We start from the raw sequence: 1,152,660 nt of genomic DNA, 5'->3' as shown, positions 1-1,152,660 counted from the left end.
GAGATGGAAAAGTGATGTAAGCCAGATGAAACACATAACAAGAAAGATTACTGGAAAAGATTTTGTCATGTTGGACTCAATATCAAATCTGATTCTTCCTGATAAATATTGTAAAATTGTGGAAGTAGTTGCATTTTTCAATTATAATTAGGGAGTCCTATATTCAGCTGAAATGAAACAGTGCATATAGAACAATTCTGCTTATAAAACATGTTTTAGTAGTAAAAATGGATTGCTAAAAACAGACAGTAACATGCAATGGATGTTACATTTCTGTTCTAAATTATGACTAAAGTCCAAGAAGTTAGTGACAGCTGTTCATTAGCCTACACTCCTCTCTCAATCTCATTTCTTAGTGGACAGGCACCCATTTCAGAATCATCAGTCTTGGTAAGGAACTGTTTCTGCATCAGCCTGAAGACTAAACTATCCTCCCATAAACAGGGAAAGCCCTTTAGCATCAGCACTGCCACTGTATTTCATGTTGTGCCTGTGCAGATAAAGAAATTATGTCTGTCTCTTTTGCTGTCATATCTGCTTTCATTCACAAGCACTAAGCTTGTCTGAGCACAAGAATAATACAATGAAAAAGCTAAATCTTCCAAAAATATTTCTTTTATTGTTTAGCTTGAGTAGACCAAAGTCCATTCAGTCACTGTAGGATATGGGATTCCTTACTAAGCATCTATCCCGTGTTTTGGTATAACCACCATTCAGAATCTCTTCTGAACTCTTCAGCCTGATTAAATCCCATGTGCGCTTACAGCTTTGGCACTGGTCTCATACACATCAGCACTGACAGAGCCAAAGAAATGGCAATGCAATTACAAAATGGAAAAAAACCCAACAGGTTTCCCCTATCTCTCACTCTAGTGATGGTTTGTCCCTACAGAACACAACAAAGTGAAATAATGCCTTTTTAATTAGTAGTTGAACAGCTATACATGAGAGTCTGAATCACCATCTCCTTTGGCTTATATCCACTAGGCTCTGGGACATTTACAGGTGGAGGTCTTTTGATTCCTCCATAGCTTAGGCTGTTCTGTTTTGTCAAATTAAATCCTGAAAGCATGTGAAAGCAAGGGATCAAAAGGATCTCTAAGAATCCAGTGCAATCATGGTGCCCTGAGGCAGATATAACTACATCCAACATACCATATGTATATATATATATATATATATATATATATAAAGATATATTTATCTAACCTGTTTTTAAAAAGTTGTAATGAAGGATAGTCCCTTTATGTAACAGATCTTTGTACATCATTACTCTTATGAAAATACACAATATAAATCCTGTTTCCCTTTCCCCTGCAGATGATGGGAGCTATCTTGTTCATAAGAGGCTTTTAAGTTGTGAAGTCTGTTGTATCTGCCCTCAGTCTGTTCCAGACTCAACAAACATTGTTCCTTCAACCCTTCCTCAAAGTTCATGTTTTCTAAACTTATTGTTCCTCTTTGTACTCTAATTTGTCAACATCTTTCTTGTGTTTTATTGTTCCTAAACTGGATATGGTTCTTCATTCAAGGTCTCACCGGACAGAGAATAAATTTCTCTGTATATTCTCCATGACACTTTACTGATTTGAAGTTTGCCATTTTTGCACTGTAGCCAAAATGTTTATTCACGTCTGACTTGTCATCCATTACAGTCCTTCATCTTCTTTTGTTCCCCAGTTGGCTATTCCTCATTCCACATTTATTTTTCATAACACAGGTCTTTAACACAGGTTTCCTTTCTCAAAGATATTTGAATTCTGATCCTACCCTCAGCAGTGCATTTAGCCCCTTTCAATTTGCCATTGTGAGCAAATTATAAACATCCAGATTTCTTCAAAACATGAAAACAGGCCCAAAATTATCTCTCTGATGGCTGCTGTTTGAAATCCTTTCCGTTTTGACAGTATGAAGTCTCAATAACTTATTTTCAAATTTTTAGTAAATCACATGTTGACAGCATGTATTCTTATATAAGAGACTGGATGATGTGACACTTCACATAATTTGTCATTTATTACTTCACCTTCATCCACTGTCCCATTAAAGTCCTTATCCTGGAAAACTTTGACATGTGAGCTCCAAGACAGTTTACCATCATCTTGGTATTTCCTACTGCCAGTCTCACACCAGTGGCATATATTATGCCTTGTTTTTATTAAGTCCCACTTTTGAGGTCCTTTTGGTTCCAGAAGAAAGGTGGCTACCTAAGTGACTGGTACAGCTTTCGCAAAGTATGAGGATAATGGTAATCTAGGAGTTGCAATGTTGTTGTCAAATCCAAACCACAGAGACTTCACATTTTTCTGGTGGACTCTTTATAATAATAAGGTCCAAGAGTTGGCTTTTGGGATTGAATCAGATTTGTATGTTCTTTGGAAAAGTGTGTGTGAAATAAATCTGTAACAGGATTATTTATTTTAATAAGTTCAGTTATAAGTGCATAAACCTATTTCTAGGTGATGATTTAAGCTTCTGTAATAACGAAATGGTTTATTTGCATGGTGTGTTCTTCCAGAGAATTTTATTAGTTCATTTTTATTCATGAAAGATGAAGTTAAAGAATGAACATGATTTTAATATATAGACCAAATGAAAAGTGATACTTAACTCCACCCAGCAAAGAAGAGCCACCTCCCCTTAATGGATTGAGCATTTGATAGGAAGAAAAATAGCTTCAGGTTATTTTCAGATGTTTTCTAAAGTCGGATGGACTTAATTCATTTTGTTTCCTACCATTTATTCACAAGTATAGCCTCAGGATATGGATGATTTTAAAGACTGATATTCCACCACACCCCATAATATAGGATAACGCAACTAAGCACGACAGTAAAAATTCAGACATTGGCCAAGATTGCGTGCATATCTGAGACATTTAAACTCGGCTGACTGAACCTGTAGGTCTGGGCTGTAACTGCAGGGTTGTAACTTTAGTACTTTAGTCCATGATGTGTAATAATTATCTTTGTTTTCACATATATTCTGTAGCGGACAGTACTCCTCCTACTGTATGAGTAAGTTTTGTGGTCTGTTTAAGATTTTAGCCCTATTTTTATTTTGCTCAACATGGATTTTATGTTTGCAAAAATACAATCACAAATTTCTGAGCTGGAGTAAAGGAATAAAAGTACCTAAGATCTTGGAAACAGATAAATCATCCCACATCTTGACTCCGCAATCTTCCATCTTTTTGTTACACGTACTTTTTGCCGAGGACTTCACATGAGACTCTAGCTAATGAGTGCTCAAATCTTAGTGGCATATATGTTTTTCTTTCAACAATTTGAGCCTCTTCACTTAAACTCTGTTACTGGTAGTACAGGAGTGGTCTTAATGGCTTTATTTTTTGATTGCTATGGTGTAACTAATCAGTGCCATAAGAAAAAAATATACTACTTTCGAAGATGCAATGGAGATATTAAAGGTACATTGTTGTGCCATGCTTATCCAGTTGACAATTTTTTTTGTAGTCTGAAAGGAACTGTTTGCATAATTTATTCTAGAGATTTATGCTTGATTTTTTTGTAGATTAAAAATGTTGTCCTCTCTTCTAAGCAGTATAGCAACACTGTCTTTGGATCTTCAAGTGTCAATTATACTGGTTATGTTTGAATAGTCCAAACTACTTTGACCACAATGGAAAAACACTGCTGAATATCCCACATGCATTGTTACTTTAATAAAAAAACAGATGCATATTCTGCTAGATGCTCACTAGACTGTTTTAAACTAGCTGAGTGTCCTAGATAATGTGCTTGCTTAATCTGAACCTTTATATTAAGCTGTTTCAGCTTTAAGTTAAAATTTCTGAAATTACAAAAGAATGTGAAAACATGCCTTGATACCACTTCTGAGAAATAAAAGTAATTTACAATTCCCATTATATTTTCCCTTAATTCAGGGGAACTGGAGGCTCACTTTTACAATTCGCTGTCTTCCTAATATTCAAATTTAAAAGCAAGATAAAATTATCCTCTCATTGTCAGTGTGTAACTGATAGATTTAACTGTCCAAGGTTTCTGCAGAGGATGACAAAAGTAGGAGGAGTCCAAGCAGAAATTGTCAAAAATCACACTCCAGTAAAATTAGCCAAGGATTAGCTCTATGAAAATGTAAACAAACAACACAGTATCTTGGCTTATGAATTATGGAATGAGAGAGGGCTCTAATTACAGAAATATGAATCCACCAATGATGGATTATAGTTTGGTTTGTTGTTTGTTTGGTTTAAGGGTTTTTTGCTTTTTTGTGGGGCTTGTTGAGTGTGTGTTTTGTTTAGGGTTTTTTGTTTGGGGGTTTTGTTTGTTTTGTTTTACAGAAAATAAAAATAAGTTCCAGAGGATCTTGAAGTATAAGGAAATAAGGAAAGTGAGAGACTAGTTTTAGAGCATGCACTTGTAACCTTCATCCAGAACCAGACCTCTCTAATGGGTCTTATAAACCAAATCCTGTAAAAAGTGTCCTACTCTTCAGCCTTCTTCCCAGTAGAACCTCTAATATTTTGTAGAACAGTAAAGAGGAGAGGAAGGTCACGGAGGGGACAACCAAGAAGGATGTGTAAGAATATGCCAAAACTTCTCCATCCTGTGGAGAAGTGCTTCTCACAGCTCAAACACAATGCTGAGGAAGTCTATCCAGCTTGTCCATTCCCACACAACCTGCTTCTCCAGACTCACATGGGAAAACAGCCGCACACCAGGGCTGCTCAGCAGCTCTCGGATGGAAGGAAGATTCAGACTCTCAGCCCACATACACTCTCTGTTTCCAGGAGTCCCTTCAACTTGGACCTTTATGCAGGACCTCACAACGTAGCTCTCTCTGATCTCCCATGGCAAGGCAATGTCAAGTTAGATATAGAACTTTGCCAAATCTCAAATTCTTAATTTGACCCAGAACTGGAGCTTTATTTAACATAGCTCAGCTGATTTATGGGAACTGAGAATGTGGCATATTGTCCAAGTCTCAGCAACTGAGTAAAATAAAACCTTAACTTGTGAACACAGAGGTCCAAAGGCAGCAATCGAAACATTTTTAAATGCTCAATCTAAGTTTATATTACTTTTAACTCATTATAAACCATATTCACCATATTTAATACAGGATTAATTTATCAAAAGTTATTTAAAAATAGAATAGAGTTCAGAAAAGCTAATACACTTGGGTAGTACAGGTAAAGACTTTATAGTGAAGTTCAGAAGCCCTGAGCAAGCAGCTTGCAAAATTGCAGCTATTTGCACATTACAAAGACCAGAACCATAGAGAAACATATTAAAGCTTTAAGTTTTACCTCTTGCCAGTTAGAAAGGATATGATTTTGGCTGTTTAACAAAATGCAACAGAGAATTCTGAAACTTCTGATATATGATTGCAGTATGGGAGAGTAGATGTGATACAGCAGTATATTCTAAAGTAGCCCACTTCCCATTCTTTCTCATTTTGAGCAGAGGATAAGCTTTGTTCATCCTTCTCAAAGCTATTCTCTTATTTTGGAAGTCTCATAGGTTTATTTGCTTCATACTTGTAAGAACATGAAGTTTATGCATGGCAGAGCCTGTTCACCCCCACAAGATGCAAGCATCTCAAGCTTACTCAGCAGGCATATGATTTTGGTAGCACGTGTCAAAACATTTTTCCTATGCAAGTTGCAATTTTTTAAAAGCTTCTGACAGGAATATTTTTTGATAGGAGAAAGTCCAATCCTAAAGCAACCCCACTTTGCTGTTAAACCAGTGCTCCTTGCCACTGAAGCTTCATAGAGAACAGGTAACCAGACTTCATTTGGTTTAAAATAAACATTAACCAATTAGTGCAGTTTTCTCTAGACTGATTCTTAGAAATAGGATTGATGTTTTTCCAACATTAACTGGTATGTGGCAGACACCCAGGATCCAGCAAGGGCAATGAAAAGCCTGGCAGACTTAAATCCAAGTGAAAATGCTGTCTAAAAAAGGAAAGCAATAGAGCAAATGTAATTGGCAAAAGGTGCAATGAGGACAACTTTTCTCTGGTTTAGTAAGAAAGTGTCATCATCTCTTCAATGACCCAGAAAATCCCCCACACAAACTTGTACATATTGATCAACTGATAGGCCGAAAAAGAAAATAGATACATCTAACAAAGTGATTCTACCCGAAAATTCCACTTACCTGTGAAAGAAGAAAAAATGTTGGAAATGAAGAAAGTAATTAAAATTTGCTAGTAAAGCATGGGTTTTTAGGCTAAGATACTGCTGACACACACCTCAGTTTTCTTGAAACTTCTTGAAGTTACAAGTCTTTGAAGATGTTAAGAAACTTACACTTATCAATAAGTAAAATAAAGTGTGAAACTTAATGAATGACTGAAATCTGGGATAATAGAGAGTAATAGTATGATCGTATAATTACCTTTACTTCATCGTGAACAACGTATTTACTCAGCTGTATGTTTGCATGTAAGACTATTGTTATCTCTGGTATGCAGGAAGAACAGAAAAAAGAACTTTTATACAGTGTATAATTGACAGACCTACAGCAGAGCATTAAAGAAAACACACTTTTCAGGTTACTTAGTAAGCAATTTACAAGTGTTTTCTCTTGATTTTGACTCTTCAGTACAAGAATGCATGAATTTTAACTAAGTATTTATATCATATAAGTCTTGACTAATATGAGACAAAGCTTCAGGATTAAAAGAAAATTGCAGTGTATATCACATTACCAAAGAAATAAGTACACAATTTATGCCAATAATTAAAATTTTTAAATCAACAGTTTTTAGGGAATTATTTCATAGACAGAATGGATGTATTTATTTTACTACCCTGTTTATTTATAATTTGGGTTATTCTGTGTAGTTAGTACTAACATCAGCTTTTTAAACAGGAGACAAAACATCCTGACCACATTTAACTATGAGAATAAAATTGCCTCAATAAACAATAGGTTGTTCAAGGCTGAAGATACTCTTTAAAAGGAAAGTAGACTAAAAGTACTTAATTTACATTAGAGTTTCAGGGAAATATGGATATTTGCTGCATTGCCACTGAACAACATCAGTGTATCGGTATTTGGAAATATTTTAGTGTTATTAAATGCATATTAATTGCTACAGAGAAATTATGGGAAAATCCAGAAATTAATCTGGGGTTTCAAAACATCACTAGACCTAAGCCCTTAATTCTCCTCAAAAATAATGCCCCCCTCCCCCATGATTCATTACCAAAGGCCAAAATGTACAAGAACTTCAGAAAAGGAGGCAATATTTTGTTTCAAGGTTACTTTGTGTCTCTCCTTTGACGTCCTAATACCCATATGCTGTTGCTTTCTGATATTAGAAAAAGTGCCCACTTAGGCTGGGACTGTGTTAAATCTCCCTCCCAACTGAGAGAAAGAAACACGTGTGGTGTGTCTCAAACACATAACTATGGCCTATATTAGAAAATGCAGGCACACAGAAATGTATCTGCACTTTAAGCAAAATGTGAACAGGTAGATAATGGTCTGTAATTCTTGATAAACTCTTTCCCCAATTTGGGAATGGATTGGCCCCTGAGAAGTTTCTCTCTCCCTTGGTGTATAACCTGACTGATAGAACACAAGTATCCAACACCAGCCAGCGGTGTTAGATATGCTTCAGGAAACATTCAGAAGGAGTCCATATTATTTTTAGAAAAGCAAAAATGCTCCGTTTATCATATGCATTCCAGCTTCCAAAAAACTAAATATTTTCCATGCAATGGTGAAATTCCCTTCTGTTGACTTGGCAAAGAAAGGGTACTTAGAGCCGATTTTGTACATCTGCTACATCAGGAAAAACACCTGCTGAAAATTTTCAAGAGCTTTCCAGCACATAACATTTCAGCCTCTAAGTGGCCTATAAGTTTTATGGTATTGTAAGTCAAAATAATCTTGTTTAGCTGCCTTTTCACACAAAGATACAATCCATTTAGTGTGTCGGTGCACTGCAAAGGCAACTTAACCTGCCACTTGGTGATTAAAGTGCCAAATAGAGATATATTTTCTGGGAAATTGAACGTTTTTTTCCTTTCATGATCTGAAATGGCAAAATGAAGGCAGAAAAGCCTTAGAAGCAAGATATTTAGAGGAACATCTTAGCACATAAACAGACAATGACACTGGACAGGCAACTTATATTAAGTGAAAAAACAGCTACTAACTCTGCTAGTATCTTTGGTATAGTTTCAGAAAAAGTGGTTTCATCTGTAGATTAATTATTCTGAACGTCACTGCTCAGAATGCTATAGCACCAGGCTCATACAAAGCAATTCATGTGGCATTTCTCTTGACAAAAGAAGTAGCTGTCAGAAGTCAACCATTTTAAACTAACACCCACAGTTTTCAGCACATGCCTGCCTCTCACCTCATCACTAAGTTTCTTCACTACCACAGTATTCTGTATTTGCATTCCAGTTTTCCTATTACCAAATAAAGCTGGGTACTACCTCAGAGCATCCAACTTCCTCTAGGTTGTCTGTGGACAAGCCAGTTATCAGAACCTTAAGCATTCCAAGGTAGCTTAGAACAATTATCATCAACTCCTTTTGCTCCCCACAAGTGCCCCGTCACTTTCTTAGAGCACAGATGCTCATCTGGGGAAAAATCTATATTTATCTTGTCCAGGTGAACAGGCTTGAAGCTCTAGCTGGATTTAGGTCATTTTTGAAGGGTTTTTTTTGAGTGGGTTTCAATGTTGTGTTGTTGGGGGGTTTCTTGTTTGGTTTGCATTTTGGGGGGCATAGGAAGGGTTTTTGGGTTTCAGTTTTGGCTGTGTGTTTTTTGTTTTTTGTTTTTTTTTTGGTTTTGTTTGCTTTTCACAGGTATCAGATTTTAGTTGGAAAGGAAGGGCAACAGAGGAGCAGTGTCGTCCTTTTTCAGGTTCCTGAGCCCCTTCTTTAAACCGCTGGGGGTGCGGCCGCCGCTGCAAAGGTCGAGGCTGCCACCGTGTGGCGGGAGCGCTCTCAGCTGGTCACAGTCACAGAATCACAGAATGTCAGGGTTCGGAAGGGACCTCGAAAGATCATCCAGTCCAGTCCCCCTGGCGGAGCAGAACACCCAGATGAGGTTACACAGGAAGGTGTCCAGGCGGGTTTGAATGTCTTCAGAGAAGGAGACTCCACAACCCCCCTGGGCAGCCTGTTCCCGTGTCTGGCACCCTCAGGGTGAAGAAGTTTCTTCTCATATTTAAGTGGAATCTCCTGTGTTGCAGTTTGTACCCATTACCTCTTGTCTTACTTCAGTTGTCACTGAGAAGAGCCTGGCTCTATCCTCGTGACACTCACCCTTTACATATTTATAAACATTAATGAGGTCACCCCTCAGTCTCTTCTTCTCCAAGCTAAAGAGACCCAGATCTCTCAGCCTTTCCTCGTAAGGGAAATGCTCCACTCCATCTTCATGGCTTTATGCTGGACTCTCTCCAGCAGTTCCCTGTTGTTCTTGAACTGAGGGGCCCAGAACTGGACACGATATTCCAGATGCAGTCTCACCAGGACATTTTTCACCAAAAATGTAGGATTGAAGGATTAGGCCAAGGGGGAGATAAAACACACAAACCAAACACCCCCCCAAAACAAAACCAAACCAAACCCAACCCAACCCACAACCCACCCACAAACAAACAAAAACCAGAACACAAAACCACCATGAAGCAAGTTTAACTTCTCCAAGGAGGCCAAAGTTGCAAAAATGGGGAGTAATGAATATACAATGACCAGGAATCTGGTGTGCCAGTTTCCACTGCAGAGACTATAGGTTATGCAGAGGTGATTAATGCTAGTCTTTCAGAGCATGGCTGTTGGAGCCCAACCTTCCTTTACTCCAGAGTGAGTTCTTTAACCATGAGAGGACAAGGCTGTGCTCCCTTTTCCACACGTCTGAAGAACATGCAGAGTTTGACATGCCTTTTTATCTTACCAGGGGAGACGGTAGGCCCATCACCTACATTCCTTTTCAGAAATGTGAGCTTCTACAGGCTGAGGAATGGATAGGGGTTGAGGTCACTCCTTTCCAATAATGAAGTATTCCATGCCATGATAGCATCACTACCATTTCCTTCTCTATAATGCCATTTTAAAGGTGAAGGGGTGACACTTGGCAATGTATGCCATTCCTGGATGAGAAACCATCAGAGATATCTATATCTAACAAGGTTTTAGATATCTAGCTGCTCACAGACACCAGTTAATGCCCTCCTGGAAGCAAAACCTCGTTATTTCAAATCAAGTACAAATACCTACAGTGTGTCACAGTGCCTGCAGAGCTTTTAAGAGCTCAGCAGGGCTTTTTTGGCTCATTAAGAGTATCAAACTTTTGCTACAGACTAGCTATATAACTAGTTCTAGGTAGAAACCCTCTGAATCTACAGCTGCTTCATGTCTTTTTTTTTTTTTTCCATTTACCATTCAAACATCACATCCCTTGCTGTCTCTTCTAACCAACAGACTCTAGAGTGGTATCCTTTTTATACCCTATCTAGGAGGTATCTAGACTCCACGCTGTTCTGCCTTTTTGCTTCATTAAACTAGAAGAACGTTCTACCAGTTATCTAGCCAAAACTGATCGTTTACATAACAGCTATGGGAAATCAGTTTTTTATGATATCTCAAATAATCCATTTATAAAGACCTGCACCAGGATGCACACCAAGTAAGATTCATCTCACCCACCTGTAGAATTCCATATTGTAGACAGTTGACTGTTCTCTGAGGCTAAAGAGACTAGGGCCATCTAGCAGTTATCTCCTGAAGGGAATATGAATCCTACCACTCCTAACTGAAGGGAACAGAACAGTAAAATCCTTTGGCCCAGATTCCCTTCCTCCTAGAATTTGTAAACTCCAACCTTGTTGTCCAAGCACATTGTGTTTGTTGTCACAGAATCATAAAATGATTATGTGCTTCCTGGAGGAAAAATATGTATTTAGAGGTCTAAGAGGTTTTGAAACAGTTTTAAAAACCTAAAGCGGCATTTATGTATCTAATAAGAATGCAGTTCTTTGAAATCCCCTGCCTATGACCCACTTTAACCACACCAAGCAGAAAACACACAGAATTTCTCTGTCATCAGAGCACATTTTGTATGCCCATCAACTGGCTTGAAAGGAATGCCCAAGAAATTCAGTGGGCTATATGCTGCCCAAGCACAATTTACATCAAAGGGTGAGTTAATAATAAAAAATTGTATTTATATGAAAGCAAAAATTTTGTGGAATCAGAGCAACAAGATAAAGTATCAATGCAAGAAAGAAGATAGGTCTTATCAGTAAAATTGAATTCCAGTTTGGGAAGTGTAACTTCCCTTCCCAGAATACAAAGAGACTGCTTGTAATTACAGCAATCAGAACCAGAGAGAAGTTACAAATTTATCTAGTCTGAAAGCCAAATGAAATGGAAAATAGACTTCCAAGCACTGAAAAGCAAGTTAATGAGCAGAGAGTAACATCCACAATTTTCCCAACTCTACAGAGATCATACAAGATTTCCGTATCAGAGAAGGAAAATATGAGATAATTAATTTCCCATGCTTAGTGAGCCAATATGACACTAGTCTGCATCAGGAACTTAGCTTGAAGACTCAAAGACAACTGAATAGCAAAACTTTCAATTTTAAAACAACTTACAACTACAACTTACACATCACTAGAGACTTCAGTTCTGGAAACCATTTAGTTATTATAAAATGCACATAATTCTTTTCAGAAATTAGAAGATAAATCTGATCAGTGCCTATAAGTATTGCAGTAGATTAATTTGATAGGAAATGAGGGGTGATATATGGGGAAATGGACCAAACGAGTTCTCAAATACCCCACTGTCAAATACTGATACAGATAATGGCTGAAACATTGTGGGAAAAACAATTCATCCAGCCACAGGATCTGATGATACATTCAGTATAGGGTGAATTGTGATTTGCATACCAACGACAAGCTAATGAGCCACAGCCCAGGCAGGCTGGCCAATACAGGAGATGGGGGACCTGCTGAAGGGAACATAGCTCCACCTTCTGATACACCCAGTGTGGCACAAAGGGAAAAGCTGAGACCCTTCAACATGGTCCAAGACTTGATCTTTTGCAATCAACCCTTCCCCCCAGACTTTTCTCTTTCACAATAACACCTCCACAAAAGACCAAAAGTTATGCAAGCAGGCAACCGGGGGCTATAAAGGCCCAGCTTGCACAAGCACTGGTGGCACCCACCCACCATCCTGAGGACCACTCTGCCCACCAGTCTCACCACATGAACTGAACAAGACACCAGAGGATGCCACACATCGCTGGATCCAAGACTGCAAACTCCATCGCACATAAAGCGGAGCCATAAGGATAGTGAAATCTTTCTCTCTCTTTCCCATACTTCTACCTTTTCACTTTCTTTTTTATACATAACATAGTAACATAAGATTTACAGCCCCACATATGCTGCAAACTTGTAATGATTACCGATTAAACCTACAATAATGTAAATCTTTCTGCCACCACATCATATACCACTTGGGCCAAACTGCAAAATAAAAGCCTTTTGTTTGCAGACCTTAAGTACTGCATGTACTGTTTTCCAACTGGGGGGACCCACAAACCTGAGTCACTTCTCCCCCCAACTCATACCTGAGGGTTGGACGTAACACCCACCCAACATGCTTGTGCAAATTTTTTATGACCTCAAGTAAATACGATAGAGCTAGGTCATAAGAACTAGATCACACAAAGAAAGCCAGAAATTGTATGGAGTGTTTCTTCTCTAGCACTTTATTAAATATTTTACACTGCATCTATGCATTGATCATTTTTCATTACCCAACTAGGCAAAAAGAGCAAAGAATAATTTAGTTTAAAAAAGACTATTTAATTTTTGGTTTAGTTCACAGGTTGATCCTTCAACAACAAATATGAGACTGTATATCTTGGAGACAATGAAGTGTAGTTCAACTGTCATATAAACTGGTCATTTAGTCTGGGATGCTGAGCTCTCCCTTACACCACATGCATAATGAGACAACTGAATACATTCTGCATCCTCCTACAAAGCCAGTGCAATATTTCTAAGTACTTCTGTAGTAGTTAGACCTCATTTTCCCAAGATGCTTATGAACTCTTTAAACACTGATGAGGAGCTAGATTTATTCTCCTAACATTCAGCTCTGTTGCAAAGGTTCTTGCCTTTTGATAGAAGAAGAGAGACATTTCCCGATCCACAAGGAAGTTATGGTAGATTATTGCAAGTCTTGTGTAAATCTTCAGTTGAGCTTTTTTATTGCCCAGGTCCATGGCAGCAGCAAGTGCCAAATGATAGTAGCCTGCTGCATCAAAGGGATCCTGAAATAAGAGACAGAGAGTACCCTCTATAGTATAACTGGTGTAAGAGGACATCCAAGCTGAGTTTATCAGATAGCAAAAAAAAAAAAAGATAATATAGATTCAGAACTTCAGTATGTTTTCCCACATTATTTCATTCTAAATGAAAAAGAACAATGTGGTAAAACCTGATGCTATGAAACATTACTCAATGTTATGATTTTCTGCAGAAGTTTTTGGTATTTCTTACCTTAAGGTCATAGAATATAATGTCTCCTAAGATCAAGTACACCTTGACGTAATATAATGTTTCCTCCTCAAACTCCAGGGGAGAGGAACAGAGGGACAAGGCCTTTAAATAAAAGTGCTCAGCTAGTTCACAGTGACCCAAATGATGATGGATGGCAGCCAGCCGATGGTAAGCTATTCGTTCATTTAGCTGATTTCCTAATGAGATAATGCATGAGTCATCATAAAAACAAACAGACAAATTAGTTAAATTGTCTCAAATAAGAATATATCTATGCTATTTTTTGTTTTATTTCTAGATGGTATTTCCTGAGCTTTTATTAAATAAAACTAATTTTGCTCAAGAGATACATGGACAAAACATGCCCTTTAAGAAAAAAATCCAATTCCTAAATTTCCCACTGTAGAATTTGACAGCATCTGTGATTTTCTTAAGACATAACTACATTGTTCTCTCATGATTAGATATATACATCCTGTGCCTACTTACAAGGAATATGAATGGTTTATTTTGAAACTAATGAAAGAAAGCAAGCTAATGGGATTAAAGACTCCATTGCCCCTCTCAGTACATAATTTACATCAAAAAATATTACAAAAACATGATCTTCAAACTGATGAAAATGACTTGTCTGTGCTTATATGGAGGGGTAAGAGTTCTTAATCAATTGAAGAGCTCTCAAACTTGAAGAATAGTAATTTTTGAAACTAGCCCTATTTTTGATTACTTTATCCTAGGTGCGTTCACCAGCAAGGCTCTGAGCAAATTTTAAAGTAGTTTACAACACTCAAAAGCCCCTTAGGACAACATTATTTATCAGTATTACATCTTAGCTGTTAGAAGCACACTCAGTTTGGACTTGGAATCCCAGATTTAATTGTGTGCTCTACCAAAGGTTTTCCATAGGAACTTGGAGTTAGAAAAGGCAGTGATAAAGTTGTGCATGCTTGAATGGAGACAAATAGCAATTATTATATTGTTATGAAATCCTGGCAAGAAATCTAACTGAATTCAAAGGAAGAAAACATATTTTAAAGCCATATTTTAGATATATCAGTCATATTCAGCTGTAATTGAAATTGCCCTTACCTAAATTTACACTGAGCATGAGAGATGCTCTTGCATATTCCAGACTTTCCTCATAAGCCTCCAGATTCACCAACAATTCCACCAGTTTGTTGCATAATCTGAGTTCGGTGTTTCTGTTCCCAGTCTGAACAGCAAGTGGAAGAGCCCTGTCCTGAAATGCATAACAGCTTAGGTACAACTGAACCTCAAGGTGCTTCCATTTATGCCATGTGAAGCAACTTATAGTTTCATTTTGCACTTTGCTGATTACATATTTTACAGCCAGAAGAAGAGTTGCAACAGGTGGTATCTATTAACACCATGACAAAGTACTCAGCTACAATAGGTTATAAAGTGGTGACAGGATCAGCTTTTGTTTCAGCATTTGTGGAACACCTGCTACAATGGGAAAGTACATAACTATCAATGCAGTAGAAAAACTGCACAAACCCTGTAGAAAGTCACTGCTTTCTCCTTTTCCCAAGTACCATTGAAAAATATGTCTCCAGCAGCTTCAAACAACTCCATTCCTAAATTTGGATCTCCTGTGTAAAGAGCAGCATCCTGAGCAACCTGAAAAGCAAATAAGGAATGGAGAAAGAAGAAAATAAGTCTGGGAAACTTCTTGGTAATAAATAAATAAACAAACGAATAAATAAATAGGTAAATAATTAAATAAATAAAAGCAACTGAAATATATCTTTTTAATGCTTCTCTTCTCATTATAAGATAGGAAAGGCTGTATTTGATGAGACCATGCTCTATCTGTTATTGGTACCCTGCTTTTGAGCAGGGCAGTGGCAGCTGCTGAAGTAGGAACACAAGTACCTGGGCACATGCAGTGTTATTGTCTCCCTTTTTCTGGCAATAGTATCCTGCTACCTTTGTCAGCACATAGCACTCTAAAAACTGCAACATATTACACTTTAATTAGATCAAACTTATCATAAACATAATTTGTAACCGTAGGTTAGTTATTGCTAACAGTGCTGATTTAAAAGCCTGTGAAGTCAATTCTGTAAATAAATGCAGATCTATCATCATCTTCTTCTGAAACAGATATATGCCACATCAACAAAAAGGTTTTTGTGAAAGGCAGCATGTATCCTCCCCAAAAGCAAGAGTACCAGGATACTTGGTTATCAATAAGACAAGCAGCAATGAGAAAGGGGACTTTAACATGAAGCAAGATTAAGAATCTTGCTTTGGCTTTGTGATTTTCATTGTCAAGTTGCATTCAATTAATACAAGTCCAGCTCTCTACTTAAGCACAAAGGCAATATGATCCTTGTCCAGCTATTTTGGCTTCAAGCACCTAAAAACTCTATTGCTTCACATTATGGAAGCTGTATTTTACATGCAAGTTAAGATATGATGAGTTGCACTAATTACTGGTACAGTGGTCAATCTCTTAGTGGGAAGATTCCTGCTTTGAGACTTTCCTCATAGACCGGGACTGACTGCTCTAAATACAAGGTTCCATACACACACGGTATGGAATACACATGCATGTCCCTGGCCCACTCCTCCTCTTGGAGGAAATAAGGCAGATGCAAACAATCATCCCCCATGCTGATTTGGCTTTTGTACCACAAGGCGGCTAACTTGGGATATCAGCTAAAATCACTTCAGAAAAAAAAAAAAAAAAAAAAAAAAAAACAAACACAGAAACCCCACAGAAACCCTGGTCTATACCACAATCCTTTCTTGTAAACACATTTACTCAGTTTTCCTGGTAAGTATTCAAAAATGCAAAAATTCATTAGAGTAGCCCCACATATTGTGTCTCAGTACATTTTTAAACAACAACTTGATTCCTGTTTTCCTGCTTTGTAGATTTCTTTCAAAAAATCTTAACAGGTATCTGATTGTTTTATTTAGAGATCATATTTTGGTACCGCTCAGACACCAGCCAAGACTCAGTTCTTACTATGTCAGGTTCTGTACTAGAAGGGAGCACTTTACCTTAGAATGGGAGAGAAGTATTTTTAACCTGTTTAAAAAGTAAGAAGCTAATTCCCCAGATACATCAGTGATTGACTAGAAGCTATAAAGATGACTGAGCATGTAGCATGCATGGTTTGATTGCAGTAGTGCTGTAGAGCTGGTAGAAAATGAAGAAATACACAATTTACAACAGACACTAAGAAAGGTCACTGCTTAAAATCTTTCCAGAGTCAAGCAACAGATTAAAATAGAGCACCACTAGAAAATGCTGAGACTTTCAGCTGTTAAACATTACATAAATGGTGTTACTAGATGTTCAGAACATCAGTTAGCAAAATCTCTGGGATCATTACATTGAATTACTTATTCTCCTACCATGCCACCTGCACCATGATGACAACATGTGCATGCCAGTAAGTGTTGACAACATACCTGAATATAAAGATCCACAAGCTCATTCTGCCTCAGAACATAATATATCTTTCCTGCCCGTAGCCAAGCATATGCCTCTTTCTCTTTTTTCTGGAGATCTATAAATATTCCAAGGCTTCTTTTAGTATATTCCAGAGCTGACCTGTAGGCCCTGAAAGAGGGGAAAACTGCTAATCACTGCAGGGTTCTTCAGAATTGGGAATGTTTTTCTTCATAGCAAAAAACCCTTAACACACAAAAAAAAAATCTCTTTCCTCTATTCAATGCACAATTATAATTTCTTAGCTGTATTCCATTAATAACTAATGAAACTGATATTCTTCATCTACCTTTTGTTCTTCCATCTATGTTTCCTGTTAGATTGTTATCACATTATATTATTTCAGGATAGTTTATTTTAGATGCATCATTCCCCTACACCTCAGACTAGTGACATGTTGAAAAAAAAAATAAAAATCTTTCTTCATCTTTAGCTCTTTATCACTATCTTTAATGATTATCATTTATGGTTTTGTTTTTTTTTTTTTTTACCTACAAATCTCAAAGAAATTATGTAAATATTTTTTTTTCTATTTATCACCTGGGCCTCAGACTTAAGCACATTTCAAACTAATCAGCATTTGTAGAATCAGCATTTGTATCAAAAATAGCGTGGTCAGCAGGACAAGGGAAGTGATCCTTCCCCTGTACTCTGCATTGGGGAGGCCACACCTGGAGTATTGTGTTCAGTTCTGGGCCCCTCAGTTCAGGAAAGATATTGAAGTGCTGGAGCGGGTCCAGAGAAGAGCAACAAGACTGGTGAAGGGACTTGAGCATAAGACCTATGGGGGAGAGGCTGAGGGAGCTGGGGTTGTTTAGTCTAGAGAAGAAGACGCTTAGAGGTGACCTCATCACTCTCTAGAACTACCTGAAGGGAAGTTATAGCCAGGTGGGGATTGGTCTCTTCTCCCAGGCAGTCAGCAATAGGACAAGGGGGGCATGGGCTTCAACTCTGCCAGGGGAAATTTAGGCTGGATGTTAGAAAGAAATTCTTTACAGAGAGAGTGATCAGGCATTGGAATGGCTGCCCAGGGAGGTGGTGGACTCACCGTCCCTGGAGGTTTTTAAACTGAGATTGGACATGGCACTCAGTGCCATGATCTAGTAAACGGACTAGAGTTGGACCAAGGGTTGGACTCGATGATCTCTGAGGTCTTTTCCAACCCAGTCGATTCTGTGATTCCGTGAAAATCTTGGAGGGGGACAGACATGATCAGTTCTATAAGCACCTAAATGATCAGATCACTGGGCAGTGCAATTTTCTAGACATGTAAGAGTACTGTGCTCTTAGAAGAGTGGCCATACTTTTCATCAGACCTGTCAGATTCATTGAGCTTATGGTGCTTTATACCAGACATAGAAGCCCCAGACTTCCTTATCAAATCCTTCTCTGTCTCATGATAGACTCCCATCACCTTGACCTGTGCATCTTCCTCAATGCACAAGACACCAACATATTAAAATATAATATGAACTGCACATTTGCAGTGATTTCTTACATAGTGCATCTTTAGAACAGCCTACTTCAACCTCCAAAAACATCCAAAATATCTGGAAATAATATACTCTGTATTTCACACTATCAAGAATTCGGTTCCATCTCAACAAGGTACCTCATCTGAGGGGAAAAAAAAAAAATTACCACTGAATGATTCTTACAGAAATTGAAGAGTCCTGTCACTCCTCTTATACCCATGAGAGTAAGAAAGATCCACTAAACAAGCCTGACACTTCATTCTCTTTGTTAACAAGCTTCTAACATGAGGAAAGACAAGAAGGTAGTTATAGTCCAACTCGGCCCAATTACTGAATGCCACTTTTGTCCCTCCTACAGAGCTTTTGCTTTTTCAGCAGACAGAAGTCTATACCAATCCACAACCCAGCACAACAGCTGGAACTGGTCAGGCCATATCCCCTGGTATGGGCACAGTAATTTACAATGGAGGCAGCGACACCAAGGATGTCACTATTTTTGTTACTTCATCATAGACACATATCCATGTTGGTCAGGACTTAAAGAATACTGTGATACTATAGTCTAATATCATAATGAGTCTGTGCTACTGTCTGTCAGTCTCCTAAGGTTACACAACCAATATTATTTGGGTGCCAGGCTCCTGGGATACATAAATTCCATGTACTATATGCACACAAAGCAACAGCTTCTCCAGCTGGTTAAATCCTGCAAATTCCAGGTAGTTTGAAATCTAAAGCAACCACTTTGTCTTCAGCATCTCCAAGGGATTTTTCACCAACTATATCATTTAACAGCAGAGAAAAAAGAAGCAAAATAAATTAGGTGACATATTAAAGCTAAAATAAGCATCTACTCTCCTCCACAAGTGAGGATATTTTTTCCATCCTTAATGAGGCACACCTGAAAACACCCCAATCTGAAGTGACTCCTTGAAGTGAGATATAGTAAGAAAAAAAAAAACACCACCACACAAAAAAACCCACACAACACACACCAAAAACCAAAAACAAAAACAACCCAAAGCTGACTTAAATGTTTTTTAAATTGTCTAGAGAAACCTGTAAGTTACCCCAACACCTGTTTGTTACTATGAATTGACTGGTGCAGTCTGTTTTTTTCAATAAAGCAAAGCAAAAAAATGGAAAATAAGAGCAGCACAGAAACTCAAGACTGAAACTATGTAGTTTTGCACAGTTTGTGTTTAAAAACATTTAGAAAAAAAAAAAAAGAAACACAAACACCACAAACACACCACACACACCACAAACATTTCCTCAAAGAGAAACACTCACATAGAAACACTTCAATGTCTGACCTCTGACCTGATTGGAATATGCCATTTGGTTTCTAATGGAAAAATTGTCTTGTAAAGAAATCTGTCATCACCAACAAGTCACCCGTGAGCAATAACCCTATAGCTGCAGCAGTCAAAGAGTTGCATAACATAATTTTTAAACACATTTACGTAGATTTTAAAAAATAATTTGGCTCTTGGAGTGGTGCTAATCCCTGCTGAATATCTTGTCTCCCTTGAGAGATGTTACTTAAAAATGAAAAGAAGTCTTCACTAGCACTGTACCCCTCAATTTTAATAAAGTGTATTGGCAAAGCAGAGTGGAGGAAAAAAAATTACACAGAAACCACCACAACAAACAAAACCACCACAAAAGTAGTTCAGCTGTTGCAAAAACTGAGGTTCTTTAGCGTGACAGAAAAGTTACAGTCAGAATAAAAGCAAAGTCATTCAGCATGTCTTACCTTTCTGTTCCTAAAGACAAATAGAGCTGACTAATTGTTTCCAAAATTTGTCCCTCCAGAACTTTGTTGGACATCTTTCTAGCTAAAGATAGTTGGTATTCATTGTAGATGACACACTGAGCCTCATTGGGAACAACTGTACTGTAGAACTGACACAGCAGTTTAATTGCTTGTAGTTGACCTAGGAGAATACATTAAAAATACACTAATCTCTGTTTTGAAGTCAAAGTTATATTACTTTTCAAATAATTCTTTCTTATTGTTTCACAAATTCAGCACAGTCAATGAATAACATTATAAAATCATAACAATAAGATTCCCTCTGCCAGTTTCTTCACCCCCTAAAGTTAACACAGAGGTTACTTCAAATTATACCTCCAAAATAACACAAGAAGTCACCTTACCTGTATAAACTGCCTTAATCATGGTAGCAAGAATAAGTAAATATAGCATGAGTCTTCTGAATACAGCTATTTTGTTCAAAAATAATCTAGATTACCAGTTGTTTTCACACCTTTAAACTCTAGTGTAGTGCTGTTTGTACTACCAATGATATCTTAACTACTGTAAGTATTAGTGAACACAGAAATCTCTAGACTTTTTACTAAATAAATGAAGTTTTTCTTAACATTTCATTTTCTCTATTATTTCTGACAAACCTAAGTATCACCAGAAGAGCAAGCCAATGTCAATTGTTTGTCCACCATTATGGGACAGATGAAAGATTTCAATCACTTCAATAACTATCACGTAACTGGACATAAAATGTTGTTTAAGGAACAACTGCAACATACCTAGGAACAACAATAACATACTTACATAGCAAATGTTACCAAACAGGGTATATTTTGTAACTTTGAGAGAGGAAAAAAAAAAAGTACTTACTTTCCAGATGGCTTGTCTCCATTGCAACTAAAAAAGCCCATTCATAATAAAACCTTCCTTTTTCTCTTTGACATCCACCAACATAGTAACATCCCAGCTGAAGGAGAACTTGGATAAAGTCTTGGCCACAGTCCATACTTGGAAGTTTGGAGAATAGCTTCACTGCCCTGATATAATAATGTTCTGCCAGCTTGCTGGCTGCTACATGCAGGCAGAGAGCCCCAAAATTACCCAGGGCTATCGCTTGGTTATGGGTCATATTGGTCTCTTCTGAGAGACAAAGCGCTTTGTAGTAGCTCTCAGCGGCTCCTTTTGTATTGTTGGTTCTTTTCAAAGCAATAGCGAGCATATTATAAGCAATGCCTAGTTGTTGAGGACTGATCCATGAAGAGTCTATAACAGCATTTAAAATGGCTAAAGCCACATTATATTGTCTGTAAAGAATGTATAACCAAGCAAGTGAAACCAAATAATTAATAGTTTCCTCTGGCTTACAAGAACCAGAGTCCAGTGCTTTCATCATGTAAACAATGGCTTTTCCATACTGTTTGTGGTGGCTGTACAGTTTTGCTAAGCTAAGGCAGATAGTACTGCGTAGTCCTTGCTGCTCACGAGTAAACATAGAGGAAAGTGCTTGTATGAGATAAGGTGCAATTTGGCATGGTAGTATTTGCCTGAGTTTTCTCAGGCCATAGAGTTTGGGAGCATTTTTGATGACTAAATCAATCCTTTTCAAGGAATCCGTTAAAGTCCTGGAGCTTGTGGAAGAGGCAACATTTATGCAGCTTAACACAATGTGTGGCAAACACTTTTCATTGTAGGACTCTGCCAGTTTGAAATAACTTTCATTCAATAAGTTGTTTTGTAAACCCAAGTCATCAAGCAACAGTTGAAACCTTTCCAAGAATGGCAGCGCCTCTTCATGCTGTTTGTGTGCACTGTAATGTTTTGCCAGTAGAAAGCATGCCCTTGCCTCTGCTTGTTTGTTCTGGCTCAAAATTGCCCTCTGCAGAGCATACTTTAGAATATCTGACTCCAGATCAGCACTGCAAATGTAGTTGGGAATTCCCATGAGCAGAGATGCAGCCTTGTCAAAAACATGGGCACATTTTTCTTTGTTCTTCTGTGTCAAGTAGATGACTGTCAGATTTGTATATAGAGCAATTACAAAGTACAAATCACTAAACCCTCCAGCTACTGCTCCCAACGCTTCCTCAAAATATACCCGAGCTTGGGAAAGTTTCAACTTTTTAATGCTGAGCCTACCTAATAGAAAGCAGAGCCTTGCTAGCGCCCAGGACATACCTGCTTTCTTTGCTGCTTCCCTTGCTAATCTGAAAAAGCTAACCAGATCATCTTCTTCTGAAAACCCATAAAACATGCTATTGATAAATGGATAAGAGAAATCATAGAGGTTTCTGAAGTTTCTGTCATACTCTCTCCTATCTAAGAAGAACAACAATGACTCAGAGATGTCAGGTGCTTGAACATCATTTTGGCATATGTGGAAGCAAGGTCCTTCAGGTGGAGGAAAGACTTCCATATTTGCAGAGCTAGCAGAATCCTTTTCTTCAGTAGTTGGCTCCTCTGTCTGTGTGGCATCTAAATTCTTGAAATTCTTCAGGAATTCTTCTATCTTGCCATTCTTGTTAGTGGATCCTATACTAGAATGCGAACATGGGATTTCTGAAATTCAAGAATAAATTACAGATCACAACTTCTGCATGAATGCACACAAAGATTTGCTAGACCAACAAAAACATTTAGCAGTAGAAGACACTACAAACATACTGCACTTTCTTAACAGTATGTCTAAGAGACAATCCAAAGGCGGGAAACAGAGAGATCAAGAAGAATTGGGGAGGAATAAGCATAGGAAACTAGCAGAATGGTGATAAATGGGACTTGCCATGTGTCAGCAGCTTGCTGATCAATACACTTTGCCCAGCCAGGCCCTGTGCCTGATCCAACACTAATCCAACTGAAGACCAATATTAATTCAAACTGGTTTGTGTTTGAGTGTATACTTAAAAACTACACACAGAGCATATACACCCAGAGAGAACAGATAAATGAGCAAAAACAACACATACCAATGAATTATAAAATTCAGACTAGCAGGAAAATTAGACTAGTTGGAAAATTAGACTAGCAGGAGAAGTCCAGAATCTGGGAAGACCCAAGGTCTGAACTGGAGGCTGGTTAAAGGGCCCAAGATGAGGGCATGGATACGGGGTGAACTAAGGTCTAAGAGAACTGTCAATTTGAGCATGCATGTGAGCTGAGTAGGGCTGTGCCTTGATGGAAAACTAAGGCAGACAAGCCAGGAGGGTACATAAGACTGAGCTGTTGGAATTGTTGCAGTCTCAAATGAGTGCCTGCAAAGGTCCTGTTCTCCTGTCCATGTTATCTCTGTATGGATAGCTACAGCTGTGTAATAAGATTTTACTTTTTGTTGAAATACCAGCCCTGATTCTCTGTAGACACAGGTGAACTTTCTCAGAATTAACAAGTTTGTGGTCATTGATCTAAATTCTCCTAGTACTGGCACTGTTGTATCTTACAAATACAAAAAAGACTGACATGCCACCATTTCTTTAGTCCTCCCACTGTTACAGCAAAACCTAGAACAGCACGCAATAAGAAAAGATAGAATGTGAAGAGACATTTGAAAGAGAAAAGCTGGCAAGGACACCAACAATATCAGAATATCACATTAATTTTGTATAAAAAATTGTATGCATATGAAGTATTACCACATTCATGAGCTTTCTGAAGTTCTGGTTCTTCTAATTGATCTGTAAGAAACAAAAAAAACATGTTAGTTATATAGTTCTAGTTCACTTTTAAATATCCTAAAATAAGGCTATTTTTTAGTTTAGAATTATTTATGTCAGAAGAATCGGATGCATCCTGGAAAGTAGAAGAGAAGAAATTTCTAAGTTTGACCCAAGGCTAAAAGATCCTAGGGACTTATCCTCCTGCTGATACAATTCAGCACTTTCTACATGGTTATCATGCACGTACCACTGCTCAGTGAGGTGGGGAGACATCTGCACACAGCAGCTAGAATAAGAGACAGCCTGTTGTGCATGAGGGATGCATCACTGCTGCATCAAAATACAAGTAGGCAGTGCAGATACAACCATTCCCCACAACCTGCCCCTAAAATGAAGTACCAAAAAGCCCCTAATATTATTGAAATAAGGTTTAGCACTATTTCTGGGGAGGTGGGGAAAAAAATATTTAGGGTAGTTTGTGTAGATAAGGATGTCAGACTTGTGGCAATTTGAACAGCATGCAGATAAAAAAAAATCCCTGTATTTATCTTTTTTTTTTGAATGACATATCCTTAAATTCTGTAGACAGTACTACTATGGTTCTAGTTCTAATCACTCAACATAGTGAATCTTAAATGTTCTACAGATGTGCTATTTTGTGTGGAAGACATTTCTCAAGGTATTTCAGTTGTCATGCTGCGTTTCAGGATTATATTCACTGTCTTTTATACACTAGATGTAGTGTAAGTGCTACTGAGTGTATGAAGGATATCTAAAAGTAGAAGCTCACAGAACTAGGTCTATTTATGCTGATGAAAAGCTATTTTCCTAGCCTCTGAGAATGATCTCTCACTGACTATTTACTTCTGGATATCCATCTTTAAATGCTTTCCTGACTTTGGTGGACAAATGCCACAGATGTTTACAGCAGTTGTAACTTAATGCTCTAAATATCTAATTGAGGAAGTATTCATAAGTAAATAGTTCTCATTACATTGATGCAGATGGAAGGAATCTAAAACCCATTTACTCCGATCACACAACAAAACATCAAGTGAATACTGAAAACACTTGCTCTGAGTAAGTCAAGTTATATTGATCAATTGTGCAGCTTAAGAGAAAAAAGTGGTAACAATTAGACTTGTCTGGGGGAAGTGTGGAAGTAAGTTGGCACTTGTAAAGATTAGGGAGGTGATGAGATACAGGTGAAAAATATGCAACAGGCAAAACCAGCAGTATGTCCTTTAAACCCATGAGATTGTTTTAGTACCTAATCAAGGTCTGAGCTTTTGTTCCCAGGCTTTTCACTTGAGCAAGGAAGGTGTGACATGAAGTCATTTTGCATGTTGACATGAGTCGCATTTTGCAGCTCAGGCCTGACATGCCTTAGTTATTGTCCACACACACACACCTCGATTTGCAGAATTAAACCAACACACCTAAGTCAAATCTACACACCAGCTCCTTTCAAATTGCAGCCTAGGGGCCTGTCTTTTAAGATGGCACTAATGAAGATAAAACTTTGTTATATAATTGACAAGCATATGCATCACCACAGAATGGCCTGTGGTGGGATAAATAATTGTTTCTCCTGTTCAGTTCAGGAAGACAATTACATTATACTACCTTACACTGAGTCTTTAAAGATGAAAATCCAATTACCCCAATTAGTTTATGTAAAGCATGAGCACTTCAAGAAACAGCAGCTGTATCAGAGATTATGCAGCTCAAAGTATGTATTTTTTCTTTGTATGAATAAATTTTGCTATTTTTCTACACCTTTGAAAGTTAAATCAAGCATATAGAGGCATATGTTTGCATTAGCTCTCAATAATTATTATGCCACTTTTCCTAAGATGAATGAGAAGCTGTCAGTATTTGGGTGAACCTACTGCCTCTCATAATGCAATACTCTGACATTTGAAGACTTGAAGATCTGTTCAGCTCAATAGAGTTTTTAAAGCCCTGCTGTTTAATTAACTCAAAAGAGAGACAAAAGAATATTTGTAAGTGCTGTGCAGGGAAAAGTCTTGCATCAGCAGGAAAGCAGCAAAGTTGATATCAAGGATTTTTACATGCCATATATCTGGTCAAACTGAATACCAAGATATTTCAAAGTAGGTGTAAAGGCTGGAATCTCATTGAAACAGGAAAGAAAAAAAAATCAGTTATAACAGGGATATAGGAACTGGACATATATCTTGTGCAGTAAAAAGGAATAAAACTCATCCTTACCTATTCGATAAACAGAGCAAACATCTGTGATGGCAGTTTGTTTCAACAAATGTATCACTTCTTCCAAATTTTTTTCTTTTGAAAAAAAAGATAGCTCTTCTGCATCAAGAAAATCCAGGTCTTGTGGTCTAAGAAAATAAAAAGGAGCAACTTTGAAGGTGTCTGAAAGCAGATTTGGCTTGAGGAATTTGCTGCATCAGTCAAATTGGAGCTTGTTAGAGAAAGTATTATATTATTTATATTATAGTTCTTGTTGTGTTCAAAATTACTATCAGTCATTTGGAAACACACATACAAACTGATAATGGCTCTGATTGCAGCTAACAGTTTCTGCTATATCAAAGTTTTATGTCTGTGTCATGGTACAACACTTTGAGAGAATTTATTAAAAGCACAATGGACAAAGCACAAAGGACAGTATGATATTGTTTTTCCAATATAAGCTTAAAGTTACACATCAAGTGAACCTGCAAACATTTAATAACTCCTTGTTTCAGTGTGCAAACAGTCCAGACATATTAATAGGAGCAGCATATTTAAAGTGGTGCCAATGCATGCTGAAATGCACACTTTTTACAGCTTTCTTTCTGCATTATAAGCAATTATTTTTAAGAGTAGCCACATTTGAAAAAAGAGTTTAGGCCTGTAATTGAGGGTACTAGCAAAAACAGAACTTGGATGCTTTGACACAATTCTTGAAAGACCAGTGAAAATTGAAGCTAGTGAATCTTCTGCAACAATAAAACTTCTTTGATCTTGTGATCCAAAAAACAGAGACTGAACCAGGTTTAACAACAACAGCAACCCCTTTTCCCAGTAAGAAACTTCGGTACAGACTTAAGTCTGCTTAAACATTGGAAAATGTTAACAGTCCAGTTTCTTGGCATTTGTTTTAACTGATACACACTATGACAATTCTCATTAAAACAAAACAAACAAAATAAAACCAAAAAAACACCCTGAGATTAACATTCAGCATTTTAAAGCTCAAGACACTAAGTCTTTTTTTATGAGTTAAATACATTTAACTTACTTATTTTTAGATAAATCCAGTTTAACATGACTTGTCTTTACAAAACCTATTTGGCCAGTAAACACATGTCTTCCAAGAAACCATTCCATGCATTCAATGAAGTATCCAAGGATGTCAATTTTGTCCCCTTCCTGGAAACTTATCTCTTCCAACGCAATACTTTCATAATTCATCACAGCTAGACAGGATCCCATTGCTGTGTAATAAGGAGATAATTAATCTTTGCAGATAAAATAATGTAACAGTACAAATACACTTAATAGAATAGCAGCTCATTTGAGTAACATATTTAGCAAAAGATATTCCTGGAACTCGTGAGTTACCCATGCTGATGTTTGAATGGATCTTCTTATCAACTTTCCTGATGTGTTTAGATTCGGTTTTGTATGGTAAATCAATAGAATTAGAATACCCTTTAAGAAACCATCTGAAAGTAGAAAAAGAAGTTAAAGTTAGCATATTAAATACTTCATTGAATGTTGTGACAATGATATTTTAAATCCATTTGAAAACAGATGCACCCCTCCCACAAATATCTTTCAATTTCAGCACTGTCTGTACACTTCAGACAGAGCTGTACTGAGTAGTATCAGTAGTAAAAGAAGTGTTATTTCAGTCAACCAAAACTAACTGTGAAAGTCATGCTATTGCTCCTTGCCCAAGGTCAATATAAAGCTTTTTAATTACTAAGAGCACCAAAAATAACTGGTTTTCTAGAGATTTCTGAAGTAAGTACATTGATAAGTCCACTGATGTAATTTTGGCTTTAGCAATAGCACTTATGAGCTCGTACATGAACTGGAAACAAACTGCATTAAGGAGGTGGATGGCTCTTGTCAGTAGTGTTGAGTAAAAATACTGATGGCCTGTATTTTTCCCCCATTTCCAAGTATTATTATTAGGAAAAGGTTCTTCACCCAGAGGGTGCTGGAGCACTGGAACAGGCTCCCCAAGGAGGTGTGACAGCCCCAAGCCTGTGTTCAAGAAACAATTGGACAACACCCTCAGACACATGGTGTGAACTGTGGGGTTGTCCTGTGTGGGGACAGAAGTTGGACTCGATGATGCCTGTGAGTCCCTTCCAACTCCGGACATTCTATGATTCTGTGATCCCACCTGTTACTATCCATTTTTCCAAGTAGCCTGAAAAATGCAATTTCTCACTCCATGCTATTCTAGAAATGGTAATAGATTTTATTTCAGACTTGGGAAAAAACACAAAACCCCCCAAACAATATCTAACTTTAAAGACAGTAAGCCACCTTTAAACACCACTCTGAAGGCATCTGGATTAATTTCAATTGTGTATTATGGAAGGAAATAGAACATCTGTTCTCAGTGTTAATGGAAGATGGGTGTTTCATACCAAGGTACCATTTAGAAACACCTTTGTCTAAGCAGACACGTACATATGAAAGACATGCATATGAAATAGGTAGCTAGAGTCAGGTACCTACTGATGAAAAGGGATTAGTGGCTCCAGAGAAGCATTAGACAGCACAGTCATGTCACCTTCCACAGATTCAGCTGTTATGTCTTCAGTAAAAGCCCCAGTCTCCAAATAAGTGTTGATTTCATTGTCTGTAGCAATTATCTTTCTTATCAGATTGTCATGACATAGAACAAAAAATGACTCTAAAAAGAACGGAGTAGAGCAGATGTCATTTTGTGTAATGTTTTAGTGTCATACAAGCTTTAAATCTGGCTTCAAGAGCATCAGTAATATTCAGTGAGATATTGAAAATGTGTGTAGAACCTTCTGCCACTGCAATATTTTGCATGTTCCTATTGCACTAATCAACAATCTGTCTAGGCCATCACTTTTTCTGATGGTAACAGCAGATGATGCTATTTAGGAGAAGCACATGAGCCTGGCAACTATCTGTAATCCCTGTTCTGTACACCTCCAGGATCTGCAATAATACTAAACAATTTGGAATGTACATCCCTCCCTAATTCTTTCAGTACCCATTTATGGACCAGTTGCACATGAACTTCTCTAATCCCACCATGATCCTATGGAACACAATCTGTGTTCATTCCTTTCTGTTCTCTTTGTGATACATTTGGAGTTAATAGATTTAAGCTGCAACTTCCTTAAGCATTTGGATGGGTCTTAATATTTGATTTTAGGATTTTAAAGAAAGGTGCTTGTCTACATTTAGCCTTAGCATGTACAATCTTCCTTACCTTCCTGTACTAGCAGGCTTCTGTACATCAAATTTAATGATTTTTCATTTATACAGACTTTAATGCCTGTTTCTTCCCCCTCTTGAGAATAGAGCCAGAAAGACTGATCTAGGAATAAATTCTCCATGCAATGATTTATAAAACCTAGAAAAAAAAAAAGTTTTGTTTTGGTTTGGTTTTTTTTGCAGTTTTACAGCATTATACAAGAAAATAACCCTTCAGGAAGTCAGAGGCTGGAGTAGACATTCAGATAACTCCATTATTAGTTATACACTGTGGGTTAAGCAATTTTCTTACATAGTATTAGCGAAATTACATCTGTTAAGTCACATGCATTACAACTACTTTCAGTGCCTAGCTGCCACAAACTACACCTGCAGGGCACACAACTTCTCTGTGCCTAATCCTGCTGAAAAAGCAGACCATGTCATCACCTTGAGAGGTTTCCCCATAGTTTAGCTATATTAGAAAGGTTTGGAGTCTGAAAGTGGTAGTCACTAACAAGCTTTGAGAAACAGGTGCTGAGCACCCCTTAACAGATGACTGCAAATCATCTCAAAAAATAAATTATAAATTTCTGTTGCCTGATTTAGATTTCCTGATTCATGGAAATACTGTGCCTGGGTATCAAATTCCTGGAATTTCTTTGGGAGAGGGATGATGCTGTGTACCAGAGTCATGTAAATCACAAGGAGGAAGTACTTGGATCTTGGAAACTGGGACACTTGACATTAGCACTTTCAGCTTTCAAAGATATATGGGTAGTTACAAGGATATCTGGTTTGGCCTACCATAATCAGCATAGTATGATAGTCGATTATTACTTTATGGGCTGACGCTAATACATTAGCAAATCTTTTGTGCAAAAAGTTGTGATGAAGAGCAAAGGCAGGCAGATCAGTGATTAAGGTGCTACTCTGCTGTTTGGAAGATGCAGAATCAATTCCCTGTTCACCACAGCCTTGCCTAAGAAAAAAACTTCATCTTATGCTTTCTCTGCGAAATTTGGTTGAAACAGTATTTTTCTAGTTCTCTAAGGAGCATTTTAAAATACAAACCAGCAAGTAAATAGCAGACATGAAATTAAAAATAAAATCAATTTTAAATTGGTCTGATGGAAACAGGCAAACTCAATAGTGATGCTCAGAAACTCTCCACACACAGAAAAAAAAAAAAAAAAAAGATGAGGTGAACAAAATGAAGAGGCAAATATCTAATTCAAATGCTGTTTTTCAGAAAAGACCTGTGAAGTTATGAGTTATTAAAAATGGAACTCAAATCAGTGGCATCATATTGATACAAAAGACACACTCAGATTTAGAAGCAGAACATACAAAACCACCTTTTTTTACTTGATATTTCATCTGTAGCCTTACTAACTCTCTCCAGTTTAGTCACTACTGTTCAGTAAAGACATGGAACTACTAAGAGTCCAATTGGAAGAATATTCAGAGATCTAGAAAATACACTCTGTGAAAAAGGATTAGAGGACTAGAGGCTGATTTCCTAAAGAAAAGCCTGAGGGGAAGTGTGGGTTAGAAGTCTCCAAATAGGTCTGAGTTTGGCGCAAAGAGGAATAAACTCTTCTTGTCCACAGTGAGCAGATAAAGCCGTAAAAGCACTGAAGTTGCAGCACAGGTTAGACTTCAGGACAAAAACACTTGGATTGGAACAGAGTTATTAAAAAAGATACATGATCTGATTCTGGGGTATGTAACTTGGACATCTGCCAGGAAGGATAGTTGTTATCTGCTTTGGGACAAAGGCAGGTTCTCCTGGAGGCTGGTAGGGTGTCTCTAGCTCTATCACCAGTACCAAGTTCAGGAATATTATTTACTGCTATTAGGAGTTAAACAGAAAGAATCTCAACATAATTTTCAACAAGTTCCCAGGCAATCAGAAACTGCATGCACAGGGGGAAAAACAAAAAAGCAAAAAAAGCACATTGAACTGTTGTATGGTAAAACACCTTTACCCAGTGAGTAGTAGGTTAGAAACTTCCATATTTCTTCAAAAGTTTTAAATGTCACCACTATTAGATCTTGATCACTATGAATAGACAGCAGTCTAGCAGAGAGCTCCTAAAAAAAAAATAAAATCACATACATTATTTTAATTACCATTACACTAAACTCAAGTACAGTTTCTTACTAGGTAACACTTTTCATAGAACCCTTGGGGTTGGAAGGGACCTTCAAAAGTCATCTAGACCAACCCCTCTGCAATGAGCAGGGGCATCTTCACCCAGATCAGGTTGCTCAGAGCCCCATGCAGCCTGGCCTGAGATGTCTCCAGGGATGGGGCATCCACCACCTCTCTGGGCAACATGGGCCAGGGTTTTACCACCCTCAGCATAAAAAATTTCTTCCTCATGTCTAGCCTGAATCTTCTCTCATGTCAAAACCATTACACCTATGCATTAAAAAGGATTTTAAAAAGTCATCCAGGATTTTACTTATATGAGATTTCTGTGCTTTAACACATCTACAACATACAGCAAGCCAAGATTTAATCCTATTTTTTTCCTTACCAGTTATACCAACAGTTCTGGTGTGATTAATTTACAGAGGAATTAAGACCTCTGAAATGACCACAGTGAGTGAGACTAAAGCCATGGCTGGTTCAGATATGTCTATGTATAGCAGCCAGTATTCCCTATTTAGAATGTGAAAGCAAGGCAAGCATCTAGTGATACTCTCCAAGAACACCCTCCTAGCAAAGAGCAGTTTATAGCTTGGGAACTGCCTTTGCCAGACATGTGGGTGTTAATATTAAACAGTGGAAAGAGTTCCTTTTGTTTGATGGTTTATTTGTTTTTTCCTCTAGTTCACTCTTTCCATGGTTAAGAGAATTAAATACATTGGAGGTATTTTTTTTTTTTAAAGATGCATTAAGATCCTTCTAATTTGTACTGGTTCACATTGCTTGGGTAGCATTAAATTGTGTGTTTAACAAAGACGAAAACTCTAAATGATAATGATATATTTTAGAGGGGACTTCAGCGATGCTGAAGGTGAGAACTACATAAACCTCCCTCCAAATAAGTGAGAGAAATACATTTTATATATTACTGTTCTTTGGCTAGAATCCATCAGTCTGGTTGCACCTCAGTTAGAAGCTTAAAACCAAGACTTCCCAATGATACTAGCTACCGTCTGTCAGGGAACCACAATGCATACCAATTTCTGAGATAAGTATCTGAACCAGTATCTCAGAGAATAAATCAGATGCAAAGCTAACAGGTGTGTTACTGTGTCATTTCCCAGTACTGTGCCCTTACTCCTGTCAGATCAAACTTGAAATGCATCTGAAAACAGTTTAAGGACTGATCAAGAAACTGATACTTATTCAGGTGTGTGTGGGTAATAAAGAGTTGTCCCTCCAACATTTTCTGTAATCTGAGCAGGATGAAGCTGATCCACCACTTTTATGATTTGTCAGTATTTTAAAAGATCACAATGATTTGTGTTTATTTTCTATATTTTCAGTTCATACAGCATGAACAGATTAAAATAGTAATTCCTTTTTGAAAACTAAAGTCGAACTTAAGCCTCTTCCAACAAGCATGCCTCATCACTGCTTTGATCTTCTGCATGCCCCTTTCTACACCAGTTTAAATATTAACAAGATCCTGAAATCTATTAATAAATTGCCAACACATGCTAAAATATCTCAGCCTCAAGGGCTTCATGCACTGCTGAATATCAAAACAACATTCTAGGGAAACTTATCATTATAAATCTTGCTTCCTTCAAAGTCCTTCTCCCAGTCTGTTTCTAATAAGGCCACAAATCTCATCTATTTGTATGCTGTTTTCCTCCTCCTTTCTCCATCTCCCTCTAAACAAAAGCCAGAGCAGGGCAGCAGGAGTACCAACTGTTTTCACAGCCACAAAAAATCAGCAGGCTGCTGATGGAGAGTTCACAATACATGGAAACAAAAAGTCATGTAGAAACACATGTATCTGAGACAGTCATAAAGCCATAACTAATTAAGATTTCAGGGTTTGGCTTGCCAGTGAAAGGGGCTGGAATTCATGGCTCAGACACCAAAAAAAAACCCAAAAAAACCCAAAAACCCCCCCAAAACCCCCCAAAAACCCCCCCAAAAAAACAAAGGCCAAATGGTATCATCCTGCTTTTTTCATCAAGAGGAAACAGGAGACTTTAAATTGTATTTGTATCAAACCTCATTGGTTGTAGAGGATGGATTTCCTACATATAAAGAAATTAAAGACAGTAATAAAAACTGGCCAACCCTCTTGTACGTTATTTAAAACTATGGCCATCCAGCCCTAGGAAACTCAATATTTATGCTGTTCTCCTTCAGACTTCCTCTTTGGCTTAGCAGGGGGCTTCCCAGGTAACTTGCATGCCAAATGACCCCAAGCAACTAGAAACCAAAGTGAAGAGTCAATATGAGGACAAATAAAGAAAAAAAACAAACACAAACATCAGAAAGCCATGATTTCCTTTGATGTAAATCAAAGCAGAACATTTTTTAAATAAAAGCCTTCGATGTGTTACTTAGCTGGGTTTTACATCAATTTGGTGTTCTAGTATTTCTAATGTCCCCACATGGTTTTGGGCCATGGGAATCGCTGGTCACTCAAGTTCAAGCATACAGCATGTAGATGGAAATGGGACCCAAGTATCTCAGAGTATTTCAGTAGCACAAGGTATATTCTCTAAACAAATAAAACAACTCCCAGGCAATTGACTTACACTGAAAACTGCCGTCACCTCCCTGCTGTCACTTTCCAGAAGACGGAGCTGCCCTCTGAGCTGTCTTTGGAGTCTGGGATCAGGACATCCACTCTTTCCTCTTACCATCATTAACTTCAGGGAGATATCTGGAGAAGGATACCAATTTACAGTGCTACAAGTTTTGTGAATCAGCTTTGGAGAACCAGAAAAAAAATCTTAGAAATCACATTAAGAAATATTTTTTTCTGCTTCAGAGACAAACACACAGACAACTGACCTACTGTGTGTTTCTTTTCCATCTTTATCATCCAGCAGAAATATAGCCTAGCATGAATCACAAGATTTTTTTTTTCAGTTGCATAATAAAGTACAAAAGAGAGTGATAAGAAAGTCTAGAAAATTTTGGAGACAACTAACACACTTGGGATGGAGAGATGAGGAATAAAGCAAGCAGATTGGTAATGTGTCAAATTAGACAGCTCTACGGACATTGAGAACATGCACAGATTTCCAAGTATCCCTCATGTATTTTAAAATCGGAGGCAAACAGATACTGGAATCACAAAGAAAAAAGTTTAAGTTCAGCATGTTACAACTGCTCTTTGTTAATCTTAAATTCATGTTGTCTGACATGTCACCCCGCCAGTTCAGAAGACTTCTTTAAATTGAATATTGAAAAAGCTGTTTCTCAGTTAAGCTGCTTGAGCAGTACCAACTAAGACAAATGGTCCAACTGAAAGCTCAGTTACATGATCCCCCCAGCACATCTGAAAGAAGCTAGGTACCTGTTCTCAGAACTTGGCATCTTTTTATTAGAGGCTTTGACTGCAGCCCAGGGTACAGTTTCAGCTATAATAGCTTCTCTCAGATAAATAGGATCTTCGATAAAGCTGCTTTTATTTTACATGTCTGTTAATTTAGCTCAATAACATTAAATCATACTCAGAAGTTTTCAGACACCCAGATGTGCACATAAGCACCAATAACACCCTCTCAGGAGGAATTACAGTTGCAAGTATGTAAATAGGTGACACTTCTAGCAATAAATGGGATTGTAGTACATGCTAAAATATTCCAGCTCCTCTGAGTTTCACCTTGTAATCAGGTAAAATAGATATTTCTCACATTCTAGTCTAATACACTGCATCTTAAACTGTTTTCAGAGGGCTTCCTATGTATGTCTCCAGGAGTTTTATGATGACTTGCACCTAAAGTACTCATTACTTTAAGGTCAAGCAAGGTGTCCCAGAAACTTAAAGCAGTGTTACTGAATTACTAGATCTCACTGTTTAAGCTGTGGTCATATGGTAAATTGTTAGTACAAAGAACACAAGCTGGAGTCTTCAAATGTTACTCAGATGCGTGTTAGGTAACAGTATGGTTGACCTTTTCATTTTCCTGAATTCATAAAATGTGCTGGCACAAAAGACTTAAACTTAAAAGACTTAAAACTTTAAATTTTTGTGTTACATAATGAGATTGATTCCAAGTTAAACTGTGTTTCTACAGTTACATTATATTTAAGTCTTATATAAAGTTAATGTTACTGAAATAACAGTTGTATTGAACTAAAACACCTGAAATATGGCTGCTTCTGCCAAAAGAACTATTAATAATGCCTTATGGAAATGAAACTCAGTCCAAAAACCCATTGCACCGGTGATAATCTTCTATTCTGCTTCTGTGAGCTCTGATCCATACCCCCAGTTAAAAACCGCCCAAATGCCGTACAGAGTGAGGCAGACAGGTACATAAGCACAAATAATTTAACTACAAATAACCATACGCCTGTCGACCACTGATGTGATGTGTCAGGTCAAGCCAGAAAAGAGATTGCATCCCTGTGTTGGTTTTTGGTGGTTATTTCTCTCCTTCCACAAGCGAGAGAAGGGAAATGTGATGAGACAGACCCTCAATGCACAGAGCAGGTCATGAGCGCTGCAGAAGGGAAGCCTGCTGTGCCTACTTACTGAAGAACTGCACTCAACTGCAGCTTCATTGCAAATACAGCATTTAAAAAAATATAGACTTGAAAAAGCAAAAAAACTTAAAAAAAAAAGATATTTTAAGAACTGAAACCCCAATATAAAATAAGCACTGAAATTTTATTTTTCTTTTTATTAGTCATTACAATATAGTCCATAAATTATTTCTGGCTTTTATAGCAGTTAAATTACTTGTCTCTTTTGATGAGAAATTCTCAACAAAACTTACATAGAAGTCAAACACTTCACAGCTACCAAGAAGTATGTTGTAAAGTTGTGACTGTAAATGTTGTTGATGTAGGTGTCTCAAAAACAATAAACAATGAGAGAATCATTATATTTATAAGATATGATGGAAGAAAGTGTCTTACCAGTTGGAAAATTCTCTGCTTGACTGGGAAGGGTCCTTGAACAGACGTCCATGCATTTTTCACTTTGAGAACACTCTATAATGAGAAATTAAAGGAACAGTTAAGTGCATTTTGTAAGTCCATATAAATCACATTGGAGAAAAAAAAAAAAAAGACACCCCACACTTCCAAAGCATTTGATCCATATGATACTTACTCAAAGAAAATCACTATTTTTTCCCCAAACCCACAAAAAGTATTTGATCATTTAACTTTATCCCTGGTAGGACAGATATCTTCCATCATTTTTTATGTGAAACTTCAAGATCATGGAGAATTGGTGAAAAGGGCCTCTTGGGAAATTGAAGCCTCAGCAGGGATGGAGCAAGTGACCCTTGTTTTCTCTTCCCTTGCACCTATACTAAAAAGTGGCCTCCACTGAAGCTTCAGTGGTATAAACCAGCAATGATATGGGTACCTTGTACCAATTAATTCATGGTACTACAAACAATTCCTTCTCTTATTCAAGCTTAATACTTGAGAGAGGGTAACATAGAAACAAAGGATTTGAAGATTTTGAAAAACAACACAAAGTAAGCATCTTTTATGTTAATAATGGTCTTTTTTTTTCCCCATATTTCTTCCAGTTCTTCTGGAAATTATGCATTTTCATGCTGAAGAAACACCCACTCCAACCAATTCCATTTTCTCAAGGTTCCCTTGGCAAAAATCAGTCAAGACAAGGCTTGATATATCTAAGAATAAAAGTGGGAGAAATAGATCTTTAATTTCTGAAAGAAAACTTCTCAGTCAATTTTCATGTACCCTAAGACATTTTCCTCTGCACTTCTGCTTTTAAGAAAAAACTTGTACTCCAGTATTATGCAGTAATTCCTAAGTCTTCTGTATCTTCCTTCAAATGCATCTGTTGATGTGACATGAAAAAAGTCACACAAATAAAGATCCATAAACACAGAATTCGCTTACTTCAGAAAAAAGTCAGTAAGCAGTAAAAAAAAAAAAAAAAAAAAATCTTTAAGGCCAATTTTTAGTTTATACTAGAATTAGAAATTTCAGTTCCCAAGCATTTTTTTGTTGGGTTTTGGCTGGGTGTTTGACAGGGTTGGGTTTTTTGTTTGTTTGTTTTGTCTGTTTGTTTGTTGGTTTGGTTTTTGGTGTTGTTTGTTTGTTTAATCTGAACATAATGATATTTGTTTTTTTAAACAGAAATTAGAAAGTAAGCTCACTGCAGCATAGACTGACTGTATTTAAGGAACATTATAAATTTGAGTTCCCAACAATATGAATATGACTTGATCTGATATGAATTTGACTTGAAAGATGAATTTGACTCGAAAGGTATTTACCAAGACATGAATATCAGGAAAGTAAAATAACCTAATTCCTATGACTTTTAGGAGAAAGGAATAACTATGAGCAAGCATTATTACTCATAAAAGTTTAATTACAAATAATAGTTTGCTATTAAATTTGAGCAAGAGTTACTGTAAATGCCTTTTAAACACAGACTGTTTAAAGTGCTATAATTAGATTCAAAGACTTAACATGAACTCCAAAACCCATTCTTAATTAATGGGATGACTGACTTCTTGGCAAGCTGAAGAGAAACTTTATACTGCCCTGGGATGCTCATACCCCACGTTCTTTGATGTCAACAGAGTTGCAGTTGTGAACAGAAAGACATTGTCTAAGCCATGGGACATATAATTTAAAATGAAATAATTTTTTCATGATTGCTTGAAGTATTTTCACATTCAGAAAGCTCTCATGCCTACTATAAAGTAAGTCCAGCCACTGGTTTTGAGACACAGCCACATATAGCACTCCATCCTTCCACCCCAAAAGTGTTCCTGACTTGTATATCTTTACTGCATGAAGCATGTTTTCATTTGCAGAAAAATAAATATGGTATTACATCTTCTGATGAAAACCAGAAATCTAAATGTTTTATAAAAATATGCAGTCTCACTCATCTTTGCTTCTGAATCTTAGAGATAATAGCAAAAAAGTGCTAGATGAAGAATTTATGTATCAGTATTCTGGCTCTTGGTTTTTGCTAATTTTCATCTCAGTTTATTTTAGCCAATAGGTCATCTGTTTCTCTGCCTAAAGTGGATTTCAATGTATTGTTTAATAGTCCCATCAGTGCAGCATTGCCATGGAGGAAACAAAGCTGTTTGCTTTGTTGCATTTAACAGTTGTAGGTGTATTTTAAAAAACTGAAAATATAGATAACAGTTCTCTGCAAGTGCACAGCAAGCAACGTTTAAAGAACACAGTAACTTAAATGCGAAGAAAAATCAAGAGACAAGTGACTAGGATATATTGATCAAGGTCTTACCCATTTGTTCTTGCAACATGTCCATCCTGACTCCATCGCTGTTAGTGCTGGTGGCAGCACTGGCCTCCACACAATTCCAGCCAGACCCCCACCTTCCCTGTTCCATTCCTTTGCTCTCCAGGTTCCCATCTTGCTTTCCCTCTGGACACGGGACGATGGTGTCAGCGCTGAGCACGGATGTGCTGCCTCCCACCACCAAACTCTCCATAACTTGCAGTTCCTCACAAGGACACAATTGACATTATCAGTAACCTGAGGCAGGCGGGAAGAAAAATAAAAACAATCAATAATATATTTTTAGAAAATGTCAGACTACGTGCGCATATTCAAGAGCCATCCCTCTCCTGCAGGAGTTATTTTTAATTGTAATACACATTAAAGCATTTGCTTTGGACTTCTTTCAGAGGAACTCTTATGTAACACCCAAAATCATCCCAGAAAAAGCTATACAAGTGATTTTGATGCCTTTTCTCAGAAGAAAAGTATTTTTACTAACATTTAATTAACATTTTATTTCTGACTTCAGATCCCAATTTCTCTTGCTAACGTCCCTGAAAAACTGCCTATCAGACTTGATGACCTAGTTATAAATGATTAAAAATACAGGCCTGCCAGAGACCAAACTCACTTAGCTAGAGATATGCTTTTCCATTTACATAGCTGACCTTTACCTTAATGTAATGACAGTAGCTAACACCATTGTTTTCAGTACTGTACCAGGATTATATGTAATGCATTGTAATTTTTGCTCTTAAGAATTAAACACTCTCTTCCATATCTTTTGTAAATACTGGCATCTCTTGTTGATGAAGACAAATATTGTGATAGTAAGGATAATTTAATTCCAAATGTGGTTGTTTGAATTACAATGTTCTATGAATCCAAAGCCAGTTATATTCAGATGAGGATTATCCTTAATCCCAGAAATGAAATTTACTGTTCAGAATATTAATTTTTTCTGTCAGCTCGTATCTACAAGTAGAAATATCATCCTCAACAAAATTTAGGAAGATAAATATACCATGACTTCAATTCTTTGAATTCAGTTGAGTTGGAGAAAAGATATTAACTTTTCATGTCTTCTGCATCGGTGCATGTTGGTAAGGGTAACATATGTAAACAGGGTTGTGAATGAACCTATAAAGCTTGGTGCTGCAAAAGCAAGTAAGACATCTGGATAAATCAAAATGGATACGATCAGTTTAAGAGGGTTGTCAGAGCATCCCAGAGCTTAAGCCAAGGGAAGGAAAAAACAACACAAAACAAAAACACAGAATGAGTGAAAGCAAAAAAATGATATGTTCTTATCAATGTTCTGTCTTGGCTCTTCCAAGATACACAGGATGAAAATTGAAATCTCAGAAACATTTTTAACAGTCATGCTCTACTCTACAGATTCCTTTTCCATCTTAATGTTTGCCTTCACTATCAGATGTCAACTAATGAGGCTCTATATAGGCACTGAGGACAAGACAATAAATAACTTTTCTGTACATAGGCACCTAGTCTACCCAGGCCCTTTTGAATGTTTATTTAACATTAAATGTATCCTAAGTAATACAAATTAGGTCTCAAGTCACAAAGATTTCATAGAACTTTGCACCACATCTCTGTTCTTTTACTATTCACCTTTGACTATCACATCAGTACCCCAAGGTGCAAAACTGTAACACAAAAGAAATGCCATGATATAGTCACCATACTTACTATGGTGATGCCATCTCATCAATTATTAAACTGTTCCAGTACAAATTAAAACAGTTTCAGAAGGCAAACCAGAGAAAAACATTCATCCACTATAAAAAAGATTCAGAAAATATTACACTTCAGTGCTTGGGTCACTCTTATCATTAGACATTTTTCACGATCCTGTAATGTTAACTTACCATTATACTTACTAGCAAATAGCCATTTGTTGATAGTAACTAATCCATTTCTTCATCTTGTATTTAAGATCTAACACTCACCTTCTAAAGGAAGTTTGCCCTCTCTAAATGTAGATCATAAGAACTAGTTAAGTTCACCGACAAAGCAGTTTACTTATAATTTCGACAAAATAATTGTCTCATGCTCTTTGAGGCTTGACCAACGAGTTCATATTTATTGCAGAACATCGGCCATAAAACATAATGATCTTTCCATTTTTCCAAACCCAGAGCCAACCTCTGTTCCAAAGCCACCGGGCAAGAGGCGGCACTCCCCTCACTTTCTAGGACAGGCACTCACAGGGGATGAGCAGCGAGGGGAGAGAGGCAGCTGCTGGTCAGCTCAGCACACCTATAGAAGTGCTACTGGGTTCACTGGTGTCATCATTCCATCTGAGCTCACTGGACACACTGCCCCACACAGAGCCCTTGGTAGAACCTGTCCAGGCTTATAAGGCTCAGAAAGTCACTCAAACTTCCCCTTGCCTTCTCACAGGGCATGGCAGGCTGTATTCAACAGCTGGTGAACATGAGGTGGAAACACAACATGTTTTTCCTGTTGGAAATTAAACAGAATATTTCCATTATCATGCTTTCCCCTCTGTTGCTGCTTCCTTTTCATTGAATGCTTGTATCTGTTTTCAAAACACAGCTAACCAGGGGAAAAAAAAACAAAGCACATAGCTTGACACTTTCCATTTCCTCAACTATCCATGTTGAGGGTTCCCATCAATCTCCCCCTGATTCCCCACCTTTTGTTGCTGTTTTAGGAGGGGTTGTAGATGACCGGAACACTTCCTCACCACTAACTCCTTCCCATTGAAGTGGGTTGAAGAAAAAAAATAATAATAAAAACATCCACTGAACAGGTTCTGTCTCTGTCTTTAAAGGTGTATTTCTGAGAATATGACACATTGTGTAGAAATGGGTTGTATGAACCAGTTGCCCTAGACCCGCATGCAATACAGTATTTCTTTCATTCATCTTCCGTCTCAGAGGCTCAGGGCAACTTACTAATGAATAGCTTCGAGTTTCTGGTGGCAACTATAATTATTCTAGTTTTACAGAGATGGAAATGAAGACAAAGATTATTTACAGTTGTACAGGAGTGCTATAGTGCTGGAGAAATAGCCAAAGAGTACAGAGGTGAATGTAAAGTTGAATTAGAAACTTCTCAGTGAGGATGACAGACGCTGGAACAGGCTGCCCAGGGAGGCTGTGGAGTCTCCTTCTCTAGAGACATTCAGAACCCACCTGGATGCCTTCCTGTGTAACCTCATCTGGGTGTTCCTGCTCCAGTGGAGGGATTGGACTAGATGATCTTTCGAGGTCCCTTCCGAACCCTAACATTCTGTGATTCTGTAATTTACCCCAAGAGTATTATTCACACATACTGAAAACCTGGATGGTCCAAGGTTACAAAAGTCACCAACTACTGTGTGTTTCTCTCCTTGTCTCATCTGAGCCCCTGGGGAAGCAGGGGCAACTCTAAATCTTAAGTCTCCACACTCTTCTAATCACTACTGTTGTACCCAGAACAGACCTCTGGTAGCCCCAAAATATTTACCCATTTAATGCAGTGTGTTGTGCTCTTTCAGGGCTCCAAATCAAACAAGACCGCTAGTGAAGCCTTCACTGTCTTCATTTATAGGACATTTGACTGTGTCCAGGCCCTTGATCTTCTGCTCTGCTCCATCACCTGTACATCCCACCTCAGTCTTGCAACTATACTGCCAGAAGTTAATCTAAGTCATCTTCCCAAACTGATACTAAAGTAGTTATTTTATTATTCCTTCTCCCCAGTTTCAACTCACATTTGGGTCACATCTTCTGTATTAGTCTACAAACATCTTACAGCAAAGCTAATTATAAACTTTGTCCTCAGAGAGAGTAAAACACAGCCCTGACGTCTATGAAATTCAGTCACAGACATGAATTAAAAAAAAAAAAAACAAACAACAACAAAAAATCCATTTTATGTACTGCATAGGCAACACTTAACACTTTTCCTCCAGTGCTGCTATGTATTACACAGAAAAGTAAAGCAAATTGTTATCAGGGTAAACAGACTTAGGAATCTGAGTACACTCCAAAAAAACAGAAGACTGACTCCTTTATCACTGAAGTAATTTTAGGTTAGTTAGCAATTCTCGGTAAACTATGTTGCAAGTGGTATCATTGTTCACGGTTGGTCTACAAACAAGAAAGCCCTAACAAACTTCAAAGATGCAATAGATTCCTTTAGAAGTTATAATCCTCTCTTACGATTAAGTTTTTTCATACCTCAGTAGCACCAAAATATACTTTCCACCCTCAGTCCAGCTCTGAAAACACCGTAAGTCCAAAATCTCCAACTTTAGATACAGAAAATTGTAGATAAAAATCTACAATTTCATAGCTGATTAAAAATAAGCTTAAACTTTAGAGGTGCTTTAAAAAAATAATAAATCAGGTCACTGTTAAAAAACTATAAAAGGCATCTGTGAATCTCAATACTTCATTTTGAGTTCTAGATTTGACAGAGTTTGGTCTGTGACAGGTAATGCAGAGGAATAAAGTATGAGGAATATTTGTTACTGAACAGCAGCTCAGCTCACACAACAGCACCTAGAAAAGAGACCAGAGCACAGCACAGGAACTCCCAGCGTGTTCTCATAGCCACAGCAGATCATGCTTAGAGATATTTTCCAGTCATTTCATTATTGGCACACCAAAGCATTGAACACAACTGAAACTACCACTGTTTAACTGGCTGCAATTCTTACATGTTGACAATAAAGCTACAGTCAAATACCAGACCTAAAATAGAGTGAAAGACGAACACACAGATACCGAGCACAGGAGTTTCTCCTACCTTCCGCTTCCAAGTCTGGTTTGCTATAACGTGCTGGTGCAGAGCAGCCAGATCGTGCCTTCCTCAGCTCTGCTCAAACTGACTCCAGCACAGCTCTTCCTGTTTGACCTTCTTATCTTTCCTGTTGATTGCACAGCCTGGCTGGGATGTGGCAAGTACAGAAAGTTGTCTATTAACCAATACTGTTAATTCAAAAACTTTTTTTTTGTTGTTAAACAAACATCCATGAGCATGGAGTTAAGCCATTGAAGTTCATTATGCAAAGCATAAATGTATCAAGTGTGCTGGCAGGTTGATTCACACACTCCTGCTTTTCAAAGCAATAATTCATGTTGGCATCTTGTATTAGTGGCTAAAAGGCTCCGTGGGACACATCCAGGCCATTGTGCTAAGTGAGCATTGTTCAAAGTAACAAATTGTCCTTTTGATGGAGTACCACGCTTTGCTTCCAATCATAGAATTAGATTTCTTCCTATCATTCCAGCTACAGAAAGCCTGAAGAAGAATTGTTCAATGGTGAATTCGCTCCGATATGCTTGGGTGTAAGTTGCAGAAGTGCAGAGCTTTGCAGATCTATCATGCACTATGCAGCCATGCAGTATTAAATATCAGTTTGGGAGTTAAGCAAGCCTGTTGTGGAGTACCTGCAGGGCTTATCTTCTGTATCACAAGACTTCATCACTAATCCATATGCCGCATCCTAAATGACCCACAAAGGCAAGGATGAGAGAAACTGAAAATAATCCATGCTATTTCAAATCTGCTTTTTGCCCCCACACTTTGAGCTGTTTTTACATTCTCTTCCTTCCTAACACATGGAAAATGTCATATACAGATAGTTGCAGCAATGTTACACATCTTATAACTAAGCACTAAGTACCCTGCATGCCATTGCTGCATTGCAGCGAGCACTACGTGAGAACAAATATTCAGTGTCTGGCCAACAACCGTACATCTATTATCTCAGATAAAATCTAGTCAGAAAAATCCCCACTGCCCAGTTGTGTTGGTTGGGGGAGTGTTGTCCTGAGACACAAACAGTCAGAGCTTGTGGGACTGGACAGCACCTGGAGAACATGGTTTGTGGTGACAGGTTATCCCATGCAGCACTGCTGCCCTCCCATAGATCTTGCCAGGGCAAGTAGAAAAAGTGACCATTCAGATGCCTTTAAGACCTTAGTTATAGCTCCTGCTAACCTGTCTCAAAGAACATGCACTTAAGTTGCTTTTAGGCTTTATAAGCTAGGTATTAATTACAAATCATACTAATTTACCTCACTGCATCCTGTCACACCAGGTTAACATGAATAATAAATTCTACTTCACACAGATCTGCCAATCTGTTCCAGCAGTATGCTTGGGAACTCTCCATCTTTCCAGAAATTATGAAGTTGGAAGGTATTCAAGTAATTGTATAAGTAACAACCAACTAATCATCCCACAAGGCTTCTCTCCCACTGGAATGAATTTGATATTGCACTATAATGCAGTATACAAAGCATGCTGCTTCAGGTTTAATTAATTTATGTAGCCATGCCCATATCACAAAGTACAACACTTACAGAAAATTAATCAGTTTGTAAAGTGGTGACATGAGTTTCAGAAGTGTCTAAAACTTTTCATCTCATTTATTTAATTTGTATGTTTAAGGATGATATTTGGTTACATTTTGTAACCACAATTCTTCACTTCTATTTCTATCACCTCTTTTATAAGTACTCAAGGTAGTAAAAAAAAAAATTTAAAAAACCCAGCCAAACGCATACACACAAACACACCAACCCCCTCCATCATCTAACCCTATAGGTTTCATACACTTCCAAATGAATACCAGTCTTCTAATATCTCTTGCTATGGCCAAATCATTGCAGAATCTAACACTGAGCACTGTGTCCTCAAAAATCTAAAAAACAAAACCAAAACCCACACAAACAAAAACAAACAAACAAAACCCCATCATTTTTATTTTAGAGAAGGAACTTGATTAATGAAGCAAGTGACAAAGTAGCACCAACTGAACTAACTCCAAGCTCCTTAACCCCTTTTCAATATCGGCTTCATCTATCCTCTATGATTTTACTCCGAAGTGTGTTTCATTACATCATGCATGGTACTTTGGTTCTTGGGGGTGTCTATAGATGTGCAGTTTAAGTGGAAACAAAGAAAATAAAGTTTTCAGTTTCAGGATAATGACACCAGAAGTTGGCCCTGACCTTCCTGTTGTCTTATTAAAACAGTACCAATCTGCGTTACAGAAATGTAAATGAATAACTATTGAAAACAGGAACAGCTGCTCTCATGAAATAACTCCAGAGACCAGTATATTGTAACAAACAGGCAAAACACAAAAGCAGCACAGTGGCTTCCGTTTTAGTAATTGTATCCTTTATACTACATTTTAATCACTAGAAATTGTGCTACCTGTTTAGCTTTCCTATGCTAAAAAATAGGATTGAGAATACTAATTCCTTAACTATTAAAATTACGTGAAGACCTGGTGGCCCTGTTTATGTTTGGTTGTCCCTGATCTTTTCAGGATTATTAAAAAGAAGCTGCCAGTCGGCTGAGGAGGACATTGAGTGTTGAAACAAGACACTTCCTCCAATTGTCTCTCTCTGGCATTGCTTTTCATCATCCTGTTTGTCTGCCCTTCTGCAGCTGCCTGTTTGTCTGACCGCTTCTCACTACAGCAGCTTGTGTTAGGAAAACCAACACATTTTAATACTAAGGCTAAGTTGTATCTTCCAATATAACTATTATTCCATCACAGCTGGGGGCACACCCATGAAAGAATAGTCTACTGCCAAAGGGACTAACTTTAACACGTAATCACATTGAAATGTAACTCATTTGGCTATTTACTGGTAACCATTAGCAAATATCAGATTTAGACAAGAAGGGGTCTTCCTACCTGTTTTCTTATATCCCTGTCTGATCTCTTTCATCTTAAGTCCAGCAAATGTCACAAAGCTTATTTCCCCTTGCTGAAAAAGATCCTCTTCTACTATGTTTCGCTCAAATCAGCATTCTTCACTATTTACAGCTGTCATGACAAGCTTGACATTACAGAAGATACCGCTTTCTTAGCTACATGAGTCTCTGTTGGTTCCTATTTCATCCAGTGACTGAGGTGTATTCACTCTAAAAAATATACATATATAAAGTTACGAAATCTAAACCACTAAGTTCACAGAGAAGTATCAGTTGAGCCCCTAGATGCAAAATCTACTCAGTTTGAATTGTGAACTTACAGTAGCAACCTTTTACTTCACAAACTTACCCAAATGTGTTAATTTTAGCAGGATTAGCAGCATGCATGGATATTAGTTGTGTTATCATTCTCACACTATGGGTACACAGAACTTCCACAAAAAAGGTTTAGCCATATGTTTCCTTTTGATTAGCATGTTAACTCTCCACAGTAACTGCATATAGGGTTAGCTAAAGAGTTAAAGTGTTTTCTCAGGGAGTCTGGTCATCTTTCCATCCCCCCAGTTGGAACCCAGATAGCTTTACTTCCTCCAAGTTTTGAAAAAAACATCACCCCAACTCTACAGCCTGGTTCAGAAAGGAAAAACAGAAAACATGAAAAGAAAAATATGCTGCTATCCATCTGTACGGAAATGCTGTCGCCTTGCAGTCTGCAGGAAAATGCTGAGTCAAAACATCCAGCTGTTACACTGCTTAAACTGTTCCTAAGCTATTTACCCAGCTTGCTAAATAATAGCCAAGTTTACTTACAATTACCAAATGTTAATAATAGATGTTACTGAGCTTGTTATTCCTCAGCACAAGCCATAACATGATGCACACCTGACAAAGCTTTCTCCTAAGTTTAGCGGCTCCCAAGAGCCACTGTTACTCACTTCAGGATATTTTTGACCATGGACCAAAACCCCAACAAGTTCCTACCAAGGAAATGATTTGGGCTCATATCCAAACCCCAGCAGGCAAAAAGGCTGTGATAGGATTCCTTGTTCTGTCTCAGCCATGACATGGACCATAGACCTCCATATATTAGAGGAAGAGAAACCTTCTAAAACAGTTTCATCAGCTCAGAATAAAAATTGATAATTAGCACTTACCACTTAGAAGATTAATCATCACCTTCCTTTACTCTCTGAGTCACCAGGATTTATTTTCTGCCCCACAGGGATAACAACCTCCTTAATTAGGCTGAAGCTTTTGTGTTGCACATGGAACAGAAAGCTTCTACTTCTCCATGACCCCAAACCAAAAACATTTGGAGGGATTGTATTCACAAACTCCAGTATAGTGAATGAGCTTTCTCTATAATTAACTTTTCAAGTTGAAATTGAATATGATTTCCTTATATCTTCTGATATATACTGGGATTAACAAACCACAAGGCAAACAAGGCCTATAAATCATTTGAAAAAGCCTGAAAAATATAAGTAACACATGTTGATAGGAAAGCAACAATAGTGGTTTCACACAAACTTCCAACTATTAAAAGGGGAAAAAAAAAGTCTACACACAATTCAACTTATACTTAAATTCCCATGGAATCCCCACTTTTTGAAAAAGAAATTACTTTTTACTCTTCTTAGACTAAAAACCTACCTTTTATAGCATTACAGATGATTTAAAAGAAAATGGGTTCTTCCTTTTATAATCAGGTGAACTGATTTTTCATCAATGGTTAACTGTTTCCAGCTGCTTGAAGACTGCCGATAGAAATAAGAGTTTATTCTTAAGGAAAGATTTTTAACCTTCTTATAGCTAGCCAGGAAATGCTTATGTAATGAGGTGTTATTTGAGATTATATATTTTGTTGTTCAAATTAATTTGTTATCTCTTTTCCTTCTGAGAAATCTCTTGTTTTCCTCATTAGACATTCAGAAAAGGGCACTAATCAAGGTTTTTTCATGAGTAAGATCTCTGTCACAGTTTTCATAGAAGCTTTAAAACCAGAGAAAACTATGTCAGTATATCTGAAACTGTTTAATGTGAGAACTGGAGTAGAAAGCCATGGCTTCACAATTTTAAAAAAAGAAGGGAGAAAAGAAGCAGCAATGAATATTTAGCTTTGCTTCAATTCCTTGTCACTTCTAAGGATTTGCATAAATGTATACTATTTGAAATAGAGTTTTATATTTCTATAAAAACATGCATGCTCTTTTCTGGGGGGGGGGGGGTGGATAAAAAGACTTTCAACAGGAAAGCATTTACAGTCCTTAGCTGTACACTGAAACACGGATTTTGCAGTACTGAAATTTTACCCATCTGCTTGGTCGTTGTGCTTAGTGCTGGAAAATGCAGGGCGAGGGAGCTTTATTTATGGGAGTTTGAACATACATGGAATACAGATATCTTCTGAGCTATTTTTGGTATTGAAGAAGTATATTTTGAGTTATTTAGGCATTCAAAGTGGAGGAAAAGAGATTTCAATATGGGTTCAGTGGAAAGAAAGTCTCACTTTTGCCTCTTCCGATGCTCTGTGGAGGAACATGCCTGAAGGAACACCTGGAGGACCCAAAATGATAGATAGCCACCAGGCTAGAAACGACTGTAGAGCTGTGATTTATCATGCTATAATCTTCATGACATTCATGAGGTACAACACAATTTAGTATCAGTAGCTCTTGTGTAAAATGGAACGAATGTTAGCGGTAGGATTGCCATGTGAGGGTTTTCCCTTCGATCAAGGCAGCCCAAAATACTGTCTTCTTATAGTTTGGGATTAACATCTCCAGCCACCAAAATGTCTACAGTATAGAAAATCCTATCTTGATAATTTTGACTTCGACTGTAGAAATCTGCATCTGTGTAAAACTAAAAAAGTGACTGGGATTTTTCCAAATTACTGCTGCCCTCTAGTTGAGACCTGAAGAAGGGCTCACGTGTGCGAAATCGTGCCCATTTTTTTGCAGCTTTATCTGTAGATCAAAATTACAACTTCTGGTAACGTCTTTCCTCTTACATGTGTCTTTTTAGAGCACTTGGCTGCAGACACCACAGCTAAGTATACAAAGAGATGGTAATAAACGTAACTAGCACAACATTTTCTGCTTCGTCAGTATCCAGCCTTGGCATGCTCGACGCAATATTTCTTAGAAGAAGAACAAAGTCCTTAAAAGATACAGTGTAATCAACAGTCTTGAGAAACATGAGGAATGATTTTCTATTTAATAGAGAAGGTCTGAGGCGCAACGGAGCTTTTGCCAATCTGGATCTGAAAATTGTCAAAACTCTAGATACTTCCAATTTAAATGTTGGCCTTTGAGCCATCTTGCAATTCCATTTATGGACTTTTGATTAAGTGAAATATACTTCTACTTGCCAGCACAGATAATAATGATGGTAAGTTGTGGATGTCTAGGGGCATGCTATGCAACTAAAAAGAAAAAATATAACATAAATACATTCTGGGCTCCCTCCATTAAATGTACAGTATGTGTGTTCATTATATCCAGTAATATTTTTTTCTATTTTTCCCATGTTTGGAAAAAAATATGATGTTTCTATTCCTCCTCATTTTTTAGTTGACATCTGTGCATGTTACCCACAAACCTCACCTAAAACACTTCAGTTATATATAGGCTTGGCGCAGGCCATTACATACAGACTGGGACATTCACCTTGTATCATTGAGCCTGGAAAGCAATACTGACAGTACAAAGCAGCTTTGTTGCAGCTGGGGACACACAGGAGCCTTCGGTCACAGCTGCATTTGCCAGGGACTGATGTCTGCAAGCCCAGGTATGTTCCCTGGCAGAGCGTGTCAAAAGCTTCTCTAAACTGTCATGCATCTTACCACGCAAAGCCTTACTTCCAGATGGTGCTACGTGAGAATTTTATCACTCAGGAGAAGTCTAAATTCTGCTAGCATAAGACTGTATATTATATATATATATATATATTTTTTTTTTTTTACATAAGAACAGTGTTAGAGATGCAATCTAGGATGAGCAACAGGAAATCAGCATACACCAGCCTGTACTGCAAAAACAGAGTTAAATTGACTCAGGACCAACAGATCATAATGTCATGTACTTGAGGTGAGAAGCTGTAGCTTCACATAAAGAGCAATCTTCCAAGGAGTCACATTTGCAAGAGATCACAATATGCTTAATAAGTGTTAACCTTTCTGCAACAGGCACAAAATGGACAGTATTGTAGTTCTCACTTGTTTACTACAGAAAGCACAACATTATTTGCATGTTTACAGTCAGGAGTACTGATATCACTGGCTACACAGACTGTGCAACATTGCACTGAAGTCCCTGCAAGCCTCATCTGCCATTCTCAAATTAAAATTACCTTTTTTTGCCAATGTTTTTGGAAGTGTAGTGACTTTTATATTATTCATGCTTTGTCTTGGCTCTTCCCCAAACCATCCTTTGCATTTGTATTGATGCACATTTCATTGCTGTAACCTGGGTGCTCATCCTTCTTGTGTATAAATTACATATTGATGCTAATCATTTCCTCTTAGACTTCCTGTCATATGCAGCAGTCTGCGATATTAAAATTTATTTGTTCAGACCAACTTTCCAAAAGCTGACTGCTGACATGAGAGAACAGTCTTTGATTGTCTCACTGTAACAAGGGTTTCTTTCATCCTCAGCCATTGTTCACTTTGATGTTGTTTCATTCTTTCTGTTTTCAAAGTTTGCCTTGGAGTTTTATTTGACCTACTGCTCATAATGCATTTGGGTTTGTAACGGGTAATTGATGTCTAAGTTATAACTGATGATGTAATATTTACATTCTGCCTATGGTCAAGAGGAGCTTTGCAAAAAAGTTGTTACAGACATCTTGATAATGTGATGCAGACATCTCAATATAGTGCTATGTTATTATTTCATTACAGCTGCTTCACGGTAATTCATTATTTATAAACATGTGTACTTCTGGCTCAGTGAATAGTTGGCAATTTATTTTCATACCCAGAATTTCATTTTAAGATCCTGGCCTGTTATTCTGCTGAATCTTCGGACTTGATTCATATTTTATTTACTATCAGTGTCAACACCAATCTGAGAATCACAGGAAGGTGATAGAGAGGTAACTACTGTCACAAGCACAAACGGGTTACAAACTCATGCGTGGCTTATTTTGGCAACTGTCCCAGAACTAGTAATTCCCTGATATAGTGGCTTTAGTGCCAAAAAGGTAATAACTTAGATCTGGGATTAGATATAAAAGTGGACTACTTCAGGTCTATTACAGGACTGTAACCCAGGCAAAGTCCAGCCCTGAATTCCTGAGAGACATTTGATTTAAAAAATTAAAAAGTAAAATATTTTTAACATACAGATTTTCAGGGAGGTTTCTTCACACAAAAGAGAATCACTAAAAAGCAAAAGAGGGTCATGACGGCATGTCGTGCCAGGTTAGTAGTCTTCTGTGATATAAAAGAACTGCTGGTTTTGAAGTGATAGGAAAATGACGTTTCTAGAAAATTATGGAACACGTTTGAGGGATAATTTGTCATTTAAAACATAAGCAATTCAAAATAAATTACTGTAAATTGTAAGATTACTTTTTGTCTTTTAGAAGATATAATAGTTGTCAAAAGAAAGCAGCTTGGAGTAAATATGAACCTAATAACTGCATTTCAGGTTAAAAAGTAAAGAAATACAAAAGTTTCTTAGGAGCTAAAGCTCAGTTTTCAGGACTACCTAATAGAATTTAAAGGCATGAAACAGAGAAGCACAGCAGGATTTACAAAAGGATAACCATTTTATGTGGTGTTTTTTCTGACTTTTTTTCCCATTTAAGGCACTTTTAGAAGGATTTGAACAAGTACTAGCATAGCTGCCACAAAATGACTAATTATTCTTTCAGGTTTCACTCCAAGTTGCTATTTGACATGAATATCCTGTGATACTGTGTCAGCTTTGAACATGAAGCCAAGGGCCGATTTATTTCCCTTCATCAGGTTAAACAGATATTGAACCTGTGGACTTCTGTATTCTGGATCAGCGTGTAAATCACTTCTGGCAACTGGCTTGAGGATGTTTTCCTCACAAGTTTTGGGGCTGTTTTGTTTTCTGGAGAAGCAAAGGTTCTGCTACATTCCCAGTGCAGAAGTTCTAGTTCCCTCTTGCTGGACTCTCCATCACTGCGATGCTTTTAAAATACAACTCCTTTCATACTCAATTGGCAAAGATCTAAAAAACTTGCAGACAAAAAATCAAATAAAAGTAATAATTTTATTCTGCTGGGAAGCCCATGGTCTCCCCATTGTTGGAAAATTCAGAAATATGAGAAACAATACTTTTTGCTTGCTTCAGCTGAACTGTTTCAAGAAAAGCACTAAATCAAAATATTGTGTGAAAACTTTGCTATGAAACTAAATTTTAAAATACCAGAATTATTAATTGAATGTTACCCCAATTGCATTACCCCAATTGAATTCTGAAGGTAATAAAAGAAGGAAAAAAAAAAAAAAAAGAAGAAGAAGAAAGGGAAATACTTTGCAATGTAGTTTAACTTCACTTAAATATACAGGAAAAAAACTTCTGTCTGCTTGAGCTACACCAGCTTCTGCAAGAATGTTTATTTTGTCAGTCCATAAATCTGCAGTATGCTCAACATATAACAGTATAATGTTAAGAGTAGTGCTAATATCCATTAATGAATTACACTATATTGATTGTTCTGTTTTGGTTTACATTTAAATTACTTACTCTTCTTTCTTTTACATGAAGCCGTATTCCCTTACTTGTTGAGGGCAGATACATGGAGATATATGCCCTTACTTGTTGAGGGTGCATTTCTGCTAACTGGCATGGCTAGGAATTCAAGAGATAGTGAAGATTTTTTTTTCCAATACAGCTAATGTAATAGAGCAAGTTGTGTGAATGTACTCAAAATACACATACGGTTTCAATCCACAGGAACAGTAAAATGCAATATAAGCTCTTCCATAACACTCTCCAAATAACAACAGTGAAGAAATGTTTGAAAACATTGTATACTAAAAAGTTACCTTTTTTGCCTTGCATAGAGCTTTCTAAGCTCTTCCAAAAAAACAATGATGCTCTTAAAAGAATGCAGGATGGCACTGAGGATGTGGAGGAAGAAGCGGGATCATCAGGATTACCAAGTTACAATTTAATTTCCAGTAATGACAGAAATGGTGCAAAGTGCTGGCAGGTTAGAGGCTGCCTATTCATCCTTCTTTGCAGTGGCTGGACAAGCTGATTGCTTTGAGAAATGAAAATCAAGAGATGACTGCCTACTTGTCTGAGATTTGGGTTACTATCATGAGTCTGAATCTTACAGTGCCCTGATGTGTGTATCTGCCCATTCTCAGACTGAATCATTGTCCTGAAAGTATGTTTGTAAATACATGGATATTTGTTTATCATCTGTGTCTTAATGAAGTTCTACAAGGGCAGCTGCAACTCAGCTGTTGTGCTTCAGTACAGCTGGGAAGCTCAGGAGAGCTTTCAGTGCAAAATGGGTGGTAGAAGATTGCAGGGTAGAAAACAGGTATAATGAATGAGTAAATAAATAAAAGTGCTTAAAAAACAATGGTGTTAAACAATGGTACAACTTCTAAACAAATGACAGAAAGTGACAGCAATGTAGTATTGAAGTTACCTGTTGCCAGTTTTAAGGAATGACTGAGACTGAGTAGAGTAGGAGTGAAGGGTGGAATCTGATAGAGCAGCATAAATTCATGAGTGACACAGAGAAAGTGAATAGGGAATGATATGTTTGCTGTCTCTTCTATTGCAAGAATGAGTGGGCATCAGATAAAGACAGCAAATAGCAGGTTGAAAACAAAAGCAGGTGGTTCTTGACACCACACATAGTTCAGCTGTGAAATCCCTTGCACAGGATGCTGTAGTTGCTTGAAGCGAGCCTGTCTTCAAACAGCCAAACAAGATAATGGAAGAAAATCCATGGAAGTTTCTTCATTACAAAGAACGCACATCTGTCTCAGGAAGCCCCCTCAGCAGATATCCACTGCTGGTGACTGTCAGAAATGGGAAACCGGGTTGGATTGTCTGATCCTGAATGGGTGCTCTGAGTGCATGTCCACATTCTTCCCAATGGCAGCGATTGTCTCCAGAGGCTCTCAGTTTGCATCATTTGAACAACATGAGAGCCGTACAGTACTGCTAAACTTACACAGAGCTGAGGATCACGATTCGCTATCAAATCACAACATATGGGCACTGCTACAGAGCTCATCTCACTTCAATTACTGGTGTAGGATGGGAAAGTTGTGTAGGTTTTTATGGTTACAACTCCTGGTTTAAGTTTTAACTTTTAGATAACCTGATGGAAAAGAGGATAATAAGCATGCTGATGTCAATGCAAAACAAATCTTCGCACCCCTAATTTTTCATGCTGTTACTGTAACTCCAAGCTGCCTTGAAGACAGTCTGCAGTCAGCATCAGAGGAGCTGAGCAATACAACATGCTTATATAACTACGGCTGGCTTCTTCTGGGTTTGTTTGAACAGATGTTTGAGGGTTTTTTACACATTATTTCTTCCAGAACTATAGTAGGTTTCCAGATTGATGCAATACTGAATAAGCTGGCTTTAATAAAACATTGATGTCCTTGTACTTTAAAATATGAAGGATTAGTGAGAGTTCACCTGCTCCAGAAAGGGCTACCTTCCCCTCCTGAATAACTAGACTGGCTGCCAAACATCTGTGTGATGCGGCGCTGCCTGGAGTCTCAGCTGCGCCGAAGAACAACGCAAACATCTCCATCGTCATTCCTTGGGCGTTTTGGGGACATGCTAAAGCACCTGTGCACCAATCTGCTTCGCTCGGGCATCATACAAACCGAGCACGAGTAGGGCAGGAAAATGCAGAGGAAGAGCTCCCCCGCAAAGCATAGCGGGGCTGGATGGAGAGCTGGCGGGCAAGCAGGTGAGAGCAGGCTGCGGGTCTTGCCGAGCCGGTGGGGAAGTTTCTGCCGGTGGAGGGGGAGGGCTGCAGCCGCCTTGCCCGCAGGAGCGGCGGGGCCGGAGCCTTCCCCCCCCCGCCCTGCCGCAGCAACGCACAGAGGGGAATGTAGTCCGCGGGTGCGGAGCTGCCTACACTTCCCAAGGTGCCCGCCGAGCCGCGCCGCTCCGAGCTGGGGCTGTGGGTGCGCGGCACCTGCCGGGGGGGCGGAGCGCGGCTGCCCCGCTGCGGGCTGCGCGGCGGCGGGCGGGGATGGTGTCACCCGCGGGGGTGCGGTGACGGGCGGCGGGAGCGGCGGCGGGCGCGGCCCCTCCTGCGCGCCATGAGCACCGGCACAGGTAGGTGGGTGCAGGGGGTGGGCAGCTGAATCCCCCCTCGTCGTGTATTTTGGAAGGGGACGCTGCCGTTGCCCCGCTGGTGTCCGTCACGTTGCGTTGCGGCTGCTCTTCGGGAGGAACCAGCTGGAGATTGCTAACCCCCCCAAAAAAATAAGGCAGAAAATGCGTCTATGTGTCTCTGTGCATATCTCGGAGGGGAGCTGGCGCTGCCGCAGCCGCGGGCGCTGCCGGGCGGGAGGAGCTGCGGCTGCCGCCGCGGTGCTGGGGCCGTGGGACCCTGCGCGGGGGCTCTGGCCGTGCCGCCCCCGCCCCGGGTGTCGCCCGCAGCCCGGCGGGTGCCCCGCGGGATGGGCTCGCCCAGCAGCAGCGGGAGGCGCGCCCCGGGTCGCCCCCTCGCTGCCGCCGGTACCCGCGGCACCGCTCGGGGGTGTCTCGCCCCGGCCGCACAGCTGCCGTGCTGTCCCCCTCCCGCCCCGCATCTCGGGGAGTGGAAACAGGCGGCTCTTCCGACAGGGATATTTGGGTTAAAAGCTCGGCTTTTTCTGCTGGCCGAGATATTATAGTGATAAAGAAGGTGAGAATCACGGAGGTTTCACGGAGGCCTAGCTAGGATTGCCACCCTGAGGTATCCAGTTGCCCAGGGCAATAGAAAAATAATTTATCTGGTGATATATGCAGAATTTGAGAACTGACTTGGAATTGTATTTTCCAGCGGTTCAGCATTCATCTGCCTTGTGTGGCAGTGGGGGGTGGTTACTTCAGAGCACAGCTGATGGCAAAATATTACAGTCTTTAAGGCAAATACAGGGTTCTACATAGGGGAAAAGGGGAGGCTTTTTGAGTTGATTGTGTATTTGGTTTCTGAGGGTAACTGTAGCTGCTAAATATACCCTCTGCCATAACAACAGGGACACGTGGAATAGCTACAATTACATGGTGGCTCTGTATGTCAACATGCTTAATCATATCACATCCTCACAGCAAGCCAAATGAGAACGTAGTGCAAACAAAGAAGAAAATGAGCTCCCTGTTAGAACAGTGTGAGACCTGGGGTCAGGCACCTGCCAGAGGCTGCAGCTAAAAACATAGTTTGGCATTTCCTCATATCTGTTGAAAATGTAGATATTTCCATGTGTGCCGATCATCCACATTCCCGCGTAGTCTGTGGATGAAACATGCACTTCCAGCTTGCCAGTCCTCCCTGGGGAGGTGCACAGGCCAAGGCAGGTGTCCAGAGGTGCAGGTGAGAGCAGCGATGCGTTACAGAGTTAACTGAATTGTGTGCTAGAAATCCTGAGTCTGTGTGCTGTCTCTAAAGGGAATTGAAATGGTTAACACATGTGGTGACATCTGCATTGGGGATGATCAGACTCCAGCACAGAATCCTGTCCTCGGTTACTCGTCTATAATTTTGAACTGAAGAATATGAAATACTGTGAAACACTTAAATTCTGTAGCAGTAAAATTGAGGCTGGCAGAGGAAGTATTGAAGTCCAAAGTTGTATCTTTATAATATTTAAAATGCTAATTAAATAGGTTGTAAAGTTATAAACATGGTAGATAAGTTAGTGCATAACAGTCTAGTGCAGAGGAAACTTGACACAATTCTGTCTTAGTAATTGCACCAAACATGGTGTAAATGAAATGGCAAAAATGAATAATGCCAAGATAAAAATAACATCCTGGGAAAAAAAGAGAGTGGAAAAAAAAAAACCCTGAGAGTTCTTAGCTCTCATTTGAAAGTATAACTGTCAGTTTTAGGAATATTGGTTTTAAGTACAGGTTTAGCTTTCATGTTTCCAAATTTTGATTTTGCATGTCTACGTGGACTATGTCAACCATTTACAATCAATTTTCATGATAAATTAAATGTGAGGAGCCCACATCTGCTCTGCAAAATCAATGGAAATTTTCCATTAACATCAAGGGGGCAAGTATCATACAGCAAATTTAATGTCACAGTTTAACTAAAGTTACTGTTTCTAAAAGGTTCCCACCAAAATTACTGAGGAAAGGCTGTAATTCAAAGTTTGGCATTTACTGTAACAGAAAGATGTTTCTGGTTCTGCAAAGAAAACAGGGTGCAATGTGGTATTAAAATCAGCCACATGTAAGGTTTGAGCAATTGCTGCACTGTTTGGTAATCTGGGAGAAATCCCTGTTCTTCCTGTTACTCCCGAGATGGAGTAACCTGTTGTGAAGCTGTGCTCATTACTGCATAAAGCTTCACTCAGTCTGCGTCCCCTCTTGTGCAACACATCGTGAGCTGTCTGTATCAAGGGGGTTTCAGGCAACCTTATGACCCTGCTTTGCCTTTTTAACTGTAAGTTTTGGCTTTAGGTATAGAAATATGTGTTTTTCATAAACATGATTTAGTTTGTAATACATAGATACAGATAATATAAAGTCACCCAACAGTACATAGTTTGAACCATCATTATGTATTAGTGGACTGCAGACTTATGCTATAATGTTAAATCTAGAAAGCGTATGGTCATGTGGCATAGTAAGCACAGCTCAAATGCATTATTACATATGTTGTAATTAGATTTTTCCACATGCAGTTTTCCTTACCATTGCTCCTGGCTGAAACTCATTCACTGCCCTTTACACTGTATTTGCAGGGCATGGCTGTGCTTTTAGGATTCTAAATGTACTTCAAAGAGTTTATAACATGGTTATCAGTCTAATATCTCTGTTCTTCGTCATCTTGAAGTCATAGCAAGAAGAACAGAGTAGGTTACAAAATTTAGACTGAGAAAATTAGGTTCCCATCAATTCTCAGAATTAGGGTAACATGGTGTCTATTATTTAAGTGGGGAAAAAAAAGGATTAACTGAGCTAATTATATGCTAGGTGAATTATCTTAGATTAGATTAAATGTCATGACACAGTTTCACATGGCTGTTTAGTCTTTAAACTATTTTATGAGAAAGAAAATTTTATTGCATGGATCAGAGAACAGCTAATGGAGTGTCACAGTGCAAATCAAGGAGGAACATAGTGATTCTGGTTGCAAAAGAGGTTATGCAGGTTGGTCATGCAAGGTCCTGCTCTGCTTGTGAGATACTTGGTTCCTTTTCAAATACACTGATAGAAGTCCTCTCTGGAGACAATAGTATGACTGTTTCAGACTGTAGTATATTTTATCATTAGATACAGTGTTTTACTTTCAGCTCTTCATTTTGACTGCTCGTAGAAGAGAGCAGTGCATTATGAACTGTGAGCAGCAAGAGGTTGACTTGCTTTGGAGTTCTTCAACTAATGAATGTGTGAAGCTTTTAATGCACAATTCTCCAAGTTTGTAGTTAAACAGAATTAGAACTACTTCATTCCATTGCCATTTTAGCCATGGTTCTCTGAAAAAAAAAAAAAAAAAAAAAACAAAAAACAAAAAACGCGTATTTCCTGGTGGTATTTTCTTCCTTTGAAGTTGAATTGCGTAGAATATATGTAATTTCTTAGACTATAAAAAATAGGAAGACATATCTTGGGATTCGTTAAGCTTTTGGTTGAAGATTCTTCTTTACAATTCTTTAGAAAAGGATTTCAGCTCAGTACGTGACATCTGTTAAATGGCATTATGTTCTTGGATTGTAAGAACATACAGTGCAGTTATGAGAGGATGAAATATGTCAAAAGAGATTATCAGGTGATGGTGCATCAACTGGTAATTCCTGACTGCAGGACATCCTGGCTATCACAGACCTCTGGAAAGGTTGCTAGTTCCACTTTACAAAACCCAGATATGTGGCTTTCTGAGCAAGGTCTGTTTCTGGCCAGATTGCCTGTTTGTAGTGCAGCATCTGTACAATAACGAGCATCCTCCATGGCTGGTATCTGTACTCATCTGACTGCCATTTCAATACTGTATTAAAGTTGGCATACTTTTGGGTTGGCTTCTCAGCATGTTAATGGCTTATGTACTTAATGCCCAGTAATCAGCTTTGTCATAAAAATAGAGGGCTAAGAAATGTAACCAAAATTGAAAAATTAATCAAAGCATGGCTACTGAGGTAACGTTTTCCCTCTCTTACCTTCTTCTGTGCAATGGGCTGGCCAACCTTCAAGAAGAAGTGAGGAAACCCTGATTTTAGTGTTGCCTAATTTGACAAATCATTCTTCCTTTATGGTTTACAAATCCAGGTTTTTAGCAATGGAAACACATCTTTCTTGACTGTTAACTTCAAACTCACCGCTGCAATTTCCAGTCTCACTGGAGGATTGCTGGTGCCATTAGCTCACTTTAGGACCTTGGGTTCTCAAATTGAGCACCCGGCGGTCACAATAATGAATCAAACATATTTGTGTGGAAATGGGCTGTGTTGCTCAGGGCTTTTGGAAGCAGAGCTGGGTAAGTGCCCGGGTGAGAGGGGACACAGCCAGCAGAGCTGGGGCTCTGCACGGGTAGGGAAATTGATGGGCCCTTGAGGTTATTGCACAATTTGCTAGCTCGCGGTCTGCATCCTTAAACATAAACTTAAGACAAATATTTCTGAATTTAGATTATTTCCTGTGTCAAGATCCATTAGCAGTACGTCAAGATCCTTAACTGTTATCTTCTGAAATGTTGGAATGTTTTTTTCACAGCTTATTAGTTGATGTTTGTGCTCTGAAATCTAGATGGAGTATTGTTTTGTACGAAGCGCTGTTATTTATTTTTTCATTTCAGAAAAGGAATGTGAGGGGAATATAAACTCCCTTCAGTGAATATTTGTCTGCTTTAGGAGCCATTTTTCTCCCGTTCTCTGTAGAAGCAAATCATTCTCCTACTGGCAATAGTCAAATTGATCAATAACTCTATTTTGGAGATTCACCTGGTCCTATTGGACAGGTTTTTTGACCTGCAGTTGAAGGAAAACGAAGTCTAAATGCATTTGGCCATGAAAAATAAACATTCCTGAATTGTAATATATCACTAGTGATATTTAAAAATATTTTAGAAACTGTTATTTTTAGATTTATATAATACTGTCATCGTAAAGCAATAACAGTCTGCAATTGCTTCTCATGGTGGATCTGTGGAAAAGTGGTTGTTACTGTGTAACAGCTGCTAACAAATAGAGCATCCAGTTCCTTGGAAGTTTTCAAGTAACTCTTCTGTCCTTCCAAGCACAGGGCACTCTCTGATACTTCAGAAGAGGATGAAATGTGATTGTCCCACATTCTTCCTCTTCCCTTTTGCTAAGTTCATTTGAGCTTAGGTGGGAGGGGGTAGGGGGAGGAAGCAAAAAATCCTCACTGTACCAGTTTATGGAGTGAAATAACTGGATATAGCATGAATATGGAGCAATAAGCATACAGCAGTTGTGTTTCTTAAAGTCTCTTTCAGAGGATGACAAAGTAAAATTGAATCCCTGTGACACTGTTCATATGGTGAAATCCTTGGTGAAGTAGGAGTTAAAGTTCGATGCATATCATGTGCAGAAGCAGCCACAGAACCTGTTCTGCTCGAGAGTGTCATGCAAGAGCTTCTGTCACTTTAGAAAATAGGTCATCTACGTCCTTTCCCTCACAGGTATGTGACTTGAGGATTCACAGATAACAGGGGATTTCAGCAGTATATGCGTAAGGTGGTTTGCTAGTTGATGTCTAAGTATGTACTGGGATCTTCTCTGCTCAGCAACATTAAGTGGAACTAAATGAATAGGCACCCTTATATGCAGTGATTAATTTGGAGAGTTCTTGATCACAGACTACTTCAGTTTTGGCTTGACTTATTTTTACCTCTCTCAAGAGAGCTTTTTGTGGTACATTTATAAATACCAGATTGCTGCAAATATTGAAGTTTAAAATGTTGTGAATGCTCTAGAAGAAATGAAAAATATTTTCACAGTTTAATCTTTATTTTCATCTTGGTTACTTTCATTTACTTTGCTCTGTTTACAAATTCTTTACCTCTCTTTTCCTGTTGTTGTTCGCAGTATTGCAAACTTAGCTGGGATCTTTACTTTGTAGCAGACCAGTGAGGATTTTTCATAGAGTTGAGCTGACAAGTTCGCTTTGTCAAGTCTTGCAGGGTTTGCCTTGCTCCGGTGTTTCTTTTGGCTTTGCAATCCCAGCAGCATTAAAGTAATCACTCGGTTATGATTTTAGATGCAACACAGATACAGAGGATCTGATCTTTAAGGTTGCATATCTAATTGTGTAGGGCACAGAGACCAAAGGAAACCATAGAAACAGGCTGTGTTGCCACTATTTCCTTTGATGACAGGAATGGAAAAGGGTTTGCAGCCAAATCCCATAACTGGGGTACGAGGCAATCGGGAACAGCTGGGGCTGCGTATGTCTGTACCACGAGTTGTAGCGAGTGTCTGGCAAGCGACTCCAACACCTCACCCCTGTGACTCGCACATATGCTCTCTGTTCTGCTATCTGTTAACCTGGCTCCAGCTCAGGCTCAAACAGTGCCAGTTTTAGGGTTTCTGCTTGCGGTCTGAGCCTCGGCGTGCTTGGTGGTTCCTGCCCTGCTCAGGCTAAATAAAACCCCATGCTCTGCCTTTGGCTTTGGAGTGGTGACAGAAGTGTGCCTGAGTGCGGGAAGTGGGTAAATATTGGTGAGAAAAGAGCAGCAGTGGTTTGTGTGCCATCTTGAACCTCTCCATGACACTTCTGTACAGCATTCCCACCTGCTTGGTCAGCAGAGTCCAGCCCCTAATCCTGGCAGGTTCGTACAGCAAGTGCGGTGAGAGGAGCTGCTGTGTGTATCTCTTGAGTATGGGGTGTGCAAGGGGAGGTGGAGGGGTCTGCTTCTGTTCCACATAGAGAAGGGAAGGCCAAGGGGCATTGAATCACAGTCTTTAACCCCATCACGGGTGGGCAGAGGGAAGATGGAGCCAAGCTCCTCTCATGGGTACATGGAAAAAGGGAAAGATTCAACAGTCTGGGGGAGTAGCAGGGAAAATTCCTGCTGGTTGTAAGGAAAAGAAAAACTGCAATGAGACTCTGAGGAGTCTGAACTCTGGAGGAGGGTGCCCAGGGAGGCTGTGACACCTCCAGCCTCAGAGATTTTCAGAATTTAATTGGCAAAGGCCTGAGCAACCTTACCTAACTTTGAGATTTCTCTGCTGTGAGTTGGACCTTTGGGCATCCTATTCAGTCCAAAATTTTCTATGGGTATCTGAAACTATCCTAAACGTGGCTGCAGAGCTCCTGTTGAGCTGCTACAGAGATGTATGGGCAGATTAATCTTAAATGTTTTGCGTGGCCCTTTACCAACCGGTCTTCATGGCCTTGCTTCATTGGCTCATTCCTGCCTCAAAAAATTGGAGAAAAACTAGTTTCAGCTTCACATATGAACATTTGCAAACTTTCCTGCTCCAAGCCCTGTGGAGAAATAGGGCTTATGTACCACAAATCTTTTGTACAGTTGTCTAAAAGATGCTGACCTCTCCTGTGGGTTGTGTATGTGCAGCTACAGAGCCCCTACTTGACTGGGATAGAGAGTTTGGGCTAAACATCTGGTTTCTCCATCACTGCTGGGACTTCTCAAAGTGCTAAGCATCCATGACCCATGGGTGAAATCACTGTGAACTGCAGAGTGTTTCATCACTCTGGAATAAGAGTATTTATTTATATGCCTTAATATGGAATTAGACGCAAACATTTTAACATCTTTATTCAAATAGCGATGGCTTTTCATGGTACAAAACTAAGATAACAAGTATCTCAGCTGTGAGAACAACCAAAGTTTTCCAGCATCTTCTTTAAAGCTTCTCTCTTTATAAACCATAAGACTTTTAGTAATAAACATTAATGTTGCAGTTTGCTGTTTGCTATATTTATTGTCATTATTTAAGGTCATAACCCTGTTTGCTCAGATTAAACATCTTGTATGGCCCAGTAGACTATGTCCAGCTGGGCCCATCATCCTGACCTGGGAACCAGCGCTAACAGTGGTTAGTTGTGTCCACCTTGGTCATTAATGTTTTTCAGGATGGTACCAAGTGGTGCATCACCTCAAATGCTGAATTTTAGCTCATTTTTGGTACAAGCGCCTGAATTTCATGATCTGCAGTATACCAGCATAACAACAAACTTCTATTTGTATCTTAATAGAGCTACCTACCCAGTTACACAGCTGTAGATTTGATTGTGTCTATATTATTGATTGGATTTCACCTATGACTGAAACCTAGGCTGTGCTGAGGACCCTTAACTCCCATTATTTCTAAAATTTGGGATTAAATAATCTTTCTGGACTGAGGTGAAATGCTACATTTTCAGGAAAACTGCTCAAGCGGTAGGCACCCATTTCACATTTCTTCACCTAGATCTATAATTTTAACTTGTGACATGCCTGAGCTTTTTTCCAAGGTCAAGGCTGATTTTTCTGTGGGAACAACACAGTCTGTGTCCTGTAAAGTATACGAGACTCACATTAAGGTGATGCTGCCAGCTCTGAAGAAATGCTCGGCTGAGCTTTCTGCATCTTGTCTCTGAAGCACAGAAAGACTGTATAGGTCTAGAAGCGTGCCATAGTCACACCGATTTTAGAAAGCAGAAAACAGCACGAGCTGCAAATTTGAGTTGGCAGAAGAAGCCTGGCTATTAAGCTAAAGCTGTCGGGAACTGCCATAATGTTGGTTGGATACTTGTTTGATTTACTCATCCTGTTATGAACTAGAAAAAGGCAGCTTCCCGGAGCTGTTCTAAATATAAAGGTACTTAATATGTTTTAAAAATATAGGAAACCTGTATATTGGAGGCAGTCCCATCTTCGGTCCTGGTAATTTTGATCTCATACATGTATTTCCTAAGGTCAGTAATTATGTAAACAATAGAGCGATGGATGCATTCAGTTAGCACTGTGGACATCAAAAAACTCATCAATTTCAGTTCTGAAATTCATCTTTAATTCTAGTTATTCGTTTAAACTATTTTTATGACATTGTCTAGGTTATAGGTCAAAGTCAGTTGCTAAACCATCTAATCTTCTATTACTTCTCTGTGTAACTGGTTGTTTTCACTCACAAATTCCAATACTGAGTTGCTTGCAAAAGCAGAGCTGTTTTCTCTCAAGACAATAAAAAATAATGAAGCTGTCACTTCTCTTGATAATCTATTTCTGTCCTAATCACTCTGCTTGGTTAAATAATGCTTAATAATGTTTAATAAAAAAAAATTCTGTTGTCTCTAGTTGAACCTATTTTCCATAAGTGAATCTGTGAATGTATTTTAAGGAGTTGTGCATGCTGTGTTGCTCACAGAGACCTTGGCAGTGGGTAAATGGCAAACCCTGACACATTAAAGCAAACTCCCTACTCTTAAGCTGCTCTGTGGCTCTGTGCTGTGCATCTGGGAGGAAGGTGATGACTCTTCTGCTGGAAGCCAAAGGACTGAAGTTTAACAGGTAGCCCCTATGAATTTTCTAGGGAAATTATGGAAAGTATTTCCACTGCATTGATATTACGGTACTATGAAGAATTAACAGTTACCAAAGAACCTATATTGGTCATGGGCTCTTTGGCATTTCAGCTTGACAGCTATGTATAGCACTTGAGCAGTAGGGAGGGAGGATTTGTGGTGGATGGTAAGAGCTACACATCCAGGAGAGCTGTTGTACTGACCCCTGAACAAGCCACCCTGTGTGCCTCACCCTTTTTTCTCTCTCGGCTGGAATCTCTTCTGCTGCATCTGACATGACCCTTGCACCTTGCTGTCAGTGTTGAAGTCTCTTTTTATCAATTTATTTAGACTTTTTGTTGCATACTTCTGTGTAAGCATCCTAAAATGTTCTGCCCTAAAAAAAAATGATACAATTAAAAATTGAAAAACTCTTCATATATAAAATAGTGTAATTAGAAAGGTAATAGCTTTTATATTAATATTCTGGTATTTTGTCTGACTGCACTTGTTTGTAAACTCTGGGAACCAGATGCTGTCTCTGGCTTTGTGTACTGTATAAACAGCTGAAAGATAACATCAGCTCTTCAGGAAACTTATGCTGTATTTTGTAGGAACTCCTTACTTTTTTTGATAGGATATATCACTCTTTACGTTTATGTTCTCTGATATCAGGGTTTCCTTTTGGTAGAATTTCACTGTCCTACTATTGGTACAGCATATTTTTATAAGTATATTTAGCTTTTTAATAATATTTTTGGTCAGTTGACTGCAAAGCTCTCACAGAAGAAGGGAATTTGTTTGTACACAGAGAGGAACTGAGAACAGATTTGTGACTTGTTGTTGGTAGGATTAGTCAAGAGGAAAAGGATTTGAAATGCCCAAGTCTGAAATAAATGTTGCATCCGTTAGGTCACTCTGACTTTACATGTATAAGAATCAATACATTTTGAGTTGGTTTTGGCATTGGCATGGGTGGCTGACTTTTGTCTACAGAAGTAAAAAAAGAATGTGTAATTTGTTTGCCTTGTTCCACTAGGTTCTGAAAAATAAAATGTTTCTCAGTTTGTCTAACAGCTTAAGGAGGGAAAAACAGAGGGAAGAGCTGGGCTTGTAAAATCCAACTGCAACAAAACCAGTTCCCTGCTGTTAAGTCCATGCCCTAGGCAGCCTAAATATTCTCCCCCCTTGCTTTTTGTTTCTCATTGGATCATAAAAAAATCAAGATTGCAACTAATGTCACCCACCAGATAAGATTGCACAAGTAACGTATTAAACCCCCCCCAAACCCAAAAAAAACAAACACGAGAACCTAACCCTGGAAAATATTGGGGGGAGGGAGGAAGTTTGGGGTTTGTCGAGTGTGTTTTGCTTTGTTTTGTTTCTTTCTAGTTGTTATTTTTACATGCTAGGAGAAGGCTGCACGTACTGGCACCCGAGCTGCAGCGTGAGCCCCACCAAGGAATCTGTGCAGCCCACGGTGCTGCCTGTCCCAGCAGAGCCCTGCCAGCAGCTGCCACTGTCACTTGCCAGTTGTTTAAAGCTCTTTAAAGGTGGTGTAATGTGGCAAAGAGATAACATGCAGCTCTTTCCTCTAGAGGCAAGCTTAAGTTAATATTTCCCTAAGGCCACTGTTGCAGATAAGGTGCAGAAAAGTGGAAAGGCCCCTGCTCTTCTCTCTGCTGCCCGCCTGCCTTTCCCAGCTGGGTAGGCAAGCTGGGGATGGAGGCAACTTTCCAATTTTTCAACTTCTGTCACTTTCACCAGTTCTGAACAAACTCATTCCATCTTTCTGTGTTGTTTGAAACCTTCTTGTTGTTTGGCCTTTGCTTCAGAAGCGGCTCACAACAGTTGTGCCTGGGCCTATCATGCGAGTGGGTTGTTGCAGTCTTTGGTGAGGAGTGGTCGTTGGACCCCCATCGAGCTGAGTGGAAGTAAAGCAAAATGCAGACAGCTGTTTCTTTGCAGGAAATTCTCAATATCTTAAAATAATGGACTTTAACTGGGCTTCGAACCACAGGAGTCTATGTTTCAGAAGCTGAGGGGAGATCTTATCACTGTGTACAACTACCTGAAAGGAGGTTGTAGCATGGAGGGTGTTGGTCTCTTCTCCCAAGTAACAAGTGATAGGACAAGGGGAAATGGCCTCGAGTTGTGCCAGGGGAGGTTCAGATTGCATATTAGGAAAAAATTCTTCACAGAAAGGGTTGTCAGGCACTGGAACAGGCTGCCCAGGGAAGTGGTGGAGTCACCATCCCTGGAGGGGTTTAAAAGGCATTTAGATGAGGTTCTTAGGGACAGGGTTTAGTGCTAGGGTTAAGTTAGGTTATGGCTGGCTTTGATGATCCTGAGGGTCTCTTCCAACTGGAATGATTCTATGTGTTTTTAAAAGGCTATTTCAAAATTTGTTCAAATTTATAGTTTATTTTAAGAAATTCATGAGGGTTATTTTCTGAGCTGTTGACATGAAGCCACTGATGAAACAGCAGCCAGCCCTGAATCCTACAGCTGCCACAGGGAATGCCTGTCAAAATGTGCCATCCAGAGCATCAGGGGAAGATGCTGGCAAGTTGAATTTGTCTTGTGTGTGCCCAGAGAATCTCAAGAAACCAGAATTCCTAATGCTAAGGATGCTGACTTATCAAAGGAGTGCAGCTACATGCAAGAGGATTAATCTCACTAATACATGCTTGTAGTTCGTCAAGCTAATACGGCTCCACAGCATCTGATGCAAATCCACAAAAGAGTTAAATTTACGAGGCCTTATATTGTGCCTTTCTTTTGAATTGGACATAATTAATGTTTACGGCTTGGCATTTGCCATTTGTAGTGCTCATAATGTTTTAAAAAATATTCTAAAATGGATTCCTTAAATATATTTGAGACTAATAATTTTTTGAATTCAAGACTAGAGACCCTCCTTGTCACATATAGTCCCATTGAAGCCTAAAGAGCTACATACTAGTATGAGATGAGATATAAAACTTCATGCTGCAATTATTAAAAGCTGCTGTTTACCTTAGACTTCAAAGTTAGAAGAACTTGTTCTCAAAAAATTTTGATTCGTATTAGAATACTTTAGATTTCGGAGATTTTTACTGAGAATATTACTCACAGAACAATTGCAAATATAGCTTGCTACACCTTTCTTGTAGAGCTATAGATACTAAAATACTATACCTTAAAGTTCACCCCCGAAGATCCCCTCATGTCTGAACTATTGTGCTGCAAAGCATTAACCAAATACGTTATTCTGAAAGTTCACAGCTGCTTTATATCGTTTAATGCAAATGGATTGTAGATAAAATACGCTAGGACATTAAACATTTATTTGAGATTATAACTCTGTCTGTTCAGCTTGAGTAAACTAAAGATGAAGTTAAGAGTACATTTAAAAAAACTAGGTAGGAAGCAGGAAGGGTTTAAATTATTATTTAGAATAAAATCAATAAGTAAATAGGTCTAAAATAAAAATATAAAGGATTGCTGTAGTTTGCTACAGTGGTACATTAACATACTGAACTATTTGGTGTGTGACACATTTTTCCACATCGCAATTAAACAAATAACAGCTTAATGTGTTAAGTCATTTCAGTGACATCTGCTCTGTCAGTTGCCTATGGGCTGGAAAATTAAGTATCATAGCAAAAATACACGAACAGATCTGGCAGCTCAGGATTTGATGCTCCAAGTGGTGGAAGGCTGGGGACAGTTTTGAGTCCCTTGATACCAGTCACATTGGTGAGATGCTTTAGGCCCCTGCCTTGGTTTAGGAGGAGATGCTCAGCCATCACTACTGTCCTATTTCCACCATCACAGCAGCAAAATCATTCAGTGGAATGAAGGGGACATTTGTGGTGTTTCCAAGAGGAATATCGATTCCAGTGCGAGGATCTTTTTCCCCTAATATTGTTCCGTAATATTAGGGCTAGTGAGTGGAACTGCAGTGCTTTGCCTGCTCTGGGATGGCAGCTTCGTAGCAAAACTCATGTGATTGCAGTTCTTGCTCCACAACAAATTATTCTGGTGTATCTCAAGGACTTTGAATGACCTTATACTATTTTTTTTAAATTACTACAGTTTTATCAGTTTACCAGATAGTGTACAAGTGAAGTGAAAACCTCATGCTTACCCCTGAGATCTATCAATTAGGTCATGTACACTCACAAGAAAATTAAGGTAGAAATCACAAGCAATAGCATCTTATTTGTAACACAGAATACAAGTTGGAGTCTCTTTTTTTACCATTTGGAATTTATGTTCATACATGAAAGAGATGAAGGGACTTGAAAACCTTTAACCTTTTCCTGCAATTATGACAGCTAGAAGAAATTAAAATTAAAAAATGCTGCATAATCACTTATCTCCCAGCAATGGTACTTAATTTAAAATTTCAAGTATTTCAAGGCTGTGATAAAATTGCGAGACTGAACAATGCTGCTTATATTGCAGTCAAAACTCCAAGGGCTCCCATGTCAGAGTCAGCCAAAATCCAAATTGCAGCCAGAGTAGCAGTGTTAATCGCATTATCTTTTATTTAAATTTCACGGGAGCTGCACAGGGTGTAGAGTCTGGAAACTGGATACCTGTGCAGTGATTCCTGCAACCCACAGGGTATGTGGTTAAGTGGGACTGGTATTTACTGTCACAACAAACTTGCTCCTTCTCCAGCAAAATGCAATGTCAAATGTGTAACTTTGTAAACCAGGTTGGTTTCTTTGTTTGGTGTGTGCCTGCATTTAAAAAGACAGCTTGGATTCTCTGCTTTGCTGTGACTTTTTGGTGGTAGGATCACCAAGGTCATTGTATTTCTAATGTTGGATTTGTAGGCTTGTAGTGAAATTTCTCCTGAATTCTCAGGGTCAGACTTGGGGCCAGGCTGCTGCAAATCTGAAGGCAGGCTGTGTAAATGGAAATAGGCATATTCATTGTGATTGATAGCACTATGGGACAAGAAATTTATTCTGACAGTTATATCTGAAAAAAAATGTCATTCATTTAGCCATTTATACATGAGTGCCTAAAATTAGCTTCTATTCTCTTTGAACCCGATAGTCTAAAGCTACAAGTTGAGATCAGAAATGTTGATCCCCCAGGACATTCCACGTTCCTTATGGCAGATCCAGAGAGAAGAGTTTTGCTTTATTACTTGTGGTGTGTAGTACGATACTATGATGGAAGTTGGCCTTGTAAAAAGAAGACAAACCGAAAACAAACAAACAAACAAATAACGTAGATGGGCAAAGATGCTGTGAGTTAAATGTGTTCAGCAGCACTGAATGCCAGGTCACTTTTCAATAGGTGCTACATATGAGATTGGAAGGCTAACTTTAATCGCCCTGCTTTAAAGTGTGTATCCTCACTTGTGATGAGCTTCTTGTTAGGGTGGGATTTTAGACACAAAGTCTGTTTTGCTGTTGTGCCAGGGTCCTGCCCCTGGGATGAAATGGAGCAGGTCCGTGGGTGTGCTGCCTGTTTGATCAAATGCTGGATGTACAAGGAGGAGCTATGGGATGTCAGGGTCCTTCAAGAGGCTGAGGGAGCAAATTATCCCTGTCTTCATGTCTCCATTGGTGGGCTGTACAGAAGATGAAGCCAGACTTTTCTCAAAGGACAAGAGTAAATGGTGACAGCTTGTGACATGGCAAGTTCTGATTATCACCAAGAAGGTGATAAAGCACTGGTGCAGATTGTCCAGGGAAGTGGTGGCCTTCCATCCTTGGAGGTTTTCAGATCTGGATGGGACAAGGTCCTGAGCAACCTGATCTAGTGGGATCTGTGCTGGGTGGAAGGCTGGACTAGATGACCTCCAGAGATTCCTTCCAACCTAAATTATTCTGTGGTTCTAAATATAGCACGTGGGAGTGCTAAACTGGACTTTGGCATGATTAAAATTATATTTAAAGCTAGTGCAGGACAGCAGGGCAGCGCTTCTGTGACTGTCATGCAGCACTTCCAAAAAAATACAGACATACGTATACTTTCAATGGAAACTCATTTATTCTATAGCATAATGGTATTCCAGCTGAGAGTTACGTGACTGTTTACAAACCATAGCTGTGTCTCACGGTGTGTGTGATGCTTAGATGTACTTTGTAAGGGGTCAGATTTAATTCTCCAGGTCATAAACTGAATAGCTGAATGGATTCAAGGCTTCTATTTCCCATTCTGTGACAGATAATTAAAAGATGTAATCTGTTGTATAGCTGACCTGAGAATAAAGACAATACATTTCCAATATTCTGTAGATTTTCTGTATATTAGTGTATTCAGCTTCTAATTTTTAATTTAATATTTCATTACTACAACTAGGCCAATTTTAAGATAGTGTCTTGATTTAAAGTTGAATCTTGGGACTGTTAGTGTCTTGTGGACTGAATGTAAAATATATAGTGAATTCCTAAACAGGAGAAGTAGAATCTCATTCGTATAAAACTGCCTGTAAAATGATTGTAAAATATGTTGAAGAAAATGAGATTTTTTTTTAAGATCAGAGCAATTTCAAATTTATAAAAGCAAAATTTATTTTATTACTTTTTCTAATAATGTTTATACCTCTTCATGCAGCTAATAAATGGATTGATACATACCAGAGTTTAGGATTAGCATATAAGCATTAAAGCCTTTGAGTAGGTCTGAGTGTGTTTGAAAGGTTTTGGATCACTGGTTTAAGTAAAATAATTAAATCTTACTGTGTGACTAAAAGAATACACTTTAAAGTGATTTTTATAATTCTACCTTTGTACAAATGTAATCTCACTGGTTGAAAAGGAAACATACACAATGAATGAAAAACTATGTCAGTAGCTATCAGAATGATGATAGTTAGTTTATTGTCTATATTTTCTTGGTTTCTGATAATTATTAACAGACCAAATATGGAAATGGAAATATCTGTCATGCTGCTGAACGATCCTTGGGGGGAATCTGCTGTTACAGTGCAATAGCATTGGGCACATAAGCTGCCTGTCTGGAGGACAAAGAGATGATTTTCAGCAATTTTGCTGTACCCATCCCTGCTGCTGAGTGGAACTCACAACTGGAATTGGCCTAATCAATTTGTAAATAAGTGTTGATTACATCTACAAAGGTATAACTGTGCTAGTAGTCTGTCAGTAACTGGTCTGATGGCGTGAATTAGGTGATAGATTTGACCTGCAAATGGAAATAAAATTAAGTGGAGGCTTAATAGAAGCTAATTGTAAAGCACAGCAGAAAGTGTTCTCGAGCTAGAGGTACAGGGATTCTGCTGCTTTCTTATGTGTCGTACTGAATGGCACTGTGTTAGTGGTGCATTTATTAATAAAGATAATATTATTACTATGTGTATAGAAAGCATCCATGAAACCATCTTGACCAAAGAATATTTGATAAAAAAAATCTTAGTTTTTTTTAGATAATAGATAGCAATCATAGAATGACACAAGTATTGCTCCTTTTTTTTTTTGCAAATGGCTAGCTAGAATTTTAGGCACTTTTTATTATTTTGGTTAGGAGGAAGAAATGACAACAAATGTGGGCATTCCTTGCAAAATTACATTTACTTAAGAACATGAAGAAAGGCCATTTTTGTTGTGAATAGCAGCACCAAAGACCAGGAGGCAATCTCCTGATTCAGAAACACCCATTTCAGCTGTTTCTCCACTCCAGAGAATCTGTTGCTTTTCTCTTCCCATTGGGATTTATTAATTGGTGGGTTTTGCCTTTCCCCTGGTTCTTCTCTGTCCTCAGGGTGGTACCTGTGTTTGCCAGTGATTCCCAGGTGTTTATATGCAGAGGTTTTCTATTGTTTCACAGACCTTCCTCTAAAAGAGGTTGCTTTCACTTAATCTGTAAAGTTTTGATATGAGTTTACATTAAAGACACAGTTTGCACATGTATTTAATATTTAGTTATATCCTGAACTTGCATACTCAGAATCTGGAAACCAGAGTTTGTAACATTGTGGGAATACTTATTCAGAAAGAGATTTTCTTCTTCCATTGCCTAATTTTAAAGCTTGGAGATCAGATATGTTTCATTTTAGTTATACAGTACCACATATAGATAATTCCTGCCCAAGAGCAATGCTTAAACCCTTATAAATATCTTTGCTTTGAATAAAATATATTTGTGCATAGTTTCATACACAATGATCTGGCTAAGTGCTTTTGTTTGTAAATTACTAACTTTCTTCTGATTAAACTTGTATTACTATTGGCAGTAGCATTTCAGAAAAAAAAAAAAAAAAAAGCTGGCATCATATAGACATACAAAGCAATTATGAACCTTCCTCCAAAGAACTAGTGGTGTGACCCACCAAACCCATCAAGATAAGTATCTACTAAGATCTTGGACTTTATATATAGGAGCGTTTTGGTTGACTTCAATCCAGATGAAATACTGTGCTGCTATTTTTTCATTCTTTGTTGATGTTCATATTAGTATATGCTCTGCTAGTATGAGCATCCAAAAATATGAAAGACTGTTAATGGATTCACATCTGCAGAGGAAAATCAAAGAAAGAGGGTAGAAAAAGACTAAATAGCCAATAATTGGGATGATTCACAATTAAAAGTTCATAATTATGTAGAGGTACTTAAAGGGAGGAAAATGGCACAAAAAGGAAAAAAAATGATACAGTGCATTGCTGAAGTAATGGATTGAAAATTTGATACTGAACTTCTACCAGCCTTCCCAAATTGTTAGAAAATTTAACTTCCACGACACATGATATTTGTTTAAAATTATTATATACAATTCTTGAATAATTTGGAGGAGTTAGAAAGCTATAATTTTCTTCTCCTAATGAAGGGTAAGATTTTCACATGTTTGCCCGGCTCCCATGCTGGGAGGACAAAAAGCATTGATGAGGAGGATCAGGAGAGCTGGCGGCTGAGTGACAGTGAGATCTAGAAGATTCAGATGTGGTTTACATGGGAAGTAAAGAAGCAATCCAACAAAAAATTTAAACAATCACAGAAAAAAGAGTCAGCACTTGTGCGCTTAGGTTTGGATTTATCTCATCTGACTTTAGATATCTCAAGGTTAGGTGTCTAGCCTGACCTAGTCCAATATTGAGTGGAAAGGAGGAATTTCAGAGGGCATTCTGTGCCAGCCTACAGTGGCGGTGATGGACTTCATGGGGGGAAGTTTCTGTCTGTTTATGATAGAGGGAACTTCAACTACTTTCTGAATTTTTGGGTGCCTGGAGTTAGGTGAGATGACTCCCACCACAGCAGACAATGGAAGACAGAAGTTTTACCAGACGTCTGTATTTGTATAAAGTTTATGTCTTCATAGAGTGAAGAACTGAAATCTTGTTCCTTTGACGATTACAATTGCTGTTGGCAAAGATGCCATGTTAGTCTTCCTCGGAGACAGTTCTTTGAAAACATAAAGCTGTCTAGAAACATTGTCATTATGAAATCAGTGGTACAATGCATGGTGTTAAAGTCTGTCTGCCTTGGGTTGTCAGTGTGGTGCCAGACAGTGAAACTGTGACATGATGGCAGTCAGCAAACTGTATGGCTTGGGGCATAAGTGCGTGTCTTTCCCATCTTCCAGACTGAAATTCAGACCTGATTTTTCAGCTCTGTTTCAGCTCAGTGTTAGAAGGACTAGAATTGAGATGGCGCTGGAATTTCCAACGTTTAATGATACAGGAAGGTATTACTAGTAATCTAGCTTAAAGAGATGGGACTGATTTGTGATTAACAGTATGAAAAATGTTGTTAGAATGACTGAGTCTGGAAGCTAGGTCAAATTGAGGGTTCTGCAAGTCACGATGGCTAATTTAGAGACTTATACTTTTAGCACCTAACTCCTCACTGGCTTGTGTAAGCAGGTTTGTTAATCACCAGAGAGAAGCACTTCCAGAAGATGTCTCATTTTGCACAGCCATAATGACAGTTGTAGCTAAAATTATTACAAATGTAAGGATTTGATTGCATTAAGGAATTGCTCCTAGTTCTCTGCTTATTTAATGTTTTAGCTCTTATCCACATATTTTTCTAGCTCTTATGTAAGAAACTGTATTGCTGAGATAATTCAATTGCATCCTATCATTTTTCATACCCTGAGGACCCCATCAGTCTTTTTATGGAGCTGGTTATTATGCTTTGAATATGAAATTGATATTAACTTCTTCCAGCTTGATCAGATTAACTTTATTAGACTGTGTTTTTCTTAGGTAGCTCACTCAGTGCTACATTCATGTCCGTGTTTTAAGTGAGTACCCAAAAAAAGCAAAATAACTTTGAAATTCAAGCCTGTTCCTACAGAAACACCATTAAAAACAAAAGGTTTTGAAGTACAGATACTTATAGTGCTTAGCAGTGCAGAAAAAACAGTCATGCCAGAGCAGATGTTGATTTCATTCGTTACAAAGCAGAATTGTCCTTTTTTAATTCAGTGAGAGCAGAGCTGTGACTATAAATGATAGAGAGAAATGGGATGCCAGAGAGAGGATATTTACTATCTGAGTCATCATGTACTTTATGAGTATTTGGACAGGAGTGAGAATTATCTTTGCTTATGTTCTGTTTTAGAAATAAACACTGGAAATGTGCTGTGGTAAGTATGGATCACTTGCTCTTTCTGTGTATCACATTAAACTAAAGTTTGGCTTTCCTCTTGTTGCAACCAATATTTTTGTGTGATACTCTGGGAGTAGAGCATGGCCACATTGTGCCCCGGTGCTCCTTTGGTATATGGTCTGCAGTGGGGAAGAGTAAAAAATACTCCCGTGTTTTGCTACCCTGCAAAACAGTAAGGGAGACTTGCCTCCTCCTGCTCCACGGGGAGCCCCAGGGCTGGTGGAAGGGAAGTGTGATGAAACTGGAGATGGGAGATGTCTGGGAGAAGTATGGAAAGTGAGGAAAGGAGGCATCAAGGTGGTTTAGGGAAGAGGTGTTTGTGAGTAAATTATACATGCTTTATCCCACTTGTACATAATATCAGCTGGCTGAACAGCAGTCATCAATGCACAGACCAAAACCAGATAGGTAGAAGTGGTCAACCCCTATGGGGCTTGAAGTGGTTAAGGAGGAAGGCTGTGAATGCAGCCAGCCTTGGGGCCATGCATACAGCAGGAGGGGGATGCAGTAAAACATGTAGGTGGTGTCACCAGCTGCGTCTGACAGCCAGGATGGCCATGTCTGTGGTGGCCCAACAGACTGAGTCTCTCTTCAGTGGGATATAGGTCAAGGAATAGCATCCTTTGTAATTGGCGTCTCAGTAGGTTGTTATTAAAGACTTGAATCGGTAGGATTATTGGCAATTGGAGCAGCTTGCAGCCAGATGAAACTCCCTGTTTCCTTCCCTGCATGGAGGAGGAGTGACCTACATCTGCCTGGGGGGATGTGCGACGCCAGCCTCCATGTTCAGCCTCACAGGCTTTTCTGTATTAGGGACAGAGATAAAGGCTTCTCTTGAGACAGAGGAAAATGCAGATTTTTCCAGTGGTCTTACAACAGTGGCTGGTACTCACCAGGCCTTGGCTACAATTTTAGATTAATTGTATTTTTTGCATGGAGTGAGGGGACTTATCAGTTTCAGTCCCAGTGAAACTAGAAGCCAATTTAGGTTAAGAAAGTGCCTCAAAATGGTTTCTTTGGCTTTCTTTTGGGTTGACTTGAAAATTGTTCTTCAGTGCTTTCCTCCAACCATATTTTACAGTTTTACCCCCTTGGTGAACAGCAATGAATTTTTGAATCACACTTTTCATCATGCAGGGCTGCATTTATTCATAGGATCACAGAAAAGCCCAGGTTGGAAGGGACCTCAGAAGATTGCCGGGTCCAACCTGTCATGGGAAAGGGAGCCCATATGAGGTTATCTAGCACCCTAGCATATCTTGAAAACCTCCAGCGATGGGGACTCCACCATATCCCTGGGGAGGTTGTTCGAGGGATCTATTGCTCTCACTGTAAAAACTTTCATGTCATAGAATAGAATGTCCTCAGTTGGAAGGGACCCACAAGGATCATCAAGTCCAACTCCTGTCCCTGCACAGGACAACCCCACAGTTCACACCGTGTATCTGAGGGTGTTGTCCAGTCTCTTCTTGAACACTGTCAGGCTTGGGGCCATGACACCTCCTTGGGGAGCCTGTTCCAGTGTCCAGCACCCTCTGGGTGAAGAATCTCTTCCTAATGTCCAACCTGAACCTCTCCTGGCACATCTTCCTGCCATTCCCTCGGGTTCTGTCATTGGTCACTAACGAGAAGAGTTTGATGCCTGCCCCTCCTCCTCCCCTTGTGAGGAAGCTGTAGCCACCATGAGGTCCCCCCTCAGTCTCCTCCAGGCTGAACAAGCCAAATTACTTTAGCTGCTCCTCATACAGCTTCCTCTCCAAATCCTTCACCAACTTCATAGCCCTCTTCTGGACACTCTCCAGTATCTTAATATCTTTTTTATCTGGTGTTGCCCAGACCTGCACACAGTGCTCCAGGTGAGGCCACACCAGAGCAGAGCGGGACAGTCACCTCCCTCATCCGGCTGGCAATGCTTATGTCAAGATGAAACGTCTCCAGGTGCAACTTGTACCTGTTGCCCGTTGTCTTCTCCATGTGGCTTCTTGTGAAGAGAAAGCCTCCATTGTCTTTGTAGTTGCCCTTTAACTGCTGGAATACTGTGGCGAGATCCTCCCTGAGCCTGCGGTTCTTTCTACTTTTCCAGGGAGTTGCATTAAGTAAATACAAGCAATGTGAAGGCTGTGGCAGCTCCTGTTTGTGCTCACCAAAGTCTCACTCTGACATAGCACTGGGACCAGACCTTGGCCACCAGTGTCCCTCACTTCTCTACACTAAGGTCTCCATGCAAAAGCAACCTGGATACAGAGGCTGGTTGGGAACTAGCACAAGCCCACACAGAGCACATATCCCACTGTTGTTCCCTTGGCACAATAAACATCATCTGTCTGTGTTTCAACCTTGTTGAAATTAGGGGAGTGAGGCTGACATGGGATTTGGCATCACATTTTCATCTGTCCTTCACTGAATTGCATTTCTGTGTGTTACCTGGAAAAAATGGTATGTGATATCTTTCATAAATAATACACAATTTTATCTGATGATATTACTACTTCTCCTATCTGCAAAAGGCAAATATAATATTGAGTTTGACTCACTGAATAAGATAATATGTTGCAAATTAAACAACCCAAAACTCAGTGAAAAAGTGTGTTGTATAGATGGCTCAAAAATGTACCCGTCAAGAGTAGAACTGTGAGCTGCAGAACTGTGCGAGAAGTAGCACAGTGGCTGTAGGCTCTGGGGTTGTGTTTGTGTGAATTTAACACGTTTCTCCTACAAATGCGATGTTGAAAGTTAATTGACTGCAGAAATCGTGTAGCCTGCATGTGAAAAAAGCAGCAGTGTTCTGATGTATCTAATGGGGATGAAGCACAATTAGATTTGTATGGATGTAATTGAATCTAAGAAGAAATTCTCATGCTGTGACGACTTCACCAAAGTTAAATAATTTGCACCTGTTTAAAGTAGTGTGACTTTAGCACTAGTACTTCAATTACGTCAATATATATATATATTTGAAGTAACTGTATGATTGCGGTAAAACAGTGGCTAATCCCCTCTTAATGCCAAATTACGTAGAGCAAATAAACCAGGAGTTCAGTTTTATATGGTAGCCTAATTATTTAAGATATTTTTATACGTCATAGAATACAGCATAAAAAGAAAGAAACTTTGGAAAGATCTTTAAATTATTTTTTGTTATCCTTTTCGAAACACCATTTCATATAGTGTTAGTGGAAAGTTAGTATTGGAGGTGATGTATTATGGCTTGGATAGCAAAATGAACTATTGTTTTCTACATTATTTTATCTTGCTTTTGCTTTTTGGTGTTGCTATAACAATCAGGCATTGTTGTTATTATTCTGTTTGTACCAGGGAATGGAAAGATAAATGAGCCATGGAAATTTCTTCTAAACTGTTTTTTCCCTGTTCCAAACATTTGCTCATTTCCGAGCCAGGGAATGTGCTTGTTCCTGTCCTCTGTTCGATGACACAGATGGAGCAAAAATCAGCGTGAAGAGTGATGACGAGCAGGGGGCAGCTTGGTCAGTGCTACAGACCTGTGGGGGGACTAGCACCAAAATGCTGGGTTTTGTTCTAGGTTCACAGCTCTCTATAGCTTAGTGCCCTAAAGATGAGGGGACTGGCAGGAATGTGGCTTGAGTAACTGGTGGCGGTGCTAGAAGTGATTATTGGTTAACCAGGGAGCTGCAGAGCAGTAGCAGACCAGTATTTTATTTTAATTTGGTACTAACTGTGCTGGAACTGACCAGTGAAGAATATCAATTAATTTAGACATATTCCAAGGAAAACAAAACAAAACAAGCTTTTGCTTTGTTTCTTGGTATTAATGTGACCTCAGAGACACAATTTCATTTCAGTTGTTACTGATGAGAAATTGTAACCACAGGCAAACAGAGGAAAGGCTGAACTTTCTAGTAGCAATGAGTAAATTGCTAAGACCGAAATTTGGCTAAACTGAGATCAGAAAGTGATGCTGTTGAAAATCCTCCACTCAGATCAATAATAGTTTTACTGGTGGGCTTCACTGCGAACAGGGTAAAGTCCAACAACATCAGATTTCCAATGATGACTTTTTTTTTAAAAATCTTTTTTACTTTCAAAAGAGTATTCCATGTTGTTGACAAATTCCTCAGTGACCATCAACCAAAATGAATGTACTTAAGTAGGCTTTGGATCTGACCTGCTGCTTTGCAGCTACATCCCTTTATAGAGAATGAGATTTGAAAGTAGGCAGAAAAATATTTTCTGGCATGGTCACTGTGGGCTAAAAGCAAGGACTAAACACTGAGTGCTGGGAGCATGCGGATGGTGCACAGAGAGCTGATGAGGAGGATGTGTCTGAAATCCCCCTTGCCCTCTGGGACAGGTTTCTTGTTCTTTGCACTTTGGATTCACAGTCTGGATCCTGAACTTGAGTTCAGTGTCTCTCCTTGCCTTTGAAAACCTGAACAGAGCTGTATGGGCCAAGGCAGCATCTCGAGCCCCTTGAATCCTGTGTTCAGTTTTAAGCCCCTCACTAAAAGAAAGACGTTGAGGTGCTGGAGAGAGTTCAGAGAAGGGCAACAAAGCTGGTGAGGGGCCTGGAGCACAAGTGTGATGAGGAGCAGCTGAGGGAACTGGGTCTGTTTAGTCTGGAGAAAAGGAGGCTGAGGGGAGACCTTATCGCTGTCTGCAACTGCCTGAAAGGAGGTTGTAGCATGGGGGGTGTTGGTCTGTTCTCCCAAGCAACAAGTGATAGGATGGGAGGAAATCACAGAATGTTAGTGGCCCCAAGCTGCACCAGGGAAGGTTCAGACTGGATATTAGGAAACATTTCTTCATGGAAATGGTTGTCAGGCATTGGAACAGGATGCCCAGGGAAGTGGCTAAATCACTGAAGGTGTTTAAAAGATGTGTAGATGTGGCACTTAGGGACATGGGTTAGTGGTGGACTTCGCAGGGTTAGGTTTACAGTTGAACTCAATGTTCAGTTCCCTGCTGGATCTAATGGGGTTAAACTAATTTTGCCAGTTTTTCAGATTTCAGATTGCCCTAATTAGGAGGTTATAGCCTTTTTTTTTTTTTTTTTTTTTGTAAAGAGTGGTTTCTGTAGGTGTGTTTGTCCATGCATGCCTGTCTGGTGGTGCCATGTGTCAGAGATGGGCTGAGCTCCATGGCCTTGCAGCAAGGCAGCCTGGGCTTGGGGGGAAGCATCTCTCTGGGTTTCCTCCAACAAATGTGCCAATGACCTGGAAAGGTACCTGTAATCATGTTTTCTTGGAAAAAAAAAAAAAAAAAAAGGGAAGTGACTCTTTAAATGTAGGATCCTTATATTTGCTGGGTGACATCAAGTAAAAGCAGTCAGTACCCCACACTTGGACAAAAGATAGAAGCTCCAAACAAGCACGTAGAGCTGCAGTACATGGAGTTTCTTTACCATTCACTACATATGGAAAAGGGGGGGAAGCCGAAGGTGCTTCCTTCCAGTCCTCTGTGGACAGCTGGGAAATGGGAAGTGAAAAATCAGTTTGCTCTGCCTTTGGATGTGCAGGTGTGAGGAAGGGGGTTTCAACCTTGCAGCTTTGCAAGACATTTCAGGCACAGAAGTCTCTCCTTAGACCTAGTTGCAGGCCTTTTAACTTCCATTTTTTGAGTAGTTTTGTGTGCATTCGTTGCTTTTTCTTTTTCTTTATAAGACACCTCTGAAGTTAAATTTCTAGATTCCAGTTAAAACACAGGAGAGAGCAGGATGAATCTTTTTTTTTTCTACATAGCACCCAACCCACATTATCATTTGATGATATTGAACAATATTTAGCTTGTGATTGCAGAATTATGGCAGTCTGTTTAACTTTCCAGAAGAGAGCAAAGCATTGAAGATACTTTAAGCCTAATTATTTAGTTAATACTTCCGTTTATTCTCCAGTTAAGCACTCTAAATTTCCATTGACTAGAAATCCAGACAATCTAAACAGTAATTTTGTATGTAAAACAATCTGAAATTAATATTTAGTGCTCCTTCTCTCTTTTTGTGCATGTAGCATCAGCCCACACAGAAAAATTCCTCTTTAAAAACATGCTTCATGCATTAATTTACTCCCCGAAGAAACACACGAAAATGATCTTGGTGTCTTTTCAATGTCTGTCATCTCTCTTGCACTATTCATGATCCCCTAAATGTCAAATTTGTATTGTAGTTGAATTCTTCCCTCTTCAAAGGATATACATTAGCTTTTCTAAGTTTATGCCTAACGCATACGTTTTTTGGCCACCCCAGGTGACATTTATTGCCTCATTCTGCTTCTTTGATTTCCCTCCCATAAAATGCTGGGATTGGATTCTGGGTTTTATCCTGGCAGTTCGTGTTACAGAACTGTTTCTGTTGCAGCCAGGATGCCTTTCCTTTACGATCCATGATCTTGCTTGGTTTCCCAGCTTACTGCCAGGTATTCAGCAGACGGTTTAAGTTTCACTCTCACACTTTCAAGTCTTTTCTCTGATTAGTACCTTGTAGTGGCTGACCTTTTAGAAACTAATACCTTTTGTTAATTGCTTGCCTTATCCTTATTACATGGCTATTTTTCTGCACTAAATGGCACATGTCAGCCTATAACCTCCACTTAAGCAGGTCTTTTCTTATCTGATGTCTACTCCATTTGTTACTGGCCATCCCTATCACTTTCCTAAGGTCAGCAGATTCCCTGTGCAGCAGGTTCATTTCTGAAGGTGTGCGACCTGCTGTGCCATCGCTGTGGCTCTCATTGTCACTTTGCTCCTGGTGAGACCATATCCCTTTACTCTCTGACCTGTATTGTTTTGCAAACCATTTTTCTGGATGTGTCTGTACTCTGCCACCTCATTATGAGACAGTTGTGGGGGTTTTTTGTGTTGGTTTTTTTTTTTTTCTTTCGGTCCTGTAAGGATTTTGTTGCACCCACTTTAGGGTTTGATATATTATTTTTTTCCATTATAAAATCTCTGTTAAAGGCTTTGCAGGCTTTATGTTTGATTCTGCTCTCTATTTCACATGTATGGTTTTCTGAAGAGTACTAGATGGTGCTTTTATTCTATTTGGGGGAGTAAAAGTGGATAACGCACCCTCTGATCTGGATCTAGGTCGTCTGTAGAGAGGTCCACCTGGAGAAAGGAGCTGGGATTAGGAGAAGTTCTGGTTTTGTTCGTCTGACTTTCTGGCCAGCAGACAGGGGTTGTCATCACGAATCTCAGGGCTGAAGGAAGCTTTTTATTCCCAAGATACAGCAGGGAGCAGAGGGGACTCATGACCCAGTTACCTCTGGAGCAAGCAGAGCTGGCTTCTCTCCATTATGCAGAGCTGAGAGTGGATTCTCAGCCTGCTCTCACATTTTAAGTTTTCCTGCTTCATAAATATGCAGCGTTGTCGGTGTCTTATACTTCAGTGCCTTGTACTACAAGAACCCACAAATTGTTATTTTTCTCTGACTTGCTTGTGTATGTGTTTCAATTACAGATGCCCCTGTAAACAGCTCATTGCTGTGCAGGTGTTGAGAAATGTTTTCTCATGCATGGAATTGAGAATGGAGCTGTTTGAGAGCCAGAAGTTTAAAACTGGGCTGTTTCTGAGTGTGACTGGTCACCAAGGGCACGGTTGGGTGACTCTGCAAGTCCATTCCCAGCAGGGATGGGATTGCTGCGAGAGGCTGGGCAGATCCCAAGAAGCGTGAGAATTGCTATAGCGAGCAGGTACATATATGTAGTATATTGCTAAGTCCCTGAATCTTGGGTATTTTTTTAGCTCTGATTTTTAAAAAATGATTGATTAGAAAGTACTTCATATTTTATAGTGAAGAAAAACATCTACATTCTTCCATATTTTATAAAACAAATAATTGTTTCTAAACATTTTTGAAGACAGGTTATGCAAAAAGCTCAAAATGGATCTAGGGGGTTGCTGTGAGCAGGGGGAAAAGGAGCAGGATTAGACCATACACCATCGCCTTCAGTTATTATTGACATTCACTTTTAGTGTGGACATGCGAGTACAGGAAAACAACATGAGTTAATCAGGAACAGATCTGAAATCTTTTAAAAATGCCATTTACGGCCAATGGTACTATGGGATATAGTTTTCAACCAGCTAATCCATTTCAGTGTGGCCTAAATTCGTTGCTAAGCTGTCTGGCTGCTGTTTGCGAAGACATCAGTGAAGGCGCTGACCTCGCTAATGTAACCTTGGTGAAAGGAAACCTGAACCAGAGGGTGGGCGAGGGCATTGCTGTGGCTACCAGAACTTCACTTGAAGTTGTAAGATGAGCCAAGTGCCTCATCCTTTTTCACAGCAAGGGCAATGTGCTGTCATTCCATTTAAAACAGGGGAGATACAGGTGTTTGGCTTGTGTTGATTTGAGAAATCAGGTTAAAGCTGTTGTGCTTTCTGGATCATTTACAGCGGCAGTGTCAGCAGGCGGTGTCTGAGCTGTCTCGTCTGTGCTGCTGTCACTTGTCACGCTCCCTGAGTCAGCCCATCACACTGATGAAATGCAATGGTCTTGTACTTTGTGCTTGTGAAGCCCGTGACTGGTGCTGGAGTTTCACAGCAACACCATCAAAACCCTCTGAGCTCTTTAAGTGTGATTTTTTTTTTTTTTTTTTTTTCCTTCTTTACTGGAGCCGAGCAGTGAGACCATAGGGGAGGCTCAGGGATTACACCTAGAATTGTAAATACAAATTAGTATACCATGCGACTGCATTATGATCATACAATGTCAAAATGCAAGTTATATAGCATTTAGCCTTGAAAAGGAGAAAGCCTGGCAAGCGGAGGTAAAGGCTGTGTTAGAGTGAAAGCGCTTTCAGTTTTCCTGCCTATTTATTTGTTCCTTCGGAGTGTTGCTATTTAACAAAGTGCCTTCTTGCATTTCTGCCAAGCTGAAGTAGCCACTGGGAAAAACTAAATAGGCCAATCCTGCAAATATCTAGAGAGCTCAGCCAGGGTGGCTGTTACTGGTCCAAAAGAGTGTGAGGATGGATTTGGCCTCAGACACAGCACAAGAGCATTGAACAAAAATACTGCTGTAATGTTTTAATGCCAAAAGTCAGTTGCTGCAAGATAGCGCATAAACAAAAATATTTAAAGATAGAGTAATTAATAGTTTTTATTCAGTATGCAGAACCTGGGATCTTCAGATCTGCTCTCTGGGTCTCAGACCATGTCAGCCAGGGGCTTATTTAGAGTTCTGGACCATGTCTGGCGGGGCCCAGGACAGCAGTGTACTCACTATATGGATTTCTGAAGTCAGAGCTCCTCAGCTGTCCTTATAGAAATGCTTGTTCTGTTTCCAAAACTCAACACTGAACAGACAGTGTTTTATTTTGTATCCATTACAAAATGTAAAGACATTTTCTGTAAGTAATAAACCAAAGGGAAACATTCTTAAACTCAGGAAATTCTTGATTTCTGCTTTAGCTGATGGACATTTCTGTAAGATATATAAACCAACAGCTGCTTCTGGCTTCTCATAATGAAATCTTTTCAAACCTGATCTTAATTACATATAGATGTTTTTGAAGCATTGAAGCTTTTTGGTTTTGGGGAAAAAAAAAAAGGAGCCTCTACCCCTCTTTATACAGGGTTTATAACAATTCATGCATAGTGAGCTTGTAACGCTTAAAAAAATTCAGAAGAATTTCACCAACTTGCACTTTATTCTATAGAAATAAGACTTTTTTTTTCAAACAAAGACAGTGTTATTTCAAGTTTTAAAAAATAGTTTTTAGGTTGCAGTTGGAAGGCATTGAAATGTGAAATGTGAAATGATTTGGCATCAACCACTGAAGCTGATGGAGACGCAGCCTTCAACATACATACAGATTGGATCAGTTTGATAGATTTTCGTGTGATGCAGTGCCAAAGATTCTTCAACCTGTGTAGCAGAGTGAACTTACTGTGTGTTTTGTGCACACAAGCTGCGTTACTTCCACAGCCTTCCCTCAGCAGCATCAGAAGCTGTGGAGACCTGTTTTCACATTTATACCCCTGACTAATTTCTGTTTGCTGAAGCAGAGGGAAAGCTGTTTCTTTGCTGCTTTGTAGCCAAGTAAGCAGTGACTGAACAAAGGATGGTGAACAATGGAGGGGGGGAGAGTGTTTTGGCTTCTTTGAAGCCTCCAGGGAAAAAAATGATCTGCATTGTGAAAAAGGGAGCTACAATCCTATTCCTATCCCAGCACTTTACTCCAGGTTTAACCAGTTTGTTCTCCAAGCCTTCAGTCCCCTTTCTAATGCACAAACCATGCTACTACTTTTGTACAAATTTAGTCTAAAGCAAGTAAGAGCTACAGATTTTAATCCCTGTGGAGTATTCACATGATAACTGGGCAATCAAGTATTGCTTTAAATAGCTCAACACATTGCTATTATTCCAGTGATATGCAGTCCAACTCCATCTGAGAAATCAGGGGAGAGATTTTTGGCTGCCAGGTATCTCTCTGACTGCCTTTAGGAGAGAGATGTACTTACAGCATCTCCTGCTGAAATCAGTGCTGTGCCCTCCTGCTCCGGAGGGACAGGGACCGCCTGGATCAAGGGGGGGATGGATGGCTAAAGGGATTTCCCAGCTACCTCAGCCTGTATTTTTAATGTTGTGGCCAGGCAGTTTGCAGGTTTTCCTTCTTTAAGCTCTTGCCCCAGGTCCCCAGCATTGCTCTGCAGTGCCTGATGCACAGACAGCCGTCACTGGCCATGTCCTGCGTCTGGTCCCTGTGGGACCCTGCCAGCGGTGGCCTGCCCCATGGACGTGACAATATTTAGGCTTCTCCAGGACGCTATTTTTACATGACAGCGAGGTGTTGGCTCCTCTCCCGCCTGTGCGTGGGTGCTGCAGGAGTCATCTGACCCCCGGCACGTTGGTGCCGCAGCTCCTGCTCCCCCGGAGCTCCGAATCAGCTCCTCGCTGCCCACCGGACACACAGCAGCGGTGCCTCGGGTGACACTTCACCCCTCGAAGGGAATTAATGCGGGAATGCCTGAAGATACAGGTACAGTGTGATGAGAGCCTAGACCTGAACTGACTTGTTTTTCATCCGCAGCTGTGGTAATGAAATCACTGATACTGTCATAAGAATAATTATTCTGTGTTTACGTGGAAATGCAGCAGAGTGGAGGAAGTTGGTTAAACATTGATTCTAAATTATGCTTCATAGTCTTTTAATTATATGAATTATGATTTGGAAATTATAATGATACTGACACTTAGCTGACAGCTCAGTTTGTTAACTTTCCTCATTTTATGTAATTTAAATTGACTTTAGAATTTGTCAGCTTGCATTGAAAAAAAATACCATTTTCTTTATGCAGATATATTGAAGTGCTGTTCCTATATCCTTTCTCATTGTAATCTTGCTAAACACATACAAAAATAGCCTTTACAGTGCTGCAGTAATGGGTCCTAAAATTCAGGAGGGATTTTTACTAACCCCCTTTGGAGTTGGTAACTCTTTTATTTTAACAACAAGGGCAGGAGGTTAGCTTGTGCTAGGCTTGTTTATGTGATGGGAATTTTGCACTGAGCAGATGGTGAGATCTGGAGTTCCCGTGTGCTGGGTACTTGTGCTGTGTTTCATCTCTTATGCATGGTTATATTCACATTCTGCTGGATAACACCTATCTATCTCTGGTCCCATAAACTCTGTGTTTAGAAGTAAAGCACAGGTTGTTTGTCTGCTGTCCTGTATCAGCTATAGGTTTCTGGTTTGATTGTGATCCACAGGAAATGCTAGAGAAGGCATTAGATCCTTTCCTCTGTGCCAAGGGAAAGGCACTGTAAAAGCTGTTGTTTATAAATAGTAGAAGCAGGTATACATTTCCAAAAAGGAATGTGATTCTTGAACTATGTTATAGTGTATTTTTGGACTATGTGAATGAATTCAATTAAATAGAGACCTATTGACATACAGAATTATTGAATTTGCTGAATTGCCTGTCTTATGGTACAGAAACTAAAGAGAGGAGCAGTAATGGTGGTTTGCTGTAGGAGCCACAGCAGAGATCTGGAAAAGGGCAGTGAGCATTTCTGAGGGGGTGTCTGGACCCACTCAGAGCAGAAAATCCCCACTGGGGAAGCGAGGGAGCTCATGTGTGCTGGCGTGGGGACAGTCCAGCCTCCACGTGGTGAGATGGAGGGCTCAAGAGACTATGTAATGTGGACATTTCAAGGAAAAACTTCTTTAGCTTTATCTTTCTGATCTTCTGCTTTGTTGTGAGATATGTGGAAGAAAAAATTATTGCGTTATAGTGTCAAAGCACTGTAAAGCATGTGAATGCTTTTGAAATGGCTTTTTACACAAGCTGCTAGTTGAGAAATATGGTAAAACAGGTTTTACTGCTAGATACTTAGCATGCTGTTGGCGAACATCCATTTATAACACAGCTGCTGCTTGGGCAGGTTTGGTGCCCATCCATTTGAGGACATGTGCTCCGTCTTGCCCCAGTGGCTGGACCCCCGGGGTGCAGAGCCAGGCAGGGCTGGGACCAGGGAATTGCTTTTCACTGCTGCCAAGTGTGGTCGGAAGGTTGGATGGGGAAAGGTTGTGGAGTCACTGTTTCACAATTGCTCTTTTTCTCATTCTTTCTGTGGAAAGGTCCATCAAGGTTCTGAGGGCCACACAAGGCTCTGTAATGAATCACTAGTTCTTCGTGCGGGGGGGGGGAAGCCAGACCCCTTATCTAAAGTAAAATTACAGCACACACCCATGGAGTTCTCTGAACCCCATATGAATTACCGTATTACTTATCACCGTGTTATATTATCCTTACCCTCCAGGCCAGCACAGGAAGTACTCTTAGTCACTGTATTTTACACATAGACACAAGGCAAGGAGGGAGCAGGGGCCAGTGTTAGGCACTTAACCCCAGGATTAATGCTTCACAGCATATTTAGAGTCACTTAAATGTTTGTTTCCTTTGCTTTCATCTGGGTGTTTTAAAATATAACCCCGAGTGTTTTGACTGAGGAAACACAAGAAGAGTTTGACAAAAAAGAAACCAATGTGAACTCCAATCTCTTAATTCCAGTTGGGTGCTGCTGCACTCATCTACTTGTCCTTTAATCCTGCTTTAAGAAGATTGCAAATTTAATTCCCCTCCAGGCTGCTGTGAACCACACCCTCCCCAAATTGCTTGATAAAACATTTCAGCAATCAGTGCTTTGTCCTGTTTCTCAAAAACTCAGTGAGTAAATGGCATTTGGGTGTCATAATTTTTTATTTTGATTTTCAGCAACCACCTCTAGCTATAGAGACGAAAGGATTCAGTGTCAACACAGAGATCATTTTCTGTTAATTCCTTCATGCAGAAAAACGTCTGTTATCAGAACTCTGCATTCTTGTTTCAGAGTTGGAATGTGGTATATATTTTCATTAACTAAACAGTTGATAATGGTAATTTTAGATATTCGTGTCTTTTTACTCAAAAAAAGCTTCCACCTCATGAAGTGAAGGTTGTGAAGAAGGGATGTTCCTGGTGAATTTATAGAAGAGCCAGTAGTGCTGATAGTTGCTAAAGAAAATGGATGTGGCTTTTTTGCTGATGCAGGATTGCTGCTAAAGGCAAATGATATTAAGTTTGTATGAGCTCAGAATGAAAGGATGGCACTTTTAAAATATATATATATATATATATATATATATATTTTAACCCAACTTCAAGAACAGAATGAAAAAAAGAAGTCCCACAAAAAGAACAGGGGAAGGGAACCCCCCCAACACAGCAAACCTCTCCCATTTCTTGGGTTTTCCATTTACTGTTGCCTTTAGGCTGTTCTTAAAATGGGTTCTGCTCTACCCATCCAGAAATCTGGCACTTTCCCTGGATTGAGAGGTACTTGTTGGGATTACAAAAATTTGTTCTTTAGGAATAAAAATATTTATTCACATAAATGTTGTCTATCCATTCATATTACATCTTACTGTTCAGAATACTCTTTAAAATGTGCATACAACATCTCATAGAATAGAAAGCACCTCTCAGACTTAATATTAAGTTGCATCATTTGGCCCTTTGTCATTTCAGGCTTCTGTATTGACCAGGAGCAGTAAATCCAATGAACTCTTTTTTAAAGAACAGGGTTAAATTATGTGGAGTAAATGGGATATGTGGCTTTGTATGTGTCCGTATGTTGAACAAGGGAGGTAAAAGTCTTTATTATTAAGCTTCATATTTGATGTTTGATCCAAGATTGAATATATGTTGTTTAGAATAAAACTTCTTAACTTTTCACTACTTGATTTCTAAGCTCAGTATTGATTCCTATGCGTCCTTGTGCTAGGTTAAAATCTAAGGCACCAAGCTGGGAAAAGCATTAGGACTGTGTTGAATTACGTAGTTTCTGGCTGTGTGTTCCTGCATCAGGTCTGTAACCTACCATAAATGTTTCCATCATTTGGCTGCCCAAAGCCTGATAGCAAAGAGGTTTGCCATCCTATGTGTGGACCAGTCCTGGACGGGATGTTTTGCCAAGGGTTTGAGCAAAGATCAGCAGTTTGCTCACAGCACAGATATGAGAACGGTGACATTTTCCATCCGGAGTGGAGCATGACCAGGGACTTGCGAATCTTCTCCCTTCTGCCACTGTCATCAGCTGCTTTTGTGCTGCTTCCAAAACGTTCCTGTCTCAGCCAAATCGTGTCTTCATCCCTCACGCCTCATCTCAGTCCCCAATGCTGTTAAATCCCGCTTAGTCTATTGATGCTGAAGGAGCTGTGTTTATTCAAATGTGTTTGGGTTTTTTTTTTTTGACCAAATATTGTGTTTTTTATGGCTCCAGTGCACCTGTCACAGAGTCAATCTCTGTCAAGCTTTAGCCTTTACTCCAAAGAACTTCTGAAAACAAAATGCTACACTTTCATTTTAACATTGAAAAGCAATATATGTTATCATATCCCGTTTTTCACCTTTATAAAAGGCTTAAATAGTTTGTCTGAAATTTTCCTTAAACAAATGACCTTGAGAACACCGAACATGCTGAATGTCTGTAATCGGTTGGAGTTTGGCAAAGTCATGAGTATATTGAAAATATCGATTTACAGTTGGCATGAGGTGTCTGATGCAGCTTTAATACTGAGTGGTACCACTGCCCTCTCTTCCCTGTGATACTTACAGCAAGTGCATAAGTCTTGAGCAAGCAGTATAGAACTAAATATAAGTATCTTATTTGATGGGTTGTTTAACAAACCACTGCTAATTCCTTAAGTCCTGCTTTATCCAGAACTGTGGAATTGTGTACTGCATAGCCTGCATATTGACATCAGCAATGTGTGAGCACTGGATACTTGGCAACGTTATTGGCAGTGATGTCCCCAGCCGACAGGTCTCGTACACCCATGAACTGCTGTGGAAAGTGTGTGTTTGTTCCTTTCTTGCCAGTTTTTGTTGTTGTCAAAAAGTACGTACAGTCTGATCTTTTTAGGGTTTAAGGATTGGTGGAGATACCTCTGGTAGAGCAAAGGGCAGTCTGAGAGAAAGGGAAGTTTGGAGAATCAGGCATTCATTGGTATTTCTGTTCAGAAAATGTATAATTTAAACTTAAGAAGGAAATTTCTAGTTTTCTTAAATTCTGTGGATCAGCGTATAATGTAAGCATTTAATTTTTAATGAGCTCTTTAGTTATGTTATGAGTTGTCTCAGATCATTACATTCTATCAGTAATTCACTCTTTCACTCATTGAATGTGTTGATTGTATCTTCTGCTGCTTCGAAGACTGATTTTGATACATAAAGGCATAAAAGAAGAATGCTGAAAATTGCCATATAAACATATTTATTTAAAAAATAATTTGAAACACAAGTTAAAATTGTAAGTTGTCTAATATTATTAGTTTCTCAAAATTGTGTCAGCAGTTGCAATTTCAACATGAAGCACAATATATTTTAAAATATGCAACCATAAGCTAATATATCTTTAATTGTATCATTTTGTTGTGCTAGGTGAAAGACTAAATATTTATAAGTCTTCAGAAGCAGCTTTATAATGAGCCCAAAGGTTTTCCCAAAATAATTATCCATTTCTCTGCCATGCGTATTTTAAATATTATCTGTGTTACTCCAGAGTAATGAAAGAATTCCAACAGGAATCATATATATATTTTTCTTTTTTAATTTATTGTATATCTGAGTTGCTTGTTTCTTTCTAAGTTCGAAGCCTTGATCTGGAGACCTGAAGAAGAGCAAATGTGTGAAGTCCTGCCCTGTAGTGCTGGACACTGATTACCACTCACCATTATGGAAAGCAAAGCTTTCTGTTTTCTGCTACTTTGCAACAAGTGTGGCACTGAACTCCCAGATGCAAGAAAGCAAATGTAAAAATTACTTTTGAAAGGTGACAATATTTTTATCTTAGGGAAAGGGGGTATGTTTGGCGCAGAGGGCTGCCCTCAGGAATCGCTGACCATGCATCTGGGGACAGACCACAATGGGAGATCGTGCCCATCCGTGTATCTCCACACCATCCAGGCGCTGATGCTGCTGGAAAGATGCTGTTCAGAAAGCCTTAGTCATGGGGCGAGTTGACCATGGGGAAAAAAAAATAGTCAAATGTTTAATTGTTCTAATCAGAATTTTATATTTCAAATGTAAATTTTTAGGCCAAAATGTTCTGGGTGTGACCAGTTCTATTAAAGTCAAGTCTTCTGTGAATTAAATGGTACAAATTCAATGCTTGTTGGCAATTTTGGAGAGAGCAAACCTTTATGCAGAGTTATAGACTTTTAGCTACTGCTGTACTAAGCATCTCAGAAAAATACTTTGTTCTGGTTTCTTACAGGTTTAATTCTTTTTCAGGGTGGGTAGTTTGTTTTGGGCAGGTTACAGTAAAGAGAAATTCTAATGTCAAAAGTTAAGTATTGCAAAGTGCAGAGTTTCCTCTGTTTACTTTGGAGGAATCAGTCAGACACTTTTACCAGCTTGACTGTGTGTGCTGTTTGCTCTGTGTGAATTTGAACATCTGTCTTTCTATGAACTTCTAATTGCCTGTCATGCTGTGTTGTTTTTGTTGGAGATGTACTTAATTACAGCCAGGGCTTCAGTAATAGCTCCAAAGTTCACATTGCCTTGAGCAGGACTTTTTTGACAATTCCAGAACACATGGTTTCAGAAGACAAGGCAGAACGCAAATGCTATGGGCAGCTCAATCCTGTATATCTCTTTGAGGAAAACCAGAATAAAACAACATCAAAACGAAGACAAAAATCAGCACTTTACTTACAGAAGTAGAAAGTGCCACTTTGGGCAAAACTTGCAGTAACTCCTGTTGAAGACTGGGCGGGAGGCTCAGCATCTTATTGAAATACTTCTTAGCTACTTAAAGGTGGTGGACATGGGTGACCGTTTAGGTATCACCAGCCTGTTGTGATGGTGGGGATGAGGGTGAGAATAGAGGAGGAAGAACAGCAAGGTTACATATTAGAGAACAAGAGACAGATGATGTTGTTACTGATTTCGGTATCGTCTGTTATCATATGCGTTCATAGTGGCAGTACCATCATGGCCTCTCCATCTCATCCCTAATTATGGTTAAGATACAGACATGACTGTTGTTTTGGTGGTGGTTTTTTAATGAAAATCAATCTCATGGGGTTTTTTCCCCCTCTTTCCTTCCTGTTTTTTTGGTGGTGATGGGTTTTTTTTTGTTTGGTTGGTTGGTTTTTGGGTTTTTTTGGCCTTTCAAAAGCTGTTTTTGTTCAATAGCAACTCTGATATGACAATAGGAATAAAAACTAAAGATCTTGGCCAATCTGAGTTTAATAAATTTATATGAAGCTGGGTTAATCGTTTCACAGCAGTCTCACACAAAAAGTTACTTCCCCCCCTTTTTTTTTAATGTTGATGAAAGTAAAGGGTTGCACAGCAGTGATGTTATTCCTTGACTAAATCCAGAAGGGAAACACATCTGATTCCCATTCATACTTAGTGTATTGGTCTATGAGAGGTTGCTCCATCTTGAATGTTGTTAAGTTTATTTTGAAGCTAAAATTAAAAAAAATAAATCAGTCACTTTGAAGTAAGTAATCTGGCCTTAGAATATGAATGCCTCATTGAGGAAGAAGAATGTCAATGAGTATGTAATTTATTTAAGATGCTTGAGATATTTTATTGTTTTTGGTTCTCCAGGTAGGCAAAAAAGCCAAGCCTTTTGAGTTATATTCAAGCTCCTTTATAGTTAACTGCCTTGATGTTTGCTCTCTAGACTCTCACTGAGTATACTACAATAAAAATTGATGCAAGTATTGCAGCAGAATTTCAAGAATAAGGTCACATCTCATCTGTTCCACATAACACACTGGGATGCCAGTTTGTATTGTAATTATCAACAGCCCAATAAATGCAATTTCTAATTTAAATCACAAGATGGCAGCAAATTTTTAATTCACTTAATATTTTACTAAACTAGATAAACCTTATCTCTCGAAATAATGGTTTTCTTACAAAATGACAGCAACCTTTGTTTAATGATCAGATATACATGGTATTTACAGACATGCCAATGTTTCAGATGTTTTGACTTCATACTTCTACAAAAGTGTATTTCAATTTAAAAGACGATTACCTTGAACTTTAAGGATCAGTAGCTCACAGTACAGTAGTTACTAAATCCCATCAAAGGTATCATGGATAAAAACAATAGCTTTTACCTCTGGTCTTGATTTCTTGAAGAGAAAATGCAACAAAGCATTTCTTAAAATTCAGGTGGAGGCTCACAAGACTTGATCATATGGATTCTTTCCTCTATAAGCAATTCTCATTTATGTTTGAAGTGCTCGCAGGCCTGAGCTTTGAATGTTATGAAATAAGAAGCTTGACTCAGCTCCTTTAGCAGATCTTTTCTCCTGTGCTGGCCAATACCAGAAGTTAAAACTGTTTGGCCTGCTTGCCTTGTTTTGTCACAAGTGTTAATTGTCATTATATGTAGGTCTTACAGAATATGCATTTGATGGCCTTTAAAATGTTCTGCCTTTTGTTTTTCCTTGCAGTTTCACAACCACAAGCCGTACATAGCCAACTGGAGAAGCCATCAAGTACTGCAATTCTCTGCAATAACTGTGGAAATCCATGCAAAGGAGAAGTTTTGAGAGTTCAGAACAAATATTTCCATATTAAGTGCTTTGTTTGCAAAGGTAAGTGTTAGTGACAGCTGTTCTGATGAGCAGGGCATAAGCACTGGGCGTGTGACTTCATAGTCCTGGAAAATTCACAGACATATTTATAATGCAATCCATGCCGGAAAGGATTTACTGTAAACTCTATGTTTACTGTAAGACTACGAACATCCTAAATCCTAAAAGTGGAGTATGTTTGAATGGTTATAAATCCATGGAGTTTACTATAGAATTGGGATCCAAAGAACAACAGGCTGTGAGAACTGGTAATGAAACATGATGTGGAGCTAGGAGAGAATAACATTTACAAAGACACTCAGACAGTATTCCTCTCCCAGCTTTCTAGCACATGCCAGAGCATGGGCCGTGACCATGTCTGTTTGGGCTCTTTATGTTGGACTGTGACTGATCCCCAGTGTGACCCTCTGTTCTTTTCCATTTTTTTTTTGGAGGGGAACTATTTGGCTTCCTCCAGATTGGTGCCTTGTGATCCAATATTGGCAGATTGTGAATGGCAGAAGGATGGTCAAGGAAACAGGGAGTTAACTGATATGACGCCCCTTCTGTAGATACTTGGTTGTTTGAAAGATTATTTAGAAGTTACAAAGATCTTATTTGTTTTAAATGCACAAATGAGTGAATGTTAACTGATGTTTACTGGACAACCTGCTTACTTCATCATTAAGGAGTACTTCAAATGACATTTTGTAATCCTTATAGCACAGCCTAGAAACACAAGCGTGGCTCTAGTCCCAGCTGTGTTAATATGACTATTTCCATTTCTATTCAGAGGAAACTGTTAGAAAGAAAATGGTTATTATTTGTCAGATACACTGATATGTTTACAAATCCCATGGAACTAAGTATATTGTATTCAATACCTAATTCAGTCTTTAATGAGCTAGAGAGACAGGATTAAATGTTTAGCTCAATAATTGTGTTAATTGCAAAATTTCATAACAAGAAAAATAAATGTAGTGTGCTGTCCTAAACAGCAAAAATATTTTTGTCACCTGTTCATAACCAGCGTGTATTTAAAGCAGAACACAGCTCATACATACGTCTTTCAAACTCTCTTAAAGCCACCTGTTCTTATGGCAAATTTTATTATCAAATTAGTTTTTCAGACCTAACTCGGGAAGAGAGCAGCTAATTTGTTATTTAGGGATCTTTGTCTCCTGCATTAAATCTCAGTAACATACTGATATGTGCTCCATATAATTATCTTGATGAAATCCAAGCCCCCCTTAGTACAGATCTCCTAGCAGAAAACATTGACAAATCTTATGGGAGGAAAGAGACAGAATTATACATCCACATTTTCATTTCATAGGGCATCTCCTTTTAGAGTTTGACAGGTCACCTGCAAATGCAGCAACTAGATTCTGAAACTCTTCACTGATCCCAAATTCAGGCAGTGTAGAGTGCGGAAGATGATGATGAATGTACTGTAGAAGCTGCATTACCCCTACCTGTCTCTAAGAGATAAGGAGTTTGTTCGCTTCAGGCAGATCTTGGATAAAATGAGAAGAAAAAAAAAATCACTATGTTAACAAGCCGGGTAGTGTCTGTCATCACCCATGAGACTCAGCTGGCACAGAAGGTAGTGTCAGAGACGTGTGGTTAAACTGCTTTGTGGTGTCAGGGCTCTTGGAATACTTATATTCCTCCTTACTAGCCATTTTACTGAGTTTGTACGCACAATTATGGTGGTGTTTTTTCCCCTCATTAGTTAAATGCCATAATCACTTTTATCACTTTTCAAGGGTTTCCATCAAATTGCTGGCATCCTTCTGGTATCTGTTTATTTGTTTGTTTCTGGGTTTTATTTGTTATTCAAGAAGCATAAGTTGCTTTCTAGTGTGGATTTACCATGTTGCTATGTGAGAAGAGCTTAGGAACAGAAGAGAGCACTGAACATGCATTTCACTAGCTAACATAATGGGGAAAAAAGTAAGGTTAGGAAGACGTGATTTGGTTTTTAATTATGTGCTCAAAACAGTGGATGAAAAAAAATATAGTTAATGTGCTAGGATTTAGCCAAAAATGATGCTCAATTCTCCTGGTCAGTTGACCACTTACCTCCATTCAGCCTTGGAGGAGAGGTTTGTGACACAACCCTTTTCTGAACCCCTTTTCTTGTCATGCTGCTGGACTGTTGTGCATGAGCAGGGTGATGATCCTGAGAATATATTAACCTTACAGTTGACTCCTCCCTGTGGTGCATTTGTTTGGATGGTACTCAGCGATGTAGTTTGCCCCCTCTCACCTCATCTGCCAAAGATAGCATCTTGGAAGAGGCAATATATCCAATGACCAGCCCAGCTGCAAGTCAGTCCCAGGATAGATAGTCCCACATGTGGGCTGCTGCATGGCCCTGCTGAGCTGCCTGTGCCTGGCTACTTAGGTTGACTGCTTCTGCAGCAAACTACCTCATAGCCTTCATCAAAAACCTCAGATCTCTGTAAAACTGCAGAAAATTATCTTCCTTCTCACAGTATTTACAGATGTACGATGGTGGAGACCACAAAATGATAAAGAGCCTGTGAAGAACAGTTATAAATGACCATGTCTTCAGAGGGTGTCTGGAGATGGCTGAGGTCTGCTTGAATGACTTGATCAGTGACAGATGATATTACACTGGAAGAAGTCACACTTACCTTTGAATATATGTGAAATGTGAAACCATTTCTTGGATAGTGTTGGATAAATTATGAGGTTTCAGAGGGACAGGCATTTATTTTTTTTTTTTTAGGGTAGAAAGCTAGTTTTGTATGTTGACATACTGTGGTCTGATTATTCCTATGGGGTCTGTGAGTTTCAGAATGGCAACAGCAAATATGTAGATGCCTTTTGTATTTAAATTAAATTATATAACCGAGGAAGGTTAGTATAAAGTCACTTGTTCCTATCCAGTTCTTCTTACATTCACAGATAATGATTCTGAGCAATTCTAAGAAAATTTTTAAAAATTGAATAGTTCTTATTATTCAAGATTGAGATAAACATCCAGGTTAAAAAATTTAATAGCAATAATGTGAACTTCTGCTAGTTTTGCTCAATATCAAAGTTTAATAGGACTTATGGAGGAAAACAGGCATTATAAATAAGGTTTATACTCGTATATGTCTCAATATTTTTTAAGGCGCACATCTAATCTGCTAGTAAGAGGCTATAGAAAACATGCCACCTCATCTCACTTCAAATGTTTACTCAACTTTTACTTTAAAATATCTCCCATTTTAATCAGGTTTAATAAAAATACAGTTATAATAGAAGTAGATGCCTTTGAAATAATAAGACAAACATTTTATTCATTAGACTTCAAGGGCTTAGGTTGCCATGTTTGCGAATTCTCTTGTTACTTCTTACAGCTGCAATGAAAGCACCAAGGAAAATGACAAAAGGTGATAAAATATTGATGACTTGTACTATCAAATTAAAACAAATTGTGTTGTCTAGTTCATTCTGAGGGTGTCTGGCAGGTCAGAACTGCTTCTCATACAGGGTGTGGTATTAGACAAATACCCACTTGGAGCTCAATTACAACAGTGTAATTAGTGAGCCAGTAGAGACATTGACTAACGTAGAATCATATGTAGATAAGAGAGATGTAGGTGCTGCAGTTATATTATCCTGGGTAGGCTCTTTGATTTTTCATAAAGATAGAAATTACTTTGTTTTAGGAGCATTTGTTAAATATTTCTTTTTCTGGGATGTGACAACATCCTGGCATTTCCAAAGTAGCAGTAACTGATGTCAAATACAGTATTTAGGAAATATTAGAAGTGTGAAATCAAAGCCAAGTGTTTCTAAGGGGTCTGGATAATTTGGTTACTATAGCTTTATATAAAATCAGAAAACAGACTTTATTATGTATAGTCACTCTAGCAGACCAAATAATGGACAGTCCATAATGTGTTTGTAAATATATTTGCATACAAAAATCCTGCAGCCTCCACCCTAGTTAAATGGGAAAATCATCCCAATCCTGCAAAAAGCTGTTCTTTGTACAACGTAACTCACATGTGAAATGAACCATAACTCGTATCTTTGTCCTTCACTGATTTGGTCTTGATGAAATGACGTAAGCTTGCAATCCAAGCAACTGATGTGAAAACATGGCCATTGTGCTATAGCAGCTTCACTATGTACGTGTCTTGTTTTGCTCCTTATGTTTGTGGTTTATGTCTTTCTGTGGGTCAGCATTTGTGATTTTTGTGGTATTGCAGATTCCTGGGAACTGTGAAAAAGCCCTGGGTTTTCTATATCACTTCTATACCATTTTTTTCAGTAGAACATACAACACAACCTAGAGTTCTATCACTTATTTTGAAGCCACATTAACAGGAAGGAGTAAGACAGAGTTTTCATTGAAAAGGTTAAAAATGTCAAGTAATTTGGTAAGAGGAGTGATTTGTTTGTTAGATCAAACGCATCTGCCAGGATATAAATATGTTAAAAGCCACACTGTGTAATCTGAGGGACTTGCGTTTGAACATAGCTACGGGGTTTCATGTTTCGGAATGGGAGTCATTTACGAGAAGCTCCCTAGTAAGATTTCTGAGTCCCAACTTTTGGCCAGGCAGTAGTGGCTGATGGCATGTGAGGTATCTGAGGCACTGGGGATGCAGCATAGAGGCTCTCGTTGTTCAGGCATTCTAAGCAACGTGTGCATCACTTCCCGAGTACTTCAGGAGTTCGTAATCCCAGATCATATTGACTCATTGGAATAGGAAAAACTACGCTTTTGATGCAATACTGTCAGAGTCTGGCTGGGACAGTATGGTGGGTAAGGGGTTAATTTACCAATGGCATGTTAGCTTAATGTTTCATTTAATTGAAATAATGATAATAATCATTATCACTTTTGCCTGGAAAAGGGATTTAATGCAGTGGCCTATGGTTCTGTGTGGTGGGTTTGAGATTTTTAAACTTTAAAAATCATTAATCACTAACATTCCAAAAGCAGCTCAATGATTAAAGCATGAAAAACATCAGTGAAGTCTCACAATCACAAAGTAATTTTAAATTTTTCTGTTATTTTTATCACATCCTTGTTAGTTGCAACGTTTCTTTGGATTCATGAAGAACGTTCTGCAACCCCTCATGTCTTGGTTGTACACCAATCACATCAGCACTTTAGCAAGAGCTTTATATCATGGCATCCGGAGTCTGGATTTTTTTAAGAGCATCTTTCATTAATGTATGTAATATTAGTAAAGTGTGGGAAAGGGACAGGAACAAATCACAGTTAAGATTATCAGTAAAGGAATATCTTCCTTGCATTTCAGTAAAGGTTATCTATCTGTCTACCACAGGAAGCCAAGCTTCAGTTATTTCTGGTTTCCAGCTTGATTTACCTCATTGAAAGCCATTAAGTTTTAGGTTTTTAGGGCATAGTAAAGCTATACATGCTTAGTCTAGTCTTTATACCCAGGATATTACATAATAGCCCTGCTTTACTTTTTTACTAACAGACAAATACAATTTTCTTTAATCTTTTCATTGCCTTGCTTTTCTCCTTATTTATAGTCTTCTAGTCTGAAGAATGAGAAGTTATGTAGAAAGTTAAGTGCTCTTTGAAAACATGGCTAGGTGTTTCAAATAAGTCATTACTGCAATTCCTGGGGGACAGTGCAAACTACAAATCTTCATGGGCGGAAGATGATTCCATTGTGGAGGGCTGGTTCATCTCTGGGAAGTGCTACCTGGGAGAGGTGCTTAACTGTGCTGGGGAATGCTGAGGTAGATTTAGATAAAGATGCCAAATAAATGAAGAGTAGTAAAACTTATCCTGATTTAAATCAAAGTAGAACCGGGACAAAAAAATCTGAATGCATTTAAAAATTATGCCTGATGTTAATTAAATTAAGCTTTGGATGGTAACATAAGCTTTGCAGGCAGTAGAGTTATTACTCAGATAAAGCAATTTGAGCATACATATTTTCAGCCCACATTAGATAATGTCACGCCTGTAATTCTTTTTAATTACTCAAGTTCTCTTCTTAGGGTAAAGTTTTTTCCCCCCCACAAAATATGTCAGTGCCAGGTTACCTTTATGCAGGGGGACTTTCCCTCAGTATTACAGTTTTTCACATGGGGATACAGCAGGGATACAGCCAGCATGTAGTTCCTGGGTGTTTTGATGCGCTAAGGTGATGTGAAACCTGTATGGACACCCAGAGAGAGCTGTCGCATAAAATTCATCACTGCCACAGTGGTGTTATTCCACCTCCCACTTTCCGCAACTCATTAACATGAGACCATCTGCCATATCTGTGCATAGTCAGAGCAAACACTTAATTTGCAAACCTGTAACTGGCACCCAAAACATCATTATGAAAAAGCAGAAAATATTTAATGTTGTTACTTTACATGTTAAAAAAAAAAAAAAAAAGACAAACTGTTTTACTTAGTCCAGCAAATGACAGCAGCATTTTATCATAAACTATTAAGATCATATTAGATTTAAACTGCATTAAAGCACATTTCTCTTTCTTAAATCTCTTCAGCATGCTTGTCAATTTTAAATAACCAGATTGATTCCTTAACATAATAAATCAATATAAACCAAGCAACTTTTCCGTTTTCCCAGGAGTTGTTTTGGTGGCTTGAAAGAGACATGTACATAGTGCTGTGAGGATCCCTCTCACCCTCAGCACTGTAGGAGAGCTTTTATAGGGCAGTAACATTGTCTTTAAGCTACTGGGAAATTCTGCTTTCCTGAAGGGAAATGGAAGATGGAAATGTACTTTCTAATGCAAAAATTACTAGATGTGTAGTTCACATAAAGTACAGGAGTCAAGTTACATAATGCACAGGAAATTCCCCAAACTCTCCTTTGTTTTTATTAGTACACCTGAGTCATTAATGCTTTGTCAGTCTCCAAAGAGCATTCTGAATCTCTAAGTGTTTTCCTGCACTGAAGTGTGTACTCCACAAATTAATTTACAGGTATCATGGTCAGTGTAGCCTGAAAGCTTCTGTAGATATGCTGTACACTGTATCCTTTATAGCTTTATCAATGCTACACATGCATGGTGAAGTATTGCAAGATGGGCAAGATATAGTCCAGAGTTCTCTGTATCTCACCCACTGCAGAAATCTGGTCTGGTTTTTCTCTGGCAGACCTGTCTGCCTTCTGCAGTTCCTGGTCAGGAGCTGGGGAAGGGGCCAGCAGGTCTGCACCAGACATTCCTGGTGCTGCATATGCCTATTTTTCTCTACCTTGGACTGTAAAATAAAATAAAATAAAATAAAAAAACTTATAGCTGGTATTTCAGATATTATAGCTAAAATGCTGCCAGTAACTGACAGACTTGAGTATTCTTGATTTCACTGACATCTGCTTGGAAAGACTTAGATATAATCACTCCTACCTAGGAAGAGTGATTGTATTGTATGGATTATATATATATATATACTACTACCAGGTTCATTCTGTCTTGCTGCTGCCTCACCTATAGATAAAAGTCTCAGATGTGAATTGTCCAATAGGTCAGGTGAGCTGATATTCTCATGCGGACTTTGCCAGCAAACTTCCAGGTGGGGAAGACTTCTCCGAAACCTTTGTGAAAAGCTTACCTAGACTCATCCTCACCAGAGCATGCAACAGGAGTATCACAGTGACAGTTGTCTTCTGGAAATGGACTCAGACTGCTTCAAATTAATTGCAGTTCAGTTTGAATTTAAGTCAAAGATGTAGCGGTGGAAGTTTGCCAGGTAGTTGCTGTTGCTTCTCACAGTCATAGGAGCCAGGAGAAATGTTCCAGATGTAATGATGGGCTTTTAGAGAATGGGCTCCCAGACTGCATCAATGGTGTATGAAACCATGCAATTTAGCTGCCAAAGGAGAATTATATCAGCATCATACTATGTGTCATTCTTGAGATCTTAGTCAGCCACCAGGCTTCATCTCAGGGATGAAGGAGAAATACTAGAAATGGGTATAAAGCTGCAGTACTGAGGAAGAAAACGTTTATTTAGCTCTGGGCAAGCAGAGATCTCTTTCTTGTTTTCTCTGTAACAACCTTATGAATGGGTCTTCGTTCTTCCTTTTATTTTAAGGGTCTCTGCCTCTCTCCTGTCTTGGATTCACACCTGGTTGTGTGCAGTTGCCGATCCATAAGCAAAATGCTTGATTGTCTGGTAGTCTGAAAGCAAAACGGGGCTGGCTGTATGACAAGAAGACCAGTACGTTTTAGTGCTATAGTCTGCTGTAGTGTACAGCAGCACAGAAAGTGCAGCACCCTCTGAGACTCTCCAGAAAAAGCTGATTTTCAGGCCCTGCACACAGCCAAAAAATTAATGTACTTTCAGTTGACTTGCTTGCCAGCAAGGAAAATTGGGATGCATTTTATATTTGTACAGTGCAAATAGAATACTGATGACATACAACAGTGGGCTAGCAATGTGCTTCAAGTGTATTGATTAATTGCTAATGCTGCTATTTATTTTTATAGGCCATAGGCAACAAAGAATTATGGAGTTAGATTGACTGTGAAATCACACTGCAGAAATGATAGTGCTCCAGTGCTACTGTTACAGACAACAGGCTGGGGAAAAATAGCCTCTTTCTAAGCAAATAGAGGAAACCCTCAGTCCTACTTGAAGTATTTTGGTGTCAGGTAACTGCAAACCATCTTAATGAGTGGAATTCCTGAGTTGTCAGAGAAGCCACCCTGAAATACCCTCCTTATGAATGGTGTGGATATCTTCCATCTCAAGTCCCACAGCATGTCCAGGTACTGGCTTGCTGCCAAATACCATAGGAGGAGACAAACATTTATTCACTACTTAAAATTACTCCTTAAGCTTGTAACTGTTCAGGATAGGGCATTGCTTTGATACACAGGGTAGTAGCAAGACAAGCAGCTGAGTTACTCAGTGTTAGTCTCTTCATTATCATAAGTGCTGTGTTTGCAGTGCTTTTCTTGTTTTACTGAGATGAACTTGAGTAAGGGTTGATAACTGTTTCTAGGTTTTAAATAACCCTACCTCCAGATACTCATTTTGGATGACAAGTGTTGGGTAGGAGTGGATCTGTGACATAATGCTGATTTCCTGTCCTAGAAGAGTAAGATCTGGTAGTTATAATGCCTTCAAATGTGCTCTCCAGTCTTCCTCCAGCTTTCCTTTCCCTGATTTCTTGTCTCTGCAGGATCATCTCAGCTGGGAAGTGTCCCTCTGTCCACATAAGCAGCAGGCAAGGGGGGACAGCAGCTAACCCAAGGGATGGCTAGTGGGAGACCTACTCTTCTCACCTTTAAATTTGGACTATTTTAATATCCAAGCCAATATTTAACTGGAATCCTGTGGTCTTTTCTAGTCAGCTGGATGTTGAGTTAAATCATATCAGATGGTTCAAAGAGTTCAGGAGCACATGAGGGTTTTGGGTTGGAACTGGTGGTGGAGTTGTGTGAAGAGCAGTAGGGGAGTATTTAGATTGCGGAGAAGCTGTGACTTCCTCAAGCCTGCAGAGTTGGTGGATAAGAGGGAAGGTATAATCATGGAGACTCCCTCCTGTGCCCCATATTCACTCATGAGCTAGATTTTTCTTCATTCATTAGTAAATATAAGGACTTTAGAGTGGGTAGCACCTCTGTGAGCTGTCATGTACGTGGTTTCCGATATGGGCGTGTGCCAAAATGAGATGGAAAGAAGGGGCCAAAAGCCCACAGTGCTGAGCTTTCTATGCAAAAAATACATTAATGGGTTCTCTTTCTCAGAGGATTTGCTTATAACTAATGAGTTTGGAGAGAACTCTAGAAGAACTAGTCACCACTAGCCACCACCACCAGACAAGATTTGAGATTAAGGGGCCAAATGCGGCATCAAGGTCTGATACAAATGATTTTTTAAACGTCTTGGAATGCTAAAACACTAAAAACCTGTGTCACTGATATGGCTAAAAACTTGTGTGATACCTAAGCCTGTTTAAAATCTTTTCATCCCAGCTTTTTCCTCTGAAGAAATACTTTACAATGTAACTGATGTTTTTACATGAAAAGCCTGTTTTCATTTAAAAGCTGTAATGAAAAAAGTATTTTTCTTTAGTATGGCATATGTAAGATTGTCTCAGCTAAAAATCTTCTGAAATGATGTAAAAGCAGCTGGCTTTATAAAAGAAATATTTAAGACAATTGTAGTCCTGCCATAAAGATACTCTTGCACCAAACTGAATCAGTAGTCATACTGATGTACATCAGATTTAATACCCTTACTGAGCAGAAAAGGTTATCAACTCTCTGAAGAAGAATAAGCATGTTGGCCACTACTCTCAATTCAGTTTTTTTGTGGATCTAAGTAGTTCCAAATAACTTTATATCATAACCTATTTATATGTCAGTTGATTTCTACTACTGTATTACACAGGAGGTAGTACTGTCAGTGAAAAAGAGCTTCTTTCCATACTTGCCATGTATTTTCTGCTGTAACTCTAAAATTCAAGGGTTAGGTATTTGTTATATTGTAGTGTTTGTGAAGTGTTTGTGAAGTGCTGATTTTATGGAGTATGAGATGCATCTGCTTAATTAAGCAGATGCATTAAATGGAAGGATTGTATTTTTGAGTGTTAATATTTATATTTTATGGATGATATTGGGTTTAAGGTACTCAAACCCTAAGAAATTTTTTAAAACCTCATTTTTTTTTTTTCTAGTTTCATCCAAACTTGTTTCACATTGGATAATTTTTGTGGTTCTGTGATCTCTCTCATTACCCTTTAAAAGACAGTCCCTTTAAGCTAATATTTTAATTTTAAAAAGGGATCATAATCCTTTTTAATTTTGCTCAGACAACATTCTGAAGTTATAGTGATCTGAGGCCTTTTTTTCCATCTTTCTTCCTTCTTACTGGGATGCTGTTCTACAACTTCTTTCCTGTGATCGTTAGAAACACTTGTATTAATTTGCAGCCTCCATTTATTCATGGTCAAGGTTTCTCTGTTGTTCTTGCGACAACAGTCTTACTGGGTTTAAATAACTCTTCTTCTTTTCTTTAACTCTGTTTAAACCTCAAATGTGTGTTGAGATATTGTTTCCTAGGGTTTTTTTTGTTGTTGTTTCTGCTAAGCTAAACAAGTCAAATTCTGCTTATCTCGTAAAATAGGCATTAATTCTTTAGGTCATCCTGATAGCCCTGCTCTGCTGTGAAGCAGTCTTTTTTGAAAACTGAGCAAGATATACCCTGTGTGCTCACATGCTATGCTGTCTTTAGTACTAGCCAGCTGTGTGGAACCTACTTAGCCCAGTGCATCCCTACTTATTACTTCAAAATATTAATGATTTGTCGTTGTCCTGTGATCACCAGTATTTGCAAATCTTTCTTTCCTGCCTCAACTCAGAAGGGGTTTTTTTCTCATGTTTAAATAGATGACATTTCATCTTGTGCATTTAAAGTAAACTTCTTTTCCATGTTTCAAGGTATCCAGCTCCCCTTCTGTCTGCATCCTCCTCTGCACTGGTAAAGACTATGGGCTTTGGGTCATAGCACATTTCACTGCCATGGGTCTGCTTTGTTGTAGCAAGAGCATTAATCCCTATAGGCATTTCCTATAGTAATTGATCAGCTGTACTAATAGCCTTCCTTGAAGCTGTGCTTCCCCCTTCTTCACAAACCACTGCCATCTCCCCCTTGACCACTTCTTTTAATTGCAACATTACCCTGCGAATTTTTTCTATCCTATCTATTGCTCTAGAGCTGCAGCTGAGTGAGGTTTGTAATACTTTGTTTATTGAAAAAGTCATGTATCTTGAAATAGCTCTTTGCAGGAAGGAAGTCATTGACTCTGTATTGTAGAGCAAGTAGGTTGGTAAGTTGTTTTTCCTTCTCGTGGTCCATTTAATTAATTTATTACATGAATGTCACTTTAGTGTGGTGTGTAGCAAAAGCCACTAGAAGAACCCATTACTTCAGCTTGCAGTTCACTGTCAGGATACATCTGTTAATATTAATTGGAAAGTACAGTAACAGGTATAAGAGCAGCTTCTGTAAAAAACAATTCTTAATCTTCATTCTGCTGTGCAAATGAACATGGAGCAATTTGTGTTCCTTCATATTGAATTCAGCTGCTCTTTGCAGAAAGAGATGGCAATGCAAAAAAAGGGCCTGATTAGAGGATGCCAAGCTCAGCTTATGTTTCAAAGTCCAAATATCTAGGTTTTCTGGTTCTCTTTGGCTGAGCAGTTTTACCGAAGGGTTTCCTGAGAAGTCTGCATTAGGGCAAACTGCTTTGGAGTAATACACAATGAGCTGTAGTAATTTAAACCTTAGTGACAGCAGAGAGGAAGGCAAATAGGTTCAGGGTGAGGCAGGTTTTCATCAAATGCCAATGGCAAGGCTGTCACCAACGCCATCTACCCCAAACCTCAGCACTAGGGCCCTGTTAGCAGCACTGAGGCAGGGCCTGCATGACCTCCCTTAAGGACCCACGCCAGCAGTAAAAACATACAGATTTGCTTCTGCTTACTGCTTGTTTTAGCAGGAGAGTAGTGGCAAGAGTGCATGACAGAGCAGGGACAGATAATTTATGGGTGCACTTCCAACTCCTTGTCTTTCCCTTGTTATGGAAGCCCAGCTCCAGGTCCTCTTGGATGGCACAGACTAAAACCTGCAGGTCGGTGCCTGCCCTGTAGCTCAAAGCAGTTCTTGGTAGCTTTGTTCAGGTGCACTGCAGTTAAGATGTGCCATAAAGAAACATTATATAGGGAAGTAAACCCTCCCTGCTCACTTAAAAAAATCCTAATTATGTCCTTTAATGATTTTCTCTTATGATCCACTCTACAAGTTTAAACACTGTATGGTACAATTTAGAACTGCTCTAGTGCAATGTGCTGCTCAACCTCATCTTAGATCCATAACTGATCTGTGTTTTTGTCACAACAGTACATATGTAGGTGAAATATGTAGGCTGAAAGAAACCCCTGATATTTAGGAAGTCAAGCAACATTTTTTAAGAATCTGTTAAAAAAAAACATGTCCTTACTAAAACTTAGAGCAAGGGTGAGAAAGGAGAATGTTAAAGCAAATGTGTTAAGCCTGTTGGATAAACCACATGAACAATGTATTGCAAGATAAATCTTCTAGTCCATAGATGTAGCCCATGACAAATGCTATGTAACTGGAATTATTTTGACTTAAAAGAAGGGTTAATTAAGCCATGGTTCTGCAGTTCTTGGTCATATACTAATACAGTTCCAGCATGATTGTTGTCTTCTGTCTCTTAGTGGTTAGGGCCATCTCCAAGGAGGGAAAGGATCATGATTTAAATGTCTACTCAGGGTTTAAAGAGGACCTTGAGCCCAGGCCTCCTGTGCTGTGGTCTCTAGCTACTAGAAAGATGATTTAAAAAGGCGGGTGACTGGATGTGTTTTTGAATGAACGTGACAGGTTTTGAATGAACGTGACAGGATCTTATGTGTTCAAGGGATTTCTGTGCTGTGAGTGTGTGTTATTTTGTGCCTTGAGCATGTCTGCTGGAGATTTGTTTCTCATTGCTTAGATGCAAGATGACCAATTCTGGCATTGCAAACAGGCTTTGGTGTGAGCTGGAAGGCTTTACATTTAAAAACCAAAGTGCCTGTGGACTCTCAGGTACCTAAGCAGAAATCTCAGTCTTGAACTTTAGATGTTGAGGTACCTCTGCTGTTCTGGGACCAAGGCACTGAACAGCTCTGAAGTGTTTTGTATATGCGACCCAAATTTGATAAGCAACATTCTCACTTTTCTTCTGTGTGTTGCATTTGAGTAATGACACTGCTGTGATTGTTTGTTCAGCCTCGTTTGACTGTAGGCACCATTTGCTGCTCGAAGCACTTCCTTACATGCACATCCCCAGGAACACAAGTACGTAGTAACAAGGGTGATGCTGTGACTTAAAGTAGTAGTCAGCACAGCATCAGAATAACATTTTGCATTCCAGTTCTCCTTATAAATCATCTGTTTTCAAAGATCCAGTTTGTTATGGATGAGGTTCTTCTTCTGTCTCTGTCTACTTCTGTATGATATCAGCCAGGTTGTTGTCTCTCTCCTTTCCCATCTTACACATTCTCAAAATGCCAGCCTAGCTCCATCCCTAGCACAATGGAGGAAGCCTCTGAAAAGTCTTACAAGCCATGGTTTAATCAACTTTAACCCTTTCCTACAGAGTTAGCTTTAAAGACATAACTTGACAGATAGGATGAAAAACTCTACTTTTGCCAAGAGCAGATGGTGCTGGTGATCCCTCCAATTTATGTTTGGCATGTGATGTTTATCGGGTAAATGTAAGATCTGATTTAAAGAAAGGATCTTGTAAACTGTTGTGGACAATTACAGCAGTTGCCATGTGCATCAGACCCTGTGTTTAGATGGAGTGATATTTTAACCACTTTTGTATCCAGGAGGAATATCAGGCAGTTGTAGAGTAACCTGGCAGAGACATTTCTCTGTAACATTGGTGCTTTAGATTTTGAAGGTTTATATCCTTTATGCATTTCTTTTAACCTATTGAATATAGTAATGGGTATTGTATATGCTAGCCCTGAACTCAACTCCTAAAGACTTAACTTTGTGCTTGCAGCCTCTGCATTGAGTTTAATATTTTTACATGGAATAAATCCAAACTATTAGTGTACAGAATGCATCACTGATGTAATTTACTATAGAAGTAATGTTTTTCAGATGCACAACTGTTCTGTTATCATAAGCTCATATATTGAAGTGCTTAAATACTCCACTAGGAATCACACTGATCATAGTTGAAAAATCATCATCACTTAGAGAGTGAGTTTTCCTTTTCCAGCCTTCTGAGTCTGCCTTTTCTCTTCCTGCAGCTTGTGGATGTGACCTGGCTCAAGGAGGATTCTTTGTGAGACAGGGAGACTACATCTGTACTTTGGACTACCAGAGACTCTATGGCACACGGTGCTTCAGTTGTGATGAATTCATTGAGGGAGAAGTGGTCTCGGCTCTGGGCAAAACCTATCACCCAGACTGTTTTGTGTGTGCTGTCTGCAGGTATGTTTTCTACATGAAGTTGTATTTCATTTAAAAAGTAGATTTTGAAAGCCCAATGCCAGGCGTTCAAACTTATAGCCTGTAGATGGAAAAAAAAAAAAAAATAAAAATCTGTTTTCTATTATCCACTCCTTAAAAAGTAGCAGAATTTGAATAAAAAAAATGCAAATTTTGAGTGCCTTGTTTATTTTCAAATGCTTTTTCTGTTTTACGGTGTCTTATATGTGAAATTTTCGAAGTACTTTAGAAACTGCCATTGCCTCTACTGTCAGACCTTTTGCCACTAATATTGCTTTATTTCACCAGTGTCTGCTATTTGTCTTTTGCTGACTGAAGTTACAAAGGATTCAAATGCCAGTGGCCGAGCTGAGTGGATACTGTATTAATAGATTTAAACCAAAGTTTCACAGTGCTGCTTTCCAGAAACTCCAATAGTCATTTGAAACAGGACAGAAAGGTTCTGGACCCACGAACACTACTGTATGTGTTGGATTTCACTGAGGTGACAAGTGGCACAGCACACAGAATTCCTCCCCACCCCAGGCAGCCTATTGTAGTTCAGTGGGATCATTTCCCACGTGGGTACATGTGACATTGCGACCCAGTGCTGGTGGGAATGTTTGCAGGCTCTGCAGTGCAAGCGACTGATGTCCCTTTGACCTGCATCTTAATCCTTTTCTGGGGAAACAGCACAAACTGATCTGTTGAGGACTTCAGAATGAAAATTTACGTCAACTAAACCTTCAGGAAATGCACTGTTTTAGCAGTTTGGAACAAATGGAAATGCTTTAATAATTTTTCTGGCTAAATTCAAGCCTTTAACAGTACAAGATGAGTAACCACACATTCAAAGGGAAAGCACAACAGGGCACAGATGCACCACATTGTAGATACTATGTGTGCTGGTGCCACATTCAGGTGACTGCAGTCCAAAACCAGCGTGTCCATGGCCATCTGCCAGCCAAACTGCCCAGATCGTGGGCCTGCCAAACCCACATGTCCTCCTGTGCTGATGCAGAAGCAAGACTTCAAATTCCAGAACAGCCGTGGTTCACAGCAGGATATCAATTTAATATAGCAACTGCAGGAATAATTAACAGAGCATGTTAAGGGGAAGACTCTGAGTCTGACTAGCCTTTATTATATTAAATTCTGTCTGTCTAAGTTTTGCTTTGTTTAGATTTTTTTCCTTTTAGATACTTTTAAACAAACATGAATAGTAACGTTAACAAAAATGCCTAAAATCTTTGTGGAGTAGTGTGGCGGTGGTGGTGTTTGGTTTGGTTGGTTTGGTTTGTTTGTTGTGTTGGTTTTTTGTTTTTTAATAGGAAGAAAAATTATTTAATTGGTCAATTGTGGATCTCATAACTTCACTGTTGACCATACACGTCCTTGGCCTGCAGCCTCTCAGTCTTATGGCTCTTCTTGGTACCTTTCTTAGCACTAGTACCTTCTGTAAAGTGAGGTACTTTTTTATCTAAGAGTAAGAGAAAAAATGGTTGATTCTGTTTTCCTGCTAAATGTGCGTGTATCCTCAGCCACACCATTAGGGTTTAGCATTCAGGCATGAATTATTTACCTGTGTGTTACTATACTTAGCAGGTTGGTACCTAACTTAGGTTTCAGTGAGGCCATCGGATATACTAACCTCATGCTGTATTTAGTCAGCCTTTCACCTGATGGTGGTACAATTTGTCTCATCTCCCTGGAAACTTAGAATGTTTTTCTGTATGACAAAACTATTTATTCTTAAATACCTAACAATTCGGGTGAGCTGAATTGCAATACAGTGAAAATACTCACTAGAACATACTAAAAATATCACATGTATTGAAGACATGCTAAAACATTTAAAAATGAAGTTCCAATAAAATAGTATTTCATATTAGAAAAAAAATCAGAGATGTTCCCTAACATTCTATATAACTAAACGTTCTATATAACTGTTGGACTAAAAGCTATTTCACTGTTCCTAATTGCTGCTATCTAAAACTTCAGTAGAAAGACACAGATTTTCTTCTGTTGCTTTCCTTAGAAGGATGTTGCCCTCATCAGAGTCAACTAATGCCCTCCTGACCAGCAAGATGCAGTTTGTGTCTCCCAGAGGGGTTGTAACACTGACTTGTGGTGCAGAGCAACAGAAGAAACCTGTCATCTGTTTATAGTAAAAACACTGGACCCGGTCCTCAACTGCTTTAAATCACTATTGCTTCAATTACCCCAGTCTTTGCAAGCCAGACGTAATTTATGATTTTTATGGGAAAGAGTGTCCCATCTAAATATCATCAGCATTTATTTTATTGAGTGATAACCTCAATAAAAATAAGGCGGGTAGACTATAAATATGTGTGGTTTAAGGAGAAAAAGAATGTTTGTTTGTTTAAAAATAATAATATTAAATGGCAAAAAATAGAACCATTTGTTTTCAGGTACAGGATTGTAAAGCCTTCTACCTTGCTGTTTTCTTCGGTGAGAAGAGTCAGGAGTAGCATTTGTGCCCTCGTTTCTTATAGATGGGCAGAAACCATAAATAATGGGCCAGAGCACACTGTCTGAAGCAGTTGGCTGACCACGCAAACTGCATTTGATGTTGCCTTTTGCAGCTGGACTTTAATGTGGGCTCTCTGTTAGAAATCTGAATTCCAGAACAATGTGAACTTGAAAGGTGGTGACTGCCTGATCATGAGGCTGATTCTGGCCTCGTGGAAACCAAGCATGACTTTTACCAACTTCAGGGGGAAAATGCTGGCAGCAGAAGACACTTTGACTCATGACACAGGTCTCCAGAATGTTGCAGGATCGTTAAGCTCTTTAAATGAGCACTTCTATAACCTGTATTTCTATAACTGCTGAAGTAACCCTTTTAAACTGTTCCTACATTCATAGTAAACCAGTGACAGTAGCAACTCCTTTTTTTCTTATTTCCAGAGAAGATTTGAATAGAAACTGGTGGGAAGTGTGTATTGCTTCAGATGGCAAAACAAGTGAGAAAACCTAATGTGCAAACAGCTAGCTGGAGCAGTGAGAAAAAAGCCAGCAATGTGAGCCCAGTCATTTTCTGGGGCTCCTGATACTACTACTTTTGAGTGCCATGTGGCCCAGTGTGATGGAAAAGAGCTGTTCCCTGGTGCCCTCTGCACAGCATTCACAACCTGCTGCCCTCCTCTGTCAAAAAACTTTGGTGTCGGCAACGCGACATCTTGGGCATCCCTTGGCACTCAGCTGCTATTTCCCAGGGCTGCCACAAGTCAAAGTGTGAAAAAAAAAATGAAGTAGTAGTCACAGAAAAACTATTAAAAGTATAGTATACCATATTTCCCTATGTAATTGTTTCTCTCTATCTTGCGTTGACGGCATGGCTCTTAAAAACAATCAGGTTTTAATTGCATGTTTGCTCTGAGAGGCATAAAGATTGAGGTCTTGGTCCCTTCTTCTTCCAGTGCTGTTCATAGTACAGTGAAACTTGGTTTCTACTGTTGTTTTTTGTGATGATAATGCCTAAAACTAGGAATGAGTACAAGAAAAACCATCTAGATAAAAAATGTTGCATATTAACTGCTTACTCTCAATTCCGGGGACGTGGATGAGCAATTTTATTCTCACAGTTGCATTAGCTGGATGGGCCTGTCCCCTGCAGAGGGCTGCTAAAAACATTTCCTCTAAAAGGTTCATGTGTCTGTAAAAGCAAAATAGCATCTGTAGCATTAGAAGCTGATTCTTATTAAAATAGTGCACATAGCTCTTATATGGCTATCAGAGACAGGACTGTATGGTCCCATGAAAAATTTATGGAGGATGGGAAGGGGTGGGAAACTGGGTCTTTCAAAAAGAAATGGGTAATCATACCTGTGATAATACTTGTGAAAATGGAATGTTCAGGAGAAGTCTTAGTGTGATAAGTTACATGACGTATTAATACATCTATGCAGACCATACATATGTAAGATGGATGTATGGTCTGTGTAAGGTTGTATGGTAATTTTAAGTTGGAAAAATACAGCTTTTTGTAGCATGTAAATTATGAAAAGGACAATTTGACTCTTAGCTGGGGGATAAATTAGCACCTACATTCTGGGCTAGTAATCAGACAGGTTCGTGATCACTTTACAGAATTTGGATATCTGTGTTTTGACTGAATTTAGGAAGTTTTTTCTTGAAACAGCGTATTGACAGAGTTCAATAGGTGCTAGATAGAGGTGAATAATTTCTGGAGGGGCAAGAGGCAGCTTTGTATTCTTCAAGGGGTTTTGTGCCAAACCCGTCTCTAAAACTTCTCTTAATCCATTCGTATTTCTATTATATTCAATAAGGTAACTCACTGTGACCAGGCAGTTGAATATAAAAATTCAGAAAACTGGTATTTTTCTTCCCCCCAGCAAAGGGGTTTATAGTCCTACGTATAATACTGCTATTTCTAGAAAGAAGCTGAGGGCTTTTGTGTATGTATGTCTTAAAAAATTAAGGTAATACTGAAAATTAGAACTTAAAATTCAGTTAGTTCTGAAACATAGCAATCAGGTCAGACTATTTGAATATGTTAAACATTTTAATTGCTTACTGAATTCAGCTGCTGAATTTTGAAAGGGTTTGGTTCCCACTTAAGCAGTACTGGGCACTGCTTAAAGCATCTTATGAAACAGTCTTCTTTAGCTGGATGGTGAGGCCAAAGTTTTGAAATCAGGCTGTTATTCTCAGTGTTTTGATTCTAAACCATATATAATATATGATGCTTGCTGGGGAAAAAAAGAGTCTTTCTGTCCTGCTCTTCAGGTTTACACATGGAGCAATGGAACATCCCTGTAGCCCTAGAGTCACGTAAGATGGAAGGGACCTGTGGAGGTCCTGTGGTCCAGACCCTGGGTCAGAGCAAGTCCAGTTTAAGCAGTCTGCTGACAGCATTGATTTAAAATATTTCCAAGGATGGAGATCCCACAATCTCTCTGGACAGACTTTTCCAGTATTTGAGCAGGCTTGTGGTAATTTTTTTCCCTTATATTGAGTTGACGTTTACCAGATTCCAGCTTCTATCTACTGGCTCTTGTCCTTTCACTCTGTACCTTTGAGAAGAGCATGGCTCCATTTTCATATACACATCATCAGGTAGTTTTAGATGGCAATAACATCTCTCCTGAGTATTTTAAGGCTTAACGAGTCCATCTTCTTCAGCCCCTGCCCCTGCGTGCTCTGTTCCAGCCACCTCCACTGATCTCCCTCCAGTGAATCTTGTGCTGAGGAGCTCGAAATGGTACCCACTGCTCCAGATGCAGTGTCTCAAGTCCACATCCCTGGACTTGTTGACTACACTAATGCAGCTGACCTTCTTTGCCACAGGGACATTGTGCTGACTCATGTTCAACGTGGTGTCCACCAGAGCCTCTACATCTTTCTATGCTTTCCAGCTGATTGACCCCCAAGGGGTAATGGTGCATGGTGTTATTCCTCCCTAGGTGCAGGACTTGGCATTTGCCCTTGTTGAAATTCATGTAGATGGTAGATATCAAGTAATGTCTACTTCATATCATCAGGTTTAACACCCTGGGTCAAATTCATCCCTATGGAGCAACCTTGAAGGTTCTGATTGTACCAGGTACAAGTTGGAGCAGAATTTGATCCTGTAGGTCCTTAGGTTGCAGTCTGACATTACACCTGATCCAGTGTAACTGCAGTCTGCTACTGAAATGAATAGCTTTGCTCTCCCCACAACCCTGACCATATGCTTCTGTTAATTTTCTTATATTGAATTTAGTTGACTGTTCAGCCACAGACTCAGATGAGCAACTTGAAGAACAGAAGGCTATCTGTTTGCTCTGATAAACAAAAATTGTTTTGGCCAAGAAAGCTTGAATGACTTACCCACAGCTGCAAAGGTTGATACATGGTGCAGAGAAGGACAAGACCAGGACCAGACCTTTCAGTGTCAGCCCACAGTTACCCTGAATTAGGCTGATGGTGGTTTGGCGTTTTACAATATGAATTTTTTGGTCAGCTCCAGTCATTTCCGAGTTTACAAGTATTGTATGCAGGTGGATAAAACAAAATTAATTGGGAAATGAGTCATAGAAGATGTATTGAAATCCTGTAAATAATTTCAGAGAGCTGCTTTTAAAGATGATCTTAATTCTCATTTTAAAAATAGATAATCCAACTGTGAAAATCACACTGAATATTTTTAAAAGGATAAGTAGCTAATTAAAACCCATACCTAGCAATGTTCAGTGGGTGACTGGTGGTGAGATGTCATTGTAGTTGAAGACAGATATGCTACTCTTAACTTACAATGCTATATATAGTCGTGCTCACAAGTTGAAGAGCTCAGAAACTGAAACCTTGTTAATTGACTGTTACCACCTTCTGTTGCATCTTCATTTGTGCCAGTGACAAAATCCTCAAGCATGGCTGCTTGTGAAAGGAAGAGGTCAGATGTTACAGAAATACTGGCAAATGTGTTGTGTACGAATTCTGGATTCCCAGCGAACAAGACCGTGAAACAAACTCCAAGACCTAATTATGGGTTTAGAAGACCAGTGAGGGAAGGAACCATCTGTTGGTACCTTTGAGCAGACAACTTCCAAGGAGGATTTCCCTGGGGTTTTTTTTGGGCAAGGTATCTTGCAGATGTGGAAAACTTAATAGAGAGAAGGGCACTATGGTTAGTTACTAAACTCTTAGAAAATAAACCACATATGATACGTTCACAGGCTAGGAAAACCCCCACATGCCCTCCCTTTTAAGGAGGCCAGTGACATGCTCTGGTACCTGTGAGCTTTGGCATGCTTTGTGCATGCCCTCTACCTGGCTTTGTGCCATAGGAGGTCAATCATCCTATTCACGTCTTCTAGTTTTAACTTATTTTCTGCTTGTCTATTTGCCTAATGCAGATGATTCAAAGTGATCAGTCCCTGGTTCTACTTTACTTGATGCTTGGTCCAGCTGTTTGAGATGGGCTTCTGTGTTCAGCTGGAAGCACAGCTGGATTTTTGTTAGGTAAATCATTGAGTCAAAAAAAACCATATTCTCCTTCCCTCTGGCTACTGCTCCTAATATACTAGATACAGGAATGCTCAGTAGTTGTGGTACTTCTTCAGAGCAGTGAATCATTCATGGCTTCCATCTCCAGGATTATTAATGGTGCAAAGTTTGCGTATTGCTAAGACATCTCATGAGAGTCCCCTTGGGTCATTAGCTGAGTACCAGTCTTGGTCCTCATGAAGACCATGGCAAAACAAACTCAAAGGCAATGTCCTGCCCAGGGCAGGCAGCTGTGCATAAGAAGGAAAGATCTGGGGATAGTTGTATGGCAGTGTAGTTGTGTGATTGTATCTGTGGAGCAAGTAACCATTTTTGGGGGGGTTTAATTTGGAGCAGATTACTAGCGGTCATAACAAGTTTATGGGTGTCTGTAAATCAAGATGAGATGTCATCCTAAAAGCATGTGAGAGATCAATAACAAGTTCTTTTCTCAGTTCTGGAACAGCTGAAATTCTTTGGCTTGTGCCTTTCCAGGTCAGTCAATAGTGCTAAGTTCTAGACTTGATTTTATAATATTTTGTTAAAATGAAAACATGATTTAATGGTTTCTTTCACATTAGCAGCAGAAAACTAGGACAGCATTTGAATTATATCACTCCATTTTTGAGACAGTTTCTGGTAATTAGTCATTAATGTTTATTATCTGTATAGAAGTTTATCACATTAACTATTTTTTATTCGATGTGTGTGTGTTCATTTAAATAAATTTTTGGCTTGGACTAGATGACCTCTAGAGGTCCTTTCCAACCTCAACTGTTCTGTGATGTTCATTAAACTCTTATTATTCCATATGTTAGAAGGCTCTGGAACTTTAAGCAGTAGAAAAATCCATTGCGAATACACTTATGACCTAAAAAGAACATTTATATATATATGTAACACATAACACAGGAGCTTCCTGCTGCTGGATTCCTGCAAGATGGGACAGAGCTGCTGCTCACTGGAGCGGTACAGCTCCATCACATCCTGTCTATTATACTAGAGACAGTGTTGTCTTTCTTCTTCTGATCAGATTATTGAGTAAAATTCATGGTAGAAAATCCTCTCTCGAACTGGTGGAGACCTGGGACTCCTGGATCTGTACTAAAATGTCCCTGGGCCTGTTTGTATCAAAATCACACATGGAGCATTGAGCTGTGTCAGAGCAAGACAATTTTAAAGACTGTTTCTATAAAATAGTTTTCTTTAGTTTAACTTCAGGTAAATAAGAAATTAGCAGGTATTTGGAATATAAAGTCATTAGTTAAGGGAAAAAGAAAAAAAGGTGAAAAGCAGAAATCATTATCAGATATTCAAAGAGATAACAATATTTAAACTCCATGTGTCTTCATGTTTTTTAAAGTATTGCCTATGATCTGAAATGGATGGTAGTGTTGAACACTTATTTATCTTGTTTCATATTGATTCTAGTTACATTATTTAGATACAAAGGGCAACATTGCTTTTGTTCTCTTTTAAAGTCATACAGATTTTCTTTTAAATGCAACACAAATTTAGTATAAGCCACTTTTGGGTGTTTTAGGGAGCAAAATAATGTTTGTCCTTAGCAAGAGGTATTTGTGCAGCTCTTGTAATGAAGACAACTTCTCAGTTGGTATGAATTTGATAAGGTTTGTGGAGGAATGTCACGTAGAGTTTTAATGAAATGTTAATGAAATAATTTGATCAGATGGACTTCACCATGAGGCAGAAGGCTTGTGTTATGTTTGTGCCCCACTTAAGCCATGTTTCGATAGCTTGCTTGGGATTTAGTTGGACGTGAGCTTTGGGTGGAGTGAAATATGTTTCTAAATCCTCACCGTCCTTTGCTGCATTGGGAAGCGGTTTGTCCATCTGGTCCCCTTAGAGAAAAAACCTCAGTGGTTTCTGTGCCCAAACAAGAAATCTCATAGCAGAAAGCCTTTTGTTTTAAGGACATTGATAAAAAGGAAGGATTTAATTAAGTGTAAGGAGAGCTGCTGCTGAGTAGAGCAAACAAGTAATGTAGACGCTTTGGGTTTTATAACTAGGATAGATTTTCTCCTACGAGGATTTACCGACATTTACTTTCTGAGCATGTAGATTAAGAGAAGGACTTTGATATGATCAAAGTTGGGAGGACAAGTGCTGTTTTTTTAATGTATAAAAGTCATCACTCTCATGCAGCATTGTAACAACATAAAAGCAGCTGCATTTGCCTGTACTTACTCCTGTAATGCCAATTTTGTTTTCATTCTGTAACTGATCCTGTTAGTGATCAACCCTTGCTAATGCTACATTTCTTAGATTTGCAAGGATTTGGACTTGAGTGCTCAGTGTGGTTTTACATCTTTAGATATGATTTTTTCTAAGTAGCTGTAACCTCTGCATTTATAGTTGTCTGTTTGATATGTCTCTTCAATACTTTAACCTCCGAGTGGCTGAAAAATCATGAATGGGAACTAGGCAAGTAGAGAAAAAGAAAACAGAGTAATGATCAGTTCCTTTGTGAAAATAGTATTTAATTTTTATAAAGCTGTAAGGCTGTAACCTGTATGTTTTTGTTCCCTCTGTTGTAGACTGCCCTTTCCTGCGGGTGACCGGGTAACTTTTAACGGGAAGGAGTGCATCTGCCAGAAATGTTCCCTGCCCACTTCCAGCAGCACAAGCTCTTTCCCCGTACAGAACCTAAGAAGTAAGTAGGGGTTTCTGCTCTTTTCTGTTGATGCTGCTTAGTCTACACAGAACATGATTTTACACTGATATGTTTACACTGGAGTTTTTACCACTATGCTGCTTAGAAGGGGTGAAAAATTGCAATGTAGTCATATGGCAGTTCACCGAGAAGTCTGATATTAAAAAGAAACACAAATGGTGCCATTATAGGGTTAACAATACACAGAACCTCCCAGAGCATTTGATTAAAACTGGAGTAAATCAGATTATTTGGAGGAAGTCATAATATAGATGTTAATATTTTTGAGGACTATATTTTAGTCTGACTCCAGCTAAAATAAAATCTAACATGATATTCAATAATTCGTGAGTGTGCAGGGTTCCTTCAGAAAATAACAGTGACAAGGGTGTGTGGCTAAATACTACACAGGATGTGTATGCAACGTGACCAGAGGGACATTTGCCTTGACCTCAGTACTCTTGTGTACTATCAGAAGATAGGAACACTGCAGACACAAAGTGTGGTCTTTTCATAACACGTTTTTTTGCACCAAATCATAGAGTGGAATTGTTCCTCTGAACTCTTGTTCCTCTGCTGATTTGTTCATGAGCAGCTGCCATTCTTTAACATTCATCCACCACCTATATGTAATTAAACACCAAGAGCAATTCAATTAAATAGCAAAGACAGAAATATTTTTAATTACTATCATATCGCATCAGGCTGGATTTGGCATGACTGAGGAAGGACCCCATACAAAGGAAGGATCTCACCTTTTTATATAAGGAATCCATCTCACTTCAGGGAGGAATTTCTCCTCTTATTTTTTTTTTTTTTCCTTTTTTCTTTGTTTTTCCCCATGTCTCTCTTTTTTTACAGAAGTTTTCACCATCTCCTTTCTCCAGTTTGTCAGCAAAAGCTACCATGTGAATGCAGTGAGAGATGGTGTACTGATTCCTCTCTTGCTAAAGCCGTTCCCTTTAGGGGAGAGAATGACCCCCTCTCTCTTAGGTGCTTTGTCTTGTCACTCATTCCAGAGATGGATCATCCTCAGCCATCTTGCCTGGCTGCATTTGCAGATCCATACCTTAATGGCCTATCATCTGTTTGTCTCCTTGTCAAATGGGAAAAGTGGCTATGACTTTAATGGAAATTATTTGCCTGGCTGAGTACTGACAGAACAACTTAATTTGATTATCTGTGATACAGAATGCTTTAATGCACTTACATTCGCTTTCTCTGTGCACATACACCCCCCCATGGAGAGTTTATCCTGAATTGCATTTCCCTAGCTCTCTCAGGTTGCTGCACTGAGCCTCCCTCATGCACGGGTACCTGTAAACCTTGACACACCACTTGCTTTAAAGAAAAACAGCACTGGAAAACATATCTTTGTGACAAAACCTGGCCTTGGAAAACAAAAGTTTAGCTTTTCCCTGAATAAAATCACAAGCCAGTGCAAGTATTTAAACCTCAAATACAGGTCTGCCTCAAAACTCATTAGAAGTGGAGGAAATCTTGCTCGTTACAGGTTTTAATGGATTCAGATAAGTCTTGCTTGACACCTGGACATCTGCCACACTGTGGAATGGACTTCTAAAATAATTTAATTTGGTCTTCAGCCAAGGTTTACCCATTCTTCTTCTCAAACAATGTGGTGATGAGCTGACAGATACCATGACTTGTTAAAGGGCCAACTGAGGTCCTTATGTGGTCTGCAAGTGAATGTGCCATGATGTTGCCAGGTTCCCAGATAAATATCGTCCTTACTTGTATAGACGATATCCTTTCTTATATCTTCCTTACTCCATTTCCCCCATGTGTTGCAGTGCATCCTCTGATTTCATGGTGACATGCAGCTGGCCCAGGAGCTACAGAGCTCATGAGCTTTGGGAAACTGGGTAGTAATAGTATAATCCCTCCTTGGTGTGGGGAGTAGAGCTTTGGTGGGTCAATGGAAAGCACTGCAGCCACAAATACATGGAGGTGCATGCACATATATGTAGCAGGATATGTCAGAACCTGACCAATGACAGTGTACAGAAAATGAACCAAATATTTAAAAAGATAACGAATTTTGGAAACTTTCAGATTAATATGTAAAAGAGCAATGCGTAATAACTACTGTTTTCCAAGCACTTGCTAATCTTTAGGATAGAACCAGTGTTTTTGTCCTCCCACTTTGTTTTTAACCTCCTTCATGCATTACCTTTGGAAGAAATGAAGAATGTAATATATATTTTTTTTTTTGCCTGAGTCCTTGAATTTTTTTATTATTGCATAAATACCTAGCTACCTGTTTTGTTTAGTTTATAAAATGCTCACTATGAAAACCTCTTGTGGCAGTGTTGATGTTGAAGAATTGCTCAAGGAATGATGTCGACATGTAGCAGCAAATTGCTGTGTTCTGCAGAGTTATTGGTTGAAATTAGGTGAGTCACCAAAGGGTGCTGCATCCAACACAGGAAGAAAAGGACCTTGCATCAGTAGGCACTGTTGGCATAGCAACCACGGTATTTGTTTTTAATTATCTGGAACTCAACAGAGAAAACGGCAATTAGGAATAAAAAAGTAGCTCACAAAATGCTGCGTTTCTGCCCACCCAAGGTTAAACCAGATGGAAAATGAATGACATCTGAGCACATGATATTGTATTAAGTCTGTGAAATAAACCTTAAACCAGTGTGATTAAATTAGATTACTGGATGAACCCCCAGACCAGGGGAGATCACAAAAACATTTCTGATTGCAGTTAGAGGAGAGGTACCTCGGTATTTATTGTCCTGTGGGACTAATTCCAGACACACACCCAAATGTTCTCTTTTATTAGCAAAACTCAAATGGTCTGATCTGTGGTGCACATAGACTTGTGCTGGGCTTCTTTCCACATATTGGTGCTCTACAGGGTGATATTAGAGACACACATTATTACTCCCTTCATCCATTCCAAATACACTAAAGGAAAATAAGAACTACCCTTTATTGTTGTGTGCTCAGAAATCACACATTTACAATCGCACTAACAGAGTGTCTCATTAGGGTCACGTAACCAACTAAATAGAAACTTAAATCAGAAAGTTTTTAAGAGGATTGTCTAAGTCTTTTAATGAGATCCTGTGTTTGGAGTTCTTTCTTAATAACTTGATAAATCTTTTTAATGCTTTTGTGTTTCTTTCTCTTCCATGCAAGACATTGTTGTGTTTTCTTCTGGCATCTCTAAATGCCTCTTCAAATGTCTTACGGAGTTTGCCTTTTCTACAGCAAATTGTTGCTATATATATAAAGAATTCCTAAAAAAAAAGTAGTATCTGTTTTCATGTAAGATGGAAGATAAGATCATATGGAGGATTAGATGGGTTACTGAGATATTGATACTAGAATAAATTTATTACTGATGTTTATCCTTATTTTTCCACATATTCTGACTATTTTAACATTTTGTAAGAAAATTATACATAGACAGGAATCTAAAGAGTGAAGACTGAATGAGAGCTGGACCCTGTAGGATATTGGAGGATTTATTTAGGATATAGAGGATCAGGTTCAAATACCATGTCTATGTACCAGGGCCTTTGCCAGTGGACTGTCAGCATGGAAGCTAAGAGTGGATTTTGCTTTTACTACTGTAATCAAAAGCATTCATCATTAAGAAAAAACTAAATAAAACAAAAACAACAACAAACCCAAACAAATGACAAAAAAAACCCTCCCAAACAAGCAAAAAAAGCCTTATCCTCAATTACTTTTGAGGAGTATAGCTACCGCACGTATAGCCTGTTTAACCAACATAGCCTAGCTTACGTTATCTAGTTATGACATGGTTTGCGTTTTATTTTCTGTTAGTTTTCCTTACAACTTTTTGGAACTTTATATGAGTGAATGTCTATAATTAATAAATATATAAGTGAATTTCTATAAATAATAAATATATAGCTAACCATCACTTTCCCATGTTGCAATGTCACTACAACTCAGGAATTTGTGATGCCTCTCAGGTATTGGTGCATTTTTCCTAGTTACAGAAGTTCACTTTAGAATTTCAGCTTATTTTTTCCACAGTTGCAAAAAGCATTTTGAACCATGATTAAAGCTTTCAGACCCAGAAACAAAGTCTAATATGACAGTTCAATTTGTTTCAATCTCATGACTTCTAGGTGTTTTCTAATTAATTTTATTGGGCTGATTTGTGATGCTTGAAAACTTATTCAGCACAGCTTTGTGTCTTTTAAACACAGTATAAGTGAATTAAAATAAAACCCAAGTCACTAGGAAGCCTGAGTCATTAGTTTTTTCTTTGAATGATTCATATCTTCTAGCAATGTTAGGACAATATTATGGCAGTAGCACTTGGTATCCATCAGTGAGCAGCCAGCAGGGATATTCAGAGCCTACATGAGCTGTTACTGGGACACCGATGGATCCTCATATTCCACGAACCAGTATTGTTGCGTGACCATCTAAAGCGCGTGATTCACTCATCTTGGGTTTCTGTCTTGCAGATTGTGGTGGCTGTGGTTCAGAAATAAAAAATGGGCAGTCATTGGTTGCCTTGGACAAACACTGGCATTTGGGCTGTTTTAAGTGCAATACATGTGGCAAGCAACTGAATGCGGAGTACATCAGCAAGTAAGTTGAGTGAAGGAGCATTTTTGCTCATTTTCAGCATTCTTAATTAATTCAGTATTACATATCTTTTAATTTGTGTTTATCAGTATTTGGAGATAAATAAAAGATTAGAGATTATTGTCTAAATTATTATATAAATGGTATTAAATGCAGAAAAATTCAAATTAAGAAAAGTAGAATTTGTCCATTTACCTGGAATGAGACTTTCCAAAGGCGATTGGTGGAGTATGCTTCAAAGCCTCATAGATACACCTTTTGTTATCTATGTTTGACTTTGCTCTATGTGATGTTGTATGAACAAGCAGATATTATCATTTCCATGAGTTTCGTGCAACCAAAAATGTTCTCAAAAAGTTCACTAAGGAGGTACCTATCAAGCTTTTGTGCTGCTCCAGACCCTTGTGCTATTGGATTTGGACTGAATGTGATGACAGCGATGAGAGTCAGCCCAAAGTGCACACACAGAATGAGTCCCATGTCAACACCCATATCAGCTCAGTGAGATATGGGGCTACCACTGGCCAAGGCACCTGGGATTAATTTCTGCTTTAGAGAAGTGTGTTGCTACGATGAAATTTTCTTAAACAGCTGACTCCAGAGATGATGGAGTTTCAGAGCTCATGTCCCACTGATTTTCAACAATTCTTTGGATTTTGATTGATAACATTTAATTTCAGAGCTTGCATTGGAGAGTGGCAGAACAGTATTTCATAAAAGGGTGTTCTTAAATAAAGTTTTGCATTATTTCAAATCTTGTGCTACTCTGCTGTATTTTGGTACAGTGAGTTTTTTGCTTGTTATTAAATAATAAAAATGACATAAATTGTAATGATATAATTATTGTTAAACCCTCTTTTTAGAAAGCTAAATGCCAAACAAAATAAGAAAAGAAACATCCTGCCTTCAATTAATTAAATTAATTATTGTGGTAACTTATAGGTTGGTCTCTAAGCAATCCAACTTCTATGCTATAAAATTAATTTTTATGTTTCTCTAGGGACATGTCCAATAAAATTATTCCTCTGCTAATAAATCTGTCTGACCATGGGCTGTTTTAGCATAACACACTAAACATATTAACTATGTTTAACTTGCACTTTGAAATAGGAGAAGAGTCTCCAGTTTCTTCTAGAGTAATTAATTTTCATCAGTTTAATGGTCTAAGTGTAGAACTTTGTAAAATTGTGGTCTAAACATAAAATTAACAAATAGCTTCACTTCAGAGCAATAGCCCACATGTTCTGAGCTTTTAGAAAAAAAGCTGTGACTCCTGGTTTTATTCTTCATATTTTTAAATTGTACACTATCTTAAATCACTTGTGGTGGTGCAATAACTGTTCACAGCATGCACAAATGTCCTGCAAGATCTCTTTTGCTGCTCAGGTTGAAGCCTCATAGTCATAACTGGCTTCTATGGAGCAGGTTTCCGAGTTGGTTAATCCATGACTGTCTTTAAGCAAGTCCAGTCAAGAATATCAATAGACTTAACTGTTAATGAAAACTTCGTTTACCTTCAAGGTAGTTGAGAAATTACTCTGCAGTATAAGCTAAGTACAATTAGATAATAATAAAAGAGGGAAAGAATAATATGTAGAAACAAGTATTTTTTACAAAGAGTGGGAAACACGTTGAAGTATTGAATGAGTGACGCTATCAAAACAAATGATGTGAGAGTCTCAGAAACTGAGTGTTGGGATCAGGGGATAGGCAACAGCTGAATTCAGTGACAAATCAGGAAAGTGGGATCATGTTAGATTCAGAAGGGCCGGAATAGTGCGTTAACTATTCAGTTCTTTACGAAGTGAATAAATACAGCTATTTGGGAGGTGGGAGTCCATAAACGCCCTGTGAAGTGTTGAAGTCTTAGCAAATTTAGCTGTATAAACTCTCAGTAAACCTCTAAGCCTATGTAAAACAATCTCTATGTCCTGTTGTTCTTCCCTAGGGATGGCATTCCATATTGCGAAACGGACTATCATGCAAAGTTTGGTATCAGATGTGACAATTGTGAAAAGTATATCACAGGAAGAGTGCTGGAGGTAAGGGAAATCTGTCTTTCAAACTCATCTGAAGAGACTTGCTCTTTTGGTTATAGTCATCAAATGAGTGTTAATGCAACAGTTTAATGTTACTTTTATAACACACTAGGACCTTTTTCTGTAGTTCTTTTCTGTTTCTTCTGTTATTCATTTGGTAATACACACACGCCCTAAATGGATGTTTGTGGTACTGGAGAATGTTCAGGTAGCAAAAGTAGTAAGTGAATGTGTTATCATGCACATTTTAATACTTACACTAAATTTGGGGTGCAGTTACCCATAGCAGGTTACAGAAAGTGATTGGTCCTAAAATGGTAGAAGAACAGAATTTTCAGCTTCTCTACTGACATTTGGCTTCACAATATTGTGTTTTTCTGTCCTGGTTCTTGCCTTGCAATGTCTATGCAAATATAGTATTTTTATTTGGTAGTATTTTAATGGCAATACGGTTAAACAATAGCATGTGGTGTGATGTGATTAAGAACTAGGTCCTTTCTGTCTCTATGGATGATGAAAAGACCAAAAAAAAAGGTTAAGAAGATGGGTATAGTAACAGTACTCAGTTGGATTTGTGGGACCTGGTGGGCACGTGTGGCTATATCTGTTTAACTGCCTGATGAGAATGTACTGAGCATTATGACAGTTGTTTGGTTTCATTATAAATGGAGCAATAATAAAACTCATTCTTTAAAGCTGTTGTAGGAATTTTACCATGACTGATTACATCTGTCACTGTAGTTCTAGGTGATGTTTTCAGTTAGTGCATGTGTGTCCCCCCTCCCCTTCCCCCGTGTTGCTCTGGTGACAGTGCTGTGGCACTGATTCTTTTCTTACTTTGGTACTGGTGCAGCCTGGGAGTGACTGTGATTGAAGTCTGTGACCTGATGAAAGATTCCGAAAACTTTTTAAAAAAGAGAACAGATGATGAAATGCAATCTGTAAAAGTACAGCAGGGTCAAATAGTGTCTCTATCAAACAGGAAAAATAGGATGAAGTTAGTACGAGGCAGGCAATGGATTTGAACAGGTACAATGATATTTCATGTCTGGAAGTTTGTTACAACAATATGGAAACTGTATGGCCTATAACCTTTTTTCCAAAAGATTGTATGAAACAACTTGTATTACATGCAACAAAACTAATGAAGCCTGAATATAGGTGAATGTCCTCTGTCCTAGCATTCATTCAGCTGCCACGATAGGTCCCGTTCCTCATAACCTCTCCCAAAATGTCTACTCCCATCCTACCTATTACCCTCTGAAATATCTCCAGAGTTTTCTTTACATTTCTGCTGCCTGTTTACACAGTCAAGAATTAACACACAATGTTGAGGCTCCTTCTGTGGTGAGCAGCCTTTGGACCTCTGTAAGAGATGACTTCAAATGGCTGTTGAGTTCCAATGTTGACCACAGAGAGCGGTCAGATGAGGAGTTATCAAGCACACCTTGTTTCATTAGGAAGCTACGCTGAAAATTGTGACTTAAGCAAACAGATTTGAAAGAATGCAGAGACTGGATCCATAGCTAACATGGTTAAGTCATTTGTTGCTCATCTGCAGCAGAGGAATTTGTTCATAAGGCTTCAGATTTGGGCTGGTTCCCCTGTCTGTCTGGTATCAAACTCGGTGTGTGTTTGCCACTCAACAGCTTGTTAGTATGTTTTATATCTCCTGGTCAGGAGGACAGAAAAAATAAGTAGTAGTTATGGCTGCTTTTTGTTGTAGGATGTATTTTTTGTGGAATTGTCTGGAATCCTGAACCAGTTTTCAAAACTTCAGTTGTTTGTTTGTTTGTTTTTACCATCTTGAATATAGTCTGAAGATGCACTAAAATAATAGAACAAGTTACTTTTGAAGTGGGGGAAGACCTTGACAGCGATAATTACTAGGCAGAGGAATAGTCACCCAAAGGAGCTGCTGGGAGCTATCACTTAGGTCCTATTAAAACAAGATTGGACAAGGCAATGGAAAATCTACGTTAGGGAACAGTCCTGCAATGACAAAGGGAGTGACTATATGACCTAATAGGATTTTTTTCCATCTCTGATTTCTGTGATAATGTCAGGAGGACAGCTGCTTCCACAGTTAATCTGTGCCCAGATTTTAGAATATTGTCTCCCTTTCCAACACTTGTTCACTTTAAGTGTTTATTCAGCAGAGGAGGAGGGAAGGGTCAACTAGTGTGAGTTACTGATAACTTATAAAAATATAGCTGTTTTTGTAGGTTGCTAGCCAAATACAATGATGATTTGGTTACTTAAATTCTTTCTTCAGTCCATTTTCTGAGGGCCAGAATCATTGCATGTAGTAAATGGGCTTGAACACAGGATAACTCTGTTTATAATTCCTTTCTTGTTTCTTTCTTCCCCTGCAGTGCACCTTGGCTTGTCCCCAGTCTCCCAGGGAACTTGTACTGGACAAGCTACAAAAGGGCCTGAGCAGCTGATTTACAGGGACCATAAATTCTTCTGTTGTTTTTAAAGGCAACAGTTTTACTGTTCTTTTTACAAAAAGTCTGTTCAGCAGTGCTTTTATGGGCAAAGTTTGCTTTGGTCGTGAAGCGTACAGAACACTGTTTAATGGAACATCAGCACTCTCCTAGAAATTGCTGGTTTTCCCCTGACCATATATATTGACAAACCTACGATCTTAAATGGGGAGCAAGAGGTGGCTAGAGTTTACCTGACAGTTCAACTTAAAATGCAGTGTGACTGAAAACCTTTAGGGAGGAAAAGGGTTTATTTCAATGCTTATGCTACCTATGGCTGTGTTCCCAACCCAACATTATCTAAAATTAAGCAATAATACAGAAAAGAAACACATTTTAAAATAAGAAGCTGTTGATTTTTATAACCAGCCATTTCCCTTTTGTTATGTAGCAATCAATTTCTCTGCATTTGGCACTAAAAAGATATTTGTAATCTCTTTTTTTCTATCACAAGCAGCTATTTATTAATTAAAATCCCAAGTTGTGGCAATGACCATGCTATAAAAATAGATTAAATAAGTGTAATTGCCTTTTGTCTAAAAATGCACTATATTTTACATAATTCAGACCCCAATACAAACCCCTTTCAATTGAGAAAACACTTTTTGTTTGTTTTATGAGTTTTTTAATCAGTCTTCTAGCTGCATTTTGCTCAGGGGAGACAGAGGAGGGTCATCTTCCTCCCAGTCCCTCCCACATGACAAGCCATGCAAGGGTTTGGAAGGCTGTTGAGGTGCATAGGGGAACCATGTAGCAGCTCCTGGTCCCTTCCTGGGGTACATGCCTGGGTTTCCTTAACATCTGATGTTTAGAAACTTTATCTCAATGAACAGAGAGTTGCTGGAAGTCTGTGTATAGTTTCTAATTCTTCGGATATCAATTGGTTTTAAGCTTTTTGGTCTTCTCCCCTTCAACTGAAGAACTTCAGGAGAATTTTGTAGAGAACAGGCTTAGTTCCTCTCAACTTTCGTTTTGCAAAACTGAATGAACCAAATTCTCCTCTGCTTGCAAAGTCAGCTCCAGGCTCTTATGCTGATGCTGTTGGACCTGCTCTGCAGCCCAGTGATGTCCATGCTTTGTTGCAGGTCTCCAAGACCAGCTCTACTGGTAGCTGATGAACAAGCAGTATCTCCACTGTTACTGGCTGGTATTTTGAATTTCATGTGAATGAAAGTTGACAGTGTTGGAGGTTATGCTTTTGGAAAAGTCTTTTGTAATTTATTTACATGCAATCCAATTGTTTTTGTAAGCACCAAGGGTTATTTTCAGCTCTTTAGTAGACTTCTGTCTACAACTGTCCTGTGATTTACAGCTACATGGCTGTGGCATAAATGTGTGCTACAAGTGCTGGTAAATGACTGTAAAAATGACTGTAGCATTTACTAAACATAAAGATGGGTCCAGCTGCTTTATCTGACAACCTAACATGGCATGTGGTACTCAGTATATGTGGAGGAAGAATTGGTTAACGTTTTTGTTTTACATGTATATGTAGATGTCTAGAAAAGCATAATCAATTTTTTTTTTTAATCTATTCATCATAACTATGTTACATTAAAAAAAAAAGGAACAAATACAGGAAACACTAGACAGGAATGAGACTAGAAATGTCAATTATTTATATGTCAGTTAAATGCCACTCATACCTCAGTGACTTATTAATTAAAACATTAATCACATTTTCGGTAGTTTGTTTTTTGCTTTGCCCTAGGGTTGAGCTGCTTTCATTTGCAACCACATCTACTTTGTAAATCAATTGCCTTTCCCTTTGCAAAAGTCTCTGTATAGCAGAGAGACGAGACTAATTCTTTACAGCAGGGTGTACAAATTTCTGCCTGCAGTGTGGAAGAATGGTTCATTCTGAAATGTCTGTTACCCTGCTGTTTCGCTAACAACAAAACCTAGTGATGTGTGAAAGGTGCTTGTGCAGCTTATAATATAGGCATTAATACTGAAACATGCAATAAAAGGGGCTCTGTCTATATGAACGAAGGGTTTCCTGTAGCATGGGCAGCCTTGCGAAGGCTGTCAGAGCAGTTAAAGGATCCAAGTGTCAGTACTAATCTTCAGTTAGAAACTGCTCTCTACGCCAGTTTTCTCCCATCACGAGAGAAGAAGGAAAACTGTTGGAAAAGATACGTCTAAATAGATCAGCATTAGCTGTTGCAAAAGGAAACCATCTAAGGTAGGAAACATTTAACTAGCACTTTCAATGCATAGTGTTTGCTGAGATTCAAGGCATTTTGCAGCTTGAGAATGGTCTCTGTTTTGGTGCCACTTGCATATGTCTGGGGCTGCTGGTTTGCAGAGGTAGGTTGATCAGCGCGTAATATCTGAACTTGGCTGGGTAAGCGTTAATTAATAGTTGACTTAGACTTTCTGCTTTAAAACAGGTATCATTAAAAATTCTGTCAACAAACATATAAATAGCAATGCAAATGTTTTTGACCTTAGCTTTTAGCCTTTGCTGTAGCCAAGTTGTATTTTTTTCACCTTATCTTTCTCCTACTCCCATCCCTTCCCTTTTTCAACCACCTCTTCTCTCCAGAAAGATATAGAGCTACACTTATCCAGATTCATTTTCAGAACTGTTAAAAATTCACAGTTTTTGGCATGTCAGGAAAAAACAGTGCATGTTAAAATGAACTGTTTGCATAGGTTTTTACCCTGTAAATCAGTTTTTAGGTTTATTGGGGAAGAGTACTGAGTAACACTCGTAACACAGGCTAAAGCCTGTTACATTTTTACCAAAGTAAGGGATTCTGCAAACTATTTCTGAAAAATGTGAAAGAGAAGTTCAGGATTGGAAGGAAACTATTTGATAGAGAAGAAAGAATGACTATTGCAGGTTTTGTGGGTTTTTTTTCACTTGCTGCTTTGCTTTTCTGTTGAGAATTTCTCTCGTGTACGGAAAACGTCCCCAGAGTGTTGCTGTACGTTGGTGCCTGTATGGGATTATTCCTGGTAGTGTTAGTGCCTGGTCTGACTCTTTGAGCCTGACAGAGAGGTGAATGGTGTCCACTGCCTTTTCCCATTATGCAAAAACGTAGTACCAGTTAACTCTCTTAAACTAACTTAATTGATTATTAAAGCATCAAAGCAGTGATTCCCATAGTCACCTTGATACCTTCGGAGCCTCAGCTGCAGACAGCACACAGCATGCAGTTACAAAACCTTTCTAAGTGATGTGTTGCTGTGGTGATGCCTTATCTAGTACTATGTGCCAGCATTTAAATATTTCGATAACATGAAATGTTTCACTTTTGGACGTCTTCAGTTCCTCATCCTATTACTTTGCATAATTTCATTTATTTCTGGTGGTGTCCTGGCTCACAGCTGGGCCACACTGTGGTCGGCCCCCCCACTGCTCTGCAGTGCCCTGTACCCACCTGTGATCCAGCCGCCAGCACAAACACCTCCCTCCAGCTCTCTCCCGTAACCATGGCAGTGGTGCAGCAGTAAGTGCACTTAGTGACAAGTGGCTTTGTTGATAAAGTATCTCCAGGATGTTCTGGCCCATGTGACAACGGTTCAGTGTGTCTGCTAATAGCAGGAAAGCAGCCTATGTGACTCAGTCCTTGTATCTTTAAGATTTTTCATCCTGCCAGCTTTTAGCATTTTTGTGCTTCTTCAGATTTCTTTTTCCCCCAAAGTACGAACTTCTGAGTGGTACCTTGAAATGGAAATGTGTGGATGAGTCTGAAAGTAGCAACTTCGTGCTTCCTGGAGGGACTATTAATGTCAGTTCTACACATGAGAGTGGCATTTTCAGTTCCAGGTAAATTTAGGGATCCAAAATATCATCCCTTGGTCAGACACAGAATGAGAGACAGCTTCTGTTCTCAGATGTTTGCAGCCTGGATCACCACAACTAACGTGAAAAGAGCTGTGCTGGCTTCATCTTATAAATCGTGCTGCCTCTTCAGGGCTGTTCAGTGTCGGTTGCAGCTTCATTCTTCCCATTTGAAATGAGTGGGCTAAGTCTACAGCTGCAAAGTCGAAAAGGAGAAAGATGACTTGCAGACATATTTGCCTTCCTTTGCTCCCTCTCCCCTGTCAAGGGACGTCAGAAGTGAGAGCCAGCTGCAGCTTGTCTTGGCCCTGGAGTGGGATTTAAGGAGTGGGAAAGTGGAAAAGAAATGAAGGAGGTTGTTGAGCAAACGGAAAACAGAAGCCTCTTCCAGTCTCAGTGGGTGGCAAGAAAAATTTGCAAAGCTGAGAAGAAAAGACAAAAGGGGCAGATCACTAATTGCATAACAAAAGCAACTGTGTGCAAAATCAGTGATTTTAGGCATGACAGACCAGTTTGATTTACAAGACCATGTACCAAATTCTGTAGAAAAAATGGACTGTTGGCCTTTTCCAGCTTTTCTCTGGCTGCAGAATTTGCTCCTGAGTCAGAGCTTCTTTGCAGATGTCGCAGGATGAGATTACAGTTACAATAGTGCTGATTTTTCTTAATGATTTTTTTCTTTTTTTTTTTCTTTTTTTTTTTTTTTATATCAGAAACTTTTCCTTCTGTGAGTCCGGTATATAAATGTCCCTGTTGGTACATTCGATCTATGCTTTATACCTGGAAGAATAAAGAGTGTGTGGGAGGCAGTAAAAATGACTCAAATGTGGGTGGGAAGTCTCAAGGCTCTGCAAAGTACAGCAGGATGAGCCAGAAACAAGACAATATGAAATAACTGTACATATGAGACAGCTAAAGCTGTAAGTAATGCTGCAGGTGCATGTATTAAACATGTCACATGACTGTTCCTTGGCATCTGATGGGATGATAAATGAATCCAGTAAGAAGAAGATGAGGAGGATTGATTCAAAACATTGCACTACATTTACGCTGGTGTAAACCCCATTGAAAATGGTTCATTTGCCCTGTCACAGTGCTGAAGTGACTCAGTGGTGAGTCAGGTCCACTGTGACTAAGAGAATTAGTGAGAGTTTTCCTCCACATAATTCTCTTTGTCTCCTGGCTCCCACACTTTTCTTTCCTCGGCACTGTTGTATAACATAACCAATAGGTATTTAACAAATACCTCTACCTTGGTAATATTGCCTGTACCTTCATACCCAGTAGGTGACACAACAGCTGTTTATTAACTTAACCATTATTGTATACAACCATTACTATCCAATTATTTGAGTTCTTCTGTAGCATATGCAAAACTCGGGCTTTGCTGTAAATGTGAATTGAGATTTTATGTGGCTACACTTAAAGGTGGTAACTGAGCACAGTATTCTACTCCAAGTAGTAAGGTTTATCTGATTTTTATGAATATCATCACTCTAATTTGAAAATACCCCATAGAATCCAGTTTATGGTGTCAGTATAGTCCACATAACATGCCACTGTGTGGATGCAGTGGCAGTTAGGAGCACATAGCCATTGAACAACACTCGATGGTGCGATGCTGTGCCCCTTCTCCAGGATATTCTTGAGATAAAGACAGAAGGGCAAACACTGGGGCCTTAGGCTTTACACAGCCTTTAGGATTAAACCCATGTCACACAACCCCATATTTAAGTTCTGGCCAAGAACAGGAGGGTTATATTAACAGATGGGGAATAAGAAAGAACAATCCTGATTTCAGTGTAGTAGGTAGAATAACTTGATAGGAAGGGATTTTTGAGCCAGTTCTGTGCTGTTAGCAAAGAGAGTTATTAAATAATAACTAATTTAGTTCTGGGAACAGAAATTAAATCCTTAGCTCAGCTGAAGTCAGGGAACTGCATTTAGTTACAGAAATGGTGAATTTGCCTCCATAAAACAATACAGTGATTGGTTGGGGCATTTAATGTTGAAATGCTTGAACTTGTTTGAAACCAGATAGCAGCAGTTGAGTCATGTGTCTTTCATAGGAGCTTTAGTCCTTCATTTCAGGGTGAGAAGCTGCATGATGGAAAAGCTTATTGATTGTCAGTGGTTTTGTGCTTTATTCTGTTATGCTTTGCTTGAACAAGGTGGTTGTCTGGTGATGACCCAACTCTTCAGCAAATTCATTCCATGTGAAAAGCTTTTAACTAAGAATGCTTTAGACCAGTCTTCTGTGGGATTGTTTCTGGGTCATGCAACTGTGCTGTGCCTTGGCATACCAGCAGGCTCACTGTTTTGAAGGCTGACTGCCATTATCTTTGTTCAGGATAGGATGCACTTAGGACTTCAGTTGGAGATTTTAGAGTATGAACATGGCAGGATTTGGACCTACCTCAATAGATAACATTCAGCGGTAATAATGCACTATTACATCAACCTATATTGTATTATACCCTTACAATGGAAAATATTCTTTGATACGATTGAATCATTGCAGCAGTCTGACCTTTCCTCACTTTCACACTCTTCAGTCCCAGCAGTAAATGGTGTCAGTTACCAATGTGCATTTTTTGATAACAAGAGAGACTTTTTTTAAAATTTATATTTTTTATGGGAAAGTTTACTGAAAACTTTTCATGTGTGGGAAAGGAAGCAAATAGTTCTGAATTTATTTAAGACATTGAATGATCTTGTCTAGTTTCTTTCTTCCCTTTACTAGCTACTTTACTAAGTAGGTAATGCAGTGAGATAGGATGTACTTAGGCTTCACTGGTGAGAGCATAATAAGAAATCTTGAGTCTTCTTTCCAGACCTCAGCTTATGCTTTGAGCTTTAGGCTGCTCTGATCTAGTCCCTCCTGTGTCAATCCATAAGCAGTTGTCACTCATCAACCGCAGTAAAAAATGACATTGATCACAATCGTAGCAATGGCATGAGAGGCCAGATGAGCAGTGTCATTGTGATAGAGTTACAATTATTATACATATCATCTTTTATTTATTCTATCACTTCATCAGTTCTGGCAGCCATAGGCAGAGAATGAGCAGAGCTTTTTGCTGAGCTGTCTGCAGTAATGTTATATCTTCTCCTGAGTGATGACAGCTAATTTAAAACCCAACTTTAAGTAGTTAAGGTTATTCCTTCCAATTTGAATTACTCAGATTTTGCTAGCATTGCATGTTTCCCAGGCCTGGTGTTCATACTGCTCTGCAGACTTTAGGATAACACCCCATACTGTCTTCAAATAGTACTTTAAATTATGTGATTCACATTTGTCACATCAGGTTCATTCTTCTTTTATCTAGTTCAAGCCCTGAAGTTATGAGAAATGAGAAAAGACGGTTGTATGCACTTTGTTGTAGAGCTTTCTGGTTCTGCTTTAAGTGAAGCATGGGTTTACGTGTCTATGTGCTGTGGGACAGACAAGAACACTATGGTGCTCTCCATGCTTAGAGCAGGGATTAAGGGGAGGTCATTGGCTCTGCTGGGAGAATGTTCCTCATGTTGACCCAGCCCAGAATGCTCTGCTTGCTGCTCAGAGGAGATTTACCATTTAAAGTGACCTTTCATCCCTAAAGGGAATGAAGTAATTCATAATACATTGTCTTAGAGTGTTAAGGGCTGTTTTGATTCCACTTTTAAATTACACACTAAGACTTCAACTCTGTTATTGTGGAAAGCTGGTGTGGTCACTTGAGGAGAAATTAAACTGTTGGTGGTGTACTGTCTTGTTAAGGACATGCTTTGCTATTCAGGTTTGAGGAAATCTCAGCTAAGAATATTTAAATTGATCTTCATAATAATACTGTCTTCACATCTGAATGCCTGGGCACAAAGACCTGATATAGTCTTGAAGCAAATGTAGGCTATTGAGAAGGTTTCTTATAATCTGCCACTTGAACCATGAGAGATCTCTGAGATGAATGTCGCTTCTGTACTATGTGTGTGTTGATATTTTATTAAGCACTGAGACACCAATCTGTCAAACTAAGCTTTCAAACTGTGCAAAAAAAGTAACCATATGGTTAGAAATTTGTTTGCTGAATTAAACTCCCTCACATCAATATAACCAGGAAAAGAAAAATAACAAGGCCATCATTACAACTAAACTGAAAGCATAAAACAGTTGCTGCCCTAAACTTATAAAATTTCTGGGTTCTTCTGAAACCAATTGTACATCTACGAGATGAAGCCTTTGGAACACTCTGAAGAGAGAGGAGAAAGGGGCACTGCTGAAGGCCTCCTTGGCATGTGGCCAAGTAAGGTTTTGTTGGCATTCAGACCTAACACATCCAGGTCCTAAGTTTGAATATAATATAATTTGCAGTATCTAATCAGGCTAACTGTATAAACATATGAGGAAATATTATTAGTTAATTCCTACATCAAGTTCCTAACCTCAGATTTAGCTATCACCTTTCATTTAGAAAGATGGTGTGTTCTGTTATAAATACTTACAGTGATGAAGAGTCTGCCATGTCATGTCTTCTGTGCTTTGTTTAGAAGAGGGACATCATAAAATTTTCTATGCAGACTTTGAGTGTGTCCCATGTTAATTCATAGAATCATTTCAGTTAGAAGAGACCCTGAGGATTATCGAGTCCAAGCATAACCTAACTCTAGCATTAAACCATGTCCCTAAGAACCTCGTCTAAATGCCTTTTAAACACCTCCAGAGATGGTGACTCCACCACTTCCCTGGGCAGCCTGTTCCAACGCCTGACAACCCTTTCCAGGAAGAATTTTGCTCCTAATATCCAATCTAAACCTCCCCTGGTGCAACTTGAGGCCATTTCCTCTTGTCCTATCATTTGCTACTTGGGAGAAGAGACCAACACCCTCCATGCTACAACCTCCTTTCAGGTAGTTGCATACAGTGATAAGGTCTCCCCTCATCTTCCTTTTCTCAAGGCTAAACAGCCCCAGTTCCCTCAATTGTTCTCCATCACACTTTTGCTCCAGACCCCTCACCAGCTTCATTGCCCTCCTCTGCACTCTCTCCTCTCCACACTCTCAATGTCTTTCTTATGATGAGAGGCCCAAAACTGAACACAGGATTCAAGGTGGGGCCTCACCAGGGCTAAGTCCAGTGGCAAAATCACTGCCCCAGTCCTAATACAAGCGAGGATGCTGTTGGCCTTTTTGGCCACCTGGGCACACTGCTGGCTCATGTTCAGCTGGCTGTCAGTCAACACCCCCAGATCCCTCTCTGCCAGGCACTTTCCAGCCACTCTTCCCCGAGCCTTTAGCGCTGCTTGTGGTTGTTGTGACCCAAGTGCAGGACCTGGCACTTGTCCTTATTGAACCTCATACAATTGGCCTCAGCCCAATGATCCAGCCAGTCTAAGTCCCTCTGTATGGCCTTCCTACCCTGCAGCAGATCAGCACTCCCACCCAATTTGGTGTTGTCTGCAAACTTACTACAGTTGCACTCAATCTCCTCATCCAGATCATTGATAAAGAGATTAAACAGAACTGGCCCCAATACTGAGCCCTAGGGAACACCACTCATGACCAGCCGCCAACTGGATTTGGCTCCGTTCACTGCAACTCAGAGGAAATAATGCAAAGTCCGTTGAAGTTATGCTGGTGTGACCATTAACAGAAGGATCACTCCTCCTTTCCCTGATTTTTCTGTTATAATTGTATCTAAGTTATACAAAGAAGTCTCTCTGTACCATTTTACAGCTAGTTGACATTTCTTACTCTACAGAGTGAATTAAAATGATATATTTGGTTGTGCTGTTAAATTTAGGGAAATAGATTTTATTCTGTGATGCATCCAGGTTTTCTGAGAATGTGTTCTGACAGTTTATTTTAGCAAAGGAGTAACTGAATTCCCTCAGAGAGTGTTAGCCTGGGAGTTGTATCGGCTGTGCTAAATCAATTGAATTATTGAGGCAAAGCATTGTATTAGCAATGCTTGTGCAGTACAAATCTTCCAAGGGAAATTGTGTTTCTTTTCAGCTTGATATTCCAAATTTAAATTTATATCATGATAGTTAAGTAATCTTTTGTGCTTAAATAACTGCACTCAGTCAAGTACTTTTAAACCTGAGGTTTAAACCTGGTACTGATCCTTCATGGTCTGGTGCTTTAAGGTGTCAACACAGATAGTAGTGACCATCTTTTGTGTCTAAAGGTGCAGAAATCACGCAGAAGTCTGCACAAATGACACCATAAAACAAAGAATGAACTGGAACAAAGCTGTTTTCAAAATGGCAATTCTGATGTGATGCATAGCTCTTCCTTATTGCTGATTTAAAATACTGCAAGAAGTTAACACTGAAGTAAAACCAGAGATTCTTTAACCTAAATTTATCACCCTCCTGTATTTGATATTGTGAATGCAAAATAGCCACCAGACACAGATTGTGTTATTTAGTATAAAAACCTCTGTAGGTTCCGACACTAAAAAAAAAAAAAAAAAAAAAAAAGAGAGACAAATCAGCCTTGTAGTAACAGTGTTAAATTTCTAGATTAATAGTGCAATGCTGTGAGAACATATTTACATGCTGAAGCCAGTGGGGCAATACTTGATAATAGTTTCTTAAAGGTACACATAAAGCCCTTTCAGCCTTTTCCGGGTAGACATTCCATTATGAGACATTCTACATGGACCCAAATTTGCTTATTTTTAACTCCAGAACTTCTACTGAAGTCAGACTTAGCTTAAATTTAAGCTAACTTAGTTCTGTGCTTTAGAGTTGGTCTCTTGGCTTTTATTCATAATGGAAGTGGCATTGAGCTTAGGCCACTTAAACCATGGACCATTCTTTCTATGACAGAAGAGTATCAGGTCAAAGAGAGGAACGAGATGGCAAGATTTGGCTTTCAGTTCTGTAGGGGGAAGACTGAGGAATGCTGGGAGCATGCTCAAGAGCTGGCTTTGGGCTGTTGAACTCTGTTTTGTGTCATCTCAAAGATGGGTTAGGGGTGCAGTTTGGAGGGCTGGCCCGTGCCATCTCTTCAGAAGAGCACACCTCCCTGGAAGCTATTTTTGTCACTGGTTCAAGCCACCATTGCCATGTGGTGCTGCTGTTCTTGCCTGTGGGAAGCAGGGCTAATAATTTTGCCCACAGTTGGCCATAGCTTTGAATTTTGGCCAAGCTACCAAAATTGAGTCTTGCACAAATCCCATGATACAAGAATCTTCACTGTATTTTCATTTGAGGTGAACTTCAGCCTTGTCTGTGTTACGTGTTGATGCTCTGACATAGACAAGCCCTTCCTCCTTTTAGCAGGCAGATGACTCCTCTTGAAAAACACACTGAGGCCAATGGTGAAACAGTTTAAATTAATGGGGTTGTAAGGTAATTGGAAATTTAAATTCATGAAAACTGATGAGTTACTAAGCTGTTCTGAGCAAATCTAGAGCTCAGTTCTATTGTCATTCCAATCAATCAAAATGGTGGTATTAAATTATGACAATCTCAGAGCAACTGGCTTGTCTATGTAGAGGAACTTAGTGCACAGTACTCAAAGTGGCAGCTCTATACAGTCCTATGGGCACATCACACACATTCCTCATGGAAACCCTTGAGGGTTACCTGCAAGCCACTTTCAAAGCAGATACAAACATTTCTTGAACAAGATGGTTCTTGCTGTCTGTTAAGTGTTTAGTGGGTCAAGAAGAACCTACAGTGAATTGGAAATGCATGCTCAAGGTTATGACCTCCCAACTTCTGCAGGTGAGTCCTAAGCTACTTTTGGCTTGGTGCACAGTATGGTCATCTACAGGGAAAATGTGTTCATTATATAGAATTTTTTCCATTCTGTAAATTGAGAGTCTTAACTCTTGCACATTAACTTTTTTTTTGTGTGTAAGCAAGACCATAATTACATTTCAAATCATGAAATGCCTATAATCGAAAATAAATGCTGTGGTTGTAGGAAATTATTGAGCTAATTGGCATTAACTAATTTATTCTAATTAGTCATATGCTAGAAGATGAGAGAAAAACTCCTCATAGTGAAGCTGCTGAATTGATTGGTATAGTTAATCACCTGTACCTTTTTTCCCAAACAGGCAGGAGAAAAACATTATCACCCAACCTGCGCACGATGTGTCAGGTGCAGTCAGATGTTCGCAGAAGGAGAAGAAATGTATCTTCAAGGTAAAAACAAACAAATGAAAACCCCAAACCCAAACCAGTTACAACTGGCAGCATGGCCCTCTTGGCCATACCTGCTAGCATGGCTCAGCTGTTTTACACATATTCGCATTTCATCACCACCACATAACGTGAAGTGTGCAATGTCTAGGCCAAAGAAAAGTGAAAACAAACCCTTGTTGCTTCTTACTATTTCTCTGTCTCCGTTCAAATCCAGTGGCAAGTGTGAATCACAGAAAGGATGAGTGGCAGCAGTTATTTCCTGCAAATGGAAGTACTTTACAGTGAAGATTATAAAATTTTATATTTACTAGAAAAAATGTTTATTTTTTTTTGTGCAGTGATAAGTGGTACAGATGAAAGTTAAGACACATGTAGAACAGCAGGCTCCCTAAAGCAGTCCTAAGACCAGTTCAGTAGCTGTTCCCATTTGGTAGGAGGAGAAAATCTGAAGGTCCTTACCTGAATCCCTCTCAGTCAGACCTGACTGCCCTCCGGGGGTGGAGAAGAGGACGCCTTGGAGCTGAAGCCCTTACCAGACAATGTGCCTGTACTTTACACAGCCATGAACTTGTATGACTTGGGAGAAAGCTACATAGGGAGAATTTCAGTCTTTCTTGTCAGGGAATTTCAGTGGTAATAGAGAACAACTTGCACAATAATTTGTTCAATGGAAAGAAAAAGTTATTTAACACAGATATGAGCTAAGATCTGTATTTCATATATAGCATCTTTTAGCTGTACTAAACTGATAAAACTGTCTACACAGTTAAATACAGGGTCAGACACCAGAGAAAATGAAGGCTTTTGCCTATGTCTTTGACTGGCAGTATCTTTTCAAAGGAAAACAGAAAAGACAAACTCAGTAGGACGTGGGAACTGCAAGGCTGGTGTATTATCCTGAAATCACATGCTTGCCCAGATCTGTATTACAACTTTACAATTGTCCACAGTTTTCTAGAAGCATACTTTGAAATCATTCATTAAGCTGGAAAAGTTAGGCTTTATTTAAAACACAACAGTGGTCTCAGTAAGATCTAATTATAGTTGAGTATGTTATTTTAAATGATAATTTTATTGTCACTTTGGTTTACAATAAGAACTAGCTCATTAAAGGACATAATGATCCTTGTCTGTGCTCATGGATTCTCCCTCAGGAGCCAGAAAATGTTGTGGTTCTCCCAATTGCAGAGTAGCTCAGCTACTTTGATCCTGAAATCTCCTGAAATCAATGCTTTAAAAAAAGATATCGAACTAGTAATTGCTTCTAGATTTCAAACTCTGTGAAACTAGGTTTCAGTTAATCTTTTTTTTTCAGTTCAGTTTGTTATGAGTGTCTATTTCTTAGGTTCTGTGCCAATTTTTAATTCAAATAATCAAGAAGTATACTCAGATTCTGTAAATTTGGACCCATCATATTCACTTTTATTTTCTGATTTTTCGCATTCATACCAACTTACAATTATACAGTTTTTGTTGTCACATGAAGAACAGTTTCCATTAGAAACTGGTGTTAACTTCATAAGATATCTGTGATTTCAGTTGCCTGACCTGATGTGTTAGATAATAAAAAAATGTCAGAGCCCAGAGTTTTTAACTAGCTCTTCATCCTCTTAAAGGAACTTTACAGTAGTTTCTTAAGTGTTGCGTGTTCCTCAGCACAAACTGAGTCGTCAGTGGTTATCCAGCAGATGACTTTTGGGTGAAACAACTCTTTTTCTTCCCTGTGAAAAAGTTTCCTAGCCAGTTTTGTGTGACCACAGATAGCCATCATTCAAGAAAAGTTGATCTAAATACTTCTTAAAACCATTGGGAAGATTTCCATCAACTTATGCAACAGTTGGGATAAATGCTTTCCGTGGGCAAGCTCAGACACACTCATAATTGGAAAATAAATTAGCATTGGATTTAAAGGTGCTAAAAATATTTTTTTTGTAGTTGCTCAGTCCCAAAAAACTTCAGTAACTTAGTAAACATGATTTATCCGGTGCTTACTTATAGATAGTCTTATACTGCTTGAGTCTGGGTTCACCTGGGTTAGTTTTTGTGAAATACTAATGATGTCCATCTGTCTTCTGGGAAATGGACTTTGTTTATCTCTTGTTTCCAAAATCCACTGGTTAGAAATCTATCAAACTGCTGTGAAAACAAAGCATTTCCAATAAATCTTCTTGGTGCTCTCCACACAGTATAAACATTAAATATTTATAAAACAAAAGTTCTCAACTTCCCATTTAGTCAGGCAGAAGTTTCAGTGCACTCACGTTTGCTGACTGTGTGGAGCTTTAATCTGTGGCTTGTCCCAGCTCAGACTGGCATAAACACAAAGTGGTATTTTATTATTAAAATTTACAAATAATTATTTTATTTTATATTGTTACACACATTCCACTTCCATTGAACACTGTGTTCAACTTTTTAGAAGTCTTGTTTTTAGTTTTGGTGTTTTTTTTTTTTTCCTTCATGACTGATGCAAAGCTGTTAAGTTTCTTCCTCACACTTATGTATACTTATATCTCTCAAGTTCATAAGCCTCCCTTCAGTACTTACATGCAGTAGTGAAATGGTTCATTCTATATTTTCTGCGTCCTCTAGGATGGATATTCCCCTGAATTTATACAGTTCTTTAGTATTTGACTTATGAGAAACAAACATAGAGGATGTACAAGATCAGTACAGAGAATTCAAAAAGGCAGACTGGATTTTCAGCTGATGTTAAATGCCACAATGCTATTCCATTCCATCACAGTGCACTCCTTAGTATGATCTGGGTCAGACTGTTACAAGAATATGCATAATGAGAGTATAGAAAATTCCAACTCCGTGTAAAGAAAAACAAATTTACGATGAGAGTGGAACAGGTTGCCCAGAAATGCTGTGGGATCTCCACCTTTGGAGATATGCAGAACCCAACTGGGCACAGCCATGAGCTGTAGTGGGACCTGCTCTGAGGAGGACATTGGGCTGGAGCAGCTCCAGTGATCCCACATCACACTCCTTGGGATGCGGGTTTTGATGTTGATCTCATGTTGAAGTATGTGTAGCTTTCTGAAGTGCACCTAGCCTTTAAAATGTATGTGATCAGGCTTACTCATATTGAGAAGTTGTCAGTTCTAGCTTTGAAAGTATCTGTGAAATAGGGACTGCAGGGGAATCAGTCAGTATGCTGTTGTGTCTTACAAAACCTTATAGGAAGATTTAAAGTTCTTTTTTTTTTTAAACATTTTAACGTTCTTATTGGGAAACTGTATTAAGAAGAGCTCTAAATTTACTTTCCAGGTACATCCATTTGGCATCCTGTTTGTAGACAGGCTGCAAAGGCAGAAGAAAAAAACAAGGTAAAAAGACCATATTTTTACTCAGTGTGATTCCATTGTCATTCTCTTCTCTATGCTTTTTTTGCAGCTGGCACAGAGGGAAGTATTGGAATTTTTTCACTACTGTAATTTTAAATTACAGAAATCCAGTACGTTAATGTAATAATGGAACATAAATATTCTGCTTCTACTTAGTGATTAAAGCTACAGCTTCAGGAGAATGCTGACCTAAGAGTTATTTGTGTAAGCTGAATAACGAAAAATGTGAAAATATGAATAAGAAAAAAAAATTAATTTTTAACTTCTGTCTGATTATGATGTGATCAGTGCATGACCTCTTCTCTTTTTATGTGGTTCTGCACTTAAAAGATCAGAGGACTTTCACTTTATTTGTTTTTACAAAAAAAAATCTCTGCTTGGAATTTCTTTTTTATTATTTGTTTGTAAAATGTTGGCAAGCCAGCTCAAATTTAATTTAATCTCTGGCTTTAAGTACCTCCTTAAATTGGATGATTCGTGCATCTGTCTGTGTGCAAGGGAGAAAGGGGGAAGTTCTGGTAACTTTAATAATTACAATGCTGGCAGATGAATAAGCTGCCCTTAGGAAATGAAGAATTAATCTGTAGCTGGGGAAATTATCTCTGAAGTAGTGGGACTGAAATGCAACTATCTCATTTAATGCGGAGGGCAAGTATGGGGTTTTTCAGTTCTTATGTTCTCTGATGCTGCAAGTGGTATCCCTGGTGTCCTCGTTTGAAAAACCTTGCTTTGATTCCTCGAGACTTGGACATAAGGCACATGGGACAAGTCAGAACAGCAGGCAGCAGCTATAAAAAGAGTGTTTACAAATCTGGTGTGTTAGCAAGTGCAACTTTGACTAAACCACAGTTTAGAAAAAGGCTTGTTTTGAGCTTTGCCCTGAAAGATCTTGGCTTTATTTTTTGTACCCATGTGTTTGGGAAGCGATTGCTCTGATATTCTTTATGGCAATCACTGAATACCAAATAAGTAGCGTTTCAATATAAAATGTACTGTTTAATACATATATATTTTAAATTGTCTAAATAGTTTAATAAGTGCTACTGATTCAGCATAATACTATTAAGCAGTATTTCAGGCTTCCTAAGTATTTTATTCTGGCTGAGTAACTGAAATTGCAAGGCTAAAACCCCATGTAATATATTGAAAATGTAGTAGGTTTGTTTGTTGTTGCTTTTTTTTTTTCCTCCTTCAAAGACAGACAGTGGACAAGGTTGTACTGGGTTCCTACTGGCTGCCTTTTTCTCACAAAAGCAAATAAAGTGTGCTTGTAGGATATTGCGTAAAGGCCAACCCAACCAACCAACCGAAAAACCCCACCAAAATGGAGCTGAAAGAATTTTCCAAGACTATGCATTTTTTCTTCTCTTTGGGTTTTCCTCTGGTGTTCTGTTTTGTTTTTTTGGTTGGGGAGGTCTTTCATTATTGAAAAAATAAACCAAAAAGAAAGGATGCTGTTTCAGAGAGTAGTAATGGACTTTTCAACATAACTTGTGGAGTTGGGAATGGGGTATAATTTTCCAGAAATTTTCTGGTCAGCCTTTGCAGTTTGTTGTTTTTAAAAGTTATCTTACTAGATATTTATATGGATATATATGCAACATGTGATTAAAGTACGTGACAAAAGGCAGAAAGAGTAAGTGACAACACGCTCCAAAACTTTGGAGATGGAGTGGAAGGGAAAAAGAAGTTGTGAGAGTGACAGCAAAAAGAAAAATGATGGCTGAGTGAGATTGTAAGCAGAAGGGGTGAATCTGGAAAAGACAGAAGAAATCGAAGTAGCAAGAGAAAGAATGAGGATTATCAAAAGGCATAAAGGAAAAGAGGTAGGTGATGGGAGAATAAAAATGTACAGTATGGAGAAAAGAACTGAAGCAACGGAATCAATTGGGATGTGAGTTTTTATTGCAAAAGCAAGGAGATTACATGCAGCAGACATGGACTGGGGATGCTAAAAGGGGTAATGGATCATACAGAGTATGAAGACCATGTGTGAGATGTGGAATGAGTAGATTTTAATCACCAGGTGGAAAAATGGCAAAATTTGGGGGAATAACTGCATAGTGTAAGGAAGCAGGGAAGCAATCTGCAGAAGTACCTTAGACGGATAGGACTCTACACTTTGATGAATTGACACAGAAAGAAGTTCTGAAGCTTCACCTAGGGAATCCTGAGGTTAATCCAAAACTGTTTGATTTAACAGGGCTTAAAACATTGGAATGTCGCAGTTTGCTTCAGGGTTTTTTCTCTACCATACTGGGCCTCCTGTAGGGACATAATGAAAAGAACTGTGGTTTGCACATGGCATCACTTCATTGGTGACACTTTCATGTTATTTACACAAGTTCTAGAAAATTGCAATGTGCTTTAACTATGCAGAAGAGCAGTTCAATTACACTGTCCTTATTGAATAATCTCAATGGCAGTCACAAGTATTTCTCAGGGAATACTCTAATTTCATATCAGTGTTTGGCTTGTCGCCCAAGACCTTCGAAGTTCGTCCAGAGCCCCAGTGCTTGACCACTTAAAATGATAGAGAAAAAATTAAAACATCTCAGTCATACATGCCAAAACAATTGAACTGGATCTTTTTTATATGGATAAATATCTCCACATACAGTCTCAGAGACATGCATAGGACTATTTGGGCTACAGAGGGTTAGTTAAAGGATAGTTGTGAGCACAGAGTTTGTTTGTTTTCTTAACACAGTACAATGCAGATATATTCACAAATTGCTTCTAAAAGGTAGCAAATACTTCAAGCAAGTACTGGAACAATAGGAAAGATGCTACCTCAACTTGACAGCTTAATAATACTAAAATCCTTTTAAGTGTTTGAACAGGAAAAAACTCCAGGTGAGAAGTGTCAGCCTTTGGTGAGGCAGTAAATGGTGATCATGGAAAAATGTTTACTTTTTGGAATCAGGGACAGGGTTTTTCCATAGATGGGAAAGAATATTTTGTGGTGAATTAATGTTTCAGGATGAAAGAGGGTATAAAACCATTGATTTCATAGTAAGATTTGTTTAAACTTCAATTATGAATGTCAGGTCTGTTGACTCATGGTTAATATCATTGTGTCTCACAACGATTTGTTATTTAAGTGTAGTTTTATTTTTGATCACAAAGAAATCTACCAAAAAGAAAGCAATAAAGGTCTGTCACTCTGAATGCCAGAATGACTGAAAACAGAGCAAAATGGGTTGAGTATTACAATTAGTCTGTTAGTCTTACAGTCAGAGAGGGGACAGCAAACCTGTTGGGTGTCTGATTCAGGATGCTTTGCAGGTTATTGTGCGATTCGCTGTGAATGAATGGCATGGTAGTGTGACACATTCCAGAAGCAATGGTTTGATGGTAAAAATGCTGCCACAATATCATCTTGTAAATTGACTTGTCCCTGATAGTGCCCAAATGCTGTCCTGGCCATTCTGAAGTGAGGGGGAAAGTAAGTCATATGTAAAATCATTTCTACATTTTCAAAAGGTCAATTTTATTGACTAAAGGTGTTCTTTTATTTTTAACTCATTGGTATGCCTGTATGTTTTGAGCTTACTCTAATATACCATTCTTGAATGGTAAAGGTTAAATTAAATGAAATGTCTTGCATACTCTTTTTGAAGTTACAATTACATTTTCACTCCCTCTCCTCTATTTCTTGTTTCACTTCTCCTGCCATAGGAAACAAGGACTTCCTCTGAGAGTATTATTTCTGTACCTGCTTCAAGTACATCGGGTTCCCCAAGCCGTGTGATCTATGTGAGTATTTCACAGTGAAATTCATTCTGGAGGATAGGGAAAACCTTGTTTTTCCACCTACAGTTTAGCACATGGTATGGAAACCTAGTGTCTCCAAACCACTGCAGTTGGCAATTCCTCTAAAATTGAATTGAATTTCTCACGTTTAAAATGTTTGAGTACTGTATTTACCATAACAGAATTCTGTCAGTTTCCTTTTATTTTTGTAGTGTATTTATAGAACTTACATTGCCACTAGAGCTGGCTTATACTAGAGCGTGCAAAATACCACAGCACTTTCTAAAAAGAAAAGTTTAAGTAAACAGTACAGCCCACAGGTAGATTACAAGCCTTGAGTTGAACACAGATTGTCTAAATCGAGCTCTTGAGCCTGCATCTGCTTGCTTATGAAAACACTTGTGTGTGATTGCAGGACTCTGGCCTTGAGAAATGCCAGTCCTTAACCTCAGAGGACCTTTGATGTGTTTATGGTCTCAGAAGCAGTAGCTCTGGAGAGCTCATGGAGAGAATTTGAAATGACAAGTATGATACAAGCTTATGCTGAGTATTTTTTTTCAATACCGGGTATACTTTGCTTGTCATAATTGCTGTAGCTAATGTTCACGGTCAGATTCTCAAGGCTACTGCCAATAGGTAAAAAATATCCACAAGTGTGGCACGTTACATTCAGATATCTCTTGCAGAGCTTCAGTATTATCCTGTCCAAGTATTCCTCAGGTAGGCAGGTCATTCTCATGGGATAGGTCCATATGCAGAGGATATTTCTGGAGATGCGATTGACTGCTGGAGAGGTGGTTATATGAAGATGAAGGGCTTTTATCTGCTATACTAAGACAAGCAAAAGAGTGCCTTGGAGCCAAACTTGTCTTTTTCTTCAAGTAAAAATTATTTTGAACACAACGTATCCTTTATCTGAGTAAGACTGAACTAGAAGTGGAGGAACTGCCCCTTATCTAAATACTCATTGCTGTTTCTGAGTTCTCCTAGTAGAGTACTGTGCTGGTGAATACCATGGTATATTCCCAGCAAAAAAAAAGCCATTGCAACAAGTGCTATGAGGACAATTCATTGCGCTAGGAGCCGCTTATCATATAAGCATGTTCTTTGGCCAGATGGTCTCTATCTCTCCATCCATGCGCCACTACATTGTTTTTATAGGCATGAGCATTCTTCTAAGATTTATATGTTTTTAGTAACATTTATCTACCTGTTGGATGGTACTATTTTTCTTGATGTTTTTGATTAAAGCTTTAAGTATGCTCCACAGGCTGTTAAAAGTCAAGGGCAAACTTCCATTCTCTTCCCCACCTCACCCCCTACTGCCTCCCTCCCTCCCCCCCCCCTCCCCCCCCCCCCCCCAAAAAAAAAGAGGATATAATTACATCAGCATACAACTCTAGTGTCTGTTTCTATAATATACTTCAGCGACAGCTGGGTCTATGAAAGGATAAAGATCTCCAGCAAATATGAGTCAATTATGAAAAAAGATTCCCCAGAGGCATGGCAGTTCTTGCTATATCTGTTTCATCTCCGACTGCTTAATTGTCCAAGCTGTGAGATTGATTAAATCCTGTTTTGGCTTTCACCTACAGGAAACTAAAAAGAATTAAAAACATGTTATTGGACTTCTATATTATCAAAACAATTCTTTGGCTATCTATTGCATCTGTTTTCTATTTCAGGAATGTTATGACATACAGACATGCTCAAGATTTGTCTTGGGTGTTTTTGTGGTTGGTTTTACCAAACCTAGATTTCATGCTGCCACTGAAAGGAAGGTGCCACCCACCTATGTCCCAGTCCTTCTCCAGCCATGTCTTCCTGTCTCCTCTTTGGTGCTAGTACTAGTGGGTACAGAGGTATGATCAACGAGATTTCGGACCAGATTCAGCTAAAAAAATAAGCCAGGAAATACCTCCAGCCAACCAAAGAGGCAAAAAAAAAGACGCAGCCATCTACATGTCTTCTAGTGCTAACGTAGGAGGCAGAGCACAGTGGGAAGGTGCACACAGGGCAGCTGCTGAAAGCAGCAGCATGGATTCAGATCATTAAAACCAATTGTAAAACTGTAACCTTAACAACTCATGAGGTCTGTGAAGTATCATGTTGGACAAAAGAGAATTGAGGGACAATGTTTGAAATTTAGGAACCATGAATTCATGGTGCTCATGCTTTCGAAGTCAGAGCAACACAATAATTCTGAACAATGCGCCATCTCATGGGAGATGGGTTTCTGGGTCATGGTTGACTGGTCAGCTAGGGATAGATAAAGAAAGCATGTTTTGACTGAACCTCAATGTGGTTCATATGGACAGTTTACTAAAGCTGTACTTCTTTTTCTTCTCCTGTTGCTATCAGACTTTGCTGCTTTCTTGAACTAAAAGAGAGCACAGGCCAATGCCCTTTGAAGTTTTAAATACCACTTAAAAATCAGTTAATTTCTAAATGATGCTATTATGCTAGATTTTACGAAGAGAGAATTAGGTGCTCCCTGCAAAGTTTTAGGTTAGGTATGTTCTCATACTAGGAATAGAAATCACATTATATCTTTATACGGGATCATATTTGCAATTATACAACTGTAAAATTACATATTCCAAATGAAATAGATACTCTAAACTTAGAGCATGGTTTTGACAAAAATCCAAAATACCAAATTACTGAAGAAATGGTGTAAAGCCTCTTAGTTGTAATTTTAGCCTTTCCTAGTGTATTTAAATTCCTCTCGCCTATTAGAAAGTTGGTGAAACAAATAAAATACAGAACAATGTAGGCTTAATGTTTGTAGAGTGGAATGTTTAGAAAGCAACTGTATCTCTAAGGTGTTTTTTTGTCCAAATTTGCCTACATTTTTATATTTAAACTGAAAGGAATTACATAACTAGATAAATTTTACTCCTGACAGTTCTGAAGTCTGGTGGGAGGATCTCAAGCTGCACTTCTACGTTGGGAGATAGGAACTAAAATTACTGTAATTCATGTTTAAATATTCTCAATTCTGAACTTCTTTGGGTTCACTAGGATAAGCTTCACCACCTGGATACCTTAAAACATAAATTATCACAGCCTTCTTGGCCTTCCTGGTGGGTACAATGCTGCTCCAAGTCTTCTTGGAACAAACCTGATGGATGGACTCCTCCTTATCTTTTCATGATCTTTCTCTGCATCAGAACTTGCCACTGGCTTCTCAGTAGGGAGGGATTTATTTTTATTAAGGGGCTATTTAATTTTTATTAAGGGGCTCTTTAACTTCTTAAACTAGCTGCAGGGAAGGTGAGACCTGTAGATTGCTGAAGAATCATATACTCTTTTTCATTTGTTTTGAGGATGAGAATATGATATGGTTATGGTGGTTTTGTTCCACTTTCTTAGTTAAGAGGAATCTTCCTCCTTTCCATGTTGCTTACATTTGCACAAATTCATACATTTTTTTTAGAAAAAGGGAGAACTGAAAGTTGTTACACTAAATTTTTACTATATGATTAACGTAATAGAAAACTTCCCTGGAAAATCTGTTGAAATTTTCTTAGCTCATGCTAAGCTCTGCACATGTAAATCTTGGATACTTTCATATTTTTGCATGTGGAAAACATTATTAGAGTGTTACAGCTGATCATACTGAGATTTTCAGAGAACAGCAAGATTCACTCAACATTTTGTCGCCAACGAAGAGCTGATCATTCTGCAAAGCCTGAAACGGAAATGAGAGAATTACACTGCGCATTTCTCCACTCTCAATGTGGCCAACTTGTCTTCATATCTACAAGACAGTGCATGCTGTATACAGTTTTGGTGCAAGTTACCATTATCCTAAGGATAACCTGTGCAAATGTGTCATTTTGATAATTATACTTCTGGAATAAGTGTAGTAAGAGGAGAATGGGCAATGACACAGCCCTTACCCTCTGTTGGCTGCATGAGTCTCATGAAAGGACTTGAACTTTACTTAAGTGGCATCTGTGATCTTCCAACTAATCTACCATGCTGCAAATCCATCATCTGCTGGTTTGTGATCCATAATTAAAGGGCTGCTTAAATGTAGTCAGGGAAGGAGATGAAGCTGGGGGACACAGCTGGATGGGAAAAATTAAGGACGTGACTGATGTTTTTCAGCATCTGGAGAGTATGTGTTGGAAAGACATATTTGATTATTCACTACTGCTTATGGTAGGGGAACCCTGCACACCACAACCACTTTAAAATGAAGGGCTTTTTGCCTGAAAAAGACCACAATATCTGTCCTGCATGTCTCTGTGCAGCTAGCAGTAAGCACTGAAATGATGCCATGATACTCCTACTAGCCAAATGCGAGTGACCAAAAAAAAGTAGAAAGCACCAGTATATAAAAAGAAAAGAGCAGTAATATTTTGCATTGTGTAGTAAATGTAAGAGATTTAAAAGTGCACAAGCAGAAAAAATGGTTGATGATGATTTTCTACCTATACTTATCTGTCCTTTTCTGATCACATCTTGATTGTATTCTTTCTTATTCTCACTGCTTTCTTTCCTCCTTTTCTTAGGCAAAGCTTGGAGATGAAATTCTTGACTACAGGGATTTGGCTGCTCTTCCTAAAAATAAAGCCATCTATAACATTGACCGCCCAGATATGATCTCCTATTCTCCATATATCAGTTACTCTTCAGATGACAGGCATAGTTACGGGGAGGTACTGAAACATGGGTATTTTTTTACTATGAATTTGAGATTTTATGTGCATCATTAAACATGTTGCTGAGCACTCTTAACTATATACATAATTTAAAACTATAACTTTTATAACTTCAGTTGATTGAGTCATGTCATCCATTCATTCACAAGGCATTTTAGCCTTCCAAAAAACAAGTGAGATATTCATTTCACTTTTTAGTTTGTGGAAATTATAGAATTAATTTCCGTGATTTTTTTTTTTTTTTTAAACAGATGACATGTAATTAAAATATGAGTTTCTGTGAGAGGAGTTCTACATGCATGTGGTGGGAAACAGGAGCCATTGCTAATTATAATGCAAAAAACAGAAGCGAAGCCAAATGTCTTTCATTATTTTTTTTTTATTTTTTTCAAGTGTGCCATGTTATTTTGGTAACACAACAATGGTATAACTTTCCTATGTACAAATTTCTATCAACTATCCCTTACTAAAGTTCATCCTCATGTCGCTCATGCATTTCAAATTACTCATATGCAGAGCTAGTATTATGCAGTTTGTGCTAATGAAATCTAATTTACATGACCTTTTTAATACTAATTCTGTTTTTTGGGTTTTTTTTGTGAAACGTATTTGTATATAACTCCTGTCACGCAAGTTAGCTTTTCTTCCCTAAACATATCTACCTTTTGCTTGAATTTCTGATTCCTTTTATAATTTTAGATACTTTTTACATATTAATCCTCTTAAATATACTAGGTATATTATCAAGGTATTAATTTATGTATGTGGTCTAGAGTGGAAGTCTGCATTGTTCTGTATAGGTGCAAGGTAGAAAAAAATAATAGCCATACTGTTTATAATAGCCCCAGTCCAGCTGTCACACCTTTTACACTTAATCTACTACTGAAGTCTCAGTACTACTCTCAGGTGAAGTGTGGCACATATGTTAGATCTTGCAGACTCTCTTCCAAACCCTCTCTGTACAATGCTGAACAACAGTAGGTGTATTATAATGCATACTAAAAGAATTAAGATTCTATCTGGTAAGGGGTTTAAATGGTATTTAGGTTTCTGAATTCACAAAACTGAAAGCTGCTTGCTAGCCCTGAGCTTATGGAGTATAGACATTTCCTATCTACATCAAAATTTGTAGGTGCTGGTAATACTAGTGGCCCTCCTTGACTGCCTATCTACAACTAGGCTTGGCAGAGTTGCATAGACTAAACAACCTTCTGCACAGCTCCTGTGAGGACTCACTCATTGCACCCACCCTGATGGTTATAAAACCATCGCACACAGCATTAGTCTGTGCTGCTGTTGGAGGGAGTTTCCCCCCTGCCTGCCCTCGGCATCTCTTTCTCCTCTGGGAACCTCAGCATCACACATTTCAGGAGTGGGAGAGAAGGTAGTTGCAGTTGAGGTCTAAAAAAATCCACAACTAACCAAAGAGAAAAAGCAAACAAACAAATAAACAAACAAAAACCAGCAAAAAGGGTATAGCTGCTATCACCTGCTTTCAGTGAGTAGCTCAGTGGTTATCCTGTGACAGGATGGGTTTATTGGGACAACTGGAGTCAGTGCCTTTTTCAGAAAATACATGCCTTAACAGAAGACAAAAGGGACCATATCATGAAAGAGGGCCTTTTCCTTTAGGGCTGGAGGAGACACCTTGGTTCACTTGGGAGAAGCAGCCCAGAACCTGCCTGGAAAGCATCTGTTTGTTCACTTGCTTCCAAAAACCTACACAGGCCCAGCAATGGGTGTCTTCTGGTGCTGGCATGTGGATATATTTAAGCAAGCTTTAAGCTAAGTCTGTTACCTAACAATTCTGATTAAGATACCAGCCTTGACATGGACCGGCCAGTTTTCTGCTTTGGTGGATGGGTGTGTTTTAAAGCACACACCAATTTTCATGCCATATCTGCTTTTGCTTCAGTGTTTGTGCCACCAGATTAATTCTTTCTCAGGTAGGTCTGTGCTGATGTAGGCATTTGTATCAGCAAGACCTCAATAATATCTTTAAAAAAAGAAAAAGACAAGAGGAGTAATGGCATTGGCTCGCAATTCAACCTGCGCATTTTCATGGTGCTCCAAATATTTATATCCTTGATATTGCCAGGAAAAAAAAACATCCTGTCTTCCAAATTTCAGCATCCTGGCTACCATCTGCAGCTGCAATAGTTCCAGTAGATTTGCTCAATTAACCAAACTTAGTGTTTAATTTTGAAAGGAAAATGAGTGAACAGCAAGTTGTCAAATTACATGATGTTTAATTAAAAATTAAATAGTACAGATATTTTTCTTTCCCTGTAAACAGCCAACTCCAAGCAACGAAGTTCTAGTCCAGATTTCAGAGGTGTTTCAATGCAGCTTTAACAAGGGCTTGTGTCTCATTTCAGGCAGTTGCTTTAAATGGAGGTTTCTCTACTAGCAGCACTCTCTGCAATACAGGACTGACCTCACCAGGCTTCAGGTTTTTGTAGTAAAGAAATCAACAAGAGCTTTATATGATTTATATCTTATTCCTTATTATTCACAAATGAATAAAGAAAAATTGCCCTAACTTAATTGACAGGTGTTTTTCCTAACTGTATCATGTGTTACACATGCATATTGATATTTTAAGAGTAATTCTTCTCACAAGTAACATCATGCATGAATTTGTATCACTAATCTGTTGTGTGTTGCTGTTTCAGTCACCTCAGTTGCTCTCTCCAACACCTACTGAGGTAATCCCCAGTGCCTTTGTTCTCTTCTGACCCATTTTGTGGTGCATAAACCTGGTCATATTGATAACCAGCAGCGTCTGAAATGTGGGGTTTGCCTCCTGCCTCTACAGTGCATGGTGGTTTATAATTTATGTTTTTCACAGTGTTACTTGTGTTGAATACGTGCTCTGCTTCTGGATTGTCATCTGTATGCATCTATCTCCACTGTCATCCATGTTTCTGCTTTCCAAAATAAAGGTTGTATGGTGATCACTTCTTCAAGCTCTACAAAATAAATTACATTTGGAAATATTAACATGATTTATGTTTACATTTAAAGCTGCCAGCGTGACTTGACTTGAATTAATGCTTGGTGTAGCTTTCTCTTATTTTTTCTTTTTATTTTTTTATTCCATAAATAGTTAAACTTACACGGTTTGTGCACAGATTTTGTTAAAGCTGAACTTCTAGGCCTCTGTATTTTGATGCGCATTAATGATCAAAGCCAGTCATTATTTCAAGAAACATCACACTGGAGCAGTGATAACATTTTACATATTTTCCAAATAGTAACTCAATTACATATCACAGACCTGGCTAATTTCCCCATTATCTCCATGTATTGCAAAATTTTAGTACTAGTGACCAGTGAGGACAGCCAATAGAGATAGTATTTAATTTACAGTTTAAAAAGAAAAATATGCTTTATTTAGTATTGGATTTCATGAACTTAATTGACTATTCCTTACAGAGACACCAAGTACACAAAAGGTAAGGTCTGAAAGAATCAATGTAAAATCTTGGTGTTTTGGAAGATTATAATAATTGCCTTTAAATTAGCTACCAGTTATCAAACTGTCAATACTATTAAATTCTGAAAGGGATGCTGGTATGGAGGTTAGTGCTGCCATGATTTGTCTTATGTGAATATGCCCGTGTTATCCAGCTTTGCCATGCTTGCTGTCTTTCTCTAAAGAGTCTATGATTGGGTGCTCAGGCATCATCATCTGCAAACTTATCAGGGATTGTTGCAGGGATTTTTGTTGGAGTAAAATTCCAATGTATCATGCAGTTGAACACATCGTAGACCATTAGATGATGCTCATATGATATTTAAATATAATCGCAAGACTTTCTAGAGACGTTGCTGTGCTGCTTGTAACTCTCTTTGCAAGGGTTAGCGTGGGTATTAAATAATGTAGCTACTTTAAGAGGAAAACTTATCAAACTGGGCATAGGGGAGTTGTTGGAAGAATGCCTACAGAAAGCTGGATGCTTTGGAAGGTATCAGTTGTTCTCCATTTTTTGTATAATTTCTTCTGAAATTGATGTTAAAGCAATAATGCTACTCACCACTGTACAGACCTGATTTTCCATCTCTGAAAATGCATTCAGTGAGTCTGGGGTGAAGTTAACTCAAGACAATTCTCACTTGCCTTAAAAGAAACAAGAAATTTGGATTTGTTTTTATGGCTAGTTTACAAAAAGCCATTTCCACATCTAATTCATTTGTAAGGCTTTTACTGTTACGAAGACATTACGTGCAAATTGCAATTGTAATTTAGCTAGCTATAGAGAGTGAGAAGTTTGGAATGGGTGGGCTCAGTTTTAAGTGGTTGAAGCCAAGGATTTAGTGGGAAATGGGTTGTATGACTTGCTTTGCATAATGCTGCACTATTAATGCTAATGCTATATAGGAGTGTTTCGATCTGTTACCTAGCTAGTGAATCACTGTGTTGTAATATGGTACGCTAGGCAATTTATACAGCAGACACAGTCTTTTCTGTGATGTGATGAAGCCAACAAATGCTGATTTTTGTGTTACTTGTAGCCATTATGCATCCATTCATATAGGTACAGAGTGACCATAGTACTGTCATGCTAACCTGATCACATATTCCACCCATCTGTGTATGTTTAGTGAATTACTCTGTCCTGAAACAACAATTCTACAGTCTTATGTTCTTTTCAAATGATATTTTGTTTTAGATTCATGTATGTGCTGACTTTCCTGGGAACATGACCGTTCTCTGATACTTGGCAGAGCTCTATTGGTCACACTGCAGTGGAGGTGCTTACAGCTGAAAGCCACCTCATTTTATTGGGATTGCATGGAGCATCGCGACAATATCAGCTTCCATCTACATGGCACATCAAAAAAGGCATATTTTGCTTGTTTCAGAAGTTATTTCTCTTCCCTAATGGCATGTGTTTCCTCTCTTCCTCTCAGGGTGACCAGGATGACAGATCTTTCAAGCAGTACAGGACATCAAGTCCTAGCTCTGCTGGCTCACTGGGCTATGGTCGTTACACTCCAACCTCCCATTCTCCTCAGCATTACAGCAGACCAGGTAATAGAAAAGCAGCCTTATGTATTCTCTAGATTTTTCCACTACTTTGTCTTATGTTGTAAGTAGGGTAGACTCTGTTAGGTAGGAGTTTAAGGTGGAGTAGCAGTTCCTTGCTGTGATTTATTTACTATGAGTGGAGCATCCCATGGGGAGAAGGGAAACAAGTGCTTCAGAAATGAGCATCTAAGAAAACTAAAATAGGCATCTAGAAAGACTGATTTTATGTGTCTGTAAAAAGATGATGGAAGAGTTTAAAGGATTTAATCCTGGTTCCATCCTACCTGAACCTACAAGTTCAATCCACAGCTCTTTCACGGTGTGGCATGGTAGCCATGAATGCATGCAAAGCCAAGAGGGTAATTGAGTGGCTTCTTATCCCTTCTTCTACTGCAAGGTTATGGCCTGTGTCTCCTCTCCACAGTGTAAGAGCTGGAGGAGTGACTAGTGGTTCTAATGGCTAGATTTTGAAGGCCAACTTGCTTTGGTTGAGAAGCTTACAGCAATGTTTATTGCTGCTTTGTGCTGTAGTAGTAGCTGTGTTGGTGCTCTTGTCACACAGAGGAGGGACCACCTCCTTTTGATTTTTGCAGGGGGGTCCCTTACAAAAGCCCGTTAAAATCTGGGTGCTGTACAGAATTTTGTCCTTGGAAACAATCAACTAAATTGCTCAAAATTCATTCTTATTTTTCTTCACTCCATCATTTGGGTGAAAAAAACAGAGAATTTTTATGAGTGTCTTGGTGTTTTTTAATTTCAATGGGGATATATTATAATTTTAAACTCGTTTGGAAAATTAGGAGCTTTTAATCTTCCCAGTGGAAATAAAAATCTGAGGGGTAGCAGGAACAGTTTTTTCATTGACTGAATATTTATACTACATAAAGTCTTTGACGAAGTGGAAATGAGATTGAGTATCAAAGATCTATTAAACAGGGGAAAGATTAGTCTTTGCTGAAGGTCTGGCAGTTGTGTTATGCGTAAGCTTAGCTGCACACTGTTAAAGCAAGGAAGAAAGACGAAAGAAATTTGAAATTATTTCTAAGGTTTTACAGCTACATTGAAAATTAAGAAGATAGTCATCATAATAGCCACTTTTAATAATTGCCATTAGTCCTCCAAAATATATTATTAGGACATTATTACAACAAAGCAAACAAAGATTACTTTTGAGAATGTTTTTCAAAGTACTTAATCACGTGTCTAACTTTCAGAGCTCAAATACCTCAGGATGTTTCTTCACATGCTTAAATTAGCCATGCACTTGAGTGCCCTGGTGTGCTGTGAACTAAATCCTACCAGTGTGCACTGACGGCAGTGAGAACTGGGCCCAGTTGTGGCACAGTTCTCAGCAGAGACAAAGCTCTCCCCATTTCATTTCATTAGATCCATTATGAGCATATATCATTCCCTCTTGCATCTTTTGAATATGCAGATTTTCCCCGAGTGCAGCTCTGCTTTTTGTGGTGCCTTTTCTGGAATATTTTCTGATGCATTACCTTATCAACATTTTACATGATACTCCGTCTGCGGAAAGTCCATGTCCCTTGGCCAACTGCATAGTATGGCCACTGTGATGTTTTTAGCAATAACCAGAGAAAGATTAAGTCTTAAATATAAACTATGTGTTTTTTAAGCATCAAGAGGAAAATGTTCCTGAAAAAAAAGGATGGCATTGTAATTCATGGCTTTCAGTAAGTGAACTAAATAGTTTATTTTCACTTACTCTCTGTTGCCCCCAGCTGGTACTCAGAGTCTTGGTACCAGTAGCTGCATCTCCCTGCCCCAACACCCAAGCCTTACATCTACATTCAGACATCATTACATCCCTTTCTTCAAAGGTAAGGTCCAGGAATGCAAAACCGTGCTGTGATACTGTAGATTTATTCAGATGTGCTTCACTTTTATGTCTGTGCAAGCATGGCTTCCACTTGGATAAAATTTGTCTTAATTTTGTGCAAGTGCTTTCTTGATGTACCGTGTAAGTTTTAAGAACCGAGTGGGTATGGGTTGGTTTATTTTTGCTTTTTTTTCAGTGAGTGTTAAGTGTTTTTCAAAAGGGTGGAGGGAAGGGATTAGATTTTCTAAAGAAAATGGGGGACGGAAATAATTTAAAGGTCTATTTGTTCTAAAATACAGTGTTTACCCTATTTTGATGACACTAAATATTGCAACAAGCTTATACATTGGATCCAATACTGTATGATCACTTGTTCAACCTAACCTACTTTTAGACAGTCTTTAGATTATTTGTAGCATTACCAAAAATTATGCCAGATAAGCTGGTTAAATCAATATAGCTGCGCTGATTAGCTAATAATCTGTGCTGTGAATTATAAAAGAGTAATTTAATCTATTCTCCTTGGTATTTTGTGCTGTGGATATTAACCTTTGATGATCTCTGTGTTGCAGTGGTGAGACAGTAAAAAGAAATGCCAAGATCTTTTGAGGCAAAGGCTATTTTTTTTTTAACTAGTTAGTTAAACGTCATAAAGAGAAGAAATTCAGCTACCACGTTTTCCCCTGATCAGACATTTTCAGTGCATGTTCCTTGACTCTCATGTACTGTTTGATTTTATAAAGCAAAACTGTTCTTCTTGCCATCCTAACTATTGCAGAAAAGGCAGTGAACCTCTGCAGGAACCAGACTTATGAGCAGGTCTGACATGCAAACTCAAATAAATAGCAGACACTCATTGCCTTTGGAAAAATAACAAATGCATCTTCTTTGGGCCCTGATGCACCCAGAAACAACTCAGTCTAAAGTCAGTTGAATTTCACTGGTATAAACAGGAATAGAATCAGGCTCGAGTCTCCTAAATGTGATCCCCAAGAGAAAATTTTGGAGGACACCCTTTTCTTGGGATGCTGGCACACCTCCTGGTATTCCCTGAGGCACTGCTCAGCCAGCTTTTTGATCTGTCCTCTAAATGTGTACAGTAGCATCTAACCTGAAATACAGAGTAAGAGAAACCTCTTCAGTGTGCCGCAGTGCATAATTTCACTGTGGGGAGGGACCCTATTCAAAAACCCACCTGCAGCTGCTTAATGGCACACCTGTTAAAATGAGTTTCTGTTCAGTGCTACCTGCTGTTGCTCAGAGCAGCAGCAATTATTTTGTGCTGCTGTTTGGAGGAAAAAATCTGCAAGTGGCAGCTCCTTGTGCCCAAACAGTTATTTTTAGTGTGATCAAAATTATAATATTTTGCAATTCTGCAGGACTTTTTTTATCAAGGAGCTAAAATATTTTGCAAGCTATTGCTTACAGTGCCTTGCAGTGCTCATGTGAGGCAGGAAAGCCCCTATAATTTTCCTATATAGGTAATCTTGAGCCTTGCAGAGGTTGTATAGATAATCTGCTGTTTTATATGGAATTGAAGTCTCAGTTCAAAAGGAGTCAAGAGATTTGCCCCATCCTCTTCAAGTTCTCTGAATTATTTTCTCAGAGCTGCAGGCTGTAGTTTTCCTTTACCTTGAAAAGCCTTTTGAGGGCGTTGATGCGCTATTTTATTCTCTTTGAAGTGCTTAGCGTGGGAAGAGTAGGATTGTAGAAATAGTTGCTTTGCAACCAGACAAAAGTTAATGTTGCCACTTGAGTTTTAAAAATGTGAAATAATGCTCCTTTAGAATTTTTTTTATTAAATCCAAAAATACTACACTGATTAATATAATACGAAAAGTAATATTTTTGTAAAAACAGTACTTCACAATCATCACAAAAATATTTCTTTAAACTTCCAGGAGACAGAGATGTTACTACCCTGGGTAAATTAAAACAGGCAGAATCGTCCTTTTGACTTCACTGAGTTGCATCATTTGTCTTGAGAATTACCTGGTTCATCATTTTTCCAGCGAAAAAGATGGTTACTGAATTCCTGTTCTTTCTTCAGTATACTGCAGTCTAGCTGCCGGGAAGTGTAGTAGGATGAGCTATTCTTTATCATGCAGACAAATTATTTGGTTGTGCTCTTTTAAGGATTGCTGTCTTCAAAATAAATCCTGTGACACCCTCACTTCAAAAAAGCTGCACAGTTCATGCCCTTGTGAATCATAGGGTGTGATATTCCAAGTACCTACACTTGGTGTAACTCTTCCTCTTGAGGTGATGGAGTCAGGGAGCGTGCAGGCTGTGCTGAGCCCTACTGAAACAGTTCTTACTTAAAATGTGGTAGATAGTATCTTGCCTTTCTAGTGCAGAAGCACAGCTTTCAAAGCCCATTTATATGGCTTTGAAAGCTTGAAAATAATTAGTCATCAAACTTAAAAAAAAACTCTGTCTAGCTTAATGCACCATGTGTAGAGATATTAAAAGATCCAGTTTAGTATCTGTTTGTTGTTCAATCCCAAACTTAGACAACTCTTACTGTAACTTGTCAAATGTCCCATCCTTCCAGATAAGATAAAAGCTGACTAGGAAGGAGATATAAACAATATGATACTTTTCCTGAGAATCCCTTGAAAAGGGAGCACGGTCTGAACTCTGGTCAGTTGGCTCCACACACACAAGGTTAAAAGAGCTGCCTACCCTGTCAGCAGCCAAGAGACACAAGGAAGTTTTTGTGGTTGACGCTCAAGTTCAAAGTAAACTTTTCCAGATTCTTTCCAAGTTAAATAAAATCCAGGGAAGAGTTTGCAATTCTGGTTTTTCACTGTGCACTGACCAGTAGAGCAGATCACGGCCTGAGGCTGCTTGTGGCAGAAGACAAAACCAAAAGTCTGAAAAATCCCTCTGTCTGGTAGTTTAATTTTCTCTGGGACCTTATTTGAAGTTCTTCAATGTATGCCAGGCAAACCTTGAAAGACACAAATTCTTGGCAAAGTCTCATTTTAGAGATTCTTATTACAGGCTATATAAATTACTAGTTGGAGTTCCTACAAATGAACTTTCTCCATGGGCCTTCAGTTTGCTTTATTATTAAATACTTATTTTTATATGCAAAATGTGAAATACAACTGTTCTTTTTGTGCTTGTCCAAATCAGTGGCAGAGTTATAAATATAATTTAAATGTGCATCAGCTTGTACGAGTGGGCTGCAGGAACCTTTTCTCTCATTTCATCCTTAATCCTTCCCTTTTGAGCAAGTTAGAGGTGATGGCTTTGCAAACTGCTCCACCCAGGTGATCCTTGCATCGAGCAGTTTGTGGATTTGCTCTCTCCTGGTACTTGTGCTTGCATCCTGTTTTCTTACAAGTTTATGCCTCTTAATCAATGCTTCCTCCTGATTCCCCACTGACATCCTACTCTGTTCCTGAAGTGTGTTCACACATGCTTTCTGTGTGTTGGAATCCAGCACCCCATGGGGTCACTGCTCCATGAAGCAATTATTCATGCAAGTCATATATGAATATGAGTTTTTAATAACATGCTGATTTTAAGTAAATGCAGAATTGATAAACTGTGAAAATCACCTGAAAACTTTCCTTTTTGTTTTAAATTTAAAAAATCTAATTGGAACATAACTTTGAGATTAAGATTTTTAAGGTTATTTGAGTTGTAGAAGATCTTACTTAAGTAAGGTCTCTTTGCCTTCCAAGTTGTAGTGGCATTGAGGCTTCTTCCATTTAGTAGGGATGGCCAAGCATCTGGGTAGCAAGTAGGAAAGAAAGAGGGAATTAATAAATATGCAGTGAAAACCTGTCACCATTTCTTTCCTTCCAAGAGCAAAGCAGGAATCAAGAAACTGAATAACCTTCTGATTTGGTGTCTGAGGGCAATTTGACTGCAAGCTGGTGGTAATGCACCAGGTTTCTAGTGGTGCCATAATTCTTCCCTTACTTTTTGGAAGGATCTTAGGCTATCATCACATGCAGTTGTGATTTCAGTTTCTCAGCTGCTCTGACTTTTCCTTCAATGAGAAATCACTGTTATTGTTTATATGGTGGTAATGGCTGAATAGTTTTTGATTTCACCAACTGTGACAATAACAGACACAAAATTTTGAACAGATTGGTTCATGTATCATCATGAGATATGCAGCACGCTCTTCTGACCTGGTCTGGGCTGCTTCTGCTCCTGTGGAACTCAGTGGCACTACCCAGTTGACTTCAGTGGTGCATGTCAAGGCTGGCTTTGGTGAGAGACCAATGACCATGCATCCGCTGCTTGTCAACAGAGGCAGAGACCACCTCCATGGGCACAGCCAGGACAGTTATGGTAATCCAGCAATTTTATGGTTATAAAACTTCCTTTCACTGAAGGCAGAACTTACAGATCTAGTGCTTTGAGCTGCTGCACTTCTTTTACCCCCAAAAAACTTGCTATAATTTCATCATTACTAGCCATTAAATTTGTTTTCCATCCACACTAAAATAACAACAGCAACTTAACAACCATATTATGTTAGAATAAATGTCATGTTTGGCTTCCAGTTGGTTAACAGTGCTGTAATTTAATTGGATTTTACAAGTCCCAAAAAAGTAGAGCTTTACTTTTTTGTTTGCCAAGCAACACTATAATGCCATAGAGTGTGTTTTGGGAAATAAGCTAAGAGGAAATTAAAGGCATCTAGTGAGTATTTGTCAAAACAAGTGGAAAAATGAATACGGATCAGTCCTATGGATATCTTGAAATTTGGTGAAGTGACTATGGCATTATAGATCCATGACTTGATAATCCAACCTTGTTTGCATAAATATAAAATGCTGTGGCATGTTACCTGTGGGAGAATTTTGCAATTAAGAACCAAATTTCAGCATCTGTTTTTGTCACTTATATACGCAGGAACATTTGACTTAACCAAAACATCTGGGTTTTGGCCCAGTCCTGCTTTGAAATATTTTAAATGCTACTGTATGTTTTCATTGCTGGTTTCAGGGTCAGGCTATGAGCCGTAGCATTAAACTTTTCAGAAATGTTTTCGATAGACTATTCAGTCAAGGCTACACAAAACAAATTACAAGATTGTGGATGTTCTTATCCTTTTATTTTCTTCATTAAAGTGTTTTTAAAGGAGAAGCTTTAGTTTCAAAGTGTTGCAGTTTAATTGGATGTTATCTGTCAGATATTAATTATTGATGAGATGTCCAGTACACTGTGATGAAAAATAATAGGTTTTAGAAAAAAAACATGTGTTTAAAACTGTTGGATTAACAAGTCATTCTGAATAAGCTTTTATGCTTGAAATACTCTACTTTGCTTTCCATTTTTCCTTTTATCTGCTTTCTTTGCTCTTCCCCTTGGAGGCAGTGAAAGTGGTCGGAGCACTCCAAGCTTATCCATGTACTCAGACAGCAAATCTTCACCTTCTGTCTATCAGCAGGCTCCTAGGCATTTCCATATTCCAGGTAGGCATTCGCTGCTTAGCTTTTGATCTTCAATTGCTGGCATCTGATTATTCTCTTCTGAATTTTTTTTTTTTTTTTTTGCAATGATCTGTGAACTTCGAACTGCAAGAGAAAATATGTTTGATGCATGAAAATCTGTTGACTGTTCAACTTCGTCTCAGAAATAAAGGAGTAAGAGAGCTCTGTGCTTATGCACACTTAAAAAATTGTGTTAGAGGCGGCACATGGTGACAAATGTTAAGCTTACAAAGATGCAATTATTTCTAGTGTCACAGCTGCAGGGGGTTTTGGTTTTGTTTCTTTCCTTGTCCATTTACTTTCTGAATTAGAGAGTCATATTAACATAGACTTCAAAAATAGCTGAAGAACTCCACCGCACCTGGAAACTTACTGTAGCTGTGTTTTTGCATATGTGCTATACTGTTTAAGTTCATGTTTATTTTACAAACACATTAAACTTATGCCCACACTGTTTAGCTGGAATAGTTTATTTATGTTTAGCTTCTGGGCTTAACGTTTTTATGAACAAACCATAATTGGGAATTACTCAGGTCCATAGTAGTGAGTAAATCTGATGTCTGTGCAATATGAACTGTGGCTCTGGGGCTTTCAAAAAATTCCTGGAAGGGCAGGTCAGCTATACAATTCAAAATATAGACAAACTATAGAATTCCCTGTAAGAATATTGGGCATTTCCAGTATAAACATCTATATCTAAACATGTACACTTTCTTCATAATTAATGGGAAAATCCCTTTTCAAGTGTGACTATTATAGTAGTCTGTTGTACATTTATGTCAATTTTATTTTAAGCAGTGACAAGTGTAGCCAATTTCTCTTTGATGTCTCTGGAATATACATTGGTAGTGCAGATATAAGCACCTACATTTCAGCAAATGGATGCCACTCGAGATGTCATAAAGCATTTTGAGGGACTTAACGGGGAATATGCTGCATAGGTAGGTATAGCCCATGTTTTAAATACATAAAGATGATGGGTAAGGCTTTATTCTTTTGTAATAGCCAGCGAATGAGAAAACAGTGAATAATGAAAGCATAGTCTTTGCTCAAGTGTTTGCATTTTAGTGTTGATGAGAAGAGACAAGAGCAGCATGGTCTGATCTGCTTACTTACTCTTTTATTCTTTCCTTTATCTTCCTTCTTCCTCAGACACTGGTGTAAAAGATAACATCTATAGGAAACCTCCTATCTACAAACAGCATGGTACAGTCTGCTTTTCTCTCTAGCAGTTTCCTCTATGTGTCTGTATGTATACTGACTTCCAAACTGGTTTGCTGTAGTCTGTGCATTACATTATATCCTTATAATCTCAAACAGAAAAGGAAAAAAAACAAACAAACAAACATGAAAATTAAATGACATTTTGTATAACATGCTGTCCAAGGATTCAGTAAGTTCTCTAAAACTGGAATAATGATATTTTGATTTGTCTTGGAAATTCAGAGCTGATACTGACTTCAAAGCAGTTTTCTTATATATGGAATGATATAAAATATGTAAATGTTGAAGGTTGCTTTCCTGTTTTCAGACCATGACTTGGGATATATAGTTTTTGTAAATAATTCTGGCTTCTGCGTTGTTGGGAAAAAAATGTTCATTGGTAAGCGGTATATATGAAATATCTGCTTTTCATGTTCACATTCTTCAGTCTGTAAAATATCAAGGACAAATGTAGTCACACCGTGGCAATTAGGAACAAATTCAGTAGCTGATAACGTCAGAAAGATACAATTGGAAAACCTTTGGTAGGCCCAGCAATGAGTTTCTTGTCTGAGTTTCTGAACAACAGAAAGAAATATGTGATGTTTTATGCCACGGAGATTCTGACGTAAGACCCTAGTCAATATGAAAAATAGAAATATAAAGTCTGCATTCTTCTATTATTATTTTTGGTGTATATTTCACTAATTAACATGAATACAATTTCCATGTTGGTGTCAGTGCCTACTGTGTTCTCAGTGATGTTTGACAATGATCTTGATTCATGGTACAAGATTAGCGATAGAAAATTCATTTTCTAAACTGAATTCCACTCTTAATATTTGTGAACAAATATATAGGGATTCTGCTGCAATAAGGATGCCTGAAAAGTGCAGAAATGCATTTCTGCTTTAAAGAGTCATGAGTGGTATACTCCAGTACTCAGAAGCAAAGGACAAGAATAAAATATGTGATATAAATCTGCCCCACACCAAAACCGTTAATCATGATTGTACCCCTGTTTGGGAACAAGTGGGAGAATAAAATAAACATGAGAGATGGAGAAAAGAAGGCTGAGGGGAGACCTTATTGCTCTCTACAATCACCTGAAAGGAGGTTGTAGCATGGGGGCTGTTGGTCTCTTCTCCCAAGTAGCAAGTGACAGGACAAGAGGAAATGGCCTCAAGTTACACCCAGAAAGGTTCAGATTGGATATTAGGAAACATTTCTTCACTGAAAAGTTCACCAAGCATTGGAACAGGCTGCCCGGGGAAGCGGTGGAGTCACCATCCCTGGAGGTGTTTAAAAGATGTGTAGATGAGGCTCTTAGGGACATGGTTTAGTTCTAGAATTAGGTTACGCTTGGACTCGATCTTGAGGGTCTCTTCCAACCAAAATGATTCTATGTTCATCACACTGTGAGCTAAGGCACTTGGTGGATGGAAGTACATATCTTCGGGGATACAGGTGGGAGGACAAAGTTCTGCCACTATTTGGATAAAGTTCTAGTTTGGTTCTGATACAGTGATAGAAGAAAGAAAATTGTCAGCTGACATCTCCCAGCTGACCGAGTCAGCCTGTGCACGTGCCCTGTAACTGGTACTTCATGCTGAAGTAACTGCACGTTCCGATCATCCAGATTTTGACAACCTCTATGTTTTTTCTGGGTATGGTTTTGGGCAAAGTCAGACTTGGTGACATTTCAGTGCACTTCAGATGTTGGTCTTTGACAGACACTTTTTGCTCATCTTGGACAAACCCATGTTACATCTTAGGCAAAAAGATAGTATCTGTTTACTTTAGTGCTTGATGTAGTGTAAGCTGCCAACTTTATAGTCTTCCCAAGCTCTCTAATTCCTCCTTGTCTTTAGATATACAAATCATTTGAGGCAACTATTCTACTGATAAAGGAAAAAGTTGAGTACTATAGTGAGGTTTGAAAGATCATGAGCAAATGCCAAGTTCCAGTCATCTAGTGTAAATTACCATAGTTTCACTGATTTTTCAGAAGCCGATGATATGGCTCCAATGTCCTGTATCCTGGTTGTGTCATTTAATTTTATAGATATTTTTTGTTTGCAAAGAGGATTCTAAGCAACAGCTTTTTTTCTTCCAGAACAGGCATTTTTATATCAATTTTCCATTCATCAGATATGCAGTCGAAGTCTGAATTAGGTCAACTTTGCTTTGCTGTGTGTTCCTCATAATTACTGGAGTGAGTGGAGAATTTAATTATGGAGTCAGCAATCTCTATAGGTTAACAAGAATATATGTTTTTAAACTTTATTGCATAGATTATAGGTGTTCTGAAAGGTTGAGTTCAAAATACATGCTCATTGTTTTTCTACTGAAGAACAAAACATCATTTACTCTAACTCAAAAAAAGAAATCCTTCCAATGAAAAAGAAATAAAAATTTACCTTTATTCTGGAAGAGCTCCCAGTTAAAGCGTGAACACACAAGCAACTGATGATTCAGCTTCTCAAGCTGACAGGACACTGAACTGATAAATGCTGAAAAGGAGCCAGAGAACATTCCTTCATTAAAGAGACCAAGTTTGAACAAACAAGCACAAAAATGTTCTTTAAAACAAAAACTTCAAGCAGCTCTTCCAAAACATTTGGCTTTAAAAGGTTTCAGTTACAGCAGTGCCCAACAGATTTGCTGTAGCTACAGCTTCTGTGTTTCTATTATAAACAGTCAACTTCAGAATGAAAAAACGGTGGTGGAAGAACGAGACACACAAAAGTTCCGGCTGAGAGACGAGGTCAGAAAGTGAGGAGTGCGGGAGCCTGCATGGTCATTCTTGTATGTGTGTTCCAGTTTCAGAGATATTTGAACATCATTCAAAGTTTAAAAAAAACTTGAAGAGGTTTGCTCCTCAGCAATATTACCACTCATCCATGTGAAACAAGCTGTTCACACTTGGGTTCAAAGGAGAACCAAATATCCCTTGCAGCAGTAAAGCTAATGCTCAGTACTGGTGAATTTCAGGCTACTTGGATTTATCTGCCAACGATGTGTTCTATAAAGGACTCTGAGGAACTTGGGAGGGACAGGTCTTCATGGGCCCCATCAGTTTTGGTTGTACTCCTCTGGATCTCTGTATAAAACCTTGATGTTGCAGTTTGAAGTCAGATGCTCTGAAGATCCCGTGGAACATCTGAAATCTCTGAGTAATGGTTTGGATTAAATTTGTTTTCCTTTAAAACGTCAATGTCCTGAAAGAAAAACTATTTCCAAAAAGGCATCAGATTCTCTATATGGATTTCTGATGTAGTGAGAGCAAGATCCATACCTGTAACCTGGAACGACTCATTGACTGGTGATTTAGGGTATGCTCCCAAAACACCAGTGAACCAGGTTTAAGTCCTTCTTGGAACATAGGGACTTTACTCTTCCTCTGTCATATATGGATATTGATATTTCTTTCTCAGAGAAGCAGGTTACCACCTTGGGAAAATGCCCTGGTCAGGATGCTATTAGCTAACTGTGAAAACTTCAAGTTTTTTCATAACGCTGTTTTAAGTTATGACCCAGTTTTGGTTTGCCACATTAAATTGAGAGGAAAAAAAAGAACAACCAACTGAACAAAAACTCTACAAATACCGATTTTCCTTACTGCAATTTGTCATTTTTTAAGGATTACCTCCCCAACAAAACCAGTTAAGGTCAGGATGTAAGCTGTGTAATGGCACCAGAAAATAAAACTGAATGGCACTGAAATGCTAATGCTGGTGGCCTTTTGTCTATGTGGTTTAGATGGAGGGCAGATCCTCTGCAAACATGCTGGCTGGGGAAGCACAGAGGGCAGAGTTGTTCCCAACTTGGGGGAGTGTTACAGCACTTCTAATGGAGCAACTTGATCTTTTCCTCGCCTCTGTCCCTGAGAGTCTAACTTGAGCCTTAACTTTTGTATTATCACACTATTTTTATTAATAATAAATGTTTTCTGTCTGCATTGTGTTGCATGGGGCGCTTGTGTTAGCCTTGTGCTCGCGCATTGCAAACAACCCCTGTTGTCAGGATGACTTGTCATGGGCCTAAAATTATGCTAGATCATTGCATTACTCCAGTTTTGTACCATTAAACTCTCCCCAAAATAACACAGAGTGATATTACACAACGGCAAGTAGGACTCAAATTTTGGGAAGCTATCTGTAATGGTGTGAAATTTTGGACAAAATTGTTCTGTAAAATTCTGAGGTAAAATTCAGTGTCTGGAACAATACTCTAGGACATAAAAGACAAGGAAAAGCACTTTTGATGGTTGAGAATCATCTAATGAATAGCTTTTAGGATTTTGGAGTTTTTCTTCTCAGCCTGTTGGAAAGTTACAAAAAAAATAAACCAACAGTAAAATATCAGCTTTTTTTTTTTTTTTTTTCTTAAAAGACTCTTAAGAAAGGAGTGTAGTCAGAAAAGTGGTTGGTCACAGAACTGTGAATTTTTAAGTCTGACACAACCTCTCTTGCAAATTTCATTAAGAGATAATATTGCCCAACCTTTCGGGGAACACAGGAGGCCCAGGTGTGCAGGCCACAACATGTAATCATATGTACTTTCAGGGTCATGGTAACACAGAAGAATGGAGAAATTACTGCACTGTGTGCAGTGACCATATAAATCTGTCCCTAAGTTATGCTTATGATGTAGGTTCTTTCCCTCCATTCATTTCCCATAAATAGTTTCTTCCTAAAAAGATAGGTTCAAAATCCAGCAGGCGTAGATTGTCTAAATTCACTGTATGCCTGAAGAACGAGAATTATTGTAATCATTTGTGAAACCATAGCTCTACAGATCAAATTTTATGCCCAGCTCTATTTTTGTATTGTCTTTGTTTTGTTGTTTGGTTGGTTTTGTTTGTTTTGTTTGCTTTTATTATTAGATTGTTTGTGGGTTTTTTTCTTAAAAATATTTGGAACATAACCACCGCAAAAACAGAAGACAAAAAAGTTGTAATCTGTTCTAATGTTTTAAATTAACTTAATCTTCCAGCAGCAAGAAGATCAGAAGGAGAGGATGGAAGCTTGGATCAGGACAGCAAGAAGGTAATGATCAGAAAGGACAAAAAGGAGAAGTTTATTGATCTTTCTTGAAGCAGATGTTTTTTTAAAACATGTTCATACATAAAGATATGCTTTAGTATAACTGCAATAATCATTACTACTCTTAGGTTTTCCCAAGAAGATATAGAAAAGCTTAATCCAGAGAGTTTAGAATATATATTCTTCAGTAAAGAAAGAAATAGGGAGGAATAAGCTTGTCACTCAGTCTCAATATATACACTGGTGATTCAGCTAAGCCTGTGGACTTTTACTTAGGATGCATATTAACATACAAGAAAAACATTAAGAGAAGATTAATTATAAGAAAATAACAGGGTGCAGAGTCTGAAGTGTGGTACAGTGATCAGCATAAAGAACAGAGAAACTGTCCTCAGCCCAGCTGAAAGTTAAAAGTTTTTCGTAGCTGTGGCATCTAATGGAGTCCCATGATATAGTCAAGTTTTAGCATTTGATAAAGGATGGTACAAATTGCAGTGAGTATAAATACACAATCCATTCACAAGACTTCGCAGACAAGTGAAGCAGGAAAGCTACATTGAGATATTAAATCCTGAATCCTATAATGGGCTTTTACTCTCTCCAGCTAAAGACCAGTTGGCTTATTCTGAAAGGGGATATGGACACCAGAACTAATTCCCCTGATTCAGAGACCCGGTCCTTGTCTCTTACTGCCGGAACTGACAGAGAAAACTTCCCGAGGGCACAGGAGGGCACGACTGCCGGCTACTCCCGTGAGTACTGATGCCTGTGTTCAGTAGACCGGATGGTAGTACCAGGCAGATGGTTGATTAGTGCAAATGACTCCTTGATACATGCTATGTATTTTGAATATTAGTAGAGTCATTTCTCTTGTATTGTGATAAAGCATGAAGATCACTTTCCTCCATAGATAAAGTTAGAGTAAGCATTTTTTAATATTTCTCACAATTACAAGTTCACAGAAACTTTCCAGATATAAAACCATTAGGTAGCCAGGTGGAATAATGGGATAATTGTGTTCCTGGATACTGGTCTGAAGACCATATATCCGTTTTTGCTGTGAGTACCAAAAGCATGTTGTACGCATCTCGTACTCCACATTTCAGCAAGTCAGGCAGTGAAGGAAATGATCATGACAATTGAGTCTGAATTCTACTTTTAGATTACATAAATGACAGAAAATAGATTAAATTAATTTTAACAGATAACTGGGCCATTCCTCTCCCCGACTCCTTCACTTTACAGCATATAACAGCAGCAGGTCATCTGGGGTAAACAACTTGGGGAAGCAGTTTTCCAAAATAATGCATCCAATGCGAGGCATGTCCGGCAGCAGGGCTTGGATGTCACTCTTGTGGGTATTTTGGTAATATGATAGCTGGCTCCATCAACTTATATTAAGGAAATTATGGCTTAGCTATGCAAGGAAGAGGAAAAACAGATGCTACAAAGTCTGTCACAGGGCTGTAGCAAGATAGAGAAGTTATTTTGGATCATCAGTCTTCCTGATCTAACCTGAAGGGATTTGGTTCCTTAGTCCTCACCAGACATTGCATACATGTGCATGAGGTGTGTTGTAGGATTCCTTGTGCAGGAGCAACCAAGTCTGGCCACCTCACAAGGTTTAAGTCATTGCCCAGAAATGAACACCTAAACTTTTCATTGTACTGCACACATCAAGCATGTTTGGAAGCTTCCTGGAGTTGATGTGATGCTTTTTTACATATGTATTGAGAGAGTAGTGTTTTTGTGCAAATTTTAAGTTGAGAGAAGTATGTAGCACACCAGGAACAGTGTTATACAGGAACAACATATGGTGTAAGTTTTTTTCATTAGAATATTGCAACAACTGTCACTCTTTTATACCAACCAGCAGTTATTTTATGGGGGTTTTTTTTATTATTATCTTAGGAATGTGGAGCTATTAAAACTAGAAACATCCTAAGTAATTCCTTCTCGACTCAGTATTTCCCTGTTTAGTTCTGAGTATTTGTATAGTCTGTCACATGCCCTGTTGGCCATGGCAGAGTAGTTTCTCTGCCTTCTGCACTTATGGTTAAGAACTCTAACATTCAGCCCTATCCTTGTGGCATAGTCAGCGAGTATCAGAGAAAATAAACTTTTCAGCTGTAGATTTGGCACCAAGTGGTTACATGCAGAGTGGAGGGGCTAGCAGGCATTAGACTGTGAACCTCTGGTGATGTGTCCAAACATACTGTGCAAACAGCCCTGCATTCATCTGTCTAGCTTCTGTGCAAACCATGAAAGGGTTACTCTGCTCAAGAAGATATTTAGCCACTTTACATTAGCTATATACCTAGGAGAATACATCTGACAGCAAAGCACAACAGTATGAGGGTAGTGTACTTAGCAGGCATCTAGAGTGGAACTTGCATCTCCTTACATCCTCATGTATTAATGTGTCTTGTTTCTGTACGCATAGATGTTTAATAGTTAATCATTTACCATAATTCATAATTTTAAGTGTCACATATTCAGGAAAGCAGACATCTCATGAGCTCTGTAACCCTTGCTGTTCACACGTCCCTAATGTGCTGAATAACAGCCTCAGAGTACCTAGGTTAGAGTGAGTGTCATACTGGAAAAAGCAGGAGCTGTATCCACGCAGAGACTGGCTGATGTTCAGATAGTGCCTAATTAGAGATAAAGATTGCTTTATCTTTGCCAGCTACTCCAGAAAATTTCCTGGAGTAGTACAACTGCAGTTGGATGTGATAATGAGCAGTATGTGGTTGTTGTATTTTAGTGTTGTATTTTTTATTTATATATATATAAAAAAAAGGTTTAATTTTGCAACTAAATTCATGGGAAGTGGAAGCTAAGTGAAATACAGTTCTCACTGGAGCTAGTGGCTCTTTTCTTGCTAGCTTTTTTGGGCTATTTCAGCTTTTATTCGCCTCTTCACGTTTTTCCAGCCAGCCACACGATGTCACTTGTGCCTGCAGATGTGGCTCAGTCCTGGCAGCCTGGAAGGCAGCTCCTTAGCTGACAGGTGCTAAAGTCAGTTGTGTTTGTTTTCAAACTGTAGTCTTTGCCTTGGTGCATTTTTCCCTGGTGACTGAGTAATACTATTTGGCGATACAACAAAACCATCCCACCCATCTTCTCTGTAGCCAAGAGGTGAAGTAAGTGAACTTTGCACTGATATTAACATCGGCATCTTTTTCCAGGCAGGACTAGAGATGACAATTTTGTTGCAGATACATTCACTCTGTCTCAAAGGTGTTATACTCTTTGCCCTCTGGTGTTGTTACCATTCAGATAACAAGCAATGATAAGTTTCCGGTTTCCAAACTGGAATAGGTAAGGGATCCATCTAATACAGTGTTCATCATTATGTCTCTGTGTCAGACATGGAAACCCTCTGAAGGACTGAAAACAAAAGTTATGCCTGTAATTTATAGCACCCCTTAGATGGTGGTTGACTATAGTTCTGAGACACCTCTTGCTTTTATAGATCATCTACATTTTGCTGGCTTAAATAAGTCAAGCTCATCATTCTTTCCTGCAATGAGCTTTCATTGCCCCGGTTATTCTGTAGATCATTGGTCTGGTGGAGTTAATTTAAAGCCCTTGAATATAAAAGATATCTTCAAGATCTTCTGTCACTGCCTGAAAATACTACAGTTATTCCCATATCTTGTATGTATCAGGACAGACATTTCCAATTTTGGGTTATTTTTACACTTATATTAGCAGCTCAAGGTCATAACTAAGCTGTGTATCTAAGCCTATCTCCTTCTCCGTCATTTACAAATGATAAGCTCTCAGTTTAAATAGTAGAAATTTGGGGTATTTCTTAGTCTCCAAGTACATTACTTTTCCCATGAATTATCAAATATGCCACTTATATTACTCAAATGTTCAAGGTTATCCCAGTTCTTTATGATCTCCTGATCCTCCTTTACATTGGTAGTGCTTTATAATTTTGTGTAGACAGCAAAGTATGTTAGCCCATTATTATTTTTAGTGTCCAGATTATTAGTCAAAACATTAGGCAGTTCCAACTCAACACTGGTCCATGTTGACACTTTTCTGTATCAGCTCTGCTCCGTTCTTACTGGCCATTTCTTACATTTCAATATTTTCTTTCTGACCCTATAATTCCTCTGATAAACTCCGTCTTCTTCAGATTTTCATTTAATTTCATGTGCAGCCATATACCAAACACTTTAATGATATCACATTAGATGAGATCAAATAAAATTTATGTTGTGCAGAAGTTCTTCCTCTTAACAAAACAAGCTAGCAAGCAAGTCTGGCACTGTGTCTTTAACTTATGTCAAACCAATTAAAATCTATGTGAATGTAATTGATTTTCTGTTTACTTTGATGATTTTGTTCAATCTTTCCTTAATTTTTCTGCTGGAAGCAGACTGATAGTTCCTCATCTTTCCCCGCTCTTAAATATAGAAACTGTAGTTGCTGTTCCCCAATGGTAAGAGGTACTGGACTTGCAATTCAATGTGACCTTATCACTCCTGTTTAAGTACATGAAGTGCTTTGAATTATGACTGTGACTCATTGGTGCACCCTTATTCCATTTGGTTTCCCTGCTTGCTCAGTACTCTACTTTTTGTTCATAAAAACAGAGGTGAAATTCTCCTTCAGTATTGGAGCCTTGCCTAGGTTACCTTTCACCCCTCCCCATGATCCCGTTTCTTCTTTCCTTGTTCTCTTTTTATTTGGATAGCTGGAGAACCTTTTGCTATTTGTTTTAATATCATTTTCAGTATTTAACTCAGCTTGACTTCTGGCAGTTCTCATTTTATCTCAGCACATTGTGAACTCTTTGCTGATCCATCTTTTGCTTTTTCTTTCTGTATGCTTATTCCTAATCATCTCCTTAGGGTATTTATTAATCCAGTGGGGTCTGGATTCCCTTCCTGCATTCCCCTTTGGACACAGATTGCTAACATTTTTGACAGAAAGAAATATTGTACATTCAGTTCTCTATCTTGAAACATTCTTGAGTGTTGATACTCTCATGGATTTGCTTTATCTACTGTCATATCTTCATTTATGCTTCTTTTTTTCCAATTGAAGCAGTAGAAGTTTTAAAGAAAGCAAAATATTTTTTTTTTTAAGTTGTATGATACCAGCCCTTCTTTTTTAAGAAACAAAAGCAAAACCAGATGGCATACACCTTGATCAGAAGTGATGTAACTCTCAAATGCTGGTACCTTTAATCCCATTTTCTAGTCATGGTTTAACACCAAGTTGGAGGGCAAGCTCTCAAATCTGCTTTGCCTCACATAGCTGCGTAAGGCTTCTGTAACATGAGTCCCACAACTCTCTTTATGTCACGCCTGGTAAGGTGAGTGCATCCTGGCATGCTGTTATTTATAGAGATTGTTACACATGTTCATGTACATTAAATACAGAGAAAAGGTGAGCACTGCTCGGTTATATTTCATCTGGTTAACAGAATGTACATATTGATCTTGTAATTGCTGTTTCTGGTGGTTTTCTTGAATTCTGTGGTTTAGTAGCCTGTAAATGATTTATAAAAATAATATAGCTGTATGTTATGTCTCTTATAGGATTTCCATATTCTAAATCTGCTTCTCTACCTGGCTATGGAAAGAATGGCTTACATCAGGTAGGTATACATTTATAGGCATTCTCCAGGCAATAGTGTATCATAAATAGGCAGCTTAGTATTTAGTTGAAAATCTACTCATTAATAACACTTCAAAGGTGTTTTGACTGCCAGCCCAGTCTGACAGATTCATACCCTATGCGGGTTACAGTTTGTCTGTCTGCAAGAATAAGACAGACTGAGGCTTCTCCTTTTAATTGTGTGTCTCATGAGCATTAGGAGTCTTGATTCTCCTCCCAAAACAAATGAAGGTCCAAAATGTACAGGCTGTACATATTAATAGATCACAGTATAGCTTGAATTAATGATAAGAGAGGGTTAGGCTTATAATTAGGCAAAGGTGGAGCAGCCCTCATCCATTGCATTTCTTGAACCATCTGTTCTATTTTTTCCTGGTGTGCATGTATGTATGTATAAATGTATATATTTATGTATGTATAAATATGTATATATATAAGTGTATATAGACACAGTCATCATACTTCTAAGGTAGGGAGCAACACAAAGAGAATGGCAGGCAGCAATCTAGAAAGCAAAGGGCACAACAAAATTATGATCAGATCAGCCTAGGGGTTCTTCTTCTAATCCTTTATTATATTTTGTGCAAGTTCTCAGGAAAAAGGTATCTTTGACACTGTGGTGTCTCTTTCTTGCTGGCATCCAGCACTATGGGTTCTCAGCTACAAACCCAGGATGGTTAATAGTGGTAAGTTTTCAATACATAGATGCGTAGGCACTTAGATTTTGAAGATTGATTAGCGTCTAAATTACATGGACAGGACCTCATTCAAATTCCCTGCTTTCTCCAAAGGAAGATGTGAAAGCTGCAAATGTACATGAGCATGATTAAACTTCCCTGATGACAAGAGTCAAACTACAAATCATTGGAAGGAGTTAAAAGAAAACAACTTTCAGCAAGTAGCTAAAGTGATTTTTCAGCAGCTGTCAAAATGTCCATCCTTTTGAGATAATATTACAAAAGTAATTGAACCTGCATTGCTTCAATACCTGACTGCTTGAATTCCTCTCTGAAGGGACCAGTGGCACTGCAACTTGATCAAATGAGGTCTGGGAATTTGAAAGGGTGTAGGTCATCCTTCCCATACTTAGGAATCAACAGCTTTTTTTCTGCCTTTTCAGAATAACTGTTACCAGTAACCCGAACTGAGTGACGGACCGATTTGTGCCCAGCCACTGCACTGGTGAGGGACCGAAGCCATCAGAAGGCTTCAGAGAGATGAGGCCAAAGCAAACTCCATCAGCACTGGAGTTTGCTGTGCTTGCGGACTGCAATGTGATATGAGCACAGCAGATGGCAGCATTAGTCCCATCTAAAGGGTCCAACCTCACAGGGATAACTGGAGGAAAGCTGAAAAGGTTGCTCATGGTCAAATCCTTGAGGCCAAAATTCTTCTCAGAATGGATGTCCTCTGTTTGGATTGGAGGTTCATACCGACTTCTGTGGTTTCTTATTTTTAATCAGCCATCCAAGTGCTGCATAACAAAATAAACCAAAACCAAATAGGGAGTTTTTGAGGTTATTGTAAGTGTAGCTGTGCACACCGTTCATACCCTAAACAAGCAAAAATGAGACTCAGGGATATAAATCATATAACAGGGCTTTTCTGATCTCCTGTAATATTTGTCATTGTAGAATTCGCCAGTAAAGAAAAAAGACTGAGTCAAACAAAGCTATGGCACATGCACACAGTTCTCCCTGGTCTTAGTGGTTTCAGCAGTGTGAAGTAGAAAGCAGAACGAGGCAAGTTTCAGTGCAGCATAAGTGATCTGGTCTGCTGTGACAACTGCAGTAAAATGTCTGTATCACAGGATGAGGTAATTTCAGTTAGAACTTTAGTGCCAGGTCTTCAAACAAGAGTGCCTGGTGGCTTTCTGACACCGTTCTGCCGTATTGAAAGCTGCGAGGAATCAGGGCTCGAAAATACCCAGAAATCTTAGCGATGTGGTGGGTTGATATGACACTGCAATCTGGGAGCGACACCCAAGCTCCAGCTTTAGCTGCTCTGTGGGAGTTCACAGCGCAGGCAGCAAACTGCCCCTGCAGTGCCTCGGGGGAGCCGGGCACCCCACGCTCCGTCCTCTCCTGCAGGCAGAGCTCCATCTCTGCAGCCACAGATCAGAGGGTGTTGTGAGCACATGGGACTCCTGCCTTGAGCAAGTGGGTGAAGTTTGAATGAAACTTCATTGTCATTCTCTCTTGCAAAGATCCGTGTTTTGATTGTGTGGTACCAGCTGGTTTTCTTTTTTCTAGCAACAAGGTCCAGAGTGGTTTTGTGGTGTATTTTGCTGCTACATTGATTCTTTCTTTCTCTTTCAGCCTGAAAATATGGGCCAATATGAAACGGACCAGGAGGCACGCTGGGGGATGAAAGGTACGTTGCAATATCATTTCCATTCCAATTCCTGTTTTCTTCCTTTGAGGATGCCCATTAACATATGGCCATAAAGGGGTACTATTCTGAGATCTTCCTGTAGTTCGCATAATAATAACTAGATAGAGACCCAGCTCAGTATCATGTGTATCACAAAGAATCTTCTTTTTATCTCACCAAACACAAAGGCCTGACCAAAGTCCTGCATCATACAGTGATGCAACGATGTTGAGTCAATCCCAGTATCCTCAATACGTGGCAAGAGCCTCTGGTTCTCTTTGCTTAGCAGGTGGTGGTGTCATATCAAGCAGAGGAAGAAATTTAAGATAATCACTCCTTCAAGATGTATCTAATAAAAAAATCCATTGTGCTTCTTGTTTGTGCTACAGTGTGGTTAAATGTACAGAATTCAAAAAGCAGAATTTATTTGCATTCATTTTTTTTATTACAGTTTAAGTGGACTATGAACTTAACATGGAGCTTGGGTTGGAATTTTCAAAAGAGCTGATCAATTTAGGAACATGCATCTACTCATGAGGAAGAGCAGGATTTTGTTTCCAAGACAGTTAATGTTGTTTTAAAAATATTACTGTAATGCTTCACTTCGTGCCTCCGTGTTGATACACATCTTTGTCTCTATATTTGAATAGTTTAAAGTACAGATTTTGAAAAGTAGACTTATCTCTGGTTTCATTTCAGACCATAAAAAGGTCTACAGAAACATACTGATTATCCTGATTGCGTTTAATCGTCAATGTGAATAGATGTCCTTGTTGTAGTCAAATAATATATAGTCATATATGGACCTAACTAGAATAATCTTGTGCTAGTTTAGATCCAGGAATCATTGTCTCTGCACCTCCAAATAATTTCTTCATTATCATTATTCCCACTATAGTCAGCCCACGTGTAGGATGTTGGCATTTCGGATATTGTATTAACTCAATGGTTTTCATATATGTTCCCAAACTGACATGCTTGTAATAATCCATATATTTTAACTATTTTCAGTAAAGGACAACAAGGGCAGGGCTTTTGGGTGACAGACTGACTTAACTCTACACAAAAACCTCCTGTAAAAAGAAATGGCCAATTTTGCCAGACATACTCACTGTGTAGCCCAATGGCATCAGGAGATGGATTTTCTGTAATTTCAAGGGCTATTGCTTTGGTAATAAACAGTGTTATAGACACTGAGAGCATGGGAGTCAAATGCTTACTATGCATGCAGTTATCCAACAACTATTGAGAAGAGAGAAATGTAGTAGCATAACAAATTGCTGATGTACCGACATGTTCATTGTGTTGAGTCCAAAAGAAGCCTATAAATTCTAAACTGTGAACCTGTTCTCGTTCTCTTGCAGAATACAAGGTAAGAAGGGCTTTTCCAACACTGGAAGAACAATCAGATTCAGCACTTCCTAGCAAGGTTAAATGTGTTCCTTTTTTATTTTATTTTGTTAATTTTTGTCCCAGTGAAATATTTGTCAAATCAGGATGCAAGTATGTACCATTTAAATTAGTAAGTTCCCCACACTGTCACTTCCATACATCAGAATCAGATTGGGCTGGAGTTCATATGCTCTTGTCTTTTTAACAGATTTATCCTTATGAAACACTTATTGTAACAAACCGAGTTCGTGTGAAATTGCCTAAGGATGTGGACAGGACCAGACTGGAGGTAGGAATGATATTTGCTTTATGGCTTTGCAAGTCCTAGTCTTGTTTGTTTACAATCTTAGATGTTCCTGTGCCCAAGTAATAGCAATGGAAAAGAGGGAAGAGAGGAATAACCGTATATATTATATATAATTTCAAAACACCAGTATGTAGGCAATTTAACTAAAAAGGAATATCAAAAAACCTGCCCAATGTCTGACCAAATGGTGTTTTACAAAGATACTGATGAAACCCATTAGTTTTGGATGACTATACAGGATATTGAAATTCAGAATGGGGCAGGTAGAAACTTGAGGTTTTTAAATTCCTGTTAAAAACACACTCCTAGAATAACCTGCGTATTATAAACCAGCTCAATTTATCCTGCAAATATATGGACCTATGTTTCTGGTCCATTATCTTATTCAGCCTCTCCTTTGGCTGTGTGATCCATGGTCACTGTGTTCTAGATTTGCTGTAGCATCCACCTCTCTCACAGAGTAGTAGTATAAGCTGAAGAAATACAGATACAATTTATCACAGAGGACACCTTAGTTTCCAAAGGCCAAGTCCTGGAATTGGTGTTCAGGCAAAATTCATGAGGTTGATTTTTTTGACTGAGTAATGACAGAACTGAATAAAGGCTCAGCTAAATTATTAAACAAACATATCTTTGTGTGAATTACTATTAAGAAGAAGACAGTTCAATACAAATTGTGTAGTTAGCAATGTTGGACCTTTGGGAAGATTAATTTTTATTTATTTTTATATTATAATATTTAATATTTATATATTTATATATATTTACTGTATTTTTTACTTGATAATGTGACACGAAAAGAAGAAACTTTAATCTTAAAGCACAATTAAAAAAAAACAAACCTATGAAGCAGCAGATAGCTCCTCATTAAAGATCAAGGTTGTTTTTTTAAAATTGTTTACCAAATTCTTACAAATGTAGTATATATTGGAAATGGTGTATGTTCTTAAATACTTCAATGTGCTTGTTGCTTGATTGCCCAGTAACTGCGATTGATTTGATCGTAAGAAAAAAGGAGCCACAAATATGTGCTGTTTTAAGCCTGCTGTATAGCAAGGCATGATAGCAATGATGAAAAGCATAATGAGTCCAGAAAAGGGAGCAGGGAGTTGGAGGGACACTCATCTGGACAGTTCCTATAAAGGATTCTTTTATATACACGCATATATGTGTGTGTGTGTGTGTGTGTGTGTGTGTATGTTAAAAAAATAGAGTCTTTGTTTAAACACATCAGGCTGGTCTGAATAGCAAATACAGCTCTAAATTGCTTTTTTAAGAAGACATATAGTTTGCTTTGGATGGATCATGGCTGTCCTGGCTGCCATTATCCGTAACTCGCACACTGTCCTCAGCTGGGATCGCTGTTTGTTCAACACTGGAGCTGCTCACTCTGCCTCACACCAGGTGCAGCCCAGTGCCTGGTGGCTCAAGGAGCCCAACCACTTCAAAGATCTCACAGAGGTTTGCAGAAAGAACAATAAACAAGATCTGCTTCAAACCTGCATCAGGAAAGCGATAAGGAGACCAGGCGTATCTTGCTGAATGTTGCACTGTGTTAAACATGTGTGCCTGCAGGACAAATTCCTTTGGAGACCATCTTATGTTTATTAGGGATTGATAGGTTTTTAAACAATTAAATTAGCAGTGTTTTAATAGGATTATAACTACTGGAGAAACAGAGGCAGCAGCTCATCTGCACATTCAAACCCTATGCGGAGTTGAGTGACAGGCACAAACTGTTGCCTTCCCTGCCAGCCTCTTCCCCTCCTCCCTGTCCCTTCCTTCTGCATTACAAAATTGCTGCAAATAAGTAGTTTTGCATAGAAAAACAGTTTATTATTATTTGCTGTTATGGCAGGAGAAGATGATAGTAACTTAGTTGCTGACTTGTGCATTCAGCAGATTTCAGGCTTGGGAAAGACCCAGGGCTCAGGGAGACCAAGACTACATGAGTTTATAGGTTTGTACAGTGACAGACCAGAATTAGACACACACATGCATATACACACACACCATCTCTTAGCAGAGGACCCACTGATAGCTTCAGGCTTTTGGAAGCAATACTGGGAATACTGGAAGCAGGTATTAAGGTTAGATTTCAGCTTTTCTTGAACTCCATTTCACAATTGCTAGAGGATATGGTTCAATGCTCACAGATCTCTAGGAGCCAAGTTCCTTCTCCAAGCAGAACGCGTTGCCAGCTGATCTTCTGTTTTCATCCTGCACCACAATTGTTACTCTTGAAAGGAATGGATTGTGCCTACAGCAATGGTGAAGGTGATAGCACTGCTAAGTCCATGCATTATCTAAATGGTAGAGTGATGTGTCTTGGAAAATCTTTTAAGAAAAAATCCACACTCTAATATTCCAGTTTTGTTACGATCAGTTTTGTGGGCTGAAGCCTCACTTTGCTCTCGCTGCTGCAAATCAGAATAAGCTCTTGGCTGTGATGGCTGTGGGCAGGGTACAGATGGTGTCAGTGACGAGACCTAGAACCACTGTGTTTTATATCAACTGTCAAACCTGAAAGCAGTCTTACTGTATCCAGTATGATTAGAATATCTTACACATGATGTTTCTGATTTCCTAATCTACTTCGGAGCAATAAGCTGAGCTAGCACGAGCTAGCTTTATTTAACAGCCCTCTTGCAAGTTGACTTGAAACAGGATCTTGTTTGTGAAACAGTTTTTTGTCAACTTTGAGTGATCTGGCATAGATGTCATGGAAAAGACACTGTTGTTTTTCTCTGATTCCCTGTTATAATACAAGGGAAGTCTCCTATGTTGAATGGTCCCATCATGAAAAGTGAACTCAAGTAAATGGTATTAGCTGCTTGGGTCAAATTAAGGGAGGCTGTAATGAAGGCCTCAGCTAATGGTCAAAGACCACAGGAGGGTGGAGTTTTAATGGGTGGTAGTGTTTTCCTGGCTTTGCTCCTATTGTGAGTATTTTTTAGATTACGCTGTTGTGCAAGAAATATATTTTAAGGGTTATAAAAAATATTTTCTTGTAAAAGTGCATATTTTTCTAAGCCCAAGAGGTATCTAGAGATTAGGAAGGCTCAACTGGTAAGAAATGCATTCAAATAATATGAATTCTTTCTTCAAAAGCACATATATCTAAGTGTAGAAACACTCAGTATGTTTTTGTTTGCTTATTCTAACTCAGCAGTGAGACAGAAGTATCCCAATTCCTTGTGCTCCTCCAGATGTTTATGCCAACAGTGAAGTAATACATGTGGCATTGAGCACTAGTTATAATAAATGACCTGCTGATTTTTAAATATGTTGCTGGCATTCTGTCTTTTGAATGAATAGCCTGGATCTTCAGTTAGTATAAGCTGATTAGAACTGTGAGGAATTTACGCTAGATAAGGATTTGGCCCAGAACCTTTTTTTTAGGAATTTCTCTCTACCACAGTGCTGTTTATTCTAGTGTTTGATGAACAGAGCAGCATTTCTGTGAGCTATTCTAACGGGAAATGGTGGTGAAGAATGAGTTAATTCAGATCATGAACAGAACAAAGCAGTAGCACAGAATTGGGTTATTTAGTCTGCGTCAAGAAGAGGAATTTCAGCCTCACCATGTCTGCAGCTGACACAAGCTGGGGAGGACAGCAGCTGATACTCTGGTGAGCAGAGTCTCTGTTCAGAAGGACCTGGCCACACTATGAGAACTTCATGAAGTTAATTGAAAGTAAATCCAGATTCCTGCACTTGTGCTGGAATAACGCCATTCAACAGCACAAAATGGGGGGAACAGCTCTGCAGAGAAGTACCTAATAGTCCTGACGGAAAACAAGCTGAACATGAGTCAGCAGTGCGCCTTTGCAGTAAAGGGGTTATACAGGAAAACATACCCTTCTCAGAAAAAGGCACTGGAGGGTGAAGAGGCAACAGTCACAAGCTGCAGGAAGGGAAATTACAGTTCTAACTGGGAGAACAGTGCACTGGAACAGGTTGCCCAAGAGGCTGTGGAGCCTCCATCCCTAGAAGCATGCAGAACTCAGCTGGACAAGGCCTTCAGGGACATAGTCTTATTTTAAAGTTGGCCCTCCTTAAGTCCCTAATGTGCTTAGGTTGGTATATTCTGTGAAGACAAAGCCTTAATATAATATTGCAAAATGGATTATTTGGTGCTCTTGCTGCAGTAGCATTTGAAAAAAATACAGAATTTGGTCTATCTTGGGACATTTTATTAAAAGCATTATTTTATTATGCATTGGCTTAAATATAAGTGTTCTGGAGCAAACTTCCCTGTTTTGGACAAACTAAGTCCTGAGTTGCCAGGGACTAAGACATCACCTTTGGATGGTACACATTGGTACATTCCTTCCTTGCTAGTTTCCCAGTGGTGTTCCACTTGATCTGTTTTTTGTGGTGTTTTGGTTTGGTTTTGTGGTGGTGGGTTTTTTGTTTGTTTGTGGGATTTGTTTTTTCCAAAGAAGTTTGGCTTATGGACACTTCTGAAAATCTTGATGCCTCTTCTAAGTACTTCAGTACTTTTTATGATTTAGGCCTTGGGCTCCTAAAAGCGTGCACTTGATACTTTTATCTTAGATTGGATATTGTTTGCTTGTCAAGTCACTGTAATGTGATTCAGTGCTTGCACATCCAAATTGATGGTTCATGCCCAGCTGCATAGGTTTGGGTTTTTTGTTGTTTTGTTTGGGTTTTTTTCCCTGAAGTTGCTTTTATCACAGAGTATAAGATTTCTTTGTGGTCACAGGCTGGTAGTTTTGAAAGCCAACAGTTAGAGTTTTCCATTTAGAAACCATCTTTTAGTGTTTTCATTTGATTTTCTTATCTTAATGTATCTTGGTTTGTTAGCTTTTTCTTTTGAATGTCAGAAAGTTAAAAGCATTATTCATTCATGCCTAGCAAATACAGTAGAAAGCAAGTTATTCCACTTCTGTTTGAGCCTGTTCATTCTTTGTTTAACAAGGATACACTGAAACAATTACTAAGGGAAAAAAATATTCTGGAATGTTAAGTAGCAAACCTTCATCTGGCACCTTGTTCTCTTGTAAACAGAAATAATGAGAGATTTAAACATGGGTGTGGTCTTGTTTGAACAGAGCACTCACATTAATTCAAACATGCTTTTCTTCCTGAAACTGCTTGTCTGGATTTGTTTTAGGGATGACATTTTTTCCACTGTTTTTTATTCAACAATCATCTTGAGTTCTAACCATTTGAACTGCAACCATTTTAGGACTGGTTTTTAGTAACTGAGCCTGAATTTATAACAGCCCCAGCTCCTAGGTGTCATTCATTCAAGCAGTGTTGCGTGTCCCCTCTCCCCTGGAGCTCAGATGGGGAAAATCAGTGCAAACTTGCAATGCTGTGCGTTTTAACACAGAGAAGTGCAGTTCGTAGTTTGGGGCTGGATTTGAGGTTATGGGCTCACTTCACAATGAAGCTCATAACCTGGTGTGGAAAAGTGCAGTTTACTGACTTCAGTGGAATTTCATGCTGTTTAACTTGAAAACATTTGCATGGTGTTTCTTATTCTAGGCATATGCTTATGTTGTGATCAGTGCTGGATGTCTATATCAGTTTTCAAAGCTCTTATGAAATGAAAATATGCATTAGAAATGATGTGATATATGCAAGCTAACTCCAGTCAGAGTGGAAACACTGTGGTTGTGAACAGAGATTAGATGTGGAGCATTCATATTACAGATGCACTAAAGCCCAAACTAAGGGAAACTGAAAGATCTACTTTAAGAATAAAGTATTTTGTCCCTAAATTAAATGAAATTTTGAAACTCTATATCTTTTCATAATTCATTATGGATTCATAATTTCAGTTTTATATATTAATTATTTTCTTATTCATATAACATTTTAATCAGCAGTCTGTTGAAGACAAATGTAAGTGTTGGTATGAAAAGGCTCATTAGGTTGAATGACTGAATGATGGTACGGGTTATCCTCAGAGACAGTCTGCTGCGTACCACTGTATAAGTGATCTGCTGATAGCCCTGAGTGAAATACTTTTTCAGCCTCTTGCACAATTACGGAGCTGGGGAAAGTACTGAATGTACAATGCTACTACAGAATATTTTTGCATGTGTCTTGTAATATTTCACAAGAGGTTGGATTGTAAGTACCCTGCAGTAGTACTGCTGAGTGGAATGCCGCTTCCCTGTGGAGTTTCACACTACCCTGAGATATAAAACGAGATACACTCACAGGTCCAGGAGCCTTGTATAGATGCTTGGGGTTACACTGGCTGAGGGAAGGGTTTCAGAATCCCTTCCTCATTGCTTCTGTTACATTGCTCCTTTGGGACCCTTTTTGCGAACTCATTGCTACATGGAAGCAGAGAGAGGGGAACCTATACCTCCTGCCAGCTCGGTTGCACAAATGCTCCAACTGTTCAGTGTTGTCATTAAGTGCCCTGATCCTGCATAGCTGCAATTGTGGCCTCATCCCCTGCCTCATCCCCTGATCAATGCTGCTCTAATTATCTTTTGATACCTTTTGAAGTTCATTAGGTGGCAAATCACACCATTTCTTAACATTCCCTCCCCTATCACATAATTACTTAATAGTTTGAAATATTTATTGAGTGTGAAGCTTAATTACTTCATAGATGAGCATAACATTCAATACTCCCTTGAGAACATGGCACATGGCTAATTACAATTTTGCAATTAGCCATGGTGTAGTCTTAGAAGAAACTCTGAAAAGCCTGCTGAGCCCCAGCAGTGCAACAGAAAGGAGGAGGGAAACTGAAAGCCTTGTGAAAGCAAAATGAGGATTTGAAATTCAGTAGATCAAAGAGAAGATTTTTCCAGAAAATTATGATTGGGCATCCAAAAATAATAGTTGGGCTAAATTTGAAGGGCATGGGAGAAGGGAATGGTGGGGGAGAGAGGAGAAAATCTGGAGAAGGGAGGTGTCTATTACTGTTCCAAATGTATTCAGTTGGAATACTTTTAACATCCTAAATCTGAATACAGGAAAATACTATGTCCCACCAGCAAAGACTCTACACTATCTACCCTAAAGGGCAAAGATCTGGTTATTTACATGAATGCTTGCTATCCTGCAGATGAACCTTTCCCAGTAAATCTCAGTTTAGTTTGACTCTTTTGCATTTGGAAGACTCTGGAAAAGATCCTGTAACTTTTACTTCTGGATTTTGTGGATCAGAGGTTGGAAGTGTTACAAGGGCTCTGAACAAGAATGAATTGAACTATTTAAAATTATGCTCTATAAAATAGAGTATACAGTAATGCTTCAGAGAGACACTAGCTGAAAGATTCACTATGGATTCAAGAGAAGACAATGTTATGCTCATCTGTCATTTTCTGTGACCATAACATAATGAAAGAAACAAACCTGAGGATTTAAATAACCTCTAAGAATTCAGACTTTGATTTTTCTAGTCTTCAGTTCATCTCCTCCTGCCTTCATGTGTGTTGGTTCATGGGTTCAATATTGACTCATGAAGAAGTATGATATCCTCTGAGTTTCCTACATCAGCAGGTTTTCACATGAGGACTTCCATCCAATTGCTGACACAGAATAAACATGCTCGCAGAGCATGACCTGGTCACAGCTCACTGCAGTGTGGCTGAAAGTTAATTGCAGTTTTCCCTTCCTGTGACTTATTCACTCTAATGCCATGTTTCTAAGTATTAGTTTTGAAGATCTCTGCATTTCATTAGAAGTACAATTATTCTTGAGGAAAAGAAATTTCATTGAATTAAATAAATATTGTAACTCAATTTAGAATGATTAGTGGATTTTTAGCAGGCCACAGAAAAATAGAGACAAGCCTCATTAATTGACAGTGAAAAGCCTCACTTTCTGAGATAACACTGTGGTGCAAGTATCTGAATGTGCAATTAATTACTTTTGTTCTGAGACACTCAAAAATGAGCACGTGTTTGTACCACTCATTTTAATGATCATGTTTCACAGAGCATGAGGATTTTCCATTATAGTGGTTGCACTGCAGTAGAGAGGTTTAGCTCAGCCCTTGCTTGTTTCTGTATATCTTAATAAGAAATATTTGCATTTCAGTTCTTTCATTGTACATTTGTATGTTTTAGGAGAGCTAGGTACATAATTACAGCAAGATGTGTTGACGTTTTTTACGCAATGCTTTACCAAATAGGTGACATCCATGGGAGGAATTACAGCAGCAGCATTTGGTTCCCAAGCTGCAGGCCACTTTTGGGCTTCCCAAAGTGGGATCCCAAGGCCATGATCCCATATCTCTTATCCCAAATGCCATCAGTGTACATAAGAGGTAGAGTTTCTGGGGACATTACCCTACCATACAAAGCCACTGTTGTGACCCATGGACACATCTGGTGGATCCTCGGCTTGAGTCTCACAGGGTCTTTCTGATTTCCCATGCAAGCTGACACAAAATGCTAACCAGAACAAAAAACTGAACACTACTGACTTTACAAGCCTCAGATAAATACAATTTTATCAAAACAATATGATGCACTAGTCCTTTCTAGTGTGGCAATTTCATGCTTAAATATATACAGAATGCTGATGTTTTGATTTTGCGAGCTCCAGTATAGCCATCTTTTTAGTGAAGAACCATATTTAAACTGCTCACCTTATCCTTTACCAAGGTTTTCAGGTAGTGTCATGTTAACATCACTATACAGCTTCCAAACTGAGCTCACTTAAATGCAGTGAGTTCAGAATGTGGGCAAAATGGAACCTTAATCTGGTCCCATGTACTCTCCTCAGTGTCTGCAACATGCCAGGTTTTGCTGTTGTTGCAAAGCAGAGAAGTAGATTGAGTTAAACTGTCTGAATATGGTCAAACTGTCACAAAGGGAATTAAGAATCAGTACTAGCACACTGTAAAACACCCAGATTTCCTATGTAAACAAGGCCAACACTAGTAAAAAAAAAAAAAAAAAAGGAATGAATGTTACTTTTACCAATATGATTGGCCATTCCTTTAATGGCCCAGTGATGCACTATTAACATATCTGGATATTTTAAGCTGATCCAATTGTAAAAAAAATATAAAATAAAATAAAAAAGAGAGTGAGAAAAAAGAAAAAAACAATCCTGTTGTTGGCCCTGTAAAGTATAGCTTTACACACTTCTCTCATACTTCAAGTTCTTCAAGTTGAATATCCTCCCTATTCCCTATGCATAATTTTCAGTTTCCCTTCTTTTGTTTGACTAATTAGACAGGTAAGGATTCAGTTAAGACAAATTAATATTCAAGTAGCTGGGGAAAAAAAAATGAATCAATCTACAATTCCTTAGTGGTGCATTTGCTCTGTGAAGAGTTGTAGATCTTAAAGCTATAAGGCTTAGGAAAGTCCAACAATAGTGCAGACGAAATTCAACATCACACATGCAAAGTATGAACATAAACTTCCCACACTGGCCTATTCCCATGGTGTTTAGACCCTTCAAATACTTGTAGACATTTACCATATTTTCCCTTAGTCATCATTTGGCTAACCTTATACATACTTAGGCCTTTTAGTCTTTCCTCATAAATCAAACTCTGCAACCCATGATTACTTTTTGTTACTTTTATCTGAAGCTTTGCCAGTTTGATGACATCTTTCTGGGATCAAGGTTTATTCCAAAATTTGCAGACAGAACTGTAATCATTGCTGCTTCTAGGGTCGGTCCCAAAGCTAGAGCCCATGATACTTAAGAACAGGATGGTGAAAGTTTCTGAGATGCATGGAAAACAGTGGAAATAATGCCACACTGGGCACAGACTGGTGTCCTCAGAGAGGACATGTGGATAATGCATTGACGGAGTAAGATATTTATTTGTTAATATTGCAGTCTGGTTGTTAGTCCTTGAGATGAGGGACAGTATGTGGAGCAGAATGAAAAGCAAAGGAATGGGAGGTGGAAGTAAGTGAGTTTGTGCTTTCCCCATCTCAATCTCTGCTATTGGATCACTGGGCTGGAAACTTGCAACTGGTTTTGGACCAGGCGGCACCAACTCAGAACTTCTGTGAGGACCAAAAAATGGTGCTGGTGTAAAACAAAACTTCAGTGTAATTAGGAAATTAGAGCATGCAAGGAATGAAGGTGATGTCATCTGCATACAAGCGGAGGACCAGAGCACAGGTCTGATTCATACTGGCTTGGATAGATGCACGCAGACTGAAAGCTTGCTAAGCCTGAGAGCAAAGCAAAATGATAAATGGCAAAGCACGGCCTTGGAGAGGAAAGGGGAAAATACAGAGCTTTTACTGAGATTGGTGGCAAGTTTCATCGTGTAGTGAGTGTTCCACACGGTGCAGAAAATGCCTGAGGGCTGATGTGGGGCTTACTGACCCTCCTTGCATTGACCTTCAGTATTGAAACCATTGACCTTCAGTATTGAGACCACAGCAATTTCTAGGAATCACAGAATCACAGAATCGACTGGGTTGGAAAAGACCTCAGAGATCATCGAGTCCAACCCTTGGTCCAACTCCGTTTATTAGATCATGGCACTAAGTGCCATGTCCAATCTCAGTTTAAAAACCTCCAGGGACGGTGAGTCCACCACCTCCCTGGGCAGGCCATTCCAATGCCTGACCACTCTCTCTGTAAAGAATTTCTTTCTAATATCCAGCCTAAATTTCCCCTGGCAGAGTTTAAGCCCATGTCCCCTTGTCCTATTGCTAACTGCCTGGGAGAAGAGACCAATCCCCACCTGGCTATAACTTCCCTTCAGGTAGTTCTAGAGAGTGATGAGGTCACCTCTAAGCCTCCTCTTCTCTAGACTAAACAACCCCAGCTCCCTCAGCCTCTCCCCATAGGTCTTATGCTCAAGTCCCTTCACCAGTCTTGTTGCTCTTCTCTGGACTCGCTCCAGCACTTCAATGTCTTTCCTGAACTGAGGGGCCCAGAACTGAACACAATACTCCAGGTGTGGCCTCACCAATGCAGAGTACAGGGGAAGGATCACTTCCCTTGTCCTGCTGACCACACTATTTTTGATACAGGACAGGATACCATTGGCCTTCTTGGCCACCTGGGCACACTGATGGCTCATGTTGAGCTTCCTGTCAATTAGTACCCCCAGGTCCCTTTCTGTCTGACTGCTCTCCAGCCACTCTGCGCCCAGCCTGTAGCGCTGCAGGGGGTTGTTGTGACCAAAGTGCAGCACCCGGCACTTGGCCTTATTGAACTTCATCCCATTGGAATCAGCCCATTTTTCCAGTCTGTCCAGATCCCTCTGCAGAGCCCTCCTGCCTTCCAGCAGGTCGACACTCCCTCCCAACTTGGTGTCATCAGCAAATTTGCTGATGATGGTCTCAATCCCTTCATCTAAATCATCAATAAAGATGTTAAATAGGACTGGACCCAACACCGACCCCTGGGGAACACCACTAGTGACTGGCCGCCAGCTAGATGCAGCCCCATTCACCAGCACTCTCTGGGCCCAGCCCTCCAGCCAGTTCTTAACCCAGCGTAGAGTACACTTGTCCAAGCCATGGGCTACCAGCTTTTGCAGGAGTATATTATGGGAGACAGTGTCAAAGGCCTTGCTGAAGTCCAGATAGACCACATCCACAGCTTTCCCCTCATCCACCAGGTGAGTTACCTGATCATAAAAGGAGATCAGGTTGGTCAGACAGGACCTGCCTCTCCTAAACCCATGCTGGCTGGCTCTGATCCCTTGTCCACCCTGAAGGTGCTGTGTGATTCCATTCAGGATGATCTGCTCCATAACCCTGCCAGGCACCGAGGTCAGGCTGACAGGCCTGTAGTTGCCAGGGTCAGCTTTGCAGCCCTTTTTGTGGACTGGGGTAACATTGGCCAATTTCCAATCATATGGGACCTCCCCAGTGAGCCAGGACTGTTGGAAGATGATGGAGAGAGGCTTGGCAAGTTCTTCTGCTAGCTCCCTCATCACCCTAGGATGGATCCCATCTGGTCCCATAGACTTGTGAGGATCCAGATGGCTCAGTAAATCACCAACTATTTCCTCCTGGAATACAAGGGCCCTATTTGGGTTCCTATCTCTGTCAACCACCTCCAGAGATGAGTTGTCCTGAGGGCCACCTGTCTTACTGGTAAAAACTGAGGCAAAGTAGGTATTAAGTACCTCAGCTTTCTCCTCATCTTTGTTAACTATATTTCCCTCAGAGTCCAACAGAGAATGGAGATTTTCCTTGCCCCTCCTTATGTTGTTAACATATTTGAAGAAGGACTTTTTATTATCCCTGACAGAATTGGCCAAATTAACTTCAAATTGCACTTTTGTTTCCCTGAAGAAATGGTGTAACTTACATCAAGAAAAAAATAATGGTGAAAACATTCTTTTGAAAGTCTTACATTTCCCATGGATTTGGGTGATTGTCAAAGTGGGTTTACCTGCAGAGTATAGGCTTTCTGATTTTCTTTTTGAGTATGAACTAGTTTGTCACTGCGTTCTCCTGAGTGCGGAGACATCTCAGGAGCAAGATAAAATATAATACACTTTGCTCATCCAGACTCCTTTTTCAATCCCACAACTTACAGACAGTTCCTTGCTGTAAGAAATTGCTGAAGTTAAGTTTGCTCACATTTGTTCACTGGGTTACCAGGAAAATATGAGGGGAAAAAAAAAAAAATCAATGCAGACAGAAGTTACTTTTTTCTTTCCAAACTCAGTAGAATTAAATTCTGTCAGTGAGAGATTGTTTGTAAAATACATTGTCAGGTGTTGCTCATTTCCATGTGAAACAGGATCTCCTTTGACAAATATCCGTGGCGTGTTTGTTCTGTGCTGTGCATAATGCTTATGGTGGGTTGCTGTCATTGGTCAAATGAAAAATGGAGGCTCAGCTCCAAACTCTTAGTCACTGTTGTTCTAAATATGTGAAACCTCAAGGGAGAAAAAAAATTAAGGCTGTCCATTTTTAAGAAACCACAAGGGCCCATAATGACCATTCAAGGTAATTGAATGTAGTGATTTCTTATAAACAATATCATTAATTTTCCTCAAGTAATTTACAAAGTTAAGCATGTTATTAATAAGTAGAAAGTAAAATTTTGCTTTCTGATATGTCAAAAAAACAGCTTTGTAAGGTAGGCTCAACAGGTCTATGTCCCTCCTGGTCAGGTAAACCATCGTGGTTTTACCAGGGCATGTTAGCATGCTCCCTGCCACAATTTTGGCTAATAGCAGCAAGTGCTTTTCCAGATGATGCTGGGGACTGATTCAAGCAGTAGACAACCTCAGCTTATTTCAATAAAATCATGGTCTGAAGGACCCAGTGGCTCCCCTGCCTCTGGGGAGTGCTGTGCTCCCCTCTACCTTCAGCTTCTCACACTCAGCATTTGCAGGCAGCATTATTCACATTCGTGAGGAGTGTAACTCCTTTAAAATTACCCTCCTGGCTGGCTTGCAAGTCTTGCAAGTTAGATGACAGTTTTGAGCCTCCTCCAAGTGATGAGGACTTTAAGCCCAGGTTTCTCATCTGCTATGAAGTCCTGCAACCAGGATGCAGTGAGATGGAAGAGCTGATATCCTTCCCTTGAAATAACGCACTTGTCTAATGTGTGATGAGCCTGCTTCTGCTGTGTGAGGCATGTCCAAGCGTTTCTTGTGCTTAGCTTTGGGATACCTCTTTTCTCAAGCGCTGGGGTGCTGAGGTGGACAGACAGCTGCACCTGGGGAACTCCAAGTCAAAAACTCGTTTGGGGAGGAAAGGGTTAGATTGCAGGTTTGGTCCCAGGTTTCAAGGAAACCTTTGTGGAAGAGGAGAGTCCAGATTTTGAAACTGCAGTTTGTAATTCTCATTGCACTGGATCTGAGTGTTTCAGGTGGTGTATGCTTAACACCTGGAAGACAGAGAACCACCACTGATACTGCTGAAATGCTTGAACAGGAGTTAGTCCACAGTTATCAGGAGGATTTCATATTATATTAATTTCTAATTTACACATTTATATTTTCTGCCTGTTCTGTGTGTATACTAATAATTGTTAGGCAATTGCTATCCTACCTCCTTCCAATGCTTTATGTTGATATTCCTCCCTTTTTCTCTGGCCCATTCTTTTTTTTTTTTTAAGGTTGAATCATGAAAACATGAAACAGAAGCATAGTTCTTGGCATTTAAAAAGCCCAACTTCATCCCGTTTGGACTTCTGATATGAGTCTATCTCCGTGGTTAAGCACATTTTGGATTTAATAATTTAGCAGTGTGCTCTCTCCTTTGTTACAAGGTCGCTATTACTGTAGCAGTGTGGTATCTACTGGTCTCATTAAAGATCAAGGCAAAACAAATCCGGCTCTGAAATTACATTGTTATCAATTTCTTTAAAGTCCTGGAATAGCTTAAATTTGTCTTGATGTGCTCTGTCATTATGCACCATGTATAAACACATATTTTTCCCAAAGGCCGTAGCTTCCGCTCAGTTGGAACTGTAATGAAAGTGGGGTTTTTTTTCAAAAGTCTCTTTTGCCATCAAAAATTTCATTTCCCGGTTGCTCTAAGCTCATTTGGTTTTGATGCAGCCTTTTCCAGAAGCAATTTGGGCATTTAGATGCAAATCCTAATACTTTATTTTGCAGTGTGTTTTAAAAGTTAGGAAGGGCAGAAATCTTCCTGTGTACAGAAGAGCTTAATGATACCTTTTGTATTTTCGTTTTCAAGAGGCATTTGTCCCCTGAAGAATTCCAGGAAGTCTTCAAAATGAGCATTGAGGAATTTGATCGTCTGGCACTTTGGAAGCGGAATGACCTGAAGAAAAAGGCCCTGCTTTTCTAGCCCCTCCTGGAGAAAATATGTGCTTAATCAAAACAAAAATAGTCTTGCCAGAACTATCACATGCACTTGCTGTTGAACCATTGTCCAGCTTCATTGTGTTTAGTATGTGTCGGGGGAAACAGGACAGATTAGATGGCAATGCGTTGGAATACAGAGAATTTGCTAATCTTGCATGACCAGCTGGTTTTGTCAGTAACTCCTGGTCCTACCCAGTTTACAACGTGCAAAAAAAATCTAGCTTTAACTTTATTGTTGCTTGCAGTTATTGCTTGATGCAAATGGAAATTACGAAAGGAAGAGAAAAAGTGTAGCTGTGACAAAGGAAATGCATCCAACATTTTGTCCCATTAAGTTTCACAACGCAATTTTTACAAGATCAAGTAAGTAATGAATATAAAATTCTGAAATGATAGATCAGATGCTATCAAAAATATGGTAAAAGCCAAAGAAAAGCATGTCCACAAGCAATTGTTGCAATCGTTTATGTGTGGTACTTTTTAAAAATGAAAGCAAAAATATGGAAGCACCTTAATTCTACTTCTTATACTTTAGACACAGCCTACTTTCTAAAAGGTCATGTATGTCTAGAAGTTAACTATCTATCCTTAATTACAACACAAGAGTTTTTTTATTTTATTAAGAATATATTGTGACATAAAGCAGTTTTAATGACTAAAATGTACACAGACCTACTTCAAAATTTAGTCACATCCATCAGGAAAACTGAAGCCTTATACAAAACTGGTTTAAGAGTGTATTGTGCCAGTTAACTATGTTTCCTACTAGTCTGGGGTGTTTGCAGAACTTTTTTTTTTTACATTTCATGCTGATAAAAATACCATGTAATCTTAATTACATGTAGACAGATATACCTATAAAATAATTATTTTAATTAATACATGTCCTAAGTAAAGACATTCTTACTTTCTCCACTTTCTGGCTTTACACAGTAAGCCATGAGAACTGTGATAGCAATTGGTAGGTGTGGAAATGGAACAGTTCAGCATAAAATGTAACAAAAAAAGCTTGGTGTGCTCTATCAATAATACATCCAATTATAATCAAATATATAAACCCTCATGCATTCCTATTTGCATGTTTCTATACAAATCAATTAAAAAAAATAAACAACCCTATGTGATACTGGTGCAGTACCTTGAAACTATCTTAATTAACAAACAAAGCTAAAAAATCTAAGCATTTGATATGAGCGTTAGACCGTACTATCTCTTCCAGCTGAAAGACTGTATTAAATTTAATAATTTCATATGGTCAGAAGTGTGGTTGCTGACAAAGAATGTTTTAAAGTGAGTTGCTAGTTTTGTGTGATACTAAAAGAGCATTTCAAAAAGTACATTTTTCAGCCACGTGTCAGTATTCTGCATTTTTACTGCCTTGAATGTTTGTACTCACTTCCTACTTCACCGTGTCTTTTTGCATTTCCTTAAAGTAACTGGTTATATATGCACTACAACACACTGTTTCAACTGACTCAGCATTGGAAAAATCATAGCATTGAACATGCCTTCTTCCAACTAACTTTCAAAGTCCATGCTGTTGGAAATAAATATTTTCTCATGACATAAATGTTTTGTCTGATGATACAAATGTTTAAAAAAATCATTAAAAGACAGACATAACTGAACGACTTTGCTAATGTGTGTATAATTTCTAGATTGCACTGCTGCTCTGGATAGGGTCTCCCATGGTATTAATGTAAATATTATGTAACTTGCATTAGATTTGTTCAGTGAGGAGAGCATTGTGTACCTCTAAATGTCAAGTAACTGTAAGGTTGGTCATGATTTAAACAATCCATCTAGCAACTGGAACATCTCACCAAGCAAAAGCTGCTTCACTGGTGATGTTCAGTGTACAGAACCATTAGCCAGTCCTAACTGAGAGCTCCTGATGGCCTGTAGACCTCATCCATAATGCTCTTCAAGCTCAGAATAACTTGTGATGTTTTGCCTACATGTGAAAACTGGCAGTGCACTGAAATGGGCCAATCCAAAATGTGATCAGCAAGGTCCATTGGTACTATGAAAATCTAAGTTCAGTTTTTTGTTGGAGAATGATGACGAGTAAGTTTGATGTTGATTTGAAAATTAATTAACCACAACAGCTATTGTACCGGTGAAGGATTCAACCTATGCTGCAAGGAAAATCTGCATTGCAAAGCAATACATGTGAATAACAGCTCTGTGCTGCTGTACCGTATTATGCAGATGTGTAGCTGATGTGAGGACAGTGAGAGCACATGAGCTCTGTTTGACCCTTTTATGCTGTTTTGAGCCAGTTAGTCTGTTGTGATTTCAACATCTTCAAAAGCATCTCCCAAAGGTCCTTGTCCTACATGAGCTAAATCAGATACACCTCTTTCTTTGCATACCCCCATGTAAATGTTTTAGCTCATGAGCATCAGTTCTTGCCTCAATGCAAGCTGTACATAGGTGTGGTACTTCATCATCTATCTATATTTGTTTACAAGTCAGTTTGTCATTCTGTGCTCTCTTTAATGGTCAATGAAGAGAAAAAAAAAAACACTTCGATCACATCCTAATGTTCAAAACTAGTTATGAGAATTGCACCTATCATATTTCTGTCTACTGAATTTCAAGAAAGCCAGTCCAACTGCAGAATAATACATTGCAAGCTGTCTAATCTTAGATGAAATTCATCCTGTGCCTACAGTCTATAAGTGAAAATAAGACATATTTTACCAAGTTGTTGGAATACCAGTCTTACAATGGTTGGCAGTTCCTAGACTGTGTTACCAAATCACTTGCAAGCCATCAGCATGGTACTTTGAATTGCACAGATCTCACAAAACACCTTAATACAGTTATTCTTTTTGTTCATTATAGCATTCACCAAACAGGCACCTATTTGATGCCAAACACGCTAAAATGTTTTAGAAGACAGACAGTTTGTCAACTGGTGTTCTTACTACCAGCCAAAACCAAAAAGGAATTTTGGCTTCCATACACAAAACCTTTGCTGACATTAGATGAATAAGTACTCTTGTGTATCCTTCTTATTTCATTTTCCTGAAAGTTTGGAATGGTCTGTAGATGTCTGTTCCGTGCAAAGGTGGCATAGCTCAATGAGCTGTTCTGTTTTTCAGATGATACATGTTGGTGTATTGCTCTATATTTAAAGCATCTACTGTCACATGGTGTAGTGACCTATTTAGTTATGCTTTCTAGCCTAAATTCTCTTTTACAGTATGATATTGTATGCTGGATTTGGCACCAGCCAAATACACCAGTGTAAAAGGGCCATGAAGTGAGTAGTGTTGTAATTCACTGTTGAGTTTTTTGTGCGTCACCTTAATTCTGTAAACCAGAACGTGGCATACTAGAGAATACAGCATTATTGTTTCTAAAATTTATCATATTTTCCCCATTTAAAAATGGCAAATTGGAATTTTAGTCTTGTAGTTGCCTTGCAGGAACTTAGAGTGTCTTATTAAATGTGAACAGACTAACATGTGCATAATCAATGTTCTGGTTTATTTCTAGAGTTCCATATGCTGATCTTAAATGGCATTATGAAATGGAAAATGCATTTCAGAGTAATGAGATAAATCTTTGCCAGAATATTCCATCTGATAGTGTGGTCCAGCATTGGCAGTAACAAACTAAGTCTCAACAAATCATCGGCTGATTTTTAGATAATGCTTTTTAGAGTTATTAAGATACTGTTCCATAGCCTTGTTTTCAAGGAAATGCTGGTTTTCAGTGTTTTGGTGAGTATGGATATGCCCATCAATATAGATCTTGAAGGACCCTATTTTGATATGTATCCAAGAAGCAAGGGAATTCTCTCAGAGATTTCATTTTCATACTTGGATCTGAGTTGTATGTCTCAGCTGTTCATGACAGCCCTGATGTATGACCTAATTCTCACCTCATGTATTTTAAAGAAGGCATGTCTCAAACACAGCAATGAAAGAGCCAAATTATTTCATCATAGTAGTCTTCAAGACAAAGGAACACATGGATTTTTGTGGTTGCTGAGGAATATCTGACCAACAATTCCAGATAGGAAACCAGGCATGCCAGATCACCATTATAGCTGTCTGAGAAGACTGGACATTTTTGTCTGACCTTCTTCTATTTCTTTTCTTGTGGTTCAGGGGAGAAATCTGAAAACTGGAATTGCAGAAGCAAGAAAATACACAGTCGTGAGAAGGTACCTGGAAGCTAATAACACTCTGACGTGAGGCTAGTTTTACATGAACAACAACAGAAAAATATACAGTTCAAATCAAGAGAGATGCCTTGTCTTACATTCCTCGTTTTGATGAGGAACTATTTAACATTTCCCAAGTGTGACCAGGCCAGACCATTAACTTTATTAGCCTTTTCATAGATCTGCAGGAAGATACTGCTCTGCTGTTTTCAGATGAGCTGGGTGAGATCTCAGATATGGCTGTCTGTATGGCACATGGGCATCAAGGTGTCCTTATATTGTCCCACCTCTTTGGCTTGTGTATGAGGAAAAGGGTCATGTTCTAAGCTTCCTAAGATCTAGACAGAGCCTTGACCATTGTGATTACTTGATAGGTCACAGGCATGGCTACAATTTTTCAGGTATCTTGGGTATCTGAAAAAAAGACAACTGTTTTTAATATCACAATGACCAACTGCAGCCCTCTTGCACATGCAAAATTATACTGGATGCTTGCATTTCTTCTTTGTGTCCAGGCTGCCTCTGAGCTACAGCCAAATCCTCAAAGCCTCATGGGAGGTGCCATCTCAGGCTCTTGAGTCTTTGTATCCCTTCTCACTTTCTCTATTCTGTGAAAAGCCATGGTAGAAAAGGTGGTACTCCGTAAATAGGTGTGACTTTGAAACATTGGATCTCAGTAGTTTATTTCTCTGCTAATGAAGCACACACAGTAAACTGAAGTTTGTTGGGTTATTGCAGCTGGTTGTTATTCCCTCCTCACAAACATCATCTCTCTGAGAAGTAAGTAATTTTGTGTTTTTCTACGTGCTCTTACTTTCATGATTTAGCACATTTTCATCCTACCCCTAAGTGTTTGACATTCTGACTACTGCGCACACAGGTATTTGTAAGTAGGTAGGTTCCATATTTTTTTTTAAATGCTTGAACAAATCTATGCAGCACTGAAGCAGCTTGGAGCAGCCAGTAGTCCTTCCATGCCAGATTACCCGACTGCAGCAGCTCCAGAGTGATCGGTAGGAAACCCAAACCAGACAAACGCAATGTCTTCCACGTATCTGAATGTGTAATGATTCCGGCTTTTAGGAAGAGGTTTACTGTCTCAGGTGTGATATATTTACCATTTGTTAGGACAAATCTGGATATCCTTGATTTCTCTTTCTGATTCTTATTACATACCTGGCCTGAATGATTTGCTGTTGACCTGTTTTCTCCACTTGCTATGATACACTCCTTAATTACATTCTCTAACACGTCTCCACCAAAAATTGCTATGTTTTCAATTTCTTTTGAAATTCAAAAATGTCCTTGCTCTTGATAATTCTTCTGTAAGCTGCTCTCAGCCCATTGTACCTTGTATTCAGGAGGTGGTCTGACAGAATAAAGGCATTAGTGGTTTTGCTTTAGATTCACCACGTTATGTTAAACATTATAACATCTCTTTTTTTCACAGGGGAAGAAGCAGAGTAAGAATGACTTATTTTACTACAAAGATACGTTATGCTGACACCCTGCTTGAGCTAGTCTCATTACTGCAAGTTGTTGGGTTTTCTCCCCCCGAGTGGACACGCTTCTGAACTCTGACATAAGAGTCGTTATAATTTTTTACACTACTACCTATAAATTTTTTCCATTAACTGATAATTAAATAGGTATCATGACTGATAGCAAATTAAACAGCTGAGCTTGTTAATGGTCTGTCTGAATTTCCTTACAGTTCACTGACCTGGAATAATTCAGTTGGAGAACTGGTTTAATACTCTTCATGTCACTTTTGCTAGTCAGACTTGAAAAAAAAATCTCTCGAGTTAAGGATGTGCAGTACAGACACGTTGGACTTCCCAGTTTTTGTCAATTTTATACTGGGCATTTTTCATCTCCCAGCTAGTTTTTGATGGTGGAAGTGCCTGCAGGACTTTAGGAATCACTGTGTTGAGTATCAGATAGTTCAAATTGCATTTTTCCCCTTAATCTTTTTTTTCCCTGTAATAACTGGTTATTTTTATAGTGCAATAAAAATAACATAATAATCAAAGGCTACTGAAATACTTTATTCCATTTTAAATGTCACAAAAGCTAATATAAATACAGAATAGGAGCTGAAATGTATCTTGTTTTTTGAGTAGGGGCTAAAATTAAAGGGTTTTACAGAAGAATGTTCTCCTGTTGTCATCAGTGGGAGGACTCTGCTTCTGTATGTTATTATGAGATACTGAATTTCAAGGCAGACAGCTTCCTCCAGAGTCTATAAATGTTTTTGCAAATATGCTATAAAAATATAAATATCAGATTGTGTGCTTTCACATTTCCTCAACACTTGTACCTCTGAAACAGGATCACATATAAATTCCATACTTCAGGCCTTCTATACTCATCAGATGACTACAGATATTGTTTCTATTCTAATATCAGTTTGGCAACACTTCTATTATTCTGAAATTAGAAGTATTTATGAAAAGTTTCTTGAACCTTATCTTACTTACTAAAAAATGGTGAAACATGTGCTGTAAGAAATTCAGTAAGAAATAAAGAAGCTTAATACTTGAAAAACAAACCGTACAAAGAAACTTACTCTACATCACCAGCCTTGATTTCCAGAAGTTAAGCATAAGAGTAGTAGGAGCTCAACCATAAATAAGGTCCTTTTCTTTCAAAATCCTTCCAATTCATTGGCTTAAATGGAAAAATTGGAAAGGGGTTTTGGAGCAGAAAAAGTATGGCTTTGTTACTTTTAAAAGTATCATTAAAAGTAAACCTGGCCAATCTTTCTTGAAGGAATAAGAAAATTATTCATGTAAAAAAAAAGAAGAGACATACCACAGTGAGTCAACTAAAGAGTAAATAAGGTGTAAACAAGGAGTGACTTAAAGTAGCTTTTCCAGTTCTTACAAAAATGTTCATCTGTAGGAATAAAGTACAAAGTAGTGGTATCATAAAACGACACAGTGGGTTTACCTGAATAGTTGAGATTTTCAACAGAATGACACAGGCATTATTTTGACAGTTGATAAGTTTTAGAACTGGCTGTTTCCTGATCTTGATGATAAAGGAGAAGGAAGGTCTCATAGCTTGGACAATGCAGGGGAAAAGAGACAGGGAAGGGCTAAGATTTGGCCCAGTCGTGCTTGAATTCAAAGAGAGCAGAGGCATGATTTACAGGAAATCTCCCAGTGTGTCCAATCTTAATATAAAAATAATGAGACTAGGATTTTTTTTTTTTTTTTTAAGTTTATACTAGCCAAATGAAGGGAAAGTTTCAGTGATGTGGCGGGTTTAATATGCAACTAATCAAAGGATTTTAGCATAGCATTTTGAAAATGTCAGGCGCTAAATGCTAAGCCCACTGAAATCACTGGCAATCTTACCTGCACAACACTGCAAAGGTCAGGTTATATAGAATTGCTTCTAAAACTGAAATCAGAAAGAGTGAGTGTTTGCTTATGTGTAGCTCAAAAAGAAGAATATGAATGGGAATTAACCATTTTAAGGTACAAATTAAAATTCTATAAAATATATATTATTCTTTTGTATGTATTCCCTCCTTCATCCTGATCCAAAATCAATTAGTGAAATGAAGAACCTCATTGTACCTGATTATTTTACATCTCTGTGAAAAGAAGATAGTCACAGTTTGTTACACAGAAGACCTATTTGTGTAGAGTAAGGAGAGGCCTGTGCATTATATAAAAGCTGCACAATCCCTCTTCTTGAGGTTTCTATAATGCACACTTTTTCAAATTTGCTTTCTGCAGGAACGTGAATGGCATTTCTATAAAAGTTTTACCTATAAAAGAAGTCTTTTCAGGACACATACACACTCAGCTCTGGGACCCAAGAAAAAATGTCTTGTTGAAGAGATACTTCAAAAAGATACTCTTAAAACCAAAACAAAACAGAAAGATGCTGAGTATTAGAGTATTAATAACAATATATTCTGCTGTAATGGCATCACAGTGTAAGAAGGGGAAAAAAACCAAAACCAACCAACCAAACACACAAAACCAAAACCCAACACTTTTATCAAGAGCTTTCTGCTGTGCATTAAAGACATTTATTCCTAGTTTGTAAATGCCTCAAGCATCTGAGACAGCTGTAGAAACACTTACAGAAAAATCACAGTAACAGAATATTTTTTTTCTAAAAAGACACAACTTGCCTTCTGTTTTGAAAAACCTGCCATCATTTTGTTTTACTGAAGAGGGTGGCGATTACTGTAATGTCGCTCCATCTCTTGACAGCACAGATTGCACAGTACTCGTGTCTGCTCTTCAATGTTCCTCCACACCAACATGATGCAAGGCTCACTCCAGAGAGGCCTCGTCTCTCCTGCCCGACACGCCAGTGTCTTCTGCACAGGGCAGCGTCTGGTCTCTACATGAAGTCAACATTTTGCCACTTGTAGGGTTTTTTTATGGCTGCTCAAACAACAAAAATCCCTCAATCCCTCACCCCTCCCCAAACCCCAAACCAAGCAAAAACAAGGCAGATTGTTTTGACAGACTTCCTGATAACAAATGGTAAGAATGTACAGGTTCTCTCTTATAGCTATGATTTCACTTTAAGATACTGACAATAAATAAATAAATAAACAAAAAACAAACCCCACACATATTCTTGTAGAAGCATCTTGAAAGTTCTTACTGAAAAGCATTGACCAGAATTTAGGGGGATACCCATCATCACATCATCCAATAGCTTTACTTACACTTGCTTTCTCACCAGGATGTTGCTGAGGTTTTACGGCATCTTAAACTAGCGAGTTGTCTGCTTATGGACTCAGTCCAAGGCAGATTGGAAGTGAAATTGAGTGTATCTTTAAAAACTGACGCATACTTTTAAATGCTCAAAGTACTGTTTTCCTGCCTTTTTACATTATTTAAGTGAGCCAAATCCAAATTGCTTGGAGTTCCTTACAAGACATAAATCACAACAAATGGTTGGAGATTTTTTTTTTTCTCATGCCTGCATATCTCAGATTTCATTCAATGTTGATTCTCCAAGGGAAAATAATCTTAAAACATGCATAATAACTCTTCTAAGGACATCCTAAGGATAATAAATATGGCCTGTCATTGTCATGATTTTTTTCCTTCAAGACATTAGGGATTATCTGATAGTTAAAGTCCCAATCCTGTAAACAACTATATTTGGATACCTTATTGCTGGGACTACTCAATTTTTTTCTTTTTTCTTTGCTCTGGTTATTTTCTTTTTTTGTGATAACCAGTGCTAAGATTACAGGAAGATAAGGGCATCCCTATGACTAAGCTTCATTAAGTCACACCTAAAGCTTGCGAAGACTATTTTTGGGAAGACTATTTCTACAGTAATGAAGTTACCCTTGATAGAGGGGAAATGTATTATGAGTTATTGAGAACAAAGACAGTATTTGGAACATTGCATGGATGGTTGGTCTTAAAGCTAGAAGGCACTTTTTCCAAGCCTGAGGGACGTGTGTTTCAAATAGGGAGATTTATACAAATTTGCCTTCTACTACTTTGTGTTAGAAGATGATTAGTTTAAGAAGTTTATTGGGTGCAAAGTATGACGTACAGTTACTGTGAACCACAGATTTCCTATTAATGACGTGACTTCAGTTTCCATGCAATAAACTCCTTAGTAATCAGTTGATTTATTTTGATGAGATTGTGTTTGAGGTGAGTTATATGCTGTTCCTTTTAATTCTATAAAATAGAATTTGTATTTAAATAGTGTCATTAAAGACTCATGGGAAAGAAACTCACTGAATCATTAAGGTCTATTTTGCAGCTGAAGTAGCTTATGGAACGCATATGGCCAAACACAGAAATGGGAGAGGGAAATGCCATTTTAAAGTGCAGCATTGTGGAAACTAAGAATTCAAGTAAGAACAAAGTTCTTTTGAGTTCTTCGGCTTTGGAGAGAGTTTGTCTTTAAGAGGAGCTGTTTGTGCTGTCTGATGTTTGTGATGGCTGGCCCATTCTTTAGTCCCTATGGAGTTACCACCAGAAGACAAGACGTCCTTGCCGATCTCTCCAACAAGGACAAACCCCTTATTAGCAAGGGATTGGACTAGCTGATCTTTTGAGGTCCCTTCTAATCCCTAACATTCTGTGATTCTGTGTGATCTCATTTTCCCATCTGGCATAGGGCATAAAAGTGCTTATTTTCTTGCCGGTCTTGTGATGACTATTTCTAATCTTTGTTTCTTTGCTGATCAGCTTCCTAATACCTTCAGGACTTTTTTGTCGAAGAAATACTCTGCAGTGTTGCTAGGACCGAGCAGCCTGCTTACAGGCTGCAGGCAGCTATACACCAAAGTGTTAATGTAATGTGTGCATTAAAATCCATCAAACCAGAGGCAGTGAAGCCACTGAATCCTGCAAGTGCTCACTGCAAGCATACAAATCAGTGGTACTACACATGGATTACACTGCACACGCCAGAGCAGCCAAGGGCTGTGCTTTTACAGCAAACTTTTGGATTGTTCTCTCTAGCGATCATGTTTTACAGGTCATGATATAAATCAAGTAGCTCTAAGACAGCAATAGCTGAAAGCAATTGAACTGTGGAGAAGAGGAGCTACGGTTTAATTTTTCAAGGCTGACCAAGCCCTTTAATTCTGCCAGAAAAATCACTGCTTCTAACTACTCCAAATCCCGCTCCTGCCAGCTCCCAACAGGCGGAATGAAAAAAGGCAGGTAGGAGCAGGCTGCTGCTGTCAGAAGAGCTCATCCAGTATGCACGTGCTTCCCTGCCCATACCCAAAGGCATATAAGGAAGAGAGCTGCTGAAAGTGAGCTTTTAGGCCAAGTAATTTGCCCAGACAAGGTTGGGCTCTGAATTCAGCACTCCTAGTTCAGACTACAGAGGCCTCATGCATTTACTAGCTGGCCACAGAGTGTAAATGCTGAGTAAATAGCATTTTCCCTGTTTGAACCTGTTACTTTGGGTATCACCCTATTGGAATGACTGAGGATGATGAAACAGGACAGAAGACCACATTCACCAAAATTCAAAATGCTTAAAGAGGTGTGTAGTCTAAGACATACAACAACATAAGCTACAAGTTTGTATGGAATTATGAAGACCTAGCTGGACTAAAGATAAAGAAATATTATTGCCTTAACTAATGCTCCCTCTTCAGTAATATTCTGTGACCTCAGTTTTCCAGTTTCTTTATGGACAGAGAAGAAAATATGTGAACTTGCCAAAGCTGGAACATGTTTACCCATCTTCTACATCTGCAAGTTTGCACTGGTTCAACCTGAAATTTTATTAAAACCTGAAGCCTGCTTTAAGCTCTTGGATGGCACTGTTAATCACTATAAACTTTAATCAACATAAACTGTATCACCTTGCACACTTGATTTAAATCTGGCTTGTATCAAGTTAAACTAAGGTGGTGGAATCCAGTTTTAAATCAGTGTTGGGTCTGTGCATGATTTTACACCATTTAACAAAAGGGTTTAAACTGTGACCTTACATGAATGTCAACATGCTCCCTCTGCTCCAACTCCACACTTTGGGCTATACCCCACAGCTGAATGCCAAAGTGACAGCATCCTGCACACAAATGGGAAGAGGATGGACTGTGCTGAAGCTCCAGTTATGAAATCACAATATTTCAGCATTTATCCAGGAAAAAAAGCCTCCATCTACCAAGGATGCTTTATACCCGGGGGCAGGAAGCCCATGTCTGAACTGCCAGCATCTGCCTCGCAGGGGGGCACTTCGGCTCACCTGCCCCCTCCCGGAGGATGCTGCGTCCCCCCGTGCCTCCCTGCCCGGGGGATGCCGCACACACCTGCCCCCTTCCCGCCCTATACCCGGGGACTGCCGCACCACCTCGACCCCTCCCGGGGGATGCTGCGGGGCCGCACCCCCCCTCCTCCCCGCCTTTGTTCCGCTCGCTCCGCCTCGCCCCTGTCCCTCCCCGCGGGGCGGGGGCAGCGCGGCCCGGGGGCGGTGGAACCGGGCGGGCCGGGACCTCCTCCGCGCCCCGGCCCCGCCTCTCCCGCCCCCGGCGCGGCGCGGCGCGGTGCTGGCTGCGCTCCGCGGCCGGAGCTGCGTGGAGCCCGCTTTGTGCCGGCAGCCGCGGCAGGACGGCTGGAAAGGTAGGACGGCTCCCGCGGCCTCCCTCTCCCCGCTCCGGGCAGCATCTGCCTTCCCAGCTCCGCGGGCGGGGAGGGAAAAGAGGAGGAAAAAAAGAGGGAGGGGAAGGGCTGGATTCAGAAAAGGGCTTTTTCTACCCAGGCTCCGCCGCTGCTCCAGGCAGCCCCGTGATAGGAAAGCTGTGGGGTTACTGGAAAAAAAGCCTAAAAAAAAAACCAGACCAAGTCTCGCTCGCTTTCTTGGCCGGAGAAGCACATGGAAAAAGCTGTGGGGGAGCCCGAGCATCAGGCGGCGGCAGCTCGGGCGGCTGCCGTCCCCCTCGACTCCCCGCCGGGCCCCGGCATCGCCGCCCGGTGCGGCCCGTGCCCCGGCGTGGAAGAAGCAGAAATGCGGCTGAGACCCTCCGGAGTGAAACCTGCTGTTTGCGACCCAGAAACTTGCATCCCCTCCCGGGGAAGGGCACCAGCCTGCTGCTTTGTACAGCTGAGAGTTTCATTATTTTCTGCCTTTTAGGGTGGGAAGAGGTGGTCTCTCTCCAGACTTTACCACTTGAACCCGTTTCATCATAGCGGAGAGATTGCATCATGTTACAGTCCTGGATTCAGTAGGGGCAAAGGCGAAACGAACCATCCTTGTGGATCAGTCCCATTGACTTCCCCGTCCGACCCCTCCATTTGATTTCCTGTTCAACAGGGAGTTAACACGAACCAGCAGCCTGCGATTGGTAGGCGGCGGTTCAGTTCACAGCGACGTATTTTGATTTCTTCCACTGCGGGTTTTTTTTGGAAATTCAATTTTAACTTCGTTGGTTCTATGCGCGTTATGTGTCTTGTGTAGGGGGAACAGAGCGAACTTGCTAAAGATTTGGCCAGTAGGAAAATAAAAGGAGGTAAAAGAGCCAGATAAACAGCCAAAAGCAGATGTCGCTTTATAAACTACAAGCTCTGGAGTCAGAGGAGGTGAATGGATTCAGGCAGGCAGCCCTCGGGAACTGCGGCGTTCACCTGCCCAGAAAGGCAGTGTAGCTGAATGAATGCATGCTTCTGAAAGGCAAGACAAGACAGATGTCAGGAACAGAGAATTATTTAGCTAATTTCCCCTCTGGATCCTATACAATCAGTTTAATGCAAACACTTGGTGTGTCTGTGCCCGTTTTATTTATCATATCTTTGCAATGACTGATCTTTTCAGCTGACACCTGACTATAAAATACATCTCAAAACCAGAGAGATCTAATTACTGCAGTCCAGGGCTTTCTAAGCCAATGGATTCTGCTGTTCTTTGTGCACTTCTTTGTTTTTTTCCATGGGGAAAAAAAATGTGACAGCACAGCTTGGTTCAACTCTCGGAGGTGTTTTCTGTAATTGTGGTATCTCGCCCTCGTAGGTGCTTTGTTGCTGCTTGCTCCGAGTGTTACAAGGACACTTTTTTCTTTCCTGAAAATAGCACTATTATGAACTTCTTTTTCTCTGCTTCTCCGGGAAGGGTCGGTACAGGGGGACAAGGGAACAGCTTGGGAGCCAGATGGATCCATCCATCAGTGCTCTGCTATATGGGCACTTGGTGCCCTTCAGTCATCCCTTGCGCCTCCTGGTGGTTTCCATAGAAAGAGCTGCACAATTACTTTCTTTTGAACAATTCCTTTTTCCTTTTGGAGCTGGGGTGGAGGAGAAATGAATCCTGCGTTAGAGCGGGAGGGAGACCAGTCCTGTCTTTCTGTGGTTATAGCACATCAGATGGCTGTGTTAAGAAAAATCTGAAATGGATTCTGAAAAGAAGCATCTACAGTTTTCTTTGTGTGTCTGGATACCCAGTGATGGCAGTGATGAGCCTGTCCACAGAACAATGAGCTGTTCACTGCCTTTGGTGATATGTGGCACTGTTTGGTGTGTCCCAGGAAATATGTCAGCAAAATTCAAAGTGTTATGTGGTGTTCCTGGGTCTCAGGTAGATTTTTAGACAAAGGGATTTGTAAAATCTTTGGGACTGAAATTGCAGTGTTTCTTGAAGCAGTGGCAATGAGGGGTAAAATGTAAAGACACTTCAGTGGGTTGGCTATTCACAGTATTTTAAAACCTTACAACCTTAGTAGAGAGGTTTCTCATTTGCATCTCCCAAAGCTCTCAAAAATTGAAGGGATACTGTCAGAGACATTAAAAAAATATAAATATTGAAATCTTAATGGGGCAGGCTGTATTTGGTACACAAACGACTAATTGTGCTGTTCCTTTCAGTGGTGCAAAGAGAACGTGCTGTAAGGGCAGATCAGGAATTGTCTTGCCCCACTGCTCACTGCAGACTTCCCTGAGACGTTGCCCCAGGACAAAGAGCCAGCGCTCAGGGCTGGTTTATGCAATCTGCAGTTGACTGATTTATTTTCCAGCCATATTCAAAACTTTTGTTTCTGATACGTCAGTCAGCGGGAGGATGGTGTCCAGGAGCCTGCCTGGTTAACTGCATTGTTCAAAGCTGCACTCTTTGTATTGTGAGGAGGGGGTGAGGAGGAATGGATGCGCTTTATATTCATTTGCAAGAGATCTCTTGATGAATTGGAAGGGTGGGATGCAAGGACTTAATGCTTCTGAACTCCCATACAGTTTAGTTTGCTCTGTTATTATGGTTTTAGTCACACTAAAGCCTACCGTGTCAACTTTAAAAAAAAATCATGCACCTCTTCCAGTTACGCAATTCAACTTGTTTTACATGTGAATGACACCTAGCTACTGGTATGACCCTGAATTTCCTCTGATTCATTGGTTTATTAACAAATAGAGTGTTTCATCTGGCACAGGAGCTGTCTGTCTGGGCTGGGCAGGTGAGTGTGTTACACACTCAGTAGATGTTATTCCAGCATATGTATCCAGTAGATGTTTTTAGGTATAATATAGATAATATAAAATGTTCTTAGGCTCCCAGTTAAACTCTTATACCCAAACCCAACAAAAATAAGAGAAAAATGGAAGTAAACCGCAGTACAGTTACTGTGAACTCTGAACCAGGAGTTAAAAAGCTCAGTCTTGTATGCACTCCTCTTCTACATCTGTTAAGGTTATCTATTGAAATTTAGGAAGAATTGGCTTTTCTACTATGAAGCATCCTAGGCTGGCTTTAAAGCAAATTCAAGTTTTTAATATACCAGATTTCTTTTGGGGGAGTGTCTGTATAAAGCAATACTGAGAATCATCTGTCAGCACTATGAGCAGGTAAGAAAACATGTAGATGCAATTACATAAGGGTGACCCTGAGTGCTGTGTCAGACTTCACCCACCCGTCTGCCTGTATGGGAAGGTCTTGTATATGCACCAGCACTGTAAAATATTATGTATAAATTAAATTGTCTTACTTTCTGACTGAAAGTTAATTCTTGACTCTCCAGGTGATGAGGCATGTGCTGATGCTATTAATGCTAATAAATGGTATTGCAGGAACATAATTGGGGTTTGTGGAAAGGGGAGGTGTCTGATAGCAGATAACAAATGACAATTTTAGGACAAAGTCTTATTTTCCAGAGGTGTGGTAAGAAATTAAATCCTGAATGGCAGAGAAGTAGAGTTGTCTGCCTTCCATTATCCCTCTTCCACCTTGACAGAAAGGCGGTCATTACAAAGGGCATGTGGAAGGATTTGACTGCTCAAGGTGCTGAGCACTGTTAATGCATAGCAACATCCATATGAGCTGATGGTGATCACCTCTCTTAGAGTAGCCCTGGGAGAATACATTAGGCTGTGAAAAGGAAGAATCAATACCGGTTGTATATTTTACCAGTGTCCATCAAGAAACCTAGGAAAGAAACTCCTAAGAGGATTTTTTTTGATAAGTTTGAATTTATATAGATACTGCTCCTTACAGGTAGTGGTAGCTTAGAAGCTGATGGTATATGTTTGTCAGTAAAATAAGCAGAACCGTATAGGTCTGTCTTCTTTAAATCTCTTTCCTAGGCTGAAAAAGAAATAAACATTAAAAAAAAAAAAAATGGTGCATTTTTCCTTTCATAGTGACATGGTGGGATTTTTGTCTGTCTGGGGAATTTCTGCTGCCAGTATCTCTCTTCCATCATGTATTTTTGAGCCGAGTGATAAAGTCTGTCTTTCTCTAGGACAGATGTTGGTGATGTCCCTATTCAGCCAAAATCTTTATGAGTACAAGATGCCAAATAAAAGTATTTCCACGTGTTAATAGTAAGTGCCAGAAAAGAGTACACAGGTGGTTTCAAATTTAAGCTGTAATTTAGCTGATGTCTCAAAGATAACGGCATTTTGCCCCCAAGAAATACAGCACTTTGTGTATGTGAGGTAATTGCTGTGAGTTGCACTGAATATATATTATTCATTAGGGGACTGTCATTATATCATGTTTGTGAATTCCCCAAAGTCTCTTATCACTGTCCTAATCACATCTGAACATTTAGGGAAAACAAGATTTTGGTGTCTTACTCGACTGACTGATGTTCTGGCTGGCTGAATTTATCCTGAGCTGGTAGCCACTTTTAATGAGTATGCTTGGTTCATCAGAAATGAACGAACTTTGGGGAAGGAGCTTAATTCATGTAGTCGCATTATCAGGGACACACTCTGCAGAGAATATGTGGTGGTATGTTATCTCAGTTTTGCAGAAAAGCAAACAGTAAAAGCTCTTTAACATGCTGCTTCCATGCGAGACCACTATGAACCGTCTTCAAATGTATAAAGGCTCAATATTTGGCCAGTTGCTGTGGGTGGATCTTTTTTGTCCATTAAAGTATGTTTAACTATCTCTTTGATGCTTATCTTGTCTCTCATCGGTTACACGTGCTTATGGCATTCCTGTTCAAATCTGGAAGAGGTAAGGAGGGAATTTCCCTATTATTAGCAATTAGCAGATCCAGATTTTGTTTTGCTGTAGCGTTTCTTACCAGGAGCAGCTGCAAATGGAGAATTACAGTGTGACCTTCACAGCATTTCCTATTGCGGTCATCAATCAGATCTGGCAGGAGCTTTATCGCATCTATCAGTGTGGCTCATAAGACACATGCTGTCTAGTCTGGGGGAAAAAAACAAACAAACAAGGGGAGCTACGGGAGGTTTTGTTTAAAATAAAACATCCAGGAGTGAGGTTTTCCCATGTGTGCCAGCTTTGTAAGCAGATTTCAATTTTTACTGTGTGCTGTTGGGCTGGTTAATAAAACATGGTGATTGTAAAGCAATGGAAGAGACGTCTACTAAGTCTCAATGGCACTGGCAAATTGTTCACTAGCTTGGCAGTCGATACTTTCCAGTCTCATTCTAATCCTCTGCATTATTTTTACTAGGCAGTTCAAGCAGTTAGCTTATTTTAGGTGTTTTCTGCACACATTAATATTAGGGAATAAAGAAAGATTTTCAGACTTCTCTGATTCTTATAGGAGATAACGCAGCTTTCTCAGATTAAGTGGTTTACTATTTTTCATGGGAACGCAGACCCTAGGGCTCTTTTGGGGGCAGGTTTATAATGTTGTGGCCAAGGTCAGCGGATCATCTGCAACATCCCACTTCCAAGCATGCAAAACATTATTAACGCCCTGGAAGTTTCATTTGTTTTTGTGAGTGTTTGTTTTTCCCTACTGCCCTTGGTCTGGTTGTAGAGTTATACTGACATATACACAATTCTGTATTCTTAGATTTCTTTTCCCTGTTACACCGCGTTCCCTGCTTTTTTCAAACTCCTTTGCTCTCCTTTTTTTGCCAGCTGCAGTTAAGTGCAATTTTCTTGCCTTCCTTTCCAGGCTCGGAACAGTGACAGGTTGTCACCTCATGCCAGGCTTTTTTGCAGTCAAAGTACCAGCTAGCAGTTAAATGGGAGAGCAAGAAATAGCAGGGACAGGCAGAATTGCTAACATGTAATTCTAACTTCCTTCATGGGCACATATTGTGTGTATATATGATAAATATAGATATATATGCAGATGTATAGAGATAGATATACAGTGTGTTTATGTATAGGTACTAGATACAAGAGATGCATTTGACACATAGGTTTTCTGAGAAAAGTGGCTAATTACTACTAATAATATGTATTTCCTGTTATACTATCAAGTAAAAGGTTAAGGCCCTGAACTTCAAGCTGGCAATGTTCATGGCCAAGAGCAGGGTGCGATCTATAATTTTTGTGGTTTTTAAGCAGTTCTTGGCAGAAATAGCCTTGGTACCACATTTGGGCAAGGAAGCTTGAAATGCCATAAGAAATGTGCAATAGCAGGTGCAAGGAAAATGCTCATAAAATGTGAAATACATTTAGCAAAATGGTTATCTACTCTGTCAGGAAAAAAATCACGTGAATTGGCTCGCTTGCTATGGAAAGAATTACTTTTGTGGTTTTCCTCTGTGTGTGCCGTGTCAGTTTGACAGGTTTTATGGCCCCAGCTGCTGAACTGTCCCTAGGCAGGGCAGCGGCTGCTGCTCTCAAACCCTGCCCTGGAGACCAGCAAACCTGAGTGGAAAGGATCCTGCCTGAAATGATGCCGCATGTCATCTGCCTTCAAATGCCGGGGCTCTCCCTGAGGAGTTTAGCATCCGAGGGGAAGGGTTTGACAGACAGACATCCTTGGGTGGTGTCAGATGGTGCTCTGCTCTGCTCTGCGTGCCAGTGGTGCCTGTTTTCACTGTTGAGCCAGCATCAGCCCCTGCGTCCCAGCTCAGCATCTCTGCCCAAGCAGGGGATGGGGCCAGGAGAGGCTGAAATGCTGGACCATGAGCTCCAGCAGCCAGGTGCTGCAGCTGTGCAGCTGCTCAGCAGAGTGGTTTTAGGAGGCCAAAGACATACGCGGGCCTGCTCCAGGAGGACGATGAGGAGGTGAGGGGAAGCTGCTACCAGGAATTGGTCTCAAGAGCTGAGTCCTGTGTTGTCATTTGAGGGCTCTTGCTTCATGAGGATGCAGCAAACCAGCTGCCTGCCTGCTGCTGGCTTAGATTGAATGAAAAGACATAGTTCCAGCCCTGCAAGCAGGGTGTGCCACAAGGGGGAAATGATAAAAAGGCAGGAGTTGAAAATAAGATAGATAATGTAAAAGGCAAAGTCGCTAGATAAGGAGAAGCAGGGCTGCTGAGTGTCACCGGGCGGCGGTGGCCAGGAGCTGAGCTGCAGAGGGGCCACTCTTTGATGCTGTTCTGCTGCCAGAGCTTAACATAGATCAAACTGAAATAAACTGCCCTTGTGGAGAGAGGGATTTATTCTTCTAAGCCAAGTCCATGCTAGGAAATTGAGTGAAATACTTATGGGATGTCGTTGCTGGCCGTAGGAGATACAGACAGAAGAAAAGAAATACCTGAAAATGCTAGGTGCTAACTGATTTTCAACTCAGTTGAAATACAACATTATCAAAGAATACCCTTTGGAAATGAAAAGATCTGTTTCTTGGGGGTGGAAAAAAATATTCATGAGCTTCTGTGAATATACAGAGCTCTTCTTGCTCGATCCCTCTATCTGCACCATGTGTTTGCCGTTAGGACCATGAAAAGCTGTAAGTCTCCTTGAGCAGAGGATGATGGGTGCAGTGGGTCCTTCAGGAAGAACCAGGAGAGCCGAAAGGAGATAGAGGCTAGGTCAGGCCACAGCATTGTGTTTGGACCTTAACAGGAATGAAATCCACCCTGGAGAGTCTTGGGGAAAATTCTGGACAAGGGCCAGTGTTAATAATGCTGAGTGCAGATGGGTGCGACCCCACCTGGTTACGAAAACAATCCTATTTCCAAGGTTAGTTAGTTCTGCTGAAAAAAGTGATATTCAAGTAAGTCTAATTTAAAAGGAAAGAAAACAGTTGGAGACCTTAAAAAACCCCACAAAACAAACTGAAAAAAACTAAAAGTCTCTCACTTCAGAAATTAATGAAAACAACCCCCCAAACATGTAGACAGCTGAAAGAATACACCAAAAACCTCAGATAAACAAAACAAGTGTCCTCTGGGGAAAAGAAGAACTGTTCCCTCTCTGGGAAAGTTTTTCTGTTCCCCTGGCTTGTGAACTTTACATCTTCTCTGGGACTTTCTGCTGTCTTTGCTTCACTTGTTGCATCTTCTTGGTCTCCTGCACGTCTTTCCCTGGAGCTCAGAGAAGTGTTTATGCAAGTGCTCGGCTCTAAATAAATGCATCATCTTATTTGATGTTGCTGAGATTAGTGCTTGGGGTTGTGCGTGTGTTTAGGCTACTCTGCTGAACAGGAACCCCTGGGGACAGGAGTCTGCTCAGGAGGTGTGTGCATGTGCCCACCCTCAAATCAACCTTTCTGTCCCCAAAGGAGCCCTGAGCCCTCCCACCAGCCTCTACCAAGACACATTCCCCCTTGTGACAGCCACATCACGAGCCCAGAGCTGATCTGGATCAAACCATGTCCAACAAGCCAACAAGATGCAGCAGTTAATTTTAACCTGACTCAAATCCCAATTAATCTCTTGGTGACTGCTCTTCCCGTCTGTCTGTCTGCAGTGACTGAGCCTTGCAGCATCTCAGTGCTGCAATTTCCTTCACATCCCTTTGGATCTTCTCTTTTAGTATTGTTTACAAAATGCAGAGTCTGGATTTTGCATGTGTGGAAAATCTTGCTGAGAGCGGTCACCTCTTTGACTTCATCTTCTCCCAGTCTCTCATTTTTCTTTCTTCTTGCTTATAGTCCAACTATGTAGCTTTAAAAAGTAATTAGAGTGTAAAAAATAAGCTATACAGAAGGCTTCCCTGTAAACAGTCGCTTTCCGTACAACCTAAGGGCAATTACAGGTGTGTGTAGAAGGCCCACACAACTGTATCCCCTAAAGAAACAGCTGAAATACTGATTAAATTACAAGCAAAGCAAAAGCTGTCTTGAAAGAGGTATAATGTTTGGGGATTTTTAGACTTCTTCAACCCTTTCCAACTCCTTCATCTTCTTTTTCCTACCACATATTAGTATATTTTAAGCATTATGCTGTACTTGCACTTGGGGATTCCTTTCTGGTTTTTGGTCAGCGCATCTGTGGGCTCCAAGATGTAAGTACAAACTCAGATTGGCCTGAAGTTTATTGTACTTTATGAGAGCAAAGGGTGAAATAAGCCTTTGAGACTCTGGGTCATTTGGGCTAGGTTTCCTGACATACCAGCCCTTACAAAAAAACAGCTGTTCTGGGGTTGTCACTCTGCCAGTTTTCAAGAAAAACAACCAAATAAAGAAAAAATACTCTGCCAAATAGGGATCAAACCTTAGCTTGGTTTGAGTGTGCTGTAAGTAGTTTTGGTCTGCATTTACACTAATTAAGTTCTTTCCCTTCAGGGAGGTGACTTGGAAGCAATCTTTATGGAGGAGTCCAGCCCTTTCCCTGTGCATCACTGTAGGGAAGGGCTGCTTACTACTGAGGTCTAAATGCTCTCCTCGGTGAGTCAGGATCTGGACAACCCAGAGCAAGATCTAAATGCAAATAGCTAAAAGATAGGTGACAAGAAGGTACACAGCATTCCTAGGTGTGATTGTGAAGCTAATCTTGGCCTGGGGACATTGCCCTGATGGTCTAGTCACCTGGATAAGCCAGGACCAAAGTTGCCCAGAGAAAACATAGCAGGAATGTGCCCTTGCTCAAGCTATAGCTGCCATCAGTGACCTACAGAGCGCTTGGTACCCTAGAGCAGCTCTTTACATGTTAATAACTGCTAAAAATTTAATGACCTCATGAGATGGGAGAGGAAGTAGGAACTGGAAGTGGCAGGTGCTCAGGGTGCAGAAGGAAAAACTGACTTTGTCTCCCTGAATGCCTGAAACAAATGCATGATAGAGTTTTGGTACATTGGTCACCTGTCTCATCAGCCCTGCTAGTGCCTTGACATTCCCGAGATCCGAGTATAAAACCTCAGTCCTCACTTTAATGAAGTACATAGGAGCATGAGAAGCACATAAGAATCCCAAAGCATCTTCTTCTTGCTATAGTCACTCCTGTTTTATAAGCTTTCATCTTAACTCCTGCAACTCAATGAGTTTAGGAACACTCCTAAAATCTGGGATAAACAAGCATTTATCTGCTTTACCTGGGAAACTTAATTGTTGGAATAATGCTACGTGTTACATCCCTAGGACCATTTGTCACACCACTTTTGAACTGCAGTTTACAGGGATTAGCTCACCTTCCCCTTCTGTCAAGCAGTCTATGGAGCAAGTATCTTACATGTTGTTTGACAGCCCTGTACTCCTTACGTGAGCAGTGTCACGTAATGCTATACTATTTGCTATTCAAATTACAGACTGTGCTCTTCTCCTAACGAGCCACTGGAAAAGAACCACTCAAGTTATCTCACTGGTGTGAGATGTGCAGCGACTCTCCACACATTCGTCCAGTTTTCTTTGATTGCATTCACTAGGGTCAGCTATAGGGGGCCATGATCATCCCAGAGCAGTTCACTTCATTATAGCAGTCTGCCAAAACAATCCTTCCCCTTTTGAGTTCAGCTGCACCCAGTGCAATGAAGGAACTAAAAGGATGTGTATAATTCTAGAGGGCTCTTAGCAGCTCTGGGAGGCGTGGAATGAAACATGGCTCTGTATGTACCATAGCACTTCACAGGGTGGTTTTGATGCAGTCAGTAATAAAGAGCATTTTTGCATGGTTCAGAAAGGCACAAAATAATATTTAGCATCTGTACCTGTGTGATAATAGTCTGTCAGGGTATAACTACATGGCAGCAGACACAGGGCATGACAAGAAGGTTTTTCTTTGGGTTGGAGAAATTGTTCTTAGTGGCATAATTCTCCAAAACTGAAATGATTGGACATTTTCTGAGGTAAGCTTACCTAAGAAAATGTTAAATTCCTTTCCTCATTGTTTCTTTATTAAAGTGTGAATTTCTCCCCAGTGAGTTTTTTGTAAGGAGGAAACAGATACTCCACATTCACCAGTGGAAGTTGTCCAAAGCAGAAGAGGAAAATGCTATTTCAAGCTGTTAAAAATAGAATGATAAAAGCCACCTGGAAAAATAAATTTTCAGTGGTTGCCGAGTTCTCATATAAAGTGCATTTTCCTGTGGAATTATTATTTATGCTTTAGTAAACCTAATATAGCATTTAATAATGTTATTAATTTTTTAATTTGGCATTAGAATCAGTGTTGCCTCTTTCTTCCTGTGTTTAAGAAATAGCATCCATGCCTACAAAGAGTCTTTCTCTGTCTGTAGGCAAGTGAATTTTTGTCATTGACTAGTAAGAGGAAGATCAGGGACTTGGAACCCTAACAATAGGGCTGCTGGGAAATCACTGAACACCAGCAGAGAGCCCTTTCAGTGAGAATTGTCATTGTCTGCTGCCATTATCTTGTTTCACATTCAGCTTGTCTGCTGGCTTGAGACTAGTAGCAAAGATTACTAGAACCTGGCTTTTGAGGAGACCATTATTCTGTTTTCTTTATCTGATTGCACCATGGAATTATGTCACTGAATCAAAATTCTGGCTGTGGTAGACTGTGTGTCCTGGATGATTAAAAGCTTTGTCAGCATAAAGTTGCATGTTCTTTAATTTAAGGATCAGAGGTCTGCATCCTATCTGTTCCAAGTGCAAGGGCTAAGAAATGGCATTATTAAGCCAGCTAAACAACTTTAAAATGTATATTAAGACTTGCAAAGGGATTGTTTTGAATAGTTTTATATTGCCCCCTAGCTCCTTTATCTTCCCTTAGGGTTTTTTCCACCTTCTTCATATGTGCACCCATTTTCAGAATCCTTCAAGGGAAGACCTGTGTGTTCTGTAAAATAAGTAATAATTAATGTGTCTCTACTCTTTTGTTGTATCTTTTTTGTAGAATTTTTGCTAAGATACTTGTTAGGTCAGTTTGCTATCAATTTCCAGATTAAAAATCTTAACTTCTGCAGGGAAAATTTAAAGTGGTGCGTTGATTGTGACTGGTAGCTGCTTTTCCAAACGTATTTCCAAATGACCATCTATCAACATCTACTCATACAGGGCACTTTTCAGTGTAGGGTGAGCTCAATCTAACTGCATCATCCAAAGATAATATTTCTGCTGGACTTGGAAAACATTAAATGGGTTCGTCTCCACAGTGAAATCACTGCATTTGTAAATAACCTATCCCAAAATAATAATATTAATTATTATTTATGTTTATGCTTGTTCTTAAGCAAAAACCTGCCACATACTAGAGATTTTTTGGACTCAGCAAGCCTTTGGGACTGAATGATACCCTATGTGACTTTGCCCTACCTTCTATATAATTGTCTGACATCCTTTTCTTTTTGCCTTGCCTTACGCTGTATTTGATTAAGTACCTGCATCTGTTGTGAATTTTCATGGGAGGAGGTTATGGTAAAGCCAGTATCCTGACAAATTGCTTTGGAAAACAATGGTGAGAAAGTCTCACCTTGTAAGAAATGAGGCTGAGGTGCTCCAGCATGGTGATGTTCAGTCTTGCCAATGGACTATTGTTTGTGACTTCCTTCTCATCAAAAGACCATGGGTAGAAATGACATAGGTGATTTCATTTCAGATTATTTTTAGTCACTGTCCTTCAAGGACAGAATGTAACCCAAAATGTGCAAAGTGAAGCAGAGGGAAAACAACCTGGACATTGATTGAAGAGGAGAATGATTTCAAATAGTAACAAGATTTGTAAAATAAATGAATTGATGCTTATCTATATCAGGTCTAGGAGAGTAGTAATGGGATTTAGACGATTAGTGACGGGATATATAACTGCATTATTCAGTGTACTGCAGGAGCTGGAGGTCAATTGACATGGCTGAACTTATGTTGATAGGTGAGGAGAAGCCAGGGTACCAAATGCAGGGCAAACCCTTACCCTGCTCATCTGTGGGACCTGAGGGAATAGGCACGCTCTTTGTTAAAATGATTTTCATTATGTTTGTGGTGGCTTGTTGCATTGGTTGTTCCTGATACAAGGGTGACAGCTACAAACAGAAGTGCTTTCTTTTCCTCCCCCTTTCTCTTGGGACAGTGAGATGAAATATTTCATTCGTACATCAAGCTGTTATGTTTTTCACACCAGAGTTGTGAGGCTGGGTGAAAAAGACCTATGATGAGGCTGTGACAGGAGGAAGCTGAAATTAGAGTGAAATCAGAATGCATTTTTATCTTACATTTACTAATCCTGAAGATTAGCATTTTGAAATGTGCTTTCTAACTGAGAAACAGTTTGTTTTAATCAATTCACTTCTAAATTAGGACTCAACTATTGGTGCTTGGAAGGCACTCAGAAAAGCACTCACTTGGACCATCTGTATTGAAAGAATGGGAGTATGAAGCTAAGTGTCATCATATGTTCACAAGTTCTGCCTGTCCCTGGTGCTTCTGACAGCAGCCTCATGTGCGTGCTGAGCGAGTCAGAAACCGAGGAGACTCTATGGCAGCTCCCAGTGGTGCCAGTTAATATACACTTCAGAAAATGTAAGTCTAGATATTTCTCTTTTATTCTCAGTAAAACTTGTTACGCACAGGTAAAAGTTGACATAAAAATGATAAGTAACAATTATTATTAAAGATGTGTGTAAGTATAACACGACCATATTTAAACAACTTTCTAACTGTATTTAAAAAGCTTTACTGTAATGAGAAAGCTCTTTTTCACTTTCGTTTTGGTAAACATGGGATCAAATTTCCAAATTAAATGCATGTGAAAGCCAATAGGCACTTAGAGTGGGATACATCCTACCAGACTCGAGCCATGCACGGGAGAGGAGGTCCATAGCTGAGCTCATTCCCTGTAGACATCCTTTACAATCAGGGGATAGAAATCTGCTTCTCTAGGCTGTAATTAATCTGATCTGTTCTAGATGTCTATTTTAGGATGCCGACATTTCTCCATTGACTGTGCATTGAGCCTAGGGCAACTAGCTGAAATACAGATGACTACATTGTAAGAATTGGCATTTAGTCAGAGGAATGTCACCTCTAAATCTCAAGTGGTCTGCCTCCCTGCTTTCAACCCTATAAAATGAGTAATTCTTCTGAAGTAAAAGAATTTATTCAGGAGGCTTAAAACAAGATGATCATTCTTTGGATTTGTATAGATAGGTGGATTATTTGTGCTCTTAATTTAGGTTTACTCAGTGCTTACACAAAAGTCTGTCACAACATCTTTGCATGACTACTTCAATGCTTTGAAAGCTCAAGAGGCTCAGTAAAAACATCCTTGAAAAGAGGCTGGACATGCAGGAATGATGACTGAGACAGAATCTTGGAGAGTAAGTTTTATGATATAAAATTGTTAGCTGTGTGTTTCTGATAAGTGCTGTATAATGTTAGATCTCTCTTTTATGGGAAATTTGCCATATTGGTGCGGTATAAGATCATTTGTATACTGAACATCGGTTCATTCAGTTGTGAGATTTTTATTTAGACTGCTGTGCTCACTGCCTTACTAATTAAGATGTGTTTGGGTGTCCGAGGTTCTTAATCTTAAATAGGCCAACAATAATTAGTTTTATTATCTCTGTTTAAAGTTAAAAAGAAAAAAATATGTTGCCAAATCTTAGAAAAACATGTTCTGAAGACAGAGAAAGCAAAAAAAACCCTGGTTGTGTAGTGGCTTGGGACTCATCAGTTGGAGCTACATGGGAAACTACAGCTAGAATTTGGGAAAAATTTGTTACTTGTGTCCTTAGAGAAGGTGCCCTTTAGAGGCCATAATTTCTGGGAAGGGGAAGTATCTGGGTTTAACCAATAATTTATTAATCCTACACAAATCCTACATATGAGTAATGTCAGAGATTTGGGATTTTGAAAGGAGGTCCAGGGAGAACCAGTGGCTTGTATTTATTACCAGAACGTGATTTTTTTTATTCATAAGTATACTTCAGATTTGGACAGGAAGCAGAGCTATAGATAATTAGGAAATATGGCTTTCTTTAGCAGAAATCCATACATGAAGTATTGTATTGCAAACTGATCTCCTTAAAGGCTATTTTAAAACAAACTTTTATTTGTTTTAGTTTTTATTATATACTATATTATAGTACATATATATATATATATGTATATATATATAATTCTCAGGTAGTTTAGTAGAGTGATCATTGCCATAGAATTTAGTGAGGAGATTTACACAGAGATGGCTGGAAATTATAAACATGCAACAGTACTCAAATGACTCCAGTAGGAAATGAACACCCATAAGAACAGGGTTTTGTCCATGAGACCCAGTCAAAGTTCTTTACATGTGTGTTTAGATTGAAGCAAATGGGAAAATTCAGAGACTTAAATATGTCTATTGAAGCACCAGAAGGTCAAATAGAGCTGCAGATCTAGAAGATGCAGAGAGCCTTGTGAAGCTCCTTTGTCCTGGGGTTAACTTCATCCCTAACGCACACAGTGTACATAACCCATGTTCTGTATTCCTTTTCCTGTTGACATGTGTTTACTGGTGTCAGCCTTTGTCTGACTTTTTGTTGCTCTTCAAGTCTTAAAAATAGTTCAAAGACTTCGAAATAGTTTCAGCTATATTTAGAAATAACATAGTTCTTCACCACTGCTTCAGGCGGAATAATTGCTATCTGGCTACATCTTGCTTATATTACCTGTTGCAGGTGACCTCCCAGAAAGATTCATTATTGTTTGAAATGCGATGATTATTGCTGTATTGTTTTGCCTAAATATTTTTTGTTGAAGGAAAAAGAGAAGTTAAATATTCTTAAGAGCTGGAGAAGTAGAGCATGTATTAGAAAGCACTATTCATAAACACATCGCATTCAATCGAGTGTAGACCACTACAGGGTTGCTGTTTAGATAAGGCAAACATGCATTTACATGTTCTTTAAAAGGGCTTATGTTATGCTGAGCAGCTAGAGTTTACGTTAACATTCTGTATTAACCACGAAGGCAAGATAGAGCTAACTGAAAGCATCATACCTTGCTAGATATTTCTCTGCTTCCCCCAAAACTGTATCTAGATCCCTAGAACAACATCACAAGTTGCTACACATGTTGGAAGAGATCTGCTGTAGATACACACACAGCCCTCTTTACCTTACTGTCCAGAGAACTGCTAATATCTCTTGAAGATCTTAAATACAGCAAAATTTAAAAGGCTGGGCAGGGATTAAGAATTTAAGTGCCAGGAACAACCTTCTGGAGATGCCTCCCTTTTACTATTGACCTTGGTTTGGAAGAAACTGGTTTGTACCTGCAACTATGTAGTATATAGGTGCTTATACCCCTTCACTTCATAAGGATATTAATAAATACTACTTTGGATAGGATTTCTTGTCTTAAAACTAATTTGCAACTGATATTCTCCACTAGGAAGTAGTGAAGTCTGACTTAATAATTTAGAATCATATAATCATAGAATCATTTCAGTTGGAAGAGACCCTCAGGATCATTGAGTCCAAGCATAACCTAACTCTAGCACTAAACCATGACCATAAGAACCTCATCTAAACGCCTTTTAAACACTTCCAGGGATGGTGACTCCACCACTTCCCTGGGCAGCCTGTTTCAATGCCCAACAACCCTTTTCGTAAATAATTTTTTCCTCATATCCAATCTAAACCTTCCCTGGTGCAACTTGAGGCCATTTCCGCTTATCCTATCACTTGCTACTTGGGAGAAGAGACCAACCCCCTCCATGCTACAACCTCCTTTCAGGTAGTTGTAGACAGTGATAAGGTCTCCCCTCAGCCTCCTTTTCTCCAGGCTGAACAGCCCCAGTTCCTTCAGCTGCTCCTCATCAGAGTTGTGCTCCAGGCCCCTCACCAGCTTCATTGCACTCACCTGCACTCTCTTTAGTAGTTCAATGTCCTTCTTATGATGAGGGGCCCAAAACTGAACACAGTATTCAAGGTGCAGCCTTAGTAAAGTGTAGTAAAGTGCATTGCAAGTGTAGTTCTGGAATAAAAACATATACTGTTCAACAAGCCTATATAAACAGAGCACAGGCACTCAGTTTCAAAAAGGCGGAAACATCTAAATTTTTTTCTTCGAGCAGCCTCATTTGCTGCCCATGAATATATTTGGGGAGAATTTGCCCCAGATTCTTATTAGATGACTAGCTGGTGCCCATCACTCCCTGCCCTTCTGTTGCTATTCCACTATCAATGCCTTATAGCATGTATGTGTGTGTATATATGTATATATATATGTGTGTGTGTGTGTGTGTATAAATATATGTATTCCAGGGCTCTGCTTGGGTCAATGGAGAATGGCTGAGAGAAACTGTGCTGTGAAATGACTCTCAAATCTATGTCTACCCTGGCACTGAGATTTCTGAGGAAAATATATCCCCTGGGTCTTTCCAGTGGACCTGATTCTTTTCCTTTAATTTAGGCAAGCTTGCCCACTTTTCATGAGCCCAGGATGGAGCTGTGGAATTTTGCTGGAGTAACTCTAAGTAGAGCTAGATAGTGTTTCCAGCTGATGAATTTTTAGAGCTTGAGCTGTGGGATAGGAAAGACATACTTACTTTAACTGTGTTATGAACAGCTGATCTTATATATGAATGTGTGTGTGCGTAGTCTCTTACATTAGCATTTCTGCATGCATCTATACTGTGTAACAGGCATTCATAGACAAGCAACTAGACATACAATATTGTATGGAACCCACTGCAGGGGAATTCTGACCACTTTCAGGAGAGAATTCATCCTATCAGTTCAGATACATGTCCATTTTCTCAGGTAGTGGAAGCACCAAAGCTTTTCACCTAGTACACCCCTTCCTTAAAGGGCATGGGTTGCTTTTGTTTGTTTGGGGATTTTTTTCCTTTTTCAATATATTGCATTAATTTTCCATGCTGCTTGTGGATTCCAAAACCTTGCCAGGAAGTACTTCTAAAATTGCTGACTTCTCTTGGTTGTTACATGTCAGCACAAATCAAAATATGTGCCAGCTTTTCTGCCAATAAATAGTTTTATTATAATACATTCATCTTACAGTGTAAGAATATGTATGCATTGTCTATCATTACTGCTTCTGAAAGGCCTGAATAATACAGTTGGAGCATACTTCTAGGAAAAAAGAGTGTAGCAAGAACTGTATTGTACTTGATTTCTTCTGGAGAACAATATCCTGAGAGTTAAAATATATCAAAAAATTAAATAAGTCCCCTTGAAATGAACGACATGAATAACTGTGTTTATTCCTCCATTATAACATTTGCTTATCCAGTTTCAGTCTCTTCTGTTTAATTATCAGGTAGACGCACAGAGCAAAAAGTATAAAAAATAAAGGGTAGGTGCGTTGCCCGCTGCCTTTTTTTTTTAAAAAAAAAGTCTCTTTTGATGTTGCATTTATTGACCTTAAGACAAATTTCAGAAGGGAAAATAAACAATCTCCCTAATGTAAAACATTAAATACTACTGGGCTGTTTAATTCTCACAGAAATATTTAGAATGAACTTTGCTACTCTTTGCATGGTTGCTTTGTAGTCCTTAAAAGCACAGAGCTGCATTATTATCAGAGCAGCTAATGCTTTTCACAGAGACGCAGGATAACACCCCTGCTAGGAATGCACTGCCCCAGGGAGGACAAAGCTGAATGTGAGCCTACTTGCAGCTATTACTTTCATTTGAAAATAACGATAACATTTAGGCTATCGGTGACATTGCCTCCAGTAATTTCAGCAGTTCAGAGTGCCTGAGTGTATTTCACATCTAACACACAGAAGTATTTTGCATGTGTTTTTAATAAATTGCATTTGTTACAATATGATCTATGCAGCCCAAAATTTCTATGTCTGAGTCATGCGTGCTCCAAGGAGCTGAATCTACTTGCTTCAGTAGGCCTCATACTGCATAATAAAAATATCCTTATTCTTGCGTCCACATAGCTACTGAGTGCTGCACATAAACAAATGAAACCCCACAGGAATAGGGACTCTGCTCTGAGGAGCTCGGGCTGAGCTGCACCTCCCCGCCACAGCCCGGGTGCCTGACAGATGTTTTCTCCCGCCACTCGCCTCCCACCAGCTGTCCTGCTTCCACCCACAGCAACATGAGGAAAGTCACGTATGTACACTTATATTTTGTGTGTGTGCATATAGATACATACATGATATACACATAGATATACATAGATATACACATACACATATATAGGACCAGACCATGAGCAGAGGTCTCTTCCGATATTAACCACTGTGTGACACCTACACTAGAGGCTGTAGTTTCATGGTACCTTTAAATGTCGGGTGCTGCTAAAAGACACAATGCAACTCTTGAGCCTGTTCCTTGCTCTAGCGGGTGCTCCTGCAGGCACAACGGGACCTGGCTCTCTGGCCTCCTCTGGTTCACCCCATGACCCAGAAATCCTCATGTTGGCCCAAAGAAAGGGATGAAAATGAGAGATCAGAGACAAGATCACTCAGAGCAGAAGTCCAGACATAACTTAATTTTTTGTAAAATTACAGCTTGCAGGGAAGGCATTGGTAATGTTTTAAGGAGAACATTCAGCCTGGCCTAAGGATTGCAAGTTCTTTAATTAGGAAAAAGCTAAGCGGAAAGCACCCCGTGAGCGTCTTGGAAGGGAAGTGAAGAGGGCATCAACACGAGCTTCTTATTTGCGTTCAGTTGCACATGTCATCCTCTCACAGGGTATATTATTTATCAGATGCTAATCTAAAAAGAAGTAGATTAATACATTTTGAATTTATACTCTTATGAATGTCAAAATTACCTTTTTCTGACTTTTCTGGGTGTATTACTTGGATTATATGTTACTGCTAACATCTAAATAACTGCTACTCCTTGATAAGAAGTGTCAGCTGTATTCCTTAAGAAACTGATTTCTTCCTACTTAAACAGCACGCTGCATGATTAGATCTAAATCATGAATGAGAAAGCCTTATTTCCTGTGAAAATTACATCATGTTATAAACTAACAAGAAAGAAGGGGAGGGTCTTAGAAAAAGATCACTTACTTGAAGCTCTGTGCAGGCTTCTTGACTGGTAAACCTCTCAAACCCTACTTGATGAAGAGCTCTGGCATATCCTTCATGGCCCAACTGAAGTTAATACTACGTGTGAATGGCCAGACTACTTGTGATACAGCTGCTGAACTGCTGTGGCATTTCAATACTAACAAAAAATAGGGATCTTTTGCATTAACGTGACTCTTTCAGTCACAGTGGCTCATCAGCTGAAAGAAGGCCAGTGCAGCTTTCATGCATGGGGAAGTGGGGGAGCGATACCCTTGGCAACTCTGCCCTAAGAGACCCGTGTCATTCTTTTAAGATGAGCTGATTTCAAAGGGCCTGGATAGTGTCTCATTGTGTAACTATTCTGCATCTTTTTCCTCCTGCCTGAACTTTTGTAACAATTCCAGACAGACGGAAAGGAGCCTACAACCTATTATCTCCACTCTGTAACTAGGCTTTGTCATGTTTCTACTTCTTCACGACATGTCATGTCGTGTTAGCAAAGCAGTGTTTCCTCAACATAACCTTTTTTTATCATGAAAGGATAAGGTCGGCTGGGCTAGGTATATATTGTCATTGTTAATACTTCAGACAGACACAGTCTGTTTCTCTTATTTAAATGATGTGCGGTAATATTAGGAGGTGATAGATTATGTTGTGTTCCTTCCTCCAGTGCTGAGACTATTACTCAAACATTGTTTAAGCAGAAAAGTAGTAAGTCCAGGCTGAAGGCTGTTCCTGGACTTGTAAGTACCTCATTTATGTAATCCAATTGCAATCCACCCTCTTTCTTCCATTCTACTTTTCATAAAACTGACTTTGATAACATGGAGGAGGAGTTAGCAGGTCTTCTCCAAAATCTTGGCATGTGGGAAGGAGTCTCTTAACCTGGAGCAAAGCAGTTTCTTCAGATAGCTATGAGCTAGTCTGTTTATAGCTCTTTTGTTGTCTTGTTTCATGCCCAGATGATAAAAAGATTTATTATTCTAGGCAATTAGGATGAGTTTTCCCCACTAATTTTTTATCTTTGGTATGGTGAATTTGGTGATGAAACTCTGGAGGCTTTTTTTCATGTTGCTTATGCAGAGGGTGAAGGCCAGTATTACTATAAAATGTCATCCTCTCCCCTCCATGTTTTTAAGTAATGGAAGCAATTTGAGGTAAAAGTAAGTGGTATCTTTTATTTGGTTGCATTAGCTATAGCAAGAATAAAACAGCTGTATGCACTGCAAGGTTTGTAGATGTGACATCCACCTCTTGGCCAAGTGTGAGGACTGATATCATGCCTTTGCCAGATAAATGGGCAGCCATTTTACTAGGAGTGTTGTTTGGAATAGCTGTGAAATAATCCCCTGGTCCCAAATAACCTAGAGAAGGCCTCAGCTGGAGCAGTGTGTAATGTGTGGCACTGAACATGAGGGACAATATGGGCCATTGGAGATACTTCAGAAGAAAGCAACAGGAATAATCAGAGGCTGGGAAAATGCAACCTATGCAAGACTGGCATTAGCTGAGAAAATTGAGGAGAGACATGATAATAATCTTCAAATGGGTTAAGGCTGCTACAAAAAGAAAGGGAATGTGTTTCCCATGTCTTCTGTGGACAGAAGCAGAAAAAAAGGGCTTAAACCTCAGTAAAGGAGATGGATAGTGCACATTATAAACACTCTTTGTTATGTTAACAACGGCTACAGATTGGATTTCATGCCCCCAGATGTCAAAGGTTGGGTTGATTTCCATCAGGAATGAGACAGGTCTAGCTGATCTCACCTTGGATGAGAATGATTAACAACATCATCCCTTCGCTGTTTCTTTCTGTCATAGTCTTTGACTGAACAAGAACTATTTATGTTGTGTGTGTTCTCATGTTTTGCAACCCTCTTCCACCTGAAAGATCAATTTTGCTCTGTTTTTTAACTAATTACTTTCCTCAGGCTAATGTTTAATGATATCTTAACAATGTAAACTTAAACATAGTAAAGACATTCTTCATGGGAGTATCTAGGATTTCCAGACTACTCTCTTCAGACAATGACCTGCCACCTTCTGTTTCTCCATCTTAAATAGTATACAATGGTAATACAGTAACTAACTAATGCAAAATGGTTTTGACATTTTGGAGAGAGCTTTAAGCTTCACCTTCATGTCCTTAATTTTGTCTTCTCACATCACAGTTTCATATTCACCCAAATCTTTTCCATATAATTTTATATTTGGAATTATTCTGTTATTTTTTCTTCTTTTATTGTGTTGAAAGCAAATTCTGCAATTCTTAGCAAAACAGTGATGGATTTTTCACCTTTGATAGCAGCTGCAGGATTAGTTGCTTTATCACCTTTTCTTGATAGCAATCTTCCCTTTCTCCCCCTCCCATTTGCCTCTGAACTGGGCAGAAATTGGAAAAAAACACCTGATTAAGCTGCTGTCAGGCTGGGACTCACTGTCCCCTTCTCTCTGTTTTTAGCAGCTGGCATTTCTCACTCCCTGATAAGAGTACATCACTGTACTGAGTCAGCCCATCACTCGTCCTTATGAGATGCAGCCTCTGAGATATACAACTTGGAACAGACAGTCCGCTCAAAGTAACATAGAAATCTATGATTATTAAAGCCTTAACATTTTAGGAGGAAAACATCTACCAGAGCATTTAAAGGAATGAATGGTGGAGAAGCCCTGACCGAGGGGACGTCTCGTTCTGATGTTGTGGTCTGTCCTTCCTTCCCCCTGCCTCATTTGTCTCATGCTGCTTCGTCTGATTGCTGATGCTTTAGAAGTGGCTTTAGTACAAAAATAAAGTTTTATTTGAAGTATTGTGGAAATACCATTTCTAAGAAAACATGATCAGCAATTTTCCAGCTTTCTTCTTCAGCTATCTTGTTAGAATACAGCACTGATATCTGTGGTTTTGCTGCTCTGGTGTAACATGAAAACTTTCAGTGACTTTTATGGTTCAATTACTTTTGGCAGACTTTGATTCTCCATGTTAGACCCACACACTTGTCTAAACATAACTGACTTCAAGCTGTGTTAAATATGATCACTTAGCTACAAAAACAAAAAACAGAGATAATGACTAAGATTAAGATTACACTTTTTATAAACATTTTTGGGCTGAAAATGATTTGGAGTGGCAATCACACCCTGCTCACAAGTATTCTCCCCTTTTGGTACTTTAGGTCTTGCAGCTTGTCACTTTTGTCATCCTCCTTGTCTTTGCTAAAAGCGAGTTTTTCCTACTCTGAACCCCACAGAAATAGATCCTGCCTAAATAGAGTTAAAAACACATGGAGAAACATGACAACAGGAAATAAAAAGCAAAAGCTGAAATATGACACCACCACTCCTGAGGGATAGGAATACTGAATATTAAGTGAAATCCTGAAGTTCCTTTTGCTGCTGCCTAAAAACAGCTTCATACAAGTGTTCAGAGTTAAAACCAAAAAATGTTATGGAAGGGACATAATCAGCAAACCAATTCAAATAACACATTTGCTTTATGTTGATGTTTGACAGTAAATGTTTGTTCTGTGGTATGAGTGAAATAAGAAAAAAGAAATAAAAACGAATTAAAAAAAAGCAGTGTGCAGGCAAAAAAAACTTCACAAACATAAGTTATGGGACAGAAGAGATCACAGTTTTTATTTTTAAAGAGAATCTTGGGATATTTGTTAAAAACACTTCCCTTTCACACAGTCCCCCAAAGCAATGGATCACTTTGTTTAAAACTTTGAAAAGCAATGGATCATCTTTGTTTGAAAGTTTAAAAAATTACCAAAACCAAAACCCACTAAACAACAACTCTTTGCTTTTTTGAAAACTGACACTAAAAGCAGGAAAATGTTTTTCCTTACAAATGAAGTCAAAAGAGCCTCATCACTCCCCCAGCACTGCCCAAACTTGAACTCTCTAAAAGATGCTTCCTGAAATTCAGAAAACCCGGTTGCAAATTACGTGAACATCACAAGCTGTAATAAGAATTTAACTTGCTTTATATCTGTCTTTGTAATTCCAGCCTTTAGACAAAAAAAAACAACTGTGCCAAACAGTAACATTAAGCCTTGTGTTACCTCCCATTAAGCTGCAGCTCTGGGACTGCTCAGACTCTGGGAAGTACTGGTGGACATGAATTAGCTGCTGACTTCACTTCTGCAGACTTCTCTCCTACACTTCCCCAGGTGTGAAGTTGTCTAGTTCACTTCCCAAACACGCTTTAAAACCTCTGAATGGAGCTTGGCACTGCTTTCAGTACAGGCAAGAAGGTTGGTGTGAGCAGATAAGCCAATAGCTGAGTGGGTTGTTGATGCGGGCTGCTCTTCTTGCTGCTTCCCAGTGAGGATAGGGGCCAAGCTACAGACAAGTTGTTAGCATTCCCAGAATTTCCTATATGTAGACACTGTATACCTACAGAGATATGCTCCTGGAAGGTCTTGCAATACCCATCTGGAAAGGCAAGAGGTATCTTATGTATACTTGATAGACCTCCCACACCTCAATCAGGTTAGTCCCTTGAGCAGTAAGGCAGATGTTCTTGCAGCAGAAGACATGCTCTAGCAGATACGTAAGTATGAGTTTCACAATGATTGGTTGATTATATGGAAGGCATTAACCACTGAACAGCCTCTAAAGATTTGTTTGAACTGTAAAAATCATGAAACCTTCACCGAAAGGTTCTGAGTAAGAATAAAGAAAAAATACTTGAGGATCCGTTCTAGCTGTTTGTACAACCTGGGTAGAAATTCAATAGTAAGTTATATTACTCTTTTCTCAAAGGATAAAAATACTCCAAATTTCATAGAAATATTGCTGAATGTTTGAGAAGTCCAACGGGTCATTTTCTCTGTGATCTAATTTGCTCTCTTGATGAAGAAGAAAACTTGTGGTTAATATTACTAGAGAAAGTACACACTTTTATTGGTGGCACTGCTTCAGTTTACTTGGTTTTGGGAGACTGAATTTACTTAGGGAAAATCCAGATGCAGATGATTAGATGAAAGGGAAAACTACCAAAAACAATAAGATGAGACTAAATCTGCGGAGCCACCATAATATATCTGCGTATCTGGATCGCTATTTTCTCATAATGAGTAACAGGACCCGGAAACCCTTTAACATATGTTACATTCACAGTGAATCAACCCACGGTTTTACTCATATCCTTTTTATACTTTTATAAAACAAAATTTGGATCTGGTTCCAGCACTTTAGAAATGTTTTATGGCAACTGAGTCAAAGAATTTGGCAGGTTTTGCAGTTTGGAAGGCCACTGGAATGTTTTGCAAAAGCCCTGCTAATGTCTTTGTAATAATGAGGTAAGAGTAATAAATCTTTCTGTGTTGCAAAACGTAGAATTGTTTCTAATTTTTATTTGAATATTTAGAGACTGTTCACTCTCTAGGAGATTCCTGTAGTTTTTCCTTCTCTTTCGAATGATAAATGCTCTGTAAGGTAACGCTAGTGAGTCTATGGGAAGACTTCTTACTTTTTCTTATATTTATATGCAGATGGATGATTTGGTTTGATTTGGCAGAGGTGCTTTGTTAGTATCTTTGTTTAGAAAAGTTTGTTTAAAAATGATTGAAAAAAATTGTGGTCTACTTACGTATAAAATTAGAAAAAATTATAAGTATGTACTGGTTTTCTAATCCCAAGCTTAATTTTTCCGGGAAGTTACTGAGAGACAGTGTAGCATAGAGTTTGAATGTTTAATATAGGGTCAAGAAGGTACATAGTGCTCCCTGGAAATTGTGGGAGTATAATAACATAAAAAAAATCTCACCACTCTTCCTTAAATATTTAAATGTCAATGTGAACCACCATGCCCAAACATTTAATGTGACCTGCATGATTTGGTCATAAATAACATGATGTTTTTCCTATTAAGTTTGCTCCCTAGCTTTTTTTTTTTTTTTTGGTATGTGTGTTTTTTGGCAGTATTAACAATTCCCGACAAGCAGAATCTGTCACTGATGCTGCACTTTTCCGGAAGTGCTGAGATGGGGAATGAAAGAACATACAAATGCAAAGGAACTGGTTTCTTGCTGCTGCTGTATTGTGCTAAAGATTTTAGGAGTATAGCTGGGTCTTCTTATATACAGGAGTAAATGCATCAATGTTGACAAAATAGATGTTTAAATTCAATGTATTGAAAGTGTTGCTTTATTTACTCCATGATACCAGCACAAGCGGTGCATGAAAGTCTATTCGTATAAGAGCTGTTGGGTAATTTCATATCCGTAAAAGTTATATTATCAGTAGGTTGTCTGGTTTCCTTTCTGAGACGCAGACTATTTAAGTGTTTGATGTGATGCTTCAGTGGGGCACTTCTGTCACTTTAATCAGAGGACGTATTGTAAAATGTGTGAAAAGAAGGGGGCAATGAGTTAGTGTTTTCAGAGACCTTAAAAATGTAAATATAGGCTGTACTGGGAGACTGTGAAGAACCTGAGACTAAAATGTTGCAATTGAAATTTCCAGCCTCCTCTATCTGGTCACTGAAACCACTGGTTCCTGATTTATACGGGAATAAATCTTAAAAACCACAATGAACATCACAGTGTTATTCCATCTTTACATCAGCTTAAGCAGAGCTGGAGTTACACTGAATTCTTGTCTCATACCCACCCTGAAGGCCACCCCTTAGCTAGCAGTAATGATCCTTTTTTGCCTCTGTTAGGCCTTGAGACCCAACAAAAACTTTGAGATCTTGATTTCCTTGTTACCTGGTATCTGTCTGACACATATGCCACTAGGACATGTGCAAGATGTCGTTGAGGTTTAATATACCTTCTTGTATTCTACCATAATTAAAATATTCTTGTGGCATTCTGGTGCTCAGAGCAATGTCCGCTCTGCCGGGGACAGTGAAGGCGGGCACAGGGGTTGTGTTACATAAGCAACAACTGTGCGTGAACACAACTGTGCAATAAGGAGTGGTTTCTCCTTTATGGTGCTTAGAATTAACAGAACTTTAGGGAAAACCAGTGTTTGTTCAGCATATTCATATTTTGTCATAAGTTGTTAACTCCTTTAGTCCAGTTATGATGATAAGTGATTAATTTACCACTTTTTGTACTTTTCTGTGTCTTCACACAGTGTATTTATTTGCGGGATAAGAAGCACGTTATCGCTGGAGCATTAAAATGAGAATAGGTCCAGTAATAGCCACAGACTTTCATAAATTTGAAACAGATAAGTTAGGGAAAAGAGAAGAGCAAGCAGTCTTAGAGTAAACTTTGGTGTTTAAAGAAAGCTGTATTTACTTCAAAACCTATCATTTAAAATATATAATAGTAGAACATCATCTCTTTGTTGTATTTTTAGTTTTGCTTGTTCCCTTTTGGTGTCATATAACCTGCAGTTATTTTAACTAGCACTCATATCAAAAACAATCTCTACAGGTTTTCATTCTTGATATTCGTATTTACCAAATACTACTTTTTCTGTTAAAACAGTTCACTCATAAATTATTTACTCGTATCAAAACAGAATGTGAAACAGTCTGTGTACTTCTTCAGTAGATGCTCAAGAACAAGAAAGCTGAACTACACAGCCACCACTAGGAACTGTTACAATTATTATCCTGTGTTACTGCTTGCTTTTACTGAATATATTTTTGATTGGCAGCCAAGCCGTTCTTGTACTTTTAAGATTTGAAAATTGAGTCAGGCATGTCAATTTGAAGATTATAGGCACAATTTGGAATACCATTGCAATTTTATGTGTGTTTGACATCATGGCAATTCTAATTTTTAGACTAATCTTTAAACCAATAAGTCTGTTATGTAGTTCAGACAGTTGCCAAATAAATGGTTTCTGCCAGCCTGAGAATGTTTTCATTTTTTTCTATCTGAATACAAAGAAGAATATGCAGTTAGTGTTCATTCAAAGGGCCTCAGCTCGTAATTGGATATGTAGGCTTGTTCGTCTTCAGGTTATTAGTTGAAATCCAGCCAACCTCAAAGTCATTAATGTGGCTGAGGCCGTTTGCAGCTAGTGTGAAATGAGCTGGAAGTCTCATCCAGTTGCTGATAGGCATCTATAGTAAAATGCTTTTGTTGCAAATGCTGCACCAAATGTATTTCTAGTGGATATAATTAAATACATAAATAACAAAATAATGCAACTTCCTAGGATGTGAAAAGTTTTTTACCTAGAAAAAAATTTTCTCTGTATTGTGTTTAAGGCCTGTTGGTGAAGCACGCTATGGAGTGTTCCATTATGTTATCATGCTATACCTGCTGGGCGTTTTAGAAAGACAACTTCAGTTTTCAAGACTGAGATATATTTCTGACACAGTAGAATTACCCTCCCTGCAATTACAGTGTCTGAGTGTAACCTTGAGATTAATGTAACCTTGATCCAGAATAGAAAGGCTGTAAGGCCTCTTTCCTAACTCTAAAATAAATACTACAGGCAGATGAGACTGTAGGTGGAAAACCCAACCTGGGCACCCAATCATGCAAGTAGTGGTACTGTCTTCTTAACTGTCATAAAACTGCAGCTAATTTCACCCTATTTTGCATTTTTTTTTTGTATCAGTGTAATGAAAATAGTAAAATATTGTCAATATGCTATAACTGTCAGCAAATATTACTGAGGCCTGTGGCTCTTTATCAAAAGGTTTGTTCTGAGGACATGAGCCTTCTGGAAAAGGATTGCTATGTGTAACTCACAGCCCATCAGTGGCACACAGTTAAATGAACTCAAACAGATTAAACTGAAAAAAAGCACTACAAATTTGCCATTGTAGTTGCAAAAATGTAGAATCAATCATCTTTTGAAGTTTAAACCAATTAACAGGATGGGATCTTTTACAGTCATAGATGGTAGAGGGAAGAATTGATTTACAAACTGGATGTGTCTTTCATTCAATTTACAGAGAAATTTTTACATACACAGTCCAATAGCAGTGATGTGGAGACAGTATATTAAGTGTCCTGCTGCACCTGGGTGAAAGGCCGCCTTCCTGCCAGAGTAGGTACCAGCCCTCTGAGGACCTGAGAGAAGGGTTTAATCTCTGAGTAACTGAGTCCAGAAGGAGCATGTGCTGAAACAGACAATTAGTCCCACAAATTCAGGTAATTATGCATGTTGCTTAGGTCCTTGTAGAAGCAAACCTTAACAGAGAGTAAACTAAAAGTCCCCCAGCTGCTCTCCACCCTCCAGCAATTCTCCCCAAAACCATCTAAGGTCTAATCACCTTTCTAACTTTAAAACATGTTTTTCACTTTTAGAAATCTGCTTGTTTGTTTTTCCTTAACTACTTCACCAATAGAAAAAAGCAAGCACTGGCTCTGCAGCATGAAGGGCAGTTTGAAGGCACGGTTTTGTCTATGGACACATGGACAGAGTGCTCAGAGGGGTTGGTAGGAGGGAGGCTCAGACCCCTGGCAGAGTTGGTTTGTGCTTCATGAGATGCAATCTGTACCTAGAGCAGGCTTGTAGTTTCTAACAGGCAGTGGCCCGATATAAAACTGCTAGCAGGAAATATTTAATAAACAATTAGAAATCAGTTCCTTGAAGACAGCTCCTAATTTCTGTATCTCCATGTTAGCAAAACATTCTCTTAAAATAAGAGTGACCTGCTGAACTGCTTCTGGCACAAGATTTAACTGCCCTCTGCTGTAAATTATCTGACAAAATTTGGGACAGTACAATCGAACAAAGACTGGAGGAATGCATTTTTTAAATATAAATGGGTTTTGTGATTAAACCTGACTATTGAAAGATTGTGTTCTTGACTTCAGGGTAAGACATTAGCAAGCAGAAGAAAAATAAGTTGGAAATTGAGTAGCTGCAGAGCCATTGTAAAATTAAAGCCGGCAGGCCTGAAGATTACAGCACCTGACTGGATTGCTTTACCAGTGACTTGGTTGGATTCGTAATGCATGCACCAGATCTAACAGTGGTGCAGCTGTAGGGTGAGATGGCTCTTACTCAAGGAAAAGGAATCCTTCCTTTTGCACTTAATCGAGGCACCCCACAACTGCCCAGCCTAGTCCTTGATGGAGAGAAAAGGCAGAAACCCACAGTAGAAAGTGAGGACCAGGGCAGCTCCACCTTTTCCCAGCAGCGAACAATCATTCTGGAGTAGGAGCAACAAGGAATTGCATTTCCAGCTAGATGTGCCATAGGAAGATGACTCAAGTTAAGTTTTGGGTTTGCTATAGGTTCTGCAGATCTGTTCAGAGTGACATTTCCCACATGCCTGAAAGAGAAGACTTTTTAGGACTACATCTTTTGTCTTTTTGATGTGATGGGGCCTTTTATTTTTTAACATTAAACCATATAAAAGTATTACATTATGGCATTGGTGCTAATACGGTGTCCAAATTAATGCTTTTATTTTATTTAGGAAATGTTCCAAACCAAAGGCAAAATGCCCAAATTAGCTTAAAAAATATAACCAAAAGAAAAAATTGTTCCCTGGACAAAGCCCAGCTCTGGGAACAAAGAGAATTAGATTTTCTTCCTAACTGGCACCAGCTCCTGCACAGCATTTGGCAGATTACTTAGGTCAGACTTTAGCTGTGGTGTTTATGATTAAGTGGAGAGGCTCTGGTTTCCAAACATGTTAATATATAACGATATTTTAACTGATATTAGGGGCCAGTTCTTAAAAGTACTGAAAACTTTGAGTATTTGAGGAATTTCAAAATGAGTCAATGAGATTAATTTTTAATAAGACATATAAAGTAGTGATGTAAATACGCAGACTTCAGTATCTTTCTATTTACAAAATTACCTAAAAATATTGTAATGCCAAAAATTAATAGACATTTGTAAAGAATTAATTGCATTCCAGTTAAAAAGACACAAACCAGCCAAAAATAATACCAGAATGTTCATTTTTTTTACCCTCCAAAAATAACTAACTGCTGTTCACTATAAACACTACAATTAGGGAAGCAGTGCAAGTTACAAAATCTTTTATTTACTTTGTTTTGAAGCACCGTTGAAATTGATTTCTGCTTCAGAACACAAGAAGTTTCTTACAACAGATTATTTTTATTTGCTTATTATGAATCAGTCTCATAGCATACTCATTCTTCTGGGATCCGACTGGAAGCTGCCTAGGCAGAAAGTTCATTTTTCCTGAAAAGTCACATTTCCTTCTGGATGTGAGGAATAAAGTGTGTATGATTATTTAGTAATTTTTTTTTTTTTTAACTAAATAAAAGACCTCTCCAAATACACAAGGCTGCCAAGAAGTGGATATTTGGTGGTAACCTACATGGTAAGTTTCCAGAGCATCTTTAACTAATACTTAATACTATATCATTCTGAGGTGAAATATGTTCTTGGGCCTTGAAAGCATGAAGAAATGACTCTGGAGCACTGGTTATAAGTGAGGGGGCCTTCTCACTCTCTCTTGGTACCTCGGCTTGGTCAGACCTTATATTTTAGCTTGATAAGGGACTTCTGAACAAGTCTTTGGTTCTCAGAGGGGGCCTCTCACTGCCTCATGTGATCCTGCCTTTTATGCTTGGCATGTTTCAAATCTCTCCTCTTGGTGTGACAACTTCTCATGTGCTTGAGGAGAAAAAGTAGGGATGGTCTAGGAAGAGCAAAAGGTCACCAGCTCCTCATCACAGCATGCAATTCCTGCTGAGGAAATGGTCATCTAACCCCTCACAGCCTCCTCCTCCTTGTATGCCAAGACATCGCCATCAGAGTGGGGTGTGAGGCTGAATTCAAATGATTCTGAAGCTCCTAAAGACCCCTGGCTGTGATCTAATACCTGTATGTTTATATGTAGTTGTCTTGACTGGAGGATCTCACAACCGCTCAGTTAACAGGAATGGGATGTTACAAGTTGGGAAACAGTATTTCTGGGATGAGGCTCCTTTTCGTCCATCACTCTTGCCACAGTGGATCTGGTGGCTGTCTCACGTGCTTCAGCATCTCTTTTTTGCGAAGGGCATAGCTGAATGGCTGCACTCCACCAGGCTGCTACATAAATGTTTGTCAAAATGACACTTTACCTGCTTTAATGTACCTAAATCCTACTACAGAGGAGACTTCTGTTTTCGTGAACACAGCATATTATTTTAAAATGCCAAAATAAATAGGGGGTAGGAGACAGGGATGAAAAAGAGCTAATGAGGATTTTCTGCTGAGTTGAATGTTTGGGTTGTAAACTCTATAGGGGTTTGGACTGAATCCACACTGGTGTTCTGAGGTGAGTGATCTCACTACCGGTGTCCAATTATAAATAAAGTTTTGCAAAGAGAACAAATAAAGTTTTGCAAATAGAGATAAGACTGCAGCCTGGCCAAAGCCAAAAGGCAGCAAAGAGGCTCATTAAGAGGTGCAGAATCTGTTAGAGAACACAAAGAACCAATGCCCTTAGAAAACATCTGCAAATTAGAAAAAAATTACCTAGAATTAAGTAAAACACTAAATAACAAACAAATAATCTATGACCCAGACCATTTCTTCCACTTATCTTCCCCCTTGTCTTCTCTGCAGATTCACTGGCACCAGGGCATTCTCCCAGTGTAGGTGCCATAGAAAATTAAGGCAGAAGTAGGAACAATTAGTGATGATGGAATCAAATATTGCTAAGATGCTTTCTAAGCAAGTGCAAAACTTTCCTCCTATCTGCCCTTGCCTGAGTCCACTGTTACCAGAGATCTACCTCATCTAACAAATGCACAGAGAGAGGACGCCTCACCCCATCTGTTTGATGATCTTGGCATAACCTGCCCTTCTGCGAGTTTCTTAACCCCTGAGAATAAATAACCCTATTTGGTCTTTGTCATACCCAGTGATCCAAAGTTATTAGCAAAAAAATATATATTCTCTGCATCCTTGTTGATATTTCATATTCATATATTTCATGTGAAAATTTTGTATGGTTTGCTTATATCTTTGTTGTCTTTCAGTTTTACTGTTTTCTTGCTGTTTCATTGTTAAGAGTAAATAGAATCCCAGTGTCCTGTTTTACATAGTTATTACACTTTTTCCTTTCCTAAGACAAATGGATTATGTCTTTGGTTTTTCTCTGAAGCAAGTCTGCCTGATCTTTTAAGCATTTTAATCATCTATACGTGGGCTTTGTAAGCAGGATGTAGCATTATAAAAATTAGTGTTCTGTCTGTCCCACGGTTTTATACATTCCCTGTTCTATTGCTGATACATAAAGTAGATGTGTTCACTGAAAGTTCCTTTTTGTCATGTGGGATGGAGAGCGGAATCAAGATGACAGAGACAGAAAGAGACTGGGGAGGTGCCATGTAGGATGTAGGGAGGTGCTGGGGTGTCATGGGGACATGGCGCTCTCTCCTCCAAGTGCTCCACGCTGAGGAGGAGCAGGAGGGCACAGTGGGAGAGGGAGGGCCACAGCCCAGCAGAGCTGGTGGGAATGGGCATTTCTTGGTTTTCCATTAGCTGGTGTGTGAATGATGGGAACAACCTTTCCCAGCAGCATCAGGCAAGGCTACAGTTAAGGCACCCTGTGTGAAAGTGCCATACAGAGAGCAACTTTTCAGAGCTTCTTCCTAAACTTTATTCCCAATTTTCCCCTTGCCAGACTTTGCATTTTTCAGGTTTCTACCATCTGTATTGTCTCAGTCTTTTTCCTTGGTTTGTTTTTACTCTCCTTAAAGTTCTTATGTTACTTAGCTTCACATTGTTTACTTTTAAGTGGGAAAGGCTTGAAGCTATATATTTATTTGTTCATTTGGAAAAACCTCACCATTCCTTAGACCACCTAGAAGATTAAACCCTGCCAGTGCACCTATGACCCTTTGTGTGGCCTTTACGCAAAGGAATATACTGTAAATGAGGATGAATAGCAACTTGTTTCCTTCTAGTTCAGGGAAGGTTAGAAATGACTGAACCAATAAGATAGATACATTTGGCTGCTTGTTGGCAGACCTTTGAGATCATACTCTGGTTAGCTACATCTGCAGCACTTCTTGTCATGCTTTCAGATTTGTATGCTTGCAAAAAAATTAAACTGTTAGATGGCATATGCAAGAATTCATATCTTGCTTTCATATGCCTCCTAAAAATATGATATAAGGATCCCTAAATCAAATGTAGTGTCTTTCTTTAGCAGATACCAAGGCTCAGAACAAAAGAAATTAGAACTTGCTACACCACTTGGACACCCATAAGTCTATAGGCCCAGATGGGATACACCCAAGGGTGCTGAGGGAGCTGGCAGAGGTGATCACTGAGCCATTTTCCATTATCTATGAGCAATCTTGGCTAACTGGGGAGGTCCCAGTTGACTAAAAGTTGGCTGACGTGACACCCATCTGCAAGAAGGGCCAGAAGGACAATGTGGGCAACTACAGACCTGTCAGTCTAACCTCGGTGCCACGCAAGGTCATGGAGCAGATGATCTTGAGTAGCGTCACATGGCACTTATAAGAGAACCATATGATCAGGCCCAGTCAACATGAGTTTATGAAAGGCAGGTCCTGTTTATCAAGCTGATCTCATTCTATCACAAGGTGACCCAACTAGTAGATGAGGGAAAGGCTGTGGGTGTTGTGTACTTCAGTAAGGCCTTTGACACCATATCCCACAGCATTCTCCTGGAGAAGGTGGCAGCTCATGGCCTGGATTGGTGTACTCTGCGATGGATAAAGAACTGGCTGGAGGGCCAGGCCCAGAGAATTGTGGTCAATGGAGCCAAATCCAGTTGGCAGCCGGTCTCGAGTGGTGTTTAACCTGCCGGATATCTGCTGGGAGCTCAATACTGCACAGAAGAGGCAGTCTAGGAAGTTCCTAGAGTGTATAGAGGACAATTTCCTTCATCAGCTGGTAAATGAGCCTACCAGAGGCAAGACCCCGCTAGACCTACTGTTTACAAACAGAGAAGGGCTGGTGGGAGATGTAGTGGTTGGAGGCCGCCTGGGGCATAGTGACCATGAAATAATAGAATTTTCAATACTCAGAGATGCAAGGAAAACCATTAACAAAACCTCTACGCTGGACTTCCGGAGGGCAGATTTTTGCCTATTCAGAAGTCTACTTCAGAGCATACCCTGGGAAACAATGCTTAAAAACAAGGGGGCCCAGGAGGGTTGGACATGCTTCAAGCAGGAGGTTTTGAGTGCACAGGAATAGGCTATACCAGTGTGCTGAAAGGCTAGCCAGCGGGGAAGACAACCAGCTTGGTTAAACAGGGAGATTCTGAGTGAAATCAGAAATAAAAAGAGACTTTACCGACTGTGGAAAAAAGGGCTGGCTACTTATGAAGAATTTATGGAAATAGCTAGATCATGCAGAAAAAAAATCAGGGAAACAAAAGTGCAATTTGAAGTTAATTTGGCCAATTCTGTCAGGGATAATAAAAAGTCCTTCTTCAAATATGTTAACAACAAAAGGAGGGGCAAGGAAAACCTCCATTCTCTGTTGGACTTTGAGGGAAATATAGTTAACAAAGATGAGGAGAAAGCTGAGGTACTTAATACCTACTTTGCCTCAGTTTTTACCAGCAAGACAGGTGGCCCTCAGGACAACTCATCTCTGGAGGTGGTTGACAGAGATAGGAACCCAAATAGGGCCCTTGTATTCCAGGAGGAAATAGTTGGTGATTTACTGAGCCATCTGGATCCTCACAAGTCTATGGGACCAGATGGGATCCATCCTAGGGTGATAAGGGAGCTAGCAGAAGAACTTGCCAAGCCTCTCTCCATCATCTTCCAACAGTCCTGGCTCACTGGGGAGGTCCCATATGATTGGAAATTGGCCAGTGTTACCCCAGTCCACAAAAAGGGCTGCAAAGCTGACCCTGGCAACTACAGGCCTGTCAGCCTGACCTCGGTGCCTGGCAGGGTTATGGAGCAGATCATCCTGAATGGAATCACACAGCACCTTCAGGATGGACAAGGGATCAGAGCCAGCCAGCATGGGTTTAGGAGAGGCAGGTCCTGTCTGACCAACCTGATCTCCTTTTATGATCAGGTAACTCACCTGGTGGATGGGGGGAAAGCCGTGGATGTGGTCTATCTGGACTTCAGCAAGGCCTTTGACACTGTCTCCCATAATATACTCCTGCAAAAGCTGGTAGCCCATGGCTTGGACAAGTGTACTCTACACTGGGTTAAGAACAGTCACTAGTGGTATTCCGCAGGGGTCAGTGTTGGGTCCAGTCCTGTTTAACATCTTTATTGACGATTTAGATGAGGGGATTGAGACCATCATCAGCAAATTTGCTGATGACACCAAGTTGGGAGGGAGTGTCGACCTGCTGGAAGGCAGGAGGGCTCTGCAGAGGGATCTGGACAGACTGGAAAAATGGGCTGATTCCAATGGGATGAAGTTCAATAAGGCCAAGTGCCGGGTGCTGCACTTTGGTCACAACAACCCCCTGCAGCGCTACAGGCTGGGCGCAGAGTGGCTGGAGAGCAGTCAGACAGAAAGGGACCTGGGGGTACTAATTGACAGGAAGCTCAACATGAGCCATCAGTGTGCCCAGGTGGCCAAAAAGGCCAATGATATCCTGTCCTATATCAAAAATAGCGTGGTCAGCAGGACAAGGGAAGTGATCCTTCCCCTGTACTCTGCATTGGTGAGGCCACACCTGGAGTATTGTGTTCAGTTCTGGGCCCCTCAGTTCAGGAAAGACATTGAAGTGCTGGAGCGAGTCCAGAGAAGAGCAACAAGACTGGTGAAGGGACTTGAGCATAAGACCTATGGGGAGAGGCTGAGGGAGCTGGGGTTGTTTAGTCTAGAGAAGAGGAGGCTTAGAGGTGACCTCATCACTCTCTATAACTACCTGAAGGGAAGTTATAGCCAGGTGGGGATTGGTCTCTTCTCCCAGGCAGTCAGCAATAGGACAAGGGGGCATGGGCTTAAACTCTGCCAGGGGAAATTTAGGCTGGATATTAGAAAGAAATGCTCTACAGAGAGAGTGGTCAGGCATTGGAATGGCTGCCCAGGGAGGTGGTGGACTCGCCGTCCCTGGAGGTTTTTAAACTGAGATTGGACATGGCACTTAGTGCCATGATCTAATAAACGGACTAGAGTTGGACCAAGGGTTGGACTCGATGATCTCTGAGGTCTTTTCCAACCCAGTCGATTCTGTGATTCTGTGATTCTGTGTTCTCCAGGGCTCAGTGTTGGGGCCAGTTCTGTTTAGTCTCTTTATCAGTGATCTGGATGAGGGGATTGAGTGCACCCTTAGTAAGTCTGCAGATCACACCAAATTGGGTGGGAGTGTTGATCTGCTGCAGGGTAGGAAGGCCACACAGAGGGACTTCAACTGGCTGGATCGTTGGTCTGTGACCAATTGTATGAGGTTCAACAAGGTCAAGTGCCAGGTCCTGCACTTGGGTCACAACAACCCCAGGCAGCGCTAAAGGCTCGGGGAAGAGTGGCTGGAAAGTGCCTGGCAGAGAGGGATCTGGGGGTGTTGATTGACAGCTGAACATGAGCCAGCAGTGTGCCCAGGTGGCCAAAAAGGCCAACAGCATCCTGGCTTGTATCAGAAATAGTGTGGCCAGCAGGACTAGAGAAGTGATTGTGCCACTGTGCTCGGTGCTGGTGAGGCCCCACCTTGAATCCTGTGTTCAGTTTTGGGCCCCTCATCATAAGAAGGATATTGAAATACTGGAAAGAGTGCAGAGGAGGTGACAAAGCTGTGAGGGGCCTGGAGCACGAGTCTGATGAGGAGCGGCTGAGGGAGCTGGGGCTGTTCAGCCTGGAGAAAAGGAGGCTGAGGGGAGACCTTATCACTGTCTGCAACTACCTGAAAGGAGGTTGTAGCATGGAGGGGGGTTGGTTTCTTCTCCCAAGTAGCAAGTGATAGGATAAGCAGAAATGGCCTCAAGTTGCACCAGGGAAGGTTTAGATTGGATATGAGGAAAAAATTATTTACGAAAAGGGTTGTTGGGCATTGAAACAGGCTGCCCAGGGAAGTGGTGGAATCACCATCCCTGGAAGTGCTTAAAAGGCGTTTAGATGAGGTTCTTAGGGACATGGTTTAGTGCTAGAGTTAGGTTATGCTTGGACTTGATGATCCTGAGGGTCTCTTCCAACTGAAATGATTCTATGAGTCTATGATTTATCTCCATTGACGGGGAACCTGGAGGATATAGAGGAGATACCAGTTGCTTCAGTGCATCTCACAGGTCCATGAAGAACCAGAAGTGAGTCTACTGAGTCCTCTAGTGTCTTCCTTTTAGTCTTCTGTTTTTTGGGGAACAAAGGTGTTGATGCACAGCATATCATTTGACTACTTCCTAGGTTTTCCACACAGACTTTTCAGCCAGTATTTTTTCTTTTCTAAATAAGTTTTTGAGAAGTTATTGAAGCTTCTTGAAGCAAAACTGTTTGCCTCTGTGTTTGGCTGAAGGATACAGATTCTCTAATGTACACTTGAATAGGTGCCCATCTCTAAGTTACACTCAGGCAGGTGTTTCCTATGATAGTCCTCAACAGCATATCAGAATATACAGGGCTTGCAAGACACTCCCTGACAAAAGCTTATTTTCCAAACTTGAGATATTTTCTGAAAAATGCCACCTGACTGTGATAATTGCCAAAGAGCAATGTTTTTGAGGCACTGTTGCTGAACCTAAAATTTATGTTAAGAGCTCAGTGAATGCTTTTTGGTTTTAATCTGAAACTCTGCTGACAGTACTGCTCCATTGGTCACTTTCATGGATCATTGAACTGTGAGCATGCTTTGGGAAACTGCTACCAGAGCTCGGAAGAGTGATATTAGCTCATGATTTGCTGTACTCAAGCAGTATTCCCTAAGGACCAGAGTACTGGACTATTTTCAGAGCTCTGAATTCCTCTCTGGCATTGCCATTTATTTTTGTAGTGGTCTTAGGCAATTCGTTTTCTCCACAGTCACTTAGTTGTAGCTCTTTTTTTTTTCCTTGAAGAAAATTGGTAAAAGACTTGATAAGGCTATGGAGAAACTACAGTCCTCAAATTCCACTTAGTGGTCTGAAGCTGGGCTTTTATGCCTTGTTTTTTCTTCCGTAAAGTGAAGATATCAACACTCCAATCTGAAACCTCCTAAGCTGGGAGGCTTAATGAATATTCATGCAGTGCTCTGAAGAGTAAGTGCATAAGAATTCTCCAAATAATAATCACACCTGCTGGCTTTTATTCCAAGCCCCCTTCCACCCTTGCTCTTTCATTATTTCAAAATATAGTCTCAGTGCAACAAAACTGAGACTATTGCTTGGAATTTTATAATGAACATTTCAGACTTGCACATGTGGTTTGCTTGAATATGATGACAATTTTTACTTCTTGTTTTACTTTCCTGTGTTCTTCTTGTTTCAGGCTTGTAGGCTAAGCTGATACAGTTGAATACAGTTTCACCATAGCCTGTGAAATAATTTTTGGTAGTGTCAGCATGGCAGAGATATACACTAGCCACATACAGCCAGGCTGCACCCTGGCACGTGCGGCAGTCGGTGAAAAGGGAGGGAGATGTATTGACATGGTTGAGCATTTTAATTCCAAAGCATTTATTCTTTCTTACTATGGGAGGGTAAAAAGTGAAATCTGATTAGTTTTTAATTAATCCATACTGCAAATGATCTGTGGCTTGGCTTGAAATCCAGTCCTCTTGCTCACTGCTCCTGGACTTAGGTAAGCCATGTTCCTGCAGGCAAGTGCAAGCCAAAAATGTAGATCTGGGGGCCCAACATGGCCTGTGATTATCCTCCCAGGCCAGACTCTTTGGCTTCAGTGGGGAGCATTGTATGCGGAAATTGGGTGTCCCTCTGAGCCCGCACCCCCCCGTTTGGCAGCGGCTCAGCATCCTTCTGCTCTGTGTCAGGCTAATGAGGTGAGGGCCCTGGGGGCTGAGCCCTGCCAGGATGGCTGTCAGCCTCTGACTTCTTGCCAGCCATCTGAGGCAGTTTGGCATTATAGATCGAGGAGAGGCTGGAAACTAGAAAATCGTGAATGCTTACATGGTTCTGCCATCATCATAATTTTTATTGTTATTTATCAGCACCTGCACATCTGGTCCAGCCACGCTGTAGCATATGCAGAGGCTGCTCCTGCCACTGGGGTCTGGCCCCACTCATGGGACTGTGGCCCTGGAACAGCCCTGCAAAGGCAAGGAAACCTGCAAAGTGGTGTTGAAACTTATTAATAAAATTGAATATTATTAAAGTTATTAATAGTGTAATAGTAAATTCTGTATGTTTCAAACACATATTTCTAATTCACTAATACAAATATCTAATCATTTATTGTATAAGCATTTTGGCTTTTTTAAGGTTTAAGGAAAGCTTATCTCTTCTCAGAAAGTCCTTAAAGACTTTCCACTGAATCCAGGTCACATGATTTAGATCCACATTTTAATTACAAAAGCCAAAGACAAAAATAACACCACTGTCAAAAAAGGATAAAATTAGTCAGATTAATCTTGAGAGGGCCACAGCTTGATTTGGATTTTCAAATGTTCTAAGTGTTAGATTATCTCAGCAGCTGTTGACGCTCGGAGGGGCAATTTCTTTGCCATTAATGGGAATTGTTAGACAAATGCTGTTTGAATCTGAGATGTGTCTCAAACATCTGATGTTGCACATTCAGTGTGGATATATTTGGTCTATACGGCTAATTTGATGTTATAGTGCAGAAATTATGTTGACACCAGATTTGTGGATTTAGAGAACTACAGAACATGCAATTTTCCCAGTCCTTTGCTGGTGTTTCCAGGGGGGAAACATCAGGTATTCCTGGTATAGGATGTACACAAAATTCTCCCTGTTTGCCATGGGAATGGGTCATCATCTCTGTCATGTGTCATCCTTCTCCTTGTGATATGTCAGGAAATCAGACAGTGAAGACCACATGATTCTTCCATATTGAGATCCCCCACTATTGCCTGATACTAAGATAAAAGTGATTTATAAACAGCCAGAGTTTGGGACTACAGCCTCACGGAGCGCCATGGGGCGTTAATTTAGGTACAAATAGACGGTGTTCCACCATGAAGTTACTTTAACATGTACTAGGTATTGCACCTAAAAACTGATCAGTCCCTGATCCAGTCCATCCTGTGGCTGTACAAGCACACGTGGAAGCCCAGAGAAGAGCCAGGAATGACAGCCTGGGTTTGAGAAGGGTACATGCGGCTGCTCCTTTTTTTGGCAGCACTGAGTGATGCTCCGTGAAGGTCTATGTGGTACTAAGCCTGTGTCAGTTTCTCATCCGTAAACCAGAGACAGTGCTACTTTGTAAGCCAAAAGGTTGGTAGGAAAATGAAATAGTTAATAGGTCTACAGTACCTTGAGAATGTAAATCACTTTCTAAAAGTTATGTGATGATATTTACTCTCCTGCCTCTCTCACTTGAAAAATTGCAAAGAGTTATTTTAGAATCCATGCCTTCATCATAATTCATTTCTTGATTTGGCTATTAGTTTTCATCAGTTTGCCATCTGGAATGAAAAAAAAGCATAATCTGATTTTGCCTTTCTTTGTATGTCTCCAGAAGAATTGGAGACAAAAAAGTGTAGTAATGGCAAAACTGATTAAAGCAGCACAGAAGAGGAAAAAAAACCTCTTTACCACAAGTGCATGCTTGCATCTTTCCTATTAAAAAAATGTTTAACTGAGATAAAACCTTTTTGTTTTTCTTTAAGAAATACTCTTAAGGTTCATGGAGTCTGAATGATCCATCTCTGTCTTGTTTTTCTTCTCATGCTCCTTCCCATTCACAGGACAGCCTGGCCTTTTTGAATCACCTTTCTGCCACTCTCAAGCATTCCAAAACAAAGACTTATTTAAATAGTTTTGATTTTTCCACTGTCTTTTACCACCTTTTGCCAATTGTCTGTGGTTGTCTTGTTGACAGGAGGTGAAGGAGGTCATCTTGCATTATTTTATTGCTAATGTGTGTATATGTTGTGAGCTGCTGCAAGTAGGGGGACAGAACTGGGAAGGACTAGGACATGATGAAACATTTTAACCTGTCTTACATATTATTTCTTTTCAGTTTTAGCAGCTTATTGCCTATAACCGCAGTGCTCAAAATATAACTTACGAAAAAAAAAGGGTTGCAGACTTTCTTAGAAGTTTCTTCACTGCATTTTTCAAACTGCTTTGAACAGGAGGGTAGGGGTTTTGCTGGTTTGTTTTAGATACATACATATCTCTAGAATTCCCCTAAAACCTATCAAAGTTGATTTGACTGCTTTGTTTCTTAATTTCTAACTTGAGTGATGAAAAGTGCATGTAGGGTAAAATCAGTTTTACTAGCAGGCTTTTAAAAATATTCAATTTGATAATGTTCCTGTAAGCAGTTTCCAGCATGTCTTACATGGGAAAGAACAGATTTCCATCTCACAATTTTTCCTCTGAAGCCTGTGAAGTTAGCCCTTCTCTAAAATCAATATGTTGCAATTTACATATAGGGAATACCTTTTTGAGACTTTCTCTGGATTAAAGGCCACGGGATTAAGATTTGTATGAGTATGCTAATGTCAGGGACTTTATGGCAGTATATACTTGATTATTCTCACATTTCTACTCAATGCAGTGCAAATCAGATGCAAATAAGAAACTATTAGGAATAAATGATTGAGAGGATAAAATGCAATTTTTGTTGTTTCTTTAATGTCCATGACTGGTGAACAGCCCTAGACTTTGAACTAGGAAATCTAAACAAGACCAGCCTTGAGTTTTCTGTACATTTGCTTGTGAAAGACCTTTTAATGTTCTCTGAAAGAAATTTACACTTTATTAATTTACTTTTTAGCTCAAATGAAAGTGTATGGGGCAAGAAGAAGAAGGGAAAGTAAGGGAGCACAGACCAGGAGGAGGAAGATTTAGGCCAGTTTGTTTCAGGGTGTACAGTTGCAAATGGACCATTTTGGTCTCTCTTGATGAAGGAAGGATCCTGTCAGATTAAAGGCCAGTGTTGCCCCATTTGAGTTGCAAAGAGAATTGCACATGTGGTCTAATAATCATCTGTAGCACCAAGGAAGACAGATGCAGCATTAGCTTCTGATTCAAGCAACCGCCGTATTAATTTTCAAGTGAGCAGCAGCAGAAGCAGATGGTGAGATGAGGCAGGGATGCAAATGTTTGCCATCGATAGCTTTTACCCTTGTGTAATGGCAGTGGCTGAGCTGGTGGAGCCAAATCACTGCCCGGCCGCACCAGCTGGTCCTTCCCCAGCCTGGCCATGGCGGGATGCTGCACTGGCCTCATCTGCGCACGGCTTCAGGCGTGACACACATTATTTGTGCTATGATGCAATGGGATAGCTTTTATATAGAGTCAGCACATTTTTGATAATAACTGAGACCAACAGATGCAGCAGTCTGTGGTTTCCCAGTTAGGTTACGGGTCTGTGAAAAACAAAGCATATAAACCCAGGAAAATATGCAAACTTCCAGAAACTGAAATCCTTGCTGGGTTTTGTTTTTTGTTTTTCTTTTTTTTTCCCCTTGAAAGGGGGTGCTGGCTTTTTGCCTTTGAGATCTCAGTGGGAGGACATTTGGCAGAGCATCTTCTTTGTTACTCAGGAACAGAGGAAGAACTGGGAAGCACCTTTTAGCAGATATTGTTGAACAATCCATCCAGGGCCTTATCCAGTGATACAAGGCATGAAATCGATGGCAAACTCAATCCCCGGTGGAGCTCATGTTGATCAGGATATTCCCTCAGCTGGGACCGAAGTCTGGTGGGCACAAATGGAGTTGCAGTGATCCTTCTGGTCATAAATGTGGCTTCCTTGCCCAAGTGATATTGCTGAAGTATGCTCAGAGGTAGCTGTATAATATGAATAGAAGGTTTTGTTCTGAATCCAATGGTCCATTTTTATCTTTATGGTGTCTATCAGCTGACACAAGCGGGCAGTCACGAGGAGAATACGCTGACTATACATGTGAAGTGCATTTTTTTTCTCTTTTTTTTTTTTTTCTCTTCGTATCCATCCAGATATGAAGATTTTAGATGTCCTAACAGTGAGAAGCTGATGTCATTTGTGCTGTTCTGTGGCAGCTCATTTTACAAACAGTAAATTAACGCATTGCCCTACAAAAATGCACCCAGACTTGGGATGAGTGAGGGCCTCTGGTAATGGTAACATTTCAGATATATATCCTCTGAGATTTGAAATACTCTTTACGGATTTTTTTTTTAATGTCACCTCACTGTTGAAAAGGGCCGTCTGTTAGCAGGCACGGCCAGGCAGTGCCCATGCCAGTGCCAGGTACAAACCAGCAGCTGCCCTGTTCTCCATCCTCTGTCCTGCATCCTCCCACTGCTGGCAAGGGGAACAGATACCCGACTATTGGTATACTTTGCTCTTGATACACAGGAATGAAATTACTGCCTTTTAGATGTTAATAAGTAAAACACGGGTATTTTCTTTTCTCTGATCTCATCCTATTCTTGTGGTTAGTGAAACTGATCAGAAGAATTGGGACTTCTTTTTTTTTTTTTTACCATGGGAAAATGTTTGCGCAGTCTGGCCTAAAGGTAGATTTAAAAAAAACAAACAGCTGCATGACGAGACATGGTACAACTGTGAGGTGAGGGCGAATGTGAGGATTATTGTTGAAGGGAATGCTGAAAGAAAGAGGGATTTCATGGGAGAGAGGGAGGTTGTCTGGCCAGGAGAAGGAAGGCTGTGCCAAACATATGGGGCAGCGTAACCAGATGTAGAAAAACTGGATAATTTTGCAGAAAACTGAAAGCGGCCAAGGGGGGTGAAATCCAGGGAAGTAAATTTTCCCTAAGATCTTGTAGGTGAGTCTGTCTAGCACAGTGTGTATTCCAAAGAGGTGTGAGGGTGATTGGATAGAAGAGGAAAAGGTGGCTGGAGCAGTCTGAGAGGAAGGTGTTGGCAGCAGTTCATTAGTGTTTGTTAAACATATGTTTGTGGCTTCATGATAAATTCGAAACACATCTACAATTAAAATGAAATCTCTATAACTTACAAGTATTAGCTGTATATCCTGGGTAGCAATGAATTAGTTGAGCATTACTGAAACCATAACTACACCAGATAAGGACCCACATTTTTTAATAATTTTGTTTTCTGTTTTGTTGTGAGGGGAATTTGCTGTTTTATTTGTTTTATTCTGTATCTTTAGAATATGAAGATAGTTTAATGTTTATTTTGTTTGATGAGGGAAAAGCAATTTTAAGTCCAACTTGTGTATTTAGGCAGATCGTATATAAAACAAAACTAAACAATCAAAACCCCCACACAACACAAAATAGTAGTTAATAAATTTGTTAGAATCTGTATTATTTCAGACAAAGGTTCAGGTTCCTTCCGGAATTTTGTACTCCAAAGAAACATTCCAGCAAACAGCACTAAGATTGCTGTAGTCCACTTCAGTGTCCAGCTTTGCACTTCGTCTTTCTGCAGGTCCAGCTCATAGTAAGTCTTCAGAATAACTGTTGGTACTATGAGAAAGAGAGTTTTCTTTGAAAGCTTGTGCAGTATCCAGTATTTCACCTTTCAGGGATCTGACTGTGCATTTTGAAGGCTTCTGTGAAGAAATTGCTTCACTAATTTCAGTGGTTCCGTCCATGTTATGACACATTATACAGTCAGTAATTCAAATGACATATTACTGATTTTTAAAGGAAGAGTTCATGGTTTGTGTTACATGCCATGAAATGCTCAAGTCTTTTGAAATTTAATGGTATGATTCCTTGTTTTCTTATCTGATCAGTGCTGGAGACAAAAATCACCATATTATCAGTACTCCGGTTATTGAAAATATGTGGCTTTATGATTAGTGTGTTTCATATGGTTCACTAGATGGCTGTCAGTGACATGGTAACAACTTCTTACATCAGATTTGATGGCACTAAATCCGGTCATGAAAACTGTTCCAGAGCATTCATGATCCTTCCTCTACATCACGTTCAGTCTCAAGGCCCCATTGTGATAAAGCCTGTTTTGCCAGGACAGTGAACCTTACCTGCATACAGCTGCATTTCTTTAAAAGTCTCATGGGCACCTCCAGCATTGTGCTAGAATATTTAAATGAGGAAGTTTCTGCGTATTTTTGAAGGCAGAAAGCAGTATGAGATGTTATTACAAAATTGTGTTTTGAATTCCAACACAGTCCTCAGCTCAACTGGCAAAATATCTGTTGACTTATTGAACCAGCTTGTCACTTGTGTATTCTTTAGCACCACTACTAACAAATATATAAAGCACACTTTTTTTCCTGACTTCTGTTCTACGGTTTTAAGGAACTATAGTTTAGTTTCTGGGACCTAAATTTTCATAGATTTCTAAGAAGTACATGTTAACCTTATCTGCTTTTCAAGAGAAAGTGTAACCTTTGCTTATAACTATGTATGGAGACAAAAAAGAAGCCTTGAAGGTTGCTCTGTCAAGCTCCATTAGCAAGTGTGAATTCTGCTCCTGGCTGATTCCTTACCTCTAGTTAGTGTGTTCGCTGTGACCATCCTTCGGAGCAGTCTGTGTCCAAGCCCAGAGGCACCTGGACCAAATCCACTCACCCTGTCAGTCGGCACAGGAGGTTTACGTAGGGAGCCTTTGGTCGGTCCGATGTTGCATTGCTGTAGAGGTGTGCTGAGTGAGGGAGCTGAAAGGAATAATATGCCTCTGGGTGGATGAGCTTGACTTTTTGGGGTTTTTTTGGTCAGAAACTATTAACGTTACGATTTTATTTAATTTTCCTGTCTACATTGTGATCAAATAGGAGAACCAGAAAGAGGAAGAGTCAGAGAGACATTGATGTATTTCAGAGAATTAACTTAAGGGCTGCAAGGGACAAAGGAATTGAAATTCCCCATTTTAGAATTACAACTTTCCTACTTCATCACAGCTAGCTGAATCTGCTGTTGAAACGCATATATTGCTGTTTTCCATAGGGGATGTATTTCACGGTCACATTTACAGATTGTGTGTGTCAGAGACACGTCCAGGTGAATGGTACACCAAAGAAGCTCAGCAAAGTGATAGAAGGTGTGTGTGTGTGCGCGTCCTGGAGAAAAAGCTTTGAGGGCCTTGCAGAGGAGGAGAGCTGTTCCACGTCACCCATTGGTGGATTTGCTTAGCATAGAGGCTCTGCCACCAGCCCTACTTTTGCATCACCAAAGTCAGTCCTCACTTTCATTACCTGCCTGACACCTCGAACTCTGCTTTCTGTCTCCCACCACAGACTGATATCAGATCCAGTACCATTTTTTTTCCGTTAGTGCCATACAATTCCAGTGCAAGGGGCTAAATACAGAATGCAATATTAATAGTACTACATTATATGTGCTGAACACTTTATTTGGTTTTGTCATCTTGACTGTGTCTTGGTTTATGAGGTTTAACAGGTTGGTTTTCATTTTTCCATAAAACCAAGAATTTTCTGGGGCAACTTGTCTAAGACATTGTTCCTTTTTGAGCATCAGACTGTGCAAAGCTGTTAAAATTATAGTTTGGGTGGCTGCTTGTGAGGGAAGTTCAGTGTTATGTAAGAAGATGGTTACTCCGGGATATTCTCTTAAAGTCCTATACATTTGTACATGTATTTAAAAAAAATTTTAAAAGCTTCATGGGAATAGTCGAACATGCTTCTCTCCTTAGGAAGAACACCAGACAATAAGCAATGTATGGTAGAAGTTACTCACCATGCAGTGGACCAAGCAGTGAGAATTGTGGTATAAAAAATTTTTGTAGGATACCAAAGCAACAACAACAACAACAACAAATCTTCGCATACAAATGAGAGGACTCCTCGGCTTGTTCTTATAAAATGAAATATTATGTCATTTCTGCCCACTGGAAGCCTATAACACCACATTCACAGAGTGCAAACTGTTCTTGGACTGTACTGCAGGTATAGCTGTAGCCTTAGGACTTCTTGAATAATTTATAAGTTTACTATTTTACGTATTATGTATGAAAATTGTGTTGCTGAATACAAAAAATACCAAATGCAACTGTGCAGTTCCTACCGTTGCCATATTTGTATTTCTTTGTCATTGTTTTACAACTCTGTTTTTCCATCCCATTAAGTTCATTAATTTACTGTCTCACATTCTTGCTGGATATGTAATTATTCACAACTTTGAAAGAAATCCCTACCCTAAAAACAGATTTCTGTGCACCTGAGGACCTGGGTGAAGAACTCATAGATGTACTGCAATGCTTTGTGTCTCAGTCCTAACTGAGCCTCATCTCCTCCTGGGACCCAGAGTCTGGGGCAGCTTTTCACCTCCTACCACAGATTTTCTTCCTCCTTTTTCCCTCATGAGGGAACTGCTTTTCTTTTATGGAATCAGAGCCTGTTTATTAATTCTGTAGTGGCTGCTTATCTTTTGTGGTTTGGAGCAGTGGAGGAGTTGAGCTAATGCAGGAGCCAGTGAGCAAGACCTGGAATGTCTTGTCCTGACAAGATGATATCAGCTGATACATTTGGAGATGGTTAAATGGAATAAATTTCAATGTTTTGCCCTAGTAGGGCCATGGGAGTCTGAAAAGAAAACTCAACCTGAATGCCCACAGTGAGCACACGGACAGGAGGGTGAGGGTGTCAGCCAGGCTGCTGGGTATGCAGTTGGAGAGAAATCCGTGTTCTTTTGTTTTACAAGGTATGTTACATTCATTTGGGAAACAAACAAAAAAAAACTCATATGGAAAAATATACTTTTAGAGAAAGCCTTCAGCAACTTGTTCAAGTCCACTTCTGTAGTTAGTTACCAGCAATTTTTTTGGCTAGCATATTATGAGTTCAGTGTAGATAATTAATACTTTAATAAGAATAAATGCCTGTAATACTAATTTTTGCCTTTTCCCTTTGTCTTCTTTCTTCGTTCTTTTCTTTTTTGTTTTGTGAGTCCGTGAACTTGTTTGAAAGGAAGCATTCCTCTCCAAGGTCTGTGGCAATGCTTAAACAGTGGTCTGGACTTTAAAAAATAAACTCTATCCATCTACCTTATGCTCATAGATTACACTCTTGCATTGCTGTCACTTATTGCATGGCTGTAGCTGGCTGAGTAGGATTTTTGGCAGCTTGTTTCTTGTCCAAACATTCCTTAGTGCTTTCCCCTTCTTGTTTTATCACCTAAGTATTGCAACAGCAGCATTTGGAGCTCTGGTAACTTTTTTGGAAGGCTGGTTTTGTAAAAGCCAGTTTCTTGAAAACCGAAGCAGAAGGCAGAAAGAAAAAGAGGAATACATGTGGATTGTGGCTGAAAGGATCCCTTGACACTTATTGAGCTTGATCATAAATATGCATGAGACAGGAGGAGTTGTAGTAGCTGTGTTTTGCCTCTCTTGCCCCAAGCTGTCTGGAAAGACGGTTTGTGACAGTCTGGGGAGCTCCGAATTTTAAACAAAAGATGATTGTTATGAAGTTTTAGAGAGGTTTAAGTATCATTGTTTTTTTTATGCTTATACATTTTGATGACAATCCTTGTATGTGTTTTACTTGCTCTGTGTTAATTCTTCATCTTTAGGGCTTCATCTACTTTTTATGGTTCACCCCTTTTTCATACATTTTTACCATTCCTTCCTGTAATGCCATGGACCCCCAAGATGATCATTTCTACTTTTTGAAGCAGGTCTTCAGCACATTTAGCAGGTAGAGTTCAACACCTCATGCCCTACAGTCAATAGGGCAGCAAAGAAAGGACAAGGCAAGCAAGAGAAAACTCTCCTACTGAAAAATCTTGTCTTTTCACTCTGTGTTCTTCAAACGGCATGTCTTTTAATTTCTTGGTGGATAGGATATTTATATAGTTTTCAAATACATTTCTGATAGCATATTGAAGAAAATTTAAAATTTCCCTAGTGCTAAATACCCTGTCAGTATCTGCTTCCAAATTTTGTGTATTTCTCTGTGAAATTCTTTTCCCAGATAATTATAATGTAGTCATGAAAGAACTTTTTCATTAATTACTGGATTTTTGTAACTGCATTATTGGATTGAGTGGAAGCAAGTAAAAGTGATTTTGTGTTTTTCTTCATAGTTTGAAGATGTTTGTCTCCTTATGGCTTTATATTTTTAATACTGTCTCTGATATTTATATTTTTATAAAATACAGACATGGATTCCCCAGCTGTATTCTATTATGAGCATTTTATTAAAATATTCAAATGACAACATCCAAAACTTAGGATGATGACACTATTTCAGTAGAAATGGCTATAAACATGCAGTTCACACTCTGGTTTTGATTCAGAACTAGATCATATGTCTGGTTTCTCCACTGTTGCTTATGTACCCAAATGCCAATGAGGTTTTTTTTGGAAAGAGTGGGCGAGTCTGTATGTTTCAAGAAGTTTTTGCTTATTGGATCTCAGTAGGCTTTAATTAGATTGTGAAGTGGAATAACTTTTAATCATTCAGCCAGCCAGCCATCATCAGCTTTGACTTTCTTCTGAAGAAAGTCCCAAAGTATCGTACTGCTAACAGAATATGGAGGCTTAGATTTTTAAGAGGTGAGAACACAGATGCATTTAAATCTTTTTTATGTCATCTGAAACTGCAGCATGAACATTTTTCAGAGAATAAACAGCATTATAGAATTAGCTATGTGTTTCGTTTAATATAGCATTGCAATAAATTACCATAAAGGCAATTAAGGCTGGGTCATCCACTTTGAAAACCTCTTAGTGGTTACCCAATATAGTGCTTGTGTGTGTACACACGCATGTGCATGTGTGCGCTTGTATTGGGTTGTATTTGGATTCAGATTGAAGTACACCTATTCTCAATATCTGATTTTCACTTATAGCTTGAAGATTGGCCTCATAAATACAATAGAATTTTTTTAGGAAGTTAAATGAAATCCCTTCCTGCCCCTGGACGTATGGCACAGAGTGCTGGCATATATTTGGGGCTTTCCTAGATGTGCTTTCAGTACATGCAAGTCCCTATACTAGCAGAGGAGTTGCTGTGTTGTGCAGGAAGCCAGATTATGTGATCTCTTCTAGTGGATCTCATCAACATAGTCTGTTCCGGCCCTTAACATCTGTAAATGTGCAAGGAACTGATCAAAAGGATCATCTAAGAATTTGAAGCTAAATTTTAATTCACATTTCTATGATAGGTTTGTACACCGCTCCTAAGATTTTTTTAAATCAATTTGAAGTGAAAACTTTGTATTCTTTAAAAAATGGTTATAGGCTAGTTAGTACCCATAAATATAGATTTGGGATAATTACATCATCATGCACTTTCAATCCCAGTTGGTTTTCATTCTGGTTTGGAAGAAAAACTACAGTGTGATGTAACTGCCTTCCTCTGATTATTTTTACCTTGGTGTATTCTGTTGCTGGCTCATGGATATAGTTTTTATGTACTGTCACTTGAAAAACTTTAAAACTCTTGAGAGCCAGTCTTGGAAGCCTTTCTGGATGTATCATTGTTTTTTATTTGTGCGTGGCAATTGCAGCAGCCCATTAGGGGCCTGTAATTCCTATTGAGCATAGAATGACTTCTCATCATTTAATATGGAATGTGATTTTGCTCCTCAGTCGAGCTAAAATCTGCTTACTGTTGTGATTAGCATCCCTGGGCTCCGCCCTGACTTTCACCACCTGCCACTTACAAGTCATTCCTTTGGCAATGAGAATACAGCCAAAACTGTCAAATAAATTGGCCCCTTTTTGAGAGCCTTCTGATTATTATTCTTATTTTGTGGTGATGTCAGATTTCCAAGGGTAATCTCTCACTGGAGGAGTATGTTTTTCTTTAGGACTTGCATAACCCTCTCATTTTTAGTCTCTGTTTCAGAACTAATGATTACTTACTGAAAATATGTATTATGTGGATTTTCTATTATTTAGTTCCATTATTTTTTGTGAGCACATCATTACATTTCTAGGAAGGAGAAGAGAAGATTCTTAATCCAGAAAATAAGCCAAGAATTGAAAACAGGCAATTTTTTTTTCAATGTACGTACAAGTTTATTCATTGCTGTCTTTAAAAAACAGGAGTTTTCAATTCTTTATGCACTCCATGGCAGTATTTGTGTTCTTTGCTTAAGAAGAAAAAGTATTAAAAAGCAAAGCGTATTTTTAAGATACACAGGAAGAGTATTTCTTGCTAACTGGGAACAGTGTTTCTCTTTTTTCTTTTTGGATGTTTGACATCATTGCATATATAGAGTAGAGTATTGCGTCTGGGTAGGAACAACCCCAGGTTCCAGGATTAGTTGGGGAATTACCTGTTGGAGAGCAGTACAGGGGAAAGGGAACTGGGGGTCCTGGTGGACAGCAGGATGACCATGAGCAACCACTGTGCCCTTGTGGCCAGGAAGGCCAATGGCATCCTGGGCTGTATTAAAACGGGGTGGTCAGTAGGTCAACAGAGGTTCTCCTTCCCCTCTACTCTGCCCTGGTGAGACCACACCTGGAATATTGTGTCCAGTTCTGGGCCCCTCAGTTCCAGAAGGACAGGGAACTGCTGGAGAGAGTCCAGTGCAGAGACACAAAGATGATGGAGTGGAGCTCCTCCTGTATGCGGAAAGGCTGAGGGAGCTGGGTCTCTTTAGTTTGGAGAAGAGGAGACTGAGGGGTGACCTTATTAATGTTTATGTAAAGGGTGAGTGTCACGAGGATGGAGCCAGGCTCTTCTCAGTGACAACCAATAGTAGGACAAGGGGTAGTGGGTTCAAACTGGAACACAGGAGGTTCCACTTAAATTTGAGAAGAAACTTCTTCTCGGTGAGGGTAACAGACACGGGAACAGGCTGCCCAGGGAGGCTGTGGAGTCTCCTTCTCTGGAGACATTCAAAACCTGCCTGGACACCTTCCTGTGTAACCTCATCTGGGTGTTCCTGCTCCAGCAGGGGGGATTGGACTGGATGCTCTTTTGAGGTCCCTTTCAGTCCCTAACATTCTATGATTCTGTGATATACAAGGTGAAATTCAGAACTTTGTGCTTGCACACATTGGTGGGTTACAACCCCAATTTGATCCTGTTAGAAAAATAAGAAAAGCAATATCTAAGTATTTATGCCAGGCAATTTACAGCCGCTGCTAACTTTTTTTCTGTTGACATAATAAAATTTTAAACTAGCTTTTACAACTGTTTACTTGAAGTCAGTGTCGTATACCTGTAAGCTTGCAAAGGCAGGAAGAGCAAGTCTTCTTGAGCTTTCTGTTCCTTTGTGATGCACTATTAGATATTTGAACCACAATGCTGGACACCAGGCCAAATGTAAATGCGGTTAGGATGAACATGTTACTAAAGCGGTGGCTTTGAGAATTTTTAAGCATTGCCTCACTGGTGTCAGCTTCATCTTGTCATACTCTATCCATCCTAACCAAGGTACTTCTTTTTTTGTTTTTTAATCCTCTGCTGGGGGCAGTGAAACTGCTTCCAGTAACTTAAGTGGCTTGGTCATTTGTAGATCAATGGGCTGTGGTCACCAATGACTGTAATGCAGGTTTCCTCTGAAGACATAGAGGCAAAGGAGAAGGCCACACATTTATGTGAGGAGGCCTCAGGAGGGATTTTGGCTGATGCCAGCTCCCAGGAGTCTCTCCAGCAGTGGTTTCCTATCTTCTTTTCTGTTCTTTGCCTGTCTCTTTGCCTCATAACTCCCTCTTGCTCTGTTTTCATTTTTATCTGTTTATGTTAGATTATAAGCTCCTGAGTACAAGGATCTTATCATTTTTAATAACTGAAAACAGTTATGCACACTGTGCACATCAGTGATATCTGATGCTTTCATCCTTTTCTCCCTTTCCAGAAGTGAAGGTTCTCAGCAAAGAAATGGGGTTATTGTGGCACAAGGTGCTCATGGTGAAGAGAAGGGAAAGCTCCCTTTCAACTTATGTACAGTCCTTGCAGTAAAGAAACCATAAAACATGCTATTGCAAATATATATTAATGCAGTAATATATGCAATTACAGACAGTAGTTTATATGGCTGTAGACCTACTTGAAAAATAGGCATTTATTGTACTGTATACTGATCAGATTTCACAATGACTGTCTAGATTCTATTGTATTGGTTGCTTTTGAAATATGTGTACTATAATAAGTAAGTAAATATAAAGATATTAACGTATTCCACAATTAAAATAAAATTCATAACAACAATAAAAATTTATCTTCAAAGCATACTTAAAAGCAAGAGACCACTATACACTAAGTGGAATATAGATCTTATTTCTAAAGTGTGTAATTTAAAACATAAATAAGAGCTGATTATTTGGCTATCATTTTTTTAGGGTCACAGGTACTCTTTATTTTTTCCTCCTTGAGTCTTATGATCACCGCTTTGCAAATCTGAACCTTTTTGCCTCAGAAAGCTGTGTTGCATGTATGTAGTTGTTCCATAAGGTGAACAACACTGGAAGTAATACGGTGATTGTGAAATACTTTGGATTTCTGATGGACTTCTAGGCAGCTACTTGCCAGAGTAGCCAGAGTGTACTGGCAGTTAGTTACAGTTGACAAACAAGTGGGGGAATCTGGATTCACTGGAGACAAGAAGGGGCCAACAGTTCTTTGTAGGACTGTAGCTGACATCTGCAGGTTCCCTTGCACGGTGCTGTGCTCAAGTGTTGGATAAAACAAATGCATCTAGACCAAGGGTTGTTTGAATATCCAGACATGTTCTCAGAAATGGAAAAAACCATTCCAGGTTCACTTGGGTAAACAACCGTATCAGAAAAGGTTTTAGGAGTAGGGAAGGGCTGGTAAGGGAGTAAGCAGCAAGGAATGTTCTTTTTAGACACTTGAAGAGGCCTAGCAGCAGTCGCCTAGTTAGGCCTCGAAAAGATGGTAAAAACAAATGTGAATAAGCAGAGAAAAATTTAAGTAGAGGCATTTTTGAATGAGGATAGCACTAAGATTAATCCTAGGTGTGGCCCTGGAATGAAATGGATGTTTCTTCTCATCTTTTAACGAGGATAATGTAATCAGATACAGAAAGTATGGAAATGTGAATTATTCTATCCAAGATGAAACTTAAACTAAAAGCAGAGTCCACTTAAACAAAGAGACCAGAGAACCTCAGAATTATGAGAGAACTAAAGCGTGAAAATGAGGTTCAAAACCATGGGCTTCTAATATACCTAATGAATAAGTATTACATGATGAGGCTGTAACAAATGCAGGTACATGTGTGGTCTGAGCTACTGCAGTTATTAAGACAATGCAACACTCAGCGTTAATATGAAAGGAAAAAGAAAAAAGTAGAAATGTACTTATAAAGTTTGTTGGTAAAACAAAAGTATTGGGCATGCAGAGAGGGAATGCCATTTTGTCAAAGAACTGGAAAGCCTTGAGATCTGGAATAGTAGAAATAGGATGAAATACGAAGTGCATCATCAGGAATCCAGGGTTTGGAGCTTGTCTTTGGAAGTTATAAGAAAGACAAATCACTGTAGAAAAGGAATACCTTTTTTTTTTCTTTTTTCCCCACAGCAAACAGAAGAAATAAGATGAGGGAAAGAAAGATTTTCCCTAAAGTTTTTTGAACTTATCAATTTGTCTCAAAACTTTATCAAACTATAATTTTGTTCTGCAGTTAGAAATTGTTTGTTAAAGGGGAGGCGAATTAGAGTGGCACTGCTAGAAAAGCATATGGCCACCACTCCTGCACTTATTATACTTTTGTCTAGTGCTGATTTGATGATGTGGTGTGTGAGAACTGTCTTTTCTGCATCAGTTTTGAGGTAACTGCTACAAATGTCAGTAAGGTTCACCAGTGGGCCAGTCAATTGGTTTTATTGATGAATACAGTCTCTTTCCTGCAGGGGTGACCATAATTTTTTAAGAAATGCTAGAAAATAACTATGAGTGTAAATAAATGAGAATTTACTTTGTACTTTATCTAAGGGAACTTTTTAGAAAAAGTAATTTTTTTTTGTCTTTCAGCCATGGAAGAGTTAATAGTTGAGCTGCGTTTGTTTCTTGAACTTCTGGACCATGAATATCTAACTTCTACTGTCAGGGAGAAGAAGGCAGTAATAACTAACATCCTCCTGAGGATACAGTCATCAAAAGGTCAGTGTCATGGGTGGGTTTCCGTGATTGCAGAATGCACAGAATAAGTCTGTGCTCAGTGAAATAGCTTTCAGGGCTAAAGACAAGCCCTAAATTGAAGGAACATGGAAAGACAGGGTGAAGCCGAAGTGTATATTTCCTAAATGCTTTCCTTCATGTTCGGCAATAAAATATAGCAAATGGCATACTGGAAGTATCTTGGGTGCACAGGGGTGAACCCAGCCGCAAAATTACGTGCTGGATAGAATGTTTTTGCTTCTGCTGATAGAGTGGTTACTTCATTTTATTAGTGGCAGCAATGCTATTTATGAGTTTTGATGGGAAAATAATACTGCATCAGGGAGTGCTGGGCACAGCAGCATTTTATAGATGTGGGGGTACTGCATGCTGTGTCTCTGTCAAATGACCCAAATCCATCAAAAGTCTTGATATTGAGGGGATGTGTGACTGATACAGGAGTGCCAAGCCAGAGCTAGGAAATGGCTGTCAGCATACTTTGTTTGCATTTTGCAATTAGAACTATATTCACTTTCCCCTTTTCTTCCTATCTAAAACCATTCTGATTGCACAGTTGCTTTTGTCTCCATCAAGATTATGGAACTGAATGCAGTATAAGTGGTTCACTGTGTACAGCAACCTTTCCACAGGGCTTATATGAAGAATAACCCTAATTTTTTTTCAAAGAGTACTCCTGTATTTCCTTGCAGCACCTTTCTGTATAAAGAGGCATCTGGGCTGTAAGACCTCTGTCTCTCCTACATTTAGCAGAAATACCGTCAGTGTAAACCCCCAGTGTTTAGATTTAAAAAAAATACCAGAGTGCGTTGAAGAAAAGTGCCACATTGTGAGCAGCTGCAGTTCTCATGGTTTGTTTGTTCTCCAGTGCTAAAAAAATATGGTCTTGTTTGATGCAGTGTTTCCCCTCTTCAGTAAAGAAATAATTTTTGTCCCAGAATGCAAGTCCAGGGAGATGAAATTGAAAATGGTGATTGTCCTTATTTCGGTTTTGACATTCTTAAAGACCCATTGCTGGTTTTACTTTATTAAAGAGAGAAGGAGGCAATTTCACATGTTGTGGAAGGGGGATTCATGCTCCAAAAGATGATCAAAATATACCAGACTCCTCAAAACCAAAATCTATAGGTGAGAACCTCCAATAGATATGTTTAGAAACAGCTGTATTTTACAGGAGTTTAAAATAAACACAACAATACTGATCTGACACTGTGTTCTTCTTCTAACCTTTTAAACTAGATTTAATATGAAAAACATTTGACTTCCTCAAGAAGTCAGACAACATTCTGTTGCCAGCTTTTCAAACACAGGGATGGATTGTCATATCCTTTTCTTCTGGATTGTGGGTGGTGTTTCAGGACACAAAAACTACTGCTCTACTAGTAAATTAAACAGTACCGGGTATGTTTCTGGTTCCTGGAACTCAATTATTTATGCTGTTAAATTACAGAGTAGTCCTTGGCATGGGTTTGGCCTGAGCTGACTCGTCTCCTCTATCAGTTCCTAGGCATGATTTGAGAATGAGCACAGGCAAATATCTGTTCCAAACAGACAGTTGAAAATAATCACCCTCCACCTAGGTTTTGAAGGGTGACAGACTAACTGTATGGATATAAATTTCTCCATAACCACAGCACCTTCCCAGGCATGTTTAATTTATGACTATAGATGTGGCCAAGAGTAAAAAGACCCAAGGACCATAGCTTTCTGCTTTTCAGCATCTACTGTTTAGGTTTTAAAGTCTATTACAGGTTCTATAACAAGATCCATTACATCCTATTAGAGGATCCATCTATTAACAAGATCCATACAAAAGCCATATGTTAAGTGGTAGGGCCTGGCTCAGTGCAGTTGTTACTGGAACATTTTATCCACTTCTAGTGCCTATATTCAAGAACGCATTTCAAATAGAAGTTGTAAAAGTGATTAAAGGATCCAAAAATATGCCTTCACATTATCCAAGACGAGGTATCACAATTAATCTCCATGTAAAAAAGGAATGCCTGCAAATGAGCTTAGATTTACACAACCAGAAAACAGTGTGCAATGGCTAAACGTTTGTTTCAAAGTGGAAATAAAGCACATGTTTTGAGCACTGAAGATGTGAACTAGTGGAAGAACTTAGTAAGGTCTGCATGCCATTGCTGGCATTTTATCAAGATGGAATATTTTGCTAAAAGATGTACTCTAGTTCAAACAAGAATTAATTCAAGGAAATCCCATAGTTCAGTTAAGCAAGAGGTCACAGCACTATGCTTGATATGTCTATAAACTCTGGTTTATGGAACTGTAGTTTTAATAGAGTGTAAGCCAGCATGGACTCTAAAAAAAGCATCCTGTTTCTCTCCCCAGGCTACTCATTCTTGCTCATCATGTATTGCATCTTTCTTTCTGCTAGCACAAGCATTATTTGCATTTTTTTTTGCTGGTTTAGTCCTAACCAGTGTCAGTTCCCTGGTCTGGTTCAACCTGAGGCCACACAGATGCTTACGCTGGCACAGAGGAGAGGTTGGTGGAGGGACAGGAACAGGGCAGGGAAGGAGAGGAGAGGAGCTGCCTCCTTGGGAGCTCTGCCATCCTGTGCTGGCTTCAAGTGTGTGTGAAAATACCCAAGGAGTCATGTACTTTACTGGAGTTGACCCTGCTGCTTTTTTTATCAGTTATAACATTCAGTACTCCCATCCCTTTGAAACTATTTATCCCTTCATTGAAGTTAAAAGCAATAAAAGATGCATAACCCCACAGTACTCTGTAACTAAGCTGAACTGTCATTTGGAGTCTGTTTTTCAAGATGTTGTTTTACTCCACCCACATAACTCCACCAGAGCTCTTGGGTCGCTGGCACAGTTTAAGAGGCCTGAGGACTGTGCTGAGTTCAGACTCTTTGAATGCATTTGCAAAAATCAACTGTGTGAATCCAACAGGATATTTCAATTGCCTGAGCAAACCATTTAAGATCAACGGGGAACAGTAATGAAGGATCTGTGCAACTGGGAACTGGCTGAGTTCTTTATAACATCTGGAAGTGGACAATTATGTTTTTCTTTGTAAAGGTGTGGAAATTATTGTAATGGGCTGGTTGGCTTTTCGTAAAACACTTTAAACTCAGTAAGTTCTTACTTGGGGAATTCTTCAGAAACCTTTTGCTTTGTTTTGTTCCATCTCCCAAATGCACAATGTTTTCTTCATTTAATATCTACAACCAAGAGAACTGGGCCAGGCAGATGTGTTCTTCAGGTCATAGTTACTTGGCCTCAATCTGCCCCACATCCAAAACAGTGGTTACTGTGAATAGCCTTGGCATGCCCGATCAATTGTAGGGCTGAACGAAACACTTGGCATTTCCTTCTGAAACTCATACTTTTTTCTAGAAAACAAAGACACAAACAGTTTATTTTGGAATAAGAACTCTTGTTGGACTTAGTCATTTAATATGACTGTCAATATTGCCTGTTTCCTTAAAAGGACTCGATGCTGTAAACCTATAATACTGACTTTGCTGTACAATTTTGTAGAAGATAAATGTTAGAGCAGGTTCTAGCGTAAGAACAGTTTAGGACTGGGGAAAAACTAGTTTTACAGAGTTGATAGGATTCACGTGGAATAGTGGGGGTTTTTTCTTCTGTTTTGTTGTTGGGGTTTTTTTAGGTTTGTTTTGGTTTGATTTGGTTTGTTTTTTTTCCAGTAAAAAACCCTTCATATTTGACTTCTGGTTGTTATGGGAAACTTTGGTATGAATAGCAGTCATAATCAGGAATCATCCTACACAAGGAGGAACAAGTGCAAGTTACACTGAAAAAAAAGAAAATTGGAATGTTTCCCATGACTAATCCCCTCTTGATTTGTAGGAAAAAAAAAGAATCTGTGGCCCTTAGAGCCAGTTTATTTTATCAGTGTTGTTTTTCCATCCATGAATTCACAGCCAGTGGGACTGGGTTATTATGACAAGAAACATTTCATCATTGATTACATTTTTAAGAATTATATGATCCTCACCAAAAGACATGCATTTGACTATGTAAATATATATTTTAAAAACTAAACTAAACATGAGGAGCTAAATTCAGTTTAGGGGTAAGCAGGGTACAGTCCATTGACTGAATTTTTGCCAGAACATAAAGGAGATGCACCCTCATCTCCCTTTTGATATTTAGCAAAATAAACAATATCATGTTCTTATGAAGCGAGTTCAACTGGGATTTAAACTGTTGTGTCAAAAACTCAGAATGAGTGGGTTCACTCCTGTTTTCCTTTGGTAGGAAGAAGCAATACAAAGGACTGTGAAAGCAGCTTTCGCATTTGGCTCCTTTTCCCTTTTCAAATTCGCCTGGAAAACTGTGGGATTAATAAAAAAAAAAATGAGAGGGAGAAGGAAATGGTGGGAAAACATGCTTAGTGTGTGGTTCTGCTAATGGTGAGTTGGTTAGGGCAATGTGCCCTCAGCAGCAAAGTGCTCCAGGTTGCAGTGTTGTAGCATCCTGCATCTCCCAGGACTTGTGCAGACTCGCACCACAGCTCGGTGATCAGAGGCAGTGGGGACAGCAGGGATCTCAGGGACCACGGGCACTGTGGGCTTGGCCAAATAGCTGTCATTATCGCTACCAGGAAGGGAGGGAGGCAGGGCCTCTTCTTCTCCCCTCTTCCCAACTCTTCTGGCATGAAAGGTGGTTTTGAACTCCTTTATGCAGGATGGTCGTGCCCATCCAAAATGTTCCATGGGAACAAGTGTTGCTCATCTCCACTGGTAAAAGGCAGCCAGCCATGGGATGACCATGTTTTGTTCACTGTATGGTGCCATTGAGATGTTCACAAGTGTAGTGTCTTCCCCCATAAATGGTTTTATCTGTATGGCAGATGTCTGACAGCATATTTGAATTGTAGCTGCTTAAGCCTTCAAGTTCCAGATGGATAGGCAGTTCAGAATGATTTCCTGTAAATTTTTTCTGTCTGGTATTTGTTGATCCAAATAGCATATATGTCTTTATCATATAGAGTAAGTATGTGTTTGTTCTGCTTGATTAAATTCCTGAATTCCCAGCATTCTTCCAGTCCTGCCTCAGTAACCACACTTGGGAGGCAGGCTGTGAGCACCACTTTGTGCCAGGTTTCAGTGTGTGACAGTCAGACATGGTATCCACGTGTGGAAAAAATGTCACATTTGTGTCCACCAAAGTGTTAAGTGATGTCTGTTGCTCTTCAACAGGTTTTGAAATAAAAGAACATGTACAGAAGCAAGAAGTTGCCAACAGTTTGCCAGCACCTCCTCAAATGCCTCTGCCAGAAATACCTCAGCAGTGGCTGGTGAGTGTTAATTTAAATATATAAATATATAGAAGATAGAGTATGTTTGTGAGAAGCATAAACAGAAATGGTTACAAGGGACAGGAGCCTGCAGGTCCAAGAAAATTATTATTCCTCTCACCTCTGGTCAGGTTGAGGGAACTGGGTTTAATTTGCAGAAGACAAGGCAAAAAATTCCTTATGAAATAAACCCGGGATCAGGTCACCTGTAAAGGCTGTGGAATTGCAATTGCTGATAATTTCCAAAATTCAAATGCTAAAAGTCTGCACAACTTAATCTTAACTTCAAAGGTTGACCTGCCATGTATTGGAGGTTAGCCTGGTCAAGCCCACAGGTCCCAGCCAATTTCTTATGATTTTGAGGATCAGCTTCTCCTGGAGCAAGCCTTATGAGAAGGCTTCCCCTTGGTAGCTGAAAAAAGAAGGTGCAGAGTTTTAAAATGAAGGAAGAATACTTCTTTTTTTTAAAAAAAAGCCTTTAGTGCCGTTTTGTGTGGAGTCTCTGGGTAGGAAATTCCCTGTAGAACAAGTAGAAGTGTGTGTTCTCAGAGATGTTTATAGCAAAGATACTAACTGAGATCTGTAATTCAGTTCCTCCAGTTGGCAGCAGCTGTCTTGTTACAGAATAAGATATAAACAAATTTTAATGCTCCTCTGTTTTTACAGTAGATTTGAAGAAAACATTTTCGGTATTTTTTTTTTTTTTAGAGAAGCGTAGGCCAATCCTTGTTTAACCTGTTGAAAGGTGAACACTGCCTTTTCCCTAATATTGATAAGTTTTCCATCTTTCTATTCATTTGTGGAAAATTTTGTACATAGTGATAAGGGCAGTCCGTGAGGACACATCTTCATTGGCTGAAGCAGGAAGTACAGATGGATGTTACAGGGGCAGAGCAACTGGATGACTAATGTTCTGCTTCATTTTACTGTGTTACTCTGTTATCGCATTTAGGCGAAGTTATAAGATATTTATAAGGCAGTAGCACCTTATGAATGTAATAACTAATTTGTCAGATCAAACTCTTGACTAGCCTTTCATCATAAACTTTATTTGATGGTGAAGAATGTTACATACTGCAGAACAAAGTAAAAACACCCAGCAAACTTCTGTTACATAGAACACCTTAAACATAGTTTCTCCCTGAGTGCTACCAGCTTTTGATTAGTGACCTGAACAAGGTTTTTTTAATTTTTATTTTAATTCATAAAATCATAGAATCATGGAATGGGTTGGGTTGGGGTCTAGTTTCAACTCCACTGCTGTGGGCAGGGACACCTTCCGCTAGTCCAGGTGCTCAAAGCACCATTCAACCTGCCCTTGAACACTTCCAGGGATGAGACATCCACAGCTTCTCTGGGCAGCCTGTTCCAGTGCCTCACCACCCTCATGGGGAAGAATTTCTTCATTATATCTAATCTAAATCTACCTTCTTTCAGTTTAAAGCCATTAGCCCTTGTTCTATCACTGCATGCCCTTGTAAAAAGTCCCTCTCCAGCTTTCTTGTAGGTCCCCTTTAGGTACTGAAAGGCTGCAGCAAGGTTTCCCCAGAGCCTTCTCTTTTCCTGGCTGAACAACCCCCACTCAACTAAAAGTGATGCTGTAAAATAATTATGCATAGATTTGAATGACTGCAAAATCCATCCTATTAATATGCAATGAAACCTAGAGAATCCATTTCATGGTTAACAGTGCTTGAAAATGATTATTTTTCTTTAATTCAAGATGCATATAGCATAAATTATAAGGGAAGGGGTTGATGAGAGGCAGGAAATTTATGCAAAATGCACATGCCTTTGAAATGTAGACTTCAGGTGTTAGCTTCGTAAACTCAAGCCAACTGAGATCCTCATTCTCTCATATTTATGGAGGTTGAGTTTAATAAATTTGCTCTGAAGACTGAAGTTGTTTTTCTAAAGACAACTGACCTACTTTTCTTCATTTCCTTTCTCATACACTAATGTGTAAATTCCCTTAAAGTTGGTACAGCTGCAGCAAGTGAAACAGTGTGAAGTATGAATTAGGTCCAGGAGGTCAAAACTGGTTTTTGCAGTAGTTCAGTTTGGACTTTGGAGTAACAAAAATATTTGTCTGAGATACAGTGGGAATTACTGTGGAAGTTGACACAGAGCTGGCTGGTCTGGAGTGCGGTCTTCCTAGGCTGAGCCTGGCAAAGTGGAGGCTGAACATGGCCTTCCCCTCTGACCTGCCTGTAACACTGTGGACGCTTTCACCTCGGTGAAGTCACCGAGTTGGTTTTTCCATAATGGTGGAAGCCGATTTTTGCCAATTTTTCTGCAATTTTGTTCCTGCTGTCAGGCAAGGGTGGTTTTCACCTCACTTTCTGGTGTCGGTGCCACTTTGAGATCAGCCAGGAAATGTCCCAGGCCTCTTGTCCTGCATTATCCAAATACTGGTTATGAGTTTTGCTATTTTAAGATGGTAGCACATCATAATTTGCGAAAAAGATGACAGACTACTGTCGTCCTGCAAAAGACCAGGTGGAGTCAGAAGGGAAGGACAAAATCATCAGCTTTTTGACCTTTGGACACTGTGAAAATCTCAGACCCCAGTCTGACTGTTTGAAACTCTCCAGAAGTCGTGTTAACTAATGGAAATGACCGTTAGCTGTTTTCTGGAAACCCTTCTGTATTAGATGCCTCTTTGTTAGCCTCTCATTATTATTAGATGTGATGGAGACTGTTGTGTTATCTTTCTTTTTACACCAGGCTGGACATTAGTGAGAGTGTCTGAGATCTAATTTTTGACATTAGTGAGAGTGTCTGAGATCTAATTTTCCCTTCCATTAATGTTCCTGCATGGTGATTTTCAACTACCATAAATCAAAGGACTTCTAAAAATTTGTAGCTGATGATGCCAGTCTCTGTAGAAACTGTACATAATTACATTGGTCTGTGAAACAAATACTGTGCTGCCTTTCCTAGCTGCTTTTCAGAGACTGTGCTTTCATAGTCGAGTGGAAGTAGTCCCCTGGGCCCACCCAGAGCCCAGGAAATTCTGTTTCAGGTTGCCCTTCTTCACATGGCTAGTCGGAAATCAGGTTGTATGTCTCCTCTTTTTCTCAGATATTCAGGACAGAAACTTTTTCCACTTGATGAATAACATCTAGTGGTGGTCTCAGCATCCAGTGGAAACACAATGTGCTGCTGGAACACAGCAATTTACTGGAAGTGGGAATCAGTAACTTTAAATAAACTATGCACTATTTTAAAATCGATGTTTTTAGCACATCAGTTATTGAGCATGATGGAAATTAAAGTTTCATTTACACCACTGTTTCTTTTTGTGGCACTCAAGGGATTCTGCGTTCAAAAATGTTTAGTCTGAATTGATGTTTAAGCTTTTACCTATGTAAAGATGTGTGGGTGGGAAGGAATTCAATACTCCTTAAAGTAGTGCCAGAAGCCAGAATTATGTGTGGGCAGGTGCGGTGCAAGGTTTCCTTTGTAAATCTGTAAATAGACCTGCATATTTATTCAGGCCAAATCCTGTGTCAGTTTTGTTATTCATCAGCCCATGAGCAAAGAGTATAAAATTCATTTTATTTAGAGACATGCTGTTAACAGTATAAATGAAGTCTCCAGTTATTAAAACACATTAAATCCCAGAGAGTTTTCCTGGACTCGATGGGCTTTGGATCAGGTCTTAAAATCAAGGGGCAAAATTGGACCTTGCATATACTTGGGTGAAGTGAATACCTAATCACACAATCTCCTAGTAATTTTCTTTTTTCTGTATACATTACTTTGCCTGCCCCTGGTCTAGCAGACTTTCTGTCAAGCTTAGAAAGCACAAATCCTCTCTCTGCCCTGTGCACACAGCTTCTTCAGATGGACAGTGAAGTAAAAGCTACAGACGAAGGATATGAGCTTAAGGGCAACTCGAAGTTCTGCTGCAGAACTGAAATACCACTTACCTGGATGCATTAATATATGCTTTCTGGGATGCATACAATGCCAGCAGCTATGGGAGCTTTGCCTCGGTCAGCAGCAGAGGAGCAGATCACTGTGTTTGAAATAGTGTTATTGGTTTTCCCCTCTTGAATGAGCTTACTGCAAGGGCTCCTGTATTTTAGACTTCTTTCTCTATCTCTACATTAGCAGCTACTTTTCATAGAATTGTAGCATAGTTTAGGTAGGAAAGGACTTTCAAAGGTCATCTAGTCCAAACCCCCTGCAATGAGCAGCGACATCTTTAACCAGATCATGTTGCTCAGAGCCCCGTCCAGCCTGGCCTGGGATGTTTCCAGGGATGGGGCATCCACCACCTCTCTGTGCAACCTGTTCCAGTATTTTACCACCCTCACTGTAAAAAAAATGTCTCCCTCATGTCAAACCTGAATCTCCCCTCTTTTGGTTGAAAACCATTGCCACTTGTCCTGTCATAACACCCCCTTCTAAAAAGTCTGTCCCCATCCTTCCTATCGGCTCCTTTTAAGTACCGAAAGGCCGCAATAAGGTCTCCCCAGAGCCTTCTCTTCTCCAGGCTGAACAACATCAACTCTCTCAGCCTGTGCTCATAGGAGAGGTGTTCCAGCCCTCTGATCATCTTGGTGGCCTCCTCTGGCCCCTCTCCAACAGGTCCATGTCTTTCATGTACTTTTATGATATTCCCCTGTGCTTGACAGGCACAGTGCTAGATGATGGGCTTGGACAAATAACAGAGCCAATGCTCTCTGCATATTTTAAAGTGCTGCTGGTGGTTTAGCAGCTGGGATCCCATCATTGCACTATCACCAAGTTGCCTTGAAGTGCATTTTCCGCTGAGGCAGTCGGATACTATCCGGTGTGTCCTGCTGTTCAGATCTGCCTGAGGATTACTGGCATAAATTATCCACAGCATGATAGTGACAGAATACTTCTAGCCTCCAAACATTTGGTTGTCATATCACATCTGACAGTTGGTGATTTCAGTGCACTATACAGTCCAACAAAATCAAATACAAACAGCATACTTAGCTTTTTTGCATGATTTTCACAGTAAAATTGAGTATAAGTTTTATTTTTCTTGGAATATTGACAGTTTAATAATTATTTAACCACAATAAGTGTCCAGCAAGATGCCAGAACCCCTGTAGATATAAATCAAAAGGATAGGTCATCTTCCTCCAACCCTTTTCTTGCAATGTGCACACTCACTCTGTAGGAGTGTTTCATATAAATGTGTTTCCTATTGTGGAGAAGCAATGTGACAGCCTCCCTTTATCTGACTGCCTGTCAGGTATACTCTCAGATATTCATTAAAAATTGCTGAAAGGAGGTGGTGTCCTTGGAGAAGAAAAAAAATTATCCTGATATCAGAAGGATTTTTAAGGTGATACATCACCAATTACATTAATCATTTTTTGAACAACAATCAAAGATGTGTCAGTCTTAAGGAGTCCTATAAAATGTGCAGTTAGTTCAGTGACATACAAAAGCAAGGAGTTCATGTCCTAGGTGGATGGCTGTGAATCTTTATTTTTTCTTGCTTTTTCTTCTAACACTGAAAAGTAGTTGTTATTCTCTGTTATTCTTAAAACATAATCTTAAGCTAGTATTAGCTTTGGAGTTTTTCTCCTTGCAGAACATTTTTTAAAGCCACAAGAATAAACTCAACAAAAATTCAGTTGTTTCACTCAGAGCTGTCTAATAACTTCACTTTGAACAGATCTCAAAAAGTTCTTCCATAATGAAGGATAAATAAAATAAAAGAAGCCTTTTTGATTATTCAGTGCAGTCACTCTTCCTGCAAATAATTATAAAATATTAACCCTTTCAAAAACTTACCAAAATCTATTTACTACAACTGAAGTTTCTTTAACTCACTATTTCAGTTTTAAAGGCCGTGCCAGCATCCCAGTGTTCATTGCCAGCATTTCTCCTTGTGTTTAAGTAGCTTTTTGTCCTCACCTCAGTACCTATGCCTCAGGTATCCTTTGAAATAACAAACACATTCCTCTCAGGTTTCATTTCACTCCATGGCGTATAAGAAAGGCCCTGTTAGTCTCATTTTGAACTATAGTTCAGTTCTGTTGAACTAGTTCCTGTATCAGCGTTTCTCCTGTGCAACTGCTCTAAGTTCATGTTCTAATTTGATTATGGGTGACCAGAACAGCAGTCTTCTGTGGAATGCTTTTGGTCGTCATATGTGGTTGCATAAGAAATAAGGATAAATAAATGTTTGCAGCCTTTTTTTTTTGTGTTGGTCATGTAGTTGCCCTTCCCATTTCCCCTTGTTGGGGTTAGTGCCTTATTGTTGATGATTTATTTCACATTTGCAAATGGTGTCACAGAAAAGTTTTAGTTAAACTAATTTCCTTCTCAGTTCACTCATAACATACCTTCAGAACAATGCATTTCACCGTATTTCAAAGCTTTCTTCATGGCTAAGCTGCTAGAATGAGCTGTACTGCCTGTACCTGGAATTTGCACTTGAACTGGATGAGAGAAGGTCAGGTTTAGAGTAGGATTGAACTGCTTTACCAGATTGATTCTATAATCTGGTCTCAGGTTTTTGGTTTCTTGTTTCTGTGCTATACCTGCCCATAAAACAGCCTCCCTGTGCAGATAGTTAGGAACCAGACTATTTGCTTTTCTAAACATGCTGATTAATGTGCTATATACAAACAAGCAGGGAAAGAATTAGGCCAGTAAGTACCAAAGTATCCTATTGTTTTTGTTTGAACCGATGCTCAGGCACATAGAGAATATCGTTCCAGTTGAAATGGTGTTGCACACACTTTTCTTACTGTACTACCTCGTCTTGTCTGCACTGTCATGTCGTGTCCCTGGATAAGCTTAATAACTCCTGAAAGAGGAAGGTGATTTTGTCTCTGATGAGGAATACAGACACCTCTTTGAGCACAGCTTCAATAACCACCTCTGACTGAGGGTCTCGTGCTGCTTAAAATTCAGATTCATCTTTCTCATGTAATATTCATTTAAGTATTCCCCAGCATTAATCAAATCTCATCTCTCTTCTTGGTACACCTAGACCCTTGGCTTGATATGAGTCATATATTGTTTTGTCTGAGTAATGTTTTCAACTGGCTGTGTAATAATCCTGTATTATAAAATCTGAATCATAGAAGATTTGGGTTGGGATCTAGTTCCAACTCCCATGCCACAGGCAGGGATACCTTCCACTAGACCAGGTTGCTCAAAGTCCCGTCTAGCCTGCCCTTGAACACTTCCAGGGATGGGGCATCCACAGCTTCTCTGGGCAGCCTGTTCCGGTGCCTCACCACCCTCCTGGTGAAAAATTTCTTCCTTATATCTAATTTAAATCTACCTTCTTTCAGTTTAAAGCAATTAGCCCTTGCTCTATCACTACATGCCCTTGTAAAAATCCATCTCCAGCTTTCCTGTAGGTCTCTTAAGTACTGGAAGGCTGCTATAAGGTTTCCTCTGAGCCTTCTCCAGGCTGAACAACCCCAACTCTCAGCCTGTCTTTAAAGGAGAGAGGCTCCAGCCTTTTCATCATCTTCATCACCTTCCTATGGACTCACTCAAACAGGTCCATATCCTTCCTAAGTTGGGTCCCCTGAGCTAGATGCAGCACTCCACATGGCGTCTCATGAGAGTGGAGCAGAGAGGGAGAATCACCTCCTTGACCTGCTGGTCCAGCTTCTTTTGATGCAGCCCAGGACATGGTTGGCTTTCTGGGCTGCAAGTGCTTGCCAGCTCATGTTGAGTTTCTCAACAACAAACACGCTCAAGGCCTTCTCCTCAGGGCTGCTCTCGATCCATTCTCTGCCCAGCCTGTATTTGTGCTTGGGATTGCCCTGATCCATGTGCAGGACATGGCACTTGGCCTTGTTGAACTTCATGAGGTTCACATGGACCCAACTCTCAAACTTGTCCAGGTCCCCCTGGATGTCACCCCTTCCCTCCAGCGTGTCAACTGCACCACACAGCTTGGTGTTGTCAGCAAACTTGCTGAGGGGTCACTTAGTCCCACTGTCCATGTTATTAAGATGTTAAGCAGCCCTGGTCCCAATACCGACCCTTGAGGAATGCCACTTGTCACTAGTCTCCACTTGAACATCAAGCTGTTGACCGCAACTCTTGGAGTGTGACCATCCAGCCAATTACTCATCTATCAAGTTGCCCATCTGTCAAATCCATGTTTCTCCAATTTAGAGACAAGGATGTCATGTGGGATAGTGTCCTATGCTTTGCATAAGTCCAGGTAGATGAATGTCGGTTGCTCTTCCCATATCTACCAACAGTGTAACTGCATTGTAGAAGGCCACAAAATGTGTCAGGCAAAATTTACCCTTAGTGAAGCAGTGTTGGCTGTCACCAGTCATCTCCTTATTTTTCATGTGCCTTAGCAGAGTTTCTGGGAGGATTTGCTCCATGATCTTACTGGGCACAGAGGTGAGACTGACTGGCCTTCAGTTCCCCAGGTCTTTCTGATACATGATACAGAAATACTATGGTTTTGTTTCTGGCTCATTCTTTTTCACTTTTGAATTATTTCCTTAGATCTTCTGTTAGTTCCATGTATCCTGGAGTTTATTCCACTTCTGTCTTCCATAGAGTTTGGGTGTAACTCCTTCCAGCTATCTGTCCTTTCAGTGGAACATTGTCTGCTCCAGTCTTTTCAGTTTCATTTAATATCTCAAATCTTAATTAAATACAGTGACAAGAACTGAAACTTAAGCTTATGCCTGGGTTCTCCCGCAGGCTGACATTGCCATCAGAGATGCAAGAACCAACTGGGTTCTCCTCTCGGTTGATATACCATGTTGATTTCTTACTGTTTCAGTTTGCTCCTATTCATTACCATCTTTACCTTCCTGTTGCTTAGGTAAAGGGTTTATTGTGTTATGTTAGCAGAACTCAGATGTGCTGTGTTTTGTGAAATGGTAACGCAGTTCCTGGTGAGGTTCCTGTGTAAATGCGCTCCAGACAATCTTCAGATCAAACTGTGGAGCCATAGTACACCCTGATTCATTCTATAAATGTGAGCAAGTCTGTTCAAATCCTTTCCCATCATCAGGCTGTGTTTTCTGAGGATGCAATCTGTTTGCAGTCCGTATACTCTGCATACTAAGCACTCTTCAGATACCTTTAATTAGGCATTCACCCCTGAGTCAACTGACACACTCAGGCTGTGTCAGATGTACCTCCACTCCCTGGAGGACAGCGTGCGAAATGTGTAACTTGTTTTGTTCGTAGTCTTAAACCTGCTCAAGTCGTTGTTCAGGATCACCCGAAGGAAAAGCTTCACTTGTGTTTACACTCATCCTCCACCTTGTAGTCACTTCCACGGGCGTTTCCTCCTTGCCCTCATTTGCTCAGCGCTGCAGTAGGTGGTTGTGGGTTACCAGTTCAGCTCTTTGTTGGCGTGCTGGGGGTTGCTGGTCCTCCCATCATGTCTAACTTCAGCTGCTGATTTCTTAGGCAGTTCCTTTTTATATTTGGTGTGTCTGACTGGTCTACTGTCTTTTGTCAGATGTGCTCAGAAGCTGAAAAAAGAAGTTGTTAGACTTCTTTCACATTGTTTGGTTCCTGGTTTTGCAGCGTCCAGCTGACAAGCTGAGAAATTTATAACTTTGGAATACAGAGCTGAGGTCAAATGAAGAATTCTTCTCAGCTTCTGCTTGTCTGTGCTCAGGCTAATATTTCACTCCTACACAGCTCAATATGATCTTAACATCCCATATAGTCAGCACTTTTGTCCTGAATGAATCCAAGGTCCCCATCCAGATCCTCAGCTGCTGGCAATAAACAGTGATTTCTTTTTAGTGCCTTGGCAATGTTGAGTTTATCAAAAGGCTTTCATACCAAGAGTGTGGCAAGTACTGGTGCCCAATACCCAGTCTTTACAGTGCTATAATGAAGCCTGTTTGCAATGTTCTGTCAGTAGTTCTGCCAGTTGCATTGGTATTCAGTTTGTTGTTTCATTTTCCTTTCTGGACTTCCATTTTTTCATGTGTTGGGAAAGGAATCATAAATGTGTTCCCTCTCCCAGGCTGAGGATGCGGTGGGGTTGTGCAGAGGTCAGGTCTAAGCTTGCTCCACAGCAAATGGCACGTGCATGTGTCAGTGCTTCTTCTTGACAGCCCACATTTGCCTGCTGGCTTCTGAATAGCTTTATTATGCATCACCAGTGTGTGACCACTTTTCCAGTCTCACGTTGCTGCTTTTCAGTGTTGAGGGGTAACGTAGCAGCTGGCTCCACAGTCTGGCTGGATCCGAATTGGTGGTTGATCTAATAGCACACATGTGAGTATGGCCCTTGAATTGCTGGCAGCCTGTGCCTGCAGCACGGGTGTGCTGACAGTCCCTGCCTCTGTTAAAGTCACTGCTTTGCTCTGGAAATCTCCACATCCTAAATCATCGCATAAAAGGAGGTGTTCCTTTCTATTTCCTACAGCGTGTAAGTCTTCATTGTGGTGTAAAGTGATTTTATATCCTTGGGCGCATATACGATGACATTTATTTTCCTCTGTCTGTCACAGCACTTTCCACACTGTATACTTTCATATCATTAGCCGAGATCAGCTAGACTATCCCTAAAAAAAATGTTACTGTCTATCTTGGTAGGTACCCTTGGACAGATAGGGGAAATAAAACACTTTATCTCCTAGGATAAAGAAAGAGATTATTTGTGGCCTGTGGAACACAAAGCAGCAGGTGGAGGGGAAGCCCATAATATGCCATAAAACTAATATTTCCAATAAGTCTGTTTCATAGTGTCCAGTAAAATAATGAGTTTTACTGTCCAGGTAAATTATTTGGAGATATTTCTTTCTTTCTCTCAACAGTCCCTCCTGTAAACTGGAGTGGAGCATCCCACAAACAGTCCAGTATCTTCAGAGGTCTCAATTCAGTAGTGTAATTATCACTCTGTATGCTTCTTGGTTTCAAATAAAATGTCTCTCATATGGTCTCAGACCCAGCACTTGACAAACAGCTTTATCAGTGTTGTTTACTATTACTGGTATTATTCTGGGTAACAATCTTACTCATATTTGTCCCTTTTCCTCTAATAAGGTAAAAATAATGATTTTTTTTTTTTTTTTAACTCAGTTCTTATTGCTGTGATTGAGCAAGGTTATTTGTCTTGAAAGGCAGCATTCTCTAGTTTTTATCCCTGTGGCCTGCTGTAAAAAAATGTAAAAGTAGGAATTCATGCTAATGCCTTCCGTGCAGGTTGCCAGGTCTTTCCTCCTGATACCACTCAAACTACACGTTCTAGGACTTTTTGAGATTTAATCTTTTTATAGAATATGTAAATAGTTTTGTGGGTTTTACGTCGTTTTATTTTTCAGGTAATGAATGCGATGTTATTGAATTGAGAAGAATTTCAGTTCATAATTCATAACTTCATCAAAATTCTTCCACTAAAAACATGCCAAGTTGAAAGAATTAAACAATGCAACTAGCAATAATAAAAAAAAATAAAGCATTGTAAATATTAGTAAGTAATATCAAAATGCTGTAATGTATTTTTTACATTTCTTCATGCTCAAACTCTTACATGTTCCATAACTCCCAAAAGATGTAGCTGTTTATGGTACATATTTGAGTGAAATATTTTTATTTTGAATTTAATCAGTTGGATTTTCTCTCAATATTGAAGCAGTCTTGCTTTAATCAGAAAGTATTTAATGTTGGATGTTTCTGTTTCTCTCTATTTTAAAAGTCTTTTTTATAATTGTTTTCAACTTTGTTATGGCAAGCACTGCAAAATGCATTTCAGAGAGGAGGGCCTGGTTAAGTCAGCAATGGATTCCATCTGTGTTGACGTTGGCTGCACAGCCCAGCCCGCCTCAGCTGTATGGAGTAACTGGTGCTCCAGCAGGGTCGAATTCAGACAAGCACCATTTGTGTTTCATTTCCGTTTTTCTTTCTTTCTGAATAACATTTTGTCTAAAAACACGGATTTTTTCCTCCCCCTGATCTTTATTGGAACCTCTTATTTGTTTCTGGATAAAAGATAGCTTTGAGCCTTGGTGCTGTGTCAAGTCAGAATTGGAATGACCCTCAGGATGGGTATTTCCTGGGTGAATTAGGTTTAATAACTATAAGAATTTCATATATCGTATGTACACCTGATGAGAAAAACAGTTTAAGACTAGACCAAGATATTAATATATCTGTCTTATGAAAGGGGTGGTATGAATCTACACTGCCCTAGGAAAAACCTTGACCCCAACTCACTTGCTCAAGGCTCTACTCACTTGGATGAAGAGAGAAAATACAAACTCTTTGGAGGCAGCTCTCCCTATTGTATCTAGCAGTTCAGGCCATGTAGAGCTGATGTGTGCAGGTGTGTAGGGCAAAATACATAACGTGCTGTTGATTTTCCAATATTAATAACATGCAGTATTTTTTAATGTCCCTTACGCCTATCGTGTGGCAGCAACTAACCTGGGAAAGACTAATTTATTTTGTGATGATGTGCATATTTGCAGTTTGGGATTTTTACAGCAGAATCACAGGGATGTTATGCTAAAAGTCATATTTATTCATTATTTTTTTTCTTTGACAGATAATTTCTCAACAAAACTGGTCTGTGAGGCAAACTCATTTGGTTCACGTTGTAGATACCAGTAATTGCCATTTCTTATCTGTAATTGAGTGTGACATACGAAGTTGGCTGTATCATTTGATGTAGGGGTAATATTAGTGTAAATCTCAACTTGGTGGAGAATTTTTGTGCCTGACACGAAGGGAAGTCAGTGCTGGATGAGCTGAAGGGCAGATTTATTCACTAGCTCCTCCCCTGCCTGCACATCAGGAATTCACAAGCTCTTACCTGCAAAGTGGAATAACCTTCTCAAAATAAATTTAAATACAGAGCACAGTAAGGGTGGGACTTGTCTTGCTGATGTTGTTAAGAATTAGGTATCTGGCATAGGTGTGTAATCACTAATGAGAATTGGAGATGTCTGGCTTTCAAACAAGCAAAGATGAATCCAGCCCTGAAAGTGCCCACAGAAGTAATTTCATTACAGCTAATGCCACATGTTATTAAAGCTCAGGTTCCTCCTGCATAACTTTAGGTCTATAGCAGAAGAGGAGTCTGGCACTGTGGCTTCATCTATATTATGTGGAAGAAGGCTCTATGTGTCTACTAGACTGGTCAGCACATTGAATTGCACTCCAGAAGTGTCTGCATTGGACCATGAGCAAAGCCCACCCCGACCAGTTTCTTACTTTCGTATCTCTGTTTGTTCTCCAAGTTTAGACTGGATCAGTCCAATGCAGAAAACACCGTTACATCTCTTTCATTACATGCAAAAAAGGAGAAAGATGTCTTGTAAAAATGTTACTGCAGAAATGAGGCTTTACTTACAAGTTATATTATTGTAATCGTACAATAAACTACTGCTGTTGGAAAAAGTCTTCAGTATTTTCTCCAATATGAAAATATGGAACTAAAACCTGTGGCAAATATGAATGAATTCTATAAAATAAGAGTTGTTTTGGTACTTCCTAAGGAAATAGAACAGTAAAGTCACATGGAAGAAGTCATAGTATACTACATTTACTTTGTTACTATAACAACATACCAGCAGTGGGTCGTTTATAAATTTAAAACAGGTTTATATTTAGAAAAGAAGCATTTTAGAATTTGACCTGGTATTTGAAATATAATTGTTTCTTCATGTTCCAAATTTTTCCTTGGTTGTAGCTCAGTTTTCACTATGTAGCGATAGCATTTTATAAGTTAATATCTATATTTACAATTGAGTTGTCATTGAGGAAACAAATACATCGTGAAAATATGATCTAAATTATCTGTCCTTGATCTCTGCCCAGCCCTGGCTATTTAACTTTTCTAAACTGATCAATCAAACTGTTGTTTGCTGCTGTAATGCAAACTATTTTAGGTGTAATGGTCTTTATTGCTTCAAATCTCAACCCATACTACTTATTGTTTAATTAATTATAACAACATATGGAAATCCTGAGATTTAGGCTTGTTTGGCGTCTAAAAGATGCAACCCTGCAGAACACACATCTAATTCACCGTCCAGAGTCTTGCTTTTAGAGACAGTTAACAGAAGAAATGGTCAGAAAGACAGCCATTGGTTTATAAGGCTGACAACATTAGCACTGATCATGAGCAGATGTTCTGACCGTGTTTATTTTATCACCTCGTTGGTCTGTAATCACTTTTTCTTTTTTTTTCTTCATTTAGCCACCAGATAATGGGCCTCCACCATTACCAACGTCTTCCCTTCCTGAAGGCTATTATGAAGAGGCAGTACCACTTAGTCCTGGGAAGGCTCCCGAGTACATCACTTCCAGTGAGTAATATATATCCAGACCAGTTTCTGAGCAGTTGGTAGTTCCAGTGTCCTACAGCTTTTTTAGTATCTGGCAGCTGCATCTCTGTTAGTGCTGTGGTGATGTGTTGGGGCCATGCATTGGTTTGGTTTGCAGAACTGTTTTGACATGCACAAACCAGACTCCCTTTAAAGAAAACTGAACATGGAGCTCCAGTTAGGTGCGCTTAAACATGTTTCAGCTGCTGTTGGAAACAGAGGGTCCAAATCAGCCACTAGTCTTTTGGACAGCTTTGAACCATGAAGGTGGTGGGGGCACTGGACCTGGAGTTCCAGAGTTAAGTATCATCCAGAGTAAATCCCTCTAAACTGGCAATACTGGAAATGTAGAGGTCTCAGAAACTGGCGCTGATCCACAGATCTACATATGTGCCTCTATTGCACTGAATTACTTGCTAAAGTAGACAAATAAAAAGGTAATTATTGAAAATATGTGATTTGCAGCATTTCTGATGAGATGTAGGTAGGGATAAATCAGTCATACTGGCAGATCAAACAGGTCATGTTTGATGCACATGATAGTATTTTTGTGAGTAATCTTTTAGTGCAAAAGGCAGAGGGCTGCCTTCTGATGGGTGACCAGAATGCCCTTCTGCAACACACAAATACTCTTTCTCACGTCCGAATACTTATGGAAAGACCTGTGCACTTAAGTGGAGCTGTGCAGAGACCACGCTGGTTAACTGCTGAAATGACTGCTGTGAGCGTTTACACAGGGTCAGTCAGCAGGATGTTATGTACTAAAAAATTGCAAAGATTTTCCTTTTTGCTGCTTTTTTATTGGCTGGGGTAATTTATGACTTGTGTATGGCTGATTTATAACAAATTGTTATTTTCTATGGCCCAAGAATTAAAGGCATATCTTTCCTCATTTTATAGTCATTTTTATTATTTGAACCAGAACAAATGAATAAAATGATGTCTCTGTTCTTAACACACATGCAAAGGAGTCACCTTAGAACATTAATTATTCATTTCTACACTGCACAAATGGAGGTTATCTGGCAGCTCTTAATTTACCAAAGAAAATCAAGCTAAGAGTTTCATATACTGTAAAGCAAATGAAGGAATATACAGTCTCAGCAGAGCAGCAGAATCACTCCTCATTTCCTCCCTTGCAATGCTGCAGGGTGGTCCTGCTACACCCTGTAATCTGGTGAACTGCTGATTTGTGTTTTGTCATTAAACAAGAGCCATGGTCAGGCAGAAGAATATTAATAGTACAAATATTAATAGCACTACTAAAGGATTGCCTAGGGAAAAAAAAAGAGACAAAATATGAAACTGATCTCTTCTTGTACTTAACCATCCAAATCCATAAAAATATTTAGGCTATCACCCTTAAAAGTTCATTAATAATTCCTTAATGTAAGTATATATATACAGATATTTAAAACTCTGTTAGTGTAACTTATCATCTCACTGTGATTTTGCTATGTTTTCTTATGTCCTGACATCCTTATCATCTCTTTTAATTTATGTTAAAAGTATTCTGCTCTTCATAATAAAGTTGATTTTAAATTCAATATGCCATTAGTAATGTATCTTCAGTCAAGCAAAACGTCTACTAAATCCAGTTGTGTGGTAATTAAAATAAGCTACCAAAGCAGCATATTAACTAAAGATGTAACCTTAGCTGTTCAGACTGCTTGAGATGAAGAAGACCATAATAAAGAAGTGCAAGGATAAACTGTTAAACAACCGTTGGAATTGTTACCTTCAGTAAATATGCTTACGGAATATTTTTGTAATGTCATTAATAGCAAGGAGGCTTACATACCATGTGTCCTATCTGTAAAGGCAAACAGAAACTGAAGAAAATTGCAGAATAGATACCATGAAAATGAAATATCTCTTAACTTCCTGAAGTCCCTGTATTTGTTTGTAAGCAAACGCTGGCATGTAGATGAAAACAAGACTGTATATGCCTTGTCTGATAACGCTTTTTCTCTTTCTTAAAAGCTATTGGTCTGTACCATATGCCTAAATTATCACAGACTAATCTTTGGGATGCAACATTACAAATAATGGGGAAGTCTGCTTTGATTTTCACCTCTTAAAGTGGAAAAATTTGGTGAAGATAAGGGTGAAAATCCAATGTCAAAAGAAGCTAGAATAATCAGAAAATGCAGAAGATGAACAAAAAAAAGGTAGTTTAGCAGCACTGCAACATGTTGGATCAGTGCATCTGAAGTCTCTGAGACTTTAGTAGATTTAATAAAACTGCTTTATTGTGGAGAGATGTTTTTCACTTTTTCTATGCGTGCTGGTTTGTGTCTCAGCGCCTAAAAGCCTTGCTTTGGATGTGATACAGCAGTTTGGAGACACAAAGAACAGAAGCAGGATGTGGCAAAGAGCGGGAAGGTTTCAGCCAGATGACATGAGTACTCCAAGGTGGTCACCCTTCCTGGTGTGAGTCATACAGCAAACTCTTCTGGCCAAGAGTCCCACAAATGAAGAAGAGAAACACAGGGAGTACTTAATGGGCAGGATATAGCAACAGGTCCCCAGAGATCCCATCAGACTGTGTGAGGACGGGAGTCTCAGCAGCGCCTGTTGGCTTTCGTCCTCCTATAAACAGAGATTTGGATGAACCTGCAACTGCCATACAGCAGAATCCCTCTGCTGATCATACACCATATTGCTAACATGAAATCTGCACTTGGACTCCTTGTGGGCCTACATGGGAAGTATCTGTAGGACATGTCATGTGCAGAATTTCAATCTGCACTATGAAGTCTCAGTCAGGACTTCCTACAAGTAATTTTTTCAGAAACTGGTGAAACTTGCTGTAAGAAGTCATAAGATTGAATGTTGTGAGGAAAGAACAGTGATTTAAACCAGTAGCTTTGCTGAAAAGAAAGTGAGGCAGTTGCATGAGCTTTATGGTACAAACAAAAGCAACACTCTGCTGTGTGACAGAGATGACTGATAATTTTATCCAAAGTGGAACCTTCTTTTCTGCAATATGAAGGATTTAAATCATGGCCTAAAGAGGAAAGAAAACAACATGTTAAACAGATTCAATTCAACAGATCAAAGTATCTAGTCTTGGTTCAGAGATGTGAGGTCTGGGTATTTCCTATTCTGATTCTACACACAGGTAGGAGCTGATTTTGAATGAGCTTTCCTGCAATCCACTCTCTTGTCGACTTCCCAGTTGTCCCAGGTCTCCTTCTTACCTAGCTAAAGCAAATGAGAGATTTTTCTTCCACCTTCTGGCCTAAAATTATATCGAAGTCTACTTGAAATATTTAGATGAAATTTCAGCTGTTCAAAAATTCTCCAACATGGGAACATGTTGCAGTGGACAACAGGCCTGCCTTCAGGTGTTCTTACCTGAAGGGCTTTCTAGATGTATACCCACATAAACAAATAAATAAGTATGGATGGTAGAAGAGAGGGTTTTTGAGCTAATGGCAAATTAGTTTTGTAGTTGAGAGGACTAGATCTAGAGCTGACTGCATTGTTGAAAATGAAGGCCTGAACAAAGGTTGTTTAATTGAAAAGGAATCTTGCCATTCCATCACTAAACTTGGTGCAGGATTAAGTTATTTAGGCGAAGCACATAACAATACATTTTTTGCAGAATGCCTTTAACTCCAGCAGAATCTGTAGTTCAAGGAATAACATTGTCTATTCAATGTTATTTATATCATTGCAAGTGCTGTATTTGAGAATTGTATAAAATGTTATGATAGGTAGATAGTGCCTCATAATTTACTCTTGTGACCTTTGTCATATTCATTATTGTTTCTTGATATTCTGTACTAATATTGACATTTCTGTGCCTACATTTTCTATTATGCAATAGGGTAAGATGAAAATGTGTCTCAGTAAAATAGTTACAAAAGATGAAGTTATCTGCAAAATAATGTGTTCAAGATAATAAAATCCTACCTAAAATTCTGGCTGTATATGCACAGCTCATTCTTTCAATTAAAATTCCAAAGGTGTCAGTACAGGTCTTGTATAAAGGTTTATAATGGAACAGCATCTCTTATTCAATTATCTTAATGTATTGATATTATTAAGCACTGAAACAGTAGTTTTTTCATGGCTGACTTTCAAAATTCTTAACTTAAAATGAACACTGTGGAGATTTTCAGTTATTTCAGTACACTTCATGGCTAAATGTTTTAACTTGATGCTTTTACGCTTTTCTTAAAGATTATGATTCAGACGCTATGAGCAGCTCTTATGAATCCTACGATGAAGAGGAGGAGGATGGAAAGGGGAAGAAAATGAGACATCAGTGGCCTTCCGAGGAGGCCTCTATGGATCTGGTGAAGGATGCCAAAATCTGTGCCTTCCTTCTTAGAAAGAAACGATTTGGGCAATGGACCAAACTACTGTGTGTTATCAAAGAAAACAAACTACTGGTAATTTTTATTTTTATCTAGCTATGTTTTATTTCTACCTTTCAGATTATGTATTTATTTTTACGGGAATATGGTTTTTGGAATATGTTCTACACTGAAATTATAAGTGTATCATTTAGCCACCTAGAACTTTTATTTTTATTGCACTTAAACGCAGGCAGTTCCAAGATATTGGAAAGAAAGTCTGGCCTATTAACTACTAACGTATTTCATTTGGAGAAAATAGTGCTGAAACTGTAAATCCAATCTTTCATTCCCTGTGGACCAAAAATCTCATAGGGAGCTTTGTGTATGAACTGTTGGATCAGGCGGCTGGAGAGAAAAGTCCCTTGTTAGACTGAGAATTCACTTGGCAGCATATGCTGTGGCAGTGTATACACTTTAAACTAAACCTTTGCCATCTGTTCTGCGGTAATTACAGATGCAGTATTCACATGATGCACAGCTGCATTATAGAAAGGAAAAAAACAAGTGGATGTATTAGTTCCTTAAACAAATCTGTTACATTTCTTTCTGATTGGAGGCGCCAGTAAAAGATCCCATAAGTCAGTAAATTTTCTGCTCATGGATGTCTTTGTCTTTTCTGAAAAGAAAGCCTAATTGAGGGAAGCACTGATTTCTGTGTCATTATAAGCGAACTAGTGCCTACCGTAATAAATAAGTTTGGGTCTTAGGCACTCCCTGTCTTCCTATCTGGTGCTTCTAACTAACTATGTAACTAATAATTACTGCAATATCCTGAATGTTAGAAGCTGATTAACAGGTGACAGAACATTTTCTATAGAACCTCATTATTCTACACAGATACAACTTAGCTTATGATTTCTTTTTCCAAGTACATTTGTGCTTATGGTGGTATGGGAAATAACGGGGTATGAAATAGAGGTATCTGGGTAAGAGGTTTCTGAAAATATAGTTGGAATTAATGTGCTAGTTTCCAGTGGTCACTAAAGATATAATTTTTGTATCCTCCTCTATTTAAATGTTAAAAAGAATGTTGATTCGGATTCAGTTTTTATTATATTGTTATAATGCCATTATTCTTTATTCACTTTTTGTTACCATATGTCAGGATCATATCAGATTTCAGGACTGTCTGATAAACAGCTTCAAGAAAAGAAAGAAGGAAGCAGATTTTCCTCTGAAGTCACACAATATTTCTTCTACAATTATGTTTGTTCTTCTGTATAGAAATATGTTATTTTTTCTATTTTATTTCCTTCAGCCACATGTGTGGTCTGAAAACCCTTTTTTCCTTATAGGGATTGTCTTTCAGTAATTCTGTAATGGGGATTAAGAAAATAAAAATCATAATAGGAGTCTGTCGACCAAGTTACACAAGATTGGTTTATTGTTTGAAGGAGGACTTAGACATTTAGTTTATGAGGTATGCAAGTAAAACAAATATGTATATTCTTAGAGGTTAGTAATTGCTTGTGTTATAAATGCAGCTGTTATCATAAACCCAACATATTTTAATTAGAAGTAGATGTTTTAGTAGGGAATAATTTTTCACTTGAAGTATTTTAATGTATAAATACTTCAATTTTAGTAAGGTATAATTATAAATAAAATATTTAAATTAATATAAAGGAAATTATATGCTGTTTAGTGCTTCTTAAAGTGACTAATGTTGTATGTTTTCAAGCTCTCATAGCTTGAATACTTAATTTTTTTTAATGTTATAAACTTAAAATTTGTAATCAACCTAGAGAAGCCGAGTTAATGGGCTGTGAAGAGGGCAGGAGGATTATGAGTGATTTGCAGAGGCTAGTTTAGAGTGGCTATATTTGCTCAGCCTAAATTTTAGTGTTTATAACAGAATTTTAACAGCTACTGTCTTCCTGACAGTTGTGTTATGACTTGAATACTGATGCTGGCATGCAAAAGTTTTATGTGCTTTTCTCTGATCACATACATGAGTATATAAAATAACTGGATATTCATATACACAATTAAATGTTTTTCTGGAGTCTGGCACTCTACGACAGCTTTAGGAACCTCAGCTGTACTGATGTTGTACAGCTGTACTGATGTTGTACAGCTGTACTGAAGATAGGGACAGGGACTGGGTCTGTAGGACAAGTGATGTAACGTGAAACCCTTCTTCTTCAGATCACCAATTCAAACACTGAACAGGTCATCCATGTTCTAGCATGAAATAGCTCTTCACTGACAGCGCTTGCTACTGAGGGAAAAAACATTCTGTCAGTCATATAGTTTTAGCCAGGAGCTCACAGGTTAAATTAACATGGAGACTGATGCAGTCTTGTGCAGTGACTGATTAAACTGAATTAGTTGAAAAAGTTACCATCCTGCTACTCTGCCCCCTTTCCACAGTTGGACTACTTTTTTTTACTTATCTGAAAAAAGAAGAACAGCTGAGTAAGGCACGTGCCAGCGTCTTTGCAGCTGCGGCTTGTAAGCACTGGCATAAGTTTGCCTTGATTTGCTGGGCTGTTGCTGTGGGGCAGGGTAAGCATCTGGGCTTTACAGTCGTTAACCGTACAAGTTTATTATGCTGCTACATGGGAACAGATATAACTAAATCACCCTCTTCCTACCTGATCAAGGTCAAGATTGAGTCATGAGGATAACGCAGAGAAGCTTAATGCTCTCCATATGTTGTACCTGTCTTGCAATAAAAGACGTCGATTAATGTCAGTCTGGAAGTAATTTTGCTTTATAGAGGGAATGAGGAGGAGAAATGCAAAGTTGGCATTGGCTGAACTCGGTGGTATGTGGTAAAGAGGTGCATGAAAAATATTAAAAATTTTAAAATGGCATTTCTAGATAATAACAGCTTTCCCCCAGGGTTCAGAAAGGTGATATCTAACTTTTGAACTTTCCTTACATTTATTTAGTGTTACAAAAGTTCCAAGGACCAGCAGCCCCAGATGGAGCTACTCCTGAATGACTGCAGTATCACGTACATTCCCAAAGACAGCAAAAAGAAGAAGCATGAGCTGAAAATCTCGCACCAAGGAGCGGATGCCCTGGTTCTGGCAGTGCAGAGCAAAGAGCAGGCGGAACAGTGGCTAAAGGTAAGGGGGAATTTCTGACCAGGAGCTTTTCCACCCACAAAGTGCTTCTGTTTCCTGCTCAATTGCTGTTAAAAACTGCGATACAGACTGTGACTTTCAGGCAAATCCAGGCCACCTAAATCTCATCTAATTTGGGACTACAGAAATACAGACTTAATGTTCAGGCCTTGAAGTGGCTCCTTGGGCTACCGGCAGCCCAGTGCTACACAGCTGCTACTGCTGTGTATGATTTTCACTGCTAATTGCACAACAATCTGGCACCGAGAGGAGAGATGGCAAATTCATTTCCATCTTCATTTCCAGCTTATTCTGCAGCAAGCTTTGGTGGTTAGGGCACACTGGTAGTGAGCTGAAGGTTTGAATTCCCTAAGGTGGAGGGGGCTGGCACTCAGGTGGCTTTTTGGATGGTATATATGCATAAGTGCCGTAGGCTACCCTGCAAAAATCGGGCATATCACCATCACAGTCACCTAAAGCATCTCCAAGGAGATACCTGTTTGAATTGCTTTTGATGGAGCAACCTTCAACTTCCTGAAGTAGAATGAAGTTTGCTAATCCTGGTTTTGCGGGAGATCATCTTTTACGGTTTGTTCTGGGAATGCAGACTTCTGAGAAATGGGATTTTGTCATCTTCCACTCCTTTCTGTGCAGTGTCTGTAAATGTGGAAAATCCCATTGCAAGGGCTGCAGCTTCAGATCCTAACCAGATTAGTAGCATTTATGTTGGACTTTGCCAGTCTCAAATGTGGAGGTCAGTGAAGTACGGTGGGAAAATACCACCGCAGTTTCGGTAGCTTGTTTTAAGACCTTGACATCCAGCCTTTTAAGTGCATGCAAAAGTATGACTGCATAAGATTCATCAGGCATTCTCCATGCTGTGCTCTGATCCAACTTTATATGGTACTTGTTTTTCTAAGAATATATTGTATTTTTCCAAATACAATCCAATTAAACATGCAGGAATTTCATAATGGCAGATAGTTTTTCTGCGGAAGAGGGAGACCTAAAATTCAGCTTAGGAGGTATGAGTTCTGCTGTGGGCTAATTTACTAAATGCAAAATTAATCTGTAATTTCCTATTTTGCAATATTTGAATATACCTTTTGGGGGTTTGCAGTTTGTGTGTATTTGGTTTTGATTGCGAGTTTGTCTTAGCTTAGCAAATGCCCTCTCTATTGTCTTTTTTAAATAGAAACTAATCTTAGCCATGTATTTGTTAGGCTTCTTCTAACACCAGTATCTTGTTTTAGGTTTTAAAATCTAGCACCATCCAGGTGTCCCATTAACTCACCTAGAGTTTCAGAAACACTGATTGGAGTGAAAAGAAATTCATAAGTCATATTCTCTTCCAAGGGAATTCCACTGTAATTAGATCATGGTAACTGCACCGTGATTTCCTGTGTTGTTCTAAACTTGGGTTTAGTAATGCTGAATTTGTTGGCATTTCACAGACTTTCATAAAAATTGTTTTCTTTTTTCTTTGTTTTTTTTTCTTTTTTAAATTGTACGTAGAGCATTCCCCACACAGGCAGACAAAGCAGTGCTAGATTTTTGCATATCCCAGATTTTGTACAGTTGCATGTGTGCAGAGGGTGAATGGCTGGATGGCATGTTACTGCAAAGCATTTGGAGACAGTCTGACAGCACTTTATTTAGTTCTTTCATGCTGCAAAGCTCTCTATTCATAAAACTCTCTATTAATAAAATTCTTTCAAGTACATGGCAATGCTACTGTATGCTCAACTGCCAGATCCTCAGCACTGCTGCGGCACTCTGGTCTGTGCAGTACAAATCGCCTGTCGGACAGCTAACCAAAAATGGTCTGTGCAGCTCTTGCAGCAGCTCCAACATTTACAAGAAGTATAGCTTTTTGAGAAAGAAGCACTTGTTTTTGTATTTTAAAAAAAGGCAACAAAATTTAGGGAGTTTTAATTATTATGAAAATAATTATATTTTTGCTGGTTCAAGCCTTACTTAAAATGAGCTTCTGAAAGTCATGTGTGGCTTTGTTTAGGAAGTTCCTATACTGAGAAAGAGATCACTGCTTTGTCTTGGAAGAAGTGGTTTGAGCTTTCCCTGCCTGTCATTGAGAGGCGCATTCTGCAGCATTCTGGCACCTATGTGTGATTTTTGTAGTTAATGAAATGGGCAGATTCAGAGAGTGACAATGAGAAAGGTCTCTGCAATGACACTTTTAAATTATAACATGCCTTCTCTGTCAAAGATACTGGACCAATATGTACTAGTGAAGACAGGTTATCACTCAGGAACAATGGGTTCTCATGAATTCATATGTAAGTGTCAAATTAAGGCTTTACTCTTGAGCCTGAAAAACTCACAATGGCTTTGGAGGCCAGATTTTCCCATGAAAACTAAACCAGATGATTTTATTTTTAAGTCAGATGTAAATGCTATAAAATACACTTACTTAAGGAAATGATTTTAAAATATCTATTGGAAGACAAGTGCAAAATAAATGCAGAATATTTTAGACCTTTCTTGTAAAGATGACACCAGAAAAGCCAGCTGATAAACCTAGTGCAAACTGAAGTCTAGACTGGAAACCACAGAGGGAGTTTCAGGTTTACCAGCTAACAAATGTTTGATGAAAAAGAGCTGATGTCACCAAAGAGCCTGTCAAGATTTCAGAGGAAGAAGCGTAACTAGTATAAATCCAGCCTAGAGCTGAGATCATAGCAGTAATATGGTGGGCAACATAAAGTGGTGGAATTTTCCAGACTTGAGTTCCCACAAAAATGTACATGAAAAAATGTATGCAGTTACACACTCTGACTCAAAAATGAGCTTTTTCCATGCGCCCTTGAGTGTATGTGAATCTGTGTGCACTTTTGTGCATTTGTGGTCAAGTAAGGTCTTAAATCTTCCTGTTTGTCTCAGCACATCCAACGGACTAGTTGAAACTACACTTATTTGTCAGCATCCCTGGAAAATGCTAAATTAAAAATAAAAGGACTGCTAAGAACATGATACTACAAGAAGATGCTTGTTTAGTGGCTTCATTCATACAGATGAATGTGTTCTGTGTTCAGGACCTGCAAACTAGGCCACAGAAAACTGCTCTTAATATTAAAAATACATGAATGCCAAGGAAATTAATTTCTGATGTAGCTTCTTGTAGAAGACCAGCAGAAGAATGAAATGGTCATGGTGTCTGGACCCAACGCTTTCTGTTCCTTTTAACGTTGCCTCCTGCAAAAAATACATTTATGATTTATCATGCAAGAGAGGTAATCTATCGTTTTGGAGTGCAGGCCTTGATTTTCATTTTTACCTAATGTTATGCACCCTTTGTTAACTTTTCTTCATTTTATGGTGTGCAGACATTTTGCAGCAATCTCTTCAGGTGAGGGTCTGTAATTGAGCAGTGAATGTTTCAGGCACAAGCAGACATACCTGCATCTATCATTTTGACAACGTTCAGTCAGTTCTGAACTTGTTGTAATAAGAGGGATTCGTTCCCCGAAGAGAGAAGAAAATCAAGGTTGTGACTATCCAGTCAAAGAGGCTGTAACGCTTCTTGTTAGGATGTTAATCTGGTTGTCCTACTCAGTTTCGATCTCTGATAATTGCATGTTGTCTCTTATAAAAGTTTTCAAAAACATCTTTTTTTTTTTCACTGTGCTGGGCTTAGTGAGGGGAGTCAAGTAACTTCTGGTCTTCAATCTTAATGTGGCTGAGTTTTCCTGAAGAATAAACTAGTGACAGAGCTCTTCTTTTACCAGTTTAAATCAGCACAAGTCTGAGCTTGTAACTGTAAACATTGTGTGGCTGGTTTTACTTTCTATGGGAATTTCCAGCTGGAGATCTCAAAACACTTCAAGCATTACTTTCTTGGCTCAAGTAATGTTCCCCAAAGAGGTTATTAGCTCCATTTTGTAGCTGTTGAGTCAAGTGCTGAATGATTGTGCCTTAAAACTGACTGGAAAAAGTGTATTTGAGGATGCATACTGAATATAAGTGATTTGCATATAGTGTTTTTTTAGTTTGTAAGTAACTTCAGGACCATAGTGTCCCAAGATGGTCAGGCTGGCTGGGTTCTTGGCACAGCACATGATCACCAGCAGTGAAGGCTTTGCAAACTAAATTAAACCTCCCAGGACTTACACCCCTATTGTCTCAGAGAGATGGTTTGAGATATCTCGGTACAAACCGAGGGCATGATCTGGAGACACAAGAGACTGAGCTGCATGTGAGAGCTTGGCCAGGCTGCGGGAATGCAGCCAGGGTGCTCTGGCAGAGCCCAGGACCCCATCCTGGCTCTGAACCAGAGCGTGTGTGTGTGACTGGCACCATGGAAAACAATATGTTACGTTAAAAAAGCAGATGCATATGTAAATTTTTTAAAAAAAAGAAAACACCAGTGAATACAGAACCACAAACATCCTATTTGCTTGTTTTCTCAGGGATAAGTTTTCTTTAAGTTCCTGACTAAAATCACAAATGCAAGCTGTAGCACATCTCAGAGCAGAACTCAGGAAGACTGAGACTCGGTCCCCTGCTTTCACCACAAGATAGTATTCCTCCTCTCTCCTTCTCGCAGCTTTGGGTGGAAAACTATTTAAATCATACCCAGCTCAGATTTACGGCCATAAGTGTGGTCTGGATTTCTGCATTGCCTGGGCTTGGGGATCCAGCTCTCCTTGCATGGGATACCAGTGCCCTTGCAGCAGCAATGCCTCCAGCCGCCCTCCCCAGCCACCCTGCGCCTCCTCCTCTGGGCTCTGCCTGATCAAGTGGCCATATATGGCAATAGTCTTCATGGTAATAACGCAGGAGAAATGATACAGAGGTTGTCTTGGTTGAATATGTCAGAAAAGTATTTTTAAGGGGATATACACACACTAAAGATGGGCTTGCTGGCTGCTACTCTGCTAGAATCTCATCCCCACTTTGCTAAAACGGCAGTAAGCAGAAAGATGAAGCTTTTCAAGCTAGGGCATGCTTGAGAATGACATTTTCCAGTACAGAGGGTAAAAGGCGTTTCTTTTTGGGACTTAGGCTATGATGTGAATAATTTCTGCTTTTCCTCTAATTTATCTAGGTAAACTCCTCAGGGCATTTCTTCTCTGCAAATTGCTAAGAGAGTTTTGGTGCTCTCTTAAGGAGGAAGAGATTGACACTAATATGTGTTTTGTGTAAGGGTCCAAAAGAGAGAGAAAATAATGAGAATTTAGTCATGCCAGAATGATGAAAGTCCCAGAAAGTCAGTACTCCTCCAGCACTGAAAAAGGAGCATTTCAGGAATGAGAAACAGTGACTTACGTCTGGAGCCAAACCCTTTTCCTTCTGCTGTGTTGTGCATAAGCAGATTACAGATTTAACATACTCCTATCTTCAGAGTTAAGCAGCAGAGACAAGAGACAGAGGACCCAGCCTGTCGTTTATAGCAATTCCCATGTTTGCAAAACGTGGGTAGATGGGTGACAGGAAGTGACTTGGCTGGATGGATTTCTAGCCTAGTTATGTACAGAAGAGAAGCAAAAGAGCAGTCAGGTCGTCAGCTTTCTCCCTAATCACTTTTGAACTCAATCATATTAAAAGTGTGAGCATCTCCTCTGAGTTTCATGAAAACATGAGCTGAGATGCCGTGATCACATCCCTGGGGTAAGCACAACCTGCAGCCTGAACTCATCCCACAGAATCAACGAGGGGAGAGGTCTGCAAGCTCCTCAAATGCAGGAAGACTCAGTCTTATTCCTTATAAGAGCCTCAAGGAGATCAGCCACAAGGAACTCTCTACAAATTTAGTACTTTTACTCAGAATTTGTTTGGTCTCTGTGTGGCAGGGTCTGGCTGGCGAGCAGCTGGCTTTCTGCTTTCACTGCATAGCCTGTGGGTTTTTTTTTCTGAAGCCTGGATCTTGAAGGTACCTGGGAAAAATCTAATTTGATTCATTTGACTTTGCAGATACAAAGAATAAAAGTAGGGCAAGTAGTCATGGTGCATCATTTAAAATAAGATAGAAGAGTTATAGAAATTTGTAGGTGAGTACAGGTATGGAAGTTTTATACTGAGTGCTAGTGTTTCTGTCATAAGATGGTTTTAAAGAGAGAAATATTCCAGACACACCACGTGGCAGAAATTCCACTGACTTCACCCGTCACTGTCAATGGCTCGGGGCAGGGACTCCTTCCAGCTTTGTACCTGCAAATATTTCCCCTCTATTCCTCATGCCACTGCATTCAATGTGATAAACTGGTGTATATCCTGATCCAGCTGGGGATTCAAGACTTTTCTGTAACATAAATAAGCAATAATAACATACTTAGGTCTACACAAGCTTTTTGCAGGTCTGCAGTTGAGGCAGTTCTGAAGTCCGCTAATTGTAACACTGTAATGGTAATTGTGGTATTTAAAATTCTTGTGATGGAATAACAGAAGATTACATTGAACGTATTTAGTTTTGAGGCTATCCAAAGAAATGAACGGTCTTCAGTTTTCTGATTACGTTTGCTTATATATTTTAAATATTTGAATACGTAGTCTGTTTATGGATCTCAGTTTGATTTTTCCTGGCAGGTCACCCTGTGTATGTGTATGTGTAATGTACAAAGACATTTGTGGTAAGAAAAAGAGAATTATTTCCCTTTTCTAATGTGTGGGAAAACTTAAACTACTAACAGGGTATGTGCCATTACAAAGTATTCTCAGTACAGCCTTCCAGATTATGCCATTTTGTTAAAAGTAACACATTTGGGAATTCCTTTTATTTGCTTTCTACTTTTGGAGCCATTGAGGTACAATTATTCATATATTCACACATTTCATTGCAACGGATAAAAGTTCGCTGACCTCCTTTCCCCACTCTCACAACTATTTTCTAATGAAAATAGTGATCTTTTCGTATGACTCCAGGATATGGAACATAGAAAAAACTGACAAAAATGCCGAGTCTTGTGATTAAAATTATGCAAGTTGGCAACAGTGTTGGAAAGTTTTATCCTTAAAATTTTGACTTAAAGCTATAAGCATGTGAAAACCACATTTACAATGGCAGCTGTCTGCAAACGTAATTACAGAGAGTGCATCCAGGCAACTGTTACATATCAAAGACATTTCATCTTGATGAGCTGTAGAAGTATGAGTTTTATGCTGTGCATTGAACACAATTATATTGCACATAGAAGGTGATGAGCAAGGCTTTGCCGGTGAGCCCCATGAACCCGAATGAAGTGTTGGAACCTTGAATGTGCATTTAATTCTGATCCTGCCATGAACTTCCACTTGATAATGTGTCATTTTTTAAAATAAAAATTTAATTACAATGCAATTAAACACTTTAGCTTCTCCTTAAATATGTGAGGTATGATAAGAACCGGATTTACTTGAGTGTGTGACTTTGCACATAGTATTCAGTTAATGCTGCCAAATCTTTTCCCTCTGTTCTGTCTGTAACTCCCATTACTATCTGCCTGTGCCAAAATGAACTGTGTGGTGTGAGCAGATGCTGAAAACATGAGCCATTGAATCAGGGTCATGCAGGAGACAGAAATGAATGTTCTCAGAAACTGTACAGACACATTTCTGTAGGAAGAAAACAGTGGTGTATTTACACCAAACTGAAGACCAGCAAGTGAAAGGAAAACAGCACACATAGAAGACATTTCTTATGATTTTGGGGAATTTAGGGCTACATTTAACTTTAAGTTGCAAGTGCTCTGCAACAGATGCATCAAATTTTGTGTTATAAAGGACATCAAATGCCATGCTTATGTTTCCGGGACAAGATATAGGGAAGTCCAGACAGTCAAGAAAGGCTGCTGAAGTGCTTTAATATCCTAGCTCAGAAATAAAAGTGTAGGTTCATTTCCCTGCTCTGCCTAGATTCTTTTATGTGACATAGAGTGAGTGATTTAATCTTTCTTTGTTCCTGAGTACTCCATCTGTAAAATGGCACTGATGCTCTTTCTCTCTTTATGGCATATATAGTACTTGTAATTTATGATGTGCTTATGAGTTGTAGCAATAGGATTTTTGTAAGCCCATAAACATTCAATTTGTTTAGCTTTGCCCTAAAAGGGAACTTCAGTGTTGTGAAAGAACTGTGTGGGGCCATCTTTAGCTCTTTAATGTCTTCTCTATCAACATTGTTCAGTTCAAAACTGAAAAGACATTTTTTGTTGTTTAGCTTTTCCTGTCCTTGAAAGAAATCTGGATTTTGACGGTTAGCTAATTGCTGTTTTCCCTGGAAGTGGGAGTTCTCAGGCCAGATCCTCCTCCCTGCCAGCCGGGCTTGCTGTAAACAGTGTGAAGGGAGGAGCTGGATATGTAAACACGTGCATGTAAAGGGAAAAGTTTGTGTGTCCAGCAGTAATGCTTCCAGCAGAGTAGGATGCTTTTCTTTCTTAGCTCCCTTGGCTCTGCTGTCCTTGCATGGCTGCACTGCTGTAATCAGTAGCGTAAAGCTCAGCACCCCCTTGACATGAGTCTGGATGGAGAGCTGGGACCTGTTCTCATCAGCAGAAACAATTGCAGACTGATAACGGGCTGGTGATAACCTCCCAAGAGAGAAAAAAATTAATTATGTCCATAGAGAATCATCAAAAGTCTTTACTCGTTGCATGTTTTTTACATTTATATAGTTTCAGTTTTTGAAGTTCTTCAAATTCTATAAAAATCTCAGTGAGTTCCAGGTTCTGAATTTTTCTTTAACTTTTTAAAGCAGACATAATGCTATTTCCATTTCCCAGAACACATTTACAATTACTTTGACCTATACCTTTATGTCAACGTGCAAGTATAATACAAAAATACCACAGAATACCACTGCACAGTGGTATTAACTGTAAGTCGATCGGCACTTCATTAATTCTCCAATAGCAAAAAAAGAGCAGCTGGGTAGTGTATTATGCAAAACTCTTGTCCTTTGACACATGGGACCTTGGATCTAATCCCACTTTTTCGTCATCATAATGAAATTAATTCGATGGTGTAAGCTGAGTTCGTGTTGCAAAACTAGCACATGGAAATCAGCAGTGCTGTTGGTTTCTTTACTCAGGAGAGCCTTGGAGCTTAGCTTGTCTAGAAACTGAAACCGTCCACCTCTAGACATTATGTCTCCTCCAGGTTGTACCTGAAATTATTTCGGGAGGCAGCATGGAGAAGCTGGTGTAGTGGCAGCCTGCCTGACACCTGCCAACCTAGTAAATGTCTGTGGGATTCTCCTTCCTATTTCCCTTCACATTCATATATAATTTCTCTGATTTGTATTTTGTTAACAATTAGTAAGTTTTACATTGTCTCCTAAGGTTATAAAAGAAGTGTGCAGCAACTGTACGGGAGCAGTAGACTCCGATGGCCCATTGTCTAGCTCTCCAGTGCACAAGACAGAGCTAGAAAAGGTAAGATTATGGATGCAAAAGTCATTGTTCATATGGATGCAAAATTCATAATTACTTATTATGGAGACACTGCTAGACACTGCATGGTTTAGGGGATGTGCAGACCACAAAGCTGAAATTGAATTTACTTTCTTCATTTCGTGTATTAAATTTTTCATGTTAGACCATTTTCTGGGGCAATCTTCAATAACTATTGTCTGATTCATGTTACTGGTTTAGACTATTAGCCCCTGTGTTGTTTTTGTTTGTTTGGATATATGCACACATCCTACAGAATTAAGCCTTCTGCCATGTCTATTCATTTAGTCATGAACAAGCAGCAGACTGGCTTGTGTCCATTAGCAGCTTCTCTTTGGCCATTTAGGGTGCAGTTCTGATACATGTGTGGTGATGCAGAGACACTCTCTGCCAAGTGCAAAGAGCCAGCAGGGATGTGACCATCAGGGAAGAACAGCTGAAGATCATACAAAAGTTTTAAGGGAAAGTCTTTTATTTTTGAGAATTTATTTCTTGAAGAGCTCCGTGGGCATGCTGAGGTCACTGTTTTGGCAGACCCTTTCAAGCATTCGTGCCTCAACATAGAAACTTGGCTATTCACATATGGTTGTCTCTGGTGCCTTGACGCAGCAGGATATGAAAGCAAGAATTAGGAAGGAGAAGAGCCCTGCAGTGAATGATCACTATGTTGTCTAGGGAGAAAAAATTTAAAAATTATTCTTATTTGATCCATGTAATTGTTGGTTGCCCAGCAGATTATTAAACAGGAGCACAGAGTCTAGAAATTTGTTTAAAATATTTTGTGTAACAAGAGGTATTAAATTATTATTATTTCACTGTTCAGAGTGTACTTTCAAATATAGACCTATTTTGTGATTTCTGTGCTTTTCTAAAGCGTATACAACAATGTAAAAAAAATCTCTAGAAATGAATTTTTTACTATATTCAGTTTTTCTTCCAAGTGGATGAGAGCTTGTAATGTGTTTTATTTCACAGTAAGCATATTTTTGAATTGACTCATGACACTTCATTTGGTGAAGGTGACAACGCTCTATGTCTATTAACCTCTTTGTCCCTGCAGAAGTTGTCATCTGAGAGGCCAAGCTCAGATGGGGAGGGTGCTGTGGAAAATGGAATCACTACTGTGTGCAATGGAAAAGATCAAGGTACATCTCACATGCATAGATGCTTGGCGTAAATAATTTGTGCATATAGGGAGATACAGGTAGTGAAATATGTTTGGGGGTTGTGTTTGGAAAACAGGCAGTAATGCTTTTGAATATTTTTATTAGGATTCAACTTGAAAGATGAATTATGTCAGGAGGGAACCCTTGAAATTTTTCAGTAAGAGAAAGCATTTGATATTATTATTGTGCAGAAAAAAAATCGATATAATTAGTATAAGGAAACAGAACATAGAAATTTTGACTTAGCCTTTTTTGTGTTCAAAAGTGCAGTTTTTCAGAGTTTGGGCAGTCACTATAGGCAACTAACAGTCGCTTATATTAATAGTAACTGTAACTGTGTAGTAGCAACATAAATAGTGGTTATATCACTTCTAAACTATTATGTATTATTTATATTAACAGACTAAAATGTGCATAATCATGTAATATCACTGGGTTTATGAGTATATATGTATATAATATTACATATGCTGCTTTGGAGCCATGCATGCTTTGTTGTCCTTATAATCTAACAGAGGCACATCCCAAATCCAGAGGGAGTTTTGTCTGAGTTACATGTAAAAAGCCTCAACCCCCTATGTTCTTTTCCTCATCCCCTTCCCTCCTTCTCAAAGCAGAAGAAATTCTGTGAGTTTGTTAACTTGCCATATAGCGATGCTATCATTTAGATGGGACGTTTTTGTGCAGCTGTCAGGTAATGTGAGCTGCACTGAGCACAATGTCAATACTGGCCTTGGTGCCAGTGCTGTCTCGCCTTTTGACTCATTTCCTTTATCTTCTCCCTGGGTCATTTTCCAGCATTTCCTGACTATACAGATCTTTGACATGCGCAACACTATGGAACAATGTCAGGTTTTGTGGTTTCTAGAAGTTGTGGTACAGGGTTAGTTTTCACCCTATAAAATCTTCTACTAAGCCTTAAAAAATGTACCATTTTAGCCTCTGAAACCTGCTGATAAACATCTGTGCCCCAAAAGCTGTGTTGTCCATGATGTCCAAAAGTGCCTGGTGGCTCAGGTGCCTTGCGGGAGGCATGCTGATGGAGCATACGCTGATGGAGCATACGCTGGTGGAAAACCAGCCCAACTTAGATGTCTCAAGGAGGACAATTAAAAATAGCAGTTGCTTTTGAAAATTGTGACCTTCAATGTGTAGTAGTAAAAAGAATAGGCATTAATGACTGCAAGGAGGTTAAAATATCCCTGGCATCATTTTAAGTGGTTCTGGATGAAGTTACACTATTTTTTCAAACAATGGATAGGAAACACTTAAGGGAGTCTGTGGGAAGGGAGCTTCTGGAGAGCAGTCGTCTCCAGTCTCTGCTCTGCTCTCAACCAGCTGCTCATTTTGCTGCAGGGAAGAAAATGAGAAGAAGAGGCTTTTGTGACAAAAATCACTGGCAGTCGGGCAATCAGTATATTCTTTAGAGTCAAAAAGATTAAGTCATGAAGGTCTTCCTCCCCTGAACACGGGAGCTCGTTGCATGTTTGGAGAGTACAATGTAAGTTCTGAACACCCTCGCCTTAGGAAGAGAGAATTAGACCTTTGCTTACACACATGCATCACTGTGTTGGAGTTTGGGGAACAGTGACCCATACCTGAAAAGCTGCTTTTCCTCCCCAGCACCACATGCGGCAGGTGACAGATTTGTATGGTCTTGGCTACAGATATGATTTCTAAATAGTGTTCCATGATTCCTAGCAATTAAACTAAATCTGATAAATTATCCCATTGTGAGTCCCAAACTGCTTCTCTATTTTCCATGCATTCTTCTTCCCACTTCATCAATTCATACAGTCATTTCTCATCTGAACATTTGTCCTTTTTTTTCTCAGTTTACACAAGTCCATAACCACTAAATGTTCCCTGTTGCAAAGGGAATTGATGTGTCAGGAATAAAGTTACAGCAGCTCAATCAGTAACTATCCTAACTGTATTTTTCATCAAAATCATGTATCAGGGCAAGCTGATGGATATTTTTGCTGCCCTGTCAGCAGAGAGAGTTTTTCTCTGTTGATGGAATCCAAATTAGGCCACTGAATGCAATTTCTGAAAGTTCATTTTGTTAGTTCTGTTTTGCAAATAAAAGGTATTTTTTCTGATGGTTTGCATTTTTTTTTTTTTTAATTTGCTAGGATTTTAGTCAGGTAGGCACTTTTAAAAAATTATATCCTTGACATGTTACATTCAGCAGCTCAGCATGTCTTGGTGCACAGAGCTGTAATATTACTAATATCATATTAAGTTAATAGAAGCATAGGCTGGATGTTAGCAGAATACCTCTTTTCAGCAGAGCTTTTTCTTTCCAAGTCCTCACAAAAACAGTAAGTGCCAGCTTCTAATCACTGAATGTTTATACTGATCCCACTAATTTAATTGTTAGTAGTTAATTTATAAGTCTTCTCTTTCTAAAAGGTTCATTGGCATAAGATACCTTAACCTAATTGTACATGGCAGGAGTATTTTTGCTAGGCAAGTATATTTTGTTTTCGTTGTGTACTTAACTGTTAAAGTATTTTGAGGTAGATGTTTAGGAACAATGGAAGACTGTCTGGGTGGATTTTTATTCTCACTTATATTAGCTAAATTTATATGCAGGTAGCTCAGTCATACTGATAAATTACATGATGACTGCTGTGGAAAGAGACTTTCAGCTTGATTAGATAAAATTAAATTAGAAGCTTGATTTTAATTTTTCTTACCTGTATATATTCTGAATGCGATTCTTTTTATAGAACAGAGGTTATTTACAGGCATCTGCATTAGAGAGGGAATCTAATGTTTATCTCATTGCAGTCTAAAACTTCTTGAAGAATGTTCATCTTAGAGTGAATTGTTTGTCTGAACGGCAATTTTTATTCAGGTTCTCTCTGTTCTTAGGTTAATTTAAACGCACTAAAATACATCCTTTTGCTTCCTTAATAGTGAAGAGGAAAAAAAGTTCAAAACCAGAAGCCAAGGGCACTGTGACTAAAGTAACTGGGAAAAAAATAACAAAGATCATTGGCTTAGGAAAGAAAAAGCCATCAACAGATGAACAGACCTCATCAGCTGAAGAAGATGTTCCAACATGTGGTAAGTGGTATTTTTTCTCCTTGAGTCTTAAATGCACATTGCAACTAAAACTTAATTCTAGCCTAGAAATTCCTCTGAAATTGCTTGTACTGCTGTAATTCTTCCATCAGAACATCAGAAGGATGCACTCAGATTGAAAGAGGAGTAATCAAGAGCTTATAATTTGAAAAGAGACTAAAAGACTCGACTTTTAAAATAAAATGGTAGCATAGGCTCAGAAGTAATATCATTGCTCTTTGCAAAAGTAAGGGGGAAGTGTGGACAAAAAAAGCAGAAATAAACAAGCTGTTTTCAAGGAAATGGATGTAAAATTATTATAGACTGCACTATGAAATGAATTTAGACTAGGAATTAGAAGAATGTTCTTGGGAAAGGATCAAGTCTTTTATGATGGATCATGGTGAGGTTTTATGGGACAGCAATCAAGACAGCAGTCGACTGGCCTCAGCCAAAGCGATTTGAGTTTAATTTTAAGTTCCTAAAGTGGTACATATTGGGCAAAACTTGAATGAAATAACAGATTTCTAGAAAACTATTTTACCTCCGAATGATGATCACTCCTTAAGACAACTGTAGTGCTTGGCAGCACCAAGGAAGTGTAATATATAAGAAGGCATGCAGAAAATGCTTAAGTTGTGTATCTTAGCTCTTAACGTTTTCTCACAGTTTAGGACTTTGTGCAATGCATTTAGCTGATGTCCTCACAGCTCTGGTATTTTCAAACAATGCAATGTATTTACATTCTCCTGTTTGCCTTCTGGTGTTCCAGTATTAAGTAACACTTCCATATGTGAATAAGGTAGAACCCACCCTTCTCCCAATCCCTTCCAAAAAAAAAATTCCAGAGAAAGCAAGCTGTGAAGTAGTTGCACCAGATTATTAATTTGGATCTGTCTTTTCTCCTTTAATTGACTAGAAAAACTTCAGAAACCAAGAAATCTGTGATTAGGCAGCAGTTGGCAAAACTCATTGGTGCATGAAGTGTGATAGATGCTTGCCCAATGTGAAAGAAGCAGATCCATGGACCACCAGTGAGAACTTCATAGATCAGAGGTGGCTCTCAAGCCACACTTTGGAAATCATTCACATAAACAATCTTTGATTAAATAAGTGTGTGTATATACGTCCATACATCAGCTAAGTACAGATGTGATTTATCAACCAAAAGAACAGCTGGGAAAAGCTGAAGCATCTGGTTTCCATACAAACTCAAGACTTCCGGGGTCTCATGCTCCATTGATTATTCTGTATTATGTGAGACATTAACCACAGCTGTACAATCTAAGTCCTAGTATTTCTATCATTATTTCGGATATGGACATAAGTATAGCCATTACTATTGCCTGCATTTGGCTCTACACAACACCACTTGCAGATTTTATAAGAAAATACGTGTGTCTAGGTTTTGGTCATCGCAGGAAGTTTTTTGCAGAAGGAGTTTCTCACCACCAGAAATTTGGCTCAGTGCAATGCTCTCTGGGAGGCTGCTCCACAGTTGAAGGCTTTTACACTTTAAAAGGCTCTACCTCCCATGAACAAAGAGAAAAGCCCAGCGCGGCTGTAGGGGACACCCAGCTAGAGTGGAAATGGAAACCAACCTGCACTCGGCATCATGGCAAAGCTCTTCCCTAGAGCATCACTGGTCTTTGGCTACCTGGGCCAAGCTCAAGTGCGAATGTCCCAACTGGGAATGCGCTCAAAGCATTTTGGTCATGTCAGCTGTTGAAGTTTTAAGTAGGGATATGTGGGAGGAAAAGTGTGGAATCCTGCATAGTTCATGTGAAATAGGAGGGTTTGGAAGAGCTTTTCTGAGAGGTGTGTCAGAAGCAGAGGAGGAAAAAAAGTGCTGTCTGAAAAAAAAAAAGCCTTTCATTCCAAAACAAGCCAGCTGGCTTGTACGTGAAGAGTTTTCAGTTTCTAGGGATTATATTATAATGCACAACTATATGGGGTTTTGTTACAGGAGGAGGGAGGAGAGCTGGAGAGTGTGATCATCACAAGGAGCCAAAATCAGAGGACTGTGCACATCCTCCTTTCTTTATGGCACCTTCCAAGATGTGCGCAAGTCTGATCTGCTATATCCTGTTGGATCAAGCTTTGACATTGGAACCACAATGTTGGAAGGGAAACCCAGAAAAATTAATCATAAGTCATAGTTTTAATGAAAACCAAAGAGAGCTATCCAACAGAATTAAATGAAAATCAGACCTGAGATAGAAGACAATTTTTTTACATAAATTCTGGCCTGTGCAAGTTACCATTTGTTTCCCTCTTCACAGCCTGTTTGGAAGCAGCAGCACGCTGAATTCATGTAGTGTTTGTAATGTGGAAGCAAAAGTAAAAGATCATCTTTTTTTTCGTTCCCAAACTAAATAAGGCAGGAAAATTGGGCATTGTCTTGATTTTAAGATTTGAGTTGGGAATGATTGTTGCTATGGGACAGAAAAGGAAAAACACAAAACACTGCCCATTTAATGATGCCTAGACACTATGTGATATAGAACATGATAAGAAAAGTGAACTTTTTAAAAGGCAATTTGTTAATGAAATCTTGATTTGTTGTAAGGGTACTGTATTATCCTTGGGGGGGAAAATAATCTTTGTTTAAACTTTTGTCTTAAAGTTTAACTAAGTTTCATCTGCAATCTTTTAAACTCTGCTTTGAAGGTGTTGCAAACCAAGTGTGCCGCCTTCTTTCTAAATGAAATCAGAAGTTATAACATCAACGCTTAATAGGTCTTCAGAACACTGACTTTCGATGTTACAGAAGCTGGCTCATCACCTAATTATATAATATTATATATTTAATAAATTATTATTATTATATAATGTGGCTGTGGTTTTCCCAGAGAATTTTGGTTGGTCACAGTTATCAAAGCCATTACACACAGAGAAGGTGGGTCTTCTTCGTGAGTACATTGCCTGTGTATGTACATTTTTACCACTGCCCCTCTCCCGTTCTTAATAAAGTATTGGGGATCAGTGTGCTCCTGCTCATCCAGCTGCTGCAGTGACTAACACTGAACAGCCATTTGCACATGAGCAGGATCACATCTTCATATGCTTTTCACTAGGTTATTGTCACAGTGAAAGTTTTGATTAAAAGAAGTGGAACAGGGTCATTTACTTCTCTTCCTAAAATTAAGCTGAACTTTCTATTATAAGAGGAATAAGTTAAGTGGTAGTGTTACATTGAAAAGTAAGGGTTTGGGTTTCTTCTTTTCATAAAAAGACAGGAGTAAAATATTTCATGTTTAATTTTATTGCAGGATATCTAAATGTGCTCTCAAATAACCGTTGGCGTGAGCGCTGGTGCAGAGTGAAAGACAATAAACTCATTTTCCACAAGGACAGGACAGATCTGAAGACGCACATTGTTTCTATCCCTCTCCGTGGCTGTGAAGTCATCCCGGGACTGGATTCAAAGCATCCCCTGACCTTCCGCCTCCTCCGAAACGGGCAGGAGGTTGCTGTGCTCGAGGTACAGTGGTTGCTAATGGCTATGACTTGTAGGAACATCCACAAGCTAAATTAGAGGAGCACTTTCACATAACTTGGTCATTCAGAAAGATCTTTCGAATAGTGTTATTGCAGAGCTGGATAATAAAGACTGGAAGGAGAAAAAATAGTAAGTGTTGTAGGCAAAGAGAGAACTGAGATTTAATGCAGTTCAAAAGTTTTCTCAGGAAAACGCTTTTCTCTACACTGACCTTCCCTTGACCTGCTACTAAGGTGTCCCTGCTCCTTCTCAATACACACTTTTACATCAGGGATATAATTACTTTGGGTAAACAACTTAGTGATAATTAAATAAGGTGTTACTGTTAATGGGAACTCTAGAGCTTTTAACTCTCATTTATCTGCTATTGATGTGAACCACTTTTGCTCAGTCTGTGTCCATATTGAGATAATTCTGCATTAAGCAAATAGTGTCTCAGCATCTTGGGGAGTCTGTTGACATGTTGTACATGTAGACACTGTCACACTCCTCAACGTTGCCAAGGTCATACTTTCATCTGTGCTAGCTGGGTCAGGATTTTCTGAGGGGCTTTATTCATCATATTTTGAAAAATGAAATGAGAAGACACTTAAGGCCAAGTCTAATGAAGATATAATATAGGAGGAGGCAAGCTTTTGTGTTCAGTGGCAGGATGGACAGTTTGACGACTTGGATTTCCAGCTGCAGATCCCTTTAGTCTCCTGTCATTGCAGCCAGGCCTGTTCTATTTGAGTAAGTCGGAGAATATGGAAAAAAAAAACAAACACAACAACAGACCAAAAACTAGAAAGGAGCTCAAGGAACTGTGAAAGGCAGTGAAATATTTAAAAACAAATGAGAAACTGGAAGCCTCATAGTTTCTTTCCCACATCCTTCTTCCCTGTATCTATTTGCTGCTGTTTAACTTTGTAATTGATGAATTGAAGAAAAATATGAAAAATGTAAAACTATTTTAACAGTATTAATGTTTGTACTTGTCTGCTAGGAATATAAATGCCATCATCTAGACAAATGTATTGGATTTTTTTTCAAAAAGGAACACTAAAATTTCTTCTCCTATTGGATTATTTTTTCCCTTGTTTCTACTTAGGACTAAGACTTTCTTCTTGGGAGTCATCCTACCTAAAATCCCCCAGCCTAGCATAGGAGAATAATTCTGTCATAGCTTTAAATTTTCTGTAGTCTAAAATAAGCATGACTTGAATCTAAATCCACTAGCCTTAAATGATTATTTTTTCTTCTTTTTGGAATTGCCTAGTTTGTACTACATCATAACTGATGAGCGCTTATCTTACTCAAAGTGCACTCCTAGCAAAGCAGTTTTAAAAAGAAATCCTGGGGTTTTTAGGAGTTTAGCAGAGAGAAACCAGAGCAGCTCATACAATGTGGTAGCAATTTGTCAGCCAAGAAGAATATGCCATTTTTGAAATAAAGCTCAGCTCATTGGCAGACTAAAGACATGACCTATGCTCTTGCCCATTTCCTTGCAGGCATCCTCCTCCGAAGACATGGGCAGATGGTTGGGAATTTTGCTGGCAGAAACAGGATCTTCAACAGACCCTGGAGCTCTGCACTATGATTACATCGATGTGGAAATGACAGCAAGCGTCATCCAGGCTGCAAAACAGACCTTCTGGTGAGGGGCGCTCAGCTACCCGGGTGTTTCTAGTACTCTGAGAATTTATATCTATATGTTAACGCCAGTGCCAAGAGAGCTTATCAAAATCCACCCCTCTTTGCCAGATATGGAACTCGTGAAGTGTTTCAGCATCACAGCATGTTAGATGTGTTTATGATTATTGTGTTGGCATCATGCTAGTTCTGTAAAAGATGCAGACACCATCCAACTTTACCCAAATCTTTACTCAATTTTTTCAATAAGTCTCCTTATCAGTGTGCTATATTTTAACCTTTTATTTTCTTGAAGACAGAACTGTCCCTGGAAAAGGACAAGTATGCTGAAAATTAAATAAATTTTTTAAAATAAATAAATTAAATTAATATGCAGCTACATAGTTCACATTTATCTGTTGGTTTTATTTGCTGTATATATAGGCAATATGTACAGCATATATTGCCAGCATATATTCTGTACACTAAAAATGTATAGTAAATTGAAGCAATTTAAGTCTTGGAGAGTCACATTCTCAGTGTTTCCTTCTAAAGTTATTTTTTGATTAATTAAAAACTGCGTTAAGCTCACACCAGTCCAACTAATTTCTGGATTTTAATTTAGGAGATGGAAACTGGGAAGGTGCCTAGGGTGCAGCACAGAAACTGTTTACATTACAAATCAGTACAGTGAATTCCCCATTACAGATCCTGTGCTCAGAAAAGTAATGCACACTTAGCACATGTAGTGATTTACATGTTTAAAATCAATTTGGGTGTTAAAGCAGTGTTTGGTGGGAGGAGACTGGCATTTTTCCTTGGCTAGGTGAGACAGTTCAGAAAGGGGAGGGAAGGAACAGTGAGGACAGGTGGGATGTCCTGCTGCAGACCTACCTGGGCTTTTCCAGGGTCAGACACTGGGTGGCCTGAGAAGACAGGTGGCAAAGGCATCATCCCTCATCTCGCTGCAAAATGAGGCTACCCGCACAAATTTGGAATTTGTATGACTTGATTTACTAGAGAATCACACCTCGGCTTTAAACAGACTGAAAAATCAAAAAAACCACAACCAAATAAAAACAAACAAAAAACACATAAAACCAACAAAAAAAGCCCAAACAAACAAACAAAAACCCATCAAGAGCCTCAGAGTTTTCCAAAAGAAGAGACTTGTGTCAGTAGCGAGGTGTAAAGAGACCTTTAATGAGGGAAAACAGGCAGTTTCATTCCGTATCTGGTTTGAATGACTTCTGATAGAAATCAAAGTGACTCAGTGTTACTACAAGCCCAGTTTCATGAAAACCATATAACTTTGGTAGAATCAAAATGCACTTAGCTTACCTACTTATGTTAATACTTGTTTTGATGTTAAGAGGGCTCAAAATGTTTATCCTGTGTTGACATGTATTTTGCTTCAGTCAGCGTCTAGCAATAACCACATTTAAGAAAGAAGTAGAATGGAAACCTTCCCCCCTGAATACTGCTTGGCTTTCCTTTTCTGAACAAATGCAATATTAATTGCAGCCAAGTGAAAAAACATATGCAACCAAACCACATGTTAGAAAGGAATGTCAAACAACTTGCAAAATAGCAGAATTCCCCTATTAAGAATTAGTTAAAATTCATTGGGTGTGTTTAAAAGACTTAAGAGCTTGCTGATAAGCAGCTAGAGTAGCTGTCTGCTGATTTTCAACTACTCCTAGAAAATGAGGAGAAATTACAATAATACTTAAGTGTTAATAAAATACCATTTCTGCCCTTTATAGAATGAATATCAGCTTTCTAAATTAGCTGCAGTTATCATTAAAGCTTTGATGATCGCACAATCACTTCAGGATTATTGGTTTTTCATTTCCTGAGACTGATGCTTTTCAACACAGTTGGCTCTTCATTAATAGTCCCATCCATTTTCTTAGTCTAAATCATTAAGTATCTGGGAAAGGCTGAAGAAAAAATGCTTCCAAGCAGGTTTTCTTTATTTGCTTTCTCATTTATAAGTTTCAGAATACAATTAACTTACAAGAATGCATCTGTAAACATGATTAATGAGGCATAGTGAAATAATGCTTATGAAGTGCTTACAGATACTTAGATAAATCTTAGCTTCCTTTGGTGGTGGAAATAGTTATTACAGGTGCATCAGATGTCATTAATTAATATCCCAGTTTTCAGACATGGTTATTATGCATCACTCTCATTGAAGCTACTTAAATAGAAAGAAACACAGTAAGGGCTCCAAATGCAGTCCTTCAGACTAACCAGAAAGGCTTGAATAATGTTCTTCATTTAGAGAAACAGTAAACAAATGCAGCCTTTTAATAATATCTCATAAAGTTGGAGATAAGATAAAGTTAAAAAAATTTTCATAATGGCTGTTTGTTGTTTGTTTGTTTGTTTGAAGTAAGAAAAGCTTCTGTCTAATGATTATTCCAGCCCTGCCCTGCCCTGCAAGGTCCACATTGAACTGGGCAGGTTCATCCCTCCTGTGAGCCCGGGTCTCCCGTGGCTCAGGTGAGCCCCAGATGGATGAGGTCTGTCTCCCTCTGAATGAGAAATTCAGTGTGCTCCATGTTATTCCAAAGCCAAAAGAAAGCAACTGTTGAAACCACAGCATTCTTGAGCTCCAGCCAGCGCTACAGAAGACCCTCTCTGCTTTAGTAGGGCTTTATCATATTTTATGAATGTCAGCACGGAGCCTGAATAGTTCTATTGTTTGGAATAGAAAGCTTTGTTTTCCCATTCATGCACACCTGAAGCTATAGGAATTATTTGGGATCTCTTTCTATACCTCGTTCAATTTCAGCGGTTTGCTACAAAGGAAAACTCGCCCTTGGAGTCGTTATTGCTATTGGGCCTGATTCTGCCATTTTCTGCATTGTTAGATCTTTGGTCCCAACACACAGCCTTGTTCTAGTCTGTGGTATGTTGCACGTGTTCTGTAGAATTTTGGTAAAACAAGCTGTAATGTTGATTCTGGGGAGACGGTAGGAAATAAATAAACATATACATAAATATATCGTGCCCTTTTGAAGTGTCCAGAGGGCTCAGATGCGCTGTGTGAAACAGAGCAAGAATTAACATATAGGTTATTTGCATGCACGATAACCCAGAGAGTGAGAGTTGGGAAGCACAGTGCCATTGTGCACACTCTCCCCACCCAAAAGTTCTGATATGGAAATGAAAAATTCCCAGATTTTGAGGAAGAAAATATTCAGAAAATTGTGATAGATATCTAAGCTTAGGAATTGAGAGAAACAAAAAGAAAATTCAGCAAAAATTTGTAAAAACAGTGCAACTTTGCCAAAACCTAAGTTCGCATCCTGCGCCCTGAGCACACGTGCACCTAGAAACACCTGCTTCTCCCTGATGCAGACAACAAGGGAACTTTTATGGGACACTGGCAAGCTGGTTTATAACACAGATCAGCAGGTTCCCATGTAAACACACCACTGAGAAGTTACAGCTGTTGCCCTCCTGGCTTTCACACAGTCATATCCCCACTGTAAGAATGGAGTACAGAAACATATGTTGTAATATTGGCTGCTAGCAGCAATGTGTGAGTAGCACCAGAAGGAAAACTGTCCTCAGCTTTCCTGCAGAAAGTGAGAAGATATGTGCTTCTAAGCTACATGATCAGATACGGGGACATACCAGTGAATCATCACTTAGACTTGGGTTCAAGCGCTGTTTTTCATTATTTTTATTTTGCTTTATTCAGTTTTATGAACAGGCGAGTTATATCTACAAATCCGTATCGGGGAAGCACTGCCAATGGCTACGCCTGTCCGAGTGGAATGGCACTTCATTATGATGATGTTCCCTGCATAAATGGATCGGTAAGAATTGAATTTGCACAGAACAAATGGTTTGCATGTGTTGAACGCATGGATGTCTGAAAATTATATTATCTTAAAAGCCCCACTGGGCAGTTTCCCAATGAACTCCTATGTTTTTGATTGGGGGGCTGCAAACTTCTCTCACACCTACAGAGTAGTAGGGGGGTGGGACATATTGTTTACATTAACCCGCACGTAAGCCAATGTGCATTTAGAAAGCAATTGCCTGTTGACGATTTGTGGCCAAGTCCTTGAATATAATACTCACTTGAGAGGCTGTTTTTTTAAATCACACTGGACCTGGCAAAATTAAGGATGTAGTTACACCAGGCACCTTCTGGTGTCTTTTGAAAACAAAACAAAAACAAACAAACAATACTTCTGAGGCCCTGGGGCTGCATTTTTCATGACAGCAGGTACTGCATATCCCAAAAGAGAACCGCAGTGGTCACTTCCATCTTCATAATTTGCAGAATTGATTGTAGGCAGATGTCTAATAGGGTTTAACACATAGATGTGGTCATCACAAAGATTTACAGGGAAGTTGCAGCTCATGTCAGAGCTCAATTTGGGCTGCTTCATAAAGGCCCCCACTGAGGCTGAACTCAAGAAAAATTCAGAGTTTCATATGGTTAAGTGGACTGCAAGTTCAGTCCTCCATCATGTCTTAATAATGTCAGAAAGATGGTAGAAAGCCCCTCTTGGGAACAACACATGACCACATGTGTGGTGAGTAGTCTGTATGTGTAGTTCTTGGATGTGCTGAAGCCTTTGTATGAGTAGTGTCCTGCCACTGCCAGGACGGATTAAGGAAGGATATTTGGCAACTAGGTTGGTTTCTTTTAAGATTAATTGAATGAATCACTGGAGTATTGTCGTTGAGTTTTCCATTTTTCTGGGGAAAAAAAATAAGAAACAGAAACAAAAAAGAAGAAGAAGAAAAAAAAAAAGAATAGTCTGTGTCTGTTCTAGCTGGTTAGCTCAGAATAATAGTTCTCCAGCACAAAAAGGTAATACTAGCATACCAGCAGCTGGTACTCACTGGAAAGACATATAGCCTAAAGATTCATCTGTGTAGCCTGTGAGTATCCTCCTGTGAACACAGCCTGCTTGTGCCCCCTGCAGTGCTCGAGCTGGCACCTGAAGGGGCAGTCTAGGGAACAGAGAGGGTGCTGGGATGGTGTGGGACATGCACAGGACTGAGGCTATCAGCCATTGCAATGCTTCCTTTCCACACTCTGTCCTCCACACCTTTCTAAATCTTGTTTGATTCAAGTGTAAGCAACAAGCATATGCATGCTACGGTCAAAGGAATTAATGTTTTAATTTCACTGAGGAGGTTCTGCATGGGATATTGTTTACTAACTGCCAAAGTGTATGTGTTGCAGTGGGAACCAGAAGATGGCTTTCCTTCTTCTCGTAGCAGGAACATTGGAGAAGAAATGCTTTATGATAACGCAGGCCTGTACGATAACTTGCCGTCTCCAAAAATCTTTGCGCGCTATCCGCCAGCTGACAGAAAACCCAATAGGTTATCTACTGACAAACTCTCCTCTAACCATTACAAATACCCTGTCTCATCCAATCTGTCTTCTGCTCAGTCTGTCACTAATACCTCTGCTGTGGGGAGGGGATCTGGCTCACAGGTACCGTACTATTTAATACTTAACAAAGCTTTTTATTTTTTGGCTGTTCTGTTTATCTGGTTGTTATCTTAAGGGCCTTGGGCTATTCCAGTCCATTAGTGTTACCACTGAAATGCTTGGAGTTTAGTCACGAGCTCACTGCAAATGAAACAGGTTTGCTAAGTTGTAAATTATGATGAAGAACTATTGACACCTGGAAAAGGCTTTCGGCTCAAGTTCTTGATGATTTGCAGGTCACAACCTGCAATAAGAAAAAGAAAAAAAGAAATAATAAGAAAAAGAAAAAAACAGATGTGACTTTCCAAACTTAACCTGAATGCACATCTAGCTGCCTTCTGTCTCTCTAGGCAGCAATGACTGGAAAAAAAAAAAAAAGGAAGGTGAAATATGACCTGGAATTTTACTAATCTGTATATTGTATATACTATGGTTATTTATATTGTGAATATACATATATATATCATAAAATAGATATTATATATACTAAATGATATTGCATATAGTGTGTATATACCATGCTTAAATTACTGCTTGTTGTTTTCTTCCTGTGAAAAAAACCTAAGCCTATGTGTATGCTGCTCTCTGAGGATGGCTTCTAGACCTATGCTCAGCCTCAATAGCAGACAAGCAGAGCCCAGCTGGGGAGCAGAGCAAACCTCACTCACAGCCACACCAGAGACATTCTCTAGAGCCTGTAGCCGGTCTCCAAGAGCTGGCCATTGGCATAAGCCTGGGGATGTGTCACAAAGATGGGTGGTTTTCAGTTTAATCTGAAATGAAACAGATAAGCGGTTCCCTTGAATAAGGTACTTGTCATATTCTGCGTTAACCCAACCCCTATAAAAACTTCATATCAGAATATTAGAATTCAGTGACATTGCAGAATTGGAGGTGGGCTCGAGCATTGAGTAACCCCGATCGCAGGCTGCATGTGTGCCCTGTGTCGGCTCAGGCAGCCCCATGTAAACACCAGGCTGCCTCAAGGATAGTGTTGTTCTTCCCAGGGTTCAGCTCAGCACAGGAGAGCCCTCTAAAGGGAAACCCCTTGGACACAAAATGTGCTGTTTCTGTTAATCTTGTGAGCGGGACTGGCCATTATTAGAGGTTCCCTGTTTTTTAGTAAGAGAAGCTTTTATAGTAGCCAGAAGCTGTATAAAAGGAAATTGATTAACTTCTAACATTTAAAAATGTGAAATAATTATATTTTGGAAAAAAAAAAATATAATCCATGCACTGCCATACTATATGGCAAGCCTGTATAGTATATAAGTGTTGGATTTTTGTGTGGCAAACCCTGTTGGCTTTTTCTGTATGAAATTAACTCTGCCAAACCTGTTTTTCAAAAATCTTTAGTGTGTAAAATTAATTGAAGGTTCAACTTTTCTGCCTCACAATGGCTTTCTTAATATAGCAAGTGCCAGAGTTTTGAGAAATTTAAAGACTGTAACGCCACCAGAGATGGGGAGCTCATCCCCTGTTATCCTGTGACTGCTGGTGTGGCTCCTGCTGAGCAGGCAGCGCACAGAGCCAACATCTCTGGAGGAAGCGCCGTCTCCAGCTCAATCAATGCCATCTATTAAGGCTCTCTCCGAGCAGACAAGCTTTGCCCTTGATGAAAGGGTGACTGTAACGCCAGCGGCACAGAAATAGCTGGAGCCCATTTGTACTTTTGTTTTCTAACAGCTTAAAGGCAAGAAGCCGCCTGCAACTGCTAATGGGATCACCGGAAAAGGGAGAACTTTAAATAGCCAGCCGAAGAAACCCGAATCGGTGTCATGTGTGAAGCGCACCGCATCCAGTAAGTATCTCTGTCCTCACTGCTGCCTCACTTGTGAGTAGAGTCATAAGGATACCCCAAATAGCTGTCTTCTTCACAAACAAGATAAAGAACCACTGTGGTTCTGCTGTGGCTGAGAGGCCGAGCAGGAGATTCCCACCAAGATTTTGAATAGGAGATATTGTGTGTGTTGGTGACTCATTAGTACTCCAGACATGCCACGGGATAAAGGGTTGTCATATGGAGAATGCTAAATGTGAAATGTGGAGCAGTGGTTGCAAATTCATGAGGGCAGCCAGAGAAAAAATGGGTAATGATTCATCAGTTGGGGCAGAAAGTAATTCTGTATTCCTGCTGGAAGAGGAGGATGAGGAGCTGGGAAAGACATGAGAACACTATGTTCCTCAAAAGTGAACTTACTCTTATCAGTAATGAAAAAGGTGTAAGAAAACAATGAAGACAACCACACAGCTCAGAAGTTTTCTCAGAACAGGAGATTTCAATTAGTGAGTGGCACGTTCAGAAAGAGGGTTCTTCTGGGCAGGTGGTTTGCCTGTAGAAAATCCCTAATAAAGAAAAAAAGACAAAAAAGAGCTATAGTCTTATTTTTAAAATATGGAGTCAAAAGCACAGCTGCTTCTAGAGAAGGAATTAATGTGATTTTTTTTTTTAATCCCATGATAAATTTTTAAGAAGTCATGGATTTAATGGCAACAAGACAAATTTGGGTTAGGCTTTAGAAAAAAAAGTTTGTATCTTTCTGACCATATATGTCAATTGGTACTGGAATAGATAGTTGTGGGGCATCCCAGTTACTAAAGACCAACTAGAATTGGTTTGACAACTATTTGTCAGGAATGGTTTAGAGATGCTGAGTTTGCCTTCAGATATGCAGACAAAGTGATCAGTTAGCTGACCTATTTCCTTTGAGTCTGTAACCGGAACAGGGGTAGGGAGGGGGCTGTGAAAAAACTAGACCACAGATACATGTGAGCCATGAAATGAAAGCATTTCTATGGGAAACTAAAAAAAAAAAGAAAAAGAAAGCTCTCAGGTATCAAAAAGGTGGGAACATCTTTGTATTCTCTTGTGTCAGGTGAGAAAAGACGTGCTTTAAGTACTTGAAGTAGTAATGGAAACCAGGCAAAAAGGTAGTTTTTCCTCTGACCCCTTCCAATTAAAAATCAAGGGTTCAGAGCTGAAGAGGAGCCTCCTTTCCTTCCCCTGTATAGAAAGGCAAAGCTATGTTTCAAAACCAATGTACTATAAGGTAACTGGTATTGCTTATCTTCCCTGGATAAATATAGAAAACAAAGTGGGAATCATGGATCTTGAGAAAAAAAACAGTGAAAATGGGATGGAAAAACGGATTTGCAAACCATGACATGCTTCGTGTGCTGTTCAGTCTCGGGGAATAGTTTAGTTTCGCTGTTAGTTTTAACCATCAATAACTACAATCCAATACATACAGATGCCGAGCAGTACAAATATGGCAAGAATCGTGTGGAGGCAGATGCAAAGAGGCTACAAAGCAAAGAGGAGGAGCTGCTAAAGAGGAAAGAAGCACTTCGGAACAGGCTGGCCCAGCTTCGAAAAGAAAGGAAAGATCTACGTGCTGCCATTGAAGTCAATGCAGGTATGAGGAGCTTTTTTGTGCTGAATTCTACCCTGGGCAGGCTCAGTTATCCAAATAGCTTTGTATTCTGTGCTGAAGACATGCCACTACATGAGGTTTGGTTTTGATGTTAAACAATACTCTGTAACGTCTAGATTTGCTTTCTACATAGTTAAAAAATATGTAATATAAATATATGCACACCTATGAAATGACATTGATGGGCACTTCAGGCAAGCAGAACATGGGAATAATTTTATTGTGACTGGGTAATTATATTTTCATGACATGGAATAATGATAAAATAAATACTTACTTGAAACTAGACTAGAAACCTAGGAGGGCAGCTGAAAGTAAGCATTTGATTTCTGTTGCTACATTTTTTATGTGAAAAAATGTGTTTTTTTCTAAGTACTTACCTTTTTTATGATGTCAGTGATTTCTAGAGCCCTTTTTCCTTTTTAAAAAATAAAGTAATTTCTGTAAGTGTCAATTGAAGCTTCTTACTGAAATAATAACATTGTTGTGGGTGACAGGCAGGAAGACCCAAGTAATTCTTGAAGATAAGTTAAAGAAGTTGGAAGAGGAGTGCAAGCAGAAGGAGGCTGAGCGTGTAAACCTGGAGCTGGAACTGACCGAGGTGAAGGAGAGCCTTAAGAAAGCCTTGGCTGGTGGCATCACACTGGGCTTGGCTATTGAGCCCAAGTCAGGAACATCAAGCCCACAGGTATGCAAAGCCATTAATCACCAAATCCTAGTACCGTGGCTTCTGCCTTCTCAGCGGCAGTAAAATGAGTGGGAACTGAAAGTTTTCAAAAGATTTGTTAAGCCCAGGAAATAAGAACAGAACTAAGTGACTTTCTGCATTGTTTGCATTCTTCACCTACATCTGGTGTACTTGCTAGAGCAATGGGGAGCAGGTGTGTATGGGAATCAACAGCAGTATGTGTGAGGATATTGTGCAAAAGCTGGACCTCGTTGTCCTCAGTGACTGTGAAAGTGCATGAACTAAAATATTGCTCCATCCCAGGGAGATTTAAATGCACTGAGTCATCACGCAGTGATGGAGACGTACCTGTGTCAGACCCTGTCAGTCACTGTCACCCTTTGCAAGGGCTGTATCTCGCATGTTCACAATGGAGCATGGCAGTCCTGGCTTATGCTCTAGATCTGTGTCAGAAGCAGCCATCAGAAGGATCAGAGAGGGATGGTCACTTACTCCAGATGACCCAATGTTGTTTAATCACAGCACACACACTATGCCTTGGTTTCTTTTGTTCTAACCTGTTTTTCATGTATCCATCATTATTATGAATACGGTTTCTTTAAAAAAACCTGCAATTCTAAGTCTAGATAGAAAATACTGCCCATGAGACTACTTGGAGGAAACGCAATGTAGGCTTTTCTCTCTTCATTAGTCTCCAATTTTCAAGCACCGAACTTTGGAAAACTCTCCAATCTCCAGTTGTGACACTAGTGATACCGAATGCTCAATACCTGTGAACAGCGCAGCAGCTCTGAAGCGACCTCCCTCGACAAATAATTCTCCCTGTCGAGGCCATGTCCTTCGAAAAGCAAAGGTGAGAAGCCTTATGTCTAATTTTCTTGTCCTGGCCTTTTCCTCATTTTCTAAGAAAGTCTTATTTGCTTGTGGAGAGCCAGAAACAGACAAGGAGAGGGGGAAAGATGGGTTACTGCTGCTTCTGTGTGTGAAATGTAGCATTAAGAGGAGCATGTGCCACATCTAAATTATTTGTATTACTACATAAATGCTGCTGATTTGGGGAACCTTTTGCAGAAGAATTGGTGAGTAGTTGGCGAGACACATTTGACTTGCTCATTCCATGGTTTTCTCTGTTCTTTTATAGATTGAATTTGTCAGGGAGGTGGTCTGTGGTGTAGACAGTCCATATAAAATTCATAAAGTTACACTAATCTGTAGAACAGACAAGTATTTAAAAGAGCACTGTTATACTAAGTGTTCTGAAACAACACAAGATTGGATCTGATCTTTGCCAGCTGGTGCAAGAACAGAATAGTTGTATCTTATAATACATGACAATGTGTTGTGCAAGTATCTGCTCTTAATGTCCACTTAAATTAGAAACTGAATTAATTTAATTTAGTCTTGCAAATACCAGGCTGAAGTTTGCAGTCCTCTTGTATTGTTACAGCTTTCTTATTTTTGTGCTTTAGTTTAAATGGGATTGGCATGACCATTCTTCTGGGCTAAATTTGCTAGCAACATAAACATGTGGGCAGCATGTAACCAAGGGTGACAGTAATAGCATTGGCCCAAGCTTTTTGCATTTAGTAGTTCACTGCTAATTGGAATTATAAACAATAATAAACACAGACATTTTTTCTTCCTTGCAGTCCATTTATTTTTTTTCAAAACAAGGAAGTATCAATATTCTATTTAGGGAATTTTTTAAGTAACTTTTTTTACATTTCATTTATTATATACATTTACAGTGAGTGAGCATGAGCCTGGCACCTAAATGCAGTAGATAATGAAAAATCATCATAGCAGCAAAAGATTTGGTTTTCTGGCACATAGTAATCTCTGTTTCCTCCCCCAAGCCCCTTTAACCACTCTATGTTGTTCAGGCCATGAATTACCTATCCTGCTAGACCTTATGTGAGAACTTTCTCACCCTTCTACTACCATTTCCTTCATCCTTTCTATGGATATCAGCTGCTTTTTCTGCCAGTTAGCCTGATCCATTTAAATTCAACTAAGAGTAATTAAACTCAGTGTAAAGGTTTCAGTTCTGCTTGACTTTGAAGTTTGCTGCTCGTGGTTCAAAGCTGAAGAAGGATTCATGTGCTCTAAAGCTTATCTGTGCATTCCAATTACACCCTAATTTGTTTTATAAAGATATAATCTCTAACCATGCACTTTGTCTTAGATTTGCATGGCGTTACTCAGGGAACATAGTCTAGCAAAGCACAATCCTTATGAAAGGGAGCGTGGATTTGTGCTGAACACTGGACAGGCACATTAAAGCAAGCCATTTAATCTTCACGGCTGGAGAAACCAGGGCGCTATAAAAACCTACGCATTTTTGGTGTAAAGAATACTTTGAGCTGTACTACATTTTTTATGCTCAGCATATACCATACAGGAAAAACCTTACTGTATTGTTTGATATCACTGTGCTTCAGATGAGTTGGTCAAGCTCTTTTGTAGGGAAATCTTGGATATAAGATTAGGCTAATCAGAAAGGATATGGAGCTACTAAGCATATTTCCTGTCCTGGGGAAAAACAAAACAAAACAAAAAACCCCCAAACAACTCAAAAGTACCCAATTCAGCTTTAACAGCTTTTTCCTAAAACCTCATGCACTAAATATTAAGAGTGAAATTTTGCTGAACTGGATAGTGCAACCCAGGCTGTGCTCAGCCCATTTGCAAGGAGCTGCAGCCAAAGTCTGCCATCAGGTACACAGCTGCAGCACACCCCACTTTCAGGAGGTTAACTGCACATGTGCAAGGGTGGAATTTGGCTCTCAATTCTTTTTGGCCTTTTGCAGTTACAAGTGAGCCCAGGCCTTATAGATGTGGCTAAGGAAAGGGCGTCACACGTGAGTATCCCAGAGCAGAACTTCCTTGGCTCTCCACACATGCATGTCAGCGCAACACGGGGGAGTGAAATAGATTTCACGTTTGTGCTTGTGCTTGCATCCTCAGCAACTGGCACATCTCCCAGTGTTATGAGGGAGCTGTATAAGCTTTCAAAAATGTCAGATTTATTTTTTTTCCCCCTAGTATTGTATTTGAATGCACCGAATGCCTCACTTCTGGCTCTTTCCATGCACAAAGGATTCTGAGTGTTTCACTGGCCAGCCTTGTGTTTGCAGCCACCCTGGTGTCACCATCACGCTGAGGAGCCCACAGCACTGCACCGCGCTCTGCCAGGGTCTGCTGCTGCTGGGCAGGGTCTGGTAGCACCGCGTGGCACAGCCGCGCCCCGGGGTACAAGGCACTGGGACAGCCAGGCTGGAGGCTGCTCCACCAGAACCTCTCTCCTTTCAGATGTGCTGACATGCAAAGGAAATACAGAGAGAAACAAGAGGACCTAACTAGTGTTATATCTAAGAACTAGCAGCAGTTTGGGGATTGACTGTTTAAGACATTCACTATATATATATTTTATATATATATATATATTTTTATATATATATAAACTATATATATATATATATATATATGCACATTCTGGTGCACAGCAGGATGACCATGAGCCAGCACTGTGCCCTTGTGGCCAGGAAGGCCAATGGCATCCTGGGGTGTATTAGGAGGGGGGTGGTTAATAGGTCGAGAGAGGTTCCTTCCCCTTTACTCCGCCCTGGTGAGACCACACCTGGAATATTGTGTCCAGTTCTGGGCCCCTCAGTTCCAGAAGGACAGGGAACTGCTGGAGAGAGTCCAGCGCAGGGCAACAAAGATGATGAAGGGAGTGGAGCATCTCCCTTATGAAGAAAGACTGAGGGAGCTGGGGCTCTTTAGCTTGGAGGAGATTGAGGGGTGACCTCATTAATGTTTACAAATATGTAAAGGGTGAGTGTCATGAGGATGGAGCCAGGCTCTTCTCGGTGACAACCAATGGTGGGACAAGGGGTAATGGGTTCAAACTGGAACATAAGAGGTTCCACTTAAATTTGAGAAGGAACTTCTCAGGGAGGGTGACAGACACTGGAACAGGCTGCCCAGGGAGGTTGTGGAGTCTCCTACTCTGGAGGCATTCAAGACCTGCCTGGGCGCCTTCCTGTGTAACCTCATCTGGGTGTTCCTGCTCTGGCAGGGGATTGGACTGGATGATCTTTAGAGGTCCCTTCCAATCCCTAACATTCTGTGATTCTGTGATATATGCATACATATATTTGGATTTTGTTTTGATTTTTTTTTTTTTTTACTTTTTTGCTTGTAACATAGGCTTTTAATTATTATAGAAAGCAATAGGGCATATCTTTAAGAAGCCAGAAGGCATTTAATTGCAATTTTATTAATCTCTACTTGGCTGGAAAAGGAGACTGTATTTAAAGCTAGAAAGCAATATTCTGCATTAGCATTCTTAGCGAAGTAAAATGGTCCAAATGTTCTTGCTGTACAAGAAAAAGTTATTTAAACATTCTAAACCCAAATTGTATATGTAGAAAGGAAAGTGCAGTGATTATTTCTGATTTCTGATTTGTTCTGATTTGTTTTCAAAACTGAACTGCTGAATGTCAGCAGCTTACATTTTGCTTACGTTCAGGGACTAGAGAAGAAACGGAGCTCTCCCAATTTCCCAGCTCCCAGTCAGGCTGTCAGTGTTGATTTAAACATTCTTTCATGGGTGTGAACCTGCTGGAGAAACGGAAACAAAGAAAAAGTTCCTTCTGCACCTGCAAAAGAAGCTACTACTTTCAGTGCTTGCTTAACACATTAAAAAATACTCTCCCAGTTGCTGAGCCAAGGGCTTCATTTAGAGCTTTGATGGCTTATACATGGGGAATATACATTTAATAGCATTTTTAAAGTAATTAGTTTTTATGAATACTGTGTTTTAAGTTTAGGTTTACCACAATCCAAAGTGTAGAACTAAATATTTAAAATATATTCTATTTTAATAAAAGCACCATTTCAATGAAGAAAAAGAAAAAACCAACCACAAAAAATGCCAGACTAAAAAAAAATAAATTAACTTCTACCTGTTTTAAACCCAAGATTTTTTTCCAATCTTGCTAAAGCAGCCACCAACTGTGACCTTTACTGTTTCTTTACAATGGCTGAAGAGATGGCTTGGTTGTGCAGCTGTTTAGCCAAACTAATACTGCTTTCAGTAGCAGACACAGATACTTACATGCATAAGCAATGGGTTTGAGTCAAAGCTCTTAAATACTGTGGAATGGGTGTTAAATTCAAGAATTCAGGTTAGGAGCCAAGTCAGCAGGCTGTCTGCAGAGTATCTCTGCAGGGTAGAGGGGTGGGAGAGGAACCTGTAGACCCTGACAGTTGTTCCATGGGGATTACTTCCAAGAGGCCAACTCCTTTGTATCTCCATTAGTTCCTGATCACTGCAAGGGTGTGATTCAGGGAATAGGTATAGTGTGGATGTCCTTAGATAAGCCCATCCCTCTTCAGCTCTTCTGCTCCTACGTACTGTTAAGCAATACTGTAGGTATCACTCAGTAGCCACAAGTTTTATCAAACTGGGTGTTCAGCCTTAGCAATCTTATGATTTTTCACTTATGTGGCAGGAGAAATGGCAATACCTTGCTCTGAGATATGTGGATGGAAGCATTATAGGTTATGTGCTTTGCTTTAGATGATAGGTGTCATTGTGCTCAGCTAGCAGCTGGGGAAACTGAGGCACAGAAAGGAAAACTGATTTCTTTAACTTGCCAAGCAATAGCTCAACTTGGATTGTGTATATGGAAAGCCTCAGTAAGTTGCCTTTATAGCCATAGAAATGTGTGTCTGCCACAAGCTTTATTCAAAAAAAAACCCAGAAGAGTAATAAAGTAATCACTTTTTGTCAGCTATGAGAGATATTGAGTACTTCCTGAGGTCTCATGCAAGTAAGTTAGAAAGCCTTATACGCTAAATCACCCCCTCTGTTATTCAGCTCCAGCTCAGTGCTTTACACCGACTGCTGTGTGCGAATTTGCTCCATAAGTACCCTTTGCAAAAACACAAACATGGCTTACTTGCACTGCAATAGAGAAAAAGTTGCCATATATAGTTGTGGAGGGGAGGAAGCTGCACACAGTTGCTACCAGGACATACTTGTTAGCATTCCCTAACTAATTTGTGGGCAGAAGGCTGGATCGAGTAAAGCTAATGGAAAAACTGTTACTGACCTCAGCTGGCTTTGGCTTAGAAGATCTGATGACATCAGTGAAATATCCTGATTTCTCTTAACATTTTCCGTATCTTCCCCCCCCCGCCCCTTTCCAGGAATGGGAGATGAAAAATGGAACATAAACATAACAAAACCACTCACTTTCCATAAAGGCCTTACCTGTTATGGACCAAGACACAGGCTGCAGAAGACTCATCTGAAAGGTGGTATCGAGCGATACAACATAAGAGGTTTTATAATTCTGTTAAGTTAATGGTAGCTTGGCGCTAATTTGCCTGTATTCCCTCTAGCGTATTGCTGTGTAACTACGTGTGCCCCTTTTTATTAGCTGTAACTCTTTATTTCCAACTTCACTGATGAAGAAAATGAAAACCAAAAAAAAAAACGAACCAACCATAGTACGTAAAAAGGAGCATAAAGTCGCCGTTGAAAGTTTACTGAAAGAGCATTAGACCAGCAACGTTAATTATATCCCATCAGATGGCCTGACCACCACTGACGACTGGCGCATTACGACCGATGTGAAATACTAAATCTTACAGCTTAAAACTGACTTAGCGAGATCTTCCACAGAGGTGGCTGAGCAAAGTCTTGCTCATTAGGAGTCGCCTTGCTGTTAGCAGTTCACGTGGCAAAAGAAAACTGAAGAAGTGCGTTGGCAGCAGTGGCAGGGCTCCCCGGAGCTCCTCGGTGCTGCTGTCCTCAACACTGCTGCGACACCGTGGGATGACACGACTCAGCTGTGAAGCATTCTTTGGATACTGTTTAGACAGCTGCTTTTGTCATTGGGAGTTAAAAAGCTGCCATACTTTGAAAAAAAAGTATGTTCTCTTCATTAGTGTTCCAAAGCACCAGTTGTTTTCAAAGGTCATGTTGTTGAAATATGATTTGTTCCTGTTTTTTTTCTAAAGGCAAAAGGTATTTTTAGATACTGCTTCTTTTCTATACTTTTTTTAAAAAATGAAACAACTTAATTGAAATTAATCCTCAACAGAAAATGGCAACTCATAATAGCTTATGCAGTCAGTCTTGTTTTGGTTTTTTTATAATATAGTGTTGTTAAACTTGACTTACAGAACACTGCTGTACTTAGTTCCCTTCATCTTTTCAGACCTCAGCTATTAGTTTTGAAGGCGGATTGAAAAGATGGTAGTTTCCAGGCTCTTTATAGACACTTTTACAGAGAATTGGGGATTTTCTGACAGAAGTCCACTTCTGTTTAGTAGGAAACAGCGTCTTGCATTTTAGTCAGTAAAATTATAGAAATCTGTTATTCTTTGTCTCCATCCATCTCACTTCTGAGATGTTACATGCAGTAAATTGCCCACTGAAGTCCTTCAAAATCTCAAGATTGGCTTTAAAAAATCGGTAGAGAGAGAGAGGGGAAAAAACATATAATCAGTTGGGTTCTTTTAATATTTTCTCTGTATTATTTTTAAGCCTTTGGAGAGCCTTCAATCACATTCTTGAGATTTTTCTTCTCAACTGTGAGGACTAGAAAATTACTTTAATTAAAAAAATTAAAATATTACTCATACTTGGAGATAATCACAGATGTTAGGGCTGCAGTCTTGATGATTATTTAAAACTTGCAATCAAAACTGCAGACATTGGCAAGACAGCAGTTCCTTTATGTGGAAGAGGTGTGTTTAACTCCTAAAGGGGACACTGGGATTCCCAGCTGAGCTGGATACCAGAGGACTTTCCACAGGAGCTGGTGGGCTTTGAAGGCACAGAGCGATCAGAAAGACCCGATAGGTGCCAGGACACAGGGCCATGTCCTCTACCCAAATGCAGTTAGTGCCAGGGATCCCATTGACCTCAGCAGGGTCAGTTTCTGCAATGGGGTCCAAAATGAGAAAAACACGTTGCTTCTCGGGACTATGTTTTGTACAACGTTCCGCAGGAATGCAGATACGGTAGGGAAGCGTCAGTGTGGTTTTTCACTCACTGAAAAAAAGGATTTTTTTTAATATTATTTTAGGTCATCTGCTTACTTACTAACTCTATAAGTGGAGGGCACATTCTACGCTGTATGACTACGGACTAAAGTGTATCAAGTTCCCATAAGTATTAGCAGAAACAAATTTGAAGCAAAAGTTCATTTAGGCTTTTTATTTCAAATTAAGTTATTTATTTGTATATTTCAATAAATATTTAATTTATATCTGTACATATTTATGATGCAAATTAGGCTTCTAGTCAACGTTTGCAATGATGTATCAGTTGCCATTAAGAAGTGGTCCCGCATCAAGTAACACAGAGTAGGCAAAATCCAAATCACTTGGTGTCTTTATCCAATATTCGGCATTGGGTAACTGACACCCGCTGCAGCAGGGGCTGCTGGCAAAATTAAGCATCTTTCACTCTTCCTCCAGAAAAGGCTCCATAAAGCCATCCCTGCCCTCTCACCCCCAACCCAGCACCTACTGTAATCTTATGTCCCTAATGCATAAGTACCTTGGTAGTATCACACTTTGCATTAGTGGCATGTCTATTCTATACAGTGGCCAAGGTTTGAAAAGGAGGAAAAAAAAAACCAAACAACCTCGGGCAGGAACCTCTTGATAGACACATTTGGTGCTGTGAAATGTACTCTGTTTTCTTGAATAGTACTATTGCTGTACAATTTTTTATAAACTGCAACAGAGCTTGTATTTTCACCATTTTTAGATTTCAGGATCAACAGGCAAAGTCAGCAATAGAGCAGCATGACTTTTGCTTCAAAGGAAAACTCTTGTATTTTAAACCATTGCATTTCTATGTCTCTTAAGAAAATGTTACACTTGTGCTTCCTCAACAAACTTCTATTACTATTCCAGGTGCTTTTTTTACTTGTGTTTTGTTTGGGTTTTTTTATGGGTGATGCTATTAAAAAAAAAAAAAATCAGAATTTTTGGGGATCAAAGGTGTTTTTTTAAAATGAGATGAGATGATTGTGGCAATTTGATTTTTCAAATGGAGAATACTTAATTTAGTATCAATTTTTGTTAAAGACACTTTCAAATTAATTGGCCCAGGCTGTATGTTGTAAGATAATGTTCTCATATTAAGAATGTAATTATTTCCTTATTGTATTTTTTAAAAAACAAAATCATATTTAAAAATCTCTGTGGAAAAAAAAAAAAAACATGAAAGAAACATGAAAAAGTTTTTTGTTTTATTTTTGTTATTGGATATGTTGGCAGTGCCCATTATAATTGATTGTAAATATAGTCTTTCTACTGTATTTCTCAATGTATTTAAGTTTTTTTGGACACACATTCATGGAAACTTATGTAAAAAAATAAGAAGTGCAAAATAGACCCACCTTCAAATGTGTGTCTTAGTAGCTTCAACTAACTTTATGCCTTTCTCGTTTATTCTTCAGAAAGTCTTGCAGAGTGTGAAAAAAGACTGGCACCTGGTAGGTGCGACAGATCCAAGACCATTATTAATAAAGTTACCTGTCAAGGAAAGTATTTGCAGTGGTGTTTCTTGGTATAACAAGTAGATGGCACCTCAGCAGGACACCTGCCATAATCCTCTTCAACCAAGTACCGTCCTCCCATGCCAGTCAGTGGAAAACTGCTTGGACAGGTCAGAATTAGGATTTTTTTGGTATCACTTCTGTTGCCATTTCACTGTGCGATGACCTTCTGCAACTTGAGCACTGTCTGTCTAAGGGATAGCCCGGCAATGGAAAATGCAAGTTCCATGTATTTAGAGCTCACAACAGAAGCTAACACTTAGTGAGCTTGCTGTATCAGTTTGCTTAGATGTCAACCCCGTTAATAAGTAACATAAAATGTAAAACATTTAAAATTACCTCTAAGAAATTAAAGTGGATCAAAATCAAACCAAGCTAATTATCAGGCTGCTTAGTGATGAATATAGCAATTCCTTATAGATGACTGACAGATGAGACTGAAAAGTGATGAGCTGTAATTACTCCTTGTTGCTTTTCTTAGATTTAGCTCTTCCTCCCATTACACTAAAATTATTACCAAACATCACGCTTAAGTAGAAAATACATTTCATTTTACCAGACTCAGAGAAGCAGTATTCTAAAGTAGTCTAATCCGTTTCCTTTCTGTACTCACAGCCTCCTTGACCCCAGGAGGAAAAGGTGGTCAGCATTTGTAAAACATCTCATGGTGTGTAACTAATAAGAATTGTCTCTCAAGTAGATGCAGCTTTTTGTCCACTTAATCAAAGCTTACAACCCTTCACTGCCTTTTGTCAATTAAAAAGCCTTTAAAAGCAAAGCAAATTATTAGTATTTCTTTAGAGAAAGAAAGAAAGAATGTCTGTGGAAAATACACATACACAAGAAATTGTTTATTTTGATATATATATAAAATATATCTTTAGAACAGTTGATATATATATGTTATAATATAACAGTATATATGCAAAGGTTAGAAAATTAATATCTTAAGGTACTCAGGCTCATAGCCTAAAAAAGCCTTAAAGAGGATCTTAAGTGTTTTTCTATAAGGTACATTTAATATTTGGTCTAGCCAGTTGCATCCCAAAGGCATCCAAAATGAAAGACCCCACCAAAACCCAACATAGTCCATTGTGGTTCATTCTTGCAGGTGGGCACCCACACTGTAAGCATTTCAGTGCTTTTTAAGTTCATTTTAAAATATATTTTTAAAAACATAAGTTGAGCACCATCAGACCTGTCATTACAGTACTTAAGCACAGGGCTTTATAAAAAAAGGGCTCCTTGCTAGAGAATGAACAGTGTCAAATGTGACACCATTTTTCAAACGGAGAGGGGAAAATAGTCAGGAAACACGGACTTCTACAGTTGTACTGGGCAAATGGACAGCTGGTATAATAAGCTGAAGAATTACTGAACAGACAGAAATTACTGTACTGGGTTCAAGTCAACACAGGATTTATATTCGTGTGTGACTTCTCATGAAGTGCTGAGAGGTCTGTGAGGCTGTTAATAAGCATCCAGGAAAATAACATATTCTGCTTGGATTTCTTCAATACACATTTGACAAGGTCCATCACTAAAGAGGTTTACGTAGCTACCAGAGAAAAGGAAAATAACACAATAGGACAAACATCTGGCTGGTAAGCAAACAAAAAATAGGGCATAAACGCTCCATTTCCAGTGTCCTTGGCATCCCGCAGAGCTGGGGATCTGAGCTTTGTGCATATCCAAATAACTGAAATAATTAAAAAAAAAAGCTGAACATTTTGCCATTACTAATTCATTCAGGATAGTAGGCCAACTAGAAGGATTTCCAGAAATACCTTTCACTACTTCACCAGGGATTAAAATGTGAAGAGAAATTCAATGTAGATAAATGTAGGAAGAACTGTCTGTGGTAAGAAAAGAAGAAACAAAAAATTTAAAAAAAAATCTAGACACTTATGAGTGCTGAAAGAGCTCTGACTACTACTAATGGAGTTTTAATAATCAGATTCTAGAAAATACACACGTCCTGCATAGTATAAAAAAAGGGGGAGAAAACCAAAACACATCCCCTAGCAAATACCCTGTGGTCTAAAATGCAGTAAATAAGCCACACAGAACATTACAGCATATGCTCTCTGGGCTGTAATAATACCTGTTGTCCAGCGCACCAAATGTCCGTGTTGGTAAAGATAACACTAAAACAACTACTGTGCACAAGAACTTGCACAAACAAGTGGTAAGAGAAGACCACCACCCACAATTTCTGTCTGATACCTCTATCATATGGCTTTAAGAGCTATAGAATATTATCCAAAATGTGGGTGCTGAACATCACAGATAGATAAACTCAAACAGGTGATGGTATGAAAGCAATCCAAAAGTACAGAAACCTCCCCATACAGGGAAAAATAACGCTTATTTTACCATTAAATAAAGATAAGGGCTTTTCAGTGAGGGGAAACAAACAAAAAACCCAACAAAAGCAGCAAAACTAAAACAAAAAACAACAACCACACACAAAACAACCAACACAGAAACATTTGAGGAGAGGAAAGAATATGTTAAAAGTTTATAGAAATCAGCAGCAGAATGTGACACTGGAATGAAGTGTCACCGATGGTACAAACTCTCAGGGTATCAAAATGAATGGGGCAGGTTCAAAACAACTACAAAGGGTACTTTCACTCATTGACTAATTCTGCTACGGAACTCATTGCCATAGAATTGTATGGATACTAAAAGCTTATACTGGTCCATAAACAATGAAGAAAATTCATGGCAGAGTATAATTACTTCGTGGTATTAAACACAAAGCTACCAGCTCCGAAGCAGAAAGGTCCAGCTCCACAGTGGATGGAGGCTGGAAGCACATACTGGGTAAGTGTCCTCACCTGCTTCCCCCTGTTCCCTGCTATATTGCTATTGATTAATTAAGCTGGTTTCTTTCATAAAACACTATTTCATTTTTCCCAGCAGCAATTACAAAAGCATTATCTCCTATAAAACAATGTATCATATTCTTTTCAATTGGATTTTTAAACCAAGCATCTATCTTAAAATCAAGACAATGCAATGTCATTCCTTCACAAAATATTAGATAACTGAAACAATTAAATTACATTCAAAGATATTCCTCTTCAATAATGTCTCCTGATGACAAGGAAATAATTTTCCTATTAGATTTTGTAGAATTATAGCTCCGTAGAATTACAGCTACGTGGTCCTGAATTGAACTTAAATGAAAAGCTTCATTCCTGGTTTCGTTATTAATTTTTATATGGACTGATAATTGCTGTCACTGAATTACTCCTTGGAATTATTACGTTTTTTTAACCTTTTATTTAGCATGTTCTGCACCTTCTGGATTTTTTCTTTTGGAGGCCAGATTTTGGTTTGATGCTGTAATGCTGAGAATGGATCCTTTTATCATTTCAAAAATACACTAAACATCATTTGTAGCATTTTGCTTCAGCTTTTGAAAACCATCAGGGTCAGAGTACAGTAACATTTTCACCACAGCTGCTGGATTCATATGAAAGCAAAGCATCTTGCAAGGCATAAATCACAAAAACAAAAAATAAATTTTAAAAAAAGGAAAATAAATCAGTGGAAAACAGGAAAAAATATTGGCTGGTGTTTATGACTCAGAAGTTTTATTGTGGAGACAGAATTTATGATTATGTTGAAAGCAGTTAGGCTTCCAAATAGCATAGTAATTAATATGGCTTTGATGAGAACAGCAAAGGAAACAGAAGTGATTATCTTTCTTTTTTTTCGGTGGAAATTGGTTTCTGAAGTAAAGTATCCCTTCAGGTTAAGTATTAGCAAGTTTTGTTTGGTGTCACATTTATGGGAATAGCTTGTCCATGTCTGTTCTCACTCTTGCCATTCCAACTCGGCTTTCCTCGGAAAGAACTATTGGAACATCATTAAAAAGAAGAGATGTAGGGTTTCTTTTTGTTTTGCTTTTTTTTTTATATCAGCGCTAAATTTGGAAAATGAAACAGACACTCGAGATTCAACAGGCAGCTGTTTCAGTGATAAATTGCAGCCTGAAGTCTCAGTTAGCCACAATATAGGATCAGATAACCTAAAATGACAACCATCAAAATGTTTTCTAGCTGAGTTACACAAGCAGAGAAAGCCTGAAGCTTCATTTCTGGACCTCTGGACCCAGCCTCACACTCACCATGATGTGCCACAGGGTAGGATCACACAGCCCATACCACAGCGTCCCTCTCACTGCTAAGTCTTTCAGCAGTGACTATGAGGAAGTGCTGAACTAGGGCAGACTGAGAAAATTAAACAGATGGTGGAAATATTTCCTTCTGATTGCTCATCTGATCCTCAAAATATACCCACTCCATGAACAAATAATCCATTCATTGTCCCATTACAACTTCATTCTATTAAAGTTCTATTAAACTTCAACAACTAATTAAAAATTGCTAGATACAGGTTGTGTTGGTGCTTTGTTTCAATATGAGGTTTTGTAAGACTTCACATAGCACTTACACAACCCTCAATTTTGGAAGGAGGATGCAGCTTCTATACAGCACTGGCAACTCTTCAGGAAGAGTGTGGGATAAAAGAAAGACAACACAGTTAATAAAGAAAAAAGAATAAATAAGGAGTAAGTAGCGTGTGAAGAAGACAATAAAAAGGAAGAGATTGGAATAAAGACAGGGTAGAACACAAATAGCTTTTTTTCAGTTTACGACTGTTTCTTACAGGGAGATCCAGGTTAAAAATTGCTGAATTCTTTAATTCTTTAGCTAGACAGAGATCTTCAGCCTTTAGTTCAGCAGAGTTGTAGCACTATATGTGTGTATATATATAAATATAAATAAATATATATATTTTCCGTGCAGTTGCACGGCTTCAGTTTCACCACAGAGTGTCACCCTCCACCAACTCCACTGCAGCAGCTCCACTCATAAGCAAACTGGACCAAGTCCTTTTGCCCTTGCTTCCCTAGAAGTGGAATTAAGTTGCAGTGTAGGAGGATGAAGTGGCTCAAGTGGAGGATGAAGCTTTGCTGCAGCCTCTGAGCTCAGTGTTGCTGAAGACGAATAGTTTGCTGCTAATTACTTACAAATCAAAACACGCACTGAAACTCTGGTGATCAGTTAAACCATTTCCCCTCCACAAATACCATTAAATGCTTCACAAGAAAAACAAAGCAACCAATAGTTTAGAACCAAATTTTATTAAAGAAAAACCTGTAGTGCAGGTTCTCAGGACAAATGCATACCTTTGGATGCAGTGGAGTACACAGGTACGTATACAGTAGTTTGCCTGCTACATGTTTGGAAGCTGAAAGAGACCGTGATAAACTGTACTGCGCAGTTCATCACCATCGTTAAAAGTTGCCAAAAACTTTGTTGTGGATCGCTAACAGATATTGGTTATGCGTGTGCACTACATATTGCACAAGACTTCTGATTAGGCTATTAATTGTGCAATTGAATCACAGTTAAGTGTTACATTAAGCATATTCAAACATATATTTTATTTTTTTTTCTCAAAAACAGCACATCACTACAAAACTGCCATTAAATGTTACATATTTACAAAAATATACAAATAACGCTTTTCCCCCTTTATGACAATGCACCAGTTATAGGTTGATTTAATTCTTCCGTTGAGCCCTGATACCGTATACAAAGAAACCTGCTCAAAGTCAAGGTCTCTTGAAACAAAATTAGGAAAAGGCATGTACTGTTCTCACAAACAATAGTTGTGCAAAGGCAAAACGAGAGGACAGTGTTGTCATGTATGTTAAAGGTATGTACTATAGCATACTGCTGACTGCTAAAAGAGATTTTACAAGGATTTAAACGTCCCTTTGTCAGAAATCCGGTTAGAAATACAGTGTTAAGCATTTGCTGATCACGTTCTTGAAAAGCAGTTGCAAGTAGTTCAAAAACTAAGTTCTACCTTGGTTGCAATTAGCTTACATCTATCCGAAGTACTCTCGTGTTAACCACAGGAATAGGAATTACAGGTGAAAACCAGCCCATCACCTGTGTGAATACAGATGCAGCAAGATGATGACTGATTTTAACCTGCAGCTCCATTTCAAATTCGCTGTGGGTGAGCAAAGCTGTACTCACAACATCCATGGAACTGTGTGGTCATAAATTAGGGTAGAATTTGGCCCTGCTATGCCAAATAAACATTAAACATGAACAACAGGGCAGAGAAATGTTTGTGAATGTTCACAAGAAGTATGTCAAGTCTAGTTTTCATTTTATTGGCTTTTACAGCTTTACCAAGAGCTTTAGCACTAACTAGCAAGAAAATATGATTTGTGGTTGGTTTAACAGCCCATTTTTTCTCCTTTTATTTGTATGGATAATACCAGCAAAATCAGTATGATCTAGCTGTCCAAGTCTGGAATGAGTCATGCTGGACCCACCTATGCTGAAAGAGCCACAGCTGTACTGTAAATATGCCAGTATTTATCCTTTACTCTTAAAATGGAAAATTCTCCCATTCCAAGTATTATTACCTCTCCAAATCTTCCTCCAGTACTTAATCCAGGGTGAACTGATATTCAGCTTCATAAACACAGAGCAACGATCCTATGATAATTTCATTTAGGTGAGGAAGGGTGATAGCTGATGTCTCTCAAAGCCACACTGCAATGCACTGGTGCCATACTCTTTAGAACCACCTCCCCTTTTGCAAGGAAACTTTATCTATGGTTAACATAAATCACAGTAGCTGTACATAATTGTAAAAACAAATGGTAAATAAAACACAAAAGTGTCCTGCCAGCTGATCAAGTTTCCTATCTCTTCCAATCTGCTATTCCTCTGCAAATTTTTGCTGGCATTTTTTTTCTCAGCCACACAGAAGAGGATAAAAATACCATCAACCCAGTTTACTGGCAGAACCATAATCAGAGAAAAGCAACTCAGAAGAGACTGGGATCAAGAGAGAATTCAAGCGTACTTCTCAATTTGATTACATTTTCCCTCCAGAGCCTTGTGCACTGCAGCAAGCACAGTCCATGACCTACACCCATGAGGAAATAAATCAGAGCTTGCCAGAGATAAATAAAAAAAAAAAAAAGGAGTTGTAGTCAAATGCCCGGTGTGTATATGAAATGGTGACACTGCACTCCTAAAATTAAAATTTCTAGACACTTATTCAGTAAACTCCAGTGGCTGGTGTTTACCCTCAGGAATACTATACCAACTCCATTCACCGTCTCTAAACACGATAAAATTACAGATCAGAGAGGAATTCTAGCCAGTTACATGTAAGCAGTATAAATGCAAGACACAGACCCTATAAAATAATTCTTCTCCCCTGCCTCCTAGCTCAGGGAAAACACCCTACAATCATCTCAGAAGTAAACCTACACTGGAGCCACCTCTGAAGCGCACATGTATGCATCATGGCTCTTGAGAAATCTCTTTTCCATGCACCTCAAGCGGGATGTAGCTGCGAGTCAGATCTCTCCTTAAATTATGCGCAGAAATAGTGATAATTTCGCATGTTCCCTGTGCTGCATCAACTTAGACTTAGGTTTAAAGTCTCTGCATGCAACAAACATCTGAAAATAGTTGCCATTATGAATTAAAGTAAGCTCCAAGCCTTAAGCAAAGCAAAATCAACAACTTGTGGCAAAATCAAACACACTGGTAACACTTTCTCCCTGCTTTTCCTTGTCCTGTTTAGTCTTGTGCTCCTCTCCCTCCTGCATCTTTCACACATACATTCTCTCTCTAACACAGGCTCAAAGATACCACTGAGCTTTTCAGTTATCTTACTCCTATTAATTTCTCCAAGCTCCTCTAACAAGAAGATTCTGTCAAACCTATATGGTAACTTTGCTTAAACTTGCATTTTATGGAACTTGAAAGCAAGCCATTTGCCTCTGCCTCTAGGAGAGTCTGTGTACACACCCATCCCACAAACCTGACACGTCAAATTGCTCCCAAGAGTAATGATCCCTGGTCCTGCTCCTCAGTTAGCAGTGGACCCTCTTTGCCTCATCTATTCTTCAGCATCAGGTTGTAACAATCACCTACAGGCTATGTACTAGCTCGGCCTCAGCATTTCCCACATTAAAACACAAACGCAGCCCAACTATTGGCAAGATGTCTCTGCCCAGCCTCGCTGCAATTCTGTACCTGCCAGCTGGAAGGCCTGGCAAAGCAAGCCAGCCCCCTTTCCGTGACCCACAAAACTCATGCAAACACCATGTCTCATGCCCACCACCCAAAATAAGGCAGGAGGTGGCTTTTGGGAGATAATGTATATAGCTGTCTGTCAATTAAATACGTATTTTCCACTACAGACTGACAGCAAACTTAATATACACATGGATGAGAGTGGAAAACACAAGTTATTTGTTTTTCCAGGCAGTACAACACTCATCCACATCTCAGAATGGAAGTACATGCTCTCTGGGACAAGCAGCTGAGAGAAGCCCTTGACAGGCAAAAGGGAAGAGTTCCAGCAAGATTTACAGAAAATGTGAAGCAAAATTAAAAGTGAAAGGATTAAAAAAACCCTGAAAGTGGGAAAGAAGCAGGAATGTTGGGCTGCAAAGCACAGGGGAACTACACCACAGATAGAAACAGAACATAAAGCAAAACGAAAAGCAAAGAAGAAGTGGACTGTGGAGAACTGTTATCAGGAGGAGGAAGCAGGCAAGGCAGAGCAAAAAACAGCAGCAATAATGAAACAGAACAAATGGATGAAAAAAAAAAAAAAGGAGGGGGGAAGAAACGAGGAGAAAAAGAAGAGAATGGAAATTCAGACATTTTTTCTATAAAGTTTCACTAACTACTTAGCAAAAAGTTGGAAGCATTAAACAAGAAAGTCACTTCTCTGAGGGGTTCTGCAAAGAAAGGAGTGTATTTACAAGCAAATGGAGCATCTTCCAAGTTTGTGATGACACTCTGTAATCTTAACCATTTAAAAGCCCTTCTGTAAATCTGGGACATATAAGTGGTGTATTAAATATTCTCCTTCAGACTAATGTTATCATCTGCAAAACACCTACGTGCATGTTACTGATGTTTGGGGTGTATGCTGCTGCTTCTGCATAGTCCTGTCTAGTCACAGAATCATAGAATGACCAGAGTTGGAAGGTACCCACAAGGATCATCGAGTCCAGCTCCTGTCCCTGCACAGGACAACCCCACAGTTCACACCATGTACCTGAGGGCGTTGTCCAGTCTCTTATTGAACACTGTCAGGCTTGGGAGCCTGTTCAGTGTCCAGCACCCTCTGGGTGAAGAACCTTTTCCTAATGTCCGACCTAAACCTCTCCTGGCACATCTTCCTGCCATTCCCTTGGGTTCTGTCATTGGTTGCCAAAGATCAATGCCTGCCCCTCCTCCTCCCCTTGTGAGGAAGCTGTAACCACCATGATGTCTCCTCTCAGTCTCCTCCAGGCTGAACAAACCAAGTGACTTTAGCTGCTCCTCATACGGCTTCCTCTCCAAACCCTGCACCAGATTCATAGCCCTATAATCCACAAGAATTACAGATTATGTGTGGGTACAAGTCTGCTGTTTTCCCATATGAGCTGTTCTCATTAAAAAGCATCTCTTTCACCATTTCAGAAAAATTTCCTTTTTAAAGTGTTTGAATTAATAAGCAAATGGCATTAATTATTAACTTTTTTTTAAAAAAAGAGAATAAGCCAATTCTCGCCCTTTGATCTTCGAGAGCAGACACTGTCAGTAAGAACTAAACATAAGTATCAAAAGCTGGCTAAAACCAGCAACTGATAGCATAGAAATATAAGACATGCTAAGCAAGTTATTTGGAACACCTGGCCTTCCTGGTGGTTAATAGTCTCATCATATCATTAAAAATATGTGCAACAAAGACATATTATTAATATTTAAGTAGCACCATGTATGTATTATTGCTGCCCGACGAGGCTTTATGTCCACTGTATTTGAACAAATTAGTGTAAAGATGCAAATTCTACAGAAACTCAGAAATCAAGTCTGATCAATAAAGCTCAAGTCTGTGTAATGTTTTCAGCTGTTGCAAGGAAATAATTTTAAACAGAATTACTTGTGTAAGGGAAAGAATCCATTTTTTTCAGGGCTAGTAAATGTCACTCCTAAAAGAAAATCAATCTGGAAGGAGAGAGAGAGACAGAGACAAAGAGTATGCAATTAAGAACATGTATTTTTAGATATATTATTTAAAAAGTATTTTAATAGAAAGCATAACAGCTCTTTGATAAGGATTTAGTTTTGTCCAGCATATTCATAGCCTAGCACTGTTCATATAGCTATATCATTGCACTTCAGAGTACACATTTCTAAACCTTCCAGTACTTCTTGTCTCACACACTGTCTTCCAGAAGATCATCTCAGCTACCAGTACATAAACTAGCTGAAAACTGTAATCCTGACAAGCTTCACATAAGGAAAAAAAAAGGGATTAAAAGAATGAAAATCCTTTATTTGGTCATACACAGCTCCACAATTCGTATTTTACATAATCTGCTTCTCCACTTAACAGGAGGGAAAAGGTCAGGACTGAAGACTTAATGAAATGAGAACTCACATATTAAAAATCATGAAAGTAATTTGCTGTACGTATCAATTTCAGGAAAAAAAAAAATCTAAGAGGAATGCCTTGTTTATTCTTCATACCATCCTGAAGTACCATTGCAAGTTCTTATTTCCCTAACCTTTAGTCTAACCCTCTCTGCTCTATGCAACAAACTTCGAAAGAAAGGGAAAATAAAAGCTTTGTCCACATGACATTGCTGTTCAGATTGGGAAAGTGTTTGTCCATCTTGACATTGAAAAAATCCTTCTGCATTCCCTCCAGCTTGAGGTTACAAAAAGAATTGGAAGCAAAAGTGCCAAGGTGATCAGTCGGGCAGAATGGCTGATTTAGGAAAGAAGATTAAAAAATTAAGAGTGCACAGCTTGACACTTCCAAAAGACTGCAGGGCCAGGCTTTTAATTGCAAAAGCTAACTGGAGGTCTGAGCTATTTCAAAATTTGTCACTTTGATGATCATAGTCCGAAAATAAGGAAAAACATTATCTGTATTTCCATTAAAGGAATAAACATGCATTTAAATGGTACTGAGAGAGCTATTAGGTTGGTGCAAAAGAAACTGCATCTTTTGCATTGTTGCAATTTGCTGTTTGGTATTGGAGTACATAAGTGTGGTTATGTTATACATAATTTTAATGTGTTTTTCTGACTTTATGGGTTTTTTTGCTATTGCCTTATTACTTGCTGCTTATTTTATATTTATTTTAGACTACAGAAATGATGTCAGACAAAAAGCAAATTCAAGTCATTTTCTTACTCAAGTTCAAAATGGGTTGTAAAGCAGCAGAGACAACTTGCAACATCAACAATGCATTTGGCCCAGGAACTCCTAACGAACATACAGTGCAGCGGTGGGTCACACAGTTTCGCAAAGGAGATGAGAAGCGTAGTGGCTGGCCATTGGAAGGTGACAACGACCAATTGGGAGCAGTCATTGAAGCTGATCCTCTTACAGCTACACGAGAAGTTGCTGAAGAACTCAATGTTGGCCATTCTACAGTCATTCAGCATTTGACGCAAATCAGAAATGTGAAAAAGCTTGATAAGGGAGTGACTCAGGAACTGACCGAAAATTTAAAAAATCATGATTTTGAAGTGTTGTCTTCTCTTATTTCATGCAACAATAATGAACCATTTCTCGATTGAATTGTGATGTGTGACAAAAAATGGATTTGTACGACAAGTGGTGACAACCAGCTCAGTGGTTGGACCAAGAATCAGCTCCAAAGCACTTCCCAAAGCAAAACTTGCACCAAAAAAGGTCATGGTCACTGCTGGGTGGTCTGCTGCCTATCTGATCCACTACAGCTTTCTGAACCTCGGTGCAACTATTACATCTGAGAAGTGTGCTCAGCAAATCAATGAGATGCACCAAAATCTGCAATGCCTGCAGCCACCATTGGTCAACAGAAAGGTCCCAATTCTTCTCCATGACTACACCCAATCGCATGGTGCACAAACTACGCTTCAGAAGTTGAACTAATTGGGATACAAAATTTTGCCACATCCACTATATTCACCGGACCTCTCGCCAACCAGTTACCACTTCTTCAAGCATCTTGACAACTTTTTGCAGGGAAAACACTTCCACAACCAGCAGGATACAAAAATGTTTTCCAAGAGTTCACCGAATCCCAAAGCACAGATATTTAGGCTACAGGAAAAAACAAACTTATTTCTTGTTGGCCAAACTGTGTTGATTGTAATGGTTCCTATTTTGATTATTAAAGATCTATTTGAGCCCAGTTATAATGATTTAAAATTCACGGTCCAAAACCACAATTACTTTTGCACCAAAGCAAATAAGTACATGAAAACATGGACTTAATGTTGTGAAAAGGGTCTGAGCAGATCCTGTAACTTCTAGGCAATTAAACGCTATTCAAATGGAAGTTTTAGAAAAACTTTCTCAGACAAGTATGATTAGGCTACATGCCAGTCTCATAAAGAAAGCTGTAGAAGCAACATGCAACTGGGACTAGAACAGAGAAAATTAGCTAGGAAGCAGTTTTTTGGGGTGGATTTAGAAGACACAACAAAACTTTGCATCTCAAAAATCAATATTTATGAAGGTAAATGATAATAAATTTCTTCCTGGAGGAAAGCAAATAATTTGAGAGAAATATGCACTTACTTTCCTCTAAAACGCTGAAATAAAAATGAAGACGCAAACAATACAGTGGTATACACAATAACAACTCCAACCGTCAAGGACTGTGCAATGAAATAAAAATGTTAGTCTCTCTTTTTCCCCCAAAGCCTCATTAATAAAAAAATACAAAACATTGTTTTATAGGAAACACAGGAAAAATCTACAACTGAAATTGTCTTCAACTCTATCAGCTTAGCAACATGGTATTCAAGTTGAAATAGCACTAGAAATTCAAAGCATATCAGAACCACTGGTTCATCATCAAAAGGTTACTTCAAACAAATACTTGTATTTAATTTCTTAAAAATAATAAACAACTCTAAGGTTTCTTCGAGCATGTGTTTGTGTAAGGAGGATGGGAACCACAGCAGTTCCATTTTGCTGACCTCTATTAAAGAGACAGCACATAGTAGTAGAGTATTCCCACTAAAGGGATGTCTTATTAGGCCTGAAACACAGCTAAGGTCACTATCATGTCAGATGAAAACTGCTTTGTGCTAGGAAGTACTAATGGCAAAGCGCTGATTTGCCTCTGTCCAGAGGACAGTAATTTAACAAATAATATACTTTATATGAATAAACACTTTACACTGGTCACTGAAAGCAGAAATTCCATCAGGAGGATATAATTCAATGAGTATATCCTAAAACAGTTAAAAGAAATTGGATGTTAACTGGAGATAATAACAACATCTTGCCTCAGGCTGGCACCTTCTATTTCTTCACAGTTATTTCCACCACCCTTTTCTAAAGGGTATAAAAACATACATTGGTTTATATTGCCCTCCTTTTTTTAAAAAAAAATAATTTATACTGTGCATTCATTTTCCCTAAATGTCTTCTGAACACTTTATATGGATGGATCACTCCAAAACCATATCACACATTCAGTGGCAAAAGGGAAAGCAAAGGCAGCAGCTGTAAATCTTGATGGCTCTGTTCAAATGCTTCAAACCAGTGCTGCTTGGAGCACGCTGAAAAGTACAGGGTGTTTGTAAAGCTGCAAATACATAAGAGTTTAAGAAAGCCGAAAGATGCAAATGAGGCAAATACACCACCAGTTTTGCTGGTTTCAGTACAGTTCAATATCAATGTTGATAAGTATCACTGCTACCATTATTAGAAGGGTTTTCACCAAATAACACTGCAGAAAAGTTTAAGATACTAGCGTGTAAATTAGCAAAATCACAGTCAATGTTGCGATCCTACCACGTAAAAATATGTTCCAATAATAGTACCCTTTTTTTTTTTTAACGGGGATGTACTTTTTTGGATTACGCATTTGCTACATTTATTCGTAATTGCAGCTGGTTTCAGTTCACCATCCTTAATAGCAGTGATAATTACAAGTAAAACAAAGAAAGCAAAACTATTAATAATTTATGCTCACAAAATTCTTTCACTCCGAAGATCCTGGACAAACAGTAATTAATTTAGCCTCACAATACCACTGTGAGGTAGGTAATTACTATCAGCCCCATTTACAGGTGGGGAAACTGAGGCACATACAGGTTAAGTAACTTGCACAAAGTCTGGGTACAAAACCCAAGTACCTGACAGCAATCATCTGTTTCACAGCCATCAAATCACCCTTCCTCATTAACAAATTTGACTGGAATACATACAAATATTGCATGTGTGTGTGCATGCCTGTGTGACTAGCATTTGTGCATAGAAACAACTCTGTGTTTCTGTATAAGCATGTATCGGGATTTTACGTATACATAAAGGATAAAATGCTACGATGTCACAGAGGGAGCTCAAGACATTAAAAAAAACCGAGCACTAGTGAGAGTCTTCATTCAAAGATAAACCAAGACACTATGAATGGGAAACTGGGAATAGTATTTTTCTGAGTTTTAAAAGAATTGATTTTGAAGTTATTCTTGTGAAGGAATCAAAAGCTGCCTTTATTATCTGCTGGGTATTATTAATACAGTTATGGCAATACTAAACCCTCTTTCGAAAACTGTGTTTTTAAGACATGACAAACCAACCTCACAGGAGTGCTGCATGAATCAAATTAATAAGCACTGAAAAACATTATTACAGGCACTATATTGTGCTGTTAATTAGAATACTGAGTGGTTAAATATTCTACTGTGTTCCAAAAGACTCCTCTTATCAGACAGACAACTGACCCTGTATTAAATGTGTAAAAGTAGCTTTTAAAGCATAAATTAGATGTGTGATCTAGTTCCAAGTGTCCTTTGCCAATCAGACTAACCACGAGAGAACAACCCCAAGCTAGAACTTCCAACCCATCCCTTGTCGACAAGACTAACCTGCTACTCACCTGTCCTATACAAATAGCCCATTTCATGTGTATTTCTCAGGAACGAGTAAGCTGTTTGCAATACTATTTTATTCTCTGCTCCAGCTCATTTCCAGTAGAAAAAGCATCAAGAGCTGGTGAGAAGGGAAAGCATCTGGTGCAACAGTCCAGAGAGTTTCCAATGCACAGTACATTTTGTATTTGCACTTCTCTTCAAGCAATCCAGACTCAGATACATGTAATACCTTGGATTTCTACAGAGTCTGGCATGCAGCAGTCAGCCAGAGCATTGCTTCTCTGTAAATCAGTTTGCATGCCACTCTACAACTAAATATGCAGAAATTTTATAACTATTTTTGAAATTATTTTCCTGAGCAGTTTGCAAGCACTTTTCAGAATCTTCACTTGAATTTTTCCACCCAGCTCCTTATAATCTAGATTTTCTTGTGCTTTATGCATATATCCCATGGGGTTTGTGAGAGCCTACAGTACTACACTGAATTATTACATCCCAGTCTGTTGCCTTTGATGACAATATGCTCTAGGATAGCCGCAGCTACATGGAAGAACGACCCCAATGCATACAGTAATTCTAAGACTGTTCTTTACTGTCTTGTCAGCCAGTATTCATTATTCTCTGTTTATTCAGAAAGATGCGGTTGGCTATCCGTATCCTCCTTAAGCAAGGTGGTGTGCGAGCTTGCCACTAGCAGCAGTATGACATTCAGTGAGTAAAGAGCTATTTAGTCCCTATCGAAGGCAAAAAGTGAAGAGATTATAAAGGTTTCTGAGAGAAGCATCCTAATTCCAGGCAGCCGTGACACACAGGATACCCACATGTTTAAACTCATCACATCACAGTCTCTTTTCTACACAGCTCGATAAACCACAGGGGAAGGACCAGCAGGGTGTGGATTTACCTCACTGCCAACTCCCTGCAGATGCAGAGGCTGGGACTGGGAAACCCTGACCCAACTCACAAAACTGGGATTAGGAAACTCTGACCTGACTCACAAGCCCTTCTGCAGGCAGCTCCTTCAGAAGCTCCACCGCTCCCCCTGCAGAAATAGGGGCCAGCGTGGTGGTGGGGAATGGGGGACACCCTGTGGTGATGGAAAGGAAATATGAACCCCTGAATCACAGCCCATGCACCCCCTGGCCTTCTGGATTGTCAAACCAACCCAAGCAGAAAAGGTCAGGTCAGAGTTTGCCCACCCTTGCCTGCAAGGGCAAACAGGCAGGGAAAATCCCCAAGAAGATGTGTGTGAGAAGGGGATGGCAATGAGCTACTCAGTCCTGCCCAGAGGAGAGCTCTGACCTACGTGGCACCTCTGCCCAAACAGGAAGTTTTAAAAAATAATCATACAAAGAAAGCAACGTAAAAGAGGTATTTACGCTCTCCGGAAATTTAAAAAGAGACAGGCCACCAGCATGGGGTTTTGCAGGATAACTCATCAGGCAGCTGCCATCGTCCTAGAGGTGCTCGCTCAGGAGACAAGAAAAGAGCAACTGAAATGACTGTCCACAAGTGAAGGCACCTGGTCTGGAAATAGCATCAAGCTGGTGGTTTTGTTTTTCACATGAGTGGGACTAGGGGGAGATACTGGTGTTGATGGTTTGTCAGGACCTCCTACACTTACAAGAGCATTATCCTATATTATGAGATATCTTAATTAACAATTCCTTTAATCCATAGAAAGCCTAAGCCTAAATTCATTAGATTGTCTCACACATTTTAAGTTAAGAGCTTGTATTGACTAGGAGTGCATTTGTCTCCTCACTCAGTCCTCTGCCAGTACAGAAACACTCAGCCTCCTAAAATAATGTCATTGTGATCAACAAACCGTCTGTTCTGGTCTAGTTGCTTGTGTAAAAATCACCTTTTTGAGCTGAAGAGTCCCAGCCTTCTGCTGAATATCTCAATTAAAAATACAATTAAAAAGTTACAGTCAATCCTTCTAAAAATAAACATAAAGAACTAGAGCATATACAGACAAGAAAGAAGGTGGCATTGAAGGTGCCTAGGGCTACAAATATGCTACCACAGTTGGAGTTTCAATTGTAACACGTTCGTTCCCAGGCCATAGAGTGAACACAAGACGTATCATCCTTCTCCTCCAGTAACTGATGATGGATGCTTTTTTCCACAGGACCAATAAGGAATCTCCTCTCCACCAGCATTTACAGCCATATTTGCAATTTCGTGACATCACCAGAGAAAAATAAAACGATACAGAGAAGAGTCTTTTGGGTTTTGTGTTCAGCTGTAAATATCAGCTAACCAGGTAACTGTGCATCTCTCTGGAGTTGATGCTCAAAACCACGCCTGAGTGATTGCCTATGAAAATACAGAAACAAAAGGCCAACATTAGTGTACTTCAGGCACTTCACAATAAATCCCCCTTTTATTGCAGGGACATGTCAATCACATAAAGACAGTGGCTTTATCAAACAACAGGTCAGGTGAAGGTTTGTGCAACAGCTCCGTGTACCTACAGTGTACTTTCGCACAAAGTTTTTGCTTATAGTGGTGGATTTGTGGCAAATTCCTAGGGTTTCTATCTCAGTGACTGCATAAGTTGGTTCTCTTTGTGGCTCTAAAAGGTGTAGTTGTCTTGAGGGGTGCAGGTGAGGGAGGAGAATGGAACCTGAGGCGTCCATTCAACATGCCACTGACCTGGGACTGGACACTGACCGGCATCAGCAATAGGGGAACTCTGTAGCTGTTCAAGCTGCCACTTCTCCCAGAAGGAGTCACTGCAAGGTAATGGTGTTGAGGAGTCCCAAGGTGGGGGTTGCGATAAAGTAGGCAACATAAAATATATAGAAAACAAAAGAAGTGGATGGGTGAGTCTGGAAACATTGTACTGCGGAAATTCAAAAGTTATGAGAAGAGAGAGAACAAACAGAAACCCAAGCCTGTCACTCCCTGCTGTGCATCAAGTGGAGGCTGCTACTGATGTCTCCCACAGGGAGGGAGAAAGCTCACCAGAACTAGAAGGGATGTCCATAGCATAGGAACCTTCCGCAAATAATGTTGTAAAACAGGGATTATAACATGTTTTGTACTCTAGCCAGATAAAATAGAGGAGTATCATTAACAGGAATATTTTCTTGGCAGTACTGAGCGATACCGGAGCTAGTGGAAAGTATTGCAAGTAACAAAACAGTACAGCGAGCAGAAGTATAGTTTTATGTCTTAAATAAAGCCTTGTGTCTAAAAGCTGTACAGTAGCTGACGAATATGGATGATTATGATCCACAGAAATGAACTCTTTATGCTCCACTGGAAATGCTGCTGGTGTTGACAACCTGGGAGAAGCACAAATCAGCTCGAGATCTGCATTTATGAACTGTCTTAAGTTTCACATCAAAACTTCATGATCTTGCACTCTTTAACCCGAATAATGCTCTGCCCAGATATAAGATACTTTTTTACTCTGTGTAAGGAGTGCTGGGCAAGTAGAGATAATTTCTGAATGCGTTACAAATCAGGTAGCATTTACTTATTCCAGTATGCCAAGCTGCTTTATATAAATAGGCCAGAAGGGATTTTCTACCATTAAAAGAAGTTATGCTTTTGTATATTACTAGAGGTATATGAATGCTCCTCTTTAATAGGTATGTCTGCAAGGACTTTGTTAGTATTCAGCCTTCTCCTTTAAAGACCCTGGAGATGAGTTGAGCAAACAACTTTAAGATACACTTTGTTTTTCCAGGGTTGTTTTTGGAACTAACTCTGGTAGAGTCAGGAGCGCGGTCAAGATCATCTTACAAAATCTGTATGAGAACACAGTGATACTCATACATAAAGCTTGTCAAAGAAAAGACAGAAATACACAAAGCAAAGCAGGAGGTTGGATTCTTCCCCTGTGCTCAAAGCTAACACCTCCAAGAACCTAGAAGCGGCAGGCAGTTCAGCAAATGAAAATAAAGACATTGACAACAAACAATAAAGGTGAAACCCAAGATAAAGCAATCTCTCCTCTGCCAAAATTCTGTCCTTCCCCAGGCTACCTCTGGTGCAGCTCAAACACATCGTCTTCTGTGGGTTCATGAAGACATTATAGTTGCCTGTTACACCATGAATCTATAGCTACAAATCCCAAAGGCTCTGGGTTATCTGATTTATTTTCCCAAAATGTACAGAACTGGAAATGCAGAGCTTTTTCCATTGTCTTACACTTTTCAGCCTGTGACCTGAAAGCAGTCTGAACACAATGGTAAATTTGACAAGAAATGAACTTTATAGATCAGGACTCTACATTACATTAAAAATAACCACAGGGTGCCAAGATATACACTTCTCTCTGACACTGGAATCATTTGCACTGAGAGATATTCAATGAAAGTTTCCCTCATGGGTTCTTTATTACCATCCCACGAATACTAGTAAGTTACCAGCTAAAACAGGGAAGACTCATGATAGTTTTTATATTGGAATAAATTTAAGGTTTCTAACAATGAAAACTTCAAATGCCACTGGAATATGATGGCAAATATAACAACAGATCTAGATACAATCCCTCTGAAATCATGGAAACATTGTCTCTACAAATCCTTCCAGCCTAAACTCAGTTTTCCACTAATTTGGGGGATTACTGAGTTAATTCAAATGTTACCTACTATATCCTGTTCTACCAAATATAATTCATCTCTTAAATTGTCTAAGTCTGCTGACATTAAACTGTACTATTGCTATACTGTACAGAGCATGTCACCCATACGTCACCCTGTATCACAAGCAAGCAGAAATAAGATAATTGAGATAATCCTCTGCTAGTGGTGCACTGTTTGCTTCTTCCTGAGCCTGAGCAGAAAATGAAAAAAAAAAAAAAAGGCTAAAATAAAAACAAACATCAATTAAAAATCAATTACTTACAAAAATTTATAAACTAAAAATGAAGTTACCTCTTGCGTTACCTAGTGTTTGAGAGTCCAGATCATCATCAATAAACTCCTCACCCTGGATGATGTTCTGGGTGTCCTCACTATGATTAACAGGGCTTGTCATCTCCTGCTCTTTTTCATTGTGCATCTGGGCATAGACATTTCTGCCTGGCAATTTCCTAAATTAGACAAGGAGAAAAAGTCTTGTGATAAACTTCGTGTTGCACACATAATGGCATTAGAGCAGAGCTCCAGAAAAGCAAAGTCACACCAGAGTCACAAAACAGCACCAATCCCACCCTTCTTTCATTTTGCATTGACAAGCAAAGTTATCAACTCCTTATTCTAAGTCACAGATTTATGTAACTGCCTTACCATGATGTCCATACTGACGTAATAATTAAGCATCAATGTCTTGACTAAGATTGACAGACAATGAAGAATACAAAAAACTCAACACCTGAAGCAACAAAAAAGTTATTTTTAAGAATTCAAGCAATAAAAATGCCCAATGGGAATTCATTGCTGGTTCCAGGTGTCTTCACAAACATTAAGCTTCACAATCATCATCACATCTCCCTGTGGAGGTGGACTGACACTTAAGGTAAGTGGTGACACTGAAGGTAAATAGTGGCACCGAATAACACTCTCATACGCCATCAGATTTGAGAATAAAGAGCAGGAGAAATCTGGGAGCAAGGGGTAAGGAGTAATAACAGGCATTGACAATGGCATATATGGAGATAGGGGAGGTTGGTAAAGCTAAGCAGGTGGTGCTAAAGGAGACAGTGTAAAGCTTGACCTGGGACTACTTGGAACTATTGAATTAGACAAAACTTTCTATACCAGACATCATATTTTTTTCATTCTGATTTACATGTAGAAAAACAAAACCATACTATTAAATGGCTCTATCAGCTCTCATGGACAATTGGCACCATGGTTGAGCCTGGAAGGCTAAGACTAAGAATTGATAGAGAGTTCTTAACTAGATTAACTTACACTTTGTAAAATCAAATTGAATAATCAGAAACTTCTAACTCTGCAACAGAATTTATGGCTTAAACACTTCTAGACAGCTATACCCTTTGTTGTAGCTGCACTCACCTGCAATCTGCCTGGGCATATAAGGACATCCTTTCCTATGCACCAGGCAGACACTTCTAATTAGGGAGTTGCAGGCTGTGAGTTCCATTTCCTACACTGCAAGAAGCAGCTTGACAGCTTGATCAGCATGACAGCAGATCATGGCTGTCAAAATCTGTGCTTAAACACAGATTATTGCAATGGACAGACAATAAGAAGAAAAGAGAAAATGGGGTTGAACTGCTGAGGCTAAGCTGTGGTTTCTGCTGAGCTCCTTTAGAAAGTGAAAAGAGAAAAAGTGACACTAATATTTAGGCACCTCTCCAAAAACAAGCATTTTCTGCTCCATATTCTGGCAGCAGTATGAAAGCTGGAAAAATACATAGGCTGCTCTCTCTAGGCTTTTGAAAATGACCTGTCTTTAAGTGTCATTTCAGAAGAAAGGTTCTTTACCAGGTGGCACCATCTTAGTTTGAGATAAAAGTTACTGCAGCAAACTATTTCAAACAGTACCTTTCCCTGCATCAAATTAATTAATAGGAATTGCTGAACAATGCAAGATGACTGAAGAGGATCTCCTCCCTCTAATTTCAACTATCCAAGAGATGAATTGCATCCTATATACCTATATATGTACACACACACATCTGTATAGGTATGTGTATACACACACAGAAAATTATATACATATAGAAATCACGTATTTTATCCCATTACCTATAAGCAGCATAAATTAAGAAATCTGATTGCTCTTTTCTCTCAGTGGGCACGGAGCAGATAAAGCACAGGACTAAGCAAATGCTAAAGACAAGGATGGGAAGAAGGTTTGACAGCACAATGCTGTGCTGTTATGATCACTTCAACAGGTCCGAGGGCTCCTCCAACACAAACATCACATGAAGCCAAGCCCTGCATCACTCTCCTCCCATTAACTTGATGAGAAGAGCCACACTGAAAAGAGGAAGGATATTCCTCATTACCAAAATAAATAAATTAGGTAATTAATTTTCATTTTTTTTCTCTAGGGCCAGTAACTCCAGACTGTTTTTAATGCATCTGCTAATGAAACTGGTCATGTGGAAAACAATATCCCTCTCAATCAGACCTGCATCAAACCTGTCAAACTGCTCACTATCAGTCCACCACCAAATGCCCAAGGGAAACAAAACCCAGAAGAACGTCTTCGCAACACATCTGCAGAATTAGCACATATGTTTCTGCAATAATTAGGAGACCTTCTCAATCTGTATTTCTGACAAATTGTAGAAATATCAATGGCATTATCAAAATATTTTTGACACAAAAACGTTATCCATCTCAAACCCATATGGAACATCGGACCTTTGCGGCTAAGGAAAGGGAGCAGAGCTGCCAGTCTAACTGTTGTCTGCTGTGGCCAAAGGCCCTGTCTGAAACCAGATCAACAAGGTGTGTCCTTCGGTGTAAATCCTGAGGCTTCTACACACATCTCTGGTTAGAAATCACTACATTCGCAACACATACTATTAAACATATTAATGGGTTCCTGAATAAAGAAACCTCTCAACTTCATAAATAACCATTAAACATACTGTTGTGAAGAACACTTCTTTACAGGTTACAGATGAAAGGAGAAAGGGTGTAAGCTGTTATTTCTCACTCACCTAAACCTCATGAGCCCAATCCTGCTAAGTACAGATCCTTTGTGGAAGGTATAAAGCTGAGGTACACAGTGACTCTTCTGTACTTTCCTTCGCTCCTCACACTTACAGAAGGAAAGCGTCTTAGATTGTAAGAGAGTATGGATGGGAGGAAGGAGAATATTCCAAGACTTGTGAAGGCATACATGGCAGGCATTTGACCTTTTATACATTATAAAGATCTCTACGTGTTTCATATTGGTTTAGTTTTACAAGGCAGAGACTCAACCAGGCTGAAGAAAATGATGGCCCAAGCCTTTTCAAGGGGCATTTTTAACACGTGCCAGATGTTCTGTTTATAAGGGACAACGCACTGTGGGATGAAACAGGATGTGGATACTGAATCCGTGCTCAAGATGGGCCCAATTCTGGTTATTTTCCAGATGTTCCTCACTACTCTAGCAGGTAGGAAAGAAGTTCCTACCCCTAATTATACAGAGAAAAACCCTTGTGTACCTTGATGTGTTTTGCTCTTCTCGAGCAAGCAATTTATGTTGAGTCCAATGTAACTGAAGCAGGCGGAGCTGAAATGCTTGGTCTACATAAAAGACTACTGTGAAAACATGACAAGACATGAAATTTGACCCAAGAGATTTGTATCAGCAATATAAAAATTGAAAGCACATTTTTAGGAACAGCGGAAAAGATTATGCAATAGTTTCTTTTGGGGGTTTACTCTTCAGCTGCAAAATGCATGTGCTTCACATCCATCACTGGAGACAATTACCTCTGCTGAGCCAGCACTCCATGGTTTACATTTTTAGTTCCGTTTGTTTTCTCTGTAACATTTTATTTCAATCATAAAGAAGAATAAATATTCATGCCTGCTTTGAGGACCATAAAAATATGAACTGGAAAATAATTCTGGACAGACTATGGCTTTCACCAAGCTCTCTAGGTCCCACACCTTTTAGAAAATATTTCAGAAACCTTTTTTTTTCCTTCCTATACTCACAAATTCTAATCAGTTCATAGCTGGAACTGTTTCAACTTAAAAATGTTCACCAGTAAGAAACACCAGGAGAGGGATGAGATATTGATTCCCACTCATTTAAACTCCCTAGCTTATTTGGCTTTCAATTCCTTCCTTGTGGAGCCAGTATTCACTGGCCTTTATACGACTTCATTCATTTTCCAGAGCCTTGATTGAGATTCTGTTTAGTATAAAAAATAGGAACATATTCACATGGCAAAGGATATGGAATAATGCAGCATTCTCTTGGAACTTAAATAAAACTAACAACAATAATAATCCATTAAATAGAATACTTTATTGTGGTGTTGGCTTTATTATGTTTGGATTAAGGTTCAGGTGACTGACTTCTTTGTGCTTTAAGGCACTCCTGATTTACTTGCCTCTTTCATTTCAGAATTCTTTTCTACATGCTATTACTTTGATTTCTGAGGAAGTTTTGATGAAATATTATGGACCATTAAATTAGTGCCTGCCTTTTTTTTTTTTTTTTTAACCAAATGACATGGATTGGGACTAAAGTTGCTCTCATGGAACATAAAAGTAGTATAAGCAAGGTGGGAAAAAAAATGGGTTTTCTTCAGAGAGTGAAAATGAGATAGTAAGTCAATGAGGCAGAAAGATAACACAGTTCTGCTCCAGATTGTGGAAATGACCCAGGAAGGGGTTCATTTACCAAAAGTGGCACTTGATAGTAGCAGGAAAAAAAAATAAAGGAATACACAGAAAATGGTATACATTTGGCTGAAGTAGATTCATGGTGATTTGTGAAAACAGCTGAAGTAGATTCATGTGACTTATGAAAACAATGTATACAGCTTTAAGGACACTAGCAGTACTTTGCATGCAAATTAAAATATGAAGATTTTCATACTCTTTTACAGAATCAAATTTGCTACTATTAAACAGGTAAAATACTGAAGCAGAAAAGCCAACTATTTGCTCTGGTTTGGCTACTCTAATATCCTGTTGTTTTACAGAAGTAAAAAATAAGAAAGGATGATTTCAGATCTTCCACTAGTAACCTGATGATTTCATGGCAGCTTTGATGTGCTTAAAATATAACTTTCCTTTCCTCTACTTTGCCTAGTGCAGACAGTGCTATTTGCCTTCTCTGTGCTGTTGTCCAGGACCTCACACCAAAGAAGCTTGCTCTGAAAAGATGAAGAAATCTTTTCTGGATGCCAACTTGAAACCCACAAAAAATACAAACATTTTTTCTGAGGGAATGGAAGAAGTATGTTTTTACTGTACCAAATTTAGTAAAGATGGTGTGGTATAGAAACAAATATATGCAGGTCCCAGATCTGCATTAAAAAACAAACCTGATTTCTCAAAAATATTTTCCAGCTGTTTCATATTGTTCTGGTCAAAAGAAGCAGCTGTAGTTCATTGTACCTGGATGCTTAAACCACTGAAGCATACTACTGAGCATTGTAACATACTGTTTGCCTGAGGCATCACATCGGCGATTTCCATACTCAGGAAACAAGAGCAAAGAAAAGGCGACTTATTCTCAGCTTGCCCATCATCCATGTTTGTTGCCTACATTGCTGCTTGTGCCACAGCTGCAGTCAGATTTAGCAGCTGGGATACAACCTCTCACTCCTTACTGCCATCCTGAAAATTTCCTCCAAAACCAATCTTTGTTTATCAGTGGGATACGACTAGAATTATTTTTTTAAACTATCAGCATTTATTACTTACAATCTACTTTTCATTTACTGGGTAAAAATAGCCCTAATCTGAATTGCTGATCACAAAGGATCAAAACCCTGTGTGTCTCAAGACTTTTTGGCTTTCTATTATTTTTGTCCAAATCAACCCAAGCACCCTTGGCATTGCTAGGAGTCGCTCCACGAGCTCTGGGGACTCCAGCACCAGATTTCCAAGCACATGTTCCTGGAGAGAAGTGGCTTCATGCACAAATAGGCCATTAGATAAAGAAGCAGAAGGGGAGTGGGGAGATGTAATGATAAATGCTTGTAATTTTCCTGTATGTAAGAACAGAGGGCAGCAGTCATCTTAGTCAGTGTTTAGGTGTTTGGGATTAGAGTACATTGAAAACGATGTAACCCACAGGCACCTAATCATTAACTAGACAGCAATGACAACTCTGATTATCCAGCTGACCCTACAATTTTAGTTTTGATTAGAGTAGTGGGAAATAATACAATTTTAATATTTTCTTTTAATGGGCATTACTTCAGGAGCAATGAGACAGTGTTGGTTTTTACTATGCATAAAACTAATCAGCCAAAATCCCACTACCTTTATATGATTCAGGCTCTGTTTTTCCCCTACCCCCTACTTAATTAGATAAAATACTCTCTTGGTTTTCTGCATACGAGGCATCTGACACAGAATCTTATGCAGGACTGTGATTTTTAGATTACTGTTCTCCCTCAAACTAATCTCATGACATTTACTTCTTGCAAGGGACACCAATTTTTAGCGCTGGGTATTGCAGTTTTCAAAAATGGCAGATCAAACAGGAGCAGCAGGTTTCATCATAGCTGTCCTGATTGCCCTGAAAGAATCATTACAAAGAGGTATTAGATTAGTCCCTCATGTCTTGTCAACACAGTCTTTCATCTCGTAATTCTGCCTGACAAAAATCAGTATAAATTAAGACCCTGGTTCTTACAACATGAACTTCAGAGAAAATCTGGGCCGGCAGGGCAGTGACTACACTTGGGGACAAGGGACCTCAGCATGCAGGAACCATGAGGCAGTTTGGGCAGGTTTCTCCATTTTCCATGGAAGCCGTACTATGATCTACACAGAAGTTCACTATTTTCTCTTCCCTTTTCCTCACAAGTCCTGAACAGTGTCTCTGCTCATTGCAAATGGATGAAATGCTCTCATGTATGAAGCTGTAACCTCCCTGTCAGTCCAGTCACCATCTTATCTGCAAGCCAGGCTCTTCATCTTGCATCTTTCCAGTAAAAAACTGTCCTTTAGCCAAGGCATGTCCCTGCAATCTTTTGCAGACCACCTGCAGTGCTTGTGCCCCAATTCTAACTGCAAGTCCTACAGAGCCAATTAGCACAGTGATAAAACAAAGATATATAAACCTTTGTCTGACATGAGGGGCAGGGAGGAGGAGTTTTAAACTTCTTCTGAAGGGAATATCTGACTATCAACTTACATAAATGAAATGAAAGCATCATCAAACGTCTTTCGCCTCCTCCTTAATTTTGTGAATCATATAAAAATTATGGACAGTATTAACATTTCAACACTTTACAGGTGTCTGCAATTTCCATGTGAAAAAAACCTATATTTATATTTGCATGTTTTTTCTCAGTTACCATAGGATGCAGAAAGTATTCTTCTGCTGAAATTATCTCCTAAAATTGAACAGTTTTTGTTGCCTATGTCATTCTTTCAGCAAATTATTTTTTAATATACAGGCATATAATATTGACAAGCTGCCTTTGTGCGTTACAACCTGTAACCTTTATATCTATAAAGGACACTCAGCTTCGCAGTCTCAGTCCCCATAGACCAGTTTGTAAACTTACATACTCACTGTACTGACTTTAAAAGGACTATACGTGCAAGTAAGTACTCCATGGGGATCCAGCAGTTCACCATCCATCTTTATACCCAGAGAAGGCTCTTTTTAAGGGATTAAAGATTGGGGTGGGAGAGGAGTTCACAGGGCACACACAGGGAAAAAGTGATTTTTCAAACATAGCACCAATTAGGCACTCAATATTATTTGAAGATGAAATGCAAGTGAAGTATCCAACCAAAAAAAATTGTCATCTTGAAAAGCTTAGCAGGAATATTTAAAAAAAGTTCTGTCAGACATCTCAGAAAAAGATATGATACAGACTAAAACTGAATACTACTGCATGGTCATTCATCAATGCCAACAGCAGTTTTCAGGCTACTGAGAAACATTTGAATATATCTCACAATCCTCCTCACACCTGAATTAAACCCCCATAAAATTTAAATGCAAATGATTTTCACAAATATATACAGAAGCACGAGAGACATTAAAGCTCACAATTTGCTATAGTTTCCTCATTAATAAAAGCTCTATTTATAAAGCAATAGTTCATTGGGCATTTTAGAAAGAACTTAACAAAAATAATTTTTTTCTTCCTTGCTTGAATATTTTATACTTCTTTTGCCTTCCAGTAATTGTGTCTGTTATTTAATTGCTCTCATTTAAGAGCTAATAAAAGATATAAATTGTACAGCTTTCAAAAGAAATCACAAGTTTTATGATCCACACTACAAACAGCAAATCCTCCATGTATTGCTGTTGAAATAATATAATTACATCACATCAACCATTTTTATGCTTTTCCTTGCTGCAGGCACCTAAAATAGCAAACTGGGTTTTTATTGCGTTGTAGACAGCGTGATACAACATTCTGTGCTTTGTCCTTTAGAGCAATCAGCCACTATGACCTCTAAGAAATATAGGTGCTGTGGTGAGAAAATGAAGAGGTTCTTGGAAAAAGGGTTTTTTCTCTACTGACTTAAAAAATCTTCACTAAACAAACTCTTACTTAAATGTTACCTACACTTATTGCTATCACAGACTCAGTGCCATATCTGTTTCTATACGTTTATGTTTATTTCAAATAAAAATCAATCTTTAAAGAATGAAACAAATCAATAGGAACCCTCACTAAGGACATGATGATGAAGGCTTGTTTCCAGTATGATCAAGCCCAATAGCTTCTAAATGCCCCAGAGATACAAAAAATAAGAAAAGCACAGCCAATGACTACAAAAACTTGTTAAGAAGAACAAAATTCTTCAGATTGCACAGCATCCTAGTAGCTATAATCAAAATAAATCGCAGACTAAAGACCTATCAGACCGTCAAAGGCTGGCATGGTATCCCATGTCCGTTTTGAGAACCTGCCTCTCACAAAGGCCACTTTCAGCATTATTTCTCCACTCAACAAACTCCAGTGTCAAATTAATGCTAATCTGTTTCCATCACTCATTCTACGTGGCATTGCCCCAGCAATTAAAATGTAGTGTGTGCAAAGAGAAATTCCAGAGTGCTATGTGTTTTGATAAAACTACTTTTTTTTTTTTTTTTTTAAGCAAATAAGCATTGCAGATGCACTTGTTGTTCCAATAGCTTTTGTTTATTCATAACTGCTAGGAGTAATGAGGTATGAATTTATTACGAATAATATTTTAGTTCAGCTCTCTTTCTTGATGATATTTAGACAAGCTGAACAAACTCTCCATAGTTCCCATATTGCTGCTATTTACCTTGGAACACAACAAGTGAAAGCAAGCATCCGTGCAGTACCTTGATGTCTGAAAAGTTCAGAAAAATACAGTTTTCGAAGTGATGGACTTTTTGCAATTCTTCAAGAAACCTCCTTTTCAAAGAACAAACTCTGCTTTGCTGATCTGTGGATAAATCTAATTCTTAAAATGTGTATGTTGTTGATTAAGGTTCACTTGCCTTTTGAATTTGTAGAGGATGAAAGCCCCAACTGCGACTAGACAGATAACAAAGAGAACCACAATAGCCCAGTAGCCACTGCCTCCTCCAATCCTCTGAGAGTCTGAAATATGAAATAAAAGAAGAGTTTAGCATGCCCTCTTTCAGATCAGTTACATTCTTAGGCTTTCTTTTCCATTTAAGTGTCACGTCAAAACCATTTGTTATTTGTGTAACTTCACTCCATCTGTAGCTTCTTTAAAAAGACAACAACACAAAATTAATTGGTGACTTGTAACTAGGAGACAGTGGACCAATTAAAAACAAACAACCCCCTGAACATTTAATTATTTGCATACTCAGTACGGCTTTTTCTGGGTATCTAAAGTTATCATAGGAAATAATGACTATCTTAAGTACGTGTGTTGCAAGAGCATGGCTCTATTAATTTCACTGATGGAGAAACTAAGGCTCTCAGCAACAAATGCACTCATCAAGGACGTAATTTGGTGAAGGTTGGACTCAACATGGGCTTCTTTCAAGCTCAACCTGTTGTGCTGGCTAATGAACGTTAGTCCGTTAAACCCAATGAGGTACCACAGCAAGACTGTAGCACCATCCTGCATTAGGGATGAGATTAAAGAGCTCTGTCTTCTACAGAGAGCTGACAGATAAAATATCACATCAGTATTTACATAAATTGATTGCGGTCAGCTAAGTTGTTCTCCCACAAAACACTGAAATAAGAAAGAAGGATATATTATGGGATGTGATGCACAAACAAAAATTACAGGACATTCTAACACAAGGTTCAAGTCAAAGCTGAACTTTCTAGTTAAAACATCGTTTGAATGTATCTCTGTTCAAAACACACATACATGTACGCACATATACTCTTCTTCAACAAGCTTACAAGTACACAGTGAATCCAGAGATTGCATACAAAACACCTGTTTTCATTTGTTTTAAACAGAGAAAAAGCATATAATTTATCTCAGGACAAGATGAGAGATACAAGGCAGAGATGTACACATGCATATTGGTAGAAAGATTTTTCTCATCTTATCAGAACTCAGACAGGTACGCGAAGGTTGGTCTTTTGGGAGCTTTGTTTATAAATTTACCTGAATCGGAGTCAGCTAAAGTCACTAAGACCCAGTATCCTCCCCTCAGAAAAAAACTGATGTCGTGTGCATTCAAGGCCTGCTTTATAGCCGCTATTCTCTGAAAATACAACAAAGAGAATGTCAGACATCTCACACTCTGTTCCACTTTGAGAGACTCAATGCTCTAAGAAGGAAAACCTCTGCTTCATTAAATGGTGAGAAAGTCAGAAAGCATTTGTCAATGATGAGCTGAAATCTTAAAGGAATTCCATATTTTAAAATGATGCAAAACTCCACAATCTATAAAAGCTGGAGAAGTCCAATTTTCAGAGCCAAATCTTTCTCTCTGCTTGCCAAAGCCTTTACGTTTGCCCTGTGTGTGACAGATAGCATGTCATTTGCACACACTGTTGGGTTTACTTCAGTCATAACTCACAGAATGCATAATCCATATTAAAAACTCTCCATTCTTCTAACCTGTCAGAAGAAAACCTGCAATGTCACTTTAGATTTCTTGCTATGAAAAGTAACTGCTATTTGATAATGAACTGCACATCATAATTTACCTCATCTCCTTACCTATAATGGCATGGATTCCTTCTATACCTAATTTTTAACAATACTCTGTAGAAATATATACATCCATCCATGTGGAAAAAATCAGGATTCCTACTATTTTTCTCCAGTGTATAGAGAACAATAAAATATGGTCTCTCACATTTTTATGGAGCAGAACCCTTAAATATACCATCATATCCTAACCCCAGCTGACAAACTGTGTGAATTTTCCCTTCTACTTGCTTGTGTCTTCAAAATGGCTAATTTTCTAAAAGATCAAAGCTAGTTTTATACTCTATGCCTTATAATTTAAGAAACAAGTACCCATAGGATACCAAATGAGAAACATATTTTATATCCATGAAACCTTCACAAGTAACTCCTTTTATGATATTATCAATTATGGTGTTCATTTTTGACAAGACTTTGCAGTATAATAGATAGAAATCCTTGTGGCCTCACTCATGTTATGGACAGAGACTACACAGAAGTTCAAATTCAAATATCCTCACTCATAAAGAGAAATATCCAACTTCTAAAGCTATTCCACTGACTTTATTACATTTTTTTGTGAGGGAATGACTCAACATAAGGGTGATGTGAGCATGGCCTCAGTTATTTTACAAGACAATTACTCCAGATATCTCCTAAGTATTTTCCTTTTGCACAAAGTCTGAAAAGAGAATGGATATGACAACTATATTGATTAGCAGCCTTTAAAGTGATACTGGCACCATTTAAATAGTTAACTAGTCTCAGGCCAGGTTCATTCATGCGTTGATGATATACAATGCAAGAGGGACCAGTACTTTAGGCTAATCTGACTTTCAGCCAGTAAATGAAATTACTGAGCCTCATAACTTTGGATATATCATATTTTCCTGGCTGGTGTTTGAGGAAACCAACATTTGCTCTGGTTTTCCTGAAGTAACTAACACTTGTTCGTTATTTCTCTCCACGCCCCTGCTTTCCCACCTAAGCCTATACGAGCTACACTTCCACAAATCAAAAATTTGAATCTCCTGTGAATCCAGTGAAAGTTTGTGGCTTATTTATTTCACTGTTAGACTGATGTTTTTTTCAGTACTCATGTTTTTTTGTTCGTTTGTTGGTATTTCTTTTTCCTGCCCCAAGGTGTTTATTGAGCACCGTGCTGCCACCTCTCCAACTTTTTAAAAAACAAATCTAGTGTTTGGAGCTCTTCTCTAGACTCTCTGAGTTACGGTTCTTATACTAGCATTTCAGTTTTCTATATTCCTTATCTACACCCTTTTCAATGAGAATATTTGAACATGTGAACACATGGCTCCTTCACTGTGGTACAAAAATAATGACACTATTCAAACTCTTACCCACTTACACATCTTGGGGTCTGACTTGCCCCTTTTGCCAAAGCAACTCATTGGGAATTTTCATTTAGTAGTTTGTCTAAGCAGAACTCCGAATCTTCCTCAGAGCCTCTGCTTTCCAAGGAATAGTTTAAATGCACTTTAGTTCCCAAACTCTAGTTTAAATGAACTTTAATTGACTCTTTCAACTGGCCTCATCCCACTTTACATTAGACATGTAACAGATATGCATAAATTAAGTGACCGAGTCTTAGAACGAAATACTTTTGAAACTGTTGTTTTCTTAAAAACAGGTTAAATCACAGTCAACTTATATTTCTGCATGCATAAAATTGAAAGAAAAAGACTTTTTGTCAGAATGGAATCAAACTTCAGAGTCATCCAAAGGGGTCCTACTATTACACCACCAACTTATGTTCTTTGAAATTGCTGGCTACTTTGACCAGTAATGACTCCTGTTCTAGATCACTAACTGATCTAGATTCATCTAGATCGCTATTATGGAAGAAATATGGTTTGGAAATAAGCAAGGAGAAACTCATGTCTGATTTTACTCCTGTGTTCACTATATTTGTTTTTTGTCAATTGAAAATGACATTTGCTCATAAAGGCAGAAACTACCTGCTTGATGCTCTTTACATTATAGGTCAACTATTAAGATTCTGTTTCTGTTTGACCTGAAATCTAATTTGTTTCTGAAGACAATGCAGAGATGGTTTGTCATTCTTTAGAAATATCAGTGTTCTAAATATACTCTTTGATCTACTGGATCCTCACAGACTGACATGCCACCCCTGTTGTTTCTGTTTAAAAAACTGATTGATATTATTCTTGAGAAATACACTAATATCAGCTGCTCTATACACTGTCGAACACAGCAGTCACAGTGTTTCTAGCTTTTACATGTCTCCTGTCAGGTGGGAGTGAGACCTTCACATAGTTAGGGAGCACCTTTTAATTTCACATAAAGACAATGAGAGTACAGTCATGGACTGCAAAACAGGATGGAGACTGTCCTAACCAGACAGACATTGCTCTGGTTACCTTATCACTAGTCACGCTTCTCTTCCTTTTTGGTTGGTTTGCTGGTAGCAGCACATGCAAGTCAGCAGTTGTGGGCAGACCTGGTTTCACGACTGTCATGAGTGTTTCTTCAGGTATATTAGTTTCCTGTGAAGAGAAAGGCATATGGCAAATTAGAGGACAGTGTGCTTTTTATTTCACAGAAAATACACAAGTAACTCCACACGTGTCTTTTAGTCTTTGGTGTTCAGATCCTTAATATTTAGAGGCGATTCCACCAGAAGCTAAAACATGAACAAAGCCAAGCATAAATTAACTGAAATGTGAGCTGCTCTTTGAAGATTGGAAGAGCTAAGCATTGTTATCGCATTAAAGAGATTTAGTGGCATCATGGAAAGAAGCAAACTGAAGTGGTAGGCAGTTTTAGCAAAACTCTGCAACGGCTGTGCATTTCTAGGATAACATAAAAAAAATTCCTAAGTGATTTAGAATCCATTGTGGGCCATTCAGACACTTAGTAGACTTAGAAGGGCATATTCATTACAGCTAACTTTAGCTTAGGGAGGCTACTTTTCCATCTGTGTTTAATGGATGAAGAAGAGTCTTCCAGGGTGAGACTAACAGCACCTAAGTTCAGTTCCCAAAATTGTTATGAATATCTGCAGACCTCACTGAAAGTCAAGTGCACTCCTTCTCAAAGTCTTCTAGTCACAAAGTCCTCTATGTGTTGTACAATATAGCCATACAATGTTAATGACAACACCCCGGGCACTTTCTGTAGCCTTCATTTCTCAAACAGATTCTGAAAATCCAGTAAATTGTTCATATTCTTTTGCAAATGATTTAGTAGTTACTAAAATGCAAGGACAATTTTATAATGGATTAAAACATTTGTTTGACTGACGTTGGTTATAGAATGGGTTTAAGTTGAGAAAAGTGGGAGTTTACTCGGACATTTGATGTGAACCATTAAAAAAGGCAGGAAAAAGTATAAAAGTTAAAGTCCCAGAACCCCATTTGCACTACAGTAGATCCAGGAAATGTCAAGTGATTTCTGACAGAAGCAATTTTAAAACATTATCAACCTGCACCTCAGTGCTCCTTTCCTCACAAGAAGTCAGTGTGTGCACACTCAGTTGCTGGCAGCGTGTGTTCCTGTGGGCCACTGCTCTAGAGCTCACAGTTTTATGGGGTGGCTTTTACTTGTCTCACAGAACTGCTGCATGGCTTTGCACTTGATTTAACGTCCAGGATTCAACTGCTTCCAACTGACATTTCTTTTGCAAATGTAAGCCAAAAAAACAGATGTATGAACTGTTCACCTATATATTATATGTAATTTTCAAAGTTACACAACTGATGTTGTAATTTTTTTAACTTCTGCATTGTTTTTACACAAAGTCTATGTCTTTTCATATTACACAGGATCCTTTGCTTAACGTTAAACATTATCAACATTTTCACATTTAAGGTATTCTTCCTGTTTTGGAGTCAGCAGTATTTGCTAACGCATCTATCCCTAATCCTAGAGAGCAATATTTAGCATTAAATCCAATTAGGCTGTGTTAGACCTAAACTTTCTATGTTACAGTATCATCATCTACAGCCTTCACATAAAAGCAACACAAGGCTAAAACTTGTGTGAAATGTGGCTCATGAGGTTCACTTGATTATTTTTCTCTGCCTCCTTTTTTCTAAATGAGAAGGCATTAACTTAACCTTCAAGCTTTATAACTGGTGAGGGAACATTTTACAAGCAATCTGAAAGAGCACCTTTGCAAGAAGTCGTGTTACCACCCGTCCTATGTCTTCCCTCCACTCCGCTATGTCCGGGTTGTACATGTCCAGGTGCTTAGTAAACTTCAGAGGAAGAACATGAAAATTATCTAGAAAACAAACAAACCCCCCCAAATAAACATTTTTGAACAAGTAACAAATCAGGGAGCAAAAACAGTTCTGCAGAAATGAAAGCTGAAAACATATATCTGGCAATATTTGCTGTGCAGGGCTGCAGTATCTGGGAACCCCAGTGCTCTGTGTTGTGTACTCTCGCATGGAGCAAGGGTACACTCCTGTCAGGCACTCACTTTGTTTCTGGATTTTTGTCAGCATCATCAAATTTGTGCCTAAAGATAAAAAAGCAGGAAGGAAAAAAAAAAATAAACAAACCAGATTTACTCTGGGGTCATAACCTTCACAATAATTTTTCCTTAGGACAATGCATCACACAGATGTGGTTGGTTTCTTTTATTTGTAATGGGAATGCGCCAATGGATTTTGTTCTCACTGAATCATAGATATGTGGGTTTTGCCCGTTACATGTTCCTGTTCTTCACGTAAAATGAACACTTTATGTATTCCATCAACTAGCTATGAAAATAAGAACAGAAATGATATATCAAAGGCTAACTACTGCTCTCTTCAAAACATAAAAAACAAGGTACATGTACAGCTTTTCTCTGGACACTGTTCAAAATAGCTGAAATACCAGAAATGGGCTGTTCCTCAGTAAAAAGTCTCTAAAGTCTTTCCTTTCTCCATTTAGGCTCACTGGATGAACACCTGGGGACATTAACGTAAAGCAGAGGAAAGAGAACCTCTGGAATGCACAAGTCAAACCTGGCCTCCCCAATGCTTCTGACAGAATTGTATTTTAATCTGCTTTCCTTTTCAAGAGGTTTTTTTATTTCCCTCATGACTAGTACTTCCTTGCACTTGGACTGGCCAACAATAAGAGCACATGCAATGCTGGAAAGCCAGAGTCATCGATCTGGTCGCACTAAGTTGGGTTATAGTTGTGAAGATTTATAAAAAAGTGAATGCACTTAGAAGTGGTAGCATAAGTGTTAAATCCATTTATCTTAGGAAAGGGGAAGGTTCATAAAAGCTGCATTTAGTGAAATTATGGTTTTTACTAATTAATACATATACTAAAATCAAAAATAACAGAGACTTCTTTACAGAATAGAGATGTATCATGTTGTGTATTCATTATATCTGAAGGCTTTGAGCTCTGCATTAAAAAGAAGCTTTTTCACTTATCACAATTCCCACATTTGACAGCACAAATACAAATGTAGAGAATTCATCAGCATTACATTTGTCACCACATGATAAGACACAACAAAACACACCAGGGCACGATGTGAAACAAGAGCTGAAGGGTTATTCAATAATTACAGTGGAGCTATATTTGATCCAAACTCTCAGATAAGCATCAAAGGAACAGTGATATATTGTGATAAAAATCAATTATTTTACATAATTTTAATGCTGAGAGCATATACACAACTAAATTTTCCTTTTTACAGCAGTATTTAAACCATTTTATTTAAAATTTCTAAGAAATTCTCGAGTCATAGGCCAAAACAGTACTTAAACACTATTGCTACATATAGCATTTGAGAACCACAGTAATATTTAAAATAAGCAAAAGAAACAAAACTTTTCAGATGAAACCCTTTCATACAATCACACTGTTCAACTTCACTGAGTTACCTAGTGACAGTTAATCCCTCTAATGTTAACGATTAAACAAAGCATTGGATGTAACTTTACAAAAAGTACTACAAGAGTAGTATCTCACCAAAAACGTGGACAACTTTTGAATCCTGAAGCATGGAGCTCCCACAGGAAGCCTGCACTGTAACTCTGACGTCACCTGTCTCAGCAAACTTTGTCACCAGAAAATTGTCCAATGTAAGGAGTGGCTTTAAAAAACAAAGGTAAGTTGAAAACAGAATTTCAGCAACAACCACAAGAACAGTGTCTGAAGAGATAGTCACTAAAACTATTAACAAAAATGTTTCACATCAATTATTCAATTAGTCAACATTTTCTAAAATTGTTCCATTACAATTTTCTATACAGGATGTTTCTTTCCCTAAATTGAATGTTTATAAACAGAATAGCTGCCATATGGGGCTAACATTTCTTGTAGAATAATTGCTAGAGTATTAGGTTTTCATTTCGATTCCACTGAAATAAACTGATTTTGAGTCAGGCTCACAAATCTCTACATGAACATATATATCAAGCCATTTGCCTCAAAAAAAGTGGGGTACAGTCAAGGTCAAAAGGATTAATTGTGTCAACTTAAGAGCATGACGCATGGAAGCGCACCAGCCCACCGTAACCTCCAAGGCAGAACTGAGATACTCTGTTCCCTGACCACATCTGTATGAATTACAAAACCCTTCACAAGATGACATCGATCTGCAATGCCTGTTCTAGCAATGGCAAAGTCAATAATAATGAAAAGATACAGGCTGAGATTATGGTAGACAGCACATTTACAAGAAGAAAGTTCATTGTGCTTATCTGAAGCATTCCTCTGTCGTACTTAGCCTCCCTCATAAAGCAAATATTTTACTTATCTGTTATTGAAAGAATTACCTTAAAAGAAATTAAGCCAGCTAGAAAATAAATATTCCCAATAGAAGTACTTGGATATTTATTGCTCCAGGATATGTTTATCTAGACTTTCTCTTCCCATATGAATATCACTAGATTGTTTGAGTGCTTTCACTGTTTTGATATCCCAGTTATTTTTGGTATGCCACTTGATTTTAGACTCACAGAAAATACTTATCTATACAACAAATATATATATATTTCTGTACAGCACTTAAATTTACAGTACTCACATTATCAATATGGAAGTGCATAAATCCAAGTTTCATCATTCACCAATGCTATGATTCCAAATTCATTCCTGTCCACAAGTTTTTTTTCCACAGGTAATGAAACAGAATAAATTGTTGTTCCCCCCCCGAAATAAAATAGGTTAGAAATTCAAACCAATTCTAGAAGACAAATTTCCATTTCCACATAAGAGGTAATGAAGGGAAATCAAAACCTTAAATGTATGTGATAAAACAAGAGAAGTTAGACACTGCTCACCATCAGATATAACTGGCTATTTGGAATGAAAGGTGGTCTAAAAGAAGTCATGCAACATGGCAGTATTTCTATTAAAGTAAAAGGTGACACTCAACCTTTATTATTTGAAAATAATCTCAGTCAAAACCAGTCATGTACCTGAAGATTGTTTCCTATCCACCAGTAGAAGACTGTCAAATTAGGGTTCTTGGGCAGTATGATGGCTGTCAGGTTCACCTCCTGGTTTCTCCCAATGACTGGAACCACTTCTAAATTTAAAGCCTGCAGTGGAGCTGAACAAAGTTCCCAAAATATAATTGAACAAGAATTACATCAATTTATTAAAGCTTCTTTCCCCAAAAGCCTCTCACCTGCACACCATAAGGTCCTGAATGTATTTCCCACCCTCCTCCTGCTTTATATCTGTGTTGAAAGCTATGGGCGTAATTGGAAGTATCTCATTAAAAATAAAAAATAAAAATTAAAAAAAGAAAGAAACAACCCACAAACACAAACAAAATGACAAAATTGTAGCATAATGTGACAGATCACCAAAATGCACCTCTCTGATGTACTATTTTTTGGTTGCATGTCCAGTTCTAGAAACCACAAGCAAATATCTCAAAAGTAGAAAAGGCATCTCAGTTTTTGTTTTTGTTTTTAAGGTAATGAAAGATCAAATGAATAGAACTCTAACAACTCTCAAACTGGTAAGGGAAAAAGCAGAAAACTGAAAACAAATGTTGCTGACTACTAATTTTCATTATAAAATATCAGCTGTTAGGATCACACCGCACATAAGCTCTCATTAATGAAAGCTTTAAAATAGATGTGTGTATCAGGGGAGCATTTATTTGCAACTCAGATAACCCCTGTACTCCAAAATACACATTTAGAATAAGTTTGTTCCTTTCCAAACTTTTGCCTATGAAGACTGTAAACATTACTATTTGTATAAAAGAAATGCATCATTACAATGATTTTATCTGCTTCTGAATGTTGCATTTTGCTTCATAGTACAATAACTTTCTTGAAAGCAAAACTTTCCCTCAGAGGTATCAAGTATATCTTTTTCAGATTATCTGAAGATAAAACCTTTATAATAGTAGTATAACGTGATAACTAGAATTTCTTAACTTCAGCTGCAACATCTATTCAGGATACCAAAACCCAGTATGGTCCAACATGCATGGATTACACAGAACGAATAGTAACCCATCCATTTATGTTTTACTCTACATATTTTTTTAACTCAGTCAAAGGTCTTTCATCTCAGTTCAAACTTAAAGGTAATTAACACCAGTCCAAAGGCTTTCTCTTATTCTCCTTAATTAACTGATTCATTGCCTGTTCACTTCTAACTCACTTTAACTAAACTGCCTGAACTTATCTGAGAGCAAGTCGTCCCAGCTGTGCACACCCTCCTTCTTTTCCTCCTCACTTCAAGCAGCCTGCGTGCTGCTTCATCCAAATATAAGGCTCTGCTTTCAGTCTGTTTCATCTGATGACTCTTTAACCACTTACATGAATTCAAGACAAATTGAGTGCTTAAACAAATGGTTTCTTCAATAGCTTCTTTACTGAAATGGCATTAAAACACTTCTCCTTTTGCTAGTGCCTTGAGGATCATTCAGAAATTGCAGGAATCCCATCAGATCTGTTCCTCCTAGAAACAGATTTTCCTTCCAATGAGGCAAACTAAAGAAGTCTGGAGGGATCTGCATCCAGATGTTTTGATTTTGCCATAAATTTACATTTTCCATGAGGAAACTGATCATTCCGAGAGATATTGTTTTGGTCCAGAAGCAGGTTACTTTCTTTTCCAAAATTTTTAGAGGGGAGGTTGTTTGGTACTTGAATGTTGAGTGTAGTTTCTATAGTGAGTCCTTCTGCTTGTCTCAGTCACACAACTCCATAATGCATTTGAACAAGCTTCATAGAACCCTTAAATGTATGCAATCAGGAATGAAGCTGACTTATACTATTTTCTGTTTAACGAAGCTACAATCTCAGTACAGTTTTCAAAGCTCCCTGATTATTCAACAGTACAGAGATTATGGTTTCATAAAAAAGAAAATGTATGTCTAGTTCTTCTTTTTATTCTGGTTTACCTACTCACATTTACACTATCAGACTCACTCTGAATTCTCTTACAGTTTATTAACAAGTTGTAGATTGTATGATCTGGCTCAGAAAGTATAATCTGGATGACAGGCCAAAGTTCATATAATTGTCCTGCATTACAAGGCATCCCATAGCAACAGAACCTGGCAGGAGTAAAAAAAATACTCCCTTTACCATTTGTCTCTGAAGATTCCCTGGGAATACATAAGCTGGAGATAGAGTGAAAGCAGTATTCTATGGACATTCCTGCTTTCATGGTATTCCACAGTGAAAAATGTCCCTGAACAGCTATTACTGTTTCTCTAGAACATAGAAATAGCAGTTGAAATAGTGCCAGCTAATTTCTTCAAATCTTGTAATTTACTTAAAAAATGAAAGAGAGTAAATCACACAGAAAGCACTTATTCAAGCAGGCTGGGTAATATGCTTCTGTGAGCCTGCTAGACCATGTGCAGCATGCACAGACAAGCTCAGGAACGGATCACATCTGCTTCCAGCACCCTGCTGCCTCTGCTCTTCAGCACCAGAGTCCTCTTAATGCACCAGTCATTTTATTAGTGAAAAATACCTCCAGTTTCTTCCATTTGTAAATCCACTGCATTAAATACAACTGACATGTTTTATTTTTACTGTTTGTCTTGACATAGGCCACAGCAGCAGCACATTTGGAGGAAGCAGTCGTTCTGCTTTCTGTCAGGGCTTGCTACTGCTCATCATTCTCTGAATGGAAAGAAGTTGGATGGAGGATGATACACAGAGTTTTTGCTGTTTGTTGCTTGTACAGAATTAGTGTTCCTGTACTTGATCTACTTCTCAGCACCTAGAAGCTCCTAAAAAGTAACAGTGAAGCCCTAAGTAATTTATCTGAGCTCTTTGGAGTTGTCAAAAGACTTAAAAAACAAATGCAATGAAGAAACAGATGATGAAACCGAGGTGAAGAATTTGATTCTGATCTTTTCCACTTGATTTTACTAGAAGACTGGCAATTAGCATTAGTGGGCTGGGGTCCACCTGCTAATCAAAGCAGAACTGGAACGCTGGACTCCAGGACTCCGACTAGCAAAACGCAGAGATATCCGCAGTCACCAGACAGACTGACATAAAGCACACGGATCTGTGCACAGCCTTGTATGTGGCTCCAGTAATTTCCACTGCTTTGGGATTAAGGTGGAAGACAACACCACTCACAATAGAGGGAAACAGACACATGGAGAATGCGAGATGAGTATTTTTTCTTTTGATGTTTCTTTTTTTCTGAATTTTTGACACATCTGAAAACAGGCAAAGCAATAGCTGTCTTGAATCTCAAAGGAAGAGGAAAATTCAGTTCTAGTTACGAGTTTTCTTCCTCATTTCAATTATGAGATGACTGAGGTACATTAAGCTTGTGATCGTGCATGATATTCCCTGTGCTGTGCTATTCTTTTATTTTAAGACTATTTGATGGGCTTTTTTTAAGTCTTAATTAAGGAGAGGGAGAGAAGTCTAAGTCAACTAGTACTGCCTGCCAACATGAGGTTATAACTCAGTACCACTTTAAAACTTTGTGAGAATTACCTACCTGAAATCTATATTCTAGTACTTTAATGAGTAGTCTGACATTTAGAAACACTGAGATTTTCTTTTTTTGTTAAAATCGTGCAAGAGCTCGTACATTTCTCAACACGTCTGTTTGCTTGCTTCACACATCACCTAGAAGCTCCTAAGACAAGAAAGTCTGAAGAGTTAAATTTTAGCTGCTAAGACTGCCAGCAGTCTAGATTCAGAAAGATGGATCAAACCTGAGATTTGAACTAATGCATGCTTGCTATTTTAAAGATTAATAGACCATCCTTCTCCCAAATCCAAACAAAACTAACTTTGACCTCCTAATACATGAGGTTTACAAGCCTCTGCATTAACAACATACAGCACTGAAAGATGGTTATTGAGGTTATTGAAAAAATATGTATTTTTCCTAATTGTGATTCATAATTTACTTTACTACTTCATAGTTGTCACAAGGTTTTTATACATAAGAAAGAATAAGAAAACCAGAGAGCTGATTTACAGTTGACTTGGATGAACACCACAGCCTCATCGTGCCCAGCAACATTCTCCGCCTTCACCGAGACACGGTAAATTCCAGGATTCTCATAGCGGTGACGGATGGGTTCTCCAGTCATCGTAAGGTTCACATATATTGCCTTAAATCCATCTCCAAGATCTACCTGGTATTTGGTATTCAATATATCACCCTGAAAGAAAAATATACCAAAAATATTTTAAATGGCCAGAACCAAAACAGACAGGACACATGACTATAACCACTTCCTGAATTACAACACTATTTCAGGTGGAACCAGATAGTCTGACTCAATTGCAATAGCTGCAGTAAAGCCACTACACTCGTGGCAGAGATTTTAGTGCAACAGATGCTGTGTGCATTATCAGGCGTAAGACTAACTTTCCACAGTAATGTGCTATCTTAAGATCAGACACCTCAGACCGCTAACCAAGTTGTATGATATAGAAACTATCACTCTGGTTTTAATGCAGCTGGCCATTAACAGGCAGGGCAGGCCTAAGTTTTGGAGTGATGCTCATATGATTGCAAGCAACTGAATATTGTTATTTTAGTGAATTACCACTCATCCAGGGAAATTCTAGGCTATAGAATTATAAAGTAAAATTAATTAGTCTAGACCATCTACACAGCACCTTCTGTGGAATCAACTACATACCCTTCAAGGTCCAAGCTGGGATCTTTGCAGAAAGTTCTACTGCATTATATAGAGCTACGAGAATGTCTAGAACTAACATAGTCTACTGCAAAATTAGATATATGCTTAATGAAGCAGATTATTGAGCTGAGTTTGGGCAAGGCTTTAAAAGTGCTGCCAAATAATTCTGTCATGTTAAACATCTCACATAATTTATAATTCATTGCATTTCTGCTAAGTGCTCCTTTAAATGACGCTGCTTTTCTAAACTCAGGCCTAAAATACTGCAAGACTGATGCTACTGTCAGAGGACAAGCATATTCCCATCACTCATGTTGTCCCAGTGTGGTTGGTCAGGAGAGAAGTCAGGCCTCTGCTACGTGGACTGGTGATGTGGATGGAGTCAAAGGAAAACTCGTTTTAGCTGTGAGCAGCAACACCTTCTCAATGCTACTGGCAGCACTGCTTTAGCAAGCTCCCCTGTCCCCTCAGTCCTCAGCAACATGTTCCTGCTCACTTGCCACAGTACATGGCCATCACAGTGCAATTAAAACAGGTTGCAGGGCCAGGCTGGACAGAAAATCCTCCATACTGTGAAAACACAATGTTGGTTTAAAGATCTTAATTGCCTCTAGGAAAGGAACATATACTTCCATATGCTAGTCAGGTGACCTGAATGGTCATCAGAGCAGAGAAGGATTGACACCCATCAAAGTGTTCAAAAATCACTTCCCCATAAGCCACTCTCTGAAATAGGTTAATATCAAAATCGAATCCTAAAAAGCAGCACTAATGTAAAATCAAAGGAGACAAGAAAGGCTAGAACTCACATACCCTGGCACTACAAAGGGAAGGAAAACATACTATATTTCCTCCTTCTATTATTTTGCAGTTTGGTTGATTTTCTTCTATGTTTTATCAGATGAAAGAGCATTGCTAATAATGTAACAGAATACCCATAATAAAGAACCTGTAGGGTTATCAAATACCTAAACAACATATTTCAACACACATAAAGGACCTTGAAAGCTTCTCCACTGTGAATATTTTTTTTCAAATAACATCTTTCTTTTGACAACAGATGAGTAGAGTATAGCAGAGGAGATAATATGTTATTTAAGTTTAAAGCAGAAGAGATGTCTTCATGCCAGCAATGTGCCAGTAAGTGGAATCTCTTCAGATGACATTAGATTGCAAACAGTTTGTGTTTGCTCTTTTTTACGCTAACAAGCAAATGTGTATTTTTTCCAGGTGAGACAGAAATCAGTGTTGAAAGCCAGCAGATGCAAGCTTCTCTTAATGTTGTTCCCTAGTGTAAAGATGAGAGTGCCATCTAAAAAGCATTAAGGCACTTCTCTTTTCCTGGCCAGGAAAGATGGAAAGGAGTGGACAGATGACAAAAGTGTCACACAGGGAAAAGGCAGCTAAATTTAAAACGAATCAGCGCAAAATAGATAATTGTTATGATATTATTTATTCATACATTCAGCCAACAGAATTTGGGAAAAAAATCACTATAGTTATAAATTATTTTTATTATTATTTCTAAGGTCACTTAGAAACTGCCCAAACATACCCAAAGCTTGCTTTCTTTACTCCCAGATGTCTGGCATTCCTGCACCTAGTATTAGAGTTTGTATGAACGCATGTGCATTCATATCAACTAGCAAATTAATTTTGTTCAGCAGAGAAAGTGGTATGTTTTGGTTTATCCTATAGGGTTGTTTCTTAAACTCAGGTATTGTTAAGAATTGTCATTAGACTTTTTTGTATAGATTAAATTCTAAGCAATGAACAGAGCATTTGAGTATAAACATTCTTCTTAGCCATAGGGGGCAGCAAACTGCTACATTTCTTCTAAATCTGCCTTCCAGTTCAATGTATGGAGCAAAGACTTTATCAGAACACACTGCACAGGATTCCTGTCAAGATCCCTGACTTCCGAAGATTTTTGAATAGTTTTAAAGTTTTTATGTATTACCACAGAGATTCATGAAAGGTTCAGAATCTATATAGCAGGACAGAAAGTCAAGCTGCCTATCACAGTCATTAGAGTCCAAATTGCAACCAAATGTTCTGTTCTTACAATAAACATTTCCAAACAAATTACAAAAAGAGAAGGCAGCATAACTTGCCACACAACTGTTGAGGCACTACAAGTATTGGGATGCAGAGCCTGTGAAGCATTAAGCAGCCTGGTGTTCTGCACGTAACCTTCTTGATTCCATTACAGAAATAAATCCCAAGTGCCCGATTTATATCGCACAGGTTTGCCAAAATGTGTGAACTTTGTTCAATTCCTTGCAAATCAGTGGGGTTAGCCAGGAAGTACAATACTCCTGTAACCTGAGCACAACAGTTAGAGCCTAATACCAGAAAGCATGAGGAAACATACCCATGGCAAACAATCCAAAAGTTACTTGCTGTCTTTGATCAGGTCCTTAAGACATTGTCTCTCTCAAGAAACAGAAAAAAAACATATGTTTGGCAACACAACTAATACACAATAAACGTTCTTATGCTGTTCTATTCACTGATTTCTCTAAAGCTTTTCTCGATTCCTTTCTGAAAGGCAAATTCTCAAAAACACTTAGAACAGAAGATTAAATGTTTTCTGCATTTCTTTTCTTCTCTGATATGTCTGCTGAAATGTTCATTCCAAGGAGAATTTGGTAATTTAGTTCCTTTGATTTTCAAAAAAGTCGATATTTTTAAGGTATCGCAACTGACCACACTGCTAAGGAGACAAATCCTGTTTCATGGAAATAACTTGGTGGTTCACTGAGCTTACTGGATTATCTGATTCATTTCAAAACAAAAGCTTCAATATTTAGAGAGACATTTGTCTTTGTTTCAAGCACAACTTAATCTCATTCAGCAGCAAAACAGGTAGGAGAGAAAGGAACCATAAAAAGAGTGAGGAAACTTTCATAAAGCAAATGTTCATTACTACCTGCTCCTGTCTGACGATGAAAGTGATGTCTTCTCCAGGCTTAACAGCCAGGCTTTCTTCTCTGATGCTGATGTGAAGTCCCTTGGGAGCAGTCAGTGGGCACATATGCTGTGCTAAGTTCTGCTGCAGGTCTACACCACCTTCACACACGTTAGAAACGACTTTCCTGTACCTGCAAAAACCAGTAAGCAGCAAGCACAATGAATCAGAGGAGAGCAGGAGAATGCCATCAGAGTCACTGAATGTGAGTTTGATGGTTGCTGATGAATATTCCTTGGGTTCACGAACAGACAAGATAGCTGATCAAAACCTACTCATGATGCAAATACTTTGATGAGAGACATTGCTTTTACTGAGTAAAACCTGTTGAAGAAAGACGGTTTGGAGCATGATGAAGATTTCACTTGTATGCATTGGAAGAGTCTGCCTTTTCAAATTTAGAAACATGCCTGACCAGCCCTCCAGGAGCTAGACAGTCTGCCAAACTCTCTGCCATACCCTTTCCTAGCATTAAATGGTCTTCAATGATCTACATGTCTTGGTTCAAAACCCAAAGATCAAGAAGAAAATAGATCAAGCAGCTTCTGCATTAACCCAGAACCAATTGCTTATCAACTGGTCTCAAAGCTATGCACTTCTTAAAACACTTAAAGCGTTTATTTAACATAACAGTACAAAGAGTGACAAGCCTAACACTTTTAAAGAATAATTAAATACTTGGATGTGTACAGTAATTGTTTATGGATCAGTTTCACTCAGGTATGTTATTTTTAAACATCCTTTAAAACTGGGATCGGATTTCACCCTTTTGAATTCCTATTCTGTATATCACAGCTGTCAGCCACAACCCAAAAGGCATCATTTTCCTTGGTAAGGCAAATATACATAGAGACCGCAATTCTATTGCTAGATTTGACATTTCGTCATTTGGTTCTCATCTCTAAAACCGACAGAGATGATGTTATGATAAGCCAGAATAGATGCCAGCTGCAAGTTATTTTCAGCACAGACGTCAGACTACATTGTAGTGTATATTCTATGTGGTATTGTTTACAGTTAGTAAAGCTTTCCTTTGATTCTGAGTGTCCCATCTGGTCAGGAAAAGAATCTATTCTTCACAGAACTCCTTACCCCCATAGAAGTGAGAGACTGAGAAGTTCTGTGAGATGTTCTCAGAGTAATTCTTTGGATTCAAACTGAAAATTGGTCTGAACTCATGAATGGGCTAAAAAAAAAAACAAACCCAGAAAGCCTTTGAAAGGACATTCCTATCAGAAGTGTAGCAATGTTTATAAAATGCATTTCTAAAACAAAAAATAAAAACACTGGGTACAAGACAGCTCCCCCTCTTCTCAAATGGGTTAGATTTTGAACTGCTGCAAACATGTGAAGTAACACTTCTCTTTTATTACTCTGTAGGAAGCTTTTGCACATGCTCCATTTTTTTTACAGTTGGTCTTATTTACACTTTTGTTGCCCTTGGTTGGGCTGTTCTCCCCTGCTCTGTAAGTCACTGCAAACCAGTTAAACGCAAGATCAGCTTACCCAGTGCTGCTGGTGTACGCCTGCCCCAGCACACAGTCTTCAGGAGGTGCTTCTGGGTTAAACCAGAAGTCAGCAAAGCATTTGCTAGATTCTGACTTCAGAGGTGCAGAGCGCTCAAACCCATAATCACTGCAAGACATCAACACCAAGGGTATTACTATTCCCACTTCATTCAGCAGTATAATTTGTGGTGGATGAGGCTACTTTTTTAAGAGTAAGAAGATTTTTTTATTATCATTCTAGCAGCTGAACATACAAGTTCATTAAGCGAGTTCTGTTCTAATTTCAATGGGAGTTGTGTACACCTGAGGGAAAAATTAGTTGTAATTACTTTGACAGTTTTGCAAAATTAACTCTCTTAGGAGCATAGATTTTTAAAAGGAATCCTTTGCTACTCAGACCAACATGTTTCTTCTTCTTTTTTTTGTGTGTGTGTGTTTGTTTTTTTGATTTGGCTTTTGTTTGTTTGTTTTCTTCTTTTTTCTTCATTCACAAATAGAAAGGGTTTGCTTGCCTTATAAATAAATCCAATGGTCATTTTTCAAGTCTTGATCAATAGGGAAAAACATCAGGATTTGTTCAGTCAGGTGGAACAAACACTTGAAACACGATAATGTTTTTAAACAAAGTCAAATACAAAAACCAACCTCTTATTCCAATTACCTGTTGCCTCTTCGTTTATACATGGCTATGTGGGAGATGGGTAAAAGGAGGAGCTGAAATCCTTCACTAGAAATACCTCAAAAGCTCCCCAGACAGACTCACCATAAGAAATCAGAGTTCACACATTCACAAACTTTGGATGTGAGAGCTGATGTGAAACTTCTCCCTTTAATGCACCATGATGAAATCTTCCTCTTCCGAAAGCTCCTCTGCTGGCCCATGATGCAACGATCACCCTGAAAATCAAAGCACCAGATCTATTGCACACTGTAACCTACACTACACAGACATGACCTCATGTTGCCATGAAAAAGGCTGGTCTTGCTGCCAAGACTATAAAGTTGTATCAACTCTTTCATATTCAAATGTTTGGGTATACAAAGCTCACATCGTCACCGCCATCCAATAATGGGCCATTATGAAGTTGTAACGTACACTATATCTCAGGGCACAAATCCAAAAATGTATATGAAAATTTCAAGTGGAATTTAACCCATGTCATGTGTGCACAATCTAGGCACAACCCTATAACTGACCATTTAAAAATTCGGTGTGGATGCAGATGGCTGAAGTTCTGTCTAAATCACTATGCCTCATGTCAGCATTCAACGCAAATTACCAACCATGTGGACACAAGTAGAATGAAGGCTATCTTAACACCGCATTCCCAAGCAAGAAGTGGTAAAATGAGGTATGAGAACCAGCAAACGAGAGCTGGAAAGCTGGAATAACACAGAACAATACACAAAAAATACCCAAAACCAAACAGCTCTGCAGAGAGCAAGAGAACAAATGTAGTGAAGAAGCACAAGCATAATAATCAGAATGATTGTGAATAAATATGACACATTACATATAATGTAAAACAGTCCACTCACATTGGTCTCTTTAATCAATACATTGTATGGAGAATGTAGCTTCCCAAAATTGGATTTGGCCAGAGCACCAGGATAAGCACAGCCTTAATGCATTACTGCAAAAATGGTATTGCCCAAAACAACTGGACTCCATTACATGATCAGTCCACTGAGATGCTAAATTACCTCTGGGATTGGCTTTACTTATGGCAATTTATATATGAGTATGTGGTCAGGAAGTTGGCAGAACATACGACTGCATGTTGAAATTGTTTCAATCAATATTACACATTGTAGATTATGGTATATGCTTCATAAGACAGGAAGACCACCTATTATTACGGCAGACCAACAGATATACTTCTGCTTTTCCAAGAGCATGGATCACACAACCACAGGGACACAAAATCCTCCTTAATTTTAAACTACTGTAATATCAGCAAATACCAACATAAGGAGATGGAGATGTAGCATCCAAATTCTATGTGAAAACATTTTCCTAGCACACAGTTTTATGTGAATCTGAAAGCTATGGAAAAGTTGCAGCAGGTAACATAAGACCATGAATACCTGTAGATTAGTGAGGTCCCAAGATTCATAGTCATCATCAGTGCATTCCCTCGGGAAGGATGGTCTGAAGTCCACCTTCACCAGTTCCCAGTCTGAACGGTAGCTAATATGTCCGAAGACTCTGAACAAAAAGATCAAAGTAAAATCTTACTGGAAAGAAATACCATACATCTGAGATTCCAGTTTTCAGTTCTATTTTTTTCTTTGGTCATGGTTCCCTATTAAAAGGTCCCTGGTTGATTTTTCTTCCACTTTTATTCCTCTTCATGTAAAACATACCTGATTAGAAAACATCTGTAATTTGTCTGTGAAACTTTACAATTTACAAATATAGCTCATAGATTAGAAATTTTTTCCCCAGAAAACTATCCAGAAATTTAATTGGAAATATACTACTTTTTCTAATTTGGAACCCAATATTTTTGTCTATTATCTTGTTATATGACACATACAGAGCTCTCAGATTTTGACAGTGAGCTCAGATCAGGGAGCAAATCCAGGATCATCAGACTTAATTTCCAGCTCTTTCACTCATCACTTATGATTGTGGTGCAACTTCCTCAGTTCTTTTGTTGGTTGATTCGTTTGATTTTCAAAGTTCTACAGATTTCAGACAGCAATTTGCTACTGTTTAAACTCACAGCAGTATCATGAAATTGTATTCATTTCTAAGGAATACACTTCATCTACACATTGTGCTGAAGAAATGTGAGTCTCCATTTCAGATAGTCCAATGTAAAACAAAAACCAGCCACAAACTGTAAACTTCTTTTTGGAAAAAAGAAGAAAAAGAAAAAAGAAATCTCATTGCTTTCAAAACCAAGCTGCACTTTGAAAGTAGCCAACATTTTCAAAGTCAGAATATTTATTTCCAAAACAAAATGGGTAAGTATGACATCCAGCAACAAATTAGAAAAAATAAAGACTTTATTTAGGCAAAAGTCAAATGTATTTGTGGTTTGTATCAGGCTTATGTGGCTCACTTGCCAAAGAATTGAAGGTTGATTCTGAAGCCAATAGTTTCTGTGCAGCTCATACTGCACAGAGTTCATATTCCAAGCTTAAGCAGCATTCTCCAAACTAATTCATTCCTTTTGTTTTCCCTTCACTTTTGTCCAAATCCAGACAGAGCAGGAATGGTACAGTTATGCTAAAAGCACTCTGCTGTGCACAGTCATTCCTCTTGTCCCAAATACCAGGTTCAAAGTGGAACTGTGGTAGACCAGAAGCGAGGAAATGCTGGATTCTCTGCAGCACAGAGGCAACATCATCACACTAATCATCTTCCCTGGCAGATGGACGTAGAGCTCTGAAGTCTACCAAAGAGGCTGAAAATTAGTCGCAAAGACTAAAGATGTGCAGTGATTTCTCCCTTTCTTTTCTGGTGTCTTTGCTTCTCAGCCATAGCACAGAGATATCTGTATATTATGGTCCATCTCGCTCACATTATAATGACTGAACAATCCATGCTTAAGGAAACTTCACCATCAGAAGTGCACTTAATTTAACAGAAACATGCGCCTTTAGTTTTTTAGTTTACACATCTTACTCGTGTAAAGCTCTGAGATTAGAGGACTTGGATCATCTATTTTCTTTGTTTTTATATCTACTCATGGCTCAGAAGCAGAAACAATACACAAAAATTAAAAAATGTGGCTCGGTCCACTAGCTGTATGTGCACATAGGTGTGTGGTCCCACTTTTCCCACTGAGAACTATAGGTTTGGTTCCTTTTTCTGGTTCATCTGGATCCTGAGAGTTGCTGTCACCATATAAGCTTTATTCACTTGTAGTTACATATGCAATAAAGTGACTACTTAGGTGGTCTCATGCTTTTTCCACAATGTGTGCTTCAATATGACTGGCTTTGCTGACAGGTATGAAGTGTCTTTTGCATGCTAAATACCTGTACCTTTTTTTTTTATATATATATATATATTTTTTTCTCCATACTACCATAAGGCAGACTTGCCCATGTGCTTATGCAGCTACCTACCTCAGTGAATGCTTCTACAGACACCACAAAACTGTAAAATTTGGTTACATTTCTTTTATTAACCATTTATCAACAAATATGTCCAAGTGCAAGGAGCCAAGTCCTGTCAAAGCTTCACTCCTGACTCAAGGAAAGTATTTTCTATGGAACAAATGAAATTTTCTTCACTTGTGTTAGCTGTCTCAGGCAGATTAGTCAGGAAAGAAGAAAGGAGATGGTGGTTTGAGTTCAATGCAGAACAGAATAATGAAATTCTCCTGAAAGTATAAAACAAGATCTCTTAACTTAAAAATCATCTTTGAGACCTCACAGAAGATGATGCTGATTCCAGATGACTATAGAAAGGGAAATATTTCACCTATATTTATATACACACACATATATATGTGTATATATATATAACCACATATATATAAACCAACAAAACAGGACCCAGGGAGTTACAGAATTAATTTTGATACCAAACAAATTTTTAAGCTATCCACTTTTAAGCACTTTGGAGATAATTAAAATGATAACTAACAGCCACCATGGATTTGTCAAAACCAAATAATGTCAAACTAATGTAATTTACTTCTTTTAAGGGGTAACTGGCTTAGTGGATAAAGGAAGGGAGAAAATGTAGCATATTTTGACCTTTGTTAAAACTGCTACACAATTCCAGCTGATACTGTCTCAAGTTAAAAAGGAAAACAGCAGTGCTGATACAATCATTGTAATGAAGAATGGGAGTACATTTCCAATTAGAAGAATCCATTTTCAAAAAGTAGTTATCAAACGGGAAAATATTTTGAGATACATACCACAAAGATATGATGGGTCCACAGTCAATAATTTCATTAACACTGATGTGGTCAAAAAAACCTACACACAAAATTCTGCAGAGAATACAGAAGGAAGGGAGCAGACACTGACTGACAGAAACAATGGTCAGAAATCAACATGATTAAATACTCCAAAACCAATTGCCAAAAGTACTCCTGGGCAGGGGAAGGCAGCAGGGGAAACCAGAAAACAAAAACACACAACAAAGGTGCTAGACCAAAATGGTGAATGACTTTCAAATATTGAAGAAAAGGCTTGGGGAATTCTGGGTAATTAAAATATGAATGCAATGTTGTTGTAAAAGAAGAAAGACTAATTCTAGGTTGTTTTCTGAACTGGAAAACAGAAGCCATGGAGGTAATTGTTTTGAGAAACTCGGCACTGGTGGAGCCTCTGGAAGCCTATGGTGTTTAATTTTGGATGCTATATACACATTTATACACCCACTAGAAAGGAAGAGGGGCAAGATGACTCATAGGCTGCTCAGAAAATGTGACCAATGAAGTAAGATTGAAAGAATTGGGTTTTTCTCTGGTAAAGATAAACCTGAGAAGTACAACAAAATGTCTTCAGTCTTTTTATAGATTGAAGAGTTGTCTTCAAAGGGACCTGGAAAGCAGGCAAAAAGAGAGGAAAGAAAATGATCAATAACCTTAAAAGATATAGTTGCATAATTCTCTCCTTCTCCTCAGCACTGGTGAGGCCACATCTGGAATACCATGTCCAGTTCTGGGCCTCCAGTTAAGGAAAGACAAGGAATTACTGGAGAGAGTCTAGTGCAGAGCTACAAAAATGATTAGGGGTCTGGAGCATCTCTCATAGGAGGAAAGACTGAGAGCTGGGTCTGTTCAGCCTGGAGAAGAGATGGCTGAGATGGGAATCTCATCAGTGTTTATAAATATCTCAAGGGTGGATGTTAAGATGGGACCAGATTCCTTCCACTGGTGCCCAACGATACGATGAGGAGCAGCTGGCACAGACTGAAGCACAGGAGGTTCCATCTGACTATGTGGAAAAACTTCTTCACTTTGAGGGTGCCAGAGCCCTGGAACAGGCTGCCCAGAGAGGTTGTGGAGTCTCTTTCTCTAGAGACATTCAAACCCGCCTGGACGTGATCCTGTGCAATCTACTCTAGGCGAATCTGCTTTATGAGGTGGTTGGAGAGATTATCTCCAGACACCACTTCCAATACCAACCATTCTGTGATTCTGTGTTAGGGCACTGCTTCAATGGGTGAACTATAAGCCTCTCACCCTGTGGTTTTTTAGAAAAATACAGGAATAACTTCTCTGCCTGTTGGTCCAGCCTCTTGCAAAAAAAGACTCATTTCCATTATGTCTGTTCTGATTCTCCAGACTGAAAACCATGTTCTGACAGAGCACAGTAACTGCAACACTGATTTCACCATTCTTCGGCTTAAGTAAAAATTCTGAGATTCGAGGAAGTGTCCCAGCACAGCCACAAACCCCATGACAAATGCAGCCATAGAGCTTTATAATTCCTAGAGCAAATTTCCTAAGGAATGCAGCACCCAACATGCACCCACCTTAGCAAACTGTTTGAAAAAAAGGCTTAATGATAATAAATGCTCTTGCTGCAGAGACACTTGTTGCCCTATTAAGGCCAGGGTTTTGCAGACACATCAAAAGAGCCCATTTAAGTGTACTGTCAAATATCACTAGCATAAAAAGAAGTATTCTTCCAAAGTAAGAAAGAAAGTATTGTACTAAGTAGGATTCGATGGATTAGACAAAAAATATTAGCTACTATAAAGCAATACATAACAGAAATAACAATCTGATTGCTCAGGTGCAAAAGATATATGTCCAATAAAATCGTATGAATTGAAAAAGCTGGAATGGTGCAGCAAGTGTAACTGATTATTAGAATTTAAATACCAAGATGATAGTAATTCATAAGCTACTAAAACCTTCCTCTTGATTAATTATATTTCATTAGAAAGCCTTCAAATCAATTCTGTTGAAACTATGAAAGATGATGCTGTGATAAATAATTTTTGAAAGAAATTCCAATTACCTTGGAAATTCGTTTACTTTTATTTGCAAGAATTCAGGACCCATCATTGTAACTTCACTACTTCAGTTGCCATAACAACTTTGTACATTTGTTCCCAGTTCATTTATGGGCACATCATTTTTTAATTTGATTGCATCATTTGATAGCTAAGACAGTTTAATGCAGTTTTTAAGCTAACTCATTTCAACTATTTGCTGGAGGATTGCTGGTTATTTCTGTTCCTGATAAGGCTCATAATCAGGCGGAGCTAATTTAACAGAAATTATATGCAATGATAACCTCTTCCAGTAAATTCACGTTTCCATTCAATAGAAAAGAGGACCTATTCAATAGATGTTCTCAGTTCAGATGAGCAGTAACAGCTGTATTGCCTGCTGGCTGTGGCACTCGCAGACCATCTGACTGAAGCTGTGATGGTGCTTATGCTGGAGACACCCAAAGACTTACCAGGTAAACATTCAGCTTCCACGGCTTCATTCTGGAGAAGGAAGCCCAATTTTGACAACACACTACTCATTTTGGACGTAATGGACATCTTTCTATAAAATTACACTTCCTCTTTGGATTTTCTGCTGTGTTCTTCAGGACTTTGTTCATAGGGTTTAACAGCCTTAAAACATGCTTTGTCAAGCAGATGGATTTCAGGTATAGTGCCCCATATCATGGTAGGTATATATTAAGACGCTCCTTGAGCAACTTCTTGTATAATAAAATTGTGATGGTTCGCCTTTGAGCTGTTAGCCTTGCTGTCTCTGGACAAACAAAATGGCTTTGAGCAGCCTGATGTCCCCACCAGATACCCAGAGCAGCACAGCTGAACCTGTAACAGTTTTGCTTTACTGCTGAATATGTGAGAACACTCAAAGACTTCAGAGTGGTGGAACTGATCCCACTGTACTAACCCACTAAGGTCATGAAGACAGCACATGTGGAATTTATTCAGATGTTTAACACAGTAACTTAAATTGTCCAAGTTTTGCAGTCGTACTGAAGACTAGTGATGACAACTGTGTGACACGTAGCTACTTTTGTTTGAAACCGGATGCCTCTTTCATTCTAGACGTGCTGCTTTAATCTCCCAAGTGCTGCATTGGTTTTTGCTCTCCTCTATGCGACTTTGTCATCGACCATGATGTTTGAAACAGGGAGCAGAATTTGTCTGCACAGTCCTGTACAGCCCTGTTGATGCACTCTGCTACCTTGTCATGCCAGTTGGGGGTGGAACAGGTACCAAAAGTAAAACCTAGGGTTTGAACCATAATCAGGTGATGAGGGCGTTAGCGGCTCTATCTTGGATAACATGTCTAATTTCTTCTGGACAGCACCTAAGCAAAGATGTCCAACTATGTGCAAAAATTACACTCTGTGGATCTAAACCTCAAACACCCAACAGTGAGCACCTGATCAAGCTGGGAAAGGAAACCAGCCTCTCAGAAACGGAGACATGGTGGGACAGCTCACATGACTGGAACATGGTCATGGATGGCTACGTCCTCTTCAGGAAAGACAGGACAGCCAGGCGAGGTGGTGGAGTTGCTCTTTACGTAAGAGAGCAACTACAATGTATTGAGTACTGTCCGGGGTTCTCCTTCCTCTCTATTCTGTCCTGGTGAGACCACACCTGGAATATTGTGTCCAGTTCTGGGCTCCTCAGTTCCAGAAGGACAGGGAACTGCTGGAGAGAGTCCAGCGTAGGGCAACCAAGATGATGAAGGGAGTGGAGCATCTCCCTTATGAGGAAAGACTGAGGGAGCTGCGTCTCTTTAGTTTGGAGAAGAGGAGACTGAGGGGTGACCTTATTAATGTTTATAAATATAGAAAGGGTGAGTGTCAGGAGGATGGAGCCAGGCTCTTCTCAGTGACAAACAATGGTAGGACAAGGGGTAATGGGTTTAAACTGGAACATAAGAGGTTCCACTTAAATATGAGAAGAAACTTCTTCTCAGTGAGGGTAACGGAGCACTGGAACAGGCTGCCCAGGGAGGTTGTGGAGTCTCCTACTCTGGAGACATTGAAAACCAGCCTGGACACGTTCCTGTGTAACCTCATCTGGGTGTTCCTGCTCCGGCAGGGGGATTGGACTAGATGATCTTTTGAGGTCCCTTCCAATCCCTAGCATTCTGTGATTCTATGAAATGCCAGTTAATTATTTTAACAACTTTCAGTCTGTCTCATGGAAAGTAGTCATCTAAATGGAAGCTGTTACAGAGCTATACTAAAAGGTGGTACTTAGATCTTGTTCTCCCTATAAGACTTCCTCTCCTGTAGTAAATCATATTAGTACCAATCATAATTGTCATTGAACTTACTGTACTGTTAAAATATTTTTTTAAACTGTCACACCTTGATTATTTTATAACACAATTACAATTTCAGATTGAACACTTAATCCCCATCATAGTTCACTAGATATCAGAGGTCACATATTGAAACAGGAGCAACTTTCTAAGCTGCCTTTTGTCTAAAAGGAACAGTGTGTTAGAAGTTTCTTGTCAATTTATGCTGAACTCAAAGAGCCGAGTCCTTTGCTTCACTTAGACCTTTACTACAAATGATGACGAGATAACTGAAAAAGCAAATAACTGTGACAATCTTTTTCTTTTGCCTGTTGTAGTTCATTATTATTACAGTGCCTTTGAACATACAGCAAGACACAAGACCTCTCCATGCCAAAATCTGTAAAGAAATTACCAAGTTGAAGGAGTAAAGTGATAAGGTCATGGCATGGAAAGATGTGATCTACTTCTAGTGCAACCACGGACATCAGGTAGTGTTCTCCTTAACTCACAGAAACAGTAACATTATTTAGGAAAGATTTTTAAGCAGATGTGAGTTGGAAAAGCAGGTTGGCCATGACTATGCCTACAGTGCTATTTAAAGCCTACCATTTTCAAAAAGAAAATGACAGACAAATCCTATGATAGACATGCTTTCCTCCTAACAGTTGTCTTTGCTCCCTTTACACAATTGTAAAATCAACAAAAATCAAGTAAGTCAAAGGGTTCATACTAGTAAAGTGGATGAAAGTAATGTAAGATTCAAGCTGCAGTCTATTATACATCAAGATAATAATTCTGCATATTTTTCTAATTCCCCAAAAGAATGCAACAAAGGTCACATTTTCAGTCATTTCTAAATTGCAACTACAGAAATGATGAATGCTTCCACGTGCAAAAGGAGACACCTGCCTACATAAAGCAACTTCACATAAACAGTGCTTGTGTACACAACAGATCATGTGCAAATATGCTGAGACACTTATGATTTAAGTGCCTTAAACTACAAACACATGCATATACTTATAGCACTGAAGAGTAGTGTTTTGTGGCTTGGGTGTTTTTTTTTCTCCTTGGTTTGGTTTGGCTGCCAAAGTGAAAAATGAAGGGCGGAAACAATTTAGTTGAAATTGAACCAAACTATGTTTTTTCATTGTTTCCTGCCTCCAAAACATAATAACTGCCAATCATTCTTTTATGCCAAAACATCTTGGTTTCAGCTCATTTGGGGAAAAAGAGTAGAAATGAGAAGTTCTGAGAAGTGCTGGGGAGGAGCAGGATGAGCATGTTCACATTTTATCCAGAAGCTCAGTGGTTCCATGATGTTTGTGAATTACCTCCAACATTTTTTCCATCTATTTGGTAAATTCCTGTCCAAGAACAACCTTTTAACAAGTAAGCTGCTTGGAAAAAATTGCAGATTTAGTGCCTAGCCTGACACTTTATGTAGAAGCAAATACAAGGTGGACAGTGAACAAAATTAATTAATTTAAGGAGAAACATATGACATTATAAAGGATAGCTTTCCATCATTCAGCTCTCTATTGTTATCTTACTTAAGCATCAAGTTAATTTGGGATACTTATAAAATGTTATGATTAAGTCTTTAGCTATTTTTTTTTTCTACTCACATACTTAAAAATAAGATCTCTTTTGTCACAGGTAGGAAATTCTTCATTCACACTACACCTGGCAAAGCCAGAATAAATAGTGTATAGTCACCTAAACTGTAGCTCCTGAGAGCAAAATACAGTAAACTGGAGTACAAGGCTTCACCAAAATTTAAGTAAAATATTTAAACAATTTTATTGTTGGCCAAAGTTTCCAATGCCTACCTCATCATCACCATTTATTAGAACTAGACACTAAAATGGAATTGTCTCCCTGAAAGAGAAGTTAGAGCACCATAGCTATAGGCACTCAGTGACACCAACTCAAAATGACATAGACTGTATCTGACTAAAAAAGTCATGTGTTACCCTTTTTCTTTCCTCCTTTAAAAAGGGATAAAGCAATAAAAGATTCTTACAGGACACGGATTCCTAAACTTTCCATTCCTCTTATTCGAATATGTTTCCAGGTCTGCCCTCAAAACGTACTAAACATCGGCTTTAGCAAGACACTGAAAGTATCATGTTAACGTGCTTCTGAATATGTTAGAAAAACTATGGAAAGGAGAGAAAAAACAAGGCTTTAAACACTGGACTTCTGAGCAGGGGGAGGGATGGGACAGAACCACGGTCTTGGCTCCAAGACCACAGGTTGGTAGTGATACTACAACGCATTGACTTGCTCTGCAAACATTTGTGTCCACAGATATGCCAGCAAAATCATTAGACTTGCCAGTAAACAGGTATCTCTACATCTGAATCAGCTGTTTCTAGATCAAAATAGAGCAACCAGTTTGCTTTTAGAGTGCTCTTTTACTAAGGTCACCCTTCTCTTCCTGTCTTTCTATATGTTTTCTCCATCTGTCAACAGACAGATATGTTCCTCATTATGCAGAGTGGAACAACTATTTCATGACTGAGCAATGCCCCTCAAAGAAGAGATCACCTAGCTGCAAAGAAAACCTAGAGTTTGCCTTGGGAAATCAGCTATTATCTTACGAAATGAGGCTTTATCTACCATTTATCTACCTTTTTTGAGGGCTGCAGTATGAGAGAGTTACTAGTGAAGAATACACAACAAAGGGAAGTATCTGCACCTAGTAAGATGCTAAGAGACAGCAGGAAAAGCAGTGTGCTGTCATGTGTGGTACAGCAATAAGCCCCACAAACTACATGTAATATTTACTGTTATTGATGGTGTTAAAGTTGAGGCTGACATTCCTAGTGGAACAGAAATTTGCAAAAATCCAGATGGTTCTCCCGAATATCTATCACCTGTTAATACCATATCCACTTTGTTTTGATTAAGTTTAAACTCAACTATTTTCTTGCTTCCACTATCACCTAAGAACCCAAAAAGAATGCAACAGCCTTTCAAGAGAGCAAAGTGCACATGCAGGAGTTCTGCAGTTCAGAGATGTCATAAAGTTCCCAGCAGCATCTTAAGTTGTTACTCTACGAGACCTTAGAAAGAAAAATCCCTCTGGAAAAAAATAAAATTAGCCATAAGGAAGAGTTTGATTCTACCTGACACAAAGAAAAAAAAAAGTCCTTTTATGTAACCTTTTATTGGCCTTTGAAAGGGGCCATGGTCTGCAGTACCACAGTTATTGTGCCTACTGGGTTTACACTGCAATCGAAATAACCCGGTTTGGGAAACACTCCCAGAAGCTGAATTGCAATTCAGGGTCATTTTAACTGGTTTGAAACTTTCTTTATATGAACTGCTTCCTTTGCAGAGGAACATCAATATTTCAGACACACAAAAATTCTTTTTCTGCCGAGTTAGGCCATTACTCAATCCAGCATTATTAAGTAATTTTCCCCCAATATAATATGCTGTTAAGGATAACCCTGGGTTGCAGTAACTTTCATTCTTACAGAACTTAGAACAAAATAAAGCCTACCAGACTGTGCACTATTTTGATGAATATATGTCAATTAGTTGAGAAAATTTCTTAGCAAACCTCACTTATTCACTTAGCAATACACAGTGAATTTGAGCTTCTCATTTAAACATTGATTTTTTTCCACAGATCTAAACTTTATGAATATTGCTTATTTCTCCTAAAACTCTTAACTAGGTCTATTTAGAAATTGATTTCCACACAGAATGAGTTTCCTAAAATTTTTGATTATGTCACTGCTTAAAACTCCTTCAAATTTTAACTAGGCCTACTGCAGAGCACAACAGAATAGAATATATTTTCCTTGGCAGTGTACATACTTTGAATACTGCAGGGGATTTGGATGAATGATTTAATGTCAACTGGCAAATGACAACTCAGTTTTCTGAAAACTTTTGACAAGTCAACATTTGTTGTTTTGGAGAAAACACAAAACTTTCTGAAATGAAGACCTGAAGCAACCAGGTTCACATTCCCCTGTTTCTTCAGTATAATTTTCCAGATCATTTCATTTTGGATAAGTTAGGACAGAACAGGAATTCAAATGGAAGTTCTTTACAAGTTAGGTCAACATCGCAGTCATCATGCTGGAGAATGAGAAGTCTCTCTCACACACAGTGTTACCAGGCCCCTTAATGTCTTTCCCAGATAATTTTTATTTTTTTTAATTTTTTTTTAATACAAATTAAAAACCTTGAAGGAAATCCCTAAGCCGACTGCAGTGGAACCAGGATTTTACCTACAGTAGTAGCCACTTTCCGTACAAGCAAAATATTCTTTGACTCTTTTGTGAGTTTATTCTAGAAGTTTTCGATGAAATAGTGTCTGTTCCACAATTTTGCTGTACACTTTTTCAGTTATTACCTTCCCACTTCAGAATTATGGTATCTCTCCTAATTTATGCAGATTTTGACATTCAATTCTTTATTCAAAGTCCTTATGCAAACAAACTCCCTGCTAAAGCAAGAAAATGAAATTCCTGTACAAGTCATATATGTCTGACTAGGCCCTTTGTAATGGATTTGGGGAATCCTCAGGGTTAAAGACAGTACTATTTTATTTCCATTACCATATAAAGTTCATCTTACCATGTTCTACCCAGAAGAGAAACACTTTTTATCTAATAAAATGGAAAAGATGGCATAATGTTGTGGGTTTTTTTTTCATTTGTTTTTCTAGTGAGAGTGTATCAGTGGATGACATTTCTCAAAAGCAGCAAATCATTTTAGATTAAGTCATATGCAGTAACTCAGTACAACTGTGGAATTTTGAGAGAAAAATGACCCAAGACAGACAGAATGACACAAGATCTTGACGCCAAGTCAGACAGAGCACCACTGGGCAGACAACATCACCCTGAAGGTAAAACTTAATCAAAAGCAGTAGGAGAGGTCAGGAAACTAATACAACAGCAACAAGGAAACACATACTGCAAGTTTATTCTTCCCATTATCTTTACAGTCTGGTAGGAAAACTGTGAGTCTTTGCAGTGCCAATCTGTGATAGTAAGTGTTTGATGTCCTTTATGTTCAGTAGAACCAGCTGCAGAGTAAGATTCTACAAGCCTGGCATTGAGATGCTGGAGACAGGCTCTTGTTCTGCCCTTAAAAACAGTAAGTCATATTATGTCTTTTTATCAATGTGGGCTTAGGTACCAAATCTAGCTACAGTTTCATATATTTCAGATCGATGCTTTCAAAAGGTATCGTATTTTACAAGAGCTCTTTAGTTCATTCAGCCAGAAATTTGAATACATCTTCTCAAAATCACTGCTTTAAATGATACTGAATAAGAAAATGAACAAACAAACAAAACACAAAAAACCCCAAACCTAGAGCATACAGCCCTCATGCATCTTTTTATCTACCAGTAAGTACAGTTTAGGATAAGCTTTTGATCCCTTTGCTTCCACTGAAATCAATGGAAATCCTTCATTCAGAGGCCTAAGTACTGCCACATGGCATATATAATAAAAAAACTCCAACAACTATACTTGAGAGAACCAGAAGATGGTAGGAAAATACTGATCTTCTCAGGTCATATATGTATAATGGAGAACAAATGGGACAGCGGAGAAAGAACAGCCCAAATCTGCCACTGTGAACTGGGCACAGTGGTTTTAAGAACATTGGGTAGGATTTCTGTTTTCCTGAAGATCATTTACACAACTCCATGCTGGGTTGTTGGCTTTTTTTTTCCTGGAGAAAATGCTACTGGAACACATCAAAGGCAGCTCTATTTGTAATTCCTATGACAAAAAGCTTGTCATGAACATACTGATGTCCAATATAAAGGACCACAGAAGCTGTTCTGATAGGAGCACATCTAACAACCTGCACATCTGAGGACCTTCCTCTTCCCTGCTGCAGTCAGCGTGCGCCTTTTCCCTAATTACACCAGTGTTTTTTCACTCTCAGACAATTCTAAAATATTAGCATTTATACTGTAGAGAGAGCAAACACTGCAGTTTAGATCCAGATGTCCCTGGCCCTTTGGGAAAAGACAGATAAACAGGGGCCTAAGTTGCAGAATTCAGTTATTTTTAACTCTATCCTCAGAATCTGCCTCAGGCACTGCACAGAACTGAAATGTGTGTTTGTTAGCACAGCATTTGGTTACACAAGGTACTGCAGTGCTAGTTACTAGTACAACAACACTGTTGTTTACATTGTGAAGACAATTTTCGTAAGAAGAAAGAATAGATATTTAACATTTTTAAAGTCTAAGAATCTGTAGCAAACAGAAAAAATGCAGGAAGTAGTTATTTTTTTACCTATGTTTGTCCGATTTGTATTTATTTGTATTTATTCCACTCTCCCTGGTGGTAACTGCAAAATTTCACATGAACATAACATTTCATCTTTACAATCTGAAATACTGCACACAGATAATTTCAGGCTGTTTGGACATGATCAGTCTAAGAGCCTTTGTGACTGCAAGAAGCAAAAACCACTGACTCAAGGACTATATCAAACACCCACAAGTAAAAATATGGTGAAGTGCATAAGCAGAGAGACCTCTGAAAAAAAAAAAAAAGATTAAATCAGAAACTTACGTCATGACCAGTGTCTCATCTCCAGGTTCACTAAGTAATCCATCTACAAAGACTGAAGTGCTGGTAAAATTATGTGTACTCCAAGTCTGGCCTTCATCTATGCTGAACCTGTAAAAAAGCAGAAATGGTTTTCATTTACAACTATTATTATAAAAAATAGAATTAATTCATTAAAGACCAAAAAAATAAATCCCTCAGTTCTAAAGCCCAGGATTTACAATCACCAAAATACAATATGCCTGAACAATATATCATATTAATGTGATCTTTTCCTCAGCAATGTATACAGGGGCTCATATCTTTATTAGAAGGTATATAACAGATTTGCCACAACAACGGAAATTCTCAGGCACATAAAAACCAAGATCTGTCAACAAACTATCTCACTACCTTGTAGGTTTAGGAGAAAGTTAATTTACACTTCATTCTTTCTAGTTGTCTTGGAGCTAGAGACCTGTTATGCAGAGGTCAGTGAAATGTGAGAGCCAAAACAGCTCAATTGCTAAAACATGTGGGAGGTGCAGTAACTTCAGGCACCAAGATGATGGCCCTTCACAGCTGCTATAAAACATATAAAAATTTGCAAAAGATGCTGATGAATCAGCAAAATATATTTAAAATACTCTGTGCACCCAAAATTTAAGATTCAAACTCTCTTCTTCTCTATGTTTCCTCCAGGTCTATTTGACAGTAGGTTAATGATGGCTTTGCTGCATCATCACTATATGGCAGGGTCTGCACATACTACAGTTAATTTGTTAATTTGTATCTCAGAAGAACTGGGCTTTTTGCATACTATATTGCACAGCACAAAAACACACAAGTCCTTTATCCATTGGCTCCCAAAGTCTACATTATATTGCTCTTGCCAGAGCAATTCAGGGCTATTCTCCAACATCTCCATTCACTGTTGCCCTTTGAGGGGACAGAGTTGATTACAGTATGAATAAACTGTCCTGACTGGATACATAAGCCTTATATGCATCATAAGTTGAGCATCATTGCCATATACTGCTTGTGCAAATCTGTAGCAGATAAAAATCACGCTGAACATGGCTTGTACTGTTGAGCTCCAGGATAGCCTTTTAAGCAAAAATATCTACACTGATGCAAGAAAAGTTTATTGTGATTAATGCATTATGCCATGGTACCTTCAGCACCATGAAGTAAAATCTTTGAGAAAACATGCACCTGCATTTTGTTGACTTAATGAATGTTAAATTAAGCTGACTCCACCTACATTTGACACATGATCATAACAAAATGCTCATCTTAAACTCTGAACTTTGCCTGAGGTCTCAAATACACAACAGCTCTACTCTAATTGACTGTAGGATTACTTGAGTATTTTCAGAGGAATAGAGGTGTCTTTGATGGCCACAATAACTCCACCATGGTCGAGGTACAAGATGTGATGCTCTTCTTCGAAGACCTACAAGGTGGACAAAAGAAGGCCAGCTAAGCAACTGTACAGAACAGCAGAACTAAAATGTACAAGCAAACCGGGATTAAAAGACTTATCCGTTTTACAATGTCCACAGTTCAAACTGGAAAGGACATAAAAGTCAGTTTAACTCTTATATTTCTCCCAGCTGTAAAAGAAAAGAAAGTTAAGCAGGTGAATCAGAAAATGTTCAGGTTCAAATCACAGTCAGATTAAACTGTCTAAAATTATTTTAGCTCAAGCTTTTATTTCTCACAGTTATGCATTCTGCATTTCTTCCTATTATATATCACCAAGTGACCTATCACCTTACTTTGGTACTTGCCATATTCTGTGTATCTTGCAGAATAAAATGCTTTGTAGTTTAATTCTAAGAAAAAATAGGAAAAGTATTGCTTCCGTGACTTTTTCCATGTTATCCAGACTCTACAGAACTTGAAATAATTGGTGCAAGCACGTTTTCTGCATGTCCAGTGTCAATGATTTATTTAAATTCAAACTTTATGTAATCTCATATAGAGCCTGGCCTGAGTTCTGAATCAAAATACATGTAATATTGATTTAATGGTAGAAAGGATTCAAAATTTCCTAATTACGTTTAACTAATTTTCTAGAGGTCATCAGCAGTACCTTTTTACCCTTGAAATCTGTTTTAAGACAGGGTTTAGTCAGGTTATTAGCCTGTGAAAGTTCATTTCACATAAGAGCAGGTGATGAAGCGAGGGTTACTACACACACTTAGCAGTCAACAGACAGCAATGCAGCTTCCTACATGCTTTGACAAAGCAAAGATGAAAAATATAAAGATTAGCTTTACTTGTGAATGAAAAAATACTGACAATAATAAATGCTTCTATTTTCTGGCAATACTAAATACTACATGTAGAGGATTTATCAGCAAGACTGAAGCAGAGGCGGGGTGGGGGGGGAAATATCTTACAGCACATTCACAATTACTTCAAAAATAGTAAGCATTTAATTTGAGTTCAGAATTCAGTCTTCCTCTCATCTAGTAAGAGCATATTGTATGGGAATCCAAGGGCTTCAAGTGTCTCATCAGTTTTCCAATGTTGCCAATTTAGAGGTAAAACCCTGATATGAGGCATTTACAGTCCTATCTACTTGTTCCACACAGCTGCACATTTTAGAATAGAATTCGGTAAAGGACAGACATTAATTTTAGATGCACTTCAAAAGGATGAGATCAGCTGGAGTCAGATAAGCAAGCACAGTTTTGATCTTCCTCTAAACTTTCAACTTCTGCTGAAATCAAAATGAAATAGGGGCATGAAGTGTCCAAGAGCTTCCCCATCACACTGAAGATAAAGGAAGCCAGTGTCTGCATCACTTTATTCAAATGAGTTTTTCCAAGAAAAGCACTGTGGCACATCCCAGGGCACCATTTTAGCACCCCAGCTTTACCCTGCAGCCACATGGCACACTGTAAAGAATAGCAGACACACTACAGGTACATTAATGCCATCTTTATATCATGTTCTTCTTGCACACATTTCAAACATTTAATAACCAAAATTTATTACATTCCTGATGAAAGTAACTCTGTATCTTCAGTATATTGAAAAGAATAAATGAATTCATGATGGTGGAGTTCAGCATAAAAGTAAATATTTACCTGTACTTTCTAGAAAATAAAACAAGACAAACAGTTTACAAAAATTTAGGCAAAGGTGGTCCCAGCATCAGAGCTGAAGTTCAAACTCAGGAACATGAGACATGTATGCTCAGTCCGCCACTAATTCTGATGTATATGTCTCCACTAACTAAATTTATTATGATCCTTACTAGTAACCAGCCACTACAGAACTAGATGGTTATAGCCTATTTCTATGTTTTTTCTTTCTGTAATTTTTTTAGCATGTTCTGTGCTTCATAATCATAATGTCAACTTCTTTTCTCTCCCTGTTCTCCCTCTGCTCTAAATGTTTTTTCCCCGTGTCTGTCCTAACAACTTCAGCAGCTATTTCAGGCAGGAATATCTGCTGGGAGCAATTAGGAGAGCTCCACGAAGTCAACAAAAACATTTTTAAATGATTCTAGAGAAATATATTCCACATAATTTTACTTTGAGATACAGACGTTTCAAAAGTAACTAGAAATGCCCAAAGTCACTTGCTTCTCTCACCAAGTGACAGCCATTTAAAAATCAAATCTGGAAATGGAAGTTTTCTGTCACAGAATGAGCCAGCTGGACCTCCCCAGGAGACAGAGGCTGAGATTGCAGCCTTTCCTATTGTGCTTAAAGGTGTTAACAACCATCTCTTAAGATGTCTGCAGAAAAACATGTATTCCCGCTTGAACAAAGGTTTTACAAATTGCTTCAATACAAAATAATTTGACACAGAGAAATAATATTCCAATAAACTGGACTGTAGATCTAGAGATCTAGATTCAGTTCCTAGAGATACAACAGAATTTCTGTGTAACTTTACTAGCTTAATTGAGCATTTTGTTGCAACACTACCTACTTTAGTAGCAGATCAAATATGAAAAGTTTTCTGTGGCTGATTTTTTCTTTTTAAGTAATTTCTTTTGAAATCTGGACCTTTCTCTTACTCTGCCCTACGTCAAACACAGTGCTGCAACAGATGCCGTTGAAATAGCAATGGCAACCATAACGGTGAACAGATTTTTTTTTAACTAAAACACTCATATGTATAAACAAGGTCACCCTTAGCATCTGACAGAGTATCCTAATATTTTAAAAATCATACTGAAAACAGGCCCCACAGGGGGAAAAACATAGAAGTTTTCCAAACCTGTGTGGTCTGAAATCGTGTTCAAAGGTATCGCATTTCTCCCAGAATGCAACATTCATTTATCTGACTCAGTATCATGTTCATTAACACATTTTATGATATTGTTTTTTGCCTGGTATAATAGAGAAATCTTCCAAGTAGACATATCTGTCCCACAAGTTCACCTTAGATTACATCCCCATGGTTCATATCGAAGCCCATGTAGTTCCTTATAATGTCAAGGTGAGATACCCTTCTCATACAGGCCAGATCACTGCTGCTGCACAGATGGTTAAACTACTTGTCCATCAGCTTCTAAACTACTGCTGTTCACAGTGCAATGTTGTACCATACAGAAACACAAATTTCAGTTTGCCTTAAAATGGCAGGCACCAAGAGCAGTGGTTTCAAGGGACAAACAAGCAGCTCAGGCATCATGCAAAAGAACAGCAGGAGCACAACTGGTGCCAGCCCACGTGGTATTGTGGCTCCATATAGTCAGAATCCTTGTATTTACTTTTCCATTTATCACCACTATTTACTTAAATTCACAAAACTCTCATTTGGGCGTTTTTATTTCTACTTATGAACACCGGCTGTATATCCTACCATAGCAAGTCTTCCTGAACTCTCATATGACCTTACCATATGCAAACTAGGGAAACACAGGTTCGGTTGAAATAATTTTAAGTGCAAGCAGCTGGTTAAGAAATTATTGAAGGAAAATGATCAGTAGATCACTGTTAAACTGAGAATGTATTAAAAATTCAGGAACTCAGGCACTGGACCCGGTTATGAATCACAAACTGAATCTGAGTCAACAACATGATCCTAGTGCAAAGAGGAGAAATCTTCCAAAATGAGGTACCAGTAATGTCAAGACACCAAGGGCAGTAATTTCATTCTGCTTAGTACTGGTAAAATTTTTAATTTTGCATCCAGTTTTACCACACTTCAGGAGAGAGGGCTGTCATATTAGATAGTCCGTGAGAGTCAATAAGCAACAAAAAGGAAAAGCACTTTAGAAGTTTGATCCATTAGGAAAATCAGTGCATTTGAGTTTGCTCTTTTCCAAGGGAAAAATCCCCATACTCTGGGTAGACATGATTATCACCTTTCAACACCTGAAGAGTTATTCAGAGGTGATAGGAAACTACTCCTCTCCAAAGACATGAAGAAATCAACTTACGTTCCAAAATGTGTGAAACAGCAAGAACAACAGCAAAAAGCACGGCCAGCTTATGTTAAATAGTCAGAAAAATCTATGAAGAACGGTGAAACACCACATAGCCAAACTGCAGAATCTCCTACACTGAAGGACTAACAAACAGGTCTGGCAAACCTTTGTTAGAGATGTTCCTAGTTCGTTTGATGTTGTCTTGGGGCATATAGTTGAATTACGTGATCTTTGACCTTCCTCCTAGTCTTACATTCTTATGAACCAATATTGGTATTATTTCAAGAAAGCTTTTAATTAATTCCTTCAAGGTCTTTTATATTTACTTTTCTGTGTTGGTCTGTCCCTTACTCAAGCACAGACTGATCCTCTTCGAGTCTGCAGACAGCTCTGCAACATCACGTGTGGATGTGAGAAAGGTGACACGCACTTGCTAATGACAACCGCAAAGGCTCCAAGTCCGTGACTTAAACCCACTAAAAGAGTTCTGCCAAAACATCAGCTTTGTTCTGCTTTTGCCAGCTCAGGAAACCTGTAATTTACTGTCTAAATAATTCCCATATCATCTGACTGAAGCCTTGTGTTTTGTTGCAGGGACTCCAACAGAGAAAGGAAATGTACCGCTGTCCTCTGGAAGTACTGTTTGATCAGGAGCGGTGAGGCCATAAAATACGTACAATAATCTACATTTTCATTCTAATCACAAATATTAAGATTGAGTAAGCTCTTTCAAAGGCTTTGCAGCAGTTTTAATTAAAAAAAGCTATCAATGGTAGTTTTCATTTTGACTGTCATAATGACAGATCAGGTTTTGTCATATTTTACAGCATGAATAATCATTTTAAGGTCACTTTTCATCACAGAACATTCGCCTGAATGTGTCACAAATTAAAATCAGCAAAAATATGAATATGATCCCCTTCACTCTTTCATTCTTATTTTTCACCCCAGAAAAATGATAGAACTTCGGCAAATGGTGACAATAAATTATTAGAGAAGCCTCTAGAAAATATTAAACAACTAAATACCCACTGTAAATCCTGGGAAGTGTTTGCATTTAAACACCTATTTATCATCTGCTAGATTTCAATAAGGAATTTTCCATAAAATTTTATCTTTTAAACTCAAAGAACATTATCATGACAGAAATAACGTATTTCTTTAAAAACATCCTTCTGTTGAGTATTAATGGCAGCCTACAATAACAACATAAGAAACTGACTGTATTTTCGTCTTTTCATCTTAAAAGTCCTCAAGGTTAGTAACACTTACTTGTTCTCAGAAAACAATATTGCTTAATTTTATTTCAGTTGTACACTAAAACACTATTTTAACTGAAATTAAATGACTTTTTGATACACTTCTGTCCTTTGAGGGTGTTTTGTTGTTTTGCGTTTTTTGTGGGGTTTTGCTGTGTGTTTGTTGTTGTTGATTGGTTTGTGGGTTTGTTTTTTTTCCTCCTCCTGGATACACGTTATAAATACATTCCAGATCATATACACACAGAAAGAATATATTCCTGTGATTAAGCATTGCTGACATAGAGAAATTTAGGAAAAAAAAAAAAAAACATAATAAAGTTGCAATATTTAAATTGAAGCAAAAGACATTTAGAATTCAAATGGTATTACAGCTACTACATTACTGTTTTTTTTTTTAATAATTTGTTGTTTATAGTCACAGAATTTATTAAATCATATTAAAACACATTCAAAGTTTGTGGGGTTTTTTTTAAAAACCCTTTTTGCTTTCTCAGTTTTAATGAAGAACAAAGTTTAAGCTTAGATACCAGTTTTCAGACTACGAAGCAGGAAAATTTCTGTCTTTCTACCTAAATCACGTCTTTTAGCTTGGACTATTCGTACTGCAATATGCAGCCCAAGTCTACTTTATCCTTAGCACAGGAAGATTGCTAAAATTATTAAAAACCTAAACAGACTCTATGTTTTTATACAAGATACTTATAAGATCTTTAAAGAGACCAAAATATTTGAGTTCCAGCAAAACCTGACAGCCCAACAAATTTGAGTCTTCACAAATCACTATCTTAATATCTTCCAGTTTCCAAGCAAGATGGGGATAATGCCAGCCATCTCCCTCAAAACAGTGGGTGTAAAAAGATCAGTTAAGCATTACAAAAGTAATAATTTTTGGTACTTTAAAATTATTTCGAGGTGCCTTTGATGGCTTCCGTTTCCTACCTGACGCCACGTGTTCCCACAGTCCGACGTTATGTACATCTCTTCTTTATACTCAACCAGCTGGGACCCGAGGTTACCTGTCAAAAAACAGGAGGAAACAAGGGTTGCATCCACACGAGCAAGAGAGGTTGGATCTAGTCCTGACACCTGTCAGAGTGAGAAGCTTCTAGGTCAGAGCAAGAAACCAACTCAGATGATCAGCAGGCTTCATTTCTGGTTGCGCCAGTAAAATCCTCTTAAAAACATGTCTGTACACTCACAAATTCTTTCTTTACATTGCTAACTGTCTATAGGTGGGACCAACGAGGCTTAATTCTAATACTGAAAGAGAGGTCAAACCAACATTTTAGCTTTGTTGCTTCACGCTGAAAAGTTATTAGAAAACAACATGTGTTTAAGATGCAAGTCTGAAACACACAAAAAATCAGAAGCAATATCTTAACCTTAATCACATTCTGTGAAATTATTCATCTAGAACTTGAATTGTTAAAATAAAAAAATGTTTTATTTGTAAGACTTTATGAAGTGGTGACAAAATCTAGAATGTGGAGAAATACGTAACACTGAAAAGACGGGGAAGGGGTTTTGAAAAAAATGTGTAAATTCAAAAGAATCTAAAGCAGAATTACTTGATTTACCTAATTATTAACCTGGAAGCTACTGAATATTTTGAGAAAAGCACTGAGGAGCAGCAGCTAGCATTCAGAGTGCTGCAAAGCAAACAGAAGTATTAAAACAAACTTATGGAAGAAGATCTTAGCAAATGCAATTCCAAACACCAAGACCTCCATCTTTTAACAAGCAATATTTCAAATAGCAAACTATTAAACCACCAGGCAGTTTGCAGTATTCTAGGGGAGAAGCAATCATAGATAAATTCCTTCTAAATTATATCCTCCAGGGGACTTTGACTTAAATATATGGTTTGCATGTTTTTACAGTAAAAATAAGATAAAAGTGATCAGATCCTCTTAAGCAGGAGAGATGAGGAAAGAAAACACTTGAGATTAGGTTAGCAGTGTGAAATCGCACTTCTGTGTTACATAAGTAGCTGTTTTTTTACCATCAAAACAGATCTGTTTATGCAGAGTGTGCTCATTAGTGCTGAAAGGTTTCTGAGAGGAATGACAGTGTTCACTGCCCAAAATACATGCTCTACTTGGACTATCAAGACTGCATGTCCTCCACTGTTTAACGGTATAACTCCATGGTATTTAACCCTAAATATAGCCTAGACTGTATTAGGATATTCCTTATGCTGACTTAGGGAATTTATAGCAGTTAGTTCATTTCTTTCAACTGCAGCTAACATTTCAGAAGATGCCCCTGCCCCTTCTTGGGTTTCAATCTTTCCAAACCACTCCATCTTCTCTCGTTTACCAAGTAATCCAGCACTGATTTAGCTGGCCATGTCATTTTGAAAATAACATCATAGTCCTGTAGGCAATGAGGAGAGTAGATAAAGTCAGTGCATGAAGGTGATGTGAACTAACACATACTTAAGAACCAGGCTCATATGGATGGAGTTCATGTAAAACCTGTAAGATTAAAAATATGCCAACATCAGCACAGGCTTATAGTGCAGCGATGACCCTCATGAGTGCCATTGGATGTGACAGCAGTTGTGGCAAGTGGGAAGGGAGATAAATGGGTAACTGTGTAGTGAACAGCCCCTATTCTTTCCCTGAAAACACCTTCATGAAGCAGCCAACCACTAAGCCAGCACCAAGGCTGGGGACACTTGCCTGGGAGGTCCATGGTCTCACCTTCCCACCGCTGGCTTGGTACCTGTAGTGAGGGCCACCACATGGCTTTACAACAGGGTTATCATTTCTCCACAACGCTGCCTAGCTTTAAGAAACAAAGGCTCTAGTGATAGCAGCAGCCAAAATGAAGCCTCCATGATGGAAATGACAGAATATTATGAATATAGCCACACCATCAGTGTTCAAAATGAAGGACCATAGGTCTAATGAAAAGGTTTTTGGGTTTTTTGGTGTTTTGTTTTTTGTTGATTTTTTTTTTATTTTTATTTATTTTTTTTTTTTTTTAAGAACAGATTCAACTTTTGGGTTTATTCTGTCCAGTAGTCCTTGGAAAATTACATCTTTTGGATACAGTCATGTTGCATTCAGTTAGGCAGATCTTCCAGTATAAGAGAAAAACCTCCAACAATTAAACATGATTACGACGTGAATATTGCCTAATGAGACAGTTCCAAAATGAAAGCACCTGAGTAGGTCTTCATTTTGAGAATTGCTATGGATTTGCACTTTAAAAAGTGAAGTGGTAAATTGCTTTAGCTAATGGAAAATTATTAGTTGTATTTTCTTCCCAAACACAGGTTTATTTACATCTATTTGGTTAATGGCCATTTTGAACTTACTATCACTTTGAATCCTAAAAACCCATATAAGCAAAGATGAAGAAAAATGATCTTATTTTCCCACATCTCAGATCTCATCAGGAAGTAGGACCAGATCACATCAGCTTTGTGTAGGTAAGATTAACCTGGTCACTAGGAGGAGGTATGAATGAGAAATCACCTTCTCAAGACTGAAGGAAGGGAAGGAAAGTTTGATTTGCTGTTTATACAAAACATATTTCTTTTGCTATTCGTACTTTCCTCTACATAGTTTTCACTGGTATATGTAGTTTCTGCAAATGAGTATATTCTTGTGCTTCTGCAATTACTTGCAGAACTTTTTCTTTGGGATATCTGAGGACAGAAGTATTTATTTGCTTGCTAGAATCTAAATTATTGCTGTCAGTCCACACCCTTCTTTGTACAGATACCTTCAATGAAGGCACTGCTAGTTTTGATTCTGGATAAATGCTGTTTATTCTATCTCTTTTCACCACTTCCTGAAATTTACTTGGATGAGTAGGTCTTCATTTTGAGAATTGCTATGGATTTGCACTTTAAAGAGTGAAGTGGTAAATTGCTTTAGCTAATGGAAAATTAGTCTGTAAACTAAACAGCATCAACTTGTGCTTCATTAGAAAGTCTTTTATATCCAGCTGATATGGTAATGACTGAAAGATATTAGCAACAGCTTTGCAATTGCAGCTCTGTAACAAGACAGACAGGACTTCTACCCAGCTGTGGGTTTACCTTTATTGCCTTTTCTTGGTAAAAGAGCAAAAGGAGTTGGTGAACTCAATTATCATTAAAGAGAAATGCCATTATGTCAAAAAACACAAGCGGCGACAGACTTGGCATAAAGACTGGTGCACTGCTTTGGGAAAAAGGACTTCACTGCTCTTTGACCTCTGAAAGTAGCCCATCCCCAGGCCCACGGTAAAAACCCAGAGGAGGTGCATGCAGGAACTTCTAATTGCTGACATAATGTTCTGTGCATTAATGAAGGCTGCAGTTTCCAATATTTCCAGATTTTTTAGGAGACACAGTTATATTACATAATTTTGCAAACTTTATAAAGTCAAGTCTTTGAGCACATAAGAAAACCCTTTCTGTAGCTGAGGATAAAACTTTCCAATTTAATCGCAATTTGCTATGTGCAGACAATGCAGTTTGCCACTGCAGACAATGTCTTGTGGAAAAACAGAATCAGTGGATTCAGAAAGAAAAAGCAGGTGAGGCAGCAAGCAAGAAATCTGCATCACCAATGGAGACAGGGAGGCTCCTGCAAAGCACAGGGGGTTATCTGCAGGGGGAAGCAGCCACATCTCAGGAGTGACAGGCAGAAGGAAACTTCCATAGGAAAACAGAGGGGTGTGTGATTAGTTTAAGCCAAGGGCATCTTTGAAAGCTGTCAGCCTGAAAAAGTAGAACTGGAATAAAACTAAGTCCTTCAAAGAACTTAGTGGGCTCACTGCAGTTTTATTTGCAAACCTTTCTATTTAACGTGTGTTTCACAAGAGTTATGAGTTTTTTCTGTTTAAAGAGTTACATTTTTTTATATTCTAATAAAACATAACTTCAAAGATTTGGGACATTCTGTTATTTTTGAGATGTAAAGTAAATCGCATAATTTTACTTCAAGGCTCAAGCTACCTCGCAGTGTGTCATGTTACTGGACTAAGCATAGTAGCACCCCATAAACCCCTTTACAGCAGCTCCAATTCATATCAAATGAAATGCAAAAAACCCTGACATTAATAACATTGCAAACAAATGACTACAAAGGCACAGCAGCACTCAGAAAGTACAACCAAAGAATCCTGAAAGTTTCCATGCTATATATGAGTGGAATTATGAACTTTATTTGTAAGTGTGACAACCAATAACACATGCGCAAAAGTGACGCCATGACCAAATGATACAGAAGGTGAGAAACAGCCAAATAGAAGCCAATAGTTACAGTTTGTAAGTACCATTCCCAGCACGTCCTGAAGTGTATAGACTGTACTGCACACCCTGTGCTGTTTGCCTGCTGAATCACCCCCAAACCTGTACCCTTATTGCAGCTGAAAATGTCTGCAGTAACTCCTCAGGTGTGCAAATACAACACGGAAAGTTTTCTATCATTTCAGTGGGTCTGTGTTGGATCTCAAAATCCATCTGTGGTAACAAGTAAAGGTAATATAATACACTGAAGGCAATTCATGTTCATACTGAAAAAGTTACTGCGTCTGGAATGGGTAATCACTGAATGCTATATAAGCCAGAGCTACAAATGGTATCATTTTAACATCACTTTTTGATCTAAATGGCCTGAAAATTCCTCCAACACGTGATACTGAGCGGTTTGCCATCTAGCTTCAAGAAGTTTTGTCTGTAATATGCAGGGTGTTTCAAAAAGATACCCAATTCAAAATCCCTACTGCTTTGAAATTGGGTCCGTCTTTTTGAAACACCTTGTAGAAGCTTCTCAAGTTTATATCCTTTTTGTCGCTAAATGACAGGAACAGGAAAGAATGTTCTTCAAATTACCAAGAGCATTTGCTTCACCTTTGCTTTCTCTATTTCTCATCCAATTTTAAACATATTGTTGATAAAGACATTGTTAAAGATTCATATTTTGTCCCTAAAAAGGACATTATTGCAAGCACCACATATACATTAAATAAAGGAAGGCCAGAGACTGTCCTGCAGGCTTGAGGCCAGTTGGCATGACCCAACCATGATCACGCCACCAAACACTCAGCCCCAGCCCTCCCCAGGTGGTGCTACCATGGCCATGGCCATGGTTTGGGTTTCTTTTTGGAGTGTGGTTTGTGTGTTGGGGGAGGAGGGTTGGGGGGTGTGGTTGGTTGGTTTTTGTTTTCAGTTCAAATTACCTGAAGTAACATGAGGGTTATATTATAGGCCATGAAAATGGTGTCTGATGTGCTGAAACTCAGGTGTGTGGCATGTCCCCAGCCATAAGAGATGTGTCAGTCAGGAGAGCGGTGTCAGTCAGGAGAGGTAAACCTGGTACTGTGTCTTGACCATAGAACATATCAGAAACAGTCCCATGTGTGTGCTTTCTCCCAAAACATGGCCTGGGGACCTATATACACCCGAATTCTTTATACACACTTCCCCAAAGGCTTTTGTCACTGGCAGAGCCAGGATACTGTGCTAGATGGACTCTTGGCCTGAGTCAGTATGACTCTGCTGTTGTCATGTTCTGACACCTTGTTTCTTCAATTTAGTAAACATTTTGGTCTGCATTTTGCATTTTTTAATTAAGTGCAGTCGACTTTCATTTCTATTAATTGCATTCTTATAAGCATTTCGAAATTGCTTTGGGATACAGGAAATCCTCTCTTGTTTTTCACTTGTCCTGAGTAAAGACCAACTTTAAAGTAACTGGATAAAAGCGTATGTTCTATCCCTGCAGGGGTGGCAGTCTTGAAAACTAGAATACAGGGCTACAAACTACCCTTCAACATATTTCTCCCAGATATTCATAACTTGGCACACGCCAGGTCAGCTGTTGATAGCACAAGGATGTGAAAGAAAGCAATGTATTTTAGTGATAACCTGTGGCCAGCCAAGCTCTCTGGAAAGGTGGTTTAGCTGTGAAAAACACAGATCTCAAGAGCGTAATTAAAAGTTCGTCTTCACTCAGGTATTTTGGCAAGTACCTACCAGGTCAATCAAATATGGAAGTTAACTTTCATTTACAATTTACTATTAATTTATATGTTCTAAGCACTACTTATCACTGCATTTACCCATATTTCACATGTGATTTTAGACATTCTCACAGTGAAAAGAAATAATCCCCATGTGCAACACTTCGATAATTCTTCTAATATGGAAGATCTTTTCCAGTCACCTAAATTTAGCATACATGCAGATACCTAATCCAAAAAGCAAGATGCATAGTGCCTAGACTACTGGTAATTAATACAGTTGTAACATCTCTTCAGTCAATGCACAATAAGCTAAAATTTCATGGTTTGTAAACATGTAGTCATAGTGTAGAACAAACATACAACCAATTTGTGTTTAAATATCCCAGATAGACAGTTTTTGCCTGGCAAGCAGAAGATGTGTTTAGCCAAGGGAGTGATTCACACCATCAGAATGGGGGAACACGTTGACATGAGAAAAATCCAAGCGAATTGCAGCTTCTTCACTCCAAAACACACTTGGAAATGCTCAATCATCTCCCTGTTCCCTCATCCTTCTTCTAATAGCACCCTGGTACGCTACTTCTGTGAAAACTGATATAAATTTATCACACTGTATGCAGTGTATTTAGGCCTGATATGACAAAAAGTAAACTGAACTTTCCAGCACTGCCTCAATGCATGTGAATGTGCAGAATTTACTGCCTGCTTGATTTGCCATCTGGATTGGAAGCTAAGCAGGCAATTATTGTAAACTAGCACCTGAAAAATCTACACTTCTCTAAACATTTTTCATAGAAAAGTTCTTCACAAGTTTATAGTAAAAATTTACACATCAATTGACACACATTTCATAGTTGATGCTGTGAGAAATAGAAGCTGTTGCCAAGATTAAAATGCACGAAAATCAAATGTAAATGCAAAATCCTATTACATTTCTTAAAGGGAGCAAAGCAGTTATTATAAAGAACACTTTAATATGCAGCTATAAAATTTAATATTATGTCTGCACAATTTATACGTATACATAAGTTAAAAATATGCATTCCTCAGAACTATTTATGCAACTTTAATAGAGTGGAATTTTTATTCGTAAATATGAGTTTAAAAAGATGCAATTTTAACATCCTGTTATTGCCTTTTCCCAAATGCTCTAGGCATTAAAGCTGTTCTCTATTTAATTATTTTTTAAATTAAAACAATGTTCAGTAGTCTCTGTGCTTTTATTTTCAAGCACAGAATCAAAACTATCCTTAAGTCACAGGTTAGATTTTTCATTACCACAAGCAGCTGTGCTGTATAAGATTTCTGTAAAGTGGCCAGACTCCATGTTAAAGGGATTTTTGTTTCTTTTGCCTTCATGATTGGCAGCCACACTGTTCTTATTGAGAGGATGAACTTCAAGGCTCTTATGGTTAAAAACTGTTTTCTAGTTTTTAGTTCTTATCCTCTTGTTTACATCACTTGTTTCTACCCCACTTTCAGGAAAAAAAAAAATATTCCTTATTTTCCTTTATTTTTTTCAGCTAAGGAGGTTCCTCTTGCAAATATTCTCTGTTTCCATCAACTGCCAAGTAGTCCTTCTTAGCACCTGCTCGTTGGTCCTGAAAACTGATGATCAGACTTGTACACATCCTTATTAATAAGTTTGCTGTACAGTATTTTGTCAGAGTATTCATACTTCCTTCTCTCCATTGGCAATTATTTGCCTGCTTCACCCTCAGAATACATTTAGCTTTTCCACAGGACAAGGCACTGATGGCTCCCAGACACACTGTGATCAACTGACATTCACAGATCTTTATCATCTCCGATCATTTCTGAAAGATGTGCTCTCCCTAAATCTAACAGTAAACTTCCAACAGTGTGTGATGTGGCCCCAATAATCTGACTTCTATAGTTCTAGTAGTTCTGCTGATTTGCATAGAATTATCAGTTTCAGGGATCAGGACAGAAGAAATTCAAGCTTTACTGTATGTAAAGTATTTCTGATAACAAGTGTAAGTTTACAAGGATATCAGGTTTGCCAGGTAAAGCTGAACGTGTGCACTGAATCCAGATGACCTGAGCATCCAGATATCCCCTTCCATATCTGTCCTAGAAGACACAGCTCTGGGACTTCAATTAACTTTATTAAATTGCCTGACAAAGAGACCAAATAATAGATTATTCTGCTGGGAAAGCCTTATATTGGCAATGTTTCCATATTGTATTGTTATAAACCAAAAGATACATCTACAAAGAATTGCTGCCGCATTTCAGGTCTCAAAAAATAATTTTATGCATTTACCTGCCCCCATTATGAGTCCTGGTGCAGTGTCCTTCGTATGGACTGTTCCTGACACATAGGGATTGTCTGCCCAGCGGAGATGGAGGTGAAGGTAGCAATCAGGCTTGTGGGGGAAGAAGATGACAGGTTTTAAAAACCAAACAAACAAAACACAAAACCAACTGGTAACAGTTATGCTTCTACATTAACGAAAGCCCAGTTAGAGAGAAGCTTCAGCAGTCTATGTCTTTGTAGAGAAAGAGAATGGCCGTTTTCCATGGAGCCAACATCCAGTCTGAAATATTAACTGCAGCTATCTAACTAACAAGAATCTCTCGTGGTGTTTGCATAGTCTGCCACTGTCTCAGGACAAAGATTTCCAAACTCAAAAAAGTCAGGATGAAAGTACTGTATAAAAAATCCTTGTGACAGAACAATTGCTTAAAAAATGTAACTAATAGCAACAAGTATTGCACGTTTTTTTGGTCCCAGGTAACTGGTAAAAGATGATTGAAAGCAACTGTTTGTACTGAAATGTCTTTTTAACAACAACAACAACAACAACAAAAAGTAGTATGAAAAATAGTATAATGACTTTTGGACACATCTGGTCGACTTTCCTTGCTAAGCAACTTACTGCTTCTTGCTCTTCAAGCACTCAAAGGACACATTGCTCATAGTAATCTGGCCATGAGCTTTATCAGGAGCGGCTTCCAGCACCGCCTGGGAGCTGCTGCCATCGCCACCCCTGCACTCATCTGAGAGCTCCAGATCGGGCCCTGAAACGTACAGCACGGTGTGAAACACTTCAAAAGGCAGCCAGCCGCTCCAGCCCTCCATTTCTGTTACATGAAGAAAGATCAAATCCCTGGAAGTGGCAGGACTGAAAAGAATTTCTTTTGCCCAGGACCAGAGAGTAAGTGAGAAAAATACAAGGTTTTCAAGTACAGCCTTGCAAATAACAAAATATTATGTGTAGCTTGGACATCTAAACAAGCTGAAACAACATCAACTTTGAAAAAAAAGGACTTTTTCATGCAGTTAACTGTTGTGTTTATTTCCAAGCAACTGTGAAAAATTCCCTAAACCAGGGAACCAAAGGTTACCTCAGTTTAAGATGAAACAAAAATTTGAAAGATGGAAAGAGATATTGATAAGATCTATTTGACTGATGATGTGCCCCTTATATCCAGACACAAATGACTGTTGTCATGATTATTCTGAAGTGGGTTGTGTGGCTGTCACACCAGAAAGAATGTCCTCTTTGTGTCAAAGTCAGCTCTACAATAAGAAATGCAGCCTAACAGAGAGTCGTGACTACTCACTCAAAAAGATGCCTGGACTAACAGGATGTGAAACCAGTGCTTACGCAACACAAGTAGATTTGCACACTAGCTTGGCTGGTAAACTTGGCACAAAGCTCTTGAAGTGGTGGTAATACTGCACATCCTGTCATACAAATAATTCTTGGGCACTTCAGAGAAAGTACAGGCTAAAAAGAACCACTTACAGGTTTGCAGTTTGTTGGTTTTCCATTCATATCAATGTCTGGAGGGTTTAGAAAATCCCAGTCACGACCTTTGTTGTAGGTTATCAGAGTGGTAACTTTCCCATCAATTTTCTGGTTGGCCAAAAAGACTCCTTTTACACCTCTGACCTGTAGCATACAGGAGAGAGAGTTAATGACCAGCACATACAGCTTTTTCAACAAGGATTATCCCTGATTAGCTGCTCTTTTGTGGGTCTGAACTGTGTACCTCAGGTACATTCTCCACTAGGAAAGTGAATGATACCTTCAAAAAAAGAAAAAAAAAGGTGAAAGGATAAGAGGAAATGAGAATAGAGGAAGTGGAGGGTAATTACTAACTGATTTGTATTTCCAAATGTCCTTAAAAAGGATATTCAGTTCTCTCAGTGTCAGAAGGCTAATCAAATTACAGGTAGTTTATAGAGCAAAATACAAAAATTATGATAGCATGCCTTTGCTGTACACAACTATTAGAATTACAGGTCTGCATTTTTTTTTTTAATATGGACATCTCTAAAATGTTATTCTACCAATGCTGTAAGCCATTTGTAACAGCAACCTGATTTCTGCACGAAAGTCATGCGATCCATATCATATAAATAGTACACAAGTAGGTTACAATAACAAAACACAATATAAATCCTTTAAAAGAACACTCAATTAGGAAGCAAAATTGTCTTTTGTAGAAAATAAATGCAGACAGGTCATCCAGGGAAAATACAATGAGGTCCGAATCCACCTCTCAAGCACCTGAAACACTTCCACACCCAGCCTACCTCCACACATTTAGCCTCCCTTCACCTGCTTAAACCTCTGGGGAAAAAGGAAAGAAAAGGTTTACAGGCTTTCTCTTCTCTTGGGCAAACTTAGTTATTTTATTTCAAAATAATCTGTATTAGAAAATTATTACCACTCAGAGTGTCAAAGTTAATGGGGATCATTTTAGAAGCAACCCAACTGTAATCGCACCTTAATACGTTTAGTTCTAGCCCTAACGTTTATGTTATGTATTAATATGCCACTCGATGGCATGAGATAAGATCTTGTATTAAATTTGAAGGTTTCCTTAAGAGTGCTCATTTCCCTTGCGATTATTTATAAGGCCTCTTGAATTTCTGAAAAAATCCAGAAAATACATATCAACTCATTTCCGGCATAGTACAACTCTGCAATCTGCTTATGTGCAAAAGTGAAGCATTCATTACAACTAAATGCTCAAGATAGCCAGCGATTTGCATAACCAGGAATATTTGCCACTTGCTGACATGATTCATTCCTGGATTTACTATTTATTTTGTATCTGAAATAGTTATTCTTCCCTTCTTTTTTCCAGCTACCAGTTATGATCTCCCTTTGACATTCATTTAACAGAAGTCAGCATTGAGGCATTCCTTCCAGCAGGTTACAGATTTGACACCTACGGTGTTTAAATGTATGCTTTTTTCGAAGGAACTGACCCAGATCTACAGAAAAAGAGAATGCTCTGTTGGTTATGGTAACACCCTAGAACTTGGGAATATATTTACATTTAGATAACCAAATTCCATATAGACATTTTAATAGCTCACTCTCTCATGAGTTCCTTCTTCCTTAAACGCCATGCATGTGTGATTGGCTTATTTATCCAGGATGCTGGAAGCTCAGAATCAACTCCAAGACACTACAAAAGCCACTGCTTTGCAGCGCAAGTGAGGAAAGGAAGAGGAGGGAAGAAAAGAGAAATTACTTTCAAAGCATTTTCATCTTGCTGGGGCTTTATTACGTATTCTGTCTTCCAGAGACAGCACAGCTGTGAATACAACTGAAAAGTCTGGTAGTTCAAACATTTATGTGTGAAGGTAGAGACTTGGGGTTCAATTTCTGTGTATGTATTTCTTCCAGTGAACACAATACTAAATATTTTAAAAATAATTGTGCTGGTTTGACTGAAAATGAGTTAGTTTTCTTAATGCAGTTAGAAACCTTCCTTTTTTGTAGCTAGCACAGTAATTGTTTGGACTTAGTTTGAGAACATGAAGATAACAGCCTGGGACAGAGTTAATGTTTTTAATTGCCCTGGTCTGAGAGCCAAGGATGTTCTGAGTGCTCAGCCCACATGTCTGAGGCAGCTGGGAAGAGGGGCATGGATGGGGCAGAGCTTGACTGACACCCAGACTGATCAATAACAATATTCCATCCCATTAGCGTCATGCTTCATATTTAAGGAGAGTAGGGATCTTACAGTTAGTTCTTTTCAGAGTCGGGATGGAGACCTGTTTGGGGGAGTTCTGTTTGGGATTTTATTTATTTCGGCCTTTTGCCATCCTGCAGAGGCCTCTGGGCCTTTCTGCCTTTTGTTCTTTTTTCCCTCTCTCCAGGATCAGCTGTTCAGGACCAGGTGCTGCTTCCTGGGTCTGGCTGCTCAGTGCAGACAGAGTTTGTGAGGAATTCCACTGAGTATCTTTTATTTTATATTCTATTTTCATTTTATATATATATATAAATATATATATATATATATATATATATATATTTACCAGTGGTATATTAGTATTTTGTTATTTGTTGAACTGCATTTATCTCAATCCAAGTTTCTCCCTTCCCTTTCAATTGACTATCATGGTTATATTGCTAGCTTGGGTTGAACGTCTCCTCTCTACAATATGGGACATAAGTGTTTGAATCAGACACAGAAAGGTTATGGAAAAATTCCTTCCACTGTCTCAGTTAACTTTTCTCATTGCAGCTCTAAAAGATAAAAGCTGACCAGCACTTCAGCAGTTCTATTTTGGATCAAAGGCATAAGCTCTGCTTGAAATAAATAATTTTCAGGCATCTATTTCAACAGTAAGTTCTGAAGTATGATGTTTGGAGTGGCACACATTAGCCTAAAAAATAATAACTAATAGAAAATTATGGTGTGTTAAAAATGGCAGCTTTAAAACACCCCATCCCCCTGTAGTCTTTTCTATTTTATTTACCCTGTGACCTATGTAAATACATGCCCGAGTCTTTCTGTAAATACTGTAAATGCTCTATGTCAAATCTACTTCCTGCATTAAACTGTGATGCCAAGGCACCCAAATTCTTACATACTTTCTACTCCTTGAATTGGTTCCCTAATCTAAAATGGGGACATTAGTATCTTTTTACGAAGAATGGAGAAGATTCACATGAATAACAAGGTGCTATGGAAAAAAGGACATTTAAACATCTTGGAGTGTTCAGTTACTCCGATGAGCAGTGCAGTTGCTACCCAAGACAGGTGAACACAAGGAAATTCAGAAGTACCTTTCCTTTGATTTTGTTCGGATTTTTGTATTAATTCTGGAGGCACCTATTTTCCATAACCGTTCAGGGCTTAATGATTCCCCAGTACTCTTAGAAAAGCACTTTGTACCTTACAAAACTATTTCATAAACTGGCTTTCTGCTATGACTATGTATTCTGTGACATTAATTACTACATTGTTACATTACTGATTTTACAGACAAGTAATATTCTACACTAGCTGGTAGCAAGAAGCACAGTTCAGGTAGCCCCCTGTGTCAGTTAGCAGCAGTTACTAAAACACAAAAAATGCAGCTATATAATAGAAGACTGTGATTCAAATTTTTTTATATATATATAAAAATAAATTATTTGTTGTTTGGAAAAAAAAATGCATACTGCAACTTGTGTAGCTCCTATGAGGAGTCATAACAAGACCCAGTCTGGAAGTAGTACATTACTGTGCCCATTTTGCAAATACGCTTGCATCGAATTCGTGACTGGTTCACATTGGCAGCACTTGATGCAATTTCAAGGACATGTCACTTAATATTTTACCTTTCTTTTTCTTTCCTGCTTTGAACAAGTATTTAGGAATTATTCCCCTTTCACACACACATGAAAAGAAACACAGTCCAAAAGAAAGATAAAGCACATAGAGGAAAATGAATGCAGAGAAAGATTTCATAGCAGATGTACAAATAAAAGATGGAGTGAGGTCAGCAGAAGATAATGTAGATGAACAGCACAAATTTTAAGGAGAATTATGCACTGGTGGAAAGAAAAATTGTCAACCATTAAGGACTTTATCTGTGTTGCACTGAAGATTCCTCTTCCCAAGATGGGATACTTGCATTAAAATGCACAGAGAGAAAACCCAGGCTAGACCAAAAAAATCCCATCCTCAAGGACTGCAAGATGTGTCATATTTAGTACCTATTTTGTACTGTGTAATCCATACGTTACTTGTAGATATGAGTACTTGATCTAGTAAAGACAATGTAAAGATTCTAGTAAAGACGATGAACATTAATTATTTATCATACAAGCTATCTGGAAGCTGTAGGCTTTCTTATTATAAGCAAATAGAAGTGTTCTATAACGCAACTCTATTCCAAAAATAGCTCTAAAAATTGATTTATATGGCTCCATGTGCTTTGTCTTTCAATTACTCATTATCATGTGCAACCCTGCAAATTAATCCAGTGCACACAGTAATCTAGGATCTCTCAATTTTGCACATTATTAAATATGCCCTTAGTAACATGGTAAAATTCTGAAATCGTAAGTGAAAGTGACTTAAGTAAATAACTCTTGTAGACAAAAGGATGGCCAGGGGTGGCATCTCTGTACAACTTATCTGAAATTACACGCTCTAGGTGACACAGGGAGAAGGTATTGCACCTGATTCCCTTTTAGCTTTGCATCCCGCAGGAGTGACCAGGAGCAAAGAGTCACAAACAAAAGCTCTCAATAAATTACTCTGTGAGAATGTAGCTACGCACATTGTACAGCTTCTCTCATTAAGAAGCCTCACTTCTAAAAAGGTAAATTCTGAAAAATTATCACTGGCAATGATACACTTTTTTGTTTTACTAAAGCCCCTTGGAAAGAAAAAGCTAAACAAAGATGCAGAAGGGGAAAAAAAAGCTATTATTTTTCCCCACCAAGAAGAGTCTAATTACAGCCACGTATCAGCTCTGCCAGTATATTACTTGTACCCTGAATTACTACAGACCTTTTCCAGAGAAGTCTGATGCACTTACTTTTTTTTTACCTAATACCAGGCAGATTAGATAATAACAGTGGCCGAACTCTGTCAGACCAAAGGTCCATTAGTTTAGTATCTCGGTAATGGCCAGTCCTACGTGCTAGAAGAAAGAAGAGAACCAGAGCAAGTGTACACCTTATTACATTTAATTGTCATCATCATCAACAGGAACAGAATTGGTAACGGTTTGTGCTACTCTTCCAAAATGCTATATTCTTCAGTCTTTTATTTTGCCAAGTACACCAATATTAAAATCTAAGACAGTTTTGTTTACAGGAGAGTTTGTCTCACAGCAAATGTCACTGGCACAAGACACCTACCGAAAGCAAGTGGATTTCCTGTCCAATATCTCATTTTTTTGGTTCTTCACTTGTCAGAGCTGACACAACCTAGCACAAGGCTTGCAGGATTACTATTTAAGACCCTACTGGCTCGAGGATGTCCTGTTCTAAGTCAGGAAATCTATCACTGAATCAGGTATTAATAGCAGAAAAAAGCTGTACATAGGCAGCTGCATAACTTCTTGCTTCAATACTAAATTGTGCTGCCAGCTCCACTCCTCAGTATCTTAAAAAAACCCACCCAGCCAATTCTGGTTTTGCACATCCATGGAACCCCATACCAAGAATCAAGTTCTCAGAGCACACAGCATGTTAGCAGGGCAGGAGGGAAACACGTAAGTAGCAACCACGCACTAAGAAAGAAAACCTAGTCTTCTTGCATTAAAGACAACTGTGAAAATATATTAATATAATATTGGTTGTACTCAATCATAGTAACAACAAAAAAATGAAACTCCACACAGACTGCCATACATTGGAAGAGACCAAGACCTACCTCCAGAATATCTATCAGGACATTCTCTTCTGGCTGCTTTGTGCTCCGGACGTTCTCCAGCAGGAGAGAGTAGTAAACACCTTGCGGGTCAGACTGGTACAGGTTGTACGTGTCTGTCTGGTACCACTCCTGAACAGCCACAAACACCTGGTTTTCATCTGTACTGATTATCTGTAAATCCTGTAGAAAAATAAGATATAAAAATGACTATTTTTTCCATCATTTCTATTTTAGAAACCTTAAGTTGGCCAGGAGAGTTTAATACCAGAGGCAGGTGGGGATGTATCTGAAAGTTCAGTGACAGTAATCTCTCAACATGATACCGATCAACATGCTGCATCCCACTGCACTGCGCTGGTCAGTCACCTGTAGCCTTTTGGCTACAGGTTATCAGAGTGCAAACTAGTTTAGTGAAGACCAAAAACTGTGATGTGCAAAAGCTGTGATCTGCTTTGACTTTTGTAGGAAATGACTTCACAAAAAGAAGGGAAAAAGAAGGAAAAACAAGTAAATCCTTTTCCAAGACCTGGGTGATAGTAAATGAAAGACTGAAACAACATTAACAAAGCTAATCTAGAAAATAATACTCAGGTACTTAGATAATTAAGAACTGTTTTGTCCAGGGTAAAGCATAACATAGAATAAAGAGGATCAGATATACTTTCCAGAAGTTACACTTAGGAAACAGTACATATCATGCATGCAGCTCAAGTATATTATCATACGTAATGCTAATTTATCTATGTAGACAGTTCCACTCAAATATTCAGTAGTAGTAACATGAGAGTCAATGTTCTGCATTCATTTCTCAAGATATTCAGATGTGGATATTGCAACAGTTTTCTTTCCATTTTCCCAGCTTCTTCACTCCAGACTTCTCAGACAAAAAATTCACAGCTGGGGAAAATAATTCAACACTAATATTAAACAGAAGAAATCAATCAGGAACTAGTGACACTAAACTAAGCTTAGCAAACACACAAAAAAACCCATGACATGAGTTTGCAATAGGATATGGTAGCATAAAGGCAGATGCTGGGGCTGCATACAAAATTACAACTAGTCACGAAACTGGAAGACTTGTAAACTCCTCATGACCTTGGTATTTAACTGAGAAAGTGTATACAGTTCTGGTCACCTTATTACTGAAATAATAACCAAGGTGATGAAGTGAATATGAAATAAAGCTACCAAAATGTCAAGAGAATATGAGTTGGGGAAAATTGGCCTAAAAATATACACATATATCAAGAAAACAACTTTGTAGAACTCTAAGAGATAAATAAACCAAATTCTGTAGGAATCCAGTTAAGACAAGAAAATGCGAGTAACACTTAGAAACACTGAATACTTGGCAAAACATAGCAGTCACACTTTAGGCAACAGGCATGATTCAATTTAGGCACTTAGATTAAAAAAAAAATACATGAATACAAATAAAATAATACAATGGAAAGATTTATAATATGAATAAAGATGGTTATTAAAGAACTAATCACGTAGTTAAAGTATTTTTACATATCTGACACATCTCAACACAAAAGAACCTAAGTGAGGTTTCCTATCAATGACAGCTCAACGCTCTTTTCAAAGACATTCTTGTTGAACTGTGTACTAAAGTAGATTTTTGTTTCGCATCCTATTAATACATTTCTTTTCTCTTACACTCAAAATTTACTCAGAAGCAGAGAGTCTGGCAGAACTTCAACTATTTCCAACCCAGTATGAATTAGTAACTGTTCTGAGACAGAAATGCCAGAAAAACACAGCAAGTGATCTTAACAGGTTCTTTAAGAAGCCCAAGGCAGAAGCTTTCTCCAGGTTTGCTATAACCACCCCGTAGTTTCCTCTACGACATGCCCATTTCTCCATGGACGTACTTTCTCTCACCTCTAGTACTTTACTATTGGTCTGTCCCATCTGCCATGTCTGCTCCGTTCCATTTCTTGCTGACCCAAGCATCCATGCTCTTGTCGTTCTCACTTCTTTCTCTTTTTTGTTTTTGCAAAGGTCACCAATGGCACTTTGTATCAGCAGTAGGCTGGGATTACCAAATACAACATCCTAAGATCAGCCAGCCAGTATTCTCCATTTGCTTTGTCTCATCTTCTTAGGTTGTAAGCTTTTGTATAGTTGTGAGACAGCACTAGCTCTATTGTCCAAAACTCATTTTTTTAACCTCTAAAACCTCATGAGATTTCTATGTTGTGCTTGCTATGGTGCTTCTTTCTGCAAATCACTTTTTCACAATGCATTCTTCATCCTTCACTCTTTGCTGGGTAATGTTATACCACGCTAAGCACAGATGTCTGAATGTTCAGCACTAAAAATCTGTGTAACTACTCATATGACCAAAACAGTGGACCAACAGAGGCCCTAGGGTAGGTATACCTAAAAATCTGTAACAAAGCCTGCTAAGTGCTCTAAAATCCACTATTCAATCAAGAAAATGGAATAAACTGTCCTTTATGTCTACTTGGAGTTAAGTACTGGCTATAAATTATAGCTAAGGAGATTTAGGTTAGACATCAGAATATCCTTCTGTAGTATGGCCTGGTCATACACACTGAGGATAAATTACTTAGGAAGGTAAAGTAATCATCATCCTTGGCAGTTGTTAAGAGTAGCTTAGACGGGCCAGAACTGGTCAGGCAGGTGACCATGCTTTGGAAAAGGACCTTTCAGGATCCTTTCCATGTCTATTGTCTACGATCCCATGAAAAATGGGAAAAATAAAAACACATGTTATTGAAATCACTTGAGATTTTACACAAATAGAAATATCATTTAAAAGATGATGTTTGGTGTTGTAGGGTGGGATTTTTTGTGATTTTGTTCTGGTCTTAATACAAGAGCTACATTTTCCATAGAAATATGAATTTCAATTTGACCATGGAATTAGAATTAAGGGGAGCTGGAAATCTGTTGCATGAAAATCACTTTCATACAAAAATGCTAAATGGATCCTGAAAGTGATGAAAGACTGCATATTAAACACTGGTATGATTAACCAAGGCATCCAGTGATAGCTCATATACCACTCCTGCTCTCTCAGGGACTTGTAGGCTGCTATGTTTGTACCTTACATCAGTAGCAGAGGACACAGTTGTTCAAATAAACACAAAGACAGTTTCAAAGTTCTACTAAAAATAATTAAGATGTGTATAGAGGACCAAATTGTATCAAAAGATGAACATTACTTCAAAGAAATCCCATATCACATGGACAGATCTGGTCTGTTAAACAAAATAAATGCGTCAGAGGGCGTGCACATGAAATTGAAAGAACTGTGCGTGTGCAACCATGCAAGGTAGAGCAAGCACCCAACGACTCTTCCAGCAAGTACAGAGTAATGATCAAATATTACTTCTTAAACACATGCACACTGTTTGAGAATTATTTCTTAAACTTTTCACACAGAGATATCAACATGATCAGTCTAAATTTTTTTCCAAAATCATCTGCTTTTCATGTAGTTGAGTGTTTTCACAGAAGGCTGAACAAACACCAAATCAAGAATCTGCCAAGAAGTTCAAAAGTATTAAACAATTAAGAGTTGGGTTTTGGGGGAGCTGAGGATAGAAGGGAGGAAGGAAAGAGGTTAGGAAGAGAAAGAGAAGAGAAATGCATTGTTTTCAATGTTTACAGCCTCATATCATCTACCTTTAGTAATTCACCAGCCTATAAATCTGCTAATACTTTACAGAATTTTATATTCAAGAAATGCTTAATAAGGTTTACTATATTACTAAGTGTGATAAGAAACTCTATGACACAAATAAATACAATTACACCCTGAAGACAGAAGGATATAAAAGACGACAAGGATCATACAGCAAGCCAGTGCTCCTTTGTGTAGTAAAATGTGCTGATAACACAGGAAATATCATTAAGTGAAAACACTGTAGGCAAGGTTCAGCTTAGCTGGAATAATGCTATGCAGGCAGGACTGTAGCACTTTAGTCAATAAGGCAAATACAAAAGAACCTCAAAATTCCTATTTTGCAAATCGTACAATTTTCAGTCCAGTGTCAGAATTTTGCCCCTCTACCATCTTTCAATGCTTTAGTTCGGCAACATGTTAACCTGAAGCAAGTGATAAACAGAGAATCAAGAGGAGCAAATGTATCAGAAGCACAACAGATGTAAGCACTCTAGGTTGTGTAGTCCCAGCCCTGACCTCCAGATGCACCACATTTATACCCCTGTAATCTCTTAAGCAAAATCAAGGTAACTGGATGGCACATATCCCGAAGATAATCTCCCTAATCTTCCTTGCCCGGCTGAATAAAATGGTGCAAGGAGAGAAATCAATAACAAGTTACACTGTGAAGAAAAGAATAGTTCCTTGAATACCCCTTGTATGGATTTGTACAACCAGGGAGCCAGACAGCTGCTAGAGCTCAGGTCCACTCACCACTGCTGTGACATTGCCCAAGAAAGGGATGCTTCGACTCCATCAAGTGGCACTGCTACCTGTATTTCTACTTTATTTCCCTTTATTCTTTGTTCAACAGTCACTCCAATGGACTTTCAGAAGGATGAAGAAGTAGTCCAGCTACAGCTGCAAAATGTTCTTCTGCCTGGCACAGAGAAACAGCATCAACTGAATGCTCCCTGGGCAGCAGATGGCACAGGTGGCAAAGGGGCTACCCAAGCAGAGAAACACATCTTGGGAAACCAGGAGCTTTGTTAAATGAGCTCTCCTAGCCTTGGTACTTTGTAATCCAACCATCACGCAGCTGCCAGAGCCTCCGGAGAACTCTGCTGACAAAAGGGCTGCAGGAATCCTTCCTGCCATTTCTGCTGTTAATGAATGGACCCATTTAAGGAATCTTAAAAAAACTTATGTTAAGAGAGAGCTTGCTAGAAAAGGGAATGCATACATCAAAAGACTGATGGCTATTTAGGGAGAAAGAGTAAATATTTTAGTCTTGATAGTGTTATATCTATTATTGAATGATACAGACAAGTTTGGAAGAAAATGTGTGGTTAAAATAGTGATGCGTATGCCAGACTGAGACAAGGAAGAGGTGGGCATGTTTCAAGCCCCTCAGAAGTACACTAGGGGATTATTAAATAAAAATAATATATGCAGTTGATAAAAAACACGTATAGGAGACTCATTGTACCATGAATACATTATAGACTTTAACTTATTTCTAAGGCAATAAGATGCTTTTATTTTTGTTTATTATTCCCCTGTGCTCTCTTTTATCTTGTTTACCTGAATAAATTCACGTTATTACCTATTTCATGAGATTGAAAAGACAGACAGAGATCAAAATAAATGAAATAAACTTTCTCCACACCATATATTTTCAGAACTAAACTTTCAGAATTGGAGGAGGATATAACAGACAACAGAGCTCTCAGATTATTAAGGTTTTGTAGGTGGCATGAACAAATGCAGTTTATAAAAGATCATTAACAAAGTTGATTTAACAGAGATGGAAAGGGGACTCAGAATAATGAAATTCTTCCAAATTGCAACAGTCAAACTAGCATGATTTGTAGCAGATTCCTCGGTCTGGCCTACAATTTTGTTAACAAACTTTTGCTTAAACTCTCAGAATGAATTTTTTTGCCAGTTCTATTGTTAGTCACATTAGAGCATGACTCAAAATGCCAAATGAAGACCAGAACCCAATGTACTCCTCCTTCTCCACACCACACTTTTCTAGGCAAGGGCAGTCAGAGCTGCAGGAGCTTTTGTGCAGTTCAAGCATCACAACCCCCAGGATGGGGCTGCAGCCCGTGCCCCTCAGCAGAACTGCTCGATCTGCTCCAGGCTGAAAACAGCCCAAGGAAGATCGCTGGATCTCCCTGGAACAGCCCTGCAAGCCTAGCCAGCCATCTCAACACATAAGTGCAATCCTACAGCTCTTTGCTTGACTTTGGTATTCCCTTCCTACAAGTTATTAACTTCTGATGGAGTTTTAGCACCAGAAAACAAGCAGTCTTGGTTAAATGGAATATTGTCTAAAAACCATTTCATTTTTAAATCAACACCTCCAAATTTCCCCTTCTGTTTTGGGGAGCACGCAGGCAGCCTTTACTGTGGTCTCACCAACCTTTCCTCCCACCCTGCCTGGCAGCCGCCAGCACTTGGCTCCTGCGAAACACTGGAGGCAGCTGTGTGATTCAATGTAGTGTCCACATCAAACATGCTGCTAAAAATCTCAACAGCATGGAAAAAACCTAAACAAAAAATCCAAATTCTGATCATTAGATGGCCCCCAACAGCTCTGTTCTCTGCACAGATCACAGTATCACAGTATGTTTGGGATTGGAAGGGACCTCAGAAGATCATCTAGTCCAATCCCCCTGCTGGAGCAGGAACACCTAGGTGAGGTCGCACAGGAACATGTCCAGGCGGGTTTTGAATGTCTCCAGAGAAGGAGACTCCACAACCTCCCTGGGCAGCCTGTTCCAGTGTCTGTCACCCTTACTGAGAAGATATGGAGCTATGATGTGTTATACAAAGATGATCTAAGTGGCACTGTGGAGCTGGAGCCTAGAAACTTAGCACATGTAAAGCTGGGCTGGAAGCTGCTTTTAGCAGCCTTTGATTCACAAGTAAGGAGGCCTTGAGATATGTCCAAACACAAACATTTATCCTTTTCTGTGTTTCTCCCTGGGGTACATTTGGACAAATAAAGCACAAATGCAAATACAAACAATATAAAGCAACTGAATCATTTTTTGGCAGATTTTCAGCCTCTTCATATTGAAAGGGAAATGAGACATCAATAACATTTTGTAATTACTCAGTCTGAAAATTCGTTCTATCTCCATATATAAAATCACCGTGAAATGCATCTGTGCCACAACAGCATAATATCTCGGGAGCCCAGCACTGTTCCCTGAGGCTGAAGCCTGGTTTTCCAGCACAGCTCTCTGAATGTTGTTAGACAAATCCTTCATCAATCTGTAGCATCTTCTGACTTGGCTACAGTTTTCCTTCCCTCTACACAATCACTGCTCAAAAACTCTGCCCAGTCGCACAAAGCACTTTAAAAGACCACTTGGAAAGAGATTTTTTTGAAGCCTCATTCAATTCTTTTGAGAAAAATTAAATATAGCCTACTTCAGGACTCACTTCATCTCCTGGTTAGGCAGCATCTAGTACTCTGAAATGCAGTTCCTTCAGAAACTATTGCTTTTAATCAAAATTAAAACCCAAATTCTTTATAAATTCTTTCATTCTGTTTATCTCTTACCACCATAAAAGTAGCAACTCCCCAGCCATGTGTTCTAGATGTACTCTTAATGTACCAGTGCCTTTGCTGATATCATGCTTTTTTGCAAAATTTCATCAGTAATTTGTTCATATGAATCTATTCCCTGCTGTTCAAACTGGATTGGAAAATACACTTCTACCGCACTCCGATGACTCTCACTGAAAAATGGAGTGATGAAAAATTTCAGAGCTGTGTCCTTATTTACATCAGTTTCTAAAAATTCTGCTGTAATGTGAAGGTATTAAATCACTTCAAAAAAATGTATCTTTTACAGAAGAGGTTAAAATCTCTCACTTTCATCACTGCTGTAATGGATGTCTGGCTTCCCAGCCCTCTTAGTGAAATTTCTAGTTCTTTTGTGCGCAGATACTCAAGAAACCTCTCTTGGGGGCATCATCAAAATGCTAAAGAGATACAGTTTATTTTGTTCCACTCATTGGGTACTGTCTGAACTAGGAAGAACACAAAACCATCCTTTTCCAAATGACACAGTCATCCTGTTCCTAGCTTGCTGTTCATTCTATCCAAAATGAACCATTAACTTCTAATTTATTTATTCAGTCAAGCCTGGGGTTAATCTGCTTAGCAAGAAAAGAAAAAAGACAAATAAACAAAAAAATCTTTTCCAAGACAAAGAATTCAGCATGCGGCACTATTTCAAACAATCCAGACTACATATGACAGAAACACCAGTATATTGGTATATTTTTAAACATGTGAAATATTTAGGTTTGTTTGTTTGGTTTTTTTTTCTGACAAACTAGTGAAAATCACATGCTCAATTGGCATCTCCAGTTGCTCAGCTTGTTAAAAAACTGGAGAGAATATTGACCAGAAGCACTCTGTAGGTAAACTTCCTGAACTTCAACTTTACTTTTAACTCTAGTAACTCTACGCGATGTCTCTGTGTACTTAGGAATAAAGAATGCTAACTCTTGCTAACACAAAAGCCAAAATAGCCACATCTGGAGTTCTGTGTCCAGTTCTGGGCTCCCCAGTTTAAGAAGGACAAGGAATGACTGGATGGAGTCCAGCAGTGGGCTACCAAGATGATTAGGGGTGTGGAGCATCTTTCTTATGAGGAGAGACTGAGAGAGCTGGGTCTGTTCAGCCTGGAGAAGAGAAGAAGGAGAGGGGATCTTATCAAAGGTTATAAATATCTCAAGGGTGGGTGTCAAGAGGATGGGACCAGACTCCTTTCAGTGGTGCCCAACGATAGGATGAGGGGCAATGGGCACAGACTGGTTCCATCTGAGTATGAGAAACTTCTCTACTTTGAGGGTGCCAGAGCCCTGGAACAGGCTGCCCAAGGAGGTTGTGGAGTCTCCTTCTCTGGAGACACTCAAACCCACCTGGATGCAATTCTGTGCAATCTGCTCTGGTGAACCTGCTCTAGCAGGTGGGTTGGACTAGATGATCTCCAGAGGTCCCTTCCAAACCCAACCATTCTGTGATTCTGTGAATTATGACTGATGTTTTTCAAGTATGTCAGAAATGCACTGAGTAAGAGCATATGCCCAGTAAACTAAGCACTGTTTACAGATTAATGGATTTTAAGGCTGGAAGTGATTATTAGATCCCTTAATTCACTATCTGCTATCTTTCCAACCAGAGAATCTCCAACAATTATTTATACATATTTTATAAGATGCAAGGGGAGCAAATAAATTCTAGAAGGTTAGTGTGAATCTCCCAGAAAGGCACTCAGTTATCATATGAAACCTTCAAAACCTAGCATATCTGTCACTTTCCTTGGCACTTCTTGAAATACATAATCACCAACACCATTAAGAAGTTGAGGTCAGTTTCTAATTTGGATTCAGCTCGCAGATATGGTGGGTCTTCCTCTACTAAAGCGCTTTTAAGACTCAGTATTTTCACCCCAGAAGGACGCTTCTTCATTACAATGAAATTGGCTCTTGATCTGCCTTTTTGAAAAACAAATTGTTTTTTTCACGGTTATTTTTCACTGAGATTGCTGCACTGCTCTTGGTTATACTGCAGTCCTGCAAACACAACACAGGTCACAATAGATTGCAGAAGAGTAGTAGAAATGAATGACTAGGGAGGACTTCTTAAATGTGTTTTGCTGCCACACTAAGCTCCATAAGACAGAGATCTAGGTCCTCCACTGTGTGCTGTGTCTTCAGCACTCCCATAACATTGGATTTGCTGGTGTTGTTCACAACTGATGCAACCTCACCTATTACAAACATGGATGCCTACAAGAACTGGACAAGCATCTCATACAGTTCTTGAGTTCTGACAACCTCCACCCATTTACTGAGAAGTGTCAGAGAGCTAGACTTGAAGCCAAATAACATGCCTCTTATTAATATAGTGTACTGCAATATTGATATTTAAAACAGAGGCACATATTATTAAGGAGTTATAGTACACACCCAACTTTTATTAAAAAAAATCACTTTCCTGAATCTTGAAGTAATCAACCACACATGGAATATGGACTACTGCCTATAATCATAACACTTTGTGCAACTCCTAAAAATTTGAGTTAGTGTGTCCATCTTCTATGTGGTGGCAGTATCAGGAAGGACAAACAGTGCTGCATTGGCCAACTGTGGTAGATCACTGGGCATGAGAAGGAAACTGCAATGGAAAGGTACAGATTCCTGCAGAGGCCATCCTGAAGCAGAAGGAAGAAATGTCCAGGTCTCCCTCACAAGATTTCTGCCCTTCGATTTCCCAACAGACAAGCTTTTTCCACACAAGTTAGCATAGTCAACACTGGCACTAATGTGCTGACACCTCTTTGGGAAATATGCTACGGGCAAAATATTTGCAACTTGGCAATCTTTACGTGATTTAATTTATTACCGGCTAACACACACTTTCAATCACTAATTTGGATATTTGAAAAAATAATTAAACATTTAGAGAAACATCCTCCCTCCCACTTCTCCAGTATCAGAATCAAATACTTCTTCTCTCTGCTTCTTACTCTCAAGTCCCTTGTTTCTACCTTGTTTTAATATGGTTCCTCACAACTACTTCAGTGAGGCAATGGGCTGTGCAGGAGGTTGGAGTCACCTGCAGAAGGGTTTCTTTCTGCTCTCCTGGCTTATTCTTTGCTTTCCTCCATTGCTCCTTACTTTTCTTCTGCCCCAGCATAGGTCATCCATGGGGTGCAGCCCCTTGGGGTGTCCCTGCCCCATCAGGAGCTGCCCAAGGGCTGCGCTCCCTCCAGGTGTGCACATCTGGCACGTTTTAACATTTAGAACTGGATATTCTCCTGTTGTCTTCCCAACTACACATTTTCACAGGAAAGCAGGCTACACTGAAGGCCTTAAGAGCACTGCAAAAATTATGTGGAAGGGTTGATATACTTACTGTCCTTGGCTATACATCTCTTGTCAAAGAGAAATAAATAAATAGTTATTTCCATTGTGCTACCAGAAGCATATCCCACATAATATCTGATAATTTTATTTGAGAGTTTTGTTAATATGCTGTATATTTAAATAAACAAGGAGACTACAGACCGCAACATTTTTTAAATAAAAAATGAAAAAATCAACTAAACACATTATTTGTTTTAGACCAATAACAACATATGGAGGAAACACATTGTACTCTGCTGTCCCTCATTAGATGAGTAATAAATTAAACCTATGCATTTCAAGGCATGTCTTAGTTCTCTACTAAGTGATGGAATCACATAGAATTACATGAAAAGGCAGGAACCTCAGGAGGTCTCTAGACTGACCTCCTGCTGGGATCAGGGTGAGCTGAGAGGCCAGACCAGGTTACACGGGGCTTTATCTAGTCGGCTGTTTAAAACCTTCAAGTCATTTTTCTTCAGGATTGCAGAAGCCTTGTAACTATACATAAAGTTATGGAACACATTAAATGCAGCACAAAACTTCAGCTGCATCCGTTAGACCACATGTAAATATCTGTCTGTGCTTTATTGCTAATTTACTATGCAAATATAGAAACCCTGTCACTATAAAAATATGCTTGACTGAAGGAACCTCTCAACAAGCCCTGCCATTCTGTTAAGTAATTAAAGTCCATATTGGGATTGTTTAATGAAATAGAGCACAATCAACTGGTAAAATTCCCTTATATTACTATTCATGCTTAGACTAGAAAGCACCATGTGGAATTAAACTGTAATTGATTCTTGAAAGAACACTTGTTCAACATCATTACATTGCCATTGGGTGTGTAGCACTGCTCAAAAACTCTTGTGGTAACTGATGACAAATAAGCTATCCTATGTTCTTGCCCTCCATGGTTTATGAGCTACTACTTTCCTGGAATAAAAATGGTAGGGTAAGAATATACCACAAATAAGATTCAGAAATCTTTGCAAGAAGAAACTGTGATCTCAGAATGATGAGGTTAAAAAAGAACAAAGCAAGTTTAGGTAGAAGGAGAAGAACAAAAACATATACATAAAAATACATACATAAATAGAAAGAAAAAAATTGTGTACTTACTTTTGGCAATGCATATTTTGGCAACTTCATCTGTACAAAGCCATTGCGACGGTAAGACACGTAATACTTCGTCCGATTTGCTGCTGTTGTCTATACAAAGGCAAAACAGAACCCTGTGATAGTTTATCTTAAATCTAAACAGTCTACAAAAGAAGACTATTCTTTTTAAGCTGCAACTGAAATATGTAGCTATTACTTCTACCGCATAGACTCAAACTCTTCTGTTCTTCCCTTCTTTAGGAAGAAAAAACGTTACTTAGCTCCTTCTTATTAGCATTTCATCTGTCTTGGACGATATCTGAGACATTAACACTGTCCCCAGGATTAGGTTTTATGTAAAATCCTCAGGAGCTCATGAAGATTTTCACCAAAGAAAGCCAACGGAAACATGCATTGAAAGGAACACTGCAGTATGACTATTACCCAGCAGCCACTTTTGCCTCTTTGTAACAGCAGGTACACTGGTCATTTTAAGACTTTTACCATATTTGCAAAAAAATAACCCAATGCAAACATTGCTCTAAACTACCAAAAGGAAGATTTCAAATAAACATCAATGAAAATACTCAACTAACAGCCACCCTAGTTTTTTTCCAATCAGTAATGTAACACCAAAATCTGTGCTGATATATAAATCAGCACATTGCCAACTAAGCCTCTTGAGAACCATCGAATTAGATTAGCAAAGGTTTCAGCCTTTAGTAAATAATATTTCACATTTTTTCCGTGTTTTTTCCCCTCAGAAGATCAGCAAGGCAACGGCTATTCAGTTATTTTAACTAAGTTTATAAAGGGTGGCTGCTTTGCAGGAATGGAGAGGTCAGAAAAGAAAATGGAAGAAGTGAAATGAAATGTGGAAAATGTTTCTCTGGTTGTCCACAACAAACTGAATTGTGGAACAGAAGCACAGACAGACTCATCTTTTTTCTTTGACTGAGGAAATCCATTGAAAATCCTGCCCTTATCTCACTGTTTTTCTCCTCAACTATTGTGCTTAAAAGGGGAACCTGATGTGGAAAACAGCCTCTCCTGAAGCATGCAAACTTGGCTTCGTAAAAATAGAGTTGATGCATGACAGCAGGTCCACAGGTCCACCTGCCTGAATATTTTAAAGATATCAAAGCATTTAACATTATTATAATTTCCACACTTCCTTTAAATCAATTTGCTTTTTTGTGGTTGAAAGAATGTGATGCCCTTTAGGAATGTGATTTGTTAAATGATGGATTAAACCAAAAACCTCACCATTTATTTAATTAGTGTTAAATAGCAGTCTTATCCATCTTTTCATAGCCTTCTTGTTCATTATGCATTTCTTTTATGTCACTCATTTTAAATGACTGAAGTTGATGCAAGGCAGCAGAGAATCGGAATTGAAGCAGCAAGCCTCACTGACATTAAAGATTGGTCTATGCTTAAAAACAGTGTTCAAACTTTAATCCTCCTACTAAAATCACCTCTGAACCTGACTGTCAGTGCAAACTGGTAAAGAAACGGGTATCAGAAAGTTCCTGATCTTTGTGGATATAGACATATATCCACATATATATCCATATATCCCATGGAGTTGAGATCTTCCTCTATGATGATAAGAGATTTAGGCCAGTATTAGCAGCAGGGACCTGTAATGCTTCGATTCACAGCTGCACACCTATGGGGATATGAGTGATGCCAGGGGCAATAAGACAGTCTCAAACTGTCCCCTCTTTTTGCACAGATAATTCTGCCCCATCTTCCTTCTGACAGATATTGCTGTGATATTAAGAGGAGCCCCTGGTCTGATTCTAACTTATATAGTAATATTCTAAGTTATATAGCAATATTTTAGTCTAGTGATAAAAGAATTTCCACGTTGTTTCCGAAATAGGCTGTTGCTCAGATGTGCAGCTTCTGTGTGGTTTCTCTGGAACAGGTACGCAGTGTCCTGCATCACACCTCACGGGTGGCTGCACTTCAGATGTGACTACAGAATCTCAGAGTTACCTTCTATCGTCCACTAATATCAACATGGCTACCTGTAAACTAATTTAGCAATAACAGGGGTTTGTACTACATACTGTGATTTACTGCAGATAAGCCTGAAGGAGGAGGAGATGTTTACCCTTTTTATGGAATACAAGCACATCTCATCTACTGGCATTGACATGTCTCACATCTACAGAGGCTACATTAACAATGCCATCATTTTAGTAGTAGCAACTGTCTGTTACTAGGTTGCACTTCGATTTTGTGTCTGCCCATGCCTGGCATGAGATAGAACAACAGCTCAAGATGCAATTATACAAGATGATTGTCTAAACAAAACTCCTGAAGAGGAAGCAGCCAGTATTTTGCTGAGCACAGCAGTCTGGAAGTTCACATGGTGAGAAGCACTTCTCACCATCTACACACCATAAAATGGATTTTACAGTTTGCCTGGGGGGGAGCTACAGATAATAATACCTTTGAGCAAAACGAGTGCTATGAGTGCTAGAACTGAGCTGAAAAATGCCTACTTTAATTCAAAACTTCTTTCACAAATCTATCTTGCTGTTTCTTTGTGGTGCTAAATGTTCTAAGGTATGTAGGCCCTTGAAACCGCTGTGTCAAAAAGAAAAGGACAGATATTTTGTGTTGTTATTAATCTACAAATCCTTCTGGAAGAAACAGCCACAAGGGTAGAAAGCTGCCAAGAAGCCAATCTGCTGTACACCAATGCAGTGGTTCGGAGACCTGTCCATTGGCATGATATTGCTTTTCCTGCAAAAGTCAATAAATAGACAAGCCTTGCAACAAACAAATCATATCAAAGTGTGCCGGTTTGACTGAAAATCAGTTAATTTTCTTTGTGCAATTAGAAACCTTTATTTTTCATAGCTAGCATGCTCATTATTTGGACTTAGATTGAGAACAAGCAGGTAACACCCCAGCACAGAGTTAATATTTTTAATTGCCATGGTCTGAGAGCCAAGGACGCTCCGAGTGCTCTGCCCACAGGTGTGAGACAGCGAGGAAGGGGGGGCGGGGGGCAGGCAGAGATGGGGCAGAGCTTGACTGACATCCAGATTGATCAATAAGAGTATTCCATCCCATTAGCATCATGCTAATTATTTAAGGAGAGTTGGGACCTTCCGTTCTGCTCTTCTGTTCTCACTCTTGCTCTCTCTGGGGTGCAGCCGGGGGAGGTCTGTGCAGGACGTTTGCTGTTTTGCAGAGGCCTCTGGGCTTTTCTGCATTTTTTCTCTCTTTGGGATCAGCTGCTGGGATCGGGCTGTTTCCTAGGACTGGCTGCTCAACGTGTTTGTGAGGAATTGTCTTCAGTATCTTTTATTTCTGTTTTATATATATATACTGGTAGAGTATTAATATTTTGTTATTTTATTAAACTATGTTTATCTCAATCCAAGTTTCTCCCTTCCCTTTGATTCTCTGCCCTATTGGGGCAGTGGGGGAGGAGGGTAAGAGAGGGGCCAAGTGAGCGGCTATCATGGTTGTAATGATAGCTCGGGTTAAACCACGACACAAAGCAAAAGAAAAATGATAGCCAGCCACTGAAGAAAGTATAAGCAATGTCCCTAGTAAAATCTTAAGAACAGGGAAGACATAACTGTTCTTTGAGAAGTTTGTAACTGTTAGATTCAAATCACAACCTGTCCCAAGCACATAAACCGAAATTTTCAAGTGTGCCTGAACTGGATTGCTGCCATAAGGCTGACGGAGTTCTAGCCCAGGTTTCTGCACACAGGTCTTGTAGTTTGTGAATGAAATAACCCCAATATAATTTGGACCATCAGAAGTTGCAGAAAAGTGTTTATGGACATGGTTTAGAGGTGGACCTGGCAGTGTTAGGTTTACAGTTGGACTTGGTGATTTTAAGGGTCTTTTCCAACCCAAACGATTCTATGAGTCTATTCTAAATTGCTGAAGCTCCCCAGCTATGGTCATTTCAGCCCTTCTGCTTCCCAAGCACAGCCATATAAGTTCTTTCCCAGCAAAAACTCTTCAAAGGAGAATCCATATGAAAAAGCTGAGCCACTACTCTCTCAGTGGCTTTCTTTGGCTGTTCTTCTCAGGGAACCTTTTTGTGCTATGGAGGTACTGGAAAGAACCCAGAAGAGGTTGTAAGCATAAGAACAGAAGGGTTGCATTCTACCTAACACACAAGTTTTATAAAAAGTTACCTGGAACCATGCAATCCACTTGAAAATTGTCATATAATTTAAGCTTGGTCAGACAGATAAGGTAACGCTTTGTTCCACGTAAAAAATCATAAATCATCATTCATGCTCTGGAACAGGTTTTTCCATACATCCAAATTACAGTGTTGCTGCACTCTTTAAGATTTTACTTTTGAATATGAAAATGGGCTGTCTCTCCAGAAAGTGGCAATACCTGAAGAAATATGTAGTCATCCTGCACAGTCAGAGAATCCCGATCAGTGCCACCAGCAAACTGGACTGTCATTGTCTTATCAGAGCAATTTTGAATCTGGCAAGTGATGTAGCGATAACCTGAGGGAAGAGAGACAGAAACATATGACAGGGGTATCAAGACAAAAAGGAAAAAGTGGTATAAAATGTTATTCATGTAGTGAAAGCGCTGCCTTTACCAGGTGAGTTAGTTGTAAAATTATTATATTAAACTCTCACACAAGAGTTTTTTCAGTCTCCAATGTACTCAGAATATATTAACTGCTTACAGTTCACATCATTCCCGGGAGGCAGCCTGTTATTATCCAAATTCTGCTGGTCCAGAGAGATTAGAGGTTAGATGAATGAGACATTCATGGGTGGGGATAATAGAATGAGCCTCTTTTCTCACTTAACCTATGCACAGAGCCGAATTATTCACATGGAGAAACGACAGCCTGACACAACATAACTGAAATCAATAGATCAGCCCTGGTATAAAATTGTGCTGGGTGAGAAGAGAATCAGACTCCGTTTAATAGACAGCGTGCAGAATTTTAAAGGCTATTTTCAAAGCTCTATAGGAAAGTTAAGACATGCTATTAAGACACTATTGGAACTGCTCTGTTGGGGCAGGACTTCTATATTCAGAGTTAATACCCTGCTGAAAAAGCCTGGACTGATTTACATTAGCGGAGGCTATGGCCCTTCTCTTCCTCTCCCGCTAACAACGGGCAAGGAAAATTCTCTCTGCCTGGATTGTTAGAACAGCATCACTGCAGTTTTGATGCAATCTGCTTTATCAGTGAGATGATGATAATACCTTACACCAACTGTGGCCCAAAGACCTTCTCCTGGCTTCAAAGCTTTGTACAGCTCACCTTTCCTCACAAGCTTTTGAGCACAAAGTATTTGAGTGACTGTCCCAAGTGCAGGTAGAAAAATGTTCCACGCACCATCCAGTGTTCAGATCATCAATTCTCAACACGCTCCAGATACAGTATGAAAATCTGAACAACACACCCCATGCACGTCCTTCATTACTTCACGTTACAGGGAAGTCCTTCACATTACAGTGTGATAGAAAATGCACTTCACACTTTATGGATTTCAATTAGAAAAGGTCAAACCAGTATAGTAGATACAAATATTTGTTTTAAAATCTGGATCTGTTTAAGAGGCAGTCAGAGTCAATCCAAGTTCTCCTGCTGATGTCCAAATCACCACCAGAAGGATATTTGAGCATGCACAGCAATGGGCCATGGAAATGTCTTGCAGCTATTCATCATTCACATAACTAGTATTATAGTTCTTTATCAGACAGGTAGTACAGAGATGCTGTTTCCACTCAATGGTGATGCTTGTACTGACCTTAAGTGCAAAAAGTGTTTTGAGAACCCAGCCAGGAGCTATTTAATGAGAGTTTTACTTTTTCTGCTGTTTCTGTTAAATAAATAAAAAAATAAATTTTTTCATCCAGCTCCTGAAGAATTTTCTTACCCTGTCTCTAAACAGAGCAGTTGATGGGGCTGTTTAGGGCTCACCAAGTCTCAGAAATCTCACTGCTAAAAGATTTAGAAACTTCGTCACCCAGGCTTTAACATGGCAACGTTCATTTTTTAATAGGGCTGAAATGAAGAAAAGCTTCTTGATAAGGGAAAGTCGAACTGTGCATTCTTTATAACTCATTTCTAAAGACTGCAGAGGAACTTAGATGATCCAATTCAAGGAATTATATTATATTTCAAGAGTGTAATTTGTAATAAGAAACTATACCAGCTTTCGGAATCATGGTGACTCTTTAGTACAGCACATCTTGACTGCTAATCTGCTTTTTCATTTATTTTCCTTTTGAAGTCGCAAAGTATACTGGATATCCTAACATGATGAAATTCTGAGAGAGGGTGCTTAGTGCAGCAGGACTGACATACGGAACGGTTCACTTTAACAGACACTTACCCAGCACTAACATTACACTGCCAGTTTTATTTGCAAATCAGGAAAAAATGTTCAATGTTTAACTGCCAGAATAAATTGCACTATTAATGGACATTTTCAATGGAGCATAGCATCTTGACATCAATTCATTTTAGAGTGGAAAACAAGTAAATTTTAAATTATACTGTATTTTTACATAAAAGGACAGCTTTGCTCACTACAGATAAACAGAGAATTTGACGCGCACAGTTTCTCTTCTGCCTAGTTTTAAAAATAATCAAAAAGTACTCTTTAAAACAAAGAGAAATGTCTATACACTAGGGTATCAATTGATCACATTTCATTTGCATACCTCCACTGGGGTCCTGGATTTCCATATGAACTAAATCAGGGTCTCCGTCAACTCCAGCAACAGCCCTGAGAACATAACATAATCAAGTTATGCAGAGCCAGTTACAGAATAATAAGTGTGTGGATGGAAGAAAAGAGAGGATTTCATACTAACCAGCTTTAACATTATAGCTGGGAAATTAAAATAAACCCCATTTATAATGTCCTGTTACTAACCTCTATCTCGAAACTATCTTTCCTGTACTTGACATAATGTTTTTCTTAAATTCCTTTAGAATCTCTTTTACTACAATATGCATACAAATTGGATCAACTAGAGGACAGAACACAAACAGGTATGAAATTGGAAACAAAACTTCATAATCATAAGTTGATATATATACATCGACACACAGATATGGACATGCTCACATGCACTGGGAAATGCTAGAGCACCTTTTTACAATTAACGTTTGATGTTTGAGACTACAAGGCAGATTTAGTGCTAAAAAAGACTTAGATTCCATTCTTATTAGAAGTATCTGAAACCTGACACACGGCTTCCATAACCCATTAATATTAATATATCTTTGGCTAGTATATTCAAGAAAAAAAGAGATTCCACTTTCACAAAGGAAGCAAGTGGAAAATAATTTTGAGAAGAACATCCTGAGACAGAAATTCAGTCAGAATTGATCAAGGTGTACTTTAACTTTGAAAAGGTGTAATGGAAATACAGGCTGATTTTCTCTTAATATCTCCCACATCTAATGTGCTCAGACAAAAGATGAGTTTTCTACCCTCAGGGCTTCCATCCCAGTCTGGGATTGGCAGCCCCAGCTGTTCTTTTTTCTGGACCTTCCATTGTCATGACTCTGTCAGATTCCGCAGAGAAAGCTTTGAGCTGATAGTTGTGCTGTCACTAAGTGAAGCAGAATCCAGTCCCAGTCCCAGAGCCACACTGCTCTTCACAAGGCTCTTCACTGGCATGGTAAGAGTCCATCAAGTCAGCAGATGTGAGCCGAAGACACTCAAAGGATATACATTGAGTGATAAAGAGCAGCTGGATGCGGATATTAAAAACCCCCACTAAAATACTTCAGAGAAAATTATAATTTTAATACAATTATTAATAATCAAATGCAATAAAGCTATACTTTGGATTGAAATTACATCATTGTTTAATGATTTTAATAGCATTGATTTATGAGGAGCGGTTAAAACTCAGACTCTGTAATTGGTGGCTCCTTGGGAACACAGGCCAGGCGAAGAGACTGGATGATTTCCACTGCTGTGTAATAACCAGAAATAATCACATATGCTGTTTTTCCCTAACAAGATAAATGATCAGTCCAAAGAAGAAAGGGGTGGGGGGAGGCATGAGTCTTCACCAAGCCATGAGATGTGAAAGAAATTGGTCTCTGAAACACAAACTACTCTAGCATTTTGGAGGTAACACACTAAGTCAGAGAAGATGCTATATTCACTGAGATGTGATAAGAACATATATGAATGGAGGGAAGTGATCTGTGAACTTTTTTGCTGTGTGAGCTGTATCTATTTTTTATATATTCACAACACCAAATAGAACCTGCTATCAACTCTGCAGTCAGCTTTTTGAAAGAAAGAAAAAATGTTTACTGAATATTTTACTTTTCTTTTGTGCTGGACCTCATGCAGCTGAACCACAAACTAACAAACTTTAGGGTTGAAATTTTCTGAAGCTCAGCCTGACATGATGATCAACATCAAAAACACAAATTTAGTTTTAAAGTACTTTTGAAACAACCTCTTCTGTATCTAATTTATCACACACAATTTCATAAGCACGGTTTGAAATATTTGTAAATATCTTTACTTTCTTGTATTTCTTTCAACACTTCAGAAGTGACAATGATCTCATGTCCACCACCCTCCTCCTAACAGCTGGCATAAGAAGCCTCTAATCTTGTTTCTAGTGATTTTAGTTGATCTGTCTTAATGAACAATGCATGGACATAGAAAATAAAAGTTTCCAACCGAGATTACCTTTCTACTTTAGACTTTTGAGTAGATGTGAATAAATCACAATGAAGGTGTTTGTTTGTTTGTTTGTTTGTTTTTAACCCAGTGAGGAAAATATGTAGTACTTCTTTCCCCCTGAAGTTCTGACATTTCCCCTACCCCTCCTTTTAAAATTACCCTTATTAACGAGGAGAACAGTTGCTTCCAAAAGGTAAGTCCTCTGTTCCTAAATCAGCTGGATCACCCCTCACAGTGTCCACTGACTACAAAGACTGTTTAGGATGACAGCTCCATACTGCAGTTTGACAAGCATTTCTTATCATTGCTCTGCCAATTGAAGCTATTCTATTCCGTGTCCCCAGTCTCGCCTTTCCTCCATCACCTCAGACCTTCCACTGAACTTGCCAGGCACCAGCATTGGGAATTGCTTAATTTAAAGGTGACCTTACAAAGGTCTAAGCCACAAGGCTGTCAAAAGAAACTACCATCAAGCTACACCTCTAGATCTCTAACTTTAGACAAGTCTGACAGGTGAGATGCATCTTTTAAGTACAGAGTTTACCCATTCTGGCACAAATTAAGCAAGCAGAACATTTCAAAAACATGGGTTGTGTATTTCATTAGTCTCATTGTACAGATGAGCTGTAACAGCAGAGACTCGGTTTACTCATGGAAGACTTTACACCCTCGAAGTCTACTTCCGAATGTCAGCTATAGAGCACAGTTTCCCAGCTCTGAAGTTCCTTTACCCAGCTTTACGAACGCTTAGTAACAGCCCTTTCCTCTTTTATTGAAAAAAAGACCTTATCTATTATGGCTGCTAAGAAAATCTTCAGCACACAGTACAACTAATGCAGAGAACCTGAAGCTATATCCCTGAGGAATAAACTAATTTACTCATTTCAGTGGACTCCTCCGCCAACAGTACTTTAAAAAGCAATACTGTTATTCCACTTGTGCTTAAATCATGAAGCAAAGGAAAAATCGTATGACCCTATGGAGGCTAAACACATTCTAGGACCCTCTGCCCATGCAATCTAACTTTCTTGAAATGATGGGCAAACAATGTACATACAGAACGCATACAGTAAATGATCCACTTTAAAGGAACTCTCTATTATATCTTTTTTCATATTGGGGGACAAATGCAAGACTTTTTTTTTTTTTTTCATTTTCATTTACAAACTTACTACTACCACAACATAAATGTGTTGTATCAGTGTAAAGGATTGTGTCTACACATCCATTCACCAGCACAGCTTACTGTTCCTCAGCTGGCTTTAGGATAGGATCTCTTCTGTCTTACAAAGCAGCTTAGTTAGAATTCCCCTACTTTTCTTCTCACAGTAGTATGCAATGAAAATGTTTATACCTCAGCAATTTGGGACCATTTCTTTGTTTATTTGTTTTACTTGGGTAAAAAAGGACTCACCACTGAATGTATGGTTTTCCGATTTGAGTTGTTTTAGCATTCTACATTCAACTGTTAAAATTCCACTGAAAATGCAGACTAATTTTAGATCAGACAAGTCTTCCTCTAGGAAAAGAAATATCTCCTTGACCATCTATACCATGCTAGATAAACTAAAATAAGTGCAACATGCCAGCACTTCAGATCACATAACAATGTGGTTACAACACTTCAGAATTAAAATAGCTTGACTTGACTGTAAAGTGGCGTAAATTAAGTGGCAGCCTCAATATGCGTCTCCCCTTTCCTGTGAACACAAGTTCCCACCATCTCCCTTGTACTTGTCTGACACCATGCTGAGCCTCTCAGGAAAACTAGTTACGTAGAGTGTCATTTTAGAACTTTTTTGAGGGACTACTTTTCTGTTTCTTAAATCATTAGATCACGCTGGCAGTTAAGCATCAATCCTGTGGAAGAAAAATAGCAAAATACTCCTCCTTTCGGTGATGCAGAGGTGAAATTGCCCCAGCCCCAGTGCAGCCTTTGTGCATGTCTAACCTCATTCCCTGGAGGTGTTTAAAAGGCATGTAGACGAGGTTCTCAGGGACATGGTTTAGTGCTAGAGTTAGGTTAGGTTGTATTTGGACTTGATGATCCTGAGGGTCTCATCCAACTGAAACGATTCTATGATTTATGTCATGAAGCTGCATCTAATAAAACACGATGAGAAGCAGAGGGAAATCAGGACACTTTTGTTTCCATTCAGGCCTGAATTTGGCCTCCCGAGGGACACTAGAGCTCTTTCTTATGCATGCACTTTTTTAGAATTTAGGAAAGTTCACCTGAAAGATTAGCTGTTGTATGACCTAATTGTTCATGTCTCTGCATTAGTGCTCTGCCAGGTAATTCCGCTGACCTTAACAGCATTACATCAGCAAGAAAATGGGGTAATGAAAGGGACTAACAAGCCCTCTGCATCTGCCTTGGTCTCTGTATAAATGTATGCTCCATGATATAACCACTAGGTATTTTATAATCTTAAATAGCCATGATAAATAACTTAGATTCTAAGAATTCAGAACTTTCTGTTAAGAAGTCCAGTTATGAGACCTTCAGCATTATTTTAATAATAATCTTTCTTTTATTCAGCTACCTCTCTTCTTCACAAACTGCTCCAGTATTTTCTTATTCTAGTTGTACGCACTATTAGAAAACCACCGACAGACACCTGAAATATTATATTTATATAATATACATAAACAAAAATGACCACAGGCACGTAACACTACACATCTCAAAAAGTGAATCATAAGCATGAATCCTTCACATGGTAGTTACAATTCATATTTTACTTCAAGCAGGAATCTCTTGTTTCCAGTAGTCTGGGCTCATTTTGTAGGGAAGCAGTTGTCTGCAAACACTAATCCACACAGCAGAGCTGGAGTGGCTTGTCACTGGCATGGGTTGACCTTGGCTGGCCACCAGGTTCCCAGCAAGCTGCTCTATCACTCCCCCTTCTTAACAGGGCAGGGGGGAAAAATAAGATGAAAAGCTTTGGGTTGAGATAAGGAGAGAAAGATTGTTCACCAATTACTGTCATAGGCAAACCAGACTTGACTTGCGAAAGATTAATTTAATTTATTGCCAACTAATAACAGAATATAAGAGTGAGAAACAAAACCCGAAACTAAAGAAAAAACCTTCTCAGACTCAGCTTCATTCCTTGACTCTTCTACCTTCTCCCCCTCAGCAGCACAGGGGGACAGGGAATGGGTGTTGGGGTCAGTTCATCACGCGTTGTCTCTACTCCTCCTTCCTCCTTTCACTCTTCCCTGCTCCAGTATGTGCTCCCTCCCATGAACTTCTCCAATGTGGGTCCTTCCCATGGGCTGCAGTCCTTCAGGAACAGACTGCTCCAGCGTGGATCCCCCATGGGGTCACAAGTCCTGTCAGCAAACCTGCTACAGCATGAGCTCCTCTCTCCATGGGACCACAGGTCCTGCCACGAGTCTGCTCCAGTGTGGGGTCTCCATGAGGTCACAGCCTCCTTTGGGTACATCGCCCTGCTCTGGTGTGGGGTCCTCCATGTGCTGCAGGTGGAGATCTGCTCCACCATTGATGTCCATGGGCTGCAGGAGGACAGCCAGCCTCACCACTCTCTGTACCGTGGGCTGCAGGGGAATCTCTGCTCCAGCATCTGGAGCATCTCCTGTCCATCCTTGTTCACTGACCTTGGTGTCTGCAGGGCTGTTGCTCTCATGTTTTCCCCTCTCTCACAGCTGTTGTTGCATAGCTTTTTCCCCCTTTCTTAAATGTGTTATCAGAGAGATGCCACCAGCATCACCCACAGGCTCAGCTTTGGCCAGCGGTGGGTGTGTCTTGGAGTCGGCTGGAACTGGCTCTGTGCAACATGGGGGCAGCTCCTGGTCTCTTCTCACAGAAGCCCTGAATGTCCAGGCTAGCAAACCTTGCCACATAAAGACAATACAGTCATACACATCACCACACAGATCGAAATAGAAACAAATACCATCAGAAGTGATTACATCAAATGTAAGAATGACTGCCCACACAGATTCTTGGCTTCCCACACAAGAGCCATTCACACAGAATTCCATGTTAAAGACCCAGTGAAATCCTCTTTGCATTTCTTTCTCCTCAGGGCATAACATCCCAGAATTCCCTCTTTCACCTGACACTTGAATAGCCAGGAACCTGCTACACTTGACGTTAATTGGTATGGCTGTGATGGATTATTCGTGTGGGACTTCATGATGAGAATAGAACTTCAAAGCCCCTGAGAACAACTGCTCCACCCAAATAAACTCGTCATTTTTTATTTTTATGTTCTCACCTCTCATGAAAATGGAGAACTTACAGCTAAAAATAAGAGCAACAGATGCCTACAGCATAGGACTCGCATGTCCTAGTGAGTTGAGGGTGAACCATTTCTGAGCCTCCAAGACACAGTCATAAAGGAAACGTGCTGAGCCTAATTCTCTGGTAATTACCTATTCACCACTTAATGTCCTGGGGTCAGTTTGTGCTGGTGTAGACAGCTGATTCACAATCTATTCTTTGCTTCTGTATTACTAAGCTCTATTTTGAGAAATCAAAAGGAACTTAACTGGTGCATAGGACAGGAAACTGTTGGAGAGGGTCCAGCGTAGGGCAACAAAGATGATTAAGGGAGTGGAGCATCTCCCTTATGAGGAAAGGCTGAGGGAGCTGGGTCTCTTTAGTTTGGAGAAGAGGAGACTGAGGGTGACCTTATTAATGCTTATAAATATATAAAGGGTGAGTGCCATGAGGATGGAGCCAGGCTCTTCTCGGTGGCAAACAATGATAGGACAAGGGGTAATGGGATCAAGCTGGAACACAAGAGGTTCCACTTAAATTTGAGAAAAAACTTCTTCTCAGTGAGGGTGACAGACACTGGAACAGGCTGCCCAGGGAGGTTGTGGAGTCTCCTTCTCTGGAGACATTCAAAACCCGCCTGGACATGTTCCTGTGCGACCTCACCTAGGCGTTCCTGCTCCAGCAGGGGGATTGGACTAGATGATCTTTTGAGGTCCCTTCCAATCCCAAACATACTGTGATACTGTGGTGCATAAGCCTTGGGGACTGAGAGAATAGCAGCAGAGCCAGAAGAATCCCAGACTGTACTACTCTCTTCTTCTCAAGGATTACCACATAACACACTATTCTTTTTTTTAAAATGGTCTTGTATATAAAACCAATTACATACCATGTGACGTTTGAGTGCTTAATGTTTCACTGGGATAGGTCATATAATTCTCTAAAGTGATGTCTTTGCATTCCCTCCTACCAATACACCAAGAACCAGAAAAATTACCTATACAGGTTGAGTACTATGACATCCCTTAAACAGAAATCATCACACTGGGGCAAGACTGCATGGCCGGTTGCAGTTTATATGCAGCATTAAAACTGATCACAAAGTTTCTTAATTTTACAGCACAAGAATTTGCTCAAAATTAAAAGTTTTCACACTAAATAAAAAAGGATTTGAACCTTCCTAGCTAATGTTTATGGAGAAAAATACTCTAAATGTTGAGAAAAAATAAGAGTTTTGTTTTGAACTGCAACAGGACTTAGTATTAATTTTATTAAGTTAATTTCAAATCCACATTTCATGATTTTCCTTTAAATAATTATAAAAAGTTTTTAAATTAATAATGTCAGAACATTTATTTTCAGTATTTCCGTTTTTTATAAAAAGGGATTTTTGTTTGTTGTTTTTTTTCCTATATTTTGATTTTTTTGCTTCAACTTGGATGAGAAAACAATCAAAGAAAAACAAAGATATTTCTAGAATACATCTGTTTTGCAACTATCTTTATATCTCTCTGTAGCCTTAGAGCTGTTATGTTTTTAGAACAGACTAGACTAAAATATTTTAAGTTGGAAGGGACCTAAACCAATCATCTAGGCCAACTGCCTGGCCACTTTAGGGCTGACCTAAAAGTTCAAGTATGTTATTAAGGGCATTGTCCAAATGCCTCTTAAACACTGACAGACTTGGATCATCTCTAGGAAGCCTGTGTTGTCTCCTAAGATGCTAAAGGAAGAAAAATAGCTATGAGAGATTAGTCAACTTTTCTTTCCAAAAGAATAAATTAAACAATTTGGGAAACCAGCTATGAGGGGGTAAGAAAATGACACACTATATCACAGATGGGAAGAAAATATTTTTGTGTTCCTAAAATACAGATGGTAGTATACACTCTCTACTGATATGAATCATCTTTCCATTAGTTCCACTATCATGAAAGACCAATTTCATATATTAAATCTGCAAAGAGACTTAAAGGATGGTCGAAAACACTTGGAAAAAAAAAAAAAACAAAGCCTAGAATGTTATTTTAATATATTGCTTATAAACCTATAGTAATATATCTGCGCAAAAATAATTTAAAATACTCAGTCCCTACTGACCTTCCCTTAATACAAATACATAAGATATGCCATTAAATTAATTGCATTCAGATTTTCATTCAGTAAAAAAAAAGCTTCTTCAGGAAATGCACAAAAATCTGGTTGGTGCTGCAGGCACAGAAAAGAAATTGTTTTTACAAAGCACAGGAAAATATTATGACTGACAATATTTGTAATTATCAGGCTGAAATAAAATTAGGCTATATTATCAACTTCAGCGGTAGTGCTCAACTGAAATAAAAAAAGAAACATCTGCTAAAGATCTGGCCAGTCAAATGTTCCTGACATAAGCAGCCAGTATCAGTAAGACACATGCCCTCATTTATAAGAGATGTACAATTAGTTTGAATTAATTTCACCTATCTTTAACACAGCAAATATTATATATTGCCAAGAAAACAGTACTGGATTTAATGTCCTAATAGTCAAGGTATGACAAAGCCCATATTCTAACATCTGTTGAAAATTACTACACAAATACATTTTCTATCCAGCACTTGGATAACAATGACAGAGAAACTCCCACTGGGAATCCAACATGTCCAACCCTCCACTCGCAGCAGATTCTTTATAAAATGCGATGTCCCATATGATATTGGAAGTAAAAGATATTTATAGATCTTTATTTATGTGGAAGTTTAAGAGAAGGATCATTTGGTACTCATGAGGCACTAAAATTCTGCTCCCAAATTCTTGCTGTTGCTGGTTGATACAGTTCTTGAGAGAAGCCAGAATGGTCTATAGGCAGAAAAGGGGAAACAAAAGCCTAGAAAGTATTTCTGTTATGAATGTACAGACTCATAAAATTTATTATTCTTATCTGAGAGGAGTGTGACGTTTATGAACAACCATGACTCTGAAGTACTGCAAGGGAGTTATTCCTATCAAAGCTCCAGGACACTTCCCTGATTGTGTCTGAATGATATAAGGAAACATAAGGATTCATGAAACACAGCAAAACACAGACTTAATATTAAACATACACTTGCTGGCTTTAATTCTTACATTAAAACAAACAAACAATCAAAAACAAAAAAACCCACACACAAAACAAACCACCAAACAAACAAGCAAAAAGAAACCATTGACAGATTGTTTGGGTCAGACCAAAACTGACACGTATTTCAGTGGTATGCTACCTTTTTCATAATGTAAATGTGCTAAATATACCTAGACTCAGATAAGAAAAACATCACTAAACAAGTCTGCAAGGGAGGGGCTTTCTGTCCTTTCTTACCTGTTAGTGGCTTTGATGGTTTTCAGACCTAACACATTTGAAGAACTCCTTTGATTAACGACAGAGCCACATGCCCTCCTGATTTATACCTTGTATAATCTTGCTAAAGAAAAATCAGTCATAAGGCAGACGTAGCATTTCTGACCCACTGTGTTACTTTTAAATGATTATTCTCTTTCATGTGGTAGTTAAGACCTGTAAAGTGTATTGTCCATGAAACTTCAGCTGCTGTGCAGAAGTAAGTTCCTCAATAAGGCTACTTTTTGCAGGAGCAAGTAAGCAGAAAGTGTCAGGCTGATTCAAGTATTTCAGCAGAAAAGGCTGAGACAAACTGAAGTAAATCAGATGGGTGTTACAAACCAACTGCATGCTGTTTTTTTTAAAGTATGGACTGTAAGTAGGTTGCAGATTGAAAATTACGCACTTGAAAGTATGAAAAAGCTCCCTTGATATGGCCAGAGATAATCATACCAAGAGGGCAGCGAGGCGGGTTAGGTCTTGTGCTCCCAGATCTTTCAAGGAGGCTTTGATCTGTGGATGGACAACATCCCCCCAGGTCAGGTTACACTTTGGGCCAATTTACCTGTAGGTATCGTAACAGTTCTGTGTGCTTTGTAGCCTCTAAACCAGTCATTTAAGTAGGTTGGGGGTTTGTTTGGTTTGTTTTTCTCCAAGTATGGCCAGGATAAGTATATATTTCGACTTAAGAGAAAAGCAACTACCTGAGAAACAAGGATGACAGCATGTAAGCCAAACACACCACAATTCTTGCAACCAAGATCACGTAAATCCATTTCAATACTGGCAACACTACCAGCAAACGGCAAAATTTTGCTTAAAGCCATACATTGCTCCATAGACACACGGCTAATTGTACTTCATGTAATTGACACAGATCAGAGTCCTTCTACAGCTAAAATCAAAAGACATTTAGGGAACAGAAACGTCTACCATGCTATGACTAATCCTGTAATAAAAAGTACCAATTATTGGCAATGATAAAGTTATGCAGAGTCTATACTTACACACTGAAGTAAAATGTGCAAGGGGGAATTCTCTGGCTTTTTCAGTAGAGATCAGATAAATGCTGAGTGTACAAATGACCATTTAAAAATGCAAAATCAATTAAAAACACTACCAAAAAGCTACATTTTGTGTAAAAGAAGTTCTATACTTTTCAAATTAATTTCATTTGTATAAAAAACAGGCGTTGACTTATTTTGTCAACCTGCTTAAATCACTTGTTAAACATTTTGATAGACTGCAAAATATTTGGGCTGAAAATGAAATGATTTGATATATGTGTACTCAATAGCGTCATATTTTTCACCAGTTTCCTTAATAGTCTAAGTTTATATATGACTTCAGTTAATAAGTCTGATTCAACCTCTCTTAAAAAATTGTTATAGATTTTTCTTGGCAAAAAGACTTCTTTCCTTACTAAAGATCAATTTCACCAGTAAAACAAAAAGCAATTTCATTGGACATTACAGCTGTCTTTAAATCTTGGGCTCCATAGATCCAAACCTGTAACCCTTTTAAGTGCTGACAGCCGGTATAATCACTGGCGAATGAATTTGCAATAGTGGACGCAGCAACACTGACATACTCAAGCTGCAAAAGACACCAAAGGCTTGTACTGTCCCCATCAGTACCTCTGAAAACATCTTTCTTGATTATAATGAGATTCTTTTGCTGATCATTTTGTATTTGGAAAATAACAGGCTACTTACCAAAAAATATGATCTTTCGAAACTCGTTCCTGCAGAAGGATCCATTTTTTCCCCAAGTCAATGGATACATAAACCTACAAAATAATAACAATTAGAGTAAAATTAGATGATAGGAAATGGTTAATGATGCACATCTTCATAGACAGGTCCTATGTCACTATTAAATTGACAGATTGTACACCAATTAAAAAAAAATAATCTTTATCAGGAACTCCCTATGATGTTTTTCAGAGTAATAACCTTCCATAGACAAAATCTGTTAAAACATAATCTATAATGACCAAAACTCAATTACAATGTCTTCTTGTGAATCATTAAAACAATTCACAGTTCTTTTCTACCTCGGATGGCAAAAGGACAGTTTTCTTCTTCTCATTCATTCACCAAACAAGCACAAATGTTCCCCTTGTGCTTCAAGCCTTAATTCCTTCAAAAACACTTAAGACAGAAAATCAATGGATTTTAAACTCTGCTAAAACAGCACCAAAGATATTACAGAAATGCCTAAGGGATTTGATGAGGAGAAATGTACTTTAGGGCTTGTTTCATGGATACCAGTTTGTGACCTGTCAGAAATGGTCACCCAGCAGAGGCAGAAGGTCGCCTCATAAGAAGGACAATGAAATACTAGAGAGAGTGCAGAGGAGGCAACAAAGCTGGTGAGGGGTCTGGAGCACAAGTGTGATGAGGAGCAGTTGACGGAAATGGGGCTGTTCAGCCTGGAGAAAAGGAGGCTGAGGGGAGACCTTATCCCTGTCTGCAACTACCTGAAAGGAGGTTGTAGCATGGAGGGGGTTGGTCTCTTCTCCCAAGTGACAAGTGATAGGACAAGAGGAAATGGCCTCAAGTTGCACCAGGGGAGGTTTCGATTGGATATTAGGAAAAAATTCTTCCTGGAAAGGGTTGTCAGGCATTGGAACAGGCTGCCCAGGGAAGTGGTGGAGTCACCATCCCTGGAGGAGTTTAAAAGGAGTTTAGACGAGCTACTTAGGACATGGTTTAGTGCTAGAGTTAGGTTATGCTTAGACTCGATGATCCTGAGGGTCTCTTCCAACTGAAATGATTCTATCATTCTATGAGGAAGAGAGCTCCAGCTCCACTTTCCCTCTGAACAGTTCACCCCTGGTATGAAAGAAAATGCTAATAAGACGGATAGATATCAAGAGTGCAGATAAAAGCTGTTTTCCCCAGAAGAACATGGGATATAAAATAGCTATTAGAAAATCTCCCTCCTTCAACATTTGCCTTTATAATGTGTTTCTTTTAGTTAAAATAGGAAATATCTACTGGACTTCTAAAAAGACAGATTTAAGACCCCCTGCTGTCTGTATGCACTTCTTATTTGATCCAATTTACATATAATCGTTTCTCTCTTAATATTTCTAATAGGGAAAGAAAGGCAAGTAAAATTGTTATTCTCTGATGTCAGTATAAGTCACTAGTTCAGTTGCTGATTGTTCTGGGGGAAGGTATCTTATGAAGACTAAAAATGTTTTTGTTTTAAAATGACAGTTTCAATGACAAATGGAAAAAAAAAAAGGCAGACAAAAAAAAAAAATCACAAAAACACCAAAACCACCACGACCACCACAAACCACACAACACTATTATATATTAAGATCTACAGAAAACCAGCACTATTAATATGTAAAGGCTGAGATAATTTATCTCAGCATAAACTCTATGGGTAAATTTACTAAAATCTGAATTAGAGATAAAATAGTATTTCCCAGTTACTCTGCTTTTCACAATGACTGGGCTTTGTTCCACTGCATGCTCAATTAAAGCAGGTAGACCACAGTTCGGGTAAGAAACTACAATCAGGACTCATATTGCTTACTTCAGGCCTTCACCCACTCAATGCACAGACAGAAATGATCAGTGACCAAAAAGTCTCCAACCTCAGATCTAAATACACATGCACACATTCAACTTCCCTTAATAAAAAAAACCAAACATGAACCATGTGTGTTTTGGTTTTTAACAGGTACATGTAATAAAACCACTAAATTAGATAAGATATGAGGTGAAAAGAGTTGTATTAGTGGACAGCTAAAATCTCTGGCTTCAGCAAACACACCTAATGGTTGTTATAATGTTTATTGCCACGCATGTAATAAATGTGTAGAATCACTTTTTTGAAACGCTTGAAAATGTTTTTCTTGGTTTTGCCATTTTTCATCCTTTCAGCTTCCAAAGGAACAATTAAAATCTACTGCATTCCTGTTGAGTTTAAAAAAAAAAAATCTAGAAGCATGTATATAGGCTCAGTGAATAGCTGATTGTTATTTATTATAACTGAAGCAGCCAGAAAAAGAAAGTATAGATTCGAGGCAGTAAATGGATTAATCCAACCACATTGACTGGATTTGCATTGATTTATAGTGTCAGCCAGAGGCAAGAGCTTTATTTAAACAAAATCTAGGGTTCTGAATGGAAGAACAACGCATATTTTGCAATATAAAATAAGCCCTAAATCAAATCAGAAGTTGTGAGAAAGGCCGTGATGCTCCAGTAGACAAAGAAACCTGATTGCTATTTATGAAGGATGTGATCTTGTACTCCTTGTATTCTCAAAACTGCCTTTTTAAGAAATAATTTGCGTTACAGCAGGCTTCTCCTGGGCTCTAGATTGTGTTACATCCTGATACTATTTCCTTTCAGTGAAGGTTAAGTTACTTAACTCAAATACCATCTCCCTAGGCCAAATTCAGTTCAACACTGTCTCTCAAGACCACTGATTTTAATACAGTGACTTCTTTTGATGTCAAATTATAATCTTGATTTTCGGCTCCTCCCCTACCAACACCACTTCACCTTCCCCTCCCCACTAGGCCAAATATATTGGAACCCATACAAAATGTAAGCAAGTTACTGACCCGGTTATACTGAAAAGCATCCTTCATTCCTACACATTTTAGGCAAAGATGTAGGACTTGTCCAGTCACTCTTTTGGGATCACATTGCAAGTGTGAGGAAAGTCTATCAGATTGCCTAACCCTTCCTGCTACTAATGCAGGGCTATTCTTTACTGAATATTTTGTATTTTTTTTGACCAGTCACATTTTAAAAGTGGCAAATTATAGTATTACTCTGTTTGGAAGATGATCCAAGTATAAATTGTCTGAAAACCTCCTTATCATGCATAATTCACCAAAACACAAAGCAAATGCTTCACTTGGTGCTCCCGTCTCCTCCTCATTCCTGGCAAATATTTCTAGCCACTTGCTGTAGCTGGACAACTTCATCAATGCACTTATTTGGACTCTTACAGTGAAAGTTTCTGCCATTTAGTTTTTCAAGACAACTGATCTTCCAACTATAAAAAATTCAGGAATTATATCTATCATCAGAAACAAAAGTCCAAGTGAAAAAAAGACCTTTTCATAACTTCAGGCTTCCCGGAAGTATTTTGTTTACTTAACATGCATTCAACACACTTGTAATTGTGTTAGGATTTCAGATTGAAGCTACTAACTGAAATATTTCACGTAATCTCTGAGTTTGGTTTGCTATCCTTTTTTTATTCTAGTTCTATCCTTATTTTCAAAATGCCTGTAAACTTGCATTGGTTTGAGATCAGCTGTTAATTTATATATCCCACAAAATATCCCAAAAGAAAATGACTTGATGTAACAGCACTGCAATCAGGGCAGGATTTGGTTGCAGCATGAAAAACTTGCTCTGACTACTCTGACCACCTAAATATAAACCTTCCAGGAAGTCTGACAAGGGTTAACACAGACTAGAGTTTATCTAATTTCAGTTTGTAACAGGACTAATGACGGAGGTAAGTCAAGGCCACTACCAAGACCAGAATCACAGTGACATTACAGGTGCAATTTTGGCACTGTGAAAAGGAGATGAACTGCACACTTACAGAGTGTGTGCTCACTCATCAGTATTTAGTCTAACCCATCCAGAAAAATGACTTTATAAATTAACCAGAAGAAATCTGAAAAATGGTCAAAACTTACAAACCACGTGATACAACTCCCAGATCTGAAAGTGGTACAAATACATTATGGGAGAGAGAATTATTTTATATTTCTACAGATTCAGCGATTCCCAAAATCCTCTTCTGCTGCACAACTGTGCAGTTTATTTTATATTACTTTATTTTACATGCCATGAATGGCCTTTGGAGGCACTATTTCAGCTTCATTAACTTTATACTACACTATAAATTACAGAGCAATTGCTTATGGTCACTTTCTAGGGAGGAACACAGTTCAGAGACAGTATGGAACTATATTATACAAGAGTATAAATATTACCCATATACATATCAATTGAAAATGACAGGATTGATATTATTGTAAAAACACAGTTTTTGAGTTGCATATAATAAATATTTAAATAAGTGCCTCAAGAAACAAACATAGTTTCCTTCTGGACAATTGATATTTCATAAAACCCAACACTGATCAGCATATCAGAACTGTTTTATTTCTCCTTAACAGAGGAATTCTTAAATTTCAAGCCAATGCAGTATTTTTGCACTTTACCTTGCCTTCCTTGGTATAAGCAAGTACTTTATCTTCTTCTTTTGGATGAAAAAGGAGAGTTTCCACAAAGAAAGTAATGGGTTGTTTCTGGAAAGTGGCTCCTTCATCCGTGCTTATGAAAAGACTTTGGTCACGGTCATTATGCGAAGAGCTTACAAGAATTATCTAAAAGACAAAACCAACAACATAAATTCATAAAACAGTTTTCTAACAGACAACAGCCTTATTTTTCTTGTGTAAATGTCAGATTTTGTACACACATTACATATCAAAACTTTGTGGACAAGAAACTCAAAAGCATCTAAGGACCACAAGATCCTATTCATTTTCCTTGACCAAATCTGTGAATGTTAAATTATATAACTTCTCCTGCAAATAACAACAAATTGATCACGCTCCCCATCTCTGCTCAAAATGACTGCCTTGGATTTTGGTCTACATGCAAGATTCATAAAGCCATATGAGAAAATCTTCAGACTAACCAAAAAAGAATACTAGTAATGACTAGTAATGACTCATTTTAGCATGTCCATATAAATACATCACTTTATCTAGTGAGGCTGTCTTTGTAAATACTAAATGTAAAAATAATCACTGTTATATCAGAAGAATGACCCAGGAGAAAGAACAAGTACATAACATCTCTCGACTGCTTCACCATTCTCCTCCTGCTGACACATTTTTGATAAAACAGCAATTCACTTTGATGCAGAAAAATATGCCAATTATTTGCATTTCCTTCTCAGGTCCAGGTAATACCCCGACTCAGACAAAGTAATAGTCTGAGCTGTCTCCTTGTGTGAACATCATGTCAGGTTTTCAGCAACAAAGAAATGATCCTCACATAATTTAATCAGAATTTCACTCTCTTTAAGTTCTTCAGCTTTTGCAGTTGGCCAGAATGTTATCGCATGGTTCTAAAAGTTCCAATGTGAGGATCCATTTTCATTGTCATTCCAGATCAAATAGGCCCAGTTTGCATTCAAAATGTGCTTTTATCAACTGACACCCTACAAACAAAACATGTATTTTCAAAGCCTAACTGGGCTCTATTTGGCTCACACTTAAAAAAACATTTTAAAAAGTTATGAATTCAAAATGTGTTTATAATATTCAGCAAATGATGCAGCAGACACCACACAATCCTGATCACTGTGATACGGTGACTGTAAATTGCTTACAGAAAGAAATGGCACTGAGATATGCAAACAGAATTGCAATCGCGTGAATAGAGAGAAAGAAATACATTAGACAAAACAGTGCAGTTTTTATGTTGTCACTTTTTAAGAGCGAAGCTGAAGTTAAAAAATTGAAATTTCTAATGAATTAGACAAATATGATAGCTGGACTGAGCTTTTACTGCAATTGGTCTTGGGGGGAAAACCATAAACACAACATTTATAGATGTTCTAATTTGACAGGTTACTTAAGCATGTGCACTTATACATGAAACACATACACTGTTGTGCTAATTTCAACATAGCTTTCATATACCTAAAATAGGGCACATATTGATGTACATTGTTGAACAAGAGAGAGAATTGCACATACTTGGTCCATGGCTGAAACCTGATATTAAAGTATATATTAAGCCAAACCTACTTCTATTAGTTGTGCGGTTACGTCAGTTAGAAGAGCAAGATAATAGCCCATAACCTTGCTATGATCTTGTATTTTTTTTAACGATATACAATACCCAAGCCTAGGAAAGTGTGTCATTTTTATTAGAAAGCCTCTACAAGTGACACCTTCACAAATGCCATCTCTTATTCCTACTGTATCCAATGGCTGCCTGTCTCTTGGAAAACTCTTCAAACAGTATCTGTTTAATGCATTACTATATACACTTCAAGTATGCTGCGCGTGGCCTAGATACAGTGTTCAAAGATTCTTGTAACACTCTCATTTGGCAAATTTTCTGCAGAGGTCATGACACCAACCTAAAGTTGAATGTGCTGTCACAGTATTTATGCCCAGGATGGAGATCTGTACTTCCCTTGCCACTCCACCATCTGCAGCTCAGGCTCAAAACATTCAGTTTTTCTTGGAAAGAAATGAATTCAAATGAAATGAGCTATACAGCACTAATTCCTGCTCATTCCTGATCAGATGACAAAAAGAAGAACCCAGTCCTGTGCTAAAGTAACTCCACAAGAAAGGCTGCAGAGTGAGCTCCACAATTCCTGCTGAACCTTGTGTCCAGGAACATCCTCACATCTTCACACATGCACAAGGCTGATCCTGAGAACCACGCGTAGCTTGCAGTGTCTACAAGTCTTTCCATGCTGTATCACTAGAAGCAGCACAGCATTAGCTCTCTGTTACTCTCCTGTAAATGGTTTTTAAAATTTACACAACTAAGACAACAAATCAGTGTGGCATATACTCCAGAAAAGGCATAATCCACACTTGTAAAGAATGGTATTCTCTGGACTACACCATCTTGTTGTCTTTTTCTGGCCCAACAAATCTTATGCTTCCAAAAATACCAAAATATTGCCTTCAAAATAATAAATGAATTAGTCTTATAAATTTGGGAGTGTTTTTTTACTGTTAATGAACCTTGAGCATAGGCACATCTAAGTTTCATAATGAGGACCCAAGAGCAGCTTGCAGAGAACATCATTCTGGAAACTGAAGTCACAAGAAAAATGCTAGCTATTAATATAATGAAATGCAAACATGCTGAGAGATTTGCTAATGCTGTCCTTAAAAAATATTATGCATCTTTCAGAGTTAAATCTATCAGAAAAAAAATAGCCTAAAGACTGTAGGCATCTAATCATATATGGCAGAGTCCCTAACTATACTTTTATCCACACACACATCAGAATTCATTTAATGAAGTATTTTTTATTTTCACTCAGTTTCTGATTTATATTTCAATAGTTTAAAATGATCAGTATGTGCCACACATACAGATTTGCTTCCCATAGCTAACACACTGGGTGCTCAGACTTGCCTGCTGGCTAACGCTACTTATTGAGGAAAATATTCCAGAGTAAATGTTGTACTCACATTAAATGCTTTCCATAACAAGTTCTATTTACTTTGTAAGTGGAACAAATAGCAAAACCTTCCTGCTAGCAACTGATGAAGGGATGCAACTGGGACATAGTGTCTGAAGAGCTAACACTGATAGCTGAGGGTTTTAACTCAAAATAAACAACTACTTGCTTGAATAATAGTGTATCCGAAAAACATAACAGATTCGAATCACATCTAAATTTCACTTAAGCTTCTTTTAAACAACTTTTTACAGAGCAACTCTCCCTCTTGTGAGACTCTTCTAACTTTTTTTTAGTAAATAGTAACTTTAGATTATGCTGTTTATCCCTGACCTCACTTCCTAATCTCCCATCAGCTAAATAAACCACAATAACACATGTGTATACATTCAGATTAGACGTAAAGCTACAACTTCCAGTCGCTAAGCAGAGGTAAAAGAATATTTCAGATAGATGAACTATCCCATGGACTGTAAAGAAAATGAGCAGAAATATGATATTGTATAGACCAACAGGGAGGAAAGCAAAAAAGATTTTTAATAAAAATGAAAAATACCACACCATGCCAAATGAATTAAAGCATTCCAAATGCAAAGAAAAGCTTCACTTTTCCTCAGTTCAGGAAAAGCTAGTGAGGCAGGAGGTAATATAAAAGCCAAATAAATCTGAAAATAACGTAATTAAATCCATTTATTTAATCTCTCTTTCAGGATTCATTGGGCAATGAGCATGTCTAACCATTCCCTCTGCTGGGTGGAATCACTATCTGACCCGCAAAGGATAAAAATACTCTGACAGCTCAGGCTACAGTAGCTTACGTATCATACTTTTTCCACTACTACCACAAAGACTTGGAATAATCATAGTGATTACCAGGGAGTCTTAACTGCAGATTTGGCAGCAATTCAAAGCTATGCTGTAATTTCAAGTGGCAATAAACACAGGATATTAACATGCATCATTTGCCCTGTGTCTGAAATATAACCCCCTCCCATCCATTTAGGTCCAATCAAAATGTAAGCTCAAGATAAATTTGATCTTAATCAGCACTTTCTCTGAAACAAGCCAATCTTCTAACATATTACAATTGTGCTGTCTCTTTTGGCTTCAGCAACTGATCTTAATTATAATTCTAGCTTTTATTTTCATTTCCACTTCTCTAGTATTAAAATAGGAAAAAAAAAAAAAAAAGTAAAAATGTCCATAATGACATCTGACTTGCCACAGAAGATTTCTGCAGCAAGTGGCAAGAGAGATGAGGCACACCATTTTTAAATTCCATTATCCTGCATGCTGTCAGAAATCAAGACACCTCATATTCCTGACCTCTCTAAACTGATCTTGAAGGGAAAAAAACCTCCTTTGAGCCAAGTAAGAGGTCAAAATACAGGAAAACTTCTTATTTAAGCACACAGCAGCCATGTCCAAGAAGCACCTACACCTCTTCATTCCTCTGCAGTAGACTGAATTGCCATCAGACATAGAGCATTTGGCTGTGGGGATTCCATCTTAAGGAGTGCTGGACTCACTCCAGCAAAAATCTCAACAATGCAAACTTAAGAGCCATCCCCACTAAGGTCCATTAACTTCCATTAAGAACATGTAATGTTAACACCTAGAAGAAGGTTCTTGGCTAAACTGGACACGAGGCTGCTGGGCACAGAGCAGCATCAAACTCCTAGTGATGCCATCACACTAACCTGCATGTCTACAGGAGTTTTGAGGGTAAACATTCTTTGTGGCAATACTGCCAGTCTCAGGGCAATATTCATAGAACTTCACAGCACAGAGCAATCATACCCTCAACATTTTTTCAGATTAAGTAACTAACTAATCTATTTTTCTTGCTTTTACAATTTGCAACATTTATGTGTTATTAGATATGCTTGGCTGGTACAGAAATTACTCTAGCTCCTGGTCCCAATTGTAAATGAGATGCTGCTTCTCAGAAGGCATTCATAAAACACACAAAGTGTACTGCCAAGGTTATGATTTTTATCTTGGGTGGTATAAAGACCTGATAACTCAAGAGCAGCAAAGCTGCAGAGTGAAAAATAGAGTTCCTTTACTCTCACAGTGGCAAAAACAATATCTAAAGAATCAACCCAGCATAATTCCAAGCAGAGAGTAAAATAAAATGCCTTTCAGATAGCAGTTTAATCTTGCAGATTTTTCCTGGAAGTTGCACCCAAAATCATTCCTCACATATGTTAGTTATTAGTGAATCTGATCACTAATATATCACTGAAAATTAATGAGAATGAGAAAATCAGCTTATGTGTGCAACTGAATTGTGTAAAAGCACAATAACAGAATATGTATATGCATGCATGTACATATATCCCAGAAAAATATATCACTTTTCATAGTAAGCATTTACAGTTTCTTCTAGAATTTGTATTTACTTACCCTTGGAGAGGCCCTCTCAAGCTGTCACACAGATGTATTTCAAAGCAATAACCAGTCTCTATGAGAACCGCCATAAGGGAAGGGAAGGTGGGAATGTTTAGGACAGCCCCTGAGAAATATCCACTACACTGATCCCCTAATCTCAGGACAGAACCAAAGGCCATATGAAGCAATCCTAGTGGGACTAATAGAAAGCATGTAGTATAGTTTTTTCTCCCCAGTGTTGTGGTCGGCTCATTAATCATTTGGAATATCACAACTTGAAGCAGTAGTATTATTTATCTAGTACCAGCATCATATGAGGCACTTGAGGATGTGGAGTGAATATTAAGAAGTCAGGATCTTAAAATGAGCTGGTTACCGACTGGAGCAGTTTCTAACAGATTAGACATGTTGAAGAGGGAATGAACATCTGAGTTAGCACTTCAACAGAAAAATGTGTTCAGAGCAACTGGACGGAGAACAACTGGCTCACACTGCAATGAGGCAAGCCTGAAATGACATAAACTGATCATAAAAGGTAATAGTTTTGAAATGTCTGGCTCTTCTCTAGGGCATTCACTATAGTGGAAGCACGTTACACATCATCGTAGAGAGGGTCATCATCAAGAGGTTGATGCGGCGGGGGCATTGCCAGGGGCAACCAGAGGAAATTTAAACACAATACAACCGAGAGCAACAGTCAGTGACGAGCGAGTGAGGAGCACAGCGGCAGTGATGGTAAGTTCTGCTGCAGAGGACAGATCAAGGAGACAAGAGAGGCAGACTCGGCACCAGGTAAATCTGCAGATGGACAGAGAGACAGCCTGGAAACAGGGATGACCCCAGCCTGTGAGCCTGTCAGCCTCACTTCTGTTCCTGGCAAAATCATGGAAAAGATTCTTCTGGGAGTTATCAAAAAACACCTGAACAACAATGCAGTCATTGGTCCCAGCCAGCACGGGTTCATGAGGGAAAGTCCTGCATAACAAACATAATTTAATTCTACAACAAGCTTACCCACCTAGCTGACCAAAGGAAGCCTGTCAACGTGATCTTTTTGGACTTTAGTAAAGCCTTTGATACTGTCTCTTAGAGTATCCTCCTGGACAAGATGTCCAGCACACAGCTGGGTAAACACACAGTGCAGTGGGTAAGCAATTGGCTGACGGGCCAGGATCAAAGGGTTCCAGTAAATGGGGTGATGTTGGGCTGGTGACCAGTCACTAGCGGGGTTCTGCAGGGAACTATCTTAGGGCCAGCACTCTTCAGTGTCTTTATAAATGACTTAGACTTAGGACTTGAGGGATTACTTAGTAAGTTTGCTGGTGACACAAAATTGGGAGGAGCTGTTGACACTCTCGAAGGCAGAGAGGCCCTGCAGAGGGATCTGAACAAACTGGACAACTGGGCAATCACCAACCACATGAAGTTCAACAGGGGCACGCGCTGGATTTGGCACCTGGGACATGGAAACTCTGGCTCTACATACAGACTGGGGGACGAGATGCCAGAAAGCAGCTCCACGGAGAAGGATCTGGGGGTTCTGGTCAAAAGCAAGCTGAACATGAGTCAACAGTGTGCCCTGGCAGCCAAGAGGGCCAGCCATGTCCTGGGTGCATCAAGCACAGGCCAGGCAGGGAGGTGATTGTCCCACTCTGCTCTGCACTAGTGAGGCCTCGCCTGGAGCACTGTGTGCAGGTCTGGGCAACAGAGAATAAAAAGGATATAAAGCTACTGGAGAGTGTCCAGAAGAGGGATATGAAGTTGGTGAAGGGTTTGGAGAGGAAGCCATATGAGGAGCGGCTAAAGTCACTTGTTTTGTTCAGCCTGGAGAAGAGGAGACAAAGAGGAGACCTCATCACAGTTACAGCTTCCTTACAAGGGGAATAGGCAGGGCAGGCATTGATCTCTTCTCTTTGGCAACCAATGACAGAACCTGAGGGAATGTCAGGAAGATGTGCCAGGGGAAGCTTAGGTTGGACATTAGGAAAAGGTTCTTCACCCAGAGGGTGCTGGACACTGGAACAGGCTCCCCAGGGAGGTGTCACGGCCCCAAGCCTGACAGTGTTCAAGATGACACTGGACAACACCCTCAGGCACATGGTGTCAACTGTGGGGTTGTCCTGTGCAGGGACAGGAGTTGGACTTGATTATAATTGTCAGTCCCTTCCAAGTCAGGACATTCTATGATTCTATGATCATAATAATGAATGCCAACAGAGAAAAAGTCACAAAAGTTCTGACCAGTGATGATGACCAGCCTGAAAATTCTGCCCTGCTGCATTTACGGGCAACCTGTATATATCTGAATCTGCCAGATCTCTATAAGTGAACACCTCAAAGTTGCTGACCATGCCAGCTCTCTAGGGGATACCAATTACAGCTCAATTCTTCAGCCTTTTTATTTAGAGAAGTGTCAGGTAGGATAAGCAAGCTGATCATTACCTCTTCCTCCACAGGAACAAACCTCATCCATCTATAACCTGCTGGAACCAAAAAAATTGTTGCCATTTAACTAGCATGACAGGCCACATTTTCTTGAGAAATGCTCTGCTCAAAAATATTTCAGAGCAGTAACTAGTGCCACCAGCCCAAGAATTCTAAAAAACTGGCACATATTACACATATCTGGTATTCCTGCAATATACTGAGAGGTGTGAATACACCAAAGGTCACAACAGAGGGAGAGGAGAAACAGTGCTCAACATCTTCATAGACAGCCCTTTCTTTAATAGCTATTTTTTCTAGTGTTATTTGCACCTATCTTGCAGAGCTAAGATACACATACATTGTTTGTCTTCTGAAAAATACGTTGATGCTGTTCTGAGCAGGTAATTAATAAGGAATACCTTTAATTTATCTAGTGGATCTCTTGCATAGGCTGAACTTACACTGAAAACAACAAAAACGTTTTTAGATACCTAAGGCTTACATAAAGCAAGCGAATACTATTTGTTATGGATGCTACTATTTTCGGTTCTGTTTAAAGTGCAAACAGAAGAGTCCTTTGTTCTTACTGCAAGGTCCAATATTAGCCTGGCTTTTGCTAATTCTTCAACAAAAGTGACCATTTAATGTACCCTTTGTAGAGTTCCTACACCTAAAAAGAGCAAAACTTAGTGCTGAGACATTTTGTGGGATGTTCATATTGATATCTTTACATTTTCAAATTGTTTCATTTAAAACTACGCACTCCAGAACACCAGGAACTAAATCAGATAGTCTTTCCCAGTATGTTCAAAATCAGCAGTCTGAGTAAGGAACAGCAGTCGAGGAGGCATAGCGCCAATTCTTGTCACAGCAGGGGAACGTTCCCTAACCACGTTTTATATTGCCCATAAAATAAGTGCAAAAAAAAGAAAAAAAAAGAAAAAACAATAAGGTTGGATTGCATAGAGAAATGGGTTCACTCTTTCTCACCAACATCTAAACAAATATGAGTATGTCCCAGACAGAACAGGCACAGACTGATCTTTTTAGCTTGGATATTCACAGACTAATCTAATTCAAGAAGTTATTTGTAGACCTCCAATAAACCTGCAAATATTTTCTGTCTGAAGACATCTCAGAGCAAAAAACATAAAACAGTGGCTCCCAAACAGGATAATGGATGCACAGCAAATGACTGCATATATGTTTTGATCTAATTTAATGAAGAAACAGGTACAACAGTTCCTAGTCACTAGCCATTAATTTGTTGGCAGGAAAAACTGCACTAGGCTCAAACAGAAATTACATGCATGGTAATTAGTGGATGGGGAGAAAATATGAAAGGCAGTCATTGTGCTTAAAAATACCAGTCATATGGGATTGATCAGCACCTCATGGTCTTGTGTAATAGATAAAGCACTCGTCTGCCTTAAAAATATCACAAGCATGACTTATGGTCTCTTATTATGAAACTCAGTTATATTGTAAGACTACATAAGAATTTTCTAGGAAGACTGGAAAACAGATCTCTCAAAACATTGCTCTGGGGAATCTCCTTTAGCACAAATTGTCCCCTCAAATCCCAAATACTCAACAGGTTCCCAGTGTTCTCGCAGCAAAAGGTCATCCCATGACATTCCAAAGAGATCCTTAATGCTAGTTGAGGCATCAACTTCAAGCACCTCTATTCCTCTTTCTTCCAATTCTATAGAGCACTTCCTTACAGAGATCAATATACTTAACAACACTGTTAAAAGTCATAAGGAATAAGCAGCATTTTCCAAACTTGAAGGTGTGTGTGTAAACATGCATATGTGTATGTAGATACATCTGCAAATAGACACAGGTTGATCCAACCAGATGGGCTATGTCCAAAGTTGCAGAAGCAGTTATCTGAAATCACTGAGAGCTTTGAAAGGCTCTAGTGACTGGGAGAGGTTCCTAAAGATTGGAAGCCAATAAAGATCATGCCCACCTTAGCATCACCTACAACGTCTCTCAGATGTGTCTCTCACTGTATTTTGAATTTGTCCATTCCCACATCTAAAGGGGTGACTGGCACTACTTATTTAAGTCCTTACCGTTCAGGAAGCACCTGCTTCCTTTGAGAACTGTAGGCATTCTCCTTAATGGAGGACTGGGTATAGTTACAGATTGAACAGCTCTTCTTTCCTAGACCACAGGAGAAAATACAAACCCAGGGGATAATGCTGCGTTGAGCAAGCGTGTCATATGTAAGGCACGACTGATTATATGGTTTTAAAGGGGAAAATGGAAGGGGGAGAAGAAAGGGAGGCAGAGCAGCAGAAGTAAGCCCTGGAAAAAACAGTAATTATTTTTCACTTGAATTTGGCCATATCTCTATTATGTAGGCTACAAAGCTTAATTATAAAAGCTCTTGCTATTGAAATATTTCTCCTTATCTTTGATATCCAGTCCAAATGGACTGGAAAAAAGCCCTTGAAAAGCAGAAATGAAATGTCTTTTAACGTAATTTTTGGTCCCATTAGGGCAAATCTCATTAATAGAAAAAGGACTTCAGCGAAGAATAGAGCTTTTATATTCAGAAGCACACAGTACTGCTGTGCCTGATTCTAGCAGCACTATAGATGATAAACCTTCCTCCATCAGGGCTCCAATTTTTGCAGTTGTAAAGCACCCATTTTATATTGAGGTAGGGTTTTAGTAAATGCACATACCTGGCACTCATTGTGCTAGCTTTCTCCAGCTGTACTTGGGATGAGTGTTGATTGGAGATTGGGAATGATGATGTACAAAACTTTTTATATTTTTTTCTCTATTGAAAAGCATCATTTTGCCATAACTGAAATGTATTGCTGAAAACTTCTGTCAGAAGACTTACCAGCATGATTCCTAGGGCCCAAGAGAGAATTAGAGGGAGAGGGTATTCCTTCTGGGGCTGTTCCAACTTATTCATGTAAACAGAAAATATTTGTTGGGATGGAGGCACCGACTTTGTGGATCAGTTGCTAGAACACTTGTGTGTGTCCTTGCAGGAACAAGGCTTGTTACCTTCCCAGCTGAATGCTGTGATTACTAAGCTGTAAGCTTCGGTATGTATTCCCATATACAATAGAGAGAAAAGGCTGCACGTCATTAAAACCAAGACAGAAATAGAAACTATGTACTCTTGCTCATTCGCTAGATTTGTAAATTTGAGGGGTGAGGGTTGTTGTTTCTGTTTGTTCCCAAGCATGTTATTTTGGATCTTTTTCAGTACATTTTGATGAAAAGTTGAAAAGTGAATAACAAAGTAAATGAAATAAATGCACAAACATTTCTACTAATCCCCTTTCTCTCACTTTTACTAACAATTAATCCTCACAAAAAGGTTGTAATTAATCCAGGGGATTACTTTTTTCTTTTAACATTTTACTGAAAATGAGAAGTTGGAGAACTCAGATTCTGGCAGTGTGTTTACAGACATAGATGATAGCTAGGAAGACTTCAGGAGTTTTCTCTCTTGGCAAGAATATGCCTAGAGATTCAGCTATGAATTATGGCTGATACTGAAAAAGAAAACCCAGATAATACAGTCATTTTTTCTGCTAAGGCAGACAGCTACACAGAGCTCTAAAAACATCAGACTGAGGTTAGTCTTGGGGTACCAATTCTGTTCTCTGTCAGCAAGAACTTTGCAAACTGACCATTTTGCAGACTCTGGGGCTGACCCCATCTACAACACAATCCACATGAAACATTGGTCCTACCACCACGTTGGCACTTACAAGATTTTGCAGTAATTCTTGAGATCGTAACACAACTGTCCTCTGAGACTTTACATATATTACAGGTTTTTTATGTTTCACATCAATAACAACAGGATGGGAATAAAAATACTTATGTGCTTATAGGTGGTGTTAAAGAGGAAATGAAGGAACTACAAAACCAGAGAAATTCAGGAACGGGAACAAAATATTAAAGAAGATATACTGGCAAGAATAATTGCATTTCAACAAAGAAAGGAGGAAAAAACCTCTCTACCATTCTCCTTAAAATCTCCATATTGTTCCTATTTTGATTTCATTGGAAGAAGGTATCAGATACCATACAAGTCTCAAGCATATTAGAAGTATATATGGGTCTACCAGAAGCAGCCCCATATCAACAAAATGAATTTTACTAGTACATCAAAAAGCAACTCCTCCCGCTCAAATCCCACACCTTAATGCTGCTCATGATGTAAGTATTAATGAAAAAATATTCATATTGGTAATAGGAGCTGTTCTTATGAACAGTTACCTATTCCAGTTTAACACCAAACTTTCAGTTTGAATTACCATCCACTTCCAATGGCTGAATAATAAATTTCATCCATTTACCATAGATTAAAAACCACACTATACTGATGTTTCCAGTGGCCTCAGAACCTTAGAGTTAACTTTCACAAGCAAAGGAAACCTTACTGCTCCAGAGTCAATTTCCAATCTCAGCTGTGTGTGTTTTTGATTAAATCTGCTGGTCAGCTGGCAGGCACATACACAGCAAAGAGAACACACACCTGCACATCTTTGCATCTGAATAGGAAATCTTAAACAACCTGGGTTAGACAGACAGGATAAAAACAATCTCAGTTGGTAATTAGGCATCATTCTTGGAGATGTCATTCCAGTGTTTGACAGATTCAGGTGAATACTACCCAGGCGTTGCATCAGAATATAGCTCTTTGACTTAGAAGCTGCATGTTTTTACAGCGTTTTCTTTTCTTTCTTTCCTTTTAAATGAACATGTTCTTATTCCTAGGTAAGCACTTCAGCTCATCTCGCTGTTTTTTCCTCTCCTTTTCATATGCTTCTCAGATCACCTGTTGTGCCAAGGGACAGGCTACATGTCTACTGGGAGTTAGTTGTCCAGTGTAACTCCCAGAATGTTGAAGAGAAGGGAATAATACAAACATATAGGTAGGAAGAGTCTTTCAGAGGTCATGTAGTCCAACCTCCACCAGGCAAGGCCAAATAGAGCAGATAGTTCAGGACCATGTCCCCTCCAGTTCTGAACATCTCTAGGGATGGAAATCTCACAGTCTGGATGGCCTATTTCAGTGTTCAACCACCTTCATCATAAAACCTGGTTTCCTTGTAAGCCACTGGAGTATCCTGTGTTCCAGCCGGTGCCATTGGCTCTACCTCCAGTCCACACCGCTGAGAAGAGTCTGAATCCAGCTTCATGCAGCTGGTTGTAGACGTCAAAAAGATCTCCCCCGAGCCTTGCTCAGGCTGAACAAGCCCAGCTCGCTCATCCTCTCCATGTGCCTCATGTGCCCCAGCTCTGGGTCCAGCTGCCCCTCCATTGGGCTCCCTCTGGTATGTCAATGCCTTTCTTGACCTAGGGGGCACAAAACTGGAGGACCTATTCCAGATGCCATCACCAAATTCCTGAACAGAGGGGAAGGATCACCTCCCTGGGCCTGCTGGCTGCACTCTTCCCAGAGCGGGCTGCTCTTTGTTGCAAAGGCAACTGCTCTGCCCTTGGGAGTCCCAGGAGGAACCCCAGATCATTCCTGCAAAGCTGCTCTCTAGCTTACAGCCTCCTTCATACAGTTGCTGGAGTTATTCCATCCCAGATGGAGGACTTTATGGAGGACTTTTTTTTTTTAAGCATTTGCTTTTGTTGAACTTCACATGTTTCTTACCAGGTCATTTCTCCAGCCTGCACAGTGAATGTGACTCTTAAATTACCATTCTGAAAAAAAAAAAAAGTATGTAGACAGAGGCAGCTAAGAATTGTTGTTATCAACAACGGCCACCTCATTGTCTCCCCAAACGCTGCTCCCTGTACAACCCACAGTGCAAGCTCTGAAGCTGGGAAGACTAGATTGCCCTCTGGATTTTCAGAGGTTTCTATCTATTGTATTGGAAAAAGCCAGGTGCCCGGGTAAAGTGGGGTCCATTGCCCTGAGCAGTCCAAGCCCCTAACATTTTGATGAAGCAGGATCTCAGATTCCTAAATTACATGGATGATATTCTACCCTTGATTTTCTAGCATCAGTTACAATAATTAGGAATGTTTAATTGCTCATCTCAGCTCTAGAATACATTCCAAAGACCTTTTCTGCTCTTCAGATTTTCTTCAAAATTTGCCTTTCACCCACCCTCCCCTTTTCCCTTTGGGGGTTAGCCCTGCAAACAACATAGTGCATCTTGTTATGTTTACAAAATCATTTCCAGGATAACTTTCCAGGATACCTTGTCCTTCACCTCTTATGTTTTAATCCACTGCAGCCCCGGACCATAGCTGGCCACTGATAAAGAGCATAAGAAGATTTACAGTCTTTTCTATCAAGTGTCTTTGATGTAATGCTCCTAAAAACGGGTAAGCACCATCAAATTCACTGCAACACAACACAACTAACTGAGTGGAGGCTGGGTGGTATGGGTCATAAAGGATGACACATAAAAAAATAAACACTAGGAGTTATGAAGAGCCTCTTTCACATAATTAAAACTTAATTAAAACCTCTCAGTATAATCTATATCAAGAAAAAATGGCCTTTTGTCACTTCTACAGGTGAGTTTCCTGAAAGAAGCACTCATCTGAGACTGCAGCCCATTCCAGAAAAGTAAATAGAAATCACACAATAATCAACAGCCCATCCCAGGTGGCATACTAATTTACTAACAGTTCTTGATAATTTATTGCAAGTTAAATAGTTCAGTGACAGGCAGAGGAAAAAGAAATTAAAAGATAGTTATTTTTTGCCTAATGGTGTCTCACAATCAAATCCACCTTGCTCCACCAGCTTGCTCCTAGGCATTTCTTTGAGAGAATTAATAGACAAGAAAACGTTTGTAGAGGAATAGACTATAACTCATTTATTGCTACTGAAAACGAAAGAACCTATGGAACTTAAAGATATCAAAGATACTCCATTTAAAAAACAAACAAACAAAAAACGCCACAAAAAACTCAAATGAAACAAAACCCAAACAAACAAAAAAACCCCACAACCACCCCTCCCCCCCAAAAAAACCAAACCAAACCAACCAACCAAACAAAAACAACAAAAAAACAACAAAGACAAAAATCAAGCCTCATCAAAGAAGAAAGATTGCCCAGGTGGACGGCTCGTCTTCCCAAATTGCCTCCAAACAGACCTCTGTGTTCTGGGAAATATATTTTCTTTGATAACTAGACAATATTGCATGCTTATACAGAACCAAAAGATCCTAAATCAAAATGTTTCAGAAAGTAATAACCAAATTTTCTGTCAGTTTTAGCTGCATAAATCAAGGTGGTGACTGAGGTTGCAGAAATACTACTGAAGTTTGGATTCATAAACAAAGCAGCAACAGGATCTCACCATCTGCAACACAGTCTGCATGCCTATAGTCCTAGCTAAGTTTTCAAACAGCTTCAACACATCCATTTCTCTGTCAGCCTGATTACAAGTTGCCCAGGGCAAGACTGTCTCTCTGCTTCACATCTGGACAGTGCCGAGCTCAATCATACCTTTGCCTGTAGATGCAACCATGATAAAAGTAAATAAATACAGCTGTGAAAACCAGACTGGTCACACTGTGTTCTGAGAGCTGCTGAGCATTTTTAGAACTCAATTCTATTTTTTTAGCCTCTAAATGAGAAGTTGGCAATTTTTACACAGGCATCAAATATTCATGGCAAATTAATTCAAATGAGCTACACACTACCCTCATTTCCCCCATCATATACAGAAAGCAAGACGATTAATTTCATTTGTTGTACTGCTGCTGATATACCAGTGGTGTGATGTGCAAACTGCTGAGCACTGGAAATTCCCATATGTATCATCATCTTTCATGTTTTCCACAATTGTCAGGGATGTTAAATATATGCCCACAGAGAAGCCCAAGTCTGCTAAACCTCCTATTTTGAGCATCTTTTTCAAGGTTTATCACTAGGAAGAGTTTTCAGTATCCTGGAGCTAAGAACGTGACTTTGCAAACAATCATGGCAGTGGGTATTAATGAAAGGTTAGATGTGATTCAGGCTGTTATAATTGGTGCAACCAGGGAGAAAGAGAGTAAAAGAGAACAACGCCAGTTCATGCCTGAACAACCTGTTGTGGTACCATGCTAACTGACAGTAATCACTGCAAGCCATTAGGAAGCTGAACTGTTCACCCGGAAAACAAGCTCTGACTAAGAAACATCAGATTGCCAACAGCTACTTGAAACAGGATGAAACAAGAAGTTGAGGGTTTTTTTCAGTGGCATATATCAGTTCTGGGGAACAGTAAATCCCCGCAAACTCTCAACAATAACATACTCAACCCATCAAATCTCAGTTAAGTCTTGCTCATCTGCTCCCCATCTCTTCCTCTCCATGACATCAGGGGGCTCTCAGGTTCCTCTGCTGAAGAGGGCACAGGTCACTAGCACAAGTTTTTACAGAAGTCCAATCATGTAGGGCAGCTGCAGCACAATGTCAGTATTTTTCTAATGAAAAACAAGTGTTGGTATCTTTCTTATCCACATTCAAATTCACAGTTACTGAATATGTTTCATCTTTGGTTTGAGGAGAATTTGTAAATTCAGATTCAAGCCACAAAACTTCTTATGAAGTATGGAATCTATATCTGCTAGAGACTATACACTTTTTAGAGAACTGGGGCCATATTACTCAATATACTGCAGATTTGGTTTTCAACTAAAATCAGTTCTACAGTAATTCCTTAATCCCACTTTAAAACTTCTGCCTCATATTGAGACATTTCTCAGAAAGACATAAACCAGCTAAATTTTGCAGTCTACCCATAATGCTCACACAATAACATATTAACCAGATGTTATCTCTGTTTTTCACCAGTAAAATCAGTATGGACAAAGTCTTTACACGCCTGCAAGGCTTTGGAATCATTCATGGGGCACAGATCATATTACAATATACATTTCAAGTCTGTACTGTCATTAGTGTCCCAGATTTACCATGCTCAGGCTAGGAATTTATGTATTTTTTCCTCCAAACCCCAGGTACATCTTTTGACTTCCCTCATTATTCAAATCTAAGTCAAACTGCAAGATGACAAACTATCACAGAAGGAGAAGGAGAATGAGCAGTGTAGGTTACATGCAATTTAAACATTCATATAAGCAACCTCCATCAAAAGTTGCAGCTGAAGATTTCTGTGCTGGCCGGTATCTCTGCTCTACCAGATCTGCCACACTTCAGGAAAGCATTTGATGGTCTGTAGTTCCCATTGTGTAGCACAATAGCAATGGCTGATCCTTGTTCTCATTGGATGAAAAAATGGTTTGGTTTCATGTTAGTATTCTGTCCAAATTTCCCTCCAGAACTTGGGAATGCATTGCATATTTCATATCTATTCTGAAATTCAGCTACTGTATTTTTAGGCAAAATAATCAGCTGTGACTTTTAGTAATCAATACTCACTTTGTTAAACAGAGGGGTAAAAAAACACCTTCAAAAATTTCATTCACTCAAGAGTACTTTTCGCAAGAGACTGATGGTAACAAAACAATTTGCTGTGAATGCTGTAACATAATGCAAGTTGACAAGGTAGAGTAACTGTTTCCCAAAGCACACTGTAGCTCGCAAACACAGATCATGGCCGCAAAAAAGCACGCAGCCCTCTCTCAACAGAAGATTTGTAATAAAATTACCTGCTCTCAAATCCTTCCCCCTCAACACAAGAGCCTAAAGCTATGCCAACTCTGCTGTGTTTTGAGATGGGTGTCTGCAAGCTCTCTGCTGAAGGTTACACTCTAGAAAAAGAACAGCAAAAATGCCTGCTCTGGTCTCAGACCAGTGAATTACGACAAACTGCCACATTGGCAGCTCAAACAAGATTCACCCAAAGATGACTCAAAGTTCCCAAGCTCTATTTCAGATTTTCTCAGCAGTGAGTGGGTGTTTACAATTCCCATCAACCTAATGTAGATAATACTTAGGTGCACTGTAGGACTAAGATGATGGAATTAAAATATTACTTCATATTAAACTGTGCTTTGGTGCAAGTACTTCAGAATATCCCTATTTATACTTCTCAAAAAAAGCACAGAGGTTTCATCTTGTGTGTGTTTTTTTTCATTTTCCATGCTGGCATTTTGACCATTTAATGTGAAAGTGTTGTTGTAATGGGCATAACGTAGATCAAATTAGTGGTCACTTGACAAGGAAACAAACAGACCCGTTTAGAAAACAAACAAAACCAAACATCATCTATGCTGTCAAAATAAGTATGAAAGGCAGATTTTCCATAAATTAAGTGTAACCTCCACTCTTTCAACTTCATAGATCCCTCTAGAACTGACAAAGCCAAATACAAAGACCATTAAATCTGTCAAAGCTCAATCTAACAGATACAAATCTTTACCTAGAGAAACAGAATCCCTTGCTAAGAAATGCTAAAAATCTGGTTCAATCACACTTGCCAGTATAAAAATTGTGGCTAAAGGTATGAAGTCCAGAACTATTTCAGACTTTCAAAAAAAACAGAGTTGGAACTAAGAGTCTATGCAGTCCTTCTTCACTTTAACAGAAGAGGTGTTTTAGTGAAACAAGAAATCCTTTAGGTAAGACAAGGCTGCAGAATCAGGTTTGCTGTGACCATCTGTCAAAGTAAAACAATTTGTGGTGAGCGTCTTTGCTTTCACAAGTGTAAGAATTCAAGTCTTAGAGCTGGTTTATCCTCTACAGCACACCAATATTCTGTGACTTTCATATTATCAAGATGTACTCAATTCAGTGTGAAAAGTTAACACTTCTATTAACATTCTATATTTTCCCACCTATTCCTGATCTGAAAGTTAGATAATACATCTATTTTTAGGTTTAGTAATTACCACTAGCAGTCTCACCACTCTGAAGAAAAAGCAGAATCACAGCATTCACCATTACAAATTCTGAATGGACCATGCTTGAATTACCCATTAAAATGAATCAAAAGTCACATCATGTCAAATCTTGCTGACTACAAGTCAGTATAAACTGAAGGAAAAAAAAACTCACTCCATCAGCATTGTGAGTTACTGGTGTTTCTGGATGCTGAGTTCTGTATTGTTTTATTTGAATTAATGGAATGACACAGTCTGATCACAGAGAGATCCTTAAAAATACTTCTCAAGGAGGTATTTGTGCACAGTTTCTGTCTGGAGCTTTATAAAATAGAAACACTTCTGCACTCTGGAGAATGCAAGATCAAGAGTGCCCCTTGCAGATGGAGGAGAAGACACAGAAGTTTCTGGTGGTTCTCAGCCTTTCCTCAGATCAAGTCCCAAGAAAGACACAGATACCTGTTGGGCTAGAGAGTAATATGAAAAAGTAGGACTGCAATACTCATGGAGTACCACTGCAAATAAATACACAATTTGCAGTTACTGCTGAATTATCAAAATATCCATCTTCCTCACTTCCCATCCTGAATTCAATCCATTCAATTCTGAATAGCCATTTTGAAAGCATTAAGTGTATGTATGATAACCTTCTGCCTTGAAAGGGTCATCTTGTGAAAAGACAAGTGGCTAAAATGAAGGAAAATCAAGTATGATTCTTACTTCAAAGCAGTGCTAGTGTGTTCTGATGCTAGTGGGAACATGTCAGCAAAATATGGCAGAGAAATACAGCAGTGCAAATCATTCTAAGATTTAATTTGTTTGTATCTACATAGAAAATGTATTTACTAAACTAACTTTAAGAATATTTGAAGAACAATATTTGACTGCTTGAGAAATATTATATCCTAGAGTGGCTTTTGCACAATTTGCATAGACAAAAATTGCAGGAAACCTTATAAATCCTACTGCCTTCCAAGTAATCATGGAGGATATCATCATTAGTCACACCACATAGCCAGCTTCTCCCAAGTCATAAACAACTGTCATTAAGGAATGATTGGAAAGTGTCAAAATTTATGTTCAGATAGGTCTAGCAACATGATTTTCTTAACTGTCCCAAGAGAAGTATAAAAAAAACATTGCCAGTAATAGAAAAGATTTTTCTTCACAATTCCTACTCTATACATAAATAATTCAATTTCCACCAAACTGGATTTCTATTTGCCTACCTTTCTGTAACAAACTCAGATATAACTGATATATAGCAGAATCTCAGCCTGAGAAGAATACAGGTGCTTTTTTCCTCTCCCATCAGCTCTTTACTATCTATCAGTCTTGCTTATTTAATTACATCTAGAACAGAATGTGCTACATTTTACAGAGACAAATCTTCTTTCTTTCCACAGTGGCTCTTAGTAGTTTGACCCAGCCCCGTGCTATTCATACACATCTATTCATTTATTTTCATTACTATGCTAAATTAACACATATCCCAGCATTCAACAAGGGGCGGCACACTAGGTGGCTCAGTTTGACATGGCTGTATTACTGACATGGCCGTGGCTTCCTGAATCACTTGTCAAAAGCCATCTCCAGCTTCTACAACTTTCTGTTCCTGCTGTTCCTTCCTCTCCTTGCTCCTTCACCTTTCTTGATCGCCCTTGGATGGAAACTCTTCCTTTTTCAGTCCACTCTGGATTGATCCTTCCCCTGTTAGAAGGAAACCTATCACTCCTGCTCCTCCTGGCCCTGTCTTCTCAGAAAACCCCAACAATTAAAAGCAGTGTGATCCTGCCCCCTGAAGACTAAAATAAAACAGACAAATCTGAAGGACTTCGGAATACCGAGATGACTCTGTACCAAGCACAGATTAGAAATGTGAGCAAAAAAAAAACAAAAGAGACTGAAGTACAAAGAAAAAATATCACCATTGTTCTACATGCACTAAATGGTTAGAGGAAAACAAAGACCAGCTCTCAAAAAGCCTTATCTTCTCTTGAAGCATGTAAATAAGGACCTGGTTTTCAAAACTGCTGAGCACACAGCAACTCCTGGTGCAACCCCATGAGTACATTTTTCAAATTATGTCAGAACTCAGTACTCAAAGATCTTGAAAATCTGATCTTAATCATAGGCACTGAGCAATTTTGATCCTTTCTGTGCTCTGCCACCATCCCACAAATCCAGTCCCCAAAAGACTCTATAGATGTGAAGTCTGTTGCAGAGATGGGAATTCATGCAGTGCATTTTCTGCTTTACTCAAAAACTTACTACCACACATTTCTTCGTTTCATATATATTTTTAATGTATATTTATGGCAGTTAAATACCTGTTTCTCAACGTGTGCCTTAATATAATACCAAGCAGCCACAGTTTCGAGACATCATTTCAGAACACCACACTATCATTATGTGCAACAGCTCATCCTTTCCATCAGATGAAAGCAAAGAATAGTTTCTGATCTCAGATTACAGCTGTGATGTTGCTGATGGAAGAATATTCTGTTTAATAGAATGACCTGTGTTACCTTTTGTTAAGCAAGTGTCAATTGTGAAAGGCTTCATTAAAAAGATAGAACAAATGAGCAAGACAGAAAAGCCCTTTAAGAAAGTTGGGCTGTCAGGTTTTCTCCGAGGGAAGTAACAGTTCTCTTCACACCGCTGTGTGAACCGAATTATATTTGACATTTATTCCAACTCAAACCTACCTAAAAGTTACACAGTCAATCAACATTCATTAGAGTCAAGAGTTAGGATTTATTAAAGTATTTTTCTCTTCTGAGTTTCTCTCCCCCTTTACAGATCCTCCATCAGCAACTTTCCAATTCAGCATCATACGAGACAGTCAACTTTTAACTGAGCTCTACGCATGGAATATCCTTTTTTAGCATGTTTTATGAAAGCTGCATGTACCCATGAAACTTCACAGATAAGTGTAATTGAGAGGCAGGTATCGCTGCCGATACACAGCTGACACAGATGTGCACCACTACCCCTTACTGGACCTGTTCAAGCCTTTGCGATAGCAACCTACAGCTATCAGCTATTTGCCGCTGGGCTTTTCAAGTGAGAGTTCAAAAGGTACAGCATTTCAGATTCCTACCCTGCCTCCCCAGTTTATACCTCTTAATCAAGTTTTGATAAGCTATCGTTTGTACAGCAGGTTGTGAATTTACAGATTAGACAACAGAATCAACTCAGCTGTGCTCAAATCATGACAGTGTTGGTTTTATTGCAATGAACCTGAATTGCTATGATGGCATTAAGCAATGTTCCTGTTCAAATGCAGGGCATGCTTGAGAAAGTAACTGAAAAATCTGAAGGATAAAACCCTTTCTCTCTCGTTGCATTATATAAAAAAAAGACAATGAAACCCTGTAAGAAAAGCATAAAACGTTTTGCTGTGTGCCTTGATATTGACTCTGAGCACCGCATGGTGCTCAAATATGTCTATTATGAGGCTTCCATTTGTTGGAGGAATTGATCTAAAAGGCAGACTGCAACCCATATGTAAACAGCTGAGTCAGTTATGCATTAAATTCTTGACAACAAACAATTTTTAGAAGTACTTATTTACCATGAAAAAATGGAGCAATTGCTGTATTTTCCCTAACTTTAGGAAAACCTCACAGATTCATACATTTTAAGGCTAGAAAAGGCCACTACAATAGTCTCTTATGAATGCAACACTGCTGAAATGGTGTGTGATTGTACTGTAGATATCAAACATTGCTTTTACGCTGTCATAATTTTACTGGCTTGCTGGATTTTCCACATATGTGTACTAATTATCTCCTTAATACTATGCTGCCTATACTTGTTACACAAAAACAATTGTTATGTAGAGTAAAACTTCAAGACAATGCAACTTTATTTCCCAGATTGCGATTAACTGCATGTGTTCTGCTTTTGCCGTAAAACATAGTTCATGTCATGAAGTAGAAAAATCCAAAGATCAAGAGGGGCTGGTGAGAGTCATACTCACCCCGTCCTACTCAATATCACAGCAAATGAATCTCCTATGGGGAAATACAGGCATACTTCAGGTCTTATCAGGAGATATTGGGACACTATTAATATCCAAGTAACCTCAATGCATCTCTACATTAATGGAATCATATTTCAACTGAAGAAAGGTTTACAGCTGTCAAGGAAGACCGTTACCCACACTAGGAATTGCAGAAGTAGTCATGGCAAATAAATAGTGCTCCTGAAGTACACTGTCATTTTTCTTGGGACCTATTTCCAAGTAATTTTTCAGTGCCATTAATTACATCAATAGAAAAAAAAATTACTTTGTTTATACCACCCAGACCCAAAATTCCAACTCTATAAAACAAACAGACAAAAAAATCCACTTGATATAGCTCCTTTCTTTAATCTGTATCTCAGATAATGACCTCTGCACAACCACCCCAAAACATTCTCTCCAGCTTTAGCAGAACACCTGAGAAAAAAGTGTATATGGTAACATGCCACGTACACATGGCTGTGAGTTTGCCATCTGAACTGTTCACTAAACACCTTATGTTGGTTGAAATCCAAAGACTTACCATTATTTTTAATGGAGTGACTTTGGAATTAAACTATCTTAAGAGCACAATTCGCCCCTTAATGGCAGTTATTTGCAAACGGGAAGCTGTTTTCTGTAATCAATCTGAACACCTGCTTTTGTAATCAGCCTATGCAATCACACAGATTACATGATTACTACCAAATATCATGCAGACACATCCTGAGAGAAGCATTTGTTGCCATTTCATGTTTTTAATCAACGTGGCAGGAAGAAAAGAAAAAAAAACTGACAAAATAAAAATGAGATTCCATCTCAGTAGGTATTCATAAAAGAAAGATGGAAGAGAAGCATGAAGTTTGGCTGAAGTGTGTTTTTGGAATAGATTTAAAACATTTAAACCTAACTTAAAAAAGAAAAATCCAGAGAAAAATTAATTGTTTCATACATAGAAGCTACACACAGGGCCTGAAATAAAACAGCAATCCACTCAGCACATCCCTAACTTTAACACCATTTTAGAAAAAAAATGGGCAGCATGCAGGATTGTCCCCTCAGACTCACAGTAAGACACGAAGAACTTGAGTGAATGATCAAAACTAAGATTCCAAGCTCTTCTGAATGAGCTCTGCTATGAGAATCCACCATGGAATAGAAACAGTTGTTGGGAAACACTTGTTAGGAAACCTCATGAAAAGCACATCTTTGCACAGCCTCCACCACATTAGCATTTTTGTTGCTCTTCTTCGTTTTTAATCCTGCTGTAAAAACAACTTCCTGCAAAGACCACACTCATTAATACCTGGGTAAAATATCTGACATCAAACAAGTTGAGAAATAGCACCAATTCTAAAATCTCACAGATAGTGAACTTCATTTTGGAATTGTATAATAATTAGTTCAGAAGTAAGGCATTAGACTGCATAATGTGCAAAATGCTTCAGCATATTCATAAACGGGGTGGAAAATTACTGAAGGAAAAATAATCCTGCAATCTATTATCCTGATACACAGCAGCAACACAAAGAATAGACTAAAATATCTGATTATATGCAACTCAAATAAGCACAATAACACTGTTATGAACATTTGCAATATTAGAAACTTTAACACTAAACTCAGTACCCTTTATACAATAGAAACCTTTTTAGTATAAGAATAATATTAGTGTCTTGAAGCTACATATAGTATGATTCAAATATTGAAAATCGTATTATAAGCTTCTCTTAGCATTTTGAAAATATCTTTATGTGATGTTTGAGTCAAATTATAATGCTTTGCTTAGAAAACTAAGCAAAATGCAAGTCTTGGAGCTTGTTGACCTGTTCAGACATGATATCCAAGAGGATTCTAGCCTTCTCCAAAGGACAGATACACTTCCAACACTTGAGTTCAGCATAGAAAGATGTAGGTGCTCACAGTTTCAAAGGGCTTCCTGCACCATCTACAAGTAATCAGCTTCCCCAGCCATCTGAGGACAGAGCTGCTTCTGTAATCAGAAACTCACTAACTATATTAGACAAATGGGCACACTGTCAGGCATCCTCTTGACAAATTAAGATGAATGACCATTTTGTCAGTGGCAGAGTACGCAAAATTGCGAATGACCTAATTATTAAAAAGTCACACGTATAATTATGCATGCAAGCAGATGCAGATATATAACTGGATGTTTATAGGAGCAACTACTGAATTTTTGTCATCACTGCAAACATAGGTTACAGTTTTGTGTTTCCAGAGACCTACATGTTCCAAAACAAGGAATAAAGTCACTGAAGGATGTTACCAAAGACCAAATATAGTCTTCTGGTTTCATATATGTCTGGAAGACACACACACACACAAAAAAATCAAGAACAAAGAATAGAAAATGCTAATAATTAAATGACAATGCATATTGGACTGGATAGTGATTTGAGGTTTATAAAAGTAAAACATGTTTCACCTGACAGAAAAACGGATGCACAAACCTCAAGCAGAATTATACCTACAATATATTTTCTGTAGTATTTACAAGAGAATCACTTGATTTCCTATGCAAAAAGCATGTCTAGGTTGATTACTGGCCCATGAAACGTGCCACAACGAAACTGCACACCATGCCTTGCTGGAGAGGAACACGTCATGTGTCACCACTGCATCGGGTTGATCGAGCACAATTGTATTTGTTTGGTCAAGCGTGCACATGTGGCTCACATGGCTTGTGTGTTGCTGTGCCGAGCTGTTAGCATCAGATTGTCTCTTTTTCGCCTTATCAAGAGAAGCCAAATCTTGATATGCTACCTCAGTATTTATTCCCTCCACATGCCTAGAAATTCCTAGTAGCTTTAACGGAACTTGCTAGAAGTCAAAATTAAAAAGAGATTATTAAGACTTAAATTTTTTTCTTTTTTCCAGATCATGTGTCTGTTCTAGTGCTGGAGAACCACTATGTTTACTCATGGTGAGAGACTTCTTGCCCTATGAGCAGACCCAATAAATCCAGTAGCGCAACTTCTGGAGCTACATGCTAATGTACATGACTCAAGTCATCAGAATTGGGCTCCAACACGTTATTTGTTGGCAATAAAACCACACTTGTTTTCACTTATATTTCATGGGAAAGATTAAAGAGGTAACATTTCTACCACATAATTGCCCTTCTATGTCAGAAGGATAAATGGTTCAGCAAGGGTCGTGTTCTTCAGAAAACAGCCGAACATTAAAATCTCCAATTTAGGGCGTGGGAGGAAGGAGGGGGAAGGAAAACCACATAACACTGCTATTCCACACGTGCACAGGAGGGTAAAGCACATACAGCACACGAGGAAGAGACTCACAGGACTCAGAGCTGCCTTCTCTGGCACTCCAAGGAACAGGGAATGTCTCTTGGTTATCTCAGGCACAGTGTTGCACTTGAGCTGACAGAGGCCTCCATGATTCATGTGTTTGGGGAACAAGGCACAGAAATATCCAATTGTTCCCATGGGAAAAAGCCAGAGCTGAGTTCGCATGGGATCACACAGGTGGGCTTACTCTGAGCTCTTAATACTACAGCACTCCTATCCCAGAGATAGGGACCAGAAGCATTGAAGCTTTAATCACCCAAACTTGGCTGACATTGCTTGCACAACCTTGGCTCAGCTTCTTGGGCACATATTACAAATGGATTTTTGAGCAGATAATCCTTTCTTCCACGTAGTCCCACATACCTCCTTCATTCACTGGCAAAAGATGTTTACCTAATCTTTGAAGGTCATTTATTGCCTAATATTACAAAAAAAAAAAAAAAAATGATAGAACTGTCACAGTAAATTAAAACAACCACATAGTAGATATGTAAAAAAAAAGAAAAATAAATAAATTTAAAAAAATCAGTCTAAACTTCACCAAACTAACGCCAGGCAGAGTTATAAGCTACTAAAAAGTCAGTCCAGTATTAGGAAACAGTAGGCAACTTTCAGGAGACCCAAATATACTTGAATCATCTTGTTGACAACATGCTCCCAATGTTTTTGGTATCTCTGCATTTTATTTTCTAATGCCACAGTATCTGCTAGTGCTAATGCACTGCCATTAATTGGTTATGAAAGATGTCTGGTATGATTTGCTTCAAACCTTTTCAATCTAGTCTGTATCCAGTATTAGTAGGAGATTTGCTTGGGATGCTGTTGCTCAATGTTTTTTTTCATGAGTCAAGTCCTAGCTCCATCAGCTTAGAGGGAACCCAGGGAGAGGACTCTTACTTCACACCACCAGAATCCTTTACCAACTGCTTCACTTCCACTTAAGGAAAAGTATATTTTTAGCTGTTCTTCCTCACTTTATGGACTGTAACATATCTCCTTTCACATGGGCTAGCTTTATTTCAGCCTTATTTTATGTCCTCACTGTCCCTTTTACAGACATGTTAGGACAAGATCACTTTGGCTACCAAGAACACAGTTAAATTTATTACTATCATGCTTAAAAAACCCTTTATCTACCATTGCTATCAGTATGATGTCATCTCTGGATTTTGTTTTATTGCTGTGTATATGACCTGGTGCATAGTCCATATGTAACAATCTACATTGGGTGAAGCTCAAGTTTGAGAGGACTCACGTCTTCTTTTGTTCTTGTTTGAATGCTCCTTCTTAGGGTCTGTCTGTAAGGAGGAGGATGTTTCTGCTTGTGTTGCAGAGCTGGAGGTTTAAGGCACAGGTTTTTTGTGGGCATTTTTTTATTTTAATGAATTTCAGCTGTTTTTCTGTTTTAAGTCACCAAAAGCCTCTAAGTCACAAGCCTCCAGTAATCCAGTTGAACATTGTGAAAGTGCTACATAAGCATTAGATGAAATTGTTAATATCTCCTGGGGGCTGCAAGCAGCTCAGATCACTCTTAACCAGCTTCTCTGGCTGCCACACAAGGCTGCATTATTCATCTCTGGAGGGAGATGTGTCCAGCTGACTTTATCCACAGCCAAATATGTTTATTTATTACAGCACTTCAGTGTGTTCTCTAAGCTTTTCTCTTTAGTTCTCACGCATTTCTTTTGTAAGAGGCAGGATTAAAAGAATACTTCTCAGCATCTTTGGTTATCTTTAAATTTTTCTGCAAAGACATGTATAGGGACAGAAGCTACCCCGTGGCTCTTGGTAGCACAGATGATAAGTGATCCTGTTTTGCTGTATAACACACCTTTCAGCTGACACTGATTTCTACCTCAAAAGTTCACTATCATCCTTGATCTCAATTGTACTTTACTGAAAAAGTGAGGCAAAGTGTCGGGTACTGCAACAAGAGAACATCATTTTGGCAACAATATTTTGTTTTTTAAAAATATCTACAACAAAAAGGAAGGATTTCATGGCTTTGTGCAGAGTTTAACAGTATATCTGCTTCCAAGCAAAAGCATATTAAAATGTAGTTTAAGCAATTAATTTTTCTGATGCTACAGGCTCTGAAGGTAATCTCTACATGGAATGGGCAGAGAGAGTAGGAAGCCAACCATCTTTAAAAGTACTCACTAGGAAGTCAAAATTAATATGTCACTTTTTTTCTCTCTTAACATGCCCACAGGGACTGCTCTACAAGTCCAGAATACCGCTAAGTGGTTTCACTATTCCAAACACAATGCAATTGTGAAAGTACCATTTTCCTCTGAACAGTCTTCAAGTTCAGCCCTTTTCCATCTTCAGCATCATCCCTTATTGGCTTCCTCATCCAAAGGCAATCTTTCTGTTTCAAAGATGGCATATTACAACTCCAAAGCTGTAACAGGGCTGTATTTATTTAACTTATTTAACTTATGGAATAAACTGTATTTTACAAGGGCCATCCTGAAAGTATGTCACTCCATGATGCCACTTTACTTTTACAGCTGGTCTTCGGACATGCTGCCTGTCTAGAATAGCTTAGTAAGACAAAATCCACATGCTAGCATCACTAGATAGCCCAGAGGCAGATAGAGGCATTCACCTTGAATCCCTAATATTTAGCATAGTCCAACAACATCTTACCTATACATTTGCTCAGAGTCTACCCCCACTCCCCCAGAGAAATAGTTCATTCTTATTAAAAAACAGTAACACCATAATCAGGCGGTATAAGGAGTATGAAATAGTTGTCTTCTCGAGGTTGCTGCTCATGGAATTTTTCAGAAGGCTTATTTCAGGTAGAACAGAATTATCGGATAAGGAAGATGAAAGAGGCTATAGCTCCTCAATTATCACTAGACACAGCAGTACATATTCCTGAATCACACAACGTGGTCACGGTCACAGAGATATGTAGCTTGCCTCAACCTTTCACCCTCCCTTCTTTCCATCTATACCTGGACTACAGCCTCTTCTAAATTCAACATATTCACTGGGTAGGGATTACCTTATATTTTCTATGCACTGCACAAACATTAACTTATTAACCTTCATAATAAGCATGGGAGATTAATGTGACACCTATTCAAAATGCAGTGGAGGATATGGGAAGATTCAGCTTTGAATCAGGCTCTCATCTAACAGATAAGTAAAACAAAACATAAGTTTCTGTTTAACTTAAAGAGCATATAGCAAATCAAACTTCAATCAAGGTCAATACCATTCTCTCGATTATTTATGGATGTTCCAACTCCTCTGGCTGCATAAAACATTCCTGTTATTTTTGGTTCTGCTTACAACAGACACCAAGTGTTACAGCAAATCTCACAAAAAGGACAAAATATTCAAGGCTCTGTGTGGTTTCATCAACTCATTTTTAATATGACTAATGTTTTTTAAAGCAATGCTTATGCTCTGAAAATGAAGATTTTATCAAAATGATTACTGAATGCAAAGTGCTTGATTTGATTGTAGAACGTTTTGCCCTATGCATTTGTAAAGTTCATCTTTATCACAGACTACAGTAAACACAGGATACAATATTTTCAGAGGTATCTATGCATACCATTCTCACTGCTACATGTTCCTGTAAGTCATTTAGTCGCTTAACAAAATTATCCTTGTTATGGTTAATTAAGATGAGCAATAGAAAAGTCAAACAGGGTGACGCAGTGCTATATCTACCGTGATTATTTAGTGAAGTTTTAAAAATTCAAAATGAATCTAATATTTAAAGTAATCAACTCCTAATATTAAGGCCATTTCTCATTTTATTGCTTTGTGGTTTGCTGTTGTTATTTTTTGGTTGTTTTGTTGTTGTTATTGTTTTTCTTGTCCCAAATAACCAATGGTAGTAATTGTTAAACTAAAAAGCATATCACTAAATTAAAAATCCAGCTAAACCACCACTTTATCTTAGAAGACACAGAGACACAATGCTCAGTAAGGCAAATCACTTTGTGCCCAACATTGTTAAATACTTCAGGTTCCACATAAAAATTCAGCATTTATTTGACAAATGACCAAACAACTGCCATGAACCTCAAAAATCATGTAACACTAAGTAAACCAGGCCACTGTGACTGTCTTTAAATGTTAGTACATAGAAAAAGGAAAACTTTAATGAGTATGTATCATTAAACTAAGTAGCTTTTTACTCATGTATTTCCCTAATGCTTTATTCAGAATTCACTAACCAGAGTGATTGGACTGAGATAACATGAGTCCGAGTTCAAAATGAGAAAGTTCTCTTGAAAACTCATACAGCCATCTGGTAGTTGAAAGGCTTTAAAATGTTCTAGCAGAACTTTGTATGAGAGAAGAACAGATGCCTGCAGTATACATTAGACACGTCATCTAGGGTTTCTCTGCCAAAAAATTAATTATGTAAAACAAACTTTCAACTAGAGGCCAGATTTGAAAAGGAAACAAACATTTGGAGGAAAGCAAAACACCTTTGCAAGAAGAGCAATAGATAAGTGGCTCAGGAAGGAAAATACTGCTGTAAAAATCCTTCTTTTGGAAGATCTGTATTTTTGATCCACGGGGAGAGAATCTGTCTCTTAGAACAAGAACACAACGTTGCATATAAAGCATAATAAAGAGTTATTGCAAAACTTCTATACGTCATCTACAAGTTAAACACATAATCACAAACATAGATAAAGGCAAGTTCCAACCCTGGGTAAAAACAAATACAATCAGTACTTGAATGAATACACTGGTGCTCCCCTGCAGATCCTGGTTTAAGATTTTATTCTCACAACTAGTCATGAAATAAATTATTCATGAGAATGTCACAGAAATTTGGAAGATTGGATGACCTTGACCCACAGCATGAGACCTATCCTGGGACAAACCCATGGTCACAATTTTTGGCAACACTGTTTTGACCTAAAACTACGGAACTATGGAACGGCCTAGGGCTAGTTTATCGTTCACTTTATTTCATCACTTTTCACACACATGCAAGCTTCTCAAGGACTGAACCAGTTGGATGCTGTATTATCTAACAACTACAGATAAATGGTACATGGGGATTGGGAATAATACCAGTTGGGTAAATTTTTTAATGACAAAAATTCACTATACAAAGTTCTTAGGACTTTTCATCTACAGGAATCCAAAACACCGTGCACAACTTTATATTGCTCTTCAGCTTTTCTCTTCTAATGTCACACACTTCAGAGGCTTATCTTTTACAGAAAGGTACATTAGGCAGCTTCAAGAAATTTGCTAATGCTTTTATGTCATATTGATCAAACTAGCATGAGACATAAATGTGTCAGACACTAATAATACAGGATCTCTAATTAATAGGCTCAATGGGAAGCATTTATGTTAAGCTATCACTATACTTAATACAGTTTTTCTTTATAAGTATTGCAGTTGATGCAAAATAAGATACTACATTAATAACAAAACAATGGGATTTCCTAAGGAAAAAAAATCGAAAGATTACTGGTTTCTGATACTACTATTATTTATGATTCTTTTGTCACAATGATTGTAAAAAGATCCTTTGGGGTTAGCCATCTTTTTCTTAGCCTGGGCATGATTTGTTCTTAGACTACAAAGAGGGCATCAGTTCCAGATTTCATTTTTGCGTACATGTTGCACTACTACTTCTGCACACATCATTGAGGTTTTCCCTCATCTGGCTTTAGCTGGAAATATGAAATCAAAAAGAAATATAAATTACGCCAAATGAGCCCAAGGACCAGTACATGTGCTTCCCATGTTAAAGAATTTAGATAACAAAACTAAGGAGGAAAAGATTTTGTAAACTGGATAGGTGGGCTTAAGTGGGTATGATCTGAAAGCAAACAAGACAAGGAGAAGATGGGACAGTGCTACTTTCAGAGAAAAGTAATTGTTTTAGATTAGTGAGAAAAAACTTAATCATTTCTACAGCTGGGATGAGGTAAGACTTCTTCAGAACAAACTTAGCAAAAATTTAAAGAGAAAGAGATCCGCAGACAGTAAAGGGAAATGAGTCCATTTCACAACCCGTGTCTTGAGTAAAAGAATTTCATACTTCTGTAGTCCAAAATCCACAACTGTACAACCCCTAAAGTCACGCTTGTTTTCACCTACCCCTCCCTTTCACACATGAAAAGATAACCAATGTGCCATACTCAAAACGCAGGAGACAGGAAGAGCCAAAACAAACTTTTTAACCTAACTGCTAGTGCTTGATTTCCATGCGCCATTAGTCTTCAGTTCTTCATTTCTTCACATATCAGTGACAAAAATGTTCACTGTAACACAACAACAAATCAAAGACTAGTGTGAATTGGAAGAAATCTCCTCAAGCCAGACTTCATCTTCATTGGAGTCACAAAATACAGGTCCTTGAATGTGCCAAGATGAGGGCAACAAAGGTGGTGAAAGGGCTGGAAGGAATTTCTTGTGACAAGTAGCCAAGGACTCTGGGCTTGTCTAGTTTGGAGAAAATGAGGCTGAGGGGTGACTGCATTGCTCTCTACAGCTTCCTGAGGAAGGGATGTGGAGAGAGAGGTGTTGAGCTCTTCTCCCCGGGATCCAATGACACGACACATGGGAACGGTTTAAAGCTGCACCAGAGGAGATTTAGGCTGGACATCAGGAAGCATTTACTTACCAGGAGGGTGGTCAGACACTGGAACAGGCTTCCCAGAGAGGCAATCGATGGCCCAAGCCTGTCAGTGTTTAAGAGGCATTCTGAAAACGCACCCTTAATAACATGCTTTAACCTGGTCAGCCCTGAAGTGGTCAGGCAGTTGGACTAGGTGGTCATTGTATGTCCCTTCCTACTGAAATATTCTCTTCTATGTTCAGTGTGCAAACAGATTTCTTACTTTAAAAAGTGATTCACAGTGCAAGTGAAACAAAACCAGTTCTGAAATGTCTAACTGGAAACTGTTCACCTCCTGGGTAGATTCAAAGCAGAAAAATAGGACTAGAGTGGTGAGGAATTACAGAAATCTAATGGCTATGCTTGATGCATATCCTGTATCAGACAAAAGAATATGAGAGGGAAGCTGTCTTGCAACTAAAAATGGCCATTCTGTTCACAGAGATTTAGCTCTCAACAGATTGCATAGTACCCTTAACTGGCTAGGAATAATTAGAAATCTGGTTGAATATTTATGCTTTCGCTCCCCTTACAAGGAAATACAACAGCTATATGCATCTTGCAATAACTAGTGCCTCATTTCCTAATGTAGCTGCCTCCAGCCACCTAGCAGCTCTTATTAAATCCTTTTTTACTTCTCCTTCCAGCAAGGCAGCACGGTTCAGCAGTCAGAAGTGCACCCTAGTGACCACCCACTCTGCTCCAGGGGTTGTCATTACCTGGGGCTGACTCTCTGCCAGTGAATCAAAATGAAGAAGCATCTTCACTTTTGTGTCTGTTAAGACTTTTCTGTAAAGATGATGATAATACCTTTCTCATCACAAAAATGAAAAGGGAATGACAAGGACTGTTAATGATTTGTACAACACTGATAATGTGGAGCACCATTTAAGCGTAAAGTGTATTTGAGTTATGTTAGCTATGAAAAAGAGATCAGAAAATAATATTGGAGCATGGACTAACATTTTATATTAATTATTGGTGGAGAGGGAATGAAGAAACTGGCCTTCCTATATCCAGCACTAATGAGACTCAATTTATGCCTGCTTTTACATAATCTACTTATGAGAGCAAAGAAAATCCCCATCCTATCTGCTAGATGTACACTGGAATAAGTCTCCTCCTACAGAGATTTGCCTCAATCATGGAAGCAATCAGAATGTTTAGACTTTGATGTGCAGATGGAGGCCAAAGAGGAAAATCACTACAAATTAAGAACTGTGCCTTCCAAAATAACAGCTAGAAAATTTTCTATAATCAACATGGCACGGATGATTGGTAATGATGTCCCAGACCACAGACTAGCCAATGCTTTTCCTGGGCACAACTGTTTTGCGTTTGAAAGCACTTCTATGCTCACAATAAATGTCATTGGAAGTTAACAAACTAGTTTGTCCTTTTTTTTTTCCCTGAAAAAATCACACACATGAGGCTGGATATTGACAACTGCAGTTAAGCAAATCTCTCCTTCATGTGCACATATGGGAAGAAATTCAATAGTGTGCTACAAAATATTCTCTTGCAGCATCAATATTTTCTTGGTCAGATTTTACTTAATAACCATTTTACTCATTTTTTATAAAATGGAACTCACTAGCTCCATCAAGCTCATCATCAAGCTACTGCTCTTATCTGGTGGCTTAAAAGCAAAAATTGCTCTTTAGCAAATATACTAAAACACAGAAATTCACAGAGTAGCTACAATGTAATGCTAAAAAAAAAAAACTGAAAAAGCAAGTGGAGAGAACATCCTATACAGTTGTAGGATGTTTATTCAAAGACAGACCAGTAAATACTGGACAAAAACTATTCAGAGTTTACCAAAATATACCCAGCAAAGATAGCTGATCACATATTTGTTAAAAGACTAAGCCAACGTCAGACTGGCCTGTCAATGACAGGCTTTCTCCACAGGATTTTTCCAACTGGAAATCAAAACTAGCACATATAATGATAATAGCCAATACAAAACCTTGTTCTTCATTGACACCACTGCTAAGGTAAGGACTAGATGATCTTTCAAGGATCTCTCGAGGTCCCTTCCAATCCCTAACATTCTGTATTTTCCCTTCAGGTACATACCTAATGGCGATGTTCTCTGCAGTGGGACTAGGGAGTTGGCAGGGAGCAAAGCTGCAGAATTTCTTGGCCAAAAATCTGATCACCCTCAGAGATTAACAAATTTATTCTCTTATATGACCCCACTATAAACTTGAGATTCATATGTATACAAATATACATGTGGATATATACATATTCAGACATAAGATGTAAATAGTATTTACTGATATTTATGCTACCAACATCAGTGCTGGTTAGGCAAATTAATGAAAACAACAGCATTTTAAGTTCATATCTGGTGCACAGAAGTCGACTCATTACATACATCTAGATGATTTAAAAGCACTTGCTTGCATCTAATAAAACATCTGCTACTACTATTTGCATCTACGACATCTCCATGCATCTACTACTGATTAAAAAACATTCAAATAGCTGTGTTAAAGTGTCTAACCTGGCAATCAAATTTGAAATTATATAAAATCTACTGGATTTGGAAGCACAAAATTTATCTATTATTTTCAGCAAATCAAATGAACCTGAAACACATTATGCAATCATCCCTATGCATTACAGATTCCAAATAGAAGATGATGTATTACAAAAACATGCTAAGATTTAGAAAATCTTTGTTTCTGAAGTAACCTGAGTGGAGTCAACCTTGGTGTTTTTTCTTTAAAATCATTGAAATATGCATTTCTGTGTGAACTCAAGTAAATTGGGCAGCTTTGAGTTTTATTATAAGGTTTCCTATCGAACCTTACATGGAAATTGTGTATTGTTACATTTCAGATCCAAAACTTAAGAGAAATTCTTTAAACACATGTAGAAGAAATAAAATCACTGAGCTTTGCTCAGCTATAGTTGCTAAGCAATTGATATATTATCTCACTTGTAAAGTGTTATCTTTACATATACATCCTTTTTGCATGCCATCCCTGGATGTCCTTGCTTATCATCCCATACGCTTTGCTTTCACCAGTCAGTTCTGCATATAGAAGTCAATGGGTTGAAAACTTACTGACCAATGCTTCCACAATAAAGCAAAAAGAGCAAGGTAAATTTTAGTGATTTTCTATTCGAGTTTTAGCTGATTAAGGTAAGCGATGACACGATTTACCCTCTCATTAAGAAATGCGAGCAAGTGTTTCTTTGCAGATAAATTATCAATAACATTTTAATTAAGGTTTAATTGAGCCAAAGCAATTATCACACGGCGGCAGGTAGTGAACAGTGAAGTGCTCAGGGTATCATTTCCCCAATGCAAGGGCTGGAGGTAGAGGGAGTAATTACTATTGATAAGGCTAATCTTCCAGTCTTCTAACAACAGGCATGCTCAGACGAGACAAATCCCACTCAGCATTACTTGTCTACGAATTGGTCATTTACATAAACATGTTTTCTCACCGACATATGCTATTGTAGAAGATTACCCAAAGATGGCAACAGTCCAGCCACTTACTTAGCAGCCAATGCTCATGTCTTTTGCACAAACATATGTACTTTTCTAGGTCTTTCATAGCCTTTACATACAAGTCTGGAGACTAAACCTTACGAAGGGCAAGTGGAGCTTTGAGCCAAAATCAATTGACAAGGGTCCCTGCCTTTGAAGTTACTCCGTATCATCACAACCACATGCAACTATAGTGCTTTTTTTTTCCTCTGTTGGACATATCCTGTCCCCTCAAAGAAACTTTGGAAAGTTTTTGAGAATAAAATTCTTGTTAGACAGACCATACACAATTCTTTATGTGCTTGTTTAGCTGTCCAAAAGCATTACTTCAACACTGCATCTACATTATCCACGCAAAGCAGTAACCCATGGTATGCCTTCCCCACACTGTTTCAACAAAGCTTTTACATTTGTTTTCCAGACACCAAACTAAAACTGGGGAATGGCATTATTTCATTCACATGTTCTTTTCACAAGTGGATGACATAGTTATTACTATTGACCTTGTTGTCCCCCAAAATATCAGACTGACTCCATTTTCAAGGGATAAGAGCACCCTGCCAGGATGATTATCTGTAGTGTGACTACTGCATTAATAGATTATTTCAGTAACAATCACTGATAATAGCAACTGATAAAAACAAAATAATACCTCTCATTAATTCTGTTCTTTTTTTCTTTCTTTCTTTTTCTCAAGACTAAACAAACCCAAATGCTGCAGTACAAACTAAATGGCTACACAAAAGTGTAGACAGAACTTAAATTCTTTTTTTTTTAAGTGACCTCTGTCATGCCCTTCAAACATATTGCTCGCTGTCCCTGCTGATGAGCAGCTATAATGTCTCACAAGGCTTCAATCACACTAGAAACAGGATATCTAACTATTCTGCATCCGTCACTGGCATGATCTAATCTTATACTAAGAAATAAGCATGAAGTCATCTCATTTCATAGTAGATATATTTAAAAGACTGACCTCTACAAAACAGATCTCCTTGTACACACACACACACAAAAAGAAAATAAAACATTTCTATGCATCAGGTTTAAACATTCTGCCTCTTCTTGATTATTTCCACATGGAAACTTGCAAATTCATTTGCAAATTGTGATTATAGTCTTCCAAAGTCTAGAATTCCAACCATATTATATGGGTTTCTTTCTACTTTGCTGAATAAAATTCTCTGACCAAGTGTCCCTGACTAGTCATTGCAGGTCAGGTGAAATTTTCTTAGTATTTATCACTTGCACAGTGTAAAAAAGAAACAGTAATGTACTTCTTACAGACACATAGAGACTATTCTGAGGGCCATAAAATCAAACTAGGTAAAGAAAGAAAAAGAGAATGGATAAAAGCATGGCTAAGCTCACTACACATTTGCTAGGCTCAACTATATTTGCTTTTACTTCCACATGTGCACACATTTCTTCATAAAGTCATTGCCTGATAAAAGGTAGGCAACAACATGTACAAATCCTGCAATATACACTCCTCTGGTATCATCCATGCTTAGACTAAATAGCAGAATAGTATGGCTCACCTGAATACATTCCCAGGCTGCCTATTGCCGCAAAAGCCTTGTGTTTTGCTCAAGCTACATGACAAAGGATTTTAGCTACATTTTATATTACAAAAGAAAAAAAAAATCACTGAATCAGTCTTTGATTTCAAACGGGATTTGTAGAAATTAAATATAGTGACCAGTGTAACTAGGTACTTTTGGGTACAGGTAATTTGAAGGATACCGGTAGCCTTGCAAGGAGCAGGGAGTTGGACCTGATGGTCCTTATGGGTCCATTTCAACGAGATATCCTATGATTTTATGATACTCAACAAGTGAAACTGGAAAAAGTAACTAACTGAAATATGAGATATATTTATTAAACTTCACCTGACAATTCAACCCCTTTTGTCCTTGAAAAGTTTAGTTACAGCTTAAAGATGACACCTGTAGATTTCCCTCCACAGTGTTTCAGAGGAGTTCATTCATTATGCATTGATACCTTTGTAGGGCTAACGCAGAGATTACACTTTCTCATATCTGTTGTCAGATGCCAATAAAATGGATTCTAGTAAGTCTTTAAGGATTTGGTTTGAAACTTTTCCCTCTGTGTACCAGTTCCTTACAGCCTCTTGGTGATGGGGTCAAACAAGGAGGAAGGGATAATGCACCGGCTGCTCATAAACCCCCGCCTTGTCATCTGTTTTCAAGAGTTGTTATGAATTTTGACGTTACATTTCTGCACTACTGAAAGCAGAAAAAGCCTTCACAAAATATCCTATTAGAAGTGAAAGCCTTTGCTGTCAGGTTCCCAAGCTGGCCAAGGGAAATACCCCATAAAGTGCTTCAGGGGCACCAACTGCCCCCAGCCCCACAGGACCAGATGTCAGCAGGGCAGCCCCCTGGACTGTGTCTTTAGTTCTAATCTGATCGAGACTGATTAAATTTGCTCTGCCCTGATTGTTATAAAAGGTGTTGCTTTGTGGGCTGTGTAATTCAAAAAAGTAGGGAAGGATGCTCTCTCCAAAACCAAGCATCACCTCAGTGGCAGGCACAGGTAGACGGGATAAATCACCGCACAGCTCCAGCTCTCTGGAGCACTTCATTTACCAATATGACAGTAATTAACCTTTCAGTGAACAACACATTGCTGTTGCCATGGGAACCCACCCTGGACATAAAGACAGTTTCATTAGGTACTGCATACACCAAGGAAAAGTTACGCTTCTGACAACCGCGTTGTCACAAAAGGGTGTCAAAGCAGTTGTGAGCATCATCACTTTGGGGAGCAAAGCGATGACAGCTCAATAGGAAAGTCATGACCAATCTAGAGAAATTAAGGCCACAAGAGGTGCCAGGGAACCCAGAAAACCATGTCACACCAGTTGAAATCACCTTTCCTTCCACTTCGCCAGAGTAAACAGCCACTGCAGAAAATAAACATTTCAGAGCAGGAGGAAATGGTGAAGGAGAACAGTCTTCTGTACCTCCACGTATAAATGGAATCATACTAAACAATCCCACACACTAAAAAAAAAAAAAAAATCTAACCTAATGTACAATAGGCACAGAAACTTGATAACAATATTTATTTTTAAAATGAATGCAGTAGGTTTATCCAAGAAAATAAGAATCATAAAATCTAAACAGAATAGCCCCTTACTAGCTAATATTTAGTTTGCACTCTACAATTTGCATTATAATCACCATCTATTTTTTTTCTCAGAAAGGATTTCTAAAGACTAACATAATGAGATTTGCAATTTACTGTACATCACTGCAAGACTCTCAAGCTTTACTGAAATTTATCGAATAATATTTATTAGCATTCTAGGAAGGCTATAATTCAATATTAATTTACATTTGTCAAATAAAGAAGTAAAATACATTTTGAGTCGTATTATCTTATTATTTCTTGAAAAACATGAATTTGTATAGTAATTTGCAAAACTCAGTGCCTATTATAGTTTTAGATCATTAGCTCCTACTGGATCCTAATACACTTGTATTAAAAAGGAAAATTTAAAAAAAAATGTCTGTAGATTTGAGAATTAATTTCTGCCATAAAACATTCTATAGCATTGTAAACGTATTATTTATGTGTGCCTCAGTTTTCCCCAAGACACTTTATCTGTCCCTATTTAGGGGAAAAAAAATAAAAAGCAGTCCGGCATCCAAAGACTGATGGCAGGATGCAGCCAGAGTACCGGCATCTGCCTGATTTGGAGAAACTGGGTTTGTGGGACCAGGGATCACAATTATTCAAGCTGCAGATGGGTGCAGATCTTTCTTTCTCATCTACCAACCCACGTGCCTTCTAAGATCTCACTCTCTCCCCTCACTCCATGATCCAGCTGACCGCCTGCAGTTGCTGCTGACACACGTTTGCATTAACTCCTGCAGTCCCAGGCAACTGGCTCTGGCTTTGAGCAGGCTCAGACAGTCCTGCACAGATCACTTGCTTGGACACCTGACAGTCTCCACGTGCTTTATAAAGAGAAGGTGCTGGAAGATGGGTTTGTGGGTTCCATTCCTGGAGCTGGATATTCAAAAAACAACTGTGATGATGTTAATCAATGTTCCAGGTCATCTCCATATGATACAACATGCTTTGAAGAAACAAAGGTGATGATATCTCACTGTTCCTTCAGGGGATTCAACACTTTAATGTCCTTATTTCAAACTTGTTTAAGTCAAGATGAAAAGTGCTTTTTTTCCCCCCTGCTAGGGACCTGCTCCCATTCTCATGAGGCTGGTTCCAAATTCACAGGGGTCAATAGGAAGATCTGTAGTGACAACAGTTTCTTTGAGCAGGCTATTTGCTATTGACCTCACCAGTGGTGAGATCAGGCCTTTCCCTGCTGCCCCCGTTTTTCTCCCTCACAGTACAATTAGAAAAACCAGCCACACCAAAGAGCTTAAGTTGTTCTCTGTGCCAAAATGAAACTGAAAGGAATCACTGCTATTGTCTTCATTACTTCAAAAATACACAAAATAATAAGGGGATTATTCTGACATCTGAAAAGAAGAAACTGATTCATTTGCATATTAGCAGAACTTAATGTCTGACAATCTGGATTATTAACTCTTAAGAAGCAAATCAGCAACAATCAATCACTCTCTAGGCTTTTTGAAGTCCACTCTTCTCAATGGCTGCCTAGTTCAGACCAAAAGCTTTGCACAGAGTCCAGCACACTGTTTATGCTTAAGTAGTTACTACAGAACAGGTATCAAAACAGTCCCACCATCTCAATTACTAAAATATATCCTTTACATTTAATTATTTTCATGCTTTCTTAAAGGCTTGAGTACAAAGGCAACCAATGGCTGTCATAGTTGTATTTTTCACAGTTGAAAGGATTTATAAATATTTACCATGTCTACATAATAAGCACAGTTGATGTTCTCTACCAATACATAACTTCTTCAAGTTCAGGATCAAAACATGATAATAAGTTTTTGCCTTATTCAAGGCACTGTTACAACGATAATCCAAGAGGGGAGGCAGCGTAAACATACTTCACATACCCTCCACTACGTCGCTGCTTGAAAGGACCTACCTCCATCATACAATAGTTTCTATCACTTTTGAGTATTGAGTAATCATTTTTTTGGATTACCAGTTACATCTTCCTGAAACAAAGGTGTTGGAAAGCCACTGCATCTCTATTTAATATTAAAGCTTGCTATCTGTCTAGCATAACTTTCCAAATTGCAACAGTTATTTCTGATAGGATTTCTGTATGTACTTGCTCACAGTTCATTTTTAATGAGACCACGCAATCAGGTACCTAAATCAAAGGATAAAAAGTTTTGGGAAAATTACACACTGAACCATGAACTTTCCTGGGTGACCTCAGACAACTTTTCCTTGTGATTCATCCAATTTATCTGAAGAAAAAACAAAAAATCTGTGTAAAAAATATCTCAGGTCTTGCAGAAAATTGGAGGTGACATGTCAGCTGAGGTCACCTTCTAACACCATCCTATTGTGGGGCTAAGCACATTCCTGGGATTTCAATTTTATAAATTATGTGTGCTGTAAACTGCAAGAATATGTAAGTGCAATCCTGAGAAGTCAGCAGTGCCAGCTTGCCAAATAACTATGTTTCCTTAAACTTACATTCTGAACTTGAAAATCACTGTATTTCAATTAGTGCAAACCATGGTGTACTAAAAAGCTGAGTACAAGTAAACATCCTTCTAATTCACAATTTTGATGTACGAAATTCATGAGCTTACCAGTGAAACACAAATAATGTTGTAGTAACGGCTGTAGATGCTTATCAAAGAGAAACCAACCTAATAAAGAATTTACTCAGTTAATACTGCAATGCCTTTTTGTTAAGCCATGTGTGCAATGTCTCTTTAAAAGGTGCAGCAAGGATTTGGGACATCATAATATGTCCCATCATTTCCAATACATGACTTAAAAAGATGTTCTATTCCTGGAAATATTTTTGCTATTTCTTTCCCTGTGCATCCCCGCTTCTTCATCACTTAGCTTTTAAAAATTTATGGCTTATCCTCTGTTCCTCCAGATGCCATTTTCTATCACTCCCTGCTGTCTTCCTCTGCACTTGTCTGGAGCTCTCCGAGTTGAAATGGATTATCTGAACTCAGCACCACCTCCAGAGGAGTCACCAAGATGACAAAACTCAAGGAAATAAAAACATCTCAGTCACTGATTAGCAGGAGAAAAGGGTCAGACAGGACAGGTGAGGAGGAAAGGGAGATGATGACAGATTATTATAAACCTCCCAAGCGAGCCATGATGAATAATGAGAACTAGGAATTTAGGAATCATGGATGGCATACTTTAGCAAACTGACTCAGAGTGCTTCTCAAAGAAATTTTTCCCCTTGAAGCACAACAGGGTTGCAAGGGGAGTACTTCTGAATTGTGTTTTAGAATATCTCACTGACAAGTACACAGCAATATACCTTCACAATTACCTGTTTGCCTTAATTTACCAGGAAAATCCATGAGACGAAGGCATTCTGGGTTGTACTGCTGTGTAAAAATGACAGGGTCTATGTCCAAAACCAACTGCAGTAAGGTAGCAACAGACTCGTCAGCCTTGTTGAGAATTACAAGCAGTTGGAAAGAAGGCTTGTGGATAAAAATCACAGACTGCATCCCTTTGCTCTAAATAGGAGCCAATACTGTGCTCTGCAAAGGGCAAGTCGGAGAAAGGAAAAATAGAGAAGTTGTCAGGGACTGAGAGTGAGCAGCAGAGATTCAGTATGAATTTAAAAAGCAAACAAAATACAAAAGAAAATGTCTTTGTACAGATGTATAGCTTAGTGCTAGATTTTGTCCCAAAATAGACAATTTCCAGATATAACAGCCTAGTCATACTGGGAAACCACCCTTTCTTGTTTGGTTATTACTGGGTTTTCCTTTGTTTGCATGTTTTCTGTTGAAACCATACACATTCTGAGTTACAGAAACCTCTCTAATAGATTATATTTAAACATAAAAATAAATTATTTTAAAACCTGAACAAATACCTGCAACGTGCAGGAAATGTCTTTAATTGAAGAACAGCTATTATTATTACTCTCTCATGCTATAGCAGATATTTTATAATCCTTATGTATATTATCCAAAGTACATCTACATTTTAGGTAATATACGCCTCATGGATCAGAATATTTTAGTAAGACTTTTCTGATTTAATAGTCTAATATTTTAATAATATTCAAGGCATCTTGTAATGAAATTGCTTTGCCTACAGACTCCAGACAAGCTCTTCAGCTCATCACCCTGGTGACATTCTGTGATCTGTATTACACAGAAAAGTTCAATGGACCTTCAGGCCTAAGTGTTATGAATTTATAAATCTCCCTTGAAAGGTAACACAACAGCAGCAGCAGTTACAGGTTCCTCATAAACTCTTTCAGGTATCATGTTCTTCACTGATCATAACTAACACCCTCTACTCCCAAAGGTCTGAGTTTGACCTTGTAACTTGGTGATTTCTAGTGGTCAAAAGCCACCTTCCTCTGAAAAAAGTAGAGATAGCTCTGACACACGTCACCAACATTTTTAATACACAGAATGAGAATGGTGGAGAACTCTCCTCTCCTTCTCTTCATGTCTTTACTGAATGAGCATCACTTCAATTTCATTTCTTGGACAGCTTTTTCTGTTAGACACAAGCATTTTCTTATGAAATTTCATCTGTCTGTTATTTCCTGGGATATTCTGCTCTTTCATTACTTTCCTCAACCTTTACAAATGCAAAAAAAATCCTCCCAGTGGTATAAAGAGCAGTGGATGGGGATGACAGAAAAGACTGGTGCTCAATAGTATTCACAAATTAGCAGGCAATTAATAAATCACAACATTATTGCAATAGTTTGCACAAGAAATATGCTTGTTTAGGGAGATCAACATGAAGAAACACCAATGACTGGCAGAAAGTGATGAATTGACAGGTCTATTCTAGCAGCTGCAGCTCCAGCAATATTACCCTTGTAAAGCTGATAACATCTTCATGAATAAGGAAGGGAAAAAAAACACACAAAAAACCAATTAAACAAACAAACAAAACACACAAAAAACTCCAAACAAACAAACAAACAAACAGAGAAAATTAAACCCTGAGGAAGAGATCAGGTCCAGTATTTAGTGATGAGAGTGACAGCCATGCTATTACAGGATTAAGTCTTAACACGGTCATTAGCTCAGAAAAGACTCAGAACATAATTTCTAAAGGAGATAATTTGGACAAATTTGCAGCTATCCATTTAAGTCAGAGTTGGTCAAATCTGATAGAAAACAAACGTAGAGTAAGAGACAGCTCACTGTTAGACTTGGAAAATTAAAAACTGAAAATAAAATGTTCAGTTAATTCTAAGGAACTGGACACAAAGTTTGAGATAGAGTTCACAACAGCGACAGAGACGGCTCCGCTTACTGCTGCTAAGATTATGTGCCAACTTCTTACTCTGTTTGGGATATAGGAGTGTAGAACAAGACAGCTTTTACTGCCAAGATGTCACGTAAAGTTTATGATTTTCAAGTCCTGTTTTTCCAGATTTACTGAAGAAACACTTTCATTCTGCAAATGAAGCTGTTTTGGTTTTTGGCCTCACTTTTCCAATTTGTTTTTAATAAGAATTTGAGAGGTCAATGTGAGCTGAGTTTTGCCAGGGCTTTTTTTCTACTTGGGAATTACTGATTCACAAATTTCTAAGGGAAGGGATCATGAGAACTCCTAGACTGAAATCAGTGCAGTAATGACTATATAATACCTCTTACTATTCTCAAGTTCAACTAGTATTTGCCTACACTCTATTTTATATCATAGAAAAAGGCAGTTGTTTCAAGCTGGGAACCTCAAGAGGTGAAAGTCACAATCCATTAAAATTTGCATGCAGCATGAAGTTTAAATTGTCCGAGTTAGTGTTTTTTGAAAACTATCTCCTGTTACTCTACTCATAAATCATAGTCAAGTCATATCTTGATATTTCTTTTAATGAACAAATGAGAATGCATTACTTGAAAATTGTGTAAAAACATGCAGCTTTCTAGCAGTAAAAGTCACCTAATTTGCACCAACTGCCAAGTGCAAAAATTTCCCATCAGCATAGTGATATTTTTTTTCCATTCTTCTAATCCAGCTGAAAACATGGTCAGCATTCAGTATGATGTGCCTTGGAACCCAGGTGAAGATCTAGGGGTTAATATCCTATCCTCATGCACCCAGATCCCCAAAAAACAATCCCATAGCATCCAAATTCCGGCATATATTTTGCAGATGTGATGTCATGCAAGCCTTGATACTCCCATGCCCATAAGGAATTGTAGCTCCTTTGATTTCTCTCCAACATACTCCTTTTAATTAAAGCTGTACCTTAGGCCAGTGGCAGAGCTGTTAAGAGAGGAGAAGAAATAGAATACCCCCAATATGTCTAAGAGAAGAAAACATTAAGATAAGCCATAAGCACAAGTCTCCACTCTGGCACTTCTGTTGAGTACATGCCACAAAAGGATTGTTTACGCTGGTCTCAGGAACTGGCTTTTATCCCTACTTATCCATTTTTTAAGAGGAACAAAACACAGAAGCCTCAGTAAAAAATTCTTCAGGATGAAGAGACTGTATCTTCTCACTAGTAACATTGCTCATGGATAGCAAAGACAGGATAAAGCATTCATTAGTGTTTATTCAGTCTGCAGAAAACTTTCCGTAATGTTCTTATGAAGAACGTGTCCAAGCTACATTTAGTTAATTTTTATGCTTAACAGCCACATATCAAGTACTCAAAAAAGAATTCTGAATCCTTATTAAAAAGTTTTAATCAGAGAGGAAACACTACATTAAGGATAACTTTAGAAAATTCTCAAAAGACTATGCATAGATATTTCTCAATGTTAACGCCAATTAAAAAGGAATTCTATTTCTTCTGTAGTAATGAGCCACTAAGCTCTTCTTTAGCTGCAATCTAATTTAGATAATACAACTTTCAGAAGATCTTCTATTATTTACCCTGAGAACACTGAGCGCAAGAATGGATAGAGATGTCATATATCCTCTAAAAAAACCACATGTAAACAAACACAAAGCCAGATGAGAGAACAGCACATACTTTTATCAGAAACCCATCATGCGTGTACAGAATACAATGGGGGCTCAAGTGTCGAGTCTCACAGTGGTGAACTTCATCAAAGAAAGAATTACAGCCTTGTGTCTTCTTTGACTAGTACGCCAGGATTTTCTTCAAAGCTTTCCATGAAATCCACTTCTAACAACCCCTTAAGTCACCTTTAATCTTTAAAGTCAGAGCCAAAAAAGGTGCTGTTTTAGAGACATTGCAGGTAAAAGAGAGAACTCTTTAACCAGTTGACCATCTTTACCAATACAATTGAATTTTAACAAAACTTTCTCTAAACCTAAGTAATGAGATCTAAGAATTCAAGCTTCTCATTAAGAGAAGAATATCTCAAGGCTTCACCTTGAAAACAATACACTGAATGAGATCTGCTACTGCAAGCGCATTTGTTCTCCGGAAGAAAACAAAATCTGATGTCACTGTAATGTGATTGATAATAGCTTGTTATCACAGCAGAAAACCTGTGATAACAGTAATTCCCTGTAGCGTAGGATAAACCTGTCTGAACAAGGAAAGAACATTCCTGCTTATCCTGAAGTACACATATTTAGTGAAATTTGCATTATAAATATGACTGCAAAATTTTGTCACTGAAGACATTCTCTTCTGGAAATTGTCACAGCTGCTTACTGTTACTCCACACCAGACCCAACCTGGGATCTCAAAGTCAAGCTGAATTGCTCAGAAATTTATCATCACCAGAAACACATCTTCATGTGGTAAATTATTATTATATTTATTCAAACACACAGTACTCAATTCTGACTCTACAAATACATCAAACCAATTGCTTTCAATGGATTTTTATAGGTGCAACTGCTTCCAGGTCAGTAAATAATCTGACATATACACAGGAACACGAATGAGTTTTCATGAAGATAGTAAAATTTAGTATGGTACACTATAAAAGTGATGTTATAAATAGGACTGTTTGGCCTGGAAAAGAGAAGGGCCAGAGCGATCCTATCAACGTGTATAAATACCTGAAGGGAAAGTGCAAAGAAGATGGAGCCAGGCTATTTTCTGTGGTGTCCAGTGACAAGACCAGAGGCAAGGGGCACAAACTGAATCACAGGAGGTTCCCTCTGAACATCAGGAAACATTTTCTCACTGTGAGGGCGAACAAATGCTGGCACAGGCTGCCCACAGATGTTATGGAGTCTCCATCCTTAGAGATATTCAAAAGCCATCTGGAAATAGTCCTGGGCAACCAGTTCTAGGTGGTCCTGCTTGAGCAGGGTGATTTGGACCATATGACCTCTGGAGGTTCTGTCCAACCTTAACCATTCTGTGATCACTACAAAGAGTAGCTATGACCTTGAACTAGTACTAGACATGAAACTTCATTACACATCTGACTACTCAAGATCTTCCCAAAGTTAAAGCCTTATCAGGGCAGACCACCCAATACCCAGAGGTCAGGGCACTCATCTGCTGTCTGGGAAGTAAACATTCATATCACAATTCTGCGTGCAGAAAAAACACTCGGATCTCAGTCTCTCAGATTACATAAAGTCCAACTTATTTTTTTACATGTGCTTTATCATATGTGAAATGTGGAATATATTTCTGTTGAAGACTATTGCCAATAGCCTGGCTGAAAAACATAATTCCAGATTTTCTTATCCAGTGGGAGCTCTTAATTCAGAGATTAAACAGCACCTTGCATAATGATGAAATGCCCTAAGTATCTTTAAAACCAAAGTTTATTCTGGAATTTAGAAAAAGTAAATAGACTTGCAGATTGTCATGAAGTCTCATATGAACAGTCTCAGCAAAGAATCAATGTATGTCATGTATTCTGGAAAAACAAAACCTAACAACAAAACAAAAAAACAAACAAACACAAAAGACAAAGCAAACAAACAAAACACACACGCACGCACACACACACACACAAACAAAACAAAACAAATCAAAACAAAACCAATACAGGCCAATTGCGGTGAAAGACCCAATGTTAGTTAAAGAGAAAATATTCCCCAGTACTGCTCTCACCTTATCAGAGCAAAGAAAGTTTATATTTGCCAAAAGACCCGACATATTTATCCTAAACTAATTCCAGTACCTTGAAATGTCACGACTAGAGGATATTGCAGCAGAGGCAGAGCTACACACTACAGATCAGTTTAAAATCAGAAACTCAGTGAAGCATCACCCATCCGCCACCTCCTTTCCTCTGAGTCACTCCCCAACAGCCCAGGTTGTACTGAGCAATTCTGTCACAGCTTACAATGCATACAGTACAAGCTAAGCTAGTGACAAATTGAATTTTGATGTAAGTCAGTATTTAGAAGATAAGAAATGTGAGAAATTCACTCTGGGTTTTAAAATTAAGCCCATTTTGGATTAGAAAAAGAAAAAACTTGTATTTTGGATCTATACTAATATTTAAGTAGGCTAATAATGAATATTCTGGCTAAATACTGAAATTAGTGAGGTTTTCCTATTTCAATGCCTTTTTTTATTATTCATTGCATTAAGTTGTTTTACAAACATGCTGAAACTACCACTTTGAATGGCTTTAACAACATTGGAGCTATTGATTTTTGCACCCAATTCCAAGAGCTGATGAATGTCTTTTTTCCACTTAAGGAGAAGAGAGATGACAGCTCTTCCATCTGCTGAGACTGAGAACCTTTGTGACTGAAAAACAGCTAGGTCTTTTTTCCTCCTGAGGGAGGAAAACAAGAAAAAATTGGTGATGTAGATGTTCTTTAATAGGCAGTGCTTAAATCGAGAGTCTATAGCAACATGAACTGCTTTCTATAGCTGGTTTGTTTGTGTCTCAGGCACAGGAGCCAAGGGAGACAGCTGCATTATTTGCTGGATGTTGCTGCTACTGCAAGATAAATACAGCATTCTTCTTTTTATCTCTGAAGTGCCTTTCAGATAAACAGTCTGACCCAAAGTGAAGCCCTTTGCTGTTTAAAATCAAAACCAGAAGAGATTTATTTTCCCAACAAAAGCAGGACCAAGCAGAGAGGTGGCTTTGGACCTGATGTTTAAGAACACCATTTGATACGATTCCAACAAGGGTTACACAAGCAAAAAGAAGGAAAAAAAGAAAAAAAAAAGGCAGCTCAATACCCACTAAAGAAGTTATGAGACATACAAAAAAAGACTATAACAAGGCTAGAATTTGCAGGACCTTGGCTGTCAGGTTCTGCAAAATCAAAGTCAGTAACAAGCACTGCCCAAGAAGCACTGGGCCCAGTGGTGCCATTAGGACAAGGTTAGGACGGAACTACAGCTCTCCAGTGGAAATGTCTTGCTCTGAGCTGCCAAATGCTGAACTAGCATTTTAGGAGGAAAAACTCTGTAAGAAAAGCAGTTCAGATTCATTTTCTACTTAATCTTTGAAAGACTGACAGGTAGAAATGCCTTTGCACAAAAGAATGAGAGAGCAAGGGAATAAGTTATGCTTCTCTTTTCAGGTTTAACAGACATTTAACTGCAATATATCTTAGTATTTTCACATATATTGTGGTTTAACCTCAGCAGGCAATCAAGCACCAGAGAGGCGCTCACTTGCCCCTTTTCCCCTTCCACAAGTGAAACAACTGAAAAGGGACAAACTCGGAGGTTGAGATAGGAACAGTTTCATAAGACATAAAAACCAAAAAACAGTAACAAAAACCACTACATCAAACCTAATAATAACTATATATATAAAAAGTGATGCACAAGGCAATTGTTCACAAACACTGGTCCCATACGGCCAATCCCAAAAGAGCAGACATCCAGAGAACTCTTCATACTCAAACATGATTGCACCAAACAACCAGTCCTGGAAATGAGAACACCCCAGTCCTGAATAGCCAACCCCAAAAAGAGAACAAAAAGCCAAAAGGCCAAAAACTGAACAAATAAGCTGGAAAAGCAAGCTCCAGCTATAGAAGGAGCATGATGCTAATGGTAGGGAATAGCTCATTGGCCAGCCTAGGTCTAAGTTTAGGCGCTGTCCTGTTAGGTTCCCTCTCTGCACCTGCAGCTGGAAAATTGAGAAAATCCTTGGTCTCCTTGGCAACCACTAAACATCAGTGAGTTCTTTTCATATCAATTCCAAAACACAGCTTAGCCACTGGTAGGAAAAAGTTTACTCTTCCCAGACAAAGCATGGGAAATTCAGTGTTAACACATTATTCTCCTACTAAATCCAAAACAAAAGACTAGCTACTAAAAAGAAAAGATTCTAACTACTATGAAGAAAATAAACCTGATCCCAGTAGAACCAGCACAACATATACAACAAACATTCAGTTGTAAACAAATTGTTTCCACAAATCTAAACACAAAGATAACAGATGCTACTTGATGCATCAGATTCATAAGCATCTCCTACCACAGGTCAAAGAGCTTCCCCATGCTCCTGTTATATCCCCCCAATACCAAGTACAGATACTTGTTCTTGAAACCTCAGATAATGGAAACCTCACATTCTATCTAGGCTACATGTTTCAAAGCTTCACCATCCTTATGGTTAGTAGTTTTTTTCTGATGTATAACCTAAATGTTCCTTGCTGCAATTCAAGTCTGTTTCTCACTGATCTCCCTGTGAAAGTGTGTGAAGGTATTCTCTTCCTCTTTGCAACAGCCTTTCATATATTTGAAAGCTGTTATCATGACACCTTAGTCTTATCTCTCTGTATTAAAAAAAACCCAGTTCCTTCAACCTTTCCTTTTTAGGCTTAACAGACTTCTGAGGACACTCATCATTTTTCTCTGAACTCTCCTAAGTTGGTGCATATCCTTTTTGACCTTAGGAGGTTCAAGGAGTGCTAAAGAATTTCTTCTGCGGTCCAACACAATGTTCCTGTCACACACTCCAGATGGTGTTTGACATCATTGACAAGATGTTATTTACCTAAATTCAAGTTAAAATTGACTATTAACCCACATTTTTTCATGTATTGCTGATGCCTAAGGAGTCATTACCCATCCTGTGTTTGTAGAGTTAATTATTCATATCTAAATATAGAAGTTTAAATCTGTCTTTTCTACATAGCAACCCAGCTAAGTTTATTTTATTTTTCCCATCGTGTTTCAGCAACAAAATGACTAGAATGATTTCATATTAATAGAATTCAGATCTTGCTTCCCAAACACCCTTGTACATTTTCTACTGCCATTGTCACCTAAAGACTAAATAAGCAGTCTCTATCCTTCATTCAAAGTATTTAATCAAAATACAGAATAATAATTGGGCTGAAGTCAGGCTCCTGAAAAGTACCGTTTGTTATATCTGTCCATTCTGAAGGATTTTCTAATGTATACAGATACAGACATCTACGCTTTCTCGTCTACCTACCAGAAGTGTTAAGCTGTCAGAATAAGGAACTGAATTCACATGACACATCTTTTTTCTTGATTAACCTTGATTTCTTGATTACGGTTATTACACATCACTGTAATCTTCTAGTTGCTTACAAATAATTTATTTTTTCCAATGCTTTGCTAATAAAATGAGTTAAACTGACAACTTTGTAATGACAAGATTATTCCTCCTTCTAGAGATGGCATTATATTTGCCATTTCCACCCAGCTTCTGCTGAAAAAGTATCGTGGCGATGAAGATCAGCCAGTATCCAGAAAATCTAGACTTTTTTTCTTGTCTAGATGCCTTTGGACACTCAGCCTGGTAGTTTCCTCAAAGTAATAGTAACATTCACCACCAGTGTAAAAGCCTGCATAGAACACAGTTGTGACAGGGTAGAAGATTGAAGCCCAACATCTTACATTGGAATTATGAAACCCTGCATCCCTGCTTACAAAACCACTTGTATATTTTATATTAAACTGTCTCTGCTTAATGCAGAAGCTGAGTCACAAGGATTTATATAACTCCTGTGGTTTTTTACTTCCTCCTGACTCGCTTTGTCTCTCTCTTCTTGTGCCTCACACTCTGCACAACGCAGTTCAGCAGGAGTGAAGAGTCACAGTACTGAACCAGTGTCTTTCATCTCCTAGAACAAATATTCTACTAAGAACATAAAGATATTAGTAGCTTCAGAAGATCCTTCAAACTACAGTAAGAAAACCACTGTCTGATTTAAGACTTATTTTCCTCACTTTTTTCCTACTACATTATGCAAAGAAACTGTCAAGAGAACATTTATTTAAGCAGCTCCTCCTCCCCAACATGCTTGATATTTCATTTGGGACATTTAACTCTTCTTATTTCCTTAGTCTTCCTCTGGTGGACCCAAGCAGTAGGGCTTCTGTGCCAGAGACAAGGAGATTGAATGCCAGGTACAGAGCTCAGCTCTCATCCTCGAGCTGTCTGCATTTGGCCCCATTTCCATGGAGCAGGCTGCTGCAGCAACTACTGCAGTGTTATTCCAGGCTAGGCAAAAAATCCAGGCATGTGGTTATTGCATTGGCCAAATTCAAGAAGTGCAAATACTGCAATGAATGGTAGCCTGTTTTAGTACTTTCTTAGCAACACCGGTATAGGTTCTTGCCATGATTCACAATAATTCCTTATTTTACAGTTATGGAGACCATAGACTTAAAAGTCCTGAATGCTGAAGAGTTTTTTCCTGTAGTGTGGCTATCTAATAGGGTTTCACACATTATGTGGTCTGAGTTTTTATAATTGATAATATTCAAAACCATGAATAATTATACACATATATTCTAAAGTTAATGCTAATATTTAGCAAATCCTTTTAGAACAGTACTTTCAATTTCACCCCAGTGTATTAGATGCATTTATGTCAGCAGAACTGGAATCACCTTGCCAGAAAAACATCAAGTGAGGCCATACATTTAAAAGTAAAGGCTCCGTGTACCTAAAGCCGTCGCTGCAAGAATGCTGACTCCTTAGGTAAACCGCAAGAACAAAGACTATATTAATTTCCTAATACATAAAAATATCTAGTTCAATGCACCCATACACACCAAGCAGTGATCACGTTCAACTAGCATAGCCTGAAAAGTAGGTAAATGATAGAGAAAACCTCACAACCTCTACTCCTAACAAAAACACATTTTAATGGTATTTGCCAATTATAGTTTTAATTTGCTTCATAACAGTTAAAAAATAACTCTGCATTTAACATAATATGGCAATTTTCTGAACACCATAGTCATACTCTATGCTTTAAATCTTGGAAAAAAAACAATCAAACCCAGAAGATTGCACCTCTCGAAACAAAAGTATGTGTAAACTATTCAAGATTCCTTACTTCAGGGTGGACAGAATTAGTATAGGCAGAGCATGGAAAGCAAGTAACATAAGCATTAAAATATACTGTAATTAAGTTAGAAAATAAGAAAAATGGCTATATTATAAGGTACAAAGCATCAGTAACTGCTTTAAAAAGATGCTTGCAAAAGGCACGATCCTGGTAGTCATAGAACCACATTATGGGAAAATGCATGTGGGTGCTCCCCTTATATCTCTGTGATTTAGCAGCAATGAAAATGAATACAAATAAAGGAATAAGAATACTGTTCAGACTTTGGCTTAGCCCTGCATGGCCGACTCTGTGACTTGACCTGATCAATTGGCTGTTGGCATTAGTAAAAGGTTATCTGGGATTGCATTTGCATGTTTGCAGGCTTATTCAAACTTATAGAAACTTATAGAAACTGTCAGCACTTTTAAAGCAAGAAGCTGACAAGCTTTTTGGAAGTAACCACAAGATATATATATAGCTACATAGGTTACAAATCCAGGCAAGTTATAAATTCTTTCAGCTGTTTAATCCATTCCACTTTGAAGTCTACTCTAAAAACCTTTAGGTCCAATTTAAGAAAAATAAAATTTCTTCTTAAATTAATGGCTTATACTGAGAGTACCTTCACCACACAAACAATGTGAGCAAAGGCACAGGAACATTCTTGTTTCTGAATTCCACACACAAAGCAACACTACTGAGAACAGAGAGAAAGGCCCAAACCTGAGAAAAAACATTGCCTCCATAACACAATGGAAGAAGAGACAACCACGTTTGTTTTGCAGAAAATACAACAGTGTCTACTACAATATATACACATTAGATCTTCTGCTTTGGTGCAGTTGCTTTAAAATGCTTATGTTAACTCAGATTGACCACCATTTCATTAATAACATGCAGATCTTTAGGATGGAGGGAAAAAAAAGATACCTTGGGAGCAGTAAAAATCAGCAAATCCCAGTTTATGTACAACTTGCTCCCACACAGTGCAATCAGTGCTCCAAATGGAAGGCTGGCAGTAGTTGACTTTAATTTAAGGGAACGGATAGCACAGCTGATGACCAGGTGTTATGCTGGAGTGAGGCCTTAAGTCTCCACAAAACCTCATTGAAGTCAACCAGGTATAAGTAGAACCTCGCTTTTGCCTCAGGGTAGATCCCAACCAAGCGGCTTTCTACCCACTTATCTCCTTCCAGTCTATAATACAACAGTCTAAAATTCAAAGCAAAGTTATTTTTCTGTAAGTTTTAAGCAAACATGACTTGCATCCACTCTACTGATCAGAACTCCAGCTGCACAAAATGATCCAAGAGAAACCTTCTACTCAAGGACTTTATGTTCTCCGCTAACAGAAATACTGTCCGTGAAACAACAGGCTACATGCAAGAGGTTACATAGCTCCAACTCCAACTTTCACTGAATGGGAAAAGTCACTGACTTCAGTTAAATACAATAAGCCACTGGAGGTCAACAGAAGTCTCTGGTACAAATGTTAAATACTGCTGGGCATATAAAACCACTGTCACATTTCCTAAATTTACAAAGAGCAATTAGCACAGAATTCCCTTCCTTTTAAAAGGTTCATTTATATTTCTACAGTCTTAAGATCATACAATAGTTTGGGTTGGAAGGAAATTTCAAAGGCCATCTAGTCCAACCCCCCGGCAGTGAGCAGGGACATCTTCACCCAGACCAGGTTGCTCAGAGCCCCGTCCAGCCTGGCCTTGAATGTTTCCAGGGATGGGGCATCTACCACCTCTCTGGGCAACCTGGGCCAGTGTTTTACTATACTCATTGCAAACAATTTCTTCTTCATGTCCAGCCTGAATCTTCCTCCTTTTAGTTTAAAACCATTACCCTTTGTCATGTCATAACATGCCCTGCTAAAAAGTCTGTTCCCATCCTTCTTAGAGGCTCTTTTTAAGTACTGAAAGGCTGCAAGAAGGTCTCCCTGGAGACTTCTCCAGGCTGAACAACCCCAACTCTCTCAGCCTGCTGCTCTCTCATGCACGCCCCATGAGAACTGGAACATACAGCTTTTTCATGGAGTTCGTATGTAAATTCAGGGCATGTTTAATTTATCATTCGAAGAGTGATTGCTGACAACATTGAATTAACCAGCAATATATACACGCTACCTCCTTTGTAAGTCTCGGAAAGAGCAGACAGAAGCCTGGGTCTGTAGTTTACCAAGGTAGGTTTTTAAGTTCTATGTAGAATCCCTGTTTCTATATTTGGACCATGTTAGTTCTGCAATTCATATCTTTGAAACATCAATGCAAAAACATCACAGCAGCTCACTAAACAGTTGAAGAGTGAATCAATGCTTGAGTACAACACAAATATTCTGACAGGTAGATAAATTGATAAAATTTGCAATCTTACTAATTTCTGGTAGGAAATCAGAACATATGATATAATAACCCAGGCTTCAACAAAGCTTAAAAGAATCAGCTTCTCTAGCAACACGGATTTTACACTGTCTCATAAATGTATCAAAGGGAAAAAAAAAATCATCTACAGTCTGACTAACTGGAATTTTTCCTTTCTTCTTCTTATGAATAATGTTGAAAATGCTATAATAAATTCAAATGTCAGGATCTATCAAAAACTCCTTGAGTGAAGAGGTTTGATTTTTAAGGGAAAGGATTTCATAGAGATCTGACTTATTAATGATTTATTAAAAATTAATTAATGCCAAGAGCACATTAAATGTTCATCTTATTAAAGAAAATATAATTATTTCAGTGAAGATAAAACAATTGCACTAGGAAAAAGATGGTAAAACATATTAATGGGATTAATATTAAAATGTATTGCCTAGAAACACAACAAAGGAAATGTTAACATAGTAACTAAACAGCAGTTTCATATTAAAAATATACTCTCAACAGTTATTTTAAAGTTAAACAAATTTTAGAGGAGTTTATTTTGCTGAGACTTGATTGCTTAAGCCAAATCATTTTGATACAATGAAAAGATCCTTTACTTAACCCCACAGTTCTCCTACACTTAATAGAATTTCTTTAATGAGGTTAACACAATGTTATTAAGAGAACTGGGATTTGAATTCCAGTCCTTCCATTTTTTTGTATGAATCTGAGTAAATAATTTTCTTCAAATAATAGTAGCTTCCTAAAGGAGTGTTTAAGGGTAGAGTTTTGCAAGATCTTAGGCACTCAGCTATAATTAGCACACATATAGAGATACCTTGTACAGACAGCATTAAAAAGTGTATATGCAAATGTTATTATACTTCTATCAGAAGCAATATGTGATATAAAGACAAAGTAACAAGGTGAATAACGTAATTTACCAATATTCAAATAAAATGCTAAACTATTTTTACGAAGAATATTTGCTTTCTCGTTGTTACAAAGAGACAAGAACTACCTCGTGGCAGAATTTCTACTCTGACATTTTAAAAAGATCAAATAAATTGCATTTTCCTCTTAAATTATAAAACAGAAGTTAATAAAATAAAAGCTTATAGCTGGGTAGGGTGGAGGTATCTGTTGCAATGCTGCAAGTGAAGTTTTTGGCAGTTGTGATTTAAAATAGCTTTCACGTTTTACCTCAGAGATTTGTACTTTTCTCAAACAGATATTATGTCCCTTTTCATTTGCGAAGACTCTCACCCAAATCATTAGATTTGCACATTAGTTAGCACACTTTAAGTGCCAACATGACTACTGAAAATCAAGTATTTTTCCATTGTAATCAAGAAAAATAGCAAACATAATGATCTGCCATTTTTTTTATCATGCCACAATTTATTTTAAACTTCAGCAAAACTGAGGCATTCCCTATTTATTGCAACATCATTACATTTTCCAGGTATCTGTCCCTGTATTATCACATTATAACTTTTTTCCCCAATCTTCTGCTTTGCTATTTTCCAAATACTTACAGTAATTCTCAGGTTGGTGTCATCTACAGATTTAATAAGCACATTCTTGACACATGGTTCTTTTTGACAGTGAAATATTAATAACACTCCCCTGTTACAGCTTTTTCAACAGTTTTCTATCCACCTACAATAATTTCTTCTGCTGAAGTCAAAATACATGACATCTACTGCCTGTCCTTTACCCACAAGACCTGTTATTCTACGAAAGATGAAAATTAAATTGGTTTGACACATTTTGTTCTTGGCAAATGTATGTTTACCATCCCTCATCTTTATTTTTCTAAGTGCTTACAGATACTTTTAGTGACTTCTTCCAGTATTTTTCCAGGAATTGAAGTCAACCATGTAATAAATCTCACTGAATTGCTGAAGTCCTGTGTAGAATGGATATACCAGCCATTAATTTAAAATTAAGAACATTTTTAAATGCTTAGTTGATTGAATTTTCATGCAACCTAAAATACCTTGGCTCCTTAATCCCTAACTATTTTCTTCTTAGAAATACAGTTGTGACATTTGAAGAGCTGGAGAAAATGACATTATTCAAATATTTCATTTATTTGAGCATAATAAAAACCTAACACTCAAAAACGTACTCAATTTACAGTGATACAGGTTTCAGCATGCTGCACCCAATTATTTGTTGAACTTCATTACTGAGTTGGTTTTACTAAGTTCTAAATTATTATGGTTTTTACCAAACTCAAGACAGTCTTTGAAAGTACTAGTACTAAAGACATGTGAGATCATATGCTTGTTTTCTGCCCTACAGCAGACCAAGCAGCTGTTATCACACCATGGCTTTGAAGAGAGCTGTAATTAGCACAAGTAGCAGCTCAGATGATGTGTATGCATCAGTTGTAACCCCTTGTCTTTCATGAGACAGACAATGCTCACCTTGCTTTATTTACAAGATCTATAAAAGAGCTGTACAAAGCAGATGTCAGTAGAACTACATTAAAATACAGTGAGCCAGATGACTTCTTCTCCGTTATTTAAAAACATAACAAAACACCAAAATCCTCAAAATACCCAGTTCCTTAGAAGTCTGAGATATTAAACTAGGGACAACACAAGAAAGAACAGACAGGTTTTCACTTCCTACTTTAGGACCTCCTTCCTCAGCAAGCCACCTAACTGCATGCTTCACAGAGAATCTTTAACATGCACTCTACTTCAATTTACAGAAAAAACTTCATACTGCATTGGCCAAAATGCTACTGTAACTTCATCTGATATATCACAACTTCAACAGGTGAAGAAAAAAATAATTCTGGAGAACCTGTACTATTAGCTTGTTCACAAATCCAGGAAGTTATAACAGTATTAAATGGCGTAACTGCATATCAACAACTGGCATTTCAGTTACTCTTCCATGCTTAAAAGGAAAGAAAGATCATGGAAACATGAGCTTTCCATTCACTTAAGTAATGTTTTCACATATGCAAAAATCTGGTTTATTTTCAGATGATCATGACTTATGTATTGCATTGATATGTAACACATTTAAGTCACAGTTTACTACAGACTTACAACAGCAAATAAATCAGCTAGGTGACTGTCTCCAGTGCAAAACTGAGGAAAAGAGATTATATTTCTAGCAGAAATATCCCTATTTGCAACTCAATTGTGTCTTCCAAACTAAGAGCTTTAAGAAGATGCACATTCTTTTCACAGCACCAGGATTTGATGGGGATGTTAATACCAAGCTGCCAGAAATGATTAGTAATCTTCCGTGGGTGCAATCACCCCTTCTCGTGCTTACTTCATCCAGAACAGGAAAGAGGAGTGAAAAGAGTATTAACCTTTAACCTGGGAGCAGTAGAGAGAACAGCTTTAGTGGACGAGCTGAAGATCTCAAGGGGTCTGGTTGGGATGTGTCTGAAACCTGCCAAGTCTGTGACTGTGAATGTTCACAGAGAGGCAGTAATACACACATGTTCTTGTTTTGCTTTTAACCAAGGACTCTGTATACCCTTAAAATAAAATTAAAAACAAAAACATAACAAAAACAAAACAAACAAACAAACAAAACAGCAGCAAAAGCTTCCAAAGAATGACCTAGAAAGCCCCAAGTTTGCAAGAAGGAACCTACAGCTAGCAATGTCTTCAAATTCCTGCCATGCTCTGAAGCAAAGGTACCCGAATAAGGGCTTAGTGCCTCCCTCAAGATCCAGCTGCCACACCTGCAGGTAGGACTCACATCTATAAGCCACGTCCAATGGTGGGTGACAATAAGCACCAACCCAAAACCCTGTAGGGGTCTGTAGTCTGTAGTCTTCCCTCGGTTACAAGAAACTCAAATCCACCTGTCACGCATCTCAGAGAGTCAAGTCTTCCTCCATCTAACCCCACCTAATTTCCTAAATTATGAAAGAATTTTTTGTGGATCTCTCTGGGTTGAGAGGGAATATACGTGTGTGTGTGTATGTGCACATCCCATGGGCAATTTACCTGTAAATTTGTTTGATAGAGAACTGTTTCTTTCCATTCATTATTGAGGTAAGATCTTGATCTCCTCTTAATATTTCAATTAAGTGTCTAGAATTTAGTGAGACGAGCACAAGCCAGAGTGCCTGTCCACCAGGCTACAGGAGAGTCTGCCAAAGATGTGTTTCATGGCTGCACATTGGAGGAGTGAAGGCAGAGTGGGTTGTTACTATAGCCTCATACTCCAGGTACTCAGTGGGAGACACCAGGTTGTATTTCCTGCTTAGTTATGCATTGTACATTACACAGCCACTATGTGAGAAACAGAAATAATCCCTGGAGCAGGGCTCTGAAGTCAGATCTGAGTCCCCGGACATTTGACTATGGAGCAGCTCGCAACTGTGACAAGTTGCACCACATTTCCATTACGTTATTTGTGACTGAGGTGCATGAAGCAGAACAGCGTGAAAGAATTAAATTGCATCCCTCACCTTTTATTAGAGGATAACAAACCAAAACAACAAAAATATCTGTCTCACACTTGGTATTGCAGTCTGCCAGACATTTCACTTTTGGAATGCCATTTGTCCAAGAAAAAAAAAAAAAACACAGAAATCCATTAAATAAATGTACTCATTTCATGGCTGCAAATGCTAAATGCATATTTTTCTGGGAATTGTTAAACTAAGTGCCACAGATCATCCTCATCTGTTTCCAGCTGTGGTCTAATGCTTTAGAGGAATGCATAAAACCCCATGCACCTGGAGATTAGGAGATTTCTCTTACTCCAGTTAATCAGCTTGCAAACACAAAGCTTGACAGTTTACGTCATTTGAACTTTATATAACAAGCGTACAAGATGATTTCACATTCAGTAAATTTGACTGTACTCGTTTTCACATTAAAAACAATTCTTCATGTTATTTTTGATCACTACTTACAAATTATATCTTTCTAAGGGGTGGAGAGGGTGAGAGGAATCTTGTAAAACAAGCCTGGTATTGTTACTATCACGGAAGGCTTCCCCCGATCCTTGAGTCTATTTAATAGGTTAAGTCTCATTACTGAGAGTACCATAACAATATTGACAACTTTTAGAGAGTTCTGAAAGATCCAAATGGCTTGCAAATAACAAAAACGGGGAGGGAGGAGGGAGTGAGGAAGGCAAAAAAAAAGCTGTTTTTACTGATGTAGACACACACATTTACTTTATCTCAATTTTTAATGTGCACTTGGTGAAATATTGCCTTAGAGAAGCTGATGGCAAAAATCCTTTGATGAGAAATATGTTGAAGGGGAAGAAAAAAAGCTGCATTTCTCTACACTCAGTGCCTGCCACTGGAATGTTGTGGTGGAATGAGGGTATGCAGAAATAAACTGGGATGTGTTAAGAGTTAAATGCAGTGCTCAGAAACACAAAAGAAACTGGAATGTTAATGAACCAGAGAGCGCAGTTAGAATGCAGAATTAATTTGTAGTCAAGTGAAGCCTGAAATTTGCTATTGAATTCTGCTACTTGTTGACTGTGGTTTGAGCTACATCCTAAGGCTTGCTTGCTTTTTTCTTTGCCCCACATGGGATTTAGCATTAAAGAAGAAACAAAACTTAAGTATATGAGTCACACAAATGACCAAGGAGCAGGAGGCTTTAAAATTGCTGTTTCTTAGCCATCTGACATTGATTATACTCTCAATCCTTTAGTAATAAATAAATAAACAGAAAGAGAAAACAGTGAGGCCCTTAAATAAAAAAAGCACAGGATGGACATGATGAACGACAAGAGGCTCTGCATAGTTCCAGGCACAGCAACATACTTGTATTTGTCTGCAGTTTCTCAAAAACCTGGAATTTTGTCACATTTTTCAATTTTAGCACAGGTAGCAATACTAGACATATCAGTGCATATCTTATGCTTCTGCATATGACTCTCCTTGCCCAAGCACAGCATTCAAGAGTACCTGTCTCACTCCTGCAGTGGCACTACTGGACTACTTGCTCATGCTAATTTATTCAGCCTTTCTTAGCAGTACCAGCATCTTATCCATTATCAGCACCACTTCCCCATTACAGTACCCTGGGCTCACTCATTGATGCTCATTCCACAAGCAAAAAGTACTAGAGTTTCTGAATTTAAGAATATACACGCTGGGTCCTGCAGGGCCTTGTGGCCCTTGAAAGCATCATTAAATATTTCACACCACCGCTTCCTTTTTCTGCAACTATACTGATACAGCACCCTTACAGAACCCTGAATGTATGTGGGGAGGTCCTCTCCTCCTGGAAGTAATTTGCAATTCCTGAACATGATGAAGTATCACCCTCAAGTCTTGCTATTGCACACATCCTGAAGGTTCTGTTAGGTATGCAGATCCATTTGTTTTATTTTGTGACTATGTCTCCAAGAAGACAGAGTCTTCATCTTGTGTCTGTTGCTGGGCATGCTGCGATGTCTTTGATGAACTTGTACAGTCAGACTGTCGGAAGTTTCATAACCTGCTAATCTTACCTTTTTTGTCACAATTATTTCAATTCATGGCGTAAATGTTTGCTGTCAAATACAGTTCACGCTCAAATTAACTGAATCCCCATAAGAAAAATGTAGCCATCAGTTTTTATGGGTTGTTCATGTTGAGTGGTACTTGATAATACAACTTATTCCAACCACTCACTCATACTGATTGGCAATGACAGGAAGACAAATCAACTAAAAAATTTGGGAACTGACCTCAGCGTGGAGAACTGAGCCTGTATTCAGACTAGTGAAAATGATCTGGTAATGAAAGAAAACCCTTCACAGATTATGCAGGACTAGAGGTGCTCCTGATTTCACTAATAGGTCCTATTTTATAGTCATAGCAGAGAACCATGTAACAATTACTAGGTGAAAAGGACAAGCTAAGAATGGGAATAAGATAAATTGAGATAATTTTTCATAATGAATTCTTCCATATTTTAATATATTTTTCTGAGAATAAATATCAGAAAAATGTTGGCAACAACTTTCAGCTAAATAATTTAAGTAATGCATATTGCTTTTGGAACAGAAAAGAAACAATGGGAAACTTAAGTCCTGTGCTGGGCCTCCTTTATCTGTAAACTTTTATTGAATCTCCATGTTTGCAAACAATAAATAATAATAATAAAACTGAGCATTTTTATAGCTGTTTTCATCCATAAACTCTGAGGTACTCTTTAGTACGCTTGTCTAGCTATAGCCTATAATTTTACCCTGTTGGCTGGTGTGGAATGCTAAATGCAAGTGTAGTCCATTAAAAAGGAAATGAGGAGAAAGATTGTCTTGTGGTTAGTGCCTGTGACTGGGAGTAATAATTCTTCCGTTTTATTTCCAGCTCTGCCATTGACTCAGCGTGACCCCCAGGAAGTCAATAAGGCCAAGAGACGAAAAGAGAACAGAGTTGATTCAATCCACTCAATAAGAAGTTTGATTTTCATAACTGCCAACTAACTAGAAATTCTCCTTGTGGAAAAACTTTGCCCTAATCTCTTGTTATAGTAGTTGACCCATCTGAAATTCAGTCTTAGTGAGAAATTGAACTGGTTTAACTCAAACAATTTTAAATTGATCTCATTAATTCGTTATAAATCTCAACTTTATACGTGCTTAAACCAACTAAACTCTCACTTAAGTAACACTTAGGCTTTATTTGGTAAAATATATGTCTTACTAAACAAAACTCAGGAAAGTTCAGCAATCTGAGAGCTTCTGGAATAGGAGATGGCACTGTTTTATCCTGGTTCAGACCCAACTTTCCACTCACACACCTTTTTGCCCTTCATCTGCATTCTGCAGGCACTGCGTGTCAAATCTAAGATATGATATTCCTTTAATATTATTCAGTCTTGTTCAATATATTACATTTTTAAACTATTACTGTGGATTCCTTTTTCCTGGCCTTTGCAAATGCATTCTTTTCCCACTGATACTCATCCATAGAACTTTCTTCTCCTCTTTGGTTCTCCCTCTGGCTCCTTTTTCCTTATGCCCATGAAGCACATCATTCCTGGCTTTGCTTTCAAGACTTTTAACTACCTTTAGCTCAACTTCGACAAGTCAATGGCTGCTGAGAAGTCTTCTCCAAATTCCAACTAGCTTTTTTCTTTGGGAAAAAATCAAACTGCCACACCCAGAAAAGATTCTAAATGGTAACAGTGGTCTGACAGGACTTCTCTTGATTAATTTACTGTCAGTCATAAGAATAGTAGGAACTGTCAACAACTTACAGTTTTTAGATTTTAGATGATTATTTGATCTATTAGTTTTCTCAACAAATGGAAAAACAAAGTTAAATAATGTGCTAATATAAGTGATGTTGCTGCCAACCTCTTCTATTGATCACTAGTAAAACCCTACAGAATATCAATGGCACATTATTGAAATTATCCCTACCCACTCTATGTGATAGAGTGCCTTTTGTGCTTAACATACTTAAAAGGAAATTACCATTAGTGAGCCTATATATTTTAGCATCAAATTATTAATAAATTGAACCTTCTTGATTTTCACAGTTCAACCAAAATTAAGTCACATTCATTAATATTTCAACAGAGTGAAAGATTGTGTGCAGCAGAAGGGCTTCCTCTCTCGCCCTGCAATGTAGGCAGTTGGGCGTAGTTCATGCACGGAAAGCACAGGGTATCACTACAGACCCTGACTTGAGAAAGAAATTACCAACTTGAATTTTTCTAGATTCCTTTCAGATCTTCTCACTGTCCTTATAACATACATATAACAAAGTAATTTGTTTGTTAATTGACATGGCACTATCTCCAGTAAAAATCGATGGCCTTTACTTCATTAATTCTGAGGTCAGCAGAGCCTTCCAAGACACTTAATTCCTGCACTCTGAACTCATGAGAGTCAGTTTGTCAAACTGCAAAACAGATAAAAAAATTTACAGAAATATAGAGACCATTTGCCATTCTGACCCTAATGGAAATATTTCATGATGGACATTCATGCAAACAGGGTAAAGAAATTTCGCCTAAAACTACAAACAACAAAGAAACACTGTTTATAAAGAAAAATTACAGGGCTGAATGTCTGAATACTCAGCAGACAGGTCAAGAGGGAACATAGAACCATAGAAACATTTAGGCTGGAAAAGAAGTCTAAGATCAACAAGTCCAAATGTTAACCTCACACTGCCAAATCTACCTCTAGACCACATCCCTAAGCAACACATCTACACGTCTTTTAAACACCCCCAGGGATAGCAACACAACCACTTCCCTGGGCAGCCTGTTCCAATGCCTGACAGCCATTTCCATGAATAATTTTCTTAATATCCAATCTAAGCCTCCCCTGGTGCAACTTGAGGCCATTTCCTCTTGTCCTATCTCTTGTTACTTGGGAGAAGATGCCAACACCTCCCATGCTACAACCTCCTTTCAGGTAGTTGCAGACAGTGATAAGGTCTCCCCTCAGCCTCCTTTTCTCCAGACTGAACAGCTCCAGTTCCCTCAGCCGCTCCTCATCACACTTGTGCTCCAGACCCCTCACCAGCTTCATTACCCTTCTCTGAACTCTCTCCAGCACCTCAGTGTCTTTCTTGTGGTGAGGAGCTCAAAACTGAACACAGGATTCAAGGTGGGGCCTCACCAGGGCTGAGTCCAGTGGCAAAATCACTTCTCTAGTCCTGCTGGCCACACTATTCCTGATACAAGCCAGGATTCTGTTGGCCTTTTTGGCCACCTGGGCACACTGCTGGCTCATGTTCAGATCCCTCTCTGCCAGGCACTTTCCAGCCACTCTTCCCTGAGCCTTTAGTGCTGCCTGGGGTTGTTGTGGCCCACGTGCAGGACCCGGCACTTGGCCGTGTTGAACCTCATACAATTGGCCTCAGCCCAATGATCCAGCTGCTCCAGATCCCTCTGTATGGCCTTCCTACCCTCCAGCAGACCAACACTCCCACTCAACTTGTCCTCATCTGCAAACTTACTATGGGTGCACTCAATCACCTTGTCCAGATTGTTGATAAAGAGATTAAACAGAACTGGCCCCAATACTGAGCCCTGGGGAACACCACTTGTGTTCAGCCACTAACTGGATTTAATATCTATCAATATCTTAAATGGAGAACAGGAATTTTACTCTACCTCCCTCTATTGTAGTTGGTGCAAATTTGCAATGTTTCTGTAAATTCATGACTCCAAACAGAACGTGAAACCTGTGAGTAGGGCTGTGGAAGGTTAGGATGTTTTACAGAAATGGAAATTCTGTGGACAGAAAAGAGGACAAACAGAGGAGGATGGAAGCTGATGGTCAGAAAGATACAGGCACCATACATGAGAGGCAGTAGCAGTAAGGAGATGTGGAAGGAGAGAAGCTTGAGATAAAACTACAAGCCCAACAGCCTTATTAAGCTTTCATTTGCTCATTGAGCAGTTTTACAATTGGATGCAAAGTAGAAAATAAATTATTAAACACCTTTATGAATAAAAACATTGAAAATACACTCCTCTGTTGGACTTTCTACAGAAAAAAAAAGTGCTTCTAACACTGTCACAGCATGCTGACATTAGAACTTCACCAGGAAGAAAAGCATTGCTTTATAATACTTAATATTCGGGAGATCACGGAGTAATTCAGCCTTTCTGATATATACAAATAGTGGTTTCAAAAACCGTAACTACCAATATATTTTATGTCATTATGTAAAGTGAGTGAACTCATTTCACCAAATTTGAAGCCTCTCCAACATGATGGTTTGATCTTGAACACTGCAGCACTTACCTGCTCTGCGAGACAGAGGAGGAAAGATGAAAGGAAATATCTGAAACATTAGGAGTAGCACTGAGCAATAATATAAAAGAACAAAACCTAAGTTCAGTGTCACTCTCCTAGCTAGCTTTAACAGCAGCACGGGCACAGAAGCTAGACACCTTTTTTTAATGGCAAATAGATGACAAGGTATCTCAGGTCTGTATTATGTTGCTACTATGTTACTATTATTACTGTCATCACACAAAACCCAATGTAATTAACTCACATTTTTTTAATGGTTGCAGGTTCCTCGGTAAGGAACATGTCTTTTTTTGTGGCTTATGTGGCACAAGGTGTAAAAACACTGAATGGTATCATAAGAATTTAAAGCTTTAATACAAGTGAGCGTGTGGAGAGAACAGAGTCTTGGCTCCTCCCCAGCACTCATTCTTTTCTCAGCATTTCCAGTGATCTGCGTGCAGCTATGGACTATATATGAGAATAATAATAATAATAATAAAAAAAAATCCCCCAAAGTATACATTTATTGGAGGTTTTAGCTCCTGTAGTCAGATTTATGAAGATATTGAAAGCACTCAAATATAAATATGTGCTTAGACTGATCTACAGCAGTGCCCACAATGGTTTAGCTAAACTTTAGTTTCAATCATCCAACAGTTTAAGCATTTAAGCAAATTCTGCAAGAAGTCTGTCTGCTTCCTACAGCCCCTTAATCTCTATATAAAACTTAACCAGTTTCCAGTTCTATTCATATGGCCTTAAAGCTTCACAAACTCCTAAAAAGACCAATGGATATATGCAGAAGGGAGCCAGATCTAATTCCAGATTCTCTGGTTTGTCCTTACAACATTATCCTAGCTTTGTCCAAGACTGACAAGACACCTCATTATACAAAACAGCACGTGTATAAACTGCATATAGATATGGAGATGACATTCATAAGCTCTGCATGAAGTTTTTAGTGGAAAGCCCAAGGGAGAAGCCCATGTTATTTGCTGAGGTCTGGAATGAATTTAGTCCATTTTTAAGCAAGTATCGGGTCATGCTGCATGGTAGATTACCTTTTCCTTTCTAATCTAGGTAGCATCTGGTTAATGAGCAATTCAAATACACCAGGGATATGCTAATTCACTGAGAAAGAAGCATAGAGATAGGAATGCTCTAATTCCTTTAGAAGAAGTTCTATTAAGGTGAGAAAATGATAATTACCCTTACAGCACAGGATCATCAGCATCTACACTTCAGTAGCCGTAAAAAATTCAGTCTAAAAAGTAGGTGGACTTAAACAGCTAAAACAATATCTACTGTACAGCTCCCTTTGGGGTTAAGACCTAAGTGGAACAGGTGAAAGCAAACAAACATAAGAGTATAGTATTCCAGTTGTACCAGCATGTCTTATTTAACCACTTCCAAACAGCCCTTTCCCCTGCCCCTTCCCTACAAAACACTAATTCCAAGGCCAAGCCAATTTAAAATGTTCCCAATATGCTACCTGACTTATAGCTGCTATGAGATATCCATCACCACTTCACACTACTTTTTTTTCTTTTATTAAAAAAGTTGCAATTTGGTACTTAGACTGGAACTAAAATGATTTCATCCTAGCATTCTTAAAAAATAAACACATAGTTTCTCTCTAATGCCACAGCAGAGAGGTAGGCATCTTGAAAGGGCAACTTCTGCTAGTCATCTTAGGTATCCATTTTAGGACACAACAAATCATCCTCCATAGATGCTTCTGTCCATTGAATAGTCAGAAACACTAGAAAATCAGCTCTAGCTACATGCATAACATTTACACTGCCAATGCTAAGTCAGACATGTTCCAACCTTCAACGTTTGATGTTGAGAATTCTGATGTTTACATTTACAGACTATTAGTTCTAGTAACAGATGTTACTTCTCTAATTGATATTAAACTCAAGCTTGCCTCTTTTTTTTTCCCCTTTTTAACCTGAGGAGATAAAGCTTTTCCACCATTTTTGTAGATATCCAGATGGCTGGAAATATTCTCAAAGGCCATCCAATTAACAGCAGTATATGGTTCATAATGGAGAGCAGACAGTCACTTTAAGCATGTACACCTAATTTTGAATGCCTTGAAACACAACCATATTCTCACTTAATGAACCTCTTTCCTAATGTTGCCAGTTTCCAGTGTCTCCCTTTGGAAAGTGATGAAAAAAAGAATCATCTCCCTTGCAGGCAAAGAGAAATGTAATAAAGGAAAGCTTTGGTCACCATTTCAAAGAGAGTGAACAATAATGTTGAGATCTTTGTTAGTGCCACCATGAACATACCCATGACTATTTCTGCTGATTCTCAAGACAGACATTAAAGAAAGCAAATTTTTTGACACCAAATTATTTTTATTTACTTTTTTTTTTTTAAAGAAATGAATACACATTTAAGGCTTTAGTCACGGATACTCCATTGGTGACAACGATGACATAGGAATAGGTTTCATTTTATTTTAAACTCACTTTAAACCAGACCTTCATTCAGTTTTCATCACTGAAGCATATGAAGCACTAAGAAAATATAGTGATATCCTGCTTTCTCATCAAATTTACATCAGTATCATTTGTGTCAAAAGAAAATAATTAAATCCACCTACTTGGAAATGAACCTTCATTCTGCACCAGCCATATATTTTTATTGCTCCCGCTGTCCCTACTGAAGTCACACGGACATTTTTCATGTTTTTCTCCACATTGGCTGTGAACACTTTGTGCGCTCTGTAAATCTGATCCTAGGTGAACTGGCACCAAAAAAGACCCAAACACAACCACGAAGCAGGGATACAGTCAGCATCAAAAACTTCAATATTAAGTGGTTCAGAAAACTCTGAAAAACTCTATGCCAAGTTCAGTTCAACAGCACTTAGCAACAAGTGTCATTTGAAAAAGACAGACAGATGTTTTGCTGACTCCACGGACCAAGCGGACACACTCTGTGGCCTTACACTCACTGTGATACACCGAGGAGCACTAACAATTTAACATTAACCATAGTATTCACCAGCTACTAACACTTAGCACTTGCCATGACACACACAGCCTACCTGCAGCAAAGCACATGTTATTACACAGGGTCATTCTTTTCTTTTGCTCTAACTCAACTCTCTTTTTCAAATGTATGTTTCCTAAATCTTCATTCTGAAACATTTCTTCTGTTCCAGATGTAAAGCTTTCATTTATACATATATATATGTACTTATATACACATACTGTTTATAGACAGCTTCTGGCTGCTACTATGCAGTACAGATTTATCAAGATTAATATATGCATATACTGAAGTACATGCATGGAAAAACTTTGCCTTGTATCCTCATTAGTTTCAGAGTTGGGGTTTCATACAGAGTTATAATCCTACAAACTCTCTCCCCCTCCTTCATCTTAATGCACTTTCTCCTCAAGAACTATAATACAAAGAGCTCCAATGAACCCAGCTGTCTATGTTCGGTGCTTGCAGAATTCAAATCAAGTTCAATTTAAATATGCATCCACTCTTTTTTCATTTGGCCACTATGAAGTAAATATAACATCTTACATAGTAATTATATTTAAATCTCCATCACTTAGGACTTGAATGCAGGAATATTTACAATCTTTGCATTTTGTTTACTTACATTATTATCACTCTTTACTTAATAATGGAGCATAATAGACAAATATACGTAAAATATATTTTGCTGTGAGAATAAAATATTTCAGAGGAAATTGTTATTATTACTTTAGAAATTATGCTCCTCGCAGCAAGACAGTTAAGAAACTTCAAGCAGAGGCTCCCACTAAGTCTAACAAATTTGCATTAAGGCCTGGAAACATAAGGACTGATATTCACAGGAGATACCTAGCATTACATCCCATGGAAGTCCTAACAAACAAGAGCTCTTCAGGAGCCCTGCAAATCCAGGCATTATTTGCTGTGCACCCAGATCCCAAAAGGATTTAAGCCTTATTTCACATAAGGCTCCAAGACATGTTTGCGATGCACAAAGATAAAGAGCTGTTGTCCTGTATCATTTTGCCCTGGCAGATGCCATTGTACCTGTATCAACAGTATGAAGACATGTGAGGAAAAAAAAATATATATAGTCAGAAAGGATGGAGATACCCTATAAAAGCAGCTGGAAAGGGCTGTGACAAGGAGGAAACCAGAATCATCGAGGCCAAATTATTTATTAGCATGACTTTTGTTGGTTTTCTGTTTCAAATTTAAGATTAAGAGAGAATGCCAAGAAACACTTATGGGCTCTGGTCCACAGTGCAGTGGAGAAGGGTACTAACTTTTGCCCAGCCACATGGAAATGCTTTTTGGGTTGGTTTAAGAGAGCATAATTATATCACTTATTCCAGTGCCACAACAAAAAAGAATGCTAAGAAAAATTAACACACCTCATCATTGAATATCTGATAGCTTGCAAGCTCTTTGTTTTAAACCTGTTTTATGAAAAAAGATGTGAAAGATCATAAGTGAAACTGCAAAAAAAAAAAAATCATTTCAGCAAATAGTCGTGCCACAAACATCTTAGGAACCATCTGCAGTATGTCCATACAGCATCCAGCAAAATCCTTACAGGTGCTCTCCAGTTTTTACTGCAAGTCTTTGAAAAATAACAGTTCTCTCAATGACACCCATTTCCCCTGGGTTTAACAAAATATATCTACAAGATGAATAGCCTTCCTTTTTCAAATCGGTCTCAAAATTACAGGGATTCTCCGGTACAAGTAACAGAAAGCAGTCATAACCCTAGTTTAATCTCTCTGTTTTGATGAAATTTTCATATCCTACTGATCAAAACAGAGCAGCTGGTATGCACTAATGAATACAGCCCATCGCTCCCAGCTTTAAACCCCTTCTAGCTCATTCCAAGTCACATTCTAACCCAAGCTGACACTCACAGTAGCAGCAGCTCCATGGAAATTTTTAGTTAGTAACATTAAGGGTTGGACCACAGCAAACTACCCTGAGAAAAGGCAAAGAAGTGCATACAACCAGCATAACATTCCAGATTAGGGAGCAAAAAAGTCTATAGTTCAGTCCCAAGCATCTCTTGTTGCTTCCCACCACCTTTAATCAATGTGCTGCATCATACAAGTTCGTCATGCTCTTCTGGAAGTGGTCTCCCCATACTTATTTCCATGGACCGCAACATGACCACAGGAAGCTGCTGCGTTGCCTTCTCATGCCAACTCTGTTACAGCCCCAGCCCAGCTCGAGGGGAGAATCAGCAAACTGCAGAGCACAATGCAATGACACCAAGGGAACACGCAGATGAGACCAGCACAGAAATTCCAGATCTCCTCAGCCAAAAAAGACACAGAGACAATTAAGAGAGGGTACAAGGAGCACCTTGGTGGCAGGTCCTGGTTAAAACAATCTTCAGGCTTTCAGAAAGCTTAGCTCTTCTTAATGCAGAGAAGGATAACTTCATGTAATCCTTGTGGAACAGATCAAAGGGGACATGGAAACGGACTGCATTGCTATGTTTCAGCCCACAAGTGGAGCAATCCAAAAGAGATGACATTTTTGCTAGCTGCTTAAGTAAAACAAAAACAAAACTATATTTGCAACAGGTATTTAATGACTTTCAAACAGAACCAAATCTAAAACATTACATTGACTAGACACAAGATTGAAATGAGTGAAATAGGTTTGATAAATCTAGACGTTGAGAAAAAGAAAAAGTAAATCTTCCTTTAATTCACTTTCTCTTCCTTGGGTTGTTCATATAAAGAATAATGAATTCTCATTCTCTTCCTTAGAGGCTCTATCAATAACATTGCAGACGAACCCAATTAGCATTTAAAGGCTGCAACCTGCTTGAATTGCTTTGAGATTCCTTTGAGCTCATTTCCCAGCCAGACAATATACCAAACCTGATTTAGCCCACTCTTTTTGAAATATAGCTGCTATTTTGCCCTTAATATACCACAAACAAAAATATGCCTTTATTCTGATAGAGGGCCACAATGGATTTTGCATAAAGTTGAATAAATGATAGCAGATGATAACCAAGCAATATCCAATCTCATGGCTTCAAACAGTACATTTATTTTGCATAAACAAATTAACTATTGGAAAAAAAAAAATCCTCAAAACCATTTACTTTCTACTTGGTTCAGAAGTGGTGAAATCTGAAACCATAGCAAAGTCATGCTGTTCTAGGAGCCCTGAAATTGCTTTGAAAACACTCAAAGCTCCTCCCTTGTTTTATGAGGGGGGATGTTGCATATTATCTTTGTTGTAGATGTTTTGCTTGTTCCCATATATTTATTTCCCTGTCCCTTTTTCCAATCCTGGTAAAACACTAGTCTCAATGTCATCTTAGGGGAATGAATGCCATGGGTTAATTATGCAATGTGTGAATAAAATATTTTCTTTCATCAGTTTTCAATTTCCCCCATCCAGTTTCAATCAGTGTTCCCTTGTTCTTCTAGTCAAGCTTTAAAAATAAAATACAAATTCCCATCCTGCTTTTCTTTACTGTAATCATGACTTTGGCTAGTTTTACTGTTTTCCTCTTATTAATCTCTCCCCTAAATAGTCCAAGTCTTTTCAATCTCTTTTCATATGAGAACATTCTCTCCATACCCATCATTCTCATCTCCTCTCTTAACTACTCTGTTTCTCCAATGTATCGGAACCAAACAATATCCCAGGTGAGGGCACAGCACTGGCTTTTCTTGTTTTTTAATAAAATCATAGCCATAGTGTTCTCAGTACTTTTCTCCCTCTTCTTCTTAAAACTTTTGAATATTTGTTTATTCTTTGGCAGCTGTTTCACAATAGACAGAAGCCTGAATTCATCAACACTGATGCCAAGGTCTATTTTTGACAGAATGTTTTCAAGTTAGAGCATAAAAGTAATTTCTAAATGTAGACATCTACATAAATACCTAGACCTAAGTTAGCTATCCAAGCTTCTCTAGGCAACAAAAGAAATTGGCAGTTTTAAAGGTACAAATTCAGATATCTGTTCTATGAATTGAACTGCATCCTGAAAGTAATAATAATTAAGAAAAAAAAAAAAAAAGGTAAAAAAAAAAGAAAAAAAATGAAAAGAAGTCTAATTCAATGTAAAACTCCAATGGCATTGTTGCCCTTTTGTGCAAATGTGGAAAGTTGAAGGAAGATTTCATTTCCCAACAGCAATGCAGGCAGCTGTGTTCAGGAGCTTCCCTGAGTTTTCATTTTACTTGTTTGTTTTCCAGTAAAGTACTATTGATTCCCAGTCAGGTGGTACAAAAGGGCTGTATAAAATAGACTCTGTGGAAAAAAACTACAATGTCTTTACTCACCTCCTGCCCTCTCCTTCTACACGACTTAAACAAGGGAGACTTAATGATTCTCCTGCTTGATGCTTTAGAGAATAGGAAACTAAACTTAAAACAGTAACCGCTGTTTGATTATCAAGTCTTTAATCTTAAATGCAGGCCCTTTAAGACTAAGTTGAGCTGATTTTAAAAACTAAAGAAAAATTTTAGAAGCTCCTGCTGTATAATCAGACATCAAAGTTTGATGTGGAATATGGTTTTGCAGTAAAATTTTGTCCTTTCTCATTTGCATTTCAAATAAACCATTAATATCTTACAAAAGGAATGAGAACCGAGATAAAACATACCGTACACTTTGATATGTCAGCTGTTGTTCACCCCGTAGCTTCAACTTTTTTCTGCTACTGAAGTTACTACAACTTCACAACACTTTTTTTTTTTTAATTTAACCTTATGCCATCACCAGTTACTGAAGCTGAAAAAGCCGCCCTAACATGGTTTTCTAAACACCACAAAATCCTATGATAGAGATGCATTACGGCTTCGAAAGCTTTCAAAATGGACTTGCAGCTTAGTTTTCTCTTTATCCCCATTTAGTGTCCTAAAACTCCCTTCCAGCCCCCTTTGGCAGCATCTGCTGCTGGACTCCGCATCTGCTTCCTGATGCAGCCTGCTGTAATTTGAAAATAAATTTAACAGAAAAGTAAAAAGAATACATGAATGACCTAAAGTATTATCCTGAGTCGCTTCAACCAGCGTTGCCAAGTCTGCTGCTGTAATTTAGAAATGCCGCCAGGAAGGAACGGTGAGGTCAGGTCATCACGGTGCTGCTCGTTCCCACTGCCACCACACACTGTATGAAATGCAAGTGAGTTTGTATCAGCAAGGTCCCAAAACGGCAGCTGTAAATTCACATCACTAACTTCCACCTGATTATGCACACTGCATCGAGGAGTGGAGAGCAGGAAAAAGACCACAAAACAATCCAAAAAAAGATCTGGCCTACTTGACTTGCTTAAAAGTATATTTAGGTTATAAAGACTGTGATTATTCTTGAGATAGTCTGCCTTCGATTCAGTGAAAGGTCTTTTCAGTTTTGTGTGTAGTGAGTATAGAGTCTTGTGAGAGAGATGTATGTCTTAGAAATGCTAATGCAAAGATGCTTGCAATGCATTCAGAAAAAAACAAAAAGGGGCAAATACAGTAACACCTTGACCATGTTTCCCAGGTGAGTGACCTCTGCTCTCCCCACTAAACAACCACAATCTGACTCTCACCACCACAAAGATCATTACCATCACCAACACAACTTCTGCCAGGATGTTTCAACTCAAAGCCTGTATTATCAGGCCACAGTTGTAATGAGGATGCAGAGAAAATTGGCATACCAGGCATTAGGTTAAAACAAGAGTTTCCAAAGTGAAAACCACAAGAGCTATTCACAAAGCATCACCTGAGGATGGATGTTAAAGGTCAAGTTGAAATAGCATTTTTCACTTCTAACTTGGTATTTTGCATCATATATACCTCCTCGAAAAGCATACGTCTGGGATGATCTTTCTTTCGCCTGGTCTTGGTTCCAAAAGAAAATACTTTGGAAAGGTTAATGCAAGATCACTTTGCCAGTTTTGTGTTATTTAAGCACAAGGGGAAAGTAGCTGTGTTTTTTTTTAAAAAAAAAAAAAAACCTTTTCTGTACTTTCCTGCACACTGATGAATCTGAGCCTGATATTTTATGTGTAGCTGCCACTTATTGTTTGTTTAGAGAGCTGACAGTAGGTTCTGCACTGTAACGGATGAGCAGTAATCCCTGCCCCAGAGAAGGAGGGTGATGTGCAATCTTAAGCTCACAAGTAGTCCCCACTGTATTCAAAAAGGTTATTCATACGTGTAAAGTTATGATTTATATTAAGGAGAACAGATATCCAGAGCTGGAAAAGACAAAGGATGGAGTGGAAGGGGGAAAATCAGAAAGAATTTCCTAACCTTAAAGAAACTCCCTGAGGACACGGCCTGTGCCGCCGTTCAGTTACTGTGTAGCACAATTAGCCACAAACCTGGATGTTAATAGGACTGTTTACATAGGTATGGTTTCCACAGCTGAGCTCTGGTATTTTCAGCAAAACGTACAGGAAAAAAATATGGTTGGGAAGAATGTGAAATTATTTAAATAAAAATAAAAATCTTTCTTTAAGTGAGCGCTTTCGTATTGTTGGCATTGCATATAATCTAAGTCCTGATGGGTGCATTTGGGGAAGGACCAAATTGGAAATTATTAGCCTTGCCTATACAAATAGTACTATTTGAGACACACCTCATGAGTTTAGTACAGGATTAGGCCTTAATACCACATTAGGAAGGTGTTATATCACCTTCTCACATGAAACTCCCAGCAATGTTACCAGGACTAAGCCACATTAAACTTCTTCCCTCAGGATGTTATAATATAGGACATCTATATGGTTTTCTGCACATCAGAAACAAAAAATAATCAAAGTGTTAACAGCTTGTGCATTCATACTAAACAAATTACTCTGAGATGACAAAGGCCATCTTTGGATCTACATTACTCCTATATCAGTTATTAATTTTGGATAAAAGGTTTGCATTTGCTTTTGAGAATTATCTTTTTACCAACTAATACATGCTCTATCTACATGAAAATTCAGGGTGCCTCTCTGTCATTATATTTCTGTATGAACATGATAATATGTCTGCTCTCCTGTTCCAATGTGCTTTGTATTTACATGGCAGTATTAATTCCTAATTCCTGATCATGAATTTCTAAATCTCTTTATTAAAGAGATTTAGAAATTGCTATTAAAAAAAAAAAAAGGCTCCAAGACACATTTCCTTTATTCCCAAATATTTAAAGTAAAAAAGTGTTAAAAAATAGTGCATGATGTAATCACCTACCTTAATGTATTTTTTTTTCAGTTATGACAACTTATAAATGAAATTCAATTTAAAAAAACAAACCAGTACCTCATGATTTCATAAGCACTTTTTTCAACCTCTTTAATAATGATATTAATACAACACAAAAATAGTTTTATGGTGAAAACTCTGCATTTTTCACTGGATGCAACTATTAGAAGCAACATAATGCCTCCCAACTCTATCAAACAGTCAGAAAAGACCTTGCAGAGGGGCTGATGTGATTTAAGCACCATACAGGGAGACTCTTTGAACTATAGTTCCATCTGAACCTGAACAGAGGGTTTTAATAGGCAGTACTGTCAACCTGAAGAGATGTTGCTAAGTTTAAGTAAAGGGAAAAAATTAAAATCAATATTGCTATAAATTATATGTTTTCTTGGAATTTGTAGTCATTGAGAGACATTTCTAGGGAGCCAGATATCCATCTGTTTGTTGTGCAGGCCCTTGCGCAACAAGAGTGATACTAATAAAACATGCACACGTGTCAATACTTGAATGAGTAGTTACTAAAAAGGTTACAAGTGCAACAATTCTAATCCAATTACAAAAGGAAAAAAACTCCATAAAAATCTATATCAAGAGCTGAGGTATTAGTCTGAAACTTCTTTTCATTTCACAGTGACAAATGAATGTGATATTGTCCTTAGTGGTATCTACAAAGTGATGCATTTTTTGCTATCATTTAATAATCTAGTTATATAAAATCAATACTCCCACACATGCTGTCATTCTTCTCCTCTCTCCCATTCAGGACTGTGGAAGCAAAGAATCCTCATATGTAATTATAAACCCATTTAAAAGAAAATATTGAACCATGTCTTCAAATCTTCACATTATATGGCATTTTCAACATAATTACTTCTAAAACTTCCACAGCTTAAGTAACCTTCCTTATGGAAAAAGGCTAAGGAATACTTTAGAAATGCAGAAGAGGATGAAAACGTGTCAACTTCCAGCAGAGATATCAACACGGTCCTTTGGTCATATCTGCAGGGGAAGTGAGAAACCTACTTGCCAAAGCAGAATTGCATTCTATTGCTACTGTCTGCAAAAACATGCAGCCAAACTCAGAAAAGTGCAGTTACCTAGAAGAAAATTCACTAAAAGAGAAACTGGTCTTGTTTTTAACAATACCAGGACAAGGTATAACCATCAGCAGCAATTACCAGCAGCAGCAATTACGATAACCATAGCTTTGCAACACTTTCACTATAGATTAGACATATGCTGAATATACCTACCTAGATTTTCTTGGAGGACTAAGCAGTGAGGTGCTGGCTGTGTCAATCACACACTGCCTCAGGCACCAGGTAGGTGCCAAGACATCCAGCTTAGCTGAGATGGAGGCACCTCTAGGCTTGTGTGGCAATAAAAGCCTTAGTACTTTCATAACTTTAGTGGTGAAAAAAGCCGGACTTCCAGGAATTCTAACTCACCCAGTGGCATTCTCAGGATTATTCTCCTGCACTTCGATTCCATCAAAATTGTATTTAGATGCTAAATTTTGAGCTAGGCTTAAGATAAAGATGATGAGTGTGCTACAAGAAACAAGAACGAAGTGAAAAACTGGGCACATGTGTATCATGTTCACGTTGAAGACTATACCCATACCCATCTGCTGAAAGAAATGAGAAGATTTAGAAAGCTATGAGGAATTTTAGCACCTAATATCATGTTCATCCAGTGAATCCATCACTTAACAAAGACAATATATAGAAAAGAGCACATGACAAAGCTATAAGGGAATTCCATTCAGAATGTTGAGAAAAAGTATGTTGAATCATTTCAGGAGCATTCAGGTGTATTCTGGTATATCTCCTTCTGAACAGAATCATATACTGTGATATACATCTTTCATACTACTGGAACAGCTTTAATTAAATATTTTCAGTTATAGGAGAGTAAATATTCAATAATAATCTATTCAGAGAACAACTATTATATTTAGCTTAAAAAAATATATTGGGTGCATTTATCATCTCATATTAAAAAAATTACACGTAGCCACAGGCAGCACTAGCCAGTGGAAGACACAGATGCTACACAGGGGCTTTTGTAGTTTTATACTCTTCAAATATTCATAAGATTAGCCACTCTGCTGTTGACAGGGTGCACATCAATGTCTTTTCTCCAGGACTGGAGAAGAATAGATTTCTGAGAAAAGCTATTATAGGAAAGTAAATCTTTGCCCAACAATTTTTGCCCTACAGTTTTTCTACACTGCCATCCTCCCACAACTCATGGTTCAGTAGTTTCCAAGACAACAGTGGCAGCTTTGTGTGTAACAATCTAGATATACTTTTCTTCCATAAATTTCTTAATCCCTTTTGAAAAGAAGGCAAATTTCTAGCATCCACAGACTCCTGTGCAAGTACTGAAATACACAAAGCAGCTGCAGAAGTAGGAAAGTAGGACTGTTTCAAGTAGACTACTGATCAAAATCTCTTGTTCAAATATTGGTTGGTTCCTCAAAATAAAACCTAACATATTTTTAAGGCATTCAGATTCATAAAGAATTTGAGTTTTTAAAAAATTCTTTAAAAGTGTTTCTAACAATTAGTTATGGGTGCTAGGTTTACTGGGTACTTCCGCAGATCCCAGATCCCTCCTTTTCTTCCCCCTCCTATTCTGAGGTGAATTTAATACCTTCTGCTCCGCTGGTGGCACATCAGATTTCAGCAACAGGTTACAAGGCAGAGCTATTTCATCCCTTAGTTTTCTTTCCCTCCTGGGTGAATACCATTAGCTCCTGGCAATTTATTTTAAAATCTCTTCTCCTGGTACATCATTTGCATCCTCTTGGATGTCCCCTGTGAACAAGGGTGCTGTGGGAAGACCTCTTGATTCATTCCAGGCAATACAAGTTTCCTCCGTTCTCTTGATTATTTCAAAGTTTATTGCTGACACAACAGACACAATTAAAACAATTTATAATCTTCATTGTACGTCTGTGAAATGGGGAACAACATGCTTACCTTCCCATTGATGTTTGTAATTTAAAATCAGCATAGTTGTGATTAAGTATTTTCACTCTAAGATGCTATTTTACTGCAAAAAGCGCATAATGTATTATAGTAGAGCAGAAAGCAAGTAATTGTCCCGAACAGCAATTAAGTTCTTCAACAAGCTCAGGTTAAAATCTATTTCATCCATGCTATGTTAAAAGCATTAAGGACATTGGGAGAAGAGAGATAAGTATTCTTGTTCCTTGCTGTCGAAGAGTACAGGGGACACTACAACACCCACAGACAACTTGTAGCTTCTTTCTCTCCTGACCTACTGCTTGCTCTGCATGTTTGGATAAAGCAGTTACACTAACTGCACTTCTGCTCCATTAATTCAAAATGACTGAAGAAAGATACGAAACCAGTTACTACAGTGTAAAACTGGAGACAGTCCTGAACTGAGTAGCTTTGTTTGGACACATTGGTAGCTTTGAGGGCTTAAATAAAACAACCAACCAACCAACACCAACTTGGATTTAACCTTTGTAAAGGCATTTCCAAAAAGAATCTCATTTAAGCTAATAATTCTTGTTTAATTTAGTGAAAAAATTTGAAAAACCAAAATGTGCTTCTGATTGTTTTTTTTGTGCGTTGTTTTGGTTTTGTTTTTTAATCACACAATTTAATCTTTCTTCTCTTAGAATATTACTGGTCTTTCAGGATTTTGCCCCAGAAATCCAATGGTCTATGGAGCTCTTTAGTTCTTCAGCATATTTAACTATATAAATTCCTGCAATGATAAAACTGTAAAGCCCTGTTATTTCATGGAGGGGACTTTATTTGCTTTATATTTTTGTAAAGTCAAATGCTTTCCATGCAAGACTGCAGCTCCCCTCATAAAACGTTTACTCTCTTTAAAAAATACTTCATCACATTAGTAAATGTAAATTGGAGCTGTCAGATTTCTTCAAAGCATCCTGAAGAATCTGTCAGTAGTGTGACCAAGTGCATAAATTCTGGCATTTCTTTTCACAGTAGATCAAAATCTAGATGGATGAATGATCTGAAGCTGTTATATGTGTGCTGTTGAAAGAGTTGAGCTGTTTGGTTTAATGCCAGACAAATGTTCTTCCAGCTGCACTCACATGACATAATTGTGATGTGCAGTCAATGGTCAGATTTATGGTCTGTGATGTAACACCTTTAGATATATGAAAGCATCAGGCACCACACTGCCCATTCCAGTTTCTATTTCTAAAAGGCAGCCTTCAGTCAAACACTGCCCACAACAGACACAGCTCTTCTGTAACTGTGCCTGCATCAGCCACCAGCAAGGAGATGGCTGGAAGATTTGGTTTGGACATCAAGAGGCTGGTTCTTCAACTAGCCCTTGCTGCCAAATGATGATTTCAAGGATCTATGCCTGCATCTACTTCTGGAGTATAAGAAATAGGAAAACACATTCAGTAAAATGCACTCAAAGACAACAAACATCAGTTGCAATCATGAAGAGTTTTTTGACCAAGTTCAGCAGCGGGAGAGCCTTCAAGTACATCAGCTTGACCATCAGATGTATATGGCAATGCAACAAAGCAGGAATTTCAACAAGAAGGAAAAGCAAATTGACAAATGTTATCATAACAAGACTTCATATAAACAGAAGATACATTAGTAAAGTAAAGCACAAGAGCAATCTGTTGTGAAGATAGGAAATATCCATTTTAAACCCAAGGTTTAGGCTTTTGTTACTCAAATAGTACTAACTGTGAATTGGTCTCTCCTCATGTGGACTCGGCTAAGAGAAACTGATTCGGTCACTTCAAAACTGTCCAGCCATGGAAGAAAGTGCTCCAATCTGAATTAATTGCTGCTGTCTTTCCACTTTTTCTTTTTAAGAGAGTTCTCTATTTTCTCGTTACGAATTCAAAAAATTATTACCAAAGTTTCAGGTTTTGGAGCTGCTAGTTACCATTGGAGAAGTCTTAGAAAAGAAGAAAAAAATTTTAGAAGTACATTCTTACATGTCTTAACTATCATACTGAAGTATATACTTTAATATAGAATATATATATATAAAATATATATATAATGGAATAAAAACTATTCTAAAAATCTCCTACTACCATTGTTACTTTATTTCTTGAGCATTTCCATACAGCTTTAGTATCTTTTAAATCATTAAGTAACTGAGTAATTGCCAGAAGAAATGTTCGGAATCTCGGACTATCTTGGGAAACATTTGAACTTGCAATGATTTCTCCATCACTAAAAGGAGATACTACCCCTGAGAAGCTCTAGTGTTATCCTTGGGATCTTTATAGCAATTAATGCTCATATATTTAGATGGCAGAAATGGAACATTGATCCTTCAATTTAAATGGTACTCAAACATCAGCTACATCATCCTAAGTCCTGGGCCAAATATGTGAACCAATACTGCAGCAGACTGCTGTGGTTTCTTTCCCTAATAAAAGACAGTTGCACTATGATTATGGATTAATTTATCTGTATACTTGTGTGTACTGAATAAAGCCTGTGTTTCACCTCATATAACATGAATGAGCAAGGAACTACAAGATCTGGTGAAGAAATCTTTGCAAAATTTAAGTTGGAGAACACGCAAAATGGGTAATTTTTTTAGCATTCATATAGAAAATGGAGGATACTCATTTTGCATTTTCCCATAAAATTAACTTTCATTGTTTTTATTCCCACTAACAGAAAATAAAATCTTCTAGTTATCCTTCAATAATTATTTTCTTGCAGCAAAATAATACTAATACAGCCACAACGAAAAGTCTACAAAATACATATTAAAAGTTCAATTACATTTACAGAACACAAGTGTGAACATGCTCTAATTTGCACCCATTTAACCTAAATTTCCCTTATCTATAGTAATACAAAATTCAAGCAACCTCTGCTGTTGTTCTACAGCAGAAACACCAAACCATTGCAGATTAAGGTGGGAATGTATGCTCAAAGACAATGTTAGTAAACAAAAAGTAGTAGACAAAGTTAGTAAAGATTTGGTCCTTCATTGCTCTCTTCTTTACTCCGTACAGACGTCTCAATCAAGGTACATGCAGTCCCTGCTGCACACAGCCATAGTCTGGCAGCAGCACAGACACTAGTTAGAAGAGATACTTATTGCCCTTGTAGCATCTGCTGACACCTTGACAAACAGTAAAAAAAGCAGTACACATATACATATGTACATATATATATATATAGGCAGAGGTACCCACAAGTTTTTACTTTCCCCGGGCTGGTCATGAGTTTCCTCTTTCTGACCTAGTTACCAGGTTTTGACTAAGACTTAATTGCACTGAATCTGACAATCAGAAGCAATTTTTTTTTTAATGAACACTGACATATGGAAACAACTGCTCCTATCAAACTTACTTTTCAATTTTGATATAACATGTGTTTCATCAAATAGTCAGACAGCTCAGATCTGGCTCACAAATTGAAAGGCAAGTTTTGAGAAGTACTTCAGTGTAATAATTTTCCAGGATGTAATAACTGTTAGGCCACAATTCCGCAAGGATTCAGCAAGCTTCTGTTTAATTCTATACGCCATAATTAATTCCAATGACTTTTTTGTATTGTAAAACAAATCATCTATCACTATGCAAGAAATATATTAAAGCTGTAAAATCTTATTTAAAATTACTCTAATGCTTTGGTCCTTTCAGAACATCATTGTGCCTGTGCAACAGCAAACTAAACAAATCTTGTGACTTGAAGAATATCCTGACACGCATTCTAATGCTTCAATGCTCTTTCTCATCTGCAATAATAAATTGAATGCCAGCATCAAGTAAAAAAAACAATAAAACTACTTATCTAAAAGATCCCCAATTGGCATAATGAGGCTTCTAATTGAAATATTAAAGCTTTGAGATGTGAAAAAGTCCAGATATTTTACAGAGGAGCTGCTTCTCTGTTCGAATTCCTGATGTATTCTTCATCCACCACCAAGGTCACACAGCTCTCACTACACGGAAGGCTCGGGTTCAAACTCCAGGTTCTGATTTATACCCATCTTACAGGTCCTCAATACACCAAAAAGAAGCCAAAGGCAAACATTACTAGGGATATTCACACCATCTCAGAGTAAGTTGCAATCATTCAGCAACATAATTTTTTAAAAAATTAAAACGTTAAAGTATGAAAAATATGTCTAGACAACATGGATGAGGATGACTTCACCAGTATTAATTAAGAAAAACTGAAGACAGATAAAAAGAGATGCTATAATTGGAAGAAGCAACTGAGATGGCAAAAAGAAGTAGTCTAAATGTTGTCCTTATTTATTCTCATAAATATGTAGATTATCTTTGTTCCTTCAGTGACTGTATTGCCTAGTGTATGCTTCCCTTTGTTATCAGATTCTAACACACCGCTGAGGAACCGGCTGGTCCAGCATCTCCATTCAAAAACGCAAATACACAAGTTGCAGAATTTATAGGAAGTATGTTGCTCTTTCCCTATCCTCCAAAACATAACAAGATGTATTTTTTGATACTAACTCCATCTATCCGCAGTCTAAAGGTAGCAGCATTAGGTCAATGAACAGATAGGGCATTATTTTCTGATTCCATCATTTTCCATGATACTTTGTTATACCACTAATGTTACATTTATCAAAGAGTTTCTGTCTGGGGCATACTTTTAAGATTAGCCATATTTTTAGGAATTCTTTGTAAACAGAGCTTCTTCCTTTGAAGTAGGATTTGAAAACATTGATAGTGTTTATCCCAGAAGGGAAATAAAAAAGAAGATGTATAATTAATGTATCCCAAAAAAAACAGTTATATTGAGAGAAGCTTTAGTTCTCTACCTTATGACAGAAAATAACAGGTCATTCAACAAAACTGACCAGTGGTATATTATTAATTTAAAAAAAAAAAAAAAAAAAGAAAGGTAACATTAACTCTTTCCCCTTCACTTCTTGTTGTGAGATACTGGTGTTTTTCCCAAAAAAATTTCTCTTGGGGACAGGATATTAAATTAAGCAAATCACATCTATCTACTTTAGATCACATCTATTAATATAACACTTCATTTCTTAGTGCACAGATACTCTAATAAATATGTTCAATAACAACAATACTCTTCATGCACACATTGAATTTGGGATTAGATTCCAAGTCCAGTTATTATAGTTTATTCAGCTACCAAATATCAGCTGACCCATGGCAATCACCAGTGTGCACAGTCTTAGACCATAATAAATGCAAATCAATACATTCCAACTTAATATACAGTGAAAGGTGGTTAAAGATAACTTGCATGACTTTGTCGGAGGCAATTTGTTTTAACAATAGCTTCATCATGTGTTTGAGCTGTTAACACCAAATTCATCCCATCTTAGTTGTAGGCAACCAAGAGTAATATTTAATCTATGTGTATAAAATGGCATGTAGTCCTTCTACAGTGAGTGAAAAGACCAAGCACGGGCCTATTCATGTCCTAGATGGAAGGAAATACACTCTCAAAATGCCTTATCTTCTCTGCAAGGGAAGACTATGATTTACCTTCCTAACCTGTCATCTAAGATAGATATGCATTTTTTGTAATTAATCTGACTCCAATGTCTAAGTCTCACCCTCCCCAACATTTTTCGCCACGATTAAAATAAACCAAGAAAAACTGAAGGCTGTCATTTCTAATGGCTACCTGTTTCGACAAGGTGTAAGACCTTCCCTTCTCTAAGCTGTTTTCTAACTCTTCAGTTGGAGAACACCTCTCCTGCTGTTGACTGAAGAGCTGATTGTGTAAACATTCCTCCTTTTCTTCAGCAGAGACTCAGATGGCTTGACCTGGATAACCAGCGAGACCTGATTAAACAAAGATCATTGTTTTTGCATGAAAGCTGCTGAACAGCTCTTGGACAATATGTTCTTCTACTTCAACTGTGTTCTAGCCCCACGATGAACAATTCAGGGATGATAACACCTCAAACCACTACAGCTATTTCTCAAAGGTCATCTGACCACAGGTGAAATCCCACTGATTTCACAGAACAAAGTCCCGTTTCTCAAAGGACAGGACCCAGCCGTGGATTACAGGCACACTGTGAACTGGCAGCATCTCTGTTAAAAACTGTTAATAATTCATTATCACCATTTTATACCATTCAGCCCCTGGAGAAGATCAAATTAAAAATGCTGCTTGAAATATCATCCTTATCAGCAATACTGGGGGGAAAAAAAAAAAAGCAACTCCTTTTCCTTACTCACCACATGCAAACACACAAGCAAAATGGCCTTCTTTAAAAGAAAGCAGTTGCTGACATTTTACAGTTTTGTTTTTACTTTATTTATAGAGGACTCTGTCTAGTGGGAAATGACATTTTCCTTCAGCTAAAAAAATGAAAATATATAGAAAGATGGTACAACTGGCATTTACAGGAAACGCTGCTAGAAAATTACAGGGGACAAACAACCACCTATGTTTTCTACAATTACACAGAAACATGAACTAGACTTTGTATTATTGTGGTATATTTATACTTATTTTTATGACCCCCAAAAAGCAAGAATGGCATCCTTCCCATAACCTACCTTTTACAGCACCAGTCAACACTTACTACCACAAAGAATATTTCTTGAAATTACAGTCTTAGAGAGAAATTATAGGGTTTTGTAATATTGTGATAGATATATTATATTGCATAATGATGAGTACACATAAGCATGGATTTAACATTTGATAAAAATTACAAATGAATTCTTAACTCTCATCGAGGAATTATCACAGATTTTTATTGTAAGATAACGTCTAAATGATCACATGAATTTATTTATAGCCTTGAAAATACAGGCAGAGAGATGAAATACTAAACTCAAAACAGAATTATTCAATCAAATCTATTATATTCCGCCCAAAAATAGGATATCATGCTAACAGCATACTGGAGTTAGGCAGCACAATTTGACTAAAAATGCATATTTTTATTCATGACTTCTACAATCTGTCAGCAGCTGTAGGAATACAGACTTTATGCTGCCAATGATAGCTGACAGCACAAGTGAAGTAACCAGCTTTCCCTTCTCTACAAGCTTGAAGAATTGTAATATCATTTATCCACTGCAAAGGTTTACAAAGGCCTGGCAGAGTGAGATTAATATGCTTCTTTATGAAGCAAGCAGCAATGTTTACATCCCTCCTTCTCCTCAAGTAGCATTTGACTGCAAAGCCTTCATATAATCAGGCTTGATGGGTGTTACTGGAGGCTCAAAGTAAAATAAATACAAAAATCATACTTTAAAGCAAATATTAACTCTTTGTGGAAGAACTACAGAGTTCAAGCAGAAGCAGCTGTATTTCTGGCTGGGATTTAGATTACACCAGTTTTTCCAGCAGAGCACTGCACACATCCCTGTGCATTTATGCTGCAAGGCCAACGATACCCACCCTGAAAGCCCAAACACTGTATTCCCAAGTCTTTCAATGCAAAAGCACAAGAGAAAAACTCTTCCGCAGGCCTGCCAGACAGACTCTGAAAACTGAGAGCAACAAACAGGTGACACACTCCGTCTCCTAGGAGGAGAACAATTAAATACCTTGGCCACCTCATTCCCCAGTGACATTTTCATCAGCCTCCTGCAATGCTGCAGCCAGAGGTGCAGCAAGGGGGAGATGCACTACTGAGGGTCACAAGTCAGCAAAAAATAGAGTGCTGGACCTTTTTAACCCATTCCTGGGTAAAGCAAGCAGTAGGACAACATGCATTATATTTTGCTCTCACATAAACACACCACGAAGTTACCACATACTTGCTAAAGTTAGTGGAGCTGATTGGGATCGGCTCCAGCGTGACTGCTGAGCACAACATGGTGCCGTGTCTATCGCCCTAGTTACAAAGCAGCACCTCAGATTCCTTCTGAAAATCCAGCTTTTTCTGCAGTTCTGGTGACAATTACTCACTTGCTGGTATCAACAGTCTCGCTATTTTATAAACTGTAACTAAAAGATTTCCAACAACTTAGCTAACAATAGTCTTAAAGAATTCCAGTACCTGGGGTATTCCCTATTGAAAAAAAAAATAATAATAAGGATGCTGAAGAGGAGACTATTCCAGATTCTTGAATAAACATTTCTAATTCATCCCAAGGAGGGCAAAAATGGACAAAATTTCTGTGAATACATCCAGAGCACACAGGCACATGCTTATACACACACATTCTCTTTCCAGATCATCCACCACTTATTTCCCAGTCCTAGAAGTCCAGAAATGACAGACCTACAACTGTGACTTTGTTGAGGCATAAGAGCGATCCTCTAAGTTATTTTTAGGTTGAATCCCCCACCCCTTTCCCCCATCAAATAATCTTCAGAGCCCTAGGAAAATCAAACTCCCAGTGGGTGGCTTAGCTTTAAAAGAGAAACCAGAGACAACCATTTGCTATAAAATTATTTTTGGTTGTAATTGTAGGGTGGGATTTTCTAAAGCTCTCATTGCCTGCCTAACTTTCTCCCACTGGGTAGGAAGAGACACTTACTATGGTCTCCAGGAGGAGCAGAACGAGGCCAGCAAGAAAGTCTTTGAAAAGCCAGCCCCACAATTACAATTACATATTTTGTAAGGAACTAAATAAATACTCAGCTGCTCCAGTTGTAGCATATATAGTTAAGCAGCATTCAGGGTTCTTTATCTCCCAGTAACTAGTCACCATCACTAGTCATACAGATTCTCTGCTGGTACGGTACCATTTGTAGGTGACACAAGAAAACCCACACAGTATTAGGTAGGTAGGGCACAGTTAGCAAATAATTTGTTCAAATGTAAAATGTGATAATGCCACAGAACTGTAAGGAAAACAAAAAAGCCACAGAAATTCTCTAAGTGCTGAAAAGTCAGCTTTACCATGTAAGGCCTCCAGAGCTCAATCTGTTCAGCAAGAGCAAACTGTTGGTACTTAACACAGGGAAAAGATGTAATGGAAGAGAAATGCTCAGTTTCAATGATGTATGTATGTTAGGATATGGTAGCTGAAAGCAGAAATAAAAAACATGACGCTCTGGCAGTGAAAATGAACCATTTTTTAAGTCCATGGTTTCATTCTATTCCATATCCTCCAAGTTTACAGGAAATTTAGGATTGAGAAGGAATCTTACTCCAGACCATGCTGACTGAGAATGGTTCTGCCAGGATGTGCAAAGCAAGAAGCATCTTCTGTCCCTGCTGAGGCCTTAGGCACTGGCCAAGCCTGAGCCTCCCCGGTTTCCTTGTAGTGTGCATTGCTGGGGCAGAACTGGTTTCAGCAAATCTCTTGGGCTCAGTACAACAGTATTCAACAAAATTTAATAGCCAGTCTGAACCTTGCATGATCGCATTCTTCCCTTTCTGGTCTAAGACACTGTGAAATAAGGGTAAGTCTACAGTCAGTCCCTGTGCAATACGCAGCCCTGTGCTTCCTCTGCTAACACCATCACTGCTTTTGTTCTCCTTACGCATCTAGCCTTGCTTTTTTCCATCTCCTTTCAATTGCAATTTTACTCATTTCTAAATACAGAGATGAACTTTTTGCCTATGGCTTCCTGCCAAGCACTCTTTCTTTCATGTTCTTGGGCTCTGGCTTTATTAACCTTGTCTATCAATATGCCCAGAAGATGCACTCACCAACGCACCTGACAGGGTGCTCCTAGCATTTCCTAAAGTACCATCAGCAATGAATTGTCTTCCTTCTTACTCTGAAAGAATTTTAAGTTTCTCTTCTCAACTTTAGCCTGTCAGTGTGAAACACTCCTTCCCTGGCACTAGGCATACTGATGATTGATCAGCTGCAATAAGAAGAATTACAAATGTTTGGAAACCGAGTTACTTAAAAATTGAGTAATTTTAGAATATGAAAATTCAGCTACAGTAATCCTTTAGAATTTTCTCTAAAGGTGTCAATGCCATCTGCACCTCCTGCTTTTATTAAGATTATAATTAATATATTTGCATTTTGGTGCAGATTTGTATAGGGGTTCAGATGTAATCGAGGGTTTCCCTCTGCCAGGCATTCAGTCAAAATTTGACACTGTAGACCCAACAAATCCAATACGGTCACGCATTAATATGAGAAATCACTGCTTTCCATAAGATTTGCTTTCCCAACTTGTGTGCCTGAGGCTCTAAGGAGGATTTTCTCAAGGGTGACACTGGGTTACTTCTTTGAGAAGTGAGAGGTTCTGGTCACTTACAGGCAGACTAGGAAAGGGACACAGTGGGTTACCTGCTGCAGAACAGAGACAGCAAGGGTGGTACATGGTGCACTTTGCTGTGCCCCCATTTACTCTTGTTGCCTCAGTAAAAGGATTCCCCACCCCCTCGGGAAACATAAGTAGGCTGGCTTGTATTCTGCCTACAACTTTTAATCTAAGAGGAAATGCGCACCAAATATCCCACCTTGCTCCCTGAAGTGACACAAGCCTTTTACTAACAACTGACACCAATAAATCCTAGTGCTCTTATTTACATTAGGCTTTTTTCTTGCCTCCTAATTCTCCATTTCTGGACATCAGCTTTTATCTAACATGAAAAGAATTTCTATAAATATTCAGATAAACACTCATTATTCTCTTAAGAGGTACTCTCCCTCTACAATGGATGTGACATTGTGTAGCAGCTCTGAGGTCAGCTTAATCCAGCCTTTTTTTTTTTTCCTTTATCAGCTACCTGAACACATATGGAAAAAGCAGCTTAATGTAAACACATCAGAATAGCAATATAGCCCTGTTGTTTTCTCCTTTTCCTGTAAGATGAGCTGGTGTGCATCCATGCACACAGCAAAGATCCTGCTCTGCTCCCTCTCTCTAATTTTTCATCAAGTCTTTAGATTTAGATCCCTTCCAATTTATTTCATAACCAGCCAGAACCAATTTGTGGTACCTCTCTTCTCCTTAAAGCTTTTTCTCCTTCCTCCTCCCCAGGAGCTTGGGTGGTTCAACACATGCATCACAGGACAGACAGCCACCTCATGGAAAACAGCACCAAAAGGATTACTCTTTCAGCTCTCAGAAGGAATAACAGATTTGTGTTTCTGTTGTCACCACTACCCTTAGTCAGGCTTTACCACGGAAACTGCTGATCCAATTACCAAACTGAATTAACTCAATCTCAGTTATACGTGCATTTGTTGAAGAGAGAAAAATTAACATCTTTCAAGCTATGAAGTTCATTCTTTCATATAACTGTTGTATTAGAAATTCACACCTTTGCCTGCTTTATTACTGAGTATCCTCTTGAATGTCCAAGGATATCACTCACTCACCTCCCAGTATAAGCCTTGAAGCCTTCTGAAATCCCTATTGATCCAGCACTAACCACCCTGAATTCGTAAGTCAACAGCAGCAGCAGAAACTATAGCTTGCACGCCTTACTGCAGACACCCATCTGTCAGAAGCCTGGTAGCACACACAACTGTTTTCTCCAAGAACTGGTGATTTGCCTCCCTGCCATCTTTCAAGAGTCAAAAGCCAACATTACTCATCTCAATACCCAAATCTCTCCTGCTGCTGCTCCTCACGAAGTTTTACCATGTAGATCTGCACATTCTGCAAATCTGATTTTCCCTAGATAATGTCTCTTTTGGTATTTACATTTTTATGAGCAATACTTTAACACAGCAGTTCTGCTCACCCCAGAAGACTTCAAAGTCACATACAGTTCCAATGAAAAGCTCCAACTTTTGAAACAGTGACAGCTGACAGCTAAAGAATGTGCCTAACAACTACAGACTTCAGCAGATTACAATCTTAATGACAGAAAAAAAATCCACCTTTGCTAAAAGAGCCATGGAATCTGAATATCCTCATCAAGCAGGTAGTACTGATATTTCACCTTCAGCAGAAAATACTGTGTTGAACTGAATGACTGACAATTAACTTTCTTCAGAAAGGAGCTTATAATCACACCTGCTGCCAAATCTGACATGTACCATACTAAAGCAGTCCACTGATTATGTATTTCAGAAAGCATGTATTGGTATGAAACTGAGGAGGACTCTTAAGTTCTACAAATATATTTCATTATTTTTCAGTATCTCTCAAGTGTCAAAACTATCAACGTATAACCTTTATCTTCTTTCTTCATTAATCACATTGAGATTTTCATTAAAGGTTAATTCTAAAGGAAGGTAATTATCTCAGCCGTACCTTATTGACCATAGGTTTTTATTAGAACTTACTGGAACCATCTTTCTCAGGCAATGGACTGCTGTGGTCTATTAAAACAATGTCCACAACGAATTCTTACTCAGCTCAGAACGACCTGCAAGTGATCTGGATCTGGTCTCTTTATCAAGAGGCTACCTACCTGTTCATTTTTAATATCTCTATTTGATTGACATTAGACACAACTTGCCCTCTATTTGCAATGTCTGCAGGAAAACCTGCTTAATATTAATACCACAGTGGTCTTGTAAAAGAGACAGATTGTAGTTCAATACAGCCCTTCTGAGGGGAACATGCAGCAAACACTTTTATGCCTTTGTAATCAATAGCAAATGGCCATGGAGAATGAAGACCATTTTAAATGGTGCCGTATCTCGTTGTGTATTTTCCATTGCATAAAACCCAACCAAACAAACCCAAAACACACCACAAAACAGCAACAACCAAATTATTATTAGTACTGATAGTAGGAGTGAAAAGTCACTTTAGTACAGATGGAGCTCAAGTCTAATCTGCCTTGTGGGTACATAATTGACTTTTTTGTTGTTGTCTTCAGGTAATTTCTGCCTGAAGGCTAGCAGTGCACACACAAATGAGAAAGAGCACAGCTTTATAAAATACGAAAGACCTGGATTGCAGGGAGAACAGATACTAACAAACTAAAAGTTAGAATAGATATCCCCAAGTCACTTGGTTCATCTCCAGGCATGCCATAATCTTGCCAAATAAAGGAGCCCTTCTAGCTTAACTATCTTTACTGCCACACCTTCTTTACACAAACTACAATCTCTATCACAGTTCCTCAGGTTCAGAAGTCATATTTCACTGCTTTGAGAGGTGTTCAACAAGCCTCTTGGTGCAAGAAGTACCAACAGACACCCAAATGCCTACCTAACATATTCTTAAGAGTAATAGTAATGGTAATTTATATCAGAAGACGTGAACAACTGAGCAACCAACAGCATTGATCTATCATTTCAAGCCAGTTTATGATGCACAGTAGATATACCAATGGAAAGAGGAATTCTTCATTAATAGTTTCCATTTGTAGGACATGGAATGAACTCTGCAAGCAAAATTCTCCTTTGGTATTATTGATTTAGAAATGCAAACTTAACACAGGATTAGAAACTTAAGGTTTTAACAGCGAACACACACACACACACACACACACACACACACACACACACACACAAAGAATTAGTCAATAATGACAATGAAAGGCCAATTTCTAAATCTTCTTCTCTGGTTATTTCTAAAAACCAGTCTCCCAATGAATATATCTTCAGTCTCTAGACAAAACTCATCACCTTTGTACTTTCCATATTGAATGATATATTTCAACTATCACTTCAGTTCTATGATGTGTCATGTTGAGATGTCATTGCCTTTTCATTAATTTTGACAACTAAAATGTGCTAAATACCTAATTTTTAGATTGCTGCAGTTGAAAGATGCAAGTCCCTCATTTATATCAACATTTGTACCACGTCTGGGCCTGGCCTACTGTGTTCATTGCAGAACTACAGTAGCAATTTATTTTTTTTTTCCTTTTTACAAGTCACTGAATCACAAAATTATGGGGGAAATGCCATTCTTACATTAAAAAACAAAACAAAACAAAAACAAACCAAACAACATATACAGTTGAAGAATTTATCCTTTTCCTAAATCACAAGTAATTAGAAGTAAAGTTTAACAAGCAATTTTCCTCCTTTCCATTCATCATTTCTTTAGTATTTTGCAAGCTACTTCTGTGTACAACACACTTGATCAGACAGGATCACCAAGTCCTTACAGCGATTACAAATAAAGGATGGAGGAGTATCAATAACCACGTTTAAAAACCGCAAAGTTAAATGAGCCAGAGACGCTGGACTTTTATATACCAACCCTTGAGTTCAACTGGAGGATTACACAGCACACAGATTTTAATATAATAAATGGTCTAGCAAGAAACAAGATGAGCAACGCTCATTCCTGCGACTATATAACCAAATACAGGAGCAAGCTGGAAACACTGGACACACACCACTGGTGCGGACAGTGCAACCCAATCAACAAGACATCAAACAACTGCCAGAAGACTCAAGCCATAATTCCTACCTCCAGAACCCCGCTCCTGTCTGACTTCAGGGAATTCACTTCAGTCTCAGCTTCAAAAGTAAACACCGTAACATTTAGAGAGGGAGACAAAAATCACCTCTAAAATGGTTTCATTAGTGTTTAATAGAAAGGTTTGGGGTTTTATTTTAAATGAAGGGACAGTTTAATCTGTTAGTCAACATCTGCAGCGGGTGAGTGCATGGGAGGGTGACAAACATGAAGCCTTCGAGGAGTGCTTGCCTTGCACTTAATGCAGGTAAGCTAAGAGCCACCAAGGTCAGGCCTGCTTTCCCCTGATTGCCACGAAGGTGGAAGCTGTCAGAGTTAGATTTTTCACTGGTTGTACATATGTATTTAAGTGACCTTACAGTGATAATGGCTGAAGCATCAGTCCTGGTTCCTGTCCATTTAAGTAGCTGTTTGCTGACTGAAAGCTTAAAAATCCAATGACCTTTTATAGTTGCATCAACGGCTGTGTTATCCTGCCAATATCTACTCTCTCATGAACACCATGCTCATTAGTTGACATTAAGCGTGATTGCCATAAAGGAGACATAGCTGAGCTTTAAATGGTACCTGCATTGTCCTACAGATACTTATTCTACAGCTACTGTACAATTAAAGGTTTTATCAAGCCCTTTGAGAAATTCACTTACAAACAGAGTTAAAGAAATGTGAGTTGTTCCAAATTACTGTATTTTCACCCAGCAATTCAGCTGACTGCCAGAAAATGCAGCCAAAAATTTCAAACACATTTTAGCCCAGGAAATGAGATTAGCAACAATCAGGTCACACTACTACGTTATTCTGAGAGGCCATTCAAGGTACTGACCTAAACATCAACTACCCTTCTGCCTCACATGCATACAAATAAGTGTCTTGAATCCCATGATTTGGAAAACACAGCTGGTGATTCTGATGGTTGAACAATACTTAATGCTCAAGAAAAACCTCCAGAATGCACTTCCTTGCAGCAAAACACAATAAAGTCTACATTTCCCACTCAACCAAAATGTTGCCACACCAATACCTAAGAGACAAAGCTCAGCCCAGCCAATAACTCTTTGATATGCTATGTGGATAACGGTGCAGCCCACTTCCTACCCTCTCATAGCTAATTCTTGCCATTTTAAGTGTGGCTAAAATAAATCCACAGCAAATCAACCTAGTATAAACATGAGATATCCCATAAAGACAGATCACCTGCAGTCTACAAAGCTCTCGTCTACAAATACACTAATTGTCCCAACCCTTGATTTTAAAAGTAGTGACAGACAGGTTAAATGTGAGTGCTGAAGGATGCAGACACACAGCCCATTATATCTCCATTTTAACCTTTCTTAAAGGTAGTATTGGGCAGGGCAGTAAACTCGGTTATTTCAGTGAAGTATGCTATACAGATTTAAAAGATTTATTTCTTTCTACATCCGTTGACATTCATTCTCAGTGTAATTAAACTGCTCTCATGGATCAATGAGCACAGATAACAACTGAAAGTAGAGCGAGAGCATCTACCAGCAATCTTTTTCATTAAGTACATAACCAAATATTATTTGTTAGGCTGAAATACAAAATGCATCTAAAGGACCTCATTTTGTTTGAAATCTGAGGGACAGCCAGAACATGTGACCTTGAAAGATGAGGGTGTACAACCAAAGCATTTAGGAGCAAACAAATCAGTCCTTATTACTGCTATGAAGTTTAAATCTAATTTCTGCAGGTAAGGATCTAATGAAAATATAAACCAAATAAAACTGGTAGCTGGGAGAATTAAGCCCTTAGCAATGATATAATCACAAAATCAAATAAATATAAAAGCTTTAACAAGAAGTATCTAAATATTCTGAATGTTTATAAGCAAATTAAATTTCCAAGCTTTGTCAAGTTGACAGTTCATTAAAATCATCATAAAATCAGGAACTTCAATAGGAGGTATCATTTAGGAAGCAGAGGAAGAGTAATGAAAGAGAGCAGAGAGAAAGTAATGTTTGATTTTTTTAATCTAGCCTATTGACATGGTATTTTGTTTTTTTCTGTGTGTTGATTAAAATATTATCAGCACTAGTTGCCATACAAAAATCTGCTTCTATAACAACACCTCCAAAACAACAACAACAAATTGTTTCTAAATACATGGGCCACAAATTTTTCCTCAGGGAAATAACATCTAAGGACATCTAAGTTAATTCACGTATCAAGTTTTTCAGTCTTTGGAGAAGGTGAATTTCCCAGTATTAAAACAATTCTTGCACAGACCTATCTTAAAAAGGTCTATATATTAAAAAAAAAAACAAAAAAAACCCAAAAAAAACCCCCAACAAACAAACAACCTTCACACTACGTAAAGATCCTGTGTGAACAGCTTTTATACCTGGGATAGTGACATTTGAATCAGCAGAGAAAGCATCACACCTACACAGTACACAGACCAGTGAGTGATGATGCTCTTCCTGCCCCCCTGTGCCCCCCAAGCCATTTCAGTAAATGGTAGAACAGCAATATTTCAGTTTTCACAGAATCCTGGCCAAAAAGATACATATCTTAGATCAGTTTTCATATTTTTACATTTCAGCACTAACAGAATTTAAAAGCATTACCTTCATTGGTATTATAGACTTTCCATGCTTAAATCCCACAAAGAGAAGCATTTCCCTCAGCTTCCATTATTCACTGCTTTAACTGCTAAGAATGTCCCTGTTCCACTGCACCTGCAAGAATAACTGTGATAGGCAAGAGACTATTTGAGTTTTAGAAATCTCCAGAGGCAGCATCCTATTCAGTTACATCACCTGAAGATATTCACACTTTACCTGTGAATGACACAGAGGCCAAGCCAAGGTTAGGACAATGTTCTACCATCAGCTCATTAATGGCCCTGCACCACATCTGCAGGCCTCCTCTCAATATGCAGTGGCAGAAATGGTTATTCAATTTTCAGGCTGATTGGAAGCTTCATATTCCAGCTGTAAAAAGAGACTCTTGGTCCTCACTATATCTTACATTTCTAATTATCATAAAAATATTCTTTTTCTTTTCTGAAAAGGAGAACTACAGCTGACAGGGTAACCCCAATGATCAGTACAATTACTTGTGTTGGTCTTCTCTTCCTTAACAGTTGCTCATTAAGAGCCTTGATGCTCGTGACAATTGTGTCACCATTTTCCCTAAATACAAAGCAGTGGCTTTCCGGTCACTGATACTTTTGACATTTCTAGCTGAAAGAAAAAACATTTTGAAGTCTGTATTGTCTGTAAGGGATACTGAGAGTGGATGATCTGTTTATTCTTGCATGTTTGCTTTCCAAGTTTATCACTCGGTCTATGTACAAAGGGGAGGGAAAGAAAAACATGCAAGGGAATCACAAAGAGAATAACAAAAGAGAAGTTTATCCACTCGTATGCTGTGAGAAAACTGTAGAATTGGAGCAAAGGGGGATGCAGAGACAATATGGGGCACTGACCCCATTGCCTTCCTCACATCTAAAGTGGGAGCTCATCTGGACAGAAAATGGCCACAGCTAGATGTGTGCTAGATGGGCTGAAGATCTGGCCCTGCTCCCTTTGTTTACTGCCTATAGATTACAGACAGTGTCTCCCACAGAGTAACATGCAGTGGTGGTCTCCAGAACACCCCTGTGAAAGTACTTACAAGACACACTGTGACTCTACCCCAACAATCTTCTGCAATGAACACAATTGCAGCCCACAGGCAGAGGTGCTGTGGCTCCCACTGCAAGGCTGCCAGGCCAAGCATTGCAGGGGACGACAGAAGCAAGCCTTCTGCATCTGTCTCGCATCCTGGGACAGCCCCGGACAAGTCTCTTAACTTGTCTGGGTTACAGTTTCACTACGTAATCACAGAATCACAGAATGTTAGGGATTGGAAACTTCGAAAGATCATCTAGTCCAATCCCCCTGCCGGAGCAGGAACACCCAGATGAGGTTACACAGGAAGGCGTCCAGGTGGGTTTGAATGTCTCCAGAGTAGGAGACTCCACAACCTCCCTGGGCAGCCTGTTCCAGTGTCTGTCACCCTCACTGTAAAGAAGTTTCTTCTCAAATTTAAGTGGAACCTCTTGTGTTCCAGTTTGAACCCATTACCCCTTGTCTTACCCCTCGGCTGTCACCAAGAAGAGCCTGGCTTCATCCTCCTGACACTCACCCTTTATATATTTGTAAACATTAATGAGGTCACCCCTCAGTCTCCTCTCCTCCAAGCTAAAGAGCCCCAGCTCCCTCAGCCCTTCCTCATAAGGGAGATGCTCCACTCCCTTCATCATCTTTGTTGCCCTGTGCTGGACTCTCTCCAGCCATTCCCTGTCCTTCTGGAACTGAGGGGCACAGAACACATATTCCAGGTGTGGTCTCACCAGGGCAGAGTAGAGGGGGAGGAGAACCTCTCTCGACCAAATGCTTTGAAATTGTACAAAAATTGTATTGAAATGCTTGGATGGAAAGTGCCACCGACAAGCTGAGAGCAGCAGTCAGAAACAAGCACACACACATTGTGTTTCACACGCCAGCTTATCCCTCAAATGTGGTGATTTAGGAAGAAGGCAACAAAAGGCTGTCCCAAACATAGTTTATTTGCACTGATGTATATTCACTTTTTATCATCTTTTTCAGTATTTCTGTCTCCTACTCTTACCTTGGCCTGCTCCTTTGTGCTGCCCTTGATGCTTTCACAGACTTAGCCAAGGAAATATTACTCAAATATATAAAGCTGTTTTCTGCCACTGTTACTGATACTAAACAATACCATGTAACATATAATTCTTCCTCTATAGCCTTATTCAGTATGAACAAGTGAAATAAAACCCAGTCCACAGAATTTAGTAGAGTACTTTCCTTCAAAACAGTTTTCAAGTTTAGCTGTACAATTTCATATAAGGAATATAATTTATCTAATACGGTACAACTACTCCATTGAGAGACACCAAAGGCTAAGGAAAAGCAAGAAAGAAAACAAAATAACCTAGGCAGGATACATTTAACCCTCACCCTGCATCTCCACCCACACACAAAAAACCCACAGCCACAGAAGCCAACATATACTATCCAATATTTATTATCAGCTTATTGATACAAATATAAAACTATTTATTTTAAGAAAGCATATATCTGTAAGTTTTGCTTTTATGACCAGTTAACATCTAACCAAACTTAATTTTAACAGGAAAATCAATTCTTTCTAGAGGGTTAAATCTTGCAGCATTTATTATTAGATATTCTGATCTTACTTTCCTAACCATGATGTCTCTCTCAGATTAGTCAATTGTGGACATCAGCTACTCCACATCTCTGAGCCCATGAAGTCTCAATAAAGCAGATGACCCCTTGAGACAAATATCTCAAACGTGTTGAGTCACCACAGCTCCACTGACTCCATCAATGACACCAAAAAGAGGTCTGGTTCTCCAAATGTACACAGATCTATTTGACCAACTCTGCTACAACAGCGGCCTTATTGGCTCCCCAGTATGCCTTCCCATCCTCACCTTCTCTTGTCAGATGCAGCTTTCATTGCCACCACTCTTCTCTTAACCTTCTCAAGTCACCAAAATCAGCTCAGAGATGGCCCTGTTTTATGTTGCTGCACAGTAGAGCAGACATGGGTGCCTTTTGTATATCATTTGTTGACAGCTAAACAGAGATGTACCACCCTCCTACCGCCTAATTAACTTGGGCTAAACGAGTCTACTTTGGAAAAAAAGATTCAGTATGGGAACGACCACTAACATGTAATAAGGAACTGAGTATCCATACCCATATTCTTAAAATTAGTCTCACTTTTAACAATTAGTTTCTGCTTGAAACACTAAGCATCCATTCTTAAAGAAGAAGCAACTCCTACTGTGACAATGCAGCTATTGTGCCCATTTACCAGTTAACGTGCTTCAAAGACCTATAAACAGATATTTTATCTTTAGCAAAACAACTAGCAGCTCCATCTATTCATTCAATCTCCAGTTTACCATCATTGCCTCTAACATTTGTAGCAGTAAATTAACCAGCCTCTTCAGTCCTCACAAATGCATTAGCAAAGCTTCCCATCAAAGTATCACCCAAAGTACTATTATTAGCTTAACTTTAATATAGCACAGAAATTAAGAATGGCTGCAGCTAGAAAAAGCCTATGTAGACGTTACTCATCTGACACTTCAGGCTTATTCTCAACATGTTAAATAACTCAAAAATGACTCAGCCAGCTATTCACTGACATCAACCCCTGCACAGCTGAGTAAGTAATGTTAAGGGCCTCTAAATGGAAGGAAATCCTATTATGAATGCCAGGAGGAGCATCAGTCTTTTCTTCCAAGCCACTGCTCCCTGTGAATGAGGGGAACAGCACTAAGAACCAAACACAAAGCCTGATCTCCAGCAGCTACAGTAAAGCCACACATTCTTCCAAAGTGGGGATAACCAGGGAAAAGCTCCAAAAGAATCAGTAGTTGCTGAAATTCTGACAGTTTCAGAGGTAAAACTTAAACATTAAAATATTGACAGTAATAGAAACTTCACAGAGACTATACTGAGTGACACCTGTCTATTCAAGCTTCCGGCAGTTTTTGGCTTTTTAAATTTTCTTTCACCATTTTCTTCCTTCAGGTCCTAACAACCCCAGTGTGACCAGCCAGCCCATGGCCGGGCAGGCAGGGAGAGGCTGGGCTCTCCAGCCCTTGGGCTGCAGCTGAACCACCTGCGCTGCAAGTTATCTTTTATAAAGAAAAGTAACTTGCATTTCTGGGGGTTCTCCATCTGCAATGCCTTCTTCTACTGGATGGAACACGTTCGGAAATCCAGCAAATGCCTCACATGTCTCCAAATAGACAAAAAAAAAAAAAAAAAAAAAAAAGAGTGAATGGAAACACAAAGAGAAACTTTTAGTCACCACAAAATGTCCTGCCAGGGAACATTTGGCAAATACTCTTATTGAGGTGCATGTAAGCGTAAGCAGATCCTTTCTGTCACTTCAGTGACTGAAGAGAGGAAGGAAAAAGGGGATGAGGGAGGTTTTACAGAAGGTAATATCCTTGCAGAAGTGGCAGTGAGTCTGGGCTAACCAGAAAATGCTAGCTCAAACTCAAAGCCAAAGCCTAACTCACCATTCAGAGGGAGTGAATCAAATTCCATTCTGGTTTTATCCTGCCACAGATTCGTTGGTTCAACCTCTGAATTATACCATATGCTGTTATTGGGACTCAGGGCCATTATTTGTGCCCTTTAAAAAAAATGACTGAACTAAGCTGAGAGTAACTATATCTAGTACTAATACAAGTTGGGCAACGGGTAAATTTTAACTCTGATATATTTACTGAAGAAAATTAAAGCAATGTAAAAACATCTGACAATACACAAATTAGTAAAACTAAATGTCTCGCTTTTCACACTAATTGCTTCTGGGGTGAATGAAGGAGCTTTCTCTCCTTTCAACTGTCCTGAAAGATTTGCATTTTCCTCCCTTCTTTGAATCCCTCTATGGTATGGCTATAATGAACATTTGTCCTAAAGGCTGCTGGACAGATCCACCATGTTTGGGCTACTGATTCCATGTGACACCTACTAAATGTCATTAGGAGAGCTCATGTGAGCACCAGTGCAACACTTGCTGGGCTGGACCACAGTTCAGCGATGTGTTTAAAATGGGAATGTTGCGGCTCATCCCCCCTGTGGCTTCTGCTGTCTCAGAAGGGTAGAGATCAGGCCTGTAACACAGCACTTACCTGTAGGACACCAAACTTGCCTCTATATTCTTTTCCTCATTAACTGTAGAAAGAGAGAGCTGCTCATATAGCCCAGGAAGAGTCACATCTCTTTATAGATTCACTTGGAAAAAAACAAGTATCTTTAGAGGATTACATGGTTTATAATGACTTCTATTTCTCCATCACAAACAACCTGACAGACAATTTTCTTCTTTCCAGAACTTATAAAATACTGATAGTATAGTCCCTTAAAATAACTCTACCCTAGACTATCACGACAAGAATTCTATTATTCTGGTACTCACACAGCCTGAGCTTTATTTACACAAGTAAAAGTGAAGACTATTTCATTCCAAGATTATCTGAATCACACTGAAAATAATTCATGGAACTGAACAAAATCATAGTCATGGTTTTGTTCATACTTCAAATTTTGGTGTAATTTACATGAAATAACATCAGGAGTGACCACCTCTTAGCAAGAGGTATTCAGACTCTCCGATTGCTCCCCATTTACCACTAGAGGCCAGCAGTTCACCTGCTGCCGCTGCACCACAGAATACCTAGCCACCTGAAAATAATTCTGCTCCCTCTTCCACCTGCTAAACCAATATTAAAATAGGCTAGAAATACATACTCCTATCTCACACTTCAGGAATAGCACGCCGTGGTCATGAGGGGTGCTGCATATTGGAAGAGAGAAGTAACTTAGGCACCCATAAATATGAAAAGAAATCTTTAAAGAAAAATATAAAACTATTGCAATGGGAAAAACAAACAAACAAAACCATAACAACAACAACATACAAACAGCAAGATTTTTTTCACTGAAAGCTATCAGTCCAAGGAAGGATACTAATTGCTTATGGATTTTAATGCTTCTCTGAAACTAGTATGTATGGCCCAAGACACAAGCTGCAGGAGTAGTTCTTCTAACCATCGAGCAACCTGGAAAAGATGAGCCCACCAATTTTGTTCTCTTATCTTCACCTACCTGCAAACCAGTGGCTCGGACCACAATAGATACTGCTCACATTTAAGTATCTTCAACATATTACAGTGCAGCCTCTCCTTGAAAATGGAACCTCCTAGTAAGTGCTTCTAAGCAATGAAGTGAAAAAACATATCCCAAGTATTACACTTATTCCTACCTTGGGGAGGTTCGATATTTGCAACCAGCCAGTGCACTCCCACCCAGGCACGCTGCGCTCGTCCAGAGCAGGGAAGCATTAGAGGCAGCAAAAGGTCAAATTCAGGAGACTCAAACTCCAAAAGAGGAATCTCTAAGACTAAAACCAGATATTTTCACCATCTCACAGGAAGGAAAACAGCACATGGGAAAACAGAAGCTACATGTTGCACATCAGCCTCAGAAAGGCTCCAAACACCAGACCCTCAGGTTCACATAACAAGCAGAGCTCCCCTGAACACAATGTAATTGCATCAATTTATACCAGCTGCGAATCTAGCGCATGGATTTTTCTAACTCTCTATTAACAGCTGGTATAATTCTGTTAAAATTGTGTCTTAGCACAGTTCAGCTGCAGGTCAGTCTGCTTCAAAGAAAGCAAAGCTGATAATTCTGGTGAAATGGTTGCCTGAAATGCAATAAAATACTCATTAGGAATCTCAGGCTGTTTCTACCCTTGGGAACATTTATTAACCCTTGTATTAGGATACTCAAATCCTTTCTGTTTTCTGTGTAAAACCAATCCTGTTTCTCTGCTGCCTCCTTTTATATTGTCATGGAGTTTAAGGGAGGACCTGTGTGCTTGAATCTCCTCACGGTTCTAAAGTGACTAAGCAAGTTCCAGGACAGTGGAGAATCAAGCCCCAAGAGCACCAAAATTATTTAGAAAAAAGAAGACATAACCCCTGAGGAAAGCCAGTTCCAGCCATTCAGCACCATTGAATCCTTCCCTTCTTTTTCCATGGATTTTCCAGGGATATCAGGTTTGCAGACCCAGAAAGAGGGAGGGTAAATCTATTACATTTACAAAATAAATTATGTAAGCTGATGAGAGGAGTTTCTTGCAGTAGTAACAACCGAAGGGCAGGAGAGGAGACAGCAAAGACAGGACTCAAAACTGAGTGTTGTTCTCAATTAAACTTTGTCTACTCATGTCAACAGAGAATCTAAGCTCCAGGAAAAAAGGAAACAGGGAAGGAATGGCTGTAATTCTCAGGCAGGACATACCTCTAACAGAGCTACTTACGAAGTACTTCAGTAAGTACACTTTAGTCCAGTAATTGCAGCATTCTTACAGCAGTAAATAGATTACTAAAAAGCAACAGCAATTCTAGGGAAAATGTGATTACGGGAATGGAAGTTCTCATCTAACTGTTTTGTGTTATTTAGCATGTATTTTCCAAGTCGTACATGACCTGCATTTTCAAAAAGGAGAATAACTGCTTTACCAAACCCGGGGAGAAAAAGGCAGTCTGAGAGGCTTGCCCATTACCATGTAGCACAGTGGTTTGCAGACATCCAGATAGGCTTAGTTAAATGAATTAATTACCCTCAGCTCCAAGATTTAACTATCAGTTTTTCTTGACTGACATTCAGTTTGCACAAGAGGCCCAACACTTACGCTAAGCCCAGAGTTTTTATGTGTATTGGAGAATTGAGATTCCCAGAACTTAGACTGATGTGTCTGCCAATGTGCAAGAAAAGAGCAGGTACACAGCTGCAGAGGTAACAACACATACTGCATTTCACAGTTCCTAGCATTGTCTTGGAAACAACAAAAATTAGATTCGTATTCAGAAATGCAATTAAAATTGGTGATTGAGTAGGTCAGTTGGACATACTATAATAACTTTGTTTGTTATTATTAATCTGTAGGATTAGTACGCTATATTGAGGCAGTCTATCTCCTTTTTAAGGTAGCACCCTCAACTGTCACAATCTACCCTTTTAAAACCTGAAAACATTTGTTTCACGTTACGGTCGCTGCTCTGAAGAATGCAGTGACAGGCTCAGATTGTAAAAAGCATGTTTCTGCTTTTCAGCTGTAGAAAGTCCATCAGCTCACAGCTGTGTGGGAGAAGAAAGAGATTTGAAGTGATCCGAATCCTGTCTTGCAATACATGCAAACTGAATGGTGTGGTTGGATATAGCTGCTAGAAAATATAGCACACCGAGCAATTACAAATTCGCTGTTTGTCTTGGGAAAAGAGATTTGTGTAATCAGTAAATGTGAGTTTTATCGATCAAGTTAGCAATGTTGCCTCTTCAGAAACCTGATGAAAATGCCAACACAAAGTCCACCAGCAGGTGTTCTGCTGTTTATAGGAAGAGCTGAAAGGGGTCACCCAATATGCTGTACAGAATGTACTTTGCCTATAGGTACACCGCAGAGTCTCCCAGCCTGCCTGCTTTGAAAAGACCTCTGAAGGGGAAAAAAAAAGAAAGAAGTCCTATACAAGTCTACCTTCAATACCCTGTGTGAACAGCCAACAACCCTGCAGTTCATGCACTAACAATGAGGATATACACCTAAGAAACTAATGGTTGAGAACATGGTCTATTAATTGATTTGCAATCAGCACCCGTAAGCAATCCCTGATGCTGACACACGTGGGTGTGACCCACCTCAACTAACTCTTTCTTTCTTTTTTCATGAAAAATTGCATTCCAGCATCTCACTCCCAGTTTTGCCAAGGGCTAGATATAAATCTCTCGTACACTTTGATGTCTTTGTATGAACAACCTGAAGTGAAAAGTACAAATGAGTTTACCCAGATAAACACATTCTAAACAAAATTAGGTGGAAGACATGAAAAAAATCCATTAATAAACAGCAAAGTATGAATAGAAAAATAAACGTATAGAAAAAAAAAATGCAGAAGAGATCACTCTGGAAGGGGGTGAACACTCCATGTGCACTATGGCTTTCTGCATTGCCAGCAAACTTGGTAGAAAGGTGCTTGCAAACCCTTTGCCTGAAGGGAAACTGTAACTAATAGCATCTGCCACAGGACCTCAGCAGCACTCACCAAATTGCAAACCACAGCTTCAGACACCCTTAACTCCCACACGATAGATCACCAGTGCCTCTTGGGTTCAACTGGTCTCCAATGTGCCATTTCAACTTCAAGACAGGGAGGTTGTTAAGTGACAAGTCAGCCAAGTCACGTAAGAACCAATACCAATATGCATAATGCAACAAAACCATGTGAACTTGGGTCATCTTGCTTACAACAGCACGGTTTTCCATCCCTGGAGAATTCAGGATGCTCTCAGTCTAGCGAGGCACTGATTCTTGTCTCACTTGGGCTCTGGGGGGCACAACAGGAGGAATCTTTTGTCCCATCAGGGTAAGGGGAAGAAGAAAATCTTGAAAAGTCTAGTTGAGATACATACAAAGAGGAAAATATACCAAGGAGATGAGAAATAAATGTTTTAAATGGGATCTGTGGCAAACTGTAGGATTGAACCAACACATTTTTGTACAGTGAGCACTGAGAAACTGGTGGCTTCAAGATTCAAAGCATCTATTTTAAGGATTTAGCAAAATGCTATGAAGCATGCAGTATTTCTCCTGATGTCTTTAACTCTACAATATATTATATAATCAGACTGTATACATAAGTGGCAGAATTCATACTGCTTATCTTATCCAAAAAAAAAAAAATCTTAAGTAGTTTTGAATTTAAGTTAAAAAAATGCACAAGTAAAATAAAACCACATCAAGTAAATCATAACCTCTTGACTATAGGAACCATGAAACTGAATTCTGAATGTGTGTGGCACTCAGTAACCCCAGAAGCCCAGCAGACCTCAGAAGGTCTCTGGTCGGGCCTCCTGCTTAAGCAGACCAGCCGGGGAGCCGAGATTAGGAGGGGTTGAAAATATGTGTGAAAACTGAGGAAGAGGCTCCCAGATGCCCTGTGCGGAGGCCACAGACAGGGCCAATCCCCTTGACTGTGGCATCATCACCACGGACATACCTGATGAAACATGTTCCTGCCCCTCTGGCTGCAGGATGTGCCCTGACAATGAGCATTGAAGCCAGAATAAATTTCTAAAACCTCCTTAAGCCAAGACTGTCACTCTGTGTGGTGGAAATAAGGACTAAGTAGCACTCTGTGGAACTTAAATATTAATAAGAGGGTTAAAAAGATGACAGCATAACTACAGTAAGTGATCTAGTGGCTTTCTCCAACCTGTGTGCAAAGGCGTTTAGCAAGGTCTTTGTTCAAGGTCTACGAAAAGTTTCAAAGAGAAAGACTGGCGTTTTAATAATAAGTTTTAAAATATAGTGTAAAATAAGTTGCTAGTTCATATAAGGTCTTTTGAATAAGGCAAAGAACTTAAAGCAACATGAGTGTGGTTCATCAACATTAAACAATACATGCTGTGGAGCAGAACCACCTCTCTACTTACTGATTCACATTAGTAATTTACTCAAAGGTAATAAAATAAACCTTTAGCTTGCAGGTTGGTTATATTAGCAGACCAGTAAAAAGCAGGTAGATGTGCTCTAGGCTTTGTGGGCCAAGGTATCTAGTCTACTTGTAAATGGCATTTATGAATTACATGACCAAAAAAACCAAAACTGACAGTATATATCTTTTAAAGAAATGTATTTCAATTATTGAACAAATATCATGTTCATGGAAAAAAACAGTTGCACTTCTGTAACAGGCAGCTTTAATGAGTCTATTTCCATAAAAATGCTTGATTTTCAGCTTCAAACCACTACAGTGCCCTCCCTCAAATCCCTTGTTAGGCATCTTATTAAAAACTTTCACTAATTTATTCATTTGAGTCTTATTTCAGGAATATTCCCTGGTATCAGCCTTACCTGTTTCCAAGGAAATACTCTAGGGCATCCATTGCTGATAAAAAGACCCATGCAGCCCTGACTCGGCCCCCATTTCAAAGAACATGGGTTGATTTATGGATTGTGAAATGGTCTAATATTGCTTACAAAATCTCCTGCCTTCTATTGCAATGAAAGTAAACAAAGAGTCACCTTCACATTACCGTCTATTATTTGCCACTTCCACAAGAGATGGAGGTTTCATTTCTCTACTGCCTGACTTTCAATTTAGGCACTCACAGCTACACAAAGCTAAACACACACCAACTGACCCTCTCACCAAGATCTGCTGGATCCCTCTACAGCACAAGCAGAGCAGCCTCATCAGCACCATTCCAGGCACAGGCACTGCCACCTCTCTTGCAGGAAGGCTGCTGCATCAGGCTTTATTTTAAAGCCAAACAGAAGAAACGCTAGGATTTGCCCCATTTATTGTCTCTTGGATCTGCAGCTTTGCCCTTCAGTCATTTGGGGGATATATCTTTCTCTTTGTGAGAAGAGCTTCTTCAAGCCCAACCTGCTGACTCCCCCTTTTTTTTTTTTTGCGGGGAGAGAGAGAAGACAGATCCTTTTCTGGGGCTCTGTGTTGGCCTAAAACTATATTTAAACTTATCAATGGGGAAATGAGGCCCTGGGATGCATCCCCAGCATATACATGTCCTTTCATTACAGAGTAGCTGTGGTACCTGTGCATGGTCCAAATCCAGTCATCTTCCCTGTTTCAGTAGTGCTTCTCCTAACAGTAGCTTAAAGCCAGCCCTTACTACTGGCAGCATTTTAAATCACTTCACATTAGGCTTGCCTAAGTTTAAACAACACTGAGCCACACAGTGATGAAGAAATAGCCCAAAATTCAAGCTCTTCCAGAAGAGCCCCCACTGAACAGCCAACCAGGAATGCAACCACAATACAACACTCCTTAAATTGCTAAAGAAAAAATTAGACAACACTTTTTCTCAGTCATTTCTATGGGCGTTACATATACTATAATATTTGAAGATTAAACACTGCCCTGCTTCACAAGCATTACAGGATGGACAGAGAAAAAGCCACATCTGCTCTGGTCTGCTTTGGGTTCTTTTCTGGAGTGTGCAGTTGCTTTTAGAGCAATGACTTGCCCATCACAGCTGAAGATGTTGCTTCAGGAAAATCTACAGTGGTTTTAGTCCTTTTATCTCAGCAGAGGTCACCCTGAAAGCTGCGCTGAAGAAACAAAACAAAAGCACATCTGATGTAATAAGCCAAACTACTGAGAAGAAAAAGACTCACAAGCTCAAAACAAAGTCTCCAGCAAAAGATTTTTGTGTGCTCTGTGGCACAAGTAGCCATCAGCAATTTAGGACTTCACAAAACGAGTTAAGGGGAGGCTTCAGTTAAACTGCATTTTGCTATAAAATGGTGACTTTCTTTGCTTGGAAAATAGCTACTTTTCTCATTTATAAATTAAGATATGGAGAGGTTCCTGTCCTACTCCCCAGTAAAGAATAATTTCTGTGTATTCCATTTTATTCCCCAGTTCCCAAACGCAATTGGGCAAATGCTTAACCTTATGCACTGAACTTAAGTCAACGGCATCATCCACATGCTTAACGCCAAACATGAACAGTTTAAATTTCTACCAAAGCAGAATACAGAAACCAACCTGAAATTCAGGTCTCCATTCTTCAGTTTTGATGAAACTCAGACTGTTGTTGGACACTGAAGGAGACTGTCCTTAATACTCACCTTGCAGATATAAAATTATATAGGAGTCGAACAGAGAAAGGAAGGCAGGATTTGCAGCTCCTTTTCATTTCAGACTGAGTCTTTAACTTCTCAGACCTACATGCTAATGGAATAGATTTTTAAGCTGTTTCAGTACTGATTTAGACATGAATGCATATCTTACTTCAGACCTTTGCTGAAGCTACTTGAATTAAACTCAATGTAAGTGGCATGAGAAGCAGAGAGTAACAAAAATGGATCGGAGGTTCCTTAAGCCAAGTTCTTACTGATTTTACAGGACACTCTTGAAAAGCTGAAAACCTAATTAAGACATGACATACATGGATTCTATATAAGTAGTACATGTTTAATAACTGAACTCTCTTAAAAATTTGTATTAGCCCAATTTTGCAATTGAAATGTACAAAAATATATACTGCAGTCTGTGTATATGTGCTGTATAAAGCTATCTGACACACAAATACAACTTTCTGAGCCAATGAAGAGGAATTATTTCCAGAGGAGCTGATGAGAAGAGATAGTGCCAACCACCTGTGGGACATGAGGTCCATGGGATCATTCCCCTGGACCTACAAGAGCCACACACTCCTTTTTCCAGGGCTTGCTAACTCAAATCTAGAATAAGGATATGTCTTTTCTAAATAGCGAAGCCTGCTCTTAGAAGGCAGTGGGTAAGGGGTGCTAAGCCAGACCCTTTGATTACTGGTGATTATAAGACAGAATATCGTTACACAATGCAATGAGGTATCACAGAAACAGTGTAAAAGAATGGTTGGAATATCCATATATAAAGCAAGTTTTCACTATAGATGAGCTTAAATATTCCCAAGCAAGCAAAGATTTTGAAAATTAAATTTATAGCCATTTCAAAATATTGTTTTCCAACACACGGGCCAAAACTTTCAAGCTTAGCACAAGCAAAAGATTACTGCATTTCAGTAAAAATACTTGTTCATAACTAAGCAAATACCAGCAGCAATTCTCCCCTTCTTTCACTGAAAGATCAATTGTTTGCTGAAGAAAAACATGTGGAAGGAAAACATTTGAATCCCTATTAAGAAAAGTGCAGAGCATTTCACTTTCATAGAAAAATGTGGACAAATTGTGCTATTCCTTTTAAAGATTTATAAATCAGCTAGAGATTGTTGTCACATCAGGGCTAAAACAATTCTACCGCACTTAGAGGCTCAGGAATGCTTTTGTTCGAGCACAGAACTTTCTAAACACACTGCAGCTCTGTTAACAGCCACCAGCCCTCAAGTGGAAGCCCTTGGAGAGGTATTACCCTGAAAGCCATTTATCTTTTACTTCAATTTGCAAGCAAACACCAACGCAGAGAGCCATTAGAGAACAAGTGCTCTCTGGATGCTGAAAATCAATGGAAGAAAATTAAAAATCAACAAAGCTCTCACATACAGCCTCCTAAATGAAATGGCCTGTGATCCAGTCAATCTTTGTTAAGAGGAGAGTAAAATAAATTCTTAATCAAGGATGAGCTCTAGTGACACTTCTTATTATGTTCATATTGCATATCATACATCTCTAGCTATATTCTGTGTCATAAGGACATAATCTGACAAATAAAGATACTCATAGTGCATAGAACAATTAAGAAACTATTTTCAACACGCAAGTTCCAGTGGCCGACAGAAGGTTTAGGCTCCAAGAAGGGTGATGACATGTGAATGAAGTGACACAAGTAAACACAGCAGAAGTTTTGTACAATGTCTTGATAAATGTCACTTCACTGAAGAGTAAATCCACCTAATTTACTTTTTTTTAATTTTACAGTACCTATCTACATCAGCTCGCAAGGCAGCGCTGTGAACAACATGCTGCCTGTGAACCTCTTCATGTTGTTCGCAGCCACGGAAAAGTTAACAAATAATAAAAAAAAAACCCTAAAAATATTTAAAAGATTTGTCTGTGCTGTGTTATCTACTAATTTCTGTAACTCATGGAACTGTCAAAACACTGGCACTGAGAAGGTGACCAAGTATTGATATAAAGATGTAAACAGAACGCAAACACTCGTTTACCTTGAAAAAGGCAAGAAACATGCAACAGTGTGCTAACAAAACAGGCTATTATTGATTGAGGCAATTATTAGCCATCCTAATGTAACAATTTGCCCATGACATAATAGCTATGGCATAACTAAGCAGTTTTAGCCAACATATATAGAAATAATCTATATTGACTGACTTAATTTTCCGTATTTTTTCTGAATGAAGAAAAGGTCAGTCTTTCCACTTTTGGTTGATAATTCATCAACATGGCAAGAAGACAAAAGATGAAAGGGTTTCCTTAAAACCTTCTTAATTGCCATTATAAACATGACTTCTGTGAGGAAAAAGGAATTCTGAGGTGAAAAATCATCAGAAATGAGAAGCCTCACATCTAAGGCATCTCCTCCCATTTGCTTACACCCTGTTCAGCAAGCACTAATCCTGAAAAATTAATGCAAAGGATAAGGTAGGAAACTAAGCACAGCAGGTTTGATTGAGATCAGGAAAAAAGTAACAGGATCAGGTCTCTAAGTTATCTACCTTTTCACCTGATGCTGCAATTGCCTCTAAACAGATGCGCAAGAGTCCTGCATGACACCATGATAAGAGCTGGTTGGTTCACAATAGCATCAGGTGGACGCGTTCCTGCAATTAAGGTGCTAATTACAACAGAAGACAGGAACAGTCTGAGCTTTTGATATCAACATGGTTACAGATTTCTTGGGTAATGACTGTGTCATAGTCCCAGCTGAGGCTCTTCCAGTGAAACAGCCACAGCTAAGTGTTGCAGAACCAACCTCTGCTTCCAGCCTCACCCAGACGAACCTGGACAGAACATCTTTTCTCCACAGAAGTGGCAGTTCAGGCTCTGCTGTGAAACTCCTTCACCACACACCTTTCACTCAGACAGCATGATGGAATTACAGACCCAACCAAAGCATGTAACCCTCTGCGTACTTGACTGTTGCCTCTTTTGACCAGGCTGTTTCCATGCACAGCAAATGAAGTCCCTCATCCTTGCCTCGAGCTGGCGATGAATTTGCTCAACCTTCTAGAAAACATACAGTCTTTGAAAATCATCTAATACACTTTTCATCTTTATCTTGTACAAGGATTGACTATTTCCACAGTGCTTGCAAGCTGCTGAGCATAAAAAGTCTCTAATGGTTACCATCCCTTTGCCAGCGAGAGGGTGCCAAAAATGCGGTCATCACCGATAACTTCTACCAAAAAATGCAAACTCTAAACTGCCCAAACAGTTACAGGTAATAGGCTTCTTACAATCATGAGGACAGGTGGCATGGCATATCTGAACAGAAACACGGCATGCTTAGGACTACATACAACTGCAGAATTGACCCTTCAGGATATTTGTTCTGCAGTGAAAGCGTTCTTCAAAGTAATACAAATAAAAATTGACAACTTATTTCCACAGGTTCCACAGGTCTCCTCTCTTGTGACTAACTCAGTAAATCTTTGGTGACAAACTCAGTAATTTTTAACAGGTGACAGAATAGAAACTAAAATACAAACTGTATTGTAACTTTTTGTTTTATTTTCACTTCTAAGGTTAAAATTTCAAGATGGTTGGGTGAGAGAGAGAATGGCTCAGGGCATCTTTATTTTAAAGCTCAAGAAAACTTGGGAGAAATCACAGCAAATGTTTTCTGATTAAAAAAGGCAAAGGTAGAATGAAAGTTGCCAAAATTTTGAATATGTTGCTTGCTCTTCCCTAGTAAGGCTCATTTGATTGCAACTTGACTCATCAGATGTTGTTTTAACACCTCTTGACATGCACAAAGTTGATGTCTATGCTCCCCTGAAGACAGGAACATATTTTTCAAGGCTGTAGGCTGTCAGCCATACTGCAGCGAAACATATGCTGTCCTGTTACCTCAGATAACAAACTCTTCTATATCGTTCAGCAATTCAGCCACACAAATAACTTATATTATCTCATGAGACTTTTGAAATGAATGAGGTCTCTTCAAATAGCCATCAACTGCATTGTGTTTATTGGGTAATATACTTCTAAGGCAGGGCTAGATTATTCCAACCAAGGTACAGCAACTGAGCTGGCTGTTGGAAGCAGCAGCTGAGGCAATTGGTTGTGACTCCGCTATTCCCAACAGTAATCCTTACAGAAAGACTATAAATATTGCATACCCACCATGTGATGAACAAATATTGACAATACAGTGTATTCTGGTACAGTCGGTAAGTAACCTCATTCACATGAGAGAATCCTATTTACAGAGTCTTTTAGATCAAGTAAGGGTATCAAAGATTACAAAGACGTCTGGTGACACAGCTTTAGAAACCTTTAAGTACTGACAGTGGTCTCCAACTCAACCCCAAGAGGCATCACTGCTCGCCGAATTGTCATGCATTTGCTGGATTGAAGGTTCTTCACATAGAACTACTCTCATTTAAAGAGGATCAAGAGCGGATTAAGAACACCACAGCAACCATTACCACACTTTTTGTCTTTGGTATTTGGAAGCCACCCATCACCATGGTACCCCAGTGGGAATGGGATTCATACAGTAGAGCTTAGAAAGGGAAGAAGTGAATTTACGTAGAGATATAAACAACATAATGCCAGCGTATTCCTTTGTGCAAAGGAAAAGAAACAATATGTTATGAAAGCAGAGCAGCATTTTGAAGTGATTCTTGACCAAAAATGCATCTGTTTTGCAATTTTCCAGCTGCCATGCAACTCCCTCAGCTTCTGATGCTGCAGCCACCAGCAGTGCCTGTGCCAGGCTGCTCAGCAACACAGGCTGAGCCGAACGCTGCTGCCCCTGGGGTGAGCGTGCTGAGAAGTGCCCCCTCCAGACACATCTGCAACTGGAAGGGTGGGAGGAGTAAAAGAGAATTGGAATGGAAATAAGCTGGAAAGGAAGGCTGGAGGGAGGGTCAGTTACTACCAGGGAAACACTTTTTCAGGACTTTCACACAAGCAAAGTGGGGAGCTACACATGGTTTTTCCAGCAGCCCACTGCTCCCAGGAACTGACTGCTTTGCCTAGAGCCACACGGAATAAGAGTAAATCAGGTCACAGTGATGCCAGACCTCCCCAGGTCATTATTGCAGTTCTCCCTATCTGGAAAATCAATACTCAAAACACATGAAACCCCAGACTGCAGCACTGTACACTGTTACAGAACAGCCCTAGATCATCAAACTGGAGTATCCCCTGATTACCATATAATATACTACAACAGAGCTGGGCAGGCCCAAACTGGAGGTTTCCTCCTGATTCTGTACTTCTTTAAGAAGTCAAAATAAGCTGGAAACTCAAACTCTGCAGGGAAAAAATCACAATAACATCTTACTGTGCAGCCATCAATGTATATTTGCTGGATTAAAAAGTGAACTGAAAATTTATTGTGAATTTATGTGTTATTCTTCACCTTTCTAAGATCTACTAAAAATGCCTACAGCCTCGAGAAGAGACCTTTTTTTGAGATTCCTGGTAAAAGCCTGTAGCCCTTACCACAGTTCACAACTGCAGCATTCTCTGGGGATAATTTTGTTAACAGAGGCTCATAAATTGACCTGCAAAGAAGGCAGAAAGGTGGACTTCTGGGTTCTGCCGCTGCATGACTTGGTGATTTTTAAATAAACTTATTTGCTAGCATGAACATTTAGAGATTTAGCCTCTCTCTGGATTTTAACTGGGTGATATTTAGTTTACATTTGTGAACAAGGCTTAAATGGAGTGGCAGGTGATACAACTGTATTAAGGAACAGCAAAGCGTCCAACCTCATCCACCGACCAGCTGCAGTTGTTGTTCCAATCAAAGAGAGTAGACAAGAGAGAGGGTAAAAAAAACCACCTCAAACAAAACCCAGCCTTCTATCAAACTGTTCAGAAAAATAACTTGCAATTACCAAAATTAGGACCACTGAACACAGGGAAAAAGAAAAACATAGCCATGTCACTTGCTGACTGTGAGCATCAGCCTAATGAATTTGCCTCTTACAATCTTAGTTAAAAAAAAACGGGAAGGGATTATCCCCTTATTAATGAATCAAAGAATCCCACGGAGAAAAAACTATATATACGATTCTGGTACTTTACTGGCTATTAAAATGCCAAGGCACTTTCAGAAAAAATAAATTTTGGTCAGAAAATGCTGAAGTAGCAAAGACAGTGTTTTCCAATACACATTTTAATTTTGACAGGTTTCCCAATTCAAATAGTAATTTTAATTTGGAGTATTTATTATTTTTGTAAGTAAACCTTGACATACACTACATTTAAGAGAGTCACAATCTCATCTATTTTTATTTTTGCTTTTCTTGGCTCCATCAACTGTTTTCCAAGTTTTTTCTTTTCATTTGTTATTTGGGATACAGTTTGTTCAGAAAATTTCAGAGTACTGATAAGCATGTCTGACCTTATCCTAACACAGCATGTTTTACAGGGTAAGTGGTTTATAGCAGATAAGTGTTAATAAAAAGTGAATTCTATGAATAGTTCAGAAACACTGAGGCAATGTGTTCCAACAGAGCATCTAAAATTAAGCTCCTAGATGTAATTTAGCTTCCTTCTTCATTCCAGAGTATAACTTTTAAAGATGCAGTTCAAATTGCCTCTAACATTTTACAAAAGCTTTAAAACCTTTTTCACTATCATCACAGATTAGCTTTCTATAAAGTTACTAGGAAATTCGGCTCAGAATTCGCATCTTCAAATTCTGTGTATTTATCTATTCAGTCTTCCAAAATGATAGCACAAAAAAGTATGAAAATCTACTCGGTCCTTGCTTAAAGCTAATTATGATCTTACGATTGAAAATATTTCCCGTAGTTCAGCCCTTCATTCTGGAAATATTAACCATTCTGATTTTTTTCAAAAATAAGCTTTTCATACATGACTGCTCATAATATTTACAGCATCAGTAGATCTTCCACATGCCTATACTCTCCACTGAACTGGTAAAAATGCATTGGATTTAATTAATCTGTTATTTTGTCGAGAAGCAAATGGGTGATTTTGTGCTGGAAAGTAAGAGGTTGGCCTTAGACACACGGCATATTACTAAATTTCTCTCATTTCTTTCCCACGCAAGTCATTTATATCTTTCTTTTTCCACATCTTTTAAAGGGAAATCCTATAACCTTTTCAGAATTCCCAAAGCTATTAACAGGAGACACCAAATCATCTACACGCATATAAAATTTTGAGATCTTATGGCAGAGTACGACTCACAAGTGGTTTTAATACGGTCTTACAATATACCAAGCAATATTAGAGTGGAACATTACTACCTCCTGAACAGCATTTTATCCCAGAAAGGACAGTTTTATAGACTTTGTCTGCCTAAGTCAAGTGAAAAGTTACAGTTGGACCTTGCAATAATGTACAGCATGGGAGAGTTTCAGAGGAGCCTTTGAGCTTCGCCATCCCAAAGCACAGCAAAACCCTGTATCCCTGAGTTCTATGTAGCAAAGATGTAAAAAATGGGTGTTCAGATCTCCTGCCTTCATGTTAGAGCACCTTGCAGAGCAGAAAAGCATTTCTCAACCCTTCAGCTGCAGGAAGTAAAGAACCTTCAGCTTTGCTGGACCCCACAGAGAGAACCAAGTGCGAGACACTATTATTCTCCCAGACACACCTCAGCCTTTAGCCAAACCCACACTAATTTATGTCTGTGCTGCATCACACACTGTAAAAGCAATTAAACATGGAAAACCCTACAAAGTGACGCAATATGGAAAAAAATTACTTCATGGGTATGGCTGAATGAAGCAAGCAGGACATATATTAGCACTAAAGAATAACTACTCCAGTGCATTTAATGTCTTAAATTGACAGGAGATGTTTGCTTATTCCCAGCGATCCCAGTCCGATTCCTGTAGTCATAGTTACGCTGAAAGCACAGCTTTTTATGCAACTAGCAGTCGACCAATTTTGGCACCAACCTTTGCAAGATAAACACTCCACAATTCCTCAGTGCTACCTGAGGCACTTCCCTTGGCAGACCTTTCCAGCAGACCTGCTTGCATAGACTTGATGTCTTCTAGAAGAGAACGAGAGCATTTAAAATTCAAATCTGAATGCTATTCCAATGTCCAGACTGGTAATATTGTTTGGAGGATTGAGGATATGATTGTAAACCTGCAAACTGTAGATCCAGCAACTGCAGCAGAAATTAATCCTGTTCCATTTGGGGCAACTAGCTTAATTTCCCTATTTAAGTGATAATAGACGTACTACCATCATATTAAAATTATTACCTATGTCCTGAACCAGCCATGCCTGATAAATGCTAAACAATCTTGAAAAACATAGGCATCTATTTATACCAATTACTTTCAGCATGCTACAAATCTTGAATGGTGCTCAGTAGTGCAGGGATGTGGCAGAAAAATCACCTTACAAATAAGCATTCTTCTCAAAATGAGATGATAAGAATATTCAGCATTTATTGAGAGATGACAGGTGCTTTGCAGACTTCAGTATTATTGTCTTAAGTTTATAAATTAGGAAACTAAACCAGACTAATTCTGTACTTTTTGCAAAACCTGATAATCTAGCCTCAAGGTAGCCTGTCAAATCATGTCACGTCACAGTGTCTTTGCACAAGGCAAATGATATTACAAGGTGCAAGGCAATGGGAAGTCAGGCTTCTGGGAGGCTCAGCCCTGCTCAAGGTCATAGAAACCAAAGTCAGGTCTCCCGGCCAACAGCTCCCTGATCGCATCATCCTACTACTGCTGTTGAAGATATTCATTTTATGAATTACAGTTAAGGATGTGTCAGCAGTTTTATTATTATCCCAACAAAATTATGATTTTGAATATAGACACAGGCCATTAGCTACAGTTTTCCTAAATAATATTTTTCTTTAGTAACTGTGAAAGAAAAATGTTTAATTCGGTCCAGAAACTACTTGTGAGGTGTAAAATGGAGTAATGCTTAGCAACGGAAGAGAGAAAAGTAGGAAAACAAGAAGGCATTGGAAAGAGATTAAGAGAAGGAAGAATAGAAAGAGGTGATGAAAAGTTTTTAAAAAATCATTATGAAAAATATGGGGAGAGAAAAATACTGGTTAGACTCAAAAAAAAACAGTCTGCAGAAGATCCCAACTCAAAACCAAATCAGGAATTATGAAGAATCCACCGTTCATCTGGCAGCAATCTTGTGGCATGAAGGGGTGACAGTACCTAGTGCATTGCTCCCACAGATGGAAAAAACCTGTCTCTAGCATGAGCCTCAAAGAGGCCACTGTCAAGAAGGCAGCAGAACTGGCTTTGTTATACACAAGAGATTTCCATTTCCAGGAGTAAGAATCTTTCTCTGCCTGACAGAAACACACTGTGTGAAATGGAAAAAAAAAAAAAATAAAAATAAAATCCTGGTTTATGTTTGCATTATTTTTGTATAACTATATTCAAATAAATGGGCTCAGGCTGCATGAGAAAGACATGATTAAAACATATTTATCACACAGGTCCTGCCTTTTCAGTAGAAGATTGCTGCTGCCAAGTGATGGGGCTACTGGGAATCAGAGCTCATTTCAGAATTAGAAACAGGTAAGCAAACGGTTTTGATTCATCCCATCTAATAAATGCCACAAAGCATTGTTTTAGAGGGTGGAATAAACCAAATCACTGGAATATTTAGCTTTCACAGTGGTTTAGGAGTCCTGTACAAATACTTGTGCTGCGACAGCAGGGCTGCAGCAGCTGCACCGGAGCAGCGGTTTCCCCCCAGCAGTGAAGGGGGGCAGCAGCCGTAGGGGTTCTCTGTGGGACAAAACGGCCATAGCAGCAAATGAAGCCCTGCTCACTAACACTGTGCTTCCACAGCAATCCTGGGGGAAAAAATCCCACTGCATCCCCGCTCCTGACGGAGCCACAGGAGCCTGTGTAGTCAGCACGAGTGGAGGGAAGTCAAACAGCTGCACTGAAGAGAAGCAGAATTTGACACATCAGTAGATTGGAAAAGGCTACCAGAGCATGAAGCATGGAAGCTGGGACTTGTGCTGCCATTCCATCATTGGGGAAATGAGGAGGAAACACACAGGTCTCCAGGAGATGTAGAAGATCCATCAGCAAGCATGATGAATATGTTTCCAACACACTACACCATTATTTTTGGTCTGTCTGGGGAATATGCCTACTGTACGTTGTCCTTGCAGGCCTTCTGAATGGTATTACTCATCTTTCTTCAAATACTGTTTAGAAGTTTTCATACAACCTCCTTGACATTGACCTTATGGTTAGTTTTTGCTGCAGTTAGTCCATGAGTTAGGATGAAAAAGTTTCCAATTTCCTCCCTTCTGTAACAAGGGAACCCTGATACAAGCCTCTATGCATGATGTGACACCCAGTAAATAATTAGATGAAAGTAATCTGAACACAGGATAATTGCAATAGATACAAATAATCTAACCTAATCACATAAACCTTCATCTCGTGTCTGCCTGTATTAGCAGAAACCTGAGTCTGTTCTATAGACTTAACTGTACCCATATCATTCTAGGACAGAGCAACCAATTAAACACTTACTGTAGGATGCTTGCTACTAATCTTTTACCATTTCCTCTTTACAGTTAGCTTCTCTCTCGTCTCTCCTCTTTCCTTTTGCAGATTCAACATTGCTAATATAACCACCTCCTCCTTTCTGGTTTTGCCTGTCAAAGATTTCACACAACCCTGAAGGGGTAACTCCCTATTCACTCTTCCTATGGACATCCTCTCCTTTAGACACTATCCCATATATTATCATTTGCCCCCTTGTTATATTTAATTCTGCAAGCTCCATACTGCATCAGAAAATCTTCCAAGATGACATTCTCACGCGAATGTATAGCCTTAAAAAAGATGTACATGATCCTCATAGCAATTGATTAGAAGGCAGTTTTAGCTCTGGCTAGGACACAACAAAGCCTCTGCCATGCTGGAGAAAAACCTACATCTCATTCAGGTTTAGATATGTACCAAAGAAACATTAGCTGATTTTGGTTTTCCGCCTAGGTATCTCAAGCAGAGGAGAAATCAAGAAGTACCTTCAGGGCAAGGGAAACACACAACTTGCCAAGTGTCCCACACAGTACTTTTAACATCACCCCCTAGATTTTTCTCTAGCGTATTGCTCATTTGAGCCTAAGAATCTACATTTTAAAATGAAGAGCTTTGAAACAACAGCCTGGTCTAAATTTTGCAAAATAGCCCTTATTTTCAGACACACCAAATCAAAATCCCAGATCTTAAAACCCCTCTGGTGTGGAACATCGTGCCTTTCCCCTTGCAGCTCCTCTCTGACCAGGCACCTGCTCAGCAGCACATGTTGCCACAGGCACTGAGTGCAGCTTCACACCTGCTTTCTACTATATACTCTTGATTAACTATTCTTATTTCTCCAAGCACTGACCCTTGCTCATCATAATACAAAATAAAACCTTTCTGAAAATACGATGCTTAGATTCCTTCTCTTCCCAGAATTATCAGGAGGAAAATGGATGTCTCTCAAGTGCAGAATCCTATGCACAATGGTCTCTTAACACTTGCTCATGGGTCTTTTCCATTTTCACATAAATCTTTTTTGTGTTGTACTCCCACCAACTAGCCTTTTATTTTTGGCTTCACTACAGTAAACTTAATTTAACATTATGGCTTTTTGGTAGTTGTTGGTCTGCTTTTATGATTAATGAGTTTTAGACAGGAAATTCATAAAAACAGAACAAAAGAATCTATAATAAGCATGCAGTAAAGACAGGACTATTTTTCCTTAGAATAATTGTATGGCTGAGCACAAATGAATGCAAAAGTTGCACATTAGGCTACAAAATCTCAGTGGAAGGTCAACCTCAAAAACTTCAATTGAGATTTCTACGTTAACCATCAAATAAATTATAGGATGGAATAATAACATAGAATGTCTGTTCAAGTGTGCACCCATTTAGCCCACACAACCTCTACCTTGATAAGTAATTATCCTACATACTATGGCAAACCTACACATTAGTCATGGCAGTCTGCTGTTCACTTGTACTGTTAGCCAGGTTTGTAGCTTTGGGATTTTTTGTGGGTTAGTTTTTATTCTTTCTGTTTTTAAAATGAGTTTCAGCCTTTGACCACACTCAACTTCACATGCTGGACTATAAACCATTTATAGGTCAAAGGGCACAGAACTGAAAGAAAAAGTTCTAGGGGCAGCTTCAGACTGCATGATTGTTTTGGTAGACACACATGCAGAAAAGTATTCAGAGACAACAATATATTTACTCAACAGGAACTGGGGAGTCCTTTTGAGCTTCATACATAGAAGACCAGGATGGTGAAATGCAATGTTGTGCGTGTGCAAAATTGTTTAAGGAAGCCAAACCTTTCTCCATCACACTCTCTAGAAAAATTCATTCCTGGTCTACTGTTTCGGAGAGAGCGCGTACTTAAACAGAATGGTAACACTGCTACTATTAATATATTTAACTTATTGGAGGTGTTACAAGGAGTTAGAATATGAAAATCACCTATGAATTATATATTACTGATGCAGCCCTGCTTATGTATAAAGTGTGAAAAAAAAGAACTGGTTTCTCAAACATAGCAGGAATCTGACAGGGAAAGCTGTAGTTCCCAGCCTCCATTTAGCCAGTATTTACCTCAAACACTTCTCTGATAGATTCTTAGATTGATCTTCTCCATGTATGACTTGGTTTCAGTAGTGCTGCATGAACCTCTGATTCCTACCTAATGGCTCAAGGAAAGCTCTGACTGTTTTAACCTATTTAGTTCCACTTGCACTCAATAGACTCCTAGATTGACCATCAACTCGGCAACTGCTCATCAAGCATGTGAGAATAAAATCTGGGATTTCTGCACAAGAGTGTGTCTCGCAGCAATCCACTTACTATGAATCATGGGTGGTAAAAATTTTTGATTACTGGGCATACTTCTGGAAGCATCCAGAAAATCTGAAGATGAACTGAACAGTCCTGGCCAGAAGTCTTAAGCAAAATGACGCAGTCGGGTTACATCAGTGCTCTGGGTGCTCGGGTTACATCACTAGAATAAAACTGAATGGTGACACTGCTTATAAGGCAAGAAGGCATCATGGTAGAGAGATAGTGCATCACAATGTACAGACTCGTATTCTGCAGCTTCACAGTGAAACCTTCCTGAAGTAACTACTTGGGTTATTTAAAGGAATATTCCATAGTTGACAAGTTCTACTAATAAAAGTGTAATATAATACTGCCCTGTGTGTTTGCAGAGGCTCTGGAATGGTCTCTAAGGAAATTGATACTTGAGTAGAATTATTCCTTACAAGTAAATGTAGTCATACTGCGTGCTGACAACTTCCACTACCAATTGTTTTGCACTGAAAGACAAATGTCAAAATGCTGTAGGACTGCACTTTCCTGTAAGTGATTACACACATTGCTCAACCCAGGTGCATCTCGGGAAATGCTTTTATAGCTGTGGCAAATACCCTTTTGCGATCATGTGTAATTTATACTATTTTAAAGTATCAGGAGTTAAAATATAGTACAGGATAGCCTATATCCTTATTACTATCTTAAGTGTTCTGCATGGTTTGTCAAGCAAGAATACACATTTGTCATCTTGCCTTTTAGTCTGGAAAAAACATGCAACTATTGGTTATTTAGACAGCTGAGAAATGTTCAACCCATTTAACTAATAAGTCAGTGTAGGTACAATCAACATTTATTTTCTCTTAATATGGAAAGCCTGAATATACGCTCCTTAGCTGCCTCTTTTCCAGAGTGTATAAACAGAAGGATGGATGCATCAGTTGCATTAGCACCAATGAAAAATAAAATATGCACTGAATGTGGGAAAAAAGTGTGTTCATTCATCTCCCCAGCAACATTATACAAAAAGAATTACAGCAAATGTTTAATTTCTAAACCCAACAGCATATATACCCTAAAAAAAATAAATATTTTGTTGCTAATTTAGCTTAGTGAAGCTGAATTTGGCAAACTTTTGTCTTCTGTAGAAAGAATTTACTTTGTTCAGCTGACTCGAGATTGACACTATGGAAAGCATAGTCCCATACTCCATGAATCATGTGCATCACTTTTAAAACACAATTATAATGCTTTTTTTGAAAATAGACAATACAGATCACGTTTTTTCCCCCACATGGTACATTATGGGATGCTTGCACTATTTGACTCTATTGGCATAAAGTAATTAATGAAAATAAGATAATTACATAAGTTCCATTGTTTTAAGTGCAGGAACATCCCTTATCAACACACATCACTTCAAGGCCTGCATAGAGCAAGGTTATTTTATGTCACAGACCTATGAAAAAGTGCTTCAAATGGAGAAGTTTGCATCAGAAAGCTTATCTTCATTACACCACAGCTTTCCAACACCACATCAGAATAAGTTCCAGTGTCTTTGGCTGCAGGTTTATTCTACACTAAAAGCAGCCAAAATGCAAAGCAAATATGAATGGCATCCTTTTGAAGCATGAATTAATTACAGTGTTGCCTTCCCTATTACTCTATTGTTTCACAGCATTTAGGGTGAGCGTACATATTTCACAGGTAAGAGCAAATGTCTTCTACTTGTGCTGCTGGCTGACTACAACTGAGCTCTGACTCACAAACAGTACAGCCACAGTTCATGCCTCCATCCCATGATTTCATCAGAAAGGCCCATTCAGTGCAATACACAAAGCCCTCTAAAGCTCGACTCTCAGGTGACTCTCAAAACTGGGTTTCACAGCTTCAGTCCTGTGATAACTGCAGAAACGCAATTTCTGCCTCAGAGTTCTGCTGCGTTCAGCCAGAAAAAGACCCAGACTGAGTGAATTTACCTCAATTGTCAGAAGATTGTGTAGACATGACCTTGATACAACTCCTTCCAGATTAATCTCTTAGAACCATGAACAGTACTCGTTGCAATATGTTCATAGAAGGGTAAGAAAGAATGTGCCGTTTCTTTGCATGGATTTAGCAGGGTTTTAAATTCCTTCCACCTGCTAGTTCAAAGTCCCCCACATTCCTGTAGTTTACCCTGTAATTTTGTTCTTTTTTTATACAATCTCTTTTTCATGGAGCACTATGTGAAAAGGAATATATGTATCCTCCACATCTGCTAATGCACTTCTTCATGTACAGCATTATAATTCTGTGGAATTTTAACTTCTTAAACAATGAGATAGGGAAGATAAGATATATAAACTTCTTTTTACTTTTCAATCCATCTTAAGAAAATGCAAACTAGAGCAATTCATAGGGATTTAAATTTCCAGTGCAATTTCACACTTGTTCTATAAACCTCACTTATAAGTCCATTGGTCTGAATGGTATAATTGCAGCTTACAGAGTGGAGGCACACTGAGTGAAACTCTAAGTCACTCCAGGAGCTGATATACTGGCAGAGATAAACTGAAGAAATAATCTCAGTCCAAGATGTAGACTAGAGCCTTCTAGCAAATATTTTATCTAACAGTATTCCAAAACAAAAACTGTCTTCCGTCTCTTTGTCTTTGTAGGAAGCTGCAGTGAGACTCTGATCGGACCCACAATTGTCACAAGGTCATTTATAGGAACCTTCACAAGATCACTCAGTCTTACTCTCACAATTACAAAGAATTATGACTTTAACAGGATGAACTGCCTGGAGTAACCCATGTTTCTCCATTTACTGTGGAGGGAGAGAGCTTGAGTAGACACCTAAATTCTACAGAGCTAAAACCAGGTGATGTTAATGCTCTGATGACATTGAGGTCAAAATAGTACGCATTAAATTTGCAGTATCAGTTCTTCCACAGTTGAGGTCTACAATGGGTAAATGGAATGAATGCATAGAATAATGGTGGTGTGGTTTAACATGAGCTGGCAATACAACCACATTACCCACCCACTCACCCCCCACACCCCCAATAGGGGAGAGAATCAAAAGGGAAGGGAGAAAATTGGATTGAGATAAACACAGTTGAGCAAAATTAAAAAAAAAATACTAATAGACTGCTAGTAAATATGTATAAAAAACAAATTAAAGATACTCAAGACAATTCCTCACAAACACGCTGAGCAGCCATTCGTAGGAAACAGCACCTGGTCCCCAACAGCGAAAAAAAGAGGAAAAAGACAGAAAGGTTCAGAGGCCTCTGCAAAATGGCAAAAGCTGAACTAAATGACCTGCACCAAAAAACTCCCCCCAGGATGCACCCCAGAGAGAGAGCGTAAGAGCCAACTGGAAGGTCCCAACTCCCAACTCTCCTTACATATGAAGCATGACACTAATGGGATGGAATACTCTTATTGATCTATCTGGATGTCAGTTAAGCTCTGCCACATCTCTTCCCCCCTTCCTCGGTACCTCACACCTGTGGGCAGAGTGCTCAGAATGTCATTGGCTCTCAGACCAGAGCAATTAAAAACATTAGCTCTGTGCTGGGGTGTTACCTGCTTGTTCTCAAGTCCAAATAATGAGCATGATGGCATAGCCGGTATTATTCAATATATTCATCAATGATTTGAATGACGGAATAGAGTGTACTACCAGCAAGTTTGCTGATGACACCAAGCTGGGAGGAGTGGCTGACACGCCAGAAGGCTGTGCTGCCATCCAGTGAGACCTGGACAGGCTGGAGAGTTGGGCAGGGAAAAATTTAATGAAACATAACAAGGGCAAGTGTAGAGTCTTGCATCTGGGTAGGAACAACCCCAGGTTCTAGTATAAGTTGGGGAATGACCTATTAGAGAGCAGTGTAGGGGAAAGGGACCTGGGGCTCCTGGTGGACAGCAGGATGACCATGAGCCAGCACTGTGCCCTTGTGGCCAGGAAGGTCAATGGCATCCTGGGGTGGATTAGAAGGGGGTTGGTTAGTAGGTCGAGAGAGGTTCTCCTGCCCCTCTACTCTGCCCTGGTGAGACCACATCTGGAATATTGTGTTCAGTTCTGGGCCCCTCAGTTCCAGAAGGACAGGGAACTGCTGGAGAGAGTCCAGTGCAGAGACACAAAGATGATTAAGGGAGTGGAGCATCTTCCCTATCAGGAAAGGCTGAGGGAGCTGGGTCTCTTTAGCTTGGAGAAGAGAAGAATGAGGGGTGACCTCATTAATGTTTATAAATATGTAAAGGGTGAGTGTCACAAGGATGGAGCCAGGCTCTTCTCAGTGACAACCAACGACAGGACAAGGGGCAATGGGTGCAAACTGGAACACAGGAGGTTCCACTTAAATATGAGAAGAAACTCCTTCACAGTGAGGGTGACAGACACTGGAACAGGCTGCTCAGGGTGGTTGTGGAGTCTCCTACTCTGGAGACATTCAAAACTCGCCTGGACACATTCTTGTGTAGCCTCATCTGGGTGTTCCTGCTCCTGCAGGGGGATTGGACTAGAGGATCTTTTGAGATCCCTTCCAATCCCTAGCATTCTGTGATTCTGTGATGATAGCTATGAAAAATAAAGGTTTCTAACTGCACAAAAAAAATTAACCCATTTTCAGTCAAACCAACACAAATGGTTATTATGCAAAGCATTCAAAAATCTCCATCAATATTTTTTATCCCTGCTTTCATGCCTATTCCCAGTCTTTAAATTCTAAGTGGTAGCATGGGACTACTTATGCTTTAAATTTGAAGTGCATGCTCAGTTCTAGTACGCACGGTCAGCATTCCAGCACACTCTCCATTTTCAGCACAATTCAAAAGATGTGAATGGGTTGACAAAAACCCATATCATAATGATTGGAACCAGTGAAACCCTGAGGCTTTTGCTCAGCTCAGAAAAGGGAGTCAGAGCTCTAAATGTTTTACCCTACCTTACTTCAAGCAGGCTGAGATGGATGGATAAGGAGACATTTTCTTCCATCTTTCTAAATAACTTCTGTGAAATCAGTTGGTAGTCTTATTTAGTGTCCTAATCAAATGTCCAGCACGAGAAAAGTTGCCATAAGGACTGATGAAGTTCTTATGACATGGAGACTTTGTCCTTACCAGCCACATGTGACTGCAACATCTCCGAGACCAGTTTAATGTTGTTGGCTACAGAATTTAACTCCAATGCTTTCACCTTTCTTGTACCATGTAAGTGTATATCTGTGTATATTTTAATGTATGAATATCTCTCTTTGGCATCATTTACAGGTCATAGAAATCCTGTCTGCTCTGCTGTTTTTGTTGTTTTCATATTAGTAAACAAAAATCTTTGTAGAAGCAAAATTCAACATATAGTGTATTTAATGACTACGCAAATGGACTTTCTGTAACAAATGGATTCCAATATGATATTGGTTTACTAAGCAGGGTTTGTATCTCTAAGAACTTCAAGCTGTCTTAAGAAGAATGCAGATTTTTCTAAGATAGGGTTAACATGAAATTTTTGTTAACACTGGTTTGTCCTTCAGGCTTGAAATTCAGTAATGATCTTACCACCATTTCTTTTGCCAGGCAACTGGTATAACCACATTGTTACTGACCCCTCTGCGCTTGTGCACGTGTTCGTGTGGGAGAGCTGGGAATAATCCTCCACGGAGCTCTCACCCATCTCATACTTTCAGCCTTTATTCCAGAAACTAAGGTTTGTAAATATTTTTTTTTTCATTCTTTTGGACTTGAAATCACCTGTAGATCTTATCTCTGACACACACAATCTACAGAAACTTTGTGCTTGGTGGTAGTTCCACTTCAAGAAACAAAAAAAAAAAATCATTTGTGACTTTGCAGCAGATTAAAAATATATTACCGAGCTCAGGCGTAGCATAGCTTGGGTGCAAAAATTCCAGTGACAATTGCAAGAGAAATAAAATATGTACTTAATCATCCAGCCAGCCTCACTGCGTTACACTGATTTCTGATTAAGCAGAACAGACAGATAAGCACAACCAACATTGACCTTCCAATCAGTGGCCTCTGCATGAAATCAATGCTTCTGTATCACAATGGAGTTTAAAAGCCCTTATCAAGAGAAAATCCTGATTTCATGAAAGACCTACTGTGCTTCTGTTATTCACAATGTGTTTCACCATTCTTGCCATTTAAATCATGGGCATTTTCCAGACATAGAGGGGTTGTTATTGTTTTGGGGTTGGGTTTTTTTGGAGGTTTTTGTTGTTGTGTTTGGTTTTTTTTTTCCTCATAATCTGTCTTCTTGTTGCTTCTAACATAACATCCATTGTAAATACACTCAATGGATCGATTTTGCTCTTGCTTATAAAGTCCAGTTAATGTTCCTGTGCTCCAAGAAAAGCTTTTTGGTTCATTAATGATGCAGGGACACTTTTTAAGAGTTTCAAGGAGAGGGTTTTTTTTATTTTTTAATTAAGGTTTTACACAGATAAAAATAATTCTCAATGACAGCCTACCCAATCCCTATGCTTTATATAAGGAAATGTGTAAAGGACTTGAAAAATGTGCATAAAGGATGAAGAAGTCGACTGCTAGTTTCAGAATTTAGGTGGATATGTGAAAACATGCAGGAGTTGATTTTCCATTTCTGAGGAAAGCTCCATGGAAACTCCATTTCCAGGAGTCGATGGCCTCAAAAGTCTTCCTAGTCCCTCAAGGCATTTCTTCTTTTCTATATTATTCAGCAACAACAAATATCTCACTTCCATGTGTCACAAATTCTCCTAAGGTGACCTGCAACATTGTGAAAACCGCTTCCCTATATTTTGAAACCCTGTAAAACACACTTCACAAAGTCGCAGCATCTCAGTTGCACTAAAAAACGTCTGTTCCCTTTGCCACATACCTTTTTTTTGTTGGTGGGACAAATGTAGAAATTGTCAATAACAGTGGCAATCCCAGGCTGTAGATTCAACTTTGTGTATAACGTCCCAAAATCTGAGGACCTGAAAGAAATCAAACATCTGTAAGTGCTCTCTTCTAAAGGCTTCAACATTGAAATTCTAAGAAACAAACACTTTGTAGCAATAACTATCCATTTTCAATGCTTCTCTGCCATCCTTTTGTTCTTTTCAGTGCTCATTAGCTAAGAAATGAAAAACCTTCCAGTGTTAAGAATATTTCCCGAGGTTTCAAAATGTATGGCTAGTTCTGTCTGTATTTTGCAGTTCTGTGTGGTGCTGGTTTTCATTCTGACACTGCACTGTGCAGCAAGAGAAGCACAACTTGTCTACCTTTCCATCACCACGTACAAGGTGGGAAGGAAAGACCTAAGCAGAGCAAAGGCTCATCTGCAAGTACTGACAGCACCTCCTCACCTAGGCAGGAAAAGAAGAGCTGAGTTCAGCTCTTGCAGCATTGCAGAAGAGAACAATTTGGCCTGAGATCTAGAAGACTCGCAATGGATCTCTACCTGAATTCATACTTAATAAAGGTGTCCATCTACTCCTCCAGTGCTTTGAATGAATAAAAACAAAGTCATTACTTGGCCAGCAGTATATCATACACACAAAGCTATAAATATTTAAAATGTAGGCACTCTGCAGAAATTGTTTCATATTCCAGAAAAACCTACAATGATGAATGGCGTCTGTGCCTTAAACCCGTATCTGCAATAACTAGTATAAAAAGAATGCACAAATAAAATGCTAGTATGGGAAAATGTTAGTGAAAGAGCAATTCACAACCAAAATTAAATCACTTTGGATGAAGCTTCATTTTGTTCTATATAGGATCTATATAGCATCTCAGGCACAGAACTATATGCCTGGATCAGGTCCCTGAGGGACATCAATAAAGAAGGGTTCACATCTACCTTGCTTTTGTTCCCTCTCTATCAGTCAAACAATGACTGGGCATAAGCCTATGACACACAGACCACACAGCCTGAAGTTGAGAGTTTATCTATTTTATAGTGACATCTGAATAGATTTTATTCGGTTTTTTTTTTCCCTATAATGTTGCTTTGCCTGCAGATATACAGGAAAAGTTAATGGAATCACAGCAATTCAGTTTTGACAAATAATTATGTAGAAATCAAATACATACAATTGCATTGCACTGGATATTCAGTACTGAGCTAATTAAAATTCTAAGAGGAATAGGATGGACAGTGGTAAACCCAATTTGCCAGAGGGCTTTGACAGAAAAGAAATTAAAGCAAAGACTAAAATACTGACTTCAGCCAGATGTACTGAAATCATGCAGAACAAGTATGTATGATGGAAGTAGAATATAGTCTGTTCTCTTTGAGGGAAGAATATCAGGTCGAGTGGCTTGCCCAGTAATAACATCCTGAAACAATTCTCTGAACCTTAAAGATGATCCAATTTACTTTGAAGAGGCAGTTCCAGGATTAATACAATGGGACCACTGGAGAGTGACACTGCAGGAGGGACGGCAGTGACAACTGTACCAAGGAGCAAGCAGTAAACCCAAAGAGGACAAGACATTTCAAAGATAAAAAGTTTCAGCCTAAAACTTCCTCTCCTAATTCTCATGACTTCTAAAAAGTACTACAAAGAAAAGGATAAAGTTGTAACAAAAAGAGTATGCTAAGGTAACTAAGGTATTTTCAGACAAAGGCAGAAGAACTACACAGTTAAAAATTTTTACTTTCTGGTAGAAATTAGCTATCTCAAGGAAAAAAACAAAACAAACAAACAAAAAAACACTCCAACCTGAGACAACAGGTTAACGTATATCCATAAAGTTACAGCACGCCTAAATACAAAGACCGAGATCCGCAAGAGATCTGGGGATCTATGGAAACATTTATTCAGACTCCCAAACCTTTTTTACTACAACCCAGTCTTAAGGGAGCCCAGGAATGCCAGCTGCTCTTTGAGAGATTTACATACAAGAGGACATAGTTCAGGGACAACATTCAAGAGAAGCACTGTCCAAAAACTGGTTTGCCAAATCTACGATAATCCGCCACAACTTTAACGTGAGATACAAATTCCAAGTTCCTGACTCTGCATATACGAAGAACGAACATTGTGTAGCGCACAGCTATAACAAAATTCCCTGTAACTGCGGTATAGACAGGGCTGAGGAGGATGAATTCTGGCATCTCAGAGCATGCCCTTTTGTACCAAATTCAGGAGAGAGTCCTTGATGCTCTTCCAGTCATAAAGAGATTTTTTGTGTGTGTTAAAAAACAAACTTCTGCTGTGTCAAAAGTGTTAAGAGGGAAAAGCAAAACAAAATAAATAAATAAATAGCCATCTGTGTTTATCGGGATAAATACATTCTCTTTCCTCCCTAAAAAATCATGAAAAGATATTTTAAGGTGTAATGGAAAGAGAATACATAAGAATGTACCACCCGATAAGAAGAATAAAACACCCTTCGATAGCATGGTTTATTTGCACAACTCCATTAACCAGAGCAAGGAGCTTAAAGGTTGATCTCCTAAGATGGCCTGTGGTACTAAGTGACCTGGCTGCAGTTAGTGACCATTCTGGCTTTCTGTGGGACAATCCAGGGGACACAGCAAGCTGCTGGTATCCATGGGACACTTGTTGCTGCTGCTTATCCATTTGTGCACTAAAGGCTACAGATTGTAGGGATGTTTCTTAGTACAGCAAAACTCACTGGAGGACTCAGGAAACACATTGTTCAGTATTCAGGTGATGGGCCATTCAAGGGAGGTAGGACCACCAGATGCTGCAACAACACGATTATTCATGTACTGATGCAGACATCACACAACCTGTTTCTGACAGGGCTTGTGGCTGAGTAACAGCTTCTTTGAGAGTATGGACACCTACTGAAATATGTGCCATTCTTTCATTTATTTTTTTCTTCAAGGGAAAAATCACTTGTCACTGTAACAACTGTGTGTTGAAATAAGAATTATCAAAATCAAACAATGATATTACAGCACAAACAGAATTATGTGGTTTTAGCTTGTTCTAACACTGTGAGCTCAAATGATAGCTGGGAAAACATCCTCGTGGTACAGAAATGCACTCTGATGAAACAAAACTTCCAAAGCCCCTAAACTCTGAGAAAATTTGGGTGTCATCCTTAAAAACGTAACTTTTTAATATTTGAGCTACAATAAATCTATGCTTGACATAATTTGAAACTGTACCTAAACACTGAGTCTGGACAACTTCCAAAAGAAATATTGAAAAAGAAGAAATTTAACAGATACCAAAAGAGACACAAAGCAAATGCTTGCCTGTCTAAACTTCACCATCATTATACAGCTCTCCACTGACAACTCACACCAATTATTCAGTATTCCTCACTGTTAGTTTGCTTTCCAGATTATACTTAAAAGTTTATATTAACATATAAATAAGAAACATTAAAATGTATATAGTGAGATGTTACAGAAATTTTTTAGAGAGATGAAAATTGCATTCCCAAGTCAAATCTAAGACTCAGAGAAAATTTCAGCCACAAATACTTCCTTCCCTGTTTTCTTTTATTTTTTAATGAATTGAAGAGATGCACTGGGAAGAGAATTGTTGGAACACTTAACACACATTCATGGTATTTCCTCTGCTTTTGCTTCTTGAAGATTAACTCGAGCTCCATTCTAGCCAAATGAGCCATACTGTACAGACTCTATTAGCTGAAAATCCCAGAAGACAACAATGAAGAGATTTCAAATGAGTAATAGATTACTTAACTAGCGGCAAAAAGAAAGCCTTTAGGAAAAAAAAAAAAAAAAAAAAAAAGTTAAAAGATCTGCTGGTTTATATTATTGACAAGTTGTTGAAAAAGAAAGAAATCAACTGAGACGCACATTACAGAACCAAGGAAGAGTGGGTCTGCTCATAACACTCTAACACTCATTTCTTCCCACTTAATTTTCTCCAAACTGTATTGCAAATGTTGTCTTCTCGCCTTCCCCTACTTTTGATCAGAGGAACAATCCAGCATTTACACCATGAACTTTAAAGAGCAAGAGACATCAACACAGGTTCTTGCTCTATCACAGACTTACGTCTACCAGCAGGATTTCTTTTGTGTTTTGGTCCCTCACCTGAAAAATAGAGACAACAGTACCTGCTATACCTTAAATTACTGTAAAAAAAAGAGGTATCTATAGGATAGTAATGAAGAACTGGCTGATAGAGAATCTAAAACCTATACATCAGAAGTTACAACAACAAACACCAGGACAAACATACTGAAAGAGAAGTAACCAGAGAAATACCACTAAAGAAGTGGTACGCTAATGCATCTTCTTTACTTAAACAGCATAGAAGACTTCACAGCTCTTACACATACAATGTGAAATTTGCAGAGATTTCGGTTAGCCTCATAAAATCTTTTTAAACAGTAACAAAAAGCCTCCAAAACCCCAGAGCCTTCCTTCAGAGTAGAAACACGCTGTAATGTTGGGTTCCAAGACCTGACTCATGTATTTAGGAATTCATGCAGATGAAAGTCTCTTCAAAGGCTGCAGAGTACGACTCCTAGCAATCCAGTTAACAGATCGCTCATCAGTTATCAGCTGTGCTGAGTACTTTCTGAAAACACCTCTCTCTGCTTTCCAGAAAAGTTGAGCCTTTTTGAAGTTATATAGTTTTCTTCTCAAAAACAGACATATAGAAATGTTTCTACCTTAATCCAGTTTTACACTAAAGAATCAATGGCATAGGCAACAGCTAACAGATAAACAGTTTAGCAGCATCACATTTAGGCAATACAGAGTTTATCTTTTTTCCAAAAGCAGTACAAAGATGAGCACATCCTGTTTTTACTTATAAATCCATTACTGATAACATTTATTGATCACATATGTTGATAACATAGATAGTTTTAAGAACTGCAGATTGTCACAACAGCCTTTTCAGCTGAAATGACCTGCTCTGTAATGCCCAGATGAGTACAGAACATGGTGCAACTCTGCATTTATACAGTTATTCATTCCTGTTTTACAGATCTCATGTTCACATGAAGAGCCCTGCAGTCTCTCTCACTACATGGGAGCACAATAAAGGAGAGGTGGCCATTTGTAGTGGCTTTTTAGTGAGCTGTAAATATATATTTGATTGTAAAATACTGACTCAAGAAAATCCACAGAAAAAAATCCCCAAAGGAAACCGAAACACTGAACATCTGCATTCCTATCAAATGAGTACTCAAGGAGGATCAAAACATCACAAATTCTAGAACCGGATGTTGGGTCAGTACACTAAATATACTCAACTGGCTGCACTGAGGGGCAAAACCAGTCCTCTTTAGCTGATAATAAAACCAAGGATTACCCTGCTAGGTGACTTCAGAGTGTCAGATCCTTCCTCAGGAACTTACTAACTTCACACTAAGGAAAAGGACATGGCCTTATTTTTGTAACATACTTAAAGTGCCAGAAGACAAATGCTAAACGATGCTACACGTTGGCCCCAAGGGTCTGACAAGTGCTCCCCTGACTCTACTCGCTACCTGGGCTGACTGTGCCCCATTCTGGCATGCCAGGCTACAACTTTCTATCGTGATGTTGCAATTACCTGTGCAGAAAGTGTTATGAAGCTCATATTTTCCAGGAATCACCCTGTCTCAGAGCTGTCCAGACACAAAGCATTGCACAGTAAAGGAACCATTCATGTTTTCTTATGAGGGAACATGGAAGGCGATAAGCAGAGGCCTGTGTATGGATGGGGGTGTTACTTGGTGCAGAAATTCAAGTTATAAAATATGTACTTATGTACTGTATCATGTTTTCCCTTACTGGTATCTTCTGTCATGCATTTACCGTGTACTGCTTTTGGTTAATTATTTACTCCATAGAATACACACACACACACGACCTCCAATCGTTAGCAGCACTGTGTCTTTAGTATATAGTACATATCTTTCAGTGCTGTATTTAAACATTCCTACTCTGTGTAGTCTCACTGTTCACCACCACAGTTATCTTTTGCAGCCCTTCATTAGTCCTTCAATATACTACAAACAACCTGCTCATTAGCCTGTAATCACGCTGCTTATCAGTTACATTTTCAAGCTCCTCATTACTTTGCTGCACAGCTCCAACAGTTAGGTTTTGTATTTTACAGGCCCGCAACACATCGCTTTAGCTTCTATTAGCTGTAGCCATCACCTTTTCTCCCAGAAACTGTTAGTTTAGGTAGGACACCCATTTTGAAACTACTGCCTTGGTGCATTAATTCCATCACCACCACACAGCACTCGCTGACGGCGCGTCTTGGGAGGTGCAGCCTGTAGCCACGCTTGCAGTACACAGATATTTGTGATGAATCTGCTCAACCATGAAACAAGCAGTGTCACGGTGACAGAGCAGACAAGACACAGCCAGGAAGACAGGGTCATGTCTTACTTTTGTAAAAAGGAAAAGCTCTGTGTTATTTCTGCCTTTCCAGCTGTGCAGCCTGGGAGCGGCTGGGGAGGGCAGTGAGATGCACAGCCCCCAGAAACAGTCCCTCCGGGGGCACCTTAAAAATCCCCCACCATCGTCCTACCCCAGACACTCGCTCCTGGTAAAAAACAAAAAGACTGAGGTTATCCATGATGAAATTAATGGTTTTGAAGACTTGCTGGATCATTTCAGCAACCCTGTTTACAGCTCGGTCCCACAAAGAGTTGTAGTGACCTAAATAAGGGCATAAAAAAGGAGAAAATAATTGTGGGAAATAGGGAAAGATCAATTTCTTACCACACTTTCTTGACTGAATTCAATGTATCATGTAACTAACCATCACTGTGCAAGCATTTATCCTAAGAAACAGTCCTGTGTAGATTTAGTTTCAGAAGCTGCAAATCCAGCAATTCACTAGTAAGTCTCAGCAAGGACTGGAGTATATCATGGAGCATTTGAGGGGTTTGCTACTGAGAGACAGCTCTGGCATATTAAAAATATAAATAAATACCAGAACTGATAATTCACACAGTGCTACAAAAATGATTAATATTAATCTGGGGTTTTTTGTACCATAAAAATGCTAGCTGGACTAGAGTACAGGAAGAATTTTACAGTTAGGTCTATATTTTTTAATAAAAACACTTTCCTTCACAAGCTCAATGTATTATTTCTGGAAGTACTGTGTTGGAAAAAAAAAAACAGTGGCATAACTTAACTATATAATTACTACCTCCAAAATAAATGAATACTTCCTATATATTTTCCTTGCACCAATTTGAATAACCAACCTTTGGGGAAAAAAAAAAAAAAGTGTGTTTGTCAAAAATTTAGGGAAAAGAAATAAGAAAGAAAAGCCTTTGGTTCTAAAATGCAATTTTCCAAAATTATGATTATTAACTATATTGCCAGAAGTACTTCCAGTACGATTCCTCTTTTGTGAGTGCTGTGACTGGAAATAAGTAATCACAAAGGAAAATTTCTCATCGCACATACTTGTGTTCTTTGGGGAAATGGGATGGTTTAAGAACATTTTCTTGAGGTTTGTAAGGAACATTAAAATTCTCCACCATAGAAAAATGTGAGGTATTTCCCACAGCCCAGGCTTTTTTATTTAAACCACTACATACAGCTGAAATATTTCTGAAATAACTTTATTCTCAGTCAGGCAGCTCCTTGGAAGGCAGAAGGATGTTGGGATGTATGAGAAAAGAGAATTTTGCCTTGTGCTTTCTGACCAGAACAGCAAGTTTTCTTGTAATTGTTGGATAGATCAATCCAGCTACAACAAGAACATTTAGGAAACTAAAAAAATAAACAAAAAAACCCTGATAATAATTTAATATTTTATATGTGCACATTCACATGCAATTATGTATTTCTCTAGTAATGGGCTCTGCCAACAACTATAATAGCCGGCTACTTGCTCTTCAGTAAGCGGACCTCGTCCTTAACTCCATTTGTACAAGTTTTTGCTTTTGCTGCTGAAGTGCTGACCTCAACTTTATGATTGCTCTGCGGGAGTTGTAACGGGAAGTGATTTATACGGCCAGGTTGTAGCACTTTATAAAAAGGTAAATGAAGTCAATGTTTTGTCAGTAATTTGACTGTGCTACTCTGCACCTGAACCAAATGCTTGACAGAACTAAGGGAGTAACCAAACATTTTTATAGAGAATGAAAAGATCCCAAAACAGTAAGCAAATGCAGATAAATAGACTCTGGAAGGTATCAAGCCTTACGCTGAGCATATTAGAGAACTATCAACTGCCCCTCAGCTGTCTTTTTCTGGCATGCTTCTCCAAAACTACTAGTACACATCACAGATGAAGCCTGGGCAGTGACCAGATGCAGCACAAGTTCATCGAGGATATCAGTTCCCATGTCGCCTGTGTCAAAGGAGTGATTGTTCTAGGTTATTACAATCGCATCAGGAACAAAACCTTTAAAGGGGATTTTAAGGCATCGTTTTTAGTTCCTCTGCTGCAACAGAAGTTCACTGTCCATGTCAAAAACACTGTCCGCCTCACCCACATCTGCGCACAAATTAGGTTGCCATGATGTGTCTGAAATCATGAAAACTTGGTTAAGTAAGGCCAAGTTTTCTTAACAGCCTTTAAAATCACTGTGTGTCTGTGCCACCTGAATGGGCAGCTTGCAGAACACAGTGGGAAAGCCTGCATTAGTGATGGGAGGAGGCAAACCTGAGGATGCTTCCACTGGGAGAATTCAGATGCTCACAACCACTTCAGCAGAATTTGTTTCTGTTATTCACTAATGACCCCAATCATAATCTCCTAATAGCCTTCTACAGTTGCTGAAGCTTTTTTTTTTTTAATTTATTTTGTTTAGAGCTTTCAGCAGCCAAATTTCTCTTGCAGTCATTCTCCTGTAACTGCAGTGACACCTGGGGAGGGCCAAGCCCATCAGCTGTACTTTGGCCTGCTGTTGAACTTGGCAAGCCAGCAGCACATAAAGCCCCAGCAGATGTTTCTGCTTTTATAGCAGCTCTTCCAAACCCTTGGCTAGACATAAATCCAAAATAGATCCAGAAAAGAGACAAACAGTGCCACCATCACAGCTCTTAAAATTAGAAGGCAGAACCAGCCTTTTCTGCAGGACTCTGAGAGACCATTAGCAGCAGAAGGCTTCATGAAGTGTTCCCATAAATTATGCAGACAGATTACGAAGGCCAGACACAGCAAATGCAGCACATTTTGCACTGCATCCCAGTTTGCTAGGAAACAGAATCCCTAGACAAATACACACATTTACATATGAGTTTCCAAACTGAGAAGATCACACTTCATAGCAACAAGTGCAGGAAGCAGGTGGTTTTATGTCCATTAACGCTTGCACGTGGATCTGCAGTTCTTCCACACCATGGCAATTAACATTCTAAAAATAAAGCAGCAAGGAGGTGATCCTTGGCAGAAGTAATCTGCAGAATACACGCCATGCTGGATCTGTTTTGCAAAATGAAAGTTGCATTAAGGCGTGCTCACAGCTGACATTGTGCTTTACAGGAGAGAGGGCTGATATATGCCAAGGTGACATGCTAACACATTCATTCACTCGATGATGACTAACTGCTCTTAACAGAAGCTTGGTCCATTCTAAATTGTTGCCATCTAATTTCAAATGCAAGTGAAAACAACCCCCACAGAATAAGAACAGTTCTGTACATTCAAAATAACACAAAGTGCTCAAGAAGCCAAAAATCTGGCATTAAGGGAGACTACAAAGAGGAACAAAAAAAGTGATGCAGCATCTAAAAATGAGTTCTTTTTGCAGGAGTGAAGGTTATTACATGTTCTCCTGCTTCCCCTAACATCTACTATTCACGCTCAGATGGAGCTGCCAGCAGAGGATACAGCTCTGCAGGTCTGGGGCTGCCGGGGTGTCTGGGGTCTCTCACTGAGGCTGGGACAGCAGGAGATGGGCTTCTTCCCTGCAGGAGCCTTGTGGTGGTGGTCACCAAGGGTCAGTGAAGAGCTACAGATGAAGGCCAGCATACTTCACAGCTTCCAAGATAATGGGAAAGAGATCCATGGGATCATGACAGATAGTTTGTAGATGACACAAAACTACGAGGAGTAGCTGATAAATCAGTGTTACATCTTGTGGAAATATGGGAAAATACGAATCTCATGAAGGCCAACAAAATGCGGTTCAAAATCCTGCACCAGGAGAGGAATAACCCCATGCACCAATACACACAGGCTGGAAAGTATCTTTGCAGAAAAGACCCTGGGGGTCCCGGTGGACATCAAGTTGAACATAAGCCAGCATTCTGCCCTTGCAGCAAACAAGGCCAACAGTCTCTGAGGCTGCACCAGAAGAGCATTGCCAGCAGGCCACGGGAGGTCAAACTTCCCACTCAGCACTAGTGAGACACATCTGCAGGACTGTGGTCCCTCAGCACGAGGGAGGCATGGACATACTGGAGTAAGCCCAACTAAGAGCCACCAAGGTGATGAGAGACTGGAGCACCTAGTGCAAGGCTGAGAGAGCTGGGACTGTTCAGCCAGGAGAAGAGAAGGATCAGGGGAAACCTTATCAACGTGTGTAAATGCCTGACGGGAGGGGGTAAAGATGGAATCAGACTCTTCTTTCAAGTTCCCAGTGACAAGACAAGAGGCAATGGACACAAACTGAAATACATTAAACTTCATTTAAGTATAATAAAAAAAAAATATCATTATCATGAGGGTAGTTGAACACTGGGAACAGGTTGCCTGGAGAGGCTGTGGAATCTCCATCTTCGGAGATACTCAAAACTCAACTGGACAAGGTCTAAAGCAATGTGCTTAGAGCAAAGGGGCTGGATTCAATTATATCAAGTGCTCCCTTCCAACCTCAATCAATTAATGATTCTGCAGTTACTGAAAATTACATTAACATGATTTGTCTTTGTTGAAGATACTATATAAGAAAAATAATCTTAGGCAACGAACACAATCAGAGCATCACCAAGTCACAAAAGGAACTTATCTGAATATTTTCTAGGTAATCCACAACTTCACGTAAAGTCTTGACCATTCTAAAGCCAAAAGTTTTGTCATTTTGTCTTTAAGTTCAGCAGAATCAAAACTCTGCCTGGAGCCTGCTTGTGCCAGAGAAGTGCCCAATAGCGCAGCAGCGTTGGTTAAGCCAACAAAAGATACTCTTAACATTTACTGATAAGGAAAGTACCTACAACATAGGGCCTATACAATCTTTGGATGTGAATTCTGAAATTACAGTCATATCCCAAACTCTACATTTGCAGTTTGAAAAATGGCACAGAAGCATTTTATCTACGTTTCTTTTTGCAGTCATATAACTACGCCTTAAACAACTGCCCAAAGCAGTCAAACTTGCATGGAAAAAAAAAGAAAGTTGTTTTGCCCAATGAAATATTTTTTCTTTCTTTCCTCCTTCCTTTCTTTCTTTTTTTTCTTTTCTGATGTTGTTGATTCCACTCAAAACCACCACTTTGGGGAATTCAACCTAAGGAAGCTTTAGCAAACCTTTTGGTATATGTGGTCAAGCCTCAGGTTCACCGTGAAAGTTCAGCAAAACACCACTACTCCATAAATAAAAGTACAGATCCCAAATGCCAGCCACTAGTCCCACCAGGTATATTTTGTTAAGTACCTTTTATGCGTGACTCAGAAACCAGCTTGATCTTATACCAATGAAATGAAAACCAACATGTCAGTGTTTGGGGAGAGACTAAGATACATTTGCTGTTCTTACTTCCAGAGCACACCCACTCCAAGACAGTCTTTTTCTAAGAAATCAAGACTCCATCTACCATTGGAGAAAGCAAAAGGGGGTGGGCAGGAGGAGTCACTCAATGCAATGCCTATTGCCCCACATTTGGGGGTAACCCCATGGAACACAGCAGATTTCAGTCTGCCCTTCTCTCAGCTTCATAAAGTAAATCTACATGTAGATTTATCTTGTGTTCAGGCTGGATCAGACTTGACCTCCAGATATGAGCTAACTCTTGTTTTCTTCCCACAAATTCTCATTATCATAATGAGACAACAATCAAGTGAAAAAGCCTCACAATACATCTTAAAGACAAACGTAATATCTTGACTATTCAATGCATCTGATGCCCTTTCACATGTTGGCATTTTATATTTTGTCTGATTTTTATTATCCTGTGTTAACAAAAATGAGAGATCTGAGTCATAATGTTGTTCCTATACATTTACTTAGTAGACAAGAGGAATGCTTTCTTCCAGAGCCATCTGTATTACTTACTTTATCCTACTATTAAACTCATAGACTGGTCGTATTTAACATGACAACTGATTGACGTGTCTGTAACATCTGACCCTGTAGAATGAACGCCACAGAAGATTTAAGGAAATGAAACACAGTGGCACCACAGAACATGCTAAAAAGTTCCAAAACCACTCAGCAGAAAGTCAGAGGAAAATGACCTGGCTTCTGAGTTGTGTATTTGCCAAATGCCTTGACAGTGAAGCCTGCACTGAAATGACATTGTTTCCAAGGGCTGTAAATTACCATCCTTGAGTTGTCAAATATTAAAACCTGATAATTCTTAAATGAAATTTAACCATCTTCCTTATTTTAGTTACTTGAACATATCTTGTTCTGAAAGTTTTGGCATAGTAGATTTTTTCAATTTCTGAATTTCAGAAGTGTTAAACTGCAGAAGACGTTCTCCTACAGGCATCTACCATATTTCCAGACCATACATAATAGTTTTTCGTCATTAACTACTAGTCTAAGGATACCAAAATGGATGTCACGCACATATATTTTCCAATATACTACTTTGTCATGTTCTGATCTCTTTTCTTTATTAAGAAGTTGCTAGTAAAACTGATTGATGAGTAGTCTTATTGTACCAGGAGGACTTGTCATTCAACTCTTTGACCTTGTCTTCACACTAACAGTCGAGTGTCTTTGAAATCTGTTTACTTCAGAATTTACAAGAGTATTAATGACAGGATGTCAGCCCTTCTCAGGTTTGAAAAGATCTAATAATAGTAAATGAGTTTGGACAGTCGGGTCATCTGTAATGTACTCTAAGAAAGAGAGACAAATTTCCTTTTTCCACCTTATGATTAAAGACGAGTCAAACAATTCTTCAACCATTTTTTATTCTTTGGTGGCTTTTTTTATTGACGAACAACCATTATTTTTCTGAGGCCAATATAGGCCACGTTATGAGAGAACAAGAAAAAGCTATACCATCAAATAAAGGGCTTGACTGATGCAACACTCCTTCCAGAAACAGCTACAGAACCTAAAAAGCTTAGTCATCTCTTCTTGAGCAAGCTCTGGGCAAATTTAAGAAGCAGCCTACACGACTCAAAGCTGTTTTACCTTTTTGTAATTATGTACAATGTACAGAAAAGTGCTATTTGTCCCTCTGTCACTAACATGGGGCATGCATTCCTGCAGTTCAGATTCATGAAAATGAGACATTTGGATTTAGATTTAAGAACGGGGTTGGAGGAAGGAAATATTTTCTTTCATTCCTTCATTAGCAATGTTACATAAAAAATTACAGATGGCAGTAATTTTCTTTTGTGTTTGCCAAAGACTCTTTGCTTTGCTACGTAACTGTCTCAGGAGTAAAAGTGACCTTCTGTTCCAACTCCTTCCAGTATAGTTGCACTCACCTTATTTACCTGCTCACAAATGCATCTATTCTACACCAGATTAGTAAGAATAATACAAAATATGATAATTAGATGACCCATCAAATCCCAGAGAAATTGTCCTCCAACATTAGCACTGTGTCTCCAGGAACTGACTAATCCAGCAGAACAACGAACAGTCACGTCACACCTGTATTTGCATTGGCCACATATGGCCTATTCGGCAGCTATGTGTGGACAGCATTTTGATCAGCATTTCAAATTTCTATTTTTTTTTTTTTGTTATGGCTTTTGGATCTATCTCAGATTCTCCTAACGTTTTGCATATTTTACACAGATAAATAAACACGCATTCAGCCCAACTGAGCCTGAGATTCCTCAGATATTACAAGAGGTCAGAGAAACTTCTGGTTTAGCCTCAATAAAGCATAAAAATAGAAGAAAGTTGATACCTGTTGCCTCTAAGTCACTGAAGGATGTACAAGTGAAGGATATTACCATATGATCAAAGGAAGCTGTATATTATTATAAAAAGAAGTAGTAAAATAAGAAGTGGCTTTGAGTCACTTATTCTGTTAAGAATGCAAATTATAAGTACGGGATATTAGCTGATGGATTGATAAGAAATTTCAAGTGATTCCAAACCATTAAGTTATTCACACTGGTATTCAAAATCTAATTACTTTCAAACCATACAATAGAGTTGGTTTAATGGAAAAAACACTTTATGAGTAACCCATGAGTCATGCCTACTCATTATTATGAGGTTTTGGTTACTTATCATTTCAGCTTTATGGCTTTACTAAATAACAACAACAACAATAATAAATAACACCACACTCAAACTCTCATATCTTTACACACATGCTGTCAAGGGTAAGAGGGAATAAAAGAACATATGTCATATTTTCAGTGAAGTATCTTAGAGAAAATACAGCTTGGGTTATGCACACTGTAGGCAGATTTTCAGGCTTCAATTTTTTTGCTCTGCAGTTGTCGCTTCAAATCTTTACTAATAGATTTTGGGGGAAAAAAATAAGCTTTGTTAGTAAATGTGTCAAATGACATAGAAGAATGTGGGAGGGAATTAGTTCTGCTGTCCCCTCATCCCTCGAGCAGCAGACACACAGAGGTATAATGAAACAGGAATGGAGCAGGGTCATCCATGCCTTGAAGTTGTACTGAATAAGCAAGTGTCGGGTATACAATAACTAGAGACGTATGTGATGTCATCATTAGAAGATCTAAGGTCCTGAGGAGGAAAAGATGACCTGTTATCCTCTGCTGCCCACCCCATCCCCACTTGTCACTTCCCACGAGCCCTTCCCCTCAGCTTACGAGTTCATGAGCAGCAGAGGAAACTTTGCCTTTGGAGATAGCTGACCTTTAGTAATTGCATTTCAAATTATTATCACAGCACCAATTGCACACACAGTCTTTCTTTTATACCTATCTTTTCTTTGTCTTCCCCATCAGAGCAGCATTGTTTTTTGATACTTTTTCTTCTCATTTCATTCTTATCTTTTGGCAATGATTACACAAGACTCTGTATGTAGCATCAGCAAGGAGAGAGAAATGCATTATTCCTTATTTTGAAAGCTGAACATGCCAGGCACAGATTTCATCCAAATTGCAGGTAGAGCATCACTAACAGTACTGATAGCAATATGAGGCATCCTTGGCATGAGAAGGCCTATTTGTATTTGCTCTGGAATTTTGTATTTTGCTCTCTTTTACCATACTGGTGCTTGGTGTCAGTTTACTGTCCCATCTCAGAGAAAACAAATGCTTTAAATATCAGGTATGTCATCTGCAGGCAACCGGTCCCTAGAATTTTGGATAATTGGACCTCTGTCAGAATATTTCAAATATCACAACATACCTGTAATGTAGTTCCACAGCTCAACTGTGAAACACTGGCCAATGAACTTCCAGACCACCAGTGGTCCATAGCCACTATCTGTGAGCCATTACATAGGGAGCTTACAGATACTTCTGACAGCTATCACTAAGTATTCAACAGTTTTGATATTCTGCCATCAGTTCTGGAGAGAAAAATATGACAGATGGCTGGAAAATTGTTCATCTAAGCCTACAGTACTCTGCTTATTTAACCATCATCTCCATGTACATAACTCTGGACTTCGGCTGTCTTCTCTGACTTCACTTTCTGCCCTCACCACCCTAGTTTCCATTATTAAAAAGAAAATGTGGAGCTCTGAGAATGGTAGACAAACCGCATTTTCTAAGAAGGGTAAATATTCTGCAAAGATGTACACAGGAGAAAGAGCTGCTGAGAAAGAGAACAGTCCATCCTCTAAGTCCCCAATAAAAAGGCACCTAAATAAATCACTTGGAATCAAGCTCTATGCTGTCCATGTATATGAGCACTAAACTCATCTCAATACCCAAGAATATCACAGAATGTTGCACTGTATTATTTTTTCAGACAAATTACTCTTCTGTTTGTAAATTATCTGAAAAATCAGATAGCATAGCATAGCTAAAATGTATTGATTTGGCAAATTTTGTCATTTGCTGGGGTCTATTTGTAGAAAATAAACACAGGACAGGTCTAGACAGGATTGAAAGAAATTAATTCCCAACTATGAGCTAATATTCACAGAAAACTTGCAATATGATGTTGCTCAGCTCAAGCAGGACGAAAGATTCAATTACTCATGCAGCTTCTTTGAGGTTTCTGTGTCACAGCAAAGTCTCGGCTCCCCAGCCCAGTGCATTCACTTCTTGTCTGAAAGCAAACTCAACTGCAACCTCAACCACACTCAAATACAGCGAAGACTTGTAAGGGAAAATTAAAGGCCACAGTCAGTCCTCCGTGTTTCACCCTCACTGCTTCCACAATGGTATCATTTGGCTTGTCAATTAATCCTCACTGTGAGAGAAATGCTGCCATTATTGCTGCTGGTTTTTGGAACAGGCTCTGCATTGCAGAGAATATTGCCCATCAAATCACACTATCCACAGAACAAAATTATGGCAGCTCCTAAGCTCAGGATCAGCACCTGCAGACAGAAGCACAGTACCACCGCTCCCAGAAAACACACAGAGTTAAAAAAAATGGTGATGGGAAAACCAAATTGGCTCTACATGCCACAAAGTACATGGTAACAATTAGTATCAGGGTTGTTTCTGCTAAATGCCTCATTGAGTCATAAGTACACATAGGAGCTCAACAGAACTTGCAGGAGACAGGATCTCCTGACAGCAGCCCTTCTCAGTCCACAGAGGTTTACTGCAGGAGCCAGAGCTCCTTGTCAGTTTGTGCTCCAGAGGAAAGCCACTTGCTCCCTCTGAGCCAAGTAAATATTCCCGCTATATCCTTCCATATCTCCACCAGCTACCACTATCCCTGCTGATACAGAACAACAATACTTTTCAATTTAATAATTCATTCTCTGAAGACTGCTTCAAAATGTAAATGTTATTTTCCTATTATCAGTCAACACGTAGAGATATTTATAAACATATTATTTCATCCTGAAATCTGCTTATCCAAGTGGTTAAGAATCATTTCAATTGAGAACATATTTGCATTCAAAGCAAAAGTTCTTTCCATAATCAGAAAACATTGTTTCTTCTCCCGAACAACTTGAGTCCTACTCAACAGAAGTGTGCAGGGGGAGCAGTTCAAATCCACTTTGTTGGTTCATGAACCATTTGCAATAGGCCTTTCTTCCATCTAACAAGGCCCCTCAATTAATTCTCGCACACTGCATACGCACTAATGCACGTCCTTTTGCCTAACTACTCCCCAAACACTCTGCTCCTCTCTCGGAAACTAACAGTGACTGAACAGGACTATGACTCAACAGAACTGTGAGACACATGAGTGATATGTGCTGCATTTATTGGAGATGCAAAACTGTCACCATACCTGTCCCAACAAGTTTAATCATGGAACTAGTGCTTCTTCATCTGATCTACATTTGTACCTTTTTGGCAATGTTTTGCCACTTGGAAACATTATTAGTTCAATCTTAATCTTGGAATTACTTGTTCTAATGCGTTTTGGGAGACTCCACCTTTCATAAAAATTTGATTTTAATACAGAAAATTACAAACGTCATCAGTCAGTACCACAAATACTTCTTGGCTCCTCTTCTACACATACATTTGGAAAGCGTTCATATTTGCCTGAAAATATTTTCACATGGTAATGGTTGTACAATTTAACAGTCACGTAAACCAAGCTCCAGCTCTGGTCCTACAAGTATTGCCATGCACGATGATCACAATCTCCAGTAACTGCATCAGGCTACTGTTAATACTAAAGCCACTGACTGCTTTTCTTGTTTGAAAATGATAGTAAATGGTGAGTTCCGTGATAACAGGATCTGATTTCAAGTGTTCTACTTTTATAAGGGAGCTGACATCTGTGTACAATATCAAATTCATTTACATCTGAGCATGGGGATCCAGGAGAGCTAACAGAGCCAACTAAGTGTTTACTATATTTGATGGGATAAAACCATGAGGTAATGCTGCAACTTGGAACAAACGAGCCTGGTAGAAATCATCCATTCTTCCAAATTTAAAAGATGTAGGATATTTAAGCTAACAAAAGGAATTGAAAATGCATTAAGGCAGAAATGTAACATATGCAAAGCATAAGAAGACTAAAGGAAGCTTCCTGATTTAAGCATAAATCACAATTAGCACTCAGGATTCCGATTTATTGTCACAGTGCCTATAAGTATTTATCACTTGTATATAACTACTGTAAAAATAACTTTCTTATCAGCAAAAGCGTTTCAGTTCTTGATCCTTCCATTACTGAACTGTGGATCTAACCACACGTTTCCAGCATACCTGTAATCCACAACGAAGAAGCACCTCACAGGATCAAAAAGTTGCTTTCTCTATGCAAAACGAAAGGCCCTAGGGGCAGGCAGAATGGCTGCCAACTGCTGGATTACTGGTGATCTGCTCACTTCTACAGAGGATTAATTCCCATGTCCCATGCACCTCACAGGGTGCCCTGCCTGCCCAATTGCACTCATCTCACCATGGGCAAAGTAGTTTTACAGGGACCAAAGAAACTGTATCCTTCGCCTCTCCCAAGTTCCCATCAAATCCTGCTGTAAATTACCCCTCTCTGTGATAAAGATGTCACACTACTGTGTTTATACTGTGCACACTACGATCTGTGTTCATACTACTTTGCACAGCAGTATCGTGCCACATAGAACAACACATCAGTATGAATGAGACCGAAGGCACAAAGGCAGGTTCTGTTTTATTGTACAAACTCCTATGGAAGTTAGAGAGAAACTCTAACGCCATGCAGGCCAATGTGCCTATAAAGCCTATTAACATGCCTACTGTGTTTTCCAGGAGGTCATAATAGTAATCAGGATAAATCTGGCATTTATAAAAGGGCCATAATACTAACAATACACTTTATTTACCATCAAGATGTCAGCGCAGATAAAGTGTTTATTTTAGGCATGGTCATAAAAGGACGTTCTCCAGAAGGAACACACAATTTACCACACACTGGAAGAATAATAACATCTGATTTTAATCTATCACTGATATATTAAATATTCTTCAAACATACCAGTATTGATCTGCCAAATTTAAGAAATCCTCTTATCACTTAAACAAAAGCAATATTACCTGTAGATGTGACATTTTTCAGGCTTTAAATACATAAAGCAGTAAGAAGACCTAAGCCCCCAAATTTATTTTCTGATAATATCAACTTGCCATTGGAATCAAAACAAACAAACAAAACCAGACAGAAATCCAGAAAACAGGGCTGCAAGTTTCTTCCAAAGAAGCCTACTTCATTTCCACCAGGTCCAAGGCAGATGAATTATACCTCTGTCATCCCTATCAAATGTTTGTTGATATATTTATTAACCTCTAGTAATGTAGATTTTATAACCTCCTCAAACAAATACTCCAAATGGCATACCATCTTATAATGTTTTCCCTAATTTCTAACTTGTGTTTTCTCTGTTGTTATTCATCATCTAGCACTATGCATTTGGAGGCTGTATCGTCTTTGCTGACATTTTTAAATATATTTGAAGGCATATATTGAACACATGACCCATGGACTACTCTTCTCTACGATAAATAACCCACATTCTTCCCGTCTCTGCCATAGGTCACATGTTAGACCCTCCTACTTCTTCGATGCCTTATGAAGTTGAATTGACCAGCAGGACTAATTTATATCTTCTGCATGTAAATTCAGATATACTTATATTCCAGCATAAAGTTCGGCTTTTCTGCATCATCAAGACAGGACAGGACCGAAGTTTTTTCTGTAGTTATTTCTGAAGTTATTTCTGTATAATTTCCACTTAAATAGCTGTGAAGCTGTGAATTCACGTTGAAACTTTATACCTACTAATTAATTTCCTCTCTTTTTCTGATCATTTTGTCAGTTTGCCAAGATCATTTTGAAGTCCAATTCTGTCTCCAACATGCTTACAACCCCTTCAGACTCCATGGCATCCACAAATCTAATATATACACTGCCTATGCCATCAACAAGATAACTAATAAAAATTGATTGACCTCAAGCCCGCAAATGTCTAGAGAATCCCATTCATTTCACTTCTCTGTTTTCCCGGTGAAGCAGCACTGACACTTTCTGAGAGTGTCTTCAGAACAGCTCTCCACCTTCTCTGTAGTAGCTTCATTTGATTATCAACCCCTAGATGCTGATAAAATAACCTAACAGAATAACCTAATACAAATGTAGGCCTGAAGAGCTGAATTCATATAGTCTGGGAAACAATGAGTTGCAGAGGATTGGACAGAGCAAATACAACATTGCCAGCCAGTACAGCATGCCAACTATTTCACAAAAGCAAACAGCCTCCAATGTTGACATATTTAGGCCTCATTAAATCCAAAATACCAAAGCTTCTTCATATTTAAAGCAAAAGCACTTCATTCAGCATTGAAAAGGCATCTCCTCTCACTTTACTGGGAGAGAGTTTCCCAGGTTTCCACAGTGCCACCAGCATATGCTCAAACTAGAAGGCTTAAACAATTCTAAATACTTCAGCCTACATCTTTCTGAATATCTAGGCAGGGGGTGGGGTATTTTTCCTCACAACTAAAAGGAAAGGAAGGACTTTTCATATAACATGCAGGAAATTTAAAAGTTATTTCTAAGAAGGTGCTTCATGATACAAATTCAGGAAAAGGCAACTTTGTTATTTTCCTTCCTGTCTAATTCTTTAAGGACATGTCTGTGATTAAGGAAACCTAAAACTTGTCTGAACACAACAACTGTGTTATACTTGATAATGTTTTACCATATCCAGATATCCAAACTAATAGAAAGTATTAATAGAAACTACATTTAATAAGTGAGATAACAGTACAAGGAAATATTTTAAAGTAGCACATCTCACGCTTACTTTCTCATAGACAGAACACTGCACAGTACAACACTTTGGCAAATAAAATTACATATCTAGTAATGCATGTAATTATGCCATTTCTGGGTAAGACCTGAGAGGAAACAGTTGGAAACAGAAAACAACTGCCTAGAACATATGACTGAACAATGGCAACTGCATTTCTGAAATACTATAAACCCAGAGCTATCACATGGCAATAAAGACACAGTTTTAGATTCTCGATCAGCCTGTAATTAAGCTTCCCCACTATACTTATACACCAGAGGATGCATTATGCTTGATCTATAACGTGCAAGATGAGACTTAGATATACATCTTTTGCCTGGCTCCCTAAGGAAACAAGACTTAGAGGATCTTTTGTTTTCTCCTCCAGTTCCTTTCCCAATCCAAAATGGCTTTTGGATGCAGATTTTGGAGGAAGAGAGACCTCAAAAATACTGAACTCCTAGTAGTTTTATGAATAGCAACAGCTAGATAAAGGATCCAGACCCAATTAGCATGTCCACTGAGGGAAAGGCAAAGGGAAGACACCATGGGATATCACAGGAGTCAAAGAGAAAGGTCAGGGCAACACAGCAAGGAAGTTTATTATTACAGTGGAGAGAAGAAAAAAACATAAGCACAGTGTTCTGTGGTTCTACTACCACAATCACTTCCAAGTAAATATGGTGTAAATTACAATACAGTGCAGAGGTTTACTAGAATAAAAAGCAGAATGCCTTAAGATATGGGGAGAAACTTCCATGGCCTTTCTGTGCAGCGAGTGGGGCTATCCAGTGTCCGCCTTGCACACAGACGTCTGTAACCACAAACAGTAGAAGCTGAATATTCTCTTCTTATTTGTTTATGACCTCCCCCTTAATAAGTAATTCCAAAAATAGCTACAGCAAAATCCAGAAATAAGCAGTTCATCTTTGTTTAGTCATCTCTTTCAAAAAGTAGTTATTTCATCTAATATTTAAAATACTCTCTTAAAACTAAGTATTCGTATGCTGTTTTGTTGATTATGGACCACTCTAATCCCATGAGGGAAAAAAAAAATGCTTACTTATGAACAATTTCTAAAAGATTAATTTTCTTTTTCTTTTTTCTTTTTTAATCCAGTCCAGAGTACCACAGTATCATGGGTCTTCTGTACGTTACTTAGTGTAGTACATAAAATATATTAAGCTCCTTTATGCTAATTCAATGTTACATCACGTATCTACCTAAGTGTTTCTTCTTGATCAGGTCTCACTGCAAGGTGGTTCACATTTTTATTATTAATTTGAAAATTAGGTCAACCTACCCCTACATATTTACTGAGATTATAGCATTTCCTTTACTAACATTTCATAATCTTTCTCACCTTACAATGACACCTCTCATGGCTAGGCAGGAAACCATTTTCCTGTCATTTGAAAGTTTTCAGACTCCATAAATTGCCCCGGTTTGAATTAGGATGAACACAAGGATGAAATAAGACTTGTCAAGGTATTCCTCAAAAAAAAAGTTCCCAAACCAACAGAAAACAAAGAAGGAACAACAGCCCAGAAGACAAAAAAGACTTATGGTGAAGATACCCTCTAGTCTTGTGGGAACCTCTGGTTCAACTTCTTGATCCCACTGCCCACAGGCCCACCTTGGTTTTTTGGAACTAAGTGTCTGCCTGTCTCTACGTGGCTCCCCCTGCTTTCAGGGTGGAATTTCCAGTCAGAAACTAGAAATGCTTGTAAAAGCATTGGTGGTGACACCAGTACATTCCTGTTAAAAGCTCATCATCAGGCACTTTCAGACTGACCCTCATCTTGTGTTCTTACTAAAAGCTGATGAAAGCACCAAGAAGAGAATAGACACATATTTTCCCAGAGTAACTTTTGGCATAGTACTAATAAATTCAAATGGGAAAAATGTCTCTGTTTAAGTCTGTAAGTCATTATTTTATTTTGAACTTAATACACAGCAACTGACTGATAAGAAGACACATAAGGTTTAAGTTCAATTACTAAAATATTTGAGTTTTAATATAGTACTTTTTAACTCATTTATTTATTGTTATATTCCAAACCTGTAAAATCTTTATTTGTGAGCTTTATTTTAATCACCCTAGTGATCTGCAGCACATCTGTTACTTGCTAGTATACAGTAATTAACTTAAATGTGGACTGAGTAGTATTCTGCATAAACAGATATCAAAGCACCTGCTTTGATAAGAGACCAACACCTCTTTATCAGCTATAACAGTTGGTCTGGCTCGAGTTACATTTACTATCCATCCCCTAAACTTATGTGATGTATCTCCATGTACCAACTGAAAGAAAAGTCTGGGTTTTTTAATGTTCTCCATTCCAGTGGCAAAATGCTGTTTCTTGAGAAAAAAATCTCTCACATTAAAAGACAGATACTCTGTTACTACCATTTCTTTGTTTTTTAAACACACAAAAAACCCGAATGTTTCACATTCACTCAATTAGAAATCTTGTGTCACTGCAGTTTTTCTGCTGACTGTGGAGACAGGGGCACATCTCTCTCTGTGATCTCTGCTGGAGAGAGAACATTTAATGAATCCAGTATGAAAGTTCTCAGAATCGTAACCAATTCATTAGCTTTTGAAAAACTCCTTATAATCGTGCTGAATCCACATAACTACCACCACTTGGGAACTCCAGTCAGCCCTGAACTGGCCACATGACTGCAACCATTAGACTTCCAGGACAACCAGATCTGTCTTTAATTGTGTACTTAGTACCTAAGTCAGTTTTGACAATCCTGTTACATTTTAAACAAGACATAACTGAATCCATGATGAATCCCTGGATAATTGCATTTTGTTACCTTAGAGGTCTGCATCTCCTATAATTAACTGCATTCTTTTTAAAGTCAGCCCAGAAAAGAATGGCTTTCTGCCAAGGAAGTTTTTCTAATGTTCAAAGACTCACTCTGAGGAACAGCAGGTGCTCTTTGTTTTTATTTCTCAGTGTGCTAATGCCAGAGAAGCCGGGCATTCAATTGCCATGTGTCCACAACCTAATGCTCTCTCCATCTCCATAAAAAAGAGAAATTATTGTACCATTCAGAGCAATACCCCAATAAAGACAGTGAGGATCGGACGATTAGGTAGACTGTTTGGGGAAGTTGTTCTCTTGGGGAAACATGGTTCATAGGTGCATGCGAAGAAAGTCTGCTACAGTGTTTGTGCACCAAACCTTTCATCACATGTGTTACATCCTTAGTGAGGGTGCTCAGCCTGTTAGTTCTCCGAACACAAAGCATTTCAGTCTGCCTTCCCTGGGCAGCAGGGAGCTCATTAGTATCACCAGCTCACCATCTGTCTCTGAAGGAGGAAGAGACAGAATTAATAGATGATGGAGGGAAAGAAAAAAAAAGGCAAACAAAAAAATGGTTAGGAAGCAGCAGGATGCCATCCAGAAAGGCACAGAATGTTTCCTTTGAATTCACCTTGCCTTGTCTGCACAAAACATGGAGAACGGCTTGGGCATGGCTATGAAATGTTCACAAAAGCATTTGTAAAGATTCAGTTGTGATCATTATAACTATGGGATCTTCCAAATTCCACAGAAAAGCATCATTAAACACAACTGTCCACAGACGAGTCCTGTGAAACGTTCTTGGTTCCGTACTGGCTGAGTCACAGGAGCAGCGAGCAGCTGAAATGGTGCCTTTCTGGCTTCAAGGCACAAGGAGCAGCCCCTGGTGCAGAGAGCAGCCGTCCTGCAGCACAGCCCACGTGTGGGGTGGGTGACACGGGGCAGAAATTATCTACAACTGTGTTGTGTCTGGTCTGCACACCCCACACCAAAGCAGTAATTACCCAAATGCAGAACAGTCTCCTTCCCAACTCCAGGTGTCACAAGTGACTTTACAAGTGACTGGGAGAGCAAGAAGAGGCCCCAAGAGAAAGCCAGGGCAGGACAGCATCCCTGAGGATGGTGACAGGCAGGGAAGGACTGCAGGGACAGAGGACTCCACAGGTAGAGCGCAGAGCTGTAAGATAAAGGACCAACCTTCTGAATATTGAGTTAATCTCAAAATTCCAACACCGCCTCCTTCATCAGATGTTAGCCATAATACAGTTATCTTTATAAAACTGCTTATATATACACTTAACACAATATAAAACAATGCAACCTCAAGAATACTCAGTTAATAGGATGTGTCTCTGAGTACATGAGAACTTTAAAAATAATAATAAAAAAATACATATATATTTTAAAACACTAACCAACTAACCTCAACTTATTTGGAGAAGTTTTTCAAGTAGTAGCAATTATGTTTGTAGCTATGTTTACTATGTATCTACTTGGCATCTTAAAACTCTAAAGAATGACATAGACCTCAAATCCGAAACATACTTAAACTAACCTCCTTTGTTAATACACTCATAAATGGTCACAGTTAAAACAGAACTGAAATCACGAATCATGAAGTCCAGGGCAGCCTGACAGTCAGTCATTGAGTAAATCCTCTACCTTCTAGTCCTTTGGGAACCTCAGTATAAAAATTCAGAAAGAGAATACATATCTTACCGAAAATCAGGCTCTGTGAACAAAGCATTCAGGGCTTTTTTTAAAACTGTGACATAAATATGAGCCTTTCAACTGATATCCCACAGACCTTTGGGTCAATGCAGCAACTTCACAAAGATGAACAGCTCAGATAGCAAATGTTCAAAATCTGAGTCTCCTTCATTTTTCGGCAGTTTATACTTAGACAATCAGTCTGTATTCCCTGGTTGTTAACTTCAGTGTCAGGGAAAGACCACTCAAGTAATAAAATATTACAGGGAAAAAAACCCAGAAATGACACAGAATCACAGAATCAGATGATGGCATTTATACTTATGTACCCAAGCAGATGCCTTGATTTTCAGAATGCCTGAGCAACTGCCAACAGGTATTGTCAGACACCAGCATTTTTTAAAAAACCAAGTTGCTGACCTACAAGGTACTACAAACTGGCTTTAGGGTTTTTTAATTTATTTATTTCAAATACATATTCTGTTAAAATGAGGAAAAACAGTGTCTAGCTATGAATACCAAAAATAATGTTATTACCTCAGTTTTCTGCTGATTGTGAGCTACATGGAACTTGTCCAATAAACATAATAGAGTAGGGAAATGAATAACCGAGTTCTTGAAAAAACAAAGTATGTCATCAGCACACAAAGTAGATGCACTTCGTGCCGCTTTCTGGGTCACAGACGCTCTCAGAACCCACAATGTTCTCTTGACTGTCTCACACCTCTGTGGGCCTGACCTGCCTTGATAGTACATCATTGTCGTGTATGCAACTTCAAAGAAACTAATGCAATTACAAAAGCAGCACATGAAAGTAGCATATCGGTGAGATCAAACCTTAAATCTGAAGAAAAACATGTTCCTGAGTCAAATTCAGCTCTGTTTTACAAAGCTGTATAGCTGGACAAACTCCCTGAATTTCACTGTAACTGCCCCAGAAATGCAACCACAGAACCATTTTAAACATCAGTGTAACATAAAGGTGAGTCCAGTTCACTGCCCAAGTGCTCCTACATTTGCTTGAGAAAAGGGTATTCAGATTGGATATGGAAATACTATATTCATTTCTGAAGTTCTTCTGCCAATGCTGAGCAGATTATTTGGTTGCATTATATTATTTTCTGCTTGTCATAGAAGAATGCATAGCAATGGAGAGAGGTCAGGCAACTATTGGATGCAAACTCCCTGCTGTAGAAGAAAATACAGATATTATAACTATTCCTAAGACAGTAAGACAAGACACACTGTTCATACTGGTTTTGTAAGAAGCAATGGAGAGGCTACAGCACTGGGAAGCATATGTTCACAGAGTAAGGTATATGAAAATGAAACTCATGAAAATCATAAATATTTGTAAATATTGAGACACAGGGCAGATCAGGAAATACAATTGTGCTTGCTAGATGCAGGTATTCACCTCTTCTGAAGACATTAACATGAGGTTTATTCATATCACCACTGTACACTCCACTTTCATTGTTTCAGTGCTGATATCTGTTCATAAAAAAAATAATAAATCAATACTGGCCTTCATGATATATTTAACAAGTCTCTCAAGACCTGAAATCAATAATCTTAATACTATCCAACTAAATCACCGCACTGCCTGCCTCTAACACAGCACAGTTAAGATTCTCTAAATACAGTAGCTGACCATGACAGCTGATGAGCACCTAAATCTCTCATGTCTGTCGGCCCACGAAAAGGCTCACTTTAGTAATCTATGACAACTGATGTCCCCAGCAATAGTATTTTGGCTCTGTTAAATAAGTAGCCGACAGGTAACAAAGGCAGCATGGAAAATGATGTCTCAAAATGAACCGTTCCCTTTTGGTTAATGATGATGGACGGCAATTTTGAAGAAGGTGGTTGCATTTTTTGAGTAGTGAGTTGGGTTACATACATGACCTCCAGAGATCCCTGCAAGGGCCTGGAGAGCATCCATCGTCTGAAGAAGAACATAAGACAGCCTACAACCAGCTTCCCGGAGTGATCCCCACTGTTGCAGCACAGACAGGTGCCCCAAAGCTGGAAATACAGACACGTGAGAAAGACAACAGAGCTACTTGCCAGTCCTGAAGGTAGACGAAGTTCATAAGGACATTCATACCCAACTTCATAACATTTTCTTTTTTGATGAACCTCTAGCAAGCAAAAAAATGTGTCTATACTTGCAGACCATTAATATACTGCTAACATAACCTGCATAATTTTTCAAAAAGGGAAGGTACTCTCCATTTCAATACCATAATCTCCAAGTAGATTCCCTTCTTTTTTTTTTTTTTTGCTGAGCCTTTGCCTTGAAGCATTTTTCAGGTTTTTTTATTTATTTATAATCATGCCAGGCCTCCTGAAGGTTTGGAATCCTGTTTATTCTAACAAATTGCACTCATAATTAATAAATGTGCTAAACCTGCTGTGAACTTAACTGATGAGGAAGATTTGACTGGGTCCTAGCAGGGAAGGATTTTTCCTTGTTGTACCTTTTAAAAAAAAAATAAAATAAATTAGAGTTATTTTTAACTCTAATTCTGGTTCAGGACAGAGATATTGAAATGAGACAAAATATGTAGAAACATTTTAAAACCCCAAAGACATTGAAAAAGGACAAGATTTTAATTTTTCAGCTAAAATTTAAGTAATGATTGGAACTGAATTATGATCTTGGACAGCATTAAAATGGCAAGTTGAAAACAAGAAATGATGGTCCATTTTTAGGTATGCCTCTCCAAGAAACAACCTTCTGACTGATCCGGTCTGCTGATCGCCCATCATATTCTTGTTAGTATTTCTTTCTCCTGGACACCTATGGTTGCTTTTCCCAGAACTACCTAACGTCCATCTATGACTTCCATGGAGAAGGGACAGTATTATCTCCATTTTGTTACCCACTGCCCAGAACTTTGCTCATGGGGCAAAGGAAAAGCTGAGAGACCTGACTGATATTGCAAACGCACTAACTAACACAACTTAATCAAAAAGTGTCAGTGTGTTTTGCAACCTTGTGCTTGACTTGCTTGTTTGCCACGGTAAGCCTACCTTTGGTACAGCTCCCTGTATATAATCTCAGTTTATATACTGCACCAATTGCTGCACAAAGGAACCTGATTTAAAACTAATGCATAATCATAGTGAAGGCTCTCAGACTTAATCAAAAGTAACCCACCAATTCCTACACCTGGTTCTATATCTGGGCTCCATAAAATCAACTGTAAATTAGGAACATCCATAGGTGCTAGCAGGCTAGCAGAGTTGTGCAGAAATGCCTTGCAAAGGAAAACTTCTTAGTGGCAAATCAATGTAAATAAGCTTTTCAGTCTTAGGGAAGTGAACTGTGAGGTCCTTAAGGAAAAATGATAAGTTAAGATGGGTGGTTTCACCATTAACGATTTTAATAGAATTCTGTCATCTCAACCATTGTCAGTTCAAAATGCAACGCAAAGCTTGAAAGGAAAGTAACACCAAGCACTTCAGGGGTAATGGGACAAATTATAAAGATTTTTTTACCCTCAGAATAACAATTACCATGATTTCTAGGGTGAAGAATAAGGAAAGTAAATGGAAAAGGAAATATAACACGATAACCCGACACTCCTTACCAGACATCAAAAATCCGATGTGCTAAATGCCCAACAACACCGTTCTTGGCTGCTAAACTTGTCAGGGTTTTCACCAAATACTGCAATAACTAGTCATCAATAGATAACCACGCTGAACACTTTGGATTCTAAAATACAAGGACACCATATACATGTCAAATGCTAACTTATCCATTATTAATACATTATTTAATTAGTAAATAATTTATTACATTAAATAGGTGGACTTTAGACCAGACTCCTAGTGGTAATGGTATTTGTCAGGACAAAGAAGAAAGCCATACTCCACAATTTCAGTATAACATCCTTCAGAAGAACGGGCATTGATTCAATCTAAATGTGGTTATCTAATTGTGGCTATAGGAATTACAGTGCCATTTTCTGTATAGAGATTGACTGTTATAAGTAAATGAAGAACAATAATGCTATTAGGTTACACACAATGCTTTAGAAGCTTGCCTGGAGAATTCTCCCAAGTGAAGCTGAGAATAATATTAAAACCAATGAATCATAACAGCTGCCACAGGGGAGTTACCTGGTACAGTATCCTATTCTGGTAGCCTTGCACCCCATGGACAATTATGTACATGAAACCACCCCCTAGGAAAAAATACTCTTTATTTCTCTTATGTGCCATTTTGTAAAAGCCTGAGGTGACAATTTACTATTTGCTGTTCTACCTTTTTTTCCTCCTTTTTAAACACCAAGCCTCTCTGATTTCACCTGCCATTGATGATGTTTAGCTCAGGGCCACAGAAATGAAATTCTTGAAGGACTCTCTTCAGCTGCAATTTCTGTAATTAAAGGTAAGCTGGGAAAGCTGGTGCGAGTTGCTCAATTCCTAGTCACACTACTACACATGTAGTAATTGCATCTCCTCAAGCTCTATAGCAGTACGTTGAGTCAAAAACTGCCTATTGGGTCTGACAGCAGTGTTTAGATATCAATACAAGTATTGTACAACTCCATATGGAAGGTATAGGGTTCCCAGATCTGAGCTGCTAAAGAGAAAGGTGGCTGAGTAATGAGACATCTTCATACAACCCATAATATGCATATTAAAACAGTGTTAAGCAGAAAGGTTATGCTGTATTTCTGCCAATATTTTTCAGTATAGTCTATCCCCATTAAGAGTAACTGTCTGCTCCAGTAACTCAGAAAGTGGAGCAAGATACTCTGCTTTAGCCCTACAGCAAGTTATCCCATACAGCATTTATACAGGCTTGTGTTCAATCTCTTTGCTCACATACTAAATTTACAAATGAAATGGGGCAGTGAAAGCAGGACAGATGTCACAGGAGATGGCAAAAATCAGGAAAAAGAAAAGTATCTTCCTCATAGAAGCAGCATAAATAGAAACTATATCTAAGTAAGGAACAAAATTTTAAGAGAAAAATTACTGCACTGTACAGAAGTTGTAAAGGTTGCTGCAAGATGGTGAAAATCCACTTTGAAATTCCTTCTTTTATGAACTTTCTCAGCAGCTTTAAGCATTTTAAAGGTATAATTTTATGGCTAATAAATTATCATTATTTTGAATTGCCTGAAAATCATGAATCAATTTAGTCACAAAGCAGATCTGTTCAATTTAATGTTCTTGTTACTTAATGCCCCAGGGTTGCAATTTTCCCCCTTTGCTTCCTTTATTTCTCTGCTTCCCTCACATCACCCTGTTGTAATGCCTTTAATATAAAAGATGGCCTTCATTCTCATGTACTATTTAAATTCATCATGTCTGACCTCTTCAAATACAAAAAATGCATAATTAATTTTCATTATAAATTTAGAATACTTCCTCTCTTCCTGCCACTTCAAGCTTTCTTTGGCTTTCAACAGCTATCATGTTTTATTTGATATTCCTTAAAAATTTCTGTCTTCTTTTCAAATTTCACTTCACATACAACGTGACTCTTTGGTACACACTCACAATACACACCTGCCCAGGACCCAATGCAAGAATCACTGGTAAAAGAATGGGGGTTTGGTTCATTACTAAAAAAGCAGACTGTACTCATGTGGCTGGAAAAACAGCTGGCAAAACAACCTCAATGTGCATCATCTTCCCAGTAAAGAGAGCTTTTAGTGTTAATATGCAGAGACCTTACTGTTAATAGCAAATATTTAAGAAACAAATACAGCACAGAGCCAAAAGGATACATTTATTTCTCTCTTTGAATTGTGCCATTACTTCATTTTTCTTTTTTTAGTCATTAGGAATGCTCTTACTTCATACTCAGACATTTCCAAAATCATGGTATACAGGCTTTATTTGGATATTGGTTCTCCTGTTAAAATAAGTCAACAATTCTATTTCTCTAAAATGCTGCCGGTTGCATCTTCAGCATGAGAATGGGTGAGTAACACGAAATCATGGTGACAGGATTATCAGCCAGAGACTACAGGAAAGGAAAGCAGCTTACTTAGTTTTGATTTCAGCAGCTTCCACGCAATTGGCACTACTGCTTAAGGGAACTTTCCTACAACTTCATGGCACTAAAAGTTAAAAACTTTGCTGAACAACATCGGGCTTATCTAACTGACCAGAAGAGTTTCAAATGTATTTCAAGCTGAACAAATAAACTTGTGGAACTGCAGCACTCCAAGCATTTTTCCATGAAGGACACAGAGGTAGAACACTTGGCTGGCACACATTTATTTCTGCTCAGTATTCCCAGTTTGTAGGATAAGCATAACAATAAATTCCAAACAGTTTTATGATGTGACAACATATTTCTTTTATGACAACTGCATTAACTTTAGTTCCTGGATTTCTTTTTGTCATGCAAAATAGCCTTCAGAAAGGCCTTCAAGAAGATCTAAAATTATTGCCAAAGTAAAAATCAAAATAACTTAAAAACTGGTCATCACTAAAAGATCAGGAGACCTGTGGAAATGCTGGTCAATTCAGCTGTCTCCCACTCTGTAAAACACACCATTTAAGACTTATGCTTTAGCTGATGCATTAGACCTACTGTAACTTCACAGGAAAGCTTTCTATATGCAAATTAAACTACAGTTTAATTACTTTGCAGCTTACTTGTACTGCTTTTTCAGGACACCCCTCCATCTCTACTAGCTCACTGACTTGGAGAGCCCTGTTTTAGACCAGTGGACCATGAATTGCCCTTGAAGCCTTTCCAGGCTTGTTTTGTTAAACCATTTTCTGTGGAAAATATGTAATTTTGCTGGCATTTCCACCCTACTGTCCAAACATATCAGATTTTAACCTATAGGCAAATTCTCGCCAAACAAGGTCTAAATGACATGATATCAATGCAGAAAGGTCACGCACTGAGAATGCAGTAGCGGCTGCATTTTAATTGTTGTTTTGATGGGTTGTCTTTGGAGTGTTTTTGTTAAGGCACGGAGCATTGAATTTTCCTGTTTATTCATTTAAAAAAGGAAAGAGACTGCACAAATACTGTGAACTTTACCTTCTGAGTATAATTCGGATAAACTGATCATTTCCTAATGGAAAGCCATCTGCTATGCCACTGTATTGCTGTTCCTGTCTACTTTGCTTAAATTTTAAACAGCCGTAATATGGAACTGAATGATGCTAAAAGCAAGCAAACAGTACAAAGTCCAGAGATTTAACTTATCCAATGGAGATTATTGGAGAAATTGAAAGACTGTCATTTCAAACATAATATCTGATATAATGAGCAGATAGAATCCACCTCAAAAAATACCCTAAACAAAAGATGCCTTACAAATGTTATCCCAGTCTCTTAAACATGGTCTTGACAAAGCACTAACATGCTACATAGACTACACGCCTGAAGGCTGTGACTATGTGCCAGGACTACATCTCTGCCGTTTGCCTGATCCTATGGAGAGATGGTGAAGTGCTTCACACAGAAAATGGCATTCCTGTATGGTTAGATATTGACACAACTACCCTGGAAAATATCCTGGGGAGAAGGAAGACAAAGAAGGGAAATCCTTGAGTGACAAGAAGATTTATTGGATAATTTAATAGGATTTTCTCATCACTAAATTCTATTTTTCTTCTGTCCCTAATCACCTTTCTTCTACCTCATTAAATCCAATTTCACTTTATCATCTTTCTTTCCTCTCTAATTTCATAGATCATCATGTAATTTCTCTCTCACCAAACAGCATACCTCTTTTTGCATCATTCTTTCCACATCTACTCTTTTCCACCTTACCGTTTTGCTGCCTCATTTCCTGCTCATTACCCCTCTTGCTATAAACTGGTGACTCCTGTAATGCTGTCCACCCTGTTCTTCCTGCAGCATTGTGAAAATACTGTGTATCTTTGCTTTGCTCAATTTCCTCCTTTCTTTTAGCCAATTTGTTCACTGAGCCATTCTGAATTTCTTAATTTTTCTTATTTCTAGAAATATATGATAAAACCAAGCTATAGACGCATTAAATCATAATATAGAGAATTGCATCCATGCTCCTGCACACATTGTTAACTATACTGTGGGTTCACTGCAGAAGAAAACAAATAAATTTAGTACTTCTACATAGTTTGGACTGGTCTGCATTTTATTAATGTGCCTGAATTACGCTTTATGTTTCGGCAATGAACTTTCCAGTAATACTGCACATTTTCTGATTTTATATAAAGAATGAGACTAGTTGAACATTACATCATTTTGGAAGATTCAATGACATAGTTGAAGCACAATTTAATCTTGTTTGCATTGGAAAGACTAAATCCTGTCAAATGATGTCTCATGTTTTGTAGTATGTCTCTGTACATGCACATGAAAAGATCTTTCTTAGGCCCCGTTCCACACCTCTCAAGGTTGTAAAAGAAAATAGGACAAAAGAGAATAACTACCAGCACCAATAATTGTTTTTATCACCCATGAAAGAGTCACAAAATCAGAGAATGGTTGGAGCTGGAAGGGACCCCTGGAGAGGTCTAAAGCAGGTTCACCTAGAGATAGTCCCTAGTCTGTCATTTTAGTCGACCCTTTAAATGAGCTCATTATCTTCTCGGGCAAGGAATAGGGCTGCCACACTCCCAAGAAGGGCAAAGCCCCAAATAATCAGACACTGTAGGAGGTTTGACTTGTTCCTAAATACAACCGGCTGTTACCACAGGCACAGTATCATGAGAGAGCAAAAAAAACCCTCCTTGGAATGGGAGGGATGGGAATTTACACAGGGCCACCCCAGCAGGACCTGGATAAGTACCAGCTCCATGGCATTCGACTTATGCATTGCAAAAGGAGCGCTTATGAACTGCAAAAAGAAGCCAAACTGCAAAAAGAAGCCAAAGGCCCCCAGATCAGAGGTGTGGGGTGAAGGCCAGAGCTTCATCTGGTCAGTGTGGTGAAGATGGAGATGGTGTTCGCCACCTATCTTTGACCCAAACTGGTGATAGACTACAAAGAGTAAGACTGAAGCCAAGTGAACCCCCCCACACACACACCCAAAAAGTATAGATGCATTTGTGCAATGTGCTCCTGAAGTCCTAAATTTGATTGCTCTGAGCTGCCCCTGCATAAAGGCAGTTCCCAGGAGGTGACACCAATCACCAGGCAGACTTCAGAGAACTGTATATTCCATCAATCGTCCCAAGTGGTGCAGGCAGCCTGGGAACAGAGCATGTACCGACCACTTCCCTAACTATGTTTAATGAAAGAGGGAAAAGATGTTCAGGGGACAATGTTATGAGCAATTATTGATTAGGGTTGACAAATTAGTAAAAGACAGTGAGTGTCTTCTGATTTAAAACCAAAAAGGACCTGGGGATGTCTAATCATCAGATGATCAACAGAGTATTTTGAGTAGAACAAGCAGTATTGTCTGGAACTGAGCCTATTCTCAATCTGCCTTTGGCAAAAGGCTAAAATGTAAAATATTAATAGCTAGATATTGCCAATGTGTTTGGGTGTTCACACAGGACAATCTAAAGTGTAGATCACTGTATTTAAAACCAGAAATTGGCATGAAATGTATAAACATACCAGTTTCAAAATAAATATTGCACATCTTTTGCAAGAAGCTCTCAAGAAACCCTAATTCCTCTTAAATCTTTCTGTTCAATCTGCTTTGTATACAGTAGAATGGCTGGACACTGATACAGAAGGATCTAAGACCAAAGCACCTGAAGAGATGTAAAATGGTAAAACGTAACAACAGGTGAAGGTAAAATAAATTTTAGTCAAACATATACATTCAAAATCGCAGTATGTGAATAAATGGGGTTCTGGGACTGGCATGTCTTTCCCACTGCTCTTCCTGCCGAAAGTGCTCCATCTCTTATGTTACTATTTCTTGACTGTCAAACAATATTTTACTATTATTACCATCCTTATTAACATACCATCTCCTCAAAATCAATGCTCAGATTCCCTGGTTCTCGGGGATACTGTTACAACCTTGATGAAGAGACCACTAATGACCATTAGAAGGCCTCGCTGCACAGAACATACAATTAATTCACTTCACCACTCTTTTTCCCTTGAGTTTCCTGCAAAAACATTATAAAGAAGGACACTCTGGTATCACTTGTTACTTCTATATTCCCAGTTGTTTCTGAATAGGACACATTCAACCAGTAACAAATCCAAGTAAATGACATTGCAGAAATGTAAGTGAGGCAGCTGTCTGGCAAAGGCTGAACCTGCGTGAAGCTGATCCAGAGGTAAAAATTTCCTTAAGTGAGACATAACAATGGCAATGCTAAATATACTGTTGATATAGATTAAAATCAATGACAACATGTAACATTACTTCTGTGACACTGAACTGGGAATCTCAAATATGTAAAATTACCAGGTCAGGTTTCTGTAAAGTAGCACTTTACACAACTGTTTTTAATAATCAATTTGGGGCCTATTTTGTTTAATCCTTACTTTCTTTTTTGTTGCATTTGAAGTTTTTAATCTTTTCAAGCTTTCCCCATCATAACCACAATGCCTACCAATTCATTAAGACTCTGATTGCTAATAACACAGTGTAAAAGTGGAGAGTATTGGGAAATGTTTGATAGAAAATAAACTCCAAAACCAAGATCATGAAGTAAGGATGACCGATGAATTAAAAGAAGGCAGGATGATGGAAGGAAAACAGGGTACAAGACAACAAAGTAATAAAAACAAATAATTTTAAAAAATCTTATTGACTACGATGCACTTGGTGTCTGTCTGCAGGCTACGCCATGTGCTTGTAGCAAGCTCAGTATGACCACTGATTTATCTCAGTTTTATCTGCACTTTAAAAAAACGGGTAAAATTCATATTTTTGTAATATGTCTGTAAGATTTAAAGTTAACTCATATTAAATCATGCTGATCGTATGTAAAAATGTGGGTGTAGAAACAATCAATTCCAGTTTGTTCTGTACTGTATTTTTCAGTCAATGTTATGTTTTATCATATTTAACAACGTACAACTCTATTGGAATCAACTTAATGAGATGTCAAAAATATACTTCGTTGCATTTATCTAAGTTAGTAAGAAATTCAAAATTCTTTTAATGACAAACTCATATATTTTCATTTTGCTGTCAGAGTCTTTGAAGTTCTACTATAAGTGAATGCCTCTGCTGCATTAAAATTCTTGTGTAAAACTACATTCATCATTTGCTTTAGAAAAAAAACCCTCTCAACCATAACACTGCTTCATCTGGACATAAAAATGTAGAACACCAAGGACAGAAGTAGGAAGAAGAAATCATTTGGATATAAAGACACAATAATAAAACCTGATGCCGCACTGCATTAAAACACATTGGTGCTCAACTTTATTTTTGAGTTGGCTGTAACTGTAGCTACTGATCAAAAAGCAAAAAAATAAAGATTCATTACATTTGAATACCAGACACCAAGAAAAGCAATATAATTCCACATATCTGTGCTCCTGATTTTATCTATATCATAAAGAAAACTTTAATATTTCAGAGCATAAACACAAAGAGCATGTGAAGATCAAGATTCAGATGGCATCAGTCAATTCCAAGCCAGCACATCAACAGCTTCTCTGAAGAACAAAATTTGTCTGGAGACGGATACTAGACTCAACAGTTTCACAGAAATTCTTACACAGCACCAAGAAGATGGAAACACACCCCATGGACTTTGAATTGTATTTGTACTGAGGAGATAAAAATTCAGTTAAATTAATGAAACACCTGTGCTTCAGCCTTTAAAAATATCTTGAATTTAGGGCCTGATACTGCTAGTCCATATTCAAACATCACACAAAAGCCTAGCCTGCTGGGCATGGGAACCAACAGTCAATATTGTAGCAACTACTGAATGAAATCAGTAAAAATACAGAAGTGAATGGGTTCGCATTTTTCACAAGCATAAGAAGATGGCAGAACATAAACAATATTGTTTTTACATTTAACATGCAATTATGATTTTGTCAAGAACGCAGAGAATTTGAAGTCTAACAGAGAGAAAACGTTAATTGGTGCAAAGCATTAACTTGTCACTGCTGTTTTCTAAGAGCACATGTGCAAAACATCAGTGGGGAGAAGGGGAGGGATGCAATTTTCATTTTGCAAAATGTATGTTAAATCTGCTCTGCTTTCAGGTCATCTACTCGGTTCCTTTAAAACTTCATTCATAGTTCTTTATAGTCTGCTTTCCTTTCAATGTTGTTTTTTTGTTTTTGTTTTTTCCAGGCATAGCTTTATGTGCTTCTGGTGCATCAACATTTTAGTAACAGCATAAGGCTGGCATTTGCCATTTTCATTCATTCTGTGCAATCTTTTACTATTCAAACATGGTCAGGAATCCCCTTGGGTCTGCTCACAGCCTCAAGTGAGAGCAGGACTAGTAGTATTTAAATCTCTGAAACTGTCAATTTATTTGGAGAAAACCGATGATAAAATATGCAATTTATGCCATTTGAGGCGCCTTGTTTTCATAAAGAATTCACATGAGCACTGAAAAAACAAGCCAGTCTTCACTAAACCAAGGGTAATTAAAAATACAAAATCCATAAGGAGTACCAGTCTCATATTAAAGAAAAGTTTAGATTAATCAAATCATTGAAGAGATAGGAGGCAAAATTACAACACTGAGGATGATGTTGCTGTATTTTGAAGGAACGCTACTAGAGTAGTTAAGAGGATATTACAGAAAAGAAGGACCATGTAAAGACTGTATTACTGAGAAGGTCTCTCCTTTGGTATTATTACCACTAGCTCTAGAAAAATGGATTTATAAACCTGACAGACACAGAGGGGATCACAGTTCTACCATTCCCCCTGTTACAATCCTACTTTAATCTACCCTTATACACTAACCTCCTTCTAAATCTTCCTTCTTTTTCCCTGTTTCACCTTACAGTTGAAAGAACATCACCTCTTGGAACAGTGTGTTAAACTATACTTTGTACGGACAACAGCCATCTCCCTCTATAATTGAATTATTTTACTTCACCCATACAGAAAATGGTGTGTTTGCTTATAAATGGACAATATTTTGTTCTACCACAATAGTTAAATATAAGAAAAAAAAAAAATAAAAAGGTCAACATGGGTTTTGCATATTCTTATTGCATATGTAATTTTTTTCAGAACTATTCTAATCAGTGGATTTCAACAAGAGTGGCATTTCTGCTTATTCTTGTGTCAACTGTATGCCCTTTTCCTTTCTTCACAACCAATTAGTTTATGCAACGAAGTTCTTTGCCCCTGTAGAGATTAAGATTTCAGAGTAAAGTCTTACAGAATGGAGAACTGCACAAATATTCAGATGACAAGTATTATTTAAAGTTGCAACATTAAGAATCATGCTAACATTTTCAAGAGACCAGACTTCATAACTCTTCGGCAATAATTGGAATATATTTTCAGCTTCCTAGGCACATGCTATCTTTATCAACATTTAACTTTTTTAATGTCACAGGTTGTATTACTCCATTAATCAAATTGATAGCAGCGGCTTGAATTTCACATTAAAATCAAAAGCATTAACTATACAACTGCGAAGAAATTCTAGATTGCACGTCAGTCATTCTCTGCACCAAACACAGCACATCATTCACTGCATTTCATTTAGAAATCTTTCAAAATGTCTCTTCTAAAATCTTCTACAGCAAGATTCAAGAGTTGCACCAACAGTACATTTTATCTAAAATGCTTCTGCTGACAAAATACCTTGTTTTTTCTCACTGGGCTGAAAATAAAAGTAGCTGTAAGATAATTTTAAATAGTTTAAAAATGTAATCACCTTCCACATAGGTTCAAATTAAGAAAACAGAGAAGTAAAATTACCTATGTATTAGTCAATAACAACATGACTTATTTAGTGATGGTAACATGCTCAGAGCTGCATACGAGAGAAATGAAGACAGGAACCCTGCCCCAAGGCAGCTATAATCACATACAAAACAGACACATACGACGTCACAGAGCTGAAGACAACTTTATCTCAAACTGTAAATCATTTTAAGAATACCTAAAATCATTTGCATGGCTTATCAGTATCAATCATACATAGGAGACAAGTTCTCAGAAGGCTATGAATGAAGAGAGCTTATTTCCCCACTGAATGGGGAAAACCTTCCAAGTGTGAATAAGAGATCAAAGGTCAGAGTGGAGAAATAAAACAAAGAAAAATGATTTAATATGAAGAGCCTACTGTGGAAATAGAAAGTGAGAAAATCAGAAATGTAAACAGCAGCAGAGAGCAGAATATAAATGGATGACATTAGTTTTGCTAGCAGAGATCCACGGAAAAAGAAAGTAGTGGTGGGGCAGGAGGAGGGATGGAGAGAGGACAAGGGCACATCAACAGAAATGAAGATAAGGAAAATAAGTTCTAGTTTTGGGGACAGAAACACTATTTTGTGCAAGAAATGACAGTTGAAAAAATGCAAAAAAAAATCCCAGAGGCTGAAGGAAATTAAAAAGAAAATCCTCTTGTATATAGGACCTTTTCCTTAGTATTTATTGCTGCCACAGGAGAATCATCTGTAGGTATTGATCCATAGGTATGTTGCATAATTGAAACTTTAATTTACAATTATTGATCCATTTATTAGAAAGTTCACTTAATCTATGTCAGCTTCTGCTTCCTCCAACATCATTTACACTTGTTTCCAACAGCTGCAGAATATTTTCTGTAGGTAACAAAGTAGATTAAGATTTATTGTACATGGGCCTAAGAAGTTAGAAACTTTATACAATGAACAAAAGAGTGTGTAGGTGCTATATTTGCGCTTTCATCAAAATTTTATATTTCATATAGCAACTTATATGAGTCTAGAGAGAAAATTACTAAGTACCTATTATGCTTTAGCATAAAATAGAACTAATAACTGTGTAAGGCTGCTAAAAACATGAAAAAGACTATTTTATATATGAGAGTGCCACTTGCTAAGGAAGAATTAGATTGTTTGGGTCAATGACTAGCATAAATTCAACAAATTAATGTATTTTAAAGCTTCTTTTCAATGCCTAATTTTTTCCTGTTCCTCCATAAGGTACTGATCTTTCCCAGAGAAAGGACACTGGGCAGGCAGGAGCCCTGCCCTGTCCAGGGCAGCTGTTTCTGTGTTCTTTCCTAAGGAAAATTAGGACATCCTGAGCAAAAAAAGAGATGAAACATTCTAGAGAAAACAGGCTGCTTAGAGGCTGTTAAACCTCAGATTTATAAGAACAGGAAGAAGGAACCGGCCAATGCCCTTATTAGCGATCTTGCGGTATTACTGAAATGGGTCAGGATATTTATAAACCATTAAAAAGTAGTTATTTCAAAGAAAAGCAAACCTGAGGCCAAGAGAAGTAGATACCAATCCTATCCCAGTTTACTGCTAACAATTGCACACAAATTCTCTGCCTATAAAAGGGAGCTCGAGAAAACAAACAATATATGCCAGAGAATCATCCAAAAGAGAAATCATAAAGAAAACACAAGTCATTCATATTTTCAATGTAGTTTTCTAAAATATGTTTCCAATATTTCAGTGCTATATCAAATTCAGACTAGTAACAAGCCCTATCTAGGTCTACGCCTTCTTTTTTGGGATGACTGTTTCATGTTAAGCCTAGGGAAACTACTGAAGTGCCTAACAGAAGAACTGAGCAGGGGTGCTTTAAACATTTTTCCCCTTCCCAAAGGAAAGGGATTACAAAAGCAATGGATTGGTTTTGACAGTCACCCAAGGCCCCGTTTTCCTAATATCTTGCAGAATGAATGGTATCCTGAAGCCTAAAATGAATATACCGCCTTCTGATTAAAATCCTAAACGTAGAAAAATATATTGAACAGTCAGATTAGAAAAAAAATCAACCTTCCCAAAACGTGGCTGAAGCTCATGAATAAAGGTAGAAAGAATTTAATGTATCCAACAGGCTAGCTGTTTCATTTGAAATTTTTAAAAGAGGGAGGAAAATTTACTGTTGGCTGACTCAAGATGCCTCAGGTCAGGACTTTATCAGTTTTAAGAAAAAGATGGAGTCCAGGTATAGAACACCTCAACTGATATTACATGACTAACTGGCTGTAGTAAAGCACGGAAAATCTATCAGCAATTTATTTTGTAAAGGTCAGCCAGAACCTCCTCTGCATCTGGGTTTTACCTACAACATCGTTCCTCACTTCAGAAATTCCAACTGCAGCTGAATTTCATGCAGTGGAATCCCATTTCTGTTCTGAATGGGCATTACCAACATTTCCAAAAGGAGACTTCAATTGTTCAAGTCTTCCTGTTACTTCGATTTTTGACAGCACTCCTTCATTTGCTGCAGGTAATGGTCCTTGTGGATATGGGTTTAAGAAGCTTCTACTCGCATGGCACTGCGGTCAGTGGTTCTCGCATCGTAGCTGCTTTGATGACTGCTCGCACAGACATGATTCCCCACTGGTTTAGGGCCTTAATAACTGAACTCGAAGTTACTCTTCTATAAAACACATTATGAGGTGCAGCACATTTCAACAGAAGCCTAATGTGTCACTACAATAAATTACTTTGCAGTTTATGGCCTTTACACAGCCTTTATGTAGCCTTCTCAGCTTGCATATTAAAATCAGCAATCAAGTATGGTTTGGGGGTTTCCAACTTTGTCACACCAATGGGCGGACTCATTTTGCCAAATGTTTTACCTCTGCAATGTAAATGCCAACATTGGAAACGGTCATCTGGGCTCACTTTATCCCCATTGAGGAGAAACGGGCAAGATGAAGACTCTGGTTTGGAAAACTGCCTTAGGATTATGTTAATAGCACACAGACAATCTTTATACAAACACATATAAAACAGAAATCCAGGCAACAAATGTGGACATCTATATCATTGACACTTAGATTAGGTCACAGAGTATCCGATGGCAATACCCTTAAACTAAAAAGTAGGTTTTGGCCAATACTATCAACTTATTATTACTTAGTTGGAGAAAAAAATAGCAAAACATGGCCTTGAATAATTTTGACCGTTTTATGTCTAGAAACTTCCTGTGCTTGCAATGTTTTCCTGCATCACAACCACCCATGAGATAATTTTCCTAATCCAAAAAGCGAGTGGGAGCTATTGCCTGGGTGTTTTTAGTGAGCCCTAGAAAGGTGGTACCCTAGAAAGGCTCTCCAGACTCAATCCACAGGCGCTTTTTTTTCGTGGAAGCACCAGCAGAAAAGATCCACTCTGAAGGACTGAATCATTTTATAAGTACAATTCTCACCCATTTGTGAGCTGCCTCCTTCAGTTACACTGAGAGCATTTTGCTTATTAAAGTAACTGTATCAAGGTGTAAGAAGCTTAACTCTCATTTCGTTTCCATCACAATGTATTGTGTAAACTCTATGGACCCGGCAGTGAATCATGCTCAGATCCTCAAAGGGATGCTGTTAAGAAATTTGGACCTTAGATGTTTTAGTAAAAGGCAGATTACTTTAAAAGCTGTTAATGAACCCAGAATATGGAATAAACTTAATTTGATATGCTTCACAACTAGAATTATGTAACAAAAAGGCAGGAGAAATATTGCAATATTTGTAAGGACATTTGAGTAAGTGAAAAAACTAAGAGAAGGCTGCCAAATAATCAAGGTACTGAATATCTGTTTGATCTCTAAAATGGGTAAAAAAGTAAACTTATGCCTTAAAAGACCCTGCAAGGAAGGCATTGAAAATGAAATAAAGGTAGTATTGAAAATGTGTGCTACGCTGAGATGTGCAATTAGAAGTTTTAATGCTAGGAAGGCTTACATCACAAGGTGGCGTAAAACCTTAATCCTTTTATCATTTCATGGCATCTATTACAGACATCGGGAAGAACCAATGGAGGTGGAAAAACAGAGAGACAGAGAGTTCATTGAAAAATTAAAGGCTTTCTTCACCACAGTGAGACACAACGGAAGGAAAGTGTTAAATCATTACTGGTGTACATACACATATTTAACTGAATTACAACTGAAGGTATGTCCAGAAGAATGTAACTCTTCTCTGAATGGCAAACCCATGACTGTAAAATTATTTTCTAAGACCTTTTTCTCATCTGGGATTATAAACATTTATCCCCTAAAATCATGACCCCTGTATAAATTAGAGCTCTCGTCTGTTGCACAGATCTTAGACCACCCACGTTTCATGGGCTTCTCCTTTCTCTCCAAGACAGAATGAATGTAATTTATACTTCCACTGTTTAAAAGATAGATATGATTTTAGTTCAACTTATGGATTAATGTGAAACTGGAGTGCTATGACTATAAGATCATGTATAGATTAAATTAGAGCAAGCAGACTCCTGGAGAGCACGTTTTTTTTCCATTCAGAAAGTATAAAGGCAGAAGCCAGTAACCTGTTTACACATTTTTAAAATGATCTAAAATTCTAAATAACCACCCCAACCCCCCCCTACACTCTACATCTGCATTCTCAGTTCTTTGCTTTGTATCTCATAATTTTAGCAATCTCATCATTGTTCTTCCTTTCTTGAAAAGAAATAAAATTTAAATAGAATCATCGATATTAACTACAACTGTTGATTGCGACACAGTTGAAATGTCTTCACAGGTAACAAACAAGTCTCCTCAGACAGAAATTCCTTCTAAGAGCTGAAAAGAATTCCTGTCCCCCAACTGCACAATTCTTATAGCTTCTCTCTCCAAATAATCTTTTTTTTAATGAGAGAGAAGTATGGGAAAGAATGTACAACACACAGTATGTGCTGGTAAAAAAGAATGTAGAAATAAGTCTTAAAGCCAAATAATCTTTGCATCAACCCAATTCCTATTGAAATTATTGAGGAAACTCTCCACTGACTTCTAAAGATGACAGACATGCTATAGACTTCAAGGCATTTTAGGAACAAATTGCACCTCACCAGAGTTTTGGCAGTCAAACAAATGGAAACATCCACAAATGAGAACAAGTCTAATTGGAAATAAATTAAATTATCAATGTCTTAGAAACACACCAACTGATGGAAATTCTCTCTTGAAATTCCAGCCAAATTAATGGGGAATATTAATGTTTCTCACTAAATTATAATGTCCTTATAACTTTCATTCATAATGGACCATTTTGGGGATCATGAATGAGGGCTGTACACCCCTATCCATGCTCAGGGATTACAGATACTGGAACTGTTTTGCAGGGCAGAAAGCCTCTACTGCTTCTTTTTCTTCTCAAATTTCTACTTCTCCCATTTTTTCTTAAAGTTGAAACTCTGTAAAATTCTATTTAACAGCCATTTAAATCAGAAGAAAGGAAAAATAAAATTTATGACAACTGTCTCTGTTGGCTTCAATAAGCTTCCACAAACTTGGAATTTTGGCCTCTTGCAATTGCCATCATCTTCTACAGCAAACTCCAAGCTGAAGAGGAGATACACATCTTAGTCTGATATACACCTAAAAAAATGTAACTAACATCACCAACTAAAATTAAAACTGGTTGAAGGGTACATTTTAAAACATAAAAATAAGTGAAGTTACCCTTTTCCCATAACCACAATACTTGGAATGCAGAGTGCACAGCCATCAGGATTGGACATTGTCATTTCTTCTTTGATTTGATGTCTAATTGTGCATTTCACAAAACAAAACAAACCTCCACAAACATTATTAGGTACTGACATAACTATAACGTGAGTTCTTAACAGCAGAGATGCGGAGATGAAGATATTTTATCTCTATATTAGCTTACATTGCTGAGATTTACTTTACTGGTATCGGCATTGACGAAAATAACTGCAATTTTAACAGGCAAAAGCTACACATTAGCAGAAATATGAAGGAGAAGTAAATCAGTGTGAAGAGAAAATCAGGAAAAAAATACTATCTGTTGACAGTAGGACTGGAAAGTTTCTGCCTAGGACTACAATGAAAACACAATGAGTACATATTTAAATCCTCTGCAATTTCGATTTTGAGACCATTTTTCAAAGAAGCCCTCTGTAAACATCTCATATTTTCAAAACTTGTTAGGATAAGGATGGGTTCAAAAGGAAGTTTCTAGTGCATGTTTCTGATCCTTTGATAGCGTTCCCTCATAGTATCCTAATACAATAGCATTTCCTTTAAGCATTTCTCAGATTCTTCAAGTAAAGTTATTTCTAACACCCCATTTCCAATGTCTGCATTGGGGGAATTTCATTTTCAGAATGAGAGATCAGAGAATTCAGAGCTCTGAATTATGCCTGCAAATTTATCTCATTTTAACTTCTCTTTTAGATATGATTCAAGGAGAATATCTTATAAATCACAGGACAACACTGGGTAGAGGAAGAAGGAAAAAAAAAAAAAACAACACACACGCAGTTGAAAGACAGTTCTTAGGACTTTTACATTTGATAGAGTGTGGAAAAAGTGGTGCAATTACCCAACTAGAGACAGGCGCCTTCCTAACGATAGGCCCTGAGATACTTCATAGGGAGCCTCTGTTGAAAAGCTTCATCAGGATACTATACACAAGCTTCTAAAAAGGGCATCTCTTGTTATTGTTCTAAATACTTCTAATAAAATCCCTAAAACTGCCCAGTGATAATGAGACATGAGATCCCATTGTATGCTTGCCAATATTAAACAGGGAACCTCCTGGAGCTGTGAAAAAAAGCATTATGCTTTACTTTATCCCACAAGACTAAGATCTGAAATTAAAGGTCAGACCCATTATTTCACATCAGTGCTAAAGGCAGGAAAATTTATTCACTACAGAATTAAAGATTAACCAGAAGCTTCACCAGCCATATGACTGTTCATAACTTAGCAGATAGTAAGAGGAAGAAATCTGAGAGCACCCAGTAAGAGCTGATGCTGTCTCCATCCTTTTGCCAGATTACAGAAAGAGGCCAGGGGAGCTAAAACAGCAAAGAAATCCTTTGTATTTTCAAAGCCAACCTTTTAAGCATCACCAAACCCTGACTGCAATTTGTGCAGTACATCAGCTACCGGACAAATAGGGCACATCTGCATGTTTTGACAAGTAGCACAATACATAAAATTACTCAAGTTATCTTTATATGTAGCATACTTAAACAAAATAAACTCCTCATGTTTTCCCTCCTCTCACCTGCAGGATGAGAAAACATAGCAGTAAAACATTCAGGGTTGCCTAAAAATACTACACTGCAGGTGTTCCCTTGCCTCTTTCTTTTGCTTTTTCTTCACCTGCTACATTCATACAGTCTAAATAGTTTCCAATCTAACTAGTGTGCCACCTAGGTTTTGCCCTAGGTTTTTACTTTTCATAATATTTCCATCTCTAGTCCCCTATAGCCTAGAGACTGAATCACCAAAATCAATGTGATCAGATTTAGGCCAAAAACCAGCAATATGGCTGTATGCAGCCACCTCAGCCCATTTTTCAGCTGGGTTGCTTTCTTCATCTTCCTACTACTCAACCTACAAAATTCAGTCCTATGCCAGCTTTTGCTTGGATTGAAGGCCAGAATTTTAGAAAACTTTATCTAATGCAATATTATAAATTTAGAAGGATGACCTCTTTCCTGTTAACATTCTTGTTCTCATGCTCTGACAAGAGCATCGTTTCATGCAACTGCCCACTTCTGCATTCAAATGTATAGCATCCATAGAGGCCAGACTTTGCTTTAGTCACCTTAGTAGAAATGGTAGGTAACTCTATCAAACTCAACAGATTGACACTGAATTTCCACCCAGTTAACTAACTGAAAGCATAATTGAGGCCTATAAGATTTTACCGAAAAAAGACAACAACTTGTATTTTGGGAAATATGTACAAAAGGACTCAAAGCCACAGACTTAGCACAGGAAAGCTTTACACAGTATGTAACTCCTAATTCCCTTCAGTTCTTGTTGCAACTCTCTCCTCTTGCTCCTGAAAAGTGATGTATTTGCTTTCTGCTCCAATGGATGAGCAGAGCCGCTACATCCATAACTGTGTCATTACATTTCCAGCTCTTAGACGCTTCTTGGATACTCCCTTGGGCATTACATATTGTTGCAGAGCATGACCTATTTCTATAATCTGCTTTTTCCACCATTGTCTCTCCAAATGGGACATGTGCTCCTTTCAACTGCGAATCCACAGTAGTTCTCCCCTGCATATCCAAAATATTATTCTTGCTTACAAGTTTCATCACCGGCTCATTCATAATGATGTAACAGCGCTATTAATCTGACAAACCAAAGGACTTTAGTGACAGTCAAAGGTTTCCCTAGTGATCTAAGGCTGACTTAACCTTAGTCCCAAATGTGCAGATTCTAAAATGATGACAGATTGACTCTGTACCAATGCACGTACATCATGCATAGCATCTTAACAGCCTGTTTCCGAAAGCAATCACTTAGGTCTTCTGTTCATTTTTATAGATAAACTTTGAAATCAATTCAAGAAGCATTTTTCCCCTAAAAACGTGTCAGATAACTAAGGTAGGTGCATCCAAACATAATTTAACAGAGCACATTATTGGTAACTCTTCTCATATTAGGGCCCAAATCTGTCTTTCTCCCATCAGAGCGTCATTATCCATGCCCTATGGCACATCTTGAAACCCCAACATGCCCCGCCACCAGACATGACCACAGAACACATTCTGGTCTGGAAACCATGATCATGAGAATTTAAGATGGAAGTTTTGCTCACAGCTTCCTCACAGGGAACTGGACATCAGTCTTTGTGACACTAAAGGCAGGGTCTATCTGCTGTTTAATTTTTCCTCTCAATTTATCTTCCAGCTCATTAATCCGTTTCCCAGCAACCTGTCCCAACTTTCTATTCTTACACACCATTCTTCTCTGAGCTCCTGCTGGGAGGCATCCATCTTTCAAAGCAGTCAAGCTTTAATTTCTTCTTGTCTAGCTTGAACTACATCAATCCTCCTCCTCTTTTTTTCTGTCCTGCAAATTCAAGACTTGTTCTCGGATTAAGAAAACGGCGCTGGAATCAGGACAGCTAGCCTGAGTAATGGACACTCTTCCTTAGAGAATAAGCTTCCAAGTAGTTAGAAAAGGAACGCCCCATTTTCTAGTAGAAAAATGATAACACCTCAATAAATAGAGCCTCATTTAGCATGGCAATTCTTCAGAGAACAAGCCAAGTCTCTTCAGTAACACAGCACTTTCTAGAACACAATATATAAAAACATTTTTAAATGATCCTATCTAAAAAATTGATGTATATACTATCAAGGTTCCTATATTTGACACTTTTTATTTATCCAGAAAACAACTAAACAATTCAGACATTATTAGTTTCAATTCCCACCACACTGATAGCAGTGTATATAAATAAATGAAAACTTCTTTTCAGAGCATTTGCATATACTGCCAATGTACATTAGCGTCTTGACTGCTCTGCTATGTTGTTTGCTCTGCTTATGCTAACAGTGGAAAATATTTCTAACACAAAGTGCTCCAGGTCACTTCTTGTACATGATACAGAGAGAGAATAAAAGGTGTTCTCATAAAGGCTCCTTCAATTCCAGTCCCAGCTCAATTAAGAAATGTGTTTTCTTCACACACTTTTCCTCTCTCTCCCCATATCTCATTTCACACACTTAGGGACAAGCTGCCTGACTAACCAAGCCAGTCCTACTGTTACCGTAATAATTGTGGGCAAGGTAACGACTTGTGGTTGCTTCACTGAAAGACGCTGCTACTGCAACATTTTGCTAGCTCTTGTGCTACTGTTTATAGCGTACTGTTTAAGCAGACAAATGCCATTTACTTGGAGGTAATTCCATCAGAAAGAACAAAAGAAGAGTATTTTTGTTAGTTTGTTTTTAATTGAAGTGTTTGGCATGTTTGGGGTTTTTTTCCCTGCTGGTAGTAATTCCAATGTAGGGCTATGCCTACAAAGCAAAAATGGTTTGGAAAAGAGTTAAGGGATATGATTAAGGGAAAAGATTGACTTCCCTCCCCAGGAATCCTTTTTATTACTATTTTAGGGTTTGAGGCATGAAGTAATTCCCTTATCTGGACTGATATATTTGGCCAGAAGTAGCTCAAATAATAGAAGAGCAAGGAAAGCTACACAAAAGAATACAGAATAAAACTATTGGAGACAATACACCTGGGGAGGCTCTACAAAGGCAGAGAGATGGTGGATGTGGAAATCCACAGGAGACATCACACTGAAAATGAAAAAATTAGAGAAGAGGAGCAAGAAGCAATAGACTAACTTGAACCTTTTTGTATTTCCTCTATACTCCAAGGCCTGGATGGCAAACAGCTTCTCACCACCAATTCCTTCTTTATTATTGCTGTTCCTGTTTCATCAAAGATTCTGGTCCCACTAGACTTGCTCTGGCCATGCTTGTACTTAGGCTTGAGTCTTCAGTCCGCATTTTCTTTGCAGACAACCTGAACTCCTGCTACCCACAGAAATCCATCTACATTTCTGGCACAGGTGGCCACGTCCTGCATGAGTGTCTGTTACACATGTGCCAGAGTCACGGGAGACTGCCAGGCTGCATACAAATAAATACACACTTGAGTATGTGCTAAAACCTGGGAGGTCCCAGAAACACCATGGGGTTACCTCAGAGGCAACCCTGGAAGCATTCGAGAAAGCAAAGTATGTAGGTGATGAATTTGGCTTCAAGTCTGGCCTCCAGGAAGATGCCACCTGTATGTACAAATGCCTCCTGCTGTAGAAATGGTACCACATACTTCTAAAGCAAGTTTTTTGCAACCCCGGGCATTTTTAAGGGATGCATTATCTTTCAGTATTGCACAGCTCAGTCAGCCTCCACGTCAGATGACAAACAGTGTTAACCACAACTAATGCGAAGATAGAAATATGACTTAGATGTAAGACTTTTTTTTCCATGTATCTAAGCTAAATGATAATTCACAGAGGATATTGGGCATTCAATGCCATGTTTACAGATACAAACTATTAAGATGTTAACACCATCTACATTAAAGAATACTTTTTTGTACATCTAACCAGCATTAGATGATTCACTGGCCTTGTATTATGAACTGCCAGCTTCATTTGGAATGTCACTACTATGAACTATCAGTTTCTGTGGAACTTTTGAGCAAGAAATCCCTCCAATACTCCTTAAAAGTTGCAAGGTCATAATTATAACTAAGACAGATGTCCTGGTTTCTATTCATTTATCACTACAGTCCTCTGGAGTAGACGTCTTTGCTGTGAACAACAACAAAGAAATGAATAGACGAGCCAAAGAGCTGGGAAGTATGACAGAGTACAGGATTCAGCAGCCTGAAACTGTATAGACTGAGCAGGCACGCTGGAGAAGAACAAGTCTATTCCAGTGCTTGATGGAGTGACTCTCACAAGCTCTCTGTATCTTAATTTTTCTTTTTTCCTGCTTGTCTTCCTTTTACTGTTTGTTATAAACCTTTTTGTGCTTGATATTCGATATCTCTCTTTTCCCCTCCAAAGGTATTTTTTGTACAATGTGGAATCAACTTACCGTCACATAATCTGTAAAGAAAACCAACAAAAGCCCATGATTCAAGCTGTGAGTCTTTGAAAAAGAAAACAGAATCAAGTATTTTTAAGGCAACTGTGTGCTTACATCTATATATTTCATCTTATGACAGCACCGTAAGTTTATTACAGAGCAACTATCACTTCACAATAGCAGTGAGACTGGCTTTCCGCTATAAGCCCCATAAAATATTTCTTACAGAAATAAAAGTTAAAACACTCATCTAGCTCTCTACTACAATGTAAAAAGTTGTTTGCTTTGCACACACTTTACATCCCCTCAAAATGGAAGAAAATATGTGCTACCTTCAGTAGAGCTAATTACTATATCACAAACACTTCCAACTGAAGGGTAAAATGTACTGGAGGCACGAAACATTTAATTATCAATAACTCAGGTAAGCCTGGAAGGACCCTGTGTGGCCACTAAACTACACAAATCAAATCTCTATTTGCTCATATGCAGTCAATGTATTTCTTATCACCACCAGCTGAACTACTGCCATTTCACTAATCAAAACTTCTTTCTGGCCCATGGGAAAACCCATGGCTCATAAAAGTAACACACATCTTGGGATTATGTCCCTTTCAGACTTTTTAATGTTTATTTTGGAAAAAGTCCAGGCCTTAGGAAGCCTTGGAAAGATTCTTATCTAGTTTTACAGTGCTCATCAAACCCACTGGGCAGTATGCACTGGCCCAGCCCATGGCTGGTATGGCTGAAGACCCTGGCTCAAGCTGAAGACAAAAGTGTGAAGATTTCCATTACCATCTCCTGCAGAAGTCAATGGGGAGCCATCACACTTCAATCAGCCTCATAAGAAACTTCCCGTGCTATGTTCCAAACTGTAACTGTATATTTAAAAGAAAAGAGGATGAAAGGTAAGCCCTGACAGATGATGAATACATCATCATTGGCATGAAGTGTAATATAAGAGCACGTAATAATGAAAAACCGTCTGGATCTCTCAAAGTCCAGACATCTCTAGAATAAGTTTATTCCATCTGATTTTTACAATTGAAAAAATAAAGCGGGGAGAGAAGAACCAAAGTATTACGCACCTCAAAATATAAACACACTGAACTGGCAGGAGCCAAAAGCTAATTGGTAGTGGCTGATAATGGGCTAATCATCACCTTGGGCAGAGAGAAAGAAAGGGAGAAACCTTCTATACATTAACAAACTCTGAACTAGTTTAAAGACTATAAATGCATTTTGTCTTTGGCTCAGAGAACTGAGATATTACTTCTTAGCCTTCCCAGATCATACAGCAAACCAAAGAACAAGAACACTGTTATCTTTACTATAACCAATCCCACCTTGAGTTTCAGAAAAAAACATGGAAAGTTATTCTCAGACTCTGAGGGCTCTCAGATTGTGGTCTCAAGCCTGCTCATGTATTGGTCACAGGAACGTGGCAAGCTTCTGCAGCTGATTCAGAAAACCATGTTAAATGGTCATTTCTAATTTTTAAAAAATGTGTTCAAAAGGCAGCCCAAGTCAGATGAAAAACACCTTGAAAATTTAATTTCAGGCACTACATACAGCAAGATTCAAACAACATTATACTGACTTGTGTCTTACTCTCTTAAAGAGCCCCAGTGAAAGCAACAGGATGACTTAATATAAGGTGCAAGCAGTATGGTCTTCAGGTTAATAAAAGACATATTCTTATAGGTATTGTCTTATAATGATGAAGCTCAAAAAGAGATTAAGTGATTCTGAAAGGCTTTTTTTTCCCCTCTTCCAAAATTCATATTCCTATTTTCAATTTTACTTCAAGTTACACACTTCATATGTTCAATTTATGAACACAAATGTGGTCCTACACTCTTGTGGTACAGTTCATGGCCCCTCTGGAAGCAGGAGAAGGAGCTGAAAGAAGACTGAAAATTGTTAAGCAGCAGTTATGTGCAAAAACTCAGTTCTTCCAAGGTAGAGAAACAAGAGCGGTCTGTGGTAAGTGCCTGCACGTGGTTTTGCTTGCAGGGGAAGTGCTCACCTAATGCAGTTGTTTACAACAGCTCAGATCCTCCAAAACATTTGAGTGAGTCAGTAATTACAGCTGCTTCTCAGTCTTCACATTGTAGAGGAAAATAAGTCATTGTCGACTCAGGGAGTCACACAAAAACAGATAAACCAAAAAGAGGTCAGGTATTTCTGGTTGAAAACACCAAGTAGGCAGATCAAATATGCTGGATGTTTACAACAGGAATTATTGCTGGGCCATACAATGATTCAGATTTCCATAAGCACAAGTGACAGAGACTGAAAGTCAATGGGAACAAGGCTGCAATTACACATTCGCCAGCAGTACTGCTTACAGCAGCTTAAGTAACCACCTCCTCAGCCCCAGCCACTTACTCCTGCCCTTGCACAGCAGGCACACAGTGCTGTGCTCTAGGAGGAGTTTGCGTGTCTGTCTGACAACTAGAATGGGGAAGCTGGTCAATCTTTAAAACAACTCCATTAGAAAAATAACAGTGATTGTTATTATGAGGGCAGTGGCAGCACACAGAGAGAATCAAGGAGCCCAGAGAAGGAACTGATTAAGTTGTGCTGCTACCACAGTATCATTTAGCAGCTACATCCATTGAACAAGAGTTACTGCATCTCTCTGAAAACCTCAACCACACCATGGCCAATTGTATCTTGGGTTGCATCAAACGGAGCACAGCCAGGAGGTCAAGGGAGGTGATTCTGCGCCTCTGCGCTGCTCTGGTGAGACCCCACCTGGAGTCCCGTGTGCAGCTGTGGAGCCCTCAGTACAGGAAACACATGGACCTGTTGCAGAGGGGCCACACGCGGCCACAAAAATGATCAGACGGATGGAACAGCTCTGCTGTGAGCACAGGCTGAGAGAGTTGGGGTTGTTCAGCCTGGAGAAGAGAAGGCTCCAGGGAGACCTTATTGCCGCCTTTCAGTACATAAAAAGAATCTCTAAGAAGGATGGGGACAGACATTTTAGAAGGGCGTGTTATGACACGACAAAAGGTAGTGGTTTAAACTAGAGGAGATTCAGGCTAGACATGAGGAAGAATTCTTTTACAATAAGGGTGCTAAAACACTGGGCCCAGGTTGCCCAGAATTGTGGTAGATCCCCATCCCTGCAAATATTCAAGGCCAGGCTGGATGGGGCCCTGAGCAACATGATCTGGTTGCAGATGTCCCTGCTCATTGCAGGGGGATTGGACTAGATGACCTTTTAAAGTCCCTTCCAACCCAAACTACTCTATGTTTCTATGATCATGTGCCAGCATCCTGGATGCCTAATTTCCCATTCTTGTTTTAACAGGAATATAAGTGTAAACACAAGTAGCACATTGAACATGCCTGCAGCTCAATATATTGATCTTTACATATTAACCTACCAAAATCTCCATGGATTAGGCTCAGGATTTATCAGTATTTACCTGGATTAGAAAGCATGCTGTGTCTTCTACCATAAATCAACCTAAATTAGCATCATCAATGTACAGTCTCTCTTTGCAAAACTGTTTAATTATTTACTTTTCTTTCACAACAGAAGCCCCTTTGAGTTTGGTTGGGGGGGTTGTATTTGGGCTTTTGGCTGGTTGGTTGGTTGGTTTTTGTGGGGTTTTTTTGTTTGTTTCTTTTTCAGAAACACAGTCAAGACCAATATCCCAATGGGTTTAGAGCCTCAGAACAAAATAGCAGAAAAATGATAGAGGGAAAATACCTTGTAAAGACAAAAGTTCAGACATCCCTTGCATTGTATTTACGTAAAAGATGTAATTTTGTACTTACTGCAGTTTCAGTATTGGAAAATAAGTTTTTGACTGTGATCTTCTGAAACTCTTCAGCCCAGTGTACTCTCTCCTGAGATGGCATGATCTCTTTTCGTTCTCAGAGTTGTGTTTCAGAAACTAACAGGATACACAGCACTTTTCCCAGCAGGAAGTTAATTACCAGTATAAGGAAAAGTGATTTTTTCAGACTTCCATTTTCAGATAGGACATTCCTTTTAAATTGTTTTGCAAAAGTGGGCAACAGAGCGTGTAGTTTGTGTATCTCCTCTCCTTTCCTCCCTCATCAGGATTATAATAGAACGAACATAAAGTAAGTATTGAAACACTGGATTGCAGTATTTGAATTCATGCAGAGGTAACTCTCACTGTTGTAAAATACACAGAATTATCCTTAATTTGTCAAGCAGCAACAAGGGGTGACTGATCCTATAAGGACAAGGTCAGCAAGGCAAGAACCTGAATGACCAGGGAGGTTGTGACTCTCCTACTCTGGAGGCATTCAAGACCTGCCTGGACGCCTTCCTGTGTAACCTCATCTGGGTGTTCCTGCTCCAGCAGGGGGATTGGACTGGATGATCTTTCGAGGTCCCTTCCAATCCCTGACATTCTGTGATTCTGTGTGATTCTGTGATCAGGGCCCCAAACTACCACGTCAAGTGAAGCAAGTTGGACAGGCTGCAGATAGTGGCCAGGTCCAACCATGAGTCCACATCATATGGAAAGGCCATGGTGATGAGGCAGGTCTAAGGCCCCGCCAACAAATCAGTTCACGTGTTGGGGTCTACCCAGGGCTGGGCAGGGGGACACAGTGGAGAGCTGGGGATGGGCATCCCCTTGGTGGGGCTCAGGCAGGGGCTGATGATCCCAGGATGAACTGGAACGGGGCTCCCAGGCCCATGGGCAGGGGATGGGAGAGGCCCCAGGGCAGGCTGGTCAGGGACACAATTCCAGGAGGATTGAATTTTTTATGTTTTTGTTTGTTGTTGATTTTGATTTTTAAAACACTGGAAGCTGAGGCGATCATGCTTAAGCTCTCCTGACTGGTTTACTAAACTGAGTTCTTAACATCCATCTAATCCGGAGGATTCAATTTGCTTTGCTTTTAGAATATATTATATTTTAGAAATGAGAAAAAGATATATGTGTTTTCCTACAAAAGCTGCTACTATTTGTTATTCTCAATTCATGATTACATAACATAATCAGTACAAAACCGTCGGGTCTTTAAAAGATAATCATAGGGTATTAACTAAATATCATCTTTAATCAGGAAAAGTCTTGCATTGTTGCCATTCCACATTTGAAAGTCACTGTTTAACTGTAATTAAAAGATTCTCCAAGTGACACTGAATCAGTAATACTCTACAGGGACCACAGAATTAGGCCCAGTGGGCAAAAAGGGGAAAATTACTTTGCCACAAATAAATTAGCCGATTTTCTATCACCTACTTATACCAGTTTGCCAAATTATCTCGCTCACAAATATATGCATTAACAGTAAGTATTTTTATCATCATCAAATAGAAAAACAATTTTAAAAAGCTGAGTTCTACTGGGCTGGTAGCTGCATGCCGCCGCAGATATGCTACAGCAAATCTTTGAAGCGTTTCTTTTAAATCTCAAATAACTATGGAAGGATTCAAATGCTGCTTTCTGATTTACTTCTGCAATTTCTGAATAATTTAAAGTTTCACCTGTTTACTATTTGTCAGATCAAAAAAAAAAGCCAAGCTACACTATTGTACTAAAATTCAGTGTGACATGCTTGGGTTTCATTATACCAACCTGAAGTTTCTCAGGAAACTATTTGTAGAACAGCTCTCAGTTATTTAATTCCTTTTGGTCCAAATATGAATACCTCTTTATGCTCCATCCCACATCTTCCTTTTGATGTAGCTGATAATCTTCATCCCTCACAGGAGACTTTTGTGTACTTGCCAACACTTTGTAAAGTTTTTAAGGTATCCACACCTGTTTCAGGCATAATGACTGAGACAAAAGGTACTTCTTGGGACATTTAGCCTTTGTTGACAATTGATTCCACAGAAATGACTTGTCCTCACTATATTGCTGTCATAAAAAAAAATTAAATGCAATAGACATATGGCTATTTTGAAGCAATGTGTTTCAAATGAACTCTAAAGAAGAAGTAATAACCTCTACACTAGCCAATCAAATACCTTGATATAACTCCAGATATTCCATTAATTCTGAATTATAGTCCTTACTAAATCTTCTTTCAAATCTCAGGTCTTTAATATAAAACAGAAGAGCACTTCTGGGAATTGGAAATAGAGCATTCATAGTTATGGCCGCAATTCATTTTTTTACTAGAAGTCAAAATCAGCCCATCAGTCAAAAAATACCATCTCCTATAACTGTTCATGAGGGACGGGATAGAATTTTTCTGCTACTTTTGAAGTGCATTATAAAATGGCTTCCTTAATTGAGAAATCTTAAAAGCAGAGGTAGTAACCAAGACCAGAATGATCTTTCACTTTGAGGATAAATAACAGACAGGAAAGAGGAATTACAACTGATTTGTCTAGTTGAGATCTAATGCTCTATTGAATTTTCCCTTCAGAATATATTATCAGGGATACCTTCTCCTTAAATTCGGATACATTACATGCTGCAAGACTGTTTTAAATCTGTAGCTTGATATTTTGATTTCTTTTTTTAAAAAAAAAAGGAGCTGAATAAAAAATGCAAATTAACTACAGAGCTCAACTAATCCAAAATTTCAGTACCACTGTGTGTCTGTATCACTGCATTATCTGTATTACCCAATCTGAGGTAGACAGCAAAGCACAGAAGAGAAAGACGGTCTTGACACAACATCTTACAGTCTAGGCAATTAAGCCATTGAATATGACGTCAAAATAACAAATTGCTTGTTAAATAATTTTAAGTGATATTTTCCTTAGAACATTTTTGTAACAGCTTGTTACAAGATTCAATGTCCTTGTCAAAATTCAATGTCTCCAGTCCCACAGACTGTGGCAAGCAGATTAATAACAGAAAATGTAATGTACTGTTATCCTTCATTGACTCACTGACAAATTATGAGGTTTTAGCTACATGCTTTTTTTAACTCTTGTATTTGAAAAATGATCTAATCATGAATGAAACCACTCCAAATGTTACTCTTGACACTTAATCTGTGAAAGACCATGCTTATGATGTTAGATGTTGCTTCTGCTTTAATACTTGGAACAGGATTCAGATTACAATTATTGGAACAGATAAAGGATTCTGGTGATAACTGCCATATTTGCCTGTTTTAGCAGGCCAGCCTTGGTTTCTTGTCACTGAATGTCACTCTATAATCCTACTTTCTTGTGCTGACAGATTCCACTCTTGCAATCCTGGCAGACAGACAGGACTGGATTGCAGAATTGCATTGCACTGCTGCAAGGTGTTTGCACCTGCTCTCATTTCAGCTTAAGCCACGTATTTATTTCCATTTAGCTGAAGCTACTTAGGAACACATTTAGGGTAAATTAAGTTTAGACATGTAACCAAGAATACAGATGTATGGGCTGAAAACTCATGAGCAGTAATAGCTGTACTCGGTGTCTTAGATTAAACTCATTTATCTAAAAGAGAGGCAAAAATCTTCTATCTGTGATGGACTAAAAGCATAGATCCTATTTATGAAAATCTGCTGATGAGCTGAACTTGTAACACTACGAAAACTCAAGAGCATGTTTAAGTCCTCTTAACTCATAAGCCCTTTGCACCAATTTAACTAAGGAAGCCCATGGTAAGACAAGGCCTTACATTAACAGTCATACACCACCAAAAGCAAACAGTCAAGATCACATCACCTGAAATGTGTTTGCACAAACAATTTCACACACACTTACGAACAATGGATGCTTCTGAGGAGGCAGGATCAGCTCATTAACAGTGTATGGACTGAATTATTCATAGAAAATAAATTATTTAGCACCTGTGCTTTAAAGTACTGCATGCCATTTTGGGCACTCATTACAAAAGGGCATTAATAAAGTAGAGAGAATCTAAAGTAGGCAAGAAAAACAAAGAAAGAGTTGTAAAGACAAAGCCCAGAGAGGGAATGAGAATGCTTCATTTATGGCTGGCAGGAAAAGTGAGATTATACCTTTTAAGAATAATCTATTCTGCTAAGGGATGGTAGAGGAGAGAAGTAAAGCAGTAATAGCTTGAATCCAAAAGTGGTCAATATTAAAGTAAATCAAAGACTCAGAAGGAGGCTAAAAAGGTCAAAAAATTACTGATAATATAAACCTACAGTTAATAGATACAGAAACAGTAATAAAATTGTTAATGACTTAGAAATAGAGAGACACGGTGAGATACGTACTTCAGATATTCTACTGTACCGTATATATAAATGCAAGCTACAAAGCCCAGTTTACAATTTAAAAAAATGGAAGAAGAATAACCTTAATAATCATCTGCCACAAGACTCTGGGGAGAAGAATCTGAGTGAGAAACATCTAAAAGGAACAGATCAGACAGTCCAATCAGTGCTACAAAAGGAGACATGTTGTGAAAGGAGGGGGAAAGCTGTCCACGAAAGGCATCAGAGGGATTCATTCTACACATAGACTTGTCTGTACAACATATAGAGCAGGCTGTCAGATAGCTATAGGATCTCATAAGGGGGCTTTGAAACGCAATATCAAAAAACATACTGGGGCATAAAACTAGTCATATAGCTCAATTAGGGAGAGTAAACCCCCAGCCACGTTACAGGCTCACTGCCTTCCTAAGAAATCTTCTGTTCTGCACACTTTCCCTGTGGGTCTGCGACCTAGAGAGATGACAAAACCCTCCTCTCTCTTACAAACTCTACCTCTCTTTTACTTTACTATAAATACTTATTTTCATCAAAAGTTTTGGGATGCAAATAAAATTGTATTTATAAAATAGATTTGAATTCAGACTATTTTTTTAGTGCAAGTTCAATACCTCTATTAATGCTCTAGCATTAACAGTAAAATATCACTTTCAACAGTATTACCTTACCCCGTCCTTACCATCTGACAACAAATCTTTGTTTGGGTTAGCCAGAGTGCTTTCCTTTTCCTCTTTCAGATAGAAATTGTTTGTACTGCTCTAATATTAACACAGACCAATCAAAAATCAAAAACAACATTCTGCTGTCTCTTCAAAGAAGGGGGCTTGAAACTTGTCCTTCCCACCAACTCTATTTACACCAGGAGAAACTCTGCCCCCCCCCACCATGGAGCAGTTTACACTCTGAGTAGTACAAAGAATGAATGAGTCATTTAACGCACCCAAAATTCAATAGAGCGGATAAAGAAATGTAATTTCAAGAAGCAAGGCTGTTCAGCTGGGTGTTTTGTTACAAAGTAGGTAGGGATGAAAAATCATTAGAAACACTTAGCTAATTCTCAGTTTGGCTCAAATCTTTCAGTTGCGGAAAGGTCTTGCTCTATTAAAAAGGCTCTGGCTATGCATTAGAGCACCAGAGCTGTGAAATCAAGTTCCCTGCTGCTCCCAGAGCTTCACAGCAGCAATGCAAGGTGGTACCTAAGAATGGTCTTGATACATCAGTTTTGTAAAAACTGTTCAAGCCCTTTGCCTGGCAGGATGAATCGCTATTGCCAGAGAGAATTACAAAAGAAATCTCAGAAATATTCCAAACCATTCTGTATTAGCTGATTAAGCAACAGGAGAATTTTCTATAAACATAAAGAAAGGCTGGGAGTGAGCTAGAAATCACGCTCCCTGAGGGTGCTGACAATGTTAACACTGGAATTTGTGTAGTGCTCTACATTTCTAACAGCTGACTTGGCATCCAGTGGAGTCAATAGCAATTATTTCACTAATACTCAAAATTTTACAATTCTGTTGTTGCATTCTGTGGTCAGACTGTTCAACATCCTCAATTCTTTGAGCCAAATGTCTGCTGTGCTATATATCAAAAGCAAGTCATCCCTTTCTCAGGAAACAAGAGATTACAGCAGCAGTTTGCAGACTAAGTACCCTGACGTGGGCAGGGGAAGAAAAAGACTTTCTAATTGTTCCATGTCTGGATAAATAATCCCAGGGCTTCGGCCAAGCCATGGACTGTAATTTAGACATTTTGCAAAGGCATAAACACAATTTGGTCAACTCATAAAGCCACAAACAAGCCCATCCTTAATTAGTTCCAAGTTATTCAACGCAAGAGCTGCAGAAAGATTTTCTCTGGTGCCAGGTGTTATCAACTTCTAATTCTGCAGACTGCACTTTTGTCCCAGGAAAACTATGTAGGGCCATATCAAAGGGAAGTGCAAAGTGACGGTGATTATGAAAACCCATGTACCGATATTTTCAAACTCTGTCCTTTGGTGATAACTTTTCCAGCTTCTCATGCTTTGTCATCTAGGATGAAAACTAATTAATGGGCCAAATCCATAGTGGATGTGCAGAGGCATTGCTTCAATTATCTGAAGCTTTAGCTATCATGAGTCACGTATTGCTTTAACACACTTTTCTGCTGAAAAAACATTTCAGAAAATTTATTCTCCATATTGTCAGAACAATCAATTCAGCTTCCTGTTGTACAGAAATTTCATATACATTTCCACTCTTCACTGCATTTGAAAAAAAAAAAGCTACAAGCAAAGAAGCAGCTTTAACAGTTGCAGCCCTTACCTACCACTTAGTCTTTTTTTACAGGATTATCTTGAATACTGCAGTCTGATACTAGAAAAATAAAGTATTCTGAGTCTTCATTCATTAAAAGGAAGAAGGGAACTCTACACATGTTTAAATAGAATTGTACAAGCCCACAAAGCCTCACTGTTATTAAAAATATGACATTAAACTTGCTCTACTGACAAATATCATTCGACAAGCAACAAGTTCAGCTCATTTAAAGACTGTCATTGCCTAGAGCTTGCCATCAACCCTGACTCAAGCACCACGGTAATCCTCCCATTTGTTACAGCCTGATCATAGTCTAATTCACCTAAAGTAAAAAATCTGAAAATTACATTTCAATTTCATACATTTTCAAATAAAATAACAGGTAAAAACAGAATGATACAGTTTTCAATTTCTAATGCTTCCAGTCAACGAGACTGTAGATCTGACAAGTGCTGATTGTGTAACACCTTTCTACACACATTACAATTCCCTGCAGGAAATGCCTCTTGCTCCCAGGATAGCAATAGTGTAACCAGCTTCATGCCAGTGTTGGAAGAATCAGTATGCACGAAGCGTATGTTTCCTACTGAAAAATTAATTAGTGCTATTTGTATGCATCACTCAACTTTTTGTAACAGTGAACAAGAACTGCATAGTGATTTCCTAAATTCTGCTCTAACTTTTCTGTGCTGTTTTAAAATGCAATGAGCACAAATCACTGCTGTTTTATACAGCTAAACAACAAATTGCTTTGCTATGACTCCTACATCTATTTACTTAATGGAGACACTTATAATGGAAAACCTTTTGAATACCAATGCTTGTTTCTGTAGAGGCTGCATCCAAATTATAAAGGTTGTGAAAGAAGTATTACAAAAGAAAAATATACATTACATCATATCCTAAATTACTCTACACTTTTCATAGACTGTGCCTATAATTTCAGAATTCATACTTCAAGCATGGATATAGCTCAACATCTCACCCAAAACTCTATATACCATGTTGAGATATTGAGGTAATTGATAGAGTTTGTCCATGTCTCCAAGCTGGATTTGTACCTGGGATCACCTGGCGCAAGGAGAGGAATGCTGCTGACATGACTGATGAAAACTGCACAAAGCAGTAGTATTCTTATTTTACAGGTATTAAAACATAATTCCTCCTTCAGTTGGCATTGCTAACATATACAGAACTACAAGAAGTGCAATAAAATACTGGATCGGCAAAAGAAACTGCCTTCCCAAGTTTCTCAGCAAGCAGACAAAACTCCCAGCAGTGAGAGGCATTGCAATAATGAAATACAGTACATGGAAGTACTATCTATGACTGACTGTTAACACAACTATAAGACATGAGTTATTTCTTAAAGCCTTCAGTAATTCTTTGTCATATCACTGATGGCCTTATCCCAATTCAACATCAATCCCAAATGCTTAAATCTTTCAGATGGGCTACTGTTGCCTCTCAGTCTTCATTACTGTGGGAACGAAGGTCAAACTACATGATTATTGGAGCATTTCATTAGTTTTTCCATTGCAAACTGTGAGCAGGAGTTGACTGCCCAATTTCAGCCCCTTTGGAGAAAGGAGACAATACCGGTTAGATCAGTTGGGACACACGGTGAGTAGCGATTCACATGCAATATACTTGTGGTGAGAGAAATCCAATGAATCAAGATGAAACCATTGACCAGACGAATAACAACCACCATCCTTCTACCACACACTACTTGTAGGCCAAAGTGGCAGAATTTCCATGGAGAATACCAACATATGGCTAGTCAAGTATTTTAGTTTTCCATTTTTTCAAATACGCCATCATAAGAAAATGCTGGTTTTCACACACAAAGCACAGAAAAGTTTTGGTAGCAGGGGGGCTACAGGGGTGACTTCTGTGAGAAGCTGCTAGAAGCTTTCCCTGTGTCTGACAGACCCAATGCCAGCTGGCTCCAAGACAGACCCACCAGTGGCCAAGGTCAAGCCCATCAGCAAAAGTGGTAGCACCTCTGGGATAACCAAGTTAAGATGGGGGAAGCTTTGTTGCACAACAGAAACTGGAAGAGTGAGAATATGCAAGAGCAACAGCCCTGCAGACACCAAGGTCAGTGAGGAAGGATGGGCAGGAGGAGCTCCAGCTGCTGGAGCAGAGATTCACCCGCAGCCCGTGGTACAGACCACAGTGAAGCCAGCTGCCCCTCTGCAGCCCATGGACATCCACAGTGGAGCAGAGATCCACCTGCAGCCCATGGACATCCATGGTGGAGCAGAGATCCACCTGCAGCCCATGGACATCCATGGTGGAGCAGAGATCCACCTGTAGCCCATGGACATCCACAGTGGAGCAGAGATCCACCTGCAGCCCATGAAGGACCCCACACCAGAGCAGGTGGATGCAGCTGAAGGATGCTGTGACCCCATGGGAAGCCTGCGCTGGAGCAGGCTCCCAGCGGGACCTGTGGACATGTGCAGAGAGAAGCTCAGGCTTGGAGCACTTTTGCTGGCAGGAGCTGTGACCCCTCAGGACCCACGCTGGAGAAGTTCACAAAGATCTGCAGCCTGTAGGAGGGACTTATGTTGGAGAAGTACATGAAGTCTCTCGTGGGAGGGACCCCACACTGGAGCAGGAGAAAAGTGTGAGGAGTGAGGAAGGAGTGGCAGATACGCGTGATGAACTGACCAAAACCCCCATTCCCGAGCCACTTGGGGGAGGAGGCAGAGAATTTGGAAGTCAAGCTAAGCCTGGGAAAAAGGAAGAGGTGGGTGGATGATGTTTTAAGATTTAGTTTTTATCTTCTCATTATCCTACTACAATTTGATTGGTAATAAATTGAATTAATTTTCTCCAAGTCAAGTGTGTTTTGCCCATGACAGTAATTGCTGAGGGATCTCCCTGTCCTTATCTCAACCCATGAGCCTTTCTTTGTATTTCCTCTCTCCTGTCCAGCTGAGGAGGGGAGTTACAGAGCAGCTTTGGTGGGCACCTGGTGTCCAGCCTGGGTCAAGTCTAGACACAGGCTACTGCAGACTTCTAAAGCACGGTCCAGTGTGTATGCACCTGAAATCCAACCACAGAAGCAACACAATTAAAAAACAACAACAACAACAAAACAACCACAACAACAACAAAACAAAAAACACCACCGCCAGTAGAAAAACACCTTCAATAAGCTGTTAGCAAGTCCTTAAATTTGTGAAATTCTGAATTTGTCAGCTGAATATTTTCTCCTTGAAGGCAACCGGCAAAGCAAATGCAGTTGATGTTAAGTATTTGCGTAACTTCAAGTTGGTGATACACAAATGGCTGAGCTGATAACAGTATTTTGTAACAAGACTATTCATTGCCTGATGATATCATGTTTCTTTTCTGAACCTCAAATTCAGCAAAGCTTCTGAAAGCTAAAAAGCTAGGAGTTAAGGCAAACCTCTGAAAAGTTAAATTCTGCTCTGCAGTCAGCTGAGTGACGCATTCAGTATTTAACCAAACACCAAGTACCACATCTTATCAAATCAAGCTCCAAAATTAAAAAGATATGAGGATTAAACTGTGTCCCATATCATTGTGGTGGTATCTGTAACACCCAAGAAATAAACAATGAGATAGACACTGGGCTAATTCAAGAGAGTTTAAAGTTTGGATTCTCCCCCTGCTCCCTTGCCCCCCACCCAGTACAGACCTTAAGATTAACATTGGGAAGAAGAAAAATGTATGTGCCGGGTCCTACATGTAAAGCTCCAAGTGTTATTTATTAGCAAAAACAAATCAACAGCTCTTCTGGGAAGAGGTTTCAAATCTCAGCGCAGATTTAAATGGCACCTATCCCCGACAGGCAAAATGAGTATTTCGGATTCTTACTAGGCAGTGTTTGTGTCTCATGGGAGGAGACCCTGTAAGATCATCAAAACTGGCATCGATAAATGTGAGCACATGTAAACACCCACTACCTTTTTTGTATGCATTTTAAATCATGCCGTCCTTCCATAAAGCATTCAATACGGTCATCCAATAGTGGCTGGTATTTATCTGTGGGATATTACAGGCTTCTCTCCAGGATCCCTGAGGTTTTACACAAAAGGAAGGTTAATGACATTAATTCACTTCACCTCAGGTCCAGTTGCTTTGTCTCTGGTAAACTACTTCTAAAATTTCCAGAACAGAGGAACAAGCAAGCTGACCACGTAGCACAGCACTGTCTCGCGTCTTGCAAGTAAACCTCTCATACCACCCATATTACCTTGTGATTCCTCGCTTGTCCCCTATCCAGATCCAGCCAAGCGCTAGAAGCTCTCAGTTCCAGCTTCTCCCTTTCTTGTGCAACACATCCCCTTACCTCCATGGGATGTTTCATCACCCCAGAGTGGTGAAGCTTTCACTGGTGCTTTCAGATTTTAGGACATGATACCAACAGTCAGTCTTTGTGTAATTCCAAAATGCTCTACTAGGATGTGCTGTGAGTTGAAGCAGGGCACTCTGCAGTGAGGTTCATTACCACAGGACCCTGAAAGTACTACGTTTTCCCTTCTTCCCTCATACCAGGTTTTGAAACACAAGAAGAAAGCAAGCTGATCCTCAGCTAGGTTGACTGCAGCGTACCTAAACGACAGCACGACCACCAGTGTGCTACATCTCCCTCCATGCTGGTTACACACTTCCACCCTATTTTCCCTTGCTTCTGGTCCCCACTGGCCAACTGTAAAATTGCAGACCTCCTGTTTTGATGACTTATGCCCCAAACTCCCCCCCATCCACTGCCAGTCATCCCAAGTATCAGCACTAGGATCTGGGGAAACATCTGAAACAGTCTCATGGACAGAAATAACTAATGAGTATTCTCTAGCACTATAGCAACCTTGGTTGGATCCATTTTCAAAGAGACTTTTATCAGCAAAGACTAGGGACTGCTAATTAAGAAATAATAATTCAAGCTTATTATTTTGTTCACAAAAAAAGGTCTAAGCAAATTCAGCTATGTTCAGCTGAGCCCTAAACCATGTTTAAAATCTATATAGAGGACAAAAACAAAGTAATAATTTCATAGCAACTAAAACAAGGTGATACTTACTCCTCCTGGAATATGAACTAGCAGAGCATCATTATAACTTTGAAAAAGGCTGAGATGAAACACTGTTACCTGATAAAGAATGTATCTGCTGATAGATACAGAAATACTTCTAAGGAGATCAAAAGAGGGCGTATGAAAGTCAAGGAAATAACTATATAAAAGAGTACCTGGCAAATCCCAGATAAGAGGGGATCCTACACCACTTTCCAGTCAAATACACCAGGGGAGATGTAGTAATGAGAATATCTAAGTTGCCCAAGCAATATTTCACTGTTTTCTGTTAACAAATATATTAAAATACCAGTCTAACAAACCACGCATCAACCCTGATTAACAGCTAAATTTGTTAGCACCAATATTTTCTTCAGCATCCTATGTTACCCAACCTTTCAGCTGCTTTTGACAAACCACAACGCTAACCTGCTTCTCTAAGCAAAGTACTGCTTGCTGAGGCTTTCAGAAGTAGATACACAGGCTGCCCCGTGCCCTGCTCCCCCGCCACAGGCCACTGCTCCCACCTTCGTACCACGTTTCTCCCAGTGAGGGAAGGGAGCTAGAAGCAGAGACTGCTGCGAGAAAGTCCGGCTGCAAACCGCTCCCCTTCCCAGAGTGGTCGGCCAGACCCATGCTCTGCCCTGCTCGCCCACAGCTGCACGGAGACGAGTGCCCACCGAGGGGACGATGTGGGTGTGATTTCCCCGAAGCTGCGAAGGGAGAGGGAAACGCGCTGCCCCTTTCTGTGCCAGGGAACGTCTGATCATTGAAGTGCCTGTGCAAGCCCAGCCCTAAGATACCAGCAGTGAGCACCTGGAATGTAACGAGGTCTTAGAAAGCAAACACAGCACCTACAGCGTACCTCAGCTGTGCACTTGCAGGCCACTTACAAATAATTTTAAGCCAGTCATAGTGGTGCTTTTTATCTTTTTCAAAAAATGGACAGCTATGTAAAGGTAGTGCCGCTGTGTGGAACATGCCCACGCAGATGCTCCATTGTCTTGCAGAAGGGCAGCTGTGTAACATATTACAGTTGGAGACAGCTGATTGCACATTCATCTAATCCGCATGACTACCCTCTCATATGCGGCTCCCCCAGATACATATGCGTGTAACAAAGCAAAATGTCCACATTCATCGCACAAGATCATATTCAAAGTCAGACTTGTTTTTCAGAAAGATTAATTTTAATGAACTTACAAATAAAACCAACGAAGGCCAGACAAATTGAAGAGATTAAAGTATAAGACCAAGATGGGCTAGAGAAATTGTGCTGTGAATAATTAATCACAAATCAAAAGTCTTCTGAAGCCAATTATTTTCCCAGGATTCTTTCAGCTGTGAATACCCGCTACTGAATGACCTCAGCCTTTCCCCTTTATACTTCTCTGAAGCACATGACGGGTACCCCTAGCTATATCAAAGATACCCTCATTCAGGACACAAATCCTTGTGGTAGCAGGGTTGGAGGTGGGGGTGGTTGACTGATAAATCTTACCATTAACTCCTCTGGAGAGTTTTTTGGCCATGAAAAATCTGTGAATTTTCAAAAATCTAGAGAGCACAACAAATCTTGGGATGTCCCATCATTTGTCAATGACAAGATGGGCAGAGGCTGAATGAAATCATTTTAACCAAGTAAAACAATGCTGGAAGGCTCCTAACTTCAGTAGTACGGAGGGGTATTACACGCTGCCATGCAAGTACACGGTTTTCTAAAACAAACATGCAGAACTGTATTGTGGCTCTCAAGAGTAAATTGGGGACACTGACCTCTTCTGCATTGCTCACTTTTTTTACAACACACATTTCCTTAAGCAATTACTATCTGCTGTCTTCCGTGTACTAAGCATTTGGACCAGCCTGCTTCATAGCTCTCCAGCACACATCATCAAAAACAAGGTCTCAGCAGGAACTTCTCTCTTTTAATTGCCTCATTCAATGCTTCAGTCTTTTCAAAGTGCTCCTTGTGTTCTTTAAATATTTAAGCAGGATACAAATGCCTTCATCTTTTGAAAAGGCCAGACTATCATCCGAAGTTCTTCGTTCCAGTTTGAAGCTCCACTGAACTTGGAGCAGAAAGTCCAGGAAACTGTGCTGATCTCTCATGAAGTTACTCTCCTGCCTCCCTTCTCCACCACCACGTCTTCCCTCCTTCCCATGCCCCTTACACATGAGAAGCTCTCCCGAGCAAATGATTCCTCTGCAGCTTATATCCCTACTAAAGACCCACTATCACCATTTACAAGCAACCCCAACTTTCTTTTCTAGTACAGGCTTTTTTTGTCCAACATACATGGTGACCTCTTCAACCAATTCCTTTCTCCGATGGTGCTTTTCAGCCTGCAAGTTCTCCAAGGAAGTGTCTCTACGGTAAGAACAAAGTGCACAGCCCCAGTGAAACAATGCAGGCTAAATACTGAAGCTGAGAAAGATGCATTTATCATTAAATTGGGCTTTTTCTTCTGTTATTTTGTTTTATTTCTGACATTAGGGGATCTCGGAGGGGGATTGCTGCTGAAAGGCTTTACAGAGTCAGGGTAAGGATGTGGGTGAGGTTATTTGATGATGAAAGAGAACAAAGGAATTTGAATTAGAAAAGACAGAGAAAAACACAATGAAAAAGACACAAGGACATACAGAAAATATATATCTGGGAAGGAAATATGAAGGCTGGGCAGACAGGGAGATGAGAATAGGAAATGGAAATAGTAATCTCAGCAAACCACTAAACCTTAAAACAAAATGTTCATCATGTAAGAACCTGTCCAAACACTTCAAAAGGTCAGTACAAATTGGGTCATCATTTTTTAGCTATAGGACAAACCTCACATCCCCTCTGTATAGGTTATCTGATCACTTTCTCCTGAGCTGGAAACATGCAGGTGGAATCAAACATTGTTGCAGAACACATGAACAAACTCACAGCATCACTGGAGGTGCATAGGAAAAATCTGCTGTTAAATACACAACTAGGAAAGGACTGCCTGATAGTGTATGAAATATGTTTGCTTAATGTTTAAAATATTGATGTAGGATTTACTGTTGTTTTCTTTATTTTTCTGTTATTAAAGTACCTTACTTTAGAGTGATCAGTAACTCAGATTCCCTCTCAGTTTGCGAAGAAACTTACAGCAGCTGCGAATAAGCTTTAGATAAATTCATAAAGTGGAGTTGGTTTTGCCTTACAGATATAGGGCAAGCATGGGGTGAATCTGATGATTTCCCAGCATGGCAACACTTCTCTCTCAGCAATTCATAAAGCTACCATTATCAAAGAAAAAAACAAAACTGTAGACTTCATGGGTTTCTTTGTTTGCTTTCCTGTAATTGTAATTAAAACACACATTGCCTGAGACATTTTCCACACTGGAAAATTTTCACTTTTACTTCTAGCATCACTTCTGAAGGTTTATTTCATTGTCAAAGCTTCTTTTTTTCAAGTGTTTACTGAGGAAACAGAAAACAATTCTCACCTTTCAGCCTCCGACAAGGTTCCTCTGTGAAAACCTTTCACAGCCGGCAAGCCCAGCTTGCACCCGTGCCCCGTAACAGCAGCTCTCGGGAGAGAAGGCAGAGGGCAGACACGGGAAACAAGGTAGAAAGAAAAAGGAAAAGAGGGAGGAAAACAGCAGGTTCAAAAAACGGAAGACCTGACTCCACACATGGCCAATTGAGACCATCAACAGCTGGAAAAAGGTTCAGGAGGGCCCTGCGCCACTCCTGGGAGTGCTCCTGGGCACAGGCTGAGAGAGGAAAGGACAGAAGCAAAAGGTGTCCCTGCTGTCCCCACAGCACGTCACCTGCCCAGCATCCCTACTGACAGCAGCCTTGACAACCAGCTCTTTGATATGTCCAAACAGAATGAAGTGCGGGGGCAAAACGAATGGTAAAGGAAAACAAAAGAATAAAAGGGAATATGCTGTGTTTACTAAAAGGTATTTCTAAAAGAATACATTATGCGTACAACCCAGCAGACCCTGGCCAAAGGAACTACACATACATGCGAATACCATATATACAGAGAGAGAGAATACATCATGAGCTGTACAAATCTTCACAGCTGCTGTAAAGTAATTTCTTTTCTCTGATGACCAGACCCACAGTTACCTCTCCCCAACCCTTTTTCCATCCCTCTCCCTCAGCATTTCTTGCAAAACTCTTAATTCTGGTTAGTATTGCTCAGCCCTGTGCACTGAGTGACATGAACTGTCCAGAAATCGAGGCACCCTGCACACCTGCTAGGGAACTGCTGACTATTAATGGGAGAAGAGGTTTCTAGGAGTTTCTCCTACAATTGCACCATTTAGCATGGACAGTGGCTGAGAAGCTGCTAAGACTCTTAGAAGGTTTCAGATCCTATTCCCAAGCCCCACGGTGACAGGTCTGGGGCACAGGGCTGTCCTCTGAGCACTGCCTGCTACACATTGGTTTTCAGCAACCACCTCCTCTGGAGATGTTGTTCAAGACAAAAAAATTTTGAATCAATAACAGAGGTAGGGAAATCCCGAGGGACAAATCTCAGAGTGAAGGTTTCGCTTAAGTTAAATGCAGATTTAACAACAACAACAACAACAAATCAGTAAGGTTTATGCTTATAGTTATTTTTGTGATTAATATTGAAGTATGACTCCATATTGTCTGTTGCCCCCTTAGTGTACTCAGAAACCATGAACTGGAATAGAAACACATACAATGTCCTGCCTATCCCAGATACAGAGAATTTTAAAATACGTGACAATGCTACATGGTACTTATATGGCAGTATTGGCCAAAAGAATGAGATATTAACCAAAAAAATCCCTTTAATGCAGTGTTTTGATTAAAACAGACCTCCTCTCGTGGTAGAGAAGCTGCGAAGACATGAGGCCATTTTTAAAAAATGGATTAAAAAGAGAAATATGAAAAGTCATCAGACATAATAAGGGAATCCATTAATCCAATCACAGAGATTCTGTCCTCCAGAGGCATTGCCAAAACAGGAGCACCCCACCCGAGGATGGACAAGAAGCCAAAAGAACGGCAGTGACTCAGAAGGCTGTTCAAGCCCTACAAGGGGGCTTGGCAACAACATCTTGAAGATCTCCAAATACATTTGCCAGCATTACTCTTTTTGTCACTCATTAATGGGTGACACAGCTGATGACAAAAAAAAGGTGCAGATGGGCAATGCTTAGTATTTGAATAATGGATCATTTCCATTAAGTTGTAAAAAGAATGTAAAATTGTACAGTGATGTATTAATCCGATTTAGTGATGGATAACTAAAATGATGAATATGGATTATACATTTTTAATGAGTGTTACATTTAACAAGCATGAACATTGGTGAGTGTGAACATCAGTGAATGAATAGCAAGGCTTATAACGTTCTGGATCTGACAAATCTAACCAGAGGTCTTTTTAGCATGTGTATTATTAGTATCTTGGGAGTAAACAGAACCTATTGGAGCACGTAATTGTTGACAGATGAAGAGATCCTAAGTCATGTAAGCAGTCTGTTTCCTGTTTTTTTGTGAACGTATTTTAGTGCCCATGTTGCACTGCACTGCGATATTTTTCCCTCAGCTAAACCATACTGATCTCCTTCCTGTCATTTACCAGGCTGGCAATGAAAAGGATGAAAAGTACAGGGGTTGCTCAAATATTAGTGCAAGCCAATTAACAGGTATGAAAGGAAAGCTCAGGAGAGGTAATGACGTAAAGGCTTGGAGTTGCATTAGAAGACAACCAGATGTCAGGCTGTCCATGCTCCAGGTAAACAAGCCCTGGAACACAGACCCCCTGCACCAATCCAGCCACCCTTCCAGCTGCCACGCTCGCCTACAGCTGTTGATTACCACATCTCACCTCTTCCACAATCTCCCAAGCTGCTCATATCCAAATTCAGGCATGTTATTATTCATCTATTCTGGCACAGTGCAATAAAGATTGTTCCTAGTAGAGCTCCACTAGTTCTCTACCCACTTTCGTGGCCAAAACATAATTCACTTTTTATCACCAAGTAACTGTTTCACTTTGTGGACTCTTTCTCAAACTTGATCCTGTCCAACACTGTCCCCTTTCCTCTTTCTCCAATTTGCAGTCTCATGCAGCTGCTGCAGTAGTGCCAGCAGGTAAAACACAACATCACCCTCTTCCTCAAAGCGCCAATGATCCCCTTTGAAGCTGCATCAAGTAAATAACATGTTTTCTAGACAGCTTGATGGCAATAAATTGCGAAGAACTTCCTACACTTACAGTTACTATTTCACTTCAGATATTTACCCTTCACGAGTCCTTTACTGTCTGTTATTCTCACTGCTTTTTTGGTATCATGGTGGTTGCACACTACAAGACGGAGACATGAATGCAACGATATGAAGTTATACAATGGAAAATACTTTAAAAGAGAGAGAGGAAGACATCTTTAGGAATAAGGTGGAAATAATATATTCCCCCTTTGCAGACAGAGCACACCAGAAACAAGGCATGACAGGCCCTGAGAGGAGCTGCTGCTGGAGCCAGAGATCAAAATCCAGATTTTTCAGCTTTCACAAACAGGATCTCATCACTTGATTTCCTTGCACAGTCCCTTTACATCACAGCTGACGTGTTCAGGACTAATTATCTGGTTTGCTACTACAGAGCTTTCTCAGCCTCTCCTCCCTCTCAACTTTTCCCATGAATTTTGACCTTAAGTCCCTTTTTCCCAGCAGCTACCTCAGTCTGCCTGAAAGAAGTTAGTTACAAAAGGCCATAAGACTTGGCTAAATACCATGACAGCTCCAACTTTGCTTAGTTTCTCGATTTTATTAATTGAGCCATTGAGCCCACTATGCAATAATAACTATGATGCAGTTATTTGTTTCTCGTATCAGTGAATACTCTTTTCAAGAAGCTGATTTGTTTCTTTTTCGTCTTCCCACTCTAGGAAGAGCAGTCTGCCCTGAATCTCACTGGTAAGCAATTAAAATCTGGAAGCTTGCCAGCCTCTGTGGTACTGTGAATTCATTTCCCAAGTAGACATGTAATTCTTGGAGCCGAAGTAGAGACAATAAAATGTGTAAAACTTGACTATAATATGACTCCTCACTAAACGACAAAGCCTCTTTCATATAAAGAAATTGGAGCAAACCAGTCGATAATGAGAAAGTGCAGGCACTAATTACTTTATTACAAATCTGGAAATGATGCATAATTTAATTTTCGGAAATTAAATGTTCTACTGAAAGAATAATCATTTTTTCAGGCCTGACGTCATTAGGAGTCCAGTTGTCTTTAATATCTCTCAATAACACACTTATTCCCACCATTGAAGCCGAGCAATATTCTAAATGTCTGGACTTCAAAAGCTTGTACTCAGTTCACAACTATCAGTTTGATACTCTCCAGATACTGCAGAAAAGGGGAAAAAAAACATGCAGGAGAAAAAAGGACATTGTAAAAGCAATGTTTTAAAGGTAGCATAGCCCGGCAAATGCTATTAGTGAATCTTTGCCACGTATATCACATGAAATGCAGAAAAACAGTAACAAGTTTGTTTGGGGGTTCACAGGAAGGTCACGGTCACAGATGTTGGTGCCCCAGCCCAGGCACCTTTCCCTGGAAGGCTGAACGACCCCCAGCAGCCTGTCCCTGGGGACTGGATGTAGATGTGGGAAAGCTTCACCTTTCGGGCTGGGAACTAAGGAAAAAAGGGAAGGGAGCAGGGGAGAGAATGAGACCCACCAGCCAAACTGTGTCACGTTTCCCACTGCACTCGCAGCTCAGGCCTTGAAAGTAGGTAATCCTAACCATTCCACATTATAAAACTTTCTCCACGTAATTCATACAATCATTTTATTATTTGTCTACATGTACCTATTCCTCACAAAGATCTGAAATGTGGTGTGTCTTACATATATTGGAAGATTAACAAAGCTGCTACAGCATGCGGCTTGTTGGAACCAAAGGGAACAGATTTGTTCCCATGTCCTAAACTGTGTGAACATAAATTATTTCAGCTGAAATCCTATATGGTGTTCTAAGCTATACAGGCAAGATTATTAGGTTACAGTTAAAGGCCAGTCAAGGTTTCTTTCATAGCCTTTGATAAGTGAAGAATTTCTCAAACCTCTTACATGCTGAAGTTTAGCATTGTGTGATTTGGGTCCTACATTAAACACAATTTTGTTTCTGAAATGTGGTGTTGATCCATTAAGGAACAAAAGAAAACTTAAGACCTGAAAAATTATTCACATACTTAGATGGCAGCGCAAGAGAGTAAAAACATTATAAATAGGACTTTATGAAATGCTCAGTAATTTTATTAACTTAATCCAAAAATAGCTAATAAGAAATTAATAACATTCATTCACCAGTGTCTGCATACTAATTAAGAAACACTTCGGATTTAACCAATGTATTCATTTAGGCCAAGGTTCAGCAAAACATTAAAGTACAAGTTTAAATCCATTTCTAGCTGCAGAATTAGTCTGCTTTATGCTTAATCCAAATTGCTAAATCAATTTATTAAAGAGCTGAAGGGGGTTTGGGGAGGAGGGGTATAAGATTAATTATAGAGTGATAGCAGTACTCCCTCAAAAAGAGTGACTTAAAAGACTGAAAGATTATTTCACATAGATAAAATCAGAGGAATCATGATAAGCGTGCTGTATAACAAAAGCACAGGCTACGGAGGGCTGGTCTGACACTTTTTTTAATACAGCACCATGACAAAGGTATAGTGAGCAAAACAAAGAACATATCAAATCAAACCTGATCAAGCAAAACAATCTTTCTCAAGCCACCAATCCATGGATTTCCCTGTTCCATAGCAAAGCAATCAAGCAGACAAAGAATGAGAATATTTAGGTCATGGCATGATATTTAAAGAAATAACAATGTCTAGAGTTCCTGGCAAGTGTTGCAGCACATTTTGGAAACCTTATTGAAAACAACTCCTCATGGTCTCTACCAGTTTAGAAATTAAAGAAACCTCTTAACATGTTCTGCACTTCTTCTTGAGCATTTCGTACTCAGATGTTATGTACTGGACTAGCGAGATTACTGGTCACCTAGTGATTTGGATCAACACACAGATTTTCTTCAATCAGTAAGTAATTTGGTTACTTGAAAGTGTAACTGAACTGCTGCAGAGTTCTCCCTTTCTCTTCTTCTGCTTATCTGCAACCTTGTAGCTGTTGCTCTTAAATACCTGACTTTTCTTACAGGGTATGTGTCTCAAAAATGGAAAATATTTTGTTGCTGTTTTGTTTTTCTGACTATGGAAGAACAGCTGCTATTCAGACATGGGCCACAAACATGCAGCAGTCTCCAAACCAGATGCTTACAAAGATCAGTGGTCACTGGATCAGGTGTATTCGACTTAACATTTGGATTTCATCATGACAACAGCATGGTTTGTGACTAGCATTAAATATTTCTCCTGAAGTAGATCTGACACCTTTACTCATAACATATTCAATCTACAACTTTTCATGCAGCACTGCTGACTGAATACTGATGTTGAAAATCTGAATACCAACTCCTCATTTCTCATTAGGTAGTCAGCACAGAACCAGTTTAGTGCGTTTCACAGAGTTTCTCTTCAGTAAAGTGCCCAACCCCACAGAGAGAGACCAAAGCCTTCAAGGCGTAAATTTTTATTTTTATATTTCTTTTTAAAATCCAGTCAGTAGGGCAAAGCAACAGTATTTTTCCAAAATCATTAACAGCAGAAAAAAAAGACTATTGTCAGCATGGGTCTGAGGACCTGAGATGCAGAGCACCCTTCCAGGCTGTTTTCTGCACAGGGGCTATCAAACAGTCTATGTCACTACAGCAACGTAACACAATGAACTTGGGCAAGGTTCACATTAGAAATCAATACAGCACCAGCCACCTTTCCTTCAACAGCAACATCAGATCCTAAGTGCAGCTGGGTTGCACCTTTCTTATCTTCCAAAATGCAAAACCATCAATATTATTTCAATATAGTACAGACCATGGGAAGGATTGGAATAATCTCTCTTTGCTGAGTAGAAATCAAGAACAAAGCACTCTGTACTAGATGAAGAAAGGCAACTTCAGACACATAATCTCATAATGATAGTTGTTTCCTTTTTAATATAGAAATGCTTTTTTTCAGTGATATGGAGCTCCATTTTAAGTAGTTATGCTTCTTGAGAAACTGATATAAAGACATCAAACTAAGCTATACAGATGATGACTTGTAGCAGAATATTAATTACTGAAACCATAACACTGATTTGAATGTTCAGATTTTTATAGCTCTAAATACAGAAAACTCCTCGCATACAGAAAGAAGAAAAAAAAAAAAGCTACAGTAGCATAATTTTGGTTTTGGAAATAAAGTATTTTTATATTCAAGGACTAAGCTTGGCTCCATTAAAAGTGTCTATTCTCATATGGCTGATATCTGTTCAACTCTACGTTACTTTACAAAGGCTAATGATTTGAATCTCCTCAGAGATGCAGAAGTTGCATTGTTCTATATTTCCATATCACTTGTGTCAGCCCTGGTTGGTAGCGCTTGATATCAGTGCAGCTGAACAGTTAAATACTAATCTACAATTCAAATGCTTACAAAAGCACTGCACATTCTATTATTTTTTTATAATACTATAGTGAAAAAAACAATACAGAAGATATCCATTCTTATATAGCCCTATTAGCAAAATTTTACTTCTACTCTTTCAAAAAGAACAAAAAATTTAAAAAAAGGTATGAGAAAGATTTCAAGAAAATTAGTGTATAATTCCATAAGCACTCACTCATAAAACCTACCCTATTCCCCCTGTTCATATAAAGGAATTCACATGCAGTGAAAAACATTTGCCTGTGTTAGAAGATTTATTTCACTTCTTGGAGATCAGGACCCACAGGTTGTATTTTCACTCTGCCGCTGCTTTGTCATGTAACCTAGGGCCAAATGACTCAATATCTGTCTGCTTTTATATGGAAACTGGGGCTGTGAATACTTTCTTTACAAGGGCAATTGCAAGGATTATTAATGCTTTGTGAAATGCTCTAAGCTCTTCCAATTAAAAACATCGAATAAATACTATCCAGAGCATAGTGCTATAGTGCAACAACTGCACACTAGCATTATAAATGGCAATTATTATTATTTTGAGGACTAACAAGCATAATATCATGAAGACTGAAATTACATCTTCAAAAGAGCTTTGTGAATAGCTATATTAAAGAAACTAGGCAACTATCGTTTATGATCATCTGGCTTCCTAGGCTGCTTTAAGAACAAATTGTCTCAAACAATAATTGACTGTTCTAAAACCACAGAATCAAGGCAAACGTTGCACCCCCCCGCCAATGCCAACTAAAAATCAAAGCTCTATATTAGGAAAACAAATACTGGGCCAATGCCAAGCACACTTTTATTTTCATCTTCCGTTGGGCATTTGTTTTGTATCAATTTTGTCCAATAGGCAAATTACTGAGGAGACCAGAGGGGATTGCTCTTAGTGAACTGTAAAAATTCACCACATTTTGGAAATTTTGTAAAGTCCAAGAAACAAAATCTAGGAAAGCCGCCATCCTTGAGTCGCAGTCTTTAGAACTAATGTGTTCCTGTCCTATAGAGGTTGTTTGAACCTCCCTGGCCAGGCACTTCTTTAGTGTTCCCAGGAACATAGATGTTTCAGAGCCCACCTTCTCCCTTGTTCTTCAAGGACGACCCTTAGACTGATGGGCCCCACTGCCATGGGACTGGCTCAGAAGAACGATTCTAAGCAGAAATGCACCCATGTCCTGAGCAGAAGGTGTGGTTGGAGAAACGGCCACAGAGTGGACAGGCTGCTCTGTGCTCAGGCAAACAGACAAGCAAAGGACTTTTTCTTTTTTGTTCTCCTGGCCTGAGAAAAACTCCTTCTAAATGCATAACAAACAACACAACTAGGAGTAAGTACATCACAAAACAGGCACAGTTCATGACTTGCAGAGAAAGACACTTAAGCATGGGTATTTGAGCCAGATTTCACGAGGAACATTGACATATGAGTGTAAAAAGCACTATATTAGTCAAGACAAAACCGAACATTTTCTCACTGCTGAACCTCATCAAAACACTCCACTATCCTCTCAAGGAAAGTATTTTTCAACCCCAAATTTTAGCCCTCATTTTTTATTTAGGCTTTTCAATTTTTTCTACTTCTGCTTAGTGACAGCTGGGACAATTGTTTTATTTAGTTTTCTCATGTCTCTGCATAATGACTAAACCATTTTGGCTTGAGTTTAAAACCAAAAACAGACCCTCCCCCCACCTCAAACCAACAAAACTCTCGCTCTTGGGCAGAGACCAAGCACAGACAATTACAGCCTTTGTAGAATAAGTCTTGGAAAGGAGGAATTGGAATATAAATGCACTGCAACCATTACTAGAACTTTCTTATCTGCTCTCTGAAAAACTATTTTACATCTTCCATCAAGTTACTTAGTAGGCAGCACAGCGCACTAAAACATTACCTTCCCTTGCAGTTATGTATGGAAAATGAAGTTCTTCTGAAGGTGCTTCAATCAATACGTTGCGCACCTGAAAAGCCAATAAAATAACTGGAAAATAAATTATTTGGAAGCCATATCAGACTATCTCTGTCTGTAATGAAACCCAACGAGTGAGACAGGACCATGATAAATCAATTCAGAAGCACTAGAAACATAAACCATATAGTGCTGGGAAGATGTCACTAGACCCCTTGCAGGTGATGGAATATATTTCACCTCTGGAGACCTTTATTACTCATCTCTGCTGATATGCAATGGTCATTACAGGTTCCAGAGCCTGACCTCAACCACATGCAACAGAAGTGATGAATAGTCATACTTAAATAAGACATGCTGGTTTTATTCTCTTCATTGCAGAGCTTCAGAGAAATCTAGTGTGTAATGCTGGAATAAAAACTGTCAGCAATTTGATAATTCACAGCCTAATGCATTCTTTAGTATCTGGATTAAATAGTGCTTTGACCTATCACTACACTCTGATGTCTCGTTATCAAAATCACATACCAAATTTTGCCTACAGGCCACACATACAGAAAGACACGTAATTCATGAAACTACGTGTCATTCACCAACCTTTCAAAATACTTTACAAGTCTCCTCTAATCTATCATGTCTCTACAAGATTTTGCCTTATCTTTTTTCCTTGAAGAAAGAGAATGAAGAGAATAATGTGTTTTTCATATTATTAATAAAGAGAACACTCCACTGCCTTGACTTCAAATCCAGGCAAGAAAACATTTGTCCACACTGATCATCAGTTGGAAAGACTCAAAATTGATAGAAATTATGAAAATAAACTATTATAGCAGTTCCCTAGCATGGCTTAGTCACCTACAGCAGCTGCACAGTGTCTGTGTTTTCAAGGTTTTCGTTCTCAGCAGACACGAGCATTTGTACATCCTGTTCATGCCACTCACACTTAAATCAATCAAGCATTCTTCTCTTTAAACATATATGCAAAATAAAACCTGCCAGATCCATTTAATACCATGTGCATTATGAGAATTATTAAATGCAGCAAAAATAGACATTCAGTCCTTTTTTTACCTAAACATCTGCAGCATTTTTCTATCCAAGTTTGAGTCATTTACTGTGTATCTCCATAAGTTGCATGTCCTGTTGGATAATGGCTTATCCATCTACAACACCAGGGATTATCGGAACCAGCATAAACCCCATTATCTAATTCAACAATCACCACAAAATTCTGCAGCAGGCCATGCTTTTTTCTAGATAATGAGAGCAAGTGTTACTTTGATGTGATTTACAGCCTAATCTACTAAAGATTTGTAGAGCATTTTTGAAGATTTCCCTGCAAAGCTCTCAACCTGCCAAGACCACAACCAGGAGCAAAGATGCAAAAAATAAGACATGTAGTTTAGCACACGTACAAGTCAATCTAAAACAACTCTTCCTTTCTTAACAAAACAGTATTTACGTTATTCTGAAGATACAAAACAACTTTTAAAATTAGGTCCCCAGTAAATATTTTATTTTCTTATTGGGCTTGACCCAGAGAAAAACTGCAAAGATGTTATTATGAAAATCTGTGTTTTGTCCTGGTGCATATGAAATTCTTTGATTATCTAGTGAGGGATTAAAAAAATCCATGCACTTGTCATTAAACAGACACTAATAAGGAGGTCAGATGAACCAACGAACTTAGGGAAAGGAAGGAAAAATATAGAAGACAGTATTTCAGGAGAAAAGGAGGAGAAGAGGTGCCATCAAACAATTATGACTACCTATAATAATAGATTGCTATAAAAGCACGTCAGGTTGCTATTACCTACACTTCTGGCACCATGAATCAATAAACACAGTACATTAGGAGACATTATACGTTAATGCACCAACTGTTTCACTCTGAAGGTCAATAATTAAAACGTTTCGCAGTTTTGTTCATGGAGAACTTGGAAACAGAGGCTGTTCAGTTCAGTGGAGTTCAGTCCTGAGCTGGCCCAGAGAAACTGGCACAGCAGCAGCTTTGCACTATTCCTCACTACATTGTTTGCTTCACTGAAACTCAGCTTAATCATTTAAGGAATGCAGTATCAATTTAAAATAAATAAATAAATAAGCACATAAATAAAAAACCCAAACAAAACCAACAGGATAGAAGAGGACAAGACAGGATCGGATAGCATGCATTATTTAGAATAATGCAAGGAGAAACAATACAATTTTGACTCATTTACTACAATAGTACCTTTATTTTTAGTGCAGTTGTTTTTCAGTTTACACCATGACGGAGGATAAATATCCATTTTCAAACAGCCAGACAAGCAAGTGATCTTTCTTTCTGATTTAATGTTCTACATTTTCCAAATCTTCTAAACCATGTTACCATCATAAAAAAGAATCATCCTGTGAGGCAGAAAGTGCAAGCAGCAGTGGGTAGTAGGTATAAGGAGGTAACAGCCTTTCCACATCTCCCATCAGGGAGAATGGATTCCTACAGGAACCTTACAACACGATAGAGGGCTTTCTTCTTATTACATTGCAGCAGTTAAATTTAGAAGCATTTGCTCAGCATTGCCCACATGCAAGTTGCCACTTATGCCAGTAATGGGAATAATTTTCTCCATGCATTGCAAACACACATCCATTTTAGTGGGCACTTTAGACCACAAGAAAACATGATGAGAACCAGCCTCTTGCATCATACTTCAACTTGGAAGTAAATGCAATAAATCACTATTTCTCTAACATGTTATGAGGCAAAAATATAGCTTGGCTCTTTCAACAGTTTCTAGAAGAGCTAGAATCGGCAAACTGACTTTGGCACACCAGGTTGGATAAGCAGGCAAATATAGACAGTGCAAGCCGGTGGAACCAAAGGGCTGCTTACATTTTAAGAATGACGGCAAAGCCTGAAAGCAAGGGGGTTTAACACCTCATAAGAAAATTTAGACCATATTTAACCATGATGCCGTAGGAGTCAGGTTCTTTGCAAGTACAGATATGATGTAAAAAACTTCTACTTACTCCTACTCAAAAAAATATGCAATGAAATGTTGTTTAAGGAAAAGGCTCAATGTATTTCAGATGTATATTTCTGAAATGCCAGACAGTTATTCAGCTGTGTACTGAATTTTAACCACTAGGTAAATTTCAGCTGGTTCTCAAGAAGTATCTCATAATCTCACTGTACTATAAGCTTTATTCACTGTCCAGTTCATGAATAAAACATTATGATAGTGCAGACCTAGCAGTGCAGTATCTTTAAACATCAAAGAACTTTGAGCTCATCTCTATAGAAAAATAATATTACTTCTACTTCCACAAAGTGGATACACAGTCTTGTCCAAAATCAAAGCGAATCATTGGCAGAGCTGGGAATGAAGTATTTCAGATACACACTGCAGAAGCCAAACCTTTGTCTTTAAAGACAAGATAAATCCTCTTGAAAAACGTGATGTGGAAGATAAGACTTCACAGAGGTAGCACAGCAAAATTTGTATAGGTATAAGAGGGATGATAACCAAGTAGGTTATACAAAAAGGTGGACAGCTTTCCAAAAGATGCACTCGTAGCAGAGGCAGCGGATTCCTACACCCGTGAGTAGCCCTGGAAGTGCACAGGACAGGTGTCAAACTTACTGGTTCTTTTGTAGGTCTTGTTCCTTTGTACTGCACCAGCAAAGCAGGATTCACCAACGGCTGCAGTGGCTGCAGTAACCCTGATGTTCAGCAAGTCTAAACTGTTGACAGAGGCAGGAGGTGTCTCTGAAGGAGTAACTTCTGATGGTTTTCATCCTGTTTCTTAAGCATCTGCTGTCAGTCACTGTTAGTGAGAGGGACACTGGGCTTCAAAAACCCTTATGCTGAACATTTCACAATTTTTACAAGGATTTAGGTTTCTTAAATCATTTACACTTCTGTTTCCTTAGCTTGGTAAAAACATTCTCATGAAATTGGGCACAATGCAAATATTGTAATTCTCTTTCACGTTGTTGGCACAAATGTACACCCGTATCAGCTTCTGCTATATAGTCCCATTTGGATATCAAGACCACCTAGAGACAGCATCATGAGGATAAAAGTTCTATTATAAGGAATAAGAGTATGATCTAGAAAAAATGCCAAGAAGAACTTAAGACACTTCTTCATATCAGAATTGACAGGGCTGTAATCACATCTGCAGTTATTCAATATTACCTTCTGCAAGAGCAACACTAGATATATAGCTAACTGACTCTGAGAAATACACATCTCCTGATTATGAAGTTTCTTTTTCCTGGGAAAAGGTTATCTTGAGATGTAACAGTGATTGCTGCAGCACAGAAAGTATGTGCTCCACAGGTTTCACTATCTGCATTATCACAGAATCACAGAATCGACTGGGTTGGAAAAGACCTCAGAGATCATCGAGTCCAACCCTTGGTCCAACTCTAGTCCGTTTATTAGATCATGGCACTAAGTGCCATGTCCAATCTCAGTTTAAAAACCTCCAGGGACGGCGAGTCCACCACCTCCCTGGGCAGCCATTCCAATGCCTGACCACTCTCTCTGTAAAGAATTTCTTTCTAATATCCAGCCTAAATTTCCCCTGGCAGAGTTTAAGCCCATGCCCCCTTGTCCTATTGCTGACTGCCTGGGAGAAGAGACCAATCCCCACCTGGCTATAACTTCCCTTCAGGTAGTTATAGAGAGTGATGAGGTCACCTCTAAGCCTCCTCTTCTCTAGACTAAACAACCCCAGCTCCCTCAGCCTCTCCCCATAGGTCTTATGCTCAAGTCCCTTCACCAGTCTTGTTGCTCTTCTCTGGACTCGCTCCAGCACTTCAATGTCTTTCCTGAACTGAGGGGCCCAGAACTGAACACAATACTCCAGGTGTGGCCTCACCAATGCAGAGTACAGGGGAAGGATCACTTCCCTTGTCCTGCTGACCACACTATTTTTGATACAGGACAGGACAACATTGGCCTTCTTGGCCACCTGGGCACACTGATGGCTCATGTTGAGCTTCCTGTCAATTAGTACCCCCAGGTCCCTTTCTGTCTGACTGCTCTCCAGCCACTCTGCGCCCAGCCTGTAGCGCTGCAGGGGGTTGTTGTGACCAAAGTGCAGCACCCGGCACTTGGCTTTATTGAACTTCATCAAGACTGTGGCATATGAAAAGTCTTAACAGTTGAGAGATCTAAGTGTTAGGATGCTAAGTGCTATGTGTTTGTAGGAAGACACTAAATAACAGGCTAAAACCCCCATCTGAAAACAACTGTTTGAGATCATCATCTGACACCTGTTCAACTTAACAGCTGGGTGAATTTTCTAAGCGATGGTATGAACACAGTGCCTTCCCACAGCACCGCAGAGCTCCCAGCCAGATGTCGATACCACTGAAGCAAAACCATTTGTACCAATGTCCGAGGTGTTACCAGCATCTGTTCACTACCCAGACAATCCTGTGCTCTCAGATGCTCAGCTCCACTCATAGGGAAGCCCACCCTGCAATTCAGGGACACAGTGCCACCATCCTGTCATCTTCCTTGTGCTCTGCTTGCTTCAGCAGATGCTACCAAAGGCTGCTATTTCTGAGCAAAACATGCATATTTTTTCTTTTATTATTATTTTTGTGTAAGTTTAAACTGAGCACCAGCCTACTTCAATGCGCATACTACACCAAAGCATTTCATCTTTCCCTCCCAGAGATGCAATCAGCCTCCGACACCAAACCACTTCAACATTTGTGCTTCATAAAAAGGGATTTTACAGACCATGAGTTATCTTAACCACTGCCTCCCAGACTGATCCTTTATGGATCCCCACAGTCTGTCTGCCTTGTTAGAGCAGCCACCGTATTCATAACTGTAGGGGAAAGGAAAGCAATTCTGCAAGTTTCCATACATTAGCTTGGTGGGCCACAATGTTACCACTATGCATGGGCCTCCTTCCATCCTCCCTGCTCTAAGAGGAGCAACACAACAAGAGTTAAATAAACAGAACATTTGGACAATGGGTGGTGTTAAATTCTATCAAATAGAAAGCATCATTTGTGTCTTGGCTATGCATTAAAACCCAACGTTTTTGCATTAAATGTCTGGCACACGTCAACATAAGTTTGGTTAGACTTAAACCAGTAAAAGGGAATTATTCATCAGCACTGATGTGCAGGTTCTGGAAAACACTGGAGGGTATTTGTAGTCCTTGATTAGTCCATTTACCCTGACTGGGACACTTACTGAAAGAATAATGCTGATCCCTTCCTTAACCGAACAAAACACCAACTAATTTTGTCACATGAAGTATTCCAAAACCATATAACCAGACCCCAAAGGAATCAAAATAAATGGGAAATACCATTTAGGACCCATGTTTGCACACAAGCGTGTGCAATTCTGCTCAGAATTCAGATACATATTTTTCTGCTTAATCTGTGTCCAATTCACATTTTATTACAGAGAATACATGTGCATCTGCTACATTTTTCATGTCTTTCCAAGCCAGAAACCTAAGATCAAATAAATTAATGGATGACCCTCAGCTAGACAGGAGGCTTGCATATAAGTTGCTGGCATGACATTAACAGAAAAACAGAGAAACTGGGTAAGTTTGCTTAAAGTGAACTCATTTTTACATTGTTACACTTTTTCAAAACTAGCTGTATATAGCACAGTTGCCATTTTTTTCCATCACAAGCAGATTCTATGTGAAGGTGAGGAGGCAGAGAAAAGAGCAGCGGAAAACAGAAGCAGATCACAGGTCACCGTTCAAACATGTTTTATTCCCAGACTTGAGCAAAAGTGAGTATCAGCAGCAATTTTAAAATATTAGTTGAGTCAGAGGGAAGCCGCAGAAGGCAGTCATCTTCCAGATACATACCTCCTGTTTGTAAGATATCAAAGGACAAAACCCAGCTTTTGTCTTAACATTTTCATCTTTCCTTTTATTTCCTTTTTCACCAAAAGCTCTCAGTGACAATTCTGGAACATCAGAAAGATTTACTCAAAAAAAAAAAATCTATATCTACATATGGATATACATAATGATAATGTGCAAGAGTATGATACTATCTTCATCCTTTAAGGTCTGAATTTCAGGAACATGAATTTCTTTTTATTAATCAGAAAACTAAAAGGAAATAAAATCTGTCAGCTTTAGCAGCAAACTTAGTTACATAAACATGTCTACATGGTCTACAATAATGCCCCAAAAAGGCAAAAATTGCTAAGCTATGGAAGATGTATTTTTGACAAGGATTTGCTTAGGGCAAAAGTATATATGTAGAAGACCATTTTGCTTTTTCAGTATTGCTGCTGCCTTACATAGGGCTTTCAAAAAAAGGAAGCTCACTGACTTCCTAACCCTCCCTCTTTTCCTCGTCTCATTCGTACAAAGACAGGTCAGGTTCCCACAATCATGATGTATTTTGGATGCGATATTTGGACAACAGTTTCTGCACCAGGAGCTAAAGGTGGAGCAGCTCATTTATCTGAATTGCAATTGCTCTGAGCTCAGGGCAGGGGCTCGTGTCTGCACCGCCTGTAAAGTGGGAATCTCAGATGAACTGAACTAAGAAACTCCAAAAAGATTAACATTTGAAACGGAAAAGCCAGATTTTTTTTTCCAGGAAGCCAAAGACAGGCAGAAGCCCGACCTACATGGCAGGAAACCACGAGGTTTTAGGGGAAGGCTCTGTGTGCCAGAGCATCCCTGGCATTAGCACAATCTGCAACCCCCCATCTCCCTCCTACAGCTCCTGTCCTGGGCAACCTGCAGAAGGTGTTACACTTGCTCAGTCTCCACATGTAGTTGCAGTAAGTCACAACATATTTTATTGGTCTGACCAGCAGAAGATCTCTAAAGGCAAGTCAGAGTAAGCAGCAGTTTGTGCAAAATTAGCTGGGGACTGTGACTGCCCTGCCCTGGCACAGGGCACTCGTGCTCTCGGTGCGGGGTTTCTGTCACGCCCCGGCACCACGTGCCAGCTGTGAGTACCGTAGATGTGGTGCCTATAGAGCCCATCCGCAGCCTCCTGCTACACAGCCTCCCAGGGGGTCTCGCATCCCCTGAGTACTGGCTTTCACCTGACTCACATTGTACAATTCCGCAAGGTTAACCTGAAAATCACTGCAAATTTTCATGTTAAAATACTCAGTAATTACTAACGCATACCAAATATTAAATATCATTTCCTATACTAAATATTCATAACAGTTATGTTTTTAATTGTAAAAACCAATGCTGTTTTGAAGGCCCCAAGTCAGCAGAACGTAACTTAAAAAAATGTAAACATTTCACACACTGACTGGTTTTCTATTGTCTATGAATGAAATTTTATATTTTCCTTAATGCTTGCAATAAATGTATGGCATATCTGACAATCAACTTTTTAAGGAGCATGACTGATTTTATCATATAAAAAGCAGTCAATGCTACAAAGTGACACATCTTACTGCAGATAGAACCTGGGTTGAATAAGGGTTGGATATTCAAGTTTTGGTTTCAGTTTGATGTTAGTGTATGTTCACCCTACTGAACAAGAGTCAGGAGTGTGTGACTTGTTACTTAACAGTAGCATGAGTGCTCAGAAGTGACAAAAAACCTGCAGAAAATAAAAAATGAAATAATAAAAAAGCCTACAAGCAAACACATTATGAAATAAATAGAAAAGGAGAAAAGAAGTCTCAAGCTGTTCTTCTTGCAGAACAAACAAACTGCTCTGGCCTTCACAGGCAGGAGATATTTATATCTTGAGTTCAAACATTCAGACTTGAGAAGCTTATAAGAGCCTTGAACCAGAACTATTCCGTTTGCTGCAATCCAAGCTAAGTCATCCTGAACTGAACTTGTAACTTCCGTGACACAATATACTTACTTGACAATATATAGCTTATGGTACACAGAAGCATAATGAGAGCACTCTCTTTGAAGAGATCACCGTCTCTCGGTATTAAATCTAATCCTGTTTCATACTTGTAATATAGCTACAAAATACAGTAATGCTGCTTTTAGAAAATCCAAGACAGTTTGGTAGAAATACAATCTTTCTTTAATTTCAAAAACATTTCCTTCTTTTTTTTTAATTAAGGTTAGTCAAAGCAGCACAGTATCGCTCCTGATTCTCCAATAGTCAGGCATATCCGAAGGAGCCAGCAGGGCCAGGAAGGCATTTTTGGATGGGAAGCAGCTGTATTGTAAGAGCTCCTTTGCCACTCAATGCAGCATTTCAGTAACAGCAGTAGCCCTGTGCTATTCACAAAGGAAAGGAGGAATCAAAGATTTTAGAAAGAAAATGTCCCATACCCCCCTCAAAGACATTTCCTTTATATCTGATCTATAACGTACATCTGCTAAAGATGCCAAAGTGACACAATAAAAACCCAGTTTAGGGCTAGAAGTGAAGCACAAATCAAGTTAGTGAGTGTCCACTGCTGCCCTCCCAGCCCTGCACACAAGCATCATGTACTGTGGGGAAAATGCCTCAATTCAAAAATAAGAGTTTAGCATTTATCGCGATGTACGGGAAAATCTTGAAGCACACTGAAAAATAAAATTTTAAAGTGAAATAAATATTAAATGATCAGGTCTGCATTTACTCCTGTATTTAATTTTAGAATCATGCAATCATTTCAGTTGGAAGAGACTGTCAGAATCATCGACTCCAACCATAACCTAACCTAACTCTAGCACTAATTTTATACTACAGTTTATTAACTTGGGTGGCTTTAAAGACTTAAACGGCAACATGGATAAAGTTTGGCACTGAAAACACACAAGGACACTATAAATCCTGTCAGGAAAGGCTATAGGAAAAGCAGAAAATTTGACAGAGGGTAAATACTGGAAGGTTTAGACACCTGAGGAAGCCATCTCAGTTTGGAAATCAAGCATGTTATTTAGATAATTATTTCACTGCCCAATCTAGGCAATTAAATCATTAAGTAAACTTGAAAGAACTGCTACTCACACTGGTATCATTTGACTTTTTCCAAGTTTGGCATCTCAGTGAAATAAATGTTTACACCCCTTAAAGGCTGTTCTTACAGTCAGGCTTTAAAAATCAAACAAGCAAAGAGTTGTTGGTTTACACTTCTAAAAACTGAAAGGAATTACTGAAGTAATTACTGAAGTCATTGTTTTGGTTTGGGATTTTTTGTTTGTTGATGGTGGTGGTTCGTGGCTGTTTTTGTTTTAAATAAAAGCTTAGCTTCAGGACCAGATTTAACCTAAGGAATCAAGTCCAGCACATTATTGTGTTGCACAAAGAGTTGTAGAAAGCACCTGAATGATCCATGCATGCACACACACTCTAACTGCAAAGCATTTATAGGTCAAAACGACCATTTTTCCATTGCTGGGGAGGAAGTGGGAGGCGATGGTAAAAGCTTCTCCTGAACTCCAGCACACAAAGGAGGAGATAAAAATCAACAAGATTTAGAATCATGCAGCTGTTGTCTTGCAGCTCCTTTCCACTTCACTCCAACGTCTCAGGCACTGAATTTTACCACAGACACCGACTCTCAACCTTACTTTAAATACATACATTGAGGCAAAAAACGAAACAGCACAGGAGGTCTTCTGTGCTTCGGGCTGCAAGAAGAGCAAAGACTAGTTTAAATTTTCTTCTTCAACCTTACTTGTACAGCAAAAACACTGCAAAGTAAGCCCCTCCGGCAAACCAGAAACTCCCTCTTAGTAAGATAAAAAACATTATATGAAGCTATTTTGCCTATATCTGTAGGTTTCTACAGCATCGAGGTAAGCATTGCTTCCTAAAATTGTTTTTTTACTGATTTAATTAGCATAAATAGGTTTTCCATTTTTCCTCACGTCTTCGGTGCCCACAAGCTCTTCGGTGAATTCTTGCCTGGCTTTTATCAGTTGATCAATCAATTTTCTATTAGAGGCACAAGCACTGAAGATGTGGTTGAAGTACAAGGTTTAGTCTCCACACACTCAGTGACAGCTAGAAAACAAAGTCCATCTGTCAGCAGCCAGCAACTCAGCGAAGTGATGAGAGGGATTAAACAAGGTCAAACAACCCATAAAGAATGTTTGTAATTGTATTCATAATAAAGTCATCTTCATCATAGCACTCATCAGTGCATCCTCAACTGCTCTATCTGCAGAAGTACTAACAAACAAAGGAAGAAGGCACACGACTTGGAGCCAAAATCTGAAGAGGTGGATGAGATCTATAGAAAATATTGCGGTGAACATGTCAGATTTTGATGTACATTTCAAACTCCAGGTTTTATCCCTAACCATTCTTCTGGGGCTAAGAGCAACATACAGCTATGTGAGCCATTTCTACATGATAGAGGCATTAAAAATATGTACCCACAACTCAGATGTTGGAAGTAATCCAGCTGGAGTTACAGGAAGAATTGTGAGACCGAGCTGCTGTGTGTGTGTGAGCCTCCCCAGTTCAGATGTGTCTTCTACCCTCAACTATCAGTCCCTCTTCTTCTGCTCCATTTTGCTTCTTAAAACTAAAAATAAAAAAATCTCAATAGACATCTTTTCTCCAAGGAGCAAATTTCCTTATCAGACCCACGAAACATCCCTGCCCTTTCTTCACCATGGTAGCATCTTGAGCCTACCTGGGCTCAATGAACAAAGGAGGAGATGGAAAGAAGAGTGATTGGAGACCCATCATTAACAGATCCTGCTGCAGGGTGGCTGTGCCACCTGTCTTGGGTTCACACCAGGCATCAATTACTTCAGGGTATTTGCTTTCCCTCTCTGGCATTTCCTAAATGTAAATCTAAAACTGCAGGGCTGCAGTGCTCTTTGCTGCCAAACAGACTGAATGCTGCTGAGGGCAGGAGTGAACCCCAGAGCAGCACATGGAAGATGCCAGAAGGAGCCAATACATCTTAATAAGACCCAAAACCAACCCTCCTCAAACACTGGGAGAGCTGGAAGCAATAGTAGTACCACAGCAGTTGTAACACAGAAGGAACAAAAAGCAGGAGATCTAGCGCGTTGCGTTAAGAGCTCACACATAAGAAGGCCTGAATGAACAATTTTCATTGTAATTTTGTGTAAATACCACTGAGTGTCATTAAAACGGTGTCATATTTGCAGATACCAGCTGCTGGAATTCATTTATGGCACCAAACCTCCACACTGGCACAGCTCTCTGCAGGCTCTGCACCAGCTGATTTGCTCAGTTCTGTTGAGAAAAGTGAAGGAAATTCTAGCAAAGATGAATATTTGCCTTCATCCATTGACAAAATCAGAATGTCAGAACTCCAAAAACTCCAGGTTTATCACCCATGATCTGTTTCAGATATCTGCATGCCAAACACTCCTTGAAAAAAATATGCTCAGCATCAGACTGTGATATGCGTGATCCTGAGTTTACTTTGTGCAAAACACATCCATATAGAAAAACATTCTATCTAAAAGCAAAAGCACAGGTTTCACAGAAAATTTAAAGACATGGGAGGATCATTTTTCCAAAATTAAAAGCAACAGTTGGCATAAAAACTAAAATCCAACAAAAACAACTTATAAGTTTTAACAAAATATGATGGTGCCTTTACAAGTTATCCTTCTAAATTCCCAAGAAGTCATCATCACTCAGATGCACATAAAAAAGGCCAAGAAGGTATCTTGTGTAAAACGAGACATAGAATTGGCAATGAAAACAGAAAAGAAACTAGAACACAGAGAGCACACATAGGGAAAAAGAGAGCGTATGGGTGTATAAGGCTGAAGAAAGTGAACAACAATGCATTAAAGATAATAGCGGGAAAAAAATACATAGGAGATCTGCAAGAGGTGAGCAGTAAAACTGTACAGGGTGATGTAGAGTAGACAGAGATGCTCAAATGGGGTTTTCTGTTCTGTATGCAGAGCGAAGCTGAAGGATGCATTCATCTCACGCAAAGTTGGGGATGGAAGAGGAAGTTTGCCATTTGCAATAAAGAAGGATGTTAGGCAACATCTGCAAAAATTAAACAATGTCCAAATCAGCAGACTGGATAACACATAGTCCTGAGTGTCATAAGGACATGATGAGGAGCTTCCCTGAATTGCTAATACTAATTTTTAAATAAACCTTTGAAAACTGGGAAAATTCCAAAGAAGTAAAGGACTGCCAAAGGAGATGCAATATTTAAATAAGGATAGAAGAGATGGGCCACAGACCTCTCCAGAACAGTTATTTAGCATTCAGTAAAAGGCGTGATTAATTTGGAATTTCATCATCAAAGAATTAGAGGCTAAAAATCTAATTAATGTCAATCAATTAGTTTAATGGAAGGTTGGTCTTGTAAAACAAACGTATTGTCTTTTCGTGAAGAGATAACAGGTCTAGTTGACAAAGGCAATTGTATGCTATAGTGCACTTGATTTCTCCATGGCATTTGACTTAGTACAACATGACATCTCAATTAAAAAATGATGATGTGGAATTAACACAGTGTACTTCAGTTGGATTTGATTGTAGTGTACTCACTGGTCTCAAAATGTTCTTGATACCGACAGCTCCTCATTTAGCGGAGCTGTAAGGGATTTGTTCTTCCGCCGAAGTTATTTTTAGCAAAAAGATAAGATTTCCTGTGGTAACAGCAGTAGGAGAGACAGCTTCTCAAAGGTTAGGGAAGAAAATGTGGTCTCTCAGAAGCAACCTGAGTTGCTGCCTACAAGGAGAATCTAACAAAACCCATTTTAATAGAGCCAAATGCAAGGCAACACAAGGGGAATTAAGAATGGAAGTTTTACATGCCTAATGGGAACTTCAGGATAGTACTTGACTCCTTAAAGAATCTAGTTTAGATGCTAGTCAAAGTTTTTAAAATAAGAGCCTATGTTTCCTACAGAATTATGGAAAAAGAAATAGATACTTCCAGAGCTGGATGCCTAAAGACTGTTAGTTGGTCACTGCCATGAAGCTGGAGGAAAGAGAAGGATGAGAACTTCAGCATGAACTCCTGAAAGATCTTCTTAGTGAAGAGTGTCTATGACATTGTGTGTGTGTGTGTGTGTGTGTGCATGAAGTGGGAAAGTCGGGCAAATCTTACTTTTCTTTTTACGTTATTCGTGAGAGCTCTGACAGAATATCAGTATAGTGTCCACAATTTAAGAAACATGTGGAAATACTGGAAAACATCCAAAGGAGGGCCACAAAAATGAGTCCAGCCTAGAAAACATGATTTACGATGTGAGATTTAAGAAGCGCAACATATTCACATCATCAAAGAGAATGTTACAGGCTGACTTCATCATCAAGCACAGGTATTTTCACACATAAAAGCTATCTGATAACAGGATGGAAATAGTTAATCATGCAAACAATGGCATAACTAACTTCCCGTCACTGGATCTCATTAGCAAGTTAAACCTTGAAAGAAGCTTTTGATTACTTCTGCAGCTGGGAAAATCAAATTGAAATATTTTACCAGGGAGCTCTGCATTGCTTGAAGTCTTTAAAAGAAAATTATGCTACCCTTCTAGAATCTATTTCTCCTGATCTTTTTCATTTTTTCCTGCAGATTCTTGAAGAAATTCTCTGCAGTTGACATTTACTTTGTTGGACTGGACAGGAGAGATCATGTTTTAACTTTTAGAAGAAGAAAGACTATAAACAGACTCCAAAACCTCTACTTGCTCATCTCTCTTCCTTCACAGGTCATAGGAGAACGGAATTTCTTGCCTTTCTCCTGAAAGAATCACAATGAGTTCTGTTCTCCCTCAAGAAAAACATTTAATTGAAATCTTGTATTTCAGGGCTTCCAAAATCACCTGTTGAGGTCAGAAACACCACCTTCTCCCTCCCATGCAGCCATCTAGACTTACTGCAAAGGCAGAAAAGGAAATAACTCTGTTTGGCTTATTCCACAACATTAGAGAACAGGCACAACAAAAGACAAAACCAGAAAAATTGTGTTATTAACTGTTGGGTTTTTTTTTTCCAATGGACTCATGTAATGACACTTTAAAAATGCCCTGTTATTCCAACGGTATCAAGTATTGGAGGTTTTGTGATCTCTCCCATCTTCTGGCACAAAGAATGTAGTCTCCAGACAAAAATTACTTAATTTGAAGAAAGGAGTATTTGGGTATAACAAAAAGTTATTTTTTTCTGTGATTTTCTCTAAATCCTATAGTGGTTCCTTCAGGCCTGAAACCCTGTCAAGCATAGCTTATATCTTCATAGCAAATCTGCTGCTTCCGTGGTTTTTGTATCACGTTTCAGCATGTCAAAATATAACGTGAAAGATAAGTGGCCCTAGTGGAGATAATGGTACTGAGACTATGACAATTTCAAACACAGAATAGTGTCTAAAAAGATAGAATTGCACAAAAGTGAGCACTTTGCATGGGCTTTGAGAAATGTCAATGACAGGAGTTGTGTACCCAGCCCAGGGAATCACCTTCCTAGAGCCACAATTGACCTTCAAGCCTTGTGTTTCCTAAATGCACAAAATTGGCCATTGCAATCCTCTCTAGATGCCTAGAGAAAGCTCGTTGAATAGTCTCTAAGAACAGCACATGTGAAATTTACAGCAGAGCCAAGCCCAGGATTTATGCCTCAACTAGAAGATAATCCATCTATTCTATCTCCCAGAATACAAGGCAAAAAACAGACTACATTTTGTTCTCATCTGATTAGTCTTCACTATTCAGAGCCAGACAAAATCCTGTGATACATCACTTAACTTATCAGACACCTTTTGCAGGCTATTTAGCGATGTTTAGTGTCTTTAAAAGCGGGAAAGGGGAGATGGGCGGGGGGAAGCCTTGTTTCTAAGACCATTAAACCATCATTACTAGCAAAGACTAGTATATACAACAGGTATATACTTCATTAGGTGGTTTCCAGAACCATCTGCCTACTCAATGGGATGCTAATGCTCTGAGTTGCATGGAGATACTCTTCATTGAATTTTCAGTAAAAAATTATACAGCATCTGTTATGGAAGGTCTCTAATAAGGCTGGACCCCCACAAGTCTGAGTTATAGTCCCTGTTTTCTGCCCACAATTTCATATCATCCATCTGGCGCCTTCCAACGTTTTCACCAGGCCACCAAGATGTGCGTAACACATTCCAAACTGTGAAGTTTTCCAAGTGTTTCAAAAGCCAACAAAGTTTCAAAGAAAAGAGCTTGCTTATTGCCAAGTACTCTCTTCTTTTAGTGTTAGAAATAAAAAGGACATCACAAGGCATAAGGATGCCTGCAAACCTGCTACACCCTGTCTGGGCTCCCTGTGTCCCCCAGGAACATTGTGTCACAAGGGCAACAGTCCCAGCACTTAAACTTAAGAGCACTCCATGTGGATTTCTTCAAATACACCGGAAAATGTCTTTTTTTCCCTCAACTAAATCATTTCCTTAGGTTCAAAAAAGCCCCAGAATGATTTTATCCTTATCGCGGTTATAAAATGCAGCACAGCTGCCATGGCCATTCTTTGGTCTGTAAATGTTTGGATACTCCCCACACACTGTGTCTTCCAGTCAGTAAATGTTTGTACGTCAGGAAAAGACACTTGACTTCCTTATCTGTTTTGTCACTGAGACACCAAAAAGCATAAGGTTTCTCGCAAAAACCACCATGCCTTGAACTAGCCCTGTTTTAGGGAGGAGAAAAAAATGGGCAGAGAAAAGCAAGGAAGGAGCGTGAACTCGGGCAGCAAAACCTTCCAAAAGCAAATAAAGCCGTCTGTGTTGTTACTGGGAAGTGTCTACATAGTGCCAGCCAAATGTTGGCGCAACAAAATATTATTTCTAATATCACAACGGTTTCTAAGAGAATGCATATTCCCATGATCAAATCTAATGCATCACCATCAGGATTTGGCTCTAGACATTCTAGTACTTATCAGCAGCACAGCTTAAGTGTTGCTGACGGGGTCTGTGGAAAGCAAACTGGGCAGTCAAGTTATGCTGGAAACTTCCAGGCTCCCATGGTCTGTTTTGCCAGGATCTGTGTCCACCTCCAGACCATGAAGACGTCATCTCCAAAGGCTCTAATGCTCTCTCCTGCCACAAGCTGACAGCCTTCACTCACTGGGGTGGGGGGGAATGCACGGCAAGCAGCTAAATCATATGGACGCTTGAAAAAACAATAAAAGTTGCTGTACAAATCATTCATCCTTACACTTGGCAGCAACACATGGTGGGAATTTGCAGCTCCCATATGCTGCAGATTTCTCAAGTCCCATTTAACTTTAAAGAAACAACAACAAAAAACACCCCAGAACATCCAGATGTTTTCAAGAAGTCCAAGGTTGTTTCTCGTTTCACTGCATAGATTATTTCATCATCTTGTGTTTTATGATACATTTCATATTACCTTTTCAGCTCAGCAGTTTTTTCTACCTTAGATGAGTGAGTCACAGGTCTGTGGGCTCTGAGCCTTTAACACCTCCTACAAGTTTTCCAGGTTGGCTTTCTCCTGTCATTGGCCACCATCCAAAAACCCAACTGCCCTCCTACCTCTGGTTTCTATTCCTCAGTTCTGATCCTGTCCCATATCAAGCCAAATGAGAGGGAAAAAAAAGTCAAGGTTTAAGTCAAATATTCAAAAGGGATTCCATGGTTTCTTTAAAGTTTAATTTAATTTTGCCATTTTCCTAAAGGAAGTATATTCATTTCAGACTGTTCTGGCAGGACAGATAATTCACTCCAATGCCTACGAGAGAACAAAAAGACTGAGTCTCAGGAAAGAAATCAGAGAGCACCAGAGTCACTACATTAAAGGTGATCTCTTTCTTTCACAGGACAAATGTGCCAGCAGTTCCAACACAATGCTCAGGATTATTAATTCCGATGGGGCATGACTGGAAGCCTCGAGCTTCCTCCACTGCCATTAGATCAGCTCTGTTCCCCCGTGCAGTGGAGCTCACAGGAGAAGGTTCCCACTAAACACATCCTGCTATTCTGAACAGCACTGAGCCTTCCATCTTCAGCTCCTATGGAGGGAGACTTCTCCATAACCAACTATATTTCTTGCCAGTGTCATTACATCAGATAATATAACCCTTCTGATTTTACCATGTGCCCAACTCCAACCCATGAATTAGACAGTCATTCTGTCAGAACAGAGAGAAACGAATGTCTCAGCAATCGTTCATGATTAGTGCAACCTGCTTGGATATTTCCTACTATTACCAGATCAAACGGAAACCTCAGCCTGGATACATTACAGTCTCATTAAACCTTAAAGCCAGAATGGAACAAACCATTGCTCACAAATTCATTTAATCCTGAAATTCAAACTAGTCAGTGAGCACAGGATGGGAAGGACAAGCAAATAACAGGTTTTCATAGTCAGTAAATTACAGACAAATGGGTTTACAGGGCACAAGATTTCAGTTTTTAAAACGGAGACTCAACTAATGCAACTCATGCTAAATACTAGAGAGTTTTCATTTTTTCTTTTACTGCATGGAATATACATTTGCTGATGTACACAAGTAAATTAACATGTATTATTATAACATTAGAATAAACAAGGCAACTGTGTCTCCACATCCTCACCTGCATATAAACCAAGGCAACAAGAAGATGGCATTTAGGAATGAATGCAAACTGAGCAAATAATTGCAGATACTCATTTACTATAAATTACATAGACCAGTATGCAACTGCACAAGAGAAGAGGATTTAGAAGGAAATTATCAATAGTCTACTCCCATTTGGATTTTGTTACGCAACTTGAATAAAATCTACTAGTAAGTTCATTAGTATAAGAGTGCATAGATAGTTTTGCAAGCTTAGTCCAGCCTTGGAAGGAGAGCTGCTTGGCACCTACGACAAACGTAAGAACATAGCTAATATTTCCATAACAAATATTACTTCTTAAGTCAAAAGAGCCAAAATATGCAAACAATTAGAAAGTGCCAATAGTGAATTAACACTATCCCATTCCACCACTTCCCATTCAGAAGTAAGAATATTCAAGTACCACTGCACGAGATCAGACACAAACAATGAGAAGTCAGTTAAAATCTTCTTCAGAGGCTTCATTTTTAATAAATAACACACAATGTATTAAACATGTTGTTCTAATATGCAATTTAATATAAACATTGTAATTTGCCTTTAAAAATGAGTTAATTTAAAACTTCATTTTTGTTCTATGAAAAGGGCATATACATAATGCATATACATAAAGTCTATTTTAAAATAACATTAGCTGGTAAAGAATATGTATTAAAAATGACATTCTATTCCAATTTCCATTTTTAAACATTTGGAATAATCTATCTTTATAAACAAACCTAAACATATACCATATTATACTGTATATAAGAATGCATCTAAAAATACCGTCCTTTACATCCTTGCTGAGTTGCGGATTTGGGATTGCGAGCCCTGTGCACACACAACTCATCAGCTGCTGTAGGGAACTGCAGCCTTCTGGACCAAGAACATCACATCTGCCAGCTGAGTGAAGGAAAACAAGACCTCGCCCCAGATCCACCTGAGCAAAACCCTACCTTTGTGATACTTAACACAGTTCACATGGAATTCAACAGCATGAATCCAATTGTTTGCTCCTGCATGTTTAAAAATATATAGGCATTTGTGAAGTTGTATGTGTATTGTAAAAACACAGTTTTACTCCAGCACTCAGTAAAATCTCAGGTGTTACAGTTTCTGTTGCTTTCTCACAGATTAGCCTAGATATTGTTATTCCAACTTTGAAGCAGTTTGGAAAGAGACAATTTCAGTTCGCTGTGGTCTTTGCTTTCCTCCTAAGTGCCCTATATTGATTACTCAAAAAAAACCCTAAAACAAAACAAACAAACCCAACTTTTTTTTTTTTTTTTTCCCTCCTTTCTGATGCAACATACGGATCCTGAATCTTTTTTCAATCACTCATTTGCTTCCTATAGCATGAACCAAAAAATACTCAGGTGGAGCTCCACATGCCCACACAGAATATAAGAACAGATTTATTGCATGGTGGAAGAGACATCCCATTGACACTGCATTTCTGCAGAAACCTTCAGTGGCATGATCCAGCCCCCACTATTTAAAACTTGCCATCCCTTGCTGTCCCCATGTGGGTGACAGCTCTGCACCACGACAAGTTGCAAGCCCAGAGCTATTTGGGGTCAGGAGAGAGGACGGCAGCAGGTGAGGTGACCTGGAGCACCAGCTGTAGCTGGATTCTGAATTTCTTCCTTCAGTCCTGCTGCGTAAGAGCCCATTGGAGCAGGAAACACCTGCACCATGACTTGATGTACCTTGGCTGCACCAGGTGTGGGGCATTCTGGAGAGAGAAAGGAACCCTGTCCTGGGAACAGGCAAGACACAGATCTACCTGTGGGAATTATCTTCTGCCAACGCTGTGAAATCTTAGGACAAATCTGAGTATCATCCTGAGCCTCAAGACTGTGGTTTTTTTTTCCTTTAAATGACCTCTTTCAATTCAGAGAGACACATACCCACTCAAAAATCCTTTTTTTTTTCCTTCTTTTAAAGCACTGCAAAAGAAAATTTCTGTTCTTTGTGAATGTAGAACAATTCTTCAAAATACAGGTGCTAAAGGCAAAAATGTCTTAAGACCGGCAAAAATAATTCAAAATTAAGTCAAGCTTGTTTCTGACTTCTGATCGCATCAGATTGACAGCACTGCTGAGAGTCCTGTATGACCCCAAAGATTTAAGTCATGTTGCATCCTTGTAGGCAAATAGAATTAATTTTAAAAGATACACTGCTCCAGTAAGCCAGGAAAGATTTCAGCAGTCACTTATTTGTAAAGCCACTTGAATTATTCTTCCTCACCCCTGAAACCTGTTTCTGAATCTGATTCACATGTTGACTGAAATAACTGGTCCCCCTATATGGCACAAACTTTCACTAACAAAAGTGCCAAGCATCCTATATTGCATATGATAAAGCTGGTTTGCATATTTATGATGTTAAAGTTACATTAGTAAAAGTGGAATATGAGGTTTCATTGAAAACTAATGCAATATGCACTGCTCTACCTCAAAGAAAATTCGCATTAAGACCTGATGTTGCTTCACATCTACCTGCTGCTCTGGCATTATCATGATGGACTGGGAAACACTCACCAAAATTTGCGGTTTAATGAGCACAAAACACAGGTTCCCAGCGATGATTAATATTCAAATTTTCATTACATTCAAGAGCATAATTAAATTCAGGGATTTGTTCTGATCCTCTAGAGAGAAGAGATCTAAAAGCGAAGTCTGAGTCTAGATTTGCTCCATTTCCTTCCCTAAATCCCACCTCTGGGAAATATAACCAAGGAAAGTACAAACAGACTGCAAGCTACCAGAAAAGTCATTATGAAGAACTACCTATATTGACACATGCTCCAACTGTACATTAATCAGTGAAATTTTGGATTCTCTGTGTCTAAAGAGGCATTAGAAGTTCTTTAAAGGAATAAGAGGAAAGAAACGGAGACTATTGGAAATGTAGACTTGAAATGAAAAATGTACAGACTATTACACAGACGACACACACGAAAAAAAATGTGCAGGTCCTGCACATGCCTTCTTTAGTTTTAAAGGCAGTTTAGTTAATAGCAAGAGAATTTATATTTTCCAGGGAGGCTTTAAAAGTAATTATTGTCCGTATGCTCTTTTGTCCATAGGTCCTAAGCATCAGCCAGCAGAATTTCATTTTCTTCCCTTATTTCAGCAATAAATTTACCTAAGGAAACTCTTGTGCCTGACCGCAAAAGCAGTATTCATTAAATAATAATAATTTTAAAATCTCCCCACTTGACTCATTTCCACAAAATAAGTCTAAGGAATAAAAGAATTGCCAAGACTAAAGCAAAACCCCAGAATTTTCCAAGTTTCTCAAATCTGACAACAGAGAAGACAGATCTCTGGGCTCAAGCCCACATTCTGAATGTGCCCTCAGCCCTTAAACACCACCTCTTTAAGGACACAACATCGAGTCTATGGCTTTTAGAAAGGATGCTCACAAACTGCATTTGGATCCAGGGCTAAATTTTTCATCTTGGATTGATCACTACTTAGAAAGAACAAGTGTAATGGGAACTTTAAGTCATCTAAAATACAAGAAGCTTCATATGCTTTCCAGTTCCTTTATTCATTTTTAAATTGTGCATAAGTAAAACACAAATGGATATTTATATTTCTGTTATATCTCTCCTCAAAGACCAACTAAATGGGCTTTTTGACTCTTACTGTAACAACATTATACGTATGCAACAAGAATTTTACACTTGGTTCTATAAAGGACATAAAGCCAGAATATATTGAGTTCTGAATCAACAGCAAGTTAATCTGTAGAGCACAAAGGTTCACCACTTCCTAAAGCAAAATAACATTTTTCTTTCCATCCAGCACTGTATAACCAAATAAAGAGTGGGAAATATTTCATTCTGCTCATGACTTGCAATGCTGAGTTCCTGGATTACTTGTGACAGGCAGTGCTGTGTTCCTACGTTACTGGGTGGCTTGGGATAATAGGTACTGTTGGAAAAAATAGTATGGAAATAAAGAGGTAGAAATAATCTCCCCTGCTGTAGCAGGAAAGAGGAAACAGATGACCCCCTGGGGTTCCTTTCAGTGTGGGAACATCCTGCAGCTTTGGAACATTTATTTGAAAAATTAGTATTACTTTGCAGATTAGACTCAAATCAAAGTTATGAAATGGCAGCACACCAGAGCACTCAGCTAAGCACTCCAGACAATGTGGAGAACCCTCCAACAACCAAGAAAAATCCTGAACTATATTAAGAAGTGGAAGACTAACAGCTTGCACCCTCCCTCCTGCCCTGAGATCTCCCTTTTATGTCCTGGAAATACTCAGCCTTAGTCCCTACTCCAGTATATACAGAAACACGAACACCCCCTTACACCACTCCCAGACACATCCTTAGATAGCAGAAATTAAAGTAATACTCATCAGAGCTGATGGAGGCAAACTCACATCTTCGAAGACATAGCCCATCATCTACCTCTAGTTGCTTATAATACTGGTTTGAGTTGCTGGACAAATGCTGGAAGAGGAAATGAGCTTATTGGGCTTATTAATACCTGCAAGTACCATCTGAGTGCAAAAGCCTACACCTGAAAATGAGAAAACTAAATTATTATTCCTAGATGTTGTCAGTGTTTATTTCCATCCAGGCACCCCCAAACCACAGGCATCAGTTTTCAACAAGGTACAGCCATTTAACTGTCTAATATGGCACCAAGGCAACCTAAGCGTATATGGCTTCTTACAGACCATGGGTAACATTAAATAATCCAGCAGAACCAAGGAAAACAATATGAATGGTTTAAAAATTAATTAGACTCACAAAAACTATCGACACAACTAGCACTAATTGGCAGCTTGTTGGCAATCACACACGAGATGTTACTGGTTCAATGGGCAACACCAGAGGCTGCACCTTCCCTCTGCTAGAGATTGTCTTCAAAGAGCGTTTAGCTGAGAAATGGTTCCTACCATGTTTGCTGAACCAGTTCTGCAGATAAAAGGTGGCCTTTACTTCCCAACACTACAATTCTCTCTTATTTCAAAACCATTGGGTGTTTCTTAAATATTTGTCCTTCAGATATTGTAAGATATTTCAGAAACAGGGCAAGAGGGAGTTCTTAGCTATCATCTGCCTTCAAACTAACATTAAGGGATAAATCTATATTATACGTAACAAATCCTGGAGTGCCCCATGAGTACAAAAGCCTGATTTCCCCTTTGCTATTGTTTCCCTTATCACTTCAAATATGTACTTCTACTGCTCATATGGGCAGACTGAAAACAGTCTCTCTTCAACTAACGTATTGGAGAAACACTGCCATTGTCCCTTCCAAAAAAACCGCTCCAAAACTCCAATATTCACTCAAAGTCAAATGTCCTGCAATTCTTCTTTAGAGCAGTGTTGTTAGCAGCAAAGGTGGAAGGATGCAAGGGGTCTTACTTATGTGAGTACACCTCAGTGGCTTGGTCCCTTTCGTAAATCCTTTATAAGGCACCTGTATTACAAGGAAAATAAATAGTACTAAAATAAGAAAATGTTAAAACACATGCATATGTATAAGCTGAATACTCAGCCCCACAGATATGTCAGCAACAATCCCTCATGTCCATTTGCACAGCTGCCGATGGTGAAATTGCCCAATGCAAAGATCTCAGGAGGCTGCACTACATAATCGCCAAAAGTCACTTCCAGCCAACACGCCTGTGATTCTATGATCTTGCTTCTACAGTTCACTTACCACTTCCCATGAGCTTTAAACTGTGGTTAATAAAGTCTCAGAGACTAGACCACACACAAATCCATTTCCACTCCATACAAAGGGAATTTGTGTTCATCTGACATCAAGAGACTTCTTGCTCTCCCTCTGTACCATGCCACCTCTCCTTACACCACCAACAATGGGCCAGGGGCAGTTTGGAGAGGTCCTTGGGAAGCCTTTAGCACAGCTTCATCCTGACACCTGCTCTCCCCATTGCATTCTGTAACTTGTGGACATATAGAAGTCTTTCTCATCTGGTAGGAGGTCCAGGTCCCCAAAATCCCCAGGCTAGAGATATAATAACAATAGTTTAAAACATACTTCCTGCAAGCAGAGACAGCAATAAGAAGAGAAACTTGAGCATTGTATGCTCAGTTCTGGCACTGAATGGAGGAAGAAATTCAGCAGCAAAAAGGACCCTTAGGAAAGCTCCTTTCCTTCCCCATCACTTCTCCATTGACATAAGCGCCACCACTTAGCCATGTAACACAGTTATCCTCTGGTGACTTCTCATTCTCAAAGCTGAGGCTTCATTCTAGTCACCATTTCCAAAGATGGGAATCCTGCCTCTGGCTTCCTCAGCCAAGATGACACCAGATATCATGCAAGTGGGCAATTCCAGCTGCAATCCTGATTTGGGGTAAATCTTCCTCTTCAGAGTACTTCACTAAAAACACCTGGCATACGGTATATGAAATATGGTTAGCCTCTTTTAGACATGACCAGAAGTCTATATCCTCAGCTGAAATAAACTCAAGACAAAGGAAAAAAATCTTCAGTACTATCAACCCTGTAGGAAGGACCTGCTACAGAGATAAAGGTCATTTGTTCAAAGAATCGACAGCTTGAAGAATGGCTTAAGAGTTCAAAAGCCTGAGGGGTATCGCAAGAATGAATTTTACCTTCCAGGAAAGACATCAAAACCAGACATTTCTGTGGCAGACATACCAGCATATCCTTTCAGATCCCTTTGATTGTTTTTTTCTGTTCTTTGGATTTGAAATCTTGGAGCAATAAAAAAAGCACTCACTTTTTAAGTTTCCTGTAGGCAAGCAAGGTTGAAGAAGGAATATCAGTGAGTGCCTCTGAAGTGGAAGCTAGAACAGAGCCCCGCTAATAGCCCATTGACCCAACATTCACAACCTTTATCATTGCTAAAATATTTTCCACCAATCCAGGCAGCAAGAAATAACAAGATTTTAAGTTCTCAGCAGTGATATGTTATCAGAGAATATACAATCAACTGCTGTATGAAAAGGCTGACTGCTATTACGCTTCAAAGTGCACTTATGTATTCTACTCTTCTGCTTGCAGTACCGGGGTCCATATTGCATATTCTAATAGGATGAAATGGAAATGATGCACAGCTACTGCTGGCTCTTCAAACTCTATTTGGGCTGATTTTTTTAAAGATAGAAATTGACTTGAACAAAGGTGTGCTGAGAGAAAATATTTGTCATGACGGCAAAACTGTCTCCTCTCACAGGAGAGAAACTCAAATGGGGCAGAAGGATGTATATTGGACAACCACCCACAGGAGGCTTCATGACAAGCGTCATTCCTTTTGATACTGGAGATAGAGATAGAGATGATAGAGATAGAGATGATAGAGATAGAGATGATAGAGATAGAGATGATAGAGATAGAGATGATAGAGATAGAGATGATAGAGATAGAGATGATAGAGATAGAGATGATAGAGATAGAGATGATAGAGATAGAGATGATAGAGATAGAGATGATAGAGATAGAGATGATAGAGATAGAGATGATAGAGATAGAGATGATAGAGATAGAGATGATAGAGATAGAGATGATAGAGATAGAGATGATAGAGATAGAGATGATAGAGATAGAGATGATAGAGATAGAGATGATGGAGATGGAGATGGAGATGGAGATGGAGATGGAGATGGAGATGGAGATGGAGATGGAGATGGAGATGGAGATGGAGATGGAGATGGAGATGGAGATGGAGATGGAGATGGAGATGGAGATGGAGATGGAGATGGAGATGGAGATGGAGATGGAGATGGAGATGGAGATGGAGATGGAGATGGAGATGGAGATGGAGATGGAGATGGAGATGGAGATGGAGATGGAGATAGAGATAGAGATAGAGATAGAGATAGAGATAGAGATAGAGATAGAGATAGAGATAGAGATAGAGATAGATAGAGATAGATATTCTTGCCAGGCAGAGTTTACAAACTGGCAAAGATTGGACAGAGGAGCTTACTGATGGATAATCAGCTCTTAAGGAATTAATAGCTGAGCAGGTTTATACCAATTCCTTCCTGTGTCCTGCTGCTTGTAGAAGGACTATTCATAGGTAATACACTGAAAACTAAGTATCTGTGACTTTGAGTCTAAATACTTAATATTTCCCTATGGCATGAAGTTTTTGTATTATAGCTATACTGAACTACTAATTTTGCAATTATATAATATTAACTACATTGTCTGCCACTCTGGAAGCGGAGGAACATAAGGCAAAGCACAAGGTTTGTTTTCAACTTATACCTACCCACAAAAACTTTTTAATTTGCTCCTTACTTACAGTGAGCAACAGTTTGGCCTCTAACATTTTCCAAAACACTAAAACACTTATACTGGTTTGGATTGGTTTGATTTTTTTCTTTAATTTAGTACTCTAATTAGAAAAAAAAATATGATTACATTAGTTCTGTCCTCAATTGTGTGCCTGCCTCCACTTGAAACCCACTGGGCTCTCACTGTTTTCAAATCAATGGGCTCAGTAAAGATGAAGCCACACTGTTTTTCCATCAAAAAGTCGCTATGATACCCAGTGCAAAAGCATCACCTTAAACAGAGACAGCAGAAGATGATGACAGTAATTGCTCTTGTATAAATTTGGTTTTCTTTTCATTGAAAAGAGCCGCTAAGAAATTCACTCCTCTCTCTACCTCCCTATGTAGTTTCATATACATATGCATACTAAAAAAACGTATTTGAATAAAGGGATAGATCAATATCCAGGTAATTGTATTTCCTGGAAATAAATAAAGGATAGTGCTTGTAGAAGCTTAACATTTTTGTTTGTTTGAATATAGTTTAAAACAACAGCAGGGAAACTACATTGATATAATGTTATGCCGAAGATCCAAATACTAACTTCAGGAATGGGCACCTTTTAATGATTCAACTCCAAAGTTAGAGATCATGACTTCATTAATACATTATTTTAGTGATGTCAACCAAGAAAACTTGCCAGCTAGCAAAGCTCACCTCTACCTTTTTTAAGTTTGCTCCAGGAAAGCCTTGTATGTGCACCTCCATTATTTGGGCACAGAAGAAATCCCTTTGCCCTGAAGGTTATCAGCATGCCACACAGACTATTTCATGTACTGAAGTCTGAAAAGGAAAATACATTTCCTAAGTTCCTCCCCTAAGCACATTTCAAATGACGAAGTGTAGCAACAGTAAGTGAATACTTCAATGACAGCCAGCTTAAAAATGAGAACGTCCTCTGCTCTGCACAGAAAATATTTAATTGAATTACTTAGGTGATACATTTCTTCACGTGGGCTGAACATTTTCATTAGCAATTAAGTAATTTTACACTCTAAGGATAACAATGAAATTATCAAACACACTGTCAGTAACTAAACACACAGAGTTTGTAAAATATACAATTTATATAATTGCCTCACACGTGGTTGAGTTTTAAAGACAAACCAGGATACTTCCTCCAAGTAAAGATGCCTATTTTGCCACATTTTCAGCAATATAGATAAACTCATTGTCTATACCTATCAAGTTATAATCCACAGTAATATCTTATGCAATTAATCCAACAACATATAATTGTATTCCTGCCAGGAAAATATAAAAGATTATTTAAATCATCTGAGGGAAGGCTGTAATTTTTAATGTCTTGTTGATTACATTCCATTTCTCAGTAAGGGTTAAAGTGTATATTACATTGTCTAATTTCCTACTGATATTTTCCTATGTGTTAATTCTCTTTCTTATGAAATCAGTTCAGATACTTCTGTTGCCAGTCTGCTCAAGCAGCACATGGAGGTGGCACGCTAAACTGTTTTTCCATAGGAAAAGGAAGTTTCCCTACCCAGACAGCCAGGAATTTGTTGTGGTGGACAGCAGTGTTCATTTCTTTGGATACTACTACTTCTTGCAAGGAAAAATCTACCAATTCAGTTAACAAGGCAGGAAGAGATGGCAGCAACACTTATGTTGCATCAAGACTACAATCATGGTTATCATCACCTACCCAGCAAGACCTCTGGGTAGACAATATACAATCAGCAAACCTTTCCCTGCTCCAGAAATGTCCTCTTGCATGGACTAGGCAATGGGAGTGAACCAGGCATGAGCATGATCTGTAAGGTATTCCAAAAATATTATTTTATCTATAACTGTTTTTATTTTTTTTCTCATTCTGCTGACTGAGTCATTCTTCTGTTGTATCCCTTCCACCTTCTTTACCGATTCTTGCTCAACAATGCACCAAGCTGCACTTCACCAATCCCACCTCCCCAGAATTGTTTCTGTTATATTTTTGTTTCCTCCTTCCCCCTGAAGGTATCTTGGGTCATCACCTCTGATTCCAAAACAAGAGAATGGGAGAGCTGGTACCTGTGGACGCCTCCTTTCCCAATGGAACTCTTACAATCCGGATCCATCCCGCTTAACATTCAAATGTAGAAATCAGTGGACAGAGAAATGTAACTACCATGGTCATCACTCCTAGCTTCCCAGTCATCCTCTGGAGGCCTCTACTCATCTCCGTTAGCTATACATATGACCTCAGGCAACTACCTAGGTAATTAAGGCATTTAAGTTAATAGGAATGTCTGGGGCTCACAGCCACCTTTAGAGGAGAGCTCTTTCTTTAAAAAAATAAACCCTACATGGCAAGAAAAAAATGGGAAATGGAGTTAGTTACAACTCTGCTCATCAAAGCTTAGGTATGTTTATGTTCCTTGCTTTCCTCTTTGTTTCTAGTAGCACTGCTAAATATTTTAGATAGTTTCTGCTAGGGAGAACAAATGGATTCAAGCCCCTACTAATAAGTTTCCACGTCTAATTTACTCTTTGACTGTAAGAAAAGCAGCAAATAGTGCAATTCAAAATTTATAGCTTCCTTAATATTGTGTACAGTCTTTACAAAAACACATAGGAAAACCTAAAAAGGCAATTAAGTAATTGTGGTCTATTTGCCATACATACACAGTAGAGGCACGTTCAGAGAATGATTCTTTCTGTTTAGCTCCAGCTGTCTGTAGTTTGTGGGGTTTTTCTGACACAGGCAAAGAGGAATTCAGCCAGAACTCTGAAACCTGTTACATTTACGAACACATTTATGTGTAGTAACTAGGTGACTGATTACTTCATAGGAACTTCCAAACTTATTTAAAATTTGAGAAAACAGCTGGAAAGGTATTTTTACTTCCTATGTAATCTGTATACCATAGAGAATAGAAGGAAAAAGAGAAACAGAAACTCCTCCAAGAGATTGTATACATTTCATAGTCTCCCAGAGTACCATGTACATAAAATCTTGCGTATTCTTGTACTAAGAGCTCTATGATGTCTTCCTGTAGCTTTAAGGAAATGCATTGAAAAATCTAATTTTTAAACAAGATGGATGGCAACAGCAGTTTTGGGTGGCTGAGATCCTACAACCGCTGAAAGTTGATCATGCCCATGTAATCTCCAAACAGGATTCCTCCTCCCACTCCAGGGGATGCCAGTGGTCCCTGGCTGCCAGACAGAACAGTGAGTGGTACAAGAAGGAACAGAAACGCAGTTAAAAATGCCTGTTTAAACTTTATCTCCCTTCACTACCCCAAGACATAAAAACAGAGTCAGATTTTGCTAGAATACGAGGACAATCGTTACAGTTCCCCTGGAGGCTGGCACAGTTCAGTTCTTGTAGCATTCCCCATCCCCAGTTTGCTGGCACATGGTTTCTTCCTTCTGAGGTTACGGCTGATGGAGCAGCCAGGGTAGGAAATGGATAAACTGCCTCCTCCAGTGTGAGACCCCTGGAAATTTCTCACACACATTCTTCAGTCTTCTACTCCAAGCTTCTGATGATACAGAAGCTACAAATTAACGACAAATAGAAGGACACAGCCCCCACAACACAAAAGAAAAAGCACTAAGAAAAAATATTCCCATGCCTGCATGTGAAAAGGGTCAAATGTGCCAAAAATGGAAAGAAAATAAATTATTTTTTAAACTGTTGCTCCCTCCTCTTAATTGGAAAACAAAAGCATCTTAGCATCCCCCAATCCAACTGACAAAAGTACATTAAGAAATGCAGCCAGATCCAAACTTGCAAAGCTGTTCCATGTTCAAATTCTTTACCAATACAGGTAAAGAACATGCCCATGAGAAAGAAAAGGGGAAAACAAACCAAAACCAGAACAACACATACTACAAAGAGAGTTAGAAATGAGGAATTCAACAAGCACGTTCCTTCAACACCTGCCCCTCTACATTTTAGCACAGTTACTGTTTTCTAGTTTTAGATACAACTGTCTCACAGCAATGCACTTACATTCACTGATTTTCATCTGGAAAGAAGCATTAGAGCCTCCAGCCCAACCTGCTGCAGAAAACTGGCCAGAGCACTTTGCTGAAGTACAGCTACCCAAGAGAACAGTTAACTCTTGTCTGACCAACGTGTGTCTTTATAAAAGCCACCCAGTCTCGACTAGAGGACTCTATCACTTACTCTGGTTGGTTTGTTTCAGGATACAATTATGCTTCCAATTAAAAACGTGTGCCTGATTTCTAATTTTAATTTGTCTTGCTTCAATTCCCAGACATTGCTGCTAATCATGCCTTTTTTTGTTAGAGCATCGAGCTCTGCAGTACTTGGTATTTCCTCTGTTTTGAGGGTACAATTCATGTCTTCTAAATGGTATACATGAATACAGAAATACACATGTGCAAACACACAGAGTATCACATCACCATTTCCTCTGATCAACACCTCCACAGAGTCCGAAAAATGTGCAAGTGGTAGTTGAATTGTGGCCAGGATCACAGGGTTAAATCCTCTCCTTTTATAAAGACCAGGTTGCTAAGAACTAAACATAATGATTTTGCTTAGCATCTTATCAAAGAGAAAACACTGTCATCAATTTTTCATTACTCATAGTAGTATCACTACTTGGTGGCCACCTCTTCTCCGCACTACACTGAGCAGGTAGCTCCAGGTTTGATAGAGCAGCAGAGAGGCCTGACCCAGCCCTGCTCACCTGGTGATGGGATCTGACAACATCACAGCTTGAAGCAATTACGGCTCCACTGCTGAATGATGGAACAGATTTCCACCTCATGGCTGACAAGGTCTTTTTTTGTACGTACCCGGCACATCCTGAAGTCCCATCCTAAATCACTGAAACCAGCAGTAAAAGCCAATTAAACAAGGTCTGAGCACCAAGGAGTGCTTTGTAAGTCCTGATGATAAGGAACAGTGCAAAATCCCGAAGAAGAACAATTAGTTCCCACTTACAAAGCACTTCACATTCCCAAGGAGCCTCTTTGTGCAACCATTATACCCAACTAAATACACCCAGTTGAGTTGACATACGCGAGCTGACAATCTAACGATTATATAAGCCTTAATACATGGTGTAGCTGACATGCAGCATTTATTTATGTTTTATATATTAGTATTTTCTGAAGAGGAGAGAAAGTGTGAAATAGACTCCTAGGAATTCCTCCTATAGCTCTTTTTTTTTCCCCAAGTTTCCACCTTCTACTATTCTCTCCTCTTTCTCAAACACAGAGCACACCTGATGATAGACAGGCAGGGATGAGGGGACAAGCCTTCCTGACAGGTCTGATACAAAAACTGATTCTTATAATGGACTCCTAGCAATAAAAGGACCTTCTGCTGTACTGGAAGGTCATGGACGGATATTTACTACCGCAAAAACAAACACAAGTAATTTTCTTAAAAATACATGAAATCATGTTTGGAAATGCATGGAAACCTTAAGAAATTTAAAGGAAATGGGTGGGGGGAAGATGGGGAGAGATCTCCTCTTGGGTGAAGAAATATAAAAGATGTCTCTCTGTAAAGGCAAAGGCAGAAGCAAGAGGCACAGACGGTGAGGAAGGGACTCCCAAACTTTGCTGCTCAAGTCACAGACAGGCAGCATCTATTACAGGCACAAGTGGCAGTGAGATAAACTACAATCCAGATAACTAAGCTGTTTCTAGCCATCAAAATTAACGAATAATAATGTTGTGGAGGGAATGTCTATGAGGCATTAAACAGCAGTTTTATTTTAAATGATGCAAATCCGTCTCTATGCATAGAGCTTTAATTGAAATGCCAATGGGAAGTGTTGGCTGCTACATGGAAAGAATGTGGGAAGCTGCTGCAGACACGCGAAGTCTGTTTTATTCGTGTGCACTCTCTCTGTTTTTATTCACCAGAAAAGTCAAGGCCTTTGAATTCTGGTTAGTTTCAACTTGCTTCTATACCAAATTTGTATTGTATAACTAAAAGAAAAAAAAAAAGGTTAAAAAAAAAAAGGCCATATGACAAATGTACACAAAACACATGGCCAAGGATTTTACAAAGGCTTCCTCGCTCTTAGTGAGAATTTTCCCAGGGAAGCTACTGGCTTAAGGGAAAAAGGCAGGAATGCTTGGGAACAAAGTATGTAATAATATTTAGCACACCTTGTTTTTTGTCTTTTGTTGTGTTTTTTTTTTTAAATGCTAAGTGCGCAGGAGGACATGCAGTTTGGGCCAATGCATCTTTTGGGGAAGGGGGTTAAACATTGTATTCTTAAGCAAAGAACAGGAGAGACATTGGCAAATCTGAAATAGCAGATGATTAAACACAGTCAGATAAAAGAATGTCCAATTTAAACAAGCACAAATAGAAAATCAGACCAGTGGATAAAGTACACGTCCTTCTACATAAACGTTAGATATCTAAGTAATGAGTAGTTTGCTTAAATTCTAGGGAAAAAAACCCACAACAACAGAAAAAAACAGAGTAGCTAGCAAGGGTGCTATCCATCAGGAAAAGCTTAAAGCTAAATCCAATAAATAAGTTAACTGTACAAAGTAACATGCAATCCCTGTGGACTGGCAGTTCAGTACGTAGTATTTACCGTACCACCAACGGGGTGGCCCAGATGGGAGCACTGACTCCAATTTGCTCCGTGAACTCAGCGACTGAAAGATCAGGAAACGCAGCAGTAATAGGAGATTTCAATGACCCCGCACAGATTACTTAAATGTTAAATTTGGGCACGGTGCCAAGAGGAAATGTTCAGCCCCTGCTTCGTGAGCAGCCAGCCAGGAAACTCGGAGGGGAAGCAGCTCTTCCCCGGGTCTCCGCAGGGCTGTCAGCGAGTCAGTGCAGCCCCGATCAGCGCCGACGTACATTCAACAGCTGTGCACAGCCAAGGAAGCCAAAACCACCACAATGGGAGGGGGTTCAACAGGATTCTTGCACAAAAAGGAGGAAGCTTGGTTAAAAAAGAAAGCTGAAAGAAGCAGTGATATAGGTAAAATACCAGAAACATCTTTTTAAAGGCATGAGGTTGGATTCCAGTGCAAGTGCATACACCTTACATAGACCAAAGAATAACCAACAAAAGGCATGATTAAAAAGACAGCTTACTTGAAAAAGGAAGGAAAACTTCAACAAGCTGTATTTTTGTCCAGCTGAAGAGAACAGCGGAAAAAAATCCCGAGAAAGACAACACTATAATGCAATAGGCCAAAAAAAAAAAACCCCACAACCTTTTGAAAACAACTTGAAAAGTTTACACTGTAATAATAAATACCTTCTGTAAACCTAACAAAAGACGTGGAGTCTGCCACAGAAATCTGTGGAGCCACCACATGAGCAAGGTGAGAAAAGAGCATCCAGAGATGAGCCCACACAAAGCAATGTTTTGCATCTTTATTCACCCTGGAGATGCTTTGAAAAGTTCCTACGTCAGAACCCTTTCCTGTTGCTGTATTAAGATAAGTCTCATATAAAAGTGTCAGTAAGAAACATTTTACACAGATCAACACTACTCATCTGCCCAAAACAGATGGTATTCATCCACATGTTCTAAAGAAACTCAATGATGAAATCACTAAGCTATTAATTGCAAACAGTACTTTCTCATTTAAAATAATGTTTGTATAAGAGAAATGGACATAGCAAATAAGGATTGCAATTTTTTAAATGTCTCCAAGAGCAATTTAGAGAGGTACTTCAGGGCAGTAAATTCTGATTTCAGCACAAGACAAATTAGTAAAAACTATTCCAATCCTGCAATTTGACACATTGAGAACTAAGAGGTACTGAGTGAAGAGTCCACATGACTTTGGAGAGGGAACGCATGACTCATTAATGTCCTCCTTTTATGACAACATCAATGACCTCAGTTTTTGACATAATCAATGAATATACAAAAGAGACAATTCAACCAAATAGCCCACTCTAAAAATCTTTCAGAAAGATCCCCACAAAATGCACTCAAGAAACTATATTGCCAGAGGATAACAGGATGAGAGGACGGGTCTTCATTTGGAGGAATAATTATTCTAAAAACGAGAAACGAAGTTCAATGTATTTTTGCTATTGAGAAAAGTCATGAAAGGAGTCCCACGAGGTACTACAGTTGGTCCTATTTAACATGTTCATAATTATAGAGACAGGTGACAAAAGTCTGCTGATAACACCACATCATTCCAAGTAGTAAAACAAAGGTAAGTAAATATCAAGATAGTAAATATGAAAAGTTGCAGATGAACCTCATGGTACTGAGCAACCAGTCGTTAAAATGATAAAATAAATTAATAGTAGAGAAATTGAAAGGGAAGGTCTATTGTTACATACAAAATGAGGAGTTTTGCACAAACTACTACCACTCAGTAAGGGTGCCCGAGCAGTATGATACAGAGTTCCATGAAAGGATCCATCAGCCATTCAACAGCAATTCAGAAAGCAAGTAAATTCAGAAAATTTTAGCAAGGTGACAGAGAGCAAAATAGAAAATGCCAATATGACATTGTATTAGTTCCTTCGTTGTGCCCTTACCTTTAACACTGTGTTCGATAGTGCTCTTGTTGTCTCAAACAGGGCACAAGGGAAGCACAATAAATGCATGTAGGACAGACAAGGGCAAGCAAAGGAATGAAACTACTTCTCTTCAAGGACCAAAAATTACAGTGCTCATAAAAATCAAATGCAAACAGAATTAAAGTGAAGGAGGGGTTGGGAAAAAACAAAGAAACAAACAAAATCAACAAACAAATACACCAACACCACCCCAGATGGAAGGGGGTGAGAAATCTCTGAAGGGATGTTAAACAAAGATTAAACGAAGGGAGTACACCCCAGGCTCAGTAACCTCCTACGTCTGAAACTGTTGGAGGCTGGGAGAGTGTTCACAGAGTGAATGTCCCTCCTGTCTTCAAGAAGGGCAAAGAGGAGAATCCAGGGAACTACAGGCACATTCACCTCACTCTCATCTCTGGGAAGGATGGAGCAAATAATCCTGAAAACCATTTTTATGTAGAAGAACAAGTTTGGGAGTAGTTAGCATGGATTTAGGAAGGGAAAAATCATGCTGAACCAAACTGATAACCTTCTAGGATAAGATAACTAGCGCAGAGGATGAGGAGAGAGCAGTATATATTATTTATTTTGACTTCACCGAGTCTTCTGACACCATCTCCCAGAACATCCTGACAAACTGATAAAGTGTGAGCTAGATAAGTGGACAGTGAGTTAGACTGAAAACCAGCTGAAATCCAGGGCTCAGCAGAATGAAGTCCAGTCAGAGGTGAGGCACTAGTAATGTACCCCATGGACTGACACTGGAGCCAATACTGCTGTGCATCTGTATCCTCATCAAGTTTGTAAATGATACAAAACTGGAAGGAGTGACTGATATGTTGGATGGCTGTGCTGCCATCCAAAGGGACCTCAAAAAGCTTCAGAAACGGACTAACAGAAATCTCATGAAACTCAACATGGGTGGATGACACACTGAACGTGAGTCAGCAGTGCATCCAGTGTCACCTAAGGGCCATGAGGCTGGTTAAGGGACTGGAGCATCTGACATGAGGCAGGCTGAGAGAACAGGGATTGCTTAATCTGGTGAATAGAAGACTCGGGGGAACCATAACAATGTGTATAGATATCTGAAAGAAATTATTTGATTCTGTGAAACTCCCCTACAGACTTGTGCCCTTTTCTTACAGTTCATAAGTATTTGGTATGAGCTACTGACAGAGACGGAGTACTGAGCTGGACAGTCCTTCGTTGTGACCTACTATGGTCATTCTCAGTTTCTAGTGGACAATTTACCACACATTATTTAAATACAGATGTTGTAAAAGATATCATTTAAAGCTGAAATTAGTTTATGTTAATGAAGAGGACTCAATTGGCTTAGTATTTTCCAAATCTTTCTAGGTTAAAAAACAAAGAAACACACACTCACAACACACCTTTCTTCTTGCACAGAAGAAGCAACAATAGAGCAAATCACAAATTAAAGCATAAACCTAATGTTTGCTTTCTTTCACCTCATCTGATTAGAGCCATTAAATTTGCATCATCCTTAGCTGTGCAATTATTACCACCGAAAGCTGAGCTTGTTAAATTCAATTCTCACATTGCAAAAGCTTTCCAGGGAGTGATTCTCCTTTTAATATAATTTCCATGGGATTTAAATGGAGTTTATACTATTTGAAGAATCTATTTTTCCTCCTTATCTTCCTCCGAAAGGAGAAGTTGCTCTGAGCTGACTCAAAAAGACCCAACGGCTCCCCATCCTGACCCAAAATACAGGGCTGAAAATGAGGAATGTATAGCTGAGAAGGACTCAAATATTACTTTGCACTGCATCACTCTGGCTCTTACCACACTCAATGAGTTTATTCCCACCTTCCTTCATTCTTCATCTCATAGGAGAAAAAAGAAAAAAAAAAAAAAAAAGAATGGCAAGAAAGGGGGAAAAAAAAAATATATATTTTCCTAAAAAAGTAATCTCCTCTATAGCTTTCTTTGCATGCTCAAGGTGTTTTGGAGGGAATTTATAGCAGGAGTTTTCAAAACCATAGCTTCCAATAGAGAATTCATCTTGATTTATTTTTTTTCCTTCCTGCCCATTTAAATTACAATAATTTTTAATCTAAAAGTGCAAGCCGGAACAAAACTTGAATAATTTTTTAAATTAGAGAAGACTGCTTACCCAGCAGGGATGCTGCTCAAATTGACCATTAAAATCTACCGAAAACATACAATCTCCACTCAGAGAAATGCCACACATGCAATCTGTCCAACATAATTTCATAACATCTCTATTTAAATCTAAACAAAATCCCTGTTTACTTATAGTGTTTCTGAATCATATGTGTTATCTGTTCTACCTCCAATTACCAACCCCTTCTCCTAACAAATATGTGGGTAATTAAGAGTACCCCAAATTGTTAAATGCTACCAGTCTAAGCTATTGGGCGTTTAATCTCTTTTTGGCATTGTTTCCATAAGCAGCAGTGACACAGAAGACATGAAGGAAATTCATTCATTTAACATTTTCATTCATGCAGCATTTGCTGATAACCTTTCAGTTTGAAATACCTGGTTCTCTTCTAATTAAGGCTCCCTCGAGAAAGCACTCCCATTCGAACAGACAGAGTATGTAGAGTACAAGCAAACAAAACAGGAATAATATCCTTTTCTCTGCTCTCAGAATAAAATCCCAAAGCCTGAGAGAATATGTGCACCTGAAGGCACGCAGAAATGGTCTGTACACGTGGCACTTTGCTAAGACACCTTCGTTACTTGGGCTCCTGCTGAACATCACCCGCACTCAAGTCTGGATTCCTTCCTGTGTCCCTGTTGCACAGAGGTGACGATACTTTCTTACTTCACATGGTCTTTAAAAAGATCGACTAATGAGGTTTCAGAGTTTCAAAACCTAATACTGATGAAACTAAACAGCCAAGAAAATAAAACCTACTATCATCCTAATGGCCAAAGCTCTGAGCAAACTGTCCACATCAAAAGAGAGCAACATATTCCACAGCCACACTTGAATCAGTTCCACGCTCCTTCTGCTGCGGCTGCCTACGGGAAAATAAATCAGCATCAACTCTGGTGGCTCTTCTGACCATTTTAACAACTTTGTTGTGAGCAATCAGACCAAGATTACCAACTCTTCCTACACACAACTGGTGCTATGTAATGCTAATTTTTAAACTAAATTAAATTTATAAACTAGGTTAATGTTGTTTAAAAAGCATCTTTGGCATGTCAAAGTGTCAGAAGGCTTTTTGTAAAGGACAGCGAATACTCCTTCCATGTAGTTATTTTCTTCCTTGCCTCTTACTACTCTTCGTCCTTCCCTTTGTTACACCTCCGCAAAAACACTCGGAGAACAAACATGCCCATCCAACATGCCATCCAGTTACTGTCTCCTTTTCTTTTTTAAGGAAAACTACTAGAAAATAGTTTATAGTGCAATCTGCTTGGCTAAGGAGCAAAGAGGCAGAAAGGGGGGTTTGGTCAAAGTAGATAAAACAGGTGATTTTGGAAAGAGAAAACACGTTAATAGCCATGGTTATCATTTCCCAGCAGCCCAGTGGCTGCAGCTGGGGTCACCTACGGTCAAGCAGAGTAAACATCAAGCCCTCTTGTCAACTTAACCATTAGATTAAAGAGCCCTTGACTTCCTTTTGATAAGCTAAAAGACCAGACTCTGCACATCTCACAGCAGGCCACTTGTACCAGCTTTCAAAAGCTCCCTGTGACTCCCTTCAACCTTCCCTCATGCGTTTGAATGTATGGACAGGAGCCTGACGTATTTCAGCATCACATTCACAGCAGTGCGCACAAAAAGCAAGATACTGCTCTTCTCCCTGCTCACAACCACGGAGGTCACCACTCTGATCTCTTTTCTGTGGTTCCAATTTTCCACCATATATCAACATTATTCTCTACATCATATCTCACATTTCTTGTTCTCAGACAAATAACATTCCCTTAAGATGAACTTGGTTTTAATGGGCCAACTTCAAGCTTTCCTGTTAATCCAGTCCTCATAATTCTCTCGGTTCTTTTTTGCCACACATTACCATAATCAGCAATAATTTGTGTTTGTTGTCAAATAAGTAGTTAAAATGTTGACTAGAAGCAAGGTTAATAAGGATCGCTACGAAACCCGAGGCAGTTGTGATTACTCACACAATGTTAATTCATTACATTTAAAAGATCTGTGAATTAACCAGTTCTTCATTTATTTAACCTGTGCCTTATTGATACTACATAGTACTTTTTGTTTTCTTTTTCTGTTTCTCCCCCTCAAATAGAGAATGAGTATCAGGATATTTCAGTTTTCAAAGATAGTAAACTCTCAAAATATGATTCAGAAAAGAATCAGTGAAGCAGAATATATCCGTTCAAAAACTCCTGGGCTAATTTCTAAAGAAAAAGGCTTAAAGAGAATTTTGGTAAAGATATGGAAAAACAAAATAGGGATCAACCAAACCAGTTCAATTTCTAAACTTCTTTTTGGTAATACTTCTAGTCCTATTGCATAAACAAAATAGTTGTCATCCTCACCTGATCCCAAGAATTCTGGGTGTTCAGTAACTAAAACAAAAAAAATGGTGAATAATATATTTTCTTTGTTTATCAAGTGTGTTTTTTCATGGACGTGTCACCATTTAATTTCAAAGATTATAATAATTTTGGATAGCCCCCAGTCTGAGTATTCAGATGGAAAAACTTCAAGGAGTGCCAAGTAAGTAGCAAGTTTTGAAGACCTGCTCTTTCAAAACTATGTTGGTTATCTGAAATTAATTATCATTTATGGAAGTATTGGGTTAATTTACTCAGCACGTGAACAAATACAGTTAAAGTGCATTTACAATGAAGGAAGCACTGCTGATGGCTTTGGTGAGCCTTACAAGACACCTTAACAGCACAGTCCAATTTCAGCAGCTCCTTAGGCTGGGTGAGCCGCATGCTGATTTTAAAATAAAGTATGAGAGTGCCACATGCCATGCCAAGTGTGCACCCAACCACTGGCCAAATTCTGAGCTATGGCCCCAGACAGCTGGTGACAAATGATCTCTTACACTTATTTTTTTGTATTCACATCCTTAAGCAGAGGTGGGACTGATCCACTTGCTTGTTTTCAGTACACAGCTAAGCCAGGTGTTGTAAGCAAACCGTAACACGTAGAAACTACAGCCTTTCTGCAACCAGCCATCTTGCTGCCATTCAGCTGTCAGTGCAGGATTGAGTTAAGGCTGGCAGGGGGAGAAGGACTCAGTTCAACACTGGGACTCTCGTGATTTGCTGTCAAGCACAGAAAGAAACCAGGGGCCAAAAATCTGCTCCAGAGCCACTTGGTCTCCAGTGTGCTTCCTCAAAATCTTCTGCCCACAACAGTTAGTGACAAAACGAGTGATGAGGGATGAAGCTCAAAGATCCTTCCTTGGAACAGAGCACAGAATAGGTCAGGATACTGAGAAGACTTTATTCTAAAACATCAGTTCTCTCCACTTGCTTCTCCAAACCAACATCATCAGATGCATGGAGGAAGCTCAAGGTCTTTCAAGCCCACAGTTTTTACTCAGAATAATCTAACCTGTATATAACTGACACTGCTTTCCTCCCACCCCAAAGTGAGATCACTTTCTGCCTTTTATTCTTTAATTTCTCTCCTAACAAAACGCTACAGCAAAACTGTGCGTTCAAGGGACCAGCCTTCAATGGGACCCTTCCCCAGTCCTAAAGGTTCTTTGTGGCAAGGACTGTTTCACAAGTTTGGTGCATGAACTGAGGCAAATCCATTAGCTTCTCAAAGATTTTGGGGAGGCAACCATATATTCTGGTTTTCAGAGCTAACACTGAATTTCATGCCATTTCCTTTGCATGGTTTCCAGTTAACTGGTATCCATCACATACTGCATAAAAGAATCCAGCTTTGATAGGAAGATGCCAAAAGGCAAAATATAGTAGATTTATAGTCTCCTAGAACTTTTTCTCAGTTCATAATCACTTTTTAAAGCAATCAGCAGTTTTTACTCCAGTGATTTCAGGTATCTGTGCTTGACCATTGAAACTCTGTCAATCAATAATATATATATATACAGAAGTATAGGTCAGACTAAAGAGGACTCAAAATTATCCAAAACTGCATAAATACAATAGCGATAAAACTGTTGTATGAAGTGCACTCTTTGAAGAAGACTTTAGCTTTGACATACCATGATTAGTACATGAATTCTTGCCATCAAAAACTCTTCTAATTCTCCTTTCTCTCCTGGCAAGATTAATCTGCTTAACATTTCTGGCCACAGTAATGTTCACCAGTGATAGATAAATCTTCAAAAGAAAAAAAACAAAAACTTTAACCTGTCATTCAGTCTGATTAATGCTTTATTTAGAGGAGCCCATGTTACAACCAATTACAGCACATCTTGCCTAATTACCTGGGAGTTGCTCCACAACAAACTACAATTCTATGACTAGAAACAATAGGCTTGGCTTTGGTTTGTGGATTACAGCGGCTGCAGCCAGGAGATGTCATAAATAATGTACCAGCAAGTAAATCAAAACCCATGAAGAATTCATACTGCACAATAAAAGCGAGGACAAAAAGTTAATGCTGGCATCCCCAGTGTTCTTACACTGAGAGGCAAACCAATGTTATATTTTTAAAGGCCAATGTTATATTTTTCAAAATGTAACAAACTGACTTGTTTGTCTAATTTTTAAAGAACTGAATTTCCACTGTCAATGATTTTGGCATTTAGGGATTTTCACACTTATTTTTATAATCAGGTAAATAAGGTAACAACTCGAAACCATTCACCCAAGCACAGCCTATTTTATGTGGGGAGAGCAGCAGAGAAAGATCTCCAGAGGACAGATCATCTCACTTCTACAAGTAGGATAAAATAATTTTGTGTCACTTCATAGAACAGAGAGATCAGCAACCTGGTGTGAGTCCAATGGAGGGTCACTAACACGGCAAGGGAACTGGAGCACATAACGGACAAGGAATGGCTGAGGGAGCTGGGCTTGGTTAGTCTGGGAAGAGAGGTTAACAGGGAATTGAATTTCAGTCTTCCAGTACCAAAAGGGAGGTTATAAGCAAGACAGGGCCAGGGTACACAGTAAAAAGATGATAGACGACAAAGCACAAGCTGCGAGATGGAAAACTCCATTTGCTGTAACCTCTTGCAATGACAGCAGCAAAGCATGGGCAGAGGCTGCCCAGCCAAGCTGTGGGATCTCCATCCTGGGAGGTTTTCAGAACTGGACAGGACGAGGTCATGAGCAACCCGACTGACTTCTGTACTTCGTGGCCACCAGAGCAGCCTTGCAACCAAAATTATTCTCTGAATGAAAGCAACACAGAAGAAACTTCCCAGTAAAGCACACATTGAAGTGGTCAACTGAGAATGAGAAAACTTATATCCCACTCCCAGCCTGACCAAATGTATTAAAGAAAAAAAAAAAAGAAATAATAATGTTTATTGTAATATCAACATGTATCAATTCCTAAGATGAAATCTCAAAAAGTTTTATAAAAACTCAACCATTCAGAAGCATGAAGACCAAGACTTCCAGTTAACGTGGAAATCAGGAGAAAGATACTTACCTAAATTTGCTTATTTAAGCACTTCACAAATGTTACCGTGCCTTTTAAGAAGCTAAGTCCAAACATCATTGCGAAATTTTTGGAAAACAACTCTGCATCTCACCTACAAGTGCACATGAAGAGATGTGGTGCCTGACGGACGTTTAAGCAAGGAGTCAAGGTCTCTTCTATCTGTGACCTGTTAACGTAACACTCTGGTAGGTACAAAGTCACACAGTACCACAGTATGTTTGGGATTGGAAGGGACCTCAAAAGATCATCTAGTCCAATCCCCCTGCTGAAGCAGGAATGCCTAGGTGAGGTCGCACAGGAACATGTCCAGGCAGGTTTTGAATGTCTCCAGAGCAGGAGACTCCACAACCTCCCTGGGCAGCCTGTTCCAGTGTCTGTCACCCTTACTGAGAAGAAGTTTTTTCTCAAATTTAAGTGGAACCTCTTGTGTTCCAGCTTGATCCCATTACCACTTGTCCTATCATTTGTTTGCCACCGAGAAGAGCCTGGCTCCATCCTTGTGGCACTCACCCTTTATATATTTATAAACATTAATAAGGTCACCCCTCAGTCTCCTCTTCTCCAAACTAAAGAGACCCAGCTCCCTCAGTCTTTCTTCATAAGGGAGGTGCTCCACTCCCTTAATCATCTTTGTTGACCTAAGTCAGGGTACTTTATGCAGCATACTCATACCATACTTTTCTGATTTTTAAATAATTAACTTTCTTTCCCTTTTTAATTTTATTTAAATGCACTTCTTGGATGCATTTAACTCCACAACATTGACAGATTCATATATTTACCTGAGGCCATATGCAAAGTCGAGGCATGAGAGTTTTCACTCTGGCCTTCTGCACTTTGCCAGAAAGTGCTGCCTTCTTACAGTGCAGGGAAATCATATTTTCCCAATGTATCCTTCCCATTAGCACAGAGCGGTGTGAACTAAGCTGAATATTTCAGCAAAATAGTGCCTAGAGCGTAAGCATTAAGCACCTGAAATCATCACACATACAAAACTCCATCACATGTATATATTGCTTCCAATTATTTTTAAATGAAGCTAAAAAAGAAAATATTACCGTGTTTCTAATTTTACTTATCAGGCTGAAGAAAGAGCAAATTAAAAACTACTGAAACCTGAGAGACCAATTTTTAGCACAGACACTGCCTGGGGTAGGGTAAAAGCAGAAAAATCTCAAACTCTAGCCAGTGCGGTTCAGAACAGCACAATGATTTTTCCATATACACTCTAACCCAAAGAGATATTAAAAAATTAAGGAGTGGACAGCATATGGTAAGAATTAAGATAAACCAGTGATAAGTCTCAAATTCTTGGAAGAGAGTAAAATTTAAAATAATCTTCTCTCCCATGAGTTAACATTTTTTGTTGAACTCTTCAGAACTGCCAGCGATCCTGAGGATGGATTAGAGTTACAGAAAACTATATGAATCATGCAGAAAGCACAGCCATACATCCCCTTCCTGCCAGAAAGGAAAACATGAAAGACTGGATATCAAAAGGTTGAACAATGTAGATAATTTTGAGCTGAATTGTTAATCTTTTTGATGTTAAGAACGCACACTTTACTCCATGTCTGCTTTTCTTGTTTCCCTGGCTATTGCCCAGAGGTGACTGTACTTCACAGATACTGCAATGTCTTTTTATCAAGGGGCATAACTTGAACTGCACACACCCTCTTCAAGAAAAACAATATCCATTTGGTGAAGAAAGGACATCCCGGATTCAAAAGAAATTAACAGACAGGTGTTTTTCCACAAATAGGTGATAACAGGTATTTCCCACCCCAGATCCTATGATAGAAAACTGGGATTGAATATGGTCACAGGTCACAGAAGTATCTCCAGTCTGTCAAAGCAACTACTGTGGAAAAGCCCTCGAGAAGCTCCAAAATGCAGCCTTGGAGCTGAGATGTTAGGCCTGGTAGGCACTTAACACCTCATCCAAAAAGCACCTTCTCCAGTCAGGACTGTTCAAGTCAGGCCTGGTAGAGACAGAAACCCAGTCATATGAAAGAGGGAAGGTAATGGCTAGCAAGAGAAAAGAAAAAGGTGGGAAAGTGAAATATCTTTTTGAAGGTTAGCTCAAGAATGGCCATTTGTTGCAGTGAAATACATTGCTATCCCTGCTCTATATGCAATAAAAGGAAATTATGCCAAAGAGCAAAAAGGGGAAGCAGAAGTAGGAAGGGACATAACCAAATGTGATTAAAACAAAACAAAACACAAACAAAACACACACAACACAAACATCCACACACTTAGCTGGGACAAAACTTCAATTGACTAACTGACTAATTATCTGTCATCTCTTCAATGAGAGGCTGCAGGGAAAAGAAGGAAAATCTCGCAACTAACCTTCAGTTTTTCAGTACATCAAAAAGAATCAAGGCATTTCAATCTTACTGTAAGATGGGTTTAATTTTTGTTAACTACCCAAGTTCCTAAGTTCTTCAGCACATGGGATTATATTTGCATTTCAAACAATACCTTGTATTGAGTTTTTAATTGTCCTAATCCCTTCCAAATTCAAACAGAGAAAGCTGTCTAACAATACACAGTTCCTAATAAATAAATTATGTGGGAAATATTACCTTTGTTATTTTCACACTGAAAAACATATTCCATACTGCAGGGATAATGAGAGTATAAAACATTAACACTACATTTTTCTATACCATTCTGCATAATTAACTATGCAGCTGTTCATTCATCCAGCCCCAACAACCAAACTGATTTGCCATCAGTTCACAGGGGATGCAACAGAACAGAGTGCGCACACCACAGAAATAAGCAAAGCTGTTTGCACGCCAGATACCACACCAGTGACACACATTGTCCCACATGAAGAGAAGCAACGGGGGGGGGTTCAAAACAGCACTTTCAAAATAGCAGCTGAGAAAAGTCACTTCATCATTAGTTGCGTTCTAGACTAAGACTACAGGTGTTTTCCGATAGGTCTTATGGTATATTGGTGCTCTCTGATGGTCTCCTGTACCCAGGCTCAAGCTGAAAACTTTAAGGAAACAAAACACCCCTAAAACCTTACAGCTCTTTCATATTGCTGCAGCATTACAACCCCAACACTAATTGGAGTCCCACTGAGCTCGTACACTCAGATCACTTCCGTTCCAAAGAAACACATGAGGCAAAGACCAAGCGGACAAAAGCACAGGAACAGTAGGCTCTTCAAAACAAGGTCACACACTAGGCTGAAGTTGGAACCAGTGGCGTCACTAGTTGCAATGTCATCTCTACCAGATGCTCTGCTACACCATGACTCTCCCCTTCCATTTTTGTTTAAATATCCTATTCAGTTTTTTATACCTCATTCATCATCATAAAAATGTGAGGAGAAATGAAACTAGCTGCTTTGATTATGGTTTCTTATTTATTCCATTTTGCAAAGTGGCAAAGGAAACATTTCTTAATATTTATAAAGTGTCATTCCATTTGCCCCCAGGTTATGGGCCCCGCACCCCACTGCTGTGCTGGCCTGCTGGCAGCAGGAGTTAATGGATGACAACGCAGCAAAGTACTTCTGATTAGCTAAAAACTGATGGCTCAGCTGTTTTTAGATTAATTTAATACAGAGGAATCATGACGCAGTCCAAGCTCCAAGATTGCAGTTCTCTGTCAGATCATATAGAAGTGGGTGATGGGCTGTACCAATGCAAGCTTCCCTCTTCTATGATGGGAGAGAAGGCAGAAACAACACAAACACAAAATTACAAAGCCCACAGAGGATTAATTCACAGAAGGACATTGCTTCTCGATTCCTCATCTTAAACCTGTCTGGTGAGGCTAGCAAGAAAAATGATCATTTCTTGTGGGGGGTGCTTACACAGTAAGACCTGAGGAAACACCAGCAAAGTAGCTTTTCTGAACTTCCTGCTGCTACCGCCCTGGATGGGTTTTGAGTAGGAAAGATTGTTTATTCTATCACCATCAGTCCCAGCCAAACGGAATTAACTTCAAATGCCATCCTGTAAGCAGTGTTACAGTACAATTCCCATGCATCTTGTGCCTATAAAAAATATTTAGGATACCAGTTCCAGTTAAAGCAATCAGAAATTCTCTGACTTAGGTTCAGGTTACTCAAATGATGGGACAAGACTCTTAAACCATTTTAAATAAATGGTTATTCTTTCTTCATTCTTTCTATGAGTTGCATCTCATAATTATTTAATTCCTATTCCAGAAGAAGGATTAAAGAAAGGGGGGAAAAAGGAATACAAAACAAAACAAACAAATTAAAAACAAACAAACAAACACACCAACACACCACCCACCACCAAACAGAACCAACCTGTCAAGAGCAAAATCCCTGCACTCCAAGATGTATTTAACATGCTCAGCAGCCACGCTGCAACCAGCTCCAATAGACAAGCATACTGCAAGCAAGAGCCTTTTCCTAACCATCTAAATCACAGCTTTCCAACTGGATCTTAATCCATATGTCATATATTCTTTGTGTATTCACAAACTAGTTTAAAAACATATAAACACTCAAAATCATCATCACCAATCCAAGATGCTGAAGACTTGGAAGAGCACTTATGACAGAGCACTCTCGTCTATGCACAACAGATATTCAGTATTTTGGATAGATTTCTTTGGTAGCTTTTACTTGCTTGTGGATCTATTTTTTTCAGTTCAAACCTTCACACATACTAGACATCTCAATATACAAAAAATGCCCTTATGGTAACAGAGACATAAAAGGACCTCGTTAAGTCTTGTTCCCATAGACAGACATTTAAGAAACACCTTATTCAGAGGGGCCTACACATCACAACTTTCTCAAAGAACAGTTGCCAGCATCCCTGATCAACATTCACTCCTTTACTGATAGCCAAAAGCTACAGCCAGAATGTGTCAGGATGAAGGCAGCACCAAGGTAACAGCAAGGTTATTGCCAATAGGATAGGTCTTGGTCTTCAGAAAGACTATGGTGTGTCATGTGTCCATTATAGCACAATGCAACATTGGCACCCTTTAGGTCCCAAAATCAATACCACCGCTCATTAAAAATATCAATAACCATCTCTGCAATATCTTGCACTTTCAAAGGTTGTCAAGACATGCCTTTAATTTCCTTTGTCTTTTACGTATTTTTCTTACTTGACACACATAATAAAACATTGCTCATGTCCTGGAATCCACTACATTCACTTTCTAACCGTGGTTTTACAGCCCATTTCAAATGCTCAAAATAAATTTAAAATAGAGACTCTCCTGCACAATTTGACTCATAATGATACACTGTAGAATATTAGCAAGACAGAAATTGCAGCAAAGATAATGAAAGTCTTTGTAATGCTATTAGGTGTATATGGAAATATGATCAAAGAGAGCATAAAAATCTGTTGTTCAATAAGAGAAATAAAATTCTAATTGCAGGACTACGTTTTCAACAATACTGTCCAAAACTTTTCCACAGTGGAACCAGTGTAAATAAGGATATAATGGGAGGACAAAAGAGTTACACAGGTGTAACTGAAGGCAGTCTAATTTGATTGCAGAACCTGCATTACTCAGGATGATGCATTAGCCAGAGAGAGCACAGTCAGACATTAGATCCCAAGCTGAGTTTGCTGGGCTAATAATTAGAAAGCTATTTCTTCTTTTTTTGTTGTTTTTGCTTGCAAATAGAGCAAATTTGATATGGAAATCACAGACTCAATAACTCTATCCCTTGGGGCCATTGCTACAAAGTCACTTTTCAAAGCAGAACCACAACATAAGACCATCTGGAAGTTGCTGCAGAATTCAGTTGCTCACTTATCAAGCAGCACTTCATATCAAGAAAGTATTTCACTGGGGCACCAGACTCTATATTGGGGGGTTTTTTTGTTTGCTTTTTAAATTAATTTCAGGAAACAGGTGAAATGAGTTTCACCTACAAGTTCAAAGAGTTTGGAAAAAATGCTTATACTCATTTTCTCACACTCCGTGAGCCAAGCAGGGTCTGGAAATCTTACTTTCCAGAGTGATGTGTTGTTCACTGCACCTACCTTAAAAGCATCTCCTGCCCTTTGTGGTCTCAGTGTAGGCACACACCTTCGTGTAAATGTCCAAAGCGCCATATGGTCACTGTTCATTGACCGTTCCTGACAGCCAGTGGACAACATGGGGCAAAATATCCCTACATTTCTGAAAACAGGCCTACCTAGGGTTCAGCATGCAATGCTAAGAGGAGTTTAGTCGATGAGGACTGGGTTAGGGAGCAATTAAATAGTCTGGACATTCATAAATCCATGGGTCCAGATGGGATGCATCCGCGGGTGCTGAGGGAGCTGGCTGAAGTCATTGCTGGACCGCTCTCCATCATCTTTGCCAAGTCTTGGGAAACGGGAGAGGTGCCCGAGGATTGGAGGAAAGCAAATGTCACTCCAGTCTTCAAAAAGGGCAAGAAGGAGGACCCGGGTAATTATAGACCGGTCAGCCTCACCTCTGTCCCTGGGAAAGTAATGGAACAGCTTGTCCTTGGTGCCATCTCAAGGCATATCAAGGATAAGAGGGTTATTAGGGGCAGTCAGCATGGCTTTACCAAGGGTAGGTCATGCTTGACCAACCTCATAGCCTTTTATGAGAATGTAACAAGGTGGATGGATGGTGGCAGAGCGGTGGATGTTGTCTACCTTGACTTCAGTAAAGCCTTTGACACAGTCTCCCACAGCATCCTCACAGCTAAGTTGAGGAGGTGTGGTCTAGACAATAGAGTAGTGAGGTGGGTTGCAAACTGGCTTAGGGAGAGAAGCCAGAGAGTGGTAGTCAATGGTGCGGAGTCTAGTTGGAGGCCAGTATCTAGTGGAGTGCCCCAAGGGTCAGTGCTGGGGCCAATATTATTCAATATATTCATTAACGACTTGGACGAGGGAATTGAGTGTACTATCAGCAAGTTTGCTGATGACACCAAGCTAGGAGGAGTGGCTGACACGCCGGAGGGCTGTGCTGCCATCCAGCGGGACCTGGACAGGCTGGAGAGCTGGGCAGGGAATAACCTGATGAAATTTAACAAGGACAAGTCTAGAGTCCTGCATCTGGGCAGGAACAACCCCAGGTTCCAGTATAGGTTGGGAGATTACATATTAGAGAGCAGTGTAGGGGAAAGGGACCTGGGGGTCCTGGTGGACAACAGGATGACCATGAGCCAGCACTGTGCCCTTGTGGCCAGGAAGGCCAATGGCATCCTGGGGTGTATTAGAAGGGGGGTGGTTAGTAGATCGAGAGAGGTCCTCCTTCCCCTCTACTCTGCCCTGGTGAGACCACATCTGGAATATTGTGTCCAGTTCTGGGCCCCTCAGTTCAAGAAGGACAGGGAACTGCTGGAGAGGGTCCAGCGTAGGGCAACGAAGATGATTAAGGGAGTGGAGCACCTCCCTTATGAAGAAAGGCTGAGGGAGCTGGGTCTCTTTAGTTTGGAGAAGAGGAGACTAAGGGGGGACCTTATTAATGTTTATAAATATATAAAGGGTGAGTGCCATGAGGATGGAGCCAGACTCTTCTCAGTGGCAAACAATGATAAGACAAGGGGTAATGGGATCAAGCTGGAACACAAGAGGTTCCACTTAAATTTGAGAAGCCCGCCTGGACATGTTCCTGTGCGACCTCACCTAGGTGTTCCTGCTCCAGCAGGGGGATTGGACTAGATGATCTTTTGAGGTCCCTTCCAATCCCAAACATACTGTGATACTGTGATACTGTGAGTTAACAGTGCCATTAATGTCAAATAATGTCGTTTGTTTTGCTGTGGTGAAGCAATAACGATATGGTGATGCCACTGGGAACAATGGCAATTATACAGCAAGTCGCTTCAGCGCGACCGCATCATTACAGCTCAATGATATGCAATCAAAACTTTATTAGGTAACATCATTAGCACCTATTATTCATTGCTTAGATCAAGTTAAGAAGGGGAAGACACTGTGTGTACCAGAAACAGGACTCTGAAGCAGCCTAAGCACAGGGTTGGAAGCCAATTCCATGGCCATACACCAGTGAGTCACTGCATAACCTTCAGCCATTGGCTACCATCTCAGTTGCCCCGTGTATCAAATGGAATAATAATAGACATATTTTTCCAAGAGACATTATTAGGATTAATTAACTCAGCTGTGCAGATAAGTATTAGCAATAATTTCTTAGTGACTACTGATTCACAGTTTAAATATTTGATTGTAAGATTCAAGTACATACATCTAAAGCTGCAGGTATGCAACATATGCAAGTGAGCACCTGTGGCTGTAATACATTTGCATCTATACATTTATGCACAAACTGATCCACAAAACATAAAAACACATACTCTAGTATCTTTTATACTACTGGTCGGTTTGATTCAGGTCCTACCTACTGTAAACATGCTGGATAAAGATTGTGTGTGGACTCTGACAGGAACAGCCCTAGTATGCAAAGTATCTTCAATATACACACAATTTGTTAAGATAAATTTAGCACCTGAATTTTAAGTTTTAGTCACAGCATCAGTTTTTCATTATGCTAATGGGGCCTAACATGGCAAAGACCCATATTCCCAATATGTACTGCAGCTTAGAAACTTTAAAAATAAATCTGAAAACAATCCTCTGTTCCTTCTCAATAAGTTATTCTAATTTGCTTTCAAGAGGGAACAATGTCATCTCTGTTTATTTACCTTCCTTGTAGTGAGTCAAATAACTATACAATTTACCCCAATCTCAACAATTACTTAATAAGCAAATTAGCAAAGTATCAGAAACAGCTGACTAGAAGAGCACCCCCTGGTGTTTTCTAACTGCATGCTTCCACTGAGATTTATGCCTCCACCTCTTCAGTGTAACCAGGCACGGCTGCTACTAGTAAAAAGTTGTTAAAACTTCCATTTTCCAGCACCATTTTCCCTATTAATTCAACAATGAAAATATTCCAAGGTAATTAAAATTCATGCCTCCCAATCCCGTAAGTCTTACTGCAATTCCAAGGTCACTGAGAACAAATAAGCATCACTGGACTACTGAGTCACTCTTCCCATCTCATCCTCTGTTCCATTAAGTAAGGAGGAGGAAGAAAAAAAAACAAACCAACTGAAAAAAACCCCACACACCACAATTATTTTGAGTGATGGGAAAAAAAAGAAGAGAGAGGTGAAGAGGATATATGTTTTAGATCAAAAGATGCAGTTGCAAGAAACAAAAGAATAGATAAAGGTCAAGCTGGGAGAATATTTACTGATTAGCAAGATAAAGGTGGGAGATTAACAACATTAAAAAAAATTAACCTAGTGGGGACTGCTCAGGTTATAAAACAAATTTATTTTCATTTAGAGAATATCAAATGTCTGGTATGATCTAGCCAGGAAGAAGAAAAACACTGGACTGACTCAGGAAAATAATAGACAGCATCCATTCCTAAAAAAAGCCAAAACACTAAACTATATTTTTCACACCTGTTTTGCTGTATATTTGTTCTGATGCAAATGAGAGGAATGGAAAAGAAAATCAAACAAAAAAGTTTAAAAATATATATACATTGTGCATTCTGGGCAGGCTCCCAACGCAAGTACAACACCCTGGCTCCATCGGCAAACATGGAGTCTCACCAATTTACACCCAACCATTTTACACAGAGGAAAACAGGGACGGCTTCATTCAGTATTTAATTTTATTTTATTCAGTACAAACAACAAGCTCCATCTCAACAGCGAGGGGCACTGTTCGATATTTTTGCACCAGTAAGTCTCATTTGTGCTTTTCCAGAAGCAGGCGCTGCAGCTCCCGCAGTCTGACGGCCCGTGTCCCGGTTCACACCTCAGCGGGCAGAGGCAGCAAGAGGAGCTGAGCCCAGGACAGATACAGGGGTGGAGCAGCTACCACCCCTGCCCCAAGTGCTAATCTTAAACACTTGCTTCCTTTCAGCTTTTCCATCCTAGTTTTATAAACAACCAAAGCATCTGGTACATCTATTACTTGTAAGTGAAAGGGCCTGATTTCCCTATGATGCACACTAGCATAAATTTTATTTGAATGCAGTTCACACCAGTTCTTCTTTACACCAGCTGGCAGCAAAGTCTGAATGACCTTGTTTAAAGTGTTTATGTTCTCAAAAGAAAGCAACATTATCTGAAGCCTGGTTTATGTTTATTTTGAAAGAGCACAGAATTTATTTTGAAGAGTCTGACTGAATAAGTTTAACAGACTTCTATGACAGATGATACTGAAGCATGGATAGCAAAACTTGGAACAAAGTGCACATGGTGTATAGGCCAGGGGCACACAACGGGAAAGCAATGTGTGCTTACGCAATTATGGGAGAATCCAAATTGCCATTTGGTTGCTTTCTTTGTACAAGATGTTGGACAAAAATTAAAACAGAAACAAATGTGCAAGGAATTTCACATCTTCTAAGTTTAAAGGATAACTACAAATGAACCATCGTAGCCCTAAAAAAGCCAGTCCTGAGCCAATACTAAACAGTCTTCATTTGATCTTACTCTCTTTCCTGAACACTCCCTTTTCATGACTAGACTTTTTTTATTTACTTGAAAATATCCTTGTGCTGCCTGGACCACCATCCCTGGCCAGATGGCACTACTCAGCTACTAGTCTGACAACAAGGAGTTGCAAAGATACATTGTCACTATGAGAAATCCGACAAGGTCAAAACAAGCTCTCACTACCATCCAGCGAGACCTGGACAGGCTGGAGACTTGGGCGGGGAAAAATTTAATGAAATATAACAAGGGCAAGTGTAGGGTATTCATCTGGGTAGGAACAACCCCAGGTTCCAGTATAAGTTGGGGAATGACCTGTTAGGGACCAGTGTAGGGGAAAGGGAACTTGGGGATCCTGGTGGACAGCAGGATGACCATGAGCCAGCACTGTGCCCTTGTGGCCAGGAAGGCCAGTGGCATCCTGGGGTGTATTAGAAGCGGGGTGGTTAGTAGGTCAAGAGAGGTTCTCCTTCCCCTCTAGTCTGCCATGGTGAGACCACACAACCTGGAACATTGTGTCCAGTTCTGGGCCCCTCAGTTCCAGAAGGACAGGGAACTGCTGGAGAGAGTCCAGCGCAGGGCAACAAAGATGATTAAGGGAGTGGAGCATCTCCCTTAGGAGGAAAGGCTGAGGGAGCTGGGTCTCTAGCTTGGAGAAGAGGAGACTGAGGGGTGACCTCATTAATGTTTATAAATATATAAAGGGTGAGTGTCACAAGGATGGAGCCAGGCTCTTCTCGGTGACAACCAATGGTAAGACAAGGGGTAATGGGTACAAACTGGAACACAGGAGGTTCCACTTAAATTTGAGAAGAAACTTCTTTACAGTGAGGGTGACAGACACTGGAACAGGCTGCCCAGGGAGTTTGTGGAGTCTCCTTCTCTGGAGACATTCAAAACTCACCTGAACACCTTCTTGTGTAACCCGATCTAGGCGTTCCTGCTCTGGCAGGGGGATTGGACTGGATGATCTTTAGAGGTCCCTTCCAATCCCTAACATTCTGTGATTCTGTGAATGCAGCCTCATTCAAAACAAGTAACGAGGCTGGTATACAGCATGGCCTGGTCACAGACTGTTCCCACTCCCTACTCCCTTGCCCATTCCTTTCCTGGGATTGTCTCTATAAAGCTCTTTGCTCACACAGATGAAGGGTGACTCCCCATATAAGCTCTTGGGACAATATGAAGTTTACAAGTACCAAAGCCACAAGGTATTAGATAACTAATTTGTTTCTAGACCTGAAGCTCATAGGCTGCATAAAAATATCACGTAAGTCTCCTCAAATAAGTCCCCTCTCATTTGTAACAATTATTTAGATATCCCAGTAGAATATTTCAAGAATATTTCTACTGATACAGATAATCCAAGAAAACTAGCATAGCAAACACTGGAGCAATACTGTATTTATTGGTATCAGTGAAATACTTCCACTTTTGAAGTGTATATAGTAGGCCTAGCAAAAAATTTGTGATGGAGGATTTATACAGATACACAGAAAACTAGAACACAAAAATCCCACTTAGCAAAACAAAATCAGGTCTTGAGAAGATAACCAGTATGACCAGTATAATATAGGCTTACCCTAGCCCTGAGTTTGTGCCGCTATACACCCAAGTGTGCAATTTGTACAGACACAGGCAACAAGCACAGCGATATCTTAGTTCATGAATGTTAAGAAAATGAGACTCAATTTGGAAGTTTATTTAGATTACTACACATGCCCAGTTGTCTCAGACACAATAAAATCTCCACTGGTATTATATTTAATCCAATTGTAACTGCTTCCAAACCAGGATTTACTACCCTCAATACAGAACTCAAGAGCAATAAGAACTCACAATATACATATCCCAACACAATAAGGATTTCGAAGTTTTTAAGTAGTTTTGATGTGAAATTTCTGAGAAAATGAAAAGAATGACATCTTGCAAAGTGGCATCAGAAAGATAATCTCTATCATTGTTTGTCTCTACTGCTAAAACTCATTTCAAACTCTTTATTATTGAAATGCAGAAACTGCATTTAAGGAAAAAAGGAGTAAGAGCTGATAACAATCTGGATAATCTTCCTCTGTTAGCATCATACCAACTCAGCAACAGTTAGGAAAAGGAAAAGAGACAGATCTGTTCTGAAGGACAAGGTGGTGGAAGAGATTATAGGAAAAAAAAGGACTTACCTCCACAAAGAGCTCTCCAGCACTTTCCCCATGTCAGTGTGATAATACTTGGTAAGGATCAGGATCACCTAAACGAAAACGAGAATAAATATATTTATATATGTAAACTGATATAAGAAACAGAAGTAGATCATAGGCAGCATTATTCTGGTGAACACTAAAGTGAGCCTCCTGAAAATCTGAAATGTATTTCACTTTATTTTTACTTAATAGCAGTTTTGCTTTTAGACTCAGCTTTTTCCTTTCTCTTTCTGAGAAGAGCGATTTCAGCACTCAAAGTTTTCTGCCAACCTGGCGACTTAGTGAAAGATTGCCCTTTGCACATGAGTGGTGGAGCTGGAACTGTCACGGAAATCCCCCCACCGCATGACAGCCCCCAAGTAATTTGTATGACTATCTCAGCAGGACGAACCAATCTGGTTGCTTGCTGAAATTTAGGAGGCAACTGTCTTGGACATCTACAAGCTCTTTTTTTCTTTTTTAATTCCATGTGCTAAACAACGGTGATTAACTTTGATTATCCAGATACCAAATTCAGGCAGAAAATGAGCTCTTGTCTTTCCTACAAGATCAGAAATGCAGCTTTCATGTTATTTTTCATTCCCAGAAGTATCACTTTTCTTTTTTTGCCTTCAAGAACCGGCTGTGTGCTCTGTAATTACTCATCTACAACACCAACAGCCAACAAAATACACAAACAAATTTTAGCCACAAACCATCTCCAGCCTATGAGACAAGTCAGCAAGAAACACGTTCCATTCACTCAATGTCCAACAAATTCACCGGTCAAACAACAGAAAGCTCTGGTCCATGACTGGTGTATCAAGCTGAATGCCATGGTTTATACTGAGATCATTTAAAACAGATTTCCTTCACTTGCTGCCAGTCCATATTAGTGGTTGTTATACCCAGGTCCCCATAGCAACCCCACAGAGGCAAAATGGGACGAACTTCGGGTTCCTTGCACCACTGTTGTCCTTCTTTAATGCAGGGTCAACAGCAGCCCCTAAAAGTTGGGAGCATGCTCTTATTTAGCTGCCACTTGCTCTGCTCCTGACCACCAGGTGAAATCTCCAGCAAACAGCAACTGTGGGCATTCACTTTGATTATTCAGACCATTTATGCTGCAGTCTCTGTACACTGGAGCTGAGGGGAGGGGAGGGGAGGGGAGGGGAGAATTCCAGACCATGGGTGTTACATACATGGTGCTTTGGAAACAACACAACGTTCTGCAGAACTGACCTATAATACCAGTCTCAGGGTTATCTACGCCTAATAAATTCACAACAAGTATTCCTGGATGTATACTGATATAAGTAAAAGCAGAACCAATCCATAATTTACAAATAGTATTATTCTTTACTATTCTCAAAAGAGGCACAATCTACCAGACCAGTTCATTAGAATTGTATGATTTTATAAAAATCAAAGCTTGGTTTAAAATAAAGCAAGAAAAAAACAAAACCACCTTTTACTTTTAAATGTGTTACCACAAGACTTACAAAGCCAAGAGAAAGAACCATTTCCAAAAGGGGAAAGTATCTACTGATGAGATTCCTGGCTACAGCTCAAGCACGCTTCATCAGGTCAGCTATTTATTCTGTTGTCAGTGTCTTAACTACAGCTTTCTGCTGGTGCTTGCAATTAAGCAGAAAAAGAAAGAAACTTCACTACTGGGAGCACCTATTGGCTCCAATTATTTAGGGAAATGTTTCAGACCGTGCTTTTCTAACAACTGAAATCCCTCTTAGGCCACAAAACTTGACCTGGGAGGTTTTTTAAAGAGATACAAGAATGCATATTTGGTGCACAAAAATAAACATCAAAAGGCATAAAAGATTACCCTTTCTTTCCTTACATTCATGCAGAACCAGAGATTGAGTCCTGAACTTAGTAAGCCAACTTTTCTCATCCTTGCACATCATACAACCACAACACTTAAAATTCAGATGATTTTCAGTAATGTATGTTGGAGCCACCTTACCACAGAGCAAGCCCGATGTTTCATTCCTGAATTAAACTGGTTATTATCACACACAGAAGGTGCTACTGGGTTACTCCCAGTTCACCTGCTTTGGACTTTACCTGTATGGAAGCATCAACAACGCACCTTCCAGATAAGCCATTTCTGTACCACAGCACCTGTCCTCAGAGTTAAAGACTTTCAGGAACGCGGGTGGATCACTGTGCCACTTGCGGGCCATAGCTCATCTAGGGGATGCCCACACCAACTCAGAAAGCTACTGCTGGTTCACACACTTCAACTGAATGGTTTCCAGGTAATTGCAAACTGCATTGGGGAGCAGCTATAGGCAGTAAAATATCTTATTTATGCTGCAGGATTGGTGCCTTAATCCGAGCCATATCTCTGAGAAACAGATATTAGTATTTCCCAACCTGACTGGTAAATTTATTTAAAAATTAAAATACCTTATTTTGTATTTCAAGAGTATGGACAATGACTTAGGAAAAACAAAGCCATAATGAGCCATCTTTGAATCCCTAAGTCCTATTAGCAGATTCCTGTCACAACCTAATAAGTACGAGGCTGCCAGGAGGCTGACCACTATTTCAGATATGCCAGCAGATCTCATCCCAACATCCAGAAAATGTAGGTCAGCTATTTATCAGATGTTACAGCATTGTCCTCTGGATTGTGGGTATCCTTTCAGTCTAAACAGTGATCCTGCTAACCAGAACAGTGTTTTTTTTTCCCAATTAATAAGCAGATCCAAAGAACAGGAGGAGTTATTTCACAATAAAAATGCAAAGGTCTTCAGGATCTCTGGATTCTGTGCGTCATTTGTAAGAGCAGAGCCCTGTTTCACTGATTTCATTTCAATGGGGCTCCATAATTACAAGCACTTTACAGGTTGGACGGAAGCCAATGGTTCACACACATGGGTGTCCCAGTGAGAGCGCTTGGGTGGCCCATAGATGGGGAGACGCCTGAAGCGCAACAGCTACTGAGCAACAAGCAAGGGGATGGTTCTTAACCAGCTCATACTACCATCAGTCATGGCCACCTAAAATAAATATAGCTTTTTTCGTGTTATTATTTTATAGCTAAAATAAATGCAGGCAATGGAGGATAATTAGATTTCCCAGATTATTTATTAAAAATGGATTTACAGGGTTACCTAGAAATCTCCTAGTCCATCCAATCTCTTGTTTTATGAGACTTGTGAAGCTATTTTAAACCATTACGTCCTAAATTCAGTCACAGATCTTTGAGTTAATCCCCAGGGTACATCAATGGAGGTGGCAACAGTAATTCACCATCGTGTGCAAGGGATCTACAAACACCTGACAGTGCTTCTGGTCAAATACACCTAAGGTATGTATCCCTTCTGCTTTCACTGCCCTGAAACAAGAGTCCTTAGGCATTCCTTCTTACCAGATTCCTCAGAATGTGTTTATTACCAAGTCCATTCTACCTGCAATCCTGTGCGGCCCCACCTTGAACCCTGTGTTCATTTTTTGGTCACTCATCATAAGCACACTGAGGTACCTAGAGAGAGTGCAGAGGAGGCAAAGCAGCTGGTGAGGGGCCTGGAGCACAAGTGTGGTGAGGAGCGGCTGCGGGAGCTGGGGCTGTTTAGCCTGGAGAAAAAGAGGCTGAGGGGAGACCTTATCGCTGTCTGCAACTACCTGAAAGGAGGTTGTAGCATGGAGGGTGTTGGTCTCTTCTCCCAAATAGCAAGTGATAGGACAAACGGAAATGGCCTCAAGTTGCACCAGGGGAGGTTTAGATTGGATGTTAGGAAATACGGAAAGGGTTGTTGGGCATTGGAACAGGCTGCCCAGGGAAGTGGTGGAGTCACCATCCCTGGAGGAGTTTAAAAGGCATTTAGGCGAGGTTCTTAGGGACATGGCTTAGTGCTAGAGTAAGGTTAGGTTATGGTTGGACTCTCTGATCCCAAGGGTCTCTTCCAACTGAAATGATTCTATTACAAGAATTTTGCTTATTTGGGGGTTTTAAGTAAATATAAGTAAAAATTCATACATATTTTGGCCCAAAGCAAAGACAGAGAAGTCTGGTACAGACCCCTTGGCTCAGTATTTGGGCATGACAGACTTCTCTTTGGAGCAGCCCTTGCTGCACCTCACAGCTTTCTGATAGTCCTTCTACAGCTTGCTTTGATCCCAGCACTGCAGTTTCACCTCCCTTCAGAAACATTCGAATCAACAGAGCCTCAGACTTCTAGTTCCTTGTCAGGCTCCCTGCATAGAATTCAGAAGACAATATTTTCACCCTTTTCTTTCCAATAAATTGTTTTATTTTGATACTACACGACAGGCACATGCCAGCTGTTTCACACCATACAGATTTAAAATAAAAAAGAGAAAAAGGAAAATGAAAGCTTTTAGCTTTTGTAACAAAATTAGTGCTTTGTTACATGCTGCTTTACCAAACCCCCTGATCTCTCCATAAAGCCAGAGTTGGCCAGTATTTGTCTACATCAGCCAAAGTATGGGAGACAAATTCCTTAGGATTCCAAAAGTCGTATGCAATGTGCATTGGAAGTAACTTTTCAGTGGCAGTAAAAACTCTAATTCTGGTCAACTTGTCTAGGCTGGTAGACTGTGAATGTCAGGTTTGGGGTTTTTTGTTGTTTGGCTTGGGTTGGTTGTTTTTGGGTGGTTGGTTGTTTTTTTGTTTGGGTTTTTGGGGAGGCTGTTTATTTGTTTTTTAAGATGGGGGACAGGGGACACAGAGAGAATTTTGATTCTCCCAAGCCCATGCCATTCACCTGCTACCACAACCGTGTTCCTGCGTGGGTGGATTCTCACTGTCATGGTACTTACAGCTCCGAATTGTTCTCTGAGGTGTAGTCGTATCTGACCAAAAATCCTTTCTAGATGTGGACCTGTCTGCAGGAGGGCACTGGGTTTTCAGTGAATGACAGACAGGGAAAACAAACTGAAAACTCTACAGATATTATTATCCACAAATAATTAAGTTAGGATGATCTGGTTTTCCCCTCTCCTTTTCTTTTGCTTTCTTCTGAAAATGCTTTGCAGCAAGGCTGGACCAAAAAGAGCAAAATTTCACTTTAAGAGATACAATGTGCTTTTAATCATTTCCTAATAAAGTTTTGGCTTTAAAGAAGCCCATTTTAATCCTCTCTTTTCATCACCATGTCAGCTAAGAGGGGAGAGAAAGGAAAAAGGAATAAATTCTAGATCAATCACTTTCCATGGTGTTTATGTTTTATCTTTATTTTCCTTTACTGTGAAGGACTTGCTAAGATCTTTCTCTTTTTGATAAACACTGACTTATGGAAAAAATATTCTCTTTTTTCTTTTTTTTTTTTCATGCTCCCTCTATGATGTTTTCTTTCATGGTCCATTCTTAACAGAGATCTCTCTTTCTATCTACATGGAGATTCTTAAGGATCAGGCTTTATTTGACCCCTGCCATTTTTTATTTGAAGTAAATTTCTTTTGGTATCTATTCAGATGAGCAAAAAACTCATACTTTCAAATGTATAATTGCAAGTTTGTGTGTTTTCCTAAGTTTATTAGAAGGTGAGAGCATGCTGTAAATACTTCAGGGCCACCAGAGCTACCAGGAAAGCATCCTGCTCAGACTCGAGTTCCTACAAACTTCTTTGCATCTACTTAATTTAATTCATGTGAATGAACCCACCGAAATCAAGAGTAGTGTTCCTGAGAGTCACTTGAACACAGGCAGTTAATACTCTGTATGACTGGAACATAAGCTGCTGTTTTGTTCAAGAGCACAGCTTAACTCACCTTTTCAGCTATTAAACTATTTCACTGTAAACTGTAACTATTTCAGAGAGATCAGGATGTTCTAGGCACAGACTATTAATTCATCACCACCGCCCCCTGTACTTCCAAAACTTTCTTGACAACTAATAATCAAAAAACTCCCTAACAAATTACAGGCAACCACCTACTTCTCCAGTCCTTCAAGCCATTTTCACTTTTGTAGCAGCAGGCTCTTGAATCACCATGCTAAGGTCTTACAAGAACAGTAAAAACCAAGGGATTATTCATTTGAAGTTATATTGCCACAAGTCTACTATATGGACCAACTGCCATAATACTATTAACAACTTCATCATAATTTGATTATGCTAGGAGAACTGTAAATGGAAAGAGAGTGTTTAGATATACTCTGTTGCAGCATTATGATGAAAGGTGAAAAAGAAGACATTTAGACCATTACTAAAGCTATTAAGAATTCACTGTATAAGCTGCTACTCCTCTCTGGTAATAGAGTTCATAAAAGCAACCCATGACTTAACATAAAAGACAAAGAATTAGATTTATACTTCCCCCAACTAAATTGTATTGGGAGAAACGAGAACTTACTGTGTATGAAGTCACTGACTGGACCAGTGCACTTGTCTTAAGCATTAGTAATAATTCCATACAGTGAATTTATTCATAACTCACAGCAAGACACAATGGCTGAACTCCTATTCCACAAGAAGTATTTCTATCCATAGGAGCTGACTCTTGAAAGTGGTGGCTGCAATAGCTTCCAGATTCAAAACCACGTTAACAACAGCACTTTACACATTGATCCTGCAAACATTTATACAGAAGAGTAACTTTAAGATATCTAATACATTTAATCCACTATCTAGTACAGAACAGAATTATATTCTGTTAGCACTGTACAAACACAGAACAAAAAGACAACCGACTGCCTTTGGGAACCTACAGTCCAAGTTCAGAAAGAGGGAATTCTTCACATCATCAACAACTGATGTCACATTTTCAATGCAAGCTCCTAAGAAAATTATGGTGGAAACATATCAATAAAGAGGCTTCCAAATCTATTTTCCAGCTTTCAGCATTTAGCATCTCAGGCAGTTGAGCTGTTACTTCAGTTTTTAGCAGTTGGCTGCCTGGATAAGCACAGGCTTCTAGGTGGTACTGCCTGACCCATCAGCACAATGACAGAGACCATTGTGTTTTAAATAATTAATGGTCAGACCTCAAAAATCAAAGCATATGTAAAACTGGTCAACCAACCTGGACTGCTGGTACTCTAACATATTCATGTTGCTGCTCGTTTCTATAATCATTAGATGCAGCTCTTAGATTTCTGAGTATCCTGCAGAACTCACTCAAGCAAATGGGAACTCAATTTTAAAGCCACAGAATTACAGGACCCAAAATTCTAGATTATATCTGCAGCTTAGGAAAAAGTATGTAACATTTTAGCTAGTTGTTCGATTAAACTTTCTGTTCTTTTTCTAAGAGCCTGAATCAATGTCACCTTTGACACAAAAACCTCCAGTTATCCAACACTGCCTTTTCCTACACAGCCACGGTAATTTTTAGCTTTAAATATTTAACATAGCATTTGATAAGCTCTCAAAACCACATCCACAAACATGCCAAGAGAATACATTTCTAAAGCATGAAGCAAGGAATTTGTTTTTCCCCAGTCTGGCTTGACTCATAATTGTAAGGGTTTTTTTTTTTTTTTAAATATAGACTAGTTTTACTTATCTCCTCTAATAACGTATTCTAAATTGAATTAACAATCCTTCCTGCAGAAGCAAACCCGTTGTCTGAATATTCTTTTCCATTCCCACAAAAATTAAAGAGGCAGCAGAGCTGACATGCAGAGAAGACATAAGTAAAACATCTTTACTCTCTTCCGGCATAAACTACTACTCTTTTCAGGAATGCGATATTATGGATAGGCAGTTCACCTTGCTCATCAACATTATGTAACTATTTGCTACCAGAAAAGAAAGATCAAATTTTAAGCACTGTTTGTGAAATATTCCCAGTCCGTCATGCATTGTTACGGCCCAGTAGTAAAATATAAAAATTCCAACTGAGCTTCCAATCTGCATCACTAAATCCTTTTTCAAAGCCAGAGCTTTTTTTTTTTTGTTTGTGTTAAAACATTACCATACAAAAATAATTACACCCTTCATTTCAAAAAATAAATTATTATGCAAGTCATATGGAAACATCTGTAGAGGATACCGCAAGCTGGGAAGACTGTTCATCTGACGCAGGGCTGTTGGCAGATATGTTCATAGCAGTTACTCTCCCTCACAGCTGCTCTGTCTTCACCAGAACCACAGGATCAAATATCATTTTACCAGATAACATTGTATTTATCAGAGGTTGCATCAACCTACACTGATGTCAAAATTACATTTAATTATCTCTGAGAATGGCTTATGGTGTTCAAATAAGACCTAACTGCCTATCACAAAGAGGTTTTATAACACTGTATACGGGAGCAAAGACTTTGACACTGCATCAAGATCAGCAAAAGAGTCACAGTGTTTAATACCATTCTTGTAATGAATAAGGACTGTACTTTATATTTCCTGAATATTTGAGTTTTTTCTTTATAAATGAGAAATATAAACATGCCCACATGATCTACAGAAAGGGATAATGTCACACTCTACCTGAAACCAGTACTGCCAGGACAAACACACTAAAGACCGAGGCAGTTATATTATAGTGACAGAGTGGTGATGATTAATATTTTAGTCAAAAGACTAAAGACTGAGGTTGCCTAGTAAATCAGGAATAATACAAAACAGATCTGGGCATGTTATTAAAGTGCTGTCTCAAAAAACTCCTCTATTTCCCGAGGGGGGTGGGTGCCAGTGCCTCTCCAAGCAAGGACCATTTGCTCTGCAGCTTCGCACAGGGACAGACTAGGCCCAATACCAACCCCTCACCAACATTTTACTGGGTGGAAGTTGGTCTCTTTACATTTTAACTGTTTCATCCCTACTTATCTTGCTAAAATAACTGATTTCAGCAAAAGTACCAACACACTGATCCCAGAGTGTTATGAAAGGGGAGCATTCCCACTCCAAGGCCAAGCTCGTCTGCCCCCTGAGGACACATTAAGAGTAAATTTGGAACACCTCAAATGACATTAACAGAATTCGGCTACTGTAAAATACTGGGAATGACCCCCCTTTGCAAGGAAGAAGGATGAAAGCACATTCATCTTCAGCATTATCCCTGAAGCAGCAGAACTTCATATCCGTGCCAAAGGAAAGGGTGTAAAAGAGTTGAGGGAACATCCAACTGGGTTAGGAGACTATTAGAAAGGGCTTGGGAGCAGTTGGGAAAATTGGTCAGGCGCCAAATATGTCAGAGAAAACATTGGAAGGGGCCAGGGGAGTGCTGGAGAGTTCTCCACATTCAGTCCAAAGCCAAACAAGGAGGTTTCCAATCTGTGAGCACTGAATTTTCGCCAGCTTTTTGTGTTTCCTCACCCAGCTCTGCCCTAGGTGTTCATTACTTTTAGAGCCATGGAGCCATCAAAGCTAAGTGGAATTATACAGCATTATCTGTGGAAAGAAACAGCTACTTTGCCAGGCAATGCCAGATCATTTTGGATCCTTAACTAATCCTGTCCTGTCACACAGACACTACACTTTAGTTTAACAAGTATGAAGAATATTAACACAATTGATCATCTCAGAGCCAGGTTTCAAATTAGCCTCGCATTCCAATCTTAACCCTCTAATACATTTTAAATGACCTTCAGATCAAGCAGATACAAGCAGGAAAAGATTGTAGGTCCTGATAAATGAGGCCTATATTTCTTTATTTTACCCCAGCAGAGACTTAGGCTTGCCACAGATTCTTTGGAGACAGTTTTTATATGTCAGCATTAGGAGGCTATAGCTAGGACTGAAAAGCAGCTTCAGTAAAAAACTCTTAATACAAAATACTCCCCCTTAGGGACTGATGTTTTTCATGCTTGGTCTCTCCTCTAGTGATCCTAGATTGTTTTAGAAATAGCTTAAGAACTTCTTTCTTCATGCTAGAACTACTCTTTTCTGTCTTCATAGATAGGAGAGGCACAACAGTTAAACAGCACAAGACTTGGAAGAAAAGTATTTTTAATTCATGCCTAGAACACTTCTGAGTAGTTATCTCTAACACTTGAGCTTTCTTATCACACTTTTCTGTAGAAATGCAGTAATTTCAGGCTTCTTGCATCCCCTTAACATAAGGTGGTAGTAGTACTGTGTATTTTACAGTTGGGAAATGGAGAATAAGATGTATCACTCTGATTTATCCCATTTAACTTTAGGATGTACCAGCCCCTAGGGACAGATACCTCTGGAGATCAGTTTTGCCTCTCTAGATCTGATTAGTCCTTTGGAAGTACTACTTCTAGTGATTTATGATGCAGAGGACCTGCACTTCCAGCTTGAGCCTCTCAGAAAGACTAGATGAATTCATGCTTAAATGAGTTGCAGATAAAGTCCAGAAAACAACATATAAATACAACATAGAAAAAGAGGACAAACAGAAGCAGAATCAGCAGACAAAACATAAATTGTGTGCCACTAACTTCAAAGATCTTTTCCAATCCATGATGCTCCCAGGCCCAAGTCTCCCATCTGTTCAAGACCACTTAGCACCACACAGTACTCAAGACTTAGAGCAATGCATCACCACTTTGCAGAGATACAGTTATGTGCTTCTAGATCACAGATCTCTGATCTGACATGTAACATAAACTCTGCCACAAAAGTATACATTTTCTGTAGGCCAAAAATTCATTTTCCTCCCCCACTTGCCTCTCCATTAAAAAAAAAGCCCAGAAATACGAGGAAAGAGTTAAAAGAAACTTATGCAACTATATGTCATCTCTGAAGGTACAGCAGACTAGTTTTTGTAACTACTACAAACAAATTTTGTTTCTTCAAAATAGCACATGTAACTATGATGTGTTTCATATCAAGGTACGTTATTACAGAACTTAAAAGTGTTGAACAGTTTAAACTTCTGTACAGTCTACATGACATTTACTGTTGTCCTTCATTATATCGAGCATCTCTCTGGAACTGCTATTTATTTTCCAATCTTTTTTTTTCTAATCAGATTGTTCTATATTTGTATTGTAAATGCCTATCTCTATTTACATTCTATTTCTGAAACTTACAGCATAGCCTCCTCTGTTTACAAGTCAGTAGTCTTTCTTATGGAATTAACCTTATCCCCCCACCCTCACAAAAAAAAAAAAGAAAAACAAATAATCTGAACCTTTTAATTCTTGCAAATTGTTTTTCTTGAGTTTGGAGTTTGAGTCTTAACTGATGCCATGACAGAAAGGCACCAATAACCAGAGTGCAGAGGATACAGCCCAGACCCAATGGCAATTTTTCGACTCAATGTTGTTAGCAAATGGGTGGTTTCCTTCCTCCCTCCCCACCCTTCCATACCCATGCATTTGGTTTGAGTCTGATCCAAAGCCTATTTCAACCAATGGAAATCTGTATTACGCCCATTCTAAACATATTAAAAGTCAATCAGATCTTGAAATTGCTTTCATGAAAGGAAGGATCTTGATAAAACCAGTACTTGTAAAAGTCTCACATGTTCTGTGCAAAGGAAAAACAAACAACCTATATTTTCGACAAAATGCACATAGCTTTACAAATTTATGGCTTCAAATGTCAAGTTATAACGGATGAGACTACTGAATGAGAACAGGTATGGTTATACCTAATGATGTAAACTTTTTTAACCCAGTAATGGGAACTTACACACCTGAAGATCTCTCTAAATATACACTTCTTAACTGAAGTAAAAGTTCACTTATAATGCAGAAGAGAAAGTGAGCAGAGGTAGACTACTGTAAATAACATCAGACCTATTATGTCACTCCATTATAACCTATTTATATTTGTTTAAAATAAATAAATATACATATTGCAACAAATTTCCAGATTAAAGGTCACAGGAAAAATATACCATCCCTGTATCTAACACAACATTCAACTCCTCCTATTTCCCTACTTCAAAACAGCACAGAAAGAATATTCCAACCCCGAGCAATCCCATTATCTTCTTACATAGGGCAGTAGGCCCATATTTTTCAACAGCAAATAGAAGGGAAAAGATGCTTTCAGTCCAGCCCAAGCCACAGTTTATTTTCTAGACACAATAAAATGAATAAAACATCCATTCAAGATTACTCAGCCATCTCCTAAAGAAAGAAGCATGTCAAAAGCTGATCAAGGTTCTTCCCTGCCAATTCTTCAATGAACAATCTTTTTCCCAGTGGGAGAAGAGTGACAATTCTTCAGGGAGAGCAGTGTCAAAAATAACCAAACAGAAGTTTATTTTAGCTAAAATTTGACTTTCAACAGTCAAACGTGTGGACAGTATGCCAACAAAAACTCTTGTGACAAATATAAGAAAAAAAACTTATCAAAATAGCTCAAGCTTTCGTTCAGAGACTTAATGCCAGCAAGCGTAACACATTACGGTATCAGTTAATTAATACAGCATCGTTATTACTACTATATGAAAGAAGAAATTATAAGCGTTAAAGTTCAGTGCTGGGAGACGTTAATGAAAGAACATCAGTAATGACTAGAACTCAGTCTAGAGATTTCCTGCCTTTATTCACAAACTGCCCAGCTCAGAGCTCTACCGACAGAAACCTGTGCAATTTCAAGGGCATTGATTCCCTATCAGCAGGGAAAGAAATCAAGTTCCCTCCATATTCCTTGGGCCAGAAAAGGGAAAACTTGATGTCTGTGACAACAAATAGGCAGCGTTTTACCTTATGTAATCATTTTTTGTGGCTTCCCTCTCCCTTGCCCAAGTCACAACACAAGCAGCCTAAAGTGCTTTTTGCAAGGAGGAAACATAACACATACTGCTCTTAATCAGTTGTGCTAATTAACAGGGAGATAATCAAATAATATTTGAATAAAAGAAAGGTCCAGAGTATGGATGTAAAGGAGACAGACTACAGTGCACAAACAAGAATCATCAGAGACCTGGAAATAATGTGAATTCCCCATGAATAAAATAAAAAGGCATTAAATGTGCTACCAGAGAAATGCATCAGCCAGGAGGGGGAACACAGGTGCTCAAACACATCAGGTCAGTTCTTTGATTCCAATCCAACTCAAGCAGCATCCATTTTCTCAGGGGGTTAATCTATGTGGAGAAGTGCCAGTCCCTAAGAAATATTTACTCCTCAGAGCCTTAAGAGAAATAGCTTAGGGAAACGTGCAGGGTCTCTGATCACAGCTTAGGGAGGCCTTTGTTTTGGTTTTAGTATCCTGGTATCCTGGTACTAACAGGCTATGGCTCTGCATGACCAGCCAATATGAACAAGGACTGAGAGATCTGCAGGCTGAATACCAAATTCAGCATACCCAGAAGTGGCATTATGACTAATAACAAATCTAGTCCAAAGTTTGTAAAAATGGATTTGTGTCTAAAAATCAAGACTACCTGCTGAGTCTTTCTTTTCTTTAAAATAAAAGAAAAAGCAACTAACATACTCCTCCTCCACAAATCAATGCATTATAGATATATTCCTCTGGGTCTGTCTTTAATTATTAATTACCATTCGGCTTTGCAGTGACTCGTGTGGTTATTTCACACTGACAGACTAGAGAAAATGGTCCATCCCACTTCAGCTACAAGAGGGGTAAGGGGATGGGGAAGAGTAAAAAAAGGGGGAGAAATCAGTAAGCCTCCAAGACAATCTGTTTATTTTACACTTTCAGAAGATGATGCTGTTTAAAATTTTATTTTCAACACCAAAGGAAAAGGACAGAAATTAAAAATTAAATAACAGCCTATAGCTAAATGCTTCTTATCCAAAACACTTAGAATTGAGCTGCAAATCCATGGAAATTGATATTTCTTAAAGAAATTGCAACTACAACCACAATTTCAGTAATGTTCAATACAGTAAAATATAGCAGTCCTCACAGCGGGTAATGGCAGATAATGATCACAAAATCATAGAATCACAGAACCATCGGAAAAGCTTAATGTTTTCTGCCTAAATTCATAATGAACTCAAGTGAATAAAGGCTACAAGATAAATATTTACTAGGGTCATAGACAAGGTAATTCTTCCCTGAACTAAAAGAAACGAAAGAAAACTGGGGGGAAAAACAAACAAACAAACAAACATGTTTTTGCTTCCCAGTGCTGGTGAAGTGAATGATCGTGAGGTGAAAGATTTCTATACATCGGCATCTCAGACAGCTTGTAGGGCATTTTGTAGTCTAGCTTTTAGATTCGCGAAAATGTTGGTAGGTTCTTGCTCCTAAAACGTATTTGCAGCCTGACTTACCCTAACATTATTTGTATTTTGTGTAAGATCCTATGATTGTTCCTGGAGGTGTATGTGTCATAAACAGACATGAAGTTCTGATTTATTCCAAATGATTAATTTTGATATTTTACTCTTTTATTGGGAAGAAGGGATGGGGACAAAATGCCCACAGTCATTATGCTTCCCTGTGACACAGTGGTAAGGAGAAGATGGTCCCTCGATGGCGCAATGAAACAGCCCTCATAAAGCAAAAAACACAGTCATATTTCTTAACAAGGCTTTCTTCATAAAGAGGTGGTAAGCCAAAGATCTAGGTTCTTTGCATCTATCTCAGGCACTGTCCCACCCCAGGCTGTGGCTCTCAACAGCTCCCTGAAGGACCATACACTTTTTGAGGGGGTTCAGGTGGGACAGCAACTGCAGCCCAGCATGTGTCTGGGAGGAAAGAGATCTTCTCCTGACCTCTTGCAGGTCGATGCTCTGAGGTGTCAGACAATTATCATCTTGATTGAGATCTACGGCCATTATGGACACTCAAACAGCACCACTCAAATGGCCCTCAAGTGAAAGGAATAAAACGAAGGCATCTCGGATGCAGAGTCCAAAGCTAGAGGGGATCACCTAGTCCTCCTGTCCAGCTTCCTCCCCTCCTTCCCTTCCAGACTCAAATACATATAATTCAGAAACATGCTTAAAGCACATCACTCAACAGCTACCTGCATTTCAAAAAACATACAGCTCCTACATCTTCCTCTAGTAAAGAGTCCCAGTATTTATGTGAACAGCCAGGTAATAATGACTTATTTCTAGATTAAACTTGTCTACCTTCAATCTTTAGCTATGGGATCTTGTCATTTCTTTGTATGGGAGATTAAAAGGCCCCTGCTGACAAATATATTCACCATATCTAAGTACTTCTACACAGCAATCGCATTACCTTTTGACCTCTTCTCTTGTCTAAGATTAATGACTGGCCTCCCTACAACTCACATCATAAAGCTTATTTTCCAGCACCTGGGTCATTTTTTGTGAGTACCCCCTCCACCCTTCACCCTCTGTCTTCCGAGTATGTCCTCTAGAAGTGAGGACACTTCTGAGGTGAGGGCACCAGACCTCCACAGCAGCTTCCAGGGGCAGAGGTAAGTTAATTTCCCATCTTGTACTCAATATTCCCTTTACAACCTGCAACCCACAACCAGTTGACAGGAGCCACATCCCAGGTTTCCAAAAGCAGCGATTCTGGGATAAGCCAGCATAGTGCTGCTCTTGGAGAGCTAGGTTAAACATTTTGTTCTTCTTTTCCCAAAAGGAAAAGATCACTTGGCAAGCACACCTAATAAAATTAGAGAACGTAGAGAGGGGGTTCAATGAATGCAGATACATACAAAAATAATCAGCATTTTTTCATCCACGCCATCAAGTTCTCCCCAAGAATCCAAGAACTTTTCAAACCCAGACATTATTCACATCTCAGACTCCAAAGAGCTGTTTCTAATCTGTCTCCTCTTGTTTAGCCTTAGGCTTCATAGACCTACACCTCCAGCAATAATTATTCTAACTAGTCTCTGCTTCCCTGGGCTGATTGCCAGTAGAATCCAACTTATTTTCTGCAGAAGAAAGAGCAAGTTTGGTTCACAAACACATATAGGAATTTCAGCATCAAGAACAAACCTCGTGAGCCCTCTTGGCAATACCAATTCAGTTTACGTACATGTTGAGCAAGTTACCCCCCCGTAACTTCACATTGACTTCTGGGCTGCTACTTCCCAAAGCAACCTTCTACCCTAAGAATCATACATTTTAATTTTTTAAAATTTATTTCCTGATGTACTGCTCTTCATCTGGCTGTATTAAAATTAATTTTGCTGGAACTTTGTCATCTAATCATTAATTCCAGATTATCCTTGCAACAACCTTCATTATTTTAGCAGTTTTCATGTCACCTACAAACTTAACAGCAAAATTCACATCAGTGCCCACATCAGGAATTGAATACACAGAAATACTGACTAGCAGTGGATTCAGAAGTAGAGTCTAGAAACTAAGATCATGAGTTTTCACAAAATTGTGAATTGAGTCTCCGGTGCTTCCCAGAGGAAGATTTATTTTTTTCCCAGCACTTGACCCAAACAGACTATTCTAGTTGGTGGAAAACATGCTCCAGCTTCTGTAGCTGACAGACCTGCCTTGGGTTGTAAATACCCAAGATCCTTTTTTTCTACAGTAAGCCTTGAATATCTGTGCTAACATTTGAATTCACAGCTTTTAAGGAAACACCATGTGTTCCGACTGCCATAGTTACCCAACACTAAAAAACCTACCAGGCAAAATAAATTTTCTTCTCATAACACAATGGGTTACATTTCTAATTGCAGAACTGGAAATAGTTAAAAAAAAAAAAGAGAAGTTTTCACTGCATTACATCACGCTCAGCACTAACACGGCTCCAGTGTTGGCGTCAGCTTGAGGGCTTGCAATGCGCTGGCTCTAATCAAGAGACATACTCACACTTATCTCGCTGCTTTGTCACCTTGCCAGGAAAATGAAGCTTTAGAATTTGTACTTAATATCGTCATTACAACCAAACGTTTTCTATTCTCTGCTCTGCTTTCAAACTGGGGTTCCCTCAGAACCGGAATACAAGCTGCAAAGCTTTATGAAACTCATCCTTCCAGGTTACATTCAGCTTCTCATAGCAAGTTCGGCATAAAAACTAAGACCTCTAACATCCCGGTAGCTGTTCAGCAAGTCCCTATCAACAACTACATTAAAAAAACCCCTAGATTACTGTATCCATTTTAGGATCCTGCTGCAACAAAGATTGACAAACTGGAGTGAGTCCAACAGAGGATCGCAGTTAGAGAGCTGAACCACACGACGGAGCAGGAAAACTAAGGGAGCTCCATTTGTCTATTGGAGAAAAGAAGACCAAGGCCAGCATCTTCCACTGCCTAAAGAGACAACAGAGACAGGCTCTTCCCAGAGTCTGAGAATAAGCAAAGAAAAACCACAAGCTGGAGGGTAAATTCCAGTAGGATATGAAAGGAAAAAATATTTTCACCATGAGAGTAGTTAAGTACCAGGACAGGTCGCCCAGCAAGGCTGAGGAATTTCTGTCCTTGGAGATCTCAAAACATGCCTGGACCAGGCCCTTAACAACTTAATCTCACTTTTGACATAAGCCCTGTTTGGAGCAGGAAGCTGGACCAGATGACCTCCAGATGTCCCTTCCGACCTCAATTATTCTGCTATTCTATATCATATGAACTGCTTTTAAATTAATCTCACATGTCTTAATATCTCATGTGAATGTCATATTTTAAGATGAAATTTGATCAAGAAATTTTTTTTAAGTCCAAAACTTTAGAGGAAACCAAGTATATTTTATTACTATAACCACTTTCACCACTTTGTAAAGAAAACTAAGTTTTTTTCTCCTTTTCATAATGGTTTCATAAAAAACATTTGAATAATTTATAACCTATCAACTCTACTGCTGTTATTGCAGTTGGCTCCTCTCACAATGATAAGAAGACAATAAAAATACCTTATTTTTCCTGAGATAAAGCAAGTTCAGAGACAGCGTTTCTACCTGGACTTCACAATCCCTACCTCAGTTTCGTGGCATAATTTGTGGGCAGAGTACTGAGTACGTTGCTAGGTTTCCACTCTTTGCTGTTCTCAAATCCTTTCTCATTATCACAGTATGGCAGCAGAAACTCTATAGCTACAATAACTAGAGCTTAACCTAGACCCCTCAAAAAAACATTTAGAATCACAGAATTATTTAAGTTGGAAAAGACCTTTAAGATCATCAAGTCCAACTGTAAACCTAAAACTGCCAAGTCCACCACTAAACCACGTCCCTCACCTCCACATCTTTTAAATTTGCCTCCAGGGACGGCAACTCAACCACCTCCCTGAGCAGCCTGTTCCAATGCCTGACAACTCTTTCTGTGAAGAAACGTGAATTTTAGTATGAATTACTCACTTACTAATGACTATGACTAATAATGGTCCCTTCCTCCCCCAAACCAACTTACTTTAGTAGATGAACAGTTGCACCCAGTGATTTAGTCCCAGTCATTAATCTGGATAGTGGCAGAGCTAGGCCCAGGGCCGAGGCCTTGCAAACAAACCACCTTTAGCACCAGGGAATCCCACCTCCACACATCTCAACCATTTTTTCCAGTGAGATACTGTAATTCATTTGTTTATACGGTTAAATAAATCATTAAATGTCAACAACAGGCTTTAATAATTTGTGATACTAAACATTATGAATTCAGGGTTATTTGTTACAGACTAGCAAGTATACGTTTAATTGTGATGCTTAGAGTTGAGTGAATAACTCTTCCCAGAGAAGGAACAAGAAATATTCTCCCTTCTTTTCCTAAGCACTGTTATATATGCTCTTTGCAAAGGGGGGGGCACTATATACCAGTGATAAAGAAATGATCTTCCAATACATAGTCTATAAAATATTTTGAAATATTCTGGATGAAACATTGCATAGAAATATAACACCACACCATAGTCTGTCATTTTAGCGATAAAACGATATGCTGTTGCAGTATGCCTTTCACTCAAATTCACCTCACTGAAGAGAGAAGAAAGGTAGTGGCAGGATGGCTCATTTTGACAAAGTACCCTGTAGCAACCATATCAATTAGGTTTGCATAGATCTCCAAGTGTAAGGCAGTTAATGAAACACTGATCATTTTCCTCAACTCTAACTTAGACATGTTAATTAAAAATTAGAGGAAATCATCACCATATAAAATGACTTCACTGAGAGAGAGTACAAAAATACCTACCAAGCAGGGCTCTGTACACAAGACTTCTTTTCAAAACTAATTAAAATGGATATTTCTGCACATGCAAGTCTACCCAATGAAACGCAAATAATAGTTTGAGTTTAACATTTAATGATTTCTCTGTTAAAGAGAAGACTTTCATTCAGTAATGCTATAATTTACTCTGAGTAAGATCCACTTAATCATCATGTTTACTGCCTCCTTTTTCTAGCCAGCCATGCAATTGGCAATTTAAGATTTAAATTCTGACCACTTAAGCCTTTATCTATTGCATTTCCCAAGCCCCGTCTTTATTTTCCTCCTTGTACCACAGATGATCTAGCTGAATATCTTCCACAGCTGACAAAAAGAGCTGGCCGTACCAGCGCATAAAACACCGATGAGCACAGCTTCACCCTGGCAGCAGGATGAGTTCGGTTCAGGGGCACAAGTGGAAAGAAGGAGGGATAGAGAAAGCTTTGCAGAGGGTTGGGGAGGAAGACAGGTCAAAGGGAATAGGGGGAGCAGGGGACTGGTCTGGAGGCTCATATCCTGAACACAGAAAATTTATTGAGTTCCTCTGATGGTAATTTTTCATCCTCTCAAGGAAGCCTCCTTCACCTTAACTCCCCACAAGCAGAGTAAAGACACAAACATTCTTTGTTTTCCTCGCATAGTCCTTGGCTTGCTAAAACTTAATGGTGTTTGAGACAAACGCTTTTTCTCATACACGGGTAAAGCATTTAGTGGGATGAAATTCTGACCTTGACTGAGATCGTAAGGACACATGCAGTGGTTAGCAAAATTAAAGGATGCAACATCGAGCTGCTCTCCATACACTGGCAACATCAGCATTAAAACTGCTCCATGTTTGTCATCTGTCTGTGTCCTCCCAGACAGCCCCAGTTCCCAACCTACCCTGGGAATCTCTTCTTACCCAAATCAACTTCTCATGCCTGTGTATCCACTGGCAAAGCTGCTAACTTACAGGAGACTATTTTTAGCCAGGGTGCCTGGTTTCCCAGAGCGACCAGGGCTATCTCTGCACAGCACATCTTTCACATCTACCGCAGGGAGGTGGAGCAGCCAGAGCGGGCACTGGGGCTGCCACAGCCCCGTGAGCGAGCAGACCTGCCCCAAGCACTCGCTTGGCTCTAAGGTAACGTTAACTCTTTGAAACACATTCACTCAAATGAAAAATATAGCAGACTGCAAAAACTGAATCTATACCCTTCATAACAAAATAATTAAACAAACTTTTTTTTTTTTAAGATGTACATGAATGTATGAGCAAAGGGAGATGAGTCATTTTTCTTTTTGAGCCCAGAGACAGATTTCTGTTCAATCTGTCCCGCTACTGCAGCAGGACTGGAAGGAGTCTGGGCTACTAGCCTGCTAAGAGGAGGAAAGAAAATAATGGTGTATTGTGAAAACCACAATGGAGGCTGGTGGCCAAAAGTGTCCTGAATCAATGTCTTAATCAATGCTGCTAATTAAAAAAAAAAAAATAATAATCAGCCACTGTCAACGTATTTTTATTGTTAAACTGCACACAAACACACAGAGAAGACCTCAGAACCTTTTGGAGCAGAAGAACCCATAGCTTAAAAAAAAAACAACCCTAAAGAAAAGCAACACAGCTGCAGCAAGTGGTCACAGCTCACTGCAACAAGCATGGACTTGTTCGGCTGTGTGCACAACATTTTCCAAGCCTGAATGGTGACTTTCTCAAATACTCATCATAAACTTAAAATGACCCTTCCCTACCACCCTGTGCAGGGTGCTCAAAGAGGACAGAAACACAGAAACACAGGCTTCTATTTAACAAAAGGAATGTAATGTATTAGTTGTGGCACAAAAGGGACAGGCGAGTTCACATTGTTCCCTACTGCACAAGACGTTCCCTCAACAAAAAAAGCTCAGTCTCAGTGTGCAGGATTCCCAGAACTGGAATCTCATCCAGCCAGCACTCTGATCAGCCCACAGGGGAGGGAGTTAGGAGAAGCCAACCCTGCACTTCCAGCACAGGAACCATGATTCAGCAAAGCACCCAGCCACATTCCAAGTATTCATCAAATTAGGTCTTAAGTCCTAAAGCTCATTTTCTAAAGGACAACTGTGTTGCTGACATAGACAGCAGCAATTTATCCCAAACCAGCTTTTATTCCGTTCATACCATGGGCTAGCAAACCTCATCGATCAGCAGCAATTTAGAGTTAAAGAAAAAAATGCATTGCAACAAGTTTTTTTTATTAGTCTGTTTTTTTAAATTCTAATATTCCTACTGTAGGAGCCAGTTCTTCAAACGTGACTGAATTTTAATGTAATAAAGAAGAGTGCCATTTAATTGATGCCCAACTAAGATTTCCTTTATAACACACACAAGAATTTTGTAAATGGTCCCCCACCTGCCTGCAGCACCTTGGAAGCACCCAATATTTCAAATCTATTTATACTAATAAAATGTAATTGGCTAAGCTGTGAGGTTGTTTCTGTCATGATCCTGTAAATATCAGAGGTGTCAGGGGCTATTTAAAAACAAAACAAAAAGAAAAACAAACAAACACCCCACACACCAGACACTTCATTTCAGCATCTACTTCTCGCCCCCACAAGGATGACTGTATGTTCATCGTAGCAATGACTTTCTGCTTTTAAGAATGTCTCAGTGTGAAAGAATAAGACTGGCAGTTCCAGTTACGAGGAAATACTTCCCACAAAACCAAAATTCCCTGGTCTGATTTCTTTTTTCTTCTCTACAGACTCAGTGTTATACGAGTATCTCCTGTCACATGAATGTGATCACTCACATAGTCCATTGTGATGCAGAGTAAGTCCCATTAGATTCTATATGAATATATCAAGCCCCCTATACCTTGTTAAAGCTGTATCTCCTTTTCTGAACCAAATCATTAGTGGCTTGGAAAAAAAAAAAAAAAAAACACTTTTAAAAGTCATCTGTCCACAAGCCATTCAACATACCTATAGATCATGTTTGAAAAGAATCTCAAATAATATGATATATTCTGCTGCTATGACATCTGGTAACTGCAAAGCACTGCAAGTCACACTAGGAAGAAGCTAACAATAGCTTGTCTCCAAGAGGATAATGCCAGATACTTTAAAGCAAGAAGTTTCCTTTTAATGGTTATAACCTTGCAATAGTACACTGCGCCGTGAAGAGGAGTCCTTCCTCAGCTCATTCTTTAAGGCAAATTTATACCCTTAAGACAATGTTCTGATAGTCACTGTAGTTTCGGCCTAGAAAATGAACTAATTTTGCAAAGAAAAAGCTTTAAAATTTACAAAAATCATCTGCACCAGTGAGATCCTGCTATGGACATCTATCTCACAGAGATGATTTTCTAGCATCTTCTGCAGACTGCAAAATTATCATCTGTTCAAATGATGCTTCATTGCAGCTGGTCAGGATTTGGAAGCGACAGTATTAACTAGCTGTAAACTGTTAAACTGCTCTTAACATTGTGCATATAATTTGCACCAATTTACAACCAGATTTTCCTCGCAAAAGTCAGTATAATTGGCACTTGTGCTATTTTGTCTTTTGATGGAAAGCCATATTTCCAAATATTCCTTTCTTTTCTGAACACATCTAACACATTGCTAGACTACAAACATTACCCTTAAAATAGCAAATCGTGTTGCTGGCAACATGAAGGAAAAAACACACTTTACTGTAATCCCCTTCCCCCACTGTGGGAGACAGAAAAGAGAGAGAAAAAAATAAGCTAAAGGTAAGAATAAAAAATCCCCCAAAAGTTAAAGCTAAATATTCAGTAATGTATCTAGTTGTGCTGCTTCTGCAGTTGGTTTCATTTAATAGCATCACATACCAGCAGCAGCACATTAGTAGCCAGACCAAAACTGCTTACTTTAAATCTAAAATTAGGATGAGCTGAACCTGAGTGCTGCTTAGGAAGAGATACGGTGCTCACTGCCTGCCAGCCCCTCTCATGGTAAGACTTAAAAGCAGTCAAGGACATTTAACCACTCATTTTCTTTCAAAGTTTCACCACTGGCTTTACATAAACAGCCGCTGAACGGGAGTTGAGCTGTAGTTTGATGCTAGAGCAGAGCTACCCCGAGGGCTCCTAAAAAAACACCAAAGCACAACTTCAGTATTAACTCACCCTGACAGCTCAAGCCTGACAAGAAAATGCTAGGAAGTTAGTTTTCTATTGTCAAGCTTTCTGTTGGCTCAGGTATTACCCGCCTGCACCATTCTAATCACCCCTATGGATCAGGTAACATCTGTCTTCCAGCACCAGGCATGGAGCCAGCACGGATTTCACGCTGCGCTGCCCGGCTAATTTGACAGCGCTGCTCCAGATCACACTTGAGCTGCTGGATGATGAAGGAGCACCTGGTCTGGGACTACTGATCATGGAGTTGGACTCTCATTTCTGGTTCACACTGACCTGGGAGAAGCACCAGCCTGAGAGGACAGAGCAACAGAGCACAGACCAATGTGATCCCGTCCTGCGGGACGGCACAGCACAGGGACTACGGGGAAAAGAGCACGTGGGTGCCCAGAGCTGCAGGAAAACTTCCCCCAAGGACTGTGTGTCGAGGTGACCCTGGCCATGGGCACCTGAGGGCAACCAGAGCTTGTTCGCTGCTATGCGGCTCCAGCAGTCGAATTTGTCTTACCTGAGGTGAGCAAAAGGACAGAGTAGCAGCTTCACAGCCATCAGCTCACGCTGCAGAGCCACAAGAGTAGGTGAATTCACTCCCCCGTCATCCTCGATTGAGGAGAGCTGTACAGGTGCAATTCTGACCAGACCAGTCTGGACCATGCAAAATCCAGCCACATATTTCAGATGCCATCCAGGTTATTTGACGTTTGGTGGAAAATGTTGAGACACACTGTCAATCTGGGACCTTATCACCGGATCCAGTTTAACGGTGTTATAAGCTGATAACAAAGAACCCCAGCATTTAAATACTTTTCTTAAAACCTCCAAAGACAGAAACGTCAACACTCTGAGTCAATAACAAACTCATGTGAACTGTGAGCACGTGTAAGTGAAGAGAGCGTGACCTGCACAGAGCACAGGAAGCAACAGCTTGGTGTAACGATGTTCATTGTAACTCTTGTTTTCCCCAAGGACTGCTTCCATTGCAAAATTTATTTTAGTTTGCAAATAATCCAAAAGTCTATAACAACTGAAATGTAAATTATTCCTTTTACGGAATATTTTGAATTAAATAAATTTGACAAAAATTCCCCTGCTCCTCACTGCTGAGGTGACTGGCCGTAACTCATCCTCCGAAAATACAAGTTTCTGTATCCAGCTGTTTTCCCTGGTACAGCACTAATGAAGGTGACTGAGTTCCATCACTTAACCCAGTGATTAGCTAAGTGGATTGTTAATATAAAGACATTCTCAGTCCTGCTATGGAGCTTTTCATGTTGGGATCACATAGGTTTTTTGCTACCAAGTAAATAACCTTCACAAAACCTCACTAGTTACTTTCAATGAAATATATGCATCATTATTAGAATAAAATCCTAAAGTTCCTCCTTGAACAGTGATTGTCAGACTCAAATTCTCAGTTTCAGAGACATGCACAGACTAAAAGGAGCATCTGCATTTTCAATAGAATATCAAAATAGTGCCTTGGGCTCCACACTATTACAGTCCTGCAATACACACACACTGTCTGATGTTTATGTATTTTTTTAATTCTTGCAAACAGTGGGGAGAAAATATTTCTACCAGAGTTGGTTTGTTGGTTTTTTGACAACCCACACATTTGTTTGTCTGACAAACATAGCACCTTTTAGAGGTGTGCTTAAGGTTTAAGTAGATGAGATGAGGTGATTAGTAGATGAGATACTAACAGTAAGTACCAAACTGTAAATATCAAGAGATCTAAAAGATATTAAAAATACAAACAAAACTTGTAAGAGAGGCTCTAGAATCACTTAGACACAACCCAGAAAATAACAAACTTAGGAAAATTTGAAAGCTTTTCTTACCATTTACTAAGAAAGACACATGTATCAGAAATCTATATAATACTATGAGATAAAAAGAGATGTTCATATGTCCATTGTCAGAGCACTACTCAACTTGCTGCAAAAGGAATGAGAGAGATTACTTGGAGTGGTTTTGTATTAGAAGGGGGGTGGTTAGTAGGTCAAGAGAGGTTCTCCTTCCCCTCTGCTCTGCCCTGGTGAGACCACATCTGGAATATTGTGCCCAGTTCTGGGCCCTCAGTTCCAGAAGGACAGGGAACTGCTGGAGAGAGTCCAGCACAGGGCAACAAAGATGGTAAAGGGAGTGGAGCATCTCCCTTATGAGGAAAGGCTGAGGGAGCTGGGGCTCTTTAGTTTGGAGGAGACTGAGGGGTGACCTCATTAAGGTTTACAAATATACAAAGGGTGAGTGTCACAAGGATGGAGCCAGGCTCTTCTCGGTGACAACCAATGATAGGACAAGGGGCAATGGGTACAAACCGGAACACAGGAGGTTCCACTTAAATATGAGAGGAAACTTCTCAGTGAGGGTGACAGACACTGGAACAGGCTGCCCAGGGAGGTTGTAGAGTCTCCTTCTCTGGAGACATTCAAGCCCACCTGGACACATTCCTGTGTAACCTCATCTAAGTGTTCCTGCTCCGGTGGGGGGATTGGACGAGATGATCTTTTGAGGTCCCTTCCAATCCCTGACATTCTGTGATTGCTCTTGTACCACTCATGAATCATTGCGCCTTTAAAGCAATACAAAATTAGGAACAGATACATTAAGTGCCCAGGGATGTTAACACCAGGTAGTGTAGGTGAGTTGACATTTATGCATTTGTGACAACACCACATGAGCCAACATCTCAGCAGGGCTCTAGATATAGCAAGCCATAATATCCCTGCCCCTCTGGTTTGAAAGCCAAGGGAAGGAGAAAAGGGGTCCCTCACAAAGTACCATGATTCACTAAAGAGATACCACCACCAAACCACACCACCAGGTTTTTGTTTAGCACGACACTTGAGAAACACAAACATCTCCACTTTGTTCCCAGCACAACGGCCTTTTGACAGACACCAGGATTTTACACACCATGGCAAGAAATTACCATGCGCCCAAGCGCTGCTGCAGTGGGGTCAGGGCAGTTCACAGACATTGTGACAACCAACTACCAGCTACTGTAGGGCTGGGACAACGTGACAGAAGTGCAAAATGCTGGCAGCTCTGTCAATAATACTCAGACATGGTCAAATTACTCAAGCTGCCAATTAACTGTACGGAGTTATGGATGCAGCTCTCTGCAGAGGATACTAAGGTTTATTTGCTGAGGTGCAGCAACAACTCATTTTTGCTGCTTCTTGCCCAGGTTTTGTCTGGAAGCAGAACAGAGGTATTTTATGGTCACAACCTGAGCTAATTAGCCTTTCCAAAAACCTGGGGATCTCAGTACAGTGAATCGAGGACCTCCAAATTGCAATCCAAGCATTTCCTGGATAAGGTACATTATCCAAAGCCTACGCCAGTCTCCCAATACCCTGGATAAAGGTGAAATGACTACAACCATAATCTCTTGACTTAAATGGAAGGATCTAATCACTATACCAAGTGAGGAGGAAGGCTACCTGAGGCCTTTATAGCACTACTGATCCTCAGAAGAATAAATTAAATCAAATGCAGGCACACATGCAGCAATCCTGAGCTTTGGATGAAGAATCCATTTGCACTGTCCATTTAAATATCAGTGAGAATACAGATCAGACATAGCTTTTCCAGAAAGGAAACAAATCCATTTCTTCCTAGGCTTCACTTTCATTTTCAAGGGACTTCATACAGCTACAATCAGTGTTTAACCCTCTATTGTCTCTTTTGCTCTGGTTTTCATTTATAACATCTGGAGGCATCACCCGAGCTTCTTAAATTCTCTACTGGCTCCTTAAGTACATTCTATTTGATTCTCATTGTGTTGAATAAACACAGGCCTCCTATACTACCCTCCTCAAAACAGTATCTGAGTACATTACAGAAGTGCATTAAATAGTGATTAAAACCTGCTATGTATGAGCCCTCTCCGAGCCTCCTCCAGCCAGAATTCTGCACACCAACAAGAAGTTTATTTTAGAGCTTAAAAAAAATAACACAAGTCCAAGCTGCTTTGTGTTTGCTCTCTAAAAAATGCAAGGAGAAAAATGATGCTTTGTACAGGGAAAAGAAGTTGATGAGCTTTGCAGTGGTCCAATATTACACAGAAATATATATATTTCCACAGCCTACCACATGTTATCCCTTACTTGTCAACAGGAGCGGCCATCCCACTCTATGCAAGCCCAACTAACTACTTTAGCTAAAGGATTTCCCCTAATATTATGATGGGGGATGCTTCTGTGCTGACCCTCTTTGGTGAAACCCCTCCAGGGGTTGCCTTTATCTGAAGTCTGAGGCAATTAACGTCAACAGTGCTTAGTGCCCAGACCCATAAATGCATCACATCCTCTACAATGGATTCATTTGCCTTCTTGCACCTCAGATATGTCACCAAATCCACCAAAATCCACCCAGCAGATATAGACTCTGGTGTTTATCTTTCCCTTATATAGCTACTCTGTTTTGCTAGGAAGCTTGATAACCCAAGCAATAAAAGCCATCATACTGATACGGTTAAAACAAAAACAAAACAAATAACACAAACATCCAAAACAGCAACCAAGAAAACCACCTAAGTATCTGTGAATGACTCAGGAAAAGATAATCCAATTTAGGTCATAAAAGCCTTCCCCCCACCCCCACCCCATTTTTTTGTTGTTGTTTTTAATCCCCCAAATGTAACAATAATGTCCCTGGCCTGAGGATTCTTTCCTGGGGGATACATTCTTAAAGATGTTTCAGAATACGATTGAGTCTCAGCTGGAACACAGCATAACTCATCTATGACAACATGACAATTCAGGACATTTCCATCAAGTTGACAAAGAAGCACAACTCAAATAAAAATTCATATTCAAATTACCAACAAATGAAAGTTAATGATGAATCAAATTTGGCAGAACTATTCTAACATGTAACACAATTTGGTCCCCAGCTATAAGATGTGAAATTTAAGTGATAAATGGTTGCTGGAGACCTTTTCAAGATAATTGACATGCTACGGTGCATTAATATTTCTTTCATTAGCATCAATCTGGAGCGCTCATCTGTTGGCAGAAGGCCAAGTGCATTGTGTAGAAAATACCCCTACCACAAGAGTCTTATACTTGAAAGACAAATGACTCAGGAAACCAAATATTTTTACTATTAGTCAGATATTACTAAGCATCTGAATTTTGACCTTGGTTCCTCACTGTCATCTCATTTTGCATCCATATTTTCTACGGAAATTATAATACTTCATTTTAAACTATTTACTCATTAAAGTATTTGATTTCTTTCTGAAAATTGGTATTTTGATATTAATATGATCTGAGTATCACCTGGAGTTCCTTTCACAGATCAAAAGCATAAGATGATTTTGGAAATCCAGGCTTTTATAGCAAGTGTGATGTAAGTCCACTGCTTATTTTAAGTGTAAATCAGTTACAACTATCATCTTTTTTAGCTCTTCTAAAAAAATGTTCTCTTCGCTAACCAGGCTCCTCTAGCATACAAGGAGTCTTAGGTAAAACAGGACACAACCTGAATCACAACCCACTGTTGCAATTATATAATCTCCTCTCCATTTTTCCTCAGAATTGCTCCACTTGAAAGCCAGCATCTGCTCATCAGCAGCTCCTCACGCTCATCCTCAACATAGTCAGCACCATCCACCCTTCAGGTCTATCGGGCACTTCTAGCTGCTCACAGTCACTTTGGCTGCACAATTCTCTCAGTAAAAGCTTTAAGGAAGTTACATTTGTCAGGATCTGGACAACATCAACAGGCCTTATTTGTCCTGGGCAGCCTCACCTTGGACCCCAACCCATGCACCCTCTTGCCCACAGCCCTGGGATCCCCACTTCAGCTCAGGCACAAGGTACTGGCCCGAGCTAGGTTATCGGTGCGTCTGTTTCCACCCCTTTCCTTGATGTTTCTCAATCATTAGCTATGATCTCCTATCTTGATCTTGAACCTGACTTGTTACCTTGCCTGCAACTAGGGAAATAATCATTTTACATCATTTTAGATCTAAGTTTGCTATTACCACATCAAATTAAAAAAAAATAAATAAATAAATAGATGAAAACAACAAACACATCCACCACAACACACACACCACTAGACAAAATTATCCGTTTAAAAATATTCAGACATTGGTTGACCAGGTCACCCTAGCTTGTTCTACAATGTTCTTCTGGGTTCTGAGAGGTTGTTACAGCATACGCTGGCAGCTGGAGAGATAGCACCACAATTCAATTAATGTTAAAAAGCTGATAAAACATACTTTTAAACCAACGTTCGGTATGAAGTTAAATAAGCACAAAAGCAAAAGAGAAAAGATACATCCTGTGGATTCCCCTGAGCCAGATAAGCCTTGAATTTCCAGCATCAATAAGAGGAACAGAAAAAAGAAGAAAGAAATGCAGTTGTCCCTTGTGTCATCACATACAAGTTAAAAAGCACAAGACCCTTTTCACCCTGCACAATCACAGTTCACTTCTCTCTGAAAAGATCTAAAGATCTTTTGAGAGATGAAAATACATCTATTTTCTGCTATTACAACCACAGCAGAGTGATCCTCACATGGGTTTTCTAACCACACACAGCCAGCTAAAAACAGATCATGAAACGAGCAGCTGCTACCCAAGAACAGTAGCAAAAATTAAAGCAGATGACACCACAGGGCAAGTTTCTGGCTGCAAAGCAAATAGCTGCTAATGGTGTGGTGCAGGTACCGCTTCGGGACCCACCTGCTGCCAACCAGTTCAACCACAGAAACTTCCATCGTCTGCAAAAGGAGGAGGAGAAGCCAAGTTTTTTGTATCACCAATCCATAGCATCACATATGAATTTCAAGGGAATAGCAGCAGAGGAAATCTGGAGTATCCTGGAGAAGAGGATTTTCGCATAGGAGACTTAATTACTTCTACCGCAGAAATAAGGTTTTTTTCACCCACAAGAAAACAGAAATGAATTAATGGCCTGGGAGAAAAAGCTAAACAAGCAGGCAGCAAGTAGAAGTGCAAACGAAGATTATGCTAAATTCATGTGGGACAGAATTCAGAAAAGTAGGAATGTTGCTGAACAAACAGCATAAATCCACCACACTAGACAGCTACTCAAGGGACAGAAATAAGAAGAGAGCATAAATTAGAAAGAAAATGGGGTAGAATAGCATATATAGATAAGAAAGAAAGAAGATCACATTGTGCATTCTTTCTCAGTTATAAAAACATCGTTGCCACTCTGCTTAATTAGCGTATAATTCCATGGGATACTAATTCATACCAGGACCCACACAAATCCGTCTTCAATTCTCATTTCTCCTTCAGTTTTAACATGTATTACCCACTAAAATACAAACTCATTACTTGCTTCCAGCCACACAGATTCCTTCCTTTTCCTAACTTGCCAGAATGTTTTCTATATGCACCTTCCCCAACACGGTTTTTGCCCATTTGGAATTCCAGGAATCCCATCTGGAATCTTTTCCTTTTTACCTTACTCAGTAAGGATTTTTTTCCTGCTGCTTAGAAACTCTAAGCAGTTTGTCTGGTTCCACAGAGTTTTCAGGATGTGATCTGTATCAGAAATGGCATCACACATCTGTACAAATGATTCCTGAACACAAAGGCATTTGGCAATACAGACCATCAAACTGAGGCTGCTTCGGGCTACACATCTCACAAAACACACCAGATTCCACATATGCTGATGATCAAGGCTACAGTGGCAATGCCATACTGCAGGAAGGTGAACGCAATGCAGAGGGAATCAGACCACGTAATCAACGGAAATATTCCAACAAAAGACTAACAGGCCAAACAGACAGCCATCTCTGAGGAGAGCAGCCCTCAAAGGGATGTATAGAGAGAGCAGGGAGCAATATAGAGAAGCCCAACACAGTGAGAACCCCACAGAAACAGCTTGATCCTTACAGAAAATTCACCCACCACATGAACTTCGTCACGTGTAGAGAAACAAAGGGAATATTGATCAGCTAATACGGCTTTAAGGTTTCTTTCTGTTACATGTATCACAGCAACAGTGAACTGTCTCAGTGAACGTTCAGTCCCTACTAAGTGATGTTACGGTGGCTTGGCCCAACTGGACTTCTCATATGGGATTTCAGTAGCATCTCACGCTACATAACATCTATCACGTGTGACAAGCTGCTTTTCATAAGGATGTAAATTCTATTTAGTTCATTGCAGCTGCTCTTATTTGGCCAAGGTGAATAGCCTGTGCTTCTCTCGGTTAGTGACCCATAACAAAACTAAACATAAGTTCTGTAAGGCTTTGATATAGAACCATGTTCAGCGAGCAAACCAATAAAGCAGCAGGAATCCTCATTAGTCCTATGGGGGAAAGGTATATATTTATTCTGCTTTCCATCAGATAGCGGAAAAAAATAGACCAACAATATAGAAATTCCAGTCCTTGAGTAAGAGCATCTGTAAAATCAAAGAATGAAATGGGGTGAGGGCTAAAGAGGGGAGATTAAAAGGCCTCATGTACCTCTGAAGTATAATAATTTGAGATAGGAAATTGATATCACTATAGCAACCAATGTAGTGCCATGAATGACTGAAAATACTTTTTTAAACCTGCAGAGGTAGGAAACTATGGATGCCCAGGACATGAGAGGAACATTTTATTTACAGTTAAGCAATAAAAAACAATCAGCCACATATTACACTGTGTTTCTAATATTTTTTTCCTAAAACTTGTCATTATGCAGCTTTGTTATATCTAATTAGTGAGAAGTCTAATTACAGATCACAGATGGTGAATTCTTCAACTGGAATACAAAAAAACTCCTTTGGATCAGGCAGCATCTTACTTCAGTAAGTCTGCAGGCATGATGTCCAGATGTAAATAAAGTTTAAGGTGCCAGAACATCTCCTGTGAAGAAATGACTTGCAGGAGCTATCAGGAAATGAAAGTTTACAGTCATAAGACAAATTCATACGGAACCCCAGTATGAGGTACGTACAGGTATTAGCCTTGAGCAATGGGTTGGAAATTTCTCTTCCAAACTACAGGCAAGAGAGGTAAGAAAACAATTACAATTTATCCTGTCAGTCAAATTCCCAGTTAGCGATCAAAGTCCAACCCAGGGTAAGGAAAATTGTTCTAAACTCAAGAAAACAATGATAGGCTTATAACAATAGGTTGGGAGTTCATAAGTGTTGTAATGAAAAAAAAAAAAGGAAATAACTGATATTTAAATTGATAGGAAAGGATGAAAGTGAATGTGAAAGCATGTGAAAATAAATAGGAATGACAGGAAAGACAGGACGGTTAGTCTGACAAGTAGTACGGAGCCCTGTCTCTCCCCTGCAATTGTTCTGGGTATTCTGCTTTTGATTTATCTGGAGCTATTTAAATGCAAAGATCTCCTGAAAAGAAAATGAAAGGTTTGGTACAAAATAGGTAAAGAGAAAGATCTACTTTTTCTTCTTTTTAAACTTAAGCTGTCCCCAAACTTTAACATACCAGGAGTTTTCACAATGGTACTGAACATATAGGTATCTAACTAAACCCACTGTGCTAGACACTGCACAAACACCAAACCCAAATGGTCCCTGCCCCAAAGAACTTACAATTCTAAATAATCCAATATAAAGTGTACATGCAGCACATTTAACAATATTGCAGGACCCTAACACCACTGTGCCAAATCCATAAACTGGGGTTATATGAAGAGGGAAGAAAAAATTCATTTTACACATACAGAAATAACTTTGGCTGTTCAGTCTTTACTTTGTCAAAAAATGTGCTTTTCCAGACACAGCACGACCTCCAGCTGAAAAGCCAAGCCCACCTTGTCCTACTGGCTATGAAACAGGCACCCAACAGACAGGAGCTCTCATCAAGCACCTTCATGGGCCCAGGGAAGCCACCAAAGCCATACATCAACATGGAGGATAAGGGAAATCATTCCTCTTCTAGGAGACAGTTCTACCTGTATGGATCCGACTGGAAAAATGAGTCAGAAACTCCCAAAGCCCGAGTACAGGATTCTTTCTCATTCCATAAGGAATTATTTCGGCATTCTCATGGCCTGAGCAAACACAACACTCCTCTGGAATGGTAACCTGAAGATCAAATATTGTGCCCAGTGGTGAGATGGAAAAGCAGCATTCACCAGGCTTTCTCAGGAGTTTGACCAGCCAAAGAAAGTACATAATGACAGAAAGAAAACAAACAAGAAAGAGAAAGAAACTGCTCTAAGTCTGTAAGTTGTCAATACTGTAAACACCAGAATGAGGAGCTGGAGGGGAAATCTCTCCAACACCAAGGAGTAATGGAGATTCTTGATAGCAAGATACCAAAGCAGTGGCTCAAAAATCCCAGTTTACCTAGAATTTTGCAAACCATACTTTTCCACATTTACCAAGTGTAGACGGCCGGCACGATCAGGGAACTGCAGCATTCACTGCTACAGAAAACATGCTTTTAGTAACAGAAAAAGACAGCTTTACAACAGACAAACAAGCTGTTTAATTTCTCTGTGTGCAAGCCCTACCATATAAACAGCAGAGAACCCTTAATTACTATAGTAGAGGTTTAAAACGAAAACAGAAAAAACAGAGCAGATGTTTCTGATACAGTCAGGAAGATTCTTCATGATACATTCTTATGACACTTCTGTGCATTAGGACTTATATCAACTAGAAAGTCTGAAACAGACAGGAAAGAAAAAACAAGATGGAGAGACTGTCTAAGACAAAAAGCTGGGAAAGAATCTGTGAAATGAAGTGTTTTTGCAAATATTTCAGTCATGAGACGGGTCACACTGTTAAGCTTGCAAAGCCCAAGACAGCACTGAAATAATTTTCTACTCTCTTGCTTATGATATTTTCTTGGAGCACCAAATATCTTTCCTTATCATTCTGGCTTACATGATTACAGCCTGAAAATAATCAGGATCAGAACAGAGTATTCCTGGCAGGAGAATACAGAACACTGTAGAAACTACTAGGAATCCATTTTAAAATGTACATTTCTTGGCTAAGATGTGATGAGAAGTATATGTAGTCTTTTACTATCTGAGTTAGCAGAAAGATTCTAACTGCTACACTAAATTAAGCGCTTCTATTTTATAGCACTGTTTTGATTAGAAAAATAGGGATGTACCTGAAAACTCAGTATTTTGATCAATACATATTTACCACATCTGATGCTATGAATACCACATCGGATACTATCATCACGTATTTTATGGTTACCATAAACATTCCTAATTCCTAATGACTTTAGGTTATGCACAATGGTATTTAAATTGCAAGACACAACTCCTGAGAGAAACAGTAACCAAACCTGCTCCAGCAGGAACCTGCTACGAGACTCAATCCTCCAGCTAGTCATTCTCCTGATCTCCATTTATTCGAATGGAGCTCTGCATTTCCACTACAGGTAACTGTAAACCTCAGTGACAAATCAAGCTACACGGAGGCTTTTTTTTAAGAAAAAGACTCAAAAAAATTGTTTTTTTCAAATTTAATCAACAGGCATCCATTTTCACTTCAAATTCCTGAGTCACATTACATTATTGAAATGAGAATTTGAATAAGGTTAGTATTTTGCTTCTGTCTCATTAGTGTTATTACTAATTGCAGTGATTGATATCAATTGTAAATATTAATATCAGACTTCAGGGTTACATTCAGGTCAAACTGTGATTCAAATCTACACTTTATTACATTTAATTGTGTTTCTCTGATACACAGTTCAGCTATCAGATCTACATGGGATGTGCTGTCTTTAATTACTTAGAGCTGCTAGAGAATGTAAGTACATTCAGGATTGTTCTTTCCCCTGAAAACACAGGTATTTCCTCTAAAGGTAAAACCAGTCCTGACTACTTACTCTGTACTGTGAGGAGCAGAGGCAGATGTAGAATCCTAACAACTCATTAGAGATGCTGTAAGAAAAGCCTTTCATCCTTTTTTTCAGGGGAAGGAGAAAAATGAGGGGAAATCAGCTAAGGTTTCTGTGTCCCTGCAATGCTCTTCATTCAGAATTTCACAGTTGAAAGTTCACCACCCATGCAACAAGTTTGGCGGAAATATTGCGAGCTCCAAAGTTAAGAATCCACTACAAATGCATTTTAAAAAGGGAATTAGGAGAAAAGAGCAGACTTAGCAGGATAGTTATTGACAACAGGGACTCTGAGAAGTTCAGGCTGACCTCCCAACCCACAGATCCAGACTAACCCAAACCACAATATAGTAGTTTCCTCTGCAAATAGAAAGCTCCATGTTGCAAGCTGACAAAGCTACTTTAGTTTGTCCCTGGCATCTTTCATTTTCCAGCGGCTGAACTTCTTTGCCCACAAAAATCCTCGAGAGGCACGTCTTCTGTGTACAAGAATAGCAGAGCATGTCTGCGGTTGCGGTCCAGGCTCTGCCTGCATCCAGCCCCCGGCAGCCGCGCATACACAGGGGCTCCCGAGCCCCTGATGCTGGAGCAGGACTGAGGGCGAAGGGAAGAACATCACACAAGGCAAATCAGTACCGCTAATGAACTGCAGGTATCGGTTTGTTTATAGCATCACGCAGGGATATTAGCTTCAATTCTGACACTTCTCTCTCATTGTTTGTCAAAAATAAAAATGCTGGAGCACAAAGCAAATTTAAGCTCCAAACATCCTGAATGACCCTGAGCTGCACGGTGATTTCCCTAGATAGGCTCAGAATATGAAGGCTCTATGGCTTTAAACAAAACTGGGAAGAAGCCAGCAATGGGTGATAGCCCTTGTACTGATTCTTTCTTTACAGTGATATGCACATTTTTTAAAAAGAAACAAAAAAAACACACACACAACACCAAAACAACCAATAACACAGCATGCCAGCAACATTTTCCTAAAGGATGTTTAACCCAGTTGAATCTGTGCTCAACCCTTATGCCCATTTCAAGCATTTCTTTTACCACCACTGGAATATAAAGCTGCTGCTGTGCAAATTGCTCTTTTGCTTCATGGAACATGAGGCCTAGTAAAATCCTCTTTTTAAAGTTTTGCCTCCCAATTAAAAATGGGGATTAGTGCTCTCAAGGGAAATCCAAGAAACATTTTCTTTGAGTTCTAGACCATGAGATTTATTTTTCCATCTCAAAGGCAGCGGATGCTGGTAACCTTGACTCCAGTCAATGAGCACTTGAGAGGAACTTGAATTAAAGATGTTCCCATCAGAGCAGCTGACTTCACAGCTGAAATGGGAAGCACTGGAGCTCAGCAGGAAAAGCCACCTCTCCTGGGGAAAAGGGTTTGATCGTGGCCATTTGGGACGAGATGAGTGATCAATGTGCACTAGCTGTTTTGTACAATTTCAAGTACTTCTCATTCAAAGAGTCTGAGATTTTCATCCCCTGTGTAGACACTGTGTGCAAACAAAATGAAACAGTAGGAGGAGGTCTCATCGCATCTGCGGGAAACACTGTTCAGCCAAGCAGCGAGACAGAAGAGACTTCTCTTTAGACTTCCAAAAGAGAGGAGGAAAAAAAAAAGCGCTTTCTCATCTCTACATCCCATTTCATCTTTTCATCTAAGTTCTTGTAAATATTAGAGTTCCATCTCAATAAAACTCAAGAGAGAAGTTTTAAGTGACCTTTCCAAATGGAAAGGAATTCAGCATCAATAACTTTACTACTGTTTTAGAATTTCATTGCAATTAAACACTTGCAGAAAAGTATTTCTTTTTTTAAATTCTATCTTTTTGTGTCATAGTATTTAAGCTCAAATAAAAGTTAAAGAGACTTCAGCAAGTAAATTTTAGTTGTTCAGAGGTCATAAAGTAAACACAGATAGAAATATATACACCGATGTTATGTTTATATTTACACTGACTGTATATATACTGATCATATATAGGTAATGTATACACGTGTGCACTTCATAAGCTGCTTACTGATTTCTGAATGAGTCTAATCTCCTGATTTTTGATCACCTGCAGTCTGCAGAATGCTGCAACCTCTCTACTTTCACATTACTTCTCTGCCTACGGGGTGATCCTGTCATGCTTCTTATGAACATTTGCTGCTGTTGAGAGACCACATTCATACTGCCCTCTTAGCACGCCAGGCTGGAGACACTGTTACCTGGAAGAACAGTTTTCTTTAAGACCTCTTCCTCCTCCTCTCTATAGCAGTGTGCTGTGTTATTAAAAGAAAAACTGATTTACAAGAAAATGATTTTTTTTTTCTTCCATATTAATTGTCTGACTTAGAATCAGACTCCAAGGTAAAGTTGAAGGGCTGACAACTCCAGCCTCTGTTCTCATCACTGTAAAAAGAAAGAAACAAAAAATCAGGGCTGATTAACAGCACGGATTTTCAGCCTTAACTCCAAATGTCCTTGAATTTTTGAGTTTAAGCCAGACTCCTCACTATTACTTAAATGTTGGTTTATGTTCCTTTGTGGAATTTCCTTTTGTTGTTGGTTTGTTTTTGTTTTCTCCTTCAGCAGTGTGTGTATCTATATATATAGATACACACACACACATATAAAGCTTTACAAGTAAAAAAGTCTTTCAAATTCCACACATGCTTTAACAGTGTCTGAACTACCTAATTACTCTGTAATAGTATCTAACAGCTCCAGGCAATGCAATGCTAAGAAACGTGTTTAAATGTGTTGTTTTAATGAATAAAAATATAATTAGGACCTACATCATGTGATGAGTAAAAAAAAAAAAAAAAAGCTGAACAGCTCCTGCAGGTCTGTAAGCACGCAGACTATTCAGGCCACCATCCTGTGCTCCTCTACCATGCGACAGATTTCAGTCACCAGCCTCTGCGTGCACCAAAATCCACCAGTTTAAAGAGGACACTTCAAATGATTGGTATATAAGCGGTCATGGACAACAAGGGCATTGTTTTAAGGTATGAACCAAATGCCCTTGTAAAGAAGTTGGTAAACCATGTCAAGAGAGAGCTTCTTATATCTAAGTCATGGGAATTTGGTTTCTTTTCCCCAGTGATAACCCATAAGCAGGAGCCAGCTTCTGAGCTTGAGAGAAGAGGAATTTCATCAAGAAGCACAGTGTTGAAACTATGCTTATGTTTAGGTATTTTTCTCTGTATATTACAAGCTGCACACACACAGCACCCCTGTTTCAAACAGGAAAACTAAGCTAAGTTCGAGGCCATATCCACTACCAGAGCATCCTGAACCAACAAGACCTTCTGCTCTCTGAAGCTGAAGGACCGCAGGCAGATGTGTGGCTTTTCAAAGCTAAATTGTTTTGGAAGAGCTGGGTCATGTTTCAGCTTCTGGGATGCATCAACTAAAGTGCATTGAGCCACGGCAGCCACTCTGACAGTCGGTACCTGCCTTGACCCCCCGTCTCCACCAGCCCAGGGTGGGCTGTGGCAGACAGGGCTGGCTCCAGCATGGTGAGAAGATGCTGCAGCAGTGAGGAGATGCTGGCAGACTGTGCAGACGAGACACGTCCTTAAGGCAGCAGGAGCCACAGTTACATGGGGAATATGGGGCCAGGACACTTGTTCAGGCTCGTCCCTGTGCCACATTAGGATGGCACCTGGCGGAACATCGCAGCGATGCTGTTACCACCATCAGCCCGCTCTCCAAACCCCAACTCTGCCCAGGCACACACACCCGGCCGGCTTTCAGGTTTTCTGCAGTGGGGTTCAGAACAACCCACAAGCATGCGGTGCTGTTTTCTCAGACTACACGCCACCCTTGGCTAGTTTGTTTTTAGGAGCATAAATGGTGCTGCCTCTCTTGTAACAAAACTAATGTGCCTGACACAAGAGCTCTGTCCTAACAACTGGGCAATTGGGATTACTGCTAATGATGAAACTACCACAAATATCTAGATTTCTGTCCTCATTTATTTCATTCATCTGCTGAATAGAGCTTTCTGAAGTGCAGGTTTTCCAATGCTACATGGTTATACATATCTAGTATAATATAGATGCAACTTAATTACATTCTTTTCATATAATGGAAAAATACTGTTATTCTGCCTGAGAATTATACTAACGTGAGCCCCAAGCTGACTTGGCCCTTTACTTTTTCACCTTTGCAATACAAAGCACAAACAGACCACAGTTTTGAGTAAACAGTAATCTTTTCTAAAAATTACTTTTCTTCCCTATTACTCTGTTTACATTCTGAAATTCTTCATTTTTCCCATGTCACATTGGCTGTGATTACTAGTCTAATCTGCTGTGTCACTTCTGGGTGAACTAAAACAAGTCTGCTGCCTTTGCCAAGTAAAACCATACCTACCCAGCCAAAAATCCCAGCGGACCTCCATCTTAGTATTAAAGCTGAGTAATGAGACAGTACTTATCTAATATTACACTAGATAATAAATAGTTGGATCCTACCTATGTCTGCTGAAACTGTAAAGTTTTGTGTTTAAAAAATTCTGATATTTCATAATAATAGTAAGTGCTGCCAGCAGATTCAGACAGCAAAAGCATTTCCACATGAGATCATATTGCTGATCATGTTGATCAAACCAAGCATCTCTCTACTTGAATTTTGGAGTTATCACTTTCTGTACATGAAAATGCCAAAGAGCAAGCTGCATTGTATTTACCAGAATTTTCAATAGTGATACCAAAACCTCTTGCTTGCAGTTTCTCAGTGTGCCTCAGAGACAGCTGTGTAAGCTTACAGCACTTCCAAGCAGGGGAGGAGGCAGGAGAGACCAGCTTTCTGAAACACTGAAAGAGATGGCAAGCCAGAAGGCAGACAGGAGGAGTAATTCTGTGTGCCTATTTGTATGCACTGCAAATACTTTCATGCAGTTTTCCTCATGCCAGTTGTCTTAAGAAACAGCTCAAGTGAAGCAAACCCAGCTGTGCCGGACCTGGCAAGAGCATCCCAGCCAGAGTTCTGTGCCCAGATGTAAGACAGAAGAGACTGGCTGCGAAAGGTCAGTTGGCAAACAATTAGCAAGGGAGCTTCCTAATGCAATGGTGAGCAGGGCAAACACGTGGTACAAACCTACAGACCAAGCTGTATGCAGACTTATAATGTAGACACCAAAGCTGGGGTTTTCTTAAGGATATCAACTCTAAATCTCACCTCAGGCATCTACTTCACAGAAGATGTAACAATTCAAGAAATGACTGCCAGGGGAGTGCATACAAAAAACTGGAAAAGGTCCATGTGAGAGCTAGTCACCGGTAACCTGACAATCAGATGAGAAAGATCATTTACAAGGCAAGTCCCCAACCAGACAACATTTAGGGATAACGTGAAGTCAAAGAACACCGGTGACTGAACTGCAGACACACAGCATGCCAGGGAACCAAGAAGTGGCTGACACAGAAGGGTAAAGCAGCAGCAATTAACAGAGCAGCCTACATGAGTTGCCAAGATACCTGTTGCCAGACACAGGGAGACACCGAGGGCCACAAAACCACAATGTGGTCTGATACGAGGCCCTGAAACAAGTCTATGATGGGTAAAACTCTTGAACCAGGGAGGAATGAAGATGTTTTTTTTTCTTTACTTTTTCAAGAGCTAAAAATTAGTCATAACTCACCACCGACCTCTGCAATAAAGAAGAAAAATTTGCTTCCAGTGGAATGAGAAATCTCTGCTCACTGTGCATACACATATATACACATACACAATTTACAATGAATATTTTGAATGCTGCTGTACCAAAAAGGAAGTTCACACCTTAATGACAGCATCATAAGAATTCCTATCATATTATCAGAACAACCTACTTTTGGACGTTGTCTAAGACAGCCCCACCAGATGCCCCTCCAAAGCAGTCCTCTTCCATTCTCAAACATTTCTAGCGTGCTGACAAAGTGATAATTGCTCTCTTTGGTGGTTCAGACAAGCTCCAAGTAGTGTACTCCTGCCATGTCCCTAAAGATATTGTTGTAATGAACCTGGAAGGGCGTCTTTAAGCTAAAAAGCTCTAGCTGAAACTGCTGCTTCTACCCATTCTTGATGCCAGGTGGACAAAGCTACAGGCTGCGTGAGGGGAAATGATCAGGAGGTACAGCTGGGGGGTGGGAACTGAAAAACTAGGGCAGCAGCTGAAACTAGTTGAATACACATTTTCTAGTATAATGCTTACCTGGAAAGATAAATGCAGTTTAGTATTCCCTCATCCATCTGAAGAGGGTGAAAAAGCATTAGGCTGGTCTTCTGGAAAGATGAAGCATAAACAGCTTGAGGAATTCATGTTGGCTCATCAATATATCTACCAAAGAAAACTAAGGCTGCTGAGGTGGAGTAGTTCAAAAGCGGATCAGTCTACTCATCTAGCTAACAATTTCCTTCTGTTTGCAGCTTTTACAGGACTGTGCTCTCAGTAAGGTCACCCAAAACAGTACAGGGAAGTTTCAATAATACAGCGGAGGTTTTTTGGGGGAGAGTAACATGCAGATATTCAGTACATATGTCAGTATCTGCAGCTATTCAATATGGCTACCAGGTGGGTTTGCTGTTTTGGGCTTTTTGGTGGTGGTTGTTTTTTGATGGTTGTTTTAAGAAAAATACCTTTTTTGAGGTGCTATCAGTTCATACAAGCCTGTTGGAAAGGCCTGCCTTCTCCAAGTTTGCAGTGGAATAGCTGCAGAAGAACAAATTGGCTAAAACAATTACAGATTACAGCAGCGAAGTACATAATACTTCAGACTACTCCACTAAACTTCATAGAATAAAGCAGAATTTCATATATTATTTGAGGTGCGCCTGTCAAATAACCAGGGTCAGCACTAGAACAGCCCTCAGTGCAAGTAGCTTGGGATGGGAGATGACAAGTTGTTTATTCCAGGTGTTGAGTCTCAATGACACCAACAAGATTCTAACACAGAGACTTCTCCCGTATCTTCCAGACATGTGCCAGCACAGCACCAGCTGCCCCTCCACCTCCTAGATTATTTTTGGCCTCTGTAAATACATATTCCACTACAATTTAGCTATTCAGGCAACTGTTTTTTCACAAGGACAGGAAAAGTCCTTTCTGCTCACAGGCAAGTAATGTCAACAGTGCCTTGTGGCTTAAAGACAGTATTTCTGAATATGAAAAAACAGAAGCATTAGAGAACATACCATGGAGAAGAAGTGGCCCTGCAACGGAAAAGTAAATAACCAGAGGGGAAAAAAGCAGAATACACTCTCCTCTTTCTTGGGAAGAAAGTTTTCACATAGTCATTAAGAAGCTAGTTAGAGTATTCTTGGTGATTAAAAACAGGGATGCATTCACACATCAAAAACCATCTCTGAAAGGAAGATGCACCATCCCACAGAGGCGCAGAGAGGAAAGTTGGTAACACCCCGGCACGCTTCACTACACAGCAGTGGGGTATCAGTTCTGAACAACTGGCAGAATAAACTCAGAGCCTCAATGCATCAAAATCTTCAAAAAACCCTTTTTGCTACCTAACCACGATCTCTTTGCTCTTCCTCATACTAGTGTGCAGGTGTACACACCTTCTGCATACCTGATAGACTAAAGCAGTTGAATTCCTATATATAATAAAAATAATAGAACTTCTAGTTTTGCTTTCAAACTCTTACTAAACAAATGTAGATATATGACCTGGTTAAAACAGACTCTGCACCATTAGATGCTACTGTTCCTTTATCTTCAGGGTCTTTGATGTTATATTGCTATGGATGAAGATCAAGGATTTAAAGAATGTTAATAATCACTGATACATAGCAGCAATTGCTCTTCTTCAGTTCCCATAAAAGCTTTGATATCAATGTATGAATATTAGAGGAAACATTGTCCCATTGAAATGACTAAAAAGACTGGTAAAAGAGGAAAGCATGTGGACATCAGCAGGCGAGATGAATAGGCTGCAGAGGAAACCACCGTAACTCTTGTCAACTCTGTCCCTTTTGATCTAGGTCACTTAGGAAATGCAGAGTCACATCCTCACTTCCCCAGCAAGTCGGGGGAAAGAGTGGGAATTCTTTGAGGGGAAAAACAACTGAGGAAGTCATCTGGCACATATGGAGGTAGCTACATCATGGATAGAAGCAAATGGAACTTCACATGCAGTGGAAAAATTTGGGAACTATTTCTGAAACAGATTTCAGCAGTCGCTGGGAAAGCAGAAAGAAATTCATATCTCCGTTGGCCTGGAAGGACAGCAGGGCAGAAGGACCTGACTGAAGCACATAATCTCTTTATTCTCAGTAGAAAGGGAACTAAAGAGACCATCCAAGATGTTAAAAATGAAGAGGCTAAATTCTCTATTACCAAGACAGAGCAATCAGTTTCCACTTTGATAACCGTTTCAACCACTACATCCACAATGTCTGAAGTTTTTGTCTTTCTTGTGATCTCTACTAAGGTATGTTTTTCATTTTAACCATGTATCCAAGCACTTACAGGTACTTACACAGGACCCCTGTCTTTGTGGCCCACTTAACCTGGAGAAACCTGGTGGGCTGGTCACTTGTCAGAAGTCCTCCACCATCCCTCACCGCAGATGGGGTTCAAGTCTCACTGAGCACATCCAGTGCACAGCAAGAACTTCAAGCCACAGTCACCACTGCAGAAAGGGCAGTCGGGGACCTCCTCTCCAGCTGCCTTGTGCCTGCTAGTGAAGGCCACAGGGACGTGGAAGCACCACCAGCAGGTTGAGGGTCTACTGTGCTGACTTGGCAGTCTCATGTTTTTCCAAATCCAGCTATAACACACATCCCTCAAGCACCCAGGAACCTTTTTTTTTAAGCACTTGCTTGCTTTTCTATCCAAAGTAGCCCAAATCCCCATTATTTATGTGTTCTTCCAATGGAAGCCTCCCAGTTTCTATGAACACCCAGTTGTCACATACCCACACAACCCGTATGACCTCAATACACACAACCAGTCTCACAAACCCATCTCGAGTGCCACCCACCCCCTGGTGACTAAGTAGTCCAACCACACACAGCTTTCCTGTCAGATGCCTCAGGCACCCCCCGCTTGGACCGGATTTCAATCAGGGCTTGGATTTCTTGTACACTTCCACAGGGTCTGGTGTCTTGAGTCCCTCCCTTATATGTACAATATTTTGAGCAAGATTCACTGATGCAAATCTGCATTTTTATTGTAAATTCAATTTACAAATGGACAGATTTTACTTCATAAACCCTGATAGAACAACCTGCATGACATTTGCTGGTAATTTTTGGCTTAGTTAAAAACATCATTTTTTTAGTGTGGGTGGATATCGATGTGTGTTGAAGTGATATTTTCTCAAAGAAATCTTAGCCAGTATAGCATTACGGCTATTTATAAAATTAAATTCAGTTGTTGACAGTTTTTTCTGCAAGCTGAATGTTTTCTATGATTAAGATCGCTATGCTGAATTCAGAAGTTCTATACTAACAAAGTCACAGACGGAAACCAAAGTATAGCACTAAAAAGTATTGATATTCACCACTATTAGCTCCAATTAAAACAGCTAACAAGTTTTCCCAAAGGTGGAGAGGTGATCAGCAGTGGGAGTGAATAAAAAATTAACTGCACGTATTTATACTTCAAAATACAATAGCAAGAATCCACAACTCCACTTAAAAAAGAAAAAGGGCAGTCCAGGTTGAAGTTTGCTACATAAACCACCATGACCACTTCTAATACAAGCTATGCTTCCACCAATAGACCCTGTTGAAATTAAGATTCTGGAAATTCAGGTATCATCATAACTGATGTATGTTTGCATGAAAACTGAGGCCATGCTCATGTCAAACTCCCAGCCTTCCACTTCTTTATTGGTCAGCAGGACATGGCCATGCTCTTCTGACTAAAAATTCACATAATTATTTAAACCAAGCTAAAGGAGATTTATATCTGTTCAGAGGCTTTTTAGTTTGCTTGTTTGCTCGCTTTATTTATTGATTGATTTCCAACTAGATATGGAGCAGGGGGGAACACTTTCCCCTAGTATTTGCCAGCATCTGGTTTTGGTCAAGACACAAGTCGGCTGCTGTAAAGCTCCAGGTCCACGACCAGTCCAGCCCTGGCACGCTGCCCTTCATGCTGCATATGGTCCTGTATAAATTTTGCTGGCTCTGGGTTTCTACTGACTGTCATTCACTAGTAAGGGCACGAGGACAAAGCTGCTGATGATAATGACAGCAAAGATATTAGAAAGATTCTATGGCTTTCAATGAAAGGAAAGGAAAAAACCCCACACAGATTTACATTAAGTAAAGGTCCATAGAAACAAAGTTACGTCCTTATATGAAAGAAAAATCATTCATCTATAAATACCTTCAGTATCTACAACATTTAGAGCATTTGCTATAGTAAATATCTGCATGCACAAAGGAATAATAGAGATTTCTTTGGACAGTTTTATTGTTTTTACTTTATGTAAAACTGGTAAAACAGAGAACAACAAATCTTCATGTTTAGTCATTTATGATCAGATGTTGTTGCTAAGTAATTTACAGGTGACTGTTTTCATTAGCACATGCCCAATGTCCCTTCTAAATATGTAAGTCAGACACTTTATAGACACCTCCCTCTATATCCAAATCATATTCAACACATTCCAAAGTGGGAGACTAGTAAAAGCCTATCCTAATAATTAACCAGCAAACAGCCTGATTTCAAAGAGGGGAGATTATTTATTTGTTCTCCCACTGAATTTGGTATGAAGTACAAGTTATCAGTATTCAAGAGATCTAAGTGGTTTCTGTTTAACAACCTAAATTAATTTGAAAATGTTTACCTGCTGGGCCCAAACCTTGAGTAAATGACTTGTGACTTGAACAACGTCTTTCAGAACATAATTAAGAACATTCACTGGTAACAGAGCACTTAACAAGGCACCAGGGGGCCTATATGTAGCCAACAAATGGGGCAATTCTAATTATTAAGTTGTAACTTCACACAACCTACAAGCAAATAGCTTCTGGACAGAAAGATCGGCCAAAAAAAAAAAAAGAAGAGGGAAGGAAGAAGATCTGCTGCAAAGAAAGGTATGTGGACAGATTTTGTTATTTGTAAGTGGGTCATTATTTTAAGCTCAGGACACCTCTACTCTATCCTCTGAACTCTTTTGTGTCAGGCTTCACTAGAACCAAGCCTTTCCACCACGTTCATTTCTATATGAAGAAGCAGCAGCCAACGCAGTACCAGCACCAAAAAGCACACGTACAACAGAACATGAATTGCTGGACTTTGTGGTCTGCAGAGGAAAAGTGTCAAAGAAATGTACCTGGCCATGAAAAATTCGGCTACTGGTTAACCTGTAGATCAGCACGGACTCCTCTCTCCAGAGATGAGTAGAGACTTCCAAAAAGGCTTTAAGAAAGCTGGAAAATTCACCTCAAGGCACACAGCAAAACCAGACCTGTGCCTGGCTCCTCAAATGCTTCAGTCTCTGCTGGAGTCCTCTCCACACCCACCAATGCAACGCTTCAGTGATTCTTAATACTGCCATAAAGAGCTTCTGCTGAAATTCTGCTAGAACTGGAGGAGGGGATGAAACCATTGTTTTAGATTTCCAGCAGAAAACATAAAAACCTTAAAGAAGTCTGAAGCAGCAGGTAAAAAAGGCATTTCTAAGGATACACAGTCTTATCTGTAATATTATGAAACCTACACCTGCTTTACAGGCAGAGATTGTTATCATTTATTCTCACACACAATTTGAAAATAAGCCAATAATTACTCAATATAGTACACTATAATGTCATGGCAAAAATTAACTGGGCTACCAGAAAAGACAACTTGTACATCCAGGACAAATCCTACCAGGGCCCAGCATCCACAGACCTGCTGAAAGCTCTTGGTTCTCACTGATACAATTCCTCAGGGGTCCTTTGCAAAGCACAGAAGCAAGTCTTCAACCTTTGTTTTTTCTTCCTAACAAAAAAGTATTTCCTACACAGAAATACAATACAGAAAAAACCAAGCACGACCTAACATCTTTATTTCAGTTTTCCATCATGCACTTCTTTTTAATGGTTAAACAGTGCTCTAAGAGTTCATTAACTAATGCTTGTAAACAGTTTTAGAGATCAACATTACTAGATAAGGATAGCTGTTATTATCCAAGGACAGAGCAGAGGTGATCAAGTGTTTAACAGATTTGTGCTGCATAAGAGCTTTAGTAATTCTTTTTCCCCTCTTTGCAAATTCTCTTATTTCATGAAAAGCCATTGCAGCAAGGATATACTACTTGTCAAGCTCTTCCTATGCTCTTTACTAACAGCAAAGCACAACACCAAAGAAGGTTGTGGGGGAAAATGTGTTTAAAAAATAAAAAGTTATTCTTCCATTTAAATCTAGCATCAAACTTCTACCAAAAATGTACATTTTGAAAACGTTGAGGGACAGAAACACTTCAATCTATCTGTGACTGAGGCTGTACCTGTGGTACTTCTACCAGTCTGGTAATTCTGTTCACTGGTAACACACATACCTACGTCTCTACCTGTATAACAAAACTGAATTGAGACAGATCTGCGGCAGTTCCCACTTTAATTTATTACAACATGAACCTCAACAACAAAGCAAAACATCTGTTGAGAAAACAGATAGGAAAACATTAAAGTTGTCGCAAAGACCCAAACCATCCAAGTGCGGGGTGATTTCTCACTGCAGCAAGACCACATGGGCATGCAAAGAACATCCCAATTTGAGCTGATCAGTAGGCAACGAGCTCCTCTCCAACAGTGAGGATGCAGGATTTATCACAATTCCCTCAATCTGTTCTTTAAACAGAGAGAAAAATAGTACAGAAACCTGAAAATGCATCTCCTAACAATCACAGCTAATTACCATTCAGGCTCCTGCTCCTATCCCAGCTGCTCAAGGATAATTACCCTTAATGAAAGTGGTGGTTGCAGGCTTCTCGGCTCTGCTAAGTCACCTTATAATAACAGACTACTGAACACATTTGGCATTCTGTGCATCTTGCCACAGAGGAACAGTATTGATCCACACACCATGGCATCACATTCGGACTAAGAAATTCATTTGTGAAAAACATATGATGCACTCAAAAGCAGAGGAAAACATCAGTCCCTGAGACCAGACAGCTTCTCTGTGCCAGGATGCCGTCTGACACGCAGCTTGCCTGCAGGACAGCACAATTCCTTACCACGAAGCCATTTCACATGACAGAAAAGTAATGCTCTTGTTTACAGAGCAGCGAGGACAGGCGCAGGTGCCACCAGGCGGAGGAAACTCAAGTGGGGCTGGGGCAGTCCCTGGCCTCTTTGGCCACATCTGCACAGGGACAGTTTTGCCAGCTTTGCTGTATTACAGCGAAAAATTGCTCATGGTGAAGACACGGTTCAAAAGGACCAACTTGAGTTTTTTGTCAAGAGGGGTTATTCCAGATCAAATTTCCCTTCAGCTCTGTATTTCCTCTTTTGGCAAAAATACTTTTTGCTCTTGACCCAGGTTGTTACTGGCACAGCCACCAACCTCACCTGGGCCAGGCAGCGCTGCATCCCAGAGACACTGCCTGCCCACACGCTGTCCATGGCCGTGGAGAGATGTCCAAAGGAGATGTAAACCTACCATGCACCTGATGATACAGTGCACATACGCGGAAATAGGGAATAATCACAAGAAAGACTTCAATTCCTTCGGCTCGCATTCAGTTCTCTAAGCGTTTCCAAATACTTCGATCAAACTGGAAAAGAACAGGATTCAACAGCACTGTCTTGGTGCCAGAGAGATCAGTAACGGACTGTATTAAAGCTTCAGATCTAGAAAAATAGTATCAAAATTTCCTGATCAAGATGTTTTCCTGTGATGGCTTTTCCTTACATGTGCCACAGAGCTGCATAATACTTGCTTATGGTTTTGAGAAGGAATGATTCTCATTTCGTCTAACAGAAATACCAGAAAAATAAGGCTGCTCACCCTCCCTTTCTACACAACCATAATCAACATATCATCAAGATAAAGTGTAGCACAACAGAGCTTGGAGCTGATAGGGAGCAGATCCAGAAACTGAGCCTCATTTTTGCGTGGAGCGAATCAGCCTGGGGAATTAATAGAGTAAAGAAAATATTATACTACTTCTTATATTGACTTTTCAAATAAACTGTGACCTTAATGTTTTTTACCTTGAAATTAGACAATTAAAGACTGCAATACCAAGAGAGAGCAGAATGACAAAGGAATGAAAATACAGACAAGTGAGAAAAATTTGCTCTTACATGAAATGTGAAGCTCAAGAGACAGTCAATAAGGTGAGTTGATGAGGTGGAGAAATGTGAAGAAATTGTTCCAAATAACAGAAGCTAGAAATAAGGAGTTTCTCTGACAGCAGGAAGACTTTTTGATTTGCCAAGGAAGTGATCATCAAAATGCAGGCACAGGATACTGGGGAAAATGACACCAAAAAAAATGAATGGAGAACGTGGAGGATTTGGTGAAGGTCTCCATCTTTTTTTTATTTTTCACAAATGTGAAATCATCGAGACCTATTGTTATTGAGATGAAATGACATTTTCACCTCAAAATATGAAAAAGGAATAAGGAAAGGAGTAAGTACTATGATGAACAGCGAAGAACATAAAGTCAATAAAAACACTGGTTGAGAGGATATCCAATCAATATACCAGCTAATGTTATAAATAATGTTTTGGGGAGCATACTATTTTACTTTTTTTGGTTTGTATATGATAAGCCCCAGTAATGTTGAAATTTATGTTTATTTGACAGTCAACCATTATTTGCCATTTTCTATCCCTACCTTTGGAAAAAAATCAAGTACCAGCTGGCAACAGAGACTAAAGGAATCACACCGTTGTTCTGATGCAGCATTGTGAGTTTTGCATTCTCCCTGTCAGCGTCTGCTTTACAGTCACGTTCAGAGTTGTGCCTAAAGAGATGCCCAAGTGGACAGTCCCTAATTCCACAGTATTTGAATATTACATTTCTAACTTCTGTTGACACTCCCAAAACACTGAGAATTATAATCTGAGGCCCAGAGATTGTAGTTTCATATCATAGCTGAATTTTATCACAGCATCCTAAGTTAAGACTACATACTGTCACCTATAGGATTAAAAAACACATAAGCCATTTGTAATTAAAGTTCAATACAAGCTTTTTGAGATAAGATCATACCTGTAAGGCCCATCACAGAAATTGAAAGAAATTCCAAATCAATGCTAAGAATCCATTCACAATGCTCATCCCTCTGATGACCTGGGTAGGAAGGTCATCTGCAAGGTCAGACTGCAGAGCAGTTCCATTTTTACGACACTATACATAAAGTATCTGCAGACAATGTAGTATAACAGAGACTAGTTTAAGTCTTAATTCTGTAGTTTCCTGATATGGTAGATTTATATTTGTCTTTGCTGGAATGTAAGGAATTATTTGAATACTTTTCCAAATCTCAAACACCTTGTGATTGAAGCATTTAATGTTGCACACACCCAAACAGACCTACTCCTATTTAGAAACAAGTTACTCTGTTCTGATAGTATCCACTTCCTCTGAATGAAGCTGTCAACTGACTGACTGGTAAAACTTTCTTTGCTGTCCCTTGAAGATTAACAGGTTATCTCAGATTCTCCTCAATTACAGGTATAAAAGAACTCCCCGAGTCCTCTCAACACACACTCCATCCATCTAGCATGACAACCATCCTCTGCTCCGGTTAGGAAGGAAAGAGGATCTTTACACTTGTCAGGTTCTGCACAGAGTGATGTGTGACATTGCCACCCAGTCCTCAATAGAGATCCTGCAGTCTGCTGCGCTCTGTCTGCTTCCCATCACCTGGAACAAACATCACTTTTCTCATGACTTCTCTTCTCAAGGGGAGAAAATACCAACCTTAACTAAATTTGGGCTGCTGGTAGGCAGTCACGAGTCCAAACAGCAAGGAGACCCAATGGTCTTCCCTTTAACCTTATTCCCTCTTACAGCCCTACCACAAAGCCCAGTGACCTGCAAAGTGAGACATAACCTGCACATCTCTGCAGTATTCAGCTGGCAGCGAATTCTCCCTCAAGGACCTTATGTAGGTACGTAACTGCTTCAGTCACAGCCTCGTCTGATCTGAATGGCAAAGGAAGAAAATTAAAGGATTGACAGCATTTAAAATTACGGTCTTCTGTGTCAGCTAAGTGTAAGGCAAGGTAATAGCTCAGTCCACTCATCTGTGCTTCAATTAGTTTGATTCTCATTTGGAGAGCACCCACCCTCGCCCTCAGTGAGCAGCTCTGCCTCTGTCTGCCAGGCTGCTCTGCCTCCTTATGTGATGATACCCGTGCAGAAGGGTGTTCTCTAGGAGGTCCCAGTTTATTTTACTGCAAAAAAATGTGGCTTTGTGAAGGACTCTCAGCTCCCCCACACAAGTAGGTAGGTCCTGTTTCATGACACTACCTGAGCCTAATTTAACACATCATTTTAATTATTGCTAAAAATCAAATAAGCAGCACACTCTCTCTGTCTCCTGGGAGAGATGGCAATTTCCATCTCCAAAAATAACATAATTCACAGAAAAATTAAAGTCCCAGTGCGTATAATAATTTGCTAAAATATACCCACGCTGTCAATCAACCAAAGCCTATCTAAACCATTCTCTAATGCACCAGATAATTTAAACACTGAAATATCCCTTAAAATCCCATAGAATAAATACAATACCTCATCCAAGACAAAGTGATTATCATTTTCATTTCACTTCTTAGACAGTTCCTAATAGGGTCTGTTCTCCTAATATATGTGTGCAACATCCATTAAGGGGAATGAGAACAACAGACATGAATCAAACGGGAGGCTGCAGTTCCCATTCACTGGTAGGGACCAGACTGTGATCTCCTTTGCCACACAAGTCTGGAATAATTCAGCTGAGCACAGTTACTCCAGACTTTGGCAAATGAAAATAGATGAGAAGCTTGCCCTAGATTGCTAGTATTTACAGAAGACTAACTAGATCAAATGCTTCATGAAATGGCTTGAAGGGAACCTCAGAAATCCGTATGCAATACAGAGAAAAGGAAAATATTGTGACCAGCTGACAAGAGAACACAAATCTACTGCAAGTTTGCATCCTAATAGACAGGTGTATTTCCACATAACCTACAGTGCAGGTATGAGTTTTTTCTGTTGTTTTTATATTAATAAATACTGCCATTTACATAGAAATATTTTTCATACTTTTGCATATCATTTTCACCATACAACAAAAGGTTAACAATGGCCTTGATCAAGGGACTGAATGGCTCTTAGGCACTTCAGAAAAGGAGTTTTACACCAGTAATTGGACGTGTCCTTTCACAGCTGCAGTGGAAAGTTACTCTAGCCACCTGAAAACGTCTGCAGAATCATATTCCATTCTCTGCATTAACACAAAGATCTCATTCATTAAGATTCAATGTTGAGCTTTTGTTTTGTTATTTTTAACAATAGCATGAAGGTCAGTTTTTATGAAGCTCCACGTGTGCTGCTGGTGTCATTCCCCTCAGTGTTCCGAGTGGCACTATCAATTTAAGCCAGCCTGGTCTTTTGTAAGAGATGCTGGTGCCCCCGTTACATCACAGAGCCTCCCCTGCAAGACAGGCAGGACAAATGTGCTTCCCTTAAGCAGCAGACCCTCCAATATGATTATAACAACAGTGCCCAGAGCTATGTCATCATTATAGCCCATCCACAGTCCACAGATACCAAGCAGGAATACACCAGCCTATCTGACCAGCTACTCTTTCTCTAGTGGAGATGGTTTATACAGAATCCCATCACACTCAGTGCAGGGAAATGATATAAAGAGCAAGAAATCTTGATGTGGTACGTGGGAAATTATCGGTTTTTGCAGGCTGAGCTCAGCACCCAATCTACAGGGTGTTTCAAAAAGATGGGCTCAATTTGAAGTCACTGTATCTCTGCAACCATGAACCACTCTTGCCACTTGAAAGGGCAGGGCACAGAGTTTCAAAAACTAGAAGTTAATAATGCATTAAATCATTGGCAAATTTTTGCGTAACCATAACATGTTGCCATCGTGAAATATACTGCTTTGAAACTGGGTCCATCTTCTTGAAACACCCTGTAGTCTCATCACCTCTTATTTACCTAACAAAAAACTGATGAGAGAACCAGCAGACTGTGATGGAACATCTCATTTGTGAAGCCATGGTTCATTTAGACTATTTCTAATAAACTATCACTAAAGTTCTCTTTGTAATTATATAGAACAATTAAGCATAAATTAAGTTACCAAAAATGACACTAGGCAAAAATATTCTCATGGATTATCTCTGTGGACCCCCATGACCTTACACAAGGAAGAAATTGGAGCTAACAAAAAAAACTATTTGATGGGCAACTTGGAGCTAGGCAGTAAAAAATAAATTAATCTTTTAATCCTATTTAATTTAAAATACATTTGAAGGCATTCATTCTAACCCAGACTTTTAAAATTATTTATTGAATATCAAAAGGTCATTAATTTGAAAAGACATTTTAAATCAGTCACCTCACCAAAGCAAAACAACCGCATTACTACACATTTGGCAAAATTCTTCTAGAACCGCTGTTGTCCTGTTGCAAACACAGCCCTTTCTGTTGGATACTATGGAAGACAATTTGGTCTTTTTAAAAAAACTCTGTACAGATCATAAGAAGGTGCATTTTGTTTCCAAATGTTGAGCGTTTACATACACATGCCCCCATTGCTGATTAATACATGTCCAAAGTCATCTGCAGAAAATTTAACACCAAAAGAATCTTTCATGTCTTTCAGTGTAAAAACTAAATGAATACTTGGAATCATTATCCTGTCTTCCTAGTCTGCATTTCCCATTTTCAAAATGGATGGGTACCGTGAATCTGAAATGCAGACACAGAATTCAAGAAATAAAGAAAAATATTTTCTAAAAGATTGTGTAAATTAAGTAGTTCTAATATTTTATTTATTTTTTTTTTTAACAATTCAGTGAAAAGTATCATATTTAAAACAAGCTTCTGCTTTGCCTTCAAGCAAAGAGTGGATGAAACTAAAACTCCATGTAGTCTGAGCAAAAACCAGCACAAGATGAAAAATATACTTTTAAGAAGTGGAAAACAATGGTATTTCTAGTAACTTAAACAACATAATCACCAGAGAAAAAAAGGGAAACATTTTCTGGGCCTATTCTACCCAAGTCAAAGTAAGTCACAGATTATGCTAAACCTACAGACTTTAAAGTTTCCAAAACAATAAAAATACTTATAATCAGTCATCAACATTTGTTCAAATCCACAAGTTAATTGGTACTTTGGTACAGTTGAAAGCATTTATCAAGAAATTAATATAATCACCCATTACCCTTTTAACAAATTGTAGTGTATCAAGTGGGAAGCCTGTTCCCCTCCCCTGTAAGAGCAGCATCACGTGCCCTGATCAAGTTACAGGAATCCCGTGGAAGTGCTCGACAGATCTTACTGTTCCAGAGAACAATCTATAAAACCCTGACTTTCATTAGTACGTTTCATGAAATATTTTCAAGTCTTTAGACTCTCTATTACGCCCAGTTTGATTAGAGTTGCTGATACGTTACTGTATTAAATGTACATGCCCTTGAACATCATCAGAAGAAAACAGAGGCATGAACTTGGCTTTGTTCAACAAGTGTTTGTTGCGAGCCACTGAGATTTTCACTTAGGGCTTTATCTTGTTGCGATGATTCTGTGCTATTCACAAAAGCTGGGTAACAGCTTAATAACAGCATGCAAAGCCAATTTGATGACTGACGAGAAGAAACAGTGTGTGTTCAGAATCAAACACCATCCCTGGAGACTTCCCAGATTGTGTGCAGGGTCATTTGGGACACGTATCATGATTTCTTCAACTATTGTCCATCTACTCCAAAAAGAGCAGGATTGACAGATGTGAACATTTAACACACTTCAGTTTTTGCTTACGACCTCTGATTAGGCCACCCCCATTCTTTATTATTCTAGTATGTGCAGAAACTGTGCATTGACTGAAGAACAGTTGTGGAGACTTAATTCACGGATGGATTCTGTTCCAACGCTGCTCCGATCTGTTTTACATCCACAAATAGCTGAAGACATTCAACACCTTTTACCTCTCACTGATTTACCTCCAAGGAGAAGCTACTCAGTGAGGTATTCAGGAACTGCCAATATAAGGCTCTAGCTTTTTTCTGATTTATTCACTTGCTATAAAGGCATATCAAGTTTCTAAGCACTCAAACACAAGAGTTCCAGCAACACAGAGAAAATAAATTCCATCTTTGACCTTTTTAAACTGCTCTTATAGCATCATTCTGTAAGACTGAATTTATTTTTCTACTCAATATATTCAATTCAATGGCTACAAGGCATTAGCTAGGATTAAAATCGGGTCAACAGCACTAAGAATAAATAGCACTTTAACCTGAAGAATACAAAGGCACCAAAACACCCCAAATCAGCAACAACCGACCTGTTCGCTCTAAGATTCAATATTCTCAGTGGTAAGTCAATGTTCCTCCTGCAGTCTTTATGAGGAGTAACAAGGAACACCATTTAAAAGACAAATATTTCATAGAAGAACACAATGAGGTCATAGCAGGCTTTAAAGGTGGAAATTACATTGTTATTCACTACCTGGTAATGCCCAGGGGCTCCAATCACAAGCTGGGTAACACTGTGCTGATTATTTTCAAAAGAACAGGACATACAATGATGCCATCAAAAAAAAATATATATTGATAGGAAAGAATGAGCCAGGGCCTCAGTGTCTTATATGAAAATTTGGGACCATACAGTCAATTCATTTACTGACCTGCCCACAACACCAAACTCCCATTTTAAATTAGTTCCTCCCTTGGATGCAGCCTGTGTGTTAGATGTACATGACACCATCTCAGCTAGTAGGGACATCACAAAGAATAGCTGCACCTAAAATATTAATATCTGAGGACAGAAGTACAGTATCTCAATTTAGGTCCGTCTCCAATCAAGGTGGCTAAACTATATAAAATATGCAATACGTTTCCCCTTCTCTGCCTAACCTATAAATAGGGATATCCAAATTATGGATGCATGGATATCCCCCATGCATTACCTGCAAACATTATCTGTTATGTCAGCAGAAAATAGTCTACCAGAAGAGCTATAGTTCTGGTTGCTAATGGAGTTTGACAAAGACGTCCTGACCTAAAGCATGAGGTCTACAACAAATGCTGAAGAACTAAATCCACTTGCTAGTAGCTCAGGTAGACTTGTACTATTGGTGGATAAAGAACTCTGGTGAGAAACATACGTTTGGCAGTGAGTCATGTCAAGCTGTGGGGGTTTATTTGGGCTCTTAGGGAATGGGAATGCACGGCTCTCTAATATATAGACATCTACCAGTGCCCTCTACTGGCTGTCATCACAAAAAATAAACTGCAATTAAGGAGAGGTTGAGTCAGACCGCTTCTCACATATATTAGTTTATGCTGACATGCTGGGTAGAAGTCCATCGTTTTAGTATTGAAGAATTTAGATATTGTTCTTCGTTGTTATCCAGTGACAGATCTATTAGCCTGTGACTGACCACTGATAACCATGTACTTTTTTGCGTGAGCTATGCCCACACTATGCTTCCAAATCTAATAACTATCATGCTGGCCCTGTTTTCACAAATGTATGGCTGCTTCTCCATGGCATTTTCCTTGGAAATCAATATAATGTCAATGATGGAAACCAACACTGGGGAGGCCGTACGCTCCAGTGGCCAGGAAAACATGCCCTGGAGCCTGGGTTCTGTTCCCTCTGCCCCCACCTCAGCAGGTGACCTGCTGTTATACATTATTTACATTACAGTAGCATCTGGAGACCTCAGGGTTGGGTCAATACTGTGGTATGAACCGTAACGAGAAACCATCTTGGCCTTCCTAGGTAACAAGATACAAAAGAAAGACTAAATAAATATATTCTAATAGAGAGCCAGAACTTCCACATCGTTTATCTGCGTTCCAGTTTCCTCCTCTGAAAAACACTTTGGGACGTTCACTTCAAAGGTGAACATAGACTTTTATACACGGGTATTACATTACGTGGTGGGGGGTTTTTGACACATATTCCCATACAGTTGTTTTTTCCAATGGAACAGGTAAGATGGAAACTTTTCATAGACTGTGTTTCTACAATGACAAGATACAGGACTGTGTAATGCATTAATTAAATGTTTGCTTTACAACTAGCAGTAAAAACCACATCTGATACCTCTATCCTGGGCACTTAGCTCATCCCTGTCTGCAAATGATCACTCTTAGAGGTGAGATTCAGGGACAGGACTTCCACAAAAGGAGTTTGCTACTTAAAGAGATGCCCACAGAGCTGGCAGGAGAAAAAAACACTCAGAAGTTTAAAAAATAAAATTTAAAATTAAAAAAAAAAAATCACAGCAGGTTTTTCTTCTTTCGATTTCATTCCCTGTAGTGGCTGCTTTCTAGGCATGTATGTCCACAGTTCTCTTTTCTTGCCCGCACACACATAAAATCAGCTTTAACGCAAAAATTCAATCCTCAGTATCGGGCTGTCATCGCACTAAAATGAAACTGCTCGTTTTTAACCAAAGGAAGCTCTTTTATGACTTGCTCCCCAATAAAGCCATCATCCCATGCTAACGAGGTGCTGTGAGACGGCTCAGATGGTGCAGCGGCCGAGCTGCTCCCGGGGCTGAGCAGGAGGCGGCCCAGCACAGCTCAACCTGCCCGCTCACCTCCTCCTGACCCTGGTCCCCAGCACAGCTCAACCTGCCCGCTCACCTCCTCCTGACCCTGGTCCCCAGCACAGCTCAACCTGCCCGCTCGCCTCCTCCTGACCCTGGTCTTTGGGCAAAATTAAGAGACTTTCCACGGGAATGCAGCACTACAGGCAAACATGCCCTAAGGAAATGAGAAGAGCTATTCAAATGAGCAAAGCTTTGCAGGATGAGGCCCTGTGTCTGTCTTTCCCTGATATTCTTTTTTCCAGTCCTCAAAAGCTGTGTCATAGCCAAACCTCAAAACTGCAGCTTCCACATCACCAACGTTCAAATGAAGGGGCTCATGGGGTTTTTTTTAGTTAACTGAAATGAATACACTTCAGGCTAAATTTTAAAGTGCCACTTATTTGCAGTTTGTTAACATGTTCCTAAACACATGTTGAAAAAAAACTCCACTGAAGTTTGATTTTTTTTTTTTTATTCTCTCAAAAGAATACACCTGAAAAAGATAAAATCCTACATTTATCAAAACAGAAATCATAGAATTAAGGGGGGCTACTCAGTTCGGTAGAGTGGCGGCTCTAATTTTTTTCAGCTTAGTGGAGCTCTCTGCAGAAGGCTTCGCCGCTTCTGCAAAGCATATGTACGCATATATAAATACCAGTATCATACCAAACAAGGTCCATTCTCATTGATGTTACGAAATAAAATAGAATAGTTAGATTTAATATGGTGGAAAACATAAAATATAGAAACGATCTTTAACAGATCTTATAACAGTTTCCCACATGCTACTTTGGCACAACCTGCATCCTGTCTGCGAGTTTGAGAATAGCCACCAAAATCCCCACCAAGGGCTGGCATCATGGTAATACATGTGCTATCCATGCTTAGCACGGAAGGGAAATAAGAATCAAAGATTTTACCAAGGGCTATAAAGGCCTAGTAGGGATGCACCCCACTTTTTGCATTATAAAAGCCATACAGATGAGGAAGTTAATCCATATTAGCTTAATGGACCATGTCTTGTGTAATCATCTGCCTTTGTCATTCAGCTGCAGAACTACTACCACTTCTGAGCTTGAATTTTGTCATTGCAACAATCACGTTGGAAATAGGACAGGTATGAAACATTATAGAAGCCTGGACTGAAGGGTTGCTGCTGTAAAACCAGGGCTCTTTAAAATGCCCCATCCATCTCCCGAACTCTTGCAGGACTAAGTCCATAATTTAGTGCAGGTCTAAAATACTACTTTGATCAGCCAGCATACCCCGGAGATGTCTTCTCTCAAATAGGCATGTTGGACTGCTTAAACCTGACCTGCATGTGACTGCAAAAATGCACCTGAGAACTACTGATTTATGAAACTAACTGAAGAACTACTTCACTTCTAATACAACAGGTAACCACAACTCTAGATATATACATGGCTCTGAGGAAACCATTCTCAAGTAAATAAGCATCTCACATACACCTCCTCCAACCCAACAGCTTGTGGTCCCCACTGCCCCTTATTTTATTTGGGATCCAAAACTACAACATGTAAACATAACTTGTAACTTCATACCCCTGGGATGTCCCGATCTATTTAATGGGAAACACCAAATTCAGCCGGACAACTTGCAAACATCACATTCTACATATGTTTAAAAATGAATCACCTATCACATAACGAAGGTCATCTGACTTGGGTTCTGTGGGATTGAGGGTGGCAACAAGTTTTTAGGCACAAGTATTTGTGTGATGGCTAATGCAGAGCCCTATGCTTTGTGCCTGCTATAAATGTGTCCTTGTAAAATCCCTGTGAAGCAGAAAAGATGTGTTATCCTGATTTTTCACAGATGGAAAATGGAGACACAGAGAAATTAAACGGGAGAGGCTGTCTCTAGGGTAAGCATGATGCAAACCAGCCAAATCTTTATAGGTCAAAACTGCCACTTTGAATTGCACCTAGCAACAGATGGGAAGCCAGATTCATTCCATTATGTGTCCTTTTCAGTAAGGAGAAAGAAAATAACCGGTGTAAAAAAATACACCTTATTTTTGCTATTATTGTTTGTCAGGCACTGCTAGACAGAATGTGCTGTGGAGTGGTTGGAAGGGAAATGGCGATCATTGCAGGAGCAACATTTACCTACAGATCTTCTAATCAAGGAGTTGCTTTTTGCACCACTTTATTCCCAGCAGCTCTGAAATCTCCCAGATGAGTAAAGACATTTGGTCTCCAGCCCAGCACTCGCTTAAAGGCAGTATAAACAGAAAGCGAGCAAAAAGGGAAAAGCCACACTTATCAGGCTGTTGCTGCTCTATCTCTTGCTGCCTTCCACAGTTTGCAGGGCACATGAAACGTAAAATAAATACCCAGTTACATTTCGCTTATCATCTGACACATTTCACAAAAAAAATAAAGGCATCCACTAAGGATCTTTTCCCCCCTTCATTTCTGTCTGCTTCTCACAGAAGGGGTGCTTAGAATTAGAGAAGATAAAATGATTTTAAATATGTATATATTTAAGAGGTTATCTCAAAGGAAAAAAATATTTTTCTGCTGTGGTTGGCTACTATCTTAGCCCTGCGTTAAACATTTATCTGATGAAACCATTTCATTCCTCAAAAGAGACAGTTCATGAATCCTCAGATTCTTATGGCTAACAAATAATTAAACAGCCCAAACTCCGCACTGTTAACAGTAAAGCGTCTGACTCATGATGCTTAGTTAAAAACCCAGCAGGCTGAGCATCCCAGAGACTCTGGGCAGAGACATCCCGGTGGGGTTTGGGCCAAACACCTCAGCTCAGGAATCCCACAGCACATCAACCACAGACGGACTCATCGTGGAGCCACGCTGACAGCCAGGACATGAGGCACTAACCATGCAGAAATTACAGTGAGATCAATTAAGGACATCAGCTTTTGTTTGGTATCATATGGTTTTCTAGATCTTGGAAAAAACATCAGCTTTTTAAAACTACTTCTCATTTGAGATTGCACAGTTTGAGAGCCTGTTTTTAAAGCTGCAGCAGTGGCCCCAGTTCAAACAGTGGTAGAAATGCTCTAAGAATTAAATAGTATTTACTAATATTTATAGTTCTTTGGCATCCAGCTGTCTCACAGCATTTAAGAGACATTCCTAAGAGGAACTTCTAGAACCTGTGAATCACATGGGGGATGGCAAACAGAGATAAACAGATACACAGAAGTCAAATAACTTCCATGAGGCTGGTTGAACATCTGAAAAGTTTAAGGCAAGTCCCTCACAGTTCACTTCCACGTGCTTTTATTTCATAGCAATTTAAAAGTCCTGTCCATTCATTCAGTGGTACAGCAGTGTCAGACACAACGTGCTGAGAACTGCTGCTGTTGTTTCACTGGCCTTTTTATGTCAGCATTTTGTAGAGCATAACCTGTCAAACTGCAGGGGAGGCAGGAATGCACCCAGTACTTCATCAGAGGAATCACAAGTAATTAGATTATTTCTACACGTACCCAAAAGCAGGAGGGAATATTACCTTCTAAATAATTATATCAGGTTAATTCAATCTGGAACAAGCCATGCAAGAGAGGAATAATATGACTTGTCATCACTTTACAAACATTCTCAACAATAAGCTAAGGACAGCTGTCATGCTGATGGAAAAACAAAAGGATTAACGAGATGACCACAATGATGTTTACTATCCCAAGAAACCTCTGATGTCAACCAATTTACAGCCACTCTAAGTATTTAAAACTCTTCACGTTTATAAACATACTGCATCAGAAACATATCTGTTGATTTGAGATGCTAGTAGTCTTTCACAGTGTCTCTTTTCCCTGACAGTGTAAAAAGAGGCAGCTGGTACAGCAGCCACAACTTTAGTTACCTGTGAGGACATAATTCTAGACGCACGCTGCCTTCTGAGTGAAAAAACATATGTCGTTTCTTAGGCTCCAACCAATCCTGGTTTTATAATTACAAGAGAAGGCTAAAAAAATGAAAAACTGATCAGAGTGAGATGCAAGCACAGGTATCCTTCAGAAATTAGTGGGAGGAAAATTAATTTAATTAAAAATAACCTACTAGTATGTAGTTGATGGAGGTGAGCACTAATAAGCCCTTAGAGAGAATTAAGAAGGCTTGAAATCAAGGAACACAGTTTAACTGACACGGCAGAGCGCCTGCCTGCCTGCTCTAGGAGGAGCTTGGCCTAATCTGCGCAACCAATTCAGTTTCCTACCTGGTACTACAGAGAATCTTACAAATTAATTACAAATATAATCAAAATTTTAGCTTCCTAAAGGAGATGATGCCTGATGCGGTATTGAGATCTCTTACATCCAGCATCAGTTCAGTGTAGCAACCAGGAAGAGATCTGCAGGCAAACACAGAAGAGAATCTGGGGAAAACTTCCTGCAGCATCCGGACTTTTAAAGTGACCAGCTACATCTCACCACCTGGAAATGACCCAGCACCTCTCCATGCGCCCTTGCCTTGCTTCCCAAAACATGGCAGCAGCAATCTGAGGGATGGAGGGGGCGAATCGCAGTGCCTCTGAAGCTGACAGAAGGTCCGCAGAGGACAACACAAGCCTTCAACACTGCAAGTAAAAGTTCAGCTGTTTCCAGGGGGTAAGAGGTACCATCCAGGATGAAAAGGAGGGATTCTGTGTTCTGCACTTCAGGCACACCAACAGCTCCCTGCCAACCTGAAGATCAACGATTATTAAGAAGAAAAGCTACAACTGTTGACATTATTCATATCCAAGCTGCACTTGTTCCAAGATCATAAACATTCATTATCAGAGATATATGATGCAGCAACAGCACAGGAGTGGAGTTTGGGCTCCTGCTCCTGGAGCTCAGCCCGGGCAGGGGGGCTCCGCACAGCTCCAGTCCTGCTTAGGAGGAGCTGCAGATGAGCAATGGACAAAGCAGGTCTCTGTCAGCCTTTCCCAAAATGCATCTGCACTAGGAGAAAACACTTCAAGCTGCTCCACAACATGGACTCAGAGTCAGGTAGCTCTGGGTACCCACAAGTCTGAAAATCACTCATATTTTGAGCGTATGTCTAGAACAGGAATTCTCAACACACCAAGGCCGTCACAGTGTATGTCTTCTGTCTGATCATAATTTTGAGTACAGGTCACTTACCAAGAATTAACTTGAAAACCATGCCTTTAGGTTTATTTGACCTGTTCTAATCCATCTGCGGTTCCTGAAAGCTGTTCAAAATCACACACTATATATCTTGAAGCTCTTAACCTGTCCAACCTAATGGAAAAGTTTTATAGTCCACTTTTATAAATTGCAACATCCCAAACAAATTTTAAACATGCTTCCCTTGTATGAGCTCTTTACTTGTAGCTGTTTAAAACACAGGGTCCCAGATTCCCTGCCCATGTAATACCACCTGAGGAAAAAAAAAAAGAAAATTAAAAAACCCCAAACCTAAAAAACTGCTCAAACACTGCTGGAAATTACTTCTCCAAATGTTGTCCCTGAGTGCAAATATGGACAGAACAGAAATAAAGTCAAATCAAAATAGACAAGCCAGGTCACTGGGAAATAACTTTTCTCCTTACATTACTATGTAAACATATACCAGAGAGAAACTAAAACCTGGAGATCACAGTGAAAAACCTGACAGAGGAGGAGTAGAGTCAATGATTCCCAGAATCTGTGCCAAAGAGAAAATGCAACACTTGTTTCTATCCCAAGTAAACAGATTCTGGAGTTGTCCCTATTTCAATCCATTAAAAAAACTTGTAATAAAAATACATTTTAGACCACTGAGATGCTTTAACAAATCTATGCAAAAGTGGAATTTTTCCATGTTTGCTCTTATTTAATCAAGTGAAAAATTTCATTTCACTGTAGTTTACTCTGTATGATTTCATCAATGCACAGCAGCAGCAAGTTACTTAAGTGTATGTGTTTCACAGATCTTAACCTTTACAATGTAGTTTCTAAATCTGCCACTTTCCTATTTTGAGGGTCCTAACAACAGAGCGCATTCATTCAGTCCTTTCCCAACCAAGCAAAACACTCACTGGGATTTCCTTTTCAAGCCTGCTAATTGAAAACATTCTGCAGCTTATTAGTCACTATACAGATTATCTGCTGACATGTAAACTCTCACTCATTCCAGACTTATTAATTAACACGTAATTACTGATCCCACAGAGACTGGACTGCAGGTGTGATGCTCTGGGTCCCACTCTAATAACCTTTCCTCTCAGATGCCTGCACAGATGGAATACACGGCAATTGCATTTTCCCAGAACACCGTCCCACCCTCCCCAAAAGTGCTCAGGCTCTGTTTTGGTTTTAGTACATTGGTTTTTTTTGACTGGGTTCATTATGTCCAACATCCACTCGCAACCGATCACAGAAAAGCAACAAAATCCTGCGCTCTCCCTTCAGCCCGGCTCAGCAGGAGCTGGTGCAGGGCAGCTGTTCTGCACGGTGAATCTGAATAGGAAGACCTAGAGGAAAAGAATAGCAGAGAATGAAGGAGAGAATCACCAGGAGACAGACGGATATGTCCACTCATTTCTGTGACTACCGAAATTATGATCTTACCTACTGGTTTATGCAATGCAAGGCAATACTCAGTCAAGTCTTTTATAATTTAATATTACCATTAGAATACTACCTTCCATTCAATTACTCTTATATGAAGCCTCATGGTACAATAACTATTCCCTCTATCTATTCATTGTTTAATGGGATGTTCAAAAAGAAACCTTTTTCAAATCTCTTTACACTGAATTTCCTTTAAGACTTGAAATGTTTTAAAAGAGTCTTTGCTCAAGTAAGGCAAGAAAGTTATCAAATAGTAAAAGTGAGAGTATAAAGGCACTGCCATGGCAAGTTAGGTCAGATGAAATCACAAGTTTTTAAGTCCTTATTAGCAAGAGCATACTGGTCATGGGATATAGGCAAGAACCAAGTCCAGAAGGAACTTTATGAAGCAAAGTCCATTTGCCAGAGATAAGCATATCCAAATTTAAAACAACTAGGGAACTGGAATGTTGAAAGCATGTAGAGTAGGCATGTATTTCTATTCTCACGGAAGTCAGAAGTAAAACTACCTTTGATGTCCCAAGGGGAAGCAGAATACACCAGACAGTTTGGAGAACTCCATGCTACATGCATACAATTAACCATGGTTTCCATGTCCCTTAATCTCTGATGACCACAAGTCATGAAAATTACCACCTCAGCTGGAATACCAAAATTTGTTGCACTATGGTTCATTATGAACCACCAAATATGAACAGGACAAATTAGCTTTCTATAGTCTTTCCCTAATATATTAGAGGAAGCAAAGGATTAAAACATTCTAGCTATCAGCCACATTCAGTTTGAAAGCTCCAGTTTCATTTCCTGATTTCAACAATAACTAAACCTCTGTGACAAGACCACTGTGCCGCTATTAGGACCTTGCAGACGTGCATCAACTCATCTTTCTATGCATCCGCTGTCAATTCACTGTCGGCTGCACTGTTTATGAACATTTTTAGAAGGAAATGGATAAGGAACATGGTGCCAGTACAAAATTGCTTAAGAGAGTCATTAATTAAATATGGAAAGGGAGTTCTGGAATTAATAAATCTTTTTTATGGGATAGAGATACTATCTGGGAAGTGGCTGCACTTCGGCATCAGAGGACAGAGCAACTCTGTTTGGAACAAAGGTGCAGGACCCGTGAACAGGAGAAGATGGGAAACTCCAGTGTGATAGGTGATTCCAAGATTTTCAAATCTGCATCAAGGTATTAAACTGGAACAGAAGTAGTTACTTTTATTAAACATGGCACATTAATTAACACATGGGACACTAAAGACCAACAATGCCTCAACAGCCATGGAACTGGTAGAAAGAGCTGTAGCAATGTCAGTCTTTCTGTATCAGAGCTGCAATGTTTCAACCTGATCTTGCATATGGACATTATAGGACATACATTTTCAAGGCATTGCCTTCAAAAGACTGGGCATGCAAAGACTAAGCAATAATACAAGTCAATGCTCAGTTACCATATGGCAGCAACCTTCTGAAAATTTGACTATTCTCAGCAAAAGCCGGGTTCAGCCACGCATCGGGTCCACGGTCACTACCCGACCCCGACCAGGATTTGAGAAAAGCCCGTTGACAAACCTCACAACAGTAAAGGTTTGGGAACAGACTCTGCACCACGTACTTCACACAGCTGAATTTGCTGATATCAGTGGACGCATGATGTGCTGTAGGAAAGTTTACGCTCCTGAATTTTATGATAATTCCTACTTTGGCTACAACAAAGAGTTTTTATGGAATTGAGTGACTAAAGTGAACCAAAAGGAAAACTAACATGCTAAAGAAAGGAAATGTAAGATAGCTGTCCAGAAAGTGATGATAGGTGGGGAAGGAAACAAACAAACAAACAAAAACCACACAATCTGATTTATATAATGTATTCAGCTTGACAGCAGACACTTTCTGTGAACTGCTCCATGAAAGTCACCTCTGAAGATACTACCTGCAGAGTAGAAGTTGGAGTGAAATCCAGCTCTTCAAGAGTTAACATAATTCTATGAGAACCAAGTAAATTCTGCTTCTGGCCCCATCTGTGATACATCAGTCTTCATCATCTTTAAGTGGCCTGACCTCTTCCTCCTAGCAGAATGATGAAAGACAGCTACTAAAGCTACTCAATTTCATATCGCAGCTTCTAGGAAAGAGGTAGTTGTCACCCATTCTGAATAAAAAAACATGAAAAAGAATTACCAGAAAAAGTCACACTCAACCACATCTATAAAAGGGTTCAAAGTTTTTTTCATATCCGGATAACACAGCAACAGGCTTGTCAGGAGAGCAGCAGCACCGTGTGGTGCCACTGAGCACCTTCCAGCCTCTACTTTGCTGTGGGAAAACTAGGACAAGAAACAGTGAAAGGAAACAAGTCAGGTACAGTCATATTTCTCTTTACTATGCTGACACCATTCTGGAAGGGCTCTTCTACCCTTCCAACTCCAACACTCACAGGGGTTTCTATAACCATTCTCCTACCATAATTTAGTTTCAAATAATATAAAAATAAGCCCATCAGCCTCTGGGAAGATGACGGAGACTGTCTACCAACAAACAGAATCATGTAATGGCATTCACAGCACACACTCGTAAACCTCTGCTTTCAGGTAATGTCTTACACCCTTTCTCCTGTAGATTGTAAGGCTGATATAAAACACATCGCTTGGAAGAGGAGGAAAACAGACGCCACCAAAAGGAAAATGCAAGCACATTTCTATCTCTTAAAATAGGGCCAGAGAAGACCTGAGCTGAAAGTGAAATACATATGGAGGTTCCTCAAGGCAAAATTACTTTTATAGTGACAAGAGGAAAAACCTGAGTAAAAGGATCGATTAGCAACTATTAGTTCTTTAATCTTTTATCATCTCTTCCTTATTTGTTAATCTATAAAACAAACAAACAAAAAAAATCTGTTACATTGTTGATGTGGATTTTTTTTCCTGATATGATATTCACCTCCGGAAAAGATGAAATGAAGCTTGGTCAATCTGGTATTTCTGCTCAATAATTAATGGAAGCAACTGAAATGGGGGGGAGGAGGGGGGGAGGGAAGGGGAATAAAAAACCAAACAACAACCACCACCAACCAACCACCCACACCAAAAACCCCACAGCACACAATCTCCTTCACCCAGGCTGGGGTCGTTACCTAAACTGTTGTTCCTAAGACAGAGAGGCTCGCCTTAATATTTACACATCACTACAGTATCAGAGAAATCTTTCAATATTCAATACACAATTCTGGCTCATTTCAAGGCACCTCCTGACTGTGTGTGCTCACTCCATGAGTTCCATAGCAGAGCTCTCCTTTTGAACGAGCACCATACACAAACATTATTACATAGTCTATGAACAAGGTGACAGTAATAATGAATTGAAATTTACACCAAATATAATCTCATTAATTGCCTCATCATATCCAAGTTTGACTATTTAAATGCATTAATAAAAAAATACTCTATTTCACAGCATTAAAGATCCTATCTTGGTTAATTTCCTAAGAAAATAGCATTCCACCTTACTACTTCATCTTGATTTTATATATCTTAATTTTAAACACATAGTACTTGGATTTGGAAAGAAATTTAATATAAAATAAAATAAATAAAAATAAAATAAAATAAATAAAAATAAAATAATAAAATAAAATAAAATAAAATAAAATAAAATAAAATAAAATAAAATAAAATAAAATAAAATAAAATAAAATAAAATAAAATGGAAACCTGGGCATTGCCCTGAATTGTTGGAGTCTGAAAAGAGTGCTATAGATTTCTACTTGTTTCCCCATGCACTCTGCAAGACAGGACACCAGAGACAGACAGACAGAGGTGATGGTGCAAGCGTGAAGCCCACCAACCCCAGGCAACTTACCATGGGGCCAGTGTGCCCAACCACAGCCGTCCGGCTCCACAAAGGGTTTCCAACAGGACCCAGCTTGGTTTGTCTCCCACAGCTGGCACGGGACCACCAGATGGCCACAGCTTTTTAATGCAAGATAAACACACATACAGGAGGAGTTATACGCAGGTCTCAATGCCTACTTAACTCTGCCAGCCCACTGGGAAAACAACACCACACCAGCTTGGGCTGTGTGTAACTAGAATGATATGATTCTAGTCAATGAGAGGATTCCTCCACTCCTGATGTCCCAATTTCTTTTTCAAACGAAGCACTATGTGAACAAAGGTACTTCAGACCCCTTTTTGACACTGCTGGGAAACAGAAGGTGAGCTGGGAGCTCTGCCTCACCTCACAGAGAGGAGCCCAAGTCAAAAGATGTTAAAACCAATGTTTTATCTTTTAGAAGAATTCAGAGGAGACATTACATCTGTAAATAACAGAAATGCTACCAATTACACAGAGGCTGTATTTTCACCTGCCGACCTGTGCTGTACAGACTTCAGTCCCTGAACAATTCTTTCTAACCCGAGTCACTGGTTTGTTTTGTACAGCTACAGAGGTGATGACTGTACGTGAATACCTTTCCAGAAGCCCTTACACTGCAGTATGAGGTATTTTTAAATATGCAGTAATAGCTCAGAATCAATTACGCATTGAATTAATATCTTTAAGATAAATGGAAGGTATCTTATTAATGTAATAGACTTTGGGCCATATCCTGAGGGTGCTAAAACAAGACTCAGAAATTTTAATAAAAGCCTAAACACACAGCTTTTTTAAAAAAGTGCCCAACCTGTAGCAATTTCCAATTATTTCATTATAATGAATGAAGCTCTAGAAAGTTCAACATTTTTGAAAAACATCACGGTACATAACTTAAACTTCTAAACACAGGCTTAATGGCATTTGCAAAGAAAATTCAAACAAATACCTATGTAATTAATTTATGGGATTTGGAGAGTACCACAGGAAGAATTCTGCTACAGATCCTTCATTTACAAACTGGTGGCTGTAATCCACGGAGGCTTTTTAACGCACTAGTTAAAGCACAGAAACACTTACCCCAGGCACTATTCATTATTGTCTCAAGTTCACATTACCGCAACACGCTCTTAGCCCACAGCCAGGTAATCCCATGTAGCTCAAAACCTCTTACTCTGAGATTTAAGGTAGATTATGTTGCTGGGCTTTCACTGCTGTGCCTCAGATGATGCATGGTAATTTATTAAGCTGTAATAAACTGATTACAAGTCTGAGCCCTAAGTTTCTCCTGAAGGAATGGGCACTTCACCGAGAGTCACAGAGCTACAATCACTTAAGAAGTGATCCCTTACCAACCGTACTGTGTGGGTACTTACATTAAACATCACTACAGGCGGTTTAAATCAATTTGCTTTACCTTCCAATTAGAGCCATTCTATACTCAGTTGCGTCCATACCATAAACAATGTAATTTCAAACTGCGTTATTGAACCCCATGTGGCTGCCCTTAAAAATAAATCTGATTCACGTAGGTTTAATTTCAATAAGCAAACATTCAAATGCAAATTAAATTGATGTGACTGGTTTTAAAACAACATACAGTTGTGCATGGAAGAATATGCAACCATTTAAACACATCAATGTCTTTTACCCATTCTTAAATAAAAGCAAATTTCAAACTAAATTTAGAAGTACTTAAACTGCTAGATAAACACAGCAGAGCTCTAAATACCCAATTAGTTTTACATAGCTTCTTGGATCTTTAAGGATTAACAGCTATAATAATTATCAAAGAGTCAAACACCAACTATCCGCATTAGTCTTTAAATTATATTATTTTACATACAACTTTATAGGGGAACCTTCATTATACTAACATAGGAGATGAAAGCTAATCCAGCCAGGAGATGTTGAATTGAATTTTAAAATTCTTTAGGAACTGCCTGTTAGGGATTTGCTGTAAGGTTTGTAAATACCATGCCATTGCATGATTTCAACACTACAAGCAGCAAGTGTACAATTTTTAATTGGTGCACCTGCAAGCAAACCAGGAAAGCTACATATTTTTACAAGAGTCTGTGGATTTCTGCTCCACAAGTACTGAAGATACAGTATAAAGTGATTGGTGTCAGAGCTACTTGTCCATCAATTCACATTTGTTGTTGTTCCAGAAGGAGAAGACTAAACCCAGAGAAAGTGTAGGCAAATCAAACACTTTCACAAGAAACATGAACATCAGCTCTTTTCTAGAACAGCTTTTATCAGCTGCAGAACTGGAAACATGAAGAGAATTTGGAACTGAGAACTCTCTAAGGCTTCTGTGTAAACCATCAAAATGCTGTGCCAGTGGTACCCAGCAGCACTTCAAAACTGGATGCTGCAGTCAGCTCTGCTAAGAAAAGGTCCAGAAGGAAGAAGCTGGAAAGTGAAATGTTTGTTATTTTGCAACACAAATGTCCAGAGTCTAAGCTGAATTTATCTAGTAGCATCCAAACGCTACCAAAGTGTATATATCATATTGTCTTAGGTATATTACAAACTATTTAGAAACAAATCATTGTCATTTAAAAACCCTCCTCCGGTGGAAAGGAAGAATGACAGAAGCCTGCACACAATATAACTAATATATGCCTAATTCTTTTCAGGCTCAAGGCATAAAGTTACAAATTTAGAAAATATTCAGATTTTATAATATTTAAACAAGGTTTTGAGCTGTTAATCTTTTGTACCTAATCTTGTCTCTCCATAAAACCAGGACCATAAGGATGAACAGGAACTGAGCTTACCATGTGCAAAGTATTTTAAATGTTATCTAATCACTAAAGATTATAGAGCAGCACATATTCCATTATGCTAGTCTAGATTCTGGTTGACAGGATACCAAGCAAAGACTGCCTGCTTTATCAGAAAAAGCAGAAGAAAATCTCCTGGTTTTTGGCAGGAGATCAATCCAGAGTTCTTGGAGTATAAAACTATTTGCAAAGCGACTGCAAGAATCCTAGAGACTGCACATTTAAAAGCCTGACTTTCTCACCTCTCCAGAATCCAATAAAAAACTGCATGCAAGTAAAAGAAGAACCAAAATGTACATGTTATCTAAATAATTTCTATCTTTCCTCAAGCTGTGTGGACATTTAAGTCCATAGTTTGTGACAATGCTTCATTACTCCACTAAATTAGAACCCAAGAGGTTAAACCAAAATTAGAGGAATTCAGGAATCCAGGTGGAATCACGCCTGAATCCAGAAGATATTATAATGGCGAGAATATTACACACAGCATGTAGAAAAGGAACAGTTTTCTTTGTAACTGCACAGTCTGTATCTGTCTCTCCAGTGTATGGAGAATTATGAAAAACGTTATTTTTAAGAATTATTCAGGAGCCTGGTTTCAGCACTGTCAGAGTTCGCAAAGTGGATGCCCCAAATTACTGAACTCCTAAATGCAGTCATAAAAAAACCAGTTAAAAATACAGAACCTGCGTGTTAGAGGAGTGTAGACACTGCAGTGGCATCAGCAGCAGGGAGCTGCTATTTCCTCCGTCTGCTGCAGAACACGTCAGGTAGTCAAGGCACAGGAAAATGAGTATTGATGAATCTATGTAACACTTCCTTGAAGTGATGGCAAGTTAACACACGGGTCCAATCAAAGCTTTCAGCATGCAAAACCAAAATCAAAGCAGGGCCCTTGGGGTACTAAATATAGCTCTAACTCTAAACTTTCTCAGAAATGTAACTGTATGAGAAAATTGATTTATCCTAATACAGAGTGTGGAGCTACATCTTTGGCCACATTTTAACCAATTGCCTCCAGCGTTGTAGTTCATGTCTTTCATTTCTCCTTAAAATGGCTATTGCAACAACTACTGTCAATTTGAATCTGGCAGCACAACCCATAGTCTTGGTGCTATTGAAAAAAATACATTAAACAGGATTATATACTATATCACTCTATACACCCTGAGGAACTATGGCCTTATAACTTTGAAAACACTGTAGCACATGCATTTTCAGACATAGACATTCATGAGCGTATGCGTGCACTTTGCAATGGCACATGTATGTAATAATGTATTCACACTGTAAGAGGAAAGGACAGCATGAAACAGCGTTTGATCTGTGAGTAAAACAGCTTGACTATGATTATTTTAGCAACAGATCGAGTCAAGGAAAAGTGAATGAAGAACTACATCAAATCCCCAGTGCAGGCACAACAATTTACGCTAGGAAAGCACTACATTAGGTTGCAACTTCATTTAAGAAAAAAATAAATAAACAAAAATAAGAGTAGGTAGAACAGCTCAGGGGGGTTGTTGTCGCACCCCCGGCTGCAGCACAGGGCAGTTGGCTGTTCCCCCAGCCCAGCACCTTCCCTCCTTCATTTCACAATCTGCACCTCCTGGGCCAAACGCCTGTGGCCTTGGGGTGGACTTGGTTTGACATTTCTTCACCACACTTGTGCTATTCTGATAGGCACTGAACTTCTGCTACAGCTGTAGTTGAAGTCTCAGGGCACTAAGCACTTACGATCAGATTATTGATTACAACTGCAAGAGGACCGAGGAGAAGGAAGAGAACAGAAATCAATGACTTAGTGTACCAAGAAAGAACCAATCATTCCGCAAATCTGCTTTCGCTAATTCTGTCACACAACCTCATTTATTACACTTCCACCATTATCTGAATTAACTGTTGCTGTCACAGCAATAATATTCACAATCAGCCTCTCACATTCTGCAACTACCTGGCTTATATTAGAATGAATCTAGTGATACTGCCTGCATCTAATGAACTGGTTTGTAGTTTAATTATAGTGCTTACCAGATAATTTATTACACAGCAATAAAGTTTAGAACTACTTCTCATGCAATACTGCTGCATTATCAGGAGATGTACGCATGAAGCTGTATTACACGATTACACAAGAGTAAATCTTGAGCAACTCTACTGAAGTCAGTAGTTATTTTAAATTGATATGCAGCTACTTTCATTTGAAATTCTGTAATAAAGAGAAGAGTTATATTCCATGTATGTGCATTACTTATAGCACTCCAGGTGGTTACTTTGATAATGACATAGAGCATTTTTGTGCTGCTGAAATAAATGGCAATCCTGTTACAGAAAGTGGTTTTATAATAAGGAAGGAAATCAACTAAATGTTTAGTGCAAGAAGCAGCATTCACACAATTCCTGGTATGCAGTAAAAGGTGATTAACTAACAAGGAGAACCTCTCCCAAAGTAGATTTAATTTGCCTTAAAACCAACTCAGTGAAATCTTAGCAATCAAGCACAAAAGTCTGACTTTGAGATCAATTAAATTATTAGCAAAGCTAACAATAAAAAAGGATTGATTTTTGCATACAGATAGGAATAAATACAAACAATAAAACAGAAAGAAAAACAATACAATGCGGTTTAGTTCTAAGGCTAAGCAGGACCTAAACTCCAATGTTTTTACAGTCTGTACCTGGACAAACTCAACACTAACAGATAAAAATTAATTCTTTTATTTAGAATAGTGGTGGAATATTATAGCTGCTTTTAGCATGTATAAGCATACAGCAGCTTGCAGTCTTTCACATGCCTGCCATCTAACTAAGCAGTGGCATTAAATACTGAAGACTGTGATTCTGATTGTATCCCGGTGGTGTAAACTGAACAGGGAACTGCTGCATAAACAAGTAGCCTTGGACTACCCTCTTTGGGATGTCTGGCTTGGGAATGCCACAGAAAGCCTGATCCACTTCCCTATCAGGTCTCCTTTGAGTAAAATGGGGGTTAGAATACCAATGGTTAACTTACATTGCAGGTATTTGGGGAGACCAACTTCTGAATGATTCTTAAATAACTCCAACCTGTTCAATTGCAGACCCAGTCATACAAAAGACTCATATTTTCAGAAATTTTGCAAAATATGGGTTCCTGGGGATCGAGGTCTTTAGCAAATACAGAATATATAAGTCCAAATCAATGAATTTCCCCATGCCTATATCCCCTATTTGCAAAGGGAGATATTAACAGTTCCTTCGCCTACTGCTAATATGTGTATATTTAGGCTGCAAACCTATTCAATCACAATAGTATCTGTAACAGGCAAGGCACTAATTTATGGGGGAATAGGCAGATGCCACCAGTATAAAAATAACTAATCACAAAAACAGTAAAACAGGTTCTTCTGAATGCTGGTTGGTATTTTCTAACATTGCAAAAACACAATAAAATGCACTAATTCTAAATTGAGGAAGCGTGAAATGCCTGGACTTTTAAAAAACATTGCACATTCTTTCCCATGACTTGCCTTTAACTCTCCTCTTCAATTTTTAATGAACAAGAGCCTGTTGGCTTGAACACCCCACGAGATCTCAAAGCCCACAGCAGCTTTTCCATCACATCAGTAACTTCAGCCCAAGCTGTGAAACTTTTGCAGGCAGAATGGACTTTGAAGTAGCGGGAGATGTATGAGAAACATGGTTTTGACCTAAATTTTGAAATTTCAGAAAGGACAAGCTGAAGAAAAATCCAAATGGCATCCAACCTCTGCCCCAATCCTTGAAAGTGTTTTATTTCTCAAATACCGTCTTTCCTCTGAAGGTGCCTTTCTCCTCAAACTAGAATGCCTTCAAATGTTCTGTGTGCCTGACTACACAGCAGGGAAAGAGCAGACTGCTGTTGTAAGGTTCTTACCTCTACACGGATTTTTATTCCATTGATTTTTATTCCAGCATCCTGTATGTGTTGGAAATGGCAGAAAGGCCTTGGACAAAATAGGAGGAAAGAAAAATTACAGAAAAGAGAACTCTAAAATATTTGGTTGGTGGGGGAAAGAAGCATGGAGGTACGCACACGATCACATACACACACAAAATCAACACTTTTTATTGATATTTCAAAGCTGTAGCTGGTAGGAAACCAGGAAGATTTCTGTCCTGAGGTTTGAAGTCAGGCTGCTCCAGAGACAGGGGCTCTCTGCCAAGTCAGATTGGAGTTTGGATTTCTGATCTATACAAAAGCTCAGGAGCTGGGCTCAACAGCCGAAGAATAAATACCTGCCACACGCATCTTTTATCTGCGTATTCACCATGTCAGACTCCCTGCCTCTTTAACCGAATTCCCAAATGCCTTGAATGTAAATGCCATTTGTTGGTGTCATACAGCAATGAAATGAGAATTAATAAAAGGAAAATAGATGAATTAATAGAAGTAAAATAGATAAGAAAGAATATAGAGATAGAATAAAGTGTGCAGGAAGGAGGATGGAAAAGTTCATTCTCACCTCTCAGCATCACTCACCCCCATATGCACACTGAAAAATGGCAAGGACAGCACTCAAACCACTAAAAAAAACCTAATGGAGGGGGTCAAAAAGAAAACAGTGAATTCAGTATTACATGGGTATTAATGACAAGAATATGTCAGCTTTCAAGATAAAAAAGGAAAACAATTCACATTAAGAAACTAGGACAAGGTTTGTGCAGCTTTGGGTTTTTTTTTTGGCACCAGTCTGTTCCACGCACCTACAAGTTGTCTTTTAGTTACTTAAATACAAGACATCTGTCACTTTTAATATGTCATATCTATAGTTTTTGTATTTCCAGAAGCTTGTTTGGTCAGAATAGTTGGATTTGTCATCAACTAAAACATAAAAGTATTTAGTCATAAATACTTATAGCAGCACCAGAGACCCTTTGTGTGATTATTGGATATAATCGCTATCTTGATTTGAGCCGTACTGAATTTAGCTACTTTAATGGTAAGTGCCTTTAGCAGGAGGTCATGCAATAATGTTTCTCAGTCCATAGGGAGAGACTGCAGCTGAACTGAGACAACAGCACCAACACAGTTTTCTGCTTCACTGTTTCATACTTTAAGAAGGCATCATCTTTCACACAGTTTACATGTTAAATATCACGTGAAGATACCACTCATTTGACTGAAAAAATACGCTGCATAAGGCAGGCCTGTGCTACTGGTTTACTAATTTCAGTTTCAGTTACTGAAAATCTCTTCAGAGATTTGGTTGGTTTAATTTAGCCACTAGTGTTCTGTTTCATGAGGGAGTGAAAGAGTCAAGCACAAAGCCCCCTGTGCTCTTCATGTATCATTATCTGTAAACTCTGTGAGTTCAATAAAAAGACTGTGGCAATCGAACCTACCGATACCTCAGCAAATCTGGAGGAGCACCATTGAAGTCAGCACCCCCTTTTCTTCACCAGTTTCGTACATAAGCGCAATGCCGTTGATGTGCATGAGCTTAAGAGACACAAGGCAGTGGCTGGACGGCTGTAAGCAAGATGAGGATTGTGGTCACAGTCCCAGCCTGTACACATTTTTAGTTCTTTATTTTGACAAGTACCCCATCTTACCAATAACGCAAGAAATTCTCCTCTGAAATGGAAAACTAACAAGTGTACTTTTGCAACTGTTCTCTGTACCACAATTTTAAAAACACTAAGAAAACCCAAGGATGTTATTTACTGCCAAACTAACACCGAACAAACACAGGAAAAATGACAGTAGATATGCAATAATTGTTATTTTCTCCTCAGACTCTTCATACTAGGGCTTCTGCCAAAAGTTAATTTTCAAAGCTTAAAATTCTTGACAAGCCAAGAGCACTTTCGAGAGTGTTCCTGCTCCTCTGAATACTGGATTATGCTATGTGCATGCAACTGACACTGACAACTAGGGGGAGGAAAAAAAAGGTATTATTTATGCTTGAGTAAGACCAAAATTGTATACAGTAAACATTTCTGACAAGATCAGGACTATTCCTGAACAAGCATCTCATGGAATTGGAGTAGAAAAGAGAGTTCATAGTCAGCTCTTGTACAGAGGGTAGTAGCTGTCCCTAATCCTTCCCAGGGCAGAGGAAAGCATGAGGACCAAGAAAATGTGAGGTCAAATCTCGGCCCCTATGATTTCGAATGAGTCAACATTTCATCTGTCTGGCACTGAATATGGAAGATTTATTTTATAAGCAAACATTAGGAAGGGCCAAGGCAAAGCAAGTCAAGAAAAGCAGTTTCAGAATGTGGCTGCTGACATTCAACCTCGTGAGTCTGGATGACTCTCCAGGGTCCAAAGGTGTTTCATTGGCCTTGATCATCCAGCACCTAATGCCTAGAGGAGGGCTAGACTGTCCTACATAGAGCACTGGTGTAACACAGGTCACTTCTCAGTGAGAAACAGCCCAGTTAATTGCCAGAAGCACTATAAACTCAACAGTCAGAGCCAACCAACAAGGGATTCTAAGTTGGGCACCATCAGCCAGCAGAGTTAAGACTGTTATCAGGTTAAGATAATTTTTGTAACTCTTTCCTCCCAGCAGCTACACCAGTATAACCTGCTGCACAATGCACAGCAGTGGGAAAACAAAGGCTCTGGCTGCAGCAGAACGGTGCAAATGTTACAGGCTGGCCACCACTTCCTAGACAGCAAATGTTTGGGGTTTTAATCCTCATCCATGCTATTCTCACTTAAAATCCCTCTGGGAAAAAGAAGTAGCTTTCCCTGTAGGTCTCCACCTTCTGCACTGTGAATGGAAGCATATAAAAAGTTTTACTTATACTTTTAATTTCTAATGGTCCTACATTGCCAGTTGCATGTCAGTCTTAGTAAAGGTAACATGCAATTTGCGTAAGGTGCCAAGGCTCTGCCCAACTCAGCACAGCACAGATCTCTCACAAACATACATAGTGGGGGCAGTAGTTTATTTCAAAACGAGTTAAGTGATGATTTGCTTGTTTGTCTTCATGACCTTTACCTCTGTCCTACTCATTCCTGGCGAATTAATCTCACACTGAGTAACCATATGCCTGATTCTTTGGGCACGAATGGAACTACACACACAAGGCAAGGTTGTTAAGCTGTGACTTCAACAGCTGATTTAATTTCCTTAACTCACACACGCACAAACCTAGATTTGAAAAGAGGAATGAGATGGCACAAATAAGGTCAATCATAGCAAAAACCAGGAATTATTCCAAGTTGGGATATTTTGAGTTAGGTGCAAGTGCAAAGTTCAGACCTCAGGCTGCCACAAGCCCTGGGGCAACACTTTGCCTCACTATGTGTTGATGGACCGAACAGTTAAATGAACTGCATGTAAGAGGACACACAGCTGTGTAAGTCTGCATCCTCTGGGCATACAGTGCTTACAGCAGTAAACACCTGGAATAAAATACAGGTGCCCGAAGTACACATGAGGAATGAGCTATACCCTTGTTTGACCTGAGACACTACTCAGTGCAACTGAAGATCACAGAGTTCCGCTTTCCCCAAGCAAGGAACACATTTGACTTGGACAGTGTTATTCAGCATGTCATAGTACTCATTACGTGTAAATCTAGAGTAATTCTACTAGAGATGCTGGAATAACACCAGTTTAGAAAAGGTAAGATTTAGAAGAGAATTAGGCAAACAACCTCCTTGCTTTGTTTTGCATGGACTAATTAACAATAACTGCAAACTGCACTAATGAAGCGGGCTTCATCTAATGTAAGCAGCAAAAAACAACCTCCTAAGCAATTCCCTGTCTAAACATTAGGTCTTCCTCAAACTTAAAAATGCATTCCATACCAATTTATTTTAATTACGCATAAGCAACGGGGAGAAAACCACTCACATCTTAGTCATTTAAGCCCAAATTTCACCAGTACACAGATGAGTTACAAAGACCACCATAACATGGTTCAGGATGGAAATGCTGACAAGCTGTTGAATCTAACGATGCAATAGAGAGATTAAATTTACCTCAGAAACCATTCAAATCTGGACAGAGACAGATGGAGAAAGTATATCAAACGTTGGCATTTCAGGGGGAAAATTTGAAATAGTGAAAACATAATTACAAAACCAATTTAGGAAACATAACATCTACTGAGGTCTGAATCCTCTAGTCCACAGAAGTCTCAAATGCACCTGCTCAAAGATCAATGCTCCAATTTAACTGTGCAGATATTCTGAATATGTGTATTACAAAAGTAATAGATTTTCTCCCAGTCGCTCTGTACCCCCTGAAAAGAGAGCTGAGCCTCACTGTCCAACCGCAGGACCTGGCTTTGAATCCTGGCTCTGACTCCACTCCTTTCTGAGACTCTGGGAAAATCATTTAACTCCTTATGGGCCAGTATTAACGCTGACTAACCCTGCACAAACCCTCTGATATAGCAAGATTTAATTAATGAACTCTTTTTGAGCGTGCAATTTAACGTGATGCTACCTTCCTCTCGTCCACTGCAACAGCAAATATCAGCCACTAAAAGGTGTCCTGTCTCCTGCCAGGAGGAAGCCTTGAGCAGGCCCAGCGTCACCATCTCAGCTCTACCCAACGCCCCTTCCCCTGTCCTTGGGAAGACCCGGACCCTGGCAGACAACACGTCACCCTGGCTGTTCCTTCACGTGGGCACAAGTTTGGGCAAACCAGGAGCTGGAGCCATCTGCAGCTGACCCCAGCATAAGCCAGGCTGCTCTTCTTGATCAAACATTGTACTGAGAAAAACTCGGATAAATTTCAGTTGTCTCAATCTCCCCCTTTTACAATGTGAACCTTTAATTATTTTTCGTTATCCACTGGACAACTATGAAGCCGTGTTATTTAATGAATGGGAACTGCATATCCTAGCCAACAAATCTGTAATACCACCCTGGTTCTTGTCACTGTATTCAAAGCGACAGAGAACTAAGAAAAAATGAGCAAAATTCTTCTCCCCTTTGCATTCCTTCAGCTACTATGAATATTAGCTGTGCATATCCTTAAATAACTTTATTCCAACTCTTCAGTCATCTGCATATGATTGAAGTGAAACCTTCCTGCTCACACGCAACAGCCTCTTCTACTTAGAGGATGTTCACCCTCTCAGTACTTTTTATTTTCATGCTGCTGACAACTCATTAACTAATGAGTTACAGCAGCTACATGTGACTCTTCCACCTATTCTTTGCCTGCCACTCAAGGATGTGGCCTGCACATCACTTTTCTGTAGGGACAGAAATGCCAGCAACACCACATCTAACTCCACATAACATTAAAAGCAGGTGAAAAATGTACCTCCTCCAGTGCTGACCTCAGGTCTGAGCAGGACACCCTTCATTCATCAGAAAAGAGCTGCCTGCCTCACAGAAATGAGTCTCCTCCTCTCCCTGGGTTTGCAATTAGCATCCTTGGTAAAAGCTACAGAAGAGAGCAGGTACCCTTGGGCTCAAAAATTCATTTTCCCAAATGAAGGTTTTGTCAAGAAGTGGGTTGCAGCAATAGGAGCAATATGTTCTTCGAGCAACAGAGGGGGCATCAAGACACTGCTGCGCATTTGCCGGCTGGTCGGGGATGAGGCAGGAATCAGAACAGAGAGGAGAGAAGCACATGCAGAGGAGCAATGAGGCTGTCCCAGCTGGATGCATTTACCCGCCAACACATGCAGCTGTCAAATGGTTCGCAGAAGATGACATGGCAGCCCTGACTGTACCACATGCTGTATTGGATCATGCGGCTCTTCTGAACTGTCCCCTTGAAGAGGACAGATGAGCCTTTCTCTGCAACGCTTCTGGTTCCTCCAGCTCAGCATGTAGGATGAATCTCACAGCCATAGAGGAGAGACTCACAAAGCTGCCCCAAAATATGTTTCATATACTCTGAATTTAAGTCCAGAAGGACTGCTGCAACATCTCATCTGACTTTGCCTCCGACAGAATGGAGTGTCTAAATCCCAGAAATCTTCCAGTTCCTTCCAGTACATCTTTTAGAAAGCCATCCTATGAACCTGGACACCAAGTGATGGAGATAGAGCACAATCCCTGGTGAGACGTTCCTATAGACAACACACTCCTCTGTTAAAAACCTGTGCTTTTACCTCTGCTGGAATTTGTCTTGCTCTGGTTTCCAGCCACTTGTTCCCACCTTGTCTTTTACACCTGGACTGAAGATCCCTCTACTCTCAAAAATTATTCCCTGTGTGGGTAAATATAGTTGTTGTACCATTCAGAAACATGATACATGTTCTCACTTCCACCATAATAATTCAACAAGTAGAACTAGTCATTTTTTTTCCAAGTAGGTGTCTGGAGACAAAAAATGACTTCTCTGTAATATAAAACATGGAGGGGGCCAAAAAAAAAGATATTGAAAGAGAGGTTTGGAGATTTTGTTCAATTACTATGACTTTCTCCACAATTGTGTTTTTTCCCCTCCATTTCCCAATCTTTCCCCATCCTCTCATTTCCCAGTAGTGAAATCAAAAAGAGGGAGGCAGCTAGATGGAAATGACATTTAAAATGCAAACAATTGTAAATCCAGAAAATTTAAACATTTCTGTTGAAATTTTCAAATTTCAAATTGTGTAGAAACTGAAAGCCCAAATGGTTTCTTTCTCTCTTTGTTTAGCCATCTTTGTATCTTGTCGGGTTACAGTCTCCCATTAAAAATATATTCTTGAAATTAAAATACATGAAAGCGTATTTTTGAAGCAGCATTCTCCTCTGCCACCCGTCCTCAACAACACTCTTTGCCTCCTCTCTTTTCTTCCATTTTCACTGTTTCTGAGCTTTTACAGTAAGTTCTTTTGTTGTTTTAAGACACACAGAAAAAATTCAAATGCCTCTGAAGGATAAATGTATATAGAAAAACAATCATGAGCACTATAAATTTATTACTTCTAGCTGTATAATAAGATGACCTTATTTGCAGTATATCATATGGGTTGGCTGTTACATAGTGTCTTTCTGAAATCTGTTAATTCCGCAATGTCGTAATAATATCAAATAGTGTAATACATAGCATATATATTATCTCTTCTATTGAAATAACTCCTCATTACAGCATTTCCTAACTCCTACATCCCTATTTGACAAACATTTAAACAATTTTTACCTTGTATTTTTTGAAGTATGGCTGACAAATGCAGAAGATGAATACTTGCAGGAAAATAGGGGAATACTAATGAGTATACTTTGTATCTATGACACTGCATTTTTCTGTTTCCATTGTCTGCAGTACTAATACAGCCCAGGGAAGACAGTCCTGCTTCAAAATGCAGCTACTGATAGAAGATAATCATTAATAATGGCACCTACTTTTTTGCAAGTATCTGCTCCTTTAAATCAGAATATTTTAAAAACTAAATTATATTTTAAATAAGAGTGGTACCAGAAAGCCAACTAAGAAAAGACATCTAGGCTTTATTTTTCCTGTTTCCTCACCCAGCAAAACCGCCATTTGGTTTCTCTCAGAAAAAAAAAAAATTGGCTGCCTGTTTACAGTAAAAGGAAGAAAAGAGTTTTATTTTCCAATACAAAAATCAGTTTTAAGAGCAGAAAGTAGAAGGAGGGAATAAATATGAAGTCCCACACATCATTTTTTTCAGTCATCTCTGAACCACACACCCATTTTCCTGACAACAAACCTACTCTAATCTAGAATAGAGGTTGACAAGGATGTTCCTGTGGTCACAACACACTGTTATGTCAGGCAAATAAATATTTCTTTTATTCATAATGTCCTTGTGTTCTGCTGTCCAAAGTCACTCAGGTGAATTTACTGAATATATTTTCATAACAGTAGATCAATTGGAAAGGCTTAGGAACACATAATTATTCCATATCATTGCTTCTTACTGCTATGATGGGATAAAGTTATCCAATGGGGAAGAGGAGAAAAAAAATCCATTCCAGAGCACAGAGCATTTATTTCTTCCTATTTCTCCTTTTTTTTTTTTTTTTTTCCAAATGTCCCCAGCTCTTAAGCAAACGATTCACTGCAGGAAATGAAGCGTTAATGCAGCTTCACGACATTTTGAAGCTACAGCTGTTTCAAAAGACAAGATTTCTAGCCCTGAATGTACTAGTAGCACTTGGAGCTGAAAGCATCTATTGAGCGAAGAAGGGCACGACCCTTTGCTCAGTGACTTCGAAGTTGTGAGTCATATGGCCCGGAAAGAATTCCTGAAGTCTTCAGAAATAAAAGTGCAACATAACCATTGTGCTACAAATGGCTTCTGTAAAAAAAACGTATTTATCATCATGCACCAAACTACATAAATGAGTGTGAAAACCTTCACCACACTTTTCAAAGGACAAATGCAAAGAAATGGGACACTGCAGGCCTGGACAGCCAGGTCTCCCGGATCCAAGGGGAGCTGGTTCAGTTCCCATGGCATAGGGCAGCTCTGGGCTCCCCCACCTCCCACAAGCACGTCCAGGCCAGGAGCAGCCGGTACGTGCACGGGAGATCTCCATCACTCCACGAAGACCAGGTTACCTAGAACGCCATTTCATAACATCTATATAAATTGCTTTGCCAAAGAAGAGTGGGTGGGAATCACAATTGCCAGCGACTGTACTGTCTTGGGTCTTCTTCAGCAAAGATTGCGTCATTTACCAATTGTACAATACTCTTTTCTTTGCCTCTTAACAAACCTTTTTTAATAGCTTCAGTGAGAGTTCCCATCTCTCAGAGCCTCAGCCAGGGCCAAGAGGCAATGAATGAGTCTCTGAAAAGTAAGGAAATACCTGCAGGTATTGCCAAATAACTGCACAAGAGGTCAAATATAATCAAGCGGGTAGGGGGAAATATATTTTTGAACTACTGGCATAAAATATAACTGAGATGGAGGAAAGAATGTCTCAATAAGCAAAAAGAGAGAGAGCACACACACACACACACACACACACACACACACACACACACACAAAAGGAACAAGGTAAAAAGCTAAGGAAATTAACTATCTGTCTAGGAAAATCTCAGTAATTCCTGGTTCTAATGAAGGAAGGAGGAAATCACTGGAAAGGAGACAAGCCAAAAGAGAAAAAGACTGCAGGCAGTAATATCAAAGACAGAAAAACTGGGAGGAAACAAGATAAAGGAGAACCTGTGGAAGAAAGGATAGCAATAGGTGTTTGTTCACCCAAGAGCTGTGAACCCTAGGTATTGGTCTAAACAGAGAGCATTGATGTTTGGAAAAGCATTTATAAGAAATATATAAAGCATTTCTATAAGAAATTAATCAACAGACATGCTTCCATGCTCTTAGTAACTTTGGGTATACGTAACATCTTCATTAGAAATCTAACTAGTTAAAATAAATGCCATAGGTGACACAGTATCATTTAGGAACCTGAGGAGAACTACTAAAACCAAGCGAAGTGTTCGAGCAATACAACACAGGAAAACCACCATAATGAAATGCACTGTGGAAAGATTCAATAAATTCTAAAATCAGCCTTGACTCCCCAGGAAAAGAGATCATTTCTTTATGGTCACAGGGGCAGCTCCATTAAAATCTTTTGCTCGCTATTATGGGAAATACGCACTTCCATCTGTCAAACAGGCTCCTTTCCAGTGAAGAGGCATTGGTTAACTGTCTCCCAAAGTACTTTAGTTCCAACAGACCCCAAGTAATTCATTATTCGTCTAAGACAGGCAAGAAGAATGAATACTAAAGGATACAACAAATACTTTCTATTCCTTTAGATGGGTCTTTTAAGTCAACAAATCCACGCAAAAAATTATAAAGGTGAATCTGATGTGAAAATAACTGTTTTGCAGATAGACCATCAACAATAAAACATTCTGCAAAAGGACTGGCTTGCCAGATGTGCAAGGGCCAGATGAACCCGTCTGGTGACAGCCCATCCTTCATTTTCCTGCCTACAGCTGGTGCGACACTTCCCGTGTCTGCAGACTCCAAAGGGTTAACCACATGAGGGGCTTTTCCTATTCAAAACTCCGTGCAACCTATTTCCTTACCCGGAACATCTCGTGCATTGTGCTAGCACACAATGAAACTATTCAGAAATTCTTATGATTCAGTCTTTTCTGTCATTGGTTTTAAGCTTCTGGCTAGGGAAGTGTTACTGTGGAATAACACAAGAGCTCCGCTTAAAATTAGTTGGGGTTTTTAATTCATCTCTTCCAGACTTAGAGTGGCACAAGGTGAAGAAGAATCTGGCCCCTCCTATTTCTCACGTCCTTAAAATAAATCCATGAAATGTGGCTTCATTGCTCTCTTCCTCAGATATAGGAATAATACTGGGTTAGATCATTAATGTCAGAGGGTCGCTAAAGCCCAAAGCAATACAATGATTTTGGCCAGCTGTGGGAGCAGGTCTATTGTACCTTAATGATTCAATAGGTGATAAACCTTTTCACTCTGGAAGGTTGCTGCTATCAAAAGTGCATCGGCTTCTTCTGATTTAAACATCCATTTGCATCTGAAAAGATATTCTTCCTGTATTCTGTGTGTGCTCCACATGTCATGCTTCACAGTAATCAAAGAACAGGGCTATGAATGACATGGATGTTTGAATGCTATACATCAGTGCTTATGGCTACTGATACCACAAAGTTAACCCATCTGTGGTTAAGGACAATAAAGAAAACCACTGCAAGCCTCTATGCCCCCAGAAAAGCTTAGAGAGTAACCTCATACAAAAGCATGGGCAGGGAGGTGTCTCATAGAAAGGCAGTTTGTGGTTCCATCTCAGCTTGCCAGGCCTCTAATCATGAACTACACAATCTTGCTCCTGGGTCAGGTGTCCACACTAAAGAATAATCTGAACTGTAAGGGTCTAGTTGGCTTTATTTAGAACATGCCATGAAAAAAAAGATGAGAAACTCTTTCTGAAAACAAAACTACAGAGGGTGGAGTTCATTCTTTCCAGGTTTGGATCCAGGCTGATCTGACAAGCCTGGCTTCGGCTCTCATCTGTTGGGAAGACGGAAAATTTGCTTTCAGTTGCCCTCAGGAAGGGCGACTTGGGTAGCAAAATTTCGGTGGCTAAGCAAAATAAGAGGCTTGTGTCCAACTTGTTTCTCAGATCACAGAAGCCAAAGCTCTAAAAGATTATGTTATCTCCTTGCTGGAAGACAAAACCAATGTTGGTTTACTAAAGATGCTGTCTCATGGAGGATTTGCCACCACATACACACATCCAATTTTGATGAAAGTCTCATAAATAAAATTAACAAAACTGCCTCTCTCCCTGGCAGGTCATTTTTTATCATAGCCAAATTTCTTAACAAGTAGCAATTACCAAGCCATGTTGCCTGTAAGTACAGCCAACAGTCACAGGCTACAGGATGACATATTATATCCATGAATACCTCACAATTGAAGTACATTTTCCCTACGGGACTACATGACTGCTTGATTTAATTTTTCCTGACGTTTGGCCTGGAGCTTCTTTAAAGAAATGAACTCAGGATGCCTTTGCTGACAGCAAAGGACAAACCATAGCTATATACTCAAATCCTACTTAAATCATGCACACTACCCTTTTAAAATACTAATCCTGCATAAATTGCAGGATAGTCACTGAGATCTATTAGCCAGTGTTCATCTTCTGCTGTTTGAGGATGAGCTATAGGTCCACATATACAACACAAAAGGTCCAGCATCCATCATACAATTGTGAAGGAATAAACACTCGCACTAGTGACGAATTTATTGATGTGGAAGGAGATATGCCAGCTCGTCAGAATCACTACCACAGGTTTTTACAACCTCAGTAGTTCTTACTATGAATCATCCGTGTTCTGGTTTGCATTGGTTTCTTTTCCCTTTTCCTCCACAATGTTCTCTAAAAACCAGGTACATAAAAAGATGCCATTTCAAGAGTACTCCTAAGAGAGAGGCAAATGAAGTAACTTACTGTAAACTGGGGGAAAGCAGATAGATTAGGAATTAGAGTACTACAGTGCTTCTAATAAATCTCCTGTCTGAAGAGCAGCCAAAAAGTCTACATTCATTCTCTAATTAGGTTATATCTTTCTCTTTAACATTATGAAGTTGTCATTAATATTATGAAGTTGTGTGTCTCTCCAAATACTAAATTTAATGCCCATTATAAGTGACAAGTTCAGAAGGGAACCGCTCCAGCTGTGATACAGGCATAATAACACCACCTACGTGGTATTCTAAATCGTCTCCTTGGAATGTATCTCAGTCCTACACGTGAGGACCACCCTACAGCTGTATGATCTCCAGTTCTGTTTGAATCCTTGGTTTCAGTGTATAGGGGAGATGAATATGCCATAAAAAAGGGAATTACATAGTTTTAAATGTGTAAAGCTCTAAGAAATTACTTGCTGTTTCATTAACTTATTTTCACAAAAACAGATAGAAATGGTTCGCAAAGGCTTTAGAAAAGAAAATTATGGAAAAATGAAAATTAGGCCTGGGCCCAGTCTTTCTATAAGGACAGTTCTCTCCAAGCTCTGCATCTTCACCTCTGAATGGTCTAACAGTAAATGCTCCTCCACACAACCTGATCTTCACTCACAAGAAGACTGGTCACCCAGGCCCAAGTCACAGAAGGCAAAGGCAGTAACCTACAGGAAAGCTGTAGAGGGACTTTTTACAAGGCCATGCAGTAACGGCTTTAAACTGAAAGAGGGTAGATTTAGATTAGATATAAGGAAGAAATTTTTCACCAGGAGGGTGGTGAGGCCCTGGAACAGGCTGCCCAGAGAAGCTGTGGATGCCCCATCCCTGGAACTTTTGAAGGTCAGGTTGGAAAGAACTTTGAGCAACCTGGTCCAGTGGAAGGTGTCCCTGCCCATGGCAGGGGGGTTGGAACTAGATGATCTTTGAGGTCCCTTCCAACCCAAACCATTCTAGGATTCTGTGATTCTCAATCAGGCCTAAGTTTATCACACTTTCAGATACCCACTATTCCCATTTCTCACTCTCCCAAATGTACAGCCTGCTTGTTTGTGGAAACCACAGGATAATACACTCCAGGTTTATGCCTTTAGAATAATCTCTTTCCTTCTTCATGCATCTACAGGATGACTTTTGTACCTGTTATCAGAGTATCTCGTGTACCCTTAGCAACCTTTAAGAATGTGGAGAAACAATCACAAGCAGTTGAGTTCCTGTTTATCAGATAAACCTTGGTCGCTAAGCGATCAAACTTTTTTCTTTTTTTTTTTAACTGAGAGCAGGAAGTGAAATGCACTTAAACTACCAAGAAGTAAAGAAATAGAAAGGTTTCCTAGAGAGAAAGATTGCCTGCACCACCCACGCTTCATGCAGTGTTGGTGAAATCTGTATGTTTCGGAAAAAAAAAACCTTCAAAACTAAGGCCAAAAGTCTCAATTCAATCTTTGAATATACATCATTTTGGAGAGGCAAAAAACGTATTTTAAGCCTTTGGGATTGCACAAAGAGACCAGTCTGAATCATATCTCTCAAGAACAAACAACAGCTCCTTCCAGTTCAAATGAACTGAACTCTTTTTCCAAAAATCAATTCTTTCTGCTGAGCTCTTACTCTCCGATCTGTCCTTCTAGCGCACCTCATCCACATCTCCCTCTGCCCATGTTACTCTCAACAATGATTTTCGCTCTCCAATACTGTATCTCAAGCTCCTAGTCTTGTCTTCGGTTTCTGTTGTTCAGGGCAGTTGGAACTAAAAGATAGATCATCTGGTTTAAGACCCACATTTTTTCCTAGAGATAAAGTAGATTCTTGGTGTGACCAAAACAAGTCATTTAGCTCTCTGCTTCTGTCTCATTTATTTAAAGGAGAACATCAGGCAGGGAAAGACCCTGCACCACAACTCTACACTTTCAGTGGAACTGTGACTTCATTACAGTACCCAAAGCATCATATTTCTGCATGAGATTTTAAATTCAAACATGTCTTGGTTTGCAAAACAGTAAGTAAATTTGTTTCTTAACAACAACGTAAACCTTTTAAATCACATATAAGCAGCAGAACAAAAACTCTACATTCCTGGAGCAGAAAAAGATATTTTAGTGCCATTGCTGGTCCATTAGAGTTTAATTGGCTCCAGCTGGCAGTCCCATAAACTACAAGGTTTTTTACCTGAAGCCGAGCAGCTGTCCACACAAAAAAAAATTAAAATAATTTCCTACCCAGGAAAAAGAAGAAAAGGTGTTGTATGTAACTTCTTCCTTACTATCTAACACAGAACCAAGTACAGTTGGTGTACCAGGTTAAACAACTCTTTCAGAGTTCCTTTCTATCCAAAATCTCAAAATCTTAAATTCTGCAATACATTTACACATGGACAATCAGTCATTCAAACACTCTTTTCCAAGGAATCTGTATAATGCTCTACTAGTGAGAGACTTAAGTTTAAATATTATAAGCAGAAACAACAAAGATTGGGATTTTTCCAAATCTCTGCTGCTGCTTTACCTGCCTGGAAGCACTACAGGACGGAGCACTTATCAGCTTCTTGCTGGCAAACTCAACAGGCACCATGGATCAGACTAGACAACTCCTTAAATTTTTCCCACTCAGCTAAAAAGGATTTAGTCATGGAAACTGTGGAACTAAATTAGTTCTGCCACTACTACAATGAAGGATAATTTTAATCAAGTACAAGCAACTGTCCACATATCGCTTATGTATGTGTAGACAGATATCCATTGAAAACAGTTCACAAAAATTATAGCAGCTGTCATAGCAAACCCAGAATAAACACAAAGAGAGATTCCACATTTTCACTGGAAGACAAAGATCAGAACTTGGTCTGCTAGGTTTCAACTGCAGTATTACTTCTTCCTTTCATCTACTTCCCTTCAAGAATGAACAAAAAGAAAAAAAAAAAAAAGGAGAAAAAACAAAAAAGAATTTTGGTCTGACCTGCAGACAAGCCTTTTCAACTAACCAGCCTCACCTGTATTTCTGCTAGCAGCGGTACTAACAGACACGATACTGTCTCCTGCAATGGAAAAACACCTGCCAGTCCTCCGGGGAGAGAGTGTGTCAGAGGAGCTGGACAATCCCTTCAGAAACACCATCACATTCCCAGCACCACTGCTGAGCTTCCTCCCACCGTGAGGAGCACAAAGACAACCCCACCAAATTCTGCAGGTGCTGCTGAATGGCCAGCACACAGCTGCCAAAACCCCCTTCACTAATTGGTATGTGCAACACCTGTAGAAGAGGGACAGCACAGATCTTTAACATCTTGAAATGGGTGCCATGTTCTCCCACCTCCCTTGCCCGCTCAGCTCCTGCTGTCACAAAGGGCTTTTGAGGAGCCAGAAGAGCCCCGCTGGCGCACACCCAGCTGCGGTGGTGCACAGGCCTCCAGAGCTCAAGGCCTTGAAGCTTTTCTCCTCTGCTCAGGGAGCACCTGGGAGGACACAAGGCTCAGCTTTGCTCAGGCTCCGCTCAGAACCGAGCGGCCCTCGTGCTCCCGCGTCCCTCCTCCCAACACCCACCCAGGCAATAAAGCAAACAGACAGGGCTATTTAAAAAATGACCCTAATGATGTAAATTAGACAAACATTAATAAACTCAGCAGGTTATTTCCCTACTGGAAAAACCACCGTAGATCAGAACGGCTCTCATGTTGGTGATTCATATTGTTATACAAGGCCTGTGTCTGAAAATAAAGGTTCCACATGAGACCTGCATTGAAAACACCTTATCCACCAAGATCGCCTTTATTATTTCTGAACTACAAAGAGGCCAATAAAAGAGCTGTATTAAAACAGGTCCCCTGTTACCAGAATGCTGTGATTAAATGTTTGACTTACAGTTTGCTTTATTAAGCAAAGCAAACACCGGCAGCTTTCCAGATTTCTGAACTTTGAGTCACTTTTTAGCATTAGGGCTAACCCAAACCTGTTCACATCCTACAAGCCTGGAAACTGCACATAGTACAAAGCCTGCAGGTTATATTTTATCCTACTGTAAAGTGTTAGACGTCTGATTATACAAGGGTTAATTTCCCATTATGGGGATCTCTTAAACCTACACAACAGAGAGACTAAAGAACCACAGGTTTTGCACTTGATGGCACAAGACTTGTGCCAGACGGCTACATCTTCTCATTTAAAAGTAACATATGATCTTATATTAAAATCTAGCCTAAGAATTCTCATATTCCTAGTATTTTTGTTAATGATGTCATTTCTATATGTGAAATAAAACATGATACTCAAAAGAAAAACACTAAGGGACTACAGATAACCAAAAGACTGCAAATACCCAAGTTAGAGTAAGCACTCTTTTTCTACCCTAATAGTGGAGAAAAACTTAAGCATGAAAAGAAGCTCCTTTAACACCTGTAACAGAACCCAGATCAATGGGACTATCAGCATGACAGTGTTGGATGAGGCCCCCAAGTGCCTGCCAGCCAAGCTCACCCTTCCAAGGCTTTCTCCAAATATACTGGTACAGCTGATCCAGACTTTGGAGATGGGATGGCCATTCTAGCACTTAAGATCTCCCCCAGCACCACCTTCTGTTGTATCCCTGGTATGGATGGTTAATGTCATACAAAATAACTATTTAATTCTATGCTAGTAATAAAGAATATGGAAGAAGACCAAACCACCTCACCAAACACTATTTTTAAATATGTCAGCAACCAGTGAACAATGCCAAGACCCAAATCCTCAAAGATATATAGACATCAACCTCTGTTGCAGTACCTACATTTATTGTTGAGGTCCTGTGACAGCCTAAAAATCCTACAACTCGGCTGTTCCTTCAGTCCCTCAGGTATACATACATTAAAGCCTGCGCAAGTGTGTACACAGAAAAAAACTCACCTTCAGCCCTGGGCTCACCAGATGTCAATGGGTCTATCCCAACAAGCCAAACCTTTCTCATCTGTTGTGCTGCAATGTTCCACTCCATTCCATGGATAATGAGAAGGCATGGTCATCTGGCTGTAAACTGCACGAAGAGAGGCTTGGGTCCAGCTCAGAGATGGACACCTAAGTGTAGGTGCCACACACAGGTGCAGACACTGCGAGAATTCACCTGAGCACTCCTTATAATCAATGGAGTCCAATATAGCTGCTCAGCTCATCCTAACACAGGCACTTACATTTGGTTAGCTCAACAGCCCTAGACTGCGTTGCTTTAGAAGATTAATAGCTTTAGACCCTTATAAAGAGACCTGTACTGACTTTATAATAGAAACTTAGACTCCAGTTTCACAGGTAGACAACTCTATTCAGATATTTAAATTCACACACAGAATCTTACCCTGAAGTCTAAAGAGATGGTGCAGGTTCAGGTTTTACTGAATGTGTTCCCATCCAGTCTTTTGCACCCCAAAGCAATGAGTGCTTTGACAAGGAGTGTGGGAAAGTTTATACCAGATACAGATTTTACAATATATCAGTTTGTTATTTATTAATAAAATAGTGTGTGCTGTTCCTTCTGCCTGCAACTTATAAGTATAAACTAAATTTTAGATACATAACTTAGGCATTGTTCCTCACTTTAGTTATAGCTGTTCTGTTCCACTGTATCACTCAGTACCATCAAACTTGTGAGGCCACAGAGGATTTAAGCATGTCATTTAATCATTCTCCAAAAGGCAAGCTGAACAATGTCACATCTTTATCATTGCATATGGCATCACTTACCCTGATAGCTGTAAAAGCAAGAATCACTGTTAAGCATTTAATCCTGTCAGACAGGGATATTAACCTGCTATTTTAGAAGCCATTGCCATCTGATCGGTGCAGTAGTGACAACGATGGCTTCCCAAGGAACAATTCTTTCTGCCAAAAGAAAAAATGGTGCAAATAGCTTTGACAGACATGGAACTCTAGACCTGGTGAAGAAAACTTTTGATGGAAGTTATTTTAGTAAAGACAGTGTTTGGGGAAAAAAAAAAAAAAAAAAAAAAAAGAGCTCTTTAAAACATTCATTAAGTTCCTGTAATACATAAAAAAATTATACATCTCCCTCATTTGTAGGTATACAGGCATACACTATTTACTCATCTCTGCCTACAGGGATAAAAATCAAAGAATGACCTCATGGCACAGTTAATGTCCTAGTAAGGATCTCAACCCCAAAGTGCACTTCAAGGGGGAGAAAGTGAATGAACAGAAGATTTCAAATCACAGATCAGCCATTTGCTTGAACAAGTACTGCGCTGAGACTGAGCACAACAACTGAAGGAAGCAACCGGACTCTGGGTTCTGGGCAGAATACGGCCATGCCAGCTGGACTCGGCTGACAATGACTCTTTCAGACATGAGATGTTTCATTCATATTTCACACAATGGCTAAATGAGTAATGAACAGATGGTTTTGCTATTCGCACCACTTAGTGGAGCATGAAATGATGCCCTGACAGGTAGGAGAGAGAAGAATTCAAAGCAGATGTTGTAGTAATACTACGGCAGCGTACAGTATGTCAAAATCCAGCATGCATAATACTTAACCAAAATGTATTCAGAGGCTCTAAAATTAGAGGTATTAATAGCTTTATTAGTATTATTATTATTACGTAAGCTCAGAGGTCAAAAATTACAATAAGCAAGGACACTTTAGAGTGAACTTGATAACTAATCCATTCAGGCCTGTATGTTCTTCTGCACTACTGGAAGAGAGACAAGGTTCATCCATTTATATATGACCTGCAAGCCTGACTGCTGCAGCACGCAGTGCGTGGGACTGACAGCCAGAGCCCTAAACAAACTCCAGCTGGTGTAACACGCAGCTGCCCAATTAGTAATGGATTCCCTGTCCCACAGACACATTGATGCTCTGGTCACTATACTGGCTACTATATTATCTTCAAATGTAGCCTATTATTTGACCCTTAAGTGGGAACTCCAGCATTGAGTTTCTGCCACTGTATGATGGTGTCTGGGGCTGGAAGTTGACTTGCCCCGTCAAGCTAACATGCAGACAACACAAAGCAGTGTTTAAAGGCACCCCGGTTCCTCTTGGAGGAAGTCAAACCATGCAGAACCTCACTCAGAAGCCAAAAAAACCCAGCTTCAAAATATATTAGGGATTCTTTTTAAGTTTCATGAATGACTTTTTAAGTCTAATTCATTAATTTAGGACTGAAAGTTTTCAATATTTTAAAAAGAAATCTAGCAATGCACACCACATTTCATTTCTTCCTAAAATATTTTAATAAAGTATTAGCCATTAAATTAAATATTAGTAACAAAATATGCAGTAAATTATTTTCGGAGTTATACTAAACACAGTGCAGGTTTTTCCTGCAACTATTGCAATCTGAATGAAAAAAAAAATTAGTTTCTCTTCCATTACAACATCTGTGCCTGTGTGAGAAGCTGCACTCAGGAGTAGCATACCTACTCATACATTATCACTAGGGTTTTACCCATACTACTGACCTTCATGGGCCTTTCCTCATATTTTTGACCAAACACCTAGCTAAAGACAACATGTTGGGATTGACCCCCATTCCACTTCCATATGCGACTGCAGAGCAGCTCTGCTGCTTAACGGGCATGTAAAGCTGCCTTCAGCGAGACAAAGCTTCGATCTCACGTCTGTATTGTTTCCAGACTTTATGGTATGATAAAAATAACAACTGTTAACTTAGAAAGACAAGATGTAATTATGAGAGATGTAGCGTGCTGGGGTGGAGCACACCTACTTTCATGAAACCCATGCAGCAGCCCTGAGTGCCCCAGCTCACCAGGCTCTGGGCTCCAGCTCTGCAAGGAGGGACCTGCAGAGCCGCTGCCTGTCCGCGCCTGCCTGGGAGGAAAGAGACTGCCATCTGCTGAGTTAACCCCTCTACCGGCAAAGACGGAGCACAAGCAATGAAGAGGAGGTTCATGGTCCAGGCAAAGAGGTGCGAGAGTTTCCACAGACATCAGCTGTTCCCACTAACAGGGATTCAATGGGGAACAACAATCCTAATCAAACTATTTTCTTCTCTTCCCTCCTCCCCAGCTACTTTCCCTTAGTCAACAAACTGGTTTTCTAATGGGAAATATTCATTCAATATATACTTTTACAACATCTAACCCCTGTAATCCTTTTGCTCGGAAGTACAGCGAGGGCTGTGCCTGCTGTTTTGCCGCACCAAAGAAGCGAAGCAAAAAGGTGGAGTATCAGAAAAAGAAAACAGAAAACGAGACTGGAGACTTGCAAGAACAGAGTTCATCAAAACATTTATATGCAGAAGCCAGTGGAAAACATCAGAGAAAAAGCAGTAAAACCTCTCATGAATAAAAGAGCATTGCCACAAACAGCTGGTCCCCACTGGCAGTGCAGTGGCTTGCTAGCAGTAAGACAGAGCTTAATAAGCCTTAGCACTTGAACAGCATCTCAAAGCAAAGATCTCAAAGCAATCGCAGATATTAAGATCCCTGCTTGTACCAGGTGCTCTGCATGCTCATTATTAATATCCATCAGAGTTGGTGATGTTCAATATCTCACAGTACCCAACTCTAATTGATTAAAAGCCTCAAAACAACATGATGAGATATGAATTACGGCCTCCAATTTAACCAGGAAGAAGCTACAAAATAATAGAAATTATTTCAGAAGATGCTGCATGCCTCCAATTTCCACTAATCTTCCTTGCAATCCAGAGAATATGGCAAAAATTAAGCTGAAATGTTCAGTGCAGAATGCCTGTATCAATATACTGTTAATTACCTAAATAGCAAGTGTTGGGAATGTTGGGTGTTCAGAATGAAAAGCAGAGTTGTGGGTTTACCTTAAGAAACTAGATGGCTTCTATAAGCATCTGGTTGTAGAACAAGTAAACTCAAAATTTTGTCTGTGTGACTTTTCAAATATCACACAGTAAGCTGATATCAAGGCTAGGATAAGAATATATGACTTTTTATTCCTAGCCGAATAGGCCATCCCATTTCTCTCACGACGGAAAGCGAGTCAAAACCAAGAGGGCAATTATTCCATTTAGCCAACTCTGCCCCGAAGGAAATAAAACTTTTCCGCTTTACTTCTTCCCAGTGCTGTTACAACAAGCATTACCACATAATTTCAGCCGGCTGCACCTGTTCTTGACAATGTCACTTTCCAACTGTGCAGAGATTTGGAAATGGTTATTAAACACTCATCAAAGAATAAAAACAAAATTGAATCTAAATGGACTGTGTTACAGTGCACGGAAGGGAGGCAGCTGGCAGGGCCGCGCCGAGGCGTCCTGCCGGGCTCTGCGTGGGGTGGCACCCGGCGCCGCTGGGGGCAGCACGGCGGTAGGGGCAGACCCCACATTCCAGGCTATCGGCTCAAATCGATTCTCCATACATAGTAAGAGATGTCTCGCTTCGTTTCCTTCTAAAGGGCTGCTGTATATGGCCATACTCAGGAGCACCTGAACAGAATTAATTCAGCTGGTTTGTTAATACAAAAAAAAAATATATATATATATATCTCAATACCACTGTTCATGTTTTATCTTATGCTCTTTCAAGTAGAATCACCCATTCTCACTCGTCATTTAAGGCAGAAACGCCTGGAATAAAAGTAATTTCCTATACTATATACCCTCCAGGGAAAAAGAATTAAGCTTATGGGAAAGTCAACTATTTGCTTATTACAGCCAACATTACTTCTATCGAAACAAATTGTCTCTTGCATAGACTTGGAGATGCCACACTCCCCATCTCCCAGGGAGGTCATGTCATTGGCCAGGTCCTCTGAAGAGCAGACTGAGAAGCAGCTACAAACACAACGCACCCCGTTTCCACTTGCAAACTGCCTTGCAGAAAGTCAGCGCAGGCTCCATAGCCCAGCAGGCTCAAGAAGATCTGCTCTGATGAGAGCGGTGCTTCCATGGGCCAGCTCACTGCTGGTCCTGCCGACACGGTTGGTTTTAAAGGCAGCATCTGGGATGTCTCTAGCGATGCACTGGTACCATAAACACTGGCTGGGAGCAAGAAGTACTAAGATAAAGATAATTACTCCGCTTTCCATAACTGATTGGGATTCTAGGTGTTACAGCCAGTTCAGAGGTTAGTGCCACTCAGCTCTGCACTAACAAACCTCAGCAGCACCTGCCAGTAATATAGTTTACAACTAGAGATTGTAAAATGGTGGCAACCACAAAGGATAGACCTGAATGGCCACATTTTCTTCTTCACACTAATGAAATCTACAAGAAGAATCCAGCGGAGAAGTAGCAAAGATACTGTTCTCAAAATAGAGGAGGTGCAAATACGGGGCAATATTCATATATAGTCACCTCGACTTGATTGCAAAGCTGTTGGCTACAATATTTCAGTCATGCATACTGCCAGCCTTTTCAAAGCACTGACTTGCATGATTTGGAGCTAAAGACCATGTTAGAGAGATGTTGTGACATCTTTCTGCTCAATTACTGTAAAATGTTAGTAAATAACTGATATCTTCACTATCCAAACTGTTGAGCTGCAAGTGGAGAAGGCGAGAGAGGAAACCTTGGGGGAATGCGTCTGATCTCATTTCTTGTCAGCGGTTCACTTCTGCCAAGTGCAGCCATCAGAAAATGCAGCAATTCTTTAACAGTTAAAACTGGAAGGACTGAACATCCCCCAAAGAAAAGCTAATGGGATACAGAGCTTTTCACCCTTGGGTCACTGGCTCAAATCTGGCTTCTCTCAGAGCGATGAGGCTGCCGGGCAGGCTCCTCAGCTGGGGTACAAGGATGCTCTTAAACCAGCCCAGGGCCTGCTGCCTGTCAGCAAGTTTGAGAAATAATCCCTTGCTCACCAGTCCTGCTCTAGGAAGGGGCTGTAAGTTCTGCAGGCAGAATGCCTCACAGTTACAACTGAGGCATACTAGTGCTGAGGATGAGGTAGAAATGCACTGCCCAGGATGCTCATTTAAATTTCAACTTTCATCTTCTGTCATGGTTGATGGTTCCAAATCCAGTGTTATGTACTAAGCTCTTTTATTCAAGATGGGGTTTTTACTGTTTTTGCTTCATATAAATGGTCTGACAAACTCGTGTCAAACCACAGAGGAAAGGCAATGGCAAGGAATGCAAATTTAAAAGTAGATAAACTTTAAGGCTACGGAATAGTATTTTTTTCATACAGTGATACTGTGAAACTGCCTCCCACACACTGTTACAGATGTCAGATGTATAAATGGATTAGGGAAATTAGAGAAATGAATTAGAGTCATAAAAGGTCTAATTTAATGGGCACTGGAACAGGACTACAGAGACTCAGAACTTGTACTAATGCCAACAAAGCAAAAATTAAGATCACCTGCTGTAATGGCTTGAGGACAGATCTTTTAGATAGAATTTAGTCAAGTTAGTGGAATAACAAGTGAGAATTTAGTGAAGGTAGTGGAATAACAGTGATAAATTCATTTCCCATTATCTGGGTGAGTGTTTAGAATCATGGAATACAAGGGAAAGTATTCTGGAGGTCACCTGCTCCAACGCCCTCATGGAAGCAGGGTCAGCTTCCAGGTTAGAGCAGGCTACGGAGGGTTGTACCCAAACTCTGAGTATCTCCAAGGATGGGGATCCTACAGCTTGTGTGGGCACCTGTACTAATCTAACCACCAATGGTGTTCATGGTCGAAAAACTTTTTACTAATATCTAACAAAATGTTTATGTTCTTGTTAGTGGCAACAGATCAAGCATGTCCCTGAACTGTTGCTAGTCCCACCCTGATAGCACAGAGGTTTCCGAATCAGATCTGATGATATACTGCATCCTCTCCTCTTTTTTTTTCCTCTTTAACAAGAAAAAATGCAGCTGAAAGGGGGAAGGGGGGGGGGGGTGTGTGGAAATCTGCTTATTTGGCACCTCAGAATCCATGACATTAACTGCTGTGGTTCTTCCCTACACCAGAAAACAAAGTCTGTGTGAGCAGTCAACAGTACCAGCATCAGTTTTACAGATGGTGAAGCTGTCCCTAGGTATCCTCTTCTCAGAGGCACGATATATATATATATATATCTGATTCCATTAATATCTATCCTGTGTTCTCGGACATTTTCATTCTGAAGTTCCACTCCTGTTATTCAAGAAACCACAGAAATCATGCCTGAGGAGGTTATTTCCACAAGAGCAGCATGTTTTTGGTGGTAACACAGTTTGCCGCAGGTGATGTTATAAGGCATAAAATCTCAGCTATATTAACTTCATCATGGTAGTCCCTTGGGATACATTACTGGAGGTTCTTCTTACTATAAAATTCAGTTTCTAAAATAAAAATGACCAGAGCTGTATTTAGTCTTTCGTTCCAGCTGAAGAGGCTGTTAGAACTACATCTCCAGTGTCTTCAGGTAACACACAGCACAGCATGCACATGACAAAACACGGTTCTCACAAAGCATTTGATGGAATAAAAAGTAGCACCACTTCGCTCAAACTAGAATATGTCACAGTATTAATGATTTAGATGTTCAAAAGCTTTCAACTAACAGTCAGGCAACACAGTGGAACATCATGTCAATATTTATAAATATATGAATACATTAAGATAATAGCAATGAGAATTCTCTCCTACTAATTGACTCCTTTCCAATAAAGACTTTGCATGAATTACAGTTCTCCCTGATTCTTCTCTGACAGAGAGATACATGTATTCTCAGGCAAATTCAGCATTACTGGAGGGGGGAGGGGGTATTTTGTAAAAAAGAGAGTCTTTTTTTTTCTTTTTAGGTTTTTTTTTTTGGTAAATGCATTGAATTTTACCATTGAACAAAACCTATTCAGAAATCATTGAATTTCTGCTGAAAGCTTAGATTTTCCAAAAGAGATTGTGAATTCACATGCTTCATTTAACAAGAAATAATGAAAGGACTTGAGGATCTAAACTCTCAGAACTGGATGTTTTCATCAGGTGACAAGATAGACATGAAAAATCATCAGTGATTTTTCAAAGGATAAATCAGCAATCAGCTCCTAGAATCACAGGCCCAGGAGACCGAGCAACTATTATTACACACTCATGTAGGAGAAGACTTGAATACAACACCTTACCCAGCGGAAGCTGCCGACACAAGTCAGTGAGACAGCACATAATTAGCCAAGCTGGAATTTTGCCCAGATACCCAAGTTAACAACCTAGAACATACATACCATGGATCTTTAATTACCACCAGCATTCAAAATCTAAGTTTTATGCATCATCTGAAGTCAGCCCTGGGAAATAAGTAAAGCTTCCAGTACATACGATTGAGTGAAAAACAGTAAGGATTTGTGTAACCCCTGGGGAAAAAGGGAAAGAGCTGGTCAGATCTGCAAAGATCACTCTAGGAAGATAATAGGGATGCAGAAACTGATTTTTGTTTCAAATGATTTGCAGCTAGCAAGTCTCTCAGAGGAAAAAAAAAAGGATTGGGCATAGCCAACTGGCCCTTTTCTTTCATCGGTCAAAGGAAGTTTGATGATGCTGCTTCTTGATTTAATGTTGCTCTACCCAGGTATGAAAGGGAATTTCAAAGCTACACCACTGTTTAAAGAAACTCTTTTTGCCTTAAAGATTTTAGAGAATATATTGATTGCATTACCAAGAGACAAGGAACACCAGCTTTTAAAGAGCTGCTTTTGTTATCATCTTCATCTGACTCTGATTTTCTTCTGGTTTTCATTTTCTTATGTGTTGTGATACTTAACAACAGTGAAGTGTTAGATGTACTTCCCGTTGCTAAAAAGGGTTTTATTTCTTCATGTCTCTAAAAACATATTGCAGCACCCTTTTTAACATGTGTTAAATTGTTTTACGTAAAACATTGTTTAGAAAAGAGTTATACCAGAGATATTATGAAAGGCAGAACAAAATCAGGATTTTCTTTGGCATCTACTGTAATTCTTCAGTGAGCTGGCTACTATTTTAATCAGATGGGACTTTCTTGTCACTGCCTGTCTATACCATCTGCAACAGCACCCACACATCACTTAATTCACCCTCAGTAAGAGCAGGGACCAAGGGGCAGGGAAAAAAATCAATGGCTTTAACCTGGTTTAAAACATTTTCTTTGGTCTCCATTTTTTAAAATTCATTTTAGCCAGGAAATTGGAAAAATCATTATTATTCACTCAGATTTACTCGTAAGACCTAGATGAGCCAGCACTGTGCCCTTGTGGCCAGGAAGGTCAATGGCATCCTGGGGTGTATTAGAAGGGGGGTGATCAGTAGGTCGAGAGAGGTTCTCCTTCCCCTCTACTCTGCCCTGGTGAGACCACATCTGGAATATTGTGTCCAGTTCTGGGCCCCTCAGTTCCAGAAGGACAGGGAACTGCTGGAGAGAGTCCAGCGTAGGGCAACCAAGATGATTAAGGGAGTGGAGCACCTCCCTTATGAGGAAAGACTGAGGGAGCTGGGTCACTTTGGTTTGGAGAAGAGGAAGCTAAGGGGGGACCTTATTAATGTCTATAAGTATATAAAAGGTGAGTGCCATGAGGATGGAGCCAGGCTCTTCTCAGTGGCAAACAATGATAGGACAAGGGGTAATGGGATCAAGTTGGAAAACAAGAGGTTCCACCTAAATTTGAGAAGAAACTTCTTCTCAGTGAGGGTGACGGACACTGGAACAGGCTGCCCAGGGAGGCTGTGGAGTCTCCTTCCCTGGAGACGTTCAAAACCCACCTGGACATGTTCCTGTGTAACCTCATCTAGATGTTCCTGCTCTGGCAGGGGGACTGGACTAGATGATCTTCTGAGGTCCCTTCCAATCCCAAACATACTGTGTGATACTGTGATGAGGTCTTTGGCCACAAGACCATCCATCTTACACATGCTGGCGTTAAGGAGGCAGCAAACCAGGCACCGGCACAAGCACACACGCCTGTGTCAGGGTCTGACCCCCTTCTCTGACACTGTGCTAAATTACACAGGCTACAAGGTAAAACCATGTGTTCATTTCCTTACCTTTTCCTTGTTAATGTGTCATTCTCAAGTTACTTTTCTCCGTATATTTTGGCTACAGCACAGATGACCCATTGTAATTTGCCTGCGAAGTCTCACTTTGAAGGTCTCAGATGTTTGGTTTTGCTCAGAAATGTGACTACATAAAGATTTCACATTTTATTGCTATTTTTCTTGTATTCTACTGCCCTTGTAGAGCCTGAGTGAAATCTGCTCAGTGAATGAAATCTGTTCAGTGGAATAACATGAGCAGGGCATGCTGCTTTCTGCTTCTGCTGGTCCTGCAAATCCAACTCAGCAAACAGAGGAGGAACTGGATTTTATTCTGGTTCACACTTCATCAGCAGGACTGTTAATGAAGTCCCAGCATTTTCACCTGCACCACCACATTAACAGAACCTTGTTTAGCGCTGCAGCAACAAAGAGTAAAGTACAGTAGAAACCCGCTGTGCTGCTCTGGCGTTCACTTTATCCCCCAGTTCTCTTTGAAGGAAGGATTAAATCCACAGCTGAAATAAACATCTCTCTTGAAGAAAAAAAAAAAAGGCCAAAAAAACCCAACACACAGAATCCCTCTTAAATGTCTGTGTTAAATCCGGCTTTTCAATAGCATTACTCTGCTGTAAAATCAAATAGGATCTGCAAATCGCAGTAATTCCTCAAAAAGGGAGACTTGTTATTTGTTTGTAATTTGTGTTACTATTCAGAAATACACCTGCTAAAATAAGAAGTCGACAGTTTTTACACTGCAAAGGTTTTTTCAGTTTCTGGTTTTGCAAACAAATAATAAATCACAAGGTGGAAAATACTTTGTCTGTGTTTCGGCAACAGACATTTTAGTAGGGTCCTGGGGACTTGGATTTTTTTGTTTGGGTTGTTTGGTAGGGTTTTTTAGGATTTCCTATAGAGTAAATCATGGTATCAGGAACAACTGTTTTGCTACTTCAGGGAAAAAAGGAAAAAAAAAACCAACCAGGTCAAACTTTCCCTTAATTAAGATGCAAGAACACCACCAAGGTTCAAGAAGATATGCAGGATTTAAAAGATGAATGCAGGTCTAAAACCAAGCAGACTGACAAAGTTCTCTTATGTATGGACAAAAGGACAGGAAAATAGCAATCTGGGAACTATAAAGTTAAGTCACCTATCACCAAACACATTTAAGTGCTTGTACAGGCAATTACAGATCTAGCGAGCAACCAATAGTAACTGAATTAGTACCTTAATTCTGATACCCTCTTTGGCTTTTAGGCACATATTAGGAGCTTAAAGTTTTTGTGAGGGTTTTTCCTACAATAAGCCTTAACATCTGCAAGCTGTGTTCAAAATCCTATTCATTACCATTGCCAAGAATATGAAAGGACATTACCCAGCACACACAGGCAGGAGCCAATTCATCTAAACTCAGCATGAAAATGTGCTGTTACTATTCAAACCAGAGGGCACAACAGGCAATGAGGCACTGGCTGGCCTTTGCTGCTGCAGCGTTGATCAAATTATCAAGTAAAATATATTCTGATTTGAAAAAAAAAAAAAAGACAGACAGTAAATGACATCTTAAGATGAACAAAAACCAAGCTTTCTCCAGGACTAGCAACCAATTTAAAACTTCAAGCATATTTCTGATTTGGGCATACTAATGCATCATTGAAAAACAAAGCAGATAGCAAGCTGGCGCAGTCAGTTAAATCAGAGATCTGCCTGGAGATGTCTGTGAAGCAATTAGGGGATACTTGAGGGCTGAGACTCATGATGAAGTCTCACAGAAAGTCACCAGGGCCCAGCTGATTTACAGTAACAGGTCAAGCATCCATGGTGTGTTGGAGTGCTCTGAAGGACTCAAGGTACAAGGAAAAATGGGAGTCAGTTCCCAGAAAGGCCAAATCTGGAAGGTCATCCATTGAACAACAGCACAACAGTCTGGAATAGCTAGAGCAGGTATCTATCTTTCCCTCACCTTCGGAGGCACAACTCCCAGGGGACATTCAGAAAGTAAATTATGGGCTGGGGAGACAAGTCAACTTTGAACACATCCACAGATGGTGAAGTCTCCAGAAGAGAAAGGAAGCCTCCAGAAGCTGATTCAGAATCACAACCTGTTTCTTTTTGAAACAGGTAGACAAGTATGAAATCTGGTTCCTCAGCATCAAGCTGATGAATACCCCTTTCATACCATTTGCTAACCACAGGGCCACAGATATGCAGAGAAATGTCACAGCAACAGTGTCACTCCCAGCCAGGAGATCAGAGAAAATTCCCCCTTCAGGCAGCGCACGCTCCAGACACATGCCAGAACAACTGAAACACAAGAGAGTGAAAAAATCTTCAGCATTCAGAAGGTTATTTTCTAGCTTAATTGATTGTATGCAATCTGCAACTTTACCCTGGTGAAGGCTGCGTGCAGGGACCCCATTGCCAGCTCTGCCCTCGGCACAGCCGGACGCTGGGCCCCTCATGCTGAGGTTACTGGAAGTCAATCCCAGCTCCACCACTGGCCCAGTAGCCACAACACATCTGGGATTTAGATAATTCACCCATGCAATACTTCTAATACCAAAATATATCTTGTATATAATCTTTAACTAATGTATCTAAAGCACTGCTACCTCCTTAGATGTAGGATGATATTCATACAACTTATATTTACATCACACTTACATGTCTCACACATACTTCTCTCATCCCACTTTCATTACATAATCCAAGTGTTAATATAAACCTACATTGTAGCTGGACAGTGACTTTAACCTCTCTTTTTAGCACTTCGTTCCCTTCTGTAATAATCTTTCACCATGCAGTTTGCTGAAGATTTCGGTCTTATTTTTTTCCTTTTTTTTCTTTTTCCTGCTCCTCATTACCTTGGCAGCCCAAGGGAAGCACGGTTTGGATTCACTTTCAGAGAGTCCATGGAGGAACTGCAAAATACTAGAGCTCATCCAACCCGATCCCTATTTCATTTAATGTTCACTGGAATATTTATAGGTCATGGCATTTTGTTAAATGTGAGAGTATGCAACAGCACTTTATCTTAAAAATAAATTTGTTCAGGATAAGGACATGAGTTTGAATACACTGTACTTAAAGGGTTTTTTTTTAATAACTTTAATATATTTGTCTCCTACAAGCAATTACTTCAATGGCCAAAGAATACAGGAATGTAGAGAGAGCACTTACAAAAGTGAATCTCATTTTGTTTTGCATATCATTATTAAAAAGTCACTCTTGAAAAATAAAGGAAAGAGACGAAAGAGGTCAGGTGTAATGTAACCTAGCTGCTCAGGAGGAAAATTCCCATGTTGAGCGCAACGTTAAATCAATGAAGCTTAGCAAATTTTAAAGAGGAACGTTTACTTCATAAAGTAATTGAAACGTTTTTGCAGGACCCTCTTCCCTTGCCTTCACTTTGTCCTCTGAGAGAGCTATGGAAGTTGATTTGGTATAAACAGGGGATTAGTTTCCTCTCTCATTGCTCACTCCTCATTTGCTCTGTTTCGACAGCACAGCTCGTTACTAAAGCAGAAACACAAATACAATTCTGTTTGCTTCACAGTACACAGGGGCCACACCTACTCGCACTTCCAGCAACTGAAGCAGAAAGGGATGATCAGCAAGCCAGGGCATTCCCACCTTCTGTTTGCATCTTCCGAAGCCAGAAGAGGGTATGACGATGACAGTTCTTTCTATGTCCTCTGCACAGCAGGGCTGGGCCAGAGCAGCATTGCCCAGCGCACCAAAAACGCAGGAGAGGAGAGCAGGAAAGAAGGGGAAGGGGAAGGGGAAGGGGAAGGGGAAGGGGAAGGGGAAGGGGAAGGGGAAGGGGAAGGGGAAAAGGGGAAGGGGAGGGGAAGAGGGTCATGGCACTGCTCTCTCCATGGACCCATGCACAGGGAATACAACCACCGTGTGTCAGTTCTTGGAAGCACTCTGCCTGTTAATGCCGCCTTTGAAATTTTGTAACTTCACATTACAGCTCCAGCTGAGCTGTAATGCTACTGCTAAGTCCTAGGAATTCAGGAAATTAATACATTTTCATAAATCATGTCAAGTTTTCAAATTCTCCCTCTTGCACACAGCCTGGTCTTGAAAACAATGATCAGTACCATTTCACAGGTTGAGTACAGTTGTTTGTGTCAGCTACATAAATCTGGAAGATGTCCACAGTGCTCTAGATTTACACCACTAGAATCAAAAGCAGAATCCAGCTCTGTGGGTTCAGCCTTTGAAGTGTTTTCTGGAGTGTTTCCTTTTGCTGAACTGCTTTTGAGTTTGGATTTCCAGTGACAAACTCAGACAAACAACAAAAACAAAAAACATCTAGTAACAATTACATCATAGCAAAATTTCTAATTATGGTGGGTTTCATATCGTCTTCTTTTCCTTTCACCCCTAGTTGCTGAACAATGCCTACATTTAGGACACAGACTGCATGGTCTAACGATGCAAGCAAAGAATCCTCCTGATATCAAAAACTACTTTCACACAAGCAAGGTGAACAGCATTCGGCCCAGAATCCCTAATAGGGGGAGAGGTTGAAGGCAAAGAAACCAAAAATGAGAAATTGAATTCCCCAAGGCTCAGTGTCGCCGTGTCAGCATCAATGTGGGCATTGCTCCATTTTATTTTATACAGACGTGAACTTTAGCTACACTAAAAGCCAGCTCTATCCTCAGCTGTTCTTTGATGTCTAAGGCCAGATGGTTTCCAAAAAAGACTTATTCAAGCCATTGTAATCCACACCAAAATGGAAGCCGGTAATGCTAATAGTGGGATAATGTGAGAGAATGTGCAGTGAGAAATGGGAAAGAAAAAGCAAAGCTGATCAGAATCAGTTGCTCTGCTCCATCTATTTGATGTACGGCTGCTGCTCAGCCACCACAAGTTCTGTTATAACATGTTCCCTTACTGTAATTCCTATCTTTTTCCCTCCTTTTTTAATTCATTTAGTCTGTGAAGGCCCAACTTAATTGTTTCTCTGCAGTAAGTACCATTTTGTCCTATTATCGCTGATGTTCTGACAACAAAAAAGAAAAAGGCATTAACTCCTGACAGCATCGCACTTACAGAGCTGGCCTCAGTATTTGTTTTCAGCTTCCCTCTTGTCCTTTCCATTTCAATTTTTCTTCTCTTGCATATTCAGCAACATGCTTTACAATGTGTTGTGTCATCCCACCCCACCTCCCCCCACTTTCTAACCAAGCTTTGACAGTGTTCATCGGTAATTCAACAGTTTGCACAAGTCCACAGCACAAGGTCAAGTCTAATTATCTTCTCCACTTTTCCCCCACTCCCTCAAGGCAATAATAGCTGCAGGGAATTAAATACAGGATCAAAAATGAGAACTCTGCTCCTTTTAATTGACCTGCATTTTCAGCAGCCCTAGAAGGTGAATGTCAGGGTCTCAGGTGCAGCAGAATAAAGATATTAGCACCCGCTGTCACATGTTAGGCATCCTTACTCCATTCATAATGTTTGGAGCTCAAACATATTGCCCAGACAGTATTTTTCTAGTTTTGTAGCAGAGGTTGCAAGAAGTTTAGGTCACATAGCAGGTGCAGAGTTATGCCTAAATGAGCTTCCATTTGATAAGAATTTTTCAGTCCAACTTTGTTGCAGATCCTCTGTTCCATCTTTCTCCCCATACATGCAATTCCTCATCTTCCCTGCCCATACGCTACTCCTCACACAGGCAATTACAAGGCATCCAAAGTTCACTGAGTACCTTGAAGAAGGCAGAAAGACAAAGCTAACGTTCTTCCTCTCTCATGGTTTGGATAAAGAGAAGACTACAGGAGAAACACATACTGAGAACAAGGAAGAACAAATTAGGCAAAGGGAAGATTTTCAAGACTGTGAGTTTCCTTGTTCGCTCTGGAGGCAAGTCATGTTCTGCCAGGAGCATCCTGTCATCTGTTTCACAGTGTGAGAATTAGAGCTCAGGTTTAGAGAGTAGCACAATGCATTAAAGACAGCAAGTAGTTCTACTTATTAAAAATTACCACACAAAAATCCCTAAAAAGAGCCAGAAAGCTAAAATTTAGAAAAGCATCTATCTTATGTACAACTGTGGAACAAGGTCTCTGAGATGTCTCCTTATAGATTTCAGAAAATGAGTTAAACTTACCAAATTTTCTCTAGATCTTCTGCTGCCATACTCTGCCACAGAACGCATCCTCCTCCTCAGGGAAGAGGAGCACGCACCCACCACTCATTCTTGCCATTTTCATAACACCCAGCTCATCTCCATGAGGACCATCATAAAGCCATGACATATCATTCTTATCCTTGAAGGCTCTCCATTGTCTCTCATTCGAGGACATCTGCACAGCCTGTGTTTCCACTACTTGTCTCACTCCACTGTGCTCCAGCCTACCAATAAGGGCAACCTGAAATAGCCATTTGTCCTCTGGCACCTCAGACTCTCCTCTCACACATGTAGCCCTAGGAACGCTGTCTCAGGAGCAGCTGAAAAGGTTGCTCTCTAGAATCTATATTTTTAGAGGTTAACACTTAACTGTGGCCAGACACCATCTCCTGCTTACTGTTGCAGGGACCAATTTCTACCTAGCCAGCTATGGGCCATATCATGGTTGCCCTCACCACTTTCCATCCCTTCATACGCTTTGAAACATCTTATTTTGATCAAAATCACAAACTCCGCAGAAGATAATTCCTCATTTACCATGTGTTCGCACAGTTCTCAGAACACCATGGACCAGATCTGACTAAGAGTGCCCAGTGCAACTAGAATATAAATACAACAGCAACAAGAGTTTTCAATTCCTCTTTATATTAAAGAGTACCAGAGAACACAGAATCTAATTTTAATCAGCAATTTAATATGTTTTTTTCTGTTATCCTCAATTCTCATGTAACCACTCCACATGACTCTGTTCATGCCAAAGACAGAATTCCTGCTGCATTACTCTTTTCTGCTTTGGAAGGTTTGTCTCCTCTTGGTTGAGGATGAGCAGCACTCCTCTGTTCTGTAACTAAGAAGAGACCTGCCAGTGCCTTCTCTGCTCTCTCGGTAGAGCCTCCAGCCAGGTGCCAGGCAGGAGAGAGCCAACACCAAAACCTCCGCTGACAGGAGCTGGCACCAAGTGCTGCAGCCGCGGGAAGGGCAAAACCACAGCAGAACAGAAGAGACTTTTGTTCTGTAGACGCAGACTCAGCTGATGCCTGTATCCCCAAACTATTCATCTGCAAGACAGAGAAATCGCTGGACCGAGCCTGCCACAACCTGCACAGCGGGAGCCGGGGAAGTGGCTGCAGAGGGAAGCCAGGACATGAGCATTGTCACCAGCAGCTGTTCCAGCAGGTTGCCTCACAACAGGCTTTGCCCGGGATAGGCTGTCAGCCCCTTCGCTCTGCAGCCCCCAAGGGACACCCAGGGCACTGGTGTGGAAGGAGTTAAGATAAGGAAAGCCATCAAAGCTACAGGGGACTCCTCCAAATTGCTTCTTCTGGGGCAAAACACAAATGTTAAAATACACATTAATTTTCTTCCCCGTAGCAGGAGCTTTGCAGATATTGACAACTCTCTCAGGATGAAGCTTACGGCAGCTGCATTAATTTGTACTATTGAGCTATAATGCTTTTAATTTATTTTCTAATTTGCTTCACATCCCCAAATTCCCTAAACTGTTTCTGTCTGTTTAATATGAAGGTTAGCCAAGGCTCCACCAGATAAATCCACCTTAAGGCTATCAGAAACCTTTTGTGAAGCAAGAGCATTCTCCTTCCAAAGAGGCCTTTCTTCTGTTCATGAAAAGACTATTAATAACACAATTATTCCCGTTGAAAGAAAAGGCCATAATTAATAGACTCAAGAGCAAAACATCCATCCTACAGGAAAAGACTTTCTGCTCCTGGAGGCAATATTTTAAATCCAGAGTATTGGTTTGGATTTAGAAGCAGCTAAAACTAGAGAATAATGGAAAAAATAGAGACCGGAAAGGGAAAAAAAAAAAAAAAAAGAAGTTGCAGATTCCATTAATAGCTCAGCACTGAAAGCAGAAAATGAGAGACTACGCTTCCTATTTACCAGCAGTCAACTAGAATTACCTTTCACACCATGGCTTGAGCTAAATGATCTGCAAATATATTTTACACATGTTATACCAAGGCTCGGAACTTTGTGTACATAGGTATATATTTTTTAAGTATACAGCTACTTCAGGAGAAGTATATCCCTTATTTGCAACCTCATTCTGGTAGCTGAACAAAATATTAACAAGCTTCCTATACAGGACAAGAGGAAAAAGAGCGTGGAAAAGAAGGGTGAGACAAATGAAAAGCAGAAAGCAGAGAGATACCACAATTTTTTGAAAGCTAGTGGTCTACCACAATTTTTTGAAAGCTAGTGGTCTCCAAACTTTTGTACCTATTAGCTGATCATCTCATTTGTATCAGTGATAACCTACCCAGCTGTGCTTGGGGAAGAACAGTCTGAGTCTGCTCCACACCTCACCACCATACAAAACACAGGCTTACAGAATCTGAGCCCTGTTTCGGTTTAAAGCGAACCTAATTAAATGGGATGCATGCAGGGAGATAGAGAGACTCATTGACTAGGTAAAGAGAAGGAGCCTGGAGCAGCAGTGATAAAAGTGAAGTAGGAGGGGTGGCACCCCAACCAGCTGTAAATTCATTTCAGTTCTGTAATATTTCATCGGCATGACAGCTGCTCATCTGTGGTGGTTCTAATCAGCTGCAAATGTCTGGGGGGCTGTCGCGAGTCCATTTGTCACCACTGTCTTCTCCCGGTCCACACACAGGAGCGCCAGCATCTCTGCTTTTTTGCCATGGTAATCACAGTGCAGATTTTTGTTGGCGCTTTTTGTTTCTTTTTTTCTCCCATGTTCCCTTATAGCTTTGGCACTGGAGAAAAGAGCTCTGTTTCATTTTCTCTCCTGTCATAATTTCCCATTATTATCTTACCCTGTGCAGTGTTTTGCCTATCCCACTTTCCATTATTACTGTAAACTCATGCTAGTGAGCAGTTGAGAAGTTACCATCTCTTAATCATAACTGTGTTGCTGGAGGAGATTTATTCGGGGCAGACAGTGATTCAGCATCTTTCTTTACCAAAACCACGGCAGGGTGTTTTGTTCCCCTCTGCCTGCGCCCCCGTGGGCTGCAGCGTGTGTCACCCAACGCTTCCCAAACTGAAACGGTGCAAAGTCACATCACAACTCACTCCTCAGAGCAAAATGCATAAACCAGGATGAAACACTTCACTTGTGCTGCAAAAATAAAGCTGCTGTTCTTGACAAGCGTGACCTTTGAGTGTACAGTCTACAGAGCACAAAAAGGGTATTTTTCCACCACCTTTGCAATAAAAGATTCCTATTATGTCCTACAGAGTATCCAAAACTAGAGCTTTTGGTGGTGAAACTGCTGTGTCAGTATTGTTAATTGTACAAAGAGACACATGCCCACACATAGACTTACACAAAAATATACTGAACGATCCTGTAGCATTTAATCCTTTAAAATAAATTAAGTAGTTACCTATTTGATTCCTATACTGTAATTTTACCAGGTACTATACCATCAAAAATAAATCAGTATAGAGCACTGCATTAATTACTTTGGCATGACAAAAACTAAGAAACAATCTGAATGGTGAGGAGAGGCCCTGGGACAAGTTTAGCTGTGAGTATAGATTTCATAAAGACTAATTATTTAATATTTATAAAGTGATTTGCATATAAAACCCCATAACTGTACATATTTTTTGTATTTTTCTACACCAAAAATTCAAAAAGCAGTGACAGTACTGGGTCTGTTCTTCACTTGCAAAAGCTCGTAAGACAACAGCTATCATTAAAATCTGCTTATTCTTTATAATGAAGTGTTGCTTCAGTCTTAGAGCATATCTTCTGAAGTGACAGGCTATACAGGCGCCCTTCAGGGAAAAATCTGCAGAGTATTATTATGTTTGGATAGCTAGGCTTAAGGAGAACACACTCATCAGTATAGGTTTGTTAGTTTATAAATCTGCTACCGTTTGCAACGAGGCTAAAACAGCTCCTTAGAGAAGTTCAAAAGATGTACACTGAACTCAGGGGACAGCATCTATCACAGGAAAAGGTAGGGGAAAGACATTTTGCATTAATTCAGCACACAGTCCCCACAGAATTCCCCGGCAGGAGCTATTCTGCCATCGCCCCTGGGGGCAAAATGGCAAAATGAGCCTCCCGGGCTTGTCCTGTGCATCCCTCCCGCAGACACACACCTGCCACCCACCTCACCCTGCGACAAACGCCCCGTTGCTGCAACCCCGATCTGTGGGACAAAGGCCACGAGCTGGCGTTAAGAAGAGCGGCGCAGGTTGTCCATGCCTTACATCTGGCAGTTCCACCCTTTGCATTTCCAAATGCAAAGCTTTGAGCCCTCTCCCCGCCGCTCCTGGCTGGCTTCTGAGGGACACGACATCCATGTTTTCCACATGTAAGTACATGCGAGCCAAGCTTTTTTAGGTGTTGAGCTTTCTTTCACAGGTCTTTTATTAGAAGTCTATGAAATACTTTATCTACCACCAGGAGGAAAAGGAGGGGGGGGAAAAAATCTGTCCCTGCTAGATAAACTCCTGCAGATTTCTCCTTTCATGGACCTTTAATGAATTTATATACATATAAATCAAGAGACTGCTGTTGTTAGCCCTGTATAAAAGAATGAGTCTCTTTTATCTCTCACCCATGGACTGGCAAGACATTCTGCTGTCACTAGTTTTCCCACTTCCAATGCGAGTGCAACCGAGTGCATTGAGGTCAGAGCTTAGCTCACCTCAGCTACATCTAAGACAAGAGCGCTCCTTCGCCTAGCAAAAAAGAGATGGAAAGCAGCACCCAGGAGAATGAAAAAATCTTTCATTTTATATTCTGATTTTTGGTCATTGGAAGTTGCTTCTCTATGGTGATGCTAATTTGTTTTCTAAAAATGAGACTCCCCCCTGGGATGAAAATCTCCTCAGAGGGCTCTGGCCTTTTGTTTCAAATTCCTTGTGAAATCCTCAGGGTTGAAAATGCGGCTGCCACTTAATACATTCAATTTTCCATGCATTAGGGTCAGTAATCCAGTCCCGTGCAGAGCAGGATCTCCCAGTTGGCTCCGAGCTTCCATGACGACAGTGAGCAGGGAGATAAACATGACAGAGACACACTGAGCCCCCACCGGCAGCCCCTCACAAAAACACCACCCAGCCTGCCTTTTTTCTTTAAATAAACCATCGGTGATTACCTGGCTTGTGATTATGCTCCTATGAGAAGCCACCTGACAAACCATAATTAAAAACCATACGAAAAATCATTCTCTGCATTTTTTAACATCTGCTTACAAATCCCCTTTTAGACTTTCCTACCTATTTTGGGTGCGCAGCGTATGTAAAACCCTGCGCGCTAAGGGAGAAGCATTCATCGCACACCACTTTATCTTTGAAGTGCTGATAAGAGGACCTAAAAATGCTAATACATTTGGAAATTCCCCACAGAGTCATAACGAACAGATTTATATAAACCTCAGCATTCTGCCAGCGGCTGGCGTGTGAGTATTCTTCAGTAAAAGCAGTTTTCTTCCTCATCCATGTTGCAAGCTTTAGACAACAAGCAAGTAGAAGAGTAACGCTTTACAAAATCTACATTTACACTCCCTTTCTGCATGTATGTATTAAGAGATTATATGTTTAAATTCATGCAGCCCACCTGGAATTGTCCGGTTGCCATACTGCTGGGAGGGGGAGCAAAAAAGCAAGAGCTAAATCAACTTGAGCTCAGCACAGAGCAGTGGTCCAAACAAATAAAAACGTGAGAGAAAGTGGATCAGCCTAACCTGAGGGCAGCGTGCGACTCCCCAGCAAACACAAGCAGCAGATGGCTTTTTCATCTGTCTCTCTCTTACAAAGGGTGGCAAAGTTGTCTGGCGCTTAAAGCTGCTGGGAGACAGGAACCTGGACCACTGAGGAAGATGTACAACCTTCAAAAAGGATCTTAGTCTTTACAGATTCTCCACTGCTACATCTGTAAAACTGAATGTTAACCCCCTGATCTTTATAAAGTGCTAGAAGGTTCCTAGATGTAAGGCATATATACTTAATTTTTTTTTTGGAGGAAATAAAGGAGAACAGGTTGAAGAAGGGCATATTGTTTTCAGGGAAACAGTACACTGGCAAGACCACACTTGGATGATAACAAAACCTTGGAAATGGCACAGCATTTTTCAGCAAGAGATGTCAAAGCACTGTGCAATGGATCTCTGCCTCCTATCTTTATCTTACAAATGAGGACAAGATATAGAAAAGATTTGCCAAGGTCATCCAGTAAGTCAAAGCCAAGACTCGAGAACCAGACTCAGTTATTAGCTACCAACCATCGCAGGAGAAACAACTTTGTCTGAGAAAACAAACCTGAACTGGACTTAAGTATATTTAATTGCCTTCCTAAAATTCTGGTGTGCATAAGGCACTATTTCAGAGTGGAGGGAAAGCTGAATTTAATATCGGAAAACAATTCTAAATGCACATATCTCTTTATCCCAAAGAATTTCCTATTATAATTTTGAATACACCTTACCTACAACATCAAGAAAATGAGGTGGCAAAGGGAAATAGCACCGTGTAACTCCTGCAAAAAATGTTTGAAAGTGATGGAAAAAATGTAGCCAAGAAGTCTAAGACAAACTTACATTATTAGAGGATTGTGTGATTTTAATAATGCTACAGCAAACATAGGAACTGTGTTATATACACAAACGATCCATGTGCTCCACTCCTTTCCTCCTGCACACGCCGGCATTACATACTAATACATAGGCACAGTGCATAAGCTGCCAGATATAGAAGTAGTATTGATACTATGTGGGGTCTATAAGCTCAACAGACCCTAATCTATGAAATAAGTTTTACTTGCTTTATTTAATGGCACATTTCTGTGCTTATCTTGTACCACATGTTTGCTTTACTGTGTTTTGTGCCTAAATATTTCTGCCCAATCAAATTTTGTTTATATTTGCAGGTTAATTTAATTACTTTTCCAAGTAAAGGAATTGGAGAAATCAGTATTAAACATAAAATCTGACATTTACAGGAGACTATTTTACACAAACACTGAAGCACTGAGACGCTGAAAAAGGATTCTTGGTTCCATCCTCTAAGCTGGTCATCACCTCTGTACTTAGCCTGGAATTCAAGCGCCTGTCCTACAGAATTGCTTGGATCAGTGTTGTCTAAGCTTCACTTTATTTAGGCATGCAGAACAGGGCGTAAGGATGAGAAAAATAACATTTAAACACTAAAATTTAAGTTCTGAATATGACAACTTTGTTTAATTCCTACTCGTGGATGTTCCAAAGCACAATGCACTGACCATTTCTGCTACACGAGATACGGTATTTCAGTAGCAACAAGATCAAGGTGTGCTTGGCACTTGAAAATCTCCTAAATTTCTGCCCCTCTGGTGCTGGTCACTGACAGGGATTGATACAGCAAGGATCTATGTAGGATTCATCCAGGTGCATAAGATAATAGTTCCTAAAAAGGCAGAATAAACAAATCTATTTGCTTAAACTTTTCTTAATTCATTTTAGGTTTATTCTCAGATGATATAGTTATCAATGCCTGAGCAAGGAGACAGGTGCATGGACTCTCTGCTGACTCAGGCTTCTGTAGAGAAAACTGCATTATCTCGACTGCATTAAGGCCTCACATAACTGCCTAAATGGCTGTGGGATTAGGTCCTATGGGAAGTGAAAACAAAAGTAAAATACTTGAGTGCAAAACTAAATCAATAATCCTGAAGCTTTTTATTCCTCTCAATCAAGAGTCAAATGAAAGACAATCAATACAATTATTGTAACTTCTTCCTGAAAATGCAACAGATAATCCATTCTGCAGAGTCAAAGGAACCCAAAGTGCAGTGTACATCAGTCCTCCTCATCATGAGAAAAGCAAAGGATGCTCAGTGCTTTTCTAGCCTGTTCTGCCAAACTCACAGGAAATAGAAATAAATTCCAGATTAGCACCATTATTGTCAATGGCCCCTTTCTAAAAGAGGCTGCATTTCTCCACAGCAGTTAAATCTACATGCCAAATGGAAAAGCCCATGTGCACCAAGCTCAAAACAGATTTTTTGAGGAGTAAAACTTTCATCAATAATTATTTTATGCTGCAGGGCAAGAAATGTTCAACAACCCAATTCCTCCATTCACATTCACATTCTTCGATTTCTTCATCACCTCCCCACTTTTTTCAATTTGCACCTACAGCCACCCATGCAGAATTCCCTTCCCACAGATGGCAGGTGCACTAACAAGAACTGAGCATCTCACATTATTAGAGCTTTTTCTGCTACAGATCCTTTATAGAGACTAAATAGCCTACAAGCAATGCACAGCAATGAAATGTAAGCAGCCTTGGCAGAGAAGGGAAAAAAACAAAGCACCGAAAAAGGAACTGAAGAGGAAATCTGCGAGTTCTGAGTAGAGTCTTCAAAACCGGCAACAAAGATGGTGGCTTTGGAGTAGGGATGCCTCTTTTTTGGAGGCAGTTTTCAAAGCGGTAGTTTCCCAAGTATGAAAAACACATATACTCCCCTTGCAAAGATCTCTCCTGCCAGTCCCAGCCCAACCGGAGAACAATTCTTCTGACAGGTTGCCCCAGTATTTTGCGCATCAGTCCTCCTGCATTACCTTGGAAATGTCTTTCTGTTTGCATCCAACATTACTGCTGTTGTTATGGCCCCTCTGTGGTTTCTTTTTGGCTCTATCAATAGGAAGATCTCCCAAAAGCATTTTCCAAAGGACCCTCTGGAGAGCACTCCATCCCAATGGGAAATGATCCCATTCAGAACAATTCACTAGAAGTTGTACAGAAGAAGTTTTATTTAAAACTTTATTTAAAACTTAAATCCCTGAAAGCAACAAGGAAAATGCAAACCTTCCTGGCAGAACATTTAATTCTTCATTCAGTTATGCACTAATATTCATTATTCTCATCTTTTTTGTCAATTATTGCTCTCAATCATTCACCATTCTGTGTATTAATACAATGGAGAAAACATTTATCTGGTACATACTGGTCCCACAGTCAAATCTGCATCTCTTCCTTTGGTAGAAGGTCCTCTAACCACCAGGTCATTAATAGGTCTGGAACACAGATATTCTCCAACACTTCTACTGCCCATGAAAAGGACTATTTAGGTATTTTACAATTTGAAAAAAAATATTAAAGGGGAGGGGGTGGGAATAAATGGCACAAGTACTAGGATCCAAGTCATTTATGAGCTTAAAAGACTTGCCCACAGTTACAAAGAAAACCTATGTAAGAGAAAGACATCCTTAATGTCTCAAGTTTCATAGGCACAGTCTTCCCTTCCTACAAACAGCACAGCTTAGAGGCATAGAATCATTTAGGTTGGAAAAGACCCTTCAGATCATTGAGTTCAACCATAAAACTCACAATGCACAGTCCACCACTAAACCATGTCCCTAAGCACCTCATCTACACATCTTTTAAACACCTCCAGGGATGGTGACTCAACCACTTCCCTGGGCAGCCTGTTCCAATGCTTGGCAAACCTTTCTGTGAAGTTTTTCTCAATATCCAATCTAAACCACCCCTTGGCACAACTTGAGGCCATTACCTCTTGTCCTATCACTTGCTACTTCAGAGAAGAGACCAACACCCCCCATGCTACAACCTTTCAGGTAGTTGCAGACAGTGATAAGGTCTCCCCTCAGCCTCCTTTTCTCCAGACTGAACAGCCCCAGCTCTCTCAGCTGCTTCTTATCACACTTGTGCTCCAGACCCCTCACCAGCTTTGTTGCCCTCATCTGAACTCACTCCAGCACCTCAGTGTGTTCCTTGTAGTGAGGGGCCCAAAACTGAACACAGGATTCAAGGTGGGGCCTCACCAGCACCGAGTACAGAGGCACAATCGCTTCCCTAGCCCTGCTGGCCACACTATTCCTGATACAAGCGAGGATGCTGTTGGCCTTTTTGGCCACCTGGGCACACTACTAGCTCATAATTCAGCCGGCTGTCAATCAACACCCCCAGATCCCTCTCTGCCAGGCACTTTCCAGCCACTCTTCCCTGAGCCTTTAGCGCTGCCTGGGGTTGTTGTGACCCAAGTGCAGGACCCGGCACTTGGCCATGTTGAACCTCATACAACTGGCCTCAGCCCAACGATCCAGCCGCTCCAGATCCCTCTGTATGGCCTTCCTACCCTGCAGCAGATCAACACTCCCACTCAATTTGGTGTTGTCTGCCACTGTGTTCCCCCCCACATCCAATAAAAGACAGAGATTCTCCTTAGTCCTCCTTTTGTTGTTAATGTATTTATAGAAACATTTCTTATTGTCTTTTACAGCAGTAGCCAGATTCAGCTCTAGCTGGGCCTTGGCCCTTTGAATTTTCTCCCTACATAACTTCACAGCATCCTTGTAGTCCTCCTGAGTTGCCTGCTCCTTCTTCCAAAGGTTATAAACTCTCCTTTTATTCCTGAGTTCCAGCCAAAGCACCCTGTTCAGTGAGGCTGGTTTTCTTCCCTGTTCACTCATCTTTTGGCACACAGAGGCAACCTGCTCCTGTGTCTCTAGGATTTCCTTCTTGAAGAATGTCCAGCCTTCCTGGACCCCTTGGCCCCTCAGGACTGCTCCCCAAGGGACTCTGTCAACCAGGCCCCTAAACAGCCAAAGCCTGCCCTCTGCTTCTGTATTTTCAGCAACAAACAACTACTGTGATTGATAGTCTGTGTTAGTACATTAAGCCATCACCTCTAAAAACAGCCTGGAGATCTGCATTGGTTTGAAGAGCACTGTAATGATAATAGAAATTAATGTATTATGTTGGACAGGAGTTAAAACACAGTGATATAAACCCAAATCTACCAAAATGAAGTGTGCATGAGAATATTCAGGAAGACTTCACTGCCTTCTTGATACACAGACATCTTCCATTTGCTATTTTCACACAGAGATCAGAAGCTTTTAGTATCTCTGATGCTCCAGGGTATCATTATGAGAGAAAGTCCAGGCTTCGTTTTCATCCTTGTACTATTTTTAAAAGAATGTTATTAATGAGGAACAACATGTAATTTTGTGCTTGGAAGCAGATGAAATCAGAAGTGTGTCTCTGTGCTTTAACGTGCAATTGGAACAGACCTATGAGTTAGTCACACACAGTACAGCATCAGCTGTTACATTTATCTAGCTTTTCTCTCAGGAATTTAACTGGCTATTTGATTATGGATATGTAACTAAAGGGCTTTATCATAGCCCAAAATCTTGACTTTGAGAATCACACCTCAAAGCCTCCGCTTCTCCAATGCCAGAAGGTTTATTTCTGACATACTGACAGCTTTTAAAAAAACCAAGAAGTTAATCCCAGGAGACTTACTTGTAGAAATATTTTAGTAATAATGAATAAAATATAAGAAAAAAAAAGGCTGCAGGCTCACTAAGTATAGAGATAGAAATGTTTGTGGAATTTTATTATTAATTCAGAGTCAAATTGCACAGTATTTCCTTGCTGTACAGTTTCATGGACTATACCAAAACATCTGAACTTCCATGAAATACAAGAGGGAATACAAGGAGACTGTAGATATCAGTCTCCGGTCCACACATTGGATTCAAGTGTTTTCCTTTGTTTTAAGCCAGAGATGAGTTATGCCCTATGCTATCTTGCTTAATTAATGAAAACACATTTTGAGACAATGAAAAGACCCACAATACCAGTTTGCATTCAAAAATTAATACAATTAAGAAATTAACACAAGTATTATTCCCATCAGCAACTCCGGGAAACTTCACTATCTGTGAAGGTCTCAATGCAGATAGAGCCTTCTCTACAATGAAGTCCCACTATGCTCTTTTGAAACAGATATAAGAATTCATGCAGAATGGCAGAAGTAAATAGCACTCCTGCAAAGTCACAGCTGAAATAGGAAGAGAATATACAAACATATGTGTAATACATAAATGGATTTGCAAATATACTACTGGCCAAATTTATCTGTATTAATAGAGTAACACAAATAAACACATTTAAATCACTTACTAACAGGCACTGTGAACGCAGATGTATCTGGCAAACCAGCACTTCTATGCATAGCATTATTTGAAAGATGTAGATAAACTGGAGAGCTCTCACAGAGGGTTATGAAACATGATCAGAGCTGGAGTGACTTGCCTACAGCGAAATAACAGAGGAAGCTAAACCTATGAGGGTTGAGCTGAAGAGACGGAAACATGAATGTAGCTGATGATTAACTATGTGAAAAGTAAAAAGGAAAGAAGGGAACGATTTAGTTCACCTAAAATTGAGTGCAAAATGAGAAACTGTTTGAATGGCTCGAACGTGTTTAATGATGTCCCTATAAAACTGACAGCAGACATGATACTCAAAAGTATTGTTCTGTTCTGAAGAGCTTCAAAATAAAATGACATCTTCTTTTCCATGACTTCTGCTCCTTGCAGACATACCCGAACAAAACAAAATATTGCTGCTTTCTTTCCTCAGAGCCTTGTTCTCACTGCACACTCCCACTGCCTTCAGCGGGTAAAGTCACTAAAGGCATCATCTGTTGGTTTGGGTTTTTTTTGCTGATGGCAGTCAATGAACCTTCTGCCTGGAGAAGTTTCTCTCTTACTGGAGATTGATTTATGCACGCACACAGTGAGAGAAAAAGAAGGAAGATAACTTAATTCTCATATTTCAAATTGAGTTTATGTGTCCAGCAGAAAAAAAAAAAGCGCCAGACTTTTTCACTAGTAAATTTAATACTTAAAACATCGAGAAGTTGCAAGTACAGAACCGTACCGATAAAGGCTTATTGGAGAGAGGAATTTAGGACTAAACAAAACTCAACAGTAACTTACCATGTCAGAGCAAACATTCCTAAGAAATAACAGTGCTCGGATAATATCCTCAATGGTATGAAAACACTTACAGCAAGGAGCATACAATAAACCGAAAAAAAAGGCTGCATGCATGACAACCGTTCCTTTCAGCACAGTAACAGCAGTTCACGGGCACCCTACAATTACACATTGGTAAGATGATAGTATTATTGTATACACTTTTGCAAAAACCATTCCAAAACCATTTGCTTAGGTAGCCCTATGCTACTTGTTCATGCCTGAAAACAAAAATACCAATGTATTAAATAGTTTTTTGAATAATATTTTAAGCAGAGTGTGATTTTAGATAAAACAGGTTTATGTCCCGTGGCACATAATCACAGAAGAACAATTTCTTCTCATATTAAGAGTTTGCAGCAGAGTTTGCGCTGATGTAAATTTACAAGCTAAAGGATATGAGCAAAATCTAGATTTATTTTAATTGGAACTCCTATTGAAGGAATTTTTTAAGATCAATTTAATAGTCTGCATTTATATGGAGTAGGTATCAGGCCACATTCCCCAATTAATCCTCTGTTCCAAAAGACCAGTTAGAGACATATTTTCTGAACTGGAGAGTCTCTATTTTGAGTGCCATAAATGTCAATTAAAAAACCAAGGTGTGGCGGGGGGGAACCCACACCACACAAACTAGAAACGTTTGGAACCTGACCCCTCACAGTATTGATCCTTTTGCCACATTTTAAAAGAAATTAAGATATTGATGATGATGTTGACACACTTGAAAATCTAGTCTGAATGCCACTAACAGCAAAACCACCAATATCCACCAAAGTGTGCATTTTTATTAAGTTAATATAAAGTGGAGTCAGGGCTCTGCCAAAGATTCTGCTGATACTATAGTGGAATATGGGAATTCATAAATGAAATATAAAGTTACTGCTGTTTGGCTTTGATGCCAAAACTGAGGGGGGATCATTTCTGTGTATTTTCTTTTTTTATTCTTGATGCTTTTGATTATTACTCCTGATTATTTGATCCCAAAAGAGGAAGCATATAGAGAGGAGAATGAAAAGAAAAGAATGAGTAGACAATTATACTCCATCAGATGCACTTTAAATCAATCACGACGCAGTTTACTCAGGCTGTTTTCCTGAGCTTGCTGTCTCTATGAACTGTTCAAGGGAAAAACTCAGTAATGATCTGGCTTTCTGCACATTGATTTTTAACAGCATTGTCATTTCAGCCAACAGAACTCAGGTAAAGACTAAGTGAAAACATTTTCTTTTATTGGGAAACTAACAAGTGCATGTAGGAATTCCCCCAGAAAATACAAAAGGGAAAAAAACACAAAAGGGGTGTCTACTTGCAAAATGACTGGGCAGCGCTGCAATGAAAACATAAGTGAAGGAGCAAGATTATCAGTGAAAAATGAATATTTTTTAATTATTAATGAGGGTTTTAAATGTTGATAATTTTGCTTCATTTTTTTTAATTATATGAAGCATTCTTCAGATAGTAATCTGAAACGTCATCAGTCAGAATATTATCAGGTCTGTCTACCAGCTGTATAATGTTCATCCACTGGGTTCCAATAGGGGACTATAGAATGGTTCAGTTTATGGCTCATCTGTACACTAAAATTTAGTGACATCAGCGAAGCTTTACTAAATCTAAAATGAGGATAAAATAATTTAGTATTTATTTATTCCTGAAATAAAGACTTTTTGTAAAAATCTCTAATGTATTTGCTATTCACTAACCATTAGGACAACAGAATCACACAAGGATGAATAATATGTGCAATAATTGACCCACAATTGCTGTTTGTATACAAGGAATTCTAGTCTAACGTATGATCAGTAGTAGGCAAACTTAAATTTTAAAACATTTTCCAGTTTAATAACATAAGTTAAAGACTTCAAAACAAAAGAAAATCTTATTTTTAAACCATCTTGAATCTGTTTAAGCAATCACTTCTAATAAAATGGCGGGTGAAGAATGGGAGAGAAAGATGTCCACTTCAGCAACTAATTTAGTTTTACTATTTTATTAACCAATAAGCTCTAATTGCCTTAACATGCCAATCCAGCAAGCAACGCTGCACACTCCAGAGAGTTTTGCCAGAGCAATGGGTGATACTCTCCCAGTTTTCTGAGCCTGAAGTTCCACTAATTACAAAACAGATTCTATACCCAGAAGGCTTTCAGGATCAGATCTTCACTTCCAAGTGCAAAAATTCAGAAACTCTGCACATTTTACTTGCAAAGATTCTTGAACTCAACAGTAATATGATTACTAGAGAACACTTATTATATTGGTAGCGCTTAGACTTTGTATTTGAAGGGTCAAGCACCAGGACAACTGATGTAATGTGTGTAATCTGAACCAAAACAATACATTTACTTCATTTTGTGTGAGCAAATTAATTTAATTTAGTGTTTACACAGCACTACTAGCATCTAGGCACTTCAAGTTCTAACCTGGTGATTCTTCTTCCATCTCAGTTTTCCCACCTGTAAAACAGGGATAAACCTTACCTTTCCCACTCAGCAAATGTGTGGATTAGCTAGAGAGGCTGAAAACCCTTTGAAGATGAGAAGTGCTCATCATTATTATCCAACAGCAGCATTCCAATTACAGTCTCTCATTCTTCTTCCTTTAGAAGCTGTCAAACATAATATACCGCTCCATGCGTCACAAAGATTAAATATGTCTAATATGGCAGGTTTAAGATGGACAGGATATTATCTTAACAAGGTTACATGCAAATATAATTACTTGTTTGCTAATTCATTTCATTTAACATACAAATGCTGTCAGTCCGCTTTCTGCAAAGGACTCCAGGGTTCTGCCATTAACGGGATGTTGTTTCTCTCTTCTTTGTTACTACCTGTATCATGTCAGACCTACGTATTTCATATTGCTCTTATAAAGGCATTACGAGAATTTCACAGTTCTTAGACTTCTCAAAAGTTACTTTTTGTCCTCAGCACACTGTCCAACTGCCACACATTTTCCATTAGTGGATTAATCTTGATTACCTTTTCATTTTCCTGGAGGAATATCTAGAGTAGAGAAGCAGTAGGACAGATTTTAAAGGCATTTGGGCACCCATAGTAACTGCAAGTTAACAGCAGGTTGCTTTTTAAAATTTCACAAAGTCTCTGTTTGAATATTTAAGTACCTACACACCCTTTAAAAACCTTATTTTCTTGAAGTGAGAGGAAAAATATCTGAACAAGAACTAGAATTCATTTGTTTTGATATCAGCAGGATGCATCTTCTGAAGAGTCCTAGAGACAGCTGATTACATTAACTGACTTCCAGACCAACAAGTTATCACTTCATGACAGCAAAATGAGCTAGTGTCAGCAGCAAAGCGTATGTACCCCCAGAGAGCCTTTCTGTGCAAAGGTGCTCCTGCCAGGGGGACAGGTTTTCTGTCCTGGCAAGCATGTACTTACTCTTTTGTTTCTGCACAACCTGGGCAAAGCCACAGTGCCCAGGGCTCAGCTCCATGGAGTTAACCACACCTGGAGTTAACCACACCTGGAGTTAACCACACCTGGAGTTAACCACACCTGGAGTTAACCACACCTCGAGTTAACCTCACCTGGAGTTAACCTCACCTGGAGTTAACCACACCTGGAGTTAACCTCACTTCTGGCCCCACCACCTCGCTCCATCCCTCGCTCCTGGCAGCTCCTGCACAGCTGGACAGGTCCAACGTGGGCAATGCAGAACCAGCCCCAGTCTCATCAGCTCCGTAGTCGTTACCCTCATTAGCAGCAGAACGAGGCCACGCAGCTGGGTGCCCTGCACTGCTAAATGACAGACGGTCAACCTCAATTTTGCAGTGTAATGAAGGAAGTAAGTTAAATGAGAAGAGCTCAGAAGGCAAGTGAATGGGATAAAGAGAACACAGAATTTTTTCTTTGCTTTTTCTCAAAATGTTCATGTCAGCTTACATCGAGATGAAGGCACCGGCTGACAAGCCTCAGTTAACCTGTGGGAACTTGAGTTTTATAGGTTAAATTCAATGAGTGTTTCAGAAATCCACTGGATTCCTTATAGCAATCCAACCTTGTTAAAGAGTTTCCAAACATACTGTAGCTTTGAAAAAAACAGGTGACAGCACCTCCAGCTTCTGACCTAGATGATTATCTTTACAGAACCGGATTTACAAAAATCCCCACAAAAGGTGCTGGTCTTCTAATCAGTTTAAGCAATAAAAAATGGGATTTTTAAGGCTCACTTTGCCAGGACACTACAATCATGCCCTTTTATGTGGCTCTGTAGGTCAATCCTACAGCAAGCGCACAGGCAGGCAAGATCTCGGTTTGCTGCAGCGACACACAAACTCACAGGAGCCCATTGCCCTTTCAAAAATGGCAAACAATAGTGTGTTTTGACCTCTTTTGGACACCTCTGCGACACTGCGGAGTGAATCAATTCCACAGAAACTTTATTCCGATTGATAAGGACAGTTTGCTAGAGAAACCTGGGCAGCAAAGAGGTTTGGGGCCTTAGGGGGGTGGTCGCATTTTTTGCAGAGAAGCCCGCTTAAGAGCCATCCTTATCCGTTAACAATCATTCATTTTTTAAAACAGTTTTTAAAAGCAAGTTTAATTCGTGTTCAAGACACAAATCATTATGGGTGAAGGAGAGCGCTCACTAAGATTACAATTTCCAAGCCATTTGAAACCTATTTTGCAGAGGAGCACACACATGCACTTAAAAGTTTGATGCACAGACCTACAATTAATTTGCTATCATCTCATGACAGCAAAGAAAAAGGCTGAGAAATGATTGATAGATTACGCTTCAGAGAAACAGAGGGATGTCTGTTTGAGCAACTTATCATCGTCTTCTCGGTTACTTTGCAAGAGACTGACCTTTTCAATTCCCATAAGAACCTGCAGCTAATTCAGACCAGAAAAGGACGGCTACACACACTGCACCACCAGCTAGAAACTTTTTTTTCTTCAGCCTGGAACACACGTTCCTTTATCTTCGATTCTTCAAGGGCGAGGCAGTCAGGCCAAAAGAGAAACTGCTGGGATGGCGGCAGCGGCCCTGGGGCTACAGCTGGAGCCGTATGGCCAAACCAGAGCATAATTCCTCTGCCTGCATCCCTTACACCCCAGTGTGGCTCAGCAAGGCTGGAGAGCCAATTTCACAGCCATCTGTCTTGATCTGATCGATCAGGGTAGAGTCCCCTACGCCTGCAAGCCTCAACAGGCAATACTGCGTTCTGATTTAGGTAACTTCCAACTCTGTCTCAGTGGCCACATCTCTATATTAAAGACAGCAAAATACTACAACTCCAAGGGCTGTATCTGACAGAAGACCAAACACAATAATGCCATATCTATATGGGCTTATTTCTACCATTATGTTTTCATTTCCTTAACAGCTTAAATATCTTTTTTATCTCAAATAAATGTGCAAGATAGACTCCCTGTATGCATAAACTACAAGTTTCTGTTTTGGTATGCACACATCCAAGGTAATCTTTGCAAATTTATGCAATTTAAAAAAAAAAAAGGCAACAAAGGCAGCACAAATACATCTGAAATCTTTGCTATTGCCCTGAAATTCAGAGTGGCTAATTTTCTTTAACCATCTGCTCTGTCCCCTTTACACTAATCCTAATCCCCTATCTCATCTGAAGACAACCTTTTGTGGTTTCCAAAGCTCTGCTACACCAAGCAATAGGTGTAACAGATTTTCATTACCACACTAGCTGCCGCTACTAAGACCCATTTGCTTGGACTGCTCAGATAGAGCAGCTGCCTTGATTTAAGATCTCCGCTCCAGCTCAGCCCTGATCAGAGGAGCCTGAGAAAACTGGCAGAATGTTTGAAGTTATTCACTGTAATGAAGCCATACCACACGCTTAGAAGTCTATTGTCAAATCATAATTGCCACTGCTGCTACACCTTAGGACCTTCGGACTGGATTACTGTATTGATTTTCCCACGGAGCAGCTGTGGATCACTTAGGAGTCGCAAGCAATGGAGAAAGCAGCTATCCACAAGGAACACAATTTTTCAGACCATATGACTGCCCTGTTAGCCCTAATACAGCTCAAGATGTTGATGCTGAGCTATGAAAGTCTTTCTATGGGTTACGTCCAAGCTATTTTTAAGATCACCTTTCTTCCTCCAAATGCCATAACTGTTAAGGGAAGCCTCCTAGTTTTAATTAATAATGCAAACAGCAGGACATTTTTAATGAAGCAAATTTGTCAGTGGACTCCTGCTCCCATACAGATCTGATACAGCCCTATCTATCTACATGTAGCACAACGTATATGACTATGAACATACATATGGCAAACAAGAGTCTACACAAACATAACTCACCAGTACACGAATGCTTCTTTTTAGATTCAGAAATATTTTAAAGCTTCGTCTTAGATTTGGAAAGCCTTTAACCAAGCTGCCATTACAGTCCCCTCATTTTCCATGATGCTGCACGATACCTCCGCTCTCGAGGAACAATGCAGCTTGGAGTGGAGCAGCAAGGATTGTGTATTTTCAATGGCTGGATGCCAAATATTAAAGTCCTTGTCAAAAGAAATGTGCCAAAGCCTGCGGTTTAACTCCAAACACAAACTACATTTTGAGGAAAAGTTTTTCTAGGTGAAGCACCAAAACTCATCACCACAAGCGGAAAAATGAATGTTCCATTCACGTGCTTATGAATGCAAGGAAATAATGATCTTGATGAGAATACACACCGATATTCTTACCTTTTTTTAAAGCAAAGGTTAATAAACACCTTGAGCTTCATACTTATTTGGAAACTAAATTGAATTTCTAGATCTCTACCTATAAATCTGTGAAAATAGTCAGTGCCTGATGTCAGGACATCCACTATTCAGTGCATTTGAAAATGAAACTATGTATATTTCAAAGCTCAAAGACAATTTAAGAAGACAAGGGAGGGGAGAGGGGGGGAACACCACACCCACTCCAAAAGCCAAAGAAACCTGAAAATCTACCCTTCAAATCATATATGTCCAAAGAAAAGAAGAGTCACATGGTGTCTATGTGTCTTAATCCTGGCATGTGTATATTTATTTCTACTGCCTTTGATCAATACACAGCAGAAATCCATGCACCTGGGAAGTTAAAACAGAAATCACAACCTTACCCTTCAGGTCTCCCCGCCCTAAAGCTGTACTTCCAGAGAGGGTCCTGCTGAGCCAGGATTACACCCCAGGAAGGTCTGGTCAGCACGGCAGAAGGGCAGGGGATCAGGACCAGTGTATCACTGGGGGAAGATGAAGGCAAACAGTAGCATCCACTATAGCACACGGTTTGTTTGCGTTTCCATGGATGGCTCAGATTAACTACTTATAGCACCTTAAAAAAAAATATGAACTGTGAAAACTGTAATGGACCAATATCACTTCTGGTCACTTAGTGGCTTTATGCTCTCAGCCTTTTCCCCACACTGGAAAATAAACAAGTACAGGTGCAAGCTCCTTGTAAATAAGAACAAGCAAAGCTTCCCTAACAGCTGCTTTATCTGCTGTCTCTGAGATAACATTGCAAGCTGAAGCCCTAACTAATCCAACTACTATAACAAAAAGGCTGATGCCATCATTTTTCTAATCACTTCAACAAGCTACATATACACAAAGTGATTATTACTTACACTGTGCTCCCTTTGCTTGCAGAAAACTGATCGTCCTATTGATTGCAGCTTTATATTTAGATTCCAACAATGCAAGTATCTTAAGCTTAGAAAGCAACAGCCTGGCCTTCTGGTCGGGTAGTTCTCTATCAGATAATTAGTAGAGACAGCCAGAAAAAAAAAAAAAAAATCAGTATCTACGTTAATATCTATGACTCACTAGAAAATTCCCCTCTTGAAAAATTTCCATTCTGGACAGGTATGCAGTATCTCCACTAAGAAGCACAATTTCTTGCTTCTCCACTCAAGACAGAAGAACCTGCATTTCCAGCCACAATCCTCACAGACACGCCAGTGCCCCGTCAAACCCAGTACGAGCACTGTGGCAACTGTGTAATTCTGTCCCTGGAAGAAGAGAATGGATAGTTTGAATGGACAGGCACCACTGAAATACCTTAGTGTTACAAAAAAAAAAAAAAATGAAAAGAGAGAACTCACACTCATGCTCTAAAACTGGTATTTTAAATATTGCTTCACATTCATCCATACACCTTTGCATTTGGATGGCAGCAGATCACGAATGCCACAAAGCACAGACCTGAAAAGGTGTGGGGAACAGCTGCAGGTTTGCCTCAAGCGCAGCCAGCACTCCCAGCGTGGGACCAAGCAACATGAGGTGCCCTGAAAAGCTATTTTGGTAGAAACTGATCATTTTTTCTTCCAAAATGATGTTTATTTGAATGTCTTGGCAAAACGCTTAAGACAGGAATGTATTAGAGAACAGGCACACTGTAAAACTCTTGGTGTAACAACCAGGTGAAACTAGCAAGTTTATATTCTCCTCTTTTTTATTCTACTATTTTCTATTATATTCCTCCCAAATAATAGCTATTACATGAAGCTGACATTGCAGGTGTGCAGCACAGGCATTATCAAGCCATTATGGAATTACATAAACTGAATAATTTAATTGAAATAATAAAAATCACTTACTAGAATTGAAGCCAAATATGTGCAGAGTTTGTCTTTCCTCCAATATGTGGCAGCAACAATATCCCACATTTGTTAACATATTGCAAGTTTTTGTATAGGCAAAACATCTCAAGACAAATCAGTTCCTCTCTTTCTGCAGTACACAAATCATGTGCTCATTCAATACACACCAAATCCTTCACAGACATCTTGAAGTCTTCTTTCTAAGAATACACCAGGCTGCCTAATAAATTAAAAGTGTCTTCCATGAAGGGACCAAATTCCCAGTGAGGCTTATAGAGTTTGTGTACATCACAAAGCAGATCTTTTCAATGAGCTAAGTCAAGCTAGAGAAAACCATCGCCACTCCATGAAAGAAAGACAACTGTTTGTTTTGCAAAGTTTACAAAGCATTTGATGAATATATTTTAAATATTCCTCGTTTGGTAATGAGCATGGAAGAGTTAGTCCTCTAAATTATTTGTTCAAATAATTAACATTTTATATCAGTTCAATTTTTTAAACTTACGTTGTCACCTTTTGTATCGACATATAAGAAGATAAGGAAGTAGACAATATTTAGCATTAGCACATACAAAGAACACATGAAATCTGCTACTTCAATGAATCGGGCCAGGCCTGCACTATTGCTTTTACAACACAAATGCTGTATTAGCAAACTTGCATACAAAAAAGGTGCTCTCTGCTTTAAAAAAACTGAACCTGCTAGGTTGTCTATGGAAAGGTGTCCCTGCAAACAGAAATCCCCATATTATCAAAAGTACTGTTAGTCACACGAGCCATCTTCGTACTAAGGAGCAAAACCACACAACAGCAACATCACTGTATTCCGAAGCTTAAAAATGAACCCTGCTTCAATGGAACAGCCTCGGACCCTAAAGACAGGCAGAGGCACAAGAGCATGGAGCTGCTGGGACTCTGGGAAACAGTGATACATGCTTCTAACTGCACCTGCACATGGATGGTCAGGTCATCCCTGCACTTTGACGCAGCTCTGGACAACAGAGTAAAGTACCAGCGTGGAGGGGAATTGTGTTCATTCGGCAGGACTGGCTATGGCTGACTCAGAAGCGCGCAGGAACAGCAGCTCTAACTGCTCAGGGGATTGCAAATGAGAGGGATATGAGAAGGAGGGAAGGAAGGTATTATAATAATTATTATTAATAAGAGCAGACGAAGAGATTACGCATCTAAAAGACTGTTCCAGAAAACCGCACTGAAGCCTATCATCAAGTCATTGAAAAAAAAGGCTAAATACTGAAACCTTCCTCCTAAAGCAGGAAAACATTCATCTTGAGTAACTTGTTTCCCGACTATGAACATGGTGAAACTTATGAAAAAGGCTACAGGTGCTTAGCACCAGCACAGACTGGGCCACTTGGCTATTTAAGAGGGAGTGATAAAACCTCCTATATAAGAGGTCCTACATGTCCCAGATTTGGGGGGGGGGGGGGGGGTCTTCTCATGGGCCAGGCTGAGTCCGGAGTGACACATCTTAGTGCTTTTCCATGTGCAGAAGGAGCTAATCCCCATCTCCCTTGATTCCTCTCGGGAAAACCAAGAGCAAGCAGCAGAAGTCGTCCAAAGACTACCAATTAGATTATGCTGATTTAGGGATGTACCTGTTAGATGTGCCTGGGATTTGAAAATTTTGTTTGCTGTTACTTCATGTATGAGCAAAAGCACTCCGCTTTCCAACCCCTCAGGATAGAATAAAAGCCCTAGTAAATCAATAGCTGCCATTAAATATTAAACTATTTCTGAATCCTCGTGGTAAATAAAGAACCCATGTCTTATCTAGCCTACAGTATAAAAGGATATCAAATTTGCGAGGTCATATTTTACACTCCCCTGATAGCACATAGTACAATTTATTAGCTTGTGGACAGCAAAGAATATCTTATGATATATTAGTGTAGGCGGAGAGTAACCGACTTCTGCCGGTTAGACCCAGAAGACACTCACAAGTTTATTTCCCTCCAGTGTCTTCCATGCTGAAGACCTGGGAAAATGTGAATCCAGCTGATTCTACTGACTCGTCGTCTCCACATAAATAGCAATTTAGAAGACAGAAATGTTAAAAGGCAGCTGCCTGTTGAGCTCGATATATCACATCTGGAGAAAAGGCCACTATCAACCTGATGAATTGAAACTGATAAATTTTGAGTTGTATCCATATCATGAGAAAAAATTAATCATATTGAGTGAAAATAAAACCTTAATGTTATATTACATTTGGCTTATCTCCAGGAATATACCTAGAAATCTACGTTCCAGGAATTAAACATGAACTATTGAGAAACCTTTATATTCTGACTGGAAAGGCCTACTCTGCTTCAAAAAATGACTATAATGTGTACATGAAAAGAGGAATGAAAGCTCTGAGAGTTTATGTAGTATTTAAATATTGCTGAACTACACATGTAATGGCTAATTCAAGACAAAAAAAGTCATCTAATTCTTCAAGACCCAGCAGTCATAAAGGCCTTGACTGTTTCAAATGATCAAAAACTACAATGGAACTGTGTCCCTGGAGCTGTACAGTTAGAGATTTGCAGAGTAACAAGCTACGGGCTATATTACCTGGGGGAAATGTCCTCTTACAGGTTCTCTAATTCTCCTGTGCATTTTTGTATTAAGAGATTTGTACCATACAGCTTTTTCCACTCTTTATTTCACATCCATTAACAAAGAAGAGAGTGTTCTCAGGAATGAAAGTGGTCTCTTTTTTTAACCAATTAAAAAATAGGTATGACAGATAGCAAATTTTACAAATATTTAGTCATTGTATAACATATCCAGCACTTAAAAATTCAAAATATCAACAATAAATATAGTCAGTATGCAAAACCGAAGAATTTGCAAGTTGGATAAAATCTCATTCCCAGAACTAAAATGCAGAGCCAATGTGCTTAACACTTCTATTGCAGAAGTACTGGCAGGCCAAAGCCAGCTGAAGCCTGTTAAGTCAGTAAACACCAAAGACTATTGTATTAGAAAAACCTGTATTTTGGAGGAGCTGGGCAGAGCATTTGAAAAGGCTTCTTAGCACTAGCTGGCATTCTTCTGGCACAAAATCTGAGTTTAACAGAGACTGATGTAAACATAAACCATTAAACCGAAGGAAGCTTCTTACTCTTTATGGGGACACCCACAAAACAGCACTTATTTCCTGCAAGATGGACAGAAGGTTACAACTTCTGGATAGCACTGCCCCTACTCACCTCAAACCATCTCAAGTAATTTAATTAGGAGAGAGAGCACAGAATCAGGACTAGAATTACTCTACCACATTAACTTCCAATTATAGATGGATATAAATTTGGGGAAATGAGCCTAGTCAGATCCACAAGATAACCACCAGGACAAAGACTGTCATTAAGCAAAGACAAGTATGAGGTGGCCAGACATTTGTGGTCTCTCTCTCCCATTCAAGAACAAATTATTTCAGGGTTGGTTTGTTGTTGCTTTTTTGTTGTTTGGTTTGTTTTTTTGGGGGGTTGGTTTGTTTGTTTTTTGTTTTTTAATTTAGAGGTGTCTCTACTACTTCCAAATAAAATTGTTGAAGTGGAGAATAACATAAGGCGTACAGTTGCAAGAGCCATCAACTGAGAAATAATCACTGCAGTATCTTCTCAGTGGAATTAATAATATTCTCTTCCTCCTGCTGTTTTTTGAGAATAGAAAAAACTTTAAACCATCATTATCACAGCAAATGAAAGAATATTGGCCAACTCTTCATATGGGAGCCCACCTTGCCACGCCTGTGATGCCTTTGTGCTCACAAGCAGCCATGAATCTCTTCTCTGCCACTGCCAAGAACTCTATTACCCAAATAAATACTAGGGGGGAAAAAAGGCCTCCCATGATGGTCGACTCATCGCAACCCCTCTTCTGACCCTTGCTCTGAGTTCAGCTTCAAGTGCCTTCACCCACATCAAGAAACACATATTGAAGCCAAAAAGCCTCATAAAACCTTTGGCTCATCATGGTTATTAAATAATATTAAAGGACCAAGTTGAAAACAGAATCTTATGCCTTTTTTGAAAATTCAACAAAGCAGAGAATATTACATGACTGACAGGTGTTTAACAAACTATATCCCATAAGGAATCTTGTATTGACTAAGGATCACTGCGCAAAGAATCAAAAAGTATCTTTTCTTTTTAGAGTCCTCACAGAAACATGCTGGTGTTCCCTCATGCTGGTGAGGAGAACGGGACAACACAAGAGTCATTCCAGAGAGTTCATCACCCTGCAGGAGACTGGAAGAAGTAACAGCCTCGGTTTCTGGTACAATCATTCACATCCCAAAACAGGTAAAAAATGGTTCCTTCTGAACATTTGCATTCTCTCAAAATAATCAATTTATGTTGCTATTAAAAAAAAAAAAAAGGCACTTCAAATGTCTGCTTCAGTGAGCAAACTCTCCAAATGGAAAACACTCACAGGAAGATGGGTCCTCCCCTTGGCTGGTTTACATTGTTGTAATTAATTCAGGTTCTGAATCTCACCAGTTGAGAATCTGGTATGTCAAATAATTTAATTTCATGGCTGGCCCTACATGGCGCAGTTAGATGTAGCTGCCGCTGATAAACAGCTGTTTGTGGGTTTAACGAAGTCTGCTCCTTTCTGGATGGCAGGCGGGTGCCTGGGAGCAGCAGGGAGCTCGGTGCTCCTCTCCTCGCGCGTCCATCAGCACGGGGACGGCTGTGGCTGCCCGCAGGTGTGGGAGAGCACCAGGGCAATGGCCAGGAGGCAACTACAGGATGTGAAGTCCAAACCAAGATCTCCTGTGCAAAGAAGAGTTGCTAGCTGAACTTCAACACCCAAGGTTGGAGGTCAAGAGGATGGGACCAGACTCCTTTCAGTGGTGCCCAAAGACAGGATGAGGGGCAATGGGCAGAGACTGAAGTGTAGGAGGTTTCATGTGAATATGAGGAGAAACTTCTTTACTTTGAGGTGCCAGAGCCCTGGAACAGGCTGCCCAGAGAGGTTATGGAGTCTCCTTCTCTGGAGACAGTCAAAACCCGCCTGGACACATTCCTGTGCAATCTATTTGAGGTGAACCTGCTTTAGCTGGTGGGTTGGACTAGATAATCTCCAGAGGCCCCTTCCGATCCCAGCCATTCAGTGATTCTACCTGTGAGCCTCCCTGCTTGGTTCATTCCAATAAAAACAGCCTTACTGCTCCACCAAGGTCGTGTAATGAGCGATTCTGTCTCACAAGAGAAAAAGGTTTGGAGTGTTAAGAAATTTGTTGCTGTGGTGATGTTGGTGACTCACCCATAGTCTGTGGCTTTATACCTAGCTACAATGGCACAAACGTCACACACACGACACCATCAGACTCTTGCACTTCTGTGTGGAACAGACTCCAAGTCAGCGCAGCACTCCAAGTCAGCCCACGCTCACCTCCCGTGGTAAGGCAGTGGGACTTAGTCATGCGCTTAAGTGACTTGTTGACTAAAAATGGATTAAATCCGTGTCTGTAGACAAATGTATGCTGAAGTGTTTGGCTGAAGAGGAACATAAATCTGCCTTGAGTTTAACATGCTTTACTTCCTCCATCTGTGTAGATTTGTGGTGGTAGTAGTTTTTACAGGTTCATAGACAGAGGGATAAAGAGTCTTCTACTGTTATAACATCTCCCAGGACTAGCTGGGAGCTCTGAGGCTGGAAGAGATTGTACCAGTAACACAAACCATAAATCATCAGCAGAGTTTTGCAAAATGCATTAAAATTAGCTTGCACAATTTTATTTTCAAAATAAAACCGATGGAAGATAGGAAAGACTCCCAAACCACCAAGCAATACTTACTTTGGCTGCCATCAAAGTTTTCAAGCAGCTGAATATCATTAGGTAGATTCTAGTAAAGAAAAAAATAAAAATAGGGCTCCAAACACCAATGGTTTGACTCTGATCTTAGTTTTCAGGTGTAAACGGAAAGGAACTCCACTGAAGCCACTAGAATAAGAGCACTGTCATCTCCTTAATACACTATGCAAACCATATTCAATATTTTTCAAAGAACCAAGGTCTGAGATTTATCTTGAAGAGTGCAGAACTTGGCCTGGAGAATGCAAAATGAAGATTACTGAACAAAAAAGTGCAATCATTACACTACCGCTCAGCACAATCATTATTTTGTAGACAGTCACAACGGTGAGCAATGGCCTGATGCCTTCACATTTAGAATCCAAATGGACCAACATTAAGAAAATGAATGTTAAGGTGACAGGGTCATTATATTCTATTGCTTGCATCCCAAAACAGATATATGTTGTCATTCTTAGGCAGTACATAGTAAGACATAATCCATTCCATCAACTGCAACTGAAACATTTTTGACACTTCCCCCCGGAAAAGTGGGCAAAGTGTTGAGCCACCACCCCACACATAAATTCCAACTTAAGAGACTTGTTTTGTTTTTCGTGGCCTCTAGGATGTCCACTATGAGAAGAGCTTGGCAGCACTCTCTATAAACTATCTGCAAGATCCTGCTCTCAAGCAAAGATTTAAAGGATCTTTACGAAGAAGGAGACAGGCAGACACATACAAACGATGACCATTTTGATTCTGGACTGTTGCCAGTGTTCAAAACAGCTTTAATGTTAAGACAAAAAATTTTTCTACATGTAGATTTTATAATGTGTTTCTTACCCATGGGATCCATATACCTCACTCAGATATATATAATACAAACAAAGATGTATATAACTTTTTTCCCAGGAATGAAATTCAAATTGCATTTCATACATAACAAATTCCCTGATTATACACAGATCTATCACACAGGACATTTGTGTTTCAGTCACAGCATCTGAAAACATTTAGATGAGAGAGGGGTTTGCATGTGTGTGCTTTTGTTCGTTCCCAAGCAGCTAGTTCACCGCTAAGAAATGCTGATGAAATAGATTTTTATTGATCAGCTTCATGCTTCATCTAACATACTAGGATGTTTGGTGCCTGATCCACAGTAATTGAATAATCAATTTCTTGCTTCCTTAATAAATTAATTTATTAAATGCAAAATACATACAGCTGATATTTCAAGGAGCTAATTTGCAAACTAAGGCAATGGTGGGAGTGTTTAAGATGACCTCTGTGTTTCAAAAGTCTGGGGACACATAGTAACATGGGAGTAACCAAAAAAGTAATAAAATATTTTAAATATAGTTCTTTGAATTTAGATAACATAATTTTATCATCTGCCTTAGAAAAATTAGCCTAAAAGAAACATACTCACTAATAAAGAATGTAATTTTTTTGTCTATTTTTTTTTACTTCAACATGTATGTTAGCCAAGCCTCTCCTGCATTCTCAGAACTATCTACAGTTTTATTTTTAACCATCAATCACAGAACAAAAGGACAATACAACACTCACTACATAACAAAAGTAAACACATCAACTGTTATCATCACCACCTCTGGATTAGTGTCCCTTCTTCCGAAAATGGAACAGAAAATGTCAACATCCAAATTGTTTTAAATTGAGGAGGAGAAGCAAGGTCAGTGCAGTTGTCTTTTTCTTCCTTTTTTAAACATTTGCCATGAGATTCCACCTCCAGCTCTCCACAATGGATCTCAAAAGCACTGTCTAACACTTTCTGGAATTATGCCAGCAGGTACGTCCTCCAAAAAACACCCCAGCTTCTCATCAGTGGAGAACCCCGCACAGAAATGGGTTGAGTGGAGGGCAGTGGGGAGGGAAGGGTTTGGGAGTCCTCCCTTCCCTTCCCTTCCCTTCCCTTCCCTTCCCTTCCCTTCCCTTCCCTTCCCTTCCCTTCCCTTCCCTTCCCTTCCCTTCCCTGCCCTTCCCTGCCCTTCCCTGCCCTTCCCTGCCCTTCCCTGCCCTTCCCTTCCCTTCCCTTCCCTGCCCTTCCCTGCCCTTCCCTGCCCTTCCCTCCCCTCCCCTGCCCTCCCCTCCCCTCCCCTCCCCTCCCCTCCCCTTCCCTTCCCTTCTCTTCCCTTCCCCTCCGAAGGTGCCTCCCCAGCAGCAGAGCAGGTTGTCCCCAGGTGGCCAATGCACGAGGGGCCACTGGCCATGCAGGGACTGACCAGCCCCGCTGCAGCTGTGGCTGCTGAAGCCAGCACAGCCCCATCACCTCCAGCACACACACACCAGCTTCTGCGGGAACCGCAGCCTTTCAGAGGTTTACATATAAAGCCTGCACCTGAAAGAAAAAGTTCTTATGGCGCTAGTTGCCACAGGCACTAAGATGTCATTGCAAATGCAGCTATTATAGAACAGATAAATACCTCCCGGGCAAGCAGTGGTTATATTCTCTGCAATAAGCTGCTGGTAATCTTCTATTTAAATGGTCACTGCTCATTTTCACCTATGTTAGGCCATAGTCACCTAGGCCCATCTGAACTCCAGTATCAGTCATTTTGAGGAAGAAACTTGGTCACATCAGTCGCGCTATTGAAGAAAATCACGTCTTTGTGCCAATGATGCTTAAATCAGAGCAAAACATGAGGGAGAGCCTTTGTGACAGCAGGAAGCGTTCCAGCCCCAGCAGAGTGACGCTCAGAAGATGCTGCCTTGCTTTCAGCAGAGCAACTAGCAAGGAGCTTTCCCTATCTTCTGTGTTGGCCCCAAGCCTCAACATAAGTATGATAACTGCAGTTTGTGCTTCTTCCCAACAACCATGCAGTTATCATGACGGGGGATGAGATTAAAACTTGAGGAACGCCACGTGCAAAAAAATACCTTTGCTGACTGCAAGGTCTCTTTTAGAAGTGATAGTTGGAAAATTTATGCCTGCTGTCTGCTCTTGTTCTCACAGAGACTCCTGGACAAACCTTCCCCCCAGCACGAGCAGGTAGCAGTGACGAGGACAAACAGGAGATGCACTGCCATACAACCATCTTCATCTTCATCTGCCATCGGTATCTGCCAACACAGTGTGTCTTCACACTGTATCAGACTAACAAGCATGACAGGAAACCAAAACCATGAAGATACTGCAAGCTGCTGCAAACATCCAAACAATCTTAGCCCAGGGTAGAATATTAGCAATTTAATGGACAATGGACATTTTTAACGATCACATGTGATTGACTTAGCACTCTCAGTCGAGCGCGGTAGCTGGCAATGTAAGCTCCTAGTCCTTTGCAATGCAGAATAAAACAAGGACATTTAAAGCACCTTCAGAGCAGGTTTTAAAAATATGACCACTTGAGTGCTTGGAAAGAGCTCTTCAAGTGGGGACACTTACTCTGGAATCAGAGAATACAGGGTGTTTCAAAAAGAAGGACCCAATTTGAAGCAAGTCTGAGTCCTTGATAGGGTCCATATTTTTGAAACACCCTGTATTTCAAATTAGTCACAAATTTGATTTGTCAGTTTGGGAAAAAAAAAAAAAAATCATTGTAGAATAAGGATATCCCCATAGGGACATATACCAGTAAAAGTGCAATTGCTTAAAATGCTTAAAACCACACTTTAATTTTTCCAGTAAAGCTTTTTACAAGCTATTATCATTAGCTAGCCATGGACAAGTCACTGACTGGCCAGACTGTGAGAAACAAATTACAAGACCTTGAAATATGGTCATAATGAATTAATACAGCCACTGCTCAATTAACCACTATTCACATTTTCTTATATAATTAGAGTAATTTCAAAAAAGGTGGGGAAACACTGGCAATCATAAGAGCTGTGAGCACTTCCAAGGCATTAACCAGCCAGGAAAAACAAAAGTTTGGAAGAAAATTCTTCCCATATTCCTGGTGTATATTTGTGCAACAAACCTGGAGTTCCTGGAGATTCTCTTTATTCACATGTCCCATTAAAATGTCATCCTTATATCATGGAACCAGAGTCATTTTGATCAAACTCAAAGAAAAAAGAAGTCATATTTTCTTAGGATGGGAAAAACATGAATTACCCACGCAAGGCAGACAAAGTAGATCAATCAGGTGGTATGGCACCCAAATAAATATGCTGAGCAAAAGTTTGCAGGAGGATTTCTATGGGCAAACAAATTGTTTCCAATCCCACCCTTTCTCCTTCTTGTCCATTTATATGAAGAACTCTCCTATTACATTCTATTTTGTAGAAAACAAAGATGTCCAATTATTTTTAAAAATGCTGAAACAGGACTTTGCAAGAATATTTAGGAATAAATCTCAGAAGACTTGCACTGTCTCAGCATTTCTATGTCAATTTTATTGTATTTGTACCGATATCATTAAGCATTCTATCTGGCAGAATTTAAATGTAAGCAATTCATAACAGAATATTTTGAAATAAAGTAATGTAACACATTAACTAGAACTTTCAGTTACACCATACAATTTGTCAAATTGCCAGCAGAACAACTCATTTGAAAAGACAGATTGTTGCTTATTCTTTAGCTGTCACTTGTGCTACTTCTCTTGAGCTCCTTTTGCCTGACACTTGGCGCGGAGTTAGTCAATCACACTGACGGCTGCCTGATGATCTCTGATAAAACGCACAAACAAAACAGAGATTCTAGTGACTCATCCATCAGTCCAGAGACTGACTTGATACCCCAGATAGTGGCTCCAGGGGACAAACCCCTGCCAGCCACACATGCTGGTAGATATTACTGACACAATCTAGCTGTGGCATCCTTCCTGAGACCGGGGAGTTACTGGGATAAATTACTGGGATTTGCTGAATTAAAAAATATCTTGAGATTCTGAACCTGTAGATCTTCTGAGTATTTTTGCAAACTCTGCCTGCTAAGGGCTTCTTTTGAAGCTAAGGCATTTAAAATAGCTACCCAATAAGAAAAAACTTCGCAGAGTGTGTAGAGATTCTCTGGGCTTGATCCAAACAGCTCTGGAGATCTGACCAGACATCTTCCACTCAGTGGGACTCCACTGAGACCACCACCAGCTGTTGTATTAGCCACTCAACAGTTATAATGCAACACCAGCATCCTGCCACTCTCCCTTCTCACAGGCTGTTTTCCTTTCATGTGTTTAACTTGCCCACATATTTTCACATCCTGCCCAGCATTCCACAGGTGGAGCACAAATAAGAAGTTATAAAAGGATGCCGTTACAGAAATAGTACGTCCACTGCCACTTTCCCTCTCCCTTTCATATGCACATACACAGCAATAATCTTCATGCATCTTAAAGCTGCAACTGCTCACTCGTGTGTGAAAATGAACCTCAGACTTCTACCAGTGATGAGGACAGAAGCCTAATGGTTTCGTCCAAATTAGCTCTCGAATTGGGTCATATATATTTTAATGAAGTAGAAGTTAATGTGAGGGCTGAAGTCAGGAAGCTGGATGCCAGATGAGTGCCTGTGATTGCTTTTGTCCTTGGTTTGATTAGTTTGGCAATCACAATCATTTACATAAATTGTTCATATCTTACAAAGGGGGAATCACATCACAAGGGGGCAGGAGAAAGGGATGTACAGCCTATTCATAGAAAAGTTTTAATGTGCAAATAAATACCAGGTAATTTTATTTTCTCCCTTTGTGTTTCTCATTGACACAGCAAGTTAGGTGGCTCTGGCAGCACCACACGGACCAGGACTGCCTCACAGGCCTAAGCACGGATTATCGTCAGAAACACAATGAACATCAGATGAAAAGAGATGGAGAGTTTTCCCTCTCATCCCAGTAAACAGGTATGTACATTCTAGCAACAACTCTAATCTCCACCAAGCACACCAATAAACAAACATGTAACATTTGCGCTAGTTTGTCCTCTTGGCCTTGTCTCAGCAAATTCACCTTTCTGAAGCAGAACTGCGACTCAATGACTTGGTCACACAGCACAGATGAGCACAGAAAATGACAGTATTCAGAGTTATACAGTTTATAATCGAGCGTGAATCGCAATGGAATTAGACAAGCTTTAGGATGTAAAGAACTTTCATTTGCCCACAAAACTGATGCAGGCTGCAAGCTTTTCAATTGGCTGGTGTGCTTTCAGATATAAACTCAACCCATCCACCTCTGAGGAGAACACGTAATGTGTATCCTCATGCTCCACCCTGGTCACTTCAGCTGAGCACACCAACTGAGAACTTAACTGCCTTATGGAAAAGGTCCTTTCACATCTTTCTTTCTTACACTGGACTAAGACAACCAAAACATTTCATTTTTGCTGAGCAGTAGCCAGCAGGTGTTGCCAAGTCCATGATACTTCCAATTCTTTAGAGAAACCTTTTCTCCAATACTGTTGTCTGTGAGTCAACATTAGGTAAAAAGATATAATAGTAAAAATAATGACAATAGGTCACAGATGACTGGACTGGACAGTGAACCTGGCTCCATGCAATTATCCATTTAAGCACACTAAATAAGCGCTATCTTCTCCTCTAGGAAATTACTATCTTCCTGAAACCCTCCGACGTTAAAAATGCTGATCTAGGAATATCCCAATTATGTTAGTCCACGTGTTTCATGGAAGACATCACGGCTGCACCTCCTTCTGTGAATTAAAGAGTGCCAGGGAACGGAGCACTGGAACTCATCTGCCTGTGTTGGGAGCCATTGAGGGGCCCCACACTTATTTGGCTCACAACAACACAGCCAAAAATCCCTAGACATGGCCCGAGAGCCATTGTGAGCCATGACCAGTCCCAACTGGAGAAGCAGTTGGAGCTGCCCTGGTTTGAAGGGCACACTGGTTGGGCAGAAGTGTGACAATCCTGGGCTGCTCCCACAAATGTCACCCTCCAAGCCAGCATGGTCCCAGGCCTGTCCAGGTTGGTACTATAGGTCTGTCCTGCCTATGAACTTCGTGGTTATCCCAAGCAGGAAAACCACATGTGAGACACCTTGCCAAAAGATGTCATGAACACCATGACTTTACATGGCCTTCAGGGGAGTACTTGACTTGGACAAGTACTTAAGAGATACAATGAGAGTTACTGTGTAAATGAACCACATTGGGTTCAGGAAATCCCCTGAGCTAAACATTGTTTGAGGCTGAGAGAACAGTCGTGGAAGTACCAGACATGCTTGTCCCCTCCTCACCCCCTGGGTCTGCTTATTATGGCCACTGTTGGAGACAGGATATTGGGCTAGATGAAGTCTTTGTCTGAACCAGTACAGCTGTTATGTTATGATGCAGAAGTGGTAACATCCATAAGAGTTTTCTGTGACAGAGCAGATGTGAGGAAATGTTCAAGAAAACAGAGGAGCTGAGAACTAATCGGCAAGTAACGTTTTGGCAGCAGTGCTGGCTTCAATAGCCTCCCTTCTTCTGACCTCACCCATTTATTCCCACCACTCCCTCCTTTGTGCTTGTACAGCTGTTTCTGTAGCCACATCGTGAACCAGGCTACAAAACCGATTTGGATGAGACACCTCTCTTCTTTTCTTTTTTCCCCCCTTTCTCTGGGTTATTTTTCAGCCAGATCACTATCCAGATTTAGCTGCTGCACAGCTGAACAAATAGTTTGCCAGGACAACACAAGAAACAGCACAAATCAGGAACACATGTCCAGGGCCAGGAGGTGTTTATGCTCAGCGTAAGCAAAGTTTAAGTGGGATTGTCACCATCACCACCACCAGCCCACAGCCTGAGACTCCTCAGGGTAATGGAAGAAGCAGCTCTGCCTGGAGCAGGGCTTGCTGGGACAGGGAGGACACTGCCTACCTGGTCTAGAAAACACAGAGCTTCGACACAGATCAGACAGGGAGAGAAGTTTGTACAGACATTCCCAGCATCATAACTCAGACAAAATTAAGAGCTCTCCTAGGAGAAACCAGGACACGTTCAGTTTAAAAATGGGACATGGCCCAGGTACCTGTAAATCACTTGAGGATGTTTGTGCTAAGCAGAATTACTGTGTCTCTTAAACAGTAGTTATTGAGTACATTTGGCTTTAATTAGTTCTCTGGGCAATTTCCCGATTAGGAACATCCTGATTAAGTGGAAAATGATACACTGCCTTTGCATTCTCTATAAACAACATATGGTAGTTTACTACCTAGGTGCACACAGAGGCTGAGCAGAACACAAAGCAGAGGAGGGCCTCGGGTACTGCTAATGGCTGTTTTCTGAACACGAGCAGTAAATGACAGGTTGGCCTCCATCTCCTTGCACAATCCAGTCTGACACCTTCGCCTCAGAGGAAAGAGGAATAATGCATTAGGGAACAGCAAGATGCCATAAAAAGCATACACCTTTTCTTTCTCATATACACAGCATTTAAAGGCAGGCACCGCTGTTCACGTTGCTTTCCTAAGGGGTTGCTAGAAGTAGGAACCAGCTCCTGCCAGAGGTTGCATTACATTGATACAGGTGGACCAATGCAGCAAAATGCAGCATTCAACCTTTACTGCCCTAAAATAACAGTAACAGCCACTAAATAGGGGCATGAGCGCTGGCAGCCAGGTTACGCAGCCTGAATAACCACAGGGCTCTCACAGCATATACTCTGCTCCTCTCAAACTACACACTCACACATCTTCCTGGACACTCTTTCCCATGTCAGCTACAAGAAACCAGCAGAGGCTCCTGGATAAATCAACAAATGAACTGGGACACTACAGACAGCTTAAACTCTGAACTTCATTATGGTCAAAACACAAACATAAGTCAAACACATACCCAACAAGCATGAATCAAAGTATTGATGTTGTCACTCTAGATCGTCTCCTGATAAACTCTTTGAAGGTGAAGGAATTACTTGAATTCCAACTGAAAGGTCACATAATATGACTGTACAAAACCACAAGAGAAGAAACAGAATTCAGACACAAAAGCTGATTTCTAAGAAGCCCCAAAACTAAACTCACTTTACGTCTCTCAACACTTGAGATGCAACTGTCTCTGGTAGATTCTCCCAATACATACATACCAGCTAAAATTAGGCTCATGATTGTGACTCATCCAAGTGGCTGCCAATCTCTTAGTTAAAAAAAGAAACAATTCCAGCAGTTGTGTACCGCACACAGCCCTGTGCTGCACAAGATGCCTAAATCCAAATTGGAGCAAAGCAGCTTCGTGGCTTCAGAGGGGAAAACAACACAAGCAGTGCATTTCTTAGAAGTCAAGATTCTTTCTGATACACTATTTAAAACCTCATAAAATACAATTGCCTGTGCTGATTCTGCTCAAGAGCTGGACTTTGAAAGATTGATCAAGTACCTGATAAACCCATTTGCTTGAAGAACGTTTTTCTGGCCGTCAGACTGATTCCTTGTCTGTCCCGGTTTTCCACCTGTTAAACTGCACCATCTTAATCAAAATAGACGCTTTCAGTGTTAACCCAATTATGTGAAAAGCACTGTCACACCCCTATATCAAAGCACACCAAACCAAACCAAGCCTGACTTAATCCAGTCTCATCAGAAGCCAAGGGACATTTTTTTTTCTGAGCAATTATGTCTGTCTGTTTAAACTGGAATCTTCTGCAGGGAAGCACCCCACCTTCCAAGGGTGATAAGCAGTCAGCTCATGTTTAAGTCATTGGAAGCAAGAGGCAGTCAGTACTTCTGGGCATAAACTCCTTAAAGAATAAATTATAACAAGGAATCCAGCAGGGCTGCTGCTGCATCCAAAGACTAAATTGCCATTGAATTCAGCAAGACAAAAGTAGGCTTTGATACATGTTCCGCACAAAGTTGCAGCAGACTTTGGTCTGTCCCCAAAAGGGGCAGAGTTGTCACAGAACTCACGAAACGGAAGGGAGAGGGACACTAGACTCGAAGATGCTTCTCCCTACAAACAGTATTACATTCAGTGGGAACTTCCTTTTTAACACGTACACTCTGGAGCTTAACTCTGTAACGAGCTGAAAGCTGCAATTGTACTTACTGCCATCAAATCTAGTCCTTTAAAGTATGTCGTGGAACCTACTCCCTTTATATTATGAAGCAAGATTAACGTGTCCTTGCCACTGTAAACCTGGAGCAGAGGAATTTAAGAGGAGAGCTCTAGGCTTTGGTCCCTATGTGATGAAAAGGAAGTTAGCCCCAGCATAGCTGTAAGCTCCTCTGTTCTCTATGCCAGAAAAATGTGATGAAAATAAGATTGGAATGTGTCCCCAAAACTTTATGAAAACAGTAGGGGTTTTTTTAATAAAATGCTCAAACATTCTGCTCCAGCCCATGGAGCCAGCAGGCTTATGAAAATCCAGCATACCACAAAGGAGCCCTTATCTCATCAGTATGATATTGCGCAAGTCTCTAAGAAGCTATCTAACTGCTCATTAAGAAACTGCAGTTCATCTCTTTTGGTGGAGAGTGGATCAAACCAGGCTGTTTTTAACAGCACAGGCTTGATAGTCAGAAATGTATTAGATTGCTACATTTGCACATGTCAACTGCACTGTGTTTGGGCAACACATCTGAAGCAATCTTCCTCCTTCTATTGTAACAATAACTGTCTTTATTCATAAACCAGAAAATACCAGCTACTGGTTGATCAAAACACTTCAGTGATCAGAAAATTCACTGTCCATCAGTCCTCTCAGCATCCTCTTCAGCCAGGTAAACCTCATTCAGTTCGCTTAACAGACCGGCAATAAATCAAGCTTGTGTAGGTCAAGGCTGACATTCTCAAACTTGGCTGTCTTACATTATACTCCTAAATCCACATTTAGTTTTCAGTAATGCTACAAACCCCCACACAATATAACACATAAAGACACCGTGGGAGTCAGTGTCTATATAAATCAGAGCAGTCCTACTTACGTGCTTAACTACAAAATTGGATGTCTAACTTCAGACACTGACATTCAAAAAATGTTGGCCTTAGTGATTTATTTAAGGCTGCAAAGACATTCAGGGTTAAGGACTGGACACGAAACCAGATGACCTCACTTATCGTGCCTCTGCCTAACGAAAGCCTTCTCAGCGTGCAAATGCAGAGTTATCTGTGAGCTTCTAGCACAGAACTAAGAGTCAGAAAAGACAGCTGTGGAGAGAGGTTTTTCGATCTGCATGAAAAGGATCTTGCATGGAAAGCTCTCTTTTCTTCCATATGGACACTGAATGAGCAGGGTCCTGAAACGAATATATTCACTTCTCAAGGTAATGACAATTAGTTTCTCCAGCAGTGAGCTTCCAGAGAACGCTTTACTTGCTCCAAGCCTCCGCAGCAGCAACATATTAGGAGATGCACCCAACTCCAGCACCCAAAAGAAAAGAAACCACAGTTACTGTTCAGTATATTTTTCACTCTGTATTTTATCAATATCCAGAAGGACAATTAATAACAACTAATAAATCTGCGGTCTGGGCACTCTGCAGAAGAGGTGGCCGTGAATAGCTGCTGGAACACAAGCTTGCAAAGCGTGGCTGTTTGCCAGCCCCGCACTGCTCTCTGGGACGCTGGAGCCGCGGGACATTGGGGAAGCCCCAGTGCCTTCCCTCCCCAGACACACAATATGCACATGTGAGGCAGGACCAACACAGTTACGCTCTGTCTATCACAAAACCGTGGAAAATTCAAATTTAAGGCCTGCAACATCGCGCTTAGCTGAGGTAGTGCGTGTTGTGTGTCATGTTTGATCACTGAGCTCTCAAGGACATCAGCAACAGCAAGGCATGAGAAAGTGGGTTAAAAAGCCGTGAATTTCTGATATGCCACGGAACGTCCTCGCTTCTCGGACTTCAAATTGGATCCACATTGTTTCCCCAGCATGGTTTATTATTTCCCAGGCTCCAGAAGGTGGGGTGGGGCCCAGCCCCCTGGCAAACTACCCGAATCTCCCACCCTCGGAAGGACTCGCAGCTTGATGTTATGATTCAACAGAGATTCAGGCAAACGAAGGAGGGGAGTTCTGTGGATAAAAACAACAGCACAATGCTTAGTTTGGCTGAACAGTCTTTAACACTGCTTGTTCCTCATAAGTTTATTAATTAAAGATATTTCATAAACTGGTAATGTTTTGCTTGAATGGCTTCTGGCAAGCACTGTGATATGCTCGAGTTATTAGGGGGATATGGCAATGAAAAATATTGCAGGTATCAGGTTCAGTATAGAAAGCAGCTGACATAGAAAGGGCCAAACAACACAGCTTAAAGAGAGAAGATGATGAGAAGAATGTAGCAAGAAGAATCAAGTACTTTTCATATTATTTTAAGGTGGTAACATGAGGTTTATTTCTTCTAGAGATGGGATTGTTTCTCAAGGAGCTAAGCCAAATCCAACAAAAAGCTAACAAGACACAGACAATAAAGTACTGCCAGTGAGTGTAACAGCTGTTTTTCAGCTCACTTAGTTTAACCTGTCCTTACCTTTGGCAGAAGACTTTTGATTTTAGCAAGACAACTAGGAATTCATAGCAATGCTGAACAAGCATTGTATAGAGAACATCCAGAATAAATATTTCTGCATTCTCTGTGCACCATTTATCCAAGATGGACACTGGCTGTTTCCCTCACCTTCCTCCATTTGAAATGAAGGGTAAAATTCAGAGCAGAGTTAAGCCACTGCAAAATGCTTCTGAAAATCTTGCCCTTAGTATGTTCCAGGGTTTCTCTTCATACTCCCCTGAGGCGGTAATTTATTTTACTAAACAGATAGTCTACTCTGGAACTAAAACAACTTACTGCAGGTAATTCTTAATCAGCTTCATCAAGCTCAAGTGAAAAAATATTTAGCTTGTTTTAAAGAGTTCCAATATTTGCATTTAGAGGATTATTAAGTAGGAATTAAATCATGTTCTTGACATATCTGGAATTTGATTAATAAGTAATAAAAATGTCTACATTCAATCTTAACAAAATCCAGAGTTGCTGCCTTAATAAAATACTATCACGTAATGTAAGCTTGCAGAATATTTTGGTGATTTTAAAATCCCACACCCAGTCCTTGTGCTGGGTATACATTAAATCACAAGATATTTATTGCTCCTCTCCTGAAAGGCAGATGAAAGGTGCAGCTGGGCTAACGTAAGTCACCTGGTCAGAGCAGCAGAAAAGCAGAATATTCTTCTGGAAGTGGAGAGTTGCTCCACTGCTAAACGTTTCTTCTGGTGCCAATAAAGGGAGGATGTGTCACAAGGGGAATATCTGCCACTTCAGCTGTAATTAAACTTGTTGCTGAGTATGATCCACGTAAAAGTAATTCTTGATCCACTTCAGCTGGTGATTATTTCCCCATGGAAAAATGAAGGACTTTTAGCAGGCAGTGATGAAGGCATGGGGTTGAATACAAGCACAGAAGAGCCACTTGGATGGAAAAGCGTATGTTGAAGATCTTAATCTTTGCAAGTGTTTTAAATCAGGGTACAAGAACCTGCCTCCTTGTAAGACTACTTTCAAAACAAGTCAATTGCACCTCCTCAGCAGGGGTCAAAATTGCATCTTTCCTATGGCTTTTCCCTGATAACTGGTATTTATCATATTACTTATTACAACAAAATCATTCCTTCATGTACAACTTTCTGTATTTGATCTCTAAATACGCTTAATAAAAGGCTGGTTAGCTTGGTACCTTTCCCAAACACAGGTGTGCAGCCAGGTGAGAGCTAACTGTCCATAGATGGAGCCAGCAGAGTTCCAGGCATTGCAACTGGAATTAAAGTATTCAGGGCAATTTCAGATGCTTTAGTGTGCCCCACCTGGCTGATCTAAAAAAGGCATTTACTTTATTCTGTCAATTTCATGTGTATTCACAGGATATTGGGCTTTCAGACAGCCAAAGTGGCACTGGGTCACTAAGTTAAACACCTGAATTGCTCCCCAATGTTTAGACACCATATTTATTTGTCTGCACCCTCATGCTGGGCTCCGCCTCCCTCTGCCCCGGCCCCAACAGCAAGGAGGAGCCCAAGGGGAGGTGGGATGGGATGGGATGGGATGGGATGGGATGGGATGGGATGGGATGGGATGGGATGGGATGGGATGGGATGGGATGGGAGAGACTTGGGGTTGTTCAGCCTGGAGAAGGCCCCAGGGAGACCTTACTGTGGCCTTTCAGTACTTAAAAGGGGCCTATAAGAAAGATGGGGATGGACTTTTTAGCAGGGTCTGTTACAAGAAGACAAGGGGTAATGGTTTTAAGCTAAAAGAGGAGAGATTCAGGCTAGACATGAGGAAGAAATTTTTTACAATAAGGGTGCTAAAACACTGGCCCAGGTTGCCTGGGCAGGTGGTAGATGCCCCATCCCTGGAGACATTCAAGGCCAGGCTGGATGGGGCTCTGAGCAACCTGATCTGGGTGAAGATGTCCCTGCTCATGGCAGGGGGGCTGGAGTGGCTGACCTTTGCAGGTCCCTTCCAACCCAAACTATTCTGTGATTCTATGATGGGATGGGACAAGGAGGGGCTGTGATGTGACCACAGCCCCAGGAGAGAGCCTGTCCCCCACACAGCCAAGAGCAACAGTGGGCTGTCATGTTGGCCTGAGCTTAGGAGACCCTGGACAGGCATTGCCCATAGTGACCAAGGGTGGCTGCTCCCATTATTTGTACATGTTGTCCTGTTTCTCGCAGCCCCAGGCCCAGACAAGGACACAACTAGTCCTGGCGCGCTCTGGTCCCCTCCCTCCTCAGCCCCTCAGCTGGAGATTTCTGCAGTTTTCTGCAAAGCCCTTGGCCTGATGCCAAGGAAGCAGACAGCCCCAGCCTGCATCACACCACGCTCTCACAGACAGCGGGAAGCTCCCCACGACCATGGCCAAGGGGAGCTCTATGACACCCAGCTTCTCTGTCTGAAACTTACCTCAAAATAAAGTTTCTGATATACGAAAAGAAAAAAAGAAAAATTGTAGTGAATGGGGCTACACCTGGCTAGCAGGCAGTCAGGCGCGATGCTCCTCTGAGTTCAACTCTAGGGCCAGTCCTGTTTCCTGTTCAATATATTTATCAGTTATTCAGATGCAGGACTTTAAGGCATCATTCACAAGTTTGCTGACCATATCAAACTGGGAGATGCTGTTGACTCTCTTGAGGGACAAGATGCTTTATGGAGGGGTCTAGATAGATTGGAACATCAGACTATGATTAATGGGATGAAATTTAACAAGTCCAAATGCCAGATTCTGCACCTAGGATGGAGTAACGCTGGGGACAAGTATAAATTGGGAGAGCAGCCCTGCAGAAAGGGATCTGGGGCGCTGGTGGCCAGCAGCTCAATATGGGGGCAAATCACATCCTGGGGTGCATCAACCAGAGCATGACCAGCCAGTCAAAGGAGGTGATTGTCCCGCTGTATTCTGTGTTGGTGCGACCTCACCCTGAGTATTGTGTGCTGTTCTGAGCCCCACAATTTAAGAAGGATGTTCAGGTCCTTGGATGTGTCCAGAGGAGGGCAACAAAGCTGGTGACAGAGCTGGAGGGAATGTCCTATGAGGAGTGGCTGGGGACTTTGGTCTTGTCTAGTTCGGAGAAAAGGAGGCTAATGGGTGACCCCATTGCTTTCTACAGCCTCCTGAAGGGGGGATGTGGAGAGGGAGGTGCTGAGCTCTTCTCCCTGGCATCTAGTGACAGGATGCAAGGGAATAGTTCAAAGATGCGCCAGGGGACGTTCAGACTGGACATTAGGAAGCATTTGCTTACCAAGAGGGTGGTCAGACACTGGAACAGGCTTCCCAGAGAGGTGATTGATGCCCCAAGCCTGTCAGTGTTTAAAAGGTATTTGGACAACACCCTTAATAGCATGATTTAACCTGGTCAGCACTGAATTGGTCAGGCAGTTGGACTAGATGGTCATTGTAGGTCCCTTCCAGCTGAAATAGTTAATTCTATTCTAGGTGTTATGCCTCTTTTGCTCTTTTTTTAATAATAAGCATATTTTGCTTAATAAACACATAAAATGCAGTTCAAAAGCACTCACTTGATGTTCATATTTCAAGTAAAAAGAAACCGTCATCTTGCAATAATCTCGTGGCAGATACATTAACTACAGCCAGACATGAGAATGGAAAAGAGAAGCACAGGCAACTAAACTCTCAGCTAGCAAGAGTAAAGCAGAAATAATTCCACCAAAGCCAATACAGACTCACTGGCATAAAAAAGCACTGGCAAACCCTTGGACTAGTTCTTTCTTTAGAAAAGCAACAGTTAACGCAGGATGTGGAAATCGGCTCTGGTTTAAAACATGCCATTGCTGACAGGCTGCTCTCAATGGCACCTGAGGTTCAGGTGCCATCAACCACAGTTTAAAAGCTAATTTATTCTTACAGATATTTCGTTAGAGAACATAGGTTCACTATGGCTCATAAAAGACACATTAGCCAAAGGAGAGAAGCACATCAGTAGAAGACATCAACATACTTCTGTGGTCCCACATTCCCACCGCCCAGTTGGAATCTCCCCTCATCTGACCCTTTGCCTAGAAAACCACTGAAGACATTTCATCCTTCACTGTGCTGTTCACGCATATGGTATAACTTCAAGCCTAGCTTAAACAATCCGCTAACTAGTGTATCACTATCACACTTTTATTAATCCTCTCCTAGTTTAAACAGAGGAGACTAGATACGTATGGGAAAAGTGATTCTTTGGCAATGGCATTAGCGTAGGACCTCAGATCAAGCCCTTGCTCTGTAGACTTCTTGTGGAAATCCCCACACCTGCCTGTTAGAGAGCTGGGTCTATCAGTACTTCTGTGAGGGCACAGTGAAAAACAGCGTATGCTAAAAAGCAGAGATTATGGTAATATGGGCCATGCAAGCACCCATCATACACAAATACAAGATGTTAGAGATGATGCACAGAGCATATGAGAAATAGCTGACTTCTAATCACACATTGCTCTTTCTGTCACAATAGCTCAGACGGGCATTTGGGAAATGAAAAGGTGAAGGTGAATAAAACATATTTGGAATTGTTTTGACTGCTGTTGCTTGTGCTAATTGCTTTTGTTTGATTGTTTAGATAGCATTTTAGCAGAGTAAAATCCAGCACTGAGACAGGTCTTTGAGCACTTACATATTTCCAGAGGGATTTACAAACAAAATCTTTCATGACCAAGAACAATCAAATACAATCCAAGTCCTGAATCAAAACGCTAGCCTACTTAGGGCTTTTCATCTCCCTTGAGAAACCCTGGTCCCTTGAAAGACTTTGGCAGACCTGGTTGGATACTTTGGTACTTAATATGCAACAGCAAGAGCGAACAAGCTTGTGAACAGCCATTAAATCACAATCAAGGATAGAGTCTAATCAAGTCTAAAAAGAGCAACATTGCGTTTCAGCATGCAGTTTGTTATCAGCTGAACACATTAAACCATTAAAAGCATTCACAGAGAAATCTGATGAATAATTTCATAGATAGATGATACTAAAATTTGAATATGAATACAAGCCACAAACTCACTCTGGGTTGAAATGCCTGTACCTCTCAGCTACACAGCAGCCCCAGATACAATCCAGGACACAAATGTGATGTTAACAGGAATATTTTACGAAGTAGGCATCAAAACAAGACAGGGAAACAGCTTAACATTTCAGCTTATGGGGAAAGCAATGTGGCAGAGGGACTCTTTAAGACACAGAACGTGCAAAGGGGGAGCCCATCAGAATTTCCTACCACCAATCGACTGGTTTCCATTCCCCACAGGAAACATATAGTTTAATACCAAATAATACCATTGTGCTCATTTTAGAGAGATACAGCTGCAGAAAGGCAAAGTATATCTCTACCAGGGGCCACAATAATAAATAAATTAATGCTTTAGGGGTGTAATTTGTAAACCATTGGGATTCTTTCAAAAGTATTAACTTTGACAGCAACATGATGAGATACATCTCTTTAGCCATGGCTGATAAGCTGACTTGTACTTATTTCCATTTGAAGCAATTTTAACTAGACCTAATTTTTAGAAAGTTCTGTGTTCTCAGTCCTTTCAAATGATCCGTTTTAAAAGACCCTCAAAGTGAGTATCCAAAAATATTAAATATTTCTAATAATTAAATAGGTGTTGATATATTATTATAATTAATCATTTTTAAAACTCTTTGGTTTGCTATCTTCATTTATGAGGCCCTTGGTCTATGAAAGGGTGAAAAAGCAGCATATCAATTCGGGGGGACAAAAAAAAAAAAAAGAAAAAGGCAGCCAGGTTCATCTAAATACTTACACATAAATTTTAGAAAATTAATTTGATTCATACAAGTTTGTAAAGTGTTGCCTCAAACCATGTTTTTGTTGTGTGTACAGAGCACATAGAACAAAGATGTTCTCTTCCCTTCCTGGGATGCTCAGACACTGTGGTAGCACAATAAGAAACAGCAACAACAACTCAGCAGGTCAGCCAGCACCAGCATCCCAAAGTCTGCACTCCCAGCATCTTTTAAGCCTGCCTGGAAAACCAAACCACTGCCTTCAAACCAGTGCTCCTGCTCCATAGTAGAGTGCTTTATGCTATTCCACACTAAATGTGAAAGTTAAGTTAGGTATGGCACTTTCTTAAAACCAGTTCTGCTTTGGAGTATGTCAGCAGACACAACAGCAGCATCGTGCATGTGAGGGCACACCAGGGACGGATGGAGTTTCACTGAACTGTCAGCATTCACCAGTTTTACTGATCAGCAACAACATCCACTCTCACTAAACAAAACTTAGCAAAGCAGCAACATTCAAGGTTATAAATAAATAAAATAAAAATAAAAATAAAAATAAAAATAAAAATAAAAATAAAAATAAAAATAAAAATAAAAATAAAAATAAAAATAAAAATAAAAAATAAAAATAAGTGACTGCTAAAGAGAAATTAAAGAGAACTGCATTAGGGATGGGTCAAAGGGTAAGTCTCACAGTCTGACATGTGAGCTTCTAGACACTGAATCAATGTGCCATTAAAAATTAATTTGGCTGCAAAAAGTCTTCTTGGCCCACCAGATCTTCAGAGATTGAAGCTTTCTACTCCTAGAAGGCTTCCCATTAGGGAATACACAGTAGACAGGTAATGGAAAACTTCATTAGCAACCCAGAATTAGTTATGGACCTGATAATGTTCAGAGTCCAAAGCCAGACAAAAAAGTTAACCAAGAAGAGAGATGGAAAGAAAAAAACAGTATAATGAAAAGTTAAGTATTGAGCACTGCAATGCATTTCAGCTTTGTCACACAACCCTAAGGCCACACGGAATGCTCTGAGCCGTGGTGAGGGCACTGCGAACAGCAGGAGTGTGCGGCACACTGCACGGCTGAGCTCGCTAACACAAATCAGAGCTATTGCCATTACATAGAACATAATCAAGGTGCAGGCACATATCTAATGCATGTCCAGTCCCTACTGGGAGACAATGGAAAATATTATTTCACTTTTGTTTTAACTTGGACTGTGGTTGGAAAGAAAAAGTCTCAAGTTCCAAAGGAAGAGTCACATGAACTGATAGTCTTGAAGAAAAACAGGAACTTCAGATCTCACTTTTGCCTTCACCTCAGTGTAGTCCATAGTACCAAACTTTAGAAAACCTCAAAAATACCACTATGTATTCCGGGGAATCCAATTGGATATAGTATGTATGTAACCCTACCAAATACCAACACTCCCACCACATACCTGTAGGCCTCTCATCACCAGCAACTGGATGTTGATGAATTTATTTTCAGGATAACTATATGAGCATAAGGAACCATCGTTACTCCCGTTTTACAGATTCAAAGCAGAAGCTCAAGATTCCAGAGACTGACCATTTTGATCTGGCTTCTGTTGATCTAAAACTAAACCATCTATCATCATCTATCTATCTATCTATCTATCTATCTATCTATCTATCTATCTATCATCTATCATCACAAAGGATCGCTATTACTATGACTTAAAGGATTCCATTTAAGTCAAATTTCTAACCAAAATTCTCAAGACATTCCATAAAACTACTTCAGGAAAAATGGATACACTTCATGGCATAGTCTAAACTTAGACTATTTTGCAGGTTTTCTACAGGATGGTTAAACTCATCCCTAATATCCGGTTTAATTCTCCTTGTAGAAGATGCAGTCCACCCACATGGTGGATCAATGAATGTAGTTGCTCTCTGTGATCCCAAGACTAAAGAAGCTTCAGCTTAAATTCATACTTAATTCATTGTTTGGGTTTTTTTGAGAGCAGGTGTTTATAAATCTCACAAGGTCCCTGCAATGACAGCTAAATGTCAAAAAAAAAAGTAACTAATATTCAGGCTAGTAACAAAGACAACATGGATGCATCCAAAACTACCACTTCTAAAAATTCTGTCCTACAATCCGTAACCAGGGAGATAGTGGATCACTTTATCTGAGACAAGTATCAACACCGCAACTGCCGACACTAAATCCACTGCTTTAATCACCATTTATGCACTGTAAGCAATGATCCTTTAAGGAAAAATGTATAACTAACACCTACACCAAGCGGCTGAAGTGCCCTTCACCCTCCCAGCATCCACACTCCTATAGCATCCTTCCTCCTCTTGCTTATTCTGCATCTGTCCCCCTTACACCTCTTTACCCAGCAGCAAAAAGTCAAGCAGAGGATGCTGAGCAGCCTCCTTCCAGCCTCATCTATTACTTGGTTAGGAAGTAGCTGGCACTGAATGGAGCTGGATACTTGTCAAAGAGCAACTATGCTGAATGCACTCAATACAGTAAATTACAGGCATATTTACTTGATTTAAGGAGATGCGTAAGGATTGAAGAGGTGGGAAGGATAGCCTTTACTGTATTCAAAGTATTCATACTGGTTCCTAAGCATCATTCTAATAAAATTATAACAATGAGCTTATGGAAGGTATTTCTTGCAGTTTTTATGTGCTCAGCCACTCTTCTGGTCACCATTCCCCCTTCTCTCATTTAAGCTTAGGCCACAGAAAATCTAGAAAGTTTATTGCATTTTCATAGGTAGCACAGACAAATATTTCATTATACTTATGCAAATAAACTCTTTTTTAATCCATGCTATGCAATATAAAAGACAAGACAATCAGCTAGCTACTGAACCTGAAATAGTTATTGGGCTTTCTCTGTGAAATGATGCAAGGATAGAAAAATGGAGTTAGATGGCAAAAGCAAGAGCCAGACCATCTCCTCTAATTAACGTCACACTGGCTTCCTAGTTTCCTGGCAACTTTGGAGTTTCAGCCTTGTCAGATGGAAAGTATTTGCTTGATAAAATTTTCAGAAATTCTCGTCACTCTAATTTGCCAGTAAAACAGATTTTTACAGGGAGGAGGAAGGGAAATTAAATTAGATCCTGTTTTCTTCTTTAATCAAACCGATGAAAACATGAAAAGAAGAAAGGGCTGATAAAATATTATGCCAATTCTATAATTTAACTAAAACCTACTCCTCGTTTCACATGAAAGACCCAGTGGTTCAACCTGGGTGTACACAACCCCCTTGGACATACTGTAATAAGACCTTAATCTGGATGAGTGAATCTGACTCCTTGGTTTTGCCAAAAATCTGTACACTCATTTGTGAACATAACAACAAGCATGTAATGTCTCAGCCATCGGTACAATAATGAGAAATGCCCTTTCCACTTGGCTGTTAGAAAGCTTGTAAACTTCTGAGCAACAACACTAATATAACTCCACACAGATGGTCCAAATTTAGAGTAGCACAATCAAAAAAGATGACAAGAGGCCAAGCTTATACTATGGCCAAAGACTTTGTTGTCCTATAGAAGAAATTAATGCAGTCCAGTTCGGAATACTATAGCGCACTTCTCAGTACAGCATCTGAGCATGTCTGCACTATAAAATGGTAATAACTCCACCGTAATCACAGAACAGGAGCTGGATCCCCAGAGAAAAACCTTCACAACCCCCCTGTTCTGCTTCTGTGCCATATGGCCCAACTCACATCACAGCTTAATAAATGGGAGACTATGCGATCCCTTTGGTCTCTGAATCAGGTTCTGTGTCCAAAAGTTTCCATCTTGCAATAGGATGAAAATAAACCTGCTTGAAAAACCTTTTGGAAAGAGCATGACGGTTCCCAACCTCTATTTCTCCCATTCAGCTCGTCCAGGCTCACTCCAGTGAAAGCACGGCATGCCTGGGCCACAGCCCATGAAAAGGTGCTCCTGGAATCATGTCAAAACTCACTTTGTGCTAATCCAGGCACAAATCATGCTGTAAAAAATATGGTGCTCCTAAGATGACTTTTTTAAATACTTTGCCTACTAGTATCTAAGTACTGCTAAGAGACCTTGAATGTTAGCTCAATACCATTAAATGGAGCCTTGGTTGTAATCGAAGACCTTTATTTTTCATAACTGTATGATTAAATGGTCAGAATATCCTACAGGTGCTGCTGAAGCTTTACATCCATTAGCCCAGGATATGCTATCAATGGTAAAAATATTAACTATCCTGCCACCAGACACAAAATGATAGGTTATTCTCATTTCAGTCATCCCAAGGGCCAAATCTTTACTTTGTTTTGTTCTGTTTCCCAGCTACAAAGAGCAAAACATGTCCTTTCAGTTTGGCTGACTTTCACCAGTGATTAAGGAGAGAAAGCAGAAAACCTATCAAATCTAAGGGACACGCAGCAAAAGCCAAAATGTCCGTTCCTTAGTGCCACGCTCAAGCCAGAAGAGCGCCCTGTGCCATGGCAGATCACCAGCTCTCATCCCACGCTGTCCAGGGGAACTGCCACCAGCTGAACCGCGCCAGGAATCCAGGGAGCAGACAGAGATGGAGGATCTCTTGCTCCTGGCAAGGCAGCAGCTCCTGCTCTTCCAGGCACAGTTTGGTGCAGAAAGCCACTATCTTCCCCAAGGTGAGACAAGCCTGAGCAAGACTGCAGCAGAACACAGCTCGCACTGGAGAGGCCAGAGAAAGAGGGAGCTGCTGGCTCAGCAGAACAGAAGCAAAGGGAGATTTCTGGTTTTCTGCAATTTCTCTCCTTCAGTTCCACCGAGTTTACATGCCAATGCTTCACATTTTTATTTTGCAGCTTTGAGCATCACCCAACTATAAGCGATCTTTCTGAGGGGAAATAAAAGTGCAGAAACTATTATTTAAAATGCAGAATATAGAAAGTGGAATCATACAGAAATAACTTTCCTGCTGGACTTGTTTTCTCATTCATATAATAGTTTTCTTATTCTTCTGGATTTCTGCTTATTCAAACTGCTGGAATATGGATGGTGACCACTGTAACAGAGCAAGTAAACTCAGCACCTAGCACTGACCTGCAGAAAAAGCATCCTCTGACAAACACGAAGGTGCTTGAAAAATCCATCAAATCTAAAGAGACTCAAAGCATCACTTATCCTGTGATTTCTCTTTTTCCACTAGTTTGTTTGCTTTCATTTATTTATTTATTGCAGAAAACTGGGTCCTCCACAGTTAGGTAAATGGCATCTTTTAATTTATCCCACACAGCACAGACATTCAAACTGGTGGTTCAGCAGAAAGGAGGTCAATGTACTAATGGAATCAATAAATTTAAGTGTGATGAAGCAACTGCCACTTCAATTACTGTACAAATTGTAAATCATTTTCAAACTCAAGAAATGTCCTTATATCAACAAACGATCTGTTTAAGCAGTTGTTTAAGAATCAAAGTGTGATCTTGTAAACACTTTAGGGCTCGGTTACACTGTACGTCTTACTCATAACTTCTGCTTATTCTTCATTGCTTGTTCCTTATTGACTGGGGTTCACAAAGGGTAAACACAAGCTGAAGGAGTATTTAAATTAGAGTTTATGATAATGGCCTCCTCCTCTCCATTTTATGCCCTCTATGCTTTAGCCAGTCACAACTGGATTTGGTGACAGTAAATATTTCTCCCAAGAAAACCAGGAGCGTGGAGCCACCTGTGTGCCCACTCCAAGCCACTGGTGCTGCACAAACGCAGAGAGCACCATCTGCAAACAAGCTCCCTGCAAGGTACCCGAAACTCTACAGGCTGGTCTGTGTACTGACATGGACCAATGGCCAATACTCCCGTTAAGCTCTACATGTTGCATTGTCCCGGATGACATGACTCTGAAGGCACAGAGGCATTTTTTTCCCACTCCAGGAGTTTAAAATATGTTCCCTAGGTGACAGGAAGTCTTGTCTGCCCAAGTTAGATAAAGAAATACTGTAGCACAATACAGCATGACCTCCTCTTAACAGTCCTCATTCCCCAGTGAAGTGTATCACCCACTCACTCTCTTAAACCCTGAAAGACACTCGCTGGCATGGAAAAGTAAAAGCAAGAAAACCAGAGAGAGATGATTACTATTTAAGTAGCATATATATAGTGGTATGAGGATGCACAGCAACCCTCAGATGGAACAAAAGCTTATCATCCTCTAGTCCACGACAGACGTGAGTTATTACCCAGAAAGCAATAGCCACTGGCAACACTAATTATCAAGCCTGAAGCAGAACATACGTGGGGTCACAAACTACTGAAGCACAGACTATTACACAAGTAGAGCCAATGCTCTCTCTGTAAACTTTTCCTAAAGATCTGCTACAGCTCAGCAGGCAAAATCATTTGCATCAACTCTATTTTTGGTGAACTCCTCTCTTCCAATACAGAACTTCCAAACTGTGTTCAAATTTAGGACTCCTCTGTGCTTCGTGCTGCAGCAATGCATGGCAAAACTGCCTTTTCCCTGAAGTTTTATCTGAATAGATAAAAAGGATCAAAAAGAAAATAAAAGTTTGATTATTAAGGTCAATAAAGTGACTGATTACAGGAGTTGTTCAAAAGTCAAATCTGGCTCCAGTGAAGCAAAGTGAAAAAATGAGCCTGATGGCCATAACACAGTATCGCTTTTCCCCATCTCCAAACTCCCGTATCTCTGAATATACTCACCCTTTCAACATGACCCCGCACTATCTCAGAGCGCAACTTCCTGGCTCTCACAGAGGTGACAGGCTTAAAGCTGCAATTGCAACTCCCGCTGGCACAACCTTCTCTGTTCTTTGTTTCCAAAGTTCTCCAAAATTATTTTCAGAGCCTTTGTTACATATTTACAAACTTCACCTTCCTTCTTCCTACAGCAAGAACACAAGTTCCAGAAACTCACTGACCATATTAAAAAAAACAGTCCAAGCAATACCAATGTTAAATCCAGAGCCTTCTTTAATATTCCGTGAAACCCCCTTATGCCAAATATTTTAGGATGACCCAAGAACTCTCTTTTCTGGTATGCTAAGAAGCGACATCTTGATATGAGCACCAGCCATGTTTCTTCTTTGTTCTGTTCAGCAAGCTATGCACTTCTGCTTATCTGAAAAATCATTTAAGTTCTTGTAGGCACAAAGCTCAGTAACATTCTGGTGGGGTTTTTTTCTGCTGTCAGAATGTCTCTGTAAGAAATTCTGCAGCTCTGAGGGTTTAAGCAAATGCTTAGTTTTAGCGTAACTCACAGTGGCTGGCCTTGGTCATAACTTAATTTCATATTGCTCTCAAAAGTTGTTTTGGATTCATCAGCAGGAAGGAAATCAAGTAATTGGCAATGGCATCAAATCACGTTTGTCACTTCTGCCTGTAAACACCCAAAAGGAATTTACTCCACTCAATAAATTCCAGATAACTGCCTAGGAAAACACAGGGACACTTAAAAACTGTGTGGTAATAATAATAAAAGTGAGAAGCCTGCCTCTGAATTCCTATGCTTAATGCATTAACATCTGCTGAATATTATTACCTGCTGTACCATAGTACCTATATGCCCTACTCCAAGATCGAAATCAGAATTACACTGACTGTTCCAGAAGCATAAGTTTCACATTGGCCACACGGGCAAAGGGACAGGGAAAAGTAAACAGACAATCAAGGCAACAGAGGTCATTATTTTTAAACATTTCAAAGATTTTCTGGGAAGATAATAGAGGTTAACCTACAAAGTATTTCAAGTGAAACATAACTAAGTATATATCTATATATCCATGCACGCAGAGCTTCTGATCCTTTTCTGATTTTAACAGAACTTATTTTTACAAGCTATGTATTTTGCTCATACAATATTTACCCATAAATGTCTACGATCCAGCAATGTGTTAAGAAGCTCACGCAAGTTGAAGAATTAAGGATGCAGAGGGAGAGAGAAAGAGAATGCCAGCAGTGTCAGAAGAATAAAAAGAAGAAATAAAGAAAAACGAGTTATAGAAGACCGAGAGAATGCCAGCAGTACAAGTGCGGTGCAGCAGAGGTGGGAGGACATTCACTGTGTGCCCATATGCCAGCGTGGAAGAACATCCCGGCGATGGTATGCAAAAGCCAAGACACTATGGAGGCCCTGAACCAGATGCACTAATTCAAAGCAGCGTTTGCCATGGACAGTAAAACCACAAATCTATAGAAATTCATATTTTTCTAAAAGAGTCCTGTCTTTGTACATTATTTTGATCAGGAAGAAAAATAATACAACTCATAGAGTTTAGCAATAAAGTGAACAAAGCTACACAGAAGACATATATTGGAAAATAACACAGCGAGATGCAGTCTCTGCCAGAATTTCCTGCTCAACGCTTCTGGATGCAGATTTCTCCACATGTGATTCCCTCAATGTGGGAGTGGGGGTTAAGGGATGGGGGGAAAGGAGTGTCCTGCAAAACACGGGAAGGAACAACATTGTGGAGAATGTCTCCAGAGTTATTTTTACCCCAATCAGTTCACTCATCTGCTTTACCACGAGGTCGCACAAAGAGCTATGGTGGCAAAGCTAACCGAAATGCATTGAAAAGTAATAGGTACCTGGACACAGAGAAAGGTGAAAGAAGAACCTAGGTGATATTTTAACAAAGAATGAGGCAAAAAAAGCATATCAGTAGATGAGGTGGGGATGAACATCATCCTCAGATTGTCGAACACTGTCGTAAGTTTTTAGATCATTTCACTCGCTTTTTAAAGAACTAACGGAAATTACAGTGCATATCAGATGACCACACAGAACTTATTTTAATAAAAAGACAAGAAGAGGTAGGAAGAGTCTGGAAAGCACCAAGTAGTCAATGTAGCTTAAATTCCCAGAAAAATTGTAGAAGATATCACCAAATAAACTGTGTGCAAGCAATGAGTGAAGTCCAATTTGAAATTTTCAAAAGCAAATACTATCAAAATTTCCAAATTCCCTCATACAGCAGACTAACAGGCCTTAGGGATAACAGCGAGATAACAGATACCCACTCCATCAAGTGAGATTGCAAGGGAACACATCCTTACTCTGGTATTATTTAACATCTGCGTGAAGTGGTTATGCTTATAAAATCTGAGGATGACACCATCTGAAACGTACAGACTGTGGTACAAGATAAGAACTTCAAAGAGATCTTCACAAACTGGAAAAATTATCAAAAAATGGCTGAGTGCCATTCAGCAAGAATGATGGCAGTCAATGAGCATAAATAGTAAAGTGCACATAATCAGAATAGGCAAGAGCAAAGTACACTCGGCTAAAGAAGAGCCGGGAGTGTTAATGAACCATAAGGCAGCACTGTCTGCCTTTTCCATAGCACCATGGCACTGTAAGGTAATGCATAAAGAGGCTACAAAACACATGCAGACTGTAAGAAAGCCTGAAGACCTCAGTTGGAAGAGTGTGTTCATGCCAAAGCATCACAGGACTAATGTGGATTAACTGGAGAGAGCCTGGAAGAATGCAATAAAAATGATGAGAGGTCTAGAAAAGCAGCACCAAGTGAGCAATGAGGAAAGGATGACACAGCTGAGGTTATTAAATCCAAAGAAAGCAAGACACAGGAGAAGAAAAATAAAGGCTTTCAGAAATATTGAAGCTTGATGAAAAGAGACAGGGAATAAACTCTCCTCCATATCCCTAGTGGATAGGGAAAAAAGTGAACTGAAGCATGGCAGATTGAAACCAAACATTAAAGAAAATATTGTAACCCAGCTGATCAGGTTCTTCTTCTCATGATCAATACAAACAATACCCTGATGCCAACCGAGAGGGTTTGTACAGGCCTGGAAATACTCCGTGGCTGCTTAAGGCAGCACTGCTACCCAGAGAAACAGGCAGGAAACTACACGGTAAGGAACCTGTTTCACAATGCACTGATTCAGCACTGAAGCTACTTCTCAAAGTTCCCATTCCCTACTGCTTGTTCTCCCACCGCTGCCTGTGTCCAATGCCCTTTCAGTTGTGTCAGTGCCATGGTTGCAGAGCTGCACCATGCAGTAGCACAGTGACACGAGTCAAATTGAAAACAACCCTGGCTTTGGAGGATTTGTTCTGAGAGGGCTAGAGCCTGGGAGAATGCAAAATTAGCACTGCAAAGCATCTAAACCCATCCAATAGACAGGTGAACATAAATGGGGCACACATACCACTTTTACACTCAGGAGTTGTTTACATCCAACATGTAGACAACAAGCTCTCATCATGCAAAACTGAGCTGGGGATTATACATCCACTGCAAACTTCCATGTTTTCTTTATGGCTTTATACCATGATACTTCCAGGGCTGTTTCATGTCCTGTACGTCTCTACTGAGACCAAATAACTGGCACGTCGGTAATGGAAGTGGAACGCTACAATGACATATTCTAAAAGTAAAACATCAACATGACTTTCTCCCAGACGCTCCCAAGTGAATCGTGGCACTTCCACTATTCTGCAGTAAATTTCAAAGCAGGCAGCCTTTGAAACTAAACACATTATTACCATTAGCAATGCTAATGCAATGCCCATTAAATAAAGGCATTTTCTAGAGATCATAAATAAAAATCCCTTTCAAAAATACAAAGACATCAAGACAAATACTGAGGCTCATTAGGGCTATAATTATAAGAAGCAGGTCAGCTAACACTATCTAAATATTGAACCGTTTGGAGCTCATTGCTGGAGTACAATGGTTGATGTTGTTCAACATGCATGTAGATCCCAGGCCTTCCAGAGGACTGATTACGGAGATTACAATGCAGGTAGGTTAAATTTGTTGTCTAAGTAGCTTAGCAATTGACCCTGAAAGTAACTAAATATGAAGGCACAGTTAATTTTAAAGACACACAGATTACATTGCTAATACTGCTCTAACAACTGGAACAGGAACAAACAGCATTGCCCCAAATTACAATGACAGTCATGTGAAAAATACAGGAATTAAAACAGGGTCCTACTATATTGAGTTTTAAGCTCACTTTGCTAGACCACAGATATCCCTCATTATATCCTGAAGACTTCATATGGCAATTATTTTAGCCCAAAGAAAAATTCTGTATCACTCCACTGGTTTGTAATCCTTCTGCTCCGGAGGAATAGTCCTATTCCTTCGCAAACAGTTTAAATACTAATTATTTCTTTGCTGAACCCTGCAGTGAAACTCATCTCTGGAAGGGGCCATGTAAAAGCACTTCTAATATTTCTGCTGCTCAAAGAGCAATACTCTTCATCTGCTTCAGTGATTTTCTACTCAACAGGTACAACATTGAAGTAATGAGCATTATAAAACTTAATACAGTGCCATATATATTTTATGGCTCTGTAGATCCAGATCAGAGAACATCCAGATTGTTTTTACAGACCTAATGCCAGACACATTTCAAATTATTATGTATGCAATGATTCTAAGAAATTTATAACTCTTACCAAATTAAAATTAAACAAAAACAAAAACACATATAGTTCAGAAAAATAATTTTTAAAATCTCAAACATTTTTTAAGGGTAAAATTTCCAAGTGGTTTTTTAAGTAGATGTTGTTATGAAAGAAAATAACATATATCAAAACAAAAAGTGGCTTGGTAAGAGCATATTTCACTAATGTAAGTATCAAGCATTAAAAATATATGTAAATGAAAAATCATTCACAATGCTCTACTGTTTGTACATGACAGCATTTAAAAAGCAATATCATGTAGGATGTAAGGCCACATGAAAGCTCTGAATAAGGGACTGTAAAATGAGATTCCCTTATATCAGACTAACATCAGAAAAATAACTTTCCTGTGCAGCCTGCCTTTCTTTTCCCTTCTGTTTACTTATGGTAACATGATCACACTAACTTCCAAGGTACCCAAACACTTCATGATCTTTGAAGTTGCCCTTATAACCGAAGAGGCAGAACGAGACTTCTGTACGTGCCATTTAGATATAGAAAGATTCAAGTTACCTGCTCAAGGTCGAACAGAGAGTCTCTGGCAGCCCCACAATTCAGAAGTGGTTCTCCTGAAGCCCAAGAGATGCAAAAACAACCGGACCTGCCTCATTTGCCATTTCTGCAGGAACAACTGACAGTCCTCTGTAGAAAAATAACAACTCACCTGGAATTTGTCTTTGAACTGACACAGAAATTACGGAAATGGAGGCTTACTCTGCTGGCAATCTGAGCAAAAATGTCCTGCTTGAGGAATTTGCTCAGAGGAAGACTGGCTTTGGATCGGTTCCAGACCAAATGTTTTGGAAAAAGTATCCCATATCCAAATATCTTGATTAGAAAGCTGTTAAAAGTTTGTTCAACACTGTTCATTTCCATCAAACACTATGTTTTTTCTTTATTCAGTTTCTCTTCCTTAACAGCAAGTTACAGCCTGGTGTAATCACGGACCATCAACTCAATACTGGCCAAGTACAGCAAGCAGAGTCCACATGGGCAGGGTTCTCTGCCACAGGCACAGCTCACATATGTAGACAGGTTTCCCCGGCTCCCAGGAGCAGCCGTCCTGGGACTGTCCATCCCAGCCTCACTTAGAAAACTGGACAAGAGAACACACTGTATTTTATTAATATTTACCTGTGTTTGCAAAGAAGAGCAGCTCAAACTTCTGCATTCAATCTACAAACTATACAAGCAGAGTAAGTGCCTGAAACCATCTGCATATAGTCTCACATACAGCACATACACAAAACCAAATTTCTGTGCAAACAGACCCACATGTGACAGAACAAGCCTGCATGCCACCTCCACCTGAAGTACGACTGGGCCCTTCTAAGACTGAATTTCATCATTAAATCCAGAAACACCTCACCTGAAGAGCAAATCCATGATTTAATTATTCTCTGCTTGGATAAACAAATTTTCCATTGAGTCTGTTTCTACAGCAGTCTACTATTGCCACAGAAAAAGCTGCAGCCTTCAGTTCTCACCAGAATATTCACTTCATATTTAAGAAATCTGATAAATATTCTCAAAGGCTCTGATTTCAGCACAAGTTGGTTGTCTTAATTTTATTAAAAATGTCTTCTGGAGACAATCTCTCCTTCGATTTCTTACAGTGTATCTCAGGCATACACAGGGAACTGCCCAGGAATACATGGCAATACCAAATATACTTCTGCGGTTTAGTGGTTTAGTTGTGTTACCAAAGCACAGCCATCCCAGCTGAATTTGCCTTGTAGATAAGGTATAAGCAGCACCTCTCAGTCTGCTACACAACTGCCTCTAACAAGGTTTGAATGAAGGACAGAACAAACACAAACAAAATTATCTTACTTCCTATTGCACTTGAGTTTTGACAGACTGGAAACTTTCCAAATTCTCCTACTATTTTGTGGTTAAAATAGGAAAATCCAGGCTGCTACAAATGGAGAACAGTCCAATTAAACATGTTAGCTGCTCAAGAATTGTCATCTCTGGAGTTGCCTTGAAGCACGATGAGTCAACAAATTTGTCTGCTAAGGAAGCATCATGTGTATAATGACTAAAGTTTGTGACATTAGCAAGGACCCTTCAAGAATGAAAAGTGATACAAATTGCCACAAGCTTTGCTTTCTAAACTTCTGATTGTTCCTAAATATGACACAAATAAAATCAGTCTAAATCAATTCATCTTTTCAACATCCGTTAAGGTCTCTTTAAAAGTCTGTCCTTAGGGACAATTTGTCACATCACAGAACGATGACATTTATGCCACGATGTGCTGACATTATACTATCCCATCAACAAGTAAATGTCGTAATTTGTGACATAAACACTGCCCTATGACAACCTTTTGTTAGCCTCAATGATACCATATACAAATATTTGACTGTGTAATGCAAATAGAATCAATGACACTTTGGGGATCAAATTAGAGCAAGTCAGTTCCCTTACATAAGCCAACGTCAGCTTATTTGCTCCTAACTCTACAGCACCAGAAAAGCCACAAGTGCAACATGCTGTGATCCAGTGACACAAAAACTCCTTCATATCTGAACAAGAACAGTCTGAGGCGCAAGGAGTTGGGTCATTGCAATAGTCAAGCTAAATGAAGCAGCAACAGAAGTCTACAGTCAACATATTTAAGCGGTAATAGAGAAGGGTGAATCCAAATTAGCCTTCTAATTATTTTCTCTTTAACTCAACTATTTAAGCCATTACCTAAGTTACACATTATAGTGACTTGAAAAAATTTTATTATAGAACAGACCCGCTTTGCTGCACTACTGATTCTTTGCCAAAAAAAGTGAGGGAGAAGAGCGAAAGCACCGTGGTTTTTTTCCCCATGAAGATATAACGATGCCTACTGAAGCTGTGTGTCATTCCTCAGAATTCTTAGCATGCATGTGGTTCAGAAACTACAAAAAGCAGCCAGTTTTACTAAAAAATTACAAAATTCATCCTGCTTTGTTATCAGGATGACCCTCATGCTTTTGGCAATGAAGAGATGCCTCCTATAATGCTTTTGGGGCTTAAATATCTCTTGACTAACGTGGTGACCAGTGTGGTCGCAGCACCAGCCCAAGGCTGTGACCCACAGCACACTGACACCTGCTGTTGTCTTTTACAGGCTCTGGGTTCCCTGGGCTCAGAGCTGGTTAGCAGGGTGCACCAGTGAATTCGGAAGAATGCGACTCCGATACAAGGAGCCTTCGGCAACAGGAAAGTGATGAGGACTCAGGTCTCGTTTCTCTCCAGTGAACTGATTGCCTGCGCAAGGAGATTGATGCAGAAATCAATTCACTCGTGCCAGCTGGTTTCCCTCTATCTGCAGCAATGGTAAGTTGATCGGGATATTAGTTTCCTTCAGCTGATGTGCCTTTCATATGTAACACGCTGACGCAAGTGATGCTGAACAAACCAATACAGCAGCTAGAAAGATTAAATTAACCAGCCCGTAGAAAGGAAGGTAGAGGACTAAGAGACAAAGAAAGGCAAAAAAACCCACAAACCTCTGCTCAAGCTAACAAGTTTGTTTTTTCTAGACGAACTCAATAATATAGAAATGTTTAAGGAAAAAATGAAGAGGAAAAACAGTAAGAAAGGATAATGTGGAATTGAACATTTAAAATATAATTCTTGTGATATTACCTGTTTTTGTTTGCTTTTCCCCATTTTGTAGGCTCCTGCACCTCTTCCACTACTGTGAATGCCCCACTAACTGTGAGACTAATCAAAGCAAAGAATCCTTCCATAATGGGGGAAATTTAAATCAATGAAATGATGCTCTTCTACTCTAGCTGAGAAATCTAATCACAGCTCGGGTTCCTGTGGAGCCTACACACAGCCCAGTATAATTGAATGTTTTTATTGATATCCTTCAATCCAATATTAAAAATGAAAAGAGAGTACTGGAAATCCTTATTTAAAAATCATGAACTATTTGTAAATAAGAATGAGCACGAAGATTTTCAAAATTCAGCTTCAGCACTTCTTAAAATACAAGAGACTTGTTCATGCCTGTTTAATAATTTGTCTTAAAGTAACTTAAGAGAAATGGATTGATTTTTGTTTTCACAGCATCACCAATTTTGACTGAACAAAACCCCAGCTTAATTATGCCATGCAAACTTGGAACGAACAAGCAGCATTTCTTGTATGTATCAAAACAACTTTATTATGCAGCACACTAGAAGATCAGCTGTTTTAAAGTCAAACGCTGAGACATCAAAGGCATTTTTTAATACTTGGGAAGGGCGAGACATTTGAATACTCTCAGGTAAACTCTCATAAATTAGAAATGAGACTCACTTGTTGATAAGAACACACACTGTATTGGTTATGTACCAAGAGAATAACGGCTTGAATTTAAAGTTAATCCTGGTTCAGATGAGGTTGTCCATTTACTGAACATTTATTCGATTTTAAATAACCAAGGAAAACATTCAGGATACTTTGCAGTTTTTCCACATCATAGTACCATCATCCAACACTTCTAAAAAGATGTTTTAATAAATTCCATAAAACAACAGACATCTAAAAACTACTTTTGTCATGCATCTTTCTTTCTAGAAACATTCACTCAAGAGAAATAGTATCCTTTAAACTTCTCAAATTGGTTAGAAACTTAGAGCAGAAAATAAGTACTTTGTAAATCATGTGTTGATAGGTCTACTTGTTATTTTAAATAATTTGTTGGATTTTAAATACTATTTAAATCAATATAATAAAAATGCTTTTGAAATTCTAAAATGTAGCTACAGAGCCACAAAATTTAAATCACTCAGAGAACATACCCCAAAATTTGAATGCATTGGGGAAAGGATGATGTAAACAACAGAAAGTCAGTACTAGCAATTTTGGCAAACTGCTGCATTTAAGTACACAAGCTCATCTTCCCTCTCATTCTCATGTTTATAAACAAGGTGTGTTACTTGCACCTGAAAAGCTCTTACAGTTGCCCCTGAGCTACAAATCGCTGTTGGCCAGAAAAGCTGTCTGGTGAAGGATCACAAAATATTTACCTGAGTCTGACGCTCTTCCCTAGATCTCCACGGGTCTAGCTCTAGTCATTCCCATAAGACAGTATCAATTTCATGTTAGATAAAAGCACCCTAAATCTGTTCCTATTCTTTCAGTCCAGGAACTGTAGTGACTGCACAGCAAGTGCACTTGCATCAGAGAAACAACCTATGCCAGAAACCAAGACCTCAGCACTTTCTTACTTTTGATTCCCATGTTTTCAAAGCTCAGCTAAAGCCACAGAGCTTGGATGTATGAGCTGCAGAGTTTCCCTCCTACGACAGCTTCACACTCATTTACCGTCTTCACTTTCCTCAGCTTGCGTTTGTTTTCAAAAGAAGCTTCATTCATTTAAATTCCTGCAATAAGTAACAGCTTGTAAATATTTCATTTCATTTAAAGGTAAAAGAATTCATTGCCTATAGGTTTCAAAAAGTAATAATGAGGCATACTTGGCAAAGTCACATATGAAAATGACATCACCCAAATATCAGAATGACAGACAATAACTGAACTTAAGCCAGACAATAAAATTCAGCATAATAGACATTTCAGAAGTTGTGTTTTGCTCACAATACCTCATTTATGCATTAAATCTAACACTGAATAGATTATGATTATTTTTCAATTAAGCCTGGATATGAAGCAGAGTCATTCCAGTGATGTGTAGTGTACAAATTCTTATCAGATGGCATGTGCAGATTACAGAACTGGATGACTGGAAATGGGGGTTTGAGTCTTTCATTTCTAATTATGCTCAATTATATTCACCCAGAAGCTTGACACAGCAGCAGTGTATTTCACTTCATGTCCCTAGTCGAAAACTAACCTTAGGTGAGTTTAAGAGATCACTTCACAGCTTTAGGCTGGGGGCATGAGGTGAAATACACTGCTCCTGGGCTAGTTTCAATGTAGATGATGTATTTTGGGGACAATGTTTTTTTTAAAACATCTGCTATTGCTGTCCTCTAGAGCTACAGATACGGCCATGAACGCACGATTTCCTTAAGCAATGTCTGTCCCAGCCTGCAGACAACATGTGACCGAGTGTGAACATCTATATTCACTGGAATGGCAGCTCCCAAACTGATGACATGTCTGTGTCATTACTAACCATGCCTTTGAAGATCGTTTTTTCCAGATGGAACTGGGAAGATGATGCTATTTAAGCCCTCAGGGGTGAGAAAGGTGATTTAATACAGAGAAGGAAATGAAGGGAAAATAACAAAGGAGACACACAGAGACAGAGAACAGAAAGGACAAGAGGAGGAATGAGACACATACAAAAAAGCAGACAGAAAAGTAACAGAAACAAAGGACAGACGCCGAAGTTGCCTAAAGGGGAGCAGAGTTTCTCACTGAGTGATAGTGACTGTGACAATCAGGTTCGGTTAATTAATACAAGTCTATTTAGTTGCTACAAAAAATAAAAAGCATATTTTGTGCAAACCATCCACATACAACAGACTGTGGATCAAAGACTATGAAGTCTTTATATTATTTCCTGGCACGCAGTCTATGCCTAAATGTGAATTTCAGTGCTCTCATCTCAATGGGCTTGACTTCTGAGCTGCCGACCCTGTGAAACATCAGGCTGGACTGAATCCTGCTCCCTCAGGGAGCCTCGCTGTACTTCACGAAACACAGCAATGCAAGAACCAGGCTTGCTGGCACTTTCTGCAACCAAGATAAAGATCATATCATCATATCCTTCTCTACCTTCACATTCCCATCTTCAGGAGCACTCTCTTTGCAGTCACGAACATTAGAGACAAGATGTAATTCCTCACAATAATGATTATTGTGATTCCAACAGAAAGCAGAAGGTCTTATTTTCATGCAGCTCCAGTGTTGGTGAAACATCTCTTGCCTCAGTAGCACACACAAAAGCAGTTCAAACATTCCTGCGTGCTCACAGACTGACCAGGCCGAACCAAGTCCACCCACTGATGAAGAAGCTTGCCTTCCACTCAATTTGTATGTTACGCCAGTTCGTGCCAGTTTAAAAGTGGCTTTTCTGCAGTTAGCTAAACTAAAAAACAAAAAAAATAAGTTGATAAGTTATCAGCTAACAACCTAACTCTCATACCGATTATATATGGTAGCCTGATATCAATCATCACCATCCTCACCCCACACATTTTTTTAAATAAAGAAATGTAACATAGGGCACAACGTGCTTATATAATGAATTTAGAAAATACAGCCTTTTAGACATCTTCAGGAGCAATGAGATTGTTAAAAGGAATACTAAGATTTGATGCCTTCTAAATGTAGCCCACCTTACAAAAACCATGTTGTAAAGCAGTTGGAAGGAAAGGAAAAAAAGGAAAGGGAAAAAAAAAAGGAAAGAAATAGGGAAAAGGGAAAAGGGAAAGGAAAATACCTTATTAGTGGTCCTCAGTTCTCTGCATAGTAGCCCTTGAGACACGCAGAGACGCTGCATGAAGATGAACATATGTATTTCATTGTGAACTGAAAATGTGTTTGCACATTTGCTACATCTTGCAGTTTTTAAGCAGAGGTGCCTGACTGAGCCTGGGTGCAGGGGAGTGCATTCCTTCTACATCTTCCTTCACAGAAGCTGGTAGGAGCCAACAGCTTAATCAGTGAATCACTAAGTGGGTTTCACGGAGCTACAAAAATGCTGTTTGGCTTATGAGCAAGATACTTTCTTACTTCTTTACAGCAGTTTTAGACAGAGTTTAATAATAATATCTGTGACCCAAGAGAAATTTAAAGCATTTACAGTGGGATGCTCTCTCCAAAAATGTGGGCACTTCTGTTCCATCCACACATCCTCCTCCCTCCTGCATGTGCTCAGCAGCACCCCAGTGGATGTCACATACACGAGAGGAAAAATACCTCTGCATTCTTTCATATTTGTTTTTCCTATCAGGCTGTGAAACCTCAAAAAGAACAGGACTGGGTCTCAGCCGACTCTGCCAGTATTTCCCTCTCTCATCCAGGGGGAAAGAAAAGCTCAGAACCACCAATCGTAACAGCTTCCCAATTCTCTGCCCCCAGCAGCGGCACAGCCAAGGGCAACCAGGGAGCTCACTCAGCCTCTGCAGTCAGGACACAGCTCCCACTCCAAAGCCACTGGACTCCCAATATGGATGTTTTGCATAGTTTCTGTTTATTTTGTACTTCTCATTCAGGGCAAAGAACGTGTTTCAAGACTGCTCTCGAGGCAGCTGAGAGCTTTTGACATGCTTGCCATTATGTGGTTGGATAATGGGCAGGGAAGCATGGAAAACCACTGATTAAAAGCTAAACAAATTAACAAAATAAGAAATGGCCCTCTAAATCAAAAGCTGCAGTTCTGATGAACTGCCTGTGTGGGGGCATCTCAGCCTACGAGAGGAAAGCTTTTAGTTCATGAGCCTGTTTGCTTCTGTGCTCTAACCACATGAAATTCTACAATACCTAAGACCCCAGAGTCCTATAGACGTCAATTAAACTTGTGCGGTTTACAAGACTGAAATGAAAGAGGCCAGAAGGAAGGATGTTCACGTAGCATAGCCACAAACCAACATGCAGCAGTCAAATCTAATGTGAACCCTACAAGCCTCAACAGGGATCCATAAAGTGCTCTGAAAGAGCAGAGTGGGATCACTCTCAAAACCACCTGGGAACTCAGATACAGAGGTAGGTTAACACCAGCCTGCCGTGGAATGGGATACTGGGCTTAAGAATCATCAAGAGTAGAGCCTGTAAGTACAAACACACACACAGAGCATCCAAATAATTCAATTCTGGCTTCCCACTGGGAAGATCACTGCAGGTCAAGGAGAGTAGGGCAGAAGAGCCTAAGTGTTTCTGTGCCACCCAGCTGCATGTGGTTACAGATCTCCAGCACCTGTCTCCTGGGGCATCTCCAGGCATTTATTGCTACAGATCCGCCCAGAGTTCAGCCCCTGAGCTCTTTAACAGGCTGAATGCTGGAGCGACGTGTATGTTCACTACATCACCATAGGTTCCCCACTGCCTCCTGACAGTAACTGATAGGCAAACGTAGCTCTGTGCTCACAGAAGGTAATCCACCTGTCGTTGGCATGTGTTGCTTTTGTTTTATTTGTTTTTATGCATTATCCATGGAGCCCCTCAAAAACCAGGCATAAATAAGAGGTGTCCATACAGAAGGGGTTCACAAGTTCCCTCAGAGTTACACTCTTATCTCTGTCTATGCTAACAGTGATGCCTGCTTATGCTGAACACCCAACATAATACCTAGGAGCATAAATGAAGAACCAAGAAATGAATACAGTGCTTTCCATAAATAGGAAGATTTAATGAGTATTGCTGCAGATTTAGATGCCTTAGACTCACAGGTGGTTCCAGTTCTCTGAAAAGAGCAAGTCACAAGGTATTTTTCTGCTAGCAAACACAAGAAAAATATCTTATTGAACTTAAACCCCAGAGGATTTTATAGCAACTACTATCCCCTGATACAATTGTGTTTTCAATGAAGAAACAACTACTTCTTCAGAATCAGTCACATTTAACACTGTGAAACACTGCCCAAAGCTCACAGAGTGATTCCAACATATTCCAGCCACCCTCCAGCCCCATCCCCTTGGGCATCTGTCTTGCAGTGACAATTGCTGGGGGAGGCAAGCGTGGGAATGCATTAACCACAAACAGGCTGTTCTTCAAAGCCTGAAAAAAGCAACTTTACTGTAGCTCTTGAATTAGGGAGGTCAGGCTACGCACTGCTACAATTTACAGGTGGAACAGCTCAACCCTCAGTCATCATCATGATCATTTATTGGTATTAGAGAAGCACTTAAATGCCACCAACTCAGAGCAGAGCCCCAGTGCACCACGTTTTGCTCCTATACGTGTGGGGGGGAGGCCGCTCTGTTCCTGGGGCATTCGCAGTCTGGGGAGCAGAGACAGTAACGGTGATAAAAAATGTGTTTTCACAGAGTGTAGCTTGCCATCTGCTAACACTGAACACACTGGCCAGTAAACACGGGCCTGCTGCTCAGCAGGAATAAGGACATATCCCGGTAGTTGGTGCTTGTAAATAATCTTCTACAACACTTCATGCAGTTTCACTGTTGCTCCAATGAGATTCCAAAGACTGTGAAAGAAATGGATTTCATAAAGTGAATGGGGAAAAACCAAACATTAAATACACTTACTTCATCTACTGAAACAAACTTTTAACAGTGTTACTGCACAGATACCACAGAAATTAGCTTTTTCCCTAATGACCAAATTATTTAAGTGGTTTTATGATTTTGGGGAAAAAAAAAAAGAAAAAAAACTTACTGTTTTGTGGTTTTCATTTTAGAAAACACAGATAATCATGAGGACATTAGAGAGATTATAGATAAGTCAGAAATGAACAATAATGTCTGTGTGTATGTACATTTCTAAAAAATGTGCCTGTCAAAAACACATTAGGTAGGTACTATTATATGTAGGTACTGTACTATCCAGATGGTGCAATTAAAGGGCTATCAAAAGTAAATTGTAAAAGAAAATTTTAAAAGACAAAATAAAAGTAATTCAGATAAATAATTACTAGTCTACAAGAGGAGCAAAGGTACAAACAGCAAGAAAGAAGCACAGTTATTAGTATTTCAGTATACCAGTAAATGAGGGCAGAAAAAAAAATTATGTTAAATACAGGTTAAGTTTCACTGAAAATGTTCTGGCCACATAATCTTAAGTCAGTTCAAAGATCTTGAAGCGCCAAAGTCTAGGTACTTAAATTAAACTGGACTACAAATTAAAAGGAGCCTGGATCCAAACCAACATCAGAGCAGAAGTTTGCATGACCTGTGAAAGCCTTTTCTTCTCTAATTCCTACACTGTACTGTGAAACAATCAAAGGAAAATTGAAACCACAGATTTGATTTTCTATGGTCCTCCGTCTTTTAGGTGTTTATATGATAACCATTACTGTAATATAAAAGTGCCCAGCTTATTTAGAACAACAGCAACCCCAAGAGATAGAGAAGTACCGTTATTCTCACATTGCAGGTAGGAAATGAGGCACAAAATCAGCTGTGTAATGCAAGTGCTATCTCACAGGATACTGGTGAGGTAACTGGCAAAGTTGCTGGGTACTGCTGTTCAGCTTCAGACTAACCCAATAGCCATTCATTAGGAACCTCAGGCTCTATCTCTGGCCAAGTCTCCGATTTCCCCACGGTATCCCCAGGAACACTGCAGAACTGCTCCAGAGCTCGCAGACGCGCTGACGGTGCGTGTGGAGCAGCACCAGCTCTGCCCAGCATGGCACGTGCACTCTCAGTCCCCTAAGACAGCAGCACCTCGGCATCTCTCCTCTTTCCACAGCGTTGTCACCCAAGGCTGACAAAACTCAATCGGATCCATAAGCACAGCACTTCTCCACTCCTCTTACCAAAGCCAGGGAGTCCAGCAGATGTGCCAGCACACACCTACGACACTGAGCATCTCAGAGCGGCAACTCCCTTCGAGAGACAGCTTCTTGTGGGAGAATTCCCCTTCCGCATGAAGAGTTGAAATCCACATCTCCTGCCAGAATCGAGATTCACAACCCTTATTGCTGAAACTGTTCCACTTTTTCTTGGCTTGCTGCAGATCTACTGGTTTGGAAAAGAGAAACAGAAAAACATACCTACATACATACACACAGAGCGGGCACGTTTCTGAACTCCTGATTAACTGTCAACTCCGAGGGGGAATTTTAGGCTTTGCCCCATGTCTGGAGACATTCAAAACCCGCCTGGACGCCTTCCTGTGTAACCTCATCTGGGTGTTCCTGCTCCAGCAGGGGGATTGGACTAGATGATCTTTCGAGGTCCCTTCCAATCCCTGACATTCTGTGATTCTGTGAGATTCAATGACTGCTTATGTGCAAATATTCCAACTCACTAGGAAAAAAATACTTAAACAGCTGTTGGAGCAGCCACTGGACTGAAACTTTGACCTTTTTGTAATCGCTGTCAATGTACAACCTTTAAACATATAATTCTGCTTCTCAGGGTTGTATGTAGGTAAAACTGTAATTATAAAATCTTTAGAACTGCACCTGTATTTTTACATTGGCATTGTGCAATACCCATCCTGAGAGGGCCTTACTCCATAAGTGAAACTCCAACAGCCAAGCTACAATAAGTAAAGAAGGAAATACTTGCATCAGCAATAAACTCCAGATATCTGAGTTAGGGATAACACTAAATAAATCCTGTGTTTCATCGAAGTTTGTCACTTAGGCCACTCTACAGTAAGGCAAGAGAGATACATGCCTTCAGAAGTCAACTAATCCAGGCTTTCTCAAGTACAGATGCTAACATCGTCAGGGAAGGGATCAGTCCAGAGACCATTTCCACTTCGTTCCAGCTGCAGAAGTCCAAGCTTAGACTTGAAGGCTGAAGGCACGACACAGGACCCCATCCATTATTTATTTTAAAAGTGGTCTTGTCATTGATGATTTGTTAGGGTTTTAAATTATTATTACTGGAGCAGGGGGTTTGGAATGGGAATATTTGGTAAAGAATGTGAGACTATGGGAATAAAAATGCTGAAGGAATGTTGCAGGTCATCAGGTTTCATCCTGAGCTACGGTGAACAGTCATATACTGCAGACTACTTTCAACCCACACTTTCAGCTTTGCTTAAATTAATTTGTGCTTTCAGGAACTAGAAGGATCTCACTTGCATTGTGCTGCAGATTCTCTCTCCTTATGCTAGCATCCTTTGGTCTTAATTGACTGAACCATAAAATATTTTATTTGAACATACAAAGAGCTTAGCATAAAAACTCCTATAATCTGGGCAGTTTCATGTTTTCAATTCATAAATCAGTACACACCTTATAGAACCTCCCATTTTAGCAGAACAATTACTCCTTTTCTGAAAAGCTCATCATTTTCCCTTTCTGTTCTTCCACATAGAATCTATTAGTCTATTGAATTTTAATAAAATCAAAAGGGATGTCCTCATTTCTTTCTCCAAAGATCTGTACCAGTAGATTCCTAGCACTGTCAGGCTTGGGAAGAATGCATTACATTCCCACTGTGATATGTGAACCTGCTACCAACAGCTTAAACACATATCTAATGACTAGTGTTAAGCCAAATTTGGTTTGTTGTGCGTGTGTAATACATAAGCAGTACCAAAGATAGGATTTAAATCCAGTGGCTGTCTTTAGTGTTCATTGCTAAATTTCCCTCCTGGATTTAAACTCTCCCAATGATGGCACAGTAGTACCTACTCACACTAAAGCTGTCAGTAACTTGCTCCTAAGCAAATCAGGCAACGCCAGTTAAACCAGCGAACCAGGTAAAACCAGGTATGGCTGCAAGCATGGAGGGCTGTGCATGGAGGACTTTCAAGCATGTTTGAAATACACACTTACTAATTAAAGTATGTATCAATTTTAAGTGTCTACTTAGGGGATGAGAAGAGGTGCTCTCTCTCTTTTCTTTAGCAGCTGGAATTCGCTGAAATGCGGAGAGAGCTCAGCAGGCAGCGACATGACCAGCAAGCTCTAGGGCTGGAACAGAGGAAAACAGAGGCTGGTAGAAGCAAATGAATGACTTAATCCATAAACTTTACATCATTAAAAAAAAAGTAACTTATGTCAGTTTAAAATCATTCTGCTTTCTGTGTGGGATTCTGCTGTTCCATTCAAATACTATTACTTGGTTTGGTTTCTGTTTGGTTTTTATCACAATATCATTCAAGGATATTCTTTTTTTAAATAACTCCCTATGGGAAATCTGCCTTTCACTTTGCAATGTATCTGCCATTTATCAAAAGTCTGAGTCGTCAGGATTTTTGACCTCATGCTCCCTTTAGTTTCATAAAAAGTAGCCTGGCTATGCTGGAGAAACAGCACCAAAACCTTACCACGAATGGACTTTTGCCCAGAGTGGATAGATGATTACATTTACTGTTACAGATACTGCTACAGTAATACTGAAGTCAATGCTTTTTATAGATCCCCTTGGTAAAATTTATTTCAAACTGAACAAAACAGAAAACCAATTAAATACAATATCTGCCAGAAGAATACATTCAGTGATCACTGAACTGTATAAATCATATATGGTGAAACCGTATCGCAAAGTAATATTTTTTAAATTAAACAAAGTATCTGTAGACCAAATACAGAAAAGTCTCCATCAGCTGAAGTTTTATGTAGCAATTTCTGTAGATGTGCAATAAACCTTCCTTTCTGATAAGGTGCTGCTAAATATTAGGTCTGAGAAAATAAATGTGTATATTTATGTTTATTTTCCATAACAAAGAGTTACATGTTTACGAGGGATCACGACATCAACTTACTGGACAAATAAGTGCCTGCATGAACTTAATATTTTGACAACAAACAAGAAAAGGAAACACTGGCACCGCTAAACTGCAGACTTAGAACTAGTTGGCCGAAGTCCTGCTTGCAGCACTTTAGCAGTCTGTACACAGCATGAAGAGCAGCCCATGAATCAAAATCAATTGTGAATACGAGTCTCATTCTCACCGTATTTCTGGTTTGGCTTTGATTTTTTTAGATCAGCTCATACAAATGCGCAATGGGAATTCTGCAGGAGGGTCAAAAAGAATATAGTTTTGCAAAGAAAGTTGTTTACCTAGCACCAAATAAGCTCCTGAGATGACTATAAGGTCCCTTCTAAAGAAAAGCAGGATTTTTAAAAGCTGTCATTAATTGACTGTTTTTCACAAAATCAGAAAGGGTTGTGTATTTTTAGTAAATCTGGGAACATACACATTCAGCTTAACACAGTAAGAGGCTATTCTGTAAGCACACTACCTATATATATTCCGATGCACGACTCCGTGTTATTTATCAGTTACACAAATGTCAATCACCAGCCCTTACCAGAATAAATGATGCGCTGCACTACCCACCTGTCATGTCTTCAGTTTATGATATTTTAAGACTGGAAAGAAAATTAGTTCCACTTGCATGAGCCTTTGTTTGAAAGTTATAGTGCACAACAGATTTCTGCGGGCATAGGGGACAGAGAGCAGAAATACTAATTGCAGGAATTCACTAACCGGATACACTCTTGATACCACAAGGACTGGCTTTGCAAGACTTGCATCACTAGCGATGGTTTTATCTATCACGCTGTCAAGAAAGGTCAGGGACAGGCTTATCATTTCTGGCATTAATAAATAATTAATTATTAGAGTACAAAATAAAAGTAATGAGGACAGAAAACAGGGAGCAATTTGCATACCTCCCTGCACAGCTCTCTCTTGACAAGGCAAGGAAGTGTACAGGGATCTTCCCAGTTACACAAGCTCACTTCACAATCAGCGCAACTATATACACTGCTGTGCTATCAAATCCACCGTTACCCTCATTCACAAAATTAACAGCATTACAAGAGGATAATAAAGCGGACGTCAGACTTCTACAGTACAGAAAAGAAGGGGGAGAAGAGAGGACCAATTTAATTTATAGCCTCCCTAGTTTCTTTCAAGACATCTCATGCAACCAAAAATCACATGCTCCTGTTATTGTGGCACAGGAGGATTTACAAGATGCAAATAATTTTTTTAAAGCTCCATGTGCACATCAACCTAACCTCTGCCCCTTTCAAATTTATTTATCTGCCCTTGATCCACACACATGAGTACTCCATGGTAGCACTTCCAGTGAACTATTCATGCAGGTGAACATCCTTCAGAAAAACAGCCACCCCCTCTGATTTTATGGTTATTTGTCTCTCCATCACGGAGCTCAAAGGAATAATCCTACTGTGTATTTCTTCTTAATTTATTTTACTAGGTGAGGTGTTTAAGAGGATATATGGTCATCTGGAGCTCATCACTGTCAAACTTTAATCCACGCAGCTGTAAAGGGTAAAGGGACTAGTTAAGCTCCTTGGTTTACAAAGTGCTGAGTGCCTCCAATGAGGTGCCAAATGTGCGTGGTGACACTTAAAGATTGCTTAGTGTCTCCCGAGGTTCGCAGGGCCTGATCCAAAACCCCACTGTTATGAATGACAGTCCTCCCAGCGACTGCAATGCACTCGGGACAGAAAGCGCTTGACGGCTCAAGCCTGTGCTTCACAGGCAAGGCAAGACTTGCCACAGATTTAAGAACACAGGGTAAGGTGCCAGGTTTGAGAAGCACTGGATGGTAGCATTCCTACCTCCAAAACAACCCAGGGTAACATCAATAAATACAGGCGTACATACATACCCATATAAACAAACATTCAAGACAACTTTAAATATGTTTTGATTCAGGTACTTATTTTCAATTGGTTTTATCTCACATAGGTAGCAACATTCTCACCAAACCCTTAAGCCCATCCTGCTTCCATTTGCCTTCATGTATTTCTTAGAGTTCTTTAAAAAACAAAAGGAAAAAAAAAAAAGAAAAAAAGAAAAAGATTCTACAAACTGTCTTTACAAATCATTTTCTCTGGAAGCCTTTGTTAAAATCAGCTCTTCTACTGGAAGCATGCAATAAAACAATGCTAACAAGAGAATAAGCTGCAAAAAAATGCTGACAGTCATACTGTAAAACATCCAGTGCAAAAAGACCAGCTGCTCTCATTTGGGCTAAGGCAGCAAAGAGTCTTTCATTACCTGGTCACTCATTCAGATCCAGTCCTGCTGGATGGTAATCACCTCATGGCAGGCAGAGTAAGCAACATACTTTTAAAGTAACTCTGCAAAAGTATTTTTATTGAATGTGTAAATATTGTAGAGAATGTCTGCAGGAATTCATGATGAGAGCACCATCCTGTGAGACTGAATTAGTAGATAGTAACTAGGCAAACAAAAAAAACCCCTAAGTTGCAGTCAACACTGTAACCACTTTCATTTATTCTGACAGTTGCCATTTATCTTTGCTCTTGAAAAGACTACTTGGTAGTATTCTAGTAAGTGAACAGTAGCATACTGTGAAAAAATAATAGCATTTCAGCAATACAAACCCTCACTGCAGCATCTGTTATTAAATCTTTACAGAGAGGCGAGGAGAGACCACTAGTCATAAATGTGGATTAGCAGGGTTCTACTATATTCATTTTAAAGTGCAGAGTGCTTTGCATGAAAGCTGTTACTTGCCTTTTATGTCAAAAAATGAACTTATGCCAACTTTGTAATACTGAATTCAAGGAAGTAGTCCTAACAGCCTGCAAGCACTGCCCACAAAAAAACAGCAGCAGTTTAACAGCAGAGAAATGGAGGAAGGACAGAATCAGAAGAGCTGATGCTGCTGATTTGCAACGTTTTCTTTTCAGAGAAAATGGCCATCATCTTATGCTTCCTTCCTGAGCAAATCAAAAACTGTCTTTGACAATGTCAAGCCTTGTGATGCTGACTCCAACTCTGACACCTGATTATACAAGAGCATTAACACAAGCGCTCAGGGAAATTGCTGCATCCTCACACACAGAGCCTCAGCAGCTCCACATCCTGGGTAACTCCCCAGCAAAACAGGCAAAAAACAGTACTCGAGATCCTAGAGAAAGGATGATAATTCACATACGCGTGAGAAGTACAACACAAGCGCTCTGAACTGAGACAAGTTTAAGAAAACTTTATGCTAAATTCACAAAGTTCAAGCAGAGTCGGAGCTTAGCTGAACTGTAGTAAAAACACTCAAGAGTTTTCCAGAAACACTAAAATCCTCTAGGAGAAAGTTGATCTTGAGCCTTCATAACAATATTTTCCTGCCCATGAAGTTACACAGACAGTACAAGGTGCTGTGTAATATTTACCTATGACGCCCACTGTTATGCTATCATGTTTCAGCGAAGGATAAATTAGAAGCAGCAAATCCCCGAAACCACCCATGCAAATACATAACCATTAATGGGCCGATACACAAAGAAATTAAGACTAGCTGAAATTGAAAATTAGTTTAAAACAGATTATGGGTGCTCACTGTGAGAGCTGCTGTCCAGAACAGATAATTAAATAGTAAAGGTAAGGCACAACGCTTTAACCACGGAAAGTTCTGAACCATGATGCTTGAATGCAGTAACATTGGTCCCAGCGCACGTTTTTTATCTATTAATGAGGCCGTAAAGATCTTCGGAGAGCTGCTGCTAATCCCGGACCTTTGCGGGTTCCGGACCTTTGCGAAAATCCAGCGAAGCCCGGAGCCGTGCCGAGGGGAAGCCCCGGGCCGTGCTGGGGGGAAGCCCCGGGCCGTGCTGAGGGGAAGCCCCGGGCCGTGCTGGGGGGAAGCCCGGAGCCGTGCGGGGGAAGCCGCGGCTCTCCCCACGCACCGCCCGCGCCGTGGCGGAGGCTCCGCGCCCGCCCGGCCGATCCCCCGCGGGGCCGCTCCGCTCGCCAGCTCCTGCCGGTCACATCCACTTCAAACCCGGGGCTGGGTTTTATTTTATTTTTGGTTTGGGTTATTTTTCTTTCTCCGGCGCTTGAGGAGGCAGAGCGCGGCGCGGGGAAGATTACACGGGGATGACTGAATCGAGGAGAATCGATTAAGCCTCGACAATTTAATCTGGGACTTTATGCGGGGCTGAAGGCGATAATCCCCGCGCCGCACCTCGCCCCTTGCCTCTCCTTTACCCGGGGACACGGCGATCGCACACGGACACCTCCTCGCCGCCCCGGGGCCAAGCCCTCCCCTCCTCCACGCACCGCGGCGCACCCCGCGCCCCCGGCCCCTCTGCAAGATGCGCGCTCGCAAACTTTCCAAACTTCTGGGGAAGTAGCGGAGGGTGAGCGGGGCCGCCCGACCCCGGCAGCGCATCTTCTCCCGGCTTCACCTCCCCGGCCGTCGGGGCGCTGCTCGCCCTGAGCGCGGCCCGCGGGGACCCCCTGACCCGGCAGCGGGAGCGGCGCGTTCCGTCCGCACCGCGCCCGGCGGAGTGCAGGCGGCAGCGGCAATGTGCGCCCCGCAAGTTGGGGGAGCAAAGCAAAGGTGAGGGCAGGGGTAACGGCAAGGACCCCCCCATCCCGCCCGCACTGCCCCTCGCACTCACGCTGCTGTTCTCGCCCGTCCAGTGCACCATCGCCTGGTTGTGAGACGCGTCCCCTTTGAGCACGAAGGAGGTGCTGATAAGGGAGACCTGCTCCCGGCCCGCTGCCGAGGATGCTCTCCTGGGGCGGCTGTCCCCCGCCGCCGTTCCGCCAACGCGCCGTGGCTCCGGCGGGCTGCGCGCTCCGCGGGTCAGCGCTCCGGGGCGCGGGCGGCCGCAGGGCTCCGCGCAGCGCAGCGCGGTGGCGGCGCCCGGCAGCGGCGGCAGCAGCAGCAGTAGCAGCAGCAGTGGCAGGCGGGCGGCCCCGCGCGGAGCGGCAGCGGCGGACACGCGTGTCCCGCCGTGCGCCATGGTGGCTCTCCGGCGTGGTAGTGACAGGCGGGGAGGTGGCGGGGAGGGAGACACCGCCGCGGAGGGCGGGGGCGGGGGAGGGTTGTAACCGGAGCGGGGCTCGCGTTCAGCGGCGTGCGCGGGGCTGCGCGCCCAGCCGGGGCGGCGCCGCCATCTGCTGGCCCGCGCCGAAACGCCGGGCGGGGGGGGGCGGATCTGGCACAGACGGACACACGGACACAGGCGGGGTCAGGGGCGCACCCGCCTGCGCCCAGGTGAGCAGCGGCGGCGACAGGGCTCTCCCGACGAGGCAGGAACGAGCCGGCACCGGCAGAGCCCGCCGCTTGTGAAGTTTTACGGTGAGCTCCAGGGACCGGCGCTTTTCGAGAGCGCCCTGAGCAAAATTCACGCAGCGCCTTGGGACGGGTGCGCTACTGGGGAAGGGGCGCAGGAGGCGAGCACGCAACCCCGGCGCTGCCGGCACAGGGCATGGCCCTGGTTTGGCCATGAGTCCCCAGCGGCTGCAGGGAAGAAGTCAGAAGGGGGCTGTTGTCAGCAGCCAGATGCTGAGGAACACATGAAGCAGGTGCAAAAAATATGATTCTTGTGATTAAGACAAGAAGTGCGTCTGTGGAGAATGGGACCCCATCCTGTCTTCAGCCCCTCAGCTCCTGGGAGGCTCGAGGCTGGTCATCTGCATTATCCAGAGCCCATCACTGATCCAGTATTTCCTGCTGTGGGGACATATGACTTGGGACTGGTCCATGGAAGCACCAGGGAAAGCCCAGGGCAGTGTGGTCAGGGCCAGGAGGGGCCATGGCTGGTCTGTGCAGTGCGGCCCAACTCAAAGCAGGTGAAGATTTGGGCATCACAGATTGGATGCTCTTCCTGCTCCCCTGCAGCGTGCTGGTATCTGTGAATAAATCAGTGCTTGTGAAGTAGTCTGATGCCATAAGAGGGAGCAGGTTAGAATCACGGGGTAACTGAGGTTGGCAGGGACCTCTGGAGGATTCCTGGTCCAACCTGCTGCACAGTCCAGGACCAGCTCTGAAGCTGAATGTAACTTCACAGTAAGATAAGGTTGCTCAGGCTCAAGAGGCAGAAAATGTTTGAAAGACCACGGGAGGAAGTAATGACTCCATTAGATGACACCACATAGAAGAGCTCTGGGGCTGGGTAAAAGCAAGGTGAGTAAAGTTAGTAAACCAGCTTTAGTTGTAATCTGCCTTTACCCTAATGGCCTAGAAAATTAGGATTACGAAGGCTTTTCTAGGAAGATTAATAGAAAAAATAGTGTCCACTGGTTCAGCTACACTGTTTGCAGGCCTGGGATGACTACCATAATGACCTAAAGTAACCTGGTCACCCCAAATTCACATGAAAATGACTTTCAGCAAGCTATATGGTAACACATTGGCTGTATGCCTTCAGTCCTAGGAAACATATGATAACATGCCCTGTTATTACTGTAGTGGCTCAAACTATCAGGCAGCTTCAAATTCAGGATGACAGTCACATTTCAAAAGGACCAAAGATTAAAAATAAAAATAATTACATTTAAAAAACTCCATTTTCCACAATTCCAAATAAAGTCCTTTTTCAGAGTCCCAAGTGCAGCCCCACAGCCTCAGAACAGCCTCTGCGCAGCCCTTCCCCTCATTCCTCCAGCACGATGTCTGAATTACCAGAAGAAATTGCGCCTCCCCTGGAAACCTCCAGCTGCCAGTTTCTGTGGTTCTGCCCCGAACTCCCTGCCAGCAGGAGCCGGGGCAGCTGGCAGGAGCTCAGGGAGGCAGCACCACCTGGCTTGGGACACTTCAAGAGCTGTATATTGGATTCATTCCTGAAGCACTTTTCATCTTGTGTAAAAAACAAGTCGATTTTTTTCTTTTTTTTCCCAAATCTTGATTTCTGGAGACAATACTGGAAGCTCAGGCAGCCTAGGAGAAGCTATAGAAGCTGTCTAAAGGAAGTGAAACATGAGCATGAGAATGATCTTTGCATGCAGTTTGTTTCCTCACTGTGTGTTATCCCTCTGAAGCACTGCCTTTGTAAGGGGTGGGGTGGGGGCGTGGCAAAATCTGGATTTAGGTGGGCAGAAAGTTAGTTTTCCAGTAGAAACCCCTTTAACTCTTGCAAACTCGTCTCAGTGACAGCTGGTGGTCAAACACTTGTTTGAATCATTGCTATTTGGGCATGTTATTTGGGGACACAGGAATTAGGCAGTGATTCAACCGCTTACAGAAAACACACAAGTGGGAAGATCATTTCTGCTGGGGTAACGCTTGCATGTTGAGCGTGTCACCTTCCATCTTTTGCACCTCTGCACAGAAGGAACAATGGAAAAAATGCAACACTGAATTGTTAAAGACCACAATCGTATCAACCAACATGAAGGGGTGATTTGTCCATTCTTATGAATTCAGTAACTTTGATTCTGACATATGGCCTATCTCGTGTGAAATCATGAAGATTACTCAACATTGGTAGAATAACCGAAAAATACTCAGAATAGATGGAAGAACCTGAGTCCCCACATGTTAAAACTGGCACACCAAACCTAATACTTCATCTGAATGAATATAGTTGGACTTTGTCATGTTTATCCATTTTGCATTCACCACTGTGTTCCACAGGTTGGGCTCCCAGGGAGCAGCACATAAGAGATGATAACATCCACATTCTTACGAGTCAGGCTCTTTATATCTGTCAGGAACTGACATTTCCCACAAAGAGACTCAAAAAGTGAAAGAAAACCAAGCAGTAGTTCTAGAACTAATGAAGCCTGGTTTCCTCCAGCCTTGCATCTTACAGACAACTGCAGGGTCTGCTTGAATCTTTTCACACTGTCAGAATTCTTTCCCATGTATCTTCATGGGAACCTAACAAATCCACTATTAAAGTCCTCCTCGTCTGCCCAGTCACAAAACTTGACATTATTTTTGTGACCTCCTCCTGTTTGCCAATTTTGTTGAAATTGTCCTATAGGTTCTGAAGGTATTGACCAATGTGGATGGACAGACACACAGCCCAACTGATTAGTCACTGACAAAGAATAATTGCACAGGCCTTTTCTTCTTGGGGAAGTCCATTAAAAATCTCACCTGAAGGATGCTAAAGCAGAGAGAAATGGATGTAATTCTTATTTCTCTGTATGAATTGTGAGATTGGAGTACATGGAGATGAATCGCTCAACCTACCACTGAACTTGTCGCTGATTGAATCCCTTAGTATCAGGCTCTTAAGAGGTCAAGGATTAAATGGAAACAAACTTCTCTGTTTTCCTGCTTTAGAGATTATCATAACCAAGACAGATATGTGGGCAATGCCATGAAATATTTGCACCATCTCTTGTCACTGCAATAGACATTCTCAGGGTAGATAAAGAGACCTTCTGCCACTAAGTGAAAGGCTTTTACCTGGCGACTTCTTCAGTGGTTGTTGAAGCAGATCAAACATTAATACGCACTTACTGAATCTTCCAATCTAATAAATAGTGCATATTTAATATATCAGTAATTCACAATAATGAAATGTTTTATCTCTAGACTAGGGATATAGTAGCAACAAGACCTGTATTGCTTTACATCACAACTGTGTGCACTTAATGACAGTATAGTTTCAAAATGTAAGTATGTCGAGGTTTGATTGCGGGGTGACAATAAAACCCTGGCAGATGTACTGTTAGCCCCCTCTACCCCCCACTTCCCCTTTCAGCCCCTCCCTCTCCCCCCTTCCCACTAAGGACAGGCAATCGGGAGGGAAAGGACAGAGAGAAGAGACTTGGAAAAATTAAAAATGTTTTACTAATGCTACTGATAAGAATAGAGAGAATAATACAAAATATACAAAACCCATCTTGAAAGTCCCAGCAACTGCAGAGCCGACACCCGAAGTCCTGGATTGGACTCTGCAGACAACCAGAGCTGGATTCAGTCTGTCACTAGGCCTCAGTTCACAGGGACAACTAGCAAGGTCCTCTCCTAATGTCGGCCATAAGGAAAAGGGACGAGATCCTCGTGATCTCCCACTTTTATATGAAGTATTCATGTGAATGGAATGTTATACTCCGTTGGTTGGTTTCTTGGTCACCTGTTTCTTGTTGTCCCTCTCGTAAGATGTGCATCAATGCTTATCAATAATCTCACATTCCATTGCTATGTTTACCAAAACATGTATCTGGTGTTCCAGGAAAATGCAGCTAACAGGCAAATTCACTAAAAGAGAAACTTGTTTTTAACAAAACCAGGACAGAGTATCAAGAAGATTGGATGAGAAGGCTGAGGTCTGCAAAACTGGAATGGAAGTTTCATTATATAACTCCCAATAATGTCATTCAAAGTCCTGTAGCTAAATCACCTAAGAAGTAAAACCATACATTTGTTTTGTCCAGAGTCAGGGGATCACATCACAGATCAAGGTCCAATTGCATTAGGTAGGTACTGCACAAACAGAGAAAACAAAGGTTGATCTGGCTTCACAGAAATGTTCAGTTATGCAAAGGATGATAAAAATAACATACTTCTAGTCCAAAGCATGAGCAAAATATTTAATTATTTCTTACTCTGTTGTCACTATTCCAGCTGAAATGCAAACAGAAGAGAAAATAATTGCTACTGATTTTTCTAGGTTTGTTAACATCAAGTATGTTAATGAAGGAGGGAAGCTAATTTACAGACCCATGAGTATCATTTTGTCTAGAAAGCCCAAACAAGCGAAGCAATATAAGCGACCAAGTCTGAGAGGTGAAGAGCTTTCCCAGTTTCAAAGCTTGTTTAACTGGAACTTCTTAAGGATTGCCAAAGAGCTAGTTTAGAGTGAGCTCAAGGATTCCTAAAACAAAGAGGCTTCCCTAAATTTCTAGCACCTTTCATGTCTCCTATAAGCTCTGGCTCAGCACATACACACAGGCAGATAAAAAGACAAATAACCTCATATCAGACACCTCTGGGCTCCTCTAGTCCCAGAAAAGAAATAGAAAAAGCTTGAAAAAGAATTAGTGCGTTGTAAATCCAAGGCAAGTTTCTTCCTGTTAATGGCAGAATTATTAGTGCTATACTAATAAAGTCTACTCACATTTTTACTGACTGTCAGATTAGATTAAGATTAAAAAGGCTTCAGTTAACCCACTTTATTTTTACCAGGTTCATTTCTGATCAAACACTGAAAGTATTACAGAAACCCTCAAGTTCTGCTTGAGCAGAAACTAAGGTGCAATGCTAATATTCCTTTTGCTACTGGACCTAAGAAGTACTTTTGCAAATAAAAATATTGATAACAGTTTTTTATGTGTTTCATACTCACAGCCTTCTTAGGCCGATAATGGGAGATGACCGCAGATGCACAACATTGTAGCAAATCACAAAAGAATTAGCCATTTAAGCATGCTTCTTATAGATTGTTTAGCTCTTCAAAAGGTTGATTTAAATTAATATATCAAGTTGCATTTAGGATACCTTATTCTATTCATTAGATCAAAAAAAAATTCCATTTACATTGCATTTATGTTAACAACATCATTAAGAACACAGTGACCTGCAGCGTTTTAGACAAAACGCTTGTGCATGAAAACAGCTTAATCTCACACGTCTTATCAAAACGCCTGACTCCAAAATAGCCTTATTACTCACTCTGACCACATTCTAAGCTAACAAATTAATAAATGGCAAAGCTTTATTGCCTTGTTACCCAATTAACAAAAAACAAATGCTTTCTTCTGTGCTAAATGCAAATTATAACACATAATGCCATACCCTGATTTCCCTTACGCCAAACAGCAGAGTTTTTATTTAGCTAGGCCTCTCAGGATCCAAAATATTTTCTATTTGTATTAGTACAGTTACAAAAAAATATATCTTTCCATAGTCAAAATTTCTAGGTTTCATAACACTTTTCTCAATAGTTGTTCCATTTGACAGAATAAAAAATCAAGCAGATGTCAGATTGTTTTGTTCACACTAATGGACCGTTACGTTGCTGTCAGCAGCTGGCCCAGATGCCCACAGAAGAAAGCCTAATTAATAGGAAGCAATACTTGTCACTGGAAAAACAAAATTCTACTTCTTTGGGCAGTTCTGAAGTTTAAAAAATGAGATGCTGCCTTTGTTCTGTAGAGGACTGACTAAGCTACAAGGTACACGTTCCATTATCCTATTCAAATTTGAACAATATGAAAGAGAATGGATTTCAGTATAGTGTATTATCTCTAATTATTATGGAGAGCTATTTTCACGTATAAGCACACTAACTGATATATACCTATGAGAAAAAATTGGAAGAGTTGTAAATTATTTGAGGGAAAGCTAAATAGCTTCTAATTTTATCAAGTTAGCAAACAGCAGGTATACAGAGAAAACTGACACAACCACCCACCTTTATATAGGCCAGGAACCCATAAACAAGAAGTCACTGCAGTTGTCTAGAAACCTCATCCTTTGAGCATCTTCAGCTCTCATCTAATTCAATGAAAGTAACTGGAGAGCTCAGCACCTGGCCGGATTTTTACTAGTATGTAGGTAAATATACACTATAATTTTTTCCTGTTCTAGCTCATAAAATAAAAGGGAAAAAAGTTGTAAAATTACTGTCACTTACAAAACAGGCTGACAGTGAATACAAGCTGCCTTGAAACCCTAAAGTTTTATCTTCGGTCAATCAGAAAACAAACAAACAAAACCACCTAGCCTCTATAAATTTATTATGCCACAGAGCCTGAAACAGTGGCTTAGTCCAAAATAGAAAATATGTGCTGAAGCATAATATTGCAGTGGCTATTGTACGTTTATCTGTCTTCAGCCTTCATAATTTCTCCCCAACAATTAATGGGGAGAGTTCTGCAAACATGAGAGAGTTGGATTAATTGTCTACACCTTAAGAGCTCGCAAAAGAACAAGAAGAGCTTTTTCTTTTATGTGGCTAGCCAGACCGTGGGAGTTTGTTTTTCACAGAATAGCTTTGCATTTGTGCTTCTTCTGTCCTAAAATTTCATTAAGCTTATTTGAGAAAACATGTGAAGCTGGGAAAGACTTGGGTATTTCAGTAAGTAAAGTGGTATGAAGGATGTAATTCTCAGGTTTACATTCAGCTTCATATAGGTACAGATACGCAGTTCCTTTTATTTGAAAAATACTGTTAATGTCTTACAACACATTCTGAACTAATATTACCAGCATTTTTACTAGTGTCATTTTGTTAATCAGATGCTAATATGAATGCATTTCTGAGAAAATGGTATCAGAAAAATAAATACTTTTTAAGATCAGCTAAACCAAATCCATTCTAAATCTGTCTTTTGGTCCTTAGCAGAGGATTCCTGAGGCACCATTTTTCTAATAGGAGATCTTCCCATCTGGTGAACGTTCAGTGGGAAGTCAGATTGACATGTTTACAGCTACCTCGATCCTTTCGAACTCTTCATGGAGAGAGCTTAGCGAGGAATGCAGATGTGAGTAGGCTCCAATTTATAGTTAATAGGGTTTGACCAACAGAGCAAATCCTTTCTATTGCAAGCACACAAATTTACGTTGGTGTGGGACCGGGTACTGTGTGGTCTGTGTGACTGTTTGAAGGGGTGGGGAAGGATTTTTCTATAAGTTTCCCAGGGAGTTTGGTATATTTTGTCTCACGGCTGAGATCTGCACATATAGTACATGGAGCAGTGGCTGCTTAAAAGCCAAACCAACAAAAATGAATGTTTTGTGTAGAAGACATGCGCAATTAAAAAAATCATAGAAGACCACACTAGTTTCAATCTGTGAAAGAGATTTACTTAAAGTAACAATCTTCAGGAACAGATGCCTTAAATAATTAACAGAATAGTACATGAATTTTGTTTAGTTGGTACTTTTTTTTTCTGAACTGGCTTATTCTTTTTCATGTCTTTTTTTTGTTTTGTTTTGTTTTTTTTGACAATATAGATTTGCGTGGTCTAGATAAATGTATAAATATAAGTCTTCCTCCCCTTTGGCCAAAAAAAGCAAGTTACTGAAAGTAATGTAGCATTGTGAAAAATGTGTACTATCAGATGCCAGGAAACTTGACTATCACACATTTTGGAGAAAAACATGTTCAAAAGGCCATATGGGTAACAGTGAAAATTAAAGTAATAGAAATATAAAAGACAACTGGCACCAATGCCAGCTATTTTTCCTGAAAAATGGAACAGCTGAAGGCAGATGTTTTGTCTAAGTAAAAGGCTGGAGGGCACTGGAATCACAAGCTGGAGAAAAATAAAAGGACTTTACACTTTCCAAGGCTCCCCTTATCAGTTCTATTTCTACATTTAAAAATTAATTTCTGCATTTGAGCTAGTAAAAGAACAAAACCTTTTATGAAGAGAAGTCTTGCGCAAATTTTGTAACACCTTAAAGTCTTGTTTTATGCACCAAGCCACATTACTTATATCAGGACAATATACTACTTTTCCCAAATAAAAGGTATCTTTTACTATTGTCCTATGGAAACAGGATGACCTAACTGATTAGAAAAAAAACAAACTGGAAAATAAATATCAAACTGTTTTGAACAGCCCTCTCTAAATTCCAGTATCAGTACCTCTTATAAACACAAAATAAAAGCATTTCTCTATCATTTTTTCCTTCCTATGCAATATTTTCTCTGCAGTCCCAAACAATTGCAGCCTACCCTGAAATTCCCTTTGATCCAGAATCTTGAAAGAGCCTAAATCTCTAAAGATGCAGGTAGGCGTTTTCAATGCTTTTGGCTCCTAACTTGTACAAAGATCAATGGGAGCTAAGAGCCCAAATGCTTTAGAAAGCAAATTTGCCTTTAGAAATGTGGCATGAGAGGCGTTTCAGTTTTCTTTGGGATTGTCAAGAAGCAGGGAAGCCTGAGAAACTTGCATGTTTTTCCATATGCCTGCTGTATCATTCACCTGGCAACTGGGAATAAGTACTGTGTCAGAGGTAAGTAAGAGCAAATGTGTATCCGTAGGAAACAATATGTAAAGCTTATACAGCACCTTATAGATTCACAGTATATTTCTTAGAGGTCCAGCTGTTTGAATCAGGAGATGGCATAAAAATCTCAGTGTTGGCATTTAGGAGTGTGATAGTCCTCATGTTTTCAAATAAAGACTGAAAACACAGAATAAATTAATCCCTTAGACTCAGGATATTGGAAAACAAAGAAAGTGAAGTGAACAATTTCATTTTAATGTCACATTCTTTAAGACATTCTCATGATTTTTCAACATTTTAGGGGTTTTTTTTGCAGTGCAGTGGCAGAAAGGTCTAGCATGATTTTCTCACCATCTTCTTCTTCTGCCTGACTAAAATTGCAAAAGCTCTTACTGGTTATTACATTACACGACCTGAGCTGTTTTCTTCTGCTTTTGAAATGATACTTTGGAAATAATTTTTAGGAAAAAAGGGCCTTAACTAGGATTTGGTTTTCCATCTTTAGCTGGTAATTCTGTACCCCTGATCTACATAAGATGGAACCAGAAATCTGGGAAAGATTGACATTGGACACACCTAACAAAACAAATCTGCTCAGGGCTCATGAAAGAGAATATGAAATCTGAATTTGCATCACCTAAACTGTAAAAATTGACAAAGAAACAGAGAATGAGTTTTAGATATATTTTAGTCACAAACCTGCTGCTAAATTCCCATACTTCATTCAGAGTGTAGCACCCAGAAAAGTAGTACATTTATCCACCAAAATATTTAAAATAAATATAACTGGAAAAAAAATCAATCAAATACAATGATCGGACCTTTTCTCCCAAGACAACTTGCTCAGGAAAAATCCAGTAAGGCTGCAGATTTGTTTCTGCTATTGTAAAGATTCTGCAATTTTAGTCTGCTGTAATCACATAAATTCATCCATCAATAAACATAACTACTCTAAGCCTTATTCAAGAAAAGCCATTAAAAATACCTGAATGGGAGAGCAAAGATAGCAGTCTGAAAAGCAAACATACCATCCATTGCTATTTTTATAAGACCTAAACCACCTACACCATACTGTCAAAAATTACTTTTTCCCATGAATTTTAAAACTGTTTCATGTGGCAAAAATAATCACCCTTTGTGCCCATAGTGCAGTGTTTATGTGTTTTCCCTTGTTCAGCTTTCAACCCAGGAATAAATCATTGTTCCTGCAATTTTCCAGCAGTGCTGTTGTAGTTTTAGCCTGCACAGAACTGCATCAGAGGACACAAATCTTCTGTTTTGAGAAGAAAAAAAAATACTTTTCATGAGGTCTCTGTTGTCAGCAGAAAAAAAGAACAGTATAGATACTCAGTTGTAGCTGGCTTGATGCAGAATTTTTCTCATCCTCAGTTTATTTCTACCACTTTATTTTCAAAGCACCTTCATTTTCTAGGTTTTACAACTTAGCTGTATTAGTAGTTATGCCCAGGGATATGTGTATTATTGGGAATAGGGTGCAGGCTTTATCTTTTTCTTATATTGGCTGCATATATCTCCAAGACCAGTCTAATTCTTTGTCAAGCTGTGGGATATTGCACATGGCCTCTGGACTTCATTAGTTCAATCAGTCACTACAGAGGCATTTGATACAGTGCTTGTCACTGTTGGGTTATAAATTACGGAAAATATGTTGAATACATTACTGACTTTGCAATGACCAAAAAAAAAAAAAAAAGGTGCACAAATCAGCATAGACTTTGAGCTCATGAGCTCACATTTAACTTCAGTCATGCAACTGGATCCACTGATTTCACCAGGAATTTTACATCCCTTGAAAGAAAACATTTTGTTTGTTTTTAAAAAGGGTTAAATGTGGAGAAAATCCTGACTTCATAGACCGTCCTGGGTTGCAAGGGACCCACAAGGATCATTGAGTCCAACTCCTGTCCCTGCAGAGGACAACCCCACAGTTCACACCACGTGTCTGAGGACACTGTCCAGTCTCTGCCTGAACACTGTCAGGCTTGGGGCTGTGATACCTCCCTGGGGAGCCTGTTCCAGTGTCCAGCACCCTCTGGGTGAAGAAACTTTTCCTAATGTCCAACCTAAACCTCTCCTGGCACATCTTCCTGACATTCCCTCGGGTTCTGTCGTTGGTCACTAAAGAGAAGCGTGACCATTGCATTCACTAAGCATTAGCATTTCAACGGAGAAGGACTGACTTCATAGTATTATTTCCCCTACTAATGATGCTCCAATATAAGTTGTCATATTTGTCATCTGGTCTTTTTTTTTCCATCTTACCCTAAAGCCTTATTCATGCTGTGACCCTAACCCAGGTTGGAAACCCATTTGCAGCACAGTTGAGAGGAGCGGGCACTTAGTTATTTGAGGCTTGTAGGTCTTGCAGGGCTGAAACCTTAGAGATAACTGGCTTCCAGGAATGCCATCAGGGCAACAGGCCAGCCAAATTAAAGGGCATTTCTGTGTGGGGGTTATACAGAGGATGCTAATCTAGGACAGGTCATGCAAAGCCACAGAAATACGGCTGCTAGTTCTTGCCACCAAACACCTCTAGCCATTCAGAAGTTAACCACCTCTGACACGTATGTCAAATTTAATAATGTCTTAACAGCTACTGCCATTCACTTACTTCTTCTCCTACTGTAAATGTTGTTTCTGAACCTTGGATAGACTTACTAGCATACAAAACAAGCCTGCAGTGATTTTTGCAGGTGGATTTACACCTTAAATCAGTTCAAGTGTAAGAAAATGCAACTCCATTAGAGCCACAATGCAAATGAATGGTTTCCTAACAGTTTTGCTTTGGCTCTGATCCATTATTTCCAGTTAGTTCAATATCCTTTCAATCTCTCCAAAAAGTTTAATTCTTTCTCGCTGTGATGTATACACACTTTAATTAGTTCTGCCAATATTCCCCATCATCATTTTGTAATTGTGTTTTCCCCAAGTTTTACACATTAAGTCAGATTGATATCTGTTGTTAGAAGAGATAACCTAAGTAGCTCTAAACAAATTCAGTCGTGCCTTCCCCAGTTATGTTACCAAGGTTGTCGTGCTTATGCCGACTTACACAGCTGGAACTCTACGAGTAACTGCACTAACTCCTCCCTGAATCATTTTTCTCACTGTGCACCACAAGAGATTCACACCCACACTTATTCCTTTGGGAGCTCCCTGGAGGCACAAGACTTCTCTTCATAAAAGGTTTATTGATTACGGAAGTTCAGTACCACTTTTGTTCTTCTTATCTCCTCCCTGACCTCCAGAAGATACATACTAGGCATCTGTGTCTCCTGCACTAAAAGAGGACCTTGCTTTTCACCAGCAGAGCTTTCACGAGGGTCTGTGCAACTTTCAGGGACTGTTAGCCCCATGTGACTGATACTTTGCAAAAACACACTTTACAAAATTCCTATTTCATTCTGAACTGACATCTTCAAAAATATAGTGCAACAAGCAGCGTTCAAAGTAGCTTTTCCTACAAAACCTGAGATTATTAATGCCAGATTTTGCATTTGAAGACACAAAGCCATGCAGATTGGAAACTATGCATTTGTAACTTCACTGAAATCAGTACAGTAACATACCACTTACTCCTGTAGTCATTTCCTGTAGTAATTTTTAGTGTTAAAAAAAAATACGAACCTACAATAAGATAACAAAAAAATGCAGAAGAAAGGTGGAAATTATTAAATGTCTCCCTTCACACAAACACAACAAAGGAAATATTTGCAAATATTTTAACTGGAAGTTCATTTATGTGAACTATGATCTAACAAAATATGGCCAAGAGATGACCCATCAAAGACAACAAGATGAGAACATTGTTGTCGACTTCGGCTGGAGCAAGATGAGGCTTTGTCAATCATCATATACCATTCTACTGAGCCAGGGCCAGACTCCGCAGGTAATCAAATACCTCCTACAAGTTGCTGTTCTGAACAGCATGAGTAGATCACACCAACTTCTGTAAAATTTGTATGCTTTACACTTCTCTGAATAGCATCTGCTTCTTTTATATATGGGTGCATGTCTGGCAAGTATTTGGGTAGGGAATCCTTGGACAACAATATTTTAGAAGAGCTTTTGTTGGCTATATTTATTTTGCAAATGTGCAGGTGTGAGAGGCAGAAAGGTTTGTCTCTTAAAGCCAAAACATTCCTCATTTGCACACCTGCACTTCTGGCTAAAGATCAGAATGCTGAGAGCCTGTAAGTGGCACTGCTGTATGATTGATATTAATGTTTAACATTTACTAGCCCTCTGCATTGACTAAGCTAATCAAAACTAAATAATGTGCAGCACTGTCCAACTGGCTAAAATCAGAGCAAATTATATCAAATTCTTATCCCTTTTGAAGTCAACAGAGTTAATTGTTCCAAACACCGCATGTGTTGAGAAGCTTAGGCTTGGTTATAGACCAAGACCAGCTGCAGCCCTGACCAGTACAGAAAAGGCATTCATCTGCCACAGTGTCTGAACATCCTTCCCGATCCTCAAGGAACCATATTGGATGAGGTACTTAAAAAGTCTTCTCCTCAGTCAAAATTTCAGCATAGCATCTGCTGTTTATTGTATTCAACAGCAGCCACAACATCAATACACACCAAATCTATAAAAGCCCCACAGGATTCCTCTGTGATATGCATGTGATATCCTGATGCACTCAGGATATTTTGTCACATGTCTGGACTGTGGTGCTTTCTTTTTAGAGCACTTTTTATTGCTAAAGAAACCTGTGAACACTCGCCTGTTTCTAGAAAAGCACTGAGAAAAACTTTCTCAGTGATTGTTCCATATGAGAACTGAAATTGCCTCTCTGCTCTTTTTATTATGTATTTCTCAAATAACTAGTAAGCACTCTGTTGTCAGAACACTTTAGACTAAACACATTCAAACTAGAATTCCCTGGCTATCAATGTTTCCCCCCAGGTTGTATTCCCATGGATTTCTCTTACGATGCATTCTCCTTTTCAAGTCAGTATTTTCTTCCAGGCTTAATATGGAGGATTCATACATTTATGACTGACTGCTAGGTACCCAGGGTATCAGCCAAATCAGTAGCTACTAGTAGCTATCAGGCCAGTGTGCAAACATTTCTGTGTAAAATACCTTTGAGAGAAATATGGCACCTGTGCCATTCTGTCAATGACCTGAGCTCCCTGTCTACAGAGGTGAGGGGGTCACTGCAGACTAGACCCCCAGGGTATCACACAGACACTAGGAATGACTGTGGGAGCAGAGCAGTGAAGCCTAAGACTCAAGCTATTACAGCAGCAAGATCTAATTCTTGTGAGCTGAGGCTATGGCTAGAAGTAAAGGGTCCAGAGTGCAGAAAGAAACATTAAGGTGAGGTATCAGGCAAAGTCCCCTAAGGTGAATTGCCAGTGCTTGGACGAGAATCTGTCTGGTGACTGCAGATCCCCATGCACGTGTTTAAGAATCAGGCTTTGTAAGAAAGGCCAAGATACAGCTGATCGTGGTTTGGAGCCTTACTAGATGACTATTACCAGCCATATTTTTAATGTGTATGGGCCTTATTTTAAATCAAAACATCACAGATGGGAGTTTAGTCCTCATCTGCATGGATGCCCTGCATCCAGAGCAAAAGCACTCAGTAGCACCTTTGGCTACACTCTTGCTTCACCCCTTTTCAACCAGATATCCCTTCTACTCCATTCAAGCTACAGTCCTTCATGTATATGTTAGTTTCCTGGCCCATTTGTGTAGAGTTTTTCAGAGCTCTTCTGCACTTCAGGCTTATATTATCATTTAGTTTTCCAGTCACTCTGCTTGCCAGCTTCTTTACCCTCCATTACCTTGTCTGATAGAATTTAGATTGCTGTTCCAGTATCTACTTCACCGAACCATTTAAAAGTCATTCTTAAGCACACTTCTATTCTTTCTATAGCAACTTTCATTTATTATTCTCAAAACCCCTTACGCATTGTACATACAGGTTCCAGATAGCACCTTATGTTAAGACACCATAAAAAATTATGAGGAGAAAAGTATATTTTAAGTAGAAGTTTGTTAGTAGTGGAATATTTTATAGCTTTTGTTAAGCAGATAATTCATCTTTCAATGATAACTTTTTATCTTGTCACGGGTACAAAAGAACTCCTGTGCATAAAACCATGAATACAAGACTATGATAGGGAGTGCTTGTTATTAACCTTACAGTGTATTTAGTGTTTTTATTTAGTGTTTCTATTTAGTATTATTATTGCTGTAGCTGCAGAGAGGTTTTTTTAAGTCTTCACTTGAACATGGAAATACTGTCTCAATTTTAGTACTCTTCAGTACTCTTTTACCTTAGTGTTTAGTAGTATCTGTATCACAGGTTTAATTCTGCCTATTATAAACATAAGGACTATATCTTCCACACCACATTTCAGTACTATAGGTCTCTGGGTTAGACTTGGACCTATGTCTACTTTTAGTGCCATTGTGACTACCTCTACTTTTTATAGTTCACTCCTCTGCTTCATTTCCTTTGTCATAGCCCCCCATTACCTTTAACTTATATAGTAAGCTCGTGTGAAATAAGATTACCTTTTCTATCGAGTTTGTATGCTGCTTGACAAAACGGGCCACACACCTCCAGTTTCCCATCACATTAAATGTTTCACTATTCATTTCTAAAAAAGATGTGAAGAGGAAAAATAATAGAAGCGAAGAAATGTAGAAGACCCTGAAAGGGGAGCAGGTAGTGAAGGATGAACATGGCACACCAAGTGTGTGAAAGCAGAAGGAGAAGCCAGGCAAACAAAGCAACGGAGAAGGAGAGACTACTGGCATGTATGGGCTGGGAAGCACCTTTGCACACTTAACATGAGGAGCAGCGGTTTCACCAGGCAAGCAGCGAGCAAGAATTGTTTGTGAGCCTCAGAAGTTAAAGGGCTAAAGGAAGTACTGGGCAAAGAGGTATCTGCTCCAGAGCCACTCATGGCCAGTGAAGAGGATCTGGCCATTTGGGAGCTCTCAAACTCTGAAAGACCAGAAAAGGGTGCATTAGAAGAGACCAAAGGGGTAAGGTCTCATCCGCCTGGATGAGCTGCATAGCTGATTGTAATGTAAATGCCCTGTAAAGACCTTGTAAATGGCATGATGAGGTATTTGAACATTCTCTTTCCCCTAGGAAGGCCACATTTTTTTAAATGAAATTGAGAACAGATGCAAAGACAGTTTTCATTATTATATTTATGTATATGGTATACATGCACTTTAAATACTGTGTGGAGTGCTGATCATCCCATCTCAGAAGGAAATGTGCAACAATGATGACTGGAAGTATGAGCAACATCTGTATGAGAAGAGGCTAGTCAGGCTGTGGCTTGGATGAGGGATGACTGAAGAGGAGTACAGTATAGTTCTATGAAATAATTGGTAGGGAGAAAGTAGCTTGTGAATTCAACATGCAGCAGGTCTAAAACATACAAAATGAAACTCTTCTTAACATAATTAAATTCTACATGAGATGTCATGTAGGCCAGAAGTATAAAGAGACATTAGAGAGAGGTTGTGGCACATCAAGGCTTTTGAGCATTGTCATGGTTCAACCCCAGCCAGCAACTAAGCCCCACAGCCACTCGCTCACTCCCCTGTGGTGGGATGGGGAGAGAATTTGAAAGGTAAAAGTGAGAAAACTCGAGTGTTGAGATAAAGACAGCTTAATAGGTAAAGCCAAAGCTGCGCACATAAGCAAGGCAAAACAAGGAATTCATTCCCTGCATCCCATAGGCAGGCAGCTGTTCAGCCATCTCCAGGACAGCAGGGCTCTGTCACGTGGAACAGTTACTTGGGAAGACAAATGACATCACTCTGAACATCCCCCTGTTCCTTCTGCTTCCCCCAGAATTATATACTGAGCATGACATCATATGGTGTGGAATATCCCTTTGGTCAGTTGGGGTCAGCTGTCCTGGCTGTGTCCCCTCCCAGCTCCTTGTGCACCCCCAGCCTACTCTCTGGTGGGGTGGTGAGAGGAGCCAAAAAGGCCTTGATGTGCAAGAAATGGTCAGCAGTAACTAAAACATCCCTGTGTTATCCACACTCTTTCCAGCACAAATCCAAAACATAGTTCTATACTAGCTACTATGAAGAAATTTAATTCTATTCCAGCCAAAACCAGCAAAAGTATCATGGTACAGAAGAAATATCCAGGTCTGAAAGTTCCTAAGTTGCCATTTACAGAAAGGTTGGATGGCACCAGGGAAAGATTATTCAGTATTTGCCCTGTTCATGCTATTTTTCCCCAAACACCTGTTACTTCGTATTGAGAGACAGTGCTCTGTCTCTTTGCTCTGTTTGTATCACCATTTTAACTTTTTCAATGCAAAGCAACTTATCTATGAAAGGAGAAAGCAGCAGCAAGCTGCACCTTCCTGTCTCTATGAAGCTACATGAAGATATGGAGCAGTAACAAAATAATAACACAGGCATGTGAAATTCAATTTTTTACATGTAATTTTCCACTACTTTCAGATGGCATTATCAAACCAGTCAGACAACTACCAGAATTATGTCTTAGTCCCATTAATTTCATGAAATAGAATTCACTTTTGCAAGACATTAAGCAAGTCAGCCACTTGGTGGAAAAGCACCAAGCTTAGTGAAACTTTCCCTCTTATTGAATATGTTGCTTCAGTGAGGGAACCGGTGCAAGATTACTGAGTTGCAAGAATTCATCATTTAGTCACAGAGGGATTTAGGGAAATGAAATGATTCAGTGTCTCAGAAATTGCGAGGGTGGAGTGGAGTATGTGTTCTGAACAAACAGGATTAAAGACATAATGGCAAAAACAGAAGTGCAGAAAGAAAGTCTGTATCTGTTGGATAGATTACTATTCGTTACTGGACATTTTCAGTAACAGTTTTGGTTAAAATGTATTGAACTCTTCCTAGTGCAGTGATGGTAAACTTCTAGTAATGCTCACCGGGAAAAGGACCTGCAAACTTTTACCTTTCTGAACAATCAGTCCCAGCCCCATGCTGGGTGATAACTTCAGTTTTAGAGTTTTTGCTATACACCAATCTTCTCTACATTACCTCCTGTTCTATAACATGGCCCTACCTGCTCCTTTGCTTTATAATAGGGTGCAAAGTCTGTTCCAGATTGATTTGGGCAAAGTCTTATCACCAACTGCTAATACCAGAAATTATTGTCTCTGCCATATAATTAATAGCCGCCTGAAGAGAAGTAAGGTGTAGTTGCTACTTGTTAAAAATCCTAGATCTAAAACATGAAAAACATGTATAATTCATTTCACAGGAAGAAAGCATATCCTACTAAAATCAAATGCTCCCTCATTAGAGTGGTGGTGAATGTTCTGTTACTTATGGTCTGCATATGACTTCATTTAATTGATCCTCATTACTGAGGCTTTTATTATCCTAACTTACAATCTCAACACAGAGAAAGTGTTGGAAGCTTTGCTTTTACTCTATTTAATGACTAGTCCTTATTAAATGTTCTGAAAATGTTCTGCTTTGTTGTTTGAATTAAAGCTTCTGTGTATGAAGTTCAGAATTTCTCTCTTCATTCACACTTAGACCCTGAGCTCACCTAATGAAAGACTGAACAGCAAGTTACGGAGTGCAGTCTGGTTCAGAAATGAAACAAGCCACACAGGGTTTCAATGAGGACACAGAAAGAGGCTGAGAAACTGAGTTACATAAATCACAGTCCTAGTGGTCTGGAGTTTAGTCAAGTTGTTCAACACAAATGGCAAGAGAACTCCAAAAAACACAAAGGATAGCTTTCAAATTTCAGTCAAACAAATGATAAAGTTGTAAAGATTAAGAACACTAGATCAATATGGTTCCATCTCCTGGAAGAAGTCTGTATTAAATATTTACATTCTGAAAGCATTATGATGTACCTGATTTCTGTGAGTTTGAAAAATGGATCAAACATAAGGATCTGAGTGCTACATCTGCTCTTAAAGTACGAGAGGTGATAAGCACAGGATTCTTAGAGAGCCTGAGATAAATGCTTTGAGCTCCTGAAATAGAAATTCTTCTTTACAAATAAATAAATCAGAATTATAATTTTCAATAGTTATTAAGGCCATTAAGGTCCTCTACAATTTCACCAATTATTTTTTGCACCATATTTAGAAGCCGTATTCAAAAGGCTGTCCAGAAGTAATTAAGGAAAAAGTGACAGAGAACCCAGTTATTCGCAGACACAGCCTTCCAATGATAAATTACAATCAAAATAAACCACCATTTAGTGAGTCTCCCTGTTTTAACATATGCACTTCTACAATTACTAGCATTAAGAAAACCTGATTACTCAAGACGGATTGACACTGATGCCTGAACACATTTGAATCAGAGGTATTCCAACACTAACAGGTTACTCCTCCTTCACCAGCCAACCTGTTCTCACAAAATGTGCAGGCATGTAATACCTCTGATTGCTTTACTCCCTTTTCAGGTGATTTAAACATTACTATTGGTGAAAGCAGACCTTGCTGTGTCATTTCCCTAGGAAAGCAGGCTGTTATTATTATTGCCACTAATGACTCCAACAAATTTCTTGATGCTGCTCTGAGAACACAGGAAGCTTAAACCACAAGTGGTACATACATCTGCAAAAAAAAAAAAATTGTTTAGAAAAAACAGAATAGACATAGCTGCAGAACAAAAAAGGGGGGAGAGGGTAGAATCACAGAATCACACAGAATCACAGAATGTTAGGGATCGGAAGGGACCTCTAAAGGTCATCTAGTCCAATCCCCCTCCTGGAGCAGGAACACCCAGATGAGGTTACACAGGAATGTGCCCAGGCGAGTTTTGAATGTCTCCAGAGAAGGAGACTCCACAACCTCCCTGGGCAGCCTGTTCCAGTGTCCGTCACCTTAACCATGAAGAAGTTTCTTCTCAAATTTAAATGAAACCTCCTGTGTTCCGGTTTATACCCATTACCCCTTGTCCAATCGTTGGTTGTCATCGAGAAGAGCCTGGCTCCATCCTCGGGACACTCACGCTTTACATATTTATAAACATTAATGAGGTCACCCCTCAGTCTCCTCCAAGCTAAAGAGCCCCAGCTCCCTCAGCCTTTCCTCATAAGGGAGATGCTCCACTCCCTTAATCATCTTTGTCGCCCTGTGCTGGACTCTCTCCAGCAGTTCCCTGTCCTTCTGGAACTGAGGGACCCAGAACTGGACACAATATTCCAGGTGTGGTCTCACCAGGGCAGAGTAGAGGGGAAGGAGAACCTCTCTTGACCTACTGACCACCCCGCTTCTAATACACCCCAGGTGCCATTGGCCTTCCTGGGCACAAGGGCACAGTGCTGGCTCATGGTCACCCTGCTGTCCACCAGGACCCCCAGGTCCCTTTCCCCTATGCTGCACTCTAACAGGTCATTCCCCAACTTATACTGGAACCTGGGATTGTTCCTACCCGGATGTAAGACTCTACACTTGCCCTTGTTATATATTCCTCAGCATCTGATCCTGAAGTAAGGAGCTTCTTGTCACTGTGAGACTGATTGTGGGGAAAAGTCAAGGCATGGTCCTTGAATCCTTTCTCTCTCCCTACACTTCACAAAGATTCCATAGATCTGCTACTGCGGGTATGGGAAAAGAGGTGGACCAAGAGGAGCATCAGTCAGCTGACACACCAGCACTCATCCAGCAACATCCCTTCCTTCACATTATGGTTGCATCTGGTACTGGCCTTCTTCTTAGATCTATTTACAACATTCTGCAGAGAGACAATTCTCATTGCAATGGTACCTACTGAAATCAAAAGCAACTTAATTGGAGGTTCAATAGGTCCATGTAGGAAAAAAAATGGAAATGCAGGTCTGCAACACCTTGAGAACCTCACACTCCACGATAAGGAAAAGAGGAACGTAATAAATAACTCATACCCCATAGAAAAATTGAAAATGCATTTGAAAAGGAAAAGTCATTAAAAACTTCTCCTATAAACTTCCAACGATATAAGGAGTATTAGATTCTGTGTTTTATAATCACAACAGAAGACATAACAAAGAAAATAGAAATAAAATAGATTTCTCCTGAGATTTTATTTCCTTCTTATAAAAACATTGATAAATCCTGAGTTTCATGCAGAATGTATATAAGCAGAAACAAGTAGTTTGAAAAGATGAAAGCTGCTCAAGTGCTGCAACATGTTGGCCTTACACAGAAGACCGCTGAGTGATGACAACGCTCTGATCAATTTGACAGTTTGCAGACACATTGAGCAGTAGCAAGACTGAATTAGAATTTTTAAATATATCACTAGGAACTGTGGCTACAGCATTTGCTGTGTAGTGAGCCAATCTGACAATGAATTAGTAAAAACCAAGACAAACAAAACCGCAATAGCTGGCTGATAGAACATTAGCTACAGAAGCAATGCAAGGAGCAGAAGAAACAGAGAGCAAGCTGCATTTTGCTTATTCAGTATGCTAAATCAGTCTTTCAGCAGAATGAAAAATTACCAGTTTGGGCACCTACGCTTCACATAATTAAGATGAACAGAGTACATGAAGTTAAGAGCAATGAAAGAATGAATCTCAATTTGTATGAGGACTGTCAGTATAGCCAGGTTCCTCTGTGGATTCAAACCCAGAGAAGACTGGGAGAAGGGAATGACACCGATAACCTCTGGAGGTCTCTTTCAACGTGAGTGGTTTTGATTCTAGGATCTGCCTATCTGGCACAGAGATTTAAACTCCCATCAGGTTAGAGCAGCAGCAACTGGATCATCCCTTTTTTATCACCACCCACCTCTGCCATGATGCTTACAAGAAATGAGCTAACACATAACTAAACTAAATGTTTGGTTTCTCTGCTTAAACTAGCAAAAACATGTGCGCTTATACACGCATGTGTGTACCCTACACATCTAATGGTTGTTTGTTTTGAATATTTATATGCTTCTCCATTTCTCGCTTGGCAACTTCAACCTTAGACCGTAGGAACCAGGTACTTTCCTATGTCTTACACCACATTAATCACAGAAAAACCCTGGTCCTCTTCAGGTCCTCTGAATGAGACAGACACTATTAATGATGGTGATCAGTGGCTGAGATCTGAACAACTCCAGTACCCAGACAGAGAAATGTCTTTTGACTGCTGAATGGATGAGTCCTGCTTGGACTGTTACTATGAGGAGGGAACCCTGGGGATCAATGCTGAACTTGTAACAGTTGCTGGTCTCATGACAGGTTGACCCATGCAATGGGTGAGGATTCTTTTATAATCACAGAAAGTATGTAATAAACCCCCAGATTTTTTTATTGCTTTGCACTTGTAACTTCTGGAAGGAACAAATTATTTTTCCATCACACATAGTGCTGTCTGGAGAAAATTTCTGCAATTACTAAGATTTCAGACAAATACCAGGCAAAGATATTTTTTATTTTATTCTTGCATCTAATATATATGTACATATACTAGATATATCAATCTACTATATATATCAATCTAAATATATATATATTTTTTCATATATATATAAATCTACTCATATATTGATATTTCATGTACCCAGTGTGTTGTGTCTGTTTCACTCTCTGAATACACTGTGTATGTTCTTGCGATGAAGTGAGTTTTTCATATTATTTATATGCATGTCAGGACTCAACCAGGTAATAGGCCATACACTGTATTGCTCCCATAGAGACATATATTTATTGTCCATTTTAAGTGTTTTGAGGCAATGGGATGTAAATGGTAATTTTCTTCAGATTTTTCTCATCCTGCACTCTTGGGCATATTTCAGCCTGGGGCATATTCATGCTAATTGCAGCTAATGAATCTACAATCCTCAGGCATAGGCGCCTCCTAATCAGAATGTATTATTACTGCTGGATCATTTGGCCATGGCCTCAGTCACCAGCACAGCTTTAGGCTGAGTTTGGTTAGGTTATTAAAGGAATGATATAATATAGTTGTCTGACCCGTTGACCCAAGGACCAAAAGACACTCAGAACATCACTGTGGGGAGGGCAGAAATACCGTTTAAGTCCTCAACTTGACAAAAAAACCCACACACCTCCCTGCCCTTCCCCAGGGCCTTTTTAGAATTAATAATGCAGAGCAAGCAGCAGTGTCGCCTTCTTCACCGCAGCCCAGCTCTCAGAGACACCTGTACAGGCTCTACTTCATGCCAGCCCTGGCCTCTCAGTGAAAATTTCCTAAAAACACACCAATTATGAGAAAAGTGCCAATAAGAAACCACCACAAACTCCATTCCCATTGGTGAAAATTTTTTGTCATTACCATATCAAACTGCTATAGAACTGAAAGGCATTGCATGCTTTCACCAGTCCACTCAGCAATCCAACACATGAGGATTTTAATCCAGACACAGTTAACTATACATTATCCTGTCTGAATAACCTAAACACTGCAAAATTCTAAATTAATTAGAACCTTTCAGGAAGGAGACAGGAGCACTAGTAAACAGATTGAATACAAAAGCTTCTAATCCACACACAACTGCAAATAAAGAGGCAAACAATGTGTTAGCATGATGGGAGGAGAGGAAAAGACGACTTCTTGAGATTTGCAGCCTTATTTTCTGTAATGGAGTGATACAGAAAAGAATAAAAATAGTATTAGCATGCCATTTTATTCTAGTCATTCAGCCAAAATAGTGCATTTAGTTCTGGGCAACTTATTTTCAAAGATAATGGAGGAAACTAAGTGCTTCAGCAAGATGCCAACAAGAAGCTATACGATGGAGATATATAAAATAATCAATGGTATGGTCACAGTCAGGATTTGGTATACCTTCGCTCAGCTAAATAGTGAAGGTAAAAGGCAGAAATAATTAAAATATAAAAATTGTCAGGCTAACTTCTGAAATTCATCGCTATAAGGCATTAAAAGCAAACCCTAAATATTTATATAAACAGGATGAACACACGTGTTACATAGCAGGAGTGAAGAAAAATTAAACCTCATGTTTGGGTGGATTTCTCACTGACAGCCATTACAAAAGTCCTTCCCAGAAGAAAGTCACTGCGTGATGATTCAGAAAGAGTTTCTTAAACCTCACTCTGGACAGGACATTGTCAAACCCAGGATACAGGACTAGACACACAGTATTTTGATTTACATGGCAATTCTTATGTTCATATACTTCATTGTTCACTAAACGGATACATCATTTAGGCTAGGGCATTATTTACCTTCAGTACCCTGGTAGAAGATGAAATAATTATCAGCAATTTTATCTTTTTTACCCATTGACAAGCAGTAAGAGGCACAGAACTGCATCAGCCTGTTAAAGGGATGATATGATCAAATTGCCTGCAAGACCTGGGGACATGATTCACTGACAAGCTGGGATCCTAATTAGGTCCTGATTTACTAAATGCATATTTTACTGGACGAGCAAAGAGTTTCAGGATTTTTACATTAGAACCACGATCACCATTCAAGAAAATCAACATCAGTTATGCCTGAATATCAACCAGTTTGCTTCTGCATGCAAGGCACATACATAGAAAGAGCGAGATACCTTTATGTCTGAGCCCACAAAAAGTGATGCAGTGATGCTTGACAGAGCCTGAGCCACTGGCAAGACATCTGTGCTTATTAAAAGCAAGAAAATATGAAATTCATATTAATTTTTTGTTTGATCAGAATTTGAATTTCATATTAGTTATGTTTGTTCAGATTTAGAAGCATCTGTCATCCAAAAACCACCAATCAATATTTTATTCATCACATGCTATTTAAATCCATTGAGAAACAACCTGAAGTAACAGCACAGAATGTAGAAGTGTTACAATTACAAATATAGCTCTGCTTTTTCTGTCCAAATTAATGGCCTTCTGAGGGCTTTTGGTGTTGTTTCTCTGTTAAGTTCACATCCAAAGTTAAACTGCTTTTGTTGGCTCAGTTTCCTTATGGTGGTTAGTTTATTTTTATCTACTTATAGTTAAAAATACAGAGAAAGTGTTACCAGGAGTAAGAAAAAAAATAAACTAAAAAAGCAAAAGAACATCCATACTCTCAGACTGACTAACCACCACATCACTGAGCAAATTGCTGCAATGAATGTGATTTCCTGTAGAGTAAGTTAATATTTCAATATATGTAAGAATATTTCAAATCAGCTTTAACTCCTGAGTAAGCATTTTACCACTAAGGAATTACTGAAAACATAATCGTCAGTCTCCTTCCATGGAATCTTTCTTCTGTTTCCCATCTTACCACAGAAATTTCTCTCTTCAAATACTGAGACAGTCTGAAGAGTAAAGAAAGTTCTGCTGCTGCCTTTGAATGACTGATAATTTGTAGCTATGCTGAGAGTCACAGATTTTAATGATCATTTGAATTACCAAGTAAAAAACCTTAAATAATCATTACTTTTGTTTGCAACTGTATTCTTCACATAGTTAATTTTCATTGATGGCATGCATTGTTATTTTCTCTTTGCTGACAAAAATAAATTAAGACCTTATTTGGGTAATACACAATTATTTTGACTCTTCAGGGTCTTAACAGTTAGACTCCTGTGAATAGCATCTGTCCTGCTTATTAAATGTCTGCTTCTGTGTAACTTCTGTCAAACTGAATTAAGATTAAAAATTCTAATTCACCCCAAATGCATAACACACCATTTGAAGCTATTTTGTAAGTAAAAACCTTCAGTCTGCTGTATACCTGAAGAAAAATGTTTGTCAACTCACATTTTCTTTTCAAAATTTTCTAATTGATAAAGAAGGCTTTACTAATCTAAAATTAGCAAACTAATCTGATTGTCTCTTATAGCTCTTGTCTCCAAGTGTGTAATTAGTAGATCTAATCCTATCAACACTTTAGGAGAGAAAAACAAGTTTTTCTGCTTTTTCAGCACAGCTCAGTTTCTCAGCTTGGAGTTAAATAATGATGGAACTGAACTATTTGAAAAGGCCAAAATAAGGGAGCATTTTTTTGTGTCTGCAGAAAAAATAATCCTGTATTACAGCCTCAGTAACCTATTGTTTCAAACACTCAGTGACTGTAGTGGTTTGACTATTAAAAATATTGATGACAACATAATAAACTTTTATTGCATGAAAATAACAAAAAGGGTTTTTTACTAAAGTTAGAGGTTAGCATATGCTCATGTTTTAAATTTTTTTAACAATGTATTTTATAAGAAAATATGTGTAATTTCAAAAATAATTTTAAATTACCTGGTTTTATTCTAATTTATTGTTACAAGTAAATTTGACAAATACCTTTTATCAGAATTGTTTGTTCTTTATCACACAGGCCAAGAAAGAGAAAGAAAACAAGTGAAGTCTTAATTATGGCTACTCACCTAAAATACACACATAGCCTATGAACTAACTTTAACGTTCATACTGTTCTCATGGTTTGCCTTCATTAGAATGAAGTTGAAATTAAGGGTAAAATAATGATACAATAAACTTTGTAGTTTTTTAATGTAACAGCAGATCAAGATAAACCTTTGGCTTGATTTCTGAAACAAATCCCACCTGCACTTGTCCCTGTTTTTGTGGGGAGAAGGTGGGATCTTTAGTGTTGCTGTGCAAACCTGTGCTCACCTAAAATGAAAACACTAAATCTGACACGGAGGTCTGTTGATACTGGCCATAGCAGAGATTGGATAAAAGAAATATCCCTTGAAAGTGACAGTTTTTTGTGGAAGTAATTTGTCCAGTTCAGCTTTTCCTGGAGTGGTATTAGAGTTCTCCTCCACGACCCCTGCATGATGGTCCCATGATGCAGGGCATGAATATCCAAGTGGATGGCAGCCTCAGAGGTGCAGTCCCACCTGACAAGCTGTTCAGATCCCCTTAGCAGTGGTACATCCACTGTGTCTCCCCAAAAGTGTAGTTATTGTTATCAAGACATCATCATTCAGTGCTTTGTACACCACTGACTGCCAGCCCCCTTGCACCCAGAAGCTCTCCTGAGGTTACCTAGCTTTTTGTTCTGCCACTGGTTTATTCTGCCACCAGAGAAGTTTTCAGCTTCATCACACTACAAGATAATAAACCTTATTATAGTCCTGGGGCTGCAACATGTGCCTTGTTGGATCTTCTGGCAGACTGAAGCAGCAAGACATTTCCACCTGGGAAGACATGGGGAGTGGGCTGAAATAATAACCAGCTGGGGAACCAAAAAAAAAGTTTCTGTTCAGAACTAGTTTCAGCAAAGACAGAGTGCAATACCAGATAGGGATTCTAAAGAAAGTAGATAATATTGAGGTAGTATTTATCCCAGAAAAGAAAAAAGGAGCATATTTCAAGGTGGCCAACAGCAGCAAACATCAAGGCATAGTTGCCATATGGGCCTTTATATAGCACTAGAAGTACTTTCTGGGTGCTGCACAAACTCTCAAATGTCCAAGAGCCTTTTTTTTGGTGTATATTCAATTCATGCTGGAGAACTTCATGGTGCTGAGGGCAATTCATGGTTTCAGTCCTCATTATTAGGGATTGAGGCATATTTGGTACACACCCACAGTGGATCTGCTGGTTTAGTTTCCTCTGAAAGGAATCTAGCTCACCCAAACTGCAACTGCTCTATGATGCAAAAAAATGCACTGTAAGTGTTGATAACTGGGAGATCTGCTTTGAAAAGCCTCTCCTGCTGTGATATGGGCTGACAGGGAGTCCACCAAATGGCACAAAACTGAGCCTGGATCTTCCTTCCACCGCTACTGTCATGCTGGAGAAACACTACTTCATGTACAACATCACAGAAGGGCTTAACTCCCACATTCCTGTGCTAGGAGATGGGAGCCCTTCACATCAGGGTTTGCACGTGCCTCTTTTGGGACATGCAACATTCATTCTGGCATTTCCTGAACAGATCTTTTGGAAGACATTCATAATATTTGTGTGTGTAATTAAACACATTTGCACAATTCCACAGTAGCACAGGGATACTAATCTAAAGAAAATCATATTTTCTTACATACAGGCAGATGGGGGAATACAAGGAAGCAATAAGACAATATTGATCTGCACAATAAGCAGCACACTGCAGAGTAGAAGCCAAAGAAAATATGGGCTGCACTTATAAGATTCCATTTATAAATATTTTATAAAGGTTAAATGACTATAACATGTTGTAAAGATGGTATAGTTATAAGATTTACATATTACAGCTGACAATATTAGAAGGCTTAATGGATAGTTACAGGCAATGATCATAAGCAACCTATTGGACTGTAATTGCTAATTTGCCTTCTACTCAAATACCTATTAAGTCTTTTATTAACCCTCTGTACAACCTTCATTATAAATTCTGATCATAATAAGGATTTCTGCTTTTTTGGGTCCTGTCCACTTGACAATTTGACCAGGTTAGAAAACCCATTTTAGACTGTGCTTGTAAGTAGGTGTATTCAATACACTGTTATGCCATTGGAAGTAAACCTAGGATTATTGTAGTTCTCAATAGATAAGCTCTTTTCTACTTGGGTGGACAACACTGCTTACAGAAAGCATGTTTCAAAGTGGTTCAGAATTAGTTCCTTCTTTCTGCTATTATAGTTTACTGGCACTCTCTCCCTTCTCTTTTCCTTTATGTTCCCCTTGGGATAGATGGAGTGAGTAACAGTGAATAAAAGAATACAATGAAATCAAATGCAGCAAGCTTGGGCAGGCACAATTCCTGATCCTGCAAGATGCCAAGTCCAGCTCTCAAGTCAAGATCAGGTATTTAGAGCTCCACTTTAAACAAAACAAGCATAAAAGACTAAGTACAAAACTCATTAATATGGAACAGGTACCAAAGAAGGGCACCTCTTTGCTTACCTACAGGACTAATACTGCATCACTTAAATGCTCAGTTACCCAGGACATTACTGCAATATCAATTTCCATTTTTGACTCTCATAGTCCTATGAAAAATCAATGACTCTGCCATTGGTGCATGTTGGCTTTCATGTACTTTGATATTCCCATTTCCCAAAACTGCTGAAACCAGTAATTGATATTATAGTATGTTCTTTATAGGATGCTTAAAAACAAAGTATGTTTTTAATGAGCCCAGTCATACCCCGCTGTTTCATTTATATTTTTCATAAAGCCAAGTAATGATAAGGGAGTGACTGAGGACAACTCCATGGGCCACATTCAAAGCAATGCCTGTTTTTCCTGGCATTGCCAAAGAACAGTTTTTCACTTTTACGACACCATTCATACGTGGATTCCAAAGCACTTGACAAACACCAATAACACCTCCCATTAGTTAATTGAACAATTAAAGTGAGACACAGGAATCACAAGCAGACATGTGGAGGTATATACTTTTAAGAAAACTACATGTGGCAAACCCCCCTCTCTCCTTCAGCATGGAAGGAGTAGGCACATGTCCCTCTCTCTCTGCTGTTTGAGGCTAACAGCTTCTTTTGTTTGGCCCCAGAGCACCCTGGCCAGGGCCGTTAGGAGAAGGGAGTGCCGAGGCGCCAGTGAGCCGCTGGGCGCCTGCAGCCAGTGTGGGGGATGTTTGGAGGCTTCAGGGGCACCCACAGCCAGTGTGGGGGTGCACAGAAGCTTCTAGAATGCCTACAGTCAGATCTGATCAGCCAACATAAAAAACGGGACTCTCGTCGAGACTCCGCCCATTGTCGCGGGTCTCTCGGAGCACGAGCGAGATGCTGCCGCCAAGAGCCCTCCCAGGATGGAGACTCCGCTTGCCTTGCCGCCACGGGTGTGAGTAAAACTTCTCGCAGGATTGCGAGTATATTTATACTTTCCGTGCACATATGCACGTGTAACTTTCCGTGCTCAATATGAGCACGTGTAAAATTAATCCTCGCATAATCGCGGGTGTATTTTCCTCCCGTGCTTCCACATAAGCACGTGTAATATTCCGTGCACATTTGCACGTGTACTTTCCGTGCTTAATACAAGCACGTGTACTTTCCGTGCACATTTGCATGTGTAACCTTCCGTGCTCAATATGAGCACGTGTATAAATTATATCCTCGCACAATCGCGAGTGTATTTTCCTCCCGTGCTTCTACATAAGCACGTATAATATTCCGCGCACATTTGCACGTGTAAGTAAATTAACCCTCGCAGGATTGCGAGCGTATTACAAATTTACCCTCGCACAATCACGAGTGTACACTTTCCGTACTCACTACGAGTACGTGTATCTCTTTAAAATAATCCTGCACCGTGTTTAGGCAAGCGTGTACTCCTCTGGGACTCAGAGACGGCTCCCGCATTGTTTTGGTGAGGCCATGTGCATGCACTTTGTGGACCACCTGTTGTATTAGTTGCTGCCCCTTAATAACCTTCCTCAACTGATATCCGAACCTGTATTTAAGTCACTTTTGGAGTGCTAAAACACTGTTTCTCACCGGTTTAATAAAAGTTGTTTTGGACCCTGTTGAACCTTAAACTAACCTCGGGGTGCCTCTGTGACACTACAAAATCTTTAAAAATACAAAAGCTTTAAAGGCTTATTTAGAAATCATTATACCAAATAAAATGTATTCAGGAACCAGAATTCTCCATACTGTGGTTAAATGGACTTGTGATTCCAGCATGGAGTTTGAGATCAGTGTAGTTCAACTGATCTTTCTGGCTCTCTTTATCTCCCTCTATCACGTAAAATATACTACTCATAAAAGTCCAACTACATTTTACAGAACTATGTGCACAGATATTTCTTTTTTAGCCAACATAACAATAAGTTATGTTACCACAAAAGTGTTTCAACAAAAAAGGAAAAATGATAGATTAGGCTTTATAAAAGTCTCTCTTTATTTAGCTGCTTCCCAGGTGTCACCATGCACAACAGTTATCATAGTGTAAAACAGATGAAGCAACCAAAAAAATCCTTAATCAATAGGAATGCTGTCTTGGATAAAGACATCAGGTTACTTCTGGCCATCTATCAATCTATTTTGTGTGCGGGATTAAGCTGTAGGTCAGTTTTCCCAGGATTATCACAGGTCAAGCATTTTCTATCAGAAAATTTGCCACTGGAAGTGACCTCAACTATGTATTTAGTCAAGGTACTCATATTATAGCCTATTAATTTCAGAAGGATTAAGTTCCTCTTCTGAAGCCACACTATAATACTGACCATTGTAGAAACAGTTATTGTTACTACAGGTAGCAATGTTGCTACATCATAAAGGCAGAAGCTGCATTATGCCGTATAGAATCATGTTTTCGCCAGAAACATGCTACCTGGGTAAGCTCTAAATTTCGGGTTTAAACTCACAAAATCATATCATTAACTTTCATATAACGGTCCATTAAAAGTTCACCAAATCTGTATAAATATTGAGCCTCTGCTGTACTTGACAGGGTTTCTGAGCCCGCTTAAGCAGACAGATACTGTGAGACACCAAAATCCAGTGACTTGCTGGAGGCCACAAAGGTAATGAAGCTGAAAAAATCTACACCTCCTGCTATCAAGTCCTCCTGCCGTCCAAGTGATTTATCTGCAAGACCAACATTACCTTTCCAGTTGCATATAATTACAAATTACTCATAGATCACATCCTGGAATTTCACGTGGAATAACGAGACAAGCAGAGGCAGTAACAAAATTCAAAGCTTCTGAGTCACCTGCTGTATGTTCATAGTAACTCAGAGCAAAACCGAGCAAAGGACAAGTTAACATAAACCTGCGACTAGTAATTATTTTAGAAATACTGTCTCCAGAGTAATTAAAATCACAGCTTTATACTCCCAGTAGGTAAGAATCCTTTTTCTTGCTTTTATTTTTTTTTCTTTCTTTTTTTTTTTTTTTTTTTTTTTTTGGTAAAGAAAAGGTGAATTCTGGCAAAGAATTACTAGGAACAGATGCTTTTAAAAGCTTCAGTTTGGGAAAGGTAAGGAAATCAGTAAACATGGTTCATAATTCCCTCACCCAATGTTCAGGAATTCGCTCAGCAGCCATTGTGCGTAGAAGCCAAGGGGGCTATTCAAGCATTTGCCACTGCTGAAGCACCGTATCATGTCCCGGTTGTACCCACAGCTGCATAGCCCACGAGCAAGTAATAATAGAGCTACTAAATCAGCTGTGTGGCAGCTGGAGATTCTCTTCCAAAAGTGAGTTAATCTGCCCCTGGCCATGGAGTGGGCTTTACAGTTACTCTTCTGTAGCCTCATGGGTGGCAACGTAACTAGAGTTATTCACTGGGTCTCTGAACTCTTCATTTCAACAGTTGTCCCAGTTGTCTTTGTAAGAAGCTACATGGAACACATGCACATGGCACGACCAGACATTTCCTTCCATTTTGGAAAAGGAAAGAAAGGAAGGTGCAATGCTTTGCCAGAAACAGGTTTAGTGGCAGCAAAGTTGGCTACAAGAGACCTTCAAGAGCCTTTGGCAACAGTCCACATCAATTATTTTTCTTCATTCTAGCTCATAAGTCCTGTGAGCACTTTACATCAACATTAATTGGAAACCAAGGGTTCACAGTACCCTGCATGAATTAACACTACAGAATCAACACAAAGTCTTCCACCAAGTCACATATGGATTTCAGCCCCAGATAAAGCCCTGTGGCTTTATTTTTATTTTGGGAGGAGGGAAGGGAAGGGAAGGGAGCCAGGGGACAAGCAGTGTCTCACAAGCAAATGTAGAATCTTCTCCCTTGTCTTGCCCCATTAACTGCAAGAAGCATCTTCAGCCTCTCTCCTCCCAGTAATCTAATTCAATCCCCATCTCCAGTCACTGTCGCTAATATTTCCATTCATAATATGAGGGTTTTAAAGTCTCTTACTGGGAGCAGTACAGCATTGAGGACTTTCATTTTCTCTCAGTGTTACATGACAAATGTAGTCTGAGGAAAATTCCACCTGTAGCACTTTGCATTTTTACAGCATTGTTCACCTCAGATGGTGTTCTACAAAAATTAGCACTTACAAACCTACCCAACATGAGGTCCCAGTATGCTGTATGCTAAACACGTCCTAAAAATTCACTTCCTGATCCAAAAAATTTGCGGTCTAAATAGGGAAGGAATAGGAGGGAAAAACAAACTGGTGACTCAGCATCATTATGAGCTCAGCAGGATAGTCAAGTCCAGAAGCCAAGCTCAGGGTGGCAGTCTTGTGTCCCACACATTGGACAGGGCTCTGCCATAAAGAATCAATACACCCATGGAAATCAGGAGGAGAGCTGACTCAAGGACTTATATAAGGTCTAAAAAATCTTCTATGAAAGCCTACAGAATAACTCCCAAACTTCATGCTTCTTTCCCATCTCCTTGCTACATCTCTCTTACATTTCAGAAGGATGCCATGTCCAGAGGTGATGACTCATTATAGAATAGGGTAATTATAGAATAGTTTAGGTTGGAAAAGACCTCTGAAGATTGTCAAGCCCAATATCCTCTTCAAAACATGCTCAGTTCCAAAGTAAAATCAGTTGCACAAGGATGAAGACTGCACAACCTCTCTGGGCAACCTATTCCAGTGTTTAAACACCCTCCCTGTGAAATTAAACTACTTTATATCTAAGAAACTTTCTGAATTTTCTCTGCAGCAATGTGTATTCCCTGTGCCGTGTCCTTTTGCTGTGCAGTTCTGGTTCCATCCTCACTACATCCCTCCTCGAGGTAGTGGAAGACTGCAGTTAGATCCTCCCTTAGCTTTAACTCATCCAGGGTAAACAAAGCACAGCACTCTCAACTTTTCCTTGCACTGCCTTAACTTTCCTTAATTTTCCTAAGCTGCAGCTCGTTAATAATCTTATTCACTCCCTGCTGGACTTCCTCCAGTTTATTCATCTCCTTCTTGCACAGGAGGTCAAAACTGAACACACTTCTCTACATGGGGTCTTGTAAGCAATGAATAGAGAGGAATAACCACTTGACCTGCTGGCCACAATCTTGACAGGGCAGCCCAGTATGCAATTGGCTTTCATTGCTCTGAGGGTGTTCCTGATGTCTCATGACCATCTCCTCGCCCACCAGGACCCCCCAGGTCTTTCTGCAGAGTTGCTTTCTAGCCAGTTGGCCCCCAGCCTGTACTAATCTGTCTTGGCAGAACAGTGTGTTTGCATTGTGAACATTATGAGACTTCTAGCAGTTCATTCCTCCCACTTGCTGAGGTCTTTCTGTGTGGAAGCTCTGCTCCAATCTAGCATATCAACTGCTCCCCCCACACGCACAATTTGGCATCATTCATGAATTTGCTGAGGGTGCATGTTGCCCTTTCATGCTGATGAAGGTGTTCAGCAGTACCAGCCCCAGTATTGATCCCTGAGGAAGATCACTTGTAGTTACCTGCCAGTTTTATTCCAAACCATTGGCCCCTCCTCTTTGAGCCAACAGTCCCATTTTTCATCCACTACCTGATCCATGCCTCACCAGTTTAGCTACAAAGATGGTATGGGAGACCATGTTAGAAGCTTTACGAAGGTAAACAAAATCCACAGGTACTCCTTCAACCACAGATAACTAATTTCATTCTAGAATGTAATGAATTGGTCAGGCATCATTTATCCTGAGAAATCTGTGCTGTTCTCAATTATCTTCTCACTCTTCAAATGTCTGGGAAGTAGCTTCCAACATTACTTGCTCATAATCTCTTCAGGGACTGAGGTGATGCTAACAAGCCTGCAGTTCATATAGTCCTCCTTCTTGCATTTTTGTAGAACCTCATTAATTTAAGAAACTTGCAGAAGGCTGGATAGGAGGTAAAACAGGAGTAATGAGAATGAAAAACAGCACAGTGGAACAGGAAATCGCAAAATCCTTACAATGTTTCCTGTGCCTGATTCAGTAGCAGAGGAAGGAAGAATTCTGAGTATCCTGAGCTGACACCTGCTATGCCAATTTTCCACGTGGAATGCTATTTACAGCCAAAGTACACAGCTTTCAAAACAGAGTTATTAACTGCCAGATCTCTTCTATGGTGTCACACAGAGAACACTATAATCAAGCACATATCTGGTTAGAACAGAAACAAGACAAAATATTTCTGCTTCTTCAACTCCTGTTGTAGACTTAGAGATGGTTCTCTAAAATGTCTCTCATGTTCACAAAAGAAGTCAGGAAAGATACTTAAAATTGTAGAAAGGAAACTGAATGCTGGATTCTGATCTCAAAGGATTTTTTTTTCTTTGAGAACTCCAGCTTCTGTTAATTAATAGAATACCTCCTACTGCTTTCAGTAAGTGTTAGACTGAGCCATTGATTGCACTGAGTACAAGACCAACATGAAAGAAGAGACCAGCACATATACAATCTGATGTTGTTTGTTCTGATAGAACCAGGAAAACCACTTTCTTCTAGACAACAACCTGGAATTCAAAGTTAACAACTAAGTATTTGACAATCAAAACTATCTGTGTTACTTTGAGGACACTTAATCAGAGTTTGCAGACAGGAAAAACTGGAAAATGCTAAGTATTCAGCTCAACAAATTAAATATGCTTATTTTAGCATAAATACAACTTCTGTGAAATATTTCCTGGAAAATTGTAAAACATATGAAGCCCTCTTTCAGACCCAAACTATACTTAAGAGCTGCAAGTGCGTCTGCCTCTGTACGTAACATTCCTGCCTCAGAATTCATACAGCATTTGACACCTTTGGTTTCCTTGCCATGGATATTTACTAGGCGTTTGGGTCAACTTTAGTTTATGAGCCATTTTTTCTCTTAGACGCCTTGCAGGGGTATCAATATTTAAAGAAACAAAAAATTAGAAGTGGATGGCCAGGGAGTAACTGCTCCTTTTACAGGCTTTAGTTTAATCTACATCATTTCCCAAGAAGACTCAGTAACATGTGCAAAATAAGTCACTATTCAGTACAGAGCATGGCATTTAAAATAACATGGGTTACCCAGGAGCCAAGTCTTATTGACTTTCCATGACATTTATTCTTTCCCGTGCCTGAGCTGATTTAGACAGTGGAGCTTAGCAATTTTTTAACTAGAACCTCTTCTCCCCCCCCAGCTCTCTCTCTGACTTGCATGGGCTTAATGAACAATATTTTGAAGTATTATGCCTGAATATTATGACATTCTTGTGTTACATCTAATCTGGCCTACACCTGTGTGATTTGCATCTGCTTCTTTGAGTTTTTAAGTTTACACCTACATTTTTATGGTATAAAACTAAAAAATATTGACTAGATTTTTAGCAGCTGTCTGGAGCAGTTACTGCCCCAACATTGCCTCAGGCAGTGTCACTGCCCTAAAGCTGCATGTTGCTCTTTCTCAGCTGGAAGGTACTCCCCTTGCATCAGAACCAACAAGCCAGAATGTCTAAGTCCTTCTCGTTTCTTCAGGGCAAGGTCAAAGCTCACCTTAAACCATGCCAGTCATGGCTGGAGATACACTGCCTGATTCTGCACCACGTCACACATTTACCAATCTGATACTCTGCATCAGGTGTGTTAACCTCTAGCTGAAGAGTAGATCTGTCCCCCTACTCACCTCCTGGATAGCAGGTCTGCCCACATTTCATCAACGTACAGACCAGCAGGAAAAACGAGCATATTTTTAATGCTAGCAGTTGTTCTATTCCAAAATAAGACCAAAGTATAACTAAGCAAGTGAAATGGAAATTCACATCATGATTCACATTCATGTTGCAAGGAAGCATGCCAGGACAGGTATCGATAATTTACAGTGGCTTGTTACTATCCCTTGCCATAGGTGACTGCCCCCGAACCTTTGCTAGTAGGAGAAACAAGTAAATGCCTCTGCTCCCCTCCAGTGCAAAGCTGCTGTCTCCACTGACTTCGCCTGGACATGGTTTGAGAGCATCTGCACTGTGCAGAGCACAGGACACAGTGTGGCCATTGCCAGGGGCTGTGGCCATGATGGCAATTGATGGAGGTTGATCCAGACGACAATTGTTGTCTAGCAGCAGCACTACATTCTTGTCTATGCGGTAGCCGTCCTGAGAATAAACACAGAATTTTGCCTCCAAGGTTGCAAACTTTTACAAATACCAATTTCATTAAGGAAATATTCTTAAATTAAACATGGTGACTAAACCATACGTGTGGAGAAGGAAAGCCCATAAAACATTTAAAACAGCAACAAAGCTATTAAAGCAATTTCACATTAGAACTCAGGTTAAGTGAAAGGAATAATAAGCTGACTAAGCCGTACCCTTCTTTGTAATGTTTGAATTGCTTTCAAGTGAACTCTTCATGACAGCATTTGACATAATTAGGAAGTTCCACATTTTAATTCAACATTCAGGGCTTGAAAAAATATCAAAGGGTGTCTATCTATTTATTTCATATAATTGCTAGAATTTAAATGAAAGTGGTTGAATACCAATTTAGGTCCCAAATTGGTTCCTGTAAAAGTGCTGAGAGGCTCTGCTGCCGTTTTACAATCAAGAAGTAATTCTGCATGGAGACATGACAGTGACCACAACAGTGTTTCTGGATTTTGTTGTCATTGTTGTTACAGGATACGCTAGGAGAGACCTCCATTTTTATTGAGCGTGTAGGGAATTCTGAAATCACTTAAATTTTTCCATTCCATCTCCAAAATGGAACCCTTACCATCTAATTTATATATAAAAATAAGCATTGTGACTAGACTTCACAAATTGCATGCTGCTTTATAATTTCTTTGTTTAGAAATGGGATAGGGAGAGGAATTTAACAGAGAGAGTGACCTTTGCTGATATCTATAATTAATGTTTTTAGAGTTTAGTTTTTTAAGTGCATCTATTGATTTGTGGACTACGAAGAGCACAACACTACTGGGTCACACATAACATTGTTCTGTTCTAAGATATTGCTGGAACCATTAAAGAAATCAATTAACAAAAAGCCAGATCAGAACCTTGTGAAAAACTGAATGTGGGTCTGTTAGGGCATCATTTTCGTGTACTGACAAAAGAAGAATGTGCAATGCTGTCACTTCTTATCAAATACATCCCATGGAAAGAAAGTAAACTTACTTGTTTTCTGAAATGTTTTTTAAGACAAGAAATCTGCCAGGGTCACACAGCCAAAACAAACTTTAGTTCTAGATATACAGTCAGAACACATAAAAGGTGAGTCTGCAAAAGTAACCATCTCAGTTGGGAATGCACAGAACCAACACAAAGACCCGGGCTTCTGGGAGCCACCTCAAAGGCACAGGACACTAATAGTCAAGATTATACTTCAGTAGGTTACAGAGCGGCAAAATCTAAGCGGTTTTTCATGAGGAAAGGAAGCCTTCCTGCCTTTGAGATCACTACTGAAACGTGTCAAGCAGAAAATAGGACAGTACAGTGAACAGGATAATGGAGGAGAGACATGCAACCAAAATGAGCTTTCCCAAGTCCTCCTCTTCTGAATGAATTTAAAGATTTCAGTTGACAAAGAATGCAAGAGGACTACAGTTTTTAACATCTCAGCTGGAAGAAACGGAGACACAACTATTCGACATGTTTATCTTTATGAAAACAAACAAACACACAAACAAACCCACCAACACACCATGATCATGATTCAAACCAAGGAATTAACAATCTGAAAGTCAAATTTAATGCTGCAGTCACTATGGTGTGTGCTATAAGGCAGCATTTGTGACACATTTGGAATCTTGATAGTGTCCAATGTGAAATGGAGTTGAGAGGGCTTTTATTTTCACAAAATAATTTAGTTACAAAGATCTGTTTCCTTTTAATACAAAGAACCTCAGTCCTTTAAACAGAAGGGATCAGAAACCTTTCCTTGCAAGTATGAAGCCTTACCAGTCTCCTGTCATTCTTAGCAGCACCGTTCCAGCAAAGGGGGAATAGAGCTGTTAAATCTGTGTATATATACATGTGACCTTCACTATGGAGTGTTTTTTCCAGCAACCATGAAGTGTCTACAGTGGTGACAAGTTATTTCCTGAGTAATCTTTTGTGTATATATATCACAAGATGATATAAGATCTCATGTAGTAATCTTACTCTGCTCAGTAGAGTTGGTGTGACATATGCTGCTTTGTGATATAGAACGGAGTAAAATTGAGTTTTATAATATAAGTCCTGACAAAAATAGCAAGTGAAATACTAGAGTGCCATAAAGACAGGGCAAACAGAGCTGCCATTATGGGCATCGTAATATCTCAGACACAGTCCTTGATTTTTAGAATTAATTTCACAGGGAAATGGAATGTCTGACAAGACACAGAGGTGATTTTTAAGAGGACCATTGACAGAAGCGACCTCAATTTAACATATCAGCTGAAAGATAGTACGTCTCATCATGTAGTTTCTTCTAAAATCACTCTTCAGTGACAGCAGCAAATAAGAGTCAAAGTCCCAGGGCCAGACCAGAACCTCATAACTTTCTGCTCCAGAAGTGAATCCACAGTGAAAAATGAACTCTTGGTCATAACACCTGGGACTTCATGAATAGAAATTCATCAGAAATCACAGGTTATGTAGAAAAAAAAAAAAACACATTGGACAAAACTACCACTCAAAATACTTCTGTTTCCTCATCTCCCAAGAAAGAAAGCAGCATCAGACTCATTTCACAACCTAACAGAGACTGAATGACATTACTTTTAGAGATGTGGTATGTCTAGAAAGGTGAACGTTCAAGAACTTCCTGGCAGGTAACTTCCATTGAGCTCAATTAAATTTGGATAACTGGGAGTTGACAAAAATCTGCCTAAAGTTACTTGCCTATCACATTTAGATGTGAAGTCAGAAATGAAGGTGCAGGAGGCCTGCCCTGTGTCACCCCCTGCCTCAGAGCTGACCCTGTACCTTCATGGACTCTTTCTTACACTGGATTCAGCTGAGCCCACTGGTCATACTCTGATGCACAGGCTTGGCTACAAATGGTCCAGAAATGCAAGGAAGAAGTTTAAAACACGAACCTTGGTTCCATGTCATCTCTACTATTAACTTTCAGCAGCTTATGTCTGACCACCTATTGTCTTTGCATCACAGTCCAAACAGCCTACATTGCTGTGCCCTGAGGCTGCTGTACTGTCACTATAGAACCTCCTTCCCAAGACATGTTGCTTTCCATATTTTTAACCCCATATATAATTTCTATCACCTCAGGAGCAGGAAAATCTCCAAAGAAGTGTTAACATCTCAGTTACCAGCTTCTCATATCTTCAGTTATTATTTACAATGTTAATAAATTAATATTTACCATCGCAACCTGCATCATACATATGCTACTGATGAGAGTGAATCCATTAAAAAAAAAAAAAAAAAAAAAAAGCAAGCATGGAAATAAGCCATAAACTTTTCTGGACACATAATAGTTCCAAAGGAGGAGAAAAAAAAAGAATCAGCTCTACTAAAAATCCATATTTTCACATCAATACAAAAAAGTCTGGAACATTAAATGTTGGGAGTGAATTATTAATCTTCAGTTTACAGAGAACTTGCTCAATTTGGGTCTGTACAGCCTAATACAGAGAAAATGAGCAATCTCAAAATAGAAACTGTATGTCAAACCTCAGTTTGGTCCTACTTCTGTATAAACCTTGTATTTCTTAATACCTTTGTGACATATTTGTTTCATTAAAATAGAAGCTTTGGAAAAAACCTCTCATCGGCCCATTTTCTTTTGCACCACCTGTTTCTTTTATAATCACAAAATATTCTGATACAACGTTAGAAACTCATTTAGTAAAAAAATCAAACACTTGCCCTTGCCCTGCCTTCCCTTCCACCTTGATTTCTGGATACTCTGTAGAAAATATCGAGCCTGAACATCTCATGAGTATTAACCCAAATTTGTTTTTAAAGAAGGCTTCTACCTAATCAGGTATGTGGTGAAGCATTTCAGATGAAGTACGTGATATGGAACAGCATCCTTCTTCTGAAATGACAGAAGCTTATCGCATCCACCTGAAAGCCACAGATTGAAGTTACAGCGCTCTTCTATCTGTGCTGGCTGGAATCACACAAACAGTTGCACGGTGAACATCATTTACGTGTATGAGTGTATTCAACTGAAGGGAGGAAACTCCACTCAAGTGTAGTCTCTCTTAGAACAGCAATATGATCAGAGCAGGTCAGTCTCATGCCTCGCAGAAGTAACTCTGATGATTTCAGAAATACTGCAGCAGGGATAAATTTAGCTCTGCACAATAAAAATGAGAACTTTATTGCAGCTGAACAATTGTCTGTACTGTATCTTCTCTGAGTAGACATAAAACATCAGAGGAAGAATATTCGGTATGGCTTAAATTTTTTTTATTGTTATTCTTGATGCCAGTTACTGTCAAAAATAGAAATATTTTCATAGTAAATAAAATCACTCCTATACTTCCTATGTTTGTTTAACTAGGGGAAAAACATATTAAAACATCATGAATCACTATTTATAATATAGGATTTTTATGTGCAATTACTTTTTTCCAAACATTAATAAATCAGGGGGAAAGCCTTGCCATCCTTGCAAAACACAGACTACACTAGGTACAATTTGTTTGTATTGACTTTCAGAGGCATTTACAGAACACAAGGTACAGTGTAAGAAGAATATATTACTTAAATATTTTCACAGGTATGTTCTTTTCACTTCAGAACTTTAGCAAAATAACAGATCTTTCCAATCTGCTGAATGCTCCCTGCCACTTCTGTGTGGCATACGGGGCAGCATTTCTTGTTAAACACACTGGGGTTTATTTTCAATATGATCCAAACACCAGGTAAGTATTTATGGTTAAATCATATAAATCAACATCTTTTTTTAACAAGTAAGAACAAATCCACCAACTTGACATGAATGAAAAGAGATCTTTGTAATGTCATTACTAGTACTGCTTGCTTTCTAAACAAGGAAATACATTTTAAGTGTTTGGTTCAGTCTGTGATACACATCAACATGCCCATCAAACAGACATGGTAGTGTTCTGACACTATGTTAACCTGACCATTACACACATTTCTGTATGTACTATATGCACACTTCGTCTCTGGCACCAGCGTGTGTTAGAGAAACTAAGAAACATCAAGGATAAGCAATGAACATTTGGTTCATCACAAATCTTGCTGAAGAAAGAAGATCTGATATAGAAACAGTAAACTCAGCTTTCACTAAGGTTTATGAAGTCCTTCGTGAGGTTAAACTACTTTGTCACTCACCCCAAACATTTGACCTTCCTTTTGGTTCACTTAGAAGGACCTAGTTATCCAAAGCTACAGAAGGAGGCTCTTAAGGAGAAGTCCAAGTGTTCTTAGGCCAAGGGTTTGGTTTATAAGCCTGTCTCCTGAGGTTGCTTTTGGGTTCAAAGCAAGAAGAACATGCTGGTAAATAGTTAGGAATTCAACATATAGTTAGGAAATCAACATGAGACATTGGGATGCATTCAGATGACTCAAATCAAGGTTATGGTGACCTTCACATTTCTGACCAGCTCACAAGACAGCAGAAAACACGAAAGTCAAAAGACTCCTGAAATAGCTGGGTAAACCACTGGCAAAAGTCACAGTTATAAGAAACACTGGTTGAAGCAGAGGAGAGCGGAGGCAGGGAAAACAGACTGATGGCCAGACAACTGAGCCAAACAAAGGCCTCAGGATGATTCTGGAAGGCAGACTGGAAAGGGCATAAATAATTTTGCCAAGAGCCAAGCAGACAACACAAACACAGGGGATGCACAGGCAGACAAACCCCAATGATATAAAGCTGCCCACTAACTGCAAAATAGAGAACAACTTGCTGGGCCTTAAATATCTGTCATATGACCTTGTTTTGACATGCACAGAAGAGCACCAGCTCCCATGCTGCAACATCAGCTGCAATGGTACAGCTGATGAACTAGGTGTAGGACCGTGGCTTCCAGGATTTTTGTAGACCTGTTTGCTAGAACCAGTGTCTGAAAAGCGATTAAGGCACCTAAAACAGATATTTTAAAATGTTTTAAATGAGACATCAGCATGGTGCTGCTGGAAACAAAATAAGACTTACTAAGGCTTGTGCACTGCTGGAACAGCTGATGGAGGCCAGGTGGGGTACATGGGGTACCTACAATGGGACTACACGTACTTAGCACCTGAACACTCGCTTTCTAACTTACACAGTGGAAAAAACAGAGGACTCCTCTGACAGCACAAATGACAGATACAAAAGTTCCACAGTGGTATCACTGGTCACACAAAATGAAGTGTGATATTCAGCTTATCCCTTGACCCTTTGTAGGCCAAAACACCCCTTGGTTTTAATAACGTATTAGTGTTTCCATCCCACATCACAGGTCATCTCAGGTTCTCTGCTCCAAATGGTCTTCTCTTCCAAAAAGAAATGTAACAAATTTCACATCAAAACAGTTAAAGTAGGAGCACTTACAGGACAAATGGAGAAATTCGGAAAGCCCCACAGAGCACAGACTTTTCTAGAAGAAACCAGAGAGGTTTCTACAGGAATAAGTTTCTCTAAACCAGAGGCTTAGATTTATCTAGATTGCAGATTTATCTAAACTAGAATTACACCTAAATATACAGTGAAAATATATCATGAAATGCAAGCAAAAAATGATTCATATACAACCTCTATAAAATGCAGTTTTAGACTGATCAGCCTACTACAAATTTTCTGCAACTGCAGGGAAGTATGTGTCTGAAGACCAAAATATTTATGTGCATGAACAGAGATCAGATGCATAATTTCAGCCATTCCATTTCAAAATTTTTGCTTATAGCTTCCATAAAATTTATTTGGAGTTTAAGATACAGGTATTTCTCTATGTCAACTGGATATATGTCCTTAACACTAACTACAGAAAAGGAGAAGATGCAAATGCAGTCAAGTTGTGTCTATGATTAGCACAGTGTTCATCCCACCATAGGGTAAGACCCATCTGTTATTGCATGTACTGGGTCTGGCTGGGATGGAGTTAATTTTATTTACAGCAACCTGTATGATGCTGTGTTTTCAATTTATGACTAAAACTGTGTTATTAACACACCAGTGTTTTAGCTATTGCTGAACAGTTCTTGCAGAGCACCAAAGCTTTCTCTGGTTTTCACTCTGCCCTCCCTGCCCCAGCAAAGAGGCTGGGGGTGAACAGGAGGTTGGGAGGGGACACAGCTGGGACAGCTGACCCAAACTGACCAAAGGGTCACTCCATGCCATGTGTCATGTTCAGCAATACAAACAGGGAAGGAGTCTTTCCCAAGCAGTCATTCCTCAGAGGCTGAATGGGCATGAGTCTGTTGGTGAGGGTGGTGATTGCCTTTGCATCACTTGTTGGTGTTTTTTCATGTTTTCCTTCAAACTGTCTTTATCTCAGCCCAAGAGTCCTTCTTGCTTCTGCCCTTCTGATTCTCTTCCCCCCTTGCTGCTGGGGGTGGGACTTAAGCAAGTAACTGGTGGTGCTTTGTTGCTGACCAGGGTCAACCCTTCACATTGAGCAAACAGGGAAAGACAAATGTATCCTCTGTTGCCCATTCAGTGACTCTGCCTGAAAAGCTGAGACTGCCTTAAGTCATCACCTACTTTATCAGCATTTTGCACTTACCTAGTGATCTGTAGAGCCCTTACAAAAGCAGGTAATAGCTGAAAGGCAAAAAGCTGGGCAATTTGCTTGCCACCCCAGGATTGCCCCCAACTGGGAATTTATTGCTTACAAACCATGAGCTGTACCAAAGAAACTGCCATTAATTCATAAATATTTCCTGTGTTATGCTCTTGCTTGACCCTGCTTGTAGCTGCGCTGGCCAACTGCTTACATCATCTACATAGTTTGGCTGGAATTTACTAAAAAGCTGGCTCTGAAACACAGTTATTTGCAACATGGAGAATCATGAGAACAGACCCTCCGTCATGCCGTCTTCTGGCAGAAGAGTACAGCATCTACAGCATCTACAGTTATTTCTGAAGCCTCAGCTTCTTGTTTGTAGATCTTTTATGCACTTAGTGTTGTACTAAGGTATTGAGAAACACAAGCCAGCAGTCCAAAGCTGCTCCTTCTGTTCCAAGTAACAGAAAAGCTGTGAAATCACCATGTAGACAGTTGGTAATATGTCTGGAGAATAGTACAGAGCTGTATGAGATACCAGCTGCCTCAGATACTAGTTGCTTTCCAGAAGCACAGCCATCTCAGAGCTGATTAGCCTGATGATGTACTGTGACATTCAAGCATGTTTTCAAGCACATCAGAATTCTTTGGTTCTTCCAGATGACTGTCAGCATTCGACATCTACAAAGTTAGCCACAGTGGATCTGTCCACAAACATGATTGTAATAATAGCACAGACGGACCCTTTATTTTACGTACATAACGTAGAATTAGAAGGATAGACACATTAACTCTTCATAACTGCAAAATAATTTAACAAAGATTTTTCCTCTGTATTTATCCCATTTTACTTAAAATAACTCAAAGATAATTATACTTCTCATTTTCCTCGACTTCTTCAAACTTGCACACCCCATTCCAAGGAGGGAGTGGATTTTTATATATATATATAAATATATAAATATAAATATATAAATATATATATATATATATAACATGACAGTAATTTTATTCATTAAGACTTTGCCAGCCATGGCACTTGGGGAGCAATATAAAAGTAATAAACACATATTTAAAAAGACACAATAGAAATACCATTTTGAAAACAGACTTAAAATACAAATTAAGCCAGCAGAAAAAGGTGGTCTAATAAAGTAAAGACACCATTAGTCATAAAAAACTATAAGCTCTTTGAAATGGAAGAGTCTGCTTTGTTCAGTAATAAAGATGAATTAAAAGAGAAGCCACAGGGGGCAGGGCTTCCCCACCTTGATATTTTACCTTAGCACAAGCATAATCATCAAGCACCACTTGTATCATGAACAGGAGCAGGTGATATCGATCACATATGTCTAGAAATGAACACAGTGCTGTTGAAGTAGTCTTTAATATCAAAAAGGTGAAAGTGTTCTTGATCACAAATCATTATGAAATCTTGGGCAAGGATAGCTTTAGCAAAACCTATGATCAAGTGAGTAAGCAGAGAGGGAGGCTCTTCCACTCCAAACACTGCAGACATGGTGATGGAAAGTGCAGAGCAGAAGGTAAAAGTGGAAAAAGGAGAAAGGACAGCATAAGCCTTGGCAAAATCAAAGGACCAACACAGGCTGTAAAGGTGAAGAGAAGCAGCTTGCCCAGTCAGACCAGGGAACAGTACAGAGACCAGGAGCTGGTAATGAAGTCTGAGGGAAAGGCAACGTGGTTTCAGCTACAGCAGCAGAAATCCTATTTAACACATTGTATGGAAGCACAGATTTCCTTCCTGGATTTTATTCAATAAACATCTAGTGTAAGAGCATTGACAGTGCTGAACCAATAATTTTCAACTGGTTTCTGATTGATTAATAACACATTAACCTGAGGTGATTCATGAATCTACGGTGACCTTTAAAACAACAGTGAAAGTACCTTGGGTGACAACTATTAGAAAATGTAAAGGCAGACATGCTCTTGCTTTCTGAACAAGCTGCAGGTGCTGTGGATGCAAAACAAGAGCTTTCATTCAGTTCTGCCTGGCACAGGTTTTACATTCAAATAAACTCCAAAACCTGGAGTTACACCACAGATATCAGCAGCAGAACCAAACTGATTTTGAGGAAGATCTGACAAACAATTTCAGCAGTCTAAATGTAATGATATTATGAGCTCCTATAACAGCGTTGAAGTTGTGCCTTTACAGATGCTTGTGGAAATGGAACAAAGTGTGAAGCACTCATTTTAGGGACAGATTTAAGTCCAGGTTCAGAGATTGTGACCTCTACATAAAAAACCAAAAAGTTGTTAGGTAGATCTTATTTATGTGGCAATCAGATTTTTGGAAGCTTTTTATTCCCTCTCACTTCAGCTATTTTTAGCTGAACTCTTTGTCCCCATTCTGGCCAGACCCATTTAGCCACAGTAGGATAGAATGAAGTACAGCAATGGTCCCATGGGAGCGTTCACCCACTCATTAATTACACAGAGGAACACAACTAAAAGCTCTGGCATTCTACAGGAGTTGAATAAAAGCAGATGAGGATCCTTTTAAATTTTGCTTTATGCTTCTTGTATCCATAGCTTTTCAATACACTTGCACAACGTCAGCAGAATGAGCATCACTCCTTTGTCAGCCATCTGGGTGCACGAAGAACCACCTGCCTGAGACTGGACTGTGAACCATGGCACCAAAACATCATGCTGAAACAGAGCTCTGTGCACCAGCCCAACCAACCACGTGGTTCAACATGCTTTCAGTCATCAGCAAAAATATGTAAAAAGCAAGGGAGAAACATTTGCACAAGTCACAGTTTAGCAATAAGTAGCCAGACCTCTGGCTTTTACAGCACTACTAGCAGGCTATTTGCCTCAAGCTTGCCTGGGCAGTCCTTCACGTAGAACATTCCCTTTGACTAAAACAAATCACTTGGACACAAGGGCAGTGGAAACAGCCCCACAGCAACTAATTAATCAAATCTTAAAATAAAATTAAGAACGAAAAAAAAAAATAGATCGAAATGTCAAAATACCATTCCAATAACAGCACTTCTATTGTTAGCTTTGTACAGAAACGGATGCCAACAACTGCTTTCCTCCTGGCAAATCTGAATGTGAGAGAAGAGAGCTCACCTCCTCTTCTATCGACTTGTTCTGGCAAGTTGAAAGTCAACAATTTATTTTTAAGAATATTAAAAATATCCATGACATCACACTAAAAAGAATCACAATTTATTTCAAAACTCTTCTCCCAAAGCTCAATGAATTTTTCTCAAGGTGGAAAGCCACACCAGCATGACAGAAGATTGTTTCTGTGCATTTGAACAGCTTGGTTCTGATTGGTAACTAGAAGTCCTGGTTTTGGCTGGAATGGAGTTAATTTCCTTCTAGTAGCTGGTATGGTGCTGTGTTTTGGATTTAGAATAATGGTGATAAAACACTGATGGTTTTGTTGTTGTTACGCAGTCAAGGACTTTTCAGCTTCTCACTCTGTGCCAAGTACACAAGGAGCTGGAAGGGGACAGGGCCAGGACAGCTGACCCCAGCTGGCCAAACAGATATTCCACACGTCATGCTCAGTGTATATTTTGTGGGAAGCTGACCAGGGAAACCAGCAGAGCATTGATCACCAGGTGTTGAGCAATTGTGTTGTGCCTCACTAGTTTTGTATATTCTTTTATCATTATTATTTTTATTGCTTTCTCTTCCTTTGTTGTCCTATTAAACTGCCTTTATCTCAATCCAGGAGTTTTACTTTTTTTTTTCCATTCTCCCTCCCTTCCCACTGTGGTGCAAAAGTAAGACAGACAACGCTTGATTGACAGTTTTTCCATTTTTATATCTCCAGGAATGTTACAAGACATACACGAGTGGCCCTGATAATGAGAGGCCTAAGAGAACAAACTGCAATAGAGAGCCAGATTTGTAAATCCTTGGGATACCAGACGACTTATACAGGAATATTACAATAAATTGTCTCTGAAATTGCGGCAGGCTGCTTTGGGGAAGGATTTCTTCTGTGTCCTCCCAGGAACGGAACTTTTGTTATTCTAAATTGCTTTAATTAGCTCTCTTCAGAGCCCTGTGGCTATAGCTATTACATTTCCAACACAGGGACAACATTCTGCAGGCAATAAGATACTTCAAAAATGTACCTTTCAAACTAGTTAGCAAAAAGCTATGGGAACTCAAAGAGTCCTCTTATAATCAGAGAAAGACGTATGATTCGGCATTTTCAGCCCAAGGAGAAACTAGGCAGAAACTAGGTATTACACGTTTTCTCTTGGGAAAGATTTTTTTAAGTGTTTGCATTAAAAATTATATATTCTAAATGTACAAATTAACCATTTTAGTACTGCTCTAATTAAAAGAAAGTAAGGTCATCTCTGCCCCACCACCCAAACCTGCACTTCAGGATTTAAAGTTTCTGGATTCAAGTAATGATCTAATCTCTATTGTCCTCTGTCTGAAATGGATTCAGGTGTGGCTGATCCTCAGTGTCAATACTCCTTTTTTAGTATTTTATACATGAGGATCACTCCCTTAATTTTACACTAGACATCTTCCCACTATGGACTAGGGAATTCCATGGTTAGGTGGCCTTATCTGTGATCTTTTCTAAAGGGCACAGGTACAAATAACAAGTTTGTCCTCACTGCTATATAGTTTAGTAATAGTCTTACAGCTAAATTAACATTTTTAAAATTCATTTAGGTATTTCCTGGCAACTGGCCTGAAAGGTCACTGCTACAATATTTACAAAGATTTTTTTTTTATTATATTTTTTCTACTTACTCCCATCATAGCTCAATATTTGGTTCTGATTAGGATGACATATAACATATCTGATTGGAGAGGTACAATATCCTTTTGCTTTTACCTTCAAATCATTAGTAATACCATTCGTATTTGAAGCACAAATGTAACGGCATTCTCTTTGCTGGTTGAATATCAATAGACTACATCTTAGCGCTAAGAGACAGAACCTAGACTTTTTTTCTTTTTTAAGAGATACAAATGAAACTTTTGAAGCACAAATCTTGCATTTATGGCATTTTTCATCTCAAAGGATTACAAGTCTCGTTACTTCAAGTGCCATGTTAATAATAATAAAAAGACTTATCTTTCAGTTGACATTCTGAATTTTCAAAATATCGCAGAAATTCCCTTGTGCTCTCTAAACGACTTTCTTATAAGGTACTGAAAGATTACTGCCCTTAATTTGTAGTTGTAGAAATGTGGAAATGAAGTTAAATAACTACACAAGACCACAAAGTGCATCACTAGAGGAACCCGGAATTATATCCAGACTAGTGGTTCTATCACTAGTCCACCGAAATTAAAGGACAGAATCACTTTTAACCACAAGCTGAAATGCAGCAGCTGGTTAATGTTTCAGAATTCAGGATAAGCATTATTTATCAACAAATCATATTCAAACCTGGTATTTATGTGAAGAGCAAAAGACTGTTTGATATGGATAGAACTGCTCAAGAACAAAACTGTGCTTGTTACTGAACATCTGTGACTGCCAACCAGGTCAAGCAACGGATGCTGAAAACTCATTAGCTAAAAAAAAAAAAACCCAACCCACTAGGTGGCACTACAATTAGAACAGACTGCAATATTGTAAGTCAGAACAAAGCATGAAAAACTTTTTTGTCAAAGTGAGACAGTACTTACAGCCAACATCATTCATTATCCAAACAGGCTCCACATAAATTTGCATCCTCTTCTTTTACGCTGCATATGCTGTTTAGTCTTGAGCCATCACTATTTGTACTAGATGTGGTTTTTCTTCGCTACTGTTCAAGTTCAGAAAATCACAACAAAACTAATTTTCATTGCAGAGAAGCTTGAAAATTTACTTGCAAAAAGCCTATGAATCATCATTTGGGGTAAATGGGTCCTATATACAAGAAGGAATTTGTTTCAGAAATCTCGAGTCCAATATACTTTAATTGGTTATTAACGAGACATGCTGGCAATGGGCCTTTCTCGACCTTTTGTTATCAAATCTGTGATTTGGTGATCAATCATTAACCAAGCTCAACTTCCACAAATGGTAGGCAGCAGAGAATGAAGAAAGGCTGAAGTAGGAAGCTGCATGCCGAGCATGTCAGGGAAAAACAACAGACGAGATGAGCCAACTGCTTGTCTGGGTTTTGTAAGGAACCAATAATCTTTCCAGGAAACATTTAAAAACATCAGACCTAAAGATCCACTTATCTTCTGTCTCATTTCTTCATGGCTTCCACAGGTACCATCCTTGGTGGCTTTTCCTATTTTTTTCCTTGGTCTCTCTGATCCTTTCTCAGAATTATCAGCATCTTTAACAGATTTCGACTTCCTATTTCAGTATTTCTGAGGATGCAGTTTGAAATTGTGGCTTACCTATGTTCCAGAAAGCAGATACTGACAGCACTACAGCCACTCGGTGTACGGACGGCACATGGCAACCCCCCTTTTTCTTTGCTGTGTTCTGTACAGGCAAGCAGTTGGACTGTACCAGTGTTACATCACAAAGGAGCAATCATCAAAATATAGAAACCATGGACTGCAAAATCATTTGGTTCTTATTTTAGAGCTATTGTCTGTTGTCACCCAAGAGCATTTACTGGTATGCTTCTAGCACTTCCAAACCTTCTTATGAGAGGAGTAATCCACATCCATGCAACAGTAAGAGACAGCAAGACTGCTTGGCATCTAGCAGTTGTCATAGTATGAGGCCACTGGGCTCGTTATACCATTTATCCTGATTTCTGCAGAGGCTGTGAAATAACACACCCATACAAGCAAACCTGCCAAATAAAGGCCATGCTGAAAACTTAGTGCACTCTGCTGAAGTCTGATTGAACTTAGCACAGTCCTAACTTCTGCAAGATTCCCATGTGGCCAGCCAGAAACATCTTCTGCAGCTTTTTTTAGTAATACTTTAATTATACCCTTGAATATAACATTTATTTAATTTGCCTTATGGAATCTGCATCTCCTGCATCCTTCAGATTTTGTTTGCAAAGTGCACAAATGCGTGCAAAAATCAGGCTAACAGATGGTGTTCAGGCATTCGTGGATAATCTAGAACTCACTTTGGGACTGCACGATAAACTCATGGCCTTGTTTTTTTCCCTCTTTTAACAGGATAACGACAAACTAATCAACACCACTGCTGTTAGAAGTTGAGAAGTCACCCAGGCGTCACCTGGGTTCCCAGAGCGTCAGGTACACAGGACACTGCACAAACAGGCTGCACAAGCACGTGGCCACGTGTGGAAGCAGTGGATGAGCAACATTATCCCTTTTAAAGAAAGCTCAAGATTTTAGATCACGGTTATCCAGGGGGAGTCTGTACAGCAGCTATAGTGATGAAACCATCTATGTGGAGCTTTGCAGACAAACTACTGACAGATGCTATGAGGTATTACTGATAACAGGGTTATTCAGCAGTTGAAATGAGCTGCAATCTTCAAACTTTTCCAGTCACAATTTGCACAGGAAAGATGTGAACCATTAGGGACAGTTCCACCCGCAGCCACCAAACTGCTCACTGCTTGTGTTGGTCAGTTGTGACAGGAAAATCCCGCTGCTCGGTCTCAGCCCGTGCCCTGCCAACTCCCGCAGCCTCTCGCTCCCCGCATGACGCTCCACCACCCCGCGGAGGGGCGGGAGGGGCGACTGGACCCGGCGGGACCCAACGACACCGCAGCTCAGGACAGCGACACCCTCCACTCGACCCGTCCCGCCCTCACGCGGCTCACGAGCCCCAGCGCGAGCCCCGCCCCGCCCGCGGCCACGCCCATCCGCGCGTCACCTTCCGCCACGAGGGGGGCGAAAGGAGTGGGGCAGAGCGCTCCTCACAGGAGCGCCCCGGAAGAGCTGCGGGCTCCGCCTCCTGCCTCGCCTGTTTGGTCTGAGGCGTGCATCCGCCTTGTGGATTGGTCCTTGGCCACGTCACTCCTAGCAGACCCGCTGACTGATTGGCGGCGGTCCCGCGGAGCCCGGGCCGAGGCGGTCGGTGGGCAGGCAGGCGCTATGGCGGCCGTGGCCCAGTGCGTGCGGGCCGCGCTGCGCCCGCGGTACCCGCTGCTGAGCTTCTCCCTGAGGTGAGGGTCGCGCCGCCTGGGCTGGATCGGGCGCGGCGCGGCGGGACGGGTCTGTGTCCGTGTCCGCACTCACTCACCGCCTCGCCCGGCCGAGCCGAGCGGGGCCCAGCCCCGCCGCCATGCTTCACCCCCCGAGCCCCGGCCCTCCGGCTCCGCGCCGGGGAGCTCCTTCCTACAGCCGGGACGGGCTGATGCCGGCCTCTCAACCCCTGCCGCCATGTGCCAGGTTGCCCCTTCCCCTCCCCCGGGGCAGCGGCTGTCTGGAGTCCGAACGCCGCCGGGCCCGAGGGCTGGAGGTGGCGGGCAGGCATCGGGGGCCTTTAGTCGTGTGGCCCCGGCCCGCCCGCCTCGTCGGGAACAGGTTTGCTCAGGCAGCTCCGGCAGTTCAGCCTGAGGAACGTCAGGAAATGATCAGTAGGCCCCTTCATGGAGACTGGCCGGTTCTTGTCGTGACATTAGCGATACAGCGGGGGCACTGAAGGCGCCTTTCCATTGCTCCTCGGCAGCCGGCGGCAAACCGCTGCTGTCCATAGCGTGCCCGCTGGGGACTGTTGCGGGTGATTGCATCACATACACTAGGTTTGCTTCCTCGTAGAGTTCTGCGCTGAAAACAAGCTCATATTCTCCTTAAAGTTGCTGCGACTTTATAAAATGAATATAACAGGCACTTACAAGCTGCTGCCTTGTAAGGTTGTTACCTTGCAGCAGAGTTATTTTTTGCAACAGTTTAAATAAGCCAAGATCAGTTACTTCTGATGAGACGTTCTGCAGTTTCACAGACCTAAAGTTGTTGTATTAATTTGAGCTTCAGTGTGAGAATTTTATAGACATTGATATGTCAAAGTGTCCAGTATATCCAGAAAATGCAGCATACAAAGTAAGCCACTGATTAATATCGTCCACATGTTTTTGCTGTAGGACTTCTCCACGACTGCTTTGTGTAGCAACACAACAGAAGAATACTGGCCAGAACTTGGAAGAGGACCAGAGTCAAAGCCAAAATGAGCAGAAGGTTGAACCCAGCTCTGCTGAAAAAATGTTACATGAAGAAAAGACTAAACTGGAAGAACAACTAAAAGAAGTTACTGTAAGTATATTTTAGTCATCAGGTTAAATATCTTACAAACTGCATTCCTAAGAGCATTCATTACGGGTTTACAACACACAATCTGGATGGGTTTTTGTCACTCCTGTTTAGGTGCTGAATAAAAACCTGTGATTTGATAATTTCTTTAAACTTAAGAGTAGATGTGCTAGAAGACCTGAGATGTAGTCCTGGTCCAAAATTAAGATTTTTTTTGATAGTTTTAATTCCAATTTCTGCATAGAATTGTTTCTCTTCCAGCCTGAAAATTTGTTTCTTGGTTTTGCTCGCTTCAGTTCACTTAGGTGTTGCTTAGTGGAGAAATTTTTGGAAGCCCATTGAAGAGTTTGTGTGTGTCTTTGTGCGTGTTTGTGTGTGCTAAGAGTAGGCTTTCTGAAAACAGCTGCTGACTTTTCCAAAGGTCGAGGTTAATGATGGTTAGCTTTTATATAATACTGTACTTATTGCGTGCTGAGGAAGTGGGAGTTTCAAACCTTCTCTGTTGGAAAGCCCTTCCAACACAAGGCTGAAACACCACATTCCCTTGCATGACTTCAGCAGAGGGTGAAGAATGCCCTGAGAGGTGGGAGATGAGGATTAAGCAAAGGTGTTGCTGTTCTGGATGAATGTTTTATATAAAATGTCTTTCTAGAGCATCTGAGACTTTGAGAGGTAGCCCAGAAACTTTTGTAGAAGCAGCACCTATGGCTCATAAGTGGATTGCGTTTTGTTTCTGCTGCCCTTCCCAAAGCCCTGAAGGACAAAACTGAGACATCATTTAACATCTCTGTTGAAAGCATTTGCTGTTGGCTACCAAATGTGGCTTTTCAGTTAACTTGTTGACTATTTTTATTCTGGTTTGAGATTCTTCACTAGAATGTGAAGATCAAACATACCGAGAGTGGAAGCCCAATGTAGAGTTTAGGGCTGGATGTGAAGGGCTCAACCTGAAGTGCCTAAACTTATTGAATTTCATTCTTCGTACATCTGCTAGATAGCTGTTTTGCTAAGTCCAAAACTTAACCTGATCAATAGAGGAGTTAGACTTCATAGTTAGTGAAGTTTGAAAAAACTGGAGAACACTCCGTGCTATGTATGGAGAGGGAAGGGACGGTTTGAAAGTCATGGCTGGTTAAGTCTCATTTTTCATAGTCTCAAAATACCTTTTGACTGATGAAGGCTTTCTCTGAACACACACCAGAAAAAAAGCAGAAATCTTTGATTTATAAAGCATTATATATGCATAGAGTTAAAAATTTCTTCCAGCTAATCTGTTGACAAATAGCGAGTATCTGGAAATCCGTCTTATTTCCTTTCCCTCTCTTCTGCCTGCACTGAAGTGGAGCAAATATCTACCTTGGTAGGAAGGATGCTGTGATAATTGGCAGGTTGTCTTTAGCTTACTCTTTAGATGGTAGGTTTAGGTTATGTAACTGTTTAAAATGCTGTTTTATACTGAATGTACTGATTCGAATTATTGTCAACTACTCAACCACCAGGAATGAAATCTGTTGCTGGTTTTTCTTCTTTAGGAGAAGTACAAGCGTGCCTTGGCGGATGCAGAAAACGTGAGGCAAAGAAGCCAGAAACTGGTAGAAGAGGCAAAGTTATACGGTCAGTGGAGGCTCTTTTGTGTGTGTACTCATAAGACCCAGGAATACCAGCGTGAAATGTAAAGCCTGAACAACAGAGCTGCCTGGCCTGCAGTTTTGACAAGCTGTACTTTACAGTGATTCTGACTTAGTTTACTTGGTTAAAAAACGTATTTGAGGCAGAGAGGTTTGAACAGTTCCTCGCTTTGCATCAGAACTGTAATCATCTCGCTAGACAAGGGCAAGACTTAAACTGCTAAAGTCAACAACTTGAAATTTTCTTTAACTTTGGTATCTGATTTCGTACAATATGTAGCGCACTAGTAGATTTTTCAATAAGGTCTGCAGCCTGAAGTTTGCCTTTTTCACCCACTTCGATCTCAAAACTGACTGCAAAAATAGAACCAAGAGTATGGCATACTAGCTTTTCTTCTGGTTTGGGTTTTTTTTGTTCTTGTTGTTTATTATGGGGTTGGGATTTTGGGGATGTTTTTTACTTTCTTAGCCTTTTATATTTGAATAACTTTTCTGGTCTGTTGAAGGCCATAGCTTTTAAGTAGAAGTAATACGTTTAGGTGAGTGGTTTCTTTTCAGTGGTAGGAAGGCACAATCACTGGTTATGGGGCGTGCTAGAAAACACACCCTTCTTCAAGAGCCAGGCTGCTGACATCTGATTTAGAATTAAAACACAAATCTGTCAAACAGAAATGGTATGCAAATATTGCAGCAGAAGAGTGCTCGATCATCTTAGGGTTTGTCACTCTGGCTTGAAACATGAGTTGCGCTTTTTGCCACACACTATAGATAGCTGTAAAGTTAATTCTGAATACAGAATTTTTAATACAGGATCTTCAGTTATTGCATACTGTCAGAAAAAGCATTTCTCCGTTATATACTATTCTTGTATCATTTTCATGGATGTTTGCTTCATCCTGAAGGTGATTTGCAATAAGCATTGTTTCACTAATATGCTACTTAATGCAGAAGGACTTTGAGTCATGTCTGAGCTCAGAGATGCTACAACAGAAATAAATGTGCAAATAAAATTTCTCGTGAAAACTAAATTACAGATAATCTGCATGGTTGTAAGTTTTATCATCTGTATATGACTACTTTTTCTGTTGAAGGAAGAGAAACTAATTTCTGATACGTGCATAAATTCAGAAAGATGCGGTGAGACACCCGCAGAGGTAACATAAACAAAAAAATAAATAAAAAAAAAAATAATTAAAAAAAAAATATATATATATATACCTCCACAAGCCAAAATAAACCACCTTCTGAAGAGTTTGGTTATTTGGTTTGATCCAGATCACAAGACAACAAATCTATATTTGGGACACTTCAGCCCTAACCCCAGTTTTAGTTTGAATTTAAAACTTGAATTCATTTGTTCCTATTTTTGGAACTACTTAGACATGGTTAGTTATTGTTCTATAAAGAGCTCAAGTCTCCTTGAAGTTGTGCAGTTGTTACAGTGACCCTTTCCTGACAACTAGCTGATCCCTGTAGATCCTGCAAGGTGCTTTCATAGCTCTTTTTGTTCAAACCAAAGCCTTGGCCTCTGCTAATGTTCATATTCCTTCTTGGTAAGAAAAAAAAAACAAAAAACCCATCTAAAGTGTGAGCTAGAATTAAAAAGGCTGTCTGTGGCTACAAAACACCGCCCTTCCCCTCAAAAAGAACCCAAGGGTACCAAAATGCAGTGCAGTTTGTCACTGCCTCACCTCTATGTAGAAATGTGTTATTCTACTGAATCATTGTGATTTTTCATGATTTCTAGAGACAGTTTGCCTTCAGCGATATTAGTCCAGATTCTTTTAGTGTGGACCAGCAAACAGCTTCAGGACACAGACTATTGTGAGCTTCAGAATTGCTTGGTGTTTACAAGGCACAGCTTCTGACTTGTGTAAAAGTGATTTGCAGTGGGAGGGGGAGGTGAGAGTTCTTGTCGTTCGTGGCAGAATCCCTGTTCATCTCTTGGACTCCTCATCAGTCTGACTAGATGCTTTTTCTTTTGCAAATATTTTTAGCACATCAGATGAAAGGGTCGGAATAGGGCAACATAATGCTTTGAACTTTAGGTGAATCCCAGGATGAGAGACACGTGAGGAAATGACATTAAATCATCTGAAGGTTTTGGTACCTTTGGTTAGAATTCTAACTGTTAATGTCAGCTCATCAGCATAGCTTTGGCTCTTTCAAGTATGAAGCTGAAATACATTTTTTTCCATAGAACTAAAGGGGGTGGTGTGTATTTCAAGGTATCTGTAATAGTTCTCTATCATCAAGTAAAATGGGGAAGAACATTTTAGCCCAAAGATTGACAGTATCACATATCTTGTTAAAAATCTAACAGGGTACAGATTATTGCCATAGGTTTTGAGGTTGTTTTGTTTTAATGTTTCTTCCTGTCAGTAGACTAATCCCAGTCCCTTCTCTTTTATTTATTTTTAGGGATTCAAAGCTTCTGTAAGGACTTACTAGAAGTCGCAGACATTTTGGAGAAAGCAACAGAAAGTGTTCCAAAAGAAGAAATTAATGATGAAAATCCTCACCTGAAGAGCTTATACGAAGGTCTCGTTATGACAGAAGTACAGATTCAAAAAGTGTTCAAAAAACATGGCCTGCTCAGACTGAATCCTGTCGGAGCCAAGTTTGATCCCTATGAACACGAGGCGTTGTTCCACGCTCCCGTGGAAGGGCAGGAGCCGGGCACTATCGCATTAGTATCCAAGATTGGCTATAAGCTGCACGGGCGTACGCTGCGGCCTGCCCTGGTGGGTGTTGTGAAGGAAGCTTAGCTGCTTAATCCGAGAGTTGAAAATGCCATACAACTATTAAACAGCTGGATGGTTTTTCTCATACACCGTGCTTTCCTCATTCCTCTGCCCCCTGCCTGAGAGGTTTAAATGAACTGGTTGAGGTCTCCCAGTGAAAATGATGCAATCGGTGAAATTCTCCTGCTTAGTGGCCTTCACCATCACTGTTCTGTGAGCTCCCTTCCTAAGTGTGAAATACAAGAGCTATTACGCCCTCTCATGCTCCAGCTTAGATAACAGTTTCTACAACTATTGCCACTGAAGGTGCGCTAAATTGAAAGGAATGAAATGCTCACAAGAATTCTGCAATCCTGCATTTATCACTGTGTGTAGATTGAAAATCCAAATAGTGGTTCAAACATGTCCTTTTGTTTTTTAGAATCTAACATTGCAGAAGTGGGTGAAGTAATAGAAATAACCCATTTTCTGCAAGTGTCCATCAGCTTTTACACACTCGTGGTAAATGCCCTCTGTCTCTTCAGAAACAGTCTCAACAACTGAAATTAAAACCTTTGTGAATTCTGACCTGTAAATAAAAAGCAATGGAGAGTAGATATATTTTGTAATTGTTCAACCCTTTGTATTCTACAGTAATGTTGATGCAAGAAAACCATCTAATACTTGTATGGCATTGAAGAACCAATGGAATTTATCCTATCTCTGGATTTTTAATTTAATATTGTATAAATTGGTTTAAACAATTTTGATAGTCTTGTAACTTCCAAGCTTTACAATCAGTTTCTTATGCAAACTGTAGTTACAACCCTGCTGAAAGCCACAATACCCAAAGAAGTGAGAAGCCGAGAGTTTGGTAAATACTGTCTTTTAAGTTACATAAATAATTGCATGTAAGTGGCTCAAAAAACCCCTGTGAACTTAGTTTTTATCTCCATTTCTTGCATTAACTCAGCTTGAATCTTGAGTTGCAACAGAACTTTTTCCCTGCGTAGCTCTTGCTTTGTCAAACTCCACCTGCTGCTCCCAGTCCTGCAGAATCTGGCTAAAATAGTGATTCACCAAATGCTTTGTCCTACATTTTTCTGGTCATTGGGACAGGAGCGGATGGAACTTGGCAAATTACACAACTGACAAAGCATCTGTCCTCTCACATCCTTAAAGGCCACACATTTAACACACAGGACAGAAACTATGTGTGTTGTTAGCATCTGGTAAACAGTAAGCACTTGTGAATTTTTCACCCTTGCTTCTGGTTGTCTTGGATTACCGACCTTTTTCCCTTAAGGTGAGCTACTGATTTGGTTTGGTTTGGTTCATGTGCAGAGTTGCCAACAGCTTGCTGAACACTAGACTTACTCATGGTGGAAAGTGATTGATTACTTGTTCTTTAAGACTTTTTTTCCCACATGGCAATCAGACAGTTAACAAGGAACAACAGAAGGGCATACTGCTCTTTGGGGGTTAATCCTGTCTAAGGATTCATTCTTTCTTTAAGAAAGAAAATCAGTGCCCTAACTGAGTAGGAGAGGGAGAATAATCTTCAGTGTGTGAGAGAAGATAACTACAGAATTAATTTCTTTTAAACTAAACAAGTACAGGGATCAAAATGCAAACACTGAGTGTAAAACTACAGGAGAAAAATAAGGGGGGGCACATTACATATACTTAAGTAAGTTGAATTTGAAGGTAACATCTTCCCATCTAGGTTAGAGCACACGTGAAGTACGACTGAAGAAAGGTGTTGTTTGTTTTTTCTGTTTTTTTTTTTTATTGGAACCCACACTGAACTGATGCCATAAAGGGACCAGGGTCAATTTATATACCTCTTTTGTTGAACTGTTGAACTTTTGTGTCATTCTGCCCAATCCCCCCAGCCCACCTGGATCTAAATCTAATAACTTCACTAGTGTAGAAGTTTTTCCACTAGGGCAATTAAACAAAGGGACATCATCTTCCCGAGCAGATCAAGATTTTGTTAATGAGCTTCCCAGCACCTCACATAAACTCTCTTTTTTGGACTACGTGACTTCATTCAGGGTGGTTGTAAACACAAGTTACTGTTAAAGTTTCAGCACAAAATTCAAACTAGTATCTTTAAAGCTGAGTATCTCATTTAAGCGGTTCCTTTTCCTCAGCCTGCCCTCTCTGAATAGAGAGGCTTTCAGCTTGGAGAACTTGTCTGCTGAGAGCCAAACCACCTGTGCCCTCTGCCATACAACAGTAAGACACACGGAAGACAGCAGAGGAAGGTGGTCCTGAAATTGAAGCATAAGAGCAGGCAAAGCAGCCTCCAGCAGTACCTCTGGTTTAGCTGTTTCATAGAAACCACTTCTCCACCCATTGTCATGTAACTAAAATGCATCTCCATTTGTTATCACAAAGGCTTAAACCGTGTTCCTCATTACACAAGCTACATTACCACTAAGTCAGTAATGGAAAGAAACTTTAATACAAGTTTATTTACCACTGTACAATGTAAAAACCTAGTAAAATACTGAGTGTGCACAACATCAGTTAGGTTTTCCATTATTTCAGCACAGGCATTTGTGTGTCTGGCACCACTACACCAGTACACGGATCAAATGAGTGCAACATTCCCTTTAAGGAAGAAGCTGATGAGCTGAATGTGCTCAGCAGGTACCTTCCTTCACAGTATTTCAATGTGTCATCACTTAAGAGCAACTGGGGCACATGCAAAAACATTTTGCAAGAAGAAATAGTAAACCGAAAGGCTGAAGAAGTCCATTACAGTTGCAAAGAAATTTGATGCAGCCGCTGCACAAGAGAATAATGGCAGAGTGCTTAGTTTGTGTGACTTAAAAGGCAGCTTATGGTCAAAGATTCGTGCAAACCTACTAATGCTGTTCTTAATGCGTGCTGGGACCGCAATGGAATGTCAAGCGGGAGGGTGTGTATCCAGAACGCTCTGTTACAAAGCCCTTCTGCACTGGGTGGTACACGCAGAATGGAGATGAATGCTCCCGTGTTACCTAGCGAGCAAATATTACTGTAGAACATCACTGGGACTGGACTCATACAGCATTAAAACAGACATTGCTGCCTCTATCAGTAGCAGAAGGTCAGTATTTTGAACAGCTTAGAGAGTGTCACTTTTTCATAGGCTTACATCAACGCTGTTAGAACAGATACTATCATTAGTAATGTCTTTAATTAGAAAAGTCAAGAGCATTAAGCATATAAAACACTTTCATTAGCAACATGAAGGCTAGCTTATTGGTACAGTACAGGAAGCACTTCCAGATCAACACAAGATACAAGTTGAAGAGCTCTTTGCCATGTTTTTTCTCAGCCCCTTCACCACCAAAGAGAAGCAGCGTAGCTCTAGTAAGTTGCTGCATTAACATAACTGCATTTCAACTTTAAAACAAACAAACAAACAGCAGCTCATAACAAAGGAATGCTTGGACTAAATCAGTTCCATGGGAAAATACGGAACAGCAGCATCCTCTAGTGCAAGTCACCTTTGAAATCAAAAGCATAGCTGACAGTGAGACATTGCTTCTAGGGAAGCCCTTTCCAAGGGACTAGTATTTGCTAAAGCAAACATTTACCACCTTGAATGTGCTTGAAAGTATAAAATAAATATTGATATCCATATTTCATACATTAAAAATACTTTATTTTACATTCATTTTGATGTTCAATAAGTTATGTCTAGCACCAAAGAAACATTTTGGAGGGGCTGAGGAATTAAGAAACTACGAAGTATAAATGCAGAATTCACTTCAACATTTAAATGACTCATTGGTGCCTAGATTTTTTTTTAAGTTATTGTTCCAATGGGCTTTAGACTATTGCTTCAGTTAGACTTAGATGTGCTAAAACAGGTAGAAATATAAAAAAAAAAAAATTGAGAAAGAAAATAATAAAAAATAAATTCTTTTAAACTCCCAGCTCCATGCAGAGCTGAGCTCCAGAACACTCTCAGTAATGGTGCATTATGGCAGGTAGGTAGGAAGGTACAGGAAGAACCAAATTGCATAACTAGAATACTAGAAAGAAAGGCTGAGCTTCCTTCCCACAGGAGCAGGACAGAGAAAATAACCAAGGGGTTATACCTGATGAACTCGTGTGCCATTTGTACATGCACATGGGGTGGACGTGGTTCTTAAAGCTACTCAGCACATCGCAGTTAGTTCCACTGCTGCCAAGGAGAGACAGTTTTGTCTCACGGAATTCCGCAACAAGCCACTTACAGGTAAGCCAACCAAAGTATTGCCTCCGAGAGGACATAGCCCTTACCTTTTTTGAAGGGACATAACATCACAAGCTCAAAAGAAAAAGGCACTAGAGTTTTGGTTTCTTCTTCCTTAGAAATGCTGGCTTTGCAATTGTACCCCGTTTATTCTAAACTCACTGGTAACACTCTTTTGGTAACGCTGGATACGTTAACTAGAACCCAGTTCTGAGCAGTTTATCTCTGCCAAGTTGCAGAATTAATACTGTTCTAAGATTTCGTGGTATCCTCACTGACTACAGCCCAAAGCATCAAACCAAGATGACATTTCCAGTGCTCACACTTGTTCCGCAGCCAGTGGGGTTCCCTGCTTTGGCACACCAGACCTGCCCAGCTGGCTCCACTCACAGCTTCCTGCTCTGGACACGACCCGGAGAGAGGCTCAGGCACAGTAACGCTGTGCCGTCTTCTGCATGCCAGCCACCACTCATTCATTTGGTTAAATACCAGCACAAGAATTTAAGGATGAAATAAGTATAAAAATCCTTTTCTAGTCCTCCCTCGATGTCTTTCCCTTAATCAGTAGATCGTACTAAAACAGGACTGTGGATCAGGCATTCCTGTCAAGTGCTGCATTATGTCACCAGCTGCCGCCTGTCACGAGCACCCTGCTCGGCTGGACTCGGAGCTGGGACCTGTCACCGCTCGAGCTGCGCTCTGCTCGCCGCCCTGGGCCGCATCCACAATTCAGCACGTTTAGTCTGGTATGTTTCAAGGAATGTGCAGTTAGAACCCCATAATGGTTTGATTCACAGCTCCGTACCGAGGAGCACATTAGCTGTGCGTTTTGACCTAAAACATATCAGTTCTCATTTTTGTTTTTAAAAACCAATCTCAGCAATCACCCCCCATCTGAGAATCTCGCTGCCTTTCCCTGTCCCTCCCAATCAAATTCAGAAGGAGGCAGCCCCCACAAGCTCAGCAGTACATACCAAAGGAGGAGCAGGCTCCCCCAGCAAGAAGAAATGGCAACTTTGCTGCCTGAGGCTCCCAACCGCTACAAGACAACTCGCTGCCTACTCACCCGAACCCAATTTCTGGCCCAAATCAGCCACTTCACAGTAGTGCTGGCCCCTCGCTGGCACACAGCGCCACAGCTCCCCCGTACTCCTGCAACTTCACTACTAATAGTTAACATCAAAGCTTCAGTGGGTCTGTTTCCGCACAAACTCAAGTCAAAGCTATGTCTGGATCAGCTGGGTGCAAGGGCAGCTCTTCAAGAGCCCTTTCCACAGCACAAGTACCTGAAGACATCTCACCTGCCGCACTTCTTTCCCTCCACTCCCTGCCATGGCTCAGCCTGCTGGATTCTCGGCAGAAGCTCTCACCCCACTGTCCCAGCGCCTTGGCTGTAGTTACTAAGGAGAATGTTCTGAAAGCTTAGCAACGGTCACAAAAAAACCCGCTCACCGTGCTCCTGAGCTCAGGACTTCTGTAAGCTTCACTTTGCTGCCAGTATTATGTCAAAACACAAAGGGTGAGGAAAGTTTCAAAGAAATGAAACTATCTCCCACCTTCAAAGAAAAGCAAGGATTACGCTGATATTCATTTGTCCAATAGCACAGAGTAAAGTAACTACTCCGGGACTATTGGATTGATTAAGTTCACATGAAAGAAATCTGTTCTGATTATGTACCAAAAGCAGTGGAATCCAATGTAGAAGTTTCACAAATTAAGTATTTTCCATGATCCAAAGCTAAAGTCTATTTGAACCATGGATCATGAATACTGTGGGGGTTTATGTATTTGCTTTTTGTTGTTGTTGTTGTTAAGTGACATAATTTCCGTATCTTTGGGGAGGGAAGGAAAAAATAACGGAGTCCTTGAGGCCATAATGGGCCTCTGCTGTGTTTTTTTCAGATCAGCTGCTTCATGAAGCATCCCTGGATATCCAACCACTTTCTGTTAGAAAGTTTAAAATCCTTTTCTTCAGTACCTTATCTAAGTAACTGGGAAGGCGACTCTTGGAAGGAATTCCTTGTCTTTTTTGGAGATGGTCTTTAATGATTATAGTTTTTACAGTCACGTAACGTGCAGGACTCAAATTTAGAGAGCTGCACAGCACCTTTTCCCTGTCCGATAAGAGTTCAAAGCCTGGCAGGTTTTCAATGGCAGCAAATTCACCTTCTTTACCATCTTCCTTCCCCCTCTTGGAACTCGCAATGTTTTTGTTCTCCTTCCTCTTTTCCCGTTTGTGCCTGGCTGCCTCGTATTCTGCCGACTCTTCCATTTTGGTGATTCCATTTCGACGATACCGCTGCAGCTCCCGAATCTTTGCTCGAAGTATCCTCTCCTTGTGCATGTTCTCAAAGAAATCTTCAAACTCCTTACAAGACATGAACTGGTAGAGAGGCCTCAGTTTCAGCCTCAGCTCCTTCTCTTCTTTTGTGATCTTTCGTTTGGGAGCTTTCTCCTTGTCCTTTTTATCCTTCCCCAGAAAGGCTGGTACCAAGTTATAGTCTCGTGCAATGTTCTTCCGCCGTTGCCTCTCCTTGAGTTTCCTGACGTACATGTCCACGTGAGCCCTTTTTAACTCTATTTCCACGTCATCATCGTCATAGTTCACCGAAAGGCCACTGATCAGAGTCTCCGCGTCTTGATCGTATTCGATCTCGTAGTCGTCCCGCAGCGGCATGTAACCCAGCTGCTGCTGCTCGGCCACCGAGATGTCCAAGGGCGGGAGCGGCGTGGTGAGGCTGGGGGAAAGCGGGCCGCCGCTGGGACACGTGTGGTCCGTCACTCTGTTGGGAATGGTGTCAGGGATGCAGGCTTTGCCCAGGTTGCCGTGGATGTACATGCTCACGTAATGTTCCATCACCTCCTGAGGCGTCCGGGATGCCCCCACGTGAGCAGCCATGTCCTCCTAAATGGAAAATAAGGGCGAGTCATAAAGTGATTCCTGTTACATCTCCTGCATAACGTTCACTCAGGTAAGAGCACGGTCTTGTTCCCTGCCCCTCAAAAGCCACCCCTTGCAATACCTAAACTTTTCTGGCAATACTGCAATGAGCCAGGTTTCCACCAGATCTGCATTTTTAGGTCCACATAAGTACTGACAGGTGCACAGGGGCATGTAAGCCATGAACACAGCGCCAGAAACCCCACTGAGGTGAGCTGTGTCAGATCCCCTGGTACAGGAACACCATCGAGACACAGGATCCACGCGGGGACCCCTGAACATCCATTGCTTGCTCAAAAAATCCCCTCAGCATCACCAGGAAGCTTCCTAAGTCCCACGCCAGCACTGAGATCACTACGTCGTTTGGATTTTGCTCACTTATATTGCATTGCTGAAGTACTTTTAAAGCAATATAGAAATAAAGGTAGTATTTACAGTATGAAATATGGTATTTATGCTTTTCTAGTTATTTAAGAACTAAAACAAGCTATGATTATCATAAGCCTTAAGATTTTGAAAAAGTCACAGAATCACAGAATCGACTGGGTTGGAAAAGACCTCAGAGATCATCGAGTCCAACCCTTGGTCCAACTCTAGTCCGTTTACTAGATCATGGCACTGAGTGCCATGTCCAATCTCAGTTTAAAAACCTCCAGGGACGGCGAGTCCACCACCTCCCTGGGCAGCCATTCCAACGCCTGACCACTCTCTCTGTAAAGAATTTCTTTCTTTACATTTAATGAAGCAAAACTTAATCAAGTAAGAATTAATGACTCAAACGGTGCCGGTCTCCGCTGCTATTTTTTCGAGGCGCGCCTGGCCGTGTACTGACACGGAAGGCAAGCGGCAGGTGCAGAGCCGTGACACACTGAGGAAAAGGTGAACGCGAAGCAGAAGGGGCACAAGCCCGTCACGCAGCCGGGCGGGCGGGCGGCGCAGCTGGCGCTGAGGGGACAGGTGAGGGCCGGCCGCTCCCCTGCCGGGCCGCTCCCCGCCCGCCGCCCCGGCGGCCCTTACCCAGTTGCCGAAGCCGAACTGCTCGATGGCGTCCAGCAGCAGCTGCTCCTCCCGGCTGCTCCAGCCGCCCTCGGCCTCGGCGCCCCAGAGGGTGAAGCGGCCGCCGTCGACGAGCTGGTAGCCGTGCCATCGGCGGTGCGGGCCGATCTCGGCGCCCGCCGAGAAGCAGTCGGGGCAGAGCTCGATGTCGGCGCAGTCGGTGCAGCGGAAGCGCAGGGAGCTCACCTCGGCCAGGCAGTACACGCAGTACTTCTTCCCCAGTTCCGCCATCTTACCCCGCCCGCCCGCCGCCCGCGCGCACGCGCCGGCACGCCCCGCCACGGGCAGCGCCAATGGCCGCGCGCCCGGCGGGCGGAGCCCCGCGACGGACAGCCAATGGACGTGGAGGGCTCAGCCCTCCTCTCCTATCTCTGGCCAATGGGGCCAAGGCGCCTGGGCGCGGGGGGTATTGAAACAAATGAAAAGCTACGATTGGCCGACAGGTATCCCTCTGCCCTTTCCTGCAGCCAATCGGAGAGGGGACCCCAAGCGACCCCGCTGCTGAGTGGTGGTCAGAGGAGAGGGGGCGGGGCCGAGCCGGCGCCCGGCGAGAAGGGCGGGGCCACCCGCCAGAGCCGAGTCCCGTTGCCCGGGCAACGGGGGAAGCGGGGAGGAGCCCGGCCATGGAGGCAGTGGCAGAGCCGGAGGAGCCGAGCCCGGGTGCCCCAGGGGAGCCGCCAGGGCCCGAGGTGCTCGACGGGCCCGGGGAGCCCGCGGAACCGAGGCCGGAGGAGCCGCCGGAACCGCGGCCAGAGGAGACCGCAGAACCGAGTCCGGAGGAGCCGCCGGAACCGCGGCCAGAGGAGTCCGCGGAACCGAGTCCGGAGGAGCCGCCGGAACCGCGGCCAGAGGAGTCCGCGGAACCGAGTCCGGAGGAGTCCGCGGAACCGCAGCCCTGCGAGCCAGAGAAACTGGGGCTGGAGGAGAAGGAGCCGTCGGGACCCTCGGAACCGCCAGAGCCAGAGGTCGCGGCGGGACCGCCGGGGCTGTCGGTGGCCGGGCCATCAGCCGGCGGTGTCGGGGAGGAGGAGTCGAGCAGCGAGGACGAGTCGGCGGGCGCAGCGCCTCCCGCCGCGCCGGCTGAGGAGCCCCTGGCTCCCCCGGCCCCGGCCGTCCCCGGCGGAGCCGAGCAGGGGGGCGGTCAGGAGGACTCCGCGGAGGAGAACGAGGAGGAGCGGCAGGAGCGGGACGAGCTGCTGGAGCAGTACGGGCAGCTGTCGGGCGAGCGGGACCGGCTGCGGCAGGCCAGCTCCCGCCTGCAGATGCGGCTGGCGCAGCTGCTGCGGCTGCGGCAGGGAGCGCGGCGGCCCCGGGCGGAGCGGGGCTCGGCGCAGCTCTACGGGCAGCTCCTGCGGCGGCTGCAGGAGCTGCGGCAGCAGCGGGAGCTGGTGGCCGCTGACTGCCGAGGCCGGCTGGAGATCCGGGAGCGGGCCGGCGACGAGCGGCAGTCCCGGGCCCAGGCCGAGTGGACCGTCTTCCAGGCGCGCAAGAAGGCGGTGACCGTGTCCAGCCTCTGCCGGCAGCTGGGCGGGGAGGCGGCGGCCAAGGCAGCGGTGCACATCCAGGACAGGGAGTGGGACAAGGAGCAGCGAGTGCGGGAGGTGAGGGCCCGACCCCGCTGGAGCTGTGGCTGCAGGCGTGTCTGTCCCTTCTCTGCCTTCTCTTGTCAAGAAGATTGCTGCAAGTCCAGCATTTTCCTCTTCTTAAAGACAGGGTAATTTCTTCCACTAAAAGCACCTTTTCAGTATTAAACAACAGAAGATGTGTGATGCTTTTCTCCCCTTGCAGTTTTATTATTGTCATGGCTTATTTGAAATGGAGGCACTTCTTCTCTGTCCAGGCAAATATTAAAGAAATAGAGTAATTAATCTTTTATTTCTACTCCTCTAGGCCCGTGTGGAAAACATCAAGCTGAAGCATGAAATCCAAAACCTTGAAACCACCTTGAAAGCTCAGGCAGAAGAGGCGGAGGGTCGGCCTTTTGTGGACTTAGAGCAAATGAAGAAAGAGAATCAGAAACACAGCAAAAGGGTTGATGACCTCAGTGATGAAATCCTGAAGCTCAAAAAGAAGGTAGCAAATGCAGTACATATTCTCAGCCAGTTCAGGGAAAAACTACAGTTTGTGGAAGCTGATAATGCAGGCAGAAAGGCTGAACTGATGGACATTGAGACCGACTTGGCACAGAAGAGAGACATTCTGACCAAAAGCAAACAGGCCAGAGACAGACTGCGGAAACTCAATTTGAAATTGCAGCAGCAATGTGGGTTGCTTGGAAATGAGATATTGCTTCGGGACTTTGAGGAGAAGGTGGATGCTGAAGAGCTGCTAAGTCAGCAATTAGAAACACTGAAACGTCACCATGCTGGGCTAATTGTTACTTGTAGGGGAATTCAGAACAAGATCAAGAAAGCCAATTACTCTGTTCTTGCTGAGGACAACTGAAGAACATATGGAAAAGAAATAAACCAAGGAGTTTTCTATCATTCCCATTTTTAACATGCTTCTCTTTGGTAAGCCCTGGGGAATATAATACACCACACTCCTGAAAAAGCCTTTTCTACATGATGTGTCGGTATTCAATGAAGAGATTACAGTAGTTACTTATTTTGGATGAAGCCATATACATATGCCTATCTTAAACAAACAAAAAGCTACAGCCAAAAGCCTACCCTGTTAGAAAACCATCTTAGCATTCAGTTCCTTAAGATCATGGCAATACTGTTTAAGCAGAGCACTCACCACACCCTAACTCCACCCTCTCTGCGAATTTCAGAATATATCAACTTCATCTATACAATAAAGACACCTGTCTCTGGGCACACCGTGAGGGGGATTTTCAGAGATGTGGCTGAGAAGTGGAGAGCAGCTCAGTGTCAATACCTGACATGACTCACAGCCACTGCTACAGAAGCACTGAACCACTCACCCATTTTGAAAATATACTTGGCTGCCAAGTTTGCCTTGGTGGTGCACAAGAAGAAAGGTTAATTACTTAAAGAACTATTTTCATAATATAAATATATACATAAATCTTATTACTCAAAACTATAGTTTTAAGCTTTTTGGTCTTTCAGCTTCTACAGTTTTAAAGGGCACTCTTCCTTGTCCTCTGTATTCATGGCGTGTGATGATGTAAAGACCAGTGTGAGCCCATCACTCTTTCGGCCCCCTCTGCACTGCTCTACTATAGTGTATCAGAATTCCAGAAAAAAAAAAGGTTGAAGAGAAAAGGGAGGGAATAGTTTGGGTTGGAGGGACCTTCAAAGGTCATCTAGTCCAACCCCCCTGCAATGAGTAGGGACATCTTCAAACAGATCAGGTTGCTCAGAGCCCCATCCAGCCTGGCCTTGAATGCTTCCAGAGATGGGGCATCTACCACCTCTCTGGGCAACCTGGGACAGTGTTTCACCACTCTTACCATAAAAAAAATTTCTTTCTTCTATCTAGTCTAAATCTATCCTATTTTAGTTTAAAATCATTACCCCTTGCTCACAGAGCTTTACTTACAGGAAGCAGATTCCCCTTTCAAAATGATACATTCTTTGAACTCCCATTCCCCATGGCAACCAGCAACTGTGTGACTGATCCATATCCTGCAGCTCTTGTTGTTGCTATTGTAGCATTATTTTTAAGGTCACAGAATTACAGAATGTTAGGGACTGGAAGGGACCTCAAAAGATCATCCAGTCCAATCCCCCTGCTGGAGCAGGAACACCCAGATGAGGTTACACAGGAAGGTGTCCAGGTGGGTTTGAATGTCTCCAGAGAAGGAGACTCCACAACCCCCCTGGGCAGCCTGTTCCAGTGTCTGTCACCCTCACTGTGAAGAAGTTTCTTCTCATATTTAAGTGGAACCTCCTGTGTTCCAGTTTGTACCCATTGCTCCTTGTCCTACTGTTGATTGTCACTGAGAAGAGCCTGGCTCTATCCCTGTGACACTCACCCTTTATATATTTGTAAACATTAATGAGGCCACCCCTCAGTCTCCTCTTCTCCAAGCTAAAGAGCCCCAGCTCCCTCAGCCTTTCCTCCTAAGGGAGATGCTCCACTCCCTTCATCATCTTTGTTGCCCTACGCTGGACCCTCTCCAGCAGTTCCCTGTCCTTCTGGAACTGAGGGGCCCAGAACTGGACACAATATTCCAGATGTGGTCTCACCAGGGCAGAGTAGAGGGGCAGGAGAACCTCTCTGACCTACTAACCACCCCCCTTCTAATCCACCCCAGGATGCCATTGGCTTCCTGGCCACAAGGGCACAGTGCTGGCTCATGGTCATCCTGCTGTCCACCAGGACCCCCAGGTCCCTTTCCCCTACGCTGCTCTCTAACAGGTCATTCCCCAACTTATACTGGAACCCGGGGTTGTTCCTGCCCAGATGCAAGACTTTACACTTTCCCTTGTTATATCTCATTAGATTTTTCCCCGCCCAACTCTCCAGCCTGTCCAGGTCTCACTGGATGGCAGCACAGCCTTCTGGTGTGTCAGCCACTCCTGCCAGCTTGGTGTCATCAGCAGACTTGCTGACAGTGCACTCTATTCCCTCAAAGGTATGGGATGGATGTTAAGAATATAGAAACATTTTAGGCCAGTAAAATTTTGGAGCTCACCATGCTCCATGTTCTCATCACTGAAGGAACCACAGCCTTCATAGGTGCCTTACAGACCACCACCAGCTGATGGACCCAGTAATTTAATCAGCCCTACTTCAGTTAATTGTTAACCTCTGTGTATCATACCACTACTTTGCCTAGAGAGACCAGCAACCTTTAGTCCCATTTTTGGTAGTCAGAGTTGGGTATTAAAAGCTCAGACTTTAAGTGTTCAAAGGCTGTGAATTTTGCAGGAAAGAAGCCACATCCCCATGGGAAAGCGCAGAAGTGGCATCTATAGTTTTCTACAACAGGCTGGAATTACACCCCGTGGGACCAGTATTTATCTGAGCTGCTGGTTCTAGTTCCAAACTAAGTTGCACATGCATTTAAATGAAGTATGCAAGTCACTGAATACACTTATATAGGGATAACAAGCAGATAAACTTACAAAAAGGCATCTCTAGGAATTTGCTGCATCTTTTAAATCATCTCTGAACTAGGTTTTCTGAATTGCCTGGATGTTTAAAAGACAAACATACTTGAAGTGGTTATTACACTACTGAAGGTTTAAATCTTGTTCTTGTGTGACAGGGAAATGAGAGAAGAGTAATTTATTTCTGCAGTCACACAGGAGCAATTTGGTTATATTCTCTAAGGTCCTTTCAGTTCTGCGGAACTATTGCATAAACACAGTGGAACAGCGCAGGCTCTTGTTCTGCCCACCGCTCGAGTACTCTGTATCTGCAGCAGCTCACACGCTCTACTCATAAAGAGACATTACATTACACAACTAACATTCAAAGACTTTTTGCAGTTCCAAGCATAACTGCCAAACACTTTCTTTAAAAAGAAGACACCAAAATCAGTACCTTTCATTGTAAGCCGTTACCAAACGCGAGCTCTTCTCCTGCTGCAAGAGTAGCTATTGCGCAAGCCGAGTAGCCTCCTGGTGCTCCACCAAACTGTTTTCAGTAAATAATTAAGGTTGATCAGCAATCGTCTCCCTAAGGGCAGTTACTTTTACCTGTTTTAACATCCTGCAAATTCCTGCCAGGAAAATTCTTACACTTCTCGCTGCTTTTGGCTTAAGGCAAATAAACCTTCCTTTAGCCTCTTCAACACCATCAAGCAACAAATACAGACAAAGGGAGGAGGAGGAGGGAAACCAAGTCTTAGATGCTTTTGATTGATGCGTGTTTGACATCTGAAAAGCAATTCTGATTTTACATTCTAATCCAGCAAATCAAAAAGTAAAATACTTTGGTGCAAGGAAGGGAGAGACATGTTTACCAGAGGAACTAGAACCGTGGCAGCCAAGTCTTTGACTACATTCCCCACATAGTCCTGTTGCACAGGTGCTGTCTTCTCTCTGCTTTTATTTATCTTTTATTTGGTGCTTTAACCTTTTGTCAGTTACGTAAGCAACTGGAAACTTCTCCACTTTACTCTCGGAAGTTATGCCTCTGTAACAATTAAAAAAATACTGCCTTAAGTTGAGCACAAAAATGCCTTGTGATTATGAAACTTGCAATAAACCAAGATTTCTTACATAAAAACATAGAAAGGATAAGGTATTCAAGCATTTCCAAGTTCTGTGCATCTCACAAAGATGTATTCACATCTGTTTTTAATAAGAAATTTATCAGATCTTAGACCTAGTTCAGAGAAAGGCGTATGAAATCTATTAAACCACGGATACCATTAAGTAGCGAATCTTCTAAATGTCACGTGTACTGTAACAAGTATTTTAACATGAGAACTTGGAAAGCAGCATGAAAAAATCTTCCACCTGCAATATTTAAATGTCCTGAAGTCCAGATTTCGGACAGACAAAAACTGCTACAGAAACCTGTGAAGAAAGAGACAGGCACTTGAGTTTTTAATTTCCGAAACACACTGATGATAGGTGATTAAGATAACTTTACATGACTTTATTTAACAAAACCATATATTTACAGTTGAAAAAAGTTCCAGTTTGATACACATATCTAAACAAAACAAACTTGATACCTACATAAAACCAATTTAAACATGATGTACTGGGGATGTATCAACAGTTCTCTGTATGTCATTCTAAGTTTTTTGGAAAATAAGCTGTTACAAGGTACCTTTTTTTTTTCCAGATGAAATTCTTTACTAAATGAAATAACGTTAATGACTGATTGCTGATTGAAGTTGCAAAACGGCTTTATTATAAAGTGCAGGTCGTACAGAATTCCAAACCTGGCTGAAGTTTCCTGGTTTCTCTGATCTGCTGTATGTCCACTGGTAGGTAGTTGCAGACTTAAGATGTATTGCAGCGTTTTTATTTTTCCTCAAACCCACGAAGAAAATAAAGTTCGTTTGATGGGGACACTTGCTCAATGAAAGAAAATCTCATGCATCTTGTTACAGATACTCTCAAGCACCTGAACAATAAAATTGTTGAAATTTTTATGCAATCCCTGAATTTTTTACAGAAATCTTCCTTAATGGCTAATTAAGAGATTTGGTATGCTGCAACAAACTTGAAAAGCTCAGTGGCAAGTAATTCTATGCCCTTACAACTCATCTCTCTTTTTATCAGAATTCAAGCGTTACCTTCAAATCAAGTTACAGAGAAGTTGGAACAATTGCATCTTTAGGCAGGTGATTTTTTTTTTCAAATGTATTTAGTTTGAAAACAAACTGTGCAAAGCTCCTTATTGCATTGCTTTTCTTCATTAAAGAACATACCTTATATACACAAAGAAATCATTTAGAAAATATATACATCTTCTAAGAACAGAAAGATCAAATCACAGAACAAAATAATTACATTTGCAAGTAACAAACAGTGCACAAGTGTTGCAGCAGGCCTTCTTCCCCCAGCTATGCCCATTTTCACTGTTACATTCAACATCTTATTGAGAAGAGAAAAAGGAGAAGAGGCTGTGGATGGCTGCAAAGATACCTAATAGCAAAAGAACGCATTTTAGCCAGACAAATGAGCCACACTTGCAGACTTGGTTTAAAAGGAAATACAAATCTAGGTGCAATGAAGACTTAAATCACAAATCCAGTTACAGTATCACCTGAACCTGTGTACTGAGGGAAAGCTGTCTAAGTGTTTAATAAATCATTTAAAAGCATAGTGCAAATGTTTCAGATTGTAGGCCTCTCATAATCTTCATGGAAAGGCATATTTGTTGTAGTAATAGAAAAAGTAATATTAAAAAACACTTACTGACGTTCCAGCTTTCTATTGCACCTCACAGCAATACAAGTACCGGTCATTGAAGGAACAAAGATTTACAAATTCTGGGAGAACTAACATTTGTTTCATATCAACATCTTGATGTCTGTTTTCAGTAAGTGATGACCTAGAAGTCTTATGGAGGAATTAAGACGGCCACCAAAAAAGCCCATCCACTATGCCAGGCAGACAAAGCGGACAGGAAAAGAGGCCAAGGAGGTATCAGACCTGCATGCTGCATTTGCATTACTCATCTTCCAAAGTGATCACGAGTCCTCAGCAGGGAATCTTGATCTCACTCTTTTAACAGTACAGTCAAACTGCCCCTCGCAGAAACAATGTTTGTACTGAAGGACAACATTTTGATTGAGTCCTACAGTCCTTTATATTGTATGTTGAGTTGATCAGTGTACAACTATTTTTCTCATTTTTTAAATTCAGACAATGCCAAATTAATCAGCATAAACCAGACTGAAGAGCATAGGGAAACAGCTGACCATACAGCTAAAGGATTTAGTAACGCCTCTTTACAGTTAACACAAATATTGCTTCAGTTAGTTTCCCTTTTCAATGATCCTCATTATTTATAAAATAGATTTTACACTATACATTATGCAACAAACATTCTTGTAAATCAGAGGCACTCGTGATTTACAGTTCAACATTGATCTGAGTGCAGAGGGGATCTAAGCTGTATAACAGAATTACACAGCCACAGTTTGCCCGCTCTGTAACTTGCTCCCACGTATTAGAGGCTGGATAAAACACTAGGAAACAACAGCTTTGGTAGTATTTATCTGGTGCATTTCCCAATAAACTCCTTTCACTTGTCACTACGTACAGATCAGCTCCATGTCATGCTTTCCTGCTGTGGCAGCAGCGGCTTCAGGAGATCCCACACAACCTTTTATTTTCAGCAGCAAGGCTGGCTCACCAAACTTCTCCCCTACACCCTTCCTCCTCAGTTTTGCCAGTGAGCAGAGCTGGGTGTAAAGTAACTATAAAAAAAATGCTTGTAACCATTTCTCAATTCATCTGCTCAGCCCACAGCTTTATCAGCATGACTGGAGAGACGGCACGGGAGTAAGTAGCTGGTAAGCAAAACAGCACTGCCCCAGAACAGGGAGGCATGGAAACATATATTTAACAGTATGTCACCCTGGCTTTTAACAAAGGAAAGAGAGTACAATTGAGAAATGATGCCAGCTCAATACTAGAAACCCCCCAGTGAGTTTGGAATCTAATCTGATTAATGGAACGTCTTCCACATGCATCCAGGTTGGAAACACAGATCTTCAAGGCATCTTGAAGAAGAACTGGTTTTGTACTGCTAGCGTGACCTCTGCATTTACTTTCTACTTAATTTTTGAAAGAATGGAATGTAATTCTATGTCTATATGATTTCTTTGGCAAATGGGACCCACAACCTATAAAACAAGAAGCATTTCTAAAGAAATGGTCCTTATATCATTTAACTACAAATTCCAGCACCAGGTATTTAAAACCCAGATCCAGGTTCTGTATGGGTATGGAAAGTAGATCCTGTCTAAGAACGAAACTGGGCAATAGCTCTCAAAGCAACTGACATTGCTGAATGTCTGTCCAGTCTTTTAAAAGATCAAAGAAAAACCTTAAAAAAACACCTTAATATTGTTTAGTTTCACTGCCCTCATCAGAAGTACAGAATGTGTAACACTGTCCACAGCAAATGCTCATTCCACTAAAAGTTTAAGGCTAAGCCTAGGTTTCACTTATAAGGGTTTTATCCCCCGATTTGCCCCCTCCTCTTTTTTCCTCTCTCCCCTTTAAGGCTACCCTGCTACCAAACAAACTCTGAAATAACACTTTGATTTGTAGGCTCATACATGTCAAACCGTACTCAATACTTCTGCCACTTTAGCTCTTTGTCTGCGAGTCACTGGAGGCAACCATAATTTAACGTTTAAGCGAAGGACTTCCTTTTTCCATTTCCCGGTTATCTTTCTGCAGAGCAGCCAGTATCTAGACATTTCAAGGAATGAGAAAGAAAAAAAGTATTAGATTTAAAAAGCTATTCAATAAGTCATTGTCTGAAGAGTTTTCAATTTAATTATCTCTGAGCAGCACTATTTTAACTGTTAAATATTAAATTTATTATAATTAATTTACAAAATCTCTCCACTGATGGAGACCATTCCCGTGAGTCCTTGTGGCATGGATATAAATGGATTTAACAAAGGTTTAAACTCACTCTCCCCCAACACACACTTATGAAGCCCGGAGATGAGATTCTTACCCAGATTACACAAGTCTAGTACTATTAAGTGACGATGCCTGAGGAGAAGGTATAATTCTCAAGATAAATGGTCTGTCTGAAAACACGGCAAGTGAGCAGCCTGAGCTGTGTGATATCATCTAAGAGTTCAGGCCAGAATTACCTTAGCACTGACTGGTGCTTGTCTAGAGCACATCACTGTCTCCAGATCTGCTTAGATCCTTTTCTGAAGCAAAAAGTCCGCATTTGCATCCACACTGAACATTTTTATTTCCTATTATCCAATGCACAATTTCGTTTCATTAGCCCTCATGTAGAGGGCACAATGATCGCCCATTTCTCATGCTGCTTAACACGCTCCCTGCCCTATAGTTTGCTGAAGAAGTCCAGCAGCATCTGCAAGCATCACGCTGGAATTGAACATACTGAGGGTCACTCCATCTCAAATAACTGCAGTTACAAGTAAGCCTGCTGGTTTCTCTCTGATTTCAAAACAACCTCTGTGCCATCTGAGTTAACAGCAGCTGGGGCTAAATCACTCACAGGGCAATCACACAACATTGACTATGCTTTAATTGCTTTAATGCAAAAGCATCTGTGGCTGTTGCAACGGAAGAGTCCACCATGGCTCTGAACAGAGCCACAGCTGGATGGCTGTTGGGCAGTTTCTAGAACTGCAGAGATTTCAGTAGGGTCCTGTTCACAGAGATTCAGGGTAAATCAGCAGCTACTCAATCACATGGGCTTATGAGAGTTTCAAGTGCCATAATAACAATGTCCTTGGTAGAAATAAAATTAACCACTTTAAAGATTCAGACAATTACACAAAAATATGGATGCAGAAAAGCATAGACATTAAGCCAACTAATAGAGCTCAGATTCTTTAGTTATTTGGAAAACTTTATGGAGCTAAGATTTGGAGTGCGCAGATGACAGAAACGCTAAGCCCACAGTCCGGTCTGTTCTACCATCTCTATTTCTCTGCTGTTGATGTCGAAGTGTAACGACAGCCACTCACATTTCAGACTAAGGCTGCATTGGCACAGTACCCTGGAGTTCTTTGAAGGTAATTCCAGATGGAAAATAGGGCTTGCAGGTTTCCTACTGATAACCAGAGTAATTCTTATCAGAAGTGCCATGTCTGTGATTTACTAGGACTCCTTTCAGTCTTTAGTTTCCTGATCACATTGTCAATGATGCAAAATGGAGTAAGATGGAAAATATACACCAGCCTGTCTGAGGAGGGAACCAGGACCATGGGATTCAGATTCATAAGGAGCCCGTAACATTTCAGACCAGGCCCTACCTATATAATCATGATGCCAGAATGTGACTCACAAGATACCAGGACCATAATTACCATGGTACAGCAAGATGAAAGGTTCAGTAAGCACGTGTCTTCCTGAGTACCAAATGCACCTACTGCTGAGATGTGCAGCTGAATGTGACCAAATACACTCCTACAAAGAAGTGGTACCTCAAGCTCTGCTCCTTGCTTATGCAGTATGATCACTGTAACCAAACAAGATGATGCCAGAGATGGGAACACAAAGCCCACTTTTCTAAGCTCAAGAACACTCTGCATTCTCTGGCAACCAGTGTCCCTTGTCAGTCAGTCCACATAGAGTTTCTCTTAACGGTAATGTCCATCACAATGGACATTTATTTTGCTACTTTGAAAAGGCATTTCCCTACAGAAAACACATGGATACTACAGCAAAGCATCTGACTCCTACAACTATAATTATCCAGCTAAGAAGCATCCCAGCTGCAGCCAGACTTCTCAAGCACACTGTGTGGGTGTGTTCTGCCCCAGCACTGCTACGAGTCCACCTGTGCAACCAAGTCACATGCTACCAAAAGCTTGTCTGCCCTGGAACAGCAAAGCTCAGGTTTCTGAGTCCAAACTCATCCTGATGAATTTTAAAAACCTCAAGAGAGGTAGGTAGTCACCACAGGTAGCATCTTAATAATAGAAAACATAATCCCATACACTCTTTGTCTTGTTCATGTTTCTAAGGTTGGTTCCAATAGTGGTACCTCAGTAAGTACCTGCTAAGTGCATATGTGAGCAAACTCATAGCCCCTACCCACTTTGGCTTGGAAAAGGACGGCAGGCTAGAGAGTGAAGAGGCTTTCTTGATGGAAACTTACTCAGCAATGGAACTATCTGGTGAAGAAAGCCACTTGGTGCAGAAGTCAAGACAGGCAAGAAGTCAGGCAACACCAACCTATGTTGTGCTGTGTCTTAAGACCTATCTGCACCATAGTTCAACAGCATTTTTTTCTTCATTTCACCACAAGTGAAAACAATCAGACCTTCCAGAGCAGTCTGAATGAAGCTGATGATACTAAGGAAGACGATTTGGGCTAGAGTACTTTGAAGGAGTCCTCCTGGTATGATAGTCAGCACTAAACCTCCACAGGTGTCACAGACTGAAAAATACTGGCTAAGCAAGACCACTACTTGGGGTACCTGGCAGAACAGGACCACTGTCTCCCCTTCTCTGCAAAGGAAGCAGCGGTGGACTGAGAATTGATTTGGTATGTGATCCTTGTCCACACAAGACATGTTCAAAGAAAGTGAGCCACCTGAATGAGGAACAAGACTAGGAGATTACTTGTAGAGACACTGCTGGCTGAAAAATGTTCTTGGGGACAGAAACAAAGCTGAATCGATACTAGCAACTTATGACCAAAACCAGAAGGTAAGTTCTTTAAAGCTGGGATTTAGTTCAATTTACAGTGATGAGACTACAATTTTTCAAGTAAAGGCTTCAGTGCAAAAATCCAAGGAGGAAATCAGAGTAGTCAATTCTCTACAGCCCAAAATCAAGCAGACTGGATCCTCAAGGATATTAAGATAATGACTGTATGACGATGTGTCCCGATGAATTGTCAGCATCTCCCAAAGACTGAATGTATGCTTTTAAATATCAATTTGTAATGCTGCTAGTAGCCTTTGTAATTAATACATTTTACAAGTCATATCATCAACTCCACCAAACGTTTCAATTTTGAATGTTGCCTGAGGTCTCCCTTTCCAGAAAAGCTCAAGGAACCCACTCATCTGAATGTATACTAAAACCACTGAGAGAGCTATATAGTCCTACCTACCCGTAAAATCAAACACTAGCTCTGTTAAAACTTTCTTCCAGATGTTGCCAAAACTCGTTTCCATTAGGACAGTAGTCACGTGTTATCAAAGATCAACATCCTCCTTACCTGAGCCCACTTTTTGTTTCTACTTTGCATCTGAATGGCCGCAATAGACGCGAAGAATTCTTCCGAAGGCAAGTCCTCTGGTAGCTTTGTTAAAAACTGAGCTATATGAATGAAGTCCATTTTGGTCAAAATATCTTCAAAAAGTTTTAATATTCCCAGAGCTGTACGGAATAAGAACTCTTCTCCATCACGGCAGAACACATCCCAGACACGACATGCCAAGTCTAGTGGCAAAGATTTGCTGTACAATGTGAATATCCTGAAAAACAGATTAAAATTTTCAGAGTTACAGCATAAGAAAAAACATTTTGGATACTCACAGAAGTACACAAACTGGTTTTTAGTTAAGTTTGAGGCTTCTTAAATATTTGCACCTGAATACTTTCTTATTTCGAAAGTACTTCTATTAGTTGTGGCAAAGCAATACATGAAACAACATCAAATTGTACAACAGTTACAGCATCTTGCTATCAATCTGGGTCTCCAAGTTCAATTTTCTCAGATCACACCAGGAGAATCAATATATATAGTTTAATGACAGACATGTACTGGCCACAAATATAATCAAAGGCATACTCAAACTTATCACTTCGAAGTTGAGGATTGATGCAGTTTTAGCTGTGAGAACACAAAAACATGCATCTTAAGACATAGCGCAAAGGGAATTTTGTGGATGAGATGAAGGAGATGTGTAAAATCAACTCTGTGTTCTAGGCTTGATTGACTGGCAAAGCAATAATAGCATGAGTTTTGGAGGAAAGACCAGTTTAAACTCTCATGAGTTGAGAAAAACACGTAAGATGTCCAGAGAGAACCCTGGGATAGCTGCAAGTATGCTCAGAGTGCTTCAGCAGATATGATCCCCAATGAGTAAAGATAACAGCAGAATAAGAACTTCCTCCCAGTTGCTAAAGCCGCATTTCCATTAACTGCCAAGAGCACATTTCTTCCTTCATCAAAATGCCTTGCAGCCAGAAACGCAGAATGCTCCCTACTCCCTCCTGACCCAACACTTTGCTACAAGGCAGAGCAGTTTTCTTTTTCACTAATAACGTCATAACAGCAAGTGAAAAGAACTGAGTTACCTGGAATCATGTTATAGTATTTAAGGGAAAAGAGTTTCAGTGATTTTTTCCTTCAGAATTTAGAGAGAGAACACTTCTCCAGAGATGCACTGCACAGGAGCTCTCTAAAACTGCAAATAATTCTTTGTCCGGCAGAGGTCGGCAAAGGCCCACATTTATATACAAGCTTTCCACATCTTTTAATGCAAAATCTCTTCTTAAATATGCTGAATAGAGCAGTAGTTCTCTTGTGTTTAAGACTCCCCTCATCCCCTCCAATTTCTTACTTAGGAAATTTGGGTTACATTAAAATACTACAATGGAACAGGATATACACACACATATAGAGAGGTACAGAATAGGAATGATTTTCATAGCAAAATCTAACAAAGGTTTTCTGCACTATCTGCTTTTTACTACATAAGATTATTTGAATGACGTGTCATCAAGTATCTGACTTCTCTGTGAATCGGCACACTTCAGGAAAATGGGAAAATATGTTCATTTTACAAGCAGCAACATGAAACTAAACCATCTGCACAAATACAGGTGACAAGTAAATTGCAGGTTTAGGATTTATAGGATTTTCTATTTTTAATTCTCATTGCAATGTCTTTATAACAAGTAGAAATCCTTTACATTCTGTTCTCCAAAAAGCTAAATTAGAAGTATTAAAATAAGCAAATGTGAGGGAGAGTCTGGGATGAAAAAAAACACTATTGTTCATATATGTCTTTTACATACGTACATGACTGTACAAGAATAGCACAACACAAACCCCTTCTCTGGGTGATTGGCTTATCCTGCCTGGCAGACTTTGTGTACTCTTCCAGCATTTTTGTACAGTCACACGCCATATAAAAACGTCTTGCTACAGAACACTGACACAGCAGAACTAAGGCTTTTTGTCTATATGGACACACGCAATGGAAGCAGCAACAGCTTTTCCATTTAAAAATAACAGTGTAATAGGAAGCAATTCAAGTGAGTCCTTTCCCGGTCAGCACATAGCAGGCAAACAGCCTGAAACTAGTCCTGGTTAAGGATAAGTAACAATGTCTATTTTTTTAATCTGTTTTTACTCCCAAAAGCTATTATTCTGTCATGATTCAGACCTAACCTGAATAACCCACATGTATTAAATCTGCAACTATGCAGAAAATTAACTGTCAGAAGAAATAGACAGAGCTATTTATTAGAACACTACTTTTTGCAGGAAAAGATTTACTTGCAGCAAAAAAGCTGTCATATCAAATAAAGTAATTGACACTGATCTCTTCATAATTTGGAATGAAGTGCAATTTGCAGGAAATTCGTAAGGCAATTAACTTTCATTAATACTAGCATGGAATTAAATGCATCAAGCCCTAAGAATGAAGGGGTCCCCTAGAATGAGCAATGGAACAACAGCAGTAATCATTACTGCTAAGAACTGATACAGCACTTGCTCCCTTCAAACGTTTCCTACTGAAAGACATTTTTTAGCAGACATGTGAGCTACTGGTCTGAAACCCAGCTGAAATGGGTTATAGTAATAAAGCAGCTGCTAGAGGAGAGCAGTAGTAGCGGCGGCTCTCGGCAGCACCAGCACTCCTTGCTGAGGACCTGCTCACGCTGCTGTGCCGCGGGATGAAGTGTCTGCAGCTTGCTCCTGGCGCTATGAGTCCCAGGCACAGGCTACAGGTCAGCTAGCACAGAGATGGCAGTGGCTACCGGCCACTGTCTGTTTGGAAGCAGGGGAAGAAAAGAAAAAGTACCAGATGCTCCTGCTCATGATGCAAGTGGACTCTGAGGTGGAGGCATGAAATCCTGGCTCACGGGGAAGGCGTGTGACCATGTTACCAAGAAAGCAAAGCACTGTTACTATGATAACCATAGGCCTAGTGTTGTCTTTGCTTTGTTTCTCCTTTCCCCCCCCGCTCTTTCCTTTCTAATTAAAATGTCTTCACAAGATACTGTTAGCAACAGCAATGAAGACACGTATGTCAGATTTTGGATTGACAACTCATGCAAATCGACTGATGCAAATCAGATCTTGCACTTCAGACCTTGGTTCAGATCAATTCTTGCACTACACATTTCCCACATCAGTAACAGCAAAAAAATATTTCTGCAATGTCAGAGTTCAGTTGTGGAACTGATGAACCAAACTACCTTTTAAACTTATTCTTGCACCCTCCCCCCTTAATCCCAGCACTAATTTTCAGTTGTTACATTTTGCATCAATTTCAGCTATATCTCCTTTGATACAAAGACTGCATCTTTCTAAGTGTTTGTGTATCACTTCATTGTATAGTGGCATCTCATTAGCACTTTCAGAGTTATTGCAATAAGCTTGTTGGTAACAGTTTATTTAGTACAATTTTAAATCATCACAGTTGAAAAAAAAAGCGGAAGTATTTTCATTAGGAAAATAAAATCTTACATATTAAGTACTATACAATACTGACTGCAACAGAGCTACTTCTTAGCACTCAGCAAATCTGACTGCATTGTAAAATGTATCAATATATTACAATACAATGTGAGTTTCTGAGAAATTTCCAACGAGTCAGAAGCATCCCAAAAGCCCTGTTCTCTCGCCCAGGAGTACTACACAGCAATGCAGTATTTCACTTGATTTCACCCTAACCTGCAGTGACATAAGGATGAGCACACTGTAAACTGCACTGAAGACTCTGATCTTTTGGACTCCAGTAACAACTCAAATTCAAAAAAATCAGAAAGTCACCAGAAACCTTTGGACAGTATTACAGTCTGTTTTTCCCTTGCAAAGGAGGCATGCACTCAAAGCATCATCTTAAGCTTGACATGGACTATGTTTTTCTTAATGAAACAGATAGCAAGCTTATAATACTTCACTGGAAGTGCCCACTTCAAACATCCAAAGTGCTTCGGAGCTTTCTCACAACGAGTAAATGGTGTCAACAGAAAGTTAGTGCTCACAGGGCACAATCACAGTCAATGCAAAACTAAAGAACCACTGATCAATCCATCAGTACAAACAAAGCCCCTGGCTATAATAATTGCCCAAATCATTTTTCTGGGTAGGGATAAAGAGGTGTTTGTGCAGCAGCAGCAGGCCAGAAATAGACAGCACGTGTCCTTCGCAAACCCACATTCTGCTCTGCTCGGAAGAGCCTGTGGTTCATCAGCTGACAGAGCCGGGAGGCCAAAGCTGGGCTGTTCAGATACGCTATTTCCCCGCTATGGGAACCTGACTGCATGTTGCTCTTTACACCCACTCACACTGGATTCCCTTTATATTCTTCAAAAAAAGTAAAAACCTGTCTAGCTTTTGAGTTCTTTCCATGAGATTTATCAGGTGGAGTTTGGGGTTGAGGCACGCTGGTCTTTTTTAAGAGATGTCTTATTTCTGGCAAGTATCCACTGATAATCACGCCACTGTACCTTATTAAATTCCTAAGTCCTTGGTGTTTTCTAAGCACAGAAGGCAGTAGTGGAACTGAACTGGCAGGGGGTTTCCCCTCCCTAAATCCTCTACTGGCCCTGATAAAACCCAAAGCAGCACTGCCTCACCTGCATACCTGAGCCACCTACATGCACAACATTTCTTCTTCTTGGAACATATCTCTTCAAAAAATGATTTAAGCATATACATTTTACTGCTGTTCCCTGCAGCACAAAGGAGACGCGCTGATCGCGCTGTAATTGCAGCAGGAGCAGAAGGGTTTCCCAGCAACTGGCCTGTGCAGCGCGGGCACCAGGGACACGGGCGGCACACACGGCTACAGAGCAACCGCGCCGGGCACCGCCGCAGCAGCCGCCATCCCCGCGCAGCTCGAACTAACGCACATTTACATAAAAGCCACGTTGTCAGAGCAAGGCTGTTTCACAAAGATTTTTACCTACCTCCCTATTCAGAGCGGCACTGTACCATGTTCATCCCTGACTTTAACACACTGAAACCACATCCTTATCTCTGCGGAAGCAGTTCTGTTTTTAATGGAGCAATATCTGTACTACAGCAAATTCCTTGTCAGCCATGAGCCACTGGTACCCTTATAAACATTTTCCAAAGTCCTTTAATAGTTACTCACTTGTGTGAACACAGACCGACCTGATTTTTCCTTACAACTTCTCTATACTAATTCCTGGAAGTAATGGAAAGACAGCACATATAAAGTCCAATTCGTTCAGTTTCCAGTGGCCATTTAGAATAAATAAAATTAAAAAATCTAAATCTGCTTCCTACAGGATCGAAGTACTTTAAAGTAGAAAGTATACATGTGCACATGGTATATATATACTTATATACACATGCACATAAACACATATTTAATTATCATACCTAAATCTTACAGTTAAACACCAACTCTGCTGTCTAACAAAATTAAAGACAGAGCAGGACAAGCTGTCTAGCTCAAGACAAGTGTGAAAAAAGTTTAATAACAGGATTGGGCAAGACAGCCTCAACTAGCCTACATTCCTGTGCAAGACCAGCATGTGACTCTCTACGGATGGGGAGGAACACAATAAATTGTCCTTGGGATTAAAACAAACAGCTTTAACATGGATGCAGGTAGGCAGCAAGAAATGCTAAGGTTTGTCAGTCCACTCATACAAAGACCTTGAGAAGTGCCATCCACAAGCACTCCTGAGAGAAGTGTCTTTCAAGTGCTTTTAACAACACCCACAGAAGGAACGAAAGGGGGTCTGGTGTGCCCCACACGCTCACACCTCAGCACTTCAGTTCTTTGCTGGTAAGTCTGTTTTTTTAAACCTATAAATCAGAGCAACTGATCACATAAATGTTTACTCGAGGAAATACAGCAAAGACTAATCTATCAAAGCACAATTGCTGAGGGGGATGTAAACCTTCAACCTTTCATCAAAAGTCTTTTTCTAAATCTCCAGTTTGTGGTGTTGTTCCTCAGGATTTCTTCTTTACAACATAAAGCTCAAGGTTAGACAAAGGAGTGATATTAACATGACTGCAGCATGAAGACACACTTTTTTAGTCTCTCCTACTAAAAAGATCAACATGACATGACAACATCATATTAAACTAGTAATCCATAAAAAAGATTCTAACCTGGTGATTTTAATGCTGTCTATCCAGTTATTCTCCATCATGTTTACAGACTTCCTACCCTGATACCCCTTTTATTCAATTGCTTCTTCCACACACAGGCTTTTCACAACATTGTCTGAGGCAATACAATTTCAACATCTTTCCTCTTATCACTGAACATACCAGCCTCTGTCCTCTTGCTTCCCTTCTATCCTATTCCAGTATTATTTTTAGCATCTTCTTGCTCTGTGCGTAGATCTAGTTCAGTTTAATATATTCTCAGCCTTCAGTCACAAAAACCTTTCCGATAGTATTTCTCCCACCAAATGCTGGGAGAAATGAGCCTATCCATTACACATCTCTTCATTCTCTTACTTATGTTGCATTAAAATTTAATCCCAGTGTAAAAGCCAAGTCAAACAAAGCCCATATTATACTGTCCTCTGTGCAAGAGGCATATGAAAATCAAGGAACTCAAACAAAACCAGCATGAGGCCTGTACGGATGAACAAGAACCTCCTAAAAAGGAAGCAAAAAAGAGGCTGAAGGAGGGACAGATGACCCTGGAGAAATAGAGACACTGAGTATGCAGGGAAGGGGCTAAGAAAGCCAAAGCCTGGAGTTGAATCTGGCAGTGGATGTTAAGGTCAATGAGAAGGGCTGTTTAAAGACACATCAGCAGAAAAAAAGACTTGAGAAGACATGAGCCCACTGCTGAACAGGGCAGAGAACCTGGTGACAAAGCACAGGCAGAAGACCGTGGTACTCACTGCCCTCTTTATCTCAGCCTTTACTGAGAAGACTTGCCTTCAGAAATCCCAGGTCCTCCAGACCATTGTGAAAGCCTAGTGCAAGGCTGCCTCAGGTGGAGGAGGATCACATGAGGGAACATTTATACAAATAAGTACATGCAAGTGCACGGGACCTGGTGAGATACACATATGAGTGCTGAGGAGACTGTCTGGTGCCACTGTAAGGCCACTCTCAATTATCTTTGAAAGGTCCCAGTAATCAGGGGAGGTTCCTGAAAACTTGAAGAAACAAATGTCACTCCTGTCTTCAAGAAGTAGGATCTAGGGAACTACAGGCTGGTCAGTCTCATCTCTGTCCCTGGGAAAGTAATGGAAGAAAAACTCCTGGAGATCATTTCAAAACATATGATGGGCAAAAAGGTGATTGAGAGATGTCAGTATGGTTTTTAAACAACCTGTTCTGGGATCCTCCAAATAGGATCTGGGACCACCTTACATTGAGTGAGATACTGCCTCAGAGTCTCAGTTCATCCTGCCAAAAGCCCAGGTGTTTGCTTTTCTGTAGCTTCTAGCTTTTTGTTGTATGGACAGAAAGACTACGTTTTAACTACTCTTTTCCTGTTCTGTGCAAGGGGACAAACTATAAATTTCAAATGCAAGACTAGCAATACTGTCTGGATATACACCCTGGCACATGAAGTAGAAAAGCTGAATTTCAAAACAAGCTTCAAACTCGATGGAAATACAACGATGGTTAGGCAAAGGTTAAACACCACAGAAGTAAGTGTGAATTATTTGGATTGACAAACTCAAGTATCGAACAAAAGATAAAGTCTTTATCTTAAAAGAACACTATAAATCAGGTAAGAGCACTCCAGCTTCTGTCTTGAATACCGACACGGAGCTAAACGCTAGTATGCACGTCAATTATGCTTTCAGTGTCTTACCAATCAATAAGGTAGATGTCTGGAGTTAAGTTATTTTTTTTGAAGTGAGCAAATAACTTTGGCAGATTTTCTTCAAAGAACACCTCAAACGCAGCAAAGTAAGTCAACATCTGGGAAAATACAACGGGGAAAAAAAAGCAGTTAGCTGTATTAATAGGCTTAGATGTATTGTCTGTTGTTGGATTAATGCTCTTCAAAGCCAGGATCATATGAATTACATGATACAATAAGGAGCTAAGCATTTACATAAAGGACAGCATTTGCAAGCACAGAGAGTTTAAGATCCACCCTATATACTGTTCTCATTCTAAACAATGTAATTATTTTTTTGGGTCTTGGCCAGTTTCCTTTGGAAATAAAAATACCAGCAGGAGAGAAGTTATTTGCTGATTTCTCAAAATAATTATGATAATAGAATGGTGCTTTATGCTTGAGGCAGTAATTTAATATTACACTGAATAAAATCCAAGGCCCAATAGATTATAAAATGAAATACGAAACTAAAATAATTTAATAGTTCAATGCATGAGTGAAGTGTCCAGTTGACTCCAGTCATAAATCATATTCTAATCCCAAAGCTGCTTCTATATCATACACTGTAAAATAAGAGCATTTCTATTGCAAAGAGGGACAGACAAAGTTCACACATAAAAGCCAAAGATCAAGATAAAACAACTATGGAAGAGAAACAGATAACTCCCATCTGATATCGTAACTCCTGAATTGTACTGCTTTTAATACAGAGACTTCCATATTATTTTAAAATTTGAATATTTAAGTCAAATTTCATAACAGGAGCTTCTTAGCTCCCTCCTCCTCCCCCTACCCTCTCCTCTCAATACTAGAGGGAGAAAAGTTAAGCAAAGTCCTTGAATGTTTCAGTAATTTTAATTACAATATCCCAATAAAAGCAATAAAGAATGGCTGTGATTTCTTCCAAGTTTGAGTTGTATCAGCATGCTTCCCCTCCAAACACCACAACAATAAAGAAAAAGAGGAGCCTTCTGGACCCTTTTGTCTGAAAACCTTTTAAAAGATGACAGGTTTGTCTCCCAGGGTCTTTTTATGTTCTTACAGGAAATTTTCCTGTTTCATCTGCATGAACTGGCAATGGTGGACTATCTTCAGTAACAGCAGCAAGTGAAAAATTGAGCCAGGTAGTCAGTAAGAGCATAAAGCAGTCCCATAAAATCTCTGAACCATCAGCTACAGAGAAGCAGTTTCATGGCAAATATGAAGCCAGAAATTTAGAAACCCACTTAAGGGAACTGTACAACTAAACCAGCTTCCTAGTATAGACTTTTAAACGCATGAATTCCAAGCATCAGGTGAGATCTGAGTATAAAGAAGGAGGCAGGTAATACAGCAGATATTCCTACTTCCAAAATGATGTGTTTACCTGCTAGCACCACAGCAAGGGAGATCTATCTACTAACGCTTTTCAAAGGTACTTTAGAGAAGAGATCTTACACACAACTGCTACGGTCACATCTACTGATAGTAATGCAGGCAGCTCTGTTAGAAATGCAATAGCAGTTTTAGGTATCTTAATCAAAAACATTAAACAAGACAGTTACTCAGTAGTAATTAAAAACATTCTAGTTTAATAAAGCTGCAAACAACAGAAGAAATCAAGATCAATCAGCATAAACTACCTTATTTCCACAACTAACTTATGTGGTTGGTTTGTTTGTTTGTTTGTGGTTTTGTTTTGTTTTGTTTTTTTATTTTATTACACATTAAGACAAATAAGCATTTAGTTTAGTTATTAAACTGTAAAACTGACACAAAAAGATGAGGGTAGACAGGAGATCAGTATATTAACCACAGGAAGCCAAAACTGTCTCGCTTCTCTGTTTGAAATACTAGGTATGAAGTTTTCCTTGTGCTGTGAATCATGGCTTTGTAATTTCCTATGTTAATATTCTTCATGTATCACCACCTCTACTCTCCATAAGCACTCATTTATCACGTAGCCTCTATTTAGCCAGGCTAACAGAACTAAATGCACTATCCAAGAATATACCAAACCCCCACTATTTCAGCTAAAAAGAGCAAAAAATCTTATTCTAGCAAGTTTAATTCCAAAACATTATTCGTAAGGATCATATTCACAGACTGAATGGATGAACTTGCCCTGTTCTTCCAAGTACATTAATGGAGGTGACTGACACTGCTTCTAGCAACGCTGTCTGCGCTGTGGTACATCTCCCCATGGGCATTTACAACTGAGGAGATTCAGGGGCTGCAACAAGGAATTTCACGCTGCTCCTACAGCATCCCCAGTGCCCCGCTGTTCGGGCAACAAAAGTGATTGTTGGTGACATCATCCACTCCCTTGCTTTTGAACTCTCTTCCATGTGAACTCTCGAGAAACAGATCCTATCTTCATAGTGTTAAAAAGTAAATAAGTGAGAAGGAAATGCAGAATGCCATACATTTTACAAAAAAACCCCAAACTTCTGAAGTAAATTAAGAACGCATTTCAGGAGATATGTCTTATTTTGCTATGGTACACAAGTGGGCCAGTGTACATGCTAACAAGGACTTTTAGATCCTCCAGAGAGAACCAGGTGACCGGCTCCCACTGAAAACTGAAGTGGTCTCATCATCTGCTTCCTCTGGGCACATTTTCAAACACAGCAGCTACAGCAAGAGCTGGGAAACCTCGTTCTCGCTGCAACAGTCTATTTTTAGCAACTTATTAGTTCAGGGTAAAAAGCACCTTCAAGACATTTCTTCTAATATTAAGGTGTTTTCAGCCTTCAACTACAGTGCTCAATTGAAAAACACCTACAGTAACAGTCTCATAACTATTCTCCAAGCATCATAAAATAGCAGCTGAACAATTTAATTCACCTGCCTATTCAAAAAGGTTAGTGGGGTGGTTTTGCTTTGGTTTTGTTTGTGTTTTTCAGGGGGTGCAGGTGTGTGTGTTGGGGTTTTTTTTATCAACCACGTTGCTTTAAAATAAATTCTGACTTATTTTGAAAGCTATTTTTTAAACTTTCCCTACACATATCTACCACATGTAGATTACTGTTTTCTTGCATACTTACAAGGCCATGGTCCACACGGAAAAACGCCATCTGACAGGGTTTATTTAAAAGGTTAGAAAAAGCAATGAAGGCATCTGCAGTATCCAAGTTCAAGATCAATACTGCTGCTATGAATGACATGCCCTGTACCTGAAGAAAAGAGAAGAGTTACCATTCAGTAATAACTGTATTCTTCCAAGAACGTTGCTTTGTTTTGTCCTTGCAATCACTCATTTTTAATGTACTTGCTGAGCTGCTGAATTAAAGCACTTGTGGAGCTTCTGCGCAACATTCAGAAAGGCAGGGTTTTAACCCACTTGACCCTCTGGAATTGCATGTTCCGAGCACGGAAGCTAATGATCCCCATGCTGCCTCCTGTCAAAGGCTAAGTAGGATTCCAAAGCTAGGTTAGGATGACAGCACTTTCAAATATGCAGAATAAAGATTTTTTTGAAGAACAATCTGTTTCTAAGTAACCACTCCTCTCCTAGGAAAGGATCATATATACCCTTATTTCTAGAAAGCTGGACACTAGGGACAACGATTGTTCTTTTTCAATCAATTACCAGCAGTTACAGACAACTGCAATGAGTCATTTGACAAGCAGCACCATTTTGAGATTAAGCTCATGTTTCATTTACCATAAGCTCACAATGTTGTTGCATTTTTCTACACAGTATGCTACAGGATCGATGCTGGATCTAGGCAAAGCTCACTCAGAGGGTGCAGCGCTGCTGTGCAGTCACACAGACCAAGGTGTGACAATCCTTCCTGCAAGCCTGAGGAACAAGCTGCTTCCCAACACAACAGCAGGTTCCGTGCCAAGCAGAGTCCACCACCTGATCTCCTCTCTTCTAGTTTCCCGGCAGACACATCCAGCAGTTTTTGCCAAGCATCACATGCTACTCACAGAATAGGAACGTTACCTTTCTACATTTGTCTTCTCTAAAACCACTGCTCCTGAATAAAGAATAAGCTCCTATATATATCCCTGCTCAGGGGAAAAAGACTAAATGGAGTATCTGAACTCCACTCAGTCCTTTCCACATCACTACTTCAAATACTTTGAGGAGCGCATGTAGCCCTGATGGGCATTGCTTTAAAGACTGTTCCAGAAACTCACAGTGCTGAGGGACAAAAATGTATAAGCAGGAGTAAAGTACTCAACAGAATAGTCTCAATAAGACTGCCACTAAGAACACTACGTACTTCGAACGACCAACTTCACTCCATCTTCTCTTTTTCAAGCACTACAAATATGTACTTTTCCGTTTTCCAATTACTTAACCTGTTAAAAAGCTTAAATCTAGAAACAAAACCATGAGATACACTTCTCAAGCTTGTACTGGAATAGAAGAGAGCAAACAGAAGTCTCACAAATATTCACAAAAAAAACACTTAATACTGGTTTACAAGGGACTGATTAACACAATTCTCCCTCTCTGCCCCCACCCCCCAAAAAAATTCTTCACTTACATAGCCTACATCAGGTCTGTAACAAGTATAGGCTCCTAAAATACTGTGCAACGTGTCATGGTAGGGACCACCCTGCAATTAAACAAAAATGAGACATCTGAGTATATAACAAATGCTAAAAACCCTTCAGTGCCACAGACAGTATCTATTGCTTCCAATGACATTATTTCTCTGTGCAGCTTTGACAGCCCCAAGTCCTTCAAAATAGTTTTGATTTTGAAAGTATTAAACAGCCCTTCATACCACATTTATTACAAATGCGTACAGTTCATTCAATACATCGATTACATATTAAATCCTTATATAAGAAGAATGTCAGCCCAAAAGATTCCTTATAGCTTAGCAACACTTAGAAAATGGTGCCAAGAAAGCAGAACACTAATCAGAACTACTTAATTGGCTGTTAGACTAGAGGCAGAATTCAGTCACAATGAAAATAGTTAAAACAATGATATGCTGTAATACACAGGAAGCGTATGAAGTATGACATGTATGGCTAAAAAGAATTTCAAATTGTTGACTATTGACAGCTGCCATATCTTACACTAAGTACTGTAACTGGTGGAGAATTTCCAAAGGGAAGTTTTTCAACCAAAGATGTTGATTTACCACAATCTCAACTTTTCACAGGGCTTCTGAAATTTGCATATAGAAGGACAAAATATCTGGTTAAATGAGTCATTAAAGTGCACCAAAAACATACAAGTTAAATTGGTCTTGCATGGAACCAAAAAAGGCCACCAAACCCTGCTTGAGCTGTGCTCTCTCTCACTTACCATGTATTTGTAACCCACCAGTGTTGATTCACTGACCCAGAAACACTCACCTGCATCACTTCATCAGACAGAAGCCAGCATGAACTGGATTGGATGAATCATGTCTATTAGTCAACAGATTTTTGGTTTTGTTTGTTTGTTTTTTGGTTCGTTGGTTTTGGTTTTTTCCTCTCACAAATGTATAGTACCTTGAAGTTACTCTTCTTCTAGATTATTTATAGTTTTCCAAAATCTTTAGGAACTTTTTACTCTCAAGATGTCTAGTCCTTCATATTTGAACTCAATAGGCTGTTTCAACCAGGGGACAGACAAGGTTACATGAAGTTAATTTCTCTGAGAAGTCAAGACAAAAGTTATCATTGCTTACTTGCTGGAATATACAGAGGTTAGGAAACGTCCTGGAGATATCCAGTTTTATTAACTCCAAGCTTGCTTCTCTGTCAGCTGCAGAAAATCCAGCATCTAAAAAGCCAAAGTTACTGCATTTATTACACAAATAAGTTTATGTTGTTTGTTTGTTTTCCCCTGGTAAGGGTTAGCTTTTGCATAGTTCACGTATTTCAATGCGAATGCTAAGGAGTAAGGGTATAGACAGGACAATTCCCTGAATTCAGCACACAGGCTAAGCAGCAAATATGTCGTGACTCACAGCAACTCTACAGTGCACAATGACCCTCAATATGTTTCAAAGCGACAGGGAAAAGATGCCAGGCAAGACAGGCCAGGCACTTTGCTGGTATCTGCTGACCAAACATCAGACAGACACACAAGCCTGTGACCTGTAACCTGTGACCCCTGGCTCTCAACAAGGCTTCCTAGTGGCTCCTGAAGTAGCTGCCTCTCCTGAAAGGTTGTGGTGGAAGGGATAAGTCTCAAAGCAGAAGCATTCGACGGATGCCACCTGCCTCTACTACTGTCAGCTCTCCTTCCAAAATACTGTTTATTTACTCTTTGTATGTGTCGTTAAACGCATCAAAATGGACATTGCAATACACTCTATGTAACTGAAACAGATCTCATCCAAAGTACATTCCTGAAGAATTAGTTTTCTTTCTGATATGAAGAAGTTTTACTTGTATTTTGTCTGCTCTGCTAAGTATAGTTGGGAATTACCTACTGCTACTTATTGAGTAATCAAAAAACAAGAGTTGTCACTAATCAGTGCTCACACTAACGACATGAACATATACGCTCCAGAAAAGGAAGCTGGAAGTGTACTAAATGTCAACTTAGGTAAGGTGCAGACAATCATGAGAAAACTAAGTATGGAATTTCCAATTAAATGTATTTTTCTGTTGATAAATGCCAGTATGTATGCCATCCTTTTTTTGCTCAGCATAACTCCTTACCAAAGCCAATTTCAAGTATCTGCATGTAGTTTTATACCTTCTCAAAACCAGACAACTCTTCCAATCAATTAGTAAATCTCAAACCACTTCATCTGCAAAAATAAATTGCTGCTCTCTGAAATACACCCGAGAGACGAGCTCAAAGCTGTAACAAGGGACTAAAAAGCTATTTTCTGCTATAATTTGAGTTTCAATTCCAAAACTACAGATGCAGAAAAGTATTTTTGTGTTGCCATTCAAATTATAACCCCCAAACTTTCCTAGTTTTTCTGCAAATCAGCATCAAGTAAGAACTATACCTACAGATAGTTTCTAAAGAAAAATGAACAAGTGTGTTTTATAACAGACTACAGTTTCATTGAGAGAAAGAACACAGCTATTTCTTGCTTCCGCAAAAAGTAGCTTTCTTTTTACCAGTGGCATGTTCATAGCTGATTTTTTTTGTTTTAAATCTGCGATTTCATTTTAAGCAATGATTTTACAAAATCTCTCGTTTTATAACACAGCATAAGCGCTTCACGAACAATGTACCTTCACATTCTACTTCAGCCCCTCCTGTGCTAAGTGATCTCCACTTCTCTTTGGCACGAGCCAGGCAAATATCGTACAGTTCTGGAAAACAAAAAACAGAGAACATCAAGTCCACTATTTGTAAACACTTGTTCCCACTGTCGGGTACTACCTACCAACCACATGAGAAATGCTGTTCCAGTCATTACAAGTACAGTATCTCTACCACAGTGGCTGAATTTCTAAGTAGGTTATGGTTCTGAAAGACTGGTTCCGCTGACCTATAACTGAAGATTAAGTGATAAGGAAAGGCAATCTAGGCACAAGTTGCATTTCATGTTCAAGGATTTGCTTTTCTTACAGAGCACTGGGGTTCAAAATTATAGTCTGAACGGGTAGAAGTCTAGAAAATTCCATGTAAGAACTACACCCAAGGTAACTAAGCCCAGCACAGAAATGCAGCATAATACAGCAGGAATATAGGCAGCCTACCACACTCCCTTGTTGGAATGAATCACACATTAGCCTTTTGGAGCTGTGTTTTTCTGTACTCTGAAGTAGCACACTATTTCTACTTTCACAAACATGCACAAAAGTACAAATTTTCCCAGAGTCTTTTAATCTCTCACAAACCTAATGTCTTGCTCTAAAACAAAGGAAGCATGCTGTATGCATACTCATAGGCATTCCAATATTAACAACTCTTAAGTTTAAAGAATAAAAAAATTCTGACCATCTCCATCTAACAAGGCAAGACAGTGACAGCACTCATCAGAAACAATTCACAGCAGCAGTCCTAGAGCAGTTACAAGATTAAAAGACACTATTTTTGAACAAAACACGTCAAAGCACCACAAAGTGTAGCTAGATAACACCTTCTCAACACTCACACCTCACATTCTGATACATCATAATAAATACAAGACTGTCCCTTTGCTCTTTGTCTTTTTAAGACAATGCAGACAAAACAGTCTCACCATGGGTGATGTTTAATTCGTTGCCAATTGCCAAGCTCCAGACTTTGCCTCTCACACTCGGAGGGATGCCCTGCCACCAGAGCTCTCGAACTTTACGGGAACAGCACCTGTTCAAAATCAAACAGATAATTATAAGAAATATTTCATTGCCAGCTGAATTGCGAATGTGTCCTCCTACCACTGCTGAAGGGATCCAAACCAAAACGAACATCAACAGGCCAAGAAGTGAAACATGGTTTGCGTATACCCATCCTTCAGTACTACTTTGCTTTGAACTGTAAGGAAAGCTTAACTTTCTTCCAAGATAATGGTTTATTCTGACAGCAACTCTGCAATCACAATATCTGTAATCTGCAACCACACTTAACCGGGCAAAAATCATAGGAACAGAAATAAACAAATGGAACTGAAATTCACATCTGTGCCACTGCCTATGCTGAAGACTGGACAGACTTAAATCTCCAGGTAAAATTAAACACAGGATCAATTTACAGAAGCCTACCCTCCCTGCTCTGTCATCACCCTGCTGTGCCAGTGTGATATGTCGTTTCTCACCCAGCTGTGCAGCTCTAACCCTCCAGAAAAATGCATGAAGATGTAAAAAGTACCAACTTTCAGGTGGGAGCATGAAAGACATTTTAACAAAAGACAGGCTTTGAAACGGCTGCAGCTGATGTTCAGCGACTTGAGAGCTCAGGAGGAGGAACCAAATACCACCCAAGCACCAATGAAAGTTTGTGGTGGTGACAAAAACCACAACAATGTACTTATCTGAAAGCAGATTCTGAATTAAATGTAGAATAGTGAATACATTGGGGGACTTCTGGATTTATAAACCAATATAGGAAAAGGTGTCCTTATTTTAATAGCAGCTATAACAAATGCACCTTCAAATGCTAAAGGCAGACATGTAAAACTGTGATTCCTTATACTGAATTTATTACTTCAGTTCTCCAGAAATGCATTTTCCAACAAATTCCATCCATATTTTTAACATATATTCTCATGACAACTGAATTCTATGATCAGGCAAATTGCAATTGTAGCGCTGTGGAGGCTGGTTGCTGTGGTGGTTATATGCGCTGTGGGGAGGCTGCTTTTTTTTAAGATTACTAGTGAAATCCATGAAAAACTAGACAGTGAAAGCAGCTTACCAATTGCCTGTGCTGTATCTTTGCAGGAAATCTTTTATCACTTAGCACTTTTTTTTTAAATAACTTTTTCCCTACTTGTCTTTTCCATCACTTGATTATCCCAGCAGGTAAAGCACTGTGTAATTAAAGAGCCTACATGATACCATAGACACACTTCAGTCTGCATCTGATACTATAACATCAACAATATTATGTTTTGCGCTTTTACATTCTTTACCACAGATTACTTCTCAGTGTTTCACAGGTTCTAAATATTCTGAACCTCCATTAAAGACAAATAACAAGAGCATAACTTCCAGCAACCTTGTAGAAATAACATGTCGCTCATTTTTTCTGCAGCTGTCCAAAAGCGACTTTCAAACAAAAGCTTCCAAGACCACTTAAAATTATACTTGCTAACTTTCTAACTTATCTTCAGGACACAGACTCGGCGATTGTAATTAAAACTCAGTATAACATACTGTCTTACATAGTTTCCCAGTTGGGCAAGATTTCATTGTTCCAAGTTAAAACAGCATTGCCGATGCTGTCTTCCAGTTTACACCGTTCTTCCAGTTGTTTCTTTCTCCTCTGGGCTTCTTTAAGCTCTGCAGAAAACAAATTTCCATTTTAAGTTAATAAAAACAGAAACCAAGTATTCATAGTTAGCTATTCATGGCTATATGGCCATATAAAAGCACACTATATTCACCTAAATATACAGTGGACTGTTCAAATTCTAAAGATTTCCCAGTCATACAGCAAGCTGAGCAGTGAGGCCAAATGCGAATAAAGAAAAAAGTGGAACTATGCATACGGCTCATTTCTGATGGATGGGGCAAAGGGAGCCGGATAATATACTGCTCCTTTCACCCTTCAAATCTAACCACATAAGTACCTTTGAATTAACATCTCTGACAGCCAACAGCCCCACCTGGTAGGACAGGTCAGAGCGCTTCCCAATAAAGCCCCACCCCTTGTTTTATGGTAGACTCAAAAAGACTGGCCAAAATAATAGATTTTGTATTTTGTTTTCATCACTCTTATGTGTTGGTCTTTGTAAATCATGAATTATATATACTGTCAGAAAATCAAAAAAGCCACATTTTTGATGCTTAGTGCATGCTTGATCTACACGTCATACATCACAAGTATATATATATACCAGAAACCTCCAGTCCCCTAAAAAGAAAACAGTTTTCGAGATTAGTTTAAACATATTTTACACTTTCGCATCACCACTCAGTATTTCTTCTTGAATCATCAACTACTATTTTTTCTACAGGCAAATTTGCTAGACATGCAATTTAACAAATGCAGGCAGACGCTCTTTAGAGCGGCAAAGTGGAAATACAGGACGTGCGTGCACACACACAATGTCCACCACACAGGAAGGTTCTGACCTGGTGAGGAAATTAACTGAAGGACAGCAGTACCGTGAACAAGGTCTTTGGAAGGAACACACACAACCTGATGGGTCCACTTTAAAGCCCAACAGAAGCTGTGCCTGAGCAGAACTGTACCAACTGCCTGCTAATACTTTCAGCTGTGATAGGAGCTCTTTGTAAGTCTGCCTAAATACAGGCTTTGAATTATTCTCTAAACAAAAAGAGGGTGTTTATACTCTTTGAGTTCCTGACCTCTACACATCACTCTGCAAAGCTGTTGCTCTGGAGTGGCTTTTGGGAAAAGGGGCTTGTGAAGATATTTATCCAGACAGAATGACATACTCCAGTCCAGTGAAGACAGCACAAGGGGCTGGCCCACTGCCTAAACTCAGCATCAGCCCATTTCTCCCAAACCCTATGTTCAAAGAAAGAACAGAGAAGCCCCTTTGGACTACTACACATTAAGTGCGGTGCTAACACAGGAGTCGCATGAAATTAGAACTTCACTGGTAGCTGCATGATGTTCAAACCACGAGAGGATACTTTTATTAATATGTCAACTGCAGAAAGCGAGTATTGTGTTCGTATCACCTTTCCACTGTTTCATATGGCTCAGAGGTCTGGCCATCTGGAAAAAGAAGAATTTCCAGTAGCTCTCACTGGACACGAAACTTCTATGAGTCCAAATTTCCTATTATTGCAATGCTTTTTATTAGAAAAGCCAGATGGTCAAAAATGTCAGCAGAAGGAAAGCACAACTCTCAGCTCCACCTGATGTGCACAGTACAGTGCTGCTGAGACCCTTCTGTGAACAACGTCGGACAGAAGTGATTAGCAAAACCTTGGGAAAGCTGTAAATTTTAAGTGGGAGATACATTATCAAGTGAACATAACTACATTAATTTTCCTTTGTGGAAAATTATGTATTTACGTACTACAGCCTCAACAGGTTGTTCCCAACATGAAACTATCAAATATGCTGTAGTTATCTACATAAGTCTAGTCTTCACTAATTTGACTGATAATCTATTTCAATATAGTAATAACTTTTTAAACACACAGACAGATGCCACTCAATTATTTAAGTATTGCAAATTAAAAAATTATTTCCTGCTGGATTCTTGGATTGTTTCCTTTTTTAGCTTGGCATAGGGCTTTGGAATTAAACTACCACCAACCCTCTCTCTTCTCTGGATTGATTCTTCTTGAGGAAGGTACAGGTCCCTCATGGCACAGAGCAGCAGACTGACACAAGTATATTTCAGGTTTAGAAACACCCCTTAAACTTTACTTTTCTCCTCTGAAGACAAGAAATTCCATCACCTCTTTTTTTTGCTTGAACAACCATTTCTTCGTACTGTTGCCTGTGTTTCTGAGCTTCTTCAGCTGGTTTTGCAGGGAGGTTCCTTAAATTTAAAAAATAATAATAATCAGTCTTTGAAGCTGGCAAGCCTGTCTGAAGAAAATTCTACGCACTTCTAACAGAAAAGCATATACTGCTTCTTGTCAAAATACGTGATCAAAGAGTAGAGCAATGGATCCTTGGAAAGATTTTTTTCCCCAGAGTCAGCAGAAGAGACGGAAAGAACACTGACCAGCTCTAACTACGTTTATATACAAAATATGCTGAGTAATTTCCTTATGCTTGGCAATTTCAGCATTTTTATTATTAAACCAAGTGAACCCACAGGCTGATCTTCATAAATAAAGAGAGTATACTGGTATATACCGAGCTGGTAGTTTTTTATTTAAACTGATTTCTACAGATAAGATGCAAGAACATATTCTCTTTTACCACCCACCTCATTTAAGAGTTACATTCACAATATTTCCCCACACAGTAAGGACTCCATACACCAGCTTCCTTTTCCCCTCCACTCTCTGAGACCTCATTTCTATTTTAAAGGCTTATCTCCTCCCCCTCGCTTCTACAGCAACAAGTGGCACTGGAGTCACCCTCTATATTCTCCATTTATCAACACTAGCACAGCCTTTTTGATCTGTGACTAAAGCCTGAACTGGTAACGTATCTGCCACACAAATACACATGCTCATATCTCAGACCACATTAACTTTAAGCTAATCATATTGGTAATTAACATACCACTATGTATCTCACACAACTACAGCATCACCAAAACATCAACACAGGAAACAACTAAGTATTCTGCTCTTCTGTATGACAGAACACTGTATTGTATTCCTGGGACAGTTTATATCTTTGGTTAATAACAAAGATATGCAAAAATTCACTGTCACATTCCTGTAAGGTGTCACACATCAGGCAGCTGCTACTCATCAACGTAAGTCACCACTAGTGGTAGTATCCTTCACTATTTACATAATCATATTATCAGTAAAGTATGCATAGCCAGGTGATTTTTAAAAATATTCGTAGGCATGTATCAAGATTGTGACAAGAAAAGTGGATTTTCACATGAGTGTCATTGTTAACCACGGAGAACAATCTATTCTTTCGCAGTTTCATTTATGTAAATTGACCAGCATCTTATTTAAATCCAAGTCTTTAGACGTGGTGTAAGTTAGGGAAAGTTTGGAAAGGAAAAAACAGATGAAACAACGCAAGTTCTGCTAACTTAAATTCCACCGCTTCAATGATTTGTCCTGTCTCTTACAGACAACACCATACACACGAGATGGTGTTTACTATCTATTAAGATTCACCTAACACTTTTTCCAGTTAAAGCTAGAGTGATTATGGAATATCTATTGATTTTTTTCTATACAGTTTTTCCCAAACCCTACAAGTGAAAAAAAACTCTCTACATTTTTCATACAGAAGTTTTAAATATTTTTGCCATAGGAAATAAAAAAAAAATAATAATTAAAGCCTAATATGTTAAAAAAGTGTACGGTAACTGTAAGTAAACAATTAAAAAAGATTATTTAGAAAGATTCATCAGAGGACAGCACTGTTGTCCAGAGCACTTTTCCCTACTAGACAGAAGAAATGAAGATTCAATTTTACGGAATCTTAAAAAGTACTTTTTGTGCTGGGAGTTCCTCAGTCTATCAACAGTAGAAAAATAAGAAAGCAAAATCTGAATGTTATCCTCTATTGTATCACTAACTCAACCTGAGCACTGTACTTCTCAGACCATCTCACATAAAAAATTACTTTCAACAGACACATTTTAAATACAACAAATAAGCTAGTATGTATTGCTTGCAGCTGCATACAATAAAACCTGCTATAACAAATAATCACTCTTACATTGCTCTAGATATACCAAGAACTCTTGTCACAGCCTACCAGTCAAGTAAAAAACTGTTCTAAATGACCCTACCACTAGACTACTTTGATGAGCATTCTTCATCCAGCTTGTTGATGAAAATACAGACTTATGTCAGTTCTTTACAGCAATGCACAGCTCTATTAAAAATGCAGATGCCACGCCTGTAAAGCTGGGTACCATTCATAAATGGACTAAACATGACTTTGTGTGTTTCAGGAGCAAACCATGGTAGAACAGCTGCCAGTAAATCGCTATGGAGTTCATCTGTGTTTGCAAGAATCTCCTCACAGTAACAGAATGAAACAACTTAGCAAGTACTGGACAACCTCTAAAATGCAATGCTGAACCCACTGCAGAACAATCATTATGTTGTTTCATTATTTATGGAAGTGTGGTCTTTCTCTGTGTAAACAGGACACTGTATCCTTGCTTCTCGATTTCTTTAGCATATACCAGCTTCGCATCTATGCTTATGTTCTCTCAGAAAAAATAAAAACCCCTTATTCATGTTTAGAAGTTAGAATTACTCAAATCTAGAGCTCTGCTCTCCTAATTGCCTCCTTTCATACAAATCTGTTGCTTTTATTATAAAATAAGGGTACTTTTGTTTGAATATTTTTTTCTCATAATCAGCACACTTTCATATTCACTAGCCTGAAAAAGAAAAAATCTATTTTGAATTTTAAATCATCTGTTTAAGCTAAGAGTAATCAAATACACACAGTAAGAAAAGCTTTGCCCGTCTAGTTTTAAAGGCACCTTCACTGTGGTATTTCCCAAAACTTACGCTGGTCTGTCCTCTAGAATGAGTGCTGTAGTGGAGAGGGGTTCAAAATCAAGATTCTTCCTCACATTCTGTTTAGGAGAGAGTGGTCTGTGAGCTCGTCCAGTTTTTTCTTCATATTCCTAGAGAAGCAAAAGATAGGGCAGGTTACAAGAGTGGAGAACACCAACATAATGCACATAAAAATTTAAACAGGGCCTACAAAATTCTTCAAGATAGTGCTTTCACATCTCTGCCCTTCACTTAAAGCTTTTCAATTTATGTTCAGGAGTGAGATTTGATTTTTTTTTCCATTCCTTCTGTTTGTAGCAACATCTAAAGTTCCTCTGACTGCTTAGCAGTACTGAATGAGCTTACAAACAGCACATACTATCTGAGGTATAAACTAAGACCTATTTAAAATATTATTGTTTTCATTTACATGATTTTGAAATTGAAGCCAAAACCAACCATAAGCTCCTTATCTTAAAATCTCATGGTAAGATTTCTCCAACTTGAGCTATTTTAGGATGCAACCTTTCAAGGACTGGAGGGGGAGGTTAAAATCACAGTTAGACACAAACCCCACGCTTGTTATGACGTCTTGAAGTACGACAATCCCAAAGCCTAACAGAGCACAAGGTACTGTGTTTGTAATATAGATGCTGACACAGCAGAGCAAGATGAGTGAAGAGGCACCAAGATGACTGGGGTCTGGGGCAAGTGACACACGAGGAGAGGCTGAGAGAACCGGGCTTGTTCAGCCTTCGGAGGACAAGGCTGCGCAGAATCTTTGGTAGGCAGCAGGAATGGGACAGTGAAGGCTGAGCATGAGTCTCTGAGGAGCTTGTGTAAAGAACGTGAAGACAACAGGCACAAACTGCTACAAGGAGAATTCTGCTCTTAGGGAAAAAAACCCAAAAAGACAACAAAACAACAAACACTAGGAAGGTAGTCAAACACTGGGACAAGTTTCCTGAGAAGTGGTGGAACCTCTGACCTTGAAGGCATTCAAAACCCAAGCGGATGAACCCTGAGACTCAGAGGTCCTTTCACCCTTAGTCACTGTATCACCACGATCTACATTAGAGGACTTGGCGTTACGTGTACCATGCTGTTATTATTTTTCCTACAAACATCATTTTGGAACAAAATGTATCAAAAACATAGCCTAGTGGGATAAAACAAACTTTACACAACTACCATCTACTCCAATGCTTGAAATACTAGAGCAAACATTAAGTATTCAAAGTGTGATATATAAAAAACTAGCACAGTTAAACAGTCCTACAGGAAAAAAAAATCCATATTATATATACTTCTACAACCTACTTCATAATGAATTTTGCCACTTCCCAAACCCACCTGTTCTCATGTGTAGCTCGTTTATGCAATTTCTATTAAAATAAAAGAAACAATACTCTGAGAACTAATCATTATAAATGAGCCCTACGAACAGTGTTCCAGCCATGGACGGTGTCCCGTTAGCACAAACAGCTCCTCAAATGGTTCCGATCTCTTTCTCTCGACCTAACCTGTCAATCAGGTCAAAACTTCCTTGGGCAACAGATCCAGCCTTTCCAACACAGTCAGAACAGCCTGGATCATTCAGAAACTAAAACAGGCTCCCTACCACTTCCAGAAAGGTCTTCTCTTCCAATCCCACCTTAGGAAAAAGGGGATAGGTGAAAAATACATACAAATGCCAAGCAACACAGCCGTGGTTTTCTACTCTAAGTCATACGATTCAATTCTAGTTCATGCTAGGTTTTGTGGGACTCACAGGGGCAGGTCTGCAAAGCTCCTGGGACACAGAAAAACCCTTCTTTTCCTGTGTGTTAACTGGGCACTGCCTCAATAATCAATCCTGTGATGCCTGCACTGCTGTGACAGGAAACACTGTCACGAACTGGGAATGTCTGGCTCATTAATACCAGTTAATGCTGCTATGCATGACATCAGTTTGAAAACAAGGAAAAGAACCAAGAAAAACACATTTCGACTACTGAATAATAGTTAGCTTTGTTTAATAAAGGGATAGTGCTCATGCTGACAAAGATGTTCACTAAAAAAACCTCTATTGAGAAAATAAGAAATACAGTGTGGGCAGGAATGAGGCTAATGGTTTTTCTATTTCCCAGTTTCAATGAGGAGACTGACTTTCTTATTAGCTATTTTTCACAAATTAACACAGTCAAATATTAACCTCCATTGCTGCTTCAACGGACAAAGTGAACTTTGTCCCTAAATCTAACATTTTTACTCCTTTGAGAGACTGCTGGTGAATGAAAAACCATGCAGCATCCAACTGCCAATATGCAGAAATCCTCATATATTGATCTCCCTGAAGCATCACAGAACTTGACATTAAAAGACATGTACCCAATGCCTATTACAGTAGAAGTTCCAGAAAATTTTGCTTAATTTTGCTTAGGAAAATTCTTTTCTGGGCTTTCTTTCACTGAAAGCCAACTAGTGAGCAAAATTGCTTTTGGAAGACGAGAAAAACTGTACACACCCGGCTGCAATGGGGATGTTATTCCTTACAGTAGGATTATCTTGGATAGCTCATTCGGCCAAGCACAATGTTTTCCAGACCAGCACTACAGATGGATATCATTCTTCCAAGAATTTCTTGGTTAAGGAACGTTTCATTTTCAAATACATATGGCTAGCTACAGTACTGGCATATTAGTACAGTTATTGAAACCTCTTAAAGAGCAAAAGCCCACCCTGTACCTCAGCAAGTATTCACTGATGTGCTCCACTCAGCACTACCCTACGGTAAAGAAGCCAGAGCAGCACAAAAATGGGAGTGGCACATTTTATCCGATTACAAGTATGAGTCTTTTGTAGTAATATCATCCTTTTCACCAGTAGCCAAAAAAACAGAATAAAAATGTCTGTTGGTGACAGTTGTTATCCACAAGGCTGTTTTTTAATTAGGGAAAAACAAACAGAAAAACCTGATAACAATAAAACCACATTCCACCCCCCAAAAAACCCTAACAAAAAGCCACCAAAATTCACAGATGACAAAAGCTCATGAAAATGATATTTTATTCCAGTAAGAAAAGAATGCAGTTTGAACAGAGAACAGCAGTGAAGGAGAATGAAGCCTCCACAAACTCATGTTAAAGAGTATGTGCTGACTGAGCAAGTGGAAGTATTTGCACATCCAGGCATACTGCGATAGGCTGAGCCACACAATAGCTCATTTTAAGCTTTTTTTTTTTTAATTCACACTCAAATCTCTCACAGGTACAAATAATTCTATACTGTGATTAGGGGTTATTAACCTGATATGGTTGCAAATTAATTTTAGGATCAATTTAGGATGAGCTGATCGTTTACAATTTAAAATACATTCTTATCACTGAGATCACTTAGGCTGTCTTCCAGGTTTCTGTCTTAAGCTATTCAGCATTCAGCCACAACAGCTGAACTAGGGTTTGAAGATGTTCTATGATAGCGTGCTGTAGATCAAAGCACGGATTTAAAAAACCCAAAGCAAACAAACAAAAAACTCCACAGAAGCACACACCCCCGAAACCAAGTTTAACTGTAGGTGGAACCTGACAACTTTGCAGTTGAGATGCAAAAAGCTCAAGCTGTGGTGACCCCCCGTAGTTCTTAAAGAGACGCTAATCTGCAAAGGGATCCTAAGCCATCTTTAAGGAGAAACACAAATAACCCACCAGAAAGCAGGGCAGGTGCCACAAGACCCAGGGCAGCGGGCGGGAGGCGGCTGTGTGCCTCCACACACCCACCGAGTCTCCGAACCTGCAACACACCGACTGCTCTACCAAGGTCATCTCGTCTTGACGCTGTTTATTTGGAGGTGACCACCCTCCGAGGCAGCCGGAGATGAAATATTCCTGCTAGTGACAGAGCGGCAGGCGCCAGAGCGCTCCCGGGCCGGCAGCTCCGCTCGGGACGGAGGCGGCGGGGCCGGCACAGCTGTCGGTTCCGCCAGCGGCCCCGGCGGGAGCAGCCCCAGCCCGGGGGGCCGCTCCGAGCCACCGCCTCCCACGGGGGGGTCCCGCCGCCCTGCCCGCCTCACACAAAAGGAGCCCCTTCCCGGGAAGGGATTTGCTACCGGACCCGGCAAGGCGAGTTAGGAGGAGACAAGGCCGGTTTTACCGATAAGCTTTAGAGTCCGCGCCCGCCCATCGCGTCTCCCCGAACCCAAGCGCCCAGCAGCCGCCCGTCCTGCCCTGCCCTGCCCTGCCCGCCGGCACGGCTGCCCGCACCCAGCTGCCCCTCACTCACCATGAAAGCTGCGGCCTGTCACAGGCGGCGGCCCCGGAGCCCCATGCCCGCCCCGCACCGCGGGCCTGGCTCCCGCCGCGGCGCCGCCCGGGCCCGCACGGCCTCGCGGGCCGTCCGCCCCGACCCTGCCCTGCCCGGGCCGCCCACCGCGGCGCCTCCGCCCGCCCCGCCCCGCCAGCCTCCGTAATCACCCGCGGAGCCGGCGCAGCCGATCGGTTCTCTCCGCCTCGGCCAGCGCTGCCTGAGCACGCACGGCGCGCCCGGTGGCGGCGGTACCGACCCCCGGACAGCCCGTCCGGCCCTGCGGCCACGGGCGGCGGTACCGACCCCCGGACAGCCCGTCCGGCCCTGCGGCCACGGGCGGCGGTACCGACCCCCGGACAGCCCGTCCGGCCCTGCGGCCACGGGCGGCGGTACCGACCCCCGGCTGGCCCGTCACAGCCCCGCGGCCACGGGCAGCGGTACCGACCCCCGGACAGCCCGTCCCGGCTCTGCGGGCACGGGCAGCCCCGGCTCCCCCGCGCCCAAACCAGTCCCGAGGGAACCGCAGCGGTGTCACGCTGAAATACCCCTACAGCACAAGCATCTTCTCACCGCAACTCCCCCCTGTCCACTCCAGCCAGCGCTAAAATATAAGAGATACAAATCTTTCTTCCACAGTTCAGACAAATTCCACGTGACATCTCGGTAAATAGTTTGCCCCAATCTAGATTAATTAGGTTTGCGACTTTTCCTTTGTCCAGAACCCCAATATCTCACTCAGGGGAAGCAGCCAACCTGCAGTGGCACCATCTTTGGCAGACCCACTTTTTAAGCTGTTCATCCGTTAATCTGCAGCCGTTAGTTGTCCTTTCCTCAGGATTTCACACTCCTTCCCCTCACTGACTGCAGTTTGCAGCTGCCAGGCTGCCTTGCTCAAGGCCTGATCTTGAACCACAAGACGAGCAGCAAAGATGGACTCGAAAACAACCAAAGTCACCTCAGCATTCTGCTTTCAAGAGGTGGCTTTGCAAGAGCTGAGATAACTTATTTTCTCAAAATTTCTAACTGTTGCATTAGCTAATGTGTTCAACCCATGACTTCTCATCTAATTCACAGATGGTATTATACCAAATGAGGAAGAGCTCACTGTTTAAAAGTATTTTGGCTTCATTCCCGCCATCACCAATTAATTACAGACATCTGCCATCCAAGCATCTAGTGTCAGAGCACTAATAATTACCACGATGGCAAGTCAATATAGTTCATGGAAAGCACCTCAGCCTCCACTGATAACGCTTTTCCTCATAACTTATCTGAAGCAGTAAATTATCGCACACATTAAAATACATTTATGTAAAATTATCGCTACTAACACAAAAACCCCCTTCAGATCATGAGGAAGAGCAACCTTAGGTGGACAATAGTAATCCTGTGGTAAATCTCTCTGGTTTCACATGATGAAAACAGAAGGAAACTGCAGCTCTTCTGGATGTAGGAAATAGTCGTGTATCAATTCACATAAAGAGGAGCTTAAACAACTAACTCTGCAAAACACTGATTTGGAGAGTGATTTCTGGTGACATGGGAAGATCTGCAACTCAAGCCGTACCCAGCCACACGTTACACAGACAGTAACAGTCACTATTTTTAGGCTGCTTCAATTATAAGAGCACCTGAGGCTACCTGAACAATCTACGCACATGCTTTAATTACATATTTTTTCCACTGGAATCCTCGCCTCAATTCAGTATACAAGATAGGAACTGGACCAGGATTGCACAAGCGAACTGAAAATTGGTTTTTCCTGTTTTTTTGAGTCTCACTGCTACCTAAATTTTGCTTCAACGTTCCCTTCTCTTGTTTCATAGTTTTCTAACTGCATGTCCATCTGCAACCTCTTGCCTTTTCTTTATAAAGTGGTTTACCAGATGAACTTAGGTTGGTACACACTCAGCACTTCAGTGCCCTCCCCTGCCTTTCTGGCCCCTCACACCAGTTTTTTGTATTACCATACGTAGTTGTGTGACTGCACAACACACTAGATTGGGGAAATGATACTGCTAAAAGTAGTACCTTTGGTTTTGTTGGATTAGTGCGGTTACTCTGGCAATGCCTGCTGTGGGGCAACGTGAATGTGGAAGTAAATGGAAGGAAAAGGAGCAAGCAGCAGGACTGTTCTTTCAGAAGCCTAATAGAAACTGGCAACTGTCGAATTATGATAATATCCTTCAAAACTCAACAGAAAGAGAATACAAACTGCTGAGTTCAGATATTAAACTTACAAACATATATGGAGGCTTTTTTAAACTCCAAAACCAATACAGAACTATTCTGAAATGTGTTTAGTTTATTAGTTACTGATCTGACAACCTGAGAAATCAGAGTTGTGCACTCAACTTGCACACTTGGCCAAAGTGATCTGACAAGTTCTATAGTTAATTAATGGTTCAAGATCCATCGCCCCTACTTGCTTTACCCGTATATATACATACATACATATATATATATACACACATACATACATACATATATATATATATATATGTAATCCTCTTATGCTATAAAAAGGAAACTAGAGCAGAAAATAGCAATGTGATGACACGACTGACATAACGTTATGGACGTAAAGTTTTATCTTCCACCAGGACAACCTTCTTGTCTGTAGTAGCACAGTATTCTTCCGTTCCATACTTAACAAATTAGGAATGCTTAAGCAATTAAGGGTAAAAGACTACATCCAGTTCAGACAAGGAAAACCTCACACTACCTGTTTCTAGGCATCAAGTGCTCTGAAATTTCCCTCTTTTGCCCTGAAAAGTATCTACTTTTCTTTTCTGATTAGAGGTGAGACAGAACTTGGGCTTGCAACTTTGGTCCCACACAATCACACCGAAGCAAAAAGAATAAAACAACACACACATCTTCAAAAAGGTTAACAGCAGAGAAAGATGTAGAAGCCACATCCTCTGCTTTGAAGCCCTGTGCTCCAGCCACTGGATTATTTTTTAAAAAGTACATATTTGTATTTTATACAATTGTATTTTGAGCAATGGAGGCATCAAATTAAGAAACACTTAAAACCTAACACTAGATAAGGCCAAGGTAGGTCTTCCAAGAAAGAATAACAGTTTGCCGTTTCGGAGTCTGTCACATAACACGCTACGTATCAGATGGTTCTCACCCTCAGGGTTCATGTTTCATTTGTGCTATATGTTAATAATTTAAGTGCTTTTTGGTTCATGTAGAGTGGCACGCTTTATTTTTTAAAAAGGAAGCTAGAATAGTTCCCTATATTGGAAGTACTCTAAGACAAAGCATACCTATGAACTGTGTGGCTTACAAACAGCTCTTTATTGTAACCAGCATACTGCTACCAGTGACTCCAGCATGAGTCACAGTCACAAAAAAAACCTCCCTGCTGCTTAGAACACTGAAAAGGATGTAATTTAATCTGCATATACAAACATGTGCACAGTTTCCCTATATACTGATAGTATCTGATACACTGCAGTATCAAACAAGTGGAAACATCTACAAGAAAGGCTTCCAGCACAGCAAGCATCTGGTAAGTGCTTGAGCAAGACAATACGAGCTAAACGCTGTGGGTTTTTTTTTATTAATATCTGCCAGAATAAAATATTATCAACATCTGGTTTCAGCATATCACTTTCAGAGACCAGGGTAACAATGGATGTGAGCTTCACATACAAACAATTTTACATAAACTATATGTCTGCTCACTGATCTGTCCACCTCAGTCTTCTATATAGCTTCAGCACCATACCCTTCCAAATCATCTCTCAGCAACTTTTTCTTCTGCCATTTCACATCAGTGCTGATGTTGCAAAAGAAAACTTATCTTTCTGGTCTATTCTCAAATAACACGCTCTTCAGTGTGGCTGAAGAGCATGTCAGAGCTGTCCCGCTCATCTGACACAGAAAGACAAACACTTTCCATGTCACGTCAGCTGCTGAAATGGCCAATGCACCAGGTAAACTCTGGGATATAGAAAAGGAGTCACAGAAGTAAGGCATTTTATCTTCCAAGTTCTCAAATCAGTTGCAAATATGATGTCGAATACTCGCAGTCTTCAAGACAGCGTACAAGCCACCCAGGAATGCCATCTACTTTGCAATGCACAGCAACTCGTAGCATTATGCCGTTTACACTCACAGCAGCACACAGTTACTATTTTTGTTTGCAAACAGCTGTCTTACAGATAAGTATGTGCAGGCTTGTATTTAGCTACATGACTTCAGTACGTATATCAAACTAGTGTGAGAAAAGGTACTTCACATTCTACTTCCCTCCCTCTTTTCAGACCCCTCTGCCAATTTCTATTTTACTTCCTCATCAAAATTCGTGCATTTCTAAGGATCTCTGACTTTTCCAAGGTTGACACATGTCTGCCCTTAGAAATTATGGAAAAACAACGTGATCAGTCTATTGCACTAAAGCCACTCAGTGTTCTCCTACATCCATGTTTGCTTCTCTGATCCCTGAAATTACCCTTGAAGCAGTTACTGAAGCCAATTTCTTAGACATCCAAATAAAAGTTTCTTTTGTACTCACACTGATGCTGTGCTTCATATTACCTCTCATCATCTGGTGGACTCCTGTGCATTCAGTATTTTACAAAAAATTGTATCAACATGGAAATCTTCCAGAATACAACCTTCTTTACAATATAAGGTGCAGTATTATAGGCACAAAAAAATGTGTAATAAAATCATGTCAAAAAATGAGATCAAGTGTCCTCTAAGAGACAGAGAGTGAGGATGAGAATATTAAATTTGAAGAAATATTTTCCCAGGGTTTTTTTTCAGAAGGATATTTAATTAAAAAGTACCAGTCTGGGTGTTTTAAAATCCATACATCCAGATCCTCAGGCTTTCCACTAACACAGATATGGTAACTCCATTCATTTTGCAGAGCCAAAGAACATCAGCTTTGTTTGTTGTTGCTAGTGAGCATGGTAAGAGTTGGCCTTTCAAAACCTCCACCTCCTCTCTATTCTTTAATTTAGACGGAGATGTATAAACTGGAAGACAGACAAAGAAAACCTCTGGGTCAGGTTTCTTGTGAGCTTACTTCTGTTTAACACAGAAATAACATACCGAAGTCTAGTAAAACTTCATCAATTTTACATTTTAGTGATGCAAGTTCTAGTCTCCTGTTAGGATAGACAGTTCCACCGCAGTATTCAGAAGCTAACACACCTGCCTTTAATGATTTCTCTCCAGCTTTGCTTCACAGCAATGTTCTTCTAAGTGTTCAAAATTACGCACCAGTACTTCCAGGCTTGCTCTCTAAAGACTTCTATTTTCATTTAAAAACACGTGGGGAAACAAAAAATCCAAACGCCTTCTGTGTGTTGCTGTTCAGCACACATGGTGGAAGGTTTCTACACTGACACCAAGATGTGAGTGTTTCAGCATCTATCTAAAAGGACTATCAGACACACAGATCCCACCTGCATCTTGGATCCTCACTTAACGGCAAATGAGAAGGAACTTAAACCGATGTGTCCGGTCTTCTGAAAAGTTGCCTTCCCTGGCCTTGAAACTGTGGGGGCAGGAAGAGCTGTTTATATCATTCTAACAAGTCAAATATTTTTCAATGAATTTGTGCTTTCCTGCATTTAAAAATAATCTTGTGCCATGCCAATTTCTACTCCTTCTAATGGTAAGCATCAACTAGGGCTACAAAGTAACAAATTCAATTAAGACAGACAAACTTTACCATCTCAATGGACAACTTTAAACTTACTGCATTTCCTCTAAAACATACCACTGGCACTGAAACAGACCCTTCAGTAGAGACCAGCAGCTGACATCTTAACTGCAATAACAACTAACAAAGCTTATAAGTATTTAGTATCTTTATTCCAGAAAGATACTTATCCCTAAAACCTGCCTGTTATACCTATTTAGGATCCCTCCAGCTTCCAGGGCTTTTGACCAAGACAATTCATGAGGAGTGTTAAAGAGTGATAAAACTAAAATAAAAGCTTTAAAACTGGAAATGGTTGGGGGGAACCCTCTCACTTTCAAAAATACTTTGTAGCTTGCCATAACTCTTAAAACTGATACTCAAAGCCTATTATTTCTTGTTACCTTAATGTTCGTAACATATTCTGTGCTTTCACATGTTCATAACGTAAGGGAAGAAGTTCCAAGAGCATCAAAAGCAGCACTTTGACAGCTAGACTCTGCTAGATTATAACACCCGGGTGGGTCTCATTACATTCTTTTATTATTAAAATACTCAAGAACAATCCTTTTGCCATAGTATTAAATTACCCTTTCATTTACTGTGGATAGAAGCTTGCTTTATCTGTTTAAATATGATAGTAGATTTGTTTGAGGCAGGTAATTTTCAAGTCAGGACAACTGCAACACACTCTTTGTAGAGTAATACAGCCAACTGGAATTGCTGAATAATCTGTTTAGTACATTTCTTGATATTGGAGAAAAAGAGATGTTTTAGGACTTCAGTTACAAAACAGATTTCCTTTATTTACTTATTTTTATTTATGAAAAAATAGATGCCTTTTACAAATTATTATGATAAAAATATTTATAACTGGATGAGAAGGAAAGACGTGAGATAGCAGTGCATTAAGGCAACTTGCAAGGTTAGGGTTATAATTCTTAAGTGGCAAAATAAGAGTTACACCTTTATTTCTAGAGACTGCAACAAGAATAAGCATAGGTTAGTTTTAGAGTAACCACAGTAACTATGTCGTCTTGCACTGCAAATGAGCTTTTGTTTCTTTATTCTTAGAAACAAAAAGGAACTCGGGCACACCACAACAGATTGAAATCCTGCGTTTTTGATGGCTGACAAGTAGAAATGAACCCAGAGGAGGAAAAAAACAGGAAATGACTCATTAACACCCCTGGACTTCTACTGCAGAACAGAAAAAATGCACTAGACAGTTTAATACCTAGAATGCTTTAAACCGTGAATGAACTCTACACGTAACCAGCCCCCTCGCCATTATCAGCTACAGCCATGAGTCACAACAATTTAACCAGTGATCTATCCAAAGCAAAGTCAGTATGAGCAGAAGACAATGCTTTATCCAAAATTGTAGAGATCTAGCTCCTTTCAGAATCTGCAGCCAGCCTGAACCAACCACTTCCCCTTCACATTGCCCCGAATGGATCATCTGAACCCAGCACAGCGTGTGCTCAATGCAAATGCCTACCAAAGCGGGGTGTTTTCAGACAACGGCCACCCCTCAGCAGAGGGCCAGGGGAAGCACAGCCGTGCTGCTGCTCGTGGACCTGCACCAGAACCTCCACACAGCAGCAGACGCTGGACTTTTCTCTTTGTTTTTTTCCTGGATAGAACACACTGCTCTCAGCACTTATCACTGTCTGCCTGAAGCATGAGTTGTAGTAATTTCTTTCAGTAATTCTTGCTGGGTGCTGCTGCTCTGCAACGCTTTTCCATAGAATAGATTTGAACCAAACACTAGGTGTTGAGTAAAGTGGTTTTTTTTAATCAACTGGGGTAATAGCTTAATGGAAAACAAAATCAAGTGAAGACTGACTTGAATGATAACTGATCCAAATCAACTTACACAGGTTTTTCATTGAGTACTATTAAAAACTTAACTATTCATCCCACAAAAAAGGATTACCTATGAGCCAAGCAATGTATTTAGCTCTTTCAAGAGCTCATTTTCACCATATCACATGCTACAAAGTAAGCTTAAGTACAATTGAATTTAACTGACTGGAATGCTGAACCCACATATTGTCATGATCTAATTATCACAGAAAAACATAACTGGTAAATCATATTGATTCATTTCCTGTTAGTGCATCACTCCTAAAAGCAAGCCTGTTGTGTCTCCTTCTGAAGACAGCCCAGTTGGGAAATGTTATCATTGGTACCAAAAGAAATGAGACTATTCCATCTCCCTCCCTCCTCAAAAGAAACAAATACAGGAATGACTGGGGGGGAGAGGATCAAATAAACCCTAAAACAGTCTGAGATCTTTTTAAGTTTGGAAAAGTGAAAAGCCCTAGGTTAAAACTCACAGTTACTTTTTATTATTAAGGAACCACCATTAGGAATTCTAAATATTCTGATATGGAATGTCAGCAAACAAAATAATATAATATTTAGACCTGAATTTTTGAGTTAAGATTGTTATTGAAAGGCCTCAACTGTTACATATGCTGAATTTTACTGGTATTGAAACTCAAGGAAAATGAATATACCCCATTGTGCTCTTACTGGAATTTATACAGTTGAAGTTAAATTCAGCAGTCTTCATAGGGTCATAGAGCATTTGGAAGGGAAAAAAATATGCAATGATTTTTAAAAATGGATTTTCACATTACAGAAAAAAGAAAAAAAAGGGAAGATAAATACACCATAAAGTATTTTAATTTAAGCTGCTCCTTTGGGGAAGATAGCTGTAACGCATCTGCAGGATATACCTAAAATCTGACTTTCCTCTATACACATTAGTCTCTTAGTACACAAGATCTTGACTGGGCAGTTGCAAATAAGTTCTGTGAAGACTGATCACATGAGAGGAGACAACCAAAGGATATCCTGAGAACAATATTAACGCTTCTTGAATTTTTAAAGGAATTTCTTTTTCAAGAGCATTCACTAACAAAACCACTGAAAGGAATAAAAAAGAAGGTGCAAACACATGGTATTTACACTTGCTGTTCCTGCCAATCCTGAAAAGACTTTCTGAAAGCAACAGTGGCTGCAGAATCCAGCTCAGCTCTACAGTCTATCGAGAAAGGAAGATAATTTAACTTCAGTTACTACTCTCAGTGAAGTAATATCATCTGACTTCTAATGCATTTTCACACATCAATTACAAAAGCAACTGGCGTAACCAGTTCTATTTAAGCAGGATTCCTGAAGATAATTGATACAAAAAAGTAACCATGCAAACCTCCACTGCAAATGTACTTGTAGCTTCTCAGAGGAGTTACTTCTGCTGACAGCTTTTAAGCTTTAAAACATTTAACTGGATAAAAACCGCATAAAATCTCTTGGTGATCACGCAAGCAGCCCAACCTTAGTGTATGCCAATACTGATTCTTCATCACGTATCCTGTCAGCAGTAAAAGCCGGCCAAACACCAACTTAGCCGGAGTGACTTTAATCCCATATTGTTAAAACAGAGTATGATGCTATGTCTTACACATACCAGTTGAACAAGTGAGAGCTATTAGAAGTTTTTATGGGACTTGAGAAAAGGTTTATGTGCTCAAAAACCTGTTTGACCATTCTTTCGGTGGGAGGTCAGACAGAAAACAATGCAACTGCTCCTTACATAGTGTGTCTGGCCTCAGCTGTGTATGTACAACCATCTTCAGCTCTGCTATAATTATATTCAGGTTGTTAATGGCAACTGAAGTCTGAGGGTCTGCAGTTTTCAGCAGGCGGCCAGAAGGAAATAAGAACTGGTATTTATATGAACAATCTTAAACCAGTTCAGAGTTCAATTACTTTTCCTCCCCCCTCTCTTTTGTGCTTTACATAAACACACACCTTACTATTGCATTATTTCTTACAAATTTTATTACAGGGAAAGTATCAGAATAATATAGTATGTGAATGTATTTAAAGATTTTTCCCTTCATATAATTTTAATTCCCTACTTTTTTTTTTTTTAATTCTGCACACAAACATCTTTATGTTTTAGAAGATTAAGTTTGCATTTAACTTTGTTCATCTCATTCTGTGAAAAAAAATATAAAGGTATCAAAATATGGAACCACGAACATACCAATTAACTCACTATGGGAGTCTACAGCCAAATTAACTGCATAGTCACAGGGCTCTAATTAGGGACCTGCACAATAGATTTCTTTGATGTCTGTCCAGAAGTCAAAGAAGCTGACTTGAGAAAGGATTACTTGGTGGCTCAGTCACCTTGTTCCTGTGCACCAAGAGCTTCATAGCAAGCACTAATGGTCAGATGATTTCCCTAGGTATGTGAAACTTGAGGACAGATACGAACAGAAATTGATAACGGTAGCTAGTACTACAGTCAGGCTATTTTGTAGCATCTTAGAAAATCCAAAGGATTTTTAACAGTCTAAACAAGTTACATGCCCAAGATGGGAAACCATGGTCAAGTAAAAATCATGACAAAGAATTGATCACCTCTCCTCTAAGTTGCCTTTCCGAATTAACTTAGACCAAGATTTTGCTAACAGAAACACTACTCAAGAGCCTCTGTAGCCAGGCGACCGAGTCTACTACCTGTGGGCTAGTGAGCATTTAATCACGTAGACAGTAACATCACTGCAAACAGACAATTTGCAGGAAGAAAGGTAGGAATATGTTTGGTTTTTTTTCCTTGAAAAGGATCAGTAAGCCAAGCCTAAGCAGCCAGAGAATGGAAAGGCTCTTGCTCAATAAACAACCCCTGTTTTAAGTACCCCAGTAATGTCCAGCATCAGCAAGAGGTGGGAACTGGAACAGGAAGGGCAGTGTCAAGCTCAAGCAGGCAGCACAGCCTGTACATCCACCCTTTCCCAAACCTGAGGCATCTAAGGTAAGAGACTCTCAGAAGCCTGTCAGTTTTGTGTCACCAGCAAACAGGCATGAAACCCTTTACCAGTGTCTCTCCAGAACAAATCCAGATGAACACCCAAGAGGCAGAGTGATGAAAAGTTAGTTACAAGGGCATGCCAACGCACAATTCTTTTGTTCATCTTGTCAGCAGCACAAAACATTAGGACTAAGCCTGTCAGAGCATTGAATCCTATGAATGAAGTCAGATAATCCTGCACATACACAAGACGGAAGGAATAAAATGTACTATGGGAAGGAAGCAATACCCATGAAACTGTGGCCAGCAGCACATGGGCAGCGCCTAACTATTTCTCATCAAGTTTGCACAAGATGAGTTGTGTAATATAATCAGAAAATCACAGCATGGAGTGACAGGTGACTGCTGCTACGAATCATGACATTAGCTCAAGAGATCAGACAGCAGGGTTCAAAACCCTCCTGACGTCAGAAAAACGGACTCTCCCTTTTCTCCCTCCAGTTTGATTTTCTTGAAGTGTATAGGAAGTTACACACAATGCTATGTTAAGAGAATCTTTAGAGTTTGAATTAGTCCCTTCTGTCCAGGTGGTACTCTCCACTCAGACTGTGTGTCCTACCCACTTCTCTCCATAGGTTCAATTAACAACCACCATGTTGCCACTGCTCAAAGCCTCAGAGCTCCCACACTGTCTTCAAGACCCAGATCCCATAACTAACAAATTCATGTAAGAGTGTTCCACAATATTTTCCACATCTCTTTGCTTAAGACAGTGTGGAAGTCAAGTCATAAAACACTGATGACCAGGATATGGAGTCTTGAGGTCCAAAACAGTCACCAACTCTGTATCCCCAAACAATTGGCTTCTCAGGCACCTAACATTTATAGTTGATTTCATATAATGCAAGTGTAACTCCCATTGCACTGAGCTTTAAGGAAAGCCCCAGCAATTCTGGAATTAAAAAAAAAAAAAAAAAAAAAAAACAATTTCCAGCAAAGCATACACAAAGCACAGACAATTAACAGCCACCTTGTTTCATGCCCCACAGGAAAAAGTGTACACACTGAAATCACCTACTAGGACACTAACTATTTACCTTGATCACAGACTCTCTTGGTCTTGGAAATAAAATACCTCATGGCACAAAGAGACAGAACATTCATTCTTCTGGCCTATTACCTCCCCCCCGCCTTTTTTTTTTCTCCAGAAAGCAGAAGGAACTGGTGCTGGCCAACAGGCATCACCCCAATAGCCATGTACTGTCAACTTCTCCACTTAAACATATGCAAGCTCTTTAGGCACAAATCAAAGGGCTAAAAGCTTGCCTCTAAATGGGCAAAAAACTCTGCAACACAAGTGCTACCCTGTCATTGTCAAACCAACCCATGAGGGGTGGCCTAAATTGGGATGTGCCTTTGGGTGCTGGTGAGGCTGGATTAGTTATTTACAGCCCCATCTCAGAAATTTTACATGTCAAAAATAACTTCAAGAAAGCACCAAATAAATTAGGAAGCTCTAATTATTGTTATACAAGAGGCATTGGAGACAATTGGTTCAGACTTGCAATCTTGCCAGAAACTCACTAATGGTTGGATGCCATACCACGTAATTTTTTAATAGCTACTTTTTTTCTAACAAATTTAATGTAACCATTCAAAGTTGTAATGTTCTAGAAATACTGAATACTCACAATGTTTGGATCTAAAGGACAAATCTTCACAGTACCAGTAACAAACACAACATGTTAATAAATTACTTACACACTTATATTATAACAGATAACTACAATAAAATACACTGTCAGAGCACTGCGATGATTAAGCCTCTTCAATTGTGTCATCAAAAATCTTCAGTGAACACTTCAGAACTGTTAATTGTATCAAGATAAGCTGTAGATAAAGTCTGAACGGTTGATCATAATGACAACTTCAAAAAGCTGCTTGAAGTTCACTTACATTCACAGCCTAGCTACAGCTAAGAACAGTCACATGAGATACCTGGATTTTTCAGAGCACTTTACCCTAAATTAAGCAGCTCAGTCCTTCAAATCAGCATTCTCATTTCGCACACAGCGACTGGTTTTGAAGTTCTAACTGCACGGTCTCTTTCCATGCAAACCTTACTAGTCCCACAGTCCCAACTAAGTAAGAACTGAATGAAATACAACAAAAGGCTCAAACACATAAAATGCCTACATAATGCAATGCAAAAATCCCAGATCAAGCAAGACAGATCGAAAGAGGTTGTTCCCTTCTCACCGAAAGAGCAGCTCATAAACTACTGGCCGCATATTTGGATTTCACAAGATTTTTTTCCCCCTTGGGAAGGTAGGTTCTTTGATTCACTAGCAATGTACTTGGATTTATCTGCAGCAGAACCAGTACTCTGAAATGTTACGTTTTTCAATAAACTTATAATGCTATAGGTTCTGAAGTAATATGCAAAGAAGGAGAAAAAGGGTTTTCACTGTGTTTTTATTACCTTATGATACAGTAAAGTAAGGCCTGAAGAGGATTTTGTATAGCCTCTTCAGCCCCTTCCCCTGCATCCCAAAAAACAGCTGCTAAAATTTGACAAATCATGGATCTAACTACCAGCAAATGTAAGCAACAGATACACACATAAAAACCAATGTCAAAACTAGTTAAGCAGCAATGAAGACAGGGAGAAACCCAAATTCTTTTATGTTTCTGATGCTTTTAAATTTTTTCTTAATTCAGGGAACCACTTCAGTAAACACTTTCAATTCCCTTTTGAGCAACAACAACAACAAAACCACCACCAACAAAAAAACCCACACAATTTTATTCCATGTACTTATTCCGAACTGTACTCTGTTGTTCCAACATTTCAAGTCAGTAACCACATTTTCATCAAGGACCACACATGGAAAATTTCAACTCCAAACAGCAAGTACTTCAGAAAACAAGGAATGGGTGAAATCAGCATTCCTACATAAGTTTCTGGCACTCCATCACATTCACTCTATCTTGAATGTATGCTTTTTTAAATTACTATTTAAGCACAGATAAGCCAACGCCCAGCAGAACACTATTTCCCTTTCAACGGCATGTTATAGATGGGTCTATGACACAAAGGCCACAAACCAGTGAAAACTACAATGAGATAAAGACAATTGAAAGATTTTCAAAATCTCTGCTAAGCTTTATTAAAAAACACAAAGACACATTCATATACTTCAAATCTTCACATGCAAAGCTTTATATCAAAGTGGCATTTTCATGGAGTACTGAATGTAATGACCACGTAGAACATATTCTTTTGAAAGGCACTACAATAATGGAAGTAAAACTTCAATGAAGAACCTTCTTTGATACTGCCCAAGAAATTGTGCACAACTCATCAAAGAAACAAGCTTCACAGTCATTACACAGGTCATAAACTTAACTTTCACCACTAATCCTAACACAGAGTTAAACAAATACCTTTTGTGTTTTCTTTGGATCTTTCTGTGAGTTTTCTCTGAGAGGTACTTTTCCAAACAACTTCCATCCCACATCATTTTGTTTTTCAAATCTTGCACTTTGCTTTCTGGTAAACAAATTCCTACAAAAAAAACCACAAACAGCAAGGTCTGATTAAGAGAGTTGATTCATTACAAAAAACAGGAGGACAGACAATTTGCTAACCTTGTGTACCCCATTCACACATTCCAACTCCTTTTTGTGGTTGTGCTGGTAGCTACTGTTTCCCATCCTCAAGAGGTACATTATGCAGCAATATCGCCATACTAGGTAATGGACTTGGTTAAATAAGAATTTTTAGTAGATAAAAAAAAAAATCATCTGTAACTTTCTAAAAAAGCAGCCGTATTTTTTAGATCATTCAGCCTCACTCTTTTAAAATAAGACTAAGACACTGAAATCTCTTGCTGCATAAACATTCTTCACCCACCTCTTACAACACACTGCTACCAAAAATCACAAAAAGTTGCAGACATAGCAGCCTTTTACTGTAATTGATATGCTTTCATAAAAGATTATTTTTCCTGAATAACCTTAAAAGCAGCTATCAAAACACATTAATTCTGAGGTCTCTCTAAACCATCTCAAATTAATCAGCTTAAACACTGTAGTAACCGTCATAAAGCTAGATATAAAGCCACTGAGTTAACTTATTTTTACTGCCCTTGCTAGTTTTTAATCACAAAGTGATACTTGTGTCTTCTCAGCACAACTATGTGAACAGTTTCTTCTAAAACTGGACTGAAGATCAGTGTTCATGCTTTTGGTAGCTCTCAGCTCCACCAAGAGTACAACATACATTCTACACCCACAGCATGTCTGGATTATTACAATAACAGATTTTCTTTCGTCCTGCTGTCTAGTTCACCTAATATTCAAGTATGTTCAGGTTAGCTCAATTATTTACACACCTTCTGATAGGTTTTTCTGGGAACTTGACTAGTGGCTTTTGCTCTCTCATTTAACAGAGGAAATTCAAACAAATAAACACACACACACATACACACACACACAAAACCGCACAATTACACTGAGACTAAAGCACTTTTGCTACCTCAATGAGCAGGCAGCTATAGCAGCTTGTTACCACAAACACTTCCAGTCTGGCATTACTGCTTTTCCTTACCTACAGTTACTACCTTAATGCCCAGATTGTTTCTTATTCATAAAGCGTGGCAGTTTGGGAAATAAAATTACATTGAGCTTCATGTTCTAAAAGGGCTGAATACAACCTGGATGCTAAAAAGGTTTTGCTGGCCACTCCACATCAGCTAACATGAACAATATCATAAATACACCAACAGAGATAATACTGTTTGGAATACAGGAGAAATGTTTCACATGAGCAAAACAATCGCACAAACATCAGTGTGCTGGAATGTATTATAAAGTTAATAGGATGCACTGCCATCCTTAAATATGCATACATTTACACAAATGATCACATGCTTCTACATCACAAGGGTACAGTTACCTTGAAACCCAAACCAGGAACAGATTATCATAGGAAAAGATAAGAACAAAGTGTTTAGGTACAGAAATCACACAAGTGACTAGCAACTGATATCAAAGCTAAGCAGTTACTGCAATTCTATCAAACCCCTTTCAGCTTTCCCCTACTCCACCCCACACAAAAAATAGTATCAAGGTATAGGGGAAACAACTGTGGGGAAAGCACTAAAGAAGGACAGCATGGAAAACATGGAAATACACTGCCATGGTTTGCCTCTTTCCACTTTTTTCAAACAATGAAATTATATTATACAGGTAAACCACTGGATCAAACCCAAATATTTGGTTTGTCTTAATTAGCATACTCCATTTCAGTGTTATGAGACTCTCTTGTAGTTCATCATTACAGTTGTAATGCTACTTAGAGATTTATACGTTGAGAATTACTCAACAAGTTTGAACACCCCGTTACCACTACACTTGCTAGTGCTGGGAAAAAGAGACCATCAAAACCAACTTCCAATAAAGGTAACTCAGCTGAATTTGCTTTCTTTTCACCAGCAATTCCTTCACCTTGGCAATGTAAAGAATCCGTTCTGCTTGAGCGTTCAGTACCCTGAAGGGATTATACATGTAATTATCTCCTTACCTCTTCCCAAGTTCATACATGTATGTAAGGGAGCCTGAAATGATGGATTCATAGGGTCAATTGAGACAGCTACCAGAAAATAAAATGTAAAAAGAGAGACAGACATGAGATTATCTTATATATATATATATATATATATATATATATATATGTGTGTGTGTTTAGTTAATTTTAAATGGAGAAATATCAAGCAAGTTCTAAAATATGTCTAAGAATAAAAAGTGAAACATGACAGAAACATCAAAGTCACTGCAGGTAAACAGGATACACAATGCAAGACAGGCTGGCTGTTCTTGCAAAACGTTTTCTTTCAGGTTGTTACTGCTTCAGATGCAAGCAAACGCAATTCCGGACTACACACTGTCTTCAGAGAAACAAGAACTTGTAGCAGTGGGGTCACCTGGAGGAGCCCCACGAGGTGGCACAGCTGTGTGACAGACCCCTGCGCATTCCAACGCTCTCCTGCAAGTCAAGGGCTTTCGTCACAGATCATTAGCGCTGCAAAAGCATGAAAACTGAAGGACTATCAGGTGATATTCTCTCCCTGTCCATCCACATCAGAGGTTGCTAGCACAGGTATATACAAGCAACAAACGCCCCCACCTCCTCCGAGGGATTTTAAGAGCAGCAGGTCTTTATCCTCAGAGCAAAACACAGATGAATTGGAATGACAAAGCATTAAAGCTCTCTGGTGTAAGTGCCTGCACAAAATGAACTAAATCTGAAAAGTCAATCTCACATACTCGCTTTCAGTTCAATTCTGCAATCCTAACTGTTTTCCCTTTAGGGGGAGCGTCATAATAAGTAATCTGTTCTACAGCTTATCTAGCAGATGGCACAGGACTTGCTCAGCTCACTTTTTGCTCTTCTCTGTTATTTCCACTGTATGTTCTAGGGCACCAGGCATCTCTTCCTCTCTTTGTGCTATGTCAGGGACTTTTTTTTTTAACTTAAAATATTGAACTGAAAGCACCAGGCATTTACAATTCCCATTCTGTACAGAGCAACTTACTCTCCTTTCCTCTTTTTCCCTGCCCTCTGTCTATGCCTAACTCCTGGTGTTTTGCGGGGCCTGCACTCCTTATGCACACCAGAAAGTCTCAAATGTCCCAAAAGGCATAACATCATCTGAGGCCACAAATTGGCACAATCAGACATAGAACCACAAAACACAACCTGTTCTGGCTTTGACTGAGGACACACAACATCATTAAACCCTGACCTGCCCCACGCTGGAATAAGCCAAAGGTAAAGCACATGACAGCTGGGCTGGCGTGGGAGGAGCAGCTTTTGCACCTAATTTTAGAAAACTTAAGGAAAAAAAAAAAACCACAAACTGTGGAATGTCCTTTGGTCCAATTTCTGCAGAGCTTTGCAATAAATCAGGACAACACCGCAGGGTCCTGATAAAACTACTACTTGAGACTTCTGGACTGAAAGCAGACCCTTAAAATATGCAGCTCCCTTAGAGGCAAGTAATGATTTCTGCCATGTATATCAGAGCAAATAATTCCTAGCACAAGCTTTTCATTTTTCTGCTGCCGCAGCACAAAAAGGCATTCCTTTTTTGCCATGCTTACACAGCTCCCAGGATTTTCAAAACCAGTACTAAGCAGTCTCGCTTCTGAGCAAATATAATCCACCAAAATATTCCACTCTAAAGGTAACTTAAGGAGATCTTACCTAATAAAAATGCAGGTTAACAAGGAGCAAGAGTTCGCTATTTGAAAAAAGCAACCAGATTTCCATCCAAATATGAACTCAGAAATCCTAGAGTGAAAGATCTCAAAGTTTACTTCCAACTGTTTTAAATTATAAAAATTAATTAGAGATCTTGAACCTAAAAAGGGTTGACATGCCTGGAAAGAAAACATCACATGCTGATCATTATCTTGGTCTCTTTGTCCTCTTCACAACCATGCTGATTTATAACAGAGATATTAACAGGAATATCTGACATGATACATCATGTCTGCATGTGGAGCCATTAAAGTGTCATGGGTTACATTTGCATTCCTATTGAACATGTTAACTATTTTACACTAAGTGTATGAAGCTGCTTTTTTTAGGAAAACCAAGCACAGAAGTTAAATTGAGATCACGTTTCCACAGATAATTACTTTTGCACAGTCCCCTAAAACAGTATTTAGCACCAAACAGCTGTTTAATTTGGTTATTTTAATTGAGCTATGGAAAGGAATTACCTGCATGAATAGAATTTAATTCTAACTCCAGAGTTAATGTTCATACATGTACAAATAGCATCCTGTGATACAGGAGAGAGACCAAACAATCTTTTACTTGAACACACACATGCTGCACCATGACCCTGTACTGACCTGTTCAACTGCCTTTTAGTGGGAAGGGGAGAAGTTAAGACTAGCAGGTAAATTCAGCAGTGTCAAGAAAACCTTATCCTTTTAGGAAACTTAAGAACCACTTCATTTTAGTTCTATAAGCATTGCTAAGATAAACTTACTGAATAGTTGCCGTATACACATACTACACATTCATATATTGCCAGTATTTATGTAGCCCTGTGGGCTGCCACGGCCAGGCTGTAGCCTTGATCAAATAAAAAAAAAATTATATATATATATTGGAATCACATCAACTAGAAGTAATCAAGCCAAACCTATCCATATAGCACCTATTACAATTTTTTCCAGTTTATGCTTTTAAACAGAAAGCTTATCTAGTTCAGTCCAATTCTCTTTCTAAAAAGCCAACAAGTCTGTAGTACAACTACTGGCAGCTATTGCCACACGACATGTTCATTGCACCGCTCCACAAGCTTTCAAGTATTCACTTCTCCCACAACTCAGCTGTGTGGCTTGTCCCACACAAGGTCACCCACCTACATGAAGTCACCTCTCAAAGGGTCACCCCTCCGCACCGCCCCCTGGTTCAGCACACAACCCTGTCCACTACAGGGAGCAGAGACAGTGCTGCCAGGGCTTCTGCTGCCAATTTAGTCCAGATCTTAAAAGTCAGCGGTAAACCTCTCCCCGAAAGCTCTCAGAAGTCCTCTCCAGCCAGGCAGGCTCAGTGCTGTGCCCCTTGAGATACCTCTGAAGTTCGGCACCAGGCGAGTCAAGAACCGTTTCTCGGGCACACGTCACGGAACAGCGGGAGCCAGGCTGGGCTCCCACAGAGCCGCTGCCAGGGGCTGCACCCGGGCTGCCAGGCAACACACAGCCTGGGGTTTCCCCACAACTCTCAAGATACACCAGCTGCCTGAAATAAAGGGTACAGGAGCTCAGGACTTAGAAGTTTTCATCATCAGAGTATTTGCGTTCTTCAGAAAATCTGAAGTTCATTATTTTTAACTATTTTGCTGTGACTATTTTGCCATGGCTCCTTAGATGAATTTCCACATTACATGAGCTACTGGCATGAAGCACAGAATGAGAGTCACGAGCAAAAGGGAGATGGCATATGCTGCTCTGTCATAGACTACTTTAACACTGACTTCGCAAAGAGATTATATTTGCAAATAAATGGGTTCCTTAGTCTTAAAAAAAACAGTTGCTGTAAAGAAACACACATGAGAATTAACTAAGAACTGACCCAACTCATGCGCAGACTGATGCAATTTTTCATCTGCATTTACCCAAAACAAATTTGCAATTGCAAGTAAATTTTCACTGCAAGCATTAGAAACACGTACAACATTTCCAGCTCTCAAGATGCATGCTTACATTCAAATTTTAATTACTCTTTCTATTAAGAAGGTTATCTTCAGAACATAAAACAGTTGGAATAGTCATGCAATTTAACAACTGGAAGGACTTACCAGTCTCATAAGTAGAGCAGATAAAAAATAAGGACAGTGGAGAAAGTTCAAAAGATTCAATTTTTGCAGAACAAAATTATATTGAAATTTTAAATGAGTATCAGGCTCCCATGTATTCTTAAGAAGCAGGAAAGAAACAAGTCAAGTTAAAGTTCATTTTAGCAGCTTCTGGGAGAAGATCCTGAAATTCTCTGATAATTCTACAAGTGGAGAGAGCACTCGGGTCTTGAGCCTCTCGGCCTATGCAAAGACAGCCATGCAGAAACCTACACTGAAAAAGGACCATTTTAAGTAACATATTGCACATATAGAGAAAAAAAAAAAAGAGAAATTACATTAAGCGTTTGCTGTATTGTGCACAAAAGTGTCCAGCCACCTTAGCCGGCATGGTACAAATTCAATTAACACTATCTAGGAAACATTCTCAAGCTATTATGGAATTCAGGCAAAAGGTATAACAACACCATTTAATCTTCATCCTTCAATGACCTTTTGTATTCTGTACTAACCATAACCTTCACAACTTACCCTCAACAAACAGAAGAAAGATCTCACCCTAGATGTTCCAAATTTGCATGCTGGCCACCTAAACAATTTCCGGAGGAACAGAAAATAAACCCTGAAAAATCAGCAATGTATTCTGCCCCAGAACTTTGGTTACCTGATCAGCGGAGGAAACAACATTGACACATAATCATGATAACTAGGGAACTGACAAGACTTGAGAAGAAATACTTGTCAGAAGACCTACCAAAAATCTGTGAAAAGCCTTAGATCTACATTCTCCACAGATGAAAGCCAACAGCTGGTACCCAGGACCAGATAACATTGGTTTCTAGAAATAATTCACTAGATGCAGTGATTGCCAGTTCCCTCTCCCAACTCCAGATCACCTCTCAGTCAACCTACACCTTTATTAAAAACAAAAGAAACAACCACCAACCACAACACCCCAAACAACCCTCCTCCACACAGACACAAAAGTCCAAGTGCTTTGGCTCCGGTGAAGAACCTTCATCAACAAGTCAAAAGTTATGCTTTGAACAAGATTCCAAAATCACATACAAAGGCAGGGTTTGCAGAGTTTTACCTCTGAGAGATTGCCAAAGGTCAAGGTGAAGGAAGAACAATGCTTGGTTTATGGATAAACAAACCCAACAGAGGTACAGCCAGAGAGCCAAGAAGTTGACCTCCCTATGAAAGAGGTTAACGAATGACAAATGGTGTTTTATAAATCCCCATCGCATTTCATAAACAAAGTTTTCCGACCACTGGCATTCCAGTGTGTTCAGTAAGAATAAAGAATAATGACACTTTACAATGTAACAGATACCTGCAAGTCTGAAAAAAGATTTTCACAGTTGCAGGAGACAGTAATACAATAAAGTTAGCAGCACAGGATTTCTAACGGCTTGCAATTGGGTAACTTTGAAATCTCTCCTTAGATTTCTGAGGGGAAAAAAAACCAAAACAAAACAAAAAAGCAGGGTTCAATAAACTACTTATCAAGACTACAATGTTCTGGCTTTTTTCCTAGAGGGTAGCCCTCATTTCAGAGGAAAACAAAGCAGAGCTGCCTACACTGAAGTGTCAAAGACATGAAAAGAGAAGTCAGACACTAATCCTGCATGTTTAGCAGTTAGGACCAGTTGGAGCAAACCAAGAACTATTTTGCATGTTGGTGATGCCCAGCACTAGCCCACCATGCTAATGCTGCAGAATTCTCAGAAACGGGAGTTTCAGCAAGTTAGGGCTCTCACACAAAATCAACATCTGTATCCAAGTTTAAAGGATTAGAGTCACCAACTATACACAATGGTTCTTTTCTAGCTGGCAAAATTCCTAGTTATCCCAATGCTATCAGAGTAACACAAAATTCTATTCCCAGAGTCTGAAAGCAGATTTCTTCATTGATCTGAAGCACTATTATCACACAAATCAAAAACTGAATGAATACATGAAATGTCATCCTAAGCAAAAAGCTGAACCTGTGTCAGCAGTGAAGACCTTGCAGCAATAAAGATTAAACATGGACAGGGTCGTATTAGCAAGATCAAGAGGAAAAAATGATTTAAATATATCTGCATCCAATTTGGGGGCCCTGGACTAAAATGAAGAGAGATCAAAACCTGAAGGCAGTGTCTGGCCACAATGGTGGCTGGGTGCTGAGGCCTACAACACAGAACTGGGGATGCTGAGAGGGGGTTTCATTTAGCCTGTGTGACCATTCTCAGAGAAGCAAACAGAAAAAAAAAAACAGGAGGCAAAGCAGCAAGCCGCTGAAAGGTAAATTCCACCTGGAAAAAACGGAGGAGAAAAAAAAATCCCAGTAGTAGTGGCTAAATCCTGGACTATGTAGCCTGGAGAGGTTGCGGTGACTCTGTCCTGGGATATACTCACAAAAGGAGAGTCCAAGCCCTAAGTAAAAATCTTATCTCATAATTGTAACCAAATTCTTGCGCTTATTCTGTCAGTTGTCAGTGTAAGGTGTGAATGACTCCTCATTTACTGTAGGGGTTTTTTTCTTTATTATTCTGACAGTATGGTTCAAAAACCTCTGAGACACTTAATGGTTATGAAGAGTGGATAGCTCCTTAAAACAGCAATGTAAATAATGCTCAAATTGAGATTAACAGTTCATAAAAAAGAAGTCTGATTTTTTTCCTTAAAGCAAGCTCAGTATTTAACAGAACTCCAAATACCCAGGGAAATGCATAAAAACACATATTCTTGCTCCACAACACCTGTGGTCTCCATAAACTATTTCTGTTGAACAAGTATTCATCCATACATAGAATTCTATTAACAGATCATTTCTTGTTTGAGCCTTCATAAAGATATTTAAAAACAAAAGTTAGTGTTGACGCCAACTTCCCCACAGATTACGTAAAACTGGGAAAAGGGAAACACTATTAATAATAATGAGCAGATTTATTCCATCTAATTTCACCTTGCCTACTTCATTTTTCAGAATCTCTCACCATATATAACATACCCTCACAATGTTGACCCTGAATTAGGTATTCTTTACAGTCAGAAGTGGGTGTTTTTTAATCATTTCTGTACTTGCAAAAACTTAAAATAGTTGATATTGCTGATAAGGAAGGGAGCAAACAAAAAGTCAGCTGAACATTAAATGGTATTTTGATGAGAGAGAGAGAGAGATAGATAGAGTGTCACATGGCAGTGATGGTGTTGATATTCTCCCTGTTCCCCAGTGCCTGTTCACTTCTTCTCACAGTTCCTTTCAACACAGGAAGACATGAGGAAAGTCCTTGTGAGTTAACTAAAGATACAAGGTACATCTAACCCACTAATTCACTAACCCTTCATATAGACAATGAATCAGAATTAAAACAGACTTCCATTTCATTCATCTGAATTAGTTCCTGAAGTCTTGTGTACATCTATCAAAATGTATGTAATTCACACTCTTCCTATGCAAAAACAAGCATGCAGAACCAAACCACCACAAGCTCTCCAAAAGGCGGCCTCACATGGGGGATGAACGAGAAGGAATGGGGTGAAAAAGCATTACAGCTGAATGCTGCAAGTCACACACAACACCCACGTACGCTACAAATCTCGTTCACTAGCCAGCGGGAGACCTTGTAATGCTTCCCAACAGCCACTAGAAAAGAAACATACACATTTAACTCTATTTAAAATAATAACAGGATCACATTAAGTCCTCATTTACTGCATAGTTCTGTAGCATTACTGAAACAAAATCCCAGAATTCAAAGCACTGCTGAGCAGATTTTCATTTAACTTCCATGATGAACAAATAACTTCAACAAGCCTCTTAGTTTTGCTGTTGAGCAACTTAAAACAGTTTTGCACAAACAGGAGTTTAAATAAAGCCGGTTTTATCTGCAAAAGCAACTTCCCTTTATTTTAAAGAGCCGCATGTCAAGTAAGATTAAGTGCAAAATTTAAGGAAGAACTAATAAAATAATAATTCTAAGCAGAAGTTATATTATTCCACGCATAAAGGGAAAATAGGGATTAAAATTAATGTAGACAGTTTCAGTTCAACACCTAGTGGAGAACAGGCCACATGACAAAGTTCAAAACTTGACACACTGAATTAGAGGATAAAGAATTCTGAAAACTGTATCATTCAATTTTCAACCTTTTTCAAAAGAAAAGGCTGTTGTCTTTGTAGAATTCCAACTTTGTACCTATGGAAGATTTGCTTTGATAGATAATGTTTATTTCAGAAAAATTCTGCAACTTTTCTTTTATTCCACACAGATACATGATATTAAATATAGATAAATGGAGACCACTAGTCTTGTTTCAAGTAGACAGAAAGTGGCTTTCAAATAAGTACTATTCAAAACCATATTGTGAAGATGAAAGCAGCTGTCAGATGAGTATACCGGAATGCCTCTGGTGCTGCTGAAATATTGTTTCCAGCATCATCTGTTGATACAGATAGTCAGTGCCCATGCACCTTCTCACACCACTGAGACATCAGCTTGTCTGCCTTCCTCTCCACAACCCTTTCAAATGCCTGTTATTGACAACAATTAGCTCAAAATGCACTTCAGTCCTGTTCTCAGTCTGTTTCCTCCTTAACAACCTATAATAGGCTTCATTTAATATCAAACATGCACAGAAGAGGAAACAACATCATATCTGAAGCTTAATATCTCAGATTACTCAATCATAATAATTTTAACCCTTGCTCTTCCTCTCTCTGGTCAGTGAATTCACTTTTTGGAGAGAGGAAAGTGGGAAAACAACAGTAAAATGCTCTTTGTTATTCTACCTTCCTTTTAACACCAAAATTAGAGAAGTACAATAAGCTGCTCTCTCATTAAAAGCAACAAACAGCATTATGAAAGGATCCTATTTATTAACACAGGTGCTTTATCTACAGTATTGATGGACATAATTCCAAGTTCAGAACTCCAAAATAAGTGTGACCAGTGTATGAGTGTGTGTGTGATATAAATGTACAAGTTACACTATTTCAGACTTACTGCTGAAATCAGTAGGTATTACTGTGAAAATTAAACCCTTTTTCTTCTCAGACTACAATAAGACCACAGCCTGGCCTAAGTCTGCGCTTCTGTGGATGGTGTAGGATGCCAACCCCGCTTCAGAAGCTTTCTCTCAAAAACACAGAGATTCTTTGGACACAGTAAAACATAACATTCTTCTTAAAGCCCTTTATTTCATGTTTAGTCCCTATTCTCTGTAGAGGTTTCCCAAGATCCCGCTACTTAGAACATTCAAATCAAAAACTTCTAGGAGCAGCCTGAAGAGAAAGAAGATCCAGATTCCTGGAGATATGGACAAAATCCACAGCAGTGGACGAAGTAAAAACTTAGGATTCTTGCAGTCCACTCAAAAGGGAGGGAACTGCATTGCTTATTATTTAAGTGAACAAAGTCCTAGTGCTTTTTACGGTCACTCTGTGTGTAAACATTAAAAGCCTCAGCCTCACTCTCCAAAATGATAAATGAAAACAATAAATGAAAAGTACAACTTCTACAGTAAGATCACAACTGTCCTGATTCAGCAAAGCTGTTTAAAAACCTGAGCATTTAAAAAGTCTGTGTGCTTCAGCAGTACTGTACAGAAGCGAAGTCCAAAGGTAACACTCATTATCCTGCACTACTCTGGGTCACTAGGGCAAAGGGACAAACAAGTCACCAACTCCTTAGTCTCCAAGCCAATTATTTGCTCACACTATTTCTCAAACCAAGTTCCTGTACATATTCAAACAAAGAAAAACAATTCAAACTCATGCTTTATGTGAAACACCTCCAGCCTTTTAGAGCTGATATGTGTGACACTTGAAAACAACCAACATGCCAAGTTTGTTTGCCAGCAGCATTTTCATGTGCTAACCTGGAGCCTAATGAGAGCACCAGTACTCCACCTAGCACGGTCCCTGCGATGCCTCAAGCTCTTTCAAGGGGAAAGCCATGTGCAAACAAGCAGGAAAGCAGCCTCTCTTTCTCACTTTGGACCTTCCTGCCACACCCTAAAGGCAATGAAGAGCTTGAGGAAACAACCAGATCTTTCATAGTCTCAAACCACTGAAAAGGGAACAACTGAGACAGGAGCAGTTCAGGAAACTTTCTTCACCACAGTTCTCAGAAGGGCAGGCGCACTCCATGCTCAGGTGCCCTGGAAGGTGCCAGGACTGACAGATAATGAGCCAACGAGTTCTCCTTTCATCTCCTCTGTAACACAATTTTCAACTGCAACCCCAAGCCAAAACCAACACTTCATAACACACCACAGATATTGCCACAACTGATATGTAACACACAACCTCATGCATAGTGCATGTGCACACATGCACACAGTCTTGCAAAGAAAAGTAAATTGTCAGAGTGCTAAGAAATAACTTTACTTTCCAAAGCAGGTGCTTCTCTAAGCATCTTCTTGATACTATATAAGATTTACCCTTAATTGATACATAAGCAGCTTAGGTGCATGTGATCAAGCACTGGATACATCTAAGTTTTGTCAGTATTATGCCTACAGACAGCTGTAAATCTTAATTGACATAACTAGAGCAAACTCCATCTTGACAAGTTCAGCAAAACTAACACCTTCTCAGATGACAAATGGGTTTCAACGCAAGTACAGCTGCTGTTTCAAGAAGCAAGGGTTCTTTTACCAAATGTCCACAACTTGAGGAAAAACTAACGTGATTCATCTTTGCTCTCAGTGGTTCAATCCTGCTACCTAGAGGAGCCCTCAAAGAGCAAGACAGCAAGACCTGCAGGCACAGGCTGAGAGCCCCACTGCAGCCTTCCCGGACCGTCAGGCTGCTGAAGGCACAAAGGCCACGTACAAACCACTCAGGTGCCTGTTCTTCCACATTGTACATAAGTGTGTCAGCCACTGACCAAAGCCAAAACAATTTGGCTTTCTCTTGCCATAGCTCATCCTTGGTTTTCAAAGTAAGGTTTATGCACTTAACCTCCCGCTCTGCACTGGTGCAGCCTCACCTGGAGCACTGTGTGCAGTTCTGGGCATCACAGGATAAGAAAGATATTAAGCTACTAGAAAGCATCCAGAAGAGACTATGAAGTTGGTGAAGGGTTTGGAGAGGAAGCCATATGAGGAGCAGCTAAAGCCACTTTGTTTGTTCAGCTTGGAGGAGACTGAGGGGAGACCTCATCACAGCTACAGCTTCCTCACAAGGGGAGGAGGAGGAACTCTTCTCTTTAGTGACCAATGACAGAACCTGAGGGAATGGCAGGAAGATGCGCCAGGAGAAGTTTAGGTTGGACATTAGGAAAATGTTCTTCACCCAGAGGGTGCTGGAGCACTGGAACAGGCTCCCCAAGGAGGTGTCACGGCCCCAAGCCTGACAGTGTTCAAGAAGAGACTGGACAATGCCCTCAGATACATGGTGTGAACTGTGGGGTTGTCCTGTGCAGAGGCAGGAGTTGGACTCAATGATCCTTGTGGTTACCTTCCAACTCAGAACATTCTAACCTGCAAGACCGTGAATATCAAGTGAAAACTCTTTCAGCACAGAGTGGAGTACTAAGAACACGCTCCTCTCGGGACTTTGTTTATAACTATCACAGCAATATTTTTTACAAACGTCTTTAAGAAGCTCCCTTCTCTGCAAGCTGGTCTTCAAAGATCCTACTCCAAATGTCTCCTCCTTGTCTAACCCTGCACACAAACCCCGGCACACAGCACTAGCAGGCAGCCAGGCCCCACAAGTCAGTCATTCCAAACCAAACACTGCAGGGCCCCCGTTCATTTGCTGAAGTACTTGTTTAAGCCCTGGGAATCCAAGGAGCACAAAGGAATCCCAGGGAACAGACACTGTATGACATCATTAGAGGAAGCAATTACAACCCCATGGACAGCAGACTGCAAATATTAACAAAAACTAGCAACAGCATGTTTTGATCCTTAACAATGTGGACAGCATAAATGTAGACAGCATTCCCCGTGGGACAAAAGGACCCTCAGAAGCTCCCTGCTTGTTCAATACCTGTGAAATTCACCAACAGGTCGCAGGACAGAAGAGAACAGATGCATAAAATATTGGTGTGTGGAGTGCAAGTACAAACAAAAAGTGAGCAGCTCGTGTTTTCAAAACCAAGCAGAAGTGGATGTTAAAGGGAAGGATATTAAAGGCCAGGTTACAGACAGAGCACCTGGAACTTCAAAGCGGATGACCTGTTTGAACTTAATCCTCAGATGCTCATGATGACATCACATGGTGACCAAGACTACATGCTCCTCCTTTAAAAGGTAGTAAGGACAGCCTTTGCTCTCTGGAATTCAATGTACTTGAAAAGATTCAGGTTAAAAAACTGAGTATCACCATTTCTGTAACACTGGCAAAACCACTAGAGACTACACTAGAACAGAATTTGGACAGATGGCTCTATTTTGTTGGATGAGAAAAGCTGAGCAGCAGTTAAATATACTTTGAGCAGGGTCTAAATGTGCCCGTTCCACTGTGCTTCCTCTGGGCAGAAGGACAGCATTTGTTTGAGGCAGCAGTTGTGCTACCAGAATGGGTAACAAAAGTTCACGCTTTGAAGTGCTGAGAAGCCTCCTGCTTCAGAATTAAGTCTGGTCCCATGGCAACAAACAGAGGTCCACAAAAGCTTCAGCACCTCAAACATGACTGATGACTGCAGTTCTGCTGCACTGTACTCTACGTTAACTTTAACCTAAGAACAAAAATCAATGAAGGTTTCAGCCAATTTAGTAAATCTAAAGAAACTGCTTCAAAAAGCAGCAGGCTTTCAAAGAATGATGTTATTATTATCTATGTATCTATATAATTATTTAAGTATTTTATCACCCTATTCATCTCATGCAAAAAAAAATAAGTTTACATGAAGAGAAAGATTAGCTGAAGCTATCACATGTTCAAAACATGTTAGATACAGCCAACTCTGCTTGATGTCTGAAGTTTACTTCTAGAACCATTTATTCAAAACATATCATACTTCAGACATTATATGACAAAAAATGAGAGACATTATTAAGGCCTTAAATAAATAAAAAAACACCAAACAACCCAAACACCAAAAAGTAGACTAGTCCTCTTCCTCATTCACTACTTTAACTGGGTATCTGCATTTAGAATACCTTATCATTCATACAAGGGCCATGTTTAAAAGAGGTCACGTAACTGCTTTAAGTAGCAAACGCTCTCATTTCAACAACTGAGTGACAAAATGTTGGATGTTCTCATTCCATACAAAAATGAAGGAAAAAAATGTACTAACAAAACTATAACTCAGATTTGGGAAAATCATAGTAGTCATTCAAATGTTTGGCAAATATTTGTATTTTAAGCTACATACACTTATATCGATCAATAAAATACTCCATTACTACTAGACCACTTACGAATCCTTAAATGTCAAAGCTCTTCAGTACAGGTATGGACTCTACCAATATTAACCTATTTACAGAAAATGAGATTAAGAACTATGGCCAAAATCACAAAAGGCATCACTAAAGAAGCCAGAAAGAAAAACCCTTGTTCAGAGGAAAAAAGCCTTGTTCAGAACTCCTTTCACTGTAATATAGAAGGTATATTTTAAGTAGATTTAAGATGCTTCCATATACCATAAAGATAATACAGAGTAGGATTCAGAGCCTTGGTCCCTAGCAATATTTGTCAACTTAGTCAGAACAAAAAAAATATGTTGTTAACACCAATTTAAATTCAAATAGCAAGCTATTACCTCTTTCAAAGTAAAATATCACAAAAGAACTTTGTCCTATGATCTTACTTAATCTCCCTGTTAAAATACAAATATACTATATGGAAATACTACCTGGCAAAGAAGTTCGTAAAAGGTCCCAATATTTTTCGTTTACTGTCCACATCTGTCTCTTGACAACACTCATCATTGATCTCTTGCTGGCTCTCATCATTGGTCTCTTTAGTGGAATTCAGGGTAACATCCGAGAAGTGTGTCTCATCAGTCTCCAGATTAACAATTGCACTTGAACTGCTTGTGACCACAAAGTCCAAAATGTCTTCATTGCTAACTGATAAAGTTGTTGACAGTTCTGTGCTAAGACTAGAAACACTACAGACAGAGATATCATCACTTCGATTCAGAGTTTTTGAAGTTGGACTATAAAGTTTGACAGTGTCATACCCAGTTCTTGGGAAAGTAGAGGATTTTCGCACAGCATGGTCATGTTCAGAAGTCAAAGAATGTGGAGGCACATAAGACGGCAGCGTGCACGCACTCTGAAAAGCCTTGTCAGGCACAATTTCAGCTTCTGACTGCTTTCTCTTCACATTTAACACATTGCAGTGAACAGGCTCTGGATTTCCTATTTCTAGAGTCGGAATACCAGAATCCACTGATTTAAGGCTATGACAATCTTCTAAAGCACCAGACAGCTGGTCAGGCCCATACTCAGGCAATGAGAGAGATCTCGGGGTCCCGGAGTTCAAGTTTTGAAGGCCCTGGATACCACCCACTCTTGTGTCCAGAATTCCCGTGAAGCTCAAACCATTTAAGGAGTTGGATAAATTCACATCAGTTGTCTTGGCCCAACTGGTAACTGGTTAAAAAGAAAGAAAAGACAAGATTATGAGTTTGCAGGAAGGTTGTGGTTTGTTTGGTTGTTTATATATATATATATATATATATGTACACACTCAGTCCTGTCATAATTTAGGCTTTTAATTAAAAGTTATTAATCTTCTCTTGCACATGATTACTGTTCCCTCTCCCTGCTTGAACAAGCAGGACAATGGCAACTTAAATTAGGCTTCTAGAAAATGTCAAGCATGAAAAGTTTTGCATAAGCAGTTTGTGTGCCAGTGTTTGTTTCATATACATCTCCTGAGAGTGAAATTACATATTATAAAAACTGCAGTACTTTAACATTCCATGTCAGTATCGAGACAAATGTTTGAAAAATAATTTTATACAGTCATAAATGCATATTTACTGATGTTGGGGGGCTACAAAACTTATTTTCATACACTTCCACCAAAATTCTGAAGTGTTCATTTGAACAGAATTTCTTAGCATTCTTCTGGAAAACACAAAAATAGTAATAAATTTGTCACTGAAACAGAATGCATAATATATCAGTTTTGCATTAATCAAGAGATGCAAAATCCGAACAGCTATAAAGCTATCCCTGTAGTCAACGTTTGGACAACACACGTGATGCACTTCATTAGCTCACGTCCAACAAAATTGACACGTGCGAATATATAGTATTTCCCGCACTCCGAGACTGCTGTTCTTCATATCTGCGATACACACTCACACTTCTCCCCAGGAGCTGCCAGCGGGGCAGTTAATCCAGTCAGTGCCCCACTTCCAGCATAAATCCAAGTGGCTCAAAGAGCGGGCAGCCCAGTACGAGCTGCAGGTGAGATGCACTGTCCTCAGGGGCAACTGCAGCCTTTCATAAACCCGGAACACCATCAGGACACTGCCCTGGCTCCCAGAACTGCTGCTGACCCTTGAACACACTACACCATTATATTCTCTTTCTATATGAATAGTTAAATTATCTACAGCTCTGCTGAAGTTTGCAATGTAATTATTCTGCAGCAGCTGGCAGAACAAATATGCACATATTGCTTCAGTTTCTTCATTCTGAAACACCCTGGGCTAAGTGTGAAGGAGTGAAGAATACTCTTCCCATCTCACAAACAGCTTGCTTTCTAGACAGATTTTTCTCTGGTTCCTGAAGCTGAGTCTCCTGCTTCTGGCCTTCTACTTTCTCTCAAGTGTAGCACTTAATTAAAGGTGCCAGTTGGCCCCTAAAAGGTACTCCCCACATTCCGCTTTTAAAAAACAAACAAGACTCACCCACCCGCTCCCCCCCCCCCCCCAAAAAAAAAAAAAAAAAAAAATCTAATTTAGGAAAACTGGTTCCTCCCAGCAGTTCCAAACCACTGGCTACTGGCACCCAAGCCCAGACAAACACCAGGGTTTGACACACTTCATTCTTAGTTCTGAACCCATCAATATTTTGACTTTGCGATACTGACAGGGAGTAAGTGACAGAAAACACATTTCAAACATATTCTACTGGTCCAAATGGTAACAGTTTTTGCCACAAGCTTTCAGTCACATGAAAAGTTCATGAATCCAAATGTACTTCACGTGCCATACCAACTCCTTAGCTTAGAAGGACACAAATGCTATTCACTCGCTGACACAACACTCCAGTTCAATGCACTCCTCTGTGCAGGGGAAAAGTCAAGTAGAAACAACTTTGGACATTTCATCTTTTAGACCTTTTCAGAACTTTCTAACCGCCAGCTATGTACTACTCACGCAAATCAATCAATGCATCAATTGCCTAATCCTTTGGATAAGCAAGGCTTCCAATTACTGTTTTGACCAAAAAGCTTGTAAAAGATGCACACTTTTCATATAGAGTTGCTATAGCAACTTTTTTGTACATTACCACAGTTTGAAAAGTTTACATCCCCTGCAAATTAAAGAAGTGATGTCTTGAGATAGCTAGCATACCAACTATGTACATTACAGACCTCTCTGCTAACTAAATTAAACTGCAAGGGCCATAGAAGAGAAAGCAAAACAAAACAAACACACACACAGAAAACCCTGAACAACAATCCGCGAATACAGTCAATAAACTGTTCTACTTCATGAAGTCAACTGTGATAATCAAAGTGTACAAATATAATGTAACATGGAGCATTAGATATAATTACTGTTGCATGCACTTGGATCTCCTGCTCTCAGACCTTCTTGCTTGGATTCTTTTATTTTTCTAATGTAAGTCTGGCTATTTTCTCTTGTCCATGCTCACCCACCCTTTCATATACATCATATTGCTCTTTAACTCAACAGCTTACCCAGCCCCGCTGTTTCTCCAAAGCGTATCACACACACTGCAGAACTGTGTCTGCAAGGGTGCAGGTGTTTGCTTTACCACAATTTGTACTTATTAACGCATCCAGACAATGTAGTTCAGAAATGTATTCAGCCAGGGACAACTTTGATGCTGTTTGGGTAAACAGCACCAGCATGTTCCAATAACAAAGACCTTGAGTGACCGCCTTCTCTTCTGCTCAATGACTTTCCCAAGAAAGAGTCAGTCCTTAGTTTAATTGCACAGCTCTTCTCAACTAAGCTTACAAATGGAAAGTGCTCAAGTGGCCTTGGAAGAGCCAGTAAACACAGCACCTCAAGAGACCAAACAATTCTTTAAAGGAGAAAGTTCAAAGAGAAGTGAAAATAAATTTCCATGTGGGGTACTGAAGCTATTTTAACTTGGCTTGGTATTTTTTTTAAGCAAGAAATTTAACAGGAAGAGATCCTTTAAACAGGCAACCAGCAAAAACAGAAATATATAACAGCTACAGCTTGCTGGAGCAAATTATGCAATAACAAGCTCCAAAGGTTTTACATAGTTCAGCAAAACTGTTGGAAGCTTTGAAGTATACCCATCAAGGGCTTTAAATGGAAACTTGAGATGTAATCAGCTGTCAAAAACATACATGAGAACTCCTTGATTAATTTTGCATTAGGTTGTTGTAGGATTGTTTTTAAGGATGTAGTGAAGTGATATTTACACTCCATATTTTAGTTGCCTCACTGGTAAGTGCAAAATCTAACAACTGATTTCAAACATTTTAAGTGTTCTGTGCTCCAACGCTAACTTCTTTCCATAAATAATTTAATAAGGTAACATTATCGCAACAATAAACATAACATTATTAAAGTATTAGCAGTGTAATAAACTACTGAGAAAGAATAAGGAATTTTTTTCTGCACAACATTCATAATTCCCATGGTTTATTTAGATGCTCATATATTTAAGTAAAACTTGTATTTGTAAATAACCTATGTCTTACAGGAACCATGACCTTATGAGTGTGAGTGTCCCAGAAGAGAGCTGAAGAGGGAAAGGGAGATAGGAAAACACAGCAGAGGTCACAAGTGGCAAGGAGAGGGAAGGAAGGCACTATTTACTCATTAACTCTTCACAGTACCACACAGTATCACAGTATGTTTGGGATTGGAAGGGACCTCAGAAGATCATCCAGTCCAATCCCCCTGCTGGAGCAGGAACACCCAGATGAGGTTACACAGGAACATGTCCAGGCGGGTTTTGAATGTCTCCAGAGGAGGAGACTCCACAACCCCCCTGCGCAGCCTGTTCCAGTGTCTGTCACCCTCACTGAGAAGAAGTTCCTTCTCATATTTAAGTGGAACCTCTTGTGTTCCAGCTTGATCCCATTACCCCTTGTCCTATCAGTTTGCCACCGAGAAGAGCCTGGCTCCATCCTCGTGACACTCACCCTTTGTATATTTATAAACATTAATAAGGTCACCCCTCAGTCTCCTCCAAACTAAAGAGACCCCGCTCCCTCAGCCTTTCTTCATACGGGAGACGCTCCACTCCCTTAATCATCTTTGTTGCCCTACGCTGGACTCTCTCCAGCAGTTCCCTGTCCTTCTGGAACTGAGGGGCCCAGAACTGGACACAATACTCCAGATGGGGTAACTCTTCCAACATAAATGCTAAAGGGCACCAAATAAACATAGTTTTGTAGCCACGTTCAGAATTAAACAACAGGACATAGCTATTCATGCAAAAGTAGCTGAACTGCGTAACTCCTTGCCACAGGACACTGAGGATGCTGGAAGTTCACATGTAGGCTCAGGGAAGAAAAAAAATCACTGAGGATTCCTGAACAAAGAGAAACTCAGGAGATCTCTGAACTGCAAGCGTCAGAACTTCAGGGAAATACCAGTGTACATGAGTCCTGCTTTTAGGCTCTCTCCCAGGTAAATTCTTCTGTCTGGCAGTATGGCTGTCCATACATTCCTCTTACATTCCCCAGATTCTGATGGCAACATGTAAGAAGGCTCTGACAATAACCAGAGGCTTTAAACCAGACTTTGACTTTACATATCTCCTAACAACACAGAGGGAACAAGTCATATCTGTTTATAATTTCTAAGATCTAGAATAAAATGGCTTTTTAATTCATTTTGATGTAAAATTTAAACAAAGTTAATAGCAATGCCAAACCATTAGGGTAAAACAAAGATCAGAAAGATGCCAGCTCGAGACATGTTGTTCCAAGTTTGCTGTGACTTGCAATGGAATTTATGCAATGAACTTGCTTAGAAATATGGGTAAGAAAACTATCTACAGAACAGGCTTTTTATCTTCTTGCCTCACAGGAATGACAACAGTAGCCTATGAATACTGCTCAGTTCTCAAAGAGTTAACATCTCAGTTTTTATCACCTCGTTTCTTCAACACTTATCTGTGGCAGCTTTTAAAACAAGGTTTTAAGAGCAAGGAATTGTTTCAATTACAAAGTTGCAACTGGTTGTTTTGTTTGTTTTGGGTTTTTTTCTTCTCAAAGAAAAAACATTTTTAAAAGTGAAAGGTTTAAAATCTCCATGCATTTGACGGTATTTTTGTTGAATGTAACCACATTTGTTGAATGTAACAACACATTGCTGCTACCAACAGCAGGTGACCTCAGTGCACAAGAGCATCAGAACCAGTTTTGTTTATTAAACCTTGGTTCAGATTGTTCATGTTCTAACAGCCACAGCATTGCTGAAGAATTCCTGAGCCTACAAAACAGCTTTTGACAAAGCATGAGAATGAAATACAGTGACTGAGGCTACATGTGCAAGCACTGCCAAAACTTTAATGGCAAAAAGAAATGGGATTTTTTTTTTTATTAAGAAGTCTTTTATGTAACTCCCAGCTGGCGTCCTTCACAGAGTGTGAGCTTTATAAACCTGGCTTCTGAGTGAATTGCTTGGAGAATGTTTATAAGTAAACCATTCACCGCTTTTCCACTTTTTTGCTACGTCGGGCAGGTAATATAAATGAGTCACAGTGTTCTTCTAAAGCCTGTGTTCCAGAAGCAGTTTACCGGGATTTTTTTTTTCCTCCCCACACCAATATCACTGAAGAAAAGATCTGAGGCCACATTAAATTATCAGCAGCGTCGTAAGAACTTCAGCTGATGTCAGTAGTTTTGTTTGGTGTCTGGGAATCACCTAAAAGACTTCGATTAGAAAGTGAAACAGATTAAAGTCGCTTCCTTTACACGGCGCTGACCTGACACCGCGAAGGTTTCCTGGCTGGTGGCCTTCAAAAAAAATTAAAAAAAAAAAAAAAGACCAAAAAAGCACCCAGCCGATGCGTTTCCCCAAAGGCTTGAGGAAGCAACGCTCACCCTCCCCTGTGGTCTTTCGGTCTTTAAACCACTCGGCGAAGACTCCGGCGGTGCCGAGCAGCTCCTCCAACTTTTTAAGGTGGCCGCGGAGAGACCGAGCGCGGCCGGGCCGGCCCAGAGACCCCGCACCGCGGGGCTGCTCCTGCTCCCGCCGGCCCAGAGACCCCGCACCGCGGGGCTGCTCCCGCCGGCCCAGAGACCCCGCACCGCCGGGCTGCTCCTGCTCCCGCCGGCCCAGAGACCCCGCACCGCGGGGCTGCTCCCGCCGGCCCAGAGACCCCGCACCGCCGGGCTGCTCCTGCTCCGCCCGGCCCAGAGACCCCGCACCGCGGGGCTGCTCCTGCTCCCGCCGGCCCAGAGACCCCGCACCGCGGGGCTGCTCCTGCTCCCGCCGGCCCAGAGACCCCGCACCGCGGGGCTGCTCCTGCTCCGCCCGGCCCAGAGACCCCGCACCGCGGGGCTGCTCCTGCTCCCGCCGGCCCAGAGACCCCGCACCGCGGGGCTGCTCCTGCTCCGCCCGGCCCAGAGACCCCGCACCGCGGGGCTGCTCCTGCTCCCGCCCGCCCGGCGCGCAGGTGGCGGCGGCTCCGCACGGCCCGGCCCGGCCCCGGCCCGCTCCCCCCCGGGCTCTGCCCCTCACCCCAACAGGTGCCCCGCACGCCCCGGGCCCCAAGCAGCGCTGCCGCCGCCGCCCGCGGAGGAACAGCCGCGCAGAAACTTTGACGCCTCACCGGAGCAGCGCTGCCCTCCGCCGCTCTCCTCATGCTGGGCCATGCCCGACCCGCCTCACAGCTGCTGCGGGACTAGGAGGCGGCCGGCGGCTGCGGCGGACGGTCCATGTCGCTGTGCGGTCGCCGCGGAGGAACGGCGGGTTCAGCGCAGGTGAGGGGGCGCAGCCCCCGCCCGCCGGGCGCTGTCCCCGCACGGCGCGGAGCCTCCCATGGCGCCCGCCCCGCGGCGGGCACGGGCGGTGCGGCGCGCACCTGGCTGCGGGCTCTGCCGGCGGGACAGGTGCCGGGCTCTTCCCGGGACGCTCCGCTCCTCGCAGCCCGGCCTCCTCCCGCCCCGCCGCCGCTCCCCCTCCCCAGCGCGGCGGGGAGAAGCACCGCCCGCCGGGGAGCGAAACGCCTGCGCGGTGGGGGGCGGGGAGGCGGCCGTTGGGCGCGGCCGCCATTTTGACTCGCCTCAGCGCGTCCCAGGTTAGGGGTTAATGCGGGGGTGCGTTGTGAGCCCCAGCTCGGAGGCGGGTCCCGGGAGCGGGGCGGGTTGAGCAGCGGGGGCTGTAACTGAGGCCCCTTGCTCAGAGCGGTTCCGCCCGCGCGGGAGCGGGGCCACGGGCCCGTTCGGGCTGCACAAGGGTCTTCTTGTGCTCCCGGCTGCATTTAGTAATAAACCAAAATTTGGTCGGTTTTGCAGGTTTGGGCTGTGGGACGTTTTAGTCGGGGGCACACGTGGAGGTGTATCCATAGCTCTCTGAAACTGTAATGCCAGAAGTGAAGGCTTCAGGATGGTAATTGCTATTCCAGCATGTTTGATTTATCTTCCCGTTTTCTTCACCCTCCGTCTCGAAGTGTCCCCTTTGGATGTCACGGAGTCAGCCTGTTGTGCACACCCCTCCGCGCCCACACTGACAGGATTCGGGAGCAGAGACCTCATGTCCCTGGCATCTTTGAACTCTCTCCTCTTGTGGTTGGGGTTCTTTTTCTTGTTTGGGTTTTGGTTGGGTGGGTTTTCTTGTTTTTGTTTGTTTGTATGTGTGTGTGTTGTTTTGTTGCAAAGGTCATGTACATTGTGCATCTGGTGATTGTTTCTCTACAATGGTAGTAAGATAAACTTGTCTCCTATCTTAACTAAGGATGTGAGTACCAGCCTCTCATCACCTCACTCCTTTTATGTCTACCCTGAAGCTGGAACTGAGTGCAGCAAATGCAGAAATATCTGAACTTCTGTTAATGTGATGAGCTCAATATCAACAAGAGCAAAGCTGTAATTGTTGAAGCTTTGATGTGGGCAGGTTGCACCTGGATAAACTGTGAGAGGCTGAGGTGAACTTGTACAGAAGTACTTGCCACCGTGACCCCAGTTCCATGTTATCAACATGAGAAGTAGGCAACGAAAACCTATGGTGAACCAAAAATGATACCTCTGCAGATACTTTCTGTGACTGGGTCAGAGACTGATGAACTTCAGTGCTTATTTTCTAAGATGGGTATCAACACAAGATTTGCACTAATTTCTCCGTATCTTTCTTTGAAAACCAGTGCTGCCTTTTCGAGGCAGCTTGCATATTACTACCAATAGAAGGTAAATAAAAGCAAAACAGCTCTGAAGCACTATAAACTTACTTATATGCAAGAGGTATACTATTTTGAAGCATATGCTGTCACTAATTCATTTTTCAGTATTAACATTTTCCTTCTGATTTTGAGAGGGGATCAGTTCTTCTATTGGAGCAACCAGAACAGTGTATTGTCATAATGGTATCCTCAAACCTGGGTCAAAGTTGTTGAGTTCCCAGGGTAAACAGCAGAACAAAAACAGACGGTCATGTATCCTGTAAGTCTGCAGATTGACTCCAAAGGCAACAATTATAATCTCATCTTCATAATATTATTTAGGCTGAAGGAACTGTTAGAAAAATCTGCCGCAGGAAATCTTTCAGCAGTGGCAGAGTGTAGAGCACAGCTGGAAGTTTCAAATCATGCAAGGAGTTAGGTGCTTAAATACTTTTTGAGTCAGTACTTATTTAAGGATAGAATTTTGCCTAACAACCAGAATACCTTTGAGATCCCCTTCCAAGTGATTTATTTTAGTGGATATTTTCCATTTCCAACCCACAGATGACTCTTCCTATTCATCTGGTAGGTTTCTTGATAGCCACTCACAACAAAATTCTTCCTGTTCTTTGTACTGAGGAAACACAGAACAACCAGGGTCCCAGCCTAGTAATATTAAAAAAATACTTTTTATTGCATGCAAATGACTCTATAACTCGTGGAAAAGGGCACATAGCACTTCTGCTTGTTGCGAGCTATTAGCAAAAATTGACTTTTTGCATTAGCAGTTAGTGTTAGGTCAGTGAAAGCCACCTCCATCCAAGATAAGATAGTTTCTGTCTGCAAGTATTGTGTATTACTGTTCCTCCAGACTGGGAAAAGCTGAAGGGCTGACATTATGTGACTAAATGCAGCATCACACCATTAGCTCTCACGGAAGCGTGGCATGTCCCAGTTACTGAAAGGAAACAGAACAGGTACTACCAGGCACAGGAAGTATAAATGTGTAACTAAGTGCAAGGGGGACCTTCAGCGCCTTTGTTTTTCAGCTGTGCAAAATACAAAGTTCATCCGGGAGAGCACGCTGAAAAACCAAGTTGTCTTGTAAGTAAATCTTCAAAAGCATAAGAAGTTAGTTGTGGTGCTTACTGAGCAGGGTTATCATCAGTGCTCTGCCACTGATTCAGAGTCAGCTAAACCTGTAAAATACTTAATTTCCTAAAAATTCTTGGGAGAAAATCCTGATGTTTTGCTCAGCAGTGTCTTGCCCGTGGCTGTTGTGTAGAAATGAAGCACCACACAGAGTGGCCTCAAATTGGCAACCAGTGTTCACCTAGTGGACAAAAACATGGAAGTGGTCTAACAACAGACCAGTGCTAGAGATTTTAATTTTCTGAAAACTTTCAATTCAAAAGCCTTGTCATACAAACTCATACCAGCAGAATTATATAGGCCAATTTTATGGTTACTCTGTAAAAAAACTTGAAGCGTTTGTGCTCTGTTCTGTCTCGCAAATTTGTCCAAAATATACTACATATGACAAAGGAATGCAGAGTAACGGTCCTTCCTTTGTTCCTGTAGAACAAGGTTGATCAAGTTCAGGAGCAGAAACACAAGCTTCCCTCATGCATCTTATGCCTGTAGATGTAGGAAATCATTCTCTGCTTAGGCTAAGCCTCAGCAATTTTGCAACTGATACAACTTTTAATTTTTTTAAGAACTAGATGGGAACATCTAGATTGAATTTCCATTCATCAGAAGCCAAGTATGATACAAGCAGCTTTCAGAGACAGCCAAACTGAGCTGTGCAGCTTGGCTGTGCAGCTCCCTGCCTACCTCAAGGTCAGTAATTCTGTCATAAAGTAGAAGACATCTCAATATCTTTTTTCTCTAACCAGAGATTTGCATATTGAGAAGATAAAATGATTGCACATCATTGAATAATAGCTGGTCAGCAGCTCTTGGCTCCATTTCCCATCACAGTCATTTAAGGCAGTTTTAGCTCATGCAAGCAGGAGTGCAGTGCAGCAGGTGATGGATAATCTGTTATCGTCCATCCTGCTAAGAGAGAAAAGTTCACTCCTGAAGGTGTTAGAACAGTGATGAGATATTGATCTGTGTATGCATGGTAAAGTAACTAATGCATGTTTTATGACACAGGAAAGGGAACAATGAATAAATTCAGGTTTCTACTGACTTGTAGCAATGAGCAGGATGATTTCATCAAAAATATCAATACCTCACAAGAAGATGGTGATGTTTTTGACAAATGGAGAATACCACGCTCTTCAAATTCATCTCAAATTAATTGTGCTCACACAAAACTAACATCTGTCTTTTGCACGTCTGTGTTGGATAGTAGTTCATTTCCAGTACAGCCGCCGTCTGCACGGGCGTTCCTGCGAGCAGGGGAAGGTCTGTGCACCGAACCGTTTTAATAGGTTTGGTCTGAGTCAGGAACAGCTGGAGAAAACCCTGCCGCCTCCTACAGAGTTTAAACCTGATAAAGGAGGAGGAAAACGAAGCCAGGTCTGTAACTATCATTACTGTTAACCCTTCTGTAACCACTGGGTAAGAATAGACTTACATGGTTTAAAGTTCCCCTCCATGAGACAGCAAGAAAATAAAGAGCAGCAAAGGCAGGGAAGATGGTGCGAGACTTTCCAGCACATCAAATTGATTTTACTGAACCGTGATGCGTGTGACTGGAATGTTTCTATTGCTGTCTACAAGCTGTTTAGGAAAGACAACGTGAGTAATAAGGCTTAAAGGAATAAGACTGTACAAACTAAAAATATTGCTACTTTTAAATATCTCAGAATTGCAGAATCTTAAGTGCCCATAAATAACTGCTAACAAAGCCTCCATGGTACTTCTTTTTTGGATCTTAATTCATCACTATATCACACTAGAGAAGAAAACAAGGTTGTTTTTTTTTAATGCACAACTGAATGATGAGAAGTTGGAATGCTGCAGCAGATTCTCTTAAGCGAGCACAATTTAAATTACATTTCCAAAAGCAAACATTCATTCTGTAACACAAGAGGCATTGCACCCAATGTGGTAATTTTCTGTTGGGACTTGCTAGGAAAAAAGTACTAGACTAAAAATTACTTGTTGTCTGGAACTAGTAATAATGAATGAAACCAGGTAACATTCAACTTGGGCAGATAACAGATCGAATATTGTGTCTCTATGGATCTGCAGTGATTCAAAAAATATTTTTGTCTTGAATAAAATTATAGGAAACATATCTTAAAAGCATGAATCACAACTGAAACTTCTTGAAGGAGACTTTGTTGTCAAATGAAGAAATGTTCCAGGGTCAAAAGACTATGGGCTAAAACGCCATCTCAAAGTGAAGACAATTAAAAGCCAAACATGAATATAAAAATTAGAAGTTACATAATATTACAAAAAATATAAGAGAAAAGGGGGAAAAAATCCTACCGAAAGGGTATTTGGAACCAAAGGATGCTCACAGTCCGTAACGTTCATTATTGCGTGAAGTAACTGTGCAAAAAAAGAAAAATTCAATACCAGTTTCTGTCCTATATCTGGAAGGGATCAGGATGGCAGATGTAATGGCAGGTAGGGATTGATGAGGCAAATTATCCTTTGGATAATGGGCTTAAACCACACACAAGCTGTACTCCTTTCAAACACAAGTTTGGGATCAATAAAGGAAAAACTGCACGTTTTAATGTCCCATAGGCAATCTAATAGTTCTTTTTTTCCTTTGTAAACTCAATCAATTTAACAGCCCTTCTGGATGTAAGCTGTTCCTGTATGGAAAACAGGATTCAGAGAAATCTGGAGATCACTTAATTCCTCGTTTTTCCCCCGAGGAAAAAACACATTTGTCTAATATGTTCCTAAAAATGTCCCATGGTGGAAGTGGCATCCCTTTTTCAGGCAGTCTATTCTAGTGCTTACGTATTTGCGTTCAGTACTGCTCCTGTACTACGGTGCCATTTCCTCAGGGATTTCCATGGCTATGAACAAGAAAAACACTGAAATGAACACGTCCTCATTGACACTTTTTAATAGGCTTGAATGTTTAGATTGATTGTAGAAGAAATTAAAGAATTTGAGACTGCCTAGTTCCATGATACAAGGAGAGTTGCTACATCTCACTGTGCTCCATTCCCTTGTGGTCAGTAAAATAAGATCGGCACAGAAATGGTGGGCATTTAGGTCTTCTTCAGTAACACTTTATAAAATCTTCATGTGCAAAGCAATTGCAACAATATTATATAGTTGTTACTGCTGTTAATAAAAGCAACCATGCCTTGTGGTGACAGGGACTCACTGCTGCTTTTGCACCGTCTCATGGTCTTGGATTAACTGGGTTCTACAGCTGCAAATCCATTATAGTAACAGAGGCAGTTCTTCCAGAAGCACTTGCCCTGCGGGTCGGCAGTCGGGTACGAGAAGGCAGCGTACATGGAAGTCCCTCGTCTCAGTCCCTGTCCTCGGTGCATTCTTTACAGGTGAAGCTCCGCACACCAAGGAAGGAGGGCAGGGAAACCCCTGTTTGGCCACCCAGTCGCTTTGTCTGGGCAGCGTGCTGACCCACTGCCAGCTCTGTTGGCTTTGCTTTTCCTTTTAATCCCATTATCATCGTATTAGAACACAGAGGTAGCTCATAACACTTACAAGCACTTGCATATTATATTTCAAGAGCAGCTTGAATAACGGGAAAAGGGATATTGCATAAGCCTAAAATGTATCCGTTAAGTTTAATTTGTCTTAAACCTCTGGACTCTCATTGCTACTAGTTTCACAGGTGATAAAATAACGTATGAAAGGCAGATGACAAATTTGTTGGGGATAATGCTTAAATACGCTGGTCCTGGCAGGGAAAGAATGAGTTACCAGCAAGGAATCCCGGGCAGACTGGCTGTGCAGGAGCTGTGGTACCTTTCTGTGTATTTTCACTGCGGACGGCACTCCCCTAAGTCACAGTTCCACGCGCACCTACCGCCTGTGCTACCACAGACAGGCGCAATTGCTGCCAAGGACAACACAGAGGGGTTTGCAGGACAGCAGCATTCTTTACATTGGAAACTAATTCTTTAGCATATGTGGAGTTAATAATTCAGATACAACAACTGAAAGTCCTGCCTGATCAGATGTAATTCTTTTATCGAGCATCTTCTGTAAACGCAGTGAAAATATACTCCTGCTGTATTTAAGAAATAACTAAAAATAATTTATGCCTTTGAAAGTTTCAACTACAAAATTTAAAGCATGCTCGATGTTAATGAACAAAAGTATTTACCCAAGAACCATGCAGAACAACTATTTTCCATTATTACCTGTGTGTATTTATGTGGCATTTTCACTGCACTCTAGTTCAGGGGAATGGCAAATCATTCTGCATACAATCCCAGGTCACTGTTGCTGTAAACTCACAGCGAGATCATGTACTTGTCTCCACCAAGCTGCATGTGAGCTGTTCAAAACAGGGTCTTTCTTTTTTCCTTTTTAGAAAAAGAGGTCTGGCCATGGGGTTAAGAGTGAGCATGTTCTTGTGTACGGGTGCAGTTCTTCTAAAGATACAGTGAGATACTGACCATTGATGGCTGAACACAAATTGAGAGCAGAAATGAAGTCAGCTATTATATAAAAGTTCTTTGACTGTTATGTGAGAAAGGACCTGGGAACTAAGCTTATTATGTCTGTTTATATATATATATATATATATATATATATATTTTAAAGAACATATGCAGTGTATTTCATTTTCCTGCATTGTGCTGGAAAAAAAGTTTAAAAAAATATAGCAATGAAAAGGACTCCCAAATCAGATACCTCAAGCTCTCTCTCCAGAATGTTTAATGCTTAGTTACCATCTTGTATCTAAGTTATAAACATTAGCCAAAGAAAATGAACACACGCACGCACACACACCATCCAATTGTCCTTTTTATATTTTTATTCGGTGTTAAGTAACTCCACAAGAAAACAAAATCAGTTACTCTGGTGTACGTGAAATCAGAACAATACAACCACTTGAAGCAAAAAGTAGAAACAAATTTCAGCCCAGGAATGGAAAACTGATACTTCAGTGCTATGGATATGCAATGCGCTTCATACCACAGTGCGGTTCAGCGTATGCCAACCTGTAATGCTTCTGTTGTTGGTGTTTTGTTGGTTGTTGTTGTTTTGTGTGTTTCTATCCATACGGAAAAACTAAAAACCACACTTCAACTCTCACTGAAAGCTTTAGAGCTTTAGCCATTAAACTATGAAAACAAGTAAAGACAATTTGTTATTGCCCAAGCTCAAGATACGATTTTATTTTCCCCAAAGGTGCTGGAATTATTACATGCCACAATGTAATTATAAGCAACACCTTTGTCATTTTTGAGCCCTTTCTTACCAAAGAAGCAGCTCTAGCCAAAATTAACTGAGCTGAAGTTTGTGTTTGAAATATGTCCATTTGGTCATTTCTTGTTCTCGAATGAAGTTCTATTCCATTCTTCACTGCAGTGATTTGAAGAATTTGTGTGTTAAGTTCTTTTTTACTTTCATGTTACAGTTAACTAGTTCTCAGTGCAGGTGCTAAACAACCTCTCAAGGAAGCTCCAGAAGAAAGTAAAATATATAAAAATCTACCCAAAGTCTGCAAATAAATTAAGGAAAGAAAGTGTAACGTGTCAAAATATCTGTTGTATGAATACAAACCCTAAAACATAGTCTAAGAGGAGGACCAAAAGAAAGTCCCCAGGTAAGGACAAACCAAGCCAGTTTTCAGTAAGGATCTCAACGTAAGCGTTGCACAAAGAGCGGCATGGTTCTCCAACCGCGGATTTCAATTCTTACATTATCAACTGAATAAAGGCAACAAAACCCAGTTACTCAGAAACCCTTACCAGCACAGAACATATTTCAAAGGCAGTTCAGCTCACATTTCACACAGCTATAGTTTTCATGAGGTTTATTGCCTGTCAAAATTAATGGTTAAGCTTTTCAAGTTGGTATTGGACTTCCTGCACTTCCTGATGTTATAGACATGCTGCTATTGTATAGACTAGTTAGTTGTTGTTGTTTTTTAAACTATGAGTTGGTGAAAACTTAGAATGTTTAGTTTTGCAAATATTGCTCCTCCTGGCTTATACATTTTGCATAATGTCTTGAAAGCACAAGGAGTTGATAGTCTTGTATAGATGCAACTTGACAATGTATTGACTTTCTAAGTTAAGAAAATAAAATTTAAAAGCAAGTCACATAAAGCAACAATCACTACTGCAATCACACATGTATGTTGTAAGTCGTTGCTTTCCCTGCCCCCACCCACCACACACATAACTTGCCCCACACATTCTCTCAGGAACACAAAATGAACTACGAGATTTACTAAATTACAGCCACAACAGCAGCTAACTGCAGCAGCCACAGGATTTCTTTCAAGTGAAGCACTGACCCTTTGCATTTCAAACATTGAACACTCTGAGCATTTTAGAGAGTTTCAGTCATTCAGGCTCAAGTTCAGTACAGGATGCTTTTGCAGGTTACATGAATGCCATCATCTGCAACAAGACAACATTCTCATTACTCGGTACAAAATTCACAACAATCCACTCACCACCCCAGTGGTTTATTATTTTTGGTGTTACTTTTTAAATGTCTGCCCCACATTGGCAAGTTGCTAAAAAGGACAAAAAAGAAAAAAAAAAAAAGAAAAAGAAGGAAAAAAATCACCTACATTGCCTCCATACCTACAAAAAAAATCCTTGGCTTCTCCAGTTAGCAAAAATACAAACCATGGTATCCTCAGTGTTGGTTTGCGGGAGGGGGGAATCATAGGATAGAAAACACAGTTTCTGTAAGTCTCTAAAGCACAACCCTGTTGTTCCTACTTCAAAATTATGAGATTTACTGAATGAAGACTGGACAAGTCATTCATGCTTTTCTCCTGCGCTCAGAAAGGCACTGATAGATTACAGTGTTAAGTATTTATCTCCCAGTTCTTAAAGAACAAAGCCTAATGTGCAGAAAGCTGAAGTCTCAGAATAGCAGAAGTAGTTGTAGACACTGCGATGCTAAGAAGGTTGTAATAGTGGTAGGGCTACAGTTACGAATGAAAATAACTGCAATTAAGATGCAAAAAAGCAGTGGTACTACTAAGACAAGCACATGCACATCCATTCTTGATTTGACAACACAATCTAGTCTAGTTCAAATAGCCAAGAATTTAACAGTTTTTTTTGAGAAAAAAAAATCTTCAATAGCACAGCTGTGTCCTCATCTATAAAATCAGCAAGAAGAGAAAGATAAATACACATCTGAATCCATTAACTGAAGAGGAAACTCAAGTTGTTGTTTTAGAGCTACAGACCCTCAAGAAAGATAGTTTTCCATCTCATGTTCCTTTTAAACCATCTTTTCTACTCTGCAGTTTTTATAGTTGAGTTCGAGAAAAAAGCTCCTCCTCACACGGATCAGCCCATTCACTTCCACCTTCTGAAGCTGTGTCTGCAGAGCCGGAGCTATCGCTGGAGTAGATCTTCTTCCTGAAGCCATTTGGTTTTGCCTCAGCATTTATATCATCTGCACATCTTGCTTCATAAACAGAAGAAACCTAAGGATTTAAACTGACAGTGTTGATGGGGAACAATAAAGAACATGCTTGCTTTTGTCTGGGCTGGGAGGCTTTATAATTTTGTAGCTGTTCAAGAGAGATGTCACAATTACAGGGCAAGTCCTCTTTCCTGACTTAGTCCACTGTGTAGGAAGGAATGCTGAACACCGGGGAAGAGGTGGGGCTTTTATTAGGTTTTCCTACTCCTTAATTTTAGGATTTGCACAAAACAGCAAGAGAATCAAAAGTGAACTTAGAATGCATCATTATCACAGTTCATGTTAGAAAATGACTGTAAAAGTTACCTCCAAAACGTGGTAGTAAGTGTTAAATATGAAGAAAACACAGCACAGATCTGACTAACAATGCAAACCCAGTATCTTTTCAGCTGAATCAGTAAAGCTATAGTAAGCATGTCATGATGTAAATTTACCTGCTACCATCACTATAAAGTTTAAAAATACATCAGTAAGTTCACAGAGAAACGAAAAAATTTCTCTATGGAAAAAAAAAAAAAGGTTTTTTTTTGCTTGTAAATAAGACAGAATTCAGCATACATTATGTTTACTCCTATAGTTACCAGTCCTTTCTGCCTTCGTAGTGCACATCAGCCCACTCTACGCTTACTGAAATTAGAAGTTGAGGGAAAAAAGACTCGTGTTTAACATAGACAACAACCTCAAGTCAAATGTTCCCAAAGGAAACTGAATTTGCTTAACTACTAGAAGTACAACTGGGGCTGTAATTCCCCCGAGTATTAATACAACACCGAGGAGTTTTCAGAAGAACGCTCAAGACACAGAGGCAAGGAAATAAAAAACAAAGTAAGGGAAGAAAAGCTTTAGAAGGTTCTTGTGGAAATTGCATTTGAGGCCAGACTGGAAACTGCGATGAAAGGAAAGGTGTGATAGCACACCCTCATAAAATAAACAAAAAACCTCCTCCCCCAAACCAATGACAAACTTACCATATTAAAATCTAAAAGATGTTCATCATCATTGGATATTTCCTTTGCATCTGCAAATTCTCCTACACCATTCTCTCCCTTGGCATTTGTATAACACTCTTAGATTGTGTTTGTGGGGGTGTTTCAGAGGAAAAAGGAAGAAAAAACAATTGAGGAACATTGTTATTTACATTTAGCCAAAACGAAATCATCTAGAGAAGTATTGTTGAAATTCACACTCTAAGTCATGTAAACTCTGTACTTGTGGGTGTTTTAGTTTGATATCCTTAAAGAGAAGAGCTTAATACCTTAATGAAGCATCATCAAATCTTACCTAGATAATCAAATTTGAAAGAAAAAAAAAAGCAGCTACTTAGTTAATGGAAACATCTAAAATAGTAAGGTACAAAGACCAATAATTACCTTTTTATTATAAATGGTTCAGTGTATTTTTAAATTCTGATACTGCACAGTTTTCCAAATCATTCCTATTTTTATACCCACACAAAATACACTGCAACAGCAGCCTGATCCTGAATTCAGATCAAAAAAAGTTAACATGAATGGCTGTGGTTTCTACTTACCAGAGTAAATTTCCAGAGATAATACCAACATATATCACAGAAATATATATGGATCACATGCATCAATATCCACATATAAAAATACCCATACAGAAAACTGGATACAGCTAAAGATTTGTGGAAGAATAACATTAGTTCTGAGGATAACGCTCTGTTTTTTTAAACTCAGTCTAAAAGAGGAAATTGTGCAACTATTGTACTTCACAGAAATTCTGCCACTGTATTGAGCAGGTTCTGGACTTCACAGTATTTCGTACTGTATATTCTGTCTTCCTCTGATGAAATAAGGTGGTGAACACTGAGACAGTTCTGCAGGATCACCAGTGGATGTCAGCAAAAGGATGACACAATTCACTCACAGGAATGCAAGGATTACCGTGTTAAATACATCCTCAAAGAATGTGAGTCACTACATTTGCTAGTACACCAATAATGCCTCTGCAGTTATCACTGTGGGGAAAAAACGAAACTTTACAAAAGGACACTAAATATCTCTACTTTGTAAATACTGAGGGTTTTTTCTAATATGGGAGGTTCTGTGACCAGTCCCAGAGGGAAATCAAAGTCCTGCAGGCATCAATCTATTCTCTTTCACTGTGCAAACACACTTCTATAGTTGGGAGTGAAGTATGTGAAGATGCTCTTGAAAGTAACTCAAACTGTTCTAAACACCATAGTAAAGAGCATTTACTGTGGCACCGAGAACACCTTTTAGTTGGTTGCACTTTAAGGTGCACTCCAAAAATAGTTCAGTAATAATTACCAGCTAATCTACTTCCAGATTATTAAGGAGGCAGGTTTCTGGTCAAAACTCTTTTGCACTGAGCCTCTACCAGCAGAAAGTCTGTCCATTTGGTATACAAAATGTTCTTATTTAGCTTCTTGCCTTCTCTCCAGAAAGGGTAACTTGGTTTGAAGGCAAAAAAAACCCCAAAACCAAAACTGTCTGGATTCTCGCCTGTCCACTGAAGGCCTGGGCTTAGGCCAGCTGTCAGATGCTATGAATTCCTGGGAGGCAATAAAGAGCGTGGCAGCGCAGCTGCCGCTGCGGGTGAGCAGCCGCCCTGCGGGGCTGGGCTTGCTCTGCGCGGGACACAAACATTCCCAGATTGCCGCTGTGAAACCAGTCGCCAAGAGGCAAATCCCTCTCCTTCCCAGCTGGATGGAAATACCACACATTCACTGAACAACTGGCATGTCATTTACGTGAACCCATGAAAGGTAATTACCGTGTTTTCACATCCTTAAAAAATTAGTTACCTAATAAGTATTATTCAGGTTGAAACATTCAAGAAATGTAATAAAGTATTTTCAGAGTCAGAGAATAATATTCTGGCTCTGGAATAGAATAAGTTTGCATAAATATTAAGAATATTTTAAAAGTACTTCCATTTTAAAACTATTTAGAAACATGCTAGAGACTTATTGCAAATGCAACTGAACCATCCCAGTTCTCTCTCAGATACGAGAATTTATTATGAAAGGTTTTGTTTGTTTTCAATACAGATGGAAGTTCCAATTCATCTGCAGCAATTCCAATCCGTAAGAAAGAGCATTTCATTCTAACACAGGTGCAAGAGCAAGTTAGGTCAAACAGGCACAGCTTCTTACCTTCACACTGTGATGCAGGAAAAAGGGGAGAATAGAGCGCCTTTTCCCACCAACATTGCTTTTCCTGGCTGCCACTCATTCTCTGCAGATTAGTATTCAATACAGGAAAGTGTTTAGACAATAATCACACTTCATTGTGCCATAAATAATATACTTACATGTATAAGAGGAAACTCTGGTATTACAACCAATTTGCTAAGTCTTAAAGGTCACACTGATTTCTAACACTAACAGGAAAGGACTGTCAAACTACAACAGAACATACATTATCTGAGCTCTTATAATCAATATGAACTCCACGCAGGGGGGCTCAAACTTCATCGATACAGAGTTGTACAAAACCAGAACAAAAAGATGAATGCCAGCCCTATGCTTCATAATCTAAGTACAAAAAGAAAAAAACAGATGAGCTACCCAAGAGATGAAAATACAATGAAGCAACATCAGTCAACGTGACAAATGGTTCAGTGTAAAACAAAACAGAAAAGCAAACAAAAAGCGGCAAAATTTAATGTTTAAAGTATTACCATCAATGGGGTAGCATAAAATTAGAGAATGTGTCAACATGAGGGAAAACTGGTTATGAGGGTGATTAATAATTTGACTTTATGCTAAAAATAATCTAAATCTACTCACTAAAAATGCCTAAATACTCTTTCCCCATCTTTTAATGCTAATTTAAGTTTACCAGAGCCCTGTCCTTATGAAATTAATGGACACGACTAAAATACCAAAGGCTTGTCACAACAGACATATCCCTGTTTTGTAACTGCATCTGTGGTAACCTCATCAGCTCGGAAAAGATGATGCCAGCTTGTAACATCCCTTATAGATATTAAACAGAATGATTCAAAAACTATAGTACAACTAGCTACTACAAACAGTAACAAAGGAGCTTCAACACTAAGTTTCTATCCAGCTTCCTTTTCTGTAAATCTGAGAACATTTAAGCATGGAAATTGAACTAATCTCCTTTTGTTCCTCCTAAAGCTACTCCAGACCTACAAACTTATAGAACCTAAATTCAAAAACACCTCTGATTTAATATAAGAGAAATCCCTCTCAACTCAAATAAGCAACTCAAGAATACTCTATTCTGAAATGCGTGCCAGATTAAACCCTTTTCCCTGTAAAATTCTGCTATAACGAATACTGAAATTATCCATGCTGTTTTCTTCTCATAACACTGAAGAACAGTCCTTTTGGAACGACCCTCCAAAAGCTCAAACCCCAACTCCAGAAAAGGGAGTTCTGGGAAAATTAAATCATAGTTTAAAAAAAGCTCTAGAGTATTTGAAGCAGGATTTAGTAAGAAATATGTGCATTTGCAAATAAATTCAATCATGGAAGCTTCACTCTGCTGCTGACTATAGACAGAGGCAGCCCAACTCCACAGGCACAAAGCTTTATTAAGTTCCAAGTTTCCCCCATCGCTGGTGTCGTGAGAAGCTGGATGAACCACTGTGGGTCACAAGCAAAGCCATCTCAAGTCGGGCAGGTGTAAGAAGCTCCAGCAGCCCTGATTCCAGGGCTAAGTCACCATCAGAGCCTGCGCGTCTGCCTCAGGCTGGGCCAGGGACTGAGCTGGTGTCGACTGCAGCTGCTTCAGCCCCTGTGTCCTCCCAGCCCTGCCCAGGGACCAGAGCAGTGACAGCCAGACACTGAGCTGAGCACAGCAGCAGCCCAGCAAGACTTCAGTTTGAGCTCAGACCTGGCCCTCTTGCCCCCACACTGACCCTCGTGGAATGACTTGTCTTCATTTCTAAACAAGCATTAAGGTCAGGCTTATAAAGCAAACGGACAGAGGTAGACAGACAGACCCACTATTTGGGAGTTTTGTTTGGGAGGTGATGGGGGGCACGAGCTGATGTCAATTTTATACATTCAGTGTTTACTATAATTGCATGGTCTATCATCATGAAAATTTCTGTGAACTAAAGAACTATTCCCAATTAGTATATACGAAATACCAACTCCTGTGTAGTACCATGACTCTACCTTCCTTCATTGGCATTCTTCCCCTTCTAAACTGGCATTTTCAATTTATGCCCCCTCCTCCTCTCTCACACATACATAGACTTTCAGTATGAAATATGAAAAGATTTACTAAATTTTTATATATGAAAAGTTTTACTGAATTTTCCAGCTACCCATCTAAATAGCTATTCTTCTCAATGGTAGTGGTATTAGAAATAGCCAGCGGAAGCCCTTCCTCTCTCAAACCATTCATAATTGTTTTGCTTTATTCTTAAGCAGAGCTCAAAGACAATAAGGCAAACCCAACCGCAATGCTGCTGCACTCTCAGTCTTGCTGCAGGTCTGACAGAAGGCTGATGGCGTTTCTTTCTTTTTTCACAGCCGGACATATGGTAACAGAGGCTTCTCTTAGAGCCTGATGTGAGGTAAAAATCACTTGAGGACATCAGCATTCCCAAGCACAAACACTACTGTAAAGTTGCAGTTACACAAGATCCTCCTGCCCCGAGTCCTGGATTTCAGCCACAATGGTCTATGAATTTTAAGTAGATTTGGGTCAGAATTGTACGGTTACATGCAGAAACTACAAGTCCAATTCTGCTTCTGTCCCCCTGTTACCTCTCCCATACTAAGAGTTAAGCCAACAGCAGAAAACGTAATTTTAAAGTTTGCTTTGCTAATGCTTGTACAAGAATTTGAAAGAGGAAAAAAAGTATCAAAACTTTAAAAAGCACTTGTAAGCTTGCATTTGTTCCTTCCAACCTCATTTTATGTCTTTTTTTCTCAAATGAACCTTCCTAAGAACTTCATGTAACAGCAGGGCTGTCCACGTAGGTCTTTCATCCAAAATTTCAAATGAAACCTCTGGTATACAAAAGAAGAACAAACATCAACACAAATATTTTCCAAAGGAATAAAAGCAAGTATTACATTTTTTTCAACTAAAAAACCCCAAAACCTAGTGCTGCTTCAAAGATCAAACCAGAGTGAAATGACTCTGTAATCTAGCTGGTGTAAAGCAGATAACATAGGAGAGATTTTCTAAGTTAAAGTTTGTAACAACTACTTGTATTTCATAGAATCATTGAATAGTTTGGGTTGGAAGGGACCGTCAAAGGTCAGCTAGTCCAACCCCCAATTTGAGCTCCAGCATCACAATGGAAAAGCAATTCAGTATTTTAAGGATACAATTGAATAAAACGGAAAACAAGCAGCGAAGTAAAAGATTGTTTCCTGCAGCATGAACAGCTTCCTGCAATCCATGGGATTTTTCCTCACCTCTTCCACTCACATGCATGTTTGAAATAAAGCAGCTCAGGAAGACTACTGTTCTACACAGCTTTATTGTATTGCTGCTTTACCCACAGGACTACTATGGAAAGCAGTATGTAATTCATTAGCTGATGAAGTTGTAGCGTGAGTACGCAGCAAAATATCATGTTATATTGATCTGGGGAAAATAACAAGCTGCTCTGGTGAGGACACTTGAGCCTGCGAAGCTGGGCCTGCCAGAGCCAATGCCCAGGAGGAGCATTTCACGCTTCTGCTCATTTTGCTCACGTGAACTGTTCCACATTCACTACAGCAAGGGCCATACCCAACACCAGGGGTTTCGGCTGTGACCAGCAAGCAGCCTGATAAACAGCACATTTGCATGGTGCTGCTGGGTTGCTGACAGAGCTGAAATTTAACTTGACGTTCTGTACAACAGGACACTAAGCCAACTGTTAGGAATATCTCTGACAGAGGCATTTAGGCAGGCAAGGAAATAATGACTACCAAAGCTGCGAAAGACCAGGTCTAGAGGTATGAAAGCAGAATTCAAGGTAAAAAGACCAAATAATATGATAAAATTATAAACCTGGTACTGTCACATCTGCGGTATGAGGTTTTATAGCCTGAATCATAGAGTTGCAGCTGCAAAAATCACAAAACAAAAGGCAGGAGAAATTTGGAGGGGGCAGAGAGGTGAGGTTCCTTCCCCCTCTCCTTATGCATACACATGTATTAAAAGGGAAGTTCATGTTATTAAATTTTTTAAAATATATGTATTTTGTTATACATACATACATATATATATATATATATAAAAAATATTTCTCCTCAGGTAAGAGCTTGATTGTTCATACAAGTAGTTCATTAGGAATTTACTTTATTCTTTCTTCTAGGCAGAATAAAACAGATCTTTTTTGCAACCTCAGATACACTACTCAGAGAGCATTTATGAATATGCAACACATTTTTTCTTCTCCAACAAGAACAGATATAGGATGTACTTAACAACTTAAATCTTATTTTATCAACAATCTGCATAGGGGGAAATCTTAGTATGATGGTTTTGGCTGTTCCTTCACTAACAATTTTGTATGAAGTAGCAAACATTTGTTGATTTCCTTGCTTCCATCACAAGTTTTTCCCTACAGTTGCAGACAAAAGCCTACAGCAAATTCAGATGGCAGATCAATCGCTTGCTAGTTAGAAAAGTTACACTGGTCAGAACTTCATCTTCTCAGAGCTGGAGTCTACAGTCTGAAGGACCACCTGCCGGCAGGTCTTGAAAAAAGCACACTTCCAGTATTTTACAAACAGCTTCATCAAACTTTCCAGCCACCCATCTAAATAGCTATTATTTTTCATCTAAATTGATATGCCTTTCAGGAGAGACTACTTGGGCTTTAGATGCTCATTTGCAACCACCCACATTAAATATTTCTGCTCTTTCAGAATGCACACTGACAGCGACTGAGCAGTGACAAGAGTTTTGCAGAATCTGAACAGAATAAGCACTAAAGCCTCATGATCTGAATATTATCTGAAGTGTTATGACTGACAGATTCATGACCAACCACAGAAAAAATCCTACTAATCTGTAAATACGAATTTCCTTGAACTTGCTCTGCATCCCCTCACTATCAGAAAGAATACAAGTAACACATGAATAATTTAGAAGTCAAAGCAGCAATTAAACCCTTGAGTCCCATTCCAAAAGATCAGATCCTAATTTTAGTTCATCAGCTACCCAGGGAAGTTACATCTGGCTCAAGAAGCTAGTCACAAATGAATGAAGGGAGCCTGGTCTAGACTTCTCATTCTTCAAACCGATTTGGCAGTCACCTAATTCTCATATTTAACTGAAAATACATGTGTAAGGGACCCCACCAGATCATCTAGTCTCTACTCTTGCACACTGCAATGCACTATTCCTACACCCTGCATCTCTTCAAGACATTTCCCACTGCTCCCCTAAAAATTATTGAGCCTTACAGTAAGCTCATTTTCTGGTTAGAATTAGTTTTCTTCCATTTCCCTTGCTGTGATTTAAGGTCATCACATGCACTTTCTTTGTGTTTACCAGAGCCTACACCACAACGCAGCTTTTTCTATATCTCCTGTAACTGTGAACATGGCTTCTGTAAAAATGTCGGGTTCTTCTTCAGGTCTGTGTTTTCAAAACTAGTGATCTCTGTGCTGCTCTCCTCAGGACATCTTTCCTGATATAGGGTGACCAGAGCTCAGCCCAATACTCCAGCAGAAGACTCTCCAGCTCCAGAGGAATGATTACTGCTCCTCTTTACAGAAGGGCTTTCCTATTTATATACCACAATGCTGGCTTTTACGGTGCGTAATTGCTAATTCATGCTCAGCTCGTGATCTACTGCAAGATGCTTTCCTGTTTCACATTGTTTTCCACCTGCCACTCCCCACACTCTGTTTGTGAAGAGGATTATTATCTTCTTTAGAAGTCTGTATTTGTCCCTGTTGGATTGCATTTTATTTTTCAGACCATTTCTCCAATTTAACAGCCTTTTGATTCTAATCCTGTCTTCCAGTGTAACTGCAGAACTTCCCAGTTTGATATCATCAGGGATTTTCATAAACATGTATTTTACACCCCAGACCAGAAAAAATTAATCATCTCCCTTGTCCTCTAATAAGCCACTGACTGTTATTTTCAGAGTGCAATCTTTCTGCCAAACCGATACTTAAAAACTTTCTCTGTTTCTCAGGCATCTGTGCCATGTACAGTTTAAAACACTTATTTAGGGAATTAAGAGAGTCATCTGTAATACCCCAAGTTCCATTCTCCTTTTTAAGATGGAAATGTGTTTGCCTTTTATATATTTTCTATCTCCTGTGTGCTTTCAAACAAGTATTCTACTAAGCTTTTTTCAAATTAGTTGCAGCTCATGATATTCAGCTAAATACTCCTGTGACTAGCTGAAACAGTGTAATTTATCTGTACTACTCCTTCGCTTAGTTGTCTCTCCACCAACAATTCAAACAGTGACAAAAAATGCACTATACAATACCTTTTTGACATAATCTTTTCACAGCTTTCCAAGTTTGTTAGTTCTGTCTCAGAAATATCCTTTAGTCATTTTCCTGTTTCTGACTTACTTCTAGGACTTTCAGTTGTACTAGATTTTTATTTTATTGGCTTATTTTAAACCTTGTTTTTTTTCCTCATTATTTTTATGCTGTCATTGTGAACTCTACAAGATACTTTCACCCTTCAAAATCTCAGCAAATTAATGTCTTATTAATTAGAAAGAGCTCAAAGTCTTTGTAGGTGTTTTTATCATCTGCCGTGATCAGCACTTACCAAGAAGTACCTGGACCAATCCCTTCTCAGCCCCAAATGACTCTCTCTTTTACAGTCAAGTCCTTTGCTTTGTATGTGGACAACTTCACATGCTCTTGAATGTTTTTCCCACTTGATTCTCCTCATTTTAAAGTATAAAGCAGACCCCTCTGAATTTTGTCTCTTATCACTACCCTGGTTTATGGCAGGTACCTCCTACACTACTGACCTCAGCACCAATGTACATCGATCACCTCTCTTCCCTTCCTCTCTCACCAGCCTCTCCTGAAGGATTTATACACTTACATTGCACTACTCCAGCCAGACAAAGTACTTCAACAAATCTAACAGGCCAAATAAGTAATGAGATCATAAACACTTAAGGTTTTTCCCAGTGAAGTTTATCCTAGGCATGTTCAGGCCTCAAAAGTGTGATACCAATCCCAACAAAACCCACGAGCCTCTTTATCCATGTCAAGGACTCAAGAATATAGGCATTCTTAGGACACACCTACTAGATCAGAGCCCATTTAAAATTTGTTGGTCAGAGACTGAGTGTTATTATATTGAGAGACCATTAACTGGACCAGACTGTACTTACCCACGACTCCACAGCTAAATGGTAAGAACATTTACTTGGAAGAAAAAGGACTGTACTTAAGCAGGTATTTTTTGTAGGTTATGTTGTTGTTGTTGGGAGTAGGTGTGTTCTAGTGGTGGTTTTTTGGGTTTTGTTTGTTTTTATTCTTAAAGCTAGGTATACAATTATCATTCACTTTTGAAGGAGTTATTGGCAAATTCCTGTAGCGAAATACACTATAATTCCAAAAGAAGTGTGCTCATATAGAAGCTAAGTGGGAGGAAACTGAACCAGATTCTTCTACAGTCTTATAAACTAGAGTTATTCAAAGATGTTTGCACGGCACAAATATAATTCAAGCTTATGTGACGCAAAACAGAACGTTTTACTATTATACTGTGGTCTACATTAGTATTTTCACATCCATTACTCAAGCAAAAATACCAGAGGTACCTCAGAACACAGCTCAAACTTTATGTTAGATAACAGTGAGTTAAACAGTAATTTTTATGCTAAGTCAACAGAAGCAAGCACAGAAGTTTCATTTAAAAAATCCTTTACAAATATTGATCTATACCGATCAGTCAATTCCACAGCCTCTGCTCAAGTTAAAACTCTTTTTCCCATGCAGGTATATGTGGAGTATCTGGGAAGAATGTTTCTCCTAAACCATTCTAGAATAGGTATTTTATATTGATTTTGTTTATGCTCATGAAAATAATTAATATAACTCTTAAAAAGAAAAGAGTTCATATACAGAAGACATACTTGCATGACATTTGCACTCCTTCCTGTACACAGTATAGTAATCTTTACTAATTAAAGTTTACTTCACAATCAACGTATTAAAATTGTTTTAATGCATAAAAAACCTCTTATTTTACAGACAGTCTTAACTACAACAACAAATTTAGGTAAATGTTCTCAAGCCAAAAAGCCTGTTGGTGTGCCCACATCATCTTGAGACACACCAGACACAGGAGGCCAGTTAACCCCATTTTCAGATTTCAAGTTGTAATCAGGCTCCTGAAGCCCCCTAGGAAGAGCTTAATTGCAAACCAAATTGGAGTCTAGACTGTGGAGATGGTTGTTGGCCCTTTGTACTTCTTACTGGCTTATAATTTTGAACTTGTGAAAATGCCTACAAGATCACGTAACCTGAGCAAGTGAAGCCGTTAGTTGTACTAAGGAACTTAAAGCAATAAAACACCAGAGCTTTATGAGCACTATTCAGTACCAAAGTTTTTTTCAAGCCTCATAGCTAAAACAAACTATGGAACCACTGTAAACTTATACTAGACATTTGGTACTTTCTTGAATGGATAACTGGTTGATGATGAGAATAAACATCCTCATGGAGAACTAAACGTCCAGAAAGGAGATCTGAAAAGGGCTGGAAGGAACTCTGGACACTTGCTATCACAAATAACTGTATTATACCATTTGTTATGCCCTACTGCATGATGAACTTCAATTCTGCTTACTCTGGGTGAAAGGCAATTCCCAAATCTATTCTGACTTACAGACTAAGTTTATTCATTTTTTGGTGGCTGTTTTGTCAAGACCTGGCACAAGCCCAGAAACTCCCAAACTTCAGAAAAGATTCTGAGCCACTTCATCACCATTAACTTAACAGAGCAGCAGGAGTCAAAAGATGGATAGAAAAGGCCTGAAAAAGTAAAATTTGATTCTCCTGTGCAAGCAGGAGACATCAACTTACTGACATTGGGAAAAGAAGCTGCAATAGCAACTAATTTAAAGGAGGATCAGAGGATAAATGAAGAAGAAGGAAAATGAGGAACTCTGATTCTGTTCAACAAAAAGGCAGGTAGCTTTAGTTTCAGCAAGAAAAAGGTTAGCTTTCCCATACACGCATTAGTGTTTCAAACTTGTAATTGAGGAGCATACAGTTACCCAACGCAAGCTGGGTGCAACTCTTCAGTTGAGAACAGAAAAAATTCCTCCTAATGTAGATACCACACTGCTGAGTATGTGGAAGCAGAGGCTGATGAGGAAAAGAAAATGTAAGATGCAACTTATAACTATCCAGACATCATCTCTGGGCTGGCTGCAGAAATAATTTTAGAATAGAGACCAAGAACAACCATGTAGTCCAACTGCTTGACCACTTCAGGGCTGAGAAAAAGTTCAAGCATGTTAAGGGCATTGTCCAAATGCCTCTGAAACACTGACATGCTTGGGGCATCAACCACCTCTCTAGGAAGCCTGTTCCAGAGTCTGACCACCCTCTTGGTAAAGAAATGCTTCTTAATGCTCACTGGATGTCAGATGGAAAAGCTCAGCACCTCGCTCCCCACAGTCCCTCCTCAGGAGGTTGTAGAGAGCAATGCAGTCACCCCTCAGCCTCCTTGTCTCCACACAAACCCAGAGACCTCAGCCACCCCTCATGGGACATTCCTTCCAGCCCTGCCACCAGTTTTGGTGCCCTCCTCCGGAAGCATTCAAGGACCTTCATTGTGCTGGTCAAATATTTCTTGTCAAGAGCAGAGGGAGCTCACAGCAAGAAGAACTTGGATATTTTTGTTTGGAAGGGATTTTTGCTATTCAACATTATTTAATCTATGGCTACAATGACCTGGAAGAAAACTTAGAGCTTAACCCGTAGTTATAGCGAGGCCTCCTTACATTACTGTGGTAGCAATGGATATTTTACATTCATGTTTTATTTCTTTTTGTTTAGTTTCCAGACAATTAAGCCTTTCTACAAATCTTTCTTTCCTGAAGTTTACATCCAACAATTCAAACTCTTCTACTTGGAAGTAACTATAATTCATATTGCAAAGACTGACTTCAGATCTTCCTCTTCAAAATTTTAAAATAGGTTTGAATCAAAATCAGTAGTATCTTATTACTCAAACTTTACGCACATTTTAACATATTGAAGGTAAATCAGATAAGCTAAAAACCTAAGATAAACAGATTTTAAAGCCACATGAGTGTACACATGCATATATTTTTAAAGGTATGCAAGATGACACCGTAACGCCTAAAGATGGTTAATTTTTCACAGAATCACAGAATGACTGAGGTTCAAAAGTACCTCTGGAGGTCATCATGTCCAGCTCCTCCTGCTCAGGCTGGGCCACCTAGAGCACGTTGCCCAGGATCTTGCCCAGATGTCTTTTGAGTATCTCCATGGATGGAGACTCCACAACCCTCCTGAGCAACTTGTGCCAGAGCTAGGTCACCCTTACAGTGAAAAAATTTTTCCTTATGTTCAGATGGAACCTCCAGTGTTTCTACAAAACTGTATTTTTCTAGAGACCTATACAATTACAAATGTTTAAATTGAACTGTCACATGACAAATTGCTGGTTATCAGCCACCAGCTGCAAATTCTGTAATTTTATATATCCACATACCTCTTCAAGCTCTCCTGAAGAAACAGGATTATCCTCGTACGTGGGGAAATGGCACCCTGCTTTACAACTGCAAAACCTGGCAGTCTCCTCACGTGGCTCCACTATTCTGCAGTTGACTTTAGAGCTCTCCATCGCCCTCCCATCTAGAGATTCTTTCATACTGCATTCTAAACAGGGATCTTGGTTTCCTACTGGCAACATCCCAGCCGACTCTTCTTGGGAATCCAGTGATGTTTGCGCACTCTTCTCCATTCCAGACTTTTTTAATCTGGGAAGAAATTTTCCAGATTCGAGCTCTGATTTTCCATAATAATGCCCTTCTTTTTCTGCATCTTCTTCCAGAGGTTTGAGATCTGCTTGTGGATCCTCAAATACATCTACTTGAGAAGACACAGCAATACCTCCCTCATCTTTTTCTGACTCAAATTCTGACTCGCTTCCACCACCTGGAGAAAGTTCAGATGCAGAAATGGGGCGAAAGTGAGTCCTTGGAGAAATTCGTATAGCCCTGTACTGCGTTCGATCAACACCACATATCCTGGGGTGTAAAACCTCACTGTCTGAATCAGAGCACAGAATTGACTTAGGTTTAAAACTAGGGCTGAAAGATGCAATTCCTTCTGGCTCAAATGAACACTCTACATGAAGAACTTGTGAAAATGGATTGTTCAGGTCAAAGGAAGAGAATGAGTATTCAAGCCCTGGTTCTTCAACTTGAAAGTTACCACAAGCTCCCAGTAAGTCTTCATGGAAGATAAAAGAAAACCCCTTATTTAATCCGTTATCTCCACTCTTTGATTGCTCATTCTGTTCAAATGATACAAATGGCCTCCATAATTGCCTATGACCAGGGGCAAAGCTATTACCTGGAGTCATAAAAACATCTGTACCAGCTATTGTCACTACATCAGAAGCTGCACATTGTAATAAGCTCCCTTTTGAGTGACCAGGTGGCACCACTGCCCATTCTCCATCACTGTTAAATGTTTTGAGCTCCCCATAAACACCACCAAGTATAAAGGAGTTTTCTTTATCCTGGTTAACATCCCATGGTTTTGATGGTGTAGTATAGTCACCACCATCTACTTTCGATAAATCATTGGAGACAAAGGCTCTCTTCTCTAAATTCTCCTTTTGACCTTCCCAAAGATGATATTCTGATCTCTGCACTGCTTTATTGGGCTCCTGCAGGGTTTCAACTTTTGCTTCTGTATCCAAACAGCAGCAATAGTTATTTACATCAGTTGAAAACAATTCATCTTCTATTCCTTCTATTTCTACCATGGCTGCAGAATTTCTGTCTGTCATATTTGTCCAAATATCTTTAATAACCCCTGAGCTGTAGCCATCTCCATGTGGACTGCTTTCACTACACCCTTGTGTAGTTTCATAGTCTTTACTTTCTGCTTTTTGTTCTAGCTGAATACCACAGACAGATTCTAGCTTAGATTTCTTTTTGAAAATCAAAGTGGGCATTTCTCCTAACGTTCTAGCTTGTTGCTGGCAGGTTTCTTCTGGCAAAAAATCTAGAATTTCTTCATCTACATAACTCGAGGACACTCTAGGAACTACATAATTCATATCTTCTGCATTAAATTGCGTGGATTCTTCATATGGAATATTTAAAGTCTCATTGTCTGAACGTGTTTCTTCTGAGTGTGACCATGGACTACAGGTTCTCGTTGAAAGATTGGAACAGTGTTCATTTTCATCAAAGGCACTATTTTTGGTCCATATTAGCAATCTAGACTGTGTTTTCCCAAGAATATTAGCAGTGCTACTAGAATCTGCATTTTCATTTCCCAAGTTGAGTGTTTCAAAAGAAAATGGTAAAACAGAGTTACTGCATTGCACTTCAAACACTGAAAAACAAGAGTTTATACCAGACCCTTCATTAATATCTGAAAAGAGCTCTTGATTGCCAGCAAGCATGTGTGAATTAAGCATTGTGCTGTCTAAGATGGGGGAGAATCTGATCGGAGAATCTCCTCCAAAACTCTCCCCATCTGCATCACCAGAACTAGAAGATGAACAGCACTCCCAAAATTGAGCTAAATTACTAAGGTCTTGCAAGAACCACCCTTCAGCACCAACAGAGCTGGTCGAATCTGTCCATATTGCACTTTCCCCTTGCAACTCCATTCCATCTAACACTATGCAACATTCTGCCTCAAAATCAGTTTTTTCTTTACTCTTTTGTCGAATCATATTTAAAATCCGACTCTCCCCTTGCATCGTTTCTGAGGCACCAGGATCCAACATGGATTGATCAATATCTACTTCATAGAAGTGTGTTAGTTCTGACAGATGAACATCATCTAAATATTTGTCGTCCTCTGGTTGAGAACATATTGAGGTCCCAGCGAGGTCAATATCCTCATTTAGAACTGCAGGCATTTCTACAAAGTGACCATCGATGAAAGTACCTGCTGCGAGGTATGTTTTATGAATATTATTGTTGCTAATACAAAGACCATGCACTGATTCAGACAGCTCTTCTACAGCCTCTGATGTTACGCCACATATATCTTCTCTGTTGCGGTACGTAGTCTCCAGCTTGCTTTTCCTGCTAAGAGGAACGAAGTACTCTGTGATCGGCTCAGTGTACCACAAGGGTTCTTCTTTATATTCCTTTTCATTTCTGCTGTCTAAATACAAATCTTTTCCATCGCTACCACCAGCTTCTTTTCTTCCGATTTCTTTTAATGGCCTTTTACCTCTTTTGCACAGCTGTTTGACGGACCCGCTGCTACTGCTGCTACTGCTTCCGCTGTGGACTTTTCTATCGGCCTTTTCACCAGATTTCACTGCAAGCCTGCTTTGCCCATTACGCCCTTTTTTGTTTCGAACCTCTCTTGTTTTGTGCCTTACTTTAATGCATTTCATTGATGCCTTGTATTCACCTTGATTACCACTAGAACTTGAGCCAGCCTCACTGGATCCAGATGACCAGGAGCGAGGACGCATCTTTCCCTCAGACTTATGTCGGACTTGCTTTTTGTACAGAACAGGCTTCTCTTCAACAGTGTTGTTATTAAACTTGTTTTCTTTCTCATTTTTACTTTTCTTCTGCTGGGTTCTTTCCTGTACAGTGGCAGATGCTTTATTACTTCTGTCTTTAGTTACTTCACTTTCACTATTGCAGTCCTTTGGAGAAGATGTATCCGTGCTAGTTGGTGGAGCAGTGGATGAAGATGAGGAGCTAGAGTAAGAGCATACTTTGGATTTATTCCATACAGTCATAATTTCCTGCAGGCAAACTGGCTTTTCAGAAAGAGGAGGAAATGCTTCATAGTACCTGAAAGCAAAACAAAAAGGTCACACTCAGTTGGTAGAACTTCAGACAGGCGTTAAGATTAAGAAGTATTATTAAAGCACATCAAAATACTACCAATCATTGTAAAAAAAAATCTAGTTTGTTCTACACATGCACATGCCAGTTTATGTGAATGATAAAAAGGGCAGATTAAGATAATATTTAAAAGTGTTTATATTAATATATGTTTAAAAACATACTGCCATGTAAAACGATTCCATTTTTAAGAAGTACTAAACTTCACTGTAGACAGAAATTATGGATGCTTAAAGCAGTGAAGGCCTGACTCCAGATTTAGTAGATATTGTAGCAATTCACTACAGTCATCTTAAACATGTTTGATTTAGAGTAAAAATGAGGAAGATCTGAATTTCAGTCAGTTCAGTCCCAAATTTCAGTTTTTTAAACTCTCCTTTGTGAAATGGGACACTACCTGTTAAGTTCCACACAGTTTGATTGTCCAGTTATTTTAAAAAAAGCTATTGCAAAAAAAGATTCATTCTTAACAGCTTCATGCAACAGGGACAAGATTAAAATACATTCTGCAACGTCTGAAGTAGTAGGTGTTTGAGAATAAAGAGAATTATACTGAATCACATATAGGTCAATGAAAATCTATTAAAAAGCATTCAGAAGTAAATTAAGTTAAATGCACATTAGCACAAACAGCTCCATGAATAAGTATCATCCATTTAGCAACACGTCTACTAGACTGTTGCTACCCATGGTTATTATTAAGAGATACAGAAGCAGTCATATCTCCAAGAAAAGTCAGTGATAAAACTCCTGGGTACTTCAGTAACACCGGACTCTGGTTCTTGGTAACTAGTAGACCACTCTGGTTATAAAGAGTTTAAAGGTTATAAGTTTCAGTCTCCCATTTCTGGAACAGAAGACAAAAAGTTCTGAACAAGACAGAACAAGGGGTGTTGGTTTTAAACTAAATGAGGGGAGATTCAGCCTAGAGATGAAGAAGAAATTCTTTTACAATGAGGGTGGTGAATCCTTGGCCCAGGTTGCCCAGAGAGGTGGTGGATGCTACATCCCTGGAGACATTCCAGGCCAGGTTAGAAGAGGCTCTGAGCAACCTGATCTGGTTGCAGATGTCCCTGCTTATGACAGGGGGGTTGGACTAGATGACCTTTGAAGGTCCCTTCCAACACAAACTATTCTATGAACCCAGGAAACTGATTCTCTCCCTGCAAGTCTAATGTGTCAATTAATGCTGTTTTAAAGGCTTTTCATTTGTCTAGTTGACTTCACCTGAGGGAAACTAAAATGCAGTATGGTTTGAGTTCTGCAACAGTCAAAACAAAGCAGTCAGGACTTTGCCAGAAATTAAACTAGCCCATGGTACCAAATATCTGTATTTGAACATACAAGATTAACAAAAGACAGCAGGAAAAAAATGTAATCCTTAATACCCAGAAAACTCCAGATTCCCCCCAGGTTAACTTCACTGTGTTAAAATACAGGAATAAAAGGAGAAAAGCATCTTAGATAGTAATAATAATAAAAAAATGCATACATTTCTACTTGATCCTTTGCTGTAGGAGATAGATCAGTCTCAGGAGACAAAGAGCCTTCTAACTTTTTGTGAATCTTCTCCTCTGTTTTGGAAGAAAATTCCAAATGCTTAATAGAAAAATTCAGAAAGCCAGTGTACTTTATAACAGTATTTAACAAAAAGCACAAGGATGTATACCTGTAATAGTAATAAATTTCCATAAAACACTGTAAATAACAGAACAATTTATAGTCTGGTTATTATGCATAAAGAAATTACAAGTTATCACCCAAGATTCAAGTTTTCCACAGTTGCCTTGTTAAGCCCTGCAAATGTCACCAAATGTGACTGGCCAGCAGCTGCATGCAATTTCATGGTTAGCAATTCCTCCACTAGGAGACTTCCTATTAAATTTTTACTTACTTCACACCCAAATTCTAATCTCCTTGCATTGCTACATATAAGAAAATATTTAAACCAAAATCAACTATTTAACTAAATATTTTGAGGAACAGTTAGTTGCCCACTGAAAGGAAGTAACCCTGCAGTAGCTGCTGTGCTTTGTGTGGAGGTAAAGGCAAATTTCCTGCATGAGAGGTGACTCTAAGGATTCCTAATTCTTTATATCAAAATCTGTAAAATATAAAAAAAATATGCAGTGAGATGCACATTCATTTTACTTTGTTTCATAATAAATAGTCAGCATCACCTTGGCGCAGTAAGGAAGTGTCAAAGTATATCACTATGAAATATTAAGAGACAACTAGAATTACTGTTTAAAAACAGAAAAAGGGAATGGAAACAAACATGTTTTAAGCATGTAAATATTTATCCCTTATTTATTGCTATTTATATTACATAATTTTACTGCTATTGTCAAAGGCTGCTGCTATGTGCCTGAACAAACATTTATGTGTGAATGAACTTTCATTGGAGACATCACAATTTTATATTATGCTCCCTGCCCTAAACTTGACAACATAACGTCCCAATTATCACTCCCCTAGAGCCTGGAAATTTTAAGCAGAGCACTCTATGATGGCTACCTGGATGCTTCTCACAGCAATAGTTGTTAATACCATATAACAGTTTCGAGGCCCATCTACTCTTTGCAAATATCAGTACAGAAAAGGAACAGAATAAATGCTTTATTTTGATTTATTTTGGTGGGGAAGGGGGATGCTGAATACGAAATATTCACTAAAAAGGCAGACACAGCTGGATATGAACAGTTACAGCTTTCCATGAGGGAAACTCCATTTGTGAATGGCTATTTCTTAGGTAAACAAAGCATACTAGTACAGAATTGCTTCAGCTATTTGAATGAAATTATTCAAATGTATTTTAAAATTGCATGGTGTGTATTAAAAGCTAATGAATTAACAGCCTGCTCCCCCACTCCTACATCTCAGAATGCTGCACCGCTGAAATATACAGTCTATGGCCTGAGAGTTTAAGATGATTTCCTCACCTTGCTTACTCTGAAGGTCTTTCAGTCTGGAGCAAAGCTCCTCCACTAGCGTTTCAATCCCAGAGCTCTGCACAACAAAAACAAAGAGGGGGCAGGGAGGAAAGAAAAAGCAAAAATCAATACTGTAAACATATCTTGTCAGAGATGTATTTTTTTTAATATGGTAACTACGGGTTAAAAAGCAGCAAAAAATATTACTAGGTATAAATCCATTCCTATAAATATGTTAATTAGAGGTCAAAATGATTCCATGAAACATGTAGATACATCCGTTCACCCAGAGGTTTCAAACGTCGAGTCACATTGTTGCATTATTGTATATTCAAGATTTCGCAAACTCTGCAAAAACTGTCACATTTACTGCAGTATATCACTTAGAATTTAGCCAAGAGCCTCATGAGAAAAGTTCAAGAATCAAGGGATCACTAAGATGCATTTTAAAAAGCTAAGCCTGACCCTTTCCGTTGCAGTTTATGCCTCTGGTAACAGGACCATTAAAAGGGTTCTGAAAATCAGGAGTGAAGGTGAAGAGGAGAACAGAATGGAGTCATATACACAGGGGTGGCACGGAGGGAGAGGAAAAGCTTCCACTGCATCTTCATGCAAAACTTATCCCATAGTTTTGCCAGTTTACAATGCCCAGATTTTTATTTTCTAAACATTGTACTGTTTACTCAGGAGAGCAGAGGGGAAAATAAACAGCTTATTCATCTGTAAGTCTTTATTTTCCTTCTTTATTCTTCCACACAAACTTTCCGTACACTCAAGCTTCCTTTAAAATCCCATTTCAGTGTTATTCTCACAAGCTGCTGCTTTTACCATCTGCCTAGACCTGCAAGCAATTCTGTATAAAGCAACAGCAGCAGAACAGCAAATTACTGAAAAATAAAGATACAGATAAAGTGGTACAACATACGACCAGCCATTCCATAGGAGAAAACCCTGTGCTGTACTAATGGAATAGAAGTTGAATTCCAGTCAGCAAAATACTACATACCAACCTACAGCCTGAAATGACCATTCCTGTTGGAACGAAAACTAGGTGAGGTGAGTACTGTGTAGATATTTGTGTTCTTAGTATTTCGATGCTCAGGGATCATGTTTGGAGATAAGACTTTGCAATTTCCATAAGTACAAACACAAGGCAGCAATCCCAAACAAGTGAGGGTGCATGAAGTCCCTGCACATTACCATACAGCTGGGACCAGTGACGGGGGAGAACTGCGCGGCTTCTTGTATTCTGCTTTCCTCAGTACCGACACCAACACCTTGATCCCCCATCATACTTGGAGATTCTGAGACTTGTATAAACCTCCCAAAAAATTGTCTCACCAGAATTTGACATGATCTTGTGTGCATATAGTAACGGAATATGCATTCTCTCCAAAGATAATGCGGACCAAGTATCAAGTTACAGAAATGCATAAAAGAGAAGTTTGATTTGCTGTGTGACCATGGTGGTATAAAGATTTAATTTTTCCAAGATCTAAGTGTTTCTCCTGTCTCTTCACTACTGAATAGAAATGGCAGAAAAATGTTAATATGTGTTGCTAAAGCACAAGAAAATATTATGGAAAAGGGAATACTAATTCATACAGCGAAACCAGCTTGTTTAACTCTGTCACAAACATACACTTGAAAAATAATATACTGAAGCAATGACTTACATGCTAACTTCTAAATTTTAATTACCTGCAGTCAAGTGAGAAAGCAATTTTCTACTCCTATCTGCATTGCTGCACTGACGTGCTAAATATAAACCTTTATGCACATACTTAACGGAGGATGACTTAGCAATATTAAACTTCAGAAGGCATCTTCTCTATCAGTAAACTTACCAACAGAAATTAAATTGTTTGGAAAGAACCGAGCATCACAGTAATATAGACAAAGCTATGTAGGTTGTAACAATTGTCACTTTATGGCTATACGGCTCCTGACTCCCCCTCCTCCTCCTCCTCCCAAAAGGGCAGCAGAGGAGGAGCCGGCCTTGTTTTTGCCTCGCTCTCCCAACTGTCTAATCCGACCAACACCTGTAGCAAACGCTCAATATAGATCCACTTCCTTAACTTAATTATAACATGATGTAAAAATATAAAAATCATCCCCCAAACCAGGAACAATATGCTCACCATTACACCGAAGAAGTGAAAACTTTTGGAATCAAACGCTTCATTTCCTCCCGTACCATGAAACTAATACTCGAGTCAGCTGACGGGCTGCACGCTGGCCGGCCCGGCCCGCTCATCGCCCTGGCACTAGCTTAAGAAAAAATGAAAAACAAATAAAAGGGCTGGGGGGGCACTGTTCAGAATGCCAAGTCTCCAGGGACCACTCGCTCAACCTCTTACTGCAGTATATAAAAACAAGCTGCAGACTTAAAGCCTCGACGAGATTCAGTTACTGTGTTTTTTCATTGTTTAAGTTAACGTGTTGTAGTCGCAGCAACCCCATTGCCAGATAGTAAGATATTCCAGGCACTGGCTTGGTTCACTAGGACACAGACCGTTAACAAAATGAGGTGATCTGCCCGAACCTCTTTGCTTATGTTCAAATTTAAAAACAATATCCAAATAGTACAAATACTGGAGTACCTTAAAAACATTTTTCCACATGGAAGTGCCTAATTATGATTGCTTTTGTAATTCCAACACAAAAGGCTTATATCTCATGATTATCTGTAAGGCCATTTAAACTACTGACCCAGATTTCTACTAACCCTTTTCTCTTGTTCAAACTACAAAGGGCAGCACATCATTGTTTTAATTTATATTCTTTGTTTTGCATAACAAAACTTCCTCTATACCAACCACATTTTATTCTGTTCTACTGTTTCCAACATATTTCTGTTGCCTTCTCCTGCTTTAACTTACAACCAGTTCCATCAAAAGTTGTTCTTTTTGGCTTTTCATCAGCTGGCTGAAGCAAGGGAAGGATTACATAAAGGATAGGTGTTATGTTACTGGCACAGGAGCGATGGTGCTAACAGATAAATTAAGCTCCTGAACTCACCCAGCATGAACAGGAACAGTCAATCTGACTGCTGGAGTTACAGGACTCTAACAGCCCGTGTCTGGCTTACTGACCAACACGACTCCATTCAGAGCCAAATTAATGTAGTTTTGCATAACGAGGAATGAGAGCAATTAAAAAAAAACAAAAAACTAGCAAACATCATGCACATTTGTGTGTGTATATATATATATATATGTAAATTTTTTTTTACACACATATATATGTAGTGTAAAATCTTAAATAAAAGATCTTGAACATGCTCTTCTTTGGAAGCAGAGCACTCAGAGATGACAAGTGGTAACTCATTAGTTTAAAGCAATGCGACTGCTTTTGCTGTATGTTCACACCCCTGTATAGCTGCAGAAAATGTTCTCAGAGTATACTAAATCTATAAATTTAACTACTTCTGAAATATTTTTATAAATTTAAAATAATCAGTTTAATTAATTGTAAACCATGGAAACAAAATGTTACATACATCAAATTCAAATCCACTAAAAGCCGTTGCTTATGTTAACAGTGGGCACTGACTTGCATGTTCTGAGAGTTTTCAGTGAGCAGCTGTGGAACATCAGCTCCCCTCAGATTTTTGACCAACCACTTTAATTCTCGTTGACATTCACACCTCTGCTAGTACTTTACTTCTGAACGCTGGAAACAAGCACTGTGCAGTCACCACCCAGGAGATTTAACAAGTTTTTCCTGAATTTGGTCACAAATGTTCATCCAGCACTATTATCTCACGTACTTATTCTATGGAACTCAGGACATCATTAGTCAGCACAATTTTTCATTTTCAGAGCTTTTACCCCTTCCTGTCACCCAGCAATGATGTCTGGTTATGGCTCTTGTATTCCATCCAAGAAATGCCATGCAAATGTGTACTTTGTTCTGCAGATCTGCACATATGCAACAGCCAAAAATTCTGGACCAAAAAAAGGAAAACAAAGTTGTGATAGCCAGTATTTAAGAATGAGCTTTCCACATCTGACATACCAAAAATATATATACAGAAACTGAAAAACTCCATCAGATTATACAGCTCAAAGGGAAGGGCTGTTTTTTGGTGTTTTGTTTTGAGGGGTTTGTTTTTTTTTCTTTTTTTCTTCTAGCCAATAGCTTCCTCCAGAAGCTTTGAACTGTGTACTGTAAATATTTACTAAATATGGCTTGTTATTTCAGGCCTGTAAGGTATGAGGAAAGTCCCTTGTTCCTCTTTTCAGCATTTTGAGAAGACACAAGCATTACACTGCATTTTACTTCAACAATTAAAATAACAACTCATTTGCTTTTTGGGTTTTGAGAGCTTTTTAGCTTGCACTTTTAAAACAAATCCTCATTTCACTTTCCCAGATGCACGGAATTGTTTCGATTGGAAAGAACCTCTGGAGATCATCTAGTCCAGACACCTGCTGAAGCAGGATCAGCTAGAGCAGAATACAGACACTCTTTTCACAGAATACGAGTTCAAACAATCAAGAACTTAAAATAAATCAATATATTCATAGTTTCAACTCATTCTTTTAACAGGTCACAGGACTCTCTGACAGAGATGGCAATCTGGCTGCAGTGTACCAGGCCTGTTTTCTTGGCCCGGAGCCCGTCACCAAGAGCAGGATCAGGTAGCTGTTCTACATGAATCAGCTGTTAAACCACATTAACTGAATAAGGCACAAAATGTGATTCATTGCAACCACACGTCTATTTCTGTACTTTGTAGGATGATGAGAGCTAGATAAAAGTCTAGGTTTTCCTTTTCTAACATTGTGATGCAGTATAACCCATCTGATTACAAGTACTCACAGAAGAAGTGCTCAAGAGAGGGACTAAAAAAAATAAATCCCTAACCCCAAGATCACTACATAATGCATAAATAAACAAATCAATGAAAACAGCAGCCTCCTTGGGATGTTCAATCAAGGTCAAGTTCAAAGGAATAAAACAAGGTTCCAGTTCACATTATGGGGTTTTTCTCCAGTATAATAAGGTGGTGACACTACAAAACATTTAAGAGTATGTAATTGTACAACACCTTTTTGACCCTTCAGTAGTGAGAACACAATTAAATCTCTCTCTTTTGACTTGAATATATAATGATTTACAACAAAGGCATTGGACCAGTCAGAAAAACAAATTCTATCTACTAACTTCTCCTTTGGGGTTCACGAGTGCTTGATCCATGTAATCTTCAAGAGATGGGTGACCTCAGAATATCTATATCCAAGCAGACAAACTGACGTAATTTCAAAAAAATTCCAAGCAATACAAGAGCACTAGCTTTCCCATAAGGAGTTAAAATACTTTCTTGCAATTCTCTTAGTCCTGTGTTCTGTACTAAAGCAGCATTAGGAAAGGTAAATCACTTATCTAGGATAAGGCTCAGATTTCAGAGCTGTTCTTCACCGCTTCACACCACACATTCTCACAGAGAGAGATAACAGCACATTATTTACTAATTCTAGATAAAAAAGGTCAACTACTAGCTCAAATTAACTTAAAACAAACACCTGTCCCTAAATGTAGGTTACTAGAGCAGCTAATCTGATTTCTGTTATTAAAAAACTTAATTCTTGTAGCTCCCATAGCAGGCTACATTGAGTAAAAAGTTATCGCCCCAAGAAAGGATAATTCCTCTCTAGAAACTATTCTTCTTGATTATTATTCATTGCTTATAAACAAACACCCTGACTTCAAAGCTAGAAAAGACTTTACTATCCTTGTAAGCAAGGCTGCTGCAAGATTCCACTTAATCACAGTACTTCAGCTTGCGGATGATGAAATGTTCGTATCTGTATTACCAACAAAAGAGCAGAAACTTTTTAAAGTGTGTTCCAACCAATTATGCAAAATTTATGTTCTGCATCAAGTGAAATGCAGAAAGGATGCTTGAAATTTCCTCAGTAGGTAGGTTTGACATGTTCACTGAAATCTGCTGGTGCTTATGATAAGAATTCATAATGGATCCCAATTCAAATTTTTGATGAAAATGATTGTAGTACATTAAGGAAAATTATCATAAAATAACATTTTTCTATGATGAAACACAAGGCATTATTTCAGAGACCTCTGTAACTAACTTCTCTGCTATTTCATGGCCATGGTTGTTTATCTATCTGAAAAACCGGGCCTCCTTCTTCCTCCAAGACGTGTCCATGCAAACTGACTTTCTGCCCCAGACTCACCAGACAAGCTGCTGGCAAGAGAACTGCCTGGCCCCTTTTTGCTTCCAGTACCACTGGGAGCACATGCAGGGTGAAATAACTTTGATTCATACCGAACACCGACTTTCAGCCTCCAAGACAAAACAATCTATACTATAGGAGATATTTAAATACAAGATAGACATCATTAATTTACTTTTGCTGACTTGATATAAAGTTAGGAAGCAACTTCTGTGTAGATTAAGGTCTCAAAAAGAACTTCTCCAGTTTGATATATACTTCTATAGCAAGAAAATTCATATAAAAATTTGAAAAAAATAAAACTTTTGTCAACTTCCATTAAAGAGACTATTATGCTCAGGGTAGCAGCTTCAGTGACCTGACAAACGGATATGTGGCACTAAGAATATCTATTTAAATGCCAAAGTCATAAGGAAAAATGAATTGATTTATTGTAATTATTTTATTCTATGATGGTTACCTTGGCAAGACGAATTCACTTCAGCTTTCTATATGGTATCTGAAGTTATAAAACACAGGCTAATACAGTTTGCCAAATTCAATACCACATAGCTTACTTAGTATATGAATAGAGAAAGAAGGAAAACCTTTGAAGCCAATGGATTGGATAATACAGAGCCAATACAAATTCTCTCAAACCATTACAAATTAAATTATCATAGAAAAGCCATGACTGGTTGGAAATAATAAAACCTGATGGTGCCTTCTCACAGAGGCAGACAAGTGCCAGCAGTCCTGGCTTGATTTTATTTTTCAAAACATACATCTTGTCTAAAATTCTTCTTAGCTCCTAAAAAAATTTAAAATCCTTTCCTAAATAATGCCATGTGTTGTAGGAACAGCTAGTATACCCTTTTGAAGAAGGTCAGTTGGGTGCAGCCTAGAAGAAAGAGAATATTCACTGGTTTTGTGAACCGTTTGGATATTTCCTCGAGAAAAAAATCTTAACGATCATCATTGACCACACAGAAATGCTCATGATTGAGCTAGTCAGGATATACACTTCAAGAAGCATTACGGTTGTTTTGGAACCTTAATTTCATGTTTTTGCTTTAATAAATTCAGACCTTTCAACAGAACTTCAGCATTTCATCTTTCTGATTTGTTAAGACAGCTTTTACAAAACTTGCTTCATTCTTGTACTGTCCTTTACCTTCACATTAGCCGTGTTCATCCTAGCACTAGGTTACCCTCCTAGCAGGGCTTTTCACTAACATTTTTCACTTATTTTTACAAGTCAGAAGAATATTGGGCACTTTCTTTCCAAATCTTTTGTTCATGTCGCTTCTAGTTATATGAAGAATCATAACTAATTGATTAATCTGGCCTGATTAGGAGCTTATTTATTCAAGTAAGGTTTATGTGCAGAGCTGTAGTAGCTGCATGGAAAGATTGACAGTTCTGTACTTAAAGAAAGATGACAAATGCTAAGAAAGCTTCAACAGAATCTTAGTTTAGACACGTCTCATATTTGTGCTGAAAGTAAGGTACATTTGAGATTAAGATTACTGCTTCAGTAGGGCCACACTGGTTCCCCTAAGCACTCCCATTTGATATCAGAAGAGTCACATTTCCCCCTATAATTCAAAGTAAGCAAAGCCAATGCTCCAGATAACAGCATGCCCACACACAATTACATTTCAAAGAAATTACTGTCATGAAGTTTCACCAATTATGTTTCAGTGTTGCCTCCAAGCAGTAACTTCTTAGAACAGTGGGATGGAAGGCACTGTTTGCTTCTGTCAAATCCATTACAGCAGTGCTCTTTCAAAATTCATTATGGAGTCTATTAACCAACACTAATTCTAACTTTAACATGTTGTACGCTGTTTCATATGGCAGTTGGCAGATTTTGAGAGCCTGGTTAGCTCAGAAAGGGACGTTAGGATGTGCCTTGAAAGGTCAGCAGCATTAGACACTGGCACGATGTCACTGATGTGCTGCGGAACGGCCTACATGAAGTGTCCACCTATAAGCAGAGAATTTTGGAAAAAGTCTGGGAGATGTGTTTTCATCAGTGCATAAAGTAAGATATTATACATACAAAGGAGTCTCCTTTGCTCGTTCTTAAAATGCCCTCATACAGTTCAGCAGAATAGAGACATCAACTGCTTTAACTGAGACTCTAGCACCATCTTGGGGTGGAATTTCACATGTAGTACTACAAGTGTTCCATGAGTGAACTAAATAATATAGGAAATGCAACACCACAGCTGAACACCTGCTTACTCTATCGAGCAATGCAACTTTTAGCTGAAAACTAGTCAGTTAAAAGGTACCTAAGTCTGCATTAAATAGTAGGCAGGCAACATGAGTAGTTTCAATACTACTATGAAATATACCTACCGAAAAGTTTCACACTTATCAGGCTCAACAAGTAACCTCTAATTCCAGTCTTGCTCAAAGAGTATCCACCTTGCAAAAACACAACACAGGCGAATTTCTGAACTCTTACTTTTTTACTAAACTTCTGAGTCTCAAAGATATTGCTGTTGTGTTACTGACAAGTTCCATTATTCAAATCCAAAGTAATTTACAGACTTCCAAAATTAAGAGGCTTTAAAAAAAAAAAAAATCTCAGAAACTATACACGAACAAACTGACCTTCTCAATTTTAGGTGTACCAGACAGGAATTAGAAAACAACAAAAACTAACTGGAAAAAAAAAAACAAAAACAAAAACAAAACAAAACATTTAATGCTGACAGAAACAGTTGCTTTTACTTAAAATTTGAGGCAGTAATTTCAGGATAAAATTTATTATTTTCCTCAAAGGACTTTATGTAAGTACTCCCCAGACATAAACACTTTTGGTTTTTTTTACCCAACATTTCATTAGAAAGGATACTCCTACTTTGTGAGTTAATTGCACATCAATGTTCTAAAATTTCTTCTACAATTCAGTGGGATAAGAATTAAGATAAAATCTCTACTCAAGGTCAGTATTAACAAGCTCTGTAAAATCTGAACAATTCTTCAGCAGGTATTTGAACTGCTATTTATACTCCATTCAAGTATTTTAGAAAAAATAAACTTCAGATCAGCAGTAAGAATAGAAATGGATCGCTACACTGAAGTACTTGTCTTAAAAGTTCTTCTCACCATCATTCTGTTCTCTGGCAAGTTGCATCATATTTCCATTTTCTGGCTGCATTGAGAGCATCTGCAGCCAAAGACTCAGCAAATATAAATAATGTGAGACACCAAAATGCTTGTCACACAAAAAATACTGTCCTCAGAACATACGTACATCAACAATTTTCATTCTTATGTACACCAGACCGTTTCTGTCAAAATCAGGTCTCCTGTCACAAAAATACTTCATGCACAACATGCTTTGCCACTGCAAGACACAGTGATGCAGAGCAGCCAAAAGAACGAATCTTCTCTGACGTGTCATACTCCATAACCTAGGAAATGTTTTAGAAATTAACACCAAACTGTAGGCTTTTTGAAGGCAAATATTTGTTTTCTGCACCATAAAATTATAATTAGAATCTTGGATTTCTGTCTCAGAATAGTGTTTTACAGGATTACTCTTTTTAATAAGAGACAAAAAACTTAATTCAAACAAAACTAAGTTACCAGATAAAGTACTCCCTAAGAATCAATACTATGTAAATTAAAACCCACATGAGATAAGATTTCAGAATAATAATTTCAACTATTAAATGAAAGACTGACAAAGCAGTGTTTACCATTATCAAATCAATTTTCATCTAATCTATTTCATTACTTCCTCTCCCCATCAAGTATCTTATTGAAGTGATCACCCAATCTTAGGGCCTTTGATTACTGATAGGGGGGAGGAGACAGACTGTCTGCAATTTCTCAATACATTACTGGTTTAAGTAATTAAATATAAACATCAAGATTATGGTACCTGGATCTCTTTCATTTCCTGTAACAGTTAGAAGAGTTATTAACCCCCAATACCTTTTTGTCCTCTGCACGTTTTTCCCCTAAAATAGATCAGGCTGCAGAATTCTGAAATTTTAAAACTTGTCTCCTTGTTTTGTTGGGTTTTTTTTGTTTGTTTTGTGTGTGCATACACGTGTGTATATATACTCTCTCTACATACACACACAGGGTAAACATTCTATTTCACTTAAGTATATTTAAACAAAATTGTATTTAAGTCTAAATACACTAAGACTTCTTTTGATTACTCCCAGTAATGGAGCTACCTCTACCCCACTTGCTTTCCTCCAATGCTGAGGTTGTAAGAAGAGGTGAGGCTGGAAGAGCAAGGGTTCCATATCCATGTGAGGATACTGGTATTTCTGTGTCCGCCTGCTCTGTAAAAGGAGCACAGGACACCAAAACTGCAAGCAAGCTCTGGAACTGCCCACACAAACTATTGCAAGGAAAAAACTGTGAGAATAAAGCTCCTAGTTGACAGATTTATGAAGATCCTAATGAACACATCTACCTATTCGACACAAAAAGTCTCTAGAGGAAAACATTTTCAGATGATTAAAAAAAAAAAAAATTCAAGTGGCATTTGTAAAGGAAGTATTTATTTGTATCTCAACAATACTTACTAACACTCCTCACTCACACACCACTAATCATCAATTTTGGCTACAGTTAAGGAGTATTTTTTTGTAGAGATGAAATCATCAACATTGCATGAAGCAGCTTGAATGCCTCAAAAGAAATAGTATTTTAACATTATGTTTCACAGTCCAAAAACCACTGATCTGATTAGCACACAAACATAAGCACAGAAACCAGCCAACCTGGGAAATGTGTTTGAAAAGCAGTAAGAAAAGATACTTTACAATTTACTTGTATCACTAGCATCAAATCAGGTTCACCTTTTCTCCCTACTCCAGGGTAAAACAACCAAACACATAAATAAATAAATAAATTTGCATTTCTCTCTTTTGCAATACATGTGTTAAACTACCTACAGAACAGCTTTAAGTAAAAACTTTTTTTTAAGTGTTCCACTCTGTGTTTGAAAATACGTAACAAAAATTATTACCTACAATTTTGTTAAAGACAACGAATGTGCAAGCTTAATTGTCTGAACATGCACCAGAAGTTAAAATAGCCCCAAAACAGCACAAGTCTACAGGCTGTAGATTATAGGTTAATGTTCAACAATAAAAACCTGACAAGGGGGCAGAAGTCAAAGGAGGAAGTTACTTATCCAACCTTTCAGATCACACATCTTTTTATTCTTTCAACACTCTAGCTGAAGGGTTTCTTCCCTTCTTCTGCTTTAGATTATATGAAATTTCAAGTGGAGGCAGATCAGGGATTATTAATAAATTTACTTTTTTTTTTAACCAAATTTTTCTATAGAATATAAATTTAGCTCTAAGTGATGCCTCCTTTATTTTCAGCTATGTGAAGATGCATCAATAGAGTGATTTCTAAAGCTAAAAAAATCAATCATCAGTATTACTGTGGTTTATGCACTAGACTACTACTTTTTGTTGTTCATAAAATGAGCATACAAAGATTGCCATTTCCTCAAAAAAGACATTACTTCTTACAATTATTTCTTCATATTTTCTTCATATTTAAATTAACTTTTACAGTAGTCAGAGTGCTGACTTCAATATTCTGTAACTAGGAGAGCAGAGCAAATGACCAACAAAATTATATTTTGCATCACGTTGTTAGGATAAGTAATGGGAAAACAGGAGTTCAGAAATCTCCCTATTAGTCAATTAGCACTTTAGTAACTGAACAAATGGTCAAGTAGCTTCACAGTTAGCCAGTGTAGGGTGGCAATGCTGTGGCAGGTGGTGGTGGTGGCAACAAGCACACAAATCAGCCCCACTTCCTTCGTTATTGGTGGCCAAATCCCTTCCTCGCTCTGGCTGGCACTAGTGCCTCTGCTACAAATCTGACCAGGAAACCACTCTGTGTTAATATTTCCTCCACCTCAGCCAGGTTCATCTCACAAACTGATTCACTTTCCCAATCCAGTTTTCCACACAACCACACGAATGTTTGCGCAAGCACAAACTGTGGCTAGGAAGCCATATGGAGCAATAACACAACCAGACTGCACAGGCGGGGTAGAGTTTCTTCTTACACTAGTGACAGATCAGAGTCTCTGTAGTTCTGTAAACTAGAAGACCGACTTTCATTTCTGCAGTCTGAGTAATCTCTTTGGAAAACTTTCATTGACCTGTGCTACAGATTATTTTTTCTTTTTAAATATTTCATTGGATGGCCTCTCCCTTTCTCCACTTTTCTTTTGAGCTACATGGTATCTGCTGCCTCTGGCACCTTCCCTTCAGCCTGCTGCCTTCACCTCTCCTCACCTTCTCCACTCAATGCACTTCCAACTCCACTTTCACTCAATGATATAACGTGCAAAGTGAACACTGGCTACTACTACACATTGCATTTTATTTAGCAATTCTGGATTGCACATAGAGCATGCACAAAGCAACATGGTTTTCCGCCCAAACATTCCATACCTTGCTGCTCATACACAATGCAAAGTAAATTTTAAGACATATGTTTATGCAAAGCTTTGTGGTAATTTCAACACTAAGTGGTGCATTGCAACTGTCCCTGACAAGAACAGGTAAGGGGTTACAGAAAGGAAAGCATGACACTACTCAGTACATTTCTTTTGTGAAATCCTGCTGCCATACACAGATTTCATAATTTCCTAAAGAAAAATAAAGAACTCTCAGAGAACTCTTGTGGAACTTGCATTTTAAGAAGCCATTAAATTAAATTATAAGCATCACAAGCTAAATATATCTAACATAAAGAAGGGCATAAAGTCTTAAGAATCTATTAACTAGTCCAAACTTACTTCATCGGAAGCAGAGCGAAGACACTGGACAGCAGCCTGTTTTTTCATTTCCTCTAGTGTTAGATCAGAGCACTTTTTCTTACTCTTTCCCCATTTCTTGTAAGCTCCCTTTTCCCAGCCCAGGAAGATGTCATTCTCCTAAAATCAAAATGAAGAAATTACATTACTTAAAATACCTTAATATCTCCATAGTACAGCAGAACAGACAGGATGACAAATAACACACTGCTCAAAATAAAAAAACCTCATCCTATCTACTAAAAACTACTTTTTGCCAAATTAAAGATCAATGTGATTACAGAAAACTTGCACTTACTATTCAGAAAAGGACACATATTTTTCACGGGACACAGAGGCTACTCACACTTCACTGCAATATTTTCCAATCGCAAAGCATGTCCATAATCTTAGGGCAAATTTATTATTAAATGTATTACTATAATTTACACAAAATACGTCAGAGTTTCACTGATCTCTGAATTAATGATGAGAACCAAGTAATTCAGAGCTAGGATCAAACTAGAGAGAAAGCTAAGCAAGCAAAAAGAAGAAAATGCGATGTTAAACCCCAAAGTCTTCAACTCAGTCTAACAATGAACATCATTACGATTAGAGACAGCAGTGCCTATTTTAAAAAGAATCTGAACTAATTTCAAAAGAAAATGAAACATTGGGGGGTGGGGGCGCTGTGTTCCCATACACGTAAGAACATTTAATTAAGAAAAATAAAATCAAAGAAGAACACTATTGTATTATGTATAATCATCTAAAGATACATCACATCTGTTTTATATGGCTTTTCAGAACTTACAAAATTTTTTATCCAACTTGCTTATTCTTTGCTATCTGTTCACATATATACACTATTTCCTGTCTTCATCTCAAAGAAATATTTTGGCTTCCAGGAAAATAATCTTTAACATGTTTTAATGTACACTAATCTAAATCAGTTTTTCAACATAACCCTTTCAGCCTTTTCAATGGATCTGTTACTGCTTCTAATGAAACCCAGGCTAAGGCCTGCCCTCCTTTAAAACAACTCCTGATTCCTCATAGCTTCAAAACAAAGTAAAAACAAGTAGTCAGAGAAAGAAGTTGTCTCTGCAATCAAAGAAGATGGAAAAAAAGAGGGTGGAGATGGACTAATCAACCTTCAGAAGTAGCCACTGAAATGGCTTCTGTCCATGATTTTACATGACCAAGTCCTTCAGGAAAGAGTAGAGAAATCTCTTTATTTCTAAAAGTCTTATTTGATCACCAAAACTGAAGAAATTGACTTAGTTCCGGAAGAACAAAAAGCTACCAGTCACTCTGTTTTTCCTTACATGTGTGCAAGATGCCAGTGGTTCATTTAAAACGAGACATTTGAACATGGTACCGTTCTGCTAATCGAAGGACTAACAGAAAGAAAAAAATAGAAAAAAAAAAAATCAGAAAAATGGATCAATGGACAGTGCACGTCTACACTCAGTTTTTTAAAAAATCTGTAAGTATTTTCTAAAATTGTAGTTTATATATTTCTTTATACACAACGAGGCTGTAGAGCACTCTAACTCTTCCCAATATCCATGTGAAAGTTCATAAACTGATGAGACCCACCTATGGCCCACCTGCTTCCAAAGCCCATCCTGCTCACCCACATGGCACAATTACAAATGAAGAAATCCAGACCCACTTGCAATACTTTACTCAAAATGAGAATCTAGGCACACCAGCAAACACGCACCAGGTTAATCTCATGTATTCTGCTCTTAGGTGGAAAGTTGACTCAGACAACATCTTTACTATAAAATAACATTACCAAGATGCTATATATTACAGTACTTTGTTTTATCTCTGCCAACAAAGCTTTGCTTTGCACTGGTACACTGAAGCTAATCTCTGCAAGAGGAGCTTCACTGGCCTCATATGCTGGCAGTCTGGCAGCAGAGCAGTGAGAACCTTCGCACTTAGAGAAACGTATAAAGCATTTCATCAGAACCACACCAAATCAATTAGAAGGAACAAAAAAAAGAAACACAAAACCAAAAATACCCCACCCCAGCAAAAAACACACCACAGTAGAACAGCCAAGAAAAAAGAAAACATCATATACCCTAGCAAGTGAATTTGTAGAACTTGATGTGACACACAAACTAAGTGGAATTCTGCTTTTATGATGACTAAATTGATAATAAAAAAGCCAATCCAGTGGTTTTAAATGGTTTAAATTAATCTCTTCCTTCCTGTCACACTTTTTTTTCCTTTGTCTCCAGTGGTCAGGAGCTTGTTAATAGGTTTACTCCGTAGACTGTAAAATATTAATTCCATGCCAAACATGAAAGCAAGTGGTTCAACAAAACATCCAGTATGCACAAAGGTAAGTAAACTAGTTACTTCACATGGAAAGAACCACTAGAGACTTCTGTTCTCTTCAGCTACTAGATGCCTTTGTTTATCTTTGTTACCTAACGGAACTGGAGATTGCTTGATAACGCTCATTTTAGTACAAGAGCTCTATGATAACTTTGAATTTTCACAATTCTGTTCCATGGTCACTTAATATTTCATAAAAGCGATGTCATCCCAAATGTACCAATTTTAAAAGCATGCAAACACATGGAAAAAAAAGATGAAATTTGGCTTACAAGATTCTTATATTTAAACCAAACTACCACTAGTTAATTTTTTAAGAGATGACCACCCAATATTACATAAATATCAATAGGAAGCCTAGGCCATCTGAATATTGGAAAAATTTGAGTTTGAATACCTAAACTGCTATTTAAACATCTACTCTTCAGAGTACATACCTACTATGTAACTAGATAATTTCATATTAGAAATTAACTGTAAGAACACTGAAAATGCAAAGTTTCATGACAAGAAAAACTTAAGAACCAAAAATGTGGCTAAAAATGTTGATAAGGTATCTGTACTCTTTATGCTAATGCTGCCTCAAGAAATCCAGTATTTGGAGTGCTTAATTCAATCCTGAATTAATATATCGGTGTAAATTTTTAAAAGATTTTTAAGTTGTTTCTTCTGCTTAACTAGCAATTCCACCACTTCTCTCCACACTACCAAGAAATTGGAGAAGCGAAAGAAAAGCAAATTTGGTACTGATTTGCTAGAAATAGAGAAATACCTACTATCAGTAAGGGAACAAATATGGTACCTTGTGATAAGAGCAAAAACTGTTTTGAAGCTCACAGTCTAAATAAATAGAAAATCAGTGTTAAAACCTACTTCAAGAATCTTCCAGGAACTACCCATGTTTCATAAAAGCTGGAGTCAAGTTCACCGATGCAAAAACACTCGATGACTCAAGGTCCCAGTTTCGACCCAGGTGAGCAAACAGGCTTCAATTTTGCCTTATCCGCAGAACACACAGGAAAGTAATCAGACTTAATAACGCAATCAAAAAACACCCCAAGTAGGAAATCAAATCAACAGAAAAACGTTTTAATTTTTTGTTTGTTTGTTTTCCCTTAAAGTAAGTTCATAGAAACTAATTCTCTAAGATTCTACCTATGTAAATGCACTACAGACTGAATTAGTTACACACTAAAATGATGAACAAACATATATCAAGTTTTCAGATAATGTATTGAACAGCCTTAATTATCTATGCAGTCAACATTTCTATTCAAAATTATATACAAGAGACTTTAGGGCAAGAATTTCCGTTCTCTCGAAGAAGATAATTAAAAAAAAAACGAGTTAAAAAGAATTCTGAATCAGAGAATTTTGAAAAACTCCTCTTTTTTGTGCATTTCAATTTCAGCATAAACCAGTTGCCATTCAAGCGTATTACCATCTTGACGTTTCTTGCTTGCTGGGCAGCCAAAATGTGCTGCTTCAAAAAGCAAGTTCTAGTAACAAGTTCATACAAAAAAAATTGGAAAGTATTCCATGTCATAATTTCTCAAATACAAAATAATCACCCACACAGAGTCTCTACCTTTAAGAATCCAACTCAAGGAATCCCATCGCAATAAGCAACCCAAACATCCAGACACTATAATCTAAAATGAAAAAGAATTCCCCAAAATTAAGGTGTGCAAGTAGAGTCCTGCAAGAATCAGTAACAAACACTAATAGTTTTTCCTTCTTATAATTCTCAGTCAACAGATTAAGAGATATCTCCAAGGAAGGGCATAAAATTTACCCACAGTTTTTTTTAAAAGAGAATAAACATTTGCCAAAGACTCAGTAGAGCAGTTGATCAGTATTTTTGCCATTAACAGCTTGGGGCTGTATGTCTACAGACAGTAGTTCCTGCCAGTTTATAGACCAGTTCCTGCCCAGTGCAGAACATAAAGATTAAGTTTTGTCTGCTTGCTCCAAACTGGGGCATTAGTCTGCAGACTCCTCTACAAAGCTGTATGAGAAACCTTTCTTACAAAACTTTTTTGAAGATGCTCAAATGCCATTAAAAGAGATCATAAAATTACAGGACATGCCAAAGGGGAAAACAGAATGAATGTTCATATGGACAGAGCGAACAGTGAATGAATATGCTGTCGTTTCTTAGAAAGAAGCTCAAAATGAGAAAGACAGATCACCCAAGCCAACTGCTATACCATAGTAATGGATTGCAGAATACACCAAAAACCCCAAAATGTTTTATAGAACTATAGAATTTGCACATCTTTGCCTAGGAGGCAGAATAGTCTCAACTCAAGACAGCACCATTCTCCAAAGACATTCACATTCTCTCCACAAACACACCCAAATAATCGCTGAATACCAACACACTCCAGAAAATTTCCCTGCTGAAGTCTATCATCAGTTACCTTATGTGTCAGCTATCTAGGTTTTTAATGAATAAAAGAAAACAAAGACTCTATAATCTGACATAAGGAGTCCAGCAGTCCTGGTCTCTTCTGGCAAGAGCAGTTTGCAGCATTGATGTTTAATTAAATGCAGTGTTCACATTGACAAGTATGAACCACTGTGCACTACAAGAAAGTTTTTCCAAAAATTTATTCAAAGAACTCGAAAAATCAACTCTTCAGATATTTCAATAAGTAGGGAATGGAAAAAAAATAGCCATATGTTTAGCCAAAATGGAATAGGTCTTTACTACCTCTAGGAGGATCTCACAATGGAGAACTGGAGAAAACTGCAACAGATCACAACTATTTCACCTTTAAGATTATACAGAAGAAGATTGTGTAAATACCTTTAATGATCTCCCCTGAAAACATACTTCCCCTAAACATTGCATCTCATTATAATTAATGAGAAAGGTCTGTAAAGGGCCAGGATCGGCTCAGACATTCCTCACGGGCTGCCTCACACTGAGACAAAGATAATGAGATAATACATATGCAAGACAATTCAGAAGCAAGCACAAGAACAGTGGCACAAGCTCAGCTTATATTCTCCAAAAGACACTCAACAAGAGGTTCTGCAGTCAACCACCAGATAAATACACTTTCAGAGAGCAGCACAAGTCTGCTCCATGTCAAAAACTATGCTACCATGAATGGAGAAGACTGGAAAATGTTATTTAATGTTAGATGATTACTCCAAATCCAGGTATTAGCAGAGGAAGAAAAAATAATCTTAGACTTTTTGTGAAAAGCCAGAGAACCATCTGGCTGCTACAGTCACCTCCTTCCCAGTTGCTGTAACTGGGACATGACAATCCCAGGCAGCTGGACTGCAACAGAAGAGCTGACAATATATCAGACTACATCAAGCACTGCTACAATGTCCAGGTCCTCCAGGCATTCGGGACTGGTAATTCCACTATCTGCAGGCAGGGAAGAACTCTACCTATCAAAACCAATCCATCTGAGTATAGAATCCTGTAATCCAAGTTTCTGTCAGTTATAAACTCTTGTTTATAACCCTACCAACTTGAAAGGGCAGTCTATGTGTTGCTCACTAATTAGAAGTTACTCTAGGCTGAAACCAAGCAGAAGAAATTTGATCACACCCACTCCCAAGAGCAGGAGAACATGCAAATGCTGCATCTGTTGAAATCCTATGTTGAGCAGGCTGCCTTCAGAGTTTTTTTCCATTAAAGTAAAAGCAGAAAAGAAGAAAATTTAGCAAGACCATAGCTACAGCGACATCATTTTACTTGTACATCTTGCCTACATGGCAGAAAAGAAAGACAAGAACTCAACAGAAACTGCTACTACAGGCTCCAGAGATCTGAAAGGGACATGTTATGACTGGAGAAGCTATTTCACATTCTTTATGGTAGACCTATTGGCCTTTGGGGAAAAGGTTGTGTGGTAAGCATCACAGACCACTGTTATTATCTGATTTCAGAGAATATAGGCAGAGCACACCTATTCTTGGAGACCTGTGTTGAATGCACCATCATGCAATGATCTACCATGCCAATAACACTAAGGACGTATCTCAGCTACTCCTGAAATCTGAAACAATACAATTGTATCAGCACAGAGACGGCTGCAAATAAATCCTGACTGTTAGGGCAGCTAACCGACTTGGCACTTGACCTTATAACTCTGCTTTGCATTATGTGAGCCTTTGCAAGAATTCGTTAGTAGTCATAACAATAAAAAAGTGACTCTGCTATTCTTTTTGTGTAGCTGTGAGAGACACATGATAACTAAGCACTAGATGCTACTTAGAAAATCACAAGAGGTAATGTAGAACTGTTTTAAAGGACAGCTTTGATTACTCAGAGCAGAAGCTAATGATAACATGTAACTATATTACACAGAGGTGTCTATTTCGACAGGATAGCACATGAGATAGGCACCACAGACATTACGTAAGTCTGATGTCTTGAAATGGATGTTTCACATATTGGAACAGACATGTTTGCAAAGGAATCAGCATTTCAACATGGTCACTCACACGAGTACAAAAGGCAGAAGAGAGTATGAAAGAAAAATTCCTCAGATAACCAGAGACCTTGAGACCAAATGCTTTTATTTTCCACTAACAGATCAGCTGAAGCTGAGCACTCTGAAAACTGTACAGCTTGCACAAATAAAATGACCCCGAAAACCTAGAACTGACCTCCAACCACTGCCACTGTGATTCTTATCCCCAAAACAGAATAAAGAATACAAAGGCATAGCCCATGATACCTCAGATTTACCTCACACCTGACAGTCACCAAGACAGAAATACAGAACAGAGCAGTTCTCATAATTAACAAGTTAAATGCTAACTAAAAATTAACAAAGTGGGAAAAGGTGGGAAAAGGGGAAATTTCCACAACTTGAATTTTATGTACTTAGTTTGGATAATTGCTAAAGAACTAATGTCAGAAAATTTTTTTTAAAAAAAAAAAGGTTCCTACTGGAATGTTGCATAGTGTTGCATAGCTTAATAGAATAACCAGTACCACAAATACAAACTAAACGGAAAATGTTTTGCATTCAAGAAATTTACTTCTACATGTTGCTGGTGAACTTTGAAACTTAATGACACTTGTGTGCAGCAGTCATGCAGCATTACCCTGCTGTAACTGAACTATACTCTGCATAGTTTAACGCTTTAAAAAAAAACAGGGTTTACACGACCCACAGTCATTTCTCTGGGATGATAAAAAAGCAGTTGCAAAACGCATCCTCTTGCCTCTAAAATATACATGTGAAAAATGAAATATCCATTACCAGAATATAAATCAGACATCAGGTCCCTCTACTGGGTTAGCATGGGATGGCAGGGAGAACAAGTGCTCAGCGTTCAACTGGATCTTGGAACCCAGCAGGTGCACCGAGTGCTGTGAGCAGCAAGCGAAGCGTCCCCTGTCACCAGCACAGGCTCGCCAAATGCAGAGGAGCTGGCAATGACATCCCCAGCCCAGTTCAGAGTGACAGGCCAGAAGCATTTACAGAGATACAACCACAGAATAAAGACCTAAAAATTATCGTATGTGGGCTAAGGTCTCTTTTCTACTGCTCTGTTCTTCTCTTAATACAAAAAAGAAAACCATATTTTGGACTTCAAATATGTATCCACTAATGATGAAGAAGCAAGAATAAAAACTATGATCAGACAGTCAGCAGAAGCGTAGCTACCATTCTGCAGCCTTTTTCTATCCGTCCACGTAAAAGATTACCTGAATGGAATTATTTCAAATCGGTCTACAAATAATTAGATTTCCAGAATTAAATCCTCTCTTTTACACGGCGAAAAAACAAAAAGAAAAAACCTCATGCTGGTCACAGAAGAGCAGAGTTTCCAACACAACAGCTACTTATTTTTGTGAGTTCGGAAAACATTATCTTTAAAAAAAAAAAATGAAACTTTTTTAGGATTCTTACTTTTGAGGGTCAGAAAAAAAGTCATTTTCCAAAAATGAGTTGAAAGGAGCAGATCAAATGCAAGAGAAGCCACTTGATTCAGAAAATACGCGTAACGAATGCATTTATACCTTCATGCTGCATGACTAAAGGCTTCTAAACAAAGCCTTTATCTCTCAGACTGTCTGGCTGTTGGGTTTGGGTTTTGGGGTTGTGGGTCATTTTTAATAAATGCTCCATCCCTTCAAAAGGGAGAACAGTCTGCAGGCAAAAAAAACCATGAACTTGTTATATTTGGAAACAGCTACACTTACAAATAGTATATAAAAGATACAACACAGAGCACTGATTTTAATATTGTACAAATAAAGATAAATGTAATAATGTTTCACACAAAAATCTATTTTAAGGCAATGCCTTCCCCTTCACAGAGATTATACTATCTTAATGCAATATTTACTGTATCACAAACTGCTTTGAGAACACACGTATCTACAAATATACTTTAAATTAGTATTTAAATAACAATCAGAAATCTTTAAGGCACCTGGTTGGTTTAACATAAGAGCAAGCCATTCTGATTAAAAATCAGTGTAGTCTGAAGTCAAGATGCTGTCTCACAATATACGGATCACTCCAACAGCAATTTTCTGGGTCCCCAAAGGATCCTCCTTAATTTATCCTTTATTCCCAAATGAGAAAAATCAGTAATAAAATGCAAACGATGAAAGCATATATACTTAACAGAAACACTCTGCACTTTAGCTACCATCAGAGGCTTTAAATCCATACCAGTTTTATGAGGTTTTCCTTAACACCAGTGGTTTCCAAACAGGTTTAAAAAAAAAAAAAATTTAAAGGTGTGTATTTAGGAGGTGTTACCGTAATTCTTCATAGGTATGTATAACATATGTATAACCACGGCAGCTCTGGAGGATCTTGCTACCATAGTGTAATTTACCATAAACAAGATTCCTTTCTTAAAAGCTTTCTAGTGCTTTGAAACACAGCTGCGCAAAACATAATACCTGCTTATCGATTTTCACAATATTTTAATAGCTAATTCAGTTCAAGCCAGTGAGTCAGAATAAAAATTGCAAACATTCTAGTAAAATTTGGTTGCAGTTGTTTAGGGTTTCACTTTCACCCGTTTTTTGTACTATGCCCCACACACAAGTACCTGTAAAAAGCCCCCATCAACTCTCTCAAAACTCACGACCTATTATTGTGTTGCGATACTGAGCCTGTGTCCATATAATGATACCCACAGAGACCACTCTAATTGGGCAAGATATGAAATAAACTGTAAAACCAACCAAACAAAACCAAAACAAAAGCACTCCCCAAAACAGACTCACATTCACCCCTCAAAAAAAAAAAACAACCCAAAAAACAACCCCACACACACCAAACCCTTAAACACACCTTATCTTCTATCCACATTTCACACTACCCCACCATACAGAGACAGATAATATTGCAGGAAAAGAGGTCAAATGACCAAAGCTACAGAAGTTTGTAGCAGAATCAACACTAGAAACCACATACTCTATATTACTAACAAACCAGAAGGGAACATCCTGTTTATTCTCCAAAATAACCCTGACGACCTAGTCAATCAAGACTCTCATATTCTTTTGAAATACCTATTTTAAATATAAGCAGAAGTGACTGAGAACACAATAATACTGGTATCTCAAACAGCTGGGTATGCCTAGTAAGGCTGGAGACGTTTTTTCATTTATTTTTTATTTTAAATCTTTCTGTACTTACCTGACAGAACTTCTGTCCAGGACTTCAGAGTTTCATCTCCCTGCTACAGCTGATGACACCAAAACACTATACAGCAAGCAGGGGAGGAGGCTCCCTGAAGCGACTAAAACAGTGCTAATGATGTCATCAACATTCTGAGTTGGAAAGATCTTAACGACCATCGGTTGGCAACATTTCTAATGAAGATGATCTATAAAGTATCTGCAAGATTAAGACTTCATAAATTTGTCCTCCCCACCACATCCCCACAAAGCACATTGTGATGGACTGTTTATAAGTGGAATCCCATCCTAGGGGTTCAGAGACCACACGTTCCTTTTAACCTGTTCAAAACAGAAGCCATTGCTCTATCAGTACTGGGGCTTGTTCTGTTTAATCTCTCTGTCAACGATCTGGGCAAGGGGATTGAGTGCATCCTTAGTAAATCTGCAGATGACACCAAGTTGAGTGGCAGTGTTGATATGCTCAAGGGTAGGAAGACTCTACAGAGGGATCTGGAGCAGCTGGATTGTTGGGCTGATACCAGCTGTATGAGCTTCAACACAGTGAAGTCCTGCACTTGGGTCACAACAACCCCAGGCAGTGCTAAAGGCTCAGGGAAGGGTGGCTGGAAAGTGCCTGACAGAGAGGGATCTGGAGGTGCTGACTGACAGCCGGCTGAACATGAGCCAGCAGTGTGCCCAGGTGGCCAAAAAGGCCAACAGCATCCTGGCTTGTATCAGAAATAGCATGGCCAGCAGGATTAGGGCAGAGATCGTGCCACTGTACTCAGTGCTGGTAAGGCCCCACCTTGAATCCTGTGTTCAGTTTTGGGGTCCTCATCATAAGACAGACACTGGGGTGCTGGAGAGAGTGCAGAGGAGGCAACAAGGCTGGTGAGGGGTCTGGAGCACAAGTGTGATGAGGAGTGTCTGAGTGAGCTGGGGCTGTTTGGCCTGGAGAAAAGGAGGCTGAGGGGAGACCTTATTGCTGTCTGCAACTACCTGAAAGGAGGTTGTAGCATGGGGGGTGTTGGTCTCTTCTCCCAAGTAGCAAGTGATAGGACAAGAGGAAATGGCCCCAAGTTCCATCAGGGAAGGTTCAGATTGGATATTAGGAAACATTTCTTCATGGAAAGGGTTGTCAGGCATTGGAACAGGCTGCCCAGAGAAGTGGTGGAGTCACCAACCCTGGAGCTGTTCAAAAGACATACAGGTGAGTTTCTTAGGGACATGGTTTAGTGCTAGATCTAGGTTATGGTTGGACTCTGTGATCTTAAGGGTCTCTTCCAACCAAAATTATTCTGTGCTTCTAAGCAAATAATCACAGAATCATTGAACAGCCGAGGTTAGAAGGGGCCTCAAAAGATCATCTGGTCCAACCTTTTGAGGGAAAGAGAGCCTAGATAAGATTATCCAGCACCCTGTCCTATTGCATCTTGAAAACCTCCAGCAATGTGGACTCACATTCCTCAGGAGGTTGTTCCAATGAACGACTGTTATCACCATAAAAAAAAAAAAAAAATTATTTCTCAGGATGAAACCTCGCCCAGCACAATGTGAACCCATTGTCCCTTGTCTTCTCCATATAGCTCCTTGTGAAGAGAGAGCCTCTGTCCTCTTTGTAGCTGCCCCCTAAGTTGGTGAGAAATCACTGCAATAAATCTACTACTGAGAACAGTTCTTTCTGTGGAAATTCTGTCATCTTTCTCAAAAATCAAAAGTATTGCATGGGAGAAAAAATTCCTGAGATGTCAAGAACCAACTCTTCTTTGGAATTTATTTGAATTAAAAGAGCTCAACAACTCTCAATATTTTTACTCCTAAATTGTTTCTCATTTAGATGTTTAATTGTTGCACTCATCCCCAATTTCTGTTTGTATACAACACTAGTATTTTTTTTCCCTTTGTCTCAGTGTTGTACCCATCGCCAAAATTGGATTAAAACTGCACAGATTTTCTTGTTTCTGAATGACTTAACTAAAATAAATTTTAAAATGCCAAGTCATACAAATAATCAGTAGGCAATAAGTAAAATAAATAAATGAAAGAACAAGCATGTGTGTTTCAAGATTTCCTCAGTTCTCCACATAAGAATTTGTGTTTGCAGTCTTTAAAGACTAAGCTATTTGAGAAAGGAATTAGGCAGCAGTACAGCTCATAACATATGCATCCAATCATTATTACAGAATAGCATCCCAAAACTAAGTTGGTATTAGGTCCCAAAACTTAGAAAACTGTTATCTGAAGTAGAGGGAACATATGCAATAAAAGTACGTTATAAGTAGGATCTAATTGCAGGAGGTGGATAAAGAAACTTCCAGCTTCTTCACGTCTTGATGTCATTCAGAAGATATCCTGCACATTTGTACTACAGCACCTGCTCAGCAACACAGGTTCTGGCTACGCTGTCAGCATGGGGCATCCTTCCCTCTTTGGCTCATTAGGTTCAGATAATCAACTTGGATAAAGAAGACACACTCTTAAAGCTCTGCTATCAACCCACAAATCACACAGTTAAGGTATTGAAACAAGAAATGAAGTGAATGAGGTTTTCATAATACAGTTATGCTGCTTCTTACAAAGCCTGATAAAAAGAAAACTAATTTTGGCACTTCAGTCATTTCAAATTATCACAGTAGTGACTACACAGTTACGACTACATTCTAAAACGGACTGAAAAGAAACAGGCCTTCATTTTTCCACAACACCACAGGGTATCTATAAAGCTCCTCAAATTCTGGTGTGGTTTCACTTGGCTTCTTTTTTCTGTCCTCACCCCACATCCTCCTGTCAAACAGGTTTTGGAAATTTATTCTGTCCCCTTCTAAAATACAGCTATTCACCTCTGACCAAGTCCTAAATAACTTCACTGTTAAGGTACATTACAAAGAGTGTTTACAGTGGTATTACTACTATTATTAGTCATGAGGTTGTTCGTGGTGACTTCCACTGCTGCCAAATAAACTTTTGAATAAAAATTACTTTTGCACATGAAGTTTTCTGTTTTGCAGAAGAGAAACATGAAGGCTTTATGCACAGTAATGGCTGGTAAGAGTTTAGAAAGTGGCAACATCTGACATGACTTTTTTCTGCTTCAGCTACATCTGCATCTATTCCATAATACCCTGACCTGCTCTTGATGAATTTTAAAAGGCAAACTGGAAAACAATGAAAGTTCTGAAGCAGTTAGGTAGCACTGTGTGAAGTATAACCAAAACCAACAGCAACAAAAAGAACTAATAATTAAGCCACCAAATAAAATGTATTTGCTTCCTTTCTTTCCCACTGTAATCACAGCCACCTTATGATCAACAGCATCCTCATTCCTTCTTGAAAACACCGGGACTTCCCCAAGTCCTACACCCAGAAAACTCCATTATTAAAAGTATTTTGATATACGCTGACAATGCAGAGAAATTAAAATTTATTTTAAAAAAGAAAAAAAAAAGAAAGAAAAAAAGAGGTGAAATCAGGACTGAAAAATATGTTCTAGGAACACATAAAATCCATAGCAATAAAGGCACATGGGAACAGTAATAGAGTTGTGCCTACGTGATACACAGCTTCACTTTTCTTCCCTCACCTTTTCTGAATTACAGCCATGTGTAGCAACTCACTGTTCCACAACTCTTTTGCATGCCTTTTATCAGGATTCAGCATTAACATTCTTTTTTAAAAAGACATTAATAATGTATGTGCAATAATGTATCTTGAATACTTGAATGATAAAAAAGGGGTGGGTTTTTTTGTCCTTTACTGAAAATAGCACAAGATTAAATCCATGAGGAGAAGTGATGGAGAGTCTACAAACTACTGTGAGGCAGGCCAATTTGACACACAATTTACAGTAATTTTATTAGTTGCTAATGTTCCAATATTAAATTAACCTCATAAACATGAGTATTGCAGATCTGCATTTATGATACAACCATTCTGATATCAATTGTTGCAATGCGAAAATTTTGTTTAATGTAATTTTTCATACAGCAAACTAGCTACATTAATCTCACTTCACCCATCAGATTTGATTCCCGTGTGGTTTAAAGCCCCCCTTCCACCCACACACGGAAAGACAACCGTCCCCCCATCTGAGCCATGCCCATGTATGATACACAAAACATAACTGATACAAAAACTCACTTTCACTGGACAACATCTAAAATATGTAAATACCTGTTCCTGCAGGTCGTAGTCATAGCTATCATGCAGCAGAAGACTGAGGACATACCGAGTATAAATCATGGCATCAATGCCACACTTCTCTAGCTCTTGTCCCAGCCAGGTCTGCACTGGACCCAAAGCATGTAGCAGAGACATTTCAGAAACAGATTCAGGGCCTGGATAAGAGCTTGAGGAGCTTTCAGATGGCAAACCATCCACAACAACTGTACAGATAGGGCGCATGAATCTAGGTGGTTGGCATCCTTATAACGTGAAGCATTTTCTGTAGTTGATATTCCGTCGGTATCTGGAGGTGATTTTCACTCCAGTAAATAGGAGAGAGGCTTGACTTCTAGGACAATCATTTATATTTCCTGGCAGTTAGCCGTCTAGAGACGAACATCACTCTTCAGGTATGACCAGTGAATAAACTAACTCCTAATAGCAAACACATATGTAGATGTGTTTTTCTACCTTAATTTCACATTGAGGCCAGATGCAAGTCCCCAGCAGGACCTATAAAGAGGAAAAAATGATAAGTTGTGATAATATGTATCCATACATGAATTATAGTAAACAATGAAAAAAACCACCCAATTTAGAAAGCAGTCATTTACATGCTGCTTAATCCACGTATATAGTACACCTATGCAGTGTCATTTTGAAGAGTCATAGGAAGCATTCCAAGTTTAAAGGCAAGAAGGGAGACCCTGATAAAAGACTTCACAGCTAATCTGTTGACTGAAATACAAGTTTGACCTAGCTGTACGGGAAAGTTGAGATTTTTACTTTCACTATCAGCTAAAAAACCACCACTTTGATTAAAAAAACCCTACGCTAGCTTGCATGAAGACTGACTGTATATTTTGCATCACTAGAAGACAATATCATCCTATTGGTTTGCACTGATTTCCATTTCTGGAATAGAAAAAAATGTCTTGTTCATAAAATACTGAATTCATGAAATTCATCTGGCCAGGAGTTTCATCAATCCTACCACTAAATAGTTGCTATCTTCAGGCTTGCATATTTTTGGTGTTTTTTTTTCTTTTAGTTTCAATATTTGCATTGCATCAGCACAGTTACACATTTTATCATCCAAAATCTGTTCCCATAAAAATAAAAATTTCTAGAATAACTTAAAAAACTCAAGCAGAACATCATTTATCAGTGCCAGAATTAACACTGAACTCTCTGTACAGAAAGCATACACCAGTCTTACCTGAGAGCTTAAACTTTAAACCATATCCTAAAGCAGACAAACCAGCCTAAGACCACTCACAATCCCAAATAGTCTTGGTAAGTAAGGAGCAGAAGGTGCGAGCATCACACACACAGGCATCCTGCCCTCTAACCCTGAAGAATCCAGTCCAAAAAAGGCATTTTTGGACCAGTCTGCCAGTCAACCACATGCCAATCGGTCATTTGTGTAGGCCTTCTCTCTCCAGCTTTTCAGCAAGAGAAAACAAAGCTCAAATCCTAGCAGGAAATATCCCTTCACTGAAAGGAAACAAATACTAAAGGATCTAAGCAAAATCTACTGGTTTGTTTCAACCCCACCGCAAGATAACCAACACACTCAAAACAGACATCATCTAATCTATATACTGCATGCAGCATTTCATGCAGGCAGCATTTGTTTTGTGGCCAAATAAAATTGAAGGGTGACCTTTGAGTTGATACTTATGTCCAAACAACAAAAGATCATAGTTTTTAGGAGGTTTCTTTGCATCACCACCCAGGGACAACTGTATATTCCAGATCTTTACTGAGTCAATGGAGACATCATCAAAAAGAAATCCATTATAATCAGTTGCTGCAGTCACTACACTAAAATCCCCTTAATTCTCTGATGGCAGTGTTCATTTTGAGAAAGTAGGTAACCCAAGAGTATTCAGTCTTTGTCAGTAACATGTTTGTATTAGTCAGAATCTCACAAGAAAGCACAAATAACAGTAGGAAGAAATACTCTTCATAGAGCCTGGAGGTTACTGCTTCATCACATAATTAGAGAATGGAAAGTATGAGAAAAGTCTAACATTGTAACCAAGATACCCCAAATCAAGAGCAGCAAGTCCAAGCTCTTTCATCCTTCCATCGGTGTTCCACATCACAGCATGTGATTAACACTCTCCCTAAGTCAATGCCACAATCCCGGTGAGCCCCCCAAATCCCATGTTTCAAAGATCTGGGAAAACCGACGCCATTGATTTGTCTTTTTTGAGACACGGAGCAGAACTACCTGAGTGTTCACAAAATCAACTTTTTGATAGACTTGACAGAAAGTTCCACTGCAAAGGGGAATTATGAAAGGGTGGATGGGGAGGAAAACCAGAAAAATAAAAGTGAGAAAGTGACCAAACAAATTCATTTATTCTAATTCAGCAGGTCTCTACCCAGGTATCTACCCATAATCTTTGCTTTTACCAAATGTACAGGGAATGGAGAGGGACAGCAAACACACGTTCCAAGTAGTCTTTCATTTGCAAAGATACTGTCAAAATCAGTCAAGAGAGATGGGATGGAGAGGGCTCGGTTAAGGTGATCACATTTTTCATTGAAGGTTTTGAATATCCATTTAGCAAAGCAACGGGCTTCTGGAAATTGAGCTACTTCAATCAAAAGCAACTGCATCAGTGGGCAACAGAAGAGCTATAAATGTCACCTACGTAGACTTCTTTAAGGCCTCTGACACAGTCCCGCACAACATCCTTGCTGCTCAACTGGGAGATATGGATTCCATGGATGGATAAAGAATCAGCTGGATGGCCATGTCCGAAGAGTTACAGTCAATGGCTCAATGATCAAGTGAAAACCAGTAATGAGTGGTGTCCCTCTAAGGTCCATACTAAGAACAATACTATCTTGTATCTTCATCAGTGACAGAGACACAGTGGGACTGAGTGCACACTCAGCAAGTTCACAGGAGGTGACACCAAGCTGTGTGGTGTGGTTGACATGCTGGAGGGCAGGGGTGCCATCCCGGGGGACCTTGACAGGCTTGAGGAGTGGGCCTATGCGAACATCATTAAATTCAACAAGGCCAAGTGCAAGGTCCTGCACCTGGGTCAGAGCAATCCCCAGTGTCAATTCAGATTGAGGGGTGAATGGATTGAGAGCAGCCCAGTAGAGGATTTGGGAATACTGGTAGTTGAAAAATTGGACATGAGCCAGAGCTTGCAGACCAGAAAGCCAACCATATCCTGGGCCACATAAAAAGAAGCATGTCTAGCAGGCTGAGAGAGGAGATCTTCCCCTTCTACTCCACTCTTGTGAGATCCTACCTGGAGCACTGTATCCACCTCTGGGGTCCCCAGTACAAGAAAGACATGGACTTGTTTGAGCAGATTCAGAAGAGGGCCATGAAAATCTTCAGAGGGATTGGATTGCTCAGCCTGGAGAAGAGAAAGCTCCAGGGATAGTTTATTGCAGCCTTTCAGTACTTAAAAGGGGCTTATAAGAAAGCTGGGGACAGACTTTCGGGGAGGGCCTGTAGTGACATGGCAAGGGGCAATTTTTTTAAACTGACAGAGAATAGATTTAGATTGGACATAAGGAAGACATTTTTTATGATGAGAGCAATGAGACACTGGAACAGCTTGTTCAGAGAAGTTATGGATGACTTATTTGAAATGTTCAAGGTCAGGCTGGACAGGAATTTGAGCAACCTGATCTAATGAAAGGTGTCCCTGCCCACAGTAAGGGGGGTTGGACTAAATGATCTTTAAAGTTTCATTCCAAACCAAACCAAACCATTCTATGATTTTATGACAAAGCAAAGGGCTTCTGGATACTGAGGCACTTCAATCAAGACTTACTTAGACACATGGTTTAGATCCTCAGCACCGAGTAAGGACTGAATTTATGCTTCAGCTTTTCTCTACATGAGGTGATTATGTGGCCTTTCTTTTCTGTTGTACTGGTTTCATCTGGGATAGAGTTAATTTTCTTCCTAGTACAGAATCACAGAATGTCCTCAGTTGGAAGGGACCCACACGGATCATCAAGTCCAACTCCTGTCCCTGCATATGACAACTCTCAAATTCACACCATGTGTCTGAGGACACTGTCCAGTCTCTTATTGAACACTGTCAGGCTTGGGGCCATGACACCTCCTTGGGGAGCCTGTTCCAGTGCCCAGCACCCTCTGGGTGAAGAACCTTTTCCTCATGTCCAACCTAAACCTCCCCTGGCACATCTTCCTGCCATCCCCTCGGGTTCTGCCATTGGTGATCAGAGAGAAGAAATCAGGACCTACCCTTCCTCCTCTCTTTGTGAGGAAGCCGTAGAGGGCGATGAGGTCTCCTCTTCTCCAGGCTGAACAAACCCAGTGACTTCAGACGCTCCTCATACAGCTTTCCCTCTAAACCCTTCAGCAACTTCGTAGCCATCTTCTGGACACTCACCAGTAGCTTAATAACTTTTTTATCCTGTGGTGCCCAGAACTGCACACAGTGCTCCAGGTGAGGCCACACCAGTGCAGAGCACTGGTTGACTTTTTTTTAATATCATATTCAATCACCTATTTTAAAATTAAGTTTTAAAATATATACATGCTATAGAAACTGTAAATCTGAACAAAATTCTGAAATCATTTTGACAGTTCTAATTTTACAACTGTCTCAAGTACTTTGTTTTACAGAAACTCTTAAACATATTTCCATTATGTTTTAGAATTAATAAATTTTCATGCAAACCAAGTATTTTCCCATCCCACTACTAAAGAGAAGCTTTCCATATCAAATTAATACAAGTCATTCAAAGAGCCAACATTTCTGCTAATAGATTTTAGATATAACATTTTCTGACAAATAAGTTATCTTCCCTCTTTAATATTTTTCACACTGTCTGGTTAAAAATAACTTTCTCCATCCTACCAATGACCACAGCTAATGTGAACAGGGAGATGACAATATAGTCTAAGTAATTAGTGCAAGGCTAGTTATTTTAACTATGAAGTTGGAAAGAATTCCCCATTTCCAGCTACAGAATGTGATGGAGGGAGATGTTGTAAAATACGAATTACCAAATAAAAATTTACACATCTCTATAACAGTTTTTGAAAACTACTGATTACTTACAAATCCTAAAGTCAAAAATATATTATGAAATTCTTTCAAAAGAATTTCTACTTACTCCACTTCCTAGTTGAATATTTCCTCTTAAGTAATCTTCAGTTTTTGTAATAATAATCAACGACCTTAGCAAGGTCACTGTTAGATAAGCTGTCACCAGCTCAACAACTATGGGCACTGGAGTCAATTTATGAGGTGTCTTGTAAAGGAATGAGAATACAATATTGTGTAAACACTTGGATTTTAAAATTTACACCATCTTGGAATAGATACTCTTTCTCAAAATTCTACTCACTCAGTGTGATAGTCACTAAACATTATTTCGACCTAAAAAAGACAGCAGAAGACAATAACTGAGTTTTAGTGTACTGAAATCCAGTTATGAAAAAGCAACACCTTTAAATAATCTGTAGCAAAAGACCAGAAAGAGGATCAATGCTACAGAAACTGAAGCTGGAACACCCTAGGTCCATTCCCTAGAACAGAGTTGTTCTTGCATGGTCAATAACCTTTTTTGACAACTAAATAATCTTAGTCTTCCCCTTAAGTGAAATGGCATATAGGTATTGTCATAACAAAATTACAAAATAATAATAATAAAAAATTTAAAGTGTCATGGTACCACAATAATGAGAGCCACACAAACACCTTCTTCTGATAGTTCTATCTATAGGAATACAGCATGATAACATAAAATTACACTAAGGTTATCAAAGAGTGCAGTAAAAGAACGGTGTAATGAAATCATTCTTCAATGAAGCTTGATAGAAGCCCACCAAGAATGTGCTGGCATATGTAACTGCCCTTATCAGACTATCAGCAGGAGGAGTTGATTGGCTAAAAGCTCATGCCGGGCAAGACATTCCCATGTCTTCAGCAGCTTTTTTTTCCTCTATAATTCCCTTACATACAAAAAACAAAACAAAAAACACAACAACAAACAAAAAAAACAGGTTATTTTAAGGAGCTTAAAAGGCCTTTTTTTCCAATTGTTTCTAATCTCAGAAAACAGCGACGAAAATCAAATCACAAACCCAATGAATGAATCTAAAGTAACCTAAATATATTTTAACAGCACCAAGAGGTCTCTGAAAATTACATATCCACATAGCAAGGTTCTGGTCAAACATTTTTTGTCAATGAAAAAAATATGTAGACATAATGCTTTAACAAGCTTTCTTAAAGATATACCTACCACCAACTCCTACAGTAACAGAAAATTTTGGAATAGGATAGTAAAAAACGTACATCTTATTATTGACCTTTCAGGAAAACTAAAGGTCCATAGACTATTTCTTGGAGATCATGAAAAGGTAACTTAAAAAGGAAGCCAATTGTCTGCAGGCTCATATTCACTACACTGGGCTCTACACTCTCAGTGGAAAAAGAAAAATTACAGAAGCTACACACTGAGGAAAGTTGAAAACTCACACTTATTTATATAATCTGCAAAAAAACTCTCAAGCCTCAAACTTACTTTTTACACATTTTTGGTACATCTACTACAGATAAGTGATCTCTTAGATAAAGCCACAGATGTCACCTTTTTCCTTCCACTCCCAAAAGGGGTAGCACCCGTGTTTCCAGTGCTTCATTCTGCCCCCGTTATATGTTAACAATCAGACCAAACGCATTCTCACACAATAGTTAAGTCATAAATGCTGTTTTACAGTTTCCTCTATTATTCTGTGAAATATGCCAGTACATTACATAGTTTACAATCAACAGCCCTCATTGTCAAAAGTGTTTTTTCCCCACTATGGTTTTTGACAATTTAAAACAATTCTCCAATGCACAGAGGAAAAGAAAATATTATAGAATTCCTTTTTTTTTTTTTTTTTTTTTAATGTGGATGTAAGTGTCCATATTTTCTAACCAAGACACATTTTTTTAGTAGCATTTTTTCCTGGAATGGTTAAACAATCGTTCTCCCTGACAACTACACATCCCAAAAATGCAAATCCTAATTAGTATAAATCAAAGTGAAAATTTTAGCAAGTTTGGTCAATAAGATACTAAAATCACATATTCACTTCAGTAAATTTCAGTCCCCTCCAGAAGACTGATTATCAAAAGTACAGGCATTGTCATACAATGGTAACAGAAGTCCAAAATTGTTCTTACATATTACAGAGGACTCAGCAACTTCACACATCATTTATTTTGTTACTTTCAGTGAAAAATCCATATAAACCCTTAACATACAAACCAAACAGCCACACACTGGAAGGGCACTGTCAAAGGCCAGGAAAAAAGCCTATTTAAAATCTACTAAACAATAGAATTTGTGTCCTTAATAAATTTCACATGGCATTTAAAAGACATGTGAATTAGGAAGTAAAAGTTGTTGTTATTTTTTAATCACATTCCTCAATAGTCTACAAAATTTGGCTGCATGGCCTTCAGAGCAAGGACAGCTTTTTTATGCACTGGTGATATTTGGTGCTTTTGCACAATAAACAGCAAAGCAGGGACTTGATTCATGACTGTCAGTGAAACACTATAATAAACCAAAAAACCTGATAATGCCTGTGTTATAAACAAGCTCTCCCTCCATCCCAGTTCAGACTATTTCTGCCACAAAGCTTCAGAAGCATTGTCATGTCATGAGAAACACCTGGCTGGAATCAAAGCAAGGAACACTTAAAGTGTTTCCTTTTTTAAGAAGTATTATGAGCAAGTGCAAGAGTGGTACAGTCTCATTTGTAATGGATATATGTTTGACAGTTGACTGAAGTCTAACAAAGATGGGCTTATGCTGTGCTTATAGTGTAACTCAGTCAAGTCAGAGAACCCACACAGGGGACAGAAAGCAGCCTGTGAGTGTTACCATGGGATTTTTTTTTTCTTGTAAATCTGCAAGCTTATTTTCATAACACTTATCCAAATTAAAATCTGAAGCCGTTAATCCCGTATAAAAGCTTAATGGAATTACTCAAAGGATTCAAGAGCTACCATGTAAGCCTCATTTACTTGGGTTAGCACAGAACAGAGATATGACCAAGATGACACCAGGAGAGTCACCAGCAGAGTTCCGTAGGATTCTGCACTGGGACCTGCATTGCTTAACAAACTCATAAGCGACCTGAAAGAGTGAGCTGGTGAGTGATACAGTTAACCAGCTACTTAACAAAAGCAAGCTATCCGGGATAGCAAATGCAAGATAACTAGAAAAATGCAGAAGGACCTTATGAAACCGGACTGGGCAGTAAAAAGGCAAACAAAATTAAGCATAAATAAACTTGAAATGAAAAAGAGGAGGAATAATATCCTCATGCTGTTAATACATAAAACAATGAGTTGTGAGCTGACTATAAACCCCAGGATCTGTTTCCTAAGTAGTATGTTTATTTCATATAACCATAAGCTCAAACCCAGCAGTAGCCAGAAGAGCAAATCACAAAACAAAACAGAAGTCATATTTGTGTAACTAAATCAGTGTTTTGCACACATATTATACGTAACATGCAACCCTGGTCCTGTAATATCAAAGACGACATGACCCTCCATAGATAAACTGCTCAATGTATTTTTTTAATAGAAAGTAACAACGAGTTAGTAAGAACTATGTACAAAACTTCACCCAACAGGTGTTGGGAATCCCTTGCCAAAAGATACTGAGGACTCAAAAAAAAAAAATTTAGATGGGCTTCAAAGGAAATTGAACAAGGGAGATTACTTGAGAGTTCCCAACTAGACAAACCCCATCAGGCTCAGGAAATTTCCTAGACTGAAAACGGCGTGAGTCTAAGGGAGTTTTCAGGAGAGGTATCACATATACTCTCCCTGCTCTTTTTCATCCCTAACAGGCTCACTTATAGATGCTGTTGCAGACAAGTACTGGATTTGACAAAGCCTTTGTCTGAACCAGTACAGCTGTTCTTATAAAACATTCATGTTCACCATAATATTATACTTCAAAAAAAGTAGCTGGAGCAGTTCCATTAGCTGTTCCATTCACAGGGCCGCACATTATTAACATATAGGTACTCTTCTACAAGATGTCAAAGTATCAGTCCTGCCAGAGAGCAAAAACTGAGCTACGGGAAACAGCTGTCACTAGACTGCAGAATTAGCAGGTGAGGCACCTGCAATAGGGGTTCAGCTACATTTTCAAGACCCCAAATTCTTGGTAATCTGAATATTCTCCACTTTCTCAAAACAAGCACGTAATATAAGCTGGAAAATGTACAATTTGTAAGGGGGGGGGGGACACGGACAAAAAAACAAACCAAACAAACAAGATGGAAAGAGGAAAAAGCATGACCTAGCAGTAAAACCTACAAACACAGTAAAAAACAGTCACAGCACACTATGCCCACCATATACCAAAACTTCATTACTTTAGAAAATGGTAAGATGGTCTGAAAGTGGCTTCATGAACAGAGTCTTTTGAAAGGGTTCCTATTACATACAACAGACTTGTAAGGAGCATCTCTACATAGTGAAGACTGAGGAAGTGGTTCTCCACTACATGTAATACGACTTAAAAATTTAATTAATAAACCCTAATAGTTGACAAGTTTTGCAATCATGGTTCAATAGGTGTCTTGATAATTTAGGCAGGAAATTTTATCTTCAAGAGGGAAGTATTGTTATTTCATAGCAACACACAGGAAACTGTTTCAAGAGGTCAAGACTCAAAATTAAAGATGCATTTAAAAAAATAGTCCAAACCAGGCACTTCGCTATGCAGCACATAGGTACTGCTTCCATTTCAATAAACACAGGTGAGCCCCGAGCATTTCTGACAAAATAAAACGTGACAAATCAAGCAATTTCTAGTACCACAGTTTATTGTGCAGTTGTACCACATAAGTGTAAGTACCATGTATCTGCAGCTTGTGCCCTCCCCCCCCAACCCAAGGCATTATGTCTCTAAAAATTTCAGTATTCATTTTAAGAAAGGCTTACAACTGTTAAAAACACCTTCAAACAGATTTAATATACTGAAATATATTTATAGACCGTCTGAATCTAAAGGAATAAAATACTGCTTCACAAATTTCAAATGGCTAGCTGTCATTAACAATGGCAACATCTACACTATTTTAGTAAGGATTTGTCCAAACAATGTTATCCAGCTACCAATACAGTCCTAATAATTCCATTCAATTCTTTAAAAACTATGAACATAAACTGCGACGAGAAAATTTTTTTCCAGTTTAGTTTGTTACTGTCCAGACTGGACCTTGAACTACATTTCAAGCTTGCTTAAAACTGATGTTTGAACTAAATTTTACTCCTTTGTTTAAAAAAGACTACTTTTTAAAATTGTATCTGAAAGAAAGAAAAAAGTACAAATATTGCATAACCTAGAAATATTTTTCACGTTAAAAATGAACTTAAAACAATGCTGCATATGACTGAGAATATTTGAAGTAATTACTACTATTGCCAGCACAAGTACCAGATTGTAAAAACCAGAAGTGCTGTTTTTTAAACCAGCATTAACTAACTTCCAAGAGAACACCAGCAGCAGCAACTTGACACAGAATGCTGTGTGGCTGACTCAAAGACAGTGTAACACAAACTGCACCACAACCACATGCTGCCACCAAGAGGATGTTCTGCTGTTTCTCCCTTGGTCCCTTCCTGGCCTTCTCCACCTTTCGTCCTTGTATTTAACTCATCCACTGCGTAGTTGCAGGGACGAACTGGATCAGTTTCTTCTAAATAGAAAGAAATAGTTTTTGGTGGGCCAGTCTTCAAAAAAATACAAATAAGCAATTAAGTCTTCCCATCGCCAGAAAATTTCTACATCTGGCATAAGAGAGGAAGCGGGGCCGCCCCCTTCAGCAGCAGCCCACTGTTGGATCCACTGAAGTATAACAGGAAAACATCAGGAAGGCAGAGTTCAGAAACTACATTTTAACCAATTCAGATGCAAGTCTTTCAGACCACTACTACTCTTTGGAGCATGAAGCATGGAAGCCAATCCAGGTACTTCAACAGATATGAGATGTATTTCCAATATTTTTATAGAGATTCCTTACAGACCCATGCAATTGTATCCCATACTTAAATCATTCAGCAGATTCAGCCTCAAAACAAACAGAATCAGCAGCCTGGTAATAAAGAAATTTCTGCTTGCTTCTAAGTTTGTTAAGAGAGAGGCAGGTGCTGTAACCAGCCTAGAATACTATGGATCACCAGAGTCTGAAGAACCCAAGAGAAAGAGTAAGTGCAAATGCAGAGGGTGGCAAGTGTTCACCTCAAGAACGCAGACGCTGCCTCAGTATTCTCCAACCATCAGTGTAATTTCAGTACCACTGACATCAGGTTTCAGACTGTTCTGTTACCTTTCTTTTTACCACGGAAGTCACTGGTATAATTTCAATTTTTCAATTTAAAATCGCAGACCTTATCAGCATACCAGAGCAAAGCCAGTGACAAATGTCTCACTCTCTCCTATTCACCTCAATTCCATCACACATCGGGACTGCCTGGTTGGACTGCCACAGGGCCTGGGAGGTCCTGGGGAGAAATACCTGTCTAGCTGTAACTTCAAGGAGGAGACAGTCTTTTTTGTTCAGTCCCATGCAAATCTTCACAGGGACACTATTTACGAAATACTGCGGCTTTTACTATGTACACAAGCAACAGACCACACATCACTGATTACCATCATCATACTTCACTAACTGCTTCTTGGATTTAAGGAAACATAAATAGGGTTAATAAAAAACAACCCCCCAAAATAACTAAGATCACAAAGGATGCACACATTTTAAGATCACTGAGACATTTATCTTCAGGACTTTCAGCATGTAAAATCTGAAAGCTTTCTACTTCTTGTGTCTCACTATACTTACTGGCCTTCCCATCAACTAGAATATATGTGGGGCTTAACAACACAGTTGAGGATGTAGTCAAGTAATGGAAAGATCTGACACATGCTCTTGACTATTTTGATCACTCTGCTTCCTACTTTCCTGATGTCTTCAATTTACTCAACTTCTAGAGCAGTTCAAACTGTTACTAATAGTTATTGCCTGTGTTTGAACTCCCTTCCCAAGTGGGACAGTAACGGATTGGAGGCCTGAGCACCACGCTAGTGTGCATCCATTAAACCAGACCTGCCTCCAGTTTCCTACCATCTGGGTGCCCAGACACAGCCCCAGTATGCCCGAGAGCTGTTGCCAGCTGCCTCCCGGGCACAGGCAGCCACCAGAAGGAATCGCCCCCCAGCCACCAGTGGGGCTACCCGACAAAATATTCAGTGCTCTTCCTTGCCAACTGAAGCACTACTGCAGCACCAGGCAGGCCAGGGCCGCTCTTTCAGTGTAACCACATAGGATTTATTTCAATTAATATACAATTTATTCTAAGGCATACACTGCATCTTTCAGTTGGGAAGGGAAAAGGAGAATGAATTATGAATTTCAATGATCCAATTACCCCATCTCATTTAAAAGCTATGGTATTTCTCCAGCTGTTTATAATTCCAAAGTTAAAAATCCAGCTGTATGTAAACATTTAACTAGTTAATGACCACACTACACATTTTGCTTTATTAGCTTATTTAATTTGTGTGAAGGTCTTCTCTGAGTTAATTACCACATTTTGAAAAGCTTAAAATAGCCTCATGAAGGGTTTAAAAACTAATAACTATTCCCTAACTATACAGTCTTTTCAACGGTTCTTTTCATTAAAAAGATGTTGTCATAAATTAAGTTGGAAATCACATAAAGACCATGTTTTCTATAATAACTGTGTAAAAGTGTACAACATGTGTCAGCCACGAGAGGTTCAGTAATTGCAGATTGTTATGACCAGTTGAATTTTCAAGCTCTATTACTTAACCAGTGGAGAAGATATCGACTTTGCAGCAATGAAAATATGGCAGATCTACAAAGGAAACTATTTCAAATGCTTTTCTCCTGCACTTCTACTACCTCTAATTTTAATCCAGCACGTTAGTAAATTAAATTCTATATATTTCTGAAATTGAAATCATAGGTAGAAGACTCTGCAATTTTGAACAGAGTAACAATTCGCATGAAAGAATCTGTATTTTGGCATTTGAGAGCATTTGCGTAGGCTTTTTTTTTTTTTTTCAGTTTATGTTGTAAGACTGTCAGGAAAACAACTTTTTATTCTTTTTCTATAAAAACAGTGATGCTATTTGTTGTCATATCTTGTGTGCATTTTTATGTTAAAGTATGTTGCTTAAAATGGTATTGCTTACTTTAAAAAAAGATGAGTTTAGACACCAAACAGGTAGAACAGGTTAATACTGCTCTTAAAAATAATAAATTTGCTGTTTGCTACTTCAGATGACAGCTGGAAATCTTATTTTATTAAAAATATGAAATATTTAACTATCACCACCAGAAAACCTCTTACAAAACCAGCAGGTCGGCATTACATTACTTCTCTTCAAGGAAATTACTGTACTGCTAACCAAGGCATTTCTTTCACAACTCAAGAACAAAGTTACTAAAAACTAGAACTCTGAGGTTTCTCTCAAGCTGATAAGATACCCTGTTCAGAGAAGCTGGTGAAAAGAATCATCTACATAAATATGAAAATTAAACTAAATCTGGACTTACAGAAACACTTGAAAAGTCGTGTCACCTCACACAATTCAATATGACTTCCAGCAAACTAGCTATAAAGAGTTAAAAAAAAAGAAATCCTACAGGTAGTTCAGTTTCACTGTTGAGTGCAACAGTCAAATAAGCAGAAGAGTGAACTTCTACCCGAGAACACAGAACCAGGAGAATGGGAAGTCACTCAACAGCAACCTTCAGCTAATTAGTAACAGTCATGAGCTCAAAATCTTCCGCCAGCAGAATTTAAATATCATGAAACAGTAAGTTTTTCCTAAAGTTTTGTAAGTAAACTTATCAATCGGAGAAATCACTGGAAGTTGGCTGTTTCTTTCAAGACACTCCAGTGTCCTAAATTAAATGCAGTGTTTTAATGTTGCACTCCAGTCAGCCGCAGAGTCTTCAAACTTGCTTCACGCTTGTAATAACAGATTACAGTGTCACAAGGACTTAGTGAGAATTAATTACCTGTCCAATGCAGAAAAACGCATTACGGATTTCTTCATTAGTGATGCTTCAAGCAACCTTTTTTCTTTAGGCTAATAGAACACTTTATTTTCTTAAAAAGCACATATGACACATGCTAAATAACCAAATAATTTCCTTAATCACTCTGTGTGTGTTTTAGCAGTTTCCCACTTTGCTGTTGAAGACTATCTTAATCTTAGTCCTGACTAAACTAATACTACCTGGAATAAACTTGCAGACTATACCTTGCAATTCAGCTCTGCTGTTCTGATGTTAAAACTACAGTCTTGTGAAAATGGGCTTTATTTTTTCTGACCTTCAGCTACCTATAGTCTCTTAATCTCTTATATCTCTCTCTGTACTTTCTTCCACAGTCTATATATGCAAAACCTCTTCTGCAATGCAACTATGGCTCCCTTTGGAATTCTTCTAGTTCATCTAGCCAAACCATAAAAACAACAAAAGCCCCACACTCACACAATTTAATAACATGTAAAAGGTGTGACAGCTCCTCCTTTCCATACAGCATGTTAAACACAGGCACATTATGATGAAACAATTTGCTTTAATTCAGTCAGTGGCAGAGCTGACAGAAAACTGCAGGTCTCTTCAACCCTAGTCCAGAGTTCTATCCAGCAGACCTCCTTCCTTATATAAATTTAATAGTAACCATGGGAAGATTTTTAAAAGTTACAAGAAGATCACAATACTCTTCAGATGTGAATACATGAATTGTAACAGGGATGACAAGTTTTTTGCACAGAGTATAAATTTTCACACGCAATACTTTCTTGAACAAGTCCTAGAAAGTTACAGAGAAAAGTAAAATTAGCATGGCCCACATATTTGAAACTTCCTCCTCAATACAGTAAAAAAGATAAACATTCCCCAAATTATATTAAAAATTAAAATTGTTATAGCAAGCTTGAGCACAGACTATGCACAAACTTTACAGGATATAATTTCTCTATTACATATAATATCACAAGAGTGAAACATTAATTTAAATCCTTTGTAACTGAAATTTCCACATTACTGCCTTAGAAATAAATCTCTTGGAAAGACAGATACCAAAGCAGACATACAGAAGCTAAGTTATGAACAGAATCTAGATGGTGCAGAAATAATCCATGAATAGTTCTACGCAGGTAAATCCAAACACTTGCATGTGAAATTATAAAGGAAATAGCAAATTAAAAAATATAAAGCTAGTGAAATAACTTCTGGTAAGAAGACTGTGAAAGAATAATTGTTGTACTGAATGTTCAAACTACTCAACCTTTCCGGCCACCCCCCAACCACCGCCATGGCTGAATAAAATACACATTCAATCTCCCAGCATTCATTATAAACATACCAAAGCAACTTTCAGGAAAGTAGAACAAGATGCTTTTTAGTAAAAATATTATAGCTAGCTCATCTAGATCTTTTTCTACTAAAACACTCTGGCAGTCCTGGTATTTGCCTAGAAAAAGTTGGTAAATTATTTCAAAATTCTGAAAATACATACATCTCCCTCCTATCAGCCAATTTTATTTTTGTCTGTATATTGAAATGCAACTGAGCATTCAAACATTCATTTAAACATTTTTATTTTGTATCATGAAATTGACTTTACTCAGAAAAAATTCTTGGGGCGGGGTTGGGAGGGACAGACACAACTTGTTTCTATGATCACATTTACAAATTACCTAACCAGCCTGTCACTGTTCTTGGACTAAATTGAAGGATTCCAATCTCTGTTCCACAACACAGAAGAACCTATTCCAATAAACAGAGCATATTAAATAGCTTCTAGAAGATCATTTGTATTCCAAGCTCCACTAGCAGTGCAGACAACTAGAATCGTTCCCTGTTACCTCTCTTAGCCTGCAGGAATTCTAAGCCTTGCTGTCTTCCTTACATTCTGCTTTACCAGATATTGTCAGACACTGTTACTCATCTTATTATAGTAATAAGTTATTATTTTCAGTTATTTGCTATCAGTTGTTATTACCATTATACAATTTTCGTGGCTTCACATTACGTGTCCATCAGATACGTATGATACCTACGCTATGAATGCATGTCTTAAGAAGGAAGAGAAGGAAAACAAGCTGCAATTGACTATAAAGGAATAAGGGTCTTTTATTCTCAAAAACTACAGAAAACTCCAGATTAAAAAAAGATAAAATCTCAAATTTCTTATTTTGAACACATTAACATTTAGATGGTTTTAAAGGAAATATTTCACACATACTGCTTCCAACATCCACCATTACGACTTTTGTATGCTTCTTTAGGTAAAGCTTAAACAAGGAAACTAATAGATTTTGCTAGGATTCCAGCTAAGTAGGTAGAAAGTCTATTCTGACTCTACAGCACTATGGCTAAAAAAAACAATAAAATTCCACAGAAAATTCACCCATACTAAGTATACAACCAACCTCTTGGCTTCCTTCATTCCTCCTATTCATCTAGAAACAAGATGCTCAAGAAAGACAAATAACAAAGTTATGAGCATCTAGATGTTCCCCTGTCCCTATTCCTGCTAGAATGCACAGCAAACAAGCAAAAGAAAACGCTGACATCATTTTACCCCTATGGAATTTCTCTTACTTCGAAAAATAACGAATAGCAGTAACAACAAATGCAGTGGGGAATGCAGGCTATGATATCCACATATTAAGCTAGCAAGAGAAGTTCAAGGCCTCTATTTTTTTCTCTTGAGTCACATATAAATCTTTCTGTTCCTTCCTTTCCTTCTGATTCCCTTGCCGATGAGCAGAAAAGCTAGAGGGTCATGTATCCAATCTCAATTTGCAGAATCTGCGGTCTCAAGAAATCGTTACCCCCACGGTGCACAAAATAAATGAACTGATCAAGTTCTGTGACCGTACATGTGGGAATATCTGCTATGTAGAATATGGTGGGGTTATAAACTGCTGATGCTTTCAGTGGAGTGTACAAATCAGGATTTCTCCTGTAATTCTTAGACTTTGAAAATGAAGATTATATATAGTGTGCTACTCATTTTATTCAAGTTACCTACATCCCTTCTTATAGCTCAATGATCAAAATAGAAGGTTTTGATACCTATATGATATGCTTTATTGATTGGGAAGGGTTATGAAGTACCATTTTAGTATATCCATACTGACAAGAAACAGCAGATGGAGGATTAGTACAAAATAAAATCTGTATAGTTACATGTCAAGTAACAATCAAGTTCCATGTCATTTACTTTTATAAAGCATATTTTTGTCTTAAACAATAAAGAAAACTGTCAATTTCAGACTCCCATGGATTGTGAGAAGCCTGCAATACTTGGGTCTTAGGCACTGCAGTGAAGTAGTTTGTTTTACACAATTATCTACTGAATCATCACGAGCTCGCTTTTGACAGCTAAGAAACTAAATCTGATCTACAATTCTGACCTCATCCCAGGAACACAGAGGTAATATATGGTGTGCCACAGACGGGTAAAAGCCTAAACATTTAAAAGGATTTGCATAAGGAAAATCAACTACCCGTATCACAGTGTCCTCTGATCCTGAACCTATGAATTACAACACAAATTACTTATATACGGAAAACATCGGAAGATAGGAATGTCTTTTCTTTGAAAGGACAAGCAAATCGTACTGTTTTCACCCTTCAGATCAGTATCAGGTACTGCAATGAGTAATTAAAACAAAGACAAAACAGGAAAAAACAAAACAAAAGAAAACAAAACCTGTTTGTTTGGGGTTTTTTCGCTTTTCCCAAAGTTTCGTAACACGACTTAATACACGCACACTTTTAATCGAGACGACACGCCGCGAAGATGGAAATGAGTTTGCAGGAATGAAGCGCCAGTTCATGTCACTTCTGCATTCAGCTGTAACCTTCGCCAAACCTTGTCCCCCCCCACCCCGCCCACTGCCTGCGAGCGGCTGCGGCCCTGCCGGGCCCGCCCCGGCGGCGCGGAGCTCCGAGCGGCCATAGGACGCGGCTCCCATCAGTCTCCGATCAGCCCAGCTCCTCCTCCTCAACAGCAGCAGCCCTAGCCCTGCTATCCGCCTTTGCCTTCAATAGGCCCCTAAAGGACAATGCTCTCGGAACGAAAAAAAAATTAAAAGGAGGGGACGGCGTCCCACCAGCTCGGCCCCGGGGGTGACCCAGTAACGCCGCAGCCGGGCCAGCGGTGGTCTCCCTCTACCCCAACCCGGGGCGTTTAGACCCGGCTCCTCCCAGCCGGTCAGCGGCCGCTGCCTGCGCTTTGTACAATTACGCGCAGGATGAAAGGTCACGGCGGGAGCCATCGCCGCGCACCGGCCGGGCCCGGCAGCAGCCCGGGGCCGGTGCGGAAAGCCCGGTCACTGCAACTCCACGGTCAGGCCGGGAGGGAAGGGACTGCTCGGTTCAGGCTCTTGCTACCCGGACCCGAAGCGCCGCATCCTCCGGCTTCCCCGTCCACTGCGCAGGGTGACAACGGCGCAGGCCGGCACCCACGGGGGGTGGGCGCTGGGTGCCGCCTTCCTCTCCCTCCTCCCGAGCGCGACCCCGGCTCTAAGGCAGGGGAGCCCCCACTCCCGCTCGAAGCCGGCGCCTCCCCCCGAGCCCCCAGCGCAAGCCGCTCACCTGCCGCTGGGACCCCAGGGGCCAGGCTGGGATGCAAGAGCGCGGGGGGGCAGGGAGGGCTCCGCTCCCGGCAGGCGCTCGGACCGGGGCACCCCGGCCGGGCCCCCGGCCCCGCCCCCAGCGCTGCCTCCCGCCGGCCCGCAGCCAGCCCCGCAGCCACCCCCCGCCCGGCCCCTCGCGCTCCTGTCACCCCCTCCCCGGCCCCTCTCCTCCCGCGGCCGCGCTTCCTCCCCTCTCCCCCCGGCCTCCCCGGCACGTTCCCGCCGCGCTGCGGCAGGCACAGCGGTAAGCGGGACGCGCCGTTCTCAAAAACCGTCCTCCCAGCGCCGGCCAGACCCGGCCCTGCAACTCCTCCTCTTCTAGGGCTCTTAGCGGAGAGGGGAGGGGAGCGCGGGCCGGCGCGGGCCTCCTCGGCGGGCCTCAAGCCGCCGGCCCGGCGTTCGCCGGGGGCCGAGCCCGCCCGTCCCTCAGTGCAGCGGCGGGAAGGAAGGCGCGGGGGGAGGGCGCCCGCAGCCGCCTCCCGGCTCCGTCCTCCCGTTGCCACGGGGAGGGCGGCAGCCGCCCTCCCTCCAGCCCTGCCCCTCCCTCTGCTCCCCGGACCCGCGGCGGGTATTTACCTGCCGTGGCGGCGTAGAGCGGGGCCCTGGGGCCTCTGGCAGCCGGAGGAGGCGGCGGACCCCGTCCCGCTGCTGCCGTCCCCGAGTGAGGCGGGCGGGACGGAGCCGGGACCTGCCCTGGGAGGCGTTACGTAAACCGGCGGCGGCAGCGGCGGCTCCCAGCGCCACGGGGAGGGAGGGGGCCGGCCGCTCCGTCACCCGGCAACAGGACTCAGCGCCCCGGCGGACCGCGCCGCAGGCTCCTCCCCGTATCCTTCCGCCCAGAGGGCGGCCCAGATCCCGCCGCCCAGGCGAGCGGGCTGGGTTGTGGGCCCGCGCGGGGGTGACTGTGCAGCGAGGGCCGCGCTGAGCTCCCCGCCGCGCCGGCTGGGGGAGCCGGGCTTCTCCGTCCCCGTCTGGTAGCGCCGGGGCGCCGGGCAGCCCGCTCCATGGCAGGGCCGCCGCGCAGGAAGGGCGGGGGGGAGGAGGGGAAGTGTCCCTTTGCCCTGGTTGTACAGCCTCGGCCCGGCCCCGCCCGCCGCCGGAACGCCGCGCTGTCCGCCGGGCGCCTGAGGAGACGGGGGCGGGCGAAGCGTTTGAAAGTCACCGGCCGGCGCGGAGGGGGAAGCTGCGCCGGCGCTCGGGCCTCGGGCGGCCGTGAGGCGGGCGGCGGCTCCTGCCCCCCCGGGAGCGCTGCCTGCGCTGTAACGATGGAGAGGGAAACACCCAGGGCCGGGGCGGGAATGCGAAGGAGGAAATAGGGGATAATGACGGAGCGTGGCGGTGTTTGTAATGCGAGGTCGTTTTGAAATCCTTGGCGACTTTTGAGGGCGAGGTTAGCAAATAAAAGTTTTTTTCGCTGCTAAATGAGGGTCCGTCTGGAAATAAAGTTGTCTTTTAGAAGACTGATGCCGTTGAAAGTCGGTTTTAGTAGGTGAGCTCCTCAGGAGCCGGGGAAATTTCATTCCAATTGATTAAATGCCAGCTTAATCACAACTGTTTACACAACTGTAATGAAAGAGCAACATTTTTAGCATAGTAGATGGGTGAAAATGGGCCACGGTAAGACTGAAAATATGACAAAGATGACACACCAAAGTGCTAGTTAAGCTTCTTAATTGGGAAAATAATAATGCCCTTTTCAGGTGTACACTAGCACCTCACATTTCTCAAATATATGAACACACTGTGGTGTAAGGAAAGTCAATATTACGTAAGATGTCAAAGTAAGTCTTCCGTCTGCGTGTAATCATAAGGGTTTTCTTCCTTTCATTGCTGTATGTGTGGCTCCTAGAGTTCCAAAACGGGGTATGTCATCTGGGTTGGCTAATGCTGTTCCTTTTGTGCAAACATCTTCAGTCACTGGAATCTTTGACAAAATGATCCCCCACCCTGGAGGTGGTCCTGTTTAGGACTTTGACGAGTTAAACCTGTGTATAAAAATACATCTCGTAAGAAACCGAGGGAGTAACCACTGCTTCCCAGCCTGTATAGTCATTTCCTGATACAGGAGCAGCATTGCTCTTATCTTTGTTTTAGCTAGAGTTCGCCTTTTTTTATTCTCCTTAGCACCTTATTTAGTCATAAATTTGATGTAGACTGGACAAAAAGCCTAAGTTTTTCATGTTAAATACGCAGGATTTTGTAGCTACGTGAGCTACCAATGTTCGCTTAAACGCTGCCAAGGCAGTAATTGGTGTCATATGAACGTGCAGTTAATCAGTTTGGCTTTCTTCAAGCCTTGAAGGAGTATTATGGGAAAGCTCTAAAGAGAAAGTAGTGCTTTAAACCCTGTGACAGAAGGACAGCGTCGTTCTCTCAACCATTTAATTACTGTTCAAGTTATTTTCTTGTTACGAAAAGCTGAAACTGAAAAGCTTTGGAGGGAAAATCCTGCTGACTGTTTACTGCTGAGTCACTCCACTGGTTTATCAGAAACATTTCACCAACACTGTAATACGACTTGCGCCAATTGCAATCAAATCTCCTTTTGTTCGAGAGCTCAGAATCTGAATTCCTCTTTTCAAGGTAGAAATAAAATACAGTAAAATGCAGGACACCTGGGATTTGTCTCCAATAACAATTGGTACCAATTTAAATCAATCTCCATTCAGTCTTCTGAATGTATTCTCAATGTATTAGCCATGTATATCACTAATATGAATCCACTTACCTTATATCACCCTTTCTATGTTTTGGTTTTGGGGTTTTTTTCTCCGCTCTGTAGATGGGACAGATGCTCAGAACATAGGTGTTCTCCAAATGGAGCAAGTCAGAGCGTGCAAGCCAATGACGCGTTATTCTGAATATTCACATAGTTGCTGTGTGACATTTCAAATGGACAGTTCTGGTTTTGTGGTCAGATCTCAGGAATCCTGACAGTGGAATTTTTTGTTTACTTGTTGGGTTTTGTTGGGTTTTATTTCCCTAACAGCCAAGCCGATTCTGGTCTCTCTTTGGCAAGCATTTCGGAAACAGCTGGTCCATGACCATATGCCGCGCTGGCGCTGCTGGGAGCTTATTTCCCACTTGTCCTCCTGGTCAATCAGAGCTGCTCCATGTGCTGAAGGACAGCTGGTCCCTTGGCATGCAAAGCAGCTAATGAACTTTTCCTCCAAAAAGCCATAGGGATAGCACAGGCTAACTCGGATCAGTGGCTTTTCCTTTCTGAACTGCTATCAAAGACGGACGTTCTCTATGGGAACTCTGTTTGTTGCCCCTGTGTGACAACCTACACACAGCAAGAACAAGTAGGTGGGTGTGGATCGTAGGTGACAGCACTTGTTGGGAAAATCAAGGCTAAATGATCTGTGTTGAAAAGAATGCGAAACCACATCTGAGTGACTGATGGATTTGTGCTTTTAGCTGTCAGCCTCAGCAAGTACTGCTATTTCCCTCTTTCATTCTGACCCCTGCTGGAAAGGGTCTCCAATAAAGTTCTAAAAAATGTATCAATTTCACCATATAATATTTTTTCCTGTTAGGGAGCACACTGAAGGAGGAATTGCACAGCAGTTGAGTTTTACATAGTCACACCTTATAAGCATTTTACTGTCAGCCATCTATCTTACTTCCTGAAAACTGGGCAGTTTATAATATTCCCTAAAATTTCCTGGTAGGTGCAATAAAAGAAGAAAAAAAAAAAAAAAAAACAAACAACTGATTTTTGCCAGAGGGGGTTTCTGTATCAGTTAACTTCGAAAGTCATGATAACCAATCATTAGACCGTCCTTTATTGTTCGCACTTCATAAACTGTTCGTATGAAATGCTTGATAGTAACAATCTGCCCATTCAGTGGTTTAGAAATGGAGACAGACCAACATTCATGAGGGAATAAATGTAGTTTAGGAACAAAAAAATCGTCTAAGTGTGCAGAATCTAAATATATACATAACTTCATAGATTTTTTTTTCAATCCAGAAAATGGATAGGCCTTAGTGCAAGGTGAAACAAGGAATATCCAACAGATACCTGACGTGTTTTATTTGATATCTTGATATATAGCTGCAGAAGTATATAATTATTTGTTTGAAACTACTTTGCTTAATTGCATGAAAGCTTGCGTAACTTTTTTACTACTTTTCACAGTCCATTTCAGGTTTTGAGCAAAGACTCATGCAAAACGTTCACACCTCCCAGAAGTAATAACTAGGTTCAAGTGACACATTCAAAAGGCATTCCTCAGCGCTAAATCAGGTTTCAGATTCCTTTTTACTGATCCCTCTTTCCTAATAATACCCCTGCACAGTGAAGAGCGAGCTGGAGATACCCACAGCATCAGAGAGCCACTGTGTTGTCAGCATTGAGGACCTCCTCTACCACAGTGGATGGAAAGTAACATTAAATTTTAGTTGGGTCTGCATTAGGCCACAGTTTGACCTTTTTCCTTTCAGACTGTTCTGTAGCAGGTTTTAGTGTCGTCAATAGGAACTCACTGGCATGGTGAGTTTGGAAGATCTGAGTTACTTGAAAAATCAATTACCTAATTCAAAGTGAAATGATTTTCTGTTTAATACAACTATATCACCATAACCTCAAAATGTGTTTTTGCTTTATTTGGACACAAACTGCACATAGGAAACTGTCAGAGAAATTGCAGGTCAGGCAGTGCTGTTCTGTAACAAGAATGTCTGGGCATGGGGCTGGCATTCCTTTGGGACCTTAAATTTTATTTTAAATTGATCTGCTTCAGTGTGGTCTTGCTCTGTTTCATCCTGAAGCACTAACAATTGGGAAACTCTAATAATACCTTGAGAAACCTCTGGGAAGCCAAAAATAATACATGAAGAGGACTCTGCCTCAACATGCTGCTGTGTGTATAACACAGACCACCTGAAGCCTACTGTAAGAAATATTCAGATATTATGTGAAAGAACCGCAATAATTGCCTACACCACTTTGGACAAACAAACAGTACAAAAGATAAAGAAAATGAAAGACTTATACTACATAATGAACGCAAAAAGTCCAGGTACCTAGATATAGCATTTGAAACAATAAACCAAGGAACAGCTTTCACTACTGGTGTAATGAAAAGACTACAGAAAATACAGCATTCTAAAAATGAAATAATTTCCACAAGTGTTGAAATACAAAGCAAGTATTACATGTGATTGCACTTTAAGGACACTTAGTCACTGTAAAATACACCACGGTCTCAAAATCTGATACTTTTTTTGGTAATGCATATAGAGAAGAATTTGATATCATAATGAGGTACTAATTTAATTGCATTATATTTGTTGCTACATCAGCTATTGTCAAGCCATTAAGTTAATTACATGTTAAGATTTAAAGTAGATGAAACCCATTATGACATCTGTTTTTTTCCTATTTACTGCAGCATTCCAGAATTACCATGTTGGAAATGTCTGAGGTTTTGGCAGCTTGCTGTCTTACAAATAGTTCATGAATACAATTAACCATCCTTGAGTAGCCTGCAGCATCAGCATCAAATCCTTGCCTTGCTTGTCAGAAATACAGTTATTGTTCCACACTAATTCCAGCAAACATTTTTTTTCAGATATTGACCATATTCGCAGCCAGTGAAAATGCTGAAAACAGAGTGGATCGCATTATACGAGCTGATGATCTGGCCACAGATTTTGGAATGAACCTACTAAAAGAGTAATTCAACGTTTATTAATGATCTACATGAAATGAAAAGTAAAAGAAACACATGAAAATGTATCAAGTTCTTAAAGTAATTGCATCAAAGGTAGTAGTATTTTTGTACAATGCATCAGCATTTTCTTAACATGATATTCTGCTGCATACCCTAGTAAAAGAAAAGATCCTTTGTGTATTAATGGCTTATTGTCCTGGCACTTTGACATTAGGTTTTGACTGATCAAAAAGCTTTCTTATCCGATCCCATTGTAAAAACTGCAAATCAAAAGTAGTGCACGTTTACGGATGCTTAAAAGAAATGCATGTTTTGAAAACTGGCATGTAAGTGAATCTGTATGCATAACTTATAGGCTATAATAAACTTGTGTTTATTCAGTATATTTTTTAGTATGTGAACTAACTGTTTTATCTGTGTGGAAACAGAAGAGAGAATGGCCATTGATGCTTTCTCATAGAGCTGATAACTGAGGAAGTGGTGCCATTAAAAATTAGTGATTCCACAGATATTAAAGAACCATTAAGAGTGGCTGATTAATACCAGTAGCGATTATAAGGAGTTCATATAGAACAGGAAAAAAAGTTAAGTGTGACAAGTGCAGCATTTGAAACAGGGTATTGAATCCCAACAAGAATATTACCATTTTCATCTTAAAAAAATATTGTTTTGAAATAAACTCTGGGACCTAGTACCTGCCTTTCTAAAGCTGTAACTGCACTGAGATTTCTAGCTGGTGTGACTGGCTACAGGTCTGTCAGCCTGAAAGAGAAAAAATTGAGTAGCACAAGAGAAGGAAAGGGTATTTTTCTGCCAGGAGGTAGCTAATATTTCAATATTTTGCAACTATGCCAACATGCTCTCTGAAGTATCTCTCATGATATTTTGTCTTGTAATTCAAACTAAATGTTATCTAGACACTCATTTGAAGAGTTACTCATAGGAACTTGTTAATAGGAACAAAAGTATTTGACTTTACATGGACAGTTTATATATATACATTATAAACGTGTTTGGTACCAGAAAGCTGTCACTATTGAGATGAAAACTGCTTGTTTTCTAGTTTCATTGGGATTTTGTGTCGAAATTGGCATCTTTTGTGTTTGATATTATTTCAGTATCAACTCACAAGAGACAAAAAAGCAGGCATAGTTTTAATAGGCTGGATGAAAATTGCTGTCTTGATGTTAAAAACACCACATATTTCAGCAGTTGAAGAGGTCATGAAATAAAGGAATGGTTACATTTTTAGACCCAGCCAGCTTTTTAAGGTATAGGGAAGACAGACGTAATTTCCCCTAAGAAAGCTATGTATATTTTTTTCTCTGAGGCTGATTGTAGGCCCAGATTGAGCTAAATCAGAACCTACTGTGATCTGATGACACAAGGTGAAGGCACTAAAGACTGAGCTAATGCAGTGATGGTGTATCAGAGGAGAATATTGGATGCCAGCTTTGAGCCACAACTACATATCACAGATGGGAGTATCATCCTATGAGATGGATCGCTTGGACTTCATTTGTTAAAGGGGTAAAATGAAAACAGTATAATTAAATAAGTTTATTTCACGGAACAAACATTATCTTCCTAAATGCCAATGTCAGTTTTCACAGCCGTGAATAAGAATCGGCAGCTAAGGGCATTGCTTTCTGGGTTGTGGCAATATTTTGATTTTACAGATTTTTATTCCTGAGAGTGCACTTTCCCAGGCCCATGTGCTTCTGTACATTGAGCAGTACTTCACTGCAAAGTTTTGCAGGTGGGAAATGAAATCTGCAAGACACAAGCTGAAAACTCCATCCTTCACTGTAGTGTGTAGAAGTGATTTCCATATCTGAAATTGAAGCATTGCTGTGCCAAAAAATATCATGGCAATATTTCTTCTGCAGTCATTAAAAGCTCTTAGGCCCTGTAAAAGGTTCTCAGGGCACCTCTATAAGGCATCAGCTTCTCTGCCCCGACTGCCTGGGGCTGCCAGCTGGTCCAGGACTCCTGTATGCTGCGATGGAGAAGCACTTAGAGCTCAGCAGTGGATAACACTGCTGAAAAACTTCTGAAGAGTCAGCAGGTTTGGCTTTGCCAGCAGTATTTCCAGCCACCAAGACATTTTTACAAGTAAGCAGGCCCCATAGTGGCCCCCTGCTTCACATCCATGTGACTGCACTTTCTCCTCACTCCCCAAAACCCGTGGGGCTGCACCCAGGTTTCCTATCAGGGATGGTTTTTGGCATGTGCTATCTCCAGGTGATGCTAGGCAGTGGTTATTGGCCAACCGTGCTAACGATCAAGTACTATATAGTCCTGTGTTCAAGTCCATACCCTGGTCTTGCTTTATATGCCACTGTGAACATAACTTCGAAGTTTAACATAGCATTCTGTGTCTTCAGAGCAGGCAGCGGAGGATGTAGCTGTGGTGGCTCCATGCACAGTAATCTGTTGGTTTGTTTATCTGTCTTGGAAGACAAAAACATTTATTCTAGGACCTTTTCAGTCTTGAGTAAGCTGAAGCCACTGATTCTGATTTTCCAAATGAATGAGCAAATGGCAGAGTGCCCTAGGATACAGGCCACTCTCCATCCCTCTTGTTGGAACTAGGTTATTGGTCAGAAAGGAAAGGCAGAACCAGAAAGAAATAAAACCAGACCCAAACTTCCTATCTCTTCTTGCTGAAGATACCCCTTTGAAATGAAATGTCTAAAAGTCTTGGAACTCAGACTCTATTTCCATTTATATGTCTGCAGTTTAGCCAACTCCGTAATGCAAAATGTAAACACTAGATCTCATGAGTGAGTTACTAAGAGTTAAGAGTGGGGAGGATACGGACCTCATCCTAAGCTGTTCTCTAGGCTGCTGGTTAGAGCGGTCTTCTGGAAGAGCTTGCTCCACAGGCGGGATAAGAGTGCTGATGTCAGCTGGGAGTACTAAATGGATTTTGAGGTAAATTCCGTGCTATTCGTGAATGCTAGCTGTGGGAATGGGCTCTCTGGGGATGAGTTTAGGCACTTCTTTCTCAATTACAGCTTAAAGAGTTCAGTTTGAGATACTTTTAAACACATGGGGCAGTCTTTGTAGAAAATTTTGCAATCCGACACGGAAACTCTAGTAAATTTTAAGCTTTTCCATGCATGGATAATAGGTGACCTGAATAGCGCCCCCGGATTTTAGGCACCATGCAGACTGGAGATACTATAAAGCTGGTAGGAAGACCAATGAGTGTGAATAGGCTCTTAGAACTGAAATGTGGTATTTGCTCTCGTCTTCAAGACATGCCCATTTGGAAAAGTAAAGAAGGCAGTTTCCCTGCTTACAGCCACCCAACTTCTGAATGAGGGAGTTTGGATTCTCATGGTTTGGATTTAGCTCTTTTAGTCTTCGTGTTCCTTGTTTCATAGATTTACCACCAACTGTCTGGTAATGTATTGTGCAGAGAAGGTGAGGCATTCAGCTGCACCTTCTTTTTAGCCAACTCATTAACTGACTTTTCTAGACAATCACTGCTTGTCATTATTTGTGACAAGGGAGTTTTTCAAAACTGTTACATGAGCTAGTGGTAGAAAGAAGTACTTCCGAAGTACATTAAAAGTACTGCTCCATTTGTTTTACAAAGAAAACCTTAGCAACAGCTCAGCTGAAATTTAATATCTGCCTGGTTTCACTGCTGTTAGTGCTCTCATCCAAAGCCAATGACATTTTTCTGTGACTGGTCTCAAATTATGAGCGTGTGATTGTTTGCATCAACTATTCTGCTTTCTTTAGTTACGTGAGATGATAACAACCTTCCACGATTTAATGATTTATTTATTTATTTATTTTACCAATAGATGCAGAGAACATTTTAACTGCATGCCTTGTTCTGGCTCACCATCCCACTTCAGGTGTTTGCCTGAGGCATATCTCATCGGAGACAGACAGGTTTTTTGTTTATGCAGTGGCAGATTAAATCAGCATACTTGTTTGCTTGTGATGTTGATTTTGGGGCAATTTTCTGCTAATTCTGTAATGATTAGGTTCTTCAGTGCACTTCTCTTATTTTCCATGGTGGTAGGTTTTGTAATGTCAGCTGATATTATATTCCTTTGGCACACCTATCATTTGCATGCACATAAGGCATTGAAGGTGCTCATTATTTTCAGATAACAAGTAATCTTGTTCCCACTTGATTTGAAACACATTGTTCTCTGAATCTTAATTTTGGCTTTTACAGTTACTTGCCTCATTGCATTTGGATTACACTGCACCGTGTTTTAATACATCATATTTAAAATCTGCAAGATAAAACATCACAATAAATAGATACATAGATATAATTGCAATGGAATCGTTGTGGCAGCCAGGGAGGTTGAGATGATTTGTCACCTGTCAAGAGTATATGATCATAGGCATAGTGGACAGCATGGTGCTGCTTCGTTGAGTGGAAGCTCAGTCTTTCCACTGGTCTCACCAGGCTCTCAGCCTTCCCAGGGCTGAGTAGAGAGGTTGTACCCACACGTTTCTGCACTCACAGCAGCGGAAGAACTCACTACAGACAGGCTCTTGTGATCATATTACTGCAGCAGCAACCCATCCTCCGAAGTTGCTGAGAAGGTTTATCAGAGGTTCACACACCTGCATTCTCCACGTTTTTTAACCTTGGAGCAGCTGCTGGACAAATAACACCAGCCTTTGCTTGCTAAGCAATGGCAAACCGCTCCCTCACGTGGAACCAGCAACTTCTGCTGAGATTCATGCACTTCTTCAGTTAGTAATTTCCTTTCTTCTCCACTCCAAGATTGTACAAGATGGTAATGATGATACGAGAAGAATTGTCCTGTGGGCTGAATTTGGCTTGCATAACACCCACAGTAGTATATCATATTTGCAGACAATATCAGTTACTGTTTACGGTGCCCAAATGTCTCAGTAAGAGATTAATGCCAATGAAAGAAATAAGCTTCATAATTTAAGTAATGTCTTTGGGAAAGTTTTACCACCATGAATACTCCTTTCGTCTTGCGTAAGGGTTGTTTCTTTCACTTTAGGTCCCTTTTCCGTGTGACATCAGATAATAAAAAAAGACATTTGTACACTACAGTATAACCGAGTCCACGAGAAGTCACAGCAGAACATTTATACTGTATCGGAAAACCTGCTTCTGAAGATAAAGTGTTTGGCAAAAAATATGGGGTACATTTAGTTTTCCAGAAGGGAAAATACCCTGTAAGCCCCAACGTCTGGAAGGACCATACAAGCTTTGCCACACTTTGCCAGGGTATAGCAACTATATAAAGTTCTAATAATTTCCCACCTCCAGCACGCCGACATTTCAGTTGTGGACTTCTAGAAAGCACAGAATAACAAAGATGCAGCTGATTTTTCAGTTTAGAAAAATGTCAGAGAAAACACTATACAGAGATGAATCTGTGTTTACCTGGTTAATATACACAAACCTCTTACTCCCCTGGGGAAAAAAAAATACTGGTGTTGCAAAGTTTGTTGCACAGGTCCCTAAAAATAAAAGCAGCAATCCAAAAATGGACATGTATAAGATAATATATATTCATGTCTTCAAATTATACTGTTTTTTTTTCAGATAGGAGTGCTGAATGGTACGTGTATGCATTTCTCAGTACAAGAGTACATCTTTTCCGTGTGTGTTTCAAGAGATTGACTGAATTCTTGAAGGTGAATGATAAGGGAGTGTGGGTTGTGGAGCACTGAGATAATGCCAAGAGTCACCTGCAGGGTACGGAAAGGGTGGAGCTACCAAACTTACTATGTCAGACTTCACAAAAGTTGAATATTTAAGTTGTCTCAGTGTTGCTTAGTAAGTTTTTCAGCATCTCATGGTTACTTAATGTCTCTTTTGGTGGATTGCCTGGAGACTGTGTACCAGGCACAGGGAAATACTTGTTTACCGTGGTAAATATTCCTCAGGAATGCATGTTGTTAAGTTTCTCTTTTAAACACTGAAGTGTAGGCTAAGCCTTAAATATGTGCTGAGATCTCCTTGATTTCACTAGGATTTAATAACAGGTTAAAGTGGTTTCCTAAATTATGGCCAGAAAGATATACAATTTACAACTAATTGAACAGAGAGAACCCAGCCTGTTAAAATCCCAGTCTGTGCTCCTCATCCATATATACACGTTTACAACATCATTTTCATTTAAGTCTGGGCAAAATTAGAGCTTTTTAACAAGCATTCATAATTTGCATAAGGTTTTCAAATAACAGCACGACACAAGACTAAGTAAGGACACAGGCAGAAAATTTGTAAGAGAAAGGAGTACATCAGAGCCTCCCTCTGAACTTCCTTGAGCTGAGAAGTCATTGAATTTGGAGAATTAATTCAAACCCATCTCTACAGCAAACATAATTTGGAATGGCCAGAAGATGCTGGGATGATATCCAAAAGACAGTTAATAAAACAAAATCTATTCATGTATTTCATTACATGCATCTTGGCAAACAGCTCAGTAAAATTGATATTGATAACGCCAGTGGGGCCTGGGTCACCAGTATTCAAGACTATACCTTTAAATATCGGAAAAATTTATCAGGACTTGTGGACTGAACCATTTTCATACCTAGGAAGTTTCTATCTTACAGAAAATAATGTATTATTATAATTCAAAGATTCAGTACCATATAAAGCTAATTTCTTATGTATACCAAGAATGCAGGAAATACAAAAAAAGTAAAGGAGTAATTCATTATGAAATAGATTAAATAATTTGACACATAATATTATTGAAATATGTGCTATATCAACAAAAATACCATAATGTAAACATTTCAAATATAAAATGTATATGTCTAATTAATATGCATAAATTTAGTTAGTGTCTACAAAATAGAGGCAACTGTAAAACAGAAACAGAGACAATTTGAATTAAGCAAGAGTAGCTATTCTCCTACACCTAGTATACAAACGGCTGGGACTAGCTTATGTTTCCTTTACTCCGGTTCAGCTCTACTTATATTTGATCCTTTACAGAACTAAAGCAGTAAAACTGAGACCAAATGTGACCTTGCAGTGACAGAACACACTGTCTGGAACTTGCATATGGGAACGTCTGAAAATATCAATTCTGATCTTGAAAATATTTTCACATGTGAATAGTTCTATTTCTGTAGTTGAGACCTTGCATAAAAGACAAGCCACATGTCAAGTAACTAGGCAAATCAAAACTTTTATTTCTGTTTTTCTTTTTGCAGTTTAATTGTAGTAAATTTACTAGTAAGGGACAGCAAGGAATAATGGGTTCCAAATTGTGGCTTGATTTGTTCAATCCCACATCTGTGTACTATTTTCTCATTTCCTAACTTTGGTATATCCTTCTCATCAGCCACCCAGCACATGATGCATTCAATCCACTACTTCATGTGATATATCTGGTTATAGTGTCAGAAACAAGGTTACTTGGTGATTCAGCCTAATGGTAGCAACTGGTAATGGAATTGCTTGTAGCGATTTCTCTGTAAATACATTATGAGGGACTCTTCAAAACCAGGTAACTTTACTAAGGAGATTGATTGTGTCCATTTGGATAAAATAGGAACAAAATGTGTTTTATGGAAGTATTCCATATGAAAATTTTCATTTTCTATAACATGGATTTTTAAGAAATTAATACCTCAAACTGGAAAATCACATACAATAATTTGAAGCTTTGAACTTCATTTGGTATCTGAATTCAGGTTTGGATCCAAAATTAGTAAATTATCTAATAAGCAACCAAAGCTGAAATTTCTGTCTTGGCTATAGCACAAGAAAAGAAGGTATAGGAGCTGGTAGCAATTCCACCCAAGTAACATACAGCACTTGTTCATCATTGTTACTGCTCAAAGTACTTTGCAAATTGACCTTCTCTGATTTTGTAAAGGAGGAAATTGAGATGCAAAGAGAGAAGGTGATTTGCCAGCGGGTTTGCAGTGGGCCAGGGGCAGGTCCCAGGCGGAAGCCCAGTCCCTGCCGCCTGGTCCTGCCGTCTGTCCGCCCGCCCCGTGGTGCTCATCAGTGATCACTGGGAAACAAAAATATTCTTCAGAGAGTATTAACCAGCTTCTACCATAACACAGCGTGTTTCTTATTTATATATATGCATTACTTTCTCTGACTGGAAGAACAAGGAAAAATCCCTTCAATTTTCAAGATGAGAAACTGGAACATTATAGTGACATTAATGCTGGCAGAAACATTTATCCCTCTGTGACCTTTTATTGTTTTCTTAAATGGGCAGCTTCTCTCCTTTTTTTTCAGACTGATTCAAGTACTTTTACAGGCAGCCGCCAAATGAATACGTTGCGTTTCACTGAATTGCAAATGCTGGTTAAGTCACAAGATGCTCAGGCATAAAAGGCTCTATCCTAAACACTGGGCGTTTTCCCTTCTCTCTTCTCCTTCTCGCATGCAAGAGGGGTGAGACTCACAGATGCACATTTATCTGTCAAATAAAAGAGTCTGGTCTCTTCATACATCACATACCAATTTAACTGTGTTATCTGAGCTCTGTGAATTTTTACAACCCGTTTAATTGTACAATTTAAGTAGGTGCATGCTTGTACTGATATGAAGGTGTCTTATACTGCCACTGTTTTTCCTTCTGCTAAGGAAAAAGAAGATATTCTGATACAGCTCCTCCTAAATGGGAGATTTGTCTATAGTGATATATATATATATATAGTAATATATGTATAGTAATATATTTAGTAATATAGCTTTAACTATAGTAATGTAGTTAGGTCAGCACAACTTTCTATTGTAAACAAGGCCTATATTGCAAGGCTGAGGCTGGCTTACTCAGTTTTTCAGAAGGTCTGCCTACAGAATATGCACAACCAGTGTAACTAGTTGTGTTTTAATAAATACTAATAATATGTGTCTAATTACGACAGTTCATCTCGGCATTTCCTGTGTGCCTCTCGCGGAATGACTAAGTGCTTCTCATCTCACCACCGAGCCAATTACTGACTACAAGCTGTTATTAGGGGCAGTCCTATGTGATTTTCACGATTACACTACATGTAATTTCATAGCTGTGGACTGCCAATGAGTGAGCACTGTCCATTTAGAAGAAAAATATTGCCTGCAATCGCTTTCAAGGGCTGAGGGAGGCAAATGTTTACTCACAGGCACAGCTTTTCTGACCATGAATAGTCCCCCTGATTTCAAAGGGATTATGCCTTGTAGTAAGTACTTGCAGAATCAATGCCTTAATCAGCATGCTTAAATGTTTCATTTTACTCTCTCCAAACATGTTTGCAGGATGCTAAAGTAGTCTCATGATTCTACGCGTGCAGGTTAGCTCCTCTTTTGGAATTGCGTTTCAATTTTAAAACAGCTCATGCAAGCAAACCCCACTGTTAAACTTACTCCAGGGGTATTTGTGATGGATATACTGGTCAGAATGTTACACAGAAAAATACTTCAGTAGAAAGGTAGAAATAATCAGATAGAAATGAGCAAATAATCAAATGACAAAGTTCCGAAATCTTGTTAAATAGTGAGATCTAGAAACTGTGGGTTAGATTTATTGCTAGAATGAACAGACGCTGTTCACTGACGTCAAAGGCTAAGGTAAAATGGGAAAAAATTGAGGAGAAAATAGGGCTTTTATGGAAAGAAAATTGATGTTAATATTCTTCTTTTTTTTTTTTTTCCTTTTCCCTCTCCTCTTAACATGCAGACAGCTCCTACTCTCTGTGTTTGCCCTGCAGTCTTGCTGTCATCTTTTCCTGTCTACGCCCTTCTCATAATTCTGTGCAGCTCTAGATCCATGAAGTCAGTTTTGCCTGCTGCTACCAAATCTGTGGGGCTTGTTGAGTGCTCCTCTCTGCCAAAAATGGATTACAGAACTTTGGCTCTTCTTGTTGCCCTCTAATGCTTAATCCTTTATAGATCGCTAAGGAGTTAAGCCACGGACGTTCTCACTTTCTTTCTTGTGAGAGGAAATGCCCTTGAAGGTGTCTTGAGCCCTTTCCAGGGAGCTCTGGGAAGATAAATAGCATGTCTGTGCTGTCCACATTGATCTGCTGCATACTTTGCACCTGCTTCTTATCTTCCCTCGTCCACAAAGCCAGCCTGCCACTGTGCACTTGCACGTTCAGCCTGGCACCTGATAGCTGCTCTGCAGATGAGAAATTCAGTGGTAGCTGATAGCTGGGTCCATACCTGAGCTCCACCTCTGTAAGCCTGGCTGATGCCCCTGCACTCCAAAAAGGTCTTAAGACCTCCATGCTGAAGATTTACTTGATGCACAGCACCTGAATTATGAATGCAGTTTTATATTTAGTCAGTGTGATTAAAAACAGAACTGGTTTTCTAGAAAATATTGCAAATAAGGTAAATTTATCCTGCAGCAGTTCTATATTGCATGAACTTATTATTCTTTGTTCTACATCCTGTAATCATCTAATCCACAGTACAATCAATACATGTTGCTATTGTTTTCACTAATGTATGCACATAAACATGAGTATAGGGAGAAGCTGTAACTATATGTGATGAGGTTAATGAAACCTTTGAAAATACTTCACTTGGTATTTTCATAGTTGAGGGACATTTAGGTACCGATGAACATCATTTAATGTTAATGAATTAAAATTAATAATTTTAAAATGGGATCTGTTTACTAGCAGCAGTTCAGTAGAAAAATATTTGAAGATTGTAGAAGAATAAAAGCACATGTGAATCAACAATTTCATGTCGCTGCACAAAAGTAAACATCCTGTGGGATGTCTTAGGAGGAGTGCTGCACATAAATAAAACCAAGCAATCTTTCCACACTACATAGCTTTTTCAAGGTCTGAACTTAAAAATTACTCATGTTATTTTTTGCAGATCAATGAGAGCAAGAGTCCAAGGAAAAGCAATACAATTGATTGATTCCCTTCCCTGACTGTTCATGACCAGAACCCTTAACTGCGATGCTGCAGAGAAACTCACTGTGCAGACTTTGCATCTACATTGTGTGTAAGTGTTGCATGTTCATCAACTGAGCAAGGAGTAGGCATACCACTAAAAGGATTTACACTTGGTGAAAAGTGTACTGATCTACTGGTTAACAAAGCATAACTTGCATAAACTGGGACCGAAAATGGAAGGATCTGAGTAACAAGAGCAACTTTACAAGAGAGGATTTGGGGCAATATTGAAATAGTAAGGCATCTCTCTCCTGGGCAAGATTGTGCGAAGCAGCAGCATACAATAGAAGATTAGATTAGGAGCCAACAGGCTGAGTTCAAGTCCTGTTCTTGATCTGCTCAGCAGTTGTGGGAGGCCAGTGTATCTCTCTTGTTTCCCTTCCCACTGTACTTCTTGGTTTCTCCTTTATGTATTTTGACCTTTTTGCTACCTTTGACTTTTATCTCTTTGGAGCCAGACCATCTTTCCCACTATTTCTGTAAAGTTCAGTACAATGTGTCTCTCGATCTTAGAGAGAGACTTAGATGCTACCGCAATAGTAATTTAGCAGGGAAGAAATTAATTTCATTCTTAGGCAGAGAAATGATCCCAAATATACATTAACATCTGAGACTTGAATTTTAACAAATGGCTCTTTGGTTCTGTGGCATCCACTTCAGCATGCCATTGACCCCACAGTAAGTACGCTAGGGACTGAAGATATACATATGCTGCAGACAACTTTCCTTTGGCTGCAGACTGCAGAAAGCTAGACTGGCATTAACAGCTGCCTGAAGCACAGGTTACAGTAAACTATATCATGTTCATATCATCATTACATACCTTGGATTCCAATGTAAGCCTGAAGTCTGGGGGTGAGGCGAGCCCTTTGGACCATAAATACATTAGCTGGGCATGCTGAACTATGCAGCTCTGTCCTTCAGCTGAGAGAAGAGAAACTTTTATGCCACAGACTTATTCTTGAGACTGCTGAAGAGCAAACCAAGGCAGGATTTTCTTGCTTGTTGCAGAAAACTTGGAGACATTTCTGTCTGTCACAGATACTACCGATATTCTTAACGCACCTATATATCTGAGGCAAGGTTAAGTATAAGTCTTCATTCACAATCAAACTTAGATAAGTCATGAGTGTACTTACAGCTAAGTATGCAATGAAATACTTCATTATTATTCATTATACAGTTTGTAGAGTGTTTGCAATTTTCTTAAAGGGTATAGGAGAGACACTGTAGAAACAAGTAAGAGATAATTATTAGAAACCTAGGGAAAAGAGAATTGCAGCTTTTGTGATACTTGAAGACTGCAGAGAAGAAATGGACCAAGGGGACAGAGAATCAAGCATGAGGGGAAAAAAGAGGCGTGCTGCTTTTATAAGGAGAAGACTTAGCAGGAAAATAAATGTTTCACTTTCCTTAACACTGAATTCTTCATAAGGCCAAAATGAACATGAGGCGAAAAATAAATCCAGAGGTAGAGATCCATCTGATTGGAAATGGACACAAGATAATCCTTTTTTCATCAAAGTTCAATATGTAGTTGGGATATAAAGATTTTTTAAAATAATACATATTTGAAACTATTTGTATCCACAACTACCACAAGTAAGTTCAGCATGAATAGAAATGCTTGATTGCCTTCCCTAATAAGGGAAAAAGGGCATCGCACGTTGTCTGATTGAAAACAAGTTCTCCTTTTTCTCGTTTGCTGTGGAAGTTCAACAAACTTACTTGCCTTCACTTCTCCCAAATTTTCTGATAGCTTTGTCACTTGCTGCCAGACCTTCATGCCATGAAACACAGTGTTGTCAGCTCATCCAAACAAACCCTGAGCTGCACCATTTACTGAAAAAAAAATTGAGATTAAATAAACAAATTCTGAATATAGGACATTAGGGTGTTTGTTTATACTTGGAAATCACATTGGTTTTGAATCTTTCTGTAGAAATTGCCTCACAAAGTGATTTCCGACCCTTGATTCAGCTGCTGCTTTTGCATCATTCCCAATCCCTGTTAATCCTGGGCATAAAAACCACCCGAGGCTACTGTGTGCTGCTGCAGAACTCCACACTGTGGGTCAAAGGGACAGCCCTTTTCACCTTTATTTATTGCTCACTATCAAAACAAATAACTCATAGAGGTTAAAAACATTCAGAGGTAATAGAAGCGACCCTATTACCACATGCAAAGTGTTTTGCAGTGAATTGCATGGGGCTGTACAGGTTTAACCTGTTTATTACCTTGTTGGTGTGCAGCTCCAGCCAGGCTGAGGACAGGAGGCCCCTCTAGCAGGGCTTGCAAAAATTAATCCACAAAGTGTGCCTGCTAATTGCTTAATGTACTTGAACGTGGAGAAATTAGAAAGTAGTTCAGCTTTGTTATCTAATTGCTAAGTTCAGCTTTGCCTGCTCCAGCTGAAAGTAGCGGAGGGGACCATTTGCCTGAGCAACGTAGTTGTTGAACTGTTATATGGGCTGAACTGGCAATTTAAAACCTGGTATTTAGTGTATTTCTCTGATATATTATACTTAGTGTGTTTCTTTAATTCTCATACTGTGTTTCACTCATATATCTCTCTATATATTTGTGCGTGTTTCGATAATGTATTAGTGTAAGCACCTTGAGGAAATTTTTATACAAATGCAGGAACATTCATATTCACAGATATGACTATTTGAAAATAGGAAATACTAATGGCATTTATTTCTGTAAATAGAAGTCATTTACAGAAAGATCCTCTGTTAATGTTATCCGTTTGGGCTACTGTAACTATCGAATTAAGTGTGTGCATTGCAGTAGCTCCTGAAGTCAGTAGTCATAAATCAGGTCTGTGCTGCAAGAATATCAGTGGCTCCGGAAAAATGTGTTCTGCTGGGGGACGGGGGAGGACGCCAGAGATAGCTGCTCGCTCTTTCTGGTTGATTAGGTGCCCAGACCCCTGCTGGTACAGCTGGCCTTGTCATATGTGACATGCCAAAGCCAAACACGGCTGAGCTTGGAGAGCTGTTCTTAACTCATGAAGTGTGGTCCTAGTCCTGCAAGGGATCTGCAAGCGCAAGCTTCCTCATCTGTACAGGAGTGCAGGAGTAATGACTAAGTCATCTAATAGCAGGCGTGGAGCTGTGTTAAGCATTTAGAAGCCCTGCGTTTTTTTATCTGTTGACAAATCTTTAAAATCTGAGAAAGAATTAAGGCATTAAAAATGGAAATGCTTCTATAAGGAAAAAATAAGTCATCGACATAGTATGAAATACAGCTGTATTATAATGCGGTCACAAAGAAAACCCGTGCTTCTCCCAAAAAAGCTTTGAAAGTGAATGTGCCGCATTGCTACCCGGAGCCCTGCCAAGGCAGCTGTAGGACTTGGGCTGAACGATCAGTCCGAGCATAAATGAAACTACACAGTGAAGCCCCACACGCTTTCATAGTGAGTTATCACTGTGCTGTGGCGTTATAACTGCAGACAAAACCAGCCACCCTACAGTGAGTATAAGATGAGTGAAGCAGTGCAGTTATTGGTGTAATCCTGGAAGCACCCGCAGTGCCTGAGGTTTTATTTTTGGTTTCTGTGTGCAGAATCTGTGTCTGAGAGATCCAGACATTCACTTCTGGAAACTCGCCCCGTGATGTTCACTTACTTCCCTAAACTGGAGATTTGCACAAATTGAATTGAGTGTCTCTGCTACACTGATCATTTTGTGGGAAAATATTATATGTCTGATTAAAAAGTTTCCTTCCTTTTTTCCCCGCCTCAGTTCTTCCCTCTGTTTTTACGAGGTTTTGCAAAAGCAAAATCCCATACACTATATGCCCTTGAAAATACTTCTTTTACCCCACTCAGACCTTAAATTTGTACTTATAATCACTGTTTCCTGTTTAAATATTCTACGTAGAATTAAGTATCTGTAGAGCTGAAGCTGAGAAGCTGAGACTCCAAAACACTGACAGTTTTCACAGCTGTTTTCGCAGCGTGGGCCCGCGTCCTTTCTGTGTTTACGAAAACACACTTTATCCTGTTTTATTGTGACTAAACTCCTGCAGATTGTCCGCTTCAGAGAAATACAGCCCCGTGACCTGGCAGGAGTCCCTGCCGGCGATAACCCCGTCCCAGCCCTGGGCCCCGGCTAATCGCGCCTCCCCACCCTGCCCCCGTGTCTCACAGCCACCAAACCTGCCCTGCGCGACCGTGACATCTGCATTTGCTATTTGACGCAGTTGTTCTTAACAGCAGCTCATCTTCAGTGTCTCCTTACAGTTCTGCTGGAGTAGGAAGGCTGCGGCAGCTTTCCGTGGTCGTTTCTCATTAACTCAGCACTGTTTCTGTAAATACGTAGACTGAAGAGGCTCAGTTATGAGCTCACATCTCTGCAAAGCTGTGACCATATTTGCAAAAACGTGTGGAAAAAAGGATAAAAATTTTCAAGATTACTGCTGCTCAAAGTGAATCATGTATGCATAAAAATATGAAAACTTAAAAAATGGCACGTTAACATACATATAAAGAAGTGCATAACGATGTAAATACTAAGTCTCTACCAAGATATTCTGAGAGATGAAAGAGACAATTTTTCAGAAATTTGGTTCTGTCTATCCCTCAAATATACTGAGTAGAAACATTTATTTTGGATCTGCTACATTGTTCCTACTAATCAGAAAAATTCTTTTTTTTCATAATATTTTTAGTATTTGCTTTTTGGGGAATTATGACAATAACACAATATTTTTACCTTGATGACTAGGTAATACTAAAATATGGATGTGGAACGGTAATTCAGATTATTGCTGATATAATGAACAGTTTTCTCCTGACTTTTAAAAATTTTGTCTCTCTTTTTTTTTGCTGAAGATATGTTTTTATGGTAAAGGCCTACTTGATTTTTTGCTACCACTGTCTTGAGCCTTGTGACTATGAGACCAGTGTAAAGGAATTTATTTTGTAACTAAATCTGAAGACAATCACCTTATTTAAACTGTTTATTGAAGACTTTATGTACATCTTTTATGTGCTTCTTCCCCCAAGAGCGAACAAGGGAGACAGGCAGGATTTTATTCTTCAAATAAATGTAAGCAGTTATCAGGGATTATTACTGAACTTACATTTTCTGGTGGATTTTCAGTCTTCTACGTGCCCATTCCAGCGGTCCCCTTTTCCTGTGAACTAATAGTATGGTGATGACTAGTATTTTAAGTTGATTCTTGTATTTTTTGCTTCAATTTGATTTACTTTTGTGATAGATATATCAATCACTGTGTCAGTCCTGGTTTTGCATGAAGCAGCAATCAGCCACTCTCAGGTTGGCATTAAATGACTGTGTGGGCTGGATTCCAGAAACCACCTGAGAAGCGTGCTGGTGCTTAGATATTTAAAACATATTCATGTATAGCTCTGCTGAGTGTAACAAGGCTTATATGAGCTAATTGACTAAGCGGCGTTTCAGAAGTGGCATAGATGCTGCCAGGTCTCAAGATGTAGTGTGACAGCGTGTAAAGATACCCAAATTAGAGGCAAACAAGGTCACAAGTAGAAAACAAGCCAGCTCTGGAACTGAATTAACCCAGCTGCCTACCTTGGCTAATTGGCCCTGCTGAGAGCAAGTGTGCTCATTAATCTGGGTGCAGCATCATCCTCATACCGACTTCAAAACCAAAGCTACTATTTTTGACAGGGAGGTCACAGTGATATGTAGACATAGTAATTTGTGCAGAGGCTCCTGACGCAGCATGGCCTGGCTGGAAGGAATGGCAGCACAGGTCCCTGTTGGCTTTGGTTGACATGGAGGCTCCTCAATGCCCACATGGCCTCAAACAGCAGAGGCACACCTAGGTGGCAAGTTACGCTGGTCCTGGCGGAAACCAAGACTTATTGCTGGCAGATCTTGAGCTGATAAACCCCACCAAGGCCACTTGGCGTGGCTCCAGCCCTGAGTGCAGGAGATCCAGGCAGGAGCAGGAGAGATGTGGAGCAAGGTGGTGGTGACAGGTGGAGGGAGGCTCAGGGTGAGGAGGCAGCAGGAAGGTGCAGAAGATATAGTGAAGACAGAGAGCTGATAGCGATGGAGCCTGGGTTTAGAAAGCAACATTTTTGAGGCCTTTTGGAGCCATGAGCACCCATCGGTTAACCTCCAGAAGTGCCTGGTGGATTCATTGCAGGGACTAACAGGCTGCTGCTTCTCTGTTCATCAAAAACCTGACCGAAACCAAGATAAGGTTCTTTTGAAAATCCATCCGTGTTGCACTGGGATAGGGTATTCTGCTCATGACAAAAATATGCCTTGATAGTTCACCTATAATCAGATGGAAAAAGGCAGAAGGCAGTGAAAGCTGGGAGATAAAAGGGAAAAGCAAAATCTGCTCAAGGGTAGGACTAATCTGACAGTCCATCAGTCCATCTTTAAGCAGAGAGGAAAGGCTGTAATCTTAAGACTGTATTGGTAGGGTACCAAAAGAATGAGACAGGTGAAGGCTGATTGTCACCTTGTCTTGCAGTTCTGCCTCTCCATTGCATACTTTAAAAAATTAATGACTCTTTCTAAACCACGTCCTAGTACATCAGTAAACAGTGTAGGAAACTTTTCAGCTTCATTTTATCCTGTTGTGGAAGCACATAGTAACCATTCAACTACTATTAACACATGTTAGTTTGTGGCTCCTTAGACTAAGGTGATTTTGTACTTCTTAATAGAGAACTTTTGATTTTCTTAATATCCTTTTATTCATGCCATCAGGATAGAATTTGCCTTATTTTTTTACATTAACAAAGTTCTTCACTCCTCTGAAGTCCATATACCTCTTTAATTTTGCTATGATGATTGTTGGACCTCTTCTAGGCTGACCTTTAAATCTGGGTTGCATCTGTGACCAGGACAATCCTCTGATGTACAATTGAGGTGGCAATAGACTTGTTAGAAAGAATAGAAGTTGTTGGCATGGTTCCAGCACAGCTTCTTGCTCTCATGGAAAACTGGCTTGTTAACTGTAAATTAGATTATTCCAGTCTCACCATATTCCTGCAGTACCTGGTTTTGTGCCATTTGGTTTTGCTTACTAATTCATCAGTTTTTTGCTTTGGGGTGTTGATTTTTTTGGGTTGTATGCATGCACACATGGCAAGCGGAACAAGCAATGGTAGTGACTGTTCTGCAGAAAAGATGCTGGTATGTGCTGTTGAGACCAATAGTGAGATATTTGTTAGAAGAAATGGAGTCAGTATGTGTCCACAGCTAAATTCACTTGAGCTGAAGTGCACATATACTGTATAAACGCAACACTTTCACTCTGGCCTTTGTATTCAAAGAATTGTCTGGACAGCAAGAGTCGAACCACATTGGAAACCTAGATGCTGGTCAGCTATCTGTGCTTGTTAGCTTCTTAGAGAACAGGTGTTTTTTTCAGCTTAAAATTATGGGATATTTCAACCAGCAAGAGAGCAATATATTTACCTTGAAAAAAATATATATTGATTGTGAAAAAAAACTTACTGGAGAATCCTGGAAAAAATAAAACTCTTATTTCTTCCGTTATTCCGTTCCGTTATTAAAAATAATAAAGCACTGGCACCCTTCCGTGCTCTGTCACACACACACAAAATAAACTGTTTCAGTTCTGATTTGAAGAGACTAGATTCAGGCAGAACTTTCTCAGCTAACAGGTCCAGCTACCAGCAAAGGAATTTTATGAGGCTTGAATGATTTTAGAGTTGAATGGGTAATTGATATTGCATGTGCATTACTTATTTGCATTTTTGTTCAGCTCTGACATATTAAATAATTTTCTTTTGAAAATATGATTAATTGAAGAGACATCAGGCTTTGGAAGAGTGTTCCTGCAATGGAGCTACACCGCAACTGTTTTACCAAAATGGAAACTCACGGTTTTCAACCGAAAGGAATCGAGGGTTAGATGTCTCAAAGATAGTCTGCTTTCACAGGTTTGCAAAACTTAGGCGGGAGGACAGACAAAACCAAGCACCCCTTGCAGAAAGGCAGATGACACTGTGAAAGCAAATGTGTAAGCGAGTAGCAGGGAACTCGCACGAAGGAGGAGAGAGCGGCAGGAAATGCTTCAGTCACTGCCTGCACCTTATTACACACAGAATAAGCCAGCCCAGCACACAAAGCCTTCAGAAATCAGCCTTCACACGTGCTGTCAGTCAAGAATTATTTATTTGTAAGACATGCCTTGATTCTTGCTTACAGGCTGATGAAGTTGATCTCCGGAGCACAGATGTGTTACCAGCCGTGTTCTGCACGCACACGTCGAGTACCTGCTCTGTGATGGGAGGCTGCTCGGGGACCGGCACCTGCTCTGCAAACACAGCACGTCTCTGGCATTTCCAGCCCTGTCTTCCCCTCCCTCATCATATCTTTCCCTGGGGTCGCAGCGCTATCAGTGTCAGTTAAGCCCAAATATTTTCTAGCTACAGAAGAATTGCTTTGGAGTTCCAGGTGACACTGTAAGCAAACTGATGAGCTTCCTTCCACAGCAGCTGGCCAGCAGTTTGCTGTTGAGAGGGAGAATGCCAGGCAGCGACTCCTCCTTTTAATCTGCTGTGCAGCTTCAAGAATTGAGGACTCTCTGCTTTCTGTCCTCCACTGAAGACATCACCCCCAGCTTCCCATCTCCCTTTTTCCTCCAGCAGCAGAAGCCATCCCTGTGCTCACTGAGAGCTCTGCCCCTTCCCTGCTGGCTGCAGCTCAATGGACCAGCTTGGGTTTTGTCCCTGGCCTCCACATATGAGCGTGCAGGGGCTGGGACACACTTCCAGCACTTTTCAGACAATAGTGGTGGTGACAATAGTGGTGACTGATTCTAGTGAATTAACCTCAACCTGTGAGCAGCCTACGGTTTGGGTGCAGTTACCTGGGCAAGTGCCAAAGACACCTTGAGTTCTAGATTATAATATTGTGCAAGCTTGTCCCAGATAGTACTTTGCCAATATGAAGGATAATCTGTGTTTCTTCATCAGTGTACCCTTTGACACACACACAGCACTGCTAATTCAGAAGATCTCAATTACTGTGGTTGGCCCTGGAGCTGCTTTAAGAAGCTTCTCAGCCCTTGTGCAAGTTTGAAATCCTTTTGATTTCTTTATTTCTACAGTCTGCTTCCAGGGAAATAAATATCAGTGAGGGCCACAGCAGGAGATATACAGAGCCCTCTTCCCTCCCTTAAAGAGGGAGTCTCTTGGTTAATAAGAAGATACATCAGAAATCCCACAGGACTGGGTACCTGGGAAGTCATCTCCTCCACGGCCCCATTACCCATCGAGTGCTAATCTGTGCACCTCCATTTCGCTACCCCTGCAAAACCGGTCCTGAAAAAGCAATCGTGTGTGTGTGTTTCAGGAATGGCAATGTGAAAAACCTCAGAAGCTTTAGATAAGAGAAGGGGTAGACAAATGAATTACTGGGCTGGAGGTGAAAGGGGAACCCAGAAGAGCAGCAGTTGATTTGCACATAAATCAGCAGAGTCCACTATCACCCAGCAAGATTAATGAATTATCCATCCAAACCTGGACAGTTTCCAAATTCTACATTGCAGATTTAGCTTATCTAATTAAATGTGTTTCAGAGGCTTTGCTTCTCTGTGTGCCTCCTCAGAGTTATTTTGCAAAAAATGTAGGAAAAAAAGGCAACTACTATTCACACCATGAATCCCAAATCTCCTGTACTTGGGAGTGCTCTGTAACCACCAGCCAATAATTAGTTACTAGCTGCCTTTATCAAATAGAATGGCCAAGATTATATTCAAGGCAATATATTTGTCACCTGTGTTTGAGAGGTCATGTAAGGCTGCAGTTATTTCTGGGTACTCCTTTCAGGGAACAGCTCTGTGTCCTCTAAAGCCAGGCAGCAGCCCCTAAAGGCAGAGTGTACTTGGAAATAGTCTTAGCTTCTTTCTCATACACCCACCCCTCAACAGAAGTTATTATCTGAATAGTTTGAGTGAAAATGGCTTTAAGAACAGGTCACAACAACCTGTACATATTCTGTTGGGGTCTTACAGCATGAGTAAATGCTTCCACTTGCCTTGGGCCGTGCTCAGAAGTGCATTGGAGTGGGAGCTCATGCACTGTGGGGAATGCAGGAAATTTTTGATGTGACCAAGTGACAATCCTTTTCCCAGGATAGGGAGGGCTTTGGCAGACCTCTGTCCTGCATTAGCCACCTGAGTCTGCGAGCTGTATAATGACTTGCTCCTTGCAGTGTCTTCAGCAAGGCCTCTGGATGTCCCTTGAACTTCCCCTGTGCCTCTACCAGCAGCAACCTGCACAAAGCTCCTCTTCTGAGCTTCTGTGTCGCGCCTTCACAAGCCCTCCAGAAATCAGGCTGGTACAGTGTCTTCTGAGGAAAGAAATATTCTACAGTTATGTCCTGCCAGGAGAAGAAGTATGGTCTTTAAATATAAAAGCAGATTTATTACATGAGAAAAATGCAGGGTGCAGTTTGTCAGTATGTTTTTAATACTTTCTGATTTGGAGGGAAAATATTTTATTACAGCAGCAGTTACCAAGCCAACCGCTGTGTCCCAGCCATCCCCATGGAGGGGCAGCCTGTCACCTGGATGTGGGCACAGAGGCTGAGGGGAATTATAGCTTTTTTTAATCACATATCACCAGTTTTAATATAGCCAGGTTTTCAGTGGTTATTTAGAGGCTGTTTTGTGACCCTGGTGACATTACTCTGGATTTACTCCAGTTTTAGTAGACAAGAGCTCACATGCTTCACTGTTTTGTTGTTCTCAACCAAAAGGTCTGGAAAGGCACTGAGGGTGGACTCTCAGATTACTGCGGCATAGCCTGTGCATACCAGTGATGGGAGAAGCCTCGTCTCCCCTTTCTCATTGCCTTGGAAAGAAGTCTTGGTCATTTGGCCACTGTGTCCACTGTCAGGTTTCAGGATGTATTCCCCCGGAATTCTGGTACAACTCTAACCAAGTGAAGTGCTTGAGGACTTTTTAATGCTCATGCCATAGTGGACAAGCTTGGCTGGTATGCCTCTAACAGTTAATCTTTGAGATTACAGCAGCAGGCACAGGCCTTTGCTGCTGTTTTACTGTCTGCCTTCTTATTTATGACCTTGTCCTCATACTCAGCACCAGAAAATGAATCTCGAACTCTTCTATATATCAGCCTGAAACAGTCTTTTAAAACTTCTTGTTCTACTTTCTGTTACCAGAACCTGGGTCTGTGAGAAGAAACCTCTTCCATTCCTGGATGACTACAGGGTGTAAGTCTTGGGCCTCCTGGGAGCTCCCCAAATATCCAGCTTTAGGGGTTTTTGGCTTTAGTATCTTTTCTTTGTCATTTCTTAACATGTGCATAGTAGGTGCATCGTTGCTGTGCCACTGCTTCTGTGCTCACCGGGAGAAGGTGAATTTGGCCCAAAGGAGTGAGACACATCAGTCCCTTTCCTCTGAGTTGGGAGTGCAGAGTGACAAGGACAGGTATGTCCTACTAAGCCCTCAGCAGGCACTAGTTGTGCTACCTCTCTTCTTGTGTTTGATGGGATCTCACTAGCAGCAGCGACGATGATGTGTTTTTAAGGGATCTGTCACTTGCCTGTGGCTGAACTGAGGACAGAAATGCAGTGTGCTCAGTGTCACTTATGGCTTTTATTAGGATACTACTGTCATGCTACTGGTAAACTGTTCCTCCATCCTCCTGAAGCTTCAGTTTCCTAAGACCAGCATATGTAAGTGTGAGTCTATAATTCTTCCCCTTCTCATATAGAGAAGAAGAATTAAATAACTTCTCCTTTTGCTTTGAAAAAAAAAAAATCTGACTTTTTTTAAAACTCAGTAATTTAAAAAAGCACTGAGAATGAGGAACATCAAGTATAGTCTCCTCAGTTTCTCTGAAAATCTCCCATGCATGAAGCAGGAGAATAAACTGAGAATTATTTTTTTATTCAACTTCTTCTAGCCCTTAAATTTGCTCGGTATATATTACTCTGTAGCGGATGTGCTTGGTTATTACTAGTTATCTCCTTTCTCCCCAAATACTATCGAATGCAATACTGTAAGCAGTAAAAGCATAGCAAAAGCCAGTCCTATCTGCTACTGGGGGAAAAAAAGTTATCCTTGCCCCTAGAATATAAGCTTTATCTTAGGGCTGGGATAAGTGGGCTTGAGAGAGCCCTGTGAGAGGAGGAGAAAGGAACAGAAAACAGCTCTTGGGCCGCATCAGTATCAGAACTGCTGGTATCCAAGTTTCTTTAATGTTATATTATTATTTTTTGGTTATTTGTGGTGATGTGGGTTTTTTTTGTTTGTTTGCCTTGTTTGTTTGGTTTGGTTTGGTTTGGTTTTTTTTTAGGTGAGCATGGAAATTTTTTTTCCAGATCGCACAAATAGAGGGATTGTAGGTAATGGACTCCATTTGGGAGAATAATCAGTTATTGCTCTAAGTAGGCATGATTATGCACTATTCCAGCAAGTACCTGTTTGGGAAAAAAAAAAGGTGTGCAAGTGCATACACCAGAAAAGCATGAGTTTAGGGTCTGGGAATCAGGGCAAGAAGAGAAGGAGATCATGGATGGTTGGCCTTCCTGTCTCTAACAGCCAATTCAAGTCCTAGTTTCTCATTCATTGACAAAAGGGAAGAGAGCTGAGGAAAAAGTTGAAGTGTCCCATCAGGGTGTTGAGGGGTGGAGCATCCAAAGGAGTCCTCTGTTCTCTAGTGGTGGGGGCAGCTTCTGGTTTGGGCTGGGCAAGAACCAGTGGGTTGTGCCGTGGGGTGGCTGAGCAGAGAGTGCGGCTGCTGAACAGGGAAGAGACTCTTCTCCTTTCTGATTAATTTTAACATTCTGCTCCGAATATTAGAGAGTACATTTGCAACAGATGTTTCATGGGGAGAAACCTCTTTAATCCCTTCCTTCAGGCTAAATAGCTTTACAAAATCCTCCTCAGGGCTTTGATAACCCAGTAAAAATAACAGCTGAGCTACAGATGATCACTAATCTTGCTGTATGTGTTCGATCACAAAATGGATGGCCAGTAATTTCTCATATGTAAGGGTTTTTTTGCTTAGATATGACATAAGTTGCACTTCTAACATCTCCTGATAGAAATCAAGAAATTGTAAGGTTGATTATGTACTCTGGGCATCAAACATCAACCACTTTGAATAACAGCAAGATGAATATAGGATCTACTGGGATAAATGATTTCAGGGCTGGCAGAAGACTGAGTTAATGTGATATAACAAGCCAAATATTACTCCATAAGAGTAGAAAAGAAATTGTATATTCATGTTGGGATCTCTTTTGAATGAACGCCTCAGTCACTGTAAGGAACAAAGTCAGAGTTAGACCAACACTGAGCAGTTTGGAAAATCCCAGCCCTGAAAACTGTTAAAAGACATGTAAGCAACTAGAGACATACAATGAGAGATATTATTAACATTTTTTACTTGTCTTGCCATACTGCCTGGAGGCTTAGGTCAGGAATATGAACCTCATTTGGGCAGTATGTGTAAATTAGAGCAGACTTCTTTAAATTAATAAAATATACTGTGTTTAGAGACTGTTTCTTGTCAAGAAATATGGTTTCTTTGTGCCTCCATCCATGCCTTTGCCATTCAGAACTAGTAACAACTTAAACAGTGATTTTTCAGATGCAAAATCATCAGCAGCACATGGTCTGCCAAGAGTCAGGTACAGATTAAACCACTGGCTTTAGGCTCTGCAGCTTCTGGAGTCACACAGCTACATCAGCATCTAAATTGTTTCTAAACTTAGATTATTTTTAAAAAGGCAGTTCAGCTGTGCCCTTTATTGCATTGAGCTTTGCTGCTCTATGTAGGTCAGTGGCCAGCCTGTTGGAGCAAACAGTCCTTGATCTTGCAAAAGCCAGCCTGGAAAGAAAACGAAGGCTCAAGAACTTTGTGGGAGGGCTTTTGTTAAGTGGAGCTAAAACCTGTTGGCATAGCTATTAATTATAATTTTAATTCCTGGGCTTTTAGAGGGCTAAAGCCGGAGATGTGTCTGCTAACTTTGCCTGACTTTTACAGAATCTCTCACTTATCTTGAGGCCACACCTTACCACACGTCCTGAGGCATTTGCTTTCAGGATTTTCCAGGGTGGACTGGGAAGACAGAGTCTACTCCTGTCTGGCGTGTCAGGCTGGAACTGATTGCAGGACAACAAGGCCACCACCTTCAGTTCTTCAGCTGCTGGTTGTGCATAGCACTTCTTCACCTATGGAAATGAATACATTTGGCTTTATTTGGCCAACAATGAAGGGGTTTGATTTTTCCTATGCAGAAAGGGTAACTGCTGTCTTGGTTCAATGCCCTGAAAGGTGATCCTCGCCATGTCCATCTCATCTCCATGATGTCTAGAAGAGTCCCTTTTTTTAAAAAAAAAAACCATCATCTGTCTTGCAGGGTGCTGCAGTGATTCCTGGCCCAGATGCAGAGTGCTCCCGCAGCAGGGGCAGAGAGCACATAGGAGAGTAAGAAGGGGAGAGAAGGGGTGCTGTTTCTGCTGGTGGAGAGTAGATGATGACAAGGCTGAGGCAGAATCTCTTTGGGGAGAAAGGGGGCAAAGGGCATGTGTGATGCAGATATCTGAGGGACAGAACCAAAGCTAAAATTATTTTGCTAGGTACTGCAGTGCTTCTCATAAGGTCAGACTTATCAGTGCAATGTAGACACACTCTGTTGATGATTTAAAACTTGCGGTGTCCATTGCAATGGGTTATTGCAGACTGAGGCACCATCACCAGCAAAGGAGAACATGAGAAAGGGTCTAAACCAAAAGTGGACATGGTCCCTGAATGTTACCTTAAAGCAATGCAGCAAAAAAAGCACTTCCTTATCATTCACAATTTCAGCTCTAAATATAGCCATAGGAATCTATTTTCTTTCTTTTATGCTGCTTCTCCCACTGTCTTGATATTTTCTTTTCCTCTGTAAGCCGAATCTTTTGTTCTCACTTGTGATCCAGGGCTGGTGGCTTGTTTGCTTTCATTGTCAAGTATTGCTTTCCGTTTCACTGCTGTGATCCTTCACTTGTACTTTGAAACAAAGGCACTATGTAAATAGAGAACAAATGATACCCTGTAGCAAAGCATCTGAGGCTCTTTTGTGTGTTATCATGAATCGTCTTCTATCACCCCATATTGTTGACCAGTTGTGAAACTTAGTACTCTTTGCTATCAACTGCAATTGAGGACCCAGCACTTTTTCCAAATCTCTTTGAGGGCTTTTCCAAGCAAGAATCTTAATCTCCATATCTTTCTGTCAAGGTCCACATCTTGTCTGATGACAATGTATTAGCATTCTTGTAGCCTGGCAGGAGGAGGGACACTGCTTCTGGTCCCAAGTATAGCTGGCATATGATGACATTTGAAGAGATTGTGTGGTTTTAAAGTGTGATGCTTACCAGGTCTGTACATTTTCCTTTTCTTGTTATATTATTTTCCAGCTGTGCTTCAGTACTATGTACCTTTTCAAAGACTGAAATAAAAATTTCAAGGGGAGATGGGTATTTATTGCGAAACTTCTAAACCTATTAGCCTTCCTCGGGCAGTATAAAAAACAATTTTCTGGTTTATTTTTAGAATGCTAAATGAAGCCCAAGTCTTTAAAAAAAAAAAAAGCCAAATACAGTAATAGGTACCACAGAAGGGTAAATATACTAAAAATTTATTTCCATTTCTTTGAAGAAGGCTCTTTCAAAGAACAGGTGGATTTGAAAAACGGCAGAGGTCACACCACCAGTGAAAAGCCCAGCAGCAAATAGCCACCACTAAAGCCTTTGGTTTAAAGCTGACCTCCTCGAGTTACAGAGAAGCCTGTGGATGGCAGAGCGTGCAGCACTACTGGGTCTCAGCCCAGGCGTGGGGTCAGGTCATAGCAGGCTCCAAACATCATCTCACAAGACAGCCTCCTTCCAACATGTTTTTCACTGCACTGAGGAGATGGTTCTGCCTGTGCTTTTACAGAAAGCATTTCCAAGCACATATATTGGATGTTTTCATCTCGGAGAGGCAAAGTATTGATGTCATCAAAATTATGCTTTGCAATAGTAGAAACCTATATTAAGCTATCTCCTCTCTCTGTCATCTTGTCCAGAGTCTCAAAGCCTCGTCTGCGAGGTGGGTGGTGGGAGTGATACTTGTCTCCCCTTCCCATTAAGGGGTTAGAAGCCTCACTCACTATTTTCTGAAGCACAGAATTATCGCTACCTGAACGCTGCTGTCAGCAGCTGCATTCTTGATCCCCCAGAAAGCTGGTCTGGAGGTCTCCTGGATCTCTTTAAAAAGCCCTCTCGCACCTTTCCTGAGGGCATGAAAGATTCCTATGGAGGAGAATTTTATTGCAGGAAGAACCTGGACTTGCTTGGTAGAGGGAAGCACCACGCTCCTTATCCCAAAAAGAACTATTAAACAGATATTTAAAGCTGTTGAACTGTCTCTTGAAGAGCCATCCTGTCCTAATCAAAGGTATCAGGAAAATAACATTATTTGTCTCTCTGCTTTCCTTAGCACTGAGCTCTGCAGAGTACAGGCTGCCCATAGAGAGATCCTTAGCTCATGCTTCTCTAGACAATATCCCACATTAACATTTATTCATTTTCATTGCTTTAAAACTGGGAGAACTGCAAAACCAAATGTAAAGCACAGCTTTGTTTTATCTGAACCCTGCTGCAACCCAGTCCATTAATAAATAATTGGATATAGCCTGAGCAAATTGGAAGCAAACATTGCTTATATTCAGCTCCTAATGTGCTCATTCTCTGAGGGCTGAAGGACTGAGCTGCCATGCAGCAGTGTGAGTCTCACTAGAAAGGACGACGTTGTGCTGGCTGAACTGTGAGCCAAAATAGCAGCCGCCTCTGTCAAGGGGAGGGCAGTTCTTTTGCTTGATTTTTGGGGACTTAGCAGGAGACAAATGCTTCAGTTTGTTATTTACTAAATAAACCACAGAGCGGCTTTCTGCTGAAAAGCTCGTTCATATTTGGGTAGGAAGAAAACAGGAAGGAAAAGAAGGAGGAAAACGTGGGGAGCAGGGAAAAACAAGGGTAGAGCTCAAATTCAGCTGGAGAAAAGCGTCCTTTCCTGCAGGTCTGCCTCACCCCACTGCCTTGGCTTCATCCTGCCCTTTGTCATCCTCTCTGTTATCTTCTCACAAGGTGATGTGCCTGAAGAGTCTGTGAGCAAGGGCAGGCTGTCGGCGAGGAGCTGCTGCTGCCTTTAGATGTGAGAAAGATGACAGTTTCCCTACCAAAAGCCTGGTAGGGCAGTAGCTGCTTTTGCAGGAATTGCACTTGTCCCTGCCAGAACCAGACTAAAATCCTCCTACCTCGGAAATGATGCCTGAGAATGATCCCAGCCTAAGGCATGTGGCTTTCAGTACGGTGGCATGTGACTGGGCACCCAGCTCTGTGTTCAGACCACATATTCTGCAGTAGTGAAATCAAGCAGCAGCCTTGAGTTCGCTCTGCAATATGCTTTCCAGCACCCCAAAACTGCAGCTTTGGGCTTTCCCTTTCTCCCAGCTCTACCCCCAGGTTTAGCCCCAGGCAAGGCACGTGTCTTTGCCTCCAACTACAGAGCCCTCAGAGGACAAACTTAGCATCATCCCTGATTTACTTGAGATTTATTACTTACTTCAGATCCTTTCCAGCTCCCCTACAGCTGCAGCTCTGGGCTTTCTCTTTCTCCCAGCTATTTCATCTGGAAAGTCAGTGATAGGGAAGAAGAGGTTATTTTTGTCATGGGAGATTGAATATTTATTTCAGACAGTCCTCTTAGTACCTGCAGAAAGAGCAGCAGAGGGCACAGGGTCTTCGGCCTTTTACTTGGTCTGCAGGTTTTACTGTTCAGCCTTTTAAACCTATTAACTTACACTGATGAATATGAAATCTCATGAAAAGTATGGGGAGACAACTATCTGAGGTCAACACAGGTGAGGAAGTTAATTCAGAAACACAAAATTGACGTTCGTGGTGTATCAGTGGCTTTCAGAACATCTTCATTTGAAACTACTTGGTCAAAGTGTCACAGACTTAAATTACAGAGTAGCATTTGGAAATGAGGAGGAAGAAGGGAGCTATAATCACTATAACTAGAATTTAGAGGCAGTAAGGGAAGATAAATATTTGAACATTAAACTGCTTCCAAAGCAAATCCACAGTCCTGGGATTTCAAGCCTTCATCAGATTGAAACCCTTTCAAGTAGCAAGGCTAAAACTGTGGCAGTGGCCTGAATGTCCGTTCGGTCTCTCTGTGCTTGTACCTACATCCTGGAGAGGAAATTCCTGGCTCTTGCAGCACATCTCTGCTCAGCATTCTTATCCATTTCTTTTCAGGAACATTTTGTTCTTTCTGAATGCAACACTACCTAATACTTTAGAGACCTACTTCTGCCTGTCATAAGACTAAAGAAAATGTTATTGGCAATTACATCTAAATAGGAAGCTATAAAAGCACAAGGAGAAAAAAAATCAGTGCATTTATTTGGATATAATGGAAAGGTTTACTAGGCAAAACCAAACCTATTTATATAATATTCTGATGCCCAGTCCTGAAGTATAATGTCGTGTATGCATCTGCTGATCACCTGCTGGAGAATGGCAGAACTGTGCCTTTAAAAAAATTGAAAGTTTTCTCTTCTTTTAGACAATGAGCAGTTTCCAGAATGGAGCTGTCACCCAGAGGTTTTCAGGTTAGTATAGGAGTAAAAAAATGATTGACTAGGGGAAAATAAAAGGAATGAGTCTGGGGAAGAAGATGGCCTGAAAAAGCTGTACAAAAGCATAGTCAATTAGCTGCTGGAATGACTAATTTCCAGGTGGGTGGATCTGAGCAGACTGCAGAAACCTGTGTTAAACCCCGAGGCTCTGCCCCCAGCATGTGAGAAAGGTATCGCAGAAAGGGACCCGAAAGCACATCTGTGGGGGAGCTGCGTGCACACAGACAGCAGCAGGTCGTGTCCCAGAGGACACCGGGCAGGATCCAAACCTTGCCTCCGAACGCTGCAGTCATGAACCCCCTTTAGCAGAGCAGGTATCTTGGTCCTTCCTCTTCCTTCCAGGTGTCTGAGCAGGAGTCAGCTGGGTTTTTTTTCATTTCAGAGCTTCCCCAAGTGCTGCTGAGTGGCTCGCATGGGGGACATGCCAGAAGGACTTTCACTCTGCTGGTGGTGGGCTGAGAGTCACCCACTGTTTTACAGGGTTCACTGTCTGCCTGGAGCAGGATGAAGATGAGGATGAGGAGGTTGAGATGCTTCCTCCCTTCTGCTGTGAACTTTTCAGCTTGTTGTGGAGAACACAGTCCATGAGAGAGCACCAGAGCAACGACCACAGCTCAATTGCTCGATAGCTTGGGAATTTACCTAGCGAAGAGTGTCTTTTCAGTCATGCTGGCTGTGCATTTTGAATTAAGTACATATGGATTAAAATACAGAATTTGCCTGTATAAAATATCTGGGACACAGACACCTGCACTGCTGGCTACATACTCCATTTACCAGGCTACAGAGATGTGCTGCTTCTCCTGCCCCCTTTTTCAGGCCTCCTTGTCCTCGCTGGTCTCTGATGTGATGGAGGGAGCAGGTGGCAGGTACCCTGGGCCTCCTGCCACCCCGGTCCTGCTATTTAATGCGCTCAGCTGGCATGTGTGGGTTTCAGCTGAGGAAAGGTTTGAATGCAAATTCCCAGCTCCTACGGGAGCATTTTACTGTGAGACTGCCGCATAAAAGGCAGGTAGCATCTCCTCCTCCTCCTCTACCCACCTTTTATAAGAAAACCAGCAGCTAAAATGTAGTTTGTGAAGAGCTTGATCTTGACACTGTAGGTCAAGTGTTGAAGGTACATGTTGCTAGTGTGGGATAGTGAAAGGTCCTGGGGAGAGAAATGTTCAATTTCTGCCACCAAACTGGGTTTACTGGGGAGACAAACATGATGCTTGACTGGGTGAATTATTTTTTGCATGAGCCCAGGTGAACTTGAAGGTAAAATAATGAGGAACCTTCCTAGGTTAACACACAGAGTGACTACATGTGGCTTTAGGGTTAGGTAACGTTATGCCTGTATATACACTCAGAGAAAATATTTCAATATGTCATTTTAAGAACTGAAGAGCCTTGACAGTACCCCACCAAATTTTAAAATGGCAACTATATATACTGGAGTATCTTCATCTATAGGAGGTATCTGCTGTTAATATAAATTTATATTTTTTCTGTGTAAGATAATAAAAATACCTATTGGCTGGTTTGCTGCTTAGCTGACTTTTTGACCTCTTCCTTTCAGCCTTGCCTAATTTGAAACTCTTCACAGATGATGATTTCCCATGTTGTCATCTTTTCCCATGCCTTATTTTCTGTTAACCTAAGTCAAACATGTCCTGCTCAAATTTGCTGAGCTGCTCTTGTTGTCTTTTCCTTTCTCTTACATCTGCCTTATACTGTTTCTTAAACTATCTAATTGAGCTCAATACCCTTAGGTCTAAGAGCTGGTATAAAACCAGGCCTACCATCTTGAACCTTGAATGACAAAAGTTTACACAGGGAAGGAAATACACAGTATGTTCAGGGGAAACTGTGGGCTCATAGCAAAAATTAATAATACTGGGGAAGAAAATTAGTGGACTGGAAGATATTAAAGGGATTCTGCTGAGATGCTTTTAAGTTAAATAATACATTCTGAAAAATCACTTTTTTTCTATGATAAGGTGGGAGCTATATGTTAATTTCTTTTATTCCTGGATCGTTTTCTCTCTGAGGTGTCATCATTTGAATTTTCAGTACTACATTGAAATGAATATTTATCACTGAGTTACAGCTTTTGAAAGATCTGCAGGGAAAAATTTAAAAAGAAAACCAAACCCAAACTCTTCTTCCCCCTCTTTCTGCAGCTCTGAACATGCAGAGCTCCCTCTGGTTAGCAAAGCAGCACACAGCATCCCTGTGCCCCTGGCCACGGACTTTGGGCTCTCCAGGTGCCCTTGTGGCTACTGGTGGGACCAGGGGGCCTAAGGAGAGTTAAACACAAGGGTAAGAGTTTGCAGGAACAATGAGAAAAATAATATCCCGCTCGTTTCACAGTGCACTTGAGCTGGTTGAGGGATAGCTCAGGTTCTCCTTCGCAGAAGTGACGGTGCTGGAGCTCATGGCAGGTGGAGGTGGAGCAGCTACAAAGTGTCTTCA

At 39.5% G+C, this 1,152,660-nt stretch overlaps 9 protein-coding genes and 2 long non-coding RNA genes across 41 annotated transcripts; 6 read left to right on the top strand and 5 right to left on the bottom strand.

Moving 5' to 3' along the window:
* Positions 1–12,753: 12,753 nt before the first annotated feature.
* Positions 12,754–43,653, bottom strand: SH3TC1 (SH3 domain and tetratricopeptide repeats 1). 3 transcript variants are annotated; one of them, XM_082051022.1, is made up of 18 exons: positions 43,575–43,653; positions 38,796–39,047; positions 36,455–36,529; positions 34,117–34,244; positions 31,368–31,473; positions 29,393–29,536; positions 28,660–28,837; positions 27,526–27,629; positions 27,203–27,398; positions 26,170–26,297; positions 23,911–23,952; positions 21,155–22,840; positions 20,270–20,450; positions 16,996–17,146; positions 15,067–15,189; positions 14,638–14,788; positions 13,549–13,745; positions 12,754–13,319 (listed from the first exon to the last, which is right to left on the bottom strand). In XM_082051022.1, exons 2-18 carry the CDS (start codon positions 39,001–39,003, stop codon positions 13,089–13,091), a joined length of 4,029 nt encoding a protein of 1,342 aa, XP_081907148.1. In that variant the 5' UTR covers positions 39,004–39,047; positions 43,575–43,653; the 3' UTR covers positions 12,754–13,088. The 3 variants fall into 3 exon arrangements, 2 of the variants coding, with proteins under 2 accessions (XP_081907148.1, XP_081907149.1); XM_082051023.1 differs by lacking the exon at positions 43,575–43,653 and adding an exon at positions 37,124–37,188 and having other exon boundaries at positions 38,796–38,935; XR_014183906.1 differs by lacking the exon at positions 12,754–13,319 and having other exon boundaries at positions 13,610–13,745; positions 14,638–14,783; positions 15,063–15,189.
* An 11,652-nt stretch (positions 43,654–55,305) lies between these two features.
* Positions 55,306–202,187, top strand: ABLIM2 (actin binding LIM protein family member 2). 17 transcript variants are annotated; one of them, XM_082051689.1, is made up of 24 exons: positions 86,605–86,697; positions 91,850–92,013; positions 94,684–94,827; positions 109,626–109,809; positions 119,376–119,491; positions 123,973–124,099; positions 126,045–126,138; positions 140,471–140,558; positions 143,835–143,893; positions 147,593–147,670; positions 152,191–152,337; positions 157,258–157,378; positions 159,118–159,216; positions 164,558–164,659; positions 165,830–165,883; positions 170,879–170,931; positions 171,533–171,680; positions 176,493–176,551; positions 178,890–178,944; positions 180,309–180,373; positions 180,545–180,625; positions 195,623–195,740; positions 199,502–199,557; positions 201,008–202,185. In XM_082051689.1, the coding sequence occupies exons 2-24, from the start codon at positions 91,998–92,000 to the stop codon at positions 201,059–201,061; spliced, it is 2,118 nt and encodes a 705-aa protein (XP_081907815.1). In that variant the 5' UTR covers positions 86,605–86,697; positions 91,850–91,997; the 3' UTR covers positions 201,062–202,185. The 17 variants fall into 17 exon arrangements, with proteins under 17 accessions (XP_081907804.1, XP_081907812.1, XP_081907803.1 ...); XM_082051686.1 differs by lacking the exons at positions 86,605–86,697; positions 91,850–92,013 and adding an exon at positions 55,307–55,442 and having other exon boundaries at positions 170,882–170,931; positions 201,008–202,186; XM_082051677.1 differs by lacking the exons at positions 86,605–86,697; positions 91,850–92,013 and adding an exon at positions 55,307–55,442.
* Positions 202,188–207,570: 5,383 nt separating this feature from the next.
* AFAP1 (actin filament associated protein 1) lies at positions 207,571–327,428 on the top strand. 3 transcript variants are annotated; one of them, XM_082051274.1, is made up of 18 exons: positions 207,606–207,650; positions 220,938–221,026; positions 263,266–263,394; positions 268,613–268,710; positions 282,875–282,983; positions 287,193–287,404; positions 290,269–290,448; positions 299,718–299,810; positions 300,889–300,973; positions 303,920–304,069; positions 307,339–307,550; positions 309,059–309,204; positions 312,898–313,015; positions 316,345–316,459; positions 317,910–318,074; positions 318,590–318,780; positions 319,472–319,633; positions 325,000–327,428. In XM_082051274.1, the coding sequence occupies exons 2-18, from the start codon at positions 220,945–220,947 to the stop codon at positions 325,024–325,026; spliced, it is 2,274 nt and encodes a 757-aa protein (XP_081907400.1). In that variant the 5' UTR covers positions 207,606–207,650; positions 220,938–220,944; the 3' UTR covers positions 325,027–327,428. The 3 variants fall into 3 exon arrangements, with proteins under 3 accessions (XP_081907401.1, XP_081907400.1, XP_081907402.1); XM_082051276.1 differs by lacking the exon at positions 207,606–207,650 and adding an exon at positions 314,404–314,661 and having other exon boundaries at positions 220,878–221,026; XM_082051275.1 differs by lacking the exon at positions 220,938–221,026 and having other exon boundaries at positions 207,571–207,650.
* A 6,087-nt stretch (positions 327,429–333,515) lies between these two features.
* SORCS2 (sortilin related VPS10 domain containing receptor 2) lies at positions 333,516–896,099 on the bottom strand. Of its 4 annotated transcripts, none has more exons than XM_082051270.1 (28): positions 895,723–896,099; positions 712,247–712,314; positions 577,799–577,898; positions 448,887–449,051; positions 444,379–444,452; positions 433,057–433,121; positions 430,750–430,868; positions 426,379–426,468; positions 414,669–414,848; positions 408,794–408,940; positions 407,305–407,407; positions 398,988–399,064; positions 392,750–392,841; positions 391,410–391,517; positions 377,705–377,825; positions 376,380–376,513; positions 375,615–375,743; positions 374,070–374,241; positions 370,465–370,651; positions 366,450–366,583; positions 364,996–365,119; positions 363,183–363,295; positions 361,431–361,556; positions 358,498–358,597; positions 357,395–357,497; positions 348,223–348,380; positions 345,989–346,068; positions 333,516–345,649 (listed from the first exon to the last, which is right to left on the bottom strand). In XM_082051270.1, exons 1-28 carry the CDS (start codon positions 896,068–896,070, stop codon positions 345,626–345,628), a joined length of 3,441 nt encoding a protein of 1,146 aa, XP_081907396.1. In that variant the 5' UTR covers positions 896,071–896,099; the 3' UTR covers positions 333,516–345,625. The 4 variants fall into 4 exon arrangements, with proteins under 4 accessions (XP_081907396.1, XP_081907399.1, XP_081907397.1 ...); XM_082051273.1 differs by having other exon boundaries at positions 348,277–348,380; XM_082051271.1 differs by lacking the exon at positions 345,989–346,068.
* Positions 896,100–948,162: 52,063 nt separating this feature from the next.
* Positions 948,163–953,965, top strand: GRPEL1 (GrpE like 1, mitochondrial). Its single transcript, XM_082050274.1, has 4 exons — positions 948,163–948,422; positions 949,341–949,509; positions 951,039–951,120; positions 953,556–953,965. The coding sequence occupies exons 1-4, from the start codon at positions 948,352–948,354 to the stop codon at positions 953,900–953,902; spliced, it is 669 nt and encodes a 222-aa protein (XP_081906400.1). The 5' UTR covers positions 948,163–948,351; the 3' UTR covers positions 953,903–953,965.
* A 2,339-nt stretch (positions 953,966–956,304) lies between these two features.
* Positions 956,305–962,331, bottom strand: TADA2B (transcriptional adaptor 2B). The gene is made up of 2 exons (XM_082050273.1): positions 962,053–962,331; positions 956,305–960,999 (listed from the first exon to the last, which is right to left on the bottom strand). Exons 1-2 carry the CDS (start codon positions 962,320–962,322, stop codon positions 960,007–960,009), a joined length of 1,263 nt encoding a protein of 420 aa, XP_081906399.1. The 5' UTR covers positions 962,323–962,331; the 3' UTR covers positions 956,305–960,006.
* A 383-nt stretch (positions 962,332–962,714) lies between these two features.
* Positions 962,715–964,896, top strand: CFAP184 (cilia and flagella associated protein 184; the record flags this gene model as incomplete). Its single annotated transcript, XM_082052180.1, has 2 exons — positions 962,715–963,692; positions 963,982–964,896. The coding sequence occupies 2 exons, from the start codon at positions 962,715–962,717 to the stop codon at positions 964,534–964,536; spliced, it is 1,533 nt and encodes a 510-aa protein (XP_081908306.1). The 3' UTR covers positions 964,537–964,896.
* A 3,003-nt stretch (positions 964,897–967,899) lies between these two features.
* Positions 967,900–1,039,136, bottom strand: TBC1D14 (TBC1 domain family member 14). Of its 4 annotated transcripts, XR_014183832.1 has the most exons (15): positions 1,038,954–1,039,136; positions 1,031,828–1,032,572; positions 1,016,092–1,016,212; positions 997,868–997,986; positions 995,147–995,229; positions 992,926–993,043; positions 991,303–991,409; positions 990,347–990,427; positions 988,834–988,928; positions 987,691–987,762; positions 986,236–986,364; positions 983,177–983,286; positions 975,379–975,637; positions 971,765–971,900; positions 967,900–968,534 (listed from the first exon to the last, which is right to left on the bottom strand). XR_014183832.1 is itself a non-coding variant. In XM_082050302.1 (14 exons), exons 1-14 carry the CDS (start codon positions 1,038,994–1,038,996, stop codon positions 971,835–971,837), a joined length of 2,148 nt encoding a protein of 715 aa, XP_081906428.1. In that variant the 5' UTR covers positions 1,038,997–1,039,136; the 3' UTR covers positions 968,596–971,834. The 4 variants fall into 4 exon arrangements, 3 of the variants coding, with proteins under 3 accessions (XP_081906428.1, XP_081906430.1, XP_081906429.1); XM_082050302.1 differs by lacking the exon at positions 967,900–968,534 and having other exon boundaries at positions 968,596–971,900; XM_082050304.1 differs by lacking the exons at positions 967,900–968,534; positions 1,016,092–1,016,212; positions 1,031,828–1,032,572; positions 1,038,954–1,039,136 and adding an exon at positions 1,002,116–1,002,252 and having other exon boundaries at positions 968,596–971,900.
* Positions 1,039,137–1,039,365: 229 nt separating this feature from the next.
* LOC309438641 lies at positions 1,039,366–1,040,426 on the top strand. Its single transcript, XR_014183835.1, has 3 exons — positions 1,039,366–1,039,421; positions 1,039,639–1,039,732; positions 1,040,237–1,040,426. It is a non-coding gene; the product is annotated as an uncharacterized lncRNA (long non-coding RNA).
* A 1,228-nt stretch (positions 1,040,427–1,041,654) lies between these two features.
* LOC309438640 lies at positions 1,041,655–1,049,044 on the top strand. 2 transcript variants are annotated; one of them, XR_014183833.1, is made up of 3 exons: positions 1,041,655–1,042,340; positions 1,042,858–1,043,027; positions 1,048,906–1,049,044. It is a non-coding gene; the product is annotated as an uncharacterized lncRNA (long non-coding RNA). The 2 variants fall into 2 exon arrangements; XR_014183834.1 differs by lacking the exon at positions 1,048,906–1,049,044 and adding an exon at positions 1,045,361–1,048,195.
* Positions 1,046,417–1,116,472, bottom strand: KIAA0232. Of its 4 annotated transcripts, XM_082050297.1 has the most exons (9): positions 1,115,496–1,116,472; positions 1,096,191–1,096,694; positions 1,082,036–1,082,173; positions 1,069,046–1,069,112; positions 1,067,596–1,067,677; positions 1,062,752–1,066,049; positions 1,052,230–1,052,311; positions 1,050,056–1,050,153; positions 1,046,417–1,049,088 (listed from the first exon to the last, which is right to left on the bottom strand). In XM_082050297.1, the coding sequence occupies exons 2-9, from the start codon at positions 1,096,419–1,096,421 to the stop codon at positions 1,048,909–1,048,911; spliced, it is 4,176 nt and encodes a 1,391-aa protein (XP_081906423.1). In that variant the 5' UTR covers positions 1,096,422–1,096,694; positions 1,115,496–1,116,472; the 3' UTR covers positions 1,046,417–1,048,908. The 4 variants fall into 4 exon arrangements, with proteins under 4 accessions (XP_081906423.1, XP_081906426.1, XP_081906425.1 ...); XM_082050300.1 differs by lacking the exon at positions 1,096,191–1,096,694; XM_082050299.1 differs by lacking the exons at positions 1,096,191–1,096,694; positions 1,115,496–1,116,472 and adding an exon at positions 1,085,264–1,085,332.
* Between the last annotated feature and the right edge of the window lie 36,188 nt (positions 1,116,473–1,152,660).

The sequence above is a fragment of the Streptopelia decaocto genome, assembly GCF_964273445.1.
Source record: "Streptopelia decaocto genome assembly, chromosome: 4".
Taxonomy (NCBI): domain Eukaryota; kingdom Metazoa; phylum Chordata; class Aves; order Columbiformes; family Columbidae; genus Streptopelia; species Streptopelia decaocto.
The sequence above is the reverse complement of the archived record's forward strand: the minus strand, read 5'-3'. Positions and strand labels throughout refer to the sequence as shown.

Excerpts from the sequence above, each read along its gene's own strand:
- SH3TC1 (XM_082051022.1), bottom strand. The coding sequence starts at position 39,003 with ATGGAGAGTTTGGTGGTGGGAGGCAGCACATCCGTGCTCAGCGCTGAC. Across the intron at positions 28,838-29,392 it reads AAGCCTGCTAGTACAGGAAG|AGTCATTTTTTGTTCTATGT; the intron begins GTAAGGAAGATT and ends CGTTCTTTTTAG. Across the intron at positions 27,399-27,525 it reads CCATTCAAACATCAGCATGG|CAATGGGATCCTGTCTAGCT; the intron begins GTAACTCACGAG and ends CTTATTACACAG.
- TBC1D14 (XM_082050302.1), bottom strand. The coding sequence starts at position 1,038,996 with ATGGCCCAGCATGAGGAGAGCGGCGGAGGGCAGCGCTGCTCCG. Across the intron at positions 983,287-986,235 it reads TCCGTGTGGACCATGGCCTT|ATGTTGACTTACTTTGCTGC; the intron begins GTAAGTATGCAA and ends GTATTTTCCCAG. Across the intron at positions 975,638-983,176 it reads GACATCTACCTTATTGATTG|GATATTCACATTGTACAGCA; the intron begins GTAAGACACTGA and ends TCTGTTTTTCAG.
- ABLIM2 (XM_082051677.1), top strand. The coding sequence starts at position 55,379 with ATGCAGAGGAAGAGCTCCCCCGCAAAGCATAGCGGGGCTGGATGGAGA. Across the intron at positions 140,559-143,834 it reads AGAAGAAATGTATCTTCAAG|GTACATCCATTTGGCATCCT; the intron begins GTAAAAACAAAC and ends TTTACTTTCCAG. Across the intron at positions 180,374-180,544 it reads ATTCAGCACTTCCTAGCAAG|ATTTATCCTTATGAAACACT; the intron begins GTTAAATGTGTT and ends TCTTTTTAACAG.
- GRPEL1 (XM_082050274.1), top strand. The coding sequence starts at position 948,352 with ATGGCGGCCGTGGCCCAGTGCGTGCGGGCCGCGCTGCGCCCGCGGTAC. Across the intron at positions 948,423-949,340 it reads CTGCTGAGCTTCTCCCTGAG|GACTTCTCCACGACTGCTTT; the intron begins GTGAGGGTCGCG and ends TTTTTGCTGTAG. Across the intron at positions 949,510-951,038 it reads AACAACTAAAAGAAGTTACT|GAGAAGTACAAGCGTGCCTT; the intron begins GTAAGTATATTT and ends TTTCTTCTTTAG.
- KIAA0232 (XM_082050297.1), bottom strand. The coding sequence starts at position 1,096,421 with ATGCGCCCTATCTGTACAGTTGTTGTGGATGGTTTGCCATCTGAAAGC. Across the intron at positions 1,052,312-1,062,751 it reads CTTCAGGAGAGCTTGAAGAG|AGAATGAGTGGCAGCCAGGA; the intron begins GTATGTGGATAT and ends ACTAATCTGCAG. Across the intron at positions 1,050,154-1,052,229 it reads TCCTGCATCACAGTGTGAAG|AGTGTTATACAAATGCCAAG; the intron begins GTAAGAAGCTGT and ends ACACAATCTAAG.
- TADA2B (XM_082050273.1), bottom strand. The coding sequence starts at position 962,322 with ATGGCGGAACTGGGGAAGAAGTACTGCGTGTACTGCCTGGCCGAGGTG. Across the intron at positions 961,000-962,052 it reads AGTTCGGCTTCGGCAACTGG|GAGGACATGGCTGCTCACGT; the intron begins GTAAGGGCCGCC and ends TTTTCCATTTAG.
- AFAP1 (XM_082051276.1), top strand. The coding sequence starts at position 220,879 with ATGAAGCTAAGTGTCATCATATGTTCACAAGTTCTGCCTGTCCCTGGT. Across the intron at positions 307,551-309,058 it reads AGGAGGTTGCTGTGCTCGAG|GCATCCTCCTCCGAAGACAT; the intron begins GTACAGTGGTTG and ends ATTTCCTTGCAG. Across the intron at positions 318,781-319,471 it reads CAGGAACATCAAGCCCACAG|TCTCCAATTTTCAAGCACCG; the intron begins GTATGCAAAGCC and ends TCTCTTCATTAG.
- SORCS2 (XM_082051270.1), bottom strand. The coding sequence starts at position 896,070 with ATGGCGCACGGCGGGACACGCGTGTCCGCCGCTGCCGCTCCGCGCGGG. Across the intron at positions 433,122-444,378 it reads TCGAAAGATCATATTTTTTG|GGCTGTTGCTGGAGTTGACG; the intron begins GTAAGTAGCCTG and ends TTATGTTCTCAG. Across the intron at positions 375,744-376,379 it reads GTGAACTCTGATTTCTTATG|TGATTATGGGTTTGAGCGCT; the intron begins GTGAGTCTGTCT and ends GATGTCTTGCAG.